Raw genomic sequence first — 1,033,282 nt, forward strand, 5'->3', positions numbered from 1 at the left:
AGAGCAGGAGTGCTCGTCTGCTACCTAGAGAAAGGGGGGAATGTAGGGCAGAGGAAGGGCAGAGGAATTTGTAGGGCAGAGGAAGGGCAGAGGAATTTTTCCAATTGTTGGGAATTTACTTGGGTGGGGCAATGAGCTAACTGCAAACTTTTGCTTCTGGTCATTGCTTGCTTGCTACACCGCTGTATGGGGAATTATGGGATGAGGTCATTGAAGCACGGGTGACTGGCCCATCAGGCAATAGAGGGCAACCAACCCGCCAATTATTTCAAAAGGCAATAGTGGGCAACCAATCATTTTAAAGGTCAACGCATGATCCATGCGTAGTCAGCTTGTGTGCAGCTTGTGCACCATGGGGATAAAAGACATGCCGTTGTTCCGGTCGGGGTCCTTGCCTGGGAGAGTGGCCACTGCGTTGGTGCTCTGGGGCTTGGACCCTGGCTAGCCAGAAAATAAACCTTCTCTTGTGTGATTGCAAAAAAAAAAAAAAATTTCTCCTGAGTTATAGTGACTTGATTTCTAGATTCCAAATATTAATGTGTTGAAGCATACATATCTTAGTAAAAAAACTAAAATTTTAAAGAATGACAATATATGTTTGTAACTTGAAAAAAACTAAACGAAAGGAAAAAACACTGCACATATAAAACATTTTGGAATCAATGCAACTCAACTCTAGTTTGTAAGTTTCACTCTAATCGTGGCTAGATGACTTCTTAACTCAAATCTCTCCACAGTTAATATTGTATAACTAAAACTAACCTGTTAGAAATTAGATAACTTTTTACCCTCACTCCAAAAAGTATTTTGAAACATGCATGAATCTATATCACACTCAAGTGATTATTTGACGAAATTTTATGTTGTTATTTGCAGTTGCTAAAAATAACTTGGTAGGGCTGGGCGTGGTGGCTCACACCTGTAATCCTAGCACTCTGGGAGGTTGAGGCGGGCAGATCACTCAAGGTCAGGAGTTTGAAACCAGCCTGAGCAACAGCGAGACCCCGTCTCTACTAAAAATAGAAAGAAATTAATTGGCCAACTAATATATATAGAAAAAATAAGCCAGGCATGGTGGCGCATGCCTGTAGTCCCAACTACTCGAGAGGCTGAGGTAGTAGGATCGCTTGAGCCCAGGAGTTTGAAGTTGCTGTGAGCTAGGCTGACACCATGGCACTCACTCTAGCCTGGGCAACAAAGTGAGACTCTGTCTCAAAAAAATAATAATAATAACTTGGTAGTATCTATTCCTCCTAGTGTTGTAAAATACATGCATTTTGTACTAAAAGCAATTAAGGGTTAAGACAAAAACACAGTCAATAAGAAATAAGTGGCCGGGTGTGGTGGCTCACGCCTGTAATCCTAGCACTTTGTGAGGCCGAGGCAGGTGGATTGCTCAAGGTCAGAAGTTCGAAACCAGCCTGAGCGAGACCCTGTCTCTACCAAAAATAGAAATAAATTAATTGACCAACTAAAAATATATATACAAAAAAAAAATTAAAAAAAAAAAAAAAAGAAATAAGTACATCACGACTGTAATCCTAGCACTCTGGGAGGCTGAGGCGGCAGGAGGATTGCTCAAGGTCAGGAGTTTGAAACCAGCCTGAGCAAGAGCAAGACCTCGTCTCTACTATAAATAGAAAGAAATTAATTGGCTAACTAAGATATATATACAAAAAATTAGCCGAGCATGGTGGTGCATGCCTGTAGTCCCAGCTACTCGGGAGGCTGAGGCAGCAGGATCGCTTGAGCCCAGGAGTTTGAGGTTGCTGTGAGCTAGGCTGACGCCATGGTACTCACTCTAGCCTGGGCAACAAAGTGAGACTCTGTCTCAATAATAAAAAAAAAAAGAAATAAGTACATTCATTGGGGGTTAAGACAAAAACACGCTCAATATGGAATAAGTACATTCATTGTTTCTATTTCAGGAATGTGAATTGTTTATAGTTAAATTTGAATGATATGTATAGTCATTGATTGATATGTCTTATAGTCCACTCAATAAGTTGAGTTATTGATGCTAAATAAAGTCAGATTTTAATAATTGATAATTTTTGGAGACTGGCCAGACTATGAAACCTTTGCTGTCCAGGTGTAGCAGTTAGAGGGGGATACTGCTGCCTCTGGTGAGCTGGGCATCTCCATATGTTGTAATAAAGTACATAATGAGGGTCACGCTACGAGTCCGTGTTTAAATGATGATTCTTCAGCTGACACAGAGAGAAAAAGGAAGAATGCTGCAAGGATGATACCATAGTAGGAGGAGCAAGAGACAGATGTTAGACATTGACTTTGGGTTCCTATGTTAACTCAAATAATTTTGCCCAGGAAAAAAACTCCACAGCTTCATAGTTATATAGGACACCAGAACTTGTGACAAAAGTTCTTATTTATTTTTCTTTTGAATATTTAAAAAATAAATTTTCATTAAAATATTCTTAGTAGTAAAAAGGGAAAAGATGATAAAATAATAAAAAGGAAAAGAAATCGGGTGTTTGAAAGAGGAAATTACCTTTCTAATTATTATTCTAATAGAAGAATGCCTGTTGATAGTAATTAGGGAAAAATATCTTCACTATTGTGCCATGGAAATTTGCCATTGTGTTTTCAACACAGATTACTTTTTAAATAACTTTAAAAAGTATGATGGGATCTGAATCTAAAAATGAAAATAAAACGAGATACTGAAATATCTCAAAGAGGTGAAGTTAAGCAATATTAACTGTATGGAAGTTAGAGTCAATAAGTCCTGGAAACTACAAATTAGAGTCTGAAAGATGCAAAAATAATTTTTAAAAATTTAGCAATTCCTCTAAGTCAGTAAAATCTAACATCTGAAGAGGCCACATTTACCTTGACTTTGGCAAAAATGTTGAAATAAGAAAAATTAAGTAATACACAAAAATGCATACATGGAGCTTTGCCAACAAACATAAAATGCTTGCTGCTTAGCACTTCATCTCTTTCCTTATGGAAAAGCAGAGGGAGGAAGACAGGGAGGAAAGGAAAGAAAGAAGGTGGGTAGGTTTTTTTTTCCTGTTAATATCAATTTTTAAAATTATTTCTCAAGTCTTTTGTATAATTACCAGGACAGTAGAAAATAAGAGATGTTTAAGATTTTAATGTGTGACAGTCCCAACTATAAGAAGAAAAAAAAGTTTCATCTTTATATTTTTAGAGTTCTTAGGATATATCCAAACTGATAACGTAAGATGGGAATTGTTTTTCCCATGAATTCATATCTTATTTCCCATATTAGGTTTACCATTGGAAACTAAAGTTTCAGTGACAGAAGAGAAGGAAAATTTTATAGAGACATTTTGAAAAAACTGAAAGTATAGGAATATCAGGGAAAGATGGAAATCTTATACATTCACTTGCCAAAAAACCCGACTGAATGACAAACACAAGTGTAAAGTGTAACATGTACAAACCAGAAAGATGAGAATAAGAAAAAAGATAATATATTTTTTCCTTCGCATGAGATACCACTTACTGAACATTCTTAAGATGTTCCCTAATGATGTTTATTTCTGAGAACTGGTGAGGTGAAATAGCATATATATTCTTACCACAATATCTCAATTAAAGGCTATCTTAGTTTGTGTATAAATCATTGTTTTGATGGTAAGTTTTGATGAACATTTAAAAATTCACTGTAACTATTTCACCTTATATATATTTTAGAGACAGAGTCTAGCTATGTTTGCCCACGCTGGACTTGAACTCCTGGGCTAAAGCAATCCTCTCACTTCAGCCTCCTGAGTAGGTGGGACTACAGGTGCACAGCCACCACACCCTGCTTTACCTGTATATTTTTATGCGCTCAAATGTCGGCATGAAAATTATAAGTGCAACAGATTTGTAGGTGTAATCTCAAAATCAAATTATAAGTTTTTCTTAAATTTTAGCACACATATCTCAGTTAAAAGATTTACCTGGTATCAATGTTATTTTAAATTTTATAACTGTATGATAGAAATCATACTTTGTGCTAGTTGGCTAATCATTATTTCATTAAATGTGTATGTATACATCAATCAAAGGGAATAAAGCCATAGAAACATAAGTCAAGGGGATCTTTGCCAACTACACACACACACACACACACACACACACACACATACACACACACACACAATATAAACAAATTAGGTTGTATAAGGAGACAGGTTTCCTATAAGAATTCAGAAAATGGAAAGACTATTTTTGGTTACAAAAGCAGTTTAAATCTAAGCTGGCTTTATTTTCAATTTAGAGTTGGACCTTACTAATATATGAGTCTCAAGTCACACTTGTGGGCATTCTAACAGTTCAGACTTTACTCTTTCAAACAACCACTCCTTCCTCACCAACAGTGTCTACTTTTGTGCCCTTGATTCCTAGCATTTTTATTTTTTATCATGTAGAGATTCCCCATTACTTGTCAGATAAACTTCCCCCCTTCCGTTTCCAAAACTAAAATGATTTTTCTTCTTTGGGATTCTTGAAGTTTATGAATTCAGGCACATGTAAAAGTGGGTGACTACATAACTCCTGCCCCTAAATCCCATCTTAAAATCACATTGGTAATAGTATGCTTTATTTCAAATACTTCTGCCAACAACTTTCCAGAGCCTCTGCACTGCTCCTCCCCCCAAGTCTACCTTCTCTTCTTTCAACCCAGCCCACTCTCAGTCCATCAGACATCTTCCTATGATAGAACATGCCTACAGACTTCTCCTTTATGTTTCCTGCCATCTGGAACAGCTTTTTCTGCTTTATCCACTGTGTTGCTCCAAATCTTAGGGGAATATGTTCTAAAATTGTTTTTCTTGTTTAATCTTTGTAATTGTACTGTTAAACTCATGAAGTGATATTTTAAAAAACCATATAAATACATCCATGAAGATGTGTATTTCTTCTGCAAATTAAGACTTATAAAAAGTATAAACTACTAGGATTACTTAATTTGGAGAAAAAAGATTGAGTGAATTACTAACATTTAAATATGTAAGGGATTATATGATTGTTAGGGAACAGCTAATGTTTGTTACAGATTAAAAGGAAATGTACTCAAATTTAAAAAGGTTTCTCCATGAGATATAAGGGAAAATTGTTAAATAATGTTAAATGACAAAAATATTGTTAAATAATGGGATGGCTTATTAAAGTTATCCCTATTTTTTCTGTACTAAATAGTATATCTGCTCATGTACTTCAAACTTGGTAAATAATCATGCTTTATGAAGGAGGAAACGTGTTTATTGAGAGAGATAGTCAGACAGGAATGGACAGAAACATACAATATTGGGGAGCAAGCCATAGGGAGGAGTGTGGTTAAGCAAGAGATCCTTTGGCAGTTGTATTCTGCTCTTGGGGCAGATAAGTATTCAAAAAAGGTATTTTTTGGAGAAAAGTGTTTTCTACTTTTCCATTTCTATACTTAATAGGATAAAAGCTTCTGCTATAGAAGACTAACATCAAAACAAGATTTAATATATACTTTAAAAGTGGAGACTAACCCAATTTCATAAATGTAGAATATTTTTTCCTTATAAATACTACCCTATCTTGTCCCAGAAAGATTTGTACCAAATACAAATGGCAGTATTTGATTATTTTATTAGAATAGCTTTAAAAGATCAGGACAAAATTTTTGTTAAATGTTTGTTTCATGTGATGCTAACTGAAAAGTGATTAATTTCACAGAAACTTTCACATTTCAAGAAAAGTTTATATTTCTCCTAAAGAGACTGTATTATATGAAAATATTGGTTGTTGGCTTTCCAAACTTTTGCAATTCTTTGTAACCTTCTTATTTAAAAGGCATGGAGATCTTTTAAAATTGACATTTTTATTTTTGAAGTCCATGAAAATGTTAAAATGAACAAATAGAAAAGGATATAGATGGAATCTGAACTATCCTTGTGTATGAAAAAGTTAGCTAAGGAAAGAATTGCAAGGGTCATTGCTTTGGGAACTAAAATATAGAACTTCCAAATAAGATTTTCTTTCCATTTGATATGTACAGATTTTTTGTGTACACTTGTACAATAAGTAAATTAATTTTATAGTTAACTGATGATGCCAGAATTCAGAAATGTGTTTTATGGTTAAAGAAATTAAATGGTTAAATGGAGTGTTTGTTACATTTGAAGGACTTAGTAGAATTCAGTTTAACATCCATTGTTGAAAACAAATAGTTTATTTGGCTAAAGAGAAGTTTTACTTTTTAGCAGGTAATTCATATTTTCTTATAACAGACTGATAGTTATTAATTAGTTCAAAGGAGGGTTACAACTATCTTCAAATTAGATATTTGAAAAAGAAACTGTAAACATCAAAGGTTAATCAAAATGACAGGAACATAATATTTAGAAAACTTAGGGGGGGGATTTTCCTTAAAATTTTTGAGGAGCTAAGTACTAGTAGTATACTTAGGAAAAAGCTTCGTAGCTTCTAAATGAAAAGAATATATGAGATAATCATGCCAGTTTTCCATGTTTACATAACACTGACAAGATATATATGGAAAACTTGACCCAGAGTAATTTTATATTCCATATCATAATTTGGTTCATTTTTCTTCACAAGGATAAAACATCTATTAGTAAAAATCATACTAATAAAAATATTTCCTAACCAGAAAATCTCAACTATAATTTTTAGTTTCTAAAATTTGTTTGTTTGAAGAACATCATGATTATGTAAAATATCACATTTGAAGAATACTTTAAAAGTTAAGATAAAACAGCATCAGTCACAGAAATAAATACAACTGTAAAGAGGCATATTAAATGCCTATCTTTTCAAGCCTAACCGTCTAGAAGCAGGCTACTTTACCTATGATAGTTAGAACAGAATTAAGTGTCTTTAAACAGGCAATATTTTTAGTATTTGAGGACAGAATTAAAAAAATATAACAGTTATTCTGATAATTAGGCTGCAATAAGACAAGTCATGGTAACCTTCCATTTTTATTTCAAGATTGAGTTACAAACGGCAATTTTACATTTTATTATTCAAAAGGGTTTAGGGCTTTTTTCTTCTCACATGTATGATGATTTCTGGATGTTTTAGTATAAGGCATCACACCAGTGCATCACACTTGGGTTTGCAGTGCAGCTCAAGGCAGTTGCAGCAAGTATTTCCCACTAGGAATGTGAGGAGCTAGGAGGGCACAAGGCTTAAAGAAACAACCTAGAAAACCACAATACAGCTTGTTGGTCCTTTCCCCATAAATAATCTTTTTAAAACCAGACCCATAAAATGCAGTTTGTTATTTAAAAATGTAAAGTAGAATCTTTTGTTAAATGTTAACAAAAGAATGACTATCCTAATTTCCTTTAAAATACAATCTTTAAAAAAATTGAACTCTCAAGTCTTTTTGGAAAGTGCTTAAATCATCTGGAGATAAATATCACTTGGTGTCCTTGTTTTCTAACAAATGGCTTTTTCCATTGTTTCCATTAATTTCACCCATATTCGTTTTTTTAAAAAAACAAGGCCCTTATCCTCATCAGCAAAGCACAGATGTATGATTTAGCATATAAAACCGGTAATTACACACTTAATTTACAAAAGATTATTTTTTTCTCTTTTCGTCAGTTTTCAAGAAGTCTTCCCGTGATTAACTGTAAACAGGAATGGTTTACACCTCAAATTAGAAGCCATTAATTAGCATGACGAAGTCAACTGCAAGATACACAGGTTATTTAAATTATTTAATCACTAATCACCTTGGTTAAATTGTAGTATACTCTTTCAATATCCTTCGGTAGGTTATCGATCTGTCACTAAATTACCTCCAGATCAGTTAGAGACAAATATTAGCGTCCTTTCCTTTCCTTTAGGTTTACATTATTCCTTCTTGAAAACACTTAAAAAAGCTTTAAGGTTCTTTAATCCCAAATCCCTAATTAGCCACCACTAGCCTTTTGTAATAAGGAAAAAGAGTATCTGAAGTACAAATCAGGAGTTCGCTTTGCCTGTTTAACAATAAAAAACATTTTTAAAATGCACGCTTAAGGCAATGGCAGTACTAAAAGAAATATGCAGAGGTGGCTTCAAAAAAAATAACGGGTTTGCAAAACGCAAGTGCCTAACAAAAAGCAGCTCAAACCTCTACTGCAATATACAGCACTCCAATAAATTACACAACACTTGCATAGGCTGCAGAAATAACGCAGGACAAGACTTACACAGATGCCAATCCGCAGCATTTATACACATGCACATGGCAAGAGACAGAAACCAAACACTATCATTCAACTCGGGCAGGGTAGAGCGATCCCGAGTTTGCCCAGCGTGAGAGTGCTCTCTGCGTGTGTGTCTGTGTGCGCGCGTGAGAGTGAGACCCATCCTCGGGGCATTTCCCCTCTTTGGGCAGTTTTGCTTCATTTGTTTCCTATTTCTGCTACATAGAAACTAACTTCCATCTCAGCTCCAGCCAGCGCCGCTGAATAGAGCCTGTGCTGCGGCTCTGTGTGCGTCAGATCCCTCCGCGGAGCCGTCCCCGGCCCCCTCCCTCCCGCTATCGGCCTCCACAGAGAAAAGCGCCTTCCAGCCAACCGGCGGCTCTGGCTCCGACATCTTCTCCGACTGGAAATAAATAAATAAATCGAACCCCGGCCGGGGAGGAGAGGGCGGGGATCGCGCTGTGCCGGGTGCCGGGCGCTGAGGGCGAGGGGTCGGAGGCACTCTTTTTGCGCCGGGGGGCGGGGGCGCGGGCCGGGGACGGGGCCGAGCCCGGGGCCGCGAAGGCGGCGGACTCCTTTCTGCGGCGGAGGGATCCGCGGCGGAGGCGGCTACGGCCGTAGCCGCTGCCTGAGAGTTGTTGTTTCCTCCTCCTCCTCCTCCTCCGCCTCCGCCGCCGTTGCTTGAATGGTGGAGCCGAGGATCGGCTCGTGAACACACAGTGACAGCTATAGGGCAGGCGGCGGCACCGTCCCCGCTTCCCCTCGGCGGCGGGGTGTCCCGTCGGCGGCCCTGAAGTGACCCATAAACATGTCTTGTGAGAGGAAAGGCCTCTCGGAGCTGCGATCGGGTAAGTCGGGGGGCTGCCGGGGCCGCTGGCACCGGGCGATTCCGCCCGCGGTCCCCCGCCCCCCGCCGCCCGGCCGCTCAGCCTGTGTCTCCCCGTCCTTCTCTCCCGCGCAGAGCTCTACTTCCTCATCGCCCGGTTCCTGGAAGATGGACCCTGTCAGCAGGCGGCTCAGGTACGGCGGCGCGCGGCGCGGGCCGGGCCGGCGCTCGCCGCTCGCGGGCGTGGGGGAGGGAGGCGGCGGCGGCGGCGGGGCCGCGGCCCGGGGCGCGGGGCTCAGCTCTCCCCGCTTTGTTGTTGCAGGTGCTGATCCGCGAGGTGGCCGAGAAGGAGGTAAGGGCGGCGGCGGCCCGGCTCGTCCCGCCGCTGCGCGGCCGCCCCTGGGCCGCTGCGCCGCCGCCGCCGCCGCCGGGGCGCGGGGCGCGGGGCTTGGGGTCCCCGCCGGGGCGCGGGGCGGGCGGGGGAGGGGAGCGGGCGGGCCGGGGCCGGGGCCGGGCTCACGGGGCGTCCTCTCCCCGCAGCTGCTGCCTCGGCGCACCGACTGGACCGGGAAGGAGCATCCCAGGACCTACCAGAATCTGGTGAGACATTCACGTCGCAGAGCAAAGAAACTTTTCCCTGAGTCGAATAAAAATTGAATTTCCCGCAATTTTTTACAGAGACAAAAACTTGGCCCCAGAACGTGAAAGCTCCAAAGGCCACGGGGAGGGTTGGGAGGCCGGCGCGGGGGCTGCGGGGGCCACTGGCCGGGGGGACCCGTACCCCGGGGCCGCAGGGGCTGCGGACAATTTATTTGTGATATTTTGTTAATGTGCTAGAAATAAAGATACGTCATGAGTGTTGTGCAGTGCAAGGCCGGAGGAGGAGGGGCCGGAGCGCGCGTCCGTGCGGGGGCGCGCGCGCGAGGCGGCGGCGGCGGGAGCGGCGCGAGGAGGGAGGGCGCGCTCGCTCGCTCGCTTGCTCGCTCTGCACGCGCGGCCGGCTCGGCTTTCTCCTGCCCTACACAATAGCTGGTGACTAACTGCTCCGAAGTGGCATTAGCATTTCACAAGCAGGCTATTCAGCCGCTGCGGAACCGTGGCAAGACATTTTTTTCTCTCCTATCCCGTTTCTTTTGCTATCCTTAAATTCAGGTCTAGGTTTTTTGTTGGAAGGATTCAGATGTGTGATGATAGTTGGCTAGCGGCATATCTTGCCTTTACCAAAACATATTTGCGAAAGTGTGAAACCTGTAAACACGCTCAAACCAGAAGTTTAACAGGCTTTTTCTAATTTTTGCTGATTCTCATGGTATGCCTTTTGTTCAATTAAAAACTATTGCTATAAGGCACTGAACAGTTTTGATTTTTATCCATATTTTTACTATGGGATGGAACTTGGCCAGTATAAGTTTTTATGTTTTAGATTGGGGTATATTTTGTTTAATAGCTTAAAAAAATACCTTTTTCTTAATTTTGTGGATTTTCGAAGTGAACATTAATTTCTAGAAATTGCTTTGAAAAAGTAAAGTTACTTTAAAGGAGCTATATATATTTTCTGTAACATTTTCTACTAAGCTGATAGAGGTTGTATAAATATGTGTTGGGCATTTAAAGCAGTCACACCAGGGGTCACCAAGCCTTTAAAATTTATGCAGTACATTGATTTTGTGAGACGTTTTGTAACTGTTTTGAGATGGTTATAATTACTAATGTTGCTTCATTAGGGCCTTTCTAATGATTAGGAAGTTTCAGGTAGCTTAGAATGAATGTCTCTTGTGAAGTAGAGGCATGGCATGATTTTGATGACTTTGGTTTCATTTTTGGATATAGTACATCTTTTAACTTTTGTGTATGAATCTCTTATGATTTAATATAAGTTGTAACTGCTCACAGCTGTTGAAGTGAGCAAGGGTACTGAGGTTTAATCTAATGGAGACATAACAGTATTCATTTCCACACTTAACATTTGTTGGTTTTCAAGTAGTGATTTTGGCCACTTTCCCACAATAGTTGGCTAAAGTGAATGGAATTTGAAGTAAACTCCAAGATTCACTAACTGTAATATTTGAAATTTTTTGGTTTATAAATATTTGACAAAAATCTTTAGTGGATTTATATGTCATCTTTGCTGTTTGAAAAAATTATCACAAAGGTTATGACATTCCATTTTTAAGATGGGGCAGGTTTTACAAAACTCATCTTGGTATCTCTTAAAAACTCAAAAATCCTAAGTCACTGAGGATTGCTCTGTTTTCTTAACTTGGAGAGTTTTGGTAATGTATATATTTATATTTTTTAAATGAAGCAGCCAGTGGTATTTGACCAAATTATGGGAATGTGTAATCCTTGTAGGAATATCATTTTGTTTTCTGCAATAAAAACAGGTGTACTGATTTAGATTCAATTTTCTTTGGGGGAGTGGGGGAGGGGTTTGTTATTTGTGAAATACTAGTAAAGTGACTTTATATTCCTAGTCTGTTTCTCATTTAAGATACAGTAAGTATTGTCTTTATCAGCATGTTATTATCAAAATCCACCTATTTTGCATGGAAGGGGTTTTTCTTGTTTGGAGTTTTCGCTTTCTTACCAGAACAGTCATGTTGGCATACTCATGAAATAGATAAGAATTCTCATTAGAACTTGGAGTTCTTTGATTCATTTTCTCTATTTATTCACTTAGCATATTGCTCACTCTGTAATCTACTGGATGCAAGGTACCAGTTGAGGTGCTTTCTTATCCCTCAAACCATATCTCTTAAGTGTGTGAGTGATTTAACTTTATTTCATTTTTTAAATTGAGGTTTAGTTAGATCTAAAAACATTTTGGAACACCAGATTTCTAAGCACATTATTTTTGTTTAATAGTAGATCTTGAAATTTTACTTCTACTTGCATGTGTGAGCACATGCAATGTGAGCACATGTGCAGCAGACTGTTAATTTATTCTAAGGACTTGAAAAAGTTTTACTTTGTTGTATATCAAATTGAATTTATTTAATGTTGGTTTGAAGATTTGGTGAGTGAAAGAGTGTGTAGTTTCATTAGCTTCTACTCTGCCTGGAAATCATTTGTCACTATGTCAGCTGATAAACTGAGCAAAATTTTTAATGGGAGAATTCTTATGCCAGATTGAAATTTCTAGGAAAATTCACATTATAGCTATTTAAGATGGAGATAATATTTGTACCTGTGAGTTTAAAAATAGGTATTTGTAGTCAGCCTACAAATAATCACAATGATTGAATTTTGCTCAAGAGGAAAGTGGAGTTTTAAGAACAGTTTAAAAAATTTATAGGTTAAAACGTAAAATTGATACATTTATTTCAAGTATGATTGAGAAAGGAAATGTTCATAATCTGAGAGTTATTTCTACCTTTGATATTGTAAAACATGACTGCTATTATTACCATCTACCCTAGAGTCGAAAACATTTTTTTAACGAAGTGAATAGAATATGATAGAAATTTAATTGTTTTAGGTGCTATGGTATACCTTTAATCAGACTTCATTTTTAAAATTTGAGATTTTTTTTAAAGGAAAAGCACATTTCTCAAGCTTTCATCAAAATTTTTTTTTTAAATAGAGCCAAGCATGGGCAAACTTTTTCTAGAATAAGAAAACACCCAACTTTTGGAAAAGGGAAAAGCTTTGTCATTTATTTGTTTATCTTTTGGCTTGAATAGTAGAACTAGTGATTTATTAAGTCTGCTTTGTAGTTGTCACTTAATTAATGATGATTGCATATTTATGAGATCTTGAGGCAGAATTTTCAAGCATTTTTACTAGACGAGGGACTCTTGATTACATTTTTGCTTACAAGGCTTTCTTTTCTTTTTTTAGAACTGCGTTCATGTTTTGCTAATCTGTTCAATTGATGTACTTTTTGCTTCTTAAAATAGTGGTATTTGCTTTTCTTTAAATGACTCCACTTTATTAGAAACATTTCTCAAGTGGAAGAAGGATTGGGAGTCAGGAAATGTGGATTGTGGTCTTAAGCCCTGCAGATAATTAGCCTGTGGATAATCTTGGGCAAGTCATGGAACTTCTCTTTGACTCAGTTGTCTCATTTGAAAAATAAGTAGATGGAAATTTTTCTAATCTGAAAGTATGTGATTTTGAACTAGAAATAGCAATACATTTTCTTTAAGTGCTAAAATTTATTTCATTCTTGGAGTTTTAATTTTCCAAAACACAGAAAAGTAGATGTGGCAAAATCATGCAGGTTAGAAAATTGTATTAACACTTTTCATAGTGCCATTCTTTGTAATATCATTTCTCCTTACAAAGATGAAGATTTTTGAGACACTAACCACATTGTAGAATACCTCTTCATTTCTTTATAATTGTGTTTTCCGCTATGGCTTAAGTGTTAATATTAGTTTTCATAGATTATTGGTGGTCTCAAATTCAGAGTGACTAGGATCCGTGAATAGGATTTACTTAAGTATATGTTTGAGATTTACATTTATTTAGTGTGTGCTGATTAATGTGAAAGTTAAGGTATAAACCTAGGAGACAACTTTAGGGGAAAAAAATAACATTAAATGTTTTTGAGACAGGAGTTCCCATTCTGTATTAAAGGTAATGAGCTAAGACTCATTACCTAAGTAATGAGTTAAGACTCATTTTAAGACTTGATCGGTATAATTTTTTTGTAGAGCAAGCATACAATGAAGTAAATGTGTGTAGTAGAGTTACTATTTACTTCTTAAATAGAGTATCAGTGAAATAATAAACTTTGCTTGGTAGTCTATAAAATAGGGCCTTAATATTTCACAATCATCTTAATAATGAATAAAATATATTAGATGTGAGGGGAATAGTATATGCTGAGAGGCTGAAGGGGCAAAACTTTGATTCTTAATATAAAATTATTTTGTTGGTACTTATTTTAAGTTATTTGAGGGGTTTAGAAATATTTTTAAATGAAATAAATTTCCATTAGATTCTTAATACTCTTGAATAATTTCAGGGTTGCTTAGACATAAAGGGGAAGTTGGATTGTCCTCTCCCCACATAGTGGCATTTTATACAGTTGTTACGAGGCAGAATAGTATTCAGGGAGTCTATTTCCCATTCTGTTAAACGGGCTAATAATTGCTCCTACGTTGTATGGTCTGTGAGTGATAACTGACTGGCATGAATCAAGTACTGTGTAAGGTTTTGGGTTTGCTATTATTAGAAGTGGTAGTAAAGGTTCCAATTAGAACTTTATAATGTTGCATTAAAGTTTTCTTTAAGAAAACCTTTTATTTCTGAAACAAATATTCTTAACTTTCCGACATAACATACAAAGTTATTAAGGATGACTTAAGGATGAACTCATTAAGCCTAAGAAATAAAAAAAGTTTAGTAAATACCAAAAATAAATCATTTTAAAGTCATTGTGGATAGACCTCCAGAAAAATTTTGTTGCCTATTCCAACTGTGACTTTTTTTGTGGAACACTGAACATGAAGAAATGTTCGAGTGATTGAAATATCCTGGTTGATTAGAGGATATATGAAGCCTTTTTTCTTTGGGTAATGATCAGATGACATTTAGGAGTATGTGAAGGGAGCTTGGCTGTTGCATCTGCCTCCTCCTGTAAAGATCTTTGTGGGATTTAGTACCATCACAATAGTTTGTATTCTTTTTGGAAATTATCAGAGAGGAGATGTTTTGTCTTCTGTTTTGTCAATCTGTTTAAAGATATATATGTTTTAAACAGAATGTAATGAAGACTTGAATTAATCCATAAATTAGCTTTAGGTTAAATAAATCCTGTCAGTGTCAATTTTTTAATTCATTCAGAATTTATTTATTTGATAAACTACAAGGTTTTGTTGTTTTTTTAAAACCGGAAACTCCTCTCTCACCTACTACAGCCATTCTTTCCTTTCCCAAATTTTGTTTTTATGTACCGTGTCACTATAGAATTCTAACAAATAAGATTTCATCCTGCACAACTTATTCTGGGCAAGTAATACTAAAGTGGTTAATTTCATTCTTACTAGCAGTTTCCTTATATAAATTTCAGAGTTCTTAGATGGCCTTTAGTTAACAGAGAATACTGAGTGTATCCATTTAAAATAACTTCCTATTTTAATGTGCTTTTAATTGACATTAGGAAAATCAGGTATTATATATGAGTATATTGGAAAAAAATTTTTAGCAGCTAATTATTTTAGGATACTTAAGTTGCTTTTATAATTATATCTAAAAGTGATAAAGACAATAAGAATCAAATTTAAAATTTTAGAAATTTTGAATGTAAGAAGATTTTTAATTTTTATTTGTGAGAAGCAATGTTGGTGTAATTATGGGTAATTTATGAATGTTACCAAATTATTTTGGAATTAATATGTTGTTGAGCATATGGAATATGGAGGAGTTGTAAGTATTTTATATCAAATTGGGGAAAATGATACTGCTTTTTTTTCATTATGGAATTTGAGAAAGCAGGATACTGTAAACTCAAAAACAATTGCGATATTGGACAGTGGTATGTGTGAGTGTGAGAACTTGTGGTCACTACAGAGAAGGCAATCATCAGACCACTGTTAGTTATTTGCTTTACATTAAGCAGCCTTTGAGCTTGGGCATCACAGATAAGGAAAAGGATGGTTAAATGAGTTTTTGATACTAAGTAAATTTAGGTGGCAGCATAGTCTGATGCAGCTTCTGCTTAAGTTAAAACTAAATTATAAGAGGAATGAGAATTGTAGTATAAGCTCATGGCTATTCATGGCTGTATGGATGGATGATGGCAGCCTTTTGCAAAGGAAGCACAGAAAGAATCCATGTACAGTTACTGGCTCTCCATATCTGCAGGTTTCACATCTGCAAATTTAATCAACTGAGGATTGAAAATATTTCAGGAAAAAAATGAAAAGATACAATAAAAAATAGTACAAATAAAAATACAATAACTGTATAACATTTACATTGTATTAGCATTATAAGTAATCTGAAGATGATTTAAAGTATATGGGAGTGTATAACCTATTATATGCAAATACTACACCTTTTTAAAAAAATTTTTCTTTTTTATATTCTTTTTTTCTCTTATTTTTGTTATTGTTATCTTTTTTTTTTTTTAGTGCTTATTGAAAGAAATACACCTTTTTATATAAGTGGAAAGTATCATGGGTTTTGATTTTGTTATGGAGGGGCACCTAGAACCAGTCCCCTGGCAGATACTGAGGGATCACTGTATTCTGGACTCCAGCTGTTCTGTTGTCATGGTGGCATGGCCCATTTGGTCTTGTTTTATTAATAGATAGAGAACAGGCACATAGCTTGTTTTGGCAGAGGTTATAGTATAAGGCAGGAAATACCTTTACTTGTGTCATTTGACTCTGGTTTAGTTTTTGGGTGTAGAAACACTAAATTCTAGGCAACTTTGTGAAACATTGGTGCATTGTCTGAATCAACTTTGCTGTCATTGTATGTGAAGCATTTGTTATTTTGAGTACTGTGTTTGACCCTGAAACGTTACTAAAAGTGAAACTGGTTGTTCTCCTAAGATTATTTACGTTGGCATTTTAAGAATAAATAGTTTAAGGGTTTTCTGTATTTAAATTAAGACAGTAATTTTTTTTACCAGATTCATAGACTTGAGTTTCAAATTATCTTGAACAAATAATGTTTTAAAGAGGATTTCTTATTGCACCAGTTTTCCTTAGCACAAGATTTAATTTAAAAACAAAACTTCAAAATATGTTATTTTAAGGAGTTAAAATTTGTCATTTTGTTGTATTTTAAATTAATTTTTGTAGAGCATCCCTACTTTGGTTTATAGAAACCTTAATTCTGGATAGAGGTTTTTAATAGCAAGATATAATTAGATGATAAATAAAATTTTGGAAGAGTAAGAATTGCATTTTCTTTAAGTGACAACTTTATATTGGTAATTGTATTGATAATACAAACTGAATTATTATCTAAATGAGTTCTTACAGTTGACTAAATTCTGAATATAAGACACACCCTCTCAAGTTTGTTTATTGACAATTACTTATGAGTAAATAGACCACCAAGATTAATTTTGACAGTAAGGTTCTATGTTTATTTTATCACTCTTATCATTATAAAGAAATCATAGGCATATAATGATCCTTCTGAAAATAGTTATCTGGCTTAGAAGATTTGATTTGACTTCCATGGGTTCTATGGAGTTTTTAATCATTAAACTTGTATCATAATAGGGAGAAACCTAGAGTTTCTGAGAGGAAACTGAATGTAATAAAAATAATAGTAAACTTGGAATCAGAAGACCTGGGTTTGATTACTATTCTATTTTCCAAGTGTACACCCTTGGACAAATGGTATTACCTTTCGACTTCCGTTTTCTTTACCTATAAAATAGAACACTTAAACTTACTTGTTTATGAAGATTAAAGACATTCTGAGAATACTTAGCACAAAGTAAATATTCCGTTTTTCTGTGGAAAAGCTATTACAGTAAAAAACAAAATCACAAAATGCATACTTTAAATATTATAGATAAAATTTAACCTGTACTTTGTTATAAATGGTAACAGATTTGTAATTATAGGCTTGGAAATTTGAGGATTTTAGGGGTTGGGATTTTAATAAGAGGCCTTACAGAGTAATTAGCGAATATGGTTTTTTTTTCTTAAATTTGTAAGTTTGCTAGAATAGTTATAAAAATAAGAACTATATTCCATTAAACTGGCCTTTTAGAACTTAAAACTAGAGTATAAAATTGTGAGAAAATAGATATGAGAATATCTGAAACACTGACTGTTTTAGAACCAGTCTGGTGTTCAAGACATAATGATGATGTAAATAGCCCTAGTCAGACAGATCATACGGGTACCAAACATTAGATGCATCTTATTTTTTATAAATAATTATATGTTAGAGGAAACAATGGCATTTCTGGGTCTCCACAGGTAAATCAAGTAGATGTAATGAATATATTGATTTAAATTGGCTTTGTAAAGACCATTAAAAAGATATCCAAATATTTTTCCCAATTTAGGTCCAGAAAGATTTTCTTCAACATGAAAGTTCAATATGTAGTACGTAATATAGAGTGTAAACTGACAACCAATTCTATGTCGGTTACAATAATAAGAACTTAATATGGTTTAGATAATTTAATAATTAATGACTACTTTAAAAGTTGGTGACTGTTGCAATCCCCGTTGTATAGATGAGGACACTGAAACTTAGAAAGCATAAATGTTTTCCCCATTTCCTCAGACTTAGCAAGTTTAAACTCTGCTCTTTGACTTGAAATCTCTCATTCTGAATTACTATTTTTTTAAAAATTGAGTAAAAGAGTTCTTAATGACTGTATGTCTGGTAGAATGTTGTGGTTTCCAGATCCTTTATATTTTCTTCCCACTGATAACACCTTTTTACAATACTTTCCACTGGCTGGAAAGGATGACTATTTGTATGAAGTAGAATAGTAACCAGAAATCAGCTGACTTAGTCAAAGATGCAGAATAATAAACCACTCAAAGAGCTCAGTTTTTTTTTTTTGTTATTCTTTATCAGGGGTTGTTAAACTATGGCTGCAGTAGTAGGTAAATCTTGTGCCAGACCTGTTTTTGTAAGGACTCTACAATAAGGATGGCTATTTTACTTTCAAAGAGCTACTAAAAAAAATGCCATGCAGATACTGTGAAGCCCCCCAAGCCTAAAGTATTTACTGTCTGACCCTATGCAGAAAATGTTTGCTGACCTCTACTATAGACAGTGTAACATGACATTTCACAAAAAGGATAGTTTACCAAAGATTATTGTTACCATTGGAAGTGATTCTCACTCGAGAATGGGGGTAGAGAAGAATGAAGTTTGAAAAAGTTGGGACCAGCTCCCCTGGTCTAGCCAGTAAAGAAGTGAATCTCAGTAAGGTGGCATCAGAGTTCCCATCCATAAAGCAGGCTCTTTTATCTTAATGGGAGGAGATAAAAATGATGTTTTGTTCATCAAAGAGAGCATGAGTTAAAAAAAAGTTGATCACTACTGATAAATGGGCATTTAAAAAATTTTTAAGATAGTCATTGTAAATATTATGGTATTAACCCTTTAGTTTGATCTGTTTATACTTTCTAATTTTAAATTAAGGCTTTGGAAATACAATCTTAGAAGTACTGAGAAAAGTAAGGTTGATCATGTTGATTTCTTGTGGCCATTTGGGGAAGTGTTTAAAGGGCTCCTTTTTATCTGTAGCAACTTACCTTTTTGTGCTAGTTTGCATAGTGAAAGTGAACTATAAAGTGTTTCTCTTTTTTTCTGGCTTGGTTTAATGTCTGTGTTGAAAGTTATTCAAAATTTCTATTTTATAATTTGCTCATATCTTACACATTGATATATAGATATTTGAGGCAATAGGTAATTTGAGAGGCAGTATGAATGTAGGCTCTGAAGTTTATTTGACTTATTTTGTATGATAATTTCTTTTTAGACTGTGAATAATAATAGTATTTACCTTTTCCGGTTACCTGTTTTTACCTGTGAAACTTAAACCACACTTACAACAGGGCCTTGCATTTTGTGTGTAGCCAATGTGTTAGCTATATTGTTAATATTTATCACATTTAGCTTTATGGTTTTCCTTTTTATGTGTTGAGTATCATAAGAATTTGAAAGCAGCTATGGTTATAGAAAGTAATGAATATATTAGAAATTGAGTATGTTGAGTTTTTTCCCCCCCAAATAATATTGTACAACATTGGATAGTTGGATTACTAAGAATCCAAGTACAGACATTATGGATAAGAGATTTTATTATGATATAATTTAAAATATTTCTTTTAATTATTTACTAGTAAAAAGTTAATTTAAACTAAAAAGGTTAAGTTAATATTAAAGATGGGGTTCTTACTAACTTGAAAATTAAGAATCATATGTATACTCATAAATGAGCTATTTTAATTTTTTAAGTGTTTTTGTTTTACATTTTAAATATTGACTATAGTGATGTGGATTAATATTTGTGAAGAGTATAAATATGATTAATATATTTATGATGAATAATGTTAAGAAAAAGGCAGTAGAATTATTTTTAAAAATATTTGTGTACTCTGTGTATCAGAGAGAGAGTGTGCTGAGAGCAAAAAGATTCATGGCACCTGTTCTTTTGTAGTTTATGGTAAAATAAAGAAGAAAAGAATTAAATCATTATACTTTTAAATGTAATGGAAGTCAAAGTATGCAACCCAGAAAACATACTTAGGCTGAGTAGAGTATAGGAAAACAAAGGAAATTACATTGGAGGGAAGATCTGAGGCACATAGAACAGCTTTCTGGGCAAGAGAGTGTGGGTAATTGCAGAGAGTATGCCACGTGGGAAAAGCCTGACAGGAAAGAGAGTGCATAAGGTAAAGAACCTGAAATAAGGCCATGTGTCTGAAATGTGGAAAGTGAGAGCTGGGATTAGGGGCTGAGAATGTGCCAGATGTAGTTAGAAAAAATAGGAAGCCACCATACATACATGCATTTCTGGGCTTGTAGACCATGTTAAGGATTTGAATCTTTGTCCAAAGGACAAGGAAAGCCTCTGACGTGTTTTAAGTAGGGGTGACATGATTAGATACATGTTTTGGAAAGAGCATTCTAATTATAATATATAGTAGATTTGATGAGGTAAAGGTCATGAGTGGGTATGGGAAAGATAGGAGTTTATTGCAAAGGGGATTTGAATTTGGGATGTTAGTATAGAATAGGTAGATGGATTTAAGGATAGGAAGTAAAAATCAATTGGACTTTGTGACTACTTGGATATCGAGGATGGAAGGGAGGAATGGGCAGTGTAAAAAATGTGACACTTTGGTTTCTGGCTTTTAAGGTTGGATAGATGGTATTGACATTCACCAAAATAGGAGACATTTTTAGTGGGGAAGGATCCATGAGTTCAGTTTTGTATACATTAAGCTTAAGAGACTTTTGGGACTCTAAAGAGAGATGTCTTAAGAATGTTTGATATGAAAGTCTAAGCTATAGATAGAAAATTGGGAATTATTGGTGTAAGAATTGTCCAAGAAGAGAGTGTGTAGTGAGAAGAAAAGAGGGAACTGGGTTCTGGAAGCCATGACCTTAAAGAAACGTCACCATTTTATGGCTAGATAGAAGAGAATAAGCCTGTAAAAGAAAATGAGAAGGAATGGTTAGAGAGGTAGAAGGAAAGCCAAGGAATGTCACAAAAGTTAAGAGAAGACAGGGTTTGCAAAGGAGGAAGTGTTCAACAGTTAGGTTAAAAATTACTGAGACATTAAGTAAGGTATAGATTTAAAAATGCTTATTGGATTTATCAATAGTTAATGGTGAACTTTTGATAAGAGGTACTTTTTGTGAATTCATGAATGTGGAAGCTAGTTTAGAGTTAATTGAGGGTGGGATATGAAATGAGACACTATGGATCATTCTTTTAAAACCATGCTTCTGGAGAGGAAGAGAAAGTGAAGGTGGTAACTTGGGGATCTGGATGGGGAGGTGTTAGATATAGGAGCCAGGCAGGATTTTTGTTTTTTCCTAAGGTGGAAGCAAAGTGAGCATGTTTGAATGTAGGTGTAGATGGGGTAGGAGCTAGTTGAGAGGGATTAGTGAATATACTGGAATGTGGAGGATTAATTTATGGTGTAGGATTTCTTTGATTTTGGAGAAACTAGGATTCAAAGCATAGGTAGAGGGATGAGATCTTAAATATTAAAAGAAAGACAATTATGTTAGAGACAGAAATAGGTACAGGTGTTGATTTACAGATTTGATAAGGTAGAAAGACAAAGCCTTGGCTTTTAAAAAAATTTCCCTGTAATGTAGGCTAAGTCATTGACTGAGAAAATAAAGGGTGGGGAAGAGGACTCAGAAGAGTTTATCTCTTGGGAAAGAGGATAGTAGAGAACACCTTTAGTCTTGTTTCCACTGCTCTTTCCAAAGACCCTTTCATAGTGGTACCTCAGCACCTGCTAAGAGGAAGCAAGTAGGGAGTCAAGCATTGAGATATGTGTTGTCCGGTGCTGCTTAAATAAGAATAATTTCACATTACCTGTACTTTAACTATTTTGTCTACAATTTTGTTTGAATACATGTTCTGTGGCTTTAAAAAATGTTTTAGAACCATTAGAATAAAGAATTATACCATATAAATAGAAATGTTTTGCTATATCTAATTTTATGTGGTAGGACAGATGCTGACGAAATGTTTTGAGTTTTTTGAGAGTTGGGAAGTCAGTAGTTTCTTAATATTCTTGAGTGTTCGTTTATCTAATAATTTATTAAGCAATTAATTATAAGTACTGTATTAGTTACTGGGGTAGACAGCTAAATAAGGCCTAATCCCATGTTTTCTTATACAGCACACAGACAGTTAAACCAGCAATTTTAGTATAGTGCAGGGGTCTTTTGGACCCACTAAACAGAGCAGATAGTGGTAGAGCTTAAATGTGTATTTCTTTGGGGAAGAGGATCATAGCTATTATTAAATTCCCACTGAGGTCTAGGTATCAAAATATATTCAGAATAATCAATATGAACAATTAATATGGTAGGTAAGTACTATAAAGTGCTATGGAATGAAGGGACCTTTGAGGAGGAGTATAAGGTACTGTGGGAACACAAAGAATGTTCAAAAAGAAGGGGGCAGAGGTGGTGTGAATAGGTCATGGAAGGCAGTGAGGCATAGACTAAGACATGAAGGAGAATGAAATTACCAGCAGAGGAATCAACTTATATAAAGTCTGAAAAGCCAGAGAAAGCATGAGGAGTTTAAGAACTGAAAATATCTCTTCTAACTTATAAATGAAAGTTGATTTTGAAAAATTGAAATATTCTAAATCATCAAAGGAATCTTTAGTCAAAGTAGACATTGATAATATTTTATTTTATTTATTTATTTTTTTTTTTATTGAGACAGAGTCTCGCTTTGTTGCCTAGGCTAGAGTGAGTGCCGTGGCGTCAGCCTAGCTCACAGCAACCTCAAACTCCTGGGCTCAAGCAATCCTTCTGTCTCAGCCTCCCAAGTAGCTGGGACTACAGGCATGAGCCGCCATGCCCGGCTAATTTTTTCTATATATATTAGTTGGCCAATTAGTTTCTTTCTATTTATAGTAGAGACGGGGTCTCGCTCTTGCTCAGGCTGGTTTCGAACTCCTGACCTCGAGCAATCCACCCGCCTCGGCCTCCCAGAGAGCTAGGATTACAGGCGTGAGCCACCGCGCCCGGCCTGATAATATTTTATTAAAAAATAGGATTCTTTTTTTTTTTTTTTTTTTTCGAGACAGAGTCTCGCTTTGTTGCCCTGGCTAGTGAGTGCCATGGTGTCAGCCTAGCTCACAGCAACCTCAAATTCCTGGGCTCAAGCGATCCTACTGCCTCAGCCTCCCGAATAGCTGAGACTACAGGCATGCGCCACCATGCCCGGCTTATTTTTTATATAGATATTAGTTGGCCAATTAATTTCTTTCTATTTTTAGTAGAGATGGGGTCTTGCTCTTTCTCAGGCTGGTTCCGAACTCCTGACCTTGAGTGATCCACCCGCCTCAGCCTCCCAGAGTGCTAGGATTACAGGCGTGAGCCACCATACCCGGCTTAAAAAAAAATAGAATTCTGAAGTAAGGATTTTGAATTTCACTACCTGCAAATGTATTTTACCAGAGACTACTAAAAATAGAATCATCACAAAACTGAAGTTAATAAGTATAGAATTTCATTTTGTTAAAGTAAAATTGTTAAAAGGAATTTTGATCAATTAAGAAGTCACATTATATAGAATAATCATGATATAGAAGTTTAGCAATTGGAAGAGATCTTATAAATATTCTAGACTTTTTCTTTTAAATTTTGTTTATAAATAACTTATTTTGGGGAAGGTAGAGAGATGTATAAATACAATTTTAAAAACTCATTTTGGTATGTTTTCTTCTAATTGGTTTTTCTATTTTATTTAGTTGGTCATACTAGTGTTTCCTAAAGTATGCTGTAAGTGATTATAATAGGTATTATTAGGAAAAAAGGGATTCTGTAAATGAGTTTGGGAAACGGGGGGTTAAACAAAATTAAGTAGATTTATCTTAGAATTTTTCAGAAAATTTAATGTCAGTTTGCTTTTCAAATCTCCAAAGTAGGGATGTAGTATGTATAATTCATATTATGTATAGAACCCCTTTTTCCAGAAAATTTAATTCTACTAGGACTTATTGACCACCTACTGTATACCAGACTTTACTGTTTCACTTATCAAAGTGACAGTATGGCTCCATACTCTCTTCAGGACAGGAGTATATTGATGTTTAGGTTAGTACAAAAGCAATTGCAGTTTCAGACCGTGGTGAATTTTAAATCATTATAACTAGGCTTAGACACATCTTTATTAATCAAAATAGGAACCATCACAATCAGCATATTTTTGCCAACGAGAAATAAATTTGTTTATTCTTGTAGTGCAAAAATTCATGCAAAGATTCGATGAATTCTTGGAAAGCATTTCTGCATCCTACTGGTTGTGGAAGCCTTTTCCCTGCAAAAAGTTGTCGAGATGCTTGAAGAAGTGGTAGTCAGTTGGCAACAGGTCAAGTGAATATGGCTGGTGAGACGAAACTTCGTAGCACAATTCATTCAGCTTTTGAAGCATTGGTTGTGCCACATGCATGTGTTTGGGCATTGTTGTGGAGAATTGAGCCCTTTCTGTTGACCATGGTTGGCTGCAGATGTTGCAGTTTTCAGTGCATGTCATTGATTTGCTGAGCATACTACTCTGGTGTCATGGTTTGCAGGGATTCAGAAAGCTGTGGGTGGATCAGGCTGGCGAGCAGACTAGTGACTGACCTTTTTTGGTGTAAGTTTGGCTTTGGGAATTGCTTTGGAGCTTCTTTTCCGTCCAGCCACTGAGCTGGTCATCACCTGTTGTATAAGATCCACTTTTCGTAGCATGTCACAATCCAATCAAGAAATGTTTCGTTGTTGTGTACAAGAAGAGAAGATGACACTTCAACGATTTTTTTGATTTTTGGTCAGCTCATGAGGCACACACTTACTAAACTTTTTCACCTTTCCAGTTTGCTTCAAATGCAGAATGACCATGGAATGGTCAATCTTGAGTTCTTTGACAACTTCTCATGTAGTTTTAAGGGGATTAGCTTCAATGATTGCTCTCACTTGGTCGATGTCAGCTTCCAACCACTGTGCTCTTCATCTTCAAGGCTCTCATCTCCTTTGCAAAACTTGAACCAACACTGCATTGTATGTTTGTTAGCAGTTCCTGGGCCAAATGTGTTGTTGATGTTGCGAGTTGTCTCTATTGCTTTAGGACCTATTTTAAACTTGAATAAGAAAATTGCTTGAATTTGCTTTTTGTCTAACATCATTTCTATAGTGTAAAATAAATATAAAATAAACAGCAAGTAAATTTAGCAAAAAACATAAAACGAGAAATGCACATTAAAATGATGTATAACATAACCACACTTATTTAAGAATGTATTCCATGTGAATTCCAGCAATGTTAAAACTGTAGTTATGCACCAACCTAATAAAAAATATGGTAGATTCTTCTTTTGAATTCACTTTAGAAGGATGAATATTAAACAACTTTTAAAAAATACCATTCATGGTCTTCTGCATTTAGAGTATTACAGATACTACAAGATGGAATTAAATTATTTAACTCCTCACCTCCCCCCCATCAGTCTTTTATCAAGGAATTTGTGTTAAAATTGCCATTACTCAGTGAATTTGAGTAGCGCTTTCCAGACTTCTTGGTCTCAGGACCTCTTTATGTTAATAAAAATTATTGAAGTTCTTTTATTGATGTGGGTTATAATTGATATTTATCATATTAGAAATTTAACATTTAATGAAACCTATTAAATAATAATATAACTAATTTTATGATAACATAGGTAACATTTTTATAACAATTTTTAAAACAAAACAGTTATGAGTAGAGTTGCATTTCTTTACATTTTTGTGAATCTTTAACGTCTGGCTTAATAGAAGACAGTTTAGATTTTCATATCTGCTTCTGTATTCGGTCTGTTGTTACATCACATGTCATGTGGCCTCTGGAACCTCCATACACTCATGAGAAAATGAGAGTGAAAAAGCGAGTATCGTCTTAGTATTATTCATAGTTTTTGCTTGTGTAACCTCTAGGGGTTCCCAGAACATATCTTGAGAACAGCTGGAATATTTAGGTACTACAGTGGGAAATTTTTTATAATTTGATAGCTAGATAAAAGTGATAAAATAATATTTTTTTCTAATAATTTTATTTAGATTGTGTAAATTTATTTACTAAAAGACTAGATAATAAAAATATTAGCATATCGTATTATGGTTTCAAATGCTGGTATAAATTAATTAGTATGTTTATATTCTTCCCAAAAGTGCTCAAAGTTTTTATAGTGTGTAGATTTATTTTATAGTTGAGAACTTGTTTAAGGCAGCAGTTGAAATTTTGCCTTTTCTCTGTAAGGTTTTAGGTAAATTATGAAATTCAGCATAGATATTATATTGTGTTCTTAAATTTTGAAGTGAGAACATAAACTATTCTCTTTAATTATGGAGATTTTCTTTATATTGAGGGCTTGAAACATTTATAATATTTTATGGTTAGATGAATTTTTTGGTTGCTTGATGCTCGAAGGTTTTGAAAATTCAAATGAAAAACTGAAATTTACCATTTTAGGTTACAATGCTATATATTTTTCATTGTTCAATATTTACATTGACTGGCATTTGTTAATTTATACCTTGTTACATTTAGGTTACATTAATTTTTAGCATTATTTTCTTCAGTGGATTAAAGGTTGGTTGGGATAGCTATTTTATTCTTTGAGTCAAGTAGTTTCACAGAATAAATGTAAACTTTTACCACAAGTAAAATGAAATGTTGAATAGCCAGAACAGATTACATATTTTTAAAAGTATGTTTTAATGTACAGAATCATATCACTTTATTTAGCAAATATTTTATTTGTCTTTCACATAATAGGTGAAGTATTACAGACATTTAGCACCTGATCACTTGCTGCAAATATGTCATCGACTAGGACCTCTTCTTGAACAAGAAATCCCTCAGAGTGTTCCTGGAGTACAAACTTTATTAGGAGCTGGAAGACAGTCCTTGCTACGTACAAATAAAAGTATGAAAATTTTCTAATAGGATTTAGACATTCTTTTTCTCACTTTTTGTTTTTGTTTTCTATCTCTGTATGCATAAAAATATGTGTGTTTAATAGGCTGCAAGCATGTTGTGTGGAAAGGGTCTGCTCTGGCTGCACTGCATTGTGGAAGACCACCTGAGTCACCGATTAACTATGGTAGCCCACCCAGCATTGGTGAGTTTTCTGAGTTCTCTATATAGTTATTATCCTCTTGTTAAAGAATTTTTGAAAATATAAAGGTTTCTTTAAGTTATTATGATATCAGAGAACTTCATATTATGTATTTTTCAAAAGTGAAAAATCAGATATTTTTCTTGTTAGTAGTTTTAATGGTGAAGAACTCATAATGTGTAATTATGGATTGTATACATTGTACTTTACTTAGGCTGATTAGTTCGTTGGTATTTTGTTTTTACAAAAAATTCTTTACCAAAATGTGTATTATTAGGTTGAGTTAGTGGGAATAAGTATCATAATTCTGATTAGTTATAATGGTAGAAAACAAAAATAGTTATCTTTTAAGAAGCACAGTACTTTTTTTTTCACATTTAAAGTTATAAAGGAGAAAAACTGATGAGAAAAAAATTTCTCCTTGAATGCCTCCTAGATCCATCCTTTTCACCTATACTAGTACTAGGCCCTTGTCTTATCTAAATTAATATAACATCCTCCAAACTAGTTAGTCTTCTTGCTTCTGTTGTCTTCTACCTCTCTCTTTTCCAGTATACTGTGTGACACTGTGATGGTAATCTTACTCAGTTCTACCTTTGTTATGTCACTCTTTTGTTCAAGGTAATATAAAGAGGTTGATCAAGATACTTTAATAGTCTTGTACTTTATCTAACATGAAGTCAACTCCTGACCTTCAGAGAGACCTTCATATTTTAATCATTGCCTTTTTTCCCCGCTCCCACCCTTCTTCCTAGCCAGGAATGTTATTCTCCCTCTTTCTTCCATCTGTCCAAATCTTACTTATTTCTTTCTTTTCTGGATACTTTTTATACTGGTAGTTGATTTGTGTAACTTTTGTTTGTATTTATATACGTATTTTTCCATCATTATACTTTCAACTTTTTGTATCCTTTTATTTTTCATCTCAAAATAGTATAAAAGTGGCTTTTAAAAATACAGTATGGTAATCTTTATGTTTTATCTAGAGTATTTAGTCCTTTACATATAATTATTGATATATTTGGGTTTAAATCTATTATCCAACTTGCTTCTTTGAAGATCTCTTTTTCGCTGGTTGCTTTTAAAATCTTCTCTTTCTCATTGGTTTTCTGTAGTTTGACTGTTATAGTCTTGATGTCAGCTCTTTATCTTGTTTGAGATTTGTTAGCCTTCTTGAATCTGTAATATCTTTATTGACACTGAAAAATTCTTAATCATCTTTTATAATGTCTACTCCATTCTCTCTGCTCCCTGGGACTTAAACAAATGCTAGACTTTCTCACTTTATCTTCTCTGTTACCTTCTCTTTTACATTTTTTTGTATCTTTCTGTCTCTGTGATGCATTCTGGATGATTTCTTTCCTCTGACTTATTTTCCAGAGGTATCCCGTGTGATATTTGTGTGCTAGGTAATCATGGATGATCATGTTTCATTTTTTTTTAACATACAACTATCCTGGTTAAATAATAATTTAAATATATAATCTTACTATAATGAACAACCATTAAAACAACAAAAGAATTTGAGACACTGGGGTGTAATTGTACTTAGAAAATTATACTAAAGGGTTGAATAGTTTTCCTGAAAGAAGGGGAAGGTGAAATATTATAGGAGTTTTCTCCTGTAGGGAAAAGTTTCTCGTCTTTGAAAAACTACAGAGTCATATAATAAGAGGAATATGTTATACTTATTTTTATCAATATCAGGTAGCCCTGTGGTAGGCAATGAAAGTGTAAAAATGGTTGGTGGTAAAAATAATTTTTCACTTAACGTTTGCTGTGTGAATAATTACCATGTCTGAGGCACTATTTATTTTCTTTTAGCACCTTAGATGGTCTGTAAGTAGGAACTATTATTCTTATTTTACAGTGAAGGAAATTGAGGCATGGAAAGGTTTGATAACTTGACCAAGGTTACACATCCTAAGTGATTCCAGGATTTAGCCCAGACTGACTTCATCATGCTATGCTTTATTATCTGTAAGCTAAATTTTTCAATAATCACACTTGGCTACTCAAGAAAATTGATGTTAGTCATTTTTGGAAAAGGATACCAAATATTTGTAAAATCAGATAAAATATTTTAGGCTATGTTATTGATAGTCAGGTCATTAAATACTGCTGACATGGATACAGGGAATAGAAGTACAGTAGTTCCCCCTAATCTTCAGTGGATACATTCCAAGACCCCTGGTGGATACCTGAAACTTCGGATAGTATTGAACCCCCTTATTTGTGTATGACAAAAATACCTTGTGTTTTGTGTCATGCAAAGAAATGTGACTGCTTCATTCAGGTTACAGTATTCATTACCAAGCAGATCCTTGTTGTACCTTTCTGAAAGACTATTTCATTTTTAGGGTTTAAGATAATTTTTTTTCTCCTTTTCCATTTACATTTTCAATATAAGAAATATCTGTTCTAGAACACCAGTTTTGCCTGCTTTTAAAGATTGTATTTATATATATTTTTTGAAATTACTAAATAGGAGCTGGACTCTACTTTTATAGTCATAGGTTAGTGTCAGAATTGACTGTGTATACAGTTGGTCTTGTCATTGCTATAAAGTTATGAATAGGATGGTGATAGGAAGAAGTAATTCATCAGACTTCTTGGCAGAATAGTTTGCATGCATAGTGGTACAGTGTATTATTTCAAGCCATCACAGTATGGGTCAGAAGAATTTTTTTAAAGACTATGAAAGTTTATAGTACTGCCATCTTTTGTTGATTCCTCTTTGCTGTTTTCTGTCTGGCCACGTTTAAAAGTTTTCTTTGCTCTTTCATTGGTTAGTATGGCATTGACTAAATATCAGTGGGAATAAGAAAAGACTCAATATTTAAGCCTTTTTTAAGATATAGATTTATATGTTCACTATAGATCCTCAGTATTGAAACTTTGGCACATTTGGGATAGATTTAAAAAAAATTTTTAATTTTGGAGTAAGAAATTATATACTGAGTTGCACAGATAAAGAGTCCTATATACCTCTCACATAGTTTCTCCTAATGTTATAATTTTACATTACCTGGTACATCTCTGAAAACTAATAAACCTACAATGAATGGTACCTTCATTGTACCTTCACTATTAAGCACTTTGGTACCGTGGTCACCGGCTGCGAAACCTTGCCCACAGCTGGCACTCATAGTCCGTATGATAGTTTGTGCTGTGCATTGACGACGAATCCATTTTGCTCTTGTGTGATAAGGAAAGCTTTAAAGCACTGAAAGCTTGTTTTACTTTACAGGCAGCTTTAGGAAAATAATTATAAAAACTCCTACTAAGGACTTGTTAAAAGGTCACAGATTCCTAGTAACTTATTAGCTGAACGTACACACTGCAACTGCAGAGATAAAAGCTGTAAAAGTAAAAGCTTTTGGCTGTTGACTAAAGTTGACGCTTGGCTGTGTGCGTTCATCTGTGGCTGTCGACTATAGTCAATGCTCGTACCGAAGTGGTTAATTAAACAGCAGACCTTACTTGTATCTCACCAAGGTTTCCCACTAACTACGTTTTCTTATTCCAGGATACTGTCCAGGATACCACATTGCACTTAGGGTTTGTTCATTTTCTTATTGAACTTCTTGCTATAACTCTGAAGATAATGTAGGGTCAAGGTGGTAGGAAAATTGGATTTTCTTATTTCAGACCATATGCAAACTATTGGACCTCTCTATTTTAATGTCTCACATTTTTATCTTAAAGGTAAAAATATCTAAAATAGAACTTTTGAACCTCTCTGAACTTGTTATTCCAAGCCAGAAGCCTGGAAGTCATTTTATTTTCAATTTATTGTTCATTTCTTTTGTCTGTTTAGTAAATAAGACATGTTTATTCTACTCTTTTGAATCTGTTCTGCATTACCATTGCCACAGCCACATTTTAGGCTTTGGTACTTCTTGCCTGGGGTTCTACATCATTCATTTACTTGCCAAGTAATATTGAGCCCCTACATTGTATCTGGCACTGGTCTAGGATCTGGAGTTGCTAGGTAAGCAAGAATATGGCCTTTGCTCTCCTAGAACTTACATGCTACTTGATCCCCTGCCCCTAGTCTTTCTTACTCCTATACCCTAGGATTTAGCTCCAGCCAAGGTTTCGTAACCTAGTCCCTATTGATCTTTTGGGCCAGATAATTCTTGCATGAAGGCAGCTGTCCTTCCTGTGCATCCCTGGCCTCTACCCACTAAATGCTAGCAGCATCCCCCAACCCCACGATAATCAAAAAAGGCTCCAGACATTGCCAGATATCCCCAGGGCAAAATTACCACTGCTTTAAATTTTCTGAAATACAAATGTTATTATGTCATGCCTTCCCCCCTCCCCATGACTATTAATAGACTCCCCTGTTTTAATGTGGGACATAAGACCTTTTCTACTTTTCCCACCACCTGTACTTTGTGTTCTAACTTTGTACAACTTTATGACATTTCTTAGAATCAACCATACTCTTTTTCATTCCTTTATCTCTGTACATGTTTTATTTCTGTTTGGAATGCCCCTCTCTTTTTTGTATATTCTATGAAAATCTGTCTGTTCATCCTTTAAAACTTAGATGTCATTGTGCAGAATTCAAGTGGTTATCTTATCTCTACTATTGCTTTTGTCATATGGTTGTGGTTATTTATTTACCTTTGTTTACTATACTGTTAGGTCCTGTTGGACTGAGATTATGTTTTATTGCTTTTTATAGGCCCAGCTCTTCAGCATTAGTAAATATTAAATGAAAAAGGCAGTAGGTAATTGATGTAATTGATATATTGGGGTGGGACAAGAAAAGTTCAGGAGTGTATAGGGGGTAAAAAAAAAAGGTGTAATAGTTGGTGGGAAGAAGAAGAAAGACTTAAGGATAGCTTTGAGATAAGGGAAGAAAAAAATCTGAAACTAACTTTTATTTAAGAAAGTAAAGTTTATAAGTAGACTAGGTTGTTAGTTCATTACACTTGGAATATCAAAACTCATACCTATAAAATTATAAAATTTAAGAACCCACTGGAGCTTGTTTTAGTGTTTTATTACCCTGTTTTATTATCTACTTAAAAATCACAATTACATTGAACCTCTATAAATTGTGAAAATCGAATTGGAATTCAGCCTTGGCAGGAGACCCAAAGTGGTCAGCTGCTTTCCAGCACTCTTAGAACCTTCTTTAATACTATATTCAAAAGCAAAACACAACAGATCCCACTAATCAACATGTGACTCATTTACTATGTGAATGTATACTCGGCATAGCAGCATTTACTTTCAAAAGTATTAACTCTGGTATTCTCCTTTCTCTTATCTCTGTACCCACATTATGTCTTATTCAGATTAGTTTGTTTTGTATTTGCTTATGATATACAATCCTACTTCAATAATAAGTGGACATGGGTAGGGGGAGATCAGGAAATAAACTTTCTACATCAGTTTTTAAGGTTGAATTTAGAGATTCATTGAATGCATGTTTATCTTTTGGAAAAATATTTTTATATATTAAATAAATTTTTACTGATCTGTTTGCATTTTTCTCACATTTACCAAATTAGCAAAGTGACCTTTACCTCTATGTCTTCCATTTTTCATCTTTTTTGGCATTTTGCCTAGATATTTCCATACTTTTGTGTTTTACTTGTTGCTTCTGTGAAAGGTTGCTATTAAGTTCTGTAGTCTTAGTGGGTGAGGATAAGGAGTTTTGAAGAACCTATTCTTAAAACTGAGTGTAAGGAAACACCTTTGCCTTGGAAAATAACTTTACCACTCAAGCATCTAGTTAATACTAAGAAGGCTTTATAATAAAAGAAGTCATAGGTCTTGTCTACATTTATAATTTTGTGATACTCTGAGAAAATTAGTTTGAACAAAGGGAGAAGGAGTCCCTTAAAACTAGATGCAAATCTTTGAAAAGAAGACACTTCTCTCTTCACACTTTAAGTGTTATGTTTTGCATATTTTCAATATTTGAATTCTCTAGTTGGTAATTTCTTAATATTTATTCAATCAGGAATTTTTTGTCTTAGACTCTTAGGGTTATATTAATATTTTTCCTCATATTTCTTACATAATTTTTAGATTGTTTTATACAATTATAAATCTATAAGATTTAACATACAATTATAATATAAACATTATATTTATATATAATTACCTATTATTACCTATAATAATAAATTATAGGATTATAAATATATTCTGTGGAGTTTTTTCCCTATTCATTTATTCTTTCTTAGTATGTTCTATTTAGTCTTTCCTTTTTTTCTGCTCTATCCATACTTTATTATATCCTAGGTAGAGATCTGCTCATCACTTATTTAAATATTTATTTCAACCTGTCATTTTCTTAGTAACCATTTTTTCTTTCAGAACTCATTTTCTTCTGCTTTTCTAGTTATAATTTTAGTTTTATAAGGGTTTTATAATTTGTGATTTTTGTTTAATCATTTTCAACTCATCTGTATTCCTTTTTTGTCCTGGTGTTTGTTTTTTAATCTATTCCCCGAATGTTCTTCATATTTTTATTTGGCAGTTTTTGTTTTATTAACTTTTTTCTTCCTGCCCACCTCTCCCCTCCAGCCTCCCTATTTCCTTCTTTTGCCTCTTACAAACAGTTTAGCTGTGAGAGACTCCCAAGATGTATTAGCATTTTTGGTTTTTCTTAGGGAAATAAAATTAATGTTCATTATGCCAAAGTGCCAAATATCTAGAATAGATATTTATTTTTATTTTTTTCTTTTGCTTAAATTTCTTTTCAAATTATGGTTGACAAAAAAGGGGCGAAACTTGAAGAATGACAGTTTCCTTAGGTGAGTTTAAATTGTTGCTCTTGTAGCTATGTTTTAATTTTTTTGTAAATAATAGAATGAAATTTGTTTTTAGGTTATAGATGTGATGAGGGATATCTCCTCCACCACCCCACTTTGTGTGATGTATCTGGCAAGCAATTCCAGTAGTAATTAGGAATCACTAGCCACTTCCTCTTTTAGTTTGTATCACGTATTTTTCCTGAGTGATTGTTGGGTTTGAAGTTGAATTTCCATATCTGTTTTAAGTGAAGCAAATTATATTATTTTCTCAAGGTCTCTGACTTTTTATTTTGAATTTTTCCAGCGATTGTTTGAGGTTATGGATTTGAACATTTTCCTAGAATCTTTTGAAACTGGGAAATCTATGATCAGGCTGAGTAGATATTTATATAAACAAAACAAAGATTTGTTCAGTTCCTTAAGGAAGCTGCAGAGGGAAAATGGTCTCCCACAAAGTCTTTTAAAAAGTAAAAGAAAAATTATGTTCCATCATATTTACTTTTATAATACATGAGAATTTGGTTGTATAGGGATAGTCCATGTAGGTGTTAATATGAAATGCCTTTGAGTTTATAAAACATTTTGTCTCATTGCTTTTTATGGCAATTCTATAAGAAACTCCTACTTTATTAAGGAAGAAACTGAAGTTAGAGAGGTAGTAACTAATTTAGTTATATCTCTTGCAGGTTTTTTTGCTTCACATATTATATATTTAACATTTATCACATTTATATAGCACCCTTTTGCCTTCTCTTTGAGATTCTTTGTGTTATTGTTGAACCAGTTGTTTCCATTTATTGATTTTGGTTTAGTAGGCTTTTGGATTATGCCTTGGTGTTTGAACTCTAGAAACAATGAAGCATGGTATGTTTTTTCAAATTTGTATATTACCAGACAAATACTTAAAATTGAGAGCAGATACTCAATTTCTTGTGAAAACCTTAAAAATCTTTGTCAAACTGATTAAATTTTTTCTAAAATGAAATTTTGTTTTTTGAACACTTTGATTTCTTTTGCAAAGTCAGCTTTTGCTTTTAGTTACATGCTTTTCAATCCATCCTCATCGTGGTCAAGAGAAAACTGCAGTAAATTATACCAAAGCAAATTTCATTATGTATATTACTCCATTCCTTTCTCCTTAAAAACTTCAGCCTATTATTACTGGAATTTAGTCCAAATGTCTAATATAGCTTAGAAAGCACTCCGTAGTCTGTCCCGCTACCTTCTCAGTCTCTTCTCTTGATATTTGTCCTTTTGTGCTCTGTGTGCTAGTCCTACTTCCTTATGTTGCTTGAATGTTGAGCTCTTTCTAGCTTTAAGCTACTGCATATGCTGTTCCCTCCACCTGGAATATGCTCGCCTCCCATCAGCATTCTTTGGCTGTTCATTTTTCAGGTCTTAGTTTAAATGTCAGTTTTTCGGAGAAGTCTACCCACATTCCCTGATAACTACCACACCCCCCCATATGTTTAGACTCTTTGCTATATATTTCAAGATTTCCCTATACCCGCTATTTAATAACAATCATTGTTGTAAGTCCTTGTTTCATGTCTTTCTTCCCTGCTAGACTGCATTCACCATGAGGGTAAGTACCATGTCTTTTCTTTTTCCCTGTTATATGCTGTAGCCCATATGTGGCTTATATAGGTGCTCTATAAATGTTTGTTGACTCAATATTGAGTGATTAAAATGTTTGACATAAAACAAAACTACATAACTTTAAAAAATTTTTGTTTAAAATAAAAGCAAATTTTTATTAAAATAACTATAAAACCATTTAAAATATTTAAAACAAAGTGTTACACCATTGTAACGTTTTCTGTTTGAAGTAGCATTAGGCTAATTTCCAGGAGAGTAAAGAAGAGGAAGAATAAATACTATTCTTAGTAATTATAGTGTCTGCCTTTTGTTTTAGTGCTTCTTGTGTACTTGGTTTATAAAATGTTTTTACTTAACTCTTGGAATCATTATCTTTTCACTATATTTTATGGCAGTTTAGTATTTTGGTTGTTCTTTTCAGACATTATTCATCTTTATGGTATCTGCTAAATCTTAAAAACATAGTGTGTTTCAAGCATGAAGTACAACTAAACACCAAAATTGATTATGTAGAGATCTGGAGAGTAGCTACTGTACATACTAATTATTTTAGTTACAGTAGTAAAATAAGGAGAGAAGCTCTCATGGGTGTTGTGTTGCCCAGGTGATTATTTTTGTTTATTCTTCTATTCCCATTATTCTTTACCCCTGCCCCTTTTTCTGTGGCAAAAAAAGCTGATTACAGGATTATCCTTCAAATATTGCTGCCCCTCCTATTTTAACTGAAGTAGTTATTCATTATAGTTACTTTTGTTGATTATAGTTACTTTTATGGTGATTATTTGTCCTTGGTCCTATGTAGGTTTCTTCCTGCTAGTTACTGGTGCAGGTTAATATCAAGATCAGGTAGTGCTATAGAAATAAAGCAGTCTTTGTTGAATTATTTCCGAGATTATCTCTGTCCCTCAAAGTATGAGTATTTGGTTGTCTTTTCTTATATCTATCTGTATTAGTAACCTCAGAAAAATTATTATAGCAAGCCTTGCCCTTGTGGCTCTATAGTGAATTAAATTCTCCTCCTTATATGGTTCCTTCCTAAATAAAATTGAATCTAAACTATCATCAGCATGTTTCCCTTTTATTTTAAAAACTCCGTGGAAAAGATTTTATAAATAAAACTTACAAACAAAATTGATGGCCCATTTGTAGTATTATCTTACAGCTTTTGAATCAAAACATATGTGAATTCTTTATAACATATCATTTTTCAATCCATTGTCAAATATGCAATGGTTATCATCCTCAGTGTATAATATACATTCATATAGTTTAATATACTTAGTTTTTAGGTTTTTTTATGATTAAATAAATTTAAATTTTTTTCATCTTTATCCCTGGGTCTGTTTTTGTCAGTGTTTGAATTTAAGTTAATCAATTTATTTTTCTTACTGCTTTTTTTGAGTTCCTTGAAGTAGATTGAGTTATAGTTTATTAAAAAAAAATAATTGGAATGAATAGTTCTCAATGGAGAAAGCTTAGAAAACAGAGAAAACTCAAAAACCAGTCTTGCTGCATATCTGCTATTAATACTTTGGTATGTTTCCTTTCTGTCTTTTTTTCTAATATTTGTCCACACAGGCAGCATGTTGTATAGTTAAAGGTAGACTCTTTGGCAGCAGATTGCATAAGTTTAAACCTGGGCTTCACCCTTGGGAATTATATTTTATCCTTCAGTTTCCTTATTGGTAAGGGATATAGAAGCACCCACCTCAAAGGATATATGAGGATTACATGAGAGTAAAGTGCTTTGAATAGTGTCTGGCATGTAGTAAAGCACTCAATAAATATTAGCCATTATTTTTCAAACCTGCTACACATCATAATAGTGTTCTATAGACTTTTTTCTCCCCATATTGTATATTGTATTTTATTTTGACATTTACTCACGTTCTTAATTGCAGGAGATAATAAGATGTTTTCTGTCATCAGAGTCTTGAAGTCCTCCTAGTAAGAACCTCTCTCTTTCTAGCTGCAAGCCATGGAGGCTTTCTTATTCCTTCATAGCCATTTTCTCAAGGTGTTTTATGCCTGTCTTTAACTTAACATCTCTGTTAGAAAATTATTTTTAGCTATTTTTTGTGACCCCCACAGTTAAATCTCCTTTTCTTTAGAACACTTTTGTGCTTCTTAAAGTGAATAACATTTCGTGTAATTTTATGCCTTATTAAATACTTTGTCACACAGTACATTTATCTTAAATTCTGAAATCACCAACACCATATACAGACAACTATTTGGACTTGTTATGAGCTTGAAAGGTCATTTTTATAGATAAAGCTCTCTGAGTGTCTGGTCATGAGTATCATGGTATCATTTTGTTGGGAATTCTAATTCTCAATCTAAAATTGGAGATGGCATTATATCAGAGATAAATCAGTTTGGAATTTGTTTTCGTGTATTCTTGCTTAAGTTACTGATATTTTTGTACTTCACTCAAGTTCAGTGTCATAGATTGCCAAACTCTTGTTTTATATGAGTAACTGATTAATAACCAGTAATTAATCATATATTTAAAAAGCCAAAGCCTTTTATAACACAGGTTGTAGAGATGAAAATGAGACCTAGGGTACTGATTATCCAGAATTTACTCTTTTATATTTTAATTTAGGAACTGTTTCTGTAGTTACTAATTATAAATCATAAGTTCTTTTGCATTTTATTTACAGAAAACCCGGGAGCTGTCTTTCCAAATGTTTCCTTTAACCAGAATCACAGAATAAAATTAGTCAAAACAGGGTAAAAAAAAAAGTGAATTTAATAAAAATTAGTTAATACAATCTCTGATAAAATACTCTGATGTTGTTTCTTATCTGAGTATCCCTTTTTCTGTATCAGAAAAGGGTCACAATTGTACTGAGATAACTTCTGAATTACATACTCTGTTTTCTTTTTACCTCCTTACTTAATTCTCCTACTGTTACAAAAATTGATTCTCTAGGTTTTTGAATCTGCAGCAGAATGCTTCTTGCATTTTGTTAGGCTTCCAGCAGGGCTCTGCTTTCATGAGTTGGCAGAAGTAGTAGGCACTAGTCCTAGGGTCCTCCAGTTTAGATTCTGAAGGGGGGAACAGCTTTCCTGCACTGGAGGAAGTATCATATAGCATGTTATATTGCTCTTAACAGTTACAACAAAACCAGAAAACTAACAACAAAAACAAAAAACTAACCTGCATTTTTGTTAATTCATAGTAATTTTAATATTTTCCAAATCACCTTTTTTAATCATGGTTAATTTTGATGTTGGGTAATTTATTGCAGTTTTACCATGTGTGCTTATCTATTTTACAAAGTACTTTGCAAAAAGAGAAAAAAGTGTTTCAGAGTGAGATAATGGTATTTCCGCTTTAGTACTTACAGAGATTTGTATCATGCATTTTTCTAATGTCCTCAAAAATATAGTTACTAAGGTTATTGTAGATCCTTTTTTATAGCAGCTACCCATGTTTTCTTCAGGAACTTTGTTCAAATGGTATAGTGAGAGAAACTTAGGTAACTTAAAAAAAAAATTGTTTATCTTTTAAAAAAATCATCTGTTTAAAATTTGGCCCCAGTAGGAAGAAAGCACTAGGTTCTGGATAGAAAAATGTCAATTGTTTTTTAGTAAATGAAATTAAATTTACATTTCCAACAAATTTTTTTAACTTTTCATTTATCTTCAAAATTCTTTAACAAATATTATTATTTTTTTTTTGAGACAGAGTCTCACTTTGTTGCCCAGGCTAGAGTGAGTGCCGTGGCGTCAGCCTTGCTCACAGCAACCTCAAACTCCTGGGCTCAAGCAATCCTCCTGCCTCAACCTCCTGAGTAGCTAGGACTACAGGCATGCACCACCATGCCCAGCTAATTTTTTCTATATATATTAGTTGACCAATTAATTTCTTTCTATTTATAGTAGAGACGGGGTCTCGCTCTTGCTCAGGTTGGTTTCGAACTCCTGAGCTCACGATCCGCCCACCTCGGCCTCCCAGAGAGCTAGGATTACAGGCGTGAGCCACCGCACCCCGGCCAACAAATATTATTTTTAAATGGACTCATAATGAAGAGGGATAACTGGATAAATATTAAAACATTATTAATTGTACAATTAAAATTTTGGTGTTGGCATAGAAATAAATAGATTATCAGGCATGTCAGTGGCCTAGCACAGAGTATATATAAGATAATGTAATTACAGTTTAAAAGAAAAGGATTAGTAAATGGAAAGGCTAGAACAAATGTTTGGTTATTTGGGAGAGAACAATATCTTAGAGACTTACCTAATAAGGTGTATTAAAATTATAGATGGATTAAAGAGTTAAATGAGACATTTAAACTGCAAAACAGGTAAAAGAAGATACAAGTAGATATTTGTTGTACTATTGGCTGAGTAGGAAGACTTTATAGTAAAACAGTGAAAGAAATCACAAAAGAAAGGAAAAATATTGATAGAATTGACTACTTAAAATTTGTGAAATTGTGGGATACCAAAGAACAGCATAATGTGAAAGCCCAAGCATATTGTGGAAAGTGGAAATGTTTCTTGCAGTAATATAATTGGAGAAATTGAAGTTTAGAAGGAATAACTTGCTTAAAGTCTCCATAGTGTCAAGCTTGAACACAAGTCTGTCAAAACTGAAAGCTTATCTCTTACTTCATTAAGGAATACAAACATACCCATTAAAATACTGTTTATGAAGTGTAAACCTTTGAAAAATCTTAAGTGATTGTGTTAGGTGATAGAATTGTAGATTTTTCTTTCATTTATGTTCTTATTTTCTGAATTGAATATGCATTGGTATTATGATTTGAGAAATAAATGAATTCTTGAAATATAACTAGGTGTGAATTAAGAATGAGTGGCCCGTGGGGGAATTTGATTTATAATCCTGATACCTACAGAAGTAATAGATTAGAACCCAAGGACTAGTTCATTTAAGAAATTGGGGGTCTTTTGTTTAGTAATTCCATAGACTTGTGCACATAGACTTTGTTTCCATGACTGTTCTGAATGATATACTGCAAATGATAGTTTTCAGTATTTTGTTCCTTTTCTACTTTAAACTTTAAAATAACTCATTTCAAATGAATAACAGTGATTTCTGAGATTTTTCTTTCATTTACTGTACTATTTTCAGAAAATTGAGTTAAGTATGTTTACTTCTTCGTCCTCTTCGCCCTCCCATTAAATCCATTTTGCAGGGCAGTTGCAATGAATCACAATTTATATTTTGGATCTTTTAATTTGTCAGATTAAAAAATTCCTCCATTTTTGTTTTATTCCTAACCTAATTGTTTTATAAATTTGTAATTTATTTAATTCACCAAATATATATGGATCATCTACTAAGTACCAGCCACAATTGTCAGGCCGTAGGCTAATCAAAGAACAAAACAGACAAAAAACCCTGCCCATATAAAGTTCGTTAGATACTAGTGGGAGAAGGTAGGAGATAAGCAATGAACATAATAAACAGATAAATGTATAGTATCCAGTGATAAGTGATGGATAAAGAACAAGTACAGAGTTACGTAACGGGGGATCAGGAATTAGAGGGGATGCTAGGAGGTGGGCTGCAATTTTCAATGGGCTGATTAGGCCTCATTGAGTAGGTAACATACATCTGAGAAAAGACTTGAAAAGGGGTCAAGGAAATTATCCATATCCAGAGAGAGCATTCTGGACAGAGGGAACAGCCAGTGCAAAGACCCTAAGTGAAAAGCATGCATGTTACATTAGAAGAATGGGGTACATGAGAGTAGCTGGTACAGGTCATGGGGAGAAGTACCAGGTGAAGTCAGAGAGGTTATGGGAAACAAGTTTATGCAGGGCTTTCACAGGCTGATCTGTAAGGAAGTTGGTTTTAATTCTGAATGAAATGAGAGCTTTGCAGTTTTGAGCGGAAGAGTGATGTTAGAGGGCAACCAGTTAGGATGCTTTTGAAATTCACCACAATCTTCCTAGAAGAGATGACATTTGAACTGGCCCTGGAGGAGAAGAATTTGCCAAATGAAAAAGATAAAGGTTTGCTTTGGTAGGCTAAAATAAATGTACCTTTAAGCCAAAGTCATATGTTACTGGATTTAAGATTAAAACTATAATAATGTCATATAAAGAACTTATTCCTTTGTATCCTCTTATATCTGTTAAACCATGCTCATTTTAAAAATTGACTTTCTAATTTAATAAAATTTAAGGAGTTTCTGTAATCCAAGAGACATTTCCTTTTAACTCAAAAAATCCAATTAGTCTGTTATTAATTTCTTTAGAAAGTGAATAATTGCCATTTACCTTTTTGCCATGAAACTATGAATTAAGTGAACCATCTTGTGTATCTTATTAAGTAAGATTCATTTATGTACTTTTTTATTTAAAAGGCCTCTATATTGAGTTGTGAGAAATAGAAGGGAATTTCTGTACTTGAGCTATTTAAGATCTGGTAAGGGAGACAAACATTATGTAAATGGCATAATAAAAGAAATTACAATAAATAATGTAAATTTATTGAATGTGAGTCCTAGATCTTCCACTCTGCCTTTGTAAAAATTATCTACCTATTTGATCTGGACAGGTCTTCCTCAAATTCAGCTTCCTCAGTTGTACTTCAACTACTGAACCATACTTACATTTTCTTCTCTAACTCCTATAGTTATAAAGTTTGAATCATCAACTTATTACCTGGTAATCTACATGCTGTTCTTTCTGTATGTCATGTCTTTTAGTGCTGTGTAGTTTGTAAATTGGTTGAGAGCAAGTACTCTGCTAGGTACTTTCTGTTTTAGGATACAAATAATTAATTGGTAGCTAAGCATTACAAAGTAGTATAGAATATAGTTTTAACTAGAAATGTGTTTCACTTAATGTGTTTCTGGAAAGTTTTACTTGAAAAGTTGACTGTGAAGTAACTTTTTAAAAAGGATATTCTTTTTTTCAATTGGCTTCCAAAATAAAGATTTAATCCCAGTATGGGTCAGAGATTCAGTAAGACTTATATTTAAGAGAGCAGTAATACTTTCCCTTGTATAAGGGAAGTAGTTTTTGCTTAGAAATACTTCACCTTCTCTGATTTTTAAATAGCCTTTATAACAAATTCATGTAAAAAAATTCTGAACATATGCAATTCTTGATCATCATTGAGAAATAATAGCTTTGATATTTCAGTTATCTCCAACAATCATTTTCACATCTGAATAGTGTTAAATATTTTCATATTTGACATTTTGAGAATTTTGAAATTTTAGATGGAGGGAATTAAAGTACATCTTGGTAACACTGTCAATGTTTAATGTGGTGTATCATAGCATATTTTCTTAAAGAACAGACAGGTTATTCTGAGATGTCAGCAATCCTTAGTATTTGGATAAGATGTTTTGAATTCTCATTTGGCAGGACAGTTGATTTCTATGGTTTTGTGTGATTCTTGTACTAAATCAATTTGGAGCCAAAGCATTGTAGAATGTCTTTTACCAGGCCATTTCTGTACATAAGGAAAATGTGTCAGGGACTAACCTATGATGGAAACTTACTGAGTCTCTGTTAAATTTTTACATAACCAGCTTAAGTCTAAATATGCTAATTCACAACTGTCAAAACTTGTCTTAGACATTCCCAGGTGTTGGGATAGATTGTGCATAGACCTTACATGCTAACAGCAAGAGTAATACTTTATCAAAATATTAAATAATTGCTGTAGTAAAAGAACATCTAATTAAATGTAATTATTCTTTGACATATTATTGCTTAAGAACCTGCAAAGTATCTACATATCTCTTCACCAGGACCAAAGTTTTTGTTGTTTGCAAATATAGTGTAAGCCAAACATTTATTGAATGTGAATAAAATACTGAGAATGTTTAGAATATACCAAGATATTTATGTTTTATTAACTTTAGGGCATAATTGCTATGCTCTAAAACTGGGCTGGATAGTATTTTGTATGTATATTTTATTTTCTTTGAGACTAAATTCAAGTGAGAAACTTGAGTGCCAGTTGTCCAATGTAGGTGGCAGTCACAGTTAGAAAAAAAGCCTTAATCTATAGGTTAATAACGTGTCTACAGATCAGTCAACATATATTTATTGAGCTCCTTCTCTGTTATCAGTATAGAAAGTATCAGTACAGTTGTAATTTAGATGGAAGGACATTTGGGGCTTGAGTCAGTATAATCAGGCTTTGGGGCAGAAGATAAACTTAAGTCAGATCTTAAATGATGTTAGAATGAATAAGTTGAAAAGAGAGCTGATGAGGTCTAGAAAAGCAATCATTTTACAGGTGTTCGACAAGATCCCCAGTTTAATTATTTTTTTCATAATGCAAATGACTTATTCGTTTATCTTGTTGGAAAGATTCTTTTAAGCATCGTTTTGCATGTCATTTTAAGTGTTCAAGTTTTAGAGGTTGATGAAAAGTTCACTGGATTTTAGTTTTGATTGCTTTTGTAAGAAAAGCTATCTTATGAGGACTTTAAAGAAAATAATAATATGTTTTTGGTTTTAGAAGAGCACTAGCCAGAAAGTAATGAAATCTAGGTTTTAATCTTAGCTTCATGACTTACTTTGTGATTTTGGACAGGTCATTTAATTGCATTTGCTTCCTTATAAAGTAAGAATGATAGTGCCTGATTTACCTTATTTCAGGTGAAATAATGTTTTTACTGACTACTTTGAAGACTTTAATTAGGAGCCATATACATTAGAAATCATTTTTATTTTTACCACATATGACAAATTGTAATATGTGAATTCTTAAGAGGTGATAATTTAAGAAAATTAATTTCCAGATTACGTTTATTTCCCCCTCCCCTTTTTTTGGTAGCGGATACTCTGTTTTCAAGGAAGCTGAATGGGAAATACAGACTTGAGCGACTTGTTCCAACTGCAGTGTATCAGCACATGAAAATGCATAAACGAATTCTTGGACATTTGTCATCAGTGTACTGTGTAACTTTTGATCGAACTGGCAGACGGATATTTACTGTAAGTAATTTTTAAAGTATTATCTTTATTTATGGAATTGAAGAAACGCTTACAGGTGAACTTGAAATAAAACTGTTTTTTTTTTCTTTTAATGAGAAATGGGAAATTCAGGTAATTTAACTTACTATAACAGAAGATTTTAAATTGGGACTTCATCCAAATTTGAAAAGTTCCTGAAAGACATGTTCTAACACAGTCACAGTTATGAGGGGTCCTACATCATGAATAAGTGTAGTTCTCAACATACATCAGACATGCTGTTTGACATTTTACAAAATGTCTTACAGTTATTTTAATTCTAAACTAAGGACATTTCCCAAATTTGTTATGCTAATTGCATGAGATTATTAAATGTGCCTTTTATATTATCTTCAGAGAACCATTCTTAGTCTATGTAAAATTTCCCTTAAAACAGTGATAGAGGCCGGGCGCGGTGGCTCACGCCTGTAATCCTAGCACTCTGGGAGGCCGAGGCGGGCAGATTGCTCAAGGTCAGGAGTTCCAAACCAGCTTGAGTGACACTCTGTCTCTACTATAAAAAAAAATAGAAAGAAATTAATTGGACAACTAATATATATAGAAAAAATTAGCCGGGCATGGTGGTGCATGCCTGTAGTCCCAGCTACTCGGGAGGCTGAGGCAGGAGGATTGCTTGAGCCCAGGAGTTTGAGGTTGCTGTGAGCTAGGCTGATGCCATGGCACTCACTCTAGCCTGGGCAACAAAGTGAGACTGTCTCAAAAAAAACAGTGATAGAAAAAAGACAAAAATTCTGAGCATATCTAATATGCTTTGCTTATTACCTTTTATCCTTAACACCTCATTCTTTGGAATATCTGATGTTGTGTTTAAAGAACCTTTTTGGGTTTATTTGTGGTCTCTTTTAACCTGTTGAGTGGTGAAAAGCAGACCTTTGAGCTTTATTTTAAATGTGTAATTTACTCACTTAATTTCCTCACTTAAATTACTTTACTAAAAAGTAATTTACTTTTGGAACCATTTCAATTTATTTTCAGGTACTTTACTACATCCATTTAAGGGTAATACTTATTACAGTATTATGGTTACATTTATTATTAAACACTACCTTGTGGGCTGAAGGTATGCATTCATTTACAACATCATTACTATCCTTTGAAATAAGAAAATAGGAAATGAAAGTTAAAATGGAAATTTTCTCCTCTGTCTTTGAAGAAAGCAGCTGAAAATTTATTGTTACAGTTATAGATTACTCTTTTTAGTAAATTTGCTTGTAAACTGATACCTATTTATACCTACTTCTACTCTACTCATATACCTAGCCATCTGTAAAATAGCTAAAATAAGGTGTGGGAAATTGTTTTCATACTTTCTTTTTCCTTGACTCTAATTCACCTTAGGCATTTGCAGATCACTTTTTAATTCAGCATTTTCCCCTTTTGCCTTCTTTTTTATCACTGTTGTACTCTGTGAAACAAAAGTGAAATTTTCTACACTTTCTGACAGGTGTTTTCAGAGTGGAGAAGAGCTATCTCTGTATTTGTTAAAGTCTTTGATATACCCACAATAGTAATTTGGTCTCAAATAGTAATTGAAAACTATTCTAGCCATTGAAGTTTAATATAGTAATATTAAAATTAAGCTCTCAAAACCTAGAGTAAATTTGGCATTTTTGATGTTTGAAGGAATTGTTTTAAAAACAGTAATAACTTGAAATAACAAAAAGGAAGCATTACATTGAGTTTATACTTCATTTCTGTGAGTACAAAATTATGCCATTTTGTTGGGATTATAAAAACTATATAACTTCTTAAGTTTTGATGTTAGTAAAGTACCTTGTGAGCATTCTTTCTTTAAAAATGATAGGCATTGTAATATTCATTTATAATACTTTATGAAGCGTTGTGTGCATTTTGATATGAATTAGATATATAATGTCTTAGAAATGTTTGAGGGAAAATGCTATGAAATATTGTGCTGATTGCTATCTCACAAGTTTAGTAGAATGGAAGGCACAGAGTTGGAAGAGTACTTTGATCCAGGGATTAGCAGACTACTTACTGTCTGAGTCAAATCCAGCCCACCACTTGTTCTTTTAAATAAAATTTTATTGAAACACAAGCATACTTAGTTATTTATATATTGACTGTGGTTGTTTTTGCACTATAATAACAGAGTTGAGTCATTATGACACAGGTCATATGGCCTACAAAGCATAAAGTATTTATGGTTGTTCCCTGTGCAGAAAAATTTGCTATCCTTTTCCAAACACTTCATTCCTACTTCAAAGGGCATTTGATTTGGGGAAGAGGAATGGTGTATGAAGAGGAAATTAGTTTCTGGTTATTTCTTACAGTTGAAAGCACATAAATAGAAGAAAATAGCACTGTATTATTTTATATGGTCGTACCATGAGTCTAGAAGATGTTTGTTTTAGGTATGTGACAGAATGTGCTACTTGTGCCAAACTCATAGTCTCATTTGTAATTTTTTACTGGTGATTTGCAGCTACAGACTTTAAAATGTTATTAGGTCATGAATATGAAATGTCCGATTCCAAAGTTTAGTTTATGATATCTCAAACAAGAAGCAGCACAGTTAATCAAAGTATGTGCCTAAACTATCAACACAGTTTTGCCATGTTAATGGTAGCTTGCTTATGCCAGGAATGAAGAAGCCTGGAGAGCGAGTGGCAATGAAACTGCAAAAGGTGTTTTCCTCAGTGTGTTTGAATTGAATATTTTTCCTTGTAAGAAGTGGTCCAAACCCTGGTGGAAGTGGTAGTCAGTTGGAGCAAGATCTGGTGAATACAGTGGATGGCAGAGAGTTTCCAAGTCCAGCCGCTGTAGTTTGAGCAGAGTTGTTTGTGCAACACGTGGTTGAGTGTTGTCTTGCAAGAGGATTGGACTGTCTCTGTTGACCAGTCTTGGCTGCTTAATCTCAAGCTCTCATCATTTTATCCAGTTGGTTGCAGTTGACTTCTGTTGTATTCAGTTGACCAGGTTTCATGAAGCTATAGTGGATAATACCAGTGTTGGACCACCAAAAGACACCGTGGTCTGCTAGCTTTTTTGGATGAATATTTGGTTTTGGACTGTTTTGACACTTCATTTTTTCTTTTTTTTTGGAGACAAAGTCTCACTCTGTTGCCCTGGGTGGAGCACAGTGGCATCATTGTAGCTCACTGCAACCTCAAACTGCTTGGCTCAAGTGATCCTCTTGCCTCTGTCCCCTGAGTAGCTGGGACTCCAGGTGCGTGCCATGACGCCAGGCCTACTTTTTCTGTGTTTAGTACAGATACGGTCTTGCTCTTGCTCAGGCTGGTCTTACACTCCTGAGCTCAAGCAATCTTTCTGCCTCTGCCTTCCAGAGTGCTAGGAATACAGGTGTGAGCCACCATCCCCGGTCCTCAGCACTTCATCTTTATCCAACCATGGTGCTGAACACCTGCTATTGTCAGAAGGAATACATTTTTTATCCCACGTAACAATATGGCGTAGAAATGGTTCGGCTTTATGTTGTGACAGCAAAGAAAGGCAAACTTTGAGATGATTTCTCTTCTGATGCTTGTTTCATTCATGTGGTACTCATCTATCCAGCTTCTTTACTTTGCTCATTTGTTTCAAATGGTCCAATATTGTTGGAATGGTAATGTCAAACCTTGCTGCTAATTCACGTGTAGGTTGAATGGATTTGCTTCCACTACAACTTTCAGCTCATCATTATTCCCCTTGGTCTCAGGTTACCCACATGGCTTCTTTTCATGATAAAAATCATCAGAATGGAACTTCTGACACCATTGACATACTATGTGTTCATTAGCCACATCCTTCCCAAACACTTCATTGATATTTTGAGCTGTGTGAGCTGCATTGGTTCCATGACAGAACTCATATTAAAAAAATAACACAAAGTTTTTACTTGTCCACAAGTAAAATTTTTGTTTCACAAAAATTGCTCCAAAAAAACAAATTTGAAAGAAAATCACAAGCCAAAAATGTGCATTTGAAAGAATGAGGGTGTACCTTCAAAATTTAAAAAAAAACACCTAAGAAGTGTCAAAATGAAACATCAAGAGATATCAGCTGTCAGACTTAGTACTTAAGGAAATCAGACATTCTGTACTTAATAACCTAATAACTTATGATAAATGCAAAGGTACGAGAGCATGGATGTTTAAATTTTCCTTGTATTTTTTTGATTATCACCTCAAGTGGTGATAGGTAGATATGTGTTCATTGTTCCTATTATCCATAAAGTGGGGTGGATACTGAGTGTTTTTCTCATTTCATGAGAACACCGTAGACACTGGCTAGTGCTTTCAAAATCAGTCTTGAAAATGATAGGATAAGGCTTTAAGATAGATCATGATTGACCAGCGAAAGATTCCAGTGACAGAACACATTATTATTTATAGGAATAACAGTTTGGTAATGCACCAACCAATATTTCCTTTTTATGTATTTGGTGTTTTAAGACCTCACTGATTTATTTCTAAGGTACTTGTGTAAATATATTTGAAAGTTTTTCCAAGGGATTAATTCTCTTGGGTCCTTTTTGAATAGGCACAGCCAGAGGCAGTATGTTGTACTTTGGTTAAGAGCATCAGTCAGTTTTGGCATCAGAGGGCTCTTAGACACAGTTTTACTACTTCTAATAGTGCAAGTTGGGCAAATTGTCTCACCCCTTTAATCTCTCTAGTGTTCTCATCTCTTAAAAAAAGAGGGAGGAGAGTAGATAATAATAGTACCAACCCCATAGGATTTTTGTGGGATTACATAAAATAATGCATATTACCTGCTGCTACTTACAGATTTAAGTTTTATCTATTTTATTTTTTACTCAACTAAAATCTTATAAATGCTTTATAAGAATTTAAAAGGAAATTACTGTAATTTGTAAGTGAAGTTCTGTATTAGGAAAACATGTCGTTATTTTGTGCTATAATATTTTAATAATGGATGCTTTCCCAGTGGAATAATTAGAAAAACCCAAGGAAGGAGGTAGTATAATTACCAAGTCAGGTTTTGCTCTCTGATTCTCTCTTAGCCTTTTAATGTTTTTACTTAGTTTCAGAATCATTGCCTCAAATAATATCTACCAAAGAAAAGTAGAGCTGATGAATTCTCAGGATTAAGGCACTTATAATACAAAAGTACTTTGAGTACTGTGTAAAAAGCAGGGTTTTCCTCTCCTTATCAGAAATGTGAAATATGTCTCTTCAGTTTAAATTAAAATGAAGGAGCATAAAATGTTTCCATCGGTATAGTAGGGTATAATAAAAAGTATGAGTTTATGCATTTCTTTAATGAACTTCAGAGTCTTTTATGAGCCAGCCACTGTCCTGAGAACTTGGAATATAGAATTGAAAGAAGTCATATCTGTTCTTGGAGCATTTAGAGATGGTAAACAGACAATATTGATGCAATGTGATAAGAACCTTGAGAGAGGGTATAACAAGACACTGAGAGGTATCACAGGAGAGAGGTACCCAATCTAACCTTGTGTTAGGAAAGGGTAAGGGAAATTAGTGAGAAGTAAAACCTCACCTGAGTTGATTTGGATATTGCTGACTTAGAGAAAGGCATGTACAAACTTTGGGAGAATGTAACATGCAATTGTATATTATTGGATATGGTATAGAATAAATATGACTTATCATTAAGCAAGTGCTAGAGATGTTGGTGGGGGACAAAATATTAAGATCCTTTTGTAACCTGCTAAGTATGGAGAATTAATGAATGATGGATTTAGAAGAAAGAATAGCTTTTCTCTTTTTCATGGTCCATTTGGCATTATTGTAGAGTATGGATTGAAACCAAGTATATATACAGAGAAATTGGTGAAAAGGCAGTGATCTATGAAGGAAATCATCAGGACTTGAACAGAGTCACAGAAGTAGGGATGGAATTAACAGATTACAAATAGGATTTCTAAGACTTGAGAGACTGATTTGAATGTAGGGAAGGAGTAAGAAGGAAGACTATGGGATGACACATTTTTAACTTGTGTGATTTAGAAAGTCCTGTCATTTACTGTGGTAGGAATTTAAGGGGAGAAGGTGGGACGTGGAGGTACCTGTGTGAAAAGCCCAAATAGCAATGCCCAGTAGGCTGTGGGAACTTATGAGAGAGATCTAGGCAAGAAGAAGATTTAGCTTAGGAATCATTCAATATGGGAATGGGTATATTACCTCGTATTATGTGTAATTGTAGGCTGAAACTTCAGCTTTTAAAGGGGACAAAAGAAGAGTCAATAATTGAGAGTGAGAAGCAGCCTGAGGGACCAGAGAAAAACCAAACCAGATGTGGTATCTTAAAAGTGAAGAGATGAGCATTTCATAAAAAATGGAAACCTTCAGTAAAATCAGGATTGAAACATGGACACCTAAAGTAAAGTTAGGACTAAAAGACATCTTTTGGATTTGACAAGGTCATTGATGACTGGTATGGTTTGAATGTTTTTGTTTTTTTTTTTTTTCCTTGAGAGAGTCTTGCTCTGTCTCCCGGGTAGAGTGCAGTGGTGTCATTGTAGCTCACTGCAATCTAAAACTCCTGGGCTCAAGTGATTCTTCTGCCTTAACCTCCCAAGTAGCTGGAACTACAGGCACACACTACAGCGCCCAGCTAATTTTTCTATTTTTAGTAGAGATGGGGTCTCGCTCTTCTTGCTCAGGCTGATCTCGAATGGTCTGAATGTTTCTGTCCCTCCCAAAATTTTTATGCTGAAACCTAATTCCCAGTGTGGTCTTACTAAAAGGTGAGGCCTTTGGGAGATGATTAGGTTATGAGGGCAGAGCCCTCATTAACGGGATTAGTGTCCAGAAGAGACCCAACGGAGCTTGTTTGCCCCTTATGCCATGTGAGGACACAGCTAGAAGGCACTATCTGTGAAGCAGAAGATTTTTACTAGACACCAAATCCAGTGGTATCTTGATCTGGGACTTCCCAGCTTCCAGAACTGTGAGCAGTAAACTTCTATTGTTTATAAATTACCACATCTAAGGTGTTTTGTTAGAGCCTCAACAGATTAAGATAATAACCTTGACAAAAAATGTTTTATGTTAATGTTAGGAATAGGAATGAGATTGCAGTGCACTGAGGAGGGAATGGGTATTGAAAAATTGAATACATTTAATGTAGACTGAAATTTTCAAAACGCTTGATTATTTAAAAAAGTGATTTTCTTCTGAATGTGCAATGCTAACACTGAGCTTTTTGCTTCTATTATATTGTATTTAGCTACTATGTTGAGATGGATTTGTTTAAATGTCTGTTTTCCTGTTGTGAACTTATTAATAGCAAAGACTTTTTCTTATACTTTTTAGATCTGTAGTGCCTTGCCAGAGTATCCCTGGTGCATACAGTCATCATACAATAAATAATGAACAAGTCAAGTATTCAATTAGAGATATAAAAATAAATAAGGTCGTTTTTTGCAGGAAACTTAGACTTTCTTGGGAGAGTCTATATACTTATTTGGTGCATACAAAGTCTATAAGATAAATAACTCTTTTGTATTGTGCTTCAGTTACACTAATCTTTTCCTGTACTTCAAACTTGCAGAGCTTATTTATGGCATAGAGTCTTTGTGCTAGTTTATTTCCTTTACCTTTACAAGAATATTACAAAATATTCTTGTAGCTGATTTCTTTGCTAGCGAATAGAAGCTGGTAGAGGATCTTGGTTTGAAGATCTTGGTGTAAACTTGCAATATATCTCCACAAGACACTAATCCAAAAAGGAAAAATTGCAACTTTCCTGAGGAGAAACCTTGGAAACACTAACGTGACCAGGTTAACTTCACTAGTGGTGGAATGGGTTGATATTGTGTGTTCTCTAAAGTGGTGCACTGAGAAAAACAGCATTCTTCTGTGGGATTCCTGCAAAGACAGTAACCTGGATTCGGTCATGCAGAAACATTCAACAGACCCAGGTTCTGGGTCATCCTAAGGTCTATATTTTTTTTTTACAGACAGCTGAAGATATGAAAGAGAAAGCTTGAGAAAATATGCCAGATTGAAGGAACCTGACAAGACATGATAATTAAATCTAATGTTTTTAGCTGTATGGGGTCCTGGGCCAAAAAAGAAAAGGAACATTGCTAATGAAATTTAAATGGGGCCTAGAGATTGAATGGTAGTGTTATTAATATTGATTTCCCAACTTATGTAGGCAAATATCCTTGTTTTAGAGAAATACACACTGATTTATTTAGAGGTAATGGGTTATCAAGTCAGCAGCTTGCTCTTAAGAAAAAGATAATGGTAACAGTGGTAAGTGTGTATGTGAATGTGTTATATTGAGAGAGAGGGAGGGAAGAAAGGTGCTGATGAAGCAAACGAAGTGGATTTTTAAGAGTTGATGAATCTGGGTGTTGGGGATATAGAAGGCATTTTTACTATTCTTGAAAATTGTGCATAGGAGGTTGTACAGAAGCAACAGTGAGCATTCAGTGTTTGGTAGTAATGGACAGGAGAGCCAGAGTATGGTAATTTAAAGGAAGCTATATTGGTTAAGGAGAAGGAACTAAGAGAACAAATGTGAAGATATGAGAGGTGATTATTGATATGCAATGATTTTTAAGGACAGATGAGTAGATGAAGGTGGTATGTATAAAAATGGCCATATATTTGGCTTATTTAGAAAGATAGTTATGTCCACAATCAAGAGATTCTACTTACCAATATGAAATATTTTATCTGGTTAGAGTCTTTGTTAAGGAATGGAATTGGGTACTAGAGGTTAGTAATAAAGCCTGGAAATAGAAAAGAGTATTAAATAGGGACCAGTTAGAAAAAAAATTACTGATTAGGCTTAACATCCCAAGTAAATAGAGGATGTTAAATTTGTAATGTAGCAGAATTAATGTGCTTATGTTCTTTACCATGATGATACGTGGCATCCTGGCAGTAGAATCAGAGCAAATGATGGTTAGCTTTATAAAAGGTTGGTCATTGGTGATATAGATGGACAAGGAAACAAGAAAATTGGGCATGTTTTGAAATGATTGAAGTTTAGGCTAATTTGTGAGGGAAATGAAACACAGTTCTGGTAGATTTGTAGGAAAGTCGGTGGCCTCTTCTTGAAAAAAAATTGAACTAAATTTTAAATTATAAGCAATTTTTAGTTCTGCCTAAAGAACAGGTTACTTTTTAGCTTGAATAGGAAAATGAAGTTGTAGTATGCATGATAGTATACATGTCGTTTTGACATTCATTTCTACTGTTTGTTCTAATGGCAGCAAGAGGTGAGATTTCTGACTCATAAAGCTATGAAGTAGCCACAAGAGAAATTAGAATTCTTTTTGTTGAGTCTGTCAGATTAACAGTAGGCTTTAAAAGATCACCAAATTCTCTAAGATATTTTCAGCTACATTATCACATTATTTTATTTGCATGTCAAAGTAGTAATCTTTAGTCTGCATAATTGGTACTTCACTTTTAGGGAAGGGCTTATAGGTATACATTTTAATTTTAATTTAAGCAGAAGTAACCTGTTTTTAATTCCTTCCCCTCCCCAGATGGGATCTTGCTCTTGCTCAGGCTGGTCTCAAACTCCTGAGCTCAAACAATCCACCCTCCTTGGCCTCCCAGAGTGCTAGGATTATAGGCGTGAGCCACCACCCACGCCTGGCAACCTGTTTCTAAATGTATCCAATTTTCTGCTTGCAGAAAATAAAATATTATCATTTATAGCTGGTTTCGTAAATTACTTTATCAACAGACAGTTTACATAGTTGTCACCTCTACTGTTAGTTTTATAATACATTCATAATTGACTGCTGGGCCTTATATAGAAAAATGTATTTTGTTTATATAGTCAGAATAGCTACTGAATAAGCCATACCAAAAAGAACTCTATCAAGTTGTTGTGAAATTTAGCTTTCCTTTAAATAAATAAACAGTTCAAATAAGCCCTTTGAAACTTAAACTTCCAGAAACTGTTTAAATCATTAAAATGTATGGATATAGACTTTAAGTTCGGTTTGGTTTTTGCATTAAATTTAAGTGATTCATGGCCTTGTGTCTGAAGTTGTTTCATGAGGTTTTCATGTCAGTACCCAGGGTATATTTTCTGGATTTTTTTTTTTTCTGGATTTTGAGGAAAATTTTTAATACCAAAGTGCCTAACAAAGGAAAAAGCTATGTCATAAAAACCTGTGGAACTTTTCTTCCTCTGAACAGTAAAACCAGATGTGTTACTAGACATTGCCTAGGCTTTTTTTTAATGAAAAATACTAGTATAGTCATATCTTGTTTTATTAATATCGTACTTTGCTATATTTGTGCTTTGCAAAATGCATTTTATACTAATTGAATATGACAATGCTGAGTTGAGCATGTCCATTGGCACCATTTTTCTAATAACATATGCTCACTTCCTGTCTCTCTGTTACATTTTGGTAATTCTCATAATAGTTCTAGCTTTTTCATTATATCTGTTATGGTGATCTGTGAGCAGTGATTGTTGATGTTACTGTTGTAATTGTGTTGGGATGCCATGAACCATGTCCATATAAGATAGCAAACATAATGAATGTCGTATGTGTTCTGACTGCTCTACCAACTAGCCTTTCCCCTATCTCTGTCTTTCTTAGGCCTTCCTATTCCCTGAGACACAACAATAATGGAAATTAGGCCAATCAGTAACTCTGCAGTAACCTGTAAGTGTTCAAATGAAAGGAAGAGTTGCACATCTCTCACTTTAAATCAGAAGTTAGAAATGATTAAGCTTAATGAGGAAGGCATATTGAAAGCTGAGACAGGCTGAAAGCTAGGCTTCTTGTGCCAAAGAGTTGTGAATGCAAAGGAAAAGTTCTTGAAGCAAATTAAATACGCTACTGCAGTGAACACACGGATGATGAGAAAGTGAAAGAGCCTTATTTCTGATAAGGAGAAAGTTTTAGTAGCTGGATAGAAGATCACACCAGCCACAACATTTCCTTAAGCCAAAGTCTAATCCAGAGCAAGGCCCTAACTCTTCAATTATGCAAACGTTGAGAGAGGTGAGAAGCTGCAAAAAAAAGTTGGAGGTTGGTTCATGAGGTTTAAGGATAGAAGCTGCCTCATCTCCATTACATAAAAGTGCAAGTAAAGCAGCAAGTGCTGATGGAGAAGCTACAGGTAGTTATCCAGAAGATCTCGTTAAGATCATTGAAAAATAGCTACACTAAACAATAGATTTTTAATGTAGAGGAAACAGCCTTATATTGGAAGAAGATGCCATTAGGACTTTCATAGCTACAGAGGAGAAATCAATGCCTGGTTTCAAAGCTTCGAAGAACAGGCTAATTCTTGCTGGGGTATAATGCAGCTGGTGACTGGAAGATCAAGCCAGTGCTCATTTACCATTCCAAAAATTTATAGGGCCCCTTAGAATTATGCTAAGTCTACACTGTCTGTGATCTATCAATAGAACAACAAAGCCTGGATGGTAACACATTGTTTACAGCATGGTTACTGAATATTTTAAGCCACTGTTGAGACCTATTTCTTAGAAAAAAAGATTCATATCAAAATATTATTGCTCATGTGACAAGGCACGTGGTCACCTAAGAACTCTGATGGAGATGTGTAAGGAGATTGATGTTGTTTTCATGCCTGCTAATACAGCATCCATTCTGTATCTCATGAATTAAGTAGTAGTTTTTACTTTCAAGTCTAATTATTTAAGAAATACATTTTGTAAGGTTATAGATAGTGATTCCTCTGATGGATTTGAGTAAAGTAAATTGAAAACTTCTGGAAAGGAGCCACTGTTCTAGATACCAATAAAAACATTTGTGATTCATGGTAGGAGATTAAAATATCAACCTTTACAGGAGTTTGGAAGAGGTTCATTTCAACCTTTATGGATGACTCTGAGGTTTCAAGGCTTAAGTGGAAGAAGTCACTGCAGATGTGGCAGAAATAGCAAGAGAACTAGAATTGGAACCTGAAGATGTGACTAAATTGCTGCCATCTCATGATAAAACTTGAATGCAGAAGGAGTGGGTTCTTAGGGATGAGCAAATAAAGTGGTTTCATGAGATGAAATCTCATGATGAAGATGCTATGAATATTGTTGAAGTGACAACAAACAACGTAGACTATTACATAAACTTAGTTAATAAAGCAGCAGCAGAGTTTTTAGAGGACTGCCTTCCAATTTTAAAAGAAGTTCCATACTGGGTAAAATGCTATCAAACAGCATCACATGCTGTAGAGAAATTTTTCATTAAAAGAAGAGTAGTTGTGGCAAACTACATTGTCTTATTTTAAGAAATTTCCGCAGCCACCTCACTCTTCAGCAATCACTACTCTGATCAGTCAGCAGCCATCAACATCCAGACAAGACCATTTACCAGCAAAAAGACTATGACTCAGTGAAGTCTCACATTAACATTTTTAGCTTTAAAGTTTTGTGATTTTTGTCAGATGAGTTCTTACCTTTTCTCCAGCCTGGTATGCACTGGCATGATCATATCTGACAGCAGCCTCAAACTCCTGGGCTCAAGTGATCCTCCTACCTCAGCCTCCAGAGTAGCTGAAACTATAGGCATGTGCCACCATGTCTGACTAATTTTCAAAACATTTTTAGAGATAGGATCTTGCTGTGTTGTTCAAAAGTTTGGTCTCAAAACTTTTGCCTTCAAGTGATCTTTCTGCCTCAGCCTCCCAAGTAGCTGGGATTATACATAGGAGCCACTGTGCCCAGCAATAAAGTATTTTTTAATTAATGTCTGTACATTTTTTAAAGACAGTGCTATTGCACACTCAGTAGACTACAGAGGTTGTGTAAACAATGTTTAAATGCACTGGAAAACCAAAAAATTGTGTGATTTGCTTTATTGCTATATTCGCTTTATTGTGGTGTGCTTTATTGCCATATTCGCTTTATTGTGGTGGTCTGGAACCAAACCTGAAATACCTCGGAGCTGTGACTGTGTTTGTTTTTGTTGTTTTTCTGAGTGTTGTGTCTTAATCTTTTTATGTTGAAGAAGCATAGCAATTTCCAAAGAGATTTAAAAAATGGAACTTTTTTGAATATACAAAAAATAAGAATAACTTGTAGTAAGAGATCCAGTAGCATGCTGGAAGGAATAGGAGACGTACTGTCTTAGCTTCCTTGACTTCATCCATGTAAACACCTCTAAAATCATGGTAATTAAATTTAGTAGGTCTTTTACTGTTGCTTACTGAATTTTTCCTCCTTTCTTATTGCTTTTATTGCACTGCTTTTCTAAACTTTCTTCACTGTCTTGGTTCATTCTTTTGTTTCTTCCCTCTCCTCCTTTTAGGAAATAATTCTTAGATATTTGCTTTGTTTTTGCTAAGTTTACAATCATTGAGTTTATTTCCTACTTTCTTTAAAATTTCTCTGTATCTTATTTCTTTCTCCTTCATACATCTTAGAAGAGATGTATCCTACGTTGTTGATATTGCCTCTTTCACCTTCATAAAACGTTTTTTAAATATTCATAACTTTGTTTGAACAGTTTAATTTTCTTTGATTAAAAACTGTAATGTCCTACTCATTGGCTTATGACCGTAGTAACATTTGGGGAGCTGGATGTAGGCTTGTGAGAAGTTCAAATTTTACTTGACATTTTGGTCTTTTTAAAAAGAATTTTTAACAGTTTTTAATTCATCCTTCCCCATTCATTTAAAACACATTTATTGTGCTTTTAAAAAGGATTTTCCCAATAATTTTAATTTTTCTTATGCAGTCCTTTCAATTATTTTTACATATTTATATTTCTTATAGTCATTTTAAAAGAACTCAGTTGACTTTGTGCTTATATTATCTTTAGTTTCAAATTATCATAAAGATACATTAATGATGACAAGTAATGATACATGATTATAGCAATTGCTTAAGGATGCTTAGAGTTCTTTTTGAAATTTTGCCAGTGGTCTCAGGGGTGAAGATGAGGGGTAGGAGCAGTGAACTTCTATAGCTCATGGAAGAGGATAATGGAGTCAGATTTCCCTAAGAGGCAGTCCAAGATTTCCCTCCTGCAATTTGATGGAAGAAAGGAAAGATTAATTGGGATTATACACACTCGGGGGAGAATATGCAGTGTTTTTTGTTTTTAGCACTTGTTTTAAATAGAGCAAAATTATACAGTAATAATAAATTGGTAAGATTACTAAATAATATACCAAGTAGGAATATAATAGGACTTCTTTTTAGGTATTTGTGTATGTGTGTGTTTTTGTATTTAGGTTTTTTTTTTTTTTTTTTTTTAATTTGTTTAAAGAATTTGAGTCTGGCTTTGTTGCCTAGGCTGGAGTACAGTGGCACAATCATAGCTTACTGTAATCCTGAACTCCTGGTCTCTAGTGATCATCCTTCCTAAGCCTTCCAAGTAGTAGCTAGGACTACAAATGTATGCCACCACACCCAGCTAATTTTTAAATTTTTTTAGAGATAAGGTCTTGCTATGTTGCCCAGGCTGGTCTTTCTCCTGGCCTCCAGTGATCCCTTGGCCTCAGCTACTTAAAGTACTGGGATTACTGGCGTGAGCCATCACACCTGGCCTTAGATTTTAATTGGTAAAAAAGTCACTGGACGCTGACTTTTGATCATAGATTGCTACTATTCCTTTCATTAAAACTGACATTTTGGCCAAAGGCTGTGTTGCTTTTTGTTTGTTATCATGAAAATATGTGAAATGCCTTCTATAGTAGAATGCAAAGCAAACTCTTATTCAGATTCATAAGAAAAAAATTGTATCAGTATTATGAAGCATAATAAGATGTCATGATTTTACTTTTGTCATATACTCTACCCACATATCATGTTTAAAATTCTATTTAGTTACTTGAATGCAGATCAAAACCAAATATTGCCTTAATTTTTTGAAGTAAAATAAGCAAATGTAGTGAATAATTTGATCCACTTTGTGGAATTTAGAGAACTTAAGTCAAATGAATGCTGTAAAGCCATTTATTATTAAGCAAATCTGTAGTGTACTTCCCATGTGTCAGGTGGTATTGTAGACCAGCTTTCTGGAAATCATAGTCTACTACAGCTTTCTTTACTTCCTACAGATAATCAATGATATATTCCTTATGCCTTTTATTCCACAAATAGCTGTTGTAACCATCTCTTTTGATCTTATGAGGTAATGATCTCAGTTTTGCCACTTATTCTCTCCTGCCTGCACTATTTTAACAACTTTCAAGTAGTATTCTACTTTATAGCCTAATTCACACTGATGCCAGGATGATATTTGGAAAACATAAATCTGATCTTGGTTCTTACCTGCTTGATATTTTTCAGTCTTCCTCATATTCCTTAGTATACTAGAAAAGATTCTTCACGATTTTTTCCTATTCATTTTTGTACCTTTACCTCACACTCTAAATCACTTTGCAGACTACTTGCAGTTCCTTGAATGTCTCATATTGTTCTACATTTTCATGCCTTTAAATATACTTTTCTCTATATATGATATTTTAAATGTTTAAAAAAATAAGTTTGTGATTGAAATAATGAGAATACTACTACCAAGAAAAGCAGCGATAGTAAGTATTAGGTCATTAACTAACTGGAAATGTCTGATTTTGAATCAAAAGTTTAGTTTATTACATCTCAAACAAGAAGCAGTACAATTAAAGTATGAGCCTAAACTATCAACACAGTTTTGCTATCTTAATGGTAGTTTGTTTATGCCAGCATCGAGTGGTGATGAAATCAGGAAAGGCATTTTCCACAACTTGTTGAGAATTGAATATGTTTACCTGCAAAAGGGGTCCAAAGCCTGGAAGAAGTGTTATTAGTTGGTGCAAGAGTCTGGTGAATATGGCGGATGACAGATTCCAAGTCCAGCCTCTCTCTAGTTTGAGCAGTGTTGTTTTTTTACAGCATGTGATCTTGCAAGAGGTTTGGCCTGTCTCTGTTGACCAATCTTGGCTGCTTAGTCGCAAGCATCCTCATCATTGCATCCAATTGGGTGCAGTAGGCATCTGCTGTAATCAGTTGACCAGGTCTCATGAAGCTGTAGAGGATAATACTAGTGCTGGACCACCAGATAGACACTGTTAGCTTTTTCTGATGAATATTCGATTTTGGACTGTATTTCAGCACTTTATCTTTATCCAACCATTGTGTCTAACACTTGTGATTGTCAAAAAGAATCCATGTTTCATCACATATAATAATACAGTATAGGCCGGGCGCGGTGGCTCACGCCTGTAATCCTAGCACTTTGGGAGGCCGAGGCGGGCGGATTGCTCAAGGTCAGGAGTTCGAAACCAGCCTGAGCGAGACCCCGTCTCTACCAAAAATAGAAATAAATTAATTGACCAACTAAAAATATATATACAAAAAATTAGCCGGGCATGGTGGCGCATGCCTGTAGTCCCAGCTACTCGGGAGGCTGAGGCAGTAGGATCACTGAGCCCGGGAGATTGAGGTTGCTGTGAGCCAGGCTGACGCCATGGCACTCACTCTAGCCTGGGGCAACAAAGTGAGACTCTGTCTCAGAAAAAAAAAAAAAAAATAATACAGTATAGAAATGTTCTGCCTTTATGTCATGACAGCAAAGAAAAACAAGCTTCTGATACTCATTTAATTCATGCTATACCCATCTATCCAGGTGCTTTACCTTGCCTATTTGTTTCAAATGGTTCAATATTATTCAAATAATAACATTAAATCTTGCTGCTAATTCCTGTGTAGGTTGAGATGGATTTGGTTCCACTACGGCTTTCAGCTCATCATAATCAACCTTGATCCCAGGTCGCCCACGTGGCTCATTTTCAAAATTAAAATTACCAAAATGGAACTTCTGGAACCATCCACATATTATGCATTCACTAGCCACATAAATACTTTGCTGATGTTTCAAGCTCTCTGTGCACAGCATTGGTTCCATGATGGAACTTATACTAAAAAATAACACAAATTTTTGACTTACCCATGGTTTCACAAAAATTACTCTAAAAAAAATTTAAAGATAATCACAAGCCAAAAACCATGCATTTGAAAGACTGAGGATATACCTTCACAATAAAAATAACATAAGAAGGGTCAAAATGAAAATGTCAGTGATATCAACTGTCAAACTTAGTACTTAAAGAATTCCAACAGGTCATAGTTAATGACCTAATAGGTAGCCTGTAGCTTTTACCATGTGTCAGGCACTGTGTTTACCCTCATTTACTCATTTAGTCTTTGCACCAACCCTATAAGATGAGAAAACTGAGTCACAGGAAGTATATGTAACATGTCCAAGATCATACAGCTAGAAAGAGGGTGATTTGCCAGGTCATGAACCCAGGCATTTGAACCTAGAGTCTGTTCTTTAAGCTACTTCATTTTACCTCTTCTTGGATAAAACTGTGCAAGCATCACTGTGTTTGGGTTCTTTTTCAGAATTTACTTCTCCATCTCTCAGGAAAAACAGACTGGTCCTTTGTTTGAAGCTCTGCTTATTAACAGTATAACACTTAGGACGTTACAGTCTTCTGTCTTGCTACCAAGGACAGGAATACTGTGTCTTTGTATCTCATCTCCACTGTACCTAACTGGTTGGTGTGTCCTTTAATTGCAAGGCAAATGGATAAATGAATGCTTTTATCACTGAATTTTAAAGGTGTAGTGAACCTTAGAGATCATCCAAATTAACCTTATTTTATAGATGAAGAACCTAAGATTAAGTGTATGTGATGAGAATACTGGATTTTAATGTGGATAATTTACCAAAGTTAAGTTTTGTTAGTGTTTGGTAACCCATCTAATTTGCTTCAAAGCTCAATCAGAAGAATTGATTATACAGTTAATTGGGGAACATTTTAGGTAGTGTTGGCAGAGTCTGGTTTAAGATACAGCATTTAACATCCTGTTTATATTGTGATTGTTTATATGTTACATTCATTGTCAGTATGAAGCAGAAAACTTGTCCTGAATCATATTTGCCTTTGTAGGTCCTCTGAGTACTTTGTAATATCAGATATAAAGGGTTTTTTAAAAGAATTAGATTGGAAGGTCATAAAGAATTCTAACATGAAATCTTAGTAAAACTATGTCCTGTAAAACATTGAGTACTTTTGCAAGTATTTGTTTCCTATTTTGATTTTATGTTAAAAACTAGAAAATGTGACAAAAATATCAGTAAGTTTTGAACTTGGGAGATGTATGTTAATAAAATTCTTTTTATTTTTATATATATATTAAAAATTTTATAAGGTTTGGAAATTCTAATCTCTGTTGATTATATAAAATGGGAATGTGTATTTGTTAATATAAGTATTCATAGGAGATTCTGTATCCTTTACAATTTCTTTCTGAACTTATGCTACTGCAACAGAGTAAACAAGCAATTTATGTATTTGTATTGACTTCATACAGATAAGGTTAATTATTTTTTCTCATTGATTTTAGGTGATACAGTGTTTTTAGCTGAAGATTAGTGATAGGAAACTCTTATTAATGTATTTATGTTTTTAGCTTCCTGGGAGAAAGTCACAAATTAGCTTGCTTTTAGTTTTAGATAACAATAACAGTGTTAGTCACCATTGTATATTACATTTCCTTTGCAATTAGAGTTTTGTTTTATTACTTCAGAAGAACAAATTCTTTCACAAGATTCCAGACACAGGTTACTTTCAATGGTAGGTTGGGGACCAGAGGTAAGTGTTACTTATCACCAGCTTCCTAGTTGTCTTGTTTGTTGCTGGGCACACATGTATTCTTTATAAATGAATGATTTAATTTAATAAAGTTTTGTGTAGAACAAAGTTCTAACACATGTATTTAACACTTTTCGGTACTTAAAAATATAATTGTTGGGAAGTGGACATAAGAGATAGGATTTTTCAGTGTTAAGAACTTGAATTGCAGGTTATAGAGTTAATTCTAGTATCCATTCTTATTTTAAGGGTTCTGATGACTGTCTTGTAAAAATCTGGGCAACAGACGATGGGAGATTATTAGCTACTTTAAGAGGACATGCTGCTGAAATATCAGACATGGCTGTAAACTATGAGAATACCATGATAGCAGCTGGAAGTTGTGATAAAATGATCCGAGTCTGGTGTCTTCGAACTTGTGCACCTTTGGCTGTTCTTCAGGGCCACAGTGCATCTATTACATCATTACAGGTAATTGTTATCCCTATAAAATCCTTTTGGGTTATAATTTAAAGTAAATTTTATAAAGTCACTTTTGGTTATAATTTAAATTTTAAGAAGTCATTTTTATAATCCAGTATATAAGGTCAATTAAAATAAAGAAAGACATATTTCTGCTTTCTTTATAAATATATGGACTTTAAATAACATGGTAGTAATGACCTTGGTCAATTCTGGGTGTTTTTTAACTGTTACTCTTAGTTGCTATTAGCATGTTAAAAAATGGATTTTATTATTCTGACTGTGTCATTCTTTTTGTAAAGATTTTTTTTCCCTGTGATTGTTTTGCAGTTCTCACCATTGTGCAGTGGCTCAAAGAGATATCTGTCTTCTACTGGGGCAGATGGCACTATTTGTTTTTGGCTCTGGGATGCTGGAACCCTTAAAATAAAGTCAGTTGCTATTTTATTTCATAGAATAAATGTGTTTAATGGTTGACATGGCAAAAGTATAAAGTAGTTAACAATAGGAATAAATTTACTTTTCCTCCTTGAGTAAACAGTAGAAATTCTTTTTTGGCTCTTTACTGATCTCTTTTATTTTTAGGCCGCCTCCTTTTTTATGCTTGAAAGAAAAGTTTTCTCATGTTAACATGTGTTTCTTTTTTCTCTTACCTTTGTCTTAGTCCCATCTCTTTCCTTCTGAATATACCTGATTTATTACTATTCATTTCTGTCTGCTGTATAGTTTTGTCTCACTAGCTCCTTTTGGTGCTGAGAACATTATCTTAAGAGCTCCTAACACTATTCTTTAGAATAATTTAAATCTTTTATGTTGAATTTATATACTTTAGATATTCTTGTAGAACCAGGGAAACTTAGGAAAACAGGATCATTAAAATTTCACTAAACTACACCAAGGTACAAAGAGGTACCATCCCCCCACCTTTCCATAATAGCATTTTGCATTTGTACTTTCACCTATATTGATGTCTTGGTTAATCAAAACAAGTTGGCTGGAGAGTATTATCTTTTGATTAAGGACACTGAGGTGAAGAAAAGCTAAATGACTTTCCCATAGTGAAAACAGTTTTTTAAAAAATGGACGAGGCAGGACTAGAGCACTTCCCTGCCGTTTTGGTCCTGTGCTTTCTACATTTTGTCTCTTGAATGGATGTAGTGGGGTGAGGAAGTACTGTATTTGCCCCATAGGCAGTCTTTGAGTAGAGAAGTAATGTATCCAGTGATTCCAGTGTTGAAATGGTTATTTCACCACTCTAAGGATAGAAAGTCATTCAGATTATAACATATATCTCAATAATTATCTCTGACTTCTGTTTATAAATTTTCAACCCAAGTTGAATTATTTAATAAAATAATTTATGTATGCCTTTGCTATTTTAAAATAGTAACATTTAGATAATTATTTCTAATGGGAGGTATGCTTCTTAAACTTCTGTGTATGAACATTTCCTGCAGAGTGGTTCTTATGGCATGGCATTATTAAGGGGCCATAGCTTGAGTAATGTAATGAAACTATCCTTCATTTGAAAATAATATTTTAAAAAAAGATTGTGATCAAAAAGATGATTCTTTGGACAAAGTAAGTTGACTTTACTTTAGTTACATTCTTAATATTTAAAGGCTTTCTGTAGATATTTAAATAAAAGTTGAAATATTTTACTGATGTGTATAGACAATAGCAATAGTTAACTGTTAGTTATTGCTTTCCTTTGCATATTTTTACCTCCTATGGACCTGATTGGGATAACTTTATCCTTTCATGTCTTATTTTCTTAGAGAAGAAAAAGTATTTAGCAACCTTCAAATTATGATAGGAACAAAAAGTGTTTTACAAAGTTAAACTCTCACCTTGTTTGTGCTTCTTAAGGATTACATTGCTAGGTGGGGTAATATTTCATGTTTCCAGATGCTTGGGAAGTGAGTTTTTCCATATAAATGATTTTTCTCAGAACCTTTATGTAGAATCACACGTAACCAACTACCCTAAAATGATATTTCTTTTCCCATGAATGTGTTTTATATAGATATAATTAGGGCGATGTGTATAATTTTCTATTGATTTTTTTCTTAACATTTTATCATAGGCATTTATATTAATTTTGATCGCTTGCATTATATTCTACTGAGTTGTTACAAACTTTGCTTAGTGATTTTCTTTCTTTGGGACATTCAAGTTTTTCCTGGTTATTTACAAGTAGTATTCTTTTCTATTTGCTATTATAATTATTCCTTAAAGTTTAGAGTTCAGACATAAAAATAAGAATAATCCATTTTACAAATGGTTGATAAGTGCCCAAAAGATTGGCACGGCATGGATTGTTACTATAGTTATGTCACATAGGCTTTAATTAATAATCAAAGGCAAAAATTGTATTGAGCTTTTGTATAATCTTTGGAAATGAGTTCAGAAACTCAACTATCTACATTAATTGAAAGAATCAGCTTAGGAAAATCAAATCTCTTGATTTCCATAGGGTTTATATGTATGTTACCAGCACCCACCAGTAAAGATGCTGCTGCTTAGATCAGTAGTCTGAATGGCTGGGTGAAACAGAATCTAGCTGGAGAGATTTCTGGGTAGGAAGAACCTGTTTAAACATATCTATACTAGGCATAAGAAGAATAGGAATCCTAAAATATGCAGGTAATGATGATTACAAATTTTTATTAAGCACTTAGTCTGCCAAGTTAGTACTAAGTGCTTTACATTTGTCTCATTAATCTTTATAACAGCCCTATGAGAAAGGTACAATTATTATCCCTGGGGCACAGCAGGTTACATAATTAGGAGGTGGTGGTAGAGCCTACTAGAGCCTGGTAGAGCCTTCCTAGTAGAATACTACTAGAAAGTATACCATCAGGAGCCCCTTTTAACCACTGTACCAAACTAAATAGCAGTTATTCACTGATGGACTGTCTAGAACTTGTTGAACCTAATTAAAATACTAATATTTATTGATCATTTTGGGCACTGTAGTAAACACTTTACATGGATTAAACTCTATTAGTTCTCCTAGCAACTCTGAGATAGGTTCTATTGTTAACCCCCATTTTACAGATAAAGAGACGAGTATAGAAATGTTAACTTGCCTAAGGTGGCAGAGCTGGAAACTGAGCTCAGCTTCTGAGTCCAAGGCCCTCCATTAAAATATTTATTCAAACGGGCATTTAAAAATAAATTATTGTACCTGCTTATTTGTTTTTTCTCTTTAAAAATATAAAATAAAATCTATTTTGAAATGGCAATGTGTAGGACCATTTATATATTCTGGCAATGAGTTCCAAGTAAATGTTTGCCTGACACTTATATGAGCAGTTGTCAAAAATTAACAAAAAACTAGAGCAGCTAGAATCCACATAATATTAATGAAAGTAGTGCATTTAGTTGCCTTCATAATTCAGATTTTTTTTTTTTTTTAGACAAGAGTCTCACTTTGTTGCCCAGGCTAGAGTGAGTGCCATGGCATCAGCCTAGCTCACAGCAACCTCAAACTCCTTCGCTCAAGCAATCCTGCTGCCTCAGCCTCCTGAGTAGCTGGGACTACAGGCATGTGCCACCATGTCCAGCTAATTTTTTCTATATATATTAGTTGGCCAATTAATTTCTTTCTATTTATAGTAGAGACGGGTCTCGCTTTTGCTCAGGCTGGTTTCGAACTCCTGACCTTGAGCAATCCGCCCGCCTCGGCCTCCCAGAGTGCTAGGATTACAGGCATGAGCCACCGCACCGGGCCTATAATTCAGATTAATTTACCTAAATTACAGTTAATTTTGCACTGAACAAATGTTTAGGTTTTAAAAATGTTTTAATAAATATCAATTTTGCTTAGCTGTATTAGAACTTGTTAATATTATACTTTGTTATAAATACCAATTTAAAATTGCAGATTTATTAATTTTTAAACTTTATAACAATTATTTTTTATGTTCTGTATTAATGAGACAGTTCTCATTGCTCAGAATATATAATTGATCAAATATATTTGTTTTTCAGTAAATGATCACAAAACTGAAACCACTCTACATTTGATTTCTGTGGACTGTGAAAGTTATACAGTACACTCAGGCTTAAGGCTTTACATATTTTTACATTTCCTCTAATAGTGTGAGAAAAACTAGGTCAAAATGTATAGTAAGTAGGGCTTCAAACATAATCAGCGTATTAGAGCATTACATACACATTGTTAAATGTATTGGAGCTGGTATCATCACTAAAATCTATACTTTTTCTCTAATATGGTTGATTATAACATTAAACATTTAATGTCACTAGTAGTAATATAAAACATACAGTCTGTAATACAGTTATACAATTAATGTAAATATAATTGAGTGTAACCTGTTTTCTATAGATCACTATTTTGAAGGAGCATTATAGCTGACATAAGAGTCAGATTAGCCTTCAGATTTTCACTAGAATAAGCGTAATACTCTTACTTTTTGAAGTCTTAAAGGACATATTTTGTCACAGTAGAAAGTAAGCAAAAGGGAGGAGCTTAATTAATAATATCTAATACTGAAAAGTTCAGTTATTGATGGTATGCATAAGCCACAGAGGCAGCACCCATTTAGCTAGTATGTTCATATTTGGAAATAGCCATTTCTTATATATTTCTATGTTACTATTGCTATGTTCTCTATAAAAACTGAGAACTCATTAAATTTGATTAGAAGTGAGTGTTAACTAATAACAACAAGTCTAGTGTAACAGTGACTTTGGGATTATTCCATGTGTGGATTGTTGTATAGTCAGGAGCTCCTATGAAATCTATATCTAGTGTTTCCACATCTAGAAATCTAAATCTAGAATTTCTCAATCTATCTGTTGATTTATGGTACATAATGATTTCTAAGTTGTTTTTAGGAAGGGTGCTGTATGTTGCTTTGTATTTAATTTTGTCCTTCTGTGATTACTTTTTGTAATAGCTTATTTCTGGTGTTACTGGTGTCCTTAGGATATTTTTAATTGTTTATTTTTTATATCATAGTCCAAGACCTGCAAAATTTACAGAGCGTCCTCGGCCTGGAGTTCAAATGATCTGTTCTTCTTTTAGTGCCGGTAAGATTTTTTTCCCTCTAATTTTCCACTTAAAGTTGTATATTAGAAAGCTTCTAGTAGAACACATAAAAGTTAGGAAAATATTTATTATTATATTATAAATCATGTTCTTATACATGTGTCAGAGCTAATAAGTAACCAAGAATGATTATAAATTAACTTAGAAATATTTCAACTATTCTGAAGTTTATGTAGTCACATGACTAATATTTTTCTTTAAGAAGACCATAATGCTCTGGTAGGAGAGAATAAATAATTTAAAAATAGACTCTTAAATAATGAAAAGTTGTCTCATTGTAAGAAAGATATTTTAGATCTGGTTTATGTTTTCATGGATTTTGGAGATGTCCCATAGTTAAGTAAAATACATTTGATATTTCTTAATCTTTATTAGTTTATTTGCTCCAGATTGTTCTTATTAGCTCTTTAAAAGCAGCTATATAGCATTGCTAATATTCCATTTTGTTTTGAATTTATGCAGCAGCATTTGGAATGAATTTTAGGGTTTTTTTTAAAACAAATTATCTGGATCTTTGAAATGAATTGATAAGAAAATTAAAAGAAACAGTAATATATCCAATATGTAATTTTCCTAATATATGTTCCTCCCACCTTTACTTTGTGTTTTACTTTTGTCTGTTCATTTCATAATTTTGGGTAGCAGTATGACCTGAGATAAAGGATAGCAAACTGATGAAGTGAGTCTGTTTTTGCTGTATTTATTAGTATCCAAACAGTCTTCATTTTCTGACGTCTAGATTTCTAGTGCTACTGCCATGAATTCAGTGTTCCTTCTAAGTAATAACACAAATATAGGCACTATACATGCATTCACAGTAATTTGAATTTATGCTCATCTTTCAAAGATAATTTGATTTTTTTAAGGGTTCAGTGGGTAGATCATTTAGCAAAAGTACTTAAATATTATTATATACAAACACTGTTTTCAACACTGTGGAAGAGTGTTACTGTCACAAAGGGAGTAAATTTCATATACTAGTAACAATAATCCAACGTAGAATGTATATACTACAAGACAAAGTCTTAGGTGAGTTCAGAGGAGAGCAGGCTCATTTGATGGCCTAGTTTATAAAGGCAAGTTGGACCTTTACAACTGAGGGAGTTGACCCTTAGGATTTTGATATGATTTTGACGCATGAGACATAGGATAAGAGAAGGATTTCAGCAAAGTTAGAAAGAGACATGTTTTCTAGTAAAGATGACTGATAATTTTAATATAGTAAGATTATGTAATCACTTAGTGAAACTATTTTTAGAGCAAGACTTTACTTCTGTAAGTATTAAAAAATTTAACCTAGTCAAAGCTATATTAGCAAACTTCTTTCTTAAATTCTGGTTAGATGTATGAATGGTTTTAGAGTAAAATATTACTTCAGTATATATTATAATTTTATTGCTTGCATTTTATTATCTAATTCTCAGAGATTTTGAAGTTGTGTTTTACTCATAAGTGTTTACTGTTATTCTTCATAGGTGGAATGTTTTTGGCCACAGGAAGCACAGATCATATAATTAGGGTTTATTTTTTTGGATCAGGTCAGCCAGAGAAAATATCAGAATTGGAGTTTCATACTGTAAGTATTGGTGAAAGGAATTAGATGAATATAATTTAAATGAGTCTAACAGTTTATATTCAGCATCTTTTTTGTTTATATATAGGACAAAGTTGACAGTATCCAGTTTTCCAACACTAGTAACAGGTAAAATATTTATTTGTCTAATTTAATTCTAATTTTAAAATTATAAAATACAATAATTATCAGATTTTACTTAGAGTTATATAGGAAATAAGCACCTAAAATAAAGATCTTGACCAGGTGTACTTAAAAGTGAATATAGCCTTCACATACATGTAAAGACATGTATGTGTCGTATTTGTAATAGTGTTAATATATTTGAACACTTTTAGTAATTTTAATACTTTTTATATGCCCTATATATTCCCTGCATGTATCAAAGTGTGGAGAAGCTTGTTTGAGATTAGAAATGTATCACAGTATTTGAAACAGACCTGTTTATTGAGGATAAATGATATTATGTAAATTTTCCCTTGTTCTTATAAAAGGAAATAAAGCTATTTCTAGGTACTTTGAATAGAACAAGTCAAGATCTTTAATATTGAGAGGAAAATCAATATTTTTCCATTGGAAAATACTGATTCTATTTCTAGGGTAGTAAATAGTGACCTTGAATTACTTTTTAATGTTATTTTTGAGATGAGACCTAGCCATGAACATTAGCATGTTTGTATATAAAATTTTAAAAACCCATATAAAGTTTCAGAAGCTCTTGAATTTATAGAGGCTATCTGAGAAACTAATCTTTATTGTGTTAGAATGCTGTGTAAATAAAGATGAATGCTGTCTTTTTAAAATAAAACTCTAGGAAAAGTACATTCTGGTAAAGCATGTGGTTTTTCTTTGGGATTGGACTCCTTTTAATATAGGTTTGTAAGTGGGAGTCGTGATGGGACAGCACGTATTTGGCAATTTAAACGAAGAGAATGGAAGAGCATTTTGTTGGATATGGCTACTCGTCCAGCAGGGTAAGAGATCAAATTTGAAATACAGGTATAAGTCATTTTAAAGTATGTTATATTGCAGGTTGGGATGACTCTTAGCCTATGGAATCATATACCATGTTAAAATTATTACTTTCCTGCAATAACTAGAGGTGCTATTGTGAGCGGTGTTGATTTTTACAAAATGATTAATTGCCATATATAAGAAGACATGCTGCATTAATTTTGTTTCTGCTTTAAGGGGATGATACCTGCTTTGTAAAAATAGTTGTAACATTTAATGTTTTTTTCAGAAACCAGAACATATTATGATGTTTAATCTATCATAGATGGATGGTGATATATATCTAATGGTTTTCTCCAGCCAAAATAAATTATATCACTTGTAACTGTAATTTTGGTTTTAATATTTTTATCATTTTTTGCTACTTGTTTTTGTGTGTAGTTATCTCAGATGGATAGGAGAATAGAGCAGTCAGCAGGGGATGACAGCAACAGTAAAGGTGGAGAATGGGCACTGTGGCATAAAGTTTCTGGATCTAGATAGGGTTATAGCAATGATATTTACCCCAAATCATCTGTTACTAATGGCTTAGGAGTGCTAGATTCCTAGAAATTCTGGATATCCTCAGTGCAGTGATTTTTTTTGCCATCATTCTGTGTTGATTCACATACTATTAGGGGATTGTTATCTATGTTAATAAATATAAATTATAAGACAATACATTTCTTTTTTTGTCATACCAGTATTTTAATAACGTCAATGTATAAACAAATACTGCCTTCCTCACTTTCAGTCAAAACCTTCAAGGAATAGAAGATAAAATCACAAAAATGAAAGTAACTATGGTAGCTTGGGATCGACATGACAATACAGTTATAACTGCAGTTAATAACATGACCCTGAAAGTTTGGAATTCCTACACTGGACAACTCATTCACGTCCTAATGGTGAGAAAAAAGACTAATTTTTATTTTGTTATAACTGAAGTAGGTGAATGAAATATCTTCATTGAGGAATACAGTTTTTTATATTGGCTAAAAACTCTTAATTGCTTGGGTAGCAGGGCTTTGTGGGAGATTGGGAATAATGTAAAAATGCAGTTAAACAGGTTTGCCTTGGAAATACATTGTAGATACTTGCCGTTTCTTGATATATATAGAGATCCATTAATAATATTTTCATGTCTCATTAAATGATAGCAAAGCCCTGAGTAGTGATATTAGGTTAGTTTCATTATTAATTATACGTTGACAAATTTGAAGATTTTTGCCAATTTAATAATTTCTAAAACTCCATTTCTAGAAATTGTTCCATATTGGTTTTTTATTCTATTTTGTTTTTCTTTTTTTTTCTTTTAATGTTTATAATCCTTTAACACTGCAAAAATATTTCAGGGTCATGAAGATGAGGTATTTGTTCTTGAGCCACATCCATTTGATCCTAGAGTTCTCTTTTCTGCTGGTCATGATGGAAACGTGATAGTGTGGGATCTGGCACGAGGAGTCAAAATTCGATCTTATTTTAATATGGTAATTACCAGTCTCTTCATTTTATAGTTGTTAAAGATTTGGGGGCTTTTGGACAAAGGTACTCTGCATATCACAAAGGAAATCCATTTAAAAATTGGTTCATACATTATTTTGATTTTAAATTTCCACCAATTAAGAAGTATTTATTCCACACCTTTATTAAGATACTAAATTTAAGAAAAAATTAATTGTGCATATTATAATGCCTATGTATTGTGATAACTGGTTTAGTTTTATTAATTCTAGCAGTGAAACTTTGACCAGAAATTCACAAGTATGCAGATAAGGTATAGGGAAGAAAAAATGTTTGGAAAACCATGTGAAGAAATTATAAATAAATGTTTACGTTGTATTATTGTACTTCATTAGCAGTCCTCTAGTGCAACAGAATTTGATTCAAATACACTGATTTAAAATTAAAGCCAAAGGATCAGGCATTTCTTGCTTTGATCACATCGTAGTGTATTAAATATTTGAGTTTATGCTCTTTTCCCTCCAAATTTTGTTTCTTACCTAGATTTTAGCATATTTTGCTCTGCATTTGAATTACAATGGTTATATATCACAATGTTTCTACTCCAACCAAATGTATGAAGTATAAAGGGCTCCTCAGATACTACAGTTTATGTAGTCACATTAAAAAAAAACAAAAAACTACTTTCTGTATATCAGGAGTACCTTTAAACAAAGAAAGGGGAAAAAAAAAACTGTTTCCACTAGTTCAGCATGTTTAGATTTTTTAAAAAAATCAATTGTAGAAACTTTCATAGTAATTCATAAAACAATGCAATTAATGGTGTGGTCAAAATTGTTTTGGGAAACAAATTATTTCACAAAATTATCATTTGTGAAATATAATGGCTTGTTGGAAAATTACATGAAAGTGATGCTATGCTTGATAAAGTTATTTCTACGTAGTGAGTAAGCAGAAGATAAAAGGAAATTTTTTTAGTGAAGGGAATAACTTTAATGTCTTTATAGCTATGCCTTAGGGTACATAAGGTAAGAAATAATGTTCATAAAATCCTCAGTTTTTTAAAAAAGCGTTAATTATTTGGCGTTCAATTTTTTGTGATGAATGGAGTTCCTTTGTGGTGGTTTAGGGGAGATTTCTTAACAAACAAATTCATAAATACGCTGGTAAAGAATTTTTTGTTCTTTCTTTTTCTGTCATTGTGTTTCTGGTTTGTTCCTTTTCATAATATTTCTGTTGAATGAGGAAATTAGTCATTTCTAATTTGTCTTTATAGTTTCAAAAGAAAACAATTTGTGGGCTGTACATATCTTAGTGGCCTCATTTAGTACATTCAGATTTTCAAAGGGCATTAGTGTGTCGGTAGAGTGTTTGGAGGGAAACTTATCTCTCATAATTGAATACTGCTTTCACCTTTTAGTTATAAAGGTGAATTTTCCCATATCAGGTAAGTTGGTCATACTAGTATTCCATGTTTTCAGTAGAGATAAAAATTGTAGCACCTTGAGGTTTAAGTGGTTTGCTGTTAGACCATAACAAATTAGTGATGTAACCAGGAATGAAGTCAGCCATAATATATTTTATACTTTTTGAAATTAGTAAAGGGATTAGTTACATTATTCCTTTAAAAATTATTTATTGTTTAATAAGTTTTAGATGAGGATATTTTTCCTGTTCTTTCTATGGATAAGAGGTAGAAAAACATCAAAAGGTTTTTGCTTTTTTGCAGAAAAAGCAAATTTATGTGATAAGTAGACTTGTATCCATAAAATTTCAAACTATAAAAAAAAGGATAAAAAATATACCCTGAATTTTTTAAAAAAAGGAAAATGAGCTACCTCTTATCTCATTAAAATAAAAATACTCCCTTTAATTTTTTATATGATTTTTAATGGTTTCTAAAATGCTTCCATATATTTTACCTCATTTGGGTCTTATAAAAACCTGGTGGTTGCAATTAGGGAAGATTTTACTCCTGGTTTTATGAATGGAGAAAACTGTACATTACTGAGATGAAGCTTTGCCCAGGTTTACCTAGGTCACACAGCTATTATATATGGGTAGTTGGGGGTTACTCCCGTGTTTTCTGTCTTTTGTAATGTCTTCTAATCTAGTCATGATTGGTTTTTTTGAGCTTTTCTCAATGTCATTGCTTAAATAACTTACAACTACACCCAGTTAGTGATATTTCCAGGGGGGAAGTGTTTTCGTAATGATAACTCTGAGTGGCTCTTTTGAGAACTTACTCTTTAACTTGATGGTGTTTTTTTCCTGTCTCTTAATTTATAAGTTATCTAAGTGCCTTAACTTCTTTTTGCTCTTCACTCTTTTGTTCATTCATTGCTTGTTTTCCTTATGGGCAGATAGAAGATAAAGTATCCAGCATTGCTTTTAAGAAAATAAGGAAAAAGTATTTGAGGAAGGGCTTGTGTTCTCACTGTTAGTTTTCATGAATGTTGACTTTTGGCTACAATTATATAATAGCTGTTTGGCTCTATGTAGCTAATCAATAAGTTTTTGAGTTGTTAAAATACCATGAAACTGTTTGTGTACAAATTCAGTCCCTTATGTGAAGCTGTAGTAGTAATCACCAGTTCAGCTTAGTAAATTTTTTTTTTTTTTTTTTTTTTTGAGAACAGGGTCTAGCTCTGTTGTCTGGGGTAGAGTGCAGTGGCACAGTCATAGTTCACTGCAGCCTTGAACTCCTCCTGGGCTCAAGAGATCTTCTTGCCTCAGCCTCCTGAGTAGCACATGCCACAACTGGCTAATTTTTCTATTTTTAGTAGAGATGGGGTGTTGCTCTTGCTCAGACTGGTCTCGAACTCCTCAGCTCTACCAGTCCTCCCCCTTGAGCTCCCAAAGTGCTAGGATTACAGGCATGAGCCACCACATCCAGCCTCGTAAACATTTTTTGACCATAATGTGGAAGATCTAGTGTACCTTGAAGGAGTTGAAGATGAATAATTCTAGTGGAATACTCCATTTTTTACTAGAAATGGTGAAAGGTTAGATTAAGTATTATTAAGATCAAGTAATATTAAATGTGAATGTTAAAATTGAAACTTATAAAATATAAGTAAATTCACCATTCTGCCTACAGCCAGAAAATAAGAAATGTATACTTTTAAAAGAATAAAAATTATAAATGCAAATTTTTTCAAATACCAGTTTTTGTCAAGTGTATTTTGAGAATACTGCTTGAATAATATTGGTCTCTGTTTTTAAAACAATAACTGAATTTTCCATTTGAAATTCATAATACCTTTGTGAAAGATAGAAATCATATAAAAGATAATTCAGTATTTTGCATTAATCAACATTTTACTGTGCTTAACTGTTGGGAAAATTAAAATTTTTTTTTGAAATTTTAGACATAGTCAAAAATCCTATATCTTTACAAAGCTTTTCAAGTGAAAAGTAGAATTTTTAAATGCCTATGTCTGACATTAAAGTCATTACATTTTAATAAGTTTTAAATAGCTGATTATTATAAGACATTAATATTTTAATATTGTACTGATAGTCATAGTCATTGTTGAGATAAGTATTCTGATGTTTTTTCTGTATCAAGCCATAAGTTATACTTTTTAAAATTTCTTATATTTTATCTTAGGACCATCTAAATTTGTGACCAAATTAAAAGTTTTGAATTTGGGAATTGAGATTAAAAAATATATACCTCCTTTTATGCTTAAATAATTCCCTAATTTACTTCATTTTAAAAAATCTTATAAATGGACTCTCGTCTTACCGGTGGTATCCTCCAGAAAAACAGATGGAATTATTTTATTTTCCTTGTTTTTACTGGTAGCTTTCATTGTTTTTTTGTTTTTGTTTTTTTGTGGATAAAGAGTCCCACTCTGTGCCCCCAGCTAGAATGCAGTGGTGTCGTCATAGCTCACTGCAACCTCAAACTCCTGGGCTCAAAGGATCCTCCCACCTCAGCCTCCTGAGTAACTGGGACTGCAGGCATGTGCTACTGCACCTGGCTAATTTTTCTACTTGTAGTAAAGATGAGATCTTACTCTTGCTCGAGCTATTCTTGAACTCCTGAGCTCAAGTGATCCTCCCGCCTTTGCCTCCCAGAGTGTTAGGATAACAGGGGTGAGCCACTCTGCCAGCCTGTAGCTTTCATCTTAATAGAGGATCTGAATGATAAAAGCAGGTAGGGGTTAGGTGCTGGGTTTATTTTTGTTACCTAAAAAAAGTGTATAACAAATAAAGTGATGTTTTAAAAGAGGCCAGCACAGAGCATGAAATGGGATAAACAATCTGTCCCTTTTACTCTCCCTATTGGTTTCTCATCTATAACTAAAAATAAAACTTTAAAAAGCATTTATTAGAAAAGCCTTTCTGTTTTTTTGTTTTTGTTTTTGTTTTTAATTTTAAATGAACCAGAGATGGAAGCTAGAGAAATTATTTTGGAGAAAATTATAAACATAAGATAACTTTATCCTTAAAAAAAAGACCAAAACCTAAATTCTAGGCCTTAAGTATTTGTCTACATTCTTCTAAAAACCACATCAGTTATTTCTCTCTGTTTCAGCTGAACAGTTCTTATATAACTTTAATATTCAGGTTTTAAGTAGGATACATTTGGATATTTTATTGAAACAAGTAGTTTATCTTTAGAATGTTCCAAACTAGTTGGATATAACTTTAGTAAGCCTGCATTTGTTTGGCATTGACAGGAAGTAAACTTCAGTATAGTTTAGTTGAGAGTTATTCTAAACTTTAAAGGCTATATACTCCAATGAAATGCTAACAGGTAGACAAATTATTCCCAGAAATACCTTGAAAGTGTGTGTAAACTCTCTGGACTGATTTTTGAGGGCCTTATAATATTCCCATTCCCTGAAAGAGGTATAGGCAAGGTTAAAAGTTTACTATAACCTTAAGTATTCCTAAATACAAAGTTGTTTTATGGCCTTCTTTGTATTAAAATATTACAGTACAGCTAATTTTTAACTACACATTTAACTAAATGAATATTAAATTAATTTGAAAAAAGACTTTCACATTTCTTTGTACTAGACCATTTGAATAATCAGTAGTAAATAAAAGATGTTAGGAAGTGGGATTTGTAGACCCCCATGTTTAATAGCTTTCCTCATGTCTCTGGCACTTTTGCTTTATCTCTCTTGCTCTCTTTCTTTTCTCTATAGCCCTAGCTGTGTCTCTGTCTCTGTCTCTCTCTCTCCATATCTTTCTATTTCTGTCATGTTATTCAAAGCTGTAGTTTGTTGCCTCCTGTCTGGTTTTGATTTCAGTTGAAGAGTACAATATGTCTCTTGCTAGAAAGTGGTTTTACTGAATTTGGTTTTTGCTTTACTTTTGTTGTTTCATGGGTAAATTCCAAATAACAGTTTTTATTTAAGAAAAAGTTTTTCTTATTTTTATAACTGTTCTCTTAACCTTTCTTTTACTTAAGAGATTAAAAAAAAAAAGTTCCAGTGTCCACTAATCCAGAACAATATATTTCTCCTTGCAACGTTCCAAACGAGCAGAGGCTGCCAATCTACCACCTAAAATTTTCGAACATACATACTTCTTCTGATATTAACATGTTCTCAGTGTGACCTGTACTTTATTTGCAAATGATTGTAGTTGTATGTATCTAGGAAAGGGAGCAAGAGAAGCTCAAAATAGGTATATCTCATATTGTGTTACCACTTATGAATCAGGATTTCAAGAGTCTTTCTTTCTCTCTTTCTCTCTATCAGTCTATTATCATCTAACAAGATATTGTCATATATCTATACTCTGTGTGTTAAAAGGACTCTCTGATACTTCCAGTCCTTGTTTCATCTTCTTTGGGTAAGGAATTACCTTCAATCTTCTGGTCATAAACTTTAGTTATTGTCACTTTTTTCAAGTTCTGGAGTTCTTTAGAGTCTATCTCTTTTTTATCTATATCTTGGTATCAAAGACAAGATATCTTAAAATTTGTTGCCATGAATGTGAATTTGTCCCTCCAGCTTGTCATACTGTTTCATATTTGGTGAATTACTTTTATATAGTAATTCTTTGATATACTCCATGACCCACAATCACAAGGGTATTTGAGATTTGATGATTAAAAGGGAAAGTATGCGAAATTATATAGAGTGTAAGCATGCAGATTAAGATATTTTGATTAGCAAATATTTGTGTTTATTTTGTGTTATACACAAAATACAAGGACTGCAAGGAAGCTTAAGACATGGTCCTTGTTTTTAGCTAGCTTACAGTTAAGTTGGGGAGATAAAATACACAAAATATACCTTAAGAGATAAATATTGATAAAAAGTCTCAAATGATAGCATAACAAATAGAAACACAATTACTGTATTAGGGTTGTAGGGATCACTTCAGGGTGAATGATCAGAGAAAGTTTTGTTGAGGAAGAAGAATCACAACTGTGCCTTGAAAGATAAATAGGAATTGAGTCATTAAGAAGGAGAATGAATTTTACAAGTAAGAGGACCATTGTAAGCAACAAGGTAAATATTAAGACATGTTCATACAGTAATTTAGAAAGTTTGTTTGGAATAGATTTTGGAAATGATGATAAGACAAAAACATAAATGAGATGGATTGTTGCTGGCCTCAAATGATTTCATAAGCATATATAAGTAAATCATAGGATAATCTAGAAGATAAGAGGAAAACAGTTTGATTGCCAGTAGTAGTATTTCAGGTGTAAGGAGAACTACTTTAGTCAGTGGAGTCATAATGAAAAATTGTAGGAGTGGATAGTATGGAATTTGTGAAGAAAACGTTGTATATAAGACTTGGTGGTTTCTGACTGATTTAGGGATTGGGCTGGAAAGTGACAGGGAGGAAAGATTTAATGTTTAGAGTGTTGAGTCTGGGTGACCTGGACAACAATGGTATTATTAATAGATATATGGAAGACATGAGTACACCTCATAAAATTTTTAGGATATTTTAAAAGATGCATAATTTAAAATTTTTGAGTATTTTCTAGGTAAGATGCTTTCTTCTAATCAATGGTATGTTTTAAAAAATTGAATAAGACAAAACTTGACCCTGGTTATAGAATTGAAATGATTCCATAAGAGGCTGATTCTGCTTAAGACAGCCCACATTTTTAACCTTCCTACTTTGTGTTGAGGTCTTCCAGAAGTACATCCCATATTCAGTTGTGTGTGTATATATATATGTGTGTTCCTTGTGATTAATGTAAAACCTGGAATCTGCATTCTAGTGCTTTTAATATACTTCATTTCCAGATTTATCTGGTTTTTTTTTTCAACAAGCCTTCCTGAACATCAGATGTGGTAGAATTTTAAAACTAGGCAGGACTCCTGTGATCATTTAAATTATCTCTGTTATTCTACAGAGAGATTAGTTAATTTGCCCATTTCTGTGGAGAGTTTGTTTGGGTCTTAGACCTCATTCCTCTGTTTCCTTTAATTATTCATCTTTTAGTTTCACAAAAATTATGTTAGAAGTTGTTATAGCATCCCCCTTTACCAGTATTCTTTCTTAAATGTAGTAAGTCTATCGTTATTGAAGCTTTTAACTCAAAAATTTTTGTAGTAAGTTAATATTTTTAAGTTCAGTAAAAATTTCTAAATTATAACACAATTATACTACTTTTTTGGTAATATGTCTAGAATTCTTTAGTAAGTATGAGAATTTTCTAGTGAGGGAGTCATTATTTTAACATGTCTGATTCTCTTGTTTCCTGCTTTAAAAAATAAAACAAAATCCTTTATCATGGCTGAATATATCTTTTTTTTTCTTAAATTCATTCTTTTTAAAATTTTTGTGGTTATTGATATATACTAGTTCATGGATTATCTCAGCTATTCCTTATTGGTATTTAATGTATGTCAGTTTTATTATGTGGTCTTTATTTACATATGTCCCAAATAACATACAAGCTTACTTGATTTTATTAGAGAAAAAGTTTATCTAAAATGCACATATTTTGAAAATTTATTACTTATTAATTTATTCTGTTTTCTAATTATTTTACTACAGCATGCTGTAAGTGCTAGCATAAGCGATATACTGTATTAAATTTTACGTTGACTCATTCTCTTGCTGTGTAGTACATTCAATTTTATGATAGGCTCATATACCTTTGATATGGATAGAGAGGACATTTTCTTTTGGTTTTTGAAAGTAAACCTCATTGCTTTCTAGCTACGTGTATATAATCAAATAGTGCCTTCATTATTAAAATTTGGTTTGAGAATTCTTTCTTATAAATAAATACTTTGACCCTGGTTTAAAAAGATGAAATCCTTTTTAGAGAGGAATATTTAACTTATTTTCCTGGTATGCTTAGTTAATCATATTATATGTTGTTGAAATAACTAGTGTATTTTTATTTATATAGGGAAAGTAAAATCTTTTCCTACTTAGTATCATCAACTGTTTGGAAAGCCTAGTCTGCATTTTATAGGCATGGGTGTTTATTATCTGAAGAGCTGTTAATAAAGATAAACTTGGTTTTTTGGTTTTTTACTTAATAAGATTAGAAGCACCTTTCTAATTGGCTCATGAGTAAAAGCAAATTATTTTAGTGCCTTTAATGAACATTAATCCAAATAATATACTTTTCCTTTTTTCTGATAGGATTGAAATGTATTCATTTCCTTTGTATAAAAGTAACTTTGTAGTTAAACAGATGCCATACAAGAAAATTGATACCATCTTGCCATATTCACAATGGAATATATCATATAGGACACATAGTGATTTTAAATATGATTGTTATTTTTTTCTTTGGTTTTTTAGAGCTTTATAAGTTCCAACTCTCCTAAAAGATTCTTTTAGAGATCTACTAATTGTAAATGTGGCAACATTGGTAAATAATATGGGCATAGGGTTGATTAGTTCCCCTTCCCTCTACTCCAAAAATGTAGGATAAGATTGCTTAAACATCACATGAAGGATACTATGCTTATGAACATTTATCAGATTTCCTTTGTCATTGCTGAGTTGGACTACTTTCAGGTCTCTTCCTCTGTACTACTATATACTTAAAATTGTAATCTTAGACTTATAATAGTATTACAGTTCTGAAAACATTAGAGTAGATTTATAAAGTAGTTGCTTTTTTGTTTTCTCTTGCCTTCTGTGAAATTATGAGTGAACTGAGATAAATCATCTAACAACACAAGGCTAAGGCAATTTCATTTCTTTAATTTTGAGTTTTTGATGTAAAAGTCTATTTAGAGGTCTCCTTTTTTCATATGGTTACTTATTTATAATAGTTCATGTAACTTTCCATTTGACTAGGAACACATTGAAAAATAAAGACTTAAATCCTGATGTTTCTACTTACAGTCTTTCATTTTTGGCAAATGCCTAACTAGCTATATGGCTGCTAATCTTATGTATGCTCTTATGTTAATCTGGAGAAATGGTTCTGTTCTTTCTTGGTTTTGAATTGTTTTAATGTAGACTTCGAATCACTTATCTTCCTCTGCTATCTTATCATCCTCCAACTTTCTTCATACCCAAGAAATAATCTAGTTTCACTTATGATTCATTTTCTTTTATGATAAGTTTCTGTGTGTATTAGACATTAGTTTACTAGTTTTCTTTAATATGATTACATTTTAAGAAAAGCTATTCTTTTCTGTTATTACCACCATCCAAAACAGCATTAATAAGCACGATTATACACATTTCTTCTTTTCTTCAAGCCAAAGGGAAAGGTAGTTTTCTTTTTGAGGCAGTCGCATTTGTGGTATTATATTAACTTCTTAGGCAGAAACCCTTCCTTTTCTAGTGATATTTTCTCTTTTGACCAAAGTGCAAACCTTAGGAGAAATCAAATGTTCTTCTGACTTTTAACTCAATTCTGTATTTAGTGAACTGTACATCCATCCTTATGCCAGATTTTTAATACCAAAGAAAGGAAATTACCACTTTTCTCTTTTTCAAGCATTTCCTGGGATATTACTAATAAAACTCAATTTGTTCTAGATCAGTGGATACCGGAACAGAAAGGAGGTATTTCTTACCTGATAATGTGTGCGTGTTCCGATTCTGCTAATCCAGACATCCAATCGCATTTGTGAAATCATCCTTAGTTGTTATTTGTTAGGGAGTCAACTCCCTATTTTAGTTGTTTCTGAAATTCAGTCCCTAGATGTGCTTTAGATAGGGTAGAATTTTTACCTCTTTCAGAACACTGCTAAAGAAGTTTTCAACTGGAACATAGTCTGAAGAATCACTGAGAGCAAAAAATTCAGAGTGGTGATTGGCCACCTCTGTTTGATTGACAGGTTGCAGGGAGAAACCCATTCGTTCTGGATTAATGGAACTGGAAAACAGAAAACAATTATCAGGTAAAAAAACCCTTTTCTTTAACCTTTGAAATTCACAATTTAAAAGATGAGTCAGGCCACTAGGGAATTTATTACCAAAGAGAATAAAATTTAGTGTCATGTGAGCAGTATTCTTTCGCTACTACTTCTAAGAGTTAACCAAAAAATCACTACAGTTTGCTATGTCACCAGCCTTTGGAGAAAGGGTGTGATTGAATGAAGATAGATGGAATGTAAGGCTCAATTACATTTTACATCTGGGTTTAAAACATGAAGCAAAGTTTTATGGGTGGGGGAGATTGGTGTTCTTTATTTCCTGAATTGTGTCTGGTCTGTGGATAGAGTATTTTGGTTTTTAAGGCTGTGAATCTGACATTTTCATAAATATCCACAAATTTTATTACTGTACTATGTTTTTTATATTTAATCTTCACTTCATTAGGATGTACACTTTATACATCTTTTATCATAAAATTATAGTAACAGTAGTGACCAACCAGTTCTTTATATTGTGATGGCAATTTTCTTATTATTGATTAAATATATTTCAGATTGAAGGCCAAGGACATGGTGCAGTATTTGACTGCAAATGCTCTCCTGATGGTCAGCATTTTGCATGCACAGACTCTCATGGACATCTTTTAATATTTGGCTTTGGGTCTAGTAGCAAATATGACAAGGTACAGTATGATGAACATACATAATGTCCTTCTTTCTTTAATCAATGGATATGTATGGGTTGTATTTTTTTTTTTTGAGTGGATAAGCATGAACATTTTTGCATTCAGCATGAAGTTTGAAGAATCATATTTTAAATAGGTTGGAGACTTATGTTTTAGAAAGGAAGAGGAAAACATGGCAGTTGTTAAATCTCACTTTTTTGTAACAGACATTATAAAATATATATATATGTATATATATATTGGAAGGAATAACTGTTTACTTAGCCAGCTGGAGCAGTTTTGATGGGAGTTCTTTCTTGAGGTATATAAGCTGGGGATAGAAGGTATTGGCTATAGTGTGGCTCTTTGAAATTATATAAAATATTTTATTTACATAGTTAATATGTCTTTAGCTAGAGTACAAATCTGTGGCTTTTACATGGTTCTCAAAGCTGTATAACCTATTGATGGTAGCTAGCTAATGTTTTCTATTAAAGACCCTGTGTCTCTCTCTCTCCCTCTCTTTTTAATTTTTGAGATGGGTGTCTTGCTGTTTTGCCCAGGCTGGCCTGGACTCCTGGCCTCAAGCAATCTTCTGGTCTCAACCCCGCAGTAGCTAGAATTATAGGTGTTTTCACCACACCCAGCAATTAAAGATCGTCTCTTTAAGATTAGTGACTAAAAGAATTAAATTACTTGTGGTGGAGTGATATAAAAGGTTAAGATAGTAAAAATGGAGTAGTTTATAATTTAGTGTAAGAAATTCCAAATTAACTAATAAAAATTTGAAGTTACAGATATGTTACAGATATATTAATAATTTTATATTATCTTAAAAAATTTAGAGAAAATGGTTATTAACTCTTAGAAAATCCGAAGTTAATATTTTATGTTAATATTACATCAATCATGCTTACTAGGGATTTAAGGTAAAGCATGGAAGTTCTCTGAAAGTAAAAGTACTATTGATTACTTTATGCCTAGATTTGATGTTACCATTGAATTTCAAATCGAGTATTGAATAGCTTATTTTTAGTGGTAGCTTTTTAATGCAGTAGTCTCCCTTATCCACAGAGGATATATTTGAATGCCCCCAGTGGTTGCCTGAAACCACGGATATTACCGAACCGTACATACACTATATTTTTCCTATACAATAACTGTGGGTAGTGTATACAGAGAGTAGGAATACACTGGACAAAGGGATGATTCATGTCCCAGTAGGGACAGCATGAGATTTCAGAACAGCACACAGTTTAAGACTTACAAGTTGTTTAGTTCTGGAATTTTTTGTTTAATATTTTCAGACCCTGAGTGATGGTGGGTAACTGAAACTGCAGAAAATTAACCTGTGGATAAGAGGGAACTACTGTATATACAATCTCATCCTTGTTTCAGAGAGAATTTAAAACACATACTTTTCTGATCTTAAAATTTAATGTAGAAAATATAAATACCCATTTATAATTAATTCCAGAAATATTTTTAATTATTGCTTAATACTATGATTTGTATTAAGTATTAACATTTGTTTCTCATTAGAGATGTTGTAAATATTTACCATATTTGTTTCTCATCAGAGATACAGATTTTTTCAACAGTGATAAATTTTTATTTTTCTTGTCTTTCATGGACTTTTCTTTTTACAGATTGCAGATCAGATGTTCTTTCATAGTGATTATCGGCCACTTATCCGTGATGCCAACAATTTTGTATTAGATGAACAGACTCAGCAAGCACCTCATCTTATGCCTCCCCCATTTTTGGTTGATGTTGATGGTAATCCTCATCCATCAAGATATCAGAGATTAGTTCCTGGACGTGAAAATTGCAGGGAGGAGCAACTCATCCCTCAGATGGGAGTAACTTCCTCAGGTAGGTGCTCATATGCATAGATAACCAAATTTTCTTTTTCCCATTAAAATGTTAAAATTGCCAATTAAAGAAAACATTGTCTTCAATTGTTTTAAGCAAATGAGAAGTGAAAGTATTGCTTTATACTTCTCTGAAGGTCTTTAACAATGCTTAAAAATTACAAGATAATTAAGGGACATTAGGGATTAAACAGTAATTTTGGTTTACATCTACTTATAACCCCCAGGGACTAATAGGAGTTTCTCTATTTGGTATGAGTCAAGTCAGTTCATTTACTGTTCATTCAGTGACATTTGTTGATAATCTTGTCTGCTCCTTGACATCTGCTAAGCTATGGGTATTTAATAGTGAGAAACAAACATAATCCTTGCTCTCTTGGAGTGGGTTAGGTAGATTAATAAACACAGTTATAAACAAATACTTAGTTAAAAATTGTGATGAATATTATTAAAGGGAGTAATAGTGTGATGTGAGAGACAAAGACTAGGTGTCCTATTCAAATGGAAGATTGTTTAAGAAGTGATACATCTTCAAAGGTTTATAAGAAATAAGATAGAGACGAAAAGTGTTGAGTGGTTTTAGTGAAATATAATGGAGTATGAAAGTCAAATTCATTGAAGAATTGAATGGGAGTTAAAAGGGACATAGACTCCTCTTCTCCCTACCCCCTCTTTTTTTTTTTTTTTTTAAGAGACAGGGCCACTCTGTCACTCAAATTGGAACATAGTGTTACAATTATAGCTCACTATAATCTTGAACTCCTATACTCAAGCAGTCCTCCTGCCCCAGTCACTGGAGTAGCTAGGATTACAGGCACATGCTACCACACACAGCTAATTCTCTTATTATATTTTTTTTAGAGATGAGGTCTCCCTGGGCTATGTTGCCCAGGCTGGTCTCGAAATCCTGGCTTCAGGTGATCCTCCTGCCTTTGCCTCCCAAAGTGCTGGGGTTACAGGTGTGAGCTGCTGTATCTGGCCCTCTGTCCCTTTTGACAAGAAATGTAGAACCACTTTATTAAATTAAAATAATGGAGAGGTCCTATAAAGAAGATTAAACCACTTTTGTCATTATGAATCCTTAATAATATTTTAGACTAGAAAAATGCTTATGAAAATATTTCAAATTCTAGACTCTGCTGTAACAGACAAAATCTTTAAATAGATGTTGTGATGAGGAACTTCTAAAAATGAATTTATATTCTATAAGTAGCACAGAAAAATCAATCTCATTGCATTGTAGCAAACCCACGTCTTATGTTTCTTAAAGGATTAAGCATAAAATTGCAATGAAGATGGACATATTGGATAGGAAAGGACTACGCTTGGGATTAGCCATGCCTACTTAGAATGGAGGGTTAAGGTAGAAGCATTAGAGAGGAATCATCCCTACTGCCACTTGTAGAGAGAGTAGGGCAGTCCAGCATACTTGAATATCTGGGATATGTGAGACTGATATGTCTTAGTACATGAACACAAAGCATTTGAGAACAAGTAGTAGTCAAGAAATCTAAGTGTTCAGATTGGAGAGGTCTCAGTATTAGAGAAATATTAATATTAGGAATAGGACTGAAATTAAGAGAAATGTCTTTAGTCTCTTGGAGAGAAACTGACAAGACTCAGATTGTACCTAGGTCTCAAGATAAATATATAGCTGGAGTTTCAGGCACAGGGAGATAAGGAAAAGACTCATGTATTAAAATCAGTGGTACTTAAAATTAACACTACTTTTTTTTCCTGTTTAATAGTTTATAAAGGGCTTTCATAAATCTTGTTTAATCCTTGTACCTATGATACTCCAGTCCTGAAAGTTAAGAGAAGAAAAAAGTAACAGAATTATTTAATGGAAATTAAGAGACTTTAACACCACCTCTGATTCTCAGTCCAGTCCCGTGGTTTTTCTTCTGTATAAAGTGGGCATCATCTTAAAAGTGAAATAGATACCAGTTATTAGTATCCACAAAAGAACCCTATAGCAATTATAAGACTTCATAGTGACTCACAAAGTTCTAATCCATAAAATTGAATGTGTTCTAATTCACAGAATAAAATAAAAATCTTCTCTGTCATTATTTTAGACTTAATGAGTACAAAAATAGTTCATACAAAAGTAAAAAATTTTGAAAAAATTGTATCATTACTAACTATAGTATTTATATTTGCAAATCTAGATCTATAATAAAATTTATTTTGATAAATCTCTTAGAGTTATTATAGGTAAAAATAGATTCTGGCTATTGTAATAATAAATTGGCTTGAATTCAGTTTTGGTATATTGACACTAGACAGCCTACTTTAAATGTGCTTCCTCAATTGTAAACTTGAGCTATATCAGATTACTCATCAATATTCAACCATGACATGTTTTCCTAGCAGCAGACCAGGAAAGAGCCATGTATAGACATTTGAACTTTTACTTCTGTCTGCTTTTTACTACTTGAGCTTTGTGACCTTGAACAAGTTATTTTATCTATTTAGTTTTAGTTTTATATTTTAAAATGAAATGTTATGCATTCAATACATATAATTACTCTTTCTGTGTATCTTTATTATACTATTTCATTTCAAAATATCCTTGATACCTTCTCTTCCCAATTAACCTGATCAAATCTTCTCTTATATACCTGCACATTTGATCTTAATTGCTCCCTTCTCTACTCTCATGGTAATATTTTTCATATATTTTATAACACACTTTTTTCATTTATTCAGCAGGATTGAACATTTTTAAATGCCTACTAGCATTATACTAGATTTAGAGACTATAAAGATAAATAAGACACTTCATGCTTTTGGGGAACTAGTTTGCTTCCTTTATGCTGTGTATTTGGCTAAATACTAAGATATGTATAGATTGTTTAAGGAACTGAAAGATGATAGCAGCTAATTCTTTTCAAAGGTAGTTTAGAAAATTTCACAGAGTAAATAGTTGGTGCCAAGTAGTCATTTAGTTGGTGCTTGAAAGATAAGTTAGAACTTTTCTGTTAAACTTTAAAGGGGAGTATTCCAAAGTTTGAATACTCCCACTTTAAAAATTATTCAAAAGTTTGAAAGCATGAAGGTATTTTCTTGTTAGGAAGGTGGAAGAGTCAAGTGATTCTATATGACTGGTATGGGTGAGAGTTGAGGGTGAGAGTTGATGCTGTAAAAGTAGGATGGGTTAAAATATAGGAAGTTCCTCCATACTTCAGAGGCTTTGTACCTTTTGCTTCTATCTGAAGTGTTCCTTTCCTGGCTCTTTCATGGCTAATTCAAGCCTCAGCTCAAATGCTGCCTTCTCTGAGAGGGCTTCTTTGACTTTTCTGACTCAACCATAGGTAGTTCTTATCTCTTCCCTCCCCCCTTTCTCTTTCTCAGCACCCTCTTTATTTTAACACCATTTTTCACACTCTATATTTTATCTACAGCATTATTGTTTACTTTTCCCATTGGGATGTTAGCTCCCTGAAGGGCAGGGATCTGGATGTTTCTTATTCACTGCTGGATGCTCAGTACCTGGCATAGTTCTTAACACATAGTAGTCACTCAAGAATTTGTTGAATAAATGAGGCAGTAAAGTTTTTTTGAGAAACTGAGTTTTTCATTTGAAAAGAAACTATGATCTAAATGGAAAATCTTTTGCTACTTACTAGATATATGACTTTGAAGAGCTATTCTGATTTTCTTATCTATAAAGTGGAGTTAATACATACCTGAGTTACCATAAGGATTATGAGTGTCTGAGGCATGGTAAATACTTAGTAAAAGTTAGCAATCATCCTCATCCTCATTATTCTTAATAAATTAAGATGAACAGGGTTTTTCTTCCCCTACCATTGTTTGTAATTGATCATTTTAGGTCTCTTATCCAAGCAAACTTTATGTTTAATGCTGAACTCATAAGTGAGATTGATGAGTAAAATGGTTTAAATAGTGACTAAAGTATCCCTTAGTATTTTGTGTGGTATTGCATAGGACTGAACCAAGTTTTAAGTCAGCAAGCAAACCAGGAGGTCAGCCCACTGGACAGTATGATTCAAAGACTACAACAGGAGCAAGACCTGAGACGTTCTGGTGAAGCAGGTGTCAGTAATACCAGCCGTTTAAGTAGAGGTAAGTAGGAATTTTATTTTAAGTGAAATATTAAAAGATTTGAAACACTCTACACTTCAAATAGTAAAGAAGTGATTAAACTGTGGAACATCCATAAAATGTAATATTAGGCTGCCAAAAGGATCAAGGTTTTGTAGAATATTAATGCCCTAAGAAAATGGTTCATAATATGAAATTTCAACTTACAGATAATTAGTTCAGTTTATAGATAATCCAGATTATAGTAAACATGTAGAAAACTTTTTCTAATTTTAATTTTCTAAATTTTACTAATATAGTAAACATTAGAAAAATTCTTAAAAATCTGTTTTTTCAATAATTTATGAAACATAGTCAAAGCCACATTCTTGAACATCTCATCACCCTTATTGTTATATATTATTAAACTTTAAGAGAAAAGTTAAAGCAAACTTATGAACCATAAATGTCTTTGAGTTTGTTTTCGCTTCTTATGAGCTTTTCCAAAAAATACTTAAGTGTTTTTTTAAAGTGATGATTTTACATCCTTGGGGCTTAATAATTTATAGTTATGATTCATTGACTTGTTTAATCAACTGAATAAATATGTTTTGTTTTCATTAAACTTTTGCTTGTGGTTTAGTTCCTGATTTGGTAGTTTAATTATTTGCCACAATATGAAGTTTCATGTGGAACATATAGTTTCCTATTATAAACTAATAGAAAAATGTATCTAAATATAACTTACTATACTAAATTTTTCATTTAGGCTCTATAAGTTCTACCTCAGAGGTTCATTCACCACCAAATGTAGGATTAAGGCGTAGTGGACAAATTGAAGGTGTGCGGCAAATGCACAGCAATGCCCCAAGAAGTGAAATAGCCACAGAGCGGGATCTTGTAGCTTGGAGTCGAAGGGTGGTAGTACCTGAGCTATCAGCTGGTGTAGCCAGGTAAGGAATGTTGTGAATTATTATGTACCATTGTTGCTTGTTCATTTTGAGTTATAGTCTTCAAAATAGCTTTCGGCTCTAATTCCTCTTAAATTTATCTGAAAAGCTAGTATTTTAAACTATTTATGACTATAAAAAATTAAATTTCTAAATATATTCTAGAGTGATTTAGGTAAATGTTGAAAATGGAATGTGTTAAGGTATACAGGGGAAAATCATAAATTTGGATCGACCAAATAGGAGATTTTATTGAGTAGCATATTTAAATCTTAAAACACATTTTATAAAGTTAGAATTACAGTTTTTAATGGATTTTGCTAATCATTCATACCCTATTATTCAGAGGCATAAAGATATTTATGGATAAATATATAGATTTTTATATATATCAAAATGATGTTTTTTAAAAAAGTAAATCCTATTCTCATAGTTCATGCTATGAGGTAACTATTTCTAGTTCCTTTGATTCTTCAGTCATAAAATCCTCATGAATGAGGTCCATATGAACCTAATTTATACTGAGTTCTGTGCTTGAAGCTCTAAGTATGAAGATCACAATGTGAAGTTGAATTTAAGATTTTCTAGTTCTTAAACTTCAAAGATAGTAGTAGTTATAATTAAAATATTTTAAATCTTAATGTTCACGTAAGTTATGCTTTTTGATTAGAAAAATACTTCAAATTTGTGTTAGGATTCAGAAGTAGATATATACCTAAGGTATAAATTTGGACAATAACTTTATCTTACAAATATGTTCAGATATATTTAATAAAAAATTAGTCAGTTCTCATAACATATTTGTAGTTTTATTCTAAGGTTTGAAGAGGGTCCAATAAATAACATCCATCTTTTTTTTTTTTTTTTTTTTTTTTGAGACAGAGTCTCGCTTTGTTGCCCAGGCTAGAATGAGTGCCATGGCATCAGCCTAGCTCACAGCAACCTCAAACTCCTGGGCTCAAGCAATCCTGCTGCCTCAGCCTCCCAAGTAGCTGGGACCACAGGCATGCGCCACCATGCCTGGCTAATTTTTTCTATATATGTTAGTTGGCCAATTAATTTCTTTCTATCTATAGTAGAGATGGGGGTTTCGCTCTTGCTCAGGCTGGTTTCGAACTCCTGACCTGGATCAATCTGCCTGCCTCGGCCTCCCAGAGAGTGCTAGGATTATAGGCGTGAGCTACTGCGCCTGGCCAACATCCATCTTTTTAATTCAGGTTCTGAACTAATTGAAAAGTAACACAGGAAATAAGACATATGGGAAATCAGAATATTACTTTTTATTACTGATACAGTTGTGAATAATGTGGCTTTTATCTACATGAAAGTGTGCCTCCTAAAAATAACCCCAAATATAGTTAGCAGTGGGTCACAGTACTTCTCCCCATATGGCACATCTAGCTTACCTCTTAAAAATGTAGAGCAGAATGTGTACATTGCATATAACAGCATAGGACTATGCCATGCTAAGCTGAGTTTTCCTTCTGGAGCATATCAGTTGATTAGTTAGTTCACTCCTCCCTGGAGAGGAATGAGTAAGAAGGTGTAATTGGAAGGAAACATGTTTCTCATCAAATATTCTTCACCTTTTCATCCTTTTATCACGGGGCTTAACTGTTCCTTAAGCCTATGGTCAGGAAAGCCTGTGGCCATCACCTTAGAGGTTATTCTAACTTTGGTCTTCTTAGAGCTTTGTCCCCAACATTTATTACTCTTCCTTTGGGATTCTTCATGGGATTCTCCCTAATGAGGAGTTTAAAGTTTGCCTCTAGAAATCTCTGAAGTGGGTCAGCCTAGTACTTTTAATTAAAATTGAATCCAATTACATATCTAACAAAGAGCTAAAATCTTTAACATAAAAAGAACTCCAATCAGAAAATGGGGAAAAGACATGAACATTCATTCATCAAGGAGGAACTGCAAATGGCAAATAAGCACAGGAAAAGATAGTCAGCATCAGTAGTCATTAGGGAAATGTAAATTGAAACCATAATGAAATACCACTATTTAACCTCAAAATGGCTAAAATAAAAAATAAGTGACAGCACCAAAAATGATAGGAGGGTAATATAGAGAAAACTGGATTATTCATGCATTGCTGGTGGGAATGTGAAATGGTAGAGCCACTTTGGAAAACAGTTTTGCATTTTCTCAAAAACCTAAACATGTAACTGCCATATGACCCAACAGTTGCACTCTTAGGGATTTACTCCAAAGAATTGAAAACTCACGTTGATACATAAACTTATACACCAATGTATAGCAGCTGTATTTGTAATAGCCAAAACTCAGAAGAATATCCAGATGTACTTCATTGAGTATAAGTGAACTGTGTTACATTCATACCATGAAATACTACTGTGCAATAAAAAGCAAATTGATACAACTGAGACAAATCTTGAGGGAATTATGCTGAGTGGGGAAAAAAAAGTGTTAAAGGTTATATTCTATGTGATTCTGTTTATGGAATATTCTTGAAATGACAAAAGTATAGAGATAACAGATTAGTAGTTGCTAAGATTTGGGGGAGAATGCCTGAGAGGGGGAGGAGAGAAAGGTGGGTATGATAAAAGAGTAAGTACCACAAGGGATCTTTATGGTGATGGAGATATTCTGTATCTTAACTGTGTAGTGATGGATACAAAAACCTAACCTGTGATAAATTTGCATAGTACTAAATAAAGACATACCTTGAAGATATTGCAGATTTAATTCCAGATGAGCAGAATAAAGCAAATATAGCAATAAAGTGAATATTGCAACCGGACTCATGAATTTCTTGGTTTCCTAATGCATTTAAAGTTATGTTTATGTTATGAAGTCTGTTGAGAATGTAATAGCATTATGTCTACAAAAACAATGTACAACCTTAATTTAAAAATATTTGATTGCTAAAATGCTAATGATCATCTGATCCTTCAGCGAGTTATAATCTTTTTCCTAGTGGACGGTCTTGCCTTAACGTTAATGGCTGCTGACTGATCAGGGTAGTGGTTATTGAAGGTTGGGTTGCCTGTGGCAATTTGTTAAAATAAGACAGCAGTAAAATTTGCCACACCAATTGACTATTCTTTTAACAAAAGAATCCTTGGTAGCATGTGATGCTGTTTGATAGCATTTTACCCAGTGTGGAACTTCTTTCAAAATTGGAAGACAGTCCTCTCAAATTCTGCTGCCACTTTATCAACTAAATTTATATAATATTCTATATCTTTTGTTATTTCAACAATGTTCAAGTACCTTCACAAGGCGTAGATGTCAAGAAATTACTTTCTTTGCTTATCCATAAAAAGCAACTCCCCTTGTACTCAAGTTTTATCATGAGTTGGCAGCAATTCAGTCACATCTTCAGGCTTTGCATCGATTTCTACTTTTCTTGCTATTTTTACCACATCTGCAATGACTTCCTTAACTGAAGTTTGGAACCCTCAAAGTCATCCATGAGGGCTGGAATGAACTTCTTCCAAGCTCCTATTAATGTTGATATTTTGATCTCCTCCCATGAATCATGAATGTTCTTAATGTTATCCAGGATAGTGAATCCTTTCCAGAAGATTTTCAGTTTACTTTGCCCAGATCCACCAGAGGAATCACTATCTGTGGCAGTTACAGCCTTACAAAATGTATTTTGTAAATCATTAGACTCGAAAGTCAAATCATTCCTTGATCCATGTGCTGCAGAATGGATGTTGTGTTAGGAGGCATGAAAACAACATTAATCTCCTTGTACATCTCCATCAGAGCTCTTCAGTGACCAAGGCCTTGTCAGTGAGCAATAATTTTTTGATAGAAATCTTTTTTTCTAAGCAGTGGGTCTCAACGGTAGGCTTAAAATATTCAGTAACCATGCTGTAAACAATATGCTGTCATTCTGACTGCGTTGTTCCATTGATAGTGCACAGACAGAATAAATTTAGCATAATTCTGAAGGGCCTTAGAATTTTTGGAATGATAAATGAGCAATGGCTTCATCTTCAAGTCACCAGCTGCATTGAACCCCAGCAAGTGTTAGCCTGTACTTAAAGCTTTGAAGTCAGGCATTGATTGCTCCTCTGTAGCTATGAAAGTCCTAGATGGCATCTTCTTCTAATATAAGGATGTTTCCTCTACATTTGAAAATCTGTTGTGTAGTGTGACTGCTTTCTTCAGTGATCGTAGATAGGTCTTCTGGATTACTTGTTTTAGCTTCTTCATCAGCACTTGCTGCTTTACCTTGCACTTTTATGTTAATGGAAATGAGACAGCTTCTTTCCTTAAACCTCATGAACCAACCTCTGCCAACTTCTAACCTTTCTTCTGCAGCTCTCTCACCTCTCAACCTTCATAAACTTGGAGAGTTAGGGCCTTGCTCTGGAATAGGCTTTGGCTTAAGGAAATATTAAGGCTGGTTTGATCTTTTATTGAGACCATTAAAACCTTCTCCTTATCAGCAGTAAGGCTCTTTCACTTTGTTATCGTTTGTATGTTTACTGCAGTAGGACATTTAATTTCCTTCAAGAACTTTTCCTTTGTATTCACAACTCTTCAGTGCAAAAGGCCTGACTTTCAGCATGTCTGAACTTCCAACATGCCATTCTCACTTTAGCTTTTGATTTATGAGAGACATGTGACTCTTCCTTTCACTTGAACACTTAGAGGCCATCATAGTGTTATTAATTGGCCTAATTTCAATGTTGTATCTCAGGGAATGGGGAGATCCAACGAGAGGGGACAGATGGGAGAAAGACCAGTCAATAGAGTAGTCATAGCACAAACAATATTCATTGAAAACTTCACCATGTTAACTAGGTGTGGTTTGTCATGTCCCAAAACAATTCCAACAGTAACCTCAAAGATCACTGATGGCAGAGCTCTATAACAAATGTGGTAACAACGGAAAAGCTTAAAATATGAGAACTACCAAAACATGACACAGAGACATGAAGTTAGCACATGATGTTGGAAGGATGGTACCAGTAGACTTGCTCAACACAGGGTTTCCACAAACCTTAAATTTGTAAAAACACTAATGCTGCTAATGCTTTGCAGTATTTGCAAAGCATAATAAAACAATTTATGCCGGTATATACACACCAGTGATTAGAAGTAAAACTGGGGAAATCTGCATAAGGTAAGTGTGTTGTATCAATGTTAGCATCCTGGTTGTGAAATTGTACTATAGTTTTGCAAGATGTTACCACTGGGGGAAACTGGATAAAAGCTATAAGGAATCTCTCTATATTATTACTTGAAACTATAGCTGAACTGTAATTATTTCAATAAAAATTTTAAAAATATTTAATACTAAGAACAAAAATTTAAATTTAAGGCTGTCCTTTTCAAAAGATTTACATTTACTTATTTTATTTCCTATTCAGAATTATGACTAGTTACATCAGCGATTTCTACAATTAAGTAAAATGACAACATTAATATACACTAGTAATAAAATATCAACAGTATTATAGTTGCTGTAACTTTGACCATTAACTACCTTCTCATGAAATCTCCAGAAAAAAATTAAAATTCAAAGATTAAGGTTCAAATACCTTTGCAGTTCAGAAACTTTAGTTGTACAAAATTAAAGTAAAAAGTAAATTTTTTGTCCTTGTGAGTTCAGGTTCCATGAAATTAAAGTTCAAAATTAATGTTCCTATACTTTTTCTACTGTTCAGTTTCACCTTAGTGTTTGAGTTTATTTGGTAGGTGAAGCCTAACCTGCTTCTCAGTGGAGACAATGTAGTTCTTTCAGGGCTTCAGGAATTGTATTAGTGGAAGCTTAGGGCTCTGTTGTGCCTCATCTTTTAAAAAGATTTCAGCTATCTTTGTGGCATGCAAGATTATCAAATCATAGACCCTATACTGATTCAGGTGTTTTGTTTTTTTTTTTTTCTTTTAAAGTCTAATTTCTGTCTCTTGGAGAAGTTACCCTAGGAATAACTGTGTTTCCTCAGTCTTGTACTTGATTTACCATAAACCATAGCGGAAACACAAGTGTGAAGTTCAAGTAGGCGTAGTCTGTTTCTCCAGTATTTCAATCATTTAATGCCAGATGCCTGTGTCCCCAAACTGAAATTAAACTCAGAAGCCTTTATCACAAGCTTCCATCTGAAAAGAAAACTAAAGCACTAGCATTCCTTCCCTGATACCTAAGATTGCTTCTGTGGAGGAAATCAGTTGTAAAATTCTAGATTAACATGTGTGACTTTTCTCTTTTAGTAGGCAGGAAGAATGGAGAACTGCAAAGGGAGAAGAAGAAATAAAGACTTACAGATCAGAAGAGAAAAGAAAACACTTAACTGTCCCAAAAGAGAATAAAATACCCACTGTTTCAAAGGTAAATATTAATCACTCTGATGTTTAACATTTGCTTCATAAATATAATGACCATCTTAAGGCCCCTTTTTGTAATTAAAAATGTTAAAATTTTAAAACAGGATAATTAATGAGATAAATTAATACAGTTCATTCTTGATTTTCTTTTTTTATTGTCTATTGTTTACTATTTAAAGTTTTTAACTCTACATTTCCTGCTTTCTAGCATGCCTTTTCTCCAATTGTGAATTCTTATGTAGTCATTAAATCTAATAAATTGTACTGTAAGCCTAAATAAGCACTGTCTTTAGCTCTGCTATTGTGTGTGGTTGCATACTCTAAAACAAGATTTTGTTTTTTGTTTTTCCTATGTATTTTTTTTTTTTGCTGTTTTGCACTTATTTTTGATTATAGATAATCAAGTCACCTGATGCTGGTGTATGTAATAGTTCTTATTTGAACTAGTAGATTGTCCCTACTAGTTTTGCCTTATTAGTTTATTGCCATCCTACTCCAGAACAACTTTTGGATCTGGTGAATTTCAGTTGGTCATGGCCTAATCAGAGAGAGATCTAATGTACTTATTCTGAGTGTCAAGGAATCACAGTATCTATTTGTCCATTCCTTATTTATTTATTTTTAAACCATTGTAGCTTGAATGCCTCAGTACCTTAGAGTGCTTGAGGAAACATGTATGAAACTTCTTTTTGGGTCCAAGTCACCATCAAAGCAATGACATAAAAAAATAACTGCCATTCTGACCCAGCTTTGTGTTCCTTCCTCTTTTCATTTGAGTTCCTTAAACCTGCTTCATCAGTCTCCTTTTCTAGAATTCACTTTTTTGTTTCATGCCTCTTCAAAGTACTCGAGCAGTCCCTTTTTTCTTTACTAAAGGTACCATCCTGGGATTAGTAGTACCTCACAGTGCTAAAATTCCTGTTAGTATAATAAGAGAGAAATTTTCTTCTGAAATAATATTTGATTTTTTGTTTTTTGGTTGATTTGCTTCTTCGTGGTGACTAGAAAGCATACTTCTATGCTTTCTAGATAGAAGCATGATGAAACTTCATCATTTGTTTAGAATCCAAGGATATGGATAAACTCATATGATGATGATGAATTTGTATTGCTTGCCACCAACTTTATGGGTGGAATATGTTAAGATCTATTAAAATTAAAAGGATGTGTTTATCTTTTAATCCAGTAGTAGTACTTCAAGGAATTTTTCTTTAGAAATGGAGGGATGGATATGTATGTGTATACATATATCTGTAATGTGTGCATATGAATGCACATATTTATAGCGTCTCTGGTAGCAAAAACTGGAATAACTTTAATTGCCATTCGTGGAAGAAAGACAGGATGTCATGACATCCATACCCTTGGAATATTATTCAACTTTTTAAGAATAACTAGTTAGAACATACTCTGCTGCCTTGGAAAAATATTCATGATGTACTTCTATTAAGTGAAAAAGTAAATAGAACCATAATGCATATAATATGACCTCATTTTTGTTTTTGAAATTTTATGAGAATGAAGAAAGATTTGAGAGCACACCTACCAAGCTGCTAACACTGATAGTCACAAATGTACAAATTGTGAGATGCCATCTTTCATCTCCCACAGTTGCAGTGTTTTTTTCTTTTAATAATACTCGAGGAGTACTTACTGTGCAGGTGGGAAATATAAATTAACACAAAAAATGCCTATAAAGTTGATTTTTGGCAATAGATTTAGTCCCAAAATTACAGTGGCTTAAATGAGTTGGAAATGTATTTCTTGCTCACATAAAACCCTTAGTTAGGTCCAGGCCTGGTATGGTGCCTTCAGTGTTAAGAACTAAAGCTCTTTTATTTTTCTGATCCTCCTGGATTTGACCTTAAGCCTTAAGATGTCAGCATCCTCATTTAAGGCTGCAGGATGGAGGATCAGCTAAAGAAGAAGGTGGGAAGAGCACATATACTCTTCTGAGGAAGGTTCTTTGATGTTGCTATGCGACATTGTGCCACATATCCCACTACCAAAACTTAGTTACATGACACCTGATAAAGAACATTTTATTTTTTGTGGAAGAAGGGAAGAACAGATGTTAGTTGACAAACCAGCTTCCCCTTTCTCGCTGCATTATTTATCAAAATATTCAAAATAGGCCGGGCGCGGTGGCTCACGCCTGTAATCCTAGCTCTCTGGGAGGCCGAGGCGGGCGGATTGCTCGAGGTCAGGAGTTCGAAACCAGCCTGAGCAAGAGTGAGACCCCGTCTCTACTATAAATAGAAAGAAATTAATTGGCCAACTAATATATATAGAAAAAATTAGCCGGGCATGGTGGCACATGCCTGTAATCCCAGCTACTCGGGAGGCTGAGGCAGAAGGATTGTTTGAGCCCAGGAGTTTGAGGTTGCTGTGAGCTAGGCTGACGCCACGGCACTCACTCTAGCCTGGGCAACAAAGCGAGACACTGTCTCAAAAAAAAAAAAAAAAAATATTCAAAATGTTTATGTTCTTTGACTTGGAATTTATCTCATAGAGCTATCATATTGTGGAAAGCTTTATAAATGCAACAAATAGTAACTTTTAACAGCATAGATTTGAGTAGGTAGAAATTTTTATGTTAAAGAAATAAGGTGCATTAAACTCTTAACACTAGATTAGTCAATTAGTTGAACATTATTTCCTTTTTTCTACCTTTACATATTTCCCAGAATTTTCACATAGAAGGATTTCATAGAAATCTGTAAATAATTGTTTTAGAAATGATTTATGTTGATATAATCTGTGTCCTTGTATGTGAAAATTTCTCTTATTTCACTTTTAGGAGTAAGGGTTTAAGTTCAAAGCTTTTTTTTTCTGTTAACGATTTAAAGATAGTGTTCCTTTTGCTTACTGTATAATAGTCTGCTAACAATCTCATTGTTTCTTTGAAGGCAATCTTTAGTGTTTTCCTTTTATTTTTTATATTCTCATGTGTCACTGAGATGCTATGTCCAAATGTAGGTTTTCTTTTATTTCTTTTACTTAGCTCTGAAAGCTGCTTTTTCAAATTTGCTTTTGTTTTAAGCTTTTGAGTAATACTTAACCTCTATTTCATCTTCTAGTTCACTAATATACATTTTCATTTATATGGTCAATCTGCTGTTATTTTTTTCCTCCAGATTTAATAGTTATTTTTTATTTGAAGGATCTCATTGATTCGTTTCATAATTATCTGTTTTTTCCAAAGATAAGAGCCTGTTCTTATATTTCTTAGATATGATTCTTTTATTCACTTTTGAGATTAATTTATTAAATTTATTTTTTAGATTTAAATTCTTATGTTTGTTGAATTTAGCTCCATTACCATGTTGGACTTTTTTTTAGTTTTTGGATGCTTATTGGTTGTGTTCTCATCTGCAGAAGACTTCTTACATTTATCTCCAGAAAAAGAAAGATGGCCAGCCACGTGGTGTCTTAGCCTCAACAGTGGCAGTGTAGCTTTATGATTTTGCTTTCTAGTTTGCTTCTCTGCCTGTTACATACACTTCACAGCCTGTTCCCTCTTTCTTGTATTATTTCTGTAGTTTTGACGCAGGTACAGAAGAATTTAATGTTTGACTTAGTCTCTTATTATGAATCCTCAAGTCTGTATTACTTAATTGGAAAAAAGTGTTTTTATAACTAATCAGCAAGTGAATTTCAGTGTATCATAATACTGTAATTTAATTTGAGGTAATGCTAAAATATTTGAGTTGGTACTGCACACTAGTTCATTTAAGCAATATATGAAGTATGAGTGAATTTTTTATAATTAAGAAAATTTTAACTTTTAAAGTAAAACGCCTGCTCTTTAAGCATATTGTGAATAAATTTAATTTTAATTTACTTTTTTCCAGAATCATGCTCATGAGCATTTCCTGGATCTTGGAGAATCCAAAAAGCAGCAGACAAATCAACACAATTATCGAACGAGATCTGCGCTAGAAGAGACTCCTAGACCCTTGGAAGAGACTGAAAATGGCACGAGTTCTTCAGATGTAAGATACTAGCACTTTCATGAATCAGTTTTCATTTTTACTTTTTTTTATGTGACTTTCTTTGTATTCATTATGTAGCTCAAATATGGCATTTTTAGGTCTTATAATACTGATAGCTTTCATTTACTTCTAGGCATGGCACACATTCATAATTTCAAATCCACAAAACAAATTCATATGAAATAATCTCATTTTATATACATAAGGGTTTTGAGACTCAAAGCTATTTAGACTACACATTCGCCTATTAAGTGGTAGAACAGGGATTAAATGCAGGTTCCTTTTATTTTAAAGCCAAGCTTTTTAAATGGTACTGAATCTCTAGCATAGTGTAACTAATTGATAGGCATTTGATAGTTTTGGTTTTTAACATCTGTACCAGTTTATAGCTTTCTCAGTGTAACTTTCTAATATTCCTCATGCATAACTATTTCCATAAATATTACTGTCCTTACTAAATTACACATTCTTTAAACAAAGGCAATCAATTTGCAATCACAAACTATTCTTATTTAGCACTTTTAACCATCTCCTTTCCTTTCTTCTCCAACCTCCATTTTCTCCCTTCCCCTTCAGAGATGCAGTCATTTTAGATACTGACTGCTACATACTTTTGAAGCCATGTTGTGCTTTGCAGTGTTAGACATATGAGAATTCTGTTGAGTGTATTTTCTGTGAACAGGGCAATATTAACTCAGACAGGTTATTCTAACAGCAGTTTAAAAGTTAGTCTCCAATAGTTTTAAGTCTTAGTATGGCCAGTTCAAATTAATGTATTCATTCTGGCAAAAAGACAAAATACAATGATTACTTAATCCTGACACATGACAATTTGGATAGACACACAAAACATAAAATATATGTGGACTAATTATTTGCCTGATGAGATGTTTATTTTTGAAAAATTTATAGAATGATTCTTTTAAATGTTAAGTTTCTATAAAATATTTAAAATAAGATTCAGTTTATTAGAAACTTGTATATTTCCAAGAATGGCTTTGGACAAAAATGACCTGAATTCAAATCAAGCCTTGTTGCTTATTCCTTGTGCTGCCTTGGGCACATTTCTTAAAGCTTTAGTTTTTTTTATTTAAATAACTTCTCCCTATCATTGACAGTTTTTTGTTGAGACCAAATGGGGTAGTATATACAAAGTGCTTAGAATAGTTTCTGACATATAGTAAAAGCTTAATAAATGTGAGGGGCTATTTTAATTAGAGCATAAGGTTTATTTGAGCAAGGAAGATATGTAAGATTTTGTGACAAAAACACAACTTTTATGAAGAAAATGTCTTTACAAATATCATTCTGTGTTGACTCATGAATATTTACTTTAGAGAAGCAGTGTTTGTGTATTTTTTAATTCTCTACCATTTGGATAAAATAAGACCAGACCTTTTTTGTATGATAGAGCTATTTTAATAATAATAATAATTAAAACATAAATGTACCTAATTTGAAGCTTGTTAAAACAGCTATAGAAAAGAAAACTTAATTTTTTAAAAGGGCCTAAGAATGGCTGGGCATGATGGCTCACATGCCTGTAATCCTAGCACTCTGGGAGGCCAAGGCAGGCAGATTGCTCAAGGTCAGGAGTTTGAAACCAGCCTGAGCAAGACCCTGTCTCTGCTAAAAATAGAAAGAAATTAATTGACCAACTAAAAATATATATATATAAAAATTAGCCGGGCATGGTGGCACGTGCCTGAAGTCTCAGCTACTTGGGAGGCCGAGGCTGTAGGATTGCTTGAGCGCCGGAGATTGAGGTTGCTGTGAGCTAGGCTGATGCCACGGCACTCACTCTAGCCTGGGCAACAAAGTGAGACTCTGTCTCAAAAAAAAAAAAAAAAAGGCCTAAGAAGTAATAATTAATTTCAAGTGATAATATGGAATTTGATATCACTTAATCTAGAAGATATGCTATGAGGCTTTAAAAACTATAAATCATCTGTTTGCTCTGAATCCAATATTAAATAGTAGTGTACCTTTATATACATTTAAGTATTCTCATTTTTTGTATAAAATGTGTTTTGCAACTAATTTAAATCTGACATAATATAAATATCCCAACATGACTTATAAGATATTGGTATTTTCTATGCTTAGAGAATGTTATAAAGTTATGCAGTAAAATGTGTATTCAATGTCTCTTAGGAAGGTGAAGTGGTTGCTGTCAGTGGTGGAACGTCTGAAGAAGAAGAAGAGAGAGCATGGCACAGTGATGGCAGCTCTAGGTAAGAGAATGAATTTTTCTCTTCAAATGTTATATAAAATCTTTTGAAAGCTGAAAATTGTTTTTTTATCCGCAACCTATTTCAAAGTTTGTTTGGGTTTAAAGTTGATTCTTCTTCAAAGGTTCTTTGTAGTTGTCTAAAATTTAGGAGATTTTCTTACTGATATGTTTTCTTTGTAGAAAAAATTTTTTGGTAATTGCAACTAGATCTGCAAAATGACACTGTTAACTTTATTTTTTTTACTTGGTATTGTATCTTTTGAATGCTGTTATTTATAATAGTCACAAACTAGTTTTATTATTGGTTTAGAGAAATATTTGAGCATGAAATTATGAAGGTAATAAGTTCTTGCAGAATTAAGTATCTCATAATGGAATTTATGGAATGCTAATATTTTTTTCTAGTAATAGGAATAAACTTTTCTTTTTCTTATTATCCATCCATCTCGGCCTCCCAGAGTGTTAGGATTACAGGCGTGAGTCACCGCCCCCAGCTTAAGCCCTTTACTCTTATTCTCCACCTCAGTGGCTCTTAAAATAGACATGCGAAAAAAAAGTATGAAGTGGTGGCTATAGGAATTCCTTGTGTCAGTTCTAGAAATAGATGATTGTGGAAATCATCTATTTCCACAATAGTGATTCCTGGTAATGATATGCAAGTGCCTGTGGTTATGTCTAGTAGTTTTCTGTGTTTAAAAACACATCAATGAAGGAAAAATTTACTTTCTTTTGGTTTAGCAATGAAATAGAGTATTTCAAACTGTGAAACAACGTAGGGGTTCCTGTATTGACAGAACAATGGTGGCTTTAGCAGTTGAGGATAGTTGTAAAGAACATTGGGCTTGGGAATTTATAGGTATGTTTATGCTGGCAGCAGATTATCTTCTTTAAGAGCCAAGTACTTCAGAGAATAGTGACTTTGAGATTTGGCAGGTACCATTTACAGTGGACATGGGCTAGGGTTAGTGTAAATAAAGGCTCATGTTTCAGGACAACCTATTTTAGAATAAAATATTTTTTATATAAGTCCTTTAAAATCATTTTAAATTTCATACTGAAGTCATACTACAAAAGACTTTGATTCTTATCTGTCATGATTATTCTTGGAGAGAGTTAGATAAATGTCTGTAAAGAACATTTGGACTGTCCAGGCAGGGGTAATGATAAACTTCCAGAAAAATCTGCCCTTTCAGTGTTAGTGTTACTAGTACTAGTTTTAGAGGTGTGAGGTCATATATCACTAGATCTAGGGAAGCTAATTAATTGTAGATTGTAATATAGTATAACTTACCTTCCTTTAAGGCATTCATGTTTATAAAACGACAAAATAAGTAAATATTCTCATGTACTAAAATTAAAATAACGTAACTAGATTCTTTATTTTGCAACATCATCAGTTCAGTAAAATGTATGTCTATGAAGGTTAATTGAAAAGACATGGTTGGGATCCCAACCCAACCATCCCAAACATGGTTGGGATGTTTTTCTGTATTATGGCATGTTTTGAAGCATAAGATGTACCTAAGGTATAAATGGATAGAATAATTTTATCTGAATGAAATTTCTGTCCTTTACGTGCTACATAAAGTTTGTAAGCACAGCCTTTCTGCTGGGTGGGCATGCTTCTGAAGCTCCCAGTTCAATATCTAGCTACCATGAGAACCCCAATGCTTTACCATAGGCATTTCCCCTGTCAAGAAGGCCTCCTTTCCCCCAAAAAAGGAATCCCCATGTCTCCTCAATGCTGACACCTTCTATGCTCTCCAGGGCTTTCTTTCTATTGTTTCTATAACTGAGGAAGGTAACCCTCCTGTTCCTGTATGCCCCACAATATTTTTAACATGCAATACTCTGAAATCAATATTTTTCTTAAAATTATAGAAGGTACTTAAAATTTATTTTTTCACTTAAAGCTGTTACCTTATCTTTTTTTATTTTTGAGATGTTAAAGTAAAGCCTATTTTTGAAGATGAGTTGAAAATTAGGGAAGTATTCTTTAGTTTATGAAGTATGTGACCTTTTCATTTTTATAAAAGTCTTATAATTGCATCTTGTGTGTATTTTTAAAATCCCTTTTCTCCTTCTAGTGACTACTCCAGTGATTACTCTGACTGGACAGCAGATGCAGGAATTAATCTTCAGCCACCAAAGAAAGTTCCTAAGAATAAGAGCAAGAAAGCAGAAAGCAGTTCAGATGAAGAAGAATCTGAAAAACAGAAGCAAAAGCAGATTAAAAAGGAAAGGAAAAAAGTAAATGAAGAAAAAGATGGACCAACATCACCAAAGAAAAAGAAGCCCAAAGAAAGAAAACAAAAGGTTTGGGTTTTCAAATTATAAATTTAGTGTTTTCTATGAAAATGACTGAAAGCACACATTTTTAAAGTAAAGTTGAGCATAATATTGTTGAAGTATATTCAGAAGTACATAGTAGTAAAATAAAGTATACCAGAATACATTTCATTTATTCAAGTTTTTAAGTGTTTGGCATGACAGATTATTTACTTATAGAATTATCTTATTCTGAATGTTGAGCACTTCATCTTAAAACATGATCAGATTTTTCTTAATAGTCCAGTGGGTTTGATTGATTGATTGATTTCTGTAAAGCACATGATGCTACAAAACCCATAGTTGATTAGTCTGTTAATTGCCTTCACATTAAAAACCATCCTTACTAATTATTATTACTGAGAATAAACAAAGTCTAGTGGCAACATCACATGGAATAAGAATGACAAAGCTTGTCATAGTTAACCACAAGGCAAAGGTGAATATAAAGTGGGATAAAATAGGCTTGCTGTAGGATGCCTTCATTAATTTACAGAGTGTGTGAGCCATAGTTTTTCATTATTTAGGTCAGAAGTAGTATTGGTTTAATTACTACATGTTAAATTTGTAGATAATTTATTTGAGAGAGAACAGAGAAAGTAAGAAATAAATGTTATGGAAAAATGGTCTATCAGCTTCTAGAGTTGAAATACTTTAACCTAGGAATGAAAATGAGAGCTGTTTAAGTTTTGTTCTGAAGTAAATACAATATGAAGGGCATGTTTTCTGCCCACAAAAGGATATAAATGGGAAATGTATTTGGTTAAACAAAAGGAAAAAAATTTTTTTAATCTCTGCCATTTTTACAATTAATTGAATTTGAATATTGGGAGACTATAGGGTCTTTATCCCTAGAGAGCTTTCAGAAAGTGTAAGAATACATCTATGTTAAAGGTTTATTTTATTTACATTGAGTTGTTGTTTGTTTCATCTTTATAATTATGATTTACTTTAATTTAGATTCCACAGCTACTACTATTCTTGTTGCCTCCTTTGTTTTTGTTTGGGGAGGCCCAAAGAGAATGCCATACATTTGCCCACAGTTTTTTTCTTCTGCCTTTTCAGTGATGAATAATGTAGTGTGACCCCTTATTTTATGCGGTAGACAGGTTGGTTAAAGAAAACTGATTTAGCCATGTATCTGACTGAAAAGGTAAATAGTCTTTTTTATCTCAAGACAGTTTGATAAACTTTTGAGGTTTGCAGTGATAAGTCGCTGTGAGAATGTAATTCTTGTGTCCCAGCAGTACAGTTTGCTTCATCTGGTCCCCTTGATTTGATAGTTGTAAACAAACTAATACCATAGGTTCCTTCATGGAGTACCACGTATGGGTCCATTTTTACCATTTGGCACGTTGTAATTTCACTGTATTGCTATTGACAAAGTATTGTTACAGGATCATTCAATAGATTAATGTGGGACATTTTTAAATATAATAAGGTTAGAATACTGTAGATTATTTCCTTACTTTGAATTTCGTTCAGTGCCTACCAGTGGATCTAACAATAGATATAATTGTTCTTGGCTGGGTATGGTGACTCATGCCTTTAATCCTAGCACTTTGGGAGTCTGAGGTGGGAGGATTGCTTGAGGCCAGAAATTTTAGACGCCTGGGCAATATAGTAAGACCCCCGTCTCTATAAAAAATTTAAAACTTGTGTGTGGTGGCAGGTGCCTGTAGTCCCAGCTACTAAAGAGGCTAAAGCAGGAGAATCACTTGTGCCCAGGAGTTTCAGGTTTCAATGAGCCATGATGACACTATTGTACTCTAGCCTGGGCGACAGAGTAAGACCCTGTCTCAAAAAAAGTTGTCCTTATTCCCTAGTTCTCTAGTTATCTCAAATAAATGCAAAAGTATTTCTCTTACACATAGAGTTATAGAGTTAGCAATTGAGAGATTAAGTGATTTATGTTTCTTCATATGTGGAAAAATGAAAACATTTTCTATGAGTTTTTTTTAACTTAAGCAAAAAACAATAAGACAGTTACAGAAAATACTTATTTAAAAAATAGATTTGTCCAGAGATTCAGTGAAGTCATTTCAGGTGGTATCTTACATAATGTCCCTATGCCGTTAGGAGCTCTGGAAACCATGTCAATAAATATTTATCAAGTGGCTATGATTTATAAAGTAATATGGTAGATAAACAGAAGTATAAGACATAGTACTTATTCTAAAAATGATGTCTGACTTACAAGATGCTTAAATGCCTCAAGATAAAAATAGAGGAAATGCCACATGATGTAATATATTTAATTGCTAGATTATTTTTAGAGATAATAACTTAGAAATCAAATGGAAGCATCTTATGTTAGGATTGCAGATAAGGTTTCCTAGCAGAAATGAGAGTTGAGCTGGGCCTAGAAGCATTCTCCATGGGAGGAAAAAGAAATCAGTTATCTGTAATTCTAAAAGGAAAAATCTTGAAATATGAAACTGGAAATTTTGAGGTATTCTCAATGCATTTTCACTCCTTAATGGTTGTAAGTACTAAGTGATAGAAATCTGCTTTAATCAAAAATTCTAGGTTTCCCAGGAATTACTGGGGAAGAAGATTTGTCCTCATAATGATTTGTAACAATACCAAAGTCTTTCAGTTATAAATATGATTATTCCCAATTAATGTACAACTTTCCTGTCTTCACATAAGAGTTATGAGCTATTCCATTGAACATAGATATTTTCCTCATGGGGAGAAATACTTACATCATGCAATTCATAGTCCATATTGAGGCTGCAGTTACGATTTTCAAACCTTTCCAACTATTTTTTTTATTTATCAAAGGAAAACTCTTTTAAACACACTTTTGCTCACATCCTCGATATATAAAATTGATAAAATCAGAGCTGCTCTGAATAAAACACAGTGTAAATTCCTGAGTTGTGGGATCTAACTCTGTGATACACTCAGTATGTTACACAGTGACTATTTGATAACTGTTTGTGAATCAAATATACATTTGGATATCATCTTTCTTAATTTCTCAAATCTAACACATTCACAACTTCTTACCAAGCTTTCTTCTAAAAGCTGCTACACTAGTCTTTTTAATCTCAGTGATATAAGAACTATGTTTTTTAGTTGTTTATACCAGAAACCCTGGAGTTATTCTTAATTCCTCGTTTTCTCTTCTATTCCACATCCAGTCCATTAGGGAATCATCTGATAGATTATCTGATGTCTCTGTCTTCTAAATATATTCAGCACTTAACTGTTTTTCACCACTTCTACTATCACATCAGTGTGGGCTACTGTGAACTCTCATTTGAATACTGCAGTAGCTGCCAGTCTGCCTTCCTGCTTCTACCTGCCTTTTTTCCCCTAGGGTCTATGTTGTAAAGCAGGGATGGACAAGCATTGTTCTCTGATACCATGTTTGATTCAGAGAACACTAAAAGAGTTGTTTCTTTCAGTAAACTTGTATTAATTCATAGTGATAACTATAGTACCTTCTTTTTAAAAAACACAACAGAATAAAATTTCAAAGTTTTAGTGCATAAACAGTGAACCTTTTGCATAAAGTTTCTTATAAAAATACTAGGTTTCAAAAATTCATTTTTCCTAAGTCTAAGATAACAGCATCAAGACCATTTTGGCCACTTGTGGGTGACCAGCAAAGTTAAAAAACTTGCTCAGAGGCATAGTTTTATTTTCATCCATGAGTTAAAAAGTAAGGGACCTGGCTTGGCAACATTTTGTCTAAAAACTGAATTTTTTTTAAGACGCTTAATGTGCACCAAGAGTGTGAAATGGCTACTTTAAGAAGAGGAGAGGAACATTCTCTGGCTATGTAGATGTATAATGTCCAGATTATGGAAATAATTTGCCGTCTGTATCTGACACTACTCAACTCATATGTGAATATCTTACTTAGTTCTCACATACTATGACTGGGATTTTAAAAAACTCAAATATGGTCTTGGTTTGTTATATGGAATATTTATAGAACTGATAGTATTTTGAAAGGAAAGGAGAAATACACAGCTTGGATTTGGGGCTTGTGAGGTTATTTTGTTGCCTTGTTGTGAATGTTGTCTGTGGACTTTTTATTTTGTTATCTAGTTATCTTTTCATGTAGTGATTGGGAAAGAATTACACTGATGTCCCCCCCCCCCCCCGGGGTAAGGTTTTTAATGCTTAAATATAGTCATCCCTCAGTATCCATGGAGGACTGGTTCCATGACCCTCACAGATGTCAGAATCCATGGATGCCCAAGTCCCTTATATATAAAATGGCATAGTATTTGCATATAACCTACTGCATCCTCTTATATGCTTTGTTTGTTTGGTTTGGTTAAACAACAGAAATTTATTTTCTCATGGTTCTGCAAGCTTGAAAAAGTCTAAAATCAGTGTCTGGGAGGGTTTGGTTTCTGGTGAGGGCTCTCTTCCTGGCAGATAGATGGCTGTCTTCTCACTGTGTCCTCACATACCACATTTAACCTTTGTCACCTTCTCACAGGCTAAAATAGAGTCACTTTGGGAGTTAGGGTTTCGACATATGAATTTTGAGATCTTCCCATATGCTTTAAACCATCTCGATATTATTTATAATACCTAATACAATGCCTACACATCATTTGATTTGTGTGAATTTAATGTAGTACTCAGTGTGCAGCAAATTCAAGTTTTGTATTTTGAAACTTTGTAGAATTTTTTTTTCACAAATATTTTCGATCCACAGTTGGTTGAATCCATGGATACAGAGGGCTGAATATATATATATTTGTATAAAGGCCCCCTTCTCTTTATTTCTTTTTAACTACCTCTATAGTTATTGTAAATAGTAGATTTGATTATAATATTACTTTACAATGTTCTAAACTTTCTTAGAGATTGGCTGTGGGAGAACTAACTGAAAATGGTTTGACATTAGAGGAATGGTTGCCTTCAACATGGATTACAGATACTATTCCTCGAAGATGTCCATTTGTGCCACAAATGGGTGATGAGGTACTTTTAAACTTTCAAATTATCCTTTGTTTTTTTATCAAATAACTCTAATCATTTTTTATAGCTCTTGAAATAGAATTCTAGAAAATTGCAGCATTTTCATAAAGCATCCCATTCTAGATGTGAAAATTATGTTGGCATTTTAAAACCTGCTATGTGTTTTTTAATAAGAGTTTATTGCCAGTTTTCTTTCTCTTTCTAAGTTAAAATAAATTTTTTAGTAATGTTCCATTATACAGTATGTTAAAGGAAAAATTAAATTTGTCACTTTATTTTCATTTAATTTTATTTCAGAAAAAGCATTAAGGTGTTTCATTTACCTACAGTTTTATTAGTTAGCTCTTAAAAAATCTGTAATCTTAGAATGAGAAATACTTAATTTTCTAGAAAATGAGAATGGCACCATTATTTTAGAATATGTACTTATGAATTTAGAGTGAAAATGTGAGAACTTAGACCACAATTTTTCGGTTACTTAAGATTTATGTCTCCTTTATACACAAATTTTGCAATAAATGAGGAGTTAAAATGGAGACTTTAGTATAAAGTGGTAATTGACAGTAAAAAAAAAACTTTTTAGTGTTAGAATAACTCGAGTAGTCTGAAAGAATTCGTTTAGAGACCTTATTTGCTTCAGAAGATTTGAAGAACACAGAGCATTACCACATTGTTGTAGTATTGTTCGATGATAGATCCTCACAGATACTGCATAATTAGAAGAGACTAAATTATATTTAATATATTATTTCAAAATGGCCAGAAAGTTTATATTCCTTGTTGAATGATTTCCTTTCCAAATGTTTAAGTTGTGTTTTTAGTCACTGGTGCTTGAACAGGCAAGTCCTCATTATTCAGCAGCATTCCTTCATTTGAAGTTCCAGGCAACTGGAGCAATAATGATAATCATGAATAGAATGAAAGTAAGAATGACATTAGCTATCCCCAAATGTCACCAAGATCTTAATAGCATTTTTAAACAAGTCCTTTGGCTCCCCTCTCCCCTCCCCCTTCTCCCCTCTCCTCCCCTCCCCCCTCTTCTCCCCTTCCCTCCCCTCTCCCAGTATGGATGACATTAGCTATCCCCAAATGTCACTAAGATCTTAATAGCATTTTTAAACAAGTCCTTTGGCTATCCTCTCCCCTCTCCTCCCCTCCCCTACCCCCTCTCCTCTCTCCTCTCCTCCTCTCCTCTCCTCCCCTTTCCCCTTTCCCCTTTCCCCTTTCCCCTTTCCTTTTCCTTTTCCTTTTCCTTTTCCTTTTCCTGTTCCTTTCCTGTTCCTTTCTGTTCCATTCCAGGAAGAATATTTGGTTTCAGACTAACTGCTGAACTTGTGTTCAAGTACTAGTTCTATAAGACATTAGTCAGGAGTCACTTAAATATGATCTTCATGAAATGAAGACAAATATAGATTCAGTGCTGACTTACTAGTATTTGTGTAAAGATTGAGTAAGAAAAAATATATGTGAAAATACATTTTTCACTTTAAGCATTTCTGCATATGTACAAACCAAAAAAAAAGTAAGAACAAAAGTAGGTGAACTTATGACTCCTAGTGACAATTGACATTATCATGCAACATAGACTAACTTACTTTGAATCCAGGAATAAAATGGTAAAACCAAAAAATAACTGCTCATCTTTTTACTAACTTTTAAGTATATACCCAAAGTAATGTTGTTGCATATAGGACACTTTGTGATTAAATGATATTAGGACAACTTGAGGAGTGAAGGGGGGAAAAAACCCAAAAAATCAATGTTAGAATTTCTATTAGCTCAAAAGGTATTAGATTCTCTAATGCAGTTTTAGTGGATACTTTGTATCTAGGGTTAAAAGAAACACATCCAGGTTTTAAAATTGTGATTTTGTTTACTTTTTAGGTTTATTATTTCCGACAAGGACATGAAGCCTATGTTGAAATGGCCCGAAAAAATAAGATTTATAGTATCAATCCCAAAAAACAACCATGGCATAAAATGGAACTACGGGTATGGCGTTGATTTATTATTTAATAGCCCAAAAGATGCAGTTATGGATTATGGAGAAAATTGTATCAAGGGTTACTATTTTAACTATAAAAAACTGTATCATGAAGATACTTTGTTTGATTAAAGCCATCCTGGAGAGTAGAAGTGTTTAATTTTGAGTTAGAGAAACACAGGATTGAGTGAATTTATATACTTCAATACAGTTCACAGGTTGGGTACAAAATTTAGTTGTAGTGAAAACTAGATAACATTAAAATCTAATGTAAAGTTCATATTAGTCAATTTAATGAATGTTTCTAGATTTATCAGCAGTAGTTCAAAATTACCTTGGGAATTGTGTTGGAAAACTCTCATTTCAGTAAAATTTTTCTTATTTTTCTTTTTGCCTTTTTAAAAAGGCGGTATAACTTACATGGTATAAAGTGCATAAATCATAAGTTCAGATCACAATAATTTTTACATATAAATAGTCATCACCATCCAGATTAAGATTAAAACCAAGAAGTGTTTTCTGAATTATGTTTAGCAATCTGTTTTTGTGGTTTATTTTGTAAAGATTTTTTTAAATTTATCTTTCTCAGGAACAAGAACTTATGAAAATTGTTGGCATAAAGTATGAAGTGGGATTGCCTACTCTTTGCTGCCTTAAACTTGCTTTTCTAGATCCTGATACTGGTAAACTGACTGGTGGATCATTTACCATGAAGTAAGGACTGTTGAAAGAGGCAATGGTTTCTTAGTATTGTAGATTGTTTTTCAAGATTCAGATAAATTTGAACATCTTTTAGATATTTTTAGGTATGTGACCTAATCAGTATGTTTTTATTTATAATTAGATACCATGATATGCCTGACGTTATAGATTTCCTAGTCTTGAGACAACAATTTGACGACGCAAAATATAGGCGGTGGAATATAGGTGGGTAATTTATTTAGAAGCCATAGGTATTTAATATGTCTTTTTTCTTAATCAGTTTACTGTTTTTCATAATTTAGAAAGAGATAATTAGAGACATTTTCCTATTTGTAGGAATGTTGATAGCAAAGTAAGATACTGTGTCAGAGGTATTTTTTTAAGTTTTAAGAATGAAAATATTTTAATCTGGTTGATGTTGACATTCCACATATTTTCTTTATTACTTGGTAACTTTGTTGGTAACTATTGTTAGATTATTTATAATTTTTCCTTTTAGCTATTTTACATAGTGAATTAAATTTTTTTTTTTTTTTTTTTAAGACAGAGTATCACTCTGTTGCCCTGGCTAGAGTGCTGTGGCATCAGCCTAGTTCACGGCAACCTCAAACTCCTGGGCTCAAGTGATCCTTCTGCCTCAGCCTCCCAAGTAGCTGGGACTACAGGCATGTGTCACCATACCTGATTTTTTCTGTATATTTTTAGTTGCCCGGCTAATTTCTATCTATTTTTTTTTAGTAGAAACGGGGTCTCACTCTTGCTCAGGCTGGTGTCGAACTCCTGATCTCTAACGATCCACTCGCCTTGGCCTCTGAGACTGCTAGGATTACAGGCGTGAGCCACCGCGCCCAGCCATGAATTAAATTTTTATCCAAACACATTAATAACAAAATTCAAATACAAAGCCAAAAGAAACCTTAACTTAATGTGTAAGTTTAGACTGGCATGAAAACTAAACTGACATTTTTCTTTGATTGGTTAAACTTATTATATCTTGAAAATTAATATTGTAAATAACTCTCAAAGAAACTTTAAAACTCTAAAACTTCTCAGGCATTTAAGGTACATTAATTTATATACAGATGGATGTACTATATATTAGATTACTTATCTTAAGAATTTCAAACAAGGCCAGTGTTTGTCGTCTTGGACTGCAGCATGGTGTCTATGTAGCCCACGTGGTGTGAGAAAGCACGTCAGTTGATATAACAGTCTATTATCGCTCTTCCAGTGCCATTGGAAGGCATTGGCGTGGTGACTTGTCTTTTTCTGGTTGGTCTTTGTAAATTTAGAAATTTACATATGTGCTTTGTAAAAAGAAATTAGGAAAATGAAAGTTATCAAAATTATAGTCATGAGAGTTTAATAGAGAAAATTTATATACGATGTACCCCAGTTCCCTGGAAGCTTTGAAAGATGTTTCATCAAATAAGGGAGTAAACCAAGAAAGAGAAAAATACTGAATCCCGTCAGGAAATGGGGAGTCTAGAGTAAGAATAGCCAAAAGGAATTCCCAGGTTAATACTCAACAGAAGTCTAAGAATAACAGCTGTCTATCAAGTCTAGAAAATAAAAAATACAGAAGATATTGTCCTTCAAGACAGAAATCTTCAAGAAAAAACGTAGAACTCATAAAATGTCTAACAAGTTTCACTTTGTGGGAAATTCTGTCGAAGCATGTTTTTTACAGCATGAGCTGGTTAAATGGGAGTGGAAAGATAAAAAGGTGAAACCAAAAAATAACTGCTCATCTTAACACCTGAGTTTATATACAAAGTAGTGTTATTTAAAAGACTTGGTTCTGAGTAAGTGGTATTAAGATAACTTGAGGAATGGAGGGGGAAAATCAGGATTAGAATTTCTGTTTGTGATTTTAACTGATTAAAGAAAACATCCAGAGAAAACTGAGCATAAAAAAATGAAAGTTATTTTAGGAAAAATGAAATTATACAAGAAAAGAATTATATGCTGTTTTGCTTAGTAGCAAACAGTATTTACCTAGTCATAGTAAAAACTGAATATAGATTAAATATAATGCATATATACCTTTTATATATAATTGAGATTACAGTTGTTCCTCTGGATCTATTGGGGGTTGGTTCCAGGATTCCCTGCAGATTCCAAAGCCCTTGCATACTCAAGATCTACAGTGGGCTCTGCAGAACCCTTGATGTTCCACCCCCCATCCCCAATGTGGATTTCACACCCCACCAGTACTGTATTTTTGATCTTCATTTGGTTGCTGATGGAGAACCTACCACTACTGAGGGCCAACTGTGCTTACTGAAAAAATCATATAAGTGGGCACAGCCAGTTCAAACCCATGGTATTCAAGGGTCAACTATAATACTTAATATTAAAAACTGATGAGTGAAGAAATACCTATACACTCATTTAGAAATCTGTAAATAAATTCAGGAAGAAACAGTTAAAATAGATGAAAACGCTTTTTCTTGGTTTTGTTATAAGCGTTTAGAACTTACAAGTTTTTAAAAGTTATTCACATAGCATTACCAGTGGTCCCCCAACCTTTTTTGGCACGGGGGGTGGGGGGTGGGGATTGGTTTCATGGAAGACAGTTTTTCCACAGACTGAGCAGAGTTGGGTGGGGGGCATGAGGTGGAGCTCAGGAGGTGATGTAACAATGGGGGAGCAGCTGTAAGTACCCTAGCTCCCCCACCGCATATGTGGGCCCCCTTCTTCCTAAGTTTTGTGGAAGACAATTTTTCCATGTGGTGGGGGTGGCAGAGCTCTGTGGCCTGGAGGTTGGTGACCTTAGCATTACTTGATAAGGTCAATTTTACTTTTTAGAGGACGTGTCTCTGCCAGTAAAAGTCAGAATAAATATTAGAGATCAGAATACAGGAATATTCCAGAAGTTAGCTCATAACTTACACAAAGAAATACAGCAAGCATTGGACAAATCAAAGAGAATTTCAAATTAATGAACATCATAATTTTCTGATTTTTTCCTTGTATTTTTACATTAATATTTCTTCTAAAGTTAGTATCTAAATTAGTTTTTTATATCTGAGGTTATATGTTTCCACCCACAGGCTGCCATTTAAAATTACATTAATAATTTTTACTTCAGACTGTTATCAGAAATGTATTAGGCTTACTGTGAATGGTGGACTCTATTCTTTGCTTCATTGTTACCATTCTACAAATACTATTCATTGTGGTTAGGCACACATTGTCCATTTCTTCCTCTTTAGCATAATGATCTGTTTGTGTAGGATCATAAGAAATGAGTTCGTAGAATTCATCATATTTACTGTAAAGTTGTAGTGTCAAGAATGCTGTTTATTAAATTATATAGTAGCTTCTGGCTAAGCTCATTGTCACTAATATGCACCTGAGGAACAATTTTGAGACTCTTAATCTAGTAATTTCTCTCTCAACAACATGCAGTTATGTTCTATTAGGTTACTCCTGGCTCCAGTTTCTTTTGTATCATTATATTTCTTTTACCTTGCTTTTCTAATTTTTGATTCATTTAATACTGTATGTCTTTGTAAATTTATAAATCTTTCTTGGTAAAAAAAATGAGAACATAAATACCTTTTTTTATGAGTTTGAAAATAAAACTGATCTGGATTAGCCAGCTTGATTTATTTTCCTTAACTGTTTGTTAAAAATGTAAAGAGTACCATAACACAAGGAATTACTCAAAAACTACCATGAATTAGACATCACCATTTCTTTTGTATAGATGAGGAAAATGAAATTCAGTTTCTCTGTTTTTTTTTTTTTTTTTTTGTGGAGACAGAGTGTCACTCAACGTCCTGGGTAGAGTACAGTGAGGATGGGTTACCACAAGCTCCAGGTCCTGGGCTGTGAGCGATCTTTCTGCCTCAGTCTCCCGTGTGTGTAGCTGGGCCTACAGGCACTTGCCTCCCAGAAAGCTGGGACAACAGGCGTGAGCCACCACACCCGCCCAGGAAAATGAAATTCAAAAATAGCTAATTAATGTGTTCAGAGTCACACAGATCTGTTATTTGAACCTGAGTCTTTCAGACTCTAGCCTATGCCAGCCAGGGGAAAACTCAATACATATTCTGAAAGCCAAAGAAGGGAAAGCATTGCACAAAGGAAATGAGTGGCTTGAATTTTCATGTGACACAGAGGGAAGCTGAGAAGATTTAGATGGGAAAAGACTATATAGCATTTGTAGCTTATTAGGGTCTTTGGGAAGAGCGAGCAGTAAGTAATATGATAGCAGTTGGATAAGGAAGTAGACATAAGGAGTGGTCTCTGTTTTACAAGATTAGTTTTTGTTTCGTTTTTGTGTTCTTTTATAGGAAAGGGAGAATGAATATGTATATATTAAAATTTAGGGGCAATTGAGATGAAGGAAGACAAGTTGGATTTTTTGGTGGGGTTTTTGTTTTTAGGCTGGAGTCTTGATTGTTGTTAGTTGGAGAAACTTACCTGTAGAAAGTAAGAAAGTTAGACTATAAAAATTATATTTTTATTTGAGTGAAAAGTTTTTGCGTAGTCCTAATAATGAATTTAAAACACTAGATTGGTAAAAGTGCTTAAGACAAAAGTAAATTTCTCCATATCTTAATGAAGTCTAAGAAATGGGATTGGAAGCTGGTAAGTTATAACTGCACATAGGCTGACTTAAAATACTTTTTTTCCTCTCAATGTTGCTGATTTTACTTATATATTTTTGGAGTGTGTGGGTTACTTTTTATGTGTCTTCTGAAATCATGCAGGCAGTACCTTAAAGGTTTACCTTAGGAAAAAGCAGTAACAGCAATAGTACATTTCAGAGTAGTTAAGATGGCTTTTGTTCTTTTCTAGGTGACCGTTTCAGATCAGTTATAGATGATGCCTGGTGGTTTGGAACAATTGAAAGCCAGGAACCTCTTCAACCTGAGTACCCTGATAGTTTGTTTCAGTGCTATAATGTTTGGTAAGGAAATATTTGTTATATTTTAGTTCAGCCAAGCTTGCTTTGAATCTTTTTCCTATCTGTTAATAAAGGGATAAAGACACTTCTCTAAACACCGAAGCAAGTATTTTTATAATTAGTTTTATAAAAATTGCAATACAATATTTAGATTTTTTTAATGTAAGGATTTTCCTTCCTTTAAGCTGGGACAATGGAGATACAGAAAAGATGAGTCCTTGGGATATGGAACTTATACCTAATAATGGTAAGTATAAGGCTAATTTTGTGTCTGTATTATGGAATTAATTTCTTAAATAAGAAATCTGATTTGCCAGCTTACTACCACATAGGGTTGTTGTGAGGATCAAATAAAAAACACTCATTTAGCAAATATTAACTGTACCCCTGTACCGACCCTGGACGAATGGGAGACTCAGCACTCAACAAGATAGATATAATCTCTCCCTACTTGAAATTAATAGACAACAGGGAAGATTGAAATGAATTTATTAGAGCAAAATATAAAAGTGTTTTGTTACTTATTCACCCCTAGAAAGTTCATTTAAGAGCAAAGATATTTCTGTAACTTTAGCAGAATAGAGTATAACATAATAGTTAAGAGGTCAGGTTTTTGAGTGAGATGGGCATAGATTCGTAATTTGGCTTTGTCATTTACTGTGTGTTATCATGGTAAGTTCCATAAAGTCTCACAACCTTAGATTTTGAGGACTCATCCTTTGAAATTGTCTAAAACTTCCCTTTAAGGTCTGTTTTGAGGATTAAATGACACGTGTCTAAGGTGCTTACTATCGAGCCTGACACATGTAAGAGTTCAGTGAAGAGGTAGTTATAATTGATAATAACAGCTGTTATCTTGGTTGGATATGGCCTGTGGTACACTCAGGATTTGGAAATGAGCCGTAGGCATTGATGATGACATTTTCCTGATACTGAAAGGTCAGTGTGGCTGAAGCCTGGGTTTTACGTTCTTTTTACTCCATTGCCCATTTTTGTTTCAATTTTTAAAAAATACACACATAGGCCGGGCGCTGTGGCTCACGCCTGTAATCCTAGCTCTTGGGAGGCCAAGGCGGGCGGATTGCTCAAGGTCAGGAGTTCAAAACCAGCCTGAGCAAGAGCGAGACCCGTCTCTACTATAAATAGAAAGAAATTAATTGGCCAACTGATATATATATATAAAAAATTAGCCGGGCATGGTGGCGCATGCCTGTAGTCCCAGCTACCTGGGAGGCTGAGGCAGAAGGATCACTCGAGCCCAGGAGTTTGAGGTTGCTGTGAGCTAGGCTGACGCCACAGCACTCACTCTAGCCTGGGCAACAAAGCGAGACTCTGTCTCAAAAAAAAAAAAAAAAAAAATACACACATATACACAATTGGATAAACTTAAAAAGGATATATTTCAGATTATTAATAATGATTATTTATGGAGGATAGGATTATAAAAAGTTTATGAATTTACTTTTTACATATTGTATACTTTTGGTTTTTTAAAATAGTGTTACATTTCCTAGCAGAGAAAAATTAAGATTTTTTTAAAAAAGAAAAGTATCTTATTTTTAACCTGGTAGGAATAATCACTTATAAATGTAGTTGCTAATTAGTTATTTAATCTAAAAAGTCAGAGAAGAGGTAACTGTTGAAAGTAGCTCAATCTGGTAGACCTTAGAAATGAGAAAATAATCCTTGATCATGTCCATAAGCTAAGTTTACTTCTTTGCAGAAATTATTACTTTGAAAATTTAGTGTTGATAATGTATTTTTTCATCTCCCTGCTAGACTAGAGCTGTTTAAAAGTACAAAATACTTTTATCTACTTGTAACTATGTTACATGGCTTATCTTCTGATTTTGTTTCTCCCCTTTGTGAAAATTTGAATTTGAAGTCACGTTGGACTGTTATGAATATGAGAGAAATGAAGTTGATAAGTGTAATGCCTTGGGTATTCTTTAAAATAAACAAGTGATACTAATTTAGTATTTTGTTTCCTACCTAAATATATCTGAAGAGTGTGGATTTTTGTTGTTCTTTTTCCTATACACATTCATATGCACCCATAGAGTTTTAATTACAGTTTATAAGGAGGAAGAATTTTGATTGTATACACACAGTGGCATATTTCCCAGTGTTTCTCTGATGACATGTAGTCCAATTTCTCTGACCAAGTGTAGTCCAAAGGAAAAATTATCTAGCATATTTGTAGTTTTTTGTCACCACCACTGTCTAATGATGCTGTTACCTACAATGTTAAAGGTTCAGGCATGCAGACAGCATCCATCACCATTTCAGAGTAACAAGTTTAGGAATCATTGCCAATATTCGTAATTCTCTCTGTTCCTGCATTCAGAAATTGAGGCTTTGGGCCGGGCGCGGTGGCTCACGCCTGTAACTCCAGCACTTTGAGAGGCCGAGGTGGGCGGATTGCTCGAGGTCAGGAGTTCGAAACCAGCCTGAGCAAGAGCGAGACCCCGTCTCTACTATAGATAGAAAGAAATTAATTGGCCAACTAATATATATAGAAAAAATTAGCCGGACATGGTAGCACATGCCTGTAGTCCCAGCTACTTGGGAGGCTGAGGCAGGAGGATTGCTTGAGCCCAGGAGTTTGAGGTTGCTGAGGCTGGTGCCATGGCACTCACTCTAGCCTGGGCAACAAAGCGAGACTGTCTCAAAAGTAAAAAAGAAATTGAGGCTTTGATTGAAGTATTCCTGAAAAATACCACTTTATTTATTTATTTTGAGACAGAGTCTCGTGTTGCCCAGGCTAGAGTGAATGCCGTGGCATTAGCCTAGCTCACAGCAACCTCAAACTCCTGGGCTCAAGCAATCCTGCTCCCTCAGCCTCCCGAGTAGCTGGAACTACAGGCATGCGCCACCATGCCCGGCTAATTTTTTCTATATATATTTGTTGGCCAATTAATTTCTTTCTATCTATAGTAGAGACAGGGTCTCGCGCTTGCTCAGGCTGGTTTTGAACTCCTGACCTCGAGCAATCTGCCCACCTCAGCCTCCCAGAGTGCTAGGATTACAGGCGTGAGCCACCGCGCCTGGCCTTTATTCCTGAAAACTACCACTTTAGTTCAGTTTCACCTTGTGTGTGTTTTTATGAAAATAAATATGGCAATTAGTTTATAAAATGACTCAGAAAACTTTGAAATATGCATCATTTTATTGAAATTATTTCTCCACTTGTAACTTGATTATAGAGCAAAGTTTTCAGATATGGTTATCCAGAGACTTATTTATAAATTTAATGTCTTTTTGAAAAATTTAAATTGTATTTACCCATGAAACATACTTTTCTTTGTGAAAATAAATATATGTATCATATCTTTACAAAATATACTTTAATTTTGTGACAGTATTAATTCTGTCTAAAGGTAACCTAAATATTAATGTTACCATATATTTTCACTGATCTGCTTCTATGTGTATTTCAGCTGTATTTCCTGAAGAACTAGGTACCAGTGTTCCTTTAACTGATGTTGAATGTAGATCATTAATCTATAAACCTCTTGATGGAGAATGGGGTACCAATCCCAGGGATGAAGAATGTGAAAGAATTGTTGCAGGAATAAACCAGTTGATGACACTCGGTAAATAACAGCAACACATAAGTATGGAAAAAGCTGGCAGAAAGCAAAGTAAAAGAAAAATACTATTATTCAAATAAGATTATTTCCCCACAATATCATAAGTCAGCAATTTTCAAACATTTTTAAGTGGAATCTTTTTTTAATGAGGTCTTAACACAGGACTTAACTATTTAAAACAGTAGTAAATGGACTAACACTCCAGCTGAATTTCAGAGTGAGGGCCTCCTAGAAATGCCAGAGGTATATCTAAAAAAACCTGGGTCTTCCACAATCCAATTTTAAAACCTTTGACATATTCAAGCTGATATGATATGAATTGGAGAAGGAGATAACTGTACCAGGTTTGCCCAACTTTACATGCACATATATAAGATAATCTTTTTAAAGAGAAAGAAAAGGGTATATGAATTGCTTTGCCTCATTTGAAAAAAATAATAATGACCACAAAACTTGATTATCTGGACTCTGAGCTTCTGGAGTAACTCTAGACTACTGTGGTGGTGTATAACAACCCACTCTGTCAGTTAAGGAATCAGCTTCAAAGAGTCTAGGGAGTAATTAACATGAATAAAAATAGCTGTAGATACAGGAGACCCAGGTTGGAGGATATTCAAATCTGAAGTCATCTATAAAATGGCAATACTGTATAAAAATAACCCTATAAATACTATCTTAATAATATTTTAAGATATGAAGTAGCTTTATATGTGAATAAGAAAAAAATTGAGACTGATCTTAATTCTGGTTTTTGCCCTATCAGTTTAATGTGTACCATTAGGTCAGTGATACTGAATCAAAAACTTACGGATCTGTTTCCTCTTCTCTACTTGCCTGATACATCAGTGAATAATGTGAAGTTGACATGAGGTGATAAGTTTAGAGAAAGTCAAAGGTTACATCTGAATGCATTGTTACAGTGTTATTGGTAGAATGGCTGTGTCAAAAACATGATAATGTACAGATTGAGGAGTCGCCAACTATCATTTATGGAAATGCATGTGTACTTAATAGGTCATATTTATATGTTGTCTGTCATTTCTTTCTCCTAGTGAATCTGTGAAGTAGAAATGTCCCTAGAATTCTGCGATGTACACGTAGACATAATAAAAAATGAGACTTTATGTCAGCTAAACTATATGTATTTTCTATGAAAAGACAGTGGCAGACTAATAGTTATATAGATTAGGACTTATTAAGTCTAAATTCAAGCAGAATTATCCTTGGATTATTTTAAGCATACAAAAGTAAATTTATAAACTTATTTATTTATTTTAGATATTGCCTCAGCATTTGTGGCCCCTGTGGATCTGCAAGCCTATCCCATGTATTGCACTGTAGTGGCATATCCAACGGATCTAAGTACAATTAAACAAAGACTAGAAAACAGGTTTTACAGGTGAGAACCATTTGATAAAGCAACGACCATAGGAAGCTTAAGTGATCCTTTCACCCATTTAGTGATCTTCTATAGCAGTGTTTCTCAACTTTATGTGTATACAAATGTTCATACGAATCCCTTGGGGATTGTGTTAAAATGTAGAATCTGATTCAGTAGGTTTGTAGCAGGACCTGAGATTCTGCATTTCTAACAAGTTCCCAGTAATGCTGATAGTGCTGGTCTATAGACTATACTTGGAATACAATTCCTGGATATTTCCTAGATGCTGGTATGATTTTGATGCTCACTGTCCTCATATTGTATTTTATAAAGCAAGACAAAGTGTTTAATTTTCTCCTAGATAATGTTAAATACTTGTTTCTTTGTGGATTTTTCTTACATAATAGCAAAATGTGTATTTCATTTTTATTTATATTCAGCTTATCAATATTTAATGAAAAATGAAATTAGAAAAGATTTAGATAATGTTTCATAGTTGTAGTTTAGTATGAAACAGATAAGAGTTAAACAACCCAGACATAATTTCAGTTAAATTGCATTTTCTAGTTAATTTTGATAAACATTGGGTTCTTAATCTTAGACAGACCTTGTAGGTTTATTGCCTAAAATGTTTTGTCAGAAAGTATGTATAACTCTATGTTTTCACATAATACAATCACATTTTTAGCTTGGATTTTTCTCATATGAGTTTTGCTTAGCAGGCCAATAGCATTTTAATTCATATAACGTTGCATTAAAACTTTCTTTTTGAGACCAGTTTTATATTACTTTCCATTTTCATTTTAACATAGGAAAGTTTTATTTATATTTTATACTCAATATTTTTCTCTGTGCCTTTGGTTCTTTTTATTATGTACCTGGCATTAAAAACACTATTTGTTACTCCTTATTGACTAACACAGGGTTTCTCGGCAGCAGTATTAGCAGCATTACTGACATTAGGGACAGGAAAGTTCTTCATTGTTAGAGGCTATTCTATGCCTCTCTACCCACTAGATGCCTGTAATAGCCCAGCCCCCTAGTTGTACAAAACAAAAATATATTTAGACATTGTCAAATGTGTCCTGGGGAGTAGAATCATCCCTGATTGAGAACCACCGGAATAAAGAAAACTAAGAAATTAGACTTTAGATTCTGAAGATTTTTCTGATCTTGTTAGGTGTACCTGCTGTTGCATCATTGATATTTGTCAAAAGCATAGAGATGAGAAGGAAATCTCCTGTGATATATGCCTTCTAGCCCTCAAAGTATACATCTTTAAGTCTTTTTCAGTACCACGTGTTAGAAGTTTAAGAGGATAAAAAAAAAAAAAAAAAAAAAACAGAAAAAATTCTTAACTACATTCATTTTTCTCCCTACACCCCTAAGTTGCCAAAGATAGGAGTTAAGCCTAGTTAGAACAAGATAGGGGAGAATGAGAAGGAGAGAAAGAACCGTATATGCTAGTTGTTGGACTATAGCTAGAAAGATAAGCTGCTGGCATCTCCCAAATTGTTGTAAACATTTCACAGATACACTATTCAGTGTGACATTGCAAAGGTGTACTGTACTACAGTCTCTGACTTACGATGACTCAACTTAACGATTTTTTGACTTTACTGTGGTGCAAAAGGGATAAGCATCAGGAGAAACCAGACTTTGAATTTTGATTTTTTTCCTGGGCAAGTAATGTACTCTTTTGTGATACTAGGCAGCAGTAGTAAGCCGCAGCTTCCAGTAGCTCCCAGGCAGCCACACTGTTTGCAAGGGTAAACTGATACTCTGAAGTGTACTGTGTTGCCAGATGATTTTGCCCAACTCTAGGCTACTTTAAGTGTTCTGAGCATGTTTAAGGTAGGCTAGGCTAAATTATGATGTTTGGTAGGTTAAGTGTATTACATACATTTTCAACTTAGATATTTTCAACTTATGATGGGTTAATCAGGATGTAACCCCATCATTAGTCAAGGAACATCACAGTACAGTATATTTTAAATAGGCTTTTTTGGCATTGACACAGCTTTGTAATCAATTTAGGAAAAAAACTTTTAGAACATAGTACATATATTTATTAGAAATCGAGTGTTTTCCAATCTGATAATAACTCAGTTATAAACCCGAGTTACATTCTTCTTCAATACAGTGACACCTTCATGTGTATTTCTCTTTTTAAAACTATTTTGCATCCTCATTTACTCACTATATTTAGACTTCTTAGAGTTTGCGTTTTTCCTCTCTGATTCTTCTAGTTCAGTCTCTTGTTAAACTACTGTCATCACTTTGCCTTCCTGGTATAACATAATGGCTTATTTTATACACAATTTTCTATATGATACACACATGAAGATGTCTTTGATTCTATTATTTAGAATTAGCTCATGAATCTATTTAAAATGTACAGAACTTTTTCTGTATGCTTCTGTATCCATAATTATGTATTTTTTATTTCATATAATTGTATTTCTGTTCATAAGTCAATAAGATTTTCAAACTGTTTTTTATTTTAATTCAGACCACCTATTGAATAATATTCTCAGAAATTTTCTTTGGATTTCTCATTACTTTCAGTAATAAATAAAAAGCACCAAAATTTATTTTAGCATTGTCAATTAAGTCTTCAGAAAAATAATTCTCAGGTTTCTTGATAAAGTATCACACTCACCATGTTTTTATGTTTTTATATCTCATAAGTGGGGTGTCAGTTAACTTTTCATTTTTACATGTCCTTTGACTAACAGTAATATAATTAGATTAAAATTACTTGTTTTCTTTTTTGTGTAGAAGTCAATAGTATTTATTACCAAAAAGTGACAGCATACATGACAAATATGTAAATCAAAAACAAAAAACTCCTCTTATAGACATTCTTCCTCCCCAAAAGAAGACGCTGTTAATAGTCTGGTTGGTGTGTTTTATTCCAGACATTTTCTATGTGAATATAGAATATTCCTTTTTTTCCCCTCCTAACACAGATGGGGTTATGCTTTTTTGAAAATGGCTTTTTAAGATGTGGATTTTGTGATTGATTTAAGACTAAAATCGAAAGTCACAATGTCTTGGTTTTAAGTTGTGTGCATATATTTCCAAATATGAGGTTAAGACTTCTATATTTTGTTTTCTTAAAGGCGAGTTTCTTCCTTAATGTGGGAAGTTCGATATATAGAACATAATACACGAACATTTAATGAGCCTGGAAGCCCTATTGTGAAATCTGCTAAATTTGTGACTGATCTTCTTCTACATTTTATAAAGTAAGTTATTTTTTCATATTATAATAATTATAATAATACTATTTTAAAAAGCAAAATAATTGAGAATATAAAATGTCAACATGTAAGATATAATTATTTTTGATACACTTAATGTCATATGCTATCACATAAATATAGTTTCCCCTAAAATCAAAAACATGTATTATCTATGCCTAAAGAAGAAACATTTAGTGCATTGACTAGTATTGATTATGGAATTACAGTTGTGTTCTACAGTTAAAATAAAAAAGCATAAATAAATCCTTAATTCATCTGCTGGACAATAATAGTAATAGTAAATATTTATTAAACACATGTCTTACCTACATTAGCTCTTCTAAGCCAAATCTTATAGTGGGAGAGATCATTATCTGGAATTTCTAATTGAGGAGACTAAAGCTTTTAGAGGTTAACTTGACTAAGGTTGTACAGTAAATGAATGTCTGCCATCTGACTTGAAAACTTTTTATCTAATATCTTATTGCCCCTGTCAAGTTTATGAACAAGTATTTAAGTTTTTAACAGGAAACTGAATTTAACTTTCAGGATTCTTTTCCCTCAAAGTCCAGTATGCTTCCTCATTCCTTGATCCCACAGCAAGAGTGATAAGTATAATATATTTAGGCAGAAGCACTTTTCCTTCCTAAAATCTTTAGGGATTTTATATGGCCCTAGAATGAATTGAGCCTTCTAAATCGAAGCCAGAAAAGTAAATTATATATCTTATACAAAAGACTGCTCTGATTTCATATTAATGTTATTCATATTGCAAAATTTTTTCTGGTTAAGAAGAGGTAATGGTGTATTTTGTTATGAAATACTCAGCTGTTTCAGCTTTTATTTTTACATGAAGGGATTATTCAAGCTTTTTAAAAAAAAAAAAACATCTACAGCTTCATTCTCTTTACTGAGTATAATCTTAGGATCCCTTTTTCTGGGATTAGTGTTTTTTACTAAGGAATGCAGATGATTTCAGTACAAGAAAACACCAAACAGAATTAGTAAAGCAAACTTTGTCTCCATTCTCTATTTTATTCTTTGAGAAATCTTTTGCTTTCCAATGGTTTTGGGGGCTATTATTGCTATGGTTTTGCTTTTACTCAGTGAAATTAGTAATTAAGCATTAATTGTCCTCTGAAGACTTCTTTGTCTTAATTTCATATAAGTATGTGCATGCACGTCTTTTTTCAAAGAAATATGAATCAATAGAATCATATTCATATTTCAGTGAAATAATTTAGATGAAAATTATTTTTACATTTGGAATAGTCTATGAAATGCATTTCTTTCAAATAGTTACTTTGAAATGCTTTTGAAATACAGATTAATATTTAATGCATTTATAGTATATATCTCTAAAAATAAATCTTTGGCATTTTTTAGATGTGTGTAATTTAAACCAGTTTGGACTGACATTAATTTTCAAGATGTAAAATGTTCCCTGAAATTTTTATTATTGTACTTTTTAATGGAGTTATTCACAAAATTTCAAGCAATTGATAGATACAAAGTGATAGGTATTTGGAGATAGAAGTAACAGTATTTTTACCCTCTTAGTACAGTTTCATAGGATAGATAAATCTATAAGTAACTGTAACATAAGGAAAACAGATAAGTAAAAGAATTGTATGAAAATTTAGATGCAGTTAGGATCACATCCGGCTATTGTGGTAGGGGTTTAGATACAGGGAGAAGTATGTTAAGATGTTATAAACAAGGCTAATAGTTATAGATTGAGGAGAAGTTGGATGAAAGCCATTCCCGGGATAAGGAGCAGCTTGAGGTAGGACAGTAAAAAGTTATTAAGGGTAATTTAAATTGAGTTGAAGAAAGGAGGATATGAGTGCAAGTCATAATAGGGATAGTGCAAGTCAAATGCTGTAAATGTGAGTTGGGACCATATTGTGGAGGGCCTTGAGTGCCAGCCTAAGGAGCTAGACTTTTAAAATATGAGCTCTGGGAACAAAGGCTATTACAAATACTCTAACATGAGAATAACATATTTTTTACACTATGCCTTAAAAATACTAATTTGACTGTAGCATCTATATTAATTGATAGAGAGGAGACAAAAAGCATAAATAGAAGATGGCTGCTACAGCTGACCAAGTAATAGGTGATGAGGGCTTAATTTATGATGTGAGAAAGGGACAGATGCCAAGAGATTTTTAAGGATAAACTTCATAGGACAAGGCAAGGGCAGAAATAATGAAAAGCCAAGATTCTTATTACTGTGAGAGTGGTATGCTGTTAATGAAAAAATAGAAGGGAACAAGAGTATTTGGGGAATGCCAATTATATTTAGACATGTGGAATTTTAGGTGATAATAGGATGCTTATGAGAAGGGTCAGGACAAATTATAGACACTTAGAATTCATTTACATGGATAAACTGCAGATATGTAAATTTATCAGTGGAAAAGGTAATGATGTCAAGAGAGGATGACTAAGAAAAAATTTTCAGGAGTACCCTCATTTAAGAATAAGAGAAAGAATCGGAAGACAAGGAGGTATATTAGCGTCACCTTGAAGTCTGAAGAATGGAAGAAGCACAGCAGTGACCTGAGTAAAGACTGGAAGATGAGGATTGGGTTTGGTGTAATGAAATAGGCCAGAGTGGGAGGCTGTACATAGAGTGGAGGGGACAGGGCCATGTGTGTGTGCATAGGGTATTGGAGTCAACCAATGGAGAAAGCAAGCCTTTAATTTCAACGTTTATCTTAAAATCTAGTTTTAGGAACAAATTCTAAAAGAAAAAAAAATCTCATGTCTCTAATCTTATATATTAACATTTCCTTCTTATTATTTAGGGATCAGACTTGTTATAACATAATTCCACTTTACAATTCAATGAAGAAGAAAGTTTTGTCTGACTCTGAGGTATGTTATATTTCATTATGATTACTACATTGCTATTCTATATATAAAATAAATGTACACATTGTAGTTTTTAGGTAAAAGCCATGAGTCAGTAAAGTACTCCAGGATATGTATTTACTGGTTTTCCATTGTGTTAAGGAAATAATTGCTAATTAAACAACTAGTGAGTATAATGGAATCTAGGATGTTTTATGATTCATAAATTCTTGCCTTAAAGGAAGAAGAGAAAGATGCTGATGTGCCAGGAACTTCTACCCGAAAAAGAAAGGTAATGTAGTTTTTTTTTGTTTTAGCAGAAGTACTTTATGTGAATTAAAGTGAATTGAGCTTTTTTTTTTTTTACTCTTAGCATTTTTAAAGACATTAAGTATCACTTCCAAATTAGTTTCAATTACAAAATGCATGTTTCACAGAACTAAGTAAACAATATATGTTTTCTTTCATTTGGATTTATTTGTATATATCCTAATTAGCTAAGACTGCATTAAAAATACAAATTTTATTGTATTGGTGCTATTTTATTAAAATATTTGAACATTTTTATTTTAGGACCATCAGCCTAGAAGAAGATTACGTAATAGAGCCCAGTCTTATGATATTCAAGCATGGAAGAAACAATGTCAAGAATTATTAAATCTCATATTTCAATGTGAAGATTCAGAGCCTTTCCGCCAGCCAGTAGATCTCCTTGAATACCCAGTAAGTACTATTGAAAATATTTTCTTTACCTGTCAGTTTGCTATATATCTTATATAGGACAGTTGGCTATTTTATTATTGTTTGTGATTATAGTTTATTTCCTTATTATTTTATACATGTTCTCATTATCCATGTGGTTATACAGAGAATATAAGTTGAATAGTGTGATAAACTGGAAGGAGTCCTGAAGTAGACTCCAAAGAATTGGGTTATGGTCTTACTAGTTGTGCAACTTAGAGCGAGTTACTTAGTTTTCCCATCTGAATATTTATTTATTGTTTCTTTGCTTCCACACACTAATTTGATAAATTTATTACAGCAGTTACCTAGGAAACAAGAATAATAATATCTACTTCCTTACAACATTATGGAGAGTGAAATGAGAATACATAAAAATAGTTTCTAGACGTGAAGCACTATATACAAATGTAAGGTGGCATTGTATATATTTAGGTTATACCAATGTATGATCTTTATGGAATACATGGTAAAAAAGAGTTGAGTAAACATGATCCAAGTTTTTATCTTGGCATACAGTCATAGTAATCTGAATTTAGTGTAAAGTGATTTCTTACTCCCTTAGTAGGTTATTAAAGGTTGCACAGTTCAAATAGCATTCATGGTTTCCAGTGAAAATAAAAGATGTTTTATAAGACATCATGACATAGATGTAATATTATCTGACTTTATTATCTGGTTTTTACATGTATGTTCTAACTTGCAGTTATGAAAATAGAGATCTTTTTTCAATAGGTAGATATCATTAAATGACTTTTTTCTTGTTGTTTAAAAAACCAGAAACATGGAATCTTAAATGTGGAAGAGAAATCTGTTGCTTATTTTATATATAACTGACTAGGTGGAGACCTTGGGTGATTCTACCTCTCCTTTGTGGAATGAAGTGCATAGACTTTGTGACAACTATTTACATTCATAATTCTTGATTACTGCAAAGCTCCCAATTGTAGGACTGAAGTTGAAGTTACTAGAATTCAGTCTTCCACATAAAGGAGATGTTGGCATACTTCCCTCGTTCTTATTTCCTATTTTAAAATAAGTGACAGTTGTGTTTCAGTGAGTCAGTAATTTGGGGGATTTTAGATGAAATAAATTTTTATTTTTGTTGGAGAGCTGAGCTTTTTCATATTCTTTAATTCTCTTTTTCCAACACAATTCCATCCTCCCCTGACTCCCAGGGAAAAAAGAACTAGTATGTTCTTCAATGAGAAAAATCCTATGTTGATTCCAATAAAAGAGAACATGAAATAAAAATTATCAGAAAAAAGTTAGCCTCGATGAGGTAAATAATTATTAATAGATCTAAGATTTACACTTGTTATAAAAATCCTATGTGAATTCCTGTGCTGAAAAGCAATGCTTTGTAATAATAATAATACTACCTGTTTTCCCTCTTCTAGGACTACAGAGACATCATTGACACTCCAATGGATTTTGCTACTGTTAGAGAAACTTTAGAGGCTGGGAATTATGAGTCACCAATGGAGTTATGTAAAGATGTCAGACTTATTTTTAGTAATTCCAAAGCATATACACCAAGCAAAAGATCTAGGGTATGTAATTAAATTGTTTTCTTTTATGATTAAATTAAATTAGTGGGAAAGTGTACGGAATAGTTAGATGTTGCTTTTATTTAAAATTTAGATCATAATTAACTTTTTACTATGTTCTTAATGGTCTCGTAGTGCAAAAACACCTTTCTATTAAGCTCCTTCTGTGAAATAACTTTGATGTCATTTTTTGATGTTTAGGAGTGGTTATTTTTCTTGAAGTAGTATGGTTGAATAGATATTATACATGAATTTGCCTGGTATGTACTAGAGCCATCTGAGCTTAACTTTTCCAGCTGTTTTCAACATTTATGGAAAGAGACATTTTTGTGAATGGCATTAGTAGGTAAAAATAATAAGTAAAAATATACCTATCATTTACCTCTCTGGCCAGTCATGCCATCACAAAGGAGTGATACATGGAAATGAAATGAGAAAGAATAGATGCTAGACCTAGCTAGCAGTGGAAAACAGGTTCAAGCCTTCTGGGATAGTTTCTATATGGTGGAATTCACTCACAACAAGGAGTTTTGTCTGTATGAGCCATCTGAATTTAGAGCAGGACTTTTAAGAATCTCAAAGCTTCAAATATTCCTAATCTAAACACAAAAATAACTTAATTGTAAAAAGCTTGAGTTTATTTCATCAAAAGAGATTAAGAAAAAGGAATATAAAGCAATATTTAAAAAATGTTTACTAGAAAGACATTTAAATTATAGTATTTACTAAACAGATATTTTTCTTTGAGGAAAGTTTGAACACAATGTTGTTGGGCTTTTTTCCGTTTAATAGATATACAGCATGAGTTTGCGCCTGTCTGCTTTCTTTGAAGAACACATTAGTTCAGTTTTATCAGATTATAAATCTGCTCTTCGTTTTCATAAAAGAAATACCATAACCAAAAGGAGGAAGAAAAGAAACAGAAGCAGCTCGGTTTCCAGTAGTGCTGCATCAAGGTATTTAATTTCTTTTAAATATCATTAATTGATCTATAACTTTCATCTAAATGATAGAACTTGGTGTTTTTTAATACTTCCTTTACTATTCCCTATATTGCAGAATGGTATATTTGACATGCAAGTTCCTATGATGTGGAGGATTTTTAATCTTTTAACTAAAGCTATACTAGTGTAAGTGCTTAAATTCAAACTGCTAAATCTGTACAGTAAAACAGCATTTTTAGGATAGTGATGGCATCATGCTTTCCGTCATATAACTTTAGCATTTACAGCAATCCTTCACTAAATATTCACTTTCCAAGGCTCACAACCATATGAAATCCACTACAAATCTCATATTTTAACATATTTCATAATAGTACAAGTGTTGAGTCCAGCAATACTATAAAACTGTTTTATTCATACACATAGAGCCATAAGAAGGACTAACAATACTATTTTATTTACAGCCCTGAAAGGAAAAAAAGGATCTTAAAACCCCAGCTAAAGTCAGAAATCTCTACCTCTCCATTCTCTACACCTACACGATCAGTACCACCAAGGCACAATGCTGCTCAGATAAATGGTAAAACAGAGTCCAGTTCTGTGGTTCGAACGAGAAGCAACCGCATGATTTTAGATCCAGTTATCATTGAGCAACCATCTACTTCTTCAGCCACAAAGACTTTTATTTCAAAAGCTAATACCTCTGCAATGCCAGGAAAATCAAGTAAGACTCAGTTACAGTTTCTAAATTAAAGTGTGTGGTTCGATTTTTTTTTTTTTTAATTTGCCAAATGAAATATACTAGGTTTTAGTAATTTCCAGAGACACTGTTGTTTGTGCCTTTTTCATTGTTTTTCTTTTTAAAAAATTTGTTTTTAATAAGAAAATGAAATTTGAAGTTTAGGTTATATAGAATAATGCTTAAAAATGGCAACTCTGATCCAAACTGTCTGAATTTAAATACTGATAACCACACTTACTAGCAGTTTGCCTAGACTAGCCTTTAAAATCTTTAAATAACAGGACAGTTTCTAAAAACATTAAAACTATTAAGAGTGGTTTCTAGTTGGGCGTATCGTTTTCCTGTTAGAAAATACATTTTCTAAGGAAGCTTTAAGCATCCTTCAGGTTTTGTTCTCTTGGTTAATTCAAGCAATCCCAATTAAAAGCAATCCCAACATTCTTTCTTATTTTTAAATTCAGTAACTCTTAGATTTTAATCATTTGTGTGTTTTAGTACTAGAGAATTCCGTGAAACATTCCAAAGCCTTGAATACTCTTTCAAGTCCTGGTCAATCCAGTTTTAGTCATGGCACTAGGAATAATTCTGCAAAAGAAAATATGGAAAAGGAAAAGCCAGTCAAACGTAAAATGAAGTCATCTGTACTCTCAAAGGCATCTACTCTTTCAAAGTCATCAGCTGTCATTGAGCAAGGTAAGGTATTATTTGTATCTTTCAGATCCTTCTTATGAATGATGCTTTTGTTGGAGTTAGTATTTATATCTTCTTTTCAGGTTTCCCACTTAAACGCCACACAGTTCTGTATTAGTTGATAAATTTAGTGTGAGACATCTAAATTTGCAGCTTTATGTCAAAAGCAAACTGTATTGTTGTTAAAATGATAAAAATTCACTGTATAGAAGTAAAAACAAATTTTAGAATTAAAGGCTTTTAATATTGTAAAATGGTTTCTAACTTCATTATTACAAAGCCTGAAGAAGTATATCCTCAAAGTTTAAATTAAATTGGGTGGTTAACCCCATGCAGTATTCTTTACTTTTCTAGAAAAAATGTTTGTTATTAGATCACAAAATATAACATACTGACCTTTACTAAATAATTTATCACAGTTATCTACAGTCAGGCCTCTATTCTAGTATACAACTTTTGACCCATTTTAGTTATGCTTCCAAGTTCTTACAACTGCAGAATTTTGTTGTAAATCTTTATGTTTGAAAGATGGAGATAGTAACTAACAAATCTACTGCATGGTATGTTAAAACAATAAGGCTTGGCAGCAGACAGCTCAATAGTAAGCATTTTGTATCATGACTTTGCAGTGTATTTAAGACATTTCCTCTTCATTGTTTTCCCCAGAAACCTTACTCAAAATTTAATTTCTCTATACTGAGATGTCGTCCATTTTGGTTAATGGCGTGGGGATAAACCATCAGCACATAAGCTTAAAATAGGGGTGTCATCCTTAGCCGCCTTTTCAGCAACAGAATCTATTTTAACAGTCTTTAGTTTTTGTTTCTCTCCCCATAACACCTCTGAAATCTGTTCTTTCCCTCTCTTCTCACTTCTGTGGCCTTAATTCAGGCTACCTACATAATTTCTAGCCTGGAATGTTTTCTTGGTTTTCTGTTTTTCCTGCTTTAGCTCTCAACTCTTTCTCTCGCAGTCCAGCCTCCACATTGCAGCCAATGTGATCTTTCTGATTATTTCTAGCACATGTGCACTTACGTATGTGCATACACACACACACGCACACACACACACCCACACACAAAATTAAAATCCCTTCTTGCCTTCATATCATATATGCAATCAGATTTTAATTTTTTCTTTTTGGCCTATTAAACATGATTCTTTATTACTTGGCTTTTGCCTAACATTCCAGGTTTCTGTATCTTCTTTCTCCCTTTTATATCCTAGCCATCCTAAACCACTTGGAAGTTCCTGAATATCTTTATTCTTTTCTTCCTTCTTTGAATGTCTTTTTTTCTTCCTAGTTTAATAGTCTCCTGTTAACCTTTAATGTGTTATTTGAAGTATCATCTCCTCCAGGAAGCCACCTCCTGGGTTCTTTGATAGAACCTAGCACTTCACTGTGTTCGTTACTTTCTGTGATACTTACAATATTGATAGAATTATCTTTTTGACATGTCTCTATCCCCAGAAGGATCTAGGCTCCTGTGTTTAATTACTCATTTTTTATTTTTTATTTTTTTTATTTTTTTATTTTTTTTTTTTACAGTGCTTCCTTCTGTTTCATTACTCATTTTTTAAATCACCACTACATAATGAATAGTGTTTAAATAAATAAGCAAATTACTGTGCATGTGAATGTTTTTCATTTTTCATATCTGCCACCTTTCTGATGTGAACTTAGGGTTTTGAATAGTATATTGGCCTTGGTTCTGTAACTCCAGAATCCTAGAGAAATCAAATATACATGGTGAATTGGTTCTAGCATTATAATAGAGGAGGTCTGGTGTCATAGCCAATTTGATTTATAGTTTTTGAGTATTCCAAATACTCAAGAATATCAGTATAGTATGGGCATATAATTAGCCATTAAATAATTCATTAACTGTGATTTATTACAAATATTGATACTGGGATTAACTATATTAAAATCAAAAACAGTGCTGTCCAATGGAAAGAAGTATAAGCCACATATGTAATTTTAAATTTTCTCGTCACTGTCTCTAGTAAAAACAAACATTAACTTTATTATTTTTATTTATTTATTTATTTATTTTTCTTGAAGGAGGGGAGGAAGGAAGGTGATAAAATTAATTTTATATATTGTATCTACCCCATTTTATCCAAAATGTTATTTTAACATATAATCAATATTTTAAAAGTACAGTGCTTCAGTATTCAAATTGTAATTTAATTAAAAATTCAGTTGCATAGTTGTATATATATTTTTCAAGTGCTTAGTAGCTACCTCATTGGACTACACAGATCCAGGTCAGTGGGTTTTTAAACTTCTGAATTCCTTTTTAAGAAAACTACATAATTCAAGTTGATCAAACATCTACTACTTTCCCCAGAAAAATTCACCTAGGTATATTTACACAAAATTCTGGACTATTTCAAGGAGATCATGGAGTCCTCGAAGTCTGTTTCTATTGTGGGTCCTTGTACTGCGTATTTAGAACCCTTGTCAGTATTTTTCATGTGAAACGAAAGAGAATTATACAGAATCCTCAGGCAGTTTAAGTGTAATATTTCAGTAGGAAATACTTAAGTACTTTATGCTTACACCATGTTTCTCCCTTTCTCCCTACCTCCCAAACACACACAGTTAGTTATAGAACCACTAATCTAAAGAAAATCTAAAGGTTAGACCACTAATCTTTCATAGTATGGAGTTCAAGGAATGAGGGCTTTGTCTTTTCCCTCTGCTACTGTCTCTGGCCTTTGGAGAGTCTCTAGACCACTTTTTTCTTATTATTTACGAAGCACAATTCAAACCCATGACAAAAATTGCCATTATAAAGAAGTATTCTCTTTAAAAGCAGTCTACATCTGTGGATTTCCTTTAAAATACTGCATTGTAAGTCATCTGCCATAATCAGATAAAAAATTTCAGAACTTTGGCAGATAAAACAGAGTTTACTGATAATTCATGCATATGTGACATCTTTTTCCTTCATCCAAAAGGATCTTTTTCCCACCACAGAAAGGTAGTACATGATCTCTAGATCCTACAGATTTAAAATGTTGATCCTCCTGTATTTTCTCTTTTTTTATGAAACATATATCTTTTATCATGGAGTTTGTTACAGTGGGATTTTAATCATGATAATGGTGATATACACAGTGGTTTTAATCAATACATGGAATCAGTATTATGATTGTAAATCAGTCATTTGCCATTCAATTATATAAGGAGATAGTACTATTAAAAGGGTCTTTGAAGAAAAACTGCCATTTAGCAGTTTTTTTAACCCTCTTTAAACAGTTCCAAGGACAAAGTTTGTGACCAAGAGTAACTTATTTCTACTCTTATAGATAGAATAAATGAGGAATGTCAAAGCCATGATAGTTTTTATAGGGAATAAATGATATAAATTTTTCCACCAGATGTGCTCCCAAACCCCTTTGCCTAGGAAGATTAGAAGGGGTCATTCTTTGTACTTCCAGGGGATCTAAGGAAATATTTAGACTTTCCTCTGATATTGGAGAAATTATTGTCACATTCAAAAGGGATTAAAAAAGAGAATTATTTCATTCTTGTCTCTTATTCTATGTTCTTTTGTTGACAAAATGATTAAAGGAAAGCAGAGGGGATTAATATGCTTATTTGTTCAGATTACCAAATTAAAAGGTTGAATTTTATACTAAGATTATTTGTCATAATTGAGCTGCTTGAAGGTATAGGAATACCAAAAACCCATGTTAATGAGTTAAACAATAAAATGCTTTGTTATTATTAAACTCTATACAAATAAACAAGGTTATTTCGTGTAATGAAAACAATCCTGTCATACATTAGAACATATGGTAAAAGTATTAGAAGTAGGAAACCTTTGAATTCCGTGTATTAAGTGTGCTGTTGTTCCCTTTTAGGAGATTGTAAGAACAATGCTCTTGTATCAGGAACTATTCAAGTAAATGGCCATGGAGGACAGCCATCCAAACTTGTGAAGAGAGGACCTGGAAGAAAACCTAAGATAGAAGTTAATACCAATAGTGGGGAAGTTATACAGAAGAAAAGGGGTAGAAAGCCCAAAAAGCTACAGTATGCAAAACCAGAAAATTCAGAGCAAAATAATATGCATCCCATCAGAGATGAAGTTGTTCCTTCTTCAACATGCAATTTTCTTTCTGAAACTAACATTGTAAAGGAGGATTTGTTACAGAAAAAGAGTCGTGGAGGCAGAAAACCTAAAAGGAAGGTGAAGACACAAAAACTAGATTCAGATCTCATAGTTCCTGCAAATGTTAAAGTACTAAGGAGAAGTAACCGAAAAAAGACAGATGATCCTATAGATGAGGAAGAAGAGTTTGAAGAACTTAAAGGCTCTGAACCCCACATGAGAACTAGAAACCAAGGTCGAAGGACAGCTTTCTATAATGAGGATGACTCTGAAGAGGAGCAAAGGCAGTTGTTGTTTGAAGACACCTCTTTGACTTTTGGAACTTCTAGTAGAGGACGAGTCCGAAAGTTGACTGAAAAAGCAAAAGCTAATTTGATCGGTTGGTAACTTGTACCAAAATATTTTACTTCAAAAATCTATAAAGCAGGTACAGTTAAGGAACCAGTAGAACTAAGGCTTCTGCTTCCTTGCTGCTATGGTGAATTAGGGAATGTTTTAATTTGATTTGCAAAAAAAACAAACAAACAAAAAAACAAAAAAAAAAAACACGACACTTCACTTCTTTCACTTCTTTAAATGAATATATATATATAAATATATACATATATATTTTAAATGTTTGCTATTTATTGCCCTTAGATAGGTTATGCATTTTCACATTCATTTCATTCACTGTTCCAAACGAAAGAAATTAAGGACCTATAATGAATTCCTGATTTATTTATGGAAAAGACAGTTCTGCTACATTCTAAAGGAGCATAATATTCCTAGTGGTAGAGCATTTCATGTTAAAATGAATTATTTTTGACCAAGGTACATTTTTATTGATACAGAAGTTACGCCCCTAGGAAGGACAGGTGTTACACAGAGTAGCAGTGAATTAAGAAATGTGTTTCCTCTAAAGATAAATATAAAATTCCCTCCATTTGATACCCTAAAACTTTTAATTATAGAATGTTCATCAACAAAGTATTTGGAGGAGTCTTTTGCTTTTTTCCATTTCTGCCAAACTTAACAGAAAATGTACTGAGGAAAAGGAAACATATCCACATTGGAAAACATTTGACTGTCTAATTTTTCAGACCTTGATTCTTATATCAATCACTCAATCTCTGTTTATTGTGCCAAAGACTGAGAATCAGTGCAGTGGAAAGCCTGTTTTTGACTGTCAGGACAGCATACACTTTCAATATTGGAAAGGCTATGTATTCTAAAGAGCAAGTTATTAAAGAGTTACGCTGAGATATATCTTTTTTGGTACTAATAGTAGAAAATAATGCACTGGTGGGTCCTTTGACAGAGATGTTTTAGAGAAAATGTTTTAAGTGGTTAAAGGATTCAAGGAAAATACAGGAAAAAAGGTATGGGATTTGATGTTTACTTGTTGATCTGGATTAATGTCATTTCTCAACTTTAGACATATCTAATACGCTAAAATGACTTACAAAGAAATGTGTCTGTGTGTGTATGTGTATATATTGATAAATGGGTATAATTAAATATATATACAAACACATACTTATATACTATTACCCAGGTATAAATTGTTTTTTCAGGATTTTTTAGATAGCAGTTAGAATAAAAATAATTTTAAAATGTCATACTTTATAGTTTAATTTTAAGGGAAAGATTGGTTATTTTCAATTATTAAAGGTTAAAATAGGCCAAATCACTTTTTATGCAATCATGTTTTATACAGTGGTCTCATTGCACATTGTGTTTTTTCTGCACTTTTTACGGTATCCTTATCACGCTGGTATGTCAATATACACCCTAAAGAAAAACTCCATTTAATGATTGTGCCTTGTATTCTATTATTTTTTGCATCATTAGTAAAATTAATTTGTCTATTGTAAATGATAACTATATGACTTAGGAGAATGTATTGCTATATGTACTGCTATGGAAAAGGAAAGCAGTTATTTATTTGTTTATGGTACAGTTATTTTATACCTTAAAAACCAACATAAATACCATTTCTATTGTTTAAAAATTATTGTCCATTTTTTTTAAAAGTTTAAAGAATGTAGTATTTTCTGAGGACTGGTATGGTACAAAAATGTAACCAAAATTTTCAGATACTACATTTTTAAAAAGTTAGGCTGGGGGAAATATGTATCAGCATGACCCTGATGTAGAAAAATAAAGTCTTCAATTGAACCTTGGCAAAATATATTACATAATTATTTCTTTACATATTTCTGATAAGGATAAATGTTAGCTGTCATTTAACTGTCTTGAAGAATGAAAAGTGATACATTTGGGCTTTTTAGATTGTTTATAACTAAATTTGTACAGAAATTCTCCTGTGAAATTAAGTAAACCATTTTCCAGATCTTGACTGGATTGCTGTGATTTTGCAGTTGAAAAATAATTTCAAAATTTTCAGGTTTTTTGTATATTTATTTTTTTCTAACAAATATATTTAACTATATAATTAAAATTCAGTAGGTAAATTCTTCATAATGCAGAAATGGATGGCTTGGTTGTGTAGTAAAATGAGTCTTTCAGTTATACCATTATTGAAAATAATAATGTGTATGTTTGAAATTTAAGTCATTAAAGTAATTAGTTCCTTTCGAAGGCAATCTATTTGAAATATGTAATTTCCTGGTGTTATCTGCATTGTGTTAGAAAAAATAATAGACTATAAAACCCATTTTTGTAAAAAATGTGTATGTACAGTTTTAAGATGTGTACAGGAAAGGAAGAGCGTACACAGTCTTAGAATGGAATGTACCTCTAGTACAGTGTATGGATTAGTTCCAACTCTTGATCAAAGAAATGAGTATTTACCATCTTTCCTATAACAAGTAAATATTGCTATTCTAAAGACACTGTATATTTATGACCTTACTGGACATTATTAGACACTGGTTTCTTAGTGAAGCAAAATGACTTGGATCAGATTCTTTGTAATTGAAACACTTAAAAATGTATTAGTAATACCAGATATATTTAGATTTTATATTTTTATAATTTAGCTTCTATACATTGCAAAAGTTGAATTAAGAAATATAAGTCATTACCATATTTTTGTTTTGCTTTACCACTTGGGAAAACACCCTCTTTGAGATAGTGATACCATGTATGTACTGTTTATAGGTCAGAAGGAAATGTTGGCAGATGTTAGGTAAGCAATAAAAAATCTCAAGTTTACTGAAAGTTTTAGAAATACAACTTTGTTACATGCATGGAAAGTAAATCAAATTCTGTATAAGTACTCAACCCTAATATTCTCTCCCCCTACTCCAACATTCTCAAGTCCCAGACAAATCTTATACAATTTAAATGTTGCAAAATGAGCATTAGTTTAATCACACTCTCAGAATCCTGGGCAATAGATAAATAGCTTCTTAAAATTTTATCCTTTATGATCTGCTATTATGGCATTGGACTAGTTTCTGCATATATTTATGAACTAAAGATTTATTGGCCTTATTTCAGTTGTTTTTATTGCACAGCTTCACAAATTTAAAGACTATTTGGTGGTATTACAAAACTGTCTTCCTCTTAAATGTAATTAAAATAACTGTCTGGAATATTTGTGAGCTTGATTAGGTCACATCTGACACATGGGATTGACTAAATTTAGTATCGCTTGGAAATTAATTACTTAAGATACAGTAATGACCAGAGAAAATATCTTTGGTGTAGCATGTATGTTATCTAGAACTGTCCCTTATTTGCAGTGCAGATTAATCAGTCATTTTAACAAATGTATTTAAATATTATTTTTGTGTGATGTTAGCAGCATTTACATGTTTTCAAATATGATTTGTAATATAGTTTCTCCAGTTATGTTTACTTTAATCTTGACATTCCATTTAATGCATACATATATACCTACCTATATATCTCTCAGATGTCAGCTAGGAGCAATTTTAATTTTCAGTTTTCTGTCTAATGAAAACAAATTTATTTTAATGTTTGTTCACCTGAAATTTACTTTTAGAGTAGGTTGAAAGGACCAAGATACATGAGTGATGAAAGGGCTGTACGTGCTCTCCTTATATGCAAGAGATACAGGATTTTAAAAATCATAATACGGGAAGTACTTTAATCTTCTGTGAATTATCCCCATTTACTTAAAAAGTTTCTAACATAAAAGGTTGAGCAGTCATTTAGTTATATTTAGGTGAGAATTTATTTCCCATTAAAATTGGAATTATATACCTTTCTTCACTTTCATCCTTACACTTTCCCTTAGTTCTCCTGATTTCCAAGTGATTTGAGCTAAAATTAATACTATGTTTACTAAGAAACTATTTTTAACTGTACTGAACAAAGCACTCCAAATGAAAAGTCATTGTGAACTATGTACAGTACCCAGGAAAAGGTCAGTTTGAATCAGAAGACTGTAAGTACCACTTTTGGCGCTCCAGAGATAAACCTTGTACACACAGCAGTAAAACAATGAGTAGAAAATAAGAACTATAAATATATATTATTTTTAGTTTTGATAGCTCTGTGTTGAAATAACTTTTTTAATGCAGATAAAATTTTCAGGAAATTAACCTTATATGGCACAAACCAAATACATAGTAGTGTGTGGCTGAGTTTTCTACATTCGAGGAGCTAAGAAAATAGGTTCAAGATGGTATATAGTACACACGAATATAAGACATATGCATAAATGCTGGTTACTTTTAAGATTGTGTGTATTGATTTGTCACAATGATAGACTATAAAATGAGACAAAATACAAAGTTACATTTTTGGACCATATTAAAACTGCAAGAAGACAGGTGTCTTATTGAAGATCTTTTAGAAAATTGTTAAATCCTGTCACCGTATATTTAGACGTGTAGAATGTAGCTCAATTTTTAAAAAGTAACTGACCTAGAGGGTTAAAGTTGAAACTGACACATTTTCAGATTAAAATTATGCTTATTTTGTACAGAAAACAATGTTTAAACACAAGCAAATCTGTTGTATGTAATAAGTAACACAGAGTTTAAAACAAATTATTTAGCTTTATTGAAGTTTTTGTTTCTTTCCAGACCTGGAATATCATGTTATAAACGGCAGTTTCACACCAGAATAGCAGTGCCCTTTCTTTTTGTACATATCGATTGGACCTTTCTTTACTGTTACGTGGACACTTTCTATGTTAGTTTTGATGCATAATTCTTTGAATCCTTTTATACAAACTTAGAATGTATGTGTAAGAATTCCTGTCCCTGCAATGTAGTAACTACAAACTTATTTTTAAATAAATAGAAAACTTGTTTTTCTAAGCTATTTTTGTAGAGCCTCATGATTTATTGCGTTTTGTTTGGGGTTTTTTGTAACACATAAAGCTCTTCGTACATAATTTCAACAGTTACTTTATCCGAGTGGTTGTATGGCAGAAGCCATTATGTAAATGGTGGTTCATTAGAGTTTCTAGTGCTATTTAGCAAAATGTTAAAATTACAAGCCAGTTAAAAGATTTGGGGTAACCAGTGTAATTCCAAAATGAGTGAAAGTTCAAAATAATTCATTTGCTTTTTTAATGTGTACATTTAATAAAACAATTTTATTAATTTGTTACTGTGAGGAAGTTACTATAGGGGTTGATAAATACTTCAGTATTCAGACATTTTTGTAAGATATTTCAAAGGAACATTTTGCATAAATACTTTCTCAAAATGATATTTCTGGAAAAAAGTTAAAATGGAGGAATGATGCAAACTTGTTACTTGTTTACTTGTACAAATTCACATTCATAAAGTTATTGCTATTTTCCTGGAAATTTGTTCAGATTGGCATACATTTTTTTGACTTACTAAGAATCCTGATTTTAATATGAAGAATATTAGATGCAAGTACATAAGGCTAGACTAATTCAAATTAAGCACATAAGTTGATTTGTAATTTTTTGCTATTAGTAATCAGTTCTCCTTAAGTTTTGTTGAAATGATTTTATATAAAATTTCTAAGTTGAGGAAGGCAGATAAAAATTCCCAGATACATTTGCTCTTTCTAAAGTATACTGATAACCAATACCTAGTATAGATACTTAGCAAAACCATCAAAGAGAAATTCACTTTCAGCAACCACTTTTAACTGGTTTCTCTTTTGTAATAACACCAACTTCATGATTTAAGTGTCCTTAGTATGTAAGGACGGTATATTAAGGACCAAAGCACAAAACCTCTGTTCCTTGTAATATACAGGGTGTCCCAAAGGTTGCCATATATAGGGAAAATGGGAAATGTACTTTTATATGCAAAATATTCATTGCAAAATGTTTCCTTTGTAGTCTCCAAAAGAGACTTTTGGGATACCCTACAGTACTTTGCATTTAATACATTCACCACCTATTGCTTATTCTTTCTATTTGGGAAAAGAATGGTGGAAAGGATTCAGTGAAGTACCTTCCTACCTAATTAGACATGTTGGCAGCACAGCGTAATAAAAAGGGCTGGGCTTGGAGTTGGAAAATCAGAGTTTGACTTTCATTCTTGACAATAAGGATGTAGAGGAATCCCAGCAAGTTTACTTCATCTCTTAGAGCTTCATTTTTCTCATCTGTAAAGTCCCCAAAAAGTTAATTATCTGCAAGATCCAATTTGATTCAAATAGCCTATGATTATATCTCTTTTTATATTGTCCTCTGTACTCATGGCTCAATCCTGGCTTTTTAATTTAGTCTTTAAGTAAAATACACCATTTAATATATAGCTTCTAGGTAAGCTGTGTCTTCTGGCCACAACCTGACTGTAATAAGTGTGAGATTTTCTGAATCTTTAGGAGTTTTGAGTTGAAAAAAACATATTGCTATAAATTGTGATTTCATTTGAAATATGTTTACTAATAAAATATAGGCATACTGTGCTTTATTGTGCTTCGCTTTATTCTTTTTTTTTTTTTTTTTTTTTTTTTGAGACAGAGTCTCACTTTGTTGTCCAGGCTAGAGTGAGTGCCGTGGCGTCAGCCTAGCTCACAGCAACCTCAAACTCCTGGGCTCGAGTGATCCTTCTGCCTCAGCCTCCCGAGTAGCTGGGACTACAGGCATGCGCCACTATGCCCGGCTAATTTTTTTTATATATATATCAGTTGGCCAATTAATTTCTTTCTGTTTATAGTAGAGACGGGGTCTCGCTCTTGCTCAGGCTGGTTTTGAACTCCTGACCTTGAGCAATCCGCCCGCCTCGGCCTCCCAAGAGCTAGGATTACAGGCGTGAGCCACAGCGCCCGGCCTATTCTTTGCAGATAATGCATTTTATACAAATTGAAGGTTTCTGGTAACCCTGCATCCAATGAGTCTTATTGACATTATTTTTGCAGCAACATGTACTCATGTCTCTGTGTCACATTTTGGTTATTCTCACAGTATTTCAAACTTTTTCATATTATTTCTCTTACAGAGATCTGTGATCAGTGTTCTTTTTGTTGCTATTGTAATTGCTTGGGGGTGCCACAAACTAAGGCCATATAAGACAGTGAACTTAATTCATATGTGTGTTCTGATTGATCCAATGACCAGCCATTCTCTTGTCCCAATCCCTTTCCTTGGGCTTCCCTGAGACACAAAATTATTGAAGTTAGATCAATTAATCCTATAATGACCGCTAAGTGTTCAAGTGAAAAGATGAATAACATGTCTTATTGTAAACCAAAAGCTAGAAATGATCAAGTTTAGTGAGGAAGGCATGTCAAAAGTGAAGATGGGCTGAAACCAGGCCTCTTGTGCCAAACAGCCTAGTCATGAATGCAAAGGAAGAGTTCTTGAAGGAAATTAAAAATGCTACTCCAGTGAACACATGATAAGAGAGCAAAACAGTCTTATTGCAGATATGGGGAAAGTTTTAGCAGTTCAGGTAGAAGATCAAACCAGCCACAACATTTCTTTAAGCCAAAGCCAAACCCAGAGCAAGCCCCTAACTCTAATTCTATGAAGGCTGAGAGAAGTAAGAAAGCTGCAGAAGAAAAGTTGGAAGCTATTAGAGGTTGGCACATGAAGTTTAGGGAAAGAAGCAGTTTTTGTACCATAAAAGCAAGATGAAGCAGCAAATGCTGACAGAGAAGTTGCAGCAAGTTATCCTGAAGATCTGGCTAAGTCCATTGATGAAGATCTACACTAAAGAGATACTTTAGACAAAACACCTTATATTGGAATGAGATGTCATCTAGGACTTGCATAGTTAGAAGTCAGTGCCTGGCTTCAAAGCTTGAAAGGACAGGCTAACTCTTGTTGAGCGCAAATGTAGCTTGAAGATGAAGCCAATGCTCATTTACCATTCCAAAAATCTTATGGCCCGTAGGAATTATGCTGACTCTACTCTGCCTGTGCTCTATTCATGGTAAAAACAAAGCCTGAGTGAGAGCACATCTGTTTATAGCACAGATTACCGAATATTTTAAGCCCACTGTTGAGACCTACTGCTTAGAAAGCAAGATTCCTTTGCAAATATCACTCATTGACAACGCATCTGGACACCCAAGGGCTCTGATGGAGACATACAGAGAGATTGTTGTTTTCATGCCTGCTAACACAACATCAATTCTGCAGCCATGTCTTACTATTTAAGAAATACATTTTGTAAGGCTATAGCTGCCATAGATAGTAATTTCTCTCATGGATGTGGGCAAAGTAAATTGAATACATTTTGGAAAGCATTCACCGTTCTATAATAGATGCCATTAAGAACATTTGTGATTCACGAGAGGAGGTCGAAATATTAACATTAACGGAAACGTGGAGGAAGTTGATTCCAACTTTATGGATGACTTTGAGGGGTTCAAGACTTCAGTGGAGAAAGTCACTGCAGATGTGGTGGAAATATTATAGCAAGAGAAATGAAAATGGGGCCTGAAGATATGACTGAATTGCTGCAATCTCAAGATAAAATTTGAAGGGCCAAGGAGTTGCTTCTATGGATGAGCAAAGAAAGTGATTTCTTGAGATGAAATCTGCTTGAACAGTGCTGAAATGCCAAGAAAGAATGTCAAATATTACATACACTTAGTTGACAAAGCAAGAGCAGGGTTTGAGAGGACTGACTTTCAATTTTTTTTTTTTTTTTTTGAGACAGAGTTTCGCTTTGTTGCCCAGGCTAGAGTGAGTGCCGTGGCGTCAGCCTGGCTCACAGCAACCTCAGACTCCTGGGCTCGAGTGATCCTTCTGCCTCAGCCTCCCGGGTAGCTGGGACTACAGGCATGCGCCACCATGCCCGGCTAATTTTTTTATATATATATCAGTTGGCCAATTAATTTCTTTCTATTTATAGTAGAGACGGGGTCTCGCTCTTGCTCAGGCTGGTTTTGAACTCCTGACCTTGAGCAATCCGCCCGCCTCGGCCTCCCAAGAGCTAGGATTACAGGCGTGACTTTCAATTTTGAAGGATGTTCTACACTGGGCAAAATGCTATCAAACAGCTTTACACACTACAGAGAAATCTTTCATGAAAGTGTTAATGTAGCAAACTGCATTGCTGTCTTATTTTAAGAAATTGCCACAGCCACCCTAGCCTTAAGCAATCACCAACCTGGTCAGTCAGCAGCCATCAACATCAAAGCAAGACCCTCCACCAGCAGAAAGATTATCACTTACTGAAGGTTCAGATGATTATTAGCATTTTTGTAGCAGTAAAGTATTTTTTTAATTAAGATACATACATTTTTTTAGACGATGCTATTGCACATATAATAGACTACAATATAGTATTAACATAATTTTATATGCACTGAGAAACCAAAAAGTTTGCATGACTCACAGTATTGCAGTTATTTGTTTTATTGTACGGATCTGGAAGTGAACCTACAATATCTCCCAAGGTATGCTTCTACTAAAATTTGTGATTCTCCAGGGGCCCTCAGGGAAATATCAGAGATAGTTTTAGTGTAAAACATTCTGAAATTTTTATCTTATTTTTTCTAAATTTAGGATTCAATTGTGTGAAAAACAAAATCAGAAGTTTTCAGAGAAAATTTAATCACTTGATTAAGATATTAGGTGCCTGAGAATAATAGTTGGTTTTCTGTTTAATCAAAATGAAATAAAATATTTAAAAATAATTCTAGAAGAAGGCAGAATAATTTTAAGAAAACTTAGATATTTCACAAGTGGGAAACTTGGTTTTGTTTTCTTTTTTGGTCTTTTTTTTCTTATTTGGTTTGTTTTTGTTTTCTTATTTGGTTTATTTCTTTGTTTTGTTTTCTTTTTTTTGTTTTCTTGTTTGGTCTTTTAATTTTAATAAGGGCACAGAGTCAAAAAGAAGCAAAGAAAATTACTCTGATCAGATGTGGAATCTGTGCTATCTGAGCAGATTATGCAGAGGTTAAAGAGCAGCTTAGTCTCTTTTGGGGGGCTTTAAGAATTTATTTTTATGTAAGTTATTTTAGAAAAATTATTTTAACAGAAAAAAATCTAATTTGGTATTGATATGTGGCCACATATTTCACAGGTTTCACAAGGTCTTTCCTGACTCCCTCCCTGTTATTTTTATTTCATTTCATTTCATTTTATTTTGTAGGGAGTGAAACCACTTTATTGAGGAGAATTGGGGGCAGGCAAAAAAAGCACATAGGACAATGAGATTGGCCGGCTGAGCCAGGACTTCCCAGGTTTTGCAAAAGCAGAGAGCTCCCTCCCTTTTAACATAAATTTTCTTGTGAATAAATGCATTAAAGATCAGGAAACGGCCCAATTTTTAGCACAATTTATATTTCCTTTCCCTTCTTCTACTTATAGTTATGCAAGTTTTTCATATTTTCAAACAAATTGACACATTAGGAGAAATCTCTTTGTCCTTGAAAAATGAACTCATTCCATCACCTGACATGTGGTTGTATTTCTCTGTCACTATTGTTCTTAGTGTGGTCTCCGCTACCTATATTAATCACAAATTTTAACCAAAAATTTCACAGAGAAAACTGAAAGGATGGTAATTTAAAACTATCATATGCGAGCATTTTTGTAGAATAGCAAAGCTCATGAATATATATAGCACAACTTTAATACCTTAAAGTTGCAATAATGAATTATATTCATTAAAAACATGACCCAAAAATAGCCACTTCATAGTGTATAAATATAAGCAAGTTATAAAACATTAAAATTATGCATAGAGAACAGTATTTCAGTATTCAGTCTTATAATTAAATATATATCCAATGATTATCCATTCATTAACCCAATATTCATCCATAGTTTTAAGTTTCCTTAGGGTCGTGGAAGTTATGTCCAAGATAGCCTGCTATAAAACAATTACTATTATAAAAGCATTTGTCAGAATTATGATTCAATTCATTTGAACACATATTTTATGTTTTTAGCTACTCGAAATATTATGTAAGAGTAATGTTAGCTTATCTGGTGAATGAGTGGATCAGCATAAGAAGTTTAGGGGCTCCAAAGTAACTCACTTCCTCTTGAGAAAGCAAACCTAATCTTTATTTCAAGATTAACTGTGTGCTTGTATAATACTCCATACTTACACAGATAAGACATAGAGCCTTTACTTTTTAAAAACTAAAATTATTAGTTTTTAAATCAGTCTAATTTGCCCAAATATTTACTTAATGATAATAACTGGGATTCTTATATTAAAATGTTTATGAGGGGCCGGGCGCTGTGGCTCACGCCTGTAATCCTAGCTCTTGGGAGGCCGAGGCGGGCGGATTGCTCAAGGTCAGGAGTTCAAAACCAGCCTGAGCAAGAGCGAGACCTCGTCTCTACTATAAATAGAAAGAAATTAATTGGCCAACTGATATATATATAAAAAATTAGCCGGGCATGGTGGCGCATGCCTGTAGTCCCAGCTACCCGGGAGGCTGAGGCAGAAGGATCACTCGAGCCCAGGAGTTTGAGGTTGCTGTGAGCTAGGCTGACGCCACGGCACTCACTCTAGCCTGGGCAACAAAGGGAGACTCTGTCTCAAAAAAAAAAAAAAAAAAAAATGTTTATGAGCTAATTGTTTCTTTAAGAAAGATTTTTTTAATGTCTCTGAAACATCTTTGAAATTGTTTCCTTGTTTTCTGTGAATTTTTGGAAATATTAGATTTATAGAAACACATTTATCTCTATAACTCAATTAAAAGATCTCTTTTAACTTAGAGTTCTTTAAGAGATGATATAGTTCAAATTATTAATAGGAAATCATTTTATATTTAACAAAAGATGAAGCTTTTTCACAGACATAAACACAGAGTTCTTACAGCTTCAATCCTACAGCACAGCCATAAGTCAAACATACACAATCTCACCAGATTTTAAGAGCTGTTCTTCTGCCTAAATTTATGTGAACTAGCAGTGAGAAAAACAGAAAACAAAAAAACAAGACTTTCAAAACCATCTCTCATCCTACAGAGATTAGATTTCCATTGGCTCTCAAAACATAAAACAGAACCAAATTATTATTGCCACCAATGAGGAATAGTTTATTAGTCATGAACAAACCAAAATCAACACCAAAACCAAAACATGACAGACAGCAAATATAAAAGGAACCTGTATCAAGGGTTTTATTCAGCTCATTAATGAGAGAACTATTAAAATGTTAAGGCCAGTTTAAAGAGCATTTGAGGAGGTAGGTATTCATAGATTATTTAATTTTACGTTAAGATTGCTGGAGGTGTTAAAACAAAACAAAACAAAAAAAGGTGAAATTTGGAACTTGAAAACTCCATCCCACCACTAAAGCACTTACTAAGCTGGCAAAATTTGTCAGAATTAACTTTTTTACAACTCTGTTATCCAATCAAAAACTCCCAGCAAGGCTGAGGGAACCTGCAGCCTTCTGATTTCAAGATTGTTCTTTTTTAAGCACCAAAGGATGCAAGAAAAGCTTCTTCTTTCTCTGCTGCACTCCTTTAAATAAAAGGATTTGTTCTATAAAATTTGGATTCAGTTGAAGGGCCATAGTTAAGAACCTAGAAAGCCACATGTGGCCTTAAGACCACAGGTTCCCACCCACGATTGCTTAATGAAGAAAGAAACAGCTGAATTTTAAGAGAATGTTTTAAAAAGCTCCCATGTATGCTGTAGAATCTAGAAGGTCATATGCATGTCCATTGCTGGATGCTTGCACAGAAAAGACTTGAGAAGACCCTAAACTTTCACCTCTATCTGGCCTTTAGGCTCCACACAAGCAGGAAGTGAAGGCTAAGACAGTGTTGTAAACAGCCTTCCTAAGACAGGAGGGTTGTTTTGGTTTGGAGTTTGTTGTTATTGTTTGGTTTTTAGTTTTTTCAGCTCCAAGTATTTAAGAAAATCTCTGTCAAATCACTAGCTGACCCTTAATAGAGTAGAGACTTCAGTGGCTACACATGATAAAAAGTACAGTCTTTACAAAACAGTTTAGAAAAGTCACTAAACAAACAACTGCAACACAAAAAAAGCAGCAATAACAAACCCTAGGGGTGGGAGGAACAATCTGATTTCAAAGTTACAAATCATAATATTCAAAATATCCAGTTTTCAGCACAAAACTCTGGGGCATGCAAACAATTAAGAAAATATGGCCCATTCACCGGAAAAGAAAATTGCTGGATTACATTAAAAACTGGTTAGTAGGCCAGGCGTGGTGGCTCACGCCTGTAATCCTAGCTTTCTGGGAGGCCGAGGCAGGCGGATTGCTTGAGGTCAGGAGTTTGAAACCAGCCTGAGCAATAGCGAGACCCCGTCTCTACTATAAATGAAAAGAAATTAATTGGCCAACTAAAAATATATATACAAAAAATTAGCCGGGCATGGTGGCGCATGCCTGTAGTCCCAGCTACTCGGGAGGCTGAGGCAGGAGGATTGCTTGAGCCCAGGAGTTTGAGGTTGCAGTGAGCTAGGCTGACGCCACAGCACTCACTCTAGCCTGGGCAACAAAGTGAGACTCTGTCTCAAAAAAAAAAACAACAAAAAAAACCCAAAAAAAACCAAAACAAAGCAAAAAAACCTGGTTAGTGTTTTATAGAACATTGCTAACTTTGTGATTATCTTTTCCACTGAACAGATGATTTTTAACTCTACTGGACAAAAATCTACAAGTTAACAAATAACTTCACTTAATCTGAGATCTTTAGCCAAAATCTTAAAATCATGGGAAAATGGATTTGTATACTCAGCTGAAATGCCACACCCAAAGATTTATTAAACAATTTCAGCAAACTTTCTGTGGTTCTCATACTATCAGGACAATTCTATTAATCACCATGTAAGCCATGTTTATTCCAAAGAAATAATAGATATGTATGATTCCTTGCCCTTGACTAGAGCTATATTTAAAGACTCTGAGGTCCCAGTTATGTTTTTTTTATATGACCCATAAATTTTGCTAATCCTTATGGCAACCTATCTCCCCTTTAACTTTAGTCAGCCACCTTTGCTTAATATGGCCACTTGAAAGATTGTTTGGAATGCATTTCTGTGTCATTATTGTTAGGGAACAAACTGCATGCTAATTAAGTTCTCATAGTAGAGTAGCCATATTGTTTTACAAAATAGAGTGATATTAATTATTTCACTGGATGACAAACCATAATTAATACATAAGTTTGCTATATAAAAACAGTGCAAAATTTGGAGCAAATGGTGTAAGCCTCTTCTCCCCCTCTTATGACATGCCACTGAATTAATAAACTTGGGCTTTTCTCTAATCACTTTATTTCTCTTCTTTCTTTTGACTTAGATGTGAATTTTCTATCCTAGCTGTCTTTGCAAACTACATGTTCTCAAGTGCCAAACTCTTAATGATAGTAACAATAATGGCTAGCATGACTAATTAAATACTATATCTTATGCACTGTTCTGCATTCTTTACATAGAGTAGCTCATTTAGCCTTCATAGCTTTATGAGTTATATGCTAATAATATAATATTTTATGTTAATAATAATAATTTCTCTGTTACATTAGAGAAACTAAAACATAGATTAAGTAATTTACTCCTCCAACCCCCCCGACCACTGCCAAATGAGTTGACCGGATTAATGATTTCTACAATGAATTATAACACTCTAAAGGCAATTCTAAGGTTGCATCTTGTTATAAAAAAATCAGTAAACAGACCACCAAAAGGACCTTGTTATAATGCACCTAATCATTTTTTGATATTTAGGATTTAACAAAACGTCCTTAATCTGATATGGATCACATTACTTTTTCCTGAATTGCCAACACTATATCTAGACATATGGGTTAGTCCATGTCCTTTAAGAAGCAGATGCCAAGATGAGATTGAATGTCCTACTTATAAGTGAGAACATGTATTATAGCATTCATTTTTCTTTTCCTGAGTTACTTCACTTGAGATAATAAGCCTACAGTTTCATCCAAGTTGCTGCAAAAGACATTATTTCATTCTTTATTATTGCTGAGAACTCTATTTTATATATATATATATATATATATATATATATATATATATATATATATACTCCTACATGCACACACACACACACACACACACAGATGCACGCACATTTTCTTTAGCCACTCATTGGTTGATGAGCATTTAGATTGATTCCATAACTTTGCGGTTGTGAATAGTGCTATGATAAACATATGAGTACAGGTATCTTTTTGATATAATGATTTCTTTTCCTCTGGGTAGATACTTAATATTGGGATTGCAGGATCAAATGGCAGGTCTAATTTTAGTCCATTGAGAAATCTCTGTACTGATGTCCATAGAGGTTGTACTAATTTACATTTCCACCAATATAGTATGAATGTTCCCTTTTCACCACATCCACTCCAACATCTATTGTGTGTTTGTTTTTGTTTTTTGTTTTGTTTTTTTACTTTTTAGTGATGGTCAATTCTAATTGGAGTAAGATGGTATCTCATTGTAATTTTATTTTAATTTCTCTGATGATTAGTGATGTGGAGCATTTTTTCATATTTTTCTTGGCCATTTGTATATCTTCTTTAGAAAAATGCCTGTTTATGTCATTTGCCCACTTTTTAATGGGTTTAGTTTTTTTCTTTTCTTTTTTTTTTTTCTGAGTTGAGTTCCTAGTAGATTCTGGATAGCAGTCTTTTGTTGAACAAATATTTTCTCCTATTCTGTAGGTTGTCTATTTACTCTTTTGATTATTTCTGTTGCTATGCAGAAGCTTCTTAGTTTAAGTCCCATTTGTTTATTTATGTTTTTATTGCATTTGCTTTTGGGGTCTTTAGTCATAAATTCTTTGCCTAGACCAATGTTCAGAAGAGTTTTCCTAGGTATTTTCCTAGAACTTTTATGGTTTCAGGTCTTACATTGAAGCTTTTAATCCATCTTGAGTTAATTTTGTGTGTACAGTGAGAGATAGGTACCCAGTTTCATTCTTCTGCATATGGATATCCAAATTTCCAAGCACCATTTATTGTAAAAAGACACTCTTGTCTTTTTCCCAATGTATGTTTTTATCTGCTTTGTTGAAGATTATTTGGTTCTAGGTGTATAGTTTTCTTTCTGGGTTCTCTAGTCTGCTCTATTGATGTGTGTCTAGTTTTATGCCAGTACCATGATATTTAGCTTACTATAGCCTTGTGGTATAATCTGAAGGCAGATAATATAATGCCTCCAGTCTTATTATTATTTTTTTTTTTCGCCTAGGATTACTTTGGCTATTTGGACTCTTTTTTAGTTCCCTGTGGATTTTAGAATTTTTTTCTAATTCTGTGAAAAAAATGACATTGGTATTTTAATAGGAATTGCATTAGCTGTGTAGATTGCTTTGGGCAGTAGTCATTTTAACAATATTGATTCTTCCAATCCATGAGCATAGGATGTTTTTCCACTTGTTTGTGTCTTCTGTGATTTCTTTTGTCAATGATTTATAGATCTCCTTGTAGAGATCTTTCACCTCCTTGGTTAAATTCATTCCTAGGTATTTTATTTTTTGCAGCTATTATAAATGGAATTGAGTTCTTGATTTGGTTCTCAGCTTGGTTGTTGTGGTGTATACCAATGCTATTGATTTTTATATGATGCTTTTATAAGCTGCGAGTTTGCTGCATTCATTTATCAAATCTAGGAATCTTTTGGAGGAGGAGATTTGCTAAGTATAAAATCATATCATCAACAAACAAAGATAATTTGACTTCCTCTTTTCTAATTTGGATGCCTTTTCTTTCCTTCTTTTTTGCCTGATTGCTCTGGCCAGGAATTCCAGTACTATGTCAATTAGAAGTGGTGAAAGTTTGCATTCTTGTCTTCTTCCTGTTCTTAAGGGGAATGCTTTCAATTTTCCCCCATTCAGTAAGATGTTGGCTGTGGGTTTGGCATATATGGCTATTATTATTTTGAAGTTTATTCCTTCTATGCCAAATTTTTTGAGGGTTTTTATCACGAAGGGATGCTGGCTATTATTGAATGCTTTTTCTGCATCTATTGATATCATCACATGGTTTTTGTTTTTACTTTTGTGTATGTGGTGAATCTTGCATATGTTGCATTACCCTTGCATCCCTGGGATAAAACCAACTTGATTGTGGTGAATTATTATTTTTTTAGTGTGCTATCAGATTTGGTTTGCTAGTATTTTTTTGTGGATTTTTGTATCTGTGTTCAAGAGGGATATTGGTCTGTAGTTTTCTTTCTTTGTTGTGTCCTTTCCTGGCTTTGGTATCAGGGTGATGCTGGTTACATAGAATGAGTTATGGAGGATGCCCTCCTTCTAGATCTTTTAGAACAGTTTCAGTAGAATTATTACCAGTTCGTCTTCATACGTCTGTTAGAATTCAGCTGTGAATCTGTTTCGTCCTGAACTTTTCATTGTTCAGAGATTTTCTTTAATGATTTAATCTTGCTACTCATTATTGGTCTATTCAGGAGTTTTATTTCCTCCTGGTTCAATCTTGGGAGGCTATATGTTTTTAGTTCATCCATTTCCCCTAGATTTTCTAGTTCATGACTGCATAATTGCTTATAATAGTCTCAGACGATCTTCTATATTTCTGTGGTATCAGTTGTAATGTCTCCTTTTTCATTTCTGATTGTGTTTATTTGGATATTTTCTCTTGTTGGCTAGTCTAGTTATTAGTTTATCAGTTTTGTTTATCTTTTCTAAGAACCAACTTTTCATTCCATTGATCCATTGTATTATTTTTTTTAGTCTCTATTTCATTTAGTTCTGCTTTGTTTGTTCATTTCATCTGCTAACTTTTGGTTTGACTTGTTCTTGTTTTTCTAGTTCCTTGAGGTGCAATACTAGGGTGTTAATTTGTGATCTTTCTACTTTTCCTTTTCTTCCTTTCTTTTTTTTTTTTTTTTGCTGTTGTTCCAGGTTTATTGAAATATTACTACATAGCAGAAAGATTCAAATGGCCCCACATGGTGTTTTGAAATTCATCCCAACTGTAAGCCAACTGGTCTGCAGGTTGGATAGACTGCCAAAATCTAAAAGCTTCAGCATTTCCTTAGTGTCGGGATCTACTTCAGTGGTCTGATCCAGGGCTGAGACTTCAGGGACATAGATATCTCTCATTTCTCTCTCTTCTTTCTCCTCCTACGTACAGCGTGATGGAGATACCTCTTACCAGGCCTCTCTGAATCAACTAAAAATAAATTGCCTATGAGTTAATTAATGAATTCATTAACTTGTTAATCTCCAATTAAACAAGTTTCTTTTAATTTAGAGGAATGGTTAAAATTATCTGTATTACCAATGAAATTTTATTCTGGAACACTTCATATGACTCAAGCATTTAGCTTAGTATAATATTGTGATGATTACAAGTACAGGTTCTATATTCTGTCACCTTGTGGTTACTAAGGAACAGCTAAAAATGTCAAAAGTATAACAGTATATCATCTGTTCACTTCCTATTTGCTGCTCTTTATTTTACCCAATATCAGTATTTTTCCAAGAATTCTAACAAATGCCTCTTTTATATTCCTTTGACATAAGTAGTTGAAATGTTGATAGAGAAAAAAGTTAGTGTTTCACTTTAAATATGCATTTATTAGTTCATTCTCATCACTTTTTGTCCTAAACTCTATTTTAAAGATGCATTCATCTCCTCAGTAATGACTTTTGTGCCATCAATCATGCTTTTTTTGGACTATGCTCATATAACAGTTATACGTGTGCTTATAGATGCCTTATGAATTGCAAATATTGTATACAAGTGTAAACATGGATAGCATATTTCTCTTTGACAAATCAGGAGCCTGAGCGTGAACACATTTTTTCCACAGTTTTAGTGGCATACTCTTTGTCTCTTCACACACACAGGAATAATTTTGTAATATTTATTCATGTTTTTATACAAAGTATAATTCATTCGTTTTCATTGCCATATATTTATTGTGTGAAAACATCACAACCTTACTATTCTGTTGCCAGTAGACATGGTGTTTGTTTCCACCTTTTGCTATTAAGAACAACCCTATGGAAATTATTTCCTGTGTTTGCTTTTGTACCACTGCAACTCATTACCTGTGCTGTTGCTGCTGGTGGTGGTGGTGGTGTGTATGTGTGTATATGTGATGTGTGTTTCCACAAAATCCAATTCTGATCATGTTACTTAATTAACTTAATTAATTAATTAACTGAAGTAATTACTTAATTAAAACTCTTCAATTTAGTGGCTTGGAATGACTTCGAGATACATTATTGTACCAATATAATTGCTATAGTAACTCAAGCAATTCCTATGAGGATATACATCAAAATAGTTATGTTTCAAAATGGGTTTGCTCTTTTTCTTCTTTCTTGTCATCAAAACCTACCCCTGTCTCTCTTCACTTACTGCAAATTGTCTAAATATGATCAGATGTGAAAATGAACCTCTTATCACCCAAGTTTTCCATTAAAAATAAGAAGGAAATCTTCTCCTGGGAGGTTGTCCCAGAAGAAGTTACAATGGGGACAAGAGCATGGGAGGAGTCAGTTGTCCCTGGTCTTCAATCATGTAAACTAAATAGTTGGAGTAGTGACCTTTGCTACAATGCAGAGAAACATGCAGGTGCTGTGAAGACACAAGAGGGTCATCTAACTCAGCTAAGGTTGGCACTCCTGGAGGATGTGATGTTGTGCATTTTTAACTTAAAGGAGAGTAAATTAGCCAGATGAGCTGCAGAGGCAATGAGGGCAAGGAGAGGTGCGTTCAGTTCCCATGGAGCACATGAGAAGGGGTGATACTGGAGAGAGCAACCGACTGGATCTGGAGGTGCCTTGAAGGGAGCAGAGCCTGTTGACCTTGATGCTGTTGGCCATCAGAAGCCACCAAAAAGCTTTTAGCTGGGAGGAATGCTGCAATCAGAGCTGCGTTTAAGTCAGGTTCCTGTGTCCAGGAATGGATTTATGGTGACCTGATTTTGACACCGGAGTGGTGATCAGCGGAGGGGGCAGCCTGGTCTCAGGCAGTCGTGAAAGGAATGAAGTAGAGGCCTGAGAGAAAAAGTCGGGGAAAGGGGTCTAATCTACAGCCATTGCTAGCAGAAGGCGGAAGAGGGATGCGGAGGAGATGAAGGCCATCCCGCCCCTTGGCACTCGTGGGCAAAGGAGCTAAGTGCTAAGACCTCGGAATGGGGGTCACGGCACGAGATGAAGCTCTGGGCAGACTGCAGTAGATTTCGTCCACCGCCGGGAGAGTCTGAATGCCCCAAGCACAGAGGCGGGGAAGGTGCAGTACTGACGCCCGCCGCGGCGTCCGGGCGGCGCTAACGTCCCCCGCTGGGTGTGCGCGGCGGCCCCAGTGCTCAGCGCGCACCCAGCGGCCGTGCTGCGCGGGGCTCCCGGGGACCGCCGCCTGGCGGAGGTTGGGGGTGTGTGCTCGCGCCCTCCCGCCCGCACCAGCGCGACGCAAGCCTGCGCGGTCCCTGCAGCAGCCGCCCGCGCCAGCGCGAGGTGAGCCGCGGGAGCCTGGTCCCCTCCACCGCAGGAAAGGCTCCTGCCGCTGCACTGAGGCGGCTCTCTCGGTTCCCGCCCCGACCCCAGGCTTCCCCAAGGTCTGCGTTTCGCTCCTCGATTGACACCTCGGGACGCACCGCGGGGAACAGCTCCGGACAAAGCTCACAAGGGGGCCGCGGGCTGGCGCTCCCGGGCCTCCGCACGCCGTCAATCTAGATATTTTGGCAGGGAGGAAGGAAAGGGCAACACGTATGAGGGCAAAGGCAAACTCCTCTTTGAGCCTGGGGGGAAGGCAAGTGTTAGTCCTCCTCAAGGTTATTTTTGGTTTGATTTATGCCTCTTATTTTGTCTGCACTTTTCGGTTTTGGTTGATACCACGTTTCCCTTTGTTACAACCTATTCAATTTGTTTTGGTATTTTGTAGCTATTGCACAATCTAGGTCCACATATGTAAATGTATAATTATTCGAACAGTAACTATTGAACGGGAAGTCAATTTTTCTGTCAAATGTTATCACCAAGCTAATAATACTTTCCATGAATATTTTACTCGGGGGATTCTGTTCTGTTCTGATGCTGATTCCTGAGCTAAATTCTAGGATTTATATTTCTCTGGAGTATTCCACAATATCCTGGACTGTAGTGGACACAGTAGACTTTCAATATGTTCTTGATAATCTATCACTTTTTTTTTTTTTTTTTTTTTTTGAGACACAGTCTTGCTTTGTTGCCCAGGCTAGAGTGAGTGCCCTGGGGTCAGCCTTGCTCACAGCAACCTCAAACTCCTGGGCTCAAGCAATCCTTCTGCCTCAGCCTCCCGAGTAGCTGGGACTACAGACATGTGCCACCATGCCCGGCTAATTTTTTCTATATATATTAGTTGGCCAATTAATTTCTTTCTATTTATAGTAGAGATGGAGTCTTGCTCTTGCTCAGGCTGGTTTTGAACTCCTTACCTTGAGCAATCCACCCGCCTCGGCCTCCCAGAGTGCTAGGATTACAGGCGTGAGCCATCACGCCCAGCCTCTCCAGAATTTCAATTCCCGCTTGAGAAAGGATCTTCTATTCCTAGTGAAGGAAACTTTTCTTACAACCTAGACTTCCTCTTTATTATTACAAATATCAAGTGAGATTGTATGTGGGCACACAAATGTAAGATACAAGTTATGTGAACCCAAGTTTTGTGGAAAATTTGATGATTGAAATGAAGAAAATAAGTTATGCTATTTATCATTTAAGAATAATAAATATGGCTGGGAAGAAACTTCATGATCTGGTGATGTTTCTAATTAGTTTTCAATCCAATACTAAAAATAAAAATTAGTAACTGACATGGGCATTAGCAATTGAAAAAACACACAGTATTTTAGATGTAAATGTTTCTAAAAGAATTTGCACATCAAAGTTAAGAAACTTGTTTTTCTTCTTTTTTCCTGACATACTACATGCAGATGCATCTTGGAAGACCTATCATTGCGGAGATGTCTGCAAATAGTGTAGTGATGGTTTTGCAGCTCTATGTTCTGCTAGCAGCTCTATCAACAACACAGCATTCCATCTCTCAGGGATATGACAATGATTTTGCTCAAAGTATTCTAAGAATAAAAAGGTTGTACTGTGCTGTAATTCTGTCTTATTGCTTTCATCCTTGAAAAAATTAGCTACCATCCTTCAGAGGAGACCTTTACCCATCATTTAAAATAATATTTTGGGATTTCAGGGCAGAAAATAATGTGATTAAACAATATAGTAGCTTTTGACAAAAGATAGGTATAAAATGACATACGCACATTTTATCATTGATGTTGAAAAGTAAAGTCCTGAAATAGAAATCTTCTAGAACAGTGACATACAATCACTTGTAAATATTTGAAAAAAATTAATCTAAGAGCAGTATGCATTTTCCTTTTGCAGTAGAAGTTGTATAATTAAATCATCCCCCCTTATCATTTTCTTAGGGTGGAGGGGGGGTAGAGGAAGGTGATTCAATAAATTATAACACTACATCCATCTACTTATTGAGATTAGTATAATAATTTTCAATATTTTAGTGATTTTCATATTTATAATTATTAATAGCTTTAAGAACAAACATGAACTCTTAAAATCTTATTAAAAACTGGCTTTGACCACTAATAAGCAAATGGAGGCAAACAATTTTGGAGAAAAATAAGGTCTTAGTAACCTTAGTTAACAGACTGTAATTTCTGAAAAATATTTACTTTTTAGCTTTAACTCAAGGAAAATGAAGTAAGAAGATAATAGAAAAGTGATCTCAGTTTGTTCTTTGTCCACTTTCTTTCACCTGTCATTACCCTATGTATTTGGAAAATCAACTAGGATATTCAGAAAAAAAGAATATTCAAACTTCTATGTACCTGAAGATAAGAAGATTTATTTTAGCATACATAAATGTTACTTCTAGCTCCTTATCAGCATATACTTAACTCGTGGAAGAAAGAAATCACTGAGTTACTACTGGTATTTAATACAGACATCATGTTTCACATCAGGACTGAGGTAGAGAATGTGGTCAGCTTTTTAGCCTCCCTAAATCTGAATTTTACTCTGAGAAACTTCATTATTTTATTTGCAGTTTTATGAACTCCAGGGACATCAGAAAACCATATTAAAATATTATAAAATCACATTTACATGTTGAATATGGGTATATAGGGCTTTAGAATTCTTTTTACTATTAGAATAGACCAATTGTGACTTTATAGAAAGAAAACTCCAAAGTGTTCCAGAGGTGATTGACCCATAAAGCATATGTCACTTCATAAAAACTGTGATCCTGAAATTTTTTCTAAACATTTTATCCAACTTATATTCATTTCAAACATGTACAAAACTAGAAAAGGATCATTTGTAGAAAAATGATATTGGCTATAAGAAATAATACAATTATAATAGAATGTAGGAAAGTGTTATAGCCAGATTGTACTTTTCTGATTAAAAGATTATATTCTTATGATAAAGTAATAAAATAGAAACAAAGTGAACATAAGTATTCTGTGGGACTATATTCAAGGATTTATAGATTTTAGAGAGAAACAGCTTATCTACTATACAATTTATATATTCAGGACAAAAACAAACATTATAAAAGTATAAAAATAGATAAAAAGAAGCAAATACAATATATTTTGGTTGAAATTTCAAAGATGCTTTTTTTTCTTCTCTTTTCCCTTTACTTCAAAAGTTATAAATACTTTTGAAGCAGCATGTATTGTTGCACTTTTGATTTTTTGTTGTACAGTTAATGAACTAGAGAGTTTGGATGATTGATGATCATCTATTTGGCCTTCCCATTCTTTTGTTTCTTCTTCTTTGATAAGCAAAGGTTTTCCTAGGGTTTGGCCAACAAGGTTACAGACTTCTTGAGCTTTGCGGCATGCATTCTCAACAGCAACAAGGCAGGCTTGCCGTCTTAGGAATTAAATGCAGAGAGTATTAATATGACATTTAACGCTGTGGCAATGAATAGTTTTGTTTAAAGAATTAGTAACTTAGTTAAAGATGTACTTAAACTTACCGAAGAGTCTCAACAGAACCTGGAGTATGATAGAACTGTGGTGGGCTGATGATGACAGAGCTATCTAGCTTTTCAACAAGAAAGTTACAAATATTTTGCATTTTTCCAAATTCAGTAAATGTAATGCAGACCTGTAAATGAAATGACACTTGATATTATTTTCATGTCTGATGTATTGTTTCAAAATTTCCTCTAAATGTGAGTAAAAAAAGTATGCCAGATTACAAGTATATATCATTTTTGTATGTAACAGATTTTTTAAAAAGCCTATTTGATACTTATAACTACATCAATATTTTGTTATTAAAGCTAATATTTTTGATTATGGATTTTGAAATTTATATAATATCGACTGGAACATTTTAAAATTCATTTTAAACCAGAGACCTTTTATGATATTGGAGGGTTACCCTTCAACTTTATTATTTGGCTAAATTCTAACCTTGATAACTTTTCATGACTCCTTAGTCTAATCTACACTGTTAGCTTCCTGACTAGCAGTAATTACATCATACTTCACTGCTGTCACTGAGGTATGCTTCTTCTTCCAATAGTTATTTTCAGTTCTATATGTGGAAGCTAATCTATTTCACTATGTCCTCTGCATTTAAATATGTGGAAACAGTCCTTATATTTAGCAATACTTTAAAATTGTAGTCTTTAAACTTTTCATGAAAGAGGACTAAACCTTCTTCTAAAGAATCCTTACACAAGCTCAATATGTAAAAAAAAAAAAAAGTACAGGTACTAGACAGTAAACTGGAGTAGCAAAGAGAAAGAAAGATGTGAGATGACCTCATCTTACACAATGCAGAACAGCTGCCTTTAATTATGAATGCTATTCATTGAAGACTGATGTTCTAGCAGGTGAATGTTATTCATTGAAGACTAATTTTCTATCAGGTTTCAATACTAAGTATCAGTCACAGCAACTGGGAAGGGAGCAAAGATTAAATTCATCACCTTAAATTACAAAAGATTGGGTCACTCTAAAGCAGGCGTCCTCAAACTACGGCCCGCGGGCGACATGTGGGTGTTTTTGCCCGTTTGTTTTTTAACTTCAAAATAAGATATGTGCAGTGAGCACAAGAATTTGTTCATAGTTTTTTAAAAATAGTCTGGCCCTCTAACGGTCTGAGGGATAGTGAACTGGCCCCCTGTTTAAAAAGTTTGAGGACCCCTGCTCTAAAGCATGCAATTTTCTCTTGTAGTGAGCCAGTTTCTACTTTCTATTGAAAATCTTTCAAAAACTAATTTTGTAAAGAATAGTTCATTCTGCTTCCATTTCACTACCACTACTTCTTTTCTTAATCTCTTATCTGCTTTTATATTTAATATCCCAAGAAAGCTTATCAAGTTACCAATGATCTCTTTATCTTCTTTTATGCTTCTTAACATTTGCCTTTTCACACTGCCAACACTTTATTCCTGCCTATTCCCCACTTCCCAAATTCCTAGCTCCTTTGGCTTCCAAGACATTATTTTCATGGTACTCCCTTGACCAATATTTTCTCTTTTTTCTATAATTTCCATTTCATTCCCCTGTCCTTTATCCTGGGGCATGCAATATTTGGATTTCTATTCTTGTGGATCTCTTCTACCATCATGGTTTCTTTTTGGCTTTTTAAAGACTAATTTTCTATCAGGTTTCAATACTAATTATCAGTCACAGCAACAGGGAAGGGAGCAAAGATTAAATTCATCACCTTAAATTACAAAAGATGGGGTCAAACTACGGCCCTTGGGCCACGTGCAGGTGAGAGGACATCTTACACAATGCAGAACAGCTGCCTTTAATTATGAATGTTATTCATTGAAGACTCATGTTCTATCAGGTGAATGTTATTCATTGAAGACTAATTTTCTATTAGGTTTCAATACTAAGTATCAGTCACAGCAGCAGGGAAGGGAATTTTCAAACACACACAGAAGTAGAGTTAACAGTATAAAGCTTCAGTCCGCCCCTGGGCCATGGACCTGTATCAGTCCATGGCCTGTTAGGAACCAGGCTGCACAGCAGGAGATGAGTGAGAGGTAAGTGAGCAAGGGAAGCTTCATCTGTATTTACAGCTGCTCCCCATCGCTCGCATCACCACCTGGGCTCCGCCTCCTGTCAGATCAGTGGCGGCATTAGGTTCTGCATTGTGGTGAGTTGTATAATTATTTTGTTATATATTACAATAATAGAAATAAAGTGCACCATAAATGTAATGTGCTGGAATCATCCCCAAACCATCCTCTCATGCCCCAGTCCATGGAAAAATTGTCTTCCATGAAACCGGTCCCTGGTGCCAAAAAGGTTGGGGACCACTGGCATAAAGAATCCCAGATATCCATTATCACTTCATGACAATTTTTATTTTATTTTTTTCACTTTACATACTAAACACATTCTTATTTTGTGTGTGGAGTTCTATCAGTTTAATTTAATTTTATCTAAGAGACTGGGTCTCACTATTTTGCCCAGGGTTCCTTCAACTCCTGGGCTCAAGTCATCCTCCTGTCTCAGCCCGCAGTGCAGCTGGGACTATAGGTGTGTGCCACTACCTGGCAAATTCTATTAATTTTAAGAAATGTATAGAGCTCTGTAACAACCATAACAAATATTTAGACCTGTTCCATCACCCCTCAAAATTCCTTCAAGTAACCCCTTTATTACCAATTCCTTTCCCAACTTCAAAACCCTGGCAATGGTTAATCTGTTCTCCATTGCTATAGATTTGTCTTTGCCAGAATGTCATATAAATGGAAACATACAGTATGAGACTCAAAGTTGAGACTCACTTATTTACTTAGCATGATGCATCTGCAATTCAACCATGTTGTTGCATAATAGTTTGTTCCTTTTATGATGAGTAGTATTCTGCTATGTGGATGTAACCACAGTTTGAAAAACATTTGGGTTGCTTCCAGTCTGGGGCTATTATGAATAAAGATGTTGCTTTTTCAAAGTAGTTCTAGATCCTCTGTATTTCCAAATGCATTTTATAATCAGTTTGTGAATTTCTATTTAAAAAAGCTGGCTGGAATTTTGATTAGGATATAATGAATCTATATATAAATCAATTTAGGGATAGCTGATATCTTCATTGTATTGAGTCTTCCAAACCACGAACAAGATATAATACATTCCTCCATTTATTGAGGTCCTCTTTCTCTCAGCAATGTTTTGTAGTTTTCAGCATACAGGTATCAGACTTATGAGATTTATCTCCAGGTATTTTAAATTTTGATGTTCATTAGTTGTAATGGCTTTTTTTGATAGGTTCTATCATATTTTCTACATAGATGCTCATGTTGTTCACGAGTACTGACAGTTTTAGTTCTTCTGTTTCAATCTGGATGACTTTTATTCTTTTTCTTGCTTGACTGCACTGGCTGGAACTTCAAGTACAATGCTGAATAGAAGCCATGAGAGAAGACATCTTTTCTTGTACCTGATATTAGGCACAAAGCATCCAGAGTTTCACCATTAAGTATGATGTCAGCTATAGGTTTTTCATAGATGCCCCTTATCAGTTTGAGAAAGTTCTCTACTATTCCCATTTTACTGAGAATTTTTATTAGGAATAGTTGATAGATTTTGTTAAATGCTTTTTTTCTGTGTCTACTGAGATGCTCATGTGGTTTTTCTTTTTTAGTTTATTAACATGGTAAATTACACTGACCAATTTTCAAATGTTAAACCAGCCTTTCATTCTTGGAATAAACTATATATGGTCATTATGTATTATCCTATATAAACATAGGATATAAATTTGATTGATTGATTTATATATAGATTCATTATATCCTAATCAAAATTCCAGCCAGCTTTTTTAAATAGAAATTCACAAACTGATTATAAAATGCATTTGGAAATACAGAGGATCTAGAACTACTTTGAAAAAGCAACATCTTTATTCATAATAGCCCCAGACTGGAAGCAACCCAAATGTTTTTCAAACTGTGGTTACATCCACATAGCAGAATACTACTCATCATAAAAGGAACAAACTATATCCAATGATTTATCAAATCATTGGATTTGATTTGCTAAAATTTTGTTCCCACTTTTCTCATTTTATGTCTTCTTTTGTATTATATTTTCATATTCTATTGCATATCCTTCATTGGCCTATTAGCTATAACTTTTTGCTGTTATCATAGTATTTGCTTTATTATAGGATACATGTTTAACTTACCACAATCTACCTTAAAAAGATATACTATTTCTCATAAGAACTTTACAACATTGTACTTCTATATTTCCATTCCTAACCCTTGTGCAATTGTTGTTACATATTTTCATACATGTTATAATCCCTATAGTTCACCATTATCACTTTGTTTAAATAATTTTTTTATATAAATACAGAAAGTTTTAAAGAGATTTATATGAGAAAAATATCATATATTAACCTATGTAGTTACCATTTTCAGTACTCTTGATTCCTTTGTGTAAATCTGTATTTCTTTCTGGTATCATTTCCTTCTGCCTAAATGATGTCACTTAAATTTCTCATAGTGCAGGTCTACAAGTAATGAATCTTTCAGTTTACTGAAAAAGGCTTTAACTGGCCTTTGTTTTTGAACACTGTTTTTGCTAGATATAGAATTCTAAGTTTATAGGGTTTTTTTTCCCCTTTCAGTACTTTAAAGATGTTGCTCCTCTGTCTCCCTGTTTGCATTATTTTCAACAAGAAATCTGTTGTCTTGTTTTTGTTCCTTTGTACATAACACGTCTTTTTTCTCTGGCTGTTTTAAGATTTATTACTGGTTTTCAGCAATGTGATAATAGTGTGCGTTGGTATATTTTTTTGTATTTCAAGCTAACTAAAAACTGACACAAATGTCAGAATTAAAAGACAAGGTCATTTAAAGTTATTATAACTGTAATTCATATGCTCAAAAGTTAAGTAGACACATGGAAGATATTAATATAAAAAGACTCAACAGAACTTCTAGAGATGAAAACTACAATGTATAAGATAAAAAAAATGCACTGAATAGAATTAACAGGAAATTAGACATTACACAAGACAAACTTAGTAAACCTGAAAACATAGCAATAAGAACTATTCGAAATAAAACACTAAAAATGACATACAAATGAATCAGTGAGGTGTGAAACAATTTTAAGTAGCCTAATACACATATAATTGGAGTCCCAAATGGAGAGGAGAGTAGGGGACAAGAAAAATATGTGGAGAAATAATGACCAAAAAGTTTCCAAACATGATGAGAATTATAAACCCACAGATACAGAAAGTTCAACTAACCCTAAGCACACTTAACATGAGACCTACCCTGTGAACAAATTTTTCAGTGTACAACATTGTGCTAACATAGATACTATGTTGTACAGCAGGTATCTAAAACTTATTCATCTCGATAACTGTAACTTTATACCCACAGAATAAGAGATCCCCACTTCCCCTACCTCTATTCCTTGTCAATCACCATTCTATTTTATGCTTCTATAAGTTTGATTATTTTAGATATGACATTTAAGTGGAATGATGCAGTATTTATCCTTCTATGATTGACTTATTTCACTTAATGTAATGTCTTCGAGGTGTATTCATATTGTTGCAAATGGTAGGATTTTCTTCTTTTTAAAGACTGAATAACATTTCGTTCAGTCTTTAAATGAAATGTGGCAGATACATGAAATGATATATAATGCATTTTCTTTATCCATTCATCTGTCAATGGACATTTGGGTTGTTTCCATATCTTGGCTATTGTGAATACTGCTGCAGTGAACATGGGAGTACAGATATTTCTTCCAGATCCTGATGTCAATTCTTTTGGATATATACCCAGAAATGGAATTGTGGAATCATACAGTAGTTCTATTTTTAATTTTTTGAGGAACTTCTGTACTGTTTTCTTTAATGGTTACACCATCTTATATTCCCACCAACAGTGTACAAGGGTTCTAATTTCTCCATATCCTAACACTTACTGTCTTTTGCTTTTTTGATAGAGGCATCCTAACAAGGTGTGAGGTTGTAACTCACTGTGGTTTTCGTTTCTATTTCTGTGATAATTAGTGATGCTGAGCACTTTTTCATATACCTGTTGGCCATTTGTAAGTCTTCTTTTAATAAATGTCTATTCAAGTCCTTTGCCCATTTTTAAACCAGGCTATTTACTTTTTTCCTATTGAGTTGTATGAGTCTATTTACCATCTTATTCCATACACTTAACAGTCCTTGAGAATACTGGTATATGTTAGATTTTAGTGTTTGCTCCATCCTTAGCCATGAAGCCACACACTGTTCTTTATGCATAAGTTGGCACATTTTGTATCTTGTGATCCCAACACAATGGTCTGCACTGACTATTGGTGTTGACCTTAAAATAATCATGTATTGGACTGTGTGATATGATAGGAGTTCTGGCCCATGGAGCCCTATATGAAATATAATCAGATCCTCTTTTAAGAAATTTTAATATAAAACATTAAAAAGGTAAGTAAAGCAGAAGAAACAGGAACAGAGTTTAGCCAAATCCTCATTTAGTCATGTTTTAAAACAAGCAGCTCTAATGCTCTCTTTTGCACCTGGAAGGTAAGTCCCTAGAACAACTCAATGATCTGAGTAACATTAGTTTTCCATGACGCTTGGCTATGTCATTGCTGGGGCTGTTTCCTTTTCCTCATTACTCCCTTGTGTACCCTCACAATAAACCTCCTTAACTAAGATGATCTACTCTTATTTATGTTCATTACAATCTGAAGTCCTAATAGGTAATAACTACTGGAGGAGTGCTATAACATACTCCCAGCTTTTAACCTCTATAATTTGGAATATTACAAGATTGCACTTCATCTTGTTTTGAAAGGTATTTTTCAGTCCTCAGTACTACAAAGTAACTTTTGCCAAATGGTCTCTAAAATTATGAGTAATTAAAAAAAATCCTTGAGATAGTTTAATTTTAAGTTGAAAAATAACAAAATGATGCAAGTATACACCAGGGCAACAAACAAACATTGTGGAAATTACTATTTCAAGAGATAAGAATCTAGGGTTCTAATTTTCATTCTAATTCTTGCTATATGACATTTGAGAATTCTGGGCTTGTGTTATTTGAACCTAATGTCACTCCCTTAAAACCAGAAAAATAATATATTATATGCTTGTAGACAGGACCAGGTGATTTCTGGAGGTATTTTCTACCTCTAAAGACAAAGATTCTCTCATTCAATAAACAAGATTTCAACTATAACACACTCTTCCTTGTTTCCTGGGACAAGAGGGAAGAATGGACTAAGCACATACACAACCACAACTAGTACATACTTTAATTTCATAAAATCCCGATCATCAAATCTTTAAAGATAAATAAAAGTATGGGCAGTTATAAGAACTAAATGTTATTAATTGGGTATACTGAAAATGGTTTTGTTCTTTTTAATTTGTGTAAAGGTTGAGTGGCTTTCATTAAATAATACTTACCACAACACAGTAAAATTACACTATCAAAGAATGTTGAAAAATGTTTCAATCTTTCATGTTATGATTTTATTCATTTGCTTTTTATCTGAAAAGAAATTTCTCTCCTCTAGTGTTTCCTGTTTACTAGGTGGTATTACTAAATTTTTTTCAGGTGGCAACTATTTCCCACTTGCTATTTTTATTCAATTTAAACAATTTCTCTTAAATTAATCTCATTAATTTTAAAAGCTCACACAGATATATAAAATCAAAATGATTTTTAGAAAAATAATCCTTTATCGATATCAAGAGAAGCATTTCACCTGTTCATTTCAGTTCAAGAATAAAAATAAACAACAAATTATCCCCAAAGAGTCATGCTAGTTCCAATTATTTAAGTCTATACCTCTGCTTCCATATGATAAGCATTTTCCACTCTTCTAAAATCCTTTGTCACAGTCACATTTTCTGCCTGAAATAGAAAGTCCAAGAGTATGATTACTAGATGTTTGGCATTAAATGCAATTACTGTACGACATAAATTAGAAACCCAAAATTATTAAAATCAGGGAGATAGAAAGTATGAAAAAAGAACAGCTTTGCCTGATGTTTTAAACTTTCCTAAAAGTGACATAATTCAGAAACCTACAAATAGTTGTTTAAAATGTCAGTGTAATTGTCACTCCATTTAAAGTAATTTTCACATTAGTGTATAAAGTAAGCATGGACTTAGGGTGATATATATGAGCAATTATTTGTACACAGAGCATACTGAATGCTGAGTTTGGTTTTTTTAAGTGTTTAATTATAAATAATTTAATATAAATTTACTATATACCTATCACATAGAACTTTGGGCAAGTTACTCAGTGTTCTGAGCCTCAGTTTCCACATTTCTAAAAGCAGGTTAGTACCATGTACACCATGTAGAACAGTTTTGAACATTTAATGAGAAGTTGTATATAAAGGACTTGGCATAGAGAAAGCACTCAGCAAAAGTAGATGGTGATGCTAGATACATACTAGTATGATAATAAATGTTCTTTGAAAATACTGGATGTGAACTGGTTTGTTTTTAGAAAAGCAGTATTAATACTTTTTAATTCTCAGGGTAAATACAGGGTACATAATTCTGATAAAGTTAAATTTCTTTTTTTTTTTTATTTCGGCATATTATGGGAGTACAGATTTTAAGGTTTCCATAAATGCCCTTTCCCCCCTCCCCCCAGAAGTCTGATTTTCCAGCATGACCATCCCTCAGATGGTGCACATGTCACTCATTATGTATGTATATACCCGCCCCCCTCTCCCCTCCCCCCTCCCCAATACCCTATTACTGTAGTACCTATGTATCCACTTAGGTGCTACTTTAAATTTCTTATTTACTTTTCAAAAGGATTTTTTAATTCAGTGAAATTCAGTTGTCAGTTACTCTCATCCTGGGGTTAAGCAAAATTTATATTTTATATAATTTTTTCATATCTCAAAATATCTGCTTAATAAATATATAATTTTAATAAATATATAATTATAGGCAGCTTATGTTATCCAGAAAATTTCTAAAAAGCTTTAACCTGAGTATTTGAAGTTCTAGTTATAGCTCTGATGTCTGTAATTTTTATTATAAAGGTAATACTTGCACATTGGAGAAAGTTTAGAATACAGATAAGTATAAAACAGTATAGTAGCCTCCCCTTATCCACAGGAGATATGTTCCAAGAGCCCTAGTGGATGCCTGAAACCATGGACAATACCAAACCCTGTACATACTATGTTATGTTGCTCAGATAACCGAGACAGCTACTAAGTAACTAATGAGCAGGTAGATTATACAGCATGGATATGCTGGACAAAAAATTGATTCACATCCAAGTAGGATGGAGCAGAAGAACACTGCAAAATTTTATCATGTTACCCAGAATGGTGTGAAATTTAAAAGCATGAATTGTTTATTTCTGGAATTTTCCACTCAATATTTTTAGACTGAGGTTGACTGCAGGTAACTAAACTGTGGATAAGGGGGAACTACTGTACTGTACATAGTGCTTGTAATCAGCTTTTTTCACTTGAGTAACAAGAAATTTTCTGTTATCTAATATTCATTTATGACATGTAAACATTTTTTTTCCATTTTTGGATATATTTTTCATTTTTTCCCCTACTTTACTTGATAAACACATAAAACTTCTGAAAGAAAAATTATTAGAGAAATAATTTTAGAAAGGTAGTTGGAAAGAAAAGTATCCTTTATTGCTTTTTGTTTTTAATAGTTTTTTAAAATAAAAATAATACACATTAAAGAAAATCTAATATTAGAAAAAAAAAACAAGAAAGTAATGTCCCCAGGCCCCACTGCTATTAAAATTTTAGTGAACATTTTACTAAACCATCTATCAATACATATAAACATATCTAAATTTTTGTACAGACTTTTTCATAAAATTATATTCTATATGCTGTTCCAAACTTTTTAAAATAAACTTTTGGAATAATTTTAAATTTACAAAAGAAGTTACCAAGATAGTATAGAGTTCCCATATACCTCAGTTTCAGACTTCTTTGATATTATCATATTACTGTAGTAAATTTTTCAAAACTAAAAAGCCAAGATTGGTCCATTACCATTAACTTAACTCCAAACTTCATTTGGATTTCACCAGTTTTTCCATTAATGTCCTTTTTACTACCCAAGGATCAAATTCATGATACTGCATTACATTAATTCATCATGTCTCCTTAGTCTCCTCTGGTCTTGACAATTTCTCAGTCTTCTCTTGTTTTTCATGACATTGAAAGTTTTGTTCACGTATTTTGTAGAACATCCCTTAGTTTGGGTTTGTTTGATGTTTTCTTATGATTAGTCTTAAGCCTTCAAAGATGCATAACCCAGGGATTGATGTCCAAACGTTACCAGATCAGTATCTCCCTAATCTGAAAACCTGAAGTGCTCCAAAATTTGAAACTTTTTGAGCACTGACATGATGCTTAAAGGAAATGCTAACTGGAGCATTTTAAACTGTGGATTTCTGGATTAGGAATACTCGACTAGTAAGTATATATGTAAATATTCCAAAACCCCCCAAAATCCAAAATCTGAAACAGTCTTGGTCCCAAGAATTTTGGATCAGGGATACTCATCTTGTAATTAAGGACATGCATAAATACATAACTATAATGACATTCATCTTGTCACCATTTTTAGTAATTAAAAAATGTAGCTAAGCATATGTTCAATCTGTTCCTACTACTCCCTGTCTAAATTTGGATACCCCTAGAAACAGATCCTAAGACAAGGATTTGTATACAGTTAATTTTGAAGGTGATCTCAAAAAACACAAGTAGGGGAATGGGAAGCAAGACAGAAAAGGGAAGAAAGTCACTAAAGGGTATGTTGTCAAGCAAATTACCACTGTGGTAACTCAAATTTAATCCTGCAGAGAAACTCTGAGAACCAGGTTGAAACACATGCCTCAGTATTATTCTACCCAAGAGGCAAGAAAGAGGGGATCTCTTTCCATGCACTTCCCTCAGTCATTCTAGTTCCACATGGGCCTTCAGTTAAAGGTTGATGGGGTTAGGGAAGGGGACATTAATTCCCTGACACTACTGGCTGGCCCCACTTGCAGGCAGAGTAGATTCCCATAGCCAGGAAAAGTTTTCACTTTCAAGCAAAGAATTCACAAATGTTGGCAGATGGAGGTGGAGACTGTATGCACACAAATGTGAAGTGCCAAGGGATATTGGGGGATGAGTATCAATAGTACCTAAAACCTCAATCATCCACTGCCAAGAGAATAAAGCACCAACATCCTATAGTGGTTAAGAGCATGGGCTTTGAGGTCAAATTTCTTGGTTGGAGTCTACATTTTGCCACTTCTCAGCTGTGACCATGAACAAGCTATCAGCCATTAATCACTCTGGTCTTGAGAGTTCTCATTTATAAGACAGCCCCACCTCTCATGACCTAATCACTTCCCAAAGTCCCCACCATTCCAGATACCATCACACTGGGGAGTTAGGTTTCAACATATGAATTTCCAGGGGACACATTTAGTCCATTGCAAGAACTATATGTCTTGATATTTCATCATGATATATAGAAAATTCTCTTCTGCTGCTCCTGTGGACACAGTATTTCATGATGGTGGTGTTGTGGTGGCTGAGGTGGTCCATTATGAAGCAAAAAGGAGAGAAGGTGTCTCTCTTTTGGTTTCACTCTGTTACTAGAATCCTACAATAATGTTGTTCATAACACAATATGTTAAAATAATGAAACAGTTCTTTCAGCATTCACTCATAATCCTCTCTTGTGCTAGAACTTAGACATGCATCCTGAGTGATGGAAGCCATTTTGTAGGAGGGAGGATCAGACATTGTGAGGTCATTTTATGCCTAAGATAGGAAAGAAGAGAAAATAAAGGGGAAGCAGGGATGTCAGGGTAATTCTTGCTAATATTCACCAGACACCAAATCTGCTGGCACTTTGATCTTGGCCTGCCCAGCCTCCAGAATTATGAGAAATAAATTTCTGTTGTTTGGAAGCTACCTACTCTATAGTATTTCATTATGGCAGCCTGAATAAACTAAGACAATATTATGGTAAGTGCTATTTAAAAATGAACAGTGATAGGGAATGCTTAACGTTTGTTGGTTGAATGAATATATACTACTTAGAACTTTAAAAATTTCTTCTATGATAACAACATTAAAGTAACAGAGTTACTTTCACACAAGCTCATAAATATATGATATATAATATAGCTGAACTAATAGTTTATTCATTTAATATTATATTCATTTTTTCTATTATTCATTTAAAAGGCACTTTTGGTCCATATTCCTATTTTTGTGCCAATACCATATTGATTTAATTACTACAGCTTTGTAGTATAGTTTGATATCTGGCATATTAGTGCCTCCCATTTTGTTTTTGTTGCCTAGAATTGCTCTTGATATTCGGGGTCTTCTTTGGTTCCATACGAAGCGTAAAATTATTTTTTCTATATCTGTGAAGAATGCTGATGGAATTTTAATAGGTATTGCATTGAATCTGTAGATCAGTTTGGGTAGTATAGACATTTTGATGATGTTGAGTCTGCCGATCCACGAGCATGGTATGGATTTCCATCTGTTTACATCCTCTGCTATTTCCTTCCTCAGTGTTTCATAGTTCTCCCTGTAGAGGTCTTTTACCTCCTTGGTTAAGTATATTCCTAGGTACTTTAATTTCTTTGTTGCTATTGTGAAGGGAATTGAGTCTTTGATTTGGTTCTCAATTAGATTGTTGTTGGCATATATGAATGCCTCTGATTTCTGTGTATTGATTTTGTATCCTGAGACTTTACTAAATTCATTGATCAGTTCCAGGAGTTTCTTGGTTGAATCTTTGGGGTTTTCTAGATATAATATCATATCATCAGCAAACAGTGAAAGTTTGATCTCTTCTGCCCCTATTTGGATACCTTTAATTCCATTTTCCTGTCTGATTGCTGTAGCCAAGACTTCCAGCACTATGTTGAATAGAAAGCCACCTGTAGAAGGCTAAAACAGGACCTGCACCTTTCACCTCTCACAAAAATCAACTCATGCTGGATAACAGACTTAAACCTAAGGTATGAAACTATTAGAATTCTAGAGGAAAAGGTTGGAAACACTCTCCTAGACATCAGCCTAGGCAAAGAGTTTATGAAGAAGTCCCCAAAGGCAATCACAGCAGCAACAAAAATAAATAAATGGGACATGATCAAACTACAAAGCTTCTGCACAGCCAAAGAAATAGTCATGAAAGTAAACAGACAACCTACAGAATGGGAGAAAATTTTTGCATCCTATGCATCCGATAAGGGACTGATAACTAGAATATATCTAGAACTTATGAAAATCAGGAAGAAAAAATCAAATAACCCCATTAAAAGTGGGCAAAGGACTTGAACAGAAACTTTTCTAAAGAAGACAGAAGAATGGCCAACAAACATATGAAGAAATGCTCAACATCTCTAATCATCAGGGAAATGCAAATCAAAACCACAATGAGATATCACTTAACCCCAGTGAGAATGGTCTTTATCAAAAAGTCTCCAAACAATAAATGCTGGCGTGGTTTCGGAGAGAGAGGAACACTCCTACACTGCTGGTGGGACTGCAAACTAGTTCAACCTCTGTGGAAAGCAATATGGAGATACCTTAAAGCGATACAAGTGAATCTACCATTTGATCCAGCAATCCCATTGCTGGGCATCTACCCAAAAGATCCAATGACACTCTACAAAAAAGACACCTGCACTCGAATGTTTATAGCAGCACAATTCATAATTGCAAGGCTGTAGAAACAGCCCAAGTGCCCATCAATCCAAGAATGGATTCATAAAATGTGGTATATGTATACCATGGAGTACTATTCAGCTCTAAGAAACAATGGTGACATAGAACATCTTATATTTTCCTGGTTAGAGCTGGAACCCATACTATTAAGTGAAGTTTCCCAAGAATGGAAAAACAAGCACCACATATACTCACCAGCAAATTGGTATTAACTGAACAGCACCTAAGTGGTCACATAGGTACTACAGTAATAGGGTATTGGGCAGGTGGGAGGGGGGAGGGGGGCGGGTATATACATACATAATGAGTGAGATGTGCACCATCTGGGGGATGGTCATGATGGAGCCTCAGACTTGTGGGAGGAGGGGGGGAAATGGGCATTTATTGAAACCTTAAAATCTGTACCCCCATAATATGCTGAAATAAAAAAAATAAATAAATAAAAGGCACTTTTGGAGTAGACATTATGTATGTGATGTGTATGAAACATAACCCATGAATGCAAAAAAAGACAAATGGTTTCTGCTCTGGAGAGGTTTAGAATATGTAGGAGAGATAAGTAAATCAAGAATTATAATACAGGGTGATAAGTTTTACTACAAGTGTGGAGTGGAATGTTGTATGGCAGGGATTAGTATTATGTTAGGAAGAAAATGCCAAGAAGGGGAGCTTGGGCTGATTCTTAAGGAAAAAAGCAATAGAAGTCAGCTAGTCAGAGAGGGAAGAGAGATGATAGGAAATGAGGATAGAGAGTTAGAGGCTCCATCTACTAAGCACAGGAGTTTGGATTATGAAGAGCCCTTTAAGGAAGGGAGTGATGTTTATAAACCTTACAACCCAAGATTCCAAAGTTTAAAATGAATAAGGAATCTGTAAAGACCCCTAGAAACCAATCCTAAAACAAGAATTTGTATACAGTTAATTTTGAAGGTGATCTCAAAAAACACAAAGTAGGGGAGTGGGAAGCAAGACAGAGAAGGGAAGAAAGTCACATCATTCATACTGAAAAGTAATATAAATAATATTTTGTATTATCCGCTAAACAAATTATCTTTTTTATAACTGCTTTCCTCCATCAGCACAGATAACTGGGAGGGTACTGTGTTTCCTGTATTTTGCCTTGAACACTGCCTCTTGATTTAATCACAGTAGGTTGGGCTTTGTAATTTATTTTGTTTTACATATTATAAGTTAGAGCCATGTGAGCTCACTTTACATTTAATGTAAATAACTCAACTTGTTACATTATTCAAATAGGACTGCAGAACTGGCAGCAGTTTTTTAAGGAAATATTTTTCTACATATTAAATGCACTTTATTCACATTATTTATAATTAGCATTTGAATTCTTCTAAATTGTAAAATTATTTGGAGAAATCTTTTTTCAAATGACTTTTTAATAACTTTTATGTTTGTAAGGGCAATGTAAATATATTTTCTCATTAAAATAAAGACTTGCTATTTCGGAGTATGGCATTTCAACAGACTGGGAAGCAACACTGTACTTTTAGCAACTTAAAATTACTCTGGATAAACCACAACTCCAGCTTTTAGGGTCTTTCTCTGTAAAATGAGGAAATTCAGATAGTTGACTTCTATGGTTTCTAATTTTCTTTCATTCTAATCATCTGGAGTCTGTCATGCCATGTTTCCCTGAAAATAAGACCTACCCATAAAATAAGCCCTAGCAGGATTTCTAAGCATTCATGCAATATAAGCCCTGCCCCCAAAATAAGACCTAGTGATGGGTGTGGCTATGCAGCATATCTGCACAATCCATGCATTTCATTGCTGAGTGATAAAGACGGAGCAGCCCTTCTCATCTGCCCCATGAGAGCTCTATCGCTTGACATGAGAGATTAGGGCCAATGGTTCTAAAGGAAATATTGTCGCAAGAAATTCAGAATGGAATTCGGGGTTTGGAGAGTTATGATGATGTTTCAGAAGAAGATGACTTTATTTTAATAAATGTAGATTGTTGTACAGTACTTAAAAAAAATAACACATCCCCTGAAAATAAGCCCTAGGGTGTCTTCTTGAGGAAAAATATAAGCCCCTGTCTTATTTTCAGGGAAACACAGTAATTGGAAACAACCTAGATTTTGGTTTCAGTAATACACGAGTTTAAATACTGCCCTGGCTAAAGTTCAGAGCGTTATTTAGCTTCTTCAAATCCAGACAATGGAGATATTAAAACATGTCTAACAGGGTTATTGTGCACATTAAATAAGGCTGGCTCATTTTTTTCCCCTTTCCTTATAAGTAGCCTTAAGCTAAGATTTGTTTAGTGATTTGTCTCATAGACATCTCTGGTAAGTAAGTGTAAGTATTTCATATATGTGACATTAACAATGCTGGGTTAGTTTTTTATTTTTGAAATTAAAACTAAAGAAAGCTGGAGAAATTTTATGAGAATCCTTATAAAATGAAAATGGATGCAACCTCTTCCCCACTCCCCAAAGTTAATTTGCGAAAAATACTGACGAACCATTCCACGCAAAGCTTTACGTGGTTGGGAGGAAGCAAGTCGTGCTCTTCACTTACCAGTTACACGGTGCAGAATAAAAGCAAGACAAAAAATGCGTAGTGTCCAGTTCTCGACTTGGGCAAGCATTTACATCTAACATTTAATCATTTCAAGTTTAAAAACAAAATCATTCCAGAAAATACCGCCAGATAACCTACCTAATTTGCATTCTTTTATTTTTTCAAGTTCACTGTAGCGAATAATGCTTTCATCTAGGAGAAGGACAGGTCAAAGATTCTCTCTGCCAGTTCTCGCCCTGGAAGACCGATACGACAAAGGCGTCCTAAACCCTCAAGGCCCTCCACACCTCCACCTCTCCTTGAGAGGCCCTTACGGGCCAGACCATCTGCCGACCCTTTTGTGCCTTGTGGTTCGTAGTTTCTCTCCTGCAGAACTCTTACCTGCAGACCTTGCTGCTGGAGGCTCTGCGTGATGTAGTCTAGACGCCGGTAAACGCTCTTTTTGGCCTCTGCCGCCGCCTCCTTAGTGCTGCTAACTCGCACTGTCACCTGCGCCCTGTTGGGGCCAGCAGACACCTCTGCGGTGCCGCTTACATGCACCTCACGGGTTGCAGTTTGGGTCTGTGCCGAGGACAGAGGGCGACGGAGACCAGGTAGTGTCTCTGCGCCCGAAACCAGATTGTTCTCCCGGCCCCGGTCAGCCCAGGGAACCAGTTCCACGAACACCCGTGACGGAGGGGCCTGTTGCAGAGACATAGCTATGGCAGCTGGGTTTCCATAGTAACTCCAGGCCGACGGTGGCCGAAGGGGCCAAGGCGCGCCAGGGCTTGTCTGTGAGCGGCGCAAAGGATGCTGGGATGAGTTCGGAGGCCCGGGAGCTTCTGAGGTAGCGAACTGCGCCTTGTATCCCGGGACATTTTGCCGCAACTCTTTTGCCACAAGCCGGCTCAGCGCGTTGTTAAAGTTTTTAACATGTTTACCTTATGATTCAGAAATCTTAGCGGGCTTTCTCTGTGGCCCCCTTCTCAGTGACTGCCGCCCTTCCACGCAAGGCGTCCATCCCACGCCTTCGGCACTCAGGTGAAAGTAGTTCGAGAGCGGGGAGGCGAAGCCGAGTGGGCTTGCTCCTTTGTGTTTCTGTGTCGCGGGCCTGTGCACCCAGCCTTGTCTTCTCAGACTTTACAGTCCCCGCTCAGGGCACGGCTTTTTGAGGCTCCCACAGCGTTATGGTTTAGTGCAGCTAAATGTTTGCGGTTTGCGACAGGTTTCCGTTAGGATGAACTTTTTGCCCATGTGATCTTGGGGAGTTTATGATTCTTCATACCTCAGTATCATCTTCTCTAAAGCGATGGTAATAGTATTTTTCACCTTTGCCATGTGGTTATAAGGCGCTCGTTGTATGTTGGAGTGCTTCGCGTATAAAAAGCAGAGAGGTAAAAAAAATGGATAGTTGTTCATAGTAATAGCTTTAGCGATTACTTTGGCGTGATTTTCAAGGGCCCCAATTTTTTCCATAATCTCTGGAATGGTTCTGGCCTTGAACACGGACGGGAGAGATTGAAGTGGTATCAAAGCACATTCAACGTGGACATTGCTGAGCCTGTACGATGTAGACCTTGAAAGAACCTTTATAACACAGCCCTCAACTTCCCCCCTCTTTTGAGTTCTCATCATACCACTAAGCAGTGATCTTTGTAAAAATAGCCCTGGTGCCTCATTCCCTATTACCACTGGAATGTTATCAAGAGAATTGAGGTGAAAAAAAGAATTTTGAATAACTAATTAAAAAGACAAGAACTATTCTCTTGAAAGGAGTCTGGAAAAGTCAACTGGCAATCCTCAGGTAGTTTCTTGTATTGTTCTTGTCTTTTTCATTAGTATGACAATTCAACTAAGTCAGACGGTATGCCCCTCATTGCTTTCATTAGTATCATCACTGGGTTAACATAATATTGTATATATTTTGTTGGTTATTGGTAGCTAAAAGCATTTTTATACTACTTTAATTTAAAAACTAACTTTAAAAACGTTCCCCCATAATCTTTACAATTCAAGACACCCAAAATAATGTTTCTTAAACTTGGTAGAAAATTCTTTTTCCTTTGATGAATGTGGAAGAATATAGGTTCCAAAATGAATTATTGAATGAATAAATGTCACAAGCAAAAAGCAACAGGAATTTTAAGTGTATTTAAGTATTTAGGATATGATAAAAGATTTCAAATCAGTGGGAAGTGAAATAAATGGTACAGGGATAATTGGTAAGCTATATTATAAAAAATTTATGTCTTATACACTGAAAATCATATTCAAATGAGACCACAAAGAATTGGAAGAAAATATAGCTAAATATAAATATGATTCTAGGGATGGGAAAGCCTTTCTTAAGCATAATTTCAAATGCAGCAACCATAAAGGAAAAGTTTGATAAATTTGACTATACTAAAAAAAAAGTATGTAAAACAAAACAAAACCAAAAAAGATGGAGAGGGGCAAATAAATTGGGAAAATATTTTTTAACATTGTGTATTAAAGGGTAAAAGTCAATATTTAGAGAGCTGTTAACACAAAAAACAAACATCTTGAAAGAAAGAAAGAAAGGTAACACAGAGGCAAACTTTGTTATGTTTCTAGGGCTGCCATAACAAAATACTACAGACTTAGAAGCTTAAGCAACACAAATTTATTTTCTCACAGTTTTGGGGGCTAGAAATCCAAGATCAACGTGTCAGCCGCTTTGGTTTCTCCTGAGGTCTCTCGCCTTGGTTTACAGAGAGCTGCTTTCTTGTGTTCTCACATGACCTTGCCTTTGTGCAAACTGGTGCCTCTTCCTAAAGCCCCTCTCTTGTAACTTAATTTAACCTCAGTTACCTCTTTAAAGCCCTGTCTTCAAATATAGTCACATTAGGGTTAGCAGTCCAACATACGAATTTTGGGGGGACACAATTAAGTCCATAACATAGACCAATAAAGCACAAATACTAATAGCCTATAACATGGAAAAAAAAGTTTATCATCACTAGTAAAGTAATGCAAATTTAACTATAGTAGAATATCCGTTTTTTGAATTATCATTTTAGCAAGTAATAAAGTTAGTGAGAAAGAAGGAATGAATAAAACAGTAATTTTGAAAGAAAAATGAATTAGTTATTTGTGATAGAGCTATATAGCAAATAAAAAAGAAGAATAAACCTAAGCTGACTCATACGCAGTTTTCAGCCTGAATAACTGGGAAAATGAATGAGGATAATAGAGTATATTCAGCTCATAATGACCCAGTTCTCCCTCAGAGTTAAGGCTGAGCCCCTAGCAATCATTTTGAATAAGGTGACTATTCTGCCAAGTTAATTGAATCAATAATAGGCACTTGATTCAAGCTGAGCCACTTAGAATTTTTGACATGAGAATCTATATTTACATCAAATATCAAAAATGTAGTCTCTTAGGTGGCTAGACCATGACATGCATTCATATGTATATATATATGTAAAACCTTGAGAGATATAGATTGATCATTTTCCATTTTCCACATATCATTTCTACTGGAGAGGCAGAAAAAGTCAGTGTATAGAGCAGTGGGAAAGAGGAAATCATACATTCAGAGAAGAATAGAGATGAGATGGAGAAAGAGTCCAGATGCAATTCCCATTTCTGTTTTTAGAGTTTTCCTTAGGCCTGATCTCATTCCTACCCTGGAATTCTATCGAACAGTCCTGTATCATTATCATAAAACTCCCCTTCCATTTTTTTTACATAATAGCTTGAATAAGTTTCATGTTATTGTAAAACTATTCACCGATAAGGATAGACGAGAAGGAGAATTCAAAGCTGACTTGTGCACCTTCAGTCTTAAGAAATTTATATAGCTCCACACAAAGTGGATCTCTAGGTGCTCTGTTCAAAGCTTAACCCTTTGGGAAAATTTTCCCTCTCCACTGTCATTCAAGGACATCCTGAGTGATGTTATCATGCAGCTGCTTTCTATTTTTGACTGGCACTTGCATATCAAGCCAACTTATCTATAGCTTGTGCATAAAACCTCAAGCTTTTTCCTCCTCCTTCAGCTGATCAGAGTATCCCACATATAACCATTGGTGTGAACTGAGCAAGATGTTTTAGTGCAATCTTGGGGGCTGGCGCTGGGGTCTGGGCTCCCTGCTCATGAAGCTTGCTTATGCCCTCTGGACCTGCTCATGCTTGGTGTCCCAGAAGTACCATTATTATCTGCTGATGGATTTCTTTTGCTTATTTATTTATTTTTTTTAGCCAGGTGAAGGTGATGCAGGTAAGCAGGGGCCACGTGAGTCCACGGGACCCTCACTGCTAATCGCACAGTCCTGTGCCTCCTCTGCTGATGGATTTCTGATGGGCTGTCCGACTTTATGAGTTGGAGTGTCTGACATGACCCAGCTTATGATGGGCAATTCCAAACATCTAAAAAAACCCAAAACCAAGTGCAAGTGACAGAAGAGGATGGATAATATAGTCCAGATGCTAGAAAAAAAGTAAGCTACCCTGGAAGTATATAGTACACCTAGATGTATGTTCCTCAAGAATGATGGCAAAATAAGATATTTTTCAGACATGTGAAGACTGAAGGGAGTTTACCACCTATAGACTCTCACCAGAATATTACCAGAGTACATGCTCTGTAATATTAGTAAACTCCAAAGGAAGGTATGGCAAAGGAAAAATAATAATAATCACAGAAACTGATAAAATACGTCCAGATAGTTAATTTAATTACTTTTTGAAAATGCTTTCTTTTTTTTTTTTTTTTTTTTTGAGACAGAGTCTCGCTTTGTTGCCCAGGCTAGAGTGAGTGCCGTGGCGTCAGCCTTGCTCACAGCAACCTCAAACTCCTGGGATCGAGTGATCCTTCTGCCTCAGCCTCCCCGGTAGCTGAGACTACAGGCATGCGCCACCATGCCCGGCTAATTTTTTTTATATATATATCAGTTGGCCAATTAATTTCTTTCTATTTATAGTAGAGACGGGGTCTCGCTCTTGCTCAGGCTGGTTTTGAACTCCTGACCTTGAGCAATCCGCCCGCCTCGGCCTCCCAAGAGCTAGGATTACAGGCGTGAGCCACAGCGCCCGGCCTGAAAATGCTTTCTTGTTCTTGTGTGAGTGGTTAAACAAAAAGTGAAACCAAAAACCCCTATACAATTACAGCAAAAGGGGAGGAAAGTTATACATTGCATTTGATTAAAGCTTAAGTTCCTTGACTTGTTCAAAAAGAGACCTTCTTCCTTGACTGAATCACTTTAGACTTTAATACTTTGTAATTAATTGCCTATGGAAAATATATTAGTAAGGGAAGAAATCAAAGGAGGCAGAAAAGAAGGCTCAAAGAGGCAAGAAGAAGATTAAAATAGTACAATTTTATGGAGCTTGTAAAATTTTCTAAAAGAATAAGGTGATCAATAATGTCAAATGATATAGACAGGTAAACAATTTGAGAATGAAGACATGCCTATTGAACATGATATTTGACAGATTATTAGTGACCTTTGAAAGAAATGTTTTACTGGGAACTAGATGACAAAGGGTTAATAGATGAGTGTTTGGAGAAAAGAGGAGAAAGAGATAAATATTTGTTAATACTGTCTACAGAGTTTTTTTTTTTAATGAAAAAGTAATTGGATTCAGACTTTCCAGAAATGAAGTGAGATAATATCCTATCTTATCTCACGAATACCCCAGACAGTGGAAATAACTCTCCTTGCTTTTTCTTATTATTTCCAGGTTTGTTTCTTACTTTCTTATAGGTTGCAGATGTTTATCTTCAGTTACCTTAAGTGGTACAGATAGAATAGGATGGTGGGCATAGGATGTGCTGTGTGGACCATGGGAATTTTTGCCAGTCAGGTTTATTTGCCTGTCTCCTCTGCCCACTTTCCATGGAGTTACAGAGTATAATGAATGATTACATCTTCACTTTGAAAGTTACAACTTAGTCCAGAAAAAAACACTCGCAAGTATATCTCTATTCTCTGAGGGAAAATGAACGTGAGTCAGCCTATCCAGTATATCATCTTGTTGTTTGGCTGGGCTGCCTTATATTTTGCTGCTGGATTCAGTACCACCTGACTCTGTGTACATGCTTGACTGACCTCTTGGACACTTCGATTTTTTCAGATAAACTTTTGGTTTAAATATTTTTTCACTTTGCTCATTTTCTTTCTAATTTATTTCACATCACTGGTTTTCCTTTATGTTTTCTGCCTTATTATTCTTGGTTTTCACGTATTTAACTGCATAATGTAACTACTTAACATTTTAATTGCTTATGCAAAGTGCTGAATGCTTCATTTAATTAAGGAAGAAGTAATATTTTATAAATGAGGCTACTATAGTAATAGTAACAATTATGGGTTGTAATTATCTTAACTGACTTACACTGTGTATATTCCTGACAGTAAGAAATATTTGATAGTTCATTCCTAAATTTAAGCTATGAAACTCTCACTTGCATAAAGACTGCTTCTTCTGGATATTAACTCTTTTTGAAAGCAGTGCATTAGAGATAGCTTTGCTCACAGATATTTTAACCTGAAAAATAATTTAATTCCAAATTGTTATAGTATGAAAGCTAATAGGATATTGCAGACACATAAATTACTTAAGGAGGAAATCTTAATTTCTTGAGTTTATATAGAAGAAATAGTCAAGTTTATACTGCAGCATCTCGGTGAAATTATAACAAATAAGAGAGGGCTACTTACATAAATTGTTCCTCAGTTCACAAATACTATGTTCTTTTTTTTTTTTTTTTTTTTAAGACAAAAGGCTTGCTGTGTTGCCCAGGCTGGAGTACAATAGCACAATCATAGCTCACTGTAGCCTCAGACTCCTGGGTTCCAGTGATCCTCCTGCCTGAGCTTCCCAGTCACAGCTAAAAAATTAGCTGGCTAATTTTTTGTAGAGATAGGGTCTCACTGTGTTGCTCAGGCTGGTCTTAAACTTCTGTCCTCAAGTGATCCTCCTGCTGGGATTACAGGTATGAGCCACTGCATTTTATTTAATAGATATTTTAAAAGAATTACTGTAACTATAATTCTCTAAGCATGCAGAAGGGAATGAAATCTTAGTTACATGGTTAAATATTAGAGATCTAACAGGGCACAGAGAGGTACATGATAAATAATTTAGCAAAATTATAAAAAAAAAGATGCCATAAAAAGTTGATAAAGTAAAAGAGAAAAATACTATAGTAAAGAAAACACTGAATTTGGAACCTAGAAACATAGTCTCATTTTACAGATGAACACATTAAAATCCAGAAAAATACTTAAGTCATGTGCCACAGGTTACCAGCAAAGGCAGTCTAATGCTCCTTGACTCTGTCTTGCTGCCTCCCAGAGATCAATGATCATGTGTGTTCCTTACAGGCTGCTGGCAAAGCTCTTTTTCAGAATAAATGAACAATAAAAAATGTGCTTCACCTCTGGACTCTCTTGACTCCTATAACACTGTTCTTCTTGTTTTACTTTCTTCTCTCTGGTCACTTCTTTCCCATATGTTTCACTGACTTTCCAGCTTGCTTCTACTCACTCTAAATTTATAGCTACTTTCATGGATTCAGTTTTCACCTCTACTGACTCATTTTTCTTATTTATGAAACAAGAGAATTGGAGTAACCTCTTTTTAATTCTAAAATCAGAGTCAAAGTTAATACAGAATGATAGATGTTATAAGTCTTATTCGTTATAAAAAACCAGCATTGTCTGAACAGATACTTCACCAAAGAAGATACACAGATAAAAGTAAGCATATCAAAAAATGTTCAATATCATATGTCATTAGGGAATTGCAAATTAAAATAACAATGCGATAACTCTGCACACCTATTAAAATGAACAAAATCAAAAGCACTGACAACTCCAAGTGCTGGTGAGGATGTGGAGCAAAATGATTGCTCATTTATTGCTGGTAGGAGTGCAAAATGCCACAGCCACCTTGGAAGACAATTTAGCAGTTTCTTACAAAACTAAGCATGTTTTTTTACTACATAATCCAGTAATTGCAGCCTTTGGTACAAAACCAAGAGTGACTAATGCAAATAATGGACTTTAGGTGATAATGATGTGTCAGTGTAGGTTCATTGATTGTAACAAATGTACCCTTGTGGTGCAGGATATCTTTAGTGGGAGAGATTGTGTGTGGAGGGGACAGGGAGTATATGGAAACTCTGTACTTTCTGCTCAGTTTTTCTACGAACTTGAAACTACTCTAAAACTTTATTAATTTAATTTTTTTAAAATAAAACCAGCATTGGGTTTTAAAAAGACAAGGCATTTAGAGTAAAATAGCCTGCATTTTCTAGATATGTGAACTGTGTAATTTATCGCCTTTGACACTCAGTTTCTTTATTTTTTAATTAAGAAAAAGATATATATATATATATTTTTTTAGTGAGCCAAACATATTACTCATCAGTGGTACTAGAGTTCCACTTAGGGAACTGTCTTCATTTATAAAAATTCCTTGATAAGCTTTTCTGAGTGTGGAAGGTGAGGCCTGGAGGGTGAGGTCTAGAAGGTGACTACAATACAGAGAGAGAACAAACAGTTTAATACAAAGAAATGAACAGAAATGTAGGAGGAGAAATGCCCAAGCAGCCTGGCTTAATTATCTCCTGTGGAACCTTCACTAGTCCTGAGTGGAAACAGCTGTGGCTGCCTTGGCAGCTATGGGCAAGGGAGGGGAGGAGGAGGAGAAGGCCCTGAATGTGGGGAGCTGGTGCCCTGCTCCCCTTTGTCTTAAAGGCCCTGTGGTGTGCTGCACTCTCCTCTCAGCTGGAAACAGCCCAATCTGAATGCCCAAACTCCAGGAGACCCACAGTTCCCCTGGACCTCACTGGTCCCCCAAGTCTGCTGTGGTCTGAGTGGATGCTGGAGAGCTTTGGCTATGAATCCCAGTGATGTTGATACCCAAGGGCTGAGCTCCCCAGGGGCGGGGAGGGGGGGCAGCTGCAGAAACGCTGCCTGTCCATGAAGGGAGGGAAGTGAGCCATACTTTCCTTGCAGAGTACAATTGGACGTATGTCCCCACTGCAAACCTAGAACTGGCCGTCCTGCAGCACACTTGTGCCATAAAGTTGTGCTTGGGAGCAACTATGTCTGCAGCATTGGGTGGTTACCAGAGGGCAGCTCCCCATTTCTAGGTCCTTCCAGGCTCCAGTTCTGCTGCTTCTCTGGGGTGGGGATATTCTCTTACTCTGTGGATTCCTTTCTGCACTCAAACTGCCACTGGGAGGGATGCACACAAATTTAGATCATGAGTCAGGGGCTCTCTGGTGCAGAAGAGTAGGCATTCCACTTTGCTTTCTCTGTCCTAAAAAGCATTCGTGGTACTTTCCAGTCCCCTTGGAACAACCCACTCTATGGGCAGAACTCTGGGAATAATGCTGCTGTCTTGTGTCTCCCTGTGTTTTTGTCATTGTCACAGTCCAAGTGGGTGCTGGAGAATGTTTGTGTGGGATCTGGTGACAGGGAGACTGAAGGGCTGTGACTTCTCCAGCAGGATAGAGGCACCCAGCATGTGCGCAGGCAACATGGTGCCTACTATCTCAGCTTGGGTCTGTGGTCTGGGGAAGCGACCCTACCCAGGACTGCCGCCTGGTGTTCTGCTGCTCAAAAACTCTCAGTTCGCTGATGACAGCAGTGCCTGGATTTGTCAGGGTGGAGGGGCTCTCTGACAGATTGGTAGTTGGCAGACTGCCACACGTGTGAAGGGAGGAAAAGTAAACACTCTCACTTACCCTTTCTGCCACACTCTGTCCAAATCCCTCAGGAGTTGGTCTCTGCCATAATCTTGCTCCTTCTTGTTCTGCTCTACAACTTCTTCCTGAGGTATCTCTGACAAGGGTGATTTGTGGCACCTTTTCCCTCAGTATTTCACCTGGGCTATGACTTTTCATTTGAAACTTTTATCTTTTTGAGAAGATCTGGCAACTGATGTCTCTAGTTGACCATCTTGTCCCCTCCCCTACTAAGGTGATGTTTTATATCAAATTTAAACTTCAAATCTGTGAACTTTCAAAGTTTCCTATGGGTTGTTCCAGTCTTTTTTGCCTAACTAATCTTTTGATGTGCTCTGATTTCTGTCTCATTTATAGCCAAATTAGTTAAATGATTTTCGTATACATCTAACAATTTTATCTACACTTCATAGCCAGCTCACTAGTCATCTGCCTATGGAGAAAATGTTCTAATTTCATGTTAGTCACTCCATGTCTGTCCTTCTCCTAAATGTGATTAATTTTTGTTCGGAAATATCAGGGAATAAAGTGGTTCTGAATATTTGAACAATGTAGCTGACTTAATAAAAGTAGTCTATGTGAATTATTAACTTTAAATGAATTATTATATAATAGAATCCTTAATGATAAGATTAAACATATAAAATCTATCTTTGATAATTCAGAAGAAACTTCAGAATCTTGGAATGGCTTAGACTTATTAATACAAGAAATAATTGTTAATTCAATAGCATTGCAAAATAAAACTGATTATTAAGGTGTTCTATGTGGTTTTGGCTCAGAATAAAGAAGAGATGATTTTAGCTTTCAAAACAGAAATGTTCTTTGGTCTAATACTAATCCTACCAGACTGTAATTATTTATTATCCCAGGGACTTATGTCTTTGACTGTTAGGCATTTTGGCAATAAATAATCCACCCCAGTGGTTCCATGTTTTTGTTTGTTGAGGTTGATCTCAAGTCCTGTAAATATATTCTTTAATAATGTAAAGTGAACTTTTGATTGCCTAAACTGATTTTGCCAAAGTTTCCTCTTTTGTAATGGCAGGAGAGGTTAGACAATTCAGTCCCTGTCGTCGCCTCACCATTTGCTTAATCCTCCTACTGAAGTTAAGTATACATATTGAGATGATGGGAATTCTTGTGAGTTCTGCAGTGCTTCCTGGAAAAAGCGTAGGCTTTGAGGACCTACAGAATGTGGTTGAATGTCATTTTCTAGATCTGTGTCATTGGAGAATTTAATGTTTCTGAGACTCAGTTTCTTCATCTGTAAGATAGAGATAACATCTACCATTTGCGGAGACTGCTAATGCTCACCAATATCCATGTTCTTTACTTCCTGGGCACAGTTAAACTATATTTTTCAGCCTCCCTTGTAGATTGATATTTCCATTGCTGAGTTCCGGCAATGCAATCTGGGTAGAAATAAAGTGTACCACTTCCTGGCTTAGCCCATAAAAATCTTCCATGTGCTCTCTCTTCTTTTGTTTTCTCCATCTGCTGGCTGACTAGAGAGGACTCCAGAGACCTCTAAGGGATGCTATAAGAGAGAAGAGGCCTGAATCAGAGCCTGTTGCCAGTCCTTTACCACCCCAATCAGTTGTAAACAAGAGTAGCATTTATTTTGTTAAGCCACTGAAACTTGAGTAATGTTTGTTGCAGCAGTTAGCCTACCCTGATTAATACACCACACAGGATTATTTTGAGCATTACATGTGGAATCTTTGTAAAGTGCCTAATATTAGGTGTTTGGTAAATGACGGTTATCCTCACTGTTTTCCTTTACACATATAAACATGTAAGCATTCAGGCATTGCAGGTGCTAAGGATTCCCCAAGTGACCAGAATCCATAGATCCAAACTGGGGAACTGATTTTTGTTGCTATTATTACAATTAAACCCATTGTTATAACTTCCCAGATTTCCTGGTGGTATAGATGGATAATTCATTTGGTGATACATTTTTAGGTTATTATTTAATTTCTTTGTTGGTCTATTAATTTTGTCCTGTATCATTGTACCATAGGATAGCTCTAATTTAAGTTATATGTCTTATACTTGCAACTGTATACCATTCAGGATCTAGAAGAGAGGGACTAGACCTGTGCTGTTTAAGAGAAAGCTATGCAAGCCACATACATAATTTAAAATTCTCTAGTAATCATATTAAAAAAAGGTAAAGAAAAACACAGGTACAATTAATTTTAGTAATAATATATTATTTAATCTAATATATCCAAAATAATGTCATTTCAACATGTAATAAATATTATTTGTATTCTTTTTTATTTTAGTGCTGACTCTGAAAACAGTGTGTATTTTATACTAATGGTACATCTCAATTGAACTAGCCTAATTTTAAGTGCTCAATAGTAACATTTGTATAGTGGCTACCATATTGGACAGTTCAGGAATAAAAATCAGAAAAGATCTATTACTATTTCTGAAAGAAAAAAGAAACTTCAAAGTCATGTGCTACTGATCTTGGGTTAGTCACATTTTTTTTGGATATGAAAGGCAGCATTTATCTGGAGATACAAGTCCTGAACCTTTTTGCATCTCCACCTTCTGTGGTACTTTGCATATAGAAGTTTCTTACAGTCATCAATGGAGAGGCTCAATGTTCACATAATTATGTGCTCAGCATTCATAAATTTATAATAAAAATATATACAACCCTTATAGGAAACCTAACATTCTGAGCTCATATCCTAAGAGGAACCATGAGCCTGAGATACAGTGACCCCAAAGTCTAAGAAAACAATAAAAAGTTTATTTTTCTTAAGGAAGAAGTAATTACTGCTAGTCTCAATTTTTAAAGGAAATTTAACTTTTTTGTATAAAATGTGGACTTTACAAATCTATTACTGTGTATTGAAATGCACATGTATCCTTGTTTCAATGAAAGCACAGAAACCAGTCACTTTCCAGTATAAAAAATGTAAAACAGAGTTTAGTTCCAAAACGTTGGATTTACCATTATTAAGAATGTTTGAGTACAGTTGTATGGTTACTTTAACGATGACAGGCAGTCACTTCTGGGAGGGAAATAATATGTTGCAAGTTTGAAAGAAAATGGATTATTCAAGATGTCATATTATCAAAAATAAATAGTGTCTTTGATATTGAAAGCACAAAAAGAGAATTTAACACACTGTGTTAGAGAAACCAGAGATGCATTTGATGCTTAGAAAAGATAAAGATTAAAAAAAAATCACTGTGTTTTCTTCTTTCATCACGGGAAGGAGATTGGATATGTTAGTCAAACTGGGAGAAATTCAGAAGGCAAGTAGCTTATATAAATCAGAGGATATAAGGAAAAATTATTAAAGGTAAATATACACATTATTAAATGATAATAGAAAGGAACAGGTCATGTTTAACATAACTGCATATTAAAATTACGGATAGGTTGCTTCCTTTAATTGAGCTCATCTATTTTAATATCTGTTCAAAGAGGAATAGGTTACATAGAATGATTATTAAAAACGTCCCTCTTTTCTAAATCTATTGAAAAACTGAACGATTGTCTACATATCTTGCCAATGAGTTCCATAAGTGTGATGATGTTTATTTGGTCCCAGAGTCCAGATTAGATCATATTTTAAAAAGGAATAACCTGTTTTCTTGATAACGGGTGACCTGTTAACTCACCAGAGCAGAGCCTATTTTAATTTTGCTGGATTTTATCTTAAGAGTTAGTTGGACTGGAATCTTTCGCTAATATTTATTATGAATAATAGCAGGTTTAGACTACATGGATAGTGATAGAATCACTGCCACCTTCCTTATCACCTTGGCCTATTACGTTATGGTCAATTTGGAAAAGAATGGCTTCATTATATAGTACTGTCTATCGACTCCCTGGACTATTCCAGAGTCATATGAAATATTATCATTACTAATTTTTTTTTAAATTTGAGACAGAGTCTCACTTTTTTGCCCTGGCTAGAGTGCTGTGACGTCAGCCTAGCTCACCGTAACCTCAAACTCCTGGGCTCAAGCGATCCTCCTGCCTCAGCCTCCTGGGTAGCTGGGACTACAGGCATGCACCACCATGCTTGGCTACGTTTTTCTATATATTTTTAGTTGGCCAATTAATTTCTTTCTATTTTTTTTAGTAGAGATGGGGTCTCGCTCTTGCTCAGGCTGGTTTCAAACTACTGACCTGAGTGATCTGCCCAGCCACATTACTAAATTTTTATGGTAGTAAATATTGATTTTTCTCCATGGTATTTAAAACTAATTTAATGTTCCCCTAAATTCACATTTTAATGAAGTAGAAGAAACTTATTATGTTAAAGTGCAAAAGCTTACGCTACTGGAAATAATTGTTTTCTAAATTCCTTAATTTATTAAAAAAGAGAAAATTGCTCTCTTAAGGAGCCATTTGTGCAACGAGTATGGAAAGACATATTTATTGTATTAAAATGTAAGGTAGCACATATTTTTATAGCTTTATTGTCTTCAAAACACTTAGGTATTGAATGATTCATGTATGTCAAGTGATACCCGATCCTGCTGACCAGAAACTTCTTCACATTGTACAGTGACCTGAGAGGCTTTAACCTAACATTCTTAAACAGTAGTTCCCACATGATATGTTACTTTGTAAGTTATACACTTTAAATAGTATGGTTCTCACATGACTGTAGTAGGTAAGTTTTGAAGGACTTTCTTACCCATAGTCCTTATGCTAGGTTGTATTACTTCCTAAATTATTCACTGTCTTCCTCATAGGAGGCTTGTAGTCCTACCCCCAGGGTTGGCCATGTGCTTTTCTTTGACTAATGCAAGCATAAGTTACTTAAGTACTAAGCAGAAACTTTACTTGTCAACTGTCATTTCACCATGCTCTTTTCTCTCTGACAAAAGAATGGTATGTCAAAGATAGAGATTATTCATCAGCTTGGATCCTGGAATAAAGAAAACCTGTGGAACAGAGTCACAGCCAACCTGCAGTCAACATGGGATATGGGACAGAAATAAGCCTTCCTTTTTGTAAACGACAGGATTTGAAGGTTGATTTTTACTACAGCAGAAACTAACAAAAAGCTGACTTCTCCGAGTAGCCTTTGTTGAAGAAAAAAAGAAGATTAGCTGATCACATAACTCACTTCTGCTCTACAAACCTCCACTTCAGCTTACAGTTGCTTGGGTCCAATCCACTCACATTTTTTGCTCTTGAAGATTTGAACTGAGAGACATAGAACGTTGCATTCAGTTATGGTGAGCTCAAGCTAAAGATTCTTTTATTTTTTGAGACAGAATCTCACTCTGTTGCCCGGGCTAGAGTGCCGTGGTGTCAGCCTAGCTCACAGCAACCTCAAACGCCTGGGCTCAAATGACCTTCCTGCCTCAGCCTCCCAAGTAGCTGGAACTACAGGCATGTACCACCATGCCCAGCTAATTTTTTTCTATATATTTTTAGTTGTCCAGCTAATTTCTTTCTATTTTTTTTTTTAGTAGAGACAGGGTTTCACTCTTTCTCAGGCAGGTCTCAAACTCCTGAGCTCAAATGATCCTCCTGCCTTTGTCTCCCAGAGTGCTAGGATTACAGGCATGAGCCACCGCACTGGCCAAGCTGAAGATTGTTATAGAGCAAGGGTAGGAGTTGGCTCTACAGGCCAAAGTCACGAGGAAGCAGAAGGTATAAGTGAGCGGAGGAAGCTGGTATGCAGATCATAATAACAGTCAGTATTCATTGAGAGCTTACTCTAGGCCAGTATTGTCCAAGCCCATCCCATGTGTAATCTCCTTTAATCTTCCATGCTATAAACAGGGTCAGATTGAGACTTACAACTGCAATAAGCACTGAAAAGATTATGGTGCTTTGTCACCACTCCCCCAATGCAAAAACAAAACCAGTAGAATTTCAAATAATATTTATTAGATTGTAAAATCACTACTTTGATGACTATTTTGAGTTTTTTTCATGTCAATTGTTTTAAAAAATGTTTTATCACTTCATGTTTACTGCCCTGCTTTGCTGGTGTGCAAAGCACAGCCTTATTCTGTCTATTGGGTAATATAACACTGCTTTTGAGGTAGATGCTAATTATTATTCCACTTTACAAATAAAGAAATGGAATCTTCAGTAGATTAAATAGCTTGTCTATAGTCATGTAGGTAGTAAGGGTTGGGACTAAAGTTTAAACTTGAATCTTTTAGATATGAAAATTGGTATACTTAGCCAATCTTTTTGGGGGGGAGAGGGGGAATAGATAAGAGGCTAGGAAGCCCCTGAGAGTTAGCAAGAAGAATCTCTGCTTTTGATTTTCCAGTTTCTTAATATACTTCCTTTGTATGTACGTTGGAGGGGGGGAGAGGCGGGGGAAGTCAAGGAAAATGCCTTCCCTATCTGCCCTTGAAAAGTATTGACCCCTTTGATCTTTAAATATTTTTGTGCACGAAGAGAAGTTCATGCTACAAAGGTATCAAAATATGAAGATTAAGCATGTGTAGAACAAAAGGTAGATGAGATACTATTAGTGTTACTCTTCGTTAAACGTGCCCTAAAGCAGTACTGCTTGTTTTTTTAGTATTTTACTAGGTTTTAGTAAAATGACCTGTTCAGTTTTTGCCAAAGCCCTCTCTCTCATTAGGCCACAGACGTAAGTTCAGGCAGCTAGGCCAAAGTGAATTGAGTGGTAGCTATACACAGTGTGTAACAATTTGGCAAGTAAGACTTTGCTATTTGGTCAAGGTTATTGTGCCTGGTTCTTCTCCTGGTTAAAATAAGTCCCATTTTCTGTAGTTCCTCAGTACCTCAAGCAAAACTTCCTGCGTGGTGTAGTGACTCAGTTTCCCAGACATCTGTATGTTTCTGGCAGTGTTAAGAGTATATATTCTTGATTCAGACTATTCTCAGCATCTTCATTTGCTAGCCATAAGATCTTGGGTAAGTTACTTTTCTAAGGAACTACCACATAGGGCTATTGGAAAATTTGGATGAGTGAATAGAATATGTAAGTAAGTTTCTGGTCTAGGCTGAGTGATAAATGAATGTTGGCTGCTTTGTTATTTATTATCTACATACAATGGTTAGTGTATTAATATTTATTACACAAACTGATAATCCCTTGAAATAACTCTGAGGCCCACAGTTTCCAGCCCAGTAGTTTAGAAAGCCCAGAATCTCAGTCTATCAAAATGGATTAAGACTTTAAGGTAGTTTTGGCTTCTCTCTTAAAAGGAAGTTGGAACATTAGAAGGATCTTCCAAGTCTCCACTTTGTTACCACTCACACTGGTGAACGTTGTTCGGCTTCCTGCTGGAGGCATGATGGGAAGAACGTGAGTTCCTTACTGTGATTGCAGCTATGATCATCCTGGTTAGGAATTTCCCGTGGGGAGTAAAATTCAGGGCCGTCGGCTGTCTGATTTTGACTTGAGGCTATACAACTTGAAGTTTTGCCAAGTCTGTCCCTTCCACCCTTTATGGGCTCTTGGTAATTGGTAGTGGATCAGGAAACTTCCTCTGGAATCATATGCTGAGACCAAGAATTCTAGGTTCTCTGTCATCTGCAGGTACAGCCCCTCCGGTTTTAGGCAGCTTCAGCGAGTCTGTTGACTCCAAAGTCCATGCCATTAACCACTATACTCCTAAATGTGTTTGCCTAAAGGTGGTCCTATACTTTTGACTTTGTAGTCTCTGAAGCTTCAGTACTTCTGGGTTTTGTAGAAGACATGGAAACATGGATGGTAATAATAATGATGAAAAAAATAATATTAATAATTATAATGCTTAATAATATAAATGGTAGGAAAAACTATAATAATAGCATTAGCTAATATTATAATAATAGTAATATTAATTGTACTAATAATGTAAGTTATATATTAATAATAAAACAGCTACTGTCAGTAGCACTTACTATTTTAGAGACTGTTCTGTGCATTAAACATGCTCATAAACAAACTCATATATCATAAAAGCAAAAAAGAGAAGCCAGATGGAGGGATCTTGAGAGGCATACTGAGAAGTTGGATGGAATATTTTTTACCTATTAAAGAAAATACAAGTAATGTTAAACATCCAGATACTTGTACATTTTGGAAAAAATTGAATTTTTAGTTTTTATTTTTATATGTAAGTTTTGTAAGTTTTGCTTTGGTGTCACATGCCACCTCAAATGGCAGTACCACAAGGTTATCACATTTGACTCCTTTTTATCAGTAAAATACAAGGAAAATAGTGAGGAACAAGATGGTACATTCATTGGTAAATTTTATTCACTTTTCATATTGTATTTGTTTTCATGGCTCTTGAAGAGTAAGAGAACGAGGTAGAATTCTTGCTTTAGTTTATTTCAGTATCGCAGCAATCAGCCCTTCAGATAATTTCTTGGTGCCGTGGCTACTATACATTGTCATCTTTGTATTCTGGGGTTAGAAATTGTTATATTTTTGTTCTAATGCCCTTTGTAGCTGACTTTTGGTTTGGAACACAATTCCCTGCTTTGGATGTTTTCAACCTAAATATTATTGTTTGGTTGATATCTATTGCTATGCTTTTTAATCCTTTCTCTGTATTTGAATCATCTGGTGAGTTTAAAAAAAAAGAATGGGTTCAATTTCTAAAGATTCTGATTTAATTGGTCTGCTATTTTTAAAAAGACCCCCCAGGAGATTCAAATTTGCTGCCACTGATTTCCCAGGTGCCCAGCATTTTATTAGCTTTCCATCTCAGAATTCTAATATCTTGCCCCTTAGCACCATGAACAGGTTGGCATCAAAGTAGAATTTCCTCCGCCCAGTCCTCTGGATTAAGTTTAGAAAGCTCAGGCCAAATATGCAAAACATAGAATTAGAGGAATGACTCAAGGTCTTTAGTAAACAATTACATTAGCTCTGGGAAACCAGGGGAGCCTTATGTGTCTTTAAGCCTAATTTGGTTTAAATTGACTTGGTAATTGAAGTTGATTTAACAGTGATTTGTACAGGTACTTTTATCTCAGGAAATCAGGCTGATAATTGATCTGTTACATGTATGTGTTCCTGTGTGTGTCATTGTCTTAGCAAGAAGTGTTCTATATGACTATGATTGAATTTTGTCCAGTTTTCATGTGGGCTTATTGCATTTAATGAAAGAATTATTTTATTATGTTCTTTTATAATTTTTATGATCAATTTTTATAGTTACACAATGAAGCAAAACATGGTCATTGTTCAGAATTGTTCCTATATGTTTATTATGTTGCTTATTTCTGTATATAAAGAAATTTATTTAAAGAACTGGGAGGTAAGTAGGTGGGACAATTTATTATTTTAAATTTCCTCTTCTTTTCCCGAAATGATCAGTACAATGTAGCTTTTTCTTAGTTAGACTTTCTCCTTGGAATATTTTTATTTTCAATGAAGCGGGAACTTTTTACTCCCCACCTTCTCTATTATCTATAATTATTGCTAAAGAAGTTTAAATAACCATCATGATTGAAAGTTAAGAACTACATTAATTATCACAAAATGCTGAAGAACTGATTGAAAATATTTATATTCCTAGATTTTGTAATAATAATTAGTATGCTATCAGAAATTATTGACATGGAAAATAATTTGTTGAAGGGATATTTTTCTTACAGAACACAAAACCTAGAGAGATTTTTACATTTTCCTCCTTCTCCTCTTTCAGGCACCTGCTGGTCTGAACCATGTCAATTAGCTGTTCAATTTTTATATTTTTTTATCATAAAAAGTAACATTCTAGCAAGGTATAAAGAAGAAAGTAAAAGCCACTCATAATCCCATCATGGTGATTCTTTGTTAATTGATGTCTAGAAATGGAAGTTAGTTCCTGACCTGATAGCTTAATTCAGGGTTTATTATCCTGAATGTCATAGTCTTCCTTTTGTGTATCATTTCTGTTCCAATTTTGATCTTTTTCCTCACAGAGAACAGTAACTTAATTTCCTCCTAAATTTTCCTAAATATTTTGAAAGAAGAACTTGAACATAGCACTCATGTATCTTCTATGTGAAAATGAAGGAAATCCATTTAGTCTTTGCTCATAATGCTGATATTCCATCTACTGGACAAATTTTAACCTCTCTTGGATCTTTCCAGTTTCTCTAAAATTCATTTAAATTTGTGTCATTAGGACAGTTCTAGATACAATCCTGTGAATATATTAATAGAAAGGTGAGTCAGCACTACTCTGATAATGATTTGTGTCTCCACATCAACCCCACAGATCTTTCAAAATTCAGCTGCAAATTCATCCCCTTTAGGATGCTTTTTTGGGCAGATGCCCTCATTTGGTCTGCTACATTCATCTCTGTGGGGATGTTTTGGAGACTCTCAGGGCCAGGGAGTACATCTCTGCAATTTTTGATTGTATGACCTCTGCCCTATATCCCTAAATTTAGCTCCCTAAAATTCAGTTGCTTTTATATTGATTTGTTCTTGTAAATGACTCTGTGTCCTTTTGCCCTTTCATTTGTTTTCTCTGAGTGACATGCAAGCTCATTTTAGGGTCATGGGAGGAAAGGGGTAAGTCAAGTTTCCTGTTTTTGTAATATTTTTTCTTTTTCTCCCCCTCTAAGTCCCCAGGACCTTGTATGGGTTGTGTTTATCATTTTTATTTATTAAAGTTGAAAGAATCTTACAAAGACCAGATTTAGAAAAGATCAATAACTCACTCTGTGTTTTATAAATTTGTTTCTGCAAAATATATCAAATATGTGGAAAATATTTTAAATGATATCCTAAAAACCTGTTAACCACTCTACAATGCTAAAGTTATGATTCTTGAAGAATTATTTATATTCTGCTATATTTCTCGTTTGCAAAAATTTATTTTTGGTTCACTTTTTTTCCCATTTTTTATTTCAATAGATGTAGAGGGTACAAGTGGTATTTTGTTACATGGATAAATTGTATAGTGGTGAAGGGCTTTTAGTTTGTGGGTCACAAGAATAGTACATTGTATCCAATACTATTTTAAATCTGTCTGTTCTTTTTCATAATGGCCCAGTCTTGCCTTAATAGATACTATTCCTTTAAATATTTTAAACACTCTTATTAATATTATAGAGTTCCTTTGAGATTGCTCTATTATCTGTGGATCCTTGGGAATGATTTCTCCCATTTGATGTGCCACACTCATGGCACTTGCTTTTCTATATTTCTTAGCAATTTAATCTTTTATAGCAATTATCTTCTATGTAGCCTAGGTTATGAAGGTGTGCCTTTGGGGAGGTTTTATGGTTGCCAGTTTCAGTGTGCTACATAACCTGTTCTATACCATTTCCATTGTTTTTTCTCCCTGAGGTTTCCATTCTGAGTGAGTGTGTGAGGTCTCAGGCTCCACATCTGCATGCAATGCAAGCCAGGAGCTCTGATTTCTTTCAAAAGGCTAACTAGTTTGGCCCAGACCTGAGATGCGCTATCCATATCTGTGTCATGTATTTGCATTGGTGAATGGTGTTTTCCCCAACCAGACCTTCCCTTCCCCACTTCCAGGTCTGTACTAGCTCTTGCTTGTGCCCCTCATCTGGCATCTTCCCTTTTGCCTCTTGGGTACATTCATTCTAGTTACCCCTGTAAAGTCTAGACTTCAGCTCTCAAACATTATTATTGATTCTCTTTGTTTATGGCACTTGAAGATTTCCCTACTTGCTCAAGTCTGGCTATATATTTTTTCCTAACATTTAGCTTAGCATTATTATGTATTTGGAAAGAGAGGGAGGCTTCCTGCTACAGTTTAGCACATAATCTGGACCTGAAATCTTAATTATTGACCAATATTACTCTCATTCCTTTTGTCAGACAATATTTCTTCCCACTATCCATTCTTCCCTTGTGTCTTGTTGTTTGCAGTGACTATGCTAAACTACATACTCATTTTCCCAGTTTCCTTTGCAGCTAGAAATGGCCAGGTGACTCCTTCTGGCCAGTGAAACTAAGAATGATAATAAGGGGATGGATGCTTCTGGCACTCTCTTTTTCCACTTTGTTTCAATATTGATATTGACTTAATCTCCGGAACTATAGCAACCCTTTTGTGAATATGAGGTGACAAGCATGAGGACAAAGGTCAATGTATTAAGGGTGGTGGAATGGAAAGCTGAAAAGAATCTTGGTAACTGATGACATTGTTGAGGAATAGAATCAAAGGCAACATACTCCTGCTTGGGGAGACAAACTCTTATTTGTGTAAGCCACAGTTAGTTGGCTTTTTTTTGTTACTTGTGGATGAGCACATTCATAATTGATATATATATATCTAATATTTGGGATGTTGGTATTAGGCAGTAAAATAAAAATTGAGAGACTCTCCTTACTGACAACTTTCCAAATTGTCCTAGGTTGTATGGTCTTTTGAATAGTAATTGATTTGTGACATGTGTTAAAGAAGAATTGTTAGAATTTATAGAAACATCAATACAAATTCAGATTACTTATATTATTATTTTTAAATTAAAATACTGCCATATGTTTACAGTTGACACATTAAATTATTATAGAATACTGCTGTATAAATTTGATGACTTTATTACTTGATCTCAGAACAAACTTCAGTAAGAAGTTTCTGTTGCTTTAAAGAATAGAACTTTACTTTTTTCCTACTTTATTACAAATTCTAAACTCTGGCTTTTGCATTACTCATGCATCTGAATAATATATAGTGCTACATAGCATTTTATATTTAAATAAACTGTATGTAAAAGATAATAATATGACCACAATAGAAAGTTTAAGATATTAATAGGGAATAAATAATAAATAATTTGATCAATGGCCAAAATTTTTAAATCCTAATGTAGTTAAAATGGATAACAGAGCAATATTTAATATTTTGTGAAAAATGTGGGTTCAATGTACAACATCCAGAAAATGCTTTTGGTTTTTCTTCATGTATATTCCGTATTGTGTAGTGACAAGACATTACATAAGATGGCAGTAGGAGATTACAAATATTCCCCCTTAGAGTTACACATTGCAACGAATTGGCCTGTGAAATATAATAAACACAATTATATAATAGTTGTTTTGGACTGCTAGATTTCTTGTATATATTATTTTCATTGACTACCCACACTCCTTTTTTTTAATGGAAAAGAGACAGCTTCTAATTTTAATTTCACATACATTTTTAAAGGGACTCATACACAATATTCAGCATATGAAAAGTGAATTTCAGTTTACTTTTCTCTAACTCTCTAAAAACTAAAATTTTGCTTGTTATTCTGGAACTATAACTTCATAGAGTAAGCAAGTTTTCTTAGAATATTTAAGAATATTTTAATTTAATTTAATTTTTTATTTCAGGAAATTATGGGGGTACAAACATTTTGGTTACATGTTATGACTTTGCCACATTCCAACCATGATTTGACACGTGCCCTTTCCCCCTGCTACAATACTCACCACAGTCATTAGTTGTGAGTTTACCCACCCCCACCCCCCCACCCCCAAAGAATATTACTACTGTGTTGAATATTACTACCTTAGCGTTGATCAGTCAGTGCCAGTTTGATGGCGAGTACATGGGGTGCCTATTCTTCCATTCTTGTGATACCTCCCTTTGGAGAATGGAATCAAGTTCTATCTAGGAAAATATGAGAGGTGCTAGATCACCATCATTTTTTATAATTGAGTAGTAGAATATTTTAGAATCTTAAAAAGATATCACCTTCTGTAAACTCCATAAAAGGTTATATTTCCAGAGATTAACTATTTCATTATTAGTTATTCCCACAGATTATTGGATTGGATTTATTTTAGATCTTAGAAAATTATTTTGATATAAACTAGGTTTTCTAGGATGTAGTTAAAGAGATTGATAGTAAATTTTATGTTCTTTGCTGTTTCCCAAAAGATGAATATATTGCTTTGTGCCTCTCATCATTAAAAGCTCAGAAATTAAGATGAACTATAAATTGTGACTGATTATTGATAAAAATAGAAAAATTGTGGGGGGAAATTTCTCACATTACATTTATACTGATTTTTTGATACATAAGCACCAGAGGGCCATCTGAATGTAGACAATTCTGCATATCTGTCAGCTAAATCAGAAAAGAAAATATCAAATCTATCTACCATGTTTTCTCAAAAATAAGACAGGGTCTTATATTTATTTTTCCTCAAGAAGACACCCTAGGACTTATTTTCAGGGGATGTGTTATTTTTTTTTTTAAGTACAGTGCAACAATCTACATTTATTCAAATATGGTTAAGTTGTCTTCTTCTGGAACTCATCATAACTCTCCAAACTCCGAATTCCACCCTGAGTTTCTTGCGACTCTATTTCCTTTAGAACCATTGGCCCCAATCTCTCATGTCAAGCAGTAGAGCTTTCATGGGGCAGATGAGAAGGGCTGCTCATCTTCTTTACCAAAGAAGCGAGCAGATACGCTGCGTAGCTATGCCCATCACTAGGTCTTATTTTCGGGGTAGGGCTTATATTGTGCCAATGCTTAGAAATCCTCCTAGGGCTTATTTTATGGGTAGGTCTTATTTTTGGGGAAACACGGGATATAGAATCTATGTAGATTTTTTTTTCTTTTTTCTTTTCTTTCACCCAGGCTGGAATGCAGTGGCAGGATTATAGCTCACTACAGTCTTGAATTCTTGGTCACAAGTGATCCTCCTCCCTCAGCCTCCTGAGTAGTTGGGCCTACAGGTGAGCACCATCACTCCTGGCTGTTTTTAATTTTGTTTTTTGTAGAGGTGGAGTTTTGCTATGTCATCTAGTCTGGTCTTGAACTTCTGGCCTCAAGCAAGTCCTCCCATCTTAGCCTCCCAGTGTGCTGGGATTGCAGGTGTGAGCCATCATACCCAGCCAGAATTTATGTAGAATCTTGGTATAGATTTGTTGGTATAACCAGAGAACCAAAGTTCATAAACCAATGAATAAATTACTACTGGAAAATACTTAATAGATGACAAATGTAATCTTGTTTAACTATTGCTATTCTGTTTTAAAGGAACTGCATTTTAATTCTCCCATTATCAACTTTTCAGAATATTAAAGGGCATTACATTTTTCTAAATACATAAATACTGAGGATTTGGGAATTTTTTTCTGTTCTCTTGTGATAAATTCTGTGCACCTGGGATAAAATCAGAGGCATAGCTTTTGTTTCATAACATCATGCATTTTAAACCCAAGGTAGGGTGTTTATCCAAAATGTAATTATGCAAATATGAAATTATAGGCATATTACAAACCTGTTACATAATTGGATTTAATACCTGCAAATTGATAGATTTTAAAACATGTCAATCAGCAAGTGTTACAAGTCATAATTTAAGAGGAAATAGCGGGGTATGATTGTCATTATTATTTCAAATCTGAAATATAAAGTTTTATGTTTCTTTCTGACCATTTAAAAAACCTTGTAAGCATTTTTTCAATTATGATATAGAGTTTACTTTTACTCTCATCCAGTACATGTTGTTTATTTCAAATGTATATATTAACATTTTTGATCTTTTATCATTTTAGTCACTTGATTTTTCTTTAAGAATAATGTTACATAATGTTACAACAAAAATTTATTAGTGTTAACTCTTTGCCAGATTTTGAAAAAGAGTTAGCAGTAGAATAATCTTGGCTGGGAGGTTTTGAAATTTTTACTTTTGAAGTAATTACATTCTTTCTACTTGTGGTACTATCTTCACAGTTTTTATATTCAGATCCCTGTTTTTTTTTGTTGTTGTTGTTTGTTTGTTTTTAAATTCAGCATACCTGTTATACCTATATGCCAATTCTTACCCATGCAGCCTCAATGAGCAACATGGTTTCCCAACAGGCTTCCACAATGAGCTTCCACCATCTATAGCTCTCATCTGGGCATATTTCCTGTGGGGGAATCTATCCCCTGCTGCACTTTACTTCAGGGTCTTAACTGTTTCCACAAATGCCAAACTAATTCACTGTCACATAAATGGCTGTCTGTTAGAACTCAGTGTCTTAGTTAAGCTAGATACTAAGTACTGTGAAAGCTCCAGAGCATCTATTCAGTTCTGACCATTGATGACTGGTACCTTTCAGCAAGGTGCACAGTGGATGCAATAAATGCCACATCAGGGTGATGGTGTGGTCGGGTTGTGTGTGTGTGTGCGCCTCTCCATGAAGTTGTCCATCTGCTTATCATTCAATTGAGACAATTTTCAAGGACTGGCACAAAAACTCGTCTTCTACCTTGGAACTCCTTCTACTCAGGGCTTCACAGGCATTGCTGTCATGGACTCCAGGCTTAGGTAATGTGATTGGTCCCTTACTTCAGTCCTGATGCCCTTTCTTGCTTATAAAATTGGTCAAAACAACAAGAGTAAAAAATAAAGAAGCTAAGACACTTCCTGGAAACTCAGACAAAAATATGAAATAAAAGAATGGGACTCCATCAGTGGAGAATCAAGTTTTCTTTTATCAAAGGAGGATTCTACAATAACATGTAGGGAATACTTTCTAATTAATTCTAGTTTCATTAAAAGAAAAAAGAAGAAGAAGAAGATATTGTTATTGTTTTCCTTTCTTTACTACAAAAGTCATCATGTAGAGAAAGAAATATTGGAATCAAATTTTGTAAAGGAAAAGAGTCTGTTGTCTCATAAGCTGTCCTCATTGTAAGCCCTGATGTTATGTATGGAAAGAGATGATCTTGGAAGTTTTGTCACCATTAGAAGAAGTGCTAATGTATTCTGATGATGATGATTATATTTATGATGAGGAGGAGGATAAATGACTACAATTTTTTGAGCATCTGATATCCATTTTCATTATTCTAATCCTTTAATCTGCTCTGCAAAGTAGAGAGTATTTACATATTACACAGGAGGAAATTAAGATTCAGAAGGCTAAGAAACATGACCGAGGTCACACACATGTGAGGTCCAGTGGAGGAACTATAATGTCTTTTGGGAGAAATTCAAAACTATTCTTCTTAAAAATAGTTTTTTATAGTGAGGAATTTACTACCTGAGAAGAAACATTTCCATCCAAATCTAGTCATATGCTCTAGCATAATCCTGCAGTCCTTTTATGGATGAAGCTAAGACATTCAAACTCAAGGTTGATAATAGCTTTTTCCAACTACAGATAAAAACAATCACATTCTGATAACTAAAAATAGTAAGAATGAGCTCCAATTCTCTCTATTAAAAAAAAAAGCTGGTTCTGACACTCACCAGCTCTGCAACCTTGGGCAGATAACTTAACCTCCCTAAACTTCAGCTCCCTAGACTAATAACATGAGGATTGGATGCACTAATGAAAGTAAAGCATTCAGCACAGTGCCTACCACTGAGTAAGTAAATGTTAGCTCTGGTTATTATATTATTCAAAGATACGACCCAAATGACCTGGTTTCAGAAAATACAAATGAGGCATATTCCGCAGGAGCAAACTTGAAAGGTGGCTTTCAGAGCACACCTTGAACTTCCAACAATGAACGGAACACCAGGATGAGAATGAAAATATCCAGTTTTCAGTGTGTGAATGTAGGTCCTGAGGCCGATGTGAAAGTACTTGGTTCTTCCTGCTCTCTGCCATAGATAATATAGCTGCAAAATGGCAATGCTTCAATGAGACACAAATGTCACACCAAATCAAATGAGTCTGTGGTGGGCTTGGGCATTATTAGTATTAACCAGTGAACTGTACCATGGCCAGCCAGCATTTCAATTCCACAGGTGCTCTGGGCCCTTCAGCATCAAAGCCCAGGTACATTCTCATTTGTTATTGATACAGAATGTTCAGATCCATGAGGTTCCTGCCTCTTTAGTCAGAAAATGTTAAGGGAACAGCATGATCTTAGTGCTGAATTCAGAATGAGTAAATCACTGATATTGGACAGTTTCAGTAAACTAATTATAATTTCATCTTTCCAGTCTTAAAAAAGAACAATTTCCTCATACAACTGTGAAATATCTAAAAAACTGTTGGGGTCTAAAACTCAAACTCAGCAATGTTATCAACCTCCAAATATGTGAAATGATTAATGCGGCATTTCCACAGAGTTTGCCTAGGAAGTAAGTAGCACTAGAATTGCCTTATCTGCAAAGGGTAATAATAAATTGGTGGTTTGAGGGAAAGGCACAGTGAGTGCTAAATGTCAAATCCCTGATGTATATCCTGGGGCTGTGGAAAATTTCTCAGATATTTGGTACTGTGAGGAATTGGGGATACTTATGCTTCTTTAATTTCCTACTGAGGAAATTTCAGTATCCCTATGAGAGGGACACAGTTTAGCACTAACATTGGGAGCCATTTGTATTGAGATCACAACAGTCCTTTCTGGGGATATCAGTCCTTAGTAGAAGGTTTTCTATTTAGCTTCTGATTACTTTGCTATACTAAAATCCCTACTTTGCTAGGATCACTAATTTGAGTTTCTCCAAAGGAAAAACCAATGTAATCAATAAACTGTAATTAAATTCAACTTCCATGTTTGGGTACTTGGCCTTGACTGAGGAGGAGGAAGGGGAGGGGGAAGGAGAGGGGGAGGGGGATGGGGAGGGGGAGGGGGTGTTTTCAGGCACAGAAACCTGCCTAAGGAAAAATTTGGAGATCTGAGGAACATTCTGTGATTGGGCAATGGCAAATAGTCTGGCTTGTCAATATTATTGGGGCTAGGACCTTGGAAGGAGGCCAGTTAAAGAGGAAAGATGGATTTCTAGGTCTCTACAACAAAAATGTCTTCTAAGCAAAAGCCACCTCTGACTTAAAGTCCTTCTGTGCTGTGTGTTCTGTCATTGTTCTTTCCCCTCACAATTTCTTCCTGACAGTTCTGTGCAGTTTTAAGTGAATTATTGTGGTAACTCGGGCCATGCATAGCAGTCTTGGCTAAGTTACTCATAATAAGAAGAGGTAAAAAAACATAAATGGTTTTTACTATTTCATAATTTTATTTTTATATAATGGACTGTGCTCCTGCATACCCTGCATCGGAACTGGGCTTCTGTTCTTCCTTGCCTGGCACCTCCCTCCCTCATATGTCAGGCAAGGCTTTTTTACTCTATCAGAGTATTATTATCAACTGTAAAAGTAATAAATGAAGTTGTTTCATTACTTTTATGCTTTATGCCTGGATGGCAAATCCGCGGAAATTATTTTCTATGTGCTCACTTATATAGGCCTCTAAGGATGTGGTGTGGATTAAATGGGATAATACATAATAGTGCCCCAAGTAGTGTTTGATGTAAGTAAGCCTCACTAGCATTAGTGTTTCTAATAATCGGAAAGATTATTAAGTGTTGGAGTTCTGTGCTTAAATGTATAAACTTAAGGTAAATAAGATCAGAAGGGAATATTCAATTCTCATGAGTACTTATGTGATACTATTTAATTTTTTTGTGTTGTTGCCAGAGATCAGCAGCATTATGCCAGAAGTAAAGCCTGAGGTCCATAATAGTTTGTGACATAATCAGATTTAGGTAGTTAGAAATGGAAAGATTATAACCCTCAACTTGTATGAGAAGCAAAGAGGTCTCTTATAGGACTATAAGTAAACTATTTCAGTTAAACAGCTGTCTATCATCTTTTCCCAGAAACTCCATGATTTTGCTAATCTCTTGCTGTATGCTAATGTGCATCGACTGGCTCAACACACCATAGTGATGCCACTTAATCATGCTGGTGGCTATCTAAACTGGTACCCAGACTTATTGTACAATAAGTACAATAGATACACACTTACATGCACACACGATTTTAACAACCCACCATCAGGAGAGTAGAAAGTCAGTGAGTGAGTTTTTTGATTGTGGGGATAAAATTGCTCTGACTTATTCATACTCTCTCTCTCTTAGGTTTCCAAATGACAGTGACACATTTTTCTTCCCTGATTGAAAGATGCATTATTGACTTTGTAAAAGAGTGTCCACCTGGCCCCCAGAAGTTTTGACCTGTGGTTTCAACTTCATGTTGCTATTCTTTAAACATCTCAGGCAGAATCCTACTTCATGGCTATAGCACTTTTATTTCCTCTGCCAGGACAGCTCTTGTCCCAGATAGCCACATGGTTACTTCCTTACTTCACCAAGACCTCTATCACCTTATTAGAGAGACTTCCCTGATCATCTTAAGTAGGATAGAACACCCCCTAGCACTCTCCTATCCTTTATAACATCATTTCCACCTGATATTATTGCTATTTCATTCTTGTCTTCCTATAAAGTTAAAATGTAAACACCATGGGAGAAGGGCCTTTTTCTGCACTGTTCATTAGTCCGTCTCTAGCATTTCAAGCTGTATTTGGTAGAGAATAAGGATTGAATAAGTTGTTTGTTGAATGAATGTATGGAACTTGCTGAGATAGAATCAGCTGTCATCCATGGGAAATTCCAAGTACTGATTTATAAATTATGCCAGGCCTGGACTTCTGTTATATCTGATGACTTAGGTAGCTTCTTAACTGATGTTGTCTGCCTCTAGTCTCTTTGTTTTGTCCACATTATTCTGAGTTTTCTTTCCACTATACTCGGGTTGTATCACTCTCCTGAGCAGCTTCCTTTCACAGCTCTCCATGTCTTTATACCAAATCCAGGTCCCACAGCCTGACTCACAAGGTCCCTCAGGATTTGGGTTTATTTGCCTTTCTATTCTCATCTTTTCCCACTCACTCCCTCTCCTGCTTACACTACCCTGCACAGGCCATGCTGTTTCATGTCTTTTTTTTTTTTTTTTATTTCGGCATATTATGGGGGTACAGATTTTAAGGTTTCAATAAATGCCCATTTCCTCCCTCCCCCCAAAAGTCTGAGTCTCCATCATGACCATCCCCCAGATGGTGCACATCTCACTCATTATGTAAGTATATACCTGCCCCCTTCTCCCCTCCCACCTGCCCAATACCCTATTACTGTAGTACCTATGTGTCCACTTAGGTGCTACTCAGTTAATACCAGTTTGCTGGAGAATATATCTGGTGCTTGTTTCTCCATTCTTGGGATACTTCAATTAGTAGTATGGGTTCCAGCTCTAACCAGGAAAATATAAGATGTGCTATGTCACCATTGTTTCTTAGAGCTGAATAGTACTCCATGGTATACATATACCACATTTTATGAATCCATTCTTGGATTGATGGGCACTTGGGCTGTTTCCACAGCCTTGCAATTATGAATTGTGCTGCTATAAACATTCGAGTGCAGGTGTCTTTTTTGTAGAGTGTCATTGGATCATTTGGGTAGATGCCCAGCAATGGGATTGCTGGATCAAATGGTAGATTCACTTGTATCGCTTTAAGGTATCTCCATATTGCTTTCCACAGAGGTTGAACTAGTTTGCAGTCCCACCGGCAGGGTAGGAGTGTTCCTCTCTCTCCGCAACCACGCCAGCATTTATTGTTTGGAGATTTTTTGATAAAGGCCATTCTCACTGGGGTTAAGTGATATCTCATTGTGGTTTTGATTTGCATTTCCCTGATGATTAGAGATGTTGAGCATTTCTTCATATGTTTGTTGGCCATTCTTCTGTCTTCTTTAGAAAAGTTTCTGTTCAAGTCCTTTGCCCACTTTTAATGGGGTTATTTGATTTTTTCTTCCTGATTTTCGTGAGTTCTAAGTATATTCTAGTTATCAGTCCCTTATCAGATGCATAGGATGCAAAAATTTTCTCCCATTCTGTAGGTTGTCTGTTTACTTTCATGACTATTTCTTTGGCTGTGCAGAAGCTTTGTAGTTTGATCATGTCCCATTTATTTATTTTTGTTGCTGCTGTGATTGCCTTTGGGGACTTCTTCATAAACTCTTTGCCCAGGCCGATGTCTAGGAGAGTGTTTCCAACTTTTTCCTCTAGAGTTCTAATAGTTTCATACCTTAGGTTTAAGTCTGTTATCCAGCGTGAGTTGGTTTTTGTGAGAGGTGAAAGGTGTGGGTCCTGTTTTAGCCTTCTACAGGTGGCTATCCAGTTTTCCCAGCACCATTTATTGAAGAGGGATTCTTTTCCCCAGCGTATGTTTTTGTCTGCTTTGTCAAAGATTAGATGGCTATATGAGGATGGTTTTACATCAAGATTCTCACATCTGTTCCACTGGTCAATATTCCTATTTTTGTGCCAATACCATATTGATTTAATTACTACAGCTTTGTAGTATAGTTTGATATCTGGCATATTAATGCCTCCCATTTTGTTTTTGTTGCCTAGAATTGCTCTTGATATTCGGGGTCTTCTTTGGTTCCATACGAAGCGTAAAATTATTTTTTCTATATCTGTGAAGAATGCTGATGGAATTTTAATAGGTATTGCATTGAATCTGTAGATCAGTTTGGGTAGTATAGACATTTTGATGATATTGAGTCTGCCGATCCACGAGCATGGTATGGATTTCCATCTGTTTACATCCTCTGCTATTTCCTTCCTCAGTGTTTCATAGTTCTCCCTGTAGAGGTCTTTTACCTCCTTGGTTAAGTTTATTCCTAGGTACTTTAATTTCTTTGTTGCTATTGTGAAGGGAATTGAGTCTTTGATTTGGTTCTCAATTAGATTGTTGTTGGCGTATATGAATGCCTCTGATTTCTGTGTATTGATTTTGTATCCTGAGACTTTAGTAAATTCATTGATCAGTTCCAGGAGTTTCTTGGTTGAATCCTTGGGGTTTTCTAGATACAATATCATATCATCAGCAAACAGTGAAAGTTTGATCTCTTCTGCCCCTATTTGGATACCTTTGATTCCATTTTCCTGTCTGATTGCTGTAGCCAAGACTTCCAGCACTATGTTGAACAGAAGTGGAGATAGTGGGCAGCCTTGTCTGGTTCCAGTTCTAAGTCGGAATGATTTCAATTTTTCCCCATTCAGTATGATGTTGGCTATGGGTCTGTCATATATGGCTTGTATCATTTTTAGGTATGTCCCTTCTATGCCTATTTTCTGAAGTGTTCGTATCATGAAAGGGTGTTGAATTTTGTCAAAAGCTTTTTCTGCATCTATTGAAAGAATCATGTGGTCTTTGTTTTTGCTTCTGTTTATGTGGTGAATTGCATTTATAGATTTACATATGTTGAACCATCCCTGCATCCCTGGGATGAAGCCCACTTGGTCGTGGTGGATTATTTTTTTTTTTTTTTTTGAGACAGAGTCTCGCTTTGTTGCCCAGGCTAGAGTGAGTGCCGTGGCGTCAGCCTAGCTCACAGCAACCTCAAACTCCTGGGCTCGAGTGATCCTTCTGCCTCAGCCTCCCGGGTACCTGGGACTACAGGCATGCGCCACCATGCCCGGCTAATTTTTATATATATATATCAGTTGGCCAATTAATTTCTTTCTATTTATAGTAGAGACGGGGTCTCGCTCTTGCTCAGGCTGGTTTTGAACTCCTGACCTTGAGCAATCCGCCCGCCTCGGCCTCCCAAGAGCTAGGATTACAGGCGTGAGCCACAGCACCCGGCGTGGTGGATTATTTTTTTGATACATGTCTGGATTCGGTTAGCTAAGATTTTGTTGAAAATTTTTGCATCTATATTCATTAGGGATATTGGTCTGTAGTTTTCTTTTTTTGTAGCATCCTTTCCTGGTTTTGGTATCAGAGTAATATTCGCTTCATAAAAGGTGTCGGGGAGGTTTCCGTTCTTCTCGATGTTGTGGAATAGTTTCTGCAAGATAGGTACTAGTTCTTCTTTGTATGTGTGGTAAAATTCAGGTGTGAAGCCATCTGGACCTGGACTTTTCTTTTTAGGGAGATTTTTAATTGCTGTTTCTATTTCAGCTGTTGAGATTGGTCTGTTCAGGGAATCTATTTCTTCCTGGTTGAGCCTAGGGAGGCTGTGTGTTTCTAGAAATTTGTCCATTTCCTCCACATTTTCCAGTTTGTGTGCATAAAGACTTTTGTAGTATTCATAAATTGTATCTTGTATCTCTTTGGGATCAGTTGTGATATCTCCTTTTTTATTCCTGATGGAGCTTATTAGAGATTTCTCTTTTCTGCTTTTCGTTAGCTTAGCCAATGGTGTGTCAATTTTGTTTATTTTTTCAAAGAACCAACTTTTTGTTTCATTAATCTCCTGAATAGCTTCCCTGTTTTCAATTTCATTTAGTTCTGATTTGATCTTGTTGATTTCACTTCTTCTGCTGGGTTTGGGGTTGGTCTGTTCTTCTTTTTCCAGCTCTTTGAGTCGTTTCATTAGAATGTCTATTTGTGATCTTCTTGTCTTTTGGTTATAGGCATTTATGGAGATAAACTTTCCTCTCAGAACTGCTTTAGCTGTGTCCCAGAGGAGTTGATAACTTGTCTCTCCATTGTCGTTTTCTTCATAGAACTTTTTTATTTCCGTCTTGATTTCTTCATTTACGAAGTAATCACTTAGTAGGAGGTTGTTTAATTTCCACGTTTTTGTGTAGAAATGTGAGTTTCTGTTAGGGTTGATTTCTAGTTTTATTCCACTGTGATCTGAGAAGGTACATGGTATGATTTCTATTTTTTTAAATTTCTTGAGGTTTTCTTTGTGTCCTAGGATATGGTCAATCTTAGAGAATGTCCTGTGAGCTGATGAGAAGAACATATATTCAGTGGATTTTGGGTAGAATGTTCTGTAAATGTCAGTAAGACCCCATGGTTCTAGAGTTTTGTTTAAGTCCATTATTTCTTTATTAATTTTCTGTTTGGAGGATCTGTCTCGTGCCGTCAGTGGCGTGTTTTAATCTCTGGCAATTAAGGAGTTGGTATTAATCCATTTGCTTAGCTCCAGTAAGGTTTGCTTTATGAATCTGGGTGCACCTAAGTTGGGTGCATATATATTTAAAATTGTTATCTCTTCTTGTTGGACTGTGCCCTTCACCATTATATAATGACCCTCTTTGTCTTTTACTACTTTTGTTGGTTTAAAAACTAAATCGTCTGAAATTAGAACTGCCACACCAGCCTTCTTTTGGCTTCTATTTGCTTGGAATATTGATCTCCACCCTTTTATTTTTAGTCTATATGCGTCCTTGCAGGTTAGATGTGTTTCCTGAAGACAGCATATACTTGGCCTGTATTTTCTTATCCATTCAGCCAGCCTATGTCTCTTGAGTGGAGAGTTTAAGCCATTCACACTTATTGAGAGAACTGATAGGTAAGGTAGATTACTGATCATTCTGTTGGGTTGGATGTTGTTGCTATGATTTCTGTCTTGAGTCATTGTAATATCTGGCCTTTAATATCTTTGGGTTTTGGTTGTTTTTATATTCGTGGGTTATTATTATGATGTTCCGTGCGTAACGCTGTTTTAAGTACTTCTTGTAGGGCTGGTCTTGTCTTGGTGAATTCTCTGAGCCTTTGCTTGTCTGAGAATGTTTTTATTTCTCCTTCATATATGAAGCTTAGTTTTGCAGGGAATAATATTCTAGGCTGGGCATTATTTTGTTTCAAAAGAGTGAGAATGGGGCCCCTGTCTCTCCTCGCTTGTAAAGTCTCATTAGAGAAGTCTGATGTTATTCGAATTGGCTTTCCCTTGTATGTTACTTGCTTCTTTTGTCTTACAGCTCTTAGAAGGGCCTCTTTAGTTGATACTTTGGTCAGTCTGATGACTGCATGTCGTGACGTCTTCCTGTTTGCATTGAATCTCCCAGGGGTCCTCTGAGCTTCTTGAACTTTTATATCAAGATTTTGAGCAAGGCCTGGGAAATTTTCCTCTATTATATCTTCAAACAGCTTGTCCAATCCTTGAGTGTTGTCTTCTACCCCTTCTGGTAACCCTATGACCCTCACATTAGGTTTCTTCACATAATCCCACAGCTCTTGTAGGCTTTGCTCTTTTCTCTTGTTTCTCTGCTCTATTTCTGTGACTGATTTATTTAATTGGAGGGTGTTATCTTCAAGCTCTGAGATTCTTTCTTCTGTTTCATCTACCCTGTTCTTGAGACTTTCCACTGTATTTTGTAGTTCCTTGAATTGATTCTTCATTTCCAGGAGTTCGGTTACACTTTTCTTCATTGTGTCCATTTCTTTTTCCATATCCTGGAGGCTTTTTGTGGTTTCTTTGTGTTGGTTATTGAGTTGTTGTTTCAGCTGGGTGAGTGTTCTTATGATCCACATACGAAATTCCTCTTCTGTCATATTGGTTGCCTGATTTTGGTTGGTGTCCGTTTCTAGGGGGCTGGTGCTCCTCTTTGGGGGTGTGTTTTCCGTTTGGTTCTTCATATTTCCTGAGGTCTTTCGCTGATTTCTTCCCATGTCGATCAGTTGTTGTTTCTTTCCTTAAGTTATTGTTTGGGTATTCACACACCTTGTTTAGTTTCTGAGGCGTTAGGTGGTGTCTGTGGGTGAAATTGGACCACTCCCTCTATATTGAGTCAGTGGGTGCCATGAAAAGGCTGTGCAGGATGCCGTCCCTGTCAGTAGGTGGCGTTTGCTTGGAGGAACAGGCTAGGCTGTTGATTTTGTGTAAGCCTGCCCTCAGGCCGTTAGCAGGGGTCAAAGTTCTGTTTTCTGCTTCCAGGGAAAGCTGTCAGGGCAGGGCTGGAATGGTCCCGCTCAGCCAGGAAGTCTGGGTGTGGGGGCGGGGTTGTCTGAGACCCGCAGTCTGGAGCAGGCCTCGCTTCTTTCCACCCTCCCCAAGTCCGCAGCTGCTCCTGGGCCTCTGCCAGCAGGCCAGATCACAAGCCACCAGGCCTCCCGGAACTGTGATGTCTGCGGGGAGGTTCCCTGCACAGGAATGCCACCTGGGTTGGGCGCACAGCCTCCTCCTGGGAGGACGGTTGCCCTCTAGGACGCCGATCTGCCCCTGGAGGCACACACACCTCAGTAGGCTGTTCACGTATAACCCTTCTGTGCCTCGGGCAATGCTAGCCCTCGGTGCAGGGGATCTGGTCTGCAGGTCCGACCTCTGGGTCCCAGAGTTCAAACTGTATCCCCACCAGGGAGAGGATTTCCGGTCCCAATTCACCCACAGGGAGCCCAAGCTGGGTCTATGTCTCTCAGCCTCTGAGTTGGCACCGTTCTCCTGGGAACATCGTGCCAGCAGCACCTGGGAGGGCGGGCCGGTAGGGAGCTCACAGTCTGAGTTCCCCTGAGTCAGCTGTAGGGTCCCAAAAGGGAAGGTCCCGTTCCCTGGAGGTGCCTCTGGCTGGTGGCTGTATTGTCTCTCTGGGCAGCTGCGGGTGGGGTCGGCGGAGGGGAGGAGGAGGCAATATGGCGCCTGCCGCGTGGCTCGGGTCTGTGCACACGGAGGTGCCCGGAGGAAGGTGGGAACCTGGTGCCATGTCTGCTACAGCCTCACCGCTGGCTGGCGGCGGCGGTCTCTGGGCTGGTGTCCGTAGGTCTCTCCACCTGCTGCGGAGCCCACCAGCAGTCCCAAATGCAGGGGAGGGGAAACAGCAAATCTACCTACCCTTGCCGCTGGTCTCCGGGCTGCTCCGGTGGTCTCAGCCTCCAGTTCTCCTCCGCAGCCTCCTCCCGTGGAGTCTCCCGGGGTCTCAGGTACCCCTCCTTCTGGCCCTTGTCCGCTGTATGCTCGTCTTCTTGCTTCTTTCCTCTAATTTCTGCTACAATCTGTCTTTTTTGCAGCAACACTCTGTCTGGCGGTGTTATTCGTCCGCTATCTTGACTCTTCTGTTTCATGTCTTTTTGACTTTGCCCATGCTTCCTGCTTAGTATTTGTCTTTATCCCCAATACCCACACAAGATTTACCCCTGTAACCATTCACTCAGATTTGGTTTAAATATCATAGCCTCTGAACAGCCCCTACTCAGCCACCTAGTCTCAGCCAATCATGCTCAAAATGCTATTTGTAGGCTCTTTTATGAATATTTGTTTCATTGAGTCACAGTAACTTGCATTCACAGCTATCATTGGATCCTGAGGTATGAGTCACACACATGCTGTCCATATTTGTCCATCAGTAACCGTCATTTGTCATGTCTGCTGGTTTTTGATTATGTGGGAAGGTTTATGGCTCCTGTATATCCCCTATGATTAATTTTTGGTGCTCAGAGAATATGAACCAATTTAAACATTAACATAAGGAACATTTGATAAGGTCACTCTGTTATGAATCTTAGGCATAGTATTTTCTCAGCCATATGTAAATTATATCTAACTTGTTATTTATTTTAAACACTTTATTTCTGCTCTTATAATTTTGAAAAGCAAGTAGTGAATTGATAAGTAAAATTATAAAGATATTTTCTTTTTGCCTTAAGTTAAACAGAGTAGGAATTTTCTATTGATAAACCATGGTCACTTTTAAGTTCTTAAGTAACATAAATGTGACACAGGATTTTCTAGAACAGTGTGCCTCAAACTTTGTTATTCTTTACACATTAGTAAAAGAAAAAGAGTGTATATCCCATGTGTGTATATTAACTTCTTTAAATAGTAATATTTAATTTAATTTAATTTAGTGACACTTATATGGAGCTTACTATTTTCAAGGCACTGTTGTAAGAACTTTATAAATTTTTGAAATAGGTACTATTATCCCCATTTCACATAAAAAGAAACTGAGTCATAGAGAAATTAAATAAGTTTCCCAGGTTAGATAGTTGCAAGTAGCAGAACTAGATGATCTGGTTCAGTGTTCACGCCATCAATCAATACACTAAGCTATCTGTATAATAAACAAAACATAAGTATAAGGAATAATTGAAATATATTGTATATATTACAAAAAATACATAAAGTAAAAATTAAAAACAATAAGGCAAAGGGTAACTAAATAGTGTTTTACCATATCAGGCTAATTGTAAGGGCTTTACATAATCAATGACTAAACACAAGGAAGAATGTGGGCATGAGATGGTTTCATAATTAACGATTATGGATGTAAATCCACACTTCAAATTGCTGTCTTGAAAATTTTGAATCTTTTTACCAACTTCTCATCTAATATAATTAAATCATATTTCTAGAAATCTTATAAAGTAGCTGCTGAAGAACTTATACCAGGAGTAGAACTTGCCATGTTGCCATTTTACATGTGTGTATTGCTAACACAACATGTGTGTATTGCTAACACAACATTATCTTCAACATGTGGTGTCTTTGAAGGAACATTTTAAAGCAGTTTGTCCTTCTTGTGAAGTTTAGTTTAGATAAAACTTGACAGTATAATCTGCAAAACCTCCTAACTGGTCTCTTTTAAACTGCCATAGATTGTCACCTGTTGAAATTGGAGAATGAATGCATGTGGGCACCATTATCTCTCCCTCTGTACCTGAAATGTCCATGCTTCCTTCAGTATATTTTGTTCACCACATGAGATGTGGAGCCCCTGATATACTAAATGAGCAAGGATATCTGTAACAATCCATGTATGAAATATAGACTCATGATATTTTGAGAAAAAAATAGAAATGAAAATTCTATTATTTTTTTTTTTTTATTTCCCCCAAAGGATTGTCTTGTGCTGCTCCTGGGGGTGTGCACATCTTTCTTTGGTTTACAGAACCCTTGAAATGCAGTTGAAGAAGTCACCTGAATGTAAGAACTCAAATATGAAAATACAAGTATAGCTCAGAGAGGCATAGGAGGTTTGTAAAAATGAAACTCAGTAAAGCTCCAGCAGAAATTTGGCTTACAAATAAAGATAAATACTGTGAACACATTTAAAAAGTGAGAACAGTTTAAGTTGAAGTAGCTCTTTCTGTTAAAATTCTTTTTGTTTTCTTTTTCTGCCAGCCAATTGCTTCATGGCTATGTTAAATCCTTAATCATATCTTTTGGTTGAGGCCTATATACATAGTGCGAAGTTAAGAAAAGTAACACACCTCATTACTTCTCTCTTTACACTATTGGGCCAGGATCTGTTGCTTGATTCCTTGCACTAATGGGCCATGACATATTATTCTTCTGTTAATTTAGCTCATGGAGGCCATTGGGGATTTGTCTGAAAAGTTGAGGGAAGGATGGAGTGCTTGGATTACAAATTAGCTCACTGAAATACCTGTGATTTTTCATTGCATACACACAAAAAAACAACCAATCAACCAACCAACCAACCAGTCAAGAAAATTGTATGTCAAAATCTATTGCACAGTTTATTACATCCTCTATGATGTAAAGATATTTTTTGATAGAAGTTGATCAATGCAGAATAAGTGGCATAACTGAATAAATTAAATCACAAATTATACTGTATTTATAAAATGTATTCATCCTGTTTTCACTAATTCCTCCATTTTCAAGCAAATTTAAATCAAAATTTTCAAGCAAAGAGTAAATGGCACAAATACTCCTTGAACATACAGAATTTAAGACTATATTTTATTTATTCTTACTTGTTTTTTGAAGTAATTCATGCATGTGAAAATAAAATAGCATAATAATTAAAAACTGCTGTCCTCTGCCTAGACCCTTCAAATTCCCATTCCCTTTCCCCAGAGGCAAACATTCTTCTTTCAGTTGTTTCTTCTGGTACTTTCCTCTATATTATCTGTTGATTTACTATAAGATAAGGCCTTTTAAACTGTCATCTTAAATTCTTTTCCCACTTTACTTTGGTGCCCTTCTGATATAATAATGTAATGTTTTTAAGGATAAATCAATATTCAGTTTTGACTTCATTGACTCTGAAAATATTATATACTACAAAGCCAAAATGCTAGCCTGTGTCTGTTTCATAAAACTTTTTTCTTTGTAGTTAATAATTTCTTTTTTTTTCACATCCCTTAGTTTTCAATGGATCTACCATTGATTATTTTTAATCCATTCTGCCACTCTGTGTATTTTAATTGGATAATTTAATCCACTTATATTCAAGGTAATTATTGATAGGTAAGGACTTACTACTATCATTTTAATTGTTTTCTAGTTGTTTTGAAGATCCTTTTTTCCTTTCTTCCTCTATTATTGTCTTTTGTGGTTAAATGACTTTTCCCTACTACTATCTTTTGATTCATTGCTTTTTATTTTTAGTGTATCTATTAGAGATTTTTGCTTTGTAGTTACCATGGGGCTTATAAGAAAGATTTTATAGTTATGAAAAATTATTTTAAACTGATAACAATTTAACTTTGATAGCAAAAAAAGGGAAGAAACAAAGAAAAACCTCTACTTTTTAACTCCACACCTCCCACACTTTGAATTTTTGATATCACAATTTCTATATTTTTATATTGCATATCCCTTAACAAAGTATTGTAGTTATTATTATTTTATTAGTTTTGTCTTATAACCTTCATACTAAAAATATCATTTACACACCTTCATCACATTATAAGAGTATTCAGAATTTGACTATGTCATTAATTTTACCAGTGAGTTAAATACTTTCATATGTTTTTGTGTCACTCATTAGCATCCTTGTCTTTCATCTTGTAGAACTTTCTTTAACCTTTTTTGAAAGACAGGTCTGGTGGGGATACGTTTCCTCAAGTTTTTTTTTTTTTTTTGGTCTGGAAAAGTCTTTAGCTCTTTTTCATTTCTAAATGACAGATTTGCTGGTATAGTATTATAGTATCTATAGATTGACAGCTTTTTTCCCCTTCAACACTTTGAATTTATAATCCCACTCTCTCCTAGCCTGTAAGGTTTTTTCAGAGAATTATGATGTTAGGCAAATTGGAATTTCATTATATGTTTTCGCTTCTTTTCTCTTGCTGCTTTCAGGATCCTCTCTTTGCCTTTGATCTTTGACATGTTGATTATAACTTGTCATAGGTAGTCTTATTAGGATTGAATCTGATTGGAGACCTTTGACCATCCCATATCTGGATATTTATATCTTCCTCGAGGTTTGGAAGGTATTTTGTTTTTGTTTCTTTAAATAAGCTTTCTATTTCTTTATCTCTCTGTACTCCTCTTGAACACCAATGACCCATAATTTACTCTTTTGATGTTCTCCTATAAGTTCCATAAGCTTTTTTTCTTTTTTCTCCTCTGATTGTATGTTTTTTTTTGTTTTTTTTTTGTTTTTTTTTTTTGAGACAGAGTCTCACTTTGTTGCCCAGGCTAGAGTGAGTGCCATGGCGTCAGCCTGGCTCACAGCAACCTCAATCTCCGGGGCTCAGCGATCCTACTGCCTCAGCCTCCCGAGTAGCTGGGACTACAGGCATGTGCCACCATGCCCGGCTAATTTTTTGTATATATATTTTTAGTTGGCCAATTAATTTATTTCTATTTTTGGTAGAGACAGGGTCTCGCTCAGGCTGGTTTCGAACTCCTGACCTTGAGCAATCCGCCCGCCTCGGCCTCCCAAAGTGCTAGGATTACAGGCGTGAGCCACCACGCCCGGCTGATTGTATGTTTTTAATTAACCTGTTTTTGAGTTTATAGATTCTTTTCTTTGCTTGATTAATTCTGCTATTGATGATGTTCTCTATTGCATTTTTTCATTTTGGTCATTGTATTTTTCAGCTTCAGGGTTTCTGTTTGATTGTTCAAATTATTTCAATTTGTTAATTTCTCTGATAAATTTCTGAGTTGTTTTTCTGTATTTTATTGAAGTTCACTGAGCTTCCTTAAAGCAACTATTCTGAATTCTTTGTCAGTCAGTTCTCCATATCTTTAGCATCTACTTTGTCCTCTTGGTGAAATCATGTTTACCTGATTATTTTTGATCCTTGTAGCCATGCATGGATATCTGCACATCAACATCTAGTCCTAATAGTTTGGCTTTTTTGGAGAGCTTCCAACAGTAGTAAGCCTGTTCCTAGATTTAGGAGAGGTTGATTAGTAAGGTCCGTATGTCCATTATGCAGAGGTAGGAAGTGCCCTAAGCCCAGGACTACCATGGCCAGAATCTTTTGGAAGTAAAGGCTGACATAGTGCTGGAATGCACCTGAAGAACATGGCTGCCAAGCCCAGTGTAGTACTGAGGCATGCTAAAGGCTTGTGGCTGCTATGACTACTGAGGTTTATTCAGGTCTTCAGGTGGAAGTAGTGTCCATCTACCACTAATTTTTAAGGGCTCTATCTGATGCTTATCAATATTAATTTCCAAGTATGCAAACATTTCAGATAACCTCTCAATTTCATGAGTCCTTAGGCTTCCCTTCTAGATCTCTCTATCTGACTTTTCCCATATGGACCAGTTGCTTCCTTAGCCTGATGAAATTTTGTCATCCTAGGAATCTTCTTTTGTACTTTCATCCTATGTTGGATCTGCTTTTTCCTAGATTCTGTGTCCTCATCTTTTTTTTAAAAACAATTATTTCATCTTTTTCTGAGGCACATCCTTCTGTAGCTTCCTAGGAAAGGGTGCAGTAGTAAACAACTTTTAAAAAATTTATTCAAAATTTCATTTACTTTCCCCTCACTCTTGATTGACATTTGGGATGGATATTGTATTCTAAGTTAAAATAATTTTACCATAGCATTTTGAAAGCATTGAATTGCATACCATTCTGAATCCTTTGTATATAATCTGATTTCTACTGTGGAAGATTTTAGACTCTTCTCTTTACCTCTGGTACTCTGAAATGTCATTAAGATGTGCCATAAATAAGTTTTTCTCTTTAATTGTACTGAATATTTATTAGGACTGTTTACTTTGTAAACTCTGTCCTTGTCATATTTATTTATACAATTTTTTTGATAAGTTTCTCCTCTCCAGTTATTTCTGTTCCATCTTTCTGTAACAACTGTTATTCAGATATTGGACCCAAAGGATTATTCCTGTTTTCAAATATTTCCTAACTCTTTGTCTAACCATTTTATTTTCTGAGAGATTTCCTCTACTTCGTCTTCTGGATTTTTAACTGAAATTTTTGACTCTATATTTAATTCCTAAGTGTTCTTTTTTATTCTTGTATTTATTCTTTTCATAGTGGTTTTGTTTACAATGTAAACTTTGTGTAAATAGTTGTTATACTGTATTGTTTAGGGAATAATGACAAAAACACTGTTCAATACAGACATGACTAGGTTGGTTGAATCCACCGATTCAGAACCCATGGATATGGAGGGTCGACTGTACTACATTTTATGCAATGAACTTGAGCATTAGTGTTTTTGGTATTTGTTGGGGTGGGGGGTGTCCCTGGAACCAACCCCACATGGATACTAATAGATGACTGTAGTTTCATAAGGACTATAAAAAAATGGCAAAATTTAGACATGCAGAGCCAGAGCAACAGATACTTCTGCTGGAGAAGGCACAACTATGGGAAAACTTGAGATGTGTTTAGAAGTGGCCAGAAGCTTGGTTTGATTGCCAGATGGGGTTGGAAAGGGAGGTAATCAGAGGTAAACCTTAGCAGGTACAATGACACAGTTATTAAGGATTCTGAGTGGCTTTAGCTTTAGAATTCTATATGTACATTTTTGAAGCTGACATTATCACCTGATAGGACACTTTATTTTTTTAGATGTAATGGAGACTAAATAGCATAGATACCAACAATATTTACCAATAATGGTAAATACAAATTATTTTTATAAAGATTAAATAAATCAATTATATCAATGTCTCAATAGTCCAAATAGCTATTAGAAGTAAGAGTAATATTAACAAGATGATAAAACTCAGTATCACTCCTAAGTCCCTTTGGAGTCTCTCTGGTGATCCATAGCTATCTGGTGGTCAAAGAGGTGGACACAGAGCATTATAAACTCCATATTATCTCATTAGAAAAACTAGAATTCTCTATTCTCTTCTTTGTTAGCACTTTGATTCCATTAGCCTTATAAATATTTCGTTGTTTTAGTGCTGGCTAATAAGTCTGGCCAGAATAAGAGACTGTGCACCTCTAATTAGAAAGATTAATGAAAAAGATTTTTGTGATATAAAGCTTATTTGTTCAAAAGTTTCATTTTAAGCACTGAAGCAATTAGAATTTCCTGTGATAAAACTGAAGGCTGAGAATACTCTTTAAAACATTCAATTGAAAATAAATCCAGACCCAATTTTAGAAAAGGAAATCTGTTGTCAAATTTAAATTTGTGCCATAGCTTGTAACTTTCCTTTTCATTTTCTATAATCATAAAAAATACTTTTTTATGATATTCCCCAAAATTTCTTATAATACTCAGAGTCCAAAATTTTAACACTATCTACTGGGTAAAGTTTCTATCAATATTTAATTTCTATTAATTAATTTATGTGAAACGGTATTCAGTCTTGGAGTTGTACCTCAGTTACGTGTTTTAAAATTTATTTGAAAGAAGCATTGTCAGATTGTTTATTAATAATCTAGTCAAAGAATTAATACAATCACTGACTCTAGCAAGATTTTTTATTTTAAATTTCATGTTACATATTTGTTTCTAAGAAGGTTCTAAATATTCTAGGTACCAACACACCTTAAAAAGCAAAGGGAGAAGAAATAAGAGAACATGAAGGGGCACCCTGCAGGAGCCAACAAGAACCTTTTTACTGGGTTATTGGTTCTCCTCAGTGGGAACCAACTACCCTTAGTGCCCTTAGAAATAAACTTAAATGAAAGGGGACTTTACACTGAGATCACTTTGTTGGCCAGTAAGAAGGAGAGATCCAGGTTTTATTAAGAGTATCAATTTCATTTCTCAATTAGCTATTTGGAAGAATGTTTCACAGAGAAGGGAAAGTTTATTATCAGTTTAATTAAGCAAAGACATCCTTTATTACTCTCTTCTCCGGCATAGTCTCCCTTCTCCCCACCACCGAAGAAAGAATACTCCACCGAATAAATGAAGAAATATTTTTTACGTTGGTTATTTCATTCCACATATATAAAAGAAAAGTTGGATGTGAAAACAATGCTGCCCATCCTGACGTATCTGTATAGTCCACATTACAGGTTGCCAGGCCTCAGGGATCGGGGGTAGGAGGATATCTGTAAATATTTTTTTCCTTGTTGGCTAGAATGCTGTTAAATTCTGCCTATAGAGGATGCTCAAGGGGCACAGGAGGAGAAAGTCTGCTCTTCTTGCCAGGCTTCTGCAGCATCTGCATCTAGGTTCTCTAGCACTTGGCTCCTGCAATATGGGTGGCTTCTCCCTGCAACATGGATAACATCTCCAGCACTTGGGTTCTACAGCACGCAGCTTCTCCAGCAACATCTTCTGTGGCACCAATAGCTTCTCCAGTACCCATTGCCTTCAGCATAGGTAGCTTCTCCAATGCCAGAATCCTGCAGCACAGGCAGCTTCTCTAGCACCTGTGTTCTCTATTGTGCAGCTTCCCCAGTGACTTGCTTCAGTAGTGTTGATGGTTTCTCCATGCCTAGCTCCTATAAGCATGTGGATTCTTTAGTGCCAGTTTCCTACAGTGCATGGCTTCTTCAGTGCTTGGCTTCTGCACCATAGGTTGGCCAGCATGGCACCCAGCAGCCAGCAACTTCCTCTGGTACTCTCTGGATGACTTCTTGGGGGTAATGCCACCAGGAAGACACCTTCCCTTGAATGGCTTCTCTTGGTACTTTCTTAGGAATCTTTGCAGTCAGTCTAAGGCTTAGTGTCTTTCTGTGGATAGTTTTCTTATAGGGTGGATTTTCAGCAAATTCTGCTAGCCCTGTCTCTCAGTGACTTAACATCCAATGAGCAACAGTGGTGTCATGTTTTTTCCAACCAGCAGAAAACTAGATTTTAGCCCTGATGCATGGGATGGAGGATGCCTCTTTCCATCTCAGTCCTAGGGGTAGTGGTTGCTCCTTGTATTTACTATTGTTATATTCTTTAGAGTTCTCTTTACTTCTGACTGGCCAATTTCCATTTACCTCAGTTCTATGTTATAGTTAATGATTCCCTATATTAAACTTTCCCTCATCAAATAACTGTGTAAATTCTGTCCTTGATGAATGGACCCTACTGGTGCATTTAATAAGATATGTTTTGGTGTTAGTTTTTTCAGAGACATGGGTGCTTTGCAATTTATAGATTCAAATTTTGTTTCTGTAAAGTTTTTTTGAATGACACTTTTTAATATTTTCCATTCCCCTAATTTCTAGTCTCTCAGTAACTCGAATTATATGTTGGATTTCCTTTCTACTCCATAGCTATCATTTTCTCTTTGATTGTTAATCATTTCACTTCAGTTTTTTAAAAAAATCTTTAAATCATGTTTTCCATGTATTAATATCTGCATTGTTTTCATGGCTTATTGTGGGCTTAATCTCTGGGATACCTTTATTTTTCTTTCTCATTTTTTTCATACACTTGTAAACTTATCTTTAACTAATTGTTGTGTCACCATGTTTTGCTTGATATTGCATAATTCTCTTTTGAAGTCTTATTTTATACAGGCATTTGTTTTAAGAAATGTTTTATATTTACAGTTTGTATTTGGTTAAATTTTTCATCTATTCCATGGTAACATTAATATAAATATTCTTCATCTGGCCTTTGTTTCTCATGCTCCTTTCTCAGTTTTGTATTAATATTTTTGTATAAGTCTTGTGCTGGCTCTTATTTAATTTTACATATCTTTAGATGAATTAAATTTTTCCCAGATCACAAAGTTCTACTTAATTTCCTTATAAACCAGGATTCAACATATGTACCTTCTATTAACCTTTATTTCCTTTCAATCAACAGAGCCAGCAATTTCAGGTGTGTTTACAATGCAGAGTATATTTCAGTAGTCCTGATGGCATGGATAGTTGCACCTTCTGGGTATGCCACTAACTTTGAACTATTGAGATTTCCCAGATTTGTATGTGTTGGAAGACATAGAAGTACTTTCTTGAAAGCCTTCCACACTCCAATTTACCTTTTGCTGAATGTGGCATCCTTTTCTCATGTTGTGGTTAGAGAGTTAGAGATGGAGTTTGCATTTATGTTTCTTGTTCTCTTTTGGAATGACTTCCAATGGTAGATAGGTCTGTATGAATACTGATGTTTAATAACAAGGATTTGTTGGGATTTATAAACTAAGGGCTTTATAAAGACAACCAAAGTTTGTGTAGTGAGTGCAATCAGAATCTGGAATGAGCGTTAGGTATTAATTTAAGCTCATTTTGATATGCATTAATTAAAAAAAATATAAACTTTTTTTTAGCTCATTCCAGATAGGTGTGATCCAAGGAACATCTCTGTTATGATCTATTGTCCATATCTCCTTGTGTTGTCTCAGTTATTCTGATGTTTTGTGTGTGCTCTATAATATTTTGCTCTGTGATGCTTGCACTAGTTTTGTTTTCTCATTTTAGATTTCTTACTACTTGCAGCCACTTCTCAGACTATGATTCTGTCAATGATCAAAGTTCATGATAAAAAAAAGAGACTTTGCTTCTCTTTTATATGGTCTGAGAATTTCAGGCAGTCAAATTTCCTGTCAATATAGAAATAGATTTTATGGATTGCTTGGCCTTTTGGTATTCTCTGTAGTTCAAGTTATCTTTGTCTTGATTCTTTCTTCTCTCACTAGTGGCTGCATTTTCTGTGCTCTGCCATCTGCATTGTCTGCTACAGTTAGGGCCTTTAGGAGGGCTATACCAATGGGAAGATTGTTTAAATCCCACCTGGTAGAAGGAGTTATTTTCTGTTTGCTGTATAAATTGAGTATGTGATCCCCCAATTTGTAGCAAGAAGATAACATCTCTAACATCATTGTCTTCTTCTGCATATCTAGCGGTAGATCTGGGAAGAATGGAGGAGGTGTTAGTATTTAATTATTTTCTGCTCAATATTATATAGATTATACTGTGTCTTCCAAGTATCAATTGCATTTTAACAGAATAGTTCTGTTAATAATTCTTAATACAAAAATATGACTCTGGAGTTTGGAATTTTAGACTCTTTTAACAGGTTAGTGGTAAAAATATTTTGGAAGAATGGGAGTTTATATGTCATTGTATTAAACAGGTAGGCAGTCAGCCCCATCCATTTGTAAATGGGGGGAAGCTGGGGCTTTCTTCCTTATATTGATGGGCTGTAGGTGGGCTGTGGGGAAATGTTTCATAAGGGAAGGACATAAAACATAGTACAAAGAGGAGAGGTTATGGAAAAACTCAGGGAGCAGATTCATTGTTGCCTAGTAGCAATAATGACACTTCTAGGAAACACCAGTCCTTGGGCTTTATAACATCTGGAAGAGTTACAAAGGTATTATGTTGAGAGGTAATTGAAAAGGTTATTTTAGTATAAGGCCATTTTTTGTGGTTTATTTTAGATACCTGACACACAATGTAGATTTAATAAATAGTACATAAAATGTTACCTCTAGGGAAAAATTGCATTTTAGATCTCCATTTTCCCTGCCACAGAATAGAATGTGGAATGAAGGCAAGAGAGATAAGGGTTTATAGGGCAGTCCCAGCAGAACCTTTAATATGGTGCTGGAGTGTTAATGGTAAATCTGTTCTGTTTTCAGGGAAATCAAAATAGTCTTCTCACAGACTTTTACCAATATTTGTTTTAACTCTTTAGGGGGTATGCATTTTAATGCATAAGGGGGTATGCATTGGTATATGAATGACTATGGAGAAGCATAAAAAACCTGAGGCCTAAAATAGTAGATGTTGATAGTAGCTTAGTAGGTCAGTAGCATCTGGGAGACTTTGTAGGTAAAATAATTTCCATATATGAAACCCATTTTTTTGGAGAACAGAACATATCAAAGGAACCACCTGTTACCTCTGGACAAACCCAGCTAGAATTTGTGGGGCTCAGTGCAAAATAAAGTGCAGAGCCCCTTGTTTAAAAATTATTAAAAATTTCAAGAAGGCAACAGTAGAGCATTAAACCAAGTGTGGGTTTCTTTTAGGTGTATGGCACTATGCAGGTGTGCGGGTCTCATGTCCATGAAGCCTGCCCTTCCCTGGTTGTGCTCCCCACCTCCTCTCCTGTTCTACTACTCTGATCTCTGCCATTCTGTTTTATACAGTTACAGCCTCTCTCTGGTAAGATTCGATTGCCCCTAAGTTATCATCACTGTAACTTCAGTGGGTATGATTTTCATAGATGCTCACAGTTGAGAGAAGGTTCTATATTTGGAGGGATGGAGAGAAACCAGGGATGAGAGAAAGAGGAAGGATGGGAGGCCACAGGAGGCTGCCAGGGCCTGGCATGGGGATCTGGAGTACCTGTGGCAGGGAGATGACTTACTGAGGATGGGATCTCAGAGATGGCCTAGTCGGAGTAGGCTGAAGAAAAAGAGCTTTTACATTTTGCTCTTTTTTGTGGGTTTTATGATGTGGTACGCCTTTTTGGATAGAGAAGATGGGAGTTGACTAAAATGCTGATCGAGGTGAGTTTGGGTGTCTACATGCATCTGGTGGGGAGCTGTAAGCTTGAGACAAGTGTGAAAGAAACCACTAGCTGAAAATGCTAGATTCCTCCTTTATGCCTCAACAGATCCTATAGCAGTTTACTCATTCTCATGTCTGGAAACTCCAAAGAGATACTTGGGAAAATGTTTCACCCTGACTTACAATATACCTGATCATTACTTCCAAGCAGAATTTGGATGTTTTTAATGTAGGAAAACAAGGATGGATCTCAACTTTCATAGTAAAACATCAATTATTCATATACCTGTGTGGTATACAAATGATGTTGCTCTTGCCTATTAATATACAGAAGGGAAGTGTATCAGTTACCTATTATCACTATCATGCTGTGTAATAAACAAACAAAAACCCTCAGTACTATACAACACTAAGATTTTGTCTAGGTTGTGCCAAGGTGTTCACCTGGTCTTGTCTGGATGATTCAGGGTTTGCTCATGTGTCTGTCACCTGGGCAGCTCTGTCTTCTTAGCTGGGCTTCTCCCATAACTGCATATTAACAGGCTTATCTAGACATGCTGGTCCTATCGGATAATTTGGTTTCACTCCATGTGTCTTTTGTCCTCTAATAGGCTAATCTGGCCATGTTTTCATGGCAATGGTAGGGGGCAAGAGGTAGGCAGAGACACAGAAATACTGTTTCAAGTTTCTGCTTGCATCATATCTGTTAACATTCATTGGCTCAAGAAAGTTGCAAGACCAGCCCAGATACGAGCAGTAAGGAAATGGACTGCCTTTTTAGGGGTCAGGACTGCAAAGGCATGTGGCAAAAGAAATGGGGTAAAGGGAGGAGTGAAGAATTGAAGTCATTCATACCATCAATTTACCATAATTGGCAATTCTTGTACTCACCAGTGACTCTCACAGTCTGTCAAAAGCCCTGCTAAGACTGAGTAGTTCGATTACAAGGACATGCGAAAATTTTGTTCCTGTAAGAATTTTTAAACTTCATCATTGAATGAAGTTAGATTAATAGAAAATATGACATCGATATACCAAGTTTTAATTTTTGTCTGTCAGCTCCAATCTACCATTCTGTGCCTTGCTTTGTGATCCTGGAGCTGAAATCTACATGTTTCTACTTCTCCAGGTGTCTTGATGCTAAACTTTGTCAATAGAGGGTGCTGGAGGGACACTGTTGAGGGGATGGTGGCAGGAAGGTGCTTCCCTTCCAGATTCCAGTCCTCATTCTTCTTTATTCAGGGAAGTCAGTGGGTTGGTGTGCAGGTGGTCCAGTGGGCCTCTCATCAGTGACCCTTGTGGACTGGTGCCTCCCTCCCACCCAGGGGCTGTTTCACTGGCAGCTCTGGCCACACCCTCAGGTAGCTGTCTCCCTGCCTGGCTAGGCCACTTCTACAGGCCAGATCAGGTCTGTGCCCTCTGACAAGTTTCTTACTCTCTGACAGGCATTGGTAGCCCTTCATTTTTCAGAGTCCTTGGTTCCTTATTGCCTGCACCTGCTGAGACTAGTAATTGTTTTTCTAAGTGCTATTTCTGAATTCCTTAGAACAGGGGTTGGCAAACTATGACCAGTGGGCAAAATAAGGGGAAATCATTTTATACTTACCAATTAGCTAAACATTCATATTAATGATAATACCTAATCATGGGAAGGGTGTGGGGAGGCAAGTATTCTGATGCAACGCTGGAAGAAGTATACTAATTTTGGGGAGGTAAATGTGAGAAATATAATATGTAATTATATGTGCAATATGTAATGAAGCTCTTAAAATGTACACATAGTCCTTAGATCAGCAATTTATAAAATAATTAAAGATGTGTAAAGACTGACATATAGATGTGTTTACTGTAGTTCTACTTATAATAGCAAAAGCTGGGAAAGCTTTAAATGTCCAACAGTTGGGACTGGCTGAATATATTGTAGCATATCGATACATCAGACTGCTCTATAGTCATATAGTAGTATAATTGGAGAGTTATATTTATTAACATGGAAAAAATAGTCATAATGTATTTTAATTCTTGTACTTGTAAAAAAACATGTTTTGGGAGATTTAAAAAAAAGAATAATCAGTTGAAATTGGGAGATTTTGCTCTGTTCTTTCTTTTATTTTTTATCCCTCAGATTAACATTTTTTAAGCTCTATATCACCTAGTATTAAATGATGTTAGACCATCTGTTACTGGACTACCCAGTGAAAAACCTACTTTTCCTTAATGTTTCAGAAAGTTTTTCATTTTCTCCAAGTCAGTATGAGTTCCTTATTTAATATTTGTTTATATTAAATGCACAGATCCTGACCTTGGGGAAGAATCCAAGCTATCTTTTGGGTTGAGTTTCATTAAAGACTGGCTTTAGTGTTTTGGGGAAGAGCTAAAGATCACGAAGAGCTCACAAAAAGATGGAAGATGATGTTCAAACACAAGCAATTCCAAATTGGGGGTGGTTTCCTGACTTTCATTTCTTCTAATAAAGATCCCACCTTTTAAAATACAAAGTTGCTAGGGGTGGGATTAGAGTGGGCAGGGAGCTTGGGAAGATTGGGAAATACTATCTTGTGGGTAATGGTTTCTTGAGATACATGTATGTCATAGTAAAAAAAATACATACTTTTGAGATTGGGTTATGGTGTCATTGCCTGCCTTCTGAGGGCCTCTCTAGCATCAGGAGGACAATAACGCCTCCTAGTCCTCATTCCCTCAGTGACCACAGAGGACACATCTGTTAAAGGAGAGATCTAGTGTGGGTGATGGTATAAACCATCTGGAAAAGGCTGGAAGGAGCCTCTTTCAGCGATAGGATTATATACTTTTTCCTATGTTTAAATTTTTTTCTACAATAAATGAGTAGTATTTGCATAAGGACAAATAATAATGAAAGTAATAAAAATATATTTGGAATTAGAAAAGCCTCAGTCCATAGGAACAAATTTGAGGTGGATTCCATGCTTTCTGACTTGTGGGGAGGAAGTCAATTCTCAAGAATATGGACGCTTCTTTCTTTCACAAATCACAATGCTTAAGGGACTACCATTTCCATCTATGAACAAAGACAGAATTTATAAGTGTGACAGGCAGGACAGTACATACTCCTGGAAAACCTTGAACCCTCAGGAACACTGTTATGCACAATTCTAGGGGTCACTGCTCACACGTCTTTCATGTGAATGATGCTCCCATAGAGTTGGGAAATGTGTAGCTGCTTCCCACATGTTTATTTACTTCTAAACTACTTATTTATGCCTTTGAGAATAAGAAGTAGCCCTAGGGACATTCTGGATTGCTTCATAATGTAATGTATTAAGTCAATTTCTCTAAGGGATGTATTAACTTTGACACTTAACCTATTGTCCAGATAAAATAATTTACTTCTCTGAACCACTTTTAAATTCTTGAAAAAGGTCAGGGTCATTTATTTGATTTCTTACAAATGGAGACTCTTGGCACTAATCTAGGGAAGGCTTATTAACATAAGTTAACAGAAATTCCCCTTTAAAAATTTTTAAAGTGATTGATATGTGTGGTTGACTCTAGTGTCTCTTGATCCTGGAATAAATGCTTTAAATTGAAATTTTTAGTCTTCGGCTGTAGGTAATGTAGCTGACATACCTTTGGGCAAAGCAAGATTATTTAAAATACTCTTATGCTATATATTTTCAGTTCAAGTCCACAACATTTTGAGAATGAAAATGTGTATGACTTCCTTATCAGAAAGCTAAGGCCTCTTCCAAGTCTGAGTCTCACTGTTTGAAATTTTTTTGGGTCTTTTTCTAACACGAACCTGTTCACACACAGAGAAAGTTTGCTTGCCCTGTGGAAGGAACGCTGGAGTGAGAGCCAAAAAACAGAGGGTATAATCTGGGCCCTGGCCTCATCTAATGATAGCTAAGTTTCCTGACTTCTCTGCCTTATTTTATTATCTGTGAAGTGAGTATAATAATATCTGCTTGTGTTGGTTTTCTACAGCTACTGTAACAAATTTATTATCACGAATTTATTATCTTACATTTTGTAGGTAAAAAATCTAACATGAGTTGCATGGGGCTAAAATTAAGGTGCCAGCAGGGCTGCATTGCTTTCTGGTGGCCCTAAGGGAAAATCTGTTTCTTTTTCTTTTCCAGCTTCTAGAGGCTGCTCACATTCATTGACTAGTGGCCTCTTCCCTCTGACTTCAAAGCTAGCAATGTAGCTTTGACCTTGTTTTTGTTGTTGTACTTCTCAGACCCTTCCTCTTCTGCCTCCCTCTTTCCCTTTAAGGGTCCTTGTGATTACACTGGGTCCACTGGATAATCCAGGATACTCTTTCTATTTTAAGGTCAGCTAATTAGCAACTTTAATTTCCTCTGTAACCTTAATTACCTTTTGCTGTGTAGCTTAACATATTCTTAGGTTTTGAGGGTCAGAATGGGGACATTTTGGGGGGGCCATTATTATGTCTACCACATGGCTATACCTACTTTAGTTGGTAGTTAATGGGATCAAAATATAAGAGCACAGTAACATTATAAATAACTATAACTGTATATACATCCATTAAAACTTTTGGCTGGATAAAATATTTTCATGTGTTTCAAGATAAAATAAACGATAAGTTTTTCAAGTAAAAACTTATCCCCATCATTTGATATTACTTATTTTTTTGTTTTAAAATTAGCCATTCAGTGGATAGTCAGTGGTATCTCACTGTGATTTTAATTTGTACTTTCCTGATGACTAACTAGAGTCAACACCTTTTCATGTATTTTCTGGTCATTCATACATCTTATATTATAAAAGGTCTATACAGACTTTTTATCCATTTTAAAAATTGCATTTTGTCCACATCGAAGCTGTATGATTTTTTGTTGGATTTGCTATTGTGTCAATTTAGCTAAGCTGGAAGTGCTTTTCACAGTTTCCCTTCCCCATGTAGTTCTGGTTAGTGTGGGCCACAAGAGAAAATTTGCACAGGATTTGGAATGCAGACATCAAGCAGCAGCCATTTTCTTTTTATTCATGGAAGATTGGAGCAAGGCAGGGGCACGGTTGCAGCTCACACGCATTGTTGCTTATTTGCTGTTCACCCTGTAGCGTGGGGCAGCATCTGAGTTCGTAGCTCCTCTTATTCATACAAACTTCTTCCTTATACTGCACTGAATCCTGGGTTAGGTGCATGTTTGTCTCCTGTTGTTAGTTAAATTTGTATTCCCACAAAAAAGATATGTTGGGGTCCTGACCCTCAGAACCTCAGAATGTGACCTTACTTAGAGATAGGGTCTTTCCATAGGTAAGTTAAAATGAGGTCATTAGGGTGGGCCCTAATCCAAAACAACTGGTGTCCTTATAAAAAGGGGAAATTTAAACCCAGAGACAGACATGCACACAGAGAGAATGCCATGTGAAGATGAAGGAAGAGATTGGGGTGATGTAGCAGGCGCAAAGGTGTACCTAAGATTGCCAGCAACTCAGCAAGGCACATGGAAGACATTCTCTCTCACAGCCCTCAGAAGGAATCACCCCCACTGACATCTTGATGTGACATTTCTGAGCCTCCAGAACTGAAATAATACATTTATGCTCTAAGCTACCCAGCTTTTAGTACTTTGTTGTGGCAGCCCTAGTAAACTAATATATCTCCCCAGTTACTGAAGTTGGAAACATGAAAGGGTAAGAGATTTCTTCTTCAGATTCCAGTCTGTCTTGGGGATTCCAGCCTGTCCTTATGGGTTTGTTTGCTCTTGCTTCTCTCATTTCACATCTAACTTCCCTTCCTGATCACTTTATCTGCTGATCTCAGACTCTAGTATTAGAGTGTGTACATATATAAGACTGATTGATATTAGGGGCTAGAATGCTTGCATGATGATTGTTCTATAATAATCTCCAGGCCAGAACTTAAGACTACAACTAAGTTTCCTGAGTGGCTCAGAGCATTGATATCTGTTTCTATAGGCTAAGTAGGCAGAGAAAACAGGTGACTTAAAATTGGCTCCTCTTTATGTCATTTTCAACTGCATTCTGGGCCAAGGAAGGATCATGTGGACAGACTAAATGCTTGTGCTGTGTAAGGCTTGTCAACAGGCTCTTAAGAGATAGTCTTCCTGTCACATGGCCTCAGTTGGCTCTGGGATTGTTAATTATGTAAGCTTTGACCATAACTTCAGAATTTAGCACAAATCGTGACTTCATTCATAGTGTAGATTTTAATAACAAAAAAGCAAGCAACATCAAGTGTTCTGGTTCTTGTGAGGATGCTGAATGTGCCTGGGTGGTTGGCTTGCTTCCCCAAATCAACTTTGGAGAAACTGTAGAATCAAAAGATAAAAATCAGGGCCGGGCGCGGTGGCTCACGCCTGTAATCCTAGCTCTCTGGGAGGCCGAGGCGGGCGGATTGCTTAAGGTCAGGAGTTCAAAACCAGCCTGAGCAAGAGCAAGACCCCGTCTCTACTATAAATAGAAAGAAATTAATTGGCCAACTGATATGTATATAAAAAAAAATTAGCCAGGCATGGTGGCGCATGCCTGTAGTCCCAGCTACTTGGGAGGCTGAGGCAGAAGGATCTCTCGAGCCCAGGAGTTTGAGGTTGCTGTGAGCAAGGCTGACGCCACGGCACTCACTCTAGCCTGGACAACAAAGCGAGACTCTGCCTCAAAAAAAAAAAAAAAAAAAAAAAAAAAGATAAAAATCGATTCAAGAAATTAACAACAGCAAAACCCCATGAAGAAACCCTTGAAGAGACTAAAGTCTCTCTTCCCCTACTATGCATATAGAAAGTAGATGGCACAGCCCAGGTTATAGGATGTGTCAGTAAGAACATTTGTTGGAAAACACAATGCATAAGATAAGTAATAACTCAGATATATGTGGAGGGTGATCATCAATCCTAAACAATTGTGGAGAAATAGATTCCACAGGCCTAAGCAATTTCATAGGCAGGGGCTACCACATAGGGCTCATGGCACCTGCTCACAAGAGTGTAGTCAACAGAGCCCAGAAACACAGAACTCAAAGGGAAAATGGAAATAAGAGATTTTGAAGGTACAAGAAAGTCACTTCGAATAAAACTTGGTGATTAGGACTGACATCATTCTTGACAACTTTGCAAGAAGACATTAATGTCTCAAATGACAGTTCTCAGAGACAGGTGAATGTTCTCTCTAGATAGTAAGCAAAAGTTGTTATTATTATGAGAATTAAATGAGAATATGAAACTAGAGTGCTTAGTTCAACAGTAGGAAAATAGTGAGTTCTCAATAAGCCTTAGCTGTCATTTGAAATTATTTTCAAGATCAGTCTAATGTGTAGGGTATTCTTCAAGTGGTCAATCGAAGTTACTTGATAAAATCTATTTTGCTGCTCATTTTCATTGATATTACCATCAAAAGAAAAGACCTTGTTATGATGCAAGAAGAAATAAATAATATATATGAAAATGATATATACTTGTATGTACATCAATAAGCCTCCAAGCAGGAGTACCAGGAAATCCTTTGGGGAAATAAACATAAGTGATATTGTTGGAGAGTATTTGAGGTTCCCTGGGAAAACAAACATGTGTGACTTATTCTTGAAATGGATCACAGAAATTGTACAGAAGCAAGGGATAATGAAGGCAGGTCTTTCCTTATCTGGACATCTATTTGTTAGCTTATGGAGTTAAAATAAGACACTACACTAACAATTTATTTTATAAAAGGTATAGAGAGTATTAAAGTGAATTGCTTTGCTGGTACTAATTCTGGCTAGCAAGGAGTTTTATTAATAGTTGATGAAATGGAAGTGATTGAAACTTTGAGGTAAAGCAATTTTGTATTATGACAATTTAAAAAACCACAGAAAGGTAGAGTGAGTGATATAATAAACATTTATATATTCATCACCTGGATTTAATAATTGTCCACATTTTGCCTAGGAATCAGTTCTCTTTTTGGTTTTCTAATACCTGTCTCGAGTTTCCGTATGCCAACCAATTTGGAAAATAATAAGTTAGCAATAACAGTTCAATAAGTCAAAAATAAAGGAGTGAAGCTATTGATCAGGATAGTTCCTGGTGATTAATTTCATATGATGATTGACTTCCTCTTGATTTCATATAGTACCTGGTGCTTATTCTTAAAATTCTGTTGCCTATTGTGGGTCTATTCTTTTAAAAGTTTTTCATAAGTAGTCTTCATCTCTATAATCTCCCCCTTTGAAACAAGTGGGGGCCATTTATTCTCAGTTGAATCAGTTGAATGCACTCTTTTTCAATACAGGAAAGATATCGTTTCAATAAAATACTTTAGATCTGAGGACCCATTACAGAGAAAAGAGAAGCAATCAATAATTTGATTTTTATTGAGATGAAAGTAATGATTCTGGGAAATAACTGTGTATATGCAATACAATGCTCTATTTCAAAATAAATCTCAAATTTGTGAATAAAGTAATACCTCACCTTTATATACTGGTCTTCCTTTCAGGACCTAAAAATTCTTTCAAGTTTATTTATTCATTTATTTTCATCATAACTCTGTGATATAGACAAGAAGGTATAGATATAATTTAATGATTAATATTCTAAAAGGAACATGTATCTTGTGGAAATTTATTTGAAAGTTGAGAGAATATATCTTTTGGTGCTTCCTGAGAATTGTAAAGATCATAAAATATATTGAAACATATACAAATATAAATTTACAGTGCAGGCATCCCTTTTTATTGAAAATGTGCACATTGATGTTTAGAACCCATAGAGAAGAAAAAATGAAACACATAAAAATACTATATGTTTTGTTTTATGACTATAGACGGTGTGATATGTTACTATATCTCTGAAAGCCAAGTATTTGTCTATAGTAAACCTTAAAAGCATAAAATCAGCTTAAATATATATGACTTGGTGAAAGTGGTGCAGAGAGAAGAATGTTAGCAGGCTTGAAAAAGTCCTATTAGATAAAAATAAGAAAGATCGTTGATGCTGTTTAAGATAATACTCTGACAGTTTTCAGGCAATTCAAACCCTGTGCATGTAATTCTCATTGAAGTGTGTTTGAAATAATATCTTTCATTGAAGAATATATTCCAAAGTATTATTGGTGGTAACCTATTGTAGGGATTATAGATGATTTTATTTTCCTACTTACATTTCCTAGGTCTACTTTTTTTTTTTTTTTTTTTTTTTTTTACTATTTTTTAATGTTAAGAAAGAGAAGAAATACATGTTTTTGAAAAGAAATAATGTATTTGTGAACTTTTAGAAATTTACTTGTAAGAAGAATTCAACCCTACATAGTACATTTATGAAACCATGGCATTGGAGAAAATAAAAATTCTTTGTTGTACTTTTAAGTTATTACCCTTATAATTCTTGCATGTTTAAGGACTTAAGATTCTGGTCTGTCAAGCGTTATTTGTTAAGCACTCTCTATGAGATTAACATTTTAATATGTACTGTGGGGCAAAAAAAAAAAAAAAGAATGATAAATCCTGAAACTTTCTTATAATGAACACAATATCAGTCTTTATAGACAAAATATTTGTACACTAAAAATTAGAGAACAGACAAATGCTGAACTGCATCACTGACAGTTCAGAAAACAAGGAGACCAGGCTAGAGTGGCCTGTAATTTTACAATACAAAGAAAATGAGACCTGAGCTTGGCTTTGAAAGAAGTGTGATTGAGGAGCCTTGGAAGTCAGAGCATAGAGAAACTGATTTTTTATGTATTGAGCAGTAGGGCTTCATATCAGTCTTGATTAAGTGAATTATGGGGGAAATTTTATCTTAGGAGAATTAGTCCGGATGTTCTCCAGTCCGGATGTTCTCCAGTAAATAAAGAGGAAGACTTGGGAAAGAGTGGCAGAGGAGGCTGGCTGTTTCTGATTGCCTTTCTCTGTCCCTTCCATTGTAAGGGAGCCCTGGGACTTTTATGGGGGTACATATCCATCTATTTCCTAGCTTTCCTTGCACTTAAGTGTGGCTATGGGTTATGTTCTAGCCAGAGGGATATAAGTGAAAATGACATGATACTACCAAAGATCTTAAAGGAAAGGGCTCGACTGTTTATCTTGCCTTCTTTCATCTTGCTGCTCTTATGAAAGAAATTATCTTTTGTCTAAAGGTATGTTAGCTCAGGTTTCTGTTTCTTTCAGCTTGACCTGTATCTTAACTAACATACAATTTGGTATATGAAGTGGAGTACTGCATATAATAGAAACTTAAATAGATGCATCTGTTTGATGGTTTCAAGGATACAGATGTAGCAGAATGTAAGGGAGGAGGCATTTTTTTTTTTAATGGTTTGGCAAAATGGCAGCAAACTGCCTTTGATAGCTAGACCAACCAAATTATGGGCCAACTGAACCAATAACTCCAAGGGAAATGGCAGGAAAAAATTCAATGTCTGTTGGCTACTTCTTGCCTCATTTAGAAGGCCCCACAGAGAGAGCACAGGTCAGGCTGGTTTACAAGTAGAAATGGAAGGGAATGCAATTCTGCTGAGGGACTCTGTGCCTAAGGCAATATTAGATGGCTGGGGGTTTGGTAACTTGGGGATTTTCAGGGCTGCAAAACTCAACTGAATCTGTAATCAAAATTTAAGCAATTATGAAACTGTCAGCTTTAGCAGAAGATAAGAATAGAGCCCCAAACTTTGTTAAGCACCTCTGTCAGACTATGGGAACTAGCGTAACTGCAAAGATGAAATTAAGGATGTTGCCTTGCCACCCAAGCCTTATCTCAGTTGGCTTCCAGTAGCTGCCAGCTACTCCAGAGAGTGTCCTAGGCAGAGTGCAGAGGATAGTAATATGTCAGCCTTCAAGTCTAGAAATGATATGTCAGTGAAATAAATCTTCACCTGTGTTTAACCTTTAACATCTAAAAGACTAGTAGCTAGTAAGTTTTTGAGGGAATGTTTTTGCCAAATAACCCACACATCAGACATGCAAAAACCTGTGATTTTTTTGACCTTGAAAGCAACTTGCTAATCTGCAAAACTGCATTAGCAGGAAGTAGGTTGTGAAAGCTGTGCAGCCCCACTTCAAATGTGTTTAAGGAGGGTAATGGACAAGAAAGAAACACCCAAAAAAACCAGAGGCCTCTGAAGAAAATGGACAAGCATATAGCAGAACTGAGTTCTTCTAGATTGGCTAATGGAAACAATTATGAACGCTGAGAATTTTCACATTATGGGCCCGGTGTTTGATAATTGAGTAGCTATTACTGTGGTTATCCTCTCCCTCCCTCACCATTGAGTATGTTAGACAAGTTAATTTGTCTTTTTAAAAAAATTTTTTGGAAAATGACTAGACTGCATTTGGATCAGATATAAAGGAGTACATATACTGAAAAAATTTCCAGCTGATGTAGTAATTGGATTTAGCCTCAAGACTGTGTTCTTTGGGTCTGAGTTTGTATGTTGCATTTATTGGAAGAAGTGTGCTATGCCACTGACATCTCCTTTAAGAGAGCCTCTCCAGCAAAGTGCAGTCAGTCACTGGCAACCTGAATTGCAGTACTTTTGAGTATTCCAGCAGAGGCCATATTCTTCCTGACTCTCTGGGCAACTCTAGCCAGTAACTGAGCATGGTTGGGATTCTAGGTACCAGCCACTGCTGTCCAACATGGGACCCAGCAAAGGGCAATTTTTGCTCTGTAGCTCCCGCTTGGGCTTGCTGAAAAATTTTTTAGAGCAGTGCTATAATTTGGGCTCTTCCTACCCAAGCTTCCTTCTTTCTTCCTTTCCTTTGACAGGTGTCAAACCTACATTGAGGACTGAAGGTGTTTCCAGCTTATTCCTATTTGCTCTCCCCTCTATCTTTCACAGGCATCCCCACCCAATATGTACATATCTTGCACCTCTAACTCTGCCTTGACCACTGCTTCCTGGAGGACCTGTACCAACACAGGTGCATGTTTGTATTGTTCCTTGTAGAGCCGAGTAATATGCCAGAATTATATTTCCTTCTCTTCAAGATGCAAAGTTAGCATCCCTAACGGAGAATGTCCCTTATGTAAAATTAACATAGATTCTGTGTTTTACACTTCACTAAGTGGGTTTGTTTTATCCGCAAGTTTTTCCAAACTCCCAACCATGTTATTTATTCTATTTATTCTCATCTCTCTGAGTCTTCCCATACCAAACCCTTTGTCTTCTGGCCCTAATCTTCACTAGGACTCTCTAGAACAGTATGTGGCTGTCATCCTGAAATTTTGCTTTGCTCCTCTCTTGGGTTGGGAATCACTGTTTTGGGGTGCCCTATGCCTTCCTCCGTCTTTGTTTTGATGGAATATTCCCCTATTTCCTTGAGATAGATTTTTATTCCTAAGAAATGGTGCATTTAACATAAACTTGAGTCCTTGCTTGTTTGAAGACATCTTTATTATGTTCTCATAGGTGGTTCTAAGGTTGGTTATAGAAATCTGAGTTGAATATAATTTTGCATGGCAAATTTGAAAGATTTTCCCATTGCCTTTCCACATTCTTCGTTATCTTTGATTCTCATTCCTTTACAGGTGAGCTGTCTTTTCTCCTTGGCAGTTCTTTGAATCTTTTCCTTATTATTACAGGTATGACATATTTCCAGGACACATTTAATTTCCAAAAGTTTTTTCTTATTATCTGATAGTTCCTCTTTTATATGATGTTGTAGTATAGTTATTTTATAAATGCAGTATCTTTTTAAAAAGTTACATTTTGGGGGTAAATAAGCCATACATCCAAAAGAGCATATGCTATGTGTATGTGTGTATCTCCCTATATATATTATAAATTTATAATGAAATGAATACCCATGCATCTACCAGCTTGCTTAAGCAGCATAGAAGAAATCTCTGTTTTCCTTTTTAGCATGTGACCCTCCCCTCCAGAGGAAACTGTTACACTGAAGGCTGTGTTAGTCATTCCTTTGCTTTTAAAAATAGTTTTATCATCTATGTCTGTATCCCTAAACACTAAATATTTAGTTTTGCCTGATTTTAAACTTTATAAATGAATTTATAATGCGTATGTTTTTGTGAATTGTTCCTTTGATTTATTGAAATTGCCTATTTACCAATACCTTCTATCCTTTGTTATTTGTAGTTTGTGGTTTATACCTTAAAAAACAGTCTTATTATTATTTTAATGAAGCCTCAGGAGGGAAGGGAGATAAATATGTGTGCTCCATCTGTCATATTAAATTAGAAGGTTAGATGAGATTTTTTAAAAAGTGAGCATGTGAATCATGCTATTTTATTAATTCATACTTGGTCTTATTAGCATATAGATATTTATTATATGTGTTATATCTGATAGTAACAAAAATTTTGTAATCCAAAATATGCACTAAATGCTGTCATGGAGATAGTAGATGTAATGGGCTTTGGGGTCAGTCAAACCTGAGTTAAAATCCCTACTCCACTATCTTTTAGTCATGAGATAGTGGGCAAATCACTTAGCTTCTAAAATCCCCAATTTCCTCCTCTGTAAATGGAGATAATAATATCTACTCCAAAGTGTTAAGTGATGATTAAATGAGGTTGTGTATGTGAAGGGTTTAAGCAAGTGCTCAGCACATAGTAAATACTCACTAACTGTAAGTTCCATTCCTCCCTCCCATTACAAAAGACTGAGACTTTTCTGTCCAAATACATTTCACAAGCAGGGCTAGCTTTGCAGCCTGTGCTCAGAAGGCACCCCATGCTTTGCTTAATGTTCTGCTGACACTGCCTTGAAATTATTAATAATGTCATCTTTGAACTTGTGTTATGTAAGGAAGGTCCAGTGGAACAATGAAATACACTCATGAGGAGAGAGGTACATTTAATATGCATGTCCGACTGTCTTTGCCATCTCATTCACATAGAGTGTGAATGCATGATAGATGGGGGTTCAACGAGTTTCAGAAAAATATAGGGGAAGTGTTATGTCTAAGGTTAAGTAAGTGGGGGTATTTACTCAGCTTGAGAGGCCATACTTTGTTTGAACCAGAACTTGCTTTGAATGCAGAAAGGGCAGTGGCATCCTAAGAAAAACAACCATGGAAACCTATCATATTCATTTTACTCATATTACATCCTTCTATTTGCAAACTGTGTTGGAAATGATAACATATACAGGGAAAGATAGGGCAACCCACAGTTTCTTTTCCTTTCAGTTCTTTACTACCCATCAGTAAGCCAAAGGTAGAAAGTGTTGAGAGAATGTACTGGTACCAAGAAATGAAATAAAAACAACGGAGCTAGTTTGTGCATCATTTCCACTCCTCTGCTGAGAATGAAATACATATGCATGTTTGAACTACAAAATATGAATTGTGTAATTTTGATGATTCTATACACCAGCAAAATGCTCTTATATTTAAAAACTGCTATTGCATAAGTCATGCTAATAATATAAAATTTTATTTTTTCATTATTTAGAATGCCATTAAGTGGCAAATAAAAAATGCCATAACAAGTCAAGAGAGAGATCATGAAAGAAAGGCAAAAGGTTTATTGTTAGGTTAATAAGTATGAAATGTCTGATTTCCTTAAGTACTAAGTTTCACAGTTGGTATCTCTGACATTTAATTTTGACACTCCTTGCTTTATTTTTATTGTGAAGGTATGTCCTCATTCTTTCAAATGCATGGTTTGGCTTGTGATTATCTTTCAAAATTTTTTTAGAGCAATTTTTGTTAAACCATGGATAAGTCAAAAATTTGTGTTGTTTTCGAATATGTGTTCTGTTGTGGAACCAATGAAGCACAGACTGCTTGACATATCAAGGCAGTGTTTGGGAAGGATATAGCTAATGAACACACAGTACATTGGTGGTTTGAAAAGTTCCATTCTGGTGATTTTAATCTTAAAATGAGCCATGTGGGTGACCTGAGACCAAGACGGATAATGATGAGCTGAAATCTTTAGTGGAAACAAATCCATCTCTACCTACACGTGAATTAGCAGCAAGGTCTGATGTTACTATTCCAACAATATCGGACCATTTGAAACACATTGGCAAGGTAAAAAAGCTGAATAGATGGGTATCTCATGAATTAAACGAGCGTCAGCAGAGAAATTGTCTCGAAGCTTGCCTTTCTTTGCTGTCACGACATATAGGTAAACCATTTCTACACTGTATTGTTATGTGTAATGAACAATGGATTGTTTTTGACAATTGCAAGCATTCAGGACAACAGTTGGATAAAGATGAAGTGCTGAAACACAGTCCAAAACCGAATATTTACCAACAAAAGCTAATGATGTCAGTTTGGTGATCCAGTGCTGGTATTATCCACTACAGCTTTGTGAAACCTGTTTAGTCGATTACAGTGGATGTCTGCTGCAACCAATTGGACAAAATGATGAGGATACTTGTGATTAAGCAGCTGAAATTGGTCAATAGAGACAGGCCAATCCCCTTGCAAGGCAACCCTCAACCACATGTTGCACAAACAACGCTGCTCAAACTACGGAGGCTGGATTTGGATACCCTCTGTCATCCACTGTATGCACCAGAACTTGCACTAACTGACTACACTTCTTCCAGGGTTTGGACCACTTCTTGCAAGGAAAGATACATAATTCTCAACAAGCTGTATAAAACGCCTTTTGTGATTTCATTGCCACTCACTCTCCAGGCTTATTTGCTGCTGGCATAAACAAGCTACCATTAAGATGGCACAATTGTGTCAATAATTTAGGCACATACTTTGATTAATTGTACTGGTTCTTGTTTGAGATATAATAAGCTATACTTTTGAGTCAAAATTGGATATTTCATATTAATGTGCTAATATTTTTTAGTAACTTCAATGGGATTGGTTTTTCCAGTGTTTTAAACAAGCGGCCCTGTGCTTTCATTTTACACTGGGCCTCACAAATTACATAGTGTGCTCTGTTCACAGAGACATTTACTGAATAACAAAGCCTGCTCTTTATCAGCACAGTCTGGAAAAATGACAGCCCATAAGTTGGATTTGTAATTTTCTTTTATGACAGACAGAGACAATATCATAGAACACAATCTAATTTTGCTTTGAGGTAATTAATTGTTTTTGCTGAATTGGTGGGTCCAGGGCCAAATAACCTTGCTTAAATGGGGAAAGTGGAAGGGAAAGAGATAGTAAATCTATCACTGGATTTCAGTGATTTTAAGAGAAGAAATTAAGGATGTGTGGCGGGGATGCCAAATATGAATGCCTTTTGTGGCTATTTTTATCCCTTTACAAAAGGTTGTGTGTGAGTGTACTTACAAGCTTCTAGAATGCATTGCCACCACGGGCTTCTGCCACAGTCCTGCTAAGCTAATAGAAATTTGGTGGCTGAAGACATGATGGGAGAGAGAGAACTGAATGGCTTATTTATTTATTTATTTTTTAATCCATGACAAAGAATTCACATGAGCTTCATCACTTAAAGACCAAGGAGTAACTGATGACACTAGTGTGTAAATTTGAATCCATTTTTATATTTAAAAAATAGAGTTTTTATATTTTATATAATTTTGTCAGATATGCTATGCAAGGGGATAGTAGCCAAGATGAAAGCCATTGGAAGGAGAAAGACAAAAAAGATTAAGGATCTTATAAGCAGGGCTGAATGGAAGTTTAAGATGGGTTTCAGGGAAGTTTTTCTTGTTTCTCAAGAGAGCATAAGGGTAGTGAATGGTTTCAGAAGTTGAGTCATAATGCCCACTTGTGATATTTGTTTGTATGATATTTGTTTCCCTTTAGAAGGCATCCAAATGTTACAGCAGTCTGTCTGGTTTGACTGCCTTGAAATGGATAGCTGCCATTAGGTTGTTCTGCTTGCATGTTTGCACAGACCAGTGTTGTTATAAAGAATGTTATTTATTGAGAATTAAGGATCTATAGACAAGGATTAAGAAGTCAAAGAAAAGCAGCTTATTTTAAAGTACACACATACTTAAAAACACACAAGCACTTCCTTGTTCAGACATCAAAGGGCTTTGCATTAGTGAGGTTGACATATGGATAAACCTAAGGTCTATAGAAAGGTTGAAGGGCAAGATCTAATACATAAAGCAAGCAAGAAAGTAAAATGTCTTTGGTTTTTTCCTAATTGACCAGAGACCATTATCACAAGTGAAGTATCTCAGGAATGGAAAAACAAACACCACATGTTCTTACTAATAAGTGGGAGCTAGACAGTGGGTACACACAGGCACAAAGAGATGTAAACCAAGAGATGGAAACCAAGAATGGGGAGGGTGAGTGGTGGGTGGACAATAAAACTTACCTATCAGGTACACTATTCTGGTGACAGGCACACTAAAAGCCCTGACTTAAGCATTATACAATGTATCCATGTAACAAGAACATTTATACCCCATTAATATTTTGAAATTAAAATTTAAAAATGTTTGTCAACTCCCCCCCCCCAAAAAAAAAACCCAAAAAAACCTGAGCTGGGATGAAATTTGTTAACTGTTTTCTAAATGGCAAGACTTTCCAAGTGGATTCCTGTTTTGCTTGTGCACCCCTCATCTGAAAACATTCAAAGAGCTAGATGTATCCATGAAATCCCAGTTGTTATTCTTCACTCCATGTGACTGTATGGATTTCAAACATACAGTTTTGAAAGCGTCTCTGCAGCCCAATCTTGAGATTTGTTATACTTTCAAATGCTTGGGACAGCAAGTTAAAGTTTTATGATCACTCTAAATTTAGTTCCACTTCATAGCATCTATGTATAATAAAACTTTCATTTTTTTCTCCAGAATGAATGGAGTAATTTAATCTTTCAGAAGCTATCTTCTTTTATATGACTATATTTGTGAAATATACAATTTCACTTATCATTTACCTTTACTGTCACTGATTTTTGAGAATTCTATTTTAAACATAATTTTCCTGCTTCATCCTTTGCCTTTATCATATTTGCTCTTAGCTCTTTTACAACATCACTATATATTGGTAATATACAAAAGAATAAGTTCTGGAAAAATACATATACACATATACATATATCTCTCACTTCTGGAAATATCTATTGCTGAATGTGTTATTTCTATAAAGGAGAATATGGACCTAAGTTATCTTAGGTGTAAATGAGTCATTATTTAACCCTGCCTCTCTTTTCTGATTATGAAGAAAACAATGATTTTGTGATTTCTAAATACTGTCTGACATTTAGACTCCCCAAACTCACCTCACAGATCTGTCCTTATTTATTTCTTCTAAATGAATTTTTATTACAATTTATGTTTGTACTCTCTGCCTGGTTTTCATTTATGTTAGACCCACTTTATACGTAAATTGACTTAATTTTTACATACCAGTCACACTTTGATTTGCCTATTGTGAGACTTGTGTTTTATGGGAAATTGCTGACAAACCCCTGTTCAGGTGAGTGGACATCTCTCATTCAATGCCCACTTGACACAAGCTCATAGTCTCCAGTCAAATATCATTACACAGGAGGAAGCTCAGATACCTACTCTAAAGGCATTTAGGTGGAAAGTTTTCTTGAAAGCTGCAGAACAGCTTTATTATTAAATTGCCATTTTCTGGGAAATTCCTCCCTCCTTTGTCCTCAACAGCTTTATACAAGATTGATGATAGTTTAAATAACATAATTTTCTCTAACTACTGATTTAGTCACTTTGATAGGCCAATTTGAATGGCTGTGACCTTTGTGAAAGTTGATCATACAAATTGGGTCATTCTTTTCATACCCAGCTAACAGTCAAGAAGCCAAGGGGAGAAACACTTATGGCACATAACGTTTCTCCAGGAATATAATTCTCTGGCTGCTCAAACTACCTGTTGTCCCCTGAAACTAGTTTTATCTAATGGCTTCTGAAACAACCTATTGCAACTCTAAGACTAGTTTTATTCACTGGTGTTACCAGCAGAGCTTACCATCTTCCCCAAACTTTACTAGTGCCAATGAACTTTCTGGAAAAATAGTACATAATATTTCTCCTTTTTGTAAAACCTCCAGTTTCCTCTTTGATCATCAGACATACTGAAGACCACCTGAATTGCAATTCTTGTATCCCAAATAAAATGTTAAATTTAGAAATTCTTTCCTACGTATTTTATTTGACTTCAACACCTTGTACTAAAAAGTGCATATGTTTTGGGATTTGCTATTTGAGGTGCATGAGAGAGTCTTTACTACCAATGTAGGTTGGCAGTAAAGTGGGGGAAACAGGGCTAGTAATTAGTAGATGTGTCCTTGGGAAAGTTGCATAACTTGTCTCATGTTCAGTTCTATCTGTAAAATGGGCGTAATACTACCCAGGATTGTAATTTAAACTAAATTATATATGTAGATTATTTAGCCAGTGCCAGACTCCCCCTTGTCTCTTCTTCCTTCCTCTTAGCAGACCTCCTCATTATCAATTTGCTCTGTACACATATGTCTGCAGTACGATGCTGTATATTCAATTCCCACATGGCTCCTCTCTGACTGAGTGATATATTCTACAGCATTTCATTCTGATTTTGTTCCCTTCTCTACTTCATACCAACAACCCTCCCTAGAAGTGGCCAGAATATGTGCCAATTTGTGAATATGGACTTCTTGAAATCACTACTTATGCCACTCATGTGCCCCTCCTCTTCTAGCTCTTTGTTCACTTGTCCTGTCTTGGAAAGAAACCACAGAAGAATTTTGCTGTTAATCCAATAAAGCTTCAGTTTCAGTGCCCCTTGCTGGCAAGGACACTTTCCAAGGCTCTATGAGGAATGCTAGCAATGCTTTTATATGGTTACATGCCTTTGTAAAATTTGCAAAGTAAGATACTTCATCAAGTCAAATTGCAACTGTTGTCTTTTTCCATTCCAGTTTTCCCATTTCCCTTCTTGGCAGGTGAGTTTGAATTTATTGTGGACATTTTTTGGGATCTGGGCAAGAGGGAGGATGAGCTGGCTCATTAATTAGCCTGGGGTTAGTAGGCTATATATGGTTCTCAGTCACTTTGATACATAGTTAAGCTATTGTTAGGCCTTCTGGTGCAGGAATGGCTTCTAAAATCATGATCAAAGTGGATGAGAATGTGACCACTGGTGCTCATTCTTGGAAAGTTCAAAGAAAATCTTTGTGAATCTGATAATAAAACAAATTTCCATCAACTTTTGTACAAGAAACACTATCCTTTCATCCTTACTAGAAAATAATATTACACAATTGTCATGAAAAAGTGATTAAAGAACAGGAAGCAAAAATGTGGAAAATATAGAGTGTGACAATAAAATATCATGTTATTTTTCTAGATTTAAACATTTTTATGTATCAATATTTTTCATTTGTAAATTATGATTTATTTTCTCATTTTAAATTCACTTGTATATGTAACTTTATATTTGTAATATGATGTTCTTTTTTCTTAGAAATAGCCCCTCAAATTTATATAAACCATGAGCCCCAAAGAACCTTGATCTGCTCCTGAAGCAACAAGTAGCAAGGCAAGAGGTGTCTCTGCCTGGAGAGGGGTTGGATCTTATTGCTTGAATCTTGTACTGAGAGAGATTTGTTAGAATCACCAATGATGGTAGCATCTCCTACAAAGCTTCAGTGTTAATTAACTGAATTGGGAATGTGAACTGAAGACCATGACTTGTTCCTCAAGGAGACAGGATAATTGGTTGTGCCTCACAAAAATTTAGCATTTTATGTAATCCAGTCTAATAGCCTTTTTCTTTATGACTTCTGAGTTTTGGGTCTTGTTTAGGTAGACCTTGTCCACCAAAAGACTATAAAAAGATATTCTATATTTTTTCTATCACTGTAATGTTTTTACCATATATTTAGCTCTTTATTTATATTTGGTATGAGACACAAATGTCCACTATATTTTTCTCTAAATATGCCAACACTCTTTATTGAATAGTATGTCTTACTTTTTCCCAATAGTAAGGAACTTTTAAACTAAATGTATTATTTCCTCTATATATTTGATACCATGGTTTATAAAAGATTCTGTCTATCAACAAAAGTTTAGGTGACTATAACTTTCTAGAATATGCGGAATTAAAAATCTATTGGAAATTTGGAGTAGGTGTTGATTTGAGAGAAGTTGGTATGAATTTAAAGAGAAGAAAATATTCCACTTTTATTTAAACATCCCATATACAATAGGATGTTTGTGTATGTGTGTGTGTGTATGTGTTTATTTATTATAAAGAACTGGCTCACATGATTATGAAGTCTTAGAAGTCCTAAGATCTGCCATTGGAAGAGACCAGGGGACTCAGAAGAGTTGATGTGTAATTCCAATCTGAGTCAGAGTCTGAAGGCCTGAGAACCAGGAAAGCTGGTGTTCCAGTTGGTTTGCTGGAAGGCTCAAGAAGACCCTAGAAATGCTTCACTCTTGAGTCTGAAAGCTGGAAAAGAGCAATGTTCCCACTCAAGTAGTTAGGCAGGAGGAGTTCCCCCTTATGTGTGTGTGTGCCTTTTTAGTCTGTTTAGGCTTTCAGCTGATTGGATGAGGCCCACCCACATCAAGGAGGGAAATCTGCTTCACCTAGTCTACTGATTCAAATGTTAGTATTATTGAAAAATATCCTCACAGACCGACACGGACTATTTGGCCAAGTATGTGGGGACTCCATGGTCAAATTGATACAAAATTAACCATCATACTTAGTGTAAGAAATGATGACGAGACTATAACTTACTAGATCTCTGATTTTTTTTAATTTTATTATTTTTTATTACAGCGTATTATGGGGGTACAAATGTTAAGGTTACGTATATTGCCCATGCCCTCCATCCTCCTTTGAGTCAGAGCTTCAAGCTTCAAGCATGACCATCCCCCAAACGTTGCACATCTTACTCATTATGTTTGTATATACCCATCCCCTCCTCCCCCCTCCCACCCGTCTGACACCCGATAAATGTTATTCCTATATGTCCACTTAGGTATTGATCCTTTAATACCAATTTGCTGGTGAGTACATGTGGTGCTTGTTTTTCCATTCTTGAGATACTTCACTTAGTAGAATACTTCACTTAGTTCCAGCTCTATCCAGAAAAATAAAAGAGGTGGTATATCACCATTGTTTCTTAAAGCTGAGTAATACTCCATGATATACATATACCACATTTTATTAATCCACTCATATACTGATGGACACCTGGGTTGTTTCCACAACTTTGTGATTGTGAACTGTGCTGCTATAAACATTTGAGTGCAGGTGTCCCTTTTGTAGAGTGTCATTTGATCTTTTGGGTAGATGCCCAGTAGTGGAATTGCTGGATCAAATGGTAGCACTACTTGTATCACTTTAAAGTATCTCCATATTGCTTTCCACAGAGGTGGAACCAGTTTGCAGTCCCACCAGCAGTGTAGGAGTGTATCTTCGCTCTTGGCTCAAGATACAATGTAAAATTTCTTACCTCTTTAAATTTCTTTAAGATTTCTCTTACTTAAATTGAGCTTAAGCCCATTATCCAAAGTGAGGTGACACAATATTGGAAGAATGGGCTCCACATGTACTCGCCATCAAATTGGTCCTGACTGATTAACACTATGGTGCTCAGATGGTGGTGGTGTTTACTAGGGATTCAGGGGTTGGGGGGTGTAGACCCACAGCTGAGGGATGTGGTGAGCATTGTGGAGGGGAGGGGCATACCTCTAACCCTTGCTAGGGGGAGGCAAAGATATAAAATGCAACCAAAATGTTTGTACGCTCATATTTCCTTGAAGTATTAAAAATTTTAAAAAATGAATATCTAAAAATTCTAAAACGAATATCTAAATATTAATATTTAGATATTGTTAGATATTCTATATTAATATTAATATTAGATATTCTAAATATTTAGAATATCTAATTCTAAAATGAATATCTAAAAATTAAAAAAAATGAATATCTAAATCAGATATGCTAAGTTCATTTCTCTTTCACAATTTTTTATGTGTCATATTATGTGTCATTTTATGTGTCATATTGAATTGGGCATTTTAAAGATACCTAAATCATTCAATGAACAACTTGTATAGAATCAAGTTGTTATATAAGATAGATAATTAATAGGCTTATATTTTCTTTGAAATTCATTTTCAGAAGAGAGATGAGAAGATGTAATATTGTACACTTTATTTCTAATGCTTTATAAAAAGACTATTTGATAAGTAAATTTTTAATTTGATCCTTATAATTAAATATTTAATTTTATATAATTTATAAAATCATATAATCATGTTGTACTAAAATCTTTCTTACATTTCATAAAGAATAAAAAGATTATTTCACCTTAGTTTTTTATTTCAGTGAGTCTCAAAATCTTTTATAAATGTTGGTACTTAATGTACTTTGGTGATGAAAAGCTATAAAAAATATCCATTTTACAAATACTAATTAGCACCAGAGGGGATTCAGGGTACAAATGCAAAGTACCTATTACAGCTAGTGTCAGGCTTAGTCAGAACATGCAGTCACCTCCAAGGCATATTTTAAGGAATGCTGACAGAAAGTTTGTTTAGTCTGAAATGCCTGCCTTTAGGAGAGTGAAGGGAGAATCATCTACCAATTGGAGATTGACTTTGGTTAGGAAGAGTCCCTTTGGCAGGAAAAATTCCCTTTGAGAAGGTTAAATATATCGCATCCTAACTGTTTAATTCCAAATTAATCAAAATTATAGCTCACCTTAGTGACTTGGAGTTTTAGTTAAAAATTAGGAGAGAGGGTGATAAATAGTAGAATAAACAGGACTTTAAATTCCTTTTACTAAGAATAAGTTGTCAATGACCAAGGAACACTGGGACATCTTCCCAAATCTTGGTGGCCTGCTTTTGCATGTCACGTGTTCTGTCATGTATGATAACTATGTAAGTTTCAATTAAGCTTTAATGAATCTCTTGTTGGAACAAGTGTACAAAAGAACAGTTAGCTTTGTACAGTGAAACATTTCCTTTGCACATACAGCACTGATTTCCCCTGGTGTTCTCACATCTTCCTTACAATTCCCTTTGAAGTTGCTTCGGAAATTCAGCCTTGCAAGAATCCTACCAGTATTTCCTCTCCCATCTCCCTTGTGGGTCTGCAGGAAAGATGTTAGCTCTTTGGCATTTAGCATAATTAGCTGAGGGTGATTATCTACATATATAGCCAAGGAAGGCAGTTCTCCTTTTTGTTGGCATTTTCATGTGACTTCCACATCTTTTTTCCGAAGAGCCCTTCCTGTGTTCCCAGCCTTTTAATACACATATGCTGTGTCTCTTTAGTGTCAGGCCTCTCTGGTAATCAGCTCATATAAACTTGCTTTGAAACTTCAAGGATCCAACAGCCTCTGCAGCCTCTGCTGTTACAGGTCTGGAGACAGCAGGCCTCAGGCTTTATTGTATTAGGAGACTGCAGCACACTCCCTGAAATGTTCCCTGTGACTTGCCAATCTTCGGTTATGTGCTTTTATTGTCCCAACATGACCCAAAGAGATTCACTACTCTTTTTGGTGCTTCCTTTTGTTCTTAAAAAGAAACGAAATTGCAAAGCAATGAGGACAAAATATATGATCAAATGGACTGAGTAAAAAAGGATTCTAACTTCTTTTTCTCAAACATTCAAATTGTTGTCTAGTTTTTTTACTTTTGAACCTGTGCATCTGGCATATGCAGAATATGCATATGCCGAACTGTGTCACTCATATACTGGAGATGTCAAAAGAGAGGTCTGATGTCTCGAATGAATGTAAAGTGTTTACATGTAGCCAAATTACCCCTTAGGTCATTCAGATTTGGTTGTAGTTGAGATGAGACCAAGAATATTCTTTCAAGTTTTATGATTTCCTGTTTCTAATGTGAACAGGAACACTGTGAACAGCTTTTTGTTCCTGTGCCCCTGGTTCTTATGCTTTCTGTTTATTGTATTTCCAGGAATGTAACAAGCTCAAAAGGAAGAAATTGAGAAGGTAATGTTTTGAACGTTTCCAAGCATCTGACCTGGTAGGCTCAAAGCTGAAATCTTGTCTTCCTTGTTTTTAAAAAAGGTGTTTCCAGTTACAAAATAAAATCTGTAGATTGTGTTTAGCATAAAATTCAGTACAAAGCATGGGCATCATAAGTATTCATTTTTTTAAAAAAAAATTAATTGAGACCTATTGAGTGTCTGCTATGTGTTGCAACAGGCTCTTACCTATTTTGCCATCAGAACAACAGCAATTACTTCGATATCCTTAGTGCTAAAGCTACATTTAATGTCTTTAATAGAGGTAGTATATAACAAAGAGAATTATAGCTTTCAGTAGTAAAGGGCATCTCATAGATAGGACTGTTTTCACTTGTTTGGTGCTATATAGTCAGCTAATCAACAGAAGTACCAAAATCAGGAATTGATGTCCAGAATCTATAACTATAATGAACCCTGTGAGATTTATTGACTATTTAATTTACAGTCTGTAGTTCCAGAGAGGAAGATAATAGGGCATCAGGATCGATCAAAGAATAATGACTTCGTTCGTTACTCTTCAAGTATAGAATATGCCACTTGCATGAACTCATTTTGAGGACAATTCGAGGATCAAAAGATAGGATTCCATTCACATTGAGGAGTGTGGGGCTTTTTATTATGCTTATGGAAAAAAGTCCAAAGAGAGAATTCTTCTAGATACCAAGATTTGAATTGTCTTTGTAATTGGTAGGTATTATTAAAAAGATAAGCCCCAGTGCTATACGATTGATGTTAAAGGAAAGCATAGTAGTATATTGTGAAATCCTGGCTGCTTTGCTCATGAGCTCTGTGATTTTGAGAGGTTATCTTCTTCTCTGTGCCCCAGTTTCTTTATTTATAAAGTAGGTTTTGTTTATGATGATGATGAGCCAATTTGGGTTCTACCATTTATTAGCCATTTGAACTTTGATAATTAATATAACCACTATGCTTTAGTTTTCTTATTTTTCTGGCTCATAATAAGTATTCAGCCAAAGTTAATTGCTAATAGGAAATACTCTTTAATATAGTAGATGCAATACAGAGGGGTGATGGAGAACTATCATTTGTTGGATGTGTACTTCATGCCATATTTGAGAATAGATTCTGCTTTGATCAGGGTTTCTTGGTTGCTAATAACAAAAATCACTCCAACAGTCTTGCCAAAGGGTTTATTAAATTACATTAGTTTATGAACTGATATTAGCTGAAATTACATTGCTGGATTATTCCAGTGAGATCCTATTGGCACTGCTGCAGTGGACTGGCCCCAGCTCCTACTGCCAAAACTGGAAGTGCTTGCTGGGAGGAGCATCTGACTGTGGGGGGTGGGGGGTTGGTGGTATGGCTAAGTTGTGTCTGTACCTGGGGTGTAGAGACGGTCAGGGTTCTTGGTTTACATTTTCAGAAGGACGGGCCATAAGATGAGAAATTTCCCAAACTGAGGAAGGGTGTTCAAAAAGTGCTGTGTAGTCAGAAGCATAATAATAAACACTACAGGCCCTTCACATAAATTATTTTAATCTTTACAGCTACCTGGTGAGATGTCATTATCATTCCTCTCTTCTAGACCATGAGTAGGACCTTTGCAAAGCTCTCAGCAAATTGAAAGATCTAGGAGATAAGCCAAGGTTATTCATCTCCAAACTTCACACTTTTTATTTGATATCACATTGCTTCTTCAGAAGGGCTGGGATCATGCATTCTAACCTAGCATCCTTTGCCAGTAACCAAAGAAAGCTAATTAAAATACTAGTTTTTAAGCAGATAAAAATCAATATATAGTAGGAGCTTCCTTCATAAAACCACTTCTAATATATTCTAATCCAAGTAAATTATCTTATTTCCTAGCTATTACTTGATCTAAAATGATCTCAAACTTTAATATTACTAATTGGAACATGTTGACCCTTTGTGCATAGTTTTAATGTATTTTGGATAAAGAACTAAAACATTATTATAGTTATTATTTACTTTTAAGTTGATGGGATTTTTTGATATAGAAAAAGGGCCTGCTGCAGCTATTGGCTCTTAGCGTGAGAGGGATTACCGTGAACACATGGTAGATTTAAAAACTGTAGTCTTTCATATTTCTTTGTGCTCCTAGAAACATTTTTTAAATACTTGAAGGATTTGCTCATTGCTTTTCTGAGTACTCAGTAAAACTTAGGGAACTATGGAACTGACTCAGACTCCTCCAGTAAATGACCCAGGATGCTGTAAGGGCTTCAGTTGATTTGGCTGATATTGTTTAAGTCTCAATGTTTTGAAACAATTTAAATTAAAGGATTAGTGTGTCCCTCATTCCTATTGGTTAGCTCATGTATTTTGGAGGGATCTTGGACGATGACAAAGGGCACCAGCCATGAAGAAAAGAAGGGTTGGTTCAAGCCCCTGACCAATCACTAACTGGCAGTGTGGCCCTGGACAAAAACCTGACCTCCAGCAGCATCAGCTTCTATATTTGGGAAAGGATAAGTGATCACTGATTGTTCTCTTTTACCGAGATTGTTGTGGGTAACTTGCATGAGAAGATGCTTTTAAAATGCCAGTCTACTGTGCAAGCAGAAGAATTATTATGAGGCCTCAAAGTTCGATCACCATGTGTGACATTTAGAAAGGAGAAAATATTCTCTTGTTGATAGTGTTTCCTTTCACCAGTTTCTTAATTGCTGCTTTTATCATAACCCCAAAATGGCCACATCCATGACATTGTAATCCAGTGTATATGAAGTGAATGTCCCAATTTATGGTTGGTTATTTAAAGGAAAACAATGTATCCCCAAAACCAAATGAAGTACAATCTTTGATAATTTGCAGGAACTTTTAAATAGTTTGTGTTTTTTTGGTCAGTGAGGAGGCAGGATTAGACTTTCAATATTTCCTTTAGGGGCAAGTCCAAATTGTGACTCTACCTCTCTGAAGATGAGGACTAAGTTCTGGAAGGATGGTGCAAAGAATAACATTACTAAAAATAATGGGAGAAAAGTACATTCCTATTAATAGTAAAAAGTAACACTTTTGGACTTTACTGTGTGCAAAGCACCTCCCACAAGACTTTATCTGATTTTTATAACAACTTCATCAGGTAGGAATTATCCCTGTTTACAGAGGAGGAAACTGATGCTAATAGATGTTAAGCAGCTTGCCCAAAGTCACACAGTAAATGGTGGAGCTGTGATACAGTCCCAGACAGTCTGGATCTAGAGCTTGATCTCTTAGCTACTCTACTAGCCTCCAGTAAACACATGTGAACTACCATCTGCCAAGCTAAGCAAATGATGATCATGCAACGTCTTGCCAAAAGCTTAAGATTTCCCATGACAGTTGTGGTAGCTGTTACTAGTTATACCTGGATATCCTATTTGCAGATCTATATCAGAGTTTTAATGCCAGATAAGAGTCAGAATACAAATGATATAGAAAGCAACAGGCTTTTTGGGTACCCAGAGAAATATAGTCATTGCAAAAGAGGAAGCAGTCTTTGCATATTTGGTTTTTGACAATGCAGTTTAATTTTAGCAATTTCATATTGAGCAATTGTTATGCCAGGCTTTGCCAAAATGCCTCCCCCCACCTCCAATAATATTTAGTGACTTGGGAAAGAAGTCTTCTAAGAATATGCCATATCTGCATCATTGCACACAGTTTTTCTACTCTTTTGGAGACCAAGGTAAAAAGGTTAGTATAGAAAGCTGGAAAACAAAGGAATTTGACTTACACACACTTATGGCATAAGCACTTAGCAGGTAGCCCATGCTGTCCCAGGACTCTGAACTCACTGACAGAAGTGAAAACGAGCTTATAGCAGGTGCAGTACCATATGGCACCTTGCAGTTGCCTCAGAGACTTTGGCTTTAGGCCTGAGTAAGAAACACTGACTTATTTGAACTTTGCCACGATGGACAGCAGGAGTACCTTTATTTGAAAAAAAACCAAAAAAACCTCTGCAATGGAGGAGAATCACTGCAATAAATGGGAAACCTTTATGCTGTAAAATTCCTCTAGCATTCTCACGGGATAGAACACTATCGCTCAGAGGAAAGAAAAACCATACTAATGGAGTTTTCTTGTTCACTTCTTAGGTTAGCATCACTTCTGATATAGTCATTTAACTTTTGAACCATGACTTTCCTCTAGAGCATAACTATATATTTGCTTCTCTTTACTTTTGCCTCACATATGCATTATTTTCTTTAAGAAACTGGAAAGGAATATTTTATATTATTTTTCATTAGCATTTAAGAAAAGAGTTTCAGTAGTGTTTATCTATCTATTGAACATTTTACCAGATTATTGTTATTAAGAATGAGCATTTTATATATTTAGAATATTTAGAAGAGAACCAAATGTCTGGCTGAGTTCTCTGTGATACAGAGCTGAGGAAAACTTTTATTTCATCTTCCTTCCCCTGCCAGTGATAATCACTTGACCTATCACTCTACTTTTTTTCTTGTCTTCATCAAAATAATTAGAAAACGTTTACACAATAAATGAGCTCTTTTCTTTTTACATTTCCCATTCTCTCCTCAGGTCCTGCCATCAACCTCTACCACTCTAGGAAATTTGCCTGTACAAGGTCCAATTGCTAATGGTTTTTTCTTTGGCTTCATCCTCCTTCATCCCTATAGCATTTCACAATGTTGACAGCCTCTCCTGCCTTGAAAGATTTTTCTGCTTTCTCATTTCTCCTGCCCCATTACTCCTTCTTCTACTTTGTTATTGGAGGAACATCTCCAGATGATGGGAGAATGTAGTTGTTTTCTTTTATACCTGAGATTATTCAAACAAGAGTGGGAGGATGAGAACCTAAAGATGTCCTGGTGCTTTCTTGGATCCTTCAGAGTCTCAGAGATGTTCTGTAGAATTCATGGAAGCTTCCCAAGAACTGCTGCCCTCTTGAGCCTTTTGGCCTACAGCCTAGATTAGCTTCTATATGCCTTGAGTGCTGGTAGAATTGCTCAGGACTTTCCTATGCTCTGGAGGCAGCAGAAGCAATTCTTCTCTAGTTTTGGAAAATCTTAGGACTTGCTTAGCTTATGATATGGCCTTTGATCTACTCTGCATGCCTCATAGGCACAGCCTGATCCCCATCTCAGGGCTGAGCCTTTGCATAAGGTTGTGCTAGAGAGTGTCAAAGAGGCAGCCTCTCTTACTTTGGTAAGATTTGAAAAGGAATTTATTTATTTTTCATCTGAATGTTTCTGAGGAAATTACCAGTGTCAGGAAAACTGAAATTACATAGTCAGGCAGAATGTATGAACTGCCACACATAGACTAGACTGACAACATGACCCCGAAAGCACTGATTATAGGAATGGATAAAAGTCTAAGAAAACATATTTTTATCAGGCAGGGAATCTTGTAGAGATATCACATCTGGCTTTCCATTACCTCAATATAGGACTGGCTATATATTTTGTGGGCTCAGTACAAAATGAAAATGTGTAGTCCCTTGTTCAAATATTATTAAGAATTTCAATGTGGTGACAGAAGAGCATTAAACCAAGTGTAAGGACTTGTTAAACTGTATAGGCCACAGAACCATGAAGCAAGCCCTGCCTCTGTGCCATTACTGCTTATCAAAATGTAGTTGTGTGGGTTGGGCTAGCAAGAATTACCCTGACATCTCTGCTTCCCCTTTATTTTCTCTACTTTCCTATTATAGGCATAAAATGACCTCACAATGTCTGGTCCTCCCTCCACAGTGTTGCTTCCATCTCTCAGGATACATGTTTAATTCTAGTGCAAGAGAGGACAATGGGTGAATGCAGAAAGGACTTTTTTATTGACCTTTTAACACATTGTGGAATGAACAACACTATTGTAGAATTCCTCTAACAAAGTACAACCAAAAGAGAGACCCCTTCTGTCCTTTTTACTTCACAACAGATCACCTCTGCCACCATGACACCACCATCAGGAAATACTGTGTCCACAGGAGAAGAGAAATTACCATGTATCATGAAATATCAAGACATATAGCTATTGCAATGGACTAAATGTTTATGTCCTCCACAAACATATTGGGGGACATATGTTGAAACCTAATCCCAATGTGGTGGCATTTAAAGGTGGGGCCTTTGTAAGGTGATTAGCTCATGAAGATGGAGGCCTCATGAATTAGATTAGTACCCTTATAAAAGAGATCCCACGGTACTCACTTATACTTCACATATACTCACATAGACTTATACATCATATGAGGACATAGAGAATAGATGACTGTCTATGAACCATAAAGCGGACCCTCCCTGGACAATGAATCTGCCAGCACCTTGATCTTGGACTTCCCAACTTCTAGAACTATGAGAAATAAATTTTTGTTGTTAATGAGCCACCTAGTTTGTGGTATTTTGTTCTAGCAGTAACAGAGTATTGCATTTGCCTCATAAAGATAAATACATCTTAACTACATATTTTATAGATATGTGGCAAATGCTATGCAACAACGTAGTTGTTCCCTTCTTACATAAAGTTGAACTTGTTTTAAAGTAATGTGCCATTGTCTAAGCCAATTATGACAGTTCTATTTTCTTTCACATAGTTTCCCAGACTCCCTTTCAGTTAGGAGGATTCATGTGACCCAGTTCTACCACATAAAGGGACATTATTCCCAGAGTTCTGACCTGTAGAGCATGTTGCCCCAGGGGGACTGGAAAGTACTGCTAATGCATTTAAGGACAGATGAAATAGAATGGACGCTCCCCTGGACCAGAGAGCTCCTGTTTTGTGATCCAAAGTTATCTGTATCCCTGCCCAGTGGAGAGGTCAATTCCAAGAGGAGTCCAGAGGGTAGGAGAGTGTCTCCACCACAGAGTAGAAGCAGTACCAGAGCCCTGGAAGAGACATGGAGACAGGGAGCTCCTTTCCTACAACCACCCAACACTGTGGATATAGCCACCTCATCTCCCAAGCATGAAATGTTGGCATAGATGTGCTGCAGAATGGCCAGTTCTAGGCTTACAGGGGGGTACATACCCAATAATACTTAACTCACTGTGCCTGGGTTCTACATGGAGGGTGAGGCTCATTTCCCTCTCTTCATGGACAGGCAGTGTTTTTTGCCACTATCCAGACCCAGGAATTTCACACCCTGGGGTTCTACATCATTGGATCCTCAGCCAATGCTCTCTAGCACCCACTTGGATGGCAGTAGCCTTAAGGGACCAGTTGATCCCTGGGAAAATGTGGGTCTCCCAGAGCTTGGGCATATAGGGCATTCTGCTTCCTGCTGAGGGAGAGTGCTGCATGCTAGAAGGCCCCACAGGACAAAGGGGATCAGGGCACCAGCTCCCGACCATTTACAACCTTCTCCTCCTCCCTTCCCCCACCCACTGTTGCCAATGCAGGCACAGCTGTTTTTGCTCAGGATCAGTGAGGGTTCCTCAGGGGATAATTAAGCCAGGGCACTAAGAGCAGCTTCCCCAACTCTGACAGAGTACCTATCACACCCGGGCTTCCATGGATCATGGGACTCACACCTTTCTCTCTAGAAAGCCATGGCAAGTGCTTTCATGTGCCCCAAGGACAAAACTTACCACCTCCCCTGAGGGAGGGTGGGGCTAGCAGTCCTTTCTCTGAGCTGCCTATTTCTTCTGCTAGGATCCTATACTCTCTGGAGGCAAGTGCCTGGCACCACCACACCTCCCCTGCTGGACCATTTCAGCCACAGCCCACAGCCAGTCTGGTAGCCCTGCATACAGCAGGATGAGCTGCTTCTACCACCTCTGCTGCAAATGGGCTAGGGTAGGGGCTAGCATCTGGCCACTTCTGTGCTCCCAGAGGACAGAGACCATTGTCACTGCTGAGAAGGAGGTGTGAGTGGCATGTGCATCCCACAGCTGTCTACCTCTACTAACCTCATTAGGAAAGGTCCAGCCTCCTGTCACAGGCTCACTGTGCATCCACCCTTCTCCTGCTTGAGCATGCTCCTGGAAAGAAGATTACTTCACCCTCATTATCATAGCCAGCACCTAAACTCAGGAAGGCTTGAGGGCAAATTTGCCATCCTGGTCTTGTTCTGGTCCTCGCAGGACTCAAGCATGCTATCTAGGTGCTGGGAACTTAGGATTACCTAACTAGTCCACCACCATTGGCACCTGAACACTCTCTCAGGGATCTGAGGTCCAACTGACCCAAAGTGCCAGCAACACCACAGTGGAAAACTACCTGCATGAGCCAAAAGACCATGTACCTCTCCCTCTCTATGGTAGAACTCCCAGAAGAGAATAGGTGAACTGCAAAGCTATCTGTTTTGAACTGAGAGAAGAGATTTCAGATGAGAAGGAACCAGCATAAGAACTCTGGCAATGTGAAGAAACAGGCTCCTTTGACACCCTAAAGGATCACACTAGCTTTTGTGCAATGGACTCCAACAAAAAGGAAATTTTCAAAATGTCACACATGGAGTTCAAAATATAAATCATAAGTAAGCTCAATGGGATTGATGAGAATGTCAAAAGCCAACACAAAGAAATAACAACAACAACAAAAATACTTCAAGACATGAATGAAAAATTCACCAAAGAGACAGAAATTAAAAAAAGAAATTACACAGCAGAAGTGAAAGAAACATTTAGGGAATTTTAACATACAGTGGAAAGTTTTAACAACAGATTAAGCCAAGGAAAAGAAAGAATTTCAGAGATTGAAGACAAGGCTTTTGAATTAACCCAGTCAGTTAAAAATAAAGAAAAAAGAATAAAGACAAATGAACAAAGTCTCCAAGAATTATGGGACTATGTAAAACACCCAAATATAAAAATCATAGGTATCCCTGAGATGGAAGAAGAAAAAGCAAAAAGCATTACAAACCATTTGAGGGAATATTGAAGGAACATTTTCTGGGTTTTGCTAGAGATTTAGACATCCAGATACAATGAACTCTTGGAAGATTCATTGCAAATAGGACATCACCAAGGCATATAGCTATTGGTCTGACCAAAGTCTAAGTGAAGGAGAAAATCCTGCAAGGTGAAAGCATCAATAACTTACAAAGGAAAATCCATCAGACTAACAGCAGACTTTTCATCAGGAATCTTACAAGTCAGAAGAGACTGGGGTCCCATCTCTAGTCCTCTTAAACAGAAAAACTATCAGCCAAGAAGTTTTATATCCTGCAAAACAAAATTTTGTAAATGAAGGAGAAATAAAATCTTTCCCACACAAGCAAATGCTAAGGGAATTTGTCACCACTAGACCTGCCCTACAAGAAGTGTTCAAAAGTGCTCTGAACACTGAAAATAACAGCCAATACTCACCAGTGTAAATATAGTCAAAAGTAAGAAACAAACAGCTCTTATAAAACAATGACACAAGGGAGAATATAAAGCAACTAGTTAACAATCAGCATGATGACTGGAACAGTATCTCACTTGTCACTATTAACATTGAATATAAATGGTCTAATTGCCCCACTTAAAAGATATAAATTGTTGGAGTGGATAAAAAAAACACAACCCAAATTTCTGCCATCTCCATGAAACCTACTTAACTCACAAAGAGTTGCATAGACTCAGCGTGAAGGGGTGGAATAAATATTCCATACAAATAGAAACCAAAAATGAACAGGAGTAGCTATTCTTGTATCAATAAAACAGACTTAAATCAACAACAGTAAAAAGAGATAAAGAAGGCTGTTATATAGTGATAAAGGGACCCATTCAACAAGAAGATATAGTGATCCTAAATATTTACACACCTGACACTAGAGCTTCCAGACTCATAAAACGAACACTACTACACCTAAGAAATGAAATAGACAGCAACATAATAATAGTGGGGGATGTCAACACTCCACTGACAGAACTAGACAGATCATCAAGGCAGAAAACCAACAAAGAAACACTGGATTTAAACAAGACTCTAGAACAAGTGGACTTAACAAACATTTACTGAACATTTCTACCTGCAAACTGCAGAATATACATTCTTCTCATCAGCACATAGAACATTTCCCAAGATAGACCATAAAACAAGTCTCAGCAAATTAAAAAAAATCATACCACGTATCTTCTCAGACCATAGTGGAATAAAACTAGAAATCAATTCCAAGAGGAGCTCTTAAAGCTATATAAATGCATGGAAACTAAATAATCTGCTATTGCACAATCTTTGGTTCAAAGGGTGTGAGTGTCAAGGATGCCAGCAGCCCTAGGCATTTGCTCCACCCAAGTCCCCTGGGGGCAGTGACCTGTAGCACACACTCTCAGGGCACATGAGAGCTCCTGTCCTCCCTGCTCCCCTCCCTGGCCCTGCAGCAGTGGTAAGGAGGTGGTCTGGCCCCAGGGTAAATGCAGTGCTCTGGGGCTGGGCCCTCAAAATGGCACTGGCTGCAGGGTCCAGTGTTGGGAAGCCAGTGGGGTCCTGCTGTGCCTTCTCTCTGGAGCAATGAACTTGCACAGTCTCGAGGCAGCTCCCTCTGTCAGTCCAGAGGCCTGCAGGAAGAAGGGCCCTCTTGAAGCTCGGATAGCAATGTCTATGGGGCAAGTGTGGAGTCCTGGGGTCCTCTTACTTGCCCGCACACACCCCATGTGTAGGTGCCTACCCAAAGTACCTCTAAGCCCACTGAGCAGATTTCCCTACTTCCTTCTCCTTCATTTTGGGTGCCTGCTGTCACTTCTCTGTTGATTCTCAATGCTCTCTCTTTGACGATTCATCTGAAATTGATTGTCTACTCACCACAGATGCTGGCTGCTTCTAGTCCACCATCTTGACCTCCCTCCAGGGCAGATATTCTTATCCCTATTTTTCATATATAGAAGATGAGACTGTAATAGTGCAAGTAATTTGCCCAAAGTTTTACAGGGTCAAGAAGTGTTCTGATACTGATTCATGAGACACTAAGCAAACACACTGCCTACTACCATGCACTTGGCTTGCTGGGAGACTGTTATCTTTATAGATATTTATTTTTTAGTTGAGTCAGAGATTGAAGTTGTGGATGAGATAATTTAGCTGTGCATGGGTTAGTATATAGGGTGAGAGCATAAGGTTTAGTCTAGGGAATTTAACTGCTGAATTCATTGCTAAGTTACCCTGGGTTCTCACTCTGACAGGCTCAGGCCCAAGAACTCTGACTCTGAGAGATTTTTGAAATTGGCCCCTTTGGATCAACAGCTTATGCATGCCTAACCTCAGGGAGCTGGTTCCCCACTTTTCTGAACAGATTGCTATAGATGAAGGGAACACGAACCTTCCAAAGCATCTCTATAACCTGCTTTTGTTATATAGCATATTTTTCTACCAAAAAATTATTGAAGAGTGATTAATATGGAGTGATTAATATCAAGAGAAATGTGAAAATGAAATTAGTAGGAATTGTAGCAAGTTAGATTAATTTATTGCCCTTTTAACATGTGATTTCAGTGCAATTGATGCTTTTTGAGAGTTGCCTTTGTGCCAAGGACTCTTCTGAGGTGAGTTAGGTGCTTTCATCAGCATCATTCCCATGTATAGAGGGGGAAACTAAGGAGCAAGGACATTAAGAGACTGTTCAAGGATGCATAGACAATAAGGGATAGAACTAAGCCTCTCCTAAGGTGAGTTAGGGGCTTTCATCAACATTGGTCCCCCATAGAGGTGGGGAAACTAAGGCAAAGGAACATTGCAGAACTTGCCCAAAGACACACACTGATAAGGACTTGATCTAGGATCCCAGAGCCTTCAAGGCCTCTCAGCAGTGTTTCCTGGGAAAGAATTCACCCAGCTATTCTTTAGCTTGCATAAATTTAAGTTTGGTGCCAAGAAGGGACAGATTCAAGCTGACTATTTAGTCATGAAAGACACTGTAGTTTATAATCAGTCCCCTGGGATACTTAGTTCTTCTTGAAATAGGCTGAGAATCAACATCATAGCAGAAATATCTCGAGTAAAGAAAATAGATTTTCTGTTGCCTTTTTGAGGCCTCTCACATTGAAAAATACCTGCTGACAGATTTTTAATGTTTGTTCAGTTAAAAAAAAAAAAAGACTAGTTCAGGATAAGTGAGCCTCTACAAGCAAGAACAGCTAGAAAAAAGGCTGCATTTTTATTAACTGATGGAGAGAAGGCTCTGCAGGTTTTTATTTTTCAAAACTTCCAATTTTTAGAGAATTTCCAACTCTGCTTTCAAATCAGGACAGGGGACGGGCAAGGAGGTGGTGGGGGGAGCCAGGAGGAAGAAGTAATTCAAAGTGAGAAAAGGGCAGAACAACATATTTTTTAAAATTTCAGATAAAAATGTTGTTTGAGAGAAAACTTTCAGAGAGAAATAGGGAAAAAAATCTCTCTTTCAGAACAAAACATGAGATAGTTTAAAATTTAAATTTCAAAGAACTGTAAAATTAAAAAAAATACCATGGTCATGAATTTTCAATTCTATTTTTAAATTAGCCAAACATGGGGCTTTATTTGTGGTTATATTTTTCAGAGACTTAGAAGGTCCTCAATGTTGTTTACTTCAGTCTTTAATTATTCTCCCCAAATTGTTCAGATACAAAGAGACTACTGATTTGATAATGCATTTTCACAACCAAAGAGGCTTCTTCTAACTAGAGGAGAAGAGGCTATTAGAGTAATGGGTTATACTTGTGGGAATCAGTATTTTCTTCCTCAATCAGAATTCATATTACTTCTTCAGTGTTGGAAATCCATTTTGTTTGTCAGTATATCTCTTAAACCCCAAATAGTGATGATGGCATTTTTGATTGCCATACAGAAAAATTATATATGCTGATTACTCATTATCATTAGTGTACGTTCTTCACTTTGATTTTTTCCCCCTGTAGGGTTACTAGGTTCATGTTAATTTATCTTTGTTCTTTTACTTTGCAACCTTTAGTTGACTTCAGTAAGAGGAGCAATCTGATGTCTGGAAGAGTTCAAAATTATCTTCCACCTGGAGATCAAATGCATGACTGAACTCTTATGACATTTCTATAACCATCTCTTCACGGTGGCATAAGTGCTTTGGAATTAGCGCAGGGCAGTCATTCGAAAAGATATGATGGTGCTGCATACCCAAGAGAGGGTGCTATGTGGGTGAAGATGCAGTGTGCTTCTAATGTTCAGGTTGATTTTAGGGCCTTACAATTGCACATCCTAGTGGCTTTGCAGGTGGAGGACAGGAAGTAGAGCAGGTAATATAGGCAGGTATCAAGTTCAAATTGCTTCAAAGCCTTAATAGTCTATTTATTTAAAATCTGGGGAAACTTACAACAATAAAATATATTTTGTAGAGTCACTGACTATTGTGCAAACAATGTTGCATGATCAGGCAGCACCCATATCAGGTTTTATGGGTTAGTGTTAATGATGGGGAAACTCATGGAGATAGGAGAGATCATGTGTTCTCAGGGAGTGCACAGAGATCTGGAAGGGCTGAATGTCAGATTCTAAGAGAAGGATTCCAACCCTTTGACTGAGGAGCTTTTAAGCTGCCTGATTAAGGAAACATTGGTCTGTTTTCTGATTGATCAAGAGCTGGGATAGAATCTTGAAATACTGTAATGAAGTTTTGGCTTCAATTTTAATCTGCCAATTTAGCATTTATGGGTAGGAGAGCCCCAAATGTTCCTGACATATTATGAAAGTTGAGGTCCAAGCCTTACAGTTGTGTCTATATGACATAGTAATGTAGGAGCATGATTCATTACTCACTCTGATGTGATCAGGGGACTATACTTCTATACTTTAAATTGACCAGGATTGATTTCCTTAAGCCCTGCTCATGGCTGAGTTCTAAGGAGCTGTCTAGGAGGGTGACATTTTTTCTTGGAGGCCAACTTTAGGAAATCAGTCTTCTATGAATTAACCCTTACTTCTCATAGAACTTCAAAGATAAGGAAATGTTGGATATCCAAGCAAAAAGATCAAATTACCTAAAAGGGGTAAAATATCAAAGTGGCTTCATAATTCTCCCACAGACATCCAAACTGGGGGCAATGATGCCCCTCTCTTCCTTCAACCCCTACCATTTGCAAAATTTCTGAGATGAGTTTTAAACATTTTCAGGTCATAGAATTGGAGGAATTGGGCATGGAATAGAAGGAATAGAAGATATAAACCAAGATTTGAATTACACACATCATCTCCCATCAGTGGCTTACTCTTCTTTTCCTCTGTCTCCCTTTGCTGTCTTCCTTGCTTGGTTTATTATTATCTCTGGCTGTCTCTTATTTTCCTCTATGTTGTTTTTGTTTTCTCTCTGCTTCTTCCCATCTCTGTGCTTTTATTGCTCATTTTCATGCTAGTCTCACAGAGTAATGAAATGAAATTACTTATTTGCAAGCATCTTCTGCTTGCAAAATGTGTCATTAAATTTTTCTGGGTAACTAATCAGATTGAATTTCTGGAGATTCTGAGGTGTACCTTGTCATATTCATCCCCACTCTTCTTCTTTTTTTTAGGTAAGTATGTTTCCACTGCTTTTTGGGTTCAAGTAAGTATTTTTATAATCTGTTAGGTAATGATAACATAGCATACCAAATCTTTCAGATTTTTAAAAAAATTTATCTTTTTACATTCACTTTTGCTTTTCTCTCTGACAACTCGAGTGGGCTGCTTATTAGGTTAAGTTAGTTTAGAAAGAAAACAAATGACTTGAATTTGTTGTTGGAAATTAATGAGACAACCAGTGAACATAAGCAATGACTCTCGTTTCTCTTTGTAGAAGGTGAGTAATGGTAAGCAGTTCAAGGTCTGTAGTGCTTATAGGTGCTTATATCAGCAAGAAGACAGTTTATTGAGAGCACTAGGATACAATGAAACTATCCACGCTGAATTCATGTAATCAGAAGATGTCTGATCATTTGGGTGCCAAATCCTGTTAGAAGAAATTGCTGATTGCCTCTGAGCCATTCTACTTTGATGTTTGCTGAAATGTGGAGGTGAATATTGACAGATTTTTAAAATTTTTATTATTTATCCATCACATATGTGGTTTGAACTCAAGAAAATGTGATGATATTGACTGTGTGAGAACTTAGACCAAGTTCATTCTGAGGAAGTACATTTCCCTTTCTCCCTCTGATGCCCTTCAGGCAAATGACAGTGGGAATATCTCATGCATGTTAAAAGCTGATATCTGGCAGGAGAATTAGTCAGCATATCCTAGATTTATTTTCATTATCCATTAAATGTAAAGTGAGAGCAGCCTCTGCACATTCAAATCATTAATTTCAGTGTTGGGGTGACTGAGGTCTTTACCCAGGCAAGAACAGCCTGAATGCACTGGAAGAAGGGTTGTTTTATTCAAGGGGATCCTTCAAGTCTCTGATTTGGCTAAATTATCTTCCAAATAACAGTTGTCTTCACACTAAACATCAGCAGAACTTACTTAATGAAATTCCTGAGACTTCCTAGTACTCTAAAAATTCTTCCTCAGAAAATGACTATGATGGATAGCAGACATGATACTTGCCATAGTTGCCTTTGAGCTTTATGCAATGTTTGATTTGTAACAGAATTATAGGCACATAGGATATTACCATATTTTATTTGACTTAAAAATGTGATGTAGTCCTTTAATTCTTTCATTTTCTAAAAATATATTTATGGAATGCTTACAGTATACCAGGCTTGTGCTAAACACTGGGTACCTGGGGCTCAGTATTACTCCATGGTGGTTTATTTCTTTCATGATAAGTCTTCTGTAATATAATTTCATATTCCAGAGAATACCCTGAGACACAAAATGAGGTAATGAAGTTTTATAATGAAGGGGAAGAAGGGTAGTTAAAGATGCTTGCAGATTTGGTCTCCTGAGGCTAACATTGTCATCAAGAGGTGAAACTGAAAGTCTACAATAATTTTTGACTGAACAGGGTAAAAAGAATGCAACCAGTCTGAGAATAAAAATCGGTGCTATTCAACAATTAACCTGACTTGGTAAGCAGTTGAGCAGTAGATTTCCCATTCACCAAGGACAGCAGTAGGGGTGAAAGTGAGGTGTACAGAAGGAAATGGCAATTGATTGTATGTCCTCCTTCATGCTTCATCTTATTTAATCTGCATAAGAAACCTATGAGGTATAGGACAGCCTTCTTGATTTATTCATCTGCCATATAATAGTAAATAAGATAAGGCATATACAATGTTCAGCAATTCCTGGCACAAAGCAAGAACACAGTGTAAGAGATAGATTATTATCTGAAAAGGCATGTTGAGGGGTGGTAGCAGGTGTCTCAGTAGAGGGAAAAGAGAAGAGAAGAGAAAGTTGTACTTGGGCTGGAAAGAAACCTAGGGAGAGAACTCTGATGCTGTCCTGGCTTCTGCCTCACTACCTGGGACCATCTCTTCTTAGGTGAAAGTGGGCAAAAATTGTCTAGGGCTTTCTTCTCATCTGTTTGCTCCTCTTCTACCCAAGTCTCAAGGTCCTGATGCAGTTCTCTGGCTTCCCAGGTCATGTGAGGATCTAGCCACATCCTCTCTCTTCAACTATTCTCAATTCATGTCTTTAAGGCTACTGCCCCTAATTCCCAAAAAGCTCTTGCCCTGTGTTCCATACCTTCAGTTGTCAATATTCATCTTTTTGTTAATTTGAGATATGGATTAATAAATTATCCTATTAGTGGATGCTATTGTGTATTTTCTTTCAAGGAATATATGTATATTTAATTAGATGACTTTTGGAGACTAAACATTAGATTAAAAAAGTGACATGGTGAATACATGTTTTAGTTTTGATGCCAGGGTGGTTTTAGAGACAAATTGGGTGTAGGTAGCATTTCCCAGTGTCTCTCAGATCACAGCCCATTAAATTTCCAGTCTTCTGGGACCCATCCAACACCATTAAACAGGTGAAAAGTCAACTGCACTTAAAGACAGTCTGGTTAATTTCTGCTCTGGTCCAACTTCAGTGTTCGGGATAACTAGAAAAATCTTAGTCTTTAGCATTAGTCATTCATTCATTTCTTCACACCTTGAAAGCTCTTTGTTGTTCATAGATTGTGCTATGTCTCCAGTTGTTCACTAGCTTTCCTATGGAAGAAACAGGATCAGCCAACTGTCACTGCTTCCAGGGAAATGAATATATAAAATATTATATTTTGGTGAAACTTTATAACTAGATGAATTATTTTTCATTCCCAAAAGGCTCTCTAAATTAAATGGCCACTAGACACATCCATAATGCTAATACCTTTTTGATTTAGTCTTTTTGGATGAGTGCTTTCCCTGTGGCTCATGGCTTTGGAACTATCTCCCAGTGTTCAACTAAAGGAGAAACTGTAAGTTTTTCCAATGCTTTAGTTTTGTATCAGGAAACTAATGTCATATTCCTAGCTGGGGTTTGAAGAGGGGGCCTAAAGGAATTGAAAACATATACACCATTAAACATTTTCTGATTTATGTGGCTTTGTGCTTAGAAGTTTTCAAGCATCCTTCTCAGCTTACTTTGTGAAGATAAATATTGGTTTGGCCTGAAATAAGGTTATTTATTGGCTCACTTGAAAAAAATAGAGGAAGGTTTCACTCCTTTTCACATCTCTTGTTCCTGCCTACTGTACAGCTGTTTAAAAGTTATCTTCTGATCAACTCTCTCTAGAATTAAAACTGAGACTATCACTTCTGTTTTTATCTCCAAAATGTGTGACTAACTAAAATTACATCCTTGCAGTCATTAGAAGGTTTTGACTAACTGATTATGAATTTATAAATAAGGTGTCATATTTTACCAAATATACTTTCTATGGAAGGAAAAGTAGCTTTTTGCATTAGATTTGATAGAGAGCTACTGAGTAAGGAAGTTCTTTAAGACTAAGTTTATGAATTCTAGAAGGTTTCTTATAAACCTCATGGAGGAGCAAGCACTCCAGGAATGTTGCTGGGAAATGCATTGCTTTATTCTGAGATTTTCTGAGAGTTCGTATACGAATAAGGTGTAATAGAATCCTGTTTTCTCTAGATTTGGTATAGTTACTAGCAACTTCTAGAAAAAAAATCCCTTTAATAGCAGTACATTACTAGCAGTTTTTCTGAGGGATGAAATGAAATATATAACATAAGGAGGATACTTATGAGTTCTCAAAAATGTTTTGCATAGTTTTCTGAGTTTTCCTCTCCTTACACTAACTGAGAAGTCTATTCTTAGGCAGTTTTGAAGTTAAAATTTTATTATCATTCCTTTAAGAGAGAACTAGCTCAACTTTTCTATTCTCCTGGCAGTGTCTCTATAATTGGGTAAAATTGCACTCCTATCCCCACAATCATAGCATGTAGTAGGGCTTGAGGATAAAATACACTGGAGGAATATTGAAAGCTACCCTCAACTTTCTTAGTCCACTAATGACCACAGTTTAGAGAACTGTCTTTAAATCCGTTACAGGAAGCCAATCAAAATTCCGTTTTTTGATGTTAAAATCAGAAAAAGTGAAAGGATATGTTAGAGTTGAGTCTTTTCTATAAAAGCAAGTATCAGGACACATACACATTTTATTTAGATGAAAAACACATTTCAACTTTAATGAGATTGTTGTACTAACCTAAATACAATTTAAAGATAAACTGCCTTCTCCCTTTTACACATAATACAACTAACTCCCAGTGACTTGGGTGAAACTTAGGTCCCCATGAGAGCTGCTGGCAGGGATTTTTAAGATGCCCATCAGCGGGAGCATTCACAGACTCCTTGCTTGTGTAGACACTTTGGATGTTGTTGAGTAATATCCAAGAAAGAGATAGTAACATCCTAGTCATCCCAGGAGCTTCTGCTCTAGGAGCATGACTGACACATATACCGCCCTTCTCACCTATACTACATGAGAGCAATTTTTCCTGGGAGATTATCAGCCTATACTGATTTATTTCACTTTCACAGCATGCTGGGTTATCTCTTAGGGCAATTCCCAGATCTGGCTTATATAGTTCTACATGGCAATAAATCAACAAATATATGAAGAACTAGAGTACTCTTATACTTCAATGGTGTATTATAATTGTACTATGTTTATAATATTTGGAATTAGCCAATTATCCCTCCATAGCTACCTGCGATGAGTCTGAAACTCTGCTGAGCCTTTCACATATTTAACATTGCTTAATGGGTATGACCCTGAGAAAACATTAATAGTCCCTTTTCACAGGAAGGCAGTTAAGACATTCAGAGATGCTAACTTGCCCACCTGAAATTACATGGCAAGTAAACCAGCAGAGCCATGTTTTCCTGATGGAAAAGTCCATGCTCTAACTCTGAATGTTCCAATGTCCATCACATCAGGGTTCCAGCTGCCTTAGAAATGGTACCTCACCCCAACTGCTGCCCTATAGGGTGAGACCTGAGGTGTTTACTATTAATATTTATTTTCTGTGCAGCACAACAGACATACAACTTAATATGTATATCTTCTTTCCTAAACAATGCCATTATTTTTGTTTCTTACACTGAATTTATTTTCCTGCTTTAGTATTTATGCATATGCAAGATTGATGCCATTGTCAGGGTTGGATAAAGAACCTATGGCTTCTGAATTTCTCATTGCCCTCTGGCTACTTCCTTTGTGGCATATCTTCCTGCTCTGCCCTTCTTTCCAAAATTTTATCCATTCTTCTTCATGCATTAGAACTATTATATTTAGTAGTATATACATTTAGTATATACCAAGTATATAGTATATACATTTCAACAAGGCATTAGGATGGAGCCGTTTGAATGAATCTCTTCTAAGTTGTAACTACCTTATATCTTTTACCTTACCAAGAATACTTTATTATTAAACAAAATTAATTTCTATGTGTTGTAATTTTAGCCAACATGGGGCTAACAATTTTGGGTTGACTACTTAGAATTCTGCATGTATGAACTCTGGAGACAGACAGGGGAAAGAAGCCTTCATAGCCCTGGGTATCTCATCTAGCTCTGACCTGGGTGGGAGGTGACACTCATAGATGGAGAACTGATGAGATTAGACAACTCAATCCATGGGCCTCAACGCTTTCTGCCCATCTCATATTCCTCTTTTTCCTTTGTGAGACTGTGTATAAAAGTATTAATAATTTATGGTCATTAAAGTCACCTGCTTATAAATCATGTCCAGTGCATTGCAGCACAAAACCAGTTATACCTAAAGAACTGGTTTAATTTATCTGTTAAAAGTCCTCTTTGATGGTAACCCCAAATCCTCTCCCTGGATACTCAGGCTTTATGTCTTGTAGTATACATAAAATGCTCAACATTCTACTTGGAATCTTGAATCATTAGAGGAATTAATCCTGCAAGAACAGCATTAAATCATGCTTAGTTACTGGGAAATCACAGAAGCGCCTTGGTAAAGTTTATAAGAACATGAGCTTTGTAGACAGTTAAAACTGGGTTTAATCCCAGTTTTGAATTCATTAGGCAGCATGTGATCCTGAACACATTTCTTAACCTTGGATTCCTCTCCTATAAAGTAAAGAAAACAATACATTACTTTCAGGAATGTGTGAATGTTTAAATAGCACAATAAATATCAATTCCCTTACAGGCTATTTAGATTTAGGACTGTGGGGCTGCTCAGAACTGGCTTTGGTATATATAGGAGCTGCTTATACAATCATCCATTCATTCATTTTAAAAATATTTGAGTACTGAACACCAGGTAGAGGGTTTAACTGAGAAAGGGCCTTAACAGACTACAGGGCTAATTGTATTTTTCTTTTAATTATATTACTTCTTTTTCGCTGACATTTTTTTTTCTTTGAAACTCAAATTTTATTTTATTTAATTTATTTTTTATATCAAAATATTAAGGGGATATCAATGTTTTAGGTTACATGGATTGCTTTTGTAATGCTTCTGTAATGTCATGGCTGTAGGTATGCCCATCATCCAAATAGTGTTCATCTTACCCATTGGGTAGGTTATTGCCCTTCCTCTTCTCTCCCCTTGCCCCTGGTTGATTTTCACTGAGTTTTATGTCCCTCTGTGCACACGTGTGCTCATTAGTTAGTTCCAATTTAATTGTGAGTACATGTGGTATTTGTTTTTCTATTCTTGAGATGACATTTTGTCTGTGCTTATGCTTGTATGGTAAATAGCTAGCTGATCTGGCTTTGAACTTAAATGTTCTGTATCTAAGTTTCTCTCTCCTGTGGATGAGAAATCCTATCTTGGGGCTTACTAATGAGATAATAATAAATAAGGAAAGCCTTTCCCTAAAAGGGGAAGAAACATCATTTTGCATGTGTTCTCCTTTGGACTTTAGGACAGAATTTATTGTATTACAAGCACTTAATAATCATTGTTTTATTATAATTTAGTTTTATGGATGCATTTGGGGATAAGGCAGGAGACTTTGGTCTTGAAGAGCCCAAGTCATGATTTCCTGCTCTGTCTTCCACAATCCTGATTTGATTTCTCATCTTGGAAAGCCATTTTTTTTTAAATGGAATAAACTGAGACTCAGGGAAGTTAGGTGGCTGTAAGTGTGAAACTACAAAATCAGGCAAAATCAGATTAGCAGTGTCTGTTAAACTCAAAGTTGGTAAGTTCTTATGCTTTAAGCATAATTAAGTCACAAGTATTTTGATAATTACTTCCAGGATGCTTGCATATTTGTAAGATCAGAAATAAGTATTTATAAAACTCCTTAAAATGCTTCACTAGAGAACACTCTTAATTCCCCATCCTGTACCACCCCCTGAAAAAATACAGCCCAGACCCATGGATAAAGAAATCATTTACATTAAAAAAGTAACTGCTGACAGCTTATCATTCAAGCTGATTACACAGCTGAATAACACAATCAGTAATTGAAAGGGCCCAAGGGATTAAGAAAAAGAAAAAAGGCAACCATAATTACTGGGGGAACAAAGGTATCTCACTGTAGTGTGGGCTGCCCAAAGCTGGTAGGAGGCATCTACATGCCTTTGGCTCCAGATACCACAATTAATCAAAGTTTATCTTTGAAACAAGAAGCTATAACTAACTAAGACAAATTTGCTTTGTAGAGCTATGAGGCTACAGACTGAGGGTTTCAAGGTTCATTCACCTCAGTAATTATTTATTGAGTGCCTACTTTTTCATAGCCAATACTAAGTCCCAGTGCTACAAAAATAATTGCACACAAATCCTGTCCTAAAATGATTCACAGTGATAGGTTGGGAAGGAAGTCAAGATAGGTGAGCATTGGCTTAAGGCAAGTACTCTATGTGAGTTATGTGGGAGGTATTGGAAAAACAGAGCAGATACTGTGCTCAACTTTTCTCCAGTAGGACAAAGAAGATCTCACAGGGGTGGTGTCATTTGAGTTAAATTTAAAAAGCTGAGTTGGAATTTTCCAAGGATGAAAGTGTGGAAGGACAGTCTAGTCAGAAGGAAGAGGTTGTACAGAGTTGTGAGAGATCATGTGTAGGAAACAGCAAGTACGTGAGCATGGTGGAACTCAGGAGCACTTGGGGGATGATGGAGGGTGAGGCTGGGAGGCAGACATGCAACTTAGGTGACTGTCTCAGTTCATGCTGTCATCACAGATTACCATAAACTCGGTGGCTTATGAACAATAGATATTTATTTCTTACAGTTCAGGAGGCTGGAAGTCTTAGATTAGGGTGCTACCATGGTCAGGTTCTGGTGGGGTTCTCTTGTGGTTGCAGACTGCCATCCTTTTTTTGTATCCTCACATTGTAGAAAGAGGATAAGGGAGCTCTCTGGAGTCTATTATAAGGGCACTAATCCATTCGTGAAGGCTTTACCCTCATGACCTAATCACTTCCCAAAGGCCCCACCTTGTAATACTATCACATTGGGGGTTAGAATTTCCATATATAAATTTGGGGGAGACACAGACAGTCAGTCCATTCTAGAGACTTACCATCATTTAAAACTGAGCTGAGCTTTTTCATTCCTCAAATACAGAATATTCATAAAAAAACCCTCATGATTTCAGATTTGTTTCCTAAACAAAACAATTTGAAAGTACAGATATTATACTAATTATGTTTAGCTGGAAGAGATCTTTTCCTGCCTGGTTTAAATTAATTTTAATTGAATCCAATTATAATTGTTGTGCAACTGCAAAGAATTTTCAAAATTGTCTGATTAGCAAGGCAAAAATAGGAAAAAGTTTCTTTTGCCCTGGATTTGATAATCTAGAGGAGTAGGCAAATGCAAACTCCCATCCAAGGAAGGCTCTCAGAAGCACTATTTTAGAAACTAGTGGATCAGAGAGCAGGAGGCAGAATGACCTTGCCACATGGTGGGGGTGAGGTATGGTGCTCTTGGAGAACATTGGGTGGGAATTGAATCTTGAAACAAGGAACATTTGAGTGATGGAATTGGAGAAAATCATCTAGGCTGGGAGAGCCTCATGCATAAGACAAGCATGAATGTGGAAAGATGCAGGGTATATTCAGCAATGTGAAGTACTTTGTGAGGCTGGACAATAGGTGATATGGTTGTGGGAGATGAGTGGAGAAATCTTGAAGAGCCACATAGTCTAGTGTACAGTTCATTCATCCCACTCATTCATTGTTTCTTAAGTATTTACTAAGTTCCCAGGTTGTATAGGGCATTCCAAACTTTGATGCAAAGAAGACATGGCACCTTCGCTCAAGAAGCAGTAAAGATGGGAAGACATGGAAGGTTTCTAAGTAGGAGAGGGACTCTACACAATCCCTTCAGCTACTCCTCCTAGCTGAAGTCATCCTTTGTCCTCTCCCCTAGTCCTCCTCTCATTATTCTTGTCTATTTGCAGTATTCATGTAGATGCTCCTTCCAACATGGTCTACTCTCTCAGTCCCTCAGTTTCCTTATGGTACGTTTCCTCTAGTTGCTCAAAGTAAAAACCTTGGGTAGATCCTTTACTTTTTTATCTCACATATCACATCCAAATCTTCAGCAAATTCTAAAGCTTTATATCGATATATTTGGAATCCAGCATTTTCATCCCTTGTAGCTCAACCTGCCTAATCTAATCACCGTTGTCTCTTGCCTGGACCACTGTATCTGGGGCCTCTCCATCAACTGGCCTCTTCCAGTGTTTTCTCAATTTCACAGTCAAAGGGATTCTTTTAATAATAAGTCCAATGATTTTACTTCTCTGCTCACTATCTTCTCAAGGCTTCCAATCATGCATAGAACAAGACAGAAAATGTTTACCATGGCATTTAAAGCCCTGCATCGAGGACTTTCTGCTCCAATCTCTATCCCTATCTTCTAATACCCTCTCCCTTGCTTGCTGGGCTCCAGGTACCAGTTCTCACATCAAAATGTTTGAAATTTCTTTCCTGGAATTCTGTGTTCCTGTATGTACACATGGCTTGCCCCTGTACTTCTTTGGATGTTCTTAATTCTGCCAAAACATTACCCTCTCAAAGAGGCCTTCCAAGACTACCTTTCTAAAATAGTAGCCACCATCCTTGTCTATTCCTTTGTCCCATTCTATTTTTTCCCCAAGCATTTAGCTACATGATATAATAATATATTATACATCTATTTTTTGATTTGTCTGTCTCCTTAAAGAGGATTGAGCTCCCTGAGGACAGGGACCTTGGCTGTCTTGTTTACAAGGTTATGGCCAGTCTCTGGGATGTTATCTGGATTGTACAGGACTGAGGATATGAAAGGCAGTTAGTAAGTGAAGTAAACTTTCTGTAGGTTTAGTACTAAAAGGAAGAACATAATTGGGAAGCATTTCAAGAAGGAAGTAGGGTTGAAAGAGGTTTTTCCTTTTATTTTTAAAGTAGGAGAGATTTGAAAATGTTTATAGGTTTAAGGGAAGATGCATGATGGAACATCATATAGAATGGGTGATTCATCTGCATGATCATGGTGGGAATGAGGAGGAGAAAAGAGGGAAGGAGTTAGTTTAGGACATACTTCCCACGTAGTTGCCTTTGCACACTAATGGGCCACGAATGGCTTAAAGTCTTGCAGAGACACCGATACTTTCAGCCTCTGGAGTGGCTGACTGGAGCTTGGGTGATAGGTCACCTCCAGCCACAGTCAGCCCCTCCTGATTACCCCAGGGAGCCGCACAAACATTATTTTCTACATGTATCATGACGCAAAAGAACCTGGGAAGCTCTGAAGTAGAGCAAGAGTAGGAACATTTTCTTCAGAGCTTAACTGGTGAAAGCATGAGTAATGATTTAAAAAATGTGGTGAAGGGGTCAAAATATACACACTCAGACTCTTGGTGGAAATAAGGAATCAATAGTCCAGTCTTGTTCTTGTGTCCTCCTTTTTCCCTCCTTCCCTGCCCTCCCCTCCCCCTTCACAGATTATTGATTGAATCTTTGCCATCTGCCACTTTCTGTGACAGTAAGCAGAGGAACATGCCCTTCAGGTTGTAGCTCAATCTTCACCTTCTCCAGGGTCTTCTTTGAATCACTCAGACTGGGTTCGTGGTCTGCGCATACTCTTATGGTGCTCCGTCTGAATATCTGCTATCAGTGGATGTACCTGACTCTGCCACTTGTTCACAGCAACCCACAGGGCCAGTGCTGTGCTTCATTCGTCTTTATAGCCTGACCATCCAGCTTGGATCTTGGCACAGAGAATGTGCTCATTAAATGATTGTCGACTGAAACTGTACCAGGGTGAATAAGACAGTCTTTGCCATCAAAGTTGCCCACTGGCTATTTGGAGAGACAGATGTATAAATTAATAATTATACCACAATGTGTTAAGAGCTATAACAGTTATATAAAAAAATTCAGCTGGGGCCCAGTGCCAGGCACAGTTAACACTGACAGAACGGGCATTGTGCTTTTTCCCTGGTGAATTTGAGCAGAATTTATGTTCATTTAGGAAAGGAAGAATATTGACTGCAGAGATTTTAGATTGGAAAGTTATAAAGGTCTTAGAAACCCTCAGATGGGAAGTTGCTATATAATAGTGAAATATTAACCTCAGAGCTGTGGCTGGCAAGCCTTTAAGTACCTAAGGCACATCACTGAATCTGTTCACATCTACAAAGTTTCCTTGCTGTGAAAAAAGGGGTGTTACAAAGGTTAGCTTCTTTAATGATCCTTTTACATTATTTTACAAAGAGTATTTTTCTAAGTAGTAAAATAAAGGTCAGAGTGATTAGATAAGACAATTGATGGGTCTAATAACAATGAAAATGACAAGCTCTTTACCCCCCTTGTGGTTAGAAATGTTAACTGTTGTATATTCCCTTTGTTGAAATTACAGTATTTGTTCTTAAAGTAGTTCATAATAACTTAAACTGATCTATCTTCACCCCAGGCATGTTGATTTATCTGAACTGACACAATTCATGGTGGAAGTGTTCACTGAATATATTGTGGAGGTATCCTAGTTTGATGAAAACACATGAATTTCAAAGTTGGATCAACTCTGTATTAGAATCTCCTCTTTGCCTCCAATAAACTGAGTAATCTTGTGAAAGTGTCATGAAGTCTCTTAGGTTTGTTTTCTTTCCTATGGAGTCACAATACCTGCAACATTTAATATGAAGAGTTGTTTTGAGAATGGAATAAGATTACATATAAGTGACAAACACAATGTTTGGGAAATAATATGTGTCCAATAAGTGTACATTTGTTTTTCTTTCCCTGTAGCTAAAATATTCTACTCAGAATTCTCCTGTATAAATATTTCAATCTTCTTTTAGATTTTACACTCAAGAATCTATTGCCTTTTTGCTCAATACCACGTGTTTCTATAATGATAATACTGTAAGAGCTAATATTTATTGGGCACACTTCATGTTAAACACTACACAAAGTGATTGACTTCAACAATCTTATTTATTTAGGTCTATTTTACAGATGAAGAAAATGAGATACAGAGAGTCTAAGTCATTTGTCCAATGTAAAACTAGTAAACTTTAAGGTTAGCATTCAAACCCTCAGAGTTGGACTTCAAAGCTGTGTCCCTAATGGCTGCCTCCTAAAGTAATATTCACTTTCTGTCTCGTCTCTTCTCCTACCCTTGGGGTTAGAGGGTCATGGGAAATCCTAGTTAGAGGATGGGTCATGATGGTTACTTTAGCCTCAAATGCTCTCCCATGGTAAAGTGACTGGGCTGGTGTTTAACCATATGTCCTGGGTATTTAGCCTCTGGCAGCTTGCTGAGCACTGAGAACCATTGTTTTCTTATTGAATTAAACCACTGAGTTTGAGTATGATAATGTTCCATGAAGCAGTAGAAAGTCCATTTTGGTTTCTCTGTACCTAAGGGGGATACTGAGGTCTGGAGTAGAGAGTTACTCTCTGCCTACCTAGTCATTTGATAAAGACTTTGAGCCCAGCAACTGTTTTGGACAAATTAGACTCTACACAGTGAAATATTTTATCTAAATGCTATTTTCTCTCAATTAAAAAAAAAGAATCAAAGTTCAAAGAGGAGAAACTATTATCCGTGACTGTTTATACTAGCAAGTCATCGGGAAATCTACTGGGCACTCTGGGGTTGTCATCCCTAACTGTGACCTTCCAATCCATGCAACATGGTCAGGTTTGATGATTGTGGGACTTGCACTTATGTCTTGACTCAGGCCTGCAGGGCACACCAAGTAAAGCCATTCAAACATAGTGTTCTCAGCTGCAGCTCTATTCTCAGGAATATGTCACCTTTATTGATATGCGATTAGATGCTATTTGTCTCCTCAGGTTATGGCTTGAATTTTGACTCAGGAAAGAGAAAATAAGTACATTTTGTATATTTGAAGCTAAGGACCTTTGAATTGACTGCATGGTAATTTATGCAAAATATATAAACTCGGAAACCACTGATTTTTCTGTCCACTTCACTTTTTATCTTGCTATTTCTTTCTTTCTTTCTTTCTTTCTTTTTTTTTTTTTTTTTTTTTTGAGACAGAGTCTTGCTTTTTTGCCCAGGTTAGAAGTGAGTGCCATGGCGTCAGCCTAGCTCACAGCAACCTCAAACTCCTGGGCTCAAGCAATCCTTCTGCCTCAGCCTCCCGAGTAGCTGGGACTACAGGCATGCACCACCATGCCCGGCTAATTTTTTCTATATATATTAGTTGGCCAATTAATTTCTTTCTATTTATAGTAGAGACGGGTCTCACTCTTGCTCAGGCTGGTTTCAAACTCCTGACCTCGAGCAATCCGCTCGCCTCAGCCTCCCAGAGTGCTAGGATTACAGGTGTGAGCCTCGGTGCCCGTCCTTTATCTTGTATTTCATCCTAGATGCTGCCTCCTAATCTCTCCTCTCAGTGGCCAGGCTTGCTTGTTAACAGGAGTGAGATCTTTTGAGCCTGTAGCTTTTATATACACTGTTAGAAAAACTTTTAATGGGATAAAATTGAAACTGGAATCAATTTGTCATTTAAAACATCATTCTGATACTGCTATGCTCCTATTCTCTTCCCTTTGCTCCTACTGGTGACCATTGATGAAGGGCTACTATGTGCTAGTGCTTAGCACAACTTTAAGGGGGAGAAATATAATTTCTACTTATAGATAAAAACCTTGAATTTTAGAAATGTTAAAGGACTTGCCCCAAATCACCAAAAATCTAAGCCTCGTCTACACAGGTCTCCTAACGAGTATGCTTTTACCAGCTCTGTTTATTATTCAGTTTTGCTGATACAAAAAGTTTGTTGCTACCAGGTGTTTTAAAAAAACTTACCAAATAAATAAATCTTGGAAAATAATGTTTTATTCATCCTACTAGGGAATTAATTTCCCAAATCAGTGAATAAATAGCTCTCAGATTGATGATGGAAACAGTACAGTTAAATTTTTATGGTGTTTACTCAGCAAGTAAACACCATTTTCATGAATAAAAATACCTTTTTTTTCTTTATTTCCATCTCAAGTTAGCAAGTTGCTGGAAAGCAGTGCAGTCCTTGAGTAGCATTTTGTGTTGGGTGGGCACTTTGAAGTGCTAGGTAAAGCAAATTTGCCAGTAGTCAGCATGGATGCTTACTTCTCTGGCTGCATTTCGCCCTTCTCAGTCAAATCATGTTCAAAAGAAACATTTCTGAATTGGTTTTGCTAATGATAGAACATACCATAGCCACATCCTCCTCCTGACTCTAGGCTTCCTTCTCTGGAACATATTGTGAATTAAACACATGATGATATGGAAACTTTTTGCAGAAACTTTGCAACTTTGTCATTCCTCTGGTAAATCTAAGACAGAAGTGCTAAACTGGAAGACACAGAAATATAGGGCAAGCACTTTACTTTGAGTGGAGTAAGATCAATTTATTTAACATAAGTAGCATTTTTATAAATTGGATTTCATGAGTTAGCAGTTTTGCTGCCAATAATTCACAATAATAAAAAGAATCCTAGGAGAAGACATAGAGTGTAAGAAAATATATACCTAGAGTAAGGTACATCTTAGAATGAGAGAAAATTGATTTGATTGAATTTGTGGGATTTTCTATACTAGGTTTTTGTTCATGCTGAGTCAAAGCTTTTATTTCTTTTTGGAACCTTGTATAATTTCAGCCATGCTAATAAAAGATAGCACAGTCGTAGATATGAATAGTGAGTTTATTTTAGCAACTAAAATCCAAATTATAAGGAACACGGTGGGATTAATTGGTATATATTACCTATATTAGGTGACTCAGAGAGGAAGCTGAAGTTTTGAAAGGATCTCAGTAATTGTTTTTTTTGAAAGATTTATTTTATTTTGTACAAGAGAACAAAGATGTCTTTGATGTCAATCTGTGGTAGCAAAGGTCTGAATGGTTTAATTAGCTATAATTAAGATTACTTGCATTGAAATGTATTTGATCTAGAAAAAAATGTATCTGATTTTTTTTATAGTAAAAAGTTTGTGAAAGTAGAAGGATTTTTCAAATATATTACCTCAATGACTACTTTTGTTTCTAAGATCAAATTTTGGCTCCAGATCATGGAATGATTGTGATTTTAATTTTATTCTTAGTTCCAGAAATGCAGAGTTAGATGTGCAAAGAAAAACCCACCATGGATATGTCAGTCCTCCATAATACAGGGAGTCAAAGAGACTGTTTAGAGCTAAATTGAGAACAGAAAAAATAACAAGCGCTCCATGCACTATGCAGACTAGTACTTCTGCCTTTCAAAATCATCAAAGCAAAGTTACCAAAGCTTCAATTTCTTATATTCTGGTTGTTTCTTGCTTTTGTTTAATTTTTTTCTCTGTCACACAGGATTGCAATGAATCAAATTTTTAAAAAAGTATGTGGAAATTCTTTGAAGATTATAAAACACTATACAATTGCATGCTTATTACAGAACACCTGAATTTAAAATATAACTTCTCACTCTGACAATTCTCATAGGAATTTTAAAGAAGTTTTTGTAGATCTGTGTTTGTCCTCCAGTTCTACATTTTTGCAGTTGTAAGTATTTGGCCTGAGTGCAATTACTGATTCCTAATTTTTGAATAAGACATCATGGAAGATAAGAGAATAGCTCACAGGTGGAAAGCAGATTACAATTCTCATGCCAGCTCTTATCAGTAGAATGCTGTAATATGGCTGAGTCTTCCTCAGGTGGAAGAGAACACTGTGATTGATTAGTAATATCTGCAGAGGATGAGGAGTGGTGCATAGTGTGGTCTGTAGATCTTGTAATTATTCTCCCTGGTATTGCAACTCAGCCATCCCTACATTCTTTACTGTGGGGTAAACCCTCTTCCCAACAAACTTCCCTTCGTCTCAGCTCATATTCTGATCTATAGATATTTAGTTTCATAGAATGTAGAGCCTGCTGGCTTCTACTAGAACACATGACTATATTTGAAAAAGAGTTGCAGATACTTTTAAACAGAGTTATCTGGGCATTAATATAAATTTAATTATCAATTAGAAATGAAATATATCAGATATTAGAACAGAAATATCCTAAGGGAAACGTAATCTTTAGGTTAACAAAGTCTGAATGTGTAGATGCCCTTCCTTCTAGCCATGTGACTCAAGGATAGCGTACTTTCACAGATTGGATATTTTACCTGAGGATTGGATGTCCAGTGTTCAGTACCTACAGGAAGCACCATTGATACAAACATGCTCAATTATCTTGGGCTATTTGTAATTTCTCTAATCACACATCCCATCCCTATGGAAAAGGAAGATGCATTGATGCATAGGTTCCCTTTACCTCTGTATTATTGTAATAGAATGGCCTGGGGGAAAAAGGGCAAAAGATGTTTTCTGTCTCTTTAAAACTTCTCCCACTCTTTTTGGGAACTGAGGCTTCCATCCCTGACTTGGGCAGGTGGTCAGGAGGGGTAGAAGAATGTCTTTTGTTCTTTGTGTTATAGGAGATAGCTGAACTGTCTGCTCCATCCCAGGGCCAGCACCTCAGGCAGAGGTCTGGATGGGTTTCCCAGGTGGGTGGAGGTCATGGCTTTGTCTTTGGCAGAGATGGGATGATTAGAATCATTAGCAACAATAGCTTAGAACTGAGGGCCCTCCCTTTAAAAGCTCAGTATTTCTGCTTATGTACAGGAATTTGGATTTTGAGATAATAGTCTACCATTTTCCCCCTTTGCTGGCAAAGTAATAAACTTCTTTTTCTTTCTCCTCCACTTGTTCTCGTTCTTCTGATACATTCTTGAGGACAAGTGCTAAACTTTCAATAACATTTCGTTTCTGTTCTGTTTGTTCCCTGGCTTGTCAGCTTCCTTTTGTTCCTTCCCCTTCACGTTCTCTCTTCCTCCCATCCAGGGTCTATGGGGACCTTTGCTTAGTTAGCCTTTTGTGAACTTCTTTCCACGCAGGTCTTTTAACCCTTTCTCTTTATAGTACGGTTCTCCCACCACCACCCTATTTCTGTAAAATTATTTAGCACGAAGATAAATATCAGTTCAAACCAGGATAAATCATGATTTTGAAATTAATAGAACTCAGTAAAGCTTTTAGAGAACAAAAAGTCTTTTAAAGTAATTTAGTCAGGATTACTCTTTTATTGAAGAGGTTTCAATCAGTCAACTGCTGTTTCGGATTTCTTTGTTTGTCCCAAACTGCAAATTAGTTTTTTAATTGTTCGTGAAATGAAAATAAAGTGACAATCCTTTCCTACCAGATGTGCTGGATAGGCATGAGGGCACAATCATTTTCCTAGCCAATATTTTCATCAAGAACCTATTCAGAATCTTAGAATTGCTTCCTACTTCCAGCATAATTGAACTGCAGAACAATGCCAGTGGCAAGTTTTCGTCCTTAAGTGCTCTTAGAGGCCTGGAGACTAGGATGCTAGGAATATTACAAAGAGCCTTGAACTGTGGCTTGATCTTGTATTGAAAGGCAAAAACCATATTTATTATACATTCTGTTACAGGGGACTTAATGGTTTATACATTTGAATAAGAATCAAATAGGATAGATGTGCTGCCATGTCCCAGTAGGATAGCACATTGCCAGATGATTTCTGTTAAAGTGCCAGAGTGCAATGGGTTCAGCAGTGAAGGAGCTCAGGAAATTTCACCCCAAAAGATGACTCTTTGTTATAAAGAATATTTTGAATTCAAGGCCATTCAAGATCAAAAACACTGAAAAAGGCTTTCCCTCTATCTGCACAAACTAGACTGACCTGATCAAAAGGTCAAAGGAGGCAATTGACCTCCCTTCTTCTCCCTGTTATCTCAATATATCACAGAATACAACCAGACCTAGCCCAACTCATTTAAAACGTAAGACCTTGTCTCTCAGGTTAATTTGCAAGTCAAGTCAATCTGTTTTCCCCTTCCATTAATCCTCCCTAACAAACATTTAGCCCCTCAACAGAATTACCTATACTCCTCAATTTCCTCTGTCTCCTCTAAAATGTGTGTATAAAAATATCTGAACTTCACTGGGATATCAGGTAATCACTATGTGATTCTCCTCATGCACATGGTATTATTAAATAAACCTTTCTGTTACTAACCTGCCTTAATTGTGAATTGATCTTTTGGTGAACTTTTGGGGGAAATGGAAAGTTTTCCCTTACCACTATAGCAGGAAGAGCCAGATAGAAATTGAGCAAAGTAGAATTTAGAGATGGCTTTTTAAACAAAATTTTCTTTTCTCCTCAAACTCAATTGTAATGTAGGTGTTGCTCAATCACTACATAAGAAAAATAAAAAGATTTTAAATAAATAAAAAATGGTGAGGAATCATGGACTGTTACTCCACATCTTTTGTTGAAGTGCTGCCACCCTACCTGGTTGTATTGCCCTCTGTGCAGAGAAGAGCCAATACAGTGAGACAGTCAGGGTTGCAGTGGAGAAAGGGTTTAATTACACAGAGCACTAAGTGGGGAGAGAGTAGGGCTTCCTCAAGTCTGCCTCTTTGATAATGTGGGAGACAGGGTTTTTAAAGATAGTTTGGTAGGCAAAGGGTTGGGCAATTGGGTTTGCTAATTGGGTAGGTTTGGGGCAAAATCATAGTGGTGTAGAAACCGTCTTCTTTGTTGAGCCAGTTCTTGGGTGGGGGTTGCAATATTAGTTAAGTCAGTTCCTTGGTGTGGGCCACTGGTCTGGGTGGGTCAGCTGCTCTACTGGAATGTGAGGCCTGGAAGATATCCTTTAGGTTTTGAAGGTGATGTTATTTATAGAGAAAGTTAAGAGTCTTTATGACCACCAGCTATGTGACTCCACAGTAGCCATTACAAAGAAGCAAACAGGGGGACAGTGGCTGATTATCATCATTATTTTTAGCTAGGCCAGTGCCTTCGCAGAGTTTTAGGCCCTTATGACAGCTCTTGCTTTGCACCCTTTTGTTGATTTGTAAAGTGTGGTTTCAGAAGTAAATGAGACTATGATGTGTAATGAATTGGTAAATGTACCATATGACCATTTGGTACCAAATGTACCAAATGACTTCTCAAAAGTTTGAGAAGTCAAACTTCTCAAGAGTTTGACTTTCCTTGTTTCTTATCTAGGGGCACATGTTCCTCAGGGGAAAAATGAGGGGGATTCAGAAAATCATCCCTAAAGTCCTTACCAGTCCTAAGAAGATATCTTTCTGTGAAAGCTAATGGAATGGAATGTCTCATTAGAGGAAACCAGAAATGTATTTGTTCTATTCTCTTTTCAGTCTTAATTCCTTTGCCCCTTTTCTTTTCTCTCCTTCTATTTTTCGAATTGACCTGCTCTCTAGTTGACAAACCTTGGGCACCAAGTCACTTCTTAATTGATGCCTATGTGAGAGACTAGCAAAGAAGGGACTGTTTGGCTTCTCACTTATGCAATCTGCTTTCTGCCTGATGCCACTGCAGCAGTTGCTGCATTGTTCACTTCTTCCTGAAATCTCGTTGTTCGACGTCCCTGGTAGTGAAGTATCCTGTTTTTCCTTCTACATATAACTGGCTCTACTTGTTGTTATCCAAATGGTACTTAATAAATGTTGCCTCACCTTCCAGTTATTTGTGTATTTGCTGGGTCTGGCTTATAAGGTACTGGGTTGCAGGGTCTGTGTTTAAATTGCTTCACATTCACTCAGGACCTACGTGTTATAATTAAAAATAATACAATTTTATGTGTTATATTCCATTTCTTATTCCTAATTATATGTGTTCCTAATTATCAGTGTTTTTCCTTTATTAAAGTAAACCAACTTGCTGGAGGCATGTCTATTTCATGTATTAAATAATATTTGGATTATTTCTTAGATCTGTTATGTTTCTTTTATTATTCGGTCATTTAAAAATCTTTAGGATATTATTTCTTTTCTCTTGCTTTATTACATTTCCATTTCTTAGGCTTTTCCTTTTTTATATTATGAATCAAATATTTAGTTGATTTATTTTCATGCTTTCTTTGTTAAACAGTAAAGACTTACATGCTTTGTGCTCTCCTTGGCTGTCTCCATTTGATTCATGGGTCTGTGTGTTTCTAAGGAACATAGATTGCAATTAAAGTGGCAGGTTAATGTAGGTACTGTCATTTATCCTTTAGAATTTGGGATTAGCATTAACATTTTCAAATAACCAAAACTTAAATTTAATTTTATGATATTTTTGAACTCAAAAAAATTCAAAATAAATAACATCTCCTTGTCTAGAAGAATTTTTTCTCATATGTGATTATCTACATTTCTTGATTTATCAACTTAAGTGAATATCTACTAACTCCCTACTTTGAGAATAAGTGTATATAATTTAGCTTATATATTACTTTCTCCTCACTCCTGCAACACCCTCCCTAATTGCCACTCTCTCAGTCAGTCATATACTTATTTTTATTTCTTTTATTGGCTGCCTTATATCAATACTTGATAGAATTAAGCTGTTTTTTGACCAGTTAACCTTAGGCATATTCTGTTGACTCTGTACTCTTTGATGAAATAATGAACACATCTACAGTGCTGACCACCTCTCTCAACTTTTCCACTTCCCTACCTCCATCTATCTTATTATGACTTTTAATTATCCATCTTTATAGCACTTGAATTGTCTTCTATAACTATAGTTAAGTCCTTCATGCTTGATCTACAGATTTATTCTAAATATTTTACCAATAAGGAGATCAAACTATTGAGTATGTAGACATTGTTTATTAAAGGACCAGGAAGGGTTTTGAAGCTATAGGAGAAGATACAATCTTATTTCACCAAATTTGGATTCTTGAATGAGACCCATAATTTAAAAAACTTGAGGCATGGAGGTAAACATTGTATTTAAATAATTGATACTATAATATTTGTTCATCTTCTCATTATAATGATTTAGATATTTCACCATGCTTTTTGTTACAGGGTCTTCAAGATTGTCTTCTCAAAGCTTCTGATATTCAATTTTTCTTTGGACCATGCTCCTCTTCATCCTGCTATATATACATTTTTACAAGATTTCATTGTATTTCAGGATTTGGAATACTATTTTTGTGTCTTAGTTCCTATGTTTTCCTTTTCCTTTTTTTATTTTGCTAAAGAACATCTTTTAATAATTCTTTGAGCAAGAGTCTGTGAGTTTTGTGAGTCTTTGAAAGTTTGAAAATGTTTTTATTTTGCCAGTGTATTTGAGTAGTAGTCTGGCATGGCTCAAATTATTTATTTATCTTGGCTCAAAATTATTTTTTTCTCAAAACTTTGAAGGCATTTTCGCATTTTCTTCTAGCACCCACCCAGTATTGCTGATAAGAAGTTTTGTGCTTTCTTGCATCTCATGACTTTGAAAATTATCCACATTTTCCCTCTCTGAAAACTTGTCAAATCTTTCTTTGTTCTTGGGGTTATGAGATATCTAGAGGCTCTGTTTAAGAAAGTTTCATTAAAACCTTTAAAAAGTTAATTGATATTAATTTTTAGAATGGTTTTAGATTTATAGAAAAATCAAGCAGATAGTACAGAGTTCTTATATACCCACCCCATAGACTGAATTTCCTTTATTAGTAATATTTTAAATTACTATGTTACATTTATTACATTTAATGAACCAATATTGATGCATTATTATTAACTAAAGTCCATAGTTTATTCATCTCTCTTTATTTCTTATTAACTGACTTTTTGTTTTTTCTGCCCCAAGATCCCACCACATTACTTTGACTTGTCCAGTCTTCTTAGATTCCTCTTGGATGTGAGTTTCTCAGTCTCCTTGTTTTTGATGATCTTCACAGTTTTCAGGAGTACTCATCAGGCATACTGTAGGGTGCTTTATTTGATTTTTTTTATGTTTTCTTCATGATTAGGCTGGAGTTCATAAGATTTGGTGAGGAAGATCACAGAGGTAAAGTATCATCTTTTTCACATCATATCAAAGGTACATAGTGTTAACATGATTTATGATTGTTGATATTGACCTTAACCTTGATAACCTGGCTGAAATAGTGTTTTTCAGGTTTCTCCACTTTAAAGATACTCTTTTCTCTACCTTTTCATACTATACTCTTTGCAAGGAAGTCACTGTGCACAGCATATATTTAAGGAATGCAGAGTTATGTTCCTTCTCCTTTAGGGTAGAATAACTACATAGATTTATTTGGAATTTTTCTGTAAGGGAATTTTGTTTCTTCCTCCTATTTATATCAATTTATGTAATCATTTATTTATATCAGCACAGACTCATAATATTTATTTCATACTTTGGGTAATAATCAAACATTATTTATTTTTTTGCCCAAGTTTTTTCTAGTGCTAAGTATTGGGAAAGATTTCCATTGGCTCTTGTGCCTATTTGACATACCCTCATCAATGTAGTTTGCCTTTTTTTTTTCCTGAGTACTTCCTTACTTTCTGTTACCACAGGACCTCACCTTGCATATTTCCTGCTGTAGTCCTAGAATCAGCAATTTCTCCAAGGATCTGTGGTTCCTTTTATTGACAATGGCATAAGAAACCATGATTTTGGCCTTTAGTGTGATCACTGGTACCGGGTGTCATTGCTTCTAGGGCCTCTCAGCAGACAGACTGTAAAAATATATGTTTGCATGCTAACCCATGTGTGTCTATATCTGTATCTGTGCTAAGTCAAACCTGAGTTCTTACTGATGTGGACAACTCTCATCTATTAATATTATCACATGGATCATCATACCCTTCCTTCTCCCCTTACTTACCTGTGAATCCCCACTCCAACAATGGGAAACCCAGATCCCACCAGCTACCATCCATATACCTAATCGTTCAATTCTGGTTACACGTAGAGCAGTATCAGAAATGTTAACCTGTACATCCGTAGTGCACAGCATCTTTTCCCCCACCTGTTTTGGTGGGTGGTTTTACACATTTGTAATAAAGTTAGATTCTTGGTTTATTCTGCCTGAAAGAGGGATGTTGAAGTCTCCAAATAAAATAATGGATTTGCTTATTTCTTTTTGCTGCTCTATCAGTTTTTGCCTCACGTATTTTGATGCTCAGTTGTTGGTGTATGCACATTAAGGATTATTATGTCTGTTTGGAGAATTTTCCTTGTTCTGAATTCTGTTTTCTCTGAAATCAATATTGCTATTCCAGCTTTATTTTGATTAAGGTTGGTGTGATATAACTTTCTCCATCGTTTTTGTTTTACCTGTCTCTGACTTTGTATTTAAAGTGGGTTTCTTGTGGACAACACATAGTTTGGTCTTGTGTGTGTATTTTTTTAAGTCTATTCTGATAGTCCCTGGTTTAAAATTGGACCATTCACATTTAAATTAATTTTTGATATACTTGGATTAATATCTACCATATTTGTAAATTTTTTCTATTTGTTTCACTTTTTCTTTGTTGTTCATTTATTTATTTAAACTTCCCTTCTTTTTCTGCTATCTCTGGTTTTAATTGAGCCTTTTGTATAATTCTATTTTCTTTCCTTTCTTAGTTTATCAATTACATTTCTTTTAAAAATTTTCAGTGGTTTCTCTAGAGTTATCAACATACATTTAAAACTAAGTCCATTTTCAAATAACACTTACCACTATTTACATATTAGAGCTGATTCTAGAAGTCCTTTTAAAAAAATTCTCTTAAAAAAGTTTTTATTTTACTTTTTGGTTGGCCCTTTCAATTTAAAAATTTGTGTTGTATGTTCTTAGTTGGGGAAAATATGTCCTGTTTATTTTGGTTATTATTTCCTTCCTTTTATTTTCTCTGTTTTTTTCTTTTTGGAATTTCTCTCAGATGAAAATTGCATCTCCAAGACTGATCCTCTAAGTTGTTTACCTATATTTGTGTGTGTATGTTGGTCTTAGCTAACCCTGAGTGAATGAGCCAACTGTAAGAACTGCATGCATGATCAGGCCATGTGGCCTGGCAAGGTTTACATTAGGGCATGGAGATAGGGAGAAGATAGAAAGACTGCATGCCCTTTCATCACTTCTCTTACTCCTGCAATAAAAATAAAATTTTGCCATTAGCAAAAGTAGGAGGACCTTTTTATGGTGATAACTCTGTGAGTTTTATTTAGACTATTTCATTTTTAAAAAGGATGTTTCTCTGGCATCAACATGGTGGCAAGATACCACCACATGTGTGGGAGCTGGGAAGAAGAGTGTGGGTGGCTGACACATACAAGGCTTCTTCTGACAGTTCATGAGTGACTGTCCTCTGTTTCTGTCTCTTCTCTTGATTTACATTTCTATACCTTCTGAACAGGAATGCTAAATTCATATCTTAGAGATTTGTTGTGAAGATTAAGTGACATAATACATGGAAAGCCCACTCCGTGTTGCCCGGCACTCACTAAGTGCTACTACTGGAGATGTTGAGTGGACAGATATGCCCCATACAGGGAAGACAAATCCGGTGACATCTCTTAAAGAGAGGAGTATCAAATAATTAACGGACATTTTAAAACCACCACATTACTTCTAATAGTTTTTTGGAGGGTAATTTCTTAAGATTTTCTATGTACATGATCATATTGTCTGCAAATAAGAAGAGCTTCCATCCTCCTATTTCTTCCAATCTGTAAGTCTTATGTTTCTTTGCATTGCCTTATTACACAATCTAGGACCTCCAGGAAAATTCTTCAAAAACATGTTGAAATTAATTTACTGTGATACACTAAACTTTCACTATTTGCAATTTTTTTAGAGAAAAAATGAAACCCCACATGTTCTGACTATACTAAGTTTTATCATTTTTACTTTTGTCTCCCAAGAATAATTGTTAGATACTTCTATTGTTTTGTGATCAAAATAATTAGTAAAAAAAGGCCGTATGCCAACTGCTTAAGGGAATTTTTGACTTTAATTGTTCATTTCTTTCTTCCTCAAACTCCTAGGATCAAGCAATCCCCTTACCTTAGCCTCCTGAGTGGCAGAGATTATAGACATGCCACCACGCTATGTTCATTCTTTCCTTCATGAGTATAATCTTTCTCTAATTCATTCATTTAACAATTTACTCAATAAATTTTTTTTTTTTGGTGATCTACTCTGTCTATGTCAGGGACAGTACTGGTGCTGGGTATACAGCACAACCAATACCAAGAATATCCTTGATCTCACAAAATTCAAAATCTATCACAAGAAGCAGATACTAAGCAAATAATTTTTAATAAAAATTAGACTCATTGGTGTAGAAAACTTGAGGGCTATGAGAGTGTATCAAGGGTGGCTTATAAATGGCTTCAGCAGAGGAGGTCTAAAATGTATCTTTAACTCTGTGCCTCCTGGTCAATCAAAAATACTTTGAGAAATAAGCCATTGCTAGAGAAGACTGATATTTACCTGAGATTATAAAAGTCTGAAATTAATATTACTCAAAGTTTTAAATCCTTTTTGATAATAACATTTGACAAGTAGTATCCTAGTTAATACATAATTTTCTCCATATATTTCCCATATATATTTCTTTCCAATTTAAAGCATTTTTCACTAAACACAAAATAAAGTGAATTTTATTGACTTCCAAGTGACCAATACATGGTAGGAGATTTATCTTTTGCAGTTCTGTTAGTTGAGGAATTTTACTTTCATAACTGATGGGTGTGGTTTCTGTTCATATATAGATGTAGATTTGATTAATTCTGTCTCCATCATGTTTTGCTGAATAACAAGAGATACTTCTGTTTCTGAACAAATTGATCTGAGTTTACCTAAAATTATAAATCTTAATTAGTATTAATATAATGGAGCTTATGGGGTGCTTGATTCTCTGAAGCTAATGTTCTGTCATTTAGAACAAGAAAATTTAAAGCATTTTGTCATGATGGGGAAATGAAAATTTTTATTTTGATTCAGAATCATCTTTCTTAGTTCTAAAGAATCCTGTGAAATGAAAACATTATTGAATTGAAGTGGAATTAAATAAGTGGCATTTGATTTATTTTTATAGTACCTACTGGTCTGCCATGAATAATGAGAACATTTACAACTAACAGTAGATTTAATGCCCGTGTCACATTGGGATTGGATAGAAATGCTAACACTGAATAATTGCTTTTTCGTAAACTTGTGCCTGGATAATACAGCATGTGTTTAAAAAGTACATGACTCGCCACACAATTTTGTGTAAGAGTAGTTCATTAAGAAAATAATAAGCAACTTTCATATGGGTCTGAGTTAAAGTAAATGACCCAGTAAAAGCTCTGATGAGCCATGAAAGATAATGGTGGCTCCCAAAGACTTCCTTCCTCCCCCACCCATCCACACGGTCTGAGAGGCATTCAAATATGTCCTAAGGTGATCATACTCTTTAAAAATTATGCCTATTCAAGAATTCTTACACTTGGATTAGAAAGAGACAGTTCAATATATTGCTTATGCTAAGTTATATGGGCCACCTATATGAAAAATTGCCTAAGGCAATGAATATAAAATACATTTATCTATCCATCTACTTTAAGTCTCAGATTTAGCATCAATGTGGGCTTTCCACTGGATAAAATTTTTAGATGAAATCCACGAAAAGACTCTCAAAAGATTTACTATAACACCAAAGCCTTCTTAATTAGAGTTCTTTAGCGAAAAAAAAAAAAAAAAAGGATAGTTCCTCATCCATCATTATTGACAAGGATAGGGTAGTAAAGGACATATGTACTTCCCATAGATAATGGAAGTTAAAGGTGAAAGAAGTGGGTGTTGGGAGGAGAGGGACAACACTAGCAGTACTGATTGCCTCCTGCATTCTAGGCTCTTAGGGAAGAATAGTTGCTAGTAATGGTTAAGCAATCATTATACTAAATGATTTACGTGAATTATTTAATTTCATTCCCTATGACATAGCTATAAAGGAAGTGTTGTTATCTCCAATTTATATGTGGGAAAATGATACATTAAAATACATTAAAAGGTTAAATAACTTTACTGGAATTAAAATGCAGACATCTGACTCTAGTGCTCTTAACCACTGTGTCAGTTTACATGTGATAGCATATTTATTCCTCATAACATACTTATTGGGTAGATATTATTTCCATTTTAAGATTTGAAAACAGACTAAAGGAATTTATATAATTTCAAGGATCATGTGGCTCACAAATGTGTTATTTTATTTTGAACCTGTATCTGTAAATTTAAGATAGGTGGTTTTATATGGAGGGAAAATACATGTATTTAGAAGGGAAGTTTGAAAGTATATATTAGAGAGGAGGAATCTACACAGAAGAGGTGTTTGGGGGTATATATATTTCTATTCTAAGACAGTGGCAAGTAGAGAAAAATGTGGGGAGAGTTCACATCTCTTCTCCATCTCTCTAAGAGCTTTCTTTCAAGGATAAGCAGTTCCAATAGGATCACTCCACTTTCTTGAGCACAATTTTGACCATGATTACTGGTATGTGGGATTACTGTTTTTTAAAGAAGTTCTTGTGTCCATGCATATAGCTTTTTCTCTTTTATGCATTTAAATGAATGACTGGGCTCAGGGACTGCTCACAATTGAGTATACTGGTTTTATACCTAGTTCCTATTCTTTTCAGCAATAAGCAGGTAGTAAGATGGCAAGTGTTGGATTCAGACTTAAAGGAAGTTAGGATACCTCAGTTTGAACTTGAACCGAAGCTACATGCTGCATTCAAGGTTTTACTAGAGCTCTATATAAAGAGTTATCAGACACTGACTTAGATATTATTAAAATGATACTTTCCCCCTACGTGGTGACTGTTGTTGCATTAATCTCCCTTAGAAACCTCCAGACAGAGTGAGGATTGGAGTGGGTTAAGAATATAGACAGAGCAGGGTTTTACTATTCCTGCATCCCTGCTGAAATACTAATCCACAGCAAAAAAACACAACATTAACTCTAGTAAAATGAATTCTGTGGTATTTGTCTTGGAAAAGAAGGGTCCAAGTGATGAAACAGGTCTTAGTACAGCATAAATATTTTTAGAAAATCTCAATTACTTTTTCAGAGATTTTGAATGAATTTGTCTTTTAATTCTTAAAGAATGAATTGCAAGTTATATGTTGATGTAAATATTGATCTAGTTACTATTGTCATAACATTGATCATGTTTTAAGAAATTCCAAAAAACAAATACTTAAAAGAATTTTCAAATAACATCAGAATATTCCTATTTGTGTTAATTCTGAGGACAGAAGAATAATTACCAAGTGTAAGTGCAAGAGGGATATTTTTGGGCCCAGTAGGAGAAAAATGAAGCAAACAATGGATAGGGTTGTATGAAAAGGTAGTTTACAAGCTGAGTTCCCTGGAAGCCGTCTCTGGCGCAGAGTTTAGTGTTCAGGGAATTATTTGAAAAGTGCCCATAGAATGCTTGTGGGAAGCAGGGGAATTAAGCAGAATTTTGCAGATGTCTAGCTACAGTGGAAGCCAGTGCCAATCATTGGCTAGGAACATTCTGAAAGGGCATGGCACTGGGCTAGGCAGGCCCATGCAGCTGAGGAAATTTCCACAGAAGGCTGTTTACAATGAGCATTCCAGTAGCCGGCAACAAGTCCTCCTTGAAGGGTGTCTGGTGGCATATCGCAATGTTCACCACAGAATTTAGTGAGTTCTCCATGACTGGGTATGTTCAAATAGAGCCTTGATGATCATTTGCTAGAAAAGCTGAAGAATATATTCCCATATTGGGGACAGTCATTAGTGTCCTTTAAGACTCCTTCCAACTCTATTTTTCTATGAGCCAATAAAAATTGAAATGACTTGACTTAGTGGTATTAATCTAGCCTCATTAACTTCTCAATGAAGATCAAACTCAATGAGACTGATAGAAGTTTGGCACATTTAAAATAAGAAAGGAGAAAAAAAAACTCATTGAACTTATTTTATTTTAGTACCTCTTTATAACACAAGGCAGTAGAATAAATCAAAGGGACCATATGATAATAAAATTTCTGAACATCAAGAAGATCATGGAGAAAATAAAAAAAGGACTGACTTTTTGGCAGAATCTCTCAGAATATGCTGCATTTAACTTTTAATCATGCAGTGTAATATCTGGATAATATCTGGATAATATCTTATTTGTTATAGTTAATAAAAAATTACAAAGTGAATATGCAGATTTACCTTTGTAAGTATCTCAGTTAATACCATTTTCAAAATGAATATGGAGACATATTTGCAAATTGAGAGGACGCTGATGCCCAATTGCTGAGAGATCATCCCTGTACTTTGTGAGAATATAGATGGAGGGTAAACAGGCTGCCAGGGTACATAAAGGTAAGATAAAGAAAGTCTCACATATTTATTTCTTTTAAACTTCCTAGCATAGTTAGAGAAACAGATATGGTACAAATGCTTATTGGCAAAACACAAAAGTAAGTATTTTATTTTTCATTGATGAGAACGGGTTTCTTGGGAATTGTGATGAAGACACTGCCATTCCCTTTGCTTGAAACGTTACAATTTGATGTAAGAATCAGAAAGCTCCACACTCTGAGGAATATATTTACTTTTAACTAAACCAATAATCCATGAATAACCTCCATCATTCTCAGTCAGGGCCACAGGAAAGTCTGTCTTCACTTTCCCCTCTCTCCCCATAGACGAGGTCACCTGTAGGAGTCTAGGTTAAAGAAGTAGGGCTATTAAGTGCACAACAGGATATTGGCTGATTGGAAGTGATACAACAGTGGAGGACAGGTTTTTACTGTAGTAGCCACCTCTTCCGGGAAGAGACTGTTGCAGCACATGAGAGATTCCAAGCTTGAAAAACTGCCTCATGGAGTTCAGTACATGTATTTTGGTGTGTCCTAAATCTGTTTGTCAATTGAAGACATCGAAGTTACGTTTGAGTTATTTTGGTCCAAAATACAGGAAATAAGAGCTGTTTATTCATTTCCACCTCCTCTCCATCCAACTCACTGGTTTCAAGTTGTACAAGGACTTTCTTGTAGCACAGTTCCTATCTTAGTAGACTTTGAAAACTTCTGTTCACTTATTTTCAAAATAATTAGAGCATAATTATAATATATACTCATTGAAAAAAACTTGGAAAATACAGGAAGCCTTTACACTTCTACTAATCAGAGTTATCCACTCAATGTGTTTCAGTCTCTCTTTTTCTTTTTCTTAAAACACAAATAAATTTATGCTTTAATATTATTTTAAAGACTGCTTTTTTCACCAGTTTTATATATATATACACCTGTGTATATATACACCTGTGTATATATATACACACACATACATACATATATATATATTTAGCATTTTCAAAATCATTAAACTTTGTTGACTGGATAATACATTTCTATCACTGAATGTAGCATAATCTACTTAATCAATCTCCTATATTTGGATGTTGAAGTTGCTTAAAGTTTTTCCAGTATTGTAAATAATACTAAGACATGTGTCCTTATTCTTATAATTTTGTGCACTTTACTGATTATTTCCTAGGATGAAAGGGAATGCAAAATATTTAATTAAAAGCTTTTAATGAACCTTGTTAAAATCTCCCCAAGTTTAAATGCATTTATATTTATTTATGTTAAATGACTATTTCTCCGATTCTTATTTCTGAACTTCTTTCATTATTGTTAACATTTGCTAATTTGATAATCAAAATATTATATCTTGTTTTATTTTTCACAGTTATTTAAAAAATAATATTTAATATAGTCATGTACCTCATAATGATGTTTCGGTCAACAATGGACTGCATGTAAGACACTGGTCCTATAGATTATAATGGAGCTGAAAAATTCCTATTGCCTAGTGACTTCATGCCTGTCATAATGTCATAGCAAAATGCATTACTGATGTGATGCTGGTGTAAACAAACCTACTGCGCTGCCAGTCATTTAAAAGTATAGAACATACAGTTATGTACAGTATGTAATGCTTGATAATGATATTTTTGTTCAGTGGTATAATGTGTTCGAGTTTCAAGCTGTGTTATTACAAAAGAGCCAAAAAATTTAAAAAATTAAAATATTAATATAAAGTAAAAAAGTCACAGTAAGCTAAGATTGATTTATTATTAAAGAAGGAAAAAAAATTAAATAACTTTAGTGTAGCCTAAGTATACTGAGTTTATAAAGTCTACAGTAGTGTGTAGTAATGTCCTAGGCCTTCATGTTCCCTCATTAGTCACTCACTGACTCACCCACAGCAACTTCCAATCAATACTGCAAGCTCTATTTATGGTAAGTGCCCTATACAGGTGTACCATTTTTTATCTTTTATACTGCATTTTTACTGTATCTTTTTTATGTTTAGATAAGTTTAAATACACAGATACTTACCATTGTATTTCAATTATGTACAGTATTCAATACAGTAACATGTTGTATAGGTTTGTAGCCTAGGAGCAATAGGCTATATTCTATGGCCTACGTGTGTAGTAGGCTATACCTCTAGGTTTGTGAAGTATACTCTATGATGTTCCCACAATGACACATTTCTCAGAATGTGTCCCCGTTGTTAAGTGATGCACAACTGTAATTAATACATAGTTCTTTAATTCATAGTTGAGCATACTTTTAAACTCATAAGCAATTTTTTAGGGCCAGGCTAGCTTATCACTTTCTAATTAATTTTTAAAAGCTCTTTATATAATAAAGATTTTATTATTTCAACTTTCCACATTAATATATTTTTGATGGATGTAGGGTCTGTTCCTTACCATCATCTTCTATATTTATTTATTTTTTTCCTTAAAAATTTTTTAAATTTTTTAATAATTTTTATTTCAAAAAATCAGGAAGGTACAAGTGTTCTTGTTACACAGATGAGTTGTATAATGCTGAAGTCAGGGCTTTTAGTGTGCCTGTCACCAAAATAATGTATATTGTACCAGATACATAAGTTTTTCTCTCTCTCCCACCTTCTTAGTTTCCAGTGTCCTTTATATCACTTTATGACCATGTGTACCTGTTGATCAGCTCCCACTTATTAGTGAGAAAATGTGGTGTTTGTTTTTCTATTCCTGAGATACTTCTTCTAGGGTAATGTTCTCCAGTTCCATCTGAGTTGCTGCAAGTGATATTATTTCATTCCTTTTTGTGGCCGAGTAGTATTCCATGGTTCATATTCACCATATTTTCTTTATCTACACATCAATTGATGGGCACTTAGGTTGATTCTACATCTTTGCAATTATGAATTGTGCTGTGATAAACATTTGGGTGCAGTTGTCTGTTTGATATGATGACTTCTTTTCCTTTAAGTAGATAACCAGTAGCAGGATTGCTGGATCGAATGGAAGATCTACTTTTAGTTCTTTGAGGGATCTCCATACTGTTTTCCATAGAGATTGTACTAATTTTCAGACCCACCATCATTGTAGATGCATTCCTTTTTCACCACATCCATGCTATTGTCTTCTTTTAAAAGACCCCATTTACTTACCTCTTTTAGTCCAAGTCTAATACTATTTGTCTTTTCAGGAATATATCTTTTATTTTTTTCTTCACAACACTTTAGAGCTCTATAAAACACCCCAACTTTGATGTAAAATACTGAGAGTGGGAGACTGAATGCACAGAAAGACAAGGGACTCCAAAATTCACACATCAGTATCTTGTGGGTGAGCACTGACTACTAGATGAATTTATGAACTTCTCTTGCATATTTTCTCTTGAGGAAGAAGATTATTTATAAGTTAAATAGAATGCAAATGACCAGTTTAAACCAAAACTATCAAGAAAATAACTTGAGTCTTAATGGTCCATTTTGTTGGCTCATATCGCTAAAAATTAAATAAGTTAAGATTTTCAAAGAAAATAAATATTTTAAAGGCTTTGGGTATATATTATCAAACTTATCTCCATAAAAATGTTTATTATATTATAATTTCACCATAAAGGTGTTCATTTAAGTTTAGATTCTGAATCTATAAAAATGGAAATAGTAGTAGCGATAATAGTACAAATTTTATAGGGTTTTTACAAGCCCTATAATCCATGTTAAACACAACCTGGTACAAAGTGAATGATTATGTTAGTTGTTAGAATTGATAGTGTCTTAAAAATTATTAGAATAAAATCTTAAAGAGCTTTTATATATAAAATGGGTAAAAATCAGAGCATATCTCATTGAAACAAGAGGAAGGATTGGGAACCTTGTCTATTTGGTTTGCTTTTGGCCCCATTGCTAGCCTAATGTAACTCCTATTACCTCTAAGAAATTTTAAGTTTCTGACAAAGGCAGCAAGAAAACCATTAAGTTGAAAGAAGTGTAAAACCAATGAGGGCAGCTCAGTTTGTGAAATGAGTTTTCGATGAAGTGAGGTAGAATGTTTACTCAGAGAAGACAGCAACTAGGGCTATCAATTTCTATTTACAAAATATGATTAGTTAAATTGAACTATGACTTGGTTCCTACTCAGAGGGGAATGTGTAAAGGAAATGTATTTCTTTTTTTTAAACAAATTTTGCCACATTTGTGTGTCATTCATTTGATTTTTAATTTACTCATTCAAATTACAATAATTGAACATTTAGCCAGTGTTGATCTTTGCTCTCAAGATGCTTCCTGCCTGATCTGAGTCCCTCTGACTTCTCTTGAATGGTAGGAGTGCCAGGGCTAAAAAACAGAGAAGCTCTTGGTTTTGAGTTAGGGAGGTTTTTTTATTGTGACACTGTTTTCACTTATTTCTTTGCTAATTAATTTAACCACTATTTTATGAATCACTCACTATAAATATAAGTCACTGATGGTCACTGCTGAGTGTTTTGACTAGAGTGATGGACACTGCACAGCCCACTCCCTTAAGGCATTTAGACAAGAAAATAAATGACTAAATGTTAGATAGAGGTTTTCATGGGGTGTTATGGAAACATAAAGGAGTGGCAGCTAACTCAATTTAGGGAAATGAGTAAAATGCCAAAAAAGACCCCACCTTTCAAAAGGAGGTGACATTTGAAATAAATATGATAGGATGAGTAAGATTTGGCCAACCACGATGAGTGGAAAATAAATACAAGGTAGAGGCAAAAGAATATGAGTGCCATGGTGATATGAGAGAACATGGGCTTTACTAGATTGCAAATAGGTTAGTGTAGTGGACATTGTGACTGGCTTGCTAATATCCATGTCATACCAGTTCATGTCTGGTGCAGGGATGGGCATGTTACAGCAATCTGGGCCAATGAGGCATAAAGAAACTTTGTTGGGAAGCTCTGAGAATAGTTTCTTACTTTTAAATGAAATTGTGGGAAGCTTCCTTTCGTCTCTTGCTGGATGTGAAGGAAAATGCATTTCATTTCCATTGCTACAAAGCCACTATACAACCTTGGAGAACCCATCTTAGGATAAATTTAACACTTGGTGGAGATCACAGATAGAGAGACCACAAGTTCTTGATCTTATCATTGAAGCACTTTATCAACCAGTTTTAAGCTCATTTCAGGTAAATCTAGGGATCCAATGTTGAAAACACAATCTAGGAGTCAACAAGCCAGTTGTAAGAACAAGAAACACACATAATACAAAAACAACACATAGCCATCAGTGTAAAATGGATGCTGCTAAATGATCAATTATAGCAATTGGGGCTTTTTCTTAAGTGAGCCAACACATTTCATTTTTTTCAAATCTGAAAACATCTTACTTTTGGCTGGAGTGAAGGGTCAGGGTTGTGTAATCATCAAATACTATCTGGAAAGGTAGGTAGAGGTTATATTGTGAAGACTTTGTGTATCATACTGAGGAGTTTGAACTTGAAGTTGAAAGCAAGCAATTGGGAAATTGTGAGTAATGAAGTAAACAGCCTCTACTCCACGCTGCGAGAAAAATAAGAAGTATTTTCCTAACTGCTCATAATTTTCAAGGTTAGAAGTAGTTCTTTTCAGCATAATTCAGAAGAAGCCTTGGATTGATGACTGGCAGGACTTAGATATTAGCCAGGGAAATAATTCCCGAGGCTTTTTCTTTGTGGGAAATGGGAAGACAGACATAACTTATGTCTAATTCCTTTAAATTTCAGTAACAAGAAAACAAATCTGGTGAATTAAATAATTTGGAGAACTCCAACCTGTGGAGCAGGTCCTGGCCATGCCTGTAGTTTTTCTCCATTGACCACACAACTGACCATGTTGCAACCTTTGCCTTGCATTGATGGTTATGTGTTGTTCTTGTCTTATGTGTGCTTTTTTGTTTCTACAACTGGCTTATTAGCTCCTAGATCAAGTGTTTTGAAAGTTGGGTCTTTAGACTACCAGGATAAGAACCAACTGAGGTGCTTAGATGTTCAACAAGCTTCTCAGGTAATTCTTTTGTGATGTATAATGTATCAGAGATGTTGAGTACGCACTTGCAAGCCAAGGGGAATAAAGATCAGTAATGTATGAGTTTCTGATACTTCTGCCAGGACCCAAATGCAAGACTTTTAAGAAGAAAGAGAACAGTCAGTGTTAGAATGTTATTTTTCCCAAGTATATTATTTTTCTGTTCATTTTCATCTGTTTTATTCTAGAAAAATCCATGAGTTACATTTTCCAATGATCAAAATTATTTGACATTAAAGGTAAAATATGGACTTTTATTTTTTAATTTTTTACCTTACTGAGCTTATCATATACAAACAGTAGGTAAAATTCTGAGTGACTCAATATTAGATTATATATATTACTTTTAGTTACTGAAAGTAAGAGAAAGAGAAAAGGCCTGGTGAGCTGGGTCTTCTGACTTGAGATCATAACTTTTTGCTTTGTTTGACTCATTGCTTTAAATTAGTGAAGTCCCATAAAATTGGCTTGATTTCCTTTTCTACGAAATAGATATAACATCTATTGTCACCTGAGTAAGTGTAACAAATGAATTTTATTATGTAATAATATACTTGGAGATCCTGAGACGAAGGATTTAAAACTAATGAAGATATTATTTGGCTTTGATCTGTGAAAGCTACAGAGATGTTAGAAATTTAGTTCTATACACTTTCTCTTTCTCTCTCTGCATAGATATATGATATTTTATTCTATAAAATTTATGCTACAGTACAAAAATCTTCAGGTATTAATGAAAAACTTGGATCATAAATTGCACCTTTTACTTTTAGTTCTCTGAATTTTCATTTATCTGGATCTATTTTCCTTGAAATGTGAACTTTTTGAGCAAAGTTTATAAATTTTAAAAAAATCAAAGACAGTTTTAATACTAAAGAATGTTCTTTTATATTGTATTAAATAAGGAATAAGTAAGGTATTTTGAATTCTTGATTATGAATGAAAGCTTCCCAAGCTTTCTTTCCTCTCTTTTGCCTTCTGTTTTATATGATTTTCACTTAACTCTTGTTTTCTGTAACTGAAATTGTGTTTCACCTCAAAACTCCCAATCTAGTTCTTGATTCTACTTTTATCAGCTACAGTCTCTTTCTGTGTTCTGTGCTGTGACAATAATTTCTCCTCCTTGCTCTAATCAAGCCTAGTCATCTTTTCAGCCCTCCTGTCATTTTCCACTTTTGCTCTCATCCAAGAACATTTCCACTGCCTTACATTATATTCAGAGCATACGTTTCTCTGATTTTTGAGAGACCTTCTGCAGACAGACAGTTACAGACCTTGGATAACCTGTGGAATTTTTCTACCTAGTTGTTACTATGGATTAGTTGTCTAGTCAAACAACTGATTGTTTGTGAGTCAGTCAATAAACTTAATTCTGGCCAATTGGTTAGAATCATGATTAACTGAAAGCACTATATGGTCCAAGCTATTGTGTAAGTAGGCAAGCATTTGTGTGATAAACCTTTGATCTCCTTTCTCTTGTAGTATTGTCTCTAATATTTTCTATCAGATTTAATTCAATTCAACAAATATTTGAACAGTTGCCATCAGCATGTTAATTTGAGTGTGTGCATGTGCATGTTAAGTGGAGTATTATGTCTATCCAAAAGGTACCTACCTGTGAAGCTGGATAAGCATCTAGGAGGGAACTACAGAGATTGTATCTATTATCTACTATTCTAATTTTTCTGCATTTCTCAAAGATGAAACCCAAATAGTATCTCCATATTAAACCCAGGATCTCAATATTACATGATAAAATTAACTTGAATGATATTTACCATCACAATGTTTATTTATTGAGTTGGTGGATTTGTTTCAATACTAAAAACAGTCACTCAAGTTATGCATTTATATTCACTCATTTACCTCATAATCTATGCAATTTCCCTGAATAAAAGCATCACTCTAATGATAAAAGCTACCATTGATTGAGCATTTTATGTGTCACAAACAATGGTAAGCATTTTTTTTCTTCAAAGCTATGTGCCAATTGCAGAAGATAAAGATCAAATAAGATACCCTGCCCCTGAGGAACTGATTTAATATATTCTGATTGGGGAAACTTTCCAGACAACAGCAAAAAATAAATAAGATAATTAAAGATTATGATACTTAGTATAAAAGGTAATGAGATATTCAATAACATGGGATGGCCACTTTAAATAAGGTGGCATGGGAAGGTATGTATAAGGAGATGACATATTTCAGAGATTCTTCTGGAATGAACAGGCGAAGTTCATGTGCAGGGCTGAGGGAAGGGATTGCAGTTCCAGATAAGAGCATATACCATGAATTTGCAATGGGGAAGGACTTGCTGGGTTTGAGGCACAGACAGGAGCATGGTGAATGAGTGAAAGGACAGACTTGTAGGAGATGAAGTTGGTGGATTAGGAGGAGATGAATCATGCTGGACAGCACTAGCCATGTTAAAAAGTTTTGTTTTTTTCTTAAAGAGCAATAAAAGGAGCCCATGACAGAGTTTTAAGAAGGGGAAGGATGTGATTTGATTAAATGTTTTAAAAGGATCAATCTGAATGGATTAGAAGTGGAAAAGTATAAAGTCTGGGAGATCAATTTATGCATCTGTAAAATGATAGTAGCCTTAATGAAGGTGGGCACAGAGAAGACTGATAGAAGTGGAAAGGATCAAGATATGGTTAGAGGAAGACAAATAGGACCTCATGTTGCATTGGATGTGAGGGCGAGGGAAGGTAAAAGTGAAAAATCAAGCATCGTATCAATGGTGTTAATCCTTGCTACAACCTTATAAGGTAGGTTTTTATTATAATCTACATCTTACAGATAAGGAAACTGAGGCACTGAGAAGTGAAACAATGTCCAGGATCATACACTAAGTAAGTAGTAGAATAAGAATTGAGCCTAAAAACATCATTGATAGTATGTACTGGACAACATGTGTCTTATATCTTTCCAAGTGTAATAACTAATTTTAAGCTTTCCACTTTAACATATTCTCATTTATCTTGAATTCAAGGCCTATAATAGCTCAAAATTATATTTTATTTTCCTAAAAAGTTAGAACTGACTGTTAAATAAAGTAGCTGGTCTCAGAGACTTATTTTAAAATCTAATTTCTAGCATATTTTATGGAGTCCACACAGATTCAGCCTGATATGTGTATACTATATCTTATTGTAATATGTAGTGAAAAAATGATACAAATAACAATGACCTTAAAGTACAATAAGATACTGAAGTTCTTGCTAAATGACTGATGAGAGGCTATGTTTGGTTTAGGAGTATTTTATTCTTAACTTTCATTGTGTTCTAGGACTTTCAAAATTGGTCATCAATTGACATAGTTATTTTAAACACAGTTTAATCCTCTTATCACAATCCCTCAAGTATCCTCACCTTCTTTGAGGCCAGTAATAAGTGAGAATTACTCAAATTTTATATTTTCAAGCAATCAACCAAAAAAATTTCAAAAGCATGACTCATGCCCTAGACACTTAGACATTTATGAAAGTAAATAGGATACAAGCTCTTCCTAGAAGAACAGAAGAAGCCTATATTCTAGTGTGTGTGTGGGGGGGGGTGGGGTGGGGATGAGGAGGAAAGGTCCTCCCTACCCACCTCTCTCTCTCTCTCTCTCTCTCTCTCTCTCTCTCTGTCTCAGATGCCTGTTTGCCTTTGTAAGAACATGGTTTTATCAGGACTTGGTTGACAAGAGAACAGTGAATTCCACTGAGATAGGATAATGTCTGGTGAAAAAAACGTGCTAATGAGTGATTGGGTTTTGATTATACCTACATATCTCCCTCTATTCTTTGTAATTTATTCATTTTGTTTTATTCTATTTTTACTTTTTGGGGGGGTGCAGAGTCTCACTCTGTTGCCTGGGCTAGAGTGCCATGGCGTCAGCCTAGCTCACAGCAATCTTAAACTCCTGGGCTCAAGCGATCCTCCTGCCTTAGCCTCTCAAGTAGCTGGAACTATAGACACACCACCATGCTTGGCTAGTTTTTTCTATTTTCAGTTGCCCAGCTATTTTTTTTTCTATTTTTAGTAGAGATGGTCTTTTGCTCTTGCTCAAGCTGGTCTTGAACTCCTGAGCTCAAGCAATCCTCCCACCTTAGCCTCCCAGAGTGCTATAATTACAGGCATGAGCTACTGCACCTAGCCTATTCTCTGTAATTTAATTATACATATATTAAAATCCAAGGCCAGAAGTTTGTGGCACTATATGATCCGATTAGAAAACATATTTTGTTGGGTGAAAACATTGGGAGTGGGGAGGGTTAGGAGGCTAATTCTCAAAGGAAGCCAGATAGGTTTTGTTTTTAAGAGTGAAGATAAAATTTAAGAATAGAACATTTGTATACTGTTGTCTCAACTGGTAGAGACTACATTAAACAGGAATCACTATTTCAAGTGTATTATGGACCAAGAAATGTTACATTATAATTCTATTTTCTTTCCAGATGCTGTGTGTGTCCCATTTTTCTATGTTCTGTTAAATTTTATATTTCAGGTAAACCTTAGGAAATACTTCATTGATCAGTTTTAAATGATAAGCAAACTATTTCAATGGGATAAAACCTATACTATTTTTCCTGTAAAGTAGGCTACATTTCTTGAGAAATCTATGCCACAATTTCAGATTTAAAAGGGCATTTTAATTCAAGAAACCCTGCAGCCTTTCTTTCATTCCATTTGCTTGTTTAAGACTATGACTTCTAATATTGAATATCTGAATATGCAATGTTGGAGAAATATATTTACAAAGATTTTTTTAAATGGAAGTACTAATATAGCTTCTCAAACATAAATCTCTCTTTAGTGAAATAGTAGTCTACACAATTTATTGTTTGCTTCACTGAAAAGATAAAACAATAAATAAATGTTTCACTGACATGATCATAAGATTGAGTACTCCAGTATATTTAGTATTATTGATTTTACCATGTAAGCTTTTATACCTAATCTTTTCTTATCACCAAAATTTATTTAATAAAACTAGCTGATAAAGAAAGGAGAAAACCAGCTGACAGATAGATATATATTTGATATTTGTTTTTCAGCATTTGAACCTTTCTCATGTTGCTCATATTTCTTTTAATATATAGATTATAAAATCACATATGAAAATATTTTTGGCTCTTATGCCATTAATGTAACATGTAATCAAAAGTAATTAAATCTTTAAAATTAGTAGGACTACTCAATCTATACAAGCACATGTTAGTTGACAATCATTTACAATGATTGCATTGTAATCTATGCATTCTGTGTGACTGTTATTGACATAGTAGCAGAGCATATGTTAGAATTGTTTTTCCTGCAGTACTAATCCATCAACAATGTAAAGTTGTCAATGCAGGCGGGGCTGTTTTTGTAGAAGGAAACAATCTCAACAAGAGACTGGGCCTGTGACATTTGCCTTAATCTAGTATAGTAATATATAAGAGCAGTTTGTACTTAATATTTATTAAATATTCTTAGAAGAGTATGAGAAACTAGACAAATATTGGTCTATGGATGGTGATAATATCCATCATTTTAAGAAATCTGTAGAATATAAGCAAAATGTTGATCCAGAGCTTGTGGTCTCAGAATGTATGACTGTGTTCAAGATAATACTCCCTAAGTTTTCTATAGTATAAAAATACTAAGCAGTATCTTTTTAGAGCTGAAACTGTCACTAAAATTGCTAACTAGTTAAAAGACAGTCTCGTAATAAATCAACAGAGAAGCAGAAAATAAAATAGAGTCATAAACACAAACTTTGTGAAGCTGGTAGTAGGCAAGAGTTCATAAAGGACACAGGTATTAGGCCAGTTAGGATGAACATTTTATTTTGTAGCAAAGAAGTAGGGGAGAATTTAGTGTGTAAAGACTGTTGTTGATTGTGCTGGGAACAACAAATTGGCTTGCAAGTGACATTTCAGGACAAACTCAACTTACAGTCAAACAAATGGAGCATTTCCATGCATATGGGTCTTTTGGATGCTTCTCCTTTCACCAAAATAGAAATCTAAACTTATATTGAGACCTCAATACAGAGATATACAGACCTATATACAGAGATAAATGAAAGATTTCACACTAGACAGAGTGTGTACTCAGAGAGGTTAGTAAAGGGTAGTCCTTCCAGCCCAGTCTACAAGAGATGATGCTTACCACTCTGTGATAGTGCCTGGGCCATGGTCCTGAGTCTGCGGGCTCTGGCTCTCATCAGCAATAATGTCTATGATGAGAAAGATGGCTTTAGCCCAGCAGATTACCAGGCTTATCTAGAGTGGTTAAACCTCTGCTTACGGGGCAGAAATGTGACAAATTGCATTCAGTATTAGTGATGGATCATGAAAGTAGTGATTCTTTATCAGAGTGAGGAGTTATAAGAATTTTGGGGAATCTGGGGAGTGTGTCCTAGATGATTCTGAAATGTCCCACTTTTTGTACTTGTGGAGACTCTATTTCCATTGAGCATCACTGCCGTGAAGATAGATACAAAACTAAGAATTTTACTACTAAAAGGGAAGGCGGTCTACTTCCATTTTTTCTCAAACATTTTTAACTGGAGCCCATAGTAAAGAAATATATTTTACATCACAACCCACTATACCACTTTACACTTATCTTCTTTTTCTCACACATAAACACAAACACACTCACTACTGAAATGCAACTTCCAACTTAAAAAAAAAAACATGATGTTCTCAGTTATTTTATTCCATTTTACTTATTTAAAATTGTGGCAGTAAGGAAATTAGTTTTCTTACCTATTAATGGGTAATAACCCATAATTTGAAGAATACTGAGCTATTTTACGTCTGTCGTTACCATTAACATATATGTGTTACCAAACACAAGAAGACTTGCCTTTAACACAGTGTGCCAGACCCACCCTCACCTTAGGGCTTTTGCGCTTGTTCCCCGAGCCTGGAATGCTCTTCTCCAACATATCCACAGTTAGCCAACTTATTTCCTTCAGGTCTTTGCTTTAAAGTAACCTATTCAAGAAAGCCTCCCTTGGGAGGCTTGTTTAACTTGTTTATCTTGTTTGACTTTGCAGTCTTCCCAACACTCACTATATTTTTGCATTATTTTTCTCAATAGTGCTGTATGTTATACTATAACATACTATATAGTATAGTATTTCTCTATAGTATTATAGTAGAATCACCATCAGACATGCTAAATGACTTTTCCATCATTTGTGTATTATCTCTCTTTCTCCACTAAGATATTAGCTCCATAAAGCCAGGGAATTGTTGTTCATTTTATTCACTGTTGTATCCTCATTGCCTAGACCAAGGCCTAGCACATATTAGGCACTCAATATATATTGTTGAGTAAATGAATAGTTGACTGACTGAATGAATATGTGAAAAAATAATCCTGTACCTCAATAGAAAGACAGTATAGTAGGGAAAGTAATTAAATGTAATTCCAAACTTTATTTTTATTCCTCCAAGAACTCTAAAGAGGGTTTGATTGGTTACCTAGAGATGCATATCCTTAAATCTTCTTTCTTCTCCCAACTTTCCCATACCTTAGTAGCTGTGCAAGCTTTCCTTCCCTTAACTATCATTCTTGATGGTTTTCTAAAAGCTCTCTTGATGTGCCCACCTACATGAGCTTTTCTCCTTGTCTCCCCCTTCCTATACTGCATCATCTCCACACTAACAGTGGCCAGGATTTCCTCTATTCTTATCCTCATGCTGTGCCAGGTGGCAATGGCCACCAACAGCATCTGGATACTGCTCTACCACCTTCCTCATTTCCTGTGAAGCCACCCAATAAAAGACATGCTTTGGGCATCAATACATCTGAGACAACAAAATATGTTATGTTGGTAGAAATTTTATGTTAAAAATACTGGGAAAACCAAGTATTTCTTCATACTTATGTTTTATTAATGAATATATGTATTGTTACATTTGGCTGTGCTTTGACATTTTTCAGTGGCTAGAGCAACCTATTTCTTTCTCATTTAGTAGAGGATACTTATAATTGTGGGTTACCTTTACTTTTTTCAGATGATCAAAAATTTTATTGACAAATGGCAGTGGTTTTCAACTACCATGTACACTGGCATGCCATGTTCAAATGTGAAATGTACTGCAGGTAATGTGGTATAAATAATAGTTAAAATAATAAAGTTTGTGAATACTTTTTAGTAAATTAGAATGAATTCATATTTATCTTTAGACTAATGTCATTCTTTGCTTATGTATATTCTAATGTTCTATTTTGATTAAGAGAGAAAGAACCAAAGTTGCCAAGAGTTATAGGGGTGCCATATAACTGAAAATGTCATGGATTTGCAGTGAAAAGTTTGTAAGTGGATGGAATGAAGTACCATGAACAACATACTCATGTATCTAGCATGTGGGCATAACATTTTGCTCTCTTTCTCAAGAAAATGTACCCATACATTTCTGTAGAGCCCCCAGTGTTTGCTAGAGTATTAATGGAAGAAAAAAATAGTCCCTTATGGATGTGAGAGTCCAGCCTAGAGATGAAATTATTTATAGATGTATAAAGGAAATTAGGTATGGTTACTGTACATGTATGCCATCCCCCTCCCCCAGTGTACTTGTCTGGCTTGACTACATTGTAACTGTCTACAGCAAGCAATCAAAATATTCATTTAAATTTTGTCACTGAAGTACCACCTATATCATCTCTTCTTTCCCACATTCCTGGGATAATTCCGCCTTTGATCCTTCTGCCTTACTGTACCAGTTCCGTTAAATACAACTAAAAGCATGTATCTAGTTTTCCACCAGTAGATATTTATGTCTTTTTACTCCTTAGAGTTATGTGCAATTACATTAGATTGAATGCATTAAATTGGAATTAAAACTTGAGTGACAACATATATATTTAGTATATATTTTTCATGCAAAAAGATATAAATGGTATATATTTATGTAAAACAACATGCTGACAGATTTAGTAACTTAGTTGGGAAAAAGTCTAGCCACCTCATTCTTTTGTGTTTAGTATAGTCTCCTCAAACAATTGGTATTTATTAGTACTTGCTCTGTGCAAGCACTGTAAGATCTGTTGAACAAACATAGTTATCCTGAGGGGCTCAGCATCTTCATATTTCTTCAACCTAAGGAAGATTATTATTGAAAACATTCTCACTTCTGATGCAAGAGATCAACAAATAAAAATGCACTTTTGATATGAATGATGCTTCCTAGTGATGTGACTCTGATATTGAATGTGTTTTATAGTTTACCTGTAATTTCTAACACATACTGCATTTTAGGAGGTAAAGATAGAATAAGGCTTCAGCATCTGGCCATATAGAATCCTCCTATGATGGAACATCCAGATTCTTTATGAAACATAATTTTTCATTGTTGCATATTTCACAAGAAGTAGGAGAATTATCCTAGGAACCTTCTTTCTATGCAACAAAATAAAACAGAAAAAAAAACAACCCAGGAAAATGTAACTGGAGCTCAAAACAATAAAGGGTAAAAATATAAGAGAGGCAGGGTTCCTACAAAGGCAAATACCTGTATCTACAAGGTAATCTAGTACTTGGACCATGTGAAAGATTGTGGAGCTGAATCTGAAACAGTTTCTGAAGGCTCAGATATTGAAGAGGACTAAGAAACTAAAAATCTAACCATAGAAGACGTTTAAAAAATAAAAGAGAACAAATAGCATAATTGCTGAGAGATATGACAGAGTTAATAAGTTAATTTGTAGTCAGCTTATAAGAAATTTGATATTAAATAAATTTAGCTCTTTTACTTATACCATATACCAAAGTTAATTTCCAAAGGCTTAAAGATTTAATATGAGATGAAAACAAGAGAAATAGAAGAAAATATGAATGAACATGTGCCTAATCTTGGGATGGGAAAACATTTCTAAACACAAAATAGTATCAAATACCATAAAGAAAAAAAACAATCCATGGAAATAAAAACTCTTCCATATGTAAAATAGATAATGCATCTATTTGAAACAAAATGCATATTTACCATAGATAGTATAGACCAAAGGATCAACATGCTTAACATATAAAGTGCTCCTATGACTAAATTAAATTAAAAATCCCAGGGGAAAAATGAGTACATGAAAAACAAAATAGACATAAGAAGAATTTTAACTTCAGTAGTAATAATACATAATCAAATTAACAAAATGATATGCTTTATTTGGCAAATAAAATTTTCAAAGTTTAAAACACAGTGTTGACAAAGGTATAGTGCCTTGGGTACTCTTATCTATTGTCACTGGAACTATGACTTGGCATAAATAATTTGTTCCTTATGGACTGTATCCTTAGTAACCAGTGCAGTGCCTTGCATAATAATGCTTAATGTAAGTTTGTTGAATAAATGAACTTTTACATCAATATATTTAGCAAAATGTAGAAAAAATTTGAAATTTTATAACATTTTCCATTAATTCCAGTTTTTATAAGTGTATCTAGATGAAGAAACAATTTTTGTGCATTCTTTAGGAGTGAAGATGTTGGAATTACAAACAATTTTTCCCTAATAGTAATGTAGAGGAAAGAAAAGGCAGAATATTTTAATTCTCAGTGAATTCACATCTTCTGCTAAAGTTACAGAATAAAATTAGTGATGGCACAGACACTAAGTTCGTTAATCATTACTGTGCTGATCTGTGTATTACAATTTAGGGAAGTAAATTCAATTTTCTACAGCAAACATATTCTAATAAATACAATTTTCTATAACAAACATATAACAAGTAAATTCAATATCTTAAAACAAACATGTAAAACCAGATTTACAAGATTTATAGCCTTAAGGACAATTGTATTCCATAAGTGAAAACAGAAAATCGTTGAACTTAAAAATAGAGTATTACAGAAAATCTTTTCTGCCCATCTCAACAAATTCTAGACAAATTTAATTTTATGATGATAGGTACAAAAAGTGTGTAGATCTACTATAAACAGAATCTTCTACCCAAGCTGCTAATGCTCTTTTCTTGGCACCTTCCTAGCATCTGATTTATAAATTTCTTCAACTTTCTTTCTATTGACAAAGTGGATTGTCTAGTTCAGTGTTTTATGCTCACAAATACTTTTACTCTTAAGGTTTCTCATTCATTACTCTAGCAACTTATTACCTGTGGTTTCAAGTAAAGTTGTAAACAAGGCAGAATCAAAGTGTAAATTTAAGATTTTATAATTCCACAACTTGAAGCACAAATATTTATTTGTGATTCAAATATTTATTATGTACAAAATATTTGTCACAGCATTATTTGTAATAGTAACATTGAAAATAGTTTAAAACACTAAAATAAAAAAAATGTTTAAAACGTGGTACATAATGAAGCAATTCTGAGGGCATTGAAATGATGTTTATAAAATATTTAAGGGCACGAGGACATGGTATAGTATTATATTAGATAAATCAAATAATGTACAAAGCTGAATCTACAATTATTTCACTTTTATTATATGTAAATAAAAACCAGGATACTAACACATTAAATTACTAAGAATTATTATCTCTCTGTGCTGTGAACATGGGAAAATATGTATCCTTTTTATTTCTTGCATATTCTAAAATGTCAGCAATGAGTATAGTATTTTTAGAATTGTAATTTTATTAATGTCATTTAAATCTTCACAATAATGAACTTATCTTAGATGTATAAATTAGGATAGTCCAAAGAACAAAATGTATGAAAATAAGAGCCCTAAAATAAATATAAAGAATAATGATTTTTATTAAAATTAAAAATATGACACAAGAAAAGGGTACATATTAATAATAGTCACTGGAAAATCTGTTCCAGTAGGGGACTCAAGGTGGGTGATTAGAGGCTTCTCTTACTTACCTCATGCTCTAAGAAGAACAGAAGTAGTGAGTAGATAATCGCTGTTTGAAAGATTATTTAAGAGAGAACGTTGGAATTTGGCAAAGAAGTGATAAGAAACACTCAATATAAGGAAAGTAAAGGAAGCAAGGTGACCTGCTCAGCCAGGATTGACTGGGAACCAAGAGAGACTTCCCATTATAGAGACTTCCCATTGAAAGGGTAAGTGTAAGATGCCCAGTGGTCCACATTCCTGCCATGGACTTCTACCACTCTAGCCATGGAAGAACCCCTTGATTTTTGTGGGTCTCAAGACCCACATAACATAGGGAACTCCCTGGAAACTACATGAAGGCATTGCTCTAGAAAGAGAGAGAGCTCATTCTGGGTCCTACAAGCCCTGAGTCCTAGGTAGCAGCAGCATGGCACCATTTTGAGAGGTTGGCCCTCACAGGATTGCCTACTAACCTATAGCCAGGGCTGAGGCAACAAACACAGACAGCAATCCCACTTCCCCTGCAGAAGGGCAGCTATGCATTCTCATGCATACTGAGGACAAATTCCACTGCCTGCAACTCCTGTGGCTGCAGACTGCTGTAGGCTCAAGTGTGGGCAAAACCTGAGCCTCCCAGCAGCCTACTTATGGCTATTCAGAAGTAAAGCAACTCTGTCTTTCCCAATGGCAGGCCCACAGCACAACTGCTGCCAGCATTTTCTTCTGGCAGCCCCTATATACCATTACCCGAGTCCATGTGTACCACTAGGGGGCTTGAGAGCATAGCCCAGCCTGGCTTCACTTCTGGCCAGTGCTGGCCAGTGCCTGAATACACCTTCTAAAGGCTTGGCCATTGCCCAGCCCAGTCCACCACCAGTAGCACCTGAGCACTCTTCCCAGGGTCTGACGTTGAGCCCACTGAACCTATCTCTACCACTATGGCTGATACTGCCCTCACATGCCACTGCGGGTCTGGAGACTGGCCTGCTAGACCATTGCCAACACCACTATGGGCCATTTGTTTCACCACTGCTGTCATTGCTCATACCGCACCTACTGCTCAGGATCCCACTCTCCCACTCAGCCACTGCTTCTATTCCTATCACATAAGTAAGCCACCGGGAAGCCCAAGAATCAGCTTGGTTGGGCCTGCTAAAACTGGTACCAGCATATATTGTCCTGGGACCCAAGGACAGGCAAGCTCAGCCTACTGCTGCCACCACTGGGGCCTGAAGACTGTCCTACCTAGTTTGCCAGTCTCCAGCAAAACTTCACCACAGCCTCCACTAACATTTGCATCCTAAGCTACCAAGGAAATCACAGACACCACTGGTGCTGTTTACAGGCAAAGAAATCATACACAGACTACACTATTGCATGCACCCAGAATCCAACCTAGAGGAAATGGATAAATTCTTGGAAGCATACAGCTTACCAAGATTGAATCATGAAGAAATAAAAAACCTGAATAGACCAATAATGAGTAGTGAGATTGAATTAGTAATAAAAAATCTCCTCCTATAAAAAACCTGGGCCCAGATGGATTTCACTGACAAAGTCTATCAAATATATAAAGAATAAATAATATCAATCCTTCTCAAACTATTGCACAAAATTGAAGAGGAAGGGATTCTCCCTAACTCATTCTACAAGGCCTGTATTACCCTGATACCAAAACCAGACAAGGATAAAACAAGAAAAAACTATAGGCCAATGTCCCTGATGAACATAGGTGCAAAAATCCTCAATAAAATTCTAGTAAATGGCACATCAAAAAGATATTACACTATGATCAAATGGGTTTCATTCCGGGGATGAAAATATGGTTAAGCATACACAAATCAATAAGCATATCACATCAATAGAATGAAAGACAAAAACCATATAGTTAAATCAATAGATGCAGAAAAATCATTTGATCAAATTTAATATCCCCGAATGATGAAAAATCTCAATAAACTAGTCATACAAGGACCATACATCAAAATAATAAAGTATAATATATATATGACAAACTCACAGCTAACATCATACTATATAGGAAAAAGCTGAAAGAATTTCCTCTAAGAACTGCAAGAAGACCAGATGTCCACTTTTACCATTTCTATTCAACATAGTTCTGGAAGTCCTAGCCAGAGCAATCAGGCAAGAGAAAGAAATAAAAGGCATTTTGAATTGGAAAAGAGGAAGTCAAACTATCCCTCTTTGCAGATGACATGATGTTATGTATAAAGAAACCAAAAGATTCCACCAAAAACCTCTTAGAACTGATAAATTTAGTAAAGATGCAGTATAAAAAATCAACATACAAAAATCAGTAGCTTTTCTATACACTAATAATGAAATAACCAAAAGAGAAATCAAGAAGGCAATCCCATTTATAATAGCTACAAAAAATCTAGGAAGAAATTTAACTAAAGAGGTGAAAGAACTCTAGAGGAAAAACTACAAAACATTGATGAAAGAAATTGAAGACACAAAGGAAAAGACATTCCATGCTCATGAATTGGAAGAATTAATATTATTGAGACCATATGCCCAAAGCAATCTGCAGATTCAATGTAATCCCTACCAAAATACCGATGCCATTTTTCACAGACATAGTAAAAGCAATCCTAAAATTATAACTATAAAATTACCAGAAGAAAATATAGGGAAAACTCATCAGGGCATTGGTGTAGTCAAAGATTTTATGGGTAAGACTTCAAAAGCATGAGAAACAAAACCAAAAATAGACAAATGGGACTTCATTAAACTAAAAAGCTCCTACACATCAAAAGAAACAATCAACAGAGAGTAAAGAGATAACCTATGGGAGAAAATATTTGCAAATTACTCGTCCACAGGGGACTAATATTCAGAATATACAAGGAACTCAACTCAAGAGTAAAAATACAAATAATCTTATTAAAACATGGGCAATGAACATGAATAGACATTTCTCAAAAGAAGACAGACATTTCTCAAAAGAAGACATAAAATGGCCAAGAAGTATGTGAAAAAGTGCTTAACATCACTAATCATCAGGGAATTGCAAATAATAACCACAATCAGATATCATCTTATGCCAGTTAGAATGGCTGTTACTAAAAGGACAAAAAACAACATGTGGATGAGGATATGGAGACAAAGGAACTCTTGTACTCTTTTTGTTGGGAAGGTACAGCCAGTATGAAAAATAGAATGGAGATTTCTCAAATACACTAAAAATATGATTCAGCAATTCCACTACTGGGTATTTATCCACAGGAAAAGAAATCAGTATATCAAGGCCGGGCGCGGTGGCTCACACCTGTAATCCTAGCTCTCTGGGAGGCCGAGGCGGGCGGATTGCTCGAGGTCAGGAGTTCGAAACCAGCCTGAGCAAGAGCGAGACCCCGTCTCTACTATAAATAGAAAGAAATTAATTGGCCAACTAATATATATACAAAAAAAAAATTAGCCGAGCATGGTGGCGAATGCCTGTAGTCCCAGCTACTTGGGAGGCTGAGGCAGGAGGATTGCTTGAGCCCAGGAGTTTTGAGGTTGCTGTGAGCTAGGCTGACGCCACGGCACTCACTCTAGCCTGGGCAACAAAGCGAGACTCTGTCTCAAAAAAAAAAAAAAAAAAGAAATCAGTATATCAAAGGGATACATGCACTCTCTTGTTTATTATAGCACTATTCACAATAGCAAAGATACGGACTTAACATAAGTGTCCATCAATGGATGAATGGAAAAGAAAAATGTGATACACATATGCACACACACACAGAGATAGTATTTGGTCATAAAAAAGAATGAAATTATGCCATTTGCAGCAACATGGATGGGAATGGAGGTCATTATGTTAAGAGAAATAAACCAGGTGCAGAAGGACAAATATTGCATGTTGTTACTCATATGTGGCTGCTAAAAAAATAGATTATGTGGAAGTTGAGAGTAGAATGATAGATACCAGAGAGACGGAAGGGTATATAGGGAGGGGAGTGTGATGAAAATAAGTTGGTTAATGGGTACAAACATACATTTAGAAGGAATAAGTTCTAATGTAGATAGCAGAGTAGGATGACTATAATTAACAACAATGTATAGTATTTTTCAAAATAGCTAGAAGGGAAGATCTGAAATGTACTTAACACACAGAAATGACAAATACTTAGGTGATGGATACCGTAAGTAGCCTGAATAGATAATTATCAACTCTATGTAGATAAAAAATTTTACACATGCCCAATAAATGTGTATACTTATAATGTACCAAAAAACACAATCACAACACTATCACTTACATTTTTAAAATAAAGCAATATCTGGAACTGATAAAAAATATCATTTACATAAATAGATATAATAATTTTCCCCACTTTACCTTGCAAAAATTGGATTATTTCCAGCTAGGGTGCTGCACTGACAACTCGCTCATAATTTGATAAAGTGGTTGGGCTCTAGCCAAGCTTCAAAGGCTTTAAGAGTAGGTATGAACTTGTAATATAGGGACGATAACATTTACATCAACAGGCATACTTTTATACTCATAACATATGCAAAACACAGTTTTTTTGTGTTTGGAAATGGAAGAACAGAATTTAAAAAAATCAGTGTGCCTCAAGAAAATAGGAGTTTAATGAGGAAGACATACAAACAGAAGGAAACACATGTGATAGCAGAACTGTTAGAGAAGCAATACATTTCATATAAGTGGGCCTTTAAATGATCAATTTAAAACCTTTTAATGGATTCAGAAACTAAAGAAGGAAAAGAAAGAAAAGGTATGGACAAAGATATGAAGTTGGGAACCCATGGCAAGGTAAGGAAAATGAAAATAGAAATAATTATAAACTTTATGTAGTGCTTACATTGTGTGAGGCACTTTGAATATACTACTATGTATAGAGAGAGCAAGATGAGATGGGAAGGTAGAGAGTGCTAGATAATGAATCCTATTCACCAGACTAAGGGTTTGGGCAGGAGAGGAGTGGCTTGGAAGCATCTGCCTAACATTAAGAAGTCAAAAGTCACAAGTTCAAAGATCATGTCAGCCCCTTATAAATGGTGTGATCCTGGGAAAGTCATTTATCCTCTTACAGCCTTAATATATTAGTCCTTAAGATTAGTAGAGTAATAATGACAGGACAGTGAATGTTATACATCCAATAATTACAAAAGTGCTTGAAAATCTACATGGTTCTATACAGATTTTAAGTGTTCTTATTCATGCTGTGTTGATCTGATATTTGTTTTAATAAAATAATCCTTGAGACAGTTTAAGGAAGGATGAAAGAAATGACAGGACAGCAACAGGTTCAATTTGAGTGTTGCTATCATAGTCTAGTGTAAAAGAATATGAAGGCCTACAAAAGGATTATGACATAAAAGTCATGTTTAGAGAGCAGGAATGAGGAATGAACAGAACTTTGAGAAACACATGATGCACCTGGTGGGAGGATGAGTAGGAAAAGGAATAGAAGGTGGTTCAAGGTCACTGGAGCCAGAGGACTTGTGTCTTGTGAAGGAGCCTACATTGAAAATTGTCTGATGCTTATGATAAAGCCAGATAGGGAAAGAGCAAAAACTCTTTGATTTGGCAGTGGTATTACAGGTGATTTTTATGTAAGAGTTTCAGTGAAGTGGTGTAGATAGAAACTACACTGGGATTAGGGTCAAAATGAGAAATTTAAAATAGAGGAACTGAGGGAAAATTACTCCTATGAGTATTTACAGGAATGAAAAGAGAAGAGGTAGAAAGGCAGTGGTGAGGAATAATTTATCTAGAATTGGAGAACCTTTAGCATATTTGTACAAGAAGGAAGAAGCCAACACAAGCACAAGATTGAAGGGGTTGACTAAAGAAAGAAGTTATGAGACAAGTTATGAGAGTCAAATGAGATCAAAAGTAACATTGAAAGGTCAGTCTTAGAATGGATCAAGGGCATTTTTTCTTTTAAGACAAAAGGGAAATAAGAGAAAAGTTGTAAAAATCTATAGACATTTTTAGGTAAAAGTGAGAAAAGTTGAGAAGTCCCATATCAGAGAGCCATTGTTGTCTCAATGGAGTTACTATTAACAGAGCTAGAGGGTGTGTAAAGGGGACAGAATTCGAAAATCCAAGAAGTGGATGCTCTAGGGATCAGTTAAAGATAGACAGGATGGTTGTTACCTGGAGAAAAATCAGTGAATTCAAAGAGGAAAATAGTTTGAAAATTAAGGCAGAATTTGAAAATTATAAACAGAAAATATATTTTTTAATGTTTCTAGATCTTTCCCATAGCAGCATTTACCAGAATCCCTGTCACTGTCTTAAAAGATAAAATTCTAGAGGCCAGGGTTCTGCTGGCCTTTAGCTTATCTGTGGTTTCCAAAGCATCTTCTAAAAAATTTTATGTTTTTTCCCCATCTTGAGCTGTATTTCATGTCAATCTCTGTGCCAGGCATTTTTATTGGTTGAGCTTCCAAATATATTCAGGTTAACATTGTGGAAATTTATAGCTTGTCAGGCAAATTGGGAATATGTATCCTCCATGAAATCTACATTCTTTTTCTAAAATCAAAATTCACCTCTCTACCTGGCAAGCATCCACATTTTCAACTCATTTCTCCATTCATTATCTAAGAGAAGTTGAAAATTGCTTCATAAATGAAGCTACAATTGAATTATCACTTAAAATTTTCCCTGGTGATTGCCTTTTCACATTGAGTCTCTCAGGAGTTCTATATGCTTCTCGTATCTGGATGTCTAGATTTCTGATCAGGCCAGGCATATTTTCCTCCAGTATTCCATGAAATAAGTTTTCTAGCCCTTTTGTATTTTCTTCTTGTTTCTCAGGGATGTCAATGATTCTTGTATTTGGCTTCTTTACATAATCCTGCATTTCTTGTATGTTTTGGTCTTGTCTCTTGTTTCTGTGTTCTTTTTCTTCATCCAATTTGTTTAGCACATAGGCATTATCTTCAAGTTCTGAGATTCTTTCTTCTGCATGATCAATTCTGTTCTTGAGGCTTTCCACTATGTTTTGAAGTTCCTTGAAAGTCCTTTTCATTTCCAAGATTTCTGTTTGGTTTTTCGGTAGCATTTCAATTTCTTTTTTTTTTTCTTTATTTCTTTTTATTTATTTATTTATTTATTCCAAAATTCTGTGGGTACAAATATTGTTAGGGTTACATATCTTGCCCCTGCCCCCCTCCCCACCCCACTCTGCCAGAGCTTCAAGCATGTCCAGTCTACAAGTGGTGTGCCCTGCACCCACCATGAAAGTGCATATCCTTCCCCTTCTCCCCGCTTCCACCTGTTCACCTCCCATTAACAAAAAAAATTTTTTTAGACATTTTGGTTACAGTGTGTTTCTTTGCCTCTCCCTAAAAAGGGATAGAGGTAATCCTTTCCCCCTACAATGCTCATTACATCCTTAAGATATGGGTCTCCCCCACTCAGGTCCATGTTGAACACTACAATTATTTGAACACCATAGTTTTAGGCTGTCAGTACCAATTTGATGGCGAGTAGACGTGTAGCCCATTTTCCAGGTTTTGTGTCGTCTCGCTTTGTATTACAGGCTTAAGCTTAATCCACGATAGCATAAACAGTGCTAGTTCACTATCATTTCTTAGGATTGAGTAATATTCCATTGTGAGTACATACCACATTTTAGTTATCCATTCATGAATTGACGGGCACTTGAGTAGTTTCCATGTCCATGCAATAGTGAATTGTGCTGGTATAAACATTCGGGTGCAGATGTCTTTATAATAGAGTAACTTGTGTTCTTTTGGATAGATGCCCAACAATGCTATTGCTGGGTCAAATGGTATTTCTATTTTTAGTTGTTTGAGGAATCTCCAAATTCTTTTCCACAAAGGTTGAACTAATTTGCAGTCCCACCAGCAGTGTAAGAGTGTTCCTGTCTCTCCGTATCCTCACCAACATTTGTTGTTTTGGGATTTCTTGATACAGGCCATTCTCACTGGGGTTAGGTGGTATCTCATTGTGGTTTTGATTTGCATTTCTCTAATGATTAGAGATGTTGAACATTTTTTTATATGTTTGCATGCCATTATTCTGTCTTCTTTGGAGAAGTTTCTGTTCATTTCCATTTCCCATTTCTTGATGGGGTTGTTTGATTTTTTTCTTGTTTATTCTTTTAAGTTCTAGATAGATTCTTGTTATTAGTCCTTTTTTGGAAGTGTAGAGAGCAAATATTTTCTCCCATTCTGTGGGTTGTCTGTTTGCTCTAATGATCATTTCCTTGGCAGTGCAGAAACTTTTTAATTTGATCAGATCCCATTTGTTTATTCTAGCTGTGGCAGTGATTGCCTTGGGGGTCTTCACCATAAATTCTTTGCCTAGACCAATATCTGATAGGGTTTTCCCAACATCTTCTTCTAGAATTCTTAAAGTTTCGTGTCTTAGGTTTAGGTCTGTTATCCATCTTGAGTGAATTTTTGTGAGGGGTGAGAGATTGGGGTCCTGATTTGTTCATATTGCTAACCAGTCCATATTGCTAACCAGTTTTCCCAGTACCATTTATTGAAGAGAGAATCTTTTCCCCATAGTATATTTTTGTCTGCTTTATCAAAGATTAGGTTACCATATATAGATGGTTTGATCTCTGGAATCTCAGATCTATTCCAGATATCAATGTTTTTGTTCTTGTGCCAGTACCAGACAGATTGCCTTATAGTACAGCTTAAAGTCAGGAAGAATGATCCCTCCCAGTTTGTTTTTCTTACTTAAGATTGCTTTGGCTATGCATGGTTTTCTCTGGTTCCATACAAAGTGAAGGATTGTTTTTTCTAGATCTGTAAAGAATGCTGGTGGTATTTTGATGGGAATTGCATTGATTCTGTAGATCACCTTAGGTAATATTGACATTTTAACAATATTGATTCTTCCTAGCCATGAGCATGGTAGATTTTTTCATCTGTTTAAATCATCTGCAGTTTCTTTTTTTAGTGTTTCATAGTTCTTCTTATATAAATCTTTCATATCTCTCATTAGATATACTCCTAGATATTTAATTTTCTTTGGAGCTATAGTAAAGGATATTGTGTTTTTGATTTGAGTTTCTACTTGATGGTTTTTGGCATATATGAATGCTTCTGATTTGTGTATATTGATTTTGTACCCTGAAACTTTACCGAATTCATTTATCAGATCTAGGAGTTTCTTGGATGAGTCCATGGGGTTTTCTAGATATAATATCATATCATCAGCAAAGAGTGAAAGTTTGATCTCTTCTGACCCAACTTGGATGCCCTTAATACCCCTCTCATGCCTGATTGCTATAGCTAAGACTTCAGTACTATGTTGAATAGGAGGGGAGAAAGTGGGCATCCTTGTCTAGTTCCAATTTGAAGCGGGAATGATTTCAATTTTTCCCCATTTAGAATGATGTTAGCCATTGGTTTGTCATAGATGGATTTGATAAATTTAAGGTATGGGGTGTCTATGCCCATTTTGTTAAGAGTTTTTATCATAAAGGTATGTTGGACTTTATCAAATGCTTTTTCTGCATCTATTGACAGAATCGTATGGTCTTTGTTCTTGGCTTTATTTATAAAGTGGATTGCATTTATAGACTTGCATATGTTGAACCAGCCTTGCATGCCAGGAATAAACCCCACTTGGTCATGGTGGATTATTTTTTTGATGTGCTGCTGAATTCTATTTGCTAAAATTTTGTTTAGGATTTTTGCATCTATATTAATGAGGGATTTTGGTCTATACTTTTCTTTTTTTGTTGCATCCTTTCCTGGCTTTGGTATCAAGGTGATATTGGCTTCGTAGAATGAGTTAGGAAGGGTACCATCCTTCTCAATGGTGTGGAATAGTTTCTGTAGTATAGGTATGAGTTCATCCTTGAATGTTGGTAGAACTCTGGGATGTAGCCATCTGGCCCGGGACTTTTCCATTTGGGGAGGTTTTTCATTACTGCTTCAATTTCTGAGCTTGTGATTGGTCTGTTCAGGAACTCATTTTCCTCCTGGGTGAACTTAGGGAGGTTGTGTGATTCCAGGAATCTGTCCATTTTGTCTTCATTCTGTAGTTTTTGGGCATATAGATTTCTATAGTAGTCAAACATAATGTTTTGTATTTCTGTGGAGTCTGTTGTGATCTCTCCTTTTTCATTTCTTATTGAGGTTATTAGAGTCCTTTCCCTTTCAGTTCTTGTCAGCCTAGCCAGAGGGCTGTTAATTTTGTTGATCTTTTCGAAAAACCAGCTTCTGGTTTTGTTGATCTTCCATATAGTTCTCTAATTCTCCATTTCATTTAGTTGAGCTTTGATCTTAGATATTTCTTTTCTTTTGCCAGGATTGGAATTGGTTTGCTCTTTTTTTTCCAGTTCCTTGAGTCTATTCATTAGGTTGTTGGTATCTAATCTTTCTGTTTTTTGGATGTGAGCATTTATTGCTATTAGTTTTCCTCTCAGATATGCGAGGGAATCTTTGCTGTATCCCAACGGTTTTGGTAAGATGTGGCTCCGTTGTCCTTTTGTTCGAAGAAATTCTTGATTTCCCTCTGAATTTCTTCCTTGACCCAATAGTCATTCAAGAGTAGGTTGTTTAGTTTCCATGACTTAGTGATGTGGTGTGTATTTCTGTTAGAGTTGAACTCTAATTTTATACCACTATGGTCAGAGAAGACACAGGGTATTATTCTTATTTTCTTGAATTTTTTGAGATCTGCTTTGCAGCCTAGTATGTGATCAATTTTTGAGAAGGATCCATGGGCTGCTGAGAAGAATGTAAATTCCACTTTATTTTGGTGAAATGTTCTGTATAGATCTGTCAGACCTTTTTATTCAATATCTTTGATTAGGTCCCTTATTTCTTTACTTAATTTCTGTTTGGAGGATCTATCCAGTTCATTTAGTGGTGTATTGAAGTCCCCTGCTACTATGGCAGTATTGTTTAGGGTGGTATTTAGCTCTGACAAGGTTTGCTTTATGTAATTGGGTGCTCCTGAATTGGGAGCATAAATATTAAGAATTGTTAGATCTTCTTGTTGGATCTTCCCTTTCACCATTATGAAGTGGCCTTCTTTATACTTTTTAACTTTTGTTACTTTAAAACTAATGTTGTCTGTGAATAATATAGCAACCCCTGCTTTCTTTTGACTTCTGTTTGCTTGGATGATAGTTTTCCATCCCTTGATCTTCAGCTGGGAGGCATCTTTATGGTTTAGATGTGTTTCCTGTAGATAGCAAATACTAGGCTTGTGGAATTTTATCCACTTTTCCAGCCTATGTCTCTTCAGAGGACAGTTTAAACCATTTATGTTTATTGAGAGGATTGAAATTGGAGGAAGATTTCCATTCATATTGATGGGTGAAGTCCTGTTGCTTTGACTTAGAGACTGAGTCATCTTGAAGTTTGAGATCTAGACTTTAATTCTTTGTGGATTTCATTTTGAGTAGTGCCTATTGCCCTGTTCACTGTGGAAGGCAGGTCTGAGAATTTCCTGTAGTGCTGGTCTGGTCTTTGCATATTCCTTCAGCGATTGCTTGTCTGAGAAGGATTTTATTTCACTCTCATAGATGAAACTTAATTTTGCCGGATAAAGTATTCTAGGTTGGGCTCTGCTCTGTTTTAGAAGATAGGCACCCACTCCCTCCTGGCTTGTAAGGTTTCAGATGAGAAGTCTGCGGTTAGTCTGGTAGGCTTTCCTTTGTAGGTTATTTGTTGTTTATGCCTTGCTGTACGGAGGATTGCTTCTTTTACATTTACTTTGGTCAACTTAATAACCACATGACGAGGCAATTGCCTATTCGCATTGTGTCTCCCAGGGATTCTGTGCGCTTCTTGAATTTGGATATCCAGATTTCTAGCTAGGCCCGGCATATTTTCTTCCAGTATGCCGTAGAATAAGTTTTCCAACCCTTGTGAGTGTTCCTCTTCCCCTTCTGGAATGCCAATCATTCTGAGGTTGGACTTTTTTACATAATCCCATACTTCCTATAAGCTTTGATCTTGTCTCTTGTTTCTGTGTACCCTTTCTTCTTCTGATTTGTTTAGCATGTAGGTATAATCTTCAAGCTCTGAAATTCTTTCCTCACTATGATCTATCCTGTTTTTGAGGCTTTCCACTGTGTTGTAGAGTTCCTTGAATATTTCCTTCATTGCTAGAATTTCTGCTTGGTCTCTGAATTACCCCTATATCTTTGGAGAATTTTTCATTCATTTCCTGGATTGTTCTTGTGGTTTCTCTATGTTGGGATTCTATTTTCTCTTTGATTCCATTGAGCTTTCTAACAATCCATATTCGTAATTCTTCATTTGTTAGTTTAATTATATCATGTAAGTTGGTGTCCGTTGGTGGAGAATGATTATTTTCTTTTGGAGGTGACTTTTCTCTCTGATATTTCATGGTTCCTGAAGTTTTTCTCTGGTTCTTCCTCATCTAGATACTTTTTTGAGGACCAGAGGTGCTAGAAGTTAATTATAGGCTGTGTACTTGGGTTCTAAAGGAATGATCCTTGGGAGACCTGGGGAGGATGTGTTCTGTTCGTGTATCACCTTTCCCAAGGGTTCTTTGAGTCCTCAGGACTAGTAGGCTCCTTTGCTTATCTACCTTGCTACAACAGGCTCTACTCTCTGGGCACAGAACGCCAACCACTGAGTGCAGCAAGATACCCCTCAGGTTCAAACTTGTGAGATAGCTGCCGAATAAAGCACCACTCTCAGCTTTCCACCCTTATAAATTCAGCTTTCAAGGCCACCTGCCCAGTTAGGGCAGAGGGGAAGACTGAGTTTACTACCAGGGCCACCCTCTGCAGTGTTTTCACGCTAAGGAGCGGCTTGGTGGGGCGGGGAAGCAGCTCTTGGGTTCAGATCCTTTCCCACTTGCTTCTGCTTCAGCAGAGTGCTGGGAGCCCAAAAAGTTGCTTTCTCCAGTTGCCTGAACAGATCAGCCAGTTTAGGGTAGAAGAGGTGCCAAGGAAACACTTGAACACTGCCCACCGTAGCTTCTCCAAGCTTCAGGGCAGTGTGGCAGTGCTAGGAAGTGGCTGCAGGGTTTGGACTCTTTCTTCTGCTGCTACTGGTTCAGTGGGGTTCTGGCGATTAAGAGAGGTGCCTTCTCCAGCGGCTCAAAGAGTTTGTCTGGCTTAGGGTAGTAGGGATGCCTGGCAAACTTCTCCCATGGTCCTTCACAACTTTTCCAAGCCGCCCGGGTAGAGTAGCGGGGCAGAGGACCAGGCGCAGAGCTGGGCCCTTCTCCCTACCCACTACCGCTCCTGAGGTGCTGTGAGCTTGTTAGGCTGCCCTTTCCTGAAGCAAGAACAGATCAGCTGCTTTGGGATTCTGGGGAAGCCCAGAAAAAGCCTCCTAAGCTGATCTGTCCCAAGGAAGCTGGGAGAACATCTCCCGCGTGACTCTGCGCAGAGTCTCCAAGCCGCAGGGTTTGGGTGGCGGAGCAGGGGAGTGGGCACAAAGCTAGGCCCTTCTCCCCACCCACTACCCCTTCAATGGGGTTGTGGGCTCAACAGGCTGCCATTCCCTGAAGCAGAAACAGTTCAGCTGACCTTGGACCCCGAAGAAGCTGGGAGAACGTCTCCCGTGTGGCTCCACGCAGAGTCTCAAGCCGCAGGGGCTGGGCGCTGGAGTGCGGACTGGTGGAGCCGGGGAGCAGGCACAGAACTGGGCCCTTCTCCCCACTCACTACTGCTTCAATGGGGCTGTGGGCTCAACGGGCTGCTGTCCCCGGAAGCAGAAACAGTTCAGCTGGCCTTGGGCCCCGGGAAAGCCCGGAGATCTGTGCAGAGTCTCCAAGCCGTGAGGCCTGGGTTCAGACCCTTCCTGCACTCCCCACTGCTTCAGTGGGGCACTGTGTAGAATTCTAAATGCTGCCTGTTTCAGTTTCCTCTCCAAACCGCTTGTCTGCCCACGTTGCCACCTCCCATCAACCTCAGGCAGTTCCCTGTCTGTGTGGGCATGGGGACCAGTGGGGAAGGGATTGTCTCCCTGTGTAGGGGAGAAGGGATGCCTCCTCCAGCCAGCCCGTGGGGCAGCTGGGGCACGGGCAGGCTCCCTCCCCACTATAGTTCCGAGTCCCTGGTGAAAGAATTTCGGTTCACCTTTAATTGTTGTCCATGATTTCAATATCCCAGTGTCTCTTTGCAGTTCTGCGAGTCTGCTCCAGAGTAGATGCAGGTGGTCCGCGTGTGGTCATCTGTCCTCTTCACCACTCACCCCAAGAGCCGAGAGTCAAGAGGTCAGCCCTATTCTGCCATTTTCTACAACCCTGCATTTTAATTTCTTTAGAGAAATTTTCATTTATTTCCTGTATTGTTCTTATGGTATCTTTATGTTGAATTTCTATTTTCTCTTCAATTCCATTGAGTTTTCTTACAATCCATATTCAGAATTCTTCCTTTGTCAGTTTAGTCATATCATGTAAGTCGTTGTCTATTGATGGGGATCGAATATTTTCTTTTAGGGTAGACTTTTCTCTATGATCCTTTATAGTGTTCTTTTGCTGATTCTTTCTCATCAGGCTACTTTGTCAAGAACTGGGGGTGCTGGGGCTGGGTTATTGCTTTAATTCTGGTACACTGAAGGGATGTTTCTTGACAGTGCTGGGGTAATGTGCTCTGGAACTGTATTGCCTTACAGGTGTTTTAGCCTGTTGGGTTGACTCTGCCCTGTTGTCTTCACCTCTTGCCAAAGGAGATTAGTAAGTTTGGACCTCTTGCTTAGTCTCCCAGATGGTGAATTACTCTTGTGTGAGTGACTCTGCTGCCCACTGCTAGTTTGAGAAGCAAGCCACTGCAATAGGCTATGGGGTTACCTTCTTTTTTGTTGCTTGTAGTTTGCATGGAGGAATTGATTAACAAGGTATTCCAGTGTCTTTGTTTTGGGCTCTATACCCCTAAATGGGGTATACTAATGCCCCAATCTTTGGGAAATGACTTTTCACTCCCAAGGGTTACTTGTGCCCTGTTGCCCCTTTAGGTGGAGTGAGAAGAGCAACAGGTGCCGGCTTGGGTACAATGTATACTATTCAAGTGACAGGTACACTTAAAGCCAAAATTTCACCACTGTACAATTCATCCATGTAACCAAACACAATTTGTATCCTTAAATCTATTGAAATAAAATGATTTAAAAAATTTTCCCTGTTTTCTCTGAATTTCATGTTACATTTTAGTTTCCAAACTCTTGCTTTTTGTTGGAAATGGAAACATTGCTGATTTGCTTCATCATTTTGTATGATGCCAACACAGATGGTATGCGATATTACATCTCTCTCTATCTTGACCATTAATTATGTTTCTCATAGATCTTTTACATGTCCCTCAAGGTTAGGGACCTGAGTTCTACCTACTTCTTGAATCAAATATCTTTTTGACTTCTCAAAAACAAATTTTATATAGTTTCCAAAATAAAAATTCTGTTTTATAGATGTATTGGTTTCTCTGTCTGGGATAACATTCTATACATTTTCTGCATGGAAAATTTCTTGAAAGCATGGTACTTTCTTGAAAGCATGGTTCAAGTGTCTTCTCCTCTATACTTTTCTTATGATTTTCAACTTCAACTCACTTTAATCAAAGTTGATTTTTCTTTCCTTTGAATTATTGATTATTCTATAAGTTCTAGTTTAGCACTTTCTGCACTGCACTACACTGTAAGTCAGTTAGCTCTTTGAAAGCAAAGCTAGTATCTTAAACATCTTTGAATCTCTAATGTTTAGCACTTAGTAGATACTGTACTAATATTCCTGTTAATTGAGTGACTGCTATAGTGGTCCTTTAATCATGCTCTATAGAAAACAGCTCCTTCAAGAAAAAAGGGTTTGTGGTCTCTAATATTAATAAGTTTGTGAGCCATTCCCTGTGCCTCTGTGGGGATTTAATATGTCAGAGACTCAAATCTCACAGACAATCTTAATTTTATTTTACCAAGTGTTTCCCAAACTTTATGATCAGATAATACTTGTTGACATCCCAAGGAACTAGAGCAGAGATTGGTGACCATTTTCAATAAGAGTCCAGATAGTATATGTTTTAGCCATTACTGGCCATGTGGTCTCCATTGCAACCATTATAGCAGATTTGTCTGGGAAAAACAGCCACAGACAATCCATAAACAAATGAGCATGGATGTGTTCCAATAAAGTTGTATTTACAAAACAGGCAGCATTTGGGTTTCGCTCTCAGGTTGTAAATTTTAAGCCCTAAACTAGAATTTTAAGGAATATACCTTGGAGAGTAAATGAGTTAGCTTTGAGATACATAAATGGCAAAGTTATTCTTCATTCAACTTTTCAATTCCTGACTTTAAAACATCACATTTGGGAAATCTGAAAAATTTGTCCTCCCAACAGTGCTTTCCTTCAAACAGCAACTGCTTTCTGAGCATGCCCTTCATAGTTCTACAAAATTATGTTGTTCAGCTAGGTAACGGCTTATCAGGCTAAGCATAGTCATATTTCCAGTGACATTAATTTCCTCAGAACTTTTCCCTTGGGGACTATGTTACTGTTCTTTCTAGGGTAAAAACTGAAAACCTGTATGAACAAATTAGGGCTGCTGTTCTGAAGAGACCCCAGGATGCTACTCTCCATTCTAAGTAACACATGCACTTTATCAGAAACATTCTTATAGATAATACTTTAGGCAAGGCTTTCCTTGCACATTGCAATGATTTCAGTTTCTGGTAAAGCAAGATGAAAAGAAAGCCTGGTGGAGAGAAAATTTCGGGTAGGTGGACCAGTTTTATCAAAGCAAAGGCCAAACTAATAGTACTTTGTCTATGGTGATTAAGCCTAACCAAGTCAGAAGACAAGAAGGACTTTAGTTTTAACTAGACATATATCTTTTTTCTTTTATTTCAGCATATTATGGGTTTAGGTTACATATATTGCCTTTGCCCCACCTGAGTCAGAGCTCCAAGCGTGTGCATCCCTCAGATGGTGCACACTGCACCCGTTAGGTGTGAATATATCCATCCCCTCCTCCCCCTCCCACCTGCCCAACACATATCAAATTACTTTCTTCAAACTAAAATTAGTAATTTAATTGTCTTTATGCTCCTGATTGCTAACTAAATCACTTTTCTTTTCTTTTCTTTTTTTAATATATATCCTTTGAATATTTATGATCAGATATTCAGACCCAGGATAAATTATTATTTAGTTGAGGTCTTTAATACGTAAATTTGTAGGTAAAAACCAACAATGTTTCTCTAAATACTTTTTCAGCTCTCCTGTGGATCTTTCCCTTTAACCTACATCTTTGTTATCATGAGATTCTCCAAATTAAATGTAATTATTCTAGGGTTATACAAAAAAGGGCCATCATTTCGTGGGCTTGTGATGTTATTTGTTTGTTGGGGTCTCAAGTAGCTGGAACCTTTGCTTCATTGCCAAATTTCACTGCGAATTCATCCAATTTGATGCCCCTATCACCTTTTTTTTTTTTTTTTTTTTTTTTGAGACAGAGTCTCGCTTTGTTACCCAGGCTAGAGTGCCATGGCGTCAGCCTAGCTCACAGCAACCTCAAACTCCTGGGTTCAAGCAATCCTGCTGTCTCACCCTCCAGAGTAGCTGGGACTACAGGCATACGCCACCATGCCTGGCTGATTTTTTATGTATATGTTAGTTGGCCAATTAATGTCTTTCTATTTATAGTAGAGATGGGCTTGCTCTTGCTCAGCCTGGTTTCGAACTCCTGACCTCGAGCAATCCGCCTGTCTAGGTCTCCCAGAGTGCTAGGATTACAGGCGTGAGCCACCACGCCCGCCTCCCTGTCACCTTTGAGTCTCTTTCTCATGACTGATTTTCAAGTCTCTTCATACATTAAAAATTAGTATATGTGTTTCTAAAGGGGAACTAAAAGATACAGTACTTTATTTCCAAAATTTGTGATCCACATCTAATCTTTATTTTTTAAAAGTTATCTGATTTAATTATGTTCTGTGTGGAATTCTGTTTTTCTCAGTGCTTGCCTATTTCTTCTTGTTGACAGTATTTATCTTTCCATTCAGATTAAACCATCTACTCCCTACTGAGGCCTGCCTGTGGGCAGAAGTGGGTCATGGACCAGACTCTAAGCCTGTTCATGGCCCCAGGATAAAGACAAGAACAGAGAATGAGAGACTGCCTGAGCTGTTCTTGCCATCCAGTAATACCACCCCCTGTAAAAAGGGATTCTATCTATGTCTCCTGTGCTGATGAATCATCTTTTCCCTCTTCCACTTGTAAGTGATGAGAGTTCAAAGCTGTTGACTCTAACATGCTGCCACCTCGTTGTGGGGTGGGAGTGAAAAGTTTGACTTTTCCTTTATTGACTTCAGGAATAAAAGAGATAAGTGATTCCCCTGAGATTCTAAGATTTCCTTCTGGAGACCTTGCCTTGGAGCCTCTCTGCTTCTCTCCTTGCCTCCTATAATATTTGCATTGAAATCAGCTTTGTAAACCTGGGTTTCAGTGACTTCCCATTTCACATTCACGTGAGGCAGCGCTGTGAAGTGGGAGAGTACCCTAAATGCATCACAATGTGGGGTCAGACAAATAATTTTCTAGGCTTCAGTTTCTCATCTGGAACATGATTTCCAATTTTCTTTCTGCAACTGTAGAACTGACCTTATCTTCACTTTGTGCCTTCTTGGCAAATGTGATATTTGCTGTATTTTCCCCTCATTTTAGACTCAGGATACTCTAAAATGCATTTTCGTCATCATAACTTAACTTGCCATTATTCATCATTGTTTTTAAAACTTTCTGTCTACCTTACTCCCTTAAAAGATTTCATCTCATTGGGTACATTCTTTGGGTTCCCCTCCTATACTAAGGCTTTCCTATCCATGGAAATATTAAACTTCAAAATTGATGTAAAGAAAGAAAGTGAACCACAAAAGTAAAGAACCAGAAAACATTGTGGTAAGTACGAAGCAAAATCTAAAACTTATTTTGAAATTATCTGGCTTTAATACTTCCATGCATAGGATATTTTAGCAACTTGGACTGGAAAACCCAAGAAGACAGGATATTGTGTAGTATTTCACCCAGTTGAGAAGAAAAAGTCTGAAGGTTGGAAAAATATGATTTTCAACTGCTACAAATTTATCATACAGAAATAGAACAAAATATAACCACCTCACTCCAAAGAGAATTATCTTGAAATAAAGTTAGTGTACAATTAAGAAAGACAGTAAAAGTGGATACTGGGAAATATCTAGTAGTTTCTGCCACAAACACAAAAATAACTTGATTTACTGCTAATTTTAACATATAGGACAAAAATTTTAATATTATAAAAGACACCAAAGACAATCAAAATAGTCCTGTGGTGCTCTTCATTATGACTAGTGGATATATACCACACAACTCTTCCCTCCCCCATTAAATGTATCAAACACCAAATAACCGATCATTTTTATTGCCAATAGTACATCTATTGGGAATCATCATTATAAATACATTTGTGATAAAGAGAACAGCTATAAGACAAAAAAAATTATCTTCAGTTGGTCTTTTGCACAGAATCTGACAAATTTTTTCCTTTATAAATTTGTTTAATAAAGAAAAGAATACAGTAACCTTAGCTCATAAACATTTATTTCTTTTCTTCCTCATTATGTCTTATATTTTTCCCCAAGCTTGGACTTTGTGAGTACACTGTTTTGACAGTGGCAAATAATATTTAATATGAAAACATTCACTAAGAGAACATTACCCCTCTGCAGACCCATGAAAAATCTTACCCCAATGCAAAACTCTTTAAAAATATACAATTTTCTACCCTATTCCCATCTGACAGAGCCCAAAAATATAGGCTGCAAAGCATAGGGAACAAAGATCTGCCTCCATGCAAATATCTTATATGCATTTATTTACATAAATTTAAATTTACTATTTATTTAAAATAGAACAAAACTCTGGAAAGTAAAAACCCTTGGCTCTCCATTTCCCTTTAAATACACTCTGGTTTTAATGGAAGCCAGTGATAGAGTATGATATTTCCTATATAACAGTAGTTACATATTCTGTACTAAAATTGGGGGAAGAATTATTAGCATAATTGTTTATTTGTATTCTCTATATATCATTTACACACAAAAACTTATTTATTATAAGAGCTAGTCAAACTTGGAAGGAGTACATGAAATTCATGAGAAATAGATAAAAATGGAAATTGGTGTTGTTTTCTATCATTAATTCTTCAGGTTTTATTTAGTTCCTACTGTGTGTGAAGTACTGTGCAAAGGTTGATTGGAGATATGATAATGAAATAGATTCTGTCCTACCTAATTGGGATCACAACCTAATTGGGAATTAGGGCAGTTGGGACTGGGAATTAGGGAGTGGGTGAGCAAAATCTAGTTTAAGCCTAATCTGTGGCTACACTGTAAACACATACAACTGTATCTAACAAACTGGCAGGTGTGCTAGATGTCTGTTTTAGGAGAGACTGTAGGGCTGTTTGGAAGTGAGCTCATTTTATGAAGAAGACAGACTAACCTACTAATGAAGCTGAACCTAGAATAAATTACTGACCTGGTAATGAAATTGTCTATCAGGATGAGAGAGTGTCAGTATGACATAGAATATCTGGCTCAGACCACCATGTCCTAATGTCCATAAACAAGCCATGTGTAGACACCACATGTGATTTAGGTAAAGCAGGCGTCCTCCTCAAACTATGGCCCACAGGCCACATGTAGCCTGCTGAGGACATTTATCGGCCCACCAGGTGTTTTTGCCACTGCTGACTGCTTAGCAGCTGACTCGTCCCGGGCCCACAGTACACACTCTCCAATTGTCTAAGGGACAGTGAACTGGCCCCCTGTTTAAAAAATTTGAGGACCCCTGAAAAAGTATCAGGGACCAAAAATTAATTTGATGGCCTTGTATCTGATTGTAATACAACAGGGGCTTAAATAATTAATTCTCTTTCAGGTGGGCAGTAGGTATCATGAGGGTTCCAAAGTACATTCAGGTGTTAGTCAGTGGACAGCAAATTATCAGCTGTGGTACAAGGAGGAACATCATGTATTAGGGCCAACAAGGAGATGTTGCATGGTAGGCTTGTTACCTTGGAATGCTCAGAAACAATTAGTAGTGGTGGTGATGGTCCTGTTCAAAACTCTTTTGGGGACAAACTCATGTTCACAGAAAATTACAATTATCTTTAAAAAAAGGCTGAAATGCTATGGAAGTTTCATGGATGGAGAAAGTATTAGCTGGGAGGAGGAATGAAAATCTCATGAGGAAGATGGCATGGGAATAGGTCCTAAGTGATACATAGAATTTGGATTTTCAGAGATGGAAGTACTTCAAGTATGTAGAGGGAAAACCAGGCATTTTGGTTCTGATGTGAAGGTGGAATAATGGGAGAAAATGCCAGAGTTTCTTGAGGGAACTTTTATAAAAGGAAAGAATTGTTAATATGGTTAAATGTCCCAGAAAGAAGAAAAGAACTGAAAAAAGAGTATGAGTATTAGATTTGTCACCAACTTGAGAAAAGAGAACTGGTGGGAACACTGAAGTTGAAGAGTAGTGGTCAGTGAAAAAGTGTACTTAATGTATTTTTGCAGAAAAGTCTAATGGCTTTTACTTATTACAATCTGGATGGTTATTTATTGAGTTTCATGATAGTAATATATACAGTGTGGCTAATGACAATTGTAGATCTGGGCAAGAGCCTGGGGCTCATCAATGTTCTTCCCTGTAGATGACACTCTTAATTGTAGTGGTACATTAGCTTTTTGTCATTCAATAGTCATTGTCCTGCTGTATCCATATAGTGAGGTAACATTTTAGTATCCACCTCTAATTGTCCACCTTCAGAGTAAAGATGACCTTGTAAATTTAATATAATGCCGTTTTAAAGGTAGCCACTAGAGGGCATTGCCTTATTTAAGTAAGGAGAGTTACAACCTGAAATTACTGTCCTATTAACTTGAAATAATACGTTCGGCAGGGGACCTAGTTTGGTATTAAGGAAACTTGTTTACACTTACAGGATTCAAGTTCTAATCTCAGTTCTTTCACTATCTTGCCTACCTTTGAATTTAGTTTTTCAGTGCCTCGTGTCTTTCTTCTATTAAATATATGCTATTCCCTACCCCATAAGAAGTGAATTCGTTAAAGAATAGACATACATAATTTTATTGACTATCTGCTTTGTTCCCAAAATAAATGATTTATCTTTCCTTCTTCTCTTCCAACACACACTCATACACACACACACCACTTCATGCTCTCATTTTAGTTATTTCAATATTATACTTCTTCCAATTAATATGCAACCAACCCTGCTATACAGCTGACCAAGGACAAATGAGCATTAGATATATAAATCTAAAAATCTAAAGGTAGCTTTTTAATGTTTCCCCTACAGATAAAGACTTCTTTATTAATTATTGTCACTGAAAGTAAAATATTACCTTAATTTAAGCAGAATCCTGAGCGAATAGAAAGATTGGTCATATATGGCTAAACCTCTGCTTTTTAGATCTATTATTGACTTTTCCAATGAAGGAAAACAGACCCAGGTGTTAGCAGGGTCAGGCACAACAATGAGCCCTGACTGAGGGCTGGAATAGGAAAATGCCATAATGATAACTGAGGTCCTGCAGTCACCTTTCTTAGATAATATGATCTGTATTCTGTGGAACTATTCCTCAGGCATCCTAGTGACTATCAGGCTTCATTCATATATAGGATCTGTCATGTGTTTACATCTAACATATGTGGCAATACACGACCCAGGTGCTCAGCTACAGATGGGAAAAATTGATAAATTCCAGATTTGAAAAATAGAGAGTAGTGTTCTGATTGCTAGACTCAACTTTGTTTCTTCTCAGGCAATCTTGAAATAAATCAATTATTTCAACATACCTAATTTGTTCAAATAGAAAAGTAGTATTGTTTTAGTGAAGTTGACTATTAAACTTCCATTTTCATTTATTTCCTTCTAAAATAACTTAGTTGTTAAAAATATATACCATTTGACACTAAAATTACATTTCTGTATTTTAATCTGAGGCTATTACTCGCTAACCAGGGCAGCTTAAAAGAAAATAGATTGGTTCTAATTTTCTGTATTCTAAAATGTTTTATTCATTAAGTACATTTCAATCCTAGTAAATGTCATTTTCTAAGCAAGGTGCTTTGTAGGCATAAGCTTTGCTGCAGGACATACTGGGATTTCCTCAAACTAACATATGTGTTACCTCTACTTGATAATTAAAAAGATTTTTCTCAAAACTATGGCCAACTCTTTCTCACTTCTATTAAATATAACAATTAAACTTCCCCATTTATTTTACTTTTAGTTCTATTGTGGACTGCATTCATACCTAGCTTGAGTGTGAATAATAAGGCAGATCTATTTAATGCTGAGAATTTAGCACTAAACTATTTATGTTCATGTCTAAAAGGTTTTAGATTATTTCATGATTGTCTATCACACATCCAGCCTGATGCTAGGAACGATTTTGGATCACTGTGGATGTTGGGCTAAGTTTAGTCTTGTGGAGATTTTAATTCATAGTCATGCTCATCTTCTTTAGCCTTGTGTATCTAATCTGTGAAGCCTTAGTTTATTGCTATCTGCAGTGTTGAGTTCAGCTCAGTAGAACATTATTTTAAAATGCTTGATTTTTCAAAAAATACTCTTAATTATTTTTATACAAGCACTTTGTCAAGTGAATGCTCTTATCTAACATGTAATTATGCCATAGAGCTGTCAAATAGTATAACATTTAAGTGACTGTTTAATGACACAGTAGCAATATACTATTATGCACTTCTTGCTTATCTTATAGTTAGAATGTAATTATTTATGTTTAAGGTAGAGAGCAGCACTTACTTTCTTGCAAAAGCAGCTCCATAATGGGGCCTACAAAAAGAGTTATTCCACTGTCACAGTTCTAATCAGCCTATGGCTCCTTAAACCTGTAATCCAACACAGATCAATATGCCAATTAGTTTAATTAAATCCCATTTATTTATTTTTATTGTTGCTATATTTGCCTTTGGGTCTTAGTCATAAATTCTTTGCCTAGGCTGATGTCTAGAAGAGTTTTTCCTACATTTCTTTTAGAATTTTTATGGTTTCATGCCTTACATGTAAGTCTTAATCCATCTTGAATTAATTTTTGTATATGGCAAAAGACAGGGGTCCTGTTTCACTCTTCTGGATGTGGCTATTCAATTTCCCCAGCACCATTTATTGAATAGGGCTTCCTTTCCCCAGTGTGTGTTGTCTGTTTTGTTGAAGATAAACTGGCTGTAGAGAGATGGTTTTATTTCTGGGCTCTATTCTGTTCCAACGGTCTATGCTTCTACTTTTATACTAATACCATGCTATTGTGGTTACTATAGCCTTGTAGTATAATTCAAAGTCAGGTAACATGATGATTCCACATTTGTTCTTTTTGCTTCACATTGCTTTGGGTATTTGGGATATTTTTTGGTTCCAAATGAAGCTTAGGATGATTTTTTTCTAGATTTGTGAAATATGATGCTGGTATTTTGATGAGGATTGCATTGAATATGTCAGTCACTTTGGGCAGTATGGATATTTTAACAGTCTGATTCTACCAATCCATGAACAAGAGATATTAAAAAGTTCCTGCACAGCAAAGGAAATAATCAACAGAGTGAATACACACCCTACAGAATGAAAAAAAATTCATAAAGTATACATCTGACAAAGGAATAATATCAGAAATCTACAAAGATCTCAAACAAATCAGCAAGAGAAAAGCTAAACAACCCCATCAAAAGTGGGCAAAAGACATGTATAGAAATTTTTCAAAAGAAGATAGACAAATGGCCAATGAACATATAAAAAAATGTTCAACATCTCTAATCATCAGGGAAATGCAAATTAAAACCACAATGGGATACTACTTTACCCCTCTCAGAATGGCCATTATTAAAAAGTCAAAAAACCACAGTAGATGCTGGTATGGATGCAGAGAGAAAGGAAACACTTAAACACTCTCTGTGAGACCGCAAATTAGTACAAGCTCTATGGAAATGGTATGGAGATTCCTCAAAGAAATAAATGTAGACCTACCATTTGATCTAGCATTCCCACTACTGGGAATCTACCCAAAGGAAAAGAAATCATTTTATCAAAAAGAAATCTACGTAGAAATGTTTATCACAGTACAATTCACAGTTGCAAAGATGTGGAATCAACTTAAGTGCACTTCAATTCATGAGTGGATAAAGAAAATGTGGTGTGTCTATACCACGGAGTAAGTACTACCCAGTCATAAAAGGAATTAAATAATGTCTTTTGCAGCAACTTAGATGGAACTGAAGAAACCATTATCCTAACTGAAGTATCTCAGGAATGGAAAACCAAACACCATATGTTCTCACTAATAGATGAGTACACACAGGCACAAAGTGATATAAAGGACATGATAAACCAAGAAGGAGGGAGGGCAGAAAGGTGGGTGTGGGATAAAACTTAGCTATTGGGTACAATGAACACTATTCTGGTGATGGACACACCAAAAGTCTTAACTTAAGCATTATACAAGGTATCCATGTAACAAAAACACTTGTACCCTCTTAATTAATATTTTGAAAGAAAGAAAGCAAGAAAGAAAAAAAAAAAGATGCCAGTTAGGATTCAATGAAAATGAAGAGTTAGTCTGAGTTCTCTGTTTCCTGATGTATTAACTAAATCTTAGAAATTCATTAATATCAGCAGACTCTAAAAGCATTTGCAACTACCTCCTTCTTACTATCTGTCTCTCTATGGCTTTATCATCTAGGTGATTATCTGATTTTATATTACTCATGGTGTATTTAATTTTAACAAAAGATGCACATGACTGATATAGAAAGAAACTATATTCATTAGGGCCAAGTAAAATATGATAACCAAATAAATAACAAAATTTAATGAAGAGCCAATGATTTCCTTAATCAAATAAGTTTCTTCAGCTATACTGCTTGTTATATCAAGATAAGACTTGGAGGGTGGTAATTGCTTACAGATTTCTTTTCCTTTCTACTCTGACATTTTTAATCTTGAATTTATGTGTGTAGTTGGCTCTTGGTTGTCTATGAGTATTCGGTAGAATCTTAAAAGAGGAATGAAAGGCTTTGAAATGCATCCTTATGCTCTTGTTTTCTAATTCTACCATTGACCACTCACTAAGATAGGTCCTGGCTCACTGACAATAGGGAAATATTAACAGGAAGAAGAATAAGGAAATTACAAGTGCTTTGATGTCTGTGAATGTGTGTCCCTGCCTGCCTTAAGCTGGCTGGAACTACAAGTAGTGAGCTACCGATCATTCTGCTATTCAGGCATCATCTGAATGATCATATTCCAGAAATGCTTTAGAAAGGATTTCTGGATTGCTTGTAATGTTGAATTACCAGATATATTAATAAATAATGATATCTTACATTAGTACAACTGTTTATTTGATTTTATAACAATGTGGGGAAGGTCTACACAATACACAATAGGGATTTTAATTTGTTTCTACCTTTGAGGAGCCTGAGGATCAGACAAGTTAAATGATGGGCTCAAGGCCAATAGCAGGTAATGAAAATGATGCTGATATCCTGATCTTCCAATTGCTGTTACTGTTACTTCTATCAGCTGATATTTATATTTTCCTTGTGTTAGGATATGTGCTTTAGAGATGTATCTCATTGAATCCTCTACACAGCCCTTTGAGGGAAGTTTTTTTTCCATTTTACAGAATCCAGTGTTCTCTCTAACAGTTTTCTTGCAAAGTTAAAAGTTGATAGAACAACAGTTATAGATGCTGTTAATTTATCATTGCTTTTTCTTTGCTTTTTCAATGCTGAGTTGAAAACTCCGACTCCATTTCTCTACTTTGAGATCAATTCAATCTTTTATTTTTTAAGAAAAACATACAGGCTTTTGTGTTCATTTCTTTTCCCTTCATAATAACAAGTCTCAGAACTAACATTGTATGCACCCCTTATTTTGCTTTAAATCAGTTGGAGGAAAGACCAATAGATAATCCTTTGCACCAAAAATGTTATACAGATAAATTATATACCCCAGAAGGCACTGGTGACATGCTGTCCTCTCAACAAAGACAGAAGTGATGGGAGTTAGAGACAGAAAAGAAATATATTGGTTATGTGTGAAAGGATATATTTACAATATAATGGTTTGTAGGTCTTGGTGAAATACTCTAAATAAAAAGACCTGAAAAATTTACTTTCTTGTTTACTTCTATAGTAGGTTGGTAAGTGACAGAATACCTCCCTCTGGCACAATGGCTGGTTTTCTCAGTACGGTGAAGAGCCTATACATTCAACTGCAGCTCCATGGGAGAGTGATTCATGCAATTTTGAGTGAAATCACAGCCTTCCTACACACACACACACACACACACACACACACACTCCAGAAAACACACTCTCCAAAGTATGCAACCTGCACTTGAACATGGTAACAAGAATATTTAGATTCTGGGTTACATTAACAGATAAAATTGAATTTGCTCTGTGATCCCAAGCAGGTAACATAGGTTCTTAAAATTTTAGAGTTGAATGTGCTATGATGATTCATTGTGTAGTAATAATAATTAGCTTTTTCTCTGCTTTTCTTGTGTGATTTTCGTTTTTGAAATGAATAAAATTGCCCCTGTATATCACAGTCAAGAAACTTATATTTTGAATAAAGACCAAACTCCTTAAATTAATAAATTAATCACTATCATTTGTTCTAACCTTCTGATTCCAGAAAATTATGTTCCTGGTTTAGTCAAATAAACTTTATGCCTTGATCAGAGGGGTTAAACCTGAAAAGACTTACTAACTTGTCTTTCTGGCAATGAGTTGGAGAATGAGTAATATTCAACTATCCTAGAAGAAGTCAAAATTACTTTATTAAGAACCATTATAACTAAAGACCTATGACTTTAGGAATTTGAAGAAATAGTACTTTTTTTAAAAACAACTTCTGGGAGTAGAAATATACTAATGATTCATGTGTTTGATGACTATTCCTCCTCAGTTTAAGGCTTTAAGTGCCCACTCTATCTATCTTTAACTGTAACATGCTCTTCACTGACAACATTATTGAAGGAGCAGAAGTGGTCAGGAGACTGTGTGCAAACTAAATTATATTGACATTGTAAATGGTTAATTTTAGGTATTGACTTGACTGGATTAAGGAATACCTAGAGAGCTGGAAAGCATTATTTCTGGATGTGTCTGTGAGGGTGTTTCCAGAGGAGATTAGTGTTTCAGTGCACTGAGTGGGAAAGATCTGGGCAATGTGGATGGGCACCATCCAATCAGCTCGGGACCTGGATAGAATTAAGAGGTAGAAAAAAGGTAAAATCTCTCAATCTATCTCCCAGTGCTGGGACATCCTTCTTCTCCTGCCCTTGATCATCAGAACTCTAGGCTTTCAGCCTTTGTGCTCTAGAACTTAAACCGGCAGCCTGTAGTCTCTCAGGCCTTTGGCCTCAGACTGAGACCTACACTATAAGCTTCTCTTGTTCTGAAGGCTTTCAGACTTTGAGTGAGCCTTTCTACTGGCTTCTCTTGCTTTCTGGCCTCTATGTTGCCCATTGTGAGACTTCTCATCCTCTGTGATCATGTGAGCCAATTCCTCTATTAAATCTCTTCTTATCATATATCTATCATCTTCTATTGGTTCGGTCTCTCTGAAGAACCCTGATGAATACAGACATATTCTTTTTCCATCTTACCTGGAAAGGAAGAATAGGTGAACTCAGTCATATTCTAACTGAGAAGAATTTTTTACATAAAACATTTCTGGGTCCAAGTAATTAGGCAGTTCTCCTTTTTCCCCATTTTCTCAATATTTCTACAGTTGCATTAATCTACCCTCTTCTACCCTATACTCCAATTCTCATTTTGTAAGTGAAAGCATCAACGAATTAAAATAAGTTCTTTTCTCATCTTTACTTATGTAAAATATCATTGCCTGATTACTGTCCTGCAATAGAAATTAATAAATACTATTTTTTAAGAACCTTCTATGTCAAGAGTACTATGGCATAGTCCTCAACTTGTAAGAAGATTGAAAATCCATATATAATATGTATATTTATGCAGCCATATATATTACAGGAAGAATTTTGTTCAGTATCAAAATAGAAAAACACATAAAGAAGAGTGGAAATTCAGGAAAAAGACTTATTTGATGTGAGAAAGAGGTGCATTTGAACTGTTGAGGAATGGAGAGAATTTGGAAGAAGAAGAAAATTTTAGCTGAGGCAATGGCTTAATAAAAGCCATACAGAGTTATTAAAGTGTAGATTGAAGGAATAGAGAGGGTTATGGTGTGTGCATTCGTGTGTATGTGTGCACATGTGTGTTTATATGTCCAGTAGCAAATAGTTGTTAAGAAGACTGAATCCATATTATAGAGGCCTTTGAATTCTAGGTTGATGAGATTGTATTTTACTTGGTATGGAGTGGGAAACCATTTAAAAATTTTGAACAGAGAATTCACAAGTCATTGTTTTAAGAGCATGACTGTTGGGAGCAATGTGCAGGATGAATCAGAAATGAAGAGATTAGAGACATAACGGCTAATTGCAAAGTTGTTACTTTAGTTCAGATAAGAAATAATGGGAGCATGGACTTTAGCACAAAAGATAAAAATGGAATGGAGCTAGAACTCAATGAGAGAAAGGACACAGAAACTCTTTTGATGGCGTTAGGAGCCTCAGACTTCTAGAGGATAGTGATGGCATTAGCCAATATAGGAAGTAGAGATAGGATGACATGTGGGTACCTGTGATGAAGATAGCACGTTGAGAGTAGAAACTGAGAAACAACAGTTAACTTCTTAAATCTTTGAGTACAGTAATCTGTTCTGTATGATTTAATGTATATTAACTCTTTTAGGAGAAGTTATTTATACTATTATAATCTGTAGTATGAATAGAAAAAAGTGTGATTCAAAAGAATGTTATGGTTTTATTTTGTTTTGCCATTCATGTTTGAGATGTTGAGTTTAGATGAAAATCTGGGTACATGAACTTTATAGAAAATGATGCCATTAAAATGTTAGGAGATAGTAAAAGCCACAGGGGGAGAGTATTTCTGACCCAATTCTTATAATCAATCGTAACCTAAGTGTTCTGTTCACTGTGCTGTACTTGTTGACTGTATGGTCTATTTCCAAAGGTTGTTTTTATTTCCAGGTTATCCAGTGTATAACAAATGGTACACTAAAGTATGATTACATGGGAAGAAAAAAAGAAAGCTCATTTTATTTCAGGCCAATTGTATGTACCTTTGGGATTTGATTTTTCTTTGTGCTGGCATACTTAGAAGGCAGATTGTTAAATGGAAGTTGTAAGCAATAAAATGATTAAAATATATATATATATATATGAACTTAACTTGGTATCTTTTGGATATTATCCCATTGGTAAATATAGATGCATGAAGTGAAATCCAGAGGTCAAGCCCAAGTCAAACAAAAATGCCTTAACTATAGTCAACTAAATATGAATAGTTGCATTCTAGTAATTATTAATTTAAGGGACTATTTAAATGTAAATTATTAGGCTTTCAAATTTTTGTCCATCTTTCAAGTACAAATATTCTACCTTCTTACCTTCACCTTCAAGTAAATTTGAGAAGGAAAAATATCAAACAAAAGCAGTTCATTTTGTTATTACTTAAAAAAAATTTCTGTAGAGGATTTGTCAGTGGAAGCAATGAGGACTTTAGGCTGAGTTTTTTTTTCCTTCTGATTATGTCAATCATATTGTCTTTGATGTCTATTAGCACACATGGTCCACAGGTAAGAGCACAGGATTCCTACCTGAGTCCTTAACAAGTAACTAAAAATGTTCCTTCTCTAGCAGTATTTATAATTAGCTTTTATTTTTATATTAATAGATTAAAATTATTTTCTGGCTATATTAAGATAAAGTCTTTCTAAGTTCTTTATCCAGGGACTCCTGATACATATCCTGTGTCCTTCAGGGGATTTAGTGCTCTTCTCTATTTCCACAAATCTTTCAGAACTATTATTTAGGTTGTTAAGTGAGGAAATACCTCCTAATAGAACAATGGCTTGTTTTCTTTGCGTGGTGAAGGGCCTATATATTCAACTGCAGTTCTATGAGAGACTGATTTATGCAATTTTGAGTTTAATTGCAACCTTCATCCAGCAAGAAAACCAACCCAAAACCAAAACATAAAATAAAATAAATAAACAAAACAAAATTTTCTTTAGTTTTTGCTTTGAGAACAGATTAATATAGCTACAATTTTAATAAAAGCCAGACTGGGGAGGGAGTCACATCAGTGACAAACCTTCTCATTTTATTTGGTGAGAAGAATTTTGTTTGTGTAGTAGGAACAGTGTGTGGTATTTTTAATAGTATAGACTAAAAAATGTTTGTAAATCTATTAGATAAAACTTTAAATAAGTAGTCAGATAGAGGAGAGCTGGTCTCACCACTACTTAGTGTGGGCAAAAATGAGGACTGGGCTGAAACCTCTCAGTCTCTGGAGTGGGACTCTTTGGGTTCTCTCTCTGGAAGCCATTCAGACATAATTTCATGCCAGACTTCAGATGGGAAGGCCATTCTGCTACCTATTCATTTTTCTGACATGATTGTAAGCAAATGCATTAAGTCATCCATTTGTATCCCATAAGTTTTATTAGAACAAAATTTAACATAATCAATGTTTCCAATTATTTATTATGAGAGCTTCATTATTTGTTCAAGACACTGAAATTCTAATTCCATTAAATTTAGGAAATCTCTGTCTACTTCTTTTAGGAGCATTTTTTGTCCTTGGAATAAATATGGTTGTCTGTTTGAATTTTGATTTTGATTTTTAGGTAAAAATAAAAAAGCTCAATCATTTTTGATGTGAGCCAAATAGAGCCAGCAGGTGGGAATTGGAGAGATAGTCAGGGTATCACTTGTTCTGCCAGAATTTCTTAAGTAAGAAGCGATTATGCTGTTGAAATAGGGAAGATTTTATAGGTATCATCACAGGCTGACATCAGATTGAAATCTGTAATAACACTGATAGATAATGAAAGCAGAAGATTAGCTTTTGCAATGCAAAGAAATCTGGATGTGGGTTTCTTCTGGGAGTGATATGATACTTATTTGTGTAAGACTCTGGTATCTTATGATAAGGGAAGAAAGGATTTGTGCTTGTCAACATACGTGCTATCTGTAAGAGGTTATGGAATTGGAAAGCAATCTCTGAAAAGGGAGAAGAAATGTTACCTAGAGTAGAATAATACTCTGTAGTGTTGCTTTTGTACAGCAAGATGGTACATACCTTCTGCAAGAGCTTGGCAAAACTAAACAAACTTATAATCAAATGAAAGTTAGTTTGTGGTAGAAGGGGGATAAAATAGAATCGCCTCAGACTACTGATTTATAAAAAAAGGAACAAGAAGTCAATCCATTCTGGAATCTTTTTTTTTTTTAAATTTCCTTTCCTATAATTAAAGAGACAAACTGCACATTAGCTTTTTAAGTTTAACAGCTAAAATTTTTGAAATATAAATTATGGAAACAATACACAAACAAATCTTTAACATGCTAAATTATTAAATAAATGTTAATGACATAAAATAAATAGCATTTATGTACTGTATTTGAATGTAATCATTAAAATTATTTTTAGAAATGCCAAGGATGATGATTAAAATGAAGGAGAGGTTATGCTAATGTTTGAATAAAATAAACATAATATCAAAAATACAAATCAAATTTATAAAGAAAAGGTACCAATTCCTACCTATAAACTAGTGTCCAACAAAGGTTGAGCCAGAAGTGGGATTACTTTTTAAGAAGGGTTTTAAAATGTGTGAATTTGTCACAGTGCTGATCAGCATAGAGGGTTGTTGAACAGGCTAGGAATTTGCAAAGACACTTGCCAATTCACTCAAAAGTTCCCCAAGTCACAGCCCTACACCTTTTATTTTCAAGTTGGTCACTAGCTAGGAGTGTCTCTACCTCCTGAATGTGTTGTTTATGTTACTTTTATGAAAATTTCCCAGCTGGAAACAATTGCTCCTTATCTAGTACTTCCACTTATACATTCGGTCCTTTTTTTCCTCATTTTTAATGTATATACTTGTTTGTCTCTTCCACGGATGGTAAGTTCCAAGGTAGGAAGTGTTACCCTAATCTGTATCTTTTATTCTTGGTAGCAAATAGCATATGTTTTATACATAATAGACACTAGATAAATATTTGTTGAATGCATGAACATAAAGGGAAAGAAAACAATCACATTAAAATCATGAAGTTCTGATTGGAAATAATTCTCTTGTCATCCTGCTCACAAAATGATATTTAGTGTGCCCCTAGGTGTAGATGTTGCTATACTGAGTTGTTGAGTCCAATTAGTATATAATTCCATTTTAATTTTATGAAATGTGTCCAAAGTATGTCTTAACCCATAATTGAAATTGAATTCTCATAACATTTTGTTAAGAAGCACAACAGATTCATATTTCAGTTTAAATGAGAAAGCTTCATGGTCTTATAAGTGGACGTGATCAGTGCTCCTAAACCCTGGTGCACAGAAAAGATCATTCTGGCACTGATGCAGGACACCTCAGAAATGTGGGCATTTTCACTGTGAACTAATTATATCTGTCTTTTGTCAGGTGGATATATTTAATGCTGGTTTTTTTTTTCCTTTTCTTATTTTTGAGACAGAGTCTCACTCTGTTGCCCAGGCTAGAGTGCCGTGGCATCATCAAAGCTCACAGCAACCTCCAACTCCTGGGCTCAAGCGATCCTTCTGCCTCAGCCGCCCAAGTAGCTGGGACTACAGGCATGTGCCACCATGCCCAGCTAATTTTTTCTATATATTTTTAGTTGGCCAATTAATTTCTTTCTATTTTTAGTAGAGATGGGGTCTCGCTCTTGCTCAGGCTGGTTTTGAACTCCTGACCTTGAGCGATCGGCCTGCCTCGGCCTTTCACAGTGCTAGGATTACAGGCGTGAGCCACCATGCCTTGCCAATGCTGTTTTTTTGAGGCACCCAAATGCAAGAATAATCTGAAAAGAAAAAAGTAATTTGGGTTTTTCCACATAAATACTTCTCCATTTATCAATATCAATGTATCCTCTTTCTATCATCCTTAGTCACTGGCAGTCGAGCTTCAGAAGATAGAATATAAATAATTTCCTCAAATTTATTGACTTTTGCCTTCACTAAACTTCAGCTCCCTGATAGCATAAACCCATCTATTCTCAATGATGTGTCTCCATTAGCAAAACCACACATCATTTGAAGTTATGCTTCATCATTTTGAGTTATACTTCATCATTTTTGATTATGCTACCTCTACAATGGCAAACTCTGGAATATAATGATAGCTAATGTTTATTGAGTGGATACTATATTTCAGATCTTGACCTAAATACTTTATATATATTCACATATGGAACGTGAATAATTCTATTTAACCTAGCCCCACAGTTACTAAGGTGAAACTAGGGTTCCCTAACTACCACTTCTCCCAGCTCCTTGCTGCTCCTGCTTGTAGCCTTCAACATGACATCCAGGGGTTCCTTCCTTTCTTCTCCCTTCCTATTCTAATTCACTCAGCATGGATTCATTTGTTGTCCAATGCAACTGTGCACTCACTCCCACCCATTAGTGCTCTGCACACCCCCACCCCTTTTGCTCTCTTTCCACTTTCCAAGTGTAGGTAACCAACGATTTCCTTAATTTCCCTTCTTAAGGAGCTGGCCTTTGATCACAAAATTATGTTGAGTGAACGCATTACAAATTCAAGCTCTTTAACCATATCTGGGCCCTTGCTATTGTTTAGCAAACAGTTTATTCAGTCCCCTGATTAACCCCAGTTACCTCCCTTATGGCAAATGCACCTAAACTTTTCCACATTCCTTAAGTTCTCAACATCTCTTAAGTCTTCAACATCCCCTCGCCTATCTCACATTCAACAGATGAACTCAATTTCTATTTTATTGAGAAATTCTGATCTCAGTCAATTAAGACACTTTGTTTTTCAATGGATGAAAAACAACCTTTTTAGTTCCTTTATTAGACTACTTATGTGATATTTTTGTTATTAAAATGTGGATCGCTGTCACACATTCAACAGGGTTTCCTTTGATTTTATTATCCGCACTTCCCAGTTCCCTTGGTGAGCCCTGGCTCACCTGTGACCCTCCGGTTACAAAGTAGGCTTTAAAGTTGCAGTGGAAGAATGCATGATTCATAAGAAGTGTAACAATTGGAAAGAAAATTACTTCATTTTTCTATAATTCAGTTGTGGACTCATGTTCTAAAGTGGCTTACGCTGATAACACAATAGTTTTATGATATACCAGTCTAAAAAGTTTATATTCTAATATTCATCTATTCTTGTGATATATGTATATTGTAGATTCAGCTTCTGAACTCTTTCTTGATCTCTACCCCTCTTCTCTCCAACCTTGTTTCAGGCTTCTGTGTCACTACTGGACACTTGTAATTGCCTCCTAATTGAGCCTCCTTTTTCAGTCTTCTAATTCATTGTCTATATTGTTGTTGGAGTGATTATTATTCCAGTTATCTATAGCTTTGAACAAGCCACTTCAAGGTTAGTAACATAAATAGCAATCATTTATTATACTCTAGGCATCAGAAACTTGGACAGGTATGGTAGGGATGGCTTGTCTCTGCTCCTCAGTATCTGGGGTCTCAACTGGGAATATTTGAACAGATGGCGGTGACTCAAATGGCTGGAGACTGGAATCCTCTGAAGGCTCCTCACTCACCTGTTTGGTGTATTGGCAGAGACGACTAGAAGGCTATGGATGACCTCTCTAGGATGATGTAATTGGAATCCGTATAAGGAATTTTGCTTATTCTAGAGTGAGCCTCCAAAGAGAACCAGGTGGAAGTTATCTGGCCTTTTATGACTTGGTTTTGGAAGTCAAATAGTGTCACTTTGTCCATCTCTATTGGTTGAAGCAGGTACAAGTCTGCCCAGATTCAAAGAGAGGGAACATAGATCCCACTCCTTTTTTTTTTTTTTTTTTTTTTTGAGAAGAGTATCACTCTGTTACCCTAGGTTAGAGTGCCGTGGCATCAGCCTAGCTCACTGCAACCTCAAACTCCTGGGCTCAAGCAATCCTTCTGCCTCAGCCTCCCAAGTAGCTGGGATTGTAGGCATGTGCCACCATGCCCAGCTAATTTTTTTTTTCTATATATTTTTAGTTGTCCAGCTAATTTCTTTCTATTTTTAGTAGAGATGGTCTCACTCTTGCTCAGGCTGGTCTCGAACTCCTGAGCTCAAATGATCCTCCTGCCTCGGCCTCCAAGAGTGCTTGGATTATAGGCGTGAGCCACCGTGCCCTGCCTAGATCCCACTCCTTGATAGGAGAAATGTCAAAGAACTTGTGGTACTTAAACAAAACCACCACATTGATCTTTATAAGATGTAAATCTGACAAGTGACTTCTCTGATTAAAATGCTTCTCTTTCCTCCTCTATAAAAGACTAAGTTCAAGCTCAGTGCTTCTCATTAAATATTTTTTTCAGTAGGAAAAATGCATTCTATCCTGAGATCATTTTTTAAAAAATTGAGCCTTTTAAAATAAAGGTATATGAGATAATAAAAGGTACATCAATAAAATAAAGGTAAATTTTAGATAATTGCCAGACTAAAAATATACCAACACCAAAACTATTGTGCCAGGTATATACCGGTAATTAATTTGACAAAAAATAGTTTTAACAATGCTTCTACTTTCCAATAGACAAGTCCTATCATCACTAAGTAAAAATAAAAGCCATCATTTTGATAGAATGAAATCACTCATCTCACTGTATGTTAAAATATGCTTCTGTTCTCAGAATTGCCTTACAGTTATTAATATGCTGAGACTGGCTTAAACTATATAAAAATTAATTCTAGAGATAGGTATATATCTTCCATTACCCTCACCCTCAGTCTGTCACTGGCTTGTGGTGTGGCCTTTATCAATTCATTTTACCTCCTTGAATTTACATTACTTATCTATAAAATAGAGGGATTGAATTAAGTACTAAGATATCTTCCTCTTCCGAGTATTAAAAAAGTTACCAACTAGAATCTACTTTTATTATTACTTTGCAGAATGGGAATGAGAAACTGAGGCACACAAAAGTTAAAATGTTCCTTGTGGTGTCATCAAGAGCTCATTATATCTTTGGAATAGCTTCTTTTATGATGCATGGAGGCTAAAGAGGATGGTTTCAGTAGAATTTCAAACGTCAATAATGATTTAAGAGACACAGTTTCAGGTATTATTTTCTTTTATTACTGAGTGAAAGTTCTTCAGATATTTATTAAGCTGATCTGAGAATTAGGAGAGAAAATGAATCACTGATGAAGCAGAAATGAATCTTAAAGAGAATCCTAACAAAGCAACACTTCTCATTCTTTCTTCTTGATTTATCATCTTAGTCTGAATGAACATTATCTTTTCTCTGGATGTGACTGATGCAGCTCTGTAGTGGCATTCTTCTGTAACCGAGCATGGTGAAAAAAAATCCAGATCCTTATGAGGAAACAGAATTAATAATGTTTACACTTTCCATCTCCCTTTACTACACTTTGGTCAAGTTGTAAATAGCAGCTGATGCTTGAATAAATATTTTAGTATAGTAAGGTAGAACAAATCAGGAATAGCCAGTGGTTTGGTCAATCTATTGTTTGTTTTTTTTTTTAGATAATCATTATTCACTTTAAACATCACAAAAGAAAAACTAGTCTATGGTAAAATTGTTTTCTTGTCCACATTTATCTGTAGTTTCCATTTATTTTCTCTTTGGGCTTCTTTTGTAGCACTTTTCTCACTTGACTAGTTATTTAGAATTCTCTTATCATAAAGTTCTGCTAAAGTAATTCATGTTAATTTTTTAATGTTTTCATGTTTATCCTTTCCCTTACATTAAATCTTTGCATTTCCAAGAATATTTTATTAATAATTTAATAATAATTTGGCAGATTTTGTATGAGGTAGCCATAATTCTCAATTTGGCATATTACTCCCCTTTAAACAAAGGACTTCATAGACAAAATATTCCCCATTATGAGTGTCTACAGGGCCTATGGCTGAATCACCCACAGAATTGAAATTCAGCTCTTTCGATCCCATTTGTACCTGAGACATGTGGACCACATCATTTCTCCTAGTCAGATCTGTCTTTGGGCAATGATGGGATCTGTGAGCACTCAGTATAGATCAGAATATATTCATTGTTTTGTTAGAAAGCACCTAGTTCATGTTAATTTTAAGTGGAGATTACATTGTTTAGCAATTTGAAGAAAAAGCGAAAAATACATGTACAAAAGATGGACCCTTTGGTAGTAGTTCTTTCCCAGGTAGTAGAGATAAATTATAAATGGCAGTTATGAAGATTATGAAGATGAAATTTTGGCCTGAGATTGTCATGGGCAAAAACATTGTCAATTTACCCAAAGCTGTTTAAATTTCATCTCCCATTGTTTAAACTTTTATGACAGGTTAAGCATCCCTAATTTGAAAATTCAAAATGCTCCAAAATAGAAACTTTTTGAGCACTGATATGACACCACATGTGAAAAATTCCACGCCTGACACCTTTGCTTTCAGGTGGTTCAATGTACACAAACTTTGTTTCTTGCACAAAATTATTAAAATATTGTATAAAATTACCTTTAAGCCATGTGTATGAGGTATATATGAAACATAAATGAATTTAATGTTTAGACTTGGGTCCGATCCCAAGATATCTTGTTAAGTATCTGAAAATATTCCAAAATCTGAAGAAACTTGAAATCTGAAACACTCTGGTCCCAATCATTGGATAAGGAATACTTGAGTTGTTTGTATTATTTTATTGTGCATGGACACTTGAGAAAAGTTAAGCCAATAAGAATCAAAGAGAGAGATCAGTATGTATTTTTACTACTACAATCTATTTTTACTACTCTAAAATCCAGAGTTAAGTAGGTAATGTTTTTCTTCTGAGTAGGTTGTACCCATTGCTATGGGAAATAATAAAATAATGCCTTACTCTCACATGCATCAAGTATTCTTCTTCAATACTACATACACAATTAAAAACCTGTATTCAAAAGTCAAAGATAAAAGAAATATCATTTAATCGTTGGTGTCAAAGATAAAAGAGATACCAATTAATTGTTTTCAACTGATTATTCTTTCTCTCTGGGATTAATTATTTTCTCTTGATCTTTATCATCTGCATGATTTTCAGATATATTAAATGTCACCTCCTCAAAGAGGTCTTCCCTGAGCACTTGTTACCAAAAAATTAAAACAAAAATAAATCAAGATCCACGTGAGCATGCCAATTCATAAAACTAATATCCTGAATTCATGCATATAGCCAGTAAGTGGCTACGAAGCTGTGGTGGATTTTCAGCTCTATTTATATGGAATGAAAGCCATAGTTGTTATACATTATTCTACTTTTAGTAAACAGTTGGCAGATACTCAATTCATGTTAGTAGTTACATTGAGGTAATCCAATGTCCTGTTTTTCACAGTTTTTGTAAGCAAGTTGTATGGTTGTCCCTGGTATGTATCTAAGCATATGATTATTCACATGCCTTTAACATTTTTTAGTAAGGTTAGATTAAATTCTGTTTCCCACACATTTAAAATAGCCACTCAGTTGCTCACATATTACCTTATGTTCATTTTCTTTGGAGCTCTTTTTGTTTTCTGGTGTATTATTATTATTATTGTTTTTTTACTTATTTGGTGAATTTGTCTACCTTTATGTATTAGGCTATAATCTTTAATGGCAATCAATGGATGCATGAACACTTTTGTGAGTCTATGTTAGAATCAAAACTTCAAAATCAAATATAGAGAGAACCATGTATGTAGAAATTTAGATATATTTACATTTTTTCTTGATATATATGTAATAACCAAAATAAACATTAGTTTGCCTGTAGCAAGCAAATGCAAATAGCCTTTTAAATGCAAATTAGTTAATGGATAATTTAATATTAGTCTGAAAATTAAGACTTGTGAAACTCATATTTGTGAAATGTAAATATATTTTCACTTACTAACAGCTGTAATTAAGATCATATGCTTTTCCACAGCTATTAGAAATATAGCAACTACTTAAATGTGCAACTTAAACATGAGCACAATTCTAGCATTTGCTGATTTCTATTCCCTCTTTTGGACAAGACACAGTCTTGGCTAGACAATTAATGTTAATTAAATTCACCTAGTTCAGAGACAGTGGCTTGAGAGGAAATCAATATATAATATTGTTTCCTTAGCTTTTGGTAGAGCAGAACTGAGAATATGAGAGAAAGAATAATGGGCAAGTCTTAAAATTTCTGGTTTTTCATTTATGACATAATTTGGCTCAATTTGCCTCTTTCTTTTCTCAGTGCTGGTTGACAATTTTGCTGTGTGCTTTTGAGCTCCATGTTATCCATACTGCTGGTGAGGGGGATTTTGCTGGGTAAGGTGTAGCCTTTGTTTTGCTCCAACTATACTTCTTTGTGTCCATTTCCTGATGTTGAGATTGAATGACTAGTAAATTGGGCTTTTGGGAAGAAATTAAGTGCATGTGTAGACAATTTACAAGTTGGAAAATTCTTCCCTTCTGCTCTTATATATGGAATATGTATGGAGAATTCAAGCTTTTTTGGGCTTTCAAAAACAACAGAGGAATTTCTGGTATAAATTGCAAGATAGTTGAAGTGCGTATATATTTCCCGCACCATTAACAAACCATAGGCATAAAGGAGATTCCAATATAATTCAATTTTCTCCTTAAATACATTTAATTTTATAGCTTTATTAATCATTGTAGAATCACTTGATGGCAATAATGGACATTATTTACTCTTAGAGACCTAATTATAGTCTAATTTTATCATTACATGTGTGCATGCATGTGTATGTATATCTATATATATATATACACACACACACCCTCATACACCTACATATCATATTGTGTATATATATGTACATATCTAATATTGTGTATATTCACACAAATATATGTGACATTGTGATATATTTTCAGGTAGTTTTTTTTTTTTTAGTTTTTTACATTTGTGTAAGTGGGGCAGACAAAAGTGTGAATAAAATTAGATTCCCATATATATCACTCTTAGAGCTTGAAAACATATTGATCTTTATATTTATTCACACTTCTGTCTGCCCTACTTATACAAATCAAATAATTGTTTACCTGAAAAAAGAACTACCTGAATATATATGCATAATATTGTATATACATGTATATACATGCACATGAGCATTTTTCAGGGGTGAAAAATCTATAGCTTCAACACATTCTTTAAGGTTTTTTTTTGCCTCTAAAAGTTAAAGAAATTGTAGGAAGAAGAGAGGGACTCTGAATGGGTTGTGTTTTTGTGTCTTAGGGAGTAGTCACAGTCATCTACCTCAGGACTGGGAATAAAAAGCAACTTGACTTTCTCATAGATTTTGGTGACTTTCTATCATGAAACCATTCAAACGGTTGTCTAAAATTTTGACATACTGATGTAGTATGTATTTCAAAGGAAAAGTGTTATAAATTAAAGGCAGGGGGAAAAACCATTGCCAAATACAAAGAAAACACATTGTGTTTTCATTGCTCGAGGTAAAGAGACTACCTTTTATAAATACTTTGCTATTATTACTACTATTTTAAAAATGAATAGAAAGAAGGATAATTATTGTGTAAGTAAATAGTTGCATAATTACACAAATAATTACCATTCTTTCTATTCATTTTTAAAATTTCCTTTTTTTAAAAAAAAAACCAAGCAATCTCAGATGATAAACTAAGAAGCAGTTTTAAATAGTGATAATAAGCATTAGGTTTGCGAGACTATGTTGAACCTTCATGGTATCAAAGAAAAGGAAAGAGAGAGAGAGACAAAAAATAAGAAAGAAGACAAGGAACAGAGGCGGGAGAGAGAAAGAAGGAGAGGACAAAGGAGAGGGAAAGGACTGGAGGGAGGGAAGGAGATATTCTCTCACTAAGAGAAGTATAATAAGCAGTAAGTTATTATTTTTCTCCAGGCCTCCTAAGTAGTAGCATCAATGAGTATTTCCAGTGATTGCATATGGAGTATCAGAACGGAGCTGTCACTGTCAGACTTAGATATTTATGGAAGCAGAGCAAAGGAATTTGGCAATTGCCTTACCATATTAAAAGCCCCAGTTATTTCGTTAAGACAAGTGGTAACCTTTAACAAAACTGTGATCATTTAGAAGCTGACATTTGATTTCCCTGTGTACTCAATCTCCACTGTAATTTGCTGTTTCTAAACAAGCAGTGAACAGCACTCAACTTAAGGTTAGGGGCACACAAAAAAAGAGTTTGCCCCATTAAAATAAAAATTCCAAAAGTTGGCAGGCAGTGTACAGTTAGTTGCAGGGAAAATTATTGAAAAAAGATTAAAACTGCTTTTATGAAACAGCATTGAGAAAGGGGATATCAACAGAAATAAAACCTCCTGCTGTGGTAATAATGTTTCTTAATTGACACATTAAATTAGGTTAAATACCAGTGGGACTTTGGTCCAAGCCAGCGCATTCAATAGTAGTGTCAAAAGTCACTGTCTTCATTAATGTTTTGCCTTAATATTCCCTTTAGACTGTGCACGTCCTTCAGTGTGGCGGTATTTGGGTGTGCTCAACCGACGTAAAATGTTGGTGCCTGTCTCTGTTTTTGTCTCCCTCACTGTCGCTCTGGACAGTCATCTCTATTTCCATTTACACACTGATGACTCTTGAGTCTGTAACTGAAGCCAATCCGCCACCTGGGTCTTGAGTCTGTAACTGCAGCCAATCCACCACCTTCTTCTCCTGCCTCCCTATTAGGGCTTTCTTCATTGAAGCATTTAGATCTCCTGAAATCTTGCTCACATTAAAACAGCAAACCAAAATTTAAAAATCTCCATTTACTCCATTTCTTCCAGCTATTGCTCTATCTGACCTTTCTCTCCCAGCAAATTTTCTTGAACTAGTTGAATATACTATCTTTGTACCTCCCACTTACTCTTGAAGACTACCCTGTGGCTTTTGCGGCCACCTCTCAACTGGAAGCAGGGCCCGCCTCATGGGCACAAAACCAGAGCAGGTTGCATAGGGCTCTGCGGCTCAGAAAGGGGTTCCCTGCACTTAGGGTTTGATGATTTACGGTGACCATGTTGAAATCTTCCTACAGTAATTTTATCTTTGAATGGGGCTTTGTAAGTCAAGTTGATGGGGCAGTGGCTCCTGCTTTTGACAATGGATTATACTTCTGGGGCTTGGAGTCCTGACTCACATGAAGAGCAGTTTCCTCCAGTGTGGGGTTGGCTCCAGAAGTCTTCCTGCCTCGCTGGGAGGGGTTCTGGGCAGTTGCCTTCTGTCTCTGCGCAGCGACCACTGTCACTCTCTGCTTCTGGCAGCGACCAGGTCGCTGGGAGCAGGTGTAGGGGTGGAGGTGAAGGAGTGGGGGAAGGGCACTGTTTTTGTTGCTGTCTTCTGCCCCTAGCAGTTGCCTGGGTGCCAGCATAAGGAGGGTGGGGTCAGGTGTGTGCCACCGTGTCTTTGGGATGGGATAAGGCCGTGGCCATTCGCCTAGGATGGCAACACCATGGTGAAGTCAGAGGTGGTGGGAGACTTGGCAGGGGCTTCTTGCTAACTGGGTGCAGGTACCTAGTGCATCCATGCATGGAGATAGCAATTCCTTGAGGCTTACCTTTCTACTGCAGATTAGGGTATAAAAGGGGCAATTTCTTGCCCTCTGGCCACCAGCAAATTTATTTTGCACTGAGTTCTGCAAATTATGTACGTAGCCACCTCTGACTGCAACCTGTTCTTCCCAAGGTCACTGTGAACCTATATGATGCAAAAATTCAGTGGATAATGTACCAGGGCTTGTCTCTCCTAAACTCTCTAGAGCTTTGGCCAGCATGGACCACTTTTTCCTCCTTACCCCCTTTTTCTACCTGCTTCAGTCACCACCACATGTTCCTGGCCCCCCTCCTATGTCTTTCTGTTAGTCTGCTTTATAGGGTTCTCTTCCTTAACTCTTGGGATGGGGGGCTGTTGGTTTGAGGGTTTCTACCCTTCTCCTTTCTCCTTCACACATTCCCTTTCCATCTGTTTCACTCCACTGTGTGCTAACTGCCCTGTCCAATCCACATCTTCAGCCCAGACCTGAGCTTCATCCCTGGCTTACCCACTGTGTGACCACATCTTATCTTCCCCTGGTTCCTACTTCCTGCGTGTTCTTCTAGGTAGCTGAGGAGTTTATGTTTGCTAATAATAGCAGCTGCTTATTCAGCAGCTCATAAAAGCTAGACTTGATCTTTATAGACTTTATAGACTTTAGTTCTAGGACTCACAACGATGCTTCAAGGTAACTATTATCATTTCCACTTTATTCTAATAGATAAAGAAACAGAGGCTCAGAGAACTTAAGAAACCACTTTGAGATCAAATTACTCAAATGCTGGTTAAATTCCAAAACATATCTCTTTCTACTATAGTCACAAAGTGTCTAAGTGATATTTGTGTTGGATACTAATGAACTATTTTGCTACCTCCTCTAGATAAAACTATTAAGAACTAGTTATGTACTAGACACTGTGTTCTATTATAATTGCTTTATATATGTTAACTCATAGAATCAACAGTCTTATGAGATAGATATTATTATTGCAGAGTCTAAGAAAGCTGAAGCACAGAGGAGTTTAGTAACTTTCCCAAGGTCACACAGACAGTAGGAGGAAGAGAGCTAGCATTTTTCAACCAAGGGATTCAGCCTCCAAACTCTAACTTCTGACCACCATATCACGCTGCCTGCTCTGTTTAGTTGTTAATCAACTCTGAGGAGTTTGGAAAGTGTCTTCTGCATATCTTTCATTCACTATATTTTAAACAACAGTGATAGTATACTCTTACTTCATCTTCACTGGGAAAATATCTGGGAGAAAGCTAAAGGTATGAAATTTCTCTGGACAAAATATGCCAGATAATATCTTAAATACAATTTTTAAGTGTTGGTAGTTTCCTGTAGTGCATTTCTCCTTGCTAGATAGAGAACTTAAGCATCAGATAGTTCTAAATTATTCTTAGAAGTTTGTAGCCATAGTTGAATAACATAGAGGAACAATAAAATACTTAAAATGCTGAGATAAGTAACTATGGAGGCAACATTTTAAAAATGTATAATGAATTCATTCATTAAATATTTATTGAGTGTCTGCTATGTGCTAGGTATAGTATGAGGTTTGGGGGAGACCACAGTGACCAAGACAAAGTCTTTATTGATATAGGCTTTCATCTTCCAGAAGACACAGAAAAACACAAAGGCCATAACTCCATGGGCCACATAGAACGCAGGATCTTCAGAGATCCCAGGCAGGAGGAAGTCTGTTTGCTGAAGGCCATGAAAATTAAGGAGCCTCAGATAAAGTCTACCAGCAGTAGATTTGACTTTAAATCCTGGTTGCATGCTATCTAACCTTCCTAAGTTTTACTTAGGAAGTACCTTTCTACTGCAGATTAGGGTATAAAAGGGGCAATTTCTTGCCCTCTGGCCACCAGCAAATTTATTTTGCACTGAGTTCTGCAAATTATGTACGTAGCCACCCCTGACTGGAACCTGTTTACATCTGTGAAATCCACTCCATCTCTAGCCCAAACCGTTGAATTTCGCTAATGTAATATAGGGGGAAACTGAAGAGAGGAAAAGCAGATAATGCCATAGTTCCTTTTTCCCCCTTAAATGTGATCTATATCATTGAATTCTAGGAGTAGTTACTTGATTGGATCCTTTGAGTAGGTGGGAACAGTATGGGATAAGCTGCTCCTCTGCAAGAGACAGTTTTACCTTCCTGTGAGTTAGGCTCAGCTCTAACAACACTTATAATAGTAATATTGTTTAACATTTAGTGATTGCTTATTAGGTTTTAAACACTACATAAATTAGTTCATGTATTTCTTCTTAACAATGCAATGAGCCAGGAACCCATTTCCTCAGAAATGTAAATAAATTAATATATTTTATTGGAGTTCTTAAATATTCTGTTCTCTTATTTTTATAAGATAAGATCATCACAGCTAAACTTTTAAAGACAGAGTTAAGGACACTCTATCTAGTCTATGATTGACAGCAGTCTCTAGTTGTGTTTTCTGTCAGTCAGGAAAACAAAACCCATACTAGTTATTAATATTTTGACAGAGAGGTTAAGGTTAGAAATTGGCTAACTGAGGGAGTACTATAAAAGCAAAGAGAGGACCCTTAGGGAACACAGATAATAAGCAAAGGAAGCAAGAAGCTACCACCCCTATGGCTGGGGGATCAAAGGGAAGGGTTCAAGTTGCCAAAATCTAAAAGCTCACAGGTGAGACCCCATCGTACTGGGGTTCAGATCTCTAGGGAGGCGTCACTCTCCGGCTGCTGCTGGTACCTTGGAGGGGGCACAGTGAGACTGTTCTCTCAGGAAGCAAAGCAAGGAGAAACATGTCTGTTCTTCCTCCTCCAGCCTTCTAGTCCCCTCTCAAGACCTAACAGGAAGCCTCCTTGCTAAGGGAGCAATGGAGTATGACACGTCCTGGCCCCAGCATCACAAAGCAGAGTGCAAAGGAATAAGTTTGCTGCTGGGAGAAAATAGCTTAATAACTGAAACAGGTCCTTCGTCTGCTTTAGCGATAGGCCCTCGGATGTGTCCAAATCTCTCCAGATGTGTGGCTGCTCTGCTTAGGGGCTGGCTGCCTGCGTAATTGCTAAGCTAGCCACTTCTGTTTTTGTTGGCATGGAATGCTATCTTGTGAAATTAGTTTCCTGGACATGCTGCCTATACTTACATACTTTTCATCACATTCACGTGGGAAATCCACTTCAAATTCGCAGACATGCATCTCGTGTCTTTTAGAATAGACAGCTGTTTTCAGTATAATTGACATAATTGCTCAAACTCCTGGTCATCATTTTCATTCTTCTTTCTTCAATCCTCATATCTAACCCAATGTACAATAATCTCAAGTCTATGTATTGTAAAGGCAAATACAAATTAAAAATAAGAAGTTTAACTCTCTCTTGAAACTAAGGGCAGAAACTACTTCCCTTCTCCCCTTTCTTAGATCATTTACTTAGGAAACTTGTAATCATAAGTTCTTTCTCTGTCTTTTTGAAATGTAGGTACATTTATAAAAAAGGTGAATAGTCCTTTACTAGCTTTAAGACCCAGGAATGTCTTTTTCAAGATTGTGGAATCAACTCTTTGAAATTTAAATATCAAGAGAGATAGCATCTCTATTTCCCAGTCTTTGTGAGAGGGACGGAGTCTAACTTCTGCAGTGCCTGATTCCAATTTGGAAAACTACCTCCTTTCATAAAGGCATGAGAAGTTTATTTCTTCTTTGAATAATGCCAATTAGCAAACACAGATGGCCATCCTAATCACCGAGTGAGTCTAAGACAAACTATATAATAAATGATGTTGTCAAGTCCACTTACTTGACTATGGATGCTCCTCAACTTTTGATGGGGCTACATCATAAAACCCCACTTTCAGTTGAAAATGCATTTAATATACCTAACCTACTGAACATCATAGTTTAACCTAGTGTACCTTAAATATGCTCAGAAGACTTAATTTGTCTACTGTTGGGCAAAATAATCTAACACAAAGCCTATTTTATAATAAAGTGTTGAATATTTCATGTAATTTATTAATACTGTACTGAAAGTGAAAAACAGAATGGTTCCATTGTACTCCAAGTACAGTATTTATCAAATGTGTACTGCTTTTGCACCATCATAAAGTTAAAAAATCCTAAGTCAAACCATTGTAAGTCAGGACATCTGTAGTTACTGCTTATCTTAAGAACATGTATGTAATGGGTTGTACCAACTTGGCTATATAGAAGGATGAGACTTGCTGTTTTTGCAATCTCTTAGCAGATTTCCTATGATACACATTGTATTCTGGTTTGATGCTTATTCAATATTAAAATTTTTTTTTTTCTCTTTTACCTTTGTGGAGAGGTTTTCTGAGTTGGGAGGAGATTGTGGGTTTTTTTGTTTTTAATTTTTCTTTTCTTTTTTTTAGACAGAGTCTCACTCTGTTGCCTGGGCTAGAGTGCTGTGGCATCAGCCTAGGTCATAGCAACATCAAACTCCTGGGCTCAAGCAATCCTTCTGCCTCAGCCTCCCGAGTAGCTGGGACTACAGTCATGTGCTACCATGCCCGGCTAATTTTTTCTATATATTTTTAGTTGGGCAATTAATTTCTTTCTATTTTTAGTAGAGATGGGGTCTCACTCTTGCTCAGGCTGGTTTCGAACTCTGGACCTTGAGTGATCCACCGGCCTCTGCCTCCCAGAGTGCTAGGATTACAGGCGTGAGCCACCATGCCCAGCTGAGATTGTGTTTTTTAATTATATTTTTCCAACTCTCTCTCCCTCTCTCTTTCATCTCTATTTCTGTCCTGTCATCTGTCTGTCATATTTACATGCTTTCAGTATTTGTGTCCTTGCTTCTGTCTATTCTTGCTCCCTGCACATGGTCAGTCTTATGGGCTTTAAAGGATGCAGTTCAGGTTATGCCATTCTTCTTTCTTAAATCCTGCAATGGCTCATATTATTTCTCAAATGAAACCTAAAGTCCTGTAAGTTCTAAGTGATCTGGCCCTTTTTCAACTTGCCCACCTCAGCCCCTGCCTCTCTTCTACTTGCACATTATGTTCCGGCTATGCTGATCTTTCATTTCAGTTCCCTAAATTTATTAAGCTCTTTCCCACGTGAGGATTTCCCATATGCTATTCATTTGGCCTGGAATGCTTTTCCCCTCACTTTCTAAGGTTTATTACTCCGCAGGTCTTAACCTAAATGTCCCCTCCACAGAGAGGCCGTTCCTCACCACTCAGTCTGAGTAGGTTAGTCTCTTTGCTTATCAGCATTACACCCTTTTCATCATCAGAGGGCTTATCACCACTCATAACTAGGTATTTATTTGTTCTGTGCTTGTTTTTCACAGACAGGCAGAGACCATGCCTTTTTTCCCTCCATCATTGCAAACCCAGTGTTCTCCAAGGCATATGAAACATGGTAGGTCCTCAGCAGCTGTTTGTTAAGTAAATGATCTCCATGGAAATTCATTTCAAGGAAAAATGTCTCTCAGTATTTTTCTGTTTTAATACTGTTTGTGCTCTCTCCAATTGGAGGGCTGTACTGACACCGCAGAGATGCATTTGAAACATTAAATTTGCCAGGGAATATAACAATGTCAGGGCTTATGAGCCTGTGCATCCCAACTGAGAGCTTTCTGTTTCTTTTGACTAGCTCTCCATTAGTGAAATTACAGATCCAACGGGCGAGGCCTGTGGCACCACTACACTCTGGTGGCAGACTGGGTGCTCCATAGGAGTGGAAAGAGCACTCTTCCATCTGTTAGCATGTGGAGATGCTTTTCTGCTTGGGTTAGAAGTCAGCACTTTACTAAAAGGAATGGATGGGAGGGAGGGATGGCCCTGCTCCCACTTCAGTAAGATGGATAGTGGTGCAAGGTTTTGCTGTGGTTATGGTTGAAGAAAGTGCTGGGCCAGGACAGGTTACTGAGAAGGAGGCAGGCCCCTGGTGCACATTTTACTGCAGAAGTTCAGGAAGCAATGATTTTGACAAAATAGAAGCTTGTGAAGCATGCAACCATGCAAACAAGATTGCTCACAGGTTAATAGGTTTGCAAACTCTTTTGGTAAGTGTTTTTTACTTTATATTATACTTTCACTCCAGTAGCTTCAAAACATTTGTCATTTTATTTTTCAAATGCCTTTAGCAAACACTTTGATGAGCTTTAATAACATTAGTGATGCCAGTAGAAAATCTTGCTGCATAGTTTTATTAATAAGGAACAGAATGCCTTAAATAATATGATTTGAATAGAGAGGTTGTCCACCTCCTCCCCTTCTGCCAAAGGACTTAGAGTTTCTGGGAGTAAACAAATTTGCTTTCAAGCACAGACCACAAGGTTGGTCCCCACTTGTAATTCGATATTTAGCTTTGATTAATTGAAAGAGAGAGCTTTGGCTCTGACTTTAGGCAGTTTGTCTTTGCTCCACATCAGCTGTGGTGCCTCAAAATATCCTTGGTCTGTGGCCTGGACAGCCACAGCAGATGCTTCTGTGGAAGTGGCGAGGCCTGCTGCCCTTAGTTTCAGAGCCCCCAGTCCCCAGCTCCGTAATGCAAGTTGAGCCAAGTACGCTGTCTCTGAAACTACTTTCTCACTCTCCTTGCTAGTCTCTGAAAGTGCTGCTGCAGCAGTTGTGGTCATCGACCCAAGAAGCCAGTGGTTCAGAGTGAAAAGTATCAAAAGCTATCAGGTTCTGCCTTTCTCTCTGCTCAGCTCCTCTCCACAGACGAAAGGGGATTCATGTCAAGTTCACCCACTGTTGAAAACAGAGAAGCCAGTGATTACCTAAGTGCTTCTTCGGAAAACTGAATCCCATTCCAAGTCTTGAGTTCCTGAGCATGAGTCCCTGACAACAGGTTAAAGCCAGGATTTAAACAACTGACTCTCTTAAAGTACTATTATTATAAATCCTTTGTTTGACCTCTGTCTGCTTAAGATGAGAAGCACTCTTCTGCTTCTATAACTCTTTTATACGAATTTTTAATCAGAATTGTGAGGATTTCTGAAAGTGTGCTGCGTTAGAATTGTCTAAGGGCTCTCAGGATATTTCTTGGCCTACTCCATCTACCAAGTCATATTCTCTGGGGGAGGGGCCTAGGAATCTTTATTTTTAACAGGCTCTCCCCAATATTATTATACTCACAAACATTTGAGATCCACTGAGGTGCATAAAACCCCTAGCGCAGTTCATGGAACAGAGTAGGTGCTCCCCAAAGTAGTAATTTAATATTTTTACCCATTGACATGAAAATACTTAGGAAATAGGATGAAAACAAAAAGCCCATTATCTCTTTCAATGTATCCTGCAGGGAATTTCTGCTTGAGAGTGTTCTTTCTTTATATAAGACAAGTAACTGATGGTTCCCTAAATTAATTCTTTCATGGCAGAATTTTAAGTTTTCAAAAAAGAAAGGTCAGTAAACCTTTGAGTATTGAGGGGATCTAGTCACACAAACACTAAAGAGATTATTAAAGTAACAACAGGAATTTCAATATATTTTTTGTTTAGGGAGAAATTATTTCTTTTTAATGCAAAGGAAACTCCTAGTATTTTGAGATTTAAAATAATATTGTGTGAGGAAATTGCTCACTCTTTCTAACATGCATTTCCTCTCTCTCTCTCTCTCTCTCATCTCTTGCTCACTCACTCCCATTCTGTGTATTTCTGCATTTCCAAAAGGCGTATTATAAAGAAAGGAAGTTGTGGGGTGGGAGTAGGAATCAAGGAAATTAGTATAAAGGACTAGCATCACAAAAATGCAGCATCTCTCATTTCCTGGAATTTAGATCATAGGATTAAGAGATAAACAGTAGTGTCTATCAGGGAGAATATTCATTCAGTTTGGATACAAAATGAAAAATATTTCTTAAAATAATATGCATGTTTTAAAATGAACTGGTGTTACTCCTACACTGCTGGTGGGACTGCAAACTAGTTCAACCTCTGTGGAAAGCAATATGGAGATACCTTAAAGCGATACAACTGAATCTACCATTTGATCCAGCAATCCCATTGCTGGGCATCTACCCAAATGATCCAGTGACACTCTACAAAAAAGACACCTGCACTCGAATGTTTATAGCAGCACAATTCATAATTGCAAGGCTGTGGAAACAGCCCAAGTGCCCATCAATCCAAGAATGGATTAATAAAATGTGGTATATGTATACCATGGAGTACTATTCAGCTCTAAGAAACAATGGTGATATAGCACATCTTATATTTTCCTGGTTAGAGCTGGAACCCATACTACTAAGTGAAGTATCCCAAGAATGGAAAAACAAGCACCAGATATATTCTCCAGAAAACTGGTATTAACTGAGTAGCACCTAAGTGGACACATAGGTGCTACAGTAATAGGGTATTGGGCAGGTGGGAGGGGGGAGGGGGGTGGGTATATACATACATAATGAGTGAGATGTGCACCATCTGGGGGATGGTCATGATGGAGACTCAGACTTTTGGGGGGAGGGGGGGAAATGGGCATTTATTGAAACCTTAAAATCTGTACCCCCATAATATGCCAAAATAAAAAAAAATTAAAAAAAAAATGAACTGGTGTTAGAACAAGTATACAAGAGGTAAAAAAAAAGTATACAAGAGTTTATTTAGAAACAAATATACAAAAAGTTATTTAGAAAATTATCTTCCTTTGTATTTCTCCACATGTGTGTCTTGGCTTATTTACTTCCTTAACATGATTTTTTTAGTTTTTGTGGTTATCTTAAAAAGGATACAATGCATTACATAACTAAAAGACAATTTTGGATGCTTAGGTATTTCTCTTCTTTTATATCTGTAGAAGTATATTCTAATTTCTATGCTTATGTTGAAAAGAATTTGGTTGTTGAAATAGGTGGCTTCTTTGGATTATGAGAGCTCTGGGTTAGACAAGGTCTAACAAAAAACCTAAAACAAGGTTTGTCACCACTATGAAATGTCTTTTTAAAATATGTGTCTCATAAATTTAACCTTGGTAAACTGATGCTAAAAATAATAATATATGCTGGCACTATTTAAATGTGGAATTATAAACACCTATTTCGTTTTCCACTACAAATTTTGCTTTTGTTAATACTTACTGAATTCTATTGGAATTCAGCCAACATCATACTGAATGGGGAAAAATTGAAAGCATTCCCACTTAGAACTGGAACCAGACAGGGTTGCCTTCTATCACTGCTTCTATTCAACATAGTGCTGGAAGTCCTAGCCAGAACAATCAAACAAGAGAAGCAAATCAAGGGCATTCAAATGGGAGCAGAAGAGGTCAAACTATCTCTCTTTGCTAACAATATGGTCTTATATCTAGAAAACCAGAAAGATTCTGCCATGAGACTATTGGAATTGATAAACAAATTCAGCAAAGTCTTAGGCTATAAAATCAATGTACAGAAATCAGTAGCATTCTATATGCCAACAACAGTCAAACTGAGAACCAAACCAAAGATTCAGTACCATTCACAATAGCAACAAAGAAAATAAAGTACCTAGGAATATATTTAACTAAGGAGGTAAAAGATGTCTACAGAGAGAACTATGAAACACTGAGGAAGGAAATAGCAGAGGATGTAAACAGGTGAAAAAACCATACCATGCTCATGGGTCAGCAGAATCAACATTGTAAAAATGTCTGTCCTACCCAAAGTGATCTACAGATTCAATGCAATCCTATTAAAATACCAACATCATTTTTCACAGATATATAAAAAATAATTCTACACTTCATATGGAGCTAGGGAAGACCCCATATAGCAAAAGCAATCTTAGGCAAAAAGAACAGATTGGGAGGCATCAATTTACCAGACTTCAAGCTATACTACAAAGCTATAGTAACTAAAACAGCATGGTACAGCCACAAGAACAGGGACATAGACCAATGGAACAGAACTTAGAACCCAGATATAGAACCATCCTCATATAGCCATCTAATCTTTGACAAAGTAGACAAAAACATACACTGGGGAAAAGATTCCTTATTCAATAAATGGTGCTGGGAAAACTGGATAGCCACATGTAGAACACTGAAACAGGATTCACACCTTTCTCCTCTCACAAAATCAACTCACGGTGGGTAACTAACTTAAACCTAAGGCATGAAACTATAAGAATTCTAGAAGAAAATGTAGGAAAAACTCTTATAGACATTGGCCTAGACAAAGAATTTATGAAGAAGACCCTAAAGGCAATCACAGCAACAACAAAAATAAATAAATGGGACCTGATCAAATTAAAAAGCTTTTGCATAGCCAAGAAAACTATCGTGAGAGCAAACAGACAGCTTACAGACTGGGAGAAAATATTCACATGTTACACATCTAATAAAGGACTGACAACTAGAATCTATGTAGAACTCAGGAAAATCAGCAAGAAAAAATCAAACAACCCTATCAAGAAGTGGGCAAAGGACATGAACTGAAACTTTTCAAAAGAAGATATATTAATGACTAACAAACATATGAAAAAATGCTCAACATCTCTAATCATCAGGGAAATGCAAATCAAAACCACAATGAGATATCACTTATCTTCAGTGAGAATGGCCTTTACCAAAAAGCCCCCCCAAAATAAATGTTGATGTGGTTGTGGAGAGAGAGGAACACTAATACACTGCTGGTGGGACTGTAAACTAGTATAACCTCTGTGGAAAACAATATAGAGATACCTCAAACAGATACAAGTAGAACTACCATTTGATCCAGGAATCCCATTACTAGGCATCTACTCAATAGAACAAAAGATATTTTATAACAAAGACATCTTCACTAGAATCTTTATAGCAGCACAATTAACAATTGCAAAGATATGGAAACAACCCAAGTGCCCATCAATACATGAGGGGATTAATAAGATGTGGTATATGTATACCATGGGGTTCTATTCAGCCACAAAAAACAATGGTGACACAGCACCTCTTGCATTATCCTGGATAGAGCTGGAACCCATTCTACTAAGCAAAGTATCCCAAGAATAAAAAAACAAGCACCACATATACTCACCATCAAATTGGTTTTAACTGGTCAACACTTAAGTGCACATATAGTAATAACATTCATCAGGTGTTGGGCAGCTGGGAGGGTGGAGGAGGGGATAGGAATATGCACACCTAATGGGCTCAGTGTGCACTGTCTGGGGGATGGACACACTTGAAGCTCTGACTCGGGTGAGGCAAGGACAATATACATAACCTAAACATTTGTACCCCCATAATATGCTGAAATAAAAAAGAAAAAAAAAGACTAAGAGTTCTTTTTGTTACAGATGTTGTTGGTGAAAGAGAAGACAAATTAGTGGATAAACTAAATTGTTTATAGCATCAGTGAATTTTCTCCATTGATCATTTTAGAGTATGTTTCCTTTTATTTATTTTAATTTTTTTTTTTTTTTTTTTTTTTTGAGATAGTCTCTCACTCTGTTGCCTGGGCTAGAGTTCCGTGGCATCAGCCTAGGTCACAGAAACCTCAAACTCCTGGCCTCCAGCAATCTTCCTGCCTCAGCCTCCTGAGTAGCTGAGACTACAGGCATGTGCCACCACACCCGGCTAATTTTTTCTATATATTTTTAGTTGGACAATTAATTTCTTTCTATTTTTAGTAGAGACGGGGTCTTGCTGTTGCTCAGGCTGGTCTCGAACTCCTGACCTTGAGCGATCCTCCCGCCTCGGCTTCCCAGAGTGCTAGGATTACAGGCATGAGCCACTGTGCCCGGCCAAGTATGTTTCTTATTAACAAAAATAATGAAGACATTTCTGGATTTATTGAAAATTAAAATCTCAGAGCATGAATGGCTAAAATAATACAATTATGAAAATACCACATTAAAAATGTCATTTTTCATCTATTAAATAATTTATATAGCCTTGAGAGTATTGTGAAACTATCTCATGTTATTAAAACAATAATGAGTAAATAGTTTCTCAAGTCAGAAATCTCATTGCCTGAATATACTAGAAGTCTTTAAAATCCTATGTCCTATACAATCATTTTTTGGATATTTGTGGTTTTGACAAGGTTTAAGAAAAACTGAAGATTTACAGAATTGAGTAAATTGTTAATTTGCTGACACTCATAACTGCTGTGGATACCAGTCACTCACTGAGTAAACCTAGCTGTCGGTCCATTATCCACATTTTAATTCAGCTTTGAGCTATTTCCTTTTTGTCTTTATGCATAGGGAAGTGTTTTAATTTTTTTTTCATGAAAAGTATCCTGAAATGAATGCCTAGGGCTAATGGAACTTGTCTTCATTTGTTGCATAGTTTATTTCATTACCATCTTTGCCTTCTACTTATAAGGGCAAGAAAAATGTTCATCATCACTTTGTTGATTTTTATAGATACTGAAAATATAGATAACTTCATGGTTAATATTACTACAGTGATGATATAATGTTATGTGGTGTAGAAATTATTTGGTAGCAGAATTTATTTTAAAAGCTTTATAAATTAGCTTAATCTTTTAAATAAAATCATTAATGAGTGGAGTTACTTAAATGAGTCAGTTATAATTTAATACCTTCAAAGAAGGAAATTATATGTTGTAAAAGCTATTCACACTTGGATTTAGGGACCATAAATGTCATGGAAGATATTTATCATGATGTGTAAGGGGAACTTTAATACTCTCTCTTTAATTGCCTTCTATATGGACATATCAGCATATTTGAATAAAACAGAAACTTTCAAGAACTTATTCTTTCCCCTTGGGGTCAGTTGTAAATACTGTGGTGCTTGCTATGGAAAGCAGAGCATTGTACAATCATGGCATTGTGGGAGTAATCTTGGGGGTTCTGAAGTTTTTTTTTAAAACATATCTATTACCTCACATAGTTATCATATTTATTTATTTTTGGTGAGAACACTTAAGATTTACTGTCTTAGCAAATTTCAAATATATAATATAGTATTATTTGTACATTAGGTTGCCAGAACTTCTTCATCTTGCATGATTGAAACTGTGTACTCTTTGACTAATGTCTCCCCATTTCATCCTTTCCAGAGTCTCTAGAAATCACCATTATACTTTCTGCTTCTATGAATTTGACTATTTTAGATTCCAGATATAAGTAAGATCATGCAGTATTTGTCTTTCTGTATCTGGCTCATTTCACTTAGCATAATGTTCTCCAGGTTCATCCATGTTATTGCAAATGGCAGGATTTTCCTTCCTTCCTTCCTTCCTTCCTTCCTTCCTTCCTTCCTTCCTTCCTTCCTTCCTTCCTTCCTTCCTTCCTTCCTTCCTTCCTTCCTTCCTTCCTTCCTTCCTTCCTTCCTTCTTTCCTTCCTCTCTTCCTCCCTCTCTCTCTCCTTCCCTTCCTTCCTTTTCTTTCTTTCTTTACTGAATAGTATTCCATTATAATTTCCATTGTAATTTCACATTTTCCATATCCACTCATTCATCAACAGACACTTAGGTTGTTTTCATATCTTGACTATTGTGAATAGTGCTGCTATAAACGTGGGAATATAGATATCTCTCTGAGATCCAGATTTTAATTCCCTTAGCTACATACTCACTAGTGGGATTGCTGGATCAATTGGTAATTCTATTTTTAATTTTTTGAGGAACCTCCATATTGATTTCTGTTGTATCAATTTACATTCCCACCAACAGTGTAAAAGGTTTCTTTTTTCTCCACATCCTCATCAACACTAGCTGTCTTTTTTTTTTTTTTTTTGATAATAGCCATCCTAATGGGTGTGAGATAGTACCTCACTGTGGCATTTCCCTGATGATCAGTGATGTTGAGCACCTTCTCATATATATATATACCTGTTGATCATTCATATGTCTTCTTTGGAGTTGCTTTATACTTTGGATATTAACACCTTAACAAGTTTATGGTTTGCAAATCTTTTTTCCTATTCCATAGTGCTTTTTCATTTATTAATTGCTTCCTTTGCTATGCAGAAGCATAAGGATTTTACTTTGATATAATCTACTTGTCGGCCGGGCGCGGTGGCTCACGCCTGTAATCCTAGCTCTCTGGGAGGCCGAGGCGGGCGGATTGCTCGAGGTCAGGAGTTCGAAACCAGCCTGAGCAAGAGCGAGACCCCGTCTCTACTATAAATAGAAAGAAATTAATTGGCCAACTAATATATATACAAAAAATTAGCCGGGCATGGTGGCGAATGCCTGTAGTCCCAGCTACTTGGGAGGCTGAGGCAGCAGGATTGCTTGAGCCCAGGAGTTTGAGGTTGCTGTGAGCTAGGCTGACGCCACGGCACTCACTCTAGCCTGGGCAACAAAGCGAGACTCTGTCTCAGAAAAAAAAATAAAATAAAAATAATCTGCTTGTCTATTTTTATATTTGTTGCCAGACTTTTGGTGTCATATCCAAAAAAATCATTGTCCAGTCCAATGTCTAGAAGCTTTTTCCCTATTTTTTTCCTAAGAGTTTCATTGTTTCAGGTTATATTTTTAAGTCTTTCATCCATTTTTTCAGTTTTATTTTTAATTAACAATAATTTATATATTTATGGGATATAATGTAATGTTTTGATATATGTTTACATTATGGAATCCATTTTGAGGTGACTTTTTTATATATTGTGAGATAAGGTTCCATTTCATTTTGCATGTAGACATCCAATTTTCCCAACACCATTTATTAAAGACATGATCTTTTCCCTATTCCGTATTCTTGACACCCTTGACAAAGATCAGTTGACTATATATGCATGATTTTATTTCTGGGTTATTTGTTTCATTGGTCTCTGCAACTGTTTTTATGTTAGTCCCATATTGTTTTAGTTACTGTAGTTTTGTAATATGTTTTGGAGTCAGTGAGTGTGATATTACTAGCTTTGGTCTTCGTGCTTAAAATTGCTTTGGCTATTTGTGGTCTTTTGTGGTTCTAAATGAATAGGATTTTTCAAAAAATTCTGTAAAAAATGCTATTGAGATTTTGATAGCAATTGCTTTGAATCCATGCATCATTTTAGTAACTATGGACATTTTAACTATATTAATTATTCAAATTCATAAACATGAGATGTCATTCCATTTATCTGTATCTTTTAACATTTCTTTCATCAATGTTTTATAGTTTTCAGTCTATCTCTCACCTAGTTCTTCAAATTTACTCCTAAGTATCTTACTCTTTTGATGCTATTGTAAATGGCTTTGTTAATTTCCTTTTTGGATAGTCACTGTTAATGTATAGAAATGCACTAATTTTTGTATATTGATTTTGTATCCTGCTACTTTACTGAATTCATTTGTTAGCTCTATTTTTTTTTTTTTTTGGTAGCATCTTCAGGATTTTCTACCTGTAAGATCATATCATCTGCAGCCAGATAAAGTTTTACTTCTTCCTTTTTCTTTAATTTCTTTTAGCATATTATGGGGGTACAAATGTTACGGTTATGTATATTGCCCTTGTCCCCCCTTCCCCCTCGAGTCAGAGCTTCAAGCATGTCTATCCCCCATTTGGTGCACATCGCACTCATTATGTATGTATATACCCATCCCCTCCCCGTCACCTGCCCGACACCTGATAAATGTTATTCCTATATGTCCACTTATGTGTTGATCAGTTAATACCAATTTGCTGGTGAGTACATGTGGTGCTTATTTTACTTCTTCCTTTTTAATTTGTATGTCTTTTCTTTTCTTGACTAATTGCTCTGGCTAGGACTTTCAGTACTATACTGAGTAGGAGAGGTGAGAGTGGGCATCCTTGCCTTGTTCTGGAAATCTTTCAACTTTTTAGCATTGAGTATGATATTAATAAGCTTTTGGTTTTTATTAATGGTTTTATTGTGTTTACTGGCAGGACCTCCTCTGGAACTGTGGTTGAGTGGGGATAAAGCTGGGTCACAGAACTGCGTCTGTGTCTGTTGTCAGGTTGGTGGTTGCTGAGCCTGCCTTCTCAAAGCGACTTTCCTTGGTCTTGGGCTCCATCTGGTTGTCACAGCATCTTACTTGGATCCTGAAGCTCCCATGGGAGCACTTTTGTCCATGGGTGGTTGCCAATTTATTATTTCTTTGGAGGGATGAGGGCTGGGGATGTCCTTTTCTGCCATATTGCCTACACTAAAACTCTACATTCCTGAAATTTTAAGACATAGTACCTTAAGCCATTTCTGAGGGGCATTTCCATCACTTGACATTTGCTGTAATTGCCAAACTCTTCAAAACTGGTTATTTATGGAGATAGGTTTGTTATCTGACTTGTGTTTGTTGAGTTATTATCAGTGTCCCACACCTTTCTAGAGAAACGTCTCACCTTGCGAACCATCTCAGTTTCGGTCCTAGAAGACAACTCTAAAAAGATCATAAGCAGCTTGTGAGTTTGTCAGTGTAGCTGGGGAAAGTGACGTCTTACATTGGAATGTTCTTTTTTGTATTAGTTGGAATCAGAGGTTCTGTGCCCAGTGCTTTGTACATTTTGTGCTGAATATCAGCAGCACAGAGCTGGAGAGGGCTGGCAGAGGACATTTGGTTTGATCACTTATTCTCTATCTCTTGAATAGAACTGACTGCCTTCTTTCCTAGTCACACTCATTCTTTTGTATTGTTAGAATTACACAGATCAAATGTAATGTAGGTGTGTACAAATTAAGATAGCAGATCTTAGTTATGGACACATGTTGTATAAGTTAAAGAAATATTACATGATATAAGATAGTGACAAGAGCAGAAACTTATTTTATTGGGGTTGAGGATTGTGTTTTTTGCTTTGTCAATGTGCAAACTAATGTGTACCTGGAAATGAGTAGAGGTTTCTCTTTAGGAAAGTGAGAGAAAAGAGAAAAAAAAGTAGAAAATTTTAGTCCCTTTCTGTTTATTCTCAAATAGAATGTGTAGAAGAGATCCTTCCCTTATACATAAAGAATATTTACCACTTGTTTATGAAAATAACACTTTGTTAAATCTTTCTTTCCTGGATTAGTTTTTTTCCTTGTGGCTGTTTAAGTCTTTGGGTTTAGTCTGTTTGAGCATTGATAAGTAGTGGATAAAAGCAGAAAACATTTATTCTGGGGAAAAAGGGGACAGTTTATGGCAGAACTACACATTTTGAATTTTAAAGAGAATAACAAGTGGGAATGGATGTATTTTGTTTTAATCCAAAGTGTCTCAGCTGTACTGTACAAACTTTTTAAAGTAGGTATTTCTATTTCTAACTCCTTCCTTTACTGTAAATATTGCTATATAGGAATTTAATATGTTACTTCTTTTTTTAATGTGGAACAGGGTTTGGGAATTTTAAAGTTTAGGGAGTTACTCACCTTAAAGTAATAGATACACTAGATAATTTTGCTTATATCAATTGGGCTATTGGCTCAATTAATAATTGTGCCTTTCACTCAAATTTCAATTGAATCTCATTTACCTGACCCTTGTCACAGATGCTTCTCTCCTCTAAATTCTTTTCTTGTTCTGCACAATTTCCGCGATGTCTCATTCACTTACATAATTTCAGCTACCAACAATGAACCAGTGAAACCAACGGCCAGATTTTATTTAGCTGTTCACATGGGAGCATTTAATATTGTCTGGTAGAGGTAATACTTTATTTTGAATGAAACTTTGGCACATCATGATTTAAAAGAAGCAATAGCTTGTTTAGATTATGATGATAGTGTATAGCAATAACTCTTCTTATTTTTTTTTAGTATTAATGGAAGATAGTAAAGGGAGAAAGTGAGTCTATCCAGACTTTTAAAGAAGCTTCGCTGAACATTCTTAGCACCCCCCTTTTTATTTGAAAAAATTTATGGAGTACAGATGCTTTTTGTTACATGAATAAATTGTATCATGCTGAAATCAGGACTTCCAGAGTGCCTATCACCAGAATAGTGTACATTGTGCTCAATAGATAGATTTTTTTGTAATCATTTACCCCCCCTCATTCTCCCTTCTATGTTTCCAATGTTCATTACAGCTCTTTATGATTACACATTGTTTACCTACCACTTATAACTGAGAAAATATGGTATATGTTTTTCCATTCCTGAGATACTTCACTTAGGATAATTGTCTCCAGTTCCACTCAAGTTGCTGCAAAAACCATTATTTTGTTCTTTTTATGGCTGAGTAGTACTACATGGCGTGTGTGTGTGTGTGTGTGTGTGTGTGTGTGTATGTGTGTTTGTGTGTGGTGTCTGTAGTGAAACACACACACACCACATTATCTACTCATCAGTTGATGGGCACTTAGGTTGATTCCCTATCTTTGCAATTGTGAATTGTGCTGTGATAAACATTTGAGTGAATGTTGGAAATACTCTTCTAGACATTGGCCTAGGCAAAGAATTTATGAAGAAGATCCCAAAGGCAATCACAACAGCAACAAAAATAAACAAATGGAACCTAATGAAATTAAAAAAACTTCTGCACAGCCAAAGAAACTGTCAAGAGAGCAAACAGACAACTCACAGAATGGGAGAAAATTTTTGCAAGCTACACATCTGATAAAGGGCTGATAACTAGAATCTATTTAGAACTCAGGAAAATCAGCAAGAAAAAAAATCAAACAACCCTATCAAAAAATGGGCAAAGGACATGAACAGAAACTTCTCAAAAGAAGACAGAATAATGGCCAACAAACATGAAAAAATGTTCAACATCTCTAATCATCAGGGAAATGCAAATCAAAACCACAATGAGATATCACTTAACTCCAGTGAGAATGGCCTTTATCAAAAAGTCCCCAAACAACAAATGCTGGCGTGGATGCGGAGAGAGAGGAACACTCCTACACTGCTGGTGGGACTGCAAACTAGTTCAACCTCTGTGGAAAACAATATGGAGATACCTCAAAGCAATACAAATAGATCTACCACTTGATCCAGCAATTCCACTACTGGGCATCTACCCAAAGGATCAAAAGTCACTTTATGAAAAAGACACCTGCACTTGAATGTTTATAGCAGCACAATTCACGATTGGAAAGCTATGGAAACAACCCAAGTGCCCATCAATACATGAGTGGATTAATAAAATGTGGTATATGCATACCATGGAATACTACTCAGCTTTAAGAAACAAGGGTGATATAGCACCTCTTGTATATTCTTGGATAAAGCTGGAACCCATTCTACTAAGTGAAGTATCTCAAGAATGGAAAAACCAGCACCATGTGTACTCACCAGCAAATTGGTATTAACGGATCAACACCTAAGTGGACATATAGGACTAACATTTATCGGGTGTCGGGAGGGTGGGAGGAGGGAGGAGGGGATGGGTATATACAACCACAATGAGTAAGAGATGCAACGTTTGGGGGATGGACATGCTTGAAGCTCTTACTGGAGGGGGGAGGGGGGCATGGGCAATATAAGTAACCTTAACACTTGTACATCCATAATACGCTAAAATAAAAAAAGTTAAAAAAAATAAAAACAAAACAAAACAAAAAAACATTTGGGTGTAGGGGTCTTTTTTAAATAAAATGACTTCTTTTCCTTTAGGTAGATACCCAGTAGTGAGATTGCTGAATAGAATCACAGGTCTACTTTTAGTTATTTTAGACATCTCCATACTGCTTTCTATAGCAGTTGTACAAGTTTACATTCCCACTAACAGTGTAAAAGGGTTTCCTTTTCACCACAAGCACCCCAATATCTATTATTTTTTGATTTCTTAATAATGGCAATTCTGACAGGGATAAAGTGATATCTTATTGTGGTTTTCATTTGCATTTTTCTGATAATTAGTGATGTTGAGCATTTTTGCATATGTCTTTTTTGGCCATTTGTCTCTTTTGAGAAGAGTCTGTTTATGTATTTTGCCCACTTTTTCATGGTGTTTGTTTTTTCTTGCTGAGTTCTTTGTAGATTCTGGATATTATCTCTTTATTGCATGTATAGTTTGTGAATATTTCCTCCCCTTCTATAGGTTGTCTACTTACTCTTTTGATATTTCCTTTTCTGTATAGAAACTTTTTAGTTTTATTAAGTCCCATTTATTTATTTTTGTTGTCACTGTATTAGCTTTTGGGATCTTACTCATAAATTCTTTGTCTAGGCCAATGTCTAGAAGAGTTTTTTTCTTCTAAAATTTTTATGGTTTCAGGTCTTACATTTAAGTCTTTAATCCATCTTGAGTTAATTTTTGTATATAGTGAGAGGTAGGGATCCAATTTCATTCTTAAAATCTGGTTATCCAGTTTTCCCAGCACCATTTATTGAATAGGGTGTCCTTTCTCCAGCATGTGTTTTTGTCTGCTTTGTCAAAAATCAGTTGGTCATAGCTATATAGTTTTATGCCTGGATTCTCTATTCTGTTCCATTGGTCTGTGTGTCCACCTTTATACTAGTACCATGCTGTTTTGGTTATTAGAGCCTTGTAGTATAATTTGAAGTCAGATATTGTGTTGCCTTCAGATTTGTCCTTTTTGCTTAATATTGCTTTGCCTTTTCAGGGTCCTTTTGGCAACCACAACTTAAGTCCAGGAGTAGACCATTGCCAGTTCCCAGAAGTGCACCTCATTCCTCCACAAAGACATCCAGTCTTCTGATTCCAGGAACTATTGAGTACTATGAAGTAGAAGATAGAATTCTTTACTTTAGCTGATCAAAAATCATGTTTTTTTCCTTTAGTATCTTAGACTTTGAGGAATACAAATTCGATACACATATGTTTTATGTGTTTTTTTCTTTGTTCTTTTTCTTTTTTTTGAAATTTTTAAATTTCAAAATATTAAGGGTGTACAAATGTTTTAGGTTACATGGATCACTTTTGTAATGACTGAGTACCTGCTATAGGTGTGCCAGGCACCCAAATAGTGTTCATAGTACCCATTAGGTAGGTTTTTTCCCCTCCCCTTCTTCCCCCTCTACCATGGTTGATTTCCACTGAGTTTTACTTTCCTTTATGCACATATGTGCTCATGAGTTAGTTACAATTTAATAGTGAATACATGTGGTGTTTGTTTTTCCATTCTTGAGATACTTCACTTAGGAGAATGGTCTCCATTTCCATCCAGATTTTTGCAAAAGATATTCGTTCCTTTTCTCATTCTTTTTTCCCCCCTCGGAAGTTACTCATTCTAAATAAATGGATTCAGTAAAAGCATTTTTGCTCCTATTACGTGGGTCCATTAGATCAGCACAAAATGATGCAATTCACATATATATATATTTGTCAGGGACATGGCCAATTAGTAATTAGTGGTTGGTAAATGGTAGAAATCTATAATTAATGGTTACTTAATAGACTCTCTTCCACAAGGAAATGACTTCAACTTATTTCCTGCTGAGCACAAAACTTTCATAAACTTCCTTTAGTTAGCCAAAGGTTGACTGTGGCTTTATTTTAATGGTGATTTTGAGTTATTTCTTGGTTCCTACTCATCTCTACCTCTCTCTATCTTGTTTTTCTTATGTGCCAAATCCCTCAAACTATTTATTTCATACTGTAGACATTCAATAAATATATTTAAATAAATGACTGATGCTAGAAGTTTCAGATTTTGGAATCTCCAATTAAAGATGACAAAGGGACCTCTACAATGGGCTAGTTAATATTATACTTAGTTAAGAGTGAGTCCCCCAACCCCTGAACTTTAAATATTTCTTTTCTAGAAGGGCAAAAACAAACAAACAAACTCTCTGAGTTAACTTCTTTTTGGTTTTGTATATTTCCTTTGTCTTATCATTTTTACCATGATTGGTAGATGTTTCTTAGACTCTGTAAACCTCTTAAATTGAAAGACACTAAATAAATACAATTGAAGTAGGACAGAGAAAATGCTTTCTGGAACAGAGGCTCTGAAAGTGTAAAATGATATATGCTTTCTGGAGCAATGCCTTGGATAGATGGATATTTTGATTATTGTAAACCAGTTTCATTTCTGAATTCTTTCCTACCCTGAGTATTTTTTATAATATTTGTCTCTTCCATAGGATAGTTTTGCTGTATTCTTATACATAAAGATCTTCTATCCTCCAGGAGTAAAGATGGGGAGAGGCCAGAAGGATGAAAGGGAGAGAGAGCAGTAGACTGATTGTACTACTGGGTTGTAGGAGGATGGGGTAGGACAAATGTGTGGAACGGCCCAGAATTTGGTTCTGCCACATGTACAAAGAACCAGCATTCAAGAGATAGTCTGAAACAAACAAAAAATCCACCTTCTACCCATTTTTCTATTCATGTCATGTATTAGCTAAGTAACCTGATTAAAGTGAATTTCTACTGAAGGATTAAATTGTGTATGATGGGGAATGAGAGAGACAGGGTGGTTTACTCTATATCAGTGCAGTCTCGTGGATGCTAAATGCCAGGCATGATGGTAGGCAAGATAGACTGTGTCCTGCCTTTTTAGAGGCTACATTGCAGAAAACTGAAGGGAATCTTTAATCAGTACAGTTTTAATCTACTGGGAGAGACTTTTAGGCATACTGGGTCCTATAACAGCTGGCTCATTTTGATGTTCATATAGGAAATCTCTATCCTTTATCATTAATTCTCAATTACCAGAAAAAAAGTATCAGATTCATTTTTTTCTAAGTTTTATTCAATTAGTCTATTCAGCTTCATTCAGGTTAGCCTTTAGAGTTTATAGCTAATTTAGTGCAAGACTTGTGTAGGACTTGGAGGGACACTTTTTCTAGGCAATATTTTTTGAGTATAATAAAACCTAGCATAATGAAATGGAAAGTCCCTTTTATAAATTACTTATGTGTGCTTTATACCTTTATTTTATTTTATTTTTGTAAAATGCCTCCATTTACTCCTACATTTTTTTCTTTTATTTAATGGTTTAAAATTTTTATTGTGCTATACAGTTTAAAATTCACTTTTACAAATGTCTCCTTTTAAAAGAATTTGACAGATAACATTGCATGTATTTATCATATATACCACTGTGTTTTGAGGTACATATATATTGTGGAGTTGTTGACTAGCTAATTAACAAATGCATTGCTTCATATAGTTATCATTTTTGTGTGTGTGTCATTAACTATAGTCACCATGCTTTACGATAGATCTTTTGAATTTATTTCTCTTCTCTAATTGTAACTATGTATCCTTTGACTGACATCTCTCCATCTACCTTCTACCTACTCCAACCTTTGGTAATCATTATTTTACTCTCTACTTCTATGAGATCAACTTTTTTGGATTCCACATATGGATGAGATCATGTGGTATTTCCTTTTTTAAATATATTCAGTAGCACATCTTCATACAATTAAGAAAGTTATTTTTTGCATAGTCAGAAAAAGTGACAGAAGATATAGACTTGTGATAAAGGGATCAAAATTGCCTCAGGAATATCAGAAAGGACACTGAAGAGAAGTTGTGAAGTCTTCTATCCACAGCCCATCCCCAAAGACTGCTGGGAGAACTTTGAGTTATTCTCCCTGAGTACATGTATCCTACTCATCCTCAACCCACCCTTGCCCCATTCCCTCAAGGGTGGGAGTTCCAAAAGAGGAATTTTTGACAGAGCAGTGTGTTTTTTAATGATTGGGAATTTACATACATATAGGGTATCTGTGCTTATTACTTTACTTGGTAAAAGAAATGTGGCTTAAAATCCAAACAATGTCTTCAAGAATTGCTTGGGAATTCTTAATGTTTCAATTCTCAATGAAATGAGAAAACAAAATTTCTGGATGAGAGATTACAAAATTGATGGGATATTAAAAATATAATTATTACCCCTTTGAGTCCTTAATAAAGAATAATAAAACCATAACTATTAGAGACTATTATGATGGTATTTAGATATTTAATGAGCATCAACTATATGCCAAGCACCATTTAGATGTTACATATAAAAAGATGAGGAAATTGTTTCCATTTATGAAAAACTTGCAATCAAGCTAAAAATACTCCTGGTATTAAAAAGAAAAAAAATTAGATAAAAACGTGGCACTTGTTCATTATGCAGTGGCATAGATAAAATGATGAAATAATAGGTTCTAAAAGTGCTAATTTATAGTCAGGTGGTAGCTTAGAAACTGAGAATGTCTGGGTCGATGCATAGCTGCTTTAAAAGAGGGCACATCAAACTGTACATGCGGCACTTAAGAGGAATTCTGCATGAGAAATGACAGAGGAAGGTCAAAGATGTTAGTGTGCTGGCTCATGCAGGATCGTTTATCAGACTATCCAATTATAAACATGTTGGACAGGGTGTGAAATGCCAAAGAATGATATTAACTCTAACCTAAAGAGATTTCAGGGGAGACAGAATTGACAAATGAACTGAAGTTCACCTGCATATATCCTTTAGGGAAACACTGGAGTGGAAAATGCCACTAATGTTTCTTGCAGCAATAGTGGAAACTTTTTTGAGATTGCAGGCACATGCAAGTGGATTTTGATCCCAGCTCTGCTGCTTATTTTCTCTTTAACTTGCAACATGTCTCTGAGCCTCAGTTTCCTTGCCTCTGTACACAATCCACCTCATAGAGCTTCTGTGGGATGTAGTCATCCACAAATCTACTGAACATCATGCTATAAGCTTTTCTTATTTTGTCGAATACAATCTTCAGTAACCCTATTGAAGATATTATCCGCATTTAACAGGAGAGAAAAGGGAAGTAATTGCCCAAGAATACATGGCTAGTAATTTTTAAATCCACGAATGAAATTCTGATCTCACTGCAAAATCCAAGCTTATAACAACTATGTCCTCATTTGACAAACAGATAAGGAAAGGCATAAATAAATATTAGTTCTGTTCACTTAATCATTCAACACTCATTTATTTATGCTAGACATTTCACCCAAAGCATAGGTAAAGAAAAACATATCAGTAGAGATTTCAGTGAGATTAAAAAATGATGTGATCTGCTTCTTTTCAAGATAGAGAATGATAAACTGAAAGGTTAGATCTCATCTCCCATGGACATAATTTGTTAATGCTTCAAAATTTTATCAATGACTATAACCATCAAGGAATCAACTTAAGAAATAATTTTAAGGCTAAAATCCAAGTTATACAACATTATAGTATTCTGTGGATATACAGCTATAAATATACAAACTAAAAGATGCAGCATTTGTAGATTTCTTTTAAATCAAGGAGAATTCAATAGATAAAAATGTGGAGTCTGATATAAATGAATATACATCAATTTATATAACTGTCTCTTTACTATATACTATCATGTTAATTTGTATCTTTGTCAATCTCCATCTATCCATCCAAAATCAGAATTATGCAGGAAAAATTAAGACATGCTAACAGGTTTATGATTTTAAAATAAAAATATCACTGTCATAAAAAGGACTTTTAGGTTCCAGTTGAAGGATAAATAGGAGTGGGCCAGCTGAATAATGGTTGAAAGAGCAGTTCAGCAAGCAAGTCTGTTCAAAGACATGGAGATGGGAAATTAGTACAGATTATGCAGGTAGTTGCAATTTGTTAACACTAGAAATTGAAGAATAATAAGGCAGTGGTTGTTAGGAAATCAGCTGGAGAGACAGAGAAGGTGTCATGATTTTTATTGGAGAAGGTTTGCACTGCTGGAATTTTCCTCATTGCATAGGGTTTTCCAGTAGTAAAAAGGAGCCAAAATAACCAATAGCACAGCCATAGAAGCATCAACATTAATGTTGGGAATGTACAGGAACAGTATAGATTAAAATGGAATAGATGTAGAAAAGAGATCAGAAGATTACAAAAAACAATGACAAAAGAAGAGGATTCAGACCAGCACTAGGTTGATCTGCACCTCAAAAAATTCTGATTTACGATTTTTGCTCGTGGTGGCTTACGCCTGTAATCCTAGCACTCTGAGAGGCTGAGGGGGGAAGATAGCTTCAGCTCAGGAGTTTGAGACCAGTTTGAGCAAGAACAAGTCTCAGTCTCTACCAAAAATAGAAACAAGATCAATGGGGCGCAGTGGCGCATGCCCATAATCCCAGCTACTCCAGAGGCTGAGGCTGGAGAATCCCTTCAGCCCAGTAGTTTGAGGTTGCAGTGAGCTATGATGATGTCACTACACTCTGGCCTACACAACAAAGCGAGACTCTATCTTCAAAAAAAAAAAAATCATCTTTCCTCCTTATTGAGGAGGAATTGATGATTAACACAAATTTCATATCATAGTTTTGATCTGTGTGTGTGTATACACATACTGTATAGCTATATGTATGTATAATATATTTATCTCTACATGCTTAATTGTAAGCTTATAAAATTCATTTCTTTGGTCTTTATAAATACCAGAATATTTAAGCAATTAATTCAGTAAACATGTATTGAGCAGCTACTATATTTGAGGCACTATATTTGGAGCTCGATTTGCAAAAATGCATAAAATATGGATTCTGGCACTTTGAATATAGGTGAGGAGAAGTGAACGAATCAGGTGAACCTAAATGATAATTGTATTTGCCTTTCTGGTCTCTAACAAGTAGTATTATTCCTTACCTTTCTAGATCTTCCTGTCCTGACTTGTGGCTTTCACGCTCCAATGGTTAGGGCAATCCACAACCCCAGGAGAGAGAAGTATTATATTTCTCTACCAGCTCAGCTTTGTGAGACTGTACTGGGAAGGTGATCCCTTGGTTTTCCATTTTAGGGAAAGAGGATCAGACAAATAATCTGCCTTTAAATTCATTTAGTACTCTGACATAATAATGACATGGAGTTTTCTTAAAAATACATTATATTTACCCTGCATTTCCTAAACTCTACTTTAACATAAATTATACTGAATTTTCTCAAGTATATAATTATGTGGAATCTATTTGTAACTTGCTTGAGTGAGACTAAAATAGGGAATTATGTACTCAAATCCTAGACTAAATAAATCTAGGAAAAAGATGAAGGCATTTTTTCATTTCTATGAAAAACTGGTAACATATATAAAATGGATCAAGATAGGAGGATTGAAATAATAAATCAGTTACCAAAATCAGTTGTTTAAGAATCAGATATTTTAGGGCTATTTTTTGCCTCTAGTTCAATTACTTTTTAACATTATTAACATTTCTACTATTATACTTGAAAGTATGTTTTTAACAAGACAAACACTGATATTGAAATAAAATAATTAAAAAATATGTCATTTTGATGATTAGATTATTTTGAATAGTAAACTGGTAATTTAATATTTTAGGTTTTTGGTCATAATATTAAGAAGTTCTATATATACACTGAAAATGTTTGAGTAGTTTGAAAATCAGCATAAAGCCATTACAAAGAAAACAGTGTTAAATAATGTCATTGGAAAAAACATCCTCTTGACACAAATTATATGTTTCCTATTAAAAGATGAACACATTAACATGGCTGATTCCAAAGCGTAAGAGACAACTTGATTATTTTTTATTGTGGTAAAAACACATAGCATGAAATCTACCCTCCTAACAAATTTTTAAGTGTACTATAGAATGTGGCAAATTGATTCCTTTTTCTTTTTAAGTAAAGCAACTGTATGGCTCACTCTAATGTTTAATTTTCAAGAATACAACACATTGTTATTAACTGTAGTCATCATGTAGTACAATAGATCTGTTGAACTTATTTCTCCCTTGAGTAACATCTCCCTAACCTTCCCCTGCACTCGGCCCCTAGTAACCACCATTCTACTCTCTGCTTCTGTGAGTTAAACTTGTTTTTAGATTTCCACATAAGTGAAATTATGTGGTATTTGTCTTTCCAAGCTTGGCTTATTTCACTTAATATAATGTCCTCCAGGTTTATTCATGTTGATATGAATGACAAGATTTCCTTCTTTTTAAATGCTGAATAGTATTATATTGTGTATATGTACAACAGTTTCTTTATTCATTCATTTATTGATGGACACTCAGGTAGATTCCATACTTTGACTACTGTGAATAATGCTGTAGTGAACATGAGAGTGCAGATATCTCTTTGAGGTACTGATTTCATTTACTCTGAATATATACCCAGTAGTGAGATTTCCATATCATATGCTAGTTCTATTTTTAGTTTTTTGAAGACTCTCCATACTGGTTTTCATAATGGCTATACTAATTTATCCCACCAACAGTGTGCAAGGATTCCCTTTTCTCCATATCCTCTCCAACACTTGTTACCTTTCATCTTTTTGATAATAACAGGTATGAGGTGATATCCAATTGTGATTTTAATTTGCTTTTCCTGATGATAAGTGATGCTGAGAATTTTTTACATATACCTGTTGGGCATTTGTATGACTTCTTTGGAAAGGTGTCTATGCAGATCCTTTGACCATTTTAAAATTGGGTTATTTGTTTTCTTACCACTGAGTTGATTTGTTTTCTCACTATTGAGTTGTTTGGGTTTTTTATGTATTTTGGATATTAAAACCTCATCTGATGTATGATTGGCAAATATTTGATCCCATTCTGTATGTTGTCTCTTTACTCTGTTGGTTGTTTCCTTATGCTGTGCAGAAGCCTTTTAAGTTGGTATAATATTGTTGGTTTGTTTTCACTTTTTTTTTTTTTTGGTTTCATTTGTTTATTTATGTAATGAATACGTATAGTTTTTTGGTATGCCAGGTCCTGTTCTAAGCATGCTTCAAATTGTTTTCACTTTTGTTGCCTGTGCTTTGGGTTCATATCCAAAAACTCATTGCCTAGACCATTATCATGGAGTTTTCCCCCTATGTTTTCTTCTAGTAGTTTTATAGCTTCAGGACTTATAGCTTCAAGTCTTTAGTCCATTTAAAACAAATTTTTATATATTATATAATGTAAGGGGCCAATTGCATTTCTCTGGATGTGGATAGCCAGTTGTCCCAAAATCATTTATTCAAGAAACTGCTCTTTCCACATTGTGTGCTCTTGGCACCTTTGTCAAAAATCAATTGGCCATAAATGTGTGGATTTTTTCTGGGATCTCTGTTCTGTTCCATTGATCTATGTGTCTGGTTTTACTCTAGTACCATGCTGTTTTGATTACTAATCTTTGTAGCATATTTTAAAGTCAGATTGTGATACCTCCAGCTTTGTTATTTTAGCTCCAGATTGCTTTGGCTAGTTTGGGTCTTTTGTGGTTTTCTATGAATTTTAGGATTAAAAAAATTTCTGAGAAAAATGCCATTAGAATTTTGACAGGGATTGCACTGAGTCTGTAGATTGCTTTGAGTGTTATAGGCATTGATGGAGTGAAGGACGTGTCATCCCCAAATAGGCCAGATTGGTATATTGATTATTTAGAATTAAAAACATTGAATAAATTAGTGTTTCAGAAAGGGTGCCTTATGCTCTTTTGGTCTTTTAGATGCCTAATAATGCTATTGCTGGGTCGAATGGTATAAGACATTTTATTATAAAGACATCTGCACCTGAATGTTTATGGCAGTACAATTCACTATTCCAAGGATGTGGAAACAACCCAAGTGTCCATCAATTCATGAGTGGATTATTAAAATTTGGTATATGTTTACAATGGAATATTACTCAATTCTAAGAAATGACAGCAAGCTAGCACCAATTATATTATTATGGATTGAGCTTAAGCCCATTATCCAAAGTGAGGTGACACAAGATCAGAAAAATGGGCTCTACATGTACTTGCCATCAAATTGGTACTGACTGATTATCATTATGGTGCTCAAAGGGTGGTGGTGATATTTACCAGGGATTCCGGGGTTGGGAGAGTAGACCCACATCTGAGAGATGTGGTGAGCATTGTGGAGGGGAATGGCATACCTCTAACCCTTGCTAGGGAGAGGCAAATATATAATGTAACCAAAGTGTTTTAAAAAAAAGCCTAAAAAACATTTATTGGGTGTCGGGAATGTGGGGAGTGAGAAGGGGATGTATGTGTGTGTGTGTGTGTGTGTGTGTGTATATATATATATATATATATAATAAGTGCGATGTGCACTGAGGGATGGACATGCTTGAAGCTCTGACTCGAGGGGGGAGGGAAGGCAAGAGCAATGTAGGTAACCTTAACATTTGTACCCCGTATTATGCTGAAATTTAAAAAAAAGTGAAAAAAAATTAAATATAATTGTGCATAAAATAAATAAATAAATAAATAAATGTGATCCCTTTTGAAAATCCGAGATCAAATCATAAATAAAATAACACACTTTCAGTAAAAAAAAAAAAAAAAAAAAAAAGTGACTTGACTTATCTCTTCCTGCTTACAGCAAGCAGTACCCTCTCCACACCAGGGGGGAGAAATTAGCCTTTATCACTAGAGACTTGGAATTAGAGGCTTTAATGGACCTGAATAAACGTACTTAACAAAATACTCTTATCTTCCACCTGTTTTACACCTCTATTTATCTCCTAGTGATTTCCCTACAAAATTTACTTCTTCCTTTCTGATTGGATGTCTTTTCTTCCTTTTTGTTTTCTTTCTTTCTTTTTCTCACTCCGTTGCTCAGGGTCTCACTCCGCTGCTCAGGCACCATCATAGCTCACCATAACCTTGAACTCCTGGACTCAAGAGATTCTTCCATCTCAGCCTCCTGAGTAGCTAGGACTACAGGTGTGCATCACCATGCCTGGCTAATTTTTAAAATAATTATTGTAGAGTTGAGTCTCGCTATGTTTCTCAGGCTGGTCTTGAACTCCTGGCTTCAAGCAGTCCTCCTGCCTTGGCCTCCCAAAGTGCTAGGATTACAGGCATGAGCCACGGCATCTGGCCTTATTTCTTTTTATTACCTAATTGTTCTGGCTAGGACTCCAGTGCTATGTTGAATGGAAGTGGTGAGAATGGGCATCTTTGTCTTGTTCCTGATCTTAGAGGAAAAACTTTCAACTTTCCACCATTGACTATGATGTTAGCTATGTGTTTGTCATATATGGCTTTTATTGTCAAATTTATCCTTAAGGTAGAATATAGTACATGATTTTAATGCTTTACTGCAGAATTATTTTATTCATCATGATGACTTTGCTGATGAATGTGCCCAATTAATTTATCCTTCTGAAAATATTTTATTTTCTTTCAGCAAATATTTCAGAAAAGCTTTCTCAAATTCTTCCAAAGCAGTCACTTCTTGATTAGTAATTTAACTCTCCATATATAGCTATTTTTATTTAGAATTAAAATAATAGTATTCTATTTGAAAATTTTTCTTAGCAACCTGGCAACTTGTCACAAATGAATTTAGTCATTTTAAAACTCTTGGTTAAGTACACAAGAGGGTGGACATCATTGCAATAGCATATGTCACAGGAAACAAAATTGACTCATCTTGCACAACTAGGCTGTTTATGCCAATTGCAGATGGTATTCTTTTTTTCTTATTTTTTTTACTATAGTCAACTTCCAGAGTAATCATGCTAAAATCCTAGTTTTTTGTGTTACATCTCAACTCAAAACTACTCAAAGACTATTCTTTGATTTTCTAATATACTGAAATTCCTTTAATGTGATATACAAGATTCTTTGAAACCTCGTTCCAACTTAGGTTTCCTGCCAAGCCTGACTACCTTGGGGCAGAACATAAATATCTGCTTGCAAAAGCACATCACAGAAGGTGGGGTTTGGAGAGAGTTGAGACCTGGTTCAAGATTCATGCAGCACAACAGGAGGCAGGGGTAGGGAATCTGCAGCCTTAAGGCGACATGTGGCCTTCTAGGTACTTAAGTGTGGCCTTTTGACTGAGTCCAAATTTTACAGAACAAATTCTTTTATTAAAAGGGGTACAGCAGAGAAAGGCAAGAAGATTTTCTTGCCTCCTTTTTTGCTTAAGAAAAAAACAATCTTGAAATCAGAAGGCTGCAGATTCCCCACCCCTAAGTGTGGCCAGGCAGCTTTAGAGCATGCCCAGCCATCTCAGTCTCAATGCTGGAGCCAGTGGTGGAAGATGGTTCAGTCAGGTAGGACTTGGGTATAGAAAGAATCCAATGGTCAATATCAAAGGATTTGGGGTGAAAGTTGAAAACTGGCTTATTCCAGTAGTTGTGCTACTAGGTTAGATTGAACACTCAGGAAAGAAATATCAGAAAACTTAGGTGTGGGTGGACAGGAACATCAGAAGAGCCAGAAATGACTCTGACATTTCCAACCTCACCTCTCACTCTGCCAACATGCCAGCTGTGTCCCTGGGTTAGCATTTGTTGCACATACATTCTTATTTCCCCCATTCCTTCAGCCACTGTATACAGTACTTTGCCTAAGTGAAATATCTTTCCCTATGGCTAGCAAGGAAATTAATTCAATCTCACAAACATTTACTATACAAATACTGCATGCCAAGCACTATGCAGAGATTAAAAGTCCCAGTATCTATTCTCAAGATGTTGTCTAAAGCCCATCCATGTCTTTCAGGTATTCTTCCTGATCCCTTACTGTTTACTCTTTCTCCTCTAGTTTCTTTAACCATTAAGACTTGAGGCATTTTTATATTTTTAGATAAATGTTAATATTAAACTCAGAATGTACATCCCAACCACCACTACTGCAGTGAAACTTACTTAAGTATAGATATTGCCCATTAAAACTTCTTTTTACTTAATATTGTAGGCAGAGTAAAATCTTAGTAAGTGCTTGTTGATTTATTGGCTCTTTTAGTCTTAAAGTTTCGTGGTTATACGTTTTGCTTTTTAGTAGGGCTTTTGCATTAGTTCATGTCAATATCTATGCTATTCTGTCAGATATTTCAAAATCCATTAGAAACTTTAAATTTTAGAGAAAAGAGTTTTCAACTGTGAAAACAGAAGCTCAGTGATAAGTGATAAGCAATTCTACCTTCAAGATGATAGTTTATTCATATCTTTAGAATTGATGCAGTGGATGTCTTAATTTTATGGTCTAATTGGCAAGTATTTGCTTCCAAGGCCTAACAGACTATTTAAAACTTCTGGCCCTAAAAAGCTGAAGAGAATTACCTAAAATCTTTTGTTGTGTAATTGAATAGCTCAATCTTAATACAATGTTAACTTGGTTTTGTTTGGTCTTATTTTATTGCTTATAGCATTACTTATTGTCTACAATGTTAAGGTCATACTTATGAGTTAGATTATATTAAAATTTTAAATAATTATCTTAATTAGATATTAAAGCAGGGTGGTATAGTCACTAATTAATCATAACAGAATTTAAGAAAGAGAGACTCAGATAAACATCTCAATCAGTTATTATAATTGGGGAAATGTAAAACAAATAGAAGCTGGCTGTAAGGAATTCAATACTTAGTGCAAGAAGCAATTGTGCTGGCCTTTTGAAAAATTATACCACTCTATTTCTTTTATTTTAAATTTAGAATTTTTCCTTACTAATTAATCAACTTGATATTTGGGGTTAGACATTTCCAGTACTATTGAATTAGGGTGGGGTACTTTCCTTGATAACTAAATATGACTAGATTCTCAGACAGAATAGGATTCTTGAATAGACTTTTCGTAGTGTGAAAGCATTCTAGAAAAATATAAATTGTATGACAGGTTATTCGAGTTATTTTTACTAGTTGTTATCTATAGAATTGGGTAAAGTAAACTATCCTCATGAAATGATGTTCTTTCAATCCCTTCCACAATAGTTTTGTATATTACATCATATACTTTTGTGCAAATTTCAATAGTGGCCCAGGTATAGGATTCTCTGAGGGTAATTCATTATATCTGATTTTTCCCAAGGGCATTTATAATAGGAATGTTTCCTTTTTTGTGTGATGAATCCTAGACCCGGCCTGCCCCCACCCCCGCCAACACACACACACACACATACACACACACATACACACACACACACACACACACACACGTATTTCCATCTTTTCCTTTTCAAATAATGTCTTATTTTTGGAAAAAACTGATTTGGACTTTCCTCTACAAAAATACTGCCTGGGATTGCATTCTTTTCTTATGCTGATCAGTGTAGCTGGATAGATGTTATAATACTTATTCTCTTTTTGAAATAAAATTGCTTTTCCAGATTCCCTTTCATTTCTTTCTCCTTTTCTTCTGCGTGTTTACTTGACATGTGAATGGAGGAAGGGAAGCACATTTGTTTATCTGAGTGGGAAGGTACTTTGTATTTATTGAGTACCTATTCTAGGTCATATGGATATCAACTTCCTTACTTTCTGGTAGAAGAGGCAACACAAACTCCTGAAGCACTTAAAGAATATGGGAAGTAATACAGTGAGCATAGCAACTTTAAGTCTCCTGAGTTACAGCCTCATCTGCAGTGAATGGTGAGCACCACACCACTCTTTTAGGGAGGAGTTAGGGCTGAAGAAACAGGAAGTGGGTGGAGCTCTAATAAAATAGTGATAATATGGCAGGTACTAGTTTTTAAGGGTCTACCATAAGTCAGGCACTGTTTTAACCACTTTCCATATATTATTTCATTTTGTCCCTGTAATGATCATTATGTAATATTAGTATACCTATGCTCTTTCTCATGAGAAAAATAAACTATGCTAGATAAGTCCTTTTTCAATTTTACTAGTAGATATTATTTTGTTTGACTTTCTTTCTAAAAACCTCCAATGAAGTGACAACAGATCCAGAATTGAATCTACATCTATAAAAGTAAGATGCTATGGAAAATGCTGACAAGATTATTTTCTCTTACTGAGCACTATTCCAGATCCCAAAGGGATGTGCAACTTCAGAAGTCTTGCGTATGATGGCTCTTGTTTTATACCATCTTGTCCTTCCAACTGAGATTGGCTGCTGAAACTCTCAATTTCTCATTGAACTATCAAAAGAAAACTTCCAAAGATATTTCTGAAACTTCTGCCTCTATTATTCTTCTTGCAGTCTATTTTTCATAGAACTATCCAAGAAATCTTTATTAAACACAACTCTGAATGTGGTACTACCTTTCTCTGAAGGATCTGCATTGCTTACAGAATGAAATCTAAACTCCTTAGAATGACATTTAAGGCTCCTCCTATAGTATAGCCTTATTTACCTTTTTAGTGTTTTCATCCATTCATTCTTTCAACATGCCACCAAACCCTGACTATTTGCCAGTCCTAAGAAGATCATTTCTTTGCTGCTGAGAAGAGTAAAAAGTTCAGACTTTAAAGCCAGACACATAAAGTTTAAATCCTGGCTCTGCTTATTACCAGCTGTGTGACCTGAGTCAAGTTACTTAACCTTTCTGTGCTTCAGTTTCTTCTGTTTTATAATGGGGACAATTACAGTACCTATCTCACAGGGTTATAATGAGAACTAAATGAATGAGCCAATAGATGTAAAGCACTTAGAACAGTGCTTAGAACATAAGGAAACTGCTATGTAAATATCATTTATTATGTTGTACCTCTGTTCATAGTGTCATATTGACCTGGTATGCCATTCATTTTCGCCTTCCTCAATTTGTCCTTCAAGACGCTACTCAGATGCTCTCTCCACTTTAAGTCTTTCTAAATTTATACTCCCACCCCAGTAGTTTGTTATTCTGCTCTTCCCTATATATGCCTTTATTTTATTAGATTTGCACTCATATTATGCTGTCTATCACATTGTGTATGAACATGGTGCTTTCTTTCCCCGAGGGGATACTGCTGCTTCTTGAAGGCAAGGGCCATGTGCTCAGTGTGTGGTGTGATAGACAGAACAATCTTTGAATACCCAGAAACTTATGTTCAAATTAATTGACGTGTGACAAAGGAAATACTGCCTAATGCCCGTAAGCTGTAGTCTACTCATCTTTAAAATAAATCGTATGATTGTAATATTAGATTCAGCCCCCTTAATATTTTAGATGTTTTATAGCCATTTCCCATAAAATTAGTTTCTTCGCTGTTCTTTTTGTGAAGGACAATACTTAAGCAAGCAAGTATGATAATACTTAATCAATCATAGTTTGGGGAAATTGACTAAAAAAGAAACTCTGAGGATTTCTTCAATAATGGTAATTTGATAATAACATCATGACATACAGTTTCCCCAAACATTTTAAATCATGCTTAAAAATGTTCTCTCAGAGAACATTTTATGCCTTTCTTTGTTTATATGACATGACCTTGCTCTTTGCTGAGTAATAACATCAATTCTACTCTGGGCATCTTTCCCCCTGCATGTGTCCTCAAAGCAAAACTCTTCATGAACCAACATCTCAGATGAACAATTGTGGGTTATTGTACATCTTAGAGCTTTTGAAATTTTATGATTAAATACTTTTGAAAAGCTTCCTTTAGGAGTTAATTTACTCAAAGCCTACCCAATAAAATGTTTCTTTTTATGCCACTTTCTGTAAAAGCTGTTCTTATAAAATTGGTTAAGATTTCTGCTCAGTGCAAATGTCTATGAACACAACCCAAACCTTCTCTATGTACTTTCTTCTTTTTTTAAAAAAAATTTTATTATTTTTTTTCAGAGTATTAAGGGAGTACAAATGGTTTGGTTACATAAATTGCCTTTGTACCACCTGACAAGCAAAGCATGCCCATCCCCCAGACAGTGCACACTGCATCTGTTAGGTGTGGATTTACCCATCCCTTCCTGCCCCCTCCCACCTGCCTAACACCTTATGAATGTTACTTCCCATACATGCATGTTAGTGTTGATCAATTAATACCAATTTAATGGTGAGTACATGTGGTGTTTGTTTTTCCCTTCTTGTGATACTTCACTTAGAAGAATGGGCTCAAGCTCTGTCCAGGATAATACAATAGGTAGTTTGTCCTTTTTTTATGGCTGAGTAGTACTCCATGGTCTACATATACCACATTTTGTTAATCCACTCATGTATTCATGAGCACTTGGGTTGTTTGTATATCTTTGCAACTAAGAATTGTGATGCTATAAACATTCTAGTGAAGATGTCTTTTTTAATAGAATGACTATTTTTCCTCTGGAAAGATACCCAGTAGTGGGATTGCTGGGTCAATCAAACTACCAAAAATGGTAGTTGTACGTTTAGTTCTTTGAGGTATCTCCATACACCTTTCCGTAGAGGTTGTACTAGTAGTTTGCAGTCCCACCAGCAGTGTATGAGTATTCCTATCTCTCTGCGTCCATGCCAACATTTGTTGAAAAATGCTCAACATCTCTAATCGTCAGGGAAACATACTCTATGCACTTTCATCAAGCATCCTTTAGCTGGGGCAAGAGAGAATCAGCTTGTATTATTGCCTGGATCTTTCACGTGAAAAACCTAAATGATGGGGAAGTTTAAGACAGACTGAAGAAAGATATAAACAGCAACATTATGCCTCTGTACCTGTTAATATATACCTATAGGTTGAAGTTTATTTTCTGACATTATTAGACTGTATTTTTTTCTCAAATATTCTTCTCCAACTTCCTCCATAATTCACTGGGAAAATATAAATAAAAACCAAGAGTTTTTTTTTTTTAATTTCAACCATTTTTCTTCCACTTTAAAAACTTTGAGAGCTTTGAAAGCTGCCTTTAGAAATAACAAAATAGAAGAACAGTATAAGGTAATATACTTATTACTGTATAATCTATAATTAAATTGATTCACAAAGCTAAAGACTACATGAATTAAAACCACACAATCCTACGAATGGTCTAATTTCCTTCCATTTCTATTGTATAATTTTGTAATACAAGGGGCCTTGATCAGAGAGAGGATTTATGATGAGTGGAAAGAATGGTGATTTGAGTTATTTTTTATTAATGTAACTTAGAGTTATTAAAGATATAATATAGCAAGATAAGAAAAATCCTTGATAAAGTAATATTCTCAGAGTTGAGTCTAACTCTTGGTTCACATTGAGTGTTACTTTATTGTAAGTGTCCAAACATTCAACATTTCTATGCTTGTGAAAATTTAGAGAAGGTCTTACAGTTTTTAATTGTGAAAAAAAAAAACTTGTTAAATATGGGGAAAATAACAAAAATAAACAAGCAAAAAAAAAAAAAACCCATCATAAACCATCCTATACCTACGAACTAGAATTGACCATTGTTAACAGGTTATTTTATTTGTTTCAAATCTTATTTGAAACACACAAAACATTATTTGAAAACATCACAAAAAGTTGTCTCTGTAAAGAATCAATCTTCTTGGAGACATCAAAAATTTTAATTTAGACTAATTAAGAATGCATTATGGAATGACAAATACATGTTATCTATGGTAATATGAAGCATAGTTGTTTACACTTCACTCCAAATGACATATAGTGTGGTTTTGCTATTAATTCCCAATTCATCTCAATTGAAATTATTGAAAACATTTAGTAAAATATTTTCATGGAATTTTTTGTCCTACACTAAATTTCACTTCTCTGATGTCTAGAATATACTGATCCTTCTTTTTATATGTTTGGTTTTTTCTTTTTCTTTTAAAATTACCAGCCTAAAATTCATGATTTTTTTTTAGTTTTAGTTTAATTTAAAAACAATTATTGTCAGTTTTGTATTATTTAGGATTAAGTTGGCTGCACCTAAGTGACTATAGGACACCCCAAAGTAACAGTGGCTTAAGCAAGGTTGAACTCCGTTTTTTTCATGTAAAAGATAGGGAGGCAGTCAATCAGCATTATGTGGTGGCTCATTTTCATTAGAAATACAAGCTTCCGTCATGCTCTGTCATCCTCAGCTTCTGGTTTCCATGCTTCAGGTTACCTCTTTTGGAGCTCTAGTCTTCACTACAATCCTGAGAAGCAGGAAATTAACAAAAAAGAGCATTGCCGTGGTTTAGTAATGCAGGGAGTTAAACCCCGGTTTTATAGTTAAAGAGAATGGAATGATAGATATTAGTTGGAAACCAATAGGCTTTGTATACCTCCACATAATCTGCAAAATGCAGGCTGCTAACCAATTATTATAAAGAAAAGCTTATTCCTTTATTTGTATCATGCTGTGGCTTTGTGCAATGTCTAGGTGTTTTCTCACTCAGCTGCCTTTTTGTTTTGCCTTTCAAATGTAGGGATTTTTAACTAATTTGCTTTTTGGTTAGAAAAGTAACATTCTGATTAAATTGATGTTGGAGAGAATTCTTCATTATGCAAAAATGTGTATGCTGTGACACTTCCTACTTAATACTATTAAATACCTTCTTCAGAAGGCATGTTATTGTAAATCATCTCCCATTTGATAATTTTAAGCACTATATAGTAATAATATTCAGAAAATAAACACAAGATAGCCAAATCATACTATTTTTATTTATTTGACATTCATATATCTATCAGGTATTATTTTAAAGTCTTTTGCAAATATCTACTTATTTTCCTTTTCATTTTTATTCTCTCACAGGAAAATAGAGTAGTTTCCTAAGGACCAGATGACATTATGATGATATCACTACTCTGACGGCTAATAGAATGTATACGTGTTATTCTTGCACTTTATAAACTTCTCAGTTTTAATTTCTTACACAGTAAATATCAACAGATAAAATCTACATAAATAATAGGTTTTGAGGTTATCAATTCTTGAAAGTGAAAAAGTATCCTGAGACCAAAAAAAACAAGTTAGGTTATTATGTATGAAATGTCCAGTTTCCTTAAGTACTAAATTTGACAGTTGATATCTCTGACATTTCACTTTGACACTTCTTGGTTTATATTTATTATGAAGGTACATCCTCAGTCTTTCAAATTTACCATTTGGCTTGTGATTATCTTTTACATTTTTTTAAGAGCAATTTTTTTGTAAAACCATGGATAAGGCAAAAATTCGTGTTAATTTTGAATATGAATTCTGTCATGGAACCAATGCAGTGCAGACAATTCAAAATATCAACAAAGTGTTTGGGAAGGATGTGGCTAATGAACACACAGTATGCCAATGGGTTGAGAAGTTCTGTTCTGGTGATTTTAATCTTGAAAATGAGCTACATGGCTGAGACCAAGGTAAATAATGATGAGCTGACAGCTGTAATGGAAGCAAATCCATCTCAACCAATGCAAGAATTAGCAGCAAGGTTTGACATTACTATTTCAACAATATTTGACAGTTTTAAACAAATTGGCAAGGTAAAGAAGTTGGATAAATGGGTTCCCCATGAATTAAACGAACATCAGCAGAGAAATTGTCTTGAAGCTTGCCTTTCTTTGCTGTCACGACATAAAGGCAAACCATTTATACACTGTATTGTTACATGTAATGTAAAATGGATTCTTTTTGACAATCACAAATATTGGGCATAATGGTTGGATAAAGATGAAGTGCCAAAACATAGTCCAAAACTGAATATTCATCAACAAAAGCTAATGGTATATGTTTGATGGGCCAGTGCTGGTATTATCTATTACAGCTTCCTGAAACTTGGTCAATCAATTACAGTGGAGGTCTACTGCAACTAATTAGACAAAATGATGTGGATGCTTGTGATTAAGCAGCCAAGATTGGTCAATAGAGACAGGCCAATCCTCTTGCAAGATAACACTTGACCACATGTTGCACAAATAACGCTGCTCAAACTACAGAGGCTGGACTTGGAAACTCTCTGTCATCCACTATATTCACCAGACCTTGCACTAATTGACTAGCACTTCTCCCATGCTTTGGACCACTTCTTGCAAGGAAAAGTATTCAATTCTCAACAAGCTGTGGAAAACACCTTTGGTGATTTCATCGTCACTTGCTTTCCAAGTTTCCTTGCTACTGGATTAAACAAACTACCGCTAAGATGCAAAACTATGTTCGTAGTTTAGGCACATACTTGGAATTGGGGCACAACAATACTTGCTTTGGGGCACAACTCCCCACTCACAATGAGAAAGAATGGAGGCCCTCAGAGTAATCACTGTACTACTATGTGTGTATGTATGGAAATATAATTTACAATTATATTTTAGTTGTATTTATTTTGTAAGAAAAAGTATGATACTGTCAAAATAGGAAGGACATAGTACATTGTATTATTTTCTTGATTTCTTTACAAACTTATGAATTAATCACTTTTAACATGATATATGGACATGTCTTATGTAATAAACTTAAAGCATTTTATTTTATAATTATTTTATTTTATCTTTAAAATGATCTTCTCTTAAATAAGATTGAAATTTTACAAAGAAATATAGTATCCATTTTCATTATGGTGGGATCTTAGGAAGAGTTATCAATGTAGTACCACTTTCAAAAACAATTTACAGAATCAGATGACTCAATATTGTGCGATGCATTTGCTGTATAAGAAATGTAGGCAAAATAATGTAGCATTTGTTGGAAAATCTAATAGATATCCCTCTTTACTGGGATGGATAGCTTCTTCATTAAACTCCACCCTCTCTCTAATCTTGAGTCCTTTGCTTTTGTGCCTCATACTGCCTAAACCAGTCTTTTTTTTTCAGTTCTTGAGGACTCATGCTAACTCACCTCCAACATCTTTGTTTGCTCACTACTGAGATCCCTGAAAGCGATGTCAATGTTTCATTTCAAACTTACATCCTCCACTTCCTTTTTGGTGCATCTTGCTAATGCAAGATTGCAGATGCATTAATGTTATCTTTTTATGCTGTGCTTCCTCTTGTTTAACATTTAATTCTAAAATGTTTTTTCCCCATTTCTGTGCATTTTTTTCTTTTAGTATTTCCTATATTATTTTGTAATAATGCTACCTTAAATTGCTTTGTTCCAAGAAAGATAGGATCTGTTTAAGGACTTCACAGTATACTGTTAGTGATGAGAATAGCTTATCCTTCCCAGAGTAGACCTTATTTTAATAAAGGGCAGCTAGAAAAGACAATGAATTAATACTTATTGGTAGAATATTAAATTGTTTGGAACACACACACATATATATATGTTTTTATTGTTAACAATAATAGCTACTATTTATTGAATGTTTTCAATGTACCAGGCACCATACTACATTATCTAATTTAATGTTCACATCAGTTAGGTGTTATCTGTATTTTACAGACACAGACGCTGGGGCCTCATGAGATCAAACAACTTGTCTAAGGTCACAGTGCAGAATTCAGGGCTTTGGAGATTGCAAAAATAGTTCAAAATTCCTCCTTTATGGAGGGCCTTTCCTGCAACCCTCAAGAGCACACCAGGCTTGACTGACTGTTAGATTTTGAGAAGGAGGTGCTCTGTGTGGTCTTTTGTATCAGAGTATTTCTTCTTTGTCTTACGTCTGATCCTCCACCTTTCTGCAAGGCTTACATGCTTCACCCTCTTCCTGTGCTGGCTACTCTTACCCTTAGATTCATGCTCTTCTTTTCCCATTTTGATTTTCTTTGCCTTTCTCCTCACCTTTGCCTTTCCCTTTCCTCCTATTCCTCTCTTTATCTCCTCCCCTTTCATCTACTCTAGAAAATTTGTGTTTGCATTTACATTGTTCTATGACAAAGTAATTCCTTCTTATTTATCTCTGAACTAAATATTAAAAACTCAATCATGATTTCAATGAATTAGGCAAAGTCTTGATTTGAAAAAATCTAGTAGAACAGCTTTACACAGGGGGAATTCTTTTTGTAATGTGAGAAATCACCACCTAGTTTTTGGGTCTCAATGTCAAGATTTCTTTAGTCATCTAAATTGGCCTTTAAAAGAAAGGCCAATTTATTACATTAAGGCCAATACATTAATATTTATATAGCTACTCCATACTCAGCATGCCCCCAAACAAATTCATTATCTCTTTCCCCCTGGCATCCTTCCTTTTTCTGTATGGATATCAACACTAGCTTCATACTCACCTAGATTAGAATCATCAGTTATTGTCACTTTCTCCCTGTCCCTTTCCCACACGTGTAAGATCTGTCTCTCCCTAACTTTTCTTCTTCTTTACTTTTACATTACATTTTTGCTGCTCAATCTTGGTTCATGATTGTTATTTCTTTCTTTTCCATTATTATACTCTCCTAACTGGCATCCTTGCTTCTTCAAAATACTCTCCACAATTATATTTTTAAAAATACCTGGCTGAAATACATTGCTTCTTTGCAGAAATACTTCCAATAGTTCACCGTTGCCTATGAAACAATTAAAGTCCAAATTTGGGGATGACTCACAAGGCCCTTCCTCATCATGTCTCCATCTACCTTTCCAGCATCAGCATCTATTTTATCCCCCATACACCATATGGTCTGGCCCACATTTACCTTTTCCATAATCCCAACAAACAGGTTTATCTCTCCCACTCTCCCAGCTGCCTGTGATACAGAAGGATACCCTATAAGCACAAATAGGCTGGAAAACTAACGAGATCAGAAGTGAGAAGCTCTGTAGGGAGGACCTTAAACTGGAAGATATACCCTCATTTCATAATGTTTTTGAATAAAATTAAAATCTCTCATGAGCTGGCTAGGCCCAAGATTCCTTACTCCAAATAACGGCCCACTTATTTGAGCCTGAGAAATTTGTCAGCCCTTGCCAATTCTTTCTCTCTATGGGCTGAGCTCTGTTTTTCTTGTCCCCTCCCATGGGTTGTTCCACCATGGCAACCATCTGAAGTTAAGAGGTAAGTACCCCTCTCTCCACTTCCCTTTTCTCTTGCTTGCTCTTGGGTTCCACCCTCCATATAAGACCACTTGGATATCTACACTCTCCAGAATCGAGCCCAATTTTTTAAGCTTTAAAAGGATATGTGGGTTAATAAGATACTTAAATCAATTTTTTGTGACTTGAAAGTTTCCCTTTTTTTGTTAGAAGTTATTCTTCATGTATACTTTTATTGCTAACTCTTATCATTTTTTCCATCACCCTTGCTCAAAACTAGGAACCTATGTGTGGCAAAGTAATTGCAGAAACAGGATGGAGCACTGAAATATCTTCCTGCTTCCTTCTCCACCAGCCTTTCTGTCTAGAAAATTGCAGTAGAACTTGCTGAATGATACAGATGAAATTTTATATAAGACCCTATTGCAACAATAGTGCATCAGATGCTTGTCAAATCTGGGCATGTTCATTTTCCTTTTTGCTGACTTCTCCATTTATATATATTTTGGCAATTTGAATAGAAATTTGTTTGGGGATGCTTACAATCCCTGAATGTCAGATGTTTCCTTATTTGTGGACATGATATACAATGCAAAATGCCATTGCTATTTTCTTTACACCTCCAAAAGAAACCAATTATCTAATCTTAAGTTTATTTTTTGAGAAGTGAGATTATGCTATTTTCAGGCACTGGGAGGAATATAGAAGTCTATTCTAGTGAATATTTTAGTTAAGTCTTGCCTTCAATTTTTGAAGGTTTTGTTTACTGGCAAGGTAATTATTCATTTTTTGCTCTGCATCTCTAAAGCCATTTTTACATAATTCTTTAATGGAATTTTTTGTATTTTATTTTAATGAAATAGCTACTCTTCTGGATTTGAGGCTTTAAGTCAGGGGTCCTGGTCACATCCTTTGCCCTAGGGTCTAGCACACAATCAGATAGAGCAAATGCTGCAAACAAAGATTGTGAACCATTTATCTTTTTTTTTTTTTTTTTTTTTTTTTTGAGACAGAGTCTCACTTTGTTGCCCAGGCTAGAGTGAGTGCCGTGGCGTCAGCCTGGCTCACAGCAACCTCAATCTCCGGGGCTCGGCGATCCTACTGCCTCAGCCTCCTGAGTAGCTGGGACTACAGGCATGCACCACCATGCCCGGCTAATTTTTTGTATATATATTTTTAGTTGGTCAATTAATTTATTTCTATTTTTGGTAGAGACGGGGTCTCGCTCAGGCTGGTTTCAAACTCCTGACCTTGAGCAATCCGCCCGCCTCGGCCTCCCAAAGTGCTAGGATTACAGGCGTGAGCCACCGCGCCCGGCGTGAACCATTTATCTTTACATCCATGGAGTGAAACTTACAGCTCTGACACAGGTGGGCTTTGAGAATTGTGGATGGAATTAATGAATCAAAGCTTTTAGGACATTTTGGGGCCTTAGGTAATAATGAATGCCATGAAACTGTGCTAGCAATCATCACCATCTCTTCAGTACTAGGCCAAGGACTTTATATGCAATCTGACTTTAGTCCAAACCTTCTAACATTATTAATCAGGTGTAATGGTCATTCTTTTACAGCAGAAAACTGAGGCTTTGTATTTTCCAGGGCTCTTCAGAGAAACAGAACCAATAGAAGTTTGAAAAATATATTTATATATGTATATGTAGATATATATATATTTATTTATTTTCTTATAAGAGGATATTATTTATTATGAAAATTGGCTTGTGTGATCATGGAGGCAGAGATGTCCCATGGTCTGCTTGTCTGCAAGTTGGAAAATGAGGAAACCTGGAAGTGTAATTCAGTCTGAGTCTAAAGGCCTGAGAATCAGGAACTCTGATGTCTGAGTGTGGGGGAGGACATCCCAGCTCAAGAAAATAGTGAGTGAATTTGCCCTTCCTCTGCCTTTGGTTTCTATTCAGACTCTCAATGGATTGGATGATGCTTGCCCACATTGATGAGGGTGTTACCTTCTTTACTCAGTCTATTGATTCAAATGCTAATCTTTTCCTGAAACACTTTCAGAGATACACCCAGAAATGTTTTTACCAGTTATCTGGGCATCCATAGTCCAGTCAAGTTGACACATAAAATTAGCCATCACAGTTTTAGGAGGGTTACGTAATATACCTATGTCATCAACTATCAGAAAGTCAAATAGACCTTTATCCCAGTACCACATAAACTAATAATTTCTTTTCTTAATACAAGGGTTACATTGTTTCTCAATTATATTTTAAGAAAAAATTCCAATTTAAGTTTTAAATAAATAGCCCAATATATTGATCTAGTACAGGTGTTTAAATGACACCTCTAAGGAGTGCTTTCTCCACACAAGGATCCACTTTCCTAAATCTGTACTCTCCTTTCCCCATCCATATCTTAGTCTAAGTCTGAATAGGTATAGTGTTTTCTTGTCAAAATTATTACAGGGCTGCATGGTATCTATTCAGGATTCTACAGTTTCCTGAGCTATATCTGTGTATTAGTCTTTGTGTTTTCATAGATTAGGAAAGCAGTGATAATTTCTGAAAGATTCAGTGGAATATACTTATTGGCTCTCTAATAGTACAGCATACATATGATCATTGCTTACTTAGCATTTTTCTATTCAATCTATTGTTTACATATTTAGATCATTTTCCATTTGTATGCATTATAAATAAACATTGAAAATAGCATCCTTACATTATAGTATTTATATCTATGTTCTTAGAAGTGGAATTACTTAGAGAATATAAACTGTTTTAACAACTCTCTATAGATATTTCCAAATTTCTGTCTAGAGTGGGTATATATATTTATCCTCATATCAGCAATTGAGGATAGCACAGGCTTTACTGATTCTTTGCCAGTAAGCTCAAGTTTTAGCACTTTAAGAAATTAGCTGCTTTGGTAGGCAAAAAAAAAAAAAAAATAGAGAGAAAGAAGAAGACACTTTGATTAATTTACTCCTATAAAGACAGAACAATTATTCATATATTTTTTTTTAATTTTTTTTTATTTTGGCATATTATGGGGGTACAGATTTTAAGGTTTCAATAAATGCCCATTTCCTCCCCCTCCCCCCAAAAGTCTGAGTCTCCATCATGACCATCCCCCAGATGGTGCACATCTCACTCATTATGTATGTATATATTTAATGCCCATTTATATTTCTTTTCCTTTAATCTATCTATTCATGTCATTGACACATTCCATGATAATGTTAATTTTTTTCACATTTATCTGTAAGAGGTCTTTATATATGTTAAAATAATGTTAAATATGTTTCTTTTTGGTAAAGCTGATATTTTCTCCTGTTGCTCTTCTCTCCAGTCTCTGAGTTCTCATGGTGGGAACTATTCTATTGACTGAAACTCATCTCACCTCCAGTTTTCCTTTCCTATTCTTTAGCTTCTGCTTCAATTAAGTTTGTTTTCTGCCTTTCCATGGTTGCTACTCTCAGCATATTTATTGCATTTGTTTGTAGCACAGGCAGAACGTACTTTTGTCACTTTTATGTGAACATGAAGTCAATTTCCACTAGGAGCATTTCACACAAGGAAATACTTCCTTAATTTGGATCATACTTCTGTGGGTTTATATTATTTCAATTATTGGACAGGATAAAGGAGGAAATCATGTTTGCTCTCTGTTATAACGCTAAGAATTTTGCTCTGTTGAACCTTATTTTGCTTAAATGTTACAAAAATAAAACAAATTAGGCATTATTATTTCTGATTTTCAGATGTAAACACTGAAGCTCAGATTGTTAAATAACTTGGTGAGCCACATGACTCCCAGGCTGGTATCTATCGCCTCTTCACACAATAGATGATCAAAATTTGAACTCTCTAAATTCATAATGTAGAAAAAGACTGTCCTGGGCATATTTAAATTGCTTTAGACATGCAAACAACTTTTTATGGGCTTTGAGCATTTTTAAACTACACTTTTTCAATATTTGTCAATGCAAATATTTAATGTTATCTTATTAATTAAATCAAGTTACTCAAGACCTTCTAAAATATAGCTTAATTTTAGGACTTTGCTATATCTGAGGATATTGAGATATGCCTGGGTGAAAATACCCTGAATTCTACTTTCCCCAATTCAGGGTGGTTTTATCCTCTTGTCTGAGAGTGAGCTCTGACCCTGTCCCATGACCAAGGAGGAAGCTCTGCTCAGATCAGTGCTTGAAATATAAAAAGGCCAAGTATATTTGGGGGGGGGAGGATTAAATTTAACTCCCATCTTCTAAGCTGATATGAAGTGATTGTAAAGTCTGGGAAAATGCTTAACAGAATATGTCCCATGCGCTTTGATTGCTGTTTAATTTTTATTTAACTAGATAGACTGGATTCTGTGCTCCCCAGTAAATGGGCAGGCATTCCCTTGGGCTTTTCTCAACACCTTTTATTCTCCAGAATCACTGAGAGACGAAGCCAACAAGGATTTAATTTCTTTCTCTGAAGCCATGTTCCATGAAAAAGACATTAAAAATAATCTTTGCTACTCCTTTAAACTCATTTTAATTATTGAAACCATTTTCAATTATCTTAAGGCAGACAACAATTGTACAAACTTGAAGAACATTGTTGTATCAATAAAAATATATGATTATAGCCCTATTTAGAAGTAATCTTTTTTAGTCAATTGTAATTCAGAATCACCTAAGGGTAAAATGGAATTTCAGGTAGGATAAGATTAGTTTTAGTTAAGCTAGCTGCAGTTTTAATAGCTCCTTAGTCCTAGGTATGAGGATGCCACAAGCACTTTCTGATTTTCCATAGGGATGCTTGTTTATACTGTATTTTTTTCTACTTTTTTTATAAGTTAATATGCTCCCCTTGAAAACTAATGGTAAGAAATGAATGAGAGACTCTAGGTTTTGAAGTACATTTTATTTTATCAGATTATTCTTTAACATGTTTGCTTATTCCATATGTTTTAATATTTATGTTCTCTTTTAACACTGAAATACAATTATTATATGAAATATTTAAATGGTTCACATTTCTCTTTTGTGCTTAATACATGTGACACTATATCTTAGCATCCATGTAAATGATGCTTATAATGTACAAAATATTTTATAATTAAAGTCTCTCAAGAACACAAGAAAACATTTTACTCTAAGATTTTATGAAAACATAAGGTGGAGCTAATATAGCTCACAGGATAAATGCTCATAAAACCATGGGAGTTATCTTAGTCAGTCTGAGCTGCTATAAGAGAACGCTGTAGATGGGTGTTTTAAACAACAGAAATTTATTTCTCACAGTTCTGGAGGCTAGAAAGTCTGAGTTCAGGGTACCAGCATAATGGATTTTAGTGAGGGCCCTCTCCATGATTTGCAGGTAGTTTTTTCTCATTGCATGTTCACAGGATGGAGACAGAAAGAGATATTCCATGTATCCTCCACTTTTATTAATCTCATTCATGAAGGCTTTAGTCCATGACCTAATCAAGTCCCAAATCACCTTCCAAAGGCCCCACTCCTAATACCAGCACATTAAGGGTTAGGGTTTTAGGTTTTAACATATAAATTTTGGAGAGACAAAAACATTCAGTCCATAAAATCAGTTAATAATGGTTCAGATGTTTTCATTGCTGGTAGCAAGCCTACATTCTAATCTCACTTCTCTTCTTAACACATGTCAATCACATTTTGACCCCCATGATAACTAGGACCTATGACAACATAAAGTTTTGGATTATATCTGAAAAGCTATACCAAATCTCTCAGCTGGGGAATTATCATAGCCTTCTAACTGGTCTTCCTGCAGCCAGTTTTGTTCCTACGTAGAAGGTAGAGTGAATTTTTGAAAGTATAAATCAGGTATAATATAAGGGGAGGGGGCAACATGGCAGACTAGAAGCAGCCTGCACTCACCACTCTTTAGGAGAGGATCAAAGGTTGTGGGTAGAGGTTCACTGTGGATGAATTGTCTCAGAGAGAGCATTTTGAAACATTAGAGAAATGACTGGAGATACCCAATGTTGGGGAAATAGATGGGGTGATCCACTTGACAAGATTGGAAAGTACCTTTGGGAAGCATCACAGGTTTTTTCACACTTTCTTTTCTGTTGCTTTCTTCCTCTGCAACCTTCATCTTTCATGCCTGTGAGTTCAGTACCTAGCACAGTCCATTATACATATTCTCTTTTTATTTGTGAAATATGAGTCTAAATATATTAAAATCCCTCTTCTGCAAAACACATGGACCATACAATATTTTATTCTAATCACCCTCTTCTGACCTATGTGCTATTATCATCCATTATTTGTTCTGTCTTTTTTTTTATTCCACACCTATTGTTTTGTTTTCTTAATCTAAACAGTGTTTATTATCTACCTGTTTACCAATTACTTTAGTCTTCATTTCCTCTTGCAACTTGTAGAATATTTTGCTGTCATTTCCTTTTTCTTCGAGTATATTATGGTAGTTTTTTATTGTATATCTCTATTGACAGTAAAAACTCTCAGTTTTTGACTAATTCCAAAAAAGCTTTTCCAGGTTAATTCTAGGTTACCTGTTTCTCTCAGCATTCCAATGATAATGTTCAACTGTTTTCTGATCCTGAGTAAGCAATTTAATCTCTCTAAGACTTAATTGCAGTGGCTCAATGAATGAAATAATCCAAATGTAACTGTAAGGTGTTTGCTCAGGGTCACCTTGGTAAAGCTTTCTGAAACCCAGGCCTCCCTGTCTGTCAGTGGGAGCAGTTACTCCTGGGACTGTGTTTCTTTCCATGGTAGGAGAGCCTGGGATACCTCATGGGCCTCAAGGTTTCCAGGGCTTGAGAGCTGGCTTTCCAGATAGCTTCTATAAACCACTGGTACCTGAAATGAGACTCCACCCAAACACAGCCTGATTATTTTCCCTGACTCAACTGCTGTATCTTGAGAACCCCACTAAAGATAAAGGATGTGGAATCACACAGAGAGTTCAGCTCAGTGTTCTGCCCTACTGGCCTGCTGCTTAGCCAGTGCTGCCCAGTGTCCCCACTGTGGAAAAAAAGAGGCCTCTGTGTGCTGACTCTGGCCTTTGTCATTTTCCCTATCCCTAAATAGAGTCTACTGCTTAGCCAGTGCTGTATGATTTTTCAGAACTCAACCCAAACCCTGGTATATGACAAGTGGCCTACCTGGCACAATAGACTTCTCATGTATATCATGGTAGTACCAACACCATTTAGTTAATATAAAGGTTAAATGGAAAAATACATATTAAGTACTTGGTACATAGAAAGAACTTGTTTTTGAATGATATTTTTGTTATTCAAACTGTGAAGTACCCTTTGCATTTATGGAATTCTCTTTAAAATGTTCTAACTTTAATAGTATATGCGAGTTTAAGCTAAAGTGGATTTTTTCTTTCCATACATTTTTACGTTGCCTAGAAACAATCACTTGCTTCTGAGAATAAAAGACAAAATTAACAATAGTTTCCAGACAACAGAGTCTTTGCTAACACTGGGATGAAAACGCTTGCTTAAAAATTAATCTCCCCTCTGCTATCAATTATGAAGTGCTTTAACTAACACAAAATGTGTAATGATTGTTTATTGTTTTTCATTTGAGAGAGTGCACCCACATCACAGGAGCAGAAAGAATCTGAAATTAATTAGCAATTGATCATGACAGCATGTCTTCCTATACAATTTATACAACACCTGCCTTGATTATTTTTGAATCCATGAAGGGGAACAAGCATAACAAACTGGTGTTTGACAAACAAGCAACCTAATTAAAAGGCTATCAGGGATAGCAAATGGAACAGAAATGAATAAGGAAAAATACTGTTTGTTAATGGATTATTAATACAAAGCAAAAATACTGGTGCATAAAATAACTTTTTCTTTCAAACATATATTCTGGGCATAGCTTTTGGTAGAGGGCTCAGTTCAACAAACTTAACTATAACTTACCTATTCTCTTTAGTTGTTTAGGGGCAAATATGGAAGACCAGACACCATTGCCATCTCCATAAATTACACTGTATTGGGGAGACATGAGGGAATATTAAGAAATTAACATAAAGAAAGACATTATAAGAATGACAGGGCTGTTCAGGAAAAGTTTCACACTGTTGATGAGCCTTAAGTGTAGAAAAGAGATAAATAGAAAATAGATGGTTACTGCATATTAGAGTAATTGTAAATTTTTGTGATAGATGCCTGACATTTGTGTGTGTCTGTAAGAATAGAGGGAGTACAGAAGAAGCCATAATACTAATAGAGGTTTCCAAGTTTCCATGATGTTTTAATTTTTCCTATTGATAAAACTTTGAATTCTGAGACTTTGCCTTAGGCTTTCTAAAGAATTCCTGGTAAAGTAGTACAAAAGTTTAAAGTTTATATATTATAGTAAGTGAAGACAAAGCCAATTTCCAGTAATGTCTATGCAATCCTGGAAGTTTGCGTCCTATTATTTTCTTGGACAACTTCTGCCCTGTTTGGGGTAGCATTCCAAGCTCAGGGTTCATCCATAATCACAGCTCCCAAAATATCTTGGGTCAACGTGAGCTGTATTGGAGTTTAGAAACTGAGTCTCAGAAAAAATGAGAACATCAAAAGAGACTTTAATTTCTTATATCAGCAATAGAACAAACAGAAAGATGGGTTACTTGATGTCAATGGTATAATTCTGATTAATAATAAAGAAAGTAGATATTTTTGCTTCTGTGATTTCTGATATGGTAAATTATTTTCTGAAGGAGAATTCCTTATTTATTTATTTTTTTTTTTGAGACACAGTCTTACTCTGTTACCCAGGCTAGAGTACCATGGCGACAGCCTAGCTCGCAGCAACCTCAAACTCCTGGGCTCAAGCAATCCTTCTGCCTCAGTCTCCCGAGTAGCTGGGACTACAGGCATGCACCACCATGTCCGGCTAATTTTTTCTATATATTTTTAGTTGGCCAATTAATTTCTTTCTATTTTTAGTAGAGACAGGATCTCACTCTTGCTTAGGCTGGTTTCCAACTCCTGACCTTGAGCAATCCATCCACCTCGGCCTCCCAGAGTGCTAGGATTATAGGCGTGAGCCACTGTACCCGGCCGGAAAAAGAATTCTTAATAACAGATGATCTAACCTATTTGAATAAATCCATTGATGGCAAATTCAACCTCTTTTGAAGTGGTTTATTCATTTTAGTGGAAGATATATTGTAGAGGACAGCCATGAATGAGGCTGAATATATATGAAAAAGTAAACAATAGGAAGAGCTAGAAGAGATGAAGGCAAATGTTATGTTTTTCTAAAAGCATGAGGATGCACAGTTCATAACTACAGAATTTGGAGTTTAATATTAATCTTAAATAAAAAACCTAGAAAATATTATTATTGAGCTTCACTGATATAAAGTTCAATGTAAGATTCTAAACCTGGATACAAATATTAATGTCACAAATAAAGATAGGAAAGGATTCGGCAATGTCACATATGAGGGGAAATTTGGGGATTGAAGTTGAGAGTAAATTCAATATGAGCTAACAATATGATTTGTCTGAAAAAAGGGATGATGCCATTTTCTCTTTTAAAATTCTCTTTCACGAGGTAATTTTCCTTGTTAGAAAAGACAAAAGCAAAAACAGATTCTCTATTTTATTTATTATATATCAGAATTATACCACTGACCTCAAGTAGACCCTCTAGCCTGTCTCTGCTTTATTACTAACCATAACATCTCAGGCCATATTAAATGAAATGTAGTGTGGAGAAGGCGGATGTGATAGTCTTCCTGCTATTTGCAGTGTTATTGATCTTCAGATACTTAGAGCATGGCATTGCATGTTATAAACCAGATTATAAAAGTTATATGAACATACTGCAAACACAGTAGAGAATGACTAGGAGAATGAAAGGACTCAAAATTCTGCTCTACAAAAGATGGTGGAAGGAATTATAGGTATTTAATTCAGAAAAGGTAGATGTTGGACAAACATGTGATTAAATACAAATATAGTATGTTCCATCATGTGGAAAGGAGTTTAGATTTGTTTTAAATGACCCACTGGATCAATGGTTGGAAGCTAAAATGAGATTTTTGTTTTTCAATTTAATCAAGAAAATTCTGAAATTCCAAATTGTCTGGAAATCATGGGCCTCTTCAGGAGGAGTGAGTTTCCCATCAGTTGACATGTTCAATCACTGAGTAGACCACCACTCACCAAGGATGTTGTTGGAATATTAAAGTATTAAAAAATGTGGTCAGAGGTGATGAGAAAATAGGTGCTTTCTATATTTGAAATTTTGTCGATGGTGAACTATTTTATACATTAGTATTTGGTTTTTAAGTGGAACTACTACTGTCTAATTAACTGGACCTCTGTCTCTAGTAAATCATGTCATTTATTCCATAATTTATTCTAGGAGAGCTACCATTTTAAGTATAATTCCCTAAAGTATTGCTTTGAGTATGGGGACTTAAATTGAACAGCCCAAACTCATTCTGAGGAAATGTCTGCTGAAGCCCAAGGAGAAAGCCAGTTGAACTGGGATCACTTAATAGGGCATATTTGAGGCCTACTATCAGTTTGAGGCCATAGGTGGTGATATTCAATCTATTCATATAAGTGGCTCTCAACCATGGGACATTCCTGCACCCCACAGGACATTTGGCAATGTCTGGAGATACTTTTGGTTGTCACAACTGGAGGAGGTGCTACTGACTACTAGTGGGTAGGGGCTAGGTATGCTACTGATGGACAGGATCGTCCTCCACAACTAAGAATTATCTGGTCCAAATGTCAGTAGTGCCAAGATTGAGAAATTCTGGTCTATATAAGAAGGCAATTCCTCCTTCCCCTAATATCATTCCCTTTCTTTATATACAAATTATTCTATTATCTGTTATTATTGTTATTTGATATCTGTTGGTCTATTTTTATTTATTTATCCTGAACAGGGAACACAAAGTTTCTGGATCTGAAAATAGAAAAATTATTTCTCACAGAGCATCTTGTTGCCAGTTCCCCAGGCCCCACTTCCCCACAGGGTGGTACAATGAAAGATTGATGTCCCTATGCATGCACCACAGAAGGGCCCTAAAATGATAAAACTTGGAGTTTATATAGGGTGGCTGGCATGTCTATGCATTCTCTCCTCGGAAAATGTCAAGAGACACTTGCTCTGGAGTGTAAACAATTCCTCTCTGGAGAGAGGAGAAGAGGGTCTTTATCTCGCCACTCTGGAAGGTAAATGCATGGCTACAAGGAGAGTTAAAACTGTGTCTCTGGCAGGGTGTGGGGTGTGTGTGTGTCTACTTTTAGGGATGCTATTCAACTATCCTTTAACTCAAGTTGCCAGCAATATTTGCTCAGAAAAACCTGACCATGCAGAAACATGAAAATATTCATGGAATATTGAATATACCAACATTATTTAAGAGTTTATTTCTTTTCTTGCCTTCTGTTATCTAATTCTCTCTCTTTCCCCACATGTCTTCATAAGGGATTAGCATTACCTTAACCACCCTTCTTGTGATATTCAGAGCATCTAATGATGTTTAAATGGAACTCTGAACTCTTGGATTTCCTTAAAAACAAACAAGATCCCTCCAAACTGTGTGTGTGTATATTTAAAAATAGAAATCTATATGCCTAATTTACTTTGTTTGCTCTGTCATAAAATGTAGTGATTTAACAGATTATGACTCACTGAAGTTTAGGCAGTAGATATTTTCCTGAAAAGTTGTGTGAAAATTCAGTCTTTGTATATTGAATATATAACTAAACAAAGAACACTGTGTTTAAAGGAACCCTATCATGACTCCTTTTGTAAAGTGATCTCCAATATAAATAGAATTATAACTCCATGTTGTTATTCTTTTACTTTTTAGTATAAGCTTGAGTGAAATTTAAAAGTATTGTGCATGATTATATCATAATAGTGGTGAGGGTAGAGATTTTGTGGGGCTAACATAGAATTTTTGAGCCAACAGAAGCAAATTACAACTTAAGAAAAAGAAAAGAGAGAGCATTACTCTTAGTGAGGTTGGTTGATATTTATCTAAATATTGAAGTTCAGACCCCAAATAAGTGAGTGAAAACTATTAAGTCACAATTGAAAGCTAAGAAAAATCTGTGAAAGTAAAACTGAGTGATGTCTTGGGAGTCACAAATATATGATGGAGAAGCAGGTACTAAATAAGCATTAACTGAACTGAACTAAGAAAAAATGTTAATACTTGGGTAATTTTTCAGAGATAATACTTGGATACCCATTTCCTGTCACTTTTTGTCATTTGTCTAATTTCTGGATTGACCTACATTTAACATTTCTCATGAGAGCGCATGGAAACAAATTAAAAGAGACTTCCTTCTGAGTTATGTTTTATTTGTCTGTCTCTTGGATGCTCTTAATTTTGTACACTGAAAACTGTCCTATATCCAGTGATAATTTTAATTTATTCATAACTAATAATATTTGTAATTAAAATAAAAGCCCTCTGACATGGGTAACGGTGCCATTTCATTGAAGAGAATCACATTGCCCATAAACGTCATTGCCCCAGTTTTGCCCTCTTTACTATCCTATGTTTGCTTTTTGGGCTTGTGCAGCTTAGCTGCATTTATCAGTCTGTTTTGAAAAACCTACAGTTTGTGGGGGTTTACAAGTCTGAATTGTTTGGAGAAAAATATCTAAAATCTATATCTTTTAAAAATACAAATGATATTCTGTTTTGTCCCTATATTGCAGCAATAATTTATTGCTATTGGACAGAATTCTTCTCTTAGTTATAAGCAAATAGCTATAAGGTTAATGATTTATTAAAGCACCCTAGGCAGGGAAAATCTGTGTCTAGCAGAGAGATGTTTGCTTTATTAGAACTTTATGAAGTTTTCGCTATTTTTCTTTCTCAACAATTTACCTCTTCCCAGACATATATACAAAATTAGGCACAATTTTTAGGGTTGACAGGCACCTTGCATGCATTACCTCATTTAATTCACACTATAGCTCATTGGACTAGATATTTTTAGCTCAGGAGGAAACATTAAGGGACGTTACCTAGCTGGTCATGAACCTTGCTCACCAGGACTGGGAAATTTAGGAACAGCACAAAGAGCGTAGGTGGCATCATGGTCATTGTTGGTGCTGGGCATCCTCTTGCTGTGGGTCTGAAAAGGGCAGAGTGGTGCTTGTGCAAGTATATGGCGCTCTCCATGGTGGCGCAAGACCCTTGGTGTAAACCAAGCCTGGAAAAGATGCAATAGAAATCAGTATGCTACAACTACCTCAGTTACAGGAGAGGAGAATGAGGTAATCCAAAGATGTCGGTATATGAGGTAATGTTTTCAGCATTTATGTTCAAAAGTCTAAAGGGTGAGCTAGTTACTATGTTTGAGCAAATAAAGGATTTTTGATTGCATGAGTTGTATTGTCTCTTCTCTGTCTCTACAGACAACCAAATCAGAGGAAGTGACTTTAGATTTAAATTTTGCCCTGACACAAGGACATATTCAAGTGATAAGGCCACTCATTCATTTATTCATCTAGTCAGTCAACAATATTCATGGACACCCAGTAAGTACCAGAGTTCTGAGAACTGGGGAGGCAGAGGTGAATAGAGCTGGTAAGGTTCCAGCGAGGGCCCTGGGGCTGACATTTGTGCGTGGCCAAGCGTGTGTGTGTGTGTGTGTGTGTGTGTGTGTGTGTGTGTATGTGTGTATAACAAACAAATGCATAGCTAAACAAGAGCTATAATCAGAGAGTGATAAGAAACTATGCAGAAAATTAATACCCAGTAATGCCACTGGGAATGACCCAGTAGCTACTATCGACTGGCCTGTCTGGAAATGGAATTTATTCCAAGATCTAAATGGAAGAAAACTATTAAAGAAATATTAACTGACTGATGAAAAAAATAGAGCTAAAGGCACTGTTTAAATTCAAGATGTTATTATAATTGTTATTATTAAATGGGTTACTGAGAGATAAATGCAGTAATAAAAAGAACATTTTTCCAGCTACCTAAAGTGATGTATTCTGCGTGAAAGAGAACTTTCCTAAGGCACTAGAACACATAAGATGATTGAATGAAAAGCTTTGTAGTGGGGAATTGAAGCAGGCATGGGAGAAGGAGGCAGTGCACTTAGACAGGTTTCAACAATTGGAGAAGCCAGCAGAGACAATGATGGTGCTGTTCAGTTACTCCTGGGACAGGTGACATGAACACCTTCCATTGCTAAGGGCTCGTTTCGACTTTTATCTCCACCATTTCCTCTTTGTGGATATGCGAGAGTCCTTGATGCTGCTCGGCTTTGATTTGTCAGTATTTGAGAGGTTATCAAGATTCTGTTGTCTTCAGAGATGGAAAAATACTGACAAATAAAGAATAAGGCAGATGTCTGTAGTTAAAATGGGGGAAAAAATGAAAAAGTTACCCTCATCTGCCTCTGCTCCTCTATTACTAAGTCTGTTGCACTAAACTGCTTTATTACAACTCTTTCTTCTGTTTGAATTCCAAATATCTTTCAAATGAAACAATTTACACTAGTTAGTATGACTCCCTAGTAAAGCTTATTCTAAAACTCTGAAGCCTTTTAATTATCCAGCAGGTGCAATGCATAGGTAAAAATTTGATCTATATGCATAAATGTGTCTCTCTTTTTATCCATCTTACTTTTTCTCTTCCCATTGGAATAAAATCAGGGGTTTTGATTTAGAAGATTTAAGGTGGTTTAGGTTTTTTTTGAGTGCTTTCTATATGCCAAACACTATTCTAAGTTTTTCAGTGAACAAAAAGAAGAAAAGATCTGAAGATGATGGTTGCTACTGGGAAAACAAACAGGAGAGTGAAGACTTGAAGGAGATGACTGTTGGATAGCTATCTTTTTTGATCAAAATGATTATATGCTAGTGTTCAAAGTAAAGAGGAAAAGCAAATTTTGTTTATGCCATAGAAAATGGGTGAATTCATATGACTATGTGTGCAGAAGTTTTTAAAGCAGGCTTTGCAGGAGGTTGTTTTTCCCTTGGTTAACAGCACACTTTATTTAAACTACTTATAATCAGGTGTCTCAAGAAGGCGTGTCGTCTCCTTCACTACTGAATGAGCATGTTGTATGGATGTCCTCCCTTCTTTTCTGAGTACAGTGCATTAACTCCAATGAAAACAGTAACAAAAATGAAAATTCCCCATACATGGATGAGAGAAACTAGAACCTAGAACCATGTCCCTTTAGAGCAGGATGAGTCCTTAGAGATTATTCATTTCCATGCTAGTAATATTATGCCACATCTGGGTCTTCTGGCTCAAGCCCAGTGTTTGATCTGGTCACCAGGGTTGATCTGACAACTCTGACCTGTAAAAAGAGAGACATAATCTCAAGGGGATTTCTAACATGTCTGAAAGACATACCCTAAACAGCTCTTAAGTCTTTGGTCAGCAAGACACTCAGAAAAAAACTGCAGGGAAATCCAATGTCTTATTTTCCAACACACAAGTTCATGAGAGAAAGAGAATAATCTACCCATTCCCTACAGACTGAACCTGGGCAAAAGGATCCATACCCTTTCAACAGTACAGAGCTCCAAAAAGACCTAGCAATACATGAGCTATTCTTTCTTGCAAAATCTCAGATTGAGATCACTACCTGTCAAAACACTTTCTCTCTGAGGGACTTACCCAGAGGACCAGACCACCATTCCACAAAGCGTGATTCTGGGAGCAGCAATAGTGGCATCACCTGAGAGCTTGTTAGAGCTACTGAGCAAGGAATCCACAGGTGATTCAGATGGCAGTGAGGACTGAAATAGTCTGAGCTGGAAACCCACTGACAGCAGCACTCCTGCCCAGGTCAAAGTAGCCCCTGCTTTGAGCTTGACCCTTGAGACCTGAGCAGTGCCTGTCAGCAGCCAGCCCCACCCATGTTCTGTGAGAACTTGACTAACTCTCTGTGCTGATAATTATTAAATCATCTTGACTGGTTACTATGTCTAGTGCCCAATTTTGATAGGACTCTTGGGCCAGTTCCCAATATGTTTCCTTTAGAGAGAGGGGTGGATGGGGCTCTGGATGGGACAAGGGAGGACCGTGCCGGTCCATCCAGATATCTTGCACTGTGGCCAAACCCTCTACTTTGCCCTCTCCCTTGTAGGATTAATATATAAGAAGCTCTTATGTATTAATCCCCTTTCTTCCTCCACTAGAAAACCTGGTTCTTCCTAAGACAGCATTTAACTATTTATCTTTTTGCATATTTGTTTAACGTTATTGCAGATATTGGGAATATTGGATGCAGGAAGGAACTTGGTTTGGGGACCAACAAAAATTTTTAAAATTCTCCTATTTGCTTCAATGTAATTATTTTTACTTTTGTATTTTTTTTTCTCCCTGACCTATTTTGTTGATTTCTCAACCAGTCCCGGGCCTGCCTTTTGGAGGTCCCAGGCTAGACTTTGTTGACCTGATCATCAATACTGTGGCCTTGAGCAGAGCAGCTCTGTCTGTTCCACACTAACCTTGCCCACCAGGCGTTATTCATCCTGCCTTGGGCTGGCTGGAAGCTCTCAGAATTGCAAGCATCACTGTTGTCTTCATTTTATAGATGAAGGACCAAAACTCAAGAAAAAATTAATTAAACAGTTTCCTCAAAGTGATACACTTGAAACTTAATGCTAAGGTAGACATGTCCTAATGATAAATAGCCAGAAAGAGGGTAAAAATTTAGAGTTCAACCTAATTTTGAATTTTTAAAATATATCATTGTAAGCAAATTGTTTGAAGAAATAAGAGCTAACATTATAGGACCCAAACCTTGTGCCAGTGATTGTTCTAATGCTTTACATATATTAATTTATTCTGTACATATTATTAGGGAAGCATTATTATGTGACCATTTTATAGATGAGCAGACTGAGGCATAGGAAGGTTAAGAAATATAAGAATTATCAGAGCTGGGATATGATCCCAGGAAATCTGTCTCCACTCCACTGGACTGTCTTATAATATTAAAAATATATAGAAAGTACTTAAGAAGACACAAATATGGGTGTTTTCAATTATGCATAAAGCCCTAAAGGAGATGAAAGTTTTGTAAAGGGCAGGAAGCTCAGTTTTAGAAGGACCAGATACAATCAAGCCTTATGTTTGTATAGAGCTTTTCTCCAAAAGATCAGTAATTCACTTTATATCCCTGCCCACTTTTTGACTTAAGGCCTTTTTTGTTAATAAGGAAAAGATTAAAGGAGTGAAGAGAAAAAAATGCATTTCTCTATTTAAGTGATCAAATGGAATGATGATTGCAACTGAATACTCAGCTAAAACCTTAGCAGTCAAATATGAACCAGTCTGAGATTAGGAGGGCTTAAAGCTCTCAAGCAAATCTGTAAGAGGTGGATCAAGGTCCACTCGACATCAGAGCTGATTTTAGGTGGATGTTTAATGAGCAGATGATATGTCTTCTGAAACAGAGAAAAACACCTTTGAAATGTAAATTAACATTCACTTCTCCAAGTCTCAGCCTTCGTATGTGATTGTGTACTTCATATTCATGTGCCAGGAAGAGGAAAAGAGTTTGGCAGTGGCAGGAAGATTCCAGGGCTCTGTGAGATGGGCTGATGCCCTCGGCTACAGTGGAATCAGAATAAATGTGACAGCTCACCTGGTCCCATTCCCTAGGCAGGCACAGGAAGAGCACCTTGGGGAAAGGAACTGGCATCAGGTGTGTCAGGTCTTCTACTTTCTGAACCAGTTCAGGTGTTTAAAATTAGGCCAAGGGGAAAATGTTCTGGTATGTTTCCCAAGAAGAATGGAAAATCACCTTGGGATTGCACTCCGGGCAATCAGTAAGCGGATAGGCCCCAGATCCTGTTGATGTTTCACCGCAGCATCCGTGGAAGAACACACTGTGGGGACCTGGGGAATACTCTCCCAGGAAAACCTCCCTTATTTTACCTTGAGAGTCCTGTGCTTGCTAAGGGTTTGGAAGTGGAGTCAGTAATTGGTTCAAATAATCTGAGGCTGTTCCCAGAGCCCACTTGGAGCTCCAGGCTAAGTGATGGAGGGCCATGCGTCAGTTCTGACACATCTGCTCTGGGGTGGTTTGTGTCCAGTGGAGCTCAGTGCAGCCCTGATTTTCAGCATCTTCTCTGCAGCTGAATGAAGGCAGAGAGGAAATAAAAGGAGTAGGGAATGGACCTGTGAACTCACTGGCCATCTCCCCTCTGTATATTTTGTGGTCTTCTGGTTCTGCCGTTCCTCTCCAGAGTTTGCACTGCAGGTCTTCAGATGGTTCCTCTAGGACATGTGCAGTATGACCAAAGCTGTTTGAGGCAAGGCACCAGCAGCAAAAGGGCATCATCTTTCCTTTATTGGAGTCTATTCCAGTCTATAATTGACTACCTGGAAAGTAGCTTCTTGTTTGCACCATTTCCATGGGGTATGCATTTATAGGACACTCTTTGATTTTAAAGTGATTGGGAGCAAGTGCTGTGTTGTGGGCACTTTAGCTATGGGAGGGGAGATACGAACTTCTGTCTAATCTACCTTCTTCTAATCTACCTTTGCTTTTTGGGGGTCATATTATTCCTTTTCTGAATCCTTAGCAATGAGATAAAGCAATCAATAATTCTTTATTTAACATCCTCTAAGATTTTTCTAAGTCAGGCTCCATGGAGGGAAAGTACAAGGTTCTTGTTTTCAGGAACATGATAAGAATACAGGATATATATATCAATATAACAAAGGGCAAAAAGCATTCTGTTATCATTTGATATAAATATGTGAAATTTAGCAGGACAACATACACACAAAAATATCACCTTCTAAAACCCTTTCTCCATCTTTCTAATTCAAGTAAAATTTATATTAAAAATATAAAGCAAAATAAAAACATATTGCCCACCCAGAAGCACATATCCAATATAATAAATAAAATCAACTTTTTAAGCTACTGTCTTAGAAATGATGTTATTCATCAAAAGGTTTTCAAATACTGATAAAGGCCGATTTGCATAGTCATTTTCTTTCTTCCCTGATTTAAGATATCTCAAAATGGCCCGTTATATTTAGGTAGTAATTACCAGTAAGAAAACAATTAGTTCAGGCATGCTTGTCTTTTTATATCACAAATATAAAATGTTTTTTTAAAATTTTTTACTTCAGCATATTATGAGAGTACAAATGTTTAGGGTACATATATTGTCTTTGCCCCGCCCAAGTTAGAGCTTCAAGAGTGTCCATCCCCTGTATGGTGCACACTGTATACCCAATAAATATACCCAACCCCTCCTCCCCCCTCCCACTGTCGACACCCAATAAATGTTACTTCTATATGTGCACATAAGTCTTGATCGATTAATACCAATTTGATGATGAGTACCTGTGGTGCTTGTTTTTCCATTTTTGTCACTTGCTAGATCACCATTGTTTTTTATGGCCAAGTAGTACTCCATGGTATACATATACCACATTTTATTAATCCACTCCGGGCACCTGGGTTGTTTCCACATCTTTACAATTGTGAATTGTGCTGCTATAAATATTCTAGTGCATATGTCTTTTTTACAGAATGTCTTTTTTTTTCCTTTGGGTAGATGCCCAGTAATGGGATTGCTGGATCAAACAGTACTTCTTTTAGCATTTTATTTAAAGTACTAACAGTAGCAGTCTAGGAATAAAAACCCAGGAAAGCTTCCATTCTAGTGAGGGGGCTTTGGTGTGAAGCTTAAATATCTGGATTGAAGTCTTTTGTCTACCACTTTATAGCTGTATATCCTTGGATAAGTGACTTGTAATCACTAAATGGTTTCACCTCTTGAAAATGGAAACATAGTAGAGTCCAGGATTATTATGAGTATATAGAGAGTATAGAGCTTATCAAATGCTAGCTCTGGTGCCTGATAAATGATAAGCACTCAGTAAAAGTGTGTTATCATTGTTTGTATCATTGATATATGTGAAGAACCCAAAATGTTGGGAACTTTTCATCTTGATTTTATGTTATTTTGGTCAGAATGATTGAGATTGTGCATTTTATACAGGTGTTAATGCAATTTAGTTTAGTATCATTACAAATTGGAACACAATTATTTTCCTCTGTGAGCTTTGTTCACAGAGGATGTTCACAGAGGAATATGATTTGAAGAGCTGTCTTACTATTTGAGTCATTTTAGAGTAGGTTAGAAGACATGATGAGGTTTAGATTGCTTGAAACTTGGCTGCTATAATGGGTGATGGAATTGTATCATTAGCTAACATTAGGTGTTCACAGCACAAAGGGAAGTAGGGAGTAGAGATATTGATTAGGTCACTTCAGACAAACCGTTCACTCTAGTCAAAGTGTAATTTCCTCAAAAAAGCTATGTCTAGTCTTATAAGCAGTTCTTTAAAAAGCCATCAAGTAAGGTTGTGGGAGCTCTTTCTGCCCTCAGAGGAGAAAAACGTTCTCCTCCTGCTACTTTTTGCCAAGCCTTGCCCTTAAGGGAGGAAGGAATAGACTCAGAATGGTCAGACTTAGACAGTCACAGGGCCATGTGTTTACACCAAGGGAATGTGGTGCAGCACCACCATATGGAAGGGTGCAGTGTGCTCAGGTGCAGGTGCCCCTGCTGTCTCCTGAGATCTGAGAGTGGACTGGCTTTCCCAGTCCTTCTAGCCTCAGCCGGTCTCTCGAGTGCTCCTTTACTCCCTGCTCTTCATCCCAGGACCCTCATTTCTCCTGCAGGAAGATCCTCAGCTTCCTCTTTTCCACATGGCAGCTTATACTGGGCTGTTTCCAAGACATGAACCAGATAGCACCTGCCACATAGTGCTGGACGCTGGGGGTAGATGAGGTCTTTCCTGCTGTCTCTCTTCCTCCTTTTGTTCTTGTACTGGTGTGTATACTTTATGTTGGACTTTCCTTAGATTGCAGTAGTGAGGTCTCACCCTTGGAGGGTTCATACCCATGGATTCATTGGTTGGGGGAGCAAGAAGCCTCATTTAGGGATTCCAGTATAAGTTATGGTCTCCATCCAGCTTTCATTAGATCGTTGCTCTGGGGTACTTAATGGCCTTCATCAAGCTATTAACAAAGTTGATACTTTGTTCCCCATTTAGCCTTTGTTTGGTTCCATTTTTTAATTACTTTGAGGCATTTGCATGTGGAACTATTTTATTTTTTAAGAGTTGAAAAGTCTGGTCTAGTCTAGAAATTTCATAATCTCATGCGATCCAACCTTTTCTTCGGTCAGGCTCCACTCAGATTCCAATATCTGCAGTGGGATGAAGGGTGTAGTCTATCTTTCTCATTACTCCCTCTGATACTTTCCTCCTTTCCTCATTCAGTGCTTCTAGTTCATTTGGTGTTGGGTTGGGTAGAGAAGGGATGAGACAGGTAAAGGAAATAAAAGGTTTATATATAGCTGGGGTGATGGAAAGTTTCTCTTGGCTGTTAAAATGCTGTCAATAGGGGCAAGTGTCCCAATACTGACTTTCTCTTGTAGAGTGTTTTTCTGGGTGGCTCCATTTGTAGATCTCTTTCGTGAATAATCCCTCCATTTTTTGAGACTCCTCTTTGGAGACCCATCCCACCAGACTTTTGTTGCAATCTCTCTGGGAATACCTTGTTCCTCCAGGTATCAGGTGTGCTTTTGGGTGGACCCATATCTGGTCCATGGGAAACAAACACCTTGCTTTCAGTGGAAGTACAGCTCACTACAGTTCCCACCCTAGCCCTCTTTCCTCCTCTTGTCTGTAGGAGAAGCTGCAGTCTCCTCCTGAACAGACTTTTCCAGGTGACAGTCAGTAGCAAGATTCTGTGTCCCCTAAACTCCTGTTCTCCCTGTTGTTTTCAGAAACTGTTTTTCTTTGCTTTGGGCATGGGAAATGGCCTGTTCCTTCTGCTATTGGAAAATGGGAGACTCAAAGTGAGTGATAGCAGAGGGTTTCAAAGCTGGTTCTCAGTAACTTAGCAGGTCCTCTGTAAGTGATATTTCACTGATTGTTCTCTAGAAACTCTGAGAAAACAGGAAAAGTTAAATTTAACATTATTACACTTATATATAGATACACAGTATGACCATTTTATTCAATTAACACTCTTGAATTCTTAAACATGGATATGGCCCAATCATACAGTGGAACTATACAGTTTTAACCATTATCTACTTCTTAAGAAATAGGCACTCACTAGTTCTGGTCAGAAAACACACACTAGATAATTAGAAATCAATAAGGGTAGTTGCTTTTTTTCGGTTTATTAAAGAGAGCTTGGAGTTTTAATAGCAGAAATTAACACACCTGCAGGTTAGATCTCTAAATAGTATATACTCCTCTCTGGCTACATAGTTGGAATTTGAGTTGCACATATGGCGTAACTAATCAAAACATATGTTCTTTGCCTCTAGCCTTTCATTAATTGTTACTTGTTGCAGGTATTTGCACAAAGGGGTTTCCTAGGGCTGTAAGAAATTATAGGTTCTGACAATTGTTTAATAAATTAACAGTTGAAAATATAAAAATTTACAAACCAAGAAAATACTTCATTAACTTTCACCAGGTTTTTCCAGGCCTTCCCTGGGCAGTAAAAAACAATTTATTAAAACCTCTTTGCAAGGGGAATTCAAATCTTCCTCCACGATCTGTGCCTGGATAATTTAAGTGAGAATTGCTTTAAAACAAATACATTTATAAATGAGCTATGGGGATACTTGAGGAAGCATGTTATAATCAGGATTAGTTTAGAAAATTCAAGATGGGAACCTACTTTTATTAACTGATTATTTTCTTTCAAGATGTTTTTAACTCTTAGGGGATAAGTACTTCATTTTATGCCCTAATACTTCCATAAGTTTTATTGGAGTTCTTTCCTAAGGTTGTTGCTGCCCTACCAGGTTGTATTGCCTGGTACACAGAGAAGAGTCAATGTCACTGAGACAGTCAGGGATGCAGTGGACAAAGGGTTTAATTCCACAGAGTGCTAAGTGGGAAGATGGGGAGAAATTTCTCAAATCCGCCTCCCTGATAATGTGGGAGACAGGGTTTTTAAGAATGGTTTGGCAGGTAAAGTATTAGGCAATGGGGTTTGCTAATTGGTTAGGTTTGGAACAAAATTATAGGGGTGTAGAAATCATCTTCTTGGGTTGAGTCAGTTCCTGGGCTGGGGTCACAATTCCAGTTGAGTCAGTTTCTTCCTATGGGCCACTACTCTGGGTGGGCCAACCAATCCACTGGAATGTGAGGTCTGGAAGATATCTCAGAAGCTACCTTTAAGTTTCAAAAAAGTGATATTACCTATGGAGAAAGTTAAGAGTCTTTATGACCACCAGCTGTGTGACTCCAGAGTAGCAATTACAGAGAAGAAAACAGGGGGACTGTGGCTGATTATTATCAAGCAAACGAGGGGACAGTTGCTGGTTATTATCCTTGCTTTTAGCTAAGCCTATGCCTTTACAGAATTTTAGGCCTTTACCATAGTCCTTGCTTTGTATTCCTTTGCTGATTGGTAAAGGGGGGTTCAAGGTCATGTCATAGAATAATATTTAATAGGATTTATGAGTCTGGCCTTCTGGTTCCTCCCATAGTCCCAAAGTCCCAAAGTAACCTGAAGGTTTTTTTTTCATATTTACTTCTTTTGGGGAAAGAGGAATAGCTGTACAAACTCTATATTTAGATTGTTTTAAGAACTAAACATTGACTCCTTTTGTTTTTCTCTTGTAGGGGGAGGGGAAGCATGCCCTTTCCCTGGAAAATTCTCTAAAAGACCAGCTCACAATTAAGACAGAGAAATAAGAGAATAGGTTTATTTACCACATGCGTAGGGAGAATCTCATAGGGATTACTCAGTATCCTCATGAAGTTCAGATATTTTTATACCTGCATTTTTGTAGGTGAGGGGAAATGTGGATTACAGGCAATTCTGTTTAGGGGTGACAAATGGTGCTAGGGAGGACAAATGGGTGGGGGAGACAGATTGACTTGTAAATGATTCTCTTTCACAAATTAAATTAACCTGGGAGACAGGTATTGCATTTGGGCACCCCTTTGCTCTTTTGATCAGGTCAGTCTGGTTTATGGTATATGCAGATAGAGAGAAAGCCTCTTCCAAGGGCCTGTTAATCTCTGAGATCCTTTAATTAAAAAGAAAAGTCATATTTTGGGGTGAGATTTCCTAAGCTCCATCATTCTTCTGTGTTTAACATTTTGGAGCTGTCTTGCAGTTGTCAGGAATGTTCACTTTCAGAAACTCCAAAGGCAGTACATGAAAGATTAAACTGACTTCTTGAAGAGTCATTTCTAAGATCTGGAGATGAGAAGAACTTCTAGAAATGACCATGTTTGTATTGTTTCCACCAGATATGAAAACTCACTGAAGGGTTTGCCAATACTTAAAGGATTGTAATGCTTGTTGTTGTTGTTACTGCTGTTGGAGGCATGTGTACTTTCTACATGCCTAACAACCAAAGGGTCCTTTGACATAAGGATCAAAACAATGAGGGATGGTTTATTTACTGCAACAGGTATGATACTTTCATTGGTGAGGGAAAAAAATCAAGTCACTGAAATGTGTAATTTTAGGGAAAAAATAATGTCTCTTTGTCACGATGGGCATGGATGTCAGGCAGGTAAATGGAAATGAATTAATTCTTGATGATAATTTTAATCATTATACTGTTGGGAGGGTCTTGTCACCATTTAAGACAATTGGTTATTTGGGGAATATATATGGATATATTTGGGAAGAAAAATGTTCCCAAACCTGGTTTGGCTCTAAGTTTAAACCTGCCCCCAATTTAAAGGTTAACTTTGAGGTAATGTCTGGAGAGATGCATATTCTAGAAAAACAGTTCTCTGAAGGTTGCATCATGTCCTAATGGGGAAATGTTTCTACTTATCAGCTGGCCCATGCACAAAAACAAGCACACGGGTGTTATTTTTTGAGGTAATAGTCTGTGCCATTATTAATTTATTGCCCCTCGGCTCCAAATTTATCCTTCAATGTATGTCGTGTGATAATAGAGGGAATACCTTTAGAGTGGCCCTCCTTTAACAGTATGCATGACATTAAGCTTTGTCAGTAGAGGGCGCTGGAGAGATATTGCAGAAGGAAGGAGTTCTGCTTTTATTTGCTGTAGCAGAGGAAGGTGGGGGTGGGAGGTCTTAGCAGAGTCTGAGTGTGAACATCTGCTGGAGGTCTGACCCATCCATGGGCCTGAGGTCTTCAGCTACCTTGCACCTTCAGCCTGGTGATAATCTTTCTGTGCTCCTCTTAAATTGGGAACTGGTACCCCAAAGGTTTCCTGCTTGCACCTGTGCCCTTTGGGATTGCCTCTCACTCCCACTGGCTCCCAGGTTCCCTTTGTAGTCTGGGTGAGTGTGACCCCTCCTGCACATCCTCACTGCTGATTGCTGGTCACTTCTTCTTCACCACTCTGGAGGGGTGCTTCCTGCTTGCCCAGTGACTGCGGACTACCTCTAGGCTGGACAAGTCAGAAAACTTTTCTGGTCTTCCTTGAGCTGGAATATACCTTCTCCAGTGGGGTCTGAACCCCAGCCTTGGAGAGGGGACTGCTTTTGAAGTTTGTCCTTCTTTGAGTACTCTCTCTTAGCCCTGGGATACCATATTGAGTTTTCTTATGTCTTATAGTTACTTTTTTCCTAGTTTAATTGTTCTTTATGTTTATCTTCCTCTGTTAAACTGACTGTGTGGTTTCTACCTCCTGGGTAGACCCAGGCTGCTACATAGTCAAATCTCAATTGTTCACATGGACATAGAAAAGTGACTTCTAGGACACATGTAGATTGAACTGCGAGACACTTTTAAGGAAGCCAACATAGTATAATGAGTGTGACATCTATTTGGGGTTAGGGAATGTTTCATGTGGTGGTGATGCTGCAGATGTTCTGCAGATGGCTGCTCTGTGGAGCAGTCATGCAGGGTTGATGCCTTTCTGAGTGTGTCTGGCAAAGAAAGCTAATGGACTTTAAAAGGCAATACTTGGGATGATGTGACACGTGTAAGTGGTAAAGAACAAGATGGTTATTCATTCAGTAAGTATTTATGGAGTACCAGTTATGTGCTGAGTACTCTCCTAGGTATGGAAGATATAGCGGGGGAAAAAGAAACAAAACAAAATCACTGCATTTGTTTTTATTTAGATCTTTCCTTCATATTATCTTTTGCCTACATGATGCTTCAAGTTTGTGCTTCTCACTTTATACTTGTTATTCCTATCATCAACAGAATGGAGCATTTCATATAATATGGTTAGAAGTGGCGAGAGGGGAGGTTGGAACTGTGAGTTATAAGAAACCAGGCATATGAAGACGAATTTAGGTAAAAACGTTTTACTTTGGAACAAACATTTCAAAGAGATTTTGCTGCCTGCAAATGAATAGCAATAGGTGGATAGAAAATTAGACATAGGTGGTATGTGAAATTGCCTTTGAATTTCTCATTAATTAAGAATTCTCAGTGACCTGATTGGCCTAATTACACTGGTTGGGAAATTTGATCATTAGTGAAATGAAACATGCAGCTATACCACTCTCTTAAGAAACTCAAATGAGACTTGGCATGGTCTCTGAAAGAATCAATGTTACAATTACCTCCTGCCCAGCGGCTCCTGACCCAGTAGGCCTGGACCTCACCTCTTGGGCTCTTGCAATATTTCCTTGCAGATGAATTTCCTGCATCCATTTGGAGCTCTGCTTTGTACATTCTTTGCTCTGTTTTTTTCCTTGTAAGGTTACTAGGTTTGTGTTAATTTGTATTTGTTCTTTTACTTTGCAGCCTGTGGCTGACTTTGGTAAGAGCAGCAATCTGGTGTCTGGAGCTCTGCTTTGATAATTATGAGAGGGACAAAATCTGTTACAGAATAGTTTTGATATCGGAACATATAGTCTTTTGTCATGGTCAATTGTTTATTTTAGTCCAAGCCAGCAGTAGATTTGACTTGTTAGAGGGGTTCATATGTTTTCACTGAAGACAACTGGTACTTTTTTTAAAAAAGGAATAAACTGATGGAATAATATTTTATTTTATTTTATTTGTAACATAAATGGTCTGAGGTGGAGGGGCACTGATGTTCCAAGTTTTTCATTGCTTTATTTCCCACCCTCTGTGTCTTCATAGTCTGGAAGGTATGAACTCATGACTGCTTTTTGCCCTCTACGTCTTTCTCTTCACCTTCCTCAAAGTAGAGAAGGAGGAGGGTGGTCAGTGGAGGAGGAAATCCTCTGTAGATACTATGATGTGATAGGAAGTAGGTATGCAAAGTTCTTTTTATCCCTCCTGCAAATCAATTTTTCCATAAATAAAACTCAGCTAAAAAGAGCACTTCCTCTTTTGGAAATGTGTGAGGTTGAATGTTACTTGATGCTGGGGAAGCACTTGTAATTTTTAAAATAAGACAGTAATATTTAAGATCATGTTGACATTTTATGGTATATGCATGTATAACAGTTATTTCCCTGAACTCATATTTTCATGTTCAAATTCCATGATTAGAATTTAATTCAAAATCCCTATATAAGTGATAGCACAAGGCCAGCAAAACATGTGTAGCATTTAAATGTGTGACAGTATTTCAATAAAGGGTTCATAAGGGACTTTCCTATTAAGAATTTGATTAATGAGCCTATTGCAGTTTGTTTCACTGTAAGTATAATTTTTTTTAAAAATCTAAGAATACTTTCAAAAAGTTTATTAAGCCTTTAATGAATGCTGTTAGAACTATAATTACCTATAGCAATAGTATCTTCCATTTATATCTTTTTTTATTAGGCCCTGAGTGTAGACCTTGACATATTATACATGCTCAGTAAAGAAAAACTTACTATGATCACTGTTTTCAAATGACAGTCTTGGTATCAGAACTCAAGAAGCACACCATGCATGTAATGCTATTATTTGGAGAATAGAATAGGATAAGTGAGCCTTTGGCATAGCAGGACTTAAAGGGTCAGAGATGAAAGAACTCCTATTCTACTGAGGCAATATAGTGTGGAGAAAAACGGACTCACCCCAGAGACCTGAATTCTGGTTTCAGCTTTGCTGCTAACCTACTGTATGAACACAGGAAAGTCAATTAACCTCTCTGAGCCTTGGTTTCATCATCTATAAAGTGAAGGGATTGAATTAGGTGTCCTCTAAGATGCTTCCAGTGATCAAGTATGATTCCATCTCTTTTGGGGATTTAGCTTTCATGCCTGTGAGATAATTATCAGCCAAGTGCAAACCAAGGGAAAGGCACATTTAAGGGATTTGCTGGACTTAGATTTCATAGTCAAGTTAGTAGTATTTCAGGCTATGCAATTTTTATACACTACCATAGGAGACCTTGCTTCACAGGTCCCAGCACTTAGAGCGGCAGCAAAGCAGCACAATTTGTTTCTCCAGGAATTGGGTGAAAAAATTTGATGATTTTGGCAGTTTACCTGGAATTCTAGGAAAAAATCCAACTGTATCCAGGGGCTTTTTTAAAATGTTGCTTTTAATTTTTTTAAGCAAAAAGAAGATTAAGCGAAAACAATGGGAGGATGTTTTCTTGAACCCAATTCAATAAACACATATTGAGCTTCTATAAAGGCTTGCAACCTCTAATCCATAAATCTGAAATCCAAAGAGCTCTAAAAAAATAGAATTCATTTAATGGCAAAACTTGACCTGAATGGCTATGAGGTTATGTGCATTTATTATTTATCCCATTTAGTATGAATACACATTTCTCTCACTGAAGAAAGTATAATGTATTTGTTTTTTGAGAATGCTGCCCCAGAACCTGCTGGGACTATTCCTCAAGATATGGTACATGACCTGTAATACCATTCTAAGCTTTGAAAAGTACCAAATTCCAAAGCAATCTTGTTCTAAGGGTTTAAGTAAATGACTTGTCACATAGGAGACATGGGTGAGGGCAGACAGGAGGATGGCTGGAAAGGAAGTGTGTGAAATGTAAAGATAAGTAGGACTAACTGTTCTCAGAGTTCCCAGATACATGCACTGTTATAATATGATACATTATAGAAGAGATGTGGATAAAATTTAAGAGAAGAGGCAGTGATTTCTGCTGGGATTTTGGGTGTATTGCAGAGGAGGGGATATTTGAATAGGGTTCTGAAGGAAGATAGTGTTTTTCAGAGGAAAAGGCACTCCCAATGGAAAGAAAAGAGGTTTGAACATTCGTGGGTTATTGGAGCCCCACAGCTTCCCTGCAGCTGAATTAGGGAGGCTGAGGAGCAGATGTAATGGGGCCAGGTGTGTGAAAATGAGACTGGAATTATTATTTTGTTCCTTGTATGCCATTCTAGTAACCACCCCCTGACCCCCACTTAGGTTGTGTTCCCCAGAGGCAGAACCTGCGAAGATTTACAAGTAAGTGTTTTTGTTAAGGGAACACACCCAGGAAAACCAAGGAAGGGAGCTTGCTTCTTAAGCTAAGTTCCAGAAGTGGCTTCACTTTGATTCTGCAGAGGCACTAGAGAGTGAAAAAAAAAAGCCTTAAATACTCCTGCACTTACTAGTCATTTGAGTTAGGGCCGTGTGGCATGGGCTGGGTTGGTGATACTGGTGATATGAATTTCAGGCACTTCAGCTTTCTCGCCTGGGTTCTCCAAAAGTAAGCACAAGTCCTGGCTGCAAGTGAAGTGTGTGTGCATGTGTATGAAGCTCACTATAGTGGTCAACAAAGATCCAAGGGGAGGGGACAGAGTGTCAAAATTTTTTGCCACAAAGCCATTTGGTGATCTTTTATTGAATCTTGGGCTTTGCGCTAAGTACTTCCAATAATTATCTGATTTAATTTTCACAACAATTCCACAAGGTAGGGGATATTTTCCACTTTACAGGTGAGAATTCTGATGCTTAGAAGGTCTACTGACCAGTCTAGTTAGCGGAGGCCTGTGCTTACAACTATGCTCTTTCTGGCTCCCAGTTCCCTGCAGATAGCAGGGTTCCTTGAATCTTCAGGCCTCCACCCCTTCCCCACCCCTTCACCCCCACCGCTTAGCAGTTTAGCAACTCTGTTATGTAATCTGTTTTACATACTGCTGCTTCTTTGCAAGTACTTTTCTCTGAAGAAATTATTCTGAAGTTTAAAATTTTTTCAAACTGCTACAAATAATGGACAGCCAAAGAAAGTTTTTAAGATAAGAGAATCATGATGAAAAACTTTTAGAAAAGTACTCTTTCTTTTATTATGTGTGGATTTTCATTCTAATCGATGTATTCAAGAGCTCTTGAATAAAATTCATATTATATAATAAGGCAGAACATGCACTCTTATTTAAATATGCCTTGAGTAAGAATATTATTAAATCAGAACTAATGCTTAGTTTGTTGCTGCTGTGTTTTGTTTTAAATTTGGAATTCCTTTAGAACTTTTTAGAAACTAAATTTTCTATGGTCAACAAATGGAAATAAATGAGTTGATATAATTAATTCCTGAAAGTTCTGAATTGTGTCCAGGCCATCTAGAATTAGATACATTCTAATTCTGTTCATTTCTGGCAGTTCTAAAGCAGGATAGTCAGAAGAGGCCTCCACAAAAAATTATGAGTACAGTTTGGTTTGTGGAGATAAATGTATACATATATCAAAGTACTAAGAACATTCCTCTCTCTGTCTCTCCACCCCCTATACACACTTGCAGATGTCAAAGAGGTCACTTTTGTTTGTTTATTATTCTAACAAATATTTATTGAAAGCCTACTATATACCAGGCAACAAACAAAATTAGCAAGATTTACAATCCAGTAGAGGAGAATAAATGATTATGATTGTATTTCATTGTTATTATTGCAAACAAAACGAACAAAACAAATTCTAAGCTCTGGAATTTGAGGGCCTGGGGAAAAAAGATGTTTCTCTAAGAATTAGTTATTTTATATTATATGTTTAGCTGCAAAGAAAATAAATTTCCTGATAATTCAATTCAACAAATATTTATCGAGCATCTACTATATGCCAAGCACCATGAGAATTGTTAATGAGTGACAGTAATTTCTTTGTTGGATACAATGGACATGGCAAACTAATACCCTGTGAAGAATATTTTTGGGAGAGTGATGATCTCTTAAAATTCTACTAACTGTCAAAATGAAATTCATAGGTGAACCTTTAAAATAGAGTAAATACACATAGGCACCATAAACAGCACAGTTAACATTTTCCTATATTATTATTATAGAATGGGGTTTTATTCTTAAATAAAAATACTTGGGAAAGAACACTGAGTTTTAGTGACTCCTTTATTCATGCACGGTTACTCCTGCTAGAGTTATTTCAAAAATATTATGTTATTGTTCATCTGCACAAAGCAAGACTTAGCTGTATTGCAAGTGTTTCCACTTTAAATAGTCAGAACATTTTGCTGGGCTACATTCCATCCCATCTCTTCTCTTTGGAGAGAAGAGAGACTTTTCTCTCTCTGCTTGTTGTGTTTTATCAGTTGTATCAATATTGATGAGCCAAGAGGAAATAAATGTTACCAAAAAATAAATCTGTTCCTGTGTCTTTCCCCGAGACTGCCTCCCAGATTCATCGCCAGCATCAGCATGCTTGACTGCAAGAAGCAGGAGCGCCCTGCCAAGTTTGATGCACTGCCTCTACCATGACACCCTGAGGAGGAACTCGGATTTCACGCCAGTGAACAGTAAGTACAACATATTTCACTATGCCATGTTCAACAGAAAGGAATATAGGCTTGAAATATACTCATAGAGTCTGTCATCTTTTCCTACCTCTCCAACAGAGAAGAGCTTTCCTTCTCGTCCTCATTGCCAATCTTGTCCCTGTCCAATCCACCCTGGGACCCCTTTCTTCTCTTACAATTTGGTCCTAGCAAGCCAGGTATTGTATTTAAACTCCCTCCACTAACTGAAGAGCCAGACCCTTCTCAAAGGGTCAATTCAAGTTTTATCTCTTCTACTAAACTTTTCTTGCCAATTCCAGGGCACATAGATCTTTAATCTCCATGAACGGTTTTATGGCCAGAATCAGACAGTGTTAACATTCTCCCCAAACTTTTTCATGTATGTTAACTTAGTTTTTTGCAATTAAATTTCAATTTTAAGGGGAGAAACTATTTTTCATTCTTTGGGTATATGTCTCATGGTGTTGAATACTCCCTCTTCTATTTTGCATAGTGCTGTGTGAATTTATTCAATCGCTGAAAAAATTTCTTTACCTAGTTCACAGTCGAGTGCAGCATAAGGCACAAAAATGCTGCAAAACATAAGGCAGCTCCTGCTTTCCAAGACTTTATATTCTAGACAAGGAAAGAAACATGAAAATATATGTAACAAGACTGATACAGAGATGCAATTTTTTCATTCATTTACTTATTACTGAGCACTTCTCAGTTGGTTAGGAACATATTCATGGCCCCTACAGTTATGGGGCTTAATGACTAGAGAGCTGGTGAGTGTCAGAAGGGCTGCAAAGGCCTCCCAGGAAGAGCTCTTTCACACGTTCTCTCTTCTCTCTATCAATGTCTCTATCTTCTGTCTGTCTGTCTGTCTGTCTCCCTTTTCCTGAAAAACAAGAAAAGCAAGCAAGAAGGAAAATAAGATGATGAATAACTATGAAAGATATTGAGTTCTATTTTCTCCAACAAAATCTAACAGACTCTTGCTGTGGAAATGTCTTCCATAGAGATAAGGTATTAATAGGCAGTTGAAAGATTTTTGTGTTCTCTGCTGCTTCCCAGAAGAGAGGATGTACAGAATCTACAGTCCAAGTAACTGGAGGTTTAGAGAGTTAACAAAGAAACAAGAAGAAGGGAGACAACAGCAACAAAAGTTTCTTTAAGATTGAGCCCTTGCATTTAGAGACCTTAGCATGGTGGGATGCTGAATTCAGAAGCAACAAAACCCACAGTTTTCATGCACTGGCAGGAAAGAAGTTATCTCCATCCTCTCTCTCTTCCCATTGAAATTGCCCTCTCCCTCCACCATTTTATGAAATTGTTCTTTGTAAAGTCAGCAATGACATACTAATTGCCAAAAGGCATGTTCAGTCTACATACTATTGGGCTTCTTTGTTGAATTTGTTTCTGCTAATCTTGCTTTCTTCAAACAATCAGTTTCAGAATTTGAATTCTCTGACTGTAGTATGCTGTCTTTTTCTCCCAGATCCTTACTCCCTTTTGTATTTGTCTTCTAGGTGTGAGTATTCTATTTTCCACTGTTATCTTCTCTCCATCTATGTGCTCTCCTAAGCTCATCTCATCTGCCCTCATAACTTTGAGTACTATATGTACTTGTTCCTGATAAGTCTCTTTCTTATGTATAGATTCTTCACTCAACACCTCAGTTCTATCTATGCCTCATATACCCTTCAAATTCAGCATAGTCCAAACAGAACTCTCTATTAATATTTTCTTCTATAAAAGTCATTTCCAATCTTTATTCCAACTGGTGGTAATACCATTCACCTAATACTCCTAACCAAAAACTTTGGAGCAATTATTGAGACCTCATTCTCCCTCACCAACCACATCTAATCAATCTCCAAATGTTTTTCAAATACATCTCTATCTCTTTGTTTCTACTACCTCTGTTCTAGTTAACTTGAATTTCTGTACTGCCTTTCTAAGTGGTCTCTGGACTTTCAGACTTTATTTCCCCTCAAATCCATTTTCTAAATAAGTAAGAAACTGAACTTTTTAGACACAAATAGGATGTTTATTACCTTGCTTAAAACCTTCAATGTCACTTAATTGTCTACATTGTCAATTTTCTTACTGTGGAATAAAAGACCCTATGTCATCCCCTACCTATTTCCAGTTGCATTATCTCTGCAACTAGCACCTGGTAAGCGGTGTGTTGCTGGCTATGTGACTTCATACCTCTGTGTCCTTGCTTTTCCAGAAATGCCCTCACCTTTTCGTCTCCTTAATTAACTGATTTCTGCTTGTTATGGCAACTAATAACTACCTCCAAATTTTTGGTGGTTGTGACCCTTTGCAGCTCCAGGGTAACTTAAAAGAATATAAACAAAGTCACAGGAAAATTTTAAGTAGATTCTATGTGAATATTATAGTAGCGACATGATGTTCCACATGCCCTACATGTCAGCAAAGTCCATATATAAACCTGATATAGAGCAAGAAGCAGTCACAAAGGTTTCTTCAGAATGCTGCCTCAGTTTTATTACAATCGCTATCCATTCCCATCACCATGAAAATCCCCTTACTGAAAATGAGCAGAAGGAGAGGTTTTTGTTATTATCTTTTCCAGGATATTGTCTTGTTCCTTCCAAATAGACTATGGCCAAATTCTATGGTGCCTCCAAGGCAAACATGTGAGTCCTAAATTATTTAGATTTTATATACTGGAAATACACACTCTTGCTTTCCCATCCTCACTGTTGGCCACAGAGAGCTGAGCTGAAAAACTGTCATCAGACCTCAAAAGATTAATTAGTTGAAAATAGAGAAAACATGGTTGGAGTTCTCTGTTCATACCTATATGGCTAGAAGATCCCTAAGCAGAGAGAAGGTCTGGATGATAGATTAAATGTTTCTACACAAATTATTAGAGTTCTTTATTATTAATACTATGTTTAAATATAATTATTTATGTTATACCACTATTTATTCTTGAAGATTCAGTTTTGAATCAAGATCTTTGGGAGAACTTTCATAAATTTCCAGACTAGATTTTGTTTACCAATCCTCACCCCACCTAGTCCTTTGTGAATTAAAACATTGAATGAAATGTTTTTCTTTATATCTATAGCTCTTCTACTATCACGGGCTACTTGAGAGTAGGAAACTGTTTATAATTATTTCTAGTGCCTCTAAATCTAGAACAATGCCTAGTATGTGCTTTATAAAATGAATGAATAACCAAACTGGTATTGGTTGCAGTGAAGTTTAGATTTTAAAGAATCTAATGATCCTCAATGTCTACATAGTAATTAATAAACTCACTCTCTATAGATAGAAAGATAGGTAGATATAGATATATAGACATATTGATATAGATAGATATATTTTTCTGATAACAAATTTCTTAATATCACATTGAGGCAAGCAAAAGTTTGCATTCCAGCTATTCCCAGAGGTACTGGGAATGGGGAATAAATCACCTGGCAGTGTTACATAAACCTAACAATCTAGGAGAATGCATATAAAAGAACTTATTAAAGGTTGCATGGGCTAGTATGTTGCATTAGGTAAGTGACAGTGAGCTAATGTGTATGCATGAGTACAGTTTCCATTAAAAAGTGAAACTGTTTTTGTGCCAATACCATATTGTTTTAATTACTACAGCTTTGTAGTATAGTTTGATATCTGGCATATTAATGCCTCCCATTTTGTTTTTGTTGCCTAGAATTGCTCTTGATATTCGGGGTCTTCTTTGGTTCCATACGAAGCGTAAAATTATTTTTTCTATATCTGTGAAGAATGCTGATGGGATTTTAATAGGTATTGCATTGAATCTGTAGATCAGTTTGGGTAGTATAGACATTTTGATGATATTGAGTCTGCCGATCCACGAGCATGGTATGGATTTCCATCTGTTTACATCCTCTGCTATTTCCTTCCTCAGTGTTTCATAGTTCTCCCTGTAGAGGTCTTTTACCTCTTTGGTTAAATATATTCCTAGGTACTTTAATTTCTTTGTTGCTATTGTGAAGGGAATTGAGTCTTTGATTTGGTTCTCAATTAGATTGTTGTTGGCGTATATGAATGCCTCTGATTTCTGTGTATTGATTTTGTATCCTGAGACTTTACTAAATTCATTGATCAGTTCCAGGAGTTTCTTGGTTGAATCCTTGGGGTTTTCTAGATACAATATCATATCATCAGCAAACAGTGAAAGTTTGATCTCTTCTGCCCCTATTTGGATACCTTTGATTCCATTTTCCTGTCTGATTGCTGTAGCCAAGACTTCCAGCACTATGTTGAACAGAAGTGGAGATAGTGGGCAGCCTTGTCTGGTTCCAGTTCTAAGTGGGAATGATTTCAATCTTTCCCCATTCGGTATGATGTTGGCTATGGGTCTGTCATATATTGACCAGTGGAACAGATGTGAGAATCCTGATATAAAACCATCCTCTTATAGCCATCTCATCTTTGACAAAGCAGACAAAAACATACGCTGGGGAAAAGAATCCCTCTTCAATAAATGGTGCTGGGAAAACTGGATAGCCACCTGTAGAAGGCTAAAACAGGACCCACACCTTTCACCTCTCACAAAAACCAACTCACGCTGGATAACAGACTTACACCTTGTCCCGGCCCGCGGGACCTTCTGTTACTCGCGGGGGCGAGGGGGACCGTGCCTGAAAGAGATGAGCGAGAGAGAGAAACGAGACCAAGCAAATGGTTGTCAAGGTCTGCTTTACTTAGATTTTTAGTGGGTTTTATAGGCATACAAAAACAAGGAAGTCAAAACAAAAAATAGAGTAGTGATGATGAGGCTTGGGTCTGGGTTGATTAGCCCTAATCAGTGTCTTATCGTATCTTGTTTTTGACTGATTACTCATCTCCAACCGGAACATTTGCAGTCAACACATCCTGGAGCATTCCGTGGTCAGCACGTCATGGACTGCGTTCTTCTTGGAGCTATAGCTGGAATTTTCCAGGGCGAAGTTCGTGTGTAGGACAAGTCATAGGGGAGTTGAGGGTCTTTGAGGGTCCTTGCCTCTAACAACACCTAAGATATGAAACTATTAGAACTCTAGAGGAAAAAGTTGGAAACACTCTCCTAGACATCGGCCTGGGCAAAGAGTTTATGAAGAAGTCCCCAAAGGCAATCACAGCAGCAACAAAAATAAATAAATGGGACATGATCAAACTACAAAGCTTCTGCACAGCCAAAGAAATAGTCATGAAAGTAAACAGACAACCTACAGAATGGGAGAAAATTTTTGCATCCTATGCATCCGATAAGGGACTGATAACTAGAATATACTTAGAACTCACGAAAATTAGGAAGAAAAAATCAAATAACCCCATTAAAAAGTGGGCAAAGGACTTGAACAGAAAGTTTTCTAAAGAAGACAGAAGAATGGCCAACAAACATATGAAGAAATGCTCAACATCTCTAATCATCAGGGAAATGCAAATCAAAACCACAATGAGATATCACTTAACCCCAGTGAGAATGGCCTTTATCAAAAAATCTCCAAACAATAAATGCTGGCGTGGTTGCGGAGAGAGAGGAACACTCCTATATTGCTGGTGGGACTGCAAACTAGTTCAACCTCTGTGGAAAGCAATATGGAGATACCTTAAAGCGATACAAGTGAATCTACCATTTGATCCAGCAATCCCATTGCTGGGCATCTACCCAAATGATCCAGTGACACTCTACAAAAAAGACACCTGCACTCGAATGTTTATAGCAGCACAATTCATAATTGCAAGGCTGTGGAAACAGCCCAAGTGCCCATCAATCAAAGAATGGATTAATAAAATGTGGTATATGTACACCATGGAGTACTATTCAGCTCTAAGAAACAATGGTGATATAGCACATCTTATATTTTCCTGGTTAGAGCTGGAACCCATACTACTAAGTGAAGTATCCCAAGAATGGAAAAACAAGCACCAGATATATTCTCCAGCAAACTGGTATTAACTGAGTAGCACCTAAGTGGACACATAGGTACTACAGTAATAGGGTATTGGGCAGGTGGGAGGGGGGAGTGGGGCGGGTATATACATACATAATGAGTGAGATGTGCACCATCTGGGGGATGGTCATGATGGAGACTCAGACTTTTGGGAGGAGGGGGGGAAATGGGCATTTATTGAAACCTTAAAATCTGTACCCCCATAATATGCCAAAATAAAAAAAAAAAAATGAATGCAAAAAAAAAAAAAAAAAGTGAAACTGGAAATCAACACCTAGTGAATTGGAAGGAGAGAGCAGAATAACTCCCAAGGGAGAGAAACACACGACTGAAACCTGTTTGACGATGCTATATCTGAAGGAAGGTGATACCAAGCAACTGAGGAGCTGGACTCCAATGGAAACGTAAAAATAGTAAGTCATGGCCCATGTTGTGGTAGTGCTCTTCTAACCTTTTCACAGGAAGAGGGACTTTGGTCAGGAACACACCTCTTAGGGCCAAATGCTAGGGACATCGTTCTTGTGGGTATGGCTGTTTCAGGCTGTCTCAGTCTGATGTCACCATAAGGGGTGCCCTATTGGGGAGGCAGGGAGGTATTTCACATAGAAGAAATGATATAAGTGGAGAAGGCAGGGCAACAAGTGGTCCAGCCTGGCAGAAACAGAGTTGCAACAAGTAGGAGGCTGGCACTAGTGGTTAGGTGTTAGACTAAGTATTTGGGGAGAATTATATACTGTCCTAAAATATTCATTAATGGGTGGGTTTAAGGGGCCATAGAAGATTAATAAGGGAGGGATAAGAGTTAAGGTATAAGAAGATCAAACTTATTGGTTTGTAGAGAATGAAATAAAGAATGGAATGAGAGAAACCTAAGAGATTTTTGTGATAGAGCAGGTGAGAAATGATTAAGGCCTGTACTAAGCAGTGTACACGAAAGAGTGTTGAGCATGATCTATGAAAGCAAAAATGACACCATAAAAACACACAAAAAATACTTTCTAGTATCAAAAAATGACAAAAAATCTTTAATACCATTCGACAGTCTCACTTTACTTTGATCAATAAAATGCCTGTAAATGATATCTCTGAAGCCATGAAGCACTAAATAAAAAATTATTGAGGTAAATATACATAGCATGAAGTTTGCCATTTTAATCATTTTTAAGTGCACAATTCTGTGACATGAAAGACATCCATAATGTCATATAACCATCACCACTATCCATCTCCAGAATGTTTTCACCATCCCAGACTGAAATTGTGCCCGTTAAACATTAACTCCCAGTTTTCTCTTCCCTCTAATCCCTGATAACCTCTATTCTACTTTCTGTCTCTATAAATTTTCTGTATTCTAGATGTTTCATATAAATGAAATCATATAATATTTTTCCTTTGTGTCTAGCTTATTTTACTTAGCATAATACCCTCAAGTTTCATACATGTTGTAGCATGTGTCAGAACTTCATTACTTTTTATGGCTGAATAATATTCCATTATATGCATATGTCACATTTTCTTTATTTATTTATTCATTGATGGACATTTCGGTTGTTTCTACTTTTTGGCTATTGTGAATAATGCTGCTATGAACATAAGTGTGCAAGTATTTGTTTGAATCCCTGTTTTCAATTATTCTGGATACATGCCCAGAAGTTTAAAGCCAGTTTTAAAGCTTTCCCTTCACTGTAGTAGCGTGTAGGAATGAAATACCAGATGTGCTCACTATGCTATCAGGGGCGCTGAGTTCCAATTACTGTTTCTGCTGGTCAGAAGAGGTTTAAATCATTGAATCTTTCATTCTAGAAAGATTCCTAGAATTTCAAGCAAATACCACTTTTGTTTCTGAATGCTCAGGAGAAAAACTGCTTCTAATTTTTTCCCTCAGTTAGTAGGATATACGTATCATTAGAGGTCAATCCTGAGTGCACATTATTACTAATTTTTTTAACATTAATGGTTTTTAAGGTAAACCTTCAGGACTTGAACACATTGAAAAGATTGAGAAAAGCAGGCTTGTTATCATCCAAGTCTTTTTTTGTAGCATCTCTGCATGTGCTGCTTGCAGGGCATGTTTCTAAGCAAGGAGACAGAAGTGCAAATTCAATATCTGGTTTTGCAAATTTGCCCTTAAAGATTCTAGGCCTCTAGTCAGGAAGAATTTCATATTGGGTTCTTCCTGCCTTAAATTAGGAGATGCTTGTTCTTAAGACTTAAAATTGCTCCATTTGGTGAAATTTTCCATTCCATGGTTCCCCCGAGAAAACAAAAGAATCAGTTATTTGTCATAAGGGGTTGCTGGTTTGGCAACTCCCTTTCTTGCTGCTATGTCACTCTTATCGTACATCTACCAATTTGGGGTGAGAAAGAAAGGTAAACCCTACAAGTTATTGACTTTGTATTTGGTCTGGAATGTTTTGTTTTGTTTTTCTTTTTGTCCCCCTTTTTTATAGGGGGAGGGGATAACTGAAACATCATTTTGGAGACTCTTCTCCATTTGTCTGAATTTGTTACAAGGAAAGTAGAATATAGACAGAGTAATTAGGAACCTCCATGCAGGGAATTTAATTTACTTACATCTTTACTAGGCGGTTATTAATTGGTAAAATGCAGTTCTTTGTAAAATTTTTTAAAATACACATTTTATGAATTTTTGTGTGGAAAAAGCAAAATTCCAAATGTAGTCTAGAACATTGTAATATCAAAGATAATTTGAACTTGTATCCAGGAGGCTTTTAGAAAAAAACTGTTGAGCTATCATGGAAAGTATTAGCTGGGCTTAGAGGGACAGGCTATCAAAGGTCCAGGTAGAAGGGCTGGATAATCTGGAACTGATCTTAGATTCTGTGAAAGAAATGGATCATTTTGATGAAACTCGTGAAATGTACATGAAGTGAAGCAAGAAAGTGGGACACAATAAAACTGGTCATTCATGTGTTTGCTTCTCTCCAAGCTGGCAAAACACATTTGAAGGTTTTATAACCAATTTCAGTCCTGGTCTAAATTCAATGTGGACATAATAGGTGATGTGTCTCCATATTCTCTGCTGAAAATTCTGCTATCAACTTAGATTCGTCACCTACTTTAAAAATAGTTACTATTACAGTATCAATTTATACTTGGAAATGTGCAGCTAATTATAAATTAGCTTACAGGGCATTATAACTATGAATGTAACAAATTTTCTAACCAGTGTATCTTCAGTCCTAGAACAGTTTCTGGCATATATCAGGCATTCAATAAATATTTTTTGAATTAATTGAGTTAAATTAGCAGAGAGAGGCAATTTCATCCTTAGTGTAACTAAGTTTAATCTCTGCTATGGTTTGAATGTTTATGTCCCCTACAAAATTTGTGTTGAAACTTAATCCCCCATGAAATAGTATTAAGAGGTAAGGCCTCCAAAAGATGACAAGACCCTATAAAAGAGCTTGAAGAGATGGGTTCAGCCCTTCCATCTCTTCTACCATGTGAGGACACAGCCTTCAGGTGCTGTCTTAGAAGCAGGGACCAGGTCTTCACCAGACACTGAACCTACCAACACCTTGATCTTGGACTTCCCAGTTCCCAGAACCACAAGAAATAAATTTCTGTCCTTTTGTAAATGATCCAGTCTAAGGTATTTTGCTATAGCAGCAGGGACAAAATAAGAAAATCTTCCTCATAATAAAAATGGGAACTTTCACTGAAGTATTAATACAGTAGAACTTCTGGTCATCCAGAAGTTGATATGAGGACATGCAAAAGAAGGGAAAAGCCCATAGAGAGACTGGGAGAGTTGAAGGATAGACAAAGCCACATGGCAATTTTTTCCTGAAGTTAAGAAGTCTTTAAATTATATACAAATCACAATTTGTGTACAGAATAAGTTAAAGTTCCTAAACTTCCTTTGTTCCCAATGTCCTTAGTGTCTTGGTGATTTTTTCCTACAGTTCTTTAGACCAAAAGAAAAAGTGAACAGTTCCATTGTTAAGTAGTTATTTCTGAACAACTTAATAGCTATTTAAGTCCTAAAAATGTGGTAGACATTTCAATAATAAATGTAAATTAAAAGAAAAAAACAACATTTTTTTCCATTCTGAAATAGCCATAATTACTTACCACGGGGAAGTGTGTACCTATTGAACACTTCACAATTGCTCAAATTTTGGTGTCACTGTCACCCTCATTTTTTTTTTTGATACTGATCTTCGTGCAATACTTAATTTAATTCCAGCAACCATTAATAAATCCATTTTCACAAAGATATGTTTTGAAAGGGATGTTGCCATCTTATGTTTAAAAAGTCATGCAGTGTCTGACAGACATCAAGAATTATGTTTTCCTAAAAAAATCTAAAATATTCTGCTGTTCACTATAAGCTCCCAGCAATGTCCCAGGGCCCCTTGGGCAATAATTTGGAAAACATGGGGCTATAAAGTTGAAAGTTATATTTGATAATAATAATAATATCAACTGCCACTCACCAAAAAGACCACCAAAATAAAGAAAACTGCATTTATTCTTAACTTAGTATGGGAGATCAATATTTTATTGAAGTCTTAGTAAACTTTCTGAGGGGAGAAGTAAAAGCCAGCCAGGGTATTCACAAAGTTTGGGGAGTCTGGCTTAAGATAGGTATTTCAATGCAGAGACCTTGATTGTATTGAGCAGCGTTGGTGACATAATAGTACAGAATCGGTAGATGTAGTGAGGCAAGGATTCTGAGTGGATGTGGAAGAGTAAGTAGTCTCTCTCTCTCTTTTTTTTTTGAGACAGAGTCTCGCTCTGTTACCCGGGCTAGAGTGCCGTGGCATCAGCCTAGTTCACAGCAACTTCAAACTCCTGAGCTCAAGGGATCCTCCTGCCTCAGCCTCCTGAGTAGCTGGGACTATAGGCATGCACCACCATGCCTAGTTAATTTTTTCTAAATATTTTTAGTTGTCCGGTTAATTTCTTTCTATTTTTAGTAGAGACGGGTTTCACTCTTGCTCAGGCTGGTTTCGAACTCCTGAGGTCAAACAATCCTCCTGCCTCGGCCTCCCAGAGTGCTGGGATCACAGGCCTGAGCCACTGCGCCTGGCCAGTAGTCTCTTGATAAGCCTAGTTGAGTGAACTATTGCCCTGAGAAAGGAGGTAATGAAGGCTAGTTGAAAGTTTGGAAGTATGGATTTGGTGGAAGTTCCTGAAACAAACAAACAAAAACTAGAGTTATTTGTACTTTCATCTCCTTGGATAAGAGTTTCTTGGAGGAGTAATATCATGTTGATACAGATATTTAGTTGCATAGTTTTGGTTCTCAATAAATAGGATAAAAAACAACAACAGCTAACATTCATTGAGGCTCTTTTTTTGCCAGCCACAGTACTTAGTGCTTTACATGCTTCCTATTTTTAAATATTCTCAACAATTTTATGAGGTAGGAATTAGTATTTCCATATTTACAGAAAAGGGACATGAAAGGAAGACAGTAGTTAATCAAACTTGTCTGTGCTCATGGAGTAAGGACAAGACAAAACATGTGCTATTTTTGTTTCCTTTTTTTTTTTAGTGAAAAGGCACAGCAAGTACAGGGTATAATGAGATTAATTCATGGGTTTTTGCGTTATTTTTAAAGTGCTCTCTCAGCATTTATATTATATCTGCTGTTGGCTTATCATGGTCTGGGGCCTCCCTGCAGACTCTGATGCGGGGAGTCTGGCTTGACCATGCTTTGGATCCAGCTTGTAGTAGCTTTCTTATCTATTGCATTAATGCTTGTTGTCAATGACCACCTGCTCTGAGCTGACCTCGTGCCTCAAACTGCTGCTGACTCTGAAAGAATTCCTGAAGGGAGCAAAGCCTTTGGACGTGGAGAATAGGCCTTCATCTGGGTAGCACAATGAGTAGTGTACAGTCTCATGCTTTGTGGCATGTTGGTTACTTAATTATTGAGTCACATGATTTGCATCCTTGTTGGCTTAAGAAATACTTTAGGTGGCAGTATTATGCAGTGAATGAACAACAGATTTTGATACAAGAATTTTTGGGTCAAGTTCAGGCTCTTCCATTTTCAAGCTGTGCTACCTTAAGCAAGTTACCTAGTGTCTCTGAACTTCAGGTTCTTCTCTAGTAATTTATTGTGAATATGTACTTCACAGGGTTTCAATAAGGTAATGGTAAAATATATTAAAGAGATCTTTAACACAATAAAGTATTATACAAATATTTATTATTATTGTCATTATTATTATGTGGTTCTGTAAAACTATGTTGCACACAGTCAATTACTAGCTAGTCCTGTAATTCTATTTCATGCTAATGTGTTTATTTTTGAAGCACAGGAGTTCATATGAATCATTCTCTAATTCGGGGAGTGTTGTAATCTAACACCCTGGCAACTCATTTACAATAGACTAAACATTTCTAAGCATAAATGCGCAGTGGATTGATAATTATTTCCCCAAGCTATATTTTGAGTTGGTAATTTAATTTTCATGCAGTCTCTTAACTGTAGGATTTATACTGCATGTGTCAGCTTAAACACACACCCACAGACACACTCACACCATCACAGCATTGCCCACACTGAGAAATTCATCTTGAGAAAGCTCCCTCACTCCAAGGGCAAAAAGTTCAAGGGGACTTTCACCAGGACCAGATGTTCTCTAAGGGAGAGTTTTACTCCTTGATTTCCTTTTAAATATCTCCCTCCCTGAGAGGTATAGCTCTCATTTACATAAAAGTAAATTCTGGAAGCTAATGTCTTTTGTCCTTCTAAATTACTAAACTCGAGTAAATTTATTAAGCATTTTAAAAGATCCGGTTGTGATTCTTGTTTATCAAAAAAAAAATGTAATTCCTTAGCTGATGCCATAGATTTTGCCATGGGCCTGAAGAGCTTGAACATATAATTTACCAATTAAGTATTCATTTCAGAATTTATCTCTTATTAAGTGTAAGAAGACATCTAATTTGCAATGTGATCCTGGCCCTTCCACTCAACGTTAATTATAATGTTTATGTGACAGTTGTCAGGTGCATCTTGGAACTGATAAAATAATCATGCATTTGTTTATAGTGATACATTTTGTTTCATAAAAACAGAGGCTTAATTAGAAGCATATAGGATTTTCCCATGGAACCACAGGAAGAACTATAGTGGGGGCATTGTGACAGGAACCAGACTTGCAGTCACCAGGCAGATTTCCTTAGCATGTGCCTCTCTCTGGTAGTACATGGGACCATTACAGTGCATCCCTCATTGTCATTTTCTTGCATCTTCTTGTTTTTTGTACTCTTCCTGGCTTCCTCAAAGAAGGATCCTCTGACCTAAGAGTCTGCATCATAAGACGAAGAAACAACCACCACTAAATGATCTTCCTGCTCTTTGACCCAATTCCAAATTCCTTGGAGACATACTGTCATGGCTCCAGCCTAGTTCTTGACTTCTCATCCTTGTCAACTGCCCAGTAGGCTAAATCTATGGAACAAGGGACCAAAGGACAAGCATGATTCCAGGGGCAGGTGGTGGCCATTCTCAGAGAAGGGGGCTTGGGCAGGATCATCCCCCAGATCACAATAAGTTAAAAAGATTTTAATTATAGAGACACTTCATTCTCAAAGCAATAGCAGGATGCAAAAACTCAGATTTACAAAAATCTGGGTTCAATATATGTCCTTAGTTTTATATAGTGACCAAATTTGTAAACATTGTTATGGTTAATCCTTTTAGCTTAGAATAGCTATTTAAAGGAATTTTAAATAGTTATTTAAAGGATTAGTTATTTTAAAAATTCTATAGGTGAATCTTTTTCTTTTCTTTTCTTTTATTTATTTTTGAGACAAAATCTCACTCTCTTGCCCAGGCTAGAGTACCATGACATAAACCTACCTCAAGGCAAACTCCAACTCCTTGGCTATCCTCCTGACTCAGCCTCTTGAGTATCTGGGACTACAGCCACCTCGCCTGGCTAATTTTTTCTATTTTTAGTAGAGATGGGGCCTCACTCTTGCTCAGGCTGGTCTTGAACTCCTGAGCTCAAGCAATCCTACCTCAGCCTCCCAGAGTGCTAGGATTACAGATGTGAGCCACCTAGCCCAGCCTAGGCAAATCTGTTTAAAAACATTCAATCAACATGTCTTTATGGAGCATCCCTTTATAAGTACACTATTTTACTTATATAATTTCCTATGGTAAATTGGCATAAGAGTGAACAAAGAATTGATTTACTTACATTATTAGGACAGGTACTTTATAGAGTTTTATAGCTCATTAATCCATGAGCTTCTGTCTATCTGGTCATGCATTTTTGGTGGTTGCTCCTTCCTTTAGTTTGTATCTACTTGTATATAGTCCATATATAGAATTATGGCTTAATTCTATAATAAGCATAGGAAGGAGCTTGAATTATTAGAAGAACTGAAAGAAGGTGAATGTGAATGGAGTCTAATGAGCAAGGGTGAGTGGCATTCATGTATAAACACCAAGAAACAATTGAGACAGATATCAAGGAAGCACTTTATGAATGGCTGTGATTTTTGTTTTTAGTGTGTGAAATTGTTATTCAAGGCAAACATCACTGAAGACCACTGCAGTCTCAAAAACTCACTCTCAAGATGATCCATGGCTTATTAAGTTAGTAATGCTTTCTGAGAATGGAGGAAAATCTGTATAAGATGCAGTTAGACCTGCCATGTCCCATTCCCTCCCTGGAGACCAGGTAGCTCTCCCACAAGTACCACGTTTTCCCCAAAATAAGACAGGGTCTTATATTTATTTTTCCTCAGGAAGACACCCTAGGGCTTATTTTCAAGGGATGTGTTATTTTCCCCTCAAAGCCTCAGCCTGCAGCGTGCACAGGATGGCCAGGACCTGACTGGGGGAGCTGACCTTGTTGATGGGGCTGCCCGCACCTTTCCAGTCACCTCTGGGATAGTAGCTGTCATGATGGGGCTGATGAGAAGGGCTGCTTGTCTTCTTTACCGCTCCACAAGGAAATGCATGGGTTGTGCAGATATGCTGCGTAGCCACGCCCATTACTAGGTCTTATTTTCGGGGTAGGGCTTATATTGCGCAAATGCTTAAAAATCCTGCTTATTTTATGGGTAGGTCTTATTTTCAGGGAAATACGGTAGGAGCACAGCCATTAATATTCAGGAGAAACTGAACCTGAAAAGCTCTGGACTCCTGTGTACCAGACATAGCAATGTTAAGGATGTAATTGGGGAAGGGGAGAAGGAGGGGGAGGGCAAATGTCAAAAAAGGAAAACTAAAAGAAACAGAGACTATACAGGGTTAGGAATATAAAACAGTTAAACAATAGCAATTGCTATAATTGAATCCTAAGAAATATGAGAAATATTGCATCCAACAAAAGCAAAAAACAAAAAATAAAATGCTTGTGTGAAGAAACAGAATCACAGAAAGCTCCTGGAGATTAAAATCATTAAGAAAAATCTATTAGGCTGCTTAAAAAAATATTATGGGCAAAGAGAATCAAAAGATAAAGAAATGTAAAATAGAAGAAAGGAGGTAAGAACATTAAGTGATCACCTAGTATACAAACATTTAGCTAATAGATATTGGATAAAGAGAGAGCAGAGAAAACAGAGGCTAGGAAATTGCTCAAGAAATAGAACACAAAAGAATTGTCAGAACTGAAGTACAGGCCCTGATGTTAAAGCAATCCAGTAAGAGGTCCAGCAAGAAAGGACTCATATATTTGTGATCTATGAGAACATGTGGAAAAACCAGAGGATCCCAAAAGTTTCCAGAGAGAGAAAAATAAACAATGACTTACCTACAAAGACTGGAATCATAATGGCATTAGAATTTTTTTTTTTAATTACAAAATATTACAGGGATACAAATGATTTTGGTTACATGTATCGATTTTGTTATGCTTAAGTCTTGATATAATGGAATAGTTTCTGCAGTATGGTACCAGCTCTTCTTTGTAGGTCTGGTAAAATTTAAATGTGAATCCATCTGGTCCGGGGCATTTTTTGTTATTGGAAGATTTTTTATTACTACTTCAATCTCGTTGCTTGTTATTGGTCTATTCAGGGGTTCTATTTCTTCCTGATTGAGTCTTGGGGCAGGAGTTGTGTTTCCAGAAATTTGTACATTTCATCTACGTTTTCAAGTTTATCTGCACAGAGATTTTCATAGTATTCACAGATGATATTTTTTTATTTCTGTGGTATCAGTTGTAATATCTACTTTTCTTATTTCTGATTGCGCTTATTTGGATCCTTTCTCTTCTGTTCCTGATTAATCTAGCAAGAGGTCTGTCAATTTTGTGTATCTTTTTTTTTTTTTTTTTTTTTTTTGAGACACAGTCTTGCTTTGTTGCCCAGGCTAGCATGAGTGCCATGGCATCAGTCTAGCTCACAGCAAGCTCCAACTCCAGGGCTCAAGCAATCCTGCTGCCTCAGCCTCCCGAGTAGCTGGGACTACAGGCATGCACCACCACACCCAGCTAATTTTTTCTATATATGTTAGTTGGCCAATTAATTTCTTTCTATTTATAGTAGAGATGGAGTCTCACTCTTGCTTAGGCTGTTTTCGAACTCCTGACCTCGAGCAATCCGCCTGCCTCGGCCTCCCAGAGTGCTAGTATTACAGACGTGAGCCACTGCCAATTTTGTTTATCTTTTCAAAGAAGCAACTTTTTGTTTCATTGATCCTTTGTATTATTAGGTTTTTGTTTTCCATTTCATTTAGTCCTGCTCTGATCTTAACTATTTCTTTTCTTTTGCTGTTTGCATTTGGTTTGCTCTTCCTTTTCTAATGCATTGAGACTTGTCATAAGATTGTTAATTCATGATCTTTCTGTCTTTTTGATGTAGGCATTTGAGGCATGAATTTTCCCCTTAGCACTGCCTCTGCTGAATCCCATAGATTTTTATAGCTTGTTTCCTCATTGTCATTCAGTTTGAGGAATCTTTTGCTTTCCATCTTAATTTCACTATTGACCCAATAATCATTCATCAGCAGTTTGTTTAATTTCCATGACTTTATTAGAATTGAGTGTTTCTCTTGGAGTTGATTTCTAGTTTTATTCCACTATCATCTGAGAATATACATGATAAGATTTCTGTTCTTTTGTGTTTTTTTGAGACATGTTTTATAGTCTAAGATATGATCTATCTTGGAGAATATTCCATGTGCTGATGAGAAGAATATATTTTCAGTAGTTTTTGAGTAAAATATTCTTTAGATGTCTGTTAATCTCATTTGTTCTAGAGTCCTGTTTAAATCCAGTGTTTCCTTATTTATTTTCTGCTTGGATACTCTGTCCAGTTCAGTCACTGGGATTTTAAAGTTGCTGGCAATTACGATGCTGCTCTTTATCTCTTTGCTTAGATCTAGTAGTGTGTGCTTTATGAATCTGGATGCCTCTGTGTTAGGTGCATAAATATTTAGGATTGTTATGTCTTCTTGTCGAATTGCTCCCATTACCATTATATAATGATCATCTTTGTCTTTTTTATCATTGTTGATTTAAAGTCAATTTTATCTGATATGAGAATAGCTATACGTACTTTTTTTTGAGTTTCCATTTGCATGGAATATTTTTTTCTATCCCTTCACCTTGAGACTGTATGAGTCCTTGTGGGTTTAGATGTGTTTCCTGGAAACAGCAGATACTTGGGCTGTATTTTTTCATCCATTCAGCCAGCCTATGTCTCTTGAGTGGGACATTCAGACCATTCACATTGATTGATACAATTGATATGTGGGATGCCGTCCTGTTCATCCATTGGGTAGTACCTTATTGCTTTGTGTTACTTCTTGTGCTGTTGTTTTGTATGGACTCTGAGTTTTAGCTTTTGGGTGGTTTTACACTGGTGGGTGTCTGTTGTGCTGATCCATGTATAGTGCAGTTCTGAGTATTTCCTGCCGGGCAGGTCAGCTCCTGACAAAATCTCTCAGTGTTTGCTTATATGGAAAAATCTTTATTTTTCCACTAATTATGAAACTTAGTTTAGCAGAATACAGAATTGTAGGCTAGCAGTTGTTCTGTTTAATAAGACTGAAGATGGGGCCCTAATCCCTTCTGGCTTGTAAGGTCTCAGTTGCAAAGTCTGCAGTTAGCCTTATGAGTTTTCCTTTGTAAGTTGCTTGATGTTTTCACCTCACGTCCCAGAGAAGTTCCCCATTCAGGTTGACTTTGGCCAGTCTCATGACTATGTGTCTAGATGATTGCCTCTTTTCAATGAATTTCCCAGGTTTTCCTTGAGGTTCTTTTACCTGGATTTCTAAATCTCTTTCAAGACCAAGGAAATTTTCTCAATTATTCCTCACATAGGTTTTCAAGCCCTTTTGCATTTTCTTCTTCACCCTCAGAGATGCCTATGATTCTTATATCAGGCCATTTTACATAATCTCATATTTCTTGTAGGATTTGTTCATTCCTCTTAATTTCCTGTCCTTTATATTTGACTGAGTTAATTTCAAAGAGTTGTCTTCAAGCTCTCATGTTCTTTCTTCCATCTGGTCTACTCTATTTCTGAAACTTTCTACTGTGTTTTATATTTCCTGAAATAAAATTTTTAATTTCCAAAGTTCTATTTGTTTTTCCTTAAATATGTTGATCTCTTTAGTGAATTTTTCATTCATTTCCTGAATTGTCTTTCTCGTTTCTTTGAGTTGGTTTTCCATTTTCTCTTACATTTCATTCAGCTTCCTTACAATCCATATTTAGAATTTTTTATCTGTCATTTCAGTATTTTCATTTTGTTTGGTATCCATTGCTAGAGATCTGGTGTTCCTTTTAGGGGTGTCATTTTGCTCTGATTTTTTATACTTCCAAAGTTCTTGCACTGATTCCTTCTCACCTAGAGCAGCTGTCACTTCTTGTTTTTGCATTTTCTTTTTCTTTTGTTCAGATGGGGCTCTCCCCCATTCATAAGGGTAAGTCTGTAGCATATGTTGGGTAAAAACCTTTAGCTTTGCTTGTTGGTGCTTTGATGGCAATCTAGGTTGTGTATGAATGCTTTATAGATATTCTTAGTGTGGTGGTTTTCTCAGTTGCTAGTTGTAGCAATGTGTGTGGGCAGATTCCCTGTCCCTTGTTGAGGGAGAATGGAGGTCTTTGAGAAGCTTTCTCTTTCCCCAGTCTGTGGTCTTCTTAACAGTGTGAATTGTATTGGCATATCCAGTTTAATCTCTGAGACAGTAGTTGGTGCTTGTGGGTAAGGATCAACCATACCCTATATGACTGAATCAGTAAATGCTTTAAAGGGCTGTGCAATTGACCTACCTGTCAGTAGGTGTCAGAAGGAACTAGCAGCTGTGTTGTTTCTGGGGTCTGTGACTGGTCTAGTGCCTTAGGAGAAACGCGTGAATGCCCCAGATGGTGGGTGGGGTCTTGCAACTTCCAGGTGAATTCTTATTTTCCACAATGGCAGCTATGGGTAGGGGTGTGAGGCTGGCAGGGCTGGGTGGGATGAGCCTGCCCTCAGCCTCCACAAAAGCTGGTAAGGTCGCTGTCCTGGCAGGGGTCCAAGGTCTACTCCCAGGCCACCAGGGATAGGCTGAAGTGGCCCCACCCAGCCAGAAATTTTGCATGTTGGGGAAGGGCCATCTGAGATTCACAATCTGATTGTCAGGAGCAGGTTTTGCTCCTCTCCCCAATTCCTGTTCTGAGATCTCCCTCTGATGTCTGCCAGTGCCCTGCAGTTGGGACCCATGCTACACTTTCTTTTTAGTTCTGCCCATGTGGTCTCCCTTGACTTCCAAGGTTAGATCACAATCTCCCTTTCATGCTCCCAACCAACACAATTGAGTCCTGGGGGGTATGGAATCTGGCCTGCAGGCCTGTCCCCAGGTTCCTGAAGACTAATCCCTGACTGTGCCAGGGAGAAGTGTACTGGTCCCGAGTTACCTGTTGGGTGCTCAAGCAGGTTTGATGTCCTTCTGCTTTGGGGTGTTCCCTGCTCTGATCGAGCAGCCAGGCAAGCAACACTGGGAAGGGCCAGTTAGCAGGGAGCTTACAGTCTGAGCACCCTTAGTCTTCTACAGGTCTTTAAGAGGAAAGGTTGAGCTCCACTTTCTGTGGAAGTCCTGGTGTTGTGAACACACCAACAGTGTGGAAAAGAGTTCTGCAAGATCCAGCTCAGTTGTCTCTCTTGGTAGGCATGGGTAGGGGAGGAGAAGAGGAGGAAAAGGGTCCAGATGGAGGAAGGTTAGCACTCTTGTCTTCTCTGTCCCTTTCTCCAGAAGGCAGCCTGCCCAGAGTGTCCAGACTCTGGGACCATGCAGATCTCCTGGGACCCACCAGCCCCAGCCTACATTCTGGGCTGGAGTTAGGAAATGTTTGTGTGGCAGCAAGTGAGCTGAAGCTCCCTGAGAAGACAAGCCGCATGGTAGGTGGAGAAGCAGTATGGCATCTGCCGTCTCTGCTTGGGTCTGTAGTGATGGGAAGCAGCCCTGAGGGCTCTGGAAGCCTGATTCTCTGTCCTTAAGAAGCTCCCAGTGCACTGGTGGTAGAATATTTTGGGTTCATGAGGGTAAAAGGTTCTCCACTAGCTCAGGAGCTTGCTGACTACTGGAGATATGGGGAGGCAGAAACAATCCACTCCACCTACCCATCTCTCTGGACTCCAAGCCTTTTGGGGGTTGATCTCTGCTAATATCTTGCTCCTTCTTGTTCTGCTCCTCGACTTCTTTCTGTGGAATCTCTGGTAGGTTCTGGCCCATTTCCCCTGGAATGACACCCAATCTATATATGTTTGTTTGTTTTTGTTTTTGTTTTTAATCTAAAACTTTTCCTTCTTTCTGAGATGATCTGCCAGCTGGTGTCTCTTGTCTACCATCTTGGTTCTATCAGCATTAGAATTCTTAAAAGCAACACTGAGGTTAGAATATTAATACTATGGAGAGATAATTTATAGTTCAAAAGGAATGTAATTTTCAACTTAGCATTATGTAACTTGCCAAACTATTATTCAAATATTTGTATAGAATAAATACATTGCAAAGATGTGAAAAATCACCCATGATTCTTGTGCTCTTTTTAATGAAGTTACTGCAGGATAAGTGAGTCAAATAAGAGGAGAAACAAGATTGATAACAATATGGAACTCAGGGAAAGGAGATTCAATTCTTGAAATCAATCCTCCCTTCCTTCCTTTTCTTCCTTTTCTCTTTCCTTTCCATTTTTTCCTGCCTAATTTTAGGTTGAAAATGATATCAAATTTTAAACCCTGTTCTTGGAATCTGTGGTTTTTCACAATTCTTAATGCCATGGCATTTCCCTCTGTCCCATGTTGCTTTTGGCATTGTTTAATATCTTTAGTGAGTCCCATGGTTATGGGCAGAGTGGTGGTGAGATGATCCCAAGGGTAGTGTGGCTAGGGAGAGATGCAGAGGAAGAACACATGGATTGGTGAAGTATATGAGGAAAGCAAATTGAGAACTTCAGGAAACAGAATGAAAATCAGAACATATTTTCCCGTGGAGAGAGAGGAATGGAATTAAAACTTAGTGACAAAGTTTGAAGCCTTAGCCTGTAAAACAACCACAGAGCTTTTATTGACTTTCATGCTTCATCAAGAGTTCTGCATGATCTCTTTAGGACCATGAGCAAAAATTAACTACAAATATACAGAGAAGCAATTGAGGAAAATTTTTGTATCAACTTCAGTAAGCAACAGAAAAATAATTTTAGAGGGGAAAGGGCAATTATATTGCCATATATTGCTACTCAAGATCTGTGGTTAACCTGGTTTTATATGTATGCACTGTCCTATATAGTTCATATTGATTGAAATGATAGAGTAAATCTGTTCTTTAGCACAGTGTAGCGGTATTATGTTTTCATCAACAAGCTTTTGACTGAGGAAATATTGCTTAGATGAAACCATTCATTCCATTTCACTGTATTATTTATACTACTACTTTGATGAAAAGGACAAAATGGGAAAAATTGGTTGGTACCATAAGAAATTGAAAGCAAAGGATCTGTGGGATAAGTAACTGTTCTTCATATGATCATATTATAATACATTATTATTATCTGTCTCTGTTGATAATTGAACATATGAGCATTAATGGTATTCACTAATATGTTTCTTATTTGGAGACAGAGTCTCCCTCTGTTGCCCCAGCTAGAGTGCAGTGGTGTCATCATAGCTTACTGCAACCTCAAACTCCTGGGCTTAAGCGATCCTATTGCCTTAGCTTTCCAGAGAGCCAGGAATATGAGCACAAGCCACCACACCTGGCCCTCAGTAATGAGTTTCTTAAATATATTTAAAGTTAAATATTTGAGAGACAACGAAGCCTGTGTCAGACTTTGCCTGCACTAGCCCTAGCTCCACTGAAGGGGCAGAGCCATGCTTGTGACTCTGCTTCCTTGGCTCCAGCTGAGTGAGCTGGAAGAATTCTAGTGAATTATGCTCCATTTTTCTTTTCTTTTCACCTGGTTGAGCTGGCAGTTTTTGTATTTACTTCTCTGAATCTAAGTGTGTGACGCACAAAAAGGCACTATCTGATAAAGTGAAAGGTGAGATTTTGGCTAAAGGTCATTTATGAATATGGGAACAAAGTTAAAACTGAGCTAATAGTTTTAAGTGTTGAAATTCTGTTTTTTTTTTGTGTGTGTGTGTGACTAAATTGTGAGATGGAATTTCATCCATTTTATTTTTCATAGGCTGGATTTGTAAATGGCTCATTATGCATGATGTGAAGTATGGCATGAAGCTTGATGTTCTGTACCTGCCTATGAATAAAGAAATTGACCCTCTTAAATGCTGGGCTATGTACTATCCCAAGGGTTTTTATCTTTGACTGAAGACAGGTTAAGTCTGCTGTTTTCCTCTGCTGTGTGGCCTCTGGAAATCATTTGCTCTATCTCTTAGTCCCTTTATTTGTGAAATAAGATTGTTGACATCAGCTTTGTTGAGTAGATAGTACATGGAAACTCTTAGAGGAATATCTAGGCTATAGTAAATGTTCAACCAATGATGCTTATCATTATCATCATCATCATCATCGTCATCATCATCATCATCACCATGTTTCATATTACAACCATTTGAACTGATGGGTATCTATGTTTTCCAATGGACTTGGAGCATCTTGAGGGTAGGAAATATGGCTTCTTCATTTGTATAGTAGGTTATAACACAGAGACATGAGACAAACACTTAACAAAAGTTTAATTGAAATAATAAAAGCAAGTATCTTAAACAATAGCTAATCTGAAATATACCTATGTGACTTTTTAATCCATGATACTGATAAATTAGATGACTACCAAAAGCAAAATAAGGTTATAGTCCATTAGTAGAAGCTGAGAAGTGTGGGTAGTAGTCCAGAAACATGCTTTGTTTCAAGGAGAAAACATCTAGAGATTATGAATTTGTATTTGATAAATACCTCCAATACCCTCCACCCCAAAAGTTTATAGATTTGAATGTGTGAAAATTTTGACTTCATTTGGGTTAAGAACTATGCTACAAAAATACTACAAACTAACTTTCTTTTAAGGATGAGATTTTGGGTGTTTGCATGCCTTCTTTTGACACAATCAAAATAGCATAAAAGCCAAACATAAATCAGTTTTGTAATGACTCAAGGCATAAATAAATAGTGAAATGGGCTTGAATTAAACAGCTTAAAGGTAAGCATGCTGCTGGCAATCATATGGGCCATATGTGCCTATTATAATACCAAGTGTGATAGAATTATAAAACATCACTAGATTTCTATATCATTTAAGGAAATGATATGAGTAAAAACAGCATCTCTTTTTCCCTCTTTGCCATGTCGATGTAGCTTTTCTCTTCTTCTTTGTCTTTCATTGAAAAAAAATCCCACTCTCTTTTGGAGACATCTTTTAGGAATGTGAGTACATTTTCGTAAAGTGGAGATTTGTAAGATTAGACATGAAGTATACTTTCCATGGCAATAGCCTGGATTACATTAATTGTGTATTCTAATGACTGTCATCCTAACCTTCACTAGAGCAGCATAATCTATGAAAATTCATAACAAAATGAAAACCTATTTCTTGAATTATGTGCTCCTGGAACTTTTTTCTTCACATCTTATCCCAATCATTAAATGTGTAGAAGTTTGAGTTATGCATGGCCAGTAATGTTTTTTAAACAGTTTAAGTCTTATTCATGAAGTAGTTGGTAATTCAAGTATGTTTTCAATATTTTCCCATTGTTGTTAAAATTAATGATAATTAGCTTATGAAGAGTGATGCTTTATAAATGCACAGCCAGATATCAATGAAAGAGACTAATAATGGTAAATTGTAAGTGGAAATCAATCTCAACATTAATTAATAAGCTGTAAGAAATTGATTTTTTATTTCTTTTGCTACTTCATTAAACACATTAATGCCTTAAATGAAAAGCTATTCCATGTTTCTTAAGGTCTGGTTGAATCATTTGTCAAGACAGGTCACAAAAAAAAATCCCCTGGGATCTTTATTAGTCTTGTTTTAATGTAATTTTGAACAGCCATAATTTTAAATGTTGATTTTTTTTCTTTCTATACTTGAGTGCAGGCTTAATAATTCAATGTCCTGTGAGCAATAGACATGTCTGGCTAATGGTTTTTGTTGTTTTTTTTTTCATCTCTGGCTAATGTGTTTTTTTTTTCCCTTGTTTTTATTAAAAGTGGTACTTGGGGGCAGCTGTGAAGTTCCTCTAAGATCTTGTAAATAGGCAGAATGTGATTGTTCTCTAAGAATTAAATCATAAAATCAATAGATAGTAGATCAAAATAAAGATATGCAGTCACTTGAAAAAAATGAATTTACTGGCAGGACAGAGTAAGACTTGACTGAATACATAATTAAATCTAAAGGAAAAATAACAGTCAAATAGGACATTATTCAGCAATAAAGTTGGGAAAAATTGACCCAGTGGAAAAAACATTAGCTGTGACCATTCTAAACACAAAAAAGAAAATATTCAATAGCTTTATTGTGGACATCATGCTTTAGGCCATTATTTGAATTATATAACTCACTTTTGTTGTGATTCCATGCTCTTCCAGGACCCTTCTTTTTAAAGTTTGACCTTCCTTGATGAGCTGGCTTTGGAAGAGAAGACCTGGTTATGCTGATGTCAGGTTTAAGGAGGTAGGAGAACCATATTTCTATTTATAAATTTATAAATTGGCATTCTGATTTTATGCATCATTCTCTGTCTATTAGCTGAATAAAATCCACCCTTGAAAGATGGATTGACTCTCAATATGCTGACTTTCAGGTTTTTAGGCTTACGTATCTGATGCCCAGAACCAGTTGCTTGGTGATTTTACCACCATAAATGCAACTCTGAGATCTCTGAGAGAGAGAACATTGTATTTTCTTCTCTCTTGTTGATACTCAATTTCACAATTTTCTTTGAAACTTCTCTGTGGAAAAACACAGTGGAACTTCTTTTTTGCTTGTTCTGGCTTAGAAAATACTAGTCAAATCTCGATCTAAACTCTTGTCTTCTATCATGCTTTTGCTGTATCAATTCTTTTATCTAGAAAATAGATCAGTGGTTTATTCAACAATATTGTAATGAGGTGGGCTATAACAGAGTACTATAATAGTCTTCACCTTTACCTGAAAGTATTTTTTGTATGTGTGTGAAGCGATAATAAATAAAAAAACAAAGAGCCTACATACATAAAAGCTGTTAGAACGAGTCTCCTACTTTTGGTTAGTATTTCAGAGTTTGTGCAACTTCATATTAATTCTCTCTTGAATCTTTCAGTAACTGTTTGAAGCATGTAGGGGAAGTATTATTATTTTCAATTTGTAGATTAGGAAATTGTAACTCAGATAATGTAAGTGACTAGTCAAGATTACATGACTAAGACATGACAGCCAGCACAAACAGCTATGCCTCCAAACACTAACCCAGTGCCTTTCTAGTTATGTTACTCTGCCTTGCATATAGAATTAAAGAAATTTTTAAAAAGGTTCCCAAATCTAAAGATCAAATAAAACTTATTTTTTCAAATCATCCCTATTTTGTATATTTGACTAAATTGAGACAAGACTTAACCCACCATGACATTTTTGTCATGTACCTACCTTGAGCCAGACACTGAAAGTACATGGGGCTATAAGCAGGTAGGGTCCCTGGTCTCATAAAACTAACAGTTTAGTGAGGATTACAGTCATTTAGCACACAAACAAATGACCATATGGGTTTGTGAAACTCGAGACTTGAGAGACCTTCATCAGGAGTGACATTAAACTGAGGCCCTTTGGAGAACAAGTTGGCCAGATATAAGGCAGAGGTGAGGAGGGAGTCTCTTTTTCTAGAAACCACATCTAATTTAACTTGCTCACTTTAAATAAAAACAAAGAAAATGGAGTTCTTACCACAACTTTTTGTCCACATCCAGATTCTAGCATGAGAAAGATAAAGGGTGGGAGGAAGAAGAAAAGAGATGCTACTTTAAATGAACTAATTCGTGATAATTAATTACCATGGTTTCTGGTTTCTCATTATCATCGTTTAGCAGAAGCTTTGAATAAAAAAAACTCCACAAGATTCAGGGATTTCTAATAGGATATTGTGTCTCATAAAAATGATTAGTTAGAGGTCTAAACTTAATTGTCTTAATAAGCCACTTAATCATTCACGACAGACAAGAGAAGCCACAAAGGACCACAATTCTGAGGCTTTCGGTTTGAAGTTTTCAAAAGCTCATTAGTAAAGCAGGAGGTTGAAAAGCAGTGTGCAACGTTACTTTATCCAAAGGGCTCAGTGATTGTCAATCGACATGTGTGGAGCTGCTTTGTGTTAATGCTCAGTAGTGTGAGGAAAATTTTGAAGGAGTCCCCATACAGAGATAATAACAGGCATCCTCAAGACAAAACAGAATGAGCCAGAAATTACTTCGAAAATTGAATTTTTGAAAATGAGAGACTGAATAGTTCTCACTGTAAGTAAAACAATAAATACAGCCCAGACTTTGACTAACTGGAAGCTTGGGGAATAGGTTATTTTGGTTCACTATTAAAAATAAACTCATCTTCTTTTTAAAAACATTCTTCTTATGTTTGCCTGTTCCTGACGATAAGTATATGCTTATGTTAGAAAGTTGGAAAATAAAAAAAGTTAATAGAAGAAACAATAATATCCAGTGATTAAGTGAAAGTAATTCAACAATCAGGTACCAACTACATTTTAATATATTTCTTCCGGGTTCTGTAAGATTGTGTACACGTATTAAATATGTGAAGAAATTTGATACAATATTATGTGTATTTCAGATTTTATTTTTCCAGTAAACATTTTCACATATCATTAAATATTTTGAAATATTTTTATTTCTATTTCTGCATGCTATCTATTTTAACATGGAGATGTGCCACATACTAATCATTATTTTCTTATGCTAGATAATTTAGATGTACCCTGTCTTGGGCATTCATAAATAATGCTTGAGTGAATACTCTTGCTCATAAATCTTATTTTTATATAAATTCCTATAAAGGAAAATTACTGGGCCAAAGAGTATGAATGTTTAAAATGTGCTTATATATGTATAATATTGGAAAATTACATGCTTGTATACCTCACTTGTTTATTATGTAATAATTATACAATATTTATGTTCATTTGTTTTCATACCTAATAACATTGAATAAAAGTGCCCATATCACTGCATCATATAAATGTAGAAAATTATTCATTAAATAATTGGGTCAATATGGTGGACTGAGCTGTTATGTTTTCATCTCCCCTCACCTAAAATCTTTAAACTTGCAGAAAATTTATTTTTTAAAAATTAGCCTAGATTAGCTTTTGGATGGAAATGAAATAAAAAAAAAATTAGCCTAGAGTAGTGGTGGTATAAAGGAAAGAAAAGGAAGCCATCAGCTTACAAGATAGTTTTGGGAATTCCTGAAAATGAGAAGGCAGATGGCATTGAGATTTCAGAGAAACACGAGAAGATAAAAACACAGCTCAAAACAATTTGGAAAACTATCTAGGTAGGAAGTAAAAGCAATTCCAGGAATATTTCAAACATGGAGTCAACACATTCAAAGGCAAATGTTTTGTATGGAGGAGTTAATAGCTTAAGGAGTTAGTAGCTTGAGTTTGCACTCCCATCCATTGGGCCTTCTCTCTAAATTTAATGATATGCCTAAAGTGAGCCCTTAGGACAAATGGTTAGGTATGAGACAGAAGTAGAAAGAAGAGAACATCTTCTCAGTAGGGATACAGCTGAAATTGATCTCTGTGCCCAGCATGAGTAAAGATCTCTTTCCTTTAGAACCCGTAGGGGTTGGTTAACAGCTTACCTGCCTGCTTTACTTGCCTGCTTTCCCCATGCCCTCCAATAGGCATGCTCAACTTTAACCAATAAGCATGATGTTAATTGTAGATATTTCATATGTGCTTCTATCAGGATGAAGAATTTTCCTGCTATTCTTTATTTGTTGAGGGTTTTTATTATGATTAAGTGTTGAATTTTGTCAATTTTCATCAGTTGAAGCAGTTATATTATTTATCTTTATTCTGCTAATATGATGAATTACGTTGATTAATTTTTGAATGTTAAGCCAACTTCTCATTCGTGGTAAATCCTACTGGATTATGCTGTATAATATTTATGCATATTAATGGTTTGGTTTATTAATATTTACTTAAGGATTTCTGCATGTATTTTTAAGAGGGATATTGGTATATACCAGGGTTCCTCAAACTTTTTAAACAGGGGGCCAGTTCACTGTCCCTCTGACCATTGGAGAGTGCGCACTGTGGGCCCGGGACGAGTTGGCTGCTAAGCAGGACAGGCACTGGCGGCAAAAACACCCAGAGGGCCAGATAAATGTGCTAGGCGGCCAGTATGAGGCCTGCGGGCCGTACTTTGAGGATGCCTGGTGTATACTTTGTTTTTGTTAAGTCTTCATCAGGTTGAGTATTACAATATTAGAAATATAGTCTTCTTTATTTTTTTTGAAACAAAAAGTTTTCTCTTTCTTTCTCTCTCACTTGCTCTCTCCAGTCTAGCTACAGATTGATAAATTCTGTGATCTAAATGTTTGTGTCTCCAAAAATTCATATCTTGAAACTTAATTCCCAATGTAATAGTATTAAGAAATGGGGCCTTTGGGAGGTGATTAGGTCATGAGGGCTTTGCCCTCATAAATGAATATTAGTGTCCTTAGAAGAGGTTTGAGGGAGCTTGTCAGTTGTTGCCTCTTTCAGCATGTGAGGACATAGCTAGAAGTTGCCACCTGTGAAGCAGAGAGTGAGCCCTTACCAGATGCTGAATGTGCTACTGCTTTGTTCTTGAATTTCCCAGCTTCTAAAACTGTGAGCAATAATGTTGTTTATAAATTATCCAGTTTAAGGTATTTCGTTATAGGAGCCTGAACAGATTAAAGTAGATATTGGTTCTGAGAAATGGGTTTCTGCTGTTACAAATATCTAAAAATGTAGAAACAGCTTTGGAAATGGATAATGGCCAGAATCTGGAAGAGTTTGTAGGTTATGCTAGAAAAAGCCCACACTGTCATGAATGTAGCATTAAGAGTGATTCTGGTGAGGGCTCAGAAGAAGAGTACTATAGACAAGAGTACTATAGAAGCTTCCATCTTCTTAGAGGTTATCTAAGTGTTATCAGACTGTTAGGAGAAATAGGAAAGTAAGGCCATTGTTGTGAAGATATATTCTGGTTATATTACCGTGAAGTAAACCGTAGGACACAGCAACTGGAGGAAACACACAGATGCCAAGATAACTTCTGCTGCCCTAAATATGCTCCCCTTGGGAATGTTGATCAGATTGTAGGGAACCCAAACAATCTCTTTAAGTTAAAGTAAATAGATTAGGAAAGCAACAGATGGCTTAACATATCTTGCATTTCCCTTTTTTCCTTTCTCTTTTCATTGTATAAATACTAGACAAGTGTGCATTGCAGGCATGGAGATATACCTAGTCTTGCTGTTGCCCAAGACTGCTTTGCATATAAGTTCCTCCTGAATAAATCTTTGACTACCTACTAACCAGTAGTCTGACTCTTTCTTAGGTCTGAGCTTGCCCTCCTCTTACAGAGGGTGGTTCTTTGTTTTGGCAAGGAGTTTTTTCAACAGCCATTCTGATAAGGTCTCAGAGGGAAGTGAGAAACAGGTTATTGGAAACTGGAGGAAAGGTGATCCTTGTTATAAAGTAGCAAAGAATTGGCTGAGTTGTGTTCATATCCTTAGAGTTTGGTTAAAGGTAGAGCTCATGAGTTATGAAATTGAATATTTGGCTGAAGAAATCTCTAACCAAAGTGTTAAGGATTTGGCGTAGTTTCTCTTGACGACTAATAAGTAAAATGTGAGAAGAGAGATATGACTTAAAGATGGAATTTATAATCACAAGGGAAACAGAACTTAAATGTTTAGAAAATACTCAGACTGGCCATATTATAAACAATGAAAAAGCAAGCATGTTTGGGAGAGAACACCAAGGTTGTGGCTAAGGGAGAGTTTGATAAAGAGATTAGTATGGGACTGCAAAAGCCAGATGCTATTTATTAAAACAGTGGAATAATGACCTGGTAGGAATTTTGGAGGTCATTGGGGCTGCCACTTCCATCACAGGCCACAGTGCAAAGGCCTGGTGGACAAAACTATGTCAAAAGAGAACCCTCAGGCACCTGCAGGACCTCAGATCTTGCTGCCTGGCACTGCCTCATGTCTCCACTCTCTGCATACTGGTACAGCTCTCTGAGGGTACAGGCAGTAAACCGTGGGCCCCACATGGCTATCTCTACTACAGAAAAGAATGCATGAGCTGTCTGGTCATGGCTACTTAGTTTTCAAAGGATACACCAGAGAGCTTTAAGGCCCAGGCAGAGAGCTGTTGGAGGGGAGGGCCACCACAGAGAGTCCCCACTAGGGCTATACCCAGTGGAACCATCATAGAGAGCCTGCATTAGGGCTATGCCTAGTGGTGCCATGCTGACCCCTCTACCTCAGACTGGTAGAGCCACTGGGGCACAACTAAAGCCTGGGAGAGCCATAGACACATGACTCCCATCCTTGAAAGCTGCAGTATGGGCTGCACCCAGCAAAGCCATGGGGGTGAGGCTGCTCAGACAGAGCCTTGGAGTCCCAATGCTCACAACAGTGTATCTGGAAGGTAAGAATTTGAGTCAAAGATTATTCTGGAACTTTAAGATTTAATGTTTTCTTGGTTGGGTTTTGGACTTGGTCAAGACCTGTTAGCATTTCCCTCTTTCCTACTTCTTCTTTTGGAATGGGAATGTCTGTCCTATGCCTGAACCACCCTTGTCTTTTGAAAATGCATCATTTGTTTGATTTCATAGACTCACAGCTGGAGGGAATTTGCCTCAGAATACTTTGAATCTCACACATACTTGGTTTAGGTATTTAAATGAGACTTAGAAATTTAGACTTTTGAGTCAATACCAGAACCAGTTAAGACTTTTGGGGCTATTGGAATGGAATTAATGTATTTTACATGGGAGAAGAACATGAATTTTGGGGGCCCAGAGGTGAAATGCTATGAAGTGAATGTTAGCATCTACCCAAAATTCATACGTTGAAACCTAAGCCTCGGTAAAATAATATTAAGATGTAGGCCCTTTAGGAGGTAACTAGGTCCTGAGGGAATGGATGAGAATCTTGATAAAAGAAAATCAAAGAAGCTGGTCTTTCCTTTTGCCACATCAGGACAAGCTAGAAGGTATCTTTGGAGTCACAGGCCCTCACAAGACATTGAATTTGCTGGTGACTTGATTTTGGACTTCTTAGCCTTCAGACCTATAAGCAACAAATTTGTATTATTTATAAATTACTCAGTCCAAGGTATTTTTGTTATAGTAGCCTGAATAAAAGGAGACAGTCAAGTTTGCTCATCTTTGCAAAGAGGTAACTTTTAAATTTGTTCGTTTTCTCTATTGTCTGTTTTTTATTTCAATTATTTTTGTTCTCATCTTTATTGTCCTCTTCCCTATGCTTATTTTAGATACATTTTACTCTTTTTTTCATAGACTTTTAAGGTGGGAATTATAGGACATTGGATTAGACACTTAATTTTTTTCTAAATAAGCATCGAAACCTATAAATTGCCTTCTACACACTGTGTTAGCTTCATCCCACAAATAAAATACATGCTGTATTTTATTTATTATTCAATTTTAAAAATATTTTTTAATTTTGTTTGTGATAATTGACCAATTAATTATTTAGAAGTTTGTTGTTAATGTCTAAATATTAGGAGTTTTCTTAGATAATTTAATTGTTAATCATTTCTATTTTTATCCTCTTGTGGTCAGATAAAAATCTCTGTATGATTTCAATTATTTAAATTTATTAAGGCTTATTTTATGCCTCAGTATATAATCTATCTTTGTGAATATATTATGTTTACTTGTGAATATACCATGTGCATTTGAAAGGAGTATGAATTCTGCAGTTGTTATAGCATTCTATAAGTATTAATTAGATCAGGTAACTCATAGTGTTGTTCAGATCTTTGTCTTTATTTATATTGTTGTTTAGTTAGTTGTTCTATGAATTGATAAGAGAATGGTGTTAATGTATCCTATTATGAGTATAGAATATTATATTTGCCTTTTAATTCTTTAAATGTTGCTTCATATATGGAAGCCTTTTTTATTCACTGTATATACATTTATATTATGTCTTTCTGATGGATTGCCCTTTTTATTATTATGAAATATTCCACTTATCTCTGGTAATACTCTTTGTCGTAAAATTTATTCTACCTGTCATCAGTATAGCAGATTCTGTCCTTTTATGCTTACTGTTTGCATGGCTTCTCTTTTATCACCCATTTATTTTGAGCCTACCTGTGTTTTTATGTTAAGACTGCATCTCTTGTAGGCAGTTATAATTATTTACCCACTTTGATAATCTTTTCATTTTAATTGGAGTGTTTATACCATTAACATTAATTGGAATTTTTGATATGCCTAAAGTAAATTCTGTTTGCTTCATCTGTCGTTTGTTTACTAGTCTGTTTTTCTGAAAAACTTTCTTTATCATTCGTTGTAGTAGAGGTCTGCTGGAAACAAATATTGTTTTTTCTGCAAATGTTTTTATTTTGTTTTTATGATGAAAAAAATATGGCACCATTTTTTTTTCATAATTTAATTGCCTGTACTATCTCTCCTACCTTCAGGGCAAAGCCACAAAAAAAGGGAGGGGATAAATTCTGATTGCTTCTTCAATTTTGACTCCCTTCTACCATCTGTCTGCTTCTGTTTATTCTTTAGAATCCTCAAGTGTGTTTTGCACAGAATGTGTAACTATTATCATTGTGAAGGCTGGTCTGGACAGGATAGCAGAGACAAAATTCTGTTCTTTAGTTTTTATATCTAGCATAATAGAATAAGAATTTTTTTCAAACTTTCTACTTTTAAACATTTCTTTCAATGAAGTTTATTCTAAAAGGTGCTTAATTGAATTGTATACTATATGTTAATAATAGCATAAAATGGTGAGATAGAGTTATATATTGAAATGGAATGATTTGTAAGAAATATTACTGAGTTAAAAAAGCAACTATAATTTGTTTCAAAACAAAAAAAGAAAATGTATGTTTGTGTTTATAACAATTTTAAATTTGAGAATAATTTTAATGGCGTGTAAGACAAACATTTTCTCATTATTCTTCAATTGTTCATTTTTTCTTTTATATATTGGCATATTATTTTCTTTAAAATGAACTTTAAGAGCATTTTGTTAAGTGACCATTGTTTCATTTTTCATATAGTATTTTTAAAAATGCAATTATATATCAACACCATGTGACTTAAGATTCTTCCAGTGTCCTTTAAAATTCATGATAATGATGAAATAAGAATATATAACCTTTACAGAATTATTTTTATTTTTATTTATTTATTTATTTTGAGACAGAGTCTCACTTTGTTGCCCAGGCTAGAGTGAGTGCCGTGGCGTCAGCCTGGCTCACAGCAACCTCAAACTCCTGGGCTCAGCGATCCTACTGCCTCAGCCACCCGAGTAGCTGGGACTACAGGCATGCGCCACCATGCCCGGCTAATTTTTTGTATATATATTTTTAGTTGGTCAATTAATTTATTTCTATTTTTGGTAGAGACGGGGTCTCGCTCAGGCTGGTTTCGAACTCCTGACCTTGAGCAATCCGCCCGCCTCGGCCTCCCAAAGTGCTAGGATTACAGGCGTGAGCCACCACGCTCGGCCTACAGAATTATTTTTAAGTGGTAGTGTATGTGTTAGTATCTATTTCATCTACTCTCAACCCAAGTCATAGAAATGTAAAATACATATTAACATTCCCTATTTCCCCTGCACACACGACAGCCACTGTTTGAACTTTCAGCTATTTGTAGTGAGTCTTCTCATTGCACTTTGGAGAACTAGGACCTCCGTGTCAACCAATGCAGTATTTAAAATGGAATAGATTTTGCTTTGTTAAAAAAAACCAAAAAAACAAAAACCATAAATTTCAGTGAGTGAAAATAACAAAGGCAAATTTCTCATTTTGTTATATTTCTAACATGAGTCAGCAGGGGAATCCCTGCTTAACACAGTCACTCAGGAATTCAGACCTGTGGACTTTTCACCAACTTATGACAGCTTCCATTTCAAAGAATGTCTTCAGGTTTGCCATGACAGGGAAACAGCACACAGAGAGCTACATGTTGCAATCTTAAACAATTCTGCCTGGAAGTGAGACACATTATTTCTGTTCAGGTGTTATTTGCTAAATTGAATTACATGTTCATGGCTAAATTAAACAAAACAGACAAAGATGTAGAATCCATCTATGTACTCAGAAAGAAAGAAAACACACACACACACACACACACACACACACACACGCACCAGTAATAGCCTATCTACTTTTACAACTCTATTTCACATTATTCTATCCCTTACTTACTATGGTCCAGCCACTAAATCCGTCTTCTAGTTCTTGAGTACATCAAACTCATTATAGTTTGATGGCCTATAGTTTGCATATGCTATTTTCTCTGTTTCCACTTCTTATGGCTTCTTATTACATGAGTCTCTGCTTAAATATCACCTTCTAAAGGGGACTTCCTGGACAATCCTAATAAAGTTGGTTAACACATACTCCCCGTTTTTCTCCATATCTGCATCTCATTTATTTGTAATACTTTGCAGCACTTACAATTTGTATCTATTTTGTGTATTCATTTTCTTGTTTTTCAACATTAGTTTATAAACACCAGGAAGATAGGAAGTTGTCTTTTTCAAAGTTATAGCTTAAACCAAGATCTTATTACTGTTTCTTTGCAATTCAAGGAATTTTAATATTGATTCGATTTAAAAAACCCTCTACTATATGCATACATTTGGAAATTTTAAAATGTTTGTCCTTATTCTGTCTTGCTATCTGGGAATATAGTTTTTTTTCTTCTTATCTATGTTTATCTTTTATGTTATACAGTAGATTTTGTAATTTACTTCATTTTGACTCCATATATTTCTAATAAGATTAATATACCTGATATTTTTCACTGTCTTTGTGAAAATGTTTTTGTATATATTTTGACATGATTGTGGATAATTTTATTTCTTCGTTATTAAATACAAAATAATAAAAAATTATTCCAACTTTCTTTAAGCCTTTCTCTTACATCAGGTTTTGAATTTCCAATTTAATTTATAACTGTAAAAGAGTTTAGGTCAAATATAACCCGAGTCTAGGTAGGAATTTCATAGTAGGATTTACAAGGGAATGAATTCTAAGCAAAAAATATATATATATAATATATATATATAATATTTATATATCCTGGGTATGAATATTTTAAATAAACCCCCTATCCAAACTGATTTTGATGATTTTCTCTTTTACTTACAAGTATTATTTTGAATAATAAAATTGTCTGCTCGTTGGTCATTCTAGTTCTGGTTGATCGAAGTTTAGCTTAAATGAATTTGTAGGATTTGGACCAAAGATCTTTCCAAATGGCAAATAAATAAAGAAGGCTTCTGATTTATAGATATCCAATTAATAAATAGTTTACAAATTCAATAAAGTCTTTCTAGGGCCTTATTTTAACAGTCTCACTGCAGTTGCTCTGTTGCTGATGGAACCCAAAAATTAATACACTCAGAATTTGTTCGCATTGGCCTTTTCTTTCTCTTCTTCCACCAGCACTACCCTTAGTCCAGGACATTTTTTTACTTCCTTTTCTTTCTTTTGTTTTCTATTTTTTCTAATGCAGCAGTTAGTTCTTCTTCTAGGACATTTTATACCACTGCAAAATAAAAGCTCACATCAAACTGCCCTTAAATATTTCATGCCTTATTTTTTTTTATTTCAGTATATTATGGGGGTATAAATGTTTAGGTTATGTGTGTTGCCTTTCCCCTCCTTTGCCTTCGGAGTCAGAGCTTCAAGCGTGTCCTTCCCCGGATGGTGCACATCGCACTCATTATGTATGTATATACCCAACCCCTCCTCCCCCCTCCCATCTGCCCGATGCTTGATAAATGTTATTGCTATGTATGCACTTAGGTGTTGATCAGTGAAACCAATTTGCTGGTGAGTACATGTGCTTATTTTTCCATTCTTGAGATACTTCACTTAGTAGAATGGGTTCCAGCTCTAACCAGGAAAATACAGGAGGTGCTATATCACCCTTGTTTCTTATAGCTGAATAGTATTCCATGGTATACATACACCACATTTTATTAATCCACTTGTGTATTGATGGGCACTTGGGTTGTTTCCACATGTTTGCAGTTGTGAATTGTGCATGCCTTATTATTAATACTGTGTTTCTCCGAAAATAAGACGGGGTCTTATATTTATTTTTCCTCAAGAAGACACACTAGGGCTTATTTTCAGGGGATGTGTTATTTTTTATTAAGTATAGTACAACAATCTACATTTATTCAAATATAGTTCAGTTGTCTTCTTCTACAATATCATCATAACTCTCCAAATCCTGAATTCCCTCCTGAATTCCCTCCTGAATTTCTTGCGACTCTATTTCCTTTAAACCATTGGCCCCAATCTCCCATGTTGAGCAGTAGAGCTCTCATTAAATGAGCAGGGCTGGCTTATTTATCAGAGATCCAGTGAGCACTGGGTCCAGTCTGCACAGTGGAGCAGAAATGATCTCTCTGGGCTCAGTAGGAGACTGCTTGCCGAAGCTTTTCCCCTATTCCCTGGTGTTTCTGGGGGGTGAGAGAGGCCCACAGTGCTGAGTAAAATGGCAGCCACAGCTTTCCTTCTTCCCCTTGGTGACACACAATACCGAAAATGGAGTGTCCCACTCCTCACTTCACTGAGGAGAATTTCCCCTCAAAGCCTCAGCTTGCAGCACACACAGGATGGCCAGGACCTGACACGGGAAGCTGACCTTGTTGGTGGGGCTGCCCGCACCTTTCTGGTCACCTTTGGGATAGTAGCTGTCTCGATGGGGCAGATGAGAAGGGCTGCTCGTTTATAGCTCTGCGACAAAATGCATGGGTTGTGCAAATATGCTGTTTAGCTATGCCCACCACTAGGTCTTATTTTCTGGGTAGGGCTTATATTGCACAAATGCTTAGAAATCCTGCTAGGGCTTATTTTATGGGTAAGTCTTATTTTCAGGGAAACATGGTAGTTTACAAAACAAAAGGAGCTCAGACTCCTTAGCATGCATACAATCTGAACCTCAGATACCTTTCTTGGTTTATTTTCTGTAAAATCAGCAAGAAAAAAATCAAACAACCCTACAAAAAGTGGGCAAAGGACATGAATAGAAACTTTCCAAAAGAAGACAGAATAATGGCCAACAAACATAAGAAAAAATGCTCAACATCTCTAATCATCAGGGAAATGCAAATCAAAACCACAATGAGATATCACTTATCTCCAGTGAGAATGGCCCTTATTAACAAGTCCCAAAACAATAAATGCTGGCATGGATGTGGAGAGATAGGAACATTCCTACATTGCTGGTGGGACTGCAAACTAGTTCAGCCTCTGTGGAAAGCAATATGGAGATACCTTAAAGTGATACAAGTCAATCTACCATTTGGTCCAGCAATCCCATTACTGGGCATCCACCCAAAAGTACAAAAGTCACTCTATGAAAAAGACATCTGCACTCGAATGTTTATAGCAGCACAATTCACAATTGAAAAGATGTGGAAACAACCAAAGTGCCCATCAATCCAAGAGTGGATTAATATATATGTTTAGTACTATTCAGCTATAAGAAACAATGGTGATATAGCACATCTTGTATTTTCCTGGCTAGAGCTGGAACCCATTCTACTAAATGAAGTATCCCAAGAATGGAAAAACAAGCACCATATGTACTCACCAGCAAATTGGTATTAACTGATCAGCACCAAAGTGGACATATAGTAATAACATTTATCGAGTATTGGGCAGGTGGGGGTGGAGGGGATGGGTATATACATACATAATGAATACGATGCACACCAATTGGGGGATGGACACGCTGGAGGCTCTGACTCCAGGGAAGAGGGCGGGCAAGGGCAATATATGTAACCTTAACATTTGTACCCCTACAATGTGCTGGAAAAATAATTTAAATAAATAAATAAATTCATAGTGCAACTTTGAAAAAAATAAAATAAAATATGTGTCCTATGATTTCTGGAGGATGGACATGATAATTTATAAACACTAACTATATGGTAAATGCTTTATGTATTTTAATACTTACAGCAACTCTTTGAAGCATCATTTCTATTTTTCAAAGGAGACAATGGATGCTCAGAGAAGCAATGAAATATCCTCAACCTCCCTACTGCTAGGTGACTGGTGTGTCTGTGACTTGGATGCTCATTATCTTTCCTGCTATAAAATTCATACCCTCCATGATACATGCTAACTTCATGTAGACTCCTTTTTTATTCTATGAAAAAATTATATTTTGCTATTCCAGCTAATATAGCATTGAAGAGTGTTTCTTATAGTATATTTCCTTTCTTTTGCAAATTTCACTCCTTGGTTATTATAAGGTTTTATTGGGTCTTTATTGGCTTGACTCTAAGTGAGATTCAGACATATTGGGACATGTCTGGCCATCTTACATGACCACTGAAAGACCTTCAAGAGAAATTATCCTAAGTGAAGAAGCTTAGCACAATAAGGATGAGCTAGTTAAAAACAAACAAACCCAAATAAACAAACAACAAGACAAAACTGTGGTTTTACTCTTATGTGACCTAATTTGTCCTCATGAGCTTGTGGGTATCAGGAGATAGAGTCCATACCCATTCTAAATTATAAGAATCACATCACATTCCATGTTTGTTGGTGTTGTCATCGTTCATTCATTATATTTAACACAATATACAGTCAGTATCTGTTAATGGATAAGATAATGGAGGTAAAGAGGAAAAAGAATGAACATACAACAATCAGGAATAGCTTGGAATGTGAATCCAAGTGCCATATTCCTGAGTAGGATTGGCTTGCTTGGCTGCTTGCTAGCATTAGTAGACCCTCTATTCAGGTGGATGGCTCTGAAACCTTGAAATTTAGTTTGAAATAACTTGAAATTTATTTTCAATTAGATTCAAGGTTTGAAGGTCCACAAATTGGAGCTCCATATGGGTTAATTGGCATTTACTTTTAGAAATACATGCGTGGGACAATTAAAAGATATCACATACTAGTATGAATTAATTCAGCTGGATCGCTTTACTTTTTTCCTGAAATTGAAAATGTATGGTTGAGAGGCAAATCATTTTTCAGCATTACACAATTTGGGAGTTGGGCTTGTGTGAGAGAACTAGAGTAACATGACGATACTGGACAACTAGAAAGAGGTTGGAGAGATATATTCAAAGGACACTGGGAGAAATAAAAAGACAAATTTCCTGCTCCAAAACTTTTGCTGGGAATGGCTGTGTACCATAAATACACAAACCAGGATCTTTTTTCTTCTTTTTTTCTTTCTGTCACTACATGCCCTCCACTGCGAGCATCTGGAACTCCGTTGAGTACTTCAGTATTATAACAATGCTATTTTAAGGTTAATCACATTTTTGAACCTAGACTTAGAACCTAAACAATATTTATAGTATGATTTTTACATTCTAAAAATTTTCCTTGAACAAAGTGTTAAGTTATACATTTGAGAGTTAGGGAGAGTTTACACAGAGCTAGCGCCCACCTGACTCCTGACATTTTTCTTTCTAGTGTCTATAATTTGTAGACCCTATCTTTTCTCCATAGACCCAGAGTAAATTATTTTTTATGCTAAATGTCCTGCCTCACTTGCATGACTCAGTTCTCCATACAGTCTGTAAAACCGTACACACTTCCTTGTATATCTAAGAGAGAGAAAATTACTAGTTTAAAAGTATAGAAAAATAGGACTTTAAAAAGAGTTTGAAATTCATACCATCAAATTATATGAAGAATGACTTTTGTGATGCTTTCTATTAAATGGAAGATGTTATAGTGTATAAAGGAGTTCTGTTTTATTGTTTAGGTAAAAAGACATTGAATGATTTTCTATATCTCAAGTCTTATAATGTTCTCTGACATTTAGTTATTTGAATAACATTATTGCTAGCATGTAAGTCTGTTTTAGCCCATTGTCAGTCATGAGCTTCATGATGGGCATCTAAAACATTTATAGAATCTTCAACTCTGACCAAAACATGTGTGGTCTCAAATCAAAGAGGACAGTTAATCTCAAAGCAAAATGACAGGTGTCTCTCAGGCTGTTGACTTGTGCTCAAATGATGGTAGAGTCAAAGCCAGCTCAGCATTTCACAGAGCCCTATATTTCATCCAGGCTCTGTCAACACAGCTTGATCAATGTCTTCAAAGGAAAGGCGGAGGCAAACTACAAGCATTTATCACTGAGCCCAAGCTTGGAGCGGTCCTGGGAAGTGTGATGGATGTCACAGGGAAGCCTCTTTGTATCTACCAGTCACTCTCAGTTACTATGGAAGCATTTAATGGCATAGGAGCATACTCATTGCTCACCTGCAGCTTCTGTGATTGTTCCTGGACAATGTGAATATTCTGCAATGCTAAATGATATAGCCAGCAAAGGGGAGTCAGGGACACAGAGGGGAAAAGGAAAAACACATTCAATTAGACTTGCCTCTATGCTTGACATTTCCAGAGGCCATTTTCTCTTCCATCATCATTTTACAAAATAAAATATATACATGCCTATGGGTGGATAAACAGGGATAGTGGAACAAACTTAGGATTCAGTCCAACTTTGCCACTCACTAGATGTGACACTTCCAGCAAGTTATCTACATGTTCAGTTTTTATCATTCTCATGAAAAGAATGGGAATATGTTGGGCCTGATTCATAGGATTTCATGAGTATTCATGTGTGTTCTAGCACCTGAAACATAGTAGGAAAGGCTTCATAAAGATTTAAAGAGGAAAACACATATAAAGTTATATGTATGTATTTCAATATTTACATAGAAAGAAGGTTGAGGATTCTGTCCCACTCACTAATCTATCATGTTTTGATACAAAGAAAGCCAATATAAGATTATTCTCAGCAAACTTTTTACTAATAAAATACAAATAGCCAACTATACCAGTTTCATTATGTATACAAAAATAGAAAAGATTTTTTGTAGCATATTTCTTCACTGTTACACAAATAATGCATTAATTAGCACTCCAGCAGCAAGAGTGTCAAAACGAATGGCCTTTGTTTTATTTGGAAAGCATTAACCATGCTGCTGTACTGGGTAGACTTTGCCATCCTCTTGGGGTAATTAGTTGACTTTTTAAATAATATAATATGATAATGACATTTATAAGCCATAATTCTTTTAATAGATAATCTTCAGTTGTAGTCAGTGATTAAAAATGTTTCTAGGTATATAATTTGCAAGATAACTAGTTTATTTTTCATAATTTAATTGGGGATGTTTGAGAATATTTCTACTATTAAGATTCTAATTCGCTGTTAAAGGAGTAAGTGCTCATTTGTAGGACCACCCCAGCCCCAGGGGAATATTCACTTTGCAGAGACTCTAGGTCATATCAGATTTATCTCTTTCAGGAGTATTGAGGTTCCCTTCTCATCCCAAGGAAGTGGTATAGTGCTAGATGGCAGGAATCACAGTCTTTTTGTGTGGGAATGGAAAATCTACCTCCCTCGTTCTGGAATTAGCTAACTACGATGCTGCAATGTGTAAAAGAGAAAGGGAAGAGGAGAATGAAAATATAGGAAAGAACAAGAAGGTGCATGTATCCACATACACATGCACACATTGTGGAACAGAAAGAGCAGAAGGTGAACACAGAATAGTGGGGAGTATAAACAGGCACTGGTGTTTGAAATGTCCTGTTGGAATATTAGGCATTCTTAACACAACACCAGCCTTTTCACTGTTCTTATTTTCTTTTGAGGAACACATTGTATTTAAAGGAAAACTGCTTTGGAAGTCTTCAAGCACAATAACTCATCAGGTCCCACCTAGGGGACAGGGTGTGAGTATCCTGGGGGATGTGTACATGGTGTATCACTTCTTCAGAGACAGCAGCATAGGGAACCATGGGGGTGATGTGGAGGGAACTCTCCTAAAGAAGGAAATAAAGCTGTCTAGAGTTTCCATCAGACACTTCTTGTGATACGGTCATGCAGATGAGGTGATTGCAGTTGGCTGATTCCAGCCACTGGACAGAAAGGGGAGAGACCCCATAAAGTAGAAGTGCAAGGCTAGATGTGGAGGACAGGGTCTGAAGGAATGTCCCATGCCTAAGCAAAGTAGCTAGAGTGGCTTTTGGAGTAGTCCTCTCATCTCAAGTAGGAGAAGAAAGGAGCAACTGAAGATTCTGTTCTGGTTTGGACAATGACTACAAGGTGCCACAAACTGTCCTATTCCTGTTGTACCCTGTCTGCCCTCTTCCTGTTGTACCCTACCCTTTCTGGGAACAAAGCAGAGAGAAACTGGCCCTTGCTCTCAGACTTCTTGTGCAGGATAGATAATTTATTTTAGCTCCTTTTCTCCCATGGTTTACAGGCTGCACCTATGCTGAGGTTATTTTAATCCTGGGCACATATTCAATCCAGAAAACAATGAAGGATAAGGGTTAGTACAGTTGGACTGCATTCTTATATAGGGGATTCCTTACATTTTAAATAAGCATCTTCTATATCTCAAACTTCCATTTATTGATTAGTTCTTGAAGTCAATTATCTTAAATACCTTAGTGTTTAGTGTAAAACTCCAATTTGTTCTCTAAATATATTATCTTTATTATTTATATACAGATGCTTAGATTCCTGATTTTTTGGTATAGAACGAAATAACTGTGAAAATGATCCTACTGATACAACCTAGATGTTTTTAGTTTTAGATGTGACTAGCGGTCTGTGTTCCTCAGTTGAGCATCTCAGTGGGGTGGTTTTCAGGCATGAATGTTGGCTTGCATTTCAAATATCACTCCTATCACTACGCATTCTTCCACTTTGCTGACGTGGTCCTCAGACTCATGTCCTTTCCAAAGTAATTTCCTTTCATTTTTCAAGCTTTGAATAACTCACATGGGTTGGTTGTTCATTATCCATATCACACAACTCAGTGAATTATTTGTACTTTTCCACTGGAGTATATCAAGCTATACAGCATGTGGAGAAAGGGAAGAGAAAAAATGAGACCAGTTGGCACACACAGCTCTTCTTTTGTATGAATTTCATTTTAGACATTCAACATAAGTACTAAATAGGTCAAAGGCTGTTAATATTCAAAAATATTCCCAGTTCTTTCAGTATCTCCTGATATTTTTTACATTATGAAAGACAACTGAAGGGCAGCAACTATTCACGATTTTCCCTCTCCTTTTTTGCAATGAGTTTGTGCAGAGCTGGCCCAAGGCAAAAGGAAAACAGTGGTAACTTTCTTTATTAGGCTTCTAGCCTTTATCAGTGCATACAGTGTGACTTTGACAAGTTGCACACATTCTCTGAGTCTCAAGTTGGTTTTCTCATCTATAAAATTTGTGGGAAAATATTGTCTGTTCCTCAGGATTGCAAATTAAATGAATATTTCCTGATCTTCTACCCTATGCTGTATCTCTGGAGATGGAGCAATGAACAAAAGATATAAAAGCCCTGATCTCAAGGTGCTTACATTGTAGTGAAGACACAGAATATCAGTACATAAATAAGTAAAACATACAGTTCATCCAGTGGTGATAAGCTCTTGGGAGAAAAAGTATTTGAAAAAGAGCAGGGAAGTGTGAGGAGTTGTGCAATATTAAATGCCCCACATAAGGGGTGACTTCCCTGATTATGTGACCAGGGGATATTTGAGTAAAGACTAAGGGAAATGGGGAAGCAAATCAGGGAGAACCCAAAGGGCAAGAATTGCAAGTGCAAATGCTCTGAGTTCAGAGTCTGGTTGAAGAATTTTAGGAATAAAAAAGAACCAGGTGGTTGGAGTAGCCAGCAAAGGGAAGAGTTGCAGGAGAAGATCATGTGGGACTTGTAATCGAAGGCCAAACTGGGATTTCAGATTTTATTATGAGTGGAATAAGAAGCTTTTGCAAGAATTTGAGCAGAAGAGTGATTTCCTGACCTCCCCCCCCATCCCTGCTTTCTTTCCTTCCTTAAATTTACAAATAAAAGTTGTATACATTTATGGTGACAACATGATGTTTTGAAATATGTATATATTGTGAAATGGCTAAATCAAGTTAATTAACATGCATTGCTTCACATGCTTATGAATTAATTGTTTTGTGGTGAGGACACTTAAAATCTACTCTCAGCAATTTTCAAGAATACAACATTGCTAGTAGCTATAGTTACCACATGATACAGCACATCTCTTAAATCGATTCCCCCTGTCTAACCGAAATTTTTTATCTTCTGACCAACATTTCCCCACCCCCTGTCCTCAGTCTTTGGCAACCACCATTCTACTCCCCACTTCTATGAGTCCAACTTTTTAGATTTCACATATAAGTGAGATCATGCATTTATCTACCTCCTTGGTGATCCCATGGTAGCTTTAAATTCTTTCTGTGTGCTAATCTCCAGGTGTCTGTAGTGAACTGCAGACTCATAAAGCCAACTGCAACTGCAACTTCAATATTGAATGGACATTTTTAATGCAGTATGACAAAAACTTAGCTCTTTATTTTATTAACCACCTCGATACCTCGCTCACTGGCCACAAAACCTTGCCCACAGCTGGTACTCACAGTCCGCATGATAGTTTGTGCTGTGCATTGATGACAAATCCGTTTTGCTCTTGTGTGACGAGGAAAGCTTTAAAGCACTGAAAGCTTGTTTTACTTTACAGGCAGCTTTACTTGTAATGTCAATCAGAATAGGCAACATATACATATATGTTTTCATTACGTCATTTTTAAATGTTCACAATTTTGTTTTGATAAATGAAAAATTAGAAAAGTCATATCACGGCTGTCAGCTAAAGTCGCTGTGAGTGTTCATCTGTGGCTATCGACTATGGTCGATGCTGGTACCGAAGTGGTTAATAAAAAAAATCCTGAGCCTTCTTTATTCTTCCTTATCAGTTGATGGGAACTCAATTTTCCAGTTGCTCATAGAAGACCTTGGGGTCACCCTTGACTCCTGTCGCTCGTCCTCCCACAACACATTAGGAAAACTACACTGTTCATCCCTTCTTAGTACCCCCACTGCCTAGGATACCCCTCTCTTTCACCCAGTTTAGAACAATAGCCTCATAACTAATCTCTCTACTTCCATTGTTATCCCTTCAGTCTATTTTCGATACAGTAGCCAGGGTAACTATATAAAAATATAATTCAAATTGTGTCACCTCTCTGCTTAAATCCTTATTGACTCTCCACTTCACTTACAGTAAACGTCCACATCTTTACTCATTTCCTAGGACTTTCCTCTCCACTCTATTAGTTATAGCTCCACTGGCCTCCTTGCCTGGAGCTACTTTCCCTCCCTTGACAGCTTCTGCCCTTGGGCCTTTGTGCTGGTTGGCTATTCACTCTACCTGGAAAACTCTTTTCATATTAACTCTCTTACTTCAAGTTTTTACTCAATACCATCTTTCCAAAGAAGCCTTTCCTGTCTCAGAAATCCCTCTATTTTACCATTACAATCTTTCTTCTTCCCACTCCTGGAAATGTTCACCTACTACTTGCCTCTACACTTCTGAATTATAGCATTTATCACCTTTTAACATACAATAAAACTGATATATTAATTGTTTTTATTGTTTATTTTCTGTCAACCCTTGCTAGAATGTAGGTTTCATGAGGGTAAGGATCTTTTGCTGTGTTGTTCATTGCTCAATCCCAAGCACCTGGAATGATGCTTGGCATATAGTAACTACTCAATAAATATGTGTTGAATGAATAAATGAACCGGGGGGTACAATTAGAAAAGGACACTCTCCATAGGTGTCCTGAATTCCAAATTGACTTCATGAGAAGAGCCCAGGCAATGTGGTACTTGAAGAAAAGGCTCAGATGTGAGCTAAGAAACAGCTGGGATAGATTACCTACTCTTCCCTTATCCCTTGAGTCACCCTGAGGAGATGAGTTAATTTCTTTAATTTCAGAATGTTTATTTCTGTTCAAATGAGGAAGAACACATCTAAATTGAAAAATATGTAAAAAGATAAAATGAGTGTCAGAGAAAACTCTTCACTGAGAGACCAGATCAAAATAAGCTCTCATAATTTTTTAATCTATAAATACCTTGGTGTGTAGCATTTTAGGTTTAAAAAATGTTTACAGAGTGTAAGAGGCAGGGAGTCAGTTAACTAGGGTCATTTTTCCTGTCCAACATTTTAAATGTTAGCTGTGCTTTATGAAGCAACAGAAGCCAGCATCATCTAAGAGTTTTGACAAGGATATCCTTAAAATACCCACTTATTTTGGCATTAACTTATTTTGAATTTTTTCCTTTCCATGTGAAAATTAATGTTATGTGAAATATAAGTTCTCTAAGATCAGAAATTTTGCGTATTTTGTTTATTGTTCTTTTTCTGGCACCTAGAAGAGTGTCTGGTACTCAGGTGAGGCACGTACATATGTGTTTAATAAATAAATAAATAAATGGAGAAGCCAGTACACTGGGAATAAGTGACCAGGGAGTTAGCAGGAGAACAGAGTGATTTTCCTGGAAGCCAATTGAAGGAAGTGTTTGAAAGGGCTATGACCAACAATGTCAGTGCTGCTGTAGATTGGGTAAGGTGAGTACTGAAAACTGACTTTTAGATTCGACAAAATGGGAGCATGCCATGTCAGTGGTATTGTGGGAATGATTACCTGATTGGAAAGATTTAAAACAGAATAAGAGAAATGGAAGTAGTGATTATGGGTGACTCTTTATTTAATAGTACATATGCTTTTTAATAATAAAGTTAAAACTAAAAATACTAATAAATATGGTTACTGGTTACAAAATAATTTCTGGTGGAGTAAGGACTTTAGCATTTACCATGAGTGAAATGGGGAGCCAGTAAGGATTTAAGCAGAGAAGTGACACAATCTGAATTATATATATATATTTTTTTTTATTTTGGCATATTATGGGGGTACAGATTTTAAGGTTTCAATAAATGCCCATTACCCCCCTCCCCCCAAAAGTCTGAGTCTCCATCATGACCATCCCCCAGATGGTGCACATCTCACTCATTATGTATGTATATACCCACCCCCCTCCCCCCTCCCCCCTCCCCCCTCCCACCTGCCCAATACCCTATTATTGTAGTACCTATGTGTCCACTTAGGTGCTAGTCAGTTAATACCAGTTTTCTGGAGAATATATCTGGTGCTTGTTTTTCCATTCTTGGGATACTTCACTTAGTAGTATGGGTTCCAGCTCTAACCAGGAAAATATGAGATGTGCTATATCACCATTGTTTCTTAGAGCTGAATAGTACTCCATGGTATACATATACCACATTTTATTAATCCATTCTTGGTTGATGGGCACTTGGGCTGTTTCCACAGCCTTGCAATTATGAATTGTGCTGCTATAAACATTCGAGTGCAGGTGTCTTTTTTGTAGAGTGTCACTGGATCATTTGGGTAGATGCCCAGCAATGGGATTGCTGGATCAAATGGTAGATTCACTTGTATCGCTTTAAGGTATCTCCATATTGCTTTCCACAGAGGTTGAACTAGTTTGCAGTCCCACCAGCAGTGTAGGAGTGTTCCTCTCTCTCCGCAACCACGCCAGCATTTATTGTTTGGAGATTTTTTGATAAAGGCCATTCTCACTGGGGTTAAGTGATATCTCATTGTGGTTTTGATTTGCATTTCCCTGATGATTAGAGATGTTGAGCATTTCTTCATATGTTTGTTGGCCATTCTTCTGTCTTCTTTAGAAAAATTTCTGTTCAAGTCTTTTGCCCACTTTTTAATGGGGTTATTTGATTTTTTCTTCCTGATTTTCGTGAGTTCTAAGTATATTCTAGTTATCAGTCCCTTATCGGATGCATAGGATGCAAAAATTTTCTCCCATTCTGTAGGTTGTCTGTTTACTTTCATGACTATTTCTTTGGCTGTGCAGAAGCTTTGTAGCTTGATCATGTCCCATTTATTTATTTTTGTTGCTGCTGTGATTGCCTTTGGGGACTTCTTCATAAACTCTTTGCCCAGGCCGATGTCTAGGAGAGTGTTTCCAACTTTTTCCTCTAGAGTTCTAATAGTTTCATATCTTAGGTTTAAGTCTGTTATCCAGCGTGAGTTGGTTTTTGTGAGAGGTGAAAGGTGTGGGTCCTGTTTTAGCCTTCTACAGGTGGCTATCCAGTTTTCCCAGCACCATTTATTGAAGAGAGATTCTTTTCCCCAGCGTATGTTTTTGTCTGCTTTGTCAAAGATGAGATGGCTATATGAGGATGGTTTTATATCAGGATTCTCACATCTGTTCCACTGGTCAATATTCCTGTTTTTGTGCCAATACCATATTGTTTTAATTACTACAGCTTTGTAGTATAGTTTGATATCTGGCATATTAATGCCTCCCATTTTGTTTTTGTTGCCTAGAATTGCTCTTGATATTCGGGGTCTTCTTTGGTTCCATACGAAGCGTACAATTATCATTTCTATATCTGTGAAGAATGCTGATGGGATTTTAATAGGTATTGCATTGAATCTGTAGATCAGTTTGGGTAGTATAGACATTTTGATGATATTGAGTCTGCCGATCCACGAGCATGGTATGGATTTCCATCTGTTTACATCCTCTGCTATTTCCTTCCTCAGTGTTTCATAGTTCTCCCTGTAGAGGTCTTTTACCTCTTTGGTTAAATATATTCCTAGGTACTTTAATTTCTTTGTTGCTATTGTGGAGGGAATTGAGTCTTTGATTTGGTTCTCAATTAGATTGTTGTTGGCGTATATGAATGCCTCTGATTTCTGTGTATTGATTTTGTATCCTGAGACTTTACTAAATTCATTGATCAGTTCCAGGAGTTTCTTGGTTGAATCCTTGGGGTTTTCTAGATACAATATCATATCATCAGCAAACAGTGAAAGTTTGATCTCTTCTGCCCCTATTTGGATACCTTTGATTCCATTTTCCTGTCTGATTGCTGTAGCCAAGACTTCCAGCACTATGTTGAACAGAAATGGAGATAGTGGGCAGCCTTGTCTGGTTCCAGTTCTAAGTGGGAATGATTTCAATCTTTCCCCATTCAGTATGATGTTGGCTATGGGTCTGTCATATATGGCTTGTATCAGTTTTAGGTATGTCCCTTCTATGCCTATTTTCTTAAGTGTTCGTATCATGAAAGGGTGTTGAATTTTGTCAAAAGCTTTTTCTGCATCTATTGAAAGAATCATGTGGTCTTTGTTTTTGCTTCTGTTGATGTGGTGAATTGCATTTATAGATTTAAGTATGTTGAACCATCCCTGCATCCCTGGGATGAAGCCCACTTGGTCGTGGTGGATTATTTTTATGATAAGTGTCTGTATTCGGTTAGCTAAGATTTTGTTGAAAATTTTTGCATCTATATTCATTAGGGATATTGGTCTGTAGTTTTCTTTTTTTGTTGCATCCTTTCCTGGTTTTGGTATCAGAGTAATATTCGCTTCATAAAAGGTGTCGGGGAGGTTTCCGTTCTTCTCGATGTTGTGGAATAGTTTCTGCAAGATAGGTACTAGTTCTTCTTTGTAAGTATGGTAAAATTCAGGTGTGAAGCCATCTGGACCGGGACTTTTCTTTTTAGGGAGATTTTTAATTGCTGTTTCTATTTCAGCTGTTGAGATTGGTCTGTTCAGGGAATCTATTTCTTCCTGGTTGAGCCTAGGGAGGCTGTGTGTTTCTAGAAATTTGTCCATTTCCTCCACATTTTCCAGTTTGTGTGCATAAAGATTTTTGTAGTATTCATAAATTGTATCTTGTATCTCTTTGGGATCAGTTGTGATATCTCCTTTTTTATTCCTGATGGAGCTTATTAGAGATTTCTCTTTTCTGCTTTTCGTTAGCTTAGCCAATGGTGTGTCAATTTTGTTTATTTTTTCAAAGAACCAACTTTTTGTTTTATTAATCTCCTGAATAGCTTTCCTGTTTTCAATTTCGTATAGTTCTGATTTGATCTTGTTGATTTCACTTCTTCTGCTGGGTTTGGGGTTGGTCTGTTCTTCTTTTTCCAGCTCTTTGAGTCATTTCATTAAATTGTCTATTTGTGATCTTCTTGTCTTTTGGTTATAGGCATTTATGGAGATAAACTTTCCTCTCAGAACTGCTTTAGCTGTGTCCCAGAGGAGTTGATAACTTGTCTCTCCATTGTCGTTTTCTTCATAGAAGTTTTTTATTTCTGTCTTGATTTCTTCATTTACGAAGTAATCATTTAGTAGGAGGTTGTTTAATTTCCACGTTTTTGTGTAGAAATGTGAGTTTCTGTTAGGGTTGATTTCTAGTTTTATTCCACTGTGATCTGAGAAGGTACATGGTATGATTTCTATTTTTTTAAATTTCTTGAGATTTTCTTTGTGTCCTAGGATATGGTCAATCTTAGAGAATGTCCCGTGAGCTGATGAGAAGAACGTATATTCAGTGGATTTTGGGTAGAATGTTCTGTAGATGTCTGTCAGACCCAATTGTTCTAGAGTTTTGTTTAAGTCCATTATTTCTTTATTAATTTTCTGTTTGGAGGATCTGTCTCGTGCCGTCAGTGGGGTGTTGAAATCTCCGGCGATTATGGAGTTGGTATTAATCCATTTGCTTAGCTCCAGTCAGGTTTGCTTTATGAATCTGGGTGCACCTAAGTTGGGTGCATATATATTTAAAATTGTTATCTCTTCTTGTTGGACTGTGCCCTTCACCATTATATAATGACCCTCTTTGTCTTTTACTACTTTTGTTGGTTTAAAAACTAAATCGTCTGAAATTAGAACTGCCACACCAGCCTTCTTTTGGCTTCTATTTGCTTGGAATATTGATCTCCACCCTTTTATTTTTAGTCTATATGCATCCTTGCAGGTTAGATGTGTTTCCTGAAGACAGCATATACTTGGCCTGTATTTTCTTATCCATTCAGCCAGCCTATGTCTCTTGAGTGGAGAGTTTAAGCCATTCACATTTATTGAGAGAACTGATAGGTAAGGTAGATTACTGATCATTCTGTTGGGTTGGATTTTGTTGCTATGATTTCTGTCTTGAGCCATTGTAATATCTGGCCTTTAATATCTTTGGGTTTTGGTTGTTTTTATATTCGTGGGTTATTTTTATGATGTTCCGTGCATAACGCTGTTTTAAGTACTTCTTGTAGGGCTGGTCTTGTCTTGGTGAATTCTCTGAGCCTTTGCTAGTCTGAGAATGTTTTTATTTCTCCTTCATATACGAAGCTTAGTTTTGCAGGGAATAATATTCTAGGCTGGGCATTGTTTTGTTTCAAAAGAGTGAGAATGGGGCCCCAGTCTCTCCTTGCTTGTAAAGTCTCATTAGAGAAGTCTGATGTTATTTGAATTGGCTTTCCCTTGTATGTTACTTGCTTCTTTTGTCTTACAGCTCTTAGAAGGGCCTCTTTAGTTGATACTTTGGTCAGTCTGATGACTGCATGTCGTGACGTCTTCCTGTTTGTGTTGAATCTCCCAGGGGTCCTCTGAGCTTCTTAAACTTGTATATCAAGATTTTGAGCAAGGCCTGGGAAATTTTCCTCTACTATATCTTCAAACAGCTTGTCCAACCCTTGAGTGTTGTCTTCTTCCCCTTCCTGTAACACTATGACCCTCACATTAGGTTTCTTCACATAATCCCACAGCTCTTGTAGGCTTTGCTCTTTTCTCTTGTTTCTCTGCTCTATTTCTGTGACTGATTTATTTAATTGGAGGGTGTTATCTTCAAGCTCTGAGATTCTTTCTTCTGCTTCATCTACCCTGTTCTTGAGACTTTCCACTGTATTTTGTAGTTCCTTGAATTGATTCTTCATTTCCAGGAGTTCGGTTACACTTTTCTTCAATGTGTCTATTTCTTTTCTCATATCCTGGAGATTTTTTGTGGTTTCTTGGTGCTGGTTGTTGAGTTGTTGTTGCAGCTGGGTGAGTGTTCTTATGTTCCACATACGAAATTCCTCTTCTGTCATATTGGTTGCCTGGTTTTGGTCGGTGTCCGTTTCTAGGGGGCTGGTGCTCCTCTTTGGGGGTGTGTTTTCCATTTGGTTCTTCATATTTCCTGAGTTCTTTCACTGATTTCTTCCCATGTCGATCAGTTGTTGTTTCTTTCCTTAGGTTATTGTTTGGGTATTCACACACCTTGTTTAGTTTCTGAGGCGTTAGGTGGTGCCTGTGGGTGAAATTGGACCACTCCCTGTATATTGAGTCAGTGGGTGCCGTGGCAAGGCTGTGCAAGATGCCGTCCCTGTCAGTAGGTGGCGTTTGCTTGGAGGAACAGGCTATGGTGTTGATTTTGAGTCCTGTTATCAGCTCTCGTTCTGGGTGGAGCTGGGTTGGGTAAGCCTGCCCTCAGGCCATTAGCAGGGGTCAAAGTTCTGTTCTCTGCTGTCAGGGCGGGGCTGGAATGGTCCCGCTCAGCCAGAAAGTCTGGGTGTGGGGGTGGGGCTGTCTGAGACCCGCTGTCTGCAGCAGGCCTCGCTTCTTTCCACCCTCCCCATTCCGCAGCTACTCCTGGGCCTCTGCCAGCAGGCCAGACCACAAGCTACCAGGCCTCCCTGGACTGTGTTGCCGGCGGGGAGGTTCCCTGCACAGGAACGCCACCTGGGTTGGGCGCACGGCCTCTTCCTGGGAGGAGGGTTGCCCTCTAGGACGCCGATCTGCCCCTGGAGGCACACAGACCTCAGTAGGCTGTTCACGTATAACCCTTCTGTGCCCCGGGCAATGCTAGCCCTCGGTGCAGGGGATCTGGTCTGCAGGTCCGACCTCTGGGTCCCAGAGTTCAAACTGTATTCCCACCAGGGAGAGGATTTCCGGTCCTAATTCACCCACTTGGAGCCCAAGCTGGGTCTATGTCTCTCAGCCTCTGAGTCGGCACTATTTTCCTGGGAACACGGTGCCAGCAGCACCTGGGAGGGCGGGCGGGGTCCCAAACGGGAAGGTCCCGTTCCCTGGAGGTGCCTCCGGCTGGTGGATGTATTGTCTCTCTGGGCAGCCGCGGGTAGGGTCAGCGGAGGGGAGGAGGAGGCAATATGGCGCCTGCCGCGCGGCTCGGGTCTGTGCACACGGAGGTGCCCGGAGGAAGTTGGGAACCTGGTGCCACGTCTGCTACAGGCTCACCGTTGGCAGGCGGCAGCAGTCTCTGGGCTGGTGTCCGCTGGTCTCTCCACCCGCTGGGGAGCCCACCAGCCGTCCTGAATGCAGGGGAGGGGAAACAGCAGATCCACCTACCCTTGCCGCTGGTCTCCGGGCTGCTCCGGTGGTCTCAGCCTCCAGTTCTCCTCCGCAGCCTCCTCCCGTGGAGTCTCCCGGGGTCTCAGGTACTCCTCCTTCCGGCCCTTGTCCGCTGTATGCTCGTCTTCTTGCTTCTTTCCTCTAGTTTCTGCTAGAATCTGTCTTTTTTGCAGAGACCCTCTGTCTGGCGGTGTTATTCGTCCGCCATCTTGCTCCGCCCCCTGAATTATATTTTTATATATTTAAATTTTAAGTAAAGCCATAAATATATAACTCGGACCATCCATATTCATTTGTTAGCTTAAGCATCAGTCCCTACAGCAACTGTTTCTTGACCTTCCTGGATTGGTTGGTTGTCACTACTGTGACTATCCATAGCAGGCTGTAATTTTCCCAGCACTACAGGTAACATTTTTTTATAGCAGGTCTCTATTCAATTTTTGTTTCCTTAGAAGATTCTGAGCTCTCAGAGAAATCATGATCCCATTTTATCTTATTTACTACTATATATACCTAACAATGAACATAGTGCCTAGCACAGTGTAGACTCAATAAACTCTTATTAAGTTTATGCATATGTAGACAAACGAATGTAGTTTTGATGTGGGGGAAGTCTATTAATTGATATATGAAATGCAGAATAAATAAAAAGAAATAATTGAAATATTTGACTACACCAAAAAAAATTCTTTTGTACTGCCTTTTTGTAGTCACCGTGTCCCACTTCCAAACCCTAGCAATCTGTTCTCCATTCCCACAGTTTTTCCTTTTCCAAGATGTAACATAAATGGAATCATACAGTATTTAGCTTTTTGGGTGCAACTTTTTACACTTAGAAAAATGCATGGTAGATTCATCCATGTTGTTGTATATGTGTTTTGTTCCTTTTTATTGCTGAGTAGTATTCTATTATATGAATGTACCACAGATTGCTTGTTCATTTGCCAGCTGAAGGACATCTAGCATGTTCCATCTATCATCTATTGCAAATAAAGTTGCTATAAACAGGCATATGTGTTCATAAGTTTTCATTTCTTTTGGATAAATACTTAGCAGCGGAATTTCTGGGCTGTATAGTATATATATGTTTAACTTAATGAGAAACTATGAAATTATTTTCCAAAGTAAAACAAACAATGTAGGAGCATTTCGGTTGCTCCATATCCTCATTATCACTTGGTATTGTCAATATTTTTTAGTCATTCTAATAGTTATACAGTGGTTTTTTTCCATTACATTTTAATTTGTGTTTCTCTAATGACTAATGATACTAAGCATCTTTTTGTATTCTTATTTGCCATCTTTGCATCTTTTTTGATAAAGTATCTGTTTAGCTTTTTTTTCTCATTAAAAATATGTTATTTCTTTTCTTATTGTTAAATTTTGAAAATTCTTTATATATTCTGGACACAGTCCTTTGTTAGGAATGTGATTTGAAAATACTTTCTTGAAATCTGTGTCTTGTCTTTGCATTTGTTTAATACAAATTTATAAAGCAAAAGTTTAATTTTGATAAAGTACAATTTAGTGATTTTTTTTTTCTTCATGGAAACTTTTGGTGCTATGTCTGAGAAATATTTGCCTATCCCAATGTCAACATGCTTTTCTCTTACGTTTCCTTCCAGAGGTTTTGTAGTTTCATGTTTTCATTAAGGCTATCATCCATTTTGTTTTAAGTTTTTTTTAAGGTCAGAAGTATAAGTTGATGGGGTTTTTTCTTTTTGTTCTTTGCATATGCTCTTCCAATTTTTCTAGCAGCATTTGTTTAAAAGAATCTCCTTTCTTCATCAAATTGTGTCTGCACTTTTGTAAAAACTGATTTGTAAAAAAATTTGAATTACATTTGTGTGGACCTTCTTTTTCTCATTGTTTTTTTGGTGAAATAAACAAAATAATCATCTAAGAAATAGGAAGTTAGAGGAATTATTGGAGTTGGAAAAGAAGTAAAAATTAATTCATTAACTCAACAAATTATTATTGTGTCTATTATATAACAGTAACCATTTTAATTTCTTAAGAAAATAGTAATCAAAACAGACAAAACTTCTGGCCTCAAGGAATTTTCATTTTAGTATATTGAAATAGACATGTAGGAAAATGAATGCTGAAAGTAAATGAAATATAATCAGAATTCCAGCCAACACTAAAGACTCACTTGGGGATAGTGGTTATGAATTTAAATTGAGAGCAGTCAGCAAAATTTTATATCTGTTCTTCAGTCTTATTCAGTTGCTCATACACCAGCACAGACTGCAGACTGGACAGAGATTTGACATAACCAGGTCAGAGATTTTCCCAAGAGAGTATGATGGAGGGAGAATGTGGCAAGGGGCTTGAGAGTATATATGGGAGATTGATTGTAATGAATGGCCTTGGAGTCTCAGCCAGATGAGGAAGAATGGAGAACATGAGATAAATGAAAGCAGTGAAAGAAAGGCAGAGTTAATGGATTGGAAGTTCTGGTGGGTCAAAAGTTTGTAGATGAGGGGTATGAGTAATGTGATGGAAAGACAGAAGGCAATGGACAGTGAATGAAATCCTAGAAATTGAGGATATGGATGGTGAGAGTGACCCAGTTACTGACAATGACAAGGATGACTCTGTGAACAATTTACTGAGATGGTATAGAAGGCAAGATTAATGAGGGTCAGGAGGACAAGGAATTAAGAGGCCAAATTTGGCAATATCTTGGACACTGAAATCATAAAAGTCATCACAAGCATAGTGTCAGTGGATAAGATATTAAGCCATGTATTATAATCTTCCAGAAATGAGATGAAATTGAGTGGCCTGAATGTCTGCAGATAACTGCATCCAAGAGGGATGTATTAGTTTCCTATTGCTGCTGTAAAAATTTGTTACAGTTCTGGAAGTCAGAATTCCCAAGTCACTTTCACTGGACTAATGTCAAGATGTTAGCACCTTATAGCTCAAAAGCTTATCTTTCTTATCTGTTATCTATCTATCTGTCTATGTATCCATTTTAGCCCCATCTCTGAGCTTAGCCTATCTAATTCTGGTAGATTTCCTTCCTCTGTCTCTACTGTTCAGAGCTCTATCAGTCTTGCTTTTTGAGACATGGTCTTCTTGTTGAACATTCTCCTTTGCTGTTACGGTACTCTCTGCTCTGCTGGTTTCCTCTGTCAGATGATATCTGAGCTTTATCTCTACCTCAGATCCCCAGTGTTCTCACCCTTCCTAAAATGATTTCTGTTCCTCGCAGTTTTACTTCAGAGTGGATCTTTCCTTCTAAAGAGAAGGGTTATTGTCTATTTTTTTTTTTGCATTCCAGCAGTGATTTGGCCACTTCTGCACCATGTAAATTTCTTGTGGCTCCCTTAGTGGTGTCCTGGAGTCTTTGTGCACAAACCTCTGATTTGGAGCCTAGGAAAATTTCTTCAAATTTCATTGGTTGCTCTCAAATATACTCATGTTCCATTCGGTGTTGTGTGGTCCTCTTTTTATGAGGGTGAGTATTCATTGGTGGCTATTGAGTTCTGTGGCTTATAATATCTTCTACACTTTTCTCTTTAACATTAACACTGTATAGCTGTTGGTGCCACAGGAACTGTGCTGTTGTTGGTATTTTGGCTTCACCTGAATGTTCATGAGGGTCCTTATTATCTAGTTTTATTGAAGATGTCATCATTAGTTGTTTTTTTCCCCTTCAAGTCCTTAAGTGTTCTTTGAGTACTTTCTGTATAAGAGGATTTGAGAGCATCATTAAACATTTAGTACACTCTTTTCATTGCCTTCAAATTGCCTCCAGAAGCCCATCTCTTGATCTTTCCTATAAAGCTTGCCTTTGTGTTTGTTTTTTTTTTCTTATAAAATTGAAGGATCTTATTGTTTCCAATGTTCTGAATTTCATGATGCAATGGCTTAGGTAAGTCTGTTTTTACACTTCTACTGGTACTTTGTGGAGTCTCTCAAACTTGGCACTCATGTCTTTATGTACTTTTAAATGTCTCAAATGATTTAACTGGTTTCCTTCCCTCTATTTTCTCAGTTTTCTCTTTCTGGAATATCTATTACTTGTATATTGAATCTACTGGAGATCTATTATATTTTATTTTACTCTTCTATTTTCCATGTTTTTGTGGGTTTTTTTCAAATACTTGTAAGGAATTTTCTCAACTCCTTCCAAATCATTCACTGAGTTTTTCATGCCTTCTGTTCATTTTGTAAACCATGAAAGGTATTATTTTTTGTTTTCTGAATGCTTCATTATATGGCATCCTTTTCTGGTTCATGGATGCAAGGACTTAACTCTGAGAATATTAATTACAGTTAGGATTTATTATTATTATTTTTAAAGTTTTTTTTCTCCTTAATTAGTTCTATTTTTAAAAATCCAAATTGCTTCCTTTCTGTTTTGTCTGGTTTTGAGTTTAAGGGCTTTCCTAAAGTGTCTGGTAATTTTTGGCTTAGAGTTGGAGCAGAAAAAAGCTAATTGAAAGCTCTAAGAGTAAGGGTGGAGCCTACCAATTTTTAACTTTATTGTGGGATATTTGTTTGTGAAATGCTTGATGTTTGTATATCAGATTATTTCCCTGTTCAGAGTGTCCAAAGATTGTTTTTACTTTCTTGCCTGGATTATATGTATCTAGCTGAAGGAGTTTTGGAAACAGAAAGAGAATAGAGTGAAGCTTTCCATATTCAATATATTAACTTTTACTTAATCTGTGTGTATAGAATCTGTTGAGGTAGGAGACTTTGGATATCATCTCAAAAAATGTACCTTCTAAAATGCAAATACAATCTACAATGAGATAACACTTTGTATCTACAAGAATGGCTATAATGAAAAAGACAGATGATAACAAGTCTTAGTAAGTATGTAGAGAAATTGGGAAACTCAGACATTTCTGGTGGGAATGTAAAATGGTGCAGCCAATTTTCAAAACAGCATGTTAGTTCCTTGAAAGGGTAAACAAAGAATTATCATATGTCCCAGCAATTCTACTAGGTATATACCCAAGATAGATGAAAACCTATATGCACATAAGAGCTTGTACACACGTTCATAGCAGTATTATTCATAGTAGCAAAAAGTGAAAACAATCCAAATGTCCAAATATCCATTAATGGAAGAATGGGTAGCCAAAATGTAGTATATACATACAATGGAATAAAAAGGAATGAGGTACTGTTCCAGTCTACAACATGAATGAGCCTTAAAAGCATTATGGTAAGTGAAAAAAGACAGTCATAAAAGGGCACATATTGTATCAATCAATTTATCTGAAATGTTCAGAATAGATAAATCCACAGAAACAGAAAATAGATTAATGATTTCCTAGGGCTGGAGGGATGGAGGATTGGTGGGTGATAGCTAATAGGTATGGGGTTAAAATTGATTGTGGTAATAGTTTGTACAACTCTGTGGATATGCTATAAACCATTGCTTTACATACTTTAAATGGGTGAATTTTATGATGTGTAAATTATATTTCAACAAAGCTGTTAGAAAAATATACCTATAGTCTTCTGCCAATGTGAGAGAGAAATAGCTATTCAGAAACTTTGAAAGAAAGAAGGAAATCTGAGTCTTTTGCTTTTTAAACAGGATTTTAGCCAACTCTTACATTTTTGAGCCGCATTCACTCCATTCCCAAAAATACCTTATTCCTCAGGTGTTTAGAGATCTATATTTAAATATGGTTGCTTCTTCAACTTTTTATACTACTAGTTTAAATTAAGCTTTCTCAATACACAAAGTTAGTTACCATTTTTCGATCTGTCTTCTAGCTTCTAAAATATTGCTGGTCTGTTTTGTTCTCACTGTTATAATGGGTTTATTCTTAAAAGACACTTCCCTGAAGTTTTAATCAGATTTTAGGATGGAATAAAAATAAATGCATGTGTTTATTCAGAAGTTTTTATCCGAAAGTCAATAGTCCACATTTGTTTGCTTTTTAAAATTCTTATTAGAAGGGGGTTTGGATTCTTAAAATTCAACTGCTTTTATTAATATATCTGCAGAGACTGTAATATATCTTCAGTTGTCATGAGTGGCATTGGTAGTTTACAAGTAGAGCAGTCAAGCAAGGTGGCTTAGAGCATTTTTGTCTTTTTTTCTCCCCTTTAGCTAAGATTTGGCTTGACAGTTGTATCAGAACCGAGTTATAATTGAATATATTTCAAGTTGTTGTTTGGGGGTTAATATAAAAACATAAATCATTAGCTAATTTACTGAAAAGAAACACTTAAAATTGCCTTTTTAATTAACTTGAAAAATCTAGGCAAGCTACATTTACAGCACATATTAATAAGTTTAGATACTGGGTTTTTGATTTTATTAACAAATGTTCTTTTTTTCTGGTAAGTACTATAATTCCTTTTTTCTTAACTATATGCCTTATAAAATTAATTCTGGCATGCACTGTATTGTGTAAAAAAATCTTTCATTTATATTTTAAAAGATTATGAATGCAATTTTTAGGACTTTCTACATGCTCAGGTTGAGAAGTTTTCCTGGTCTTGATTTGTGATAGTGCACAATGGAGTAGAGAGCTAAGATAAGTACCCAGGTTATGTGTCTATATTCTGTGCCTCTATTTTGTGACCATTTTGTCTCAAAATATTTTTGTCCTGGTTCACATACATAGTTCCCTCAATTACTGGTATTTATAGACACCCACCCAATATATCACTATCTACATATTTTCTATCAGTTCATAATTCATGTATTCCAGTTCCAGAATTAGCTAATTTTAGAATCAAAGATCCAACAGACTCTTTTGTAACAGCTAAAATTCTCAATTTCTTTCCTTAAAATCTATTAGATAATGAGTAAAAAGCAATTTAAAGAGTTAATTACAAATTCAATTTAAGGAAAATATATCAAGTAGAAAGACTTATGCAAGCTTTTGTAGTTACATTTTAGAAAGGAACACAAAAGAGTGGTATTATAAAGTTTAAGAAAGATTAAGTGCTATTGAAAAACCTTTAGTATAAAGTTGTAAAGTTAAGAATAGAGATTATTTATATGTAAGCTCATAGAAGGGATGGATTAATGATTTTTTTATATTTACTACAAGATTAAAGCCTCTCTCTAGAATGGCTTTTATGTACTTAGAACAAATAATGAAACTCATTTTGTTGTAACACAAAATCTATATTTGCAATTGACTACCATTTTGTTGTCATTTGGGAAAAATTTTTCATTTGGGTTCCAAAAAACTGGAATAATGTTTGTTTAGTAACCACCTTTTGTAGTTATTTTTTGTTGTTTCTATATGGCTCTAGGTATACATGATGCCATTTCATGGAAAAAATTATTCTGAGCAAATGAAACCCCTGCCCAGGAGAGCCTGAGATCTTCTTTTGTGCATATTAATATATGAAAAATTAAATTTCATGGTTCAGTATGTAACTTGATCTCTGTACGGTCCAGAAAGAGGCTGCTTCTCCAAGGACAGCATCAAACATGTAGTCCATTGCTTAGTGGAGGATACCTTTCTGAACCATATAGATTAGGGTGCCAGGTGGACCTCTTGTCTTACTTTCTGTAGTAAATTTACTTTCATAAACCACAATTTTGGATCTTAGACTTGTATAAAACACTTGTGATGCTTAAAGCTGCTATGTGGAAGGATGGATATTAATAATAGTATATTCAAATTAGCTCTTTATTAAATTCTTATTAGCTCTTATTAAATTCCCTTATTAAAATCAGAATTATTTTCTTAAAGATGTATTACTATCATTACTATTATTGTTATTATGTTATGATTTGTAGCTCACATACATACAGTCTTAACTTATTATGGGTACTTGGTCAATTTTAACACAATAATCTATGGACCTGGAATTCTACAGGTTTTCATGTTTCTCCAGTTAACCTTAACAGAAATTTGAATCAAATTTGAAGCAATATTTGTTGAGTGTCCCCCTTGTGTGTATGACATTCTAATTGGATCTGTAAGAAGAAAGAATCCAATTGAGAAATATAATTTTTTAAAAAGTAAAAATCAAAATTGGCAAGTAGTTCCAAGCTATGTGGTTGTGTTCAAAAAGTTAAGACATTCTGAGAAGGAGGAGATCAGAACAGCACGTGAGGGAAAAGTAGAGAATGTTGTAAGGGAATGTTGAAAATTTGGACAGCTAGCACCAGAATAGGTAGACAATCACAAAGGAAGAAGTTTCAGAAGAGGAGAAGAAATGCAGGGGGTAAGGGGTTATCAGATATCAAGCATAGTAAAGGTGGGGCAAAATGGGACAGAGGAAAACTGACCAAAATAATAATTGTTGACTCTATGTTTACCAGGACACACTAGATTATACAAGATAACCATGATATGGATGGTCAGACACACTGTGAATACAACCTCCTTTGCTACAGACCCACCCTCCCAATGATGCTTCATGATGCTAACATCCTGAGGAAGCTGGAGGAGGGAAGGAACAGATTCCTACCTGGAATCTCCAGAAGGAACTACATTTTTGACCCCTTGATTTTAGACCAGTAAGACTCATTTCGGTCTACTGATTTCTGGAACTGCAAGAGAATATATTTCATTTGTTTCAAGCCATGAAGTTTGTGGTCATTTGTTACAGCAACAATAGAAAATGAATATATAGCTAAAGCTTCCCAACTTCTCAAGCATATATAAGTGAGCAGAAACTTACAATAGTAGATGTCTTATGAAATTAGCCAACATGTTTTCTTAGCACAAATAGGAAGACCTGTGACTCATAGTCTCAATATCTCGAGGACGAATTCTTCTTGAAAATGGTAGCTTATTTTCTCAATGACATTTTAATATCATACTATATTTGTGGATAGCAGGGAAATGGCTTGAATGTGACAATTGTATTCTCTACAGAAGTGAAGTTTTACTCTGCTGTATAACACATGAAAGTGGGAGGTTTCATAACCTACATAGCTGATATCATGGATCTATCACATTCCAGCAGTTTCAGCTTTTTCCTTCCCAGAAATTTAGAGAGAATATATTTTGCTATGTTTTTGCCAAGAATCAGGCCCAAATCCATGGCGTTGGAGCTCAGGAACTTGGAGTTCTCAAAATCCACCCCTTTTACTCCAAGTTGAGGCATTTTCTTTGATGAGATCATATACCTCAACTCTTCCTTTTGGATAATTTCTTAAACTGATTCCAGAAAGTCTTTTAATCTGTTTATTCAAACAGACTTCTGGAAGGTCCTTTGGACTAGTTTGCCAGACATATCTGGACATGTGTGAATTCTAATGTGATTTTGGCAAATCTTGGTGGTCTTTTTACCATTAGTTGGATTGGTGGTCAGATAATGAAAACCTTTAGCTAGGCTGAAGAGTTTGATCACTATAATTTAAAAGGACATATTAAAATTTTATATATGCATCTAACATGAGTAATTGCTGACATGAGTAATATATATAGCACTAAAATATAGGAATGGAGACAGTGAGAAGTTCTGGGGAATTATTGATATGGCTGTTGAAATCATTGTGATGATGACAGAGAACTTTGCAAAGATGCTTATGAGCTGGGTACTAAACTCAATTGAGAAAGTATAAATGGATCTGTGGGGTAGGAGATAGATAAAATGATGACCAGAAAGTAGAAAAATAGCAGACAATGGGTGAATAGTCATAGTGGTAGTATTGGCCTACTAAATGGAGGTCAGAGGAAAAAAGTAAGCATTAGGAGAGAGAGCAATGAATGGGGTCATGGATCATCAAATCTTAAGTTCAGTGAATTTAAAGAAATAAAGAGAAATTAAAACTCTTTAGAAAAAAAGAGGCACTTGTCAAAAGAGGTGAAGGGAAATAATGCAGTACATTGAGGGTGGAGGCTGTCAATGAAGGTGAAAGGGAGAAAAACTGTAGATGAAACTAGGCAGGAATATGAAGGGGGGGAAATTTGGACTGAGTTATTAGTGGCGAGATGTTAGTGCACATAGTAGAAAAATAGGAGGATGGGGACATTACAGTGAGAAAGGTAATGATGAGATGATTATTTGCAGACTAGGACCACAACAATTGAGAGCAAAAGGACCAATTTTGGAGAGAGAGTATGAAATCTGTGTGTAAGTGCACAAATAGTAAGACTCTCATGGGTGTGTGGTGCACAGCTATGAGTCATGAGAGGGTCCTGGTCTTTGATGACTGTGTGGAAGTGTAGGTCTGTGTTCAGAATGCAGTGGAATTCCATGACGTCCAGAGAGTAGGTTTCCTATTGAAATGGAAATAGTTTCTAATATATTTCTTCTAGAAAGTGTTGTCTTTACTTTTGTTTATGAAGATATGCTTATGAATTTAATTTAATTTGCAACATCGTTTCTTGTTTTCTCCATGAGTAAGCCTTCCTGTTATGATTTCATTTATGATTGAAAAATATGGTGTAAACTATCTTTTAATAATACATGCCTTATTGATTTCATTCATTATAATAATTTGTTGCTGAAATTGAAATGTCTAGTGAACATAAAAATGTTAGCTTTAGCTTTCCCACTACAGTAGCTGTGACTGTGGATCCCAAACCATAAGCTGAACTCTTGGGATAGAAATACATAACTATTTTATTTTTTTATATATAGTAAAGATTTACTATGTGTTCATAAGAGCTGCAATTCTGATGCAGGAATGTACCCTGCTGTGATCCAATTCCATACTCATTAAATCCAGGTACCCCCTAAATTGTTACAAGGCTTTTTCAGTCACCCTTTTCAAAAGCAGAGAGCACATATAGTTACGGCGCTGACTACTAACATTCCATCAGAGTGTGAGTATAAATGTTCATACCTCCTTGCCTTACCTATGCTTAGATTAATAATTTAAGTAGCCCACAATCATTAATAGCTCAGTTCTCAAATAATATTCATATATAATCTCCAAAAATATAAAACACATAATAAAATTTAAAAAATGCTCCCAAATTTATTTCCATTTCTCTTCCAAGGTCACCAAGCCTACAGATCTAGAAGCAAAAAGAAAAAAATAATAATATAATGTAATGAAAATATGGCTATATTAATTAACATTTAAGACTATCTTAAATCACATATTACTATTCATATACTTATAGTAAATGTATTTACTAAATCATGAAATGTCCAGAAAAATGTTTTATGAATTATTTAGAAAAGATGATAATAGCCCAGTGCCTAATGAATCTATGAGAAATTATTCAATTATTCAGGTGAGCAGTTTTACATTATACTTTTTCCCACATTTTCCTTAATAACTGTGTTAGAAAGTAATACTCATTTTCTCTGTTTTATGAGATCTTTCTACTATAAATTATTATATCTACTTTTATCTGTTTATTAAAATAGCCAAATATCTATTTTATAGTTACCAGATTTGTTGATAAGTTATGACTCTATCCAGTTGTTTCTTATCCTTTAAAATATATTAGGTCTCCTCATATTGTTTCTCTATCAATCCACATTGGAAGAGTAATTATTGTATAAAATTTTGGAAAGAACATTACACTTGGTATAGCAATCCACAGAAATGGAGTGTGAATTTTGATTTGATTGTTACTAGATGCTGTAGTTATCATGCCTCCATTACTTAAATCTTAGGTAATCATCTTACCTTATGTAAACAAATACATTTTTTACAGAGATCAATTACTTGATAAATTTTCACTGTGAACTGAATATAGAGTCTTTTATGTGAACTTGGGCAAGTTAATAAAATAGTTTCTACAAAGCTCTTTCAGTTTCTAGCTCTGAATTTGTAATTGGCATATGGAATACAGTCTGTTGACCTACTGTGGACTAAACTCTATCATCCCTCAAATTTATATGTAGATACCCTAACCCCCAATGTGACTATATTTGAAGATAGGGTTTTTAGAGGGAAATTAAGCTCATGAGGTCATAGAGTGAGGCCCTAATAGCATTGGTGGCATAATAATAAGAGAAGATAGCTTTGTCTCTGCACATGCTCAGAGAAAAAAATCATGTCAGAACTGCAGCAAGAAGGTTGCCATCTGCTAGCCAGGAAAAGAGCCCTCACTGGAAACCAGTCTCCAGAACTGGAAGGTATAAATTACTGTTGTTTAAACCACCCAGCCTGTGGTATTTTGTTATGGCAGCCTGAGAAGACCAATATATGACCTATGCCCAATTATGTCCAAGATTATGTAGGGTAAAGGTAGTGATTTGCATTATCTAGTCGACACAGATTGAAATAAAATTGACAATGAAAATAGTATTTCAGTTTTGAAATCATCCAGCAATTTATATTATTGATCTTATTGTAAATTTTTATGCCTGATTTACATTTAAGTGATGCAATTCAATAAATTGCTATTATAGTCACTACAAACAATGTACATTGCTCATAATACCGGTATACAGGAATAATATTTAAAATATTTAACAACCTGTGTGGCATGAAAGTCAGAGAATTACAACAGACACTCAATGAATAAGAACAGAAAATGGCTACTACATTAAGGTTACTTGTTAGGTAGAAGGTCTGCCTGCATGTACATCAGTATGTTTTTAAAAGATGGATGATAATAACAATAGTTGATGCAGTATGTCTTCTGCGAAATTTCTTTGAAACAATTTTATAGTTCTTTACTCGCTTCTGTAAATGCTTTTTGTAAAACCTGAATTAGTTTTAGAATATAATGCAGCATATGAGTTATGACCAACATAAGTTTGAGATTAGGTATCTCTTTAAAAATTAACTCATTAAGAAAAATGCTCACATTACTGGCTGCGTCCATTACCTCTTAATTTTCAAAGTTTTCTTTTTTTGTGTTACTACCTTCCCTCTGGAATAGAGACTAATTGCTTTGCTAGGCTCGACTTTTGACTTCTTTCTTAATTGAAGTAAGGCTTATTTTAAGAACTTTTACATAATCATATGATTTTGTTAGAAGAAATTTAGAAGCCATCCATTCCCACCTCCTATACCACTGAGATGTGTGGAATTCTGCTGCGTGGAAAGTGAGAACTGGAAGGGCCTGTGGAATTCACGCAGTGCAAATCCCACCTCTCCCCATGCACCCATTTTACAGGCAGATAAACTTCTCCCTTTGCACATAATAGTTTTAGGAAGGGTAGTTGCTACTCTGGACAGATCTTTTTTTTTTTTTTAATTTCTAGTGAGTATAAATGAAATTAAGTTGAAAAATATTCAAAAAGATGTCAGACTCAAAATTTTAATTGCTTCATGAAAAGATTGAATTTTATATTCATTCCCAAATTGCTGATTTTTAAACCTTTATTAGCTTTCAGATCCACAAAACTTGAATTATTATTGTGACTGTTTACTTTTTCAAAGAGGTAATTGTTCTTTCTTGTTAAGGTAAACTGTCGGTCCTTGAACATATGGATTCTTGAAATAAATCAGTGTATGGGCCTGGCTTCTGACGTTCTTCATTGAATGCTAGGCTGGGAAATAGTGTAGCACTTTCCTCACATTTTTAAATTTCTGTAAACTGAGACCTCTTATTTGTAAAGTGGTGTTAATAGTATTATTAGCCACCTAGGGTTTCTGTAAGGAAAAACAAGTTAAGGACACATACTGAGGGTTTATTACATGGTAGGTATTTTAGAGAAAAAATGATGCTAACTATGCCACATTCTATTTTTTTCCACTGTTACTTCTAATGTGATATCACAGTGACAGAAAGCAAATGGCAGCAAAGGGGTTAGTGTGTTGTACTAGCTTGTAACTCACTAACATTTCAAACTAAAGCTGTTGAATTATTTTCTCAGTTTATTATGTGATACGTTTCAACTACTTCCAGCTCTCTTTGCCTTGACCAAGAGGTCCCCAAAAGATGACTATGAATGACCATAGCATGAATAAATCCTTATTGTAATAAAATTTTGGTCTATGAGTATTGAGCACAGACCATTATTTCAGTGCCTTATGCATACAAAATAAATAAAATACTTTATCCTTAAAAAAAACTTATGGTTTAGTTTTGGGCTATTCACATATTACTTTACTCCAGTTGGAGTCAGAATACTTTATCCTTAAAAAAAACTTATGGTTTAGTTTTGGGCTATTCACATAATACTTTACCCCAGTTGGAGTCAGTATGAGGTGGGAATTGAGGCAAAACCCTGCTCTGGCATGACTGTGAAGCCACATTGTAGGTAATATTAACAACACTTGGCTCAGATCCATTCACTCTGATGCATTATGAGTGACTCAATCTAATTGAAAATCACAACCAGACATTGTTATTAGATAAAGTTATGAAATGATTTGCTGTAGCAGCAGGGACTTATAGGTCTTGTGTGTAACATAAAATTTTAATGAAATGAGCATTTAAGGATTATCATTATAGTATATCATGTAGTTGATGATCAAAACATTAAATTAGTAATAAGCTAAGATAAATGCAAGGTCTGGGATTTTAAAATGACAACCAAAGAAAGCAAATGAGCTTAAATTTTACTGAAAACATATTGTAACATAAAATAAGTAAATATGTTTGGTAATGACTACATAGTATACACTGTTGAAGAATTAATATCTTCACTCGAGAAGCAGAAAATAAGGCAAATATTTTAAAATACGGCATGATTTTTCCCTGCCATAGACTCTGAGATGCCGAAGATTAAATGCCAATAAGAGATCCAAAGAATGTTTTTTGAGGTGTATTGGGCAAGTGTGGTAGATGCCTCAACATCCATCCCATTCCAACTGGTTAGTCTCTACACTGTCATCTGATTCCTCTGGTCAGTAATCTGTTTAGGTGTGGAAAAAAAGTTGGCTTCACGAGAATTTAAGCTAAATGAGGGCAGGATATCTGTGCATTGATGAATTTCTAGTACTCAGAACAATGACAGGTCTGTGGTAGATAAAAAATAATTGTTGAAGAAAAAGTGAGGAACAGAGAGAAAAAGGAAAAAAAAGGAGAAGAGAGGAAGGTGAGAAGGAAGGGAAGGAGGGAGTGATAAAATAAGGAAGGCAGGAAATAAAGGTGGAATAAAGGGAGAAAAAAGGGAAGAAATAGACAAAAGGAAGGAAAGAAGGGCAGAGAGTGACACAAGGCGAGAGGATTGATTAGTGTTCTTGGAATCAATCAATCCCTCTGTCATTCTCTCCATACTGGACTTTACCAAGGTTGATTATTCTTATCACTTCTGGAAGCCATTCTAAGACCATAAAGACAACCAAGCATAAGATGGAATTGAGTCTGTGTATGATAGAGAAATGGAAAGAACCTGAGTTCTTGATAACAAAGTTGAATATTTTAATTAACCAAGCCTGAAGGCAGTCTTAACTGTGAACTTATTCTGGAGCAAAATATATTTTATCTCACTTAAGCTGAGTTGAGTCAGAAGTTCCATTTCTTACAGCTGATCACTTCCGACAGTTAAAGTCTGGATTCCAGAGTTAGAAGACAGACGACTTCTGTCGTCTGAGAACCATTTTACCACTTGGAACCTGGTGCTGTGCCTGTTATGTGGTTCTTCGTAATCAGTAACATCAATAGCAACAAAGTAGTGTTCCCTGGCGCTGTGTGTCAAGCTTGTGCTAATGTTTTACATCAACTGGATTCCTATGCTAGCCTTATTAGGTGGGTGTTGTTATGTTATTGCCAGTTTGCAAATGCTGAATTTGAGACTTCAGGAAGTTAGGGAAATTTTGTAAGCTACATGGTGATTGGGGGAGGTGATCTAGGATATTAATCCATGTCTATTGGACTCTAAAGCTCAAGCTTTGTACCACTAGACTACACTCTCATGGGTATTATTTTGGTTTGCTTTTTAGAGATTTCCCTTTTCAATTCATGCGGTCTACCTAGAACAATAAAAAATAAGGCCTTAGTGTTTCTCCCCACATAATCCTCAATTCCCAACTCTCCCTGAGAGTTATAATGTATATACTTAACTACTCAAAATTTTTAGCTTTTCTATTTCCTATGGATACATGAACTAGAGAGAACAAAATGACAATTTAACATATATCCATACAATATCATTGATTTGGAAAGGTTGGTATAAAGAAAATGTTCAGAATTAAAAAAACAAAGATAAAGGAACTCTCCAAATCAAACAGAATGATACAGTGGTCAGTCTTGTAAGATACATTTTTTTTTTAAGGTGCACAGTTTCTGACTGCTGCATGGAAGTAAAAAGAATGCAGAGGTTAAAAATAGTCTTTCTAAGCAAAATGTGTATACTTTGTTTTTCTAAAAATATAATAAATGGTTTTTGAATAAGGACTAACAGTAAACCAAGGATCAATATTTACTCACAATAACTGCTTTCAGCACTCAATATTTTCATCTTCATTGTCATTCCTTTGAGTCAATTCACTGATTTCTGTGAATAATAAATGTATTGCTACATGCTAATATTAATAATTTCTCTCAGGTAACCATGCATGCAAAAGTTCCCTTGAAACAATTGCTTATTCCAAAAAGATATTTATACCACTTAGGAAATCTATGGAAAAAAGCTAAACCCGCTCTGATGATAATTTCTTAAATCTATACATTTTCACTACAACCTTAGCTGTCCTTTTTATACCACTTCTCAATACTTCTAGTACCTCAGACATACTGAATTTGTTATTAGTTCTAACATTTTTTAGTCTTTCCTTGATAATTTCATCAAGAATTCATTTGCTTTTTATAGTGCTAAAATTCTATTTTTTCATTTATTCTGGTAACATTTACTGCTAACCTACTAGGCAACACAAAAGGCATGGTAAGAAATATGGAGATGAATAAGACATGATTCCTTTCCTCAAATGGTTCCTAGGTTAGCGGGGAGACAGACACTTCACTAGAGATTGAAAATATGTCCTATAGGAGAGCCACCTCTAGTCTACCATTTTTCTTTCTGTACTTTAAAATTTTTAATGCAACTTTAAATATTATCTTTTTAATATATCTTTCTATTTGCTACGGTTATGCAGAAATATTGATTTTAATGCTTATTTTGTAGCTAGTATCCTTGTTATATGCTTGAATTAATTCTAATAGTTTACTGAACTTTTCAGCTCTTCTTATAAGACATAAAAAGCTCTTCAATTACTTCAAATTGTTTACCTAACTTTTCAACTATTCAATATTATTGACGTAATTTTTAAAATAAGAATAAAAATATTTTCTGTCATTTTTGTTATTGTTTTCACTGGTAGGGTTACTTAAAAAAAACCTACTCTGCCAGTAAACTGGAAATGAGCTTTCTCACATGTTATTTAAGTAATTTTTTATTATAAATGCTTGGCAACTTATAGTTTTATTGAGAAATTACATTTTGCCTTCCATATGGGGGGAATAGAAACATCATCACTCTATTATCATCCAGTTCTATTTTATTTTATCATCCAGTTCTATTATCATCCAGTTCTATTTTCTATTTTATTAAGTAGAATAAAACATGTGTTTTGAAAGAGTATTTACTTTGTGATCCTGCTTTACTAGACTTTAATTTATTCTTATTTATTTTTTGTTTCCACTTGTTCTTTTCCTAATCTCTCAATCTCCATGGTGTCAACCTACTTTTCTGATCTTAGGATATGTGTCATGTGTATGAAATACCAACAAATAAGGCAATTGTAGAGATATGCTAAATTATCCACTGAGCATAATGAAAGTCACAGATGTGTCTTTAACCATTGGTAGAAAAAGACTGATTGAATTTTAATTTGCTTCCATATTTTTTTAACACTCTAATTAATCTTTTATTTCTTCTGTTTTACTTACATTTAATGCTGATACATTTTTTCTTTGTCCTGATATGTCTGACATTTTTGTACCTTTAGTTTATTTTTAAAATATTAATATATCGACAATCCCTCAAATTTCATTTTATTGTACATCTGAGATCTTTGCATTGTCTTAAGAAATTGAGATCTTTAGAAAGAGAAATGCATTATCAAGGGATCCATTAGAAAATTTCATTTGGATTAAAGTTTATGTTAGAATATGATGTATTCCTTTAAGAAGTGCTGAAACAATGCAAATAAAATTTACTTAGTCTAATCACTCACCCCTTCACAACTAGCATTAAAAACACCTGTCAAGGCTACTCATTAGTTGTCATATGATAAACCCAAAAAGTAATTTTTAAGTTAGCAATGATTTCTTCTGACATTTCTTTTCTTCTGCTTATATTAATCCATTCTCACATCAGACTTGACATTGACATTGTGAGAGATGATGGACTAGCTGTGATCATTTGCTGAAGCTTCTGAATTAAAAGTAATAACACCCTGCAGAGAGAAAGAGATAACATGTTTCATCTAAAGATTAAGATGCATTTTAAAAACTCTGAATACCTTCAGCACTTCAGAAAATAGTTTATCTTGTTTGGAAGATTGTTTGACTGAATCATCTCCTAAGAGAAATAATTTTGTGTAAATGTCACCACCATGCAATATTGGATACTACAACCCCACTATTGTCAATTGTTTGTTATGCTGCTTTTAGTTCCAATATAATTGACTTAATCTTTATTTTTCTAAGAAAAGATACCCCTTCTTGGGCTTTATGGGCCCATTCTGGTATTTAAAGTCCTGTTTTACTTTTTAGAGGCAGTAAAAATCTTTTATTAATTTATTAAGTATTTATTAAAATACTAAATTATAGCACCATTTGCCTGTTGAGAATTGAAAGTCCATCAGCTTTAGCCGTATTTTCAGCATCAATGAACTATAGCTGTTCTGTTCACATTGGCATTTTCACCCAGAATTAACCATGATGTCCAAAATGGGGGAAAGTTCAGCTGGGATCAGGAATGAATTGGCCTACCTGTGTTTTCTTTCTAAATGTATTACTATAGACAATTGTCTTTTTCTTAAAGCCAGAATGGTTCTTCATTATTTGCATCTATAGGAATTGTAAGAAAATGAGGGCGGCAATTTCCTATAATGGTGACAAGGCACCCAAGAGTATCTCCAATTGCCTAAAGAAGCACCAAAATATTTTTCCCATTATTCTGAGATTATAATGAATTTCAATACACTTTAGTAGATGAACATCTGAAATTAAAGTTTTTTAAGTTTAATTTATTAAACTAATTTATCTGGGTATTCCATGATTATCATAGATGAAATTAACATATATTGACTATTTGTTACGCTTTTTAAAATTCAGGGTGTGTTTTAATCTCCTATATTAAAAATATATGGAAAGGCCGGGTGCAGTGGCTCACACCTGTAATCCTAGCACTCTGGGAGGCAGAGGCAGGCGGATTGCTCGAGGTCAGGAGTTCGAAACCAGCCTGAGCAAGAGCGAGACCCCATCTCTACTATAAATAGAAACAAATTAACTGGCCAACTAATATATATAGAAAAAATTAGCTGGGCATGGTGGCGCATGCCTGTAGTCCCAGCTACTTGGGAAGCTGAGGCAGCAGGATGGCTTGAGCCCAGGAGTTTGAGGTTGCTGTGTGCTAGGCTGATGCCATGGCACGCACTCTAGCCTGGGCAACAAAGTGAGACTCTGTCTCAAAAAAAAAAAAATACGGAAAAACAAAAGAGCATGTCTTCTCTGAGTAAGACTTATTGTATATAAACCCACTGATAAATATATGTCAAAAACATCCACTTCTTTACATCAGCACAATATTTTAATTTCTCTCCATCAATGGAGAAAATTGAATAGCCATTTCTGTTATCTCTCTACGTCAGTGTTTCTCAGTCATAGGTGATTTTGAACCATCCCCAGGGAATAACTGACAATCTCTGAAGACATTTCTGGTTGTTACAAATAGGAGTGAGGTGATACTGGCATCCAACAGGTAAAAAATCAGGGTCAGAGATAAACATCCTACAAGGCACAGGACAGCTCCCAAGAACATGCCATTAGTGCTGATGCTGAAAAATCCTGCTGTAGGTTCTTTAGCATTGTGTTGGGCATATTGAAGACCTCTGAACTGTTGAAGGCTGTTCATAAGCTCCATTTCTTTACGTAGAAGTATATTAAACTCAGATGCCATCCAATAGGAATAGAATTTAATGAGTTCTCAGTATAGTATACAGTGGAGGAGCATTATTATATCTTCATCATCTGTGCTACAGCAGATGGTCCTCTTCCAGCTAGCCAATACTCACAGGTGATTTCAGAATAGAGAAAAACACCCAAAGTGGCAGAGATGATATTGAAATCTAGGTCTGTCTGACTTAAAGCTACACACATTGGACCTTCATGTTACTATACTTTGTACTCAGATATTTTTATTTATGAGTGGTCCTTCCATATAAACTGAAAAATTTTCCTAAATGTATTCTATTCTCTAATATTTTAAATGTTTAATTCAAGATTGATAGTTGTTCTGTTAAACAGGCTTACCAAATCTGATGCTACATATATGTGGGAAAGAATACACTGAAAACATTATAAGAGTAGTAAACATACGTGTACTTTTTAGAGATAAAAATGTTAAAATAGTTTAAAGCAAGGAAATAAGAATAAGACCATGTTATTTCTGCTTCCTTTTCTGGAAACAAATGCACTATAAATGGGGAAGATACAAGAAGCTTCCAGCTGCTAACTCAAAGTCAGGCCTGGCTTTCTGCTTGAAGTTATGCTGACTTCTACTCTATATTTTGATAGCTGGATTCTTGGACTCTGAAATATAATTCCCATTGGAAGAATCGTTGATTTCTAAGCCTGATCTCCCTAATGCTAGAACCTGGCTTGTTTCTGCATGTTGACTACAGGACCTTTTACTGACTGGATTTACATGCTAAATTCTTAGATGCTGCTTTGATCTCAGTTTATTTGTTCTGTCTTTCTCAATGCTGTTTAAGCTGATCTTTCTGTCACAAATACAATTTTGATACTTAATACATCCTCATTGATCTCTACTTGGAATAATAGTGTTCTATACTTACTCTTGTGCTGTAAACACTTTTAGTATCTCCTGTACAAATATACACATATCCTATTCATAGTCTACATTGGCTCTTTAGTCAATAGAATACTAAATTTTTATTTCAAAATGGATCTGTTTTGTAATGCTCGAGTCACAGCTATAGGTGTGCCCATCTAACCCTTTCTGGCTTCTGTTCCCATCATTCCTCTGAAAGTGCTTCTGCCATAGTTACAAACTAACTCCGGGTTTCCATATTCAGAGAACACCTTTACATCCTTATCTCTTGACTGATTAACAGCACTGGACTCAGTATATCACTCCATTCTCCTTTAAGCACACTCTTTTTCTCCATGAAAAGTCCTTTTCTATCCCCTTTGCTGGCTTATCTCCCTCACCTGATATTACTCAGTTCCTTAACACTTAAGTTTTTTGAGCTGTTGTTTATTCTATCCATATTCTTCCTGGTTAATCTTGTCCATCTTCTTTTCTTTTAAGTGATATTTATATATTTGAGAACCTCACTTGATGTTAAAGACACTTCACATTTAAACATCTAATATTGATCTCTAATCTCTCAATCCATGCTAATCTACTCCAGTATTATATATTCTAGGAATCGGCACAATTACTCACTGTGTTATGCAAGCCAGGGAGTCTTCCTTGATTGTACTAAAAAATATACCTAGTACTGTACCAGCAACTTTTTCCATCTCCATTGCCATCACATAAAACTAGGCAACCGTCTTTTTTCATAAATAATATTCAAATAGCTTCTCAATTGGTTTCCCATTTTTCTTTAACTAGTTTCAACTGATTTCCTAAATAGCTGCTTCAGTGTTCTTTTGAAAACCAAATCAGATCACAGTAGTCCTGTTTAAAAGTCTTCCTTGGCTTCTTATTGTATTTAGGGCAATACTCATACTACCTCTGAGGACCTAAAGACCCTGAATCATAGCTCCCTGACAACCTCTCCAGCGTAATCTCGTTTTTTTTTTTCCTCTTTTGCTGACAATGTGCAAGGTTAATTGGCCTCATTTCAGTTCATCACACCTGCCGTTTCCTGTCTTTGGTGCCGCACAAAGCTGTTCTTTTTGGTGAGAATGCTCTCCCTACAAATTCTCACATGGCTTGTCATCACTGCAGTCTCATTTTAAATGGTACTTCCTCAAAGTTGCCCCTGCCCATTCTCCTTTACTAATTTGACATTTAGCATTCCTCTTAGTTTGTGCTTACATGGTTATTTACGTGATTACGTGCTTACTATCTTTTTCCCTAGTAGACTTAAGATTCACGTCTGTATCGTTCATCACTGCCTACCCAGTGTCAAACATAGTGTCTTACCCTAAGTAGGTGGTTAATAAGTATTCACTGACTGATGAATGTAAGATGACACAGTTAACAGTATTCAGGGGAAGTATCATACATATATAAAAAATTTATACGTTCTTACAGAAATAATGCTTTGTTAAAATAGCTACTAAATGCCCTTTAAAAACATTGTAGTCCAGTTGACAAAATATGGACATTAAAAAGCACAGAGCAAAAAAAAAATCAAAGCAATTTCAGTGCCTAATATAGTGATTCCATGAAGTATTTCCAGAGGTACTATATTTTTCTGGCTATCTGTCTTAGATTACAAATGAGCAAGAAATACTCTGGACTGAAGCCTACTTCTTATGGCCTCTGGAAGTGGAAACAAAATTGTTATGGTATGTGTAAAACTATGCCTTCCCTAATTCTCCCCTCCACAACGCTATCTTGCTTTCTTTTCTTCTTTTTCTTTTTTATTCAAATAAGAGATGAATCAAAGAAATACTTTTCTTTCTTTTTTTTTTTTTTTTTTTTTTTTTTTTTTTTTTTTTTTTTTTTTGAGACAGAGTCTCGCTTTGTTGTCCAGGCTAGAGTGAGTGCCGTGTTGTCAGCCTAGCTCACAGCAACCTCACACTCCTGGGCTAGAGCGATCCTTCTGCCTCAGCCTCCCGAGTAGCTGGGACTACAGGCATGCGCCACCATGCCCGGCTAATTTTTTTTTTATATACATATCAGTTGGCCAATTAATTTCTTTCTATTTATAGTAGAGACAGGGTCTCGCTCTTGCTCAGGCTGGTTTTGAACTCCTGACCTTGAGCAATCCGCCCGCCTCGGCCTCCCAGAGAGCTAGGATTACAGGCGTGAGCCACCGCGCCCGGCCTTTTCTTTCATTTTTTATAGCAATAGAGCATATTCATATGCCAGAAGCCCCAATAGAGTTTATATTTGAGCAAGTGCCTGTCCTAGGACATTTTATCTGCCATTGAGAATGAGAACAGTATGCCTAAGATTAAAAGACTTTTCTGATATGTTATCTAGAACATCGAGGATTTCAGTGACAGAGAAAAAAAAATCGTAGGAAGAAAACACTTTTGAAGATTTTCTCTAAAAGACTTGGAGACTTGTTGGCTACAAATAATAAAAGGGAATGAATCTAGACCCAGACCTTACATCTTTTGGAAAAATTAACCCCAAATTGATCATAGATCTAAATGTAAAATGCAAAATTACAAAACTCCTAGAAGATAACACTGGAGAAGATCTAGATGACTCCGGGTTTGGCAGTGATGTTTTACATAGGACACCAAAGTCACAAAAAAAAAAAGAACTGATATACTGGACTTTGTTTAAAATTTAAAATTTCTGTTCTGTTCAAAACACAGTCAAGCCACACAATAAGAGAAAATATCTGCAAAAGACATTCAATGTTAATGACAAATTATTATCCAAAATATACAAAGAATTCTGAAAACTCAGTAATATGAAAACAATCTGATTAAAAAATGGGCCAAGACCTTAACAGACATCTAATCAAAGATGATATACAGGTGGCAAATAAGCATATGAAAAGATACTTCACATGATATGCCATCAAGGAAATGCAAATTAAAATAATAATATACCACTACATGTCTATTAGAATGGCCAGAATAGGAAAAGAAAGGAACACAAATGGTCATACCCCACAAATTCTTAATGTAGGAAGTAAAAATAAGCCTTGCTCTCAAGTGAAAGGAAAAATTTTCTAATTTAGACAAGACATCAAAATTGCAATCACAGGGACAAGGGATAAGCAAAGCTCCACCTCCCATGTGTCTTTAAAAAATGCAGTAATATTGTGTGGTTGTCAATGAAAATTGTTTCACTGTGAGATTTATTTCAGGAGAAAAACTTGAAAAAAAGCCATTTTTGACAAAACTTGAAATACTTTTCTCTAAGGAATGTTAGAATTTATTTTTTAGATTTAGCTAAATGTCAAGAGAAAATTCAAAAACTGTCTATTGATATTAAGAGAATCAGCAGCAATGACAGAAAGCTTCAATCACAAAAACTCAGCTCCACTCATTATTGTAGCTTTAGAAATTATCACTGACATAGTAATTTTTCTATATTACTGAACATCTGGCTTATAGGAAACATTATGGTCCGTCTGTCTTGCCAGTAGACAACCCATCAAGTAATTTAAAACTAGTGAAGGAAAAATTTTAAAATATCACAAGGGTTTTTCCCTTCCTGAGTAATGCCTCTGATAGCTTCTAAAATCAAATTTCCATTTACATTTTACTGTACAAAATATAATAGATTGATGTGAGATATAATTATTTTACTATAGAATGTGTTTTTATAAGTTATAATCTGTGATTGGACTCATGAGTCAAAGATCTCTGTGTCTCAAGTGACTTTGATTACATTCTTGGAATTTTGTTACATTTCTGTTAGCGTAAGCCCTAAATTTTGGGCAATTATGTATTGGACAACCAAGCAACCAAGGAAGTTTTAATGAAAAACATTATATCAAACTATATATGAATCCAAGTCTGGGTTTGCTAGCAATGTTACTGGGTTACTCTCTGCAGCTCCCCTCCTCCACCTTAGTTTTTGGTTCTGGAATCATTGGTATAGTCTTAGATTCATTTATAGCTGGGGTCACTGTATTATTATTCAGGGTTCTCCAGAACCTGAGAAACAGAACCAATGGGATGAGGTGGGGGGAGAGAGAAAGAGAGAAGGAGAGAGAGAGATTTATTTCAAGACTTGGCTCACATGATTATGGAGGCCAGGAAGACCCACAATCTGCCTTCTGCAAATTGGAGAACCAGAGAAGCCCATGATGTTATTTCAATTCAAGTCTAAAGGCCTGAAGGCCTGAAAACCAGTGGAACAAATGATGTAAGTACTAGTTTGAGTCTGAAAGTTCAAGAACCAGGAAAGCTGATGTCTAAGGGTAGAAGAATATAGATGTTCTAGCTCAAAAAGAGAGGGAAGAAATTCACCTTTCCTCCAACATTTTGTTCTACTCTTCAGGCCCTCAAAAAATTGGATAAGCCCTTACCACATGGGGAGGGTGAGCTGCTGCTTCTTCTTCTTTTTTTTTTTTTTCTTTTTTGAAATAGCATCTCACTCTGTTGCCCTGGCTAGAATGCAATGATGTCATCATAGATCACTGCAACCTCAAACTCCTGGGCTCAAGTTATCCTCCTGCCTCAGCCTCCTGAGTAGCTGAGACTACAGATATGTACCACCACACAAGCTAATTTTTTCTATTTTTTGGTAGAGATGGGGTCTCATTCTTGCTCAGGCTGGTCTTGAAATCGTGAACTCAAGCAGTCCTCCCATCTCGGCCTCCCAGAGTGCTAGGATTACAGGCATGAGCCACTGCACCCAGCCCAGAGGCTGGCTAATTTATAAAGAAAAGAAGTTTATTTTGCTCATGGCTCTGCAGGCTGTACAAGGAGCATGGTGCTGGTATCTGCTTGGCTTCTGGTGAGGCCCTCATGCTGCTTCTACTCATGGCAGAAGGTGAAGGAGAGCTGGAGTGCAGAGATCACATGGTGAGAGAAACAAGAGAGAGAGGAGGTGTCAGGCTCTTTTCAACAACCAGTTCTCATGGAAACCAAGAGTGAGAACTCCCTCCCTCCCAGAGGAATGACACCAAATCATTCCTGAGGGATCCACCTCCATGATCCAAATACTTCACACTAGGTTCCACCTCCAACATTGAGGATTAAATTCCGACATGAGATTTGGAGGGGCAAATATCCAAATCATGGCAACCAGCTATTTGGATATTCCTTAGCCCAGTTACATTGACACATAAAATTAACCATCATAGTGGCTACCGTATGTTCCCACTTTGTCCTAGAAGTTTGATTTATATGCCTATCTGACACCCTCTTTTGTTAGTGCTTTTTTTATTCTTGAAAGTATTCTGGTTTAGATGATAGGATATATGGTCATTCTATTGGTATCTGGGTAGGTAAATATGGAATTCTTTGTTGAGTTCTTTTCTCCCCAAATGTATGTGTCCCTCATGTTGCCTTCTCTGTAATGTATTGTTTTTGAAATCTATACTATATTTCTTCCCTTTGTCAGGGCCTGGGGGCTAGACTCACAAAAGTTGGAATTTCTTAGGCCTGAGAATTGAATTGGAAAATTTTCACCGAAGACAACTAGTGAGATAAAAAAATTTTAAAGTAGAGCTAAAATTGTACAGGAAAGCTAAGACACAAAGAACCAAAAGAGGAGTCTTCAAGACATGCAAAACCAAAACTCTAAATGAAGTTAGGCTCAAAGTCAAGATTTGGATACCAGAGATGAAAACAAATGCAAAGCAGATGCAACTTTCTGTTGGGTTGGGCTAAAAACAGTGGTATATTTGATGTCTCTTTTTAAATGACCCTGACAGTGTGTCACTCAGGGCTTCATTTTTGCTTAAAAACCAGGGCATGTTCATCTGGTCTTAAAGGCACAATCTCCCCGTATTACAGATCTTTTTTAGAAACTTAAAAAATCTCTTCTTGCAAAACTTTCTTAGTGGTCTCATTTTCCAAATTCTTTTGCTGTATTTTTGTTCAAGTTATAATTTATCACCTATGTTATATTGTTTGGTTGTCCTTAGACAAAGAAAACAATATTCTTAGAACTAGGAGTAAAAGAATCCTATCTTACAGAGCTTTCTCTCATGTTGGTATTGATTGTGAAACAATAGAGATGATCATTTACCTAAGTCTAGTGACCTAGGCCTGCCTTCAATCCTCTGTATTATATTTCTAATACTAGTTCTTCTTTAGTTCACCTTGAGGGCCTGGGACCTGTACACAGAGAATGACACGAGAAATTTTTTCGAATGCTCACCCTGCCTAATATATGTTCAAGGGTTTATTAGTTAATATAACTACTCCCAAATACTTCAGCTTCCTTTCTTCCTTCTTCCCTGCTTTCTTCCTCCTCTCCCTTCATCCCTCCCTCCATTGCTCCTTCTTTTCCTTCTTTCCTTGCTTTTAAACTTTTTTTTCATAAATTGAATATTTTTATCTGCTCATCCTAATACTTGTTAGAATTAAAATTTTTCTCCTACAGAACAAGGGTCAAAGTTTGTTTATTTTCCAGCTAATTTGCTTTTTTGCCCAAGCTATTAACATGCATTCCTGGGACACACATTCAGACTGTTTCCACTTTGGTTACTTCACAAATATTCAATGTAAAAAGAATACTCTTTGAAGCATCAGATATGATATATTCAATGGGTATAGTTTCTTAAAAAGTTATTACTGATTAAGCACAAGATATTTATTACTTAATTTCAATAGATACAATAATTTAGCCAAAAACATAATTTGTATATAATTTTTATATAATAAAAGTTTACTTTGTTTTTAAAAAATTAATTTTAATTGACAAATAGAAATTGTATATATTTATTATGTACAACATGATTTTTTTCAAATATGTATACATTGTGGCATGACTAAAACAAAGTTGATGTGTGTAATACCTCACACAAATTTTTTTGTGGTAAGAACATTTAAAATCTACTCTCTTAGCAATTTTCAAGAATACAATACATTGTTTATTAGTTATACTCACCATGACCTCTTGAACTTATTCCTCCTAATGGAAATTTCATATTTTTATTGATAAAAAACCTTGTACATATTTATGGGTATCATATTTTGTTACATGTATAGAATATGTAATGATCAAGGCAGAGTATTTAAGGTATCCATCACCTTGAATATTTACTATTTCTATGTTTTGTGAACATGCCAAGTCCTCTCTTCTAGCTATTTTGAATTATAAAATATATTTTATTAACTATAGTCACTCAAAAGTTTTATTGGACACTAGCACTTATTCCTTCTATCTAATTGTATACTTATACCTATTACCCAACCTCTCTTAATCCCCCCCCACATCCTCTAATATTTATTACAATAATCTCTACCCCCATGAGATCAGCTTTTTCATCTCCCACATATAAGTGAGAACATGCAGTATTTGTTTTTCTGTGTCTGGATTCTTTCTCTTAATACAATGACCTACAGTTCTACCTATGTTGAGCAAATGACATGATTTCTTTCTTTTTAATGGATGAATGTTATTGCATTGTGTGTGTGTGTGACACACACAATGCTATTGTGAATAGTGCTACAATAAACATGGGGGTTCAGATATTCCTTTGATATACTGATTTCTTTTCTTTTGGATAAATATCCAGTAATGGAATTGTTGGATCATATGGTAGTTCTAGTTTTAGTTTTTGAAAAATCTCCATACTGTTTTCCACAGTGGCTATAGTAATTTATATACAGTTGGGAATATAAGAAAAAGAGTTCCTTTTCTGTACATCCTTGTCAACATCTGTTATCTTTTGTCTTTTTATAGTGGCCATTCTAACTGGGATAAGATGATATCTTGTTGTACTTTTAACTTGTATTTCCCAGATGATTAGTGATGTTGAGCATTTTATCATGACCAGTTGGTCATTTGTTCGTCTTCTCTTGAATAATATCTATTCATGTCATTTACTCACCTTTTAATAGAATTATTAGGTTTTCTCTTTGTCAGATAAATAGTTTGAAAATATTTTCTCCCATTCAAAATGTTTTTCTTTTACTCTGCCGATTGTTTCCTTTGCTGTCTTGATTTCTTTCTCAGCTAATTCACTATTGACATATAGAAATACTACTGATTTTTTATGTTGAATTCATATCCTGCAATTGACTGCATTTATTTATCAGATCTAAGAGTTTTTTGATGGAGTCTTTGGAGTTTTTTTTTTTTTTAAGATATAAGATCATATCATCTTCAAAGGTGGACAATTTGACAATCTTTTTTCCAATTTGAATATCTTTAATTTCTTTCTTTTGCCTGATTTTTCGGACTAGGACTTACAGTACTGTGTTAAATAGGAGTGGTAAAAGTGTACATCTTTGTCTTGCCCCAGTTCTTAGAGGAAAGGCTTTCAGTTTTTCCCCATTCAGTTTGATATTAGCTGTGGAATTGTCACATATGTCCCTTATTATGTTGAAGCATATTCCTCTGTATCTAATTTGTTGAGAGTTTTTATCATGAAGGGATATTGCATTTTTATCAAATGCCTTATCTACATCTATTGAGATGATTGTATGATTTTTGTTCTTAATTGTGTCTAAGTGGAGAATCACATTTATTGATTTGTGCATATTGGACCACAGTTGCAGCTCTAAAATAAAACCCACTTGATCATGATGTAAAATCTTTTTCATGCACTGGTGAAATTGGTTTGCTAGTATTTTGTTGAGGAATTTTGCATGTTAGTTTATCAGGGATATTGTCTTAAAGCTTTTTTTTGTTGTTATGTTTTTGTCTGGTTTTGATATTAAAGTAATTCTGACTTTATAGAATGAGTTTGGAAGAATTCTCCCTTATACAATTTTCTGCAAGAGTTTAAAAAGAATTGGTATTAGTTCCTTTTAAAATTTTTAGTTCACTTCAGCTGTGAAGCCATCAGGTCCTGGGCTTTTTTTAGTGGGAGACTTTCTTATTACAGATTCAATATTGTTACTAATAATATGTCTGTTCAGGTTTTCTATTTCTTCATGATTCAATCTTAGTAGGTTGTATGTGCCCAGGAATTTATCTAATTCTTCTAGTTTTTCCAGTTTGTTAGTGTATAATTGTGTCTAATAGTCTCTGATGATCTTTTATATTTCTATGGTATCTGTTGTAATGTCTCCCTTTTCAGTTCTGATTTGTTTATTTGGGTCTTCTATCTTTCTTCCTTGGTTTGTATAGCCAATGACTAGTTGATTTTGTTTATCTTTCCAATAAACCAACTTTTCATTTTATTGCTCATTTGTATTATTTTTTAGTCTCTATTTGGTTGATTTTGCTCATGTTTTTATTATTTTTTTCCTTCTATTAAATTTGGGTTCTGTTTGAGTTTGCTTTTCTAGCTCCTTGAGGTGCATCATTAGAGTGTTTGTAATCATTCTACTTCTTTGATGTAGGCTTTTATTACTATAAACTTCCCTTGTAGTATTGATTTTTTTCTGTATCCCATTGGTTTTGAAATGATGTGTTTCAATTTTCATTTGTTTAAATGACAATTTTTTCCCTCTTTAATTTATTCCTAGACCCAGTGGTCATTCAGAGCATGTATTAATAGTTTAATTTACATGCATTTGTATAATTTCCCAAGTTCCTCTTGTTATTGATTTGTACTTTTAGTCTGTTGTGGTCTGAGAACATACTTGATATGCTTTTGATCTTTTTAATTTATTGAGATTTGTTTTCTATCATACTGTTCTTTAGAATATTATGTGTCTTCTGAAGAATATTCCATGCATCAGAAAAATGTGCATTCTATATATTTTGGGTGAAATTCTCTGTAAATTTCCATTAGGTCCATTTGATCTAATGTGTAGTTTACATACAATGGCTCTTCATTAATTTTCTCTCTCGATCATCTGTTTTATGCTGAGAGTGTGGTCTTCAAGTGCCCAGTATTATTGTATCAGAGTCTATTGATCCTTTTAGATATAATGATACTTGCTTTATATATCTGAGTCACCAGTATTAGGTGAAAATATGTTTCAAATTATTATGTCCTTTTGCTGAATTGGTTCCTTTATTATTGTATAATGACTTTTTACTGTTTTTGACTTAAAGTCTATTCTATCCAATTTAAGTATTTTTATTCCTTTTATAATACTACTTTAGTCCTTTTAACTTTAGTCCATATGTATTTTTATAGTTGATATGAGTTTCTTGTAGGCAGAATATAGTTGAGCCATGTGCCTTTGTCATTTACTCTGTCTAAAAGGCTTGAAATTATGTATTTTTTGACCAAGATCTCCCCAGCCCAAACCTTCCAGGTGCTGGTAAACATCATTTTACTTTTTGCTTCTATGAGTTCAACTTCTTTAGTTGAACTGTATATCATCATGTCCTATTGGCTTAAAATGTCAGCTTTCTAACTCAAATTTGAAACCTTCATTCTACCAAATTTCAATGATGATATGGTTTGGTAGAACATGGTAAGCTCAGTAAGTGGTTCCAAGGTGTGTAACAAGTAAACTTTATGGAATTTAGAATTTCTGTTTATTTCCATATGATATTTTGGTACTAAACTTGTAACATAATGTGTTTGTACAAGGATGAATTAATGATACAAATAAAATTTCTCAGTTAAGAGAGTAAATACCAGAAAATCTAATTTTATTTTACTTTTTCTTCCTTATCTGAACTTCTTCAGAACTTTATATGTATCTTCTTAATGTATTTTTATTAGATTGTCAGTTCTCTGAAGTTAAAACTGTGTTTTGTACTTCTTTGCACAAAGTAAGTGGCTAGTAAGCTTATTTTTTAAATCAGTGAATGAATGATTGAATAAATGAATTCTAAATCGGCAAAGTAATATCCTTTATATTTTAACAGCACTTACAGTGCAAAAGGCCAAATAGAAACCCTGCTCTTAGGCACAAACAGAAGACTTATGTCTGTGAGCTTTTATTCTTAATGTTTGAAAGTAACTACTAAGGTGAAGAAGGATGTCCCAATCACTCTGATTTGATCATTACACATTATATGCATGATCAAAATAACACATGTACCCCATAAATATGTAAAATTTCTATGTGTCAAAAAAGTCACCCATAAAATTTTTTTAAAAAATAATAAAATTAAATTTTAAAAAGGTAACTACTTCAGTGTCAGGTAATAAAGACTATAGAACATTTTACATCAATTTTTTATAAATGTGTCTAATTCTTTTTTGTGTGTTTGTTTTCATTTTATATACAGAATGTTGACAAATGCATTTTTTTAATATTTATTTTATCACAGAATATTATAGGGTTATAAATGTTTTGGTTACATAAGTTGCATTAGCACCATTTGAATCAAAGTTATAAGTGTGTTCATCATCCAGATAGTGTATACTGTACCCGTTAGGCATGAATTTTACACACCCATTTCTCCCCTTTCCCATCTACTAGATTTTCAATGAATGTTTTTTCTGTATGTGCACATAAGTGTTGATCAATTAGTTCCAATTTAATGGTGAGTACATGTAGTGTTTGTTTTTCCATTCTTGACATACTTACATGCTTGGTTATAATTAAAATTAAAAATAATTTGCTTATCCTTTGGTAAAACCAGATGACTAAGTTAAAGTTCATTGGCTAACTCAATAATTTTTTTAATTACTACAACAAAATAATATAAGTCCATAAGAAAATAATGAAGGGATGGGTAAATTCACACTGAATTTGTAGAGTGCACACTAACTGGGTAAAGGTCACACTTATAACTTTGACTCAAACTGTACAAAAGCAAATTATGTAACCAAAATGTGCATACCCCTTAAAATTCTGAAATTAGAGAAAGGAAAACAATTAGGTCTAGCAAAAAGAGAGATCTCAGAATTTATTACCTGAAAGTAGTATTTACTGAAATATAGTCATTAGAACAAATGAGAAGATGAGTTATTTTCATTGTGTTGAATAATAATTTGCCTTTATTTTGTTTTGATGATTATTAAATATGGCACAGCATTATCAATTCAAGTTTTAGATGCAAGGGACATATTTATAACTTAGAAATAAATATTTGTAATATATAATTTTTTATCTGTTAGTTAAGTGAATCTTTCACATATGTTGACTTTGTGTTAATATATTTGTAGAAGAATGGGTTACATATCAGCCTGAATTTATACATCCTGCTTCTGCAAATTTATTGCATGAATTGTTAACAAGATGAAGCTGATATCTACATTTTATGAGCCAATGATTTTGTAGCAGAGTCACAGGATGTTAATTAGAATTTTCACTCTGCATGTTGGAGTAACACTTTGAATTATGTGGTGTTATTACACATTTTTCATCTCTATTAGATTTTTGGCCTCAGCAAATTTATTTCAATAACATATAAATTGAATTGGTAATGTCATACATATGTTTAATTATCTTGTGTAAATGCATGCTTATAATTTTATTAATTGAATTATTTGGGTTATTTAAAAGTCATGAAAGGAAATGTTTGGCCAATTATAGAGACTAAATTTAAAGATAGGAAGCAAATAGTTGGGGTAAAAAGTAAAAAGAATTAAAAAATATTTGCAGTGAGAGCTTTTAGAAATGGGAATGATGCTATATAATAAATCATTATAAAAATATCCAAAGACAAAGAAAAGAAAATTTGAATTTATAAATAGCTGTTCTGTCCAGATGATTGGGGTATATTTCAGGCATGTAGGGTCAGTATCTGATAGCCGAATGTTTATTTGAGCAAATAAAAATTCATATGTTAAGAGAACCTTCCAATCCAAACTCATGAGGAATCCACTGGCTTCATCTTCATTGCTTACCACTTGTGTTAATTTCTTAGATCTGCTTTAACAAAATATCACAAGCTGAGTGAGGTAAAACAACATCAATTTATTTTCTCATTAATTTTGTTACTTGAGACATTGCTACAAAGAGAACTATGAAGCAATGAAGGAAGAAATGACACAAACAAATGAAAAAATATATCATGATCATGGATTGGTAGAATCAACATTGTTAAAATGTCAATACTATCTAAAGTGATTTACAGATTCAATGCAATCCCCATCAAAATACCAATGTCATTTTTCACAGATCTACAAAAAATAACTCTACACTTTGTTTGGAACCAGAAAAGATCCCAAAAAAGCCAAAGTGATCTTAAGCAAAAAGAACAAACCTGGAGGTATTACATTACCAGACTTCAAATTATACAAGTCTCTAGTAGCCCAAAAAGCATGATATTAGCACAAAAATAGAGACATAGACCAATGGAACAAAAGAGAGAACCCAGATATAAAACCATCCACATTGTTTTATAGCCACGCCACTGATCTTTGATAAAGCAGACAATAATATAAACAGGGGGAAAGCACCCTATTCAATAAATGGTGCTGGGAAAATTGGATAGCCACATGCAGAAGAATGAAACAGGATTTATATCTATTACCACTCACAAAAATTAATTCAAACTAGATACAAAACTAAAATGTAAGGCATAAAACCTTAATTCTAGAAGAAAATGTTGGAAAAATTCCTCTAGATATTGGCCTAAGCAAAGAATTTATGACTAAGATCTCAATGGCAATCACAGCAGAACCAAAAATGAATAAATGAGCCTTGGTTAAATTAAAAAGTTTCTGCACAGCTAAGGAAGTAATTAACAGAGAAAATAGACAAGTTAGAGAATGGGAGGAAAATATTTATAAGCTATACATCTGATAAAGGGCCAATAAACAGAATCCACAAAGAAATTAAGCAAATCAGCCAGAAAACAAAAACAATCTCATTAAAATGTGGTCAAAATATAAACAGAATTTTTTCAAAAGAAGATAGAAAAATGGCCAAAAGCATATGCAAAAATGCTTAGCATCACCAATCATCAGGGAAATGGTACTTAAAACCAGAATTAGATATCACCTTGCCCCAATTAAAATGGCTTTTATTAAAATGTCCCAAGCAATAGATGCTGGTGTGGATGCAGAGAGAAAGGAATGCATGCTTATACACTGTTGGTGGGACTGCAAATTAGTATAACCTCTATGGAAATCAGTATGGATATTCCTCAAAGAACTAATAGTACACGCACTATTTGATCCAGCATTCCCACTACTGGGTATTTACCCCAAAGAATAGATGTTATTTTCTCAGAAAGACACCTGTACTCAAATGTTTATTGCAGCATAATTGACAATTGCAAACATGTGGAATGAAACCAAGTGCCCATCAGGTCATGAGTGGAGGCAGATTTCAAGATGGCTGACTAGAGTCAAGGCTTGTCAGACCTTCCAGGCAAAGGAGTTGAGGGTTGGACCGAGGGGAGCAGAGAGTGATTGCTGATAGGAAGTGAATCACAGGGACTGATCCCAGGGAAGTATGGGGGAATTACCAGGAGGAACTGAGCAGCTGCAAGAGAGGAGGATATAAGGGAGAAATTGGCTCAAACCAAATCAAGGGAATTCTGGAACCCAGGGAAAGGGTAAGGGTTCCACCCCCCGCCCCCAGCCACCTGGGTGCCTCAGGCCTGCAATGGTACACAGAACTCCCATCCTGCAGGGAAGTGCCAAGAGAGACCAGTGAGCCAGCATCCCTGCATTTGGATGACTCCTCCTCTAAATCTCCTCCACTCCTGGCATCCCAGGAAGTAATTTTGGCTCAAGGCACTTGTAGCCATGTGGCCACATCCACCCCATAGCAATTGCCAAAGTGCTTTGCACTGAGTTACTAAGCCTGCCTCAGGCAACAGGATCACACTCCCAGCTGAACCTGCCTTGGACAGTGTAGCTGCCACTATGGCTGGAGAGGAGGGCAGTCATGGTGCTGCAGACATGCTCAGAGAAGAGGAGTGTGGACCGGTGCTCCCCACAGCTGGGGGACCAAACACACTACACTCCATTACAAAGATGTGAAGACAACAGGTCAGAGGTAACCCAAGAGTTTCATCAGACTTGCCAAAACACCACAAAGGTGATTCAGGACCGGTGCTCCTCTCCCTGGCAAGGTTAGGGAATGATCCTTAGGGATTTGGAGACAGGGCCATAAACCAACTCTAGCACCCCTAGCTCTGTTCCAAGAGGCCAGATGAGAAATAATTATCAAAAGAACTCTGGAAACATGAATAATCAGAGCAGAAAGTCACCCCCAAAAGAAATCAATAGCTCCTTAGCAATGGATACCAACTTATATGAAGCAGTTTAAATGACAGATGAAGAATTTTGAATATGGATTGTAAGAAAGTTCAATGAAATTCAAAAGAAAATAGAAACCCAACACAAAGAAGCCACAGAACAATGCAGGAAACGAATGAAAAACTCTCTAAAGAAATCAAAGTATAAAGGAAAAACCAAAAAGAAATTCTGGAAATAAAAAATACATTCAAGGAATTATGAAACACAGTGCAAAGCCTTAAGAATAGGCTGAGTCATGCAGAAGAAAGAATCTCAGAGCTTGAAGATAACACCTATGAGCTAATCAAATTAGTTGAAGAGAAAGAACATAGAAGCAAGAGGCATGAAAAAAGAAATATGGAATTACATAAAGATGCCAAACATAAGAATCTAGATATCCAGGTACAAGAAGCACATAGGACTCCTGTGAAAAGGCAATCACCATGTCACATAGTTATTAAGCTGGCCAAAGTAAACATGAAAGAGGCACTCCTATGAGCAGTAAGGTGAAAATAGCAGATGACCTACAAAGAAAAATCCATGAGACTAACTGCAGACTTCTCAACTAAAACCTTACAAGCCAGAAGGACTGGAGACCCATCCTCAGTCTTCTAAAAGAAAATAATGGCTAGCCTAGAATTCTGTCTCCTGAAAAACTAAGCTTCTTATATTAGGGAGAAATAAAGACTTTCCCAGCCAAGCAATCACTGATGAAATTCCAGAAGACATGACCTACCCCATAGGAAGTACTCAGACTGGCATTATACACTGATCAGAACAATAGACACCAACCAGTGCAGAAAATTAATGCATATCTTTTCCTCTTTCCTCAATTCTCCAACCACATGTTTACCTCTTTTAGTTAATAGCCTTGTCATTCAACTGAGAAAACAAAAGCAAGAAAGAAAACAACTTCCATCTTCTGACCCTAAAACTGCATGTATTTACATATATGCATTCTCCAAAACTCTGTTTTAACAGTCTTTTCACTATGTATAAGCTATGGTCCCATCTAAGGCTCATCCCTTCTCTGTGCACTGATGTCATCTGCTCTAAACTACATTGCTCCTACAGATCTCCCTTCTTGCTTCTCATTTTTAATTTTCTCTACCCTGTCAGATCAATTCTAATGACATACTTATAAACCACACTGATAAACACCTAAATAAACTCCCTACATGTTCTTTGGCATCATGTCTTACTCTATCTACTTGTCTCATTTCTTAGGTCTCATATAAATTAAAATCCCTGTGAAGAGTTGCCTGTGCTTGTTGCCTCCACTCCCCCATTCTATTTTGTACCTTCTCCTTTGAGAATTTTATCTCAACTATTCAATCGAAATTTCTCTTTTCAAGTTTATCAATTTACTCTGTTACCAAATATAGTAATCATTTCTCAGTACTTATATTATCTATCAGCAGCATTGGACTCAGTTAATCACATCTTTCTCTTTGAAACTCTTTCCTTACTTGGATACTAGTATATATTCTCCTTGTTTGTCTCATATCTCTTTGGTTACTTTTTCTTATTCTCCATTGCTCTCTCCTCTTCCTGACTTCTCATGGTTACAATGCTTCAAGCACCAACTGTGTGCTGATTACTACACTATAGATGGCTTACATCTACCAATTGCTTTTGTCAGAAACCTTAATGTCATCTTTGTGTTCTCTCGTTCTGAGACTCCAGGAAATACTTTCTGTTCTACGTTCTAAATATATTTGGAATATGTCCTATTCCATGCCACCATTACCATTAGCTTAGGTTATTGCAATAGCTACCAACTGGTATTCTTGTTAATACTTTTTTTTTTTTATTTCGGGATATTATGGGGGTACAGATTTTAAGGTTTCAATAAATGCCCATTTCCCCCCCTCCCCCCAAAAGTCTGAGTCTCCATCATGACCATCCCCCAGATGGTGCACATCTCACTCATTATGTATGTATATACCCGCCCCCCTCCCCCCTTCCACCTGCCCAATACCCTATTACTGTAGTACCTATGTGTCCACTTAGGTGCTACTCGGTTAATACCAGTTTGCTGGAGAATATATCTGGTGCTTGTTTTTCCATTCTTGGGATACTTCACTTAGTAGTATGGGTTCCAGCTCTAACCAGGAAAATATAAGATGTGCTTTATCACCGTTGTTTCTTAGAGCTGAATAGTACTCCATGGTATACATATACCACATTTTATTAATCCATTCTTGGTTGATGGGCACTTGGGCTGTTTCCACAGCCTTGCAATTATGAATTGTGCTGCTATAAACATTCGAGTGCAGGTGTCTGTTTTGTAGAGCGTCATTGGATCATTTGGGTAGATGCCCAGCAATGGGATTGCTGGATCAAATGGTAGATTCACTTGTATTGCTTTAAGGTATCTCCATATTGCTTTCCACAGAGGTTGAACTAGTTTGCAGTCCCACCAGCAGTGTAGGAGTGTTCCTCTCTCTCTGCAACCACGCCAGAATTTATTGTTTGGAGATTTTTTGATAAAGGCCATTCTCACTGGGGTTAAGTGATATCTCATTGTGGTTTTGATTTGCATTTCCCTGATGATTAGAAATGTTGAGCATTTTTTCATATGTTTGTTGGCCATTCTTCTGTCTTCTTTAGAAAAGTTTCTGTTCAAGTCCTTTGCCGACTTTTTAATGGGATTATTTGATTTTTTTCCCTGATTTTCATGAGTTCTAAGTATATGCTAGTTATCAGTCCCTTATCAGATGCATAGGATACAAAAATTTTCTCCCATTCTGTAGGTTGTCTGTTTACTTTCATGACTATTTCTTTGGCTGTGCAGAAGCTTTGTAGTTTGATCATGTCCCATTTATTTATTTTTGTTGCTGCTGTGATTGCCTTCGGGGACTTCTTCATAAACTCTTTGCCCAGGCTGATGTCTAGGAGAGTGTTTCCAACTTTTTCCTCTAGAGTTCTAATAGTTTCATACCTTAGGTTTAAGTCTGTTATCCAGCGTGAGTTGGTTTTTGTGAGAGGTGAAAGGTGTGGGTTCTGTTTTAGCCTTCTACAGGTGGCTATCCAGTTTTCCCAGCACCATTTATTGAAAAGGGATTCTTTTCCCCAGCGTATGTTTTTGTCTGCTTTGTCAAAGATTAGATGGCTATATGAGGATGGTTTTATATCAGGATTCTCACATCTGTTCCACTGGTCAATATTCCTATTTTTGTGCCAATACCATATTGTTTTAATTACTACAGCTTTGTAGTATAGTTTGATATCTGGCATATTAATGCCTCTCATTTTGTTTTTGTTGCCTAGAATTGCTCTTGATATTCGGGGTCTTCTTTGGTTCCATACGAAGCGTACAATTATCATTTCTATATCTCTGAAGAATGCTGATGGGATTTTAATAGGTATTGCATTGAATCTGTAGATCAGTTTGGGTAGTATAGACATTTTGATGATATTGAGTCTGCCGATCCACGAGCATGGTATGGATTTCCATCTGTTTACATCCTCTGCTATTTCCTTCCTCAGTGTTTCATAGTTCTCCCTGTAGAGGTCTTTTACATCCTTGGTTAAGTATATTCCTAGGTACTTTAATTTCTTTGCTGCTATTGTGAAGGGAATTGAGTCTTTGATTTGGTTCTCAATTAGATTGTTGTTGGCATATATGAATGCCTCTGATTTCTGTGTATTGATTTTGTATCCTGGGACTTTACTAAATTCATTGATCAGTTCCAGGAGTTTCTTGGTTGAATCTTTGGGGTTTTCTGGATACAATATCATATCATCAGCAAACAGTGAAACTTTGATCTCTTCTGCCCCTATTTGAATACCTTTGATTCCATTTTCCTGTCTGATTGCTGTAGCCAAGACTTCCAGCACTATGTTGAACAGAAGTGGAGATAGTGGGCAGCCTTCTCTGGTTCCAGTTCTAAGTGGGAATGATTTCAATTTTCCCCCATTCAGTATGATGTTGGCTATGGGTCTGTCATATATGGCTTGTATCATTTTTAGGTATGTCCCTTCTATGCCTATTTTTTTAAGTGTTTGTATCATGAAAGGGTGTTGAATTTTGTCAAAAGCTTTTTCTGCATCTATTGAAAGAATCATGTGGTCTTTGTTTTTACTTCTGTTTATGTGGTGAATTGCATTTATAGATTTACGTATGTTGAACCATCCCTGCATCCCTGGGATGAAGCCTACTTGGTCGTGGTGGATTATTTTTTTGATAAGTGTCTGGATTCGGTTAGCTAAGATTTTGTTGAAAATTTTTGCATCTATATTCATTAGGGATATTGGTCTGTAGTTTTCTTTTTTTGTTGCATCCTTTCCTGGTTTTGGTATCAGAGTAATATTCGCTTCATAAAAGGTGTCGGGGAGGTTTCCGTTCTTCTCGATGTTGTGGAATAGTTTCTGCAAGATAGGTACTAGTTCTTCTTTGTACGTGTGGTAAAATTCAGGTGTGAAGCCATCTGGACCGGGACTTTTCTTTTTAGGGAGATTTTTAATTGCTGTTTCTATTTCAGCTGTTGAGATTGGTCTGTTCAGGGAATCTATTTCTTCCTGGCTGAGCCTAGGGAGGCTGTGTGTTTCTAGAAATTTGTCCATTTCCTCCACATTTTCCAGTTTGTGTGCATAAAGATTTTTGTAGTATTCATAAATTGTATCTTGTATCTCTTTGGGATCAGTTGTGATATCTCCTTTTTTGTTCCTGATGGAGCTTATTAGAGATTTCTCTTTTCTGCTTTTTGTTAGCTTAGCCAATGGTGTGTCAGTTTTGTTTATTTTTTCAAAGAACCAACTTTTTGTTTCATTAATCTCCTGAATAGCTTCCCTGTTTTCAATTTCATTTAGTTCTGATTTGATCTTGTTGATTTCACTTCTTCTGCTGGGTTTGGGGTTGGTCTGCTCTTCCTTTTCCAGCTCTTTGAGTCGTTTCATTAGATTGTCTATTTGTGATCTTCTTGTCTTTTGGTTATAGGCATTTATGGAGATAAACTTTCCTCTCAGAACTGCTTTAGCTGTGTCCCAGAGGAGTTGATAACTTGAATCTCCATTGTCGTTTTCTTCATAGAATTTTTTTATTTCCGTCTTGATTTCTTCATTTATGAAGTAATCATTTAGTAGGAGGTTGTTTAATTTCCACGTTTTTGTGTAGAAATGTGAGTTTCTGTTAGGGTTGATTTCGACTTTTATTCCACTGTGATCTGAGAAGGTACATGGTATGATTTCTATTTTTTTTAATTTCTTGAGATTTTCTTTGTGTCCTAGGATATGGTCAATCTTAGAGAATGTCCCATGAGCTGATGAGAAGAACATATATTCAGTGGATTTTGGGTAGAATGTTCTGTAAATGTCAGCAGACCCAATTGTTCTAGAGTTTTATTTAAGTCCATTATTTCTTTATTAATTTTCTGTTTGGAGGATCTGTCTCGTGCCGTCAGTGGGGTGTTGAAATCTCCGGCGATTAGGGAGTTGGTATTAATCCATTTGCTTAGCTCCAGTAAGGTTTGCTTTATGAATCTGAGTGCACCTAAGTTGGGTGCATATATATTTAAAATTGTTATCTCTTCTTGTTGAACTGTGCCCTTCACCATTATATAATGACCCTCTTTGTCTTTCACTACTTTTGTTAGTTTAAAAACTAAGTCGTCTGAAATTAGAACTGCCACACCAGCCTTCTTGTGGCTTCTATTTGCTTGGAATATTGATCTCCACCCTTTTATTTTTAGTCTATATGCATCCTTGCAGGTTAGATGTGTTTCCTGAACAGCATATACTTGGCCTGTATTTTCTTATCCATTCAGCCAGCCTATGTCTCTTGAGTGGAGAGTTTAAGCCATTCACATTTATTGAGAGAACTGATAGGTAAGGTAGATTACTGTTCATTCTGTTGGGTTGGATGTTGTTGCTATGATTTCTGTCTTGAGCCATTGTAATATCTGGCCTTTAATATCTCTGGGTTTTGATTGTTTTTATATTCATGGGTTATTATTAAGATGTTCTGTGCATAATGCTGTTTTAAGTACTTCTTGTAGGGCTGGTCTTGTCTTGGTGAATTCTCTGAGCCTTTGCTTGTCTGAGAATGTTTTTATTTCTCCTTCATATACGAAGCTTAGTTTTGCAGGGAATAATATTCTAGGCTGGGCATTGTTTTGTTACAAAAGAGTTAGAATGGGGCCCCAGTCTCTCCTTGCTTGTAAAGTCTCATTAGAGAAGTCTGATGTTATTTGAATTGGCTTTCCCTTGTATGTTACTTTCTTCTTTTGTCTTACAGCTCTTAAGAGGGCCTCTTTAGTTGATACTTTGGTCATTGTGATGACTGCATGTCGTGACGTCTTCCTGTTTGCATTGAATCTCCCAGCGGTCCTCTGAGCTTCTTGAACTTGTATATCAACATTTTGAGCAAGGCCTGGGAAATTTTCCTCTATTATATCTTCAAATAGCTTGTCCAACCCTTGGGTGTTGTCCTCTTCCCCTTCTGGTAACCCTATGACCCTCACATTAGGTTTCTTCACATAATCCCACAGCTCTTGTAGGCTTTGCTCTTTTCTCTTGTTTCTCTGCTCTATTTCTGTGACTGATTTATTTAATTGGAGGGTGTTATCTTCAAGCTCTGAGATTCTTTCTTCTGTTTGATCTACCCTGTTCTTGAGACTTTCCATTGTGTTTTATAGTTCCTTGAATTGATTCTTCATTTCCAGGAGTTCGGTTACACTTTTCTTCCTTGTGTCTATTTATTTTTCCATATCCTGGAGGCTGTTTGTGGTTTCTTTGTGTTGGTTATTGAGTTGTTGTTGCAGCTGGGTGAGTGTTCTTATGATCCACATACGAAATTCCTCTTCTGTCATATTGGTTTCCTGATTTTGGTTGGTGTCCATTTCTAGGGGGCTGGTGCTCCTCTTTGGGGGTGTGTTTTCCGTTTGGTTCTTCATATTTCCTGAGTTCTTTCACTGATTTCTTCCCATGTCGATCAATTGTTGTTTCTTTCCGTAAGTTATTGTTTGGGTATTCACACACCTTGTTTAGTTTCTGAGACGTTAGGTGGTATCTGTGGGTGAAATTGGACCACTCCCTGTACATTGAGTTAGTGGGTGCCGTGGAAAGGCTGTGCAAGATGCTGTCCCTGTCAGTAGGTGGCGTTTGTTTGGAGGAACAGCCTATGCTGTTGATTTTGTGTCCTGTTATCAGCTCTTGTTCTGGGCGGAGATGGGTTGGGTAAGCCTGCTCTCAGGCAGTTAGCAGGGGTCAAAGTTCCGTTCTCTGCTTCCAGGGAAAGCTGTCAGGGAGGGGCTGGAATGGTCTCGCTCAGCCAGAAAGTCTGTGTGTGGGGGTGGGGCTGTCTGAGACCCGCAGTCTGGAGCGGGCCTCTCTTCTTTCCACCCTCCCCAACTCCGCAGCTACTCCTGCGCCTCTGCCAGCAGGCCAGACCACGAGCCACCAGGCCTCCCGGGACTGTGATGTTGGCAGGGAGGTTCCCTGCACAGGAACGCCACCTGGGTTGGGTGCACAGCCTCCTCCTGGGAGGAGGGTTGCCCTCTAGGATGCCGATCCGCCCCTGGAGGCACACACACCTCAGTAGGCTGTTCATGTATAACCCTTCTGTGCCCCGGGCAATGCTAGCCCTCGGTGCAGGGGATCTGGTCTCCAGGTCGGACCTCTGGGTCCCAGAGTTCAAACTGTATCCCCACCAGGGAGTGGATTTCCTGTCCCAATTTACCCACAGGGACCCCAAGCTGGATCTGTGTCTCTCAGCCTCTGAGTCGGCACCGTTCTCCTGGGAATACCGTGCCAGCAGCACCTGGGAGGGCGGGCGGGTAGGGAGCTCACAGTCTGAGTTTCCCTAACTCAGCTGTAGGGTCCCAAATGGGAAGGTCCCATTCCCTGGAGGTGCCTCCGGCTGGTGGCTGTATTGTCTCTCTGGGCAGCCGGGGTAGGGTCGGCGGAGGGGAGGAGGAGGCAATATGGCGCCTGCCGCGTGGCTCGGGTCTGTGCACACGAAGGTGCCCGGAGGAAGTTGGGAACCTGGTGCCACGTCTGCTACAGGCTCACCGCTGGTTGGCGGTGGCGGACTCTGGGCTGGTGTCCGCAGGTCTCTCCACCCGCTGGGGAGCCCACCAGCAGTCCCAAATGCAGGGGAGGGGAAACAGCAAATCCACCTACCCTTGCCGCTGGTCTCCAGGCTGCTCCGGTGGTCTCAGCCTCCAGTTCTCCTCCGCAGCCTCCTTCCGTGGATTCTCCCGGGGTCTCAGGTACCCCTCCTTCCAGCCCTTGTCCGCTGTATGCTCGTCTTCTTGCTTCTTTCCTCTAATTTCTGCTAGAATCTGTCTTTTCTGCAGAGACACTCTGTCTGGCGGTGTTATTCATCCGCCATCTTGCTCCACCTCTTGTTACTACTTTTGCAAAAGGAGGGTATTGTTAAAAATTCAAGGCATAGAAATTCTATGTTTCTTATTTATTGGATTGAATATTAAGTCTTAACTATGACCTTCAAGGCCTATGTAATTTGAAATGTATGCAACAGTTGTGTAATGTGGTTGATTAGATGGAAGAGGTTAATAAGTAAGTACATTCTTAGTTATTATTAGATATTAACATTTATACTTTATAGGAAATATTTTTTACTCTCTTGTATTCCAATCAAAAGGCCAAATAAATAAGAAATATTTTGTATGAACATATAAGAAATTTTTAACTTTAGTCAAATTATCTTCAATTTCTATGCACTTTTGTTTAATGTAGGAAAAATTGAATTAATGTGTACAAATCAGTAGCATTTTTATGCACTAATAATAGCCACATTCAGAATCAAATAATCAAAGTCAAGAATTCAATATAATTTATAACAGCTGCTAAAAAAATACTTATGAATATACCTAACTAAGGAGGTGAAAGATCTCTACAAAGTGAACTACAAAACACTGATTAAAGATTTCATCGATGACACAAACAAATGGAGAAACATTACATGCTCATGTATTGAAAAGAATCAATATTATTAAAATGTCTGTACTACTCAAAGTGATGCACAGATTCAATGCAATTTCCATCAAAATATCAATGTTGTTTTTCATAGAAAAAATACTAAATTTTATATGGAATCACAAAAGAACCCAATAGCCAAAGCAATCCTAAGCAAAAAGAACAAATCTGGACATCTCACATTACCTGACTTCAACACCTGACAAAAACACCATTGCACTGGTAAAAATTTAGACACATAGACCAATGGAATAGAATAGGGAACCCCAAAATAAAAGCATACACCTATGCCCAATTGATCTTCAACAATGCAGACGAAAAATTCATACACTGGGCAAAGGATTTCCTATTCAATAAACGAAATTGTGAATATTATAGATCCACTTGCAGAAGAAGTCATTTTTTTAATGCATTTTCTTTATCTCAGGCTTAGTCTTTTTAAATTTTAGCCATTCTAATGAATGTGTAGAGGTATTTCATTGAAGTCTAAAATCAACAACAACAACAAAAAGCTTCATTAAAAAGTGGGCAAAAAACATGGATATTTTTCAAAAGAAGATATGCAAATGACCAAAAACATATGAGAAATTGTTCTATATCAGTAATCATCAAAGAAATTGAAATTAAAGCCACAGTGAGAACCATCATCTCTCTGTCAGAATGGCCATTATTGAAAAGTCAAAAAGCAAAAGATTTTGGTGCAGATGTTGTGAAAAGGGAACACTTACACACTGTTGGTGGGAATATAATTTAGTACAACCACTATGGAAAACAGTATGGTGATTTCTCAAAGAACTAAAAGTAGATCTAAAATTCAACCCAGGAGTTCCATTGCTGGATATCTATCCAAAGGTAAAGTCATTATATCAAAAAGGCACATGACTTGTATATTTATTGCATCACAATTCACCATTTCAAAGATATGCAATCAACCTAAGTACTCATCAGCTGATGATTGGGTAAAGAAAATATATCATGGAATACTACTCAGCCATAAAAACAGAATGAAATAATGCTATTCATAGCAACTTATATGGAACTGGAAGCCGTGATCCTAAGTGAAGCATCTCAGGAACAGAGAAACAAATACCACATTTGTTCACTTTTACGTGGGAGCTAAATAATAAGAATACATGGTCATACAGTGTTGTATAATGGACTTTGGAGATTCAGAAGCAGGGAAGGTGAGAGGGATCTGAGGGATCAAAAATTACCTTCATTCTGTTTTTATGGCTGAATAATATTCTACAGTATATATATACCACATTTTCTTTATCCATTCACCTGTTGTTAGACACTTAGGGTGATTCCGTATCTTGGCTATTGTGAATAGTGCAGATGTATCTCGGACATACTGATTTCCTTTCTTTTGGATATATGCCCAGCAGTGAGCTTTCTAGATCATGTGGTAGTTTTATTTTTAGTTTTTTGAGGAACTTCCATACTGTTTTTCATAATGACTGTACTCATTTACATTCCTATCAATGTTGTGCAAGGGTTCCCCTTTCTCCACATCCTTGCCCTCATCTATTGTTTTATGTCCTTTTGATAAAAGTCATTTTAACTGGAGTGAGGGGATATTGCATTGTGGTTTTGATTTGCGTTTCTCTCATGATCAGTGATGGTGAGCATATTCTATATACTTTTGGCCATTTGAATGTCCTATTTTTAAAAATATCTGTTCTGATCTTTTTCTCATTTTTAACCAGATTTTTTTGCAACAATGTGAAAGGGACTAGAAAATAATATGTTAAGTGAAATAAGCCAGGCACAAAAAGGTAAGTATCACACGTTTTCATTCATATGTGGGTGCTAAAAAAATTGATCTCATAGAGGTATAGAGTATAATAATGGTTAATAGAGGCTGGAAAGGGTAGTGCAGAGGAGGCGACAAAGAGAGTTTGGTTAATGGGTACAAAATATAGTTAGATAGTAGGAATAAGATCTAGTGTTCAGTTACACAATATGGTGACTGTAGCTAAAGTAATTTATTGTATATATTAAAATAACTAGAGGAATGTATTTGGAATGTTCCCAACAGAAGGAAATGAAAAATATTTGAGGTCATGGAAATCCCAATTACTCTGATTTGATTATTACACGTTGTATGCTTGTATCAAAGTATCACATGTATCCCATACGTATATACAACAATTATGTACCCATAAAATTTTTAAAAAAGCAGAGGCAGCTATAAATTGTTGGTAAAAATCATTATGTGGACATAGGTTTTTATCACCTTTGAATAAACAGAATAGATTTTGTGGGTTATATGGGAAGTATATGTTTAACTTTGTATGAAATGCCAAACAATTTATCTAAGTGGATGTGACATTTTACATTCCTATATGAAAGTTGCATTCTCTCCACATAAACTCAAACACTTTGTGGGCTTAGTCTTTTTAAATTTTAGCCATTTTAATGAACGGGTAGCGGTATTTCATTGAAGTCTAAATTTGCATTTCCCTCCTGATAATGATGTTTAGCATATGTGTAACTATCTGTCTTTTTTTGCAAAGTGTCTAACCTTTTTCATTTCATTTTATTTTATTTCACTTTATTTATTTTTTGTCCTTAATATTAAGCTTTAATATTTGTTTATGAATTGTGGACACAAGTACTATATAATATTTCCTAGCTGAAAGTGATAAACTTTTTTATTTCATAAATGTCTTTTGGTTAGCAAGATTTTAAAGTTTTGATGAAACCCAATTTAATTTATTATTTTTTATTTTATGCTTTGTACCCTTATCCTATTTATAAGAGGTTTATCTTAAAAATTTTTGGTTTTTCTTCGTTTTTTCCTTTTCCGTAATATTTAAAGCTATAAATTTCCTTATACACTGTTTATGCATCCCTAAAATTTTGTTATATTTTAATATTTATTAAGTTCAATATGTTTTATAATCTTTCTTATGATTTCTTCTTTGACCCAGAGTTTGTTTAAAAATGTGTTGTTTAATTTACAAATATTATGGGATATTTCAGGTAAGTCTTTGTTATTAATTTTGAATTTATTTTTGAGTGGCCAGAAATAAAACTGTTGGTTTTAATCCTTATATTTTTAATCTTATGAGGCATAAAATAAAGTCTCTTTTGGTGAATGTTTCATGTGCAGTTGAAAAAGTATATAATCTCCTGTTGTTCGCTGGAGTGTTCTACAAATGTCACCTAGGTCTGGTTATTAATCGCGTTCACATTTTATACTTTGTTTGCTTATTCTATCAATTCTATCAATTACTAAGAGAATGTTATTGAAATTTTTAATTATAATTGTGGATTTGTCTATTTCTCATTTTAATTATATCGGGTTTTGTTTCATGCATTATTAAGCTCTGTTATTGGGTGCATACGTATTAAAGATTCTTATGTCCTTCTAATAAACCAACCCCTTAATCACTATGAAATACCTCTCTTCATCTCTGGTAATATTGTTTGCTCTAAAATCCACCTTGCCTGTTATTAATTATATTTGTTTGCTAGGGCTGCCATGACAAAATACCACAGACTGGGTGGTTTAAACAACGAATTTGTTTTCTCACAGTTCTGGAGGCTGGAAATCCAAGATGAAGGTGCCAGCAGTGTTGATCTCTCTTGAGGACTCTTTCCGTGGATTTTAGGTGGTCACCTTCTTGTAGCCCGTTCACATGGTCATCCCTCTGTTCACGTGCCCCAATCCCTGCCCTCCAGTGTCTTTCTGCTTGCCCTAATCTCCCCTTCTTATAAAAACATTGGTCAGATTGGGTTAGGGCCTGCACTAATGGCCTCATTTTTAACTTATTAAAGTTACCTATTTAGAGGCTTTCACTTCAAATACAGCCACATTCTGAGGTACTGGGGTTTAGGGGCTTAACATATGAATTTGGGGAGGGAATTCAGCCCATAACTCTTCAGCCGTTATATATATTTAGCCATTAATATAGCTGCTTCATTTTTCCTTTAATAAATGTTTATCTGGTATACATATTTTTCTCTTCCTTTTGTATTTACCTATTTGTTTATTTATTCTTTTTTCTTCTTTCTGCATTGTAGTCTTTGGGAAAGAAATATTATACCTAACTCACACTTAAGTAGAGATTTATGTTTCCTTGAGGGCAGAATGGCTACATATATTATTTTGAATTCTTCTACAAGAGAAATTTGTCTCTTCACCTCATGCATTTTATAATCCTTTATTATTAAACTATCTCTGCCTTTACATTTAAAGAAAGTTTCCTATAGACTTCAATGTAAAGTTATCTTGCTTTTTTATCCATTGTTTAGACCATTTACATTTAATATACTTATTGATATAGTTAGATTTAAGTCTATCATCTTGCTATTTTTTTATTTGTAATATCTATTTCCTTTTATTCTATTTTACCTCTTTTTCTGTCTTCTTTCAGATTAATCTAATATTTTTGGCATTCCATTTTGTATTCACTAGTTTTTTTTTAAGTGGTTGCTCAAAAATTTAGAGGATGCATCTTTACCTTATCACAATTTATTATTTGTTATTGATTCCTTCTTTTGGATTGTTTTTATGATTTTATTCCATCTTATTTGTTGGCTATTAGCTATAATTTTTCAGGAAATGTTATATCTCCTCACATATAGTGTGAAAGCTTACAATAGTATATTTCCATTTTTGTCCTTTGTGCTATTGTTGTCACATATTTTACTTCTACATACATTAGAACCCACAATACATAGTTATTACACAATCAATTTTCCTGTAAATAATTTTTTAAATGATGAAAAAAATGCTTTTTAAAAAAATTTACAACACATATTTACCACTTCTAGTACTCTTCATTTCTTTGCAAAGTTTTTAGTTCCTACATGGTATCATTTTCATTTTGCCTGAAGAACTTCACCTAACATTTTTACAGTGCTGAGGTGTTGGTGAAAAATTCTTTCTGCTTTTGTTTGTTTGTAAAAATATTTAGTTCACTGTCTTAAACAAATTTAAGTATTTTCTTTGATTCACAAAATGTTGCAAAGATAATACAGTGACTTCCCACATATCCCTCACCGAGTTTCCCCTATTGTTAACATCTTAATTACTATGGTATATTTGTTATAATTAAAGAAACAATGATACATAACTGTTAACTAAATTTCATACTACATTTAAATATCACAAGTTTTTACTTAATGCCATGGTTCTGTTCAAGGATTTCTCTAGAATACCATATCATATTTAGTTGTGATATCTCCTTAGACTCCTTTGGTCAATGATATTTTTTCCAAATTTCCTTGTTTTTGATAACCTTGACAGTTTGAGGAGTACTGATCAGTTGTTTTTATTGTGTCCTTCAATTTGGGCTTCATCTAATATTTGTCTCATAATTAGCCTGGGGTTATGGGATTTGGGAAGGAAGACCACAGAAGTGAGGTGCCATTCTCATTTCTTCATAGGAAGGGTATGTGCTATCAACTTGAATTATCACTAATTATGTTAACCTTGAAGAAATGACTAATTTAGTGTTTATGAGGTTTCTCTACTATAAAATTATAATTTTGGCTCCTTGTCAAACCCTACTTTTTGGAGGCAAGTTACTAAGTATAGGAGATACTCAAGGATACGTGGAAGGAAATTGAGCTCCATCTCTTCAAGCTATGTACATTCTTTGAAATTCTTTTGTACGGGAGCTTTGTCTCCCTTTTGTTTGTTTATTCAGTCATTTATTTATATCAGTTTTAAACTCATCAATATTACTCTATACTTTAGACTACAATCCAATATGACTTTATTTTGTTATTCAAATTGTTCCAGCTTGGCCATTGGGAACTCTTTTAGCTTAATGTGTCCCCTTGACATACCCCTTAATTGTGGTTTTTAAGCATTTTCTTTCCTCTTGGCACCTTCCAGGCAGGTTCATATTGCATCCTCCCCCTAGTTTCAGTGCTGGAATCCCTTACTTCTCAAAGGAGCCTCTCCTACTGTTTTTTAAATTTGGAGAATGCTATTAGAAATCAAGATCTGGATATTGGTTGTACACATTGCTACTGTGGCATAATTTTTTCTAGGCCTCATCAGCAGACAGATCTAGAAAATAAGGAGAATAAGTGCTATTATTTCAATATTTCTTAATGTATATCCAAATTTTTCAAATTTTGAAGACTTGAAAACATTTATGTTGAGTAACCCAGGGCACATTTCATGATTTATATTCCTTCTTATATAATAATGGTCTTTAGCTACATTTTAAAAAACTGGAATGGTGTTGGTTTCACAAGACAGGGATATACATGAATAAGTGAGTGGGGCCAGCTCAAAGGGTTGGTTTTGATATAGTGGGTGGTTTGGTAGGAGACATCAGTGGGGCCAGATTACGCCAGCATGTTTGATTTTCCAAAATATGTAAAAGAGAATAATTGAAGATTGGGGCAGGGGAATAGGGGAAGGAGTGTGATGTTTAATGTTAGAATTTTGAAAAATGAGGCCCAGCTTCATTGGCTACTTTATAACTGATTTTAGACATGTTTCATAACTTTTCTGAGAATGCATCTCATCTAGAACTAATATAACCCATTTTGCAATATTGTTATGAGTATTAACTCAGACAATTTACATGAAAAAACTTTGTAAGTTGAAAAAAGTACTTAAAATGAGTATTCACGAGGAGTGTGACACAAATAATATCTTGGGAAGACCATTTTAGGTAATGGCATGTCAGATAGAATGGAAGGCAGAGGCTGCGGGCAGACAGATTGTATAGAATACTTTCCTCTTTGGGCTAAGAATCCTTCAATCCTCTACATTAGCTAATGTTTGCTGAATAGGAGGGAAGAGGACCTTCAGATCCAGAGTATTACCTCTACTCTTTAAAGTGCATACAAATCAACTGGGGATCTTGTTAAAATGAAGATTTTGATTTAAAAGGTCTGGAATAAGGCCTGAGATTCTTCATTTTTAACAAGCTCCCAGGTGATATCAATGCTGTTAATCCATGAAATAAGCTTTGGGTAGCACAGATTCAGAGGAAGCAGTAGAAGGCAGAGGCAGTACAGATTTCATGAGACAGTTTTCTTTTCTTTAAGATTCTGATCAATTCCAGATAGTGAAAAAAAATCAAGTGTCTAGGAGTGTTTCCTAGCTATGCACATTGAACATTAAGTGTCATATTATATTCAAATAATATCTCTTTCCTTAAGGTGTATTCAAAAATATTTTTCAATTGCTTTCCTTCATTTTTCTTTCTTTTAAATAAATAATGGGAAGGGGAAAAGGATATCCCACAATAAATACATGATGGTAGTCTTGATACAAGAAAAAGTGCCATACCCCTGTGATAGTAGTGTTAAGATGTTCTTGTGCAAAAAGTAAAAATTGAATGTCTTCTACTTTCTGCAAATTTAATTATAGACTAATATCCTTAGTAACAACAAAATAATGACTCATTAAGTTCTCTGACTTTAAAGTTTACCTCTTAAAGAAAGGACCTAATTTTTAAAACTGTGACTAACACACAAGATCATGACAATTGATGGCATTCTTTCTTACTATAGATTTTAGAACTTTCTTTTGAAAGAAGATATCACTGAAAATGGATTATACTTACTTTATAAATTTCTTTAAAAATAAGATATTTCTAAATGTCTTATTTTGCTTTGATTATAAAGCATCATAAAGCAACTGGCTTAATCAAATGCTGGTTTGTAGCTTGAAGGCTTCAATAGATAATATGTGGGTTGACACAACCTATATTATACTAGGGCAACTCAAATAGGCTAGATATACAGAAAAATTGTCCATCAAACATCTCTGGAAAATATAGTAAACTCTCATTTAAAATTTCATTGAAATTTCCATTCCACTGAGATAAAATATTTTCTCTTTATTAACAGTACTTTTTGAGAGAATTAAGGACACTTTCCCATTTTGGTTTTGGCTTGTATAAAGTTCACACTGTTTAATTAGAAGTTTTCTTTTCTCTTTAAAATATTTTACATAAGTATGTCAAAACTGAAGCTGGTTGTATAGTTCTCTTCAGGACAATATAGCCTATATTTCCATACTCTGTAGACTTCCCTAAAAAATTTTTAGATTGTTTAATTTAAATTTGTTCAATAGGTAACCCATGAATATTGTAAACATGTCAAAATGTACAAAAAGATAGTAAGTGAAAAGTCAATCTCTCTCTTGATCAAATTTTCTTGTACACCAGTGTCAAGGCAAAAATTGGACTGAAGTTAGACTCGCTAAAAAGACTTTATTCAAGTCTATTGCAGTAGAGAAAGAGGCCAGTACTCAGTCTGAGCTCCAATCAATCAAAAAATCCTCTAGAGAATTCTAAGAGTTGAAGTAGGGGAATTGTAGGCCACTTGTGTTTGCTAAGTGGCCTAATCCAAGGGAAAACTAAACTTTCTCTTATCTTCAGGACAAGAGGTAGTTTTACAATTTGTAGCAAGACACCTTGATAGGAGTTAGACTCCTACCTTCCCACAGAGACTGAGATAAAAGCTCTATCTTCCTTGTTGATTATATTTCAAAGGGAGGGGCTCCCAGGTCCTTGAGAAAGATACTACTGGGTGGTAAAGCTGTCAAGAGGCTTTAAAAAAAGATTTAATTTAAAAAGAACAGAGAAAGAATTTATATTATCATTACAACTTAACTTTTCCCTTCTCTCCCCTCTCCTCCCCTCTCGCCTCCCCTCCCCTCCCCTCTCTATTTCCCTTCCCTTCCCTTCCCTTCCCTTCCCTTCCCTTCCCTTCCCTTCCCTTCCCTTCCCTTCCCTTCCCTTCCCTTCCCTTCCCTTCCCTTCCCTTCCCTTCCCTTCCCTTCCCTTCCCCTCCCCTCCCCTCCTTTCCCTTTCCCTTTCCCTTTCCCTTTCCCTTTCCCTTTCCCTTTCCCTTTCCCTTTTTCCTTGCTTTTCCTTTTCTTCTTTTCTGACAAAGTCTCACTCTGTTGCCCAGGCTACAGTGCCATGGCATCAGCCTAGCTCACTCAAACTCTTGGGCTCAAGCAATCCTCCTGCCTCAGGCTACTGAGTAGCTGGGTACAGGCGGGCACCACCACACCTGGCTAATTTTTTCTATTTTTGGTAGAGATGGAGTCTCACTCTTGCTCAGGCTGGTCTAGAACTCCCAAGCTCAAGCAGTCCTCCTGCCTTGGCCTCCCAGAGTGCTAGGATTATAGGTGTGAGCCACTTCACCTGGCCCTAATTATAAGTTTTCTAAATGAACTGTCCTAAGATAGGTCAGTTGTCTAAAGTGAGGGGGAAGCCTGTTTAAAGTTCATTCAAGCTGAGGGAAACATTAAGGCCCTCTTGGTCACCATATACCTTCCCTGCAGGCACCTGCTAACAGGTTCTTAGATGTCTCTTTGCAGAGGTGATCTATGCCTATGGAGTGTAGATGCATTATACATTTTTTAATATACAAGTATTCTGTAACTTGTTTTTGCTTTATAATATATCCTGAATACTAGTATTATAGTAAATCATATAGTTAGTTATAAATAATATTCTATTTTATAGATTTATTAAAATATTTTAATAGTTTTCAATTCATAGACATTTAGGCTGTTTTTAGGCTTTTAAAATAACCAGCAGTGCTGCATATTGGAGCATGTTTGTTTTGCACACAAGAGAGTATTTCTGTAGGATAAATTGCTAGAAATGGTATTGCTGAGTCAAAAAGGGTACATTTCAAATTTTCTAAGCTGTTACCAGATTGCCTTCTCTAGATGTAGCAATTTAGGCTCACATCAACCTTTGCAAGCATAATACATAATAAAACTTTTTGACCTTTGCCAGGGTGATAAGTTAAGAGTTGTGCCTATTATACTTTTAATTTGCATTTTGTATTGTAAGCATCCATGCTATCAGTGCACAGGCATTCAAACTGTGCAATGGATTCACTGTCAGTTGCCAGATAGAAATAGTTTGCTGTGATTAAATACCCATTACTGATGACGTGCCCAAATTGTGTTAGGAAGAATATCAAAAACTATTAAATGATTAAAGAGTATTCTCCTTTTATGGAAACCTTTAAGAGACGGAAGGGAAGGAATAATCTTAGATAAGGGAAATTTTCATGCTTTTGTCTTTTCTTGTCTCTAAGCTTCCCACCATGAGTTTATATATTCAAGCTATTCTTGTATTTTCCCTTTTAGTGTCATTTCTGATTCCTCCCTATACTATAAAGTCAGAAGCTTAGAAAATATGGAAAAAAGGGAAAATTTTGAAAGACATAAAAAATGTTATTTTATTTAATCTCCAAGACAAGTTTAAAGATAGGATATGTTACCTTCCTATTACATATATGTACATATGTGCCCTTAGTCAGAGAGGACAAGCAGTTAGTCAAGGTTACTCAGATAATGACTGGAGTTGGAACTAGAGACTCTTTCATCTTACTGCTAAGCCCTGCTTCTTTCACACGGCACATTTTCTTTGCCTATGCCATACATGTGAAAAGAGTTAGTAAAGTCCTTATGGCTGAAATCCTATTCCAAATAAAAAAGGCCTTTTTGGCTTTTCTGAAGTTTTCCTCAGAGGATAATCTGGAAATTCAAATGTTAGTGCATATCAAAAAGTAAATAATGTTGGTTTAGTGGATTTCTTTTTAATAGGTAAGAAAATGTGTGTGGATACATGTAACTCACTGATAAACTTATTTTGTTGAGCTTTGTGTTGCAACTGCTTTTAGCCTATCATTCCCAGGGGAATTTTAGTAGAAAATATACACAGAGGAGTGTATTTTGGTCTTATGTTGACGAAGCAGTGTATTTATTATGGATCTATTTATGTTTTCCATAGGACATTTTGGCATTACATGGTGAAGCATGTCCCAGCTTCAATTCTCTAGAAAATGATTTGTTTAGAATGTTGACAAGGATTATATGAAAAATGATGATATGATTGTGTAAGTTTGAGAAATGATGAGGTAAAAGTGTAGGCAGATTAATTTCTTAAGAAACATCCTAACACATGCTGCAAATTTCAGGAGGGATTTTGGAATGGTGACTTTCCCAATCACATTTAACCACAGAACTTTCTTTTATCTTTTATCTTATGGCACTAATGTCCACTGGGAAACCTTGGTGTAGACACAACTCAGTGAATGAATAAGGATTGGGGATCACAACATGGGTATCAAGAGCTGACCCAGTTTATACTATGGCCTTTAGTTTTATTGATTTCTCAAGTGTACAGTACCTGAAATTTTTAAGAACTTCTGAACTAACTTATGTCTCAAGTCTTTAGCTCACTGAAGTCCGTCATGCTCAGCCTTCTCACTGCCATTCTGTGGTCAAAAGTCTCTCTGCTATGCTTAAGGGTGAAGAATAGCAAGTCTTGTGATCATTGTTACATTTGCAGGTGGATCCCTGAAACCCAAAACAAACAGTTTGTGGTGCGGATGAAGGACAGATTTCTTCTGTGGCTTCACCTGACAAAGTTACTGAAATGTCACTATGACAAGGATTGTGTCATCTTACTGCATATATTTTTTCAAAAAAGATTCTATGTGACATTTTATTCCAAAGCATTAAAAGTAAATGACTGCCGGTTAGCCGTAGGCAGTGATTTTTGCAGTGCACCACCCATACCTCCCTCTAGGATGAGGCATTTATTCTCCAAACTGCCAGGTGTGTTGGCTTCTAACAGCTCATAGCTAAGTGCCCTCTATCAATTTCCCTCAGCAGCAGGGAGCAACCTGCTCAAAGAGAGTGATACGGTTTCAATGTTTGGCCCCTCCAAATCTCCAAAGCCATCACCAGAAGCAGATGCTGGTGCCAAGCTTTTTGTACAGTCTGCAAAACTGTAAGCCAAATATGCCTTTTTTCTTTATAAATTACCCAGCCTCAGTTATTTTCTTTATACTAATGCAGATGGACTAGTACAGGGAGCAATCCACGTTCAGTGAGTGGTGATTTAGAATACAAAAGCCGGACCCATGCCTTTGGACAACTCCGACAGGGCCAATCTAGCTGGGGCCTTTCTTCATTGCAAGTCATCATGATTTAACCTCTTCTCTATCTAATCTGACTTCCTGCATTCTACTTATAGGCGTTGGTTGAGAGCACAAACATACGGCTCATAGACTATTTTCTGATGAATATGACTTAAGGCATAGTATTCTGTTAAAGAAGTTAGGCCTGCATGGTTGTCCATGATCATGGAAGAATGAACCCTGTGAGGCTTGAGTTTGTATCGACCTGAACCTATCAAGGCAAATACCTGTAATAGAAACACTTGAAAGTAATATCCATCTAAAATGCAGTAATCAAAATGCTTTTGTAGAAACAATTTACTTCTTGTTTTCAATTTTCTAGAACATGATTCCTTTAGAATGTTAATGGTTGTGTGAAAAATGATGTTATGAGTCTAAGGTACTCTGAGTCTACGGGGAAGCTGGAGAAAAGAAAACATTTTTTGTGCATAGCAATCATGACCTTTTCTATGGAACTGGCCTTGGCTCCTATTATCAGTCATTTTCAAATGCTACATCCCAAATACCGGGCCTAAATCAGATCCGTGGTGGAGGTAAATCCAGACTGACTATCTTAATGTGGTTAGAGCCAACATTTCTAAGTGAAAACATTTGGATGTCTTAGAATCCACTAAATTTAGAAGCTAAAAATCTAGGATTCCAAAAGACTTTACTAGTTTTGAGAAACCCTAGATTAGGTAGAGAAAGACTAAGTTTGAGAAAATGAGGTAATTTTAATGATAAGAGAGTGAATGAAAGAGAGTTGCAGGGAAGGAATGGGGCCGCTTGACTTCGGGTATCATACTGCTGTATCATAATAATCATTTTCTCTCTCTCCCTTTTCCACTCTCACTTATTGAACATGATTATGTGCCGGACACTGGGTATATATTATATCTGTTCATATGAAATAGGTGTTTTATCCCCATTTTAACGATGAATGAAGTGATGTTCACAACAATTAGGTAAACTGCTTTCCAAAGCCACTTAGCTAGCTCCAAAGCCATGTTATTTCCATTATATGTTTATAATGGAAACCATGTTTTATGGCTTTATGTAGTAAGAGAGTTTACCATTACCTTTATTCAAAAAGCTGTAATTATTTAATCCAAGAGAATTATAAATTATTCTCAGTGCACCAGCTAGGTTGAATTTTGTCTAACATATCGATGAGTAGAGAATTTCATATGCGATTCTATAACAAAGAGAAAAAATGGTAAAGGCAACAAAAATACCAAAGGGAATTCATACACTAATAAGATCCTTTTTTTTCCTGTAAAGTAACCAAGCATCTGGAAAGAAAAATGCAAATGCTTACTGAATTCATTGACTTGTAAATGGGAAAAAAGTGCTATATAATTACATCATTAAAATATATTGAAAATGCCATTTATCTACTTGATTACTGAAGATTAGGTAAATTAAATTGGCTACTATAGTCACTGGTTTTATTATTGGTCATTCTCTTTAGAGATTAAAAGAAGTTTGGAAAAACTCATAATTATATTGGAAACTCTTCTGTTTCTTTGAGGTCAAAATATAACTACCTATGGGAATAGAAGGAAAATTCTATTACCATCCTATCTCTAAATCATTTCTAGAACTCAGGAGAGAAAGAGAGAGTGATATCTAAAGAGAGAATGAGGAAAGTAAAAATATGAGAAATTTAACTTTTTCCCTTGGTATCTACAATAAAACTAATCAGGATTTAAGAAAAAGCTTTGAAAATAACCTAAATTCCCATATATCCAAGTCTAGAATTAATTGTAAATTGTTTTCTTATTTTAGGCTGCAGTATTTTATAGAAATAAATATGGTAATTATATTTAATATTAATGCCTGCTCAAGTAGGTAGTAAAATTAGCAACATGGAAATCAGAAAAATGAAGACATTTCTCATTAAATCATCAATTTTTAAATGTGAGGTATGTATTTCATAGGTTTACATAAACTTTAAAGTGATGAGACCATCTGAAAAGTATAAATGGACATAATATAAATAGGATTCTTAATATTGTTTATTGAATCAGTTTTGAAATATACTGAAATAAAAGGCATCTTGGGGGTATAACAGAATCTTCACAAAGACATGTTGGGATACATCAACAAAAAATGTTTCAGCAAAATAGATTCTCCATTTATACATTTAATATAGGTTATACAAAAGAAATAGAGTACAGATAACCTCAGTTTAGATGATGAAGCCATTTAGATGACAGATATTTCTGAAAGTGTGTATTAGTCAAATTTTTGTTTATTGTATTTTAAATGCACTAATGGAAAGGTTAATCAGAGGAAACCTATAGTCATCTCATAGTAAAATAAGAAACTCATTTGAAATGTGAAACTTTTTTCTGAATTTATCTGGTCTATGTTTATCTTTTCTAAAGTATAAATTAAGTGAACTACACTGTTTTATTATGATAATTTCTTGAAATTTTTTTTAATATGGAGGGGTGGAGTGTGAAGGGGGGTTCAATTTCCTTTTTTTGTAGACAGAGTCTCATTCTGTCACCTTGGGTAGAGTGCTGTGGTGTCAGCCTAGCTCACAGCAACCTCAAATTAATCTCAAATTTCTGGGCTCAAGCAATCTTCCTGCCTCAGCCTCCTGAGTAGCTGGGACCACAGGAGTAGGCCAGGGTGCCTGGTTAATTTTTCTATTTTAGTAGAGACAGGGTCTCACTCTAAGTCAGGCTGGTCTTGAACTTCTGAGCTCAAGTGATCCTCCTGCCTCGACCTCCCAGAGTGCTAGGATTACAGAAGTGAGCCACAGTGCCCAGCCAGTTTCTTGAATTTTTTGTGGATTAATGTGTCCATAGGTGAGTAAACACTTTGTTATTTTGAACATTAATGTTGCAGTTGATTTTCCTGAATTAAAAGCTAAATTCAAGTGCCTTCCCCCCAAAATGTGGCTTATTTGGGTTTGATGGGAAGAAAATGTTCTCACCAGTGAATACACAGCACTATCAGATATTTACTCTGAAACATGTAATGTGTATTATTGTTTCTCTGAGAATAAGCATTCCAATGTGACGAGGTTTTACTTTTCTTTTTTATTACAATGGCAATAATTGTTTTCAGCTGACACTGTCTAGGATATGGTTATTCCAGCCATTTTCTGGCTGTTGTACCTTGTCAATGCTGTTGTTTGCCAATATAACAAATTATTCATTGACTAGTGGTTCAAATAATTTTAGTGTTTTTAAAAACTGTCTTTCATTTAGTCTCAAACTACTGACATTGTTACATAATAGGTTACCCTTAGTTGTAAGAACTAACAGCAAGGGACAAGATGGGGAATTCTACTGGATGAATACTTAAAAAATTGAAATGAAAAACTAAAATATACTTTAGATACAATGCATTTTGTTATGTTTTCATTTATCCTTTAACAAAAATAATGTCACATATAAATATTGAATACTTTTATTATTATGCTGCATTTTGAAATTATATTAACTTTATTACTAAATTCATTTGGGTAGAATGGCAGGAAAAAACAAAAAAATGTTGGTTTTCTTATGTATTAAAGTTTACAAGCATTGTTATCTCATTCTATTCCAAAAAAGGCAATGGCTTAGAGGATAATCATGTGTATTAACAGAACTTAATAGCCTTGTGTATTTACACTTGTCAATATGTAAATATTTAAATAAGACAAAAATTTTTCTAAGACAGCATTCATTTTAAAGAGATGATATGTAGATCATGTTTTTTTTTTTTTTTTTTGCAAGGGATTGGTTTTTAAAGGGGATAACTAACAAAAATCTACTGTAATGGCCAACTATAAAGGTAGTCTGTGAATACTGACTGCAGAAGTAGGTTATGGTGGCAGGTGTGAGCTTTCTGCTCATGAAATCTTCAAAGTGAAGCACAAAACCTGGAGAAAGAAATGTGCTCTTACTTAATAAATAATATGGAGACTTTGCACATGTAGAGAATTCAGATTTTTTCAAACCATTTCCCCCTCTGCAATTTCACATTATTTCCAAAACAACTGTGTAAGATAGGAAAGCTTCTATTATACTCATTTTACAGATTTCTCAACTATTTCTAATAATCTTGACATGTTTATAACTGTCGTCTTGGTTCAGGGCTGCAATATATCCCACACTGACTGTGATAATATTCTCTTTCCTGGAGCCCTAGTCTCTCATCTCTTCCCACTGCCAACTGCTATCAGAGTTACCATCTTAATCCAGGGCCCTGAATATTGCGTAACTTTTCTTCAAAACCTTTACTAATTTTCCTCCCATCTGTATTTTTGTGAAATTCCTTATGTAACTTTGATATACTTCTGATTTGCTACTTGGCTTAAAAGATGGGCGGGGCAAAGGCAATATATGTAACCTAAACATTTGTACCACCGTAATATTCTGAAACTAAAAAAATAACTAAATAAAATATTCAAAATACACTAGATCTACTTAGTTGTCTATAAATGAAGCCAAGAAAAGAAACATGGGCAAATAATAATTTGTTAAAATAAATAAAAACATAACATAATATTTTAAGAAGACAAACCAAGTCATTACAAGAGCACTTCATGTTTGATGAAGGGCTTGCAAGCATACTTTTAGTTAGGAAGGTTTAGAAGTAAAATGTTCAATAATGAAATAATTGTAGCCTTCTAGAATGTTGACTGACAGGTTTTGACCTGCTAATGAAATTGGCATAATATTTTAATGAATTATAACTGAGAAAATGAGAATAATGAAATCCAGAGTTAAAATAAATGGAGTAGATTACATGGGAGATAGAGTTAAATTTCTCGTAAAAGATATCTGATGACAAAGTAATTACCAAATAATTATGTAGTAAATTGTATTTTATCTCTACCAGTGGGAAAACATTCAGTATTTGCTGATTAGCTTTAAACATTGTTAAACAAACTTTCAGTAAGATTAATCTTCCTGTCAAAAACAGATTTCAAAAATGTTTAAATCAATATTACGTGCCAGAAAAATTGGGATAGATTTATTAATGATCCTAATTCTACTTTTATAAGTTTCAAACTCCATCAAGTTACTTTCGTTACTGACATGATTTTGTAATTTGAATACATGAGGATATTGATCTTCCAGTGCTAGAGCCAACAATTTTGCAATTCCAAAGCTTAGCTTGGGGGACATTTTCTCTCTCTCTCTCTCTCTCTCTCTTTCTCTCTAAGACACACACACACACACTAAATAAATTAATTTTTACAAAATTACAAAATTACAAAAATCAGGGAGGAGTACAATTGACCAAGACTAATGCAGTGGTTTCACTGGATCAGTGGTTTCAATTACATGTATATTTACCAGGATCTTTGCTCGAATTTCTCCTTGCTTCCTTAACCATAGCCAGCCTGCAGACATCCATCACTTAATAAATCCATCTATTTATTTTCTTTGCTTCTGTTCCCAGGCTGCCAAGTGTTGCAGGGCAAATCTTGCTAAGTCAATTAGCTTCACAACAACCTTACAGTTTCTAGCTCTGTTGGATTCCTCACCCCACCCGCACACTTCTTCACCATCTCTTTGCCTGTTTCTGGTCATGTTCTCTCCAACAGACTTTAGCAGCTTTTCTAAAAATTTGTTCCTTTTTTTCAATGATGTACTTTATTCTGCCAAGAGGAAAACATGGCCCTCACACAGGCCCAGCCCCTGACTTTGCCTTTGTGCTTACATATGACACCACCCATTATGGCTTCCAACCTTTCTGTAGGAAGAGGAGAAGTTGATGTCCTTTCCCAGTTGAATCATTCCATTCTTGCCAAAAATAGTAGACAGAACGACAGCCCCAAATGTATTAACTCTTTATCTCTGGAACTTGTGAATGTTTCACCTCACATAGCAAAGAGACTTCACAAATGCCATTAAATTAAGGATTTTAAGATGGGGATATTATTTGTCTGGGTGAGCTCTATTTAACTACAAAGGTCCATAAAAGAAGGATATAGAAGGGTCAGAGAAAAAAATGTGACAATGGAAACAGAGTGGTGGCTGTGTACGAGAGACAGAGAAAGAGAGAGATTTGAAGCTTCTATGTTGCTGGCTTTGAAGATGAAGAATGGGTTCACAAGCTAAGGAATGTAGGCAGCCTCCAGAAGCTGAAAAAAGCATGCAAATATATTTCTACTACAGTCTCCAGAAAAGAATGCAAACCTACTGACATCTTAGCCCTATAAATCCTCCATTTAACAAATATATTCTCTACTATAGTCTCTGGAAAGAAATGCAACACTACTGACATCTTAGCCCTATTTCAGACTTCTAACATCCAGAATTATATGATAATAAATTTTTGTTGTTTTAATCTACCAAGTTTTGGGTAATTTGTTATAGCAGCAGAGAATATACCAATGTGTTAGTTTCTATCTCTTACACAGGAATTCTATCACATTATCTTCTTTATTTTATCTAGCATAAATTTTGTCCATTATTTTAGCTCCTGAACTTTTGTGTTAACCTTCTGCTCAAGCTGCTGATCTTATATCTTTCTTTACTTTCAGTATCATTTTTATTAAAAAATAGTTTGTGTCTTCCATGCTTGCCCTTAAAATCTTGGTCTGGACCCCTGCCCTGCTATGAATGGCTTTTCTAATTTCAATAGATATTACTATTTGCCAAATTAAACTGAACTCACATCTCACCTGAGGCATTTATAGTTTTTGACAGTAATGGCCTGTGCTCTTGTGGCTTTTGCTATCATTTTGATTATTCTTTCTTGAATTCTTTATTGGTTCTTTTTTCACTAGAGCCACTCCTTATATGTTAATAGATAACCAAAGTTTTATATTTCTCTCTTTCCTTTTTACTTTCCATACAAACCTTGGGTTATTCCATGCATTCTCATGAGTTTAATTACCAGTTATGAGTGGACAACTTCTAATCTGCCAGTCTGAACTTTACTCTTGAAGTCCAGAATTATTTCTCTACTACACATGTCTGCCTATATGTTCTCTAGGCACCCCAAACATCATTTGAACCTAGAGGGATCTTTCTCATTTTCAGTGTCCCATAGAAGAAACAGGGAATCACCCATAACTCCTTTGTCTACTGATTCCTCTTTCCACTATGCTCAGCTGAGACTATTTCATTAATATCAATCAAATTAATCTTTATACCCCACAGTGCCAGTGCATCCACCATTTGAAAGATAATTTCATCTTCTCTCTAGAAGATTTTTATACAAACCTCCTAATTTGTCTTTCTACCACAAATTTTCTCACTGCCAAGCCCATTCTCATCCCACAAATAGCATGGCATTCGTAAAGCTAAATTTGATCATGTCTCTGCCTTGTTTAAATATTACTTCTATATCCATGCTGCCAAAGTAAAAAGCACATATCTCTTAAAATCACTTGTAAGGTCCTATTCCTTTGGCTAACTTCCTAATCTTTCTCCTCTTCACGTCAGATACCTTATGCTTCAAATATGTTTAGCATATTCTTGTTCACTAGGCAACCCTAATCCTTTTCTTGACTTCATGTCTTTGCACACATTCTTCCTAAAATTTGCTTCCTGCTTTCTTTACCTGGAAATGTCTTCTAATTACTTAAATATATATATCTCTTGTCTTTGAATTCTTTCGTAACCAGCCAGAACCAGTCTAAACATGTTTCCAGATCACTCTGCCCTTGTGTATGTTATAGCACTTATTACATCACATTGTAATTATTAGTTTTTATATTCTGACTAATCTTTGAATTCTTTAAGGGTGAAGACTGTGCTTTCTTTGTGTGTATATACCCAGTGCCTAACACAGTGCTTGGCTTATGGGAAATACTAAGTAAACATAGCGTGGACAAATGAACATCATAAATTGGTGTGAACAAAAGATTACATAATGATTTTCTAAAAAAAAAACACTCAAAGGGTCTTTAAGGAAAACTAGAGGAGGCTGTGCAAGAATTGATTATGAAAGGAAATAAATTACAGAGGATGTGGCAGTGGAGATAACAATTCAGAGATTTGACATTCCTTATGAGGAAGGTCCTCTATCTTTGCTTAGGTAGCTAGCATACAGATGAATAGGATGCCATCTGTGTTCTCAAGTGATTACAATCAAGAAAGAAGGACAGTCATAAACAGTTTGATGGAATAAAGGATTTCAATAGCTACCGTAGGTGTGCACAGGAGATACTAGCGTCTATAAAGAGGGTGGTGAATTCTTTATGGGCCTAGATAAGCCTTGCTAGAGGAATTAATTAAATAAAAATGTAATATTTTTAGGAAGGAAGCAAAGCAAATATTAACATCAGAAATTGTAAAATATAAAATGGATAATGCATTAGTGGACTATTAGTTCTTATGGGTACTTCTAAGCCAATTAAACACATGCAATATTTATGTGCATTTATATATATGTTAAAAAGATTTACCCTGACTAAAGATTTTGCTTATTGTAAATTGATGTGTCTCATTGATCTTATTAAGCAACTATATTGAATTTTTATTTGGCTAGAGGAAAAAGATAAAAATATCTCATTACAGACTCTGATCCTATTACATGGGGAGGGATCAAAGCACAGAGTTAGGTAAGGTGATAGAACTCCTGTTGGGCCTGGTATCCTTATAGCGCTTAGTGTTTGTTTTATTCCCACATTGTCTAGGAGTATGCTCAAAGGCATTCAGATCTTTCAGGCCACATAGCTTGAACCTGACAGTTACCCCAGAGAACGGATTCTGAAAAGTCTACAAGGACATCGTCAGAATATCAGTCAATTATTATTGTAAATTAGACAAATATCCGTGATGTCAATCATTAAAATTCATATAGGTAATTAATTCAATAATTTCAACCTATAATTATTTAGCTTTACTGGGGGGAAATTAATTTAAATGCTGACAGTATTATTTTAATAGTTATTTTCTGCAATTTTGATAAACAATTAGGTAAAGCATGTCCACATGCATTTGATAATGAATTTTATTTCAGAAGGATACATGTGCTTAAGGAATAAGGTAATAAATGTACATATAGAAAAATTGGGCAATTTTGCAACTTACTATATCTGGATGAGACAAGTTCCCAAAACTTATTTGTCTTCTTTGTTAGGATTATTTAGCTATTCTTAGGTTGTTTTTATTTTTTTACATTCCTGTTAATTTTCTCATCAGCTGGTGAAGTTTCTTTGAAAACTATGTAGAATTTTCATTGAAATTGTGATTAATCTGTGGATTAATTTAGAGAGAATTGAAATTTTATGTCAACAGATGAACACAGTACACATCTCTATTTGTTTATTATTTACTTCAGTAATGTTTTTTAAATGTGTGTAGTGCTTATTTTTTCTAAATTTATTTTTTAATTTAAAAACCAAAATTTCATATATTTATGTATACAACATGATATTTTGATATTTGTATACATGGTGGATGTATATGTCAAGCTAATTAACATATCCCTCACTTCACATATTCATTTTTTTTGTCTTGAGAACACTTAAAATCTACGCTCTTAGCAATCTTTAAGTATATAATGCATTGTTATTAACCAGGGTAATAGTTATTGTACAGTAGATCTCCTGAACTTGTTCTTCCATCTAAATTTAGTATCCTTTGACCAACATGAATTTTCATTCCTTTCCTACACCCCCAGCCCTTAGTAAATCATCATTCTGCTCTCTACTTCTGTGAGTTTGACTTTTTAGATTCTACATATAAGTGAGATAATTTATTATTTGTCTTTCTGTGTCTGGCTTATTTCACTTATCATAATATCTTTCAGGTTTATTTATGTTGTTACAAATAACAGATTTCCTTCTTTTTAAAGGCTAAATAGTATTTCACTATATGTATATACCAATTTTCTTTATCATTCATCCATTGATAGACACTTAGCTTGATCTCATATTTTGGCTAATGTGAATAATGCTGCAATAAGCATAGCAGTGCAGATATCTTTTCAACACACTGAGCTCATTTCCTTCAGATACATAATCCAATAGTGGGATTGCAACACTGTTGGTAGTAATGTAAATTAGTACAGCAATTGTGAAAAATAGTATGAAGGTTCCTTAAAAAATTAAAAATAGAACTGCTGTATGATCTAGCTCAATAAAGTTTTAATTTGTCTACAGAAAGATCTTGTTTTTGTTAAATTTATACCTAGGTATTATTTCTATTATTTTTTCTGTAATTGGTGTCTTGACCAAAAGCTCATCCAAAATTTTTTATAGAATCACTGTTTGTAATAGCAAAAGTAACTGGAACTAAACTAAGTGTTCATTGACCAGAGACAGCATGAATAAATTATGCTCTGTCCACACAATGGAATATCATACATGCATAAAATTGAAGGAAAAAAAAGTATACAAAATAATGCAGGTGAATCTTAGAAACACACTGCTGGGTGAAAAATAAAAACAACTCTCATAGAGCTACATGTAATATATCATTTTTATAAACTAAAAAATAAGTAAACTGAATACTTAATACTTTAGCAAAGTTCACACATATGGAAAATGTTGAAAAAAAAGAATAGCTACATGATATTCCATTCCAATTTCCATTCCAAATTTCAAATCAAAAGTGTAGTTTATTGTATCTCAAACCAGAAGCAGTGCAATTAATCAAAGTATGCACCTAAATTATTGACACAGTTTTGCCATCTTAATGGTAGCTTATTTATGCCAGCCTGGAGAGTGAGTGGAAACAAAATCACGAAAGATGTTTTCCACAGCTTGTTGAGAATTGAGTACTTTTCCTTGCAAGAAGTGGTCCAAAGCCTAGGAAAAGTTCTAGTTAGTTGGTACAAGTTCTGGTGAATACAGTGGATGACAGAGTTTCCAAGTCCAACTGCTGTAGTTCAAATAGCATTGTTTATGCAATATGTGGTCAAGTGTTGTCTTGCAAGGGAATTGGCCTGTCTTTGTTGACCAATCTCAGCTGCTTAATCACAAGCATCCTCATAATTTTATCCAATTGATTGCAGTAGACATCTGCTGTAATTGATTGACCAAGATTCATGAAGCTGCAGTGGATAATACCAAGGCTGGACCACCAAAAACACACCATTAGATTTTGTTGATGAATATTCAGTTTTGGGCTGTGTTTCGGTACTTCATCTTTATCTTACCATTGTGCCAAACATTTGCAATTGTCAAAAAGAATCCATTTTTCATCACATACACAATATGGTGTAGAAATGTCTTGCCTTTATGTCATGATAGCAAAGAAAGGCAAGCTTCGAGACGATTTCTCATGTAATTCATGTAGAGTCCATCAATCCATCTTCCTTACCTTGCCACTTTGTTTCAAATGGTCCAATATTGTTGGAATAATAACATTAAACCTTGCAGCTAATTCATGCATAGGTTGTGATGGATTCACTGCCACTACAGCTGTCAGGTAATTATTACCCACCTTAGTCTCAGTTCTCTCACATGGCTCATTTTCGAGATTAAAATCATCAGAAAAGAACTTCTCAAACTACTGATGTACTGTGCATTCGTTAGCCACATCCTTCTCAAACACTTTGTTGATATTTCGAGCTGTCTGTGCTGCATTGGTTCCACAAGGAATTTGTGTCTTCCATCTGAAGGACTATATGGGCTGTTCCAGGCTGGATTTTCCCAGGATGCCAGGGAGAACACAAAGTCAGGCTCCCAGGCTTCATTTGAAAATAACATGGGTTTTTGACTCATCCATGGTTTCACAAAAATTTCTCTAAAAAGAAATTTGAATGATAATCACAACCCAAACCATGCATTTGAAAGACCTTCACAATAAAAAATAAAACAAATAGTGTCAAAGTGAAATGTCAGAGATAGCAACTGTCAAACTTAGTGCTTAAGGAAGTGGTACTTTTCATATTTAATAACTGAATAATTTTTGTCCTCCCATTCCAGAGGTTGTCTTTTCATTTTGTTTATTGTTTCCTTTGTTGTGCAGAAGCTTTTTAGCTTGATGTAATCCAATTTGTTTGTTTATGCATTTATTGCCTGTGCTTTTGGTGTCATATTAAAAAAATCATTGCCAAAATCAATGTCAAGGAGTTTTTTCCCTACGTTTTCTTCCAGAAGTTCTACAATTTCAGATCTTGTATTTAAATCTTTAATACATTTTGAGTTGATTTTTGTACCTGGTGTAAGACAAGGGTCCAATTTTATTGTTTTACATGGGGATATCCAGTTCTCTCAGTACCATTTAATTAAGAGATTAACTGCCACTTATTTTGTATTCTTGGTGCCCTTGTCACAGACCAGTTGATTATGTATGCCTGGTTTTATTTCTGGGTTTTTTATTTGTTCCATAGATCTCTACATCTTTTTTTTATACCAGTGCCATATATTTTTTTTTATTACTGTAGGTTTGTAATATAGCTTGAAATTAGGGAGTGTGATCCTCCAGCTTTGTTCTTTTTTAAGATCGCTTTGGGTGTTTGAGAACTTTTGTAGTTCTATATGAATTTTAGGATTATTTTTTTCTGTTTCTTTGAAAATTCCATTTGAGTTTTGACAGAGATTGCATTGGATCTCCAGAATTTTTGAGTAGTATGGAAAGAACAAGCAGAAAGGCAAAAGAATCATGGGACTCATTACCTGGCCGTTAGTCCTAATGAAGGAACTAGCAGCATCTTCCCTGTGGAATTTCAGAATTGTTGTGACCTAGTGACTCCTGTTTGGGTCTTATTGTTTTTGTTTTTCAATGGGAGAGATTATACAATGGTTATCCTTTGTCCCGAAGGAGATTGTATGTTGGGAGTACAGGAGGCAGATTACATTTCTGTTTACTTCACAGGACTTCGTACTGAGAGTCCAGAACTGGATCCAAGGGCCTCGTTTACCCCTGGACTTGATTTAGATCAGGCGTCCTCAAACTACGGCCCACGGGCCACATGTGGGTGTTTTTGCCTGTCTGTTTTTTTACTTCAAAATAAGATATGTGCAGTGTGCATAGGAATTTGTTCATAGTTGTTTTTAAACTATAGTCCAGCTCTCCAACGGTCTGAGGGACAGTGTTTAAAAAGTTTAAGGACCCCTGATTTAGATGGTCAAATTTGGGATTTTGAGTTAATGCTGAGGGAATGAGAATTTGGGGGGCTTTGGGAAGAGAGAAATGTGTTTTACATATGAGAGAAATGTGAAACATTGTAGGCCAGGAGGCAAACCGAAGTAGCCAGCTTCCAAGTTCATCCTAAATATTCCTTGTGTTCTGGTAGTATGCCTTGTGGAATCCCCATACACAATGAATCATGGCTTCCCTGTGTAACCAATAAGATATTGTTGAAGTAACAGGTGGTTTTGGTTTGTGACTTCTAATGTAGGTAGGTAATTTTTTTGCTCATCAATTAATCATAAAAACCTAAAAGATTTCCTAGAAGATATTTAATAAATATTTTTTGATAAAAGAATAATGTTGATTTTATATATTTGGTTTATTATAATAAATTATTTTGAAATAAGTTGTATTTTTTTACCCTTTGCTAATGCTATCTACAAATTTTAGCTAGTATCCTTGATTTTATATTCAGCAAAGAGACAAACAGCTGTCTTGGGAAGGTAGCAATCTATCTCTATATTATCAGCACAATTTACTTTCTAATCTACTGATCACTTTTCAGTTTCGAGCTACCATTTATGTGTATTTAGTTCCTATAACTTCTCACAAGACCAGGGGCTTCTTTCTTAAAATACTTTACTCCACTCTGTGGTTCTGAAATATGGAAAGATTTTTTACATACAATAGCATTGTGGTACAATTACTATTTCTGGCAGCCAACTATTGAGCATTACCATGAGCCCTATATTATGATATTTAATTTTTACGACTCTGTGAATCAGGATTATTATCCCCATGCTAAAAAATGGATAAAATGGGACTAAAGTTTAGGAGATTATACTAGTACTTGTCGGAGACAGAATTTGAGATAAGGCAATTGGACTCAAAAAACTGTTACAGTGATTTCCTATAATTTTATGTTGCATTGGCATCTATTTCGAATATAAATTTAATTTTTTCATACCTGAAGCAGGGCTCAGTCATCCTTAACACAGCTTCCAGTTCTACATCACACCCAAATGGCTCAAGTCAGCGGCCAGAAATAAGACTTTACCAGGAATGTCTTCCACCTAGCAGAGGTGGGCTTCCTGGTTTCCAGCTGCTTCATGTAAATGGACCTTTCAGGAAATTACCCATAAACTTTAAAGCGACTGACACTCTATTTCCTTATCATATTGCTAATTGGCATGTGCCTGTGCTTGTGCGCTCGCTCGCTCTCTCTCTCTCTCTCTCTCTCTCTCTCTCTCTCTCTCTCTCTCTCCCCTTCTGCCTGACTCTTCATTCCTGCTTCAAATGCCCAGGGATAGAGGTCTGTCCTCCCAACTCATTACACCCTCCTTGCCCAGGGTCAGTAAGTAAAAAGCTTTGAACTGTTTCCCATTGTGGTGGTGCATAGAATTTGTGTCTTCCATCTGAAGAACTATATGGGCTGTTTTAGGCTGGATTTTCCCAGGGTTCCAGGAAGAACACAAAGTCAGCCTCCCAGAGAACAATGGTCAGGCGGCATAAACTGGACATGAGTCAAACAAGAGCCACAAGAATGTCTGCCTACATAAATAAGTTTTCCATGCGAGGGACCTGCTGGTCATGGATTGGGCAACTAGGCATTAGGTCTTCTGCCAAGTAAAAGAATTATCCTATGAAAGGCACATTGTAAACACATGTCCAGTTCCCATTCACTTATTTTTTATTTATTTTATTTATTTTAGCGTATTATGGGGGTACAAGTGTTTAGGTTACATATATTGCCCATGCCCCCCTCCCCCCTCTAGTAAGAGCTTCAAGCATGTCCATCCCCCAAACCTTGCACATCTTACTCATTGTGGTTCTTGTTAGGGCAGGGTTGCTAGCTGCTGTGATAGTGGAACCTAAATTTAGCTAAGAGCTCTCAAAACAATTTTGTTTAGTGAATATCAATTTCTATTCTGCCCTAAATATCAAGTCTAAGGCCCTGATCTCAGATGGATGGCTTTTAAATACTATGGAGCCAAGAAGGATCTCTGAGGCATACGTATTGACTTATACTCTGAAGATGTAATTGGCTTTTACATACTTTGGCATGTTCTGAAGAAGAATCTTTGGCTTTTAAATAAAATATTTGCTAATATTTTACAAAAAGACATATTTATTTTAATATTACATATAGTAGATTGCATAAAGTAGTCCCCATGGGCTAACTATGGATAAATTTCTCACTTTGTTCGCATAAATGTATATTTCTAAAGAGTTTAGCTTTTATGGAGATACCAATTTGCTTGGGTAGCAGTTAATTTTAAGAATGCTGCAATCATCAGAATCAAGGACCAAATTAAGACCTTACTACATTGTTGCTGGACCCAGGAATATAGAATTTGTAGAATCCTTTGCTAACAAAGCTTTTACTAATTCTAGCCAACAAAAATGTGATTTAGTATGCAAGTTGAACAAGAAAACAGACCAAAAACAAATCTTTACTTCCAGATGACTTTTCTTTGAGTATAATTAGCAAGTTGGCTATTTTATCTTATAGCTGTAAATTTGTGAGGCAGTGTGATTTATTGAGAAAAACAATTGAGGCAGAATCAGCAGATTTTACCTACTAACTTTCTATAGAAACATAGGTATGTTCATTGAATTAAGCTTTAATAATTGTCACACACAAAAAAAAACCTAGAATTCAAGTATCTGACAAAAAAGGATTATTCCTTTTATATGTTTCACAGAGGTCTATGGGGCTGGCGGGGTGATCAGATTGATACCAACACTCAATGACTCTGGTTGATGGAGACACTACCTCCTAATGAGGATGACATGATTCTGAAGCTATTAGAGAAGAGGGACTAAGGAGACATACTAGTCTTTACCTAACTGACCTAATTAGAAACACATATCAGTTTTATTCAAATCCATTTGGTCAAAGTAGTCACATGGCCCCAGTTAACTGCAAAAGAGTTGGGAAATATGGACATACATATTTTCTATTAATCTACTTTAATTCACTAATACTGTATTCTGCTGTGTATGTTCTTTCTGTTGTTAAACTTATGTAGTGATATTTTTAACTTTAGATTTGTGTTATTTTACTTCTGCAATTTCCAATTGATTTTTTTCCATAGATTTAAATTTTCTGGTTAATTTTTCCATATTTCATTTATTTGGTTTATTTCTCTTTTCTTTTTTTTTGCACTGATCCATTATAATCATTTTAAAGGCCTTAAGAACTAGTACTAAAATCTGGATCATCAGTTGATATACTTGATTGTCTATTTTTCTCCTCTTCTTTTACCTTGCTAAATAATTTTTTATTTAATGTAAGATATTATAGGTAAAATTTTTGTAGAGGTTCCTGATTATGTTATCTCATTACAGAGACGGTTCTTCCTTGCCTCTGTTGGGCAGAGCAATTGGTGACTGATCACTTACATTAACTAGGTGCCAGGTACAGTCACTATATCATTGCAGTCCCCCCTCCCCAAAATTAACTCTACTGTATGTTCACCCCTGTCCCTACAAGGTTTTCAAATAGGAGTCCAGTGTATTCAGTGCATCCTTTTTCCTAATAAGAACAAAACTCAAATCTCTGTCTCATCAATTCTTTGCTTTTTAGAATCTTTACTTCTAGATTTTTAGCCTGCTGACCCATGATGCCCTAGTTTTGGTAATGCTAGACATGTACTTGAGGCTCTCTAAATCTCTACTTCTAGTTTCCTTGTTAGACCATTATAACCCTCCATCAGAGTTTGGACTTTCTGGCTGGACTTTCTGGCTCCTGTCAATGTCCAGAATCATCAAACAATTCCAAATAAAAGTAGCTGCACAAGCCAGCTAATTTCTTCAATATACTTCTGTCTCCAGAGTCTTAGTACTTCTATGTTTCTTGCCTCAGAAGCTTCCTCCTAACTTCAGGCAAATGCATGCTATATTTTATTTTCCTTTTCAGTCATTCTAGGTAGAAACACTAGTCTGCTGCTCAGCTACTCTATCACTCTCCACAATAGAATACCTAGGGGAACATATGGAATATTTGGTAAGCACTAGGTATTTCTGGCACAGTCCAGTACATTTTGTCTCACATAGAGAAAAGAGATAACTCTTCTTCAAGTGAGACAACCCAATGTTCTAACAAGTTACTGAATCAACTTCAAAGTCCATGATCTCCAGGAGACATGTAGTTACATCATGAGTCATTATGAGCTGAAGATGTGTAAACTAAAAAGACAGGTTACTTGTACAATGTCCACATTAGTGTACAAAAATGAAATAAGATCAAGAGAACTGCAATAAATAATTTCATTTGGAAAAAGGTAGACTGGACAGTAAATAATAGTCACTAAAATTCTGCTGGGAAGACCTTTTGAACACCTTCTACCCTGAAGTGGTAGCTGCATCTTGATTAGTTTCTCGATCTGCTTAGGAAAACTTCCTATGTCCATTGTTCTCCTTATTCCCTAACCCTGCTTTTTGGGATGTTACAATTTTGCCATTATTGTTGTTGTACCTGAAATATGAATTGGAAACTACATCTAGCATTCTTTTTTTTTTTTTTTCTTTTTTTTTTTTTTTTGAGACAGAGTCTCGCTTTGTAGCCCAGGCTAGAGTGAGTGCCGTGGCGTCAGCCTAGCTCACAGCAACCTCAAACTCCTGGGCTCAAGGGATCCTCCTGCCTCAGCCTCCCAAGTAGCTGGGACTACAGGCATGTGCCACCATGCCCGGCTAATTTTTTGTATATATTAGTTGGCCAATTAATTTCTTTCTATTTATAGTAGAGACGGGGTCTCGCTCTTGCTCAGGCTGGTTTCGAACTCCTGACCTCGAGCAATCCGCCCGCCTCGGCCTCCCAGAGAGCTAGGATTACAGGCGTGAGCCACCGCGCCCGGCCTAGCATTCTTAACTTATTTCTTATTCTCAGAAGTTTGAGTCCCCACAATGTCTTTCTGTTTATTTGCTTATGTTTGTAATAATCAAAAGTATTTTACAGTTCAAGCTTATGATAACTTTCTTTTGAAAATGCAGTAGGCTTCTGATTTATTTGGTTCCAGTCAGTTCCATGAGTCACAATACTAGAGTCTACTTTACTTTTTTGCTATCTAGTTTTATGTCTCTCTCCCCAAACATTGAAAGCTATCTTGAGGCTTTCTGAAATGATGTGTTAATCAGACTTTAATCTGATCTTTGCTATTTTATTTTATATAGTAGAACAGGTGTCCTGGCCTTTGTCTCTCAAAGCCAATTTAATCCAGTCTCTTACAGTTTAGAATCTGAAAGCTGTCAGTTTTTCCAATTGTGCAAAGCCTAAATTTCTGCTTACAAAATGGCTAATTATTTCTATTCAAATCACTTTCTTGTTATATATTATCAAACAGCAATTAGCAAATAGTATATACTCTTTCCCTATAAGTTTAGTAGCACATGGTCATTCTCTTTATCAGCATTAACAAATATATTGCCTATGCATAATTGAATCTCAAATTTCCTGCCTCTGTTGGTTATCTTACTTTATGACAATATGTCAGTGTCAAATATTTTAAATTTTGTTATACCAGAAGTACATCATATGCTATGTGTTTGATTAAACAATCGTTAATTTCCACAGCAGATAAACCCCAGAATCTCGTTTGTTCAACTAAATACTTTTTCCCCTACCCACATCTCTTTTCCAATACAAGTTGGCAGGAGAGGGCACTTCATAGTCACTCTTGGTCCCAGGATATTCAGGAGCCATCATTTTGTAGGTTTCTACAGGAGGAGAAGAAAGAGATGGAAAAGACACATGAGATCTGTAGAGCTCAGCTGGGAAGTCAGATAGTTAAATATCATACATTCTAACTTGTAAGTGGAAACTCCATTATGTATACACATGGGCAAAGAGCACTGAATAATAAACATTGGAGACTGAGAAAAGTGGGAGGATGGAAGGGACATGAAGGACGAGAAATTACTTAATGGGTATAATGTATGTTATTCGGGTGATGATTACACTAAAAGCCTAGAATTTACCACTTACAATATATTCATGTAAAAAACTCTGCAATTGTATCCTTAAATTTATATATAAAAAAGGAGATTACTATGAAAAGGTATAGTTGCCAGTTTCTAAGGAATCTGATTTAGTTCTGGGTTTTTTAATTTTTTCAAGTAAATAAGTCAAACAACATTGTTTATTAAACATCCATTGTGTGTAAAGTATTAAATTGTGTTTATACAGATGTACAAGAATTTAGCTTATTCTTTCCTTTGAGGGAATTACAATCTAAACAATGACTAGGATTAAAAACATGAAAAATATACAAGCTAAACATAATTTTTCAAAACCTTAATTTGTTTTACTGCCAAGACCCAAACAAGTCAAAATGGTCTTTTTAGTAGGTTTGTTTTATTTTTCTCCCCAAACTCATTTTATGGTACATATTCAGAATGGTTCACTCCAAACACTCCTTTAGAAATGTAGTTCATTTCCACTTCATTCAAGGAATGAAATATAGAAGATGTAGCTATGAGGAGGAAATCTTTAGAAATATTCAGAGTTTTAGGAGGCATTTATTTAATCCTGATGCCCAATGGCTTCCTGCCCAATCAAGTCCTCATAACATATGTCTTGACTTTCTCACCCTTTGCATGATTACAAGTCCAATCTTAGCACTCACTGCCACCTTACTGCCATTTTCTGAATCATTATTGATTTTATTGCCCTAATAGTCCTATACCAAAAATGAAAAGAAATGTGACTAGAAAATGGTGAGTCAAGATGGAGACTTCAAGTTATACTACAAGGCTATAGTAACCAAAACAGCATGGGATTGGCAGAAGAACAGAGACATACCAAGGGAACAAAACCAAGAACCCAGACATAAAACCATCCTCATATAGCCATCTTTGACACAGCAGACAAAAACATACATTGGGGAAAATAATCTGTATTCAATTAATAGTGCTGGGAAATTTGGATAGCCACATATAGAAGACTGAAACAGTATCTGCATCTCTCACCTCTCACCAAAATCAACTCACGGTGGATAACAGACTTAAACCTAAGGCATGAGACCTTAAGAATTTTAGAAGAGAATCTTGGAAAAACTCTTATAGACATTGGACTAGGAAAAGAATTCGTGAAGAAGACCCCAAAGGCAATCATAGCAACAACAAAAATAAATAAATGGGACCTGATCAAATTAAAAAGCTTCTGCACAGCCACAGAAACTGTCAACAGAGCGATAGACAATCCCCAGAAAGCAAGAAATATTTACATGCTACACATCTAATAAAGGGCTGATAACTAGAATCTGTATAGAACTCAGGAAAATCAGCAAGAAAAAAAATCAAACAACTTCATTAACAAGTAGGCAAAGGACATGAATAGAAACTCTTCTACAGACTAATGGCCAAGAAATATATGAAAAAAAAATGTTGAACATCTTTAATTGTCAGGGAAATGAAAATCAAATCCACAATGAGATAACACTTAACTCTAGTGAGAATGGCTTTTATCAAACAGTCCCCAAACAACAAATGCTGGCATGGATGTGGAGAGATGGGAACTCTTACACTGTTGGTGAGACTGCAAACTAGCACAACCTCTGTTGAAAGTAATATGGAGATACCTCAAATTACTCAGAGTAGAGTTACCATTTAATCTGGCAATTCCATTACTGGATATTTACCCAAAGGAAAGAAAACATTCTCTAAAAAAGACGTCTGCACCCAGATGTTCATAGCAGCACAATTCACAATTGCAAAGATGTGGAAAGAACCCAAGTCTCCATCAATACATGAGTGGATTAATAAAATGTGGTATATGTATACCATGGATACTACTCAGTCACAAGAAGGAAATTAACACCTCTTATATTATCCTGGATGGAGCTGGAGCTTATTCTTCTAAGTGAAGTATTACAAGAATGGAAAAACAAGCACCGCATATACTCACCATTAAATTGGTGCTAATTGATCAACACTTATGTGCACATATGAAGTAACATTCATAGAGCATCAGTCAGGTTTGGGAGGATGGAGGAGGTAATGGGTAAATTCACACCCAGTGGGTGTGATGCGTGATATCTGGGGGTTGGGCACACTTGTAGCTCTGACTTCGGTGGTGCAAAGGCAGTATATGTAATCAAAGCATTTCTACCTCAGTAATACTCTGAAATAAATAAATTAATTCATAAAAAATACAAAAAAATGATGAAGACTTTGGCATTCCCCTTGCCCAATATGCCAATGTGGAGATACTTGCAGTAGGCGAAATTTGATAAATAATTTACTGATCCTTTCTGCTGTTGAATATATCATTCATTCACTAACACAAACTTATTAAGTACCAATTAAGTTCTGGAACTGTTTTAGGGAATGGGGATATATTATTGTCCTCTTAGGAAGTTTACATTGTAGAAGGGGACCTTACTTTCTAGTGTCTACTATAGACACTAGACCACTACTCTGCTTTAAAATTTACTTTTGTTGCAAAACTTACTGCTTTTTTATGCTTGGAAGCATACCTGTATCATAGCCTTGTGGGAGTATGAGGACCTGCCTTGTCTGGTCTAATCTCCTTAACCTTGTATTAATTTCCTATTGCTGCTGTAATATTTATATAGACTTTGTAGCTGAAACACAAATTTATGATCTCACAGTTCTGTAGGTCTGAAATTTGGGTTGGGTTGATTATTTTCTCTGCTCTGGGTTTCACAAAACTCAAATCAGTATTAGTTGTCCTGAGCTTTTGCGGGGAGATTTTAGAAAGGATTCATTTGCAATCTCATTCAAGTTGTTGGCTTAAGTCAGTTCATTGTGGTTGCAAGATTGAGAAACTCAGTTCCTTGCTGCTGTCAGTTTGGGCTGCCCTTAACTTCCAGAGCCAGGTTCCCTTGCTCATGGATCCTTTCATGTTCAAAGCCAACAGTGGTGAGTTGAGACCTTCTCATGCACTGAATCTCTGACTTCCCTCTTCTTTTCATCTAGCAAGAGATAGTTCTCTGCTTTTAAGAGCTTTTGTTATTATAATAAAGCAGGCTTTCCCAGATTAATCCAGGATAATCTCCCCATTTTAAGCCCTTTGGCATGCTACTTAACATTTTCACAGGTTCTGAAGGTTAGGACAGGGCTATTTTAAAGGGCAATATCCACTATTCTGAATATCACGAACCTTGATTCTAGCCATCATCTATTCTTCCTTCTTACATTCCCACTCCCAATCATGAAATTTCCCTTTATACATTCTAAATCTCTAGTCAGGTTAAATTAACTTCTTACAGTGACTACTAAGTGTCTCTGTCTTATTTTACTCCCATGCACCTCAGTCCTTTAGTTTGGGTATCTTCTATTTATGCTTCCTTCAGCTAGGAGTGCCTTCCTCATGAATACAGGGTGCCTCTCCTGGATCTCTTGTAGGACTGTGAGCCTTACTAAGCATATGTGTTCGAATTACGTTTTAAGTTACCTTTCCCATCGGGCCAATGGCTCTAATTTATAGGAGAGGAAAGTATCCCTCTTAATCCAGCACCTAGTCAAGTGCCTGAAATAGACAAAGCAGTAAAGAAATATTTATCAAGTGAATAAATTATTAACTACTGTGTTGTAAACCACTGTGTTTCCCTGAAAATAAGACAGGGCCTTATATGTATTTTTCCTCAAGAAGACACAATAGGGCTTATTTTCAGGGGATGTGTTATTTTCCTCTCAAAGCCTCAGCTTGCAGCACACACAGGATGGCCGGGATCTGACAGGGGGAGCTGACCTTGTTGGTGGGGCTGCCTGCACCTTTCCAGTCACCTCTGGGATAGTAACTGTCATGATGGGGCAGGTGAGAAGGGCTGATCATCTTCTTTACCGCTCTGCGACCAAATGCATGGGTTGTGCAGGTGCGCTGTGTAGCCACGCCCATCACTAGGTCTTATTTTGGGGGTAGGGCTTATATTGGGCAAATGCTTAGAAATCCTGCTAGGGCTTATTTTATGGGTAGGTCTTATTTTCATGGAAACACGGTACTATCTGTTTCCTGAACCAGCCTACGGAAGTGATTACGGAAGTGATTTTGTCTCAATTGCCTATGTCTGTGATGCCTAATACAGTGTTTAACATCTGTAGTGGTTCAATAATCAGTGGTTTACTGATTAATTGAGTGCAGCAAAAAGAACACTTGGTTTTTGATGGAATAATCAACTAGTAAATCAACTGTCATACATTTATAGATTTTATGTTAATACACACAGTTATAAATTGAACATTTTAAATGTTTGTTTAGGTACCATAAATTTAAACTCAGCAGACCTAGAGGATTTACAGGCTTAAGTATCTACTTTATTATTAATTCAACTCTTTGGGCCTTGGTATAACTTATTTCTCCTTACAATGAATAAGTCTGTGTCTGTTCATATTTTCTGTACTTTTAGGGTTTTTTTTTTAACCTAATTTGCATCTCCATTTTCTTACAAAAAGGATTTTAGGTTGGTTGATTTGTTTTATTTATGTTAAAATGTTTAGCAATGCACAGTGGATCTATTCAATTATAGAATTCTGGCTTAAATAAATTGCTCTTTTCTTATGGCTTTTTTGGTTGTTGGGGTTACTCTACTTGTTTATAGAATAAACTTATTTTATTTGAACTAATCTTAATTAATACTTCCACATGTTTTCAGGTAACATAATCATTAAAAACCATAGATGATTCCATTAATATATTATGAATGACTAAAGATATATACATTTTGTATAACCCATATTTATTGTAACTGGATTATATTTACTTTGTGAAAATTAGAAAGCCATATATTATGGAGATGATGTCAACTCTGCATTAATTAAAAAATTTATTTTACTTAAATAGCAACCTATTTTGTTAACTGTGTGTGTTTTTTTGGAAATAGTGTCATGTGTTATCTTAATGGCTTTTCCTGTTTAGTCAGAAATTTTACCTTCAATTCCTCCAGGTTTAGCAGCAGGAGATTGCTTATGCTTAGAATTCAGACTTTAAGGGTCCTTAGAGATCACTCAATTTTTGCATGCTTTGTCATTCTGCACTTATCGTCTCAGGCAAGGGATAGAATAGCAGAAGGAAAAGGGAAAAACGAGACTTTCAGGCTGTTCTGTTTCACTAGCCCAGTGGAGAATGGAAATAACACGAAGAATAAACAAAAGAGCTGGTAGAAAATATCATGAGTAAGAGCAGACCTTCCTCAAACATAGGCTAGAAATTTTGTCTCTTTCTGGGGAAAGGGAGAGGCATCAGGAAGCACACATTTTATATGATTTGCCCGATGTTACACAGCAAAGAAATGAGATACAGGCAAGAATCTAAATTTCTGACTTGAATACTTTTTTTCAAGATACTATACTGACACTGTTACAAATTATGAAGGTAAAGCTAGTTTTACCTTTAAGCCAGCTCTCAGACACCTCTTGGGTGTGACTCTATATGCTCTTAGCATTATAGGTATTTAATTTTTAAATCTCAGTTTGCTTATCTAATACCACATAGTAAATCTGCTGACCAGCCCATATTAGGATATAGCCAAGAATACAATCTAGGTTAAATACTTTTCTAGATGTAACTGGAGAAGTAAAGTAGATACTTACCTCAATAAAATTTCTAATTATATATATTTATAAAGAAAGTCTAGGTAACCTCTTAGATTTTAGTGGTTGGTAATTTGCTCTCAGGATAATTTGACGGGCAGTAGGAGACACATGACTACCAAAGAATCTAAACAGGAAGTCCCATCTCATTACGCTATGAAACTACTCTATGGAACAACAAAAATGTTGTTGCAAATAACTACTACAATGAAGAGATTCCTCCTTCCAAAGATCTGTGTCCTGCTATTGTTGCGGCAGTGTGTACAGCTAGTGTTACAGCTCTTATTTGTTTGACCGGGGAAAGAACCCAGCGGCACAGGAAGAGTCGGAGAACAGCCTTTACTCTTCCACAGCAGACTCAGCACGCTGAGTGTTACAGCTCTCTTTGTGTCTTCCGATGTTCCCTCGATGTTCTCTCCCTTCCTGCCCTTCTGCCCCTGCTTTTATACCCTCGGTAGAGCTCAAGAAGCGTCCAATCAACTACAAGCTTTAACATCCAATTAGCAAGAAGCTTTAACATCCAATCAACTACAAGGTTTAACATCCAATTAGCAACAAGCTTTAACATCCAATCAACAACAAGCTTTAACATCCAATCAACAACAAGCTTTAACATCCAATCAAAAACAGTGGGATTCAAAAGCAGCGTGGCCGGAAACAGGCCGCTGCACGAGGGCCTGGGGCATTGCAGCACGCGGGGTAGGTCCGGGGCAGGCTGGGTGCCGGGGGCTCCGGCCCCAGCGGTGTGCCTTTAACTGGCCGGGCACAGCACTAGCCCCCGGAGTTGCAGAACTACGGGGAGGCCGCAATTGGCCACATCCGGGCACCTGACATCTTCCGCATCACTATGACCTTTCTACAATGTTCCAAGAAACTTAACATGGAACATAACACTATGTGCTGCAGATCTGAAATAATTATATTGGCTTTAGACCATTCTAATAAATCGAGAAAGGCTGAATGTTAAATAAACATCCACTGCTTTCATTTCTATTCAGACACCATGTCTAATAAGAGTTCTTCCTACATTTAAATTCTTACCCAAATGGGTTACATTTTGATTTATTTGATAGAGATAACAGAAGACTAATTCCACAGAAATCATAACAGAAAAATAAAAACTACAAGCTCCTCTGTATCGATAAGGTGAAACTGGGACTGGAATTTCCCTAGGAGTTTAAGTTGTCACTCCAATCCACCTATATTACATTCTGCTTCTATTCTTCAAACTTGCAAGACTCATTTCCTAAGCTATTGTGGCTGCATTCCTCTCCTCTCCTCAATATCTGCCAAATTAACAGGACAGTATGACAGGCTATCCCCCACTAGGCTCGCGCAAAGGCACGATCAGACATGATCCATTCCACAGAATGGATCAGACATTCTGTGCTACACTTTCTAAAGATGTAAAGTTGTAACATTAACCACTTGTCTTCCTGTTGATGCTATTATTCTGTAATTAAAGCGACAACTTCCATCTCTTATTCCCTTGATATTTCCAGTGCCCTTTTAATCATAAGACTATCACATTCAAAAGCATTGTTATCTTGGACACCTTTTGACCAACAGAAAGCTCTGCCTATTTAGAAGGGATTAAAGTCTGACAATATGTTTGTAAATATTTTTAAAAAGTGTTGGAAGTTTTTTACCTTTCTCAAAACTTTACTTGTTTGCATAGTATTGTGGCTATTATTGTCTAAAGAAACAGTTCAGCAATATGTTGCTGTTTTTGGTCTTGCCACTATGCAGAGAAGTGCTATAAGAATGTGAACTATTATTATTTTGGCTGTTGCTATTATGATTGTGATTGATCTCATCCTTGAAACACTTTAATGGCCTCAACTTTATTAGAACAAAACGAAGACTGCTGAAAACAGAAGCAGTTGTTTAGGTTGATTTCAAATTTTGCTAACAAGCCACATAAAAGAAAAATCATCTCTCACCTTAAAACAAAACAAAACAAAAAAAACAACTAAATTTCTTATATTAGCCCCCACATTTTTATATGATCTGGCTTTTGCCACCTTCTGAAACTGCCTGTTGGGCCACTATGCTACAGTTCTTTTCTTCTTTCAGGTTTTTAACTATTCCAAATTGTTTCCACCTTCAGTACCTTTGTAGCTGCCTTTGCTTCTGCCTGAAAAGCTTGGATTCTTACTCCTGCATTATTTCTAAGGATGGCTCTGTCTTTTTCTTCAAATCTCAACCTAAATACCATCTCATAAGACAATCCTCTACCAAAGTATTTAAATTAGAACCCTCATTATTCACTCACCCAGCTCTCTCTTTACTTCTTTTGTAGTGCTAATCACAGTATTCAGTGTAATTATGCTAGCCATGTCATCACTTGTGTATTTATTTACATTATCTTCTTGAACCAAAACCCCATGAAAACTGGGACTTGATTTTATGCACTGTTGGTGACCCAGTAACCTGGGACAGTGTCTGCCAAACTGTGGTCTCCTAATATTTGTTGAGTGAAAGAATGACCAAATAAGAAAAAGAGAGAAAGAGGATGGAAAGAGAGAAGAATAAATGTCTCTATTTTTCGTATTATATGGCTGAATACTTTCTGGACAGGCCTCATAAATATTTGTGACTTTGGGGGGTATTGCTATGTAAATACAGATTTTTAATTTTCTGTTTAATCTCTGTGTAGTCATTATGCCAAGATGAGGAAATATTTAAATTGTATATTTTTTGGAAAAAATGTAAAACTTTTGAAGTTTTGGGGGGGGGGTTAATTTAAGGGCAACTTCACTTCATCTATTTCCAAATAACAGTAAAAATATGGAAACACTAAAAAATGAAAAAAACATTTCTGAGTTTATATTTGAAATGTTGGCTTTGGTTCTTACTTGGTCTGTTTGTGTCAGGGCAACATAAAGAACTCTGTCATTCACACAAGACAGCCTTAAGTTCTTTTGGTCCCCAAGGTTGCTATTTCTTCCAGCTGTATAGTATTATATCACTAGCTGCATATAAATTTGTGTCAGTTTATGAGACAATTTCTTGAGTTGTATTTGCTTTATCATATTAATAAAAGGAACTTTTTTTTTAAAGATGAGTGAAATAACACCCAAGGCATATCGTGTAGGCAGACTGGCATTAGGAATGGTCGTGGCACAGAAAGACAGCTCCAGTTACTTTGTGGAGGTCTAACTTGTCCCTGAGCCTAATGCTTCTCTCTTCCTCACTCAGAGATATTGGGAAACCTAATCTCTTAACATCCCATGATCTGAAAATTCCACATTGTGAAATACATGAAATGGATGGTATCTCAAGGGTGTGTTATTAAAATAAAAGCAAAGATCCATAAACAATGTTTACTCTGAACCAGATGTTAGGTTTTTAAATCCTACACTATCCCAAAACAGTATTTTTCAATGGCCTTACAATCCTTGAGACACTTCTGAAACCAGGTTCTCCATTGTTCAACTAAGTTATCTTTTTCTTATTTGTCTGGGAAAGCATTTAGCTTTCATGTAGGACTCTAGATATTAGCAAGGGGAGGCTGGGAAATCTGCTGCTTGATTTGGCCAGAGACTGCAGTTGTCCCTTAGGAGTGCAAAACTTTTATAAAAACATTTCAGATCAGATCTAGTTCCTTCTCTTTGAAGTTATCATAATTATTTGTGGTTAACTGCCCCTGAAAGCTGATGGCTTGCCTGAAGACCCAGGCCTATGTCCATCATTGAAATGTTCATGCACTATGGTCAGCAGAAATGTATAAAATGTTAAACCAAAGCAATGCCTGGTAGAGAGTTCTTTGTCAGGAGTGGGGTGAGGTGGCTGGTATAGGGGTGAGTTGTGACCAAATCAGAAAAGTTCTTTGTTTCTCTTATAAATAGAAAAGCTCCAGTGTTAAAGGCACTGGATAAGTCAGAAAGAAGGGTACACAGAGACAGCCAACAAAGTGTCTTCAGAAAAAGGCTAAATAAAAGGGTAGAGCTTATGCACAATTAATAAATAACTCCAGATGTTAGAGGAAAGAGTCTACATAATTGTGAACTTTTGTAAGCTTCAAAACGAGGCAGAATATTTTGCAATTGGTTGCAAATGTCTTGGATAAAAGAAACAACAATTTCAAATAAAGACAAGAAAAAGTTGGGATATAGGAAAATCAGTCCAACAGGAGAACCTAGTCATGTTTGGATAAAGCAAAGATGTGCTTTGTTTAGCCAGCACCAGGTTTTAAAAATTGAATATGAATGCTTTTATGTAGAACTAAACTCCCAGTTGATTACATTACTTTCCATTGTCATATATTTATCCCATTTATACACTTTTGTTACCTGCATGACCCTGTGTGCGTTTGAACTAGTGATCTGAGAAGGCATTTTTTGTATGTCCTGAAAGAGGAGAAATGGGATGCTTACATTCAAAAGAACCAGCAATATACTTTGTAGTTTGTTCTATGTAATTATGCTTAGATCATTATACTAATAGTGAAGAGTTGTATAGTTTTCATTAAGTAGGCATTTTAAATACATGCTTCTGCTGTTTTATAAAGTTTCTAGTTAAATATCCTTTTAGGCATTGTGAAAAAATAGCTTCTGGATTGGGTGGACCTCAAGGTCCATGCCATTTGAAATACCTTCAAATAATCCTCAATCATAAAATGCCATCTCAACTACGATTTATGTAGGCTTCATTTTGCTACAGATAATAGTGTTTGTGGTTCTTTTCTCCCATTCATTTTGGAGTCTGACCTCTGCCCTGAGCTGACTATCACCAGTACTGACTTAACATAGCTTTTTCATTGGACTGAAGCCATTTTTTCCCTCTCCAACATTGGTGACCATTCTATCCCTCTCAAGATGGCGAGCATCCCTTCCCTAAGGAATGAATTGTCTACCGGCTAAGTTATTCTAATTTTTTTGTGCAACAATGTCTCATGAGTCAGTAATACATCAACCACATTTCTTTGTGAAACTGCCTCCTTAGTGGATACACACATATGCATATGTACATATAAGCACATATACATAAATATATATATACATGTATAGATAAATATATACAAATAAATACACACACAGCGAGTGTGTGTGCATGTTTGTGTTTCTATTTTCTCCTCTCTAAGCATCCTTTACAGAGAAAGGGAAATGATGAGAACTTACCTTCCAGGTGCTTTATCTTACTTACCTTTCACCATAGTTCTCTCAGGTATTTTATTTAAATTTATTTTTTAATAATTGAGAAATTTTGGGTTGAAACAGCTTTAATGCTTTCCAGGCCACTCAGGTTGTGAATGGCAGAGCCAGGATATAAATGTCTAAGTCCATTGTGTTTTTATTTTACCATGCTATTTCATGTTAATCTCTGGAATACTGGTTAAGATGGTTCAAATTTCACTTTCATACACCTTACACTGGAAACACAGAAAACACACAATTTGATTACGTGTGTATGTGTATTTATATAAACAGAAGAGAGTCAAGATGTTTTGAATGACTTTTGCTCAGTTGTAATAAGTAATCAAATTGGACTCCACATCTGCGGAAGAGGAGAAATAATCTTTCCTTGAAGTTTGCATCAAAAGTCATTTAGAGTAGCAGATCGTTGTCATACCCGAGGCTTGTCAATCACTAGCTATCAAGAGTGTTCATCCTGTCACTTGTTTGAAGGTAACAGAACTTGTTTGACGGAAACATTTTCTTTCTCTTGAGGAAAATGATACATAGTTGTCTTTTTTGTCCTGTAAATGAGGAAAAATCACTTATAATTTTTTATCTTGGCAAAGTATTGAGAGATCTTAATTGAAAATAACAAAGGGTAGAGTTGAGGGTTTTTTTAAATTTTTTTGAATTTTACATAAGGAAAGAATCCCTACAGAGTCATTCTGCTGATTTTCTTTTGGAGACTAGATTTCTTGAATCTAAAACAGAAGTAAAATTATCTATAATTTACATTCATATGCTTTATTTATTTTTAAAATTAAATATGTCAAAAATTCAAAATATTTTGTCCAAGTTCTGTGACTAACATATGTATAATGCATGAATTAAGTAAAATTTTGTTGCAAAAGAGGCTAATTATATAATCATTTTTTCTTTTTTCCTCCATGCCAAGAGAAGAAAGGGAAGAACAGAGTATGATAGTCAAATATAGGATTCTAATCTTTCCTGTACTTTATATTGGGGAGGAACAGATTTCCCTGATGTCATTGTCAGTATTTATCTTTAACCTGTAACTTTTTACAGATTGATACATTTATGTTTTCAGCAATTCAAGTTAAAAATCTTCCCATTACAAAACACCAAACATGCCAAAAAATGCAACATAGGACTTTTAAAATATACACTATGCCTGAAAGAAAGTAAGGAAATCCTCAGAGAATGAAAAAGAAGTGGGCAACTACAAAATAGGTTCACAATCACAAGCTAATGTTGGGTTACTTTGAGGATACTTGGCTATACCAGGATCTTAGAGCTTTAAGGTATTAAAGTCTTTGAAGAGGAAATGAGAAAAGTCTTGGACCCAGAAAAGTGAGGGGAAAGAGACTCCTACTTAATTTTGTTTATATCCCAAATCTACAACCTTAGTGAAACTAGAAGAAAACAAAATCTACCAAATAACAAAGGGAAATGATCATGGAACTTGACTTTTTTGGACCTAGCTCCAAGTGGAGGAGACCATAAACCACAGGCTTGCCCTCAGTAGCCATGGTAAACCTTCATCTATCTGTATGATCCAGAAAATCTCACAGTAAGAAATAAATTCAAAGTGATCCTACTTGGTAATGTCCTGTTTGCCTAGTTAAGGCTAACCCAAATACCTTTTGGAGAAATTTGCACCCAGATCAGCCCTCTTTTGGTTCTCTCATAATTGGAAAAACTGAGAAAAACAACAATTTAAATAACTGGAAATTATCAGATTCGAAATATAAAATGATTATGATTAAAATATTTAAACAAATAAAAGAGAATTTAAAATATGACCAAGAAAGTATCAAAAGTCACCTGGAATTTATTTTAGAGAACTAAATATATCATTTAGAAATAAAAATAATACAAGCTAAAAATTAAATGGAATCAATAAAGAGTTAAAATTAGATATAGTCAAATAAAATCAGATATAAGTGAAAATTATTGAGCTGTACATTATACAGGAAAAAAATTAGCCAGAAACAGAGAAGAGATACAAAGTGGATGAATACAGAAAAAAGGTTATGACACATCGCAGACAGAATAGAAAGTTTAATCCTATGTCTTATTGAAGTTATATAAGGGAAAATGGAAGACGGTGAGAGTCAATAGCTTGGCATATAAGTGCTGAGTAATTATCTGGATTGATATAAGACACAGAATAGCCAGATTCCAGAAACATAATAAGACCCAGAGTAAGATAAATATAAAATAATATATAGCTGGATACATTATAGCTAAAATTTATGTTATATATACTAAAATCAAAGAGATGTTTCGTGCAGTATTTATTTATATATTTATAATATTTTAAGAAGAAAAAGAGAAAAGAGAAATTGCCTACAATTAGACTGACACCTGATTTCTGAACAGTAAAATATAAGCCACAAAAATAGAATAATATACTCAAAGTATTGGAAATAAAAATAACTTGTCAATTTTAACCATGTACCCAAACTGAACTTTCACTTAACAATAAGGATGAAATGAATATATTTTTATTAAACAATTGAAGAGGGTTTGTTTCCATTCAACTCTTGCTGAAGGAATTTAAAAGGTTCTACTTCAGGAAAAAGGGAAATAAATCCAAAAGGTAATGCTGAGAGCAAGAAGGAATGATGAACAAAGAAATTGATAATTGTGGGTACTGTTAAATAAGTATTTTTGCATAAAACTATAAAAATGATGTATAATTTGGGGGATGAAAACCAGAGGACTAAATTGTATGAATAAGAAGGTAAATTTGGAGAAAAAGCCTTTATGTCACTAAGAAGAAAATTGAGTTTTGATTAACTTTGGACATTTAGTTAAATATATACATATTAAAAATCAAGAAACCACTCAAAGAAATGAAGTAGCATATAAAATTTACATTGTAGAAGGATAAAACATAGGGGTGCTAAAAGAATCAAATAATTCAAAATCAACCAACCATTGAAAACAGAGGATCAATAGAAAAAAGTTATGATAAAAGCAATTTCAAATATATGAGTAATTACAAAAATGCAAATGGATTAAATATGACATCTGTAAAAATAATCTTGGATTGGATATTTTAAAATCCAGCTATATGCTATTTCAAGAAACTGAACATAGAGTATATAAAATGTAATGACAGATAAAGGCAGAATGTATAACAGTGGAACAAATGTATCTGAAAACTATTAACAAAAATGCTGTAGCTGGGTTAATATGCACTAATTTTAAAATATTTTTATGAATAAAAGCTTCAATTCAGCAGAAATATTAATGGTTTATAAACTTAGATGTACCTAATATAGCCTCAAAATACATAAAGCAAAAATTGACAGAACTTCTATGGGGAATTGATAAATTCACCAAGGGAAAAGATTTTTAAAGCATATTTCTCAGTAATTGATATATCAACAATGGAACAATAAATAATAATATCATAGATGTGTGCAATATCATTAATGTATCCACAAATTAGAGGAAAACATTTTTCTCAAGCATATATGAACCATTTATGAAAACTGACCATGAATACTCCATAAAGCAAGTTTCAATGTATTTCAAAAAAGAATGTCATATAATAAATTATCACTGATGACAAAGCATCTCTTATAAATAAAAAGCAAAAAGATGCTAAGATAAAAAAGTAAACACATTTCTAAATAAATTATGAATAAAAAAGAAATCATTATGAAAACTATGAAATACTTAGCACTGAAGGATCACTGAAGCAAAAATGTCAAAATTGCCAAAATCTACTTTAAGAGAGATTTAAAGCCCTTAATGCATATATAATATATTTATAAAGAATAAAAAGGGAGCTAAGCATCCAAAAAGAGAATAACTAATTCTGAAAAAAGAGAAAGAAAAGAATATTAAATATAAATTCAGCAATTTATAAAATATAAATACAGAATAGAAGGAATTAACCAAGACAGACACTGATGATAAAAAATGTTAACTCGACCAGCTTTAGGCAAAATTGATCATAAAAGAAGTAACAAAAATATAAATACTGTTATTGTAAAATAAATGTGACTAGACATATAGCAGAAATTACAAAAAAATATTATAAATAACTTTATGTTAGTAAACTTGAAATCAGATAAAATTGATATGTTCCTAGAAAAATTAACTTTATCACTCTTAATTTGAGAAAAAGGAAAAATTGTGCAATCTGTAACAAGTAAAGAAATTTGGTGATATAGCATCTCTTGTGTTTTCCTGGATAGAACTGGAACCCATTCTACTAAGTGAAGTATCTCAAGAATGGAAAAACAAGCACCACATGTACTCACAAGCAAATTGGTATTAACAGATCAACACCTAAGTGGATATATAGGAATAACATTTATCGGGTGTTGGGAGGGTGGGAGGGGGGAGGAGGGGATGGGTATATACAAACACAACGAGTAAGATGTGCAACGTTTAGGGGATGGACATGCTTGAAACTCTGACTCGATGGGGGATGGGGGTCATGGGCAATATACATGACTTTAACACTTGTACCCCCATAATATACTAAAATAAAAAAAGTAAAAAAATAAATTTAATTAATGGTTTATTAAAATCTATACCTTTTTGGCATGTCTTAAGTGTTCCTTAATGCATGTTTGATATTATAGTAAAATATGTGTACAGGAGAGAGGAAGACTGTAAAAGGGAGGGGGAATGAAAAGAGGTTGGAGAGAAGGAGCAAAGGGAGAAGGAAGAATAAGTTACAGAGCTGGAAAGAATATCTGACTTCATACCCCTACACAGGTTCTACTGTCAGTGAGACTTGAATTTAAATTCCATCTCAAACATGTAATAGCAATGTGATCTTGGGAAATGTACAGAAGCCCTCTAAACCTTCTTTTCTTTCTTTTTTGAACCAGAAACCTGATACATATATTTATTTATTGATTTTAATATTTAATATTTTTATTTCAGCTTATTATGGGGGTACAAATGTTTAGGTTACGTATATTGCCTTTGCCCCACCCATATCAGAGATTCAAGCATCTCCATCCCCCAGACGGTGCACACTGCACCCATTAGGTGTGAATATACCCATTCCTTCCTCCTCCTTCCCACCTGCCCAACACCCAAGGAATGTTACTACTATATGTGCACTTAAGTGTCTTATTCATAAAATACCATAAGTATATACCTACCACAGTAGGTTGCTGTGGTGATGAAATGATGAAATATAAACAAAGCCTTTAGGAAAATTTCTATCATATATTAAGTGTGCAGTAAATCTTAGTAACTACTATTTTTATTTCTTAGCCTTCACTCAAACCATATTTCCTTCCCTTAGCAATACTTTCCATTTGTTAGCTGAAACACAATCTGCAAAGTATTTTAACATAATTATTTGGTCTAGCATCTGGGGAGGGGAGGGCAGGAAAGGTATCCTAGAGGCTAAGTGACTTGTCTAAAGTCCTCAACCTGTGAGGATAAGAGCTGGGCCTTGAAATAACTCTTCTACCCAAACCAGTTTTCTTCTCAGTCCATCATGACTATTACCCCTTGTAGGTGGTAACTTCTGTGTGGGTAGAGACTATTCCTTATTCTGTTTTGTTTTGTATTCACCATTGCACCTTCCTTAGAACTCTTCAGAGTGTGTGCTCCACCCAAATAGAAATTGGATGATGAAAATAACATTAGCAATCTTCATCACGGTGGATTTCAAATTTTTAAAAAACCACCAGTACTTCCCAAGTGTTTTAAAGCAAGATTAAATAGTAGGTAAAAATTTGTGGCAGAGGTTTAAGTGTTGTCAACAATGGGGAAGGAAAAGAAATGGCTTGGTCAGTAAAATTCAGGGTTACAGATCTACATTTTATATATCTATTTCTCATATCTATGGGGTTTATCTGCTCTTTTAGATCAGCAAAACTTTGGAAATTATTAGTGGTGAATCAGAGATATAAAAACAAGTATTAAAATATTGATTTAGGTACTGAGAAGGAAACTAATCACAGTGTGAATCCAAGGGCAAGGCAGCTCAGACTTACGACCGAGACAAAAACTGCTTTACTGATGGAAAAGGAAAAGACCAAAGCATCTAGGTGTTACATAAAATCTCCCATGAAAGAAACAGCCCTCACACAGTCCAACAGGGGACCCAGGTGCAGGCTCCTGGTATGTGCATTCTTCAGTGACAAAAAGGGCTCCTTTATTAATGCCGAGAAAACAGCTTCCAAAACTGTGCCCTTACCGTTCAAATAGCCATGGTGTGATGACAAAACATGGGAAACAGGGACAGGTATGAAGACTTTTAAGATGAATTCTTGTCCCTTAGGTGACCAAACAAAATGTTCTTTAAATGACAGTGATCGAGATGAAGAGGCTGTGGAGCTAGGGCACAAACAAGGACAAGGACCAAATCATCCTGTGGATGGTTTTCCAGGTGATAGAGTGAAATCTATCTGCAGATGTTTTCTCAGTCCAAAAAATGGGAGTGATATTTACCAATTTCATTACTTCAGAAAGTAATAAGATGGAGTATAAACAATAAACCATTAAGTAGATGTTAAAATGATTCATATTCTTGCATTTCATATTCATAGATAGTGATACTGCTAATAGCTGCATATAAATATGAATAACTGAAAAATGTATAATCGCTATTTCTTTCCACACAATACACATACTGCATGCTGTGAATGCACACGATAATATTATAAAATATTCAGGCTTTACGCTTAGCCTTCTCTAAAGGATTTCACATAGTATTGGCATAGTAATTGTGATTTCTTATAGGAATGATTACAGATTTAGGGATTACAGGCTGGAAAAATATTTTTATCGCATGGATATTTCTGTTGTAACAGCATATTTTGAGGTGGAATTTGATCTGTATGATGAGAAATAGCTATTCTAAAGCTATACCCTGAATCCAAACACTCAAGCAGAGAATATAATTTTCCTGTGTTGAGTAAAGGCAGTCATTCATCTCACTACATTTTTCATCGTGTGATGGGCTCAAATCTCAATTGAAATGAGAACTTCCATAGAAAACTGATAGGGAGTCAGGGTTCTGTTTTGCCATGTTAAAGGCCCGGTTCCTGAGGGAGACAACTATCTTCTCTGCTTTGGAAATCATTGGGTATCTACTGGCTAGTTCCCAAAGCTTTCGTTCATTGTTCAATTGGAAAATGGGACATTAAAGTAATTAAAGGCTACCTGGCACAAGTGAGAGTATGACAGTGTAGCATACATACTATTGGCATTCTTATTCCATGGTATTTCTTTGCCCTAACTCTAGCTCTTTTACTGATACTCAACAAGGTACAGTCTGTGAGCAGGAAGTATTAGCAACATTTAAAATTGTGGGGAAAAATTTTCTTAGTTAACTGGTAAGGAACCTGAGTCTCATAGTAGTGAAGAGACTTTCCCATTGTAGAAATTTTAGGAAATGTATTTTAATGAGGAAAAAACCACTTGTAATCCCACTGCACAAAGCAAGCTTTCATTAGCATCTTGGATTTTTTTTTTAAATTGGGAAATAGACTTTTTTTATATAATAGTTATTTGGCTATTAACTTGAGTCCATATGAACATCATGAACATTTCTTACTGTTCTTGCAAACATGACTGTAATGGTTTCATAGTGTTCTATTTTATAAATGCACAGTCCAATTCCTTTGTCACATTTGACATGTATTTATCAACTTTTACTGAGATCACATGCACACACACAGTCTGTCATTTCATGTGTTAGTTGTTTTTCTCAACTTTGGTAGTATGTAAATTAGTTAAGTTCACCTATGTTTTTATCAAATTTAATTGGTGAAACTATTGAACAGGAAAGAGCCAGCGGTGGAACTCTGCAGTGTACCTCCTTCAAAGTAATAAAGATCTGTTAATCAATATTTCTGAGCTGCAGGTGTTCAGCCTGCATGGATCCACATAATTGTTCTGTCATCTAGCTCACATTTCATTTTGTCATACGGGAATCATAACGTGTTGCTGAAAGTGAGAGATACAATTTTTACAGCATTTTCTTTGTTTCAAAACATTCATAGTAGTTACTTTTTGCTACATTGCTAAGCATTTTATGTAAATTACTTAATTTAATCATCACCCATTAGAAATTCAAAATTGTTATTATATTCACTTTAATGATGAGAAAACTGTGGGTAAAAGAGATTGAGTGCATAGTCATACAACTACTAAGTAATTTAGACCCTGCATCTTTTCTACTCCAAAGGATATTGCTAGAATAGCAGTTGCATCAAAAAATGAATTGATAAGTAAAAATACAAAATGATCATTTTTGTAACTTAATACCATTGTCATAGTGCAACTTTATTTTTTATTTCTCCATTTCATAGTTCTAAATCTGTTACTTAGTTTTAACTTGTTTAGATTCTTAAAATATTTTCAGAAAAAAATTTAAGAATAGTATTTCCATTTAGTTGGTGCCAACATTTTAAATGGACCATTGAGAAAGACATCATTGAGAGGGAAAATCTTCTAAACAGATTCCTGAAATGAACTGGAGATTCCAATTAAAGTGAAATAGACTTATGTTGACCAATATTGACATGCTAGCAACACTTCTCTGAATGTATTTAACCTGCAGCCATGCACTGTCTTATAGTACAGGTATACTTTGGAGATGGCACAGGTTCAGTTCCAGACCACTGCAATGGAGCTATTATTGCAGTAAAATAAGTCATACAATGTTTTTGGTTTCCCAGTGCATAAAAAATTATATTTACATTATATTATAGTCTATTAATGTCCAATAGGATTATGTCTAAAAATAGTGTACATACCTTAAGTGAAAAATACTTTATTGGTAAAAAATGCTAATGATCATCTGAGCCTTTAATGAGTCAACAATCTTTTTGCTGGTGGAAAGTTTTGCCTCAATATTGATGGCTGTTGACTGTGTCAGGGTAGTGGTTGCCGAAGAATAGGATGGCTGCGGCAATCTCATCAAGTAAGATATCAGCAGCGAATTTTGCTGCATCAATCGACTCTTTCTTTAATGAAAGATTTATTTGTAGTATATGATGCCATTTGATAGCATTTCACCCATAGTATAACTTCTTTCAAAATTGGAGTCAGTCCTCTCAAACCTTGACAATGCTTTATCAGCTAAGTTTATGTAACATTCTAAATCCTTTGTCATTATTTTAACAATGTTCACAGCATCTTTATTCACCAGGAGTAGATTTCACTTAAAAAACACACACACACGTTTTTTGCACATCCATAAGAAGCAAGTCCTCATTCATTTAAGCTTTATGAGATTGCAGCAATTCAGTCCCATCTTCAGGCTCCACTCTCATTTCTAGTTATCTTGCTATTTGCACCACATCTACTGTGACCTCCTCCACTGAAGTCTGGAACCTCTCAGAGTGATCCATGAGGGTTGGAATCAGCTTCTTTCAAATTTCTGTTAATGTTGACATTTTGACTTCCTTCCATGCATCACAAATGTTCTTAATGGCATCTAGAATGGTGGATCCTTTCCAGAAGATTTTCAACTTACTTTTCCTAGATCCATTAGAGGAATCACTATCTATGGCAGCTACAGCCTTATGAAATGTATTTCTTAAGTAATGAGTTGAAAGTCAAAATTGCTGTCTTAGCAGGCATGAAAATAGCATTACTCTCTTTGTACTTCCCCATCAGAGCTCTTGGGTAACTAGTGACATTATCAATGAGCAGTACTATTTTGAAAGGAATCATTTTTTTTTTCTTTCTGAGCAGTAAGTCTCAACAGTGGGCTTAAAATATTCAGTAAATCATGCTGTAAAAAGACGTGTTATCATCCAGGGTTTCTTGTTCTATTTATAGAGCTCAAGCAGAGTAGATTTGGCATAATTCTTAAAGGCCCTGGGATTTTCAGAATGGTAAATGAATATTTGCTTTCACGTCAAGTCACCAGCAGCCAACACCAGGAGAGTTAGCTTATCTTTTGAAGCTTTGAAGCCAGTCATTGACTTCTCCTCTCTAGCTCTGAAAGTCCCAGATGGCATCTTCTTTCAATAGAAGGCTGTTTCATCTACATTGAAAACCTATTGTTTAGTGTAGCCATCTTTAGCAACAGGCTTAACTAGATCTTTTGGCTAACTTGCTGCAGCTTCTCCATCAGCACTTGCTGCTTCACCTTGTACTTTTGTTATGGAGATAGCTTCTTTGCTTAAATCCCATGAACCAATTTCTGCTACCTTCAAATTTTTCTTCTGCAAGTTTCTCCTCTCTCTTAGCTTTCATAGAATTGAAGAGAGTTAGGGCCTTGCTCTGGATTAGGCTTTGGCTCAAGGGAATGTTGTGGCTGGTTTGGTCATCTATCCAGACCACTACAATTTTCTCCATTTCAGCAATAAGATTGTTTTGCTTTCTTATCATGTGTTCACTGGAGCAGCACTTTTAATTTCCTTCAAGAACTTTTTCTTTACATTCACAACTTAGCTAACTGTTTGGTGCAAGAGAGAGAGAGAGAGAGAGAGAGAGAGAGAGAGAGAGGAGAGAGAAATCAGTGATTGTTGGAGCAGTCAGAACACACACAACATTTAAGTTCACCATCTTATATGGGCACGGTCTGTGGCACCCCAAAGCAGTTATAATAGTAACATTAAAGATCACTGATCACAGATCACCATAACAGATATAATCATAATGAAAAAGTTTGAAATATTTGTGAGAATTATCAAAATGTGACACAGAGACATGAAGTGAGCATATATTGTTGGAAAAATGGTACTGACAGACTTGCTCAACTCAGGATTGTCAAAAACCTTCAATTTGTAAAGCACACAGTATCTGTAAAGCACAATAAAGTGAAGCATAAAACAGTGTATGCCCAGACATTTATTTATATGTGCACTTTATTTTGCCACCACACTCTAATAATTTTGAAGGTGAGCTCCATATATTATTCATAATCTCATATTCCACAGTGTTCAAAGAACACCTCCTTGTACATGGTCCCTTAATGTGTTGAATAGATGTACTCATTTTCCTGTCATGTATAAGTGCTCTCTTTCTGCCAATTTTAGAAGTGTGCATTCATAATTCTCAGATGTATTTCTACTATCTGCATTTTGTACATCATTTACTTTCTAAAAATGTATTTTATATGTGAAACAAATCTAATGATAATAATAATTGTTAATATTATTATCAACTTCCTTATGAATTCTATAAGGTTTGCTTGCTACCAATCAATTGTATGTGAAAGAAGCGGGAGAGATCCAGAATAATAAATCAATAGATGGTGAAGAAATAATCAGAGGAGGGGGTTAGAAGGTGGATTGTACTGTGTGAGATGAGGAAAAAGACAATAAAAGAAGTCCACTGTTGTCAGCTCTAGCACTATCTTAGAAAGCCTCTCTAAACTTACACTTTTAATTTTTAAGCTTGAGAATGAGTGACTGCTTTTTCCTTCCCAATGGGAGACAGCCCACGCTCTGTGACAAAGCAAGAAGGGATCTGGTCTTCTTATCCTGTCTCTAGGGTCCCTAAGTGACCTGCTACCCCATTTTGAGCGACCCACCTTCCCCTCTCCCTGATTATGGATAAAGCCTGCTCTGTATGGAATAAGACATCCTTCTTCAAAATTCCACAGAATTTCTAGAATACTAGAAGGAGCTGGCAGAGAACTGAAGGCTGGAGAGAGGAGGTCACTCAGCCAAAATGAAATGTATGTCCTCCTTGAGAGTAAATGTTATAGATTCATTATTGAAAAATTAAATAAGAAAAATATACATTGATTTACAACCGTTATTCTATGAATAATGACCTCAGTTTAAATTCTGAATAGCATCAGTATTCTGTCAAGCATCTTCAGCCTTTTGAATCCCTCAGTGACCTCCTGTAGCTCCCTAATTATGTAGACAATTGAAGCTTGGCTCTAGTTCAGCATCTCAGCCCCGAGTCTGTGCACTGGCAATGAAAGAATGCACTTATATGGGTCAGGAAACATCAAGAATCATCTGGACTTGGCCATAAACTAAATAGCCAAATCCAAAAGGTCACACTCAAGAAAGGACCACAATCAATCAAAGGCAATTAAGTAACACATGCAAACTAAACATCTCTGTACTGCATCTCTCTAACCTATAAAACTTTGTAAGTTAGATTTGGATGGGCAGAAAGTGTCATAGGTAAAAGCCTGGGTGTCTGACTTAGACAGAGTTTGAAGCCTGTCAATGACTTTTAAGAAGTAGCTTGACCTCTTTAGGCCTTAGTTTTCTCATTTGTAAAACATCAATAATATCAATACTTAACTCATAGAAATATTGTAAATATTCCATTAGATAAAACATGTAAAATATATAGCCTGGGATGCTATAAGCACTTGATAAACACTTGCTATGATTATGAATATCATTGCTCTTAATGCTACTACTTAGTGTCCTAGAAACATTTTTCTAGCATGAAAAATGAGAAGCAGATCAAAATATGGGACCTATGACCTAGGGATATATTAATTTGATCAATTCACACATCCATTCTTTGTACTTATTCACATTATTAAGTCTTCAAAGAATGAAATGCAATTGGTCTCTAGTATCATTTCTTGATTGTGAAAATATTATGCTGGGCATGATAGTGGAAAGGACTATTATGAAAAACAAAATTAAAGTTGCTTTAGAATGACACCACATGTAAAACAACAATTTAAACAAGCTAAGCGAGGTAAAAGTTGCTTTTCATTGTTCTCCTTCATGTCTAAATTCTCTTCAGTTTGTAAATTATAAATCCCTTATGCAGTGACTTTCAGAGTCCTGAGGATTTTCTTTTTTAAAACTCTATTAGTCTAGAAAGTAGAGAGGTGCAGTAAAATTTGAGTTAATTAATGTTGTCAAAGTGTTCATTCTCTAAAGGCAAAAGTAATGGTGCATTTCTGTAAATCTAGTAACATGGCTCTGTGAAGTAAACTTTCTTTCTTTTGAAGATTAAAAGTTAGCTTCTCAATAAATTTACTTAGTAAAACCAGGAGAATGAGAGATCAAGTACCATACAATTGATGATATTCACCAATGCTTACGTGGATGCTGGGGCCACCATTGTTGTGGTCGCTCCAGATTAAATCCTGTTAGAATAAATCCCATTGCAACAAAAACATCTGAATAGCCAAAAGTGTTCATAGCCAGGTGAAGGTTCTGTTACTGCAACATCACTACAAAGTACTTCTAGTCTAATCACAGCAATAAAGGAATAAGCTCTCTGTTGGAGTTTTTGGTAATGCAATTTGAGCTATATCTAGCTGCCTAATTTATTAATAAAAAGAAAACAGTGGAAAAGCAGCAATAAAATAGTCAAGTAAGAGATGGCAGCCATCATTTCTTTGTCAGCAAGAAAAGAAGTGGCTGCCTTCATTTAAAAGTGTGCAATGGCCCAGCTGCTTAATCAATGCCATTCAGGTACAAATTCTGCAAATATGAGTAAAAGGTTTTGATAATGTGACACTGTAAGTCACTGGAATCACAGTGATGTTAGAAGAATATGCTGTTGGCTATAGCTAAACAATTTAGGAAATCAATAGTCTTGAGCAAGCATTTTTCAAGACATGTATAATACAGCTTCAGGCCACCACACTTCCAAAATCAAGAGTATTTATCAAGAGAATAAAAAATAGATTAAAATAGGAGACAAGGGAGCAAGTTAGGAACATGAAAACATTATGCAATCTACTTGACAAATTGCTGTAGTCAACCTACACTAGTAGTAATTTAGAAGAGAGGCAGAGGAAAAGAAAGTCCAACTGAGAGGCTAGAGTTGAATATATTTGCTATGGTAATAGAAAGCATCTTTTGATAACCAACAGGAAGTATATTAACATCATCAAATCTGGCACCATCTTAAGTTGTTTCTCACTGTTTGGCATCTGGCCTGCACCTTTTCAATCCTTGGCTGGTGGCCAAAACAGGTGGCAAGAGGGGATGGGGCTGTCACTAGACAGTCCATAGTTCTTAATTAACGAAGCCTGGTGAAGATATTCAGTCTATCATTGCCATGTCAATTAAAAATACCAAAATGAGGTCAGTATGCAAAGCAAAAATGCTGTTTTGGCTTGAGCTATTTTACTGAAATACTGGGTGTACTTTTTTGGCGAAGAAATCCTGGTGTGTATTTTATTTGTTTGTTTGGTTGCAGCATATTCATAATTAAAGGACAATGTTATCTTTATCAATACACTTTCATGAGATAACCATTCTGAGCAAGAGTTAGAATTAATAATATACTCTAAACCCTTGCTATTTAAAGTGTGTTTGCAAATTAACATATTAGCATCTCCTGGGACCATATAAGAAATGGAGAATCTCCAGCTCAACCTCAGACCTACTTAATCAGCATTTTATAAGAGTCTCCTTGTATTGATGCCAGTGGATGTTAATTTGAAAAGCCATGCTCTACTGTCAATACGACTTTCTCCTGGTCTTAATTTGTGTTAGAATTGTCTGAACTCATCAGTTTAATTGTTTAAGATATTTAGAGATGTTTCTCAATGTTTAGAGATGTATTAGTCTTTTTGTGAAATTTATTCTTCTGATTTTTACTTAATCTGTAGTTTGAATCATTCACCTGTCAAACCAGTTTAGGTATATCTTAATATAATTTTCCCCTCCCTCCCTTCCTCCCTCCCTACCTTCCTTCTTTCTCTCTCTTTCCCTCTCTTGCTTTCTTTCTTTCTCTTTTTCCTAATCCTCTTCCTCCTCCTCCTCCTTCTCCTTCTTCTTTCTTCTTCTTTTTCATTACACTTACAAGGCACCTATGCCAGTAGCTGTGCTGGGGTTGCTTTGCTTAGTGTCTGGGGAGTTAGAGGTGATGTTAAAAATGGCTTTGTGTGCCTCAACCAGACTCACCTAGATAGATCTCTTATAATTTTTGCTGGTTTACTGAGATAAAGTAACACAGAACAAAGAAATTTCATTTGTGTACAGATGAATACTTGAAATAAAATACATATTTTCTCCCTTTTGTCCAGAAATTAACATTTCAAAAATAATATTAGGGATCAAAGAAGTACTTTTATTTGCAAACTCTTAAGTTATTTCTGGACCTTTTACCCTCCTATGTTTTCTTAACTGTTAAGCTAAAAATAAGTTCTTTTAGTTGAAATACTAATATTTTTACATTCTTATAGTTATACAAGCACATAGTAGAAAGAATCAAAGGATTCAAAAGATTTACAGTTAAATGTCTCCTTACCTGTATCTTAATAACTGCTTTTCTTACTGATGCTTTGGCTATCTTTTCAATGATATTTTACACATTGAATGTCATTTTATACATTGAATGTATGTCTATCTCCATACACATTCTTAACACAAAGATAGTGTAAAACACATACTGCACTTTATTTTGCTTATTATTATATATGATATATCTTGGACAGATGCTGATCTTTGTAATGATTATGTAATATTTCATTATATGTCCATACCATAATTTACCTGACCTGACAAATACCCTATTGGATGTTTGGATTATTTCAGTATTTTACTCTTATTAACAATGACCCAATAAATGTCCTAATGAATATTTCAATTTGCAAATGTGCAACTGATTGGATTGCCATATGCAGAAGAATGAAACTGGACCCCCATCTCTCACCATATACAAAAATCAACTCAAAATTAATCAAATATTTATACCATTTGATCCAACAATCCCATTACTGGGTATCTACCCAAAGGAAAGAAATCATTATATCAAAAGATACCTGTACTCATATGTTTATCATAGCAATATTCTCAATAGAAAGATATGGAATCAACCTAATTATCCATCAATGGTTGATTGGATAAAGAAAATATGTACATGCACACACACATACATAATGGAGTAGAATTCAGCCATAAAAAGAAAAAAATCATGTCTTTTGCAATAAGTTGGATGGAACTGGAGGCCATTATCTTAAGTGAAACAACTCAGAAACAGAAAATCAAATTCCACATTTTCACTTATAAGTGGGGGCTAAATAATACACACACATGAACATGGAGTGTGAAATTATAAACACTGGAGACTCTAATCAGAAGGGATGAGAAATAACTTAATGGTCACAATACACACTATTCAGCTGACAGTTACACTAAAAGCCCAGAATTTACCACTATATAATATATCTATGTAACAAAACTATACCCATAGCCTTAAATTTATGAAATAAATAAACTGGAATGAATAAGGGAGCTTCCTGTATAGTAAAGCCATGAAAAAAGATATAATTTCCTAGTGAGAAAGTCAAGGGGAAGAGCATCAAGATCCATCCTGTGGTGGAGTTCTGAAGAATATCTATGTGTAAGAGCTAAATATTGGAAGAGGGGGCTTAAAAGAAGACTGAGACAAACAGACAAAGAGACATGAAGAAAACCAGTAAAATGTGATTTCACGGAAGCTCCTTACCCACCCTGCCAAATGTTTTAAGAATGAGGGAATGGTAAAGATTGTCAACAATGCCCACTGGGAAAAAGAAGCCCTATTCAATAAATAGTGCTGGGGAAATTGGAGAGCCACATGCAGAAGAATGAAACAGGACCCCTATCTCTCACAACTCACAAAAATTAATTCAAGATGGATAAGGGACTTAAATGTAAGGCATGGAACCATAAGGATTCTAGAAGAAAATGTTGGAAAAACTCTTCTAGATATCAGCCAAGGGAGACAAAGAATTTATGATAAAGACCGCAATGGTCATCACAGAAACAATAAAAATAAATTAAATGGGACTTGATTAAATTAAAAAGCTTCTACAAAGCCAAGGAAATAATTAACAGAGCAAATAGACAACCTACAGGATGGGAGAAGCTATTCGCAAGTTATACATCTGATAAAGGCTTAATAACGAGAATCTACAAAGAACTAAAGTAAATCAGCAAGAAAAAAATCAAACAACCCCATTAAAAAGTAAGCAAAAGACATGAACAGAAGCTTTTCAAAGGAAGACAAACAAATGGCCAATAAACATATGAAAAAATGCTCAAAATCACTAATCATCAGGGAAATACAAATTAAAACCACAGTGAGAAACCACCTTATCCTAGTCAGAATGGCCTTTAGTAAAAAGTCCAAAAAAACAATAGATACTGGCATACATACAGGGAGAAAGGAACACTTATACACTGTTGGTGGGACTGGAAATTAGTATAACCTCTAAGGAAAACAGTATAAAGATTCCTCAAAGAACTAAAAGTTGATCTGCCTTTTGATCCAGCCATCCCACTACTTGGTATTTACCCAAAGGAAAAGAAGTCATTTTATCAAGAAGACACCTATACTAGAATGTTTATTACAGCACAAATCACAATTGTTAAGATGTGGAGTCAACACAAATGACCATCAATTCATGAGTGGATTAACAAAATGTGGTATATGTACACCATGGAATACTACTCAGCCATAAAGAAGGATAACTTAATGTCTTTTGCAACAATTTGAGTGGAACTGGAGACCATTATCCTAAGTGAAGTATCTAAACAATGGAGAAACAAACACCATATGTACTCACTACTAAATTGGAACTAACCAATGAGCACACACGTGCATAGAGAGAAGTAAAACTCAACAGAAATCAACCAAGGGGAAGAGGAGAGGAGGGGATGGATGAAAGCAGACCTAAAGGGTACAATGAACAATATCTGGGTGATGGGCACACTTATAGTCATGATGCAAGCATTATAAAAGCTATTCATGTAACCAAAATTATTTAAACCCCATAATGCTTTTTAATAAAAAATTATTTTGTATTTAAAATAATTAATTAATTAAACAATTATATAAAACTACTTTTAACTTCCACATTTATAATAGCTATAGAGTTTTACCTTCAGGGAGAAAAATGATATTCTTACTTTTTCAAAACATATTCAGAATAACCTTAAACTATTAAAGTTTGAATGAGAAATATGTTTATTCAGTAGGTAAATTTCTTTTGAGTAGCCCATCCAATTAATAATAAAGCATAATTATTTCCATTAGAGTGAACATTTGGAGATCCTAAAACATATATCATGTTGTCTATGAAGAAATTTATCCAATGTGCACACTTTTTTATCTTCAAATTCAAACATTTTCAAGGTTGTTAGAAATCTTAACTTTTACAACTGGACAAAAGTTCTGACTGAGGTTGACTTTCAGTGTAAAATTCAGAGAAACAGAAAGTCTTGGACAAATGATACAATCTGTATCATGTAGGACATGTTAAAAATGATTTTAAAAGGATGATTATATTCTTTCAAGGGACATTGATGGCAATATATCTTTTAGGCAAGAACAAATCTGAAAATTCAATAGTAGGTTCACCGTGTAGTCAACATTTGAACTCTCTAGAGCTTTCTTCAATTTATTTATGTAGAGAGTTGCTTTTGCCATAAATATCTGCCTCTGTTACAAACATTATGGACTAGAAAATAATGCATTCCAGCCATAACTCTTTCTTCTCTAAGGTGCAGGCCTATTTCTTCAACAATAGTATCTTAGAGAATTGAATGGTCTTGTAAAAAAAGTTACCATGCTAGGAAATATTTATCTAGCTTAGAAGGGATAGTTCTGTTCAACTAGGTATTATTGCATGTTAAGTTTCAAATCATCCAACTCACCCAAACAAGAATACAGAAACCAGAGTGTGTATGTATGTATGTATGCATGTATCTACCTATCTTCTATTATCTCTCATCTATCTTACCTTTACTTCCTCCCTACCCTTGTTGGCTTGACTCACTTCTGCTCCCTCTTGGAATTCTTGGGTGTCTCCAGCATTCCCTGAAGTCACAGACTGTGCTAGGTACTTTACTCTGTATTTCGATAGCACTGGGGTTATAGTTTTGTCACCACACAGGGAGACATTGTGGGGAGAGAGTAGACTTTTGTGATTTTGTTTCTCCAACTCAGCTACAACCCCTTGAGGACAGGGCAGTACATCATCTCAGCAACTTGTGCTGAGAACTCGCATAGTTCTTGATACTTAGTTAATAACTGCTTGATAATTTGCAGAATTGAATGAAATTTCTTTCATATAACTAAATAGGTTGTAAGAATAAAAGAGTAAAATTCAGGAAGGGGAACGAATCATATACTGAACATACTAAGACCCGAAAGCTATTCACAAATACCTCTTTCTAAGAGCTGTCCTCAGTACTTTCTATCAACTGTTTCTTTTTATTAATTAAACCTCTTTGTTGATAAAGCAAATGCTATTTGAGAATGTTAGCATATTAGGGCATTATAATGAATATGTGTGAATTTGTTTCTAAAGATTTATTGTGGTGTCAGAGGTGAAAAAGGACCAGATAGTAGAGCAAAATTTTTAGGGAAAAAAAATGGTCTGGCTGAGACAGAAGGCTTGGCCTTGTCACCATACTAAGGTGGAGCCACGGGCAGTAAGAAGGAAGGACCTTTGTGATCCACATCAATCCACACTTGTCAACCCCTGGGGCTCTAAGAAACCAGTGCATCAACTTTACTATTCTAGCCAGTGAGTCCAAGGATCTGCCTCTCAGCAACAAAGCAAATCCCTGGAGAGGCACCTTTGTGAAGTAGCATGGACATTAGCTGTAACACACACAGCCCTCACAGCATGGGTTATAGTGAGCTGCTCAACCTTCAAGTGGAGCTGGTAATAAACATGAAAGCTTGTGATATAGAGGTGAGTGATGTTAGGACATTTGCTCTATTCTTGATGTATCTTCTGTATGTTAAACCTTAGTCTTACTATTCTCTAATGTTTTCCCCCTCTCTACCAAAATAATTAGTGGCCACAATAGGTCATGAACTGTAAACTTTCACTTTTATTAAAAAAAAATGTCAGAGCTATAGAAATTATTTAGCCCTGCTGTTGCACACCACCTGAGAAATGGACTTTCCATTAGCCCACTCAATCAGGTGCAAAATGGTCCTCTGCTTTTCTACCTGTTAGTATACAGAGTCCATGCTCCTCTCTAAAGCATACCTGCAGTGTTCACTACATCCCTTCCACTTTCGCTGCTCAGTGTTTTGGCAACTCTCTCCTCTCTCTTCTTCATTGTCATATATTTCTTTCTCTATTAGATCTTTTTCATAGTCATATAAATTTGATATTATTTCTGCCATCTCAAAAAGTTACCTTTCCTTGTCTCTACTTCCTTTAACATCTGCGTAGCTAATTCCCTCAGTTCCTTTAGGTCTTTGCTGGAATGTCACCTTCTCAAGGAGGCTTTTTTCCTCACCCTATTTACAGTTGCAACTCATCCCCCTTGCATTTATTCTACACTTTTTTTTTCTCATAGAATTTATCATCTCCAACTATATAATGTACTTACTTGCTTGGCTGTCTTTTGTTTTTATTCTCTTACTTAAATAAAAGCTGCAAGAAAGCAGAGATGTGTGTCTATATTGATCATTATTTTCCAAATTCATAAACCTGATTTTAGTAGGTGCTTAGTAAATAATTATAGAATGAATTTACAAATGATGACATATTCATTTTATCCCTTAAGAGACTCAGTCTTAAGGTTTTCACTATAAAAATAAAATTTTTCTAATTAAGAATCACCTTATTGCTGCTATAAGAGTTAATTTTATTTCTTCCTTGCTTTCTCCTTTGCTCCACAGGACCTGATTAAATTTTTGGTTCTAGAATCCCAATGGTTTCTGGGGTTTGTGCTCCTCTAGATAGTATTGGAAAGGTACTTCTGGGGATCAACAAAATCACCTACTTTAAATCTGTGTATAAAGCAGGAGAAACAGATGTTTTGGGGACTTTTAGGCAGGTTCTCTTTTACACCCACAGTGCACCCATTCAGAGATTCTACCTTCTGTTTCTGCATTCTCTTCTGGACCTGACATTGGTGGGGGCTTACTGCAAGTTTGTTGTTCCTAAAGGTGGCCATAATGTTTACAGCAAACTGCCTTAGCATAGTTTATACTTGACTTGGTTTGGTAGAGTAAATCTTCTACTAATTCTTTAATAAACAGAATTCATTTCGTTCATAGATGTCAGTCAGTAGCTGATAAGGCAGCAAGTGTTGGAAACAAAACTAGTAAGTGCTAGTAAAGAACTGGGGGAAAAGGATATTGTAATGTGACTAAAAACGCTATCTTGAGAAAATATTTAAAATTGGAGCATTTATTAGGACTGAAATAGAAATGTGGGGAAATATTACCACAGAATCACTATTTTCACAAATTTCCCCTTTTAAAAACCATTTGGAAATACTTTCTAAAGATATATGCTGACCTTTCATTACATTGTTTTCCTCTGACTTAAAAAAATCATGCTCTACTTCTAGAAGATGTGTGTCTCTACCTGGCTGAAGAGTTCTAAAAGTCCTCTTTTAATCCATCACTTACATATGTGTTTACATGCATGTGTGTGTACATACACACAGATAAAAGCTATGCATTTTCCATGTATTGTACTTCCTTCCTGTCTTTTACCAGAGTAAGTGTGCTCTTTTAACTTGGAAAATGGAGGTGAGTTTCATTACAGAAAAATAAGAAAAAATAATTTCCTTTTTTCAGACCCTGTTCTTATCAACCCTGTTTGTACATTAAAATCATCTCAGGAAAAAATTTAAAAATACTGCTGTGTGAGCTTCATCTCAAACTAATTGAACCATAACCTCTGAAGATGAGGCCTAAACACTAGTATTTTTTTAATATCACAATTCCTGTTTAGTTAATTGTCATTTTTAATGGACATTACACTTCTCTACTGATAGAGGTCTGATTTGTGTAGCTCTGTCTTTCAGAACGTACTGAAACAAAGTTCATTTTGCCTTATTAGTAGATTTTTAAAGTCTGCACGCTTTCTCAAGCACTTAATTTTAGCCATTATACTTGTTATTATTTGGGAGGGGAAGCATGATGGTAAACAAATGTTCCTTGAAATGATATTCAAAATCCTTTTGTGGTTATATTAATTTGCAATGAGATAGAAGTCTAGAATTCTGCAAGTTACCAACATAAAATAAAAGATATAGATTACATACTTTCTGTCTTGTTTAAAATAATTGGTTCACTCATTCTGTATACCTACTTTCATTGTCAAGGTCACATTTGAAAATAGATATAATCTCTCAAGGTACTTGTTAATTTCCATGCACTCAGGCATTCTCTTGTGTTTTTCAATGAATAATCACACTCTCTAAAACTGCATTTAGATTTTAGGGAGATAAGAATGATAAATGATACAGCAAAGAAGTAGCCAGAAGAAAAACTAGGCTTAAAAGTTTTATATTGTATTTATTTAAAAATGTTAATAATAAACTTCCTCTGTGGAAAAGAATATGCAGATACCTCAAACAGTTAGATATAGAAATACCATTCAACCCAGCAATAGCATTGTTGGGCATCTACCCAAAAGAGCATAAGACATTCTACTATAAAGACATCTGCACCCGAATGTTTATGGCAGCACAATTCACTATTGCAAGATCATGGAAATAACCCAAGTGTCCATCAATTCACGAGTGGATAACTAAAATGTAGTATATGCTCACAATGGAATACTATTCAATTCTAAGAAATGACAGTGAACTAGCACCATTTATGCTATCCTGCATTAAGCTTAAACCCATTATCCAAAGTGAGGTGACACAAGATCAAGAAAACGGGCTCAGGCCGAACGCGGTGGCTCACGCCTGTAATCCTAGCACTTTGGGAGGCCGAGGCGGGCGGATCGCTCAAGGTCAGGAGTTCGAAACCAGCCTGAGCGAGACCCCGTCTCTACCAAATATAGAAAGAAATTAATTGACCAACTAAAAATATATATACAAAAAATTAGCCAGGCATGGTGGCGCATGCCTGTAGTCCCAGCTACTCGGGAGGCTGAGGCAGTAGGATCGCTGAGCCCAGGAGATTGAGGTTGCTGTGAGCCAGGCTGATGCCACGGCACTCACTCTAGCCTGGGCAACAAAGTGAGACTCTGTCTCAAAAAAAAAAAAAAAGAAAAAAGAAAACGGGCTCCACATCTACTTGCCATCAAATTGGTACTGACTGATTAAAACTGTGATGCTTGAATGGGGACAGTGCCCACTAGGGTTTGGGGGAGGGGGAGATACACATCTTAGGGTTGTGGTGAGCATAGTGGGGGGTGGGAGAGGGAATACATCTAAACCTTCCAAGGGAAAGGCTAAGATATACAATGTAACCCAAAGGTCAAAAAAAACGGAAACAAACAAACAAACAAACTTTTATTGGGTGGTGGGCAAATGGGAGAGGGGAGGAGGGGAAGAATTTACACTTACATAATGGGTGTGATGCGCACCACCTGAGGGTAGGACACAATTGATGTTTTGGTAAGGTAGGGGTGGCGGGGGGAGGAATGGAAAGGGCAATATATGTAATCCTAACAATATTTGTACCCCCATAATATGAAAAAATAATAAAAAATAAAAAATAATAATAAACTCCCATTGAAGGGAATATGGAAGTATGAAAATGTAATAAACTAGAGTAAGATAGATCCGGGTTTGAATCTCACATTTATCACCCATATCCACAGCCATTGCATTGGCAAGTCTGAACCTGACATCCCTTCACCATTTCCACAGGATAAGCTTTAGTCCAAGGTAACATCATCGAACATCTGGACTCTTGCAATAGTCCCCTGCCCTCTCCTACCACTCTCTCTTCACGTTTTGTCCTTCATGAAAGTTCTCCAGGCAGTATCCAAAGAAATTGTTTAAAACCTTATATCTGATCACTTAAAAACCTTCACTCACTTCCCATTATAATTAGAATAAACTCCACATTCCTTGTCATGCCCTGTTCTCCGTGTTGTGTACCCTTCAGTCACATGACTGTCCCTGAAATAGGCAAAGCTCATTCTCATCTTAGGGTCTTTGTACAGATAATTCCAGAGCAAGGCAGAATTGAAAGCAAAGGCTCATCTCCTGCCCTCATAAAATAATGGCATATTTACTATTTTGTAAATTTGTTTCTTATCTGTGAAGCTTATCTTTTTTCCTTTCATGAGATCATGGGAAAGTTTTTAGAAGTATCCAAAAGTTATCCTGACTATGCAAGGTGAGAGAGTGGTGCTATTAATTCTAGCCACTGAAAGATTATTAAATTAAATTATTACTAATAAAAGATAAGATCATTGAATTCCCTATGGGAACCAAGATATAGTCATTATTGATCATATACAATATACCAGGAACTGTATTGAAGTATTGAATACTACAGAAAATAAAAGAAAAAGTCTATATAAAGCAGGTTTTTTCTTATCATCTGCTTATTCTATGGAAGAGAAAATAAGAACAGCTCAATAATAATGCTCCTACTAAGCAGAAATGTATCATAAAAGATATTAAAATTTAAAGGGTAGGGGTTTTAAAAGTAGAGGGTATAACAGGTCTGACTCCCACTGTAAGCAACAGTAATTTTAAAATATGCACATTTTTTCCTAATCTGTTAGACTTGTTTCTTCTTAATTGAATTTAAATATAAGATTAGTTGAGTTTGGGGAACAGGGAATTGAGGAAGGCTTTATGGACCTAAAGAATAGAGCATTTGAATGGGACCTGGACAATCGGAGAGATAATGGAATGCATTTTATTTCTCTCTTTCTTAATTTGGTCATGATTTTACTAATAAGTAAAATGAATTTGTGGTTTTTCAGAAGTATGCCTGCTGAATATATTACTGGCCTCATGATAATCTTCTAATAGTTTTTTAAAGGAAAATAAGACTCTAGTTTCTAGAGTGAGAAGGACCTTGGGCAAGTAAATTGGTCTCTCCCTCACCTGTAAAATCCTAATTTGTAGAATTGTTACCAAGATTAGAGGAAATGATGCAAAGTGTCTGACATTAAAGTGCTTAATTAATGCAAGCTCTCACTTTTACCCTTTAGTAACTGGAGAATCAGTATATTTAGAAAGTAGACAGAATTATGGAGTAGTTTAAAACGTGCACTCTGGAATCAGACTGCATCAGTTGGTCTTTGAATTCTGGTTCTACTACCTCTTGCTTTGTAATCTTGGCAGGTAACTTAATATCACTTTGTCTCACTTCCTTAGTCTGTCAATGGGAGGTTATATAATACATCCTCACTTGGAGGGCTGTTGTGGGGATTACATCAGATAATTCACATTAAGTAACATGTAGTCAATACTCAATATATATGTAATTATTTATAATAATAATAACTATATAAGTAAAGTCAAAAGTAAATATTAATTATTATTAATATCTTTAATTGTGGGGGTTATTGTCAATCTGATAATCTACAGCATTTGACAGGTCAACAGATGCTAGGCAAATCAACTGATTGATGAATAGATTATTCTTAAATACTAATAAAAAGTAAAAACCTCTGATAATCATATATGTAGACTTGAAGTGCTATTTGAAGTACCTCATTTAATATTTTCATTTTATTTGACCATGTTACTAGTGTTTGCTATTGACTTTACTTATGCTTTTATGATTAATTATTTATCTCTGAATTTTAAAATGTGAGTGAGGTCAAATCCAGGCAGTGATGGAAGCTGGGGTCCCTGATTTTATAACATCTAAAAAGATGAACTAAAAAGAAAAATAACCTTGTTAGAAGAGAATGCCTTCGGGGGTCCTGGAGAATTAAGGCCAGAATTTTACTGTTTTGCACCAGGAATTTTAAAAAAGAGGCACAGATTGGGAAGTAGAAAAATTATTGCCCATGAGAGGAATGTCCTGCTTGATTATTTCCCCTTAAATCTCATTATATAAGTTGACTAATGTCTTTTTCCAAACTGAAATTTAGGTCCCAAGTATAGAAGAGCAATTCTAGTAAAATATTTATATATTAAAACCCTTTAGAGTACAACAGTTTCCTTCTATATGCTTATAATTATTTATTCTGGCTTATGCAGAATTGTCTATAGTTCGAACATTCTGGAACTGAGATTTATATTCCCTAAATATGCATAAACAAATATGTGGTCCACCTCAGTAAGAAATGAGGTTTGTTGATTCGATTTCCCTTAGCAATCCTGATAAGCAGAAAGACTGTCACTGGCAGAATCCTGGAAAAGAAAGATATTGGAGGTAACTGCTCAGAATTTCCTAGTGCAGGTTTCATATCTAAATGTAACATGGCAAGGATCTGACTGTTTGCTCAAGGAAGGGAAGTACTATGTTGCTCACTTCAAAGATCCAAATAGGCTCTCTACTTATCTTACATGCACCAAGTTACCTCACCATCTCATTTTTATGCCTTATAAGTTTGAGCCAAATTGAATGATAATGTGCCTTGTGCATTTGTTATTTGCCAGGATCTTTGGCTCTTCATACATAGTCTCCCTAACCCCCCTGTCCCACAGGGCACCTTGTTCATGTCCACACACCCAGATAGTACCCATAGTTTTTATCTAATCTCAGTTCAAATGCACCTTGTCCTTTGAAATCTTTCCAATATTTTCATTAGGGAATGATCCTATCCTTTAAAAAAGCTTCCTGGCTCTTCATTCGTACTACAAATATGGCATTTTATGCAACAGTTATTTATTGTGTACGTACAATGTGCCACAAGCTTAGTGCTAGGGATATGTCAGTGGTTAAAACAGAAATCCTTGGAAAATGAATAAAGTTAAAATTGCATAATAATTAGTGACAAATGGTAAGGGGGGAAATGTAGAAGAAGAGGGACATAGGAAGTGGTAAAATAATCATTTTGTGTGGTTAGGGGAGGCTGACAGAGAAGGGGACTAGAGAGTAAGGAAGTTAGGAAGTATGGTGCGCACATATCTGGGAGAAGAGCATTCAGCCAGAGGAAGGAGCAAATGCAAAGAATCTGGGTGGGATGGGATGCCATTGGATTAGGGCTAGAGCCAGCAAACAGGAACAAAGTAGATGAAGTCACAAAGGTCAGGAGGGTTGAGAGGAGGAGGAGCAGGTTGATTGTATAGATTCTTCAATAGCTGACTCGCAGAGTTAGAAGCAAGCCATTGAAGGGCTTTGATTACCACAGAAGCACGATCTCACTCATATTTTAATAGAAGCAACAATGTCGCCACGAAGGGGTGAAGGTTCTGGAAATATTCTAAAGGCAGAACCTGTAGGATTTATTAGCATATTAAACATAAGATGGGAGAAAAAGTGGAGCAAGTGTGATTCCAAAGCCTGTGGCCTGAGCAATCAGAAATCAGGAGCTGCTACTAGTTGAAGTGAAGAAGGCTATAAAGAAACAGGGACTAATAGCAGGCACTCAGATTTGGAGGTACACATTCTGAGATTACATCTCTGTCCCCTGATCAGTTCAATATACAAGTTAGAAGTTTCAGAGACTGGTGATATAAATTCGGAGTTATAATTACCTAGATGAACATTAAAGCAATAAAATAGAATGTTCTCACTTATGAATGAGTCCATAGGACTGAGCTTTGGAAAACTGTGTTATTTAAGGGAGAGGAGGAGGAATAAACACAAAGAAGGATGTGAAGGAGAGACAAGGAAAGGAGAAGGAAACCAGGGGAATTTCTATATTGGAAGCCAAGTGAAGAAAGTGTATCCAAGAGAAGGGAGTGTTCAGCTGTATCAACCACATGAGTTAGCAAAGAAGTCACTGGTGACTTTGACTATAGCTATTTCAGTGAAGTAGTGTTGGCAAGGTTCTGATTAGGAGGAAGTTCAAGAGGAAAAAAACTGATATCAATGAATATAGCCAACTCTTCTGAGAAGTTTTGCTATACAGGAAACAAAAGAGAAATGGGAGAGTAGTTGGAGGGGAAGGTGGTGTACACATGTACATGTGTACATACATGTACACACATGCACATATGTATATACATGTACACGTGCGTGCATGTTCAAATACATGTACGCATATACATACATGCATATGCATACACACATATATACATATATAGTTGTGCATGTATATATATATTTATTTTTTAAAAATAATGAAAAGCAGCATTTTATTATGTTCATGAGGGAAAAAAAGATGAAGCAAGAGAGAAAGGGGAGAATTCCAGAAAGATTGTTCTTGTCTAGGAATGAAAGGATGGGATCTGGCATACAGTAGAGAGACAGCCATTTGCTAGTCATATGGATGGTTCATCCACAGAACAAGAGAGAGACCACAGTGTGTGCATATAGATACAAGTAAGTGAGTATGGTCATGAGAGATTGTGGAAATCTATTGATTACTCAGTAAAATAGAAAGTGTGGTCAGTGGTTTAGAGTAAGGATTGGCTTCAACTGTCTAGATTCTTTCTTTTCTCTATTAGCAGTCAGTAACCTCTAGTTAATGAACTATTTTTATTCTAATATCTAACAGGCTCTCTTATGCGATTATGAATAGGTGATACATTATGTTTTTTTCAATGCCCAGAACATTGAAAAGTCAGGCAGTCAACATATGTTGAAAGAAGCAATGAAGAATTCTTTAATAAATAAGCAAAAACAAAGTACTGAAAAATAATTTATGAACTTTAAAAGGTTTTTTTTTCCTAGTCATCCCTCTATTGGTGCTGTTTCCAGACCTTAAATATATTCTTATTTCAACAAGCCATTAAAACTTCCAGTTGCTAATTTATCAGTTCCACTCTGAAATTGTTTACTCTGACAATTTTTTTGTTATTTTTGCATGTTTTTAATAAAAAAAGGGGCAATCCACATATTTTTGTCTGGGAATATTTTCATTCTCTCAGTCCCTATAAAATCTATCAGAAATATTCATCAACCACATAGTTTTCATTACATAGAACTGGTTCCAACAATCCTGTGTTGTTGACTCTGTTTTTTCATCTGTTCCTTATGTTTATAGCTTCTGACTTTGACTCATTCTGTAACTTAAAACCTAGCTATATTTTAGATCTAATTTTATTTACCTCCTTGATCACCATTTTAATTCCCTCTTTAGTAGGCTCCCAGTCAAAGTTGTGGTACATGAAAATTTACACCTTGTTACGAAGTCCCAGGGCTGTAACTGGTAGATTCAACAAGAGGGACAAAGATCTTGGTGCAGACCACTGTCCTGTGTTCTTGAACCACAAAACTTGGTACTAAAGTTGCAAACCAGTTATGAATTCAATAATCTACAGAGATGAATCCTCATTTACAATGGATCTTCATGCTTCCTGATTTTTCCTAACTTGAGGGAAAGGACTGATTATTACACACTATAATTCATCTTATGCCTTACCCAGCACTTGTCACAAAGGGCTGCAGCCAGGTTGAGTCTCAGACAAAAATTTATAACTCACAGCACTCATTCTGATTTTTAATTTTCTCTTTAACCCATATGGGCAATTTAAATGTCCACGATGTTCAAACAAGCCTATTTAATGATATATAATAGCAAAAAAGGAAATACATGACATAACACTTTTTTCTTCCTTTCAGCCATAACAGATAGGACATAGATAACTGGAAAGTGCCTTGCTATAGACTGATTCTGGAGCTGTCTGTAGTTGGTTTAACCATAGTTGGATCCCCACCTTTAATGGAAGCTTAAAAGTGGAGGCTTGAGTCTGAACCTGGCTCTAAGGTGGTTAAGAACCACAAAAGTCCCACTGGTTTCCCTAGGAATGGGTGAGGTAGAGTTAGAAAAGATATGTATTTGGTCATTTAGATTTTGATATCAGAAGTGGAGGGCATTCAGACAGGATCAACTCTTTTTTTTTTTTTTCTGTAATTGAAGAAAGGAAGGATCAACTCTTTGTTACAACTTTGTGTAGAGATTGGGAATGGAGCTCCATTGCAATTATTCATTTCTTAAAAGAAATCTGGATTTATATGTGAGATTTAGAGTTATGTGTCTGCTTTCTACATTTATTATCTGGCACTCAGCTGTACAATTATTATTTAATGTTTCATCCCTTTGCCCAGTATATACTTACCACTAATAAGAAATATGCCAATATAAGACAGCATTAATATAAGTATTCAGACATTTCAGTGTGCTGTTTCCAAAGATCATTTGAGTACTTCCTTTCTAAGAAAATTACCATATTCAATAAAAATTTAATGAATGATGGAATCAATCACTCATTGAGTGACAGTGACGTATGCTAAATGTTTCATTACTTATATAATTAATTTAGTAACTATTCATTATTATGATCACTAAATGAAACAAATAGATACTAAACTTTGTGATAGAAGTACCTTATCCAGGAGGTCTGAAAAATATAGAAAGGAACATATGGACTGAAGAAATATGGACAAAACTTATGGAGTTAGATTGTGCCTATGTCAAAAATTTGAAAAATTGGTACCATTTTATTATTTCTTGTAATATAATTTATCTTAGGAATAAAAGAAATAACTAAGATATACATATTAAATACCTATTAAGGTGAATAAAAATGTGAGCAACAAGTTCTTCTTTGAAATACATAAATATATGTATAAATAGGAAAACATTCAAATCTACTTAGTTCACTATTTTAAGTTTCAAAGTTACACCATAGAAAAGAATCACTGTATTAATTTTTGTAAATAATAGTTAACTTAAAATCAAGATGCGCCACAGTTAAAATGGTTATCCATAACTTTGTCTATAACATTAGAAGTTGAGTATTCCTTATCCAACATGATTGGGACAAGACGTTTGTCAGATTTCAGATTTTGTCAGATTTGGGGATATTTTCATATATATAATGAGAGATCTTAGGGATGAAACCCAATGTTAAACATGAAATTCATGTGTACATGTGTGTTTTACATGCACTTTATACCCATAGCCTGAAGGTAATTATATACAATATTTTTGATAATTTTGTGCTTGAAAGAAAGTTTGGGTGCATTGAATCATCAGAAGGCAAAGGTCTCATATTTTAGCCACTCATGTGGACAAACTGTGGTTGTTTGGTATCACCATCATTCCTGACTAGATTTCTATGTTACCCATAGATAAGCAATCATTTTCTTACATATAAGTACTTACCAGTAAAGCATATGACATAACATTGATACAGTAAAATAAAAAAATAAAAAAAATAACATGTTCATGGTAACTTAGCAGCACAGTAGCATCACCAGAATACCTGTATCAGCTGTTAAACAACAACAGCAAACAACATTAGGGTTCCAGTCTTCACCTACAATGCTGTGTTTAGATTAAAAGGTTACTGTACACCGTATTTTACTTAAGTGAAAAGAAACATGTAGGTTGTAAGAGAGAAATTTCAGTTAATTATCTGCTCCTCAGTTGTAGATAGCATTGAGAACAGCCACTTTATTTTAAAATGAATGCAGTGAAACACTATCTATTTTTTATCCCTGTGGCACAACTAATTCTCTAGAACTATCTCCTTTATTTTCAAATATTTTCAGTTCCCAGCAAGCACCTGTTTTACCAAGATTATTAATGTCACAGAGGCAGATATTGAGATTTCCAAATGCTGATTTAATTGAGCTGTTTCTGAAATGACAAATAATATGTAGTAAGCTCCAGAATGTGTAAAGAACATCAATAATTTATTTATTATTTGTCCCACATAGGGAAAAATAAGTGATGGATAAATAAGATGTATAACAAAATTTATTTGCAATTCAGAATTATCCTAGTCATTAATTTTTAGTTTGTGTTTAGTACTAAAGATAAGGTAGAGTCAGATTTGGAGAGAGAGAAATGTTTTCATGATAACCTTTTACAAATACTTATTAAATAATTATTTTTTTCATAGGGCTGACTTCTAGGGTACAGCATACCAAAAGCACACAGTCCATTTGGGGAAATAGAATATAAACTGACAGTAAACTGACAAATACAAACATGAGGTATCATATGCCAATTGACAATAGCACACAGGCAATAGATGCTACTGTGGGTTGAAGAACAGGAAATAATAAAATCAAAGCCATGTTTAGAAAGAAAGATTTATTATACCTTATTTTAACTTAGCTAGTCTTGGACAATCTTCAGAATAAATGATTCAGCTCATGTCTGTAGTTCCTAAATATTGCCCACGATGTGCACCATTTATTGGAAGATAGCTGTGCATGACAGCACGATATTAAATTAGCACCTCAAAAATAAGACTTCACTAAAGAATCAACTATCCACTATATATACACAAACACACATGCACACATATATATACACATATATATTCCTAGACATATATATGACACACACATATATATAAGTTGATATTTATATTTGCAAAATGAAGTGAATACTACATCCCAGTATTGATTGTCACATGGAGGAATTCAGATGGTGAGTTCTATGGAAAGCAGCTTTGTTGAAAACAGACATAAATATCAGCAAGATGCTTTGATTTATGACTGTTCAGCTCAACTTGTTCTGATTCACTAAAAACAAGAATATAATGATTTGTATAGTCCTTCATCTACTTATTTGATTAATTCATTCATGTTACTTTCATTCATTTAAAAAATACATTGAGTTTCCACAATGTGCCAAGTACTGTGCCCAAATTGAAGGAAACCACAATAATAAGAAAAGCCAGATGAAATACCTATCTTTATTAGTCTGTTTGGGCTGCTATAACAAAACACTATAAACCAGGTAGCTTAATTCACTGCTATACAGTATATCCATGTAATAAAACTACACTTGTGCCCCCTAAATCTATTGAAATAACAAAATCACAGAAATTTATTTCTCACAGTTCTGGGAGTTAAAAAATCCCAAGATCAAGGTACCAGCTGATTTGGTGTCTGATGATGCCAACTTTCTGACTCAGAAGGTACCTTCTCACTCTGTCCTCACATGGGAAGAACTCTAGTCTCCTCAGCCCTTATAAGGGCACTAATCCCATTCTTGAGGGCTTCTCCTTCAAACCTAATCACCTCCCAAGGGCCCTTCCACGTAGCACAATCACATTAGGGATTAGGTTTCAACATATGAATTGGGGGGGGGGAGCATAAACATTCAGTTCATACGACTGCTATTCTGTAGCTCATATCCTAGTAGAGGAATAGAGACAGACAATAAATAATAACAACTGTGCTAGTAAAGATAATTTTAAAGGGTTGTAAGAGCTATGAAGAAATAAGTTATGTGAGGAAGAATGAGTATTATCACAGGAATGCATTGGGTAATCAGGGGAGACTTCTTTGAGGAGGTTACATTTGAAATGTGATTTCAATAACAAGAGTCAGATGGGAGAAAATCCAGTTCAGAGCATTCTTGGCAAAAAGAGGAGTAAGAACAAAAATCCTATGTAGAAATGAGGTTCTGCATGTCTAAGGAAATAAAAGAAAAAGAAGATAGCTACATCACTGTGAACTAGAGGTACAATGGCAGAGAGGGAGATCCGAGAAGAAGATGAGATTTAAGTGACTGAGGACCTTGTAAGCCACAGTGAGGAATTTGGATTTTGTGTAAAATGAAGCCATTGGAGGTTTAGGCAGAGAAAATGTACAATCTGGTTACATTTTATAAGATCATTTAGGCTACTGTGTGGGGAATGAATTATAGAGAGGAAGACAGGAAGCAGAGAGAAAGCTATCACAGTAGTTCAAGGTAAAGATCATGGTGGTATAAACTGGAGTTTTAGCCCTAGACATGGAAATAAGTAGATGGATTCAGCATAGATTTCATTTGTTGGGTTTTTTTTTTTTTTCCTTTTTGTGAGACAAGGTCTCACTCTGTTGCCCAGGCTATAATGCAGTAGCACTATCACATCTCACTGCAACCTCAAACTCCTGGGTTCAAGTGAGTCTCCTGCCTCAGCTTTTAAGTAGCTGAGACTACAGCCATGCACCACCATGTACAGCTAAGTGTTGTATTTTTTTGTAGAGACTAGGTCTCACTATGTTGCTCAGGCTGGTTTTGAATTCCTGGCCTCAAGCAATCCTCTCGCCTCAGCCTCCCAGAGTGCTAGGCATGAGCCACTGCACCTGGACCAGTATAGATTTTATAGGTAGAATTATAGAACTTGCTGTGGATTTGATGAGGGATGTGAAGGAAAGAAATCAAGGAGGACTTTTCAGTTCTTGACTGAAGCCACTGGATGAATTACTATTCCATTTACTGAGAACCCCTGAGTGGGTAGGAATGGCTCTAGTAGGTTCAATAATTCTATTTTGACCATGTTTTACATAATTACTGGATAGCATGTGGAGATTTAAGCATGCAGTTGGTTACTAGCAGATCAGTGGAGAGGCTTGGGTAAAGATGCACATGGAGACTAACAGGGATAGTTGGACTTTAAAAGGATGGAACTAGATGAGATGGAAGTTAGAGGTCAAAATAGATCAACTCCAACATTCAGAGGTTAAACAGGGAGACAACCAGCAAAGTGACTGAGAAAAAGTTGTGAATGTTACAGACAAGTGTGTGTGTTGTCAAAAAGCCAAGCAGAGGGGTATTTAAAGGAATAGAGCATGAACAACTGGCCAATTGTATTGTATGCTGTTAAGAGATAAAGTAAGAAGAGGGTAGAGAAGTGGCTATTGAATTTGGCAACATGAGTGTCACTTGTTTCAGTGACATTGATGGCATTGAAAGCCTGATTAAAGGGGATTAAGTATTTAAGAGGTGAGAAAATGAGAGACAAGCCACTGAATATGGACATCTATTTACAAAGTTTTCCTGAATGGGATACAAAAAACTGTGGAGGAAGATCAAGAAGGATATGAGTGTTAATGAAATACATTTATATTTATTGATTTTGTATATTTATATGTAGCTAGAAATATATATGTGTATATGTAATGGAATCAGAACATGAAGAGAATATGGGAATAAGGAGAGATATTAATTAACCTAGCCCTAAAATATTTTCATTAAATGTGAAATTTAATTTTTAGCTGCTTTCCATTTACATAAAGCTCAAAATATTTAGTCTATGTTATATAAGTCTATCATTATTTCTGATGGATTTCATGAAGCTCTGCTTTCTTTTCTAAATATTTATTTTGCTTTTTTTAGCTGAAAGTTACAATAAGATATAATCCTATAAGTAGTAGAACTCCAGTTTTAGAGTCATTGTTTTCATAAAGATCAATACAAAGCTATTATCAATACAGACTTATTTATAGATTTTCATAAATATTTTGCCCGCTGCAAACCTACCATTTAAATTACAGAGTAAAAAATAGTGTAACAAATAGTGTATGGGAGAAATATGGAGTCAAGGAAAAAGTTAATCACTTTTAGCCACGATTTGCAAATACACACAGAGCTGGTGGAGTTGAAAGAGACAGGAACTGGTTAAGTGGAAACATGACAGAGAAAAGGTGCAGTCAGTCATGTTTATTGAGATATTGTGACAGCTGCAAACGAGCAGTGTGGGAGCCAGAGATAATATCTCATGGTAAACTAGCAGGAGAAAGATCGTGAAAGTAATCAGAAACTTTGGAGTCTGATTTCACCATCAGAGGTAAGGCAATGCTAAATCTGACTTAATCTCAAACTCACCTGTCCAGAAAAATACAATTTCTTTCATTGTGTTACAGAAAAGTAAGACACTGTGTAGATTAATCAATTTCATACCTATTTTTGGTCAAAGTTTTTTTAATGATCATTTATGTATCTGTTTTTATTGAATTGCTCTTGCTGAAGTAAAAAAAAAGTTTCCAATTTATTTTATGAAAATTTTATTTCAGGAGACTTAGACTGTGTTTTGTTTTTTTTTTTTTTGTATTTAGATATTGAATAATCACTGACTCACTGACCCCTAAAAATGTTTGGCTATATGGTTAATTGAGGATCATAGTCCTCTTTATGATGCAAATATCCTGAAGGAATAGTGTGTGTCCTATCTCACAACCTAAAGCCTAGCACAAAGTGTATTAAATAATGTTCAATAAATGTGAGTTGTAGCATGGAAGACCTTGTTCAGGAGGTTTGGTGTTTAGAGCACTGATCTTAAGTGTTAGTATTAGTTACACCATTGATCTGCTTGTGGGGTCTTGGTAAAGTCATTTAGTGCCCTTGTTTTAGTTTTACCTATAAATCGGGGATATTGCTATCCACAGGATAACATATAAAAGGCTTTGAGAAGACCTAAAGTGCTAGATGTTTATATTGATTTGACTAATTGTGTAAATGTGGCCTTCCATTTCTTCTATATCTGCATGTGCCAACTGAGAGAATTGGACTAGATCTTGTACTCTTCACTTCTTCAATTCTTAGAACAGTCTCCTATTCTAACTAAAATTTGTCCAAGTTTCTGAACCAGAGACAGGGTTATCTGACCTTATTTCTCCTGTTCTTTTCATTATTTCTTAGCAGTGACTACCAAAGCATACTTGTGCTTTGTGCTTTGTTTACCTACTCTTCAAAACAAAGTGACATTTCCTCAACTCTATACTGATTTTTGGTTGTGGCAGGTAAATAAAGTCTATCATATTTTCATTCCCCTATTTTAGATAGCTTGTGAAATATGATTCTATTCATAAATATTACTTGTTGAAGAGTAAATTAATATTGAAAGAAAAGGCCATATGTGGCAATTAAGTAAAATTTATATTTTTAAGATAATTAAAAAAGACAGTAAACACATCAGTATTTTCCAAAAGGTTTGGAACTCAGTCCCAGGAATATGATTATGAAGCCTTAGTGAAAGTAAAAATAAACTAAACATTTTACATGCGACACAGGAATAAATCAGTCACCAATAAATAATATTAATAATAAAAAAGACAAGTGCTACAGTTCAACACCACTAGTGCTGTTAAGAGAATTTTATTTTTTACTTCTTTTAGTAATGAAGTCGTACATTTTTGGTTTAAAAAACATGTATTGATTTTTTTTCTCTTTCATCTGACTCACTAAGAGATACAGAAACTACCTTATTCTTATGCGATTGCAATGAGATTTGCAACACAGAGTTGACAACTCTTAACAAGATAAATGGATTTATGAGCTTCTTTTCTTTGAATAGTGCATTCTTGGAATGATCACTATGTCTCCTTGCCTGACATAAGTTAAGTCTTCTGACAGTGTGGTTTTCTGATGATGCCTTCAGTAAATTTTGAAGCTTTCTTTTCACTGAAATTGTGTGGTATAATCTATTTGAATTATTTTGATTTTTGTGAAACTTTTTCTCTACAGTATTCCTTTTTGTGAGTATGAAAAGAACTTTAGGCCTTAAGAGACTAGTCTAGCATAATGTGGCTATCCAGGCATTGATATATGGCATCTCAAGAAAAAACTAGACATTTCCTATGTGAAATATTTGTATTTTAAGAAGGATCACCTTCAATTTCACCATGTAAAAATGTCTTTTCTGCTAGAAAGGAAGTGCATTGGGTTTTGAGATGATAGATCCCTTACTAAAGAAAAGAAGAGTCAGACTCTGAGATAAATCTTGGATCATTTTTAATGGGCTGAACAGTGGTGTCTTCTGCTATTGGTTTTCTAAGAATCTTTATAAATTTTTCTTAAAAAAGGCAGGTAGACTTTGGCAATGTTTTTTTGAGGATGTAGGTGTTATTACAAACAGGCAGAGAAGAGCATTCCTCCCATCATTTGTTTTTCTCAGGGCAGAGAAGAGCATTCCTCCCATCATTTGTTTTTCTCAGGGTAACTTATTCTGCTTTTATTAAGTACTGCCTTTTTGTTTCTGTTTCCTTTTAACAAACAAGGAAAGGTACTGTGAAAAGAGTTTGGGATGTGTGCTAGGGAGACTTGTATTTGAATTCCTGACTTTATTATTTATATAGAGTGTAAACTCTTTGCTCTTTAGTTTTCTCATATGTAAAATGAAAAGAATGTTTTCACACTCTACATAGGCTGCTTCTTGGATTAAATAAGGTATTGAATGTTGGGGGACTTACATTATACTTTCTTGGTTTAAGAATTAAATTTAGTGAGTAATGTACATACCCTGCCCAGAATATTTAAGAGTAATGTGCTCCAGACAAGGTTGCTGCCTAGAGGCATAACAATAGGCCTGAGTTTCTGCATTGAGGCAAGAGCTGCCCAGCCCCGTGATAAGTGGAGGCCTGGAGGCCACACAATAAACACATTGTTTCTTTGATTGCTGCTTAGCCCCATAAGATGGCTGGTTAGTCAACGACGGGTAAGATCCCTCAAGGGAGGGATGACCTAAGACAGGCACAGCTGCAGGGGATCAGCCTAAGAGGAACTGGGGACGAAAAATGCCCCTGTGGCTGCCTTGCCCAACCTTGCTAATCTTGGTCTGTGATCTATGCCTGGTGCCTGGAGCAATTGCCTGGAAACCTTGAGTCAGGGGACATCTGTGCCCTTAGGCTACATGTTCTGGGATGTATAGCCATTGCTGCAATGCCTGGGTGGTCACGTACAAGGAAGTAACTTTGATTTTTTAGGGTATAAAAATAAAACGACTGGTGCGTTTGGCACAGAAGACTTGTAACCATCTTTGTGTGTATCTGTGTGTCTTTTTGTGTTCTGTGTTCATCCCCCGTCCTGCAAACAGGCCATGGCAATTGAATATATTTTCGACATCAGTTTCTCCCCACCATCTTTATGTAGAAAAGGTAAAGTCCACCCATTCAGGGGTGGGGAACCTACAGCCTTGGGACCTCATTTGGCCTTCTGGATTTTTGAGTATGGCCTTTTGGCTGAATCCAAATGAGTTTTGTGAAATTTGGATTCAGTTGAGGGGCTGCACTTGGGGATCTGGAGGGTCACATGTGGCCTTGAACCTGCAGGTTCCCCACTCCTTGGAGGGCAAGGCGTCTTTCTGTGTTGTTTGACTAAACTGGGTTAGGTTTCCCATTATGGGCTCCTAGAATGGTCAATACTTCTTTGTAGCATTCAACACAATTGCAATTAATTGTGTAATTATTTCATTCTACACTATCAGCTCCATGGGGACAGGAAACTATCTTTCTAGTCAACCACTGTATCAGCAACATCTAGCAGGTTACAAGCTGGCAAGAGATATTGCTCAAGTCAGTGTACTTAAGAACAGTGTCAAGGCCTCTGCTTTCCATTTGGTAATTCAAAGGTTGTGGAATGATATCTTGATATTTCAAGGCTCTGCTTTCTACTTATATATCCTATCCTTTCTTCCACTAACTGGAGAAATTCCTCTTTTTCTCACATGAACTAAGCAGATGAACCTCCAACTCAAGCATGTTTATGTACTCATTATAGAGAGGGCTTCCCAGAGCCTCCTGACCAGTAGCAGTGTATCAAAGTCTGCCTATCTGAGCAACTTTCCATCTCACCATTTCTCTCTGATGTCCTTGCCAGGACTCTGTTTTTTTTCAGTTTTCAGTGTAACAGGAAAAACTGTATAGTGGCCAAAATTCTCTCTGTATTTTCTACATCTGACTCCTGAAATTGGAAGGGAGCTGATTATGTCTCCATGACCAGATCTTCCCCATTTTAAAGAACATGTGGACCACAGACACTGTCTGGACAGACATAGCCTATATTGTCAAACAAGTCCATTCAAGTCAGTTCTACACACATACTTAGCATCACTGTGGTTTGCAATTAAACATAAGGTATTGATCTAGAGAATAATTCTCTGGATTCTAGATGTTCTCTTGAGAGTTTCATCCTTACTCTCAGAGAAAGCAGCTCATTACCTTTAGAGAAAGAGGAATTTAGAAGTGGTTGAAGAGCAAAGATGGTGAGAACTCTTAGACTAGGTGTTAAAATGCATGGTGAGTCAGAGATCTTCATGAAAATCCCAGCCAGTCTGGATAAAACTAATGATTTCATAAATTTTCTTATTTTTTTCAGATTATAGACCCACTTCCTTATCTTTCGAGTGTTCAAAACCCTTAGTTCTCTCATACTTCTCTCATACTTGGTGAAAACATCAGTGTCACCGGGAACCTAGGTCTTTCCACTGATGTTGAAGAAGGAACCTAAGGTTCAGTTCCTCCCTGAACTCACTGATCACTTTCAGTAGAACTGTGTATTCATAGCTTGTTAGCACCAGGGAGTGAGGAAAATGTATTTTAGAGACTACATGTATTTTTCTACATATTCTTTATTTATACTTCTCAGTAGGATTTTATCATGCTGAGATAAGGGAAGAGTGGAGGACTGGCTAAATTGGGAAGTGCTCAGGACATTATAAATTCTTCTCTGTCATTTCAACCTGTTATTAGCAGTGTGAAGTTGGCAAGCTACTTCTTTGCACCTCATTTTCCTCATCTGTAAAATGAGGATAATAGTAGTAGTTATGCCATAAGGTTATGCTGACAATTAGAATTAATACAGTAGTATTAGCATTAATAAATGCCTAATAAATTCTATCCATAATTAATGTCATTCAATTATGAGTATGTTTTTTTCCACAAAGGATTTGAGTAGCTGTGTGCTCACTCAATATTGTCAGGCAAGTCATCACACAACTGTAAGGGGATTTCATGTCAATGCTCTAATTCCAGCCACAAACTAAAATTTATTCTTGTATTGAATTATAAATTGTACTAACATTTTTAAGCTACTTATCAAAATGTTAACTGATATCAGTAAGGTAGTTCTAGGTTAGTATTTAAAGTAAAAGAACTGATTTTAGCCAACACCTTTACAGTGCTTACAGTGTGTCAGGCACTGTGTAAGTGCTTTCAAATACTAATTCATTTAATTCTCACGACAACACTGTAAGATGGGCACTATTGTTATCCCCATCACTTATATGCATAAGGCATGTCTCAGAGAAGTTAAGTGGCTTTCCCAAGGTCATCTGGCAGAGTTAGACTACCTAGAATATATTGTGAGAGGCAGTGTATCAGAGTAGTTAGGAGGATAGACTCTGGAGTCATGCAACTTGGGTTTGCAATCCTAACTTCGCCACCAATGTATGTGTGCAGGGGTGTCACTTATCTTCCCTAAATGAGAAAAATGAACTACATGATACCAAAGCACTGGGATTAGCCTTCTTAAAATAACTATTATTTTTTAAAGTAATCATAATTTAATGAGGAACAAAATAGAGAAAATTGAGTACACCTGGACTAATCATCAGTGATTAGTACAATTTACTGCCAAGATGCCAATAGTAGATATCGCAACAGGGCAGCTGATTGCAAAGATATCTCACAGCCTCACTTTTACATTATACTTGTCACTAACTTTAATTCTGATAAATCACTTTTGAAAGAACTACAGCAACCACAAAGGTGCCATATCTTAGACATACTCAGTATCTCTGCTGTTTATGAGTAGCTGGCCAATGATTCACACTAAGTACAGCCTGGTTACAACAATTGAGAAGAGTCTAAGGTTAGAATGAATAGACATGTTCTACTGCCCAAATCCTGACTATTTTATTAATTGATGACTCTATTTCAAGACACAGAATCTATCAGGAGAAATAATTCAAGCAATATAAAAATAAAAAGGAGCTATAATCTCTGAAAAGATTGGAAAAAGAAGGTTGATTCTATAGTCCAGGTTATGCCTCTTGAATGATAATAATGAGTTTTTAGAAATAATATTCATCATTGTAGTTGGATATCACTGATTAGTATATGATTACAGATTGTAATTGAATTTCACTTACAAAAGCAATACAGAATTCAAAGTAAAGAGGAATAATCCAAAAGTATAGTGGAAATAATACTTTTAGTTACTATATGGTGTTATCTAGCATATTTGGTTTTATGGCAAGACAAAGAGAAATAAAATCATAGGAAGTGGAAAATTGAATTTTGAATTCTATGATAACAACACAGATACAATGGTGTCATTGACATTTTTTGTGAGAAGAAACTTTCCAATGTTCTTGAATAGAGAACTGGGAGAATTACCAATATCCAAGTTTCTAACACAGTTAAGAAAGAAGCTCAGCTATCATTTTTTCTTCCATTCCTGATTTTAAAAAAACCCATAGATGAGGCACAAGAAGCAAGGAAGTTGTTCCAGGACAGTTTCCTAAGCCTATACTAGGGATAGAGATTTTGTTTTCTTCTTGTGCCTTTTCCCAGCTTCATCTTCATCTGTGCCCTGGGAATGATGGTTTGTGCTGCCCTCCCCCCAGCAACTTAAGACTTTTCTTCCATAGAGGGGATGTTGAATGGGGCTTTAAGACTTTTCTCTAGTGGTGAATGCTCTCCTTATCCAAGTCTGCACCACTCTGAGAGGATTTCTCTTGTGTTCCAGCATGTCCCCATTCCTTCTTGTAAGCCCTGGTAGAGGTTCATGGAGAAGAGCCTATAAATAGTATGAAGATACCTGATATCTGTGGCTCCCAGAGTTTCTATACTCTATGCTAGCCCATACTTTATCAATTTAAAAAAATAGATAATTTTTTTAACCATTTACATGGTACTGCTGTCTCTTCCTCCCATGCTTTGCCATATATTTCAGTGTGTGTACCCTCTCTGCTTGGAGACACATGACTTTCCTTGAATTCAAAGCCAATTGGTTTCCCCAAGAACTTAATTTTCTGATAGAGTCAAGAAAGTTATAATTTTGCAATTTAACTGACATTTTATTGTTATTTATGTGGGAGCAATGCTCATTTGAACTTTCCACATCCCAGGCATCAGTGAAAAAATTCCAGTTATTTCTTAGACTAATATCATATAGTTATCTTAGGACATGGCCTTAGAGATGTAGATGATGAGTCAAAGATTCAGGTGGCAGAATTAGCAAATAAGAGAGTGAGATTAGCAGAAAAAAGAAAGGGAAGAAACCCAGGAAATATATAATTTTGGTGACATGCAGGAATGTTTGATCATTTGACAAATTCTGGAGTATAAATTATACTTCCGATCCTGACTTGAAGCAAAGGAGCTAAGTTTTATACTCTAACAACAGTTGGGCACAGCTACAAACATCCCTAAGGGTAGAACAAAGCACCAAACACTTTTGCTTCTTTGTAAGAGTTAATATGCTCCAGGGCTTAAAGACAATCTATTAAAGAGGGCAGCTGTGAGTCATTTGCAACAAAGAAAGTATACAGAGGTTGAGAAATTAGTGATTGCTATAATGCATACAGAGTGTTTGCTACAATGATCAACTATTTTTTCAATACTAATAATTTCTTATCTTAAATTCCATTTTCTTAGCTTTTGTTTTGGTTACTAATTGAGGTTAGCAGTTTTTATGGCTTTCATTTCAACTTTTTTACATGCTTATTTTCATTGTGTCTCTTGTGAGTAGCAAGTACTTATACCTACCTATGTTCTAGACACTAAGTCTTACAGGTTAACAGTAAGCAAAATGATCATGTAACTTATATTCTAATGAAAATGGCAATGTTTATTTTATTTTTAGTCATTAGAGTCAATGATGTGTTTTATTAATTTCTGTGCACAATAACATTCTTATATTCTATGCCTTTTATTATACTACGGTTTGAATATTTGTCCCCTCCAAAACACATGTTCCCAGCGTAGGGGAGGGAGGGAAATTGGGAGATGTTGGTCAAAGGGCACAAAGGTTCAGTTATGTGGTATAAATAAATTGTAGAGATCTAAGGTACAGCATGGTGACAATACTGTATTGCATACTTGAAATTTGCTAAGAAATTTGATCTTTGATTAAACGTTCTCACCAGGTGATGATATGTTAATTAGCTTGATTTTGATAATCATTTCACAATGAATATGTCTATCAAAACATCATGTTGTACATCTTAAATGGACACAATTTTTATTTTTCAAGTATATCTCAGTAAAACTGTAAGTAAAAAAAAAAAAGAGCAACTTATCCACATCCAATATACACAATATACAATGGTACAACATTGAATAGAATAGAAAAGAATAACTACAGTAGATACTTGCAATAAAAATGGGAAATAATGGAATAGGGCACAGAGCAGTCATTGGCCATAGTGATTCTAGATTACAGCCACATGTATATTGTCAAGACCTCCCTCTTCACGATAAAGAAATATGCCCTACTATTTATTCTAGGGCCAATCATTCTTCAGTCCAGTGGTTTTCTAACTATTCATCTCTTCAATTCTTGACTTTACCTTCTAGGGCTGTGGTCTCACCACTCTAAGACTTCCTGCTTTTCCATAATAAATGTCCTGTATTTGCAACTGAAAGGTATTCTCGGTTTGCTTCTTGATCATAGAAATTTAGGGTCTGAGAGGATTCTTTTCATTTTTAACTATCTCTACCCCCTATAAGTGAGGCCGTTATAATTAACCTTAAAAATATTTTGGACTGTGTATGAATCTGACATTTCCCTCATGCCCAAAAGCCACATCCATAATTATTTTCAAAATAGACCTCTGTATTTCGGGTCATTTGTAAGGTTGTTGTGAAACAATACTTTTGAAATTCTTAGAAGCTCGCTGTAAGGTTTACTGGGAACTACTGTATATTTCTCTGTATTTTTAACTAAGGGTTTTATGATCACAAACTTGATTTCATTTTTGCTGAAAGACCATAGCTAGAGAGTCTAGAAATTTGAAATGGTTTTATTTTCTAACCCAGCATGTCTCAATCCTTTATATTTCCTCTAAATTTTGCTTTTGAACTCTCTTTCATTTATCATAGACTGACATAAAAAACCAATTGTCAATTTCAATGTTCTGCCAAGGTTTTAAATTTTTGTTATGGGAGGACTTTGTTTCTAGGTACCAATTTTTATATTAGTTATTAATTTATGTATAACAAATTATTCCAAAATGTAGTGGCTGAAAAACAATTATATATTTGTTTAATTTGTGTTTGGCTCAGCCAGGTAGTTCTTATACTGATCTTGCATGGGATTGCTCACATATGATTTCAGTTATCTGAATCTTAACTGGAGTGGATATTTCAGGGTGGTCTTAAGTATATGTCTAGGATTTGGTGCAGGCTGTTGTCTGTAATTCTCTACTTCTCTTCTATGTGGTCTCTTATCCTTTAGGAGCCCAGAATTGCTTCTCCACGTGACAAAAGATTCATCCCAAGACAGAAAAAGCAGAAATTCAAGGTCTCTTAGGCTTAGCATAGGAAGTCACACAATGTCATTTTTGCCATATTCTGTTAGTCAATGCAGGTCTTACAGCCATCCTGAATTAAAGAGGTGGAGAAACAGACTCTAGTTCTTAATAGAAGGAATAGGGAACTTGTATTGCAATGGAGTGTGGAATAAGGGTTTGGGATTCATTGATGGCAATTATTGTAACAATCTACTAGAGTTTTCATTTCAATGACTACATTTTCCCCAAGGTTATTAGTGGATTCTTTTCATACACATCTGTACTTATTTCAAACACATTTCCTCTGTTTTTTGTTTAACAGTTTCTTTTTAAAAATTGTCCTAGATGTAGCTGGAGCCCATCCTACTAAGTGAAGTATCACAAGAATAGGAAAACAAGCATCACACATACTCAACATCAAATTGGTATTAATTGATCAACACTTGTATGCACATTTAGTAGTAACATTCAGTCGGGTGTTGGGCAGGTGAGGGGAGGGAAGGAGATGGGTATATACACACCTAATGGGTGCAATGTGCACTGTCTGGGGATGAACACACTTGTAGCTCTGACTAGGGTGGGCCAAAGGCAATATATGTAACCTAAACATTTGTGTCCCCATAATATTCTGAAATAAAAAAAAAATTGTTCATCAATGTTATACCTTAATTTATCATTTAAAGCACTTAAAAATATTTAATATATTTATCACTTTTATGAGTTGACTTTATATGGAGTAAATTAATGTTCCACTTGTTGATTTTTGTTTGTATGTATCTTTCTCCAAGCAATCCAAAATTTTGGTTTGTAGACTCATTTTTATTGAGAAGGATTCTCTCTTTCTCCTTTCTCTTTTCTCTCCCTCCCTCCACCCCTATATGATCTTCTGTGTAGTGGTTTGTCTTAAACATGTTCCAAGGGGATCAGCATCCAGAAACAGGTCTATTATTTTGGTTTTTTGGCCTTGTGGATATTGTAGATCCAGACAGTTCATAGCCAAACTTGGTTTATGTCTTCTATGACGCTTTTTATATACTCCAATCTCTTCAGCCTAACTGTTCCTATGAGCCCTAGCCAAAGATAGCCATTAGCAGCAGCAGTTGTTATTAGCTTCTTTCTTTTTTTTTTTTTTTGAGACAGAGTCTCACTTTGTTGCCCAGGCTAGAGTGAGTGCCGTGGCGTCAGCCTGGCTCACAGCAACCTCAGTCTCCGGGGCTCAGCGATCCTACTGCCTCAGCCTCCCGAGTAGCTGGGACTACAGGCATGCACCACCATGCCCGGCTAATTTTTTGTATATATATTTTTAGTTGGTCAATTAATTTTATTTCTATTTTTGGTAGAAACGGTGTCTCGCTCAGGCTGGTTTCGAACTCCTGACCTTGAGCAATCCGCCCGCCTCGGCCTCCCAAAGTGCTAGGATTACAGGCGTGAGCCACCACACCCGGCCTAGCTTCTTTCTTTAAGCATTGAATCTAAATTAGACTATAGGCAGATGAAGAATACATTTGGGTCTCTGCTAATCCTCTGCAACTAAACTTCAGTCTGCTACTGCCTTCTCCCAACCTGAGATTCTTTAATCGTTTGGCTTCATTTGCTTCATTTCTTTGTATTTATGTTCAATTCACAGCCTATCCAAGAATCTTTTTCTAGAAGGTTGATTCTTTTAATTTTATCATTTAATATTTTATTTATTGTTCTTATGTATATGGAGTTTAAAAGGGTACAAAATTGTGGATTTACTACACCAAATTTGTCCCATTTGTTCCTAGCAGTTCCTGAAATTCATAGAAAAAGTAAATATAAATTGCACACATATGTATAACCATGATTTAAATTTGATGTGACATTTCATTGCAGATTACAACCTGCTGTTTCTTCAGTGATATTATGTCAAAATAGCATTCATTCAATGGCCTGGTGGACAAAGCTTACAGAGCTATAGGAATCTTTTAAAAATATTTCAAGTTGAGTTGAATAATATTGTGTTTAACTTTCTCAGGGATATCTTTTCAAGGATACCTTCATTTTATATCAAATGTCATATAGAAATCAGTTCAAAAATGTATCTGATGAGGAACGTTCTCAGAGGCATACAAAGCTACAGTGTCTGGGCCTTGAGAAGTGGAAGTTTTGTTATTAAAAATACATGCAACAAATGAAATCCATCCTTTTCAAACACATTCTTGTCAAAAGTATTTAATTAAGGTTTGGTATAAATCCAGGCTTGAGGCTGTATTGTATTTATACAAAAAGGACTATCATATGTCAATATGATTGTGTGGTTGTAATCCTCATCTGATTTTTTAAAATTAATCAGTTATATAGAATCACAAGCAGCTCATTGAGGAAGACTATAACATTACAAGATGGCACTGAATAGATGATGCTGGATCAAGACTTACAGTGGCAAATTATAAAATTCAGTTTTGCAGTAGTTAGAAGTAAGCAACTTTCAGAGGGAGACTGTTAAGGGTCAGTATGCAGTTTAAAGTCAAGAGATAGTACACTGATGTCCAAGTTAAGTAGGCAAGGGTAATCTTCTCAAGTCATTCGAACCAGAAGGGATGAAGCAGCACAGTGCAATAGTAAAGAGCAGATACATAGGAGTCAGGTACGTGTGAGATAATACTTCTCCTTCTATTTATTTACTAGCTAGGTCATATTGGGTATGACACTTAAACACTATAAGCTGTACTTTACATTTCTTGTAAAACAAAGATCATAATAGTTCATGCTTCATGAAGCTGTGGTAATAATCAAAATAGATAACATATGCCAAAAGACTGACATATAGTAAGTGCTTAATAAATGTAGTTATTATCATTTTAAAGTACCATAACTTCAAATAAACAGATTGAATTTAACATTCAATGGTTTAGCAGTGAATAAGCACATTGTAAGCTGTCTAGAGATGATACTCCAGGGATAAGCAAAAAAGAACATTTTTACAATATATACACAGACACAATGGCAAAGCAATGAGCAATGCAACCATTGTTAATCATAGAGAGAGGAGACTTGCCTATTGCAATTTACCATTTGTTATATGTTCTTGCGAGATAACTGAATACAAGTGGTATCTTTGAGCAAAAGAGAAAGTAGTCTTTTTCTGCATTTTTTCAGGCTTTTTCCATGTTGTCAGAATGGACTATAGCGAAAAGGCTGAGTTTTCCTAAAATGTGTGCAGGGAAAGATGCTTTCTGTCTTACTAAAATTCATGAGGTGGCAAAGAAGTTGGAGGAATATAACTTTTCTATTTGCCTGACCATATTTTAAGAAAGGTTGAGTTAGAAACATTTATCAACATGGCAGTACAAATTTGCTGATTCGTGGTTATATGCATGCTACTAAAACTTGTATTAGAAAGTTGATGTGCAGATTTAGAGGCTTTAACAAAAATTCCTGGAAATCAGTGCCTTCTGAACAATCTAACATTTTCTTCCCAGCTGTATCTCAGATTGTCCTCCTTTGGTGATATAACAAAATAGTTTATTGCAATTGTTCCACCCCCTAATGAGCCATCAGTGGGTTTTTTGAAGAGTAAAAATTCAGTCTTTGCATTGAGATTTTAAAAGATCCAAGACTTTCCTGATCTTGCTCTTCCCACAGGAACATTCTCAGTGGGAAATGTGATAGGACAATAGTCCCTACATAGGCTTCCTGGAGTTTCTCAAACCACTAGTAATCCCTGCAACCAGGTAGGCTAAATTCCAAACAGTGGCAGGCCCTCCTGAGGAGAGATAGGAAAGACAAATTGCTTTACCTTTGGCAAAATTTGGGGTGCAGACACAACTACTGTAACAGAAAGTAAGAAGAAAACAGCTAAATTTTAACACTTTATTAGAAGTTGGATGTGTGCTAGCATGACAATATAAAATCTCTGGGAACTCCAGACAGTGAGAAGAATGTGCATTCATTTGTCACATCTGTTTATCATGGGGCATCACTAGATATTCATGGGAAAGATTAAAGGCAGAAAAGGAAAGAGTTACCCTTAGTGGTGCATAGGCACAAAACCTGGCTCCCTGTCTTGAGCTGTTTCATTAAAGGAAGCAAGCATGCTGAGAAACACCCCTCAGCAACCTAGGAGCAACACTAAGCACAAGGGTACAGCATCCCATTGCTGGAGAAACTTGATTTGTGATGGCCTGAAGGAAGCTATGGCAATAATTTCCAAAACCAACTCAACAAGTTATTAAGTTGAGTTAACCTAAAAGATAGGTGATACTAATGGCTGAAGTAGAGAATAATTAGACACACACATCGTCTATTAGTATATATTTATTTGTTTGTTAAGGCTGCCATAACAAAATATCATAGACTGGTGGCTTAAACAACAGAAATTTATTTTCTCACAGTTCTGGAGACTGGAAGTCCAAGATCAGGGTGGCAGCAGGACAAAAAGGGAAAGCTTGTTCCAGGCCTCTCTCCTTAGCTTGTGGGTGGCCACCCTCTTGCTGTCCCTTCACATGGTCATCTCTCTGTTCACATGTACCCTTGACATCTCTTTTTGTGTCCAAATTTCCTTTTATTTTTTTAAATAAGGACACCAGTGAGATCGGATTAGAGCCACTCTTATAACCTTATTTTGACTTAATTACCTCTTTACAGCTTCTATCTCCAAGTACAAACATATTCTGAGGTACTCTAGGGGTTAGGACTTCAACATGTGAACTCCAGGAACTTTGTGGGGAGACAATTCAGCCTTTAACAGCAATCACATAACTTTAGTCTTCACAACTATTACATAAGCTATATATTATTAGAATCATTTCACAGATGAGAAAACCGAAACAGATGTTGAGAAATCAAAAAAAAGAAACATTTACCTGCCAGGTGTAATGGCTCGAGGCTGTAGTTCCAGCTATTTGGGAGGCTTAGAAGGGAGAATTGCTTGAGTCCTGGAGTTCAAGGCTGCAGTGATCTAGAATCATGCTGCTGCACTCCAGTCTAAGCAGCAGAGTGAGACTTTGTCTCTATTTTAAAAAATAAAATAAAAAAAGAAAGAAGGAAACATTTATCAATAATTCTTAAAATTAGATTTTAAAAAAATCTATTTTAAATTTTATTCCTATTGATGCTTATTCTTGTTCTTCTTTCTGTCACTGTCACCTTTTTACAATAGGTAGTCTAAAGGGATATTTTAAATTATGCTTATTATTAACTAAAATATTTTGTACATTCATCAAGAATAGTGAGAGCTAAAGTAATAGGCTATTATAGTAAATTAAATAGAATAAAAATCTAACGATGAAGGCTTGTTGTTATTTAACGTGTTCTAAGGAGAGATTCTTTAAAAACAAAACAAAATATTTCACACAAAATAAACCTTGATGTTATCATAGGTGATATTTAAACATATTCAAACCAATGGCCTGAATCTAATTTGGCATGGGAGAATTCCATAGGGAATTCTGCTTTATTAACTCAAATTAATTAAACATGTTTCTTGACATTTGAGAAAGAAAAAAAAAAACTAAAACCAAACATTCTGCCATTAACCTACTTGGCTCTGGAGTAAGGCAGTCTCTCAAATGGAATCTAAGCTTTGCTTGCTACAAGCTACGTTAGGCAGATTTCTTAACATTTCTAAAGCTTAGTTTCTAAATTTTAGAGTGTGGAATGATCTTAGTTATCACATATAATTGCTGAGAAGATTAAATAAGCTAATTTATAAAAGCACTTATTTCATTGTCTGTCATTTAACATATGAAAAAAAAATTAATGTTACCTGCAGTTATCATTCCTATCACATCTTCATCATTACATCATTATCATCATCACCACAATTGCCCTTCACTGGCCTCCATTTCTGGATTCATTTTCTTTGTGATATTTACTGTTAGTGGTAACCTGTGGGATGAAAACACAGCGAAATGTATACAAATGCAAAACAAAAACAAAACGAATAACTAAAAATTTTTAAAAATCCTTGATTTGAAATCAGTTTTTAAAAGTTGGCTCTTTGACTCACTAGTTATGCACTTAAAAAATTGTACTAATACATAATATTTGTACATATGGGGTATATGTGATATTTTGTTACATGCATAGAATGCATAATGACCAAGTCTGTATTTAGGGTATCTATCACTATAAGCATTTATCGTTTCTATATATTGGAAATATTTCAAGACTTCTAGCTATTTTGAAATATATGATACATTGTTATTAACTATAGTCACTTTGGTCTGTCTGCTATCAAACATTAGAGTTTATTTCTTGTATCTAACTGTATGTTTGTACTCGTTAAACAACCTCCTCATTCCCCCACCAACCACACACCCTTCCCAGCCACTGGTATCTATAGTTCTACTCTCTACCTTCATATGATCAACTTTTTTAGCTCTCACATATTAGTGAGAACATGCAATAATGTCTTTCTGTGCCTGGCTTATTTCACTTAACATAATGATCTCTATTTCTATCCATGTTATTTCAAATGTCAAGATTTCATTTTATATTATGGCCAAATAGTATTCTATTGTGTATATGTACCACATTTTCTGTACCCATTCATCTGTTGATGGACATTTGGGTTGATTCCATATTTTTACTATTGTAAATAATGCTGCATTAAAACAGTATATCCCTTTGATATACTGATTTTTTTTTCTTTTGGATAAATACCCAGTAGTGGAATTGCTCAACTGTGTAATAGTTCTATTTTTAAATTTTTGGATGAATAATTTGCAAATATTTTCTCCCATTCAACAAGTTATTTCTTCACTCTGTTGGTTTTTGTTTTTGTTTTTCTTTTTGTTGTTGTATAGTAGCTTTTTAGTTTAAAGTTTAATATAGTTCCTTTGTTTTGTTGCTTGTGCTTTTTAGGTCTTAGCCATAAAAATCCTTGTTTAGCCCAATGCACTGAAGCATTTGAGTTCCATAATTTCTGTTTGGTTCTTTTTTATGATATATATTTCTTGGTAAACTTCTCATTCATATTTCAAATTGTTTCTGTAGACATTTCATATTGTTTATCTGTGTTATTTTGTATCACACTGAGCTTCTTTAATCATTATTTTCTATTGCTTTTGCAGGACCTCATAAATTTTTTTTTTATAATCTGTTGCAGGAGAATTATTTTGTTACTTTAGAAGTCTGATACTGTGATATTTCCTTGCCTTTTCATGTCTCTTGTGTCCTCAAGTTGCTATCTGCACATCTGGTGTAACAGTTGCTTCTTTCAATTTTGTTGAATTTGCTTCTATAGAGAAATACTTTTTTCTGAAGATGTGTCTATGGTGTTGGTTTGGTAAATCACTTTGCTTGGATTCTGGGTGCATGAAGTGTACTCTTTGTATGATTTCTTTAGCTATAAACAGCACCAGTGGTGTCTGTGAAGTCCTCAGTGGCTACGGTGCAACTGTTATTGGAGGCTGCGGTCAAGTTTTGCTGAGGATGGGAATGCCGTGTGGGCCAGTATTGAGGCCCCAGTGGGGGCAGCAGTGGGCCCAACATGCCTGTCCTTGGGCCTTGGGGCAGTATACACTGGCACTGGTGTTAGCAGGTCCAGATGGGTCAATGCTTTTGTCTCCAGGTGGTTTGTTGGGGTGCTGGTAGTGGCAGCAGTGGGCCAGGTATGTGAGTAAGTTCTTGGGCCCCAGGGTAGTGGGCAGGACATGGGTGATACAGTAGCAGTGGTGGGACAAACCTCACCTCTCATTTCTATGTGGTTCATGCTGGTGTTGGCAGTGGCTGTAGTGGGCTGGGCAGGCCAGTCCCTGGGCCTGCAGGTGGCATATGCAGGTACATACCAGCTGTAGTGGAAGCAGCAGGTTGGGTAGGCCCATTCTCTGGCCTCCAAGAAGAGTACTCAGATACCAATGTTGTTGGACAGGGCTGAGCAAGCCCCAAGCCCCTAGATGCATACTTGGGCACTGGGAGGGCATACTGGGCACTGGGCACTGGCAAGTCCACCATGTGGACCTGTCCTCAGGTACCCCAGTGATGTGTGCAGGTGCTGGCTGTGGTCAGCAGGGGTGGGGTGATACCCAGGCCACTAATGGAATGCTTTGGAAGAAGTGGTAGTGGATGTGCTGCAGCCTTGCAACTAGGGAGGACAGGGTTGCTTTCAGTGTTAGCAGCTCTAGGCATGTGCTGGAGAATGTGTGCTTTTGCACCAGGTGGTGGCTTCAGGAAGAGTAGCCTGTCCTCAGGGTACTTATAAATATGTGGTGGTTCCATAGCTGTGGGCAACAGGGTCACAGCCAATGAATCACACTTCAGCCCTTGCAGCCACAGCCAGGCACTGTGGTGGCTGCAGTTGAGGTAGTCTGTCCTCAGTTGGGGTAGCCTGTTCACTTTTATCTGTGCAACAGCTCCACTGCTGGGGACATCAGGGTTGCTGCCAGTGGCTTGAGCTTTGGCCCTGGTGGCAGCAGCCAGTTGTGGTGGTGGCTGTGGGTGAGGGATGTCAGTGGTGCTCCGGGGAGGTGGAGATGCAAGAGATACTGTTGGGCCTCAGGGAAGAATGCAGTCTGGTGGGGGCTAGGCTCTTAAAGTGGCACCATACTGTAGATGTTTAGGACATAGGGCACGTGTGGGACCCAGTGTGTGTTCCCTCTCTGGAGCAATACCATAGTGTGGTCTCTAGGCAGTTCCCTATGTTAGTCTCAGGGCCTGCAGAGGTCAAGGCAGTCTCCCACAGGAGTTTGCAGTGGAAATGTGGACTGCTGTGGGTCACCCCCACCCCTTACCTTTTCTCTGTATTAGAAAGTCTTTCCAGGTTTTCAGCCAATATTGGCTAACCAAGCTGCCTTGCTTCTCTCTCCTGTTTTGCTTTAAGTATTTCTTGTCAATTCTCTGTTGAATTCCAGTGTTCTGTCTTAGATGATCTATTTGAATCATGATTATCTGCTCACTATTTTGGTTTTTCTTTATGGAGGAGGTTAGTACCGTATGCCTGTATTCAGTCATCCTGAAGCCCTTCACCCAGTTATGCATTTTGACAACAGATAGTCTTGTGAGGATTGAACAAGACACTATCTGTAAATTGTCTAGCAGCAAGCCTGAGGCAGCATGGGCACTCAATATATTATTTCCTATTCTTTCCTTTCCTCATCTCTCATGGAATTTTTTTTTTAACCTCCAGAAGGGGTAGTTCAACAATGAAATAACTGGATTGTTCATGAACTTGAGACCACAACTCCACTGAGAACTAAACTAGAAGCACAATATATAAGAAGTCTCAAATAGAAAATTATGCTGTTTATTAGTACTAAAATAGGCACATGTAATCCAACAAGCATATAAAATTTACACAGAACCTATTCAGCTGTTTTAATTTTTCAGACAACTGTATAATTATTCTCTTTTGTAAAGGTAGCATCAACAATATTGTTCAGCTAGTATTTCATTTGCCATCTAAACAACTCTGAAGACTTCTAATCTTAGAGAATGTATTATCAGTAAAGCCTATGGAGAGTCACATCCCTATACTGCTTACTGTGGACCTTTAGGTGAAGAACTTCTCATGCGTGTGGTGTGAAGCTCTGTAATACACAAGCTAGGCTAAAGGAGAACTTCATAAAATTATAGCTGTAAATAACATGGGTCTCGATGTTCTTATTTAAATGTAACACAGTCTTCGGGGGCAACTATGATGATGATATATTTGTATGTGAATTTCCAGAGGTATCTTTTCAGCTTCATAAGTGACAAAATATGATTCAGTTACTTCCCTGAGGGTTTTATATCTGAGCCAAAATAAGGTAAAATAATCGAGACATAAAACTATATGTATTTTTAAATAATACTTCCTAAGGTCATCACAAAGATTTTCCAGGAAAATGCCCCTGAGTGTCCATTAAAATCCTTTCAAGTGTGATCTTATTTCTAAAAGTAGAAGCATTGGAAAGGCTGTGAATAGAAATATAAATCCACAACTAATGCACACAGGACACTATATTAGAAGCAGATAACATGACACATGTCTCATTCTTTATTACTAAAACTAAGTTATTGATATTATCTTTGATTCAAAATAATTACAAACCAAGTATGCGAATTTGCATTGCATAAGGTGCATGGGAAATACAAAGAGAATTGAAAATAGGCCCTTCCTCCTCTGGGCTCACAGTTAGAATGAGAGACAGACGTAAACACAAACACACACGCAGAGATGCAGAGGAGCAGGGAGTAAATGCTTTCAGAGAGTTAAATGTGCTTTGGAATTATATGGTAGAAAAACCCCCCTCAATTCTATCTATTGGGATCTAGGCAGGCTATATTTATTAGGAAACTTTTAGCAGAGAATACTCAAAGCACAGCAATTTTTTTCAACATAAACAGAAGAGCATCAGAGTATGTTCGGAAAATAGTGAAAACACCACCAGTATAGCAAAAGAACTAAACCCCTGGGGAGAGAGCTCTAAAAAAATACTTCTGGAGCTAAGTCTGGGATTTAGGGTAGGCTGGAATGCAGAGTCTTTTAGACTGCATTTCAAACTTTAGTGATTCATCAGAAATAACTGTACAGAAAACTATAATGATTAGATATTCAAAAAAGTCTTCTGCAGTAATGCCTTGAAAGATAACTAAACCGGCATTATGTTTTATAGGTAGGCTTCGGAGGATTGTAATAGCCTTAGGCTAGAACTCATCAAACTTTTAAAAGTCTGTATCCCAATGAGAAAGAAACTTTTTTGGTTTCTTTGTGAAATTCTCTCATTTCCCAATCTATGTATATGTATCCATATATATCTTTACTGAGTTATTATGTACATTGTAAAAACATTCACAAACATAGAATTAGAAAAGGACATGAGACAACATTAAATAGAAATAGAAGTTCTATTATTTTCTTCTCAGAATGTCAATGGATCATCGTATATCTTATGGGATATATGTTGGAGACAACTTGTCCAGACAATAAGATGATGAAACTTAGAGACAGTATAAAGTAAAAGGAGAAAAATTTGGCTCACATGAATTTTTACTTTCTGCACCCTTGATGTAACTCAATAAATTACTGTTCCCATAACAGTGAGTGAGAAATAAAAGAGGAAATTGCAACTTATAGAATTCAAAAACAATGAAATATGTTTCAGACATCCCTTTCTGCTTTTTTTCTTCTTTCCTCTCTGGCTACTCATTCCCAAGCCTTTTTTTTAATGAGCTCATGGCCTTTGTCACAACTGTTACCCTAAATGGTGATGTTCCTCAAGGTTCCACTCAGAATTCTCCTCTGTTAAGTTCCATACTTGGTTTGTATTATCTGCATCTATGGACTGCTATACACACTGACTTCCAATATTGTGTTTGTAGCTCAGATTTCCTTTGCAAGCTTCAGGCTAGTTCTTCTGATTGCATATTTTTCACCCTCACCTGGATATCCCACCCATTCAACTTATTGAAAAAAACTTTCTACACCTTCCAAGATGGCTTTTCCTCATATAATCTATACTTTGGCCAACTGTCCCACCATTTATCTAAATGTAAATGCTTTACACTAGGGAGTCATTTTAGTCTTTTCCTTTGTCCTAATTTTCTGCATATAATCAATTACTACTCTGATTGACTCTGCCTCTCTAATATCTCCTGTATTTTTCGTCTACTCCACTATTCCTACTTTGGTTACCTTAGTTCTGACATGCTCAATCTATGCCAGGTATTGCAGATAAAAGAAAAAATTAGACATGGTCTTATTTATGGAACACACTCTCACTAAGTTCACAGAATTCAGAATGATAAAACAAACCAGACTGAAACTGGAATATTTAGAGCAAAAGCAAAGGGGCTGTAGATGTTATCGTCATTGTAAATGTGCCCTGTTTTCCATTATTTCTACTTGGATATCTCACAGGACTCTCAAATTTATTACAATCATCCATCATATGGCTTAAGCCAGAAAACTGTCATTCTGAAACCCCCTTCTTTTTTACTGTCATATGCTATCAAATGCCAAATGGTATCAATATTATTTTCTGCATTTTTCACAAATATTTATTTTTCTCCTTCTGTGCTATCACCATCATGTGAGGCAAAGCTATTATTATCTACACCCTGAACAATTGCAACACAGCTTTATTTATCTCACCCTATTCGGTAGATCCAATCCAATCTATTATCAACTTGGTGGAAAGAGCGATTCATAAAAATGCATTTATAGGGACATCTGGGTTTGGGTAATGACTGAATGGCTAGTATCAAAATTTTCCTATCACTGTAAACAACTATAAAATTAATAAGAATGTAAGAAACAACTAATGAAAGAAATCAGACAAACTGAGCATATGGCTCAGAAACGAGACAGGGGAAGCACACATGTGGAGCTGGCTTTCTTCCTAGAGGTGACTTTCAAACCATAATGTGTGGAGGTGAGGCTCAAGCAGAAGTTATTGGTTTCAGTGACTGAAAAAACAGAATCTGGTAGAAAAATATGTCAGAATTTGAGGCTGCCAAATTTGCTGGAATTAGTAGGTCAGGCCATGGGAAGTAGAGAGATAAAGAGAAGTTCTACAAATCTTAGTATAATAGTTTTACTCATGTTTTTATTCAAATCCTTTCAACTAACTTTGTATTCCTGGGATAAAACTCACTTGATCATGGTTTAGAATACTTTTTTTTTTTTCTTTCTGATACTGGAAAGGGAAGCCAGTAAATTTCTTTTCAATTTTGTTTTTTAACTAATAGACTTTATTTTTTAAAGAAATTTTAGGTTTACAGAAAAAATGAGCAGATAGTACAGAGTTCTCATATATCTCTTCTCTCCCCAACTCACAGTTTCCACTATTATTAACATCTTGCAGTAGTGTGGTAAGTTTCTTACAATTGAGGAACCAATATTCCTATATTATAGTTAACTAAAGTCCATAGTTTACATTTGGGTTCACTCTGTATTGTATAGTTCTATGGCTTTTTGACAAATGCATAATATTATATATCTACCATTATAATATTATACAGAGTAATTTCAGTTGCATAGCTTTGCCTTTTCCAGAATGTCACATAGTTGAAATCATACAGTATGTGGCCTCTTCAGACTGGATTCTTTCACTGAATAATGTGTATTTAAAGTTTTTCCATGTATTTTTTTGGTTTGATAATTAATTACTTTTTATCTTTGAATAATGTTCCACTGTATGGATGCATCAGTTGTTTGTCATTCAAACCTGAAGAATATCTTGGTTGCTTCCAATTTGGGGCAATTGTGAATAAAGCTGCTATAAACATTTATGTGCAGGCTTTTATGTAGACATAAAGTTTGAACTAATTTGAGTAAAGACCTAGGAGCACAATTGCTGGATCACGTGGTGAAACTAGTTTTGTAAGAAATTGTCAAACTGTCTTCCAAAGTGGCTATAACATTTGCACTACTACCAACAGTGAATGAGAGTTCCTGTTGCTCCACATCCTTGCCAGCATTAGGTGTTACTGGTGTTTTGTGTTTTTGCCATTTTTTAAAATTTCAGCATATTACAGGGGTGCAAATGTTTAGTTTACATTTATTGTCTTTGCCCCACCCAAGTCATAGCTTCAAGTGTGTCCATCCCCCAGATAGTGCGCACTGCACCCATTAGGTGTGAATATACTCATCCCTCTTCCCCCTCTCACCTGCCCGACACCTGATGAATGTTACTATATGTGCATTTAAGTATTGATTAGTTAATACTAATTTGATGGTGAGTACATGTGGTGCTTGTTTATGATTTGTGTGATACTTCACTTAGTAGAATGGGCTCCAACTGGTATGAATGGTATCTCATTGTTCTTTTAATTTGTATTTCCCTAATTTTCATAAATCTAACTTTTGATTTCATTGATTTTCTCTGCTGTTTTCCTATTTGTTTTATTTATGTAACTATTTATTTCATGGTTTTTAAATCTTTTTTCTTGTTTCTTGAGGTGAAACTTTTAATTGCTGATTTTAGATCTTAATTCCTAATATACATTTTTAAAGCTCTAAATTTCCTTGTAAGTGTAATTTTGCTGCATCTCATAAATTTTATGTTGACTTTGTTTTTGTGCAGTTCAGAATATTTTCTAATTCTCTTTTTGAGTTTTTCTTTGATTCATGGTTATTTAGAAGTGCATTGTTGAATTTCCAACTATTTGCAGATTTCCTTTCTATTTCTATTTTTGTTATCTAAATTAATACCATTATGGTTGCAGAACATACTTTATATGATTTAAATCCTTTAAATTTATAGGAATTTTCTTATGGTCTAGAATATGGTTTATTCTGGTCTATTCAGTCAAGAAAGCTGCAGACTCTCACTGTTCTTACTTGAAATTGTATTAGCTTTGCCTATATAATACTTCTTAAATTGTTACTTGCCTTTGATTAATTTATAGATCTCTAAAATTATTTTGATAATATTTTTATAGTTTTGTACTTTTTTATCAAAGGAAGAGGATTTGCTAACTTCTTTTGCCACAAGGGCCAGAAGTTGCTCCAAGAATAAGCAGTGATGCTTATTTCTTGGTGACTGCATTCATTCAGCCTTTGCTCTTTGTGGGTTGATAATCAAACTATATAGGTTTTAACATCATGAGCTAGGTTTTACCATGATTTTATGGTATATAATCAGCTGTTGCTTTTAGAATTTTGCCAAATCTCCAGGAGATTTGTATACCCAAATTAATTAAGTCTAATAAATGACAATAATAATCATAATCCCAGAACACTTGGGCTTTGAGTACAATGTTATTCTAGAATAATAAATTCAATCACCTTCTATGCCCCTTGATTCCTTAGAGATAACCTGACTTAAATTAAGTCTTCTAACCTATGTGTTTTCTTTGGACTTCTGTTGCTGACCACAAATTAAATGTTAATTGCATTCATGCATTTGGTTTCATGGTTTGAGAAAAAAAAAAAATCTCTTACAAAACTAAGAGTTCTTAATTCCAGAGACTTTGCACTTCTAAAATATGTAAGAGTTCTCATTTACATAAGCATCTCCCAAAGTGTACTTTGAGAAATACCGATCTAATGATCCAGTAAGGACTCTGTTAAAACTAAAGTTCCATGTGCAAGCATGTTTGGGAAATGCCACACAATGTATTGTGCTTTTGGAATTTCAAAATGTGTATTAGACTATTGAAGTCTTTGAAAACCCAGGAAAAATGAAACTTGTTTAATCTACTATTTCTTTGCCATAACTCAATATAGGATTTAGTTTTCACTTATCCTTTACTTACACCATAAAATTTAGTATTCTGTAGAACACATTTGGAAAAATCCTTTGTGTGATTTTTGTTTTATTTACTTCCGGTTTTCATAGAGGACCAAGAGACATAGGGTAGTTTGCTTAATATTAAGTGAGTAATAATAAGGGATGCATACAACTCTGAATTCAGGCATATGTGGTGCTTACAGAGCCAGAAATCTCAGATGTAGATTCACTAGTAAATGCAATGACAGGATCACAGCCTGCAAGAGTATGACCGTAGACACATCTCCTGGCATCGTACGTCCTGGTGCATATGATTCTGAGACTGTATTTTCATTATTTAAAAGTCTATAGTCTTTTTGAGCATGTTCTTCTTTTTTGCCTATAGCACATTATCGATTTGTTTCGCATTTAAATGGAAACACTAAGCAATTGCCTTTGTTAGCAAGAGAAAATGCCTATTAGAGATCCAATTTAACTTTGATTAGCTTGATAGGATACTGATAACTATAAAAGCAAAACAGAACACAACAGAGGATACCTTTGTTTTTCCACTCTCTCCAATACATCATTAGGTTTCATTAAATTGTAAAACTGTATGAAGTGAATCTTAGAGATATTTCTAGTACTGAGGCAAAGTAATAATTTCAAATAGAATTTTTAATATTAGCCACAAATTAGTCCTACTTCAACTTACTGTGGACTTCAATAAGAGATTTCTTAAAAATATACATTTTTGTCTAAATGACAGAGTTCAGATTCGTTTTTTTCTTTGAAAAATGTTGTTAATAACATGAACAGTATTCTGAATGTAATTCACTAATATTCTATATTTTCTACAAAATGAAAATTAAAATAAGGCTGAAAAATGTTTTATGCAGATTAGATGTTTAGGTTTTTATTTCATTAATTCCATAGTACTTATTTCAGGAAGTTGTTTTAAAGTTCTATTATGATTGAGGTAAATATTTGCTGTGTTGTTCCAGTTAATGATAGATTAATTAGCTTAACTATTATGTCATTTAACTTTCTTATTTTTAAAATTCTCTTGAGGCAACATGTAGAGTATAAGGTTAAAAGAAACACAGACTCACAGACACATGTGCATACTGCCCCTTACCCACACACACACAGATTGAAATTGATTGTAAAAAAAATAAATGGTTTGGAACTTCTAAACTAATACTAATCTATCTGGCAGTTTTTTGGATTTAAAAAAATGTCCCTTTTCAAAGATAGTTACCTTCCTATCTGTAAGGAAAATTGCAATAAATGTGCACATCTACAATGTGTACATTGTACATCCCTCAAAATAAGTAGTGCCTCCTTAGATGTGCTGTTATTGTGCATTGTAAAATCTATGCAACCATAGGTAGTGGGAGTTACCTATTTTCTCTTCCCTGAAAGCTAAACTTCACACAATATTTGATTGATTCATACTTATTTTCTACCTTGTTACAGCTTTGCTTTCAGAGTGTTTTCTTAGATGAAGTGATTTCTGTTTTTGTCTTCAGTGTGGCTACTCTTTTCTACCCGATTATCAAAAGCCATCAGTCAAGTGCCTTTTTTTGCCATGAACAAAATTAAAATCTTGACTTTCTTACATTCCAAATAGTGCCCTAGGTACAGCATTACATAATACTAAAAAAAACCCAAAAAAAACAAAAAAAAAAAAAACATTAAAATGCTACTAGGAACAAACACAAGAAATCTGAAAGGAAAAGATCCAGGTGGTTCTTCCTGGGTATGATCACACTTTAAGAGACTGCTTCTTTCCTTTGCATAATTTATATTTTAATAGATATATAAAAAAGTACTTTATGATCACCCAAATATCTAAATATTTCAGAGAATTATGAAATCTAAATAGTTATTTAATCACTACTTTCAGGTTAAAAAGAGGCAATAGTTATTGCTATATTATTCTATTACCTATTAAATTATTATGGCTCATAAAGCAATCAAGCATCCCTATCAGAAACTCCCTATAATTGATAAGTTTAACTATGAATTTGAAGGCCCCTCAAACATACTCAGTTTGCTTAAAGTGTGCACAGAATTGTCTGAAGTTTTTTTTATCTCCAGTAAGATACATTCTACTATAATCCCACAAGAAAGGAGATGGACAGTGAGCTTTAATATAGTCATTTTTTCACTCAAGCCAATGAACTCCCATGTGTGATAGAAAATAAACTGGTAAAACCCCACTGTAGGTGCTTGAATGAAATTATGCATACAAAATGTACTACTGCTGTTATGAAGCCTCTTTAAGTCTTTGTGTTAAAAAAATGTTTCTATTTAAGTCTCTATGAAATAAAAATTATATCAAAAGCTTTCAAGATTTTTAGGAAGCAGTTTGATTTAGTTCAACAAATATTTATATCATAAGCAAGTTTTAAATGCCACAGCCCACAAGGAAACAGCTGAGTTGTATTACTAATCAGTTGTGTTCTTTTCAGCAAGCCATTAACTCTGTCTTGGACTATACTGTTCTCACCTGTAAGAAGAAGGTTGTAGGCTGGTAGTAGTCCAGCTCTAATGGTCTATGAATTAATTTAAAGTTTTTTTTCTAATATCTAGCCAGAAGCTGTTATTAGAAAATTAGCTAGGCAGTTTATGAGGTTCCTCTCTTAAAAAGAACTTCTCTCTTAGATACCAATGGACCAGAAAGTAGGCCCTCGCCAGACTCAAAATCTGCTAGCACCTAGATCTTGGACTTCCTATCCTCCAGAACGGTAAGAAATAAATTTCTGTTGTTTACAAGCCACCTAGTTTATAGTATTTTGTTATAACAGCCTTAAAGGATTAAGACAATGTCTATGTAAAGTTTTTAAGAAGCAGACAGAGAGAGAGAGAGGGGCCAAACAACTCCCGGAGAGGTTCATGGGTCCCAAGAGAGGGGGGGCCCAAGAAGTCTCGTCCATTTGTAGGAGGTGCAAGTCTTTATACTGTTTGGGGCCGTCTAGGGACTTTTGGCGGGAAGAGCTGAGGATTTTACATGGCGACCTTCTGTGGTTATTGAAAAATAGGAGAGGCTGGTGGTATTTGCGGAATCCAGGAGCCAAAAACTTTCTTATCTGGGTGGACATCCAGGTGTTGTTCTTTTTAGCAGGGCCTGACGGGTCTGGTCTCATGAGCCTTTTCTTTTTGATCTAGGGACGGGAAGGGGGCCTGCCACCAGCCTCACAGTCTAAATACAAATTAGCTCAGGGTTATCTAACAAAGCTTCAAGTAAAATCTAATTGCAATTAAAAAAAAAAAAAGGACTCCTCTCTTTAAAAGGTATTGGATAATTGCCCCTATTTTACTGGGGAAAACAGTCACAGCGAATCACTGAATTGTAGCATTTTAAAGGTGACAGAGCATTTAGAGATCATCTAGCCAAATATACTCTTTTTGCAAATACAGAATGTAGACTAGAGTGGTCAGGTACTTCACCTAACTCTTCTAGTATCTCAAGTGTCAACTCTCAGGAAACACTTTTCTTTAAAAAGAGATGTTTGGCTAATGGGTCTTGCCCCATTGAAAAATAATAATTGCAAGATTTCTGTCTTTAAGTGGCCTCACTCCAATCCATTTGATCTCTGTTTGGATCAAGAAAAAAATATATATCACAGTTATATTCCTGTCTCTTTCAGAAATCAAGAAGGAAAATTAATATCATACATTAAATCACATGAATCAGACTCCACAGTATGTCAAATATTTGTAGTATGGGGAAAATCACTCTCTACCAGTAAAATGTAAGGGAAAAATGTAAATACATTATGTGAAAAGGAGATTGAAACTATGGACTAAGAACCATACTGTTTAGAAGTCCTTAGAGATTGTCTTTTCCAATTTTCCCACAGCTATACTGAGGACCTAGCAATATATGCTCATTCTCTACTTCCACTTACCTCACCAGTTAGCAGTGAGATAGACACCTGATATCTCACTTCTATCCTCATCGTGATTAGCACCCATGATAAAAGTCCCTGAAGTCTTTTCTCCCCTCCACTCTGAAAATGTGTTTCCTCTCCCGTCAAGTATTGTGCTCCCTTCTCTCCTGAATGTTTCCCCTGGGTCCTTTGCCACCCCTAATCCACAAAAGCTTTTCTAAATGAGACCTCCGTCTATTTCTCTAATGAAATCTGGATTTTGCCTATGCTCAATGCTTTCTGTAAATTTCCACTGCCACCATCCCCCGCCTCCATCAACTCTAGCCTAAGCAGAAGGGCTGAAGGAGGGGTCAGGATCTGAAGTGCCCCTTGGCTGCCTCAAGATCCTTATGCCTCCACCTTGATGAGAACACAAACCATGCCATGAGGGGCTAGAGCCATCCAACTGCTCCCCCTCTGCCTCTCTTCAGTGCAGACATTACCGTCACATACAAATTGATGCAAAGTTCCCCATTGGGGAGGGTTGGGAACTAGAGAGAGAAAGGAGGTCAGGGAAAAGGGAGCAAGAGTAAAATGGTAGGCTCCCTGGGGTTGTAACTTTTGCCCAGATTCTTCATTCTGCAGCCACCTTGGGCATTGAGCTGGATTCCACAGTTTCCTATGGCACCCAGCTGTCCACATTCTGTTCTTTCAGGATCTTGCTCTGATCTCATCCTAAAAGCTTGCGATTGCTTGGCTACACAACACTTGCTAGAATTATAAAAGCGAGGATATGGTTGTGCTATGCATAGGGATTTTTCTACACTGGGTTTTGCCTCAGATCCATATTTTTTAGCAATGGCCCTGCTCTGTTCTGACTGTCCTGCTGTTATGCAGCGGAGGTGCTTTGTTCTGTCTTCTCACTGGTGCTCTTGACTCAATGTACTCAATGCCTTGGGGCTCTGTTTATCAATTCTACCTTCTTTCTCCAGTATCATAAGTGTTTTTTATTTTTTTATTTATCTGCTTGATCCCTACCCTCTGCATATAAACGTGCTCAGGCTTTTCCCATATTACAAAACGTTTCCCTGACCTATGCCACTCTCTAACAACCGTTCTGTTGAAGCTAAGCTCCTAGAAGAGTTGTCTCTGCTCAGTGCCCCTCGTTCTCAGTCTCCAATTCAGAGTTTCAACTCTACAATGTTTATTTGGATATCTTTAAAACAAACAGAAAACACAGATTTTAATAAGCACCACATGTCAAAAGCTAAATAGAACTCATGCTAATTTTTGCTGTTTTTGTCATATATATTGGGGGAAAAGTAAATCATCATAAATAGCTGCTATTTGTGCTTCTCATTGATTTCATTTCCCTCCTTCCATTATTCTAATGTTGATACTTATTTTTTCTATATATTTCTAAGCTATACATGTATGCATATATACATATAATTGATTCATACATTTATAACATTTACATAAATAGCATACTGGTATGTGCTATTAAATTTTTAAATAATGACTTTATAACCAATATTTTTGCTGAAAATATTATTAGCTGTATGGCTTGCTGTACAAGTTCATTAATTTTCTATATAATTTACCATACTGAATACAAATAATGACCATTTTGGTTTTTTTTTGAAATCTTATATTCCTTTTTTGTATGTGAGTATATGTTGATATTGATTTTCTTAATGCTGATAGAGATATTTATATCTATTATGTATTTCATTAATTTGATCATTTCAATTTTTTCTAGAAAGTGTCATTCTTTATAATTCTATTATGTTCAGTTTTCTTTTTGTAACTTGGAGATGAGTGCTTAGTTTCTCGTTAATCTTTTTGTTTTCTACCATTTCATATTCTGGGCTGTTCATTTCTTACTAAGCACCTGATTAACAGCATCCCATAGATTTTGTGACAAAGTGTTTTTGATGTAGTTTAGTTTCAGAAGTTTCCTAAATTTCAATTAAAATTTCTTTTCAGACCAATGAATTTGTTAAATATTAATTTTGTTTCCAAATGTGTAATTTCAACTTTCCTCTTAGTTTTTCTTTTTATGACAGTATGATTAAGAAATGGAATTTATATACCAATTCTTTGCTATTTGAAACTTCTTTTATGATCATTTATAAATGCTTTATGTGTGCTTCAAAATAATTTTTATTCTATATTGGCTATATTATATTATATTATTGGCTTCAGGGTTCTATGTGTATCCTAATTAGATCATGTTTCTATTATTTGTATAGTATAATTTTTTTAGATATTTAGTGGGGTTTTTTTGCCTGCTCAATCTATCAACTTCTGATATCAATGTATTACAATACTCCAATCTATTAATTTTTCTATTTCTTATAATTTTGGTTGTTTTTGCTTTATATATGTCAAGACTTTATTGTTAACTTTACCTAGGCTTTGTATTATTACATCTTTACCATGAGATAATTGTTATATTATCTTACATTATTAAATAATTATCTTAAAACTGTTTTTTGGCATAATGCCAGTTTGATTAGATATTATTCTAAGCCATATTTTTGGTGTTATTTTTAGTATTAATAATTGTGTCTTGGCAGGGCACGGTGGCTCATGCCTGTAATCTTTGAACTCTGGGAGGCAGAGGGGAGATGATCACTTGAGCTTAGGAGTTTGATACCAGCCTGAGTACAAGACCCAGTCTCTACTAAAAATAGAACAAACTAGCTGGATGTCATGGCGCAAGCCTGTAAATGTAGTCCCAGCTATTCAGGAGGCTGAAGCAGGAGAATCGCTTAAGTCAAGGAATTTTAGGTTATAGTGAGCTATGATGATGTCACTGCACTGTAGCCAGGGCAATAGAGTAAGACCATGTCAAAAAAAAAATTATGTTTTCTATTTACAATGCATAGAGGTATACTGGTAAATCTTTAACTGGCTCTCTGAAACAAAAACCCTGATTTGTAGCATTTGCTAAATATTCTCAACATGGTGGAATTCAAACAACTTGAAGCAACTGAAGTAAAGGTGAAAAGAGATGTGCATAGCAGCTCTCAAGAGGTGTAGAGAGACTGTGTAAGCTGCTTCCAGCACATCACTAATGATACAATTTTTGTTTTTTCTTCTTTCCTTTCTTGTATTCGATTATCCAGAGTTTCTTTATTTCTTTTTCTTTTCCCTGTACTGGAATGGAAGTTACACATTTTATGTTGTTTACTTAGTGATTACTCTTGAATTTTTTAACATGAAGATTAACTAAGCAAACTAATCAATATCTCTGTATTCTTCCTAAATAAGAGTTGTAGGTTGTGTTAATTTTGACCTTTTGCCCAACTTGTATGTTATTGCTGTCTGGTGTTTTAGTTTATGCTTTTTAAGCCTCTGCAAATTAGTCAAAATGTCATTACTTGTAGGATTTTAGGATATGTTTTCCATTGCTTACTATTTAACTGTAAGTATAATGTAGATATGAGATGTTTTCAGACTGTGCTCTATAGATCCCATTGATATCATATAGGTGTTTTAGGGGCTACTGATATGAATGTGAGAGAGGCCATACAGTTAGTGTGCCACACTTTCATCTCAACTCTAAACAGCCCCCTTTTGTTGGCTATGTGTTTATTCCTAATACTCTCTATTTTTTTCAATTGATGTATAATTTACATATAATAAATATATATATATACATATACATATAACCAAACCCTGTAAAAAGATGTAGCCACTATTCAATATCTGAAACACACGCACACAATATATACACACATGCACTCCTGAACTTCTTGCTTCCTTGAGGTGGTAGAGCTATGCTGATCAGGCACAGTCTTTCTAAGCAGAGCACAATGCCAATCTTATATAGAGTTTTGGAGAAGTATGAAATTTAGCGATTAGCAGATTTTCAGAGGAAGGAATAATGTCACATTACTGTAGATATGTAGTTATTTGTATATAACTATTGCTGATTGTCTAGTGCTCAGAAGCATGGTCATTGGAGTGAGTCTCTTCCTGACTGGCTGACTTTCAGAAGTAAAGGGCTTTTGCTGTTTGGTTATTTGTAAAACCATGTTTACTAAAGTGAGTTGTCATTGGTTGAGGATCAAATTTAAAACTCTTGTCAGTGGTTAATTTTTTGTGATGACTAGAAGGCTATCATTTATTAATCAGGCTAAAAATGAGTTCTGGTTGCTTTTATCACTGTGGCAACAAAAGATTCAGTCTTTAGGTATGAGGAATGTTTTTTTCTTGATGCCTCCTTTTAGTTCTTTCTCAGCCAACTGGAACAAAGTCCTTGATAATTGCTCAGATCTTCATCACTATTGTGGCTTCTCCTTGAAGGTGAAGTTTGTGTAGGTATGACTTTTGGTTTGATGATTGATCAGCACAATTATATCCTTCTTTTGTCTTCGAGCTATTTGTTGAATTATCTGTCAGAACAGTGACTACAAAGAAGCATTAAGTTTCTGGACAACAGGAATTAAACAACTATGAGGTAAACAAAAAATGATTAAAGATTGGCTAGGCATTTCGAAATCAACCAAAGGGTTTCCAGACTTGACCAACAAGCAGATCCCAATGACTCCCTGCATTTACTTTAGTGAGCCAGGTTGATACTCTTTTTATCTGAATATAGATTGATTCATTTCATGCGTAGTGTTAATGCAGACACAAAATATGATAACAACAGTGCATATTTTCCCTGAGTAACCAAAAGAAAGTCCTATATTATTCAATTATTTTATGAGGAATTTTATAAGACTTATTTTTTTGGCTGTTATTTATTATAAATATTTCAATTATGGACCAAGCATCTGTTGTCTATCTCCTCTGTGGTCTATTCCACTAATTATTTATATATATATTTTTTACTAATTTAAAGACCTCAATTGCTCTGAGATTAAAATATGTTAAAGTTTAATGAACTAATAATTTAGCCGAGAAAGTATACAGAGGACAAATATAAATGCATATTAAACTGTGTTTTGAAAATTAGATGGTAGTGTGCATAACAAAAGTGTTTGGAAATTGTAGAAAGATTCCCAGAGTCTTATGTTTGACAAAAGTCTCTAGAATATAAAGTAAACCACTAATTATATTCTGTTTATAATGAGCTCGCAAACCCTAATAGAGATATATAGAAGTATGCACACATACATAGTGTTTGATAACCCTGAAAAAAATGCTTCTTATTTTGTTGTTCAGTTTCCTTGGGAAATAAACATATTTTATAATATTAACTCACCTCTCATAAAATGCAAAGAGTTGTCCATCTTATGAAGAAAGGTAGCATGATCCTACAATATTTAGTCCACATGTTTACATAAATCCTTTCTGTTTTCAGGAATTTTAATAAATATATTGGTCTCTCTAATGAAACCACTAAAAATCTGTTTTTAACATTAGCAAGTTTTATATTTTAAATTGTTAAGGAAATTACATATATTTGGAATAGCACTGTATACTTGAAGTTTGATAGAGCTTCAAGTTTTTGATATGCAATAAATAATATTTACTCTTTCCCCCCAAAACAAAAGCAAAACAAATAGCAACACATAAACAAAGAAAAACCAAACTGTTATGGCAGGTTTGGAAAATAATACTATTCTTTTTTAATTTATATTTAGAATAATTCTCATAATTTGTAGTACCTATACCTTCAACTTTTAAAAGTCCACATTTCCATGAATAGTATATAAATAATTCTAATTCTTTCTCTGCAAATATATGCTTCATAAAGCAATAGCAATGATTACTTAATGTCAAAATATGTTGGTAAAATAATGTGTTCATATTATAAAATAAGATTTTTAAATTTCTGAATCATCTAGCTGAAGGTTTCAGAATATTTTGCCCTAGAATCCTTAATGTCATGGTAAAAATATGAAGATCTATATGCAGGGCTGTGCTGAAACGGGTAGGTGTGGGTGGGGTGGCAGTCCTCCACCACCGAGCACAATTTGAAAAGCTAGTCTAAAAGCTTCAAGCCTGCAGCTAAAAAGAAAATGCTGCAAAGGTAAAGCAGTGCCAGCAAAAGTTGCAGTGCCAGGAATCATTGCTGAGATTTCTGGAATTCATCAGATGACTTTCAAAATTTCAATAGGTTATGTGGGTGAAGGAAACTATGATAGAGAACAGAGATGGATTTAAAAGAAGTAAGTTTTACTTTGTGCAGTTATAGTTAATTCATCAGAAAATAGTGTCAGATTTATACAGTAAAATTTGAAGAACAAGATGTCCTATGCCACAAGTCTAAAATCCTGATTTGTCTTAGGGAGTTCCTGACTCCCCCCAAATTCAATGAGTGGTAATCAGTGATTAATTCCTTTACTTAGAATTGTTTCTCAGATTACTTGCTATGGTGCCAATGACCTAGCTTAACATAGATTAGGTGAATTTGCATTTTAGCACAGAGATCAGGGTGGAAAAATGCCGTCAATACTATTGATGGTATTGAAGACGGCAGGGCAGAGGTAGAGATGGCAGTGGAGGGGAGCATCAAGACAAGAGAGTCCAGAAAAGAGAAGCCACCCAGCTTTCACCACAATGGGGATGAAATCATGGATTCAAGAAGTGTGCCACTGGGCTATTTCCTACTTATTTCTTAAATAGTAAAATAAAATGGGGATAATAATTGCAGCCTGCCAAATAGGGATCTATTGTGTAGACAGACAACAGAACAGTGTGAGGTTTAACATCTGTTTTGGCCATCATGGAAAAGGAAGGCAGAAAGATTGAAACAGAACTGGAGGGCATTGAAGATAAATTTCACTCACTTTACGATTTTGTCTGGCCTTGACCCCAAGAGACAGAAATATTGTTTCAGGAATTCAGCTTTCTAATATTATGTGTAGTGGGAAAGGATGCACAACAGTGTGAAACTGATCTAGTCAAGTTGATGGTGGACAATCCACCAATTTGAGGATAATTAGGAAAAATAAAGGCAAGATCAAGAGGAGATTCAAGGAAACCAGAAAAAACTAAGTGCTTTGAGAGAATGGAAGCACTGCCACTCAGATATTCATTTCCATTTTGAAGGACTAATGAGAAAAGCTTTAGGCAGAAATTCAGGATGTGATAAACTCAGTAAACAGTTGTTCATGACATAAGTTACCCGAAAACCTCAGGTCCAGGCTTCTGCATGGCCTCTGTAGTAGTATTCCAGGATGTCTCTACTATATAACATGATGCCTACTTCCTGTGACTGCCTTTAAATAAAATCTCTATCATAGAAACTCATCATGGGTAAGGTACATATTTCTCCTACAAAACATTTTAGTGTTATTTATGAACTCTCATGACCATGCTTTTAGATAAAAGAAACATTTGATAAATCACTAAACTCTGATATGGCAATGCCAAGCCCCTTATGGACTTGTCACAGTATGTAATTTGCTCATTTTAAGAAATCATCTTATTTAGAAAGTGATATAAAAATATCCTCACTTTTTTCTCTATTCCACTGAAACATCCCCAAAGATATGAAAAATAAACCTGCTATATCAAAAATTGACTGTTCAGCTGTAATTCTCTTTTAATAAAAAATGTCTAATGTTAAACTGAAAATAAAAAAAATGCTCTTTGCTTCTACCCCAGAGGAAATATGCTAGAGCTGAGGAGGAAAGTATTGCAGGAAATATTTAGACTACTTTTTCCAGCAAGTGGAGTCTACTGCAAGCTAGGTATAACTTTTCTGCTTTTGGAGTTGCTGCAAGGCTGGTTTGTGAGAATGCATCATTTAGGTAGTATGAGAAGATAATGAGCTGCCTAGCATCCACTCCTCAGTGTGACTACATTGGTCTCTTCTTATTTCATTCACAGAAATCCTCAAGTAAAATGATAACTGAGTTCCATTGCACATTTAGATATGTTTAATGTTGTTCACAACTACATCAATAATAGCTTTTATTCTAGAAATATAATTTATTTTAATCTCATCAATAATAATAGTGTTATGTTTGAAAAATTATTAAGGGCCTAAAGACCATTTACTATATTTTCTATGGGATATGGTATACAGATGTCCCCAATTTATGATGGTTCCTCCTACAATTTCTCAACTTTACAATGGTATAAAAGAGATACACACTCAATAGAAATTGTACTTGGAATACAACCAATCTGTTTTCCACTTTCACTACAGTATACAATAAATTACGTGAGCTATTTAACACTTTATTATACAATAGGCTTTTTTGGTGTGTGTGCTATGTGAGTTTCACCTTACTTCCTTTAAAATTCAGGATATTATGGGGGTACAAACATTTGTTTACATGAAATGCATTTGCCTCGCCCAAGCCAGGGCTACAAGCATATCCTTCCACCATATAGTGTGCCCCATTTCCATTACCTGTGGGTTTAACTCCAACCCCCTTCTGCTTCCCACCTCCCCATCCCACCTACTTGACTGGCACCCAGTGAGTATTACTACCATGTGAGCACCTTAGAGTTGATCAGTTAGTACCAATTTGATGGGGAGTACATGTGGTGCATGTTTTTCCATCCTTGTATTACCTCACTTTGAAGGATGGGCTCAATCTCTATCCAGGATGATATAAGAGGTGCTAGATCACCATTGCTTTTTGTAGTTGGGTAGTATTCCATAGTATACATATACCACATTGGAAACATACAACCTCCCTAAGCTCAATCGAGAGGAAATAGAATTCCTGAACAGAGTAATATCAAATGCAGAAATTGGAGCAGCAATAAAAAATATTCCCCCCCAAAAAAAGTCCTGGACCAGATAGATTCATACCTGAATTTTACCAAACCTACAAAGAACTCATACCTATACTGACTGCAGAAATTATTCCAAAACATTGACAGGATGATATCCTCCCCAACTCATTCTATGAAGCCAATATCACCTTGTTACCAAAACCAGGAAAGGGCACAACAAAAAAAGAAAACTACAGACCCAATATCCCTCGTGAATATAGATGCAAAAATTCTCAGCAAAATGTTAGCAAACTGAATCCAACAGCACATCAAAAAAATAATTCATTATGACCAGGTAGGCTTTATTCCAGAGATGCAAGGCTGGTTCAACATATGCAAATCTATAAATGCAATTCACAACATAAATAAAACAAAGAACAAAGACTGTATGATTCTTTCAATAGATGCAGAAAAAGCATTTGATAAAATCCAGCAGACTTTTATGATAGAAACCCTTAACAAAATAGGCATAGATGGGACATTACTTAAAATTATTAAGGCTACATACGATAAACCCACAACTAATATCATATTGAACAGGGAAAAATTGAAAGCATTCCTGCTTAGAACTGGAACCAGACAAGGCTGCCTACAATAGGATTTTTGTTATATGATTTTGCCCAACTGGAGGCTAATGTATATGTTCTGAGTACATTTAAGGTATGCTAGGCCAAGGTATGATGTTCAGTTTGTTAAGTGTATTAATGCATTTTTCACTTATGATATTTCTAACTTACTCTGAGTTTATCAGGACATAACCCCATCATAAGTCAAAGACTTCTGTACTTCAATGATATTTACACTTTGGAGGCTCTGTGAAGATGCTGGGGTTTAATACCTGCAAATATCAAAGTTTTCTTGTTTTGAAAACAATGGAATTTGATGCAGATGCAGATATAGTTATTTTGTTTCTTGAGAAATATATCTTGAGGGGAACACACAAAATTGTAAACATAAAAATTATGTTTAGTTAAATCATACTCATAGTATGAAAATTAAAAATTATATTACTCTTTAGTACTATTTAGAAAAACTATCTGCTAAAGAAGAAAATGGGAATAAAGCTACCATGGGTAGGTAGAAGACTCACAGAGCCATTGACTTTAGATAATTGACTGAAAAAAAATAAAGCTTTAGTGTCATCTAGGAGTTTATGGCAGGAATAAATGTGTACTACATACGTGTTCTGTTCAAAAACACAAAAATTGATTTCATTGTTTATTTGTTTCATTGTTTATTTGTCTATTTGTTAAAAACTAGTTTTTAAACATTCACTCTTCATAAAGTTGGATGCTTATAAAGTTGAGTTCCCTGGGAGCAGAGATTTTTGTCTTCTGCCTTCAGGCAATCTCTCTTATATCTGTATTCATAAGTACATGTACTTGCATATTTACTCATTTGAGACTTTGTAACAATTTTCATTATACCTCTTAATGTAGGGAAATAAAAGTGGTGATTTTTCTTTTTCCTCAATAACCTTATTTCTTTAAGTATATCAGCTTATTTGTTCTATGTGTGACAGCAATTGCTTACTCTCATTGAAACATTGCTTATACTGCAAAAATTAAATAAGTTCTGTTAAAGAATCCTAGACAATGGTATTGATTGACATAGGACAATGCAGAAAATGCATTTAGGTCAATAAAAGAAACCAAAATGTAAGACCCACAGTTATATGTAGTACTGATTGAAATATATATTATATGAAAAATGAACTCCTGAAATATCGGGCTCTTCAGTAACACATACAAGGAGAGGTCTTGCCAAAAAGAATGGCTGGTTTACAAAAAGGTTTAAAAACCTTAAAAGAAATAAAAATTTGAAGATATATTTGGAGACTAATGGTCCTTTCCCTCCCTAATGTCATCATACTTGATTCTAAGGAAGAAAAAACATATTAATATAAGCTTGTATATAGATATTCTTCTCTGTCTTTCTGTTACATTTTTTGATTAGAGAAGATACTGATAATTTATAAATAGGTACAAATAGAGTGGTAGATAGCTAGAGCTTTGTGTCCTGGATGTTTCTTAGAAGCCATGATATGAGCCATATTAACAGTTTGTGTATATTGGTATACCTGTAGATTATTTTCCATTAGCAATCAGAATGCTTTAGTAATCACTTGCTATGGTTCGAACATGTCCCCTCCAAAATTCAGTTGTTTCCAATATGATAGTATTAAGGGGTGGAGTCTTTAAGAGGTTATTAGACCATGAGGACACTCCTCTCTTGTTAGTGGGAGTAAGGACCTTATAAAAGATGCTTCACACAGCATTTGGCTAGCTTGCTTTCTTGCTCTTTTACCTTCTGCCATGCATTGAAGATACAGCAAGATGGCCTCCCATCAGATACCAATGCTAGCACAGTGATCTTGGACATCCTAGCCTCCAGAACTGTGGGAAAATCAATTCCTGTTCTTTATAAATTACCAGTCTCAGTATTCTGTTATAGCAGCACAAAATGGACTAAGGCATCACCTGCACTTCATTGTGACATGAGCAAGTAATAAGTTTCATTGTGTCAATTTGTAATTGTTCATTATAGCAGTTTACTTCTCCACACAAATACAAGTGTCTAGGTGTGTGAGTCACTGAACTAGGACCCAGGGATAGAACAGTGGAAAAATATGTCCCTTCTTTCATAGAACTTGCATTCTACAGTGGTAGAGAAGGCAGTGAGCAAATAAATATAACATATGCACCAGAAACAGTTCAATTACAGAAAAAATATTAAGCAGCTTTAGAGTATGAAGAATGATGATGACATACAATTTTATATAGAGAGAACAAATAAAGTCTCTTTAAAAATATGTGAGCAGAGGATGGAAGTAAGTGAAGGAATAAACCATGTGTATATCTTGGGCATGAGGGAAGAATTCCATAGACAGAACAGAAATGACAGGCATACTGAGATAGAAGTATGCTTGATATGTTTAAGGAACAGAAGAGAGGCCATGTAGTGAAGAATCTTGCCTAAGGGAAAGAAAGATTATAGATAAAGCCAAAGAAGTATTGGGTCAGGTCCCTTAGGGTTTTCTTGCTCATTGGAAAGATTTCATATTTTATTGTGGTTGAAACTAGAAGGTATTGGAAGTTTATAGGAAGGCAGTAGCATTATCTGTATTAGTATTTAGGAGAATTACTCTGGTTGCTCTGCAAAAAATAGAACAAAAGGGAGCAATAGTGAAATTGAAATGTCCCACTAGGAGACACATCTCCCTATCTCAGATTTCACTGTCCAGTGCCTATGCCTGCATGCCCTGTATGGACCACATCAGTAGGCTCCTTGACAGCTGGTTTCAGGTGGGACTCAGCCAGTGAAGAATATGAGCAAAGAACTGAAGTAGAAGAGTCAAGTTGGCTGAATACCTCGACTCAAGGTCATATTCTTGTCAGGCATCCCTCTTAGGCCCCTCCCCTTACTTCTTCAGGTCCAGTGTTGAGCCCAGTGTTTACAATCTTCCTGGTAGTACTTTATCCCTTGTGCTTTCCTACATTCTTCTATCCTCTTGGTTAAAGATTTGGACTAGGGTTGTAATTGTGGAGCTAGTGAGAAGTAGCCATATCCAAGACATGATTTTAAAGTATAACTGGAAAAATTTCTGATGAATTGGATGTGGGGTATGTAAAAAAAGGAATAAAGAGGAAATTTAGGAAATAGGGCAAAAGGAAATTCATCCTCCAGAGTTCCATACTCATTACTGTGAAATGAGCCAATTATGGTGGTCTTTAACATTTGGTGAGAACATAGTTTACTTGAAAACAAACCTAAGTAGATTTAATTGATTCATTTATTTCTTTGTGCTATGTAATAACTCTTAGTTGCCCAGTCATAGCTCTTTTGTTTCAATATTTTATTTAATGTGAACCCCAGAATATTAATACACAAACATTTTTAACTGTTTATTATATACATTTTGTATTTTTATACATTTTTATATATACACATTATATACATACATTCACATTTACTTTTATATACATATACACATACATATAGAAAAGAACACAAATGTGTATATGGTATATTTCTATACATATATGTATATAGAACAGTTCTATATGGATATATACATATGTACCATAGTACATACACATATATACATACATATCCATATGGAATATACACAAAAATATACCATATAGCAATGAAATTTTAATTTTAATTAAAATTTTAATTTTTATAGAAAATTTGGTATTTGTTCTTCATGTCTCCAATCAGTCAATTGGTTTCTAACTTTGCAAATATAAACTTGTTAAGAAATAAAAATATGAGAAAGCTCTTTTATATGTGAATACCTTTCCATTACATGTTATATTATATATATTAATATATTATTGTTCTATATTAACTTTATTCCTGTCCCTGGTGACACAAGTATTTTCCCTTTATTAAACTCTACCTTCTATTATGTGTAATTTGTCATTCTCTTTATGAATCTTAATTGTAGCCAAAAAAAAAAAAATGAAATGGGGAGCATGAAACTAATACTTATACTTCATAGGTTTTATAAACTTAGTTTCTACTGCAGACCTCTTTTACCTATTTCTTTTCTTTTTGTGATCCTTTTGCTGTCCCAGTGCCATCATATACACACACAAAGAATATTAATAATGTCTTTTCTACCTTTATATTCCTCAAAATCTTTTAACATTGTGAGTTTGTGCTCCAATCTATGTCTACTATATTCAATGAATCAGAAAATTAGACTTTAAAATTAGACTTTCTCTTTCTGGCTAATGTCAGTCTTATGCTTGTCAGAAGAGAACATATTCTTTTAAGCCAGATTTCTCACAAAAAAAGGAAACAAATCATCTTTGTTGACAAATACATCCTGTTAACATGTATGCCCGAGAAAATCATGTAGGAAACTGTGAAGAAGAGAATGATGAGGTTGTCAGCCTGCTTAGAGTTGTTTTTTTTTTTTTTTTAAGAAGAGATGTTTGATAAGCCCTCACATTAATATGAATGCTGTACATCTAAACCTCAAATAATTTGCTAAAGATGCTTTGCAGGAGGGCTTGACACCAAAAAGAACATCTAAAGAACAGCAGACCAGAGGGATGTAAGCAAGGTGAACAGACCGTCTCAGAAGTACAGATTTGGGATATAATCATTTCACTTTGGAACATTCCAGGGGTCCTTGTTACCTCCTCTAATTCTCCCCAACTTGACTAGTGCAGACTCAAGGTTAAAATCCTAATAAGGAATCTGCAGAGAAATAAGCCTCCAGAACTGATTTTCTCCTTGCTGCAATGAATTTCAATTATTTAACCATCACCGTAGGAGTGTGATTTTCCAACTAACATTTCACTTAGAATGCTAGGGAATGACTGGGGAGGGAGGAGGATGCAGAATTCAGAGCCTTCTTGATCCTTTATCAGTAATCAAAAATACAGACAAAGAAAGATGAAAGTAGTTCAACACCTATAATCCCTTGAGAAGAAAACTGAGGACCTGGCTGTCAACTTATATACCACCTGAGAGCACACAAAATAAATGAAAGGATGTAGGCCCTCCTCTGAAAGTCAGTGTCCCTGGGATTCAAAGGCACATCAGACATGCTGCCCTTGAAGCATGACACAAAGGCTGGCATTGAGAAAGGCCAGCTCACATGACAGCAGAAATAAAGTTTGAGATCCTGGAGCATCAAAGCAGATTTAAAATATCTGAATTGCCAGAATTATTGACTGTGAAGTTTTAATGGCTCCTTCTGTCTGCAGTGGCCTTTCCTGCTCTTTCTTTGTAAGGAAAAGCATAGAGTTCAAGCCCTACAGATCTATCTCAGCACAGTGGAGTAGTTAGGATCATGACATGTGAAGTCAGACAGATCTGGGTTCAGGTCCCAGCACTACCACTTGCTAGCTCGATGAACTGGGTCAATATGCTTAACCATTCTGAATATCAATTTCTTTATGTGTAAGTTCTGACCCTACAGAGATATTACATCTATTTGCAATAGACAGAGCCAAGCCTTGAGGGGTAAATCTATAGACATTTTAAAGATATATTTGAAAAGTCAATCTCGTGCTTTGGAGATTAAGATTATTAAATATGGGCTAGCCCAAACTGAGGATCAATCTTTCAGCCCCTGACTTGGTTAGCAGACAATCCTGTTCCAGTCTCACGGGTGCAGGATGTAGGGCAGCAGATTTGAAATGACATGTGGTATAAGCTAGTGTGAGCTCTACAGAAAAACCATTCAGATGTGTCCTTTAATATAGCCTCCCTCTGAAGAATAATTATTACTTTCAATAAAGTTTTGTGCATCTGCTACATTCAGGGCAATGGGTTGCCTACTGGGAATTCAGCCATGTTCAAGGTCAGCCAAAAACTGAACACATAATTAGTATTGAATTACATCTATGCCCTTCCCTACACACACACACATACACATACACGCATCATTATTGTTATCAAATTATGCTTAAGTATGATGACATCAACTTTTACTGACGATGTTATGAGAAAGATTTGTATGAAATTTGTTGAATTTGTAGAATGCAGTTGATTAAACCTCAGTGTTCTCTTTATTAAGCCCCTGATTCTAGTACAAAGAATAGTAATTCTCTTAAGCAATTGATTTGTTTTTATCCAGTGACTATTGCTACTCTTGTTAACTAACAAAGATTTCTTGTTTGCACTTGGTTTCTGGAAAATAGAGCACTAAATTTAGGGCCAAATAATGGTAGGTATGTAGGTCACATTAACATTTTAACATCTGATTATGATTTATGCATTTTTGAAAATGTCCTAAAATATTTTCTGAAATAAGGAGAGGTGCAAATAAATGCCAAATAAACTCATTCTGAACCCTTTTAACAAGGTCTCCTGGGAAGGAAGGTGGCAGGCACTCTAACTGAGCTAAATGAAGTGGTGTTTACAGGTGAGAGTCAATCCTAAGCAAGCACTGTGTACCCTACCACATTTTCTCCTCTGCTATTCCTCGCACCTTCACAATAAATCAACATTCTTTAGAATAAAAGAAATAGAATAAATGAGGAAAATGTGCTGTTAACCACAGAGTAATCCTAGGAAACCTGTGGAGTCCCACGCTGAGCTCTCAGTTGCACAACTCTAGAAAGTAATGCCATTCCACTAGTATCAGCTGGTAGAAGAGTCAGGGGAAGAACAGCACAGGGCCTGGTCACATGCCTCTGAGCACATGCTGCAGTTCCTTTCCAACTGTAGAACTGTGGGTAATCATTCCCTGAATTTTATTTGTATATGATAAAGCCAAAATATGTAGCAAAAAACAATTAAAGGTATAGGCTATGACAGACAGCACTTTCGAACTACGATCATGAGCTATAGTTTACCATGAGGTATTAAGGGATAATCTTCAAATTAAAACAAAAAAATTCATTATCAGATATATTTAGAATATTTAGGACTGACCAAAGTTTTAAAAAAATATTTGTTTTGTTTTGCTGCATAAGTTTTCTCAATATACTTAAGAATATTCAAGAAGGAAATATAGAAGAATGGATCATTTTTCCAAATTATTTGCCCATAGAATGCACTTTTTTCCTAAAAGCTACCACTATCACACAGGAATCTAGGGTTTTGTGGAATACAGTTTGGAAAATAATAGATTCTGGTAATTAGAGTACTTTTAAGTTTTAGTGAAGTGCAGAAAATACATCATTTCTATCAAGAAATGTAAAAGACAATATGAACTTTTTAAAAATTTAAAATAATTAAACTATAAGGCTAGATTGAATATTTTATGATGAATCCTATTTTTTCCTAAATTTAAAAGTTATTTTGAAAGCTATTTTTGTATCTCTTGCAAAATAATTGATACCACTTTAGCATGCAACCTCACCGCTAGAAATACACAAAGACATAGACACATACATATAAACATAGGCGCACACACACACACACAAAACAAATAGAAAAAAAGTGTGTCAACATTCAAACATGTACAGAATCCTTTAAAATGCTAAGGCTATACAGGAAGACTTCATAATAAGGCTCAGGCTTAAGACATAGACTTAATTATAATTAAGTAACTTAACACATTAACTGTCATGAGAGTTATTTTTAACTCACTCTACTTTTGATCCTGGGCCACATGAAGCATATATAAAATAACGAGTGACATGTGCACCATCTGAGGGATGGTCATGCTGGAAACTCAGACTTGTAGGGGGAGGGGGTAAAGGGCATTTATTGAAACCTTAAAATCTGTACCCCCATAATATGCCGAAATAAAAAATAAATAAATAAAATCTTACTTGTTGATGTTCTTATTGTTACAATTGACAATTTAATTGTAAAACGTGGCTTAAATGAATAGAAGTCAATAAATTTCATTTTTCTATTTATGTTTACTGTTAAAATTACACTCCAAGTTTTTATTCTATTTTCATAAAAAACTCTGTGGCCTCAAGCAAAAGTTTCTGACGTTTTGTGTGGCAGTAAATGTGTTAAGTAAGAAAATTCCTTTTATAATAAGTTTAAACTCAGAAAATAGTAAAAAAAAAAAAAAGATGCAAATGCTAGATAATTTTGAAAATCCAAAATATATTTTAAAAATAAAAACAAATTTTATTGTATTATTTCCCTGCTCAAGACTCTATATGATAATGGTTTTCTAATAATAATAAATGTAAGAAACTCCTGGGGAAAGTCTTATGATTCAAGGTGCCAAACTAAGCCCATCCACTTAACTGCCCTTCTCATGCAACCACAGTAAAATGACCTTAAAATGATGTAAACTGGTATACAAGCCAATAGCCATAAAGAGAATAGGAGAGGAATATTAGGAGATGCAGAGATTCTAATAAACTTCTAGAAGACAGTTTGTGATGGGCAGAATGATAATCCACAGTGATGTCCATACCTTAATTCCTGGAACTATTGATATATTATCTTACATAGCAAAAGAGACTTTACAGATATAATTATGGTTATGAATCTTAAGATAGGAAGACTATTCTGGATTATTTAGGTAGGCACAATCTAATCATATGAGTCTTTTAAAGCAAAGACTCTTTCCTGGCTTTAAGGGAGGGAGAGAGGGAAAGAGAGAAAGAGAAACAACATTGTTGGCTTTGAAGATGCAGAAAGGGCATCATGAGCTGACAAATACAAGCAGCCTCTAGAAACTAGAAATAGTAAGGAAATGTGTTTTCATGTATAGCCTACAGAAAGGAAGGGAGCCCTGCCAATACCTTGATTTTAATCTGGTGAGACCTGAGTTGGACTTCTGACCTCCAGACTTGGAAGATAATAAGTCTTTGCTGTTTTCAGCTATTATGTTTTGGGTAATTTGTTATAGCAGCAATAGAAAACTAATACATAATTTATGTTGGTTGAAGGCAGGTAAAGAAAGATGCAATCCACCTTTTGCCAGCATGGAACAGTGACCAAAGAGGGGGAAAAATAGGGAAAATTAGGTTTTAGAGGGTTAATATAATAGAATGCTTCAATGCCAAACTATATGGAATTCCGAAGAAAAGGATATAGAAAACATGAAATGGATATTTTCAAAGAATAATGTAGGAGAAGCTCCTGGAAATGAATAAGAACACAAATTTTCAGATTAAAAAGTGCCACTAATTTTTGCTCAGCACAATGAAGGAATGAAGACCTCTTATCAGACAGATCTCTGTGAAGTGATGCTAACCATCTTAGAGAAGAAAATAATTGACATTTAGAAAGTAGAGAAAATAAAGTTGTTGAGGATAAGCAAATGCCAGATGTTGAAGGACAATGGAAAAATATACTCAAAGTTCTGAAGGAAGCTAGTTTCATTCTTGAATTTTGTAGCAAGCCTAATTATCAAACAAATATGATGACACCATAAAATTTCTCAGACTGACAAGAACTTTGACAATGATTCTCATTATTGGAAGGCCAGTAAAATGGAGCAGTAAACAAAGAAAAAGAAGATCCATGAAAGTGGCACCAACCCAGAAAGTTGGATGGCAGCTCAGCAGCAGGCTGGCAGAGCAATGGAAGCACAGCCTCACATGGAAGAACAGTCTCCAACAGGTAGGCCCTTGGGGATTCTAACCCCCATTATTCCTCCTCTTATGAGCCATCATCATCTTGTGCCTCCTACATTATCCTTGCTTCCGAAGCCTGGGGTCTGTTTTAAATATCACATCCAGAGCTATCCTTTTAACACATAATGCTGAAAATTTTACTTGTTTGCTCAAAATACAATGGCTTCTCATCATACTTGGAGCAAAATTCCATGTCATGGCCCATAGGTCCCTAAGTGGTGTGGCTGACACACAGTGCAACTTCTCTTGTTATCATTCCTTCCTTTTTCACTTTCTCCCAACCACAGTGCCCTTTCCAGAGTTCAGAAAATGTGATAAGCACTCTCACCTCAGAATTTTCACTCTTGATTTTATTTATTCCAGATACTGACATGCTTCGTCCTCACTTCCTGCAGTACACTGCCTAAGGATCCCCTCTCCAGAGGACCCTTGATGATCACACTCTCTAGAATGGCATCCCCATTTCTCTCTATAACCCTATTTGACTTTATCTTTTATTCCTCATAGCACTTGTTACTACCTACCATTAAAATCTATATTCCTTTTACTTTCATATATTTTTCATTTCCCCAGCAGAATGTGATCTTCATCAGGACAGAGATTATCTTTTATGTTTACCCCCTAAATCCCATCACCAAGACCAATATATGGCACACGTTAAGGCTAAATAAGGTTTGGGAAATGTGTGGATGTGACAATAATAAGTGAAGTATAAATAAGGAATATTCTTCATTGTAGAGCTCAGGGGTCATGTAATTCTAGCAACTTCTCTGCTTCTCCAGTAAACAGTAATTACATATTGTGATAAAAAGGGTTTTTTTAATGTTTGACTTTTAGAATCAAATTATGTGGAAATCAAGTATGATTAGGGAAAGAAATCTAAGTGTCTTTAACTTTGATGATGTGAATATAGATTCAACTTCTGAGAGAGAAGGGATTAGACTGAGCTGGAAGGAAGTATGAGAGCATAAATTTCTCCTAAAAAAATGTGCAGTCAAAACTAAGATTTATTGATGATGCAGCAAGAAATAGAACTATAACTATGAGTTTAAAGTTGAAGAATGGAGCAAAAAAAAAAAGGAAAAAAAGAAAGAAAGAAACCCAAACTGAAGATAGTGATATAATTGTACCTCAAGGAGGCAGGGCAGGGAAGGTGGTGCATGTTTAAGTGAGTGAAATCTCCCTCTATCACTACAAAAATTGTTTTAAGAATGTATATGTTTAGCTTCAATGCCAAAGGTTCTGACTTTAATACATATCATGTGGAGCCCAGCAACATATTATTTGTTTTTGTAGGTGAGGATGATATTGTATCAATATTTTTTGTTTTAAATTAATGCAGAATAACATTGACTATTTGATAGGGAAGGGTGGGAGCATAAAAGGGGAGAACCAGGGAGTGGTGTGGACTGATGAAACTGTTCTGTATTCTTCTTATGGTTCTGGTGACAAAAATATGCCATTTTAAGGAGTGAAACTAAATTCTGGGGTGGGTAGCCTACAGGCCACTACTGAACAACACTATTCTCACAGTTATTTATTGTGTCATTGTGCCAAATTCAAATGCTACTGCTTAGGTAGATATCCTTGATCATGAAGGGTTCATTCACTGTGATTCAAAGTGATGTCCCTGTTCACTAGTGTGCACCTCAGGCTCTCATTAGACTCAACCGTTATTCCCACCACTGAGCATTTGTCCTCCTTGGCTTCCTCTCTAAAGTGCCCCTTCCCATTTTCTCACTCACCAAATTCTACTCCTTCTTTCAGGCTATAGTCCATGTCTTATCTCCTTTCTCAAAGGAGTCTAAATAAACTAATGATTTTTTCATTCCTCAGTCATATTCTACTGCCTTTATTCTCATAGTTCAATTCTTAATGGTTCTATAATTAGCTCATAAGTTTTAATTTTTTTGACCTAAAATAAATGGAAAACACTGTGAATGCTTTTATAGTTCTTCTTTGGATCCTCCTACAGTGCTTGGCACAGTGATAAATACACAATAAGTGGTTAAAAATTTATTGATTGAACATACGGTTATATTAATACTTCAAGGTCACGCCTAGGGCAGGCTGTGTCTGCAGAAGCAAGGGGCTCAGAGGTGAAATAAAAATGTTGTCAGCACTACAGTGTTGTCTAAGGCAGGCATTACAATAACATCTTGGAAGTCAGAGACCTGGGAATTGATAAAGAAGTGCCCGTAGTCAAGAAAATGCCTTTTAAATGATAACTGATTTCACACAGAATCTGGAAAACACACATAACGTAGTGTATGTTTTCTACACTGGCAGGCTTCCAACTGCCATCAGCAAACCCTAAGGCATTTGGAAAAGCATCTAATAAGAGTAATGTATCATAGTCTCCTTTCCTGCTATTTTTCAAAAGGTAAGGTAGGGAATAAGAAAGGCCTCTGGAAACTAGGAGAAATGAGCATTTCCCATCAGTATTGTGTTTTACAAAACACGGTCAAAGAAGTAAGATTAAGTGTATGGAAGGTAAGAGATACCTCTGAGACATCTAACACAAATTGGCCAGATGACCCTCAGCAACTCTGCATCAGTTCTCTCCTCTGGAAGACAAAAAATGGGGCCAGATAAAGACAAGCATGCTTTAAACTCTGATGTGCTGTAATTCTAGATTCAATTCTGTTAATTCTTAAAAATTTTGAAAAAATCCTGGGCAGCATACAAAACAAAACAATTTATATTTACAAGTCCATTTGTGTAGAATCTCATATTGCACCTTGTATTTTAGCCCAGAACATGATATACACTCAGATGAATTCCATTTCTTCAAATTAAGCAAATAGATTCTTTATTTACTCCTGCCTATGTGTGTCTGGCTTCATATGGGAATTATGTTTTATTTCCTTATTAGCATATTCTTGCAGATTATTTACTTCAGGTCATTTCCTAAAAGGACGTGGGTTTTGCTGTACAATGCTGTGCATTCCTAATTGCGTTGAATCAATTTCACCTGTGTCCTAGGAACATGAAAGGCCAAGAAAGGTACAGCCTTACAACTAGATAGTGAGAAGGAAAATAGGGAAAGATGAAAGAGGAAAGGTCATGAATCACATGCCAAGGAAGGAGCATGCCAGACCAGAGTGAACTGAAAATGCAGAGGGACATGGGATGTAGGGCAGCTGAAACTAACCGGGACTCAGGGCACAGCACCAAATCCAGTTGTCACAGTGAGCTCAGGAAAACATAATTTTCTTTAAAAGTCAAGCTTATGAATCTCCAAGTGATATAAAAGGCATTTTAGTGGCCTTCTTTCTATATACTGAATCAAGCATGTTTACCCATATGCCATAGTGTTGAAATGCACTTACAGGTAGATCATCTTTGTATCTTATTTTTCTTGACCTCAAAATGAAAGGTTAATTGAATGTGTTTCTGCAAGTAATCAGACCTCAACTTAAGTCACACAAGACAAATGCAGCATAAACTACTGAATACTTTTCATTACGTATGCGACAATGGACAGACTTGTAGCAAGCCTAAATTAAACATGATTTCCCTTTGAATAGTGATAGATTTTCTGCTATGTTTAACATTCATTGAATCCAAACAGCTTTATAGCTTTAAGAATTAATAAAATTGAATTTAGCAGCAAAGCATATTACAGTTTCAAGTGAATTATAGATATGTTCCATTTTATGTAAACCCAATATCAAATATTTGCAGTTACAGTAAATAAGTGAAGGTGTTTTTCACTTTGTGTAAGGATTTTCCAAGGGATCAAGCAAGCTGAGAGCCCACCAGATAGGGGATTGGGTGGGGAGGAGTGTTTCACATATTGGGCTAAAGGAAGACCAAATTGCCCCTCTATGAGGGGATCCTTAGTAATAGGAAGTGCTGGGATAAAGCTGAACAACATACAGAGTCCATGCAAAAACTCCACAATAGCAGTAGGGAGAACCAGACCATTCCAGGAGTGGCCAGGAAATACTATCTACCATTACCAGGTACCCAATTAAAGAAGATGCTCTCTGCTTCTCCCAGTTACAACATGGGTAAAGTGAGGCCTTAGAAAGGAGGTGGGAGTGGAAAAAGAGGAGGAATATCCCAGAAATCATATACGTCTCCTATACACTATTAGATGTTGGAGTACAAAGTAGAGGAAAAAAAACTGAATATGTCTTCTCTCTACTTCAAGCCCCTAGAGGCTCAAGATATTCAAATCAGATATGAAAATGGGTGTTTTAATCTAGACTGAATTAGACACATCTTTTTATAACTGAAAGTGAGTAGAAATATAGAATCTGCTCAAGATATTAAGGGAAGGGAGTTTAATAGAGGGTGGTTGCAATTAGAAAGCAGCAATTAGAAAAGCTAAAACTATCATGTTACACTGGTTAAACCTCCAGCTCTAGTGCACAAGCATCAGTATATGCATATTAACTTTCTAGAGTCCAACCTTTCCAGCCTTTTAGCAGGAATATGTAATAATTAATTGCACACATTGATAAGCAAGCTCAAAGAAAATAAATAGTTGAATTGATACAAACACCAAGCACTTCTCACCTTGAGAATTCTAAAATGATATAACAAGCATAGGATATGGAAACAGGGGACTGAGTTATACCACTACACTGCTAAGTAGACCCTGTCCACTTAAAACTCCCATTTCCACTTTGAACCAGAACTAGACAAGGATGCCCACTATCTTCTCTTCTATTCAACATAGTGCTGTAAGTCCTAGCTATAGCAGTCAGGTAAGAGAGGGGTATTAAGGGCATCCAAGTAGGGGCAGTTGAGATCAAACTCTCACTCTTCATAGATGAGATGATATTATATCTAGAAAACCCCATGGAATAGTCCAAGAGACTCCTAGATTTGATAAATGAATTCAGTAAAGTCTTAGGTTACAAAATCAATGTACACAAATGAGAGCCATTCATATACTCCAACAACAGTTAAGCCGAAACTCAAATCAAAAACGTAATACCTTTTACTATAGCTCCAAAGAAAATTAAATATCTAGGAATTTATTTAATGAAAGATATGAAAGAGTTATACAAGGAGAACTACAAAAAAAGAAACTGCTAAAAAAAAGAAATTGTAGAAGATGTAAACAGATGGAAAAACCTACCTTGTTCATGGATTGGTAGAATCAATATCGTTAAAAGGTCAATATTACCGAAAGTGATCCACAGAATAAATGCAATCTCCATCAAAGTACCATCATCATTCTTTACAGATCTAGAAAAAGTAATTCTTCCTTTTTATGGAACCAGAAAAAAAACCTTGTATAGCCAAAGCAATCTTAAGTAAAAACAACAAACTGGGAGGCATCAGTTTTCCTGACTTCAAGCTGTACTATAAAGCAATAATAATTAAATCAGCATGGTACTGACATAAGAACAAAGTCATTGATCTTTGGAACAGGACTGAGAGATTCCAGAGATGAAACCATCTGCTTATGGTAACCTAATCTTTGATAAGGCAGACAAAAATATACATTGGGGAAAAGAAACTCTTTTCAATAAATGGTGTTAGGAAAACTGGATAGCCACATACAGAAGAATGAATCTGGATCCCTATCTCTCAACTCTTACAAAAATCCCCTCAAGATGGATAACAGACTTAAACCTAAGGCATGAAACCTTAAGAATCCTAGAAGAAGATGTTGGGAAGACCCTTTCAGACATTAGCCTAGGCAAAGAATTCTTGAAGAAGACCCCCAAAGCAATCACCGCAGCAACAAAAAATAAACAAATGGGATCTGATCAAATTAAAAAGCTTCTGCACAGCCAAGGAAACTATCATTACAGCAAAATAGACAACCTATAGAATGGAAGAAAATATTTGTTTTCTACACTTCCTTTAAACGTCTGATAACAAGAATATATCTAGAACTCAAAAGAATTAACAAGAAAAAAATCAAACAACCCCATCAAGAAATGGGCAATGGAAATGAACAGAAACTTTTCCAAAGAAGACAGAATAATGGCCAGCAAACATATAAAAAAATTCTCAACATCTCTAATCATTAGAGAAAAGCAAATCAAAACCACAATGAAATATCACCTAACCCCAGTGACATTGGCCTCTATCAAAAAATCCCAAAACAACAAATGCTAGTGAGGATGTGGAGAGATAGGAACACTCTTATACTGCTGGTGGGACTGCAAATTAGTTCAACCTTTGTGGAAAAGAATTTGGAACTACCTCAAAGAGCTAAAAATAGAAATATCATTCGATCCAGCAATAGCATTATTAGGCACCTACCCAAAAGAGCATAAGACATTCTATAATAAAGACATCTGCACCCAAATGTTAATGGCAGCACAATTCACTATTGCAAGGACTTGGAAACAACCCAAGTGCCTGTCAATTTATGAGTAGATTATTAAAATTCGGCATATATTTACAATGGAATATTACTAAATTCTAAGAAACAACAGTGAGTTAGCACCACTTATATTATCCTGGATTGAGCTTAAGCACATTAACCAAAATGAGGTGACGCAAGATCGGAAGGATGGGTTCCACATGTACTCACCATGGAATTGGTACTGACTGATTAATACTATGGTGCTCAAATGGTCATGGTGTTCAACAGGGATTCAGAGTTGGGGGGTAGACCTACATCTGAGGGATGTGGTGAGCATTGTGGAGGGGAAGGACATACCTCTAACTCTTGCTAGGGAGAGACAAAGATATAAAATGCAACCAAAATGTTTGTATTCTCATATTTTCTTGAAATAAAAAAAAACTCCCCAGATTCAAGATGAGGGATATACATGCCATTTCTTACAATTACACCTCTACTTCCCACCCTCAACAACGTTAAACTCTTAATCTTGCTTAGGATTACAAGATATTTGTTGTTTAAAGCCATTAGCTGCCTTCAACAAGGAAGAAAGGTAAGAGATATGTCACTCACAAAAGGAGAATGTGAAAGATTAGGGGTAGAAGAGAAGGGAGAAAGGAGTGACATGGATATAGCAGTGCCACAGGGTGTTGGTTAAGAATGGAAATATTCATGTCCTTTCCCCACTTTTTGATAGGGTTGTTTGATTTTCTCTTGCTGATTTTAGTGAGTTCTAAGTAGATTCTAATTATCAGCCCCTTATCAGAGGCATAGGATGCAAAAATTTTCTCCCATTCTGTAGATTGTCTGTTTGCTTTCATGACTGTTTCTTTGGCTGTACAGAAGCTTTTTAGTTTAATCAGGTCCCATTTATTTATTTTTGTTGCTGCTGTGATTGCCTTTGGGGTCTTCTTCATGAATTCTTTGTGTAGGCCAATGTCTAGGAGAGCGTTTCCAACATTTTCCTCTAGAATTCTAATAGTTTCAAACCTTAGGTTTAAGTCTGTTATCCAGCGTGAGTTGATTTTTGTGAGAGGTGAAAGGTGTGGATCCTGCTTCAGCCTTCTACAAGTGGCTATCCAGTTTTTCCAGCACCATTTATTGAATAGGGATTCTTTTCCCCAGTGGATGTCTTTGTCTGCTTTGTCGAAGATTAGGTGACTATATGAGGATGGTCAAAGAAGACAGAATAATGACTAACAAACATATGAAAAAATGCTCAACATCTCTAATCATCAGGGAAATGCAAATCAAAACCACAGTGAGATATCACTTATCTCCAGTAAGAATGGCCTTTATCAAAAGTTCCAAAACAATAGATGTTGGTGGGGATGCAGAGAAATAGGAACATTCCTACACTGCTGGTAGGACTGTAAACTAGTTCAACCTCTGTGGAAAGCAATATGAAGATACCTTAAAACAAAAGTAGATCTATCATTTGATCCAGCAATCCCATTACTGGGCTTCTACCCAAAAGATCAAATGACACTCTACAAAAAAGACAGCTGCACTCTAATGTTTATAGCAGCCCAATTCACAATTGCAAAGCTGTGGAAACAACCCAAGTGCCCATCAATTCATGAGTGGATTAATAAAATGTGGTATATGTATACCATGGAGTACTATTCATTCCTAAGAAACAATGGTGATACAGCACATCTTGTATTTTCCTGGATAGAGCTGGAGCCCATACTTCTAAGTAAAGTATCCCAAGAATGGAAAAACAAGCACCACGTATACTCACCAGCAGATTGGTATTAACTGATCAGCACCTAAGTGGACACATAGGAATTACATTAAATGGGTATTGGGCAGGTGGGAGGGGGAAGGAAAGGGAGGGTATATACATACATAATGAGTGAGATGTGCACTGTCTGGGGGATGGTCACACTTGAAGCTCAGACTTGAGGGGGAGAGGGGACAAGGGCATTATTCGAAACCTTAAAATTTGTATCCCAATAATATGCTGAAATTTAAAAAAAGAATAGAAATCTTCAAATTAAACTGAGTGGCTTTGAATCCTGCTTCTTCCACTATTAACCGTTTGATACGGGGCATTCTGTGCGATACCTCTGTTCCTGCAGCTTCCTCACTTCATAAAGTGGTGCTACTATACTATTACCCTCAAAGATTTATTATGAGGATTTAGTGGATTAATTTTGTAAAGCACTTAAAACAGCACCAACCTATATTAAGTACTTCATAAATGCTAATTATTATCATCATCCAGGAGAAGAAAAAAAAATAACGTTCTGAGAAAGATAAGATCAGGAAAGAGTCATCTCAAACCTTAGACTGAGACCAGGAGACAAAGTCTATTTTTAGGTATATAGGGGACAGTAAGATGAGAGTTAGAACCAGATAGAGAATACTTTCCATTTCAGGGCTGGGTGAATTAGAAGTGAACTGCAACTGCTTTTATATCTTGAGCCAAGCTGTGTTGTCTCCCAAATGTCAATAAATGGAAGTAAAGCAGAACACCATATTACATAAGGTTTAAAGAGCTTGGGATAGCTGAAGTGAGGTGAGGCTCATTGTGGTTTTGATATACATTTTCCTGATAATTAATGATTGAAGCATTTTTTCATATATTAATAATTGTTGGCCATTTGTATATCTTCTTTTGAGAAATGTCTATTGGGGTCTTTTGCCCATTTTTAAGTCAGTTTATTATTTTTTGCTATTGAATTGTTTGAGGAGAGTAGATGGAAAGGAGATGAGGAAAGATTGATCAATCAGTACAAAATTACAGTTGGAAAAGAGGAATAAGTTCTGGTGTCCTATTGCATGGTAGAATTCCTATCGTTAAAAATATTGTATATTTCAAAATAACCAGAAGGAAGGATTTTGGATGTTTTCATCACAAGAAAATGATAAATATTTGAGGCACCTGACATGCTAAATACCAAAATTCAGTTATTGCACAATGCACACATGTATGGAAAATCACATCATACCCTATAAATATGAGCAATTATTATGTGTCAATTAAAAAAATAAAACTAAAAAAGAAGAGCTATGTGATATTTAGAATCATTTGACACCTTACGGGAGTGCTTTTCTCTTAGAGAGGTGATTTGAACATTATTGATGAAAGTATCAGATCCTGTAGCATTCCTTGTTTTTTTTTCTTTATTTGTTTGAGTGAAGAGAAGTAATTAAAACTTTTGGCTTTCTCAAGACTGTAACCTTAGAGTGATGATTATAGCTTCTACCTAACATGATTGTGATAGTTATAAGCCATATATAAAAACTTTATTGTGTTATTTAATCTCTGCAATTGGCTAGGTTTCTCTCTCTCTCTCTCTCTCTCTCTCTCTCTCTCTCTCTCTCTCTCTCTCTCTCTCTCTTTCTTTGGAAATGTTCCTTTATTTAAAAATGAAATTCAGCCAGGTAGAGTAGCTCATGCCTGTAATCCTAGAACTTCAGGAAACTGAGGCAGGATAATTGCTTGAGATCAGGAGTTCTAGGCCAGCCTGATCAAAATCAAGACTTTGTCCCTACTAAAAATAATTAGCCTGGTATCATGGCATGGGCCTGTAGTCCCAGCCACTCGGGAAGCTAGGCAGGAGGATCACTTGAGCCCAGGATTGTGAAGTTGCAATGAGCTATGGAACTGTGGTGACACCACTGCACTTCTAGCCCAGGCAACAGAGCTAGACCCTAAGGAAGGGCAGTGGTGGAGGTGTAGAGGAAAAGAAGATGAGAGCAGATCAGACAAGGAAGAAGAGATGAGACCAGATGAGGAAAAGAAGACCAGACCAGACCCAGAGAAGGAAGAGGAGACCAGACCAGACCCAGATGAGGAAGAGGAGACCAGACCAGACCCAGACGAGGAAGAGGAGACCAGACCAGAGGAGACTGCACAAGGAAGAGAAGACCAGAATGGATGAGGAAGAGGAGACCAGACCAGATGAGGAAGAAGAGACTACACCAGAGGAGGAAGAGGAGAGGAGACTGGACGAGGAAAAGGAGACCACATTGGACCAGGAAGAGGATATGAGACCAGACTAGATGAGGAAGAGGAGACAAGACCCTGGCTAGGTTTGTCTGGTGAAACTCTTTGAGAAGAATCAAGGAGAGGCTGAGTTGACATCTTTCTCTCAGTGAGCACTTAAAAGAGGAGTATTGAACATTTTCTGGTGGGGGGGAGGAATTGGTAACTAATTTATTTTGCTATTAGTTTTGAAGCTGAGTGGGAGTAGAAATGTTTTCTAAATCAAAAAACCTAGGTGTGGGAAGGTAACAAAAAAGATGAGTCTCTATTAAAATAAATAACATGCCCCCCCAAAAGTTAATGTAAAAGTGTTCTCATATAAAATGTGACGATTATATCAAGAGTAATCTTGACTCTCAGAAGCAGATATCTGTGCATGACTGTCTCATATATATTCATGAAAACAAAGTATGTAGTTCATACAGGAAGGAAAGGGGGCCCTCAGGTGGTTACAGAAACCTTCCAGTTCACTTCCAAACTCTGGCACCCTGATGCTTAATGATATGCTGATGAAAAAAGAAAAGTTAAGTTTTTATATAGAGTGAAACTCTGTAAATATTCAGTCATCTGGTTGCTTGGTTCTGGCAAGGCCTTAGCTTTACATATAAAAATAACAAAAAGGCCATTAAATGTGGCTACTTACACAAATCTCAGGTTTCCCAAATGCATATTCCAAAGGTGTCTGGGAAGGACCACTTTTCTCCTTGAAGCCCAGCTGCTATTCCCTCTTTTGAGTGTATTTAATTCTGCAAAGAGTTTCCTTCACGTTTTTATATTCTCAAATCTAAACTTATTAAATGTTTTTACAGTCAAGGGAAATTATGTTTGTTTTTATAGCTAGAATGATCAATATAAAATGTTTGAAAGTATTCAAAGTCATTTCTATAATCTCAACTTCCAGGGATAAATCCTTGCTATCTATTACATATTTAATAGTGCATGTCCAAATATTTTATATTCTTGTCACATAGTAAAACCCCAAATATCTTCCTAGTAACTAGAGTCAGTGCTATATTTTTAGTATTCTACTTTTACTTAGATATGAAAATGACATTGAGCTTAGGTAATTTTAAATGATTATTTTCTATTTGAAGCAATGAGTACCCTTAAATAATGTACATTAAAACACAGGAAAAATACATTTATTTCCAAGTACTACTGTTATGATACTTTTCTACTACTTTATTCCATAAATGTCCCGCATTGAGGTGTGAAATACAATATCAGTTTTTTCCTCCACCCAGATTTCTGATTTAGTTGATTTTGAGTCTTCTCTGAGTTTCTGTGAGCATTAGTGCTACTTTTGAGACTTCTATGAACTGTCTCCCACAAATGTTCTTCCTAAACACATTCCTTCTTCTGCTACTGAAAACAAGGTGAAGAGGAAGAAGGGAAGAAAAAGTAAACATCCTCCACATTACTATCAGAATCATCATCTCCACACAGGACAGAGTAAATACCATGGTTCTCTGAGTTCCACCCAAGGGTATGGGAGCTAGAGGGCACTGGGCACATGGAAAGTGAAGGGAAAGATAACAGGATTAGTCATAGGAAAGTTAGGAGGAGATGGACATGCTGAAAGATGGATGTAGGAGTCCATCTCCTCTACATATTTTCTAATAAGTCTTCATACACTTTAAATATGGGTTTTCATAGAAATGTTTGAAGACATTCTAAGGAAATAATCAGATATACACAGAAATTCAAAACAAGCTCATTTCACTTCCAGGTTTCTATAATTGTCAAAAATAGGAATCCTGTATTCATGGATTGGAAGACTTCATACTGTTAAAATATCTATAGATTCAATCCAATCCCTATCAAAATCCCTGATTACTTTTTTGCAGAAATAGAAAAAGAAATCCTAAAAGTCATATGGAACAATAAATGACACTGAACAGCCAAAGTAATCTTGAGAAAGAAGAACAACGCTAGAAGCATCACATTTCCTGATTTCAAAATACATGATAAAACTACAGTACTTACAACAGTATAGTGCAGGCATAAAAATAGACAATTCAGTGGATCAAAACATAGAGTCCAGAAATAAGCTCACCCATATATATATGGCCAACTGAAAAAAAATAGCAAAAAACACCCAAAACCCCAAACCTAAAAATATCTCAGTTCAATAGAAAAATTAGTTGAGCGTCGTGGTGCACACCTGTAGTCTCAGCTACTCAGGAGGCTGAGACAAGAGGATTGCTTGAGCCTAGGAGTTTGAGATTGCAATAAGCTATGATGATGCCACTGCCCTCTACCCTGGGCAACAGAGTGAGATTCTGTCTCCAAAACAGTAAAAAATAAAAATAACTCAATTAAAAATGTGCAAAGGACCTGAATAGATATTTTTCCAAAGAAAATACACAAATGCTAACAGGTATATGAAAAAAAAAAACATTCAACATTACTAATCATTAAGAAAATGCATCTCAATTGTAAATTGCACTGCTATAAACATCCAAGTGCAGATGTGTTTATTATAGAATATCTTTTGTTCCCTTTGGATAGATGCCTAGTAGTGGGATTGCTGGATCAAATGGTATTTCTATTTTTAGCTCTTTGAGGTCAGTCAGGTATGGGGGTGTGGGGTGGGGTCTAGAGCAGATGGGGTGAGTAAACCCACAACTAATGGAGATGGGGCGCATTGTATGGGGGAAGGACATGCTTGCAGCCCTGGTTTGAGTGAGGTGAATGCATTTCATATAACCAAAATGTTTGTACCCCCATAATTATGAATAAAAAAAAGAAAATGCATATCAAATCCATGATGAGCTATAACCTCACACCTGCTAGAATGACTATTATCAAAAAAATCAAGTGATTAAGATTATGAGGATTGGTGATGGTGTGGGGAAAAAGGATCCCTGGTGAACTATTGGTGGGAGCATAAACTGCTGCAGCAGTTTATACTGGAAAAGAGTATGGAGGTTCTTCAAAAAATTAAAAACATAGCTACAATAGGATCCAGTAATCTCACTATATTTCAAAAAAATTTAAATCAATATCTCTAAGAGATATCTGCATTCCCAAGTTCATCACAGCATTGCTTAGGATAGTCAAGATATGTTGAAACCACTGAAATGTTTATCAACTGATGAATGGATAAAGAAAACGTGGTATACATAATATATACAATGGAATATTTATTCAGCCTTATAAAAAGAAGAAACTCTTGCCATAAGTGATAATATGGACAAACTGGAGGAAATTCTGCTAAGTGAAATAAGCCAATCATAGGACAAATGCTACATGATTTCACTTATATGAAGTATCTAAAATAGCCAAACTGATAGAAGCACAATGTAGAATGATAATTGACAGGGGGTAAGGAGAAGAGAAGGAAATGGGAGGTGGTGCTCAATGGGAATAAAATTTTAGTTACACAAGAAGAGACAAAATAAGCATCAGAACAAGGCTGAAATATAACAGAGATTTTGGAATTATTATACTGAGAACTTTAAACATGATTAATAAATTAATAGGAATGTAATATAAAGTAGGCAACATTCAAGAAGAGATGGATATTGTAGGTAAAGAGATTAAAACTCTAAGAAAGAATTGAAAGGAAATACTAGAATCAAAAAATAGAAACTAATAGAAATGAAGAATGCCTCTGATGGGCTCATCTGTACACTGGACATGACTGAGGAAAAAATGAGTGAGCTTGAACATATGTCAATATAAACTTCCAATTTTAAGTGAAAAATAAAGTAGAATGAAAAAGACAGACTACCCAAGAACTGTGGGACCATTACAAAAAGTACAATATGGTGTAACAGAAATAGCACAGGGAGAAAAAAAAAGAGACTCATTAAAATAACAACTGAAAATTTTCCAAAATTAATGACAGCAAGCCACCGATCCAGGAATCTCAGAGAACACCATGCAGAATAAATACCAAAAAATCTACAACTATGCATTTTATGTTTAAACTGTAGAAAATCAAAGACAGAAAATTTTTAATGAGGCCAAAGGAAGAAAACACCTTACTTACAAAGGACCAAGGATAAGAATTTCATCAGATTTCTATTCAGAAGCCATGCAACCAAGAAGAGAGTGGAGTGATATATTTAAAATGTTAAAATTTAGAAAACTCCAATTTAGAATTCTGTATCCAACGAAATTGTTCTTTACAAATGAAGGAGAAATAAGGCTTTCTCATATAGGCAAAAATTAAGGGAATTTGTCGTCAATAGATCTGCCTTACAAGAAATGTTACAAGAAGTTCTTCAGAGAAAAAAATTAATAAAGGTCAGAAACTTGAATCTACACAAAGAGAAAAAGAGAACTAGAGAATAGAAAATGAAAGCAAAATAAAGTCTTTTACTTTTCTTATTCTTAGTTGATATAACAAATAACAGTTTGTTCAAAATAATAGCAACAATTTATTCCTTAATTATAGTTTTGGGATAAGTGAAATGAATGAGAACGATATTAAAAGGAATGGAAGAGCTGGATCAGGAATATTCTGTTATAAGGTACCTGCACTACACATGAAGCAGTACAGTGTTTTGAAAGTGGCCTTAGAATAGTTGTACATGTGTATTTCAAACTCTAGTACAAGCACTAAAAAAAAGTATAAAAAGTAAGAAAATAAGTTTAATTGATATGCTAATAGAGGAAAGTAAGTGGCATCATATAAAATGCTTAATTAAAATCAAAGAAGGTAGAAAAAGTGTAGAGGCATATTGCTAAGTGAAAAAAGCCAGTTTGAAAAGGTTGACTATTTTATGATTCCAATAATATGACATTTTGGAAAAGGCAAAACTATATATACAGCAAAAAGATCAGTGGTTACCAGGTATTAAGAGGGAGAGAAGCAGGGATGAATAGATGGGGCATGAGGCATTCTTATGCCGGTAAAACTATTTTGTGTGATATTTTAATGGCAGATGCAAAACGTTATGCATTTATTAAAAGCCATAGAACCACACAACACAAAGTGTAAACCTTAATGCAAACTATAGAGTTTAGGTAATAATAATGTACCAATATTGGTTTATCTCTTGTAACAAGTGTACTGCAATAATACAAGATGTTAATAATAGGTGAGACTGTGTGTGTCATAGGGGGTGAGAGAATATATGGTACTCTCTATAAATTCTACTCAACTTTCCCATAAACCTAAAGCTGTTCTAAAAGATAAAGTCTTCTAATTAAAAAAAAAAAACCAAAACTATATATACATCCATTAAAGAAATTTTGGAAAAACTGAATCGTAGCTTTCTCTGAATGATGAGATTAAAGTCTGTTTTTGTTGTTGCTGATTTTGGAATTCTCCCAATATTATCTCATTTCTTTGGGATTTTAAGAGATTAGCCCATTAAAAGGCAAAATCCTCACAAGTAACACATTACTGACTTGATAGAAACCACTTTGCCAAAAGCCAAAGAATGAGCAGCCAGCTGAAAATTATCGAATTTGAAAATAAAATGACCAGTTTGGACAAATGGGCCACGAATTGAGGTAGTGCCGGGCCTTACTGGGCACTGCCCTGCCAGCAGCCGGTGTGCAGTGGAAGGCACCCGAGGGAGCAGGGTCAAAGAGAATGGGAGCCAAGCACAGAAAGTAAGGTGCTGAAAACAGAGGATAATAGGGACTTTGCTTGCTCTCTAGGGAAATAGACATTCAATCCCTGGATCAGACAGAAGTGAGCTACTTCACATAGAGTAAATCTTTCATCAATTTTTGTCCACAATTTCAGTATCTGGATAATAATGGGCATGAAGTAGATGCTGCCTAAGGTGCTTCCTGCTCTAAAGTCCTAGGTTTTTAGCACTAATTCATAGAGAAGTAGACCACTCATGATTATTTTTCTATCACCTCCATAACAAATTATATTTTGGACATTTTTGGAGGGTCATTCTGCCTACTACAATCCACCCGCTGGATCTGTCCCGCATACAAAGCAGGTTTACCCCACCTCAAGGTTGCCACAGGTCTCAACCCATCATACATCAACTCAAAGTCCACACTTTCATCTCAACCTCATAAACTCTGAAGTCTCAAATCTCACTACCTACATAATCTAAATCAGTTAGGAGTGAGGCTTTGGGTATAATTTATTTGGGGTCACACTTTTCTCCATCTATGGATCTGTGAAACTAGAAAACCAGTTATCTGCTCTCAAAATGCAATGCTGGGGCAGCCATCAGATAACAGTGATAGGCATCATGATTTAAAAAGGGAGAAAACAAACAGAAAAAAAAGTCACCAATCCCAAACAAATTTTAAATACAACTAGACAAGCCATTAGATTTCAAGACCTCAGAATCATGCTCCTTGGTTCCCGGTTTTATTTTCTGGGCTAATAGCTTTGCTGTTTGGGCCATCCTTCCTTTGTTATGAAGAGTTAACATGTACTTGTAGCTGAGTGGTTTTTATCAGCCTGTTACCTGCCTAAATTTTGAGGGTCCAATGACCTCCTTCCATTTAATGCTATCTTTGCCATTTATTGTTCGTGCTGGTATTGTTTCTGCTGATATAAAATTCTCAAGCACCTTGTGGGTCTCTCATGTATTTCACAGGGATTCACTACATTAGAAAAGAGGTTTGTTCATAAATAATTCCTACATAAACCCATCTCTAATTTTGGATTTGCTGAGATGGCTGAAGGACAATAACCTTAAATCTTCTGAGATGTTCTCAGATTTGATTGAGGTAGTCTATGAATCACACCTTTAAAATCTTTAAAAAGCCTTTTATGTGACTGAATACCCTGTCTTTTATAATGTGTTCACAACAAATTACCATAAATGTAGGGTATTAAAATAGCACAAAGTTATTATTTTACAGTAGATCAGAAGTCTGGTATATACCTTACTAAACTAAAATCGGCAGGCTGCATTACTTTCTAGGTACTTTAGAGGAGAATCTTGCTCATGAATGTAGTTCATAGAATTCATTTCTTTGCAGTTGTAGGACTACGGTATTCATTTTCTTGCTATTTATAAGCTAAGGGCTATTCTCAGCTTCTAGAATGCATCATTACCTCTTAGTTAATGGTACCTTTTTGCCATCTTCAAAACTAGCAATCAGGTTGAGTCCTTCTCACTTTGTATCTCTCCATCCCACTCCTCTCCTGCCTCCCTCTTCTGCTTTTAAGAGCTCATAAAATTAGACTGGGCCCACGTGGATAATCCAGGCTAATTGCGTTCTCTTAAAGCAAACTGATGAGCAACCTTGATTCCCTTTTGTCAGGTAATGCAACATATCCACAGGTTCAGAGATTAGGACACAGAAATCTTTGGAAGGCCAAAGATCTACCTATGACAGTAAGAGCAAAAATAACCCTGCCTTTCAACACATACCCATAGTATCATCTAAGATCAATAGTGGCAAAGGTCCTAAAGGAAATTTTCAACCCTTCCTCATTTTTTAACTCTTTCCATGTAGGAGAGAACTTCTGCTCCCTCCCCATACAGGAAACTGGGGGCAGATATACTTCTGCCTACTTTTCCACACATTCTTCCTAATTTTTCCTTGCAGAAGCAGAGTTTACCTATTCAATTTGTCCAAACCGGAAACATTGATGTGGTCAGGTTAAGGGAAGCTGGAGTTACTGTGTCAAGGACAGGAAGCAGACTTCATAATTTCTTTTTTTCTTAGGGTCTCATGGATCAGTAGAAAGGTCAGAAACCTTTCCTCCAGCAGAGGTATCTCTTTTCCATCTCTCTTCTCATTTTTTCTTTTACTTTCTGCATCCTTGATTGGCCTACTTATCCTTCTTCACTATGAGGGAGTGGGTAAGTCAAGTTAGACCTGCCTTCTAAAGCCCTATGTCTTCTCGTAAGTGGGTGGGGAGAAAAGGATCACATTTTGGTTTAGGGTCTAACTCATATTCTCCAATCCAGCTTTTATCCAGAAAGTCCTTCTTTGAGCTTATGGTGTGCTTTCAAAATTATAGTCATCCCTGTGTTCATTCAGATTTAGCACATAAGTTTCCTGTGAAGTTCATTATTTAGCTTTTGGAGAGGAAGAAGAAAAGCACCATGAAGCTCGAACAAGAACACTTGCTTCTTCTTACTATGTTGCTATGTGGAACCCAGGGAGCTTATTTGAAGTATTTTAGGATTTTCTACAGGATAGTTTAACAAAAAAAGAAAAGAAAAGAAAATGAGATAGAGGATCCCCACTTGCCATTATTTTATCTATAAAAGCTAAATTTTATCAATTTGAGTTTTACATAAGGTTTTACTTGATTAACACTTTAGTAATAAAAATGATTATGTTAATCCATCACATTTACATCAGTAATCAATGCTATTGTGATATCAGTACGGGTTGGTACATATCATATGGCAGCCAGTTTTTGCCATTTGATTGTATTTGCAAGAACAGGAAAGAAAATAATCCTAATTTTGAAATAAATAAGTGAAAAGTCACAGTTGATAGATATATTATTTTTGGCCCATCACGCAGCCCCCTATTTTCTACTAGTAGTATCCTGATTTTGTTCTGAAGAATCATCCTTGTCCTGACTTTCAGCCCATATACTTCAGGTGAGGCTTCACATTTGCTCCTACGGTGAATGTGGGAATCAAGTCTGACCAAGCTGAGCATCCTACTCTTTAGCCACATCGATTGATGTAGGAATGAGCACGTGATGAAATCTAAGAAAATGAAATGCAATGGGATTTTTGGCAGAAGGGTTGGAGGATAAGTATTCAATTTTTCTTACTGTTTTGAACCTGGAGGCATATAGACTTGAAAATCCTTGTAATCATCTTGTCACCAAAGTCACATAAGGGAGAGAAACAGAAGGACAGAGTAATGATGACATAATCTGAACCCCTGAGACCAGCCCCACCTGTAGTTACTCTAATCCTGGAATTGTCCAGTCATGTAAACCAATGTAGTTTCTGTATGTTTAAACCAGTGCGGATTGACTTTTCTGTCTCTTGAATCAAAGGAGCCCTAACTCTTGAGTAGCTATAAGGTTTATATGCTCTAATATAACAGCTTAAAAATGTCTCTGAATAGTTCTTAGTGACTTTCCAAAATACAACTACAGTTGTTTTTGTCATCTACACAGATAAGTATAATAATATAGAAGATATCAAAATGTATAGTTTAAAGAATAACATTTAAGTATGCCAGATTATTAAAATATGTGGATTTTTTCTCAAAGATAAAGTCTTAGTTATACTTCAGGTCTCACACACTATAGCAACTTTAGAGATCACAATAGAGTAGGTGTTTTGAATTTTTGGTTGTGTTTTGAGAACCACAGATATATCTTTTCTCTCAGTGTAGTATCTCCAACAATTTGCTTTGCTTCTTGAAATACATAATATACCAGAATCAGAATCTGGTAACATAACATATCAGGGTCAAGATGATGTAAGGGACCTCAAAGATTGTATGATTTTTTTTTGGAGACAGAGTTTTGTTCTGTTGCCCCAGCTAGAGTGCAGTGGCATCAGCATAGCTCACTGCAACCTCCAATTCCTAGACTCAAGCTACCCTCCTGCCTCAGCCTCCTGAGTAGCTAGAACTGTAGGCACACTCCACCACACTAGGCTAATTTTTTCTATTTCTAGTAGAGACAGAGTCTCACTCTTGCTCTAGCTGGTCTCGAACTCCTGAGCTCAGGCAATCCTCCTGCCTCAGCCTCCCAGAGTGCCAGGATTAAGGCATGAGGCACCTCCCCCAGCTGATTATGTGATTTTTATCTCATTTTATAATTGAGAAATTAAGTGTCAAAGAACTAAATAAGTTGTATATAATCAAGTTGTGTATAATTCTGCTGCTAATGGCAGAAGTGCAACCGGAGCTCAGTTCTCCAGATCCCTGCTCCAGAATGTTTCTCTTTTCCTCAGCTCCTAATGATGTAGGCATGGCTGTTATTTACTTACCTACTAAACTTTCACATCAGAGAAGTAATAATAAAATAGACTGGAATCAAATTAGTACCTTCACTACATTTCTGTGTTAGCAAGCTGTGCCGGGAACTTTGACCACAAAGGCACTTTTCCACTAACGTCTCAACAAGGAGCACACATTGACTTTATAGGCCATATATAATAAGGGTCACTCTGAAATTGCCCTTGTCAGGAACTCTGACTCAGAGATAAAAGATCCTGTGGGTAGTGAACTCTCCTCAGAGCCACCTCATCACAGAGACAGAGCACTTTTGTAACACCCACGTACATTATATTTTATGTTACAGATGGCATTTTAAGCTTTCACTTACAAAGAGTCATTGTCAAACTCAGAGGTCAGATGAACTGAATAAAACAGGTATAAATTTAATGGGAACTAGTGATTGAAATACTTTCTCACTTTAGTAAACTCTCTGAGCCCTGTAAGAGCCTCTAACAGGCCCAGTGGAACAATCTCTTTAAACCACGAAAAGCTCATTTACACACTCTTTGTAACTGATCCTTTAGTGCAAGACTTCTTTGAGCAATTGCTTTCTTTGTACTAAACTTCAGAGCATATACTCTATAAAAGCAAGGGAAGACTCTTTCAGATATCGGTCTAGGCAAAGAATTTATGGAGAAGACCCCCAAAGCAATCACAGCAGCAACAAAAATAAATAAATGGAACCTGATCAAATTAAAAAGCTTCTGCACAGCCAAGGAAACTCTCATTAGAGCAAATAGACAGCCTACAGAATGGGAGAAAATATTTGCTTTATACACATCTGATAAAGGGCTGATAACAAGAATCTATATAGAACTCAAGAAAATCAACAAGAAAAAATCAAACAACCCCATCAATAAAAGGGCAAAGGACATGAACAGAAAAACTTTTCAAAAGAAGACAGAATAATGGCCAGCAAACATATATAAAAAACATGCCGAACATCTCTAATCATCATGGAAACACAAATCAAAACCACAATGAGATATCACCTAACCCCAGTGCGAATGGCCTTTATCAAAAAATCCCAAAACAACAAATGCTGGTGAGGATGTGGAGAGATAGGAACACTCTTACACTGCTGGTGGGACTGCAAATTAGTGCAACTTATGTGGAAAAGAATTTGGAGATACCTCAAAGACCTAAAAATAGAAATACCATTTGATCCAGCAATATCACTATTAGGTATCTACTCAAAGGAAAAAAAGGCATTCTATAATAAAGACATCTGCACTCAAATGTTAATGGCAGCACAATTCACTATTCCAAGGATGTGGAAACAACCCAAGTGCCTGTCAATCCATGAGTGGATTAGTAAAATATGCTATATGTACACAATGGAATACTACTCAGCTACAAAAAACAATGGTGATCTGGCATCTCTTATATTTTCCTGGATAGAACTTGAGCCCATCCTCTGAAGTGAGGTATCACAAGAATGGAAGAGTAAACACCACATGTACTTGCCATCAAATTGGCACTAACTGATCAACACTAAGGTGCTCACATGATAGTAATATCCATTGGGGGTTGGGGAAATGGGGATGGGTAAACTCACAACCAATGGATGTGGGGAGCATTGTAGGGGGAAAAGGCATGCCTCCAATCCCAGCTTGTGTGAGGCAAAGTTATAACATGTAACCAAAATGTTTGTACCCCCATGATATCCTTAAATTAAGAAAAGAATCTATGTTTAGTATCTGGGAAGCTTCTAGGGTAAAAGGTAAAACCAAAATCAAATTGGAGCCAGATGGTCCTAGTTTGAATGAAATCTTCACCACTTGAAAACTTCACCACATGTGCCTTTGGGGAAGTCACTCAACCTCTTGGACTTCAGTGTTCTCACTTGTACAATCAGAACAATACTTCACAGAGTAGCTACACAGAGTCAGTAAAACCATACATAGGAACATGTCTGTTGGTGCTTGTAGCAGAATGAATAATGGCCCCCAAACACATATGGGGAAATGGGGGTGAGTAAACTCACAACTAATGAACGCAGTAAGCATTGTGTGGGGGAAAGAGTATGCCTTAAATCCTGGCTTGGGTGAGGCAAAGTCATAACATGTAACCAAAATGTTTGCATCACCATAATATCCTGAAATAATAATAATAAGACTAACATTTAAAAAAAATCAAATGCAGAAATCTTTCTGCTGACTTCATGGTCAATATTCTTGAAAATGGCAGAAGGCTTATCAATGAGACATGGATGTTCTGTTTCCTTTAGGTGATTAAGGACCAAAACTTTTTGACCTCATTTTTCCCAAGTACCTGGATCCCATTTGTGGATTTCTTGATGACAGAATAAGAATGTTCCTTACAAACTGCAAAATGATGCTCAGTCTTATTTTCACTTCTCCTTCTGTGTAGCTCTCTAATTAACATGCTTACACTGGCCCTTTTTCTTCAGATTAGTAGCATTGTGTATTTGCTGGGTGTCTTATTCCTTTTAATGTTGTTAGAAAAGAACAACCAAGGCTGGGTAATTTGTAAAGAAAAGAGGTTTGCTCATGGTTCTACTCAAAAAAGCATAGCTCTGGCATCTGCATCTGAAGAGAACCTCAGGCATCTTCCACTCATGGTGGAAGGGGAAGGGAAGCCAGAGGTGTTAGGATCACATGGTGAGAGAGAAAACAAGAAAGGTGGGGGAAGTGATGGTCTTTTTTTTATCAACCAGCTCTCATGGGAACTGATAGAGTAAGAACTCACATATCACCCCCCTCAGAGAAGGCTTTAATCTATTCATGAGGGATTCACCTCCATAAGCCAAACACCTCCCATTAGGCCCCACCTCCCAACACTGCTACACTGGGGTTCACATTTCAACAGAAGGTTTTGAGGGGTCAAACATCCAAACTACAGTACTGGGTGAAGCTTAACATTCTATGACTGAATATTCAGCAGGTAAAGGCCTTCTTTTAGACATAAAAGTCCTTTTCTTTGAGAATCCATCCAATAATTTTCTACTCTAACTATATATCACAATCTATGCATAATGTTCAAAAGGGATAGGCTAAAGATACTCAAAAAGATTTCACAACGATTTTCCAGGTTCATCTTCTCTTCTGCCCAACTCGTTCTACTTCATTTTCAATTATGTTCAATTTCTGAATTTATTTATTTGTGCTCCTGTTTGCAGGACTTCATGTTTGCTTTCCCTGTGTTTGACACCACATGGTCTTTATATTTGGCTAAGCTTTATATTTCCGGGAATTTTTTTTCAAGGAAACCTTTTGTAGACAACTTATTCTGGCTATAGTCCTTTGGGTCCAAAATCTTGATTCTGACTTCTTTGGCTAGCACATCGACTATATCTTCCGAATATGTTGAGGAGAAGAATTAAACAATAATCTTGCATAGAAGAATGTTCCTTTCTGTGCTATATATATTATGAGTGCCCACCCTTCCAGTCTCTACACTTTATCTTCGCTTTGGAAGTGCTTCTTGCATAAGCCAACTCTAAGGGCTGCCTGCATTGGCACAAACAGCATGGTGACAGTCCTACTGGAGCCCAGGCTCAGTCTCTGGACTGAGGATTCAGGGCAAAGATTTCTTATTACCTCGATACCCAGTGTTTTAGTTCAGTGGATGCTGTCTCATGTTGCCCAAATCCCTCTCAGGATCAGAAGCAGTGCTGATTTCCTCTCTGGCAATTTCTCTCTGACTGAAGGGATCTGCTTTATCCAGATTATGCTACTGCCTCAGGAGCGTCCAGCATCCTATAACTAGTTAATTTGGGGGTACAAAGACCAGCTCCTTTGCCTCAATTTGAAACAACTCCTAGGGCCCATCCAGCTTCAAATCTCCCCTTAGTCTCTATTGTTACAGCACTACATTTTAGCTTATCCGCCTACGGATGCTGTCTCCTTCATTCCCTGTAGGTGTTGTTCTATGCCAGAGAGTACTCTTGTAGTAAACCTGCACACTAATCTTTGTACTGGAGTCTATTCCCTGGACGAAGATCTTGCTTTGCAATTTAATGTTAATTTGGGCTGTAAGGCCATGTTTGTGAAAATAACCATTTCAACAGGTCATAGCATCTTAGGTAAATTCAAATGTTCTTGTCAAACAATGGATTAAATAAACATCACCACAAACATAAGCAACACATTTTGATAAGTAACATGACTAGAAAACAGTTGTGTTTACCTGCTTTAAATAATTTTGAGAATAGGCACGGTGGCTTGCATATTGAAGTTATTAAATACATGATTGCATTGTAAATGGGTCTCAGTAAGAGACCTCTTAAAACAAAGAAACCTCAGTTTTCTACCAAAACATGTCAAGAAGAAAATTTAACAATTGGATAGGTAACTGTAAGAAGAAAGACATAAGTCGTACCTCTTACCACTAAGAATAGTGAATAATCTTTTTCTTTTTTGCAGTTTGCCACCTGGTTAGACACTATGAGAAATTTGAGTTGGGATATGGAATTATTTTTAACTTATTTTAAAAACTGCATACCATATTTGGAGAAGATGTGTGTGTATTTATGCAAGTAGAGAGATTCAGATATGTAACACTTTCAAAATAATAGTTTGCTGCTCTTTTAGTTTTGCAAGTTTTAAAACAGAATATAAATATTTTATAGCCCTACCACACACAAAGTTAAAGCCCCATACTAATTATGTCTATGGATCATTGTTCCCTTTTCAGTTTCCCTATCTGTAAAATTAAGATAACAATATTTACCTTCCATAAGGATGGTGAGATGATGAATTTCCTAATGTGAATAATGTACTTTGAAGATGAAAAGCTTCATATAAATGCTAAGTATTATTATTGTGCATAAATTTATGAGGTATCACAGGTTTATAATTTCAAAGAATACATTAAAATGAAAATTTATTGTGAATAATCTTTGAGGTTGTAAACCCGAATTAAATATAAAGGTAAAAGACAATCTTCTAAACATTGAACACAGATGGTACTAATTTTGTTCAGATATTTCTTGTACATAGTTTTGTATATCTTACAAGTAGACAAAAAACTAGGCATAAATTAACTTTTAAGAATTATGTGATGTTTGGCTTTCAAAGCTTTGTTCATTCTTGTTATAATTCTCAATTATGAAAGTTTAATAAAAGTTCCTCTTTTCAATTATTTTGTGTCTTTGGGAATTAATTGTAGAGCATTAGAGTCTCACCCTCACTCATCAATAATAACATTTTTGCCAAAAGGCATATGGTTGTAGTAGTGTTGATCCTTAAATTCTTTTCTCATGCTGTAAATGTGTAATTTTTCTCAATATTCCCCTTTTGCCTCAGGAAAAATAAAGCCTATGGTGAAAGCCATGTTGAAATTCTTTTGGGTTCATGATCAGAGTGACTCTCCTGTTTCCTAGCTTTGTGCTATAATAATGTATTTCAAGGACAAATGAGACAAGCATTTTTGCTTAACTTGTGACATGTGGCATTTTATTCCTAGGCAGCTATCTTTTTGGAATATTCTTTATTTCTTCTTGGCTATATCCACAAATCCAGGGAGACTTGGGCTCCAAAACCAAAGCATGAGCCCAATATGAATGTTAATGGCAAGAACCCTACTTGCTTATTCCGCAACCACAATGCTGGGGCCTTAATTTGGACTTTCATCCACACCAGGAGAGTTAAGCAGTCTCAAGGGGAAAAAAGTCTCTGTTTTACTTTTATTTCCGGCTGTTTTAAATGCAAGCATTTGGAAAGCAGAGTGACCTGGTCTGGGTATGGTGAAGAAATGTCCCTCTGAAGATTGCTGCAAAGGCAATACCCTCAACTCTTATTGCTTGCTTCATTTTACTTCTGCCAGGAGTTGTCATCATTTATATCCAGTCTCTACTCAGAAGGATGTTCAGACCAGCGATGCATGTGTCTGACTAACAGTGAAAAATATTGCTCTCCCTCTTAAGAGTAGCATTAATTTGTTTTAAGTGTGCGGGCTGCCAGCTAACACAATAGACAAATCCATTTACTGAAATAGGGCTTCATTGTCATGAAAGCTTATGCACATCTAGAGAGAGTGGAATTAGTTCCATACTTGCTGGAAGCATCAAGTCTGTATTACAAATTACTTTTAAAAAGTTTAAATGCAGGTAACAGAAAAGTTAAAAACTGTTTTTAGATAAGCAGAACATTCATTTGTCTAGAAGAGAGTGTCACCATTTTTTTTCTGAAGGCTACTTTTGGAGCAACATCAGAGGTACACGTTCATTTCCTTATTCATGTAACTAATTTGTATATTGAATAGGTTCTACATGTCAAAAAAATGTTCCATGGAGGATACAAAGAAGAACAACATGATGGAAACCCCTGCTCTCACAAAGATTACATCTAGTGGAAGAACTCCCAAAATTCTTTCCCTAGATGCATATAAAGAAAGCTTGTGCCTATGTACAGTGCCGGTGGTCCCATGTCTTAACTAGGATGGATTCTTTGGAGCAGGTGAAGGAAAGGAGACAGGAAGAGAAAGATGAAGGAAGGGAGGGAGGAAGCAAGGGAGTGTAGGAGGGAGGGAAACAGGAATGGAAGAAGACAGAGGGGAGGGAGAGGAGGAGAAGGGAAGAAGATAGAAGAGGCCAACTTTTCTCAAAATACAAAGCAAAACCTCAACAACAGCAACTACTACAGAAAAGATTGTTTAACACCTGGAAATTCAGGCCAGACGTTGGGGAATCCCAAGTGCTCAGTCCACTGCCTTTTGATGTCTTCCCTCCTTGGTGTCTGTGTTGGGAGGCTTCTGAACTGCTGCTTCAGTCCCAATTCACAGCCTTGAGTAGTCAACTGAAGTTGATAAGGATCCAATTCCAAGAGAGATTTTGGGATGGATCAATTTTAAAACAAATATTGTTATAGGACATTTTATTTGTAAACCAAGATGTTTCTCATATAGATATTTCATTTATACTGAAGAAATGAGAATTAATTTAAATCAATCACATATATTTTCTTTAACTTAATGGGATAAAATGTTATTCATGTTTTTTTAAAAAATAAAAAAAATAGTAAAATAAACAGATTACATTACCAAGTACCTACCAATAAGGTGATAGATTTTGGAAGAAACATATTTATCAGAGATTACATAACTGTTGGGTTTTACCCATGTATTTTTCTATATTGAAAAAATGAAAATTTCTAAAGGAAGGGAACATGAATATCTATGGCTATTTTGGTTTAAAAATCAGCTGTCCATAGAGTTTGAATGAAGAGATCATTAAGATCATCACATCTTTATTACAGCCTTACTAGGTTCATTGCCCACTACTCAAGGGGAAGCCGATACACTGAGACAGCAGGAGTTACAGCAGAGAGAGTTTAATATCTCAAGCACCATGAAAGAAGATGGGAAGAAATTCTCAAATCCATCTCCCCAAGAATTTGGGAGAAAGGGTTTCTAAAGATAGTTTGGTGGGCAAAGGGCTAGGCAATTGGGTCTGCTGATTGGCTGGGTTCAGGGTGGAACCATAGGAGTGCAGAAATTGTCTTCTTTGCTGAATCATTTCTTGGATGGCGTCTCAAGACCAGTTGAATCAGTTCTCCAATATGGGCCACTGGTCTGGGTGGGCCAGACAATCCACTGGAATGCAGGGCCTGGAGGGTATCTCAAAAACTACCCTTAGGTTTCACAGGGGTCATGTTATCTATGGGAACAGTGAAGAAAGCTGAGAATCTTCATGACCATCAGCTATATGACTCCCAATTAGTAACCAATTAGAGGAAAGCAAGCTGGGGAATAAATGGCTGGTTATATACGTGTATTTCCCCTACCACAGTTCCAACCATGTTGCCCTTTATTAATTTTATAAAGGACAGTTTCATCATTAGATTACTTACATCACTGTCACATTTCCTCATATGAAGAGGTCTAGGTCCCATGGGCCAACCCCTCCTCCTCTGCCATCCCCTAATCTTCTCAAGCTCCCACACCACCACTCAAGTTCCTCAACCAGGTCCCAGCCTGGTTGGTTGTACATTAGAATTGTGTGAAGAGATTTTTAAAAAATATGATATCTGAGTCCAACCTTGAAGTTTTAGATTCAGTTCATCTTGGGTATGGCCCATGCATGGGTATAATTTATATACCCTAGTTGATTCTCATGTATATCCAGTGTTGAAAACCACTGTCCTAAAACCAGCCACTCAGAGTCTGTCATCACAAAATCCCACATGAACATACTCATCTACTTCTTTGAAAGTTTCTTTCTTTTTGCTCTAATGGAAACCAGGCTGTTTCCTGAGGATAATTCTTCGCTTTGTAGGGGTGAAGAGAAAAGCTTCCCTTTTGCTCTTGGAAGTTTTGCTGAAAATCACTGACATGAGGCAGATTAATAGGAGAAAAGATGTGTAAATTTATTTTATCATAGTTTTATCCGACATAGGAAGACTCCAGAATAAAGAACCAACCTCCAGCAATGAGATGGTGAAGTTAATATATATACCATTTTGAGTTTACAGAAAAAATGGGGGCTTGGAGCATGGCCAAAAACAAGTTATAATGGTAAATCAGGTTATAGCAGCAATACAGGTTATGGGAGGGGGTAAGAAAGAGGCTTGGCTAGCAAAGGAGGTCTTGTTATGTAGATGAAACCTTCAGAGAGAATAGATGGCAAATGTTTCTTTCCAAATTTTTGAAGGTATCAGACTCTCAGCTAATCTTTCATAGAACTGGACAAGGGAAGGCCTGGCTGCATTAATAAAGATTCTCTACAAATTCAAACTTCCCCCACAAAAGACAGCCTTGCAGGGCCCCTTCTGTTTGCTGACATCTCAAAATATGTCAGAAAATATATTTTGGCGTGAAATATTTTGATTCCTTCAAATATTTCTTCAGTAGCCTTCCACTCCTTCCGCAAACCTGCAAAACCTCCCTCTGGTATCACATTCAGCTGATGACCTTACCTATCATCTCTTCTTAAAGAAAAAAGCAATCACAGGGCAATCCCTCAGCTTCCTATCACCCAAGCTTCTATTCTCCTGTACCTGTACCCTACACTCTGTCTTCCCTGCTGGTGTGTTGTCCTAGCCATGCTGCTCTCAAAGGCCAGGACTTCCATTTCTCCACTAGCCTCTTACCTACTCTAAGACTTCGATGCTGCAATTAACTCCTTTATCTCCTTTATGGCTAAAGTTTCCCTCTCCATTAGATTATTCACATCAGTGGGGGTGATATTTAAATAACACCAATTTAAGGCATGAGAACTGATTAGTCTTAATGGAAGTGATCAGAACAACCTGTGTTCCTGGTGATTGTCATCTATCTTGTCCCTCATAAAATTAGTATGTTTTAATGTCACACATGTAAATAAACACTTCCCCTTGATTTCACAGATCCCTCTTCCTTTGCTCTTTTTTATTGCAAAACTTACCACACTGTAGTCTCCACTGTCTAACTTTTCATCCAGTTCACTTTTGCACTTTCTCCAATCGGGCTTTCACCTCACTATTCCAGTGAAACATCTTTTATCAATGTTACCAGTGTTCACACTGCTAACTGAGGGTCAGTTCTCAGTCTTCCTCTACCTTAATACATCAGCAGCATTTGAAATCACTTCTTGTTCCTTGAAAAACATGATAATCAAATTATAATGAAATTGCCATTTTTGCACTTATGTAAAATGTCAGTTGATATGCAATATTCAATATTTTGTAGTAGTGATTGACACTACTGGTTCAAATATTAAAAGAAAATATTGGAAGTTTCTTGCCAAAATATCAAACCATTGAATAATGATTTTTTAATAAAATTATATTGGTTAAGGCAAAAATATATGATTTCCATTACTGAAACAAATAAAATATATATCAAAATTTGACTACAGGACTGACAGTGACTAGGAAAATTTTTACCTTTATATTTGGAGAGTCATGAAATATCTGATTGTCTAGACTAATGAAAAAGAAGTTTAAGTATATCTCAGGTAAAACAATATATGGAATGAATCTTCCATAATTGAAATTAGGATATATTAAACTTTTTTCCAATAGTTCCAAAAAGGAACTATTTTGACATTTAAATATTAGTGCCAAAATATATAAAATTATTATAGGTTTTCTGAAAGAATATACTATATAAAGCCTGTGCCTTGAAAAGCCTGAGTGAATTCAAGTAATCAAAATTATTAATTATAATAAAAGAAACACAAAAGTTTCCTTTTCTATAAAGGCACATCTAATTAGTTCCTATTATAGCAAATCTACCCAGGCAGATTCTACAACGTAATATTTCTATTATGTCTGAAAGGAAAAACCCAATTTTCAAAAACAAGGACATAGACTAAACTCTATGAGATTTATGTTACCCATATGTGAAGGGTAGGCAGCTTCTCATCTTTCTCTATTCCCACCTTGAAGATGAACTTTGTACTTCAAAACAGCTCTAAAACCAGATTAAATTTAATATGCATTAAAAAGAGGCAGTTATTTTCCTAGGGATTCCATAAGGATATGAAGAAAGGGACTCCCATTACATCTCTCACAGTAGAAACTATAATTTTCTTTTAAATGTCTCTGTTGTTCCCTAGAAACTCCTTTCTCTGGACAGTCATCTCATTTCTTCCTTCTCTGTCCCAGAACCAAAGTTTATGAAAGCCCTTCACTGGCTCTGTTCTCCTGTTCAACTTTCTCAACAAAAGTCCAGTGGCAGCCACACAATGGCCCCCAGACCCCATATTCCCCAGGCTCATCATTTCAAAGCCTCGTTGCCCTTTCTAAGTGGCCCTCCAAGGTACAGAAATGTCAATCTACTGCTAAGAAAATAAAATTATTCAAACAATTATACCAGCTCAGTAGTTTGTGTTAACTTGCTAACATTTTAAACACTTAATAATAAACTGGGCTTTACTGCAACTAAAAGTCTAAAGACATAAATATAAACTTTTCTGTGCACACTTGCCATGAAGGGGCTTTCTACCTGAGGTGTAGAATGAGTTAGTGCAGGACTTCATTTGTGCAGAACAATCTAAATTTAACTATCACCCTCTAATTACAGTATATAGAGTTTATATCTGAGTGTTTTAAAATCTACTTTCTCTCTTAAACAATGGGAACACTTCCAAAATATATTTTTTGCTCACTTTTATGAGGATGACTTTACTGTAAAAAATCTTATTTCTGTGTTTTAGTATTAAAGGATAAAATGAACATCACTTGAAGGGGACTTATGATTATTAGAAAAAAAGAAAAAGTAATAAAATCTTTATTCAAAATGATAATGGTTGTTTTGTTAGGTGTCTTTTGTTTACTGGGCATCTACTAATTTTAATTTTCTTGTTTTGATTCTCTTTTACTTTCTACTGATCTTTCTGTCTTTTTCCTTGGTTTCAAATAAGGATCTGGAATTGAGGAGTGACTTACACCATGTTGACAGAAACATGTTGGTGAGCAATGGAAGAAGAAAATTAGAAAGCTGGTCTTTAAAATGTTTTCCATATACTCAAAACATTTCTTGTTTTCTGGGATATGTGCCCATGCCATTTATCTTCTCTTTCATTTTTTTTTTTTTTGGTTGTTATTGTTTTCTCTTTCCTTTACATGTCTCTATTCATTTCATTATTCACCTCTGAACCTTTGAATAGAACTTCTGTTTGAAGTCTAACAGTGCTATTTAATTTCCTAAGGAACTAATATTTAAACCTGATATCCACATAGTCTAGACTCTGCTTTCCAGAGCACCTCCCAAGTATTATAAAAATCATGAGAGTTTTTTTCATGACTTAAACATCTATGGTAAGGAAATTAGCATGTAAAGATTTGAGAACACTGTAAGACATAGTTTTAGGAATCTAGGGTCTGGTATGTAACCTCTTGGACTTAATATCTTAAAGTTTACTAATTCTGTGACGGTGAAAATTATTTGAAATCCCTGTGCCTCTGTTTTTTCATTTACAAAATAAGAATACTAATAAGACCTTTCACAAAGGATTGTGGTGTGAGTTAAATAAGATAAAACATGCAAAGCCTTTAGTGTAGAGCCTGGCACACAGGAAGATCTCTATACATGTGACCCGTTGTTAGTTAGGATTACTGGCATAAGATAGGTGTCTATAATACATATGTATGTGTGTATGTGTGTGTGGAAGTCTCCTGTGCATTATTGGTTTTAATTTAAAAATTTTAAAAATTCAATAATAAAATATTAATCAAATGTATTATGGTACATCTATTTTCAATGCAGCCATTAAGAATAAAGATCCTGATAAACCTTTATTAACATAAGAAAATGCTCTTAAATATGAAGTAAAAATAACAAAATAAAAAGAAATGTCTTTTACTAATAAAAGAAAAAAAGGTGCACATAAAGAACATGAAAAAAATAGTAAAATGTTAGTTTTGTACAGGTGATTTTTATTTACTTCTTTACAATACAATGCATTCAAAATGTCTATAATGAATATTATATAACATAAATATAATTATAGAAATAACAGACTTGTATTTGTGAATGGAATGAGAACTAGGAAAGTGAGAAATCTCACTTTTGTGGGAAGAGGAGGTAGTCATACAACTCTGGCCTGAAACAAAGTCTTTCTACTCCAAAAGCAGAGGCAATTTTAAACAAGGAGTCCATATCTATCACTTAGGTCGGTTCTTATATCCAGAACTACCCTTACCTGGAGAACACTCACATCCGTGCATGCACACATATACACATAAACATACGCTCTCTCTTTTTCAAAGAAGTCAGATCAAAGTTCTAGACAGATCTGTATTCTAAGAGCTGAAAGAGCCCTAAAAGACATTTCAGCGTACAAAATGTAATTGAAAAGGGGTTGAGAGACATTCTTTTCACTTCTGCGAGGAAAGCAGAATTAATTGCTTCAAAGCCTGGAGGACTCCTGAGAACAAAGCGTCAACTTGGCACTTTGAAGGCCTCAGGGTATCAGCAATAGAGTTCTCTAGGGTGGTGGCAAAGTGCCAGGTGGTAGGGAACATCAGCAAGTACAGCAACACCTGGATAAGTGGATAGATGCAGTGGTACTGGTAGAATTAGCTTTTTTTTCTCTAAGCCCTACAAATCTAGCAAGGCATTCACCCACTTTGGTCCTGTACTAGATGCTGGGACATGTGGTAAGATAAATGTAGTTCCAGGCCCTAGCTTCACAGAGATACAATCAAGCATAGAAGATGAGATTCAAATAAATAATTACACAAATGATTACTTAAATCTAATTTCCATAGTGCTCAAAAGAGAAGTATAGGGTATATTTGTGTATGTATTTAATATATATGATGTATATATGGCAGAGAAAACTAGATTCTAATTCCAGCTGTCAGAAACAGTGTTTATAACACAGTGCTTACCACATAAGAACTAAAAAATCTGTAATTAATTTATTGATTAATGATTTACGCTGCATGTTCATTAATGACAAAATAGTCCCAACATCATTTGAAAGAAGGAAAATTTTTATTCAAAAGTCTTTATCAGTTTTTACAGATTAATGAAGAATCAAATATGGCAATGGGAGTAAACTGCTATAACCCTTAGCTGCCCTTGGAAACAATGATAGAATGCTATTCTATCAATGATATTACAACTCAGACTCAAAATGGTAAAAGAATTCAACAGAAGCAAAGAAAGCATAAGTTTCTGACATATTTTGGGTAGCATACTGGGATTTAAAATAAATAGAGAGCAAATAATCATAATCATTAAAAATCTTTAAGATAATGTAAATCAGTCATTTTAAAGCAACCAATTGTGTTTGGAGTATCTCAAGAAGTTGTGCGGTCTCTTCTAGTTCTATGTTTCTAGTGAAGGCACCCAGGAGCCTAACTTCCTATCTAGTCCTTATCAGGCCAGCTGAGATAAGAGGAAACCCTAAAAGTGTGAGGGCTGTGGTTTGGCAGGTAACAACTTATATGAGTCGCCAAGATCAATTTTTCTGTAGAGAATGATACAAATAATCCCTTTCTAGTTCTGCTCCATAAACTCTCTCCGTGGAATCTTCTGTAGGTTCAGGCACCCTTCCTTGAGACCCGCTTCCAATGTATCTCTGTTTGTTTTTTCTCTTTCTTCTAAAATTTCTCCTCCTTACAGGGATTCTCTGGCTGGTGGTGTCTTTGGTCTGCCATCTTATCCTTCCAAATAGTTTTCAAAGTATTTGTTGATTAATTTTCATTGTTGAGGAAAGCATCTAAGAGAAATAGGTGCTAATATATTAGAGAATCTATACTTATTTGTGTACATGTATGTACTCATTTAAAGGCATAGACTTCTTAAAATATTGTGCTTTATTAATATGGTATATATTACTAGAGGATTTAAGTGCTTATAATAATTTAAAGTTTGTCCACTGGGAAAATTTTAATGTTTTAGTTTAGAGAGCTTTTTACTTTAAGGTTTTTAAAATTATGATTTATAGTCTTTCTGGGCCATCTGGCATTCAGTGAAGAAGCTAGAACAAAAGTGGGCTCAATCATCCTTAAAGTCATATGAGTATTAGAGCTGCTATAAAAGCAAAAGTCAATTACAAGTGTGATTGATTGATAACAACATAACATAAAGCAAGTTAGCTGAAAAGATTAGCATTCTGCTTTTCAAGAGACTTATAAAAGAAAGTTTCAAGCACTCAACTTATAATCAATGTCAAGATTTATCCAAATCTGTCAACTGGATTTTCTGTTACACTCTCAGAATTGTTGAGAAATACAATTAATAAAAAAAATGGTAGAACAGTACTACTACCTTGGTATTAATAATTGGCACCAACTTTGAGAAAAGGCTGCCCTTGTGCAAAAGAAGACAGAAAAATGTTAATCATCCCTATGCAAGTCACCATTCATTACCATCCTCACCTGCACTGACAGAGAATCTTAATCTTGACTTTTAGAGGTACAATGAATTGCACTTAAAGAGAAAGCCATAATGAAACTAGGTAAACAGAAGCAGGGTGTCTGGAATATGTGTAAAACAAGGAGATGATTTCACACAGCCCTATTGGGGCTTATGGAGATTTGTTGAATTAATTGTTTTCATTTGGAAAAATTTGTTGCTCTTTGATAAGAGGAGAGTTTATTACAGCAGTTTATCAAATATTTATTTACTCAATGTAATGGAGTTTGAAATTGAAAAATTGCATGAAATTTTAAGACTTTTTATTTTTAAAGACAAAATTTTAAAAAAGGAAGGAAAAAGGTATATAAGTGTGACCAAAGGATTGTTAGAAGGACATAAAGTGAGGATAAGGACAGACTGTCTGTAGATGTGTCTATGAAGAAATTCTCAAACTTAAACCCAAGGTGACAGGGACAAACCATGGAAAATTTCTAACTGGGAAACTACTTGATAGTAGATGCAGCTCTTTTCTCTGTTTTCCATCTTTTGTCTGTCCCCTCCCTTTCCCTTCTTTTCTGTCCCTGCTCCTGTCTCTTCCCTCCCACAGAAGTTCTCTACTGATTAGTCAATCTGTGAGTCAGTCATTGAATCATCAAGTATTTATATTTAATCAGACTTATGGGAACTAGTTGGTTTCTCAGCAGGAATGAAGGACTATATGGCATTAAAATTTTGTTATAATATCTAAAGTAACTATTAAATTTACTTAACCAACTGAACATTTTAACAAGTATGATAACTTTTTACCTCTTTGTTAGTTTCAGCACATATGTGAAGAAAATGGATTTATACATTATCTTCTAATAGGACACATACTCCCAAATATTTTATAGCAAAATTTAAATATCTAGTGTCAGAGGACTATTTTACTAAATTATTGGGTGTTCATTAGATGAAATATTGTAAGAACCCTACTAAAATGATATTTTTGAAGTTTATAGAGAAACATAGAAACTATGTTACACTGTTGAGAGAAAGGAGAAACACAAAATTAAACTTTCACTGAAATTCTTCTGTCTATATGATTAGTGTGTTGATATTGAATAGCTGGGTAGTAAAATACCTGATATACTGTGCCCAGTGTGCTTAGTGTTATCGCACAGAATCCATCTTTTGTTCATATTGATGATCAATGCCGGAATTCAGTTTCAACTGAAATACAATTTGAAAGTAAGCCTTTCTACCCACAGGGAAGCAAAGTGAATCCCATCCTGCCCCACAGCTGGGAAAAAACAGAAATAAGACAGATACTCAGACAATGAATATCTTTAATGCTGGACCAAGAAAGAAAAACCACCTCTAGTAATAAGCAACTAGGGGTAGGGATTTTCCAATGGATGTAACATTTCTTTAGAAATATAATTGACAAATCTCTGCATTTTGAAAGATTTCTTTTTGTATAATTAACAGAGTTAGAGACAGATCATTTCTTGCAAATAATAACAAATATTTTAAAAGAGGCAATCAACATCTCAATGCACACTGCAAGGACAAATGTGGTACATATGGAATAGTAGGCTGAAAGGAGAGATTTCTCTGTCACATGTAACCAAAGTTTTCCCCAGCACCTTAGTGGGAAGGAGCTGGAGATTAGTATAAGAATCTCACCATTATTTTGTGAAAGTTGTTATGTTTAGGTTAATTATATACTGTTCTCATTCCATCTTGGATATTTATAATTGCAAATAATTTCTATATCTTCATAAATAATCATGTTAAAGGATCTCCGAAAGTGGGGTTTTAGATAGGTATCTAGCCCAAACTAGATGTTACCTAATAGTAAAATAATTTGTGGGTTTTAATTGGTAAAACCATATAATCAACTTTCTTTTAAAGATGTTGACTTGAACCTGGTGAGTTATATAGCACAATAAAGTTAAAATTATGTAAAACTATATATGAAAATGGACATAGGCTCTTAAGAAGTGGGGACAAATCTAAAAATAATATCATTTGTGGGATAATGTTTGAGATTGATTTATTGTCCCTTTCATAAGATTTATATTATTGTTGTTTTACTAATATTTGCTTATATATTACTGTGTTTCCAGATAAAATAAAAAGAATTTATAACAATATTATCTGTAACATTTTAAAATTTGGTTACCATAATAACATCTTACTAATATATCTGTAATCAAGTGACATCATGAATTTTAGCAAATTATTTTTATTTCAATTTAGAGGGTACAAATTTTTTTTTGTTACACGGATGAATTTATAGTGATGTGAAGTCAGGGTTTTTAGCGTAGCTGTCACCAGAATAGTGTACATTACAGATAATTTTTCATGCCTCAAGCCTCTCTCCCAAAACTTTAGCAAATTTTTCTGTTCTATAGTGTTAATGCCTTTCAGCCAAAGGCCTCCAAAAACACACCTGTAGTTGAACAAGTTGGGTTTATTACTCAATGCAGTGAGGGAGACCATACACTGTGAGGAGTCACGGAGCTTAGTAGTAAACAGTTAAAAAGTACCTTTTATAAGATTTGGGATTTCAAGGTTGAGTAATTTGGGGGTGGATCTAAGGAAGTAGGCCTTTGTTCTGGATTGGATAGATCAGGAAGCTGGAATGAATTTATGATTGTGTATTTAAAGAAATTTTATATATACAAAGAAAGGGATAAAGCTATAAATGGTAAAGAAAAAAAAACAGTCACTCATATTAACTGAGAGAGGGTGATATTTGATATTTTGTTGTTTGCATAAACACAAACAGAGCTTGATTTTTGCCTCATTTCATCATAATTTCAGATTAAGTTCAATATGACAGCAACATGTACTAGCTGTGAGCATCTGACCAGTTCTCAGATGTCAGCAGTTTCCTTTTTTTTTTCATTCCTCATTGGCAATGCCATATTCTAAAGGATCACCAGCATGTATATTTTCACAAGCTTCAATGTTTGTCTGAGAGCTTTGGCTGAATCTAGCCAGAGGCAAGATCCCTGGAAAAACCTCTAAAAAATAAATAAGCAAAAGACATTTATTAGCCAATTACTTTCCCAAAGATCTTCCATTTCATACCCCTAGTCATTTCTGGAAATGGTTTTTCCTTCTTGTTCAAGTACTAGAGATATCCTTTGTGTATCTGCCCTGACTCAGTTTATCCCAGTTGAGGGGCACAGCCTCATTTGGTCTGGGAGGAGTCAGTTGCTATGGATTGGGAATATACTGAATGTTCCAACTGGCTGTACCAAGAAGGAAAACACCAGTGAAATAAACCAGAGAGGAACAAGGAAAGGATTGTCACTGCAAAAGTCCAGAGCCAGTCAGCTCAAGGCCAAGACCACAAGGAATGAAGGTCAAGTCCCTGAGAGGCCCCAGAGCCCAGAGGTGGGATGAAATAAACATAAGAATCAGGTGCATAGGAGTGGGGTTTAAGAAAGGACCCACATGTCCTGAGCATGCTGCCTTTGGGGAACTATTTGCTCCTCTCTGTCAGTTTTGCAGGTGAACATCATCTTCCAAACTTGGTTGTGTCTTCAAATAGTCACCTGACTCAAAATAAGAGAAAAATCTAAAAATACAGATATTAATATATCTAGGAGACATATAGACTCCATTAAAGATGTGCACACAAAACAGATGTGGTTGATGTGTTATTTTCACAAGATCGTTTTCCAAAACCTTAAGAAAAGTAAAAAGGACAGAGAGAGAGAATAAAAAGAGAAAACCTCAGAAACAAAACAGGACTGAAACCATGTACGAAGTATTTTGGCCATGGTGTCTGGTGTCCAGAAACAAAAGCCTTGATTCCTGGCATTAGGAACTGATGGTCTTCCTGCTTGGACCATTCTCAAGGATTTCTTCCTCATTCTGTTCCATCCTCCACTTCACAACAAAGATGACATTTTTGCTAAATAAAAATTGGTGCACTACATAACTGACACTCATCAATGACTCCCTAGACTCACTGTCTATGGGAGAATACTTCCTTAATTGTTTTTATGGATATTTTTAAGAAATATAATAAGACATTCTGTTGTTTTAAGGTTCTTTGGGCAAATAAGGCAGAAAACGATTCACTAAGGTTAAAGAGGCTTCTGTAACCACAAAATTTTTCAGAGCTGTTATTCAAACACAGAACTCAGTCAGTGTTCATTATATGACCTCTTCCCATGCTTCCAAGACCATGGAGCACCTAGTGTGTCAAAGAACACCGTGAGAAATGTCTATATGAAGTCTAGACTCATTTTTCTTGCATTTGATGATGTTCATGATCCAGTCCCTGCCAAGCACATCAATTTCATTGTTGATAGACAAACCTGTCTATCCCAGGCATATTACAGAAAACTATGTATTTGTATTACATACTTGTATGTAATTTGTATCACATACTTGTTCACTACACCTCTAACCCGCATCCCAGATGAGTTCCTTAAAGGAAGTCTCCTGTCATGTGATACTACATTTCTATCACACACCTGTCACATAGTAGGCACTCATTCATTGCTTGCTGAGTGAATTCTACTTTAAATAAAGAATTTCTCCATCATAAAATTTTGCCTTTTGGTATTGGTCTTGTTTGCTATTTTTGTATGGATTATTGTTTTTAGGAAGAGGAAAGGAAATAGTTTTTAAGAAAGTATTTTTCACTCTCTGTTGTATTATAAACCACTAAGTCATGAGTATTGCAACACTTCATAGCAGTTTCTCTCTGACGGCTTATAGTTAGTCATTTTGGTTAAAAATGGCCTCACAGATACTTGCCTGGCATGATAAGAGCTTTGAAAGAGAACAAATAAAATGTCGCCAATAAATATAGCCACCGGGACAAAGTACTATGTATTTTTTTGTTATTGTTTTTCAAGGTTAAACACTAGACTGATGAAAAACTTACAGAACTATGGAATTTTAAGAAGATTTCAAGAGACTTTAGAGGTCATTCAGCACATACCTCTTTTTAGAATCCCAATATCTTTGCTACCATGTGGTTGTACATCTTCTCTTTAGACATGACAGTTCCTTTGGTAGATAATTAAACTCAATCTCTCTTGTGATAAACCTGACTAGTGTGTTAGGTATTTCTATTAATCTGAAAAAGGAAACACATATACATAGAGTCTCTACTTATGATCTTAGAGTTTCCCTAAAGGACTACAGGGGAAAAAATCCATCCCTTTGCCATAGCAACTCATTGAATAGTTAATTCCACTGCTTCCTCAGGCATATTATCTTATTTAAATCAATCTAGTAATAGGCAGCCCAAATCTTCAACTCTTCTACGTAGATCCCCAGTTCAGTAGTCCCTTACCTCTTCTGAATCTTTCTTATCTCAACAATTACATTATTTTGTAACTTCTAAAAAATGGCATGCAGAAATGAATTCTATACTTCATGTGTGATGTATTCAGAATTCAAAAAATAATATATTCTAATTAATTTTGCTTTTTGGCCAATGATATTTCATTATTGACACTTTTAAGATTGTATTACCATCTAAAACATTTCCAGACTTTATTTAATGTGCCCAGTTTGCCAGGTTATGTACTCCAGCAGTCCCCAAACTTTTTGGCACCAGGGACCAGTTTTCATGGAAGACAATTTTTTTATGCTGTCATTTTTACCCTATACCACCATGGGAAAGGAAGGTGAGGATTAAGAAAGGACTTACTGTTAGCCTTTTATCATCTCAATTTACCAATTTTAGACCATTTCTTCAACCTATTAAGCTATTCACACTTTCATAATATTCTCTTCTTTACTGGAAACTAAATGGAAGATTGTGCAAAATTACATATCAACAAAAATACTGAGGCATATGTATGGGATGAATTCCACGAGTTCTAAATCAAGGATGGGAAGAGATTGGACTGCTTTTATTCATACTACTACATTTAGTATAGTGCCATTTGGGAGGTCCCTAGACTATCCTCAGGTTTCATAATTCACTAAAAGGAATCACAGAACTCAGAAGACATATTATACCCATGATTACAGCTTATTGCAATGAAAGAATACAATTATATATTTAAGAATATGATTAGCAAAGGAATCAGCAAAGGGACACATAGGTCAGTATCCAGGAGAGAACAGATGTGAAACTTCCAGTTGTTCTCTCCCAGTGAGGCCACACTGAAGGTGCTTATTTCTCTCACTAATGATGTTTGAAAACATGTATATGATATTGCTAACCAGGGAAGCTCTCCCAGGCCTTGGCATACAGGCTTTTTATGGGATTGGTCACATAGGTGTGGCCGACTACCTACATATTTGATCTTAGTCTGCAGTCCCTCTAGAAGTCATGCTCATACCATATGGACCAAGGCCTCCATCATAAATCACATTGTTAGCTCAGGTTATCTGTATGGCCTCAAACCTCCAGGTAAACAGATACAGTCTTATCAGGCAGGACATTCTAAGGGTTTAGAAGTCCTGGATCCTAGGAGCTAGCCAAGTGGCCAAAAGATTTTTGGACAGTGTTGATAGTAAAAGTTGATTCTGAACTTAGTTTGTAAAGCATTTTGGAGACAATAAATTTGCTTTGTTTAAAAACTGAAATGTAGAGACTATGACAATATCAACCTGAAATAGTCAAAAGGATCAGAATCAGTTTAAAAGAGTTTATTAAAGCACAAAGCTGAGAATAGCCATTTGGGTAACACAGATGCCAAAGGAATGAGGTCAGTGCTTAGAAGCTCAAAAGTTAAGACCTTGTTTATGTAGACAGAAAACAAAGAAATTTAACAGGATTACAACATTTTTCATATAAGCCTGGTTTATGAGTTACAGCAATTTGATTAGTTACGACTGTTTTCCTTTACCAATTTAAGAACATATTTAACATTCTATCTTAGAAAATGTAATAGTCCTGAGGCCTTTGTGAAAAGATGTAAGAGGAAAGTTAATCTGTAATGAAGATCAACAGAGAAGAGGGCAGGAGTCTTCTCTGGCATCCTTTAGGCTTTTACATTTTACAAAACAACACAGGTAAAGAAAAGGCTGATCTACAATCAGAGAAACAAAAGTCACAGCTGCTTAGGTTAGAGATACCTGTCATGTGACTCAGATCCCATAATCACATTTCTTCAGGGCTTAAAATAATTTAAAGTTCCAACATCTTTGATTTTGAATTAATTATTTTTACAATGACAAACTTGGCAAAATTGTGAGATTCTTTGGAAAGAGATTCAAAGCCTTAGGGAGACAGATTGATGGAGTGAATTTATAATGTGAGATCCAGCCATTTATTCTCTAACCATGTTTATTGAGAAGGCTCAGAGGGCCTTCTCGTTGCCAATAAATTGAGGTATATATTCAGTCTATTCTTTCATTTATTTATTCATACCTATTGAATGCAACCATGAGAGAGAAAATATTCCAACACTTGGGTTTTATCAGTGGGAAAAACAGACAAAGATCCTTACCACTGTGAAAACTTACATTTCAGTGGTGATGGGGAGTGGGGAAGAGATATACTTAAAAGAAAAATAAACATGATAAATTATATAGTAAATGCATAACATGCCACACAATAATAAGTGCTATCTCAAAAGAAAGAAGTAGGCCAGAATAAGTAGGCTAACCAGTGCCAAGTGGTATATTATATAACCTTACAGTATTGAATATTAAATGTACATTGGGGAGATAAGCACTATAACCCTTGAAAAGAGGGACAGTATGAAATGTTACCATTCAACTGCATTCTCTGATTTGTTGAAAGTAATGAGATATCATAGTGGAAAATGCCAAATGGCAACCTTTAATCACCAAAGACAAGAAGGGTAATGTAAAAGGCAGCAGGGCCCAAGAGATCAAGAGGTTTTGACCTGAGTCATCATTAGCAGATGGTAGTTATTCATGAGGACACCAGAACTAAAATAAACACACACCCTTCTAAGATCCTACCTGATCTGTACCACTAAAATACTCCAGATCCGGCACATAGGGCTTTATTGAGTTAGAGAGTAATACACAGTTGATCCTTGAGCAATGTGGGGGTTAGGAGTGCCAAGTCCTGCAGAGTCAAAAATCCAGACATAACTTTTGACTCCCCAAAACCATAACTACATAGTCTACTGTTGACTGGAAGCCTTACCAATAACATAAACAGTTGTTTAACACTTTTTTTTTTTGACACAGAGTCTCACTCTGTTGCCTGGGCTAAAGTGTCATGGCATCAGCCTAGCTCACAGCAACCTCAGACTCCTGGGCTCAAGTGATGTGCCTGCCTCAGCCTCCTGAGTATCTGGGAGAACAGGCATGTGCCACCATGCCCAGCTAATAATATATAATATGTATAATTTTTTTTAGTTGTCCAGATAATTTCTTTCTATTTTTAGTAGAGACAGGGGTCTTGCTCTTGCTCTTGCTCAGGCTGGTCTCCAACTCCTGAGCTCAAACGATCCTCCCTCCTCGGCCTCCCAGAGTGCTAGGATTACAGGTGTGCACCACCATGCCTGGCCTGTTTAACACATTTTTTTATATAACATGTACTATATACTGTATTCTTATAATAAAGTAAGCTAGACAAAAGAAAATATTATTAAGAAAATCATAAGGAAGAGAAAATATATTTACTATTCATTAAGTGAAAGTAGACCATCATAAAAGTCTTCATCCTGCTTGTCTTCACATTGACTAAGCTGAGGAAGGAAAAAAAAGAAGAGGTGTTGGTTTTGCTGTCTCAAAGATATCAGAGGCAGAAGAAATCCATGTACAAGTGGATTCAGGCAGTTCAAACCTGTGTTGTTCAAGAACCAATCTATTTAACCAAATTCTACAGGAAGGACATTTAGGTACTTCCAGATTTGTGCAATTATATATAACATCACTCTGATCCACTTTATTCTTAAATATTTACAGAGAATTTTCATGAATTCCCTAAGAAAACATTTTAAGTAGTGGTATTACCACCTGTAGGTTCAAAAGAATTCACATTATAATACATGTTCTCAACACTGTCCTCAATTTACCCTCTCTTCAGCATTGTAGGAAACTGGTAGTTTTTAAATATTTCACCAACACTAGGTTTTATTATTCTTTATATTCATTGACAATATAAAAGAGAAAATATATTTTCTCATTGTTAATTTGTAACTACTAAGGGGTAGAACACATCTTATTTTCATCTGCTTTATTTCTTTGTAGAATTACCTATTCATCATTTTTCTATTTGGTAATCGTTTTCTTAACTGATTTTTATTTTTTTTCATGTTTTAAGAATATCAGTCATATTTAGACATATAATACATAAATTTTCACAGTTTGAATTAATATTTTGTCTCTTAACTGTATGCCCAAAATTATTTTTTTCTAATTTAATCATTAGATTAAATCTGTTACAGTTTCTGCCCATGAAGGTAAAAGAGAAAGGGTCAGATCTCATACAATTCATAGAATTGTATGGATTTTTAGATGGATTTTTCTGTGTTTTATTTGTCTTTCACATTCTGAATTAGTTAAGAGCAGGGAAGAAGAAGAAAGATCAGACATTAGGACTTCAGAGGGCTAATTCTGGAAGGACGATGCTAGTTTAATTTCTTACACACAGTAAACAGTACAAAAATATATTATGGCTAGCAGGTGGATGAATAGATAGATGGGTGAATGAATACTGGAAACTGATCCAGTAGCTGTGGACAACAATCTAATCTCCAGCTATAGTTATAACAATGGAATTTAATAACATATTACTAGAATATGAGAAAGACCACAGGGGAATCTATGCAAACTGTTCATTAGTAACTTCCAGAAATATATATATCCATAATCATTCAAAGCTAAGTAAACAGGCAGAAAACATTTTCTGTAGCACAAGTGACTGAGATTTGAATCTGAACCATTGATATTATACCCATTAATCTATAAATATGCTTTAAGAATTCAATCTTCAAAATATTTTTGTATGACCTCTCTTTCATCTCCTTTAAATGGACAAAATTCTCAAGAGATGCCATTAGCATTAATTGCATTTTGTGTCCACTCAGTCAAATATATGATCCCTTCCTACGTAAACTACTTATACTCAAATTCTGTCTCTGTGTCTGCTTCTGGGTAACCAAACTAAATGTGTTTCCAATATTTTCTCCATCTTAGTAAATGACATAGCCCTTTACCTACAGCTCAGTCTATAAATATAGAAATAAACATTGATTTCCTTCTTCCACATCCTTTCCTCCACTCTGTAAGTACTACATGTTCTAACTCCAAATGCATATATATCAAATCCACCCACTTTGCTTTAACACAAATATCAATACCCTAGCTCAGGTCACCATTCCCTATTGCCTGAATTAGTGCAAGAACCTCCTAAAATATTGTCCTACTTCTACTCTTACCCTTCTCCAAACTTCTCCACAAAGGAGCCAGAATTATTTTAATAAAAATGTTAATTAGATTATAATGGCACTTCATAGCTTTAGATATTTAATAGTTCCCTATTTTACAGGAAGTAAAATCCAAACTTCTTCCTCTAGCCTTTAAGACTCCATATGATCTGTCCCTGCTTATGACTCTGTATTCAGAGACACAGATCCTTTTTCAGTTCTTGTCAAAGACAAACATTTGTTTCCATCTGAAAACCTGCACACATTCAGTTCCTTCTGCCTAGAATATTCTCCCTTCTCCTATTCACAGTTTAAATGGTACTTGCTCAAAGGAGCTTTCCCTTCCAGCCTAAGTGGCCCTCTTCCCCAACTTGTTAATTTTGATTACAATATTCTGTTCATTTCCTTCATTAAGATTTGCTTCATTTATATATGTATATATTTTTATAAAGTTCATTGACTGTCAACAACAGTTCCCCTGTCCTGGAATATAGTCTCCAAGGACAAAGACTATATCTACTTCACATAGTATTACATAACCAACCTAGCATATAGTCTGGCACATAGCAAGCCTTTAATAAAATTGGTTAAATAAATGAGAGAATATACTAAAGAATGAAGTCTTAGGAGAAATATAACCCTTATACAATAATTTCCTATAAATTCATTAAAAAAATTTTACTTAGCTTGTTATCCTGAATAGAGACAATGAATAAAAACCTTAAATAAAAGTAGGCTGAGATGAAAAAGTAACAAAATATAATGCAAAATTCAGCTGTTAAATATTTTATTATTTTGAAAATTATTACAATAATACATGCCTGTTGTAATGAATCAGAAAATTCATCATAAAGTGTTATGAAAGCAAAATTACTCCTCCAGACCATACCCATTTCATTAATTCCCACCACCCCATAATAACCAGTGTTCATAACCACTTATATAATTTCCTGATCTTTCTTTTACTTGATACATATTACAAACACATTTAGGAAACATGTGTGTCTTTGTTTTTACCAAAATAGAACTATACTATATATATTATTCTTCAACTTTCTTTTAAAATTTTGAAAATATATCATGAAATTCACCAGATTTAGATTATTATATTTTTCTACTTGCTAAAATCATATGTGTGTTATATATAACATATTTATATACATATAAATATTTTAATAAGTGGGAGTATATCTTTTCATGATAGAATTATTTTGGTAGCAGTATTTTCAACTTGCTCTACCCCTCCTCTTCCTCTAAAAATCTCCTGTGGTATCCATCCTACCCTCTCAAAACATAGAACCCACATTAAGAACTTAACAGTACTTTTCTCCTCACTTAACAGTTAACATCAGCATAAATACACATACACATACATTTATATTCAAGAGAAACAGTGTGTGTTTTATTTTTTAATGGGATCATATTACATATTCTTCTCTAAATTTTACTTTGATCACTTATTAGTACTGCCTGGAATATCAGGCAAATGTCCAATTCATTTTATTAATGACTATAACTTTCCAAGAGTAAAAGATATCTTATTGACTCCATTCTCTCCTGAATTTTCATTGACTTTATTTTCAGTTTTTTTTCTACTTTGAACAATACTAAAATAAACACCCTGATAAACGTATATTACTTATTGCTGGTTTTATTTCTATGGGACATATTTCCAGAATTGAAATTGTTAGGTAATTTGGGTGTAGTTTTTATTTCAATGGCTATAATCAGACTGCTTTTTCAAAATGTAGTGACAAATTACATTTTCATAGAAATATACATGTATTTCCTCCTTCCCTAACAATAGGTGGTATTTCCATTTAACTTTTGGCAAACTGGTGAATGTAATGATATCTGTCAATGTTACTTAAATTTACATTTTTATTACCACCAGAGCATCATTGTGCTTATTGGTCAGTTGGATTTGCTCTCCTGTGAATTGCTGATTTAGATCTTTTGTCCAACTTTCTACTGGATTTCTGGTTCTTTTCTGATGAATTTGTGGTTAATAGGGGCCCTTAATATATAAGGAAAATGAAAATATTTTAAATAATTCTTTCATTTATCTATTTGGCTATATTTATATATATATATATTTCTATACAATTGCTTTAATTTTTCCATAGTCAAATAGACTATTTTCTTTTATATTTCAGAATTTTTGTTTTGTTTTAATAAGTTCTCATCTATTATTAGAAGATACAATTTTATCCTTTAAACACTGTTTTATTTTTATGTTAAATTTTTAATCCAGTAGGGATATATTTGTTTATTTGATGAGAGAAGTTTTCAACTTTATTTAATAGTTGGCATTTATTCATTATTTTTTACCATGATTTGAACTACTATTTTGTTATATATTAAATTTTCACATCTTCTGTGATCTCTTTCATATTGTTCTATTCTACTGGCCTGATTATTTATTAATTTATTATTTATTGATTTGAATGCATTGCATCATAACTTTTTAATAAAAAACAAGTCCTCTTTTTCTTGTTATGTGTTTTGCTATTCCTGGCTATTTATTCCTTTATATTAATTAATTAACTGATTAATTAATAATTGTGAGTTAGTCTAATTCTACTCCTTCCTTAAAAATATTGCTTAATTTAATACATATGTTAGTTTTAGATAATTACAGATTACTACATTTTAAAATAGTAATTATTTATTATATTAGTGCTTATGATAAAGTATAATATTTTTTCAGATCCTCATTATTAAAATATTAAAATAAAAACTTAGTAAATTGGTTCCTTATTTTGACAACCTAAGGAACAAAGGTGTGGACATTGTAACCACGTTGAAAAAGAACCTATGAATGGGGAAGTAAAGAGAAACTAGAAAACACTGGTTTCCTTTTCCAGGGAAATATCAAATAATTGTTCTTATATATTGTCCTTATATATATTTAAAAGTGAAAAGCTTCTATATTAAATCGATATTTATGGCTATGTTAACTGACCTTTAAGTAAATAGTGATCAAAATTGGATATCTACAATTGATTTTTTAAGTCAAAGCAAGGACAACTGTCCCTAATTCTTTGAATTTTTTTCTTGTATTTTGATGCAGTACTGTTAGCCCACAGTATTTGTGGGGTTTGCATTCATAGATTTAAAATATTTTGAAAAGATTTTAAAAAATTATATCTGTACTGAACACATACAGACCTTTCTTTCTTGCCATTATTCCCCAAACAATACAGTGTAACTATTTACATAGCATTCGTTTTGTATTAAGTATTATCATCAATCTAAACATGATTTAAAGTATATGGGAGTATGTGCACAGTTTATATGCAAGTATTAAGCCATTTTATACAAGATACGTTAGCATCCACACATCTTGGAATCAATCCTGCACAGATACTGAGGGGCAACTGTACTTAAATTTGTCTTTTTCATGTTTGCTTTTTCATTTGGATGATCTTTATAGCAATAAAACTTGAATAAGATTCGTTATTCTTCCTTTTCTTACTGATGAATATGATTTATTTCTCTTAGAAATCCTATTTTCTTGCTTTTATTTTCTCTTTTCAGTGGAGAATTTTTTTTATATAAAGGAAGCACTGCATTAGTTGGTTTATCATATTCCCTAAGCTTGCCTCTGCTAGTACCAATTTAGGTAGCATGTTCAGATCCTATTTTGAAGTTTGGAGCAATATTCAATACTCTACTCATTTTTATCATAAGTAAAAAGGGAAAGTAAAATCAAAGTTATAACTCTTAGTTTATTCATTTCAGTTGTTTCATTTCTTACAACTCTAGTAACACATTTGAAATTAGCTTTCCATTTTCTGTTTCCAACTTTTTTTTCTTTTTTCAAATTACTTCATTCTATATCAGCTTTCAAGCTCTTCTTCCCTTTTTGTACTTTGAAATGTTTTTGGTTTTTTTTGCCTAGGTATCTATTCTGGGCATAATTTTTACTTCATTCCAAGCCACTTCTTTAACAATCTCATACACTGTGTTATCTCTGATTTCTTGAGTCTTCAGTTAACATGTCAAGTTCCAATCTCTGGAATGAATCATTTAACTCGTAAATACCTTAGTTTCTTCCTGACCAGCAAGCAACTTGTCCAATCACAGATATTAAGGTACATTCAGCAAAAATCACTAGGGTAGAGATTCTTCATCCATAGTTATAGGTCCCCTAGAAGTTCCTAGAATCTCCTGAAATTTTGTCTTCTTATAAGGTATGCATATCTGCACAGAAAAGAGCTATTGTTCTCATAGCATATTCTAAGGCTTTTATTTATTTATTTTTTATTTCAGAATATTATGGGGGTAAAAACATTTTGGTTACAAGTAATGCCTTTTCCTCACTCAAGCCAGGGCTAGAAGTGTGCTCCTCCCCCATACAGCGCACTCCTTCTTCTTCTTCTTTTTTTTTTTTTTTTTTTTTGTTGCCCAGGCTAGAGTGAGTGCTGTGGTGTCAGCCTAGCTCACAGCAACCTCAAACTCCTGGTCTCAAGCAATCCTTCTGCCTCAGCCCCCCGAGTAGCTGGGACTACAGGCATGTACCACCATTCCCGGCTAATTTTTTCTATATATATTAGTTGGTCAATTAATTTGTTTCTATTTATAGTAGAGACGGGTCTCGCTCTTGCTCAGGCTGGTTTTGAACTCCTGAACTAGAACAATCCGCCCGCCTCGGCCTCCCAGAGTGCTAGGATTACAGGCGTGAGACACCACACCCAGACCACTCCTTCTTCATTATTTGTGAATTTACCCCCACCCCACCCCTAAAGGATACCCAGTGAATATTACTACAACGTGAGTACCTTAGTGTTGATCAATTAGTACCAATTTGATGGGGAGTAGTACATGCGGTGCTTATTTTTCCATTCTTGTTATACCTCACTTCTAAGGATGGGCTCAAGCTCTATCCAGGATAATATAAGAGGTGCTAGATCACCATTGTTTTTTGTAGCTGAGTAGTATTCCATAGTATACATATACTGTATTTTATTAATCCACTCATGTATGGATGGGTACTTAGGTTGAAAACACACAAAGGCTTTTAGAATTAAGAATCAGTATATTAGAGGCATTAGTGACTTAGAGTTCAGGGAATGACTGCTCTCTCTGCTAGCCATATCCTTAATAGGTGTAGAGATATGTTTTTGTTTTGTTTTTAAATTCTTAATGGTTGAAATATTTGTGTTTGCAATCCTGGTAAACACAATTCCCAAAATTTTAGACATAAAAATGAATGACAATTAGGTGAATTTTAAAACCAAAGGATGCAATAACAGGATAATTTATACTTCAAGAACTGAGGATGAGTTGACTAGAGAGAAAAGTGAGAATAGTGATTATAAGATAAGTAAGATAAAAGAAAAGAAAACACCAATTTTAAAAATAACAACTGGAAATAAATGTGACAAGAAATAAAAAATAAAACACTTAAAATTAAATGTTTAATAGATGAGTTAAAGAGCAAATTAGTCTCAGATGAAAAGGTACCAATGAACTAGAATATATATCTGAGATCACTCTAATGCAACAGAGAGTGGAATCAGGATACAATAAATAGAAATGAGAGATATAGATGGTAGAATCAAAATGTTCAACTTAAGAAGGATAAAGTAGAAGAAATGAGGAAGAGAAAGTAAATGAGAATTTTCCAGAATTAATGAAAGACTTTTGTATTCAAAATGAAGAAACACATGCAATGTGAAGAATGCTGAATAAGAAGAAATCCCCAGCTATACACACTACAGTGAAAAAGTAAAACACACACACACACACACCTGATACAAAGGCAGGAACTGCCCAATCCATTTAGTTGCTTTCTCTCAGATTTTTTCTGTGTGTGTGTGTGTGTGTGTGTGTGTGAGAGAGAGAGAGAGAGAGAGAGAGAGGAGTTTTTACATGTTGGTGTGTTGTGTTTTTGTGTATGTCTATGCTCTTGTCTGTGCCTGTCCCCTTGCTGGCCATAAGCTGGGGATTGAAAGCTTAACACAGCTTGATAAAGCAAAATTTTAGAACAAACCATGGACAGTACCAAATAATTTATTTGTGTTTTAGAAAGCTTTGAGAACTGAGCAAGAGAGCAGTATTTTATGTTAACTGTTCATTTGCCTCTGACAAAAATGTGTCCAGCTGCAAAGAGAATTCAGTCTCTTCAGCTGCCCTGGGAACCAGTCAGCACCAGAATATCAGAAGAAGCTATTCATAACTAAGCATGAGTTTAACCATTTGTAAAGTGAAATTTAATAAAATAAAACACCTATATATTTTGTCACATCAGATCTAAAGAAACAGAAAAACAAGACTCTTTTTTAAAAGTAATATGTCTTAGTCATCTGAGTCAGTATGTTCCACTGAGGTCCTGAGATAATACAAATTGCTAAAAACTAAATATGCTTTTGAAAATACCTAAAAGCAAATACATAATTGTCTGTGATTTTTAAATGAAAAGTTCTGTGTGAAACATACTGTGGTAAATTATGCGTACCATCCATGGTTTGTTCTAAATTCTGGGGAGAAAATATAGAATATAGAAAATACTTCTGGGGTTCAAGACCAGCCTAGGCAACATAAGGAGATTCTGTCTCTAAAAAAAAAAAAAATAGCCAGGTGTAGTGACCTACACTTGTAGTCCCAGTACTGGTGAGGCAGGAGAATTGCTGGAGCTGCAGTGAGCTATAATGACACCACTGCACTCCAGTCTAAATGATAGAGTGAGATCTTGGTATTGTATTTGTGATAACCTATGCACATCCTCTAGTATACTTTTAATCATCTTTAGACTATATATAATATATATAGACTCTAAACTATATATAATAACAATGTAAATTCTATGTAAATAGTTGTTATACTGTATAGTTTAGGAAATATATAAGTCTATACATATTCAGTATAGATGCAAATTTATTGTTTCAGATATTTTTGATCTATGGTTGGTTGAATCCATGGATTAGGAACCCATAGATACAGAGGGTGGACTGTATGTGTTTGTATGTGTGTGTGCACGTGTGTGTGTGTGTATGTGTGTGTGTAGTGAGAATCTGTGGCATCAAGCTAAGCATGATGGAAGCTCTACTCAGAGTGGATGTGGCCAAGAAAAGGGGGCTCCCTCTCTCTTCAGCTCCCAAAGGATACAATATCTACTCAGAAGGGGGAGGCCACTAGGATTTCTTATCCTCTACTTCCTTCACAAGCCTCATGTGGCAGAAGATTTATTCCAGACAACAGAAACAGAGATGTCTACTCTGGGGTTCTTTTCCTCTGCCCAAACCCTGTTCATAGAGGAGAAACTTTAACCCAAGTGTTATAGTCCAAGAATATGGGGCCCTAAATAGACTTCACCCCAGTGCTCGTATGGGGCAGAGTTTCCAGCCTGGGCTACACAGCACAGAAAACCAAAGGTCCCTCCCAGCCCCTTCTCATAAGGTAGAGATGTCACATGAGAGATGTGAGCCATTATCGTTGCCCCCCGCTCCTGAGCAGTGGCACAGAGGTTTTGCCCAGGGACAGAGGCATAAAAACAAAAAACTGAGTGCTGTCCCATACCAACAAAGAGCTCTGAAGCTCTCCTCAAGGAAATTAAGTTTACTTCAGACAGTGTGTGAGCAAGGTTAAACCTAAGGGTACTCTTGATAACAATGACATTTTGGTGATTAGGAATTATGTCATTGGTAGCTCTGTGATACCAACAAGGTAAACTGTAGACCAACCACAAGTTTGCCAGAGAATCAGGGAAGGAAATAAGTAAGAAGATTCCTCCTGGGGTTGGAACAAACCTCAAATACTAGTGTCATGCAAAGGAGCCCAAATCTAATTGGGTCAGATATAGAATGATTTATACTCATAGCATTATGGAAAACAGTAGAGAAACTGGCCAACAAATAGTGGTGGCTAACGGCTGGATGTGATAATCACCTAGGCAGACAGTTTAACAGAGGAATCAGGGAAGAGACAAAGAGAGCCCTCCTAGAACCACTGCCATGCCAGAGTGACTGTGTGCAAGGAGCAGCACAGAGGCTGCGCACTGCAAAGGAAATAGACTTCAATAAAATACTCCAGCCAAGTCACCACACAGACAAAACAAGCAAACAAGTCCCAGAGAGGAGGTGATGCAGGGAAAATCAGTGTCCGGAGTTACTATATTATCTACAATGTTGAGTTTTTAGCAAAAAAATCAAGACACATGCAAAGAAACAGAAAGGTGCATTTCATACACAGAAAAGAAAAGCAAGCAATAAAAACTACTTTTTAAAAATATATATATCTAAGTCCATATTTGGATCGCAAGTACCAAAGTAAAAGCAAACACACACACACACACGCCTGCGCACGCACACACACATGAATCACCAGTCATTTATAGTCACATAACCTGACAATAACTGTGATAATCAGAATGATAATCAGAATACTTGAATACTTGAGTTAAATTATCTTATTTTCTTCCTGTCCTTGAAGAAATATAGAAATGCAAAGTACTCAAAAATGCTGGGTGTAAATTGTGAATAAAATATGAATACTGATCTGTTTGTAGTAGTTTGGATCTCCTCAAGATGAGGCTTATTTTAGGAGCACAATGAACACATATTGCATAGGTACCAGTGATGTTGGGTTCTGAATTCCGAAAAGATTTTGCAAATGGAAACAATACATTTTTCCCAGAAAAATGTAAGGGAAGCAGATAGGGACAACAGTGTTAAAGCTCTTTTCTTAATGATTCTTCCTATTGGCCTACATAGTGAGAAGACCCACTTGTCAGATATACTTGACAGACTTTGCATAGCTATTATAAATTTGTTCGAGAAACTAAATAAAACTATACTGAAAGAAAAAAGGAATGTATGATGACAATGTCTCAAAATAGAGAATATTATTAAAAAGATAGAAATTACTAAAGACATAATGAATTGGAAATTCTAGAAAAGAAAAGAAAAAGTGACATGAAAAAAAATTCCTTCTTTTTCTCTTCCACTGCTATTTTGCACAAAGGGAATTAAAATATGATTGAATTCATCTTTGAATATACACACTGCTCAACAATTAGCAATAGTTTAATGATCTCTAAATTTCTTTCTCAATTTGTTCAATTATTTATTCAACCCAAACTATAGTCGGAGAGTTAACCCAAGCACTACATATATATTTTAATATTACATATTTGCAAATTTATTGTAATTGAAATATCATGTTCATTTTTCCTTAACTAGAAAGAGCAAAAGTCAAATAAGTAAGGTGGGTAAGTAGAGGATATTGAACATGGGTACTAGAGTATACAGCCTGCATTCATTCTTCTACAAAATAGCTTTTTCAGTACTTCAGTGTTCTGCTATCTTCTACATTTCCTACTGAGAGAATTGTTTCTATTCCCCTTATCACATTGAAAATTGAAAAATTGAAAACCTGAGGTTAATAAGTTGTGTTTTAGCTGCTCAGTGTTAATGTTAGTCATCAGAAATTTTTGCTGTAAACATATTTTTGAGTGCTTTGTTTTAGTAACAAACTATGCATTTACATTTTTGAAAACAAATTAATAAATTTGTCATTGCCTTTGCAGTTCACATTGTCTAGATTAAATAATATTTCTAGATAAAAGTTAATTTTGTTATCAAATGTTTCCAAATTTCCAAAAATTTTTTAAACTTTTAAATTATTATTTTTAATGAACATATAATAATTGTACACATTTATGGGGTACAGTGTGATATTTCTTTGTATGCATACAATATGTAAAAATCAAATCAGAGTAATTAGCATATCCATCACCTCAAACATTTATCATTTCTTTGTCTTGGGAACATTTAAAATCCTCTCATCTATTTTTAAGTATACAATAAATTATTAACTGTAGTCACCCTACAGTGCTATAGGACACTATGACTTATTCCTTCTACCTAGCTATAATTCTGTATTCATTAACAACCCTCTTTTATCCCCGTCCACTCTATGCCTCCCAACCTTTTATAGCCGTTATTCTATTCTCTACTTCTGTGAGATCAACCTTTTTAGCTTTTATATGTGAGTGAGAACAGTCAGTGTTTATTTTTCTGTGCCTAACTTGTTTCACTTAACATAATGTCCTCCAAGATCATCCATGTTGCTGGGAATAAAAGGATTTCATTCTTTTTTATGGCTGAATAGTATTTCACTGTACATACACACACACACATATATATATATATAATATTTTCTTTATGCATTCATCTTTTGATGGACACTCAGGTTGATTCCATATCTTAGCTATTGTGAATAGTGCTGCAATAAACATGGAAGTGCAGATATCTCTTTGACAGACAGATTTTCTTTCCTTTGGCTATATACCCAGTAGTTGAATTTCTGGATTATATGGTAGTTCTATTTTTATTTTTTTGAGGAAACTCCATGCTGTTTTCTATAATGGCGGTACTACTTTATATTTCCACTAGCAGTGCACAAGGGTTCCCATTTGTACACATCCTTACTATCATTTCTTACTTTTTGCCTTTTGATGATAGCCACAGAATTTCTATTTAATGCAAATATGTAGAATCTGATACAATAACATTTATTACTTTTATTATCTCATTTATATAGTAGACTTTGTCAGAGCAGCTTAAAGTTTTTTAAAAAAAAATCATTAAGCTATCAAATATATATTTAACACCTCAGAATGTAATGGGCAGTAAATTATGCCTGTTTCTTCTATGAACATATCTGGTGTGAAAAAGTATGCAGTGATGAATAAGTTTATACTCACAGAATTCTTCTACAAATGAAAAAACAGAATTAACAGATTCTTGCCTTTTGGTCTCTGTAAGGTGAAGTGGAGACAGTGAAACTTTATCTTATTTATATTTTACATCCACTTGTTCCTTCACATTTTAAAAAGCTTTTTCATTTGATTATTCTAGTCATTTTGGGGTGATCGGAATCTCTGTTCTTTTTAAATCTAGCAAATGATATATACTTAGAGATGTGTCATGGTACATTTAAATTTATTCAAAGCATTGACCCATTTTGTACTGGTTCTTTTATTCATGCCTAAAAAACTAATGAAATGATTAATATTATTATTATTTATTTTAGTAGTTAAGCATATGACTGTGAAACCAGATTGCTTGGTTTCAAATTGTGACTCTATTCCATATTCTCCATGCCTCAGTCTATTCATCTTTAAAATGGAGATAATAGTAGTCCTTATTGCATAGATTGTTATGAGATTAAAAACATTAAGCACGTTAATATTTAAAGTGTTTCAATTACTAGTGCATTGTTTGCTATTTCTTAAAACACATATTCATTCATAATTTTCAAGTATAAATTAAAGTTTAATATCAGAGTAATTTAAATGATATATATTAATATGACAGTATACTGACCTCCATAAAGAATGACACAGGCATATACATGTGTGTGCGCATATGTATATATATTTATGATATTGACAGCAAATCTTGTGGTTAGAAGACATCTTCCTTTTTGACATAAATATTTTATAATAATTTCTCGTCCCATTATGGAGGCAGGCTATGCTTGTTAACTCACAATCTCTCAGTTTTTGAAAACTCCTTTCAAAACAATGTTGAAACATTTGGGTTCATTTTATTATGTCAGGTTGTAAAACATGTAAAATATGGAGTTAAATTATTTATAGGGTAGTAGAAAACAATATTTTGGGTTGACATATACTATCACAACAAATACAAATGTAAAGATAGCAAAATCTGGCTGTTCACTGATAAGGAATTCCAAAGACTCACAAGGAAATGTGTTCCTAGCTTTTCCCCCTGAACACACGCACACTAATAAGGAATGAGCATTTGAATAAGCAATACCATTTGAAAAGGAGGCTGAGCCAGGATTGGAGCGTTCACCAGACACACTGTACTTGAATATATATTGTTGCATTTTATATTATTTTTGTATGTACATTAAAGAATACAACACAGGTTAGCCACCATATTATTGAGTACCTACTATGCGCTAGCATAATGCTAAGTGATTACTATATATTATCTTTTATCTTTATTTTTTTTACTTGTAATGTGATCTTTATTTCCTTTCTTCTACATATTTTGGGTTTAATTTTCTTTCGTTTTTTTCTTTTTTTATTATTTCAGAATACAATGGGTGTATAATTCATGTTTTGGCTATGTGAATTTCTTTCGTACAGCTTCAAAGAATAAGTGACGCCATCACCCTGATAGTGTACATTGTACATGTTAGGTGTGATTTCGCCTATTCCCTTCTCCCTGCCTCTCCACTTGAGTACTGTTGAGTTTTAATTCCATATGTGCTCATGAGTGCTGATTGGTAGTTCCAATTTAATAGTGAGTATATATGGTGTTTTTTTTCTCCATTCCTGTGGTACTTCCCTTAGAAGAATGGTTTCTAGTTCCATCCAGGTTGTTACAAAAGGTATTAATTCATCATTTTTTCTTATGGCTGAGTAGTACTCTATGGTATACATATAACTACATTTTATTAATGAACTCATGAATTGATGGGCACTTGGGTTGATTCCATATCATTGTGATTGTGAATTGTGATGCAATAAACATTTGAGTGCAAGAGTCTTTTGGATAAAACAGCTTTTTTTTTTTTTTTTTCATTGAGTAAATACCCAGTAATGGGATTGCTGGATCAAATGATAGGTCTACTTTTAGTTCTTTTAACGCTCAAGTGTACATAAGGTATTAAAACTCAATGGAAATCAAGTAGGTGTGAGGGGAGAGGTGGGGATGTGTAAAACACATCTCACGGCTACAATGCACACTATCTGATGATGGGCACACTTATAACTTTGACTCAAACTCTACAAAAGCAATTCATGTAGCCAAAACATTTGTAATTCAGTAATATTCTGAAATTTTTAAAAGAGGTATATTCAGTATCTGAAGGCTGATGCCAAACCTGCGTGAAAGCAAAGAAAATGAAAGTGGTACCGCTCTCTGAAAGCACCTAAGCAACAGCAAATACCTTGGGTGCACTTGTTCTCAAATCTAATGTAGCATTTTAATTTTATTCCTAACTCATACAGTCACTCTGCATTCTAAAATTCTTAGAGTTCTTTTTTGTACAAAATCACCAAAAACTTGTGTCTTTGGAGTGCATAATATAGTGTTTTCTGATAGTAGATTTGTGGTGTGTTCTCAATATGTCATTCCTCTAATTAAATGCCTTAAAATAGCAATTGCAATGCTCTACATCTAATTTATTAAAATGACAATTAGAGGATGAATGCTCAGATAAAAATCTCTTTTCCATATGAAGAATAATTATTCATGCAGAAAAATTATCAGAAATAATTTTGGGCTTCTCTAATAACATACTAGGTAATTTGTTATATTCAGTGTAGTTGAAAATATTTACCACTTACTGATTCCTGCAAAAGTCAATACAGCCTACAGGTAAAATTCATGAGGGAGTATGAATATTATATTAAAAGTTATATTAGAGCTTATAAAGTTATAAAGTTATAAAAGTTATATTACATTCAAAATGAACTTTGTGATAATCTAGTCTAAATTTCTCATTTTATTTATGAGTAAACCAAATCCCAGAGAAGTTAAATAAATAAATGAAAGGCTATATCAATAGTCTATCACATTGGTTAGATGAGAAGGCAGTTCACCTAACTCCATGCTCAGAGTTGCTTCCAGAACTTCAGGACTTATTATGCAGGGCAAAATTAAGAGATGTTTGTTGGTCAGTTAAAAAATGAAGTGTGCTAGTCATAAAGAAAGGAAATTATCATTGAATTTTTCTCTACTCCTTGAGTAAATTCTTTATCTCAGAAAAACCATATTGTTTAATGTAACATACAAACTTAACATAACTTGACTAGACCATTTTTTAAGGTTGTCTAAAATTTTGTAAATTATAAAATTGATGTTTACCCTTCCATTCCACCCCAATAATTAGAAACAATTAAATGTCCAATTTCTGGGATTGAGTTGTGATTTATCTATGTATTGCAGCCATTGAAACTGCTGGGATCTAGATGCCCAATGGCTTAGACATTTTGGTACATACTTACATATCCAACAACAGTATATATATATATATATATATATATATATATATATATATATATGCATTAAAATAAATGCACACAGACATTCATAAAATCTTTATTTATAGTGATCATTAAATTCAAATAATCCTAATGTCCAGGAACTTCAATATGGATAAATAAATTCTGGTTTATTCATATAATGGAATAGTACATACCATGTTTCCCAAAAAATAAGAAGGGTCTTATATTTATTTTTCTTCAAGAAGACACCCTACGGCTTATTTTCAGGGGATGTGTTATTTTTTTTAAGTACAGTACGACAATCTACATTTATTCAAATATAGTTAAGTCATCTTCTTCTGGAACATCATCATAACTCTCCAAACCCCGAATTCCATCTTGAATTTCTTACAACTCTATTTCCTTTAGAACCATTGGCCCCAATCTCTCCTGTCGAGCAATAGAGCTCTCATGGGACAGATGAGAAGGGCTGCTCATCTTTACCGCTCTGTGAGGAAATGCATGGGTTGTGCAGATATGCTGCGTAGCCACGCCCATCACTAGGTCTTATTTTCAGGGTAGGGCTTATATTGCCCAAATGCTTAGAAATCCTGCTAGGGCTTATTTTATGAATAGGTCTTATTTTCGGGGAAACACGGTAGCAATGTAAAGGAACAAACTTCAGCTATACACAACAATATTGATGTATCTCGCAAACTCAGTGTTTAGTCAAATGAACTTGACAACAAAAGATAAATATTGTACATTTACATATAATGCTCCAAGAGGGTCAATTTCCCACTCTCATACAGGTAGTAATATTCTAAAGGCAAGAGAGTATATATAGCGATTTATTAGTCTTTTCTACTGATGAAAAGAACAGTCAGGATTAAAAGGTAGGGGACCTGGAATTAAAAGGTAAATGGTTAGAGAAAGATAAGAAAATGATTCAAAAAGAGCAATTAAAGGTAATTAATGTATAATTTTCCCACCTCAATATGTTCTGTAGATTTGCCTTGGCTATCCAGGTTCTATCAAGATTGTATAAAAGGTTCTTATTAACTTATTAGGAAAATAATCCTACAGACTATAAAAATGTCCTGCATTTGATTAAAGTGATAATGAGGAACAGAAGTGATTTTTATCAACAAATCCTCAAAGACTCCTACATATTCAGTGAGAAAGTTTGGGCATTTGTGATCCACTCTATTCATCCCCATTCAAGAGAGGCCAATACTATGTTCCAACGTTTCCAGAACCGAATGATGCCAGATTCATTTAACCAATATTTTTATTTTTATTTATTTATTTATTTATTTTGAGACAGAGTCTCACTTTGTTGCCCGGGCTAGAGTGCCATGGTGTCAGCCTAGCACACAGCAACCTCAAACTCCTGGGCTCAAGCAATCTTTCTGCCTCAGCCTCCCGAGTAGCTGGGACTACATGTATGCGCCACCATGCCCAGCTAATTTTTTCTGTATATTTTTAGCTGACCAATTAATTAGCTTCTTTCTATTTTTGGTAGAGGCAGGTCTCTTGCTCAGGCTGGTCTCGAACTCCTGAGCTCAAACAATCCACCCGCCTTGGCCTCCCAGAGTGTTAGGATTACAGGTGTGAGCCACCACGTCTGGCCTCAACCAATATTTTTAAACACCTACTAATGAACATTCTTCTAAGCCACAGGATATAGTAGTGAATTAGACACGATCTCAAAGCCTATTTATCACTGTGGAGTAGAAGAAAGGGTGAGGAGGTGTTAGACCAAAAGGCCAAAAAATGAATAAGATAATTTCAAATAGCAATAAGTGTAAAAAAGAACATTTAGGGCATTAATTAAATGTGAATGATCAGTGTGGAAGGGAAAGAGATAATTTAGGTGGAGGCATCTTTGAGGACTTTTATCTAGGATGTGTGTGATAAAAAGGAAAAGGACATTTGGAATCCTGAAGAGGGAGGCATGCCCGGCAGAGGGAACAGCAATCAACAAAATCCCTGAGGAAGAAATGATCTTATTATGACCCAGAAACAGAAGGTGTCTGAGACTGATTTGTGTTGCTACAACAGAATACCACAGACAGGATAATGGATAAAGAACAGAAACTTATTTCTCACAATTCTGGAGGCTGGGAAGCCTAAGGTCAAGGTGCAGGCAGATTTGGTGTGTAGAGAGGCTCTTCTACCAAAATTGCATCGTGGACACTGTTCTCCAGAGGGAAGGAAAACTTGATCCTCACATGGCAGAAGGCCAAAGGGCCAAGAGAGGTAACAGGGGATCAAACTCACCCTTTTATAATGACATTAATCCAACCCATGAGAGCAGAGCCTCTCAAAGGTTCCATTTCTTAATACCATTCCAATAGCAATTGAATGTCAATATGAGTTTCGGAGACAATAAACATTCAAACTAGAGCTGAAGGCTAAACTGGACAGAAGTAGAGTAACAGAGAGCTAGAGGTAGTGATCTAGTTATGTATTCTTATAGTCCACAGAAAGGAATAAATGCCAGGTTGTAGCCAGATTGGGTAAAATCATGTCTTAAACCACCATTACTTTTAGTTTCCAGGGAATTACAAGAAATACTACAGGAAATTTCAAACTTCATTTTAGGGCCAGAATCTCATCTACTCCCTGGGAGTTTGGATTAGTCTAGATGGGATACTGGCTCTGTGGTCAGTGCTGTAAGATCCATTACAAAGAATATCCAGAGAGAAGAGGAACAATCCTCTGACCCAGACAGATGGTCAGAGAGAGACTGGCATCAGAGTGTTGAGTAATCATCAAGACTTTGTTGTGAACTGAAGATATTAATGGAACAGGTCGGGAAAAAGGTATAATTAGAAGGTATAATTAAGACAATTACTATATCTTGAGCTACCTTTATTGTTTTGAGCACATGATTTGATCATGTATAGAAATGAGTTAAAGGGAGAGAAACTGAGAAGGCTATCACAAAGTGTAATGGTTAATTATGCATCAACTTGGCTAGGTCAAATAGTAATCTAGATGTTGCTTTTGAAGATATTTTGTAGATGTGATTAGCATTTACAATCAGTAGACTAGACTTAAAGTAAAGGGCATTATTCCTAATCCCTAACAAAGTAGAGGGACCTCATCCAATCAGTTGAAGGCCTTAAAAGCAAAAACTGAAGTTTTCTGGAGAAGAAAGAATTCTCCTTCAAGACTAACATAGAAATCCTGCCTGCATTTCCAGCCTGCTGGCCTACTCTACAAACATCAGAATTGCCAGCTCCCACATCAGCATGAACCAAGTCCTTCAATAAATCTTTCTCTTTCTCTCTCTATGTATATCTCCTAGTGGTTCTATTTCTCAGGAGAATTCAGACTGAAACACCAAGTAAATCCTACAATGCAAAGTCCTTTCTGATTTTCTTAATTGTGTGAAGGAGAAAGAAACCTCCAAACAACTTTTACTTCTCCCTGCTAAAGTCTGGAGAAGGGTCAACCTCAGTCACTTACTCCATGCTTCTCTTCTTCTAAGTTTCCTCATGGGACCTGATTAGCCACTGAAACATACCTCTCTGGCCAGAACTAGCCACCTAATCCTGCCCAACACCAGGGGGCTAGTTTTTTTGTTTATTGGTCTTTTTTTTTTTTTTTTCTCTTAGGGAATAAATGACATATCCGAATCTATGATATAATACTCTTCTCTACTATTAAAATGTAAATAATTGGCATTAGGAAATCCTTCCCAGGTAAATCAAGTGGAAAGTTAAACATTTATCTAGCAGATCTACTTTGGAGCCCTAACAATGCAACTAAGATACCAGAAATAAAATAAAAAAATTAATAAAATATTTTTTAAATCTGCTCCTATTGACTTTAGCTTTTGATTAAAAATAATATTTCTTAAGTCCTTTCACTATACCCTATGTATTCTTCAAAAGCCAGGTCCTGCATATACAAAGCAAAATTGTAGTCTTAATTATTTAAAGTGGCTGTCTGCAGTAATTCAAATCACTTTTTTAATTCTATTTTCGCTGAGCATTTTTGGCCTTGAGTTGATAAGAAGCAAAATGTAACCATGCTCAAATTAAATCAAGCACAGAATTTAAACAGTAACTTTACTGGTTTATTAGTAGAAATAGATCTAAAATAATTTTGTTTCTTACATATATGAATTTGAGGTAATATGCTTAGTGGTTAGAAGTCCAACTTTATGGATTCAAATTGTAGTTTCACACTAGCTGTATGACTTAAGGCATTTTATGCAACCACTTCCTGCCTCAATTTCTTAATCAATCAAATGGGAATAATATTAACATTTACCTCATAGGGTAGTCATGAAAATGAAGCACATAGAATTTTATATGGAACATAGTAAATACTTGAAATATTGCTATTATTATTTAATACTGTCTGATACATATGAATGTTTTTTATCAAATAATTGCTACATCAGTTTTTGTGTGCAACATTCAGTTAGCTGTTTGATAGGAAACTGACTGAATCTAAGTTTGAATCCTAGATCTGCAAATTAGAGGTTAGGTGATGCTGGCATGACACCATCTATGAAGTCCTGATCAAGGTGGTGGACCTGAAATCTGCTTATCTATATCATTACAAAAATCAAGTGTGGTTCTATTTACTGAATGACTGGATATAAGTTATAAAATCTATACAGCTGTGAGGGCCTCGTATCTATTCATTTAAGTGATTATGTTCAAAATAGTTAAGAACACACGATTCTGCAGCTGATGTTCCACAATCATGTGCCAGAAAAACATGTTAAAACAAGTAAATATCAGAATACTCATAATTATTTTTAAGTATATGAGGGCTGGTTTTCCTTACTTACCAGTGACCAATTCAGTAGTAAAGCATCATTGTTTAAGTGTAGCTGGATTTCTTCATAGGTCTCCCCCATCCTCTGACTTCCACATTTTTTTTCTTCCATTGTTGACAAATTACAACCGCCAGGAGTAAATCATCTAATGTTCCCTCTCTGCTTCTGTGGCTTTATCAATCATTTCTCTCCTGCACCTGCCTAATTTTCCCGTTCTTCATTTCCTTTTCTGATTTGCTCCACATCAGAGTAAAAGGAGTGATACTCTACACAGAGGATAATGATTATTGGTCTTCCAATTTAGCCCCAAAACACCAACAGCAGTGGATCGACTTAGAGAAAATTTAGGTGTAAGAAAATCTAACAGCCACACTAAAAACTGCAGCAAGCTGTGTTTGGTGGAGACTTGTCTTCAGCTTTTGAATTGTCTTCTTCTGAAGACTTTGAAACTAAAATCATATCATGACTTGACTGCTTTGGGCCCCACATAGTCTTCTGAAAAGAAGAAATTAATAATGTATTAATAAATATTTTAAAGTTATAGGGACTTTATATTAAAATACAATGGCAAAAATCTATGCAGGCAAACCACAACACTATGTTATTCTCATCTACTTCAATTATATCAAATTCACATCAGAATTTGACAGTTAAAAGGCAGTAGTTTGAAATATACAGATAATTACCTGTAGAATTTCCTTTTGTTCCTTCACTTTATCTAGTTAATTTCTTAGTGTATTTTTGCTAGTACCACATACCCCATTTGGCCAAGGTCTTTTGTAGCCCTGATAGAGTCTCCAATATTTAAAAATTAAACATTGTGGCATCTTTAAAAATAAAAGACCAGACTTGATTTAAAACTGTATGAGGTAATTGGACAATACCCAAGACTCTAACTTAACATTCATTGAGCACTATTTAAGTTTCCTGTGGCTTTTGTAACCAATGACAACAAACTTGGAGTCTTGAAATAACAGAAATGTATTCTGTCACAGTTCTGGACACCAGAAGTGTGAAATAAGTTTTACTAGGCTGAAATCAATTCATGTTTGCCATGAATACATGTCTTTCTATTCTTCTGGTTAAGTTGCCTTTTCTTCCCACACGTTCTCAGGCATATTATTGTCCCATTTCTTAAGCTTTCTCATACTTCCTCCAATTTTTACCATTCTTTCCTGCTCTATCTTTCCATCTGCTATATATATATATATATATATATTATCAAAGGAGGAAAAGATTATTTCCTACTATAGAATAAAAAATGTTTGATGGAAGAATTTACCTCTGATGTGCATCTTCAAATATATATATATATATACATATATATATATATATATATTCCTCCTTTGATTTTTCAATTCATTTTTTAACTCATATAACACAAATTATCATACACACATGTAACTACTAAAGCAGATTACAGGTTCTTTTGGGTCAATGACTTTACTTTGTCTTTGTTCATCTTGGAATCTTCTATATTCCCCTAATACAATGTCTTATAGACAGTTGGTGGTTAACACTCATGGGTAGGAATAATTTTAACCAATCAATTTATTGAGTACAACTGGATGAAAGAGTTGTATCACAGAGTTACATCTTGTTTCCAATGATGAAAACTGAATGGAAGTGCCAACGAGATATTACTAGTAGAGATAAATAAAAACCTGTCCAAAGACAAAAAAACAAATTAACTAATATTCATCGAGCACTATGTTAGTTTCCTGTGGCTTCTGTAGCAAATTACAACAAACTTGGAGGCTTGAAACAATAGAAATGTATTCTCCCACAGTTCGTGGCCCCGGAAGTGTGAAGTAAGTTTTACTAGGCTGAAGTCAAGGTATCAGCATGGTTGCACTCCTGCCAGATCCTTTGCTAGAGAAAAGTTACTTTTTGGCTCTTCAGTTTGGCTCTTCAGTTGGTTGCTGACAGTCCTTACCTGATGGCCCCATCACTTCATTCTCTGCCTCCTTTGTTCACCATTGCCTTCTTGTCAAGTCTCCCTCTGCCTTTTTCTTATAAGGCTACTTGTGATTGCATTTTGGTCTCACTCAGGATAATCGTCCCTTCTCAAGATCCTCAACTGAACCAAATTTACAATGATGTTTTTCCATGAAAGGTTAGCATTTACGGTTCCCAGGGCTTAGAACCATATGTGTTTGGGGGCCATTATTCATTCTGCTACAAGCACCAACAGACATGTTCCTATGTATGGTTGTACTGACTCTGTGTAGCTACTCTGTGAAGTATTGTTCTGATTGTACAAGTGAGAACACTGAAGTCCAAGAGGTTGAGTGACTTCCCCAAAGGCACATGTGGTGAAGTTTTCAAGTGGTGAAGATTTCATTCAAACTAGGACCATCTGGCTCCAATTTGATTTTGTTTTTACATTTTAACCCTAGAAGCTTCCCAGATACTAAACATAGATTCTTTTCTTAATTTCAGGATATCATGGGGGTACAAACATTTTGGTTACATGTTATGACTTTGCCTCACACAAGCTGGGATTGGAGGCATGCCTTTTCCCCCTACAATGCTCCCCACATCCATTGGTTGTGAGTTTACCCATCCCCATTTCCCCAACCCCCAATGGATATTACTATCATATGAGCACCTTAGTGTTGATCAGTTAGTGCCAATTTGATGGCAAGTACATGTGGTGTTTACTCTTACATTCTTGTGATACCTCACTTCAGAGGATGGGCTCAAACTCTATCCAGGAAAATATAAGAGATGCTAAATCACCATCATTTTTTGTATTAGAATAATATTCCATTGTACACATATACCATATTTTATTAATCCACTCATGGATTGATGGGCACTTGGGTTGTTTCCACAACCTTGCAATAGTGAATCGTGCTGCCATAAACATATGCGTGCAGATGTCTTTATTATAGAATCTCTTTTGTTCCTTTGGGTAGATGCCTAATAGTGCTATTGCTGGATCAAATGGTATTTCTATTTTTACCTCTTTAAGATATCTCCAAATTCTTTTCCACAGAGGTTGTACTAATTTGCAGTCCTACCAACAGTGTAAGAGTGTTCTTATCTGTCCACATCCTGGCCAGCATTTGTTGTTTTGAGATTTTTTGATAAAGGCCATTCTCACTGGGGTTAGGTGATATCTCATTGTGGTTTTGATTTGCATTTCCCTAATGATTAAAAATGTTGAGCATTTTTTTATATGTTTGCTGGCTATTAAACATAGATTCTTAATAAATGTTTGTTGTTATAAAATAAAACCATTTAGATTTTAAAAAACCATTTAGCTGCTTTATCATTCTGTTACTATTTTTTAAAGTTCATTGATTTTTAAAGTATTTTCTATATCAGATGTCTCTTCAGAGAATATTTTCTAATATGAACACACTGTTGCCTCCAAACAGATTGGAGGGAGTTTTGTCAATGTATTAATATCCCCAACTCAGTAATAAAACCTAATTGTTTAAGTGTAGCTGGATTTCTTTATCCTCTGACTTCCATATTTTATTTCATGATAGCACAACACATTAAAAAATGTGAAGATTTTATATAGAAAATTTAAAAAATAAAAAGAAAGTAAAAAAATATTGAAAAAATTTGAGAGAGTGCAAATACAAACCAAAGTCATTAGTCTACAAATGTTGAAAACATACCTCCCTGATAGAGTCCAAAATGATTGGCAATCAGTTGTATTGTCCCTATAAAATTATGAGGTTACTGCCCAAAAGGAAAAAACTCATTCAAATGACATTACGTATTCTCCCTGATTTCCCCTAAGTAAGCCCTAGACACTTTGAAGTTCCATTACTGGGCTCTGATAATTGATTATATACTTTCTAGTGGATATTTTAAAAGCCCCATTTGGTAAAGTGTTTTTAAAAAAATCAGAAAGCACCACTCGGTCATTTCTACTCCACTAGTTTATGCTGCCTGATGTTAAAATACTGGTTTTCTTGGCTAATATAGGCATGAATAGTTTTCTCTTGCTGATGTAACAAATTGCTACCAAATTAGCAGCATCCAAATAACAGCTCCTTATTATCTCAGCCCTCTAAGTCAGAACTCAAGGCATAGCATGGCTCAGCTAGCTCTCCATCCCTGATTTCACAAGGACGAAATTAGGAGGACTGCATTTCTTTCTGTAGACTTGGGAGTGAATCTGCTCCCAGGCATATTCAAGTTGTTGGTAGAATTCAGTTTGTTGTAGCTCTAAGACTGAGGTTCCCATTTCTCTGCTGGCTGTTGGCTGGGGGTCATTTTTGGCTTCTAGAGGCTACCTCCATTCTTAGCTCATGGGCCCCTTCCTCCATCTTCAGAGACAGCAAAGGTGGGTAGAGTCCTTCTCATGTTTCAAATGCCTCTGACCTCTTTTTTGCTTGCCTCATTTCTCTGTTCTTCCACTGCATCCTTTCAACTCTTTCCTACCTCCTTCTTCCACGTTTAAAGGCCATGTGATTACATCAAGTTCACTAGAATAATCCAGGATTCACTCTTCTCTTGAATTCAGTTGACTGGTTATCTTAATTTCATCTGCCAAGCCCCTTCATAGAAGTACCTACACTAGTGTTTTACTGAATAACCTGGGCACAAAAATATTGGGTGAAAGTCTATGGAATTCTAGCTGAAACACAATGTAAATTCTCAACAAGCATATACTTTTATTCTTAACTTTCTATTTCTAGCTTTCAAAGATGAGGTTACTCACCAAGATAAATTTGTGATATAATACCAAAAACATGAAACTAGATAGATATTTTCCTGGATATATCATGATGGACAGAACTTGTCAAGGTCCAGATACACCTATGCAGCCACATTTTTACCTTATGTGTTAATAATAGATGGTGAGCAAAGGTTAGACACAATTAAAAAAAAAAAAGAAAATTTATTTATTTTCAAAACCTTATACATCCAGTGTGCCAGGGATAATAGGTATAGAAAAATCTATGCCCAAATAGAAGAATAAGCACATATTGAAATTTTTAAGATATAGGGGACAAGAAGGAAGTTCTCCTTGGCCCTCTGAAGGTTCATTGAAAAATCAATTCACAAAAGGCAAATTTATTTTAACTTGTTTATTTATTTGTCAGGTATATGTGCATATTTGTTACATGGATATATGTATAGTGGCAAACACTGAGCTTTTTGTGTAACCCTTACCTGATTAGTGTACATAGTACCCATTAGGTAATTTCTCATCCCACAACCCTCTCCCACTCTTCTACTCTCCCTCCCTTCTGAATCTCTAATATCTGTCATTTCATTCTCCATGTCTATGTGTAATAATTATTTAGCTCCTGATTACAAGTGAGAACATGTGGTATTTGACTGTTTCTGAGTTAGTTCACTTAAGATAATGGCATCCAGTTCCATCTGTGTTGCTGTAAAAGACATGATTTCATTCTTTTTATGGCTGAGTAGTATTCCATCATATGCACATACTACATTTTCTTTATTCAGTCCTTAGCTGATGGACACTTAGGTAGCTCAATTCCATATATTTTCTATTGTGAATAGTGCTTCAATAAACATAGGAGAGCAGGTATCTTTTTGATATAATGATTTCCTTTCCTTTGGATAGACACCTAGCAATGGAATTGCTAGATCAAATGGTAGTTCTATTTTTAGTTCTTTGAGAAATCTCTGTAGTGTTTTCCATAGATTTTATACTACTTTAAATTCCCAACAATGATGTATAAGTTTCCTTTTCTATGCATTCTGAGCAACATCTATCAATTTTTGACTTTTTAATAATGATCATTCTGAGTAGAGTAAGATGATATCTCATTCTGGTTTTAACTTGCATTTCACTGATGATTAGTGATTTTGAGCATTTTTTAATATTTTTGGTTGCCATTTGCATGTTTTCTTTTACAAATTTATATTCATGTCTTTTGCCCACTTTTTAATGGGGTTATTTTTTTGTTCTAGTTCAGCAAAGCAATAAATGTGATTCACTACAAAAACAGAATTAAAAACAAAAACCACATGATCCTCTCAATAGATGCGGAAAAAGAATTTGATAAAATTCAGTATCCCTAATGATTAAAAAAACTCAACAAACTAGACATAGAAGGAACATACCTAAAAATAATAGAAGCCATATATGAAAAACCCATAGTTAACATCATACTGAAGAAGAAAAACTTGAAAGCATTACCCCTAAGAACTGGATCAAGACAAGGATGCCCGCTTTCACCACTTCTATTGTACAAAGTATTGGAAGTACTAGCTAGAGCAATCAGGCAAAAGAAAGAAATAAAAGGCATCCAAATAGGAAAAGAGGAAGTCAGACAATTTCTGTTTGCTGATGATATAATCTTATACCTTGTAAACCCTAAAGATTCCTCAAAAGACTCCTAGATTTTTAATAAATGAATTCAATAAAGTATAAGGTTACAAAATCAACATACAGAAATCAGTAGCATCTCTATATTCCAATAACAACCAAACTTAAAACCAAATCAAGAACTTAATTCCATTTATAACAGCTACAAAAAATAATAAAATACCTAGGAATATATTTAATGAATTTAACAAAGGAGGTGAAAGATTTCTACAGGGAAAACTATAAAACACTTATAAATAAAATCATAGATGACAGAAATGACATAAATAAATTGAAAACATCCCCTGCACATGAATTGACAGAATCAATACTATTAAAACAACCATAGTGCAGAAAGCAATCTATAGATTCAATGCAATTCCTATCAAAATATCAATGTCATTTTTCACAGATTTAGAGAAAACAATCCTAAAGTTTATACAAAACCAAAACGAACCTAAATAGCCAAAGTAATCCTAAGCAAAAAGAACAAAGTTGAGGACATCACATTGCCTGACTACAAACTATACTATAAGTACACACTAACAAAACAGCATGATAGTGGTGTAAAAATAGACACATTTCAATGGAAGAGAATAGAGAACTCAGAAATAGAGTCATATATCTACAGCCAACTTATCTTTGACAAAGTAGACAAAAACATACACTGGAGAAAATGGTGCTGGGAAAATTGGGTATACATATGCATAAAAATTAACCTAGATCCCTATCTCTCATTATATACAAAAATGAACTCAAGATGGATTAAAGACTTAAATGTAAGACCTGAAACTATAAAAATTCTCAATGAAAACCTAGAAAAAATTCTGTTGGACATTGGCCTACGCATAGAATTTATGACTAAGACCCAAAAGCAGCCGGGAGCGGTGGCTCACGCCTGTAATCCTAGCTCTCTGGGAGGCCGAGGCGGGCGGATTGCTCAAGGTCAGGAGTTCGAAACCAGCCTGAGCAAGAGCGAGACCCCGTCTCTACTATAAATAGAAAGAAATTAATTGGCCAACTAATATATATAGAAAAAATTAGCCAGGCATGGTGGCGAATGCTTGTAGTCCCAGCTACTTGGGAGGCTGAGGCATGAGGATTGCTTGAGCCAGGAGTTTGAGGTTGCTGTGAGCTAGGCTGACGCCATGGCACTCACTCTAGCCTGGGCAACAAAGCGAGACTCTGTCTCAAAAAAAAAAAAAAAAAAAAAAAGACCCAAAAGCAAATGCAACAAAAACAAAAATAAACAAATGTGATTTAATTAAGCAAAAGGTAGATTAATTGGAGAAAAGGTATTCAAATTTAAATCATGTATATGCACAGGAGCTTTTAGAATGATACCCCAAAGATACAGGGGAAATTGTCCACTTTTATGCTTAGCTTCAACAGTGTGGACAGCTGTGTAGAAATATGATTGGACAAAAGGGGTATAATCTGATGTTAATAGACTGAGTTGTGAAACTAAGCAAGGCCTGTCTGTCTAGATTCTTATTTGCCTCTCTGAGCATGAATTTCTTCCTTCTGGTATGGGGCAGGATCCTCACTAGAATGGAGGTCTTATGACCTACAGTCAATCAAGGTGGATCAGATAATTTCTTTAGGGCCAGTTTTTACACAGAAAGGCAGAGGGGAAGTTAGAGTGGTATTTTTTGGTTTTATGGCTGGCTTTGGGGAAAAAGGATTTTGGTGTTTAAGATCTGCCTTAGTAATGAGGGATTCTAGTTTCTATGGCTAGCCATGGGGAAGAAGGAGAGGCCAGAGACAGGATGGCAGAAGAAGGTCAGAGGAAAACAGAGAAGTATCTTCTAAGGCTGCTTTTGAGGTCTTCATTTTGGGGTATTGTTTTCTACACTCCAACAAAAACAATGATTGACAAGAACAAAGTGCTTATTGACAAAGAGTGTTAAAATACTTTTCTATAGGGGCCGGGCGCGGTGGCTCACGCCTGTAATCCTAGCACTCTGGGAGGCCGAGGCGGGCGAATTGCTCAAGGTCGGGAGTTCGAAACCAGCCTGAGCGAGACCCCGTCTCTACTAAAAATAGAAAGAAATTAATTGACCAACTAAAAGTATATATACAAAAAATTAGCCGGGCATGGTGGTGCATGCCTGTAGTCCCAGCTACTCAGGAGGCTGAGGCAGGAGGATCGCTTGAGCCCAGGAGTTTGAGGTTGCTGTGAGCTAGGCTGACGCCACGGCACTCACTCTAGCCTGGGCAACAAAAGTGAGACTCTGTCTCAAAAAAAAAAAAAAAAAAAAAATACTTTTCTATAAGCTCCATAATGACTCATCATAGATGATCTCAGCATTATCAAGTGTCTTGTCTTGGAGTCAGATCCTTCTATTACTTTCAATTGCTCCTTTTGGAGTTATTCTAGCTGATGATAAGGAAATTTGCTCCACAAGCCAATTAGACATTGAAAGTTAACTCATGCATGTGATAATTTAGTGCTTTCACTTACTGACATCGAAAAATATCATTACCACTCAAAAAAACCTGATATGATTAACACCATAGCCTAGTTTCCTGATGTGTATCTTCTCATAAATGGAATAAGATTGCAAGTGATATGGAAGCAACACTTTTTAGAAGCTAGTGAATTTCCTCCCCACTCACCTTCCCTTTCAGCCAGCTGGATGCTATGAGTTGCAGACAATGAAAAGGCCCTGAAATATGACTGAGCCACAATACATAAGGAGCCCAGGTTACTGAATTTCCACATGGAGGAGGCCTCTTGTCAACAAGGAATATCTGTCTTGGATAGGTAGGTGAGCTACAAATAGACTTCTATTGTGTTTAGGTTTTGATACCTTTGGGGTCCATTCTTTTTAGCAGCTGATATTACCTATATTGATGCATCCTGCATTCATCCTACTTTAGAGTTCATAGTGTAAACTTTATGCTGCAAGTTTTCTAGTCCCCGGCTCTTTAGATTACACGCATTTTATCACTCTCAATATTTTTTTTCAAGGTTATTGTTTGTGTTGTAAAAGTCAAGAGTATATTTTGGAATTCAGAGGCACTATTTTGAAATTAACAGTATGACTTTTTTTGTGTATTCTTTCCACTGAAGCAAAATATTTTAACCTCTTTTTTTTTTTCAGTTTGAATAATCAAAGGGCTGCAGAGCAAAGAGGAAAATTAAAAGTAATAAAAAAATACATGGACAAAAATGTGGAAATATTATTCTCTTGTACAAGGTTAACTCAATAGAACAGAATGCTCCTGGCATAAAATTAAATTTGGTATGAGAAAGAGGCAAACACAGATTTTCTTTCAGGTATAAGAGTCTGCATTTACATATTTATTGTAATAACACAGTTTAAACATGCTCACACTTACAATATTGTCCTTTAGGAAAAGAAAGAAATCTTTTTGGTGTCTCAGTAAATAAGATCAGTGGCTAGTACCTGAGGTTCATGGTACCATGCTGATTTTATGACTATTACAGCCAGGTAATTATTTCTTACAAATTTCTCATTTGACCAGAAGGTTCAGAATAAGGTGTAGGAAGTAATAGGAGATCATTTGAAGCTGATTCACATATGGCAGCATTATTAAAAATAAATGGTAAAAATGACCTGACACTTAGAAAAAAGTTACAGAGTCAATGGGATTGATGATTGTTAGTAATAATGATATTCATATTCATATTACTATAGGTTATAACATTTTTTACATCTATAATTTACATTTTAAATATTTTATTATATGATAATCCCCCAACACCCATGAATGTAATTATTATTATTATACATTGTAAATATATAAGAAAACAAGCTTGATTGATTTCCAGCAAATGAACCAACATCATATAGTTACTATGCTGAAGTTTTGTGTGTCTGAGGCCCTCTATCATTTTTAAAAAGTCCTGATTAGGAGTCTCTGCTTTATTATAATAAACATCAACAAACAAGGATGATTGATAAACTATGTCTCAAGAACTTTAGTATTCTTTTCATTGTGCCCATTTCCACTAGTATTTTTTATTAATTCTTATGTCAATGTCCCTGTCCTTACATTTAAAAAGTAATACTACTTATGATGGTGTACTTTCTTGAAGATAGCATAAACTCTTCTGACAAATAACAAATTCTTATTTTTTTAAAAAAAATCAACCATTTGGACTCACAGAATGGCATTTTAGGACAAAAGTAAATAATCAACATTACAAGCTTTTTCATATTAAAAACTGTTGTTATTAGGAACAATGTCCAGAGTAAATGCTTTTCCTGAATTAAAACATCTTCTAAAGTCAGTTAACATCTGGCTACTACATGGCATAAAGAAGAAGAATTTTAAGAGAATGCTCAACCTCTCTAACCATCAGGGAAATGCAAATCAAAACTACAGTGAGATATCACTTAACTCCAGTGAGAATGGCTTTTATCAAAAAGTCCCAAAACAAAAAATGTTGACATGGATGCAGAGAGATAGGAACACTCATACACCATTGGTGGGACTGCAAACTAGCACAACCTCTGTGGAAAGTAATATGGAGCTACCCCGATGAGCTACAAGTAGAACTACCATTTGATCTAGCAATCCCATTACTGGACATCTACCCAAAGGAATAAAAGACATTCTGTAAAAAAGACATCTGGGCTCAAATGTTTATAGCAGCACCATTCATAATTGCAAAGATGTGGAAATAACCCAAGTGTCCATAAATACATGAGTGGATTAATAAAATGTGACATACATACACACACACACACACACACACACACACACACACACACACACCATGGAGTACTACTTGGCCATAAAAAATGATGACCTAGCACCTCTTGTATTTCCTGGATAGAGCTGGAGCCCATTCTACTAAGTGAAGTATCACAAGAATGGAAAAACAAGCACCACATACACTCACTATCAAATTGGTATTAACTGATCAAACACTTAGGTGCACATATGAAAGTAAAATTCATCAACTGTTCAGCAAGTGGGAAGGCGGAGGAGAGATGGGTATATTCACACCTAATGGGTGCGATAAGCACTGTCTCAGGGATGGGCAGGCTTGTAGCTCTGACTCAGGTGGGGCAAAGACAATATATGTAATCAAAGTGTTTGTGTCCCAGTCATATTCTGAAATAAATAAATAAAATGAATATCACACAACAACAACAACAACAACAACAAAAATCTTCTAAAGTCATTTAACATCTGGCTACTACGTGGCATAAACAGGAAGAATTTTAAGATAACCAAATCTTGTATGAAGAAAACAGAGCAAATATTAAGCTGTAACCATAGTGACAGCTTAATTTAAATTTGATCTTTAATATATTATTTGAGAAGTATGGTGGGAAACTCAGATTCAATAATTAATTAGAATGTTCATTAGGAAAATATATGTGCTTAAGAAATTGATTAGGCAGCAAGATAGCCAAATGGAAACCTCCAGCAATCATCCTTCTGCACAAACACCACCTTCAGAAAAAACAAAAATCATGTGAGTGATCATACTGCATGGTTTTAATATCATATCAAGGAAAGCGGCACTGAAAAGGGCAGAGAAAACAATCTGGCATTAATTATACCACCCCTCCCCCATTACCTGGCAGTGCCATGCCAGCACTCTGAGTGGAGAGAGAATCTATTTGCCCAGGGGATGAAGAGTAAAGTGATTATGGGACTTTGCATTGAAACTCAGGGCTGTCTTGGTACAAGGAAACACAACACAAGGCAGAATTCTGCTGATGACCACAGAGGGAGCATTTAGACCAGACCAGCCAGAGGGAAATCCTCTGCCCCCAAACCTCAGTTCCAGATAGATCCAACACCAGCTGACAAAAAGCAGCCTGGGAACTGGACTAAATTTGTAAGGTAGTCAGGTCATAGAGGCTACAGTCCTTGGGCAATTCTTGTGGCTATGTTGGTTTGGAGCCAGTTGATTTGGGGTACACATGACTCAGTGAGACACTAGTGGAGGTGGCCAAGCCAGTGTCTGTGTCACTCCTTCCTCAACTACAGGCAGTGAAGCTCAGGGAGAATCTTATTCCATTTGGAAAAAGAAAAGGGAAGAGTTCAGAAGACCAGAAAAGTTTATTTTACAACTTGGCTACCAGCATAGCTATAGTAAAAGTACCAGGCAGACTCCTGAAGTCTAGGCCTTAATTCCTAGATGATATTTCTGTACCTATCTTGGGTGAGAAGGAGACATGTTACCCAGATGGGAAGAACACAGTCCTGGCAAAATCCCCCACCTGCTGAGTAAAAAGCCTTGGGCACTGAATAAACATTAGAGGAAGCCAGACAACAGTCACCATGGCTTTGGGTGAGATTGGGCTGGCTTCATATGTGACCTGACACTGGTGGCCATGAGAGAGTACCCACATCACTCTTCCCCCAACTCCAGCAGCCCTGCACAGAGAGTGAGGAAAGAGAGTGAGAGACTTTGCCTGGTAATCCAGGGAATTCTCCTATATCTTACCCAAGTGCACCAAGGTGGTACCGCCAGAAGTCTGTAAGAGGCATAGCCTTACTGGGCTTGGGGTATCCCCAGTGGTGATATGGCTGCAGTGACTAGAGACTTAGATCACAATACTCAATTCCCTTCAAGTATCTGGAAAGCCTTCTCAAGAAGGATGGGTTCAAATAAACCCAGACTGTGAATATTAAAATAAATACCTAACTCTTCAATGCTCAGATAATGACAAACATCTATAGCATCAAGAACATCCAGGAAGACAGGACATCACCAAATGAATTAAATAAGGTACCAGTGACAAGTCCCAGAGTGATAGAGATAGGTGACCTTGCAGACAATGAATTCAAAATTCCCGTCTTGATGAAACTCAGTGAACTTCAAGACAATATAAAGAAGGAATTTAGAAGCCCATCCAATTTAACAGAGATTGAAATAATAAAAAAAAAAACAAGCAGAAATTCTAGAGCTTAAGAATTCAATTGACAAACTGAGAAATTCATCAAAGTCTTTCAATAGCAGAATTGACCAAGCAGAAGAAAGAATTAGTGAGCTTGAAGACAAGTGATTTGAAAATATACAGTCAGGGAAAAAAAAAGAAGAAGAAGAAAAACAAATAAGAATGAAGCCCATCTAAAAGATCTAAAAAAGTAGCCTCAAAAGAGCAAATCTAAGAGCTATTGGCCTTAAAGAAGAGAGAGGGAGGAGGGAGAGAGAGAGAGAATGAGAGAGAGAGAGAGAGAGATATTGGGGTAAAATGTTTATTCAAAGAAATAATAACAGAGAACTTTCCAAACCTAGAGAAAGATGTCAATATTCAGATATAATAAGGGCATAGAACACCAAGCAGATTTAACCCAAACAGCACCACCTCAAGTCATTTAATGATCAAGCTCCCAAAGGTCATAGATAAAGAAAAGATACTAAGGCAGGCAAGAAAAAAAAACAAACAAACAAAAACATACATAGGAGCTTTGATATGTTTGGCAGCAGATTTCTCAGTGGAAACTTTACAGGCCAGGGGAGAGCACGACATATTCACAGTACTGAAGGAAAAAACTTTAACCCTAGAATATTATATCCTGCAAAAATATCCTTCAAACATCAAGGAGAAATAAAAAGTTTCCCAGACAAACACAAGCTGAAGGATTTCATCAACAACAGACCTGTCCTATAAGAAATGCTAAAAGGAGTTCTTCAATCTGAAATAAAAGGATGTCAATGAATAATTAGAAATCATCTGAAAGCATACAACTTACTGGTTACAGTAAGTACACAAATACTGAATACTTTATAGCTATAATTTTGCTGTATAAACCATTTATATCTTGCATAGGAAGACTATCAAAAATAACTACAACAACTTTTTGAGACATCATAGTATAAAAAATATGGAAGGTAACGACAAATTGTTAAAAAGCAGAGAGGGGAATGGAAGTAAAAGAGTAGAATTTCTATTAGATTTTTCTTTGCTTATTTGTTTGTTTGTAGGTAGAGTTGTCATATACTTAAAATAATTGTTTATAAAATGTTTTTTGGAAGCTTTATGGTAACCTCAAATCAAAAACCTTCAACAGATACACAAAAAAGCTAGAAATTAAAACATGCTACCAGAGAAAATCACTTTTAATAAAGGAAGACAGGGAGGAAGAAAGGAAAAAAGATCACAAAACATCAAAAAATCAAATAACAACATGGCATTAGTAAGACTTTAACTGTCAATAATAACATACATAGAGTGGTTGAAGAGATAAAAAAAAAAAAAAAAAAAAGAGTCATTGGGAACCAGCCTGAGCAAGAGCGAGAGCTTGTCTCTAGTATAAATAGAAAGAAATTAATTGACCAGCTAATATATATAGAAAAAATTATCCAAGCATAGTGGCGCATGCCTGTAGTCCCAGCTACTCGGGAGGCTGAAGCAGGAGGATCACTTGAGCCCAGGAGATTGAGGTTGCTGTGAGCTAGGCTGATGCCACAGCACTCACTGTAGCCTGGGCAACAAAGTGACACTCTGTCTCAAAAAAAAAAAAAAAAAAGAGCCAACTGTATGTTGTGTGCAAGAAACCCACTTCACCTATACAGACACATAGACTGAAAATAAAGGGATGGAAAAGATATTCCCTGTAAATGGAAACCAAAAAGAGAAGAAGCTAGACTTCTATCAGATAAAATAACTATCAGGACAAAACATGTAAAAAGAGACAAAGTAGGGCATTATATAAAGATGGGCCAATTAAGCAAGAGGATATAACAATTCAAAATATATATATTCACCCAACACCGGAACACCCAGTTATATAAAACAAACATTATCGGAACTACAGAGACAGACAGACTCCAGTACAATAATAGTTGGAGACATCAACACTCCACTCTCAGCACTGGACACATCATCCAGACAGGAAATCAATGAAGAAATATTAGACTTAATCTGCACTATAAAACAAATGGACCTAATAGATATTTACAAAATGTTTCATCCAACAAATGCAGAATACACATTCTTCTCCTCAGCTCATGGATCATTTTCAAGGACAAAACCAGTCTCAAAAAATTAAAAAAAAATTGAAATCATACCAAGTATTTTCTCTGACCACAATGAAATAAAACTAGAAATCAATGACAAGAGGAACATTGGAAAATGTGCAAACATATGGAAATTAAACAATAGGCTCCCAAGTGACCAGTGGACCAATGAAGAGGTTAAGAAGGAAGTTAAAAAGTTTCTCAAACAAATGAAAATAAAAACACAACATATCAAAATCTATGGAATACAGCAAAAGCAATAAGAAGAAGAAAATTTATAGCAATAAGTGCTTACATCAAAAAAGTACATAAACTTCAAATAAACAACCTAGCTATGCATTTCAAAGAACTAGAAAAACAAAAGCAAAACAAACTCAAAATTACTAAAAGCAAAGAAATTAAATATAGATAAGAGCAGAAATAAAGAAAATTGCAACCATAAAAATAATACAAATGATTAATGAAACAAAAAATTGGGTTTTTTAAAATATAAACAAAATTGACATACTTTAGCCAGACTAAGAAAAAGAGAGAAGACCCAAATAAATAAAATCAGACATGAAAAAGGAGACATTACAACTGATATTGCAGAAATCCAAAGGGTCAACAGAGACTACTGTGAGCGATTATATGCCAATAAATTGGAAAACCTGAAAGAAATGGATAATTCCTAGACACATACAACCTACCAACATTGAACCAGGAAAAAATCAAAGCCTGAATAAACTAATAATAAGCAATGAGATAGAGGCAGTAATAAAAGTCTCCCATCGAAGAAAAGCCCAGGACCCAAAGGCTTCATTGCTGAATTCTACCAAGCATTTAAAAAAGAACTAATCCAGGCTGGGCGTGGTAGCTCACATCTGTAATCCTAGCACTCTGGGAGGCCAAGGCAGGTAGATCGAAGGTCAGGAGTTTGAAACCAGCCTGAGCAAGAGCCAGACCCCATCTCTACTAAAAATAGAAATAAATTAATTGGCCACCTGAAAATACATAGAAAAAATTAGCTAGGCATAGTGGCGCATGCCTGTAGTCCCAGCTACTCGGGAGGCTGAGGCAGAAGGATTGCTTGAGCCCAGGAGTTTGAGGTTGCTGTGAGCTAGGCTGATGCCATGGCACTGTAGCCTGGGCAACAGAGTGAGACTCTGTCTCAAAAGAAAAAAAAAAAAAAAGAACTAATCCTACTTAAATTATTCCAAAAACTCAAGGACAGAATACTCCCAAATTCATTCTATGAGGCCTATATTATCCTGTTACCAAAACCAGAAAAAGATACAACAACAAAAAAATAAAACTATAAGCCAGTAACGCTAAGGAACATAGATTTTAAAAGTCCTGAACAAAATATTAACAAACTGAATACAACAACATATTAAAAAGATTGTTCATTATGATCAAGTGGGATTCATCCCAGGGATGCAGGGATGGTTCAACGTATGCAAATCAATCAATGTGATACATCATATCAACAGAACAAAGGACAAAAATTATATGATCATTTCAATTGATGCTGAAAAGGCATTCAATATTTTATGATAAAAACTCACAAAAGACTGGGTATAAAAATACTTCAAAATGATAAAAACCACATATGAGAGACCCACAATGAATATCATATTGAATTGGAAAAAAATGAAAGTTTTTCCTCTAAGATCTGCAACAAGACAGGGGTGCCCACTTTTACCACTGTTATTCAACATAGTACTGGATATTCTAGCTAGAGCAAGATAAAGAAATAAAGAGCATCCAAATTGGAAAGGAAGAAGTCAAATTATTCTTGTTTGCAGCTGATCTGATCTACTATCTAGATAAAACTAAAAATTCCACAAAAAGACTATTAGAACTGATAAATAATTCAATAAAGTTGTAGGATACAAAATCATAATACAAAAATCAGTAGCATTTATATGTGCCAACAGTAAACAATCTGAACCAGGAACCAAGAAAGTAATCCTATTTAAAATAGCTACAAATAAAATAAAATACCTGGGAATAAACTTAACCGAAAAAGCAAAAGAGCTCTATAATGGAAACTATAAAACATTGATAAAAGAAGTTAAAACACAAAAAATGGAAAGATAGTTAATGCTTATGTATTGGAAAAATAAATATTCTTAAATTCTCATACTACCCAAAGCAATTTTCAGATTCAATGCAATCCTCATCAAAATATCAATGACATTCTTTGGAGAAATAAAAAAAAATCCTAAAATTTATATGGAACCCCAAAAGATCCACAATAGTCAAAAGCCATCCTGAGCAAAAAGGACAAAACTGGAGGAATCCCATTACTTGACTTCAAACTATACCATAGACCTGAAGTAACAAAAACAGCATGGTACTTGTATAAAAACAGACACATAGGCCAATGGAACAGAATTGAGAACCCAGAAATAAATACATATATCTATAATGAATTTATCTTCAATAACGGTGCTAAGAACATACAGCAGGGAAAGGACAATCACTTCAAGAAATTGTGTTAGGAAAACTGGATATCCATGTGCAGAAGAATGAAACCAGACCCTTATCTCTTGCCATATACAAAAATCAAATCAAAGTAGAGTAAAGACTTAAATCTAAGACCTGAAACCATGAAACTGCTAAAATGAAACTTTGGGAAAATGTTTCAGGACATTGGTCTGGGCAAGGACTTCTTGAGTAATACCCCCAAAGCATAGTCAACCAAAGCAAAAGTAACAATCAACAAAGTGAAGTGACAACCTACAGAATAGGAGAAAATATCTGCAAACTCCTCATCTGACAAGGGATTAATTACTAGAATGTATAAGGAACTCCAACAACTCAAAAGGAAAAGAAATCAAACAATCTAATTAAAAATGGATAAAAGATCTGAGTAGACATTTCTCTAAAGAAGACACACAAATGGCCAAGAGGTGTATGATAAAATGCTCAACATCATTAGTCATTAGAGAAATGGAAATCAAAGCTACAATATCATCTCATCCCAGATAAAATGGCTTTTATCAAATTATAGGCAATATTAAATGCTGGCAAGGATGTGGAGAAAGAGGAACCATCGTACCCTGTTGGTGGGAATGTAACTTAGTGCAATCACTATGTAGAACAATATGGAAGTTCCTCAAAAACTAAAAATCAAACTACTGTATGACACAGCAATCCCACTGCTGAGAGGTATATATGCAAAAGAGGGGTTTTCAGTATATTGAAAAGATATCTGAATTCTCATGTTTGTTCCAGCACTATTCACAATAGACAAGATTTGGAATCAACCTAAGTGTCTTTCAGTGAATGAATCCATAAAGAGATTGTGGTACATATACACAATGTAATATAATATAGCAACAAAAAAGAATAAAATCCTGCCATTTGCAACAACATGGGTGAAACTGGAAAACATTATGTTAAGTGAAATAAACCAAGCAGAGAAAGACAAATCTCACATATTCTCACTCATATGTGAGAGTTAAATATTAAAATTAATTGATCTTATGGAGACAGAGTAGAATGGTGGTTACTAGCGGTAGAGAAGAGTAGTTGGGAGGGAGGGATAAAGTTGAGATAGTTAATGGGCACAAACATATAGTTAGATAGTTAGATAGAATGAACAACATTTGATAGCGCAACAAAGTGACTATAATCAACAAGTTACAGTATCCTTTAAAATAACTAAAAGAGTGGACCTGGAATGTTCCTATCACAAAGAAATGATAAGTGCCTGAAGTGATAAATACCCCAATTATCCTGATTTGATTAATTCACTTTGTATGCCTGTTTCAAAACATCCCATGTACCCTATAAAGATATACAACTAGTATGTACTGATAATAATTAAAAATAAATAGTAAATAAATTTAAACTTTTTAAATTAAAAAAATAATTTGAATTAAATCACTCTGTTTTTAATAGTATTTATGCTAGTCATTCAACAACAATTTATTGTTTTACCAGAAACAAAAGACTATCTGTTGTAAGTACAGAAGGTATGTTAGAGGAACAAGATATATATTAAGTCTCTGTTCTCATAATGCTTACTTTCTGAGAAGGAGAGACATGAAAGGAAACAAAGAAGGAGGGACAAGGAGGAAGGAGTAAGAATTAACAAATATTAGCTGGGTGCAGTGGCACATGCCTATGATCCCAGTTACTTGGGAGGCTGAGCCAGGAGGATTACTTGAACTCAAAACTTCACAGCTATAGTGAGCTATGATCACACCACTGCACTGTAGCCCAGGCAACAAAGCAAGACCCTGCTTCAGAAAAAAAAAAAAAAGTTAACATGAGGGTGGGTGAATAGAAAAAGGAGTCTTCTGGCAAGAATGGGAGAAGCAGCATCTAGTTCTTCAGTGACAATGGGATCACTAAAGAGCTCAGGTTAAAACTGAGCTTCTAGTTACCATCTTTCATTGAATCTAAGATCTCATCAACTAAAGATGCACCATTATTTAACGCACCTCTAAAGTAATTTTTTAACATTGCCAATAATGCTATGACACACACACACACAGACACAGAATTAACAAATAGCTGTCAAATATTAACTGACTGAGTTCATTGATTAGCAAAAAGAAAAAAAAAAGTGTACAAATTAATACAAATGAAGGTATTCCCAATATATTGGTCATGATACAATCAAGGAAACAGAATCACTATGAGTTTGGTAATAGGAATTTATTATAGGAGTTAGAGATTATACCGTGTAGGAGGAATTGAAAAAATAAAAGTTCGTGAAAGGGAGCTGGAAGATTATTAATCAGCCATTAAAAGTCATTAAGCAGTTCTCCTGAAGCACTGACAAAAGTCAACATCCTTTGCTGGAGTGGGTTGCAATGGGTGTTGGTGTAGAAGCATGTGGAAGGCTGTTGCCTCTTCACACTTACTGCCCTTGTGTGTTCTCAGCCACACGTGCAGGGGAGGAGCCAGGAGGCTATGGCTCAGGAGGGTCAATGATCAGGAAGAAGAGCAGAATGTAGAGACGGGAAGAAGAGTGAGGATAAACTGGAAACCATAAGCATCTCTGTATTTGTTTTTCCCTGCCTCCAACTGTGATGATCTTTAGGGAATAAGGATTTCTGCTCCACTGGTCTAAATCTCATGCAAATTTCTCTTGTGTCCAATTCCAAGCTGGAGCCACACAGGGAAGATGATTCTGGGAAATGTTGGAGTGTACACAGTTTCACTGTTATGTATGCTATGTAGTATTTTTATATTTCCTATTTATAATAGCTTATTTTAAAATAAAGTCATGAGCATTTTTTTAAATAATTACTTTTGGAAATTATGTTAAAAATCAGCAGGCACAAAGCTATAAAGTTATAGAATCCTTTTTGCATCTCCTCTTGGTGATTTTGCATGTTGCTCTGCTTATTCACCTAGTGCTTTGCACCTGGCAAACGTCATTTTAAATTCGTATAAAATCCCCACAGAGTAGGGGCAATTTTCCAGAGCATTATGCTCCTGCTTTTCTAAAAAAGAGTAAGTGAAATGAGGAGAAATGTATTGGCTTATGTAACATCCATATCAGTGGGAGCCCCCACAAGCCAGATGAGAGCTCTGTCGCTGGTCTGTGCAGTGAGGACAATATTCTCTGAGGCAGGAAGCAGAACAGATATCAAGGGATGGGATTAGTTGATCTGCAAGTGTAATGTTTATTCTCTCCCTTAAATGCATGGAATAGATCCATGCAATTCAGATCATTTTTGTGAAGGATGTTAAGAACTGGCAACCACATCACAAAAAACTCTGGTAATCTTCATAGCATAAAAATAATTCATTGCACACATTAAGCTGAAATAGTGGGCTTGTGCATGATTTTATAAGCACAAAGTGACTCTGGGTGTCTAAGTATGAATTCAGTGTATTTCAGCATTTCTCTGTGGCTCAGCTATGCCATTGGTATTATTTTATTCTTTAATAATTAATAGCCAAAAACAACCAATTTGATTTTTTGGCATGACTCATCTCTTATATTTAGACAATACTTACAAAAAAAATACACACAAAATAATTTGAATTGGAGAGGTATTTGATATTGAAGCAAAGCTTTAAAACTGATTCATAGTTAAAATACATTGACATTATTATATTTTCAAATCTAATATCAGAATCTTATAAGATAATATTCATATCAGTGGAGCACTTTAAATTGGAAATTGCTGTACATTTGAAAGGGAGAAATACAGTGTTTGCTTCAAAGGAATTGCTACCTTAAGGTCAGGCTAAAAGCATTTTTTTCTTCTACATTTATTAAGTGGATTTAGAGTGCATCATTAAAATGAAAGTAACCTCAATATATAATCTTTAGAGATGGATAGGAAATGGTTTAAGAGGATCTAAATTGCATATTAAAGAAACCAACTTTATTAAATTATGAGACTTCAAGTAAAAGGTATTACAGCAAACCTGCTAGTTAGGTTCTTACTGGTATATTCTTTGGTGAACAGTTGGAAATCACTACTCATTGTGCCAGTATTAAAAAGTGCCTCTACAGAATGTAGGCAGTGGACCTCCCTGAAGTACAAATAACCTACACAATAACTATCTTTGACATAAAATACTAAAAAAATTCATATTTTGAAATCTTCAATATGGAAGTGATTACACCAGAATAGACAAACTTGTCAATAAATAAGTTTAATCTGCTATTTTTTAAAGTATAATCTGCTATTTTTATTCTCATTCTCCTTCACAATTATAGTTCCATATTCCATGATGGCAAGGACAATAAAGAGGACTTCATTAATATTCTAGTACACTAAGCTGGATTATTGGTTAGACAATTTTTAAAAAAAATCTGTGTCAGATTTACTTTTCTCATTTATAAATATGGAGTAATCTTTACTTAATTCTACGTGCTATGAAGATTAAGTGAGAGAATTCCTGAGAAAATATCTAGCATCTATAGATACCTAGCTCATATACATAAGATGTTTATTTTCTTCCCTTATTTCTTGAGATTTATTAATTATGCCACAATTTACCAAGTTAATTTACTTGCTTCAAAAGATTCACCCAAATTAAAAAAGGGTCAGTAGAAATCCTGAAAACAAATGTCAGATTGCTCTTTTTTTTTTTTTTTAAGGACAGTGTCTCTATCTGTCACTCTGGCTAAAGTGCAGTAGCGTCATAGCTCACAGCAACCTCAAACTCCTGTGCTCAAGTGAGCCTCAGTCTCCCAAGTAGCTGGGACTACAGACACCCACCACGAAGCTCTGCTAATTTTTTCTATTTTTTTTTTTTTTTTTTGTAGAGACAGGGTCTCACTCTGGCTCAGGCTGGTCTTGAACTCCTGACTTCAAGTGATCCTCCCGTCTCTGCTGAGTCACTGCACCTGTGCCAAATTGCCATTTATGCAACCTAGTTTTGCTTCTAATATGCCAAAATTTTTTTCCTACCAGGAACAGAAAAACTTACTTCTACAGGGTAAAAGAAATAGCATTATTTTCTAAGACCTGTATTTCCTACTAACTTCCATTGCACTCCAACACCTAAAACTTTGTAACCAAATAGGGATCTGTAATCCACCCATCTTAATGTTATTTCCACGTCTTTCACCACCTCCTTTACTTGCTTCTGACCAAGATGGCCTCTTAACTATGTCCTCAGCTTGACTAAACTTTAGACAGATTTCTTCCTGACTATAGTCCTCTAACCTCCCTTTCCTTAGAGCATTTAAGTTAGAAAACTTATAAATTTCTCCACTCCTTGAAATACAGACAAGTTAGGAGAATTAAGCCAGCTGATTATATTGAGTATTTTGGAAGATCCACTTCTTAGAAGAGTCCTCATGGATAAGACTCTGATTCTAGGAGTTGGTGATTCTGAATCATGAAGCTGTATTATTAAAATAATAAACAACTTGAATATTTTATTTTTAAAGTAAAGTATTAACTTTTTAAGTTACAATAAAGAATATATCTTTCCACTATTCGGGAAACGTCTGCCATGTATCACCTCTCCTCCGTAATTAACTTCTAGTAGGAAATGTAATGTTAAGCTCTTCGCTTAAGCTCCTATAATAGTTCTCAGTTAATTTCTGGATTGAGCCCAAAGTCCTTACAGATATACAATGATTATTAAATATCCAGTTTCAAGCTTAGCTTATTTTTCTATAACTCACGTTAATTTCTGTCTCTTTTACCATTCTGTGTGAACGTTTCAGTCAGTCCCTTCTAGGATCACCACTGCTCCCCACATCTACCTCCCAGGGATTTGTTACAGTACCAGGGTCTCATGTAGTGTCTGGGCAAGAGTCTGAAGAAGGAGGACAATTTGGTTCTTGGCTTTGCTCCAACATTTTGACAGAGAGATATGCATCTTTCCAGTTGGCTTGGTTACTCTAGGCTCTGTGACTCACCCCTATTCTGTGTCATATAGAGCAAAGATACAATACTTTAAAGAAATTTCCCACCTTAGACACATTACAAACTTCTGCTTGGTGACTTGCAAAATCCCCTGGAAATGGCCAAGAGCTGCCAGCACATCTCTCTCTCCCTCCTCCTTCTCTCTCCCTCCTGCTATCTTTATCATCCTTCCTCTTCCTCTCCTTCTGTCTCTAATTCTCTACCTCTCCTGCCCTCCACAGTTTTCTTTTTTTTAATATTTAGGGTTAAAGATGGGAGCCTCAGGTTTCCTTCTGCTTCTCTCAAAACATATTGTTTATAACCAGCAATTCTTTCCCTAATTGGTGCATCTAGTTTCTGGAAATAAAAGCTATAACAAATTATAGGTCTTATATTCTTCCTTGCCACATCCATCTGACCATGGGCCATCTAAGGAGCCATGTGCCTCTGCATTAAATGGTAGTAAAGGTTAATAATTTCTTTTCCAGACAAAAACAAATACATGCACACCATATATATATATATATAAAATATATATGAATATATATGAACATATATATGAATATATATGAACATATATATATGAATATGTATTCATATATATATTAATATGGTATGTATTATGTACATATGAATGCTTAGAAGTACAAATATTTTAACTTTCACATGGGTCTGTTTACTATTTGGTGGGCCCTATAGGATGCTGTCCTTTTAAGACTTTTACTTCATCTGTTAACCTCTAATATTTCATGTATTTAAGCTATCATTTTGGTGTCCAGGCACCAATTTTTTAGTTGTGTTACAATGTATCACTTCCCAAGGTAATTTACCTTACACTAATTATTTGATGAGATTTGCAAAACAGATTAGTCACCTGATAGTAACTGTGAGCCACTTTAGTGTTTTCAACAGAGCTTCCATAAACCATTTCTTCCCATGGCTTACCTCTGGAAGTGAGTAAACACACACATTTTTATGAAGACGATGATTACCTTCAATATTATAGGGTGACATTTGCTGACATTGCTCCTGAATTCTAGGGATGGATCTTCCTATGCATTTGCTAGAGCTCGTCTACCCAAACCCCAAGTTAAACTCCCTGAAAAAAGAGTCTCTATTAGTAAGGATTTAGATTTTTATCATTTCAAAAATGTTTTTTAACCTCTGTCTACAATATGCACATTTATATAGCTTTTGTTTCCATGGTTATGAACTACAGAGAGGCCCTGAATACAACCTATAGATTCTATTAGGTTCATTGGTCTGCTCCATCTAGCTTTGTTCACAATATCTATTTTATAATAAATCTTGCCCAGGTTATGAATGATGTAATTTTGCTGAATTTTATGATCACCTCTTGGTTCTTATCTTGACCTGCCAGCAGTTATCAGGCTTGTTTTTCCTAAGAATGAGGAGGCCATTGTCTCTCTCAAAAGTAGCTTTAGCAGTAATAAGACATAGACAAGTTAACCCTTACCTGTCATTCATTCAAGAAAGATCCCTTGCAAAGAAAGACAGATTTTTTGATCAAGGTTCTATCCATACAGCCTGAGCTCTTGCTACTCTCCACTTCTTACCCCTATTCCAACCATGCCATTGCAGGGGTAAGAGGAAACTTGCGCTCTCCCCTGAAAGTTTGCTGAAAGATGAACTCACAGCTAAGGTAGATTAATAAGAGAAGGGTTTATTTACCATGTGCATGGGGAGAATCACAGAGTGATTACTCAATATCCCAATGAAGTTCAGATATTTTTATATATACCTTTTAGAAGGGAGGTAGGGGGAAGATGAGGAGTATAGGTAATTCTGTTTAGGGGCAATAAGCAGTTGCTAAAGGAGTATGAATGGATGGAGGAAAACAGATTGACTTGTAAATTAACCTGAGAGACATTTTTAAGTGATTTGGGCCAGGTCTGGTTGCATTCTCCAATATATTGAGATAACAAGGAGCAGAGCAAAGGAGAAGTCAATTGCCCCCTTTGATCTTTTGATGGGTCAGTGCACTTTATGCAAATAGAGGGAACACCCACCCACCCACCTAAAGCTTTGTTGATCTCAAAGGGCCTGCAATTCAATTCAAAATACTCTTTATACCAGGGAGTCATATTTTTGGGGTGAAATTTCCTAAGCTGCTTCAATGGGTTTTCATAAGTCCACAACCTTTTGCAAATGCTACTCCTCTTTGGAATATCTGTCCTACATCTGTCATTTTAAACATGGAGCACAGTGTTTTGGAAAACCATCACCATACCCACAATTATCCTCTTTCCTTTGTCTGGGTCTCAGTCCTCTCTTCCATGTGCCAGGCACTTCCTATATGATAGCAATTTTTATACTGTTTTATTATCAATTTTATTTACTGCCTTTTCCACAATAGGGTTTTTTGTTTGTTTTGCCTAGCATAAGGACTTGCAAAGAGTATCTAACAAATGTTTGCTGTATAAAGAATGAATCTCTATGTTTTCCCCCTTTTTTCTTTTTTTCTAGCCTTTTCACATATAAGTATTTTGAAACGTTGAAAATGAAATTATTTTTAAAAATAAGAATTTCATATGCTATGGTCTACTACTATTTGTAAGTAAACAATTGTGAACTAAAACTCTTAAGTCTCCCCTGCCACCAGCTGACATAATGGAACCTCCCTTGGCCAAGAGAATATCCTAAAATTAAATTGCCTGCCAGGAGGAGGGAGGTCAGACATGCCTCATCATGCCTCCCTACCTTCTTAGAGATATCCTTTGCAACCCATTAACAGACCTAAGGGTATGCAAGACAAACCTGCAGGTCCTCAACTTACACAACAAATATATGTCTGGTGGCTTATCTCTGATTAACAGATTTCCTTATCTTAAAACATTCCAAGCCTTTAGACAAAGCTTCAGGTCTTTAACCAATTACAAGTCAAAGATTCTTTAAACCCATCTATAACCTATAAGCCGCCATTTAGAAATGGCCCACCTTTTCGAGCCAAACCAATGAATGTCTTCCACGTATTGATTTATGACTTTAGCTGTAACCCCTGTCTCCCTGAAATGTATAAGACCAACTGTAACCCAGCCACAGCGAGTCCACTTGCTCAAGGCTTCTTGGGCATGGCTCTGGGTCATGGTCCTCAAATTTAGCTTAAAATAAATCTCTTTAAAATTATCTTACAGAGTTTGGCTTCTTTTCCATTGACACAATAATAGACAACATATTTTTCATTTGATTTTAAAACTATTTGATGATCCTGCTGACAATGAAAAAAATAGTTTTCCTAAGTATAAGCTAAACAATGAATTGATAGAGTGAATGAAAGGGAAATCAGGTCTCTTTTGATTATTACATATTTTAAAATTAAAAATAAAGTGCACAACATTTTAATAAAAATAAGATGCACATAATTTTATTTTTTCTAAAATTCTCAAATTATTTTTTTTAAAGATCTTGCTAGTATACTACATTTACCACAAGGCAGCAATCTAATTTGCAAAATAAGACAGTTTAAATAATAAGCTCTGCTTATTAATTCTCTGAATTAGAGCAGCTCTTAAAGGAAAAACAACTAATTTGCAGCTAGCTTAAAGAAATTGAATTGGGTTATGATTACTATCTTTAGAGCTTATGACCTTACATTATCCTGTCATATGCCTTAAGGGTATTGAAAGTACTCCAAATTGATTTTAGGGGCTATACAATAATGTTTCCTTTAATCACAAAATCCAAGAGCAGGATGCCCCTTGATGCTCTGCTATCATGCTTTTAATCTTCCTAACATGATTCTGTAATGTGTCTTATAGAAAAAAATCTTGTGAATTTTTTCAGAACTAATTTTTTTAAATATTGGCTATAATATGTACCTCTTCCTACCTACTCTGAACATTTCTTGAAATAAGAAAAAATATTTTTCTTGCATAATACATTCAGTTAATCTGTCTTCTCCCAGTGTTTAAAGGGGTTTAAACCCTTCTAGGGTTGCCAACAACAGACCAGTTGTGATGCTCATATTTCATGAAGATCCTTGCGTGAGTTTAACTTGTGCCAGGCACTGCAATTTTTAAAGTATGCCTTTGTGCTTCATCAGTCACTTTATGGATAAAAAAACTGGGTCATAGAGAAGTTTAGTAACTTTCCCAATATCAGTAAGCTTGTAAATAGTTGGGATATGATTTGATAGAGCCAAACTTATAGGAAATGTGGTTTGAACATAGATGATCATTCTTCCCCTTACCTTCCTCCTACAAAATAAGCCAGAATGACAAAAACATTTTTTTAAAAATGGGAAAATTTACATTAACATTGGATATTAGGTAGACAAGGACATTATTATACCACCCATGCCAAAGAATTTCTAGACATGCAGATATGATTAAAAAGAAGTCATTGTTGGGAGAATCACATTATCTCTTGGGGAGAAAGCAGTGCCCTATTTCTGAAAGCAAATAAGGCAATCCTAAAAGTTTGGAAAATACTATACTGTCTCTTGAGTCAGTAGGCTTTACCCTCCATAAGAGATATGGGACACAGTCCACCCAGAGAGAAAGCCAGTGTGAGCAGAAGGCTAGTTATGGAATATAGTTTTCAGGGGCAGAAAATTCTCTAAAGGGAAAGAAGACTCCAAGCATTCACTACATTAATTAGGCCAGTGGGTCACATAAAGGGAACTGACATGGAAAAAAATAGAAGTATGTTCTTATGTTATCATAAGAATTGTCTGTACTTCGAGTTTCCATTTCCATTTCTTCCATTCTATCTTGATCATACTCCCACAGAATTTGCCTTCATCTCTTCACTTAAATTTCTTTTGTCAAGGTCACTAATGAGCTTAGAGTTGCTGAATCAAATGATACCTTCTGGTTCTCATCTTAACAAAACAAGCAGCAGCTTTTGACCCCGATGAGCATGTCTCTCTCCCTAAATTAGTTCTTCACTTGGCTTCTAGGAAGTCACAGTCTCCTAGTATTCTTCCTACCCACTTGACTCCTTCTCAGTCTCAGTCTCCTTTATAGCTTGCTCCTTGCCCTCCTGGATGCTTAATGCTGTAGAGCCTACAGCTCAAGTCTTGGTTCTCTGTCACATACACTCTGTTTCTTGATGATCTCATCTGGTCCCACAGCTTTAAATAATTTTTAATCATTGATAACTCTCAAATATATGACTCTAGCCCACCTTTCTATGATGAGGTCCGGACACATAATTCTGACTGCCTACTCAATCCATCTTGGATATCTTGTAGGAATATGAAACATAAATACCCAAGATGAAATTTCTGAACTTTTCCTACAAATCTGCTCCATGTTAAGTCCTACCCATTTTGTAACAGAGGGAATGGCCTGGAAAACTTCCCCCACTCTTTTGGGAGCTGCAGCCTGGCCTGCATCCCTGAGGTAGGTTAAATCTTTTGTTAAAACTCCACTTGGGCAGCTGGCAAAGTTCACAGGCTTTGTTTTTGGCAGAGATGAGATGATTAGAATAGTTAACTACCCTAATTCCCTGAAGCCAAGAACCCTCCCTTTAAAAGCTCTGTATTTCTGCCTATGTTCAGGAAATTTGGGATTTTGAGATGAGAAAGTCTACTATATTTCCTCCTTTTTCAACAAAGTAAACTCTCTTTCCTTCCTCCTCAAACTGCTTGTCCTTGTTTTTCTGATTTGGCCTTCTGGACAAGTGGCCGAGATTTTGGTAACAATTTTAGTTAATGGAAACTCAGTCTTTTAATTATTCGAGCCAAAACCTAATGTTCAATCTATAAGCAAGCATTAGTGTTTTTTGTTTGTGCTTGACTATGAATTACATTGTTAAACTGTATGATTGTAATATCTATACAAAAAATAAATGAAATTTCACAGACTGAAATGAATATGTATATATTACCCACAAGTACAATGATACATGAAATATTAAAATATTAACCCCATAAAAATAGTGCATATTCACATTCATTTATAGAAAAGAATTAGACTTTTATTATCTGCATAATGATCCATAGCATAAAAAAACAACATAATCTTCTCTTTTGTTTTATGACTTGCTACCAATAGATTACATAAATGAATTGCTGAAAAAAGTAGTATTTTATTAATCAATTTCTGTGAGTACTTATGGTTTCTTCAGCCAACAATCAATAGTATTAATCTACTAAATAACTCATAAAATTTACATAAGCGATGAAACCTGAGATTTAAGGGCAGCTCTAATTCGATTTTATTTCTCCTGTTTTAACTCCTATTTCCTTAAATCTTAAGGCATGACAAACCACATTTTAATATTTATATTTTTGTTAGGTAGTTAGCAAGAGATCCCAGTTCTCCTAGGGATGAAAGATTGTGCCTTGCCTTGGTACAATTGCCCCACCTGGGAAGAAGGACAGGGTGGGCATCAGGCCCCCATCTTGGTCTTGCCCCACCTTAATCCTGCCCTGAGCTACTGCCATACGTGGGGGAGGAGGGAATACCCGATGAATCTGCCAATCAGAATTTAGCATGCCAGCTGCGAAAGAACACACAGGATTCTCTAGCCCATGAGCCAAGCAACATAGGTACCACAGAGTCTGGAAACTGACCTAGAATAACCCCTGTGTATAGTAAGACTCAGGTCATGCAATTCCCAACTGTCCAATCAATGTGGTTTCATGGCAATGTCTGAGCCATAGGGGGGTCTCAATCCATGCACTATGAAACAAGACCCAGACCATAACCAGGCTCTTTGTCCCCTTCTTTTTGCTTTTCCTTTGCTGCAACAATGGGTCTGATCAACATCTGTGGCATATGTATCACACTCTCTGTAAACCTGTATCTTGCTCTTGTTATATAATCCTATCTTTCTCTCCTCAGTAAACCTTATTTTGCCTTATGCTTGCCTTACTTTGGTGCATCTGGTCATTCTTTGGCCATGAGCGTGCCAAGAACCGACATTTCAGACTGAAACTCAATATTTTAACTACAATTTCTGCTTTAAAAAATGTTTTAGTTATATTATGATATATGCAAGTATAAGATTCTCCAGGAAGAGAACAATAAAATGCTAAAATTAAAAATATTAAAAAGAACATTATCAATAATCCTGTGGTGTAAGGTAGAGAGAGCTAAGAAGAAAAAATATAGGAACTATGGGTTTAATTGCAATCCAAAAACATCACTGGAAGAGAAACTGTGGAGTTCTGCTTTTAGCTGTGACATGTAAAGAGCTTAGAGGCCATCATTCCTGTGACAAAGGGAACATAAACCATTTTTCTTGTACCCACCAGAGAATTAGAGTTATAAGGTAAACCACTACTCTGAAATCTGAAGCAAAGATGAATATAGAGAATCATAGCCAACATCAGCTTACCTAGAGCAGAGACATTGTGGTCATAAAGTGATTGGACACTTGGCATGGTAATTTTGACAAATTACCTAAGGTTGCCTCTAGACTAACTAGCACGAGAGTGAGAAACTCCTGAGGGCAACAGTCATAGGCAGACTCCACACTTTTCTGAGTTTTACCTCTAGGAAACTCAGTAAGTTCTCATGGTGAAGATAAGAGACAAAATTCCTCATGGTTTCTGACAAAAGTAGAGAAAATGTAATCATTTCGAAAAGTGCCCAGAGCATGACTAAACTTGCTCTGCACTTTTACTGGAACCTTATCCTACTGGGGGAAGGACAATTAATCAAATCTAGTTCTAGCCTTCCTGTCTCCTTAAGGGGAGGGAAAAAAAGGTAAGAAACACAATAAAGGGATGTAGGCCCACGAAAAGGCTAATTCATGGGATTATAGAACACTTCCCTTTTCTACCTACTACCTAGTACCTTATCATCACATCATAAAGGATTCAGAATAGCAATAGCAGGTTACAACTGTAGAGATAAAAGGCCCCTGGCCCCATAAAGGTTCACCAAACTGTAGGAAGCAAAGGACCCTCACCAAACTGTAAGGAGCAAAGGACACTATCCACAAAAAGTTTGGCTGAAAAATCACTGATATAAGAAGGATTGATTAATAATAGGAAAAGATACAAATTTCTTTAACAGATATACACTGGAACCCTCAGAATGAAGATCCAACTCCTTAATGAGGTACAGAAGTTTTTAAAAAACGGGGTTTGAAAGTAGCAAAACAGGTTTGGGGAGGAAGAGAGGAAGAGGATTGAGTAGCTAGCAAAGGTAGTCTTGCTATGTAAATGAAAACTTACAAGTAGTAGCTCACAGATAAAATAGACAGTAAATGTTTCTTTTCAGACCTTTAACTGTATTGAACTCTCAGTTAATCTCCCTAAATTGGGTAAGAATAGATCTGGCTGCATTAATGTAAATTCCCTATAGATGCAAATTTCTCTCCACAAAAAACAGCTTTGCAGGATCACTTCTATCTATGAGACTCATGGCAGCCATCTCAAAATATGTCAAAGAAATGTATTTTGGGATAAAATATTTCTCATTTCCTTTACAACTAGCAGAGCTCCAAGACACAGATTCAGTTTAAGGAGGAGTTCTTAGAGACATCTGAAGACATAGGAGGAGACAAAAACAAGAACACTAGAGGATAATAAAACTGTGGTACCTACAGTTATAGCAAACATTAAACACAGCCCAGCTTCTCAACAGATTAACAGTAAACTTCATATTAAAAGTTTATTAACCTCAGTTCCTATATTTCAATTTCTAGCTTTCTCAAGTATATGAAACAGTACATGTGAACAAAGTGTGAACCAGTATATATGAACAAGTAGAAGAACTTTAGGCCAACACCATATACTTTTAATTACTATTGCTTTGTAGTATATTTTGAGGTCAGGTGGCGTGATGCCTCCAGCTTTATTCTTTTTGCACAAAATTGCTTTGGCTATTCAGAGTCTTTGTGGTTCCATGTAAGTTTTAGGATTGCTTTTGCTATACCTGTGAAGAATTTCCTTGGCATTTTCATGGGGATTGCATTGAATCTGTAGATTGCTTTGGGAAATAAGGACATTATAATAATATTAATTCCTCTAATCCATGGGCATGAGATATCTTTATTTCTGTTTTCTTCAATTTCTTTCATCAATGTTTTGTAGAGATCTTTTACCTCCTTGGTTGTGTCTGTGAAGCAGTCTCAGGATGAGATTAACCTTTTAATTAGTAGACTGAGTAAAGCAGATTGCCCTCTCTAATATGGGTGGGCCTCATACAATCAGTTGATGGCCTGAATAGAACAAAAAGGCTGAGTAAGAGAGAATTCCTCTGCCTAACTTTCTTCAAACTGGAATATCAGTTTTTTCTTGCCTTTGATTACATTCTGAAATATTGTTTCTTGCTGGGTCTCAAGCCTACCAGCTTTTGGACTAGAACTAAAATATCACTTTAAATATAAAGGCACAGATAGGTTAAAGTAAAGGGATAGAGAAATATGGATCATGCTAACACTAACCAAAAGAAAGATCGAGTAGCTATACTAATTTCAGGCAGAGTAGATTCCATAGCAAGGAAAATTATCAGCATTAAAGAGTGGGATTCAATGATAAAAATGAATCAATTCTCCAAGAAGTTATAACAACATTTATCATGCATTTACCTAAGGACAGGGTGTCAAAATATATGAAGGAAAAATGGTAGACCTGCAAGGAGAAATAGATGAATACATTATTGTATCTGGAAATTTCAATACCTCTCTTTCCATAATTGACAGATACAGTGGGCATAGGGGCACTGTGGGTATAGCTTAACTGAACAGCACCATCAATCAATTGGATCTACTTTTCATGTATAGGATATTTCATCCAACAACAGAATACATGTTCTTCTCAAGTACCTATGGAACATTCAACCATATTGACTATATTTGTTCTCTATGACACACCTTAGCAAATTTAAAAGAATAGAAATTATATAAAGTATACACACACGATAGAATTAAACTAGAAAACAATAATAGAAAGACACATCTGGAAAAATCCCAATATTTGGAGATTAGAGACCATACTTCTAAATAACATGAGTCAAAGAAGACATTTCAAGAGAAAATTTAAAATATTTTGAACTAAATAAGTGAAAATAAAAATATAGCCTATCCAAATTTTTGGAATGCAGTGAAAGCAATGGTTAGAGTAAAACATATAGCACTAAATGTAAAAGATGAAAGATCTGAAATCAATAATCTAAGTTTCCACCTTAGGAAATTGGACCAAAAAATAGCCAACTAAGCCTAAATCCAGAAGAGAAATAGAAATAATAAATATTGGAGCAATAACAAATGAAATTGAAACAGAAAATCAATAAAGAAAAAGTTTTAAAAAACTGATTCTTTGCAAAGACCAACAAAATTGATAAATCTCTATCAGGCTAAGAAAAGAAAAAGAGAGAAGATACAAATTGATCATATCAGAAATGAAAACAGTCATCAGTATTGATCCTGTGGACATTAAAAGGATAATAAAGAAATATCATGGACAACTCTATGTTCACAAATTTGAAGTCTTACATGAAATGGCCAATTTCTTAAAAGACATACCAAACTACCAAAACTCACTGAGGAGAGAGATAATGTGAATTTGTCTATATCTGTTAAGAAAATTGAATAAATAATTACAAACCTCCTTAAATAGAACACATCAGGCCCATATAATTTAACTGATAAATTCTATTCAACATTTATGGAAGACATAATACCAATTTTTAAAAATCTTTTCCAAAATTATAAACAGGGATCACTTGCTAACTCATTCTATGACGTAAGCATTACCCTAATACTAAAGCTAGGGATAGCCTTTGGTTAGCAGGAAAATAAAATGTAGGTAAATACATTATAAGGAAGGAAAACTACAGACCAATATCTCTCCTAAATATAAATGCAAAAATCATCAACAAAATATTAGCTAATTGGATCAAAAATGTATAGAAAATATTATACGCCACAGCCAAGTGAGATTTATTTTGAGTATGCAAGGCTAGTCAGCATTCAGAAATCAACGAGTACAATCCACCTCATCAAAAGCTAAAGAAGAAAAATCAATGATGTCAATTAACAAAACATTTTATAAAATCCAACACATATGTAAGATAAAATCTCTCAGTACTCTAGGAATAGAGGGGAATTTGCACAATTTCACAAATGATTGTCTATGTAGAAAATCAGAAAGAATCAACAAACATCTTCTTGGAACTAACAAGCAATTACAGAAAGGTTTCAAGATACAAGGTTGATACACAAAAGTCAATTTATTCCCTACATACCTGCAATGGAATTTTAAGTTAAAACATAATACCATTTATATCATCACCAAAAGTAAATAAAATAATTAGCTATAACAATCCAACAAAATGTGCCCAGGATCTATATGCAGAAAACTACAAAACTGACAAATCAGTGAAGCTGTGACTCAGTCCATTGTGACCACACACTATTCATTAGACTTGTTGCAGTGGACTGTATCATTTTAGAGCATCCTTATTATAAGTTATTTGTAAAGAGAAACATCATTTTATAAGGAAAATGAACTTTAAATTTATCCCTTTGATACTTTAGAGCATGTGTCCGCAAACTACGGCCCACAGGCCACATGCAGGTGTCTTTGCACATTTGTTTTTTTACTTCAAAATAAGATATGTGCAGTGTGCATAGGAATTTGTTCATAGTTTTTTTTAAACTATAGTCCGGCCCTCCAACAGTCTGAGGGACAGTGAACTGGCCCCCTGTTTAAAAAGTTTGAGGACCCCTGCTTTAGAGTTTTAGGCTCTCTTCAGTTGGTATGCAATTATTCAGGGTGCACTTATAGTGAAAGGAAATGACATATACTAACGTTTTATAAATACTAGGAGCAGATATGAGAGAGATTACAGACTGGAGACATCAATGAGCCCTAAATATATCCTATAGGTTCTGATTATTACAGAGAAGTGTGGTTGTAGGGTGGTTGTAACACTGAGGGTTGTAGTGTTGGGCATGGAGTAGGATCCATGTGGGATCCATGTGGGATAAAGGATGGGACTGAAGGGAAATGTGTGATAAGCTGAGGTCTAGCAATGTTCCTGTGTCCAGTTTACAAGGCAGTCGGAAAGGCAGCTGGGGAATGAAACTCTCTATTTGTTTATAGAGGCCGGGAATAATAACCAGTAATACTTTATGAGAGTTCTTGTACTTATAGTTTTTTTTTCTTTTGTCTTCATCCCCATTGTGGCAAAATATAACTTACAGGGATGTATAACACTGAATAAATGTGTACAGGATGTATATAGTGGATCAAATGCTATTTGATGAGCTGATTGAAAACATCAGGAATAAGGTGAAAAGAAAACATTGATTAACTCTATGGTGAAGCTAAGATATATGTGAAGATGACCCTTCCCTCCCAAGATGCTCCTATAAGGATTCTTGCTGAATTAGGATTTTAGAAAGCCTGGACATTTGGAAGGCAGAGGCAGGATTAATGTGGCCCTTGACTGGGTCTTGCCAATAAGGGGTCCACGCTAAGTAATATTACTCAGCACTTACTAAGCTTAGCACTCAACTACTCATCTTACATGCATTCTCTAATTAAGTCTTCAGAACAACTTTATGAGATACACTCTTTTATCATCATTTTACTGATGCAGACACTGAGCCTTAAGGAAGTTCAGTAACTTGACTAGATCCTACAGCAAGTAAGAGATAGAGGTAGGACTTGCAACTAAGACTCCAAACACTTAACCATTATACTTTAATGTTGCTTAAGATATTAGCTCTCAACATTGTAGAATAAATTCAAGAGTAATAATAGTTATTATCTATCAAACACTATAACTCAGGTACTGCTCTAGCCACATTATTTTATTTAATTGTCATCAAAGCCCTGAGTTAGGTTTTATTTTTCTCATTTTACAAAGGAAGACACTGAAGCTTATAGAAGTTAGGTTATTTGCTCAAGGACATAGGCTAACAGTACAAGAGCAAGGACTGAATCCAGTTGTGTCTGACTCCCAAATTCATTTTTTAATACTGCAGAAATCAATGGTGTTAAACTCAGAAAACAAGGACATCACTGGCCTTTTGTGGAAGATCCCTATTGTACCAATTGTAAAATAATATACAAATTATGACAATGAAATATTATGGCAACCTATGGGCCCTGCCTTATAACTTCATAGTCACACTTGATATTTATTCAATACACATTTAGTGAGATCTTATTATGTACCTTGATATTTATTCAATACACATTTAGTGAGATCTTACTATGTACCATGCTCAAGACTGTGTACAAAATATATCAGACTAATCTTGTGATAGTTCCAATTCAAAGGCTGGTACAGTCCTTTATGATAGCTTTCCTTCATGTGGCTATATATATTTTTGTCAGGGTTGTTTTCTCTTCCAAAGTAGCTTAACTATGCCCTTGCACCTAAAGAAACAGCTTTCATCATTATGATTTGTAGTATCAGAATAACAGCAGATCCAGTGTTTTGTTCCCAGGTGAGGAATGAGGACGTTCATTCATACAACTGCAGAGGAAGCAAAAATCTTCTTTATGGCCAAAAAACTTCACATTTGGCTCTCTCTTCAGTTTTTGAAGGCAGCAGCTGCTCTGAATTTAAGTGAAGCAGAAAATATTGTTAGACTAAAAACAGCATTAATTAAAATAGTCTATTAAGTCCCATGCCAACTTTGCTATTATAATTTAAAGCAAACACTATGCTGTGTTGTTTATAAGATGGAGGTAATTTCCTGGGGTTGTTTATAAATCATTAGCAAAGCTTGTCCATGGTTGTCAGGACCTTCACAGATAGAGCCTCTCTGTTAGAACATAATTATTAGTGCCAACATAATGCATGAGAAAGAGATTTAATTTGATAGATAAAGCTATTAAAATAATAAATTTATGTATTTCACTGATTATAAAAACATTACTGGCTGATTGTAGAAACCCTGAAAAACTTACAAAAGTAAAAGGACAGAGTGCAAACCATCCATAGTCTCTGTTTCTAGCAGCAACCACTCAGCATTTTTAGGGTTTTGTTGTTGTTGTTGTTGCTAATGATATATAATTTTAAATAATTGAGGTCGAAGTGAAAATAGTATTTTTTAATTAGCATCCAATCGTGAGCATTTTAACAGTCTTCATAGCCATCACTTACCATGACTGGATCATGAGTGTCTTTTAATTTTTTTTGACAGTTCTATTGCAAATAATTTTTTAAAAAATTGAGCTTTAATATATTTATCTAGAAAAAAATTTATAGTATCAAAACTTTAATTGGTCATTTGTAATAAGCAATATCATTATTTCCTTTGAATTAATATTAATTAACTATTTCAGTCAATTATTAAACTGTCTCCTCTACAGGATAAACCAACCATTGTTTAAATTAAAAGGATCAAAGTGATGAGATTCACTGTATCAGCTCAGCCAGTGCAGACTTGACAGTTATATGCATGTGTAAAATATGTGGGATGTATGTGTTCTGTATTTGTAAAGTGGATGAAGCTCTTTAGGGAAAAATCATATTTGTGATTTTCTCTTCTTTTCAGTATTTTTTTAAATGGCATTTAGAACTGTGAGATCAATTCAGTCTCTGAGCTTCTTGTGGAAAAATCCAAGCTTACAATCTTTCCTTTTTTCTTGTAAAAGAGAAACTGATTCCTCAAAAGATATAATCTTTGTAGAATCCTTACTCATGGCCATTAGGAAAATTAGAGAGAACCCTTACAAAATACCTCTAATATCTACCTATCACACCCTTATCTTTTGCCTGTTTTAGATTTTATCTGCAGTTTCTTGAAAAAAGGTAATCCATGCTGAAGTAGTTTGAAATTTTCAAATATAAGAAGTAAAATAAAAGCATGTAATAATCTATAGAGCACTAAGGAAAATCAGTACCATATTATTTACCTAACTTTGTACTTGCTGAAAGTGACAAGAGACAATGTTTATTAATTAATAAATTAAGCATGTGCATTTTTATTTCTGCATATTTAATCGTAGGGGCTTAACCTTACCTAAGTATTCATTTCTATTGGAAAAATACCAATTGGAATTTACCTGTAGGCAAACAAAACCAGATAAGAGTCTGAGGACTGTGTGGTATTTATGTCAACCGCAAAGAAATAGTACAATGAACTATTTTTAGTACAATGAACCTTATGTGACAGTTTCTTATTTTTTATAGCTCTCTATAGCATAATCTTGCCAGTTATAAACAGAATCTTACTATTTCATACTTATATTCCATGTTGCAAAAAGTAAAGTACAGTACTAATAAAATATCAAGACTATACAGAGTGTATATAAACTGAGCTTCCCTGCAAATTTTGTTTTGCTTCTTTCTGGATTAGAATTCATGTTAAAATTGTATACAACTTTCCTATAACCTTTGCTATAGCCTCTTTTGTATGTATTTATGATATATCAGAAACGAAACAAAACACAGTTTTCTTCTTTCACTCTGTGTCTCTTCTCCTTTCAGCAATTTTTAAAAATGGCATTTGGGACTATGAGATCAATTCTTTCTCTGAGCTTCTTGTGGAAATATCCAAGTTTAAAACCTTTGCTTTTTTCTTATAATAGATATATTGTGATTCCTCAAAAGGTAAAAGCATTTTTGCATTTTTGGCCCTTATTTCCCTCCAAAGTGCTGAGCCAGTGATGTCAAGATTGTCACTAATTAAAGCACAACTGCTGATTAGGGATCAGTTCAATTTTCATCTTACAATAAATTCAGATGATTTAGGGCTAGTTTTGACTTATTACCCATAAATTATATATTTAATATACTATTTTATTATAAATGTGATATTCTGAAAAATGTGACTTTAGGTTAATTAAGCGATATGCTAGTAGACTGAGAAGTGCATTTATAAAGGACAGAATAGATAAAAATGCATTTCACATGCCTTTAAACACCTCGTATATGTCTTAATGATTATTATACCTAAAATAACAATTGTAAAGAAACCTCAACTTAGCATGGGATCAGACATATTTTATATGAAAAATAAAAGTTTTTAAAAAATCTTGAAGAAAAAGTCAAATAGCTAAATGTAAATATATTTAGTTATTTTTCTATACTTCTGAAATATTTAAGTTCATCCAAAAAGTTATTCAACAAGTAATGTCATTAAACAAGTGAGATTGTTTTTGCCTTTATTTTAGGTAATTGGAAATTCATTTAAATAGGGTACCAAGGGTCCCTCTACTCAAGTGGTGATTGGAGTAAGGACAATTATATCCCCTCAGACTGTTTTTGAACTTCTCTTATGTATGTGAATATACTAGAGCGTAAGTATTTAAAGCATACTTTTAACAAAACTAGATGGAAAACATAATGATTGCAAGTAAATTTGTTAAATGACATTTAAATTTTTTCTACTATGAAGTTTTAAAGCATGAGAGAATGTCTTACTTTTTTTCATTTTTAAATTTTTTTATTTTTAATTATTATGGCTATATAATATTGAGAATCACCTATTTTTGAAATGCCAATTAGAAGAAATCAATAGGCATAAAATACATTTTCATTTCCCTATGTAATATATAGTTAAATAAAAATTTTTGCTACACAATCATACATACTTATATCATAATCAAACTTAAAAGACAAATAGTAACCTGGGGAAGTATTTGCAATTCATATACCACAGAAAAGGTTGACAACCTTATTTGACAGTCTACTTAAATATTTCCCTAGATATCTAATAAGATCACCAATTTAATATACATAAAACTCTAACTCTTGTTTTGCAAAAAAAACCTTCTTCTTCCCTAGACTTTTCCAGTCCCAGTTAATGCAGCTTCATCCATACCAGTGACGCAAATCATACAAGAAACTAAAATATACAAAGAACTTTTCAAGTGTAATAACCAGAAACCAAACAACCCAATTAAAGATGGAGAAAAATCTGAATAGAGATCTCAGGAAAGAAGATATATTAATAGCAAATAAACATATGAAGAGATGTTCAAAATCATTTGTTACAGAGAAATGTAAATTAAACAACAGTAAGTTACTACTATTTTAAACCATATAATATCCAAAAAACTGACAATGCCCATTGCTAGTGAAGACATGGAGCAGCAGAAATAAATGTCTGTGTATTTTTGGTGGGTAGGCAAAGTAGCGTAGTCACTTTGAAAGACAGGCAGTTTCTTACAAAGTTAAACATATGGTCCAGCAACTGCTCTCCTATGTACTTATCCAAATGATTTGAAAACTTATGTATACAAAACACCTACAGATTTTTCATAATTGCTAAAAACTGGAAACAACCAAGGTGTTTTTCAATAGGTAAATGCATAAATACACTGTAGTATGTCCACACTTAGAATATGTTTCAGCAATAAAAAGGCATAAGCTATCAGGTCATGATAAGGCATGGATGAATCTTAAATGTATATTTCCAAATGAAACAGGTGCGTCTGAAATAGCTACATCATGCATAGTTTCATTTGCATGACATCTGGGAAAGGCAAAACTATACAGATAGAAATAGATCAGTGGTTGCCAAGGGTTTGGAGAAGTGAAGTGTTAAAAAGATGAGCCACAAGGGACGTTTTAGAGCAGTTAAAACAATTCTACACACTACCATATTGACATTATGTATTTGTCAAATGCGTAGAACCCTATAGCACAAAGAGTGAATCTTAATGTATACAAGTGAAAACCAAAAAATGTTTAGGAGGTCCAGGAATTCCAGGAAAGCAACGATGAAAAAAAAAGGTAACTGTATTGCAAATGTATGAAATAACCTGACTGAAGGGGATAAAGAGAAAAAGGTACTGAGCTTCAAAGTAACTTTTGAAATCAGTGGAGACTATAAAACTAAAGGCTGTAGGAAATGTACATAGCACTTTAGTTGAGAAAGATATTTTCCACAAGTATACAGATTAACAATTCTGAAACTCTTAGATATGCCTATAGTACATATGTATACTGGAGTTGATCAATTAAGATAAGCGACAGTAGATAGTGGGAGAGTCAAGTTTCTGACCAATGAAAGGTTGAGAATAAATAAGGGGAAAAAGCTAGAATGTTCCATGTGGTAATGGATTGGAGGTGGAGACATCACTGTGAACTCATACATAACTTAATGTGTGTGTGTATATATATATATATGGATACCTATAGAAATATTAATATTTATAGATATGTGTACATAGATTACTATAAACATATGTGTATGTGTATATATATGTGTGTGTGTATATATATATATATATCTTTGCCAGCTCAGAAGGCTTAGAAGTAATAATATGATGGTAGCTCAATAGCAACAAGGATGCCCAGTTCTTGATTTCTAATAGTACTCTCCAATAGGAGGAATCAACACTTATTGGTGAAATGGCTGATTCAGGACTTCAGTAGAGAATATATTGATAAAGTTGAAGTAACTTGTATTGCTAGAAAGTAATAAAGGGCTAAAAATACCCTAAGAAAACAATCAAAAACACCATTATGATGAGAGTATATCAAAGGGACAAAGGAGCCAATTGAAAGAGCACCAAATAGCCAAAGCTGGAACAGTTTGAGAAATAAAATGAATAATATAGCATTGTATTGTAATTCAAGTCTATAAAATAAATGTCTATGAGTCAATAAATATATAAATAAATGACTAAATGATTAAGTATACAAATAAATAGGGAGAATAGATAAATCTCCCATGCACAATAATTCTAAAAAATGTGTATATATATATACTCCATACTTAGGGAGCTGGAGCACGATTTCCCCACTCTTTAAATGGGCCCATCATATAGTAACTTTCTTCCGTAGAGGACAGCTTGGAACGTCTGAGCAAAGAGTAACTTTACATTGCCGAAACCTGACAGTCACTACTTCAGCAAGTGATAAAGGTTAACATCAACAGTGAAAGTCAGGTTTGTAGTATATATCCTTCATATGAGGTGATGGAAATGGTGCTTTACCTCAGTGATCCTCCTCCTAAAACCTATAACCACAGTCTAACAGTCTAATCATGAGGAAAAAGCATCAGACAAATCCAAATTGAGGAAAATTCTACAAAATATCTGTGCAGTACTCTTCAAATCTGTCAAGGTCATCAAAACCAAGGAAAATCTGAGAGACTAACGCAATCAAGAGTAGCCTAAGGAGATATGATAACTAAATGTGCTATTTCTGGGTGGGATCCTGGAATAGAAAAAAAGATGATGAAGTAAAAATTAAGGACATTTGCATAAAATTTGGACTTTAATTAATAATGATGTACCGATAGTGACTAATGTACCATACTAATATAAGATTTTTTTTTTTTTTTTTTTTTTTGAGACAGAGTCTCGCTTTGTTGCCCAGGCTAGAGTGAGTGCCGTGGCGTCAGCCTAGCTCACAGCAACCTCAAACTCCTGGGCTCGAGTGATCCTTCTGTCTCAGCCTCCCGAGTAGCTGGGACTACAAGCATGTGCCACCATGCCCGGCTAATTTTTTATATATATATCAGTTGGCCAATTAATTTCTTTCTATTTATAGTAGAGACGGGGTCTCGCTCTTGCTCAGGCTGGTTTTGAACTCCTGACCTTGAGCAATCCGCCCGCCTCGGCCTCCCAAGAGCTAGGATTACAGGAGTGAGCCACAGCGCCCGGCCCTAAGATTTTAATAATAGGGGAAAATTGGCTATGGGGTGTGTGGGAATTCTCTGTACTATCTTTGCAACTTTCATATGAATCTAAAATTATTCTAAAATAAAATGTTTATTTTAAAAAATATTTTATTTACTTAAGACAGATAACAGAAGGATAAATATAATATAGACTCATTTATATGAAAGTATAGGAAAGATCATTTCTGATCTCTAATGATAGAGAGTAAGCAGATCAGCAATTGCTGGGGCCAAGGATGGGGCTTTGGGGTCGACTGATAATTGACATGAAGCAATAATTTTGGGGGTGACAGAAAAAATCTTATAATTTATTGTCACATTGATTGTGTGAGTGTGTATATCTGTATTTATCAAAATTTGTCAAGCTCTACACTTAAAATATGTGTGTTTCATTGTATGTAAATTATACTACAATAGTGTAAATTTTTAAAAATCCCTTTCTAAATATGGGTACTCTTAAGTGATCGGTGCTGGGAGATCAGGGAATACCCCAAGCATAAAATTCCAATGCCATTTTAACTGGAAGTCTCATCAATTTATTTTACAAGGTCTGCTTATAACTTTTAAAATAGACCCTTCTATTTCTTTCTACTAAAAATAGTTTCCAATTTCTTGGGATTCAGTTTTAGACAAATCCTCTAAATAAGAATATCTATTTTTAATTAATTCACTTTATCTGAATCTGGAAGGAAAAAGTCTATCTTATAAAATTAAGGAGATATTTATTTACTCATTCACATATCACATATGCTGTTAGAAAATAGCTGATGACTGATTTGCTTTATAATACTTGGGGAAAACATGTTATTTTATGATTAGAGACTTTTTCTCTTGTGATTTTGCTTTTGACCTTTTTTTTTAATCTATCTGGCTACTTTCTTTGTGGAAAATAAACCTCTCTGAGGGCCTGGTAATAATAATCCATATAACTCATTGTGCTAACAAAATACAGATAATAGAAATAGTAGTGTTATGTGGACATAATATATATTTCAAATAATATAAAGAGATTCATACATGCTGTTTAATCTGTGTCTGAAAACCTCTCCAATTTAATAAGATGTCAAGAGAGCTATTAATAACTGTGAGCTGAACACCACAGTAAAGTGTGGGTGGTAACTTCTTAAACTAACAGGAAAAAAGTTGCTTTTTAATTGGACTAGATACTATACTGCCAGAGTCACCAGGAAAAAAAAATCATTATTCCTTGGCAGCAAAATGTTTCCTGTCCATACCAATGAGAAAGAATTAAATAGAGTATTTTTCTTCCCACTTTTTATGAACTATTGAAAATCACATGTAGACATTCAGGTTCCATGTCTTTATTGGTATACAGGAGGGGCAAAGTAGTACACTAGGCTATTGTGGATATACTTTACTATTATATATATCCTTAATGCTTGGTAGAAACCAAGTTGATGCCTTTCTCAGGCAAAAACCTTTTGTATTTTCCACAGCCCCAAAGTGATCTAGACTTCTGTGGATATAGAAATTTTATAGAATTAGATAATGTTTGCATTGAGTAAAGGCATATACATGTTTATATTATTTGAAATATAAACAGATATTTTATCATGAAAAATATTCTAGCCCCCTAACCATCTTAACCAGAAAACTTCTTGAGTAAATTAGCTTTTTGAATTACCAAATGACCTGTATAACATTCATGTTATATGACATGTTATATGCTCTATATAATATTTTAAGTAATAATATCACTTCTACCACAAGTTTGAGAGTAACTCTGGGTAAACTTCTTGCATGCAAATCTCCATCTCAGAATCTATTTTCTAGGAAAACTGACTTGCAACAGCTAAAACCAGAAGAGGTTGAAGGAAGCAGATTCTAGAATGTGATCTTGAAATTGGATTAGTCGGCAATGAGGACCTCTTTAGAGTGGTGGGGAACTGACAGCCGCTGACATGTGTTATGATTCAATTACTAAAACTTTCAGTTTAGTGGTGAACTGAAAATGGACACCAGTAAAAAGGAATCCATTGGTGGGGGCATATTTTATATTTGAGAAGTAAAAGAGAAATAGTAGCTATTAATATAAAATATGGAATTGGATGGCTATTGCTAGGGCCAACAGATGCTTTACAGAAAGACAATGAAAGACAGAGAGCAATTAATTACCAATTAAAGGTGAAAGGCAGAGGACCAATATGGCAGCATAGTGCATCTTCTGGAGCCAGAGGAAAAAAAATAGTGTGATCAGGCCTAAAATTTATTTATAAGATTGAGGTAAATTCATATAATTTTATATTGTCAACTCTATCTGGTATAGACTCCAAAGTCAAGGCCCTGAATTGGAAAAAGGTGGAATTTTGTCATAGGATGGAGATATCTGGATGGATGCTCTCGTAATTCTTGGAATTATCCTGTCGTACCTTTTAGCCTACAAAATTGGCCCACTTTTTCCTGTTAAAAGCTAGTCTGCCTTTTTAGAAAACACATTATCTTCTCAGGATCTAACCACACTTCCTTTCTCGGCTACAAGACTAATAATTACAGTCAAATCAATACAAAAGTTGGCTGAGGAAGTGCTGAGGCTACAAGAGAAAAAGGGCCTAGACACCAAAGGAATACAGGACCTAACTAACACAGGCTGGCAGGAGCCAGGAAAGTATATACAGAAAAGGAACGTGCAGATTCTGGATCAACGAGGATGAGACAGAAGAATGGGTAAGAGAAAGCTTATCACTATGGGAGCATTCTTCCATGACATTAGATTTTAATGCCTTGTCAAGGTTCCTGGCATATGATACTAGCTTACTGCTAGAAAGATCCTTGGGAGTTTTGGGAAAGCAAAGGACTAGATTAGGTGAAGCATAAATGTCATAACTATGTGATAAATGTTGAAAGAAGGAATCAAATGGCTCAGAGAAGTGGGCGTGTTAGAGTGCATGTACTATTATATCTAAGACCAGAAATCCTCCTAGGTGATTATGTTCCATGAGAAAGCCTACAGAAACACTCTATTTATCAAAGCAATGCACTGTTGAGAGGGGCATCACTGACATCTCACCGTGGTCTGTCCTCTAGGAGGTTTGGAATTCTTACATGGCAGCTCAGAGCTTGACTTAGCCAGAAACTACCAGCTAGAATTGGAGTCACATTTGCTTCTTCCTATGCTGTTAATCAAAATAGGGTCAGACCAGCCCAAATTTAAGAGCAGAATAAATTAAATTCACTTATCAATGGGAGTAGTGTCAAAGGATTTATGAATATTATTAACATGCTAAATCCCAAAGAAATGATATTATAGAATCTTGGACTGTGGTCTGTTTCTTTTTTTTTTTTTTTTTTGAGACAGAGTCTCGCTTGTTGACCAGGCTAGAGTGAGTGCCGTGGCGTCAGCCTACCTCACAGCAACCTCAATCTCCTGGGCTCAAGCAATCCTCCTGCCTCAGCCTCCCAAGTAGCTGGCACTACAGGCATGCGCCACCATGCCCAGCTAATTTTATATATATATATTAGGTGGCCAATTAATTTCTTTCTATTTTTAGTAGAGACGGGGTCTCACTCTTGCTCAGGCTGGTTTTGAACTCCTGACCTCGAGCAATCCGCCCGCCTCAGCCTCCCAGAGTGCTGGGATTACAGGCGTGAGCCACCGCGCCCGGCTTGTGGTCTGTTTCTTGACTGATGAGTCAGAGGTCTAGAAGGAACAATATTTGAAATTCAAGGATAAGGATGTTTGGAGACCCAAATTTCATATTGGCAAGGATCTGAAACTATGAAAAATGAGCACAAGGAGTAAAGATTTATAATGCCATTAGCCAATCAGAGAGCTTCCAGCACAGAAAAGGCATTCCAATAAAGGAGAAGAATTACTTGGTGGGTTGACATCACTAGCCTCTGCCATTGGTTAAGCTAGTGTTGAACCAATGGGGATATCAAGAGAGTAGGCATGATGGCAAAGATGGCAGCTTAGCTAGGGCTAAACAGTATGTGTTACCACCCCAAGGACTAATCCAGCAAATTTTATTTTATTACCAAATGACCTGATAACAATGGAAATAGATGCTTGACAGGGCACTACCTATCAAGAGAATCAGCCATCTGTTCAGTGGCAAGTTGGTTATATTGGACATCTTCCACCCGGGAGGAGGCAGTGATTCATCATGACTTGAACTGATCCATATTTCAACCATGGGTTTGCCTTTTCTTCTTGAAGGACTTCAGCCAGCACAACCATCAGAGAACTGACAAAGTATTTGAACCAGTACAACACAGTATCATGAATGATAACTCTTTGGATTAGGCAATTCACTTTACAGGAAAAGAAGAGGGGTAGTGGTTACATGACCATGGGATCACTAGTCTTATTATAAATCACACCAATTAGAAACTTCCAGTCCAAAACAGTGATAGAACCATCTCTTGGAGGTTGGCTGTGTTGCAAGTATGGAGAAGATTCCCTCCAAAGATGAAATGCCATATTTTACATGCAATATTCCCTCTAAAACAATGGCTACTATATGATACTATGCTTCCAATAGGTAAAATAAATATCTACAGGAACTAAGGAAGTGAAGCCCCCTTTACCATGACGCCCAGTGACTTGCTTGGGCAATTTGTTTTTCCCATGTAGGTTTGGAATTTCTGGTTTTAGAGAGGATATATATCCACAAGTAGACAAAATAAGAGTCCTTTAAACTTTAAGCTAATGCTGATGCTTGGTGCCTTCATGCTCCTTCTATAAACACCTTCAAGGAAAGGAATCATCATCCTACCATGGATAATTGATTCTGATAACAAGGAAGAGGTGGAATTTATTTCACTAGAAAGAAAATTTGGTAAAAGTTTGAATGGAAATGATAAGAATGGCTATACATGCCTTAGGATCTGTTATGGAGTACTAGGTTTTGCACTCAAATGATCCAACTGGGTTTCTGTTTTTATTCTCTTACTCAATTTTGATGATATATGTGCCATGAAAGCAGCTATATCCTGAGAAGAGTATGGTAACCAAGAGCTCAGACCCCTTATCAAACAAGATTCGAGATGGGAGTGAGGGGGACCTACATTGGGTAATAGGTAACAGAAAATATAAATGATATATTCTATTCATATTTTATAATATAAATATGTGCAATAAAATAATTGGATTTTTCCTCCAAAATATAATATAAAGGAAACTCCAGACCAAGATGGATTTTCTAGTAAATTATGTTAAACATTTAAGTAACAAGTAATAGAATGCTTATATAAATTCTTACAGAAAACAGAATAGGAGGGAACACTTCTCAACTAACTTTAAATAGGCCGGAATTTGTCTTATATGAAAGCTAGACAAAGGACTGGTCAGATAAGAAATTATAGACCAATATCCCTCATGAACATAGACATAAATTTCCCTAACAAAATTTTAGCAAATAAATCCAGCAAAACATTAAAATAGTAATACATTTTGACCGAGTGGTGTTTATCTGATGAATACAAGGTTGGTTTAATATTTGAAAATAAGTCAGTGTATTTCACCACTTTAATAGAATAAATGAACAAAATAATAATTATCTCAATGAATACAGAAAAGCATTTGACAAAATTCAACTTTTATTCATGATAAAAACTACAAATAAACTAGAAAGAGAAGAAAGGTACCAAGAACTGACAAATGGTTCCTTTAAAATTACATACAGTTAACATTATACTTATTGGTATGATATTGAATGATTTACTACAAAGTTTAGGTATAAGAAAAGGATGTATACCCTTACCATTTTTATTTAGGAGAGAAAAGAGAAGACAAAAAATGCATTTTTCAAGAGAAAAGACAAAAATGACATAAAGTTTACAAAGAAGTAAAATTACTTCAAGTTTATATGATTAATTACATAGAAAATGCTGAGATGTCTACAAAAAAAGCCCTATTAGAGCTAATAAGAGACTGTAAGAAAGCAGGATGCAGTTCAATATAAAATCAATTGTACTGCTATGTTTCAGCAACAATGTAAAAATAAAGTTAAAACACCATTTATAATATTATCAAAAATCCTATAATATATAACAAAACATGTACAAAAACAAGATCTGTAGAATGAAGAGTTCAAAACTTTGTTAAGGGAATAAATAAATTTTAAAAAAATAATGATGGGACACAGTAACAGAGGAATACAAAAACAGACAATAATAATAAAATGGTAGGCCTAAACTTAACCACATAAACGATTAACATTAAAAGTTAATATGGTAGAAAAATATGAGATAGGATTAAAATAAACACTCCAAAATGCTATCTGAATGCATTCAGAGTATGTTCTCTGACTGCATTGGGATTGTGTTAGAAATAAAGAACAATAAAATAATCAGGAAAAAAACTCTACAAATATTTAGAAATTAAAGAACACACTTATATTTAATAACTAGTCAATGGTCCAAAATGGAAAAAAATTTAAAAATATTCTCAGTGAAATAAAAATGAAATTTCAACATATCAAAATTTCTGAGAAGTAACTGAAATAATACATAAAAATGTATTTTTAAATGCTTCACTTTGGGCTTGGGCAAGCCAAAGGGATTATATGTAACCAAAATGTTTATACTTCCATAATATTCTGAAATAAAAAAAAAATATGTGTTTCTTCTATGGGAAGCCTATCATTGCATTTGTGATCCTTGACCCATACCACCAGCACAATAGAAAGGCTTTGCTGCAAATAAAAAATAGTATTTTATTTAAGAAAATAAAAAATAAATAAATTCTTCTCTTTGGAAAAAGGAACACATTTAAATCAGTAACTGTTATTTCCACTTAAGATATCAGGAAAGGAAGTGTAAAATAAATAAAACATCAGTAGAAGGAAAGAAATAATAAAGAAATGGGCATGAAATTAACACTATGAAAACAGAAAAGCAATAGAAACAATAAAACTGAAATCTGTTTTAAACAAAATTTAAAAAATCAATAGGTTTTTAGATAAACTAATCAAAGAAAAAAAGAGAATATACAAAATACCAATATCAAGAATATATAAAGGGACAATAATGTAGATATCATGGATGTTAAGAAATAATAAGGGAATGTCATGAAAAACTTTTTGCTAAGAACATTTTTAGAGGGCACAATGACTAAACTTTTTTCAAAAAGAAATAAAAATTGAATATGCCAATATAAATTTTAGAAATTGAATTTATAATTCAAAACTTTCTCACAAAAACCCTCTAATCTCAGCTTCATTGTTGAATTCTATCAAACATTTGAGGAAGAAAAAAATATCAATCTTGCAAAAACTCTTTTAGAGAAGAAACACTTTCCATATCATTTCATGAGGCCAGTATTATACTTTTTGATACCAAAACCAGAAAAAAACACCTCAGGATAAAAAAGGACAGTCATTCTTCATTAATCTATATACAAAAAAACCCTTAGCAGAATATTATTAAATAGAATTCAACAAAATATTAAAAGGTCATAGTGAATAAGTACAGTTTATCCTGAAATGCAAGGTTAGTTTTTAAACAATGTAATTTAGCATATTAATGGGCTAAAGAAGAAAATAATATGATCGTATGAACAGCTACAGTAAAAAAAGCATTTCACAAAATTCAAAATCCTTTTATGATATAAACTCAAGGAAACTAGGAATAGGAAGAAATTATCACAACCTAATTAAGGCCAACTTAGAAATAACTTGCAGCTAACATCATTATTCTATTATGAAAGGCTCAGTGCTTTCTAACTAGGTCATCACCATTATTTAACATGGTATTGGATACACTACTGAGGACAATGCAATTAAAAGGAAAAAACATAAAATTTATAAAGGATGTAGTAAAATTCTCTTTGGAGGTGACATAAATCATGTGTGTAGAAAACTAAGAAATCCATAAAAAAAGCTACTAAAAATAAAATTGGATGTAGTTTACAGAATATTGGCTCAGTATAAAATATAATATATTCTAAGTAATAGCAAAAATAAATTTAGAAATTAAATTGAAAGTTTCATTTGTAATAGTCTCAAAAATTAAAATCTTAGTAATTAAACAAAATATGTTCAAGTTCTGTGCACTAAAATCCACTGAACATTGTGAAATGAAATATAAGGCCTAAATAAATCAAGGTGTATAGTATATTAATGAATTGAAAGACCTCAACATTGTTAAGCTGTCACTTCCCAAACTTATCTATGTATTCAGTGACATTGCAATCAAAATTCTAACAAGATTTTTTTGAAGAAATTAACAAGCTTATGTTAATTTTCATACATCCACAAAATGTATCTAAGAGAGCCAAAACAAAAATTGGAAAACAAAATTGGAGGATTTAAACTGCCTATTTTTCAAGAATTACTATAAATCTAAGTAATCAAGACAGTGTGATATTAGCATAAGGACAGGCAGTGCCGGAAATCAATGGGACAGAATGAACTGTCTGAAACAAACTCATACTTATGAGGTCAATTAACTTTTTCAACAAGTGATCAAGTTAACTCAATAGGGGCAAAATAGTTGTTTCCCCCACCTCAAAATCGGTGATGGGACAATTAAAGATCTAGAAGAAATAAAAGAATGCATTTTTTTACTTTTACCTCATATGATATGCAGAATTGAACAAATTTAAAAGTTACACAAATGGACATAGACTTACATGTAAGGTATTAACTATTAAACTAAAAGAAAAGAGGTGAAAATATCTGTTTTATTAGCTTATGCAAAGATTATTTTAGACAGAACACTAAAAGTGTAAGATATGAAAGAAAAAGATGCCAAAATTAACCTCATTGGGGATTAAAATTCTATGTACAAAGAGTTTGTATATATGAACTCTTAACTTAATAATAGGCAAACAAATGTGCCCCAAAAAGTGGGCAAAAGAATTGAACACTTTACAAAAAGAATATATAAAACTGACCAATAAACATATTAAAATGATGTCAAGGTAAAGAAATGTAAATTAAAATCAAAATGAGGTAGCATTCAACATCTGCTAGATGAAAGTCAAGAAGTCTATTAAAATCACTTGTTAGCAATTGATATAGAGCAACTAGTATTGTCATATATTGCTGGCAGAAGGGCAAAATGTTAAAGGATTTTGGGAAAAATTCAACATTTAGAAAAAAATGGCTGTATTTCAAAAAGTTAAACTTCCATTACCAAATAATTCCAATCCTAGGTATTTATCCAAGACAAATGATTACATCTGCCAACACAAACATATATTTGTAGATATTCATAGTATGATTATTCATACTAACTAAAACCTAGAACAACCCAAATATCCAACAACTGTTGTATAATAAACTAGTATATTTATTATTGTATAATAAACATATTCATACATGGAATAATATTCAGAAATAAAAAGGAACAGAATAGTACTATTATACCACACCATAGATTAGTACACACACACACACACACACAAAGCATTATCAGTAATAGAATTCAAGCAAAGGAGATAATTTATTATGATCCTTTTTTTTTTTTTTCACCTGAGACAGTCTCACTCTGTTGCCCTGGCTAGAGTACAAGTGGGATCATCATCAGCTCACTGCAGCCTCAAACTCCTGGGCTCAAGCAGCCCTTCTGCTTCAGCCTCCCAAGCAGCTGGGACTACAGGCATGCGCCACTATGCCCGACTAATTTTTTTATTTTTTGTAGAGATGGGGTCTTGCTATGTTGCGCAGGCTGGTCTCAAACTTATGATCCCTTTTAAAGGAAATTCCAGAAAATATGAAACTGGCATAACAGAAAAAGATTGTTTGCCTGTGGCCTAAGGTAGAGAAAGAAGGTGGAATGCAAGGTTGCAGCATCAATGACAAAAAAGTAAAATGAAACGTTTTTAGGGTGAGGAGATACTCTATATCTTTATTGTGGCGATGGGTACACAACTGTATTCAATTATTAAAATTCATCCAGTTGCCAACTGTACTCTTTTTTAAAAAATTTATTTTATTGTGATAAGAACATAACATGAAATCTACCCTCTTAATATATTTTTAAGTTTTCAATACATTATTGGTGACTCTAGTACAATGTTGTACAGCAGATCTCTAGAGTTTGTTCATCTGACTTAACTGAAACTTTATGCTTATTAATTAGTAACACTGTATCTCTCCCTTTCTTTAGCCCCTGGCAACCAGCTATACTCTTAAAATAGATTAATTGTATTGTATATAAATAATACTTTAATGTTAATAAAAATACCAATGCTTCATGTATCTTGAAGCCTTCTTGCTAGATATACACCCAGTCAGGATTATTTTGTCTTCTCTGTGAATTGATTCTTTTGTCACTATACAATGCTCCTTTAAATCTCTGCTAATTTCCTTGTTTTGAAATTTAGTCTGATATTATGTCCACCTATTTCTTCTTTGATCAATATTTCTTTGGTATAACTCTTCTATCATTTTCCTTTCACTTATCTTTTTTAAATATTTTAAGTGGGCTTCTGGTAGGCAATAATCTTTTGGTTTTGTTTTGTTAACAAATCTAACAATCTGTTTTTTAATTGGTATGTTAGGATAGGACAGGAACAAGGAAGAGATAAATAAAAAATTACGATTAGAGACCTCAACATTCTCTTCTCTAAGTCATTGATGGAAGAGACAGAAAATCTTAATGTAACAGACATTTGTAGAATCCTCCACCCAATATCATCAGAATAACTATTCTTTACTAATGTACATGAAGCACTCACTAAAATAATAGCCTGTGTCATAACACAAACTTTAATAATATTAAAATAATTGAAATCACATAAGTATCTTTTTTGGCCATATGATATAAACAAAATTAAACTTGATATGAATAACAAATATATCAAAAAATCTCCCAAATTATTTGAAATTAAATATTAATCATTTAATTCCAAATAATGCTGACAATACATACATTATTAAACCAAGCTAATTCACATATCTGTCACTTCACATAAATTTTTTGTGTGTGGTACAAACATTTAAAATCTACTCTCTCAGCAATTTTGAAATATACATTCCATTATTATTAACTATATCAACCATCCTGGGTAATAGATCTCCAAAGTTTATTTCTTCTGCCTAATTAAAACTTCATGCCATTTGACCAACATCTCTTCCTTCTCCTCGCCTCCCAGCCCTGGTAATCACCGTCCTTCCCTCTACTTCTATGAATTTGACTTTTTTATATTTCACATATATGTGAGATCATTCAGTATTTGTCTTTCTGTGCCCCATTTATTTCACTTAGCATAATGTCCCCCAGATTTCTCAGGTTAGACAAAGATTTCCTGGACACAATACTAAAAATATTAATAAAATAAAAAGTAACAGATAGGACTAAATAAATTAATAAATTTGCCAAATAAAAAGTAAGAAATAATACTAAAACTCTTAGTAAAATGCAAAGTAGCAAATAGAAAAGTTAAAAACTTTTGCTCTATATAAAGCACTGTTAAGAGAATGAAAAGATAAGCTACTGACTGGGAGAAAATATTTTCAAATCATATGTCTGATAGACTTACATGCAGAATGTATAAAGAACTCTCAAAAATCAAGAAGAAGACAACAAACAACTTAATTATTAAAAAAATAGCCATAAGAGTTGAACAGATAATTCATCCAATGGATGGCAAAATGCACACAAAAATATATTCAACATCCTAAGCATAAGTCATTAGGGAGCTGCAAATTAAAACTGTAATGACACCAGTATATACCTATTATAATGGTTTAGAAAAACTGATAAGACCAAGTTATGATGAGATATGGAGCAACTGAAACTCTCACACGTCTCTTCAGTAGAAATGCAAAATGGCATATTGTTTATGGAAATCAATTTCCCAGCATCTTATAAAATTAGACATTTATTGAGCAATCCCTACTTATCGGGGTTTAATTCAGAGAAATGAAATGTATGTTTACTGAAAAATCTGTATTTGAATATTTATAATATTATTTTAATGACCCCAAAACTAGAAACAGCCTATATATCCTTTGATAGGTGAATGAGTAAATAAACTGTGGTACATCGCACAATAAAATACTACTCAACAATTAAGTGAACCAAACTACTGGTACAAACGACAGCATGAATTAATCTCAAATGTATTATGCTAAGTAAAAAAACCCAGGCAAAAATATTTTCGATTTCACATATTTCCATTTACATGGCACTCTGGCAAAGGCAAAAGTATGGACATGGAGACCGTATCTGTGGTCTTCCATGGGTAAGGGATAGAGGTAGGTTTTATTATAAAAGGAAGGTGCAAGGGGACATTTGAGATGAAAGAATAGCTTCTCCATCCTGATTTGGCAGTGGTTACATGACATTATCAGTCTGTCAAGAAATATAATGTTACGTCTAAAAAAGGTGAATTATATTAATATTTTATTCAAAGTATGCATTATTAAATCTGAGTTGTAAAAATATCTCAATAGATTAAAAATTTAAGATCTGTGCATGTCACTATGTGTAAACTTGCCTCAATAGAAAATATTATGCAGCCAATTTTCAAATGTATCTTTATGGAGACTTTCCATCTGTAAGACTTACCTGGATTTTTTTTTTTTTTTTTTTTTTTTTTTTTTTTTTTTGAGACAGAGACACTGTTGCCCTGGCTAGAGTGCCCTGGCATCAGCCTAGCTCACAGCAACCTCAAACTCCTGGGCTCAAGCGATCCTCCTGCCTCAGCCTCCCGAGTAGCTGGGACTACAGGCATGTGACACCATGCCCAGATAATTTTTTTTCTACTTTTAGTTGTTTGGCTAATTTCTTTCTATTTATAGTAGAGATGAGGTCTTGCTCTTGCTCAGGCTGTTCTCGAACTCCTGAGCTCAGGCAATCCTCCCGCCTCGGCCTCCCAGAGTGCTAGGATTACAGGCGTGAGCCACCACACCTGGCCTGGATTCTTAAATTCATTTTATTAATATATTCTACTCACTTATCCCTGATTAGGTCAGTTATCTTTCAATAGGCAGCCCTGAATATACAATTGTTGTATGGATGAATTAATGATAAACATATTGATTAATAATGAGAAGCACCTAAGAAAATTTAACCATCTCAAACTTGTCTCTCAAATCAAGGGGAGAATTAGTTATACAATAAACATTTCTTTCAGAAACTTATGCATTCATGTTTTTAAATCTGCTTTTGATAATTGAAGACTGTTCTAAAAATTACAGTCTTTATAATATACTTCATATATACTGTCCTTTAGATCTGACATTTTAAACAAGCCTTCCATTTTATCCCTGACATAAATTTTTCTTCTCTGATACTATTCTTTGTCTCTTTCTGTTAAATCTACTAAATTATTGTTTATGTCTTCAGTTCTTTAGTTTCTTGTTCATCAAAAAACAAGAATATTGTTCTTTGAGGATAAAAGAAGAGAAGGAAAATCATTCTAATTTTATTTCTTCTTATAATTGATGTTAAATAGTTAATTATATACTTCTCATCAGATGTAGCTTACTTTATGCCACAATTGTTATCTCATTAATCATAGCTTCCAAGATTATTTCAATTCTTATAAAACGTATTAAGTATTATAGTTTTTATTTCCCATCTTTTTGTAATTTTATATTGGTTATAGAAATGAAAGTTAACATAATAGATAATATTTGAGCCACTCCTGAAGTTATTTTCAGGAACAGAAAACATTTTCATGAAAACATATCATTTGAAAGTGTTAAAAGCAACTAAACCTATTTCCCAAGAAGCTGACACTTGGTATTCTCTGTCTGTCTCTATCCCTTTCCTTTCATTATCCTTCTTTCTAGGCTTATCTTTCTAATAACGTTTGTTCCACATTGCCTATCTAAGCCACACACAGATTTAAGTAGCCTTCTGTGTAAAAATTACAAAAAGAGAAAGTAGTCCTGAATCACAATTACAAGTCTGTCTCATAGAATGAATGACATCTGCCGTGATAATGAGAAAAAAATAAAAACAATACTTCTATAGTAAAAAGAAAGCCCTAAATCAATCTCCATTACTCAGGAAACAGTTGTGTAGCTTAAATTTGGACTCTGCCATTTACTGGCTATGTGAACTTGGGCATGGTAGCTGACTTCTTTGTGCTTCATTGTCCTCTTCTAAAAAGTGAGGATCATATCAGTATCTATCTCATAAGATGATTATCAAGTTTAAAAGATCAATATCTGTTATGCATAGAACAGTGCAAGGTACACATCCGGTGTTATAAATTCATAACATTTATTATTACCATTGTTATTGCTTCTCAACAAAACTGTGTAAGAATAATAGGAGATTTACTATTCCATTTCACAATAGCATGATCCCTCCCCACAAGGAACTTGGAAATATAGGCAATATTACTCTTCTCTGAGAATCCAACATGAAAGCAGCACATAGGGAAGGGAGAAGCTATGTACAGATATACTAAAGCAACTGAAAGGCTCACGTTCCAGTTGGACTTCTCTATAACCTAATTTAGGTTTTAACTTGTATAAAAGAAAATAGGTAAATTAGAATGAGATTTCTTTTTCTTTTTTTTTTTTTTTGAGACAGAGTCTCGCTTTGTTTTCCAGGCTAGAGTGAGTGCCGTGGCGTCAGCCTAGCTCACAGCAACCTCAAACTCCTGGGCTCAAGTGATCCTCCTGCCTCAGCCTCCCGAGTAGCTGGGACTACAGGCATGCGCCACCATGCCCGGCTAATTTTTTTTTATATATATATCAGTTGGCCAATTAATTTCTTTCTATTTATAGTAGAGACGGGGTCTTGCTCTTGCTCAGGCTGGTTTTGAACTCCTGACCTTGAGCAATCCGCCCGCCTCGGCCTCCCAAGAGCTAGGATTACAGGCGTGAGCCACAGCGCCCGGCCTAGAATGAGATTTCTTAGTCATGGTTGCTTTTATAAGAGAGATCCAAAACATCCAGGCCAAAGGATATGAATATTTCCTTTTCTAATAATATATGTATTCCTATTGCATGGCACTTAGAAAAGAGGCTGATCTATGTGATAGGTGCTATATAATTGGTAACTGTTATAATACTGCTTTTATACTTATTTTCATTATTACTATCATAATTAATATTAAGTCCTTTTATATTTTATTCTGAAAAAATAAATTTCAGATTATAATATGCTATACTATAATACAGTGTACTTTCACAGAAACAATGCATAAAACAGAAGGTAGGAGGAGTAGCTAGTCTTTTTAGGAGTTACAGATTTCAAAAACTGGCACTCTTAACATTGTACAAATATAAGTTTGGATGATGTAGCTGAACAAAGAGCCAACAAATCAGGTTTCTGAAGTGGCAGGGCCCAAGGCCACACTCCTGAATTTATCAGAGTCACTAAGTTAATCAGAGAGCTTTGAAAGATAGATGGAAAGCAATTCTTAAACAAACCTAATTTTAATTCTTGCTTCACATGGAATTTCCTTACAGTACTTCTGTAGCCTAACTTTGATAGTGTTAAATTTGTCCAAACTTTTGCTATAATGGGGCTTTGTTAATGTTTCCTTTCAAAACTTTAGCAAAATATCAATCAGTCAATTTTGTAATGATATTCATTAAAAATAAATATATATATATAGTAAAATTTTACTGTGTGCTTACTAAATCTAAAGCACCATGCTGAGTTCAGAGACCATGAAGCTAAGATGGAGGCAATCAAAGGGGACAGATAGGTAAACTAATAATCACACCACCTGTGATATTATTAGCAGGTTTTGATGTGCCCAGGGAGAAAAGTAACATGAAAATGTAAAATTAGAAATAAGCTATTATACACTCTTGATGAGAATGTAAATTAGTATAACTTCTATGGAAACAATATGAAGATTTCTCAAAAAACTAAAAGTAGACCTACCATTCAATCCTGCAATCCCATTACTGGGGGGCTCCCCAAAGAAAAAGAAATCATTATATCAAAAAGACACCTAAAACTATGTTTATCACAGCACAATTCACAACTGCAAAGATACAGAATCAGCCTAAGTGCCCATCCCAGGTAGTAGATAAAGAAAATGTGTGAGAGAGAATTATATCTATATTTATATAGATAGATGTACACATACCATGGAATACTATTCAGCCATAAAAAAAGAATAAAATAATACCTACACACCAACTTGGATGGAATTCGAGGCCCTTATCCTAAGTAAAGTAACTCAGGAATGGAAAACCAAATACCACAAGTTCTCACCTGTAGGTAGGATCTAAGCTATTGGTACAGATAGTCATACAGAATGGTATAAAAGACCTTAAAGACTGAGAAAGTTGGAGGATAGGAGGGGAATGAGGGCTGAAAATTACCTATTGGGTACAATGTACACTATTTGGGTAATGGGTACACTAAAACCCACACATCAGCACTATACAATACAGTCTTGTAACAAAAAATGACTTGTACCCCCAAATCTATTGAAATAAAACAAAGAAATAAGCTAATAAGATCCTAAACCATGTTCATGCTTTAGTGAAAAAATAAGCATGATTTTTTTATTGCTCAGTTTTTAAATGTATACTTCTAAACTACAAAGGTGCTTAAATGTAGTTCTTTCCCCATTAAATGTAGTAACCCCTCTAATCTTTAAACTATTAAATTTATTTTAATAAAGTATTTATTTCACAGATTATATAAAACAAAAGGAAGAATCTAAGTTAATGGAAAAGCATAACTTTTCTCTTGTAGGCTTTGCTCCCTATAATCCCACCAGCAGCCCACAAGGAAGATCAGGAAGCATTAAGAAAAAGCTTCTCCTATAGTTCTGTCTGGTTGAGCAGAACAGTGTCCACTGTTCCTAAAGAAATTAATTTAACCAAAAATGTTTAAATAAATAAATTTAACAAAAGAGATGCAAGATCTCCACACTGAAAAATACAAAGAGAAATTTCAAAAGATGTAAATAAATGAAGAGATTTTACGTTCCTTATTTGGAATGCTCAGTGTTGTTTAGATAGCCATAACCATTCTCCTCAAATTGACCTACAGATTGAAAGAAATTCCAATCAAAATCCCAGCAGGTGTTTTTATGAAAATTGAAAGGGTGATTTTAAAATTGATGTGGGCATTCAAAGGACCTAGAATAGCCAAAACAATTTTGAAGAACAAAAGTGCAGCACTTTAAAGACGTGATTTGAAAACTAACAAGAGTATTCAAGATGGTGGGTGTATTAGCATAAGGATAGAAAATTAGTTGATTATTTGGAACATATATAGTCAATTAGTTTTTTACTATAATGAGAAAATATTAATCCTTTTATAAATGTTCCTGAAAAACCTGTTTATCTCAATAGAAAAATATGTACAACAATTTTTACTTTATGCCATACAAAAATAATTTTGAGTTTTATCATATGGATAATATCTAAATACAAAAGCTAAAGCTATAAAATGTTTATTAATCAACATGGAGGAAAATCTTCACCATCTTGAGGGTAGGCATAGATTTTCTAGAGAGGACATTGAAAGCATTAATAGTTAAAAAAATAAATAAAGTAAATAAATAAATAATAATAAACAATAAATAAATTTAGTAGTAAAATATATAAATTATACTTTATTAAAATTAAAATCTTCTGCTTTTCCAAAGGCTTCCTTAAATAAAAAGCCACAAGATAGGAGGAAATATTTTAAACACATATAATTGACAAAGGTCTTATATCTAGAGTACATATATTATGAGTCTGCTTATATCTCAAAACTAAGACAAACTACTTAATTTAAGAAAACATGTGCCTAAAAGCCTTAAACAGACACTTAACATAAAAAGATATATAAATTATCAAGAGGCACATAAAAATTCTAACCATGATTAATCACACAAATTAAAACAATGATGTGACATGCCTGACATAGCTAAAAGTAAAAAGATTGACAATACCAAGTACTGGGAAAGATATAGAGCAACTAGATCTCTCAAACATTGATGGTTGGCAAAAATATGTTATAATCAAATTTGAAAACTGACAGTTTCTCATAAAGTTAAAGATATACTTACTTCATGACCCAGCAATTCTACTCCTAGGTATTTATCCATGAAAAATACAAACATTTATCTGCACAGACATTTGAACATAAAAGTTTATGGTTGTTTTATATATAATGGCCCAAACTAGAAACAATCCAAATTTTCATCAGGAGCTGGTATATAAATATTGTGGCATATACACACAACAGAATGGTATTCAACATTAAAGAAAATGAATTACTGATATATAGCAATACAGGTGAATGTCAACAACATTAAGTTATAGCAAGGAACCTAGACATGAAAAAGTTTTTAATGTATGATACAATTTATATGGAGTTATAACAGGCCAAACTAATGTCTAGTGATAGAAATCAAAACAAAGTTTACCTCTGATGGAAGGGTGATTGGATAGGGACATAAGGTGAGGGAAATGTATATATTAATACATTCTGGGTTGAGGGAAATGTATATATTAATTGGAATAACAGTAACACATATATATGCATATAGTCAAAAACCATTGAACTGTATACTTAATATGTATGTGTTTTATTTTATGTAATGTACACTTCAAAAAATAATAATTAGAGAGAGAAAATAAAACATTATTACTAAAGGGGGCATAGCCAATGTTAAATATAAAAGACAGGAATTTAGATTTATAAAGAAGCAAGGCTAAGATACCTAGAGAACAAGATTTGCTAAAATTTAAAAGGACCACATAGAAGTGGAGCTTGGTATGAAGTAGGCATCAATCCTGTATATGTGTAAACAAGGTTAACTGATGACAAAGAAAAAAGAACTCTCAACAAATTTTTTTCACTCTTAAGAACACTGGACTTGTGAGTTTAAAATAAGAGTAAGCAGCTGTAAGAAGAGTGCATTGAAAAGGATTTAGAATAGCTACCTGAAGTGGCTCAAGGAGAATTGCCTCCCAGGATAGGGAGTACCTTCAGGTGGCTCTGACACACTGATATGAGTACGTGTCACTGTGTGAGGAATTGGATGAATCATGGGAAGAGGAGAGAGGAAAACAATATTCCATGCAAATGGAAACCAAACAAAGGTGGTGTAGCCATTCTCATATCAGATAAGATAGACTTCAAATCAACAATAGTAAAGAAAGACAAAGATGGTCATTATATAATGGTAAAGGGAGCAATTCAATAGGAAGACATAACAATCCAAAATAATTATGCACCTAATACAGGTGCACCTAGATTCATAAAGCAAAGCCTACTAGATCTAAACAAAGTAATAAACAGCAGCGTAATTGCTGGAGACTTTAACACCCAGTGACAGAACTGGATAGATCCTCCAAGCAAAAATAAACAAAGAAGCTTTGTTTATTTTATGGAACTCTAGAATAGGCATAACATATATTTACAGAACATTCTACCCCAAAACTACTGAAAATACATTCTTCTCATCAGCACATGGAACATTCTAAGATATATCACATTCAAGGCCACAAAACATGTCTCAACAAATTTAGAAAAATAGAAATTATACTATGTCTCTTCTCAGACCACAGTAGAATTAAATTAGAAATCAATTCTAACAGAAACATTCAACATTATACAAAGTCATGGAAATTAAGCTATCTACCACTGAAGGATTATTGAATCAAGGGTAAAATTGATATGAAAATCAAAAGATTCTTCAAACTAAATGACAAAGGGGACACAAGTTGTCAAAGCCTGTGGGATTCAGCAAAAGCAATCTTAAGAGGAAAATTCAAAGCCTTAAAGGCCTATACTCAAAGGACAGAAAGATCACAAATCACCAATCTAATGAATTGTCTCAAGAAATTACAAAAGGAAGAGCAAAACAATCCCAAATCCAGCAGAAGAAAAGAAGTAACTAAGGTCAGAGCAAAACTAAATGAAATTGATAATAAAAGAGCTACACAGAAAATTAATAAAATAAAAAGTTGGTTCTTCAAAAAGATGAGCAAAATTGACAGTCCTCCCATTATATTAACCAGAAACAAAAAAGAAAGGACCCTAATTAATAATCTCAATCAGAAATGTAAAAGGAGATATTATACCTGATACCACAGAAACACAAAACACCTCTGTGCCTTAAGAGGAAAGAGGAAATGTGTGATCAGAGAAGAGGATAGGTGCACTTTCACTGGAGCTGGGACCTTCGGTCAAGTGATATTGACAGCACAAGACAATGCTTACAAGGGGGATGAACCACTCTCCTCCCTTCTCCAGTCTGCTGCTGGTGCTGTCTTTTGACTCAACCAAACTGAGAATCAAATGGCAAGTGTGCCTGCTGATGTAGTCCATGCAGGACGGCCTCACAGGACACACAAGAGGGTAGAAAATGGTGGTAAATAAATACGGAAGGGCATAAGAAAACATCTACATTTGATACAAATGTAAAAAGTAGTTTGAATTTACCCATTAAAACAAATTGAAGTAAAAAAGGAAAGTAGCTGGATAGGGCAGACACATTAAATAATTAAGTGGGCATGTTAATACATAGTAGACCTATGAGAGAAGGATGGTATAAAACATGTATAGATTATTTCTACCTATATTCATACCCATAGACACAGGGTATAACTAGCTATCTATTCGTACTGTAAACATGAATATAAAGTAAAATATGTTTGAAAATATCTATGCCAAACTATTAACTGTGTTTACTTCTAGGGAGTTGTGGCACCCAACTGGCAAGAATGGAAGACTTTCACTTTTTATAGTTGCATAACTTTTATCTTTATTCTGAGAATGTAGTACTTTTATCTCTTTTTTTAAATGCATAGTTAAAAGAAAATAATCTGAGGCATGAGGAGAAAAAAGAAAGAGCTATGATCTCTAGGACCCCACAAAACTTCAACAAGAACATTTTTTTTCATCTTATTTAACTTTTATACAGACTTACTAATTGTGTAGATGAGAGAAATGTACAAGCAAGACCTTTGACAGTTTTCAGAATGTCATTGAGGATAAGCTGGAGAAATGTGTTTTAGTTGATCATACACCTAGGAATGTTTGGACCCCAAATCCTCATGATGCAGTATTTTCCATGGTCTGTCCTATGCCCTACTTTGATCATTTGTATATTAGGGACTTGTATCAACTTATAAAATGACATGATAAAAACACACTGCTTAGCGAAATGTGTGATCTATCAACTGAATGAGAGCCAAAAAGAAAAAAGAAAAAATCCTGACAGCAGAAAATAGACCAGTAAAATAAGACATCATCAGATATAAATATAAGGTTCCAAAATTGAGAAAAAAAATAAAATCATTTACATGAATACAGGATTGAATAAATATGGCTTATCAGAAGCATGTGTTTATTTATTTTTTTTTATTTCAGAATATCATGGGGGTACAAACACTTTGGTTGCATATAATGCCTTTGCCTTGCCCAAGCCAAGGCTACAAGTGTGTCCTCCCCCCATACAGAGTGCTCAGCATCCATTAGTTGTGAGTTTACCCACAGCCACCAGCCCCATCCCATCTGACTGGCACCCTGTGAATATTACTTCCATGTGAGCACCTTAGAGTTGATCAGTTAGTTCTAATTTGATGGCTAGTACACGTGGTGCTTGTTTTTCCATTTTTGTGACACCTCACTTTGAAGGATGGACTCAAGTTCTATCCAGGATAATATAAGATTTTCTAGTTCACCATTGTTTTTTGTAGCAGAGTAGTATTCCATGGTATACATATACCACATTTTATTAAACCACTCAGGTATTGATGGGCACTTGGGTTATTTCTACATCTTTGCAATTGTGAATTGTGCTGCCATAAACATTCGAGGACAGATGTCTTTTTTATAGAATGTCTTTTTTTCCTTTGGGTAGATACCTAGTAGTGGGATTACTGGATCACATGGTATTTCTATTTTTAGCTCCTTGAGATATCTCCAAATTACTTTCAATGGGGGTTGTACTAATTTGCAGTCCCACCAGCAGTATAAGAGTGTTCCAATCTCTCCACATCCATGCCAGCATTTGTTGTTTGGGGACTTTTTTTTATTCTCAGAGGAAAATTAGGTAATATTATTTTACATAATTTATTTTAGTAATTCACAGTTGATGAACTACTTTCATATTCATCTCATGTAATTTTTGTGACAACTTTATTATGTAAAGAATGTTATCTCCATATTATAGATGAAATTGAGGCTCAGAGTTTAAATGACAGTTAATATTATACAGGCAGAAAATAGCAGAGATAACATTCAAACTTATATCTTCTCTCTTATGTTTTCCTCACCATAGCAAAATGTTGTTAATATATCTGCATTTTGAAGAATGAAACAACTTTTGCTACCTCAAAGCAATAAATAAGGCCATTCTCACTGGAGTTAGGTGCTATCTCATCGTGGTTTTGATTGCATCTCCCTAATGATTAGAGATATTGAGCCCTTTTTTATATGTATGCTGGCCATTATTCTGTCTTCTTTTGTAAAGTTTCGGTTCATGTCCTATGCTCACTTTTTGATGGAGTTGTTTGATTTTTTTCTTGTTACCTTTTGTAAGTCTTAGAGACTCTTGTTATAAACCCTTTATCAGATGTGTAGAAGGCAAATATTTTCTCCCATTCTGTAGGTTGTCTATTCAATCTAATGATAGTTTTTTTGGCTGTGATGAAGCTTTTTAAATTGATCAGGTTCTATTTATTTATTTTTGTTGATGATGTGATTGATGTGGGGTTTTCTTCATAAATTCTTTGCCCAGGCTGATATCTATAAGAAACCATAAGAATTATAGAAGAAAATGTTGAGAAGCATGTGTTTAACTTGAATAGGTTCAATAAGTATTATGATATGGCTCATTACAAAACTCAATTGATTTATACCACATTCACAGAGTAATAATTTCAAGAAAGCTGATCAGATTATACTGCGATTTTTTTGTATTAAGTGGAGCATGCATTCATGTTAGTGACAAAGTTTTAAAGCCATATCTTATAGACACTGATCAGAAGATTTTTCTTTATATTAGTCTGAAGAAAACCACATGAAGTCACAGGAGCTTTACCTCATGTAGAAGAAAACTTGAGCCTTTTAGTGTGGTTCTAGATACATGGATACAGAGACAGATTCCAGCTCCACACAAAGAGGACATTTCTGACAGAATAGTCTGACCAGAGTCGACTGCATTAGAAGGTAATGAGCTTTCCGTCACTGAATGAAAATGGTCAAAACAGAAAACAGTTTTGGGGAGATAATTTGTAGATGATATTCAAGCAACTAATGCCCTTCAGATATTTTCAAACCTGGGATTCTATGGTTCCATATATCTTCTATTTTTTAATAGAGAAAAGTATGACTTCCTCTGGTCTCCAAATCAGCACTTTTATGCTAAATTACATTATTCTGTTTTTTTCTTTATCTTTACCATATGGTAAGAACTTAGGATGTTAAAAGAATTGTTAATAAAAGGACCAGCCTACTGGGCTGCTGGATTCCTGCTAACCTGCTGCCAAAATTAATTCTTTCCAGTTTTTAAAGTTCTTCATAGACTCTCCCTTCTATACATACAAATTTTCTATCTGTGGCTATCCCTGCTTACTTTTTCTGTTCCTTTTAAATATTTTTCTCCTGAGGTGTCTTACTTCTGACGCCTTATCTTTCTGGAACTATTTACCTCCTATGAGTTGCTAAGTTCTACTTTCTAACTTCTCCAACTGTGATTGACACTTCACTCTCATGACCTTTCCCCTATCGTGAGCAATGCCTTTTAGTCTTTTTTTATTATAAATCATCTGACAATATGTAGTTCTATATTTTCAACTTTTTAACCTCTTCTTACATTATCTTTATTTTTTAAATTTCTTTCCCTTTAAAAACATTTTTCTTTATATATTTCCTATTATTTTATATATAAAATGGGTGTTAATTATACAAGTATTAATTTTTATGAATGCAAAATTTTTTATTGTATCTGTGATATGTGGTTAGTTCATTTCTCTACCCATGTAACATAGTTTTTGTTGTATCTCTCTCCTGCCAAACATTTTTTATTGCCCCAGAAAAATATTCAGCTTATTGATATTTAATAACCACTAGAAAAAATTCACTCCAAAACTTTTAGCTTTTACTCCAATAATTCATGCATAATCGTTCAAGGGAAGATGGTATAATCTATTAAAAAGCAATCTTACTCTTGGTCAGTCAAGCATAGGAAGAATCTTAAAGAATGTACAAAGAGACTCAATATTTGAGCTAGGTTTAAGTCATATTTTTCAAAATATATAGTGTCCATGGAATTGGTTTGCATGGAGTAGACTAAAGTAGCTTTTAAAGTTTATGTAATTTTTTTTTTTTTTTTACCTCAGGTCCTAATGAGACCTAGGGCCAATATTTTATAGACTCTAAGAATACTTCATGCATTCACCCTTATTATGGTCAAAAGGAAAATCTTTCTTTTTTGGAAGAACTCCTTCTTCTTCTCCAGAACACTAAAAACTCATGAACCCTGGCTTTTCTAGATAAGTAGCTTTAACAAAGTCATCAGCAGTGTCAACCAAAGATTTACTTCTTTGTATATCTAACAGATACAGAATCATCCTCTTAATATTGAGTTGTGATATGAAATGAATTAAGTATCTTTAATACCTATTTGAGCTCCAGAAAGAGAAGAAGTTAGATGAAAAGGGACACATAATAGGTTCTCCACAGCAATAAGACATTGTGATTTTCCTACATTCCTGAAATTGAATATCTGGAGAGTGAAATTTTTGTGCTGTTCTTTTTCTATTTGTTTAGGATTGCTGTTTGTGGCAATTATCCACCACAGAACTTTACAGCATATTAGTTTATAATCCTCAGCATGGCAAAAATTTTAATGGAAGTTTAGCTGACAAAGCAACTTTAAATAAAACCCAGTGAGAACTCAATAATAAAATAAATATTCATAATGCCTCTGATCTCCAAAATCTTTCCCTCTGCATGCTTTTTAACTAAGCAAGTATTAAAAGGAGATTTCCCAAGAAAAGTAACTAAATAGAGGTCATAATTTCAGTATTTAGAAATTCTTTAATTATTTAAAACATTTTAAAGTTAATTACATCAAAAGTGACACTTTTACTCTTATAAATTATTATAAGTAGAACCAAAATATAGGAAGTGTTTCTAAAACATACTGAGGCATTAATATAAATCTGGAAGGAAGTCTTTTTAAATTTGAAATTATATCTACATGTATTCTCTGATCACAAACGTTCAGGAACAAGACTGTGAACAATTTTATAGTCTTAATGTCCACCACTCCTCTGCATCTCATTTTGCTCTTAACAGATTGTTCTTGCAATCATATCTGCTTTCCTGTTTGGTTTTTCACATTCCTGCCCTGGAAATTTCTTATAGACATTTTCCTGTCTGGATTGTCTTCACTTTCTGCCCCACCCCAATTTATAAAACCTCCCTGCAAGTCCCAGTTCAAGCCTAACTTCCCGCTTAAAGCATTTCTGGACCTCAGCTAAGCACAGGTGACACTTTTTGGAATTAGCACATTTATTGCTTATATCACTGATTTGACATCTATACACATACTATAGTAAGCCTGAATTGAATTGTTGACTTTTTAATTTACTTTTCCGTACAATGCATCATATCTTCCAAGAAAAGTCCTGCGTTCCACAAGGGCTAATTTATGGTTCTATGTAAATTAATCTTTTAAACCCTGAAGGAACCATCACAATGTTATTACATAGGAAATTCTTGGTAAATATCAGTATAAAGCCAATGAATGAATGGATTTCTCTGCAAAAAAAAGATATTGTTAAGATTGATAGGAATAAATTTAAATATATACCAAAGTATAAAAATATATGAAGACTCAAATGAGAACAGAATCTATTTGTGCTGAACTTGCTCTAACAAGGGAGTCAGTCACTATTACTTGCATTTAGCAGAGACTTGAAGGCAGGCAGAGGAGTTTAAAAGCTTTATAGTGAGGAACAAAGAGAACATTTTACAAATGCTGCTATTGAAGGTTGCTGGCACGAGGAAGCTGGAGGCAGGCTAACTAGAAGGGAGGCAACCTATGTGATTGGTTTGGGGAGCATATTTGGGTTTCTCCAGTCGGTTCTGATTTGGAAGTAGGGATGAGGGGTGGTAAAACTTAGGGAAGCTGTCAGTTGTTGATCAAGCTCTGACTGTTTGGGATCAATAGCTGCAGAGGTTGTAGTTTGGCTTCTTGGGCTGGTCGCTGCAGAGGTCGTGGGTCAGAGTTCTGTTGTCATAAATGGCTTGACTGTATGTATCTGTTAGTATATTAGATATCTTAAAATATAATACTGGCTTATATGTTTATAGTAGTTTAAAGGGTGCTTAGATTTGTATAGACTCTATTTCATTTGATCTTTAGAACAGTTCTCTGGACCTGACAGGTATTAACACTCTAATTTTACCAAAGACATGACTTAAAGAAGCAAACCATCTTGCTTAACATATCAAATCTAGTAAAAGAGATATTCATGCTTGGACTCACATATTCTGAATTCGAATTGAGACTTAAGAAGGAATAATTGTGAATATGTGTGGAATCAGGCTAGGACTGGTACACATAGTTGAGGGAAATTCCATAAAATTTCTGAAAGTTAGAAGAACATGTTGAGAATCTGAAGGGTAGTTGGAAAAGTAGAACATCACTCAGAATATGGGTAAAAGATTCTGAGAATATTTGGAAGTAGAAATGTGAGTGGTAGCTAAAGCTTAAATATTTTATAAAGGGATTAAAAAAAGGCAAAAAGCCTCAACCTGTCCAGTTGGAATTTCAGTTCATTCCTTCTAACATGGATGCAGGTCTGTGCCCTCTGGGTATTTGCGGTCTTATAGAACAGAAAGACTTGTAGCAGGGGCGTCAGTGCAATTTTAAGAAGCTTACAACTTGATCTAAGAAGTTTACTAGAGGAAATGTTTAAGAGATATTCAGAGAGTAAAAAGGAAGAAGGGAAAGGGTTTACTATTTATCAAAGTGTTGTTTACCAAAGTCCTTTGAGCAGAAATGTTAACTGAGAAAATAGTGCTGAAAGTAAGAATAGCTCCAAAAAGGTAGCAATAATTCAGTAGTGAGATGATCCTGTTACTATTAATTGCTGCCTTAAAGCTAGAGAGAAAGCACGAGGCATATAAAAGCATGTGAAAAGGAAAATTCAGGCTTTTAAACAGGCCTGGATGAGGATACAAAGAATGATGAACTAGAAAATTTATTTAAGGATTTGTCAAAAGCTTAGTGGCTTTGCTTCCTTTAATCATGGGTCAATTGTCACCTCCTGTGTGAATACTCCCTGATTGTTCCCTCCCTCTCCACTCCTATAAGATGTATGCATGTTTTTCCTAGAATTTGACCATGACTATTTGCTATTACAGGCAAATATTATTATGATGATGGTGTCATTACCATTGGCACTATATTCATTCTAGCTCTAATATGTTCTACTTATCTTCTTATCAAATAACAAGCTTGTCACACTGCAAAATTTGGTCATTACTATAATTTATGGAAATAACAGACACCAGGCAATTTCTCATAAATGTCAATTCATCACCATCTAAATGAATTCTATTTTTTTTTAACTGTGAGGGGATTCTCTAAAAACCCCATTAACACTTTCTCTGTGCCACAGTAACAGCTGCCTTTCCTACAGACTCCCAACCTGTAGGTCTACATTGCATGTCCCGTTTCCCATACTTCATATTCCAGGGAAGAGCCAACCTTTCTTGGTAGATGTCTGAATGATAATAACCTAAAAGTGGCTGCTGTGAGGTAAATGTGCTGCTTGTGGGATGCTTGTGGACTTCAGTCTCCATGGGGGGATGGTGAATTTTCAGTGTTACTACATTGTCGTATTTACTATTCCTCTATATATTCCTCTGCCCAGAGCATCCCAAGTAAAGTGGGTATTTGGGGAGCTGGTGGCTTCATTTCATCCATAGGAAAGTTAAACTGAAACTACTAGACTAGCATAATATGTAATATCAAGTAGAAATGTTTCAGCTTTGGCTACCACTCACATTCCTACTTGATTTATGGAGCACAGTTATCGGGAGGGATATTTTCCTGTTATCCAGGTAAATTTATGAGAGTGGAAAATACAACACACAAGTCAGCTACTTGATGTCTCCAACTGTGCTCTGTAAATGCAGTGTTTGATCATATTCATATTCAGTTAAGCAATTAGAATATAACAAGGAAGATCATTCAGTCTTTAGTTCATCTCTGGCAATTAACTATCCAGACAGTGACACTTGGTTTGATTCAGCCATGACTCATCAGGATAAAATGAATGGCATGGCTCTAAGGAATTGGACTCTCCAGTATCAATATTCAGCAATTCTGTCATATTTCCTTCACAAACACATTAATTACAGCTTGATAAAACATGAACATAGTTTCCTTTCCTAATGTGTTTCTACGTAATAAAATAGAATATGATCTTTTCTAACCACTCCCATGATTAATTACACCCACCACTTTGAACAATGGGAATCTTTTGTTTTATTACTATTGCTGCAACTACTATTATAAGATAAAGTGCCCCCTCCATTGATTATCTTACTTAATTCTTATCTGAAGTTTGAAGGTGAAATGTTTTTATTCCCAATTTGCAGATAGGGAAGCTGAAGCAGTTTCACAGAGTTAAGTAAACTGCCCCAAGTTTCCCATATGGTAGTCTATAGTAGGGTACAGAGGAATCTTTTGTAAGTCCTATGCTTACAGTCCTGTGTCAAACTTCAAGCATACATATACTTGTACCTAGATGCTCACATTTTATAAAGAAATATGGTTATTGAGAATTAGGGTAAAGATATGTTTTAAAAAAGTTGTTCCTTGCTATGGAACCATTAAGTGCAGAATTCTTAGGAAAGAGAATCTTTTTATTGTATTTTTAAGCCTTTCTCTCAAGTTTGCAGTGATGTACCACACCATAGGGGTGTCTCTCAGTTAAGAGAGCTTTGTGTCACCAACTTACTTCTTCAGGTGCATTTATTAGGTGTGTATGGTTGAAAAAAAACCAGTCCAATCATTGGAAATTATATTTTAAGGCATTACTGTGAACAAGGGTTTAAGCAAACATTTTGTAAAACAGAATTCCATATGAAAATTTGCGTAGCTTTTCATGTTAGACAGACAGTACTAGAAAAAATTTCTGTGGCTGAAAGTCAGTCAAATACTTGGGCATTTCTTTTTTTGTTAGGCATAATTATATACAAGAGTTTAAACAAAAATATTGTGAAAATAAGAATGTCTTCCATGAAAATATTAACAGCTTTTAAATATTAAAAAGAAAATATGGGAGACAATTTTTATAATTAGTAATAGCCCATTAAACTGTTTTGCAGGAAATATTTTAAGAGAAATTTTCCAGAGCAAAAAGCAGCTTAATTTTTTAAAAATCTGCATATCTATGAGGCAGAAAGGACCACATTCTTTAGCTGTGTTTGCTTCTTTAGGATCAAATTGAAAAAGGTTTTTTGAATTAGCTTTTATTAATATTGTCTTCACCAATTTGCAGAGTCATTAATATAAACTCATAGAAATTTCTGAAACATCTGATTCTTTTCGTTTCTCTATTCATAGCAGTTACAATTGCAGGTATGTTATCTTGCAGAGAGAGAACTTTAACATTCATGAAATGCATTTACCAGTTGTAAACTCTATTAAATTGAAAATAGACTATGTTAAATTAGCATCAAATACGTTAAACAATTGTGAAAAAGGCTATTCTGGTGAAAGGAACATGATTAAATCCACATTTGGGAAATGGCAGTTATTAGTTTCAGATAACTATAATATGGTAGAATATATAGTATCCCCCTCTAACAAACTGGTTTCAAAATTAACGAAAAGGTATCTCACACACAAGAAAGGTTTCATTTAAGAGGTAACATTTGAGATGTGCCTTGAATAATGAGTAGGAATCAAAAAGTAGGGATGATACTATGCGAATGTTGTGTTAAAGTTACAGTACAGTTTGGGGAGGAGGAGGCAGATCAGTATTATATCAGTGAATCACTTTTGCCAAGGAATACAAGTAATCAGAGTGCAAGGATCAATCCAGCAGCAGGGCTAAGCCAGATCAGTGAAAACAGGACGCAGAAAAACCTGTTCTCTAGTTCAAGAAATTGACCTCTAGTTCAAGTAAGAAGAAATAAAGTCTAGAATGAGAATGGAGATAATGGAAGTGAAATGGGAGAGGCTGATGCAGGAATATTGTAGAAAGCCCTGTGTCAGCAACAAGCATGACTGGTTTGGTCACTTCTGTACCTCAGAACCAGTTTAGTGCCTGCAACCTGATAGTGACAGAATATTTATTGAAGAAGTTCATGAATGATTAATGAAATGAATAGGTTTTCATATCTTATTAACTGAATGTAACTAAATAAGAGTATGAATTTAAAATGAGTCAGGCTTGGTCTGACACTAACAGAAATATTAATTTAGGAGAAGGAGCCAACTTCAGGGGAAGAGGATATGTTCATTTTAGACACAGTGGATTAAAAAAAAACCCAACAGGATATCTAGGTCGAGATGTCTACCAGACAGTTGAAAATATGAGTTTGACTCTCAGAAAAGAGAGTGTTTGTTGAAATAAATGAATGAGCCATCTTCTTAGTAGTACTGAATTTTTATTGTTTAAATGTATCAGATTCTGTTTTTTTCTTTCTATTGATTAATTATAAAACAAATTTCCTGTTTTACTTTTTTCTACTTATTCCACTCCCCTTCTGTTCTACTTATCTACTGCCACATAACAAACCACCCCAAAACTTAGTGGCTTAAAACATCAATTTATTATGACCATCTCTCATAGTATTTTCTGGGAGAACTGTGTTCAGCTAGATGGTCAGTGCTCAGAGTCTCTCATGCAGATATGGTCTGATTACTATAGGGCTAGAGTTATATTTAGACTTCTGTATTCACCCGTCTGGTTCTTGGGTTGGGATGCTGGAATAGTTGTAGGCTGTTTATACATCTGTCTTTCTGTAAGCTCCTCCATGTGACTAGCTTGTTCTTCCTCATACCATGGAAGACTCACAGTGGTCAGAATTCTTACATGGTAGCTGGCTTTTCCTAGAGTGGGCACTCCAAGAGAACAATAGCCACTTACCTTCTTAACTAGATGAGAAGTAGCAACTATCACTTCCACCGTATTCTGTGGGTCAAAAGTAGGAGGGGACTACCTAAGTTACCTAAGTGCAAGGTTTATTCAAAGGTCAACTTGGAAGCCAGCTACCATATTTTTCTTTTACCTCCTTATTTTTTGTCGTTAAGTTTAACTGTGAGAAGTTTACAGAATAATTATAAAGCAAATATCTACTCATGCAACACCACTTAGATCAAGAAACAATATGGATGACACAGTAGAAACTCCCTCCAACCTTACTCCTACCTTCTGTGTGCCCTTCCTAATCACAATGACTTCCTCTTCACCAGAGGTCACCACTATCCTGACTTTTGTGATAATCATTTCTTTACTTCCCTTTAGAGATATACTATCTTTGCACACAACCCAAAGCAAGACAGTTTAATTTTGCTTGTTTTTGAACTCTATGTAAATGAAATTATACTTTATGCATTTTTGAGACTCATTTGACATTATGTTTGTAATCTTAAATGTTATTGCATGTAAACATTGTTCATTTACATTGCTATATAAGTGCCATTGTATGAATACATCAAGATTTATTTACCCACTTTAGCTTAAATTGACATTGGGTTGTTTCCATTTTAGTTCTATTACGCATGATATGGTTATAAACACTCTTGGACATGACGCCTTATGCAGATTTGCAATAGTTTCTCTTTATGCCTAGAAGAAGAATTGAGGGCATCAGAAATAAAAATCTTTAACTTACTTAGATAAGTCAAATTTCTTTTCAAAGTGGCTAAACACATGCAGGGTACATGAGTTCTCATCACCCACATCCTACCAACACTTGGTATATTAAATGTTTTAATGTTTACTGATATGGCATCGAGTAGTAGTATTTCAAAATAATTTTGATTTGAATTTTCTTGATTATTAATGAGATGTAATAACTTTTCTTGTGTTTATTGAAAAAGATTTCATCTTTTTGAAGAGCCTGTTAAGACCTTTTCCTGCTTTTCTAATTAATTGATTCTCTTTGTCTTATTGATTTGTAGGAATTTTAATATTTCATGGATAAATAGTTTACTTTATGGTTTACCTTTTCATTCCCTTTGTATAATATCATTTAATAAAGAGTAGTTTTTTGTTTAATGTATTCAAATTTATCAATGTTGTCATTTATCCCTTTATTAAAATGATATGATAATATGTTGTTCATGTAAAACAGCTCAGTAAAAATGGGAATGCTAATATATTAAAAAACAAAAAAGCATTCAAACACCATTTCAGCTTTTAGGAACATTATATGAAAGCACTACAATGAATGGTGAGTTCATGAATAAGAAAAAGAGGCCAGAGGGAAAATGGAAGAGGATCAGGGGCTGCAAAGAAAAAGGAAATAATGTACAGAACAAATAGTACATGATGTTAGGAGAACAATTGAGGTTGCACTCTGCCTCAAAAGAGAAAGAGGAGCATTGCAAGAGTAAGGATTGTTTTTGAGAGCAGTAAATGCTACTGAGATTTCAAGGACCATGAGATTTGAACTGCCCACCCTTCTCTTTCCCTTCCTAATTCTTAATTTTCAGCAACGTGCTATTTTCCAGCCCTTCCAACTACATACAAGTGTCAGGTGGCCAATTTATTTACTCTAGGAGCCCCCTGGTCCCTTTGCTTATCTCTTTTCTGCACTAGTGCCACCCTGTTTTGACAGCTCCCAGCTAAACTGGGGTTCTAGCATCAGAGCAGCTAGAGACCCTGCTCTAAAGGGAAATGAAAGGGAGCTGGATGTGGGTGTTTATAGCATGCCTTTCATGAAATACTTCTTTAACCTGGTGGACAGCCTAATGTCTAGTTATCTGACCTATGACCAGGGAGGTTCCTCACACAGGGGGATAATATGGTCCCACCACCAAACCTTTCAGTTTTACAGGTAACTGAAATTTTATATGGAAGTCACACTCCCTAAAAATAATGCTGTTAGAGGATAAATGAATAAACACCATGCTTTACAATGAGTTTTCTGTACTGTAGTAGGAGAGACATTTTAGATGACTAATGGCACATGAAAGACTAATGTTCTTTCACCATAACTTTGAATAACAAGGAGATTTTAATGAGATTTTTCTTTAGTTGTTTTCTAAATATATAGATATATGTATGTGTGTATACATAGCCATTTATTTAACCTAGGGAAGGATGACAAGGTAACTATGTTCCTAATAAAATATGTTTTATGGGCAAGTTATATTTTTCTGTTGAAAATTTTAATGGAGTTAACTTCTGGGGTTTTATTTAAAAATACTTTAAATATTTTTAAACTATTACCTAACAACACTATACTCTCTATGTGAAAAGTATGTCCATTATTATACTGGGGAGTAACAGAGTTCTTGATTATTTTTTAGTTCTGTGACTTCCTTCAAATAGCAGGCTGTCAAGAACCTTTCTGGTATAATTGCAATTGAGAGTAATGGCACCTCCTACCACATGTTAGTTTGCTGTTTCTTACCTGCTATGTGTTCTGAAAATGCTTCAGAAAAGCTTCTTTGGAATTTCATCATAAACATGAATCTAGAAATTTCTGAGAGAGCTTAACCCTAATGAATAAAAATAAGAGCTAACAATTTCAAGCTCTAATTTTAGGCCAATGTTTAAAAATGTACATGTCTTATTTTTAAAATTTTTATCTCAATCCTATAAGAGAGATATAATTATTACCTTTATTTTCCAGATGAGATGAACAAGGAAGCTCAGATAAGCAAGAATCCTAGGTGGAGTCTTTTAATCTTTCTGACTCTTCCCCTCAAAAACTGATAGAGTAACTATATAGGTAAACATATAAGCAAACACAGAAAAATCCCATGGACAACATCTACTAAAAAACAAGGTAAGAAGATAGCTCATGAACCCCAAAATATAAGTGTGAGGAGGTCATCTAGATCCATCTGATTATCAGTGACTGTGTACTAGAATGCAGAAAAAAAGTGAGACACAAAAAAAGAAAGTTAGACCCACTACCAGAAAGTTAGATTGGCAATGTAAGAAAAGAGTTGGAAACTGGAAAGGGTTTTTGCAGACTCTAATTTTCAGATGAGGGGAAAGAGACTGTAGGAGGATTGAATGATGTTGGCAGGTCTGGACTCTGTGAACTCTCCAAACTAACCAACTGGAGCTCTTTCCAATTCAAAGTTCTGTACTGAAGAGAAGAAAATGGGAGGAGAATACAAATTGAGTTTGTTAACTTGATTTATATATCCAAAATAGTTAGTCATAAAGTCTGTGCACTCCCATTTGGATTATGACCCTGGGCCTTGGAAATGTTAGTGGTGGGCCTCATTCTGAAATTAGGCATGTAGCCACTCTCTACCTCTGAGCTCCAGGGACAATGGCAGTGGCTTCAGGAAATTACAGTGCAGCTGCTCCTCCAAACAAGCATGGTATGTGAAGCCCAGACTGCAAAATTAATTCTGCTTAGTTGATCTGAGTTTGACAACATGGACTAATGTCAACTTCCTTAGACATTTAAATATAGGTACTATTTCAGTGGTTCTTTGCTTTTTTTAGAAAATAAAGTGGAAAGAAACTTCTCTAAGAGAAGTTTGTAGTTTGTCTCTTCTCATATTTTTAAAAGGTTTAAAATATACTCATAGAAATAAAAATGTGATGCAATGATATTGCCATACTGTGAAGAATTTTCTTTGCATAGTTTCACATCAAGTGCCATCAAGTGGACCTCAAATCATGAGGAATGTGATTCTGCTTTTCTTTTTCTTTTTCTTTCTTTATGCCTTTATTTACTTTTTGTACATACCCACTGTTGGATTTTTGAATCTTCCCATTTATAAATCAAATTCATTTTTGAGCCATTGTTGTGATGGAGATTTTTTTTTTATTTCGACATATTATGGTGGTACAGATTTTAAGGTTTCAATAAATGCCCATTTCCTCCTCCTCCCCCCACAAGTCTGAGTCTCCAGCATGACCATCCCCCAGATGGTGCACATCTCACTCATTATATATGTATATACCCGCCCCCCTCCCGTGATGGAGATTTTATAAAATTTATTTTTCCAATGAGAACTCAGTTGTTCAGTAAGGAGAAAAAAAGGATGCTAGTATGCAATTTTTAAAATGTCGCAGTTTTAATAAAAAATACATGACTGACAAAACTTAGCAGTCATCTAGCAGGTAAGTGCCATGGCTAGGAGTTGGTGTTACTTAACTTCTGGACTCTGGCCAAACCTTCTAAAATGTGTGATTCTAATACATGGCAGCTTTTCTCACATATCTGACTTCAAAGATTTGTCCTGGAGGGTAGAACTTCCAGGAGACTCTAATAGTTTCCTAGAACTGTCATGACAAATTACCATGAACTTCATGGATGAAAACAACAAAAATGTATTCTCTCATAGTTACAGAGCCAACAGTGTGAAATCAAGGTGTCAACAAGGCTAAACTCCCTCCAAGATTCTAAGGGAGAATTTTTCCTTTCTTCTTCTAGTCACTTGGGTCTCCAATCATTCCTTGGCTTATGGCAGCATAATCCCAATCTCTCCCTCCCTCTGTACATGGGCTTTGCCTCTGAGCTTGTCTCCATGCCCTCTCTTCATCTTATAATGATACTTGTCATTGAATACAGACCTACCCTAATCCAGTATGATCTCATCTAGAGATCTTTAGTTTAAAGATATCTGCAAAGACCAAAAGGTCTTCAAATAAAGTCACATTCATAGATTCCTAGTGGACTTTCATTTTTGGAACCTCATTCAATATACTAGGGAGATTGATCTATGGATAGTAGTAAAGAACTTTTCACATTGTACTTGAAAAGTTATCAGTGGGAAAGATTATACTACACCCTTTTAATATCATATTTAAAAATATAAAAATGTATCAACTTATGATAGTTAATGAAAGGAGACATTTACATATTGATTTAATTTCCAGTCACAGCAAAAGTTAATACAATTTTATTAACATTAAACAGATTTTGTTTTGAAGGAAATTGCTACTTCACTATTGAGCCTCTTGGAATTGTGGATTATACATCAAAATCAAGTTCATGTATCGGGATATTAGAGGGCTAATCTTGTACCTTAGAAATAAAAGCAAAGTCAGAAAATGTCAGAGGAACTTTTGCAAAATAATTTAGTTCAATCCTTTCGTACTGGGCTGTCGCTATCTTATTATTATCATTTATAAAATGTGTTACATTGTTCTTATTTGGGTTCAATAAGTTGTGTTCCTTGTGTGATCAGTGACCTGTGAATATGAAATACAACTAGAGAAATCTAAAACAACTGGATTTTTTCCATAATGTAAAGATTAAAAAGTTTACTTCATTATAAGGGTTCTTGTTGTATTTTCCCAAATTGGAGGAAGAAGAAAATTTTAAACAAAAGAGTAACAGAAAGTAGAAAATGACTGCATAAGTTACTTATGCTTTTAAGAAAGAATGAAGACTTTAGGTGAGAGGGAGGGGTAGGAGAGGAAAGAGAGAGAGAGAGAAAGAGAGAGAGAGAATATGCTACTTCTCTTGGAGTCTAGAAAAAAATACTTGTGCTTTCTCTCACCCAGGAAGAAGAATTAACTAAAAGGGAAGAGGGCAGCAAAGACTAGGACACAACATTGGTAAGCCTAATTCCATGAGTCTCTTTGCTTCTGTTTCTCCATCAAAAGTTTAAAACTCACATAATCAAATTCTTTATCCTATCTCATAGAAATTTTTACATGTAATATTATGAAAGTCTTTGGGAAAGAGAATATTGGACACATTGAGCTCTTTCTCAGAGATGTTTTTTAAAATGTCTAATAATCTAATTTATCAAAGACAGTGATACTCAACAAACATTCCATCTGTCCCCCCACCCCTATATTTTCCAGTCCCTTTGCAGTGAGAAGGGAGCACATGACTAGTTCTGGCCAATGTAATGTTAGCTGAAGCATGAGTGTTGTTTTCTACTTGGGGCAGGGAAAAGCACTTCATGATTCCCTAGTTCTGCTCTTACCCCTAAAGGTGAGAGTGAAGGTCACATGTTGTGAACAGCAACACTACAAGTTTGAAACTGTTTCAATTGCTGAGACAGCATGTTGAATTCAGAACCCTGGAGAGTTCAACAGCCTACAGTGGACTTTACATGAATAAAAAAATACACTCTATATTTTAAGTCACTGAAATTTGGGGATGGAGTAGTACCACAGAATATACCTATCCTAATATGTATAATATATCTTAGTTGTCTGAGATTAGCTGAAGTAATTCTTTTCTACATTTTATGTATAAAACACAATTAAATTCTACAAAGTGGCCAGGCATTAAATTTGTTTTTTAAAAATTGCAGTCTTGGAGATTAGGCCAAGATGGCCGACTACAAGCAGCCTGCGCCACACTGCTCTCACGGAGAGGATCGAAAGATTTGAATAGATATCCACCTTTGAATCAATCCTTTGAGCGAGAACACCTGAAATTCATGGAGAGGATGCAGAAGTGGAGTGAAGGAGACAGAAGTAGATTGAAGAAGACAGAAGGGGGACAACCTGCTCAGCAGGATTGGAGGTAACTAGGGAAGGTGCCCACACATGGGAAAGGGACAAAGGAGAGAATCCTGGGCTCCACACTTCCCCTGAGGATACTGCAACCGGAGAGGCAGGAGGACTCCTCTACCACAGCAGGCCTCTAGATTGATATAGAGAACTGACTGGAGACTGTGCAGCTGTGTTGCACAGAGAGAAGGGACGGCTGGCTTGCAAGCTCTGGGTGCTTGGCTGGAACCATTGTAGCATCCCAACCCCAGAATGCTACTTTTGCCCAGGGGTCAGATCTAAGAATGATGCCTCCAGCCTCACCCTGCCAGGTGGGGAGGGAGGAGGGAATCTCAGCATTTGCAAGTGCTTCATGGGCAGGTGACATGCACCCCCATTGCTTCTGCTGCCACTGGGGGCCCCTGGGAAGAACAGGAGACCATGGGCCTGGTGCCCACTGCTGTGCCTTGTACTATCACACTCAACCGCACTTCCCCCCGGTGGAGCACACACCCAGAGCTCTCAGTGCCTGCTACCCACTACTGGGGCAACTGGATCACTACCACTGCCACTGCTTGGGAGGCCCCAAGGAGGACAATCACCTGTCACCTTTGCACATGAGTGGACTTCATGCTGTGGATGTATGCCGTCCCACGCAGGTGCTCTGGGCTCCACACCTTGCTCACCCCCTGACCTACCCACCCACCCTGCCCTGCAGCTGTCTCAGCCTGAACATGTGAGCAGGACACCCTACAGACCTGCTTCATCTCACATAGGCACCCTCGCCTATGGGTCCAGCTCTGCCCTTCGCATGAGCTGTGACCTGATGGCCCACTATACACCTGGCACCTGCTCCATCCCATAAGCCTGCTACACCCTGCACATTCATCACATCCTGCATGCCCCTTGCCCCACCCATGTGCCCAGCACTTTAGCCACCCAGGCCTGCACCCATGGACATGGCGCCCAGAGGACTTCCTACATCTTGTGTGCATGCTCCATCCCGCTGGCCAGCCCCACTTGGCATGTCCATCCTGAACCAGTCTCAGATCTGATCCCTGCCACAGTGGCCCAGTGACAACCACAGAGAAACAGGGGACATGGATTGGGAGAAAATATTTGTGAACTATACATCTGATAAGGGGTTAATATCCAAAATATATAAAGAAAAGATCACAAGGCTTAATAGCTAAAATTATTAATAATAATAACCTAAATAAAAAATGGGCAAAGGACTTGAATAGACATTTCTCAAAAGAAGGCATAAAATGGCCAACAGGTATATGAAAAGGTTTTCAGCATCACTAATCATCAGGAAACTGCATATTGAACCCACAAGGAGTACACCTCACACCTGTTAGAATGGCTATCATCGAAAAAGACAAGAGATAATACGTATCAGTGGCAGTGTGGAGAAAAGAGAACTATTTTATACTGTTGGTAGGAATGTAAACTTTTGTAGCCATTATATGAAGCAATAAGTAGATTTCTCAAAGCATTAAAAATAAAACTACCATATAACCCAGAAATCTTTCTTCTGGGAATATACCCAAAGGAAATGAAATTAGTACCTCATGGAGATATTTTTCTCATATTCATTGCAGTATCATTCACAATAGCCAAGATATGGAAACAAACTAAATGTCCATGGAAAGATGAATAGATGAAGAAAATGTGGTATATACATACAATGAAATACTATTCAGCCTTAAAAATAGAGAAAACATGTATAACCCTAGAGAACATTATGCTAAGTTAAATAAGCCAGGCACAGAAATAAAAATGCTACATGATCTTACTTACATGAGGAATTCTAAAAGGAAAAAAAAGTTGAATACATAGAAGCAGTAGAACAGTGGTTATCAGGGGTAGGGGATGGGGAGATTTAGGTCAAAGGCTACAAAGTTGCAGTTATATAAAATGAATAAGTCTAGTGTGCTAATGTACCATGTAAGGATTATAGTTAATACTGTGTTGCATACTGGAAATTTGCTAAGAGAGTAGATTTTAGGTGCTCTTATCAAAAAAATAAAAAAATGGAACTATGTGAAGATGATGTATATGCTAATTTGCTTGACTGTAACAACTATTTCACTATGTATATCAAAATATCATGTACACCCAAAATATACACAATAATAATAATAGAAATCTCTGTTTTAGGTGGAGGTAGATGACTGGCCTACAATTGACTGTATCTATGGATTGACTCCTTTTGCAGGAGAATTAAGACAACATAGTACTAAAATGAGTAATTAGCTCTTAATTAAGCTCATGGGATGATAATTAGTATCAATAGTGGTGGTGTGTTCTTCATTATGAACAGGCACTGCACATTCATTTATTTTCATTGTCCAGTGCTGTTCGTGGAAAAAGAGGGAAAATAACCTGGGAGAATTAGTAACCACTCTGACTTTGCCTAAGTAAATTCACCAAGTTAGTTTTATTGTTTAATTTCAATTGAGGTTTAGACTACTGAGAGTGATTTTAAAAGCCAAGGAGAAAAATTTTTCATGCAGATTATTTAACATAAGAATAAAATCTGGATGAACCTGGGGGACATTATGTTAAGTGAAATAAGCCAGACACAGAAAAACTAATTACCACATGATGTCACTTATATATGGAATATAAAAAAAGGTGATATCATAGAACCAGAGAGTGGTTGCTAATAGTAGAACAGTTAATATCAGAGGCTGAGGCGGGGATGGGAAAGAGGATAAGAAGGGGAGGTAGCCAGTGGATATGAAGTTGCAATTAGGCAGAATATGTACATTCTGGTGTTCTGTTGCACTTAGGGTAACTATGAATAACAATAAGGTATTGTATATTATGAAATAGCTACAAGAAAGTTTTAGAGTGTTCTCAACACAAAGATATGGTAAATGCATGAGGTAATGGATATGGTAACCATGATTTGATCATTATACAGTATACATATGTATTTAAACCTCAAATTGTATCACATACTTATGTATAATTGTAGCATACAAATATTTTTTAAGAACCAATAAATTCTATAGGCTCTACTGTCCTGTTGTCTCCATCTCTAAATTACCCCTGCCTGCCCCCAACTCCCACCCTATACACAAAGTACTGATTGGGCCAGTTCACTGTTACCTCAGCTTCCCTCTCCCCTTGGGAAATGAAAGATGCTCAGAAGTCACTGAGAACCTGGCAAAATGCCATTTATAGCAGCATATGTTTGGCAACAGGACCTATTCCTGTTATTAAAAGGGGAATTCTTAGTAGATACAAGAAAAAAAAATCAATCCTCTGATGCGTTTTTTTCCCACAGGGGAATAACTTTCACTTCCTTTAATAGGCTCTATATGAATACTCCTTGAAAGGAAAATCATAGCACTTTTAATAAAAGTCCTTCCCTTCAGTTTCCTTTCCAAACTGCATCTTTTTTTTTTCCATATCCTGGTGGATCCCAGTTTATTAAAAGGATTCTATCTACAAAGAAGGAGGGAATTATTATCCCCATTTCTGGAAGAAAATGTCATCATCTAGTATCTTGCCTCTAATTTAACTTGATTCTACACTTCAAGTTGAGTCTACTTGAATCAACAATAATAATAAATAAAAATACCTTTCAACATTCCAAAAAAAAGCATTCTAGTTAATTTATTTAAAAGGTGAATAGAATTATAGGTACAATGTGTTTGTAATGCATAAAACATTTTATATGTAACAAGGCATTTTATATGTATCTATCTATCCAGATGTGTGTGATACTAATTATTATAATAGTTAGCTATTAAAAACTCCCTAGGAGAAAAGTAATAACCAGCAGATTATTTTGAAAATATGATAACACATAAACATTAATATAATAATAGAAAAACTGCACCCTGTATGATGAGTCAGTAAATCAGTAGAAGGGCATGCAAACTGACCTCCCCCGTAAGTAGGTGGCACTTGTGGAGGGTGGTGGGGATATGCTATACTACAAGGCTATAGCAACCCAAACAGCATGGGATTGGCATAAGAACAGAGACATAGACCAATGGAACAGGACTGAGAACCCATATAAAACCATCCTCATATAGCCATCTGATCTTTGACAAAGCAGACAAAAACATACTCTAGGGAAAAGAATTCCTATTCAATAAATGGTGCTGGGAAAATGGGATAGCCCATGTATAAGACTGAAATAGGATCCGTACCTCTCATTTCTCACAAAAATCAACTCACCAAGGATAATAGACTTAAATCTAAGGCATGAAACCATAGGAATTATAGAAGACAATGTTAGGAAAACTCTTTACAGACATTTGCCTAGGGAGAGAATTTATGAAGAAGACCCCAAAAGCATTCACAGCATCGACAAAACTAAATGGGACATGATCAAATTAGAAAGCTTCTGTACAGCCAAAGAAACTATCACTAGAGCAAATAGACAACCTACAGAATGGGAGAAAATATTTGCATGCTATACATCTGAAAAGGGGTTGAAAACTAGAATCTATAGAACTCAAGAAAATCAGCAAGAAAAAAAATCAAACAACCCCATTAAAAAGTGGGCAAAGGACATGAACAGAAACTTTTCGGAAGACAGACTAATAGCCAAGACACATATGAAAAAATGCTCAACATCTCTAATCATCAGGGAAATGCAAATCAAAACCATGAGATATTGCTTAAGTCAAGTGAGAATGGCTTGTATTGAAAGGTCCCCAAAATGACAACAAATGTTGGCATAGATGCGGAGAGATAGGAACACTCCTACACTGCTGGTGGGACTGCAAACTAGTACAACATCTATGGAAAGTAATGTGGAGATAACTCAAAGAACTAAAAATGGGATTACCAGTTGATCCAGCAATCCCATTAGTGGGCATCTACCGTAAGGAACAAAAGGCATTCTATAAAAAAGACATCTGCATACAAATGTCCATCAATACATGAGCGGATTAATAAAATGTGGTGCATGTATACCGTGGAGCACTGCTCAGCCACAAAAACAAGGGTGAACTAACACCTCTTGTATTACCCTGGATGGAGCTGGAGCCCATTCTCCAAAGTGAAGTATCACAAGATACTTTGGAAAAACAAGCACCACATATACTCACCATCAAAATCGGTACTAATGGATCAACACTTATGTGAACATATAGTAGTAACATTGATCAGGTGTCAGACAGGTGGGAGGGGGAAGGAGATGGGTAAATTCACACCTAATGGGTGAGGTACACACCGTCTGGGGCATGCACACATGTGTAGCTCTGACTCTAGTGGGGCAAAGGCAATATATGTAACCTAAACATTTGTAGTCCCATAATATTCTGAAATTTAAAAAAAGAAAAAAATAGAATAATGAGCTAATGTTGCTTGGACTGATATAAAGCAACTAGAATTTAAATGCTTTACATGCATTGTATCATTTAAACTTCAAAGTAATAAAATTAGTGGGTACTCGAATTATGTAAGCATCACAGGTGAGAGAAATAAGGTATAGTGAGATTAATTAAGTATTTAGAATGGGACTTAATAAATACTTATATTTTGGGTTGAATGAATTAACTATCAACCAGAGAGTTAATTAGATATGTATTTATTTATTTTTAATGTTTTAATTTTTTTTATTTCAACATATTATGGGGGTACAAATGTTTAGGTTACATATATGTATGGACTTTGCCCCACCCAAGTCAGAGCTTCATGCATATCCATCCCCCAGATAGTGCACACCACACCCATTAGATATGAATATACTCATCCCCTCCACCCCCTCTCACCTGCCTGACACCCGATGAATGTTATAACTATATGTGCACTTAAGTGTTGGTCAGTTAAGTCAGTTAATACCAATTTGATGGTGAGTACATATAGTGCTTGTTTTTCCATTCTTATGATAATTCACTTAGTAAAATGGGCTCCAGCTCTAGCTAGGATAATGCAAGTGGTGCTAGATCACTATTGTTTTTCGTAGCTGAGTAGAACTCCATGGTATACATATATCACATTTTAATCCACTCATGTATTGATGAGCATTTGGGTTGTTTCCACATCTTTGCAATTGTGAATTGTGCTGCTATAAACATTCTAATGGAGATGTCTTTTTTATAGAAGGCCTTTTGTTCCTTTGGGTAGATGCCCAGTAATGAGATTGTTAGATCAAATGGTAATTCTACTTGTAGCTTTTTGTGGTATCTCCATATTACTTTCCACACTGATTGTACTAGTCTACAGTCCCACCAGCAGTGTAGGAGTGTTCCTGTCTCTCCACATCCATGTCAACACTTGTTGTTTTGGGACTTTTGATAAAGGCTGTTCTTACTGGAGAGAAGTGATATCTCATTGTTGTTTTGATTTGCATTTCCCTAATGATTAGAGATATAGACATGTATTTAATACATGATATAAATATATAAAAATATAATATGATATAAACATACGTTAATATGTAACTATATAAATAATATAAAATGCAAACATATTTAATATACTATAAAATATAAATACATATTTTTATATAAATATATACACACAAAATTAATATATGTTCTATAATAATACACACATGCACACTAAGAAGAGAGCAGAGAAAGAGAGAATTTTCATCTCCATGGGATTTTTTTTTTGTATTTTTGTGCATCTTATGAGTAAGAGCCTATTTCTCCTCTTTTGTTTTCAACTATTTTCATTTCAAAGATGTTTGCATAATAAATATATTGGAACACAGAAATAGTATCTTTGTCTAGAAAAAAGAGAAGATTGCTTATAGCCTTGGAAGATAGAGATAGTGTTACCCTCTACAGAGAAGGGCTGGCATGGTAGCCATTCATTACAATAAATTCAAGTTTTCTAAGCTCAGGGTTCCACTCCTGCAATGCAGTCTATTGTGTGTGCCAGTGTTATCAGATTCTCTTCACATCTCTGTGGAAATTAGATTTCAGGAAGAAGAATGATAAATGCTGGTACTCTGGCTTCTGCTATTGGTGTCAGTAGTAAGTTGCTTTGTTTCTGACCCAGGTGTCTGGGTCTTTTGCTAGCATCCATGAAACTGCGCCAAATTAATTTGCTAGCATACAGATAAGGTAAAATCTCAGACGCTTCATAGGATCTTTTCTTGCATTGTGATAAACAGATGTTTTGTTTATCTTTTTTCTGATCTTTCTCAAGGTTTAAAAAGTAGCAAAATTTACTTGACACCTCTCTCTCTCTCTTTCTCTCTCTCCCCCCTCCTCAGCCCCCTCCCATCAAAATAGTGGAATGTGCAAATGGTGGGGAACATGAAAGAGGAATATAACAAACAAAGGGCTCAAGAAATAACAATTTGGTCAAACAGACACACAAATATAGACCCTGTGACTGTGTATTGGCTTACTCTGTATCACATGCTAACAAGATCTATCTTCCTGTCAAAAGTCAATCTGTCCCACATTCTTTTTCTGCTAGCAGCATGAATATTTCCCCACAAAGCATAAGCTGATAGTGTGGATATAATTTGGTGATAGAAAAATAACACTTTAAAAGAGCAATTCTGTTGAAAGATAGCAGTTTCCTTAAACCAGGTAATAGATACCAGCTCACTTTTGGTGGCAAGTGAAACAGATCTTCTTAAACCATTCCTAGTATAATCCAAGATATATTAGAAAATAATACTACTAACAGCAATTGCACTTTTTATTAATAGGTTTATACCTATAAGGACAAACACACTCTATGATTATGTAAGCATTATTTTACTAGCACCAAAAAATCTTTATGATTTTTGAGGGCAATATTAATATTTAAAGTTAATGCTAAATATACATAGATTGATTTAGCTCCAACAAAGTCTTTAAAATATTTAGGAAAATTCTCTAGTAACTCTCATATTTTTAAATTTATAACCAAGACAACTGGTTCATTTTGAATGAGTTTGTATAAGTTGATTTAACTGTTTTAATTAAGGCCAATACTCAAGTCTTCCCTACACTCTGCACACCCAGATTATTCTTTGATTTGGGAAACAGCCCTTTCTTTCTCTGGAACCTTGATTCAAAAGTATCTTTTTTGTGTTAGGTAGGGTAATGCTTGTTGTTTTAATAAACCAAATCCCAGATGTCAGCACCCTAAGACAGTAAATGTTTATTTTTCACTGACACAAAGTCTTCTTCAGGTGCTCTTGGCTGGTGAGGTATCAAGTTCTACTTTATACAGTCTTTCAGGGACCTAGGATGATGGAGGTTGTGCCATTGTCAACACGTATTTTCCAAGGTCACCCTGGGTTGATATTCAGCTGGTAGACAGGGAGAAAGCACAAAAGCATTCCCACTTGGAAACCACCTTGGCCCCAAAGTGACCCATATTACTTCTGTTCATATTTCATTCATAAGAATTAGTCACAGGGCCCCACTGAGACAAGAATGGCTGGCAAATGTAGTCCATGGCTGGGCAGTCACTTCTTAAAAATAACTTCCAGCTAATGAAGGGGATCATGAATATTTGATTGGTAACTAGCTGTCCCTGCCTTATTTCCTGCTCTTAGCAACTATTCTCCAAGTTGCCTCTTTAGGTCTATCAAAATTTTAATAATAAATTTTATTCTATAAAATATTGTGAATGAGCCTAAAAAACCTTCTATAGCTATGGGGAACACTGATTCATTATACTACAAGAAAAGTAGTGTAAAGTAAGTATAGTCACTATGGACCATTCTACACAAGATATTATGGCATATGGTATCTTCATATGATATATGAATGCCATGAGTTTACTCTGTGACTACTTCTGAATCTCTATTATCATAGACTATAATAAATTAGAGTGCTAGTGGCTATAATTAATAGTAATAATGGATTAGTTTTTTGGAATTCCTTTTATTCATATCTTTTCTTGACATTGAACAAAAACTATAAAAAACACGAGGAGTATCAAACTCAGAAGAGAAAAGAAAAATATTTCAGGTAGTCATTGCCACATGCAAACTAGTACAATATTAATAGTTTCTGTTAATTGAAGTCAGATACTGGATACTAGTGCTTTATGTATTATTAATATTATCCCACCGGATCTTCAAATAATCCCTGGAAGTTCACATTATCAGCACATATTACCCATATTATTACTGATAAGTAACTGATAAACAAGTGACAGAGTTGGAATTCATGTTGCAGAATGTCTTATCCCAGGCCATACTCTTTCTCCATGCTTGTACTTTGTTTTCATGAATTTTAGAAGAGATTATGTGGCTAATTTAGTTTGTAGTACTATTAGTGAATGTATTAGGGTTCTCCAGGGAGATAGAATCAATGGGAGACATAGATATATAATAGATTTAGGTATATGTGAGGAGATTTATTCCAGAGATTGGCTTACACAGTTATGGAGGCTGAGAAGTCTTGAGATAGGCTGTCTGTAAGCTGGCGACGACCCTGGGATGCTGGCAGCTGTCTCAGTTCGAGTATGGAGGCTTCAGAACCAGGGAAGTTGATGCTGTAACTCTTGGTCTGAGGCCAAAGGCATGAGCACCCAGGAGCTGCTTATGTTAGGTCTGGAGTCCAAGGGTCAGGGAGCCTGGAATTTTTGTCCAAGGACAGGAGAGAAACAGTGCATTCCAGCTCTAGCAGATAGATGGACACATTCACTTTTTTTCTGTTGTTGCTTATTTTTTCTTTCTCTCTTCAGACCCGTGCCCCCCGCCCCCAAGCTGATTGGATAGTGCCTGCCCACAATGAGGGCAGATTTTTCCCACCTAGTCCATTCAGACTCACATGTTTATCTCCTCTGGAAATAGCCTCATGGACACACTCCAAAAGAGTGCTTTACCAGGTTTCGAGGTATTCATTAATCCAGTCAAACTGACACCTAAAATTAATCATCACAGTGGGTATTTTTAAGCACACAGAAGCAATGGCTGATAGCTGTAGTTGCAATTAAGTTTTTGGTGCTGAGGCTTTAATTAACCATTAAAATGCCTGAAACACGGAAGGAGTTGTGTCTTAGAAGGTGCCCTTTTATTGCTCAAATATGAAAATTCACAGATTCAAGGTAATTTTTTTAGAATAAACCTGTTTAAAGAGCTAGAAATGAGGTTCAATAGATGTTCATTACAGATAAGTGAGCTTTCCTGTAAGCATGACAAAAATTTCAAAAATTAATTTTAGAAAAGAATTTAGAGTAAAATACACAATAAGAAAATGACATGAAACAGTTTAATTTTTGCAAACTAAGATGTGTCATACTACATACATTCTTTTTTTTTTTAGATTGTGTAACTTATACATTTATTTTTTATTTCAGAATATTATGGGGGTACAACATTTTGGTTATATGTTATGACTTTGCCTCACCCAAGCTAGGACAAGCAACACTGGGGGGAAAAAAAAAGAGGTGAATTGGAGAATCGACCACAAAGTCTGGAGAGTGTGAGACTACATTCTTGAGAATAATTCCCTTTGGCCAGCACCTATATTTCACATTTGTACTAGTTTTTGAACATGTAATATTTGTCAATTGTCTTCTTGCCCAGATAGACTGTAAGGTGCATGAGGACAGGGCCCAAGTCAATGTCATTCACCACCACTTCTGCCTCCAGCACAGATTCCTCTTCATAATGTCAGCTGTTAATAACACCTATTGAATTAATTGATGGACAAGGTACTAGAGCTCACTAAGTTTTTCAATAAATTAATGCATGCTAATAATAAGATTCATGCAACACAAAAAAATATAAATATTTCCAACTAGCCCCATAATACTCAGCTTCATTCTCCGGAGGCACTTCCTGTAAGTTTTCTGAGTTTTATGCCTCTTTAAGCATGTATTTACTTCTTAGTGCATTCAATTATCTGAGAAATATACTTACTTGGAAAAATAATTATATTTATTTATATAAAATCAAATCAGTTAACAATGATCCAGACAAAATATGTAGAATTAAGTTGGTTGAATTTTTCCAGTCCCTAACAGGTCAAGAGTCTACACATTCCTACAACAGAATCCTTATGTTGACAAATTTCTTTGTGATTTCTTTCTTTCTTACAAAAGTAGTAAGCCAAATATGAATGGAAACAATTACACTTCAACATTCATTGAACTTTCAGGTTGTTTGGAATTAAAAGAAACAACATAGACTTAAGTTTTAACATATGACTTTCAACATAGGTTCTTAGTTGTAGTTCTTTGACAGTTTTGGCAATGGCTGAGAAATTTATTTTATTGGGTCGTGTGATCATCTACCTAACATGTCCATTTAACCAGCAAGCAACCCAGTAGATAGACGCAAGCAACCCAGGCCAAACAGCCACAGGAAGGCCTCTCTGACACTGAACAGACCTTAGGACCCTTCTGCTTGCTAATTAAGTCATATGGTATTTGGCTATCTGTTAATAAATTGTATTGTGTACAGAAATACTTTCATGAGTATGATTTAAAATAATAAGACAATCAGCTGTGACCTGTAAATTTTTATTCTACATTTGTATAATGTGGTATGGAATTATTTCAGCAGAATTTAAACTACAGATATAGTATCCATCTTATCTAGTGACATGTAAAAATATGTGCAAACCAAAACTATATTTTCAACATGAAAATATATTTGCAACCATAGTAGAATTTATCTTATAATATAGCATGGGACATTTCATAATCTATAGTTTTTATACAAATAACACAGTTCTCAGTGCAAACCTGGTCCTAAATTATGCTATTTTTTCTTTATATATATGAAGAATATAACCCTTTTTAAGATTTTTTTTTTTTTTTTTTTTTGCTATATGTGGAATTGTGAAGGGCTGCTCCTGTTCTCCTTAAAAATTTAAATTTTTACCAAGGATATGTTTCTAAAATTATAATAATGGAGTTCATCTAAACCTGTTTGCGTGCTTTACTTGCTATCTATTGTCTGCTGCTTTTGCCTGACATACTTTACTACTTAGCAGTGATTTTCAAAGGATGGTTCCCAAAGCAGCAGCATCAACATCACCTGGGAGCTTGTTGAAGTTTAGAATTTCTGGTCTAATGCTTGACTTCCTGAATAGTGTATGTGTTTTTAACAAGATCCTCAGTTTGAGTCAAGAAACATAAAAATTTGTAAAGCACTGTTACCACTTTACAACTACTTACCTGTGCCTAACTGGATCCTTAGTTTGTGAGCATTCTGTTTTCCTTGCAGCCTAGAGAGAACACGTGACCCAGCCTCTGCCAATCAGAGCCCGATGCCCTTAAGACCTGCTTGATTGGGTTCTGAGATGATTGAGTGACCCAGCCATGCAAACCAGGATCTCCCGTGAAACTTTTGCCAGAGCTGTTAAAAGCAGCTCTCTTTCTATTAATATTTCTTAGCTTTCAGAATTAAGTTTCATGTTACTCATGGCCAGCTTTTTTACTATATTGAGAGGGCCTGCCTAAGAATGAAGCCAACACAGAGGTGAAAGAAAAAAGTTGAGATGGAAGCAGCAATGGAGAAAGGGAAGAGACAAAGAGGAAAAGAGAAGAGAAGAGAAGAAAAGGGAAGGGAATAGAGAGAAAGGGAAAGGAAAGGAAGGAAAGGCAAGGAAAAAAATATTTTTAAGCACCTGAAACAGCTGTGTCTTAAGCCAGCATCACCTATGGGATTTCTCAATTGTATAATTCATTAAATTCCATTTTTTAGGTTGGAGTTGGCTTTCTGACACTCGCAATGAAAGTATCCTAATTGTACAGATGATAAAAGTGTTTCCATGGGGCATTTAATTACTAAATCACCAGTAGGCAGTCTCTTGGTGTGCGTTACATTTAGAAACATGCTTTAATTGTCAGCCTCAGCCTAATTTACTCTCTAAAGTATTCAGCAAAACAAGTTCATGTTTTACATTTCTGAATCTCAAAACATGTGCTTTCTCTTGAATAATTAAAAATGTGGTTGCTAGTGATCTTTTTGTAATGGCTGTCTTGGTACAGATTGACAAAAATACAGGGATTAGTGTTTTTACTTGATTATTAAAAATACTTAGCCTGAACTTCTTGTTACCTTAATGATTTTAAATCTCTTAATGCTTTCTGAAAATCTGTTTCATGATACTGACCCTCCACAAGTAAACAGATTCAATGCAGGTGGAAAAAAACAAACTTTCCCTTCCTTCCCACTCTTCCTATGCTATGCTTTCTTCCCTACCCTAAATCTCCCTCCCATCTTTTTTAACTGCTTGTTGCCTCTTTTTTGGGCTCTTATTCCTGACCCAGATAGTGGGCATCATCAAATATCAAAACTTATTTTTTAAATAAAATTGGAGTTAAACAATTTGTTATCTTTTGCCTACACTGTGAAAATCTAGTCATATTGTCCAGTGGATAATTCATCTTCATGGGAATTTTCAAATATACAAAACATGCAAAGGAGAGATTGAGGTTAATTAAATACATGAAATTGCTTGGCTAATATATATTTTTTGAAAATGATGGTATAGATTCTGAAACTGTTTTATGTTTAGATATTTTCACAAAAATTAAGGCAGGCCACCACAAAATAGAAAGTTTCTATGTGTAGCATTACATATCTGTATCTATATTTATATCTATTTTTATTCATATATTTTTCCTACAATAAACCAGGCTTTCGAGTGTTGACTCAGGCTAACTATGATAATAGTTCCTAAACCTAAAAAGGGAAGCTCCACTTCATGCAAATCCATTTTCTGAAAGTTATACACATTTTATAGAGAGAAGAACATAGGCTATTTTTCATTTAGTCAGGGGTGGGGAAGCTGAGGCCTCTTGATTTCAAGATTGTTCCTTTTAAGCACTAAAGGAGTTGAGAAAAGCTTCGTTTTTCTCTGCTGCACCCCTTTTAATAAAAGGGTTTATTTCATACAATTTGGATTCAGTCAAAAGGCTGCACTTAAAGACCTACAAGGCCACATGTGGCCTTCAGGCCACAGGTACCCCACCCCTGCCAAAGGTACATTAGCAGAATCATAGCAGGTCTGGGAGAAGGAAGCCTCACAAGTCCTCCTGGGGATCTTTATTAAGATATACAATGCCCAGATTTTTCTTCGCCTTGAACTCCAATGCTAAGATATATCAAAATTATGAGTGGTTCACATGAATATGCTTTCTAGGACTTGATTCCTTCTAGTATATACCATCTTGCTTGGGCTCCTCACCCATTTACAACCACTTTATAGTGTTTCCAACAAGGTGTTCTGGGAGACCAGAGATATGTAATTAGTTCTCTGCAACGCTAAGTTGGGGAATTCCGGTGAAATTTCTAATTGCTATTGTGATGATTCTTTTTGTATTCGAGGTGGGCCTTGAAGGACTACAAAATTAGAAACAGGTGGAAAAAAAGAGGAAAGAGCATATCAGCTAGTGGAAATAGAAGCATAATGGTTTTAACCTTTACTAAGCTTTTACCATGTGCTGCACACATTCCTCGGGTCATGGACAAGGAGATAAATGGCAGTGATTATATGATTTTTCTCTGGTTTCAAAGGTACTAAACGATAGAGCTTGGATGTGCCTTCTAGCTTTTCCATCTAAAAAGAATGCTCTGACCTCCAACCTGGGCTTTCCTAAAGGTGGGCATTTAGGTAATAATGATCAGTTTGATACACAAATGTCACCACTCATTGTGGTTTGTAGGCTTCTTTTCTCTCATATGCCTTATGAGAGACATCTAAGAATTGAGAATCGGCTCTATCAATAACATAGTGATGGTTAAACTATCCATCTTCTAATACTTTAACATTGATTTTTGCTATTTCACAGTCTACTGTCTAAATTAGAGAACTTGACTTAAAACCTACCTTTTTTTCTATGTGATATATACATATATGCTCAAACCTGTGTATGTACATATACATGTGTGCATAATTTATACAGTATATAATCTATAAATATATGTATAGATTAATATAATGTGTGTGCCTATGCATAGGTGTACATAAACTCTCCACAATCGAGACACCAAGTCCTCTAGTTGCTTATCTTCATGGGTCAGGTGCTCACAGCTTCCTTGAACCAGGGATGAATGAACACCACTGATGAAATGGTTCTTCTGAATGAAAATTTTTTTTCCCAAAAGAAGATAGGTGGTTTGATTTTTTTCAACAGATTTTGATATGCAACATTTACTTTGTAGAGAGAATACATAGTTTCCAAATGTTTTACATGCAAAAGTTTTGTTAAAGAATATTCTTTTGCTTTCATTCTTCCTAGGCTACTTTATTCAGTCCCAAAGTCATTACCAAAATTCTTTGGCTTTTTGTTATCTGCTCCTCAATTTTATTGAATGTAATCTTGAAGGAACAGAGGAAATTTTCAAATGTGACTCTAGAATGACAGTCTGGTTGTTACAGTAGGCCAGACATCTTATCTAGCTCTCAGTGTGAATTTCCACCCCACTGCTTGCTGTTAACTCTGCAAGAGGCAGACTCCACTCAACTCAAAAATATCGTATTTTTCCTTGATAGCTCATCCTTCTCTCAGTCACAAATGTATCTAAGTGCAGTGAGATGTGATTTAAAGACGAGTGCTAATTTTTTTTGAAAGGTAAAAACTCTAAATTAAAAGTATTACATATATGTATTATAGTCATATATTGCATTGAGATTATTTAAAAATAATTAAATCTATGAAAATATATTCCTTATTTTTAATAAGGACAATGAGACACAAGATATTCTCAGTAAATATTAGTTATGTAAAGTGAAGCTGTTATATTTGTACAAGTTTCATTTATTTGCACTTTTCTTCACATGATAAACATTTTAATATCACAAGTCAGTGAAACTTTTGTTTTAAGCACATATTCCCTGGGAGCCATCTTGTATATTCACTTTCTGATTGGTTATTTCTGCTCTTTACAGAACTCACACAGCAAAAGGGATTACTCTCCCAAAATTCACTTGGAAAAGATATTTTGTGCTGCTTTCTGATTCAAATATGGTTAAAGGCTAACCTACTTTAAGGAAAAAGCCAAGAAAATGTAGTATAGACCTAAATCCCAGTTGAGGGGCAGTATTTCAGTGGGAGAAGTCGATCGGTATTCTCCAATCACATTATCACTAAGTGCAACTAGATCTGTTGACGTATGCATTTTAAAAGTTCTTCAATGGCTGCTTTATCCGTGTGCTTCCACATGGTATCTTCTCTTTGGAAGTAGAGTTGTGGCCCAGTGAGTAAGTAGCATTTGTCTTTGTAGAATTTTATATTCTCATGTAAATGGTTTGCACATAATAAAACAAGGCAGCTGTACTTTTTATACAGTAGTAATCTATGAGAAACTTTGTAAGAACAAGAGAGATGGAGAGAGGCAGGCAGGGAGGAAGGGAGGGAAAAGAGAGTCATTCTACTTGTGTCCTATCTTAACAGAAGAGAAAAAAGACGTTACTACAAAGGAAGAGAAGTCCTATCTCCATTTTCAGCCAGAATTTAGAGAGCAGAGGAATAACACATTATTTAAGAGGTCAGAAATGACAAAGGATTGTTTTGGGCATATCTAGATGTGCCAAGTTGGTGCTCATAAATTTCATTTATTCTTTTATAATTTTTTTAAACATTTTAAATTTATATATATGTATGGGGTACAAGTGCAATCTTGTAATGTTGATATATTACATTTGGTGAAGTCAGAGCCTTCAGTGTATCTATCACTGGAGCAATGTGAATTGTACCAAGAAACCTCCCATCATCTACCATCTTACCCCCAACCCCTCCAAGTTTCCATTGTCCATCATTCCACACTCTGCATCCATGTGTACACCTTATTTACCTCACACTTATAAATGAGATCATGTGGTATCTGTCTTTCTTTGAGTTGTTTCACTTAAGATAAAGGCCTTCAGTTCATCCATGTTGCTACAAAAGACAGGACTTCATTTTTTATGGGTGAATAATATTCCTTTATGTCTATATACCACATTTTCTTTATCTAATCCTCTGTTGATGAACAGATACATGGTTTGATTCCATATTTTTGCTACTTTGAACAGTGCTGCAATAAACATGCCACTGCAGGTATATATTGATTTCTTTTTCTTTGGGTAGATATCCAGTAATGATATTGCTGGATCTTACAGTAGTTCTATTTTTAGTTCTCTGAGAAATCTCCATACTGTTTTCCATAAAGTATGTACTAATTTACATTTCTACAAACAGAATGTAAGAGTTCTCTTTTCTCCCTATCCTTGCCAACATCTGTCACTTTTTGTTTTTAAATGTTACATAATAATAGACATTCTGATTGGTGTAAGATGATATCTCATTGTGGTTTTAACTTGCCTTTCTATGATGATTAATGATGTTGAACATTTTTCCATATGCTTTTTGGCCATTTATCTTCTGAAAAATTTCTATTTATATCCTTAGCCCACTTTTTAATGGGGTTGCTATTTTTCTTTGTTTAAATTTTTGTGTTCCTTTTATATTCTGGAAATTAGTCCCCTGTCAGATATATAGTTAGGAAAATATTTTTCCCATTCTGCAGGTTGTCTGTTCACTGTGTTGATTATTTCTTTTGCTGTGCATTTGTCAATTCTTTTTTTTTTTTTTTTTGGTTTTGTTTCCTGTGTTTTTGAGGTCTTAGTCAAGAATTTATTGCCTAGACCAATGTCCAGAAGGCTTTGGTTATGTTTTCTTCTATTAATAGTATCTTTATAGTTTCAGGTCTTACATTCAAGTTTGTAATCCATGTTGAATTGATTTTTGCATATTGTGAGAAAAAGGGGTCCAGTTTCACTCTTTTGCATATGTCAGTTCAATTTTCTTAGCACTGTTTGTTGAAAAGGTTGTCCTTTCCCCAGTGTATGTTCTTGTTTTCTTTGTCTAAGATAACATGTATATAATTTTGTGGCTTTATTTCTGGGTTCTCTATTGTTAGTTGATCTATGTGTCTGTTTTCACACCAGTATCATGCTATTTGGGTTACTGTAGCCTTGTAGTACAATTTAAAGTCAGGCAATGTGATATATATATATATATATATATATATATATATATATATATATATATATATATATAAAGATTGCTTTGGCTATTGGCTAATTGGGCTCTTTTTGGTTCCATATGAACTTTAGAATTTTTTTTTTCTAATTCTGCAAAAAGTGCTTTTGGTACTTTGATACAAATTGCATTAAACCTGTAGATTGCTTTGGGCATTATGATCATTTTAATGATATTATTTCTTCTGATCTATAAGCATGTGATGTTTTTCTATTTGTGTATCAATAATTTCTTTCATCAGTGTTTTGTAGTTTTCCTTATAGAAATATTTAACCTCCTTGGTTAAATATATTCCTAATTATTTTTTTTTATACTTATTGTAAATGAGACTACCTTCTTGATTTGGTTCTTGGATAGATTCTTATTAGCACATAGAAACACTACTGATTTCTGTACATTGATTTTTGTATCCTGAAACTTTATTGAATTCATTTATCAAATATAAGAGCATTTTGGTAGAGATGTTAGGGTCTTCTAGATATAAGATAATCAATTTACGGGGATAATTTGACTTCCTCTTTTCCAGTTTGGATGTCTTTTATTTTTTTGTTCTTGTCTGATTGCTCTGGCAAAGGCTTCTAGTACTATATTGAATAAGAGTGGTGAATGTGGGCATCCTTATTTTGTTCCAGTTCTTAGAGAGAAGCCTTTCAACATGTCCCCATTAAGTATGATGTTGGCTGTGGGTTTGTTATATATGGCTTTTTTAAAATGTTGAGGTATGTTCCTTCAATTCTTGAGGATTTTTATCATGAAGGAGTGCTGAATATTATCAAATTCTTTTTCTGCATCTATTGAGGTCCTATGATTTTTGTCCTTAATCCTTTTTATGTACTGTATCACATTTATTGATTTGCATACATGTTGAAGCATCCTTGCATCCCTGGTACAAAACCCATTTGATCATGATGTATTATCTTTTTGATGTGCTGTTGGATTTAATTTGCTAGTATTTTGTTGAGGATTTTTGAGTGTATGTTCATTAGGGATATTGGTCTGTAGTTTTCTATTTTTGTAGTGTCCTTGTCTAGTTTTGGTATCAGGGTGATACTGGCTTTATAGAATAAGTTAGGGAGAATTTTCTCCTCGATTTTTTGGAACAGTTTCAGGAGGATTGGTATAAGTTTCTCTTTGTATGTTTGGTAGAATTTGGGTGTGAATCCATCTGGCCCTGGGCTTTTTTGTTGTTGTTGAAATTTTTTTTATTATTACTGATTCAATCTTGTTACTCATTATGGGTCTGTTTAAGTTTTCTATTTCTTCTTGGTTTATCTCAGGATGTTGTATGTTTCTAGAAATTTATTCATTTCCACTAGATTTTCTAATTTGTGACCATATAATTGTTCATAAGAGTCTCTGATTATCTTCTGTATGTCTGTGTTATCTGTTCTAATATCCCGTTTTTCATTTCTGATTCTGTTTATTTGGATCTTCTTTTTCTTCTTGATTAGTTTAGCCAGTAGATTATCAATTTTGTTTATCTTTTTGAAGAACCAACTTGTTTTTTGTTGATCTTTTGTATTTTCTTAAATTTGTCTCTATTTTATTCACTTCTGCTGTGATCTTTGTTATTTCTTTTCTTCTGCTAACACTGGGTTTGTTTGCATTTTTCTAGTTCCTTGAGGTGTAATGTTAGCTTGTTATTTTGTGATCTACTTTTTTGGTGTAGGCATTTAATGCCATAAACTTCCCTCTTAGCACTGCTTTTGCTATATCCCATAGGTGTTGGTATGTTGTGTTTTCATTTTCATTCATTTCAAAAAATTATTACATTTCAGTCTTAATTTCTTTGTTGACCCAGTGCTTGTTCGGGAGAATGATGTTTAATTTCCTAGTATTTGCAATTTCTGAAGTTCCTCTTAGGATTGATTTCTAACATTATTCTACTGTGGTCTGAGATGATACTTGATATGATTTCAATTTTTTATATATTTGTTAAAACTTCTTTTATTGCCTGACATGTCATGTATCTTGAAGAATGTTCTATATGCTGGTGAAATGTGGAAAATGTTCTATAAGTGTCTGTTAAGTTCATTTACAACCAATGTGACTGCTATTCCTCTTGATTTCTGTTTTTATGAAATAATTTGTTATACTTCTTTACTTTCAGTCTGTATATGTCTTTATGGGTAAGATGAGTTTCTTTAGCAGCATTTAGTTGAATCCTGTTTTCTTTCATCCATTTTATCAATCCATATCCTTTAAGTATAGCATTTAATCCACTTACATTCAAGGTTAATATTGATACGTGAAGCTTTGTTCTTGTCAAATTAATTGTTTTCTAGGTGTTTCTAGGTTATATAAATTCCTTGTTTATTCCTTTTTCTGTCTTTTTGTCTTTGTGGTTTGATGAATTTCTGTCATGTTGCCATTTGATTCCTCTCTCTTCTATTTCAGTGTCATTTTACAAGACTTGTGAGCTTTATATTTTCATGTTTGTATGATGGTGAATATCAACCTTTCACTCCATGTTTAAGACTTCTTTGGGGATTTCCTGTAGGGCCAGTGTAGTATGATGAATTCTCTCTGTATTTGCTTGTCTGGGAAATATTTTATTTCTCTTTCATTTATGAAGCTTAATCTTACTGGACAAAAAATTCTTTGCTGACAGGTTGGTTTTTTCTTTCAATATTTTGAAAATGCCACCCCATTCTCTTCTGGCCTGTAAGGTTACTGCCAAGAAGTTCACTGTTGGTCTGATGAGATTTATTTCCTTTATATGTGATTAGACTTGCTAATTTTAAAATTCTTTCTTTGACTTTAGACATTCTGATTATAATATGCCAGTAAAGTCCTTTTTGATATTTATTTACCTGGATATCATTGGGTAATGATCTAATCACCTGGTAATGATTTATTTACCTAGAGATCCTGTAGCTGGATGTCTCTCTTGCTAGATTAAGGAACTTTAATCAATTACTTCCTTGAATAGATTTTCTGATCTTTTTGATCTCTCATGTCCATTAGAAATACCAGTAATTTATAAATTTCATCACTTTATGTAGTCCCTGACATCTTGAAGGCTTTGTTCATTCTTTTTATTCTTTTTCCCATATTTTTGTCTGGCTGGATTATTTCAAAAGACCTGTCTCTAAGTTTTGAGATTCTTTCTTCTGCTTGGCCTAGTCCATTATTGAAGCTTTTGCATGTATTTTGTATTTTCTTGAAGGAAATTTTCTGCTCCAGAATATTTTTTTTAAGATATTTATCTCCTTGGTAAATTTCTCATTCATATCATCAAATGATTTTCTGTTTTCTTTGTATTGGTTTTCAGCTTTCTTTGAATGCCATTGAGCTTATTAAAATCAATATTTTGAATTCTTTATCTGGCATTTCAGGAAATTCTTTTTGCTTGGGATCTGTTGCTGGAAGATTGTTGTGGTCCTTTGGTGGTGTCTTATATCCTGGCTTTTTCATGTTTCCTGTGTCCTTCCTTTGGTATCTGTGCATCTGGTTTAGCAATCTCTTGTTCAAAGTTTTTGAAATTGCTTTTATAGGGGAGATTTTTTTCCTGAAGATGTATAGATGATATTGGTTCAGTAGGGCACTTTGGTTTTAATTTGAGATGCCTGCAGTAATGTGATCTTTGTATGATTTCTTTGGCCATTCACAGGGCCAGTGGTATCTGTGATTTCCTCAGTGGCTTAGTGTATGGTTTATTAGTTGAGATTCTTGTGAAGTTTTGCTGGGGACTTGGATGCTTCCGAGCCAGTCTTTGGGTCCCAGTGGTGGCAGCAGTGGTATGAGTATGCCTGTGTCTAGACTCCAGAACAGCTTACACTGGCATTGGTGTTAGTGGGTCCTAAAAGGCATCTCTTAGGTCTCCAGGTGGTTTGCTCAGTTGCTAGTAGTGGCAGTAGTCACTATGTTGGCAAGTGTTCAGGCTCCTGGGCAGCTGGTGTGATGTGGATGGTACCAGTAGAGATGCTGGAGTCACCCACTGGGGCCCAAACAGTCTCTGTTGGTGGTGTTGGTAGCTGCAGTGGGTTGGATGGCCTAGTTGCTAGTCTCACAGCTGCCTGTAGCAGTATGGTGGGTATTTTCTTAAATGTGCTTAGGAGAGTTTGGTCTCCCCTGTCCTTCCCCAGCCAGGTGGTGCCTGTGGCCCTGTTACCTTGAACTTGGGCTGAGGGTGAGATGCAGCCCAGCATTAAACTCAGTCCAGCATTAAACTCTCAAAAGAGTACCAGCTGCAGACCTGTGACTTGAGAGAGCAGGGCCCCTTTAAGGTGAGCAGCGTGGGCAAGTAACTGTAGAGAGTGTGGTCCATTCATGTCTTGGTCTCACAGAAGCCCAGGGCTGGGTGGTGGCTATTTTCTTAGGTGTGCATTAGAAAGTCTGGTTCCCTGTCCCTCCGTGGTGGGCAGTGGTTGCCTATTTTTTAAGAAATTGACTGATTGCTCTAGAGTTTACAATTTATATTTGTATCTATTTTAAGCCCATTTCCAAATAACACTACACTGATTAACACTATACTAATAGTATCACTATAGTGATAACACTATGCTGATTATACTCATGTAGGGCAGGTATCTTATATTGCCACTTTCTCCCTCCTGACTTCTATGACATTGCTGTGACTCATTTCACTCATTCATAATAATTCAATATACTCATGCGATCATTGTTTTATTTTTATTTTTTTGAAACAGAGTCTCACTTTGTTGCCCAGGCTAGAGTAAGTGCCGTGGCATCAGCCTAGCTCACAGCAACCTCAATCTCCTGGGCTAAAGTGATCCTCCTGCCTCAGCCTCCCAAGTAGCTGGGACTACAGGCATGCGCCACCACGACCGTCTCGAAGTCCTGACCTTGAGCGATCCTCCCACCTCGGCTTCCCAGAGTGCTAGGATTACAGGTGTGAGCCACCGTGCCTGGCCGCTATTATTGTTTTAAAAGTTATCAGATCATTTAAGAATTAGAAAAAATAATTTTATTATACTTTTGTATACTCATCCTTCAGTGTTTTCCCTTCTCTATGTAGATACAAATTTATGATCTTTATCATTTTCGTTTTCTTTTTCTCTGAAGAACTTTAACATCTCTTGCAGGTTGACTTGTAATGAATTCCAAGTTTTTTTTCTTCTTCACTTTTGAAGGATAATTTTGCTAGATATAGAATTCAAAGCTTATTATTTTATTTTATTTTCATGGTCTCTGGTGAGAAGTCCACTATAATTCTTATCCTTATTTGTCTGTAAGTTAGGTTTTTTATCTTCTCTGTCTTCTTTCAAAATTTTCTCCTACTGTTTGGTTTCTTGCAATTTGAATAAGACAAGCCTAAATGTCTATTTTTTGGTATTTATCATGCTTGGCGTTCTCTGAGCTTTCTGGACCTGTGATGTGGTATCTGTCATTAATTTTGGAAAAGTCTCAGGTATTTCAATTAGCTGCATGATACACTTTTTTTTTTTATATTTTTCACACAGTTCTTTGATGTTTTGTCCTTATTTGATTTTTAATCCTTTTTTATTCTCCTTGCATTATAATTTGAGAAACTTTTATTGACACATCTTCAAGTTTACTGATTCTTGTCCTCAGTTATTTCAAGTCTGCTAATAAGCTCACTGATGGAATTCTTTATTTCATTGACTGTGGTTTGTAATTCTAGGCTTTCCTTCTTATTCTTCCTTAGAATTTTTATCTCTCTGTTTATATTACCTATCAGTTCTTCTGTGATACCTACTTTTTCTATTAGGACCTTTAAAATTAATTATAGTTATTTTTAAATTCCCATAATATAATTCCAGCATCTGTGTGATGTAATCTGAGTCTGGTTCTGATAATTACCTTTTGCTCACAGTGTTTTTTGTCCTTGCATTTTGACATATTTGGTAATTTTTTGTTTAAAGCCAGACACAGTACATTGAGTAATAAGAACTGATATAAATAGGCCTTTAGTGTGGGGATTTATGCTAACCTAACTAGGTGTTAAACTGTGTTCAATGTTTGTTGTAGCTGTAGGTACCAGAGGATTCAAGTTCATCTTCTTTGTTTTTGTCTCTCCTCTTGACTGTGGGCTTCCCTATGTACTCCACCTCTGGAAGGGTCTGTTTCTTGAAGCTTGTTCATCTGCAATCCACTCTTATTATACTAGAGCTCTTTTGGTACGATGGTAAGTTGTTGGCAAGAGGAAATGTGCTACAGTTTTCCAACTTAATCTCAGCCTTTGCTTGCAAAGTTTTTCTTTCATCTTTTTAGTGATCTTAAGATGCATCTGTAGAATATGAGGAAAAATGGTTTGGAGTACACTGAACCCATTGGTGTATATATACAAATCCTCTCCTCCCTCCTCCCCTCTCCCATCTGCCTGACACCTGATGAATATTACTACTATATTTGCACCTAAGTGTTGATCAGTTAGTACCAATTTGATGGTGAGTACACGTGGTGCTTGTTTTTCCATTCTTATGATACTTCACTTAGTAGAATGGGCTCCAGCTCTATCCAGGATAATACCAGAGGTGCTATATCATCACCATTGTTTTTTATGGCTGAGTAGAATTTCATGGTATACATATACCACATTTTATTAATCCACTCATGGATTGATGGGCACTTGGGTTGTTTCTACATCTTTGCAGTTGTGAATTGTGCTGCTATAAACATTCTAGTGCAGATGTCTTTTTTATAGAATGTCTCTTTTTCCTTTAAGTTTATGTCCAGTAATGGGATTGCTGGATCAAATGGTGGTTCTACTTGTCGCTCTTTGAAGTATCTCCATACTTCATGGAATACATGCAGCCACATAAATACATGTGAAGTATTTCCACAGAGATTGTACTAGTTTGCAGTCCCACCAGCAGTATATGAATGTTCCTACTGTCTGGGGGATGGACATACTTGAAGCTTTGACTCAGGTGGAGGAAAGGCAATATATGTAACCTAAATATTTGTACTACTGTAATATGCTGAAATAAAAATAAATTAAAGCAATATACCTAACCTACCAAACATGATAGCTTAGCCTACCCTACCTTAAACGTGCTCAGAACAATTACACAGGTCTACAGTTGAGCAAAATTACCAAACATAAATCTGATTTTAAAATAAAGTGTTGAATGTAAAAAAAAATGACTTGATTATTGCTGACACATACTAACTGAATTGGCACTGCTCCCCCAACAAAAACAAATTATTGTATGAGAAAATTGTTTATACCAATTTTCTGCCTCTAAAGTATTGACTAGAAATCAGTTCTCAAAAAAAACAAGTGATTAAGTTGATAATTTTGCAACATTTTAAAGGTAGAAGATATTACATAATTCCTATAAATAATATTATGCAATTATTTTTTAAAATTATCTTTCTTGTCCCATGATCCTCTTCCCTCCTCCAAAATCCTGATAATTTGCTTTTCTTAAGGACATCCCACCACTTTGCTTTTTATTCTCTATTTCCATAAACTTGCTTGAAACTACTTAATATTTATAGATACTCTGAAACATGTAAAGTTTATAGTTTCAGTGATGTCAATGAATAATGAAAGCTAAGGTGTATTTAGTGAACTAGAAAATTGAAACACAAATTTTCCATGGAAAATAATAGATGAGAATGGAGAATTAATTTATGGGATAATATTAAGAGTTGTTTTCTATTCAAAATATTCTAGAAGTATTTATAATATTATATTTGTACAATCCTAAGACTAGAAAAAAACTAGCATCTCATTTTTTTTCCTATTTTAAACCTTCAAACAGGCTTCAACCATTCAACCATTCAACCATTTGAGGAGTTGGTTTGTCCTCTTGGTAACCAAATATTCCACTTTCAAAATTAGAAGGGAAGAATGATCCAGTGTGGTTTTAACCCATTAAACATAGAACCATGTATTCAGTTTGAATCATGCCTAAGAGAAATTACAGTCTTGGCTCCTATGTCTCAAATCCTTTTAAAAGAGAATATAATATTTGGTTTACTGGAGCATTTACTCATCTACTTCTGTTACATTCCAAATTTGTTCCCAATTTTTTCCCATAGAACTTCAAGACAATTGTTTCTCTACCTATCATCCTGGTTATTCCTTCCACAGATAGGCAGGTGACAAGTGTGAGGAAACAGCTTTTGTTTGGAATATGTAATTCTTATTATACTAATGTTATTCTGACCTTGGTCAGTTATAGTGGTTGATGGCTAGGTTCAAATTCCTGTTCTGAAAATTATCAGCTATGTGACCTTCAGCAACTTCTGTCTGTCTCAGTTTCATCATCTCTAAAATGAAGATAATTATAATTTAACTAATAGAATATTATAAAGATTGAATTTGTTAATTCACAAAAATTGTTCAGACAAATCCCTAGCTCATAATAATTTCTCAGTGAATAGTAGCTGCAATTACTGATAGTATCATAATTATTGCAACTGGGTTAGAGGGAAGATAGGGTCTCACCTGAAAAATAGGTCATTTATAGACTAAATTCTTGAGAAGAGACAGGCCTAGAGAAACTATGCATTGCATAATTATGGCATGTATCATTTGCGTGGATACTGTGGGATTGGCATGTTCTGGCTTGTGGTAATTCTAGGGAGATATGCCCTGGACTTGTGGCAATTCTGAAGAGATATGACTCTTCTTGCTTAGAAAAAAGATTTAGGAAGGAAAACAAAGAAATTAGAAAGATTATGAGCTCTGAAGTAGCATAGACTTGCATTTGAATCTCAGCCTCGTTCTTATATCTGTGCGTCCTTGATAGTTATTTCATCTCCCCAAGATATGGTCTCATCATCAGGGAAATAATACTCAAAATCCATGGTTGTATTGCAGATCATAATAATATATAGACTGACTCTATGTAAAGCAGCTAACACATAGTATTGATAAAAGAAATTATGTCTCCTCCATCTCTTCCACTTCATCCTTTTCCTCCCCCTCTTACTGTTCTTTCTTCTCCTATAAGCTAAAGGGCAGAAACTTCCTTTCTGGGACTTAACCAGAGAGATATAAAATAGAATAGGAAGAAATACCTGTGTGGTGAGACCATAGAGTTGCCCCGTGGGGATAGATGGAATGAAAGCAAATGAACAAAACTAGCCAGAAGCTTGCAACTTTTTTCCTGTGTTGGAGGGGTCAAGCATAGATGTCTCAAGCCAGTGGGTCAGTCGGGACAAGTTTGGCAAATAAACTGACTAGAGTGCAAATAGAATTTTGAATTTTGTTGATATGTGTGGGTTTGTGTTCTTTTATTATAATTATATCTTATTGTTCTGTAGTTCTTACTTTTGAGAGTTCCAGCTCACTTCCAAAGGGAAAGGATGCAGATTTGAGCCAAAGTTCTGAAACTGGGGTCAGGACAGTGTCCTCTAGGGCCCAGACAGGTGGTGTTGGCATTGTCATAAAAATTAGATGACCCTAAAGAGCAGATAGATTGCAAAGTCAGAGCCACTCAGTAACCTAAAGATTCTTTTGTTTCTGTTAACTATAGGGGGCTGGATTTGGCTTTATAATTAGTAACCCCTGATAGGAAGGAGGGAACACTTACCTCAACTCCATGCCTACATCTGGATGCAAATGTCACTTTTCCTCCTAAAATGACAAATATGGAAAAATGTGAGGGCTTCCCGTAGGAATAGGGGCTTAGAAACAAGCATCTTTAGAGAAAAGTAGGCATGTTTTCTATGTCTATAACTTCTTTATTTTTCATATGCTTTAGTGAAGTATATGTCATGGAATCTTCTGCCTCACACCAGTGATTCTCAGCCTTGGCTGTACATTAGCAGCAGCTTGTGCCTGACTCAGCTTCCCTAGTAGCTAGGATTACAGTCATGCACCACCATGACTGGCTTTTTTTTTTTTTTTTAAGAGATGGGGACTTGCTAAGTTGTCCAGGATGGTCTCAAACTCCTGGCCTCAAGCTATCCTCCTACCTCAGCCTCCCAAAATGCTGGAATCACAAGCCTGAACCACTGTACCTGGCTGGAATTGGTATCTTTTAAAGCTCTGAGGTGAACTGATATAAAGTCTGTGAACCACTGCCTTACACACACAGATGTATGTTACCATGTTTTAATTGGAATTTTAGCCCATTAACTCTAGGTTTGCCCTATGTGACAATGAAGGATAGCTGGTCACTGGTAGCCTAGGACAGTTCTCCAAATGTTTGAAAGTAAATCAAACCCTCAGTCTCTTCTCTGGGTCAAATCTATCTAGTGCCTCTCACTTTGCCTGTAGAAGCTTTTCCATCCTTTTCATTACTTTTGTACTAATAATTCCCATGAGGAATTCTTACACAGTTACATCTCTTGAAAGGTGAAAGACAAAAGTTTGAATAAAAAGAAACTTTAATTATAATGGCAAAATTGATTGACAATTCTTACTTATTCCCTTGTAAAAACATTCTTGCAGTGATTAACATGTCAGTATTTTTTGAAGCAGTGATTGCCTATTGGTGATCAGTTTACATTCTGATATAATTTCATGTCTCCCTAAAACTTATACTGGACATTTTCCTATTTTTTTGAAGTCTTCTGTTGAGAAGAGACTACTTAAACTTTTTGTTAAACTTATTGGGGTAAGAGAGGGTAGTATTGAGCGGTAAGTGTCAGGAAAGATTCTGTGCAAAGTCTGTATCTATCTTATTACTGTAACATTTTGGTATATTGGATTCCTGGTTTAAATTCTGCCTGAAGCTTGCCAAATTGGAAGTAAAGTAAGAGGGAAAAGTATCTTAAATTCAAACTATTGAGCAAAGAGTAAAATTTTCCTGAAAGCAGTGAACCATTTAATTTCCACCAATGTTATCTGGGAAAAAATATCCTATACCATCAATAAAAGAAACTTAGAAACAAGAATAAGCACTTAGTCTTTGGAGATTCTGAAAATTCTGGTTCAGGGAAATCGCCGTAGAAATATTCCTCTTAAAATAGCTTTGCATGATTTTTTTGTCTTTTTTTGCAAATTAAATTTAATTTAGCAGAAGAATATTGGAAAGAATGCACAGCCTTTGAAAATTCAAAATCTGCTCCAAACTCAGCAAAGAACTACGTAAGCTGAGCAAGCTCTATATTATGAAGAGATAAAGAAGCTGAACCCAAAATAAAGAGTAGATAATATTTTAAGATGTCAAATAAATTACACTTTCAGTTTACTATACTTGCTTATGTTAGATTTTAGGTGAGAAGGCAAATAAGCATTCACACATTGTGAGTATGAATATACATACCTTTAGAAATAGATTTTGATTATTTCTTTAGATAAGTCCTACAATAAAACCTTTAAGACACTGGCTGAATAATGAGGGAAAGGAGATTGAAAAATCATAATAATGATCTCACATTATGTAATTAATCTTAAAATAACTACTCACAAAGAAATGTTATTGTCACATAATAAGGAAAAATATTAAAGTAAGTCAAAATCTATTTCTTATGTGTAGGAAATTTTATTTGGTTGGTCCATAAGAGATAAACTAGAAGAGGATTCTGTTTAATGTGGGGTCTGAGTTGTATGTGGAAATGGAGAAAGCACATAAACTGATTTTTATGACTTATAAAATTCATTTGTAAATGTTACTGAGATGACTGATTAAACAATGGTATTTTGAAGATTCTCTAAGAGTAATTATATGAGTAACTAATATGCCATTTGAATTCAAGCAAAAAGTATACACTTTCATATGTATGATTAAAAAATCAAAATGTATCATCGGACTAGAATGATCTCTATTGTGTCAGAGCATAACTGGTCCTAATGTCAAAATCTGCTGGGTTTTTTTTCTTTTGAGACAGAGTCTTGCTTTGTTGTCTAGGCTAGAGTGAGTGCCGAGTCGTCAGCCTAGCTCACAGCAACCTCAGACTCCTGGGCTCAAGCAATCCTCCTGCCTCAGCCTGCCGAGTAGCTGGGACTACAGGCATGCACCACCATGCCAGCTAATTTTTTGTATATATTTTTAGTTGGCCAATTAATTTTTTTCTATTTATAGTAGAGGCAGGGTCTTGCTCTTGCTCAGGCTGGTTTTGAACTCCTGACCTTGAGCAATCCACCCACCTCTGCCTCCCAGAGTGCTAGGATTACAGGCGTGAGCCACCGCCCGGCCAAAATCTACTGTTTAGACATTGAGATTTAGAGGTTCAGCACACCTTATGGAAGAGTCCTCCTTGGCCTTTTTCTTTGAGAATAGTCAACCCATTTTTAATGGTGTGTCTGTAGGAACAATAATTCTACAACATCACCCTGGATTTCTGGTAATATTGGATTGGATTGGGGTGAGCCTCTAATTTACACTTGGTCAATCATATTTTCCTTCAAGAATATTAACTATGTGACATGTTGCTTGGGACATGCATCATTTTAATGATACATCATTTTAATTGTCAGCTTTAGTAGAAGGCCGTTGATGCTAAGATCGCATCAACAGGTGTTGATGCTAAGATGGCTTGTCCCTATTCCACCATGAAAGAACTTTCATTATTTTAAAAATATTATAAAATACCCAATATCCTTATAATAAATTCTCTTTTAATGTTGAAATTTCCTTATTTTGTTTATATTATTATACACAAAAGTCTTTACTAAAAGGATTTGTGACAGTAGAATTTAGAAAATGGTTTTAAGGAGTCAGCTAGTTCCACTCGTTCACTATAGATGAAGAAACTTACATCTATAGAGCTTGAGTCAATTGTCTAACATATAAAAGTAGAGATGTAGGGTAGAAACTTAGTTCTTATTTTTGTTGAATGTGCCATTCTCATTTCTGATGTTCACCTATGTTACAACAGCTCATGAATACAGGCCTCTTGGTTTAATCTGCCCACATGCTGTGTTTCCTTGATCCAATGCTAAATTTTTCACTTTTCATATTCTGAATAAATTACTTATGATTGAAGCAAAGGGGCCATAGATTTTCACAAATGTTATATCTGGCCAAAGCCCCAAATTCAGCTCTTGCTGATTGTTATTTACAAATAAAATGTATTTAGGTAGGCAAAATCCAAAATAACAAATAAATGATTAATTCAATAAATATTTTTTAAACATTATTGAGTCCTTAGTGTATGCCTGGCACTGTTCTACATGCTGGCAGATATAGTAGTGAAAATATACAAAATCTCTGGGGGAAAGGCAATTAGTACTCTGGAAGGCCAAGGCGGGAGGATTGCTGGAGGTCAGGAGTTTGAAACCAGCCTGAGCAAGAGCGAGAACCCGTCTCGACTATAAATAGAAAGAAATTAATTGGCCAACTAATATATATAGAAAAAAATTAGCCAGGCTTGGTGATGCATGCCTGTAGTCCCAGCTACTCGGGAGGCTGAGGCAGCAGGATCGCTTGAGCCCAGGAGTTTGAGGTTGCTGTGAGCTAGGCTGACGCCACGGCACTCACTCTAGCCTGGGCAACAAAGCGAGACTCTGTTTCAAAAAAATATATATGCATGTAAAATACACAGTCTGTTATGTTGGAGGGAGTACCAGGAAGAAAAATACAGGGAAAGGAAATAGGTATGTGTGGTGTGATATTGTAATTTTAGAGATGGTAGCTTCACTAAGAAGACAGTGGCATTTCAGTAAAATCCTGAAAGTATTAAAGAAGTAGGCTGTGCAAAGCCTGGAGACAAGCACTCCAGAAAGAGTAAACAGCAAGTGCAAAGGCCCTGAGTTAAGAGTGTGTCTGTTTTGTGTCAGAGGCAACAGAAAGGCCACTTTGCCTGGTGCAGAGTGAATAAACAAGAAAGTCATGTTCCAGGCAGAAGTTTCCCTGATGTCTGTCACATGCTCAGACAACTCTAAGTGTACACTGTAAGCCTATCACTGAGTGTGGGTATGTTTTTAGTCCCAACTTCTGAAAGACATTACAGCCATCTGGAATTGTCCATCAGGACATCAATATCATCTTTCTAGGCAAGGGGAGTTAAATCATTTAATTGTTTTTCAATTTTATAATATAGTCAAGTGAATCACACACTGACACCTGTCCATTTTTTCTGATTTTCCTATTGACACCACTGGTTGTGAGTGGAACCGATCGATCAAATATTGATTTTCTTGTGGCAGAGCCTGAATTGGGGATGTTAGATGAAGTCCCAAATACAATTTTGGTACACATGCTTCTTGGATGATTAATCGTTGTATTTAGGAATAAAGTTGTATTCTTTATTGTTATTTTTGCCAAATACAGCAGCAGATCATTTGACTCTCAGTTAACAGAAAACATAAGGAATCAGAGCAGTTGATTCAAACTCAACATGTTCTCATTTTTGTGCCAAATTTAAATACATATGTGAGAGTGAACATTTTCTTCCTAAATAAAACTGATTTTTAAATGAGAGATTCACTTTTTTTTTTACTGTACCCTAATAATAAACCATCTACTGAATGACCTTGACTTTCTGTAAGCCCAAGAGAGCACAGTGCCGCCCACTAAGAGAGAAGGCAGGGATAATTACTTCTCTCCAACTTCCCATGAATGTGAGCTATTCTCCCTTCATTAAAACCAATTCGTCACTCTTTGCAGAATGAAGTCTTCTTGTGGTCGCACATTCATTTAGTGCTGGCATGTGAGTAGGTCCCAACATTTGCAGTTTTTAATAGAAAAACATGTAGTGCCCCCCCTCCCCTCGCAAATAATGAATCTTTTCTGTCCCTCCTTTCCTTCCTCTTGTTTGGGAAGAGAGATACTTTCCCATGTGATTCTTTTCACTAGATTCAAGAATCTTAAAACCCATCACACATTTATTCAATAACTAACCAACCTTCCTCCCTTCCCTCCTTCCTTCCTTCCTTCCTTCCTTCCTTCCTGCCTGCCTGCCTGCCTGCCTGCCTGCCTGCCTGCCTTCCTTCCTTCCTTCCTTCTTCCTCCCTCCGTCCCTCCCTCCCTCCGTCCCTCCCTCCCTGCTAGATACTGACAATAAAAGTGAATAAATCAAGGTGGGCCTTTAAGCAACTTAGGGTAAAAAACCATAAATGACTATATAGAAAATAAGTGCCACCATCATTCTCAACAGGACTAACATAACACTTTCCTAACTATCTCCCCTCTTCTACTCCTCACCCCTGTAGTCTATTCTCTATATAGCAGCCAGATTAATTGCATGTGTAGATTAGATCATATAATTATGTCCAACACACATTGATGGCTTCCCATCACACTTAAATTCCAAAATCCTTACCATAGTAAGGTACAACCTAGAAGGCCCTACATGATTTGACTCAACTATGTCTCTGACTGCTCTCGCCACCATCACTGTGTTCATGACACACTAACCTTGCTGTTCTTACTTCAGGAACTTTGCAAATGCTTTCCCTCTGCCTGAAATTATTTTACACTGTATTTTCTATGATCCACTCCCTTCAAGTCTCTGCTCAAATATTATTACCTCAGCACCCTACCTGACTGCCCCATCCCTTTCTCTAGCAATGGAGGAATCATGGAAGGACTCTACAACATTGCACTGTTTTATTTTTCATAGCAGTTATCACTACTTGATAACATATTTATTTGTTTCTTTATTGCACACATCCACTCTCCAGGTTGTAAGTTTTCTACAGGAAAGGGTTTGTTTCTTCTATTTTGTTTACATTTACATTTTTAGCCTCTAGAAGTGGGTTGGCACAGAGGAAGTTCTTAACTAACACTAGTTAAATGATTTCACAAAGTATGAAAGCACAAATGAGCAAACTGAGTGACTGAAAAGCAGGGGAATTCAGGAAATAATTCAGTGAGGTAACGTGTGAATGGGATGTTAAAAGATGAATGTGGATTGATTGATAGGGAAGGAGAGAAAGGAAATTTCATAAAAGATGCATGTATGCAAGTAAAGTACCCAATAATGCAATGAATTAAGTTAACCTAGGGCATGGTGTGCTTAGGGGAAATTAAGAAGTTGAGCGTAGTCATTAAAGTTAGAGAAGTGAGCTGAGACAGTGGGGTTTCTTTGAGGTGAAGCAAAGGGAAAAACCAAGAAAGATTCTAAAGCTGGATAATACTATTTGTTAAAACAGTACTTTCTCCTAAATTTCTTATTGGTGGCAAGTCTCCTTGAAGAATTTGCATTTAATTTTAATAAGTTTGTGATGATAGCTAAGTGGTTTTAAGGAATGAGCACCTTTGTCATTCCATTATTAAAATTATTCATGAGCAGACATGTACTCTCTACTCCTACAGACTTGAGATTACGTACCCTTTATCCTTTTATCTCTCCGAGTGTCAAGCACAGTGTGCCTGACACATGGTTAGGAATTCAGTAAATGATGACTAGAGCAAGAGTTTATAATTTATTTCAAATCTAAATGTTTTAAATGAATCAGGAGCACTATTTAGAGAATCTATAGATTTCTTGTAAAAAGAATAACTTTTTTTGTTTATCCATCTGAATTTTTAATTGCTGTGTTTAAAATAAGATAACAACTGATCAGAATGCCCATTTGTCACATTGGTAATGCCATCCTTCAGTGATGAGGAGAGGGGATGTGCTCTGAAGGATAGTGGTATTTCACTCTGAGCCCTTAGGGCTCTGAGAGTTGTCAGTATCACTACTTTGGTACAAGTCACCTTGCCTTCTAACAATTTGGATTTAAATGTGTGTCATAGATACAGAATCAATTAAAACATGGATTCTTCTACCCTCCCCCATATTTGGAGTTGCTCATGGATGGGAATAGCTACGCTATCCCAAACATGTACCACAATATCTTTAATTTATTTAATTAACACATATTTCTGTGGTCTATAGAAGGTGGGCACTATTCAGCATGCTTTATATGGTGCATAACATGAAGAACAAAAGCCATGAAAACCTTCACTCTCAGTGTCTGATTTCTAGTGGGAGTGGACAGGAAATAAATAAATATCATGTGGTGTGTAACAAGTTGATAAATGTCAAGGAAAATGAAGCAGGGAAGAAAGTTGGTGATGTTTGTGAAAAAGGATCTCAAGTTGATCTAGGATGGTCTGAACTATCTCAAAACACATTATTTGTGAAAAGACTTCAAGAACGTGAGATTGTATGTTTTTCTCCAGCCATTGCAGTTTACCTGGATACAGATGGATGTTTAGAGGGAGAATGTTCCAACTATAGGAAGGAACAAGTAGAAAAGATGTGAGGCGAGAATATGCCTAGCATGTTCTAGAACAATAAGGATAGAGCAGCTACAGTGGAGCAAGTGAAGAGGAGAGTAGAAGATGATCACGTCAGATGGGCAATGGGAATCCAAAGAGCAGAGAACCTTTAGGAAATGTTAGGGCTCTTATTCAAGTTTATGTGGGCCCCTGGAGGATTTTGAGCAGATGAGTGATGTGACCTGACTTATGGTATTACTCTGGCTTCTGTTGAGAATAAAATGTAGGTGTATGTCTTAGTTCTTAGTCCATTTGGTCTGCTATAACAAAATGCCTTAGACTGGGCAATTCGTAAACAACACAGATTTATTGGTCACAGTTCTGGAGGATAGGCAGTCCAACATGAAGGCGCTAGTAAATATGGTATCTGCTGAGGGCCCTTTCCTTATGGATAGCAACTCTGTGCATCCTCGATACATGGCAGAAAAGGCAAACAGCTCCCTCAGGCCTTTTTAATAAGAGCATTAATCCCACTCATGAGGAAAGAACTCTCATGATCTAATCATCTCCCAAAGGTGCCGCCTCTTAATACCATCACTTTGATGATGAGGTCTCAACACATGAAGGTGGAGGCCACGTACATTTGGACTTTGGTGGTGGATCAAGTAGGACTTAGAATGTGAAGCACTTGTGGAACACTGATCAAGATAGGAGATTTTCACCAAAAATTGGAAGAGGAAGTACACTTGAGAGTAGGCTCTGTTATTGGTTCCTGAAATCCAGAGCTTTCAAGTTTAGTCTTCTGGACGCTGTTTCCTGCTCCTTTCCAAACACCAGAGTCTTCAGCCCATCTTGAGAGGTGAATTGTGGCAAGTTTTATCTCACACGGTTAAGATTTTTTTTTATGTTTTATTATTTTTTTCCTTTAAGTGGAGGCAAAGCACATTAGATTAGCAAACCAAAATTTGCTAATTGTAAAATATCTCCTCTAACAATAACAGATGGTTATTTTATTTAAAAAATGAGTTTAGAAAAATATAAAATTTTGCATTAAAAAATGTGTGAACATAATCTTATGTCAAGATTAGGTCGTCTTTAACATTTTGAAGCTGTTAAAAGTTTACCTGGTGCTCCTGTACTCTTCTTTATCATGCTCATCCTTTATCCAATTAGCCTCTTTGCTACTTGGGGCCCACACACCAGGATATTTCTATCTTCTTAACCCTCATGTAAACTCACATGGCACAGGTAATTCTTCCCTACATCATGTGTTCTCGTAGGTGTCTATGAGTTGAGATGATTTTCTTATGAGATATGGTTTAGTGGAAGAAAACCATTAATATATTACTGTTCTCAAATATCACTATTCCTGAATCTCATTAAAATGACTAGTGTAAATTTGAGGCATTTGGACACAGATATTTTTGATTTTTAAAACTTTTTGGTACCTTTCAAACCACTCAAAGGAAATTCCTACTTTGACCAAAAGAATAACAATTAGCATCCCTGGGAATATTGTGTAACCTGGGCTATTGCTTAAAAACGCAGGTTTTATTATTATATAGGTATGATAAGGCCAACAGGTAAGGAGAAAATTTCCATTAAAAAAGTAGTTTGCTAAACTCACAGACCCCCAGAGAAAAGGGGGCATGCCAAGCCTTGGGGAGTGGGGAGTGGCTTGTGGGGAAGCACCAGGCTCAATCAGGAGGCAGAGGCACCAAGGAAGACATGAGAAATAGCCTTTATTGTGGTTTTTTAGGGAAGAATGAATAAAGCAGGGTAAACAAGATGAGAATTGTCCAATTTAAATAATTTCAGTGGGTTCTGGGGTATGAGAGATGTCCCTAGTCATCTAGTACCTAGCCCTAGGTACCTAACTAGTGTTAGGTAGATAGTGGCCCATGAGAGCCCTGAAAAAGCCCCATAAATGGGGTGCTTAGGGTAGGGCTCCAGATTGGTTAGTTTGCATTGAAAGTTGTGCTCCAAGGAGAGGCATTTACTATCTCTAGAAACTGGCTAGCCCTGGAAAGGGCAGTCCCTCCAGGGTCAGCAAGTTCCCAGATGTCAAATCATCAGAGACATATAGTCAGTACAGATATTGAGGCTTATGTCCTGTCTTTAGAAAAGTTTGTGCCTCCTGGGCATAGTGACATATATCCTATAACTCCCAAAGAAACATAAAATGGATTTTCCGTGGGTGTGATCTACAATAAGCAAAACAGATATACTGGTGAGGTTTTACATTTCTTTCACTAGAAGAGAGATTTTAAAAGATCTTTCAGGTTATTATTAGAATACCCCGGAACCTACCAGACTGCACAAAACTCTTAGAGAAAATTCTTGAAAGGGTCTTTTACCTAGGCATGGTGGTAGACAAGTTGTGTTGTCCACAATAAAGATCCAAGTAATTTCTGACTCATATATTTGCCCATTAATGTTATGTGTCTTCTAAAAATGTATTCATAGAGGAATAAGTTCATTGCAGGTTGTACTTTAATTACACCAATGTTGCTCTTTAAAAATCTGCGGAAGACCTCAATGCAACTGTGTTTCTAGTTCTCCTCCTTTCTGTTTGCCACAAATGCTTGTTATTTCTCTGACTGATATTCAGGCAACTTCAAGAGAAAATCCATTAATGCCCTCCAAATTTGCATATTTATAGCAATTTTCTCAGTTCTTCAACATGGTATGGGAGAACACATTATGACAGCTACCATGAACCCTTCAAAGAAACACTGATGAAAGGTAATAGAGATCTATGGAGAATTTGGATCCATTTTAAAAAATCACCTGTGGGACCTGCCAAATTGCTACTATCTATCCCAGGCATGTGCTCATTAAGAAACCCCATTGGTTCATGATTTATTGATTAGAGACCAAATATCCTGGAAGAGTCATAAATTACTCTTTGGATAGGCTTTTAAACATCTTCCCCTATATCCCATCAATGGTTTATGCTTCAGATACATTTTCACCTGACTTAATCTATATGGAAAATGTTCTATTCCACTTTCTAGTTCATTACTTGGATTGTTTTATAACAAGATTATGTAAGAATTTATTTAAATAACAGAATTTTTAAACATATTATCAGTCATATTAAATACTAAATATAATTTTCAAAGACATGATATTTAAAATCTAAGTTTTAATACTTGTTTGATTTAATGAAATGCTTTCTGGAGGTAAAGGTTAGAATATTCACATAGATCAAGATGCATTTTTATTCCAAAATAGAATTTATTTCAGTTTGGAGTGGAAAAAAAATGAAAGTATCACAGTTTCCTATTTTCTTATCCACCTTCCCAGATGTGGAGGACATTTAATAGTTTTTGCAAATATGTGAATCCAAGAAAAGTGTCAGTATTCTGTGTCAGCATGGGGCATGAGAAATAAACAAACCCTTGGTTTCCAAACAATTAAGATTGACACCAAAATAATTCCATGCAAGCAACAAGCTGAATATAAGTAGAATAAATGAAACAAAATAAAGAACAGATGGGCAGATATCATGATGTATGCCACAAACAGGATAATTTTTAAATCTACCAAGTTAAAGAAAAAAAAGCTGAACAGGGACTTAAGTTGGCAGAGCAATTAAAAAAAAACCTGGAAGTATGGAAAGTATGTGAAAGCATTTTCTAGAAGCCATTTCAGTTATTCATTCATTTACTCAACTTCAAACCTTATTTTAAAAATAATACTGATGAGCTATTATGGTCTAAGATTGAAGAAACCATAAAAAGCCAATATTTTTTTATTGTAGAGTGTAAAGACTATTTTGAGAAGACAAACCCCATATGAGTTATAACAAGGAGAGGGCAAGTGTGAACATTAAACATGAACTACTTTTGGAGACTATAACAGGTCTGGAAGATCAAGGAATTAAGGCATGCTTCCTGAGGCAATAACATTAAGCAGAGACATAAAGGATGCATGAGCAGGGTAGAAAGGAGAGTGAGTAGTTGTAGCAAGATAAAGGTGGGGGAAGTAGTGAGGTGGTTGAGAAGAGGCTTTAGACAGGAAGAAACAACATCAGGGACACAAGCTCTGAGGTGGGAATGAGGTTGGCGTATCCTGAGAACTGAGTGCCAGTCAGCACTTCTGGAGGTGAAAGTGAAGATAAGACGAACAAAAGACTAAACCATGGAGGACCATAAAGAGCTCAGTCAGGACTCTATGATAAAGGAGAAGCTATGAATAGATTTTAAGGATTAGAGCTATGTAATCAAATTGATATATAAAACAATTAAACAAAAGAATCACATTGGCTGTAGTGTAGAGGCTGAGTTCAATGGCAGGGATAAATGTGGGTAACTAGATATGAGATGATTTCATTAAATCTTTTAAGAATTGATTGTGTTTTTGGACTAGGCTTTTGGAAGGGGAGACCAGAACTATAGAAATAGAAAGAAAATGAAAACCCATAACACTTGGAAATTAAGAGCATACAGATAATAAGGAAATAGGAAGAATTAGGAATGATCCTTAAGTTTTTAGATTAAGTAGACACATGGCTGTTGGATGATTTACTGAGAAAAAATAGTTTGGGAGAAAGATCATGAGCTCAGTTTTGGACATGTTGAGTTTGGAGTGCTTGTGTGATGGCACGGCGCCATGTCTTGCAACCTGTCAAGTATGCACAGTATAAAACGTGCAGTCAGAAGAGAGGTCTGGGCTTCTGTCAGCCAGCATGGGTTAGATTATTATGTCACAGCAACATTTCAAGAGGTTAGAACACCGAGATTTATTTCTTGCTTTTGCTATGGGTCCATTGCAGGTTGTTGAAGGAGCTTTTTCAGGTTATCGGCGTGGGACGGGCTGATAGAGGCTGATGGAGGCCTTCCCATGCTGTGATGTTGCATCTCTGCTTGAGGTTCAGTGCTCACCAGAGCAGGCCAAGAAAGCATGTGCAAAGGCATAGCAGCTCAACCATGTTTCTGGCCTGAAGTAACACTTGGCACTTCACTTCTATTTATATTCTATCAGCCAGTGTAAGTTACATGGCCTCTGCTCACTTCTAGAGGGAAGTTAAGTGTGGTTTCACATTATTATTTAGGTAGAGGAAGAGATCTAGAAGTATTGGTGAGTGCCGGTAATGTCTATCACAGTATTGATGATATCAATTTAGGTTTTCTTAATATATGCCCCATGTAGTGGGCATTCATCATTTGTGGTGGCCTAATGTTTTCCCTATATTTTGGTAGTTTCCCATATTGTTAGTCTGTCTCCTGAAGGCAAAGAACTCCCTTACAGTTTTAGATGCAAACAGGCTTACATTTCTCTAGTCAGTTGAACCCACTTGATTTGCAATAGAAAGTTAGCATTATGAAGAGGTGACTGCTGGGAGGGGAATGCATACTTCTGGCATATCTAATGACAGAGATACTGAGTTTGGTTTTTGCTGTTGTTTTTTTTTTCCCTGTGATTGGGAGGCGAGTGGGAGAGGTAGTGAGTGGAGAATCAGGCATCCAATGCTAATGACAATATGTCTCAAGTGCCATGGCCATGGTGTCTTTTCCAGAACAGCTCTTATGTTGTGGTGCATTGCTATTGCTCTTGGGAGCGTAGCTTCACAATCTTGTCCTCTGGCACCTCCCTAATTTATATAAGGTCCATAATATCCCTTTAAAAATTCATTTTTCTCCTTGAATAAGCTAGAATATTTTCTAATGTTTATAACTAAGAATCCTGACTGCTGTAGTATTTTGCCCCATGAAAGGCAACAGACCCTCAAGGAAATGGAAATCAGTGAATACGTTACTTAAACTGGTTGGGCTTGAGAGCACTGAAGATCTAGTTATTACCACTGGAAACTCTGGTGGTAAATGACATAGCATGTGAAACAGTTACTTAAATTATCCTGTAAAATGAAATGGCTATTGAAGTGAAGACTTGAGAAAAAAACATGTAGCTATTGATATAGAACGAGTAGGAAGGGCTCAAGATTATAAGGAAGGAAGCAAGGCTGTTTGCTTCCAGTTGCACTGGAGAGCTTAATTACAGAAAATGGTAAGGTTAGAGTTTGAAATTCTTGGCTCAAGGCATAGTAAGAAAATCAAGATCTTACTGTGTCTGTGTCAAAAGTATGCTTTGTTGCAACAACAGGATTGACATAGCCAAGAATAAAACATTCTGTCAGATGCTCTGGGTTACTGAATTCTAACTTACGTTGAATTCACATTTTTGTCAGATTTTTCTGTAACAAACTGTTGAATGGAAGGGAGTAGGATACCAGAATCAAAAGGGAGACATCTGAGTGAACCCCAAATACCTAAACCTCATGGAGTGTCTTGCCAATAAAACAGCACCTCTTTTCCAGTCTGTTCAAGCTATTAATGCTTTGCCTCACCACCCCTAAGACAAGTACTTTGCAAGGGAAGAAAATTTTCCTTATGTGTCTTTCCATAACCTTGTATTACCTATAGTTTTATAGCTAGAATCAGATATTTTAATTGCTCAATGAATCCTAGACTTCCGTTGTCCACTTCTGCCTATCTTTAAGTAATGAATCCTCTTCATGTAACTTGTTGAGTATGAATATGTTCTGTTTCACCAGACTCAGACAAGTTGGTGAGCAATGCAGAGTGAATCTTCCTCCCATAGGGATCTGCCACCTTAGAGAAGTTTCTGAATATCCTATAGTGTAGGATATGGTAGGATGTATTACTCAAAGTTAAAGGCAAGTTGCTGTACTTTGCCCCCTAAATCACTAAGAAAGAGGTACAGTGGGTTTCTTTGTATATTGAAGAAAATTGCTATTATATTTCAGTTGGCTACTCTGATTGATTTGCCAAATAACTCAAAAAGATGTCATTTTTTTTTTTTAATGGAGCCTCAGCAAGAGAAGGCCTTTCAGCTGGAGCAGACTTCATAAAAGCAACCTTGCAATGGGCTATAGGATGGTGAATCCAATAGTTTTGAAAGTATCTGTGACAGAAGGAGATATTATGTAATACTATGTTACAACTCCACAGGAAAACCATAGTGTAGGTACCTAAGGTATTAGAGCTAACCTGTGATTTCTTGGCAAGTAACTATTGTCCTTTTGATTAACTATTTCTGATTTTATGGTAGAAATAAGGTCCTAATAAGCACTACACACCTATGATAGAGCACCAAATGACCTGAGATTTTGCTAATGAACTTGGTGTTTTCTAGTACTCAAACCTATACAACTGGTTGTGTCCAGCAATGACACATCAACTAGAAATAGCATACATATGTAGGTTTGACCTCAAGCAGGTCCTGAAGCACAAATAAATTGCATGAGCAGATGCTTCTGTCAAAGATAAACAAAACCAGATGCTAGTTAAAGTGGTAAGGACTGATTTTAATCAGTAACAGACCATGGCATTAGGGATGAGGGTCCCGCATGAACTGAACTCAACGTCAGAAGAAATTCACTATGATTAATAAAATTTTCCTTCCTTTTTGAGAAAATGAAGATATATTTGCTTATGTATAGTTGTGATCATGCTGCTGTTTGGAAGATTAACTTCAGTAGAAGGATATACATAAATGTCACAAGCTAAGAGGCGAACTATAGTGGACCTTTTCCATTTCTTGTCACCTAAGATGCTGGAGTCCTCTCCCTATTTTCTGTAACCTCTCAAAATATGAGTCCTGTGTTCCCTGACCAGAATTCTTTGTAGTTTAAGTTCCAACAATCAGACACAACTTTGACAGACCTGGATGCGAAAGTGAAAAATGTGAAGAACCTACTCTGTAGGGGGGAAGCATAGTGGTAGAAGCCTTCCATTCTCCGGAGGTGGCACTAGTATTTTCACTAGCACATATTCCCAGCGTGGGCTCTGTTTCTAGGATTAGCTTTCCAGCCTGGCTCGCTGACTCTCTTGAGATTTTATAAGCTTTCTAAGGGTCTACTAAAGTTAGTTTGTATACATTTGTTTGCAACTAGGTACTCTGACCCATACAGCAAAATTACGGTCACAGAAACCATGAGAATAAATTATTTCACAGAGACAGAAAGTAAATGAAACTAAACAAGGCCTAAGAAGAGACCCCTGAGAAACTTCACATTGAGTCAGGTGGAGTAGGTGAATTTAACAAGTGAGAAGCATAAACAGGTTTCAAAGTGGTATGGAAATGGTCCAAAATGCAAAGATTATAGTATCCAAAAGTGAGAATGTTTCAAGAGAAGAGTGGTCAATCTGTTGAATGCCCCTGAAAGAGCAATTGGTGAATAATAATAGTTATCTTTAATTGTGATATTTACTTGAGTACCTAATTTCATCATCACAAGAACCCTATCAGAGACCTAATATTTATTGCCATGAATTAAGAATAGATATGGTAGGGAAATAATAGTAGACACTGTAGACAATTATTTAATTGTGATGAGAAATAGAGAAATAGAATGTTAGCTGGAGGAAGATGTTGGGCTCTAGTAGGCTTTTTGTATGTTTGCTTTTTGTGGTATGATAAGGTGAAAAAGTTTGAAGAACAGAGGCAGATGGGCCATGTTTCTTGATAACATAGAGAAGACATGATCCAGAACATAGGTGCCTTCATCACTTTTAATAGAAGGCAGACTTGTCTTTTTTAATTGTAAAATTGAAGAGAAAACGGTTGTAGATGTTGGACAGGTTTATGTTTGCTAGCAGAAAATTAAAAGAATTCCTGTTTGTTCTAATTTCTAATAAAGTATGAGACAAGGTTATCTGCTAAGTGTGAGAGGAAATGAGTAGAGGTCACAGGTCTGAGGTAAGAAGAAGTGGTTTGAGAGAGGTTTTGCAGAGATGAGAGTAAGATAATGAGAAGAACAGAAGAGCTTCAGTGTTGAGGCTAATTTGAAATTGATATCAATGAATATATAATAGCACAATTGGGTCTTTCTATGTGATTTTTCTCCAGGAATACTCCTCAAGTGGGTTTAGGATTCAGAAGGCAAATCACTGCATTCACCCTGAGTTGAAGAACTGGAAACATAAGATACTTGCCACTATCATTGTCAGTGGAATCTAAGCATTCACACTCTATGATCGAAATCATTAGGGGGAATAATGTGGGCAAGGAGGAGGAAGTGATCAATCCTAATGTGGGACTGTTTCATAGAGAAGGTGCCCCTCCCAAATCGAGTGTGTGGAAGACTCGAGGACTAGGTATAGGTGAGGTGGGGGAGTACTCAGGACAAAGGCAAAGCCCTGTGGAAATGTCTTGGTTTTGATAATCTACTCTCTATGCATTCTAAATAATATAAGGCAATAGCTCATAAATATTTCTCACTAAATATTAAACTGGAGTTGCAGATTCAATTCATTTAGGTACCTTGTATCACCATTTTGTCAGTGATACCTGGGTCAACTTGAGAGTCTCTCTAGGCAGATTTACTCAAGACATTACAGATATAACCAGGTATCTAGTAATAGCAGCAATAGCAAGCACCTTAATATGATCCACGAATAACATTTTACTGCGCTAGTAGAGCCATAGGCAGAGAAATAGCCATCAGTTGAATAAACGAACCAATCAACCATCTACTGAATAAACAAACCAGTCAATCAGCATTTAAACTTAGATGGTTTCAAACAAAACAAGACAAAGAAACCAACAAAAAACATGTTTCTCAGAACATGGTAGGATTTTACTTTCCAGTGCTAGCTAGGTTAGTGCTGAGAATATCAATATTTTACTTTTACATTATGTTTCTTATTATCTAAAGACATTATCATAGGGGGTGTCATGGTTGTACCAGTTATGGTGTCTGGAAAGTAGTTTATAAAGTGATTGAGGTGACAGAGGAAAAGTAAAATAATCTTCTGACATGGTTAGCCTAATTGTGCTTAGCCTAATACACAATTTGCAAAGGGTAAAGAATTGAGGCCAGTGTCTTTTAACAAAAAAATTCCTTGTGCATACAAAGAATTTGCATGTTGATTCTATTACTATTGTTTTTGTATGTTTTGTTTTTGTTCTGTAGATGCACAGAATTATACTAATCATGATCCTTGGGTCATGATGCTCTCTCATTGTCGATCTATTCATAGTCTTTTTTCCTCCCGTCTTTTGTTCCTTCCTTCCATTTGTTCCTTTGTTTTATTTTTATAATAAAATAACCATTCATAAGTCCCCCAAAAAACCTAAGAAATTCTAGACAAGAATTTACATGTAACAATATGGTTTATTTTGGCTAATCCATTCCTCTGCCTTCTGCTAACTTGGAGTTAATGTTATCCTGAATCCTGTTTCATTATTTTCTACATTTCCCTTTTATAATGTTTATGACATCTACATGCATCCATAAAGACATATAATTTTTATTTTTGTTATATTGGATTCTATAAAAATGGGTTGCATGCAATCTTTTCATATTTTTTACTTTGATACATATGGCTATATATCACTGTAATTCTTTTAACTGCTGAATAACTTACCATTTGGTGAACATAATACAATTTATTCACCACTCTCTAATTTACGAACATTTCAGATTTTTCTATATAAACAGTAATGGAACATTCTTTAATTAATAAATGTTCCCCCTTGAACATATGCAGGGGTTTCTTCTTAGTATTTACTTAGAAAGACAATTACTGCATTACAAGATACATTTATTTTTGCTATGAATATTTGTCAAGTTTTAGTTTTCATGATCTAAAACTAAAATAAGAAAGGAAAAAGAATAGGAAAAAGTTTTCTTCTTCAATGGCATTTTGAAAGTAACATCTATTTTGGGCTTAAAAGGCTTTAATAGTAAATAATTAATGCAGAAAAATACTTATAAATGGGCCTGCTTGTACCTTGAGAAGTTCATATTATCATATCTTTATTTTCTTATACTCAATGAGAAGTAAATCATTTTAGTTGTAAATCAAGTGTCATGGTGACATAGTTGTAGCACAATATTTGGCAGGTATATCCTATTACAAGGGGTTGGATAAATGATAATTATATCTGGAAGTATTTAAAATTTTGACTACATTATAAAGAACAACTTTCAGGGAAGAAGACCTCTGTATTCAGAAATCTATCACTTCTTGCCTTGTTAAGATTTATTTTAACTTTTTAGATCTTTAATATTTCCTACAATGTGATATACTCAATGTTTTTGCATTATCTCTACCAACTTTATCGCTTTCACAATTGCTAGAATGCCAGTAATTTTATTTCCAAAACATAGTTGGTGAATGTCAAATTATGTTGGATCTTCTGGTAGCAAAGATCAAGTCTAATTCTCGTTATGTAATTGCCTGTTCAGAAGTATACTCTGCTTCTAAACATTGCCTCTACAATATATGGTTTTTGACATTGTAATGGATTTTCCATATTCCCTTTGAATAGCAGCTTGACTTGATGATAGTCTTTCAGACTATTAATACATCCTGCCATCATTCTGCATAATTGATCACATTTACTGCTTTGCTTCCTTTGCCTCATTTTGAGGAGAAAATATAGATGGGATGTATTAGCATATAATCCCTTTGAATATACATTAACATTTTCTATGAATTAACCTCTGCATGGTCAGCAAGAGTATCCATGAACAAAAAAAGCTTATCTGTTTTTTTATTACATTTTTGAAGCAGCCACAATAAATTGTGACTATAGAAAGTGAAGCAAAAGTAAACTAAGCTCTTATTTCTTATTCCTTATGTTCATACACACATATTCTTGTCCATTTTGGTAACCCTCTTCTTCTCTTGAGCTGGCAAGAGATGGAGATAGTGTCCCAACATACTTCAAAATATGTAGAATGATGCAGTAATCAGTACTGGGCTGCATAGCTCCCTGATTCTTCTTTTTTTTTAACCACTAAACACACCCATAGGAAATAATAATTGACAACAGAGCACTTTCCTCCATTCATTTTTTCAATATTCAATCAAAATTAAATATGCCTGATATGAAAATACCATGCCTTTCTTTACACTATGTCTGAGCAATACACATAATCTAAAGATCTTTTCTCCAAACAGTGTTTTCTTCTAGATACTAAAGGAAGAGAAATATATGATGCTTTGTCAGTGACACCTGTACCACTCTTTTTGTTTAAATTTCAGAATATTATAGGGATAAAAATAGTTTGGCTATATGAATTGCTTTTGTACAATTTGAATCAAGGTTATAAGCATGCCTAGCACCCAAATAGTGTGCATTGTACCCATTATGTGTGATTTTACCCATCCCTTCCACCCCCTCCCACATGCTTGACTTCTGTTGAGTTTTAACTCCATATGTACACATGAGTGCTGATTGATGAGTTCCAGTTTATTAATAATAGTACATGTGCTATTTATTTTTCCATTCTTGTGATACTTCTCTTAGGAGAATGGTCTCCAGTTCCATCCAGATTGTTACAAAAGGTATTAGTTTACCATTTTTTAATGACTGAGTAGTACTCCATGGTATACCTCTACCACATTTTATTAATCCACTCTTATATTGCTAGGCACTTGGATTGATTCTACATCTTTGTGATTGTGAATTGTGCTGCAATAAACATTCAAATGCAAGTGTATTTTTGATAAAATGGGGCTCTTTCCTTTGGGTAACTGCCCAATAGTGTGATTGGTGCATCAAATAGTAGGTATACTTTTAGTTCTTTGAGGTATCTCCATACTACTTTCGATAGAGGTTGTACTAGTTTGCAGTCCCACCAACAGTGTGTATGTGCTCCTTTCTCTTGCATCCATGCCAGCATCTGTTGTTTTCAGACTTTTTCATAAAAACCATTCTCACTGGAGTAAGGTGATAGCTCATTGTGGTTTTGATTTGCATTTCCCTGATGATTGGCAACATTGAGCATTTTTTCATATTTTTTTAATTAAAACTTTTTAAATTTTATTTTCTTTGTATAAAATTTTTATTTATTTATTTATTTATTTGAATTCAGGATATTATGAGGGTAAAAATATTTTGGTTACATGAAATGCATTTGCCTCGCCGAGGCCAGGACAAGTGTGTCTTTCTCCATACAGTGTGCTCCGTTTCCATTAGCTTTGGGTTTATCACCCAACCCCTTCACCCCCTAACCTCCCACCTCCCCCACTTGACCAGCACCCAATGAGTATTACTACCATGTGAACACCTTAGTATTGATAGATTAGTATCAGTTTGATGGCAAGTACATGTGGTGCATGTTTTTCCGTCCTCATGATACCTCACTTCGAAGGATGTGCTCAATCTCTATCCAGAATAGTTTAAGAGGTGCTAGATCACCATTGTTTTTTTGGTAGCTGAGTAGTATTCCATGATTTATATATACCACATTTTGTTAATCCACTCATGTATTGATGGGCATTTGGATTGTTACCGCATCTTTGCAATTGTAAATTGTGCTGCTATAAACACTTGAGTGCAGATGTCTTTATTATAGAATGTCTTTTATTCCTTTGGATAGATGCCTAGTGGGATTGCTTAATCAAATGGTATTTCTATCTTTAGCTCTTTGAGATATGACCAAATTACTTTCCACAGTGTAAGAGTGTTCCAATCTCTCCACATCCATGCCAGCATTTGTTGTTTTGGGACTTTTTGATAGAGGCCCTTCTCACTGGAGTGAGGTGAAATCGTAGTGTAGTTTTGATGTGCATTTCTCTAATGATTACAAATGTTGAGAGCTTTTTGATATGTTTGCTGGCCATTATTCTTCTTTTGAAAGGTTTCTGTTTATGTCCTTTGCACATTTATTGATGGGGTTGATTTTTTTTCTTGTTGATTTTCTTGAGTTCTATATACATTCTTGTTATTAGCCCTTTATTGGATGTGTAGAAAGCCAATATTTTCTCCCATTCTGTAGGTTGTTTATTCACTTTAAGGATAGTCTTTGGCTGTGCAGAAGCTTTTTAATTTGATCACGTCCCACTTGTTTATTTTTGTTGCTGCTGTGATTGCTTTGGAGGTCTTCATAAATTCTTTACCTAGTCTGATGTCTGAAAGAGTCTTCCTGACATTTTTTCCAGAATTCTTTAGGTTTCACACCTTAGGTTTAAGTCTGTTATCCATCGTGAGTTGATTTTTGTGAGAGGTGGGGATCTAGTTTCAATCTTCTGCATGTGGTTATTCAGTTTTCCCAGCACCACTTATTGAATATAGATTCTTTTCCCTAATGTATACTTTTGTCTGCTTTGTTGAAGATTAGAGAACAGTAAGAGGGTGGTTTTATATATTGGATCTCCATCCTATTCCAAAGGTCTATATCGCTGTTCTTGTGCCATTGCTGTGCTGTTTTGGTTACTATAGCCTTGTAGTAAAGATTGAAGTCTGGCAGACTGATGTCTCCCAATTTGTTCTTTTTGCTTAAGTTTGCTTTGGCTATACAAGGTCTTTTCTAGTTCCAGACAAAGTGTATAATTATTTTTTCTAAATATATAAAGAATGGTGGTGGAATTTTGATAGGTATTGCATTAATTATGTAGATCACTTTAGATAGAATAGACATTTTAACAATATTGATTCTACCAATGCATTGCCATGGTAGGGTTTTCCATCTGTGCACATCTTCTATGATTTCTTTTCTTAGTGTTTAAGGACTGCTTTTGCTGAATCTCACAGATTTAGATAAAATGTGTCACCTTTGTCATTTAGTTCAAGGAATCTTTTGAATTACATATTAATTTCCACATTGATCCAATAATTGTTCAGCATTAGGTTAATTATTATGACTTTGTGTAGAGTTGAGTGTTTCTGTTAGAATTGATTTCTGATTTTATTCCACTGTTGTCTGAGAAGATACATGGTGTCATTCCTATTTTTAAAAAATTTGTTGAGACATGTTTTGTGGCCTAAGATGTGATCAATCTTAGAGAATGTTCCATGTGTTGATGAAAAGAACATATATTCAGTAGTTTTGGGGTAGAATGTTCTGTAAATGTCTGTTATACCTCTTTGTTCTAGAGTTCCATTAAAACTTCTTCTTTGACTGTCTATCATGCCATTGTCCCCTTGTGTCTCCCTTACATTCATCCAAAATTCTGAGGTTCACTGGTTCACCCCACTATTCCTACTATTTGCCATGCCTGAGCTCATGGATGGTGGAATTGCCTTCAATTACTTTGTGTCTGGCTATTCACCGAAGGCATGTAGGTGGGGGAGGGGAATCCCCCCTTACCCTTTCACTGGGCTCTGACCTTCTCTGGGTTTGATTTGTGCTGGAGTCTTCTCCTCTCTATTTCTTCTTTTTCAGCTTCACCATTTTTCTTCATGAGGTTCCCAGATGTCTCTGTTTTCTGTCTCTGTGATCCATACTTGAGCCATGACTCCTGTCTTCTCTCCTTAGTCCAATATTCCACCTTCCAGCTGGAACAGTCAGACAAGCGATAGCTGTAGTTGGCCATCTTGGCTCTCTCCATCCCTGTACAACTCTTGATGCTGAACTGTTTTATAGTAACTTAGTTAAAAACTATAACGAGTGATGGTTGTCAAGGGCGGAAATAGTCTGAAGTTTCTATTAACAGTCTATATTATCACAAATGAGTTGGCACACAGAAGTTCATTTGTAAGGATAACTGGAAAATGGAATATATTTTACCACAAAAATACTTTTATACATGGAGATAAGGTTTTTCATCAGGACACAAAGGCAGCTTAATCAATGATGAACTTAATGTACCTTTGTACTGTTGTTTGATTTATAACTACCCACAGTTACTTTTTCCTACAGCAAACCACTTTCTAAATTTCAGCTCATTCTTCACATATGCAACAGCATCTAGACACATGATAATTACATGATAGAATATATCAGCCTAAATTTCTAGATTTGTAGATCTATATTCAGTTATCAACTCTGAAGGAAAGGAAAGGAGAATTGCCTAAATTAGAAGTCATAGTGAGTGCTTCAGACTTACATTCACTCATCTACTTGTGTGCAGGTCATTCACAATTTGGAAAACTAATCAACATTGCAGAATATGCTCTAACCATTCTAACTCCCATGTGTAGTAAGAATGAGGAAACCAATAATAAGTTTATAAATTAATACAGTAATATAAGTCAACAATTATCGATCACTTACTATGTGCTAGTAACATAGGACTTACCAGTGCTAAACATCAGGATGCAAATTTAGAAAGACTCTTCCAAAGTGTTTAAATTTTGGTGGCCAATATCAAGTTTACTTACATTAATTAAAGAAAGAACACTGTAGTTCTAGTTCAGCCAATCAACTAAATGTGTGAGGAGAGCTCACTGCTGAATCTTTCTGAGATCTGTTTTATCATCTATAAAATGAGGGCAATTAACTAGATAGTACCAAGAAGTTGTTTTTTTTTAGTAAAAAACAAGACAGTATTAATGATAGCTCAATGGGCTAATAGTGTGTTTCTGTGATGAGTTCTTGTATGTTCTTGGATCACAAGATCCAAGGAGAGGAGGCGGTACATCTGATGTCTGCCCACAGGATACGGGTGGACTACCAATGAAATTGTTGATATTTAAAGTCACAAGGTTGAAGGGCCATGCAGAATTCAAGTCCAGGCAGGTCAGATTGGGAGATGGTGAGGGCAATGGTGACTTATGCTTCAAGGTGTAGTTGTCTTTAGTGCAAAGTGACTACAAAGTTTTGATTCATAGATCTACTGTAATTGACACAGTTATCAGCTAGTGGATGATGTGTCAATGCTGGGATGACCAATGGTAGAAACTATTGCAAGTATGTTCTAGCCGTGTTATGGAGGACACTCATAGGAGTAAACAAGGATAATAGGACTGCAGTTCAATGGCCATATTAGTTAAACATCAGCAGTTCTAAGCTACAGAAACTGTCTCTGGTTAACTTAAGCAGAAAAGCAATGTCATTGCTTAAGAAAACATCTGGTAGCTCATAGACTCAAATGGAAAGCTAGAGAAGCAGGTTTGGAAAAAGATAAAAAGCTGTAGCTCTGGGGGCCTAGCAGCCAGAACTGCTAAACAATCTCATTAGTCTGTTGCTGTGATAACAAATGAGCTACAACGGATGTCGGTGATTCTGCACAGCATTTACATTCCAGAGAAGGAGTTTCCAAATGGCTTAGCCTGTTTAACGTGAACACATCTCAACTAGGAAAAAACAGCATCTTGATTTTTCAGTCTTAAGAATGACTGCACAGTGAGGCAAGAAAATTCACAAAAGGAAATTAGATATTATTTCCAAACGAAGGGAAACTACTGTCCATTATCATCAGCCAGGGCAAGGGCCAGGTTCTAGATTCAATGGGGAACCAGAATGGTAATCAGGAGTCAGGGCAGGAAGCCTGCCATGTGAGCCCTGCACAAAGAATTTTCTGCCTACAGTGTGGGCACCTGAATCCTATTCCACAGCTCCCTGACTGGTAGGAAAGGGGTCTCCTAAATGCACTACTGGTTCCAGATCTCACTGACTCAAGACCTCTGAAGGACTGTTTTATCTATGGCATATTAACAACATAAATGCACAATAAGGCATTTTGCACAGTTTCAAGCATACAGAAATTATGGGTAAAATGTATTGATATTAATGTTGATATAACATTATAATAACAATTATATTTGCCATTAAACATAAGTTGAATGGTAAAAGAATTAGGCAGGGATTGGATTTCAAAATGGTTTAGCTATAAGTCTACTTAGAATTAATGTAGAATACTTAGAAGATGTGAATAAATAGATTTCAAAACTGTCACTATCTCTGTGACTGTGAACAAGTCACTTAATTTCTCTGCACCTTTTTCCTCATATATAAAATTGAACTAATAGAAATAATAATGATGCCTATTGTATAGGGTTGCTATGAGGATTGAATGAGGTAACACATGTGAAATGCTTGGAACAGTGCCTTATACATGATAAATACTACATAGATGTTAGCTCCTTTTCTTAGTATATTTATTTTAGAGTTTACAAAGTGCTTTTCATGTATATTACTTCATATAATTCACACAAACTATCCTATGGTGAGATCATCCTCTTTAAAATTTTAACTATGAAGAAGTGGAGGTTTTATTTATATGATAGGGATAGAGTGATACTCTCATCTTTTAGCTCCAAGTACTGTACACTTCTACTAGACCTTATTAGGTGTACAAAAAAATATCACTGAAAGACCTCCATGAAGACAGGAAAGAGGAAAAACTCCCAGTTCTGGGTATAAGAATAACATTTAATAATAATGGGTAGTCACATTTCACAATTTTAATCATTTATGTATACATTCAAAAGAAACACATTCTCCTAGCAGAAATACAGACAGTCTTTGTTCTTTACACTTTAGAACTAAAAACAGATGCTATTATAATGAGAATATTAAGTGTTTTGCCCTAAGTCACAAGATTACTTAGCCAATGAGGGCCCTCTGTTCTTCCACCCCCGGCCCCTATACCTCACACCTCCCCCTTCTATTTGCACATTCTACAAAATGTTCTCTCCTGGGCTTCACTGTTGTTTTAATATAGTAAAAAGAGGTCCATTTTCAAGTGAAACTGGAATGTAGCCAACTGACAAGGCACAGAGCAAGTAAAGGTTTTCACATCTCTTTCCCCAGATCTATGGAAAATGAGTAAACAGAAACTGCCTAAATAAAGCTTCTGGGGGAAGAATCACAGAAATATTTTACTTAATTCTTTATATGTTTTTTCCCTATAAGATGTTATAAAGACATTTTCTTTGTACTTCATAAGATGGTTTAGAAATATCAAATACTGTCAACAGGATCATACTGATCTAATCATGAAGTAGAGATGTTTTTCCTTATACTTACAACAAAAAAGTATAATTCTGAAGTCAGTATAACTATGCTTCAAATGTATTATTTATTTCCATGTCTAAGACTTAGGAATTAACTCTAATCCATGTATGGATGTCTGATCTTGATCCTTGCATTTTGAAAGATTTAACATGCTTTATCCTTAGAAAGTGTTACTCATGCTGACTTACAAAACAATCAGCTACTAAAGTAGAATTTATTTCTATTTCATTTAAGTGAATGCCACCAATCAGACATCTCTGGCATCTTACTGCACTTCTTTTATTCTTCCAGATATAAAGGAATATTTCAATCATCCAATTTTACTTAATAGACTATAAATTTTCCACCATATAATTATTACAAGCACATGTAGCATATGTCTGCAAAGAACACTTTAAAAAGAGTGCACATTGGAGTTTTGTTGTCAGGATAACTTTATTGCCTGCACTCAGTTTCTACTTATGCAGTTAGGATCATGGCAACTACTTGTGAGTGCCCAGGGTACAGACAACATGTTAACTCAGTTGCTTGCTGCCTATTTGAATCCTGGCTCTGATATTTTTTCCAGCTTTAGTGCTCTGTGCTTGTTTCTCATGTAACTGGTAATACTAATATTCTTACTTCATAAGGTTGTTGAAATGATTAAACAAAATAATGTAAAGAACTATGTGGAGTGCCAAGCACATACTAAAGGCTCAATAAATGCTGGGTATTACAACTTGCTTTAATAAGATGATAGTGCAGAGACACATAGATTTTATGTGTGTAAGAGATTGAAAGGAAACCACCACATGAGCAAAGACCATACTGGCCTTAGAAATTACTTTTTGAAGTTTTCATTTGAATAATAGTATCAGCATATTAATTTGGAGTTAGAGATATCCTTACATTTCTATAAAGTTACTTTTGGCTCTATTTTTTAATTTTATAATTGGAATGGCTGTATCCTCTCAGGCCAGTCTTTTATGTTCTCTTCTAGATTTTTATCAGGTTGCAAGATAAGATGCCTAGTCAGCTGTGGCAAACTCCACTTCTTGGTCATGGGCCACAGTAGAAAGGGACAAGCCACACATTTTAAAGGTCTGTTGTCACTCCTCTCTGGGGATGGTCAGGCTCTGGAGCTCTCCTAGAGGGAAGGTCATCCCAGGGCCTGCTCCCTGTTTTCAATGTAAGTTAGGACAAAAAGGCCCCAAAGCTGCTATCACCTGCTTGTGGTGGCACCCCTTAAAAACCACAAGGTTAAAATATAAGGAAGATTTTTTCCCCTAACCTTCAGAATTAGTTTTAAGAGGTCTGGATATCTTTTTACAAAATGAATGTTGAATCCAAGTGTGTGTGTGAGAGAGAAATAAGAACAAATACATCCTTTTCCCTGATGGCTGAGTGGCTGGCATTTCTAGTGTTCCTGAAATGATTAATCATTCATGAAAAACGTCTTAGCAGTTAAGTCATTAAAGCTAACGGCAGAGATGGCTCTGTTCCCTCACGTATCAAGGGTGCTGTCCTTAGGCAGCTCTGACGCTCACAGTAACAGGGTGAAGATCCAAAGTAGTAGAATTAAATTAAGCACAAGAGCTGAACTAAATTAAGCACCATTTATTAATCATTTATCTATATCTTACCATGTTAAAGGATTTAAGGCAACTAGAATTTCATCTCTAGGGTTGAGAAACATTATGTTTATAACTAAGTTACATTTACTATATATATAAAAACAGAACTCCTGGAATAAGAGAAATATTCTGATATTATTCAGGGCACCTAATATCTTAATAGTAAAGTAATACCATTCCTGCATCTCACTACATGTTTATCACTCTATACCAGAACTAATGCAAAAAACTGTAGTTACTTTGATCTCTTAAACCCAGATTATATTTTTTAAAGTACTACCAATGGGGAATAATTATATATTTTAGTAAAGGAATTAAAATCTAAGTATAAAGATGTTAGTTTTTTTAAGTGCTATTAATGTTGACTGATATGTTTGTAAATCTGCTCCTTATTTTAAGTGACTTATGAATAATTTAGTTCCCAAAAAAACCATCCTTTGGAATCTTAAAGCACACACAGGGAAAGTTAAAAAGTTCAGTTAAGTAATTTGAGATGACTGATTTCTACTTCCTGAATGATTTTATATGTTTTAACACTCCTGTTCAGTAAAAGTAATGATTATAGCAGTTCTTAAACACTGATGGCATCAGAATTACCTAGAAGACTTGATAAAATACAGATTGCTGGATGACAACCCCAACATTTCTGATTCTGTAGTAGGTCTGGGATAGAGGCTTAAACTTTGTATTTCTCTTAAGTTCCCAATTGATGCCGATACAGCTGGCCTGGTGACCACATTTGAGAACCACTGCTTTATATATAGGTTAGAGACAACTAAGGTTAATTAACGTTATCACCTGTAGCTCTTGCTGCCTCAGTGGAATGATCACAGAACACTTAGAACTGCTGACTAGAAATATAAGTTCACCAACTATCTAAGCAGCTAGAATAAAATATAGATTAAAATATCAGAAGAAAATACTACAAATTCAGAGTATGAATATACTCTGAAATATAAAATTGAATTATTTCAATGTCTTAAATGTTTGATCATTAATTTCTTTTCAGAGCTTTGCTTCCTATTAGTAAGAGATCCTTTAAAATCCTTTCATATTAAACAAAAGAGGATTTTTACATTAAATGAAAAAGAAAAAAGAGTCTGAGGTCATTTCATATATGTCAATCATTCTCTAATATTTAGAAATTTCTTAAAAGACCAGCCTATTCACTGACCAGATAAATTTTACATTATCTAATTCTATAAATAATTGGAAAATAATTAACTTTTAATAATAAAAATCCTATACCTTTTTCAATATTAGGTAAACATTATCACAATAAGTATCCTCTTCAGCAAATATTGATGTAGTTGGGTTGTTATATTGACTGCTAACAGAAGGTCTGTTTTATAAATCTGACAAAAGGTAAATTTAATATATATTTTTTAATTTTTGAAAATGATTTCTACAGTTGGTGTTTTATATTTGATGAATAAATGAAATTAGGTTATCATAAACCAGAGATATCAATATTTTTCCCACAATGTGGCCTTTAGAAAATCTGCAAATGTACATGAGAATTTAGGAATAGGAATGGCTTTTTTCCCTGTCTCTCTGGAAGTACACTGCTCTTAGCTATACAATGCCAATGAATACCATTAACGTGTACAAGGGTCCTCAAACTTTTTAAACGGGGCCAGTTCACTGTCCCTCAGACTGTTGGAGGGCCAGACTATAGTTTAAAAAAAACTATGAACAAATTCCTATGTGCAAATTCCTATGCACATATCTTATTTAGAAGTAAAAAAACAAATGGGGAAAAACACCTGCATGTGGCTTGCGGGCCACAGTTTGAGGACGCCTGGTGTACAACTTGTGAAATAATGGCATCTATTTACAGACACAAGGACAAAACAATCTGATTGGTTTTATCTCCCCATTTTGCTGACCATTAGTCTTATACTCTACCTACCAGTCATTAAAGGGAGTTTTCAATCTTTTAGAAGATTATTGTTTGAAGACTATAACTTGGCTAAAGTCTTGTCTAGCAAGATGGTACAACCCAGAAAAGATGCTGTTACTTTAATTTGCTGGTAGATACAACAGCTGGTCTGCAGCGGTTAAAATAATTCAAAATAAGCTAATAACATGCTAGTAATTCCTACCCTTGTACCATATGATTTGTAGTTAAGGGCATATAAAGCTTCAATGACAATTGCAAAGAAGTTGTATTTGTGAAAGTTTCATGAGGTGCCAGGACAGTTTGCACTTAATAGACAGTGCAGCATAGTAGGAGTGTGGACTAGGAAGATAGAATTCCTGAGGATGAAACGTTAACTTTGCCACTGCCTAATTTTGTGAACTTAGGCAAGTTGTTTAACATTATTTGCCTGAGCAACTCATCTCTAAAACAGAGATACAGGTAACAATTATACTTATTTCAAATGGTTGCTAGGAGAAACAAATGAATTAATATATGTAAAATGTTTAGATGAGTTCCTGGATATTTTTATTATATGTATATATATAATTATATTTTTTGTTATATAAATTTATTATATATAAATATTTTATGTATTTTATATATAGTTAATATATATTAAATACTATATTAGTGTTAGCAATTATCATTTTTATCGATTCCTTCATTTAAAAAATCATTCTATGGTCTCCTTTGTCTCATCATATATTCAGGTTTCAGTGCTGCCAAATTTCTACTGCTTCTATTCCTATTCTCAAACCTTAATTCTAAAGTTTAGAATCATTAGATTAACTGAATATTAATGGCTACCATATTCTTAAATATTGTAATTATAGTTTAAACCATTCATTAATTCATTCTTTCAACACTTTATTGAAACAGAAACAAATGTCTCATTTTATTTTTTTTTGCCAGCAGATTTAGACCTCAATACTAAATTTAATGCACAGTTAACTCTGATATAAATTGAAATACAAGATAATAAAAGGTTAGGTATCATATACTTGACAAAAGTTAAGTGTTAACATAAAAATAATACCAAACAGAAATAAAATGTTTCTCCATTTTGTGCATTAACAATGATCCACCCCAACATCTTGTGTCTTCTATAATGAATAAATTTCAGGCCTTGAGGCCTTAAAGACTGCTGGACTTAAGGCATTTTTTGTAGTTACAAAAGCTTTTTAGCTGATCGTTATATTGGTGGGCTGCAGTGGGAAAAGGGCCATTGCTGATGCTTGTATATTTGCCAACCTTGTTTAATTCTTACAGAAGTGAGAAGAAGGTGTCACAGGAAGCGGATTTTGTGTAATATCATCAACTGAAGTGATTTACACAAACCTTTGGAGGTGTTCACAGGAATCAAAACTGGTAAAATCCCTCCTCGTCCAGCATCTGGAATATCCTTCTTATATTCAACTGGTACTTGTGGTGGAGTAAATTATTGGCCCTGATTCTCCACCTGTATCTATGCCCTCTGCCATGTAAGTTGGCAAGTTCTCCCATTCAAGGTGAAGTGTCCTTCCCTGTCTCCTTTCTTTGGGCTTGACCATTTGATGTACTTTGGCCAAATCATGTGGGTGGAAATGACAGTGTGACATTTCTCAGCCTAGCCTTTTCACCTTGCTCAACTGTAGTCGCCATAAGAGCTTCCCCTGAGAAGCTGCTTCCCCCTTAATTTGGGTCCCATAATAAGCCCATGTGGAAGAGACCAAAGCCTGACTTGCAGCAAAGTGCCTAGCCCAGTCCAGATTACCTGATTCTTAAGTGACTTAGATATCTGAAAAATATTTATTTCTATATGCTACTGAGATTTTATGGTTATTTGTTACATAGCAACAACTGGACTGATATACATTGAGTTTCAGGATTATTGAAAAGGCTTTATCTTTTAAAGAAAGCCAGAAGTAACTTCAAAAATAATTGTGGTAGATAATATGATTTTATGTACATTTTAAAGAGAAACAGCAAGCTTTTAAAAAAATTTCAATGGCATTTAGGAATGCTAATTAACTTGTGAAACAGTATCACAGATAATAAAGCAAATTTGCATTTGGTGTGTGCACTATAGGAAAGTACATAATGTGTACTCTTTAAGCTTGTTGGTTATTATTTTAATAATTGAAATTAAGTCTATGAAATTGTGTAACCAGAAAATTAAATCAATACTTTTATTAACTATAGAGTATATTCCTGGATGGATACTAGAATTTATAAAAGTATCCCTAATGACTTATGATTTAACTGCATTTTAACAATCATAGGACTACTATAACATATTTAATCAATAGAATCAAAAGGAAAACTTGTTGGAAAAAAACACAGACCATATTAAATAACTAATTAGTACGTTTAAAAGGACTTGACAATCATATTCATTATATGAAATTAAAGGCCATTAATTTCCAAATGTTAAAAAACTTTTCTTCTTTTATGAGTTCCCTCTAAAATTACAATGATGTAAGTACAACTTTGTTAACCAAAAAGTTTTAAAAACTGTATTTATAACCACTTATTTTTAACACTTTTGTGTTGATAAAACAACAAAACTTTAAGATTTCACCTAGCATCTATCCCATGGAAATCTTTCACAATTTAAATATCTTTTCTGAGAAAATCAGTGGTCTATTACATAGTATGAATAGAAGGGCATTATCAACTGAAACTGGCTGATTTTTAATATAGAAATGTGACCCAATATTTTATGTACAATTTAAGACTAAAAATTGAATTAATGATTAGAGATCAATTTAAAAATGATCATTTAAAATATTCTTGAAAGCCTTATAAGCACAAGATCTTGTATGCTTCCATATTTGGCAAATTGCTAAGGAATTGAATTATTTTTAACAGTTTCTATCTCTGCTGAGTTCAAGAGAATGCCTAGTCTCCATAAATAAAAAGTAAATAAAGGAAATGCATCAGAAAGTTGGAAAATAGTTTCATCATGCCTCTGAAGAAATTTCTTGATTTCTGGGTCATCATACCCTATACTTTTAGTGTTGCCTTCTTCGGTTTCCTTTTGAAGAAGCTGTTCCAGAACCCAGAACAGGAAGAAAATATTTTCGTAGCGTGTCACATCATAACTGGCCGGCTCCTGCAAATAAACAACAAATTCCTTTAAAAAAAAAAAACTGGGTGGATATTATACAAAATGAAAATACTTATTAAATACTTTCTGTCTTCTTGTCCCTTTGATTTGTGCTTGGAGTATAGAACAAAGCTAATTTCCCTTTTTTAAAATTTTACAATCTTGGTGAATGACTTTTCTTTCTTGATCATTTAAAAAACTCCAAATAATTAGTCTGCATTCTTGCTTTAATTTGTTACTCAGATGAATCTGAGAATACTTGGTAAAGAGTCTTACACATACTAATGTTGAGTGTTGAATTCAATCTTTTGCCAAAGGTTTCCAATGAATGATACTCCTGCCAGTGATAATATAAGAATCTTTGGGGACAGAATTTTAGAAACATGTTTGGATGTAAGACGGTCTTAAAGCATGCAGAGTTATGATTTGTAAGTGACCAGATGGATCACTACCTTAAATATTCCTGACACAAGTCAGGGAGGAGTACTGAATCAGATATATGGTCATGAGGAGAAATGTAGACATGCCTTGTAGAACTTATCATTTGGCCTATATGGCCAAATGTGAGCAAAGTCAAAGAAAGGCCTAAAATGTAGACTACTGCAAGCATAACATGAGAGAATAGAAGATTCAGTGTAAAAATAGCTTATTAAAAATATGTGGAAGCCTTATGAGGTAAGCAGAACATTTATCACCATTATATAGGCAAGGAAACTGAGCCTCTGTGAAGTAGTCTAACTAGAACCCAAGTCTCCGGATCCTAATCAGGGGCTTTTTTCTTATATATTTTGTTCAAGTTCATTAAAAAAGCATTACCATATTACTACGGGGGGGGGGGGGAAAGAAACAGGTAGGAAACATTTACCAAATCTATTCACTGTAACAATATTTTTTTAGAGCCCAGAGGAATATATTCTTTAAAAAGGTGACCCAGTAAACAGAGTCCAGTATTTACAGGCGTATGTTTTCTTGTGCTCTGCTTTACTGTACTTCTCAGATATTGCAAGTTCTATAAATTGAAAATTGGTAGCAACTCTATATCAAACTAGTCTATCAGTGCCCTTTTTCCAACAGTATGTGCTCCCTTTGTGTCTCTGTATCAATATATTGGGAATTCTTGCAACATTTTGAATATTTTCACAATTGTATTTGTTATGGTGATCTGTGACCTTTAATGTAACTATTGTAATTGTTTAGGGGGCAATACAAACCATGACCATGTATGACAGCAAACTTCAATAAATGCAATATGTGTTCTCACTGATCCGCTAACCAGACATTTTTCATCCCTCTCCTCTGGCTTCCCTATTCTCTGAGATAAAACAATATTGAAATTAGGCCAATTAATAACTCTACAATGGCCTCTAAGTGTTCTAGTGAAAGTAAGAATCACATGTCTCTTGCTTTAAATCAAAAGCTAGAAGCAATTAACCTTAGTGAGGAAGGCATGTCAAAAGCTGCACTTGACTAAAAGGAAGACCTCTTGTGCCAAACAGCCGAGTGGTAAATGCAAAGGAAAAGTTCTTGGAGGAAATTAAAAGTGCTACTCCAGTGAACACATCAACGATAAGAAAGAAGAACAGCCTTATTGCCAATATAGGGAGAGTTTTATTGGTCTGGATAGAAGATCAAAGGCTAACCCAGAGCAAGGCCCTAACTCTCTTCAATTTTATGAAGGCTGAGAGAGATGAAGTTGCAGAAGAAAAGTCTGAAGATAGAAGAGGCTGGTTCATGAGGTATAGGAAAGAAGCCATTTTCAAAACATAAAAGTACAAGGTGAAGCATGAAGTGCTAAGGTTGTAACTGCAGCAAGTTATCCAGAAGATCTAGCTAAGATGAGGTGGTTACACTAAATAGAAAATTTTCAATGTACAAGATACAGCTTTCTGTTGGAAAAATATATCATCTAGGACTTTCATAACTGGAGGGAAGAAGTCAATGCCTGGCTTCAAAGGACAGGCTGACTCTTTTGCTGGGGCCAGTGTAGCTGGTGACTTTCAGTGGAAGCCAGGGCTCATTTACCTTCCCAAATATTGTATGTCACTTAATATTGCCAAATCTACTCTGCCTGTGTTCTATCAATGGAACAACAAAGCCTGGATGATAGCATATCTGTTTACAGCAAGGTTTACTGAATATTTTAAACCCACTGTTGAGACATAGTGCTCAGAAAAAAGATTATTGCTCTTTGACAACATACCTGATGACCCAGGAGCTCTGGTGGAGATGAACAGAGAGATTAATGCTGTTTCCATGCCTGCCAACACAGCAGTCATTCTGCAGCCCATGGATGGAGGAGTAATTCTGACTTTCAAGTCATCATTTAAGGAATACATTTTGTAAGGCTATAGCTGCCATAGATAGGGGTTCCTCTGATGGATCTGGGCAAAGTAAATTGAAAGCATTCTGGAAAGGATTTACTGTTACAGATGCTATTAAGAAATTCATGAGAGTTCAAAATATCAATAACAACACTAACAGGAGTTTAGAAGAAGTTGATTCTAACTCTCATGGATGACTCAGAGGGCTTTAAGACGTCAGTGGAACAAGTCACTTCAGGTATGATGGAAATATTAGAACTAGAAGTGGAGCCTCAAGATGTGAGTATATTGCTGCAATCTCATGATAAAACTTGAATGGATGAGCAAAAGAAGTGGTTTCTTAAGATAGAATTTATTCCTTGTGAAGATGTTATAAACATTGTTGGAAACAAAGAATTTAGAATGTTTCATAAACTAAGGTGATAAACCAGCAGCATTTGAGAGGATTGACTCCAATTTTGAAAGACGTTCTGTGGGGTAAGTGATAACAAACAGTATTGCCTGCTACAGAGAAATTTTTTGTGAATGGAAGACTCGATGGATGCAGAAACTTCATTGTCTTGTTTTAAGAAATCGTCATAGTCATCCCAACCTTCAGCAACTACCACCTTGATCAGTCAGCAGCCATCAACATCAGGACAAAATCCTCTATCAGCAAAACAATTATAACTTCTTCAAGGCTCAAATAATCATTAGCATTTTTTAGCAATAAGGAAATTTTTAATTAAAGTAATACTGTTTTTTAGACAATACTACTACATACTTAAGTTATAGTACAGTATAAACACAATTTTATATATTCTGGAAAACAAAATAATTTGTGTGACTTACTTTGACATTTGCTTCACTATAGTGGACTGGAACCTGCATTATCTCTGAGGTATGCCTTTTACAGATAACTGAATACAAACAAATATTTTCCTTGGAGTTTTGTAATAAGACATCCTTCTCTGAGACAACACCGCACATGCTCCCCCCAAGAAGCAGCCACTATATTTTTGCTGTGAAAACTGAGCCACCACTTTTCCAACCCTGCATGTACCCTGACTCCCAAACCTTGGCCATGCCGCAAGCGTCCACATTCCAGGTGCAGGCTCTATGGCTGCAGTACATCTACCCAGGTCTCAGACACTGGAGCTGTCATCACAGTGAACTAGTTCGTACTCTGGGTTCTGGAGCCATGGTCTCTCTCTCAGCTGCCATAGAAAGCTAGGCCCTGCTCTGACTCTGGAGTCACAGAAACTCTGAGCACGCCTCCGATCTCATTCTTGGCTGTCCAGTAGTCACCTTTCACAATCACCTGTACTTTCATACTATTAACAACACGGTAGTGGGTACACTTGTGCCCTAAGACCCAGTGCCATTACTGCTCCAGACCTCAGAGCTGCAGTCCTTTCCTGCAGGCCTCAGCTCTGTGCTTGATTCACTCAGCAGATGCTGGTGCCACTGCCACCATGAAAGTGCTCACAGGCTGAACCCAATGCCACAAGGGATTGTTGCAGATACAACTTCCTATGGTAGGAAAAAAAGAAAAGACTGAGAGGACCTTAGCAGCTATTACAACCAATGCCCTCAACAACCCTTGTCACAATTGTGGACATGCAGTGTTTGCTGCTAAGGATGCCTTCAATCTTCATCAATACTAACATCAGCTGTACAGAGACTAGATAGCTGCACTGGTCCTAGAATATCTCCACCTCACACAGCAAGCGACCTTGTGTACCCTCCCTCCACAGGAGATGGTCTTTTTACACCAAAATTAGCCTCTAAAGTCTAGAAGAGGTGACTACTCCACAAAATGCATAGACATAAATGGAAAGTGGCAAGAAGCACAGAAAACCTAGAAGACATAGCACTTTAAAGAATACAGTTTCTTAACACAATTTCTCAATAGCTTACCCCATTAAATACAGAGAGATAATTCATCAAAATCAGGAAAACAATAAATTAACAAACTGACAAATTTAACAGAGATTATAATAATTTAAAAAATTTGGATTTGAAAAATACAATGAATGCAATAAAAAATGCAACTGATATTGTCAACAGTAGAATTCATCAAGTAGAGAAACGGAATCCATGAACTTGAAGACAGCCTATTTGAAAATACACAGCCAAAAGGAATAAAGAAAAGGAATCTTACAGTATTTATGGGACACCATCAAAAGAGCAAATATTCTAATTATGTTCAAAGGAAGAAAAGATATATATATATATAAAGGAAAAGAAAAATTATTTTAAAAAATAGTAGCTAAATACTTCCCCAATCTAGGGAAAGATATTGTCCAGTCACATAAAAATCAAGGGTCTCCAATCACATTCAATCCAAACAAGATTTTACCAAGACACATCATCATCAAATTGTCAAACATTGAAGTCAAAGAGAGGATCATACGCTGGGTGCGGTGGCTCACACCTGTAATCCTAGCTCTCTGGGAGGCCGAGGCGGGCGGATTGCTCGAGGTCAGGAGTTCGAACCCAACCTGAGCAAGAGTGAGACCCCGTCTCTACTATAAATAGAAAGAAAATTAATTGGCCAACTAATATATATAGAAAAAATTAGCCGGACATGGTGGCGCATGCCTGTAGTCCCAGCTACTCGGGAGGCTGAGGCAGCATGACTGCTTGAGCCCAGGAGTTTGAGGTTGCTGTGAGCTAGGCTGACGCCACAGCACTCACTCTAGCCTGGGCAACAAAGCGAGACTCTGTCTCAAAAAAAAAAACAAAAACAAAGAGAGGATCATGAGAGCAACAAGAAAAGACAAGCATATCACATATTAGGGGTTTTTAGTAAAGTTAGCAATGGAATCTTCAACAGAATCCTTATAAGCCAGAATAAAGAGAGATGATATATACAAAATACTAAAGAAAACAAAAAAACAAACAAAACCAGAATGACCTGCTAACTAAGCATACTTTATCTGGTGAAACTTTCCCTCAGAAATGAAGGAGAGATAAACACTTTCTCAGACAACCAGAAGCTGAGAGAGCTCATTACCACCAGAACTGTCTCACAAGAACTCCTAAAGGGAATTCAAGTTGACAATAAAGGATGTTATTTAGTAACACGAAAACATGAAACTATAAAACTTATAGGTGAAAGTATTAATAAGTACAAAGTCAAAATGAGAATATTCTAACACTGTAAAGGTGGCATTTAAATCACTTAAATCTTTAGTATGATGTTTAAAAGACAAAGCTGTTAAATAGCTAAAATAATTTGTTAAGGTATACACGATATAATTTTTTGAGAAATCTCCAGAAGTTTTCCATGGTGGTTATACCAGTTTACATTCTCTCCAACAGTTTTATAAGACTTCCCTTTTCTCCACATCTTTACCAGCATTTTTTATCTTTTTAATAATAGCCATTCTAGCTGTGCTGAGATGAAATCTTGTGGTTTTGATTTGCATTTAACTGATGATTAGCGATGTTAAACATTTTTTTATATACCTGTTGGCCATTTGTTTATATACCTGTATGTCTTCTTTTGAGAAATGTCCATTCATGTCCTTTGCTCACTTTTTAATGGGACTATTAATCTTTTTTACTTTTGAGTCCCTTGTATATTCAGCATATTGGTGCCTGTTCAGATGAATAGTTTGCATATATTTTCTTCAACAGGTTTTCTCTTCATTGTGTTGTTTCTTTTGCTGTGAAGAAACTTTTTGGTTTAGTGTAATACCATTTGTCTACTGTTGTATATGCTTTTGAGGTCTTAGCCACTAAGTTTTTGCCTCGACCAGTGTGTCCTGAAGTGTTTTTCTTAAGTTTTCTTCTAGCAGTTTTATAGTTTGGGGTCTTACAGTTGAGTCGTTAATCCATCTTGTGTTGATTTTTTTGTATATGGTGAGAGAGAGGGTCCATCCAGTTTCATTCTTTTGCATATGGATATCCAATATTCCCAGCACCATTTACTGAACATTTCTAGTTCATCATAATTTTCATGTGTAACATAATTTCTTAAATAGTAAAGGATTCACCAGTTGTAACATCACAGAACAAAGTTAAGTCCTCCCTCCTGATATAGGCCAGAGCATCCTGGTCAATTTCAGAGAAAGTGTGTGCAACACGTAGAGTATGTCTTGGCTCCCTTCCATCTGCTTTGAGAATTCCACTGTGAGCATTTTTAGCTCTGCTTCCAGGTAGGCTGGGGTTTCCACCGTAATGTCCTTTTTTCTATGTTATTTTTTGACTTTGCCTTTTTTTCTTACCAGAATTCACCTGTCTTAGATTCTACTTTATCCTAAAATGCTTTTTCTCATAAGTCACTGGATAAACTCATTTGTTCCAAAATATTAATAGCTCAGAGAATATTAATTTGAAATGAACTTCATATTCTTTAGGCACAGTATGCACTTAACTTACATGCCTTGGTAGTCCTCCCTCTCAACATGACTAAAATGGCCTGTCTGTGGGGGAGGTCTTTCCCATAGTTTCCAAATTTTATCACCCTGCAGCTGCCTGTTCTGCTTAATCATATGCTCATGTACTTTATGAACTGGCATTACGATGATATCTGATCCTTATCTCCTATATTTTCATGAAATTTTTACATCCTGTCAAGCTGGACTTAACCACATCAGTGTTCAAAAATACCCAACACAGGTGGTAAGGTACCCACCTAGAAAATATCCAGGTGTTTTGCCTGGACACTCTGCCAGAAAATTGAATGAGCCCCAGTTGAGAAGCAGGCTGGATGTGTATATTTGACATAATGCTCTCAGTTTCTCTTTCTATGTAGATCTTTTAGTTTGAAGGAACATGGAGAGGAAGCTTCTATAATCTCATAACACTTCTTTATTATCTAATCCCATTTTATATAATGAGGAATCTTTAGAAGAAATACTTTTCTGGTAGAAACTCACCAGACAGTTTTATAGATCATTTTCAGAAATAAATCCTTTCTTATGCTTATTTTTCTGTTCTCAAGCTAGGCTTAAGAAAGTCCAAATATACAAATATTTTTAAAATGGTGAAAAAATATTAATATTTCTTTACATGCTGCTAAATTGTACTTCAAAGCTTTGATCCTGAAGTTAAGGCTACAGACACATAATGTGAGTTTCCTAATCACTTTTCTATTATAGCTGGAATTCAGTTGAGGCTAACTTGACACTTTTATAGACCTATCCTTGTAGGACTCACTGCTAAACGCTTAAGCCATATCCATTTTTTCCTTCTTCTCTATCAACAGAACCCTGGCCATGTCAAGGTGATAATGGATCCACTAAAAATTTACAATCTTAAGTCTTTCTGGGTCTAATTCTGGTCAAAAAGATGTAAATATAAGTAGCTGGGTGGGGTTTCTGGGAAAGCTCATTAATGTCAAGTAAAATATGTTGGAATGCCCCTTTTCGTCTTTCCCCATCATCATTGCTCCTGCTTAGAAATACAGATGCAGTGTAGCCGTCTTGTAAGCTGGAGGGTGAGGGTCTTCCATGGGTCAACAGAAAGGTTCTTGAGAGCAAAATATACTCACATGGGATGGCGGTACCTTCCTGCAGTATGCTGGGGTTCCCTTCTTCCATTTGGGTCTTTTAAAATGGAAACTTTGAGCCTTCATCTAGGCAGGTAGGAAACTCTTGTGGCTCCTTAACTTTGAAAAGGTGCTGCCTTCTGCTATCTCTGACATAGAAAAGACAGAGATATCTAAAAGGACAAAAAGAAAGTCACATTCCTTGGCAGCAGAAAAAGTAACAAAAGGGATTGTACATTTGAGGTTTAGCTCATAGTTCGGATGTTTATATTTCATGCTGTAAAATATAAAAAAATGTATCTGTTCATTAAATCCAATAATTTGATAATAAGTACTAGTCAAGGTCAGGTAGAGTTGTAGCTTGCTTGACATGTTCGGAAATAAGAATGCTGTTGCAGAAGGGGTAAAAACAATATGACATTTTTCTTATTGCTTCAAAAGACAGAGGTGAAGGAAAAAAAAAAACAAAACTAGACATTACAGAATAGAAAATCAAGTCAAAGAGGATAGCCACATAACTTAAATGTTAAATTAAATGTTCACTGGATATAATGTACCATTGGCTCATTATCCTACATGTCAGGTTTTATTAGACAGAAGCAATAAGTAATATGCAACCCAAATTAGTTCTCTCTAAAAGAATACATTCAACACAATACTTTAAAGGAAAAGAGCAGTTGTCACCATGATCAGTGAGAAACTTACCCCTGACTTTTAGTGTTACTGTTTTTTATTTAGTGGAAAGCAAAGAAGACAGCAGATTTTGGTCAAGGATTCTAGAGGGATGAAGTTAACTCTCTTTGAGCCATTCACTAAGCAGCCTGCAGCTCCTAAGCATAGGTGAAAGCACCGCAGGAGCTGACAAATAAGCAGGTCTTAGCTAGAATCTCAGCACAATATAGCACCTGGTCATGGTTACAGCAGTGCTCAAGAACAGAGTGGAAGAATCGCATACTGATTTTATACACACACACACAATATTTATATATATATATATATATATATATATATATATATATATATATACACACACACATATAAACACAAGCTTATGATTATAATAGAAACACATATTTATTTAAAACTATGTCTCTTCCAATGGTTGCGTTACATCCTTTCCCTCTCCCCATGACCTGCATGTTGGGCGCATAGTGCAGCTTAGTAAACAAGATTTCTTATAGATGAATCGTGAGCCAGGTAACAAACAAAAGTGAAGGATATAGATTGGTGAGTCATCTTTTGATCCAAGTGTCAGGTGAAGAAAAATAAAAGACTCAATGAGTATTAATACATTTTGCTTTATACAGATAATGGCATGCTTATGTGCCTACAATGTTGAATCCAGGAGATTAGTTCTAAGGGGCTTATGTCTAATTTCTAGAGTCATTTAGATAAAAAAATTATAAACTATTAAAACTATTAACATTTGTGATCTTGATATTTTGCCTTGTTTTCTATGGGAAATAGTTCAACAAGTATGCAAAGTTGTATATATAAAGATATTCATACAAAGAATACATAATATGAGAAAAATTTTTAAAAATCTGTCATAAAACTTGCTTAAAAATAATTTTCTCATTAACCTATTTTACCTACTTTTTATGAATCTATTACTTGAGGCTGAATTTTATGTAACAAGGTAATAGCAAAATGAGTAAACAAAAAATATGGCCTACCAGTTAAACAGAAGTTTGTGCAAGAATCACATAAAAGGAAGAGGATAGTTTGTATTTATCTGAGAAAAATATGGACTGACTCTCCCAAAAAGGACGTATATGGCAGAAAATCTGTTGGTTGAGTTCTTTGAGAAAACAGAATGTTACTAAGTAAGGTTCTTTGTAAAGGAATGCCATTAATTTAGCATATATTCATTGCTTATTAAATCCCAGCTCAGTCATTTAATGGCTGTGTGATCTGGGAAAGTTATTTAACCTGTAAACCTCATTTTCCTCACCTAAAACTTGGAAATAATAACAGTAACTCCTCCATTGGGTTGCTAAGCAAATTAAATTAGATCACATATATTTAAACCACAGCACAAGAACACAAACTTTTGAATAAGTACTATTTGTACCTGTTATCGCCATCATCATTATTGTTATGTTTTTACTCAAAGTGAAAAAACAAAGTCCCAACCATTAAAGTACTTTGCACCTAGAGGAAAGCTAGTAGTAGTATTCAAGTACTATATGGGAGGTCAATAATGAGAACCATTTCAAGCTTTTTGTGAATTGTTCACCTAGAGATGTGTAAAGAACCTGAGAATGCATCAATACTTACTTTCTCCTATCAAGAAAGTCCTTCATAGACAGTAGTAAGTTAGTAAAAAATTTCATTTTGCACATAAGGGTAGTACGAAGGAATCTAAATAAGAGGTGAATATTTTAAAGCCTTTCTGATATTAGATGGCCCTGAAGAGGGTGTAAGTGTGGGTTGAACACAGAGTATTATAAGATACGAAATGGAAAAATGGTCAATTCAGCCCAGTCCCTACCTCCAGCCATATTTAAACAGCTAGCTTGATTTCTCTTATTTTAAACATTATATTCTCTGATTATCTGACTAACGTGAGATGGATAAACTTGTTCAAGACTATTCTAGAGTCAAGTTGATAAAAAATTAGTTTCTAATCTCTTACTAATGTGCCCTTTTGGTACCTAACCTGGTAATGTAGAAGATTAAATCCCAAATACTTAAAAAATTTATATTTGCACATTTCTCAGGGGAAACATCTTGTGGTTTGACTCCCATTTATCACTTTCTAGGTCACTGGATTGAGCAGATTGGTAGATATGGTAAGATAGATGCCACATCAATGTTAATTCTCAGCTCTCTTCACATAGACAGTTCCTAATACATGGACATTGCATTTCCTGTTCTCACACAGATCTCCCGAGTCACCTTGAAAGAGCTGTATCCTGCAGCCCCACTGCTATTTCAGTATCTGTGCTCTTCATGATGGGGCTATCGACCTTATTCAAAGGAATTTTCCCCTATTTATACAATTATAATTATTACAGTAGTGTAAACCTGGAAATACTTTTCAAGTATGTTTGAGAAGCAAACAGATCATTTACTAGTCTGAACTTCCATCATCATAGCAGTTCTTAACAATACAAATCAGATAATTTGTTTATTAACGTAAGAGTTTATTAAGTAAAAGAACAGGGCTCAGTGACTAGAATAAAAGCAGCTAAATTCTCTAAGGACTAAGTCAGGGAGACTTAGCACTTTACTACTTCTGTCTAATACTTCAATATTAAGTATTTAATACTGTCTGCCTACCTTGCTCTCTTCTCTCACTCCCTCTGTCCTATGACAGCATTTACGGGGTACCGTCATATGCCTACCCCTCTGGTAGATGCTGGGATATACATCGGATATCTGATGAATAGGATAGGATCTCTACCTATAAGAGCTCCTAGTACTTATCCAGAGAGACAAAGTAAATAAAGGCAATGCAGAGTGCATGCTATAAGAATCATAAAGGAACTCTAAAGGAAATAGAGTCATAGGGTAGAGAAGATTCTAAAGAACAAGAAATGAACTGAGCCATGAATGATAGAACTACATGCTCCATTCTGCCTAGATGGCAGAATTCTTCAGGAGACATGACTTGAAAATGGTTAGCGAAGGCAAAACACTTGCTTGGTTGCTATCATGGAGTATCTGTCTCTGACTGGTGAGAATGCACTGAGGCAGGATAGAGGGGAGGACTTAAAGAGGGAGTAGACACAGGGTGTCACCAGTCTCAAACAACTCACTCAGCATAATCCTTACACCTCAGCCTTCTCAACGACAAAGGAACCAGGCTAGACTGACTTGTATAATCAAGAGCCAGATCAGTTTTATGTGTTAACAAATCTTAAAGAGTGTGTATGGTTTCATGAGGACTATAGTCACTTAAATGTCCACTTATCTCTCTGAAAGAAGACACAGATAGACAGGGCGAAGCACAAAAGCAGTATCCATGAGGGAGAATGCACTATTTCACTAAGCCAGTAATTAAGACAGAACTTGAAAAGAGGCAATAAAAGCTGGTGAAATATATGCTATATATTAGTAACAGAGACCCATATAGCCATTATTGAGAAGAAACAAATGTTTAAATAGCCAGTGAGGGTAAAATCAATAAGAAACAGTCTTTTTTTTTTTTTTTGGATTCTAAATAAAGATTATCCAAAACAGGATCAAAACCTGCCCAACCAGGCAAAAGGCAGGAGCCCAATTTGCTGGAGTACCATCAATGACTGCCCTGACAGGCAAAAGCCACAGGCTGAAATCATTTCCTAGGGGTTGCTTAGCTAAGCTTTGAAAATTTGCCAGTGAGCAGGAAATGCACATTTTTTAAGAGCATTGGATCCAAAGCCCATGATACATGACAAGTGGATTGGGCCACAAGTGACCAGATCTTTTGCAACAATTATGTTTAGAAACTGAAAGCAAAATTTGAGTGGTCTCAGATAATCTACTAATTACCTTCCAAACACCAACTGAACAGGGTAGAAATTTGTTCTACCCTGAGGTAGGACAAATGTGCTACCTTTGGTGCCTTTTTTTCTTATTTTTAATATGTATCATCACAAATTCAATGAAATTAGTTTGTCAGAACATGACATCAAAGACTAAGTGAACTGTACAACACATGGCAAGGTTAGAAAACAAGCAAAAAGCTGTATGTGTTCATATGAACAACTGTGTGTTATTTGTTAACACAACTGACCACCATACTCTCCTTTTTGTTAATCAGGGGTTTTTTTATATATATAATTGACATACAGTAAATTCATTCTTTTTTAGGTGTTGTACTAATTTTGATAGATTACTTTTAAAAGCAGAGAAATGTCATAATATTAAAAATTATCTTTACATTAAGAAAAAAGTAATCATACTTCAAGTATGAGATATTGTTTACCATTTCAAATGCTTTGTTACTTTCTATCTTGAAGATCTCTATTAAAATATATACCATTTAGTAAGTCTGCTTTTCACTGTATTCCATTAAATACTTTTCTATACTTAACTGTAATTTTGTTGCCTAAAGATACCCAAGAGAAATTTTTAAAAGAAAAAGTCCATATGTAATATAAAAAGCTTAGGGGAAGGAACTAGACTTGAAACTATGAGATAGTTTTTCAAATTTAACTATTTTCATGTTGAGAAACTGCTGGGGAAATTTATCTGTAACAAAAAATCCAAGTGGACCCAGAGAAAGCTTTCTTGTGTTAACAGATAGTAAGGTTTACTACCTGATGACAAAAGAAAAAAAAAAAAAAAAGAGTATAGAACTAGAGGAGAACTTAGGTCCACTGATACTTCTGTTAGTTCTCTCCTGCAAATAACATTTCCCCAGGAATTAATACCATGCACTGCTGAGATGGAAATTACACAACAGTGAATAAGAACTATGGCTTCATATCCTTTACATATGGAGTTATTATGCATATGGAAATAATCACAGTATAATGTGATATACATTGTGACAGGGTTATGTCCAAAGTGTTACTGAAATAGCACTGCTGCTGAATGAGTAAGATAGTAAAGAAACATGAAGTCAGCACTCAGCAAATAATCTCAATAAAGAATTCTAAATGCTACTGTTGTGGAAAATTAAACTAGTAAAAGCTTATAAGCAAAACTAAACACATTCTGGGAAATTCATGTATTAACTTAAATGCACTGAAAATAATGCAAATAAGAGAACAACTTAGGATGCATATGTTAATACACATGTTAAAAATGTGCTGCTCAGGGGCTTCTAGATGGCTGACTAGAGGCACCTGGCACTCATCTCCTTTACAAAGAAGGATCAAAACAGCAAGGAGATAATCACATGTCAACTAGAATGTTTAAAAGAGAACACTGGAATTCGACAGGGAAGTGACAGGGAATCTCTGAGGCATAAAAAAGAGTAGTAGTCAGCCTGGCCAGGATCAGCTTGGAGTCAGAAGGAACTCCTCACTGTGGGGGAACGGTAAATGACAGATCCCCAGTGGACCATGTTCCCACCAAGGACTCCTACAGTCTTAGCCATAGAAGAGTCCCTCAGTCTTTGCAGGCCCTGAAAAGCACTGAATGAAAAACAAGTTCCACCCAATAATACAATACCCAGGAAAGCAATCCTTCAAATATGAAGGAGAAATGAAGAATTTTTCTTAGATAAGCAAAATCTCAGGGAATTCATTATCACTAGACTGGCTCTATAATAAATGTTTAAGGAAGTCCTTTATTTGGAAGTGGAAGGATAGTATCTACCATTATGAAAACACACAAAAGTATGAAACTCAGGGTAGAGCAGATAAGCAAATGAGAAAGACAAAGGAATCAAATGTTGCCACTAGAGAAAACCAGCAGACTCCAATGGTAAACAATAAGAGAAAAAGAAAGGAACAAAGGATATTCAAAAGAATCAGAAAACAAAATAATTAACAAAATGGGAGAAGTACTCATCTATAATAACCACAAGTGTAAACAGATTAAATTCTCAACATACACACATACACACACAAATGCAGGCTGAATGGATAAAAACAAACATGACCCAACTATATGCTTCCTACAAGAAATTTGCTACACCTGTAAAGATGCATATATATACACCAAGGGAAGGGATGAAAGAAAATATTCCATGAAATGGAAACCAAAAGCAAGCAAGAGTAGCCATACTTATATAAGACAAAATAGACTTTAAGATAAGACTGTAAAAGGAAATGAAGAAAGTCATGATAATGATAAAGGGATCAATTTATCAAGATGATATTCTAATTCCCAGATATTCTAAATATATATGCACTAAACATTGGAGCACCCAGATATATAAGGAACATATAAATAGATGTAAAGGGGGAAATAGAAAATAATAATAAAGACTTAAACACCTCACTTGCAGCATTACACGGTTCATTTAGATATAAAATCAACAAAGAAAAATTAAACTTAATCTGCATTATAGATCAAATGGACTGAATAAACATTTACATAAAATTTTATCGAACAATTAAAGACATACATTCTTCTCATGAGCATATGGAACATTCTCCAGCATAGCCCCATTTTTTAAGACATAAAACAAGGAGGAAGGGATGGGTATATACATACATAATAAGTGAGATGTGCATCATCTGGGGGATGCTCACGCTTGAAGCTCTGACTCGAGGGGGAAGGGGGAGCATGGGCAATATATGTAACCCTAACCCATAATATGCTGAAGTTAAAAAAAGAAGAAGAAAAAACAAGTCTGAACAAATTAAAAAAAATAGATTTCATATCTAGTATCTTCTCAGATGACAATGGAATGAAACTAGAAATCAGTAAGAGTACTGCTAGAAATTGTAAAAAATATATGGAAATTAAACAACATGTCTCGAATAACCACAGATTCAATGAAGAAGAAAAAAAAATTAAAGTTATTAAAACAAAATGGAAACACAACATACCATGAGAATGGCTTTTATTCAAAAAGTCCCAAAACAACAGATGCTGGTGAGGATGCAGAGAATAAGGTACACTTCTACACTTTTTGTGGGAATGTAAAGTAGTGCCACCTCTATGGAAATTAGTATGAAGATACTCCAGAGAACTAAAAGCAGACCTACCATTTGATCTAGCAATCCCACTACTAGGTATTTACCCAAAGGAAAAACAAAATCATTTTATAAAAAGGGCGTTTGCATTCAAATGTTTCACAATTGCAAAGATGTGGAAACCATTCAAGTGCCCATCAATTCATGAGTGGAGTAATAAAATGTGGTATATGTATACCATGGAACACTAAGCCACAAAAAAAGTTGTGATCTAGTATCTTTTGTAACAACTTGGATGGAACTGGAGACCATTCTTCTTAGTGAAGTATGACAAGAATAGAAAAAAACCCACCTTTACTCAATACTAAATTGAAACTAATTAATCAACACTTATGTGCACATATATGAAAGGAAAACTCAAGGGAAATCAAGTAAGTGGTATGGGGAGAAGTGGATGCATAAATTCACACCTAATAGGTACAATGCACACTATCTGGGTGAAGGGCACACTTACAAGTATGGCTCAAATTATACAAAAGCAAATTTTGTAACCAAATGTGTGTATCCCTGTAATATTCTGAAATAAAATTTAAAAAGGAAAGACCAATTCTTCTCAGACTATTCCAAAAAAGCAAAGGGAATTTTTCCTGACTTATTTAATGAAGGCAGTATTACCCTGACACCAAAATCAGACAAGGAGAAAATAAAAAAAAGAAACTACAGGCTAATATCCCTGGTGAATATAGCTTCAAAAATCCTCAACAAAATACTAGTGCACCAGTAAAAAACAAAAGAAAACAAAAACAAACAAACAAAAAATCCTAACAACCCATCAAAAAGTCAATAAACCATGATCAGGTGTGATTTACCCAAGGGAAACAAGGATGGTTTAATATACACAAATGAATAAATGTGATGCATCACATAAACAGAATGAGGGAAAATAAAACATATGATCATCTCAAAAGATGTAGAAAATGCATTAAATAATATTCAGCAACCCTTTCTGATAAAAATTCTCAGCAAAGTAGGCATAGTAGGAAAATATGGAAAAAGGCAGGATGCTTGCATTCACCACTCTTATTCAACATAGTACTGAAAGTATTGGCCAGAGCAATCAGGCAAGAGAAAGAAATAAAAGGTACTCAAACTGGAAAAGAGAATGTCAATTTTTCCCCTATTACAGATGACATGATCTTCTATCTATAAAAACCTAAAGATTCCACCAAAAACTCTTAGATCTGATAAATTCAATAAAGTTGCAAGATTTGAAGTCAATATAGAAAAATCCTTAGCATTTTTATATACTAATAATGAATTATTTGAGAAATCAAGAAATCGTTCTCATGTATGATAGCTTCTAAAATATTAAATACGAAGGAATAAATTTAACCAAAGATGTGAAAGATCTACAGAAGGAAAGCTACAAAACATTGATGAAAGAAATTGAAAAGGACACAAATGGAAAGATATCCCATACTCACAGATTAGAAAAATATTGTTAAAATGATCATATTACCCAAAGTAATTTACAGACACAATGAATTCAAATGGCATTCTTCACAAAACTGAGAAAACAATCCTAAAATTTGTATAAAACTATGAACCACAAATGATCCCAAATAGCCAAAACAATCCTGAGCAAAGAACAAACAAACAAACAAAAAAAAAACAAATAAAACAAAGCAGGAGGGATCATACAACCTGACCTCAAAATATATCACAAAAATAAACTAACCAAAACAACCTGGTATTGGTATAAAAACAAAAACATAAACCAATGGAACAGATTAAAGAACCCAGAAACAAATCCATTTATTTACAGCCAACTGATTTCAACAAAGCCACCAAAAACACACATTGGGAAAAGATATCTTCTTGAATAAATCATTCCTAGAAGACTAGATATTCATATAAAGAAGAATACGACTAAACCCCTATCTCCTACAATATACAATAATCAATTAAAATGGATTAAATACTTACATGTTAAACCCAAAACTATAGAGCTACTAGAAGAAAACAAGAGAAATTATTCAGGACATTGGTCTAGGCAAATATTTTATTGCTAAGACTTCAATAACACAGGCAACAAAACCAAAAATAGGCATATATGGCTTTATTAAACTAAAAAGCTGCTGCAAAACAAAGGAAACAATCTGTAAAGTGAAGAGATAACTTGTTGAATAGAAGAAAATATTTTCAAACTATTCATATGATAAGGGACTAATATCCAGAATATACAAGGAACTCAAATACCAGTAAAATAACAATAATGATAATCCCATTAAAAAGTGTGTAAAGGACATGATCAGACATTTCTCAAAAGAAGACATACAAATGGCCAACAGGCATATGAAAAAAGGCTCAATATCACTAATTCATCAGCGAAATGCCAATCAAACCACTAGGAGATATCATTTCTCTCCAGTCAGAATGACTATTATAAAATAAAAAATAACAAAGGCTGGTGAGAATATAGAGAAGGAATTCTGATATATATATAATTCTGTTGGTGATAATGTAAATCAGTATAGCCATTATGGAAAACATTATGGAGAATTCTCAAAAAAGAAAAAGTAAAGCTACCACACAATCTAGCAATACCACTACTGGATATTTACCCACAAGAAAGGAAATCAGTATATCAAAGGTATATCTGCACCTCTATGTGTATAGTGGCACTATTCAGAATAGCCAAAATCTGGTAACAATCTAATTGTCCATCAACAAATGAACGGATAAAGAAAATGTGGAATATATATGCAACGGAATATTATTCAGTCATAAAAAAGAATGAAATCCTGTCACTTGCAGCAACATGAATGAAACTGGAGGTGGAGGTTATTATGTTATGTGAAATAAACCAGGCACAGAAAGACAAATATCACATGCTCTCACTCATAAGTGACAGCTAAAAGTGTTGATCTCATGAAGGTAGAGAACAGGATGAGAGTTACCAAAGGCTAGCAAGGGCTGGAGGTTAGGGGCAAAGGGATGTTTGATAATGGTTACAACCATACAATTAGATAGAAGGAATAAGTTCCAGTGTTGGATAGCACAGTAGGTTGACTACACTTCACAATTTATTATGTATTTCAAAATAGCAAGAAGATTTTTAATGTTCCCTACACAGAGAAATGATGTTTTAGGGTGAGAGATATCCTAAACGCTCTCATTTGATCATTACACATTGTATGTATGCATCAAAAACATATGTACCCCATAAAAATATGCAATTGTTATGTATCAATAAATGTATTAAGATACTGGAAAAAAGTACATATCTTTTTCAGGTACATATTGCAAAACTAATACCATGTGTCCTTAGAAGACACTCACATTTATAAGATGGATCAATTAATTTACCTAACCAATACAGTATATGGACTTGCACATATGTTTTATATAAATTTATTTTCTCAAAAAATAATGTCTCCAAGAAGTTGACTATCATTGGTTAATGTCAAATAAATTTTTAAAACAAAAACTGACCACAGTTTTAGTGTATTTGTTTCTTAATTTTAGTCTGAAACTCCAGTAAATTATACCTTTCTTAGAAACTAAATTAGAAGGATGATGCATTCTTTACTGAAATTCAAACCCAGATTTATTGTCTGTATCTGAAATAACAATGACATTGAAAACTTAAGATGATATATTTAATAATATAACAAAAACCTTCCAAATATTCCAAAGGGCTTCAGCAGAATAAAAACAAATATTTTATTCAAAAGCTTATTCATACACCAATTCATTATGCTTCATATGTAAGAAAATGCAATTCCTTGTAAAATGTTCGAATTATTGGGAATAAAGCCCACTTATGTGGATGCCTAGCTTCTAAATGTGAAGCAACTGGGAATTTGCAGACCTTAAACAGTGAAATAGTTTCTGCAAAACCATTCCTGTCAGACTACATACATGTCTCTGTAGGGAAGGTCACTAGGTCCTCACTTATATTCTCTCAACTCATATCAGATCTAATTCTGATGGTAAGAAGGGCAGAGGAGAAAATGCTGCTAAAGGAAATTAACAGACATGAGAATTGACAGCAAAGGAGAAGATTAAAAAACTATAAAACTCAGACATGAAAATGTCTGGGTATTTTAAAATGGGAAAAGAACTTGGTATGCTTGAATGTGCCTCCAACAATACAATCCTAATACAACAGAATTCAAAAATGTGTGATGGTTCTGAAGAACGTGTAAATGATTGACATTCAGTTAAGTGATGTGACTAATGATTCAATCATTCATGCTTACGTAATGAAACCCCAATAAAAACTCTGGACAACTGGCTTGGTGGAGCTTCCTGGTTGATGAATACATTGATATACTGGGAGGGTGGATGTACCATGACTCAATGGGGAGAAGGTACATAAGTATTGTGTTCAGGACCCTCCCATACCTCACTCTATGTGTCTTAAATTTGGTTTATCCTGATTTATATCCTTTATAATAACAGAATAAAATATGTATAGTTCTTTCCTGAGTTCTGTGAGTTCTTCTAGCAAATCACTGAACTTGAGGGTAATAGTGGGAACTCCTCCACATTGCATTTATTTGTTCAGAAATGTAGGTGGCCTTGAGACCCCTCAACTTGCAGCTGGCATCTGAAGTGAGGGCAATGCTGTTGGGAACCACGCCTTTAACCTGTGGTGCCAGCACTAATTCCAGATGGTCAGCATCAGAACTGAATAGAACTGGAGTGCACTAGCATGTTTTGAAATTGAGGCAAATTATGTGAAAGTATGCAAGTGACCTGAGAAAGTCACAAGAATGTAAAATAAATTTCATAAAACTTTCTCTTCATATTTCACACTTTAATGACTTCACTGTTTAATTAGGCATCTCTTGATGTCTAAAACCCTTTCACTTCTTCAAGCTCAAAATCTTTCAGTTAGAACAGAAGATGGCATAGGCAGTCCAAAAAAAATAGATAACTTATAACTAGCAAAGGTGTGAACAATGGAGAGAGAGAATCAGAGTATCAGGACCACACATAAATAGGTCTACCCCTGTTTTTATGATTAAAACCAAGGTACAAAAAGCAGTGGTATATAGCTACCAATATGGAGAAATCCAACTAGCTCTGTGTATTCATGATTTCTATAAATCATTTGTATTCATGATTTCTATAAATTTGACCTAGGCAGTCACTGAAAATATCCAATGAGTCAGAAGTCATTAGAAATAAATACTTAAATTTTCTTCCGCAATAATTTTATATAATAAAATTAAATGTAAAATGTAAATTAAATGTAAAAGTGCACTTTGTCTAGCATGATTTTTGCTAAACATTAGACTCAAGAGGCTCTTCCTGGAAAAAAAGGCTTCTGTGGTTGGAAAAGATGGAAAACAGTGAATACCATAATTTTCCTTTTGGAGACTCATAATTCAAATAGAAACTTTGAGAAGCTTTCAGTAAATTAGCTTAATGCAACATTTTGAATATAGAATGATTTTCTCCTTTATTTATGGACAACTAGTGTTCTGCAAAACACAATGTTGAAACTAATAAGGGATACAAAGTGACCACCATAAGCTTTAAAAGACAGTGAGTAGTCACAGTCAGGAAAAAATTCTAGTTACTTTCAAATGCCCCAAAAAAGATGGCATTATGTTTATCTGATATCAGTAAACATATTTATTATAAAGAAACATACCCTCATAATAGTCTGAAATTAAAAAAAAAGAAACACAAATTACTGTGTGATTTTTAATTAAAAATCATATAAAATCTATCTGATTTTCTATGTGTAGAACCTAATATTTTTTTTAAACTCCAGAGCTATAAAACTCCTTCATTAAGGTGAATAAGTCTTAACGGAAAATTTCTATCCATTTTCCTGGAATTGTTTTGTTGAAGAGAGATCCATTAGTAAGCTTTCAAGCATTTTTCCTGTGTTTCAAAGAGTCATTTACATTCCTCCGCAGGCAGTCTATTTTTGAAGTGTGCAGCAGGAGGACGGGGTGGTGTCTTCTTTTATAACTAGTGTCACTCAGGAGGTCAAGAACACTTTGCTAAATTCTTTGTAGATTCTTTCAGAGTAAGCAAAAAAGTGACTTTCTGTTCTTTCTGTTCAAACTTTTATGTTTAACATAAGTCTTTGGGAAAGATGAAACATTTTCCTTATTAATTTTTCCCCAAAATTTATAACTGAAAATAACACATTCTTTATGCAAAATGGCATAAATGCAAAGTTGTATAAGTGGTTTTTAAAATACCCATAATAATTCCACCAAAAGAGACAAATGCAGTTCTTGCTATCATAGGGCTTATACTCTAGCAATGGAGACAGGCATTAAATGAGTAACTATGTAAATAAATCAGCATTCCAATTGTATTAATATTAAGCCTCATGATGGAAAAATGAAGAGTTTTCTGAGACAGCTTACATTTATTCTCAGTTATTTCTGTCTGCTTATTATACTGCTTCTCAGTGACTTTTCTGTTTTTCATCAATAATAAAGTCTGTATCACTCGAAAACACAGCTACTCAAGCAGAATAGCTTATTTTGGAATGTCTTATTAAAGTATATTTCACAGTCTGTATTCCCTTTATTCTGGGTTTGCTTCAGACACTTGGGGGACCAAATGTGAATTATGAGAATACAATATGAAGCTCTGAATACTCAGGGAAGGGCATTCTTGAAAGAAGACCCTGTAAGGCCCCTGGTCTTGTGTGCATTGTAGGTTATTCCTAGCATGGCGTGTTCTTGTATAGATACCACCTCAGACAACTTCTAAAGCAGCAGAAGTCTATACTGCAGATGGCCACAAAGGTCACTGCTATCAGGGACACTTTTATCTCTTCAACCAGTAATAGGTCTGCAGTAGCATGGAGAAAGGGATTTGTCAACCTTTTTATTGAGAAAAGTGTGCTGTTTGACACGCCATAGTTGTGAAATCAAAGATATAAGTATGGGTGACCTAAAAGTTCTAAATTCAGCCTTTTGCACAGTAGTATCATGGAATATCTAAAAATTGGATTTGAAGGGAGAAAGAAGCCCCTTATAATTAATTTCTAATTTGGTTTAATCTAATCCCTGTGGTTTGTCATTTTAGGTGGGGTTGATGTGCATAGTGTTTTCTCTATATATGATGCAAGAGAATTCCAAAATGTATTTTTCATGTCATCATTTATAATTCTAAATTTTTCACTTAGTTTTAGAAACTAAAAAACAAGCAGTTAATACTTGAATTTTAAAAATGTTCATAGCATATAAATAGAAAACACTATCATATTTTGTGTAATATATATAATTATTTAATATGAGGAAATACTTCCGTGTTTCCCCGAAAATAAGACCTACCCATAAACTAAGCCGTAGCAGGATTTCTAAGCATTTGCGCAATATAAACCCTACCCGGAAAATAAGACCTAGTGATGGGCGTGGCTATGCAACATATCTGCACAACCCATGCATTTCCTCGCATTGTGGTAAAGAAGACAAGCAGCCCTTCTCATCTGCCCCATGAGAGCTCTATTGCTCGACACGAGAGACTGGGGCCAATGGTTCTAAAGGAAATAGAGTCGCAAGAAATTCAGGATGGAATTCGAGGTTTGGAGAGTTATGATGATGTTCCAGAAGGAGACGACTTAACTATATTTGAATAAATGGAGATTGTTGTACCGTACTTAAAAAAAAATATCACATCCCCTGAAAATGAGCCCTAGGGTGTCTTCTTGAGGAAAAATAAATATAAGACCCTGTTTTATTTTCGGGGAAACATGGTATTCACATACTTTATTTTAAATTCAAAGGAAACAATTTCTTTTGGTTAATTTGTTTTTCCAGGTTACTCATATTTAGGCAGATATAATACCCTTGTCATGCCAAAGAACTATCTGGTCTCCTTAACAATTTTATTTCTCAATATCATCCAATAAATGTGGATTCTGATTATTTTTAAAAGGTTAGCAATTTTAAAGCAGACATTTAGGTCACTGAGTATGTAAACCTCATGAGATTTCAAATGCTTTCCACCTTCAGTAAGTGCCTATAAGTTGCTGTATCATCATACTCATTCTTGCACAGAAAAACGGGGTATAAGCTAAATTTTAAAATTCCCAGCCCTAGACCTGACCCCTTGTTACATTACGTTAAACCATATCAGATTTTCTGATTTGACAGCTTTGACCCACAAAAACAGCAATTTCATATGGTTCAATATAATACTATCTATATTTCTACACCAGTACATAAAATTCATTTTTGAAAGGTTTATTTGTGTTATCTGACAATAGAAAAATTAAAACATAATGAAACAGAACCAAGAAAACAACTAACCTCTGAACAAGTATCTGTAGGTCATTTGAAATTAAAAATCTGTTATAAATAAAGTAGCTAGTTATGATTTAGGATTTTAACATTCCTTGAACCCACAGTATGAATGACCAACTATTAATTTCATTACTTTAACTTTTAAACAATCACTATACTTTTCAAAATATCTCCATAGTTTTATATTATTATGCCTAATTTTTGAAGACTTAAAAGCACATCTTTTATCAATTAATTGTGCATTTTAACTAAAAATCTAGTTCAAATAACAGTTTTCATTGGGAAAAGTCTTATAATTTATTTATTGCTTAATGCTTCATGTTTGGAATATGAACAATCAGTGGTATTTAATTTTCTAATTCATCTTTATTTGCCAGCTAAAAGTGGTCATGCCTTAAGATCAAGAGGTTATTTATTTGTTTATACTAATTATTTTTTCTGATCCAAACAGGAAAAACCCAAGGGGATCAGCTCTTCCCCAGTGGCACAACTTCCCTGGTGACCTCTCAGTGGTGGAATCAAACTAGTCTTTTAAAAGTGGTCACTGAAAATGAACTGTTTGATGCATTTTATTACTAATTTGCCACATTACATTTTAAGAATTAAAGACTGAGCATCTCTTCCCATTTATTTTCATCAGGTTCAACCTGTGATTTGATCATGTCTATTTCATGGTGAAATGTACTAACGTAGTTTTCAGAACAGTCTTTCTGGGTTACCTTTTCCAAACAATCTTTTTGTTTCTACTTAATTTTTTAAAAATATTATATCTCAATAATAATAAAATACCTTTGAGGGTAAAGAGAATCACTGTCATCTTTGAGTGATTTTTCTAGGGCTCCTGACCCAGTAAGTTTTCCAAAAAAGATTGTTGACTGCTTGGTTTCTAGAGTACAGAATTTTTACCCTCTCTAAAGTAAAACCATTATGAAGACATATTGCATCAATTTCAATGCATTCATTTTGGAAATGGCCAGAGTTGACATTTCTGAATATCAACATTTAAGACTGTTATTCAAATGTGAACCATCATTCATCTACTTGGATATGTATGTGAACCAAAAAAGTTGGCAAATCTAAGTATAAAAGGAAATCTATTAATACCTTTGTCACCAACCATCAACTGGATGACAATTGGGGAAAATGGCATATTTTCCCTTCCTTCTGCAAACTGGCATTTCAACTGTCAAAATATTATCTTTGAAAATATTTGGCCATGGAAGTCTGAGCAATGTCATCTGTTAACAAACTTTTATCAACACAACTTTGAAGGATCGTGAGAGATTTAGAAAATATGAAAAAATACACACACACATATATATCCTGTTTGAAGCTAATAGCACTAAGAGTTAGTGTGATAGCATTTATTTGCTTGAGATGAAAATAAGGTTTTTATATATATGTGAAACAAATAAGTAGTTAAATTCAAACTCTAGGATTTCTGCCAGTATGGATTTTAAACTCCATTTTTTCTTTCTTTTTTTAAAATGTTCTTCTGAACTATTTGAGGGGCTCAGTAAAAATGCTGATTCTCGGCTGAGGGATCCCAAAGAATCCTGGTGTGGGGCCTGGAATCTGCACTTTTACAAGCACCCAGTTTAACTGCCTTAAATCATTCTTTATTTTATTTTTTTATTTCAGAGTATTATAGGGGTATAAAATATGTGGCAATGGCATTAATCCATTTATGAGGGCAGAGCCCACATGGCCTAATCACCTCTTACAGGCTCCACCTCTTAATACTGGTACAAAGGCAATTAAGTTTCTTTTTTTCTTTTCTTTATTATTTTTGTCCTTTTCTCTTTATTTTCTCCTCCAGATACCCACATTACTTAGGTAACTAAGTTTCTCACACATGAACTTTTGCGGGACACATTCATACTATAGCAGAATAGTTACCATTATCTTACTTTAAAGAAACAATGAAGCTGACCTGGGTCATGATAGAGCTGAAATTCTCCAGCAGCTCTCTATGGCTCTGAAGCATGGGTTCTTTTTTTATCATAAATTCCACTATCTGGTGGTGTGACTTTGGAGAAATCAGTTATATATTGATTTAAATCATCATATTCCAGAAAAATGATCTAAAGTAGAAGTATACGAATCACCTAATCTCTCTGGATTAAAGTTTCTTTGTCAAGAAATGAAGACCTCATCTCAATAATCCCTTGAATACTGTGGTCTAATAAATTCCATATGGACTAGAACTCTCCAAAAGTACCCAGATTAAGTGGTATATGCATTTTACCATGAAATATGCATTTCTTTGAAACTCTTAATACCTTTCATATTTTCAAAATCTGTTAAATTCTGTCGTCCTAAGACTATATTAAGACATTTATTTTGTATAAAACTATCTGTAATGGTGTTCAGTGCTTGTTCAAAACAAAAATTCCTTTCTAAGATTCTGAATTTCTGATCTTTTGAAGTTCCATAAATCACTAACATTGGTTAAAACTACTCTCTAATTTACATATTCATTTCAAGGCTTCTTTTACAATTTCAGATACCTAAAATATATATCTTGAAGGGTCTACCATCTTTAACAGCCATGTCAAATATATCAAAATCTAAAGCCATTGTTAAACCATACTTTTATCACAATCACACTTATCACATAGTCATTTATTCACACGTTCACATAACATTTCCTAATGGCCTACTATATGCAACATGAAATGCAGGGCTTCTATCGGAGTGAAACTAAAGATGTAGAATGTGCCTTGTGGGAGTTTACGGCTTAAAAAAGGAGATAGGAAATAAAGAGCTAAACGTACACACATGTACATATACATAGAATGGTGAGTACTATGAAGAAAACAAATGGGATACTGAGATAGACCAAAGCAAGAGATCAGGACTATGGATGATGGGGCCATCAGGGGAGCTGAGGGCTTAGAGAGGAGCCACATTTGTGAAGAGAAGCAGGCTGAGCACTCCAGGCAGGGAGAGTAACATGAGGGGAGGTAGATGACTGGCTCCATGTACACACCAAAACAGGCAGAACCCTGTTTAGCTAGGACCCTTCACTTTATAAGTAAGCAAAGTGAAAGCATGGAAAGCCTTTCTACCCACTTGCCTTCTTCAGGGCTCACAAAAGATAATTTTGCTTTCCTATATAAACATCTGTCCACAGAGCAACTTTTTTTTAGAGATAGGGTCTCACTCTGTCACACAGGCTGGAGTGCAGACTATCATAGTTCACTGCAGCCTCCAACTCCTGGGCTCCACTGATCCTCACCTCTCAGCCTCCAGATTAGCTGGGACTACAGGCGTGAGCCACTGTGTCCAGCTAGAAAGCAACATGTTATAATATCTGCATTTAAATCTAAAACTTAAATTGAATTTAAAATGAATTTAGTCTACAGCATATTTCTTAAGTATTTTTTTAATGGACTTATTATTATTTTTTTTAACAAGTAGAAAGAACACGAAAAGTCAAGAGTCCAGTCCCATACCTGGATTTGCCACTAGCTCTGTGACCCTGAAAAAGTCTTAGCTTTCCCTTGAGTTCCCTTGTTGTCTCTTCATTTGTAAAAAGAGGGACTGCTTGTGACATACTTAAATCCTCTAAGCTACCTCCAGCTGTACAATTCTATTGTGGTCAAAAACAAGGTGAGGCTCTTTCTGAATGTTAAGGAATCCAACTCATGGTGTTAGACATACAAACATGAAAAATATGTATGAGATGTGTGTCATTATTACTAAAAAATCCTCTTTAAACATAAAAAACACAAAATTAACTAATGAAATCTTCCTCAAACCCAAGCTATACTGGTAATTTAATCTAAAACAACTGTTTTGCAGTAGTTATTTTAAAAGGAAGAATTAGTTTTAATAATTCATTATCAGAAAGTGATATGATGAGCAGATATTCACGACAGATTCAAGACACAAACTTATTTGGGAAACTACACTTTTCTGCTGTAAAAAAGAACTTTTAATAATGCAACTACCTGATAAAACCAGGATATCACAGCTTCACTCACAATGTAATTATAGTTTGCAGCTCTGTAACATTCATGCTTGTAAACAGTTTGAATGGCATGTAATTATTATCTGTTCTCTCCTACTACTGTCCCTGAAACTGAAACTCTCTGTTAAATGCCTTTAAAGTCAATTCAGAATTTTAAAAAGCCAAATGAAAGATATATTCATTTAGCTTTATGGTTGGGTCATGTTGCTTAATGAACTAAAGTGACATTAAGCAATACTGTATAACCACCTAAACTTAAGCAACGGTTCTTTTGTTCATATCTTTGGCAGTCTAAATGTGGACTCACCACACAGTATTAAACGGTTCACATTCGAAGGGGACAAGTTTATCCATGTCCTTTCTGTCTCTCTTCATCCCTTCCTTCTTCCCCCTGTTAAACTACATGCAGATGCTCCTCGACTTATGATGGGGGTTGTATCTGGATAAATATTGTTAAGTACAAAATGTATTTAATACACTGTCCCACTGAACGTCATAGTTCAGCCTATCTTACCTTAAATATACACTTGGATAACTTATATATAACTACATCTGGGCAAAATCACCTGGCAACACAAAACACTGCAGAACATTGGTCGGTCGTTTGCCCTGGTGATCGCCCAGCTGACTGGAAGCTGGAGTTCACTGCTGCTTTCCTGTAGCACCTGGGGACAACACCCTATCATGTGTCACCTGCCTGGGTAAAGATCACAATTCAAAATTCAAAGTGCGGTTTCTACTGGATGTGTATCACTTTCATACTGATAAAGTCAAAAAATACTAAGTTGGACCACTGTCATTTGGGGCCTGTAGGTATTGTAGTACTTGTCGTCTTTCCTCCCTTCAGTGGGTGGCAGGAGAGCTCTGAGAAGCCTCCCGATAAAGCAGTGTCCTGTGTGTGCACAGCCAGCTCTCCAGAGCTCCAGCAAAAGGGGAATGTCGAGGAGTGGTAGAGAGCTGGCGGTCACTCGGTTCATCCCTGTATTTCCCAATTTAGTAGGTACGAACTAAGTACCCCATATTCACCAAATATGAGGTCTGTCCAGAAAGCATCCAGACATTAACATAACGAGAATGGTTTGGGTGACATCCAGGTAACCTGGCAGCCCAGGAGAGTGGACTGCCATGCGCATGCGTGAGCAATGACCACTTCACTGTACTAGTCAGTGGGGCACTAGATGCCGTTGAGTGGGTATGAGATATGTGCTGTGTGGCTGTGGCATTCAAAATGACTGGGCGAGTAGAGCAAGGAATCTGCATCAAATTTTACATTAAGCTTGAACATTTCTCCACAGAAATGAATTCAGAAACCTTTCGGAACGATGCAATGTGTGCAGCACAAATAAAAATGTGGTACAAACACTTCAAAGAGAATCTGTTGAAAGTGATCCTCATTCTGGAAGGCCTGAGAATGCTGAGGCCTGAGCAGAAGCAGAACACCTGAGAATGTTGAACATGTACAGGTGAAGTTAACAGACACTGGGAGAACTATGTGAGTTCCCAGGGTGCCTACTTTGAAGGGGACTGAATTGTCATTGTCCTGTGTACAATGTTTCTTGTATCTTCTTTTTCAATAACTATCTATTTTTCATATTACATGGCTGTATACTTTTCTGGACAGACCTAATACTTATTCCAAGCAAACTACATTTGCAAGCCTTCTACGCTTGCTTCCCCTTCTGCCTGATATTCTCTTCAGCAAATAGTCTCTGTCTATTCCCTCACCTCATCCATCCTAGTGCTTAAGTCAATTCTGCCAGCTCTGCAGAGAGGTCCACCATGACTGTATTAGTTTGTGAGGGCTGCAGTAACAAAATACCACAGGCTGGGCTCAAACAGCAGGTATTTATTTTCTCACAGTTTTGGAAACTGGATGTCCAAATTAAGGTACTGGCAAGGTGACTTCCTCTGAAACCACTCTCCTTGGCTTGCAGATGGCTGTCTTCTTGCTGCCTCTTTACACAGTCACCCCTCTGTGGACATGTACCCTTGGTATCTCTTCCTGTGTCCAAATTTCTTCTTCTTAAAAGGACATCAGTTGGATTGGATTAAGGCACATCTTGAAGGGTTCATCTTAATCTGTTTTCCAAAGGCCCTATCTCCAAATCTGGTCACATTCTGAGGTTAGGGCTTTAACATATGAATTTTGGAGGGACACAATTCAGTCCACAACTGACCATCCTACCTAATAACACAGCCCCATAATATTCCATCTCTTCAGTGCAATTCTGTAGCACTTATTATTTGACATAATTTATATGTACCTGCTTTTTCTCTGGTTCCCTCCACTGGAATGTAAGGTTCAGGAAATATTTTGTTTTGCTCCCTGCAGTATTCTTATCCTGTAAATCAGTTTCTGGTACAGAGTTGATATTCAGTAAATAAATACTGAATTAGTAACTTTTCCGAGGACCTATTCTAGGTAAGGTGCCCAGCTGGGTCAAGCAGGAAATACATCCAGATGGAAAATATGTCCCAATAGCAAGGGAGCAAACAAGGAGAGCTGCATGAACCATGGTACTGTTCTTCCAATTAGCAATCCTTTCTTTTCCACCCCAGCAGCCAGGATGTGCATTTCATGTGGGTACTGCTGGTTGTGACCTCAGAGATGATCACAGAATTAGGGATAAAGGTGAATAAATAACTAAATTCCATACGTAGATTATTTAATTCCTAGTTTCATTCTCTAGAAAGTTTTGCTTAATAGCTTTGCCTGTCTTTTGACTTAGAGACTGGGGACAACTTCAGAGGTGAGTTCTTTACTTTTTCATTATCTTCAACATCTATATTTCTTCTACTCAGTGAAAAATAGGAATTATGTAACACTTATTTGGAAAAAGAAGAGAGGATCAAGAGTAGTGTTTATGGCACAGGGCTCTAGATTCTCCTATCTTTTAGAGCCTTTGAATATAAATTTGCAAAGTAAAAAATACAGATGCATTTTGTGTTGTGTGTGTGCATGCTTCATGGTAGACATCTTGCTTACATATATATGTTGGTGTATAATGGCTTAACACACCCAAGTTTTCCTTTTCATTAAGCAGCATACTGCTGATCTGCTCACAGAGGCCCTGTAGTCTAGTTGTCAAAAACACAACATCAGTGTCTGAATATACACTGCCTATAGGGAAAGCAAGTCAAACTAACAAATGTTCTGCATCCTGCATCCTGAATTTTCTTAAATAATCTGAGACATTAAAATATTATATTTACTTTTATAATTTTTCATTGAGTGAAATCAAGAAACTTCTTTTTCCAAGATTAAATTTGCATGGTTAGCCCCCACAAAATTTTTTCCTTACAAAATTTATTTTGAATACCAGAATTCTTGAAAAGTCCACCTTAAATTTCTTTCAAAGTTAATTTGTTTTTTGAACACTGTAGTTGGTCAATAAATGTTTATGAAAATATGATCTAGCAGGATTACGAAATATTATAATTTAACAAGGAAAAAAATCCCAACTGCTATAAGCACACATAATTTATTGCTTTAAAACAGCATTAAAATTGTTACATTGTACCAAATAAGTTAAATATTATTTAACAAAATAATTTAAAACATGATCCTTTTGAAATTATAATTATTTTGTAACTAATATTATTAAAATGTAATTTATTTAAAATTTTCTGGTCAATTGTGTATGCTTGTAGGGCAGGCTTGTAGCCCCGGCCTGGAAGACACAAAGGCATTACATGTAACCAAAATGTTTGTACTCGCATGATATTATGAAATTAAAAAAAATAAGCAAGTTGTATTCAATTGGGATGTATGTGTAGGCTCTTAAAAGACTAACCTGATACCATATAGTAATAGAAAAAGCTCACTCTTTTAGAAGCTTTCACTGTTTTCTGTTTCAAATTCCTGCCTTCACTTCTATAGGTGTTTTTCAATGAACTAAAGACCAAATGATATAGAATATATAATATAGTTATGCTCTCACATGCTTAGCCATTTTGAACATGTTTAAGATGAAAATGGAAATAAAACTGCTATTTACCAAATTCTGCCACTGATTTTATACTTTCATAGTAGATGTGCTCATCAGGAAGGGTTTATAAATCAATCTCTGCATAGGATTAATGTTTATGGAAATACTGTCTCAAATGTTAACATAATATTGTGTAATATAGCATTCTACCAAAAAGTGTCATATTCTCAAGAATAAATACCCACCGACGGAATCAAAGAGATTTTTCTGTATCACTGCAGAGAATCCCATGAAGTTACCACTTTGGTATTCTAAGAATCACTAGATACCTACAGTATGCACTGTGGCTCTACAGTCACCAAGACTGTAAAGAAAAGGACTTTCTTGATAAATTTCTTTGAAGTTTTTCCTTATTTACATTCTTTGAGTAGTGTCTAAGTACTTCCAAGAAAATATACAAAAAAGGAACGAATGCCTATGTAAAAAGCCATAAATTGTAGTAGTAGTTAACATTGTAATCTCGAAGGAAAGCCTTAGCAAAAATATGGAATGTGCTTTTGCCCACAGTGAACAGGAATGCAGTTATCCTCCCATCAGTCAATCCACCCTTCTCACACGTCCAGGAAGCATGCTGTGCCAGGAGTAGCTTTAGCTAACCCGAAATGTTTTCCTTGCCTTCTGCCCTTACTCTTATGAGATATAAATCCTTTCTTTTCTGTGAGGTTGTCAGCGAGATATGTAGCCACCATAAAAACTTTTCTCTTAAACTCTTTTGGACCTGTTCTCTAAGTTAAAATATTAACATTTTCTCTCTATATAAATCTGAACATATTAAATAATATGTAGACTTGTTTCAACAATTATTTTATGTGTGTTCATTCAAAATAATTATTTATGATCTACTTTTGTCTGGACACCGCAGGAGCATTTCTCTCACATGATGCTGAATATCCTTAGATATTCACAGTAAGAGTAAGAGCTCAATAAATATTATCACAGTAAGAGCTCAATAAATATTATATTGATAACAATGAAAAATATAGTTTTGTAAGAAGCTATAGCTCATAATCAAATTAACATTTTAATAAACAAGAACAGAAGTATTACAGCATTCTAATTAGCATTGCAATCATAATTAGAGATAAGACTACCATTTGTTGTCTCCGTGACCAGGCTCTGTAGTTACTGTGGCAACTCCAGAGTTTCCTTGAGAAAAGAGCTTAGAGAGTGACACTCTAGTCGGGAAGAAGTGGAACTACAAAGCAAGTGATCTGGATATTCCATGTCACAACCAACAAGACCACCTTCCCAGAGGTCCCACCAGAGCTGAACCTGTGGTCCACAGCAGGGACTTTAATGTATCCTCACACTGCCCGTCCTTCTCTATTTTTCATTCTTTCATTTTCATTCACCTATTGAGATAAGATGTACCCATCACTCTTGTAGGCACTGAACAATGTCAGAGACCTGTCTCTCAAGCCCTCTTTCCTTCTGCTTCATATGCTGCCATCATCACAAATGATTCCCATGCCCTGTGTATAAACTTTCTAAGGCTCCCCAGTGAAAAATAGTTTGGCCTAGTCAACTGCAATGAACTTCACACCCATTCATACCAACAGCTAGAAGTGCTCCAGTTCAAAAATCTCAAACTCCAAACTTCCACACCTAGAATGCAGCTTCCTTCTTCCTGCTTTTTTATATCCCTAGACTTGTCACTTGACACCCATAGGCCAGAACCCCTCTATCACTATACCTTTTAGTTGCTTTCTATACCTTCTTTAAGTATTTTTTAAAGTACCAATACATGCCATACCTATCTCCTATATTTGCAGAAAAATATAGAGTCTCAAATTAGTTTTATGCCTGAAATTATTTTTAAGAACTCAGAAGACTCCTGCATAAAGTGAAGATACATAAAGTGAAAAGGAGATACAGATTAATTATAATATTCTTTTTTTAATCCCTTTTTTCCTTTATAATTCTGAGTGAATTACAGTTTAGAAAACTAGTGTGGATTTTAGGGTCAGCGAGCGTTGCTGATTATGGAGTGCTACCTTTTTGTTTAAAGTGAAAATCCTCATTCAATCAATATTTTTCCATAGGTGAGTTACAGAAATAGAACAGTGAATAAGACATTTTTGCTAACCTCAGTACATTCAAAGAAACTGACATATAAACAATACTGGATTATAACTGTTTCCAATAAAATGTGTTAATGTCTATACTTCAAAGATTGGAGTAGGAAGAAGATGGGTGTTCCTGTCCATGGTGATTAGAGAAGTCTTTACAAAAGCCATTAGGTTTTAATTGCATCAGAAAAAATTTCAAGACAAATACGATTTTATTTGCCACAGGGAACAAGATAAAAAAAGAAAAATGATCCAAAAATGGATTATTATTGAAATAAATTTGAATTTTTGTCATGACACTGCAATGACTCTGATGATTTCTTTTCAGTGACTGATAGAGCTCATCATGGCAGCCATTAAAAGTATAGCAATATATTCTCAGGCTTATGGAAAAAAAGGAAGAATTAATCACATTTAATTGACATTTTATTGCTAGTATAGACAAATAAAAATGAAATAATTGGCTTCACTTCCCATACTTACTCAAAAGTTCTCTCGAATTAATTATAATCTAAGGCACAGAATTATTCTGACAGTGACTATACACTTGGATCTTCTATAATTGTTTGTTCTATTAATATATACAACTCCGTGTATCATTTCAGAACTTTTAGAGAAAGTATCACTAATTCTTTTGTTTAAACACATTTTCCATTTTTTATTAAGTCACTAGGTAATGTTCCCTCACTCATTTCAACTCCTAGTAAAAATATAGAACCTTTTAAGAGGATAGAGATTTTTGTTAAAAATGATTTTCCCAACATATAGTCCTTTAGCTTCTCACTAAACAGTCTACGAAGGAGAAAAATTCTAAGAAAGAGGTTGACTGAACTGGATCGAGAAATACATGGCCTAAAGATAATTCTCCTAGACTTGCCAAACAACAGGGTGGGGGATTGAGGGGCACTAATTCTGTGTATACTGCAAGATGTAACAATTGCCCTCAAATTGTCAATGCTTAGTACTATAGTTTCACTGTATCCCACATAAACTCATCAAACCACTATGGCTAAGGGTACAGAATTCCAGACTGGGGTCAACTGGAAAACAAGTGCCACAAGTTGCTCTCCAACAGAGAAGTGGAGGTATTTACTGGAACCTAAGTACAAAACAACCAGGAACAAGACAATCCACATGGGCATTTTTGGGGAAACACAATTTAGTTCAATAATAATTTTCTCATGAAAGAATATGTGAAAAGAAAAAATCCAATTAAACAAAAATTAAATATTAAATTTAAAAAATACAGATCCCACAAGAACTGAATGACATTAGGAACAGTGTCCTAAATACAAGGAAGAAGAGCAAAACTCTGATAATAACTTACTAAAGAAACCAGAATAAACAGGGAAGAGATAGTTTGACATGTGCAGTGGCATGAAAGGATACATGTCCATTATGAAAAGTTGAAAGTCAATAAAAGATAAAAAGACAAACATACTGAATTATAGAAAGCATATATAAGGAGTAAAATAAAAATAGAATTTGGCAAAATGAGGAAAAATTATAAAAGAACTAAAATTCCAACATGAAAATTGGAATCACTTTGGAGATAATAAACTAAAGAATCAACATTACAGAAAATTGAATAAATGATGAAAAAAAGCCTTGAGAAAGTCACTTGATATTTAATAGGAAAGGACAAAGAAATGAAAATGGTGAGAAAAGATGATAATTGGAGCTCTAAAACCCTAATGACTGGTCTCTTCAAAGACATAATTTAAAAAAAATGTTTCCTCAAATGGGAAAAAAAGGAAACACAACAAGGATGCTGTTTTAAGGGCTCAGTGCATTCAACAAAAATTCTAAATCAAATCTATGGAGTTTTACTTTTGAATTTGAAAAATTTATCTTTAAAGCCATTTAGAAGTATAAACAGGAGCACCATCTGATAAAAAGCAGTTATAATAATTAGGTATTAAAATATATAATAAAGCTATGATAACTAAATTAGTATAGTAGTAGTATAAGAACTGACAGGCAAATGAACGAACATGTGTAACTAAGTATTTAATAAAGGAAACATCCAAACCAAAGGAATATGTTAGCTTTAGTAAACAATCACTGAGAAGCTGAGTTTTTTCACACTTATATTATCACCTCACTCCACATATCAATATACTTTCCAAATGTATTGAATAATGCACTCCTCCTCACAGACTCATACAGACACACAGACATAAAATTATTGACAGAAAGAGTTCTAAACTGTCTGAAAAGTAAGGATTGTCTTTGCGAGTCAGAAATAATACGAGAATCTGAAGACAAAAAAGATGACCTGACAGGGCAGAAGCTACCCCATCAAGAAAATTCGCCAATCCCTCCCGACCAACATCCTGGGTTTTACCTGACCACTTCTACACAAGGTAGACAAAGGCTGCTGTATGAACAACTGGAATTTGGGGTCTGAGACCACATAAACCAGAAGCCATAAAAAGGCATCATTAGTAGGTGAGTGGGGGAAGAAAACAAACCCAAAACTCAAAGAGCAAGAGAGGGTGAATTCCTGTCATTGGTTCCCAGTGAACAGAAAAAAAAAAAAAAAAAGGAAGAAAGTGTCTAAAACTTTGAAGTCATTAACCTACTCTCACACAGGCTGGAAATGTAGTTCACATCCAGTTTAAAATTCATACAGATTATCCTATTCCTTGAAGATTAATTAGTCATAGTTCCTAAAGCCATCTGTACCATCCATACTTGAGTGATCTTCTGGGAGGCAAGTGTGAACGTGTTGGACTCCCTTTTCATTTTCTAATATCATCAATATAATTCATTGCCTTTAACTTCTTTCCCTAATGGGTGGCAAAAATTGAGGGATGGATTCAGGCATGGTCACTTGTTATAAATACAACAATAAATATACTCTGATATATTCATTGAATAATTTAAATTTTAGAATCAAAAACAATTACCAAATTACTGATTATTATATATCCATTTAGTGTTTTATATTGACCACATCATTATTTAACATAATGATTTCAATTTGCAATATACACTTCTGAATAGATAAGCAGAAATTTCCAGAGCTGAGAAGCTTTTAATGAATTCACTAAGATTGCTCTAGATCTTCAAAAGATGGCTGAAATTAACCATGTGTTCATACATTGGTGGAATGCTTATTTTGTGTTTTTAAGGCTTTGAAAGATGTTTTACTGTGATCCTCCAATGTAGATTGAGAGCCTTTGTTGCAGGTATAAAAATAATTAGAAATTCCCAAACTATATTTTATAATATCCTTTGTGATCCTGAACTCTCTTTGTAAAGAATTATTAATATCATGATTCATAAAGATATGTATGGTCATTGTAACAAGAGAAAGACAGATTCATGAGCTGTTCTACTAAACATCTGTAATTTTGCTATGCTTTATGTTGGCATCTTCTCTATATAACCCTTGAAACACTCTCCAAACTAAAATATTGAAATGGCTAGAAAAGTAGTCATGATGCAATCTGTTTAAGGAGTATCTGTAAACCTCATGTTAGATTGGTTGCACTCTAAAGTCTTTATTCAACATCCTGGGGATAAAAATACCTACACTTAACCACTGGAAAAAAAAAAACACAACTACATTTGATTATAGAACTAGAATTTCCAAAGCCACTTAACTAGTTAGCAATAGAGCTACAACTATAGAAGCCAGGGCATTCAATTGGCACTCTGTTCTCTTTCCACACACTTTATCAATTCCATTACATTTCTGCCTTCTTCCAATATCAATTCATGAGTAAATTAATGATTACTTAACAACATTAACCCATCATTTATAAGACAGAACAAATAAGTTATTTTCATATTTTAAGTTGCATTGTTACAGCCTGTTCAGAAATAGCTTTTGAAATTGGAAAGTAGAGGCCATTACACTACAAGTATATCATGACATATGGCTTTTAGTGATAATCATCCTGGTGTTTATCTATGATACACTGATTATACCCTCTAGCATGAATTAGCTAGAGATTCAAAGGGTTGTTTTGCACAACAACTTCTTTAATAGATTTTTTTAAAAAATGACAGCTTTCTCCTCAGTTGGTTTTTCTCAACAGGCCTATGGCTTTGAATTGAAATAGCAGAAGGGTAATCGAAATTGCCAAATATTTACTGAGAATATTATGTCAATAGAGAAGTTTTGCAAAATAAGCTACCTTTGACATAAAGAAATCTTACTTTTAGACAAAAATAAAGCATTCAGTTATTTACCTAGCATTAATTTCTCACCAAAATCATCTAAATGGAAGATTTACTCCACAGAAATACTGTGATAGTGTTTCATTTTAAATAGTCACCACTTGCATGCTATTCAACCATAAAGCATTTATTTGAGATGAACAGTTTCTAAAACTTTAACTGGTTTCTAAAAGGCTAAGGGATTTTTTAAATCAACATCCTACTACCCTACAAACTTACAATAGTTGATTGTGTGAAACTCAGACTTAGAAAAAAACAAGACGTCTAATGTTTCTTAAGGATATCAGAGTTTATGTTTTGTTTGATTTTTTTTCCCTACTTCTTGTTGCCATGAAACTTTCTGCCAAACTGCTGCTTCGACTTAGGAGTCTTTGAATCTTGATTGATTCAGCATCCTTCCCAGTTTGTCTGAATGAAGTCTCAAAAATATTCAATGATAAATGTAAGTGAAATTATATGGAAAATAATGTGACATAGGATTTGCCTGGCTCTAAATTATTCTATGAGCTGCCTCTCTAAGTCTTCCCGAAGCTTTCCCAGAAAACTGAGTAATAGCACAGTTTAGCGAATGCTTCTTGATTTAAACCATTATTTCATTCTTGATTCAAACCACAATTTCACTGTCCTCTACATTTTGAAACATCAGTGTAATGTCTTTGCTCATTTTTTGTATCATAGTAATGCTAGCCTCATAAAATAAGTTGCCAAATGTTCCTCATCCTTCTAAGTTCAAGAAAAGACTTTGTAGAAGTGGTAGTATTTTTTCCTTAAGTTTTGGAATAATTTGCTAGTTATACCATCCTGAGTTTTCTTTGTTGGAAGGTTTGAAACCATGAATTCAATTTCTTTAATGGATGTAAGACTATCCAGGTTATCTATTTCTTCCTGAAGATTTGGTAGTTTGTATCTTTCAAAGAATTGATCCATCCCTTCTATTTTGTTGAATTTATGGGACTAGAGGTGTTCATAGTAACCCCTAATTATCCTTTTAACACCTGTAATGATGCCCATTTTCATTACAGACATCACTGGTAATTTGTATCTTTTTTTGCCCCCCAAATAACCAGCTTTTGGTTCATTGATTAGTTTCTATTATTTTATTCTTTTCAATACCCCTGATTTCTGCTCTTATAATTATTACTTTCTTCCTTCTGTGTTCCTTCTAAATTATTACTTTCTTCCTTCTCTTTTTTTTGCCCCCCAAATAACCAGCTTTTGGTTCATTGATTACTTTCTATTATTGTATTCTTTTCAATACCCCTGATTTCTGCTCTTATAATTATTACTTTCTTCCTTCCATGTGGTTTGGGCTTCTTTCTTGCTTTTCTAGTTTCTTACATTATTGGCTTGAGACCTCTGTTCAACACTAGTATAAGCATTTAAAGCTATAAATTTCTCTAATAATCATTGCTTTATAGGCATTTCATAAATTCTGATGTCATATTTTCATTTATTTCAAATATTTTTCTAATTTTTCTTGAGACTTTATCTTTGATTCATGGGTTATTTAGAAATATGTCATTTCATTTCCAAATAGTAGAGAGGTTTTCTAGATATCTTTGTTACTATTAATAGTTACTAGTTAAATTCTATTATGGTTAGAGAATAGCTCATACGTGATTTTATTCTTTAAAAATCTTGGTTAAGGTCTTTGTGGTACAGAATAAGATCTCAGTGCCTATTTAATGTGCATTTGCAAAGGCTATGCATTCTACTATTGTTGGGTGGAATGTGCTAGAAATGACACTTAGGTCAAGCTAGTTAATAGCTTTGTTCAGCCTTTGTATAATATTGTTGATTTCTAATTGTATTATCAATTATGGAGAGAAGAATATTAAAATTTTCTAGTATAAACTGTAGATTTAGCCGATCCTCCCTGCACTTTTATCAATTTTTGCTTCATGTGTTTTGGAGTTTCATGCACTTGTTAGGTGTGTATACATTTAAGATTATATTTTTTTGGTGAATGCATACTTTTGCCATTATGTAATGTCCCTTTTTTTTGATACAGTGTTTCATTCTGTTATCCAGGTAAGAACAGTGCTGTCATCATTGTGATGTCCCTCTTTATCCCTATTAACAGTCCTCATTTAGAAATATATATTTGCTGACAATAATATAGCCAGTCCAGTTTTCTCTGGTATGTATCTTTCTTCTTTTGGATTATTTAAATAATTTTTAGCTTCCTTTTTAATTTTTTTTTTGCAAAAGGTCTTTACATTTTTACTAGTTTGTTCTAAATATTAAAATGTACATTTTTTATCTTTCTCAGTGAATTGAGAGAGTTAATATTTTCCATTTTAATTAGAAGCCATACAACCAGATTCCTGATACCCTAAGCACTCCATATGTTATTTGTCATGTATGTTGCATTCACATCCACCAAATGGTTTCATCCTTGCTTCATTTGTCGTACATATTTTAATAAATGTAATAAAGCAACAAGATATACTATATTTACCCCAATATTAAGCATTTCTTTTGCTCTACCTTTATTCCTAAAGTTATAAGTTTTTCTGTCACCTCAATTCTCTTTAGTCTGAAGCATTTGTTTTAGCATTTCTTTCACAGAAGGGCCACTGAGAATGAATTATTTTAGTTTTCCTTCATCTAAAGCACATTTTTATCCTTATAAAGAATATTCTTACTAGCTATAGGATACCTGGTTGACAGTTCTTTGCTTTCAGCAACTTGATGTTTTCCAAAATCTTGAGGCCACAATGATTTCTGATGTGAAATGTGCAGTTACTTAAAATGTTTCCCTGAATGCAATGTGTCATTTTTCTCTGGCATCTTTAAAAAGAGAATAAATTATCTTTAATTTTCAAAAAGTTTATTTTTATGTGTCTGAATGAGATTTTGAGTTTATGTTCATGGTTCATTGAAAATCAATGTCTTTATGGTTTTCTCCAAATTTATAGTTTTTTGTCATTATTTTCTAATATACTTTTGTCACAATCTCTTTTACCTCTTCCTTAGGGACAATGGTATGTATGCTGTACCTTTTTTTTTTTTTTTTTTTTTTTTGAGACAGAGTCTCGCTTTGTTGTCCAGGCTAGAGTGAGTGCCGTGGCGTCAGCCTAGCTCACAGCAACCTCAGACTCCTGGGCTTGAGTGATCCTTCTGCCTCAGCCTCCCGAGTAGCTGGGACTACAGGCATGCGCCACCATGCCCGGCTAATTTTTTATATATATATTAGTTGGCCAATTAATTTCTTTCTATTTATAGTAGAGACGGGGTCTCGCTCTTGCTCAGGCCGGTTTTTGAACTCCTGACCTTGAGCAATCCGCCTGCCTCGGCCTCCCAAGAGCTAGGATTACAGGCGTGAGCCACAGCGCCCGGCCTATGCTGTACCTTTTGAAAATGTTTCACAGAATCTATTCCTAAGAATCCACAGAATCCCATTCCTAAGAATCTATTCAATTTTTTTCAGTATTATTATCTATTAAGATTCACTTTGATTGACCTATCTTTGTCCAGACTGACTTCTTTGTCATCTCTATTCTATAGGCTCATCTAGGGAATATTTTATTTCAGATATTGTATATTTTAGTTCTAAAGTTTACCTTTTTAAACATATATATGTTAAAATTATATACATATAACACAGAAATATGTATATATTCCCAATTTCTATGTTTAGAACTTCTATCATTTATTTCAAGAGTATGTTTACCTCAAAGAGCATGGTTATATTTGCGTTAAAGTCTTTGTCCAGTAATCTTAACATCTAAGTTATCTCAGGGATGATCTCTGATGATTGTCATTTCCCTTGAGAACTAGATCAACATTTTCCTGATTCTTAGTAATTGTTTATGTTGACAAATTTTGGATTGTATCCTAGATAATTTGATTATTATAATGTGAGATTTTTGGATAAAGGATGTTCGCTTGTTTTTTTTAGTGCAAAAGCAGTTACAGACAAGCTGTGTTCCAATAATAATTTACAAATGCAGGTGGCAGACCCCCAACCAAAATGGTTAGGTTTGGAGTACAAATTCTCTCTTGCCTTCTGTTGGTGGTGGTTTCATGGTCAGTTTACGATGTTTCTCTTGTGCAGTTTGGTTCTGTCCCATATGTGTGCCACTCGGGAGTTTGGGTTATGTGCAGTAGTTTATACAATTCAGTTTTTAAAGCCTCTGTTTAGTTGTTTGAAGTCTACCTCATACAGCTCAGGGTGAATCTGGAAATTGCATCCTTCATACACAGAATTGGGGATACCCTTTCTACAGGTCTCTCCTCTCCAGGGTTCACCTCTACCCTCTCCTGTTCCCAGGAGTCTCCTTACCTACTTTATGCCAGAGAGACTGGTTTTCTCTCAGAATTTTAACCATTCATGCTACTGGTGCACAGTTATATAACTGTTTCTGCACTCATTGCAAGGACTGGAAAAAAGATAAAAACAAAAACAAAAAAGTTCAAAGGATTTCTGCCATATTCTATAGCTCATAAAGATATTATTCCCAATCCTCTTGCCAGAAAGCTGTTTTTGTCAATGTTTTTGCTGCTCTAAGTACTGCAAAGTGCCTTGACTGGGGCAAAGTGCCTTGACTGGGGCCATGCTTAGATTAAAGCTGGGCGATAAAAGAGAGGAAAAAATAGGAACCATATTCCATGTGACTTTTTCTTTGTAGTTTTGACCTCATTAACAATTCACATACTTTTTTTTTTTTTTTTTTTAACATTTCGGAGTCCTCAGTTAGTTGATTTTTCTATATTTTCACCAAATTTTTAAGTTTTATTCAGTGAGGACATAGGCTACAATAGTTTATTCCATCTCATCCAGTAGCCTAAGTCATATTTTAGAATCTGAACTTTAAGAATTTAAAGTTTTATTCATTATGCAAAGGCAAAAATGTAAGTCAAGCAAAATTTATTTTCTGGCCTCCCATAACAAATCTCTCACTCCCTTTCATGGCTCAGTGCCATGGTCACACAAAGAAATTTAAACATCATAATCAGACTAATCTGGTACCTCTTCAAATGGTTTCTTACATATTTGTTGAATGTTTATGTTGAGGGAATGATGAACATCATAAGTTTACATACCTAGAGTAAAACAAAAATCTTTGTGGTGACCCAGACCTGTCTTCCACAAAAGACAGTTTAGAAAACATCTATTTTCAAACATAATACCTGAAAACTTATTCAAGATGGTTCTAATATAATTCTTTTTATAAGTATGTATTAATGTCAGTGAGGTTTTGCATTTTAAACTTTATACCTTGCTGAATAGTAATAAAAATAAGCCAAGCATGGTGGCATGCCCCTGTAGTCCCAACTACTTGAGTGGCCAAGGCAGGAAGATCATTTGAGGCCATGAATTTCAGACCAGCCTAGGCAAGATAGCAAGATTTTCTCTTAAGAGAATAATAGTAATAATAGTAGCAGCTAACAGCAACTGGGCACTTATGCCAAGCTTACTAAACAGAAATATGGATTACCTCATGAGACCCACAAAAACTACATAAGATAGATAGTACTGATATTCATATTTTAAGAAGAGAAAAACTAAGGCTTTAAAGCAGGGGTCCTCAAACTTTTTAAACGGGGGACCAGTTCAGTGTCCCTCAGACCATTGGAGAGCTGGACTATAGTTTTAAAAAAACTATGAACAAATTCCTATGCACACTGCACATATCTTATTTTGAAGTAAAAAAACAAACGGGCAAAAACACCCTCATATGGCCCACAGGCCATAGTTTGAGGATGCCTGCTTTAAAGGATTGTATGCTATTGTAACTTTTTATTTAATCCTTTAAATATATATTTGTAAAAGATAAAGACCTTTTAAAACAATACCACAATATTATCACATCTAAAATATTAATAATTCCTTAATATCACCATTTACAGTGTTCAAAATTTTCCCAATTGTCTCATCTATTTTTTGGTTTGTTAAAATCAGTATAAAAGTAAGATTTATATATAGCAGGAATTGGCAAATCTTTTCTGTAAAAAGCCAAATAGTATATATTGTACACTATGCAGGTCATATGGTCTCTGTTACAAATACTTACTTTGGTGTTTTAGTGTAAAACCATATGCTATGTTCCAATAAAACTTTATTTTGAAACAAGGTAGAAGGCCACATTTGGCCCATGAACCACAGTTCATTCACCCCTGATATGTGGCTTTAGGTTAATATAGTCTCTTTTAAAATATAGGCCCATTCTTCTTCTCAGTCTACCTTCTTTTTCTCATTATAATGCAATCTATTTGTTGAAGAAAATGAGTTGTTCTTCCTGTACAATCTGAGTTTTACCAATTGCATCTTCCTGATTAATTTAATATGCTCCTCTATTTCTGTATTGCCTGTAAGTTAGCAATTCATTCTAGAGCCTTCAGGTTTGATATGTTGACAAGACTACTTCAGAGGTCACACTACATTTTGCTACGAATCTAATTTCAAAGCTTATGTTCTTTGCCACATGATTTAGTTTACCCTTGAAGACTTTTCTTAAAAAGTTCTAGCATATAGGTGAGAAAACACATCTTGTTTCCAGTTAAGCTCACAGATGATAGTTTTTCTTAGCAAGTAGCAGTTTCAAAATGGCATTTAGTTATGTGAACTATTTTAGGCCAATAGTGTATTTTGGGGGAATTTTAAGACTTGTTTCATTCACACCTATTTATTACTTGAATCACAAACAGTGGTAAGGGAGAAAATTGTACAAAGCTGATCAAATAAAGTTCATTATCAGGAATTTCTTTTAAATTATTATTAAGTAAATCAAAATTTGAAAAGCCAAACTTCATGCAGAGGGCCTCTAATCTCTATTTTGTCCACTTGAGCACAGTTTGACACAAATTCTAATTCTGTTCTCCCTGATGGATTGATGACTGAGCCAGGCTTCCTAGATTTTAGATATGATCAAGATATGCATAGTTTCAGAAAAGAATATGGTTCCTATCTCAATAGAAATAGGTCAGCTGTTTCTTGCTCGGAGCTATGATTACTTTTCTCTTTATCTTCTTAAAAATGCTTATTTTATTGCTACATTTTGCCCTGATGTAGAAAATTAGTTTACCTTAGAGAAGTATAACTATGTATAGACTTGCTCCAGATTCAGGATCTTTAATTTGCATGTTCTATTTCAATTAATGAGTTGCTTAGCATTTATTTTACTTATGGAAAACAGACATCTGAAAAGTAAAAATGATTCCTGATGTAGGCTGCAGAGTTTTTGGGTTTTCTGCTGCTAATAAGCTTTTCTTCTAATTTTTAAAATTTATTTTCATGTAGAATTTTAATCTACTTTGTAAACATTAGGTCTCTGAAGTATTTAATATGAGTATGCAATATATTTAGATTTCACGCATCCTTATCAACATTCCAAAAGCATTATTCATTTTTAATAGCTTGGCTACTATACCCCCCAAAATGCTGATTAGATAGAAATATGAATTGCATCTAAGGAAAAAAAAATTTCGGCAAAAAAGCAATTAAAAGTTGAGGTTTCATATTAAATAAGTATACTTCTGATATCTAAGGATACTTTTTCTTTTCAATATAAAAATATTCAAGAGTACAAAAAGCATACATCTTGAGTACACATAATAAAGTGAAAACAAATTAATATTTTCTCATATTTACTTTAGATTCTGTCTTTTTAAAAGAAATTTTTAAAGTATAAAGCTAAAAAAATTTGTGTAAAAATTTTTTATATAATTTTTAAAAAATGGTATATTTGAATATCCTCCTTGGATACTTTACCCTTTCTTTTAACTCAATATTATGTTTTCAAAATCTATGACTGTTGATATACAAAATATATATCATATGCTTTAACTGCTATAGAATACTCATTTTTGATATATCACATCTAGCTACCTTTTAAAATAGACACGGTATTTCCAATTTTAAGATATTTATAAAGATGCTAAAATGAACACACTTGTATAGATCTCCTTTGTCGAGTGGACTTGCTGTATCTTAGAGGATATCCATATTTAATTTTGCCAGGTAATTAATTCCATTTCCCCACATAATCACTAGCATCTGATATTGTCATTAATTTTTTAAAAATATTGCATTAATATTAACCATATGAAACATCTTATTGTTTCTGTGATTTGAACTTCCCTGGTATAGGTGAGGTCAAGCAGCATTCATGTTAATTTGCCTTTTGGGTTTCTTCTCTTTCTCTGTCTTTTTCTTTGGAAGTTTTTTCATATCTTTAAGCCCATTTTTCTATTGGATTCTTGATATCTTTTTTTTATTGGTGTATAGTTCATTATTATATTTTAGTATTAATCTTGAATTTATTATAAATTTTATGTATCTTTTAATGGACATACCTTAAGGGCATTTACCATGTTAACAATTGAAATACACCTTTGCATAAACAACTTTCCTAGCATACTGAGAGCAAGTTGGAAGGAAGAAGACAAAGCTGCTGGTACTTATGGGGATATGCCCCAGGAGAAAGAAAAGAAGGCTAATGACCCCACCTACTTCTGTTCAATAGAATGTCCTTAGCAGAAAGCCCCTGGATAAAGAATTACTTATACTAAATAAACTCAGAATCGTTGTTCCTTGAAGACGGTTACTTAGGCTCTAAAATTCTCTGCATTATAAAAGAGATTTTTGCAGCTCCTTCTGAGTGAGAAACCCTGCAAAATCTCACTTAGGGACCTTATCTATTATTCTAAGCCAGAAAGACATGTCTCATATAAAAACAAGAACCTAGGGAACCACACAGGATGTCCCACATTTCTTGCTGCTTTATCTGTGCCCTTTGATTCTTTATTTCTTTGAAATTGTTAGTAAAGCTGATATTGAATAAGATCTTTCTGATTCATGGGATTCAATTTGACAGTCCAATCATGAGTGTTTGTTCATAAGTGTTGGTAGCTATTTTGTCAAGGCTAAGCCTTGTTTCTACATTCTCTCTCTCTCTCTCTCTGCCTGATTTTACTTGATATATTATAGAAACTATCTATCTTTCTACAGATTTCAGCTTCTTCACAAAATGCAATCTCTAACACCTTCCTCCTTGCTCTCATCTGAAAGCAACTGATAAGTTCTCTACTTTCCTAGCAACTGATCTAGGGATATTCCACTTCAGCCAGGGCATGGAAGAGAAATTAGATTTTACCTAGGAAAGCAGCACATAAAGTTTATAGATGGGATAGTGCTATGTTTTGTTTTGCTTTAAGGGGCCCCAGATTAGAGATGAGTTAGGATTCTTTAGCATCCACATAAAATATAAACTAAACATGCATGACTCTTTTTCCATGTCACCTTTCTTGAATAAGAAAAACATTACTTTGTTAACATTTAAAAATAAAATGTGTTGATAAACCAGCTCCTAATAGCACAAACTTTTAGTAGTGACTAATCAGAAGGCTGATTCTGTAAAAACTGCATACCACCTAGAAATCTAGAGAGACCTATAAACTTATTAATAAAATTCTCATAAAAACAGAAAAATTACTAAAACCAAGAATTCTTACAGATATATTCACCCTATGTATGCTCTGTAACCATTTGTTTACTGACTGTATCTTCCTAGATGTAGTTATTTAGATTGTATATGAAAAGAGGAAGAAAGTCATTCAAAAAAGGAGATGATCACAAAATTTTCCAATACAAAGTCCTAGTGGCATAACGATTTAAAACTTAAAGTCTATATATATATTTTACACTGCTGGCGGGACTGCAAACTAGTACAACCTCTATGGAAAGCAGTACAGAGATAACTCAAAGAACTTAAAGTAGAACTACCATTTGGGTAGATTGATTCAGCAATCCCACTACTGGATATATTCACCCAAAATAAAAAAAGACATTCTATAAAAAAGACATATGCACTCAAATGTTTATAGTAGCACAATTCACAATTTCAAAGATGTGGAAATAACCCAAGTGCCCATCAATACATGAATGGATTAATTAAATGTAGTATATATATATATCATGGAGTACTACTCAGCCATAAAACAAAATTGTGAACTAACACCTCTTATCCTGGATGGATCTGTAGCCCATTCTTCTAAGAATTGAAAAACGAACACCACATGTATTCATCATTAAATTTGAACTAATCGATCAACACCTATGTACACATATGGAAATAACATTCATTGGAAATCAAACAGGTTGGGGGCAGGAGGGGGTTGTTAAAATCACACTTATGGGTAAAATGCACACTGGGTGATGGGCACACTTATAACTTTGACTCAAGTGGTACAAAACCAATATTATGTAACCAAATCATTTGAAATAAAATAAATGAAGTCAATATTTTGATTTTGTACTCAGTTTTGACTAGCCAAACAGTGTAGGCCCTTAGAAAACCAATAAGTCAGCAGTCTATGGAATCCTACAGGAACTATTTTTTGAAAGTTATTTTCAAAATAAAGAGAAAACCAAGTGATTATGTCTTAAGATGGTAAATATAAAATAATCATGATGAGAAAATTCAGTCACTCCAAAAAACTGACAGATACAGACTCTTAATTTTAATCAATTGATAAAGAAAAGGTTCTAAACAGGGGAAATACAAAATAAATCTTTCTCAAGATATTAGGAATCTTTTATTTTTAGCATCACATAAACTATTTTTTCAAGACACAAGAAAACCTTATTCAATGAACACAGCTAGAGAAAAAAAAGATACCAGGATAAGAGGAGAGAATTTTACCTTTAAAAAACCTGATTCATGGTCACCGGATGTAGAGAATATATAAATATATTAAATTCGACAAAATATATTATCTAATTTTACTGCTACAAAGTAAGTGGGACAATACACATACCAGTTATAGAAGACAAATTAATATAAACGATGTCAGCAAAATACAAAAATCTGAGATGGTTAGTCAGTAACAGAAACTACTGCATAGTTTACATGCTCTCTGGACTTACACTTCCTGGTTCCAATAAATTGGTGCTGTGCTTACTATGACTGTTGGAAGGCTACTTAAATTCATTAGTCCTAATTGCTCTCTTTTGTAAAATAGGAGCAAATGTAGTTTGGAGAATAACATATAAAATAAAAATTTAAATTAGATATACAAATCTATTAGAAATTGAATCAGATTCATATAGAATATGATGTATACACATACATATATATATATACAATAATTTTTTAATTAGTGGCTATTTAGAAAATTTTGCATCATTAAAAACATTGTTCTTCAGAAATTTCTTAGTGACATCTTGGTATTCATTATATTAACACAGAAATAAAGTCTTTAAAATGAGCTAAATGAGTATAAAAGCACTGAGAAAAATTATATTTTAGGTTCAAAAATGTTAGTTTTTAAAAAGCATATTTTAATTGAGACAAAATTTATATAAGTCCAATGCCCAGACTTTAAGTGCACATTTTGATCTGTTTTGACAATTGCATACACCCACATAACTGCACATCAAGCCATCCCCCATCCTGAGTCAACCACTATTCTGGTGTCTTTCAGTATACATTAGTTTTGGCTATTTTAGGACTTCACAGAAACGGAATCTTACCATTCATGTTCTTTTGTGTCTGGCTTATTTTGCTTAGCACAGGCTTTTAAAAAAATTCATCCATAATGTTGTATGGTTCAATTCATTTTATGGTTGAGTAGTATTCCACTGCACATATTTATGAGAATTTGTTTGATTCTCCTGCTACTGGATATATGGCTTGTTTTCAGATTGATACTCTTAAAATTAAAGATGCTATGAACATTCATGTACGATTCTTCATGTAAACATAGCTGTTGAATTGCTTAGCCATATGTTAAGTGTATGATTAACTTTCTGAGTAACTGCCAGATTGTTTTACATCTCACCAGCAATTTATAAGTTTAGTTTGATCCACAACTCTGCCAAGATTTGGTATTGTTAGTCTTTTTAATTTTAGTCATCCGCATAGTTGTGCAGTGCATTTTCCTGATACATGCATTATTCATGTCCCTATTATCCACTCATATATCTTCTTTTATGAAGGTTCTATTAAAATATTTTGCCCTTTTTATATTCAGTTGTTGATCCATTCCTTCACAATTGCACTATCTTAAAACATGTCTAAAATCAACTGGCCAATTGAATATGGCTCTATTTCAGGATTGTTTGACAGCTTTTTGGTAAATTTTCAAGGATTTTCTATGTCCCTGATCATATTGACTCTAAGCATAGATAGTTTTATTCCTTCCTTTTCAAGAGGGCAGTAGTGTTATTGCACTGGCTAAGATCTTTAGTACAGTGCTAAATTGAGATGATGAGAGAAGATATCCCTGCTTTATTACCAATCTTGGGAAAAAAGCATTCAGTCTTTCACCACGGCATATGGTATCTATAGGTTTTCCATGGATACCCTTTATCATGTTAAGAATGCTTCGTCTATTCCTATTTTGGTATTCCTATTTTTGAACAGCCATTAGTAGGTGGTAAATTTTGCCAATTGCATTTTCCACATATACTGAGGTCATGTGGTTTTCTTTATAAGTCTGTTAATATGGTGAGTTGTATTATTTTATGAATGTGAAAACAATGTTGTATTCCCAGGATGAGTCCTACTTGATTATCAAGAATTATTATTTTTACATATTTCTGGATTCCATTTCCTAATATCTAGTAACGATTCTCACTTCTATGTTCATGAGAGATATTGGTCTAAGTTTTTAGATTTTTTTCTTTTAATGTCCTTGTCTAGTTTTGATACTGGGGTAATAATGCTGGCCTCATAAAATGAATTAGGACCTGTTCCCTATTCCTTTCTCTCTTAAGAGTTTGTGCAAGTATAGTATCATTTCTGCTTTAAATGTATGAGAGAATTCATTTGGCCCAGGAGTTTTCCTTGTGGTGAAGTTTATAATTGTAAATATATTTAGCCAACAAAGAGTAATTTAGGTTTTAAACTTCTTCCTTAATCAGTTTTGGTAATTGGTATCTTTCAAGGAATCTGTATGTGTAATATAATTGGCAAAGATGATTTCATATTTATATTTACTTACATAAGTTTAACAGGTTTATTGAGACATATATATAGAGAGCTTTCATTTTTATGTTGAAATCTCCTATTCCCTTCATTACTTCAATTTTCTATGAAATCTTTTAACATATTTATAATAGTTGTTATGATGACCATCTGTTAGTTCCATTATTTCTGGATCTATTTCTACTAATTGATTTTTTCCTCAAGGTTATAGGTTATACATTCTTGCTTCTTCACATGTCTCATAATTTCTGAATGAATACTAGACATTAATGGTATGTTGTTGAGTTTCTGTACTATGTTTTTCCAGCAGGGGTTAATTCAGTTGTAAATCAGCAAGATCCTTTCAAGGATTGTTTCATATTCCCCTCTGCGCCTCCATTCAGATTACTTCAATGTTTCCTCAAATTCAATATATCCAAACTCAACTTATTTCTATCCACCACAAGCATTCTTTCAGTTACCTAATTCTTCTTAGTGATATTATTTTCCTATTGCTCAGTTTTGCAATATCTTTTGCTCATTGATTCTCCTCTTTCCTTCACATTAACACTTACTTAAATCCACTGGATAACACTGCTGATACACAGTGGTTATCTCTATTCCTACTTGTGGGAGAGTTACTGCATTAAGAGTCCCCAAATAGCCTCCTGTATTCACATCCTTTGTCCTTTAACTTTGTATTTCCTCCTACTCTGATTCATCACTTATTAATATGTTACTGAATCTCTGAGCCTTATTATAATGAACACTTTGGACTAACTATATCAATAGTCATTCTATCACCCTTAGTAAAGCAAACATGCTGAAAGGGCATAAAAAGGCATTTTCTATACTTCCTTGTTGGTGAAATCTGAATATGTTGTTGGTTCACTAAACAAATCCATTCACAAAAACATTTTAGTTGAAACTAAATCACATAGTGAGACAAATAAAGCAATGGGCATACATTTGGCTGTTGTACATCAAAACAGGATTTTGTTTTTCTGGACTCCAAGAAGTAGCAGCTTCTTGATTTAGCAGGAAGTTTCCTGGTCATGAATGCAAAGGTAGCAATTTTTTTGGCAACCTAATTCTGCTGTGTGGCTGTGAGAGTCCTTCATATAAATATAGCCTAGAGTCTCTTTCTTTAACCCTCCCAACAATTTCGGAGCTATTCATGAATCTTTTTCTACTTAAATTGGCTACAGTGTATTCTGTTGTCTACTATTAAGAAGGGTAATAGTTCCTCATCTTTAAACAATACAGTGTTTCCCCGAAAATAAGACCTACCTATAAAATAAGCCCTAGCAGGATTCCTAAGCATTTGAGTAATATAAGCCCTACCTCCAAACCTAGTGATGGGTGTGGCTACGTATCTGCACAACCCATGCATTTCATCGTGGAGCAGTAAGGAATACAAGCAGCCCTTCTCATTTGCCCCATGAGAGCTCTATTGCTTGACATAAGAGATTGGGGCCAATGGTTCTACAGGAAACAGAGTTGCAAGAAATTCAGGATGGAATTCGGGGTTTGGAGAGTTATGATGATGTTCCAGAAGAAGACGACTTAACTATATTTGAATAAATGTAGATTGTTGTACCATACTTAAAAAAAAACACATCGCCTAAAAATGAGCCCTAGGGTGTCTTCTTGAGGAAAAATAAATATAAGACCCTGTCTTATTTTCGGGGAAACACGGTACTAACATCTTGAAGAGTTGTAAAAGGATTGACTGTGATAGTCCACATAAAGCAACTTAACACATATACCTGCCAAAAAATAGTTGTGTTATTGTTATTCCTACTTTTCTTACTATTATTTTAAAGTAACTTAATAGTCTAAATGCCTGGTATGAATTATGGATTTAGCATATGTTCTTTCTACAATTTTGCTTAAGTTGTTTAAACACTCTAAGCTTTGGTTTCCTTATCTATAAACTAGGTCATTTAATCTATATAAACTATAAACAAAAGTATAACAACTTCATGAGGCTATTGTGAAAATTAAATGAGAATATATACATACAATTTTCCTTTCTTATTGTTACTTTCTAAACAAATAATCTAATTTAATTAAACTCATTTTCTACATTGCTTCCTGTTGTTAAATGCTAAGATCTCACCTTGCTTCCTCAGAATCCTTGTCACACTTCTTGTTAAATAATATCCCAATGCCTGTACATTCTGTTATCCATTGCTTATTCAATTCAAATCCATTTCTCAAGGTCCTCCTTTTCCATAAATTATTTGTGGGGATTTGGAACCTACCATATCATGTTCCTTGATCTTGGAACTCCTACAAATAGCACCAAGCATTTTAACACTTTACTCTTTTTAAATTAGTCAATGTGGCTTATTTCTGTCTCTTTGAGATAAGTGACAATGACTTTCCCTTTTAATATCTAATAGACCTCTTAAGGGAGTTCAGTATTTAGTAGTCACTTGAAAAATTGCTGACTAGATGATATACCATTTCATACACTGAATTCAATTAGATTATATAATATTTTTAGAATATTTCATTAAATATAGAGAAATTAGATGTAAGTACTTGGTTAAAAGCCATTTAAAATTATATATGTATTTTTTAATTAAATTTCTTTCTACCAAAATATTTCTACATGTCTCTGATTTCCCTTAATTGTGCTTTTTAATTCTACCATAGAGATGGCAAGACTATTAAATGATCTGACAAAGTGAACATATGTAATAAACCCATGTCAACATTAAAATATGGAAATGATTTATGTTCCTTCTATACATTTTCAGGAGTGATATATAGACCTTTGTACAGATTAAAGGGCTTAGAACACTGGTTTTCAATCTTGGTGTAAACTGGAATCACCTAGAGTGTTTTAACAATATCAATACCTGTATGACAAACCCAGAGACCCCCTATTTAATTTAATTGGCATACTGCTTGGTAACAGGATACTGAAAAGTTAGCCAGATGATTCTCCTGAGCAATTAGGAATGAGAACCACTGGTTAGGGACTATACTCCATTTAGGATCCTCTCCAGTTCACTTTTCTCTCACTTCTTTGCTTTAGGAACATGATGCCTGGAGGGATTTAAGGCCTCATCTAGGTACTCTTTTGCTCTCTGTCACCAATGGCACCTTTGACACGTATATACAAGTAATAATAAGATGGTTTTATTTTGAAAATTATTTTCTACAAGTATCTTTCTGTACTTTTAGTAGGCAGTAATCGTACCCACATACATTAGAGATAAAAGTAATAACTAAAATAGCAGCTTTGCAAAAAGAGAGGGGAGGAAAAAGGAAAAGAAAAGCCTATAGCTACATTAACTATAAATGAGAGCTAGTTTTAAGTTACACGTACCTGATTGACAGCTCCCAGATCAACAGCAAAGCTATTTACTTCTGATAGAAGCAGGGGTATAATAGATTTTCTCAACAAGCTGCAATGTCCTAGGGTTACGAGATTACGAGAAACATAATGCTGCACCTGAAACTAAAGATAAAAATGAGTAAGTTTCTACTTTCCATCAAGTTAAAATGAATTTAATAGGCATTTTCTAAGACTTCACTATTGAGCTAAATGCTGAGGGGAATATAAAAAGTGTCAAAAAAATTCTGGGTCAGTCTCAAGCAAAAGTATAATATAGACAAATTATAATAATATAGACAAAGTTTTCTACAGTATTTAATATTTTTAAATGAGAGACAAGGTGCTAAATTGGAAGTTTTAGCTGAAATAGCAAAATATAATAGTTTAGGTGATAGACTATATACAGAATGAATAAAGGAGAGGATAAAAAAGATACTGAAGCTCCTACTTACTAGATGAATAGTAGATGACTGATAGACAGATAGATGGCTACAAACAAAAGGATGGGAGGAGAAGGTTTGAAGATGCATTTGGGGAGACTTACTGGTGCTCTATAAGTCCAACCTCCATGTTGGGGAAGGATGTGTAGGAGAAACTTCCCTATTTGCCACAAGTCACAAGTAAAGAGCTTCAGAGTGATGAGAAAAAATGTGAAGCACTCTGAATTTTCTACAGGCAACATAAGTACTAACCATTAAATAAATTTAAAAGGTCAGTGGGAGATAAAGTACATCCTATAGTTATTAGGAGAGAGGCCATTTGATTATTAATTATGTTAAGGTATGTATAACACATAGCTGGAATTTCACTAAATCTATGTTAAACATAGCTGGGAGAAAAAAAGGATCTGACAAGGATCTCAAAACACAGAAACAGTCATAAATTTGTCATCTGTATGAGTTTAAAATCATGCTGAGAAGACATAGCTTTAAATGCTAAATAAATAATGCTATGTGAAACTAGGAAATGTCACCTCTGTGTCCCTTAGGATGAACACTTATATGTCTCAAATTGATATTTTAATAATACATATTAATTTTTAAAGTTAATAATAAGAAAGAGAAGGGATTATAGACTTCAAGAGAAATGTCTATTATAAATCTGGACATGCATAATTAGCTCTTAATAATAGTACTGTAAATCAACTTACCAACTTAATGCTAAAACACATCAAGTTCTTACCAGAGTAAATCACAGATTTATTTATCATTATTTCTTTTTTTTAATTTCAGCATATTATGGGGGTTTGGCTAAGATTCGTCAAAACCTTCATAACTCCAGTACCATTTATTAGATTTCAGATTTTTACATTTTTATGTTTGTACCTAAAAAAGAGTGGATGCTTATCTAAGCTCTAAAAGACTTCTGTTGGGTATTTTACTGATGCTTTGTATACTTACCTCCTTTCTCAATATTTAATACTTTAGGGAATGACTTAAAGAAAAGTTTTGAGTAAAATAGTAGAAACTTTAATGAACATCAAATACTGGGAAGATTCACAGCAAATATGACATCTCCAAGACACATAGTAACCAATCTGTCCAAAGTAAAAATGAAGGAGAAAATTCTACAAGCAACAAGACAAAAGCAACAACTGACCTACAAAGGAAAACCCATAGGGTTAATGGCAGATTTCCCAGTGGAAACCTTACAAGCCAGCAGGGAGTGGGAAACCATCTTCAATCTTCTTAAACAGAACAACAGGCAACCTAGAATCTCATCTCCAGAAAAACTGTGTTTCACATGTGATGGAGAAATTAAGCCTTTTCCAGATAAGCAAACACTGAGGGAATCTGTCATGATCAAATTGTCCTGCAGGAAATACTTAGCACAGCATTATACAGGAATCAGCAGTGTAAAATGACCCACAAAAGCTAAAGCGCACAATTGTTATAAAACAATAGCAGAAGAGAAGAAACAAAGCAACAAGGTACTACCAAACATGAAGAACAGAACAGCATCCCATATATCAATTCTCTCTCTTAATGTTAACAGTTTAAATGTATCACTCAAAAAAGACAGGCTGGCTAAAGGGATTAAAAACACAACCCAAAATTTACTGTCTCCAGAAAACACATCTTAACCACAAGGATGCACACAGACTCAACGTGAAAGGATGGAAAAAAATATTACATGCAAATGGAAACCAAAAGAGAACACGCACAGCCATTTTTGTTTTAGATAAAATCAATAAAATTTTTTAAAAAGACAAAGAATGTCACTATGTAATGGTGAAGGGAGAAGTTCAACAAGATATAATAATCCTAAATATATACGCAACTAACATAGCAACTCTGAGATACATAAAGTAAATTTTACAAGAGCTAAGCAAAGAAATAAATAGCAGCATCATAATTGCAGGAGACTTCAACATCCCACTGTCAGCTACACAAATCATCGAAACAGAAAATAAATAAACATTAGACCTAACCAGATCCTACCAAATAGAATAGCAGATACTTACAGAATATTCGATCCCCAAAATACTGAATATACATTGTTCTTATCAGCACATGGGACATTCTCCCAGTTTGATCATATGTTATGGCCACGCCACAAAACAGTCTTCAACAAATTCAAAAAAATTGAAATCATACGATATAAAAATAATAAATAAAAGAGACTTTAGAGAGTTGACATAAAACCATGACGGTTATTATGGGGTTAGGTTTACAGAGCCGAACATTACCTGAGTCAAATTTCCTAGCTCCACTATTTGTCAGTTTGTACTATCAACTTTCTTATACTTTTATGTCTCAGTTTCCACATCAGTAAAATGGTGACTGTGATAGTATCTGCTTCATAGAGTTGTTATGTATATTAAGTTAGACAGTGAAAATGCCTAGTGACAGGCACCTAGTAAGTAATCAATAGGTGAAATGTTATAATTTAGGATGATAATATAAAAGCATTGAAGGTTATATAATATAAATTTAATTCACTGACCTTTGAAAAGTTAAATATCACAAAAAAATCTATTTTTCTAGAATACAATTGCTTTAGAAAATATTGCTGAAAATTTCATAATGAGCTTTTCCACAGTATGGCTATGAACTATCTCCCAACATGATTGACGTTCACACAAAGGCTATATGACCATAAATGTGGTTTAAAATTCTGTGAATATTAGTATAAAAATGGCTTCTATTTTTCCTTATATTTTAATTGACACTTGCCCTTTTGTAAATACAGTGGAACTTTTCAGAAAGGCCAGGACTGACAACAATATTATATGTGAGGCTATTGTGACTGAAACAGTAGAAGGACTCCCTCAACACCCATGCCAATTTTTTTCAATCACATCATCCTGTATTTGATTTAGAAGTGCAATATGGGGGAAGTGAAATAGGCAGGGTATACATTTTGCTGGTACATATTGTAGCAGAGGTGTCACAGTCATTGTTCGTCCTGCAACTGGGTTCAGAGGCTACCTAATTATGCAGGTTCTTAATCAGGGCATAAGCAGTATCTACCTTAAGTGGCCTGGCTTAGGGAGTTATTCCTGTAAACTCAGCATTCCCAAAGGTGCTTTTACCTATATGTTCACCTAGAGGATTCACAGGGCTTTGTGACATGTTAAAGTCCTGAAATATACAGGGTTTGAAATTCCTACCACGTGCCCAATTAATTTGTCTATATAAACTGTGCAGAAGTTAGAAGGATCTTGAAGAATGGCAATGAATTATCATAATTTTAATTAAGTGGTGTTTTGAACTGCACAGTGCTGTTATTCCAGATATAGTTACTTTCCTGGAAGGAGCAACACTGTCCCTGACAATTGTTATGTAGCTGTTGAACCAGAAGTTTTTTTTTGTTGTTGTTTTTTTTTACTATCCCAATAAACAAACAAAATGAAACAGTTTGCATTCACCTAGTAAACAGAAGTATACATTTTCTGTCATGTTTAAGATTCTGTCCACTTGCTGACTCTGTGTCACGATGTAGTTCACAAAGATTCTAACCATCAAAATGGTCCACAGGCTATCGTGTGGGAGTACTAGACTGATTCTATTGTGAAAATATAGCAGGTGTTTTGAAGACCCTGGTAAGATCCATGCATGAGAGAGAATAGAAGATGAAATCCAGAATTCAGGGGACTTTTATACTTGGGAAGTTTCTGCGTGTGACACATAGGAATACTCCCCTGAAAGTGAAAGACAAGTTGCTTTAATATGTATTTCCTATCACGAAGAAAAAGATATGATGTTGATAGGCCTTTGTGAATATTGGAGGCAAAATATATCCATTTGTTTTCCCACTTGGAAGCCTATATTTAGTAAATCATAAGGCTATAAACTTTGGGAAGGGCCCACAGTAGTATACAAAGATTTATAGCTGGTGTAAGTTGGAGATTAAGAAGCTCTGCTGCTTGATCTGATCAGTAATATGCAATGTCCTTGAAGCTGACCAGAATATTATATGGAGTCTGTGGCCAACCCTAGTAAGAAAATCACAAAGGAGGGTTTGAGTTTGGAACAGTCATACTTTCCTTGACAAATAAATATTATTCCTTATAGCAGGGAAAAAACCCTCTCTGCTTATGCTATTTGGTCCCATCACAGATTGAATGCCTGTCTGACTGTAGGACACCAAGTGAGTGTTTACCCAGAGCTATTCATTCGAACTAGGTGCTATCTAAAGACTGGTACATACTACAATATTCCATCATCAAGAAATCTTCGAATAGCTATGCTATATACAAAACTGGATCAAGTAAGAACTAAAAGCAGAAGTGTTGCTTGATCAGTTGGTACTTACAATTCCAACTGGAAGATAACTCTTTACAAGGTTGAGGTACTGTTCAAAATAGTAGGACATTTATATTTCAAACCAGTGGCTAATATATGATGTTCTTTCTCCCATATGAGATTCAGGCTGGGTGAATAAACTGTGCCTATAGAATATAGAGTATATTAACAACTGCAGAGGCTCCTCTAACAGCATGCATTATTTAACCTTATTGTCATGTTTTTAAGAAATAATTTGAAAAAATCTTACAAATCAAATTTTAGACTATGCAATAGTTGGAGAGACACCTAATGCCATGGGTAGCAGATTCAAGGTTCAAATGAATTATCTAAGCTATAATAATGAGTCCCAAATAAATTAAATGTAATAGAGACATATGTAAAGTTATGTCTATTTAAATTCCTGTAACATGTTAAAAATAAGAATAAAAATTATAGATATTTAAAATATTTGCTAACTGCTAAGCACTTATCCAGATTTGAGCTAAGGATTATTATTTTTTTTTTTTTTAAGACAGAGTCTCACTCTGTTGCCCAGGCTAGAGTGCCCTGGCATCAGCCTAGCTCACAGTAACCTCAAACTCCTGGGCTTAAGCCATCCTCCTACCTCAGCTTCCTGAGTAGCTGTGACTACAGGCATGCACCACCATGCCCGGCTAAGATATATATATATATAGATATATATATCTTATATATATCTATATATATATAGATATATATATATTTTATATATATATCTATAATATATATATATATATAAATAATATATTTTATTTTTTTTTAGTTGTCCAGCTAATTTCTTTCTATTTTTTAGTAGAGATGGGGTCTCACTCTTGCTTAGGCTGGTCTTGAACTCCTGAGCTCAAACCATCCTCCTGCCTCGGCCTCCCAGAATGCTAGGATTACAGGCCTGAGCCACCTCACCTGGCCTGAGCTAAGGATAATTAATGTCCAGAGGAATCCAAAGCCTCAAGAAGGGACTGGTGCCTCCCTGATAAAGGTCCTCATATTTCCTAGATGTGTCATGTGGGCTTGGATATCGGACAAGCAGTAATTTTGGTTAGACTTCACCATTCTGGAAATTACTCGTTCAATCCAATGCGATTTTATTTGAGAATCTGTAAAGCTCTGGGGCCCTACCAAACAAGCTTTATAACAACCATCTGCCAATATGCAGAGTGGATTGTGCTCATTTACAACCAACTTTTCAAAGGCAACAGATTAATAAACAAAATTTCATTTCCTTATCATTAGGGACTGTGTGACATTTGAATAGAAGTCAAAAATAAACAATAATAAAAGGATTTTTATTCTCAAAAGGATGTGGGGGGCTATGGAAACCATATGCCTTTTCATTTTATTCAAACAGTGTAACACTGAATTCTATGAAATAAATTTTATTTTATTATTTATTTATTTATTTTATTTTAGCGTACTATGGGGGTACAAGTGTTAAGGTTACGTATATTGCCCATGCCCCCCTACCCCTTCAAGTCAGAGCCTCAAGCATAAAAGCTAGTTTAGATCAAAGGTACATAATTATCACTGAATGGGTGAGCAAGTGGTAGAGATTGGTTATATGGAAGGACTGTCTATGGATACACATTAGAATGAGGAACCATTCTTTCTACTTCTATATCTATTTCTATGACTCTACTAATGAAGGAAACCAACTTACACCAACTAAGAATATCTACTGGAATAATGGTGACTATGCTGACTTCTTTTGCCTAAGAATTTAGGACAAAAGAGTTGGGATATTCTATCTACTATCACAAAAACACTGATAATGACATTCCCTTTCTTTTTTGTAAAGTGAAGAAACTGAGACTCAGGAAATTTAAGGTTATATGGTAAATGGCAGAGTCTAGTGCTAAACCCAGTTCATTTTTCAAACTTGAATGCCTAATAGTTTTGTGGACCGTAAAGTAAAACAAAGAACTTACAGAATAACATGGCAAGAGAATACCTGATATCAATATAAATATATTATAATTAAGAATTTATTTTTGTATTATGTACAGTGCTTAGTGCTTACATATGCTGTATTATTTATTCCTCTCAACAACCTTAGGAGGAAGTTTTATCTCACACTAAGTACTATGGTAAGACAATGCCCCAGTATGTCACAAGAGGATAGCCAACCTTTGCCTTATATTTTCAGGCTTTTGATAATGTATCTTAACACTAGATAAAATAACACATTTTATTATATTACTGAATTCTTTAAGAAACAGAGATTTATATTAACAGTTATATATATATAACAGTTTATATATAACAGTTCAGATTTATATTACAAAGTATTCTAGGAATTCCCCAAGCTGAGAAACGAAACTAATTTATTCTGGCAAATGAAAGATGTAAGCACAAAACTAATCCTAAAGAAAACACCCCCAAATTTAGGTTTTCAAAATTCTTATATTTACATTCCGACAAACATGGGCTAATAATAAAAGCTGACCAAATAAAACTGAAAATTAGCCTCCATCTGTTAAATAATAATAAAAAATAACAAAGTTAGACCCACAAAGGCTTCAGATACTAGTTAGACTTATCAGATACAGAATATAAAATAACTATGAATGAAATGACAAGGAGTATTTGAAACACAATTAACTGGAAATGAGAAATAAAAGATTAAAATTTAAAACTCAGTGGATGAGATAAATAACAAATTATTAATAGTTATGGGTAAAGAGAAAGGCAGTAAATTGGAAAATGGATATAAAGAAATCATTCAAAATATAGAAAAGAAAAAGGATGTGTAATATATGAATAAAGGTTAGGAGCTATAGAAAACAGAAAAAGAAGGTATACTATGTTTAAATAGAGTTAAAAAAGAAAACAAAAAAGAAAAGAAAAAGAGAGACTACTGGAGAAGAAACAATATAAGAAGAGATAAAAGAAGACAGTTTTTCAGGTATAAAGAACAATAAAAAAACACAGATAAAAGTAATATAATGAACAATAACAGAAAAGAACAATTAGACTGACAACATAATTAACAGCAACAATTAAAGCTGTCTTTGGTCCATTATCTTCAAAATACTGTGACAAAATATATATTAACTTATAATTGTGAACCCAACAGAACTATCCTTCAAGAATAAAGAGAAAATAAGACATTTTTAATGTATAAAATATGAGTCAATTTAATACTGAAAGAACTATATTAAAGGGACTTAAAAAAAATGGCAGGAGTCATTTTCTTGTTAGTATTCTGAAGAGGCCTGTCTCCCTTTTCTTATGTCTATTTATTTTAAAGTTTTTAAATAACTAGGTTTATATTTTATTTTTGTCTACCTTAAAACAAAGCATACCCTGATACTGACATTAATGAGTATATGGTGAAAAAAGGAAAACCATGCAGAAAAAATAAAAACACTCATAATAAAAAGTAAATTTAAACTCAATCAGTGCATAAAGAAAATAAATGAAGAAAAGAAAATAAGGAAAAAGGTACACATAAAAGTTAGATATAGTGGAAATTAAAAGTTCTTGAATAAAAAACAACAAATGTATCAGAATCAATCCTCAAAGCTCTAAGTAAAGTTATCTTCTTAAAACCAACAAAAGATCAGATAGAGGAAATGGAAGGATTTCTTTAGGTTCCAAACAAAATTGATAAACTGAAACCAACACCAAGCTATATCTTGGAAATATTAAATTCCAAATGAAAAGAAAGGCTCTTATTACTTCCAAAGGCATTAGCCATTGGGTCTCTTCAACAGCAGAAAGGTACCAGGCAAATTCCAGTCCTATGGCATCACTTAACAGTATGTCCCACAACAGAGATTAATGTTCTCTTTGGGGGAAGAAAAGGGCACAGTGAAGAAAACTTCAGATAGAAAGAACGAACTTGGGGTGACCACTGCTTAGTTATAGTATCCATATGAAATTAAATTAAAAGTCAATTAAGGTTTAATACAAGGGATAAATACCAGAAAATAATATCCATTATTATTAGATTTAAGGTAAAATAATTTCTTTAAATTTTGAGCAGAATACAGCATAACTTATATAAAAATTTTAAACTATAGTACCACAACTAAAGTGAAAAAATAATTGAGAAAAAATTTATTAAATATAAAAAAAATGTTAATGCATCGAGAAGAACGGAAACCTCCCCGACACCTTTTATGAAGCGAATATTACTCTGATACCAAAACCAGGAAAGGATGCAACAAAAAAAGAAAACTACAGACCAATATCCCTAATGAATATAGATGCTAAAATTTTCAACAAAATCTTAGCTAACCGAATCCAGACACTTATCAAAAAAATAATCCACCACGACCAAGTGGGCTTCATCCCAGGGATGCAGGGATGGTTCAACATACGTAAATCTATAAATGCAATTCACCACATAAACAGAAGCAAAAACAAAGACCACATGATTCTTTCAATAGATGCAGAAAAAGCTTTTGACAAAATTCAACACCCTTTCATGATACGAACACTTAAGAAAATAGGCATAGAAGGGACATACCTAAAAATGATACAAGCCATATATGACAGACCCATAGCCAACATCATACTGAATGGGGAAAAATTGAAATCATTCCCACTTAGAGCTGGAACCAGACAAGGCTGCCCACTATCTCCACTTCTGTTCAACATAGTGCTGGAAGTCTTGGCTACAGCAATCAGACAGGAAAAGGGAATCAAAGGTATCCAAATAGGGGCAGAAGAGATCAAACTTTCACTGTTTGCTGATGATATGATATTGTATCTAGAAAACCCCAAGGATTCAACCAAGAAACTCCTGGAACTGATCAATGAATTTAGTAAAGTCTCAGGATACAAAATCAATACACAGAAATCAGAGGCATTCATATACGCCAACAACAATCAAATGGAGAACCAAATCAAAGACTCAATTCCCTCCACAATAGCAACAAAGAAATTAAAGTACCTAGGAATTTACTTAACCAAGGACGTAAAAGACCTCTACAGGGAGAACTATGAAACACTGAGGAAGAAAATAGCAGAGGATGTAAACAGATGGAAATCCATACCATGCTCGTGGATTGGCAGACTCAATATCATCAAAATGTCTATACTACCCAAACTGATCTACAGATTCAATGCAATACCTATTAAAATCCCATCAGCATTCTTCACAGATATAGAAAAAATAATTTTACGCTTCGTATGGAACCAAAGAAGACCTCGAATATCAAGAGCAATTCTAGGCAACAAAAACAAAATGGGAGTCATTAATATGCCAGATATCAAACTATACTACAAAGCTGTAGTAATTAAAACAATATGGTATTGGCACAAAAATAGGATTATTGACCAGTGGAACAGATGTGAGAATCCTGATATAAAACCATCCTCATATAGCCATCTCATCTTTGACAAAGCAGACAAAAACATACGATGGGGAAAAGAATCCCTCTTCAATAAATGGTGCTGGGAAAACTGGATAGCCACCTGTAGAAGGCTAAAACAGGACCCACACCTTTCACCTCTCACAAAAACCAACTCACGCTGGATAACAGACTTAAACCTAAGATATGAAACTATTAGAACTCTAGAGGAAAAAGTTGGAAACACTCTCCTAGACATCGGCCTGGGCAAAGAGTTTATGAAAAAGTCCCCAAAGGCAATCACAGCAGCAACAAAAATAAATAAATGGGACATGATCAAACTACAAAGCTTCTGCACGGCCAAAGAAATAGTCATGAAAGTAAACAGACAACCTACAGAATGGGAGAAAATTTTTGCATCCTATGCATCCGATAAGGGACTGATAACTACAATATACTTAGAACTCACGAAAATTAGGGAGAAAAAATCAAATAACCCCATTAAAAAGTGGGCAAAGGACTTGAACAGAAATTTTTCTAAAGAAGACAGAAGAATGGCCAACAAACATATGAAGAAATGCTCAGCATCTCTAATCATCAGGGAAATGCAAATCAAAACCACAATGAGATATCACTTAACCCCAGTGAGAATGGCCTTTATCAAAAAATCTCCAAACAATAAATGCTGGCATGGTTGCGGAGAGAGAGGAACACTCCTACACTGCTGGTGGGACTGCAAACTAGTTCAACCTCTGTGGAAAGCAATATGGAGATACCTTAAAGCAATACAAGTGAATCTACCATTTGATACAGCAATCCCATTGCTGGGCATCTACCCAAATGATCCAGTGACACTCTACAAAAAAGACACCTGCACTCGAATGTTTATAGCAGCACAATTCATAATTGCAAGGCTGTGGAAACAGCCCAAGTGCCCATCAATCCAAGAATGGATTAATAAAATGTGGTATATGTATACCATGGAGTACTATTCAGGTCTCAGAAACAACGGTGATATAGCACATCTTATATTTTCCTGGTTAGAGCTGGAACCCATACTACTAAGTGAAGTATCCCAAGAATGGAAAAACAAGCACCAGATATATTCTCCAGCAAACTGGTATTAACTGAGTAGCACCTAAGTGGACACACAGGTGCTACAGTAATAGGGTATTGGGCAGGTGGGAGGGGGGAGGGGGGGCGGGTATATACATACATAATGAGTGAGATGTGCACCATCTGGGGGATGGTCGTGATGGAGACTCAGACTTTTGGGGGAGGGGAGGAAATGGGCATTTATTGAAACCTTAATATCTGTACCCTCATAATATGCCAAAATAAAAAAAATTAAATAAAAGTTAATGGTGCTAGTCAAAAAACACTTAAACAAGGTAAAACAATATTGAGTCCCCAATAAATTAACAGCAAAAATAAAAATAGGTGATTGACATAGAAATAGAAATAGTAAATATACAAATAAAATGTTCTGTACCTCAAAATAACCCCATTAAAATTAAATGAAGTATCACTTTATACTAATTAAAGTAGACTATATTTAAATAATGTAAATGAATAAAAATTATGTTTATATTTAAAGTATATTTTCTAAAAAAGCAAGATATCCAACAATGTGTGAAAAATTTAGGTTAAAACCACTAAATAAATTGCACAGATGTTAAAACTAAGTAATAACACAGAATACTTACATTATAATACACAGTAAATGTAAAAATAATAGTGTAAAAAAAGCAAGTAGTGCTTTTAAAAATAGGTTATGGCCGGGCGTGGTGGCTCACGCCTGTAATCCTAGCACTTGGGAGGCCGAGGCGGGAGGATTGCTCGAGGTCAGGAGTTCGAAACCAGCCTGAGCAAGAGAAAGACCCCATCTCTACTATAAATAGAAAGAAATTAATTGGCCAACTAATATATATAGAAAAAATTAGCCGGGAATGGTGGCGCATGCCTGTAGTCCCAGCTACTCAGGAGGCTGAGGCAGAAGGATTGCTTGAGCCCAGGAGTCTGAGGTTGCTGTGAGCTAGGCTGACATCATGGCACTCACTCTAACCTGGGCAACAAAACAAGACTCTGTCTCTAAAAAAAAAAATAAAAATAAAAATAGGTTATGAAATATGTGTGTACAGTTACAAAGAGAAGGAAAAAAAAATTTTAAGTTTCTAGCGAAACAAGGTAGTGAACATTAATTTTAAATTTCTACTGATGTTAATACTTTTGTTTTAAAAAGTCCAGACTTCACCAATATGCAATATATCTATGTAACAAAAAATTGTAAAAAAATTTAAAAAACAGTACAAAAATTTAAAAAAATAAACAAAATGTAAATTTAAGAAACCAATAGACTGATATAAATGAAACCCATATAGTATTATAATTCTAATGGGACACATTTTTTTAACCTTATGAAAAGATATGCAAAGTAATGCTTCTAATTTGAAAGATTCTCTATTTTCAGATATGACCTAATGGAAAATTCAATATAAAATAAACTTTTCCAGAGACATACATTTTAAACATTTGTTGTGAAATAAAAACTTAAGGCAATAAACACGCAATTACCAAAATATAGGCTATGAAGTAGTGTAAATTTTCCAGACTAGATGATCAGTAAATGATAGTAATTAAAAAATAAGACCAAGAAACACAGAAAATTCAAAACTAGCACTAATTTAATAACACATTGAAAAACCATGTTCAATGACTTTATATGTTCTGACAGGCAGGTTTGTACACACTAGCTAAAATCTCTGCAGTACATGAGCAATACAGCTCAAGCTGGTGTCAAAAAAACAAGGACAATAAGCAAAAAGAATTAAGAAATTGCCTGAGTGAGAGTGATACACGCACTGGGGAATGTTGGATTTCAAAACAAGATAGGCCACAGGAAATATGATATCTTTCTCCCCATGTTACATGATACCTAAGCCCTGAAAGTCATTCTGCCTGCATTATTCAATCCTATTTAGGGAAGAAAATAAAGAGTTAAAAAGTATAATAAATACTAGAACAAGAATGCAAAACCAACCGACAATGTATTAAAAATTCATAACGTCACTTTGTACCTCATAAATACATAAATTTGTCAATATATAATAAAAATAAAAAATAGAGAGTAATAAGAGTAAGAATAATGAATTAATAGGTTTTAGTATCTATAGAGGCTAAATTATTGTTTTGTATGTGTCACGTGCAAAACTTAATTCAAGGTGCAATTTTATGGGGAATGAAGAGGGCACAAGGTTCAGAGACAACCCAACTAATCATCAATAATCACCACCACTCAGGTCAGCAGTTATAAACAGAAAGATCTCACCAATGAAGACTCAGTATCAGACAGGATACCTATCAGGCTGGATAGATATATGAAATGAAATCCAAATAATCCTGAGCTGAAGGATGCTCCTTGCCACTCAGGAAACTTTACTGTCTCTATCCTCACAGACGGCTATATCTTTAGAAAGGGTGCAGAGTACTGTCAAGAAGGGTAAGTCCTATCAAGGTTCTGCTCTCCAGGAGTTTCTCTGAACCTATCCCATATGACAGGAAAAATACTGTCCTGAGTGTCTATCTTCTCTATTTTCAGTAGCTCATTTGCACCAAGGATAACATATAAGAATAGAATTGACCTACAGATAATACACTGGCAAGCATGGATATTTAGGAAAGTAGAAACAAACAAAAACAAACACACCCCACCCCTGACACATACACATACACACACATACTCCCCCTAGGGTCATCCAGCAATTCATATATGATGAATTATAGCTTTACTCAATAATATGACTGGATTTTAACAGATATATACCTTAACAGATCTAACATTGAGTAAAGCAAAACAAGTTGCTAAAGAGTATTTATGATACAATTAAATTTACAAAACATTTAAAAACAAAGGGTGAACTATGTTCCTTAGGAACACATATATACATTATATAACTATTTTTAAAAAGAAAAGTAGTAGCTTTTTAGAAGTTTGAAAAGGGTTGGTCTCCAGAAAGAGAGAGAAGGGTAAGTGTGCTGGCCATGTTTTAATTCTCAACCTGGTGTAGGTACTTTATTTTCTAACCATCTGTTAAAATGTGGCAGTGGTGGAGTGTTGGAGACTAAGACCCTTCACATTCCAACGACTTGTCCTACGCATGGGCCTCGCCCCGGAAAATAGCCTAAGACGAAAATAGCACCCAGCCCCCCAGCTATAGTTCCAAGAAGAATGCATTCCATGCCATGCTTGCTCCAGGGCATGCCACTTGCAATTGTTCCCAACCCCCTGCCAGGTTGGGGTTGAGTGATCCATCACAAAGAGCTTCCGGTGCCATTGGGATGCTGATTGGGGCTGATTAGCCCACAGGAAAGCCTCATCATTCCCTCATTCTATTTTTCTGTTTCTACTTCCTTGTTTTCTGTATATAAAACCTACCAAAAATCCAAGTAAAGTAGACCTTGCCAACCCTTTGCTTGGTCTCGTTTCTTTCTCTCGCGCCCATCTCTTTCAGGCACGGTCCCCCTCGCCCCCGCGAGTAACAGAAGGTCCCTCGGGCCGGGACAGTGGAGGGGTGTGGGTGTGTGTGGTGTGTAACACAAAGTACATTTCTGTATATAAGTTATATTTTGCCATGAAGAGGTAAAAAATTAATTATGTAGTCATCATACTCTTAAAGAAGCAAGAGAACATTATAGAAATTGAGCCCAGGAATGTGTGGAGCAGTATAAAGAGGGCAATTCAATGAGAAGTTTGGTAGTTCATCAATGGGTTTTCCTGTAAGGAGATATTGTTTTAGTCAACAAAATAAAAATAGGAATCGTCTCTAGGAGTAAAATCAAGTAGGAAACCATAAAAGACACGTACAGGAGACAAGAACAGATTTGAAGTTTAAGGGAGCATTCCTTTGGATATTTCTAACAAATTTTGCCCTTAGTATGAATCTAGAATTTTGGTAGGCATAGTATTGTTTCACTTAAACCCTATGGAGAAAGGTAGCAAGTGGGAATTTATTTGGAGCTAGCTCAAGGTCTAACTATTTCCACAAGTCTAACTATCTTTTTTTAATTTTATTTTATTTTTTATTTTAGCATATTATGGGGGTACGGGTGTTAAGGTTACTTATATTGCCCATGTCCCCCTCACCCCTCGAGTAAGAGCTTCAAGCATGTCCATCCCCCAAACATTGCACATCTTACTCATTGTGGTTGTATATACCCATCCCCTCCTCCTCCCTTCCATCCTCCCGACCCAAAAGATCAAAAGTCACTTTATGAAAAAGACACCTGCACTCGAATGTTTATAGCAGCACAATTCACAATTGCAAAGCTATGGAAACAACCCAAATGCCCATCAATTCATGAGTGGATTAATAAAATGTGGTATATGTATACCATGGAATACTACTCAGCTCTATCTTTTAATCAGCACTCCCTGTATGTGGCTCCTTGTCCTTCTACAAACAAGAAAACAAAAAATGACAGTGATTATAGGAAGAGAAAGTGATGTTTACTTATCTGAAGTGTCACTAAGTTATTTTATGTATCGAGGATACAGCAAAGTCAGAGTTTGGAGTCAGGGACTTCCATGATGTGCAAAGATAACCATCAAAAGAACAGCTTGGGGAGGAAATGCCTGGGGATGATTTTCTCTGACTTCTGGGGCTTTATTGGATTTTGTTTCACCTCATCTGGTTTCACTTTCCTTTGACCTGTGGGTTGATTTCTATTGAGCTGAGGCAGATTTATTGTCCACTAGAGGCCAAAACTAATTTCCGAACATGCCCTTACTATATACAGCACTGGCACAGAGCCTTTTAAGGCATCTCCATAATACCTTTTATGTCACTTCTGTTGAACACTTGAAGTATGGAACTAATATTTTATGACCAAGACATTTTTATTAACAAAAAAGGGTTAGTGCTTCTTTTCTTATTGACATTCTAGACTAAGCAGTTTTCTCTTTTTGTAATTACAAAAGGTTGCTTTGTTTTGTCCTCGATTACTATATATTCTAGAGTAACATCTGATAACTTATGCCTTTTCATTCTTAAAATTTCTGTAAGCAATCTTGCTGTCTTCATCTCAGTAGCTTCGGTTTGATATTTTCTTGCTCAGCCATACACAGCAATATGTGTTGTTATTCCCTCTTCTATAGTCACATAACTGTAAATATAATGTAACTTCTAAAAAATATGTAAGCAGCTGAATTAAGCCAAAAGATTATATTACCTAGATGTTTTAATACATTGTCAACCCAACTTTGTCATTTTATTTATCTGCATGTGCATAGATATTTTAAATTATTATTAGAAGTAGATATTTAAATTATTCTTGCTAATTTCTGAACTTAAAACTTACCATTTCAGCATTATATGATCCGTATCAATCCCAATCCAATCCAATTTGATTCTGTTATCAAGAACACTACATCAAAGCTTCACAACAAATAAGAGCCAAAGATGGATTGTCAATATAAGTAGTATAACTTGACTTTCACTAGAACTTTAAAAAATTTACTCCCTAAATGATACTTTGATCTGTAAACTTATTATAATTGTGAATGTCATTATTTGGAATAACTCATTGTTTAATGTTCAATTCCAACTTGCCCTGATAAAATTCTTCCAATCATCTGAATATGTTTCGTCTCAAAGACTATATTTTATATTTGCTTACCACTTCAGGCTATATTTCATATCATAGTCCCTTTTCACACAAATTTAAAAACTTGACTGGATGAGACTATGGAGAATAAAAAATAAGTATTAACTGTGTTGTTCAGTGTAGACTCCAAGGCACCATCATAATTCTATATATTATTATATGAATACAAAAGAATATAATAGTAATTATGTCTTTGGAATATTTTAGTCCATCAGGATACATGCTTATTTGAAAAAGACAATTGAAGAATTCTGTGGCAGACACTGCCTGCTCACCAAATCCCTTTCCTTTTCCTCCAATCAGTCACCAGCATCTCTTGCCTGTGACTGAGTACTGGCCAACAGATGAGGATGTTGTGCACATCACCTTCCAGTCCTGGCTCATTAAACACTCCTAGGTATTTCTCCAAACCTTCTCTCCACCTGTCTTCCAGCTGGATGCAAAAAATGCATCAGGGAATTCCAAGGACTTAAGGGATTAGGAAGCCACAGCAAGAAAAAAGGCCAGATTCCTGAAGAACACTTGTAAAGCTGCTTACAAACACCTGCTTAGAATTCAGATGCAAGGAATAACCTTGCATTGTGCTAAACCACTGTGGTTTGGGGATTGTTTCAAGCCACAAAGTTTTAGAGTGTTTTGTTAAGCACCAATAGTAACAGGAATATGAATATCTACTCCTTGAGTAGAATAACCATATATCTTTACTGAATGTCACATTTCCGTCGGCTGAGAATCTCTTTAATGTTGATACTATCCTTTTGACACATATTCATTTTAGGTATCTCAATCTAATAATTTTATAATGAACCAGTTTAGTTTTAAACATAACTGTTCTGCTTATGTTTAATACACAGGCTTTCATCTCATCATGGAAACAGCCAAAATGAAGAAAAGTATCTTCCACATGCTAAATGATTTATCATCTCTCTTGATTCCATATGCAGAGGTTATATAACAATTGAGGTGATAACATTAAAATATATAATAATTAATTATCCCAGCACAACTTATTGAATAGGGCATCCTCTCCCCAGTGTATGTTTTTGTCTGTGTTGGAGATCAGTTGGTCACAGCTATGTGGTTTTATTTCTGGGTTTTCTATTCTGTTTCATTGGTCTATGTCTCTACTTTCATACCAGTAAAAAATACTATTACTTTTACACCAGTAACATGCTGTTTTTGTTACTATAGTCTTGTAGTATAATTTGAAATCAGATAACATGATGCCTCTGGATTTGTTCTTTTTTGCTAAAGATTATTTCAGCTATCTGGGCTCTTTTTTGGTTCCAAATGAAGCTTAGGATTAGTTTTTCTAGGTCTGTCAAATAAGACATTGGTATTTGGATGGAAATTGCTTTGAATCTGTAAATCACTTTGGGCAGTATTAAAATTTAACAACATTGGTTTTATACCAATCCATGAGCAAGGGATGCTTTTCCATTTGTGTCATTTATGATTTCTTTCATCAGTGTTTTATAGTTCTCCTTGTAGAGATCTTTAATTTCCTTGGTAAAGTATATTCCTAAGTATTTTATTTTATTTGTAGCTATTATAAATGGTATTGACTCCTTGATTTGATACTCAGCTTGACTGCTAATTTGAAGAAAAATGAAGCAAGACCTCTATCTCTCATTATATACAAAAGTTAATCCAAGACCAGGCCTGGTGGCTCATATCTGTAATCCTAGCACTCTGGGAGGCTGAGGCAGGAAGATTGCTTAAGCCCAAGAGTTTGAGGTTGCTGTGAGCTAATCTGATGCCATGGAACCCTAGCCTGGGCCACAGCGAAAGACTCTGTCTCCAAAAAAAAGAAAGAAAAAAAAAAATTGAGATGGATTAAAAACTTAAATGTAAGGCATGAAACCATAAAAATTCTAGAAGAAAATGTAGGAAAAACTCTTCTATACATAGGCTTGTGCAAAGAATTTATGACTAAGGCCCCAAAGGCAAATATGAGAACAACAACAAAAGAGACTTAATTAAATTTAAAAGCTCTTGTACAACAAGGGAAATAACCAACAGAGTAAACAGATACTCTACAGGATAGAAGAAAATGTTTGCAAATTATACATACAACAAATTACTAATATCCAGAATCTACAAAGAACTCAAATGAATCAGCAATTAAAAAACAACCCCATCAAAAAATGGACAGGTGTGAACAGAATTTTTTTCAAAAGAAGATAGGCCAATGGCTCACAAACATATGAAAAAATGTATATCATCATTAATCATCAGGGAAACGCAAATTAAAACCACAATGAGATACCACCTTACCTGTGTCAGAATCACATTAAAAAGTCAAAAAACAACAGATACTGGTATGGATACAGAGAAAATGGAAAACTTATACACTGTTGGTAGGACTGCAAACTAGTATAACTTCTGTGGATAACAGTATAGAGATTCCTCAAAGAACTAAAAGTAAACCTACCATTTGATCCAGCAATTCCAAACTTGGTGGGAATTTCCTTTCCCAAAGGAAAAGAAATCATTTTATAAAAAGGACACCTGCACTCGAATTTTTATTGCAGTATAATTCACAATTGCAAAGATATGGAATCAACCTAAGTGCTCATCAATTCATGAGAGGAGAAAATGTGTGTGTGTACAAACACACACACACACACACACACACCAAAGAGTACTACTCAGTCATAAAAAGGAATGAAATAAAGTCTTTTTCAGCAACTTGGATTAAACTGAAGTCTATTATCTTAAGTGATGTATCTCAGGAATGGAAAAATAAATACCACATGTTCTCACTAATAAGTGGGAGCTAAGCAATGGGTACACAAAGTGACATAGACATAAAGGACATTGGAAACTAAGAAAGGGGAGGATGGAAAGGAAGTGAGGTATAAAAAACTTACCTATGGGTACAAGAAACATAGGTGATAGGTGCACTAAAAGCCCTGACTTCAACATTATACAGTGTACCCATGTAATAAAAACATTTGTACCCTGTTAATAGTGTGAAATAAAAAATACAAAATAAAAGAATTAATCCAAGAAACTAATATTAAAATAAATATTCAAAATTTATTTTAAAATAAAGCTAAAATTTCAAATGGTTTAAAACAGGACTAAATCCTAGTCCTTTTCTAGTTTATATTAATGATCAACTTTGAAAAAGAACTGGATATAACCTATCTACTACAGATTAAATTAATGTAAGATCTTCCTTTTTACTGATGACATATTTAGATAAATGAGTAGGTTAAAAAAAAAACAGGAGACCACCGGAGCAGCCCGGAGACCAGCAGCAAGGGTAGGTGGATCTGCTGTTTCCCCTCCCCTGCATTCGGGAGGGCTGGTGGGCTCCCCAGCGGGTGGAGAGACCTGCGGACACCAGCCCAGAGACTGCTGCCGCCTGCCAACGGTGAGCCTGTAGCAGACGTGGCACCAGGTTCCCAACTTCCTCCGGGCACCTCCCTGTGCACAGACCCGAGCCGCGCGGCAGGCGCCATATTGCCTCCTCCCCCCCTCCACCGACCCTACCCGTGGCTGCCCAGAGAGACAATACAGCCACCAGCCGGAGGCACCTCCAGGGAACGGGACCTTCCCTTTTGGGACCCCGCCCGCCCTCCCAGGTGCTGCTGGCACCGTGTTCCCAGGAAAACGGTGCCGACTCAGAGGCTGAGAGACATAGACCCAGCTTGGGCTCCCTGTGGGTGAATTAGGACCGGAAATCCTCTCCCTGGTGGGAATACAGTTTGAACTCTGGGACCCAGAGGTCGGACCTGCAGACCAGATCCCCTGCACCGAGGGCTAGCATTGCCCGGGGCACAGAAGGGTTATACGTGAACAGCCTACTGAGGTCTGTGTGCCTCCAGGGGCGGATCGGCGTCCTAGAGGGCAACCCTCCTCCCAGGAGGAGGCCGTGCGCCCAACCCAGGTGGCGTTCCTGTGCAGGGAACCTCCCCTCCGGCATCACAGTCCGGGGAAGCCTGGTAGCTTGTGGTCTGGCCTGCTGGCAGAGGCCCAGGAGTAGCTGCGGAGTTGGGGAGGGTGGAAAGAAGCGAGGCCTGCTGCAGACTGCGGGTCTCAGACAGCCCCACCCCCACACCCAGACATTCTGGGTGAGCGGGACCATTCCAGCCCCGCCCTGACAGCAGAGAACAGAACTTTGACCCCTGCTAACGGCCTGAGGGCAGGCTTACCCAATCCAGCTCCGCCCAGAACGAGAGCTGATAACAGGACTCAAAATCCACACCATAGCCTGTTCCTCCAAGCAAACGCCACCTACTGACAGGGACAGCATCTTGCACAGCCTTTCCACGGCACCCACTGACTCAATATACAGGGAGTGGTCCAATTTCACCCACAGGCACCACCTAACGCCTCAGAAACTAAACAAGGTGTGTGAATACCCAAACAATAACCTAAGGAAAGAAACAACAACTGATCGACATGGGAAGAAATCAGCGAAAGAACTCAGGAAATATGAAGAACCAAACGGAAAACACACCCCCAAAGAGGAGCACCAGCCCCCTAGAAACGGACACCGACCAAAATCAGGCAACCAATATGACAGAAGAGGAATTTCGTATGTGGAACATAAGAACACTCACCCAGCTGCAACAACAACTCAACAACCAGCACCAAGAAACCACAAAAAATCTCCAGGATATGAGAAAAGAAATAGACACATTGAAGAAAAGTGTAACCGAACTCCTGGAAATGAAGAATCAATTCAAGGAACTACAAAATACAGCGGAAAGTCTCAAGAACAGGGTAGATGAAGCAGAAGAAAGAATCTCAGAGCTTGAAGATAACACCCTCCAATTAAATAAATCAGTCACAGAAATAGAGCAGAGAAACAAGAGAAAAGAGCAAAGTCTACAAGAGCTGTGGGATTATGTGAAGAAACCTAATGTGAGGGTCATAGGGTTAAAAGAAGGGGAAGAAGACAACACTCAAGGGTTGGACAAGCTGTTTGAAGATATAATAGAGGAAAATTTCCCAGGCCTTGCTCAAAATCTTGATATACAAGTTCAAGAAGCTCAGAGGACCCCTGGGAGATTCAACGCAAACAGGAAGACGTCACGACATGCAGTCATCAGACTAACCAAAGTATCAACTAAAGAGGCCCTTCTAAGAGCTGTAAGACAAAAGAAGCAAGTAACATACAAGGGAAAGCCAATTCGAATAACATCAGACTTCTCTAATGAGACTTTACAAGCAAGGAGAGACTGGGGCCCCATTCTCACTCTTTTGAAACAAAACAATGCCCAGCCTAGAATATTATTCCCTGCAAAACTAAGCTTCGTATATGAAGGAGAAATAAAAACATTCTCAGACAAGCAAAGGCTCAGAGAATTCACCAAGACAAGACCAGCCCTACAAGAAGTACTTAAAACAGCGTTATGCACGGAACATCATAAAAATAATCCACGAATATAAAAACAACCAAAACCCAAAGATATTAAAGGCCAGATATTACAATGGCTCAAGAGAGAAATCATAGCAACAACATCCAACCCAACAGAATGATCAGTAATCTACCTTACCTATCAGTTCTCTCAATAAATGTGAATGGCTTAAACTCTCCACTCAAGAGACATAGGCTGGCTGAATGGATAAGAAAACACAGGCCAAGTATATGCTGTCTTCAGGAAACACATCTAACCTGCAAGGATGCATACAGACTAAAAATCAAAGGGTGGAGATCAATATTCCAAGCAAATAGAAGCCAAAAGAAGGCTGGTGTGGCAGTTCTAATTTCAGACGATTTAGTTTTTAAACCAACAAAAGTAGTAAAAGACAAAGAGGGTCATTATATAATGGTGAAGGGCACACTTCAACAAGAAGAGATAAAAATTTTAAATATATATGCACCCAACTTAGGTGCACCCAGATTCATAAGGCAAACCTTACTGGAGCTAAGCAAATGGATTAATAGCAACTCCATAATCGCCGGAGATTTCAACACCCCACTGACGGCACGAGACAGATCCTCCAAACAGAAAATTAATAAAGAAATAATGGACTTAAACAAAACTCTAGAACAATTGGGTCTGACAGACATCTACAGAACATTCTACCCAAAATCCACTGAATATACGTTCTTCTCATCAGCTCACGGGACATTCTCTAAGATTTACCATATCCTAGGACACAAAGAAAATCTCAAGAAATTTAAAAAAATAGAAATCATACCATGTACCTTCTCAGATCACAGTGGAATAAAACTAGAAATCAACCCTAACAGAAACTCACATTTCTACACAAAAACGTGGAAATTAAACAACCTCCTACTAAATGATTACTTCGTAAATGAAGAAATCAAGACAGAAATAAAAAAATTCTATGAAGAAAACAACAATGGAGAGACAAGTTATCAACTCCTCTGGGACACAGCTAAAGCTGTTCTGAGAGGAAAGTTTATCTCCATAAATGCCTATAACCAAAAGACAAGAAGATCACAAATAGACAATTTAATGAAACGACTCAAAGAGCTGGAAAAAGAAGAACAGACCAACCCCAAACCCAGCAGAAGAAGTGAAATCAACAAGATCAAATCGAAACTAAACGAAATTGAAAACAGGAAAGCTATTCAGGAGATTAATAAAACAAAAAGTTGGTTCTTTGAAAAAATAAACAAAATTGACACACCATTGGCTAAGCTAACGAAAAGCAGAAAAGAGAAATCTCTAATAAGCTCCATCAGGAATAAAAAAGGAGATATCACAACTGATCCCAAAGAGATACAAGATACAATTTATGAATACTACAAAAATCTTTATGCACACAAACTGGAAAATGTGGAGGAAATGGACAAATTTCTAGAAACACACAGCCTCCCTAGGCTCAACCAGGAAGAAATAGATTCCCTGAACAGACCAATCTCAACAGCTGAAATAGAAACAGCAATTAAAAATCTCCCTAAAAAGAAAAGTCCCGGTCCAGATGGCTTCACACCCGAATTTTACCATACTTACAAAGAAGAACTAGTACCTATCTTGCAGAAACTATTCCACAACATCGAGAAGAACGGAAACCTCCCAACACCTTTTATGAAGCGAATATTACTCTGATACCAAAACCAGGAAAGGATGCAACAAAAAAAGAAAACTACAGACCAATATCCCTAATGAATATAGATGCTAAAATTTTCAACAAAATCTTAGCTAACCGAATCCAGACACTTATCAAAAAAATAATCCACCACGACCAAGTGGGCTTCATCCCAGGGATGCAGGGATGGTTCAACATACGTAAATCTATAAATGCAATTCACCACATAAACAGAAGCAAAAACAAAGACCACATGATTCTTTCAATAGATGCAGAAAAAGCTTTTGACAAAATTCAACACCCTTTCATGATACGAACACTTAAGAAAATAGGCATAGAAGGGACATACCTAAAAATGATACAAGCCATATATGACAGACCCATAGCCAACATCATACTGAATGGGGAAAAATTGAAATCATTCCCACTTAGAGCTGGAACCAGACAAGGCTGCCCACTATCTCCACTTCTGTTCAACATAGTGCTGGAAGTCTTGGCTACAGCAATCAGACAGGAAAAGGGAATCAAAGGTATCCAAATAGGGGCAGAAGAGATCAAACTTTCACTGTTTGCTGATGATATGATATTGTATCTAGAAAACCCCAAGGATTCAACCAAGAAACTCCTGGAACTGATCAATGAATTTAGTAAAGTCTCAGGATACAAAATCAATACACAGAAATCAGAGGCATTCATATACGCCGACAACAATCTAATTGAGAACCAAATCAAAGACTCAATTCCCTTCACAATAGCAACAAAGAAATTAAAGTACCTAGGAATATATTTAACCAAAGAGGTAAAAGACCTCTACAGGGAGAACTATGAAACACTGAGGAAGGAAATAGCAGAGGATGTAAACAGATGGAAATCCATACCATGCTCGTGGATCGGCAGACTCAATATCATCAAAATGTCTATACTACCCAAACTGATCTACAGATTCAATGCAATACCTATTAAAATCCCATCAGCATTCTTCACAGATATAGAAAAAATAATTTTACGCTTCGTATGGAACCAAAGAAGACCCCGAATATCAAGAGCAATTCTAGGCAACAAAAACAAAATGGGAGGCATTAATATGCCAGATATCAAACTATACTACAAAGCTGTAGTAATTAAAACAATATGGTATTGGCACAAAAACAGGAATATTGACCAGTGGAACAGATGTGAGAATCCTGATATAAAACCATCCTCATATAGCCATCTCATCTTTGACAAAGCAGACAAAAACATACGCTGGGGAAAAGAATCTCTCTTCAATAAATGGTGCTGGGAAAACTGGATAGCCACCTGTAGAAGGCTAAAACAGGACCCACACCTTTCACCTCTCACAAAAACCAACTCACGCTGGATAACAGACTTAAACCTAAGATATGAAACTATTAGAACTCTAGAGGAAAAAGTTGGAAACACTCTCCTAGACATCGGCCTGGGCAAAGAGTTTATGAAGAAGTCCCCAAAGGCAATCACAGCAGCAACAAAAATAAATAAATGGGACATGATCAAGCTACAAAGCTTCTGCACGGCCAAAGAAATAGTCATGAAAGTAAACAGACAACCTACAGAATGGGAGAAAATTTTTGCATCCTATGCATCCGATAAGGGACTGATAACTACAATATACTTAGAACTCACGAAAATTAGGAAGAAAAAATCCAATAACCCCATTAAAAAGTGGGCAAAAGACTTGAACAGAAATTTTTCTAAAGAAGACAGAAGAATGGCCAACAAACATATGAAGAAATGCTCAGCATCTCTAATCATCAGGGAAATGCAAATCAAAACCACAATGAGATATCACTTAACCCCAGTGAGAATGGCCTTTATCAAAAAATCTCCAAACAATAAATGCTGGCGTGGTTGCGGAGAGAGAGGAACACTCCTACACTGCTGGTGGGACTGCAAACTAGTTCAACCTCTGTGGAAAGCAATATGGAGATACCTTAAAGCGATACAACTGAATCTACCATTTGATCCAGCAATCCCATTGCTGGGCATCTACCCAAATGATCCAGTGACACTCTACAAAAAAGACACCTGCACTCGAATGTTTATAGCAGCACAATTCATAATTGCAAGGCTGTGGAAACAGCCCAAGTGCCCATCAATCCAAGAATGGATTAATAAAATGTGGTATATGTATACCATGGAGTACTATTCAGGTCTCAGAAACAACGGTGATATAGCACATCTTATATTTTCCTGGTTAGAGCTGGAACCCATACTACTAAGTGAAGTATCCCAAGAATGGAAAAACAAGCACCAGATATATTCTCCAGCAAACTGGTATTAACTGAGTAGCACCTAAGTGGACACATAGGTGCTATAGTAATAGGGTATTGGGGAGGTGGGAGGGGGGAGGGGGGCGGGTATATACATACATAATGAGTGAGATGTGCACCATCTGGGGGATGGTCATGATGGAGACTCAGACTTTTGGGGGGAGGGGGAAATGGGCATTTATTGAAACGTTAAAATCTGTACCCCCATAATATGCCAAAAAAAAAAAAAAGACTATTCTAAAATTAAAAAAAAAAAAAAAAAAAAAAAAAAAAAAAGGGAATGCCAGCATATGTAAATACAAATAAGACCAAAATGAATCATTTTTTGCCAGACACGAGGGTTGGGGTTATTTTCTCAAGTGACTGGAAAAAATGCCAATATTTGATATACTATCAAAAATGGGAGTTTAAAGATAGGCCAACCTAGGTTTAAATACAAACTAGTAAACATGTGATTTACTGGTTGTGGGATTATGAGCAAATTATTTAATTTCACTGAAATTCAGTTTCATCATATAGAAAAATGAGATAACATCTTTCTCAAAAGATTGTAATAAGAATTATTGTAGTAAGATTTGTCAAAATTATCAAGATAATAAGAACACATTATTTGTGATTTCCTCATTTCTTCTTGGAGATACTTGGATAATAAATATCCCAATGGGCTTTGGAATGAAAAAAAAAAAAAAAAAAAAAAAACAATGAAAAGCCAGTTGTTAGTATATTACAAAGAAAATTAGATTAAGTATGCAAAATTTAAATTATAATTTCAGTAGACACTATCTAGAATACAAACAGATCATAGGCAAGTACTTCTGAAAAAGACAGCTGACTTAGGACCCAGAGGTACATTTTATAGTGCTTTCCTCCTGGAGGGTTCATAAGAATAGAGATTTTCTGAAAATTAAATGTTCAATAGGGACTAACTATATAAGAGCTTTTATGGATATATAGGTGCCTATTCTGATAATGCTCTAAGAAAAGACTCTACATTCTTTTTTAAGAAAAAAATTGGCTCTGCCCCATAAGTACTCATGTGACCCTTACCTACCCTACAAAGGTAAGATGATTTTTCTGGGGGAGGAGATCTAAAGAGTCAACTCTTGTTCTTAATTTTCATAACTGATGTCAGTTTTTCTGCTTAGTCACCAGATGGCCAAAGTGTGTGAGCCTCAGCTAGTACTGCATTACATGAGCACCTCAGATATTAATATTTACCAGAGTGTGTAATAATCTCTAAAACTTCAACACAACAGTGCCAGGTACTAGTTTCCCTGACATTCCAGCAAATTACCTCATTAAAGCACTTCTCAAACTCCATGGCACTGATTCGTCTGCACAGCTATCTCCTCACCACTGAACAGATTTTTCTTAACCTCTAAGTTCTCATACTGAGCAAAGTCAGATACCTAGTATGTGGTAAATAAGTGGTAAACAAGCAAGTGAATTAAGTATCATTCAACATCTTATGAAAAGAAAGCTGAGATAAATAATATTTAACAAGAGCAAAAACCAAAAAAACCAAGTCAACTAATCATTCTGCTGATACTTCTAATTTCAGTCAAATATTACCTTAGATCATTATTTTTATATATTTTTAATATATTTTACCTCTATTAGTTGGTTTGTCTTCAGAAATGCTTTCACTGAGTTATGATTTAACACAATGCTCTTTGCTGACCAGAAGACAATAGAACAGATCAACATTTGAAGAATGTCATTAATGTTGACAAATCATGGCTGTAGATATTATCCTTTTGTAAGAGATGGATCTAGAATTTTAGTTAAAATTTGCCTAAGTTTGTTACTCTTATCTTCTGGCTCCTCATAGTGTTTAGCAAACAACCTTCAAAATAAAGCCTATCTGATTGCCTTGGTTGGAGGTAGAGAGGGCAGTTCAACTTTGGAGATAGTATACCACACTCTGCAGCCTGTCCTGTGGGGGCTAATGGATATGTTGGAAGTTTGTTAAATAGTAAAAAAATAAAATAAAAGTAACACCAAGAGGCCATTCAGGCCTAAGCAATAGTCACAAAAGACTTAAAGAAAATAAATTAACTCCCACTATTTAGTACAGTGGGCCTAGGACACAATCCTTATGATAAATATATATATATATAGGCAAGAGTACACTTTGAGAAACTGAAAATAAACCCAGCTGCCAATCACACCATGATGTTCCTAACAGAATGTAAACAAGATTCTAATAGGATGTAGCCAAGCCATAGCACAGCTGCACAAATGACTAACAATTCTTCCTTTTGCATGATTCTTAACAATTAATTTGGGGCCTTGCTTTTTTCCTCCAGACTCTTGAACAAAGATTACTGAAGTATTCATTTGTTAAACTGCCCCTTGCTTCCTGACAATAACTAAATCTACAGCCAGTTCCCACTTCCTAATCTCTCTTTAGAGTCATGCAGCACAAGCCTAAACCCTACATCAAAAGCTCCTCTCAACTTCTACTTGCTGAGATGTTCCTAAGTTTCCTGTGGGTTGATCTTCAACAAGCTCCAGACACCTAACTTCAATTGGAGGCATATTCTGGTGGTTTTTGGATAGTGGGTTTCAACAACCTAAACTGAAAGTCTTATGAAAATTCTTCCCATATTTAAAAATCCCAAAGGAAGGAGAGTTTCTAGTCCCACTTTTTAATCTACTCAAAACGATCATTATTAAAAATGATCATTTTGATGCACATTAAAATATTATATATAAGTAGGTTCAACTAGTATTTTAAGAATAAACAGACATAATCAAATAAAGACAGTTCTCTGTCAGAACCATGAGTGAAAAATTTAATACCAACTGTGGTTATAAAAAGAAATGGCAGAAAGAAAAAAAACATCTTTTAATGTAATTTTTGACCAGAGAAGTATGATTTAATTTGCAATACTCAAAATCAACTACCAATAACTGGTTCAGAGAGGTGAAGGACTTTCCCAAGGTCATATACCAAATAAATGCGTAAGCCAGGACTCCAACCCAGACCACTTGCCAGTCTGATACTACAGCCCCAGTTGTCTACTACATGCCAAACTATCAAATACATGTGCTCCCTTAAAAAAATTTGTTTTCCAATACTGGAGGTGCAACTGTAAACAATAGAATGATGTCTTTGATATCTATTTACACAGCTTTAATCAATTGTTAAAAGAAAATTAGAGTACAACTGAGTTTTAATCAAATACTCTTAAATATCCAATTATGCAATCAAGCTCAATATAAGCAATTCTGATTTTAATAGAGAGATTTTTTCCTTCTCCTCCTGCTCACAGCAGGAGATCTAATCAAGAAGATATATTCAAATGCCTTAATCTGAAGATAGACCCCAGATACTTACAATATGACAAGGATAATTTACAACATTCAAAATACAAAATATAAACAAGGATGGATACTGCTCCTTATAAACCTGAAAAAAAACACATTTTATTTGTGAATACTTTCTTCTATATGTTGTGACCTATTTATTTACCTTTAATTATTAAGAATTCAGGATGAGTATAACATATATTCTCCTTTTAATAGCAAGACTCTAGCCAAATACTAAAAAGCCCCCCAAAATCTGAGTTTTAATTACTTTTCACATTATAAAAACACAGCCTTAGGGATTTAGTGTAAGTTTAAGATTAACACTGATGTTCAAACAAATGCTTGTGAAATCTGTTGATTAAATTGCTTTTACCTTGTATTCTCTAGCACCAGGCAGATGCCTCATCACTTCTTGCAGAGCTCCTAAACAGTTTTATTTATATGATCATACTGTTAAAGTTGCCTTCTCTGGGCAACAGCTGGCTTAGGGATCTGTGTCGAATCATGGGAAATTGGGACAAATTGCTCCTATTCCTTTTTTCCAGAACGTTTACAATTCTGAGGTTGGATCCAGGCATCCGGAGTCCCCAACAGGTGGCCTGGAGGAAGATTTGGAAATCCATTCAAGTGTTAACTATAGATTTTTGCTGTTTGGCACCAGAAAATGCTAGACCATCTGCCAAGAACAACTCTACACTCATTAAAACTATCTTGTCATGTATCTTCTCACCTGGGAAGATTGGGTAGACATTAATGAGATTCCACATCTTATGGTAGGCAACATATACAAGCCAGACTTGCTCATAATGCATTGATTTGGCTTACTTAAATTCATTTCATTATTCCCATCAACATAGGTGTTATATTTGGCAGGTCTTATATTTCTAGTGTTGCCAACTGCACATGCTATTAGGAGAATTTTTTCCCCCAGCACAGACTATAAAGAAAACTAAAAATCTCATTGAGCTATACAACTCAAGCTGCCATGCTTAGCAAATTAAAATACAGGAAACACAATTAATTTGAATTTCAGATAAACAATGAATAATCTTTTAGCATAAACATGTCTCAAATATTATATCTCATCTGATAACTCCACATGCAATGTTATGATTATTTAAATTTAATAAAGATATTTAAACCTTCCCTAATATTAATCACTTAGATCAGCCTGACTTGATGGAAAGACGAGTGGAGGATATGTGAAGACTAGTTTCACAGACTCATTCTACCTTCTACCAGACTCTGTTCCTCTACAAAAATTCCCTAGCCTCTATGAATTCTAGTATCATTAATTATAAAATAGGGATGATAGTTTTGCTGCCAACCGTTCAGAGTTGAGAATCAACTAAGTGAACAGAAGTGAAATAATTCTAAAAACTGAATATAAGACAACCCCTATCTATGAGTCATTAATAATCAGTAGGGTTTTTATGACATTCGCATAGAAAGAAATCACAACCCATCTGTTTGAAAATAGAATGACTGCATGCATTACTCAAAACTACTCCAGTATGTTTCTATCCAAACAACTTCATTGAACTACTATTGTAAAAGTCACAACAACCTCCTTAAACAAACTAAATAAATCCCAACCCTGTATTCTCCACTATTTATACTTATAATGCGCCATAGTTGTTTTACATGTTTTTTTCACCAGCATGTAGTTCACTGCCTGGCACAGATGTTCAATAAATATGTTGAGTTAGTAAATTAATAAGTCATTTATTTACATGTATGTACACATATGTCGTGTGTGCACGGTAACAAATTGGCTTATAAAGACATGCTCATATGTTAAATGTCTAAATGCTTTTCAAATTCATGTGATTTCAGTAATCTTTAATAAAGCTAGCTTTAAAATTGTTGATAAAATTTAAAATGTCTTCAAAAATTGCCAGCATATAATTTTGCCTGGATTTACTGGTCAATTTTATGGTTTGCTTCTGCTACATGTTTTAAAGTGCAGGGTTTTAAGGTACATAGCTTTCATGAAACTATAAACCAGCCAAAAGCAGAATAATCTTTGTGTGACTTTTTTGATAAGACTAATTTAATATTGTCAGTTTACTGAAAACAGCTGAATCTTCTGGGTTATGAGCAAAATACCCATATATTTAACCTTAAGGTTCATACTTAGATGAATAGCTAGTATTCACAGGCTATAAAAATGGTTAATGGAAATAAAGTGATGACTTTGTCTAATATCTCAGTTTTCATAAGTAATCTAGATAAACTGCTAAAAATGAATACATTGACTAAAAATGGACTTAATACTTATAGGTGAATTTCTCATGTGATTTGTAATATTCAAGTTGTGTTAAATTAAATAATAGATACTTATTAAATGTCTGAGTTATTTCCAATTAACAAAAAAAATATGTTATAAGAAAACATGTTTTCTAAAATTTATAAAATAGTTCTCATCTATAAAATACTGATATATGACAGATAATTCACAATTTCCTGCTTCTTAAGTTTTCATTAAAATTTAAGGTTACTAAGAATAAGTATTATAGCCAACATAAATGATTCTACACATTAAGTGTGCCAAAGAATAAGATGTGTTTTTAATAAGAAGAATTACAAAAGAGGCATAAAATATATTATTGAGAAAAAGAAGAATTTTGTCTAATTTGGAGGTAATTTATAGGTTATTTATGAAAGAAGATAGAAAGGAACCAGTAAGTAGGAAAGAAAGGTGTGAATAAAGTTATGGATATGAAGATATATTTTTTTAATAAGGTTAAAAAGAGAATAATATGGCATAAATAAAAGAAGCTTTCAAGGTAGATTTTTGTCCTAAAATAACTGGTAATTTACGAGAGGGAAAATTTAGGACAGAACAGAAAGTTCAAGCATCCATAGATGGTTTAAGTTGTGATAAGGTTCGTGAGAGAGAATTTATAAAGGAATTTTGTATGTGATCAAGATGGCTATAATTAAAAGGGAAAAAATTTAGGGTTAAAACAAGGTTTTCTCAAAGTATTGTTACGCTTTTAATAAAAGTGCAAAAAGTTCTGTTAATTCTATCATCTTCTTTCGGAACTTCTCAGGTTTACATTAATATCTCAGAAGTTCAACATTTGCTGTGTCTTGCTGCTTTCAGCTTTTTCTCCCCTTGAGAAGCCTGAGATGATAACTCTCTTCTTTAATGGTTTTTGTCGGCTCCTATAACTTTTATCCCCTCTGGTTCTAAGTCTGTTATGGCCTGACATTGAAATGTTTATCTTAAAGGACTAAAAATCAATATCAATATTTTTCTCCCAGTATAACTTGGTATATTCTTAGCTTCTTGATATGTCTGAATTGTTCAATATGGTCAAAAAACTTCTTACACTTTTACTAAGAGTCATGTATTCCCCCGGTCAAGGTATTAGTTTTCTAGTTTCTTGTTTCCTTTATAATATAATATTCATTCATGACCCTGGACACACTTTCCTTGTGTCTGATTAACTCAAGTACCCTTTTCATCAGGTGTGACTTCCAGGTTGTCTACATGGGTTTCCCATAAGGAGAAGCAATCGCAATACAGAAGGTTTTTCTTTTACCTTTTGATAACTGGCCTAAGAAACAAAGATTTCCTCTTTTATCAAGATAATTCCTATGTTGTCTTTATTAAGTTTTGATTACTTAGGAAAACTGAGCTTTAAAAATGTTAAGGTTTTTACTTCTATGTAATTTTCTGTATTGCCTTTGAAGTCCTTTAATTATCATTCTTGGTTAAATGAATTACTATTATTTTACAATGACTTGTGATTCTGTTTTGAATCAATGTTTTAAGCCTTTTAACATTTTTGAAAAACATCCTCAATATCAAATTATAAATTAAGTACCTAACTTAGACTTATTGCTGAGCTCACAAAAGTTATAAAAATTAATCACCACTAGGTTTTAAAATCTTTTTCCAGCTTCTACTTAGGTCATGAAATCCAGCATCACCACCTCTGAAAAAACTTGTAGGAAATTATGTTAAGTGAAGTAAGCCCAGCAGAGAAAGAGAAATGCCTCATAACCTCACTTATATCTGGAATCTGAAAAAGAGTTGAACTCACAGAAGTAAAGAATACGGTGGTGGTTATCAGGAACAGGGTTGGCAAAGGGACAGGGTGGGGGGAGGAGATGTTGGTCAAAGGTTGGTCACATTTTCAGTTAGATAGGAAGAATAAGTTCAAGGGATCTATTGTACAAAATGGTTATACTACATGAATATATGGAATAACAATGTATTGTGTTCTTGAACATTGCTAGAGATTAATGTGCTCTCACTACAAAAAGACAATTAAGTTTGTGAGGTAATGCATATCTCAATTAGCTTGTTTAGCTATTCCACAATGTATACATATTTTAAAATATCATGTTATGTATGATAAATATATACAATTTTTATTTAACAAGTTAAATAAATCCAAGAAAAAGAAAGATCATCTTTTTCCTTCACTTTTGACAATTTGATTATAATGTCTCAGAATAATTTTATTTGGCTTGATCTTGCTTGGAGTTGTTTGAGCTTAATGAACTGGATTTCTATATCCCTCTCATGATTTGGGAGGTTTTCAGTATTTCTTTAAATAATATTTTTTCCCCTTTCTCTCTTCTCCTTCTGGCACCCCCATAATTCATGTATCTGTAAGCTGATGGTGTCCCATAGATCCCTTATACTTTCAAGCTTTTTAATTCTTTTCTTTTTACGTCCTCTAATTTGCTTATTTTAAATGACCTGTCTTTGAGTTTTCTAATTCTTTTTCTGTATGATTGAGACAGCCATTGAAAGATACAATGAGAGAACTGAAAAATTTGATGCAGAGGATTTGTTTGGTTCTTTTTTATGGCTTCTATTTCTTCATTTAACTTCTAATTATGTTCATGAATTGTTTTCCTAATTCAAGTAGTTGTCTATCTGTAATTTCTTGCATTTTATTGAGCTTATTATTTTGAAATATTTTTCAGGCAATTCGTAGAGCTCCATTTGTTTGGGATGGCCTATTATAGCTTTATTAATTTCCTTGTTGGTGCCATGTTTACATGACTCTTCATTATCTGCATTGCCTTACATTGGTGTCTGTGCATTTGAAGGAGCAAACACCTTTTCCAGTCTTTTCAAACTGATTTCTGTCAATAAAGGCGTCCTCAGGTTAGATCCCTGGGCTGATGAAATTGCCTCTGTGATTGCAGTCCAATGGGGTCACTGGCTGTTTCTCTGGTAGGCAGTACAGGCTTCAGATTATAGCCGAAGACTTGAGAACATGTCTGCCTTGTGTTTCCCTCCAGGTCCCTGGGTGAGCAGAACTGTTCTCAAACCACAGTTGAGGAGAGTTGAAGCAAAGACACAGAGCCATTTCAGGATCGTCTCTGGGTCTAAGGTTGTCAAGCTTGCCCCAGCAGCACAGATGGATGTGTCTCCCAACAGCTCCCTATGCAGGCAGGGCTACTCTCATAATTTTTTTTTCTATATTTATCACTATGAAATAGTAGTTAATTATTTCAATTCCTTTGTTAATGTTCTTACCCTCTTTAGACTTATTCTTATATTTTTTTGTTGCTATTGTCAATGGAGTTTTTTCCTATACAATTTTCTAACTGGTCATTACTGGTATAAAAAGATTTGAATTTAAATAATGCTTTTGCATGTAACACTTTGTAAAGTTCTGTTATTTTTAATCATTTGTAGGTTCTTTGGGATTTACTATATACATTCATCACATTAACTAAAAATATAACAGTTTTACTTCTTTCCTTCTATACCTTATTGCTTATTTCTTTTTCTTATTACATTTTCTAGGACCCCCAGAAAAATGTGTATAGAATCAATACTATTTGACATACACGTACTATGTTTTAATTTTAAAATTGGAATGCTTACAAATCATTATATAGTACCTCTACTTATAACAATGTTTAGTTTTTATTAACAAAGAAACATTTTACTAACATAGAATCCAACATACTTGGGTTCTTTTAAGAAAGTTACTAATAATTTATTCAATATACATTACTCTGTATATTCTACATTTAAAGTTACTAAGTTTTCAATTTTCTCTTAATGAGAGTCTGTTAATAATTAATCATTCATGAACTTACTCAGTGTCAGCTGTCACTTCCACAGTCACTTAAAATTTGGTTAATTTATATATTCCTAATAGAAACTTCTTCATCCACTTTTTTTTTCCCTTTAGTGAATTTTCCCTCGCAGGTATATTTTTTTTGTAAAGAATATAGAAATAGTTAAATCAAATGATTCTCATGCCATAACTTTTTTTCTCATATTTTTCTTCTTTTAAACAGAAATAGTGGATATCTGAAGAGACATTTAGGCATACTAAGTCAGCAACTGTCAAAGGCAAAAACAAGATTAAATACTGGTTGTGTTTCCAATGTTTCTGTGGCATTCACTCGAAACTAAATATGCCATAGGTACCGTCCAAGATTGTAATATTGTAAATGTGATAGGAGCTATCAAGGTAATTCTAATATCCAGTGAAGATTAGGGATTCTGGTCAAACCAACAAAGCTGATGATTATTTATATCCAACTGCACTAGGGAAAATGGCAGCTCCTTGCTCAATTTCCTGCTATCTCGATGCTTCTTTCCACCCTTTTTCCTGAACCATTTCCTCCAAGCTGTATTTGCTAGGTTAGTCTTACCCTTGGATCAAAAGCTTCCTTATAAAGAGAAGTAAATTTAAAGCCCTACTCACCTGCCCTATTCCCAAATTCAATGCCAATAATTTTTCCCACATTCACACAAAAATAAATTAGCAAATGCCCAGTGGCACATGCATACACAATCTCTTACATGTCTTGTTTTTACTTTTTGATTCTCAGTAATTCTTTTATGGAATCATGTAGTACAGTCAGATAGACATGAAGGGAAGACAGTGAAATATGAGAAATGTCTAGTCTGTATCTTACCATTTCCCTCACTCAATGCTCTTCCCTCTTGCTCTTCTTCCTATGTCTTTCTCTATTCCCAAGAGTTTATTGCAAATATGGAAAGTATGATCCCTCTAGATACCAAATTAGGCCTATTCCCAAGCAGTGATATATACTTTGGAATTACTTTGATATAAACCTTCAGAAGGATTTTAATGATGAATGTGGCTTCTGTCATTTTTCACTCCAGAGAGAGCTGCATTTAACAATAAAATAGTAGTATTTTCATAAAGTTTCACAAATTTCCAACTACCTCCACAAACATCATTTTGTCATCCTTTAATCCATTTTCAAATGACAAAATGCAGTCTCAGAGAGGACATGTGACTTTCTAGGAAGTGAAAAACTCATTTCCTAATCCAAATCCCTAGCAATTTCCTGAATTCTATACCATCTTAGCTCAAATGTTTACCTGATGGAGAAATTTTAGCACCAGTCTTATGTCATAAAGGTAAGTGGGATGGGAGGAAGGGGTATGGGCTATGGACAGCTTTTAATGAGCCTCAATCCTTGAGTATGCTTTGTGGTTTCGTGCTTCTACAACAAATTTCTTGGGAACTCTGGGCAAGTTACTCTTTTGAAAGTGAGAGAGAGAAATAGAAGGATCAATATATGTTGCCTAGGACGGTAACTGAACAGGACCAAATTGTTAGTTATAGCTTTTTTCCATTTACCACAGAATACAAAGGGAGAAATTATTCCAGCAAATACGGTATTCTGAAAAACCAACCTATGGCATGTCAATTTAATTTGACATTTACATTTAACAATGCTCAGCATCCAGTTGTTTGCTGTTAGTTACCAAACTGCAAATTTGAAAAGAGTTTCTTAATAACCCCTCTGATTGAATTGTTTCTGTGTCAGCTTTAATTGACACTCTTACACCTATTTCAGTATACTCTTACAGTATTTCTTCAGAATCAATTCCCTTGGTATTTAATTAATTTGAGGAGAATGAAGCCTCATGTTCATAGATTTGAAATGCATCAGAGGGATACATTAATCTGTTTTTAAATAGCATTTGTCCCTGAGCAGAAAGTCTCTCCTGGTTGCTGAGTCAGGTTATGTCAACTTAATATTTGCCAAAACAGCCAGCACGTGATGGCTGCTCAGCTCACAGCATCTCCTCAGTAACAGCTTAAACTAGAGGACACAAAAACATCATATTGAGAGATTAGTGCTCATTCTAGCATCTAAAAACTTCAATAATGCCCACACCAAATCATAAAAAAAAAAAAAAAAAGAAAAAAGAACACAAAAACTTGTCTTTTCGGTTACTAAGAGGTGTGTATTTTGAAATCTGTTGCCTTTCTAGCACAGTGGTTCTCCATCTACACTGAGCATTAGAATCCCCTGCAAAAGATTTAAAAACTTCAGATACCCAGAGATTCAATGGGTCTGGCAAGGATTCATGCATCACTATTTAAAAAAAAAAACAACAAACCAAAGCAAAAATAGGCTAAAGACCACTGCTAATTCCATGTCACTTAGCAGAAATAATCTGAAGAAGAATTCTACACTGGAGTTCTCTGTAACCCTGTCCAACTTGATTTCTTTTAATTGAATTATTTAAGATTAGTTTGCTACAGAAAGAATTTTCAGTATTATTTTCTAGGGAATACATCTCCTGGCATAAAATCAAAACTAAGCATATATATATTTATAAATACACACACACACACACACACACACACAAAATCTTGTTTTAAATGTAGCATGTAATAGTGTTAAATGTTCTGATTCGATTTGATTTTATCTGAAAAAAATACAAAGATCAGACTGGCAACATTTAATTCTCAGCATTTTGTTCAACCTAATGGTCTTTCCCATGAAAAACTGCTTGTAATAAAACATAAGAAATATTCATAAAAGTGGATAAAATTTTTAAAAAAAGAAGCTTCTTACTTTGGACAAAAACTGATCCTATATTTCAGAATAACTCACTTCCACAACACAAAGTAAAACTATTGGTGAAGGAAATTAAGAGACCTTTCTGAGGCTGTCCTGCTTCAATTATTTACAAAGCCAGGGACAGAATAGATATTATTGTTATGTTTCCTACAATTTCTAGTATCTGAAATTATTATAGTCATGTAGTGAGATCAGCTTTATCAGATTTTTCTTGGTTTTAATTAAGACCCACAGAAATAAAATTGAATACACATGGAAAGAAAACAAGCTGTTTCTCATGAATGAAGGGTTTTTTTTTTTTTCTTTCTTAGTTATTTTGACATTTGCCCCTTTTATATCCTGAGGTATATGTCTATCATCTTGCTCCCCTGCATCCCAATTCATCCAACTGATTTCCTTTTCTTAGATAAGCCTAAATTCATTGATTTGTGATAGCTAGGAAATAGGCATCATCTTTCAAATAGCAATCACTGGGACATGTAGCAAAAGATCAATTCTTCTGTTTCCCAGACAAAAATGTCTACCACAGTTTTCCTTGAGAGTGTAGAGGGTTAAACAAAGTTGCTGCTGACCACAAACATAAGGAGTGGGGAAAACAACAGATTTACAAAGAAGTATAATGACCCCTTTTGAATTTCAGGCAAAAGCTCTGAGAAATAAAATCAATTTAAATGATAGCCTATTTCTATTTATTTTATATTTACTCAGCCATAGAATGCCATAAATTTGAAGTTGCTAGGCCTTTGATTAAAAATAGTAAACCTTACTTATGTTCAATTAGATATTTATTCCAAACTCACACTTAATATGTTATCTTTATATACAAAACATTTTAAACAATGGCTGTGCTTCCATTAATCATAACTATATAAAACAACCCTTTTGTTTACAGATGATAATAAACAGGTTAAACCATAAAATTAGAGAAGTGGCCCCAATCTTCTTATTCATATCTTAGTTGCACCTCCTTTCCCCTTGAAAGTAACCTGTGACTTTTCTTTTCTAGACCTCTTTTCTTATTAAAGTATGAGAAGATTCAATGTCATCTGGCCAAAACCTGAACCATAGCAGAATAAATTATCCCGAATACTTTCACTTTTTGTATTTTGTGGTATAAGACTGTGTAAAGAAATTCAGACAAAACTGAGTAGATAAAAACTTACCAAATTCTACATTTAAGTATGTGTGACTATATAATAACTCAATAAAGCCACTTAAAAGCTTTTAGTAGATAAAGATGACATTTTTCAGAGACAGAGATACTTTTACTTAGGTCTCAAATCATATAATGTCTTCTTAGGCTGACAGTGAAGATTCATCTACATTCCTTGTTTTAGGGGGCCTAATAAAAAATGACTCAGATTCTCCCCTCCTCTCTCATCTCTCTCTTAATCCTAACCAAAAGTTTGACTTTCATTTTCTACAGAAATTCTAAATGGCAGAATTAAGACTATATTCATAGAATTTCCTTTTCTCTATTCTCAATCCCAATGACACGTGCCTCCTCAGAGCTGACACACAACAGGCAAACATTCCACACATTGGGCACTAAAACCTTTGTAGGTAACCATGTCAGAGACGGGGGAGAGGGAAGGTGAATATTCTTATCAAAAATACAATTAGAAGAAAACTCAAGGACCAGGAGGCTTTCAAAATTACTTCCTTCCCCAATAACTGATATTATTTCCTCAAAGATGAGATTTCATTGCTGTTATTCTAGACATTTCTTTGTTTTTTTCTCTTAACTGCAATTTTTTGGAATACTACTAATGATAATTTTGCTTAAAATCAATTAATTTTCTGTGAATAAGAAAATAATTGTGAGAGATGAATAAAATACATTTCCCTAGCTGATATATAAAGTAGGCATAATTTAGGATTTCTGATTAATATAATAGAGTATGGAGGATATGTATCAAAGCTGTTTTGGAATATCAAGAAATAGTCCCTGGGAGAAGATAAACACCTTTTCATATCTATTTGTTTACTGGCTTTCATGACCATAAGAAAAAGATTGACTTGGCTTGGGTGGAGGGCTTGTAGTAAATAAAATTTTTATGAAAGTTTCAAAAAAAAAACAAAACAAAAAAACAAAGAAAGTCAAACTTACTGAGTTAGGGGATGGAGAAAAAAGAATTCTTGGAGATTAGAGGACAGGCATTGGTAGAGTATTGGGCCTTGGGCTATTTAGGGTCTGGAAGGCTGGAAATAAGGAACATAGTAACAACTGTGTTCAGAACAAAGCTTTTTGAGTAAGCCTGGCTGGGTGAGAGCAAGGGTATGCTTAGTGGGGCTTATGGGAAAGTTATTTCACCTCCTTATGCCTCAGTTTCCTCATCTGTAAAATAGGGATAATCAAATACCTTTCCAGGGTTATAAGGATTAAATGAAATAACATACCCAAAGCACATAGCAAGAACCCAATAATGTATAACACAATGAGCAAGGAATTAGAATCAAAATCTGTCTTTTAATGCATTGTTTCTCAAAATTTAATGTGTATATGAATTATCTGAGGATCTTATTAAAATGCAGAATTGGCTTCCACAGATCTGGGATGGGGCTTGAGATTCGATATTTGTAATAAGCTCCCAGGTGATGCCAACATGGCTGGTCCCTGGGGCATGTTTTGAGTAACAAAGTTTGAATGTATATAAGATCAAGCATTCACATTCTGTGGAGAAGAACACACAATATTTGGGGAATCTATACCAATGTAGACAGATCACAGGCATTAGAAAAATAACATAAGAGGGAAGCAAATGTCCATTTAGCTCTATAAAAACAATCCCTAATTATCATATGATGAAATATCAGTAAATATATTAGTTTCGGATTAATTTTACCATGTTTTATCTTAAGAGTAAATTTGATTTATAAATATTAATCTTCACATATGTGGCATACTGGAGCATATCTGGTGATGTTGGCATGATGATCTTGACATACATTTTTAACAGAAGGGACATTAGCTACTAAATCATCAGGTCAACTAGTTAAGTCAATAAGACTATATTAGAATTATTTTATACTATAAAATATTCAGGACTGTGCTAGGCCCTTAGTTTTAAGAATGGGGGAATTAAAGGGTCATGATATAGAGAACAGATAAACAGATTAATTAGTAGTTTACTACCCACAAAACATGAGAGGACCAAAAAAGTAGCCTGTCCCTACAGCTGCCTGTGGCCAGCCTTCTAACCAGTCTGCCTTCATCCTTATGATACCCTGCTTTTTCTTAAATTGGTCTAAAGGAGTATCCATCTATTCCTTGCAACTTCTCTAAGATATCTATTATTTTCTAGTACACATCCCTATTAGATGACTGCTAACTAAAATTCTGACTTGCAGGCATTCCCAGTAATTTCAGAAAACTACCGTGCCATCTCAAGACAATCACAGAGGTTTACTCATCAGGGTAAAATAGTGTTTTTAAAGTGTTCAGAATTCTCCAGATGAACATGAACAGCTATAGCCATTTTGATATCATGAACTTCTGCTGTTTGTTTCTAAGAGTTTCTGAATTAAAGTATAGAAATAAAGGGCGATGAAATAGCATTTTGACACAGATAACAGAAGGATGAAAAACTGAAAACGGGGCAAATTATTAATAACAATTAAAATACAGTTCTGGTAAAAATGTCATAACATTTTTCCACAAAAAGAACAATAAAAAGGCTCATTTGCCAGAGATTAGGGATAGTGGAGACAGGTTGGGTGTAATAAGGAGTTAGCATAAGGGATTCTTGTGGTGGTGAAACACTAGTTCTATAGCTTAATTATGGTGGTGGTTGCTTGAATCTACCCATGCGATACTATTGCATAGAACTTCTCTCTTTCTCTGCCTCTCTCTCTCTCACACAAGTGCATATAAAACTGTCAAAATCTGAATGAGATTTATAGATTGTGCCAATATCAATTTCCTGGTTTGATATTATACTATACTTATGAAAGACATTGCCATAGGAAAACACTGGGTGAAAGGGACACAGGATATTCTTGTACATTTTTTGCAACTTCCTGTGAATCTATAATTATTTCAAAATAAAATTTTTCTAAATTTTTATCATAAAATTTTATACTCAGCCAAATTACTGTGTAAATAAAATGCTTAACTTAAAAGTAAATTTTCAGATATAAAAAAACAAATATGATAACAAAGTATTTTGAAAGAACATTAGAATTTTATATTATTTTGCTTATCTGTGTTCCCCCAGCATTAACTTAGAAAATGAGGTGCTTATATGCAAGTAATAATATGCCCATCAGCACATTAAGATTTGAAAATATCTTCAGCAAATTTATGACAATAGTATTAAACTACCTAGTATCACAATACATATTAATAGTACGAAAAGCTTATGACTTGAGACACCTTTCAGTTCTTACCTTATTGAACCTCTGAGTAACATGCAGCAAGGCCAACTATTCCCTTCTTTTTGAAATACTGCCTTCTGTTGGCTTCTGTGACAATACTTTCCTAATTTTCCCCCTATTGCTCAGTCCTCTAATATTTAAACTTCCTTGCTGGCTTCTTCATCTCCACCTGTCCACTAAATGCTGGCACTCTTCAGGGCTCAGTAGCAGGCCCTCCTCACTTTCTGTTTGTGATTTGATTGTCCATAGCTTTAAAAAAAACTTTATATAATGACAAAGACTAAATTTATCTTCAGGCCAGTTCTTTCCTTTCAGCTCCAGATTGATGAAGCCACTGCCTTGCTTATCTGCCATACAGTCATCTCACAATCATCATAAAACATAGTATGTCTGAAAGGGAATCTGAACTCCGTTCCCTTCCCCCAGCCCATTCTTCCTCGTATCTGTACATGGCATCTCACTGCACCCAGCTGTTAATGACCAGAAACTAGGAATACTGTTGGTGCTCACTTCTCCCTCACCCCCATATGGAATCTATACTCAAATCCTTTAGATTCTTATCCTGACAATGTTTTTTTTTTATTTGAATTAAAGTTTTAAGACATATTCTGTAAGATGGTTTTACAGAATTTATTCCACATATAGTGGTATCCTACCCCTTTCCACTATCACTCTAATTTGAAATTCTTCTATTTGATTCTTTTGGTATTTACCTGCATTATTCTAAATAACATTAAAAAATATTGATTTGCCACTATGGACACTTATGATTTAACTTTTTTTGACCTGCACTCATGTCCCTTCTCTTCTCTCCTTCCCACCCTTCCTCTTTCTCCCTTTCTCTCTTTCCTGACACACATTCATCCATAATTTTGACTAGATCACTACTCGATATTTAGGTTATTATAACTACATAAATACTACACATAGACAAACCAGGTAAAATACTGCATATTTTTTACTTTTCTGTGCATTTTTCCTGCTGCTAAAATCATCTCATTTTTTTCATTGGCTTATTTATATACTTAATAAAATTCACCTCCAAATACCAATCCTCTCAATCTGCCCTCAAGATATTCATATATACTACTTATTCTATCAATTTCATTTTCTTAATTCCTGAAATCTTGTTTTGCTCCAATCCAAGAATGGTTGCTCTCTGGGTCTAGAGTACAGCTATTATCCTGAAATATTTTTTCAGCATCATCTATGCTGTTTCTTCAGTTTCCTATATCTCATGCTTTTTGTCTTGGTTTATTAATAGCTCATTTTATTGGAGATTATCCAGTAACACCCTGAGAAAATGTGCATGGGAGGTATATTCTGAGACATCGCATGCCTGAAAATACATTCAAAATACTCTTATACGTTCCTTATAGTTTGACCATTTACAAAAGTGGGTGGGAAATAAATTTCTTGAAAAATATTTGGGAAGCTTCCATGGTTCCCAACTCTTTCACGGTAGCTTTCAAAAATCTTATTTGTATTCCTGATATTTTGCTTGAGAACTACAGTAGTTGTTTTTCTCTTCTAAGACAATATGGAGTCTTTTCCTTGTTTCAGTATTCTGGAATTTCACAGTGATGGCTTTAGTGTTCGATAAATCTGTTTTCATCCAAGTATTGGGCACTTCAATCTAAAATGCTTTCAATCTAAAAATGCAGGTTTTGACTGAATTTTTATTAAATTTTTAGGAAATCTCTTAACGTATGTGTTAGATGTTTTCCTCCTGTTTTCTCTGTCCCCTCTCTCTGGAACTCCTATTATTCAAATGTTGTACTTTACATTAAGACCTCTAATTTTCTTTCTTTTGGTCTCATATTTTCTATTTTATTTTTCCTCTTCTTTCTGGGAGATTTTCCTACCTTTTCAAACTTTTATATAAATTAGGTGTTTTCATGACATTTTTAATTTTAAGGAGTTTTTCTAAAATTCCTTGAAAAATTCAAAGTACCACTTTATTTATGGTTACAAAACATGCTCTTATCTTTCTGACAATCTTAAAATACACACACATACACAAACATGTATGTATCTCAAATTTAAGTTTTTTCATCTCTTCCTGCTCTCTGGTTCCTCCATGTTATTTTCAGAATGATTTTCATTTTAGATTTTTTTCCCCAGAAATATAATAATTCTTATTGTATGCTTACATTTAAAAGCAAGGACTAAAAGCTGACTAGAAACTCTTGGTTTGTGAGTGGGGTAAGTGCACTGTAAGCACTAGTGTAGGGTGATCTAGCTGCTGTATTTCTTTAGGGAACATTTGATATCAGTACATTCAGATATTTCCTCTTGATATGGTCAATTATATATATATATTTTTACTTCCAGAGAATAAATCTTCACTCTTTTTCTGGTTGTGGGAAGGCAATTCCCCTGCCACGTGAGGTAAAATTTCTAAGGTTCCCAAGTGATTACAAAGCACAATTCTGACCAAACCTCCTTATTTTATATTCTAGCACCTGGCCTCCATTCTCTTTTCCATAGGTAACTAGTAGCTAATTTCTGAGTCCTTGGAAGATTCTACTGTGCAGATTAAATTGGCTCAAATTCTCCTTTATGGTTCTGTTTTCTTGGATCTGCATTTACCAATTGTCCAAGTCCTTTTCATCTTCTAATATTTCATTGCTATTGTCCAGTCCCCCTTTTTCCCCATATATTTATGCCTTTAAACAATTATTATCTTAAGGTAGGAGCCAGATTAGATGTATGTTCTCAATCTATCAACTTTAATGAAAAGTCTGCCACTATATACTTCCCTTGGTATATTGTAAATATGTACAGCTATCTCCATTTCTACTTATAATACCCAGGGAAGCTACTATCCATGCTCATCTGAACATAACCCAAATTGTTTTTCTACTTATCTGTCGCTAATAAATTATCCTGATGCTGTCCAAACTGAGGTTTTAAACCCTAAAATAATCAATGATTTATCATGTCATATCAAATAAAACCCAAACTCCATGCCATGGCCTAGGGCTAGGCAGTTAAGGTTTTGTGCTACAAGCTGTAGAAAACCCAATTCAAATCACCTTAAATGCAAACAATATGCACTGACTCATATTATTGGAAATTCAGAAGTTGAATAGGCTTTAGGGATGACTTAACCTGGCTCTGGGTTGGATTTACTGTAATTCTCTGGGTTTTATACTCCTTTATGTAGTTGCTTAACCCTTAAGATAGCGGCAAGTTAACTGTAAGAGGTCCAGCTGTACATCATCACAAGACAGAATGCAGAGGAAGAGAAAGAATTGTCTGTCAGAATCTCCCAGAAAATACAGAGAAACTCTCACAGAAGTCTGGAGGAAGCCTCTGCAGGGGCTTCATTAGTCTGGAATACACCATATTTCTATTCCTGGGCAAGGGAGATGAGATTAGGATTATCCTTAGACCAAGGAGCTATGGGGACAGTACATGGCCTATGCGAAGAAAAGCATAGAAGGCTAAGAGTGAAAATAAATACTGGGTAGGTACAGTAGGCAAAATATATGTTCCCCAAAAGATACCCACATCAAGTCCCTAGAACCTGTGATTGTTACCACTTTACTTAGAAAAAGTTTCTTTGCAAAGATGATTAAGAACCTTAAGATGAAGAGATAATCCTGAATTATACATGTGGTCTCTAAATGTCATCACAAATCTCTTTAAGACAGAAGCCAAGGAAGATTAGACACATGGTAAAGAAGATGATGTGAAGGTGGAGCAGAGAGAGATGCAGCCACAAGCAAAGAAATGCCAGCAGCCCCCAGAAGCTGTAAGAGGCAAGGAAAATTCTCCCCATGAGCTCAGGAGGCAGTGTGGCTGTCTATACCTTTACGATTTCTGACCTCAGAACTGTGAGAGAACACATTTTTGTTATTTTGAACCACGAAGTTTGTGGTAATTTGTTATAGTTTCCATAGAAAACTAATATGGTAGGCACCTACCAATTCATCACAGTCTATATTTTTCCAAACTGATTATACCATTCTTTACCCTTCTCTCTCTGAACTTGAGCACAGTGCCTCCTCTTTCAAGTATTCAAATACATCCTGGCTCAGGCATATATGATATGATCACTGTCTCAAAAGATCTTACAAATGTTTACCTACCTAACTCCCTCTTATCCTATTTAAAAGCCACTTCCTGCATTAGATCTTGTGTTTCAACAATCTAAATTAGGTTTTACCTTTTATTTTCTCTCATTCCACCCTGTTCATTTCTTCTTTCATACATGTTATGTCATTTTTGATTATATGTTCATTTATTCAATGTCTATGTGAATTATTATTTCCTTTTGGCAGGGACATTGTCTCATTGGTCCACTACAGTATATCCAGGTACTCTCTATGAGAGTACCTAGCACAAAAGGAGGCCAATGCATGTGAGGTACAGGAAGAGTACCAGGGGAAAACAATTAAATTTGCTAATGGGTAGTCACTGTACACTTAAAGTGAAACGTTCTGCTTTAAAACCATTATTGCCTATGAATAAATGAGAAGCAATTTCATGTTCACAGAAATGTTTTCTTTTTCCGAGTCTCACATTTGATAGGTATAATTTAAGATTTTTGAATCTTTGGGGGTACTTAAAGGAGATTTTGAACTCAATGGGGAAAATAACCTAAAATATGATAGCTTCAAAATCTCATTGTTAAAGCTTCTAAAAAATTTAAAATTTATTTCACAATACTTGTTAAGACAGGGAGGAAGATATTTTTATTTTTTATGTAGACACAAGCAAAACCACATAACTTACATTCAGTTAGAAACTAAAGTTACATGGCTTTATATGCAATTAGAAAATTTCCAACAGACTGTTATTTATTGCCAATAAAAAAAATAAGGAACAGGTGATCTTACATTGTATCATAGAACTTTTTGTTCTTTTTGCCTCTATAAACATAAATCTTTGCACAGAATAAAGTACAGCAACTTCCAAGCAACTGTAAATATTCTCCTTTGAAACAGAAATATTACTAAGGTCTTTTATTTCCAATGGATATTTTTTAACCCATAAACTAAAGTCAGTTTATTTCTTTTGCATTTAGAGGAAAGAATATATAGAACATTTCAAAATATATTGATGGAAATATAATATGGTAGAAAGAGAAAAAAAATTGTGGTCATATACCTACGTATGAGATCTAGGTCTTCTATTACTGGTTAAGGACATTCAATGAGTTCTTTAACCTGCCTGACCTCAATTTTTTCATCTATAAACTGAAGATAGTAATAATAACCATGACACAGTTTTTGTCAGAACAAATAAGCTCCATGTGAAAGTGCTTTACAAACTATGAACTATAATATGAAGGTAGATTGCTATTAATTATTTTAGGAAGAGATACTGAAATGTTTAATATGCTTTGAAAGTAAATTGAACAAAGTTCTGTCTAGTCCTCCTTTGTCCGCAAGAGCAATGAACGTTAAACACCATTTTGAAAATCCAGGAAATGTTTGATTTATATACCTACGCAGTGATCAAGGGAATACTAAGAATTTAGCTTATGATCCAACTATTTCAGTAAGTGATTATCAAATTAGAATAAAAATGCAGGAACATTAGCTCTATCTTTTCTTTATTTCCATCCTCCCTCCCTCCCTTCCTTCTTCCCTTTCCCTCTCGCTTTCTCTCCTCTCTCTCTCTTGCAGCTCTGCACAAGGATGAAATGGGTCATGGAACATTAACCTTAGACTTTACTTATATTTCCCAAGGAATATCCTAAAACAAAGAAGACTGGGAGTAGCCTTAAAAATCCTTGAGACAAACTATAAGTAACTGATAAACACCTATGACAAAAATAAAAATCTTAGATAAGGCTTTTTGGGAAAGTCAACACAGGAACAAAAACCTGTTTTACTACTGAAATGATGTCCTAATTCACAGCAGAGAAATATATAACAAAAAAAGTCAATATGTTTTACTGACTGGCCAATATAATTATGGTATGAAGTTTGAAGATACAACTAAGGAATGCACTCTGGTGGAAAAAAATCTGATTTTATAAACCCCATCTCCAGATTTATCCATAAACTGCCTGAAACGATGTAAGCAAAAATCATGTGATCTAAGAAAAATGACAAACTAGGGGGGAATCAAGTATAAAATTCTAGATTAGAGATACAAATAACACAGTTCTACATTAAACAATTGGAGCAAAGAGTAAGTAAAACTATCACATACAAGTAGTTATTCATATTTTCCAAAATTAAAATAGAAAGAAAAAAATCCACAATGCCCTACTAAGTCTATCAGTCACCGGGAAGCTGTGGCTATGGGAAAATAGTGACACCAAGAGATGTACCCAAGTACTACCTGATACCTGGAATCACTTCAGGAATGTCATGACATCAGTAAGAGCAGCAGCTAAGGAAATCAGCTGATGGTAAATAACTGTATGGGGGTATATGAAACCTAACTTATCACTTATTTTTATTGTTTTATTTTCAGTTAAAAATACCTCTTTGTGCTGCTATTATGACCTCAGCATTGTGCTGGGCATACTAAGTAACAATGAAAAACACTAAGTGCTTATAATGATGGCAGATATTATGCTAAGAACTTCGTTTGCATTTTCTCATTGAAAATTCCCAATAGCCCTATGAAGCGGTTGCATTTATTATTACCATTTTACAGATGTGAAACTTGGTGGTTAACTTGTCTAGGGTCTCATCTAGTAAATAAAAGTTTGGGGATTCTAATTTAAGCTATTAATCTGTGTGCTAAAAACACTTGTTTATGTGAAATCTGTTTTTAAAAAATGTACGGCATTTATCCCTATAAAATTCCTTATTACTGCTTTTACAGCATCCCATAGGTTTTGGTAAAATCTGTTTTCATTTTTAATTGCTTTGACATATGCTGAAATTCCTTTTGATTTCCCCTTTGACCCAAAGGTGGTTCAAGAGTGTGTTGTTCAGTTTCCACATATTTGTAAATTTTCCCATTTTATTTAATGTTGTTGAATTCTAGTTTCATTTCATTATGGTCAGAAAAAAATACCTAGAATGATTTTGACCTCCTAAAATAGTTAAAACTTGTTTTGTGATTTAAAAAATATGATTTATCCTGGAGAATATTCCATATATTCTTGAGAAGAATGTGTATTCTTATGCCATTGAGTTAATGTCAGCCACTAGCTGACATTAGTTATGTCAGCTAAATGCACTTTGTCTACAGTTTTGTTCAAGTCAGCTGTTTCTCTACCGATATTTCTGTCTGGATATTCTATCCATTATTGTAAGTGAGGTATTAAAGTCCACTGACAAGAACGAATTAAGCCCAAAATTAGAAGAAGGAAGAAAATAATAAAGATTATAGCAAAAAATAAATAAAGAAAGAAACAGAGAACAAGGAAATAATAGAAAAAATTCAACTAACCCAAAAGTCGTTTTTTTCAAAAAGACAAAAAAAAAAAAAATGACAAACCCTTAGCTAGACTAAGAAAAGGAGAAAGAAGACTCAAATAAATAAAATCAGAAATGAAAGAGGATACATTAAAACAGATGCCTCAGACAAAAAATGGAACATAAGGGATTATTATAGACAATTATATTTCAACAAACTGGATAAACCTAAAAAAAAAGGATAAAGTCCTAGAAACATACAACTTATCAAAACTGAATCAGGAAGAAATATAAAGCCTGAACAGACCAATAACAAACAAGGAGATTCAATCCATAATCAAACGTCTCCCAAGAAAGAACCTGATGGCTTCACGGGTGAATTCTACCAAACGTTCAAAGAAGAATTAATACCATTCTGAAACTCTTCCTAAAAATAGAAGAGAGAACACTTCCTCATTTTATGAGGTCAGGATCACCTTAATACCAAAACCAGGAAAAGATTCTATAAGAAAAGAAAACTACAGGATATTATTCTTGATAACCATAGATACAAAAATCATCAGTAAAGTGCTAGCAAAGCAAATTCAACAGCACATTAAAAGGATCATACACCTTGACCAAGTGTCATTTATCCCAGGGATGCAAGGATGGTTAAACATATGCAAATCAATAAATGTGATACAAAGGAAAACAAGAGAAAAAAACCCCAATTATCTCAATAGAGGCAGAAAAGGCATTTGACAAACTTTTTGAGACCCAATTCATGATTAAAATTCTCAACAGAATAGGTATAGAATGATCTTATCTTAACATAATAAAGGCCGTGCATGAAAAGCCCACAGCTAACATCATAATTAAGACAGAAGAACTGAAAGCTTTCCCTCTAGATCTGGTACAAGGCAAGGATGCCCCCTCTTACCACTTCTTTTCAACACAGTCCTGGAAGTCCTAGCCAAGACAATTAAAAAAGAAAAAGAAATAAAAGGCATCCAAATTGGAATGGAAAAAGTAAAATCATCTGTTTGCAGATATCATACATATGTAGAAAACCCTAAAGATTCAACAAAGACACTGTGAGACCTAACAAACTCAGTAGTGTTACAGGATACAAAATTAACATTCAAAAAATCTATAACTTACTTCTGTACACAACAAATAATCCAAAAAGTAAATTAAGAAAACAATTCCATTCATAATAACAACAAAAATAATACTTAGAAATAAACTTTCCCAAAGAGGTGAAAGACTTGTACACTGAAAATTACAAAACATTGATAAAGTAAATGTTAAAAGACACAGATAAATGGAAAGATATTCCATGTTCATAGATAGGAAAAGTTAATATTGTTAAAATGTCTATACTACCCAATGTGATCTACAGATCATATTCAATGCAATCCCTATCAAATCCCAATGGCATTCTTTAAAAAAATCCTACAATTCATTTGAAATCCCCAAATGCCCCAAAACAATCTTAAGCAAGAAGAACAAAGCTGGCTGTATAACATTTCCTGATTTCAAACTATACACAAAGCTTTGGTAATCAAAACAGTATGGTACTGGCATAAAAAAATCACATATAGACCAATGGAATAGAATAGAGGGCCCATAAATAATGGTCAACCTATTTTCCATAATGGAGCCAAGAATAAAAAGTGGAGAAAGGACGGTCTCTTCAATAAATGGTGTTGGGAAAACTGGATATACGCATGTAGAAGAATGAACTGGACCTTATCTCACACCACACACAAACAAAAATTGAGTAAACACTTAAATGTAAGACCTTAAAATGTAAAACTTCTAGAAGGAAACATAGGGAAAAAGCTTCTTGACATTGATCTGAGCAAAATTTCTGTATATAACACCAAAAGCACAAGTTTTGTATATAACACCAAAGCACAGACAAAAGCAAAAATAGATAAATGGTATTATATCAAACTAAAAAGTTTCTTTTTAGTTTGTTTTTTTTAGTTTGTTTCACAGGAAACAAAAGAATGAAAAGGCAATGGAATGGAAGAAAAAATTTGCAAACCATATATCTGATAAGGGGTTACTATACAAAATGCATAAGGAATTCAAACAGTTCAATAGCATGACCTGTATTCCTTCTGGAGCCTCTAGGAAAGAATCCATTTCCTTGGCTTCTTTAGCTTGCATATCTTGGTTCATGGTCCCTTCCTCTACCTTCATAGCCAGCAGTGCATCATCTTCAAATTTCTCTCTGATTTGGACACTGACTCTCTTGTTTCCCTATTACATGTACAAAGATCTTTGTACCAGAGTAGTTCAGAATAATCTCACCAACCAATGATCATCTGATTATCAACCTTAATCTCCCCCTTTCATGTAATATAACATGTTCACAGGTTCCAGGGATTTGGATGTGGGAATCTTTGAGGAATCATTATTCTGTCTACCATACAAACAAAAGATTTTAACTTAATGTCAACTTGGCAGTAATTTTTTTTCAGTTTCACAGCTAATATGTCTAAGAGTTATTTTATGGCTTAAAAGGATGAGAAATCAGAGGAAAAAATCTCTCTATGTAACTATTCTATTTATTGTATGACTAAGACTTAGCAACATATGCTAAATATCTAAAAGCTCAATGTAACTATAGATTTTGATATTTAACTTAATATTTATCATTCCCATCTATTAAAAATAAAAAATTTTAAAACAAAAATACTCTTGAAAAATATAAATATAATCATAACCTTTCTGGCATTAAAATTCTATGACAGTATCATCATAGTATTATATGATGATCACCTATAAAGAAATAGGTGGGAATACAATGCTAGGATTATCTCTTGTTTACAATCATGTAAATAAACCCAATGTGAAGTCTGGAAATACAGGAAAGGTCAGAATGTCAGTCAAATAAAGGCATTAAAGGCCTAAAAGTTAAACATACTCCTAACCCAAGCAAGTACACACATGTTAGTGGTGAAGGTGTCATATGGAGGCCTGCAAGTAAGGTGAGCTCAACCCCAAATTAAGTCAATATTGTGTCCAAGGCCTCCTAGAGCAAGCCTAGTGCAGACTCCTTTAAGCCATCTGGTTTCAAGACACATATCTTCTATAATTTAATAATATGTTATTGTAGATTAATTTGATTCAATCTTTAGATTAAATCTTCCAGTCTCACACTAGTGGTTTAGATTAAATCTTCCAGTCTCACACTAGTGGTTAACTTAAAAATATTTAGACATAAGATTGCGATAACAATTCCTAAATTATTTCTTAAGAAACATAATGTAAAATTGCTAAAATAGTGCAAATAAATAGGATTTATCCAAATCTTAGAAAGCACAAATGATATACTTTCCCCTAAACTTATTGATAATGTCAACCAAGCTAATATTAGGGAACCTTTCAAAACAATTCACAGGATATCTCATTTCAAATGTATACCCCTTTAGTATATTATGCTCTGACAACTGATACTCACAATGATGGACTTCAAGATTTTGAAAGATATCAAGTTCTTAATGATCATTAAAGAAATACTAAGTATGATCAGAGGAATTTTTCAACTGAACCTATTGAGAACTTGTTTTTGAAGATTGTATTGTATTTAAAAGCTGGCTATACAAGAGTTATACATTCATAAAGTCCCTTTGTCAGAATATTAAAGTATTTATACCACACCTTTTCCTTCCACATTGCTCTAACGTAAGTTCGCTTTAATGAAATTAATAGCAGGGCTCAAGTTTTTAAGCATTAAAATCTAATTAAACCCTTCCAATCTATGGAAAAAAGTTTTTTGGATGAAGTAAATTTTTTCTTAATGATAGTATTATTTTTTTTACCCTATCAAATTTAAAATTCAATAACAGAAGTTATCCAGTATTTTGTGTTAGACTATATTCTTTCTTGAATCTTTACTTTGCTCAAAGAAAGCTTAAAAAGACAGGAAAACATTTATAAAGAGCAATCATTACTGTATTTTTCCAATAAAAAATAAAGTTCCATGAACATATCTGGATGCTGCTGCTGATGGTGGTGGTAAAAATGATGAGGATGATGGGGATAATAATGGCAAAAATTTGATTTAGTCTAAGATGCTTTTGCTCAGGAGGAAAAAAAACTCCCCAGAAAAAATGCCATTCAAATGTATTTATGAATCACCATCCTAATTGTAATTGTAGTAAATAATTTTATGATCCACTTTCTCTGAATGCAGTGATTAGCTCTCTAAAAGAGCCATTCACTCACTCCTACTGCTGACCAACTATTCAGCAATAGCTGGCACAGTGGCAAATGGTAGGGAAAATACGCCCTTCAGAAACATCTATACAACCACAAGTTTCTTCTACACACTGTCCTACATCCATACAATTCCCAAGGCTAGTGTTGTATAAGCCATATCAACTTCCGATACTAAAGGAAAGACTATACTGAGAAATATTTGCATCATCTGGTAACTCTGATAAGGAATATAAATGCTATTATCTGCAAGGTTCCAAGTCACATAAAGCCTATTTAAAGTGGTTTTAAAAGAAGAAAGCAAAAATATATAAATGAAAATATTAAAGAATATTAAATATTTGAGATATTGATGGCTAAAAACAGATCTTATATCATAGATACAACTATAGAAATTCTGATTTTTAATTTCTGATTTGCCACGTCAAAAAGAAAAAGATTTCAATTTTCCAGGCAAAAAATTCAACATCTTTCACAAATGCCAAAAGCTTAATCATAGGTTTTCTAAAATATTGATCAAATCACACCTTAATAGAGAAGGAAAGAACAGATATATATGCAACAAATTAGTTCATCAGTATAAATTTTATCAGAGTTTTGAAAATTTAGATAAAGCCTCCAATGTACAAAAACAATAAATGTGACATCATGACACCGAGGAGAAACATTTAACAATAATGTATCCAAAGAAACAAAGTCCAGCTACTTTTTTCATACAGTGAAATATGGTGAATAAGTTAGACAGACTTTCAGTCTCATCTGTGATATTTTTAGTGGTCAATTAAAGAGGATTAGAATGTCAACACATTTGGAGTTTTCCAAACAAAGAATCAAATAGTAAAGAAGACAGAAAGTAATATGATTAAACCTAACGTATGGAACTATTAGAATTCTAGAGGAAAATGTTGGAAACACTCTCCTAGACATCAGCCTAGGCAAAGAGTTTATGAAGAAGTCCCCAAAGGCAATCACAGCAGCACAAAAATAAATAAATGGGACATGATCAAACTACAAAGCTTCTGCACAGCCAAAGAAATAGTCATGAAAGTAAACAGACAACCTACAGAATGGGAGAAAATTTTTGCATCCTACGCATCCGATAAGGGACTGATAACTAGAATATACTTAGAACTCACGAAAATCAGGAAGAAAAAAATCAAATAACCCTATTAAAAAGTGGGCAAAGGACTTGAACAGAAACTTTTCTAAAGAAGACAGAAGAATGGCCAACAAACATATGAAAAAATGCTCAACATCTCTAATCATGAGGGAAATGCAAATCAAAACCACAATGAGATATCACTTAACTCCAGTGAGAATGGCCTTTATCAAAAAGTCCCTAAACAATAAATGCTGGCGTGGATGCGGAGAGAGAGGAACACTCCTACACTGCTGGTGGGACTGCAAACTAGTTCAACCTCTGTGGAAAGCAATATGGAGATACCTTAAAGCAATACAAGTGGATCTACCATTTGATCCAGCAATCCCATTACTGGGCATCTACCCAAAAGATCCAATGACACTCTACAAAAAAGACACCTGCACTCGAATGTTTATAGCAGCACAATTCATAATCGCAAGGCTGTGGAAACAGCCCAAGTGCCCATCAATCCAAGAATGGATTAATAAAATGTGGTATATGTATACCATGGAGTACTATTCAGGTCTCAGAAACAATGGTGATATAGCACATCTTATATTCTCCTGGTTAGAGCTGGAACCCATACTACTAAGTGAAGTATCCCAAGAATGGAAAAACAAGCACCAGATATATTCTCCAGCAAACTGGTATTAACTGAGCAGCACCTAAGTGGACACATAGGTACTACAGTAATAGGGTATTGGGCAGGTGGGAGGGGGGCGGGTATATACATATATAATTAGTGAGATGTGCACTATCTGGGGGATGGTCATGCTGGAGACTCAGACTTTTGGGGGTGGGGGGAATAGGCATTTATTGAAACGTTAAAATCTGTACCCCCATAATATGCCGAAATAAAAAAAAATAAAAAATAAAAAAAATGCTCTGTTAAAAAAAAAAGAAGAAAGAAAGTAATATGAAAAGGAAATCATCTACCATGTCTTAAGAGCCAAACAATAAAACAATTTCATGTTACCTCAAGGTCATTTGTTAAAAAAGAATCCCTTAATCAACCTTTCTTTTTCATGTTAAGTAAATAAGGTGAAAGTATTATAAAACTTGACAGTGTATGTTCCTTTGTTAATTTATTCAATTAACTTACATCTGTAGAGGGTTCATGGAAAATTTGTCACTCACAAAAAAATTCCAAGAGAAAAGAAAAATACTTTTTGACCTCAAGGCATTTGCTAGTCAATGCCAGAAAAAGAGCAAATTCAATACATTACAGGCAATCTATCATGAGGAATTTAACACTTGCATTAGTTCATATCACCTTAAACGTTAGTGGTTTCCTGCAAAGCACTGAGACATTTTGAGCAGTAAGAAGTAAACTAAATGTAGGAAAACAAAAGAAGAGATGAACCCAAGAATACTGATATAAAAACAAAAACAACAGGGAAAGTAATTCAAAGCACAGAAGCACAAGCTTGAGGTAGAGAAATCTATGGAAAGAACTATGCTGTAGCAATCAGCCACCAGAGGTAGAGACAAGGCAGCAGATAAGAGCTGTAGACAGCTGCAAAACAAAAACCAGCTAAAGACTCTTTGAGCCACAGGCTAAGGGACAACAAAAGACATTATCCAAAGTGAACTGTTCACTAAAATCAATGACATCTTATTTCATGAACAGGAGAGATTACTTACCCGATTTATATTGTTGTTCCCTAAAATAACCTGAAGCAGAGTTTTCTCAAATTCTTCCAACTTCTTGGAACACTTTTTAAGAATATGATTAGATAAGTTATAATCACTGATCAGTCTAGCTAAAGTATCAATAGCTTCTGTCCAAAAGCTTGAAAAAGGAAGTTTAAGGTTACGGTAAAAAGTGATCAGGCCATCAAGCAACTGAAAAACAGAATCAGAGACTATGGAAAAGTCTTTTTCAAAATAAGTTAACTCCGTTTTCAAACTACCTGATTCTGTCAAGTTCTTCAGTTCAAGGAGATGTTGCAAAAATTGCATGTGAGAAGATAAAGGATTTTCCAGGGTAGCACAGGTTCTTTTTATGAGAGGCAATGGTGGAAAGGGCATGGGGGTACAGCTCTCCACTAAATTCTGGGGAAGCTCTAAAGACTCAGTTGTCTGCTCATTTGATAAAACACACCCAGAATCTTCCATTGGAGTTAATGTATTTTCAAAACTTCCAGGTTCCTGAGCCTGCAACTGGGAAGACAGGTTTCCTGAAACAGAAAGGAATACAAGGGTTATCTTCCTACAGCTAAAATTTCTTCATATAAAATCTAGACATTGATTTTTCTAAGTTAAAATACTACATGAAGCATATAAATACATATTAAACATTTAACAAGCGGTAGTACGTAGTAAAGGAAAAACTGTGAAAGAAATTGCTTAGGCCAACTGTAAAAAAAGATCTTTATCTTCATAGGTATAAAGCAAAGGTGATTCATCCATGTATTTTTAGGTCACTGTCTCTCATTCAACTGTGTGTCATGCTTGAAAGATTTGGAGGGGAAAACCACAAGACCAGAAGGAGGTCGCAATCTGTTAAAGATTCCAGTAGGTAACTACAGAGTAATAAGGCACACTCAGAGACAGAGATATGGTTAGGGCACTATGAAAATAGGAGGAACAATGAACAGCCCAGCCAGGTTATATTAGTACATCCTAGAAGAGGTGATGATGGAACTACTTATAAAGTAGGAGTTCAAAGTTAAAGTTAGAAGAATGGAAAAAGGCAAGAATATCCCATACATCTAAGGGATAAGTGCAAAGGCACAGATGTAACAAGAAAAATAATAGCATTGTATATGTGGTACCCCACAAGTATTAGTGTGATGCTGCTTTCACAGAAAGTATAAGGAAAGAGATTAAGACAGGGAAATACGTAGAGGCCAGTTCATAAAAGATCTTATAAGACATATTAAGAACCTTAGAATTTAACCTGTAGAGTGTGTAGTATATTTCCAACTTGAATAATGCAAGACACCTTTGGAAAAATTATACACACACACACACACACAATACCTGATACACAAATATATAGATAGATAGATCATATCTATATCTGTCCATTTATATAGGCATATACGAATATATGTGTGTATATGTGTTTATCTATCTCTCTTTATATCATATAGATCCCAGAAACTGTCTATAACCTCTAGAATCTTCCAATATTGTCTGAGAAATACTGCATTTCAAGCTAAACCTAGTAACTTTAGGTAATTTTTTTGATAGACATGCCATTATAAACACATAGTGGTGGTTTTTTTTAAATGATTATCAGTAAAGTACACAAACCAAATTGAAAAATTCTCATTGAGCATTCTAAAACACATACATATATCTATGAAATCAAGTATGAGAAATATTGCTGTCAGCAATGGGAGCCTTTTCTTATTTATTCTGCAGTTCCTACCTTACCTATAAAACGAAACCTGCAGAACCAACTGTCTAAAGGTTATCTTTTACTGTACTCCATATATATATACTGTATATATATACATATATATACTGTACTCCATATATATATATACTGTACTCCATATATATATATATATATATGAATAGAGGGAGAGGGAGATATTTATTAAAAAAATTGACTCAAACAACTGGCTCAAGCAATTATGGAGGCTGAGAAGTCCCAAGATCTGTAGTCAGCAAGCCGGAGACCAGGAAAGCCTAAGTTTCAGTCTAAAAACCAGCAGGCTCAAGACCAAAGAAGAGCTCATGTTTCAGTTTGAGTGTTAAAGCAGAAAAAAAAAAATAAGTAACATGCCCTAGCTCAAGGCATTCAGGCAAGAGGAGTTCCCCCTTATATGAGGAAGGGTTAGCCTTTTTGTTCTGCTCAAGCCTTCAACTGATTAGACGGTGTCAACGCACATTAAGGAGGACAATCTGCTTTACTCAGTCTACAGATTCAAATAATATCATACAAAAATACATTCACACAAAAAATGATGTTTGACCAAATATCTGGGCAATCCATAGCACTGTCAAGGTGACACATAAAATGAGTCATCACAATACATGCAACTGAATCTGTCCTTCCCTAGTTCCTTCTATCACTTTAGTTCACACCATTATCATCTCTTGAACTGATTAACTCAATACCCTCACCTAGATGACCTATCTGCCTCTGGTTCTCTTCTCCTCTAGGCCATTCTGGACTGGGCTAAGAGTCACCTTGCTAAAATAATATGTTGATCACAGTAATTCTGTCCTTAAAATCTTCCAGAGGCTTCCCTTATCTTACAGGATAGAGTCCTTCAAGTCCTTCAAGTCCTCCAAGTTTGTCCCATGAAGCCTTTCCTTTATGGCCCCTACCTACTTCTCCAGCCTTACCTCTACCTTCACCCTTATTTACATGCAAACAACATTAAACTATTTACAGTTCACCAAAAAATGCTACATAAGTCATACAATGGTGCATTTGCAAAAGTTGTTCCCCTCCTGGTGTGTTCTCATGCTATAACCCAGGGATGTACTAGTTCTTCAAACCATGCTTCAAATCCTCTGTGAAAACTAACTTACTCTTCCCAGGCTGAGAAAATCACTCCCTGTTTGGGCTATCTTGTACCTTACTTACATATACTTCTACCACTATACTCATTAACTTGTTTTGAATATATTAGTGACACCCTATTGGAAAAGAGAAAGAAGAGATTCTTGAGGGCAGACACAGAGTTTAAATCGTGGGTATTTCTGCTGCTTGATGACTGCCCTTCTGTAGAGTTGGTGGTCTGAATATTTGTTGAAAAAAAGAAACACACACACACACACATATATATTATATATATATATATATATATAAATATAATATTGCATATAGTCAAAACAAAAGGTGAAATCAAATGGCATTTCTTCAAGACATATCATCAGTCATATATAGTTTGTCACTACCAACTATGATTTCCTAACATTAACAATAATCATCCACATGTACTGATACATTAAACAACTTAAAAGTAATGTTTACGCCACCTGGTGGTCACACAGGAAATGCTATTTTTAAATAATTCATCTGTTGACATGACAGTGTTTCACTGTAAAGCAACTGACTTCTCTGCCTCTAGGAGGATATAATTTACCATATTGCAAAGTATGTTTGAGAATTGCTGACAAAGAAAAGGCTTTAATTGCATTAATCCTATTCTAGCAATCTGCATCACTATTCTAACTTTGAATATACCAAAGGAAACAATATTGAATGTATGAAATTGTAAGTTAATGGAATGATGTGTCTCAGCTGAATTGTCTTCACCACAGTAGCTTCACGAACAAAACAGCATATATTGGGGTAAGCCCAGTTCTACACTATTCAACAATAGAACTCCTCCTGCCTTCAGGTGCTCAAACTCTGGACTTTACTGGTTGTTGCTTTCACTCCCAAGCCATCCTCTAGCTCCCCAGTGCAAATTTTCCTCGTTGTGCCTTTGGTTTTCTCCCCCTGGTTCCAGCTTCCTGCATCTTCTCAATTTTCCCACCCTCTCAAATAATTCCATTAGGCAGATGGACTCTCCACAATCCGTATCTCCAATCCCGATCCCTATTTCAAGCTCAAGTCACTACGTTTCTTTGCTTGTTTCTATCTCAACATGACTTGACCTCTGCACCTGAAACCTCATTTGTCCAAAATAAAATCATCTTCACTTATATTCAGTACAATTTCCTAACCAAAATGCTACTATAGTCTCTAGTCTCCAATGTTTGAAACCTGACAGTCAACTATGACTTCTTCCTTGACCCCCATATATATTCCACTTCCACTGACAATCATATTGATCCCACCTCACACTTCTATTCCTTGAAATCACTAAGTGTGTTCCCATTTTAGGCCCTTTGCATTAAACCTTCCCTCTGCCTGGGATGCTTTCTCCACCCCAACCTCAAATGTTCTCAAGGCTGCTTCTTCCTTATCATTTAAGTGTCTCTTTAAATGTCACTTTTTCAGAGAGGTCTTCCTGACCACCTAGTATAAGGAATCTACCAGATAAATCTCTATCAAATCATCCTGTCTTAATTATCTAACACAGGGAAGAAAAAAATGTCAGACCAGAAGCAGCCTGTCAGCACACAGCTCCAAAGAAAAGTGAAAAATTGCAGGCAGCTGCCTACGTACAGATAGCTCTTCCCTGAAGAAACATTGCGAAATCACAGAGAGGCAACGTGGGACACTCAGTGTGGGGAAAAAATGTGATGGAGCTATACATTTCACAAAATCAAAGTACATGTGAGGAAGAATAGATGGATAGAGTGCTGGGCCGGCTTGTTCACCCTGCTGGCACTGTGTACGTTGTGAGATGGCTCCCTCCCCTGCCACAGACTTCTACCTGGTTAGATAGGAGACCTGCCCTGAGTCTGTGTGGAGTCATTGCACCAGCCAACAGGTGCAGTGGGGGATCTGGTGGCAGCTAAAACCATCTTGAGCTCTCTGGTACATGGCACCAAGTTGGCACCAGGCCATGGAGGAAGCAGACTAACTGGAGGCTTCCCCTGAGCTGTACCCTGTGACTGGAAGCCAAGTGCCCCTCCCCTGTAGTGCAAAGGGATCTGTACAGAATATTAAGGCCTGCTTGGCGTCAGATAAATTTATAAGGCTAAAGGTATGCACTCATTTCCTGGAGAAGTTGGCCACTTCTTGAGGAAATGGGAATTGATAGCTCTGAGCTATGTGCCTTGGGATGTTTATCCTAGACTTCCTGGACTGCCTAGGATTGTTTATCCCCAGCTGTCCAGGAATGTTTACCTTAGGCTCATGCCCCGAACTGCTATGTGAGACCAGTCACTACAGGCCCCAGTTCCTGGCCAGATCCCGGACCTCACGTGACCAGAGCATACACCTCTTTGGTGCCAAAGCCTTCCCTAGTTCAAACCACTATATAAACAGTATAAGAAAGTCCCGGAGCCGCTTCTCTGTCTAACATCTCCGTGCACAACTGCCTGCCTGGTTGATAATCCAGCGTGTTGTTGCTTTCACCGCTGCCTTAAACTTCCCCCTGATGGCTAACTCCGGTGCTGGTGCTGTAACTTCCCCGTGATGGTTAATTCCGGTGCTGATAATGGGATCCTAGTGGTATGATTATTCCTTTATGTTCTTTTCCTGCTATCCTATGTAAATAGGTCTCCTTTATTTTCTCTTTTTCTCTTCCCCCCTAATAAATGTAAGTAAAACTGGTGTGGCTTGTGGTGGTGTGTCCTGTGGATCGAGCTTAAATCAGAAAAAAGTCTGTGCACAGCGACTGATAAAATTAATTATCAATACAGGATCTGAGCATGGGAACTCATCTGGGAGGCTTTGGGTGGCTGCTACAGCAGGTCCTGGGTTGGGTGGGGAGAACTCTGTGGTCCCTAGGCCTCTAGAACTGACCTCCATCCACGCACTCCATCCACGTAGGCTTGGGGCCTACGGAACAGCCTGCAACTTGCTTGGCATGACAGCACCCTCGGGCCCCAACTGCCTTCTGCCTGCTTGGCCCAGACCCCACCCTCCAGGTCAGATCAAAGCCCTGCTCAGAAGCTCTATCCTGGGCTCTTCCCCAGTCCCGGCTCTAATTCTCTCACACCAGAGCTGGAGGCTCTGCTTCTGTGCACCCAGAACTCCTATCTGGCCTAGGACATCACCCACAAGACTCCAACACTGCACCTGGACCCCAAGAACATACCTCAGAGCCTCCACCAATGCCACATGGTTGGAGGAACTGCTCCAAAGTTCAATGCCCCACTAGGGACCCCCAGTCTCGAGCCACCAGTACACCACAACTTAGTTCTAGCAAACACCCATAGCCTAGGAACCCAGGACAACTGTCTAGATAGCCTCACTCAGCTGCTACTGTCACCTCTGTGTAGAGCAATACCAACAACACTAGCCTTGGTGAAGAGGGTCTCGCCCAGCTCCCAACTTGAACATCCCACAACTATCTGGTGAACAACTCAACACCCATCATAAATAGCATTTCAGCTCAGGCTTGAGCAGAGGCAATCACAGGCAAACAGAACAAATCAGAACAGCTGCTTTATAGGCTTCTAGTACACACACCCCTCCTCTGCTGCGTCGGTATCCCAGAAGTGAGGGAAGCGCCATCTAGAGACCTCCTCCTCTTCCAATCAAACAGGAGCATTCCCAGCAAGGAACAGGTGACCTTAATACCTATTACCTGTGAGTCGAGAAAAGAGGTTTCAAATGAGAAGAAATCAGCAAAAGAACTCTGGCAATATAAAAAACAAAACAGACCAACATGCCCAAGGGATCACAATGGAACTATAGTAGCAAACTCCAACTACAAGGAAATTGTTGAAATGACAAAAATGGAATTCAGAATATGGATGACAAATAAGATGAATGGCATTCAGAGAAAATTGAAAACCAACAAAAAGTAGCCAAAAAAGATTTCAGAATATTAATTAAAAAGTCACTACAGAACTAGACAACATAAGGAAGGATATAATAGAATGCAAACAAATGAAAGAGTCATTTAGGAATTTCTAAACACAGCAGAAAGTTTCAGCAGCAGATTAAACCGAGGAGAAAAAAGGATTTCAGAGATAAAGACAAAGGCTCTCACCCAGTCATTTAAAGATGCAAAAGAGCACAAAAAAGGCAGAACAATGACTTAGAGAGATATGAGACTATGCTAAGTGAACTATCATATGAATTATAGGTATGCCTGAAGGAGAAGAAGAAAGAGCTAAAAGCATGGAAAATCTGTTTGAGGAAATTATTGAGGAAAAGTTCCCTGATATTTCCAGAGATCAAGACATCCACACACATGATGGTCATTGAATATCAGGAAGGTTCATAGCAAACAGGACATCTCCAAGACACACAGCAATGAACCTGGCCAAAGTCAAAATGAAAGGGAAAATTCTACAAGCAGCTACATATAAGCAACTAGTGACCTATGAAGGAAAACTCATCAGGCTAATAGCAGACTTATCAATGGAAACCTTACAAGCCAGAAGGAAGTCAGGTACCTAAATCTTCTTAAACAGAACAACTGCCAGCCTATGATTTTGTATCCTGCAAAATTAAGTTTCACAATTGATGGAGAAATAAAATATTTTCCGGACAAGAACACACTGAGGGACTTTGTCATGACCAGACTGTAGGAAATAATTAGACTTTGTCATGACCAGACTGTAGTAAATAATTAGAACTGCATTATACATGAATCAGCACAATAGATAACCCACCCATGTAAAAAATCACCCAAAATAGCTAAAGCTCACAACTCCTATTAAACAATAGCACAGGAAAAGAAAAAAAAAAAAAAAGCAACAAGGTACTACCTAATATGATGAACAGAACTGCGATCACACATGACAGTTTCAGCTCTTAATGTTAATGGCTTGAATGCACCACTCAAAAGACAACGGCTGGTGGAATGGATTAAAAAACACAACTAAAGTATCTGCTGCCTCCAAGAGACATACCTAAACAACAAGAATGCACACATGTTCAAAATGAAAGAATGGGAAAAACAATACTCCATGCAAATGGAAACCAAAAGAGAGCAGAGGTAGCCATTCTCATATCAGACAAAACTGACTTTAAATCAAAAATGGTAAAGAAAGACAAAGATGGTCATGATATAATGATAAAGGGAGCAATTCAACAAGACAACATAACAATCCTAAACATATATGCACCTAACGTAGGAGCTTCAGATACATAAACAAATTCTACTTGAGCTAAGCAAGGAAACAAATAATACTATCATAACTGCAGAAAATTTCAACACCCCATTATCAAAGCTAGACAGATTGTCAAAGCAGAAAATAAAGAAACACTGGACTTAAATTGGACCCTATAAAAAATGGACAACAGATATTTACAGAACATTCTATCCAAAAACTACTGAATATACAGTCTTCTCATCAGCACATAGGACATTCTCCAAGACTGATCATATCTTAGGTCACAAAGCATGTCTCAACAGATTTTAAAAAATTGAAATCATACTATGTATCTTCTCAGAGCATAGTGGATTAAAACTAGAAGACAATTCTAAGAATAACAATAAATTTTACACAAAGTCATGGAAATTAAACAACCTGCTACTGAATAATTATTGGGTCAATAATGAAATTAAGACAGAAATCAAAAGGTTCCTTGAATGGAACAAAGGAGACATAAGCTATCAAAATCCATGGGACTCAGCAAAAGCCTATCTAAGCGGAAAATTCATACCCATAAATGCCCATATCCAAGTCAGAAAGATAAAAAGTTAACAACCTAATATCACATCTCAAGGAGCTAGAAAAGAAAGAGCAAACCAAACCCAAAGACAATAGAAGGAAATAAGTAACAAAAGTCAGAGAAGAATTAAATGAAATAGAAAACAAAAAAATAATGCAAAAAGTCAGTGAAACAATAAGTCCATTCTTTGGAAAGATAAAATTGATAGACCTCTTGCTAGATTAACCAGAATAGAAGAGAAAGGACCCAAATAATCTTAATCAGAAATGAAAAAGGAGATATTACAACTGATAGCACAGAACTACAAAACATCTGTGAATATTGTGAAAATCTCTATACACGTACACTAGACAATGTAGAAAAAATGGACACATTCTCAGAATCACCAACCTTCCAAGACTCGATCAGGAAGAAATATAATAACTGAACACACCAATAATGAGCAGTGATATTGAAGCACTTACATAAAGTTTTCCAACAAAACAAGAGCCCAGGATCTGATGGGTTCAGAGCTGAATTTTAGAAGACCTACAGAGAAAAACTGGTACCCATACCACAGAAATTATTCCATAACACTGAGAAGAAGAGAATCCTCCCCAACTCATTCTACAAAGCCAGTATCACCTTGATATCAAAGTCAGGAAAGGACACAACAATAAAAGAAAACTACAGACCAATATCCCTTATGAATATACATGCAAAAATAATCAAAATACTAGCAAACCAAATTCAACAACACATCAAAAAAATTATCCACCATAACCAAGTGGGCTTCATCCCAGGGATACAAGAAGGGTTCAACAAAAGTAAATCAATAAATATGATTCATCACATAAACAGAAGCAAAAACAAAGACCATATGATCTTCTCAATAGATGCAGAAAAAACATTTGACAAAAGCCAGCACCCTTTCATGATAAAAATCCTCAATGACCTAGGCATATAAGAAACACAACTAAAAATTATAAGAGCCATATATGACAAACTCACGGACAACATCATATTGAATGGGGAAAAGTTGAAAGCATTACCACTAAGAACTAGAATAAGACAAGGGTGCCCACCCTCACTACTTCTATTCATCATAGTGTTGGAAGTACTAGCTAGAGCAGTCAGGCAAGAGAAAGAGATAGATAAAGGGTATCTAAATAGGGAAAGAGTAGGTACAACTAATGCTTTTTGGTGATGATATGATCTTGCATCTAGAAAACCCCAAAGACTCCACTTAGAGACTCCTGGAATTGAAAAATAAGTTCAGCATATACTCAAAATATAAAATCAATGTACATGAATCAGCAGCATTTCCATATATCAATAACACTCAAGCTGTAATTCAAATCAAAGACTAAATATCATTCACAATAACTACAAGGAAATAAAAATACCTAGGAATATACTTAACCAAGGAGGTGAAGGATTTCTACAAGTAGAACTACAAAACACTAGGAAAGAAACCTTGGATGACACAAACAAATGGAGAAACACATCATGTTCATGGATCGGTAGAATCAACATTGTTAAAATGTCCATAACACCCAACGTCATTTACAGATTGAATGCAATCCATGTCAAAATATCAATGACATATTTCACAGGCCTAGAAAAAATAATTCTATGCTTTTTTTGGAACCAGAAAAGAGCCTGCATAGCCAAAGCAATTTGAAGCAAAAAGAACAAAGCTGGAGGCATCACATTACTGGATGTAAAACTATACTACAAGGATATAGTAACCAAAATTGCATGGTATTGGTACAAAAGTAGAGACATAGACCAATGGAACATAATAGACAATGAAGGAGGCGTCTCTGGGTCAGATTGGCCAAGACCCAAAGTCAGCAGAACGGGAGCACACTGCTTGTTCCCAGAATTAGCAGGACGTGACTTGTTGACCAGCAGAGAGAACTATTCCTCAGGGCAAATGGCCAAGGACCTGTGGTTTCGCACACGAGCCAAGGTTGTCTGTTGCCTTGCACATGGGACCAGACGATGAAGGACGGATGCACACGTCCCCCTTCTCTTGAGCTATGTCTAAAGGAACAGGTCATGCTGACCTTTGGGAAGTCACGTCCTGGGAAATAGCTGGCTGGGAAAAAGCTGCGGGATGCTTGTCAAATTGAACAATATAAAAATAAAACGACTGGTGCTTTAAGCGCTGTAGTCTTGTACCATCTTCTGTGTCTGTGGTTTTTTGTGTGTCTTTCTGTGTTCATCCCCCGTTCTGCAATCGGGCTACGACAAGAGAAGTCAAATATAAAACCGTCTACCTACAGCCAACTGATCCTTGACAAAGCAGACAACAGCACACCTTGGGGAAAAAAAGGCCCAATTTAAAAAAATGGTGTTGGGAAAATTGGATAGCCTCATGCTGAAGATTGAAACAGGACCCCTACCTCTCACTATTTACAAAAATTAATGCAAGATGGATAAAAGCCATAAATGTATGAATCCACAGAATATTAGAAAAAAATGTATGAAAAACTCTTCCAGACATTGGTCTACGCAAAGAATTTATGGCTAAGACCTCAGTGGTAATTTCAGTAGCAATAAAAATAAATAAATTGGATTTATTTAAAATAAAAAGCTTTTGTACAGCTAAGGAAATAATCAACAAAGCAAATATACCACCTACAAAATGGGAGAAAATCTGCACATCCGATAAAGGGCTAATAACTAGAATCTACAAATCTACCATTCAATCCAGCAATCCCACTTCTGGGTAACTACCCAAAGGAAAAGAAGTCATTTTATCAAAAAAGACATCTGTATTGCAATTTTTATTGCAGCACAATTTACAACAGCAAAGATGTGTAATCAACTCAAGTACCCACCACTTGGATTAACAAAATGTGGTATACGTATACCATGGAGTACTACTCAGCCATAAAAAGAATGAATTAATACCTTTGCAACAATTCGGAAGGAACTGGAGACCATTATTCTAAGTGAAGTATCTCAGTAATGGAACGTCAAACACCACATGCTTTTTCTAATAAATTGGAACTAACTGATGGGCACACCAGTACACAGAGGAGAGTAAAAGTCATTAGAAATCAAGCAGGAGGGAGGGAGAAGAAGGGGAAAAACCCACCTAATAGGTACAATGAACACTATTCAATTGATGAGCACATTTATAGGCCTGACTCAAGTCTTGTATCAAAAACATCTGTACCCCCTTTATATTTTGAAATAAAAATAAATAAAAACAACAAAACCCACAAAAACAAAAGAAAAAAAATTTCTAGCACCATCACTGCCTGATCATTTCCTATTGTTATACTCTGTCCTGGCCCTCAAGAGTTTATGTTCCTTGAGAGCCCTGAATGTTCTGATACACTGTCATATCTCAGAGCCTTTAATGTTGAGTAAGAGCTCAATAAATATTTACTTCACAACTAAAAACCTTTTTTTAAAAATATCATCACCTTTTCTATTTCCAGGCCAATGCAATTATAACACCTGAGCTATGGCAGTGATATTCCCATCTCCAATCCCCTCCTCTTCCCAAACAATTCTAAACACTGATGCAAATTACTCTGCCTAAATAACCTGATCCCTTATATTAACTAAAGGACTAACTTACGTGAGATGTACTGCCTGGCATACGCATAGCACACACCCAATAAATGTTAAGTTTGCCTTCTATTTTCCTGCCAGAATATCTCCAAAAGTTTCTTGCTGCCTACAGAATAAAGCATGTTTTTTACTGACTGTTACACCTCTTCCTAATAGTCTCCAATCTAGTTTTTCACCTTATTTTCTACAACACCCTTTCATGCTCTGTATTCCACAGGCAAATTAAACCATTTGCCAATAGATTCCTGTATTCTTACTTTACACTGTTTCCTCTTGCCTGAAATATCCTAGCTCTCTAAGTCCTACCCATCCTTCAAGGTAAGCAACTTCCTCCAAAAAGACTTTTAAAAGTCCTGTTCTCTAGGACAAAATAATCACTCCTTTTCTCCTCTGAATGCTAGTATCTTTCTCTGGACTACAGTCTCATTGAGTATAATTAACGACATAATCTTATAACAGATTGTGTGATACTATGGACAGGGCTTAAACCTTATCTCTCTTTATTCTCCACATTGTTTGTATTCTATAGATACTGAGTAAAAGGGACTGAATAAATGAACGAAAGAATTTCTCTAAAGGAAAAGACTTAATAGGACAAAACTAAGGGTTTATAAAAACTCTCTCTCTCTTTGGATTCCACTATTTATCGGGCAAAAACTTACAGTATAGGTAAAAAGCACAGTCCTAACTCCATTTCCTAACAGACAATGTCAGGTTGGAAGAAGACAGATACTTAAACTGTGATGCCGGTATCACAACCCTATAGGAAAATGTCAAAGCCATGAAGATACACAGAGTGAACCAATGAATCCACTTGTATAACTTCAATTTATCATGAAGAACATCATGAAAAACTAGTTAAAATGATAGAATTACTGAAGTCAGCAATAAACCCAATTATGTGTCCCAATACTACTGCATGCCAAACCACAGAACTCTCTCCACACTCTAGCCTCAACTACCTTTCAGGCTGAGATCCCACAGATCTCCAATCTCTCCTTGAACAAGCCTCTTTTCAAGAGAATTTATCCAATCTTGTTTTCCTGTAAGCCATCGAAGCTACTGCTTTGACCTCAGCTGTTGGCCACAGAGACTGAATTGCTCACATCTATGTTCCTGGGATGTGATCTTTAGGCTGGCTTAGTACCCTGAGCCTCTCCTACTAGGCAACTGAGGTTGACCCTCATTTCTACCAGATGTGTCCTCTTTGCTCTTGTTATCAAAAACCAGATGCGCTGAGATCTTTTACCTAGGGCAATATTTCCCTAACTTATATAATCTTAAGAGGAAAATACTAAAACTAAGTATTCCTAAGCACAGGCATTCAGTGTTTTAAAGGGAGGGTTCCAAGAACTTGTCTTTCAAATATACATTTCAAGGGATTTTCTTACCTCTCCTTATTCTCTACATTGTTTATACTGTATATATAATGAATAAAAAGGGGGAGGAATAATTGAGAAAGTCTCTAAAGAATAGCTTTGCTCTATTCTCAAACTCATTCATTCAGCCTGCTTTACCTGTTTCTTGTTGGACACAAGGCCTCTAACTTATAATGAAAGATCTTACACCTCTGGTTTCATCCTTGCCTCCACATTAGAGTAACTTAGGTTTTTTTTAAAATACCAATACTAGCCCACACCCCATGGCAAATACATCAGAATCTCTGGGCACAGAACCCAGAAACTAAAAGTTTTTAAAGCTGCTAGTGATTCCAGTGTGAGAACCACTATTTTAACACAAATTTAAGTTTATTCTGCTATTCTTTGGATAGCAGAGAAATGGGCTATGCCCCATTTATGCCATCTCCGTGCTCACCTTGATTTCCAGAATGCCTTCCTATTTCCTATGAGTTCATGTTAATTTCTGTTTTCAAAGTTCATCTGGCACTCTGCTCCCTTTTCAGGACTTGCCTTTATCACTTACTTTCTATTTTGCTAAATAAATAAATAAATAAATGGAGAACCTGATATGTTCTGCTGTCCTATCCCACCTTATCCTAACCCATTATTACCTCCCTTATGGACCACAGCTTAGGACTAGTACCCAGAAGTCCTGTTTCCACTCTCATTTACAACCCATTCTCCACACAGCAGCCACAAGAAGTTTAAACCTCTGATTAATGATTACAAAGGATTAAAATTATATTGAAAGTCCTACCCACTGGAACAAGCCCTACATAAGCTATGCCCTTGCCTTCTCTCTGGCCTCATTCCCTCACTCTCTGTTCCTTACTCTGCTCCGCAGCCACACTAAGCTTTTCTGCTCACTGCATGTTCCTGCCTCGGGGCCACTTGGATGACTCCACTTCTTCAGGAGTTAGCTCAAGCACTCCCTTCTGAATGAGTGCTACTGACTATCCAGTCTAAATTAGCAGCCCTGCCTCATCCCCAGGTACTCCATCACTTCAACATGGTTTATTTCCTTCATAGCTTTTAACACTCTTGGAACTCTTCTTGCCTATGGGTTTACTTTTTAATATCTATCTCCTCCATGGGAAAATAAATTCTATTGCTTTCTTCTTGTTCAACACTAGACCTCCAGAAATCAACGTGTTTTGGTTGAATAAGAAATGAATCAATAAGTCAATGAACAAATGAACATGAATATAACCCAAGACAAAACTACATACATCCCATGTGGTACCTTTACATGTGACTTTTTCAGGAGATCATGCCTCTTTAACCAGACCATAAGCTCCCAATGGACAGTAAGAAGACTTTTTCCTTTTCTAATCTTGAGAGTTAACCACAGTATTGTTCCAATATTATGTATTTAAGTATCTGTTAATCATTTTGGCTTGTTTTTTTAGAATATCCTTAGTACTGGATTGAATTTTTTAAACTTTTAGTTACCAGTAATCCTCTAATCCATAAACATTGCCTAAATTATAAGTTTACTATACCACAACTGAACTAGACAAGTAGTATCCAATTTTAATTCACCTTTCAATTCCATTCTTTAAATCACATCCATCTTACTGGGTACCAATCAACTTGTAAATCTACAATTATAGGCTTTGCCTATATGTGGCCACTGATTTACCTGATTGGAGCCAAGCATGTTTTTGTCTAGATTATGTACATCTGTTTAGATCAAACAGCTAGCAATCTCAATCAGGAAACTCCTACAGAGATGTCCCAAGCCTGAGCTATATCTCTAGGGATAAGGCCTTATTCTGACCAGAATAGTTTTTTGAAAGCCTGCCTTATACAGCTTATGTTTTATGGGTTCTGGCTTCAAGATTTTATTTTTTTACATCTGACATATCAAAACAAGTCCATAAAATGTAGGCTTTGTTTAAAAGCTATCAAAATGTTCACTGTGAAAGACCAGAATCAATTTTTTTCTAAAACCATACTGACAATCACAGATACCACAGAAATTGCTTTCTATGAAAGAGAAGAAAAGAAAACACAAAATTCAGACAATCATGATTATTGCTGTATTTCATTAGTATCCCTTAAAATATGATCATACTGGGCAATACTACTTTCCAATCTCCATTTCTTATTTGTTTTGGATTCAGTAAGGGTTCAGACCATCCCGAGATAACTGCTAAACGTATGTTTCGAATAATTTAGGCTTCAAACAACTTAGGAAATAATCTAGCAGTCTTAGGATACATAAAACATTCATAAAATCCCCTTTAATCTTCACTTCTGGTGACTAATGGTAGTCTTTCTTCCAAATGTTGAAGATTATAACATAAGCCATACTACACAGCAGTCATACTATTAAGTGTCTTTCAGGGTCTTGATGTATTTACCTATCATCCTAGGGTGCTGGGAGTTCCCTTAAGTTCTGTTGATCCAGATGGGGGTACTCTGTTCTGACCCTCATTGACCCTGAAGGGCTCAGAATCACCACTCTCATCTTAGAGATCCTCTCCCTTTTACATGGAGGTGTAATCCCAAGAGAAGTCTGACAATAGATCTTGCAAGTACCAAAAAGAAATTATAAAATCTTGGCTCATTAAATACATGTCCCCTTTCCCTCCCAAAATGTGGAATATTTTTAGATGTTAAAAACAATTAAATAGCATGTGCATACATCACTGTTGAATAAAAAGTTCTTTCTTAAAACCAATTTCAAAATCTCAAATCCCCCTTGGAGTACTCCCTTTGTATTTTCTACCACAGATAGTTGATTATTCAGTACACTCTGTTATTTCTGTTTGTTTCAAAATGCACCACATTGGAATCTTTTACTTGCTTGCATCCTGACCCATGCTCTTCTAATCATGCTTAGAATACTGCCATCTTCTCCTACAGGGTTTTTCTGCTGTTAGCTTCTTCCTCTCTTCTACATCCAACACACTACTGCTGGATTTTACACCAGCCCTAGTCCACAACTCTTTAACAGTTCTCTATTATTGCAATAATAAAATCCAAACTCCATAAGAACAATCCTATTTTTTGCCCTGGACACACTACATCCAAACCTCAAAATGTTCTTCCCTTCCTGGGTTGTATAAACTCATTTGATGAAGTTCTGTGCTTTCTTCATGACTCTGCTTACATGCTCTCTCTTTTCTGAAACATTTCCTAACCTCATTCCCACGGTTCCCTTTCCAGTGATATTCTATGCAACTCACTGCCTATCTCATCTGTTTGGGTCTTCCATACATATGCTACTTCTCTCAGCAAATTTGCCAGTGGGCAATTGACCTCCTGGCCACTTTATTAATAGATAGTTTCTACCTTGCTTAATATCTCATTTCATGCATCCCCTCATTCTCAAAATATTTTCTTCACCTGGTTTATGAGTGATACTACCTTTCCCAGGATTCTCCTACATAATTAGCCTTTTCTCCTTTCCTTTTGCCAACTTCTATTCTCACCATTGTTTGCCATCACCCTTGTCCAAGCTACTCCCCTTGCTTGACCATCCCAGGGAAATGACCCTTCAGGGCCATTTCCTTAACCCCTGAGGGCAATTTGTCTCATGCTGGAGACCTGTGATCTTTCCAATTACAAATCTTATTGTGTCATCCATCTGCTGAAAATATCACCATAGTAGATTTCTAAGTATCTATAGCCTCCTTCAGAATGAGGCCTATGCATTGGATTTTTTTCAAGCTCTTCAGGTAATTCCAATGTGCAGCCAAGCTTGAACACCACTCCTCTAGCCATATTCACCCACCTTGTGTTACTTCTTTAATATAGGACACTCTCTCTCTCCCTCAAAACTCACCTGTCCTGACTACTACTCAGTCTTCAGATTTTAATTTAAATACTCTTCCTCAAACCTTTTCTAACCTTCTAGATCAGGTCAGATTCCCTTGCCATGTGCTCCTATAGAAACTATTATTATATGTTAACCATCTGCCCTCTGCCTTTAACTGTAAACCCCCAAGAAAAAGCACCATATCTGTCTTACCAGTGCAACCCAAAGCACTTAATATGGTGCCAGGCACAATGTAGATGCTCAGTAATTTCTGCTAAATGATTGTTATGATAACATCATTTAAAAAAGGTATTATGAACCAATGTATCCATGTAATAAAACTATACTTTTACTCCCCAAATCTATAAAAAAATTTAAAATTATGAAAGTTCAAAAGTGAAAATATTATGTCATTATGAAATCACATATATTATTCTTTTCATTAAAACCTTACAAAACTATTTGGAAATATTGGTACCAGCCCTAGAAAGACAATCCAGGAGTAGAAAAAAGTCTGCAACTGGCAAATTTTGAATCTAGGAATTAGATGCCTTTGATTTCACACCACAAAATAAAATATGTGAAGGATGACATAATAGCTTACCATATGCCATAAGTATATATGAACTAATTACAGGCTTATTATGACATCCAGAATTATTCACATGCAGCAGTCTGGAGATAGACTATAGTTAAAAAAAGAATATTAGCTATGGAAATGCCTATCTGCCAGTAAAACCCCAAATGACAACTGTGTAAGAACATTAGGGATATGGCCAAAAGTAATATGCTTGATTGTGCAGAGTCTATTTTCTAACATAAGGGAACACAGTAAAATATTCTTATTCTGAAAAAGAAGTACAGCCAAAGAGAGCTCTGTAGTCAATGGTTATACTGTCAATTATGAATAAAATAGATTCATGTGAATAGTAAAAAAGAGAATTCAAAGTCAATTTTCTGAAGATACCTTATTTCTAACCAAGCAGAACTCATTTTCACTGATTTTTACTGTTGTGATGGTCCTGAAAATAAAGTTGATTCTCAGGGTTTCTGGTTTCCATAACTAGTTAAAAACTAGTACAGCATAGCTTTTAGTATTATGGTTCATTCATCCATCACTTATTGTAAAAATGTACCATTAAAAAATAAAATTAACACACATTTTTTCCAGAAGAAAAGAAACCAAACGAATTATATTCTAGCTCTCCAGAATAAATATTCACACAGCTTATACTGTATTGAATTGAATTAATCAAATCCATGTTGGGTGTTACAACATGACACTGGAATAAAGGTTAAAAAGAGTCTGATGATAGATAAGGCACAGCCTCCTGTCAGCAGGAAACTCAGAAAAGAGCATATTATCAACTAACTCCATTGCAAGGCAAAAAGGTATCAGTGTCAAACAGGTCCAGGTGGTATGCTATAGAGGCACAGAAGAATTAGTTCCAACCAGGGAAAAGCCAGAAAGATTTGATATTATAGGAGTGTTGAGAGATCGCAGTGTTCTTATTAGGGAGGTCTTTCACACCAGGGAGGAACACAGACAAGGGCAGAGGCAGGAGCACAGGCAATAGCTCCAAAAAGGTAGACTGAAGCAGAGGGCAGGATATGGGGCCGAAAAGAGAGCCTGGATTCACAATGGAGAGGGCCTTCAATGAAATCTACTCCTAGACAATGGAAATCTATTCACTCTTTAAAGCATTATCTTAACTGTGACTTAGGAAAAATTGTAGAGGCAAAAATGGTGGCAGATGACCTTATTGTGTGTGTGGGGGGGCGGCTTTTGAAACAGTTAAATAGAAATGATGTTTTACAGATAAGAGAAATCATAGGGCTGACTGTGAAAGGGAAGAACACTAAAAATTATATAATTGAGAAATCAGAATAAAAGAAATCAGATTCTAATTTTTATAACAATATAGAGATGGAATAGAGAATGGAAATCAGTGTACATTAGTGTAACTTCCAAAATAACTTAATAGTATAGATGAATTTCTGAAATAATTTCTGACCAATTCACTCTCAAGAGAAGCATGCTGCCAGACCTGTAACACACTGAGGATCTTCCACCTTTGCTGGTGGACTAGAACTCGAGAATGTGGCAATCATGCTCATCATTCAATTTTACTGCTGGAAGGAGAAAAATCACACAACACCCTTAAATCTCTGTCCTCCCTTTTCCACTGATACAATCTGCTAAAATAGCTAGATTTGGGTGTTTGCAAGAGAGAGTTAAATGATAAAATTCTCAATTCCTTAAGAAAAAAAGAAATAAAAAGAAAAGTTCTTAAATTCTTCTGCTAAGGAACTGATGGAAATTCCCATCAGATTATCATGGCCAAAGGGGAAGGAAACTAGTATTTATGTGTTGCCTATGTGACAGGAAGCATCATGCCACACATTCCCCATTAAACCCCAGCACTGCCCCCATTATCCTTATCACTGTTATCCTTACCTTGCAGAGGAGAAGAGTGAGTGTCATGAGAGGTAAGTGACTTGCTCAAAAGAACTGAGCTAATGTTGGTAGATCTGAGATTCATCTAACTCTCAAATACATGCTCTTTCCAATAAGCCCTCTGCCTCCAGAATTTGTCTTCAGCAACCTTTTTCCTCCATCAATACCCCCTCTCCCTCTGTTGGTTCTTTCTTCATTCACTTATGCATGCTCATTCCCAAATTAACCATTCAGCACCTACTGGGTGCTAAACCTTGATGATGACCGTTCATCAGCGTCTTCAAGTGTTGCATATTAAGCACAGTATTCTAGGCTTTGCCCTTTTCCTTATTCTAACCTATTGTGAGAATGGACGCTATAATCACATCACTTCCATTTACTTCCAAGATGCTTTCTGGTAAACATATAAATCCATGATATTCATGCTATAAAACTTGAGTGTTTACTACCTTCCAGTAAATATAAAAATTCTCATTAGTTGGGGTGTGTGTGGGGGGGGAAGCATGTACTACAGAATTATATAAAAGATAATGCCCTAATTATTTAAGTAAATTTAACAGCTGGGAATTCTTGGAAAAGCTGTTTGTTAACAGCACTAAAATCAGAATTTGTGAATTAAGATAATGCTGCCACAGGATTTTAGTATAATTTTAACTAATATCTTTGCAGTTGTGTGTAAATGTATATATATGTGTAAATATATATAAAGTATTGTCTTAAATATTTATTCATAAATCATGCAATAAAAAGCATCTCTGAATCAACTGATATGGGATGTCTCCGGAATGTTCCAATGTATTGCCAGTAAGATGATATAGGTAGCTTATATATAAATCACCTATAACATAAACCAATGGAAGAAATGATACTTGCCCCTTTCTGATGAGGCATTTTAACTAATCATGGGCTGCTGAGTACTAGTATTAATTTAAGAACTCAGGAATCATGGCAAAGCCATGAGGACTTCCATTTCAAAAATGTACTGTAAATTGTTCAATAAGCTACACACTATATAACAAAAAATATTAAAGGAAAAGCATAAATACAACTATTCCCTAATTTTAAAAAGATGTACCTTATAATGATTTTGAAGATGGAGGAATATTTACCCTTACAGAATAAAAATAGGGGTTGGAATAAATGCTAGTTTTTATTTTACAATTGCTCACTAGTCACTCAAGAAGCCAAAAAAGCCCAACTCCAAACCCAGCCCTGCCACCAGTACATCCAAATGTGCACAAAGACAACTCCAGCTGCCCACGGACCCACTATCCCCTCAACAGCATCATCCATACTCTCAAACCTCACAATTTGTGTAGGAGAATATACAGTCAGATATGTCACCCACAAAGGGTCCATGTGTCTTCCATGCTTTTTTTCCCAGTTGTATTAAGCTATAATTGACAAAAATTGTATATATTTTCAGCATATATGATGTTTTGATATATGTATACACTGTGAATTGATTAAATCAAGCTAATTGACATATCCATACTTAGCATTTTTTTGTGGTGAGAACATTTAATCTCTACTTTCTTAGCAATTTTCATGCATAAAACATATTAACTATAGACTATGCCATACAATAGATGCCCAGAATTTATTCATCCTAAGTGAAACCCTTTAACCAACACCTGACCCTTTTCTCCCATCCTCAGCCCCTGAAATACAAACACCACATGATTTCAAATATATGTGGAATCTAAAAATGTTGACCTCATAGAAGCAGAGCATAGATTGGTGGTTACATTCTTCACAATAAAGAACTGTGGTATACTTCAGAGAATATCTCAGTAAAATAAAGTGATTAAAACAAGGTGAGATTAATAATGAAAACTGCCAATAAGAGCATTGAGGTTGAACATAGAAAATAAATGTTTGCCATAAACCAGTGGTTCTCAATCTTGACTGCATTTTGAAATAACCCAAGGACTGTGACAAGAACACTGATTCTTAGTCCATACCCCAGAAATTCTAATGTTATTAGTCTGGGATGTTCCTGGGCACAGGACTTTTAATAGCTCCTCAGGTGACTGTTATGGAGAGCCAGGATTAAGAGCCACTGCCTGGAACTCCAGCCATATGTTTACCAACACTAAAGAGGCAAGGATTTTCAGAAAGGTTTTTAAAAAATAAACTTTAAACATTAAAGTTGCAAATCTCATTAATGGTACTTCCCCCCCCCCATATCTGTGGGAATTCCTCACCACCAACACGGACCTATAGGAACGAAAGACCTAGATTCATATGGCACTTACTGTTAAAAAGTTAAAGGAGTACCTAAGTTTGTCATCACTATGTTCACCTGCACGACTTCGCACAGACAAAGTACTTCTTTAAAGAGACCTTTCAGAGGGACTGGAAAAGTACAGATCACTGAGGTACAAGTTCTCTGGGTCCAGCTCCTGCTGTACCTCTCGCCCTGTCAGGCATGAGAGAGCTGCGCAGCCACACAAAGCAGCCCACCAGCCTGGACTTGGCCTACTTTGGACAAACTCCTGTTTGGAAATTACAGATACGATGAGATGCCTTGCGGTTCACAGAATAAAAAATAATCAGAAGAGGATAAACACTTCATAAAAACACACAGGTAGAAATAGCTTTGGAGGTGTTAAGAGCACAATTATTAACAAATTTAAGTATTAAAATATGCAAAATGCCATGTAGTTTGTATAAACTGGGTCAAAGGATAAGTTTTTTTCTGTCAAAAATATTGTTTTACAGAAAGGAATGAACAAATTATACTAAATTCCAGGGAGAAAAGCATGTGTTATTAGAATAACAAAGCACACACATCCCTCAGCAATGGTACTCTTCAAGGTATTTAATTATCACGTTAATGCTAATAAATGTTTGTAAGCAATATAAAGTTAAAAATTCATGCAAACACTGTGTCTAAAATGGGAGATTTGAGTGAAAAGAGCACCAATTACCAGCAGTATAAGAAAAATGTCCTAAGTCTCTTCCTTGTGATGGGTGAGGGCTAACACCCAAAGCATAGAAAAGAGGTGATGTGGATGCTGCATACACCGGGCCTCCCTCCACAGATAATCATTCCCAAACACGATACTTCCCTACTGGTTTAGTACCACTTCTACTGACACATGCGCTCTCTCTGCATATTCTATTTAGGATTTCACTCAAATTCATTTTATATTAAGGTTAGCTATTTCAGCTTTCAGTATGACCTGGAACATAATGCAAGTATGTGTGTTTATAGTTCCACATGCATGCTATGAAGTTTTATTTACAAGTTAAATTTGTTTTGTCTTGTTGCCTGCAACGTGCTAACATTCATTTATAACAATGTTACTTTTTAGCTATGTTAATTTATGTGCTCTTTTAAGGACTGATACAATAGTATAATCAAAATTTAAGATTTTCTACTGATTTCCAGCATATTAAATTTCATATCCAAATTGTTTCCCCTTACAAGATGTCTTTAAAATTACTTGAAATTGCCATGAGAAAAGGGACTTTTTTACCCACAGAAAACAAGACAAAAAGGCTGTCTTATACAACTTACATATGGGTGTTTATTAAGAAGGGAGGAAGGCAGTAAGGATGGAACGGAAGAGAAACAAAGAAGAGAAAAATTCTCCTAGAACAAGAATCAACAATACCCAATACCTTTAAATTTCTATGGTGTTTTTATACATATTTCACTGAACAGTATCAAACATATTTGTTAGTAAAATTAACACAACCCTGTTTTTGTTTTCTCTCATTTCTGCCACTCAGCTCAATCAGTCTCTAAATCAACACTTTTTAAATTCTTTGATGACTGGGGGCCAAATATTAGTATTATTAGTTGGCACTGAGAAATCTTTCAAAGGGTAGCCTACAAATCCTTCTTAATTTATTACACTCAGATGTTATGCATAGAGAATGATTCGGTTTCTACTGACATCTTTTCTGGTCAAATTTTTTATTATCCTCCCTGAACATAAATTTCACTTTTATTTATTTTTTTTAAACAGTGGTTTTAAAACTTCAATATTCATCAGAATCCCCTGGAAAACCTGTTATCCCCGAGACTGCTGGGCCCCATTCACAGAGTTTATGATTCAATTAAAGGTAGGGTCTAAGAATTTGCATTTTATCAACTTCCCACCAGATGCTGATGCAGCTGATAGGGACCTCATTTTGAGAAACACTGATTTAAAAACTACCCTAAAGTATGAGAAAGGCGTTATTCTAGGATTCTACAGGAACCTCACTCCATTTATTATCTATTTAACCTTAGATAAGTTACTCAATTCTGCTTTCCTCATTTCTTTACAATCAATGTAAGAGGTGTAAGGGATGATTTCTTAGACAAGAGTTGAAGCACCATGGAACGAAATATAAGAATAAAAACCCAAAGGCAGTTGAAAAAAAGAAACAATAGGATCAGCAGACAGATTTCTGAATAAGGGAAACTGAGGGAGGAGGTGAAGTAACTTTAAAGGACAGCTTCTTGAAGCACTACCTGAAGTGAACTCAGCAAAAACACAAATAAAGGGGCACCTCTGCCTACCTTCAGAAGACTCTTAGAAAAAGAAATGCTGGCCTATTCTTGAGGTTCCAGACCAGTCTTTCCACTTGTGCTCTGTATTTCTTCTAAGGCCCTGAGCCAGCTATGACTCCTTTGTAATTCTCTTCCTTTTGTATCTTCTATGTTTTTTCTCTATGTTAATTCCTTCCCATCAGAGCACTAGTATGCTCTCCCACCACTTGCATTCTCCCCTCTGACCAACCTATCTTACTTTCTTCTCTTCAAGCCAAGCCCCTTAAAAAACGTCCACAGTCTCTTGCTAGTCAAATAGCATTGACATCACCTGGAAGCTTATAAGGAAAGCAGACTCTCAGACCTCCCCCATCTACCCTGATTATCTGATTGACTGCCTTCTTGCTTTGACAATGGAATTGATATTATAGTAAACATTTTCCCAGCCTAAAGTCCAGAGCTATCTACCTGGATTTTATTCACTGCACATAAAATTTATTCTAATAAAATAAATTTCAAAATAATGTCTAAGATCCAAATATTAACTTCACAATCCTCATAGTACCTTTGGATTTCTAGCAGAATCTTAAAATTGAAACACAGATAAATAGGAGGGCATTTAAAAGACAGACAAAACCTGGAAAAAACTAAATATAATCCTAAATACAGGGACTATATTAAAATTTGCCTCAGGGTCAAACTAGTCAAAAAAATAACACTGAGCAAACTAGAAATGCAAAAGTATTTTGAATAGTTTTAGCTTTTGTTCCACTAACAGGAAGCTAACATTGTAATTCTTCATTTATTCTGTTCTGATTAAACTATTAAATACATACGTGGCTCTCTTAAAGGTAAGAATCCTGATACTCTTCTTACCTTCTGAGTCTCCTTCCCCAGAATGCTGGATCTCGCTCTCTATTTGCTACTTCCCACTGCTATAGGGGCTTGGCAGATCTCCAGAAGCTACAGATTAGCAAGGCCATTTTGTTCCAAGTATTAATGCTCACATAGACCATGTCTAAACTTATTTATCCAACAAATATCTATCAATCAACCCCTCCATAACAGGCACTGTGCTAACTGTAGGAATACAGTGATGATGAAAATAGACATAATCCCTGCAAGCATGGAATTTAGGTCCCACAGGGAAAACAGATTGCTTACACGATTGTAATTTAGCTCACTTTTGCTGTGAAAAGAAAAGAATATTATGGGGACCCACAGCAGGAAGACCTAATCTAGTCTAGGGAGGTAGTCAGCAAAGGCAGAAGGGATATTAAAACTGCATCAGAAAACAATAGTACACAGCTAGATCAAAAGAAGGGAAGATTATATCCTACAGAGAGAAACAAATGTGTAAAATCCTAGAGATAAGTGAGAACAAGGTAGATTTAAGGGATGGAAATTTAGTGTGTCACAGTGCAGAATGTGAAGAACATAGTGGTTAGAAGTTGGGCTGCAGAAGTAAGCAAGCACCAGATTCTGGTGAATATTATAGTCCAGTTTAAGGCCTCTGGACTTCAAACTAAATAAATGAGATGACTTGAGACTGGGCTGCAATCTAGACTATAAAGCAGCAAAACTACAACTAAAGACAACTAAAGACTTACAGTCTAATTGGGATAAATAAAGTGAGAAGTGGCATTGGGTATGGACAGAAGTGCAGAGGCTCTACAGATACATAGAAAGTAAAGTTCCCCTAATTTGGGGATTACCTGAATATCCATCATTCTTTCCTAGAATCCAGCTTAGGCAAAGAAGATGGCTGTACCATGCAATGAGATTCAGAGCCTGGTACTAGAAAGAGATTTGGGAAGAATGAAGATTTCTTTGGGGAATCCTGCCTATTGAGGAATGCCCACCCCTAGGCCCAGTCTCTGAAGCTCCATAGCTTCTTTCAACCCCAGTTCCTTGTACCAGTACTTGTTTGGCCCTTCTAACTCCTTATCTCTGCATATCATTCCTATCAGAGCTAGCTCCTATTATGATAATTAAGTTATTCACATTTCTAAATCATTGCTTCGTCACACTATTAAAGCCATTTCATATTATGAGCTTTTTAAATCTTTAATTTGTTTGTACGTTGACTATCTCTAATATTGAAAGATTAATTCAATTTTATATAATGAGTAAAATGTATCTAATATATAATCACAAATTTACTTTAAATTATTATAAAGCTTCTCATTAGAATCCCTATTAAGGATGCATCCTCTTATGTTTATGTACATTATGCTTGTATGTTTTAAGTCAACTGAAAATTTAAGCAAATTTTCATCTTTATTGTATCTGGAAATTTATGAGAACTTATATGAAAACTGAGAATAAAATGCTTATGCATTAATTTTGCATGCTCTTTCAGCATCTGTAAAAGAGTGAATGCCATAATTTATACATGCTGAGCTTCACAGCTATGTTAGTAAGTCAGTTGTTTTTAATGTTTCATCAGTATATGGTCTGGAACAGCATGAGAACAGAGAGATAGGACAGAGGCTGAAAGGGCTGAGGCCAGGAAAATGGCAGGCAGGAGACTTAGGTAAGTTCCACCCTGGGTGTAGCAGGGTGCAGAGGGGGTGGCTGTGATATCCAGCTCCTCTTCTGTTCCTTTGTAGCCACCAATGTAACTAAAAACTCTTTCCTGAATCCAGGCTCACACAGGATGAGAAGCAGGAATTGAGCACTGAGGATTCAATCCCCCAGGTATAAGGCAGTAAAGAGGGGTGAGGGACAAGCTTAAGCAACGTCAGCTAGAAGGAGCAGATTGCCTCTGCATTTAATTGGGTTGGTTGTTTCCCAAGATCCAAAAGTTAAGAGCTAACTTCAACCATAACTAATTGTATTGCTCAGCATACTGCCCCACCCTCTACCACCACCCCAAGCACTCTATACAAGTGCTCAATTAACATTTACTAAATAAACATGTAAAGCAATCGATTAATTTGATTTTTCCCTTACTGTCTTTACTCTCTTAGCCAATTGCTCATCCAGTAGCCTATCTATCATTTACGAAGACTTTAAGTACTGAAAGCTGTATGGGAAAAAGCGCAGACCTGATACTTCATTTATCCACTTCCCTTCTGTGAATGCCAAATTACCACATAATTAATACAATAGCATCTGTTCAGGTTATCCCCTACCACCTCACTTACAGTCACATTCCTGGTCTCCTTGCCTTACATCACTGCTCTAGCCAAAAGAATGTGATTCTTGGGAAAGAAAGCAGCATTCTAATCCATTCATGGCCCTCTATCCCCTCTCCACCATATAAATTAGGAAGTGTTTAGATAAAGGAATAGAATACCTGGTAACCAGAACAAACTATTATTTGCCTAATAAACTAATCCTAGAGTTGCTTTAGCCACTCAGCAATGTCAACAAGGACCCAGGCGCTTCTCATCTTCCTATTTCACTATCCTTAGCATGTTCGCATTAGTTTTTTTAATACAGCCTCATAGTTACAAAATGGTTACCACAGGTCCAGGCATCACATTTTCATGTGGGAGTGCCCCACACAGGAAACAAGGAGTTGAGGTAAAATGTTTTAAAAATTGCTCCTTTACAGTCCTCCATCTAAACAGGTAAAACTTGATCAAAAGCTCAGAAGATTGCTTTTCAGCTTTCATTGGCAAGAATTAGGCCCCTTTCCCAATGTTAGATCAATATTGGAAAAACAGGTCTAAGCCTTTTATGAATTAATCTACTGGGCATGAGCACATTTCTACCCAAACAAAATGGGAACATTTTAGTAACAAAGAAGGGAGTTGCCCATTGAGTAGACAACTAACCATGTCTGCCACGTATTACTGAAATGTGTCACTGGGTATCTGGACATTTCTTCCTTCCTTCCTTCTTTAAACTACTAATCAGCATTTATGTTGTGGCATGATTCTATAATCAAGTTCTATGTATCCCTTCATTGCATGGTCTAGTCCCATAACAAATACAATAAAGAGGTATATTCCTCTTTAAGAAGCTGTAGAAAAATAAATCAAAATAAAGAAATAGGTTGAGTTCCTGAAATGCTATATAAACCATATCATACTTCCTTATTTTTTATTTTGCCATTTCAGCTCTGCTTTATTTAATTTGGGGTTGCTCAGTTGCTTCAATGGATAGTTGATGCTGTAAATTAAGTTCCCTAGCCTTTCAATCTGTCAAGAAACATTCAATTCAACATTTATTGAGGGCCTGTTGTCTCTTAAACACTTAAGAACAGTTGCACATGTAAAGCAACCCTGAAAATTCCAGAAAGAAGTATTTAATAATATAAATACATCCATAATATAGTTTTAATTTTCAGGTATGAAGTTTTCTTAGAGCAAGGTATGCCAGTCTTTCAAATTATACATCTTTAAATAACTGCTATGTTGTTCCTTTTTTCCCCCATAAATCTAATAGATCCCTTTCTTACATTTTTTCTGTCGCTTTTGACAGTTACTCCACTCATCTGACTCTATCCATTTATTCCTCATTTTTGAAGTTTAAGCTAACATACAGAGAAATAGATTACTTCCAAACATCTGCACTGAAACACTTTACCTTCAATTCCTGCTGTGAGTAAAATTGATTTTAATTACATGATTCTTGAAAATTTCTCTCACAGGCACTGTAAGTGAAAATGTTCAGTATAAAAATAAGTTATCACCTAGGCTCTCAGTGTTAAGCACACTCATATTATAAACAAATAGCATGAATACTATATCAGTACTGTAAATTGATCCTTGATAATAAACAACACTTTTGACATCATGGATGTTTATGATAGTCATAGTTTTAAGTTTCCTGGACATTTTTACATTTGTGACATTATATTAATTGGATAACTACACAGAAAAATATGAAGAAAAATTGGTTATGTTTACCATTCATTTACTGGGTATACTCAAAGAGCACATTTACAAAGACTTCAGAGAGATTAAAATGTGGCTATAGATTATATAACACTATTTTTGCTCATACAATAATGAGATTTTAGTAACATTTGGGTATTCAGTTGTCAGGTTTTCCTGATAATTCCCGAAAATAAAGTTAGTGAGTCCCCTAAAACCCCCAGCATATATGTGCGCACTAATTCTGCACAATCCTAATGTGATAATGCCTTCTCTTCTTCTATCCATCCCTGGGATGTTGGGATCTGCTGCAGGTCTCCCAGCCTAACCACAGCTCTACTCTCCTTGTGAGTCTCAATTCCAGCTCTAACTTCGACCATGACTTAAATGCCAAAAATCCTAAGTCTGTGTCTATAGTTCTATCCTACTTCTCCCCTTTGAGTTTTAGGATCATACTTCCACTTTTTTTAAGGTAATCCTTGTATATTCCAAGGATTAGCCCAAAGTCAGACAAACCTGGACTCGACATTTTATCTTATAAACTTATTTCTGTTTCACTGTCTGAATTCAAAGTATTGCAATCCATTTAGTAAACTAGGATGGAAAACCTCAATTATCCTAAATATCTGTACCTCCCTTAACCACTTTCGGAATCATTCACAAATCTCTGAAGTGTCTACTTTGAAATCATTTATAAATGTGTCTCTTTTTAGTGTACACTATCATAGACCTTGTTCAACTCATTATTCTTCATATGGGCCTTGGTGAAAGCTTTTAAAACTGGTTTCCCTGCCTTGAATCATCACTATAGCATTCCACTTTCCTTCAACAAATACTTATTGAGCACCTTCTGTGTGTCAGGCTTTGAGCCGGGTAACGAGTAAAAACTCCTGAGAAAAGCAAAGACCTCTCTTCAGTGAACTTAGGCTCCGTTTCAGCAGATAAGACAGCAACTAAGTACATAAACAAGTAAATAAACAATCCACCAGGGGTGCTTGTGTAAAGCATTTTAGGGGCTGGGCCTAGAAGAAAGGATGGATGGAAAGAACGTGAGCAAGGTGAATGAAGAAGGGTCAGGCGAAAACACCTGCCCAAAACAGCTTGTTTGCTGAGTGCAAAGGTCATCTGAAAACAGCTGACCTGTAAGGAAGTTGTTAAAGAACTTCCATAACTTCCAAAATTAACAAAGTGCCCTGACCCTTTGCACTTGTCCTTGGAAATAAATACGGGGAGGAACTTAGCTGAGGAGGCCATTTTCTCCTTTAGATTTTGCCCTCTCCCTTTCTCTCGAAACATTATGTGTTTCAAGTAATCATTAATTCCTCCGCTACCGAGCTCAGGAGTGAAAAGTAGCTGCAACAAAGAATAATTAGTGGAAGATAAAATGTATATAGAGCAGTCAGGGAAGACCACATTGAGGGGGTGCCATTTAGAATAAGACCTGTAGGTAGAGAAGTGGCCAGCCACAAAAAAAGAGTCAAAGAAAAGAGCATAACAGAGGTCCACAGCAAGAAAGAGCCTTCAAAGGACTGGAAAGGGCATGGTGACTAGAGCCTAGTTTATGATGGGGAAGGTGTATGAGATAAGGTATGAGAGGTGAGTAGAAGTGAAATCGCCTACAGCATTATGGGCCATTGTCAGAAGACTGACTCTAATGTGAAGCATAATTAGAAGCCAGGGAAGAGTTTTATGCAAATGAGTGACATAATCTGATACTTTTTAAAATGTGCCAGAATTGTTTCTTAATCACAATATAAGTGTCAATCTTTTGCTTCAAAAATGTCCAATGGTTCCTGATGAATGAGGTGACCACATGTTCCAGTTTGCTGAAGTGAATCCAGGTTTGCCTTTGTTGTCCTAGTGTAATTATAATAGACCTTCCCTTTTACTCTCACATGGGTCCTAGTGGGGGACTAATAAATTATATGGTCAACTTACTAATAAATAATAAAATATTCCTTAGGTTGACATTCAATGCACTTCTGGACCTGATATAACTCACCTCTCTTCCTTTCTTTCCATCACATCTTTACCTTGCAAGTGTTCTGGACACTCTGAAATGTAATGCTGGTAGTGTTCACAATGAGATATGCATTTTCTGCTTCCTGTACCTTTGCCCATGGTTCTGCCTCTTGCTGGGTGCTGTGTAACAATTTCACTGCTGAGTGGGCAGATCCTTGAGGATCAAACCCAAGAAGCATTCCCAGAACCTAGGCAGAATGAATGGTATCCTCCTCCGTATTTCGTCTATTATAGCATGTATCGTAAGGGGTTAATTATTTGTAGGTCTGTTTTCCCTTCTAGAATGATAAGTGCTTAATGGTGAGGACAGCATCTCCTTTTATGTGTTTTTGGGTCCTCATCACCCACCACATGCCTTACCTATCTATAGCTGGTATTGATATTATGTCTTCTGGATGAATTATTTAATATAAAAGCAAAATGAAATATATAGTAAGCTAATAAAGTTGAACAATGAGATTTTAAAATGAATTTCTCTAGTAAGCTTAAAACTTTATTGCATTCACACATAGACTATTTTCAGTCTCTATCTTCATTCCCTCCAAAGTCCAAAGTAGCCCCATTCATAGAAAGTGACGATAAACTTTTAATGAATGATTAGAAGTAAACGAGTCCTTACAGGGCAAAAAGAAGTCTAATTTTCAAGGAAACTAAACAATTTTATGCTTTGGTAATAAATTTCTAAATAATTATGCAGCTGAAATAACACGGTTTGACACATTACCAAAAGGCAATTTCATATACTCACCACTCTTAAATGATCCTGAACAAATTCTGCTCAGAAGAAGTTTCTGACGTAATTGCAGAACTTCAGCTTCCAAGGCTTCGACTTTTGATCTCCACTTTGACTCCTGCCCAGACACCAACACTGCAAGGTGTTCTGTGTATTCTCTGCTGCTTCTGTCTGCTGGTTTTGAGTGGATAATTGCCAAGGCCAGAGCCAGTTTTGAAGTTCTCAAATACCATTTTTGAACGTCCATTGTGGCTTTTGTTCCTATCATTTAATAAGAAAAAAAGTTACAGAAATTTCTTTTTATGTTTGCAGTGCATTTCATTTGTTCAAAATTGATTTTGTGGAGTAACACTAATTAATGTTAGTAATAAAACTTGGCACCAAGTAACAGAAAAAAAAATCTCAGAAACTAAAAACAGTATGAGAAAAATATGCAGAAGAAAACTGCATACACATGCATATTAAGTATGTTAAGACTCCAAATAGTAGGTTCAGCATCTTGACAATTTTGGGGAGTGCAAAAACACAACACTATTCATTTAGTCATTTCTAACCAGAGACACACACAGAATCTCTACACACACACACACACACACACACACATATACATATATATATGTATATATTTTATATATATATATATTATATATATTTGTTATATATATAAGACTTCTGCTAAGTCTTGGATTCCTTAATGGGTCTTTAATTGCTATTCCTGACTCTAACCAGCCCCCTCCAATATACATGGAGAACAGTCTTTTAAATATTTGAGCCATTTAAGTTGTGAGTCTGTTCTGATTCTATGTTTCCAAAGATTTTTCAAATGCTGGCATGAACACACTTTTCCAAACCAACACTGTGTCATAGTCTTATAATATAAGGACATTTACAGGAACAACATGACAGACCACCACATTCTTTGGTTTAATATCATCATCCCTATTAAAGCATAATCCCCCTGTGGCCTCCCCCATGATTTATTACATTATCATGAGGGCTTTTCACATCAAATGTGCTAAGTAAAAAATTTTAATGAATAATTAAAAGAAAAATGGTGCAGAAAACTCAGGATTTTTGGTTGCTACACTTATTGTGCTAACACAATTCAAACTCTTCATCCCACATGTCAAACTTTATTTTTTTCAAAATTTCTCAAGCCTATTTTTCCCCTGTGGTTGGATCACAGTCAGATGCATACAGCTCAGGCTCATTCTCATTCACATCTCTGCTCACAAATTTTCCCCACTTGTAATGTGCCTTGACTCTTTATAGTTGTCAAAGCACTGGTTGTGCACTCTTCAAAAAACCACTCATATACCACAATGTAACATCTTCTCAGATTTATTCCCACCCACACTGATGAATAACTATCTGATATCCTATAATTTAGCACTGAAAATATATAGTCTAAAAGGTACCATAATGCTGTTTTATTATAATCAATGATGAACACAAAAATCTGTATACAATATGTTCATCACAGCATTATTTATAATATTGAAAACTGTGATTAACCAACAGTCAAGTAAATAATGGTATGACTATGCAAATGAATATTACTTAGTCATTAAAAATTAGATTTTCAGAGTTTTTTAGCATGCAAAATGGTTAATGATATGCTGAGGAAAACAAATGAAAACATAAAATCATATGTGCAATAGGACCCCAGTAATATGAAAAATGGGAAATATAAAAAATATAATTTATATCTAACTGTAGAATTATTGGTGAGTTTTATCTTATCTTCATTTCTTTATATTGTTCTAATTATCTGCAACAAACACATATCAAATTGTAACCAAAAAATAGATTTCCAAAATAAAAGTACACAGCTTTATATTTTCACATCTGTAGAATACACAAAGGACTAGATACTGTTAATATGGACAAACTTAATAGAATTACAGATCCACTTATTTTAGCTTTTTCAACAACCATTTGACTAGCTGGTTAATCCTCCATCTGTAGTCAGTGATGGGAGCAGTGGACTCTAATACTCATTACTATCAGAGAAGATCCTAAGTGCAGAACAGAGACACATGGTCTTCGAGACCCACCCTTAAGAAGTTAAGCCCATTAGTATATACAACAGTACTGATTTTAAAAAAAACTCAATCTATTCAAAGGTGTTTCACTTAGAAAAGAATCTCACATTCAATTATGAATGGTGGGAATCAAGGCTAAAAAGAAAAAAACTAGAAAACAGTTTATTAGCACAAAAGGACAAAGTTCTCTGGATAACAAAAACACAGGAGACTCCTCGTCACCCTGCAGAGATGTTTAATTAATTGATTTAAACAAGATGATAAATTAAATGTTTTGATTTTAAAGTCATTATATATGATTTGTAAACAATCTTAAAATCATGTTGAATATCAGCTATAGAAAGAAGTTCAAATTATAAAGTTCTTCTAGATTGTAACCATATCAGGGTCACTTGTCTGAACATTAATTAGAATTATACCACACATGAACAGAAATGATTGCTAATAAAGATGTTTAGCACATCGTGGAGTATAAATCACATTCGAAACACACATAGAACCACAACATACAACCAAATAGAACCAGATTTTTTAAACTGCTTCTTTATGTTTCTGTTTATGTTTGTATGTGTGTATGTTTACAAATATGCCTTTTTAATTTTAGGATAGGATTTCTATTCTCAAAGTGTCATTTGCAAAATAAAGATAATTCTGTGTTTCCTAATATTTCATGGAAGAAAAGTGAGCTTCTATGATATATTAAAAAATATATATTTAGCCTTTGTCCCTGGTTCCTGACAAACTTAATTTTTTAAGTGGGAGAAGATTATTTTGTTCTAATGAGGTTAACTCTTGACAGGCACTTAGACAGCTTCAGGATGAACACTGGTTGCCAGAAAGAACAAACCATAATCAAAAGCTTGGAACTTTCAGTCTCACCCCTCAACCTTTAGGAAAGAAGGGGGGACTAGAGACTGTGTTAATAATGGATCATGCTTTTCTGATGAAACCATAATAGAGACCCCTAAACAACGGGGTTCAGAGAGCTTCTGGGTTGGTGAACACGTCAAGATGTTAGAAGGGTGGTACACCCAGACAGGGTTGTGAAAGCTTTGTGTACTTCCCCCTTGTAAGTGGCGCTATGTGTCTCTGCCATTTGGATGGTCCTGAGTTGGATCCTTTATAGTAAACTTGTAATAAGTAGAGTGCTTTCCTGAATTCTGTGATTTATTTTAACAAATTATCAAATCTGATGAGGGGGGTTTGGGGAATCTTTGACTTTACGAGTCAAGCCAGATGGAGTACAAGTAATCTGGGGACCCAGTGCTTGGAACTGGCATTTGAGTTGAGGGTAGTCTTGTGGAACTGCCCTTGAAATGTGTAGAGTCTAATGCCAATTCTAGTTGGATAGTGTCGGAATTGAACTGAATTGTGTCACACCTAGTTGGTGTGTGGAGAATCAGATAATCGGTTATTGCTATTAGAAAACACCTCAGCTGCCTAAAGATATTCTCTGCTTAATTGAGGAAAAAAACAGTAGTAACTTTCAGAAAGCATTTTTATATTTAATTTATGCTCAAATAATTATAGTAAAGAATTAAAATGATCATTTAATGCTCCCACCAAAAGTATGCAGTGTCTTTGAATTCTTAATAGCTTAAAATATGAAAAAATTAAATCTTTTTAGAACAGAGCAGTAGTTCAAATAGGCTTTCTTTTTCTTTGATTTTGGAGCAGTCCTTAGCATAACATGAAGCTGCAGAAAAATCCAGTCACGTTCCAAAACACCCTGGACTTTTCCTCAGGAAAGGCATGCAGAAATAACCACTCTGCAAACACTATTTTGGCAAATTTTATCTGCAATATTTCTCCTGCCCTCATTTCCCCTTATTTAACTTTAATTTGCGATCGACTAGACAATTCAATGAACTGTCAGAAGTGTTTTGAATTATAATCCCCAAACCTAAAGTTAGTTTATCTCTGAGATCACTGATGAAATGTCTATGAAGAATAAGGCCCCAGATCATTCCTATGAAAGACTGGTGGGAGTTTAAATTGGTTAAGCATTCAGGAGAATATTTTCCTAATATATATTAAACACCTTCAAAATGTTTATTCCCTTTTGTCCCAGCAATACAAGTTCTGAGATTTTACCTTAAAAAAAGATCAGGGCCGGGCGCTGTGGCTCACGCAGTGTAATCCTAGCTCTTGGGAGGCCGAGGCAGGCGGATTGCTCAAGGTCAGGAGTTCAAAACCAGCCTGAGCAAGAGCGAGACCCCGTCTCTACTATAAATAGAAAGAAATTAATTGGCCAACTGATATATATATATATAAAAAAAATTAGCCGGGCATGGTGGCGCATGCCTGTAGTCCCAGCTACTCGGGAGGCTGAGGCAGGAGGATCGCTTGAGCCCAGGAGTTTGAGGTTGCTGTGAGCTAGGCTGACGCCACGGCACTCACTCTAGCCTGGACAACAAAGTGAGACTCTGTCTCAAAAAAAAAAAAAAAAGAAAAAGATCAGAGTTTCATATAAAATTTTATGCCCATAATTATTTATAAGATTATTTATAGTTACCAGTTAAAAGAAAAAACTGTAACCGGCCTAAACATCTAGTTATAGAGATTAAATTATGACATATCATATAATTTCATTGAAAATGTTTTTAAAAATATTTTAAATTGTGGGAAATATTTCCCATATGGCATTAAATGCAGAGTGAAACAGAGAAAATGCAGTAAAATCGCAAATTTGAAAAAAAATCTATAGATTTTTATCTATTTGAATATATTGAGAGATTAAAGGAGGGAAGGAAGGAGAGAGGGAAGGGACAAAAGAAAAAGAGGAGGGAAGAAAGACTTATTTACCAAAATAAAGACAACCATTAATTATAAGTTAAGGAAATGTGAATGATATTGTTTTCTTGTTTATACTTTTCTATAAGTTCTGAATTTTCACAATAAACATTATAAAATATATAAGACAGAAAAATGTCTAGTACTAATTATACAGAAATAGTCCCTATTTTATATTTTTCAAAGTAGAAAATATAGAACATGCAGAACAATGAAACTGGACCCTTATCTCACACCATACACAAAAATCAATTCAAAATGGATTATAGACTTAAACATAAAACTGTAAAACTACTAGAAGAAAATATAGAGAAAAAAACTGCATGACATTGGTCTTGGCAAAGACATTTTGAATGAGACCTCAGAAGCACAGGAAACAAAAGTAAATATAGACAAATGGGATTGCATCAGAATAAAAAGCTTCTTCATAGCAAAGAAAATATCAACAGAATGAAGGAACAACCTATAAAACAGGAAAAAATAGTTGTAGACCATACATCTGATAATGGTTTAATATACAAAATGCATAAGGAACACAAAAAACTAAATAGCAAGAAAACAAAGAACTCAATTTAAAAAGGGGGAAAGGGTTTAAACAGACATTTCTCAAAAGGAGACATACAAATAGCCAAGATGCATATTTAAAAAATGTTCATCACTAATCATCAGGATAATGCCAATTAAAATCACGATGAAATATCATCTCACATCTGTCAGGATGTCTACTATCAAAAATACAAAAGATAACAAGTGTTGGCCAGGATATGGAGAAAAGTGAACCTGTGTATACTGTTGCTGGGAACATAAATTAGTATAGTCAGTATGGAAAAACAGTATTGAGGTTCCTCAAAATATTAAAAATGGAACTACCATATGATCTAGCAATGCTACTTCTGGGTACAAATCCAAAGGAAATCAAATCAATGTGCTGAAGAAATATCTGCACACCTATGTTTACTGCAGCATTAGTCACAATAGACAAAATGTAGAATCAACCTAAGTGACCATCAATATATAAATAGATAAAAAAGCATGGTATATATGTATGATAGAATATTATTCAACCTTAAAAAACAAGAAAAATCCTGCCATTTGTGATAAATGGATGAACCTGGAAAATATGCTAAATGAAATAAGCCAGGAAGAGAGAGACAAATTCTGCATGCTCTCGCTTATATGTGGAATCTAAAAATGTCAAACTAATACAGAGAAGTATGTGAGGAGACAGGTTAATTAGCTTGATTTAATTATTTCACAATGTATTCATATATAAATATGTAATATACTACATATATATATATAATTTTGTCTATTATACCTTTCTAAAGTTGGAAAAATAAATAGGAGCAGGTTTTCAGGTGGGAAAAAAAAAGAAAAATAAAGAAGAGTATTTTATGAAGTCTCAGAGTTCTACACCAATCATTTCGTGACTGTGATGAGAAGCCCGGCCTACAGTGCTCACCTCCTCAATTCTGAAACATCTTCAGCTGTAAAATATACCATCTTTTCAACAACAGTTTGGGAGTATAGAGGAGGAGGATACAAATGAAAGAATAACACATTCAACATAATTTTAGAAATTTTAAACTGTCAAAGTGCTCTCACAATTGAGGAAACACAGACAACAGAATGAAAATTCTTGCCTCCTAGTTTCTCTAATTTACCTTCTTGAACAGCTTTCCCAGATTCCACTAAGCCTGTTGATTTTAGACATTTCCATGGCCCCCAAGTGATGCGTGCCCCTTCATTCAGATATATTTGGTATTCTTTCCACTAATTCAAATGTCACAATGGATTTTGTAGGTGTGGCAGAAAACTTTCCTACATGAGGAAGCAGCAAGCTACTATCCACTGTATGCCTAATGCCGAGAATACTGATGGCTCATAGTAGGCACTCTACTGAGTGCTTGAATGAATGAATGAGTAAATGCATATGTCAATATAAGTCATACAATCACAGGACTACTTAGCCAGCTCTTAACCCTGGCTCTCCTCAGTAAGCCTTTGTCAATTACACACTAGCAGAATGGCATTGGAGGGAATACAGATAAGGAGGGGAACTTCCTTAACCTGAAGGTCACATTTGCCTTCTTCCTTCACTCAAGGGTACATCCTTTCTTGACTATTTCCAGTGAGTCTACTCCCTCCAAGCTATTCCTTTCTATAGTATACTCTTTCACCAATATAATTTTTGTGTAAAGAAAATACAAGAAAGATAAAATCAAGTTCATACACAGTTTTAGGTCAGAGGGTAAGTTATAAGGGAGAAGGCTAGATTTTTCTCATTTGAGTCCTGCCTTGTCAGTAAAGCAAGAAACTGAAGGACATTGGCTGAACACTCCTTGAATCACTGAGATGAATGTGATATGGCAAAGTGTGAGTACAGGAGAAGGTTCCCATGTACCATGATGGTGAAATACGCATTTATCAAATACCAGTTTGGGGTGAAGCAGAGCTGGCAATGCCAGAACAGTAAGATATTACAAGATTTTTTAGATAATTAGTTTCATTAAAGTTTAGACAGGGTCTAACATATAATTTTTGCATTAGATCCAGCTGACAAATTCCCTAATTCTTGTTATAGTTTCAGCACATACTGTACTGTAAAGTGCTAAGCAGATTAATATCATATGAAATTTTACATAAAAGAATCAGGAGTTACTCAAGATTTCAAATTTCTCTATGTTAATATTAAGGGGGACTTTAGAAGCCTTTCCAGCAGAGAGTCTCTGCATGACAGGAGGCTTGCAAAGATAAAAGGATACGGGCTTTTTTTTTTCTTTCTGTTTCATTCCCATCAAAACAAGCTAACTATTTATCAATTTCCTCTTACTGACAAAGTTAACTAATCATAGATTTTAATTGTCTACAGTCTCTTAATACTATATTTTTAATTCCCTCCCACATCCCAATACCTCCTCTTTTGATTTCTCATTGCTGCCTTGTTTTGTCATAGCAAAAATCTTCTCTGGATTCTGGCAGAATTTCACATGGGAAAAACACATCACATACATTCTACAAATTAGCAAAATGGACAGTGATTCAGGGATGCAGAGTCATGTATACATGGTACAATTAGCAGCTGTATTCTACTGTGTAAATCCATAAAAGAAAAGAGCAGATATTTACTATTACTATATTTTTATTAATAAGAATAATATTTTGGAAAAACTATAAGTGTCTCCTGGTTACACTGGTATTTCACACTGATACAGACATAATCCTTATCACAAAAATAACCATATCGCTCATAGAGTATATTAAAAAGTCTATTGAATTACATAATTCCATAAACACAAATTTGAATTCTTTATAAGATTATATATACTCTGGAGGTTAAAAACAATGTCATAAAATGAGGAAGATTATAAGATAAAGCCAGAAACCAAAGAAACAACCAGAAGAGACAACTGAGAGAGGTTCTATTAATACCAACCCTAGGGTAGAAACAGCTAGTAGCTTCTGGAGACCAGCTATGCCAGAGCTTGTGCTTCAAGGGAAACAGAAGACGTAAGTGGGGAAATGAGGAAGCAAAAAGTCCCCTAAAAAAGGTAAATGGCTCTATCGAAAGTAAATGATACATTAGGAAACAGATTTTTTTCCTAACTGCTAGTATATAATGCCTTCTTAGACTTCAATTCTGAGTACAGACAACAAAAGCCTTGGTTCTCATGCAAAGTATATGCAGAATAGCAGCAGCACAGAAATCTTATTTTTCAATAATGCCATTTGTATTAAGTATTTCTAGAATCTTTTTTATCATGCTATCTTATAATGATCAAAGAGGTCTTTTATTGATAATAGTATCAATCTATTTCATCTAATAAATGAAACACTCAAGCAATAGGAACTAATCTTGTCTGCATCAGTGGTTCTGTTCAACTCCAGGGTAATAAATTAAAGTCATTTTTTAAAACCACAGAAATTTCTCAAAGTAGTCCATTCTTTAAAATAAATTCATATCTTTACCATATCACAGTTTTTTGTGTCTAAATTTATTTATCCTGTTACTACAAGAAAATTATGAGTTGATTTTCATCCCCTTACAAATCTTACTAGAATAGAGAAAATAACGGAAAATCATTAATTTACACATACAGTCTATGTAGCAGTTTATAGCAAAAGAAAATTTTACCCAGGTGTTCTACTTAAATTATTTGATTTGTATCTAAAGGGCTAAATTGCAATCATGTAGACCAAGGTGTTTAACTATTTTCAGACAAATATGGGTTGAATATAACTGAAAATGCAAACAGTAAACATAAGAAATCTGGTAAGGCTATATTAATATTAGACAAAAACCTCATGACAAGAAAATATTACCAGCGATATAAAGGAACATTTCAAATGATAAAAAGATCAAGTCATCAAGAAGACTGAAATCCTAAATGTGTATGCACATAATAGCAATAATAGAACTTTAAAATATATGAAGCAAGAACTGAAAGAACTTACAAAGGCAAATCCACAACCATATCTGAAGTTTTTAACACATTTATTTCAGTAATTGATAGAACTAAACCTTGAATAATGATGATGATAATGATGATTTAGAAGATCTGAAAAAAACTACCAACCTTTTTGATCTGATTGGCATTTATGGAATGCTATACCTTCTAAATGCAGAATGCATAAAAATCCAAGTTCATGTGGGACTTTTGAAAAAACACATCACAAGAAAAATAATTAGAAATATCTAAGAAATCCCCCAAATATTTGGAAAGTAAATACATATCTAAATAAAATTAAGGATACATAAAAAAAATCAAAAGTGTAATTAGAAGATATAGAGAAGAAATGAGCTACTGATATATGCAACATTGTGAATGAATCTCAAAAATTATACTGAATGAAAAATAAAGACAAACATGTATATACTTTAAGTTTCTATTTAAATGAATTTATAACAGACAAAATAATCAATGGTGAAAAAATAAGAATAATGTCTCTTCTAGATTTGTAAAGGAGCTGACTAGAAAACAGAATGAAGGGATTTTCTGGAGTGAGGTAATGTTCTATATCTTGATATGGAGCTGGATCTTGATATGTAGGTGTATGCATTTGTTAGAGCCATGAATGGTATACTTAGTATTTTCCATTTCATTGTATATAAATTTTACTTCAATAAAGTGGAGGTTTCTAACCAAAATGGAGTTTAAAAGGACCATATTTACACTCCCACCTTAAACAACTAGAAAACAAAACCAAAAATATAAAACAAAAGCGTTTAGAGTTAGAGTGGTCAGAAAGCAGCACAGGACTATGATTCCCTACAGAAGGGACATAAACTAGGTGAGCCCCACAACTGCACCAGCTGTATCAGCTGAAAGTAGTTTCCAGGCAATGGTCTAGAGAGGTGGGACCCAAACAGGGCCTGAATATCAGGGTGAGGTCAGAAGACAGATACTAGAGTCCAGAGAGGCCAGAGATACAAGAATTTGTCAGAATAGGCTACCACAGAAGAGGGAACTGTATAGAGAAAGAGCTCTGAAATCTACAGAGGGGTTTCTTGAACCTGTTGCTACTAATCTGCACATGTGTGAAAGCAAACTATCTGAAGTCCAATGATGTCAATGTTTTCCAAACAGTAAATAACTGGGAAAATCCTTTAAAGGAAGAATATGATGAAAGATTAAACAAAAAAAAGGGCGGGGGGTAGGGGAAGGGAACAAGAAGTATTTGTCTACTTGCAGTTTATTTTGACCATATGTAGCTGCTGCTGTGGGCAAAATATCTGAGAAGAAAAGGTCAAGAAAAGATAATGGGTGAGAAAGGCAATACATGGACATGTGGCTTTTCATGAATGCAGAGAACACAAAGCAGTACAAAAAAATGACAGAATCAGTGCTTCCTCCTACTTTAGTCTACTCCAGTAGATATCACACTTGGGACCCCCTTGGAATCACCAGGAATCTTCCTCAAACACAAATTCCTATGCTCCTCTAACAGTTTCTGATTTAGTAGGCCTGATATTGGCTGGAGAATCTGCATTTCTTACATGTTCCCAGGTAATATTGATGCTTCTGGTCCGAGGAGTAATCTTAGAACCACCATCCTACTCCATTTCTAGAAATAATGTCACTTGTGAAAGACTGTCATCACTTTATCTATGCAATAGTCCAATTCAAAACTTTTATGACTTTCAGCCCTAAAACAAGAAAAAATAATTAATGAGAAACACTCATATTTCAGGTAGTTTCATCATATATCTCACAATAACATTATAAAATATTAATAACTATTTCTATCTTATACCTCTTTCTACCATACTTTTTTCTATTTAAACAGATTGGGAGCCTGAAATTCCAAAATATTTTAAAAATTCATCCTTAATCATATAGCCCAGGTCTAATATCAAAGCACATTTTCTTTACTGCATGTCATCTAGTCATTCTGAAATCCCACCTGCCAAGCCTCCTCTAGGGATCTTAGTCGTTGAGACACACCCACCTTGAGGCTGAACCCATCACTGTGTTGCATAAACAATCCAAATTCAACTTAGAATTTGAACTATACAGATTTGACTAAAGTATTGAGAATAAGAAGGGAGATTCTGTCACATTCCACAAAGCCCAACTTTGTAAAATCTACATTAAGCAGCTCTTTACTCTTCTCAAGAAAGAATAGCTAACATTTAGTGTTTCCTATGTGTCTGACACTCTTTACCTGCAAAAACTCACTTCATCATTTAAGAACATTAAGATGAAGTAGACATTATTATTATCTCTAACTGTTCAGGAATACAAGTTACAGAAGTTAAGCATCATCTTTAGCTTGGAAAATAAGAGAGCTGGGATCTGAACTCAGTCTTACCGGAGTGCCTAAGTCCTCAATCAAACTGAACTGCCAAGCTATGCTCCAGCTGCCAGCCTCTTCAATTCTATTGATCTGCCTCTACCTAGATTGGCAGCACACCCCCGTCTCTTACTCCTCACCTCAAATACCCACCCCATGCCTCCAACCTAACAAATGTCCTTTGGATAATTCAGCTCTGCCTCTCTGTTAGGACCACCAATGAGATAAAAAGCCAAAGCTCAGTTGTTCAGCCTCCCCATTTGGCTCTAATAGCACTTTGTTTGGTGAGCTTGCTTGAGTAACATCTACTGTCACTCAAGCATGATAATCCATTCAGCTGAAGAAGCTTACATAAATATTCTCATGATGTCTTTGTTAGATGAAAGGATTCTTCTTCTAAAGATCTTTTCCCCATATCATTATGGGAGATTATGTATATGTAGACTCAGGGCTCATATCTGGGCTTTTGAAAGACAATTGTGATTGAGGCTGAGATGAGGACATGTGGAGAGGTGAAGGGGCCAAAACCAAGAGGCCATCTAAGAAAATACTGCCATAACCCCACTTCTAAGAAGTGACCAGGTGTGGACCGAGCAATAAAACAATTTGGTATCCATCAATTGTTATCTTATCAAAGGTAATTATAATCCTCATAGTATTTCTCATATAACTTTTCTAGAATAAAAGGACTAAAGTAGTGTAAACATCTTAACCATAGCCCAAATAATTTACCACTCTGTAGGCCATTAATCTTATATTTTTGCCTACAAAGACTAAGCATATGTACATCATTTTAATAACAATCCTGTGTGGTGTATGGCAAGTCAATGAAAACAGTTCAGTTCCACAAATATAATGTGTGCATACCACACTTGAGGCCAAAACTATGCTAAAATCTGACCAGAAATAAGTGCATCAGACATATTCCTTGCTTTTTTTTTTTTTTTTTAAGTTCATAAAGATGGAGGGGGATGACGGGGATAGAAAAAAAAAAATTAAACATAATCAGTCTGATAACGATCAAAGTCATAGTACAAAGAATGACACTCATGGGATCATTCTAACCTCTAGGCTCCCCTACCCTAAAGCTCTTGAACTCATATTCAGTGGGTCAATAAGAAAGATGATGTCTGGGATTCCTGAAGCCAGCATCCATCCATATCACTGCTTTTCTATATAGCATGTAAATGTCACTTGGGACCCTTATTGATGGCCTCATTGGGGTTTTCCATCCTCTTTAGAAATCCAGTGGTTATTTAACTTTTATTATTAATGGTAAGTCATTATAATAATTACAACTATTTCATAGTAAAGTATAGCTACATTTTATGAATAGTGATTATAAAATGGAATTAAACAAATAATTAAGGATGTGATAGCTAAATTAAGAAATATCAAGAAATAAATGAATGTCTTTTATGAGGATCTCTTTTTAAAAGTTCTCTAGTTGTAAGTGGTTGTAGGAAGTAGAACAGGATTTCAGGAATTCTGGACATTGACCACCCAAGCCAAAGTCACTTCACCTTCTATCCTGTGTGGTTGATAAGCTCTATCTGCCCTGGCTAGACCATGATTGTGTAATTGAGGCCATTAAATCATTGTGCAACTAAGATCAAACTTATCCAAGAAAAGATAATGATGAATAAGCAGAGAAATTTGAAATGGCCATGAGAACAGCTATAACAATGAAACACCTCAGCATTACTCTGCTATTAATAAAATTGTACCCAAACCCTCTGTTTCTTCCTTCATCATAGACAGCAATGGCCCATCTGAATTACCTACAGTTATCATGAACTTTCTGTACAGAAAGGAACATGCATGTTGAATAAAAACGTTTCTGTAAATAAATTTTTTATTAATAAATACACTGATAATCAGAATTCTGTGAAAATTGGTGTTTTTTGTATTATTTCTGCCCCCCCTGCCAAACTCTCATATTTACAAATGAAAGTATTGAGTTTTGAGTTTGAACAGAAAATTTATATATATGGTAGTTATGGTATGATAGTGGGCTATGCTTCAAGTAAACTGGTACTGATAAAAGATATTTAACTCAATGTAAGCCAATTTTGACTCTTAATTTTTTAAAAAAGCAGCCATGCTCAGTATTTTCATCTTTAGTATCTGAAATGCTTTAAGAAGCACTTTAACATTAAATTTCCTTCCCACGGTCTAGAAAACTTATATAGCACATTGAACACATTTAAATAATAAAGGGGAAAATGATACATTTTACTGCATTAAAATTTAAAACTCCTATTCATCAAAAGATAGCATGAAAAAGTAAAAAGGTAAGCCACAGCCCATGTAACATATATATTCAATAAAGGGTGAATATTCACAATATCTATCTTTTACTATCTATAATAAAGAAAAAATAATCCATTAAAATGGGTAAAATATGTGAACAAAATTCACAGAAAATGTAAGAAAACAGTATGCAAACATATGAAGAGACTGTCACATACATATATATATATATACACACACACACAAAGAAACATATTCAAAACTGTTCACCACTTCATTGTCTGTAAAAATTACAAATTACTTATCCGTGGTTAGAATAACTAGAGGTATATTGATGCAAACAAATACTACTAAACAATGAAAAATGAACAAACTAGAGTTACATACATAAAAATGAATTTCATAGTTAAAAGAAAAATTTTATTCAATTAATATAAAGAATACTACATATATGGCTTAGAAATATATCTAATAAGGAAATGCATGGGGTGGTATATCACAAATTTAGCATTATTACTACTTCTATAGGGGAAGGGAGGGTTGTAATCAGAAAGAAAAATTTCTTCTGCCTTGTAAAGATTTTTTTAAAGCTGGGAAGTGGGTAGACTGGCATTTGTTGCTTAACAATAGTGATATGTTCTGAGAAGTACATCAGTAGGTAATTCCACCCTTATGGCAACATCATAGAGCATATTTACACAAACTAGATGGCATACCCTACTACACATTTAGGCTGCATGGTATAATAGCTTATTGCTCGTAGGATGCAAACTGTAAAGCATGTTACTGTACTGAATATTACAGGCAATTGTACCACAGCAGTAAGTATTTGTGTATCTAAACATATTTAAACATAGAAAGGGTAGAGTAAAAATACAGTATTATAATTTTATGGGACATCGGACCAGTGTCATTTATGCAGCCCATCGTTAACCAAAACAACATTATGTGGCACATGACTGTATTTCTTTATGCATTTTTATGTCTTAATATATGATAATATATTTATATATATTAAAGATTTTAATTTCTTTAGAATAACTAAGTGATCTTAGATGTGATTTAAAATCAAATGCCCAAAGAGAGGATTAAGTAAAGAATTCATATAGTTAAAATATAGTCAAGCCCAATCCAACTGATGAAAGACGTAAGCATTTATTATGTGTTAGCAAAAAAATGCAGAAAATTATCTTTTTAAAGCAGTGCTCCATCTTTTATAGTAGAACACTACCTTTCAGTTCTACCTAAAGCATTTCTCTCAACTCTGTTTCTTCTATATATGTACAGAAAACACCATTAATAATCTAACATTATCTGCTTTCATGTTTAGCAAGGATAAGTACTAAATTATATGTTTTCATACATGAATTACAGTATCAAAAGTATACACATTTTGAACTATTTTTTAAAAAAAGCATCACAATCCCTTTAAATATAAACATGGCAACTTATTAGGGTGCCATTTATAAAATTCTTATCAGAACCTGAACAATTCATTGTGGCAAGAAGTTTACTCAGCACTTAAGGAAAGCATAAGTACATTTCAGGAAGTCTTCCCTAAGCATTTCAATACATAGTGATTTTCCTTTCTCTTAACTCTTATTGGACTACTCATCACCTGAACCAATCACCATTTGCTTTTGTCTTTTCTCTCCCATAGTGTTAGAGGAGGAGACTAAGAGATAGGGCTGAGACCAGATGCAGGGACTTGCAGATTGGCTACAGGTGTTAAAGTAAACAACCCTCAAGTAGAAGCTAACTAAAGGGGCTTCAGGTGGCTTGTCAGCTAGTTCTCTGCCACCTTACATGAACTTTAGCTAATTACAGTATCATTTACATTGTAGTTTTAAAATTTCTCTGCTCTTGAAATCATCATGACAGTTCCGAAACAACCGTACAAAGTATAAAATGGGAGGGAACACAATTCTAGGAATTATTACCCAAATTTTTACTAAAAGCCAACCCCTTAGTCTTGAATATTTCTCCTCTCCATCAGTAAGACTTCAAAAGACCAAAACCACATCCTCTCTCCCGGGGCAGTTGCTCTTTTTGAGCCTACCTGATCTGCTCTTGAGAGAGCATACCTTCGATTTTAATAAAAGCAGCTGCTTACTTTAGCTTACCTAGTATACTTTAAAATTTCTCTCCCAACCATCAACAATAACTTGGAAAAACTTCCACTCAGAGTTGCTAACAATAGGATTAATTCCTGAGGGGTGAGGAGTGATGCCATCTTCCCCTTCTTTCTCCTCTGTTGACACCGACAAGAGGGTCTAAGTAAGCAGATAAGTTCTCAGTTGAATTAGGAAGCAGAGAGACCAAGCCCCAGACTTCAGAAAAGAGAGACAGAAGGCTGAATCTAGCTCTGCCCTTTGCCAGCTGAATAACTCAGAGAAGTCTCTGCATCTCATTTCAGCCACATGGTAAAAACTTAATTGTTAGTTAATATTATCACTACTAGTATTAATTCTACCATTACAGCTATGCTATGACACTGCTATTTATTTAGGAGGAAGAAATGAGTCTTTTAACCATTACATTAATCAATATCTTCCTTGACACCCAATCAGTTAAGCTTGAATCCAAAATGCAGCTCTTGCGTAACTAAAAAACAATTAGTCAATTCTGTGTCCAAATGTTCACTCCCCTAGCAATGATAACTGTTTACTTAACAAAAACATCTATCATGATTGCTGTTATTAATCAAAGTTTACACTGACCTTGTATACCAATATTCCTTTTGAAATAATTTTTTTTCATTCCAATATATTTTGTAAAATCATAAATACTTTCATATATCCATTACAAATACAGATTCTTCTAAAACATATATCCCTCACCACTTTCCATTTAAAACAGAATGTAAATGAACTATTCATTCATCCATCCTTACTCTACCATGCCAAGTATATTTGCAATGCTTTGGTATTTGGCAACGATAGAATTTATAGCATTCTGCTGAAAGCCCCCTTGTGATTAAAATACATTTTAGAGCAAATTAAAAATAAGTTTAAGTAAACATCTGTGAAATTTTTCAGACACTCTGCTCAAACATGATTCTGCAGATTTAAATTCAGAACAATTTGATATAGCATCAACTGCTGACAACATTATTTGATCAGGGTTGATGTGCAAACATTCAACAAACAAAAAAAAACACGTGTCAAAAATTCATAGGTCTAAAGTCAACTCTCTTTGGTAAGGGAATTGTATCTTTTTCTTTTCCTATATCCCAAGACACTTTTTCCACTGTGAGAAAATTCTTCCCTCTTCCGACTGCCAGTAGACAGATCAACCTATTACAATCAGATGTTCTGCTGATTTCTGTTGTTTTCTTCCATTAAGACTAGGCAACCAGCTAGCTTGATATGCATGCTAATAAACCACAAAAGACAGCAATCAGTCTAGACATTCTATATGTCCTACACTGAGTAATCTTAACCACACAACTCCCTTTAAGTAGATGAATGAAGCTTTCCTGAGAACTCTTTTCTAGGCAGGTAACACGTTTCCTAGACTCTGTTCATCCTGGGAGGCAAGTTGAGATCCTGGCACCCTGCTGGCCCTACATAATTTCCTATTTGTAGGCCCTGAACTCGTGAATTTCTGCCTCCCTTACTATGTTCATTCCCCTTCATCTACCAGCTCCAAAAACTGTATTAACATGGAAACCGTCAACTACCATAGGCTGTGACCATTTGGAACAAAGGTTTTATATCTGTAATATATATTGTCAATCAGAAATAATAAACCAAGATGGTTATGGGCTAAAATGAGTTCATAAATAGGAAATGCAATGATTTGTTACTTTAAAATAAAAACTTGGACGCATTTACCCAAAAAACTGTGACCTTGGGTCATTAGAAAATGAAATCAGTGATAAATACATTCTTCTTCCGTTTAACTAACACTTCAAAATTTTAGAATTATGATATTTTACTCCAAGGAGTCCAGCTTAGATAACTATTTTATCAGAAAACATTCTTGGAGTACAAGGAAATTAACTGACAAATAAACATATGAAACGGCAATATTAAAAGAACTATTCATGCATTTGCCAACTGTATTTTTCTTCTGTTAAAAAAAAATGGGAAGCATTTCATTATACTTTTTTCTGGCCAAACTATATCAGAAACATAAATATTATGGAAATTTATTATTTTATTTAAAAAGTATTTGTTGATCACCTGCTATGTATTGAGAACAAATCAGTGAGGAAAACAGATGACTTATTCAGCTTTTGCAGTTTTCATTCTTGTGGGAGGAGTCACAAAACAAATAAGTAAAATGTTATGTATTTCACATTGTGATCTACACAGCTGAGAATACAAATGCAAGTAAGATGAAGATAGAAGATAAGGGATTGCTGGCAATTTTAAATACCGTAGTCAGGAAAGGCCTGAATTAGCAGGTAACTTTTGAGCAAAGATGCAAAGAGAAACAAAGGAACAAGCTATGCTGACAGGGGGAGCATACAAAAGTAAGGTAAAGGAGAGGGCAGTTAAAAGGACTAAGCAGGGGCTGTGATACACAGAACACTCTCCCAAGCACCATCATATTTGATCCTACAATTATGTTGTTTATTGGAGTTGTCATTATGTCTCTGTTACAGATAAGGTCTGAGGCTCATCTGTGTTGCCACTTGCCTAACGTCACACAGTAGGCAGCAGTTCCAAGATCTAAACCTAGGTGTTATGGCTCATTCCAGAACTTTTTCTGCTACACTGACTGTCTTACTGCTGTGTTCAATTCTGTATATTGCATCTTGTCAGAAATAACCAATAAACTAGACTGTCAGAAAGGGTGACAGTAATGGTGAGCTGTGTTCAAACCACACAGAGCTGCTGAATAAAGAGAAGACTTAAAGGAACACAACATTTGAAAGGCTGCCATGTAGAAGAGAGAAGAGAGCTATTCAATATTTCTCCAGAAAGCAGAACTAGAACCAATACATGCAAATTACAGGTAGACACATTTTCAATACATAGATGAATATGCTATCTAGTGATAGGAGCTGTCCAACAACGAATGATCTGTATTATGAATCTATGAAATTCCAATTACTGGAGTTGCTCAAGCAGAGGATGAATGGCCATCTGTCTGAGATGAGGACAGATTTCAGCACTGATGTGAAGGCTACGCGTATTCACCAATGTCTTTTCCAATTCTGAGGCCATGATTTCACAAGCACCCAGACAGTGTCATGTGGCAGTTAAAAGTCCCAGCTGTGAAGTCAGACAGCTTGGTTAAGACTCAGGATCTACCATTTATAAACTTTCTTTACCTCTGAAAGCACCAGTTTCCTTATGTGAAAAATGAGGCTGATCACAGAAGCTATGTCATAGGGTTGTTGTATTAAATGAGACAATCCATAAAGTACTTAACAGTGCCTGGTACATAGTGAGAACCTGCAAAGTCTAGCTATTATGACATATAGATGTGTATTTAGGAGCATGTGTATAAAATGTATGTACATAAAATCTGTACAGATTTGTTTCTCTCTGTTTTTGCTCTTTTACTCAGCAACAAGAAGAGGTCAACATCTGAAGCTAAGGTTTTACAGAATAGTTAATTACAACATGAGAATACTAACAATAATGACAATAAATAACAACAATAAATCCTTAAACAGTTTTCTTAGCATAATCATTTCATATTATACCTCTCTTTATCACCTGCATTATTCTGCAAAAGATGATCCAGAAAAGTTCATCTTTTAAACATCTCAGTCATCCATTTAAAACTTGTGAAAGAAAAAATCAACATTTTCTTAGTTGAAACAATGATTAAAAAGTCAGCAGTTTTTAATGAGAGAGAATTCCTAACAATCTGCACCTATGTGTTTGATGTATGTGTGTGTATGCAAAACTCAAATGTACAAGTGTATGTACACACACAGACACATATAAGCTTTTCCCTTCATAATGAAAGCTAAAATAGAAAGTCAACAGTTACTTTTAAATTAATTCTTAATAAGTAAAATGATTCCAGATATTTATTTTCAGGGGCAAGTATTTTCTGCATTTGTGTCTGTATTAACAGAAAATGAAGGCACAATAAATATAGAAAGTTGTATCTGTATGTTGAAGTCTGCTTCTAGATGGTGAAAGTGAGTTGACAATTTTAGATTTGTCATCACTCTTTTGTCACTCTGGATAAACAGAAATTTATTATTCATAGAAAAAACATATAGGAATGGACCAGAATGATAAAAGGAAGTCTGCACTTTAGAAAAACACCTAAGCTATCATACTATGTTTTACTCTACAGTGGGATGCTCATTGCTTTTAGAAAGTCATACTATGATAGATTCCAGAAAAGGAAAAGATTACTTTCAAAAATAGTATTTCTATGATATAGTAGTACATGTGTGAATCTATATTCATCATAATTGCTCCTCCTAATAATCCTACTATGTAATTGTTATCACTCTGCTTTATCAAATGCAAATAGAGGCTCAGAAAGTAGAAAATGAAGATTTGACTCCAAACTTTCAATCTTTCTATGTTGCCTGCCACGTGAATCCATTAAATTAACATATTTTGGCACAGATAATCTATTTCAACATATTTCAAGTATAATAAAATTTATTTAATACAAAAACTAGGTTCAATATTCTGTATATCATGAACTCTTAAGAACTTGGCATTATAAGGGACAATCTAGTCTGTCACCTAGGGACAGGGTCACAAATCCAACCTAACCTTCATCAAAAGTGTGATTACCTAACAATCAGCTGTTAGTCCTCCAAATACTATATAACTTCTACTTATTAATTTCAGGTCCTCCCTTTAAAACAAACAGAATAAAGTCCACTTTCTCTAATCACCCTTCTAGAACATGAACAAACATTCACCCTCTCTCCTTACATCATTTCTCATATAATACTGAGGTTCCTTTTCATTCTGCCAGTCTCCTTTGATGATTTTCCCTTTTGTCAAAAATCATTTTCCAGTGACACCCAGCACCAAACCTCACATTCAGTGACAAACATAATAAAACGTAGTAAGTTACAACCCTTGAACCTTTTTCTTAATTCCACCCCAGATGATAATTAGGCTGCCGAACAATCAGGTCTCCATAATGGTTTATTAGACTGACATAATGGAGAAACAACTAAAAACCTTTTTTTCCCCCCAAATTGCTTTTAAGCTACATCTATAGTCACACAACTGATGCTGCTAAGGACTAAAAACGCTGCTAGCCTTCTAGCTTCACTTCTCTCTGCCGCCCATGGACAGACAGTCTGGCTACAGAGGACACTTGCCGCTTCCCTAACCAACCACATGCTCTTGCTCTCACAATTGTGAGCCTTTGTCCCTGATACTCACTCTCAGACAAATACATCCTTCCCCCATGTCTTTGCCTGGAAATTCTCACCCTTCAAGGCCCAATTCAACTGCCCTTTTACCAAATTCTTTAGATTTACTCTCCCTTCCTCCTCACCCTGGCTCTATTAACTGCTTCCTTGTCTGCATTTCCACAGCACGCTTGGATGCTTTTTATCACAAGGTAGTATCAACAGCCGTTTGGGGATCTCCCTCCCCTGCTAGACAGTGAGTAAGCTTATCAGAGGCATGCACTGTGTCTTCTTCTTCATTTCTAGCACTCAGCTCAGTGGGAAAGGTTAAGCCATATCATACATGAATGACAAATGATAAAGGATTGGAAGTGAAACAGTTCACAGAAAGGACCGATTAATTCCAGCAAGGGATCACAGAAAGCTTCATGAAGAAGATGGTATGTAAAACAAGATAGGAGAAATTAGGAAAATTTATCAATATGGAAATGAGGGCCTGGCTAGGTCATATGGGCAATGGAAATGGCATTCGAAAGTTTGAGAAAAGCTATGTGCCTGGCTGGAGTATGGAGCATGGCGAGCCTCAAAGGGAAAGGTAACAAACATCTCTTGGACACCTCCACACACTGGACACTCTGCATTCATTTTACATTCATTTCCTCATTTAATTACTTCATTTTCTTACCTCATTTAATAATTATGTGATGTAGAATTTAGTATCACTGTTTAGAGCTAAGGAAATTAGAGTTCAGGGAGGGTAGCTTTCTCAAGGATTCCCAGTTAACAAGTGGTAAAACTGTGTTTTTAATATTCACCTTTCTGTAAATGTTCTTTATATAATATAGTTTCTGGGCCGAGACATAGGAAATGAGTGTAACCTGGATAGGACTGGGCCTCCCCGAACTGCCCTGTGGTCATCTTGTGCCTTCCTTGATGACCATCTCAGCATACCACCACAGCAACACACACACACATACACATGTAGGCATATAGGCACGTTAACTCCAAAAGTACTTATATACAAGCGGGTTTCCTTTCCGAAAATCTCCCCAGTGAGATACGAGAGAGTAATATTGCATATCAATCAACCTTTTACATCCTCATCAAAAATAATTTCAAATATGTCTTGAAGGGGCAAGAAATGCATAGGGGCTATGAGAATGGGGGAACTAGGCTTCCTAGCTCTTCCCCTTACTGGCTGTGTGACCCTGCACAGAGATTACTCAACCTCTCTGTGCCTCAGTGTGCTCACCTGTAAAATGAGAATCAAAATAGTACCTAACTTAGTTGTAGAGGAGAAAAAGTTAGTTAGTTGACATGTGATCCCTATGAACTCTATTGAGCACATAGTAAACACTCATTACAAAACTTCATCTGCTTGAGACTACTATGTGGCCATGATTCATTCCCAAGCTTACTGCCTCCAAAGCCAATAATGCCTCCACATAGGCCTGACTATACATCCATCAAGGGAGCAGGGAAAGAGATTATTAGTATGGGTTAGTGTCAACAGGAGAAAGGACTTTCGGAGTGTACGTGAAAGGTCTGAAAGATAAGTAGAACTCAGAAAGGAGAAAAGAGCACTTCAAATGGGGTACACAGAGCAGATACCAGATAATAACATATATATTCATGGGAGAGTGCATGATCTTGACTAAAGAATATGGTATTAGGGAATTAAAGTAATAGGGAAGGGAAGTTGGGGCCTTGACAGTCAGTCAGAAGAGTTTGAACTTCCTATAATGAATGGTTGGAAGACAGAGCAGCCTTCAGAGTGGATGAGTGAAATAATCCAAGTGGTATTTTAAGAAGAGGATTAGGCTGGGTAGGAACGAGCTAGGGAACCACTGACACCACACAGTGGTGGAAGAAAGGCTGGAAGGAGAACTGAGGCAGGGTGCTGACAGCATGCACAAAGAATACAGGAAGCTTTAAAAATATGTTTGTAAAATGGCAGGGCTTGCTTCCAGACTATAAAAAGTGAGGGCAGATGACGGAAGACTGGAATATATATAAATCCAGTGTTTGGTAGATGAAGTGATGGACCTCAGTTAGGAACCCTACTAAAATTACTGGAAAATAAAAAAACGTACAAAATAATGCTAATAAGATATTTACTCAGATCACTTGAACTATTCTCTGAAGTTGTTTACTTGTTTACTGAACCTTACCTTTTTATCAATGAGTGATGAAAATGAGATTAGGCATGTTAATAATTGAAGAATCTAGCTCCTGGCCATTAAGTTTGAATCAGTGCCTTTTTCAGGGATCTTATGCAGTAGCTATCTTTTTGGAAGTCTGGGAAATTGAAAATTTGTCTATTATTTACCACTAAAGATTTTTACAGGAGCAATCGAGTATGAAATGTACTGTCAGAGTCTTTGAGCTGAAGCAGTTGCTTCATTGGTTGTCTATGATTATGCTACAGTTGCTTGCATTCACACCTCATTAAAGTAAGACAATTTTGGTTTTGGGAAACTGATTTTGATGAAGAGGGCTTATTGGAAGTATTTGTAATTTTTAAAATATATTTGTTACCTAATTAAAATAGTGCTTAGTAATCATCATATAAATGATGGATAATGGATAAGTAAGTTTTTAAATTAAAAGACATAAATAATCTTTATTACAGTGGATTACTTAGAGTCATATCTATAAAAGAAATACTTTTTTAGGAAGCAAAAACTCTTGAGAACTACAGAAGTGTTTTCTGCACTGTTATAAAAAGCAAATTATCATAAGAAACTAATATTCTGCCAGCAAACATTCAGCCCCATTTATTGGTTGTGCCAGGCACTGGAGTTAAGCATTCCCCCTCCCTCAGGAGCTTTTAATCTACTGGGGGAGACAAACAAATAAAAAAAATAAATAAAATACAAACTAATGCATGAATAATAAAGTCCACAAACAGTTCAGAAGAAAAAGTAGCTTTCCCCTACTGTTGTTCTAAGACATAAAAAGAAATGGATCATAGATAATCAACTGTTGTAAAATCTATTTTTGAGAATTTTAAAAGAATCACATATATGCTCTGTTTTGTTGTGTTTTTTTTAATCTTGCAAGAGCCAGATATTAAGGAAAATAGAAGGAAATCATAGGAAAACAACTAATCAATAAGCAGCCTCCAAAATATATTTTCTAACAATTATATCAAAGATTAAGTCACATCTCTCTCTCCAACAATCAAAATTACTTTCTAATGGGTTGTTTTCATTCTACTATTTACCATATTAAACTAAAGCACACACTAAATACCAGAGGATTTATTTTCCAGAGTTCTGCCATGGTGAAAGCAATCTAATCAAAAATGAAATGGAGAATGAACTCACTGAATAAATCAGAAGGAAAAATTAAAGAAGCTGATGGATATTTTGGAGGCCTGTTAAACAATAAATTGAACTTTCATTATAAAAATTGATTTAAATAGTATACTTAAGAACCTACTTCAGAACAATTCCTTAAAGTCAACTTATCAACCAAAACCCACTACATTTCAATATATTTTGATATATTTCAAAAATGCAATGCATATAATAATAGACATAAGCACAGAGTGAAATGTCCAGGAAAAAATCTCCCAAAACAAAATTCCAAAAATCGAATAGTCTACTGATATCTGCTGTTCAAAACTGAAACCTAAATATAAAGTCAAATAAAATACTTTAAACAGTGCTCCCTAAGATAGTGTACTTTTGATATTTTGAGGAAAAACAAAAAAAAAGGATAATAGACAACAGCCTCTAAAGATATACGATTTGTAAACTATTTTACCTTTCTAACAGAAAGACTTTAAACATAGGTAATTCCAATAACAGAAGGAAAAAAGCCCTTATCAAACACAACAGTTCATATGACACATGATGCTTAAAAATGCAGAGTTAGAGAGTATGAGGGGAAGGAGCTAAAAGCATATGTTCCTTTAAATCTACAAATAAGGGAAGAGGAGATATCAATGCTTGTCACATTCACGGACAGTAGTAACTAAGCCTTCCAGGTAAGGTTATCCTGCTCATGCTCAAGTCAGCATGATCAGACAAAACATGGAAAAAGAGAGATTCTGTTCTAGACACTCTGCTTTAAACCGACAGAAATGGTAAAGAAACTCAAAAACTTGCTGTCTGAAGAACAGGGGAATAAAATATAAATTACACTCAATCTACAAAGCCCCAGTGAACAATACAATAACAGCAGATGGCAGTCAGTGAATATGTGTCTAAAGATAGGAGTAGTGAGTTCCCTGTCATGTAAGGTGTTCAAGTACAGTGGAGTGAGAAAGAGATGTGGTAAAATGTACTCAAATTCTGAATGACTCACATTCTAAGACCACTTTCACCCTGAGATCCTGGGATCATAAGAAGTAGAAGACAGTGAAATTAAAAGTCACTTAATGACATGCAACAGTGTCTTTGAAAAAGTGATAAGACTACTATGATCATCAGGGTCCAAGCAGAAAGCCAATGATGCCTCAATTTGGGCAATGTGAGGAGAGAATAATAAAGAGACTGCTTTTAAAAGTGTGGGCAACCTAAGGGGGTAACACAACGACCCAGGGGTTAGTAACAACTGTGGTAGAGCGGGAGCATCACCCTTCATTCTCCTTAGGCCTACAGGTATGAGAGGGAGGAGCAGTTACAAAAAGTGAGAGAGAGAGAGAAAACATGTGAGGAGAGGACCCCCAACAGGAGCTCTGACTTTTATCCTTAGTATTGTGGGAGGCAGCAGAGACCTGCAGGACGGACAAGGATGGGGAGACAATTGATCCAGAGGGACAAAAAGAAGACGGGAAAGGCAGATGCTAAAAAAGCTACATAAGATTGAGGACAAACAATGGAAGCTCTAGACTAAGTGAGAGGCTGGCAAATCTTTTTTCTAAGCTCCCTTCCAAAGGATGCAAACTGTATGTTTACTCATGGAGATACACAGACCTATTGCTTCTAACCATCATTTTATTTCACTGGCTCTTTTGCATTCTTCAGGCATCAGCCCTGGATTTGTTCTCTGAACTAAGTACACAACTGCAGTATAGTCGTCCTTTAGTGACATGCATAGTAGTCTCATCCACAGAGGGGGATCTATAGGGGATTGGTTCGAGGAGCCCCGTCCTCCCTACCCCACAGATACAAAAAGCTTCAGATGCTCAAATTCCTTACATAGACTGGTGTAGTATTTGCATAAACCCTACACACATACTTACATATATTTTAAGTCATCTCTAGATTACTTATAATACCTAATACAATGTAAGTACCATATACTGTATGTTATACTGTATTTTTAAATTTGTATTATTTTTTGTTTTTATTTTTTGAATATTTTCAATCCATAGTTGTTTGAATCTCTGGATGCAGAACCAGAAGATAAGGAGACAAATGTATTTGCTCCACCCAAAACAGTAGCACTATACATGTCATAGAACCAAAAAATCTGAATATAGAACCATCCAGCCTACCTTAGGTAATTTTCCATCATATATCCTTGCTACTTACTCCTTTGGTGAACAGATGTTTGATTATCTCCTATTTGTCAGGCACTGTGCTGACATGGGGATACAATAAGACAAGTCCATCTCTGCTTTCACAGATCTTTCAGCTAACTATCAATCATTCCAATCTATAATATTCCCTGTTCAGCAAGGAATCGCAGAACCTCTCAGTCAGAGGTTGGCAAACTATGGACCACAAGCTAAATCTGGGTGGCCTGTTTCTATAAACCATGTTTTATTCAAATAGCCATGCCTATTCGTTTACCTGTCATTGCTTTTGCACTACAACTTCAGAGTTGAGTAGTTGCAACAGAAACAGTTATGGCCTGCAAAGCCTGAAATATATACTCTATTAAATAAATATTTATTTTTTCTGGCATTGAACAGAAAAAGTTTGCCAAACCTTGCTCTAAATAAAACCTAATTCTTTAAGGATGGTATACTAAAAGACACATACTGTCACTTATAAAACATCCCTGGGTTCCCTAGTTATAGACCATATAATGTGGGGGTTGGGTTCCTATAGGGGAGTATTTTTAATGTTGTAAGTTTTGGGGTTTTTTTCCCTTTTACTGTAAAAGCAGGTAGCAAAACATATTCTGTGGATACTATTTATTAACAGTTTACCTTCTTCAGGTGATATTAACATTGCTTTATATTACATCTAGTTTTTTGATTTATCAGAGTTCTTCTACATCATAGGAGGCCCATTTTTAAGAAAATATCCTTTTCTCTGAATCATACCAAACAAATTTTGACAGGTATGATTTTAGTCTATCTTTTAAATTGAACAATAAAATTGATTGTAAAAGCACTTAGCCAACACTCAACTGCTATATAAATGCAAAATCATAGCACCAATACTACCTTCACTTCCCTGCAGATACATGAGTGGATGCTTATTCCCCAATCATTTGACCCAGAAAGCATTAAAATTTTAAATAAAAGAAAAAACGTCTAGCCTTCACTGGCTATTACTAAATATTCCTAATAAGAAGTGACAGGCCCTGTGCTCACTGTGGTTTGTCCAAAGGATGTTAAGAGGCTAAGTCAGTAGTGGCTGTGGCTGACCATCGATTTGCCCTTCCCAAAACCTTTTCCTTTCTCTAATGGGAATCAATGTAGCATGAATAAAATTAAATGGCCACTTAGTTGACATTTAGTCACCATAATGCAGCAATAACTGGCTTGAGAAATGCCCTTGCCAAGTCTTAGTTCCTGAAAGTTTTCCCACCTCACCAACCTATAGGCAAAATACATTTCATGTGCTGGAGAGTGGAGACACAGCTCAACAGTGAACAGAAAACCAGGACTGAGTTTATAACAGGGCAGGAAAAGGCAGCATAGGGGAGGGATGGCTGACTTGGTAACAAAAGAGATCTCTTTTAGGTACCAGCTTAAACATTCTATTTTGAAAATGTCTTCCTTGATACCCTCAGGTCATGTCAGTTCCTTATAATAACAGGTGCTCTTAATATTCCATACTCTTCTTTACTTTTCTTTCTTATCAGTACAATTAAACTCCTTATTTAATCAAGTGTTCAATGTCTATGTCCCTCAGAGATAAATGAACTCCACTGAGCCTCTTACCTGTCTGTTTAGAGCAGAAATCTCTGGGGCTAACATAGAGTGAGCTCTGAAAAAGTAAGTGACCCAAAAAATGAATGGATGAATAAACAAGCTAGATCCTAGGCACTCTGCTGGCACATCAGAAAGCTCTGGTTATTGTGTGATATTGCTCCTCAAAAATAATGGCCAATATCTTCCTGTCCTTATAAGCTATAAGCGATGTTCTAAGAATATGCACTAATTTCATACCAAACACTTATACCTTTTCCACCAACCATATCCTCTCTGCTCTTTCAATCTCTTCCCCTGTACTAACTTCTACCTTTCCCTATATAATCACGCTCAGGTTGCTCCCAGTTTTAACAAAGAAAACAAAAACAAAAACCTCTCCAACACCCTCACCTGACCTAGCTGTTCGTACCAAGGTCACAAATGACATCATAATTGCCAAACCTCAAGGCTGCTTGCAAAACCCCAGGGATTCTACTTTTATGCAGCATCTCATTCTGACCACCACTCCTCCCTTCCTGAAACACTTTGCTGATTTCTTTAGCAGCACTATATATTCCCTTGACTATCCTTCTATATCTAAAAATGTGTCTACTTTTTCCTCAAACCATTAATATATCTTGTCTTTATGACTTTATGACTGCATCAGCCTTCTGATCTCTCAACCCCCTGCAATCTATTCTCCACAATGCAGTCATATGTATGTTTACCTCAATAATGCTCCAAAGTAACGTGACCTAATTGAACTGGCTCTGTTAAATTATGACTCTGACCTTCTGCTTCAAGCATCCTGGTACAGCAGAGTTTAATGTACACATGACATACACATGCCCTACGAAAGAGTTAAAATATTCTCTCTGACCTTCACTACACTATCCACTAAACTTCTAACATCTTTATATATGCCAAAACATGGGATAAGGAAACATTCTAAGATTTAACAAGTCTTATAAAACACTGTTTTTAGAAAGTTGATTCTAAATACTGGCATTCAGATTGTCATTCATGAAAAATTAAAAAATTAAAAAACACCCTCAGAGTCAATTGGTGCTTCTGACCTTCATTTCCTAATTTTACATCTGAATTATGTCATTTGTGGTCCATTACCCTGACCAGATTATACATTGCAATATACAATGCAATAAAAAATTGCATTGACCTAAAACTCTTCTGAAGCAGTAAGTCTTCCCAAATAAAAATAAGTTGAATAGTGGACAACACCTCACAAATCGCTGTCAAGGAACTGAATGTCATTGTAGTCACATAATACACTGTAAATCTCTCCATTTTAAATAGAAAATAAAGCAATACAGACAAGCCCCTTAAAAGTGACCAATGTGTGTGTAATGAATTTGACACAAATATTGCTATTGAACAATAAATGCTGTTCATGAAGAGTCCATGTGTTTTTCTACATGTGCATTTTATGAATATTAAACAACTGCACATTGCTTTATTGTGGTTTATTGCCTTCTTGTGGTCCCGGGTGCAATTCAAGTCCAAAATGTGTCTCTGCAATTTCAGACTATGAAACTATCCAAAGCCTTTCAGTCCAAGACAATTCTCCAAACTTATTTCCTACCACTTTGGACAGCCCAGACACATTAAAACATTGTTTTCTCCCTATATGCCTGGCTTCTTGCCTTTTACTCACTCTTTCCTTTGTAACATAGTTCCCACTCCTGCCGGTATTTCCCAAATATCTGTTTCTTTTATCCCCTTAAATAGTCACCTCCTCCAAGAAGCTTCTCTGCGGAAGCCCCATGTCCCACACCACTTTATCTGATGCTTCTTGTACAATTTCACCCTTTACCCTTACGTATCTCCATCTCCCTCCTTCACACAGCCTGTGAGTCCTTGAGAGAGGATATCACGTCTGTCCCACCTTTGCCACCGTCTGTCCCACCTTTGCCACCAACAGCGCGTTAATAGAACGGGGGCTTCGGGCAAGATCTCAGAAAAGGCATTGGCCCATCACACCCATCGCCTCAAAACGCCGGCCTCTCCTTCTCCAAGAAG

The 1,033,282-nt window shown here is 35.4% G+C and overlaps 3 protein-coding genes and 1 long non-coding RNA gene across 4 annotated transcripts; 2 read left to right on the forward strand and 2 right to left on the reverse strand.

Annotated features, from left to right (window-relative positions):
• The first annotated feature begins 8,779 nt into the window (after positions 1–8,779).
• On the forward strand, positions 8,780–143,180 carry PHIP (PHIP subunit of CUL4-Ring ligase complex). Its single transcript, XM_012791157.3, has 40 exons — positions 8,780–9,028; positions 9,142–9,200; positions 9,329–9,358; positions 9,547–9,606; positions 26,957–27,107; positions 27,204–27,302; positions 44,475–44,635; positions 63,484–63,705; positions 64,027–64,127; positions 68,687–68,757; positions 70,252–70,352; positions 70,438–70,478; positions 71,225–71,323; positions 72,097–72,250; positions 72,698–72,832; positions 83,653–83,781; positions 85,413–85,638; positions 89,592–89,729; positions 90,457–90,640; positions 96,836–96,953; positions 100,804–100,944; positions 103,099–103,178; positions 105,265–105,493; positions 110,342–110,461; positions 112,343–112,450; positions 113,032–113,156; positions 113,287–113,369; positions 117,957–118,068; positions 118,251–118,312; positions 121,506–121,661; positions 122,937–123,057; positions 126,165–126,290; positions 129,101–129,170; positions 129,388–129,438; positions 129,720–129,869; positions 131,288–131,440; positions 132,230–132,393; positions 132,846–133,105; positions 133,619–133,816; positions 137,690–143,180. Exons 1-40 carry the CDS (start codon positions 8,989–8,991, stop codon positions 138,325–138,327), a joined length of 5,466 nt encoding a protein of 1,821 aa, XP_012646611.2. The 5' UTR covers positions 8,780–8,988; the 3' UTR covers positions 138,328–143,180.
• A 17,537-nt stretch (positions 143,181–160,717) lies between these two features.
• Positions 160,718–179,557, reverse strand: IRAK1BP1 (interleukin 1 receptor associated kinase 1 binding protein 1). Its single transcript, XM_012791161.3, has 4 exons — positions 178,917–179,557; positions 170,074–170,139; positions 162,244–162,374; positions 160,718–162,137 (listed from the first exon to the last, which is right to left on the reverse strand). The coding sequence occupies exons 1-4, from the start codon at positions 179,229–179,231 to the stop codon at positions 161,867–161,869; spliced, it is 783 nt and encodes a 260-aa protein (XP_012646615.1). The 5' UTR covers positions 179,232–179,557; the 3' UTR covers positions 160,718–161,866.
• A 5,774-nt stretch (positions 179,558–185,331) lies between these two features.
• Positions 185,332–496,534, forward strand: LOC142870956 (uncharacterized). The gene is made up of 5 exons (XR_012919305.1): positions 185,332–185,478; positions 202,772–202,869; positions 252,989–253,057; positions 432,936–433,064; positions 494,991–496,534. It is a non-coding gene; the product is annotated as an uncharacterized LOC142870956 (long non-coding RNA).
• A 363,422-nt stretch (positions 496,535–859,956) lies between these two features.
• On the reverse strand, positions 859,957–1,003,264 carry MEI4 (meiotic double-stranded break formation protein 4). Its single transcript, XM_020287095.2, has 4 exons — positions 1,003,033–1,003,264; positions 971,233–971,768; positions 914,317–914,448; positions 859,957–860,226 (listed from the first exon to the last, which is right to left on the reverse strand). The coding sequence occupies exons 1-4, from the start codon at positions 1,003,262–1,003,264 to the stop codon at positions 859,957–859,959; spliced, it is 1,170 nt and encodes a 389-aa protein (XP_020142684.2).
• Between the last annotated feature and the right edge of the window lie 30,018 nt (positions 1,003,265–1,033,282).

The sequence above is a fragment of the Microcebus murinus genome, chromosome 5 (assembly GCF_040939455.1).
Source record: "Microcebus murinus isolate Inina chromosome 5, M.murinus_Inina_mat1.0, whole genome shotgun sequence".
In the NCBI taxonomy this organism is placed as follows: Eukaryota; Metazoa; Chordata; class Mammalia; order Primates; family Cheirogaleidae; genus Microcebus; species Microcebus murinus.

Excerpts from the sequence above, each read along its gene's own strand:
- PHIP (XM_012791157.3), top strand. The coding sequence starts at position 8,989 with ATGTCTTGTGAGAGGAAAGGCCTCTCGGAGCTGCGATCGG. Across the intron at positions 113,157-113,286 it reads GGTGGATCATTTACCATGAA|ATACCATGATATGCCTGACG; the intron begins GTAAGGACTGTT and ends ATTTATAATTAG. Across the intron at positions 129,870-131,287 it reads TAGATCTCCTTGAATACCCA|GACTACAGAGACATCATTGA; the intron begins GTAAGTACTATT and ends TCCCTCTTCTAG.
- IRAK1BP1 (XM_012791161.3), bottom strand. The coding sequence starts at position 179,231 with ATGTCTCTGCAACAGGCCCCTCCGTCACGGGTGTTCGTGGAACTGGTT. Across the intron at positions 170,140-178,916 it reads TCCAGCAGCAAGGTCTGCAG|GCAGAAAATGTGACTGTGAC; the intron begins GTAAGAGTTCTG and ends TTTCTATTTCAG. Across the intron at positions 162,375-170,073 it reads CTTATCATATGGAAGCAGAG|GTCTGCATTACATTTACTGA; the intron begins GTATAGACTTAA and ends TTTCATTTACAG.
- MEI4 (XM_020287095.2), bottom strand. The coding sequence starts at position 1,003,264 with ATGGACGTTCAAAAATGGTATTTGAGAACTTCAAAACTGGCTCTGGCC. Across the intron at positions 971,769-1,003,032 it reads TTCAGGATCATTTAAGAGTG|GAAACCTGTCTTCCCAGTTG; the intron begins GTGAGTATATGA and ends TTTCTGTTTCAG. Across the intron at positions 860,227-914,316 it reads ATCTGGGAGCTGTCAATCAG|GAGCCGGCCAGTTATGATGT; the intron begins GTACGTGTAACT and ends GTTTATTTGCAG.